Raw genomic sequence first — 1,153,433 nt, 5'->3', positions numbered from 1 at the left:
GTGGATTGGATGAAAATGTCTCCACACTGGATTTTAAATCACATGTTCTATTCATTTTAATGTTAGGTAACCTTGTAATATCTTAAACAGGACCGGAAATTGTATATACTGAATACACTAAATGATATATTTATTATATATTTTTTCAGTTAATTTTATTTGTTTAGGTTATATAGGAAAAATGATGCATTGAGAAAAATTTCACTTTCGTCTCAAGGTTGGATTTATTTTACAGTATTAAAGAAATGAGCAGCAAATACCACTTACAGTACCTGTAATTTAAATCCCACTTTAATTTAAAATAGACACCTAATAAAATATCCTTTTAACACGAGCAGTGAAAACTAAGCACATTGGCTTTATTTTGGGAAGAGTTCAATGAATCTGGATAAAAAAACAATGATGAAGACTGCAGGTCTATCTTTCTGAGGTCCCTCAGATCAGATTAGATTGTTGTTGTTACCATAGAAACAGTGAATAACATGACACAGCTGCCCCAGATTTGATACAGTAGAAATTAAACCTCCAGTAGGATAGATGCACACTGGGCATTAGCATTTTTATTTTCTGTTTCTTTTCATGGTACATTTGTCTGCAACCTAAGAATTTTAGATTTTAAAATTACAACTCCAAATCCTTTTCAGAGCACATAAATAATAAACATTGATTTGGTCATGGTAGAGGCTTCTAAAAAACCTTATCACCTTAAATCACAAAATGATTCAATCAAACCAAGAGAGTTTCGGCTTCTGGCGTGCAACCAACAACATTTAACAGTTTTCACACAGTGAAACCTAGCTATGGTAAAATGCAGCTCTTTATAACAGTGAAGGTTAAAAATGGTCTTGGTGGTTAATGGGAGACTGGCATACTAGTGTTTTAACTTACTATAGCAGAAATTGAAAAGCTGAAAATGGTACAGTATATGAGCTCCTACTGTATAACATGTAACAAACTTTTAAAGCACAGCTACAGTACACGTGATGGTACTGTTCTTAGCTCATTCCAAAAATAATCCCAAACTTAGCTGGTTTAAGATGAATACTTGTTACAACTTGTTCAGAAGGTGCACACTTATTAATCAAAATACATTTTTCATTGGATTAGTAATAATAATTAATAATAATTGCTTACACTTATATAGCGCTTTTCTATACACTCCACTCAAAGCGCTTTACAGGTAATGGGGACTCCCCTCCACCACCACCAATGTGCAGTATCCACCTGGATGATGCGACGGCAGCCATAGTGCGCCAGAGCGTTCACCACACATCAGTGGGGAGGAGAGCAGAGTAATGTAGCCAATTCATAGATGGAGATTAATAGGAGGCCATGATTGGTAAGGGCCAATGGGAAATTTGGCCAGGACGCCGGGGTTACACCCCTACTCTTTTCGAGAAACGCCCTGGGATTTTTAATGACTACAGAGAGTCAGGACCTCGGTTTAACGTCTCATCCGAAGGACGGCGCCTGTTTACAATATAGTGTCCCCGTCACTATACTGGGGCATTAGGACCCACATGAACCGCAGGGTGAGCGCCCCCTGCTGGCCCCACTAACACCTCTTCCAGCAGCAACCTTAGTTTTTCCCAGGAGGTCTCCCATCCAGGTACTGACCAGGCTCACACCTGCTTAGCTTCAGTGGGTTACCACTGGGTTACTACCCTGACTGTTTACAAGTTACAAATACAATATAAAACCTGTGAAATACTCAAATAATATTTATGTTATATATCTATGACTTCAGTTGAACCAGCCTCCAGAGAGACAGTTAGGGAAAGGTGCTTATTGATTTTCTTCAGCACATTTATAGTACTTTCTGAATCACACCTTGAGGTGTTCAAAATTGCTAGCTATTTTTAAGTATATAACCACACAATTTGGAACTGATAATGGCTTAGCTCGCAGTGCACAAGAAGAATAAGAAATTTGAGGAAGGTTCATCCACCAGCCCACTAAATCATTAAACACCAAATTTGTGCATATTTAAAAACAATATAGTACAGTAAATAAATGAGAATTTCCTCTTCCAGCCATTTTGGATGTGGGCATGACAAGTGAATTATACAATACCTTACACTTTACATTGTCACAAACAACATTTTTAAAACATTTCACAAAAGTATGGCACACGCAAGTAATCTCCAATATTCTCTTAATCCAATACAGAAAAAAATATATACATACAGCCCTACATGCCAATTTCATCACTTAGAGGTAGCAAAATCATAACAGAACCACAAACTACAGTATGTACAGTACATAGCTGGTCCTTGACATAATGAACTAGGTGACTCAACCTCTAGCCCTTTGGATTGCAGTCACTCTCCCAGTGACAGCCACAGGAGCACAGAGGAGCCTTTCAAACCGAAAAATACAACCTCTTCTTCAAAATGGTGTATTTCAAACTCGAAGCCAGCAACACAGTTGTTAAATTATAAGACTGTTTTCCTGATGAAGCCTATAAAAAGAGGCCCCCTTTTCAAAGACCACAAACTGCATAGAAAATTACATTTTCCTGCTCTACAGTATAATGTTATGTACATGAACACAAATGTCAGGGAAGCACCCAAGTGATTTTATTTACTTTGAATGTATTTTGTGTTTATGTACAATGTACTGTTCCGTACATAAACAGAGAATACATTCAAAGTAAATAAAATCCCTTAGATGCCTCCCTGACATTATTACAATACAGATTACTCCAAAATTTCAAAGAAGAAGCGACAGATAATTTGCAGAAGTTACCAGATATTTGCTCAAGAAAAGTGAGACTGAGTTGTTAAACAGCCCTGGTGGAGACCACATTGTGTTTAATTCAAATTCTTGCTCTAATGCATGTAACTTTTCTTACCTAGACATTTTTATTATGGGGGCCATGGGAGCTTTTTACGTAAAGTGGAATTTGTGTTAGTCGAGTTGGGACTGACATCAAGAGAGGGCTGAGGGCTACAGAATCCAACAATACCAGATTTCTACCCTTTTTCATAATTATGATAATAAAATTAAGAACACATGTTTAACATACTGTACAGCTTAATGCATGTGTGCAGTGCACAAAGGGTCAGCTATATTGTAGTTTTCATAATAAAAATTCTTGCTTTAATCATATTCATTTTTTACCATAATGTTTTTAAACGTCATTTAATCAAATTGTCAGACCTTTTATAAAGTTGTACTTCTGGAAATGTCTTTGATGGAGGTTTTTCTGCTTATGCGAGTGAACCGGGAGCAAGATGAATTAACAACTCTGTGAAAAGAAAATGCCAGCTATGCTTATTCTGCAATACATTTTTCACCTCAAACACCTTCATTCATATTCTGCAATTTCTCTGAAAACTAGGCAAGGTACTGTACATCTCCACTTCACATGATATATTTAAGTGAATACCACTGTAGATTAGCAGTATGCAATCAAAGTAGAATTTAATATTCTCACAACAGGGGGTGACTCTTAAAATTAAAATATTTCATTTTTATGGTTTGTCAGAGTGCCTGATAGCTTTGGTTTTTTCTTTCTACTGCAAGAAAAAAAATACTGTTTTCTTATTAAATTAATATGTCTCTCATGTAGTGAATGTGAGGGAACAGTACATTTCATTTCCTTTTTAGAGTGTGTTAATTCAGAGGTTTGTGTAAATTGATTATTTCTGTGACTTCAAGGTTGAAGCATCTCTCAGAAACCTTCACTCCAAATCATTTCAACTTGTCTTAAATTACAAAGATCCTGTGGGTACATTGCTGTTTTATATGAGTGAAACATACAGTGCAGTATTATCAAAAAATAGTAATACCACACATTTGTTGCCAGTGGTTTATATTATTGCAGACTTAATGCCTTTTAAATTTAGTCACATGTTTAGACTGCATATAGTTGCTGAATATGGATTATCTTTTTAATATTCAATCCAATTTAATTTCTGTACAGTATGCAACAGTAAGGCAAGCCCTGTGAACAGGTTGATAATGGAATCAATTTGGAAACTTGTCATGTTTGAAGGAATTTAGTGAAGTGCAGATTTTACCAGCCTTTTTTTGGATTGGGATTGGGATTTTTATGAAGATTAACATGCCTTTTATTATGGAGGTTTTTACAGTTATTCAGAAAATTAATTTTCACAGTAATTCTCACACCTGAAGAAGGCTTAACAACAAAATATTAGCATTTACAGCTTAACCATGTGTTTTTTCCTTTCTTTCAACTTTTCAACTTTCTTTTTCAGAGTTGTCCTTTCAATACTGCCAGAGCACACAAACACAGCTCTCTGCTCAAATCTGTAGTTTTATTCAGTTTTTAAGTTGTTCAGTTAAATTAAAAGTTTCCCATATACCTTATACATAATATTTTTTAAATAAAGGTTAATGTGCAGCTGACATTGTGACTGTATTACTGCAAAATAAAGAATGCAGAATGAATTACAGATATATCACTTAACATCTGAGGTATGGCGGATCACAAACAGATCTGTTTTTAACATGAATAATGGTGAAAGGTTATCAATACAGTTGCACCTGAAGAACAGTTACAGAGATGTACTGTTGGTGTCAAACAAACTTTTTTAAAGTAGAATTTGGTGGTCTTTGAATAACCAGATGGATCAACTTACTTTAAAAAAAAATTGTAAGCCTGTTTTTCAGTTCATATTTAATTTTTTCAGCAATATGTATGTTTCATAGTTTTTCAGCAGAGCTGACTTTCAACAAGAATGGTTAAACAGAAATCTTAAACTGAATGATCCAGTTACCTACACCACTGTACATACAAAATACATACAGTAGATGTACTGTATAACATAATTCAAGTTGCATGACTCAGCTCATTTGCAGAATGAAAGGATTTTAGTACCTTAAGCACAAATTGATAATTTCTTCTGAACTCCATTGATTGGTTTCAGATCTTAACCTTGGCAAACCTACTGAAGCTTAATTTTCTATTGGAAAAGATGAATCAAATCGAGGTAAAAGGAGAAGAAGAGGATCTCCAAAAGCCTTATGCTTCAGTATTTGACAGTGTAAAATCACATTCCCTGTGGGTCTGCCAGAACAGGATTTTGCTGTGCAGGAACAATATGTAGGGTTTTGCATACAGTCTTCGTTATTTTAAAATAGGCATGTACAGTATGACATTTAATATCATAAGCTGCTTTTGCTTCATATGATTGTCATCTACTGTGTGTTAAGTATATTTGTTTCCACATCTCAGTCAACATTGGAGTCATTGATGTTTATTTAGTATGATGTGTGACTTGTTTCTGAAGAATGGCAGTGCTTAATGGCTTTTGTTGGCCCACAAAAGAAGGTTGATTTGATATAATAATCATCATTTCTCCAGTGTGCTATTATACTTAAAATGATCTTCTTCTCCAAGCACAACTGTCAACAGAGTCTGCTAATGCAGGAATGTTAATATGCATTAAATCCTTCCAGAATAAAGGCTTTGTAACCCTCTGTTACATGTTAACATGAAGGCTAATATATTATTAGCATCCAGAAGTAAAAAATGCAAAAAACTCAAAAATACTTTAATGAGATTAAATACATTCCTGAAAATATTTGGGAAAACCTTTAGTCTTTGTAAACAGAATGGATGAACAGAAGGTAAACAGAATGATGCCTATAAACAAGGCTGTTCGACATTCTAAACTACTACTGACTGTTTAAATGAATTATCTTTTTGATGCCAAATTCCAGTTTGATTTACGAATAAAAAATAATATATCACACAATATTTCAGTATAACTAATATTCAGCATTTAGTATGAATAGAAAGGTGGTTAATATCCATAAAAATGGTTTGAAGTTTTAAGGGTAAGTTGTGAATCCTTTGTCTAGATTGTCTACCTTGTTCTGCGGATTTGCATCACATAATGTGAGATCTTGTGAAACATTAAAACTGTTGAAGCCAAGCAGTAACAAACAGCCTTCATGGGGTAGACCAGAAAACCTCAAAAGTGTCATGAGACGTGTGACAGTATGACCACATTCGGATAGCATATCAGAATCCAGTGCAGGCAAGAACTACAGTACAGAGAAGTGGGTGACAGGACACACAGCTGCAGAGAACAGCTGAGGACACAGAAGAGGGAAGTGAAGGGTGGATGATCCTAAGCAGACCTTTTTCAAAGCCTTGTTAACAGAGGGCAGTTAGTTACTAAAACCAACAATACAATATAGCCCAGTGTTATATACTGTACATACTGTAAATGATCAGGCATAGCATGCTGTTGTATTGTACAGTAATTTGTGCTTTTGTTAAAAAGAATAAATCTGTTTCCATGCAAATACTGTAGGACCAAAAGGGAAGTGGTTTCCCATTATGAAGCTTTTTAATCTTATTCCAGCAATCCAGAAGAAATAATGTAATGTATTTAATCCTCTCCATCTTGAGGGAAATCAAAGGAGAATTGAAAAGCAAACATTTAGCAGAGTCATGATTTTTGTTAGGTTGCCTGAGGAATAATGTCTAGAAAATGAATACAATTTTATTATGACATACAGTTTACATTATAGGAATAGTGTGAGCAATATAAATGATTAATTATTTCCTGTCAGTATCCAATATAATTACAGTAAATATGCTTTAAAATAAGTATTTAATTTTTACTATATACAGAGAGTCAAAGCAATTTATAACTACAACACATTCACAATGTTATTGGAAAACATAAGAAAACCTTTTTGTAGGAAGTGCACTATCAAATGTATTGAATAGACACGACATAGATAAATTCATTTTCCTGATTAACGTTTGTCATCAATAAGGCTGGACAACTACAGCATGAAAGCCACAAAACTATGACAAGCTACAATATACATCTGCAACACATGCTTTGCACTAGGTTGCAGATCCTGTGTTGTGGAGTTCTGTTCTCCTCCTTTTGTAGAGCCTGGACAAGCACGTGTCTATTACCAGTCTCTGAGACTTTAATATTACTTACTGGTTGTAAGTCTGGGCATCACATTCTGATCCTGTACGAAAACTGTTGTTACACAAGCAGAATGTGTTTGTTGATTCTCCTGACAGAATTTAGTCAGGATGTAATTAATGGCAGGACATAATATCCCAAAACTTGTTCAATGTAGTGCCATGCAGTAAAGTCACCGTGAATCACAACAGATGGTCCATCACAGTTTGAGCTCCCTAATAATTTGTTAGCTGTACACAGACCGAAACAGATTTTCTTGTACAAATTTTATATTTCTGCAGGTCTGTGCCACATTTGCTGATATCCACCAGAGCAGTTTAGGTAAACTGTAAAGCCTTTATTCATCACGTAAAAAGACATGGACTCACTGCTGGTGGATCTACCTGAGATTTTGCCACTACATTCCGATGCCACAAAGGAATTTTTTTATTTAAATGCTGTTTTTGTTTCTTGATCTTCAACAGCTTTGACACTAAGACGTGAAATCATCATCACCTGAGCCCAATCAACAGTCTCATTAATTATCTGATTAGACGATTATGCAGCAAGCAAAGTCATGAATAATCAATTAATCTAAATCTAACAGCATTTAATCAATATCTGTATTCTTGATCCCTCTATTCATTCCTACATTTATTTTAATAGTCATCTTATGTTTTTATTTTTTTTTACTTTTAAAATATTTTATTTTACCCATTTAACTTTAGACATTTTATTTTCAATGTCTGTGATAGATGATCATACAGTACATGTATGGTTTGTCAGAAATACATTTTTTTGCTATTTTGGATATATATTTTACAGCAAGTTCATGTTTTTTTTTCTAAAATAATTTAAAAACCAAACTAAAGTAATAACATGTATGCATATAATGCAAATACAGCAAAAGACAAGAACCAAAGTTATTATTGTATCAGTAAAGAGACTGTACTCATTATATATGTATGAAAGTTGTTCATGATGAACTTTTCTTTTCTAATTGTTTTCCATGTTTCCATTATGCTTTCACTTTACTACACTCAACCATAGAAATTGCCATGCCATTTCCATAAGCTTCCAATGAAGCGTTTGCTACTGTATGGTACTGTCTGACATACTGTAGTAGCATACCATGAAGACATGTCAGCACCATAAGAAACCTGCAATTTCCCTCATGGGATCAATAAAGTATCTATCTAGTAAATGTAAGGTAGAAATTTGAAAATACTGCTATAAATAAACCAAAATATGTCTACATATCGGTTTTAGCAGATGTCATGTGAGAAAATGAGATTTAAATCCATCTATTCAATTCTATAAATCTGTTACATCTAATCAGTTCTATAAAGCATGGGATATATCTTTAATAATGGCATATTCTATGACTTAATGTCATTTTCACAATACCTTCAGAATATAATTTCACATTTGTACAAGTAAATCCAGCCATTTTAAAAACAATGATGTCTAGATAGAAATGAAATCTGTTTTTATAATAGAAGTGTCCTGGCCTTCAAGGGAGGATTATGACATGACAGCATTAAGTGGTATCTGGGAATTTTAAACCACAGTATGCTATCCTTCTGGACAGTACGTTTTGATAAGCTGTCACCTACAAGTCTCTTCAAACCAGATGAGTAATGGAAGAAAAAAAATAATGTCACAGGTTGTGTTTGCTGATGTTTGCCTGCCTGAGAGTCTTTCAGGGCATGATTTTCCTGGATGATGTGATGTGTTATCATGCAGTCAGATGATAAATATTGTACTAATATCCTGTATTTTGTCATTATCCTAGTTAACAGACATTTAAAGCTTTTATCAAGTTTCATTGTAAGAAAAAATATTAAATTGCTCATGTGTATATAATTCAAACATATTTTTTATTAAACTCTTGACCATCACAAAAGTAAATAACTGCAAATATATCTCAAAAGATGAACACAAAGCTATTTTAAAATTTTGAATAAAATGAAATTTATTTTCTTTCATAAAATGTTTTAACTTCCTATTTCTGTTAGAAAACCAGGACTGTGAGAGCTGAGAGTGTGCTACTGAGGTCCTACAGTTTATTCCTTTAAATGTCTCTATATACAGTATAAGTGCAAATTTTGCTACATTGTGAGAAAGCAGGTGGCTTAGAAATTTACATTTTTGTTTGTCATAAAAACAAGCATATGATTCCTCTGCATTTCACGTGCTTGTTAAGGGTATGTAACGTTGTACAGTATGGCTACTCATCTTACTCAGCTTCTTTTGAATTTTTTTGTTTTAATAAAAATACTTTATGAAATGTAATTGATCAATTGTTCAACAGAATCTAAGCAAATGTATTCAATGATATACAGGTGCTTAAATAACACATGAAATATATGCCCCCAGCCATTTCATTTTTTGAAACATAACACCTCCTGACTTTCTTTAACTCCACAAATAAGGGTTGTGCACATTTCAGAGGGCATTAGAAAACTAGCACTGTCCCAGTACTCAGAAACAAAAAGGAGTGTATTACGTATTATGTTGATTTTGTCATTTTAATTCCTTTCCTAAGGCTTTCATGATGCATACAATTTGTAGATTAGTAAGGAGAGTAAAGAGACGTGTTTCAAATTATTCTGGCGTTCGCTGACATGCATATGATAAGATTAGTTGAGGCTGACTTGAGTTCGCTGTTGAATCAACAGTGAAACACAAACAAGAGTACACAAGTGGAAACTGGAATTGAACTTAAACCAAGAACAAGAGGCTCTTCTTTACGCATAGGGTTGTGGAAGAATGGAACAAGCTATCCAATCATACTCTGACTTATTTCAAGAAACAGCTGAATGAGATGCTGAGATCAATAGGCTACTTAACTACTTATTGAACTAGATTGGCCAGATGGCTTCAGCTTGTTAGTAATATTTCTTATGTTCTAATAAAATATCAGAAGACCAATTTTTTTAAAAAAAAATTTAAAAAAATACTGTTTGGAACCTGATTTTATTTTGCTGAAATGTGGGAATTATGCAACCTTAGATTTATTATATTTTTGTTTTTCAGTTTGGAGAAGCAGAAAAGCAATCACTCTGGCATAAAACTGACAGTACAACAGAATATGTAGCCTAAAAAGGACACCTAGCATTAGGACAGGCTTTAGGAAGTTGTGTCTGAGTGCTAAATACTATTTGTAGAAAATAAAACATTAAAAAATTAAGTAAAAAAAACAAATAATAGCAATGCACCTGGAAAGCCAGAGAATAGGAAGATAAGTATGGAAATAATATAAGACATTTGTCAAATGAAACACAAACAAGTCAAAATATACCACAAACGCTGCACACACAAAGCCTCCAGTATTGTGGACGATCCCTCCCACCCCTCCTGCAACCTCTATGCCCTCCTACCATCTGGTAAAAAGTATCGCAGTATACGGGTCAGCTCCACCAGACTCAGTAACAGCTTTTTTCCACAGGCTGTCGGGCTCCTCAATACTCTGGTACCTACTGCACCTACTCCAAATCTGGAAACCTAGTTATTTTTGCCTAAAGTCAATCATACTGTATTCTTTGCACAATTCTTTGCACAATCCTGTAAAGTAAATTGCACTTTGCACATTGCACTTTATGTACCCTGGACCCTGGCAGAAATGTCTATGTCTACATTGTCTATAGCATTGTCTTGTCAGTGTCTGTCTGTACTCGCACCGTAGACCTGGAGAACAATATCTTGCTCCTCTGTATACTTGTATATGGCTGGACTGACAAATGAGCTTGAACTTGAACTTGAATAATCAGCACAGAATGTAAACAAATTTGAAAGTAAAGATATTTGTTTGCTTTTTTGCTTTCTAACTGTAAAATGCAGAGAACTGAATATGCATAAATATCATATTATATACAGTATCATACTGTATATCAAATATAATATCATATAGATATCATACTGTTAGATTAAGATAAAAATGGACACCCGCAATATTGTGTGGGGTAGGGGCTTAACACTATACACTGGAGTGCAGCACACAGGTATGAGCAGCACAACAGAGACTTGGAGCACCACAGATTACATTGCTCCATTGCTACAGCTGTAAAACTGCACCTTACTCAGCTTTCCTTAACAGTAGTATATAAAGTCTAAGAGATTGATGCTGTTGTCTGTCAAGGTTCTTAGATACATTGTAAGCATTGTAAGCAGTTAAAGCTGAGATATATTAATCTAAATGAGGTACAGTAGGTTTCTGGTCTTCATTTAGGGTTCTGTTTCATTATAAAGTATTGTACAATACATACAGTATACAGATTTTAAGATTGATAGCCTCCAATGATTTTAATACATATTCCCTTCAGGTGATAATGGTGATTACTGTGATTAAATGATAGTCAATACTGAAAAAAAAATGTTAAAACCCACACACACATATGTGTGCAAACTATTTTTCTAGCTTGTCATAATTGATTAATTAATATGCTTTTTGTTGTTTTAGTTGTCTAATTATTATATAATGAGTCTAGTGAAAGTACAGTACATGAAATATCCAATAGTTTTATTCGTGTGTGAAAAGAGTGAGAAAATATGGTAGGAATTTTTATGATAATACTCCATAAAAACCTCTACTTAACTGAAATTGTTAATCCTGTCTCCTGAGCTTACTAAGCAGTTTGCCTTTGAAATGACTACAAATGCCCCACAAGGTAAATGAACATACTAACATAAAGGAACAAGTAATAGGTTTATTCCATGCTGAAAAAAAGAAGAAAGAAAACAATGTTTCGGCCGTGGAGCCTTCTTCAGGTGTGAGAGAGACAGGGCAGTAGGCAAAGGTAATGTAGCGGTAGAACAAAGGCTGGGAGAGAGGAGGAGCGAGAGGCGGGAGCAGAGGACAGAAAGAGAGGCCAATCAAGAGGTGTGAAGTCAGAATAGATGTAGAGAGGTGTGAAATGAAACCTCCAATGAATGGAGAAAATTTAGAAGAAAAGTTGTCTGTTGTTAAGAGAAGGGGGAAGGTGTGATCCTAGATGCAGGATAATTTTGGTTTCTGTATTCTTTCTGATGTACTAGTTCGGAAAACCATTTTTGAGAACCCAGACAGAGATATTAGAGTGGTCATGGCCGTCAGAGGTGAAATGAGAAACAATGGGCTTTGAGAGATCTTTAATCTTCATAGCTTCACAGTGTATTGCAACAGAGCTTGCTGTATCACCTGCAAGTACACATCTAACACCACACTCATTCAAGGCCCCTCAGGACAATTCCAGATCACCCAGATGGCATCTTGTACCTCCAGCAACCTTATTTACTGTATCTCTTGCAGTAAATGCCCAGCCATCTACATTGGAGAAACAGGAAAGAGACTCAGAGACCGCTTCAGAGAACATGTTAGGGCTGTGAAGATTAAAAATCAGCCTACGCATGCTGACGCAGCTACCCACCTGAACTACTACATACAGTACTAACATAAATATCTGTGTTCCATTAGGAACCTTCGAGAACAGTACCCTGTGCATATTTGGATATAAAATTCTTCTGGACTTGTTTTGCTTAAAAAGCTTATTATTTAATAGCTTTGACCATAACCCACCTTCTGCAGTGTGTTGTTTGCAGGATTGTGCTGGTGAAGCACTTTCCTATGCTAGGTCTTTGTTGCTTAGCAACATTAAGCAAACATTTAGAGCTGGTAACAGCAGTGTGGATTGGGTCTGTATAAAAACTCCACCTACAATGTACCATAGTTCATTTTTTGCATTAAATGTACAATAATTAACATTTACACAGTCATATAGTATGTGAATTCCAATCACCTGAAAAGCATCACCTTTTTAGTAAATTAGTATGTTTGTAGTATGAAATCTTGGACTTACTGTACACTAGTGCAATTTATTATACAGTATTTATTAGCAATGGTTTTCACAACTGTTATTTTTAACATCAGTGTTTGTAAGTGTTGATGAATGCTGGAATAACTTGATTTGGACAAAACTACAGTAATAGATTAATAGGGTATTTCACCAAATACTAACACTTTTCAGAGATTGTCCAGTGTCATGTTTCACTTTCCCTGAGGTTGTGTTGTTGCCAGCCACCATCTTCACTTTTTACTACCTACTGTAGATGTTTTTCAGCTACTGCTTATATGGCATAAAAGAAGTTTAGAAACAGCCCAATGACCAAATAAATTTGCTGAAGGAAAAAAAAACATTTCTGGCTTCTAGAGGTGTTTTTAATAACAGCCTCACCCTTTGTTCTTATTCACTGACCAATGAAGGGTTTCTTTCCAACTAAACAACTGAATTCCTCCTTTTATTCTAGACGTACAGTTCATACAGGCACCTCAACACTATGTTTTTCAGACAGCATCTACACAGTATATGAATCTTTTCTGTTTCGACCTAGTTTTAACCACATCTGTCACAGAAGCTTAATACTTGCTTTACAAATACAGTGGTGCTCAGCCAGCGCTTTAAGGAGCCATTAAAGTGGCTCCTTAATAAGGGGTGTCACTGACTATCCAGGGTGTATTTATAAAAATCATCAAGAGAAATTGGGGTACTTTTTTTATCAATTCTGAAATGTGTAAAATCCAATACACTACACAATAAGACTGAATCAAATCCAATTGTCAAGGTATTCAGAACTACAGTAGTTCTGTGGTTCAGACATTCTGTTTTTAATATTGTTATAATAGTATCAGGGGCAGCACAGTGGCACAGTGGCATTCCTCCTGTACAGGCTCTGAGGCCATGGGTTCAATGCTGGACCTGGAGCGCTGCCTGAGTGGAGTTTGTATGTTCTCCCTGTGTTGCGTGGGTTCTCCAGTTGCCGTCCACAGTCCAAAGACACACTGGTAGGTTAATTGACTTAGAGAAAACTGGCCCCGGCGTGACATCAGGACATGCTTCAGGAAGTAGTTTCTGAATGTTCAGCTGTTTGTGGTGCTATATATGTGCATTTCTGTGTCTGTGTGTGTCCTGTGATGGATTGGCGTCCTCTCCAGGGTGTATCCTGCCTTGCATCCCTTGCTTGTCAGGATAGGCTCTAGCTCCCCTGTGATCCTGAATCGGATGAAGCGATTAGACGACAGATGGATATAATCTGTACGTACAAGAATGACATACTTCGAGCTAGTCATTTTAATTGGACGGCCCTTTTTGAGAGATTCCCTGAAGTTGTTGAGCAAACTGGAAAAGGCTGAGATTTCCTGCTCTAGGACAGAATTATTTTTTGGTAGGTTAACCGAATATGTGCAAGGTCAAGATTGTGTGATGTAGGTTGAACTACAGTGTACACATAATTGACGGAAAAAGAAAATGATTTTTTTTATGTTTGTGCACAGATTTTAAATGATTAAAATAATTTATTTCATGGCATTTTGGGAAAAAGTAGTTCAGGTGGGGAGCTGTATCAGCATGTGTAGGCTGCAAAGGAACAATAGGTTTATTCCATGCTGAAAAAAAGAAGAAAGTAAACACAGTGTTTCGGCCGTGGGGCCTTCTTCAGGTGTGGGGCCTTCTTCCGGCCGAAACGTTGTGTTTTCTTTCTTCTTTTTTTTCAGCATGGAATAAACCTATTACTTGTTCATTTTTGGAAAAAGTAATTCATTGTGTTGAATGTCATTTCTTTCTGTTTACATTTCTTTAAGTAAAAGCTCCCTTTCCCTTTACAAGTATAAGTACAGTACATATAGGCTTTTGTCTGTATGTATTATATTAAAGATTACAAGCAAATGCAAAAAGGTAGAAACCAGTGAATATTTATTGTACTGTACAGTACAGTATGTAGCAGGATTATCTCCAAGGGCTTCCTTCACTTCTTCCAAACTATCAAGGACTGTATAGTATACTATAAAGTATATTTCTGTAAAACTAAAATATTTAATAAACTCTGTACAATTTCCTGGTGGTTTGAATAGTGGTGACCTACTGTGGAAACATTTTTTTAAGGTTATGTTATAAGCAAATTATTTTGCAATTATTACTACAAAGATAGATTGCTCATTTTAAACATCCATCCTCCTGTGGATGATAACACCATTCCATTAAATTAAATTAAATCTGCTATTTATTTTTAAATAATTTAATTTATATTTAATTTTATTTTGCAATTTGGATAATTTAAGTAGAATGGTTTGTTCTCATTAAAGCCATGACATAGAAATTGGAAGGTTGGACATTCAAATCCTAGATGTAGTATTGCTGTTGTGCCTTTGAGTAAGATACTTTACTCCTTTGCTATAAAGAAACTTTACTCAGTTGAATAAAATGTTCTACCATATAAATTAATAGTAATTAAAACATAACATACTGTATATAAATTCTAAATTCATGCCAAATATACATGTATGAACTAATTCATTTTTCTTTTACCTGTGTTTCATTATACTGTACATACATAAAATACCAACTTGAATTGCTAACAAATAATAAAAAAACAATTGTTACTCTTTTATACATACAGCACCTAGATTGAGAATTTGTTCTTAATTTTCCATTTCCAAAGTAATTTTGTACAGAAGTAAAACTAATTAGATGTTTATCCCATTATGCCATTAGCGACTTATCTTTGCAGCAGTTCTTTTATGTATTGGTGTTGCAGCTCAAAACTTAGATGCAGTGAAGTTAATCGAAAAGGTCACTGCAGCAACCTGAAAACAATACAGTGCTAAGATCTTTGTCCCTGTGATTTTGCAGTTTTTTGTGCAGTTGTCAGCAACTTTGTTTAATAATTACCCTAAAGATAGGCGATAACTGTCTGTTACAAACCTTCCATTTTCAAGGTCCACTGTTCTGCAGTTCAGGGTGGAGAGATTGTTTGCTCTTGCTGGTGTGCTCCTCTTCAGGCTGTGAAATGTTCCAGTTTGTGAAAAGAAGCACATTGCCTCACATTGCACTCGAGGACTATGGCTCTTTTCTCTTCTCTGACTCCAGTGTTTGTGGCCATTTTATGTGTTGTTGTCCTTTTCATTCTGAGAGGGTCACAGAAAAAAAATAAAGTCACAAAGAAGAAGTCCAAACCCCCTGCTACAGCCAAACCCTGGGTAGATGAAGATCTCCAAGACAACACAGAGATAAACCCCAGAGATGAAGGTAATCATTAAAACATTTTGATTGACATTTCCAGAAAGATGTTACTCCTGCTGTGACAACATTATTAAAAAGGTTGAATATTTTTTTTAATGTACGGACTTACTACATTATTTTTTTTGCTGATTATTTTCTTAATTTGTTATTAATGCATACAAGATGATAGCAGTCATCATAGAAATTACAATAGTGCCTGTAGTCAAATAATTTTAAAGAAGGAATGGCAAATATTGAAATGGAAATCAAAGGTAACTGAGAAATTTGTCACGCTGGATCATAATCTGGAAATCCAAATCTTTAACTTCAAGAAGACTCTGAAGATTTTTAATTTTAACTTTTAACTTTTAACTTTTAAGCAAATTAATGGGTATCTGCAACCTCTGAACATTTTCTGTACATCACTCTTGTTACAAAATTCATGTTAGAATTCGATAAGTGGATCAAAAAGACTTTTTCTGAGCCTACTCAGTCATACTTTGACCTTAGTTCAACTCAGAAAACTGTTCCGTTAAATATTTAGACAGAAAGAAACATGAACTGAAGAGACGTCAACCAAGGAAGGCAAAAGACAAACTAAAAATATATTGAATGTTTTTCTAGTGTTAGACTAAAGATTAATGTCACTTAATTCTGAATCAAGTAGTTAACCATAGCAAAACGCTTCGACTGTGCAAGTACAGTATACTATACCATATTCTTAATACACAGTTTATATTAACATTATCAGGTGGTATAGACTGTAAATATGTTTACGTTCAGATTCTGCTGATCCTTACCCTCTTCCTCTTCTGTTTTCAAAGTACATTTTCGGGGATTTTTTTTGGAGTTAACTTTTTTTGTACTGATTTTTGTCTACTGATCACCACACAGCTCATTTATGACATCATTTTTACATAATCTTTATTAAAATGCAATTTTTGCATTGACTTCAAAATGTTTGCACTTATGTTGCAGAGATATTGAACTGAATTGAACAGTAAAAGTCAGCCATTTAATTTATTTTTTCCTTTGCATGGAAACCTCTTGCAGTGAGTCATATCACAAAAGAAAATACAAAAACTACAGTAAGAAGGTATATATTAAAAAAACACAACCTGAAATGACAAGGGCTTAATTGCTATAATTGTACCTCTAACATTTACCCGCACTGAGATAAAAGACTCACTTAAAAGGTGAACGTTTCAATGTATGCAATTTCATGCTGCTACTCAAACTTTTTATAGCTTTAGTTGGGTGGAATCAAGCAAATTCTTTGTATGGTTGACAAAGAAAATGGGGACTCACTACATTAAATTGAAAGTCAGCTGTGTTTCCGACTTTAAAAGCCAAACTCTAACTGCCTCAAACATCAAGGTTATAAATATCTACTTTTCATCCATCCATACATTTTTTAACTGCTTTGTGTCTGGGGGAGCCAGAGCCTTTCCCGGCAAGCAACAAGGCAGGATATGCCCTGGACTGGACAACAGTCCATTGCAGGACTCACACAGACACAGACACAGAAGCCAGTTAACTACAAGTATTTTGTTGGATTGGGTGAGGAATCCAGAGCAACAGGAGGAAACCCATGCAATCAATGGGAGAACACATGAACTCCATGCAGTTAGTTCCCCATGAACTGAACCCAAGGTTCAATGCTAACCACTGCAGCACATCTTACTAATATATTAAAACAATATGATTTCTGTAAAAACAGCATCCAGCCCTTACATATTAGAAAAGTAACAAAAAGTAACATCTTAGGCATTGGTATTGTTTAGGCATTATTACACCTGAAATCCCTACAAATATAACTCATTGTCTAACTTGGGAACACAAGCAGAATTATAGATAATGTGCATTAAGCATTGAAAATAAGAGACATTCCTCTGCAACGTTTTTACATAAAGCTTCATGTGTAGCAATGTGTTGAACCGGAATCCTTGAGAGCCTTCTCAAGTGATCAGATGAGATTCTTGAATCAGTGAGCTCTTTTGCTATTTACTGTATCAACTCTAGCAAAAGAAAATACACAGGATCGATGATTTCTTATTTACATTCACTTTGATTTTTTAAAATAAATGTTTTAAACTTGGCTTAGTGTTTGAATTGACTTAGGGAGGGAAAATGTTGGAAGACAAATCTGGAAAGTCCATTTTTTCATTTTTCTAGTTGATTATATATTGACTATAAATTTCTAATTAAATATGGTATCAGTTTAAATTGCATGGTCATTCATTTTCTCCAAGAAAAAAAAATAGATTTCAATCAGAAAAAAAGTACAAGTAATCTGGTTGACAAGACTGTATGGTGATATCCTTCCCAGAATTACAGAAACGAGGGTAAAGAGGAATATAGAAGTGCCAAATATAGCCAGGTGTCAATGAATCACGGAAGAACACATTTCCATTACAACCATTCTTCTCTGAGTACTTAGGAAGCAGCAAGGGGAAAAGGATTAATTTAAGTCACTGATTTTCATTATTAATCTTATGTCAGTTATCTCAGAAAGTACAATCGCGACAAATAAATTAAATTGATACTGCAGTATCATGAATGTTTTTGATTAACTCAGGGCTGTTAATCACCAGAAAGCTTCAACACAGTGCAGTTGATCATATGCATAAAAACATTTTGTTCTGTCTTTTATTTTGTCTTCTTTGAAGCAGAGTTTTGTCAACAGATCTTCTTGACTTTCATCTCTTCAATATTTATGGCTGGTTAATGGGCTGCATTAGAGCTTGCACTAAATCAGAAGTGGCACTTATTGCAATGTGGAACAGCAAATAATACAAGAGGTCTACTGGTACTTGGGAGATGTTTTCAGTAGAAATGTGAAATTTAAAATTAAAAAACGAGCTCTGCAGTTTTACAGCATTTTCATTTGAACTGTTCATAACAAGAGCCCTTCCATATTGAAGTAAGCATTCTTTACATAAAATATTATATGGACAACCCTAAGCACAGAAGAGAGCTGAAACAATCACATCAGGACATTAGCTTTGATTATTATGCAGTGCCTGATGCAGACACCTCACGCAAAAGACTCAAATACTCATCAAAGGTACACAAGAGCTGTGGGAACATCTGACAATTCTAGTATGTTTTGTGGTATTGTGTTAATAACAAGGCACTGTCACGATCGCAACCCCTCCTCTTAAGGGCGCTCCAGCCCTTCCTTGTTAGTTTCATCTCCCGCACCTGTTCCATGTTCCAGCCCCTTTTCAGTTCCCCCTTAAAAGCCAGATGCAGACGCTAATCCGGGCTCTGCATTGGTTCCCACATCATGCGAGCCCGGGACCTGGATGTGCCTGGCTCCGTTATGGTTTTAGTTTCTGTTCCCGTTCCCATTTCCCCTGCCGGTCCCGACTTGGTTCTGGATTTTAATCGTCGTTCTCGGATGGATCGCCTGGCCTTGGACTTTTTGTGCAGTTTTGGATTTCCCATTTGACTCATTCCTGGATCGTTTGCCTTGGTCACACCTCCCCCGACCACCAGCACTCCATGGACACGCTCCCCTGTCCTCATCCCTGTATCCTGCATGCTTTTTTCCCCGTGTTTTCTCACTTTACCCCGGATTGTGCCGTCTGCATAGGGTCTGGAAATAACTCTTCCTGACAGGCACATATACAGTACGTATGAACATCATTGACAGAAAATAGACCATTTAATTTTATTACTTGTGAAATGTACTTAGGAAAAAACTAATAGCCAGCTCTCATTTATAACTGTTATCTTCAGTCAGCAGAATCAGACTGGAAACTTAACAAATGCTAAAGGTTTTGAAAAATGACCATTCTGTGTGTCTTGGGACAGGGTCTTCACAAAATTTTATTTTGTATTCTGACAACACATATCTTTGTGCTTCTTTATTTCCTCGGAGTGATATAATAAAACAACCTTAATAATTTTCAAAGGATGCCCTTTGAGTCCAACAGGGCCATAAACAATGTAGTGTTGCAATGACATTTAAGTTGTAAAAAAAAGCCTCCAAATCTATAGATCACAACACTTTTACTGTAACTCCAATCTACATTTAGTATATACAATAGATTAAAATCTCCTAACTAAAATTGATTAGATTAAATGTTTCCAAATGCATGTATTTAAAATAGACAATTGGCTTATCCAAGTAAAGTTGAAGCTACAAATTATTACCTACTCGGGGGCAGGGTGCCTTTAGGATCTTGATGTAAGCAAGTCTATGCGAAACACACCGTCACGCCCTGTACACCTAGAGGGCGCTCTACTTCTGTCCTGTTCCTTGTTCCCTGTTATTGTTCATGTCTTTCTGGGGTGTCTTGTCATGTAGCCTATTTATGTCCTGTGTCTGCTCTGCTCCTGGCTCAGCATTGAGGGTATGGATGTCCTGAAACCCGCCTAGCACCAGGTCATCCCACGTCCGTGGCCTGAGGGCATAGGTTTCTATTCCAACATCATCTAAACCCCCTGAGCCTGGGCAAACCTCCGTGTTGCCCCTTTTACCACTACACATAGAGTCTCTCCTTGTCTTTCCACAGCCATCCGTGACACACACACATACAGATGTACAGTAAGGTAAAAAAATCCTTTACTTACAGTAATAAAACATATTCAGAACAAAACTCTAAGCTTCTTTTTGAACTTTACATAAACATCTTCTAATATCCTTCTATATAGGTAGAGCAAAGCAGCTAAGCTGCTTACCATCTTCAAAGTTCATTTCTGAAAGTTCTCAAAAACCCACAAAGTTCACAAAGTGAACAAATGTTCACATGAGTCCATGGTCCCACAGCTGGTTGGTCCCTCAGAAATAAGTAGACTTCTCTCCTTCTGGTCCTCTGGTTCAGTGCAAAGCAGAGGAGCTGACATCTTTCTCAGACATCAGGCACAGATCAGCACCCAAAGCATCTGCATGCTGATTTTAAATGTCACTTGAGCAATCATCTTCCTCTGTCTGGTCAGGTGACTGACGATGGCAGATTTTCCATTACTCTGTGTGAAATGTGGTACAGTCAAGAGCCTTCATCTTGTTTTAACCTGCCTCCCTCATTCAAAATGAATATACTATTTTTTCAAAAGGCACAGAATAGTTTCAGGATGCCAAATAAGATAGCTGGCAAAATACAATACAAGAACACAAATGGAAAATGTACCAGAAGTTGATTTATCTGATCCTGTGTTCGCCTTTCTTTGACACACCCTTTTTATACCAAAAACCACAATGTCCACACTCCAAAACAATCAGACCCTTATTACCAAGTGAACCCTTCACATACTCTCTCAAAACTGTAAGTCCAGTTAGGTTCTTGCCAAGTGGTGACCCCTTTGGAACTGCTACAGCTACCTACTGTACTATCAACCACAGGAGGTCAAAAGAGAGAATTTTAAACTTGAATTCTTAAATGCCTGCAAGCTGATCCCCGTTAAATTTCCGTAGGCAGGCTGTTGTAAGGATACCCACCCATCGAATACTTTCATATTTGCAGCTCCATGTTTTATAACTATAGCACTGGTAGATGGAGGTTTAAGGAAAACAGGCGCAGAAATTTAGAATTTAGACCATGTCAGGGATACAGTGTATTCCAACTCACTGTATATTCCAGCTGTATATGAACATGTTTAAAGTGAAGTAAGAGACTCTGATAAAATAGTTAATCACTTTGTGCTGCAGATGTGTCGTCTTAAACTAATTTGCTGTTAATTTCTGTTTTGTTTAGCTGACGATGAATGGGCTGACAGTGAGAGCAATGTTGCTCACGTCCCATATTCCCCCCTGAGGTTCTCCAAAGATGAAATGTTGCAGCGCTCTCAGCAGTTTTACCAGCTGATGAACAAGAGGAGGTCTGTCAGATTCATCAGTTCCAAGCCAGTGCCAAGGGAGGTTATCGACAATGTCATCAGAACAGCAGGTGCATTAGGACATACCTTCTCCTTATATTCTAAATATTGAAATTGGAACATTCTGATCTGAAGCATGACAGACTCTTCTCTTGTTAGCTTGTCCTTGGTGAGATACAAAGACTTCCGCCGATTGATTTAATTGATTTCATACAAGATGTTTGATAGAATTGTTGAGAAGTTTATCTGACGTATCATTTGATTGGTAAAAATGAAATTAAATTAAACCAGTTCGTTTTGTTTTATCTGTCTTCTCTTTAAAAGACTGCAGTGTGTAGTAATCAAGACAGAATGCAGACCATGGTTCTCTCTGCAATCAGGCACAGTGCCAGCAGGCAGCCTAAAAACTTTCTCTAACAGCTATGCAAACACAATTCAGGGCTGAACTAAATATCTGTTCAAATCTGAACAAATCTGTTCATGGCCTCTGAGGCAGAAGACTGATGAATGTTCTCAGACTGCCACTTCTGTCTAATTAGGTCTAAGGTGAAAACACCAAAGTGTTCCACAGCATTAATTAACAACTCTATTACAAAATTTGGACAAGCCCCCTTTGTGTGGTAAAAGATAGCCATGAGAGACATGTTCTATTTAGAAGGATAGTGTGTTATATGTTATATACAGTATACTATATATTACAATAAGCAACATTTCATGTACACATGATTAAGATGACTTGCTTTAGCAAACATGGTAAGGAATTTGAATGGATCCCTTTTTTTGTAAAGGTTTAGTGACATTTTGAAACAACTCTAAACCACTGCAGAGGTCAACCTCTTGAATGTGTGGCTACTTTAAATAACATGAGTCACAGCTGGAAAGATTTCTCATATTTGCATCCAGAGCTACATTGTACCTTGAGGTGATTGGATATGAATCACTAGAAACAAGTGACCTTTTTTTTACCCAAAGAAGATTAATACGATTGTTGGCTATTTTCCCCTAGATCAGCTGTTTTCGCATTTCTGCCAGACAATATATTTTCTATAAAATATCCAGCTCACCCTATGTAATGTATCTTTTGAAAACAGCCCATAAGTAATCACAACATTAGCCAAATCAAGCTTTATGAGGTTGACAAAGAAATATTAATTAGCTAAAATTGTAAAAGTTGAAATGTGCAACAATTAGATATCTTGCTACTGTATCTGTAATTTACTGTATAAACTATACTATGTGCTCTTGCAAAATATATGTACTCTACATAAACGCTTGTGCATTACTAGATGATTGATAAGCACAGTTTGTTGACAAATATGTTAGAATTTTTTTTTAAATATGATTTAAAAAATCTTTTTCTAGGAACATAATATACATCCATGTAAAGTATATTCTAACCGCTTCACCCAGTTCAGGGTTGTAGAGGAGCTGGAGCCTGTCATGGCAAACAACTGGTGCAAAGCAGGTGCTTAATATATACAGTAGTACCTGCAATTATGTATTTTGCTGTTAGCTTAATTTTTTCAACTTTAGGGTTAATATTTGCTCTTTAATTAGATGTGTAAAAGATATAAAAAGTGGAGAATTGTCTAATGGTTTGTTATATAATTTCAATGCTGTTGGAAGTCAACATTCTATAACATCTATTGACACCATCCTTAATTACACATTTTGTAGACTTTAAAGTACATGGAGCAACAGTTTATGATAATTTCATCATAAACAAAATTTGTTCTACTTTGGATGTAATTGCAAAGTATGACACGTCTCCCCAGTTGATTCCAAAATGCTCAGTAAACGGCAGAAACACAATATTAACACTGGTTAATATTGTATGATTGGTGCTAGTACTGTTCTCAAGGGTTTAGGTAAAATGGGAATTTAGGCTTGTTAACCTGTATCTGTATATTGCGACTAAAGAAGATTGACTGCAATGGGATAAACCAAAACATCTGCTGTTTTTTTTTCTCTGATTAATCAAAATTCAAATCTAGTTATGCATCTGTTGCACATCATTGATCATAATGTTTGTGTTCTTAGAAATCCCAAACCTTATTAGCAGAAGCTCACTAGAACTTGGAATACAATTGTCCTACAATATAGGACATATTGGAACTTTGATTAGGTCCAAATGATGCCAGATAGTTATTGTTGTGAAATGTGACTTTTTTTATCTGATAACATCTATTCAAGAGGTACTCAATCTTCAAAATCTATCAAAGGCCAGACTAAGTGACAATTTAGAATAACAATCAGATTTATCCCATGATATAGGCATGTGCCTTCTGGGAGGTGAATAAATTGGAGTAGACATAACTCATGGGTTTCGAATGAAATTAATTCTACATATTTATTCTTGCAAATTATGGGGATGAATTAACATTACATAATTACAGATTAATAGCCAGCAGCCATGTCACCCTGCAACTCACAACTGGCAACCCACTGAAGCTAAGCAGGTGTGAGCCTGGTCAGTACCTGGATGGGAGACCTCCTGGGAAAAACTAAGGTTGCTGCTGGAAGAGGTGTTAGTGGGGCCAGCAGGGGGCGCTCACCCTGTGGTCCATGTGGGTCCTAATGCCCCAGTATAGTGATGGGGACACTGTACTGTAAACAGGCGCCGTCCTTCGGATGAGACGTAAAACCGAGGTCCTGACTCTCTGTGGTCATTAAAAATCCCAGGGCGCTTCTCGAAAAGAGTAGGGGTGTAACCCCGGTGTCCTGGCCAAATTTCCAATTGGCCCTTACCAATCATGGCCTCCTAAAACTCCCCCTCTATGAATTGGCTACATTACTCTGCTCTCCTCCCCACTGATAGCTGATGTGTGGTGAGCGTTCTGGCGCACTATGGCTGCCGTCGCATCATCCAGGTGGATGCTACACATTGGTGGTGGTGGTGGAGGGGAGACCCCATTACCTGTAAAGCGCTTTGAGTGGAGTGTCCAGAAAAGCGCTATATAAGTGTAAGCAATTATTATAATTATTATTATTAATATTGAAAAACGCCATGCTGGTAAACCTCTACTATATATCAAGTGTACATCTTCTTCTTGATGGAAAATGTATTGATTTAGCAGTTGATTCTCATCTCTTAGAAATACATTTTTTTCACAGTGCATTATATTCAGTTGTTCCATGTGATTGCTCTTGCCAGTAAGAAAAAAATACTACTCCTACAATAAATCTAAAGATATCAGGTTATAATGTAATTTATCCGGTGATCTTTATTCAGAGAAGAGATGGTTTTAGCACAAATCTAAAGATATCAGTAGAACAGGATTCATGTATCTGATCAGCAGTGACAGTTCAGATTGAAAACAGGAGTCTGGCACTTCAGTAAACAGACGCTTTTAGCATTAAATGCCTATAGTGTATTTTATTAACAATATAAAGATGTTCATGTAAACCAACGATGGTCGAGACCTATTTAATATGTACTTTTGTTGAAGGACAAGTCTATTTATTAAACTTTGTTGAAGTTTCACAGAAAAAAAATTACTGGAGCACAATGTAAGAAATGTATAATTACAGTACCTTGTAAAATTAAAAAATTTATTGAACTCACAAGAATGTGAAGTATAAGAGAAATATATATGAAAAACAGACTTTAAAAAGACAGTATTCAGGCAGTACATACTGTATCTATCCTGCAATCTGACTTATACCTCTGCTCAGATCTCTGTATGGTGGCTGACAGAGATAAGGGACAACACTATGATTTCTCTGTTGAATGTATGACAGGCACGGCTCCAAGCGGCGCTCACACAGAGCCTTGGACGTATGTGGTAGTGGCAGATCCCGAAACTAAGCACATGATCCGCGAGATTGTTGAGGAGGAGGAAGAGGTTAACTACAAACAGCGTATGGGAGAGAAATGGGTCGGCGATCTGCAGAGACTAAGGTGAGAAGAACATGAGTAACAGAAGTCACCTGGATCTGTAGTTTTTACTGCTGTTACCTTTTCACACATTAGAGTTATGCTTTCATGTGCTGTACTTTTAAAAATTCTATTCTAAGACATTCTACTGGGAAATATATATCTAATTCTGCCGGGGTTTTTCAGATCACTGCTTTACAGGAGTGTAATGACATTGTTCCAGCATTTCCAGGCAAAATCCCTCCCCTAACCAATGATCAAATTTATCAGCACTGAATTAATCATCAAAGGTTATACATAAACATATGTTAAACAGAAGACCCTTTTGATTTCTAAGCTGTTCTCACCAATGACATTTAATTATTTGTTTATCAAGATTTTGTTTACAATGTTACAATTTCAGAAAAAAAGTTGTGAGTTCTGTCTACATTGAATGGTTAGCGTAACTAGCTTCACATTCCCAGCAGCCGAAGCGATTTCCTAAAGAAACTGTGTTTTGCTGCAATATGTTTTCATCTTTTGTATTGTAATCCCTTGATGGATTGAAACTGAATCAAAGTAAACCCTTTGAACAGGAGTTATTGTGGGGGGATGGCTCAAGATGGTCTCAAAATTGCTACAATACCTTCAATTTATTGCATAAAACCCTTTTGTGAATGGAGCCCTTTAACATAAATCCTGGAGCTGAATCACAGTGCGGATATTTACCACAGCAGCTCCTCCTTGTGGATTACAAAGCCTGCAAATTTGTTTTTATTAATATAAAACAAACAGAAGTTAAGTGTCCATCAAAGGTGGTGGGGCTTAAAACACCTATCTCATTCTGTATACTGGGTATAAGTAAAACATCCCAGGTGCTACTTCAGTTGAAGGTGTGCTTGATCCAAAAGAGACTATTTTTCTTAATAAAGGTGTTCACACATTTTCATTACAGTTATTAAGCTAGGTTAGTGGTGAAAAGTATAAGTAAATTGTCATGTTTGACAGGATTTTTCCATAGTATTTTGTATTATATAGTATTTTGTTCCCTGTAGATATAAGCAGTACCATAGAATGCTGAAGTAAAAATAAAACAATAATACAATTTGAGGCATGAATTAATTAGGAGATAAAAGTTTTTTTGTGTGTATTTACAACAGATTTTCCCAGACCTGGTCCCACTGACCTCAGTATATTCTGACACTGGCTCACATCAAGCTAGGATCTTTAATTATTTTTCTAATGAATTACTATTGTAATTATTATTGTATTATTATTGCTGTTGTTCTTTCAGAACAAACTGGGTTAAAGAGTATCTAGACACTGCTCCTTACCTCATCCTCATATTCAAGCAAATATATGGAATTCACTCCAGTGGAAAAAAGAAAACCCATTACTACAATGAAATCAGTGTTTCTATCTCCTGTGGGATGCTTCTTGCTGCACTGCAGGTATTTTAAATACAGTACATCAGCACAATGCTGCTCGTGCCCCAGTGTTCTGGAATGTCATGCTCCTCCTCATGTGAGATGCTAAGGTATCACATGACAGAACTTTGCAAGATTATAGGCTGTTGTGCTATCTTTTGCATGATATATAAAATAGATTTCCTAGTTATTACAGTTACAGTATCTTTACACACATTATACATCAAAAGTTTTACAATATGTAAAACCTTTACATGTCTCATTTTTGTACTATTCTGAAGAAAATACAGTAGGTACTGTAAATGCCCCCCTTTTTTAAAAAATACATTATGTCTGTGTTTTGTTCCTCAGAATGCAGGTCTGGTAACAGTGACGTCTACACCTTTAAACTGTGGCCCAAAACTGCGTGTTCTCCTCCAGCGTCCAGCGAATGAAAAGCTGTTGTTGCTGCTGCCAGTGGGTTATCCCACAGAAGACGCTACGGTTCCTGACCTAAAACGCAAGAACTTGGAAGAAATCATGGTATTTGTGTAATAAACCCTGGAAGATGTGTGGAACTCACCTTATACAACTTCTGTTCAGACCTAAGCTGAATATTCTATAGCACTGAGGAATAATAGGTCAGGTAAGCTGTAGTATACCTGCACATTATTTACAGTATAGCACTTAATTCTTCTTAGATGGTCATGGACTTTAAATAGGATGACTTTGCGCAGTAAACTCATAATACTGATCAGCTGTTTACTGTTCTCACTTCTGTCTGGCCAAGTGGACAGCCGATTATGTCATTCATTTGTTCAGAAGTAAATTAGTTCTTGTGTGCAACCTAATATCCAGAAAAAACATGCAATACTTTCATAATTCATTTGTTTTTATTTCCATGTGAGGTCATGAAGCAACTGTACTGAGGTGTAATTCTGAATTTTAAATTTAATATAATTTGTTTTCATACCTAATATGTAATCACATCCTAATTGTAAATCAATACAAGAACAAAAAAGTTAAAGGGGAGGCCTTTTGGCTCATATAGACTTTTGTAGTAGATAATATTACTTGTAGTATATTAGATAGAAAGAATCTCATCCAACTTTTTATTGATAGAAGCCAGGGTATCAGCTTTAATAACATGACTGGATAGCTTGTTCCCACAACATTTTGCGTGAATACCTCCTGTTTTCAGTTTTACACTGCCATGCAAAAGTTCCACAGTTTTCACACTTGTTTGCTTTAAAGCTTGCAGTTCTGACACTTTGAAATAGCAATTACCTGTATGTTTGTTACACTATATGCACAATGTACACAATTCAGCTGAGTGGCTTCTGTGTGTAATAATGTCTTTTTCTGTGATTATCTTTGGCTATGTAGTGAACTTCAAGCAAAGACTCAACAACTGAAGACAAAGAAGCTTTAAAAGCAAAGCAGGGATAAAATTGAAAAACAGATCAGGCAAAGGGTACAAAACTTATTTTAGTCTCTGGATATCCCTATGAGCACAATCTTCCCAGTTATAGGTGTATCATACCATTCAGATGCCTAGATCAGTTTTGGGATGCTATTGTAGGGCAACAACAACTATGAAAGAGTTACAGAATTCAGAGACTGGGTTGGGAGAAAATGTGTATCACTCAACAATATCCAGATCAATTGACATGACTAACCTGTATGGCAGGGTGGCAGGAAGAAAGTCATACTAAATATAAGCTATTTTGAAGACCACATGGTTTTTTTTGACAGGTGTGATCTTGCAAAAATGTGGTAAAGCCTTAAAACTTAAAGCTGTGAAAAATTTTCTTTCACCTGGAAAATAATCCAAAGCAGAAGGCCAAAGCTACACTGTAGTGGCTTAACAAAAAAGAATGTGAATGTTCTTGAGGTACAGTAAAGTTCTGACTTGAGTCTTATTGTAAATCTGTAGCAAGCTTGAAAACTGCTGCCCATAAATATTCCCCAATCAACCTGAGAGAGTTTGAGTAAAACCGCATAAGAGCACAAGCAAAAATGCACCAAGTCAGTGTGAAAAATTGGTAGAGATTCACCCACTTGCAGCTGTAATTACTGCTTTAGTGCTTCCACCAAATATTACGTTTACAGGTCTGCATACTTACAGTATGCAACTAACATTGAAGTTTTTCCTCGTGCTGCCTTTTACTGCAATATATCTTACCTTAGAATTCTTCAGTTTAAGCATTCATGTTTTGAATAAAATATTCTATTTAAGAAATGTGTGTGTAGCATTTTGTAATTTCACACAATGGGACACCATAGAATGGGTCTGAATATTTTTCAAGGCACCCTATGTACTGTACTTCTACTGTACATACTGTAGTTTACTCTTGAGTCCTCTGGTTTGTGTTCCCAATACAGGTCTCATATACAGGTTTTTTCCTTTTCATTGTTGCGTGATATAAACAAATATTTAAGAATTTGGCATAATGAGTCAAATTAATCAACAATCATATGGTTCATATATTCTGAAAAAGTGTTAATGTGACATGACTGGGTTAATGTTGAATGTATTAGCCTTAATGTTATTTTAAAAACATTTCTTGGTGGTTGAAACAAAAACTTATTTTTCATCAAACCTGTTTTTTACATTGTATTTTAGAGTTTCCAGGAGACTTGTAAATCTGTTCAATAGATTGAAGTACAATATGGGAATCTATCTTATTGTCCACCTTTTCATACTGGAGAAAAAATATATTAACAAGTTATAAGACAACTTGAATGTATATTTTGGTTCATAAAACTGTTTTAAAATAAGAAAAGTTATATTTGTGGTAATGAAGCTTACTTCTTAACACTTCTGTCTGTTGTGCAATAACATCCAACTCCCTGTTTTAATTGATTTACATCTGCAATATTCATTCTACCTGTAGGTGGAGCCTTTACTCTTCCTTTAAAACAATGTTGAGCCCAGCTTCCCACAGACCACTGAAGATAGCTCAGAACATCACTCTGCATTTAAACAGAAAGGCTTAAATTAGTTCTGTATCTTACTAAATTGTATTAAGTGTTACTTCCTAACATGTTAACACCTACACAGTGAAGAGACATTTATAGTATAGCATATAGTAATACCTTAAAATAAAAACTAAACATGGTACAGTAGAAAAACACACAGCATATTCTAGAGGTACAGTACTTATGAAGTACAACATGCTCAGTAGACCTGCAGTAGACCTTGCCCTGTGACAAGATGGTAAATGAAGGGTATGTGAAAAGTTAAGTTTCTAAATGTTCTAAAAATTCTCTGTGCTAGTAAGCCTCTATTTTCAGTATTGCGAATATTATATTTTTTAGCTTTTTGATGGTCACATAAACACAGATGTATATCAAAATCCTTGCAGATTTGTGACATTAGATCCATATATTTGTGAGAGGAAGTTACAGGGAGTAAGGGTAATTTTTTAGCCTTGATACAGATATTTTTCCTCCATCTGAGATTCTAACCAGCCATTCATGTCATTATTGTAGATGTCCCCAGCCATGACAGTGTAAAAAAACATACACTCATATTATTCCTGCAGGACAGAGATAAGCACAGAGGATTTCAAGAGGACAGCATAACTGTTGGAAAAAATTAATGAGTCTGTACTTTACAAGGTCATATCTTAACTGAGAGCAACGCAAAGATTCTTTAAGATGCCTTGCAAAATTTACAGAACACTGCTCCCATCTGAAGGTAGAACACAGCATACAGGTAAAACTCAAAATCAAAATCAGCCTCATGTTAAATAAAGAATATTTGTTTGCACAGTACATTTAACATATAATAGAGAAAAATAATGCCTCTCTATTGCTATGCTTAATTGCCTTGTTTAAGTAGTATTTAGACACAAGCACAACAGAATTGCACAGTTTTATCTAGTTCTGCATTTGTCCAGTTACTGTATATGTGGTTTAATAGATTTTCATGTGTACAGTGAAAATTGATTTTGTTTTTTTTTTGCCAAATTCCTCCATCAATATTAAGAACTTAAGGCCAGAAAAAAACAAAGAATTTTTTAAAATGAGAGGAGGCCATTCAGCAGCTAGTGGCTAGGTGACCAGAAGATCTCAACCAGCTGTCTCTTGAAAGAAGCCAGGGTATATACTTAAACAACACGACTGGTAGTTGTTCTATAATACTTCAACACCTTGTGTAAAGAAGTGCCTCCTGTTTGTCAGAGCAATGTCCTTAGAAAGCATTAATTTACCCTTTTACTTGCTTTACAGTCTGTAATTTCACAACAGTGTAAAACTGCAATATTTAAAATAGTTTCTTAATAAGAAGAATTATTGAGCGGAGGTGTGAACTACAGTATAAATAGAGGTAGTATCAGTGAAAAATGCGAGAACAATATTTACACACTGCTATTGGTTTAATTGAAGTCTTCGTAATCATCAAAATTTCTACACTAAAGCCATCTGTCGAATAGTTCTGTGCTTCACTAGTACTTTTATATAAGAAAGGAAAAATGACAAAGCACCATGTTACATCATGCCTGAATTGCAATTATAGTATCAAACTACCACAATTCTGAGGGCCGTCTAGACATTAGCCATTTCTAGCTACTTGTTGAACCCTATGTTGTGTTTATGAGGAGTCGCACATTTAGCAGAGAAAGCCCTTATTGGTTTTAGCTATGAAGATGTCATATGAAATTATTAGTTTTAAATTACTTTATATGATTTAGAAATGTTCTTACTAATCTAAGAATGCGGTTCCTTTTATGTTTTGGTGGCTACCATTTTATACCATGTTGCACTTCAGTATTTCTTATGGTTAGCTTAAGAAAAAAGTGGCTTAGGTGATTCTTTTACTCAGACCTCTATTCTGGGCTTCTGTGACTTTAGTTATCATACAGAGTATTGCATTTAGGAAACATGACCTTGGTGAAATAATTTCTTTAATAGTATCATTACATATAGTGTACCATTAATGTATAGTCTGTTTTCAACTGCTGTCCTATTTTCTCTCTAGAGCAATATAAACCTGTTCTCTTTTAACATTAGCATTGGAACAGCAGTTAATAGTTTAAAGCTTCTTTTGATATTATATTTACTTGCATCAATGTAACATGATATCAGTACCAGTATATTGTACTTATTTACAGGTTAATGTTAAAATCTCCATGATCTGAGGTAAAGTGTGAATCAATTTATCATTCAAAAGTTGAAAGCATATAGTTTAAGTCATATTATAAGAATTTTGTCTGTACATGTAAGTAATAAATGAGAAATATTTGGCATATTCAGAACATCCCAGGCCTTTAGTTCCTGTGATGCTCTTCCTCGCTTGTACCACCAGATCCTCAAACACAAAGTCTAAGTGATTGAGAGGAAACCTGGTGTATCCATTTTTGGGGGAATTTGCACTGTGGCTAACAGTGGGTCATGACTACACTTACTGTACTAGTGCATCATTTATCCCTTGTCTTTGTCATTCATAATTGCTTGATGATTTAACATAGCACTAATGTTCCATTCCTCCCACAGTAACATTCTATGTGCAAAGTGATAGTACCTTATTTTAACTAGGTTAAGGTCTTAAAGAAACATTATGCAATACTAACTTCAGGGCATGAGATTATGAATTATAACACTCCTTTATGTCTTTTTAGGAATGCTTAAAACTGAACCTGAACTCAGAGGTATCTTAAATTAACTCATGAACTCGTGAAGACAGTAATTTCTAGTTCTTAAACCAACACTGAGTTCAAAGATATCTTCTCTGAGCACTCTTATCCATTATTGAAAAAGGTTAATTAACGTATGATCTACACTTGGTCCCCTTCTTTTTACATTGTACATGCTGACACTTGGTCAAATTATTAATGAGCATGCTGTCAACTTCCACAGTCATGGAGATGATACACAGCTATACAGTATATACAATATACAGTATCTGTAGAACCAGATAACACCAATGCTCTGAATAGCTTGATAAACGGTATATCCAGAATGACAGGTTGGAAGAAGAATAAATTCCTCAAATTTAATGAAAACAAAACAGAATTTTTTATTGTTTGGCACAAATAATAATAGAGAAAAATGTTGAGTTATTTAGGCAATTAAGATAAACCTGAAGGTATTATTCTGGATTCAGAGTTGAGTTTTAAAACTCACATTGATAATGTCACTAAGACCACCTTCTTTCACCTGAAAAATATTGCACGAGATAGACTTTACCTTAGTCTGCAAGATGCTACAAAATTGACACACTTTTATTTTCTCTTTATTAGACTATAGTGATTCACTTTTTACTGGACTACCCCATTCCAAAAATGACAGATAGGCTGCAGCTTGTTCAAAATGCTGCAGCCTAGGAACTAGGAAGAGAGATCATCCGTCTCTGTATCATTATACTGGCTACCTGTGTCATTTAGAATAGATAATTCCATATAATATATAATATTACATATTATATTATATCTATATTCTATTCTATATAATATTAATATTCTGTTGTTGGTCTTTAAAGCTCTAAACAGATTAGTACCATCATAGGTGATTGCCTCTCCATTTATGTTCCAAACCCTTCACTCAGATCATTTAGTGATGGCTTGCTTAATGTGCCTAGAATGAAATGCAAAACTAAAGTGTGAAACAGCGTTTTGTTTTGATGCACCTAAGGTTTGGAATGCACTTCCACTGCTGTACACATTTGACAGGGAACTTAAGTGAGTAGGTTTAAGAAGCAGCTCGAAACACCCTTTTTTATAATTTTGTTTTTAGATAATATTTGTCAAAGTTTTGTTTTTGGTTTTTGTTCCCTTTATGTTGACATTTATAGTTAAATTTCATTTTCATTATCTTTTGACATTTTATTTTGCATCATTAAATGTTTTACTTTAATTCCTTATTACTCTTTATTTTTTGTATTTTCTATTGCTATTATTATTGTCATTAATTTTTTATGTGTCTTTATTATGTTATTATATTTTCCCTCTGTGAAGTACTTTAAGCTGCATTTTAATGCATGAAAGGTGCTATATAAATACAGTTATTATTATTATTAGTAGTAGTAGTAGTTGTATTATAATACTAATAAAAGCTTAATAGTTCATCTTTGCAAAAGAATAGTTATTAATTTTATAACAATGCAAGTTTCTATAAGGTGCTAATTTGCCACACTGTGAGAGAGACTACATTAGATAATATAAAGATTAGGTTTTGATGCCTTAATCAATATCTGATTACTTTTTCTGCCATTTCTTTTAAATAGCATTGTGTGCAACCTTATGGTATGATTACAGGTCATACCAGTGACTTTGAATTGTCACCAAAAAACACAAAAAAAGCACAAAGGATAATTTTATTTATCCAAAATGCGTGTCTAGTAATAATTAGTTTACATTGATTTGGTGGAAAGCTGGTGAGTATTAGTTGGTTCTATATTTATATACTGTATTTGAAACCCAAATGAAATCAGGCCTTACTGTAACTCCTAAACTAGTGCCATGCAAAACTATTCGGAATATTGCACAGTTTGCATAATGTATTGCTTTAAAGCCTGCAGTCATAGAAGGAGAAATTAATATTTGTAATGTACACAACCTACTCTATATTTTCAAAGCAAAAAACAAACAAAGAAGTTAATAAATAAGTGATTTGAAACAAAAATAGAAAAGTAATGATTGCATAAGTATTCAAACTCTTCATTTTGGCAAACTTCACTAATTGATGTGCTCAAAATTACCTAACACTTGTAGCTGAGTGGCCTCAGACAGCATGAAATAATTTCAAAATAAATACATCTCTGTAAGGTCCCTTATTCAGGTTGTAAATTTAAAGAGTCAACCAATGAGCTGTCTGTGCAACTGCATTGAACTGTGAGGAGGCATACATCTGGGGGGGTGGGATATAAAAGGCTACTTAGGGTGATGAAAGTTCCCAGGAGCACAGTCAGGTTCATCACTAGGAAATGGAAAGAACAGGGAACCACACAGTCTTCCTAGAGGAGGCCAACCTGCCAAACTGAGTAACCGGACAAAGACCTTGGAGAAGAACACTGTCCTCCCTGTCAGAACTACAGAGCTCCATGGCTGAGATGGGAGAACCTGTCCAGAGGACAACAATCTTCGCAGCACTATACAGGTTTAGCTTCTATATGAGACTGGCTAGACAGAAGCCACTCCTGACAATTTGTTTGCAGCAAGGCATGTGGCAGACTCTGAGACCATGTGGAAAAATATTCTCTGATCTGATAAAGCAAAATTTGAAATGTGTGGCCTGAACACAAGGTGCTATGTCTGGTGCAAGCCAAACAGCTTATAACCTATGTAATGCCAGCCCTGTCATGACTCATGGTGGTGGTAGCATCATCAATTCTACACCTAACCAATCACTGCTTTCCGTCTTTATAACAGTAGTAAACTAGTCATTTTGTTGGTTAACTCACTGCCCTCTTCTCTCTCCAACTAAACTGGCAATTCTGAATTTACCAACCATATCACTGTATCAGTTTGCATTAGGACTTTTTTCCAGGATGTCAGTCCTATATAGTGAGTCATTAATCAACAGATACTCTTTCTACAACAGAAGAAATCTTGTGTTTCATGGACCATTTGTTATTTTCACCTAACCAACAAAATAAAGACATTTATCAATCAGTAAAAAGCTATAGCCAATACAAACTGAGTTTCTCCCACCCATCTTACCCGTGGCTGGATCCATGCAGACCACTGTACACAGACTCCTTTAAAGACCAAAGTTAAGGGCTAATGTAACTTCTTATACTCTGTTTCAAGATATACATTATTTTGCTAGTGCCACCATTTTATATGCAGTACAGTATGTATATCCTTTTTATAAATGATTTATCCTGTGAAGGGTCATAGGGGAGCAAGCAAGGGACACAAACCCATGCACATCAAGGACAGTTTTGCCAGAAGGTCAATCAATCAATCAAGGTCAATCAAGGTTTATTTATCAATGCACGAACAGCACAGCATACAGCGGTGTTGTCGGCAATTAAATGCTTTATCAAATGCTTGTTAAGAGGCATAGAAGAGTAGAAGGACAGAAGTGTATCGGGATTGGGTTAAGATTACAATACATTTTACAATTGCTATTTACTGTACAATACAATTACAGATTGTGCGAAAGTAACACAAGGATAGGAGGTAATTAGTGCTGTTCATATGTGTCCTGAGAGTGCAAAGTGACAGGAGGGCACCGATGCACCCTATCAGTTCAAGTTGGTTGCCTTTTCGCCAGTAGCCGTTTGGGTAATTGAAGAAGACAACTAGATAGATAATAGAAGACAATCAACCTACCAGTATGTCTTTGGGCTGTGAGAGGAAACCTGCATGAACATGGGAAGAACATACAAACTACATACAGTAATTAAATTCAGGGCCCCAGTGTAGCAAGGCAGCTACAGCATACTAACCACTGCACCACTGTGCTGCTCCCACCGAAGCCTAACTGTAAAGCTTTTTAATTAGTATACAATAGAACAGATATTGTATTGTTTAGGATGAAAATTTGTATTAAAACAGCATCATTGGCTGTTAAAGAAATTATAATGTTTGATTATGTGATTCATATATGCACATTGAATCCAGAAAGAAAATAGCTCTTTCAAATGTTCAAATTACAATTCTTATTGGAATTCAACACTAGTAAATTTAAAATACTACCTTGTTTTCAAAAGCTTCTTATCTGAGACTGACATTTGACAATAAATACAGAAATTAAATCACATTTTTTATTTTAGCATGTAGACTATACAGTACATTTTAGTTCATTAATTTTTTTTTTTTTCAGTACAATCCATGTACTGAACTGAACAACAAATACAGAGCAACATACTGTACATTTTGAGAACTTTCAAATCTCCTGTAGGTCTGCTGCAATTTACTCTAAACATACAGGGAGAGATCCTGGGTCTCTACACTACAGAAACACAGAGAGTGGGATCTCCCAAACAACCTCACTTTACACCCAGTTACAGTTAGCTTACTTGCTAACAACACCTGAAATATTTTTTTTCATTTTCACCAACCTAATGCACTTCCATCCAAAGCCAGTTTATGTGACAATTACAGCCTTTATTGAAAAGCTGAAGGTATGACAACCCAAGAATATGGAAATCCAATGTGAGTGTTAACCTTTTAAGCTCTCCATGAGACAGTGGTGTGAAGTAGTGATTATGAGGCTGGGCTGGAAGGCCATCGGGTCAAATCCTGAGTGGAATTGCTCTTGACTAAGGTTCTAAGCTCATATTTTTGCAGTAACATGTGCTGCAGCATAAATAGCCACTCTCTGTCATCATTTTAAACAAATTTGTTCTCGGCTGACAATGAGGTTAAAAGAAATCAATAATATACCACACAGAGCACTGCATATAAAGAATAAAAATGTTAACAGGAAAAAATAAGTATAGTGTATTTTTAAAGGTCTATTCCTGTCCTCTAAAGCTGGACCAATGCCTATTAAGAAAGTGTCACCAGATTTTTTAAAACGGGGACCCAAAAGCCCCGCTAGAACTGAAATGTGAAATGAAAGCTTCCTCAAAGGAACTGAGCTGCCACCTCCATGCACCCTCATTAATCTTTATCAAGGGATAGCAGGCACTTAAGTCCAGGGATATTCTATTTTCAGCATGTTCCCTGACCTTTTTAAATTGTGAGGAAATTAGAGCATGTGGGATAACGAAGACAGCCTCTTGTTTATCCCCAAGTTTGCCTTTTGTTATCAGAAGTAGGCTTTCCTGCTTCACCCAAGGCAGGTTTATGTTTGCTTGTCACATGGTGGATGAGAAATTAGAGAGTGTCTCCTCTCACATCAGCAGATGCTGAGGAAAAGGAAACAGCTGGGGGTGACATGGGCTTTGTGTTGCAGGCCTCAGGGTTAAGGAGGAGCTAAAAAGGCTGACCGCTCTCCTAAACGTGCAATCAATGCTCGTCGGGCTCTGAGACAGCAGCTCTGGCCTCGGAGGTTTCGTTCTGCGTGACTCACCTGGCAGGCCGCTCTTTCAATTTGATCGATGACACAGCAAGGTTTTGTTGCTGTTGTCGTCGCTGGAGCTCTGAGCGGTCACTCCCTCCCTCTTGCACACTCTGGCAGACCTATCAGGAACAAAAGAGATCAGGGGTGTAGAAAGGAAGCCTGGACTGGCTTTGTTTTCCACCACAGAGGCCGTTTACCGTGGTATAAATCAAGGGGAGGGAGTCTTGAGCAAAGAGGCAGAAGAATTAAGGCTTCTGTGGGGGTGGGTGACCATTGATAAATAAGGGAGCTGGGGGGATTAATCAGACCAAGGTGGAACTTAGAAAGGCAAGCCATGCATGAAGGAGAATAAAAGGGCAATTGTTTGAGTCAGATGAATGTCTAAGGTGGTTTATAAAATTACTCACCCATGGGACTTTAAAAAAAATGGAGAGAGGCTTTGAGTGCAATATAATAAAACCTGTGATGGTTTGTGAATTAAAAAGTGTTTCTTCTAATAATGAAGCTTTCATGACTGCTAAAACAGCAACTCAATTGCAAATTGATACATGTATTTCTATCTTCTACTGTATATTTATTTTTTACAAGGTTTTTTTTTCTCAGCCTTTTCTGACAATTTCAAAATCCAGTGGATGTTTTTTTTTAATTTTTGGCTGAGTTTAAAAGATACATTTAACGGTTGTGAACACCCCCATGCAGCACCGAGGCAGATAAATGATGGTTTATGTCTTTGGCCTCTTTATTTATTCACTTCCTTTTGAAATTGATTACTATCTGTATTTTTGGCATTCTTTGTCATAGTTTAATTGAACAAAGGCTCACTGAGGTGAACTAATTTCAAATGACACGTATGTGTGTCATACTGTACATATGTGCTCTATGCAAGCAGTTTCCCAGGCGTCACTGCCCAATGTCTCTCCAATGTCCCCTTGTGATCATTTATTTTCTCACATTTTTATTCTGCACTGATGAAACTTTGGAAAAAGTAGTTTTGTCAGGTTGACATGTCCAGTAGTTATTTTGATAAATAATCTTTGCAAAACCAGATCAAAGAAAATTAAATATTCACACAAATTCTGGCATGAGAGTGAGAGATGCAAGAGTAGATAGTATATGTGAACAACAATTATATATTTTTATAGAGGACATTTAAGAGCTCCAGCAAACCTTGACAGAATCATGCTGCTGGCTGCTCGCGGACAATGCTAAGTGCTATTTTTCATGTATCTTTCATGATGAAAGACATAGAACAAAGTGTCCTGAATGTCAGTGAAAAGGAGCAACACTTCAGGAATTATGCAATGCTAGAAACACAGCTGAACGCTGCAGGGAATTACACTCCCTTCCACTGATTCCCTGGCACAACTACAGCAGCTACAAATCAGAAGATGTGAAAATCTTCAGATAGCATACTGTACTTAAGTTTAAAGTTGTTTTTCACTGGCTTTCACATCTCATTTGTTCAGGCAGACTTCATACTGTACTGTAGCTCCATTGTATTTATTTTTTATTTTTAGTTATTCATATTATTCTGTTCTTACTTATTCAAGTTTCAAAGTGTTGTTTTCCAAATTTACTTGTAACCTGTAATCATATTTACATAATGTATATAATTTATTAAATAAAGTATAGTATTCTTCAATATTCTTCAATACAAAAGTCATTCATTACAATCATGAATATACAATATAATCTGTATGTTCTTGTACTTTGAGATATCACATGGCACTGTTAATGCTCAATTGTTTGCATGTGGTTTGTTATTTCCCATGCAAACTATTCTAGCAAAAGCACCTTAAAAAACATCCTCTCAGAGAGTGAGGCACAGAACATAATAAAACTAGTGTTGCACAATGTTGTGAAACCTGCTGAAATTTTGTTCCACACCTCTATACTCCCTCCTCCTGCCTGGAGAAACATTGTCAGATGCAGCCACTTGCTTGAATAGCTAACTGGATTGGCAAACAACCATCTAAGCACAAACAACATCACAGCAAGACTTGCAGCAGGATTAATAGCAAAGAAAGAAATTAATTAACAGGAAAAAACATTGCTCTGCCTTATAATTAATTTGGCGAGGCTTAAACATCCTTTGGAATATTTCATGCAATTTTTTATTTAGCTGCTTCTAATTATTTTTAGCCAATTTCCTCAGTCTAAAAGTTTTCATTTTCTTAGCATTCTGCAATGTATTGTTTCTAAGATTTCAAAATAAATAAGCATCTAAATTTGCGTTTGATGCTGATGTGAAATCTTACATAAGCCACACTGTTAAAAATGTGATTACATGTTTAAAGTATTCTGGAAGTCTTCACTTTAACTTGTACCTCAGTATTGTAATTGTACTGTGAGATTAATTGCCCCAGCAAATTTATGAAGCCCCATCTGCTTTTTTTAATTTGTATGTGTTTCACTACCCTAGTGTGCATGTATTGACATTAATTCATATTTCCATCCATCCATTTTCCAACTGCTTCATTAAATTTGGGATTGCAAGGGCGATGCAACCTATCCCTGCAAGCAATGGACATAAGGCGGGATGCACCAGGAACAGAATGCCACTACATCACAGGGCATACACAGGCACACACATTCACACTAGGGCCAGTTTTCCCAGAAGCCAGTTAATATACAGTACCAGTTTGTCTTTACAATGTGGAATCAAACTGGAGCACCCAGAGGCAAAACCCACCCAAACACAGACAAAACATGAAAGCGCCATGCAGATACTGTAGCACTGCACGTCCGGAATTGAACCCAGGTTCCCAGTGCTCCAAGGCAGCGGTACTGACCACTGTGACATCTTAATGCCCATTAATTCATGCTTCATATAGTACATTGAAAATATGATTTACTGCTGGACTCCTATGCGTTAAATTAGAAGTTGTGAGCAAGTTTGTTCTTATATCTAGTGGTTGAGTTTAATAATGTTAAATAATTAGGACACTCCCTTCCACTGTTTTCACTGGCAACTAAAGCAGCTACAAATCAGAAGCCGTGGAAATCTTCATAAATGCTTAAGTTTAAAGTTGCTTTTGTCAGGTTTCTACATCTCATGTTTTCAGACAGACTTTGTTAGGTACATTGATGGTATGTATTTGCTATTCAGTTATTCATATTGTATGCTGTTATGCTGTTCTGATGTCTCCTAATTTCAAAGTGCCATTTGCCAAATTTACTTTGAAACCTGTATTATTTCAAGCATGTTTAACATATTTACATGTTGTATATAATTTATTAAATAAAGAAAAGCATAAATAAGACAAAACTCATTCATTAGAATCATGAATATTCAGCATAATCTGCACTGTACAGTATGTTCTTGTTCTTTGAGAGGTCACACTGTCTATGTTCAGCTGTTTTTATGTGGTTTGTTATTTCTTATGCAAACAATTGCATACATTAATGATGTATGCCTTTATAAAATTATAAGGACTAACAGTGTTCATAGAAATGTAAAGAAATATTCAGACACTTCGTAACATATCCAAATAAACTATTATAACATTATTAGTGGAAACTTGGAACTGCAACACAACAATTAACTAAGTGTCTTTAAATCTTTAAATAATTATTTTTGCTATTTCTATTTTAAGATGGTAGTTTTAACATGGAGGATCTGTTTCTCTCTTTGCAAGCCAGTCTCCATCATGAAAACAAAACAAAAATGAAAACATTTACTACAATTGTAATTACATGTTTATGTTTTTCTGTTTCAGAAAGATCTTCAGAATATTAAGATACATCACTAATTTGAAAATAATATTAAAGAAAAGCTTTTACTTTGTTCCCCTGTCTCCTCAGACAGGTGAAATGTTTTATTGGTGTCATAATGTGTTTGTCCCCATTTTCTGGTAATGAGCAAATTATTAAACTTAAAATTTAGAGTCTGACTAAAACTTAACTAAAAAATCTTTAGTTTTTTCACTAAGGATAGGCTTGTTTTTGCTACTTTAATTAGGTGTTATCATTGCTGTAGTCCATGAAAAATTAAGTTAAATGAAACAGATTAATTAGGTATCATTTTCCTCAAACTACAGTGTACAGTTTAAGAAATTAATTAAGCTTTGTCGTAAAAGATGCTCTCTACGACTCTTCCTGAGAATAAATCTCATGATGTAGATTGCATTGTTCAATGTGGTATAACTGTTTTTTTACGTTCTTCTCTAACATAATCAGACATACAGTACAGTAGATATAGAAGAACACAACTACAGTTGTTTTTTGTTTCAGACTTCTCAGAGTTTTAAATGGAATGCTGAAAATGAATTTCAAAGAGCCCTTACTGTAGTACATGTATGTAATATAAATGCGACTACAGATTTGGAAAGAGTTCATGAGTTAATGAGGCTGGTCTTTGCGGAAGTCCGCTGACGTGACTGGGTTCCGGTTTTGTTGCCTTCTCAGAGGCAATTACAGGAAGAGCCTTTTCTACTTCCTCTGAGGTCTGCAGCTCCGGCCCCTTTTTACATGTCCTTGATCCCTAAAGTGAATTCAGTCAAGGCTAGTCTGTTGGCCTTGCAAGAATATCTGAGATTATGAAAACTGGCAGAGAATGACCTGAATAATATTCAGTGCAGTGATTTAGAAGCTCAAGACTTCTCAAAGTCTCCAGCAGAGTTTATTTTTTTGTTAATTAATAGCAGTTTCTTAGTTAGAGGAGTATTGTGAACAATTGTTAAACAATATTGAAGTATTTATGGATATATTGGCTAATTTCTTGTTTTAAATTCTGACTCCAAAAAGCAAATGTTTTAGGATTTAGGTTACACCAGAATTTAAAATTTTCACAGTGGGCCACCAAATTAAATAATATTGAGCAGCCTATTACATTGGAATACCAGTAAATGAATATGTCCAGAATATAAGAAAAATTGAAGAATTATCTGTGGAAAAACTTCAGCTAATTATTGATTCAGTTCATATCCTATTTCAAATATTTATTTAAAGTTGTTTCTGAGTTGTTTTTCCATTTTAGGACCATGATTGAAAGTATAGAAACAAAGAAGGCAGAAGAAACTTCTAACTTCTAACTTGTACAAGTTGTACAAGTTTATATGACATATTGGTTAATGCAGTGTATGGCTCTGACTGTTAATATGTTGTTTCTTCTATTTTGTTCATAAAAATAACTTTTGTAAAAATAACACAAATAAAAATAAAAGTGAACAATACTTGGAATCCTCCCAGTGAGACAGGCAGACAGCAGTTCCTCCACATTGTGCTGAGCGCTGCCATGCCAACACACCTAATTCTTATCTGAAAAGCTTCGTTTTGGGCAGGGAGCTGTCAATCCCATTCGAAACCATGTCGTGGCACCTTCAAAATGCAATAATTATACTCAAGAATGTGAAAATATGTAATGGTTTTGCAACATGGAAAAATATGCAGTGAAGAGTAATATGAGATGAAGTTGAACTTCTGACAATCATCACAGGTAGGCCTTGATAAGTGAAGATCTGAAAAGCAAGTTATTCACTGAATTTTAATTTACATTTTTCTCTCTTAATAGATTTAGGAGAGAAAAAAAATAAGTTAGGTGATCTTGACAGAAAAGAGGTGCCACTTCAACATCTGTTAAATAAGGAGACAAGCTGGTGGGGTACATATAACGCAGAATTGTGAAGACCTTTGCCATAATAGTAGTTTTCTCATGGTTGGGTCAAATAGCATCAGATAAGAATTGCACATAATAATGGTGTTCACAAAACCCAATTGTTTTACAGACAAACGTGGAAAACTGAATTACTCAAAATGCTCCTTATTAAGGTGCCTGTGCAAAGGCTTCTGCACTCCGTTCAACAAACCTGACGTGAGCCAATGGCAAAGTGTGCTCCATGAACTCACACAGCCCCAACTCAATCAAAGACAAATGGGGTAAGAGACGTGTCCACCCAACACATCCGACTTGTGACAATTCATTTATCTGGAGTGGGGAACATAGTTATAATTATCATAATAATTGCTTACACTTATATAGCGCTTTTCTGGACACTCCACTCAATGCGCTTTACAGGTAATGGGGACTCCCCTCCACCACCACCAATGTGCAGCATCCACCTGCATGACCAGGTTAAGAGACCACTGCAAAAACACCAATGCATGAACACATGCTTTTTTTTCCTTACAGAATCTAAGTACTCAGCAACCCAAATTAGCAACATTATACCATTTTTCCATATTGCTCCTCCTCAAAGCTCTACAAGTAGCTCTATAATACTCCAGCACCAGCAACTCTACAAAAATTTATTTCCGCTTCCTGTTGCTTTTACTTTCAGATATCTGTTAAGAGTGTGCAGTTTCCATAACTAAAATTAACTTTTTTAGACATCCAGAATCTTGCCTGATACAGGCTTTTCTTCCAAACTACACTGATGGAGTTCAGCAGGTGAACGACAAATGTACCAGAAGGCCCACAGTACTATTATTCTGTGCCAGGGATTCTGGGCAGCAATGTTTATTTTTCAGGGACATTTTCAGGGTGATACACTGGGAATGTTTTCTTGTTTTAAAGATGAAGAGAACAAATGTTGAAGGGTATCAGCCACAATATTTTCAATCTGATCCTTAGTTACAACCAGTCAATCACAAATTCAGGAGACCATTAAAAGTCATTTGGCATGTGGTAGCTACAACCTATTATTGTTTTTCTTACCATTTCTGGTGTAAGTAGTTGTGTATGTATATACAATATCAATGTCTTCAAAATTGCACAACACCTTCTTGAGGTTCATGGCTGTTTCTGTTGTATATCTAATAAACAACTTTCTAAACTTTACTAAGCATAATCTTCTGCACTAAATCGCACATCAGTGTAATCCACACAATAGAAAAAAGCTCCTCATACTGTAAACCCAATGCCTAATGAATTATGAAGTCTGTTATAGTGGCACCACATTATCAAGAACTGGGATGGGAAAATGCTAAGACAAATTTGTACTGAGCTGCTGTTTACTCAGCCCATTCAAGCCTCCCAGATAGCAGGGAAGATCTTTTTCCAGATGTAGATGGAAATGTATTACATTCAACGAGTTCTAGAAATCAGTCATTTAACTGTGGACTAGGAATTATGTTTTTTACTTGGCGGGCCACCTATTCAATCATTGACTATAGTGTTAATAATGTACGGTAGTGCGACATATTTACTGTACAGTTTACACTGTAGAGCACCACGAATGCAACCTAAGCCAATATGGCACCCAAAGGACTTCCAGGCCCTTATTAAAGATTGAATGAAGCTCCAACAAAATGGACTCTCCATCCATCCATCTTCTAATTCACATATCCAGTCATGGGGGGAACTGGAACCAGAGACTCACACAGAAACACAGAGACAACAGAACCAATTTTTTTCAAAAGCTCAATTAAACTATCAGAATGTCCTTGGACTGTGGGAAAAAACCTGAGCATACAAACTTGTGGAAAACTAAGCAAACACGAGGAAAGCATACAGACTCCATGCAGATACTGTAGCACCCCAGCAATTGAAACCAGTGCTCCAAAACTACGAGGCAACAATGCTAACCACTGTGCCACCATGCCACCCAGACATTGAGTCTCTGAATAGTGAAATGTACTCATACTGTCAAAGAGTTCCTGTGCTTTACCATAAAGTGCAAGGTCATGTGTTAGCCCTCACAGTATTGTGTGTAACTTTATTGAAGCATAATCATTTGCACTAAATTGTCCACAGATACAACCAGCCATTCAATAATGCTGCATTATGAAAAAGCTCAAGGGTTAAACTTTTGACTTCTTTAAAAACCATAGGATTTAATCATGTAAAAGTAGGAAGCTAAAAAATGCCACTGTTAAACTGTATAACAGTTACCAAAACTGCATGTTGGTTGTGGAAAATTACAGATCTTACTGACCCAAAATGTTGTTTCTAATATTTATTCAATTCAATATGTTCCCTCTTGTGATTTCCATCTGGTTAATGTTCCTAGGATTCACTCTACAGGGTACATTCTGTGATGATTTTTTTATTCACTTTCCATTTCGGTTATCATCTAAGGTTGGCCTTGGTCCTAGATTTATGCACCAGAGACAGCTGGCCTTCTTCTGTGGAATGAACAGCTAATTGGGACATGAACTAATTGCTTTTCTAAGTTTAGAAGATAAAATAATTCATTTAATCGATTTTTCTTTAAAATAGAGTGATGTGAATTCACTCCAATGGTTTCACATTCTGTGCCCGTATAAAGATCTTTCTCAATTCCCCTGTTGTCCTGAGGGAAACCACTGGCTATGTTTTCTTTAAATAAGTTAAAATGATACATGAGAAATGTATTAAAACAACAAGTTGGAAGTCATGTGATATGAGTAGAAAGTCTCAGACTACTTGCAAACAATGCCTTTTATTCAAAAGTAGTTATGAGCTGAATTTTACAAAGAAAAAATAATCCATCTGCTCATTATCTGAAAGATGCTTATTCCTGGTAAGGATATTGGCAACACTTACCATAGCATAAGGCATAAGTCTTAAGATTGGACTGTCTTCTTGGCGGTACAGTATTTTAGCTTATTGTTGAAGAACACACATACAATTGATAGACACTAATTAACCTAGCCAGTATGTTTTTGGAAGCTCGTAGAAAAATGGAGCACGTGGAGAGAATTTACACAGACAATGGGAGAACATCCAAAGTCCACACGGAAGGTACCTCAGGTGAACCCAAGACCCAAGAGCTGTCTACAATCAGTAGTGTTTACCGCTGTACCACTGTACAACGTAAAATAAGTATAAATAATAATTACTTGCCCCCTTGCCATATAGCACCTTTCATTCCAAAGGATCTCCAAGTGCCTCATATTCAGTAGGGGACCAAATTCAAGTACCATTGAAGTGCAGCAGGTTGTGATACATAACCCTCATTATGCACTGGGTAGTTTCACTACACAACAAACCAAGTGAAGAACAGAGGAATTGCTTCATCGGTTTTATTAAGGAAGACATGTAGGGAGGACAGACCATCAGGCTTTAAACCCCAGCTTTTACAAAAGGAGCCATGGGATCTTAATGACCAATTAGTCAGAATTGGGAAGGGCAACAGAATTGTCTCGTGCAAAGAGTGACATTCTGTAAACAAGACATGTTATGTGAAGTTGAATCAAAGTGTGTATCATAAACAGCAGAGGGAAGATGCAAGAACTTCATGCAAAACAATAGCATGACCTTAAGAAAAAGATCAGTGTACCGTTAATTAAAATATCATTGTAACAACTAGTTTAATAGTTTAAAAGCCACAGACTGGCAAATATCATTTTTTAATGTGAGTTCAAAACAAATGTTCCAAACAAAAGTTAAAATCAAGGTTTTATCAAGCAGGATTGGAAAACTTTCAGGTCTCTAATTGCAGAGGCCAAAACCATGCCAAAGCTGGAAGCTTTCCTGGAATAAGGCAGCAAGACATAACATTCTTAATTTGAATCTCCACACTTTTATCCAGGCCTATTTTGTAAGTCATTGTTCAGCTATTCTATGCATTTCCCAACTTGGGAATTTTAAAATGTCCTTTATTGTTCCATATGGCATTTGCAGTTGTTATTTTATTTTTACTAAATCTACTTTCTGTGTTGTTCTACTTTCTGTGTCTCGGTCAGCTAGGAACACATAGACCATGATGCCATGTAGACCAACAGAACCTGCCATGTTCCTAGAAGTAGATTCCAGAACTGTGCATTGTTCTGACAGGATTTTTCAGTGGCACAGTTGTTTCCTCTGATCAGAATATATTTTTTTCTTGCTCTGGCTGTCTCCTCTATTGAAGACATATACAGTACACTTCAATTAACCTCACAGTTATTATAATAACTCACACTTTAATATCATCCTAAGAAATACCATTTACACCATGGGTCTCAAACTCATTTCCCTCAGGACCTTGTGGTTTTTTTTATTTTGTTCCAGCTTGAGTAGTCTATAAAATAATTGACCTATTCAACTGTTTTGTGTCTTCCAATTCAGGTTTTGTTGAGGAGCTGGAGCCTATCACGGCAAGCAACAGGCGCAAGCCATGATAAACCCTGGACAGGATGCCAGTCCATCACAGGGAACACACAGGTACTCAACAACACTCACAAATTCACACCAGGGCCAATTTTCCCAGAAACCAATTAACATACCAGTATATTTTTAGACTGAGGGAGGAAACTGGAACACCCAGGGAACTCCCACGTGAACATGGGGAGAACATACAAACTCCACGCAGATACTGTAACACCCCAGGAACTGAACCTAGAGCCCCAGCAGGGGCAACAATGCTAATCACTGTGCCACTGTGTCCATAAATATCTTCATTATAATAAAAATTAGACATCCATCAGATTTTTAAAGGTACACTTATCTATTAGTCATGTCAGATAATTAGTTGGTCTGACTGTTTAACTAACAATGTGAGTAAAGCAAAAAACAGAAGACAACAAGTCCACCAGGAACTGAACCCTAATTTACTGAAGATAAGGTCTGAAAAAGTTGTTTCTTAAAACATAACAATGATGTCATATAAATTTAGAGCTATGAAAAAACAGATAAATTATATGGATGAAACAAATAAGCCTAGATCATACCTGGTATATGTATCCAGGGCGCTTTAATCTTGACCCAGTTATCAAATGTCAAATGTAAATCTGAGATGATGTGATCCTTTGTGTTTTCTTCACAGACTAAGCACTGCATTGATGCCTCACTAGGACACACATGATGATCATGCATGTGTTTGCATGTGTGGCACAGCGCCAAAAAAAAAAGCCTAAAGAAATATATGGTATAGAAGCTGTTGAAACAGAGTAAGGTGATCTCATGGGCCACATTTTCTGATCTTTTCTATGTGCTGTAAGCAAGAGTGACCCCTCCTCTGAGAAGCAAAGACTGCTCATTAACACACTCATAAGTGTTGTTTTGAGAGACTTTTAAGTACTGAGATATAACTTAGAGAAAGCCTCATGACAGGCAGGAAGTGGCAGGGCTAGGCAGAGAAAGTGCTAATGCAGATCTGGCAGGTGTTATCCATGCTTCAAGAAAACAGCCACCTCACAGCATCATCATCGGTGAAAAGCTTGGGTAGGGCCTAAGCACAAAGCTCTACAATTATAATACTTTTACTTACTTTTGGATTTCAGGAAGGACAGGGGGTGTGTTAACCTAAGCACAGGTGTTTTGGTGTGGTCCGAGGGACATGGCTAAATGTGTTCGTCAATCGCACTGCTTGTGGATAGAAGCTATTGAAGAATCTAGTGATAAGTGTCTGTATGCTCTTGTATCTCTTGCCTGAGGGCAGTGGGGTGAAGAGCTCATGCCCTGGGTGGTGACTGTCCTCTGTGATGTCCAGAATTCTACCACAGCAGCGGTCCGCATAGAGCTGTTTAATCTCGGTGAGACCACAGCCGATGATCTTCTGGGCCATATTGACCATTCTCTACAGTGCCTTTCTTTCTCGAGAAGATGTGTTGCCATACCACATGGTGATCCCGTTGGTGAGGATCCTCTTGACGGTGCAACAGTAGAAGTTCACCAACACAGGTACTGGCAGCCCCCATCGCTTGAAGCACCTCAAGAAATAAAGGCTGAGCCTTCATCATGTTAGAGTCAGTTCACAATCCAGGTTAGATCTTTAGAGAGTGAATTCCAAAACACCTAAAGCTGGTGACTGTTTCCACTTCCGTTCCATCAATACTGAGTGGCCTGTGAGTGTGTGGCCTGTGTCTCCTAATCTCTGATTGCACTGTGAAGCTCTTAGATGATATGATCGTGTAGGACACAAGTGCAGACAAAGGATCTTCAGGCTGCTTGTTTCCCTTTTATCTCCCTTTACACTCTGAGCCACAACTGAATGGTTGAATTCAGTGAATTACACCTACAGTATTTATCTCTGTACAATTGTATAATTGTGTAACCTTGTGTAATTGGAAATTGTTATATGAAACTACTTTTTTTTGTTTTGTTTGAAGTTTCCGACTAAACTACCCATTAGGCATCAATCACAGATAGCTAAAAGACTGATGAGGAGAAATTATAAATTTTAAATTTAGCATACAGTAGATGTACATAAGCAGTTACAACTGACATAAGGTAGAGTTACAGTATATACTGTATATAAAAATCGATTTGAGATAAGAGTGCTTAACTTGTTAAGTGGAAGGTAAGATGCTGTGTTCAGAACCGTGGTTGTCACTCTTTTCTCAATTACATTCTTAAAATAAATTTATATTATAGGATAAATATGCTTAAGATGTTAAGTTTATTGATTTTAAAAATGACAAAAGCTAGATTTTTTCTTCTCCTTGACCATACTAAGCCATAATATTTTAACTTCCCTTGAGTTTTTTGTCTTTCATAAAAGATCAAAATACTATTATTGATTCACTAAGGAAAGAAAATATACCTTTCTAAATTGTGTAAAGAAAATGGATGTATTATTTCCACAACTATTAGACTATGTATATTGAGATTATTTTCTTACTTGTCCAATAAAATCAAAAGGAAATGATTTAATCAATTTTACCACTGACAGTCAAATACCTGCTGTTATTTGTACAGCAGAGTCATGGTTAAACTAAGTTCATTGAGGAACTTAGAGTTTTCAATGAGTCTTAAAAAACATTTTAAAGGGTTGACCTTTTCAACATCATTCCTTTACACCTAGGATACTTTGACTAACCCATGTCACAACAGTACAAAAGATGTTCTGGTTCAGGTCAGGAAAGGGCAGCAGCATTGAACTCAGGCTTAAAAGGTTTGATCACTGCTAGGTGCTGGAAGAAGACTGCTAAAAGAGATTAAACTCAAATGCTTTTTAATAGATTACTGTCAGACCAGCAACTCTGAAATCCAAGTGAATGGTATACAGAGATAGGTAGGGGAAATGAAAATTATTTAAATCCAATTGTATTTTTTATTTCATTTAGGTTGTTTTCTTAACAAGACTGTGAAAAGGTTATTGAATGCGTAGTCATATACTGTAGTACATGCACATTGCTGAACAAATGTTCATGGATGCATTTTCCATGGCCCTATTTCTGGGTGTTTCTGGGTTCTTCAGAAACTAAATGACACAGTTGTCAAAGCTGGACAACCTATTTTAAAAGCTCATATTGACTGTACACTGGACAGCCATTAGTAAGTGCAAAAGATTTTTCTAACTGATGGGTTAAAAAACTGAAATGTATTAATGTTAAAAGCTTGGATAGGGAACATAATATTTTTCTCATGCTCCACCTCTTCTGAGGGAGCAGAAGCAGTCAGATGGAGCTTCTGAAAGTAAAAATGGAGTCTAATGAAAAGTGATAGCATCAGGAACTGCTACCATAGTTTTTTACTTTCTTGGTCTTGCCTCGATTTTCATTTTGATTATCTTTGTAAACTGACTTTCTATCTATTTTTTAGTTATCCAATTACACCGCTTTTTACTTTGAGTGAAAATGTGGGGTGGGGGAATACATTTATCGTTGGCACACTCTTCTATTTGTCCTAGAGGCTGCCATGGTTCAATAAAGAAAGTACTTTGCTTATGGCAGATAACCCCTATAGATTGGGTCTGGCTTCAATGGCAGTGTGTTAAAGGGGAACTGCAACACTATTTTAATATTTCGCGAATAGAAAGCATCGGCATTGATGAGTGCATTTCAAACCAAAATGAAATTAAACCGTACACAGTAATGTTTAAAACCTCCAATTTACATCACAAAATAAAATTTTCAGGTATGCTTAGTGCTGCACAGCCTGTACTTATGCACTCATACTTCCCATTACATTTGTCATTACAGTGACTAATGAGCGGGAAGGACCACTTCATGTTGTAATTCCCACAAACTCTCGCTCTCACTCAATGAGACCTGAGATTTGCAGCAAAATGGTGACTATACAGTCCTTTCACAGAGTTGTACTTAATATCGGAAATTTGTAAAATGTTACGATACCTTCAATTAATTTCTTTTGTTAAATTTAATGACTGATCTGAGAAATTGGGACTGTAGTTCCTCTGCTATCGAAGCTCAGTTCTGACCATGAATTTACAGAAAAGTAAAGTAATAAATAGAATTCTAAAAAATAGTTATTAAAACCCACTTGAGGCACCTTCCTATGAGAAGAATTATACCAATGCCTTCCATTAAAGGAATTAATATGTCAAGCTATAGATGCTGTAATCATCATACGGAAGAATAGTGTTAGTATCTGACAATAGCTGCATTCTGAAAGCTCACAGTAAATGAAAGGTTTTAGTAACATGATCAATGGAAAAAATTGATTTGCTCCAAGTTTTAAGTAACATATAAGAGAGTAAAAAAGGCATATTTGAAAATACAGTACCTTTTTATCTTTTCTTTCATGTTTTAATTTTTTATCTGTTTTATATCTGTGTAATACACTTGTATTACTTGAACATTTTATTTAAATGTACCCTCTCACTGTTCCTTCAGTTTCAAAGAAGACAATCATGTCTTACACAGACTCTGTACTTGTAATTACACTGGGATCTTTTTAAAGGGGTGAGTCAAGAACATACAGTAGTCTAAATATCAGGAACATGATCTTGATCTTGGATAACAAAATTGAAAATAAATGGCTTGTTTTTTAGGTTGTTTGATTATCTGGGTAAATTTCAAGCTTTTCAATTTCATTTTAGTTCCACTGCTTTTATCCTTTGAAGTGAATCAAAGCAGAATCACACAGATATTTAGAAGAAAAAGCATTCTTTTCCTGAAACTGTTGCAGCGGGTTTATGTTCTTCACAGTGATCAAAAGGAGTGCAGGAATTATTTTAAAAATAATTTTAGATTCTTTCCCAGCAGCTACCAGATTGCTTTTGATTATAATTTGGCCTGAAATGTAGCCAGCCCCCTGGGGAGAGTCCTAATATTATCAAGCTGTCTGACTCCTTAAGAGCTTCTTCTCTTGTCAAATAAGGAAATACTGTAACATTTGCCAGTCCCACTAGCATTAGCATACTGTGTAGAATCAGTCCTTTTTTATTTCCTTAGTGAGCCACATGATTTCCTGAACACTTTTCTCCCAAGAAATATTTCTATGAAGCCATAAAAAAGGATTATGAAATTAAACATTACTATTAGTACTGTCTGTCTTCTGAAAACACAAGCCAAAAGAGTCATGTTTATTTGGTCACAAATGGTGGATGATTCACTCACTTTTCATTACAAACTTGAGATTGTAAGTGATCAACACCATTTCTTACAACAGTGTCTTCATACATCAGAGGGAGTACCTGAGATGCTATTTCTGCAGTAGCCACTCAAACAGAATTCATTAGCAGTTCTCCACTGGCATTTTATATTGTTACAATTGTGTTTTTGCTTTGCTAATGTTTTTCATGCTTTGAGGTGAGAGAGTTTTTACTAAGGTTCTTGATCACTAAATAAAATATATACAGTAAGACTGCCCCCCCTCCTCTAAAAATAATTCAGTTATTTTACCATTGAACTAGATAAGATACTAATAAGAACAGTGTTTATGTACTAAAAGGAACAACATTGTGAGATGAATCAAGTAAGCTACTGTATCTACTGTATAGATCAAAGAGATTAGAAACAAGATTAGTAATTAGTAACAGGTTTATTGAACTCTTCATGTTCCTGACTTTGAAGGAGAGCACATATAGATAATCACATTGGCCCCACAATTCCCAAAAGCAAAGCAGGAATTTGTCCCTGCACAGAGAAAGCCCCATCTTATTTTGAGTATGACTGGATGGCAAGATTATAAACAAGTATATCAATCTTCACCCTGGTGTGTGGGGGTCATTGAGGTGTATTGGTAAAGGGTACACTTCAAGTAAAAACAAAATACACTCTGTATTGCACTAAGAAGATGAATCTTTTGAAAGAAACAAATTATTTTCCTCTTGGAAAGCTTAGACAAATGTGCAGGAATGTAAATTGCAATATTTAAAATTCTTTGAGAGCATCTATCCTAACTCCAAGTGAACTCCCTCGCTGTTTGTCTTACAATTTTATTGTATAATGTCTCTTACAAAATGCTAGCAGAAAAGAAGTCAATTGAATTGTTTCATCAGAGCACTGCAGTCAGCTGGATGACAGATGCCACTAACTGTGGGTCTCACTGGAGTCAAGATGTCGAGAGCTGTAGACAGTTGTAGATTCTTTAAAGTCCTTGGGCACTTACAAAGTAATTGTGAAGTTAACCTTGAGGGAAATATAGTTTTTGGTCTCTTCTACCCATTTTTACTTCACATTTATGCAAGAATTGCAATCCTGATTATTCAGGTTACATCATGGAGAAAGATATTCAAAGTAGCAGTTTCAATTCAATTCAACAGACCGTTATAAGGATCACATGATCTGTTCATGAGCAAACCATATCTTGTGTGGGGTCTATCTGGCATTTTGTACGATGGCTGTGAAAACATACTGTAAATAAAAGAAAAAAAAAGGTTGTTTTTCTGTCTGACTGAATGTCCAGAAACACAGATACAGTATACAATATTGTGAAAACATATTTTGCAGGACATAGTTTTTAAAAACCTACAGTATGTGATACAAAGTGCCTGAAACAGAGCTTCCTTTATCCCACACAGGAGGGTCTCAGTCGGGTCGACAGTCTGAACAGAGCAGATGCTGTGTGTGAAGCGGAACTGCTGACAGGCAGGCTGCCATTATCCATCTTCACTTTGGCTGTGTGCAGTTGTTGTCCTACTTCCCTTCCTCAGATGGAGAAGGAGACCACAACAGCACCCAGTGGCTTGCACTGTAAATATGCTGTCTTTTAATGGCTTAGCTATTTCATTACTTTTGGGTATTTTATTTACCCCTACACTATATTTATGAAGCTACAGTCTTTCTCCATGTTTCTGAAGGTACTATTTGCCATTTTCTCTTATTCATTTTCCAATAATTTTGATTTTCCATGTGCTTTACCATGAACCAGATAGCCTGTAACAGGAAGCTCAAAGCAGAATATACTCTCCTGTTTAAAGAGAAAGATTTTGAAAGTTGCCTTATTATTGTTCATTACAATTTTCTGAGATTGGTGTGGTGTAAGGATATAGATTCAAAGCAATCTATTTTGAACAGAGATTACATTGAGGAATTTTGTTTACCACATGAAGTAATGGAAAAAAACTACTTGAGTTTTCCCTAACAATGTATTTAAAATATACTTAGGAGTTTACATTTTAAAATAAAGGCTGTTTGCCATATTCTTGCAGTAAATTAGCTCCTAACCCTCTAAGGGTTAATTCAAATCTCCAGTAACATAAAATGCTATTGAGGAATTGCCAAAAATATATTATGTGACATTTTCAGTCCTAACTGTACCAAAACTAAGATTAGATACTGAAATTGTTCAAATTATTGCTCCCCTCAAAGTCATTTTGTTCTAGGGTATTTTAGTTTCCATGCCTCTGACCTTTCTCATAATGTCTTGTGCAAAAAGCAGACAACCACATTAAAGAAAAGGAGTTGGATACATGAGTTTTTGTTTTGCCAAAGGGATACCTTTCCTGTGAAAGGTCATAACATGCATGTAAATGTCAGACACCTCCTGAAAGTGTGACTAAAGCTCATTTTAACATTAAATGAACAACAATAAAAGTTTAAGTGAAGTCTCTTGGATAGTCCCTTTGATATTTCTAATATCTAATTTCTTCATGTTCTTTAAGGTCTTGTTCTGTAATATTTAAAAGGTCAAAACAATTTTAGAGCATCACATTTTTTGTTGCCCTATTTGCCTTCTTTTTTTATTGTTCATTAGATTTGGAAAAGCCTTTAGAACAACACCTATATTTTATCAGATTCTGAAGAGCTTTAATTGACATACTGTAGCTCCCAGAAGGCAGAATGCTGAAACTCTGTGTTCCTTGGCTCTGTTCCACACAGTGTGCAGTCCAACAGGTCATCCTCCACAATTCTTATCCACGCCTATCGAGAATAGTTGCTTCCATTCCCCCGGATCTTGTTTTATTGCTGCAAGAACTGCTCTGACATGTTCCTCTCAAGTGCCTGAAATGGACCAGGTGTCCAGAGAAGTGCAGACATTTCTCCTTCACCAGTCTGCGTCTGCGCTGGTGGTAGACTTTGATAACTTGATAAAAAGTGCAGTCTCTTTCACAGACACCACATGTCCAACACGTTCCATGACATACAATAAGAGGCTAGAAGTGATTTGTATTGACCCACATAGTTGAGTGCCAGATATTTCTATCCAGTAATAATAATTAAAAATTCCTTGGATTTATAGATTGCCTTTCATCCCACTTTACATGTATGAGGAGATCCACTTCATGTGCTACTGATGCCCACCCATCATGCACCAGTAGGTCTAGTGCAGAGGTGTGTAATTGCACTGCAGTAATATTTTTATAGACAACAAGGAATATTTTGTCTTAATGAAAGCACCTTTTGCAGCAGATAGCAGCCCAGTCATGCTTTCGTCCTCATTGTAGATAAGACCTTAAGTGGGTTAGTGAAACTGGCTCTGGTGGCCAAAGAGGAGGTCAAGAGGGAAAATCCAAATTCTTGAAACGTGGTGTCAAGTTCCCCAGGAATCAAACTCTAATGATCCAGTACAGATCTTAATGTTAGCTTTGATTCAAGTACAGAAGTTAACATTTTGTCAAGGACAGTTTGATAAATATGAACAGTCATGCATCCTCTGGGAAACCTTTACTTTGTCCAGAAAAAAGCAAAAAGATGACTACTTGTTAATGTCCTGTAACAATGAAGATTCTTAGGTTTTGTTCCAGTAACAGAAAGTCAATATTACTTCAGTGTTAACAGTCCAAAAAGAAATACCAGTGTTCATAAAAGAGGATTTCCAACAGGGTTCATGCTGTAGTATTACATAATTTTACATTTTTTACAGCACCATTCAATAAATCACATGCATTTCAATACACAACCCCTGTTTGTTTCAGGAATGTCAGATTGCTGGATTTTGTACCCTGGAACTTTATCCCTCAGAAGTTGAAAACTGCTTTTAAACTTACCCCTTTCTACTTGTCATGTCATCTGACAGTAGTGAAAGCCCAGCATTATAGCCCCCTGAGGGGAAGATATACCTTTTAAAACTGTTATATAACTATTTGGAAAACGTTCAAAGCTTGAAAGACCTGCAGCACAGAGGGAAAACACATTCCATTCTTCCATTTAGTTGGGCACATCTGTGAATGAACTTTTTTTAAAACCCACTAAATTGTATAAGACAGGGATAATTGTATTTATGTAAGACATAGAAAATGTAGATATATAAAAACAAAAACAATGGATTAATGATTTTATTAATTCTGAAAAGGTCCTGATTCTTTTTTTATTTGAATATAATAATAATAATAATGATTGCGACAGCAGACAAAGAGTAATGAAGCCAATACATACTGTAGAAGGGGATTATTAGGAGGCCAGGATTGGTAAAGACCATTATACCCTACTCTTTTTACGAAATGCCCTGTGATTTTAAATGAATCAGGACTTCGCTTCTACATCTCACCCAAAGGACTACGTCTAAAGGGGCCACTTACACCTCTTCCATCTGCAAGCTTAGCTTTCCTAAGACACCTCCCATCCAGGTAGTGGCCATGTTCGCACCTGCTGAGCTTTAGTGGGTTGCCAGTTGTGGGATGCAGGGTAATATAGCTGGTGGCTGATATATAGTGGTTACAAATTGTGGTTTTGTCTTAGTTGATGGTAACAGATCACCCATTGTAATAATAATCTGGTGAAAACTAAAATGACTGGTGCAGCAACTGCACTGTGTTACTATGCAGTGCTGACCTGAAGAATCCTGCATTTAGGACCCTATGGAGACGGTATAATCCAGAAGTAAGTGGAGAAGGACAGCAGGGAAAAGATGTAGAGGATCAGGATGGGTTCCCAGACAGGGGGGCATGACAACGGTGAACCGGTGCTCAGGGGGCGTGGCAATGGCAAACAAGTCCAAACAGTCCAGGGCGGAAATCCAGGGCACAGTCCAGGGTCCAAGAACCGGGAGAACCATCAGAGACAGATGAGGTTAAAATCGGGAATGGGATCCGGAACAGGAACCGGGAGTTAAAAAACAAGATAAAGAGGCCAGACGCTCTGAGCCCTGGTCTCAGATCGTCAGGATGCCATAGGGAAGCCTATGCCATAGGGTCTCTTCTGGACCTGCTGGTAGGTGGGCTTCTGGGCATCCATCTCCCAATGCTGAGCCAGGAATAGCGGGAGCGCCAGGCTTAAAAAATGGCAGACTAAACAGGGGGCAGGTGCATGTAATCAACTAAAATACAAAAGGGTTGGAGCGTCCTTAAGAGAGGGGATGATGTTCGTGACAATAGGTCCTGGTGAAGTCAAGGCTGACAAGTCAGAGCTGGGGCTGTGCTGGGCTGACTAGCAGAACAAGAGATGAGCTAGGCTGGCAGACAGATGGTGCACAGAACAGGGAAGCTACACAGGTCAGGTTGATTGCTAAGGATGTCCACTGCAATGTGCAGCAACTAAGAAACAGACGAGGATCCAGTTGATCTGGCTCTTTGAGTTCAGGATCGAGGAGTCTGGCTGATTCAGGCGTAGTATTAAGGGTATTACTGGAAGGCTGATTTGAGCAAGGAAGTACTGTAGGAAGCTCAATGAAGAGAGCCTGCTGTGCACAGGGCAGGGCTTAAGTAACCAGCGTTGACGAGGTATTGACCCATTAAGTGGAGGCAGGTGGCACGAACATTTTCCAGATTGCATTCTCACAGAGCTGGAAGGCGTTTGACTCCATGTGCAAATACAGCCGGTTGGTAAGAGACTGGGGGCTGCAAGCTCTGACTCGCCCAGGCCTAACAAACCATTTTTCTTTCTCAAAGAAAGCTCTACAGTTACCATTGAAAGTGCTAGTGATCAGCTTTCAGAAAACTAAGAAGTATTGTTCATATTGTAAATTGCTCTTATTTGCATGCTTATATGGAGGAATATCCAGTGTTGTACTGAGCCTGAACTGAAATGGTAAATTTGTATCATTTGTATTAATTTATTCCAATAAATTAGAGCTACAAATAGAACCATTATTTTATTTTACCTTGAAAAATGAAACACTGTTTTCTCCTTGAAAGTTACCATTGAAAGTGCTAGCGATCTGCTTTCAGAAAACTAAGAACTATTGTTCATACTGTAAATTGCACTTATGCACATGCTTATAGGGAGAAATATGCAGTGTGAATCATTTCAGATACAGATTCATATCCAGTATCCAGACATAAAACATCATCAGCTATACTTCAACAAGAAAGGACAATTATACTGCTAAAACGTTCACTTTACTTGTTTAAACAAAAACCTAGTTGACAGTATACAGTAATCAAGCAGTTATTGTTCCAGATGGTGTGGACAATCACAATGTCAGACACCACCAAAAGAAATGTATTTACATGACATTGATGTACATTAGTATTTAGAAGCTTGGCCCAGAATAAATAAAAATAAATCCCATAAATCACATTTGACCAGATGAAGTTGTTAATTAACAGAGTTTTTAAAAAGCACAAAAGAAACAGATGTGTGAAAACAATCTCCTTATACTTTTCGGCTGGTTTAGAATGAAACTTGATTTGGCAGATAAGGTATTTTGTCAACAGAAATTTTTGAAACAAAAGGGTTTTTTCAAACGTTACTCAGTAAGATTGTAACATGCTGATTTTTGTTTTTACTTTTTTCCATTCTATTCAATAACTTTTTACAACTTCAGAAGGCTTTCTCTAAAATATTCAGCTCTCATGTCAAATACATTTCTTTTGGCAAAACAGTCCTCATTATTTATATCATTCAATCGTTTTCTGCACAAAGACACTATATTTTCTGCTTTAAAAATTCAACTTCAAAACACTACTTTTTATAGAACAGTAGTTCATTTATCAGGAACGAAATGAAAAGTATTGCTGTGCCTTTCTGAACATCAATACACTTAATGAGTAATTTGATACAATAACACACATTAATGCAGCCGGTAGCTCAGTCTTTTCATACAACACAGTTTTAATTTCCTTCTGCTGACAAAGGTCCAGTGAAAGACATATCCTTTCTCCGATATTTTATTTTTATCTCCCACATTGCATTACATTAGAAAATACAGATGATTGATTTTTATAGCCTAAAAATAAATCTTCCAAGCTTGTTTTTTAGGCAGCCTCATGTAAATTCTAAAATCTTTCTGAAGTTTTTTATTGCATGACTGAGATTAGCTTGTTAGACTGAGCAATCCAAATAAACATTCATTTTGTTATTAAAATAATAAATTCAGATGTATTTTTTGTTCTTTTTGCATTTTCACATTATAGACATGAACCATTATAATTGTTAGATGCACTAGTTTAAATGCAGCTTTTCTTTGTTTCGGAGTTGTTTAGGGGTAAATACCCTATGTTTATCTTTAACATTGATCATGGTTTTATTTTGTATTTGGTTGTTCTTAACCTTAGAAATGGCACAGTTCAGTGTTCAAAAGTTTTAATGATAGAAGTTTAGAAGCAGATATATTCCAAATATTCAAATATATATTCAATATATATTAAAAAAACAGGTGGCATTGTAGCATCTCATTTTCCCTCCTTAAAGAATAGTTCTGAAACACCAAGTACTGTATATAATGTATCAGAGAAGAGAACAAATGCTGCATACGTTACATCCTTAAACTATTTCCTTTGTATGAGTTTCTTTTGTTTACAGCTGTGTATTGCTTAATTCTGCTTACTAGTCTTATTTTCCAATTAATTGGTTTGAAAAGTAAACCTTGAAAGAGTAATGACATCATTACCAACACTTGAAGATTAACTGATTGTAAACAGGAAGTTGCTTTTCCTCTTTCTGTGATACTACCGCCCTAGCCTCTTATCTCATGGGAAACCTCTCAGCTCTTTACAAACACAAGAGTGGGGGTACTCCTTGTACAAGCATTGACTGCTACTTAGTCCAGGGGCCCTATGAAATTCAATGGCAATCCTGTCTATCATTCATAACACATATACTCTCATACAACATAAAGACAATTATGTTGTTTACTTTTTCAGTAATGTCTACATTTGTTTAATTCAGGAAAAAGTTACAAGGTACTGTAGTTAAGATCTGATTGAATACATCCTCATACATTTTCTTATGCCATGTTACACTTGTTAAATGTTAAACTTTACATGCTGTATAGATATACTGCATGTGTTACAGTTGTATACTTTTAGATACTGAATTAGAGGTTGCCATAGAACCAGTTAATCTGCTATGGTATTAAGAAGAACAGGAGTTGCAAAACATGAATAACCAGAATGTTCAATGTGTAAAAATTTGTACTGATGATCCTATGGATCAACTTTTGGAAACCAATGTTCAGTTTTTAAGAATCCACTTTCAGACTTGTCTGGTCTGATGAATCTTACCCTGTGTACTTGCAAAGATATTTCAAACAAAAGTAGATGTTAGTGTGGAGATAAAATGTAAAATGAGTAAATGGAACTGACCTCAAGGTGCTTAGTGTCAGCTATTGTTGGTCACATTCTTATAACTGATCATCAAAGCTACATTTACTAAGCTACTCCACTCTTAAAGTGAGTACTTAGTAAAAGTGCCAGTACAGACAAACATTGTTCGTCTTTCAGTTTTAAAAATTAATTAAGAAAGGAAAGTAAAAATGACACAGCTCAGAAATTTCCACCTTTACCTAATATTTTTAAAGCAATTCATACTCATATACAGTAGTTTGTTGCCTGAAACTAGCCTGGTTTTGCTTGTATTTCCATGTTATATCTGTGAAAGAAGCTTTGTAACAGACAAAAAGGTATGGCTGTTCCTTTATTAGTAATAAACCACCCGCGTTTGGGCTCTGGGTTCAATTATTGACCTGGGGTGCTATTTGTGTTGAGTTTGTATGTTTTCCTCTTGTTTGCATGAGTTTCCACCAGGTGCTCCGAGTTCCCATAGTCCATACACAGACTGGCAGGTTAATTGGTTTCTGGGAAAATTGGCCCTGGTGAGATTGGGTGCTTGTCCATGTCTGTGTCTGCTTTGGAATGGACAGGTGTCCTATCCAGAGTGTATCCTGCTTTGCGCTTGTTGTTTGCTGAAATATGTTCCACACTCCTGAGTGACTGTGAATTGGATGATGTAGCTAGAAGATGGATGGATATAGCTGCCAAATTTTGTAAATAAAATATTTTAATGCAATGTGAAGACACACTGAGAGTATTTGTGACTATAGTGTCAGTTATCATGTCAGAACAAAATTCCTAACAAAGCTTAAATTTAGTCCTTCAGAATTTAATTGCACAAGGACAGGAAAAGAGAGAGCTGCATTCTTTCACATTGCTGTAGGATGTAGTGTAAACTCTAATTGGAACAGTTCCCCAAATCAAATTATTTTTGTACCCATTTTTTAATATAACAAAGTAAATATGAAAGTTCACTAAACCGGATGATGTATCTCATCAGGGTCAGACATCTTTTAAAATGTGCCTTCCTTTTTATATGCATATGTGATCACAGAACGGGAGGTCCCAGTGTTTTTAGTTATGGCGTTTAGGACTATCCAAGTTCTATATCTGACCATTGTATGAAAGTGCTTTCTCATTTATGCTGATATTGAATAGGTATATATTACTCAAAATGAGTAGGTGAAGTATTTTTTGAGACTCTAGTTCATAATGGAGTTCACAGTTCTTTTTTATGTGTCATCTATTGATTTCCTGGTTTGAATGATAAACTTTATTTTCTTTAACTAGGTGATATTCTTGATTTTATTGTTTACTGTTCTCATGAAGTGATTTTTTAAAAACATTCTTCCAGCCTGAATTCGGTGCACTGCTGTTGTGGTTGACACTATCATCCATGGGCAATGTTTAAAGGGAGGGGGTGTCCAATTCTGGTCCTGGAGGGCCAGTGTACCTGAAGGTTTTCATTCTATGTCTTTTAGACTTATTGGCTTAATAGAGCAAATCTTCTACCCACAGTACAGGTAAGGTTAAAGAAGAGTTTTTGAGTTTCATAAATAACCCATCTGAAGTGCATTGTCTACAGTAACTTTACGATACACAACATTTAGGGGCCTTTTTTCAGCTGCTTTATTTCTGTTTAAACACTTCTTCATACAGGTATGTGATCAGCTGATGATGATCAGACATATGAGGGAATGGCAATAGATCAGACATCCCCACACTGCGTTTCCTCTGTCTCCAGATGTGCAGTTGATCACATTTTAGCTCGCTGTTATAAACTCCAGAAACTGGTACTGAGCTGGTACCAATTTAAAACTTTGTTTTTAAAAGCTGAAGGCAAATTTTCAAACAAAAATCAACTCAAGGTACAGTAATTGAAGTCCATATGCCCAAGATGTAGAACTCAGATGGAGCAAAAACAGGGAGAAAACCAGGACCAGGGCTGGGAGTCAGCTTTGTAACTTCATGCTTCATCAACCAACATGAATATAACAGGGATATTATGAACACATGTAAATAAGTTTAAAAGTTTTTTTGTTTCTGCTGAGGGGGTGAATTAGTAAGGATACACCATGGAATCTTGTTTTGATGCATGAGACTTCATGACTAACAGAATACCACAAACTTGTTTATTGTTCTGTTTTTCAGGAAACATAAGCAGATGGAAATGAGCTGCATCAAGTTTACATACTTACCATTGAAGAGGAATAACATCACTCTATAAAAATTGTAGTGAATATGTGACCGCCGAAACAGTATTTTGTTCAAACGTTATATTTATTGTAATACAATATTACTTTTTTTAGTTTGATGTGACTAATAGGCAGAATGTTTTTATCTGATGCATGTTTAAAGGCACTATGTTCACTAAGTTTTCATAACTGGAACGCAGTCATTATTCCATTGTCATTCAACAACTTTAAAACGCACTTTTAGTTGCGTTAACGGTCACACAATAAATATACAAACGTTGATGCATCTTTAATCTTTGAAAAAGCAACAATAATTGTTTCTGCATGAATATTATGTTTTAAATTGAAAGATTTGATTGGAAATATATTTCAAGCGGTCAACACGTGAAAACAATAACACTATTAAGTAAGAATAAAGGAAGTGATTTTCACACTGAACTAGACCTTGCCCTTACTGACTTACTGTGTTTCTGTCATTATCACCTGATGATAAGGTAAACAAACGCAATGGGTGGTAACATCGTTTTCTCAAAAGAGCTATTACGATTTTCAACAAAGAAAGCCTCATTCTAACAGATGTACCGTTAAGTTCTGTGTGGGTAGTAGGCAGCAGTCTACGAACACACTTGGCAATTGTAACTTTTAATATTTTTCATGAAACTCAATGATACCACAGAGACCCATGAAAGGGAAAACCCTCAGCTGTTTGGCTAGAAATACCCGTGCCTAACATAAAGACTTTTTGAAGTTGAGGCTTAGGGTAGAGCAGCAGTGTTTAGTTCTCCAGTTGTTGAACGCAGACTGCTCTCTTGGCTGTTTTCCAGAGTAGCTAAAACTAGACCTTTCCTCAATAGCTTTTTTTTGTGGCAGTCAAAGACGGTTTGTTTTGAGGAGTAGCGTCGGTGGACAGGAATTGTGCAGTTTGATTTAGGACGGCTCCACACTGGACGTAATTGACCCATCTGGACTTGCGTTGTTCAGAAATTAATGCAGAAATCACTACCGGATATCGTGCATCGTTGAAAACTCCGGTAAGCATGTCAATAATTATTATTTTGATTACTTTTCTGTCTGTTTCTTTGTGGTTTTAAAATATAAGCCAATCATACCGCGGAATTATGCAAGCAACTGATGGACAGCGGCTACCACCTGCTAAGAATAATATATGCCAAGATAATGACTCGCCTACCAAAACTACTTAAAAAATAAAAAATATATTTCGTTTTAGTTATGCCAGTGTACTTTATTTAGAAATCTGATTGGCATTCAGGTTTCAACCCCCCCCAAAAGCTGTGAAGTTGAGGTGTTGTTAACACGTTCCTCTGTCGTGGCTGGTGTAACTCGATTGCTAATGCAACTTTAAATTGCTAACACGTCTGAAACCTTGGATACGTCAGCTTTTTCTTGTTCAGACATGAAGCTTAGATGTCATCTTGTTGGCGTCGATTTAATGACAGCATGCAGATAACTATTGGTTTCAGGTAAGGTATACATAAGAGGATGTAATCTTTAAAGAACTTCGGTATTTGGATGTTTCACTTTATATATTGGATTCTGGAGAATTAAATGACCAATAAAATTTAGCGGGGGTGGGGGCTATACCGTCCGATGTGCGATGTACCATGAAGTGGGTAGAATTATTTAGTTTTGCATACAAAAATCACATATCGTTTGAAAGCAAACCTAGGCAATTCTAAGTTGCCTCCGTCTACCGTATTCTGAATATTGTCCGTCTCTTAGGGAGAGCAATGAATTATCATTTATTAAACGTTTTGAGGATTTTTTTTACTTATTTTTAAATGTGTTTATAAAACAGAGGAAGGCAAACCTTCCAGACAAAATTAGTTGTATAATATTACCTGTACCTTTTAAATATGGGTGCAGTACTTGTAAGTCTGATTTTTTTATCTTTTCGGATTGTTATTGATTGAATCCTTTCAGACTGTCTGAAAGTCTTCCACAAGGAGTGTCCATTGGACCACTCCGTTTGATCCAGTAAAATACCAAGCTGAATAAATACACAAAGCACAAAGTCTTATCAACCAAATAAAAAATATATAATTACATCAGAGCTGTTTATTCTTTTGGCTGAATAACTGGACACAATTGTTATTTTTTAGGTTTATTTGTTAGGTTTAGTGCTTTTAATCTCTACTGGCCATTTATTTACCTTGGGGTTTTCTTTGGTGGGACATTTTCATCATAATCCTGTAGCTCAAGATCAGGAAATCTCCAGTTACTGTAAGAGGTCGTACTTTTAATGCACTACCTTTCTCTAAAGGTGCATTGAAAGTAGAACGTCTCACAGCTACATTTTGACCTTGCATTCCTGGCTTTATGTATCAACAGTATTTATGAAATAGCCCAATGAGTATGTTCCTTTTCATGTTGTCTGTGTAAATGTATAATTTAAGCAAATTCAATAATTTACAAGATACAGATAGAATTCAAGGCCTAGAATTCTAGTGCCTTGGTCTATCTATGTATCTATGATCAGGAAGTTGCTTATTCCTGGTGAGGGCTAGAGCCATAACCCATCCCAGAAGCACAGGGCTCAATTTTGAACCACACCCTGGGCGAGATACCAGACGCACACGGATAGACTCCAGTGACACTAGCCTGCATTTCTCTGGGAAGCAGGAAGAAACCAGAACATGCAGCCATGCTAATGATGTGAAATATAAAGCGGGTTGGGCGTGGGAAGGTTACTTAAGAAGAAGCTGTGGTAAAGATCTTTAAGAATTGTTCAGGGGATTTTGGGGTTTTCTTCTTCACAAGTTTGATTGCTTCCCCATGGTGATGTAATATACTGTATACAGTTTATATTCTGCTACGAGAGGTTTAATCAACCTAGACCAATTTTTACTGGTACTGTAAACAATTTACAGCATTAACTAAGGCTTCATTTAAAAAAAAACTGTTGCGGAAGTGCAAAATTCCAGAACAAATGACACCTTTCACAATAAAATATGCAAGATGCTATGATTAAGGCAAACTAAAGTAAAAGCAGAGTTTTGTATTCAGCTTTGTCCACGTCAGTGCAGTGCTTTACTTTTCTTCAGGAAAATAACTTCTTTTTCATAATGATTACATGGTCATTCTTGTGCATTTTTTTCTAGCACTGAAATACAGTGATGTTACATTATTTTAAAAAGAGAAGGAGGACATTTCAACACCGACAAATAATGATGCTAGAAAGGCAATAAGGAGAAACATTTTGGATGTGTGTAGACTCAGTCTCCTGCTACAGTATATACAATATATCATGTTAATGGTAATATCCCTTTTTTTAATGTGTGAATTCCATAAATACACTGGAGCCAGAGAGGCTTGTTTCTGAATTAAGGAGTGTTGAATGTTAAATTGTCAGACAGTTGCTTTGTCTTTGGAGAAGACTCTTTAATTGCAAGGATACAGCGTGGCAGGTGTTTTGTTTGGCACTTAAATTATGCTTGAAGTTTTGTGTTACTGTGTAATGTAAGACCCTGGAGCTTAGAGAAACAGTTTTGACAGTGGCATTTATCACTTCAAGGTTTTGTTCATAATTTATGACAAGTTCTGTTTACAACCCAAGTCTTATTTCAAGCCTGAAGCTCATGTGGGGCCTACGGTGTAGAATCTGAAGTATGTACAAATTCTGCTTTCACCAACATTGATGAATTGTCTCATATTCTGAGAAAAGTAATCCTTTCTAATTGGATAGTTTTATATTGATTTTTAAAACTATATGTGGAAACTTAGTCAGAAGGCATTAGGTGCTGCATCCATCGCTTCAATATATTGGCAAGAAAGCTAATGAGCACGTATTGGGAGTAATGAGTGACACGCCTGTGTGAAAGGTACTCTGTATTGTTTGCTTGCCCTTATTGCCTCCATTTTCAGAATATTGCATTTTAATTGCAGGATGTTATAGATGCATAACAAACTAGAAGCACACAGAATTTTAATGCACTCAATGCTTTTCTTTATTTTTTTTTCAGTTCATAAAACTAGACCAAAATACCCTTGGCCAGGTGAGGGTACTTCTGTGAAGTTACAGAGTATCTAGGATCAGACAAAGTAATATATGAGGCGTATATCTCTATCTGCCCTTGTGTAACTAATTCAAGGTTATGTTTAATAATTAAAGAAAACTGTATCAAAGGAAAGCACCTAACTGTGTATTGGTTCACAGAAGGCCTGAAAAGCATATCTTGAATATTTCTCAGGTTAGGCAAGTTAGACTAAGTTGTGCAGGGTAAATCTCTAGAGTCATTACTGTTGCAATCTGTTCTTTGGGGAAAATCCTATTATCCTTATCTCAAAAATGCAATGGATTAAATATATAGAACAGTTCTTGAAAGTGAATTGTAGGAAACCTCCTTTTGTCCCAACAGTCTTGTTTGCAAATCTGTTTTTGAACTGGACAGGTTTTTCATTATTTTTTTTTTATTTTAATATTTTATTTATTTATTATTTTATTTTTAAATATTAATTTTGATAGAAATGAGTTAATATAAGTTACATGTGAAAACTTTCTCTCATTTTATTTTCTTTGTTGTGTACCTGCTTTACTGCTTTTTGCCTTTAAACCAAGATCAGTTTTTTAAAGCAGCTAGCACAATTACTTTTTTTATGAGCTCCAGCCACATTTTCATCTGTCCACACTTGCTGGATTTACCCATTTCAACTGTCTGCCATTGAAGAGGGGATGGAGAGAATACATTTCAGAACCTAAATTGAATGTTCTGTACAGATAGTGACAGCAGCATAACAGCGAGTTCATATTAGGTATATTACCGTCCCATTTTTTAACGATTAGCTCATCAGTCCCCAAATCTTGTCCATCTTCTTTATTGATCCCTAATTGTTGGCTTTTGGCATGACATACTGTATTTCCAAACCCATGTCTCTCCCATTTCTGTTTGTGATCCCATATTCTGTTGAAGCCCAAAATGAACTTTTAACAGCACCATACTTTTAATGATTTTTTAACTTAATAACTTCAAGACCAAAAATTGTGTTAATTTAACCTGTGTATGATGTTCCTCTGAGACCAGGAATTATTTTAAAAGCTTTTCTTTTAAATAATTCCAGGAAATTAATATCCTTTTGTGAAATGTGATGACTATAGCTCTAAACTATTTTGTATGAGGTCACATACTGTACGTATGGTATATTGTGGTTTAGCAGTGCTGATTATTCACAGTCTGCGTTTTTTCTACACCTGTGTATACAAGAATAATTTTTCCCCATTGTTTCCATACATTGTATAGATCACCTTGCAGAATAAATTTGTTTACTTAGTATTTGTACCATTATATAAATGAAGGAATACACATTTTTTTTGTATTCAGGAATGTCCTACAAAGCATCTGAGCAACTGTTTAGAAATTTGAAAATTATTATTTAAATTATAAAATGGTTTTATATACAAATATGTCAAGAAGACCAAAGCAATGGATGTAAGGCATGACACCCACTGGATGGGATGCCAGTTCATTGCAGGGCACAGACAGACACCAACAGCGGCATGCACACGCTCACTCACGAGCCAATTAAACATCAATGTGTCTTTGGACTGTGGGAGGAAACTGAGAAATTGCATGTGAATGCGGACACGCAAACTCCTTTCAGATAGCACCGAAGTAACTGAATCTTGGACTTCAGAGCTGTGAGGAAGCAAAGCCTAACCACTGCACTACCATGCTGCCTGCATGTATGGATGTTGGTTTGAAATCCTACAAAAGAAGCTAAATAAAATCTAAATGGGTTTGTAAACCCATTTAAAAAGAACTACTAATACAGGTGAAATAGAGCACATCAAAATTATTCTTACTTTCTCAAGTTTTTTAGTTTTCAATCACAAATCCTTTGGCTGCCAAAATATTTTATATGAATGGTAAAAGAAAATTAAGTGTCTTTTTGATATAACTAAAACAAGATTTGTATTCTTTTTATAGCACCTGTGTAATCATATGTCATACTGTAGTTCTCTAAATATCCATGCTAGAGTGAATGGATAAAAATGTTTTCCTCTGCATACTCACAATTATTATTAAACATAAGCAGCCACACGGTTTTCACACAGTCATGAAGCAGCTGTACTCATTTAGTAAATAGCTGGCCATCTTATTTAAGAAATGCAAAGCTCAAGAATAAATATAAAGTGAATCTTTGCAATTTGTTGTGCGCTGTGTTTATTTTAATTGGGATTATTCAGCATTATTACATGTGCTGAAGGATAATTGAGGCAATCACATCTAAAGCAATGATTCTGTAATTTGTAGAAAATTAAGATCTTTGTTCATTCCTGCTTTTTATCTGTGTAACAACTTGTTTGATATGCTGGCATGCACAGTAATTATCTGGGGTGAGGCATTACAGACCTCACTTCCACAACACAGTAGTTACTGCCGGAAGGAGATTGCCTTTTATGGTCTGCCGGAGAGTTTTGTTATGATGCATTCTTTGTTCATTTCCTTCCTTTCCTTGTACAGTATCTTGACATCTTGTTAGTCATGGCGTAGTTCAATGTTCTGTGACTCTCATACTAGAGAAAGCCATAACAATGACTAAAGAACAATAGCTTATATTGCACTGAAATTAGAATGCTGTTGGAATTATCCACAAGAGATCACTTAAACTTAACCAAATATTTACAATACCACTAATAGTGGACTGGTCCAACTCCTGTGGCAAATTATAGATGCAACTTGCTGTTGCATTATTTTAAATGAAGGTTCACAGTTGTCAGTTGTGGAAATATGAGGCTGTTCTGTGGTCTTTTCTCTAGAGGTGAATCTGCCATTTGTTACAGAGCACCATCTGGCATGAATTGCACTTCTTTTTGTACAACAACCATAAAGCTTCCTCAATTGGTCTGCTGTTGTCTTCACTGAGGCCTAAAGATGTCAAATATCATTCCTTGAAACTGCATGTATCAGTCATCTTCAGGGACAAATAAGAGCATCCCACTTGCATTGTAATCCAGAACAGGGTCGCAGGGGAGCTGGGGCCTATCCTTGCAAGCAATGTGTAGAAAGCAGGATATGATTTGGATGGTACACCAATCCGTCGCAGGACACACACAAACATGCCCACACTCCTCTCATTTTCTAACCGCTTCCTCCTAGTGAGGGTTGCGGTGTTAACAGGCTGAGCAGGGTGGCCCAGACTTCCCTTCCCCAGAACTGGCTCCAGGGGTGGGTCCTGGTGTCCCGGATCTGGGCAAAGTTCTCAGCATTTTTAATTTGGATCATTCTTAATCTGGTTTTGTCACCTTAGACCAGTTTGCCAAGGGTAACCCTACCATCACTACAAAGCCCCCGACAACGTAGCTCTAAGGCTCCCTGGGATACTGAAGCTGCTCCACCATGCCAAGATCAGGAGGATCCCAGGAGGTGCTTACAATGTAATATTAATCTTAATTTACAGCCCTAGTGTTGTTCAAAACCAAAAGTTACTAAAACGTTAAAGTGTTTTTTTGCTAAAAATATGTTAACATGTTCGTGCATTAAATGCATAGATACATTTATTGTTGAGCTGCACAAATATTTCAAGTCTGCAGTGTATGTGTATGACTGCAGATGGGGAACTTCAAGCACAGCTAATTTTGCCATTGTTTACTGTCATCCTTTTTGAAATCTTGTAGTTTTTTTTTATTGTCCTAGTTTCTCTAAACGGGTCTTTTCAGCAATGTTCTAGTGGTTGCAAACAGGAGTATATTCATAAAATGTTTACAAATTTGACAAAATGGAGACCTGGATTCCAAAAAAGTTCAACATCTACACAAAGCACTAGTTTTATCCATTAAGCATCAGAAGAAACATAACACTCATAACTGCAACAAATTCACAGTTATCAGAAAAAATACAGCTTTTGGTAAATTTTTGTGGCAGTTTTGCTGATACTTTATTGATACAGGTACTGTAAATGTTTCAGACAGCTTATTGATCAACCCTGTTGATGACAAATTCATTAATATTTGTCATTAATGCATATATCAGCAGGAGTTTTTTACTCTGAACATCACAGGCCAGAAGTGTGTGTGGCCATTGTTTTGAAGAAATGGAAACTGTACTTCTGTGCTGCATGCTGTGCTCCAGTTCAGACAACAGTTGCCTACATAACTGTCACATTCTCATCACCAAAGGGGTCATCATCATCCTCTCATTTGTAACCTTTATATTCTCATCTTGCAAGAAAGTCTTTGTTACACAAACAGCATGAGGACCTGCTTGATTCTGTTGCTGAGTTGTCGTGTCAGCATAAGCTTGCAAGAAGGGCAGCAAATTAGCTTGTGCGGTCAGTCAAGCTGCCATCAATCACCGCAGCACTGTAGCTTCACAACTCGTGTGCATTCTGGGTTCGATTCCAGTGGAGGGTACTGTAGCTTGGGGTGTGGAGTTCTCCTGGCAACTGGGGTTCCTACCAACTTCCAAAGGAATTCTGGTTATGTGAATTGGTATCACTGAATTGATCCTGTATAAAGCATCTGTATGCACAGTGTGAGGGATTTACATCTCATCCGGGGCGTAGTTCTGCCTTGTACACTGTACTTCCAGAATAGACTCATGGAATAAGAGGCCTTCTGCGTGGATGAATCTTTGGATTCTGAATCCAAGAAGTATGAGAAGTAAAAGTATTAAAAATAACTTGTAATTAACTTATAATGCAATACTCAATTTATCATTAAATGAGCTCTTAGGAACCTGAAACTCATAGTATGTGCAGAATTCAAGCATATACGGTAGCTGTCGCATTCATGCAAATGGACAGCATTTGAGCAAACAGCATATGTTATTGGAAGGAAAGTAAGGATGCATTTCTAGGTGAAATGAGAAGAGTTGAATTTGCAGTTGTTGGCACTAAAGGAGACCAATTTTTTGCTTAGTAGATGTCCTCATCTAGAGCAAATTACACAGGATAATTCTGTGGCATTTACTGTAGTACCAGTTTATTATTAGTTATTGCCCTCATAACATTTTTTAATTAATTTGCTCCTTTGCTAGTGGGGTTTTGATCTTAGAGCAATCATTCTGTGATTCTGTGGCTTTTTTAATTATGGACATAGCTTAATCAATTTTGAGTACTGTACTTTGTGTGGGAGTTTGCTAGAGTTAAATTGCATTGCATAAATGTTTATTGGATCATAGTTTACTATTCAAATTATAGGTACCAGTTAGATTTTGTAAAATTTACACTGTGCTCCTGCTTTATAGCTCATAGTCCTCTATTTTCCAAAGTAACCAAATACCTCATTGTTTGTAGGAAAAGTCACTAGTTCAGAAGTCAATGGGTCTAATAAGACAGAAGACTGGAGAGGTAGGCCTGTGCTGATAGCACTTTGGCTTCCTGAGCCGGGTCATCTCAGAGTATAAAAGCTCTCCAGGGCTTCTGTTTATCCTGGCAAAGGAAAAATACCTAAACAAAGCTTCCTGATCTCAGCAATGGCATGGGGCCTTTGCAGCCTTCCTGGACAGCTGAGTGGCCCTTGCATCTTGCCATACAGGAAATCAATTGCAGCTGAATGGGCATGGTTTCCAGGCCAAGTATAAACACATCTTGTTTCACAACCCTTTTCTCAGTTGTGATCTGTTTTTACTATAACACAGAAAAAAGTCAAGCTAGAGGCCATCTCTGTGAACTGCCAAAGACGGAGCTCTGTGTGAATCCTTTCTGAGACCCCAAATGCAAGCTGACTGAATTTTATTACTGCCTTGTCGTGGCAGGAGTTGTAGCTTCACTAAGCATTTTCATGAAGATGCCTGCAATGTGGCGAAACAATTAGACATTGATCTGCCTAGCATATGCTGGGGTGATTCAGAGCAAAACTGTTTATTATGTGTCTGTATATGAGTGTGGAGAAAGTGTGAATTCTTAACCTTTATGATGGGTGAAAACAGGTGGGTCTGTAAGATGGAATTTCTTTCGAAAGTTTCAAATAATTGTGCTTTATCGTTATAACTGTATGTTTCCATTTTCACTTGATCATCCTTATCTTCCCTACTGCCATGTGGAACTGGGTGTGTTTGGTGTGTCCTGTTATTACAAGATGATGCGATTCCCAAGGGCAGCACTTCTTATGCACGTCTTAAAAAGGCTAGCCAGATTACTGCAGTGCTTGGAGTTCTAGAACTGTCATGTAGCAGGGTCTAGAAGAGCTGCAGACCCCACTGTTGCCATGCAAAATTGTTCTTTTAAATCCAGGGAAATTAAAACCCATATCACTTGAGTTAGAATTCAATTCATGGTTTTAAACTTCTTTTAGTTGATTTTCTAGACGTAGAAATGTGTGTATTTGCACAGCCCTCATCTCTCCATACATATGACAGGCCATGCAAACAAATGAAAACTTCACTTTACGTGGAAGGTAATTCTGATTTAAGATTCATTTTTTGGAGAATGTAATCTGTATTTTCTGAAAGCTCAATTGTAGACCTAAACTGAAAAATTGTGTGAATTTTAGTAATGCATGTTTAAAAGACGTATTTTGTCTTTCTGTGATTGCCAGTGTATTCAGTCCTGTGTGCTTTCAGGAGCTGTTTTAATTGAACATCATCAGACATCTGTACTAAGTTAATTTTCATAGCATGCAACTTTAACTTGTGCCGAAGTTTTGTTTTTGAGGTCTTTTCATGTAACTTATGGTATTTATTTCATTTCAAAAACCTTGAGTTAACATTTGAATAAATGGCAGAATTTTCCCCTTTGAAAGAGCAAACTAGTTCCTACAAAGGCTGTGATTTTTCCTTTTCTGAATTAAAGGGTTTTTTGTTTGAAAACCTTTTTTATATAGAAGTACTGAGCTAAATTTGTCTGGTGACCTCAAGAAACATATCTATACCAGAGGGACTGGTAGGTTCTCTTGCTAGACATAGATGTTTCTATGTTCCCTAAGGATTGAGTTAATTGTGTACATTGCTATTTATTGTGATTACGTAGTAGAACTTCTACAAATGAACATCTTGTATCCATCAGGGGGAATTATAGATAATGATTCAGGAGGCCACAGAAATGTGCTGCTGATAATGATTCCAAAATGGTAGATAGAGGGTTGAGGGCTGTGGTCTGTGGAGTTTACGCATTGCCTGGAAGTTCCTTACCAGCCTACAGTTTCTTAGAAGGAAGCAGTGGTATAGGCCCTGATACACAATCACTCTTTTCAACAACTTTGCCTTTGATATTTTATCTTGTGCGGATGAGATGACTTCATTACATCAGAGACTTTATTTGTTCTCCTTATGGGGGGAAAAAAAAGTCCTAGTAATATTTAATCTACTGTACATTTTAGCAGCACAATAGCATAAAACTCGGCAAAAGCAATATTTCATGTTCTATGTTTGATTCATGCTATTGCTATTGTGAAACAGTCAACTTTGAAATATTCCACTGGCTAAGTTCTTTCTTGTCAGTTTTGCAGAAACAGGAAATGGTGTATTAGTAACTTTTTGTTAACATTTCCATCTACATTAAAGAATATATGGGACAGAAATGTACAGTAGGTTACGTTCTATAACAAGAGCATTGAACATTAATTTCATGACTGAATATATGACGTACTGTACAGTACCTGGTCCGAGCTAAAGCAAGGCAGTGATCTTGATTGGGGAAAACCCATGTTTTTATGCATTTGGCCACCAAATCTTTCTTCCCTAACAAAAGGAATGATCTTGGTCAATTTTTATATTGACTGTTTGAGTAGGATGTTGATCCAGTGACCACCATTCCAATGTTCACCCTATGTCCTGCATTCTGCATTTATAATAATAATAATAATAAACTTTATTTTATATAGCGCCTTTAAAGGTGGCTTCTCAAAGCGCTTTACAGGATGACAATAACAATAAATAAGAAGACTACAACAATAAATAAGAAAAATTTCACAAGACAGGACACAATTATAATTACAGCAATACAACAATAACAATAGAGGAGACCGTGGAAGATGGTATTAAGAAGAGCAGAGGGGTGAAGAATGGAACCAGTTAAGTAAAGGCTTTTCTGAAAAGGAGGGTTTTGAGTCTGGATTTGAAGGAGTTTAGAGAAGGTGACTCTCTAATATCCTTGGGCAAGGAGTTCCAGAGCTTGGGGGCATAGCAGGAGAAGGCCCTGTCGCCCATACAAAGTAGACGGGCTTGGGGGACAGTAAGGAGGGCAGAATTTGAAGAGCGGAGGTTGCGAGGTGGGGAGTAGGGCGATAAAAGTTCAGACAGGTATTGAGGTGCCAAGCCATGTAAAGCCTTGTAGGTGAGCATGAGGATTTTAAAGTCTACGCGGAATTTGACCGGAAGCCAGTGCAAGGACTCCAGGATAGGAGTAATGTGAACACTTGCACTAGATCTGGTCAGGATTCTGGCTGCTGAATTTTGGACATACTGCAGCTTGTTCAGAGTAGATTTAGATACCCCAGGGAGCAGAGCATTGCAGTAGTCAATTCGAGAGAATACAAATATGTTGATCAGCTTTTCAGCCACAGTTAATGATAGCATAGGGCGTAGTCTTGCGATATTTCTAAGGTGAAAAAAAGATGTTTTGACAGTATGCTGTACATGTGGGTCGAATGTTAAGCCAGAATCGAATATAACCCCAAGGTTTTTCAATTTTGATTGGAGCTCAAGTACAGAGCCATCTACAGACAGGGTTACAGGACTGGCTTTGCGAAGTTGATGGGGGGTACCAATAAGCATGACTTCAGTCTTGTCACAGTTAAGATGAAGGAAGTTTTGAGTCATCCAAATTTTTATGTCAGAGATGCAATTAGATAGAATAGAGACAGCCACATCAGTGTCGGGTTTGGTATGGATGTATATTTGAGTATCGTCAGCGTAAAAATGAAAGCTGAGGCCATGTGATCTTAAAAGCTGACCAAGTGGGAACATGTAAATGCTGAAGAGCAAGGGGCCCAGTATTGAGCCCTGAGGGACACCAGACTTGACAAGACCAATTTCAGACCTGTACCCATTGAGAGAGACAAAGTGACAGCGATCAGTGAGGTAAGACTTAAACCATTTGAGGGCAGTGTCAGAGACTCCAAACACAGTCTCGAGACGAGAAAGCAAGATGTTATGGTCAACAGTGTCAAAGGCAGCACTGAGATCAAGAAGGATGAGTATGGAAAGAGAACCAGAATCAGAAACTATTAGGAGATCGTTGGTGACTTTGACTAGGGCGGTTTCTGTGCTGTGAAGTTGACGGAAGCCAGATTGGAGGGGTTCGAAAAGGTTGTTTGTCATGAGGTGGTTATGTAACTGAAGTGTGACAGCACGTTCTAGAATTTTAGAGAGAAAGGGTAAGTTGGAGATGGGGCGAAAGTTGTTAAGATTGTCGAGAGCCATGTTAGGCTTCTTTGGCACTGGGGTAATAGCAGCAGTTTTGAGGACCGTTGGTACAATGCCGGTGCTCAAGGATTCATGTATTATATTGAGGACAATGGGACAGAGAGAAGAGAAACAGGACTGGAATAAAGTGGTGGGAATGGGATCTAAAATAGATGTGGTGGGTTTCATGCGCGTAACTAGTTTGTTTAGGGATGCTGAGTCAAGAAGAGAGAAGCTGGAGAGACGGGAACCAGAGAAGTTGGATGAGGAGGGAGGAGGTGTGGAAATTATATCCGTAGTGGAGAGAATGTGATGCCGGATGTTGTCAATCTTAGAACTAAAGAAATCTAAGAATGTGTTGCAAAGTTGTGATGAGGCAGGTAATGTGGTGGGGCAGTTTGGCTTGAGCAGTCTGTTGATGGTGGAGAAAAGATGTCTGGGATTGTTTTGGTGATTTTCAATGATGTGAGAGAAGTAGGTGGATCTAGCAGACTCTATAGTAACCTTATAATCAGATAAGTAATCTCTCCAGGCCTGATAATGTACATTTAGGCCGGAAAGACGCCACCTACGCTCAAGTTTGCGAGAGGCTGCCTTCATGAAACGCAGATGGTCATTGTACCAGGGGGCAGGGCGAGAGAAGGAGATGGTTCGAGTTTTTAAAGGAGCAAAGGTGTCGAGGGTAGATAAAAGAGCATTGTCAAGTAACTGTATTTTGTCCTCTAGAGGGTCAGAGGAAGAGAAACAGGATAAGGAGGACAGAACAGAATTTGCAAACCTTGGGTGATCAATTGATCGCCAGTTGCGGAAATTTACAGAGCGTGAGGGGGAAGTGTTAGAAACAGGTAATTCCAGATTGAAGAGAATGGCTAAGTGGTCAGAGAGGCCTAGATCAAGGGGGGAGCAGTGGGAGACAAAGGAGTCATTTGCAATAATTAGATCTAAGGTGTGTCCTTTGTTATGTGTAGGGGTACAAACAAACTGAGCAAGGTCAAAGCATCCCAAAAGAGAAAGGAAGTCTTTAGCCAGACTGGAGGAAGTTGAATCAATGTGTATATTAAAGTCCCCTAGAATAAGGATCCTTTTAAATGTAAGGGATAAGAATGAGAGAAAATCAGCAAACTCACCTAAGAAGACTCCACTGGGTTTGGGTGGTCTGTAAACTGTGGCAATAATAGTAGATTGGGGGATAGAAACATTTAAAACAAGACACTCAAAAGAAGAGGGATGAGGTATAGCTATAGGACTTAGACTGTAAAAAAGGTTGTAAATAACAATGATGCCCCCGCCTCTGCCTGAAAGACGCGGAAGGTCAAAGAAACCATATCCAGGAGGAACTAGTTGGTTGAACAGGAGTCCATCGTTTTGTTTGTGCCATGTTTCGGTTAAGCACAGAAGGTCCAGTTGTTTTTCTTTGATAATGTCACATAAAAGAAGAGCCTTGCTGTTAACGGAGCGGGTGTTGAGTAGTGCTGATCTGGCCAGTCTCGGGGATGCAGGGGGAAGCGGAGTGCGGTCCAGGTGCGGTAGTGAGAGGAGATTTTTTAGATCGGCGCCGGTACGTGATGGACTTACAGACGTGCGGCGAAAGGCAGGGATAGAGACTCCGCAGGCAGACGAACGTAGAGAACGGTGTCCTGTGCTGCGATGGATGTAGCGAGTCGGTCGTAAAATCCCAGTAAAACGGCAGTAATCGAATGTGTCTTTGACCAGGAAGTAGCTTTGTTTAATAGTTTAAAAGTAGCTTTTGTTTAATATAATGCATTTAATAGTGCATTATACCTAAAAGCTGTTTACAAACAGTAGGTTTATTCTTGAGTTTTATCCTTGCTACTTTGGTACTGTATGTGCTTTGATTATTCTTTAGAAGGGAGAAATGGTTAAATTGTGAAAATTAAATCCTACATAGAGTCACTGAGTAAAGTCTTTCCAGATTTTCTATAAACCACCTCTCTATAAACATGTGGCTGCCTTTATGGATAATGCCTTTATGGTTATGGATAAATTTCAAGCATAAATCCAAACCATAAAATCAATAGGGAAAAGCACTTCAACTATTTTGCAACATTCATTATATAACTCTGACCTTTCATTATCAATGAGAGGGGGTAGATTCACTTGCTGTCCTATTATGGACCATGTTAGTTCTTGTCTGTAGTTGAGATTTCAGATTGAATTGGTGAAGGACAAATTACTTTCTTTTCTCTGTAGGTTTTACACAGTTGATTTTGTGTGTATACAAGTAATGATTTTTTAAAAAGGAACAAAGCTGTTTTAACAATATCCAACTCTTCAAAACTAGTCAAAAACAACATTTCAGAAGGATTTGTTTAATTTTAAAATTGCCTATTGGGCATGTTAGCCCTGCATCAAAACATCGTTAAAACCCTCATTAATATATTCTTTCTTACAACATACAATATGTGTAATTCCAATGGGATGTAAGATATTGTATACTGTACTGCATGGTGTAAGTTTATAATAAAGAATACATTTTCCATTACTTGTCTCGGGAAATGTCTTGTATGAGATCTTCAGATCAATTTGCTAACAATTACTCTACCAAATGGACTAGATGGACCAAATGGCCAACTCGTTTGTAGCTTTCATGTTTTTTTATGTCAGAAAGTACTCGATTTGACTTGATTTAGACTTGATTCAATATCATGTTAGTTGAATGCAGTGTTATGTTGTCAAAGCACACCTTTATATAGGCTACAAAACCATGTCAGTTTACTGAAAGACAGTGCATCATAACAAGCTGTAATTAACATTAAATGTATGTCAGGTTCAGAGCCAAAAGCGAACATAAGAATTTAATTATTTAATAAACACAAAACAGCCAATATTCTGGCAGTGAGATTATGATTTATGATTAGGAGCTGATTTTAAGTTTCAGGTTTATTGTCATTACACTCATATACATGGTATATGGTACAATGAAATGCTATTTAGCTAGCTCTCTGACATAAGTAGTACAAAGAGAAAAAACAACAGCAATACAATTGTGTAGCAAAAGAAAGACAGAGACAACAGGCAATGTGCAAAACAACAAAAAGGTAACAGGTTATGTGCAAAAATATGCATCAACAGAATAAAACAAAGGGATAGAAATTATGGGGAGTGAGCTTTTGACATGTATGGTAGAGGTAGATTTTCAATGTGTGTTTGGGTTTTTGGTAAGAAAGAAAGGAAGAAGGCACTGTGAGGTTCAGATCATAGGTGAGAGGTGAGGTGAGAGTGAGAGAGGCTGGGAATTTAACAGTTTGATAGTGCGGGGGTAAAAACTGTCTTCGAATGCTCCGGTACTGTTTTCCAGATGGTAGCAGATCATAAAGTCTGTAGCTGGGGTGTGTGGGGTCTTTGATTATGCTTAGAGCTTTCCTCAAGCACCGTCTGTCATAAATGTCCTGGATAGATGGGAGGGTAACCCCAGTAATGGACTGGGCAGTTTTCACCACCCGCTGTAGGGCTTTGCGGTCAGCAGCACTGCAGTTGCCATACCACACTGTGATGCAGCCTGTCAGTGTGCTTTCTGAAGTGCATCTGTAAAAGTTAGTGAGGATCTGGGGACATATCTTAGCCTTCTTCAACCGTCTTAGGAAGTACAGGCTCTGTTGCGCTTTCTTGATCAGACAGGTGGTGTTGAGAGACCATGTGAGGTCCTCGGTGATATGGACACCAAGGAGCTCCTTGGTTTTGCTGACATTGAGGGTGAGGTTGTTGTCATCACACCATGTTGTAAGGAGATTGACCTCCTCCCTGTAGGCCTTCTCATCATTGTCTGTGATCAGACCTACAACTGTGGTGTAATAGGCAAACTTGATGATGGAGTTGGTGTTGTGTTTGGCCTTACAGTCGTGGGTATAGAGGGAGTAGAGCAATGGACTAAGCACACACCCCTGGGGGACCCCAGTGTTCAGAGTTAGTGTGCCGGAGGTGTGGTTTCCAAGCCTGACAGCCTGAGGTCTGCCTGTCAGAAAGTCCCGAATCCAGTTGCAGAGGGTGGTGTTGAGACCCAGTGCACTGAGTTTCTTGACTAGTTTCTCTGGGATGATAGTGTTAAAAGCTGAGCTGAAGTCGATGAATAGTAGTCTTGTGTATGTGTTCTTTTTGTCCAGATGGGATAGGACCGTGTGTGTGGCAATGGAGATTGCGTCATCTGTGGATCTGTTGGACCGGTAGGCAAACTGGTACGGGTCCACTGTGTTTGGGATGGTGTCCTTAATGTGCTTCATGACCAGCCTCTCGAAGCACTTCATGATGACACGTGTTAGTGCCACTGGTTGGTAGTCATTAAGACATGTCACTGTGGTTTTCTTTGGTATTGGGATGATGGTGGTTGTCTTGAAGCAGGTGGGGACTACGGCTTGGGCCAGAGACATGTTGAAAATGTCTGTGAATACACCCGCCAGTTGATTGGCGCAGGCTCTGAGGCTTTTAATAGCCTCTCATAACTTTTTCAGACTTCAAACAATGTTATGTTAAAAATCTGGTGGATTTTTCCTTTACAAAACATCACTATGTTTTTTCTTATAAAGTATAAGGAAGACTCTGTCAGATTGTCACACTGTATCCCATAATTTCCATTCATCTTTTGGATACTTTTGAGAGAAAGCTGGAACAATTAAAACAGAAATTGTCCTGTTGAAAACTGACCACCATGGGTGCAGTTTTTTTTAGTTTAGTAAATTGATAAAAAAATATTAGAGTATTAATATCTTGGTGCAATGTTTCCGAAATGTGTAGTGTATTAGCTATTAAACAGGTACTGGCATCTGTTCTTTGATTCTGTTTAATCAGTGTTTAAAACTGGGGTTCTCCCTTGCTAAGGTTAAAGACCACTATTCTAGAACAAATTTGTAAGTTACAATTAGTCCTTGGAATGTAGACAGCAGGGGAATCTGACTCTAGGTACAAATGGAAGTGGGACATCGAGATTGGATATCTAGGTTGTGTATTTCTTGTTTTTCTTTATTAAAGTGTTAATTAGTGTGTAGGAGGGCTAATTAGCCCGTATGCTCATGCTCAATTACATAAATTAAAAGGTTAAAGCTTTTCTAAGCCAGTAATTTGGATGGAATGTTTTGTGGCAATTTTATTCTGTTTGCCTAAATTACGGAGTTCATCCTCATCACCAGTACTTGGACAATAATCCTGAAGCTCAGAGTGGGGATAGAATTTGTTTTCCTGTGAATTCTCTCTTAATCTGGCCCATCGCCCACAGTTTTAAAGTTTTTATTTTTATTTGGCACTGTCAAGTGAAGGTGTGTTTTCATTAGTATTGTTTTTTTATTATATTTGTTAAGAAAACTTGCTCACTATTTCCTTTTCTCTTCAAAACTAGAAACTGCATCTCATTCTGTATATCTGTATATATGTTGTAAATATGTTCATCTACTAATCACATTACCTGTAAATTAAAAGATCATATATTAGTTGATACTGACTAGCAACAAATAATATAAAAACAAATTCCTAACCTGAACTAACACTACAGTACATCAGTGTCCCAGTCCTAAATCTGGTGAACTTCTAATATCGTTGAGTTGCACAATATTTTTTCATATTACATTTTCTTTAAAACCCAAAACAACTGTATATAGACACAGTATGAATGTCATATGTTTAAGTTGTAGATGTATTTGGAACTTTTGTCCAGTAAACTAATATGACAAGACCCACTTTCAAGTCAGGCTGTTTATACTGTAGATGATTGTGCATGGGACTTAATTAAGTGTTGTGCTGTTTTGTGACATCTGAAAGATTGGCCCAAAATGGTTTGCTCCCTGAAGAATAAGATATTTTTAAAGAGAAATATAAAATGCCTTTTGAAAAATCTAAGCACAATATCTTCTACAATTAACAACTAAATAGGACAGAGAACTAACTACTGAGAACTACAGTTTTAGTTTTCTCTCTCTCATAACTGACTCCTTAAAAAAATCTATTTTCCGGCTGATGCCACCAATATGTTTTGCTCGAGTTACAAGGTAATTTTTTTTTTGTGCAAGTCTAGAAAAAGATGATATATGGAGATGGTCTGTGCTCTTGCATTTTGTAGGAATAAATTCATAGTAAACTATAATTCATTATAACCCTGATGCTCTATGTTTAGGAGGAAGGTCTGCACTCCACCTGTGGTGAATTAAAATGTACAGCATAGTGCTAGTTCCAAAATGCACCACTGTTAGTGATTGTAGTTATTAGTGATTAGTGATTTGAAAATCTGCTGGTTTTCTAAACTTAATAAATCATTCTCTCTCTTTCAACAGAAACTTTCCTATGTCTGAACTAGCTTCCTTTCATTAGATTTTCCCAATTTAAAGATGCTGAAAATAAACAAAAAGCTTTAAATGAGTCAAGGATATTTCATTCCTTATAATTCCTTTTGAAGAAAGCAGTTAATTGATCTGAAGATCTCGTCAAGCTGCTTCTTGAAAGGCTTGGACACCATGACTGGGTAGCTTGGTCTAGATTCCTGTCTCCTCAGGATAACCTGTTCTCAGTTTTAGATGCACTTAATTTTTTTTCCACTTATTTTGTCCATTAAGTGGACTTTTCACTGTTAATTTTTGTTTCACTGTTAATTAAGAGTTAACTTGAATCAAACGGAAACATAAGCTAGAATTGACAAGGTTTAGATAATTTTATTTTTTTAATTTGGAAGGGGAAGAAACTCAAATTCAGTCAGTGCCCTCAGTAGGTTTTCTGTAAATCAGACTCTGCAGCATGAATAGCTAAACATGGATCTGAGCATGTGTACAGGGGGGAAGTTTGAATTGTGTAAATGCAACTTACTACCCATACACAAATTGGTTATCTACTGTACCTGTACACATGCTTGGGTACTCGTGTGGTCCGACTCAGTTTTGGAATACAACTGCCGCGTGGTTCACCGCGACATCCAGGCACCCTGGAGTTTCTGAAAAAGTTTTATTGCACATTGCAATTTTATGCACAACTACCTCTTTATAAGACTGTGGGCATGATGCAGAGCCAAATCATTGGGCTTGCCTTGCATTGAAATAGTCCAGACCATTTAATTGGCTATTCCTTGTAGTCAAGGATGTTTTATCTTCAGTGAACCCAAAGTGACTGATAAACAGTAGACATCCAATAACGGATCCATGCATACTTTTGCATGTTAATTGGGGGGAGATTTGATCATGTACGGTATTTCAAACTTTTGGTCATGGTAAGCTCTTTTGACTCTCACTTTGCTTCCTTATTTAGACCTCTTTAGTTCTCAAAGGGCTGGGCTCCCTTCCTCTATCTGGTTCTGTCAAGAGTCATAATCCCCCAGGAGCTGGTATCAAAGTTGCATTTCCCCAAATATCTCTGAAATGCTTCTTTTGGCCATTAGCTTAGCTCGTAGAAAAAAAAAACTTTTTTAAGGAGACTGAAGTCTGACATCCACCAGACATGGCCAATCCAATCACTCTGCACATGTTAATTGATTGTAGATTTTCATGTTTTCAAAGCAATTTAAAAGAGAATTGGAAGGTAGACTAAATCGGGTCACTGTCCCTTGCTGTCTATGGTGTTTGCAGAAAGTTAGACAGCTAAACACGGTATGTCAATGACCATTTGTGGTCAGGCAAACCACATGTACATGTAGCAACACCTTGCCATGACTATTGGAGTGATTGTCTGGACAGAAGTGTCTAATCACTGGATCCTGTCCTGTTGCAACCCTGTCGATTAGTATATATGTTTATTCGCTATACTGAATACATTTTTGTTTGCTTGATAAAATGTCAGTGGACCTGATGCTACAAAGATTATATCTTTGATAATTTATTGCAGTTGTAAATGATAAGTATCCAATAACACATTATTGTGTGACATTTCTGCGGTTGACAAGGGTTCAAAATACAGCATTTGCTGGGCCATTGACATTCCAGAATGAACATGATTGTTTAATGGCCTCTTAATTCTTATTCCAAAAAATTGCTATCTTATATTGTCAGTATTGCACAGATAAATAACACTACACTCATTTAGTTTTGTTTTTATTGTTAATTTAATTATTTTAACCAAACATACAGTAAATTAAGTATTGTACCAAAATGTCACTGTATTATAAAGACAAGTAAGTTGTCTGTCTTAATTCTGTATTGCAACATAAAATAAAATATGTGCATTGCACTATAACTGAAGAAAAAAGCATGTGAAATTATGATATTCTACTTTCTATTTGTGTAAATTTCTTTAAGTTAGGCAAACAGAACACCTGAAGCAAATGTGAAATGAATAAATGCATTTCTATGTGAAATCTACTGAAATATTGTCCTACACTTCATTGTTTACAGAGCGATGAAAGGATCCCCTCATGAGATGTTGATTTTAGTATTTTTGTGGAATTTTGTTATTTTTGAATTGTTTGCTGTTGGCAGAACTGCTTACATATTTCCCAATATATTCTTTCTCTGTGAGTGATGTACAGTTCTGGGCCTCAAAGGCCATGGGTTTAAATTGGCTGTGGTTTGTTTTAAATAACTAGCTTTTTACGATCTTGGCAATGTCTAAATTGGTTCTGTTAGGTAAGTAATTTAGAATGTGCATATTGCCAGGAATTTCCAACTATACAACCTGCAGCATGTTATACAAATGTTCTTATATATGTACAAAAAGAAATATAAACATAGGACAATCAAGCTGATTCCAGACCGTAATATGCATGCTTGCTGAATATTCTAAAACTCTAATTAATATTTTTTAACATAGTGTTTTCTTATATAGCACATAGTGTAACACCTGAAAGTCTTGTGAAAAATTGTGTACCAGGTGGTTCTAAACCTCATTGTTTATGTAGTGGGCAAAGTTATTGAGTGGCTGCATTAATTTGCACAAAGTAAATCTCTTTTAGGGAGGAAAAAATGAATGTGGAGTAGAGGTTTACCACCAATGGAATTATGAAGCAAACAGGTGGTTTTAATTGTTGTCCTTTTATTGGGTAGTTTTAGGCACACAATATTCATAACTCGGAGAGCAGAATAAATTATGAGATTAAACTATAATAACAGGCTGTCATGGTTTTCTACATATCAATTAATTTATCCAGAATGAGAACATTGTGCTGCTGAGTTGCCACAAGATAGCTGTGCATGCCAGCAAATTTTTCATAGATCTTAGATGAAGTAAATTAAAGGCGGCCAGATAACCCTTTTTTGCTAACTGAGCACATATTGAAGGCTTCTTGTTTTTGTCAGATTATAATTTATTTCAAAGATTCTAACAGGCTAATACAGTACATATAATGGATTCATGTTAGATGTTCACCTTCCTTTCCTGCATATTTGTATGACTGTGGTTGTAGTGTTCATGCACATGGTTTATAGGAGCATAGACTTATAAACATTTTAAAACACAAAATAGCTAACAGACTGATGCAAAAGATGTTCGTTTCTGACTAACTCACGAACTTAGGTCATTCTGACCTTTGTGTTTTTTTTTTATCCAGCAATTTAATAATGAAATTCAGATAATTTTATGAAAAGACATGCCTGCTAAATACATCTTGATGGTCTGGTTTTGGTGATATTTACACATGATAACTTTATGTACATTTCTGTCTCAAGTAAACAATTATTGAACAAATAAAATTGTTTGAATCCTCATTGAACAGATTTGTTTGGAGCTTCATATGGAAGTCCTGAACTTTTATTCTATTATTGAAAGATATCACCCTTTTGAGCCGAGACCAAGGAGGTTAAACTTAATTAATGGACACATTTTTATCCATATGTAAGCATCTCCTAGCGGCTAATGTAACATTTAATTCTACACTCAGAGAAGCCAAAAGTCCATTTCTTTTGCTTCTTGATAAATAACATGACAGCGTCAAGGATCTAAATAGAGAGCATTGCCCCAGATTCGAAAAAGGAATGACAGGGGACTTTGTTAAGTGGCTCAACCTGTAAAGATGCTCATCTGAGCCCAGATGGGGATCGGTGGTCCAGGCATCATGACCAAGTTTCCAAACCATGTCACTTGTCAACAGGGGCAAGGATTCCCCTGGTTGTGGTACACAATCGGCTGAGGGCTGCTGGGGATAGAGTGTGAATTTGCAGCCAGGGCTGTCTTGCCTCTCAGGGGCTTGCGGGCTTGTGGTGATGTCAGTTAGGGATACATCTCATCTCCAGTTGCCTCAGAACTTCTTGTAAAGTGACCTGTTAAAGGAGGAGTTTGTCTACAGTTCCTCAGTCTCCCCTACACTGTGGTCATAATGTTTGTAGCCTCACTTCAGGATGTGAAAAACACAATTGGCAACTCCTAAATTGGGGGTAATAAAGAAATAATTTCTGTTTTTTTTTTGTTTAAAAAGTATAAAAGAACTAAAGAAAACAAATGCCCCCCAAAATTTTGCTTCAACAAAAGTTTCAATTAATCCATGTGTAAATATTCCTTATAAAAGATTTTTAGAATTTCAAACTTGTACTCTTTATTATGTTAAAATTAACGCTTTTTATTAATTTTTACAATTATGATAAAATGAGGTTCACTGCACTTTTCTAAAATGCAAATAAGAACCTGTGGATAATTTCAATTAAATTAGTTTAATAGAATATTGTCAGAGGGGTCTTTTGACAAGTACTACAAAATAAGCTCATGTGAGGTATTATGCTCATGATTGCCTTAGAGAAAACAACAACTTACACTGCCCCTTTGCTGTTAAATGGCAATTAAAAGGCCACTTTCGATAATCTCCTGGGCAACAGTCAAGAAAAGCTTAACTGTTTATAATGTCGTTCAGAACAGAGATATTAGTTATAAAGAGTACATTAGCTTGTGTCTGGGATCATTTTAATAAACTTAGCGAGAAAACCGTATTAAATAAAACTTAAAACTTACTATACCACTACATACAAGGTTGTACCAATAAATAAGGTAACAAGCACCTATGGCAATATATTTGACATTTTCCACCAAGTCTTGTGTCCCACCGTGGCACCGGTGCACTGGACCTGGCATTATAAAAATTCTCATTGAGCTGCTAGAGCTGAAACCTGCAGTAACTGCCTCAGAATTCAAACCATCTCCTGTACAACTGCTTCTGTCAGCAATCTTTAAACTGGTCCTTGGAGTCCCCATAGACAGGTGGTGTTCTGCAAAATCTCTTTCGTGTTTTTACAATCACAGTGTGCACTAGCGATACTTATGGAAATGTACAAGGAGCACGTTTCATTTTTAACAACACGTAATAAAAGATGTCAACTGTTCCTCTATATGAACTATATTTTTAAATCATAAATCACTTAGAAATGGTCATTGACATGAATATGAATAACAATCCCAGATCCTTAAAAGGTACTACACTCACTAGGGAACAGTACTGTAGGTTTCATATCAAACAGGACCATGATCTTAATGCTATGTTTTCATAGGTCACAAAGATGTTACCTGCCTCTTAAAAATGGATAGTTTTAGTAACAAAAATGTATATACTGTAATTTGAATATACCCTCACTATTAGTAAGAGTGTTTTAAAAATCACCTTACTTACAGTATGTGAACAACCCAGTTAACAAATTTGTTAAAGCTCATCCATCGGGGTTTCAGATCTGTGGGAGAGAGACAATTCTAAAATGTTGAAAACGATTTGGAAGATTAACATGCTATGGTGCAGTTCATTATGCATGTGTTTTGGCTGCAGATATTTCAAATAAACTTTCAGAACTGCTGCAGACGATAAAACTAAAACGTGCTATACAGTAGGTCTTTGATATTTTTTGTAAACAAAAAGCAAATGCAGATAAGTGTGTAGTCTGAATCCTGTATGTTCCAACAAGCTATCTTTTTCAGTATAAGAGAATAAGCTGTTAATTTTGCTTACATTTGATTTCTACCTGTAAAAGTTCATTTCAAGCCATATTTTGCTTTTTGAAGAAACACATTTAAAATGTACTTTTCTGTATGTCTATATATTTTAAGATGGAAAATAGAAATTGCTCAAGATATGCAGTGCTATAACATTGAAAAGCATTTCAAAGTGCATTAACAGGCATCAGTTTTATAAACTGCTTTTGTCTTTCAGTTGCTTAGCACTAAAAATGCAGAAGAACAAGTGTTGGACCATAAATTTTAGATAGCTGTAATCTGTGCTGTTTCTTTGGCTCTATTGCGTGACTTGGATTAAATATAGTGTTTGGTCTAAACAATTGATCTTATTTAGTCTTTCATTTGTTCCCCTAGAATGTGCTTGGGTATTGTATTTATATTATTCTCAAAAATAGATATTCATCTCTACTTTTAATTAAATACTGTAGATACTTCATTGTCTGCTACAGTGGAAATTTGTTTTGGCGTCTCTGAAAAAAAGTACAAAAACATAAATGTCCCATAATATCACATGAAGTACATGAAATGGCAAATAAAATATGCAATACATAAATAGGTAGTGGGGGAACTACATTTACATACATTCATTGAGAATTTTTTTTGCAGAGAAGACAATGGACTTTTAAAAATGTTTTCTGTAGGCCACAACCTTTTACTGGGGAAAAATGAAGGATAATTTTCTTTTTAATGGCATTTTCTCTCTCCCTTCCATTCTTCCAGATGATTAAGTAGCCTCTTGTCTTAAGATGGCAATGGGAAAGCTCACCCTCAGGGCTGTCAGTCAGTTGGTAATACCCGTGTGAAGTAACTGAAAGAGATGGTTTCTGGCTTGATGCCACAACACTAGCCCGTCCATTAAAGAAATTGCAGGATAGGCCTGCATGGTGGCAGTTTTCCTGGCTTTGTATTATGGGGGCCAAAAAGTTCAAATTGAAAAGCTGTGCAGTTTATTAGGGGTTGCAACACTGGCTATAGAGCCAGATAATGCTGTCTGTATGTGTGTTTCACTAATATGAATGAATTCTATTCACACAAATGCCATTAACTATGCCAATAAACTGATTTGCTTTCAAGCACAGATGGTGAGGCAACTAGTGCCAAACTGTCACACTGTCAACATACAAGGATGAGGCTGGCTCTTAAACACCAAGACCTTTTTTCTGGTGCTCTCTTGGTTGCTGTGTGAAACATGGTACAAGATTGAAACAAGAAAATAAGTGGAATAATGTGGGCTGTTTACTGCGAGTGTCTCTCACTGTTTATTTTGCAGTGTTGAAACAGGTGAGAATTCTAATAGGAAAGGAAAAAGCCCCCATTAGTTTTTCACTAAAACATCTGCTGTGGTGCAGTTTCTGTTTTAATTTTAGTCTTTCATTCATATATAGGCAGATGGTTTAAGCTCCTAGCTGCCAGGGACACTGTTTTCTGTTTAGTTGTGAGCTCTGATGGAAATATCCTTTCTGCTTGCATTACTGATGTCCAACTGTGAAATTGGAAACACCCAATGACAACAAGCAGGGTCTCTTTTATTTGTTGATCCTGGCCTCCTCATCTCTTCAAACAGTTATTTCTGATGAACACTTTAAACAGCACAGAGAAGGAGAATGTTTTCCTTCTCTGAAATCATGCGGTAAAAATTCTAGTGAAAAGGTAGTTTTTTTTTTCACTTGTCATCAATATTATTTCAGAGCTCTTATGTTAGTGGTGGTTAAAACAGACATACATATTAAGTGTCAATATGTAGATGTCTAATTTAAAATTAGGGCTTTTCAATGTAGAGGTCAGATCTGACTAACAAACTGCATATAAACAATCTGACTATCACATCTCTGTCCATTTTGCACATTTTTCTTGCACACTGCTTAATCAGGTGTTACATAATACATAGTTCTAATGGATGCAAGTGTCAGATCCTTCTTTGTGAGGCTTATTGAAATTAATACAGGAATTTAAAGGAACCACACTTTATTTGATTCATTGGCACTGATAAAATTAATTTGATTTCAGGAACACCTTATTTTTGAGTGAATTTATCATCTCTAAATCTCAAATACTTCAAATCTTTCTTTAAAATCTCAGATGAATCAATCCTTACAGTGTGTAGGGCAGAAACCTTCTGTACGTCAACACCATCCACTTCAGTTCGTAAATTAGGAAGTTATATATTTTATTTCTGTATTCTTTAAAATAAAAGCTGACTGCTTGAGGCCAATGTAATTAATGTCACTCTGGTAGTGAATAAAATCCCCAGTATTTACAGGGTGTGGACTACAAATATAAAAAAGATATCCCAAAGTATTTATGGCATTTTATAAATACTTTAATAAAACGTCAGCCTCACATCATTTTAAAGTTTATGATTTAATTATAGTCTGGCAAGTTGCAAACTGTGGTTCCTTTGTTCCTGTTGCTTCTTTACATCAATTTCTCCCTGTATGTATGGAATGTTTTTTTCCCTAAACTGCTGAGTCATTAAAATATTTTATGCTTCATGTTTTCTGCAAAAAAGGTAAGCTTTTATATGCTAAATCAGCAGTTATGATAATAACTTTTATTTAAGTTCTTATTTCCTTGACAGCTGGATACAAGGGATACAAGTTTTTGGCCAAATTTTGATGTCTTGGTAATGAAATGTACAGTAGTAAATATCAAGAATGGTATATGCTCATGTATGAGGCAGAAAATTTAGTTACATATAAATTATGAAATGACTTCTGTAAGAGCCATGGCCCCAATAGCCCCTTCTGAAAGAAGGCATGGACAGATTTCTCAAAGAAGGGTACACTTTTACTAAATTGGAGGTTTAGGGGAAATGGTTCAAGAGAATGGTACTAACTGCTGACATTGTTAAAATTAATGTTTTTCTTGACAAAGTATAGCCCAATACGATGTTAGCAGGTATTGGTGTGGAGAATGCAATCCTCTTTATGCTGCGCAGACTGTACTCCCACTTGGAGAAGGCCAGGAGCTCAGTGAGAATGATGTTTTTTGACTTCTCAAGCTCCTTCAATACTGTTAAGCCCCATCTAATTGGAAGGAAACTTACAGAACTGCAGACCAACCCTGCTCTTATGAAATGGATATTGGATTATCTACAGGCAAGTCCACAATCAATGAGACTAAAGGATTCAGTCTCACTTGTACTTCACTGTAGTACTGGGGCACTCCAGGGTACTGTCCCTGCCTCTTATATACCAATGTTTTCAAGTACAACAACCTTTCCTGTCATCTAATGTTTTAGTAATGATTCTTCAATAGTTGGCATCTTTACCAAAGACAGTGATACTCAGTATAGAGAGCTGATTCACAAATTTGTGGTTTGGAATTAGGACAGTTGTTTACAGCTTAATATCTGCAAAACCTAGGGACATGTGGACTTTAGAAGGAAAAGACCTACTGTTCTCATTAACATCCAGGGTACTGATGTGGATTCCTACAAGTGTGATCTTTTATGTTGGGGGAGGGGGGTAACAGACTCTGTTTAACGTTATAGGTTTATTAAGATGGTGGTTGCTATTTTTGGGACACAGCTGTAGTCTGTGGAGGACATAGTACAAAAGCAGATCCTAAGGAAAGACAGACTTATACTGGGAAATGTGTGGCATCCTTGCCACAGTGATTTTGGAACAAAAGCTCTTCGCCTTATAGCTCCCCAATGCACTACAGAGAGGTTTATGAGACCCTTTATATCGGCGGCCATGTGCGCACTGCATAGCTCTAAAGCATTTTAAGATTTGTTTTTATCTTGAACTTTTAGTGTTTGTACTGTCCTTGTTTTTGGAATAATGCACTACATAATTTGATTAGTTGTGTCAATGTACTGCATTACATGTCTGTTTTTAGAGTAGCTGTCATGTCTGTCTGTGTAGTGTTTTCATAATCATTTATGTCTTTGAGCTCTGCTGGCAACTTAATTTCCTCTTTGGGGATTAATAAAATGTATAATGTTGGATATCCTCTTATTTTGTAATCCCCATATAAAAATAAGGCTGAAATGAAACTACTGTATACTTAAAAGCTAATGCATGGCAGAAGTTAACTCTTCCATTGTCCACTTGTTGTATATTCTGGTATGTGCAGATTAATGAGATAGAAATTCCCATGTTCTGTGTATATTATTTATTCTATAATTTGTTTTGTTACAATACATTCGCTTACAATATGTTCAGATGTTTTTTTGAGAATATACTGCTGAGGTTCTTGATTTCTGCTGTATGGAATGTGTGCTATGAGAGTGTTGATAATTATGTGAAGTTTCAGCACCTGTTTTGAACTGGTCCTTTTCTCAAGTAGTGATTGCTAATATAAAATTCAGCAATCAGATGTTTATAGCTGTTAAGGGCTGAAATTTTGTGTCTGGAGTTTTTTCTTTGCTCTAAATGTTTATCCAGTCACTTGAGGGAGAAAAGCTTAGGTACTACTCTTGCCAGTATGCTCACAATTGGGTCCATATGTGGATGAAAATTGTTTTATGAAAAACACACTTGCATATCCCAAATACAATTACATTAACCCAGACCAAGGCTGAAGATGAAACTACTTACTGACATATATAACTTACACATTCCCAAAAAAGCTGATACTGCAACATTTCAAGCAGGGCATGTTACTAATTCTAAATAGCAATGGCGTATAAAATTACCGTATATTCAGGGGATATTACAAATATTCATGGGAGCACATGCAGTAGCTGTGCAGTAATTAAGAAGACCATTTCAGCATCCAAAAATTCATAACGTTTTTCCACATGCAGAGAGGCTGTGATTATCCAGTCTTAATCAAGCTGAGCAGGCTTCAAACCCGGAATATCCCAAAGAGCTTCAGATGTCACAGATGCCAATAACGTTATAGTTATATAACAGTGTCAAAGGAGGCACATGTTCATGCTATACACATGGCGGTGTTTAGAAGTGGTTGGTTTTGTAATGGTCTGGTGAAGCCTAGCTTACAGTCAGATAGCAGACCTAGCCATTGAGGTCAACCTAATACAGAGTAGATCAACTTTCTCAACCCTACACATCATTCTCTCCATGTCTGTCAGTGTCCCAGGTCTTGGACTGCAATAGAAAAATTCCTGTCTCCACAATACTGTTTCTCTGTGGGACTGACATCCTTGCCGTTTTGGGAACCCACCTCAGATTCATTTCTGCTTGATCAGGGAATTAGTCAGCATTGTGATCACCTTTGTGATTACCTCTTTGAGATGCAGACGCCTTGTATGGCCAGCATGATCATAAAAGGTTGCATGACACCAGCTTATACAGTAAATGTAAACTGTAACTACCCGTGTAATGTTATGGAGAGAAAGATGTAGAACATGTTACCGCTAAGATGATGAACTGTGGGATGTTGCTGAAGTTATTTGGATGGTCTTACTACTTTTACATTCTGTAGGTGGACGCCTCTTAGGAGCAGTCTTATTACCAGTAAATATATAATGTTCCATTATATATGTTTCAGTTTTAAAAAAATCATCTCCTGATAAATGCAATTGATAAATGATTGATAAATGCAATACTAATTATTCGAATTAATCTAATTATTATACTTATTATTTATTTTACTTGTACTATATATTTATTTCGCGATTAACTGTTAAATATTTCCATGACATTAAAGTATTTGGCAGGTCAACTTTTCCTGGTCTTGGGTGAAAAGCTTTCCAGAGTATGACACATCTGGTTTTTGGTTTTTGCTTTTATTTAAAATATCAGATCATTCATGTAAAATGCTTGTATTGTAAGAGCTTTCCCAGACCTGAAAGGCTGAACCCAAGTAATAACATAATTTCTTAAAGGTTGTGTTTTAGAGTTTATATATAATTTCATTTTTTTCCCATTTCATTTTCCAAGAATTTCATACACATCACTGTCACCCCTCAGTCTTGGTTTCTGTTGTATCATCTTCATTTTTTTTAATGATGATAACATTCATTGTTCATACATGAGTAGAAAACAAAATGAAACCCAGTGTGAACTGTCTAAAAACCAATACAGTAATTGAGTGAGTTAGGGTGTGGACAGGCTAACAGTCTTACAGATTCTGACTTTGATTCTATAGTATCTTCACTATAAGCACTTTGAGTGGAGTGTCCAGAAAAGTGCTACATAAGTGTGAGAAATGATTATTTATTCACAGTTTTTTAAAGCTGTTTGCGTGTTGAGAGCTTTTATCCATATTTCCCTTATCTTTTTTCCTAGTGTGTTGATGCCTGTGCAAGTCTTTATCAAGTTCATCAAGGTTTGGCCTTCTTTTGAGGAGAGCCTTCATGAGTTTTATATGGAGGTCAAAAGAAGGTGTTTTTAGTCTGGTTTGTTTTGCTGTAATGTATCATGTGTATCAGGTGTGACTCACTGCGATGGCTATCTTATTCATGTTTTCAACTGTATCTGCTTTGTTATGACTTGGATCTATCCTCAGGATATAGCAAAGTTAGTCTTTCTTTCTTAAACAGGGTAGGGTCTGTTTGGTCTCTTTATCTGAATGTTATATTTTTTAAATCCAGTTTACAGTCTTGTATGTTAGAGTGTTATGTTAAATATCTATGATTGCATCGTTAAAATGTCTTTACTGATTTATGTATTGCCTTTTAGGAATTTTATCCTTAATACACCAACAATATACTATAATAAAACGTTGATTTTTGTACTTACATTGAGTACAATCATGGGTTATCACTTGAGCATCATGTTCAGTGTTCTTATGTCCATTGTGTGTGAATAAAGCTAGCTGGTACCAAATTTATGGTAACTGCTGGTTAAAATATTATGAATATTTTAATAAACTATTAATAGACTTAATCTTAACTGTTTTCAGGCTGTTGTCTCACATTTTTCCATTTACCTTGCTGTTTCTACCTTGTTTCAGATGGAGCTTAGTTTTGACTTATTTTTAATCTGGCAAATTTATTTCGACATTTTAGTTTCTTATCTAACGGCAGCCAATTCTGCCTTTGCGGTCCTGGAGGTAAGCTGGACCTTGCTACGGTTTAAACTGTGATGATATGACTTTTTTTTGTCATTTTATTATGTTGGAAAGGGAGCCGCCTGTAATATACCCCTGATGGTTATAGGACAAGTCATTATATCCTTTACTATTACATTGTCACCTGAGGGGATAAAACAGAAGACATCATCTCTGCGAGGCCAAACTAAGAAAATAAGCAAGGCTGAACTTAGACCCTTTTAACTCATTTGGTTGTATGTTACTAGTTGATCTGAGGATCTCACTGAGCTTAAGAAGTTAAATCTTCAACAAAATGGCTAGCTACTGTAGCCTGTAAGTATTTCTTTACACAATTGAGCTTGATCTCAAGTTTTAACATGCTCTAAACAACAAGGATAAAACAGTACAATACCTGTGTAACCTTCTGGGTAAAAACCCAGTCTGTAGTGTTGGTGCTATCACTGTTGTAGTTACAGTATGTTACAGAAAAAAAGCCATGTTCTTTTATCCGGTCTTGATTCAACCTTTTGAATTTTGACAAAGACAAGTTGGCTGTTTTTTTTTTCTCCAGTTTTTCTTTAAAAAATATCTAGGTTATTGCTTTTAAAATGTTTTTATAACTTAATACAGTACAAGCACTGTAGCTTCCTGAACGTCAAGATGATGCCGTTGTGTGCCTTGTGAGCAGAGCACATTTCCAGTGAACAGTGGGAATAAGCCCGGAGATAGATGCAGTGCAGTGTAACAGATGGCAGAAAAATATTTTAATCTCCGAAGGTCATCATTTCAGCCTAATTTCCCAGAAGGAGGCAAAAGTCAGTCAGCCTGAATGTAAACACTGGTGCTTGCAAAAAAACAGGATTATAAGTAAATTATTTAATAGTAGTATAGGGCAGGAACCTTAATGTTGAATAATCTAGGGTAGCAGTGTATTTAAGTGATGAACCATATTTTGTTTTATTGTTGTGTTTTGCATATGTGAAGGAATGGGTAATGTTTATTTTTGTAATACAAACCATGCTGTTTTGAGGAGAAATAAGGCTTTTACAGAGAACAGTTAGACTATTACAAGAGACTGAGACTCTGGGTGGCACAAAACATATTTGTAGTTAAATTAAACATACTTCACTGATCCTTAAGTCTTTAATAAATACACAAACTGTAGCATCATTTATATGCTGTCACTCATTTTAGGTTCGTCCCTCAGATAAGCCATTTTTATTCAATATGTACAGTATATTCCCTGTGTGTCCTCTTACTGAACTGAAAAAAATTCTAGCACTTATTTGCTCAGAAATTCATGGAGTACTAAGCTTTTCAGTGATAAATTAGTGCAAATGAACATTTACTTATATAACTATAAACACATCTTCCCAGAATGGGGTATATAGAATATTACCTCCATCATGCTTCCGACTTTGCTTAAAGTACAATTATGAGCCAGGAGAGTTTGGGAACAAAGTATATTGACAGATGAGACTTTAACCAGCTAAACCGTTACCAAAGTAATGCTTCAAAGACAGCTCCCCATCTGTGAAGCCTGTTGAAGGTGATGCTATGGTCTGAGAAAACATGACTGCCTTTCTGACTGACTGGCTCATTCACCTTTGCTGATGATGTTACTGAAGATCAGAATGAATTCTGAGGATTACAGTAACATTTTGTCTTCTTCTGCAGAAGAAAATACTTCCAAACGTGTTGAGTGGTAGTACACCATGCAGCATAACAATGACCCAGTGCAAGCACGGAGTTTGACTTGGCTAGTCTGATTTCACACTTTTCTCCTGCTAAATCCAAGTGAGTGTGCATTTTACATGCTGAAGAAAAACATCTGAAGTTGGATCATCCCAAGGACAAGGATAGGCACCAACACATAAAGGCTGTAGCAGTGTCTTTATAAAACATCTCAAATAATTATAGAAAATGTTTGGTGGGCTGAAATGATCACAGGCTTCATGCAGTTACTGCCTCAAAGAGATCAAACATTGATCCAAAACTGTGATAAAAAAGTACCTCTTTATAGAAAGGGTAGCAGGTGTCTACAGCAATCTGTCCAGCTGTGTTGTTTAAATGTATTCCAGAACTAACCAAATCGCTGGTATCCTTGGTAGGAATACAGGTGGATTGCCTATTGCCTACTGTATAATTCCAGTTTTAGCTGTTTTTTATAGTTCCTTTTCCTAGATTCTTCTTCTTTCCCAGTAATGAGGGGAACTGGAAATTAAGGGTGTGCAGCTACACAAGATCAATTTGCAACCCAGATGTGTTCTCGTGTGTATAACAGTTGATATGTCCTAACATGGTCCTTAGGCCTGTAAAATGCGCTCAAAGCTGTTTAAAAGTTGGATTGTGGTTCTGTATACTGTGTGTTAACATTGTCAAAGGTATTCCAGAGTTTGGTTTAAACCTTGCTTCCAGTTACAAGTTTCAAAATTAGGTGGTGTCTTTCCTGTAATGTCCGACATGCCAATATAAATGTCTCACAGTTGGCCCTTCTAAATATCTTGCCTTTCAGATGGATACAGCATTGTCTTCTGTGTTTTTCCCACTAGGTTGGAGTCAAACAGGTGAACTAGATTCAGTGAAATGTAAGAAGGAAACATTTCATTAGGCAAGGAGAGAAGCCAAATCGCAAAGGCCGCCTTTTTTCCCTGTATGCAGCCTTCTGTGTTTCTGCAGTAGTAATGTATTACTATCCTCACTATGATGTTTTTAATTGCTTTTTTTTTAGGGCGAATGCTCTGAATAAACAATAAATCTTTGTGGCAGCCCGAGTAATACAGAGTCTTTAAGATTGAGGGCATGTTGATTTTGCCCAGACTTTACAAACCTTTAAATGTGAGAAGTTCTGTTTGGTTGGAGTGGTGAAAGAGGAAGTATTCTTGTTCTTTGCTGGGGCTAATCCAGGTTGAAACAGTATCTCTCATCTGTGTAAAGGTGTCCTTCTGCTGGAATGTGGTGGTTGTGCTATAGAATCCTTTCCTTTCTTTGTATCCCCCGGGTTTCAGTAAGCTGGTTTCTACTGAGATGCCTGATAAAGGGCTGGAGGGAACAGTCTGTGGTCATGAATGAAGGTTAGTATTGTCTTACAAGTGGGGATAAATCTCTTCTCACCAACCCCCACCATTACCACCTCTGTCTTGACTGAGTACATACTGTATGTAGCTGAGCTGAGAGAGTGCTCTTCCTTTGAGTAAGCTCTTTTAGATTTTAGTATTCAGATTATAAATTAATACCTTAATACTGTATATTGATTGATTAATTACATTACCAATTTTCTTTTTTCATGTTATTTTAAAATTATACACTCTATATCATAGAAAATGGAGGAAGTTTTAAAGATACTAGGCCGGGATAGTCTACATTTATTTAAGAATTTAATTTATTTTGTTTAATGGACTTGCTAGACTTTTTGGAACAAATTAGCTGTATCGTGTATAAACATTTCTTAGGTTTTCGGAAAACTTTTGATTAAGCACTGTTGAAGACTAGTTTTGAAATTTAAACCTGAAGGAATATCCATGTGTTCTGAATTTCTTAACATGCAAGTAGCAAGATAATGATTAAAGACTAAAACCTCAATGTGGGCTGAGACAGAGTAGAATGGGAACTCACAGGTGACCTATTGCTATAGTTGTTCATCTTGTTGGGCATCTGAAGATGTGGCAAAGCAAATATCCAAAGACCCTATGAGAAAAGGCAAATAAGTGTTAAAAAAATATTCAAGGCTGAATAGAGGCCTATAAATGTAGGCAAGTAACAAAAGGAAGGAGCATTTGTTACATATGAGGATGTGTGTTGAATTATCACTGTCTGTACCTTAGCAGTATGTTAAAACAGTGCAGCAATGTTTACTAAAAATTAAATTATATAAAATTTAGTACAGCTGTGGTGACTATAAGATATATATTATTGGAAATACTGTCCAAGAAGGTCTTAAAGGTGTATCATAAAAATATATTTTATTTTTGTCTTGAACAGTGGGGATTACAAGCGATCTTCATATAAGTAAGGAACATTCTGAGAAGTACTGTCAGAGATAATAGAATATACACTAATTAAGGAAATGAGGACTGGATATAAGTGAAAATTAAGAGGAAGTGCATTTAGGAAAGAAGATTGGAGATGATTCTGTCTAAAGGGTCAAGGCAGAGGCCTACCTATCCTTTGTTGTTGAAATTGACTATCTTATAGATGTTTTTTTTTTTAAAAAAAGATTGGGCAAACTTTCAACTTTTTCAAAATCATGCTTTAAACCAAAAAGGAAATCCATTGTAAAATAAATGTGTTTTAAGTACTACGCAAAAACTGTCAGTAATTTCTGGTTTGATTTAAATAATTAAATAACTGTCACGGATACACTTCCTGAGAGGCAAGAGCCTTTCCAGAGATTATACAATTATATAGACGTGGAAGCTCAGTGTTTTCTCACAGTCTGCTCTTTACCTTCATGATAGATGGGAAAGAGGGCTGGTGAGTGAATTACGGGATGCAAGCTCTGCAGCAAGCACCCAGTCCTGGCTGTTTCATTGTTCCTCAAAGAGACGGTCATCCCATTGGCGTAAATGTTAAGGACATGGATGCACCATGAGTTGGGGGGAAGTGGGTCACAGCCAGGGTTAGACGAGACGCAGCACAAACATAAAAGTAATTTATGTAACTGCCGGCTCCAATCCATTGATGGGTTGCTAGAACCACAGCTGTTACTTTTTTTTGGACCCACCGGCCACAGATGCATGATGCCTTTGTTTAATCGTGCTGAAACGCATGGAAATCAAAGAGTGGAATGAGTTTGCGTGTCGGCTGCTGCACTGTAGATCCAACTGCAAACCGTTTTAATTGTGGCTGTAATCAATAGTCTCTGTGAAATGTCTTTGCAGTGGTGATGGATACGTTTTCTGCCAAATTGAATCTGACAGTGTGTTTTGGCTACCCCCCACCCCCATTAGTTAAGCCTGAACTTGTTCATTCAAATGAATAAGGATATTATGCTCATTATTTTAGGCTTTTCCCTTTTTTGTACATCTGTCTTGAGGGCTAAATTGCTTTTCTTACAGATGCATTTTTATTTTGCCATACAGTACAGTTCTTAATCTTGCATGTACATCAGGTTTATAAAACATTTCACACAAATCTTAACTTGTAGCTATCTTAAAAAGCCACAGTAATTTTGGACTGTATGGATTCTTTGTGTTCATGCACTTTGTTTTCTTATGTATCAACAAATAGTACAACTTGATAAAGATTACTCAGATTTGTTAATGCCAAATAAGACGTCATTTAAGATGTTTCAGAGGCATTTGGGCATACAATTTAAACCTAAGCTGTTTGAAAATATATTGAATATATTAGTATGTATACTGTAAATATAAAAATATCCTCTAACAAAATTCAGATGTATATGTTGTTTGCTTTTGAGTTAAAGATTAATTAGATTACACAAAACTAAGAACATTGCGCTGTTGAACACAAACGGTTCAGTATTTGTTTACACTTTTCATGAGTTTCTAATAACTTATTCCATACACTGTTTTCCTTTTCGTTTAGCTTATCATTCAACTTCCTTATTATTTGTGTAAACTTTCTGCTTCCCTGACTGGTATGTTGAAACTAATGTATACCAGGAAGTGAGTGCATTTTAATTCACATAGGTTCCATGTTAGGTCCCTATGTACACTTACTTTTGCAAATTCACTTATTTTATGCCAAATACAAAGCATTTAAAATGTTTTTCAACTCAGATTTATGGTACTTAACTAGGATTAGAATTCCACAGTGGTGTTAATTTTGCAGCTTGCACTAGTTTAGAATAAAGAAAATTAACTGTTGTCACAGCCCCTACTGGTTCAATCAGACTGAAACTGGGTAGGTGGTTTGATTGTAACTATTTCTAAGTGCAGTGAAAGCCATTATACTGTACCTGAGTAACTGAACAAGTTTCTACACCCGTTCTTTTCAAAGTTTTTTTTTCAAAGGCTGTAAGTAAATGTGTTTATAGTGAAATCTTTCCACTGTTGTATTAAAACCCTTTACATTTTTCAAAGCTTTGCAATTAGAATTGTACTGTCATAGAACAATATCTGACAAATGCAAGATTCCGCATAGTAGAGATCCAACAATATGTAGCCTTTAGCTGATTAAATTAACTTGCGGTTGAAGCACTAAACTGAAAGATGTTGCTATTGACACTATAAATAAAAACATTCTTCTGGTTGACACAAAAATGCATGCATTAATTTATTGATTAACTTTCATTTTATGTATCTCCTGGATTTACAATGTTATGGATAGAATAGAGCATAAACACAACTTAAGTGCAAGATTTTTTTAGTATTACTGTCATACTGCCATACATCAATATTTTAGACATGTTATGCTTTTCTTCTTAAATATGAACAGTTAATCTGATAGATGACAAGTCTATTCATACACAATTTTGTAGGTTCACCTACAAAAATGTTAGTTCATATCTTAAAGTCTTACCTCCTGTGTGTGAGAATGAGGACTTGTGTGACCACAAATCTGTTAGAAATAAGGATTCCTGTGTTTTGGGATCACACCTGTAAAGGAGAAGAGGAAAAATGCAGAGTCCATCCGTTTGTCATCAGTGCTCTGCCAGCTGATAGGAGATGTCCATTGTCGGCCAAAACCCAGTGAATCTCATTTATAACTCAGGAAGAACCACCTGAGAAATCACTTCTCATAGCATCAACTGCAGCTACTGAAAATAATTAGCTCACACTCATCAGATGACACTCAACTGACCAGCCAATAACAATAGTTTTGTGACTCAAAGTCACTTAGCTATGCAGTACATCTGACCATTTTTTTGACAAAAGATGATCAAGCCTGGTTTTGTTGCTGAGCTTGCAATAGTAGATCATATGTATAATCTTTATAAATAAACAGCTCTGTTCGATAACAATAACACTTGTATGTGGACCATTATTGCTGACTTTGAGAGCAAGCTTTTTTGATTGGAATTGTATGATTAATACTTCCCTTGTTACAGCAACACCATTGTAAATATAACTCTGAACTTACAACAAAGTGCATTTCCCCAGACATGAATGGTCACTTCAGACTTGCTTCAATGAATTGCTTCATTTCAGACTTAATTCAGATACAAAAATATCTTTCAAGGAAATGAAGGTAGCTACAATGAATGTCAACTGCTATTTTAACAAACCTTTAACCAGCATTGTTTATCCAGATAGTACCCAGGAATGTTTCTGCCACATTCCATGCTATTCTTATGAGCTTAAATTTAGTTTGCTTGCAGGTCTTCAGTTGGACTCAGTGTGGCCTGTTTTGCAAGGACACAATTGTCAAACTTAATTCCAGGAAACTAAACCATCTCAAGCACTAGGCAAAACATCCAGAATGCCCTTTGTAGGCCTTACTGATTGTTTGCTGGAACCATTTGTTTTGCTCTCTGTAATTTTTTACTTGGCTGCTCACTTTGCAAAGTTCCAGACTGTTTTGTCTGTTGAGATTCATACTCATTCCTTAGAAGTAACCTATTTTAAAAGGCCTAAAAACTTGGCCTCAGATCATGAACATGGATGATCAAAAGGAGCACTAGCTCCCTCAGTGATTTTTCTTCTTTTGATCCACAATGAAACTGATAATAATCTTGTTTACTGTTCTAAAACCCAGCACAGATTTAAGCTGTAGTTCTTGCTGAGGAAATGACTAGGAGTCCCCAGAGAAGGTGAAACACAGAGAAAGCGATGTACTATTATATTTATTCTGGCATGTGAGGTGCTCTGCATCTGTGGTAAGGTTGTAATTTGTGTGTTTGTGTGAAAAACTAAATTTATTTCTCTTAGTTTTTCCACCACTTAATCCAGTGATAGAGCACACATCTGGATTTTCAGGCCATCAACAAATTAAGTTTTAAGAGAGAAAGATTAGCAGAGCCATTTAATTTGATCGGACTTGAGAATTTGCTTCAGTATAGCAAAAAAAGACTGGCAACCCTGATGAGATGTCAATTTAAGATCACAGTATGACTTTTACTTTTTATACCGTAGCACCAAACCAAAAAAATCATCAACTTCTTACTTTAAAATAAAGCATTGCCATTGTTTACTAATATTTTTTTATAATGAACCACAAGACTTATATTCAGATCAAGGCTAAAGCGTTAACTTCAAGTGTTATGTTTCTAATTTTTTTTACGTTAGTGAAAGATTAGAAAACTATTTGTTGTTGACTGACTTCATTTATTAGAGTATCGGGTAAAGTGTGTAACCTGTATGAGTCACGTGGTTCTTCAGAGGCCTTTTGTAATATTGTCTTGAATATTAGGTCGTTAACTGATTATTTTGGTTATTCATCATGTATTAAACAGGTGACGAGGGGAAAAAATAAAAGCACAGCCGTCTTGGGTCTGACGGGTAAGGTTAAACAATGGAATATGTGTAAACACTGACCCACTTCTTATCCGCAGTGTGGCCATTGTGTTCCCAGATTATAACAGATGTGACTTGAACAATAAGCTCTATAAATAAAAGGAAGTGACTTATAAATAGTTCCATGTGCAGCTTGCTGTGGAATTCAGATATGGATAATACATTAAAGTAAATAGTCAGGCTTGATTCATTAGAAATGCTGTTCAACTAAGAATGCACGTCACAGGCAAATTTGACTGACATTGTTGCTAAGGGGCATAGAGCAGTGATTAATCAACATTAAGTAAGGGGTGACAAATTCTCAGAAAGGTGTGGCATTTTCATATTTATTGTACAATCTGTGGGGAAAATGTTTTTGTGTAATGCAACACCGTCACCATCACTTTTAATAACTGCTTATCAAATTCAGGGTCAACGTGGTCCATAGCATATCCCAGGAAGCACGAGGTGCAAGGCAGGATACTGTCTCGATGGGATGTCACTCTATTGCAGGGTAGAGAGACAAACAGGCGCATGCACTCATGCCATTGCCAGTTTTACAGAAGCCAATTAACTTACCAGCATGTCGCTATACTGTGGGAGGAAACCCACATGAACATGGAGAGAGTGTGCAAACTATGCAGAAAGCACTGTAGGAACTGAACCCAGGGCCCCTGTTCTGCAAGACTGCTGTTTCTTAGTCAGTATATATATCGTATATATGCTTTCCTGCATGAAGAAAAGAGCATAAATTGAAATTGTTCTGGTGAACAATACATTGTTCTAATCCTTTGTTGTCAAGGGTTCAGTGAAGATGTACTAATGTATACAGTAGTGTTCATATCAAGTCATAATACATTTCTGTATAATGGAGAACCAGTACAAATACAAAACTGAATAATGTATTGGTTCCTAGTATTTATAATTATTATTGAGAGAGATCTCTTTAATCTTTAGCCTTGTTATTGGAAAACAAAACATTTAATTGCAAGATATTCTGTCGGTATTACCATGTTCCCTAGCTCGGATAAAAAGAGAAAAGTCAAATGTCAGTCTGGTCATTTTATGAGAAACGGTACAGCGCATGTGGGTGATCTACCATTGCCTTATTAATAGCACAGCCTAGATCCCACAGTGCTGTCAAATGGTTATGATGTTCGTTCGGGGATGTAGTGGACATTAATTTCACATATTTTAAGTTAGATTCAATACCTTCCAGTCTTTATCTTGCTGTACTTTTCTTGTTGAATCTAAACCGAGTCTCAGAATACATTTAGATAAGATTAAGTAGACAGAGGTAAATTAAAATTGTAGTTGCACCCATTCAGTATTTAGCTAGGAGTTTATTTCTGCTATTTAGTTTACGAAGTCAAGGGAGAACCTTGGGCTATCATTAAATTAAAAAAATCTCAGAATACCAGATCACATTTTGTTCTCAGTCGGCTTTCCTAAATTCACAGATCATGGAAAATACCATTAGCAGAAATCTTTTGAAAGATCGGTATTGCACATATTGATATACAGTATCTCAGTTGCATATAACTGTCCATATGACAGTCTGCATTCCGGCCATATGAAAATGGATACAATGTAGTCCGTAAGTATTTGGACAGTGTCACAGTATTTGTTGTTTTGGCTCTGTACTCCAGCACATTGGATTTAAAACAAAACAATGACTGAGGTTAAAGCGCAGAATGTCAGCTTTAATTCAAGGGTATTTACAGGTATGTCTATATTGGGTGAACCATATAGGAATCGCAGCCCTTTTTATATGTAGTCCTCTTTCTAAATCTTCAAAAGCTGCATTGTGGTAACTGTTCACATTTATCATAGTTATTGGACAAACTCCAATTTGTGAAAATTTCCAATTGTGAAAATGAGATTCCAGGACATTGATTGCAATAGTATGGCAATACAGAAATAACGTAAGCAGGTGGATACTGCACATTGGTGATGGTGGTGGGGAGTCCCCATTACCTGTAAAAAGCTTTGAGTGGAGTGTCCAGAATAGCGCTATATAAGTGTAAGCAAATAATAATAATAATAATAATAATAATAATAATAATAATAATAATATTCTTACCCATTCTAAGAAGGTGTGGTATGTTCACAGATTTAAATTCAGTGTTTCATGTTCCTCCTTATGATCAACTAACAGTTCTAAAGTACTAAAGTTCTATATAGTGCCTTGCAAAAGCATTCACCTTTTAATTTTAAATGCCTGTGCTCGTTCACTTCTTAATGAATGACGTTACCATGTTCAAATGGATATTCGGTGTCTGAAGTTTCTTTAAAAGCTTCTCCTGTTGTGCAACTTTATTACAGAGTTGTTTTGAAAGTTCTATTGAATCTTTGCTCCAAATAGCTGACTGAAGAGTTAGTGATGTTAATTCTAAAATCATATGAGCTGCTATTATTGCAGAGTCCATTCAACTAATTGCTTGGCTAAATTGTGACTTGTCAAAGTAATCTTATGCATCTGAATCACTTTTGAGTCATTATAGCTAAGATGTGTGCACAATCAGCATTTTAATTCTTGATTTTCTTTGTAGTATTCAGTAATATGATGGTTCAGGTGGGTAGCTGCGTCAGCATGCGTAGGCTGCAAAGGAACAAGTAATAGGTTTATTCCATGCTGAAAAAAAGAAGAGAGAAAACACAATGTTCTGGCCGTGGCTCCACAGCCGAAACGTTGTGTTTTCTCTCTTCTTTTTTTCAGCATGGAATAAATCTATTACTTGTACCTTTGCAATAATGTGATGATGACCCATTCAGTGGTCTGATTACCAACACATTGGGTGAGTTGAATGTGAGATACAGTATGTGGATGATATTATTTGAACACCATTTTATTTAGAAATTGACATCAGATAATGAATTGTTAAATTGTAACCCAGATTAGAAAATAACATATCTTTTTATTCAGTCTTTAGTGATGGGGAACAATCTGAAGTCATTAGCCACAGACTTGTTGGTGGACTGAGGAGTTTTGGTTTAGCAAAGGTCTTGGCAAGATCATTGGATCATAAAGCAGTCTAATGGAAGAGATAGGCTAAGTGCCCTCCTTTCATTTGTGACCTTTCTTGTCTTCTTAAAATATATAAAAAATGAAATTTTAGTACCCCTTGATTTGTGTGTTCATTATCTAGTGCCAATAAATCCTAGGACATTACTTGCTCGTGTTCTTATTTTATTTAAGTTGCTGCACATCTTTACTCTAAAACATAGATCAGACCCAGGTCTCTAAAGCTGTGTCTTCAGTCCACCGTGGCTCTTAATTGTAGACTAGACATGTTTGGACCAGTACAACAGATTTTCCAGGTCGATGGAATCTGGTGATTTTAAAGGTTTCTTTAAACCAGCTTTATTTTTTTCATTAGGCTTAAACTGCTCTGAAATGACCGGTACAATTTGTATTTGTTTAGAAGACACTGTATGATAAGGGAAAGCTATTAAAACATGCATAGTTAGGATAAACTGTATGTGGACGGAGCTTCTGCTCGGAAGTCATGTAGGTACTGGCTTGTATTTGTCATGATAACACTTTACAGTCTGAACAGTTTGTTAGCCATGCGATTCCACTTAAGTGAAAATGATTACTCCATACTGGGTTGTGCCATCATCACATAGTCTCTCCACCCAGGCTATCTGATTTCCTTAAGAAAGCAGACAAGACTAACCACCACAGAAACTGGGTGTATGTTAAATAACCTTTTATTACTCATCATTGTTCATATGGGAATGTTTGAGCTGTGTACAGTAATTAGCCATCTCCTCACAGTAGTGTTTTTCGTGTTCATACAAACACAATCTCCATTTTGCACGAATTTCAATTTTCTGTTCTCTTCCTTCTAAATTTAAGGTTTAGGTGCATTTAGCAGGATTTGAGTAAAAGAGGGTTAATTCATAATCTGGGTCAAGTTGTTCTTTCTAAAATGAATTTTTGCAGCTCTCAATTTAGGTCACCCTTTATGTGGCTCTGATTTTCAAGTTGTTAGTTAGGATCTAAACTTACTGTCACCATTAATGGGGGTTTTGGATTTATATAATTTTATAAATGTAGAAAAGATACAGATGTTTGGGATTTTAAATGCCTGTGCATATATGCAATTTTGTTTCCTGCAGTTTTAGGGTTGTTAATGACTACCATGTTTATTAAATCAAGTGGAAATTTTAATTTGATTATTTTACTTTGATATTGGTTTTGTGTTTTGATTTCTAATTGATACTGTGTAACTGATTTTATATTTTAGAAGTATGAAATAACTATTATTGTATATATGCCACAAACACAATTAAGGAAAAAAAATATTTGGCATTTGTCTGATGATTCATGTTTCTTTTAGTTATCTTGATTGCTTACAGTGTTTTAGCCTATGCAAGCTAGACAAATCTGTGGTTGATTGACTGACTGGGTGTACAGTGCTTCAGAAATAAGAATTGCATGTTCCTGTCTTTCATGTAGTCTGTTCCATTACTGAACCGTTCCAAACCTAGGATTACAATGTCAGTATCAATGTGAAAGTGATTACCCATTATGATTGATCTTATTTACTCTATTATCTGAATTTCTATCTGAATTTCAGCAGGCAGTTTTTGCAATGAAATGCAAGGTAAAAATAACAGGATCAAGTGTTTATGGTAAGAGAACATGTAAATTCACCTGTACTGTATTAAGACATTGAGTGGATTTAATAAAAGAATGAATACAATCTCTGTACTGAAATATAAAGGTCCCTTATATATTTTTATATAAGGAACATATACGTATATATTTACACCGTTAAATGAGCTTGTTCTATGCTTTTATGTGACGAAAGATAACCAGCATAGTGCATAGCCATGTACATTTTGTGCCAAGTTCACTGGTTTTCTCTCTCAGTCCAAAAAACATGCCGTCAGTCTTAACTGACTTCTCTCTATGTGCATCTTGATCTGGCACACCACCGCAGTGTATTGGACTAAGCGGTTATTGAAAATGACTCGAAAAGAACATGAGAAGGGCCAAATGGCTTCCAGTGGTTTGCAACCTCTCTAGCCTGTTTTGATAGTTAATCCATCCAAGGATCTCATCCAGGCATTTCTTAAATGAAGCTAAAGTACAGACCTCAACCACACGGCAGGATATCTTTCTTATATACTCCCACAACTGTCTGGGTAAAGGCACTTCCACTATGGTTATACAAGTGTTATATTTGTCCTTCTGAAAGTGTCGGAATTTTAATGATCTTCTTTTTATACATTGTTCTTACAGGATTTTGGGGGGTTGAGAAAATTAATTAATTGTTTGGAATAAATAAAAAGCACACATTGCTTTAGAACCCATTGTTGTTCAATTTCAACAAATTGAATACAGTACATCGAATAGGAAATAATATTTGAAGATAATTGTATTTTGTACTTTTAAAGTCCATGCACTGAGTGGGGAAAAAATGGAAAAAAAAATGGCAATACTTTTCTGCATTGCTGTGGAATTGTTCTTGCAGAGGCACCATGGCTATACATTGATCAGCCGTATAAGGTCTCTTTTTGAGTTGTGGTTTGGGAGCATTATAAGGATATTATCTGGCTAAGAGCACTAAATAGAAGAATGCTTTTCACATGTTTATGGAATTGATTTTCTGTCACACACATTCTCTTGCTCCATTCCCAGAGTTTGTAAAACCTTTTCAAAAGCAGCTTTCCTCCGGCCACCTGTCTATCCAGGATGTGCCCTTTCCCCGGAATCATGCTGGGAAAAGTGCTGATCAGTGTGTCAAGTTGCCGTTCTTCGCAGAGGACTTGTAAAGTAGATATGTTTTGCTCAGTGAGACTTAAATTCCACAGGTTTAGCCGGATTAAATCATGATAGCAACTAGAAAAATGTTTAATAAGCTCAGGAAGAAATTAAGCCCTTAAATATGTGACATCTGTAGTCAGAATTGTTTATATTTGCCAACCATATTAGTGTTAGCCGAGTCCACTGTCTGTGGCGATATGCAGCGTTTCCTTTCAGATTTTTATTTTTTTAACAGATGCGTGGGTTGTAAGAGGAGCAACACATGCAGGCAGCTTTTTGTAGAAACATGATTGTTTCCACTGAGTTGGCTAACCAGTCTGGATTTGAACAAATTAATAGTACGTTATTAGCTTTGTGCTATGCTTTTATCATATCCAAATCATATGCTAACGTGTTTTTTGGTTTCATTCCATCTTTTTCTTACTTGGTGTAGAGAAAACTCATTTTCAGCCTCTCTTTGTAGACTAAGAGATTGCATTTTCTTTTTGTTTTGTAGATTTTTTTTTTTTTTTGCATGGTCTGAGGACTCATTCTAAATGTTTTGATTTTTTAAGCTCAAACATTTTCTGGTTGTAAATCTTTGTGGTAGTAATTTGCTAAATTTATTAAAATGCAAAATATGCATGATGCTGTTCATTCAAACACAATAAATATAGCTGGACACTTGATAAGTAGCTTATGAAGGGATTTATTTTTTCATTTTGGATTATGGCTACTAACATAGAGCTCTGAATAGTAAACAGTATAGCTGGAAACTAATACAATTTTAAAATCCTTCCTAACTCATATTTCTCCAAGAGAGCTGCTACTAAAAATATACTTGTATGTTCAGGCTACCAGGTGGCTTTATCTAATTGAGGTTTTCATCACAAGCAATACAGTGTACATGGTACTATATTAATGAAGTTCCTACCTATGAGAAAATAATCCTCTCTTCTCCAAACAGGAATATGAGCTTTTCCTTAGTGTGAAACTTGCACTTTATTGAAATGTTAACATTTTATGCTTCTAGTGAATGATTGAACTTTAAAAAAAAGTTAAAAGTGCAAGATTCAGACCTTTTCTGGTAGTTAATTCTGTGTTGGTAGAAAAGACTCTTCTCTCGGTTAAATTTCGAACCAGTGCCCCAGTATAGTGAAAGGGAACACTGTGGTCTAGGTGGTATTGTCCTTTTAACTAAGGTCCTTACTGCTTAGGTACTAAAGGACTCATGGTCCTATTTTAAAGAGCTTGGAGTTTAAACCCCAGTGTAAATTACAATCTGGACTTGAACAATTTGGTTCCATGAAGTTCCTCCTTAATTCAATTGGTAAAGCAATTTCTCACTTCGCTACTGGATCTGCTGTGAAGTGGGACTGCTTATGCACAATACTACTGCTATACAGCTTACAAACCCCATCCATGTACTGTACTTCACCCTGTGATGGATGAAATACAGTAGTTCTCCTATACATAAGGTATAGGTACAGTAGTTCTCCTATACATTGAGGCTCTCACCATTTCTGCTGTTTGTTGCAACTAATAGTCTTTGCAGAGCAAACACTCCAAATCTATTAAAGGCTGGTAGTGCTCTGAGTAAACATTCCCAAGTTAAATGAGCCTTAATTACTACTGTTGCCGCTACTGCAAATATCCCTTATATTCCAACCCTTATCAGATTATTAATGCTTATTTTCAAAGTATTTAGGGATTTATCGAAGTTTCTGTTTGTATTGTTATATTTGTAGTCTGTTGCTGTTATTAAGGAAAGCCTTAGAGAATGGAGTACACATTGTTGCTTACGTAGTGTTTACTACATGAACTTATTATCCACTTAAGCATTTAATGGAAATCATATATCGAACAGCGTACGGTTTTAAGCGTCTTTTTTTTTACAGTCTACATTATTTGTGTTTTCCAGGAGCTGAGTGTGAGGGTTTATTAATTCACCGTTAGCCCCAACTGCTTCAACCTCTCAGTATGCAGTAATACTATTTATAGCATCCAGCAGGCATATCACCCTGCAACTCACAACTGGCAACCCACCGAAGCTAAGCAGGTGTGAGCCTGGTCAGTACCTGGATGGGAGACCTCCTGGGAAAAACTAAGGTTGCTGCTGGAAGAGGAGTTAGTGAGGCCAGCAGCGGGCGCTCACCCTGCGGTCCATGTGGGTCCTAATGCCCCAGTATAGTCCTGGCCAAATTTCCCATTTGCCCTTACCAATCATGGTCTCCTAATAGTCCCCCTCTATGAATTGGCTACATTACTCTGCTCTCCTCCCCATTGATAGCTGATGTGTGGTGAGCGTTCTGGCACACTATGGCTGCTGTCGCATCATCCAGGTGGATGCTGCACATTGGTGGTGGTGGAGGGGAGTCCCCATTACCTGTAAAGCGCTTTGAGTGGAGTGTCCAGAAAAGCGCTATATAAGTGTAAGCAATTATTATTATTTAACTTTTTTTATATAACATCTCTGGACTGCGTTAGACTGCATTAGAACAGTTTGATATGCATAAATGGAAAAACATAATTTGGAAAACTTCTATGAAACCCTGTATTTATCAATAAATAATATATGGCTAAGTTGGTATTGGTCTTTTGATAAAGAGACTAACAAAACCCTATATCCATTATATGGAAGGCATCCACTGTATAGCAAATGACCCAGAATTATGTTCTCAATAAACAAGGTTCCCGATTTCTCACTTAATAGATTTTAGTATTAAAATGTCCCACTTTTTTTTAGTTTTAATGCCTGGGAGGATTGTGGTGTTCTGAAGTCATTAGGTGATGACTTTCAAGTTAAATCTGCCCTATATATGTGACACAGTTTAGTTCCTTCCATCTAACATTTTGCTTAAGAAGTTAAAAACAGGGGAGTACAGTAATATTAATTAAATATAAATGAGCGAAAGTATTGAATTAATGTTTCCTACTTTAGGAGTACAAGGACAGAGGACATTTTCTGCCTTCTTGCCTGAAGTAACAAGAACAGCAGTGATACTTTGTTGTAGAGGGCTGTTAGACAGCAGCAGTCAATGACTTTATCTTAATAAAGATCATCTTTATCTGCGGCATTAGTGTATCATGGATAGTAACAGTATGGAAGCTGTACTGATAATTTTGCCAAATGAACAGATCGAAACAGAGCAATTGTTTGAACTTAAATGAGTGATTGGTCCGAGAAAATCTCTTAAACCTACAGTAGCTGGTAAAAAAATAGAATACTATGCCTCGCCATCATTAAGGATCTCTTTTGCACTCCAACAAAACTTTTCTTTTGTACTGAAAACCGTCATGCATACAGTGTGTGCCAAGAACAGGCCTTCTCCTTACAGTGAGACTTGTAGATATTATTGGCTTTTAAACCCAAAAAAACATTACACATTGAAATGCTCTCTCCAGTCAGAATGAGTTGTAAGCACTGCTTCTAAAGTAGTGTTTTCAAATAAACCATGGCATTCAACTTTTGGCCTTCCTGTGCATCTTTGTCCTGTTCCTGACTAAGCATCTGATGCTCAGACAGACACTTTCAATGTACTTCATTCACCATAAAAGTTATTGCGTTCCTAAAAGCCTGCATCATTTTTCTTACTTCAGTGTCCTCTAAAACAATAAGAAATGCAATTAAATGCAATTCTTCTTGCTTTCTCATGAGTCATGGAGATGTCATTATCTTGCAAGTGGGAGCTAAGAGGTGTGTAAAGCATTCAGGGGAGGCAGAAGATTCTCTGTGGTCTCACAGCCCAGCAACAAAGGTTATCCAGAGTGTTTGGAGCAAGCTTAGTGGCAGTTACCTAGCCTCAAAAATGTCTCACAAGTTGACTTTGACATAAGTCTCCAGAGGTGACATCACATTGCATCAAAGAGCTAATATGTTGTTTTATCATGTTTAGATGTTAACTCCATCTTTCCATTGATACTGTATATTAAATGCAGTTAAAATTTGATTCAAAATCTTATTAAGATATCTCGCTTCTTATCACTTAATTTCTTGATTTGATCGCTCATTTTTTTACTCTTTTGGGTTATCCACTGAAGTAAACATCACATGTCTGTCACATGTGTGGAAATATGGTGGCACAGCTGAAGCCTAAATGTATTTTCCATTGTGCTCAAAGAAGCAGACTCCTTTTTGCAGTTTTTGCTTTTGTTTTGGATTCTATGTTATTTACTTTTAGTAAAACTGCTTAGGAAAAAAAGGACTGAATCCAAGAAATGCTCAGTAATGTTGAAGCTGAATATTATTACCCAGTAATGTTGAAGCTGAAACTTTGCCTTCTTTCAAAAAATCACATGAGCTCTTTGATTCAATTAGCTGCTACCAGATGAGCTAGATCGGCCAAATACCCTTCTCTCACTCATAACCGTTCTTATGTCCATAAATCTGGTGGTTTGTTGCTTTATTTGATTATCTTTAACTAGATCTTTGTTAACAGAGCACAATGTACTATAGTATCTGAAGGACAATATTAAACAAGGGACCAATTATTTTACATTAATATTGCTCTTTGTTGTCATTCTTGGTTTCCTCACTGATGAATGTATGAGCATTCTAACTATTAGATCTTTGGATGTTTCTAAGCAAGGTACATGTGTAATTTCAAACAACAAAGTACATTTACTAAACTGTAACTAGATTCAATATACATTTTCTCTTTGATAAGGATCCAGTTTCAAAGCCTTAGGCACCCATAGAATAGAACATTTAGACTGAGGAACCCGCACTGCCTATCTTTTTACCTGCTTTATTAATTTTGCAAAATTACCAAGACCAAAACTAAGTAATCTGACATTTCAGATGCTGGTGCCTGGATTTTGTGTTAAGAAGTGATACTCAGTGTTCTGGAATTCATTATTCATGATTTTTACTGTAAAGGACTCTATTGCACAAACTGAAGTTTGATCAGTAAAAAAAAAATATATGTCCAGAAATTGTGGGTCGGAACCTTTCTAATCCTTGCTAGTCCTTGCCAGTTCTAAGATGTTTCTGGAATGAAGAGCTACAACAGAAAGTGACATCTGAGATTATGGAATTGGTCAAATCTATTCTGACAAAAACTAAACACAATTACAGATTAAATCTTATGAAGACCACATATTTCCTCATCAGGTGGTTCTTTAGCAAACTATCATGGCAGCTTTAGTTTTACTTAATTTATAAAAGTGTAAAAAGTGATTAAACATAAAACTAAAATTGGTCATTTGTGATTTTGAGATCTCGAACCTTTAGAATGAACTTATGGTTCACTGAAAAGGAAAAGGCACGTCTCCAATTTGGATACTTTTAGTTGAGTTATACTGTAATGTTTTTGAAGTTCTGGATCAAGTTTTAAAAAGCTGCATTGTGGTATTACAGGTCATTTCTTCATTGTAGAAATTTGAACAGTGGCTTAACTGAGCATTGAGATAACCCCTTATTAAAGCTTTAAATGCCCTCTTGTCTTGGTGTTTTGTACCCAGCCAACTTATGAGGTTGCCCTGAAAGAATGTTACAGTTTTCCACTTCCAAGCATTGTTAAAGATAGAGTCACTGGAAAAGGATTTTTCCAGACATTTGATTATTAGATACAGTATAGGGCTATAAGTGTTAGTATACAAAAAACATCTTCACATCTTTGTGTGGTGTGCTCAAACCTGAAAGAAGTATTAAGAAGAAAATACATAATTTTGTGAAAAATAAGGCAGCTTCCTCTGTGGTTATTTGTCTGAAAATTATAAAAGATTCTTGGATTTTTTTACATCCCTCTAACAAACTTTCAAATACATCTACATAACTTTTATTATAAAATTATTCATTCTATTGTCTTTAAATCTTCCAATTTGTCTTGAAATGTTTTGTTTTTATACAAGGTTCTGACTTTTCACTGCATGGGCCACACAGACAGCACGTTGTCCATATGGCTTCAGTGGATTTGTTGCAGACTATTCATTTTACTAACTTGTGTGAACCCTGATCTGGTGTAAAAGGCTTGTGATGAACTTTTTCTTATGAGGTACAGGAGGACACGGATCTACAATAAGTCTCCAAAAGGTTGAAGTAAAGTTGTAATGGTTGGGGAAAAATAAACCAGAGCAATCGTTATATGAGAGGTTCACAGCCTTCATTTTTTGCAAGAATTTTATTGTGTTTAATGTTTATTTTTAAGTCTTTATAGTTTTTCAGACTACAATGTGATGATAAAGTTTGTAGCGCCTTATAAGATAAATACCATGTTTAATATTAATCTTATGTAATTGAAGATGCATCCAAAATATTAATTGTATCCAGCTGATGGGACATACTATATTAGTGTTGTTGTTTTACAATGTGGTGAGCTTTCCTTTTCCTTTTTCCCCTGAGCAAAAACTGCTTTTGCTTTTGCCAAAAACTGCCATTAGTCACTCAAAACAGATATGATTTAGTTCAGCATTTTGAAAATGTTATTAATTTTGGAAGGATTTCAGAGCTAAAAAATGAATGTATTATTGTAGGCTCCCAGAAGACTGCAGAGTGGACACTGAAAGGCTCAGTTTTGATTTTGTGTTATGGGAATTGTGATGTTGAAAACAATGCAGAGAAACATATGCCTGGCTGGCCTAGAAAGTGAGTTTCCCAACATGTCTAAAGCATATTTGTGATCTTGCTTCATCTTCTAATTCTGTTTTTAAGTGCTGTCTTCTCCACCAGGCATTTGAGCAACTGGGAGCAAGACTTGTTTAGAAGTGGAGAACGAAGGAATGGGAGGACATTGGGGAAAACAAACAGGAGGAAATTCCAGTCTTTTCTACTAACTTTAGAATAACAAGAATAAAGCTCTTTGGGATGTGGGTTTATCTAAATATAAAATCTTTTCAGATGATTTTTATGATTTAGGATGAATGTGCAACATTTAATTTTTTGCCAGATAAATGTTTATTGTAAAAAATTATCAGCAAGGACAGAAGTACTATTTAAATTCCAAACACTTGCTATTAGTTGCATTAGACTTTTTTCAAGTCCTTTTGTAGCTTTTGGTTTATTGTGGGCTTGTGGACAATAAATAATATGAATTTCAAATTGATTGATACAGAGAGAATGCATTATATTATTTATATTAAGGGTAAATGCTGTATTTAACAGGATTGGTTTCAATTAACTTCAAATGATTCGAAAAGTAGTTATAAAGTACTTGAAATACTGTATAGCTACGTTGCCTTGCTGAAACAGGTGTTTGTAAATTTTCGTAGAATAATGTTAGGCTTTGAACTCCATGTACAATTTCTGAAGCTTTTAATTTATTCCACTGTTGGAATAGCTGTAATTACATTTTCACACATGATACAAATCTGTTATTGCTGAATGGTCTGGGACCAGACTTCAAGATTGTCGGTTTGCCAACAGTGTGATATGAGAATCTATCATAAGATTAGTGTGATCAGGTCACTGTCTGAGTGGTTAAATGTGCTGCTACAAAGTTTAATAGAACAGAATAGTTTAGCTGAGTATGGCCTACCTTATCTAAAATGGCCTGGTTTTTACAAAGGTTTCAAAACCTTAGGTCCTATTTTCAGCTATTTGTTTTATATTGCAGTATAAAATGCATGTGACTTAACTGCTTAATTTAAGTTTCCCGTTTTCAAAGTTAAAACCTGTAAATTGTATTCCTTGCGTTGTTTCAGTAGCAGGATTCATTTCCTACACATTATTAATAATGACATAAATACTAAGTGACTAAACATTTTTGAAAGGTGGTGGTGAGTTTTGCACGTATTTGCAGCTGTTTGAAAGAAAAATGTAAAGAGGAAGGGATGATCTCAGAGTCCTAATTGTGTATCCGCAAGAATCCAGCCTGTGTATTCACTGAGCTAAATATAACCAAAACTTCACTATAGGTGTCATTGTTACCGAGAAGTCCAGCGACGCTCATGCCTGTCCTCATTTTGTGCTCTGGTTTGGTAATGAGGGGTGACGTTTTAGCTGTGTTAAATTATCAAAAGGTATACAGTACGTGTTGTGTTCATCTCTTCATCATCCCTGGCTGATACTCAGTGTGCACTGGAAAGCTGGGCTGGAATAACAAGAAAGGGGGACATAATTGTTTTACTGGATTCATTGTTATTTTAAAGCTTTAATTGCCAATCTGTTTGGTTTCACATTCCTCTAAAGCTGACCGTAATTTAAAAACTGACTTTCACAATTCCAGGAAGAGTTACTCAGGAATTGCATAATAGCTTAAATTAGGGATTTTCCTGTTGGCTTTTTACAGCGCTCAAGTAAGCAGTTGCAAGACGCAATGCAAAAGAAGGATATTCACATATACAATGACAAGTGTTTCATACAAACTTCTCAACTTATGGTATTGAATCAACTTATGGTATAAAACAACTAGAACATAACAAAATCAAAATCTGAAAGACATAATCCTTCTTTTTAAGATCATTTTGTACCCAAGTTACTGTCCTATGCACATTTTCTTGTTATTCTCCAAGCTGGTTTATCTCCTCCGGTACAGTATTTATCATTTATCATTTATCACGGTTCTGGTAATGTTCTTTTTTCACCACAAAATAATTTCTAAATAAGAACAAATCTGAAATGTTTTGATCGCCACTTACTAGGAATGGGTAGAACTCAGTGTTTTTTCCCTTTTGCAAAATACATTTCTGTGTTTATCCCCTCCTGAAATGAGAACCTTGTTTTTAACTGCAGTGATAATTTAAGTCAAAGAACACCTGACAAAGTGTCAATGAGATTTGATTTGGGAATGTTATGGATTAGTCACTAAGGCACTTCATGTGGGCTGTCTATGTACAGTTTACTTTGAGCTGTTGTGATCAGAATATACAAAAACATTTGAACATTGAATTAAAGATTGCTAAATTTCAGGTTTAGCTTCTTCTCTGACATGCTGTACGGTATTACAAACTTGTTGTAATAGAAAATACTAGTGAAAGCTTTGAGTCAACTGTTAAACACATGTAATATAACTCCTATTTGTGTCATAGATGTCTAAGTTTTGAACAGCAGTGCACACGGAAAACACCTTACAGATGTCATAAAGAAGATGAATGCCAAGTGTGCAGGTTTTTGTTCATGTTTTCCTGCTGTAAACCACAGTGAATGAGGCAATAATATAGTTTTCAGTCTGTCGATTTATTTCTGAATGGATATACGGAACATGTGCAATGTGAACCCGGTCTTACCAGGAGCTTATTTGACTTTAGCTGGGAAGGTGAATACTAGCGGAGCTGTGCCCTTGGGTTTGCATTAAGAATGTCCCGACTCTGATCATCCATTATGATACAGCAGCCTATTGCCTGGCAATTGAAATCAAGTGTCGCCACTTTAGCAGAAGAGATGCTGTGGAGTTTGGAAGAAGCTCTGCGAGTGAACACAGATTTCCTTCTCTGTGGTTCTGCTGCCTGCAGTGCTGGCAGCTTTCCAGTTCTGTTATCAGCAAAAACTGCAGGCTGTGTCTCAATCCAAACTTGAGCTGATGGCCCTTGGCTCAGTTAATCTTCTGACGAAAACTTCGAACCAGTAATTAGTTGTGATGTGCCTAGTAGATGCTGTCTCACTCACTCATTGCTCCCGAATCCCTGATCTGATCACATTAATATGTGGACTTTGGCAGACAGAGCGTCTTGCTAGCTGTCATTCTTTTACCGCCTGAGAAAATCGGAGAGCAATTAGCGTGCTTGTGGGGAAAAGCTATGCTTGGACTACCACACCAAGATGGAAATAAACTTTAGGAGAAAAACATCTTGAATATCAATTTGAAAAAACAAATGCCAGCTTCTTTTACAGGACTGGAAACAGCCTGCAGGGTGAGTACTTTTGTCATTTATAAAACCACCGATGATGACTTTTCTACCCAGCAAATAGAATTATTATTTTTTTTGCAAAGAAGTGGAAATTGTTCAAAGACAAGTTTGATTTTTCAGATCAATAATTTCAAAAGGGATTTTAAAGAACATGTCGATTACATTTTAGCTGCAGTGATCACAAATAGTCTTAATATTTTAATTTAAAAGTGAGGTTAAGGGTAACATTCTCTTACATCTAATAGAAACTAGAAGGTAAGGTGTTCTTTTTAACGTCAGATTTCTGTGTGGAAAATGTTCCTCTTTCAGATTATCTTCATTTATTCACAAAAGTGAAAGCACTCTAAGTTTCATTTGCTAAAAATAACAAGAGTAGCTTTATTTACACAGCATGTTGCAAGCCTTTATTTTTAAGTGATAAAAGCTAAAATACAAGTGAGTTCAGTTTTGTCCAAAATATTTAAAGGTAAAAAATACCTCTTTGTTGTGAGATAAAACTGCAATACTGTGCTTTCTTCTCTGAAGCTGCTCTTAATTGCTTAGTAAACTGTGGATAAGGGAGTACCAACCAAGCAAAAGGTTTTGGGGCTGTTTGTTTATTATTTTTGACCCTGACACTTCTAAATTCATCATCTCCCTCCCCCCAATTGAGTTGTGTGGTTGATACTTTGAATTTATTTTCTGGTTGCATATGACCTAATTAGAGATGCAACTTAATTCTAGCAAGAATTATTCAAATTAAAATGTTTACAATACTGCTACAAGAGATACTGTAGCCAATCTCATCATTTTGTTGTTGACTGCAGCCCTCGGATTTAGTTTAATTAAATACTTTAGTCTTGGCTTATCTTAGTAGGGGTATGCAGTTTACTTCTTGAGAAGGCAAATGCATACTCTTAATGTAGGAAAAAACAAAGGATCATGTAACCATCCTGACATTTATATATCTTATTATATTTAATTTTTTATTTATGTAAGTTTGTCTGTATCTAAAGAGTGATAAATAAACTCAGTAACTTCACAGACCTAAGAGTTTGTCAGGGTGTTTATACAATTTCTGCAATGTTTCCAGAAGAGCAAGACAAAAGAAAATGAGGGGAATGTTACTTGATCCACAAATGTTTATAGCAACCTATTCAGTTACTGTAGTTTTATTGTAAAACGAATTCCTAGCTTAATGTTTTTTTTTACTTAGGGTAGAAATATGCATTGCTTGTGTAAGTATGTAGATAATTGAATATGTGGCATTCAAATACCATTTTTTAATTTAGCATGACATTTTCAGACAGCATCATTTTACTTTTTTCCTACCAGTGGTCAAACACCCTGCATTTAATGATTCACAACCAGTTTCCTTCTCTGTCTTATCTCTCACACCTATAGTTCAGTCGCATCCTGGTGTACTTCTTTCCACGTCATGTGTTTGACAACGATGTAAACCTGCATCTGGTAAATTAATAAGAAAGTGGGAGCAGCCAAGTGATTCATTTAAAGCTTCCAGTTTTAACGATGGCTTGGTTTTGGAGAAGAGAGAGAGGCTCTATCAGCTGTCTTTTGCTTATTTTCTCTTAGTTGTTAGAGTTGGAAGGCTGTTTCTTCACTGGAGTAAGTTCCTGTTTGTTCAGGCTTATGTCAATAGACACCTTCATTGTACAAGCTTTAATTGCTCTTTTGGAATTTTGGCTGGTTGTTTTCAGTAAGGCATTCTTCAGCTTGAATCAGTGATTTGGTAGAAACTTCTGAGAGGTAGATGGAAGGAACTGGGCAAATGAAATAGCTTTTCTTACTATAAAGTAACAGCAATAATATTCTGTTGTTGTGAGGTATTAAAATCTCAGATAGCCACCAGGTGGACACATTGGGAATTGCTGGAATGTTTAAGCATTTTATTTCTGAATCTTTACTTATTTTTTATAATAAATGTCAGGTTTTTCGTTTCTTTTTGTTTCGAAAAGGTTTAGTTTAACAACTACGATTTTAACGTTGCAAGGCTATAGGTAATATTTTTAATCAGGAAATTGTCTCCGAAATAATTTTTTCCAGTGTAAATGCTGAGAGTGTATTCTGGAAAATGTGTGGTGGAAACTGTATGCCAACCAACAAAATCATCACAGTGCCATCTTTAATGGGGACACAGCTTTACCTTCAACCACTATTTGTTTTAAGATGGATCATTAGTGCTACTATATATTGAAAGAGCATTGCAAAAACCTAGGTTAATTAGATAACATGATTGGAAGGAATATGAAATGGTAATTTGTCAACTTTCACTGTTGAAGTTGATCATTCAGATTTTAAAATGATTATGGCATTTGTTGATGCTGTCCTCACAGTACAGTATCTCAGTCCTTCATTCTGCAGAGAAGGCATGTGGCTGTTTCAAGCAAGTGTAAACACGCCATTCTGGAATAAATGGATCCCCCCCCCAGAAACGTATCAGGACATTTCCAGAACACAAGTGTAAACTTGCCTGTAGATAGTTCTGAAACTGTCCTTAAGTTGCTTTGATCATTACCCTCACTTCATCACTCACCCAATATTGATTACCATTTGCTTTTCAGAAACTTCCTCTAGGCCAATCCAAGTTTAGTTTGTAAGCCTAATTTACAAAGTTCATCTGAATTGTGTACTGTACAACTGGTACAAGCTATGATTTGACTGAAACATTATAACAAGCTACAGTACATGATATACTCCCTAAATGCAATAGAGCTCTAGATTCAGGGCTACTTACAGTACACTCTAGACTCCATTCTTTCCCTGTAAGAGTTTCCTTGGTTTTCCCTTTAAAACTAGATAGATCTGTCCCAACCAACCTCTGCATACTCACACTGTCACTGTTAACAGATTTTTCTATTCAATTGATGAGTTGTCTCACTGTCAGGTTTTATCAGTGAAGTCAAGGAAGTATGAAGTTTTTTCTTTGCAAGACAGGAGCTATGTTGCCCGTGGCTATTGTATTAAACACAGTAGTCATGGTAAAACCTAACACACCACTTAACTTGACCTTTTGAGACTGTATAAAGTAATTTCTGTGCAATAAAATACTTAACACAAGGCTGGGCAGTACAGATAAAGTTATAGAACCAACAGTGCTTAGCAAAAGATAAATATGTACTTTATCCGTGTCTTTCATGGTATGTGTATGAAACCCAGAGGTGATGAGAAGCCTGGCTACAATTAATTTTACAATATTACAAGGCACATTTGGCATTTCTAGCTTGAAGCAGGGTCAATGCTAAAGAAAGGAAACAATCGTGATGTTTCAGGTGGGTAGTTGTGTTGGCATGCGTAGGCTGTAAAGGAACAAGTAATAGGTTTATTCCACGCTGAAAAGAGAAGAAAGAAAACGCAACGTTTCGGCCTTGGAGCCTTCTTCATCAGGTGTGAGCAGTTGTGATGTTTTACTGTGGCAGTGGGGGAAGGCTACAAGGTGTGAAAGCTTAATTGCACTAGTGGCCCAGGAAATTCCACAACCTTAGCTGACACAACTTGAGAGCTGTTGGTTTTTTTTAATTGAGCCTTTTATTCTGCTTATTTTGCTCTTAATTTTAAAACGTTTCAGTGTGAGGTAGACTATGCATCAAGAAAAAACCCTCCTGAGAAATGTTTTACTTAATCCATCACTTGAAGTATGCTAGCTTTCACTTATTTTAAACAGCTGATACAACAGCTAAAGAGTTGAAGATGACTCTGCTGTTTATTCTGTTTCTTATTACTCATCTTTAATTGCTGTAATGTTATGACGTGGGTTCTTCCTCTCTTCATGGGAAGCAAATCTGAATCAATCATTAACATGAGCCCTGTTGCTAATGATCACACTAACTGAGGTGTGACTGGTGAATTAACAAAAGGGATTCATCTTGAGTGTGGAACTACCTGAGTAAATAAGTCTTTTCAGTGGATATTAAAAGGCATCATTCTGTGCTCCCCAGGGGCCCTATTGAATTGGTCCAGCTACAGACCTCAGAGGCACAGCTGGGAAAACTGGAGCTCATCATGTTGGCAGGGAAGGTGCTGATCTTCTCACCAGCACAGTTTGTCTGGCTACTACTGCAAAAAAAAACACTTCCACAGTCTTACTCCTCTTTATCGGAAATCTCCTAAAGCACCATTATAGGAGGTCAAGCAATCTGAGAATACAATTATATATATATAATATATCTATTGATTTAATAATTTGATTTTTTTTTCCTTTCCTAATTAACAAGTTAGATCTGAAAACGCCATTGTCTTGTTTTCATCTTTTTGGTAAAACTCCTAAAGCTTTTTATTGGAACAAACAGTACATTGCTAAAACAAAGCATTACGAATTCTGCTTGGAAGACAAAATTATATAGTATGGCTTGGCTACAATTTGTCTCTTTGCGCTGAGTCTTTGTTAGAAGAAGAAATTCTACTTGGTTATTTGTGTTGCAATAGTGCATTTTCTTCCCTGGCAGAGGGGCAGCGCAGTGGTGTTGCTACAGCAACTGCAGCACGACAGCCCTTGTCATCTTGGCAACCCCCCCCCCCGAGGACCCATTGTGTTCTGACCTGACTAGATCCTCAGAGCTTCATCGTCAAACTGAGACATATGCAGATGAATGATTACAAATGTACAGACAGGATAGGTCTGAAGGGCATTTGTACTTTTCAAAGCAGCTTATTGTTTCAGTATTTGATCTCGCCTGAATATGCTAAAAAATTGAATTCGTTATTTAGAATTGGATGAGATCTAACATTATTAAATATTTAAACTCATAACTGTTAGAAATAATAGCCTAATTTGTCATCTCATATGGAGCTCACTTTAAAATTTGCTTAAAAACGTACTAAATTATTCCATTTTCCAATTCAAATAATAAGATCTGAATTGGACAGATCTTAGTACAGTTATTTTTTCCTAAAAAAGCAACAAAACTGATATAGCTCTACAATAAATGCGCAAAAGGAAAGGGGAAGAAACAATTTGGGAACAAGCCAACATTACAGGATATACGAGTTCCTGTGAACTATGGAATTGTGGGATGTAAGCTTTGTGTTGCTATGATGTGGCTGGCTATTTACATGAATGATGATGACGTTGTGATATAAGTGCCAGCGGAGCTATGGGACTTTAAAATGTAGATGTTTACAGAGTTAAAGATGGGTGCTTACATGGTCAATGTCCAACATGAGGTTTTTACAGTGACGCAAATTTGTGAGGCATCCATTGCAAACCTGTCTCACATCCTCATAGCTGTACCTGGATTTTATTTCCAGTGGAATGTATTTGGGAACTTGCTCTACACAGATGTAATCAATGTCCTCTTGTCCCCCGATCAACAATTTAAAGTAGGAAACAACTGCAACACTGCCCAGTGTTAAGCTTACAAGCCACGATTTAATTTGCTAAGCAGTTCTCCTTCTGTACATCACTATCGTTGCCATTTTTATCTCTGGTTTCTGAAAGAACCCTGTAGCACTGGCAGTATAGTGACACGAGGAGCAAACTTCCCAGCGGACTACACAGATCTTTGTTTACCAGAGGCAGTATTGCTGCTTTGCTGGGCAGACAGGACATCCTTCTACCCATTTTCCATGTCTTAAAAGAGAGCTAGGCTGAGGACTTCCTAAGAAACAAACTGGCTGAATTGGTTTGTGACACCACCCAGTCTCAACCCCCTGTAAATGTATCTGGAATAAGATTGATGTTCTTGACTTTTAGTATTATTTGCCAGGTTTAGAATTAAAATTTCACAATATTGTTATTCCCATAAAACATTAATACAGTGTGTCTCACTGCGGAAGGCACCGTCTTTAAAAAAATGAATGTTTTAGCCAGATGTATTTAAAAGTTGCATATCTGGAAAGAATTATCACAGATTTGTTTTAAAAAATTATGGCGAAATTAAAAATAAAAAAGAATTGGTAAACTACATGAAGTTCACTGCAACTACTGCTGGTTCTTGATTCCCCCCCCCCCCCCCCCAAATTGATATTGAGCTTGGACTTGGGGAAAATGTGATTGTGGTGCCCAGAAAGTTTCCTTAACTGAGTGAGTGTACTAATAGTAAGAGGTAACAGTACTGTACTTACAGCCCAGCTTGTCAGAGTAACTCTGGTCTATAGAGCTCTGTAGTGAATGTGCTGCTTTGTCTGGGATTGAGAAGTTTTTGCTTGGACTGTGTATGTCTGGACAGACCGAAAGAAACTTATTTTAAGCTTGTGGCTCCCTTGCAATTAGGCTGGGAAAGAGGGTGGGGCAATAGGGAAAGTTAAGAGGACTGGGGGGAGGGAGGGTTGGCTATTCAGCTCCAGAATGTGAAACAGGTTGGATATGCTGTAATAACCCCTTTAGAAAACTGGCTGATAGCTCATCCCCTGGGGAGGCTGTCTGAGCTTCACTCCCTGCCTACTGTAGTGCAGGGAGAAAGAAGCAGGGAGTTTGTTTCCTGACTCAACTGCAACGCCTGTGTGTATATGTGCCTGTGTGGTGGAGGACGTGCTGAGAAACTTGGTGAAAAAGGAAATGTATCTGCTAGAAAGTTAGAAGGAGCAGTGAAGTGAAGACAGGAGGATTGTGGAAGATTTGCTCTTGGGATCTAACTGCCATTGGATGTCTGCACCTACAGGGTTGCATTATTCCATTTTGAAGGAAAAATGCCAACTGGTAAGCAAAATTAAATACATATTATAAACATTGGAGATTTAGCAGGGAAGAAGTTTTAGAACCAACTATTGTCCCGTTAGCAGGAACACCTTGATTATTTTTCTGTCCCCTTCGTTTCAGTGCACTGTGAATTGCACACCTCCACAAAGCCTTAAATAATTGAAAAGCTTTAATTCAAGAGTCGTATGTTTTGGAATGTTGTTAATCATTGTTTAAGCAGTCCATATTTGTATGGAGTCATACCACCATTTCATATAATCTTAAAATAATTTGTTAACCTCTGGGAAGAGTGAAGAAAAGCTCTGTATCAGCTTTTTTTCTGTCATCTTGTGTTAGCATTGCCTGAATGATTTTTGTAGCTCTGCGCATGTTAAAATACTATCAAGTAACTGCGAACCAAATTAGTACCCCTGAGGTGGGGGGGGGGGATGTGTAATTGCAGTTTAGTGCTGGTAGCAACGTTGTCTTTTTCAAAACATCTGCTGTGGGCTCAGCTGGCAGTTACCAGAGCCGTGTTAAATAAAACAGCACCTTTTTAAGTGTTGGCAGTTTCTTTTGGGGGGAAACAATCAATTGAAATAAAAGCCTGCATAAAAATGAATATTGTTTAAGCCTTGTAGCAGGCTATAATATCACATAACCTAATAAAAACCAGATGAACTATTTAGGGATCAGCTTTGGTTTCTGCTAACTACTTTGGGAAGTGTAATCTAATCACTGCAGCAAAACAGGGCTGTGTGAAGGAGGTTGTGCATATTCTGCACAAAATCCAAAAGTTTAAGTTGCTTAATTTTAACCAGCACTGATGTTTCACAGCCCTGCCAAAGTTATTTACCCTGCATCCAAACTTTTTCCTTTCTGAGTTCTTAACATGCTTGATGTAGGTGTAAATCACTTGGCAAGCTGAGCAAGCATGTATATGTTGAATGTTTTTTTTTACCAGAGCTCTTTTCAAGCACTATAATTTTCAGAAAATGGTCTGTGCTAACAAAAAGATTCAGAGAGAACATCTGGCTCACGCAATTTCCATTTTTATTGCTGTAGTTTTATTTCATTTAGAATATAAAAAAGAAAATGAATATTGTGAGGCGAGCAAAATCTGTGCTTCTGGGAATGAAGACAGTTTCGTTGAATCAGATTTCTGGAACCTGATCAAAGTGCATGAAATGGAAACCTATTTCAGCAAGGTCAATGTAAAAAGCCAAGTTGTTGCATCTGCTCCGTTTTCTAAATACCAGTTTTTGCCCTTTTAAACTTAAAAGTAACTTCTTAGTCTTTATGCAATGATTTCTGCTTCTGGGGGTAAGAAAAGCTTAGCCAAGTACAATTTCGTCCAACATCTGTTCTCCAGGTAGAATTTATTACCTTTCCAGTGAGACAAAAAAGGTTTATGGTGAATAGTTGACCTACACCTGCTATAACAGGCATCTAGCTTTCCCTCATTTTGTAGCACTTTTAATTTCCTACCTACATTACCCTGCTTCGTTATAAATCATTCTGTCTTGCCAACGGTTTTTTAATTTAACCTTAAAATCTCTGTGGTCAATACAAATGAGCAGTGTTGTATTGTCTTACCATTGATGAGGTCAGCCATATGAAAGGTCTATTTTGTTGCAGTAGATACACTTGGCTTTGCATTTTTTTAACATACATGTCAGCAGGATTAAGACAAATGTGCTTTCTTTCAAACAGAAAATGGTTTCATAGATTTGATTATATTGATTTTGCTACAAATCAACAAAAATCAATGACTCTGCTATAGCATCTTTCACAACAGATGGCCATAGAGTGCTTTACAGAAATCTGTCTAGCCTTTGAAAGAGTGCATTCTATTTGGAGTGTAGTACAATGTGTTGGACATGTCACACTTTATTTTTTTTAAAGCATTTGTGAGTCAGACTTTCAGTAATACTAAAGCATCAATAAACCTGCTTTGGCAAGTGACGGAGAAAGTTGTTAAATCTACATGTAACTGCTCAATAGGAAGTAAAGAGAGGAAGGAGGGAGGGTTTGTGGCGGTAGCATTGCTCCCTTTCCAGTTTTACATTGGGGAAAAAGTACTTACTTGGAAGCTGTACAATGAAGGCTTTTGAATTTTGTTTTGTGGTTTTAAAGCAGCCATGGCAGAGAATGCAACTCTGCCACCTTCTGCCACAATATAAATGTGAGCCTTTTGATGTTTTGCTTTGTGTTTTAACAGTGTTGTGTAGTTACATTTTTATTAAACTTGGATTTACGTATTCTTAAGTTCAATTGATTATTTTCTTAATATTACATATTTTTAGGCATTGGATTGTTGGATTGGTTTTTAGTTTATTTCTTGTAATAAGACTGTGATTTGATTAGAGCAGGTTCACTAACATTGATTTCTGTCTTAATGAGTTGTACCAAACTCTTGTATATTTATACATACAGTGTTTAACACTACATTGCCTGGTTTTAGATTACACTTTTTTTTAATTTCTCCTCTGTTTTTATAAAGTTAACTGAATACATCTATCTATTTTGCTTTAATGGGGGTGGCAAACTAGAAAGAGTTCTGACATTGGCCTTTGATTGTTCATTTACAAATATTCTTGCCATTTACCTAGCACTAGATGACTTTATAAACGTTCAGTTCAGTTTTTGTCATATGCACAAGTGCAATGAAATGCTTATAAGGAAGAAAGGCACCATTGGGTTAAATGTGGTCTTCATTGTGAATTTTTTGCAGACCTGTTAAACATCGAAAATACCAGAGCTGAGCTACTAGTTTGTTTTCTTCCTAAAGCCCAGTAGCAAACTTTTAACAGTTAGCCAGTGGTTGATTTTAGCCAAGTCTTCAAATCTTTAGAAAGACTTCTTAAGCATCTAGCAGTGCACCCCTTGAGTAGCTTGAAAACTGTCTTAAATTTTTTTTCTTGGAACTTTTGTTCTTTGTGTAGCTACTCTACAATGGTAGCCCTTTTTAAAGAGTTAGGGGTATTTGGAATGTGGATAATACAAGGACCTGATCAATAGCTTTGTTTGCTAATGCCAATATAGGCACATTCAGCACTTTGGGGCTCTGTGCACCAGAAGCTCGAGTAGGCTGTATCAAAAGATTCCCTGCTCTTTAGTTACATTCTTTGTTTGCAGTGTGTGAAAGAAAATTTATTTTCCCAGAGATTTACTTTTTTTAATGCGGTGGAGCCCAGGCATTGAATCATTGTTCACCCCACTTATTTGTGCATTTAGCACATAGCGAGTGTTAAGATTGGAGTAATTCTGTAATATTTTTCAGTCCCATTTCTCATAGCATGCTAAATTCCATTTATTAAAATATAGGTGGCAAAAACACTAGGCTTGAATTATATTTAAATATTATAGAATAGTTTTTGCATGTCTGCTGCTATATTGTACTTCAACTTGTCAGGCAAGTAGAACAGCCAACATCATGTCAAAGCACATTTCCTCTTGATAAAAATAGTAATTGAAAAATGCCAATGCAGATGGAAAAGTAATACATTGTAATTCTGTGGAACGTTTCTGCCACTTAGACAAGAAGAAGGTTAAATACACAGTATAAGAACGAATCTGTCTAAGCTGTCTTAGTAGCTCTTTCTCATTGCATAGGGTCATCCAAAAGGAGTAAATCAATCACTTTTCAAACATAATTCTATGGTGAATATATCTAATTCTATGTAATGTATCTTTCAATTGCTATTCCTGCCTATCAAAAAGCCTTCAAAAACAATTGCTCCAAAAGAGAGTGGTTTGCATACATTTGCATCCTTAAGGCGTTGAATGTCATGAGGGTAGAAATAATTCCATTTGTAAGGTCTCCTTGGACATGTACGTGACTTTAAGAAAGAAAGAGTCTGCACCTTTTTTTTCTAGATTCCTCCTGTGAAGTATGCAGAAGTATGGGAAATGCTGTGAAAGTGTGGTTTGCACTTTGTTTGATGTCCCGCAGCCTTGTGCGGGAAAGAATAGGGTTTGCAGGGTGTTGCTCAGTGAAGTGTGTACGTAAAACTTACCCACAGCAGAGGTTATTGTACTTAGCTGAATTGAATGATGTCATGTTTTAGTTTGAGAGTCTCTCAGCAGCAGCATTCAAGACGGGGGTCTCTCCCTCTCTTTCTCTTGCTTTCCATACTTTGGGTATGAGAGGACCAGAGAGATGAGAAACTTGCAAATCAGGTTTCTGGAGGACCATTGTGTTTTAAGGGACTTGATAGATAAAAGCTGACTCATGCAGTATTTCTCTGAAAAGAGCAGAGTCGACAGCTGGAGTGCTTTGGATTTACTTACGTTAATGTGAGCTGTCTGTCCTCCTGGAGTGCCTTTTAAACCAGAAAGAATGGAGTTTTCTCCTTGTGGTGAAACAGGTAGGTTTGGCTGGTTGCATCTGCAACATACAAAGTAAATGTCCAGTAGCAATAATGTCATAGTTCTTGATTTGAAGTACAGTGTCAATATCTGCTCTTGGCAGTTCTTTGTGTGCAAAAGGGATTTTCTTTACTTTTGTCTTAATAACTTTAGAATGCCTTTCAGTCCTTGGAGCTCATTGAGTTTTTAGTAGCTAATTAATATGAAGATAACCTCCCACCAAGATGTAATCTAAAGAAATGGGAATTTATTATTTTACATTTGAAAAAGTAGCTGTAAAAAAGCTTTTTTTATGATCACTTGATATTTTCCTTTTTGTGGTTCTTTCATTGTACCCATTGTTCTGTCTAGTCCAATTATGTTTTTTATTAACCTTTTTTTCATCATTTTTTAGTAATCCAGCAGAAAGAGAGAGTGTATGATTGAATTATTTTCAGGACAAAAGAACAGTAAGGGATGGTGAAGCCAATTGAGAAGTACAGTTTAGCTAAATTCCCACAGTAGTCTGCCTTGTGGGGAGTGAGTTTAGCTGTAGCTTTGTAAGGAAATCACATTAACTTCACTTAGTTGAAATGTACAAAGAGTGTTTCAAATGTGTAACTGATTGAATTCAACATATTATCGTTATACTAGTGTAGAATGTAATATGATATAGAAAAAAAACCTGTTGTGGGGTAGAAAGTTTTAGTTAAATGCACTGGCTTATGTTCTTGGCAAATGAAATTTCCACAGATTAGATCCAGTAGCACCCAAATTGAATGTAAAACCCTCTTTGTGTAGCAATCTAATCTCGCCTTAATGTTTTGTAGACTTAGCTTTCTTTTGATGTTGAAAGCAATATTCTGTTTATAAACCCCACTAAATTGGTGTCATTTGATTAGTTCCATTAGTATCGGAACATGCTGAAGTAAGCATTTCTGAACACAAGTACAATATGTAATATGATTGTGCTCAATTTTAATCGGCCTTGTAGATGCTATGTTGTGCAAACTGAGCCAAGATCGTTGCAAAAGAGTATGAAGTATCCACTTTTTTTAGATGAAAGTGACTCGATAAAAAGTCTTTATAAAATGTCACTTCAAACAGTAGGACTTCTTATGTGTCATCACAAAACAAATTACATGTATCTCTACTTGTACTGTAATTCATTTGTACTTGTTTCTTAATATTATTACACCATTTTTGTTATTTTTAGTACACCTATGTTAAAAGAAAAGGATTTTAATAAGAAATTGGAGAACAATGCTCCTAATGTCTCATTACAGTTAAAATATGCTTTCAGGGAAATCAAAAGCACCTTTTAGTTTCACTGTTTTGAATTTAAGCAGCATTTCTTCCACAGCAGAAATGTTTGGAAAATATTGAAAATCCCTTGCATATTTTAGTTGTAAGTCTCAAAGCGTTTAAATTATCTTCTTGTGCGAGATGTAGAGAACTGTATATTTGTATGCCTAACAAATAGTGAACATACAGTTACAAAGAGTTAAATTTTGACAGTCTTGCTCAGTCTCAGCCCTTGTTGAACAGGATTTGTATAGCTTCTTTGGTGCTGACAACCAAAGCACAGCACAACAACAGCACAGAATGCTGAGGGTGGAGCAGGGAAAAATGTGCCAGGGTCCCAAAATCGAAGTAGAGCCATAATATATTTTAAATCATATGATTTGGTGAGTAAAATAGTAATCACAATAGAAGGCTGTGTAACAGATTAAAATACTGCAAGGACTGGTTTTGAAATCTGTAAATGTGACTGAATATAAAATCACAGAGGTGGTATAGGCCTCTGCTCAGCATGGTAGTTCCAGTGCTGCAGACTTTTCTCAATAGGACAGTTTTTGCTAAAGCATGACTTGCAAAGAAGGCTTCAAAAAGGTAGCTTATGGATTACTTGTTTCTACAGGCAAGTTTATACAAGCTGTTGGCTGGTTGGTTGTGTAATTTGATGATATGACTACTGAAAGCTCTGATTGTTTATACTGAGGCATCTAGCTTTTATAATGGTCTGTTTTTAAAAGGGTTCATGATTTTTTTAAATTCTAAATAATTTAATTGTTTTGTCATGTTTTTCTTGTGTGCCTGCTTATATCAATGCTCATTTGGAGGACATATCCATCTAACTTTGTTTTACTGGGCCAGTTGTAAAGCTCACCTAAATCAAATACACTGAAGGAATTGTTCTTCTCAATCTGGTGGTGTAGCTCGGTGGTTAGACTGTTGCCTCAGAAGCAATGTGCCAGACAAGGTGGGCAAATTGATCTTCTTTCCTGAAAGACCCCAAAAAAAGCTCATATCTTTCATGGTCATTCTGTTAGTCAGTGTGATAAACAAAATGCTCAACCCATCTGTAACCAAAGGATGGACACAATAAAATGACTAAAGTAAACCACTGATATGGTTTTAGGGTTTTGGTTAAAATGCAAGTAAAAAGAAGTTAAACGAAAATGGGAGCCAAACCAAACAAAGAAAATGCAAGCATGCAAAAAAGCAGTTCTTTTGTGAAAAATCAACAACAGTAGTCTTTTGCCTGAATGTCTAGTAAGTTGTTGGTATGTCCAAATTACCAGGCAAATGTTTTAAACGGCAGGCTTTTTAAATTAAATGCAATTAAAAATGTGCAATTTTAAAGCCCATAAAAACTTAAGTAAGAGGAGTGTGTAACTATATTGTATTAGAGGCCTTTCTGGTTTCTACAAGCATTGTTTAATCTTCTTTCTTCTAGGCAAAATGGACTGGTAGAACCTCTTTCGGTTTTGGTAACGTTTTACTTTAATTGTTTCAAAATGTGAAGTACTCTCGTTAATGAGCATACAGATTATTGAACTCTGTCTACAAATGTAATACACTACTGCACTAAGAGTCTAGTTAATGGTATTATTATTCCAAGTATAATGTCTACTTATTTTTTTCTGTTTTCATCAAAAGTTCTGTTTTTAAGAAATGTTTGAATAACTGACCTCTGAAGCACTTATTAATTTAAACATTTCAGCTTCATATCAATTTTTGTTTTTTTTACGGGTGTTGAAAGTAGGTCAGACGTACAATGTAAACATTGGTTTGCTGCCAGAACCCTAAGAACCTCTGCAGTTGGGAAGGATTAGTGCAGCCTTTAGGTTGGCTCAATTTATTTTGCTTTCTCTTCCAAGTTTCTCTTGTGGATAACTTTGTACTCTCTTAACTGAGTCACAGGGTAAATTAATAGAAGCTGCTCTTGAAACAAATGAACGATAGATTGGGCTTTTTTTATTGAATCCTTCATAATATTAACTTTAGTGGATGTCCTATCATGGAGGAATAGCTTTTTTGTTAATACTGTATATTTCCAGTTGTGGGTCTTCTAGCATTGTGATCTTATACATTATCAGTTGCTCTTTAATATACTTTAATCGTTTCTATTAAAAGCAGTTGTCATATAAGGAAGGATTGTGAGTAAATTGTACATGTATTTGTGGTATAAAAGTCTTGGTACTATTAAAAGATTGAGTGGTGGTTCTTTGTGTTCATTCATCGACCAGTTCTGTATTTACATTATTGCCTGCTGATACATTAGATATATTCAGTTGTTTTCCATCCGAAGTGGTCTTAAAGTTTGATACTAACACATAATGTGGCTGTAGACTCCAGGCACCCTTATCTTAGCCACCATATGATCAGTACATCAGAAGAAAACATAGCTGTGTTACCAGCAGACATTTCAATTTGACCACCATTGCTGGAAGGCAAAAAGCCAGTTAGTGAATGGATTTGGCTTCACCTGCCCCACCTGGTACAACAGTCTTGAGAGCAATTCATCCCTGAGCAAGCACATGTTTTTTTTTATGAATGTCGTCTTTATTCCTTTGTGCTTTACAATGGCTTTTTGGAATGAGAGTTTCATAGAAACCACAGTGATATATGAAAAGCATTGGCTTTCATCATAGACAGCAGCTTTGCCTACAGTGTGTCCAAAGAGTCTCTTACACATATCTTTATGACAGAACCAAACTGCTGAAGAAGAAAAAAACGGTTTTCAGGATTTGGCTGTAGTCTGCACCCTGTTCTATAGAGTTTGGTCACTAGCCAACAAGTGGCTACAAAAAAAGCATTCAGTCATTCGATCAGTTAAGCCAGTGCCTGTTGCATTATACAAGTCTGAGGGTTATGAAAAACTCCTTTTCAGTGAGATCTTCCATTTTTCCAGAATGAGTCAGTGATTATATTTGGAAATAATGGACAACTTTGTGACAGGATGCTAAGGACCCATGTAGAGTATCAAGTGTTGTGGACTGGCAATTATTTTAACTTCAGACTTGGGGAGCATTTAGTTGCTTGGTAGTATTGAATCATCTCTTGGGATACTGAAATCTTGGTGATATGGCTTATAAGGCATAGTATATTAATATCTAATTCTGAGCATTTTCATTAGGTGTTTTGTGCTAGGAAACTAGTCATAACCTTTTTTTTTAGCATTCATCCTTTTTCTAACTGTTTCATCCAGTGGGGGAGTAAGAGCCTAACCCCACAGTAGGTGTAAGTTAGGATGCCCCCTGAAAAGAATGTCAGTCCATCGTAGTGTACACAGACATAAAATTACACACACACTCTCACCAGGGCCAATTTTCCCAGAAGCCAATTAGCCAGTATGTCTATGGAGAAAACATATAAAATCCATGCAGAACACTCATGGTCTGGAACTGACCTCTGGGCCCCAGAACTATGAGGCAGCAATGTTAATCACGCCACCTTTCTTTAGTATATCTCAGGGAAAAAAAAGATTTTAAGCAAGTGCTTCCAAAAAAGTGTTGAGTTTATATTTCCTCAATCAGCATTTCCTGCTTGAGGAAATATAAGAAGTATAACAAAACAAAATGCTGTACCATCTCTTCATAGAGCCTTACCAAGGTGGTGTGACTATTTATTTTTTTCTTAATGTTAATTTAAAGGGAACGTTTTGTTTTGTCAACGCATTTATATTCCTTGAACAGCCAATTTACTTCAATAGTGTTTTTGTTTTTATGGAGATCTGTTTCCTCTAAACTAGTTCTAAAAACGTGATAAATTTAAGAAGGACATAACTAGAGGGGACTATTCCGTGATTAAAGAATCTCATCCACGTTCTTGATGAGAAGGATCGATTGTTCGGCCTTCAAAACCCTGCGGGATACTGTCTATTCTATACAACCAGGACTTTGTGTAAGGAAGTGCCACCTATTCCCAGTCCATAATGCACTTCCCCATATTTTTCACTTGTGTAGTTGGGCTTTTGTTTCACTGTTGAGCATGAAGTAGCCTGGTGTTTTTCCATCCTTCCTGTTCATAGGCCATAGGCTATTTTTTGCCAAATTAGTTAGCTTCTCCTTTTCATATTGGATAAACTGCAGTGTTAACAAGACTCCTGTTCTGATTTGTGTTTTTGTAGACGATTACCATCTCCCTCCAGATGCCCTGCCACCACTTCCGGAGATCCCAGATAGCCAGACTGGCCTGAGCGCTGCCCCACTGGGGCGATTTCGTCCAGAAACTCGCCCAGCCTTTCGTTACTGCAGCGTGCGCAGCATGGACTCCACAGACAGCGACCGGCCCGTGAGCTACAGCTCCACCACTTCTTCCGCCTCCTCCCGTGACAGCCATTGTTCGCTGGGCAGCCGTGCCACGCTGGCGTCAAACAGCCACCTGGGGCTGGCCTCCTCCCCTCAGGACAGGGACACTGGGGCAATACGGCTGGAACTGGTCCCTGCTCCACAGCTGGGCTGCAGGAGTGAACAGGAGAACCAGACGGATAGGGAGAAGAGGGCTGAGAGCAAGGGACCCAGCAAACACATCTTAACACAAATCCCGGCCGCTGAGCAGGCTGGCCCTAAGCTCCTTTATGTGGACAGGGTGGTCCAGGAAATCCTAGACACTGAGCGGACCTATGTACAGGACTTGAAGAGCATCGTGCAGGTAGGGGGTCAAATTAATTTTTTATTTAAGATTTAAAGCGTGATAAATCTAAAGCCTCTATTCAGAAACACAGAATTGCTGCTAGTATTTGTCTTGATTGCCGTTTTGTTTTTTAAAAACAATAATAATTACAGCTGCTGCTTTAGGATCAATCTTCTTTGCTTTCCTTGCATTTCTAAATGCACCTCTCCATCAATGAAAACTAATTTGTGTAAATTTGACTTGAAAAAATGTCTTGAAATCTGAAGCGGGCCGCCAGGCAGATTCAACAGAAAAGTTGCCTATTCATAAGCCAGGTTGAGATCGGTAGTCCAGGCTTGTGAGGCTGTTCTGAGAGCTGCTGGTATTGCTTGGGCTTCAGTTGGCCAGGGTATTCTCTGCTTGATGTGCAACAGCAACCAATCTGCCTCTCAAGGCACCAGTGAGCTTACAGTGGACAACATGTGGTTGACCATTAAAAATGGCAGATGGCTTGACTGCATGTTATAGAAGGAGGCATCCAAGTTTCTTGCCTTAACTTAGTGTTGCAGCAGTGAGCCAAGTTGATTAACAAATCTTGATTTGAGGGGCTATGAATAAAAATACTATGTGATTCTGGAAAAAAGTCAGTCGATCGCCTATTCCTTTGGAGCCACAGTTTAAACTTGAACGTTTTGACTAAAACAAACTTTTTCAAGGACAAGAAGTCTTCATATTTGTGAATGGGAATTTTGTTGCCATGAGTCATGGTACATTAAACTTTTTTTTTTTAAAAAGGATTGTTTTTTCTTATACCTAAATCATTCTTACCCCCCCTCTCCTCACTGATCATCATTATCAGCATCATAATAAAAGTTATTTTCTTTTGAATACTTTTTCCCACTTTAGATGTATGAACACTCCGAGTATCAGATGCCTGTATAAACTGACTCTATTCGTGCTGTGGTTTATTGAAAGACTCACGCACACCCCTGCTCTGTTATATTACAGTGTGCTGTGCCGATTGATTGCAGTCTTATCTTACACTCTATAGTTTATCGAATACCTGAAATGAAATACCATAGTACTTTTCAGCATATAAAGTAGCAATTATTGAATATTTCCTTTCCCAGCTTTGGAAGTTATTATTTTATATTATTTCAGACAGAATTATTTCTCCATGGTGTACTTTATATTTTAGCATGTTGTGGAATAAGACAATAAAGCAGAATCGCTTAATTTTTTTAAATGGCTTCAAATAAATTAAGTACTTCTGTTTTAAGGGGGTGTACGTGAAAGTTGATTTTTTTTTACCCCTCTGGAACAAATTTAGGAATCTACAGTATTGTATGAGTACTCAGTGTTTGTTGGCACTTTTGTCAGGTTTCATGAAAGATCACGCTCATGATAAAAAGGCGTGTCCATCGCCATGCATTGACTGTGTAACTGTCTGTTGGATTGAGACTCATAAGCTGCTGGAAGGGTAGGGCTGTTTCTCCCCCAGACAGGAGATGGGTTGGGAACAATTCTTAAGCCAAGTGGAGCTCTACTACATTTTTCTTTCAAATTATACGTCCTGTTGTGATTCATAGCCGTTTCAGGGACGCCAAATATGTAATCATAGTGGCTCTCTGAAGGCACCAGTTCTGTAGGGTTTGGGCATTTACTGAGACAATTATTAATTGTAGCAGTAAATCACAAAGTTGATTCTTTTGATGGCTTTAGAGTCCAACCATGCGACATAACTCAAACAACGCACACACACAGGTACTAATACACGAGGATACATTTATTAATACATAGAATATGCATATAAACCTAACAGATCTTATCGAGAGGGTTATCAGAATACAAAAGGTATATATTCAGTCAGTTACAAAGAGTTACACATATCAAGAGGACATACGTTCAGTATATCATTCATTAAGACCGTTTCGTAAAGTGAACTTGGTTACAACTTCTACATTAGATACTCAAACAAGTACATAACTCTTAGGAATTAAATTGATATCAACTGGTTTGGATAACAATTGAATTCTCGAGCTGTAATGCATTGAAGTTGAATACTCATCCAATCTTTGGGGATTCAGATCTCCTGCGGGCACAAAGAAACAGTTGCAGGCTGTTGCTGTCCAATCCGCGCTCTCTGGCTCGGTGCCAGGCTGTGCTGTGCGGCTTGCGACGGTGCGCTGCTGATGCTCACTGACCGGCTAGTTAGTGTTGGCTTTAACTAGCAAAGTTTGTGCACAGGAGAAAAGATGACTGTGGGTCCCAGCAAGTCAGGAAGAGGACCGGTTCGTTCCTAATGAAGAGCTAGTTCTGAATAGTGATTCAGCTGTCCACAGTTCCGACCTGTTCACGAGGCCTGCTGCTGATTACTCTCTGGCAACCTCCACTCTAGACTCTTAGAACAAAGGAAAGTTCTGGCACTCGGACACACTGGCCGTTCCGTGGTTGTCCGGGCTGAGTCTCAGGATGGTCAGGAGGCGCGCTGCGAGGATGTCCTGCCCTTGGGAGCCTTCTGCTCCTGGGCCGTCCTGCCCTGGAATTCTCCTTTGAATTCCCTTTAGAACAGTCCACAGAATCCTCTCCAGAATCCCTTCTGAATCTTGTTGAATCTCCCTTTCTGAATCTGAATCTCCCAGGCTCTCTGTGTTGCCTGTTTTACCTGGAGGAACTTCAGCTCATTGATTGGCTGAAAGTTCCATGGGCATCAGAGTCCCACGTGGGTTACTCGGCCCTACCAGTCCCTGATTGGTTGATCAAGGTGAGATATGAGTCACTTAGTCCTGACACTTAGTAATGCAGTCCAGATGTCCAACTGGCACTCCCTAGACAGATAGGCGCCAATGGGTGACCATTGATCATGATAGCCAGGCTTAGCTAAGTGCATCCCCCTTTGGGAGCTGTCCTTATCAAAAGAAAACATCTTGCATGAATGGTTTCTCTGTGGCTGCACCACAGAGATGAACAGAGAAATGGGGCCTCATTTGGGAAGCTCAGAAACACTTAATTCTGCCTTATTAATAAGCCTCACCGCTACATATCCCCCCTTTTTGAAGGCCACGAGGTCCCGAGGCATTGTTGCCTTCAAAACAAAACAGAGTTAAGTGATGTCCCTTGCCATTAGAACATTAATCTTAAATGTCTACATTACTCCTCGAGAATTCATACCGGAACCAGCATTGGATACAAACAGGATGAATAACATCTGGAGTATGTATAAACACGGTAGGAGACATTATCTCAGTCTAGGAATTACACATCAGGAAGTTCACTGTCAATATCTGATACCTCTGTAGTAGATATTTGGGGAGAAGTCACTTCCTTTCTTTTGACATGCTACCTTTGACTCATTCATGCTACCCAGAGTACATCTTGATGCGAGAGTACAGCATTCAGAGTACACTGTCAGTCATGATCCAACTACCCGGCAGTAGTGTTACAATAACAACGGTTCCTGTTCCCAGCCCTCCGATAAACCACAACACCTGTGTTGGGTATCTGCTAGGGTGGTTTGGAGGTTTGTTCCATTAAAGCAAACTAACTACCTGTACCTCTTCAGGGCTTACTGTTTCTTGGATTTCTATCCAATTGAATAGTGTGGCACCTGAAGGCATCTTTGACCTCAAGTTTGGTCTTATATTGTCTGGTTCCAGACCGTACAGTGTTAAGTTACCACGCTGTAGCCTCCTCGGGAACTTGCAGAAAAACTGTTTGATTAGGTAGCTGCATTGCGGTAGCTGTATCATGCCTGTCACAAGTCATAGTGTCAGTTAAATGTGGTGTGCTGACCAGCCATTTACTTCCCACCTGCTCTTCATGGGGTCCATTAACCTCCCTCTGCTCGTTAGTAGCTTTACACCCTTCATTGGTGAATCGTTTAGACACAGCCAATGGATAGCTTTGGTAGCCATACCCATCTCAAGACTTGGAACCGAATTCAATCTTGGATTGCCTTCTGGGTGAGCTATGAGCGATGGGGTTAATGTCACATACTCCTCTACTGAGAAGAGTGGAATCAAGTGGGTTGGGAATTGTGCCATGGCTAGACTGGCCACAGTGGCACTAAACTCCCTTAACAGGTCTTGTGTCAACATTCTGGCCTGTTGCACACAAGCATAAACCCACTGTATAACACCAACAATCATGTCCACTGTTTGGGGAATAAGGTTTAACCCTGTTGCATAGGAAGTTGCCTGTAGGGTTTTCCCTAAGCTTTCCAACTTTTGCTGCTGTCGATACAGTCTGTCACTACCCTCTGGCCTCTCTGACACCTGCCTTCTTGGGGCAGTCAGGGTGAGAGTGCCAGTAGCACACAAACCTACCAGAAAAAGCAAACGAGCAACAGTGGCGGCAGCAATCAGTCCTCCCAAAAGTCTTTTCGGGTGGCTGATCCCAGTCATCTCCTTCTGAATGACTGTTGCCTTTCTAAGCTGGTGCAGCGTGTACATGGTGTCTTTCTCAGTATGCCATGTGGCATCTTGGGCACCAACATCCTGGAAATCTGGGGAGATCTGACGCAGCTGCTGATGCTGCTCCTCCTTTTCCAGGGCATTTGCTTTTTCGATTTGTTCATGCCTGTGCTCTAGGAACCCTGCAGGGGGTGGTGCAGTGGTGGAGCATGCCTGACCCTCGGCTGAGTGGTCATCTGGAGCACCTGAGTGATCTGGGATTGTTATCCTATTCTCACTGTTCAGGTCCACCCTGCACACTTCCTGATTGAGGAATCCCTCTATCGGCATGTTTCCAATTGTTTGCTGGGGGTAGGTGTAGGACACCTGCTCGCTCCCCCCTTCCCTCGCTAGGGGTTCAGGGAGCTGCCCCAGCACTGGGATAGCTAGTTCACTGTCTTTGAACTTACTATCACTCACCAGGCCCATGTCAGTGCAGGCGGGGATTCTGACACCTCTCTTTGCGATGTCCTGCACTGGCAGGCGGGTGACTTGACCATCCAGCTCCAGTCTGGCTGAACCACTGTTGGTCAGACTCAGACTGACAGACTGAGCTGGTGGCTGTAAGAAAACCGGCTCGGCTTTCATTCCCTGTCCCTTCTGGGGGACTGGGTGTGTTGGAAACCCTGCCGTTGAGGCAGGAACAATCAGGTCAGTCTCACTCACTACCTGGTAGTCGTGAGAAATAATGTTACTTGACTGCAGGTTCCCTGGGTCAAAGCAGAGGGAATCAGCATCTGGGATCAGGTGTGTCCACAGCGCAGTAGTCTCAGTGTCCAGCTGGACCTCCTGTCTAACCTGTGAATGTTGCACCAGGGGCACCTGGCGGTGGCCCTGTGACAGCTGCTCAAGCAGATCCTCACTAATAGAGGACCTCTCAGGGCTAAGGGTGGGGGCTACATCACCAACCTGCTCTCCTGCCATCTGGATCCTTTCCACCACTGCGGGGTGGTGGTCCTGACCCCTCTTGGGTGCCAGGGTGCACAGGGAAAGCTCCTTTTCATCGCCAGGTGGGGAGATCTGCTCCTCTTTAGGGATGTAAAAGGTGTGTGCTTTACCTGGTGGATCAGGCGGCTGCTTGGAGCACCGCTCCTGTGGCAGGGAGGCTGTTGAGACCTCGGCCGGGACACGACTTCCCTGTATATTCGGGGAACAAGAAAATATTTTTATTTCTTGTCCAGAGGGAACAGAAGGAATCTCCGCATGGGCTTCTGTGTTCGGTGGGCACTGTGTGAGCACAGTCTGCCTCTTGGCCCCCCTTTCCTTCTGTACAGAAGACTTAGGAGCCTTGACCTGTTTCCACACTTTGCCTTTCTGGTGATCCACCAAAGGTTCCTCTCTGAGTCGCATGCCCTTTTCTTTTTCTACCCGTTTGAGCTTGCCGTGTGACATCAAACACCTTTCAACCTCAGTGTCAATCAGTGTCTCACTGGGTAAGACATCTCCCATGGCAGCCTTGAGGTAAAAGCTTCCTGCTTTTCCTCTCTGTTTTACTGCCTGCTCTGTGACTTCAGGGGTGGAGTCAGCACTCGCTTGGGAGTGGCTAACCTTATCCAGGCAGGAACTCTTCCGCTCAATCAGATAGACTGAGGGAGGGAGAGGGGGCGGGTCTCCGCCTCCTCCAGTGGAGAGTATCAGCTCATTCACGCTTCCGGCAGCCTTGGGGAACGGTTGTCCCTGTCCTAATAAAGCTTGTTCAAGCCTGGCCAGGTGGGCGGCTACTGAATCCTTTTGTTCAGCTTTTTCTAGCCCTTTCCCTCCCCCGGTGTTCTCATGGCACTTAGGACGCTGGGTGCGGTCCTGTGTGAGTGCTTTGGAACGGGGCTTAGCCAGCTCAGGAGCCTGTGCTCCTTCGAGCAGGGGGGAATTAACCCTGCTGGCTCTGACGGCGAACACAGTCGCTTTAACAGCTTTTTGCTCAGAGCGACTTTGGACATCATACTCCCAGGCTTTCTGCACGAATCTCTTAATATCAGTCATTTTCATGGTCTGTGCATCTATATGCATCAAGATCATCTTTCTGACTGATGGGTGGAGATTCGCAATGAATAAACCCTTGAAATGTGTGTTCTCTTCGCAACCCTCATCATTTCGCCCTGCAAAATAAGTTCGTCTAAGTCTCTCGTAATATTCGCGAGGGGACTCTGCTCTCTCGTGCTTAATGTTAAGTGCGGCGGCTATCGCGGCAGTCGGGTCAATAAACGCACTGTATTCTTCGATAAGTGCATGACATAGCTGCTCAAAGTCATTACAGACTTCTTTCATCTGCCTAGCCATCCACTCATGTACAGCTCTGCTGGTAGTTTTCCTGACCAGAAACACTTTCTCCTGTTCTGTGGCGTTTGGCAGGTACTGCAGGGTATACCTGAGGTCTTGAATATAACTCTTGATATTATTCTCTGACACTGCGGGGTCAAATCTCTCTATGTCCTTCGCTAGCTCTCTCAGAGAATGGAGATTTATTCTAGCTTCTCCGCTGACGGAGATATGGAAGAGATCGTGGTCAGACCTGTCGCTGCTAGAGAGAGTGCTTAATAGCGACTCGAATTCAGACCTTTTAGCAACCATCGTTAAACTTAAAGAGTATTACTTTTAAGTACGAAATTACAGTTTTACCACAGAAAACCACAAAATCAAGTATGCAATCAACCCGGTAGATCGCAAAAGATCACAAAACAATCAAGCACTGCTTAAAGAGCAAGGGGAACTTTTTTTCCTTTCGGCTTTCAGCACACTGTATTGTCGTGTATGAAACCCGCGGCGTTTTATATGAATTATTCGCTTGGTTGACTCATTTCAGTCTTGCCACGCCCACCCAGGGACGCCAAATATGTTGTGATTCATAGCCGTTTCAGGGACGCCAAATATGTAATCATAGTGGCTCTCTGAAGCCACCAGTTCTGTAGGGTTTGGGCATTTACTGAGACAATTATTAATTGTAGCAGTAAATCACAAAGTTGATTCTTTTGATGGCTTTAGAGTCCAACCATGCGACATAACTCAAACAACGCACACACACAGGTACTAATACACGAGGATACATTTATTAATACATAGAATATGCATATAAACCTAACAGATCTTATCGAGAGGGTTATCAGAATACAAAAGGTATATATTCAGTCAGTTACAAAGAGTTACACATATCAAGAGGACATACGTTCAGTATATCATTCATTAAGACCGTTTCGTAAAGTGAACTTGGTTACAACTTCTACATTAGATACTCAAACAAGTACATAACTCTTAGGAATTAAATTGATATCAACTGGTTTGGATAACAATTGAATTCTCGAGCTGTAATGCATTGAAGTTGAATACTCATCCAATCTTTGGGGATTCAGATCTCCTGCGGGCACAAAGAAACAGTTGCAGGCTGTTGCTGTCCAATCCGCGCTCTCTGGCTCGGTGCCAGGCTGTGCTGTGCGGCTTGCGACGGTGCGCTGCTGATGCTCACTGACCGGCTAGTTAGTGTTGGCTTTAACTAGCAAAGTTTGTGCACAGGAGAAAAGATGACTGTGGGTCCCAGCAAGTCAGGAAGAGGACCGGTTCGTTCCTAATGAAGAGCTAGTTCTGAATAGTGATTCAGCTGTCCACAGTTCCGACCTGTTCACGAGGCCTGCTGCTGGTTACTCTCTGGCAACCTCCACTCTAGACTCTTAGAACAAAGGAAAGTTCTGGCACTCGGACACACTGGCCGTTCCGTGGTTGTCCGGGCTGAGTCTCAGGATGGTCAGGAGGCGCGCTGCGAGGATATCCTGCCCTTGGGAGCCTTCTGCTCCTGGGCCGTCCTGCCCTGGAATTCTCCTTTGAATTCCCTTTAGAACAGTCCACAGAATCCTCTCCAGAATCCCTTCTGAATCTTGTTGAATCTCCCTTTCTGAATCTGAATCTCCCAGGCTCTCTGTGTTGCCTGTTTTACCTGGAGGAACTTCAGCTCATTGATTGGCTGAAAGTTCCATGGGCATCAGAGTCCCACGTGGGTTACTCGGCCCTACCAGTCCCTGATTGGTTGATCAAGGTGAGATATGAGTCACTTAGTCCTGACACTTAGTAATGCAGTCCAGATGTCCAACTGGCACTCCCTAGACAGATAGGCGCCAATGGGTGACCATTGATCATGATAGCCAGGCTTAGCTAAGTGCATCCCCCTTTGGGAGCTGTCCTTATCAAAAGAAAACATCTTGCATGAATGGTTTCTCTGTGGCTGCACCACAGAGATGAACAGAGAAATGGGGCCTCATTTGGGAAGCTCAGAAACACTTAATTCTGCCTTATTAATAAGCCTCACCGCTACAGTCCAAAACAAATAATTGACAAAGTCATTTTTGGTTGTACATGTGTATACTAGTCATGGAATTAATAGTAGATTAAATTGTCTTTAAGACTTGACTCAAAATTTTGTCTCATGCCATCAGAGTTTTGAGGAATACTGTGAGCAGTATTTTACCTGTTGTGAAACAGTGTTCTCTCCTATATGTTATACTGTATATACATTATATTTGTGTTATGTGTTCAAATATCCTATTTTATGCCATTTCATCAAATCAATCAAGTATACAAATGCCTTTGTGAGAGGAGGGTTCGATTATATTTGTAATCCTGAAAAAGTAACTAGACATTTTAAAACTAAATAGCCAATATTTGATGCAGCAGATCTCTCTTTAAAAATAACTTAATATCCTTTCAACAGGTTACCTGGCTGTCTTTTTTACAAACCTGGAACATTCTTTAATTGCAATTACAATATTCACATGCGTTTTCATCAGTTATATGACATTATACAACAAAGCAAAGTTAAACTGTCCAATGAAAAACATTCAGAAGCAGTTAAGAAGGCTTGTAAAGACACACTCTAAACTCCATTACCATTACTTTTCTATCTTTTTCCCCTCTTCCCTTATTATTTTTCTTCCCTTTGACAGTTCTGCTTCCACCGTTCAGATAATTTCTTTAGATAGACCACAGTGAACAGGAAGCCTAGGCCTTTTCTGGGGGAAACCCAGGCCTATTGAGAGGAGGTTCCTGGGAAACGTTTGGTTTCCTTTCAAGCCGTGCCACAGATACTGATAAATCAGCCATCTATTCTGTAGAAAAGAAAGTAAACAAAATGGTGGTTTGTTCAAAGGGAATAAAATGAGACCGATTCAGTAAAAAGGGAAAATTACATCAATATCCTCCACACGCTCAAATAAATTAAAAATATAGGAGATTAGGTATTTGATTCTGAAATAATTATATAGATCACGTTGCGAATGAACTGCACTGGAATTGCTTACTTCACTCCAAAACAAAGCTTATGCCTGCTAAAACCACTGTTATAGATTTTAGACTAGTTTAAATTTCAAGGCAGCTAAATTTAACAACCTTAGAACTGTAATAAAAGGGAGTCTGAGGAGAGGCTCATGGTCTTAAGTCTGAGTGCTCAAGGTTTTGTGGTAAAAAAAAATACAGCTAGAAATATGCCGGTGGTCTGTAAATTCCACTTGATTTAAATTAGTTAGATTAGATTCTTTGCTTAGACATTGAGGAGCATACACTTAAAAGTGCATTGACCTTACAACCAATAAATAGAGATGGTGCTGCTAAAATTCCTCTTTTAACAATTATCAGAAACATTTGTTTTTTTTTCCAAGAGCAGTGCTTTGTGTTTTATAGTTTGTATTATTCTTCTATGCTTTTGAAAAACTATGGTAATTTCTATTAACTAATTTGAGAAGTAAATTATTTTATCCAGACAGAAAAGCTAGAGAGACCCACAGTGTGGCAGTGAAGGTCTTTACAAGAGTGGTGTTAATGAAGTAATATTTTTGAATACCTGTAAGCAATTTGTAATAACTACACAACTTTCCACTGAAGAAAAATATAATGTAGTCAATATTGCTTCTGTCAAAAACTATTTAAACTCAAAGAGCTTTATACGCATGAAATACTGTGCTACCAAATTAACGGAACTGGTATAAAGTAGTAGCAGACTTGACCTGTGCCTTGTTATGAAGCATGGCTGATGTATGTAGGTATTTTCCTGTTGTACAGGAAAGGTAGCTTGAGACACAACATCAGACATGGATAATGTCAATATAGACCGCTTCAGGGCTTAGTACTTTGTTGTTGTTTTTTTAATCTGTGCAGTATGTAAACAATTCAATATTCCCAGTTTTATACAGCATATATTCAAAGATGAACAATTGTTACTTCAACATTTATTTACATGCCATATAGTATATGAAGATATTATTAAATTAATTTCCAGCATTTCTTCAAATATACTACGTATCATTGTTGAGTAGAAAATCACAAATAATAAGCAGCTTCTTAAAGCAGACTAGTCCAAGATTGTTTTGGGAGTTTCAACAAGTTTGGGAATCTTTCCAAGCAGTAGAGCAGTGGCACTGTGCCATTATATCTGTTGTCTAGCACAAACCGATTCGGTTTCAAAGGTGTGGTATCTAAGATTTTCCATGGAAGTGAAACAAATGCCTCCTGCAGTGTTTTCACTCTTATTGTAATATCTAAAATATTTAAAATTTGAAGAGCAAAAAATGAATCCAGCCCTCATCTACAGTGGTGTACAAAAACAATCCCTTTCCCTTCTATGACACCAACATGAGAAGAATCTTAAAGGAGCCTCCCAGGAGTATCTCTTGCCCTGAATAAGCCATGTCATGGGGAGTTACAACAAATCAAGTAAAAAAAAAAAATAAGGACGCAACTGCATTCTATAGTTTAATCCAATATTTATATATTTCAGAAAATGTATGGATAAGAGGGGACATTTTCCTGGATATTAAATTCCTGGGAAAATGCCAGATTAGATGAAACAATATGTCTGTGTAGTTTGTTCCAGACTCACACAACCCTTTGAGAAAAGAAGTGCCTCCTGTTCTCCCTTTTAAATGCACTTCCACTCGTAAATGTATTTTCCAATAGTTGTGGTTCACTATTTATTCAAAAGATATCAGATAGGTTGACTTTGTCAGTGGTTTTGAGAATTTAAATTCTTGTATCGGGTCCACTTGTAATCTTCTGTATTCAAGACTGAAAAGGTTGAGTTCATTCAGTCTGCCAGTGGAGGACAATCCCTTACACCACAGAAAGTGTCTGGTTGCTCTTCTCTGGACAGATACCAGAGCAGGCATATCTTTTTTATAATGTGGTGACCAAAGAAAAATACAATAAGGTCTTAGTAGTGCATTGTACAATTTTAAAATAACATTGTATAATTAAAAAAATCCCTTGATTTAAAGCTTTTTTACTATATATGCTAACATTTATTTGCTTTTTTTCTTGCTGCCCTGTATTGTCTAGAAGACAAACACTTAAATCTTGTTTCATAAGTAGTCTTCTCACACTCAGCATTTACCACTTTGTAGTTTGTTTTTGCTTCCTGCATGTGGACATATACAGTACACAGTATTTCAATCAAATGTCATCATATCAAGGATATGAACGTAATGTGGGAAAATTACTGTATATATTTCAGCTGTTTTGAAGAATTAGTTTTGGACTTTCTATAAGTAACCAATGAAGTGCTGGTTTTTAAAATAATCTCTTTTTAATCTCTGTACACTGATTACTGTTTTTTCAGTATGATCAGGTTTCTTCATTTTGGTATTGTATATTCTTTGAACGACAAGAATATCTCTACTGCCACAATTCCATGTGTTTAGTTAACATCATTCTAATCAATAATTAACTGAAACTTGAGAAATGGTTCTCAGTTAAACTGAAGCAGTTTGATATGGGATCAGAACTTGACCACTACTTCAGGATACAATCCAAAATAATTTGGAAGTTTCTGGAAAGAATTGAAGATTTTTTAACCATTACTTTTTGCCAAATAACATCAAATTAATTAAATATTGTAGTGAAAAACTGATTAATATCAGATGAAAAGAATGTTAATTTGTTTTTCCATCTTTTCTGTGCATCATTAAACAATTGAAAGCAGTCAATTTCAGTCAAGATACTGTATGTGTCTAGTGATCTCAATTCAGCTGGGTAGTAATGGGTTTAAATCCCAGGAAGGACACTGCTGTTGTCCTATTGAGAGCAGCATTTAATTCAGATTATTTCAGTAAAATAGTCTGCTTTATGAAGGGGTAAACATACATATGTTTGGACAAACGCATCAGCTGAATAAATCAATAATTATTGAAGGAGTTGACTGTTATAAGACCTTACTAGAGCTTACTGTGTGTAGACATTAAAATAAAACATTTTACCTACTTGTTACTGCTTACCTTGCCCACCTTACACAGTCTCTTTGAGTTCTCCTTCTCATGTCTACCTCCTGTATATTTCTAAGATCACTTTATTGGCCATATACAATTTCTTCCATTAGGGATTTCTTTGCTTGCTCTCCATGAGACACACAGGCACACAGATGGGGAGAGAAGCTTGGGGTCAGAGAGCAGGGTCAGCCATTTATACAACACCCCTGGAGCAGTTGGGGTTAAGGGCCTTGCTCAGGGGCCCAATGAAGTAGGATTCCTCTGCCGGCCACAGGATTTGAACTGGCAACCTTCCAGCAACAGGCACAGATCCTTAGCCACAGTGCCACTGTCCACCCATTATATCAGAATATAATGCTTGATTATAGTCAATGTCTTAATCTGAGATCTGCTGGTACAGGCTTTTTTTATTCTGCTGAAGACCAGACTCCACACACTGAGTAGCAGAACCTTCACATGCATCACCATGTCTTTGGATCTCTGTACTCAAATCCATAAGAGACTGTTCTGCTAATTGTTACTGCTTTGACAACATGAATTCAATGGTCATGCCAATAAAGCTCTTTGAATTTTACTCTGAATCTCCACATTCACTGTGAATCATCTGTGACATTATTTTGACTTAAGATTTTAATTCAAAATTTAGTTTTACTATTGGTTTCCCTTAGTCAATTTATTGTGCTTTTGCCCCACTTTCTTTTTGATAGTATTTTAAGAATGCCAGTATCCAGCACTTTGCATTTGTTGAGAAGTGCTCATCAAACTGTATAGTGGTTGTTGTAAGCACATCACCACTCACTGAATGTAATCATACATGTGTGTATTGTTAATTGTATAACTAAATCTTTCCAACACTGCATTCCTAATGCTCAGAATTCAGTGTTATTCGTTCGTGGCACTTTAGGGTACAGATAAATGAGTATGAGTTCAATAATAGGTAGGTTTTAACAGAGTTATTAAATACCTCTATTACTGAAACAACATGATGTATAATGACATACAACTTAAAGGCATGTGTTCCTTTAAAACCTTCAGTTTGGCCAATTTTCCTTCACAAAATCTTAAAGCTACTTAAAATTTTAACCTTGGTGATTCTGTATCCTTCCTTTTTTTTTCTTCCCATTAGATCTTGAGTGTTAATATTGCCTTGGATAAGGCAACACATTTTACACATTTGTAGAAATTCATTTTTAGTTATCTGTTGAATTTTATCATACATTTTAAAAGCATTACTAGGCTATATCAGTGTTACTTGGTACAATAATGATAATAAATAATATTTATAGTCATTTCAGATTTTAAATTCACCCTTTATCCAGCAAATCAGTGTTTTATAATAAGTAAATTATAGATATTACAGGAATTATAGGTGAGATAGGACATTAATGCTAGAACTGAACGTGCAAAAAATTGGCACACAAAAACAAACTAGATCGAAATGAGGCAGTAAGTACCATAACCTGTACAAGGGTGTGCAGATAATGGAGGAGCCCAACTGCTGTGTTGTGAGGCTGCTGGTGAATAATGGCTGCAGCATGTCACCTAAATGTGTTCATTCCTATACACAAAGATTTGGAGGACTTTTTGGAATAAATTTAAACAATGTAGTATTTCTTTTTTCTTATTGATGTTACCAGTAAATACATGCCATACTGAATTACTGTATATTACCAGATTAAGAACTTTTATGTACAGTATTTCATGCAAGACAATGTAAGAGTTACTGAAGGACATGTGGGTTGATAATGATTTAGAGGAATAGGAATGTATTAGGAAATTATGCTGAAGTCTGACTATCAGGACACAGTTATTCTCATTCATGATCTCTGGGTCTTTGTGTTCTGGCAACATTTTACACATTTCTAGTATTTCTAGGCCCAGTCTATTTTAAGACGCGAAGCTTCAATGAAACTGTTGAGAGTGCACATCTGGTTTCTTTCCAGGTTTTAGAAATGTAAATTAATGGATAAGTAAATGTGGGATGACATGAAGCTTAACCTCACTGAAACCCTGTTTAATACTGAATATAAGGGATTTGTCAGACAAACAATCGGACAGTTTTGAGAAATTCTTCCCCAGCTTTGGAAGAAATGTGATCCGGTAGTTTGCTCTGACTAGTAAAAGAGTTTGGTTTGGACAGGAGGCACAGTGGCATTTCATACTTGTGGGTGTGGATACTTGCTGTCTCAGATGTTTAGTTGAATTTTAAAAATGCACTACTCCTTCTGATAAGAGCAAATAAACCGTAATTTTATTTCATTCTTCCATGTTTATTTTGCCTGTTGGCTTTGTAGGCTGGGTTTTCATTTCCTCAGAAAGCTTTTTTAAGCTTTATCAGTGATTGTTTCACACAATTGTCTTTTTGACAGGAGCAGTGCTCTTTTTCTCAAGTACTTTGATATATTTTAATGGCCTAAAGATGATAATTTGTGTCGTTCAGTTGTAAATAGATGTAAAACTATAACATTATTATTTGCTTACAGTTCACCACTTAACTACAGAAATCTGTTCCATTTAGTTTAATGTTTTGGAAGAATTGTACAGTTGTACATAATAATGTACAAATGTAAATAATGACACAGCTCTCAAAAACAAAAGTGATAAAATGCATTTAAGTTACACAGCCACCAGGATGGCTTGTGACTCTGGACCTGGTAACATAAGAACCTTTTCAAACAAGAGGAGAGCATGTCGTCCTTTGAGGGCAGGTCATATTTAATAGTTCATCTATTGCATCTTGCTGTTTCTTGAAGGAAGTGTATTGGCTTCAACACAATGGTTAGCTAACTTGTTCCATATTCCAACAAGCTTTGGACTTCCTACAGGATTGCTGCTCTCATTTTTAAATCTTTCTCTTTTCCAGTTGTTTTCTGTGGTTCTGAAGAGGTCCATGGGGTTGATTTTGTTAATGCCTCTGAGGATTTTGAATACTTGCATCAGGTCTTCTCATAGTCTTCTCTAAAAAGCTTCACTTTATTCATCTTGCCACTCGGTGTGGGACATTCCCTTAAGCCCTCTGGCGTATATTGTTCCATTTTTTTGCGTCCAGAGGAGCAATATTTTTCATTGTAAATGAAGTATTGGACAATTTTAGCACACATACAGTACCTTGATTTAAATTCTACGCTTTTAGCTATTGATCTCTTCATTCTGTTTGCTTTTCTTTTTTCTTCCCCACAGTGTCTAGAAGATTATAATGATGTGTACGTGAACACCTAATTGCTGCAGGTTTTCCAATTTACAGTATGTTTGTTTTTGTTACTTACACGTGACACCCTGTACTTTTCCTGTCATTATAGGTATACAGTATCTTCTGGGTGTTTACCCAGTCTTAATTTTTGGTCATGGTCTTTTTGAATTTCTTTTGCAAAATGCAAATTACCTGAGTACTTTGGCGATGACATCAGGATCTAGAGCACTGATTTAAAGGGGGGAGAGCTGTAGTCCTAATACACATCCCTTATGTACTCCACAGTTTGAAACACCACAGTTTTAGTATTTACCCCTTATCTGTACCTTCTGTCCATTAAATAAATCTTAATCCAATTACATGCATTACTTTGAATGCCTGCCGCTTTTAATTTAGACTCTAAACTGGAGGGCTGTTCAAGTACTCTTGGCACACTGCTTTTGTACCCCTGAGCAATGTGTTTCACTCTGATTGCTTCAAATATAATACCCAGCTTAAATGGGCACACTCCAGGTAATTGTTTGATTTTGTGTTGACCTGTCTAGTTAAGTAAATGACTAAAAAATAGGACGTTACATTCCTATGCACTCAGCATTTTGTTATATGAATACTGACATGCCCATCTATACTTCATGAGAGAAACAATGCTGAAATGATCTTTGTGATATTTTCTCAGATGGGTAGTATATTTTCATATACAGTAAATAAACACTTCAGAAGAAATCACTACTGATGTACAACTAATCAGAAATTAAAAGTTATTTAACGATCTAATCACTGTCAATAAAATATGATAACATTTTTATTTAATACAGCAGATTTAATCAATGATATTCACAGGAGATTGTAGTCTTTCCTAAGGAGTTTGTAATCAATGTATCCAATATTGGAAAAACTGAATTGCTATTGGCTAAGTTAACTACAAAATTAAGTAATTTGTATGAAATTGTACATGCATGCAAGTTTTTGTAAGCCAAAAATCTTCCTGTAAGTAGAATTATCTATTTCTATTCTCTGTTTCATTTTCATTTTTCTTTTCTCAAGAGTATATGTCCTTTTCGGACGAATAACTTCCAATACTGTATTAATACTTTATAGTATCCAGAATGTGGGCAGAAAGAACTTTTAAAGTGTCTAAAATGCCAAAGCATGTCTGTTTTGTTTGACAGGAAACATGCTGGTTTTCTTGTTAGTTTTACATGACTCACCTTATATTTTAATCAAATAGCCTGTACATAAGCAGAACATTAATATGTGTGAATGATTTAAATTTAAAGTCTTTTCTGCACATGTAGTATTTGATGTAATAGTGATCCTTTTGATAGCTTTACCAATGTTTGTTGAATATTTAAGTGTAGCATTTATAGGTAATTAAAGTGGGGAAAACCATTTTATCACTAGTGACAATTTGACATTTTGTCTTGTAAATAGAGATGACTGCAGTGTTTTAAATATGTTTAGATATTTGAATATCATTAAATTATTCAGTTAAACTTTTATTAGCATTTACAAATGCTTTGATCGCATTTGTTATAACTTTTATTTTGGATTGAACAGGAATCAGTGGAGTTTTGCCATGCAAATTCTGTACCACAACAAGCCTTAAGCTGTGGAAGTTTTGTTTTGTATTCGTAAATTACTGGTTATAGGTAAGTGAATACGTATTTATGCAACATCTACACTTCTGCACTGTAGCAGAAATGAGTATTCCTACACTGTCATAGAGTGGTTTAACTCTTCCTAATCTTACTATAAATAATGAATGATGAGGGGATTTCAAATACTGTAGATATTATTTTACAATAAACACTGTTAATGTAAATGTAATACTTAGAAATGTATTATGTAATACTAATAGAAATAATTATTAGATACAGGAAACACAATACCTAGGTCTGTAACTATATAAATATAAAAAATTAGCACTATTATTTTTAGCTTTAATAAGTGTAGGGACAACTATTTGACCTTTTTAATAAAGCAACCATGGTACAGTACAACAATATTAAATAAAGGTAAGATGTGAAGCATAAGTGTATAGACAGAGGAAAGAAAGAAGCCATAAAGCATTCAAGCCTGTCACATGTATTTTGAAAAGGAAAACAAAACTAAGAACCCCTTTCTAAAGAAAAGGGCATAGACTGCATATACAGTAGACGCAATGACTGACATGCAAACACTCACACCAGGGTCAATTTTCTTAGAAGCCAATTAACCTAGCTGTATGCCTTTGGACTGTAAGAGCAAACAGGAGCACCCAGAGGAAACCCATGTGAACAAGGGGAGAACATTCAAACTCCATGCCAACAGCACCCCAGGTCCAGAATTGAACCCAGGGCCACAGTGCTACAAAGCAGTAATGCTAACCACTGATCCACAGTGACACCCCTCAATGAAGTTTCATATGGATATTTTATTTTATTATTTTTCAAAAATGTTCTTACCATGCTAGTGAAGATTTTATGATTATGGGCCAGCTACCCTTATTTTTTAAGCATCTCAAAGCAATGCATATATCAAAAAGAGTTCATTTGACCCAAACCAACAATGGCTCTGTGATGTTGTTTCTGAAATTGAATACCAACTGGCACAGCTTTTGTAAGACACCACAGCCCTTTGTATAAAAATAAAATAAACAAAGACATCAATAGCACATAATGAAACAGCACGTAATTTGTTTAGTCAAGAGTTTTATTTGAAGCCACAAAGTGAATTGTTATAGCTATGGATTATCTTAATTTCCTTTATCACGCTAAATTGTTTTGAATGTCTTTACTGTCTCATGCTCTGAACTTGAGAACAAATGAAAGGTGGATGACTCAGTGGGTTGTGTGCACTCTTTCATCTTTGAATGGTTGAGTTCTAAATGAGATTTGTGCCTGACCTCCGTCACCAAAGGGACTGTAGCTCTGATCATAAATACACCACCCAATTTGTCATTATTGGCAGGTTGTGATAGTAGAAGAGCCCAGAAATGCTCAGTGAAGGGTGTTGTTTGATTTTATCATGCAGTAACTGACAAAGCTCTTGTATGCATTCCAGTGTTCGGATTCCACTTGAATTATTTGTATTTCAAAATGGTCATTTAGACTTTGCTCGTTTCTTTCGAGTAAAGATATTTTTTAGACTTGACAGCTCAAACATTGTAACTTCAGCAACATTCTGAAACATGTCTTTAGAATGTTGACCTGATTTGGTTTATTAATTAAAATAGGAAAAATTTCAGCTTCATATAGTGATTGAGTCTTCTGTCATGCTTTGATGAAGTTCCAACTTCAGTACAAAGTCAACAAGTGATTTTGGTACTATTTGAAGTCTGTGTTTATGTTCTCCCTTATTTTAAGAAACACACAAAAATCTTGGCCACAATTTAAAATTTTATGGGCCTAAGCTCAACCCACAAAGTGTTACATTTTAATTTAGATTTTTTATAGATTTTCTAGTGTCATTTTTAAAGCCCTTCATTTACCCTTTAAAAAATTAAATGTGCTATTTTAATTCATGAATGTAAATTATGCTTCAGGAAATTACAAATTGCAGTGCAGCATGGTGGTGCAGTGGTTAGCATTGCTGCCTTGCAGCGCTGAGGTTCAGTTGTGGGCCCAGGGTGCTTATCTGCGTGGATTTTTTATGTTCTGTCTGTGTTTGTATAAGTGTTCTCCAGGTGTTCCGGTGTCCTATCACAGTCTAAAGACATACTGTTAGGTTAGTTGTCTTCTTCACAAATTCACCCTGGTATGAGTGTTTGTGTTCGTGTCTGTGTATGCCCTCCAGTCATGGTGTACCCTGCCTTGCGCCTGTTGCTTGCTGGGATAGGCTCCAGCTCCCCCCCGACCCTGAATTGGATGAAGTGGTTAGAAAATGGATGGATGGATGAAATTACAAATTGCACATTTAACGTTCCTATAATGGAAACCATGTGTATAGAGGTTTACTTCACTGAGCTCTCCAGTCCTCCACTGAAATATTATTCACTCATATTGGTCAACTGCAAAAATAATGCTCATCTCAACAAATCCACAGTAAAGAAAAAGGGCAGTAGTCTCTCAGTTTTTAATATTGTAGTTTTTGTTTTTTTCTTTGGTCACAAGTATATGCCTTGTTGTAAGACAGACTTGCTGCTTGGAAGAAGTATCGTGTATGCTTTTCACTTTAAAAAGTCTTCAAAAACCTGATGCTATAAGCCCTGTAAAACTGGTTCTCAGCTGGACAATTTTTGTGTGAACTGAATGTCCTTTCTATATAATAGGACATTGTTTCCTCTCAATATATTACTGGGTTAAAATGAATGAATTAGGAAGCAGGTTAATGCAAGTGAAAAGTACAAAGCATTCTAAAGCAGAGCTTGATTTTGAAACGTTTTAAGCAAATGCATCGCAAAAGGAAGTCGACTACAGTAGGTTTGATCTTTGCCTCTTCTAAGATCCACATATTTCCGGGCAGTGGCACAAAATATTTTTAATACTTTATTTAATTTTATAAGTCTATTGAGAGAACAGTCTTTACAATAACAGCCTAGAGAGCACCACTTTGTACAGGGCTTTCTGCTACAACTATAAACAGTTAAATGTGAAGAGGGTGAACATTTAGGTCACTTCTCTAATTAGTGCTTAACATTGCACTGTTTATTTTAAAAAATGATTTTGTTCCCACATTTCTAGATTCAATTTTTTCCCCCAATTTTAAATGTTAATTTAAATAATATAGTAAGGTTTCAGAGGTGAGTTGTTCGGTCTTTCTTTGTTTTTTTTGTGTGACTTGTATAAAAACAGCAGTGCGTCCAAGCCCAGGCACGTATTCCCACACAACAGTTTATTTAGCAGATTTGTTCACAGGTCATTGTGATGCATCAATAAGCCTCTCTGACCAGAATCGACCATTGCAGCTGTCTTTTTATTGTAGCTTGGTTTGTTGGCATGTCACTTCTTAAATTCTCAGAAAACCTCAGTTGTGTTACTTTCCTACCATGAGCGCCCAAGATACTGATGTTATCTGCCTGAAACCATTAATTTGTCCTGTCAACAACTTTGGAGACTGGTCACTTCCTCCCAACATGTGCCAGTAAAGAAAGTTTCTCTGTTTAGACACAAAGATGTTCATTATGTTGCTTTTTGAAAATTGTATTTGCTGAATAGCTGTGAGTTGTTGAAACGTCTACAATATGAGCTGTTGAAAAATTGTTTTATTCATCTTGAGATATTTATAATCATGTGGAAAGTTTAACTGTTTTCAGAATTCAAAACCGCAACTGCTCATTCAAGAGCTACATCTACTATGTGCATTTAGCCACTGGGTTCTTCTCTTGAATGTACATCATTCTTGTTTTAAGAGGCAGCCCTCCCTGCACTTTTGTGAAACTGTTTGTGTTTTGGTTGGGTAATAATTGCCATGCAGCCAAAAGCAAAATATTTTTCTAAAGCACATGTTACTCTATGAATGATTGCCCCTCTTTATTCTTCCAAACATATTCATCTATTAGAACATAACTGATTAGCCGTCTCCCTCATTTTTATATGAGTGACCCTGAAAGCAGGTATTTTAGCTTTAAAGGCAGTACTGTAGCATAGTTTCATGTTTGCATCAATTGTGGGTGTAGATAACATAGAAATGCCTTTGGATGTTACCTATGTATGGTCTTCTTACTTACCATCAGTAGTGTCTGTCTTCTGAATCACATGTAGACTATGAAAGTTCTGTAAACTGCTTTATTGTGATTGACTTGGTTAGAGAAGATCTTTAGCCACAGATCTTTGTGTTATTTTAAAGTGTTGGTTTTACTTGACTTGTAATATTTGGCAGATTATAAGAATAAGAAAAATAATAATTGCTTCCATGATCCGTCCTCCTGGCTTGGTTGATTGACATTCACTACTGTTACTTTTATATAATCACATCGTTTCCCTATGAAAGGATTTCTTTGGGTCTGTTTCATAACGTTTTTGATGCAGTCTTGGGAAAGGAGGATCTAAATTTGAGACAGACTGTAAAGAGTTCGAAAAAGGGGAAAAAAATGCACATTCATTTACAAATTTATTGTTTGAAAACAATAATCTCACTAAATTACATCATAGCTATGTTTTTTCCCAAGCCAATCTAACCTCTAAAAAGAGAAACACCAGACATTGGAATTTTTTATTTTTTTTTTTATTTTTATTTTCTACTGCCTACTTCATTCCCAATGAGAATAGGTTCTCATCCCACTTACATTTCCCGAATCAGAGCTAAAAGATGACATTGCTGGGTAGAATAACAGCAAAAAGAGAATTCAAGGGACAGGTGTAGAAAAAAATATCATATTTAACCTTCCCCAAAGTATTTAAAAAAATATTCATACCGCCCACATGTATAGTCTTTAGAATGGAGAAATGTAGGCAAGCAGTGGTAAAATATTTTTCACATCAATCCATGCATTACTACTGTTATTTTATTAAAGCAGCCCTGTGAATTCAACTTGAACAATTTTTTTTTGCAGCAAAAAAGTTATTTTTGCTGGGACCCAGAAATGCTCCTCCTTCTGAAACTTGCCAAGCCCACACACAACTTTCAGGCTTTAATGGTTTGTTTGTTTACATTTCAGCTCCAGATGGCATCTTTTAGGAAAAGCTACTCTTACAGTACATTTTTCTCCTCGCTGCTGGCTCATCTTTCATTTTTTGACTTTGAAACCCAGAGTCACTGTAGCACATGGTGTTACACAATTGTAAGAAAAACACAAATGTGGTCTTCTTGTAATAATTCATTCACCTAACATCAAGTGGTAAAAAGGTTCTAACTTCTTTTCAAATATTATTATTATTACAGTGTTTTATCTAACCCATCCAAGAATAGACTTACATATTAAAAGAAACCTAAACTCATATATCGCAAAGTATTCAGAAAGAGTAGTGAAAACACTGTCCATTTGAATAGGACAAAGTTAAGTCTTGGTTTTCTGACATTTAGGTCCTGTGAGGTGAGGAAGGAGTATGCCAAGCTGTAATGTCTTGCACATTCATGGTGAACTATACAATAAAATAAAGGTATTTCAAAAACCATTTCAATTAAATTACCTTAAATTTTTAAAAATATTTTTATTACCACATATTAAAATTTATTCTCCTTATTTATTGCTTCTTCACATTATCTAGAAGATGTACAGTAAATGTTTTGACATAATCACCCAGGTCTTTTTCATAAGTAGCCTCTTCTAGCTCATGCTTTCCCCAGTTTGTATTTACAGTTTGCTTTACTACCTGCATGCAGAAGCCTGCACTTGTCTACAATAAAGGTCATCTTCCAGGTGTCCAGTCTTGAATTTTGTCTACAGCTTCTTCTATAGCATTTGCTAATCCTACTGTCTTGGTATTATATATAAACATGAACAGATGTAATATCATAGGGATCTGTACATCACAGTTTGAGCATTCACTCTTAATCTGAGCTTTGTTTTCTGGTCTAAAAAACTGGTCTAAATACACCACATCATATGCTCTGCATATACAATACTGTTGCTGCTTGCTCAAAGAACTCTAATAAGTTGGTTACGCAGATAATTTTAGCCTCCATTTCAATAGTTATTTCTATCTGTACTTCGTTAAGTTTATTTGGTATGAAACCGAAGTGTTAATGTTTATTGGGGATGTTTGCTGCATTATGTGGGAAATGAGAACTACAAACTGAACATGTTGACACCAGTCGCATTCTAAAGCATTGCTTTATCTTGCATCTAACGAAAAGTCAAAGAAGACTTAGGGTTTAAAGACTGACAATGAAATCTTTTTCATTTCCACATTCTAGAAGCTATATCTGTATATTTTTCCATATGTTTTCGGCTCGGGAACCTGTAATGTTTTATTGTTCTCTGGTTCTGATGTTTAAATATTAGTATTTATGTTTTTTATTTGTATTGAATATGTTCAGGGTTGAGTTAATGGATTCTAGACTCTCAGCCAGCCATTTCTTGAAGGAAACAATGGTGGGAGTTCAGCAACATGTTTGAGTAACTTGACGTAGACATAAAATATTAAATTTTAACTATTCTTTTTGTCCTCAGGATTACCTTGAGTGCATTTCCAGTCAGTCCCGACTGTTGCTGGGCACAGAGGAAAGAGCATCTCTCTTTGGCAATATCCGAGACATTTACCACTTCAACAGGTAAGGAGGTAACTCATGGGTCCATAAAACAGCTTAACCATTTGTTATATATTCCCATACTTATTAAGAGAATATCATAAATGCCTCCTATTTTCAGTTGTAAATCTGTTTATAATTTTATAATCAGACTGTAACGACTGTAACGGTTGACTGTAAAACTTTATGTATCAGTCTACTGTTCCATTCCCAAATTTCCCCATCAATATTTTTTCAAGGTTTAGTTTTTAAATGGTATTCTGTATTCTGTAATGGTATTTTAAATATAATTCACTCATCATAATATCTGTTCTTTCTGTGGGAACAGTTTAGAAAACCCTAATCTACATGAGGTGGCACTGGAATATTGTTGCTATTCCTTCAAAGACTTTAAATCACTGCATTAACTTGTATTTGACTGTTTTGAAATCCCTTCTCAACCTGTCTGTGTTGTCAAAAACATCTGAAATTTGTGTCGGAGCTCAAAATCTGAGAAATGTCTTCCAAATATAGGTATTTAAAGCTGCAATGGTTTTTAGTGAAGCAGGTGTTTAAAGCATATGCAATAAAATGATGGACACATAGGAATAGGTACTCCTCATAATATTTAAGGCACTGTACAGGAAAACAGAGGAGACGGGGATATACAAATTAAAATAGTAATTTAAACAGCATCAGCTAGAGTATAACTCTGAGTTTTAAGCCCTGATTTGAAAGTGCTAACTGACTTATAAGACATGACATGGGCTAGTATTGGAGAATCATTGGAGCAGCAGAAAAATGTCTCGCCAGTGAGTTCGGTGCTTTGTATTGGGAACTGAAAGAAAGAAAAGCTGGAATCTGAAGAGCATAAATAGTTTGATTGTGTATGGAATTAACAGTTTGCTGACATAATCAGGAACCAAAACGTTTAAACCCTTGAAGGTTTTTTTAATGTTAGTTTGAAATCCACAGGGAGCCAATGCAAGGACACTAAAATAGGTACTCTACATTCACGTGTTTTAGTTTTGGTTATGATCTGAGCAGCCGACTGCTGAACATGCTGCTGCTTGTTAATAACATGTTTGGATACACCACTGCATTACAATAATCAAGCCTGCAAAGGCAAAAGCGTGTATTATCTTTTCTGCATCAAGCTGGAAGAGATGTGTATGGATGTACAAAATGTTATGAAGATTAAAAAATGATACTTTCACGTCACTGTGAACATGAGCTTCAGATTCAAGGCTTAGGTCAGATATGACCACAGGATTCCTGGGCCATTAATAGCCGCAGTAAGGCTGATACATTTAAGGAGAACCAGTCAAGATAATTAGTCTGGTCTTGTCAGTTCAGGTGTACAAAGTTTGGTCGCAACAATTTTTAATATCCCCTAAGCTGTGTTTTAGGGCGGATAGTGCTGATTGACATCAGGTTTCATGCAAACATAAATTTGGGTGTCACTGCGTGTCAAACTATCAGGTTGCCATCTGGAGGCAGATCCTCAAAAATTCCTCTGACAATCCTGACTCCACTGAATTATATGGTAGGACAGCGAACAAAAATGGAAGTGCTGTTATCCAGTGAATGACCAGTTCTCCAGACACAGAGCTTGTCTTTGGTCTAATGTGATGCAGGTGTGCTCGTAATTGCCAACTGTAAGACCACATGTGCCACATAAATAATTTCAAATACACTGTAGTCTACAAGCAGACACAGAAGATCAGCAAAAAACAAATAAGAGAAGGCAACGCAGTCTATATTGCTCATTTGAACCTAAGTAGCTAATTGTTAAAAGGATCTTATCCAGCTGTTTGCTGAAAAAACTGATACTGTTGGCTTTGACAACATGAATGGGAAGCTTGTTCCAGGTTCCAGCAATCCTTTGTGTTTGTTCTCAGTTTTAAATGTAGTACTTGAGTAAAATATTAAATTATCCTTTTCAGTACCTAAATGTCTTCACTTATTTTTCACTTTTTAGTTTGAAGGGATGAATTTATTTAGATTGATTCACTTAGTTGTATGTACTTAGTGTCTACCAATTCTCAGTTGAAAGCTGATTGTTAAAGCAGGGGATTGGTGATTTAGCAACATGCTGTAGTATAGCATGTTTATTATTAAAATAACTAAAAAGGTCTTCAGAAAACTGTGTCCGCTGGAAGAATTTCCACAATTTCCCTATAAAGTTTAAAAATAATAACTTAAATTTGTAAGCAGTACAGTTGAAAACTTTAATGAGGTATTTGGGGAAATGAAACTGAAGGCATGGTGTATTTTCCATTTTCTGAAAATTAGTCATAGTGTTTTAGACAGTTTAGACATAACTCTATGTGAAAGGATTTGAGTGCTAAATGGTTATGTGGCTCCTGGACTACCAAAACCTGTCCATGGATTGTCCATTCTAGCTGTGCATTATTCACCCAGTATTTCTGGTAATATAGAAATACAGTCTAGTAATACAGGTGGTTCTGCTGTAAGATTCGTATTAGATGTGTGCATTTTTGTAAATGTTTAAAACCTGAGACCCAATTTTTCTTACTGTCTTTAGACCATCTATTTGAAAGATTCCCTATATGCAGTATAAATTAAATGAATAATTATTGTATGCAAACTAATCATATGGTAAAGAAGCAGTTTTCAGATTTAGGTTTTTAGGATGTGATCAGTAATTATTATTATTTGGATGACCAGATCAATTATTATTACTGTTCAGTAAGATGCTCATATTGACTTTAATCCCATTCAGTTATTTGTTGGCCTTTTTTTGGAGTTTCTTTAAATATTTCATAAAATATGTTCACCTATATTTGCAGTCTACATAATTTGAAATTGACAGAAAAAACTAATGGATCTTAATATGATAGACTGACATCTCAACAGTGCAAATAATCTGGCCTCAGCTAGCTCATTTTTGCAGTAATTTCTTTTACTCTGCCACACGTATTAAAATACTTTGGTGTGGTTTAAGACTTACTAAATGCTAATTACTTAGAACACTTACTTATTTACTTAATTACTTATCTAGTTGTTTGAAGTTTCCCGTGAGCAGAAGACGATGTTACCAGCTCTTGTTAGATCTGATTCAGGTTTGGTTGCCATGGAGGAGCAACTTTCATAAATACAATTAACTCTTGCAAGGGATGAGATTTACAACAGAAAAATGTCATGTGTTTTGCCTTATAGGGTGGCTGTGTAAGTTAATTTGCAGTTTATAAACTGGATAATTAAGATATTACACAAATTAATGAAACAGGGAAGTTCTCCACTTGAGCAAATCCATTCAAGTGTCATGTGCACCTTTTGTTTAATCACTTGCTATGTGACCCTATGAAGCAGGGTTGCTAATCTCTCTAATCAGGCACACACTATTGTACACACTTTACTGTTTCGTGCACAGGAGGGTTCCTGCTTATGTTTTGTAGCTTGTAATCAATTAAAATAAATTTAGGCCAGCTGCATTAGAATACATTCTCTGTATTGGACAGGTAGTACTTAATCTCTGTACCTAGCAGCAATAAAAGTGGTGTCGGACCTCATCCAAGACATTCCTGTGTCCATACTGTAACGTGCCCTCCCTAATATATTATGTGTTCTGCAGCATGGGGCAAGACATGTTCATCATGTTATCTTCTTGACCTTTGGACCTCCTGTCATTATAATCAAGACAGAACATATTTTTGAAGATCCACTAAATGTGATCCTTATCCTCTCTGCAATATCTCTGTGTGTGTTGGAAAGGAGCCATACACATTTTTGTGGAAGTTGTAACCTTTCTTACATCCTGGAGGTCTTTTTGTGTTGTAAGGGTGTCGACATGACTTTATTTAAATGCTGGGAACTTCCCTAAAGGATGTGATTTTTTTGCCCACCCTAGAAGGTTGATCTGGAGTAATAGAGAAACCATGTGCTTTCAGGATGTTAAATAATCCTGGACAAGAATTCACCAGCAGCAAGGGGCAAGGACACTAAAATTAAAATACAAATGGCAGAATTTTACTGCTTTGCTTTGTGATTACTTTAGTTTACAGTGCAATACACAAAAATAGAAATGGATATCAATGAATGTTGTCACAAAACATATACAAAGAAAAACATCCAAATAAGTATCCTTATTTAACATAAGGACATATTTTCAGCTGTTTCTTTATAAAAAGAAAATAATGATGTAGGGTAAGATTGGATAATTAAAAAAAAACTTTGATACACATTGTTAAAAATCTAAATGGGTAAAAACTCATTTTAGGCGGCATCTTAATTTCACCCACTTTGCAGAAAAGTAGTGTTCGGAATGAAACTACAGCTTCACAGCTACACTCTACTCTTTCTTGGACTAGCTGTCTACCAGTCTGAATGTTTCTAAATATGCTGCCTTTCTGATACTGCTGCACAATTTAATTTAATACCCATAAAGATCTTCAGTGACAATTCTTTACCATTATTAAAGTACAGAGATTTTGCATGAATTGTTTGATTCTTTTTGGAAAGGTCTGAATTTCCTACAATGTGAAGATATAGTTTTATGGAAACCTTTTTCCTTTTTTACTGCATGTTTTCTAAGCACGAAGAAACAGATAGTACCCTGATTAATACTGGTATTGTTTATTTATTTTAATTTCTTATTTTATTTCTTTATTTCTTCCATTTATTTCTTAGTCTATGTTAGATACAGTGTACCACAGCTGTTATTACAAAAGTTAAATTCTCATTTTTTTAGTCTGTATATTTGTGTCTGAACAAATGTTTTTTTTTAATCCTGATTTATTGTTTTTTTTTTCAAATTTCAAAATTCAAATTACAGACAGTCACTGAATGATTTAAATGGGAATGACAAGTGGTGTCACAACCACCAATGTCACATTGCTCAGATTTTAAGCAATTCTTCCCACTGTAAAGCAGACTAGTTGCTGACATTCTTTACCACAGGATTAACTCGGGGATCAGGAGACATGTACATTACATGATATGTTGTTCCAAAAACATTTGTCTTGCTCACTTTACATGTACAGTTCAGGTGGGATTGAAACAGACACCTGATAGCAGCCAGGAAATACATTATGTAGATAATGTGTTTTATGGGACAATTGAAAAGAAATATACTGTAGTGCAGTTAGAGTTTCTGTGACTACCAGGTTGCCTTTATTGAAGAATGTGTTCACCCCCCAAAATCGTGTTCTTGTTGTGAACCTACTCTGCTTCAATCTGAATTGCAGTGACCTGCTTCAGGACTTGGAGAACTGCAATGCCGACCCTGTGGCGATAGCAGAGTGCTTTGTTGCAAAGGTAAGGGTTATGGACCACGTGGTTCTCCTCTGCAAGTTTCTCATTAACCTGTCTCTTGCCTGTCAGAGCTTGTTTGACTTGCCTTCCCTGAATTTAACAGCTGGTTTCTAAACAAAGAATCCTTACAGAATAATAAATACATATCTTAGCTCCTGCTGCAAAGGTCCACAAACTAATTACTATTTGAGCAAGGGTATTTTTGGATGCAATTATACAGGCCTTGAAGAACACTGCATCATATTTAATGGTTGTTTTATTGTATGCTTAGACCATAGGCTTCTGTGCATTAAACAGCTGTTTTTAAAAAGTTACAGGTCAGCATTCGTGGAATTCTTAAAATACAGTTTATGGCAGGTGTGTCTGAGAATCCCTAGATTAATAATGTAGATTACTTTTTGGTAGAATTGTTTGGAAATCAGTATTTCAAATAACAGAAAGTGAAGTAATTTAAAAGACATCTCATGACCCCAGTACGTTGTTTGGCCTAAACTGGTGCATTGCACAGCAGAACTTTCCTTGATGTTACCAGTGTCTTGAGAACATTTTTTTAAAACCAGCAAAGATCATTTAATAAGTGACTGCCAAACAACTATAGTTGAAAGGTCAGAAGGTTCCCACTGATTGTCTTGTTCTTCTCAATTCCTCATTCAGAATCAAACTTTACAATACCTTAAGGGCAAATTGCCTGTCGCTTGGGTTAAAAACTTCCATTTTTAACATTTGAAAATAAGAAAACTTGCACATGAAAACAGGCCTTTTAGCCCATTAAAATGGAAGCCCGTTTCCACCAGGGAGTAAAAAAAAACACGCTATGGTATCTCAGAATTGCGACTTCATATCTCAGAATGACAACTTTATATCACATTTCATTGTCTGTCCTCTTGTTATTGTAACAGATTTGGGTTCTAGGGCTTGTGCCCTCGCCGCTCCCACTGTAGTTCGTGCCTCACTACATTGGCTCGAACCCAGGTCTTGCCAGCTGAGCTAAAGAAGACCTCCTTTAACCCCGCCAGCCAACATCCCTGTTATGCGCAGGGGAGGGCGGTTTTGTCACCACACTGCAACCAGATCGTACAACCTGTATGTCGGCAGTACCGTTACACTACTGTATATTCATAAATCGTACAGGATCATAGGATCTATAGGCCTGAAGACTTGTCTTGTACAGTGCTGTGTTAAAAATCAAATTAATTACACTAGCTTTTATGGAATCCCATTTCCCCCAGGGAGGCTTTCATAGTACCCGGATGGAATAGTTGATGGTGGGCTTTTTTAGAAAGTTTTTAAACACCAGAAATCCAAAAAAAGAGACAGAATATGAAAAAAGATAATATAATAATAATAATAATGGCTTACACTTATATAGCGCTTTTTTGGACACTCCACTCAAAGCGCTTTACAGGTAATGGGGACTCCCCTCCACCACCACCAATGTGCAGCATCCACCTGGATGATGCGACGGCATCCATAGTGCGCCAGAACGCTCACCACACACCGGCTATCAGTGGGGAGGAGAGCAGAGTAATGAAGCCAATTCATAGAGGGGGATTATTAGGAGACCATGATTGGTAAGGGCCAATTGGAAATTTGGCCAGGACACTGGGGTTACACCCCTACTCTTTTCAATACAGAAACAGATACAGATACAGAAATAGACAGATACAGAAATAGACACATAAAACCCAGAGGAATTCACAATTATAGAAGCTGAAACTTATACTTTTTACATATTTCAATTGTATGTCTTGCCTTTTGATTCTTTACATTTCTAATAGAATTTAAGCTGGCAAGACCTGGGTTCGAGCCAATGCAGTGAGGCTTGAACTAGGGTGGGAGCAGCGAGGACACAAGCCCTAGAACCCGAATCCATAACAAAAGGACAGACAATGAAATGTGGGCCATTTCGAAGTCGCAAATGTGAGATAAAAAGTTCTGAGATATGAAGTCGCAATTCTGAGATGCAAAGTTGCAATTGCGAGATACCATAGCACATTTTTTTTACTTCCTGGTGGAAACGGGCTTCCATACATTTAGATGTGGGTGGATAATCTGATATTTTTACATTCTTTGAGAATTTGAATAAAGACCTCCAATAGCCCGCTGTGTAAAACTGCCACTTTTTCTCATTTTTAAGTGTATTTTCCTTTAGTTTCCACTCGTGTCCTCTGATTTACATTTCACTGTTTATTCTGTAGATGTCCATTGGGTTGACATTGTTAAATCCCCAGGAATTTGGATACTTGTCTGTTCAAGAAAAAAAAAGGTTCAGTTCTTTCAGACTGTCAGTGTAGGACATTTCCTTAAGGTCTGTAATGTATACGATTGCTCTTTTTTTGGACTGATTCCAGATCAGCAATAATGCTTTTATAATGTGGCGACCAAAATTACACAGTATTCCCAATGTGTTATGACTGCTGAATTGTATAATTTATCATATCACTTGCTTTAAATTTTATGCTTTTAGCTATGTAAAATTGCTTTTTATGGCTTTCCCACATGTCTAGAAGATATAAATGTTATAAACACAGTATTACTTTCTTCAAACTCATTTCCCTTTCTTAATCTGTAGTTATGTTTTTCAAAATCCTGCATTCATCTACATTAAACATTACCCACCAGGTGTTTGCCCAGTGTGAAAGTTTATCTAATTTTTCCAAATTTAATTTGTTGCTTCTACAGTTTTGGTAAGTTGCCTAATTTGGCATTATCTACACACTCAATTCATTTGTCAACTATACCTGTATCTAGATATTTGGAAGAGCAGTGCTCCTCATACAGATCTCTGTGGTACTTTTCTTTTCAAATAATTTCACCAAGTGCTTTCTGTCCCTTTATATTCTTTTATTTTATTAAATCTTTTGTGCTGCATTTGTGTTCCTAACTTTGATTTACTCAGTCTTTGGATACATCTGTTCTCTACAAACAAAATGTCTTTAAACTGTTGCTATCCATTCTTAGCTGATTCTATATGGTATCTTCTCCCATTTTACTTCTCTTAAAGAGCGGTCTTATTCCTTCACAGTCTGCATGCAAATTGAAATTGTAAACATTTCACTTGGACCTATACTTCAGTATACTTCAGATCATAACATATGATGATCAGTTCCCTAATAGTTTTTTCAACACTGTTTACGTCCTCATTCTGCCTTGATAGTTTGAAAAGTGTAAATCAATAGACTTATTCCTTCTTGTAGGTGCTCTGACAAACTGGACAAGAAAGTAAACATTGTAGCATACTCCTAATGCTCTGCTAAAGATGTTTATGTTGTTTGGTTCCTTTAGGCTACGTTCCTGAGCTTGAGTACTCTTTCTGATGTGTAGCACAGCAACCGCCATTCTTCCATTTTAGCCTGTCTCCAGAACACTGTATACCCACAGATATTCATCAGTATTGGACTTCATTAGCCATGTGTCTGTGATTCCAGTCACATTAATAATTACCAGCTTATGTGTTCCTTCTGACTCATGCATTTTGTTTCTGATTCTTCTCGCACTTATTAAAGAAGCACTTAATGTTATTGTTTAAATAAGCTTAACCTTTGAATTGGTTGTTGCTTAATGAATTATATTGGTTCTGAATCAAAGATGTCTTGTATCAGGGCAGGTGAAGCTCGATAAAGTCTGAGTAATGTGGAATGCACTTTATCAGTTTGTCAGCCCAACATGTCCAATTGAATTAATCTTCAGGAACAAGACTGGAACATTGTAGCACAGCTGTAATCAGACACAAATTATAATACTGGCTGCCAGCTAGCTGTCTTATGGGGGTTTGGTCCTCATGCAGATCATAATTTGTTCTCGGTTGTGAAGTACCTGCTGTTAGAGCATCTGCAGAAGTGATGTGAATGATGGTGAGTAGAAGTTAGATTTTTTGGCAAATGTTTCAAAGCTATAAATCTTGTAAAGCTTATCCTAGCCACTGAAGCAGAAATTTGATTTTTGTCTTGAGGTTTTTTTAATAGTTTAATTTGTATTAATGTATAAGAAATGTGTTTCCACAAAATTATATATATATATATTTTATGGAAAACTCTTGACTAAACAACAGACCTTTTATAGTTACTTTTTTTTTCTGTGAGGTGCTGCTTGCAGTTAGAAATAGCCAGTTCACCACTTGTATTCCATAGACCATGTAAAGTATTTTAGAATGAGGAGCATGTCCTAATGTCACCATCTTGTTAAGTGTTTTTTTAAAACCCAGCCAATATAAAGAGAGATTTCCAAACTGCTTAAGCCCAGAAACATGAAACTTGGTTTTAGTGACCTCAAAAGAAAAAAATACCCTGCTCTGTGAGAAGCTCAGTAAAGCAGATATAATGTGATGGTTTTTCACTGCTTAACCTTTGATATCCTCAAAACGTTTTTCACACTCCAGTAAAATCTCCAGGAAAGGATCCACAATGAATCAAACCACCTTCTACTTACAATTAACAGGCCCATTATTTCCATTGGGTGGTTTCAGTTAGTGAGAAATAAAAAGCCTCTGACAAAAACGGCACAGTTAAGTGCTATTTGTTTTATCTTGGGATTATTAGATGGGTCAAAGTTTTGATTGGACCTGAGACACAACAGGTAACTTGTGGCAGGATAAACTTGCCCCAGTTTTCATGAAAAATATTACAATGCCTATTTTGGTATAAATATGGGCAAAGAGTTTTTATGTACCTGGCTTTGTGTTTACAATATGATAATCTGTACCGTGCTGAAGTTTGTGATGTTCAAGGTTTTTCTTGTATTTTCTCTGGTTGATTAGATATAATTTCTTCATCTGATTAATAGATTCATCACTCTGCAGTTTTCCCTCCATTTTTAGTACTACTTCATTCACTAGGGCCAAGGTGAGGCAGAGCTTTGCATCACTCCAGCATACTGTTCCACTATAATTCAGATGTAATTAAAGCAATTCCTGCAACACGTAGGTATTAACACCAAAGTGTTTATATTTCATGACAAACATGGATGAGAAGATGCTCACCTTTCACTGAATTCAGAAATTATTTAACAGGTGTTTCCAAAGTATTTTTAGCATAAGCAGCAATGTGCGAGAATCCCTAGGCGCCTCTCCTAAGCTCTTAATGAGAGAGGAGGGAAGAGGACTCAGAAACTAATTTAATTAGCCACAGGGATTCCATGTGTCATTTTCTGTCCTCTTCTTGTACTTTGTGGCATATTTGATGTTCAGGCGGTGCTGGTGGGAACTCAGTTGGGCTTCTAACTGCCTTTCTTTCACGTTCTTAGAGAAGAGGCTGAAATCTCAGATTCAAGCCTTGTCATCTTACTGATGTTTTGCTTTGTATTCAAGCGTGCATGACCTGCCTAATGTCTTTTATTTCATTTGTTTTAAAAATTGTACAGGAGGCAACTTTCAGAGGCTTTTTAGGCAACAATCTAAAACATAGTTGAAGAAGTCTTTGGTGCTTGTAATCCTTAACTGATAATATACAGGAGTGCTATCACACTAGAGCCTGTATTTCCAATTGGGGTTTAAGACTTGTTTAAGATGTACAGCAAGTCATTGTGTAAAAAGAAAAATATAAATCCAAGATGACGTTTATAGTTTTCATTATTTACTGACTCTCCCCGGTATAAGAAAAAACAAACTTCACAAGCACTAAAAATTAGATTTGGTTTTTCCATGTTCTGTATCTGCATCCTCAATTATACATAAGAACATAACATTATCTGCTTAAGCAGGTAATTACTCACTGTAATGTCTTCAGCTTTCCCTTGACTTATCTTCAGCTGTTTTTAGTCATGGGTGCTGGCACAGTCATGCTCACCATGTCTCTCTAAGGAGTACAGTATGCTTTGACATAACAGGCACCCGACATTAACTGATAATACTGGGTGTGCACCTAAAAAAATAAAAATCTGTCAGCACAATAACTGGCAAGTAGAATGATGTTCTGTGTTTGACCTGTGATTATAAAAAATGACTTAATGAAATCGTTGCAAGTGGGAATTATTTTTGATTAATTGAATTTTACAAAGCTAGATTTTTTTCCTTTCAACTCAAATGGTGCAGGGTATTAAATAATAAAATAGTCTGTATTTTAAAGGAGTGGGACTGTGGCTAATTTGCTGTTATTGTGCTTCAATGAATTCAGCTGATTGCATGCATGGCTTGACCTTCTAATTGCTATTGGCCCTTGACATGACCTATAGTTTCTATCTGGAACGACATACAGCTCAAAAGATTGTCCATTATCCACTCTTTCATGTCCACACACTCTTTCATCACCTTCACTGTTACAGTGGAAACCAGACATGTGCTGCATGAAAGCTCAGCCTTAGAGTTTGCAAGCTCTTCCAGATGTGTAAGAACAAATAACTATGGCTCACTATCATGGGGAGGAGCGATGGCTCTATGGCTGGAAGGTTGCCAGTTCGTATCCCGTGGCTGGCAGAGGAATCCCACTCTGTTGGGCCCCTGAGCAAGGCCCTTAACCCCAACTGCTCCAGGGGCGCCGTATAAATGGCTGACCCTGCGATCTGACCCCAAGCTTCTCTCCATGTCTGTGTGTTTAATGGAGAGCAAACTGGGGTATGCGAAAAGACAAATTTCTAATACAAGAAATTGTATATGGCCAATAAAGTGATCTTATCTTAGCATGGAGAGTCAATTACTGTGGGAGGTCTTGGTTTTTCTTCCTCCTCTATATAGACAAAGTTTATTGCCCGGGTTTTAAGAAACAGACACCTTGACTTCACATGTCATGTATTTCCAATCATCCCCCGATGTCTGTTTACTTAATGGTGACAACACTGCTGTGACATTTTAAATCTGTATTTTTGACTTTGCTCTGTGATTTAATAATAATAATAATTGCTTACACTAATATAGCGCTTTACAGGTAATGGGGTCTCCCCTCCACCACCACCAATGTGCAGCATCCACCTGGATGATGCGACGGCAGCCATAGTGTGCCAGAGCGCTCACCACACATCAGCTATTTAAGACATACAGTATACAATTACAAACATCTTTGGACACTTCTGCTCTAGAAATGTGTTTCACTTGTCTAGTTAAAGCTTAATGTACGGTTTGCAAATGTTTCCCAAACTATACAGATCTTTTTCAAATAATAAGCAACCATATTTCTTCTCTGAATTAATTAACGTTTTTACACTTATGTATACACAGTTCAGCCTAGCCAACACTTCTCCACTTTCTTGAAATATGTGTTTATTCCCTGTAGCCAGTTAGTCTCAGCATTTACTAGGTATTACTAAGGGGCTTGTTAACACTCTATGGTTGATTACAGCAATGTATTTTCATACCTGTACCTAAGAAATTTAAAGAGCATGCCGGCCATAGGAGCTACAGAAGTCATTGTTGCAGGGATTCACCCAATGCTGGCCACCACACTATATCTGTTGAGAAGTGGAGGGTTATATCTAGCAAAGGAGCAAATTGTAAATCCAACATTATCCTTTAACTACTATTTGTTGTTTCTTTTATATAGAGTGAAGATTTCCACATATACACTCAATACTGTACCAACTACCCAAGGTAAGATAAACTATTGCTTGTTTTTTTTTTAAATGTTGTCTTGTAAAGCTCCTGTGCCTGACCTCTAGATACCACTTGCAATTCAAGATGATGTTTTTACTTCAGAATATGTTGGAGACAGAGCAAAGACTTTAAATATTTTAAACATATCTTGGTGCATCAATCTACTTAATGTTGTGTAACAGCAATACAAGAACACTGAATTAAGGGCCTCTAAACATTAGACTGCCAATAATATTCTGATGGAGTTTTTTGTTTGCATTCCTGAGCTAAAGGAATAAAATGAGTGCACTCCAAAGGAGTGCCTGTAGCATCCTGTTTGTGCTTAGAAACTTATGCTAATCACATCTTCATGCAGGCACTAAATATGAAAATTTTTTTCCAAAGTTTGCATTGAAGATTCTAACTTTTGTCAATGATGAAAATGAGTTAAAGCTGTGGGCTCAATGCAAGGGACTTCTTGATCATTTTTGTGTGCTTCTGGCTTGCAGCTCTAAAATATTTTACAAAGTTTAACTTGTCTTTGCAATATGTAAGCACTGGTCTTAAAGAAATTGTGCTGTATCCATGAATCTTTGTCTTTCTTAAAACTGTTCATTTTCATATCATTTTATGGATAGACTTATGATCTACTTGGCATTAAAAACTCACTATAGTTTAATCATAATACAGGTAATTTTTCCTTTTGGATTAGATGAGTAGTGTAAAACATTGTTCCCACATTTTGGCCCTTTAAAGTGAAATGAGAGAGACGTGAGAGAGTGTTCAGCAATCTGACCCTATTTTTATCTTTAGAAATGAGACTGCAAGAGTAATTATTTGCTTTCTATGATATTAATCTTGAGTTGGGGTCTTTTTTTCTATATAGGAAACCAGGTCTGTTAATGTCAGTACAAAACCTTTTGTTTTCAATGAACGTTTTGAAAACTTGAGTAATTTCTGGGTTTTCTGCAGAAAAAAGAACTTCTGTTTCCTTTCCCTTGACAAATTGCTCTCTGCACAGCAGTGACCCCAGGCAGGGTTATATGATCCCTGCTGGAGAATCAGTTGACAGTTCTGAGAGTGTCAGTCAAATCATTGCAGGCACCTCTCCCCCATCCACACACCCTGTCTTTTCCAGTGGGATGATATAATGAAACCCACTGAATAGCACATAAAAATGCTCTTACAAAAGAGTTTCACTTGCCTAGGTTATGTTGCCTCTTAACAATGGCTGCCCTGTCCAGAGCTGATCAAGCATATAAACAGTGGAATTTGGTGGATTTTGCAGCAGAGCCTTCAAAAAACACCAGGGTTCATATTGCAAGAGCTACATCTCCAAAATGGTGTGCTACTTAGTTATAGAAAAGTGCGTGAAGATTTTTTTTCCCTTTCTCACTTTTCGGTGTGGATTAACCCTTAGAGCAACTCAAAAGGCCATATTTTTCAGCTTGTTTTACAGCATGGTCAATTTCCATTTCCTTATCTTTTAAAGTATTATATCATATTGCAGTATAAATCTGCTCTGACAGAAAATAGGTCAGACCTCATGCTGGTTTAACTTCTTCCTATCACTGGTAGTGGATATCAAGGTCTTATTTCATCTCCAATATTTTTGCTAAATGTGCAGATTGTCTTTGGTGTTTTCAGATCAGTGGCTGTGCTGACAGAATGCATGAGGAACAAAGCTCTGACCAAGTTCTTCCGGGAGCGACAGGAATCGCTGAAGCACTCCCTCCCGCTGGGATCCTACCTGCTCAAGCCAGTCCAGAGGATCCTGAAGTACCATCTCCTCCTTCATGTCAGTACTCTGACCTTTACACAGGGAGTTTCTTTAAAGAATAACCCTAACAGAATTTTTGTGTAATTAAAAAATAATTCGTAATTGTACAGTGAACTAGGAGAACGTACAGTAGGGGTCCCTAACTAAAGGAACATGTCCCAGGTATTGCACTCGTGAGATACATACAGGATCCTGGTGGTTGTAAAAACCTCAGGTTTTTAGAATAATGTATTCCTGATATGGTGCTGCTGATATCAATCCAGAATAAAACATTGGTTCATTATCAGAAAACTGCTTTTTCCTGGTAATGGTTTAGGCAACCCGGAGCCTATCCTACAGGCATATGTATAAAGAAGAGCTAGACCCTGGAGTGGACACCGTGGGGAGAACATGCTAAAACAGAAGATACCGTAGCCTGGAAATTGAACCCAGTACCCTAGAGCTGTGAGGCAGCAATGGTAATCACCATGCCACCCCAGAGTAGGACAAAATGTTCATGTTCATGCAAACTGATACCCACTGGAATTCTGGCTCCTGCAATTTGTGCCAGCTGAAGTGTGGGGAGTCTAGTACATACAGCAATGCAGTAGTCCAAGCAGTAAGCAAAGATGTAACAAAAAACCTCAGCATATCAGAGAGACGGAGGGAAACTCTACCCATATTTCTGAAGCAAAAGGAATGTATAAGGTACAGATCTGGTTCAGGAGAACTGAAACCTAACAATGTTTGGAATCATATCATTATAACCTATTAAGCTGGTGTTTTGTTCAATTAAGTAGTTCAGAGGTAATTTAAAATTAAACTTTTAAGGGCCACAGATGGTCATTTCTAGTTTACTGAGAAAAGTCAGCTGCTACATTTGATCTGACATCACAGTGTCTACAATTTGGTGGTTTAAGGTGACTCATAAAACCTGTTGGATTGGGTCTTTCCAGTAGCTTTCCAGAGCTGGCCTCTCCCATTACAGTAATTTTACAACGCTCTCTTGTCCCTGCAGGAGATTGCAAACCACTTGGATAAGGACACAGAGGCCTATGATGTGGTGCTAGATGCCATTGACACTATGCAGAGAGTTGCGTGGCACATCAATGATATGAAGAGAAAACACGAGCATGCTGTGAGGTTACAGGCAAGTTCCCCTGTATTTTATACTGTCATAGATAACCAAACCAAGGTGGCCAAATGTATTGAAAAAGCCAGTTACTGATTTTAAATGGTTCAATTATCATCATTTAGCAATAATTCATTCCTCACTGCACCAACAATAACAGCATGGACTGATTCTTTTATCTGCCGAGCCTGTGCTTGAATGTGCTTTGGAAGGGTGGCAGTGCATGGAGGTATTCATCAACGTGTTTCTTTTACAGGAGATTCAAAGTTTACTCACCAATTGGAAAGGCCCAGACCTGATCAGCTATGGGGAGCTGGTTCTAGAGGGAACGTTCCGCATCCAGCGTGCCAAGAATGAGCGCACTTTGTTTCTTTTTGATAAACTACTGCTTATTACAAAGAAAAGGGAAGAATCCTACACGTACAAGGCCCACATCTTGGTAAGCAGTGTGTGAACAATGTAGTTTAATCTAGCAGATTGCTTTCCATACTTTGGATTGAGACTTAATGGTTTGTGGAATAAATGAAAATGGATGGAAATTCTGCAATCTGAGGGAAATAGACCTGAGGGTACATTATTTATACAAAGGGATTAAGGAGTAGTTTTACAGGAGTAACTTTTTTACCGTTTCTCAGATTTCTCCTTTTTTTTTTTGACAGTGTTGTAATCTGATGCTGGTGGAAGTCATACCAAAGGAACCTCTGAGCTTTAGTGTCTTCCATTACAAGAATCCAAAACTTCAACACACTGTGCAGGTACTCCCACCAGTTGTGATTTGTTTGGGTTTTTTTAAATGTCATTTACATTGAGTCATTGATAATTGGAGTGGATCCAGTGAGTAGAAATAATGTTTGCTTCATTAGGTTCTTAAAGTTTATGAGCCGAATGCAGCAGAATGGCAAATTGTAACCCCTTATTCACCTGAACACCACTAAACGGACAAAAAAATGTAAAAAAATGAATTTTGTATATCCGCAAACACCATGTGATTTTGTGGCACCATTTTCAATTTTTTCAATACTGTAAACTGGAGCTGACTGAGTCTGAGTTATGTGCAGTGGTCTTCTCTCCTGATTGAGAGTGGTTGCTGCTCTCCTGGAGGGTGAAGAAGTGTAATTTAGGATGCCCAGCCACCCTTACAATAAGCAAACATAGCTGAACCTGCAGTTGCTGTTGATGGACAGCTGAACTGTGACCCAGTCAAATCTGGGCTCATTTTAACTGGTGGCTCTTGTTATCCATCTGAAGAAATGAATGAAAAGATAGGGGTAAATTGAGAAAACCTTGTCATTGTTAAGACAGATTACAGCATGAAAAATAAACATCCAACACCGATATTGACATGAATGTTTGTTTAACTTTGTCAAAAACACGTAACACTCTGAAATAAGAAAAACTTAAGCCAGTGTCTTATTAATGTTAAAATTAATTATTTAATGGAATTAATGTATGCTGCTAATTATATTGGGTTTTTTGTTTTAATTTTTGCTACAACAGAGCTTTGCTGGTTGATCTATTTCTGCAGGGTTAAAATGTTTAGGTTCCCACAGATATATCTACAAACAGAATATTTTGTCTTGATTAAAATGGTCAAAACTAATGAATTAATAATATCCACAACATGTTTTAACCTCTTTTTTCCCCCTAAAGGCAAAATCCCAGCAGGACAAAAGACTGTGGATTCTTCACTTAAAAAGACTAATACTTGAAAACCACCCAGCTAAAATTCCAGCCAAGGTCAGATCACATTCATCAGACTTAAGTTACATTTATGTATTGTATTGTTGCGCTCAGCACATTGCTCATATAAATGTTCTCTATTACAAAGTGTAATGAATAGATCTATACCTGTAAAAAACTGGATTAAAAACATCTTATTCTTTGATGTGGAGCATCTACAAATTGTATAGTCGTGTTTTTAAAACATAAGCTTCTATTGGATTTTTTTATCGTATGCTTCATCATGGCCCTATTTCCAGATTGCAAAATGTGGTACTCAGGCGCCATCTAGTGAAGAAAATATTTTAAATTCAAGATGCCAAGTTTGCCAGAATTGTAGGACATTTAAGTGGAGTACTGCTAAGAAAGGAAGAATTTTCATAATCTTATAATTTAGATTAAGAAGTAAATTCTCAAAAGAAAATGCAACAAAAATGTGTTTTGCTGTTAAACCCTTCTCATCTGAATACTACCTCCCCCCCCAAAAAAAACACAGCCATATACAGCCATAGACATATACATGTGGCAGTTGTACATCACTCATACACAGTCCTGATCATCTACCAGTTCCACTTAAAAGCATTATGTTGTTGTGAAAATTAATGACTTACTTAGAACAAAAAGTATTAATGTAATAGATCTGTATTGTTAAATGTTTAAGTCTTAAGACATAAAAGAATATTAACTTCTACATCATTCGATATACATTGTTAAAGTATTGTGAATGTTGAGGATTAAGGAAATCCTGAACTTTATAAACTGAGCTATCTTTCATCTGAGTTTTTCATTTCTACAGGCTAAGCAAGCCATTTTAGAGATGGATGCTGTGTGTAAGTATAATTTATTGTCCTATTAATCTGAAAATTACTTGTTTACAAAAGAAAAAGAACCGGACCTCTGAAATGTTCATTGCAAAGTTTCACTCTCTGTGATAAAGAAGATTTTTAAGAATTAACTTCACTATTTAATGTAGTAGAATGATTCAATACTCACCCTGTTTGTTAGACCACAACTGCAACCTAAAAGATTGTAAATCAATCTTGTGATAAAAGGGAATATTTATCGAAGTTTTATTTGATAATAGAACTTATCATAGAACTAAATATGCAAGCACCTTAAGAATGTTCCATTAACCTGTTGTAAGACACCACAAGGTATCATTCATGAACTGTAATACAAACTGTCACACTTTCCATGGTTGAATCTTCCAAAAATCCAGCCATTTCTATTTAACAATACACTCAAGCCTTACAGCAACATGCTGCTAAAACATATTGTGTCTGTAGAATTAAAAATGATTTTATTGTTAAAACTGGTTAAAGGATTTTGTCTTTTGGCCTGTACAGATCACCCTGGATTCCATTATAGCCCTGAGGGTGAAAGGAAAGCTGCTTCGCACTCAAAAGACGGCACTACTCCTCGCAGGGTGAGAAGGAAGTCAGGTGAGCAGTGATTAATTATACTGATGAAGTACAGGTGAAACATGATTCTTTTTCAATCATCTTCTTTTTCCAAGAAGCTGAACAATCTGAAAAGCCTGTTTTCTTGTGATGCTACCTTGGCTTTTCGCCTTTTATTCATTATGTATGATATTTTATACGGCGATTGGAAAAATTGAATCTGTACCTGTGACATTGTCTTTCTGAAAAAATAAGATGTAAGAGATCAAATTGTTATAAGAGTCTACAAAGTTTGTATACCATCACATGTCCTTAATTACCAAAATGTTATATTTCTGCTCTCTAAATCCATTATCTTTTTTTTTATCAGAACCCTCTGCAAGACTGCTAAGAACTTCAAAGCAAAATGGTAGGTCTCAGACAAGTCCTCACCTGTAAAACGTAGACATGTTTTTTTAAATTTTAAGAACATTGTAATCTTAAACCTTGTGTTTCTCCTTTCTTCCCCCATGCAGATCCAGATGTGCAAAAGGTAAGTAAGACCTGGAATTACTCAATAGAAAAGATAAAAGGCCAAACGGCAATTTTGATCTTTCCGACATTGCTTGACCACCTCATTTTCTGGTTAGAATTGCTGACAAATCTAGTTTTGTTTAGTCAAAATAAAATAAGAACTTACTGAGATGCACTAAGCATTTTTCAAAATGGCTCTTGACAGTGTTTGAAGTACTTACAATGCAATATGTACTTATATACTGCATGTTGTTGTTTCTTTTTTGTATTAATTTTTATATCCATATAGATTTATGTATTCACTATTTTGACTAAATCTGAAGCATGATCTCTCACTATAAATATTTTATTTAATCAGAGAATGTCTGTATTATTTTCTCAGAGAATCAGCATGGAAGGATCTCTCCTGTCCCAGGCTGGCAAGCTGGACTTGAGCGAGGGGCAGCTGAGCTCCAGCAGGACAAAGGCTCACAGGGATCTGGCCAGTAAATCCCAGGATTCCCTGGACCCAACCAGTGACACTGAGGAGAGTTTGCACATGCAAGCAGGAGAGCTGGCTGATGCAGAGGACGAAGATGAGACTGATCTGGTGAGTGCAGTCACTCAAGGAGATATGGAAATGTTAAAACACATTTACTCCTTTTTTTTTTAAAGATTGTATAGCATGTTGTTTCCATTGCATGGCTCAAAGGAAAATGAAGGTAATTAAACAAAAATAAGGACCGAAATCTAAAAGTTAGTGAGTCTCCTCTGTTTGTTCTAATGTGATAAAGCATCGTGTTCTAGACTAATGTTGAACAGCTCAGCATATCGGATTCTGGAATTCCCACTGGCTTTACGAAAATAACATTGAAGAAAATTACACAATTTGTATTTAGTTTTTTTCTTTCAGTTTATATTTATCATTGAACTTCCATAAGATGCTGAAAGAAGATTCACTATTAGTCAAACAGCCTTGATTCTCATTAGTGCCTTAGGAGGGTCTTGTTTGATAAAAGAGAACGCAGCATTGTGTAATAAATAAAGGTTGGGGCTTTTGGATTCCTTATTTCAAATACTTTAAGAATAGTGATGTTCTCTTACCACTCAAGTCAAAAGACTTGAATGGTTAAGTTATCATGATTACATGTTACCGATCTGTCATGAATATACTGTTTCGCAATGAAAATTCATTTAAACATTAAACTTTGATGGTAATTTGAACCATACGGTATGTAAGGTGCATTTTGCTGTAGTGTATAATAAACATGGGAAGAGGCTTGGTTTTTGCATTTATTTTGTGACAATCTGTCAAATTTTAAGTTGAGAATTTTTATAATCAGTTTAAATTAATTTATATCACAGCTCTAATTTGTCCTCAGTTTGAATCCCAGAAACAGGACAGCAGCTTTTAAATTTCTTTTTTGAAATGTATTTGGTTATCTTAGATGTGAAGCAATAATTTCTTTCCATGTTTTTTCTTTTTCTTTTTCTTTTTTTCCATGTTTTGTCTGAAGAGTATGGGGCTGAATTTCAAAATCCAAATGAAAGGTGCCCGGAAAAGGCTTAACAGCCAAGCTTCAGAGAACGTTGAAAAACGAAGAAGTATTACTGCAGGTGCACAAGACTCTCAGGTAATTGAGTACCAAGCAACTGGGTTCCTCCACCCTGACAGATGTTGAAATTAAGTCATTGAAAATTGTAATTGATGTTTAAATGTTGAAATTGCATTGAACTCTTGATGAGCATTAACTATTTGATGTAAAATACATGCATCTTGTGGCAAGTTCAAATTACAGTTAATCAGTTAAAAGAACAGCTTATTTAACATGATAGTTATTAAAAAAAATGTTTAGATGACGTATTTAAGTGCATGCAGCAAAACTGTGAAACTGTTTTCATTTTGTTGATTTGCTTTCTGCAGGCAGCTGAAGGGTCTTTACCAAATGGCGCAAGCTGTGTTGGCAACTTGTCTCACCCGAAAATCAGACAGCCTAACACAGCCCGGAGCTCCCACCTAGACACTATTCTAGGTGGCGATCACACCATCAGGAACATCTGGGCAGATCACCAGATCAGACAGGCGCTGTTTCCAAGTCGGCAGCCCACTCTGCAGGCCGAAGAAGAGGAGGACATCTACCAGATGTTCATGCCGTCCGTTGCTGCTCCTTATCCACGGGTGTCCCGAATCAAGGAAGGGAGTCGAGGTTCTGGAAGGCCGTGCAGCTGGCATGTTGAGCAGCTGCAACAAGAGTCGCCCAAGGCCAGCGGAAAAGTCATCAGAAGAGCCAGCAGTGTCGGAGAGAAAAATTCGAGTTTTAAGGCTCCTGTTTCAAGGGACCATAACAGACAAACCCACCAACCCAATAGCTTGCAAATAGAAGAGACGTCCAGCAATATTTCTGGTTCGGATTCTGCAGAGCAGCTGACCATTGACGACATAGAAAATGTGTATGACAACATCAGCTATGAAGACTTGAAATCGATGGGTCTTATCCGAAGGGACCAAGACTATGTCCGTACTTCACAAGGAACAGCTGAAGAGAGAACAAGTTCAAACGTGCGCCCTAAAGAACGACAGGCAAGTCCAGCTGTTGCAGAAAGGAAAGACCAATCTCCTCTGCTGGGCGCCAACAAATCCTGTTCTGAGGATCTTGTTTCTTTTGGGAAATGTGAGCTAAAAATAGTTGAAGAGAACATTTATGACACTATAGGTTTCTCTGATCAGGTTCCACAACAACACAACAAGAATTATGCCAAAGCAGGTAAAAGGGACAGCTTGTTGGCGTTTGAAACGGATTTTGCTGGCTGTGACAGTCTAGGCAGGTTCATTTCTGAAGAAAGTCTTCAGTTCAGTGAAGAGGATGCATCGGACCACCGCGTGCCTGCAGAGCCTGATTATTCCGGTTGGGTGGACAGCTCTTCCAATTCGGACTCCTTCTCCCACAGGTCGGCTGCAGACAAGATGTCAGAACAAGTTGACGAGATATGGAATGATCTGGAGAACTACATTAAAAAGAACGAGAAGAAACCAGAATGTCTCCCCGCTGCCTTCCCTGTTAACAGGCAAGATGCTCAGGAGACGCATTCTGGTAAAGTGCCTGCTTTTCACAGACGGGAGACCACGGAAAACACTGAGCATCAAACGTCGTTTTCCTTCACAGAGACTGTTGGCACTGTCAAGGCTGTTAAAAGCAAGTTAGCAAGGCTCAGCAGTGGCAGCTTTAGATCTGAGGAAGGGGACAGCCACAGAGAAAGGTCTGTCTTTGGTCTCGGCAAGAGCTTCTCAAATGACATGGGAAATCTGGAGAACCCCCTGCTTTCCAGCAACAGCATCCTCGCTCATTCCAGTTCAGAAAGCATAGATTTGTCAGGTGATATTGTAGATAAAACAAAGAATAGGGTGTTTCTGATGGCAAGGCAATACAGCCAGAAGATAAAGAAAGCCAACCAGCTTCTCAAAATGAGAAGCCCAGAGCACGAGCATGGACCTGGAAGACAGAAAGCAAAACCGAAAGACCTTGCAGCAATACTGGAAGAAAAGAAACAGGGAGGAGCTGCCATAGGTAAGTCCCTCCTGTGTGTAGATATAATTGTAAGGTGTTGTGCCATCTTCATATCCAATTACTAATGTGAACACAAACTTGCGTACCTATGTGGTTGCCGCATTTAGTGTGTAGGTTTGAGTGTATATCAACTATTTTTTATCTAGCAGAAAAACAATACATATAACCTTTGATGGTGTAAAAATTATATACAGATGTGTCTCGACATTTGCAAGGATTTGGTGCAGAGCACAGTCATGAATAGCCAGATTCACATATAACCAAGTCCACCCCTATAATGTACTACAGTATATAGTATGCATATATTAAAATAGCCCTCCCTTATATAATAATCAAAGTACTTATGCATTGCCTTTATGTTAATTTAAATAACAGTGATCAACTAAAAGAACAACAGTTGTGATCAGAATCTTATAGAATCAGTTGAAACAACAGCATGATTACCACCTCTGCATCAAGCAGATGTCTGCACTTGCTCTCTCTGCCTCTGTGATAAACACGCCCCACTGTAATGAAATGGGAAACAAAACTGTCAGTGAGCCTGTAAAGCTACCTCCAGACCGTCATTCCCTACACTGCCAACACAGAACAGTGCGCACTCCTGGTGATATAAAAACAGACAGGCCCAGGCTGAGATGCAGATGCTCGGTAGTGGTTACTTGGGGAGAGAGGCAGGGAGAGGCTCACTCATGAGCTACAGTGGATTCGTTTTGCGATCCTAACCTTTAGTGTCGTTAATTTGAAAGCTGTGGTGAACAACCTTCAGCTCGCTTTCCAAGCATCCTGCTCTTCTTTCATCCAATACCCTATCGATTCTCACAGGCTATGGACTTCTGTATAAAACACTTTACATACTAACCCAGTGATTAGTTAAGTTATACAGAAATACAGCCTTAGAACAGTTGCCTTTGAAAAGTCTTAATGGTTCAGATGTGTGCTGCCACCACTGGTGCTTCCACTTGAGCTTTCAAGTTTAAAATACTTTTTTTTTAAATGTGCATGCATTTTTTATTCAACAAAACTATATAACAGTTTATTATGATTTTATGTTATGTTAATATGTATAATATTTAATATTTTAGAACTTAGAAATGGAAAATACTGGTCATTTTTGTTCAGCACTTATGCAGCCATTTAAATCCTTCTGATCTGGATAATGACTTTCTTCACACTCAGGTGCCAGGATTGCAGAATACTCTCAGCTGTATGAGCAGATCATGTTCAGAGAGACCCCATCCTGCACGCAGAAGGCCACACGTAGCCACGTAGGTGAGTCCTTTGTAGAACAGCAGTCCCCCCTACAACACTGCTCTCAGCTGGCTTCTGACAACTCCCGCCTCAGCGAGGACTGGCTGAACTCCACCTACAGTAACGGGGAGCTGGCGGACTTTGTTTCTTGGCCAAATGAAACAGACTTCAAAGGGGAGAATCAGATGTCGGCTCCACAATGGAAGCTGTCTCCTGCCTGCTCTGTCCCAGCTCTGAAATCTGCTACACCCCCGTGTCCCCCAGCCCAGAGATGGAGTGCCTTTGTGAACCAGCCCAACAAGGAAAACTTTAGCCAGGAGCACATTTACAACTCTTTGGGGCGGCGGCCAGAATCTGCCAAGCCACTTTCTTATAACAGATGCCAGTCCTCATCCTCAGTCAAAATGAACAACAAAACTATAGAAATCGCTGGCAGTCGGTATCCAAAAGAAAGGAATCGGGTTGCCTCCAACCGAAATTCATTAGGGGAAAACAACTGTGGACTACCTTCACCTCACAGAACCGAGCATTCTGCCCAGTCGGGACATCAGCACAGTTCTTCTGATCAGAAGCCAGAAAGCCGGTCGGACATGATACTTCAGGACTCCCAGCAGGTTTTGGTAGTGAACAGGAACTCCCCCCTGAATGCTCACATTGCCACACAGAACTACTTTGCCAATTTTAAGGACACCGGGGATGAAGATGATGAAGACTACGTGGAAATCAAATCTGATGATGAAGATCAGGCCTCAGTTACGGAACAAAGCACAAAACAAGCCGCCTCAACACCATCGGCCAAAGAGCACTTCAACAGGGGCCTGACACAGTCACTCAGCTTGCCCTGCACCCCCGTGAAGTCTTGTCATGGCACCATGAGCCCTGTTGTCTCGTTGGCTGCCCTCGCAGATCACGACAAACTGAATGATTACCTTTGGAGTGTGCCTCCTGCAAACCAGCAGAATATTGTACAGTCCCTGAGAGAAAAATTTCAGTGTCTCAGCTCCAGCAGTTTTGCTTGAGCCTCTTTTTAATGCTGGTATCTACAGTTGCTTGTGCAAACAGGTATAATGCACATTTGTGTGGTGATCTGACACCGCAGGTAGTACTGTAATCCTTGTTAGACAGCATATAATTTAAGGTCTGACAATAACTTAAAAAACGTATGTACATGTATAAAAAATAAATGCTTGTGTATGTATATTTAAGAAAGCTTAATAAAGATCAAAGATACTGCTTGTTTGTGGCTTACGAACCAATAAAGTTACCGTATTTGAATTGTTCAGACAAGTCCAGTCCTGACTGTAACCATGGGCTAAGAATGAAAAGGGATTTTACTTCTGACTGCTGCCTTACAGAAACTGCTTAAGTCAATAGTAATTTTCTGTATGACTATGTTTAGATGTTCTCATGTGTCTTTGCAAAATATAGAACAGGGAAACTGAATTAATTCACTGTGTAAACCTGCACAGTTCTCCTTTGAGGCAGCATACTGTACCTCTGTTATATATTGACAATACCCTATTTTTGTAAAAAAACAAATTATTTTCTCACATCAAAAGAGTAAGGAAAATTCCAGAAAGCTTATCTCAATTATGAACAGTAAGAGAAAAGAGCATTCATGTACTTGCTTTGAACAGGAAATCTATAAATTGGTGTATTAAATGAAGATAAAATAAGCAGTAGTTCCACCAACAGAACAGAGAAATTCTAAAATACTTCCTAGAGCATTATATTGTAACTGAAAATTGGCAAACCTTCTGATTTTATATATGAAGGGTCAAAGTTTACAAAATTATTAATCTACATTAAAAACAAAAACACACATTACTTAAAAATGTCCCAAGTACTGTATTTCTATAAACTCCTGAAAAATATCCAATGCAGTGTCTAATAAATTAGATTTCATTGAATTACTTACTGTATATTTGAACTGTACTTGCTAGAACTGGTCTTCACTAAACCAAAACCATTTTGAAGGATTGGTCTGGGAATCAATATATCAAAATGTTTTTGCTTTAATTTCCAATAACACAGTTGTTGCCTGCATTACAGAGTACAGCTGTATATTAACAGTGCGGAGCTACTGATTTTAAAAAATCCATTTTAAGAAGCATAGATCAGTTATTTTAAGTATCTTGAAAACTTGTAGTATAGCTATAGCCTGTAAGATACTATGTAGTTAGCCTAATTACCTACAGCAAGGAATATTAGCCTATTAAAAATGTCAAAAAATAATGCACGCATATATTTAAAATCTAAAACCTTCAAGGCCTGTATAAGTGCAAACATAGTTTCTTGCTTTTAGAAATTATAACTATCTCTGGATTTCTAATGTATTCAATACAAGTAGTTTTTGCTTCATAAAATGTTAATTTAATTTCTAGATGATCACATTTTAAAAATAGGCAGTTTTAAAGGGATGGTGTACATTTTTATTACAAAGAGACTCGCAACAATATCTATTTATTTCAAAATTGTGCGTGAAATGCATTTATATATATTGAAACCAGTCTGTCATCAACAAACTGAGCAATTTGTAACAGGCCATGTTTTTTGGAAAGCTAAAATATCTGTTTTATTAATTTTTAGGAGGGACCACACACTCGAGACTTGAGTAGGATCTATGTAATAAGATGTTTAATGAGTACTTTAGTCTGTTACAGATTTTCAGATAGCAATATTTAATTTTTTAACTGGCTGACTTATTTTTGTTTTTTTGGCAAGTTTTAAATTATTTATTTTCCCAAGACAACACTCCTCAAATACTAGTGACCACAAATAAAAAGTACTATCCATTTCTGACATTGAAGTCAATTTTCAAGGACCAATTTGGAGGTACACTCTCTTGAATAATCAAGGTCATAGATTTTGTATTACCTTTATTCCTGAAATTCAAATATTGATATATTGTTGTGCAATTAATTACAAAACTGTTATGTAATTTTGGATATAATACAAAATAAAGCAATATAGATGCCTTCATTTACAGAATGTGACTGATAATTAAATAGCATTTTAAAGGAAGGTGAGTAGTGCTGATTAAGGAGTACAACCAGAGTTATGATTAATTGGATGCAGTACTCAAAAATGTCTTGTTAAAAATATTGGATTAATGAAATCGCATTGCACTATTTTTGTTTAATGTAATCAGCAGTGCATTATCAAAATATATATTAGTAATGAAGAACCTTGACTAAGAATCACATACATACACTAGGAATGTATTGTCCAGTATATTTACAATCACTCCCATCACATGTATAAACACACTAGGGTATGTGGTAGATGTGATTGTGGATACATATACTAGCACGTGGTGTCATAGCTACACTAGCTTGTATGCACACCTTAGAGTTTTGTGTCCTGCACTGGCCTACCATCAACTTATACTGTATATGGTATGGGATTCATAAGAAGAACATCGGCAAATTAAATGCTTTCATTACTAAAACAAATGTCATCTTTTCCTGTATACACACCAAGAATGTAAATTTATTTAGTACGTACTGTGTATATTTTACTTTTGTGTAGATTTTTTTTTTTACTGAAATAGCTTGGCAATTTTTTCTTTTTAGGACATGACCTTTCTATTTATTTGTAAAATTGAAAACTAGCTCTCATTTGCATTAACCACCTATGAAAAATAAATTCAGCAGGCAACCTGTGATTTGAATGTAAACATATTTATTTTCAAGGTCATCTGTTTTTACAAGCTTGATAAAGATTTGTGTGTGTATTGTTTTTTTTGCATCTACTGTGAATGTTCAAAAATATTTTAGAAACTGCTTTCAAACACTGTACAATTGCCCATACTGTCAAGCTATTTTAATGTCTCAAATTTTATATTGGCTTCAAAATACCTAACAAAAAAATTCATTACATAACTCAATATAGGCCAGATATGCGCATAAAATGTTGAACAAAAGAACAATGAAGTATTGATTAGTTTTTTTTCTTTTCACAATTTTACTTTTACTTTGTTCCCCTTTATTTCACAGGCAGGGATTGTAAGAGTTATATCCACTGAGATATGGACTTTGTTGCACTTTTTTTTACATCTGTATTGTAAACACTTAATTTTGTATGTATGTAAATTTTAGGAAAGTTCTAATGTAAGGCTCTATAGTTTTGCTTTTGCTATAATATAAAATTAAGATGCAAATACTGTATGTCAACTAAAGAGAATGTTTTCTAATGGTCTAGTATTCAGTGCTTAGAAAATGTGATTATTGGAGGCAAAAAACACAAAAGCATAATAAAAGGTGATGTGTTCTGAATACTAGTTTGGTTTTACTTTAAGGCAAATACATTTTCTTTTCCACAAAAAGAAAATCTGGAATTCTAAAAACTTCATAACAATGTATTGTTGTAATGGAAAGAAAAACGTTTTAGCTTCTATGTCCTGCCTTGTGGGATACATCTGATGTACTGACATGTTCATATCATCAATATAACGCACTTTGTACATTTTCAGTGCATCATGGTCAATACCCATGAGACTACAAGGTAACTTTAGGTCTACTCTATTTTTAAAATGTTTCCACTCTGGACCAATTTTCTGGACAGTAGAGTTATCAGAATTTGACCTTATTATCTCCTATTAGACTATGCTGTACAGTACATATTGAGACTCAAAGTTGTGAAGAGATTACACATGGCAATGCAGAATTCTGCTGTATTAGACCATTTTGTGTGCAGCGGAGTTTGCTATTGTCTTGGAACTCATCTGTTCTGAACCTGTGACCAACAGTAATCGAATCCTGGTAGTGACAGAAGAGCTATACAGTAGTTACGTAACATATCTTATGGGTAACCATATTGACAAAGTATACCATGTTATTTTAAGGCTAAAATTCCTCTTTTCACTTTTTTCATAAAATCACATTTTGATTAAAAAAAACACGAAACAGGTGTTCAATGATCAAATAATCAAGGCTCTTTTTTGTTCAAAATTGCACCCTTGTCTAGCATTAGATAGGAGTAGGCTGTACTATCTTTTCTCTTTTTTCCTCTATTCTAAGGAAATGTGTTGTTGATTGTTTTAGCAATGCAACATTAAAATGCAAATCCATCTAATACCAATCCTATTCCTGACAATTTTGTGTTCAAAACCATAAGTAGATTTATGTTGCTTAGCCTCTTTGTAAACTGTTTGGGAAAACATAAGATAATCTCTTTATTAGCCACATACAATTTCTTGCATTAGGAATTTGTCTTTTCTCATACCCCAGCTTGCTGTCCATGAGACACACAGGCACACAGACGGGGGGAGAGAGAAGCTTGGGGTCAGAGAGCAGGGTCAGCCATTGTACAGCACCCCCGGAGCAGTTGGGGTTAAGGGCCTTGCTCAGGAGCCCAACGGAGTAGGATTCCTCTGCAAGACTTTGACTTTGGTAGATATTTATTCAGATTGATTATTGACGATGGTCTGTACTGAACTGTTTATCCAAAATACAAGATGTGGCTAAAGGTATCAAAGGCGATCTTCACTGCTTTTTACATCTTAAGGCGGTCACAGTGCATGTTACCTGTTTTTTAGCCTCACCATTGTTGCTGGATCCAAGGAGCCTACCATTCAATCTAATGTGTCTGAGCTTCATTATCTCTGATTACAGTACTGAGAAAACTTTGTGTTCTCCAATATAAACCTATGAATTACAACTTACCATGACACCCTTGTTTACTAAAAAAAATCAACCTTTACTTAAAAAAACAAAAATGTTTATATTTACCAATCCTGTGGGTTTTTTTTTCAGATGCCATGGTGTAGAAAAATGAATGATTAAGAATCACTGTACTCAGTGTGAAATAAGTTAACCTCTTTGCTTACTTGGCAAATTCAGAGGGTATTTAGAAGCAGGTGATTTAATAATGGGGTACCAATAAATAAGGACTGAGTTTGGGAGTTCGGGCATCCCCATCCAACATTAGAGGGAGAAAAGATGTGAGTTACAGTAGGTCTTTACCATACAGATCACTGGAAACAGGTCATGGCACAATCAAAAGAAATCATCAAGGAAGTCACAAAGAACCCCAGAGTAATATCTGCAGATCTGCAGACCCCTCTTGCTGTGGCTAATGTCAGTGTTTATGCATCAATCAGCAATCAAGACTGAACAGGAATAGTTTCTGTGGGAGGACAGCTAGGAAGAAATCACTGCATTTCGTTAAAAGGAACATTGCCAGCCATCTCAATTTTACTACAGAACACCTAGAAAATCCACAAGATTACTGAAAGATTGTTCTCTGGGCAGATAAGTCAAAAATTGAATTTTGTGGCAAAACCAATCACTGCCTTCCAACAGAGGGAGCTCATCCCGACCATCAGACATGGTGGTGGAAGTATCATGGTTTGTGACCTAAATCCGATTGAAATGTTATGACAGGACCTGAAGTAAGTTGTTAATACAAGAGGACCCTCAAATGTCACCAACTCGAAGCAGTTCTTTAAGGACAAATAGGCCAAATCTTATAAGAGCAGATGCAAGAGATTAATAAGCAAAGAAAATGTCTAGCTGAAGGTGCGGCCGTTTACTTAATCTCATGGTTCACACACTTATTCATGTGATAATACTGTAAAATCCTGGGTTCGGTTTAGGGTTTTAGGCATTCATGTGAAGGAAAACAGAGCTTTCACTGTCCGATTATCAAACTTTATTGATATAAAAAAACTAACAGACCAAACAGAAGAAGAAAATAGAATAAAGGACAGCGCGTGCCTGTGTTCTCTCCTCAACCATCCACGCCACAGTTTTCCCTGGGTCAGAGATTAGTTAAAACTTCACTCACACTTAACAAATTACCACATACAAAATACTGATGTATCAACCCAAATATGTCTCACAATACTGTTGGTTCCTTTTTTTAATATCTTGGTTGGGCAAGGTTATATTAATATATTATGAAGACTTTCATAAACCTCTAACTAGGATCAATTATTATATCGATTATGCCAGCAGCCATATCACCCTGCAACAACCCACTGAAGCTAAGCAGGTGTGAGCCTGGTCAGTACCTGGATGAGAGACCTCCTGGGAAAAACTAAGGTTGCTGCTGGAAGAGGTGTTAGTGGGGCCAGCAGGGGGCGCTCACCCTGCGGCTCATGTGGGTCCTAATGCCCCAGTGTAGTGACGGGGACACTATACTGTAAACAGGAGCCGTCCTTCGGATGAGATGTAAAACCGAGGTCCTGACTCTCTGTGGTCATTAAAAATCCCAGGGTGTTTCTCGAAAAGAGTAGGGGTGTACCCCGGCGTCCTGGCCAAATTTCCCATCGGCCTTTATCAATCATGGCTTCCTAATAATCCCCCTCTATAAATTGGCTTAATTACTCTGCTCTCCTCCCCACTGATTGCTGATGTGTGGTGAGCGTTCTGGCGCACTATGGCTGCCGTCGCATCATCCAGGTGGTGGTGGAGGGGAGTCCCCATTGCCTGTAAAGCGCTTTGAGTGGAGTGTCCAGAAAAGCGCTATATAAATGTAAGTAATTATTAATTCACACCTGAAGAAGGCTCCAAGGCCGAAACATTGTGTTTTCTTTCTTCTCATTTCAGCATGGAATAAACCTATTTACTTTTTCTTTTGCAGCCTACGCATGCTGATACAGCTACCCACCTGAACTAGGATTGAACTATACAAGAATATGTACCAAACTAGAGGGACCATAAATCTTTTTTCAGCACTTTAGCCAAGGTTTTTTGCCTGCTGAAATCCTGATTGTTTAAATGATTAAATGATAGTTTAAATGATCGGAAGCTGAGTTTTGTTAACCAAACTCATATTCTCTTCACTTTAATGAATCATCTGACACATCCTGCTCCTTATTTTACACAGACATGCTTTGAGCCAAAACACCTCTCACACCTGCCTGCTGCTCAGGGTTACTTTATTTCTAGTTTTGAAGTTGGTTCAGATTTGTCAGTAAATATTTTGGTAGATTTCTGGTAAAAAAAAATATATGGCTGGCTTTTGGCCATCTGTCACTTCTCTTATGTGCCAATTGTAGTCAATACTGCAATCTACATTGGCAGTGTGCGCAACATGTCAGATTTCAAAAGTATTTTGTAAATGTTTTAATGTTAAATGTCGGGAGGAGGTGTTAATATTGAGAGTCACTCATAGTTACACGCACAGACATGAGTTGTGTACTCTGATCCACTGCAATTTGTATTCGGATTGCACAAATGACACCAGCGGCTCAACTTTTTACCTTTTTTATCAATAATATAGTTTAGACACTATAAATCCAACTTAAATTCAATAACTATAAAACATAGTATACTGTTTAATGACCTAATATATTATAATTGTATTATATTTCTGTCACAGTTTATTGAATACAGTACTCACAATGTATACTGCCTGCAGATGAAATTACGTTTCATCCCAAATCAGTTTTGCAATGTAATTGTAGAGTGCTTTGTCCTTCTGCACTTTAACAGGTTCTAAGTCTTCCATCTCTGAAATAATTTTGGAAGCTTTTCAATGAAAGCAAACAGGATCCAAGACAGGATTTCACACCTGATCATTGTTTACCTGGCTCTTCAGCACCTTTGTAAGAAGCAGTGGAGATATGATCTTGGGATAGTACAATGAAAAAAAGGAAATATCAACATTATGTGATTTGACACTCCACTTAATTCATAAAAGTAGAATTAAAGTGTAAAAAACCAGAGCAGGACTTAAGGCCTTGCTCTCTTCTGTACAGCTAAGGCACTGACTACATCATTGACTACAATGATCAATTAATGGGAGTGGCGGACAGACATCAGACTTTTTAAACAACGCGACTAATGTCGATCGCCCTTTAGGCTGCTCTCATCATGACTAGTATGTGCTCTCCTGTGCTCTTCACCTAGTTAAACAGAAGTCTAATCGAAATCAGGTACAACAGATCTTGCTCTCGCAACCTAATGCAAATGCACTTATTTCCTCTCAGTTGTCTGTAGGCCGCATACCCGCACTCAAGAGAGGCAGTTGCTGCATTACACACCCTGACACAGCCTAGATCAGGATGTCCCTCCAAACTGAACAGCCAGGAAAGGAGGGAACTGGTTACGGAGGTCACTGTAAGCCCAACGGTGACTTTGAAACACTTAAGAGTTCAGTAGTTCCATAGCTCAGATGGGAGAAAATACACAGGGGTCAGCAATATCCCGGATACTCCACAAAATTGGCCTGTATGGTAGAGTGGCAAACCCACAGTATCACGAATACCACATGGAGTTTGCAACAAATGTGTGGTATGTTGCACTGGCTTATTCCCCCCAAAGAGAACTGTACTTGGAATGGCAAAGTGGTGAATGTTTGAGGTATAAGATGTGCAAAATAAGTCAATTAAATGACAGATGAAGAGTTCCTAAAATATCCTGTTATATACCTCAGTCATCCAAGTTTGTAAGTCTTAATCCCTATAACGCCACATGGAACATGCACTGTAAATGTCTGTATAATCTAATTAGCTATGACAGTACATTTTGTTTTTAAAAAGTGTTGACGCTGCCCTTTTTTGCCCAACAAAAGATTAATTCACAAGGTGCAAAAAATGTGGTCATTAAACAATCACCTTTTATGAACACATACATAGCTGGAATCCAGGACTGATACCTGAAGAACACCTATTAAACAGAAGGTTTCTGAAGCAAACTGATGTTTACTTTTTATTTAAATAGGATTTAAACCAATTTAGAGTGTCAACTGGTAAACCCAGAAACCTACATCTAATAGGATTACAGTATAGCAGAGAAAACCTAGAATTAGCATATTCATCTCTACCATGCCCAGATCTGACACCATCCCTTTGGTTCCCTACAATCTGGTCCTGACATTGCAGGCCCTGGACGGAAGGCCCCTAGGATCAGGACACATACAGAGGAGGACCATACATCACACTAACAAGGGTGCGCTGCACAGGAAGGCCTTTGACCTTTGACCTTTGGAGCCTCCTTCCCTTCCATTTCTGTCACTTATCACAAATTCTGCTTACATGGGGCCTCCAGGAGGAACGATATTTCATTCCACTGTATACTTGTATATGGCTGGAGTGACAAACAAACGTGAACTTGAACTTGAACTTCTGGAGAAGGCCAGTAAGACGTCCAAGATAGACCTGAGGGGGACCTACAACCTGATCCAAATAAGGTGTGGAAAACAGCATTCAATACCAGTACGGGGCATTACAAATACCTGGTGATCCCCTTTGGTCTCTGTAGTGCCATTTTCCAAAATTTCATGAATTACATCTTCCGAGACTTCTTAGAAGAATGTATGGTGGTGTACCTGAATAACATTTTAATCTTCTCCCGTGACCTCCAGGAACACATTGGACATGTCTGTGAACCCCTACTCCATCTCAGGGAGCACCACCTCTATGCCAGACTGGGAAAGTGTGAGCTCCATTGGCCAGGGTTGGCCTTCCTGGGACACATCCTCTTTTCATCAGGCCTGCCAATGGACCCCAGAAAAGTTGCAGCAGTTAAGGTCTGGTCCACACCCATTTCCCTTAAACAAATTCAGCACTTCTTGGGGTCTGCTATTTTCTACCACCGTTTCATGGCAGCTATCACCAGCTTCACCCGAAAAAGGCCCGGTCAGGGGAAATGGACAATAAGTGCAGAAAACCTTTAAGGAACAAGCGCCGCTTCACTTCAGCTCTAATCATTGATCATCCCTATCCTTTGAAGTCGAAGTCGAAGTGTCAGATATGAGATTTGGTGACATTCTTTCCCAGTGGTTTGGGACATCACCCAAGCTTTACCCCTGCTCCTTATTTTCCTGAAAGCTGTCCCCAGCAGAGCACAATTACGACGTAGGTAGTTGGGAGTTTCTACCAGTCAAGATGGTCCTGGAAGAATGCTGACATCCCCTAGAGCCCTCGACAGGTGCGCTGGGTCTAGTTTTTTTCCCCGATTTGACTTCACCCTCTCATACTGGCTGGGAGTCAAGACAGGAAAGCTGATGCCCTATCAAGTAACATTCCCACGGGTAATCGCATTCAAACATGCCTAGGACCTTTAACAATTCTGCCCACATTCCACCAATCATCCATTCAGTCCTCTTAATTATTCTATTAAATTCTCTATTTAATACTACTGACACCCCCTTTTCAGTGCTCTGACATTGCGTGAGGCTTTTTTCAGGAAGCGCTCCATTCCATTTCTGTTTCTGCCTGAAAGTCTGAAAACCCCAAACTTCAGAATCCAGAATACCTGAAAGCTGATCTATCCAAAACCTTGTTCTAGGACCGATTCAGTCGCGTCTTCCTACTCCCAGCTTGACAAGAATACAAAGAAATATATTAAACTGGTGCAAAAAAGATGCCAAACAAAACCACAGAGAGTATAATTAAAACTACAGTACAGGTCAAAGAGTCATGGTGAGTTTTCAGTAGATAGATTAAAATGAAAAAAGTTAGTATTGGGTATGATCTCCCTCAGCATTAGCACATTTTTAGCCATGTTTATGCATGAACTTGATTAACCTCCTGTGCGATGTCTGTTATTTGGTTCTGCAGATGGTTTATTGGACTCTATTGGAGAAAAAGCTGGCCACCACAAGATCTTTACATTGTTTTCGTAAAATGATGCCAATATAATTTTCGAAGTGTGTGGTCTTGCATTGCCTTGCTGGAACGTAAACACTTCTGGGTCTGCTGAACTGAAAATCTGCTGGCTCAAGGACTGTCAGTGACACTGTATTGCAGAGCTGTAAGGCTGCCCTCAATATGCACCAATTGCTTTTGACTGTTGGCTTGAACAATTAAACAGAACAATGATTACCACAACAGTTTTTTCCATCTGAACACACAAAACAACATTTAATTTGCTCTATTTATCTATCACCTGTAAATGAAACACTCTATCACTCTATCTGTCAGCTGTCTGTGTTCCCCCTGAATGGCCTCTGACCATGTAATTCATTTTCATGCACAGCAGGAGTTACAGTCTACATTCTACTGCTGTGCGTAGTATTTCTTCCTGGCATTTCCTGTTGCAGTTGTATATGACAGATGTGATGGTCCAGTGCCATTGTTGTGGCCTTCATGAGTGGCATGTACTCATCTTTTTCTGTACTTGCATTAATTAAAATTGTCATTTTGAATAGTTGATATATATTTCTTGGGTGGCATTGCGGCTCAGTGGTTAGCATTGCTGCCTTACAACACTGTGGCTTTGGGTTCGATTCTAGACCTGGGGTGCTATATATGACCATACATTGATACATTAATAAAAAAGTAAGTAACAATATGTATATATATACTGAGCTGTTGCTGTAAAGTATGCATTTTCGTTGTGCATCAGTACGTTTTCCCATTGGGCCATTATGAAAAATTGGTCCTAAAATAATCAATATTTTGTGTTCTACTGCAGCACATTATCTTAAGGTGCATGGAAACAGAGTACAATACAGAATGAGTAAAGCAATAGTAAATCTACTATGAGTGGATTAAAGCCAGTTTCCCCTAGATTTATTTATACCCCCAATGCAATAAGAACTTAAGTCTTATTTAAATCAATTTTAAAAATGGGACGTGTTATAGAAAATTCAGTTTGAGAAAACACAGCAGTCATTTATTCAGACCTCTAAGTAAATAAAACCTAGCATCCTTTCGGAACTATAAAGAGGATTCCAAAAGTTTCCCATTTCCACAGGGTCCACTGTGGCATGGTGGAGCAGTGGTTAGCATTGCTGGGGCCCTGGGTTCAATTCTGGACTGAGGGAGCTCTCTGTGTGGAGCTTGTATGTTCTCCCTGTGTTTGTGTGGGTTTCCTCTGGGTGCTCTGGTTTCCTCCTAGAGTCCAAAAACATACAGTACTTGTAGGTTATTTGGCTTCTGGGAAAATTGGCCCTGATGCGACTGTGTGTGTTTGTGTGTGTCCTGTGATGGACTGACATCCTGTCCAGTGTGGATTTATGGATGTGCAGAAGTACCAAGTTTTAAAGAAGTAACCAGCAACATGTTACTAAAAGAATAAAGATCCTGGAATTAAATGTTATGCATGATGATGGGAATTTTGAGCACAATGATGAATTATTAAAACCTAAACTGATTTCAACTGATAAAAATGTATTACATATATGTATTACATAAATGTAAATACATATATTTCATAAAACAGCAAAAAAAAAACTTTTCTTAACTGTGTTAAGGTGGCTTAATAAATGTTTAATCAATCTGTCACACTGGCTTTTGTGCTTCAAAAGCTTTCCTTAACCAAAATCTCCAGGGCTTTGTGCTCCTATCTGTGAAAAAAGCAAGAATTTAACAGTATAATACAGCTTTAGCTATTTTCATGCTCATCATCATATTTTCATGTGAAAACATGCTCTCATTGAGCTGGGTGATGGAAACTTCAGAATATATTGTACTATTTCTAGATGCATCTATGGTTATGGCCTGGCAGACAATTATAATTGATAGTCAAAATGACTTTTAAAAACCTTAAAGGGGGGCAATGAATTTAGAGGCATTCAGTCCTAATCCCACAGATAGCAACTTCGCACCATTTACTCCTCAACCAAATGTTTGAACGTTTGGTTTGTACTGAGCAGAATAACTATAGCAACAACACATCATCAGTGTTGTTTTAAGACATCAAAATGGATTAGATTCCACACCTTGAAATGTTACAAAAACCTTGGAATAAAGTCTTAGGTTGGTGACACTAACAACACAATGCACTTCTGTAGTATAAACGTAAGGCTTTGTGAACTTACAAAAATATTTATTAGATTCTATATTCCTTGGTTAATCTTGTGATGAGACTGAGATTATCATGGATTCTGTGGTATTATGTTGACAAGACGATAGCTAAAAGGAATCCAGAAAGTTGTTTCTGCAAGATCAACCGTCATTTTTCTAAAGCTTTTTACTGAAAATAAACAAAGCAGTTTTATGCTTTAAAAAAAATGATGTTGCTAACACATACTGTAACTAGGCTACATGATCAGTTTACATTAAGAGCTGCTACAGATTGTAATTCCTTGCCTTTATATAGTGTCTTCTTCATGTGAAGAGACGGAATGCTGGTTTAGTGAGAGAAACTCACACCTGAAGAAGGCTCCACGCCCGAAACGTTGTGTTTTCTTTCTTCTTTTTTTCAGCATGGAATAAACATATTACTCGTTCCTTTGCAGCCTACGCATGCTGACGCAGCTACCCACCTGAACTTTTTCACATATAGTCAGGAACCCACTACATCCAACACTAAAGGGCAGTGACACACGGCAGCGGCTCCACTACATTACAGGTTGTCGTGCCCTGTACAGCTAGAGGGCACTCTACTTCTGTCCTGTTCCTAGTTCCCTGTGATTATTCATGTCTTTCCAGTGTGTCTTGCTGTGTTGCCTATTTACTTCCTGTGTCTGCTCTGCTCCTGGCTCAGCATTGAGGGTACGGATGTCTTGAGACCCGCCTATTACCAGGTCGCCTCACGTCCGTGGCCCAGGGCATAGGTTTCTCTACCGACATCGTCTGATCCCCTAAGCCTGGGTCAACCCACGTGTTGCCCCTTAAGCCGCTATGCATAGGGTCTCTACTGCTCTCCTTGTCATTCCACGGCATGCTCTTTCCGACATCCGTGACACAGGTTCTCAGTTTAACATCTCAGCTGAAGGGTGGCACCTCCTATAGCTGTGGTTCTCAACTCTGGTCCTAAGGGTCCTCTGTGTCTGTTTCAAGTTCAACAGGGCCCTTAATCATCAATGGTCATTGATGCATCTAACTGATCTGCTTGCTTGTTTAGACCCTTTTTTAACTCTAACAGACATACATTTTTTCAGCCATTCCTCAACTTCCTAAATAAAAATTGGCTGTTTTATTTCTGTCTGTAAGGCTCTTGATATGCAGTCAATTTTATGAGAGACAGGTAGAGATGACGATCTATTAAGCTCTCCAGCAAGGAGTGTTTTTTTCCCTTCTATTGAAGCCAACTTCAAGAGTTTTTAAGAGTTGAAAGAAAAATTTAAAAACACACCTAAAAGGGTAACCACTTGGCAACCACTAACCTACAGCACTGCCAAACTAATCACCATACATGGGATAGTGGGCTGGACAATCCGGTCAAAAAGGAAGAGTGAAACTTATTCACCAATACCAAGAACTGTTTTTTCTGTACGGACGTCTCCCATCCCAGCGCTGACATTTGCTTAGCTTCTGAGATCTAACTAGATTGGGCCACAGAATGTTAATTTTGTGCCAGGGCTGCTGCCAGTGATGGAGGTATTGTACAGCGAATGTCTCTGAAGAAAACAGCACTGGGGAACTGATATACTAAATCATTTTTACCTTAGATTTGACAAACATGTCTTTAGGGGCATAATCATGGACCATAAAGAGAAGCTCACTGCTACCACCTTGACCTCTTTAGCTATGAAATAATTTGAGAAATGTGTTAAAAGACATGTTATCTATTAAGTAGAGCACCTATTGGATGCCATGCATTTTGCCTACAGGGCCAAAAAAGGAGTTGGATATGCTTGCTTCACATTACTGAATTTGTTATATTCACATCTAGAATGTCCGAAGACACATGCCTGGCTTTGATTTACAGATTACTCATCAGCCATTTAACACCATTCAACCACACTTATAAATGGAGAGATAACGCCCTCATTTTAATCTTGATTATTGTAGGCTATATCCTATTCTTTTTGACCAGCAGATCACAAAGAGTGAGGGTGAATGGTCTTATGTCAGAGAAGCTTTGTTTTTCCACTGGGTCTCCTCAGGGCTGTGTACTGTCCCCCATCCTATACAGTACATTCTATATATAGACAGCAGTAGAAGCCCTTTTGAGGACAAGGATCGGTAAGGACTAGTGATAAAGGTGATCGGAACCTATGCGGTGCTGAGAGAGAACGTGTCAGAAATCCTGGGAGCGAAAGGCAGTGTTCAAGGTCGGGGTAGGCAGGCTAGGTCGGGTATCCAGAGGTTGAGGCAGCGAGGTATCTAAATCCAAAAGACGCAAGCCAGAGACGGAGTCGAGGTCAGAGGCAGAGCGGGGTCGGGTATCCAGACGTCGAGGCAGCGAGGTATCCAAATCCGAAAGACGCGAGGCAGAGACAGAGTCGAGGTCAGAGGCAGAGCAGGGTCGGGTATCCAGATGTCGAGGCAGCGAGGTATCCAAATCTGAAAAACGCGAGGCAGAGACGGAGTCGAGGTCGGAGGCAGAGCAGGATCGGGTTATCCAGAAGTCAGTTAAGAAAGAATGCGCACAAGAAAAGGGCTAGGACAATCTCAACAGTGAGCGGAGTGAACGGGTTTAAATGAGAAAACAGGGTGAGCGCAGTGCTAATTGCTAACAACAGCGCAGGTGTGTACACCGAGAGGTGCACGCTGGAGTGTGGTTCGTGACAGGACAGACACATCATCAAGTTTGCTGATGACTCTGTCATAGTTAGTGTCCTCCAAGGCACAGACACAGGTCATGGGTCTGTAGTGGATTATTTTGTTGAATGGTGTCATATCTCCTTCCTTCAGCTTGATATGTCAAAAAATATTATGATCATATGATTAATTGTATGATCATTGATTATAGAAAGCAACCACCCAACAGTCATTGAGGAGCAAGAAATTGTCAAGTTAAAAAATCTTGGCCTGTTGTTGATGCCAAACTTACGTTTGAGGAAAACACAGACACCAAATAAGATCACTTTATTGGCCATATACAATTTCTTGTATTAGGAATTTGTCTTTTCGCATATCCCAACTTGCTCTCCATAAGACCCACAGACAGGGAGAGAAGCTTGGGGTCAGAGCACCAGGTCAGCCATTTATATGGCAACCCTGGAGCAGCTGCTCCAGCTTGGTCAGGGACACAACAGAGTAAGATTCCTCTGCCAGCCACGGGATACGAAACGGAAACCTTCCAGCTATAGGCACAGAGCCTTAGCCATAGAGCTACTGCATCACCTCAAGAAGCAAGATTTGAGAAGGCCCAACAGCAATTGCTCTTCCAAAGAAAACTCCATTCTTTTAATGTGTGTACTTGAACAATGACTTTATTCTACAGAACTTTCATTGAATCTGTCCTAACATTCACTGAGGTAGCCTGGTTTGGTAACCTTAATATATGTAATGAAAACAGACTGGACTGAGTAGGATTGTTAAGGTAGCCAGCAAAATCATTGTTGCAAAATAACTAAAGCTTTCAGACATCTAAATCAAACAGTGCAGAATAGTGCAGAAGGCCAATATAATCATTGACTGTCATGACCACATCTTGCAAAGTGAATTTCATCCTCTTCCATCTTGACTTTGATTTAGACTGCCCAGGCTCAAGGGCAATAGAACTAAGTCGTCTTTATTTCTCACAGCTATCAACCTGCTCAGTTTGGACATCTGACTGTACATTTACTTTATTTATTTTTTCTTTCTCACCATAGATGTGTGTGTTAAATGTCTTACATAATGTGTTGTCCTTACCTGCCTGCAAAGCACATTTCCCATCTGGGATGATGAAGTAACAAGGACACTGCACTGAATTCTGCATAACATTGTCCTGTACACTGCACTAGTTCTATACGAAAATGCATAAAGTAGCATTTTCATTCCAATTTTCAAATACATAAGAAATACTATTTTCTGCAATTTGTATTAGATAACTTCATCCAAGGCGATTTACACTTTAGAAACATTCTTAGAAAGCTATAAAAAGATAATATAGGCATAGTTATACGTACAACATTAATCTTGATAGTATACTTTTTTTAAAAAAAAATCCCATATTAGATCAGTACAAGCAAATAAGTGTTTTGTGCATTTTCGTTAATTCTGGCATTTCCGCACCACCCTAATATTCCCACCATAAGGCGCTGCCGAACACTCACTGTTCCTCAATGGTGGAAATACATGTACATGCATTGTGGGAAACGTAGTAAGTTAGTGAAAAGGAAGGCAATACCGTTTGATTTCATTTCCTATAATTGTAATATTTAATTGAAAAATCAGATGTATGCTTATATATTTTTGTACATAAAGTATAAGTATTTCCATGTATTTCTAAATTGAACGGAATATTTATTTTTGGGTTTTGTACGGATGCATCTCGAAACTTCCACCCCGTTCCTGATCTTCCCATAGTGCTGTGCGCTGCGGCTGTTACCCGGCATGCTGGTTGACTCCCTTCGGTGTGTGGCTGCGGCGCGTGAAGATGTCGGTTTTAGAGGGGCCTCTCAATGTGCTCGGCCAGAGAACAACTGGCGAGTCAGTCCGCACTCAAAATGGTGAGCTACGTTGTTTCTTACCGATAATCTGTTATAGAATACTGTTTCACACGGCATGAAGGGAAATCTAATATAAAATAAATTAAACGTGGTGAGCAGCTAAGCTGGTCTGCTCGCAGTTACCGGTCTGACGCACGTGTGTCATATCTTCCCCGTTCTTCGCTTAACTTTAACGGTATTAATAAAGTTTACTTGTCCAGCTACATAATGTGCCGATTGATAACGACATTTTAGCAGTACGGTGATGCTTTGTTAAAGAAGATCGCTTTTAGATGATCAGCTTCAGAATTTGCTGGTCACTGACCCAACCCAGCCTGCTGCAGTTCTCCTTTGTTACTAAGCTAGCCATTTTAACAGTCGGTCTTGTCATTGTATTTTGCAATTCAAGTTTTTAAAGATAGGTTTGTATCTCGCCGACATATGTAGGGAAGCCGTTGAAGCATTCTGATGCAGTTATTTTAGTAGCTAGTTTTTTTCCTGGATTATGTCTGTTCACGTACTTGTGCCGTTTTGGTACAAAATGGTGTCAGTGTCTCTTGTAACTCTTGGACACGCATTCTAGCTTGGAAACAAATTCACTTCCACTGGAAAAAAACAAGGTTCATTTCGGATGTATTACTTCCTCATCGCTTTTATTTGCACGGTTATTTTGCGTTCGCTTGTAATTTTCCGATTGCTACTTAATTGACCATAGATTTGATCAATGATCTATTTTTAATCGTTTTCTGCGAGTACGAAACGCACACCCTGTTTCGAAAACCTGTCAGGTCTTGTATTTGTCCGATTGTATATTATCACTGCTCAATACGTTTTCCCATTTTAGTCTCAGTCATTCAGATCAGGTAGAATGACTGGCTATGGTGATGGGGGAGAGAATTCCAGTCATGGTCTGAAGGAAAGTCTGGCAGCATTTCCTAGCTTTCCTGTATGAACTGACAGAACACTAAATACCATAAAACGTTTTTATCGAGATTTGTAAGTGAAAGGATACATAGTATTTGAAGGATGCTTTTCTTGTACAGCAGATGTTTGCTTAAAACAACGAATCTCCACTTGCTTCACATATACAGATGATAACTTCCTTTAAAGGAAAAATAACGGCAGAGTGCTCCTTTAATGGCCTTTTTTTTCTTTCAGTCATGGCAGCAGCCTCTATCGCCAACATCGTCAAGAGTTCCCTTGGTCCAGTCGGTCTTGATAAAATGTTAGTGGATGATATTGGTGTGAGTATTTACTTATGTCTTTGCTTTTCACATTTAAATCTGTAGCGGCTGTGTATTCAAAATGAACCTGTAGCCCTGGCCTTCTTTAAGACACGTTTTCAATTTAAAAAACTTCATTGAAGACTGAGCTACTCCTCTTAAAGAAGCCTGGCTGTCCATAAATCCTTTTTATATTGACTTGCTAAAAGGCCTTAAGAATACGGCAGGGATTGTGCACTTCTTCACCTGAACAAATCTAAACAGAGAGGGAGGTTTTCATGTATTTCTCAATTTCAATTTGAATTTAGTAGCTTAGTGTCTCTTGTTAATTAAAATAATTGTCACTGTTGATTTGCTGAAGAGACAAGTACCATCTTTTTGTGTTGCTGAAAATCTGTGGGAGGGACAGTTACAGGTTGTTTTTAATTGTGGATAGGTTGAGTGTCTAGCTTAAAATAATGCAAAGTATTCTGTGTGTATATGACAGTTGAATATTTTCTAATTTAGCATGCTAAAAGAAAAACAAGGTTTGTGTTTCTAGATTTAAAGACTGCAACCGTGATCACTTTACTACCCAGACCTGTCTCTTATTCTGTCCATAGGATGTAACCATCACCAATGATGGAGCAACAATTCTGCAGCTTCTTGAGGTCGAGCACCCAGCTGCCAAGGTGCTGTGTGAACTAGCTGACTTGCAGGACAAAGAAGTAGGGGATGGGACGACTTCAGTGGTGAGTTAATTCTTATCAGGTCCATCTAGAGAATTCTATACTATATTAAAATGTATTATGTTGGCACAAATTATTTATAACACATTCTATTAGAAGTGGTAAAACAGTTTATCCTAAGTGGCGTTTATAATCATTATTCCCATTTTAGTACCATTCATTCGGTGCACCAAGAATGACTGGCTATGCTAATGGGAGAAAGTAACACTGTCACAGTCTGAAGGAGAGGTTGGCAATATCCATCTCTCCTATATGAAGTGGCAATACATTTTGATACCATGTGAGGGCTTTTCCTGGAAGAAGTCAGACTTCAGTTTGCATGACCCCAAGTGAAAGTAATTGCAGACAGTTGTCATTGTTTTTTGTATGTAGGTGATTATTGCTGCAGAGTTGCTGAAGAGTGCGGATGAACTTGTGAAACAAAAAATTCACCCCACATCTATAATTAGTGGATATCGCCTGGCTTGCAAGTAAGTATATAAAGAAAAACTTTGGCATTTTAAAAATTTTTTTTTTCAGTTTGAGGTGCAGAAGAAAATGAAACATGCTATCTGTTGGTAGTATTTTATGTTGTCGTGAGTTGGCAATGTTTGGAAGTTAATGATTCCCATCTCACTTTTTTTTATTCTTGTCTCTACAGAGAAGCTGTTCGATACATCAGTGAAAATCTGACTATTAGTACTGATGATCTTGGGAGAGAGTGTCTTGTCAATGCAGCTAAAACCTCAATGTCTTCCAAGATCATTGGAGTGTATCCTTTTTCTAAGTAGTCACTCATAAAAATGTCTCAAAACAGTTTTCTTCATTCCAGTTTTCAGAAATAGATGGTTTAAAAGTTGTACAGAGGCAAGTATTATTGAAATCTGGTAACTTACAGATGCTATTAAGTTTTTTATAGCTAGGACTTTTGGGGCAGATTTATAAAGTGGTTTATATAAAATGGGTAGACAGTTTTTGTAATGGTCTCAGCCTAGTAGGTAATAAAGCAAGGACTGCTGTGTTGCTTTACCGTACTGCATCTGGCGTTAACAAAACCTTGACAGATGCTGCTCAGTGATGCAGACTTCTTTGCCAACATTGTGGTGGATGCTGCCCTTGCAGTTAAGTTTGTTGATGGGAAAGGTCAGGCTCGCTACCCAATCAACTCTGTCAATGTGCTAAAGGCACATGGACGCAGCCAGAAGGAGAGTTTCCTTGTAAACGGATATGCACTGAACTGCACTGTGGGATCACAAGGTGTGTGCAGGTGTTTTGCTTTTAAAACTTGCTTTCCCATTTTTTTTTGCTGCTACACCGTGCAAGTGGTGTATGTAGTTATACGCGTGGGATAGAGCATCCTCAGTTTGAACAGTCAAGCAGCATGCTGAAGTTAGTGCACAACTACTGCTCAAACTGGACACTTCTGTTTAACTCATTGCAATCCTAAATCTGGGACCTGTAACATGTTTTGCAGCATATGAAGAGATTAATTTAGATGTGTTTTGGGAATACTTTGGGGAAAAAATAGAATTTAGAAAAATTCCCTTTGTGTAATGTTACAGAATGTTGGTAAAATGCCTTGCCCATGAACACAGAGGTCTGACAATAGTATTGACTGTGTAGAAGTAGCTTGCATGTCAATGGATGTGCTTTGATCCGTTTTCATTTTTCCTCAGGAATGGTAAAGCGGGTGGTAAATGCTAAGATTGCTTGCCTGGATTTTAGCCTGCAGAAGACTAAAATGAAGCTAGGTGTCCAAGTAGTTATCGACGACCCTGAGAAACTTGACCAGATTAGACAGAGGTATGTTGACTTTCTTCTTAGAGATGTGTGTTTTATCAACACACAATTTATTTATTGTGTATTTATTTGTCAAACAGACATTATTTTAAGTACACTTAGGTTTTTTTTTTAACTGATATACACCATTTAGAAATACTCCTGGTTTGCAAAAACTTGAAATCAGGTTATTCAGTAAAATTAGAAAAGTGCTTTCATAGATTATTTGGTTCAAATTAACTTCAACTCTTTTCTGTGAAAAGTGTTGAATAAAGACCTTTTAGGGGGATTATTATTTAGAGACTTTCCTACAGATGGGAGCTTTGCACCATTTGCTCCTTAGTCCAGCATATATGCTAAATGTCTGAACCTGTGGTTCTTCTCCTTCCTGCAGGATTACTATTGCAACAACACATCATTAGTAGGCTAAAACTAACCTGTCTCACAATGGTCTAAATCCACCTCGCGTTTCCTGTTAATGGTGAATTCTGCTTTACAATGTTAGGAAAAGGTCTGTGCAACCCTTTCTTGACATGTCAAAGAGTTGTGAGTGTTAAAAGTACCCCAGCCACTTTATACAAGCCTGTTTCATTTCAAGCATCCTAATTTGCAGAAGACAAATTAGTTTATTAAACACAAAAAATACAGTAGAGTGTGCCAATATGATCCCAATTTGTTGTGGAAAACAAAATGAAGGTAATATAATGCACACTGCTGAGTTACAATAAATATGATGTTTAATATGTTCTAGTTATAGACATGCTGTGCTATTGTAGAATGAAATGCCTATAAACCTTAAAAACCTTCAACACAGTAACTTTGTAATTTATTATTTTTCTTTAAAGTTAAGAATAGTATCAGTATGTGAGTGTGAAGGACTGATAATAGTTCTATAAATCTTGCACAGAAAATGTTGGGAAAAGCTGGAAAATGGTCTCAGCAAGGTTGAGCACCAAAAATGGATCTTAATCATTGGATCCGCGTGTTTCTATAGCTAAAAACAATTAGCAGAATACTATAACTAGAATACCGAAGCAGCTTTTGCATCTGTGTGGTCCTCTCCCAGATCCCATTTTTTATTGCTTCCACACTTGAAGTAGTGTGAGTGGTTATACGCGTGGGATACAGCAAGGCCAGTCTGACGTTCTTCTCGTAAAAACACTCCTGTGTTTTTGTTTGCTCTGTGGGCTGCACATGTACCTAACACATATGGGTTTTTTTTTCTTGACAGCATTGGTCTTATTATCTTCTTGTCAGTGAGGCTAGAGAGAGATTCTGGGAAAATACTAGAATCGGCTTGTGATTAACCATTTTGATGTATATTAGCTATTGGATGGTAATGCAAGTAATGACTGGGTCATGTTTCTATCTGGCTGTAATGCTGCTGGTTCAAAGGGCAGTGAGAAATCTCGTTCTGTCGCAGGGAGTCTGATATCACCAAAGAGAGGATCCAGAAGATCCTGGCAGCAGGGGCCAATGTCATCCTGACCACTGGGGGAATCGATGACATGTGCCTGAAGTACTTTGTTGATGTGGGGGCCATGGCCGTGCGCAGGGTTCTGAAGAGGGACCTCAAACGCATTGCCAAAGCAACAGGAGGTGAGCCTGACCTCAGACGTGTGTAGAATCCAGCTTAGACAGTTGGGATGTGTGCCTGAATGTCCCACTTTGATCACTGGATTGTTAAAAAAAAACATGTTGATTCATAGGTTATTCTATTTCGCATCTGCAAATGTGCTCCTGCCTTGTTATAACGTGAAGGTAGGGGTCCTAGTAGTTTGTCCGTCTTGCTGTCAAAATGCCTCTTGATCTGTCTTTAGGCCATCCACAAAATGTAGCCTCTGCAGTGTGTTTTGAAAATGCTGCTCGTGTTTGACTTTTTCTCACATTGTTTACCAGTTTTCAGATTGTGCATTTAAGTTTTGATTAAAATATTGACTTTAAAATGTGTATAAAATTGTAACCCAACAAAATGGGAATCATTGGAAAGGGGTTCATAATTGTAAAACCGACAACAGGAAACACTTCTTTACCCAAAGGGTTGTGTATGTCCATTGTAAAAAATCCGTTGTAATATTAGTGATTTAGTGGAGAGATAATTCTGATCACACTTAACTTGCTTTGGAAAACCATTTTTATCAGTGATTCTATCTGTAATTCAATTGTATTGAAAGTGTTGTGTATGCAATTAAATAGTCCATGAAATAATTCACATCTGTGTTTTTCAGCTACTATGTGCTCCACTCTGTGCAACCTTGAGGGAGAGGAGACATTTGAAAGCAATTTGCTAGGACAAGCTGAGGAGGTTGTTCAGGAACGAGTGTGTGATGATGAGCTGATTCTTATTAAGAAGTAAGACTTTTTTAATACTTATGTAACAAAATAAATAGCTCTTGTTCAGGATTTGTTGTAAAGATTCAGTTACCAGCATACAGCCTTATTGAAACCACAGAAGGAAATATCTAACAGATATTTTTTTTAATTGTCAAGGATGATAAAGTTCTTTTGTGTTTTGTTGTGCGTTGGGAGTTTAACTAGTCATGACCTGAAAATGCACTCCATGAGGTGCTTGTCCTGGTCTGTAAGAAATTTAAATTTTTCTGAGGGAAGGATCTTCAGTTTATTATTTTATAAAGTGATCTGTATTTGCATAAATGTTAGGTTTCCTGTTTTGAACTGCAATGCAAAATTAATCTCTTCCACCCATTCAGCACCAAGGCTCGCACCTCTGCTTCCATCATCCTGCGTGGGGCCAACGACTTCATGTGTGACGAGATGGAGCGCTCCCTGCATGATGCGCTGTGTGTGGTGAAGAGAGTCTTGGAGTCGAAGTCTGTGGTCCCTGGAGGCGGTGCTGTAGAGGCTGCACTCTCCATTTATCTGGAGAACTACGCTACCAGCATGGTAACAACAATTAGTTTCATAATTATTTTAAAGGGGATTTTTTATTGATGATTTAACATGATGGACTGTCTAAATCTTCTTTATTCAAGGAGGGGTTTCATTTTTTTTGTCAGTGTTCTGTTCCCCCACCCTTCACGTATTAACATTCACATTGTTGTGACAGGGCTCCCGTGAGCAGCTGGCTATAGCTGAGTTTGCCAGGTCTCTGCTGGTTATTCCCAAGACCCTGGCAGTTAACGCGGCTCAGGACTCCACCGACCTTGTTGCTAAGCTGCGTGCGTTCCACAACGAGGCCCAGATCAACCCAGAACGCAAAAATCTGAAATGGTGAGTTTCAAAAGATAAGGGCTTGTGCCGACATAATTTGAACTACTAATTGAAGGTAGAATGGGTTTTTGGGGCTTTTTTTTGGGAATCCAGTTTGTTACAAACTGGGGGGGGGTTACAAAACTGGTAAAAATCATTAATGACCGAGCTGTTTAGTCAATCAGTGAAATAATTATTCATAACCCCCAACTTGTAAGTAATTTCTATACCTGAGCAGCTGGTATAACTGGTATTCTGCTCAAGGCCCCCCCCAGACCTTCGCAAACATCCTCTCTGCTTTGAAGTTAGAAGTGTTTACTATTCCCAATGTCACGAACCGTATCTAAAATCTAAGACACTTCTCAGTCACCAGTCTCAGTCAAAACTGTAACATTATTCAAAAGTTTTTTGAGCACTGCATTTTCACATCGAGTTGAATTTGTAAAATAGATTTGATAAAGATTGATGCAACAAAAAAAATTCTGCTAGCTCAATGTTTTAGAATTCAATGGATTGTGTTAAAAGCTCATGTTCAGCTTTGAAATATTTCAGTCACACCACCTTAAGATGCTCATACAATAGTGCTTTTATGTTTGGACAGGATTGGTCTGGATCTGGTGAATGGCAAACCCAGAGACAATAAGCAAGCTGGCGTCTACGAACCTACCATGGTAAAAACCAAGAGTCTGAAGTTTGCGACGGAGGCTGCAATTACTATCCTCAGAATTGATGACCTCATCAAACTCTTCCCAGAGGAGAAAGAAGGGGGACAGGCTTACAGAGATGCGGTCGAGTCCGGAGCTCTGGAAGGCTGAGGATCTTAAGCACTAGTCCAGTTCTTACCATTATTTATACAAGTGTTAACTGTAATGTGGTTACTTTTCATACACGATTGTACAATTCTTAGCATGCCCAGGTAGCTTGTAGCCCTGGTAAATGTAACATATTGGAATTTAAATAAAAAATCTAAAATACACCACATTTGTTAATTTCATAAAAGATGCTGGGGAGTTGACTACTTCCTGAACTAGATGTTAAATTTGTTTTTATTAAATGGTGGTAAATGGCATTTTTTATAATTAGGCAAAAATATATAATACTTGTAACAAAGTTTGAATGAAGTGAATAGTTCCAAAAGTAGACAGGTTTTGTTATAACTTAATTACAGTAATAAAAGATTGGGGAAGTTATGATCACAAGTTGTCTAAATAAAACTGCAGATAGCTGCTAATTTCTTGAAAAAAAAATTAAAGTTAATTATGTTCCTCTTATTGGGTACCTGAACATCCAAGCAGATGTTTGTACTTTGTTTTGCTGATGTTACAGTAGTGCTGCTTAACTAGAGTTAGAGTAATGATGCATCTAGGAAATGCTGTTTGATCTATCCACACTGACACTTGTTGGCAAGGTGTGGTCTAGCTCATTACACCTGATTTAGGCCATCCTGTGTCCCAGTTCTGTCTTGGCAAAACTTCATTTATGCAAGTACTTTGCTTTAACCCTGTGGTGCTTCCACAGATTTGCACTGCTCATAAACCATTTTAAATAGCTTTTTAATAAGATCCTTTTGAAGTAAATACAAATGTGCTGTATTCTACATTAAAAGACAGAGACAAATAACCATGACATTAGTAATTAATAATACACCCATAATTATGTTAGAGGGTTAAGCAACAATAAGGTTTTTTTGCATTTACAATGAAAACATTATTCAGACTTGTTTGAACACCTTTTAAACTGATCACACTGGTGTATCTGATTATATTTCACAGACCAGCTGTTCTTTGTGTGCATTGCTGCTTTGTGTATATAGAGCATGTTGTGGCCAAAGCATGCTGACTGTTTTCATGGCTGAGTGATTCAGTTGGTTTGAGTGTGGAGCTGTAACCTTGTTTCATTTTTTCAACCACGTGCCTGGCAACATACTGGCATTATTTACCAAATTTAACTATGTGCTTCATGGCATGACAAATTGTATGTGATACTGAGACTGAAGTCTGATTTCCAAAAGAGAAACTTTGAAATAGTTGGCTATTGATGGTTAAGACAAAATAAGACTGCAACCAAACGGAGACCATGTTGCACACCTTGCTCATTTGGTAGTTTAGCAGGTACTTGCTTAGAGTTTGGGCATCAAATATGTGGCTGGGAATTCTGTTCTAGAAACTACCTTACAAAGAATACTTGGCAGTTTAAGAGAATACCCGAGTAGAACCATTGGTTTTGGTTTCAGATATACAGTAGCACTAGTATTTTAATTTAAAAAATTAATGCCATTATATGGCAAAATAATTTTAAGGAATGACAGTTACAGTATTAAGTGTTGTAATTCTACAATTCACCTGTTTTTCCTTTCTAATTTTCACATTCATGTAGGCTACTCTAAATTCACATCCTTTCAACACACATTGCTATTCCCATGCCGCCTCCAATGCACAAGGCAGCAACTCCTCGCCTTCCCCCTGTGCGTTCAAGAGCATAGAGGAGAGTAACCAAGATCCGACAGCCAGACATTCCCAGAGGATGGCCGAGAGCGATGGCACCACCTTGGACATTGACCTAGAGAGGAAACGGCAAACACAGCATGGACAACACTACAATGACGTTTCAGCTTTCAAATACTAGTCTAGCAGAAGTGAGACAAATTAAAGAATTTAGGAACTGTTTCTAGACTAGACTCCCCAAAAAGATTTACATCATAGACTTATTTGGGATAAAAATCTTAAAATGTATGTTCCATTAATTTGTTAAGATTAAAAATGTATATGGAAGATTTTAATCACTTTGGGCAGAAAATGTCAATACAGGAATAAATTTAGCCAGATTATCTATTCACACATATACAACGGATTTCTATATATAATCTTTTATTCATTTTTCCAAATTTCAAATAACTTATTTCTTTCATACCTCCCCAATCAGGAATATCCAGTTGTGAAATAACTCAGGTTTCTTGATATAACCCCTATAATAATACCACAGAGGGGATGAGGCTGTGTGCTCTTTCCTCTGAAACATGCACGGTCAGGGCCAGTTTTCCTTTCTCGCAATGCACATCACGTACTTATCATCTATTAGAAGAGTGACGTAGCTTTTTGTTGACAACACAGAGCATGCACAGGCACTCTGCAAGGCATACGATTCTTGATATACAGCAAGGCAAGAAGATACTGGCCAACTGAAGCCCATCTAATACTGTCAGTGCTCAGGTAATTGGTTTTCTGGCAACATATACAGTAGCTAATAAAATAGCCCAGACTGGAACTGGTGTCATCTAGACATCAGAGGTTAACCTGCTCTCTGACAAAGTGCCTTTACCTGTAGATGCACCCAATAATCTCATTTTGAAACAGAACATGCATCTTAAAAACAAAATAAGACAGGAACTAAATTTTGAGCTCTGACACAGGTTTATTGTGACAGTAAACCCAAAACGCCCACATCTATGAAACCTAATTCTGTACAAAAACGTAACTGACATACAAAATAATCTAACTACACATCTCCCAGAACCTCAAGACAACATGATGCTACTTCAACAGTAGAGCAACAGGATCAGCTCATCAGCTGGGCAGTGGAAAATGTCATTGTAAAGAACTACTTTTTGAAACAGCACCCACTAAAAAGCAGGCAATTTTTCCTATTGTTAACTGAGTTTATAAATGTATGTCTTCTACACAGATGCAACGTTTCTTTTTACTCATTAAAATAATTATCATCTAAATGTCAAACGTTAAAAAAGGCACAGGATTTTAATACCAAAAATGCGATTTCACATTCATTACTTAAAATTTTCTGACAATGCTCAGCTGACCTTATAGCAGATGGCTGCAGTCAGCATGGGCGCTGTAAAGGAACAGTTTGAGGTTAAAGTTCAGGTTTGTATTAAATAATCAAGTCTACCTTATCTGGGTCCAGGCCAAGTTCCTTTGTGACAGCGATAGATTGGGCAGCAAAAGCTTCATTGATTTCAAACAGATCCACTTGGTCCAGCTGCCATCCTGCATTCTCCACCTGAGAAAGCAATGTGTTGAGTTATTGCGCATTTTATAGAGATCAAAGGAAATTAAAAAAACCTGTGGGAGTTTGGATCTCATTAGACCCCACTGCTGTTGCTCCCTTGAGTAACTTAGCGTAATGCGAACAAGGTGCCTCAATCGCAGGGATGCAGTGAAGAGAAAAAGCATTTGGTTTGTAGTGCTGTACAGAGAATGAGGCAGTCTGGCTTCAAGTCACTTTCTAGTCTAGAAAGGGTACTGCATGTTCCACTTGTTTGCAAATGTATGTTGACAATTCTTCTCTCTCCTTTCTCTTCCACCAACAAGACCATACATTAAACACTGTTGAGTCCCTCCTCTTGATACCACCATTCAGATGGAAAAGGGGGGCTAGTTAGTCTCCACTAGTAGTTTTTGTCAGAATCGCTCCCCCAAGACCTTCCATCCTCACTCATCTGACTGAATGGAGGAAGACAACTGGTCATGTGGCAGTTAAAACCAGGAAAAAGGCTTCTAATATTGGTCTGTAGGTGGTGTCCAGCCGTACATTCGATCTGTGGATCCTGGAAAATTTTGATTTAGTGAGTTTTTGGAAAAAGACAGAGACTCTGTGTTTCAAGAGAAATAAAGGACACTGCTTTTTATCAGGTTTCTCTGACACCTATCTTGCTACTTGCTCCTTGCTACTGCACTGCAGCCTTGAATGTGTCACATGGTATCTGAAACTTTGTTCACATTAAAAAGATGTTTCATATAATTCTTAGCAGTATTTATTTGTATGTAAGAAAAGAAAATAGGAGACTCACGGCTCTCTTTATTGCTAGGATAGGCCCAGTGCCCATAACTGCTGGATCTAAACCAACTTGAGCCCAGGAAGTAATCAAAGCCATCGGCTTCAAACCTCTTCTCTCAGCCTCAGATTTGGTCATCAGAACGGTAGCTGCAGCCCCATCATTTATACCTGTGAGCGAACATGTACAAGAACAAAAATTAAAATACATAAAACTAAGTTAGCAGCGTTCACTCTAAACAATATAAACAGAACCGTGAACTAAACAGAAGGGTTTTCATCAAGGTGGTATACTTCAAGAGTAACATTCATATATTTTCAATGAGCTTATCGGCGTATAGGGGGAGCCTATCCCGGCAAGCTACAGGCGCCAAGGCAGGATATACCGCAGTCAGGATCCCAGCTCATCGCAGGGCACAGACACAAATGCACACATACCAGGGCCGAGTTTTACAAAAGTTTTTGGACCGTGGGAGGAAAACAGAGTACCCGGTGGAAACCCACATGTAAGCGTACAAACAACATGCAGACAGCAGCCTGGGAAGTGAACTGTGCGACCCTTGATGAGTATCATCTCCGAGAAATCTGAATTTTGAGTTAAAATCTTACAGCACCGACCACATGATTAGAATTCTAGGCTGCTGATTTAAGGGTTTTTATTAGGGTTTCTGCTGATGGCTAGGAACACACATCTAGCAGTGTCCTTGGGGGACTTGATAAAATGTATACTACAGAGTATATTCACAGTACCAAGGCCCTCTCTAATGAAACAATCTTATCCCCAATTTTAAGTTATTAAGTTACACAAATTTAGAAATCGTATCTTCAGACGGTATGTGAACATCAAACAGGCTTCGTGATCGTATTGTATGTATTGTATTGTTGTATTATTGTATCATTTCGTTACACTGTTGCTGTGTTGACTGTGTTAAGCTGCTGTTGCACTGCCCTCACGTGATCAATAGATCTATCTATGAAAGGGAGCCATTTGGCCTGTTGTGCACATTTAGTTCTATAGCTCCACACTCACATTGCTAGTAGCGCATGAAGGCTAATAGCAGAAGGAATTCTGAAGGAATAGCAGAAATCTCTGAAATGCTGTAAACTATTAACTAAACCTCAGTTATCAATATCTTCTAAACCAAAGCAGCTCCCACAGAATAACTGTGACAGGTCGTAACCACAGATACAATGCAACATGCTTCATAAACACAAACACAATTTCACTAAAAAGAGGCTTATATTTACTAATATGGGTTTGTCTGGGGGTTGTGGGAATATGGCACAAGATACCCAGCCATGCCGTTGAAGCTGACACTGACTTCTTTCAGGAAACAACTGGATGAGATCCTTTTAACAATTAACAACTAACCAAACAGGTTAGGTGGGCTGAATGACTTCCACTTGTTTGTAAACTTTCTAAGATTCATATGTGTACTGACAGGTTTGAAAATTGTATTCAGATTATTCCACTGGCACTGTGTGAAAGCAAAATGAAATTATTATACTGTCCCTAATTTACTGTGTGAATGGGTATTGTATGCAATTTTATAACTGTTTTTGAGTTTTCTTAGTATTAGCATCTGGGTGTGAAAGTCAACAAGTCAGAAAATCTGTTTCACCTGAACAATCTCAATGTTATGTCCATTGAACTCTCAGATGCTGTATTGGTCTATTTTCAGATTTCCTTTTCACAGAGTAAACACACCAACCTGAGGCGTTAGCTGGAGTCACGGTGCCTGTGCTGTCTTTTAGGAAACAGGGCTTCAGTTTAGACATCGCACCCAAATTACTTCCATGACGAGGAAACTCGTCTGATTTCACTTCGACTTGGCCTAGAAAGAGACGACCACACATTCAGGGAACACATCATCTTAATGATGAAGTAATATCTTCCATTTAATTCACAAAAACTGATAGCATTTAAAAAGACTAGTAATGATAACAGAACTGTGCTATGGCTTATAATATATTGTGGTGTTATGGTATATGGAGAAATGGAAAAGATATAGAAGAAAAATAACCTACAGAATCTAAAAAATGACATGCAAAATATAATGAGAGTCTACTAACAGGCATTAAACAAGTAATAGGTACTGGAGAAAACACATTCATTGTGTCACTAATAACCCTTTGTATGTAAAAATATATATTCTATTTAATTGTTTAAGCTTTATGATAAAATCATAAACAATTGTAACTTGTGAAATATCTGTGTGGTTTTGAATATTAAACCACACAGATATTTGTATATGTATATTATTATTTTGAGGTTTGTACTCACTGATGACACAATAGCCACAAGATTCCTCACAAAACCAGAATTCCTCTACTGTTTCTCTCTGTAGACCTAGTTATTTTCCAGTATAATAATCAACAGCTTCGCATGATCCCTATACTATTCAGATCCAGTTAGGAGCAGTTGTCATTGTCATGCCTAGATTCATTTAAACCAAAACTCATGAAGGTGAAAAGCCCAGAGGTACATAGAGAGATAAACTCAAACGTCACCTTTCCTCGACGACACAGTGACCGGCACAATCTCCTTGTCGAAATAGCCTGCTTTCTGAGCAGCTTCTGTTCGGTTTTGAGACGTGACAGCAAACTGGTCCTGGGCTTCACGGCTCACATTCCACTGCTTGGCAACATTTTCAGCTTTTCATAGGATCGACCAACAGCACGTACATGTTGGTATATCAAGCAAATGAATACATAATTATGTTACTTTACTCTCAGTAGAAAGTGTACAATGACAGATCTGTTTTGAACGTCATAATTAAAAATATATGGTAATGGCGGGATATTCAGTAAGAGAAATAACCAGATGATTGCATTTTTCAAAACCCTGTAGAGCTGCATTAAATAAACATATTCTGGAGTCTTTACCTGTTATACCCATGTGATAGTTGTGAAATGCATCAGTCAAGCCATCAGAGATGACCGAGTCTTGCAGAGAAGCATCTCCCATTTTAATTCCAGCGCGCATGTGCACCGTGTGAGGCGTCTAAAGAACATGGAATGCAATGCTAAAGCAACACGATCTCAGATCGATTCAAGCTTTATTATTCCCCCAGGGAAATTGTTGTTTTATGGCAGAGTCCAGCACAGCAAAAACAAACATCACTAATGAAGTGCTTAGGACAACAGCGTTTCAGGAGATAAGGATTATTTTAAATTGTTTGAGAATGAGACAGCAGAGGGAATGATCAATTTCCTAAGCATTCCTCCTAGGGGCACAGAGGTGATGCGAGTTGTGCAAATTCACAATGGTGGGGAAGGTGAGCCACACAGTCCATAAAGCTCTTAGCCTTCTTTAGATCTCCATGTTTCTCTTGTCCTGATAACTAAGACCACAAAAGGTCTGAGGACACTGCAGGGCACCAGATTTGCCAATACATAAAACTTTTACTTATAAAAGTTTTACAAGCCATTTCATGGGAGCAGACCATGTTGAGGCTGTCCTTCAAAATGGTTTGTCCAATGCAAGTCTAGTGGCAAGTTGACCGTCTGTAAAGACTTTTTCAAACAAATCATTCTCTGACGCATAATTCAATCACCTGCAAACACTTTTACAACACATTTTAAAGCATCCACATTTTTGTCACTACTGTCACCGGCAAACACCCAGCTTGTTCCACCCGGACTTACCCTGCTCATGCTCTCCATTCCTCCTGCTACAACGACTGTGGACTCTCCAGTGCGGAGTGACTGGGCTCCCAAGCACACGGCTTTCAGGCCAGAGCCACACACCATCTGGCAGCTCCAGGCAGGCACAGGGTAGGGGATTCCAGCTCCCACGCTGGCCTGGCGTGCAGGGTTCTGCCCATGACCTGGCGGGCAGCAGTCACAATAACCCGCTAGCCCACTTCTCCTGTCAATCAGCACTATCTCCAGTCCGTAAACCCACAGAACACAACTTAAAGACTGCTTTTGGTAGACATGGATGTAATGCCAAAATTTAAATTACATAACCTGGCTTTATTAACCGCCATTGTGGGGGTCACAATATAGATTTGAAGCGAATTCAGCAAAAAGTTCATAGTTCATCACGTTTAAAGCCAGACGCTTGATTGTCAGTCATAAGAAGAGACCTTGTTCTTTCCAATTATTTGTCACTTTTGCAATATTCCTTGAAAACTTCTGAAAATCTTTTTTACTTAAGTTACTGCAAGAAGGCTTAGAAAATTATATATACTGACGGAAAAGAGAAATGCAACTCCTCTACACTCTGGCCCTCCCGTCTTACTTGCACAGCAGGGAAAAAAAACACATATCTGTTTGGTTAACAAGTATTATCACATTCAGCAAAAACGCAATATCTTAAGAAGACCGATTCAGTTGATCATCTAAGAAACTTCAGGCTTGATGGTTAACTCCCACTAGTGCACATTAGAAAACAGTACTGGAGTTTGATGGCTGCTGTTTAAGACTAAACACAAAGAGAAGAAAACATCACATACATTAAAATCTTTTTTATTCAAAGTTCACTTTGATAATGCCTGGAGATATTTCAGCAATTATGCAAGAACCAAACAATCACAGGTTTTTACATGACTACAGAATACAGGAGGCAGAGGATGGATTGTTCATTCATTTCAAGGTCAGCATTAGTGTGCCTGTCCCTCAGGGAAGATGTGGAGGAAACACTTGCAGAATGCCACAGCAAAAGTAGCTTTTTCAGACATGCACTATTAAACACTGAATGGTATTTAAAGAAGAAGACATCACTGTTTTTAAGGTGTTAGTGAGTAACAACTTATAGCCCTTTAGAAATATAGATACTGAACAAAAAGACTGAGAAAGCAAACTGGACTTTTGGCGATATAAACTGACTTCTTCAAGCCTCATGGAATGACAAGCAATTACAAATCACTTACAGGGATATACGAGCCCATATAAACCTTTACCTGCTGTTAACACATGTCCCATGATGACTTCAGACACCTCCTCTGGTTTCACACTAGCTCTTCTCAAGACCTCTCTGATGACAACAGAGCCAAGTTCATGCAGGGGCACAGTGGACAGAGCTCCATTGAAAGATCCTGATAACACACCAAAAACAAAGCTTTTCAGAGAAAGCCTGTAGGAAGATAAATAAGTTTCATTTTAATGGGAGGATGGGGGCTGAGAAATTGTGACTGCACATCCATTTACATATCTATGCTGGGGAGATGAAGTTCATTCTAAACGTCTGTGAATATATTTATTGAATTTCCATAATAAGGAGTTTAAATAACACCTTTTAAACTACTAAACTACTGCATTGCCACTTGGTTCCAGCCCTCTAAGCTAAAACTCAATTTTGACGTTTAAACTGTTAAACATTTTATTACAAAACTTCAGGCTTGAAACTTAAAAGTCTAACAGTAAAGTTAAATTTTGTAAAACGTCATCCGCCAAAATGAATGTTCATGTATCGTATTTCTTCGCATTCGTTTTAGGAAGAGTAGTAAAATTCCCGCGATATTCTTTTCCCTTTAACAATTAATATTTTAATAGACAAGCGCCGGGACACAAACATCGATTGTCTTTCCCTTTAACAACACTGACTAAAACAACTGATGTGATCATAAGCGGAACTGTCACCCCAGCACAAACACAGCAGCCAATTGCAAAGAATCAGTGTCTCATGGTTCTATTGCCTTTCAGCCAATCTCTGCGTCAAATCACTGGGCAGCACATCACTGCCCAATGAGCTGCTCCGCCACAGCAACACCTAACTTCTGTAAAGGGTGCTGGGTGAATTCAGGTCAGCTTGCCAACTATTAAATCAAAAAGAATAATTACGCTTATTAATTAATACATTTACCCACAGACTTGTCTATGAAATTAGCTATGGAATTTCATTTCTGATTTGGCATTACGTACAGAAATAACTGCTTAGCTAAAACACGACGGGCACTAGTTGATTATATTAGTTCATTTAATTTTTATATATTGCAGTAATAAATTGAAGCAGTATTTTAAAATACAATTGGAATAAAATACGGATAAAAGAGAACGTAAAGAAAAATGAAAGCGTTAATGTCAATGAGTTGTAAGCTATGCTACATACCTATAGGTGTCCTAGAAGCAGACACGATAACAACAGGTTCAGCGCTCATCATTCTTAAATGCCACCTTTCTGATCCTTTCAGCACCTAACTTGCTCCTTTCTTCTGAATGAACTCGGTTCTCTGGAGAATTCCTTTTTCTTTACATCTATAGCAAAGGTGCACAGGAAAATGAAGAGGAGACCTACGGCTGTAGAATATAACATTTTGTGAAAGATCGCCCTCCGATGGTGTGGAAGAATTACTTAAAAGCAAGGTTGCACAACCAGCGAGGGCACGCTGACGAAAAAAACATAGTAAACCTTTATAAAGAAGGATGTTTAATTTCGAAATAAAAATAACACGTACATTTAATTCTCAAAATTAATCCCCAATTACTCATAGTAACACACAAACGTAAACACTGAGTGACTGTATTGCATACCATCCAGACATTACAAAACTACTTTTTCCTAGTACATTTCACGTTGACCAGATGTCATGCAGAACAGGACCCGAGTGGGACTAATTCTGGCCATTTCCTTTCTGGACACACAAGCACACAGGGAGAATTCAGAGACAGCAATTATCCAGCATCTGTTCAGAAGGTTCAAGGAAACTTGAGCACCTGACAGAAATCCACATTTAAAGCAGATAGAGCATGCAAACTCCACACAGAAGGTACCACAGTCCAGAATGAAGCTCAGGACCCCAGTGTGTGAGGTAGCAGCAGTAACCATCAAGCCACATGCCTCCTGCACACCATACATATGGTTTAAAAAGCATAATTCACTCCTTTACTGGTTATTTTAAGGAAATGTTCAGAATTCTGAAATACATTGAGAGTGGTCAGCCATGGGAATACTTCAGGCACTTAAAGTAAACAGAGACTTAAGAGAAAATGTAAAACCAGCTACACAGAACAGTACCTTCAGAAAGAATCAAAGGAGAGTGAATATTGTCACAATTTATGTTGCAAACTAAAATAGAAATATTTATGTATTATATAAATGGTTTGTCACTGATTTACACAAAGTACTCTTTAATGTCAAAGTGGAACGAAAGTTCTCAAAACATTTTACATGGAATTAAAAAGAAGACACTGAAATACCTTGATCCGATACATATTCATCCTCTATGACACCTGAAGTTGAACTCAGGTGCATCTAATTTCCTTGAGATCTAGAACCTGACTGGAGTCTGCTTGTGGTCAGTTGAACCACTTGACATGATTTCAGGAGAAACTATTTGTCTACACATGATACCTCAGTTTGACCGTGCATGAAAGTCTACCATGAGCTACCAAGCTCTACAACTCTGTGGTTGAAATTGTGAGGCATTGATCTGGGGAGGAGTATAAACATATCCAGATGAAAGTTCCCTAAAACAGTCAGGTCCATCTTGAGAAAATGCTAAGAATACAGAACCACACTGATTCTTCCTGAGCAACCAGGCAAGAAGGAACTTGATCAGAGAAGTAAATGAGAACCAGGCGACCACACAGACAGCTGCAGAGTCCCATGGCTGAGTTGGAAGAACTTGTCCAGAGGAAACGTTACACAGATTTATCCTCTATGGGAAAGTGGCTAGACAGAAGCCAAACCTGATAAAGTGTTTCTCAAAAGGCACATGGCAAATGAGACAATGTGACAAAACTCTCTGGTCTGTAGAACAACAAATTGAACTCCTTAGCCAGAGTGGCACTCCTGGCACAAACACAGCTAACCACACATGCAACCCCATCCCTACGATGAAGCATGGTAGTGAAAACAAATATCTTCATTCACTTTGGCTATGAACAGTGGTGTATATTTATAAGTCTCAAGTACTAGAAATACAACAGTACTGTATAATATTTGATCCAAGAAGACTCCGCTGCTATGAATTGGTCTCAATCATGAAACTGGTAAAAATGAAACATTCATAATATTAAAAGTCTTTATTGATGTTTGGTCAGTACAGGAAAGGGATTCATGGAGTCAGAGTAATATGCAATTAACATGGTACAACATATTGTAGAAACTTTAAAACTATACACAACTTTTGAACAGCATTTCACCTAGAAGGGGAACAAAAAACTAAACATAAAAAGAAAAGTCAACACCAAAAACTAGAAGTCCTGAATGGGTCAATGCTATTTTTTAAAAACACACCTGTGGTGTCATTACTGTACTGAGCATTTACAGTATTAAACCAGAAGCAAAATGGTTTATTTCACCAGCATCATAAATGACATTAGAAGTAAAATCAAGGAGGCCTGTTCAGAACCAGTTCTGGTTACACAAACATCAACACGTGTATTGCAGAAACAGATGTAGCTTCTTATTACGTTAAATCATAAAAAAATAACTCAAATCTACATGTATCCATTTTATTGGTTTTGTTTAGCAATGCAATTATTAAAATTTAAATTGTGGCAGAGGTATCATATGAAGCCAAAAAAAATAGTCCCAACATTTCTGGACAGTATCCTCAGCCGAAACATGTAATGACAACGTATATTATAGATATAAAAAGCTGGCGTGTAAAGGATGTTACAAAACTGAGCCATGTGCATTTACAGTTGTGTCCAAACCATTCTGAGCATGGCGTGACCCCGCAGTTCTGTTACCTTTCCCACTGACTGACTTCTCCTCCTGAGGGTCATTGTTGGAGTCTGTGTCATTAGAATGGTGCGTGAGAGACGTTTCGCTACCAGTGGGGGAGTCTACACTCTCATAACCTGCACTTAACTGGTTCATGTACCCGCTGCTGCCCCCTCTGCTTGTGCGCTCTTCTGAGTGGTTGGAGAGTTTTGTCTCATTGCTGGGAGAAGAGGGGAAATCCTCCTCAGTGCTGCTGACCTCCCTGTAAAGGCTCTGGCCCGATGTCCTGGGAGAAGGATTCCCGTTGCTTGGTCCATTTGCCACTCTCCCGCAGTCTTTACCAGCTGCCTCTGCCGGGCCTGAAGACTCTGAAGAGGAAGTCCTGCTGGTGCCAGGAGCCGGGCACTGCTGTTGTCCTTGTTGAGACAACTGCTGACGAGTCTCTTTAAGTTGCTGCTGAAGGACCAAGATGGTGCTCTGCATGCCCTCCACTTCTTCATCCAGCTGAATAATAAAATCATTCAGCTCTGTAAAGATAAACAAAAAGAAGCACATACTTCAATAAGAAACTGTACAGAATACCTTACAAAAAAGCCCTACGGACTACTAAGGCCATAAATGGAATAACCTTGACGTAGTTTTAACTGAAGTTTTAAGAACCCAGAAAAAAAATCTTAGGCTATAGTTTAAGTGTGCTTTCACATCCACACAACTGTCCTGACTCAGAAATCTACCAAATCTTACCATCTTGACTGCTTTTAAGCTCCTCACTGTATTTCTTCTGCAAAGCCAGCTCAGCCTCCAGCTGGGCAATGCGTCCCTGCGATAGCTGTCTCCCCAACTCCTGATTCTCCTGAATGAGCATCCGACATTTCGCCATCAACTTTTTCCCTGTTTGGCTGCAAAGGAAAGGAACCTAACATCACAGAATGAACTTGGGTTGTTTCTGAAACTATATGGGATTTGACAGAACAAACAGATAAAAACAGTGCAACAAAATCTGGTTACCTGAAATTCCATAATGCTAAAAAACAGGATTACTTAAACTTGCAGCCCTTAAACAGACCTTCCATTCTAGTTTTAGAACTACAAATAATCCACAGTAATTTAATCACACGGCTATTAAACCAAGGACACCCTTAAGTTGAATTCATTGCTCATATGCCAAGTAGCCCTGCTAAAATGCAATCCCAAAAGAAACGGTAAAACCCACTGACTCACAACAAGCGAACATTCCAATCTGCTGCAGGAATCGTCCAGTTAATCTGAAGCAAAATGAAAAACTTTTGCAATGTTTAGATGCTACTGAACGCCATTTAATTCTGCAAGACCCATCTTGAAAATATCTAATTCAGCAGAACTCTTACGTGAAACATTTTACATTCATGTCTTCAGCAAACTAAATTGACAAGTAATTAAATTTAGACAAAAGGCTAATATATACTGGTATTAATTAAACAACACCCCATAAAGCTTTGAGAGAAGAAACATATCCATGAGTAGATTTAAAAGGAAACCTTATATTCTAAGTACTATTTAAATGTAACCTTTTCCATGTTTTTTAAGTCACTGATTTGGAACTGTCAAGATTAGTGCAGGGTTTTCAAGAGGGAGATTTAGTTGTAGTCACTGGGATTTTTTTCTAACCTGTGTACCAGGGTACAAATGCAGTTGCTATCACCTCAGGTGAGCATCCGCTTACAAAGGAGGCAGGAACAATTCCACTAATTTCACACACTGGGCATGCTTTGTACCAGCAGAAAATTGTGGAAACACTTTCTCTATGCTAGATAACCTATAGCACTCTAGGGTGCACATTGACTAAAAAGGGGCAGATTCACTAAAATAAAAAACATTTGCACATTTACATTTTTTCTTAAAACGCCAAAATGAAGTGCACAAAAATACCATTAAAAGTAGAAAACATTTTCCAAGTATTTGCTGCTTGCGGATAAAAATTATTTTTGCAAAGATGCAGAAGGTCCATAGTATTTAATGCATCACGAAACACAATGGACAATGACATGTACAAGAGTCACCTAACAAACACTGAAAATATAAAAACCAGCAGCAACTCTTTTTCAAATGAATAGTTAGAGGTCACTTTTTGAATCTTAAATACTGAATACCTCTAACATCCTCAACACAAGATTGGTACTTATTGTGAGTTTGGGGGATTTTAGATTTTATCTTTCAAAACAATACAGGACATTAGATAATACCAGAAACATTACACTGTGCAAATCACATTTTCTTTGAGATGTAAAAACTGAACAGAATGCATAAATGAAGCAGATGACATGTTACCGTTCCACTTCTCTCTGTTGAATTTGCACATATCAATTGTGCAGGTGTTATGTATTTAAGAAATACTTCAAAATACATGCCAAAACCCATGATTTAAAGTGCAACAGAGATATGCACTGGAAGTGATAAATGGCACTTTTGATCCGATTTCAAAAGGCTACTCAACTTATGGCAGAAACATGTACCTTTTTTTTACCTAAGCAGAGGAAAGGCTTTTAATCTATATAAAGAAAATGTTATCAGTTGTCAGAATCACAAACTTAAAATATATAATTGTTCCTTTCCCAAAATATGACATTTACCAAAACTTCTGAGAAACAAATTTAGGCAAATTTAAATTCTGGTTTAAATCCATAAGGACAAGATTTGATGCTTTCTTCACTGGGGATAACATTCCTAAGCACCACTACTCTGAATCATTTCAGTTTATCAGTCTTAGGAATAGGCTACAAAATACATTTTCCTCACCTATTGTAAAAAGGCAGTAACAATGCTTAACATTAATTAATGCTGCCAAGATTTAAAAGCACATAAAATATTCCAAGTAATCATTCTGCATTAGAAAACTAAGTATGCATGACTGCAATGTTTAAGCATCTTTAAAAAGAGTGATTACAACAACTTGCATGGCATTATGAATATACATCAAAAACAACTTACCAGCAGTGACGAAGTGCAAACCATTAAAGTACAATGCACTGTCAAAGATGCAAAATCAACATTTTTCCTGTTACACATTTACTACAACAGAAAGTGGCGTTAATGTGATTGCCTAGAAGCTCCACATCAAACGTAGTGCTAAGTTTCCATCTCATAACCAAACATTCATATATGCTTTAGTGCATATAAAGTACGTGCATTTTCATGAAATACCAGACTGAAGTGAAACGTGAATGTCTCAAACACTAAAATACACAGCGGATAAAAATCAAAATCAGTATGGAGAAGGTGCTTTTTTGCAGCTAGAGAGGTGGCACTGTTTTATGCTGCACAACCAAAACACTCCATTCTTCAGGTTATTTCAATCACCTGAACTGAAGCAAACCTCTCATTTGACATTTACCATTTTACACATTTTTCATTTACAATACCTTGATACACCAACAGCAGTGTGCCTTTTTTTTTAAATGCCGCAACAAGTTTTTTTTTGAGTCAGCTTGACTGCGTCTTTTAAAAACTCCACCATTGAGACATAGAGCATTTGAATGTTTTAAGACCGACAGGATATTTACAACATCCTCTTCTCATGCACACTGCTGTAGATGTAACTTAAAAAGAAAAAAATAAAACAAAAAACAGGATATCTAACCATATCTGAATGACAAGCTGTTTAAAACGTCACTTCTGAGGTATTAATTCTTGTCAGTTCGCAAAGAACTTGAAGGAAGCCCAGAGTCTTATTTAATAAGTGACTTCCAGTGTCTTATGAGTCATTAGCGCTGCGTTTAGAGCGCTGGGTATTCCACTGTTACATTTTACTGGAATTTTATACGTTCAATTCATGATTAAACTAGGTTCTTTCATCCATTAACCAGTCTGCAGATAGAGCATGCCACAGACTTGCTCCTCCCTCAATTTTCCCCATACACCACAAGTATGGAAACATTCTAGGAGGGGAAGAAATTTGAAGCCGGATGTGACTGCATCTTCGGAACAGTCCCAATTCCTTCAGGCCTCTGAACCAAGGGGAAAGGAAGCTGAAACAGAAGTTCACCTGACAAAGGTTTATGTTAAGTATTACAAGCGGGGACAGTACAAGAATCTGGCTTTTGGCTTTAAAGTCTGAGTCTTGTTGTGAATAGAGCATTTCTGCCTTCCCACCATAGCATTCTTGCAGTGGGAGTGTCAGGAAAGTCTTGACCGGGGAGTATTTGGTTTGTTTACCTATCAGGTGTAAATTTCCAGGCACTCAGTTCATTTTGGGCTTGCTCCAGTTTGTCTTTAGTCTGTTCCAGTTCTCCCTTCATTTTTAGGAAAAATAAGTTGATGGCTGGGTCCACCATTGATGATCTCAGTTGGGCAGCACTGGGTTGCTGAACTTGCTTGAGATACTGGATCTGGGTCTGTGCAATGCAAAAAAAGGTATTAGCACACATGATGAGATGAATACATCATTACAACTGTATCAAGGGGACTGAAGTGATCAATGCCGAAAGACCAATTCCAACACAGAACAAGGACCACTATATCTGTACAGATAATTTAGCAACTGAATAAATGTCTTTTCAAGTTGTTTATTGGAAATCTCAACAAATCAGCACAGTACAGTCCTAGCTACCTAGTCACCAATTTCTATGTGAAGGGCCTGAACTTCAGAATTACCATTTCTCCCCTTGGTATGTATGTATTAAGCTGTGACACCTGTGACTTGTACATTTCATGTGAAACTAGCATTAGCTGAATTTCTTCACAGGAAGGAAAATTACAATAATTTTTCAAAAAGCAACTGCATCATTTGGAAGGGTCTGCAAAGGACCTATGTGTTTTTAAACATTTTCTAGTGTAGTACACTTCAAATAAGAGAATGTTTTAGTTACCATAATAAAATTCCCACAATCTTTTTAGAATAGCATAACTGTAACACGTCAGAAATATGGACACATATACACTATACACATTCACTCAGAGGCTCCACTTAAGGCCATTTTTTAAAACTTACCAACAAAACTGAGCATAACTACTATTATGTTTTTTGTATTTTCGTCTCTTCTATATCGAATTATACAGAAAATAAAGTGTTATATCACTCAGTTTGTGTGAAGCCATTAATCATAACTGACTTACTAGCATAAAAATCTGAATTCTAGTTTTTAAATCACAACTAACTACACATTTAGATTACAGTCCTATTCTGTAAAACTTCTGTGTCTGTGGTACAACCATCACCATCACCTCCAGGGTTATTCATGCGGCTGAGGAGCCAGATGTTCGCCTCTGCTCCATTTTGCCCTTGGTGCTATGATGCTTAATAATCTCAATTTTCCTTTCACTGTAGCAAGGCTCTAACACTGACCAGAAATTATGTGAAGCTTCAAAATCATTTAAGCAAAGATGAAAAACAATTTTACACTTACACCAAACAAAACATTGGCAAAATAAAGTTTAGGACAGCTAAACAAATGAGGATTTTCATGTATGTGATGAAACAGACATTTCTTGCTCATTTGCACTTGCCATAGGGCAAGCCTCCTCATTCACAAAGAAACCACTTTATTTAGATTTTATGCACCAGCAACCACAGTACATTATAGATTAAGCAATACTTAAACACAAATCAAAGTTCTAAAAAAGTTAGATTAAATATGACACTGTCTCAGGAATGACATTACCTAGTCCATTGTGAGCACTTTTTTGCATTAAGATGGGTACCAATGCTCTCCTCACAGATGCCCTCCGTTAAGAGTTTAAATTGAAAAACTGAGTAAAGGTGTGTGAACTGAATCCCCATCTTCCAATTCAGCCTTTCTTGCTTCATTTTCCTTTACTAAATGATTTTTTATGTTTTGTGCTATACCAAACTCATAATGGTGACATTACCCCTGTAATGCATTTCCAATTTATGATTGACTGAAAAATCAACTGTACATTACAGTAGCCCAAAGGTAGTCAAAATTGACAAAAGCATCTTACTTTGTGAACTCAGGCTAAAGACATTTGAGTGTCGGATATCATGCACTACCTCTTCTAATTGTTTTTTAAGTTTAGAATGTTATTTGTCAGCCCAGGAGCATTCTCCAGGCAAATACTATTCATGATATTTCCAATGCAAAACACGCCCATTTAAATGAGAATTTTATATTAAAAAAACTTCAGGAAATCAAAAATAAAAAGGATACCCAGCACAGACCTTGTCTTTCACAAGGCTGTGTATCTTACTTAAATACGACTTCAACTAATTGTGATTTTTGAGGTTATAAACACACAAGACTTTTCTTCTATTCAGGTTGAACAATCATATACAGAACAACATTAGAAAGCAATTCAGTCAACCATCATTGGCCTTTAACGACAAGTTTAAGAATAAAAATGTCAAAAGCAAAGACAAGGGTCTGCCATCTACAACCGCCAGGCATGTTAAGTGCTTTGAGCTTCTTGTAAACCCCTTATGAATACAAATGTATTTTTTCCAGCATGATCACTGTATATTAATTGTAACTGCATAGTGTGAGGCATTAACATATATAAAGTTACAAATAAAAACACTATTCGCTTGGGATGTGTAGATGTGTTTCTGGACTGAACACATCTACTGCTACATCTGTTCTTTTTCTTTTCCTGTTTACAACCGTTTTGTGTTCAATATATGCCAGGGACCCGTGCAATACAGTGCCTTGCGAAAGTATTCAGCCCCCTTGAACTTTTCAACCTTTTGCCACATTTCAGGCTTCAAACATAAAGATATAAAAAATTTTTTTTATGTGAAGAATCACCAACAAGTGGGACACAATTGTGAAGTGGGACGAAATCTATTGGATTTTTGAAACTTTTTAACGAATAAAAAAATGAAAAGTGGGGCGTGCAAAATTATTCGGCCCCTTTACTTTCAGTGCAGCAAACTCACTCCAGAAGTTCAGCGAGGATCTCTGAATGATCCAATGTTGTCCTAAATGACTGATGGTGATAAATAGAATATACCTGTGTGTAATCAAGTCTCTGTATAAATGCACCTGCTCTGTGATAGTCTCAAGGTTCTGTTGAAAGCGCAGAGAGCATCATGAAGACCAAGGAACACACCAGGCAGGTCCGTAATACTGTTGTGGAGAAGTTTAAAGCCGGATTTGGATACAAAAAGATTTCCCAAGCTTCAAACATCCCAAGGAGCACTGTGCAAGCGATCATCTTGAAATGGAAGGAGTATCAGACCACTGCAAATCTACCAAGACCTGGCCGTCCCTCTAAACTTTCAGCTCAGACAAGGAGAAGACTGATCAGAAATGCAGCCAAGAGGCCCATGATCACTCTGGATGAACTGCAGAGAACTACAGCTGAGGTGGGAGAGTCTGTCCATAGGACAACAATCAGTCTTACACTGCACAAATCTGGCCTTTATGGAAGAGTGGCAAGAAGAAAGCCATTTCTCAAAGATATCCATAAAAAGTCTCATCTAAAGTTTGCCACAAGCCACCTGGGAGACACCCCAAACATGTGGAAGAAGGTGCTCTGGTCAGATGAAACCAAAATCGAACTTTTTGGCCACAATGCAAAACGATATGTTTGGCGTAAAAGCAACACAGCTCATCACCCTCAACACACCATCCCCACTGTCAAACATGGTGGTGGCAGCATCATGGTTTGGGCCTGCTTTTCTTCAGCAGGGACAGGGAAGATGGTTAAAATTGAGGGGAAGATGGATGCAGCCAAATACAGGACCATTCTGGATGAAAACCTGTTGGAGTCTGCAAAAGACCTGAAACTGGGACGGAGATTTATCTTCCAACAAGACAATGATCCCAAACATACAGCAAAATCTACAAAGGAATGGTTCACAAATAAACGTATCCAGGTGTTTGAATGGCCAAGTCAAAGTCCAGACCTGAATCCAATCGAGAATCTGTGGAAAGAGCTGAAAACTGCTGTTCACAAACGCTCTCCATCCAACCTCACTGAGCTCGAGCTGTTTTGCAAGGAAGAATGGGCAAGAATTTCAGTCTCTCGATGTGCAAAACTGATAGAGACATACCCCAAGCGACTTGCAGCTGTAATCGCAGCAAAAGGTGGCTCTACAAAGTATTAACGCAAGGGGGCCGAATAATTTTGCACGCCCCACTTTTCATTTTTTTATTAGTTAAAAAAGTTTCAAAAATCCAATAGATTTCGTTCCACTTCACAATTGTGTCCCACTTGTTGGTGATTCTTCACATAAAATAAAAAATTTATATCTTTATGTTTGAAGCCTGAAATGTGGCAAAAGGTTGAAAAGTTCAAGGGGGCCGAATACTTTCGCAAGGCACTGTACATCTATATTTACATCTATATAATCATATGTGCAATATACTGTTCTGTTCTAGTTTGTTCTTTGTGTGTCCTGGACTGTGAGTAACTCTTTTAGTGCACCCCTCACTGTACTGATTGTATGTATTGTCTTATTATTATTATTATTATTATTGTATCATTCGTTACACTGTGGCTGTGTTGTCTGTGTTAAGCTGCTGTTGCACTGCAATTTCCCTCACGGGATCAATAAAGTATCTATACTTAATTAACACACAATGCAAATGTTTTAAGGGTGCAACTGAAACTGGAGCAGTTAGAGCCAACAGTCTTCAATTTCAGTAAAATACCCTCCCTTAAAGTTTAGATTAAAACAAATAGTAAAATAAGTTAACTGAAGCAGTACAGCAGTGTGGAGGAGTGTTAGGAGTGAAAGGCTGTGGATTCAAATCCCATTGCTGATGTACCCTTGAACAAGGTACTTAACTCATATCAATCTAATACCTAGCCAAATCAATGGGTACAAATTTAAAATGTTTTGGCAAAAAAAAACTCCATGCCAAATATGAAATAATTGTATGAAGGTGTCTAATTCCAATAAAAAACATTAAACCTTATATTATCTATATATGCATTTTCTTTCAGGCCAATACTGTGATGCACACTTTCCTTCAACAAATTCAACTTAAAAACAGTATTTGCTACTTACTGTACACTCTTGCATTTCCTGTTCTTTTGTGGCAAGCCTCATGACAAGAATGTTTTCTCTTCTTGCAGATTCTTGTTGCTGCTGTTTCAGCTTCTCTTCAGACTCCTTCAATCCAGTCACATCATTCGCTAAACCAGAATTGGGCAAATAAAGAGGAAAAAAAACTTAACATTTCAAAAAACGCAATAGAGCATTCAAGAGCAGCTTTACCATCCTGTAAATTGATCACCCCAGATTTCTGAAGCTAAGCATACTTGACCCTGGTCGGGGCCAAGATGGGAAAAACTCTATAAAGAAAACCATGTTGCTGCCATTAAGTGACATTTGTGTCAATTTGAGGATAAATGTGTCACTCTTCCCTCTGGAACACAATTTCCAAACCAATACCCTTCTATTGGGAATAAGGACACTGTACTATAGGAGGTGGTCTTAAACATTAAACTAACTTCCTAATCACATATTCAAAGGTTCAATATACTGTTCGAAAGAATAGGGGGGCTAATCCCACATTCTGGCAAAAATCCACTTCAGACTTGCATTTGCTGGGAAGTCAGGCAGCCAACAATAGTTTTCTCACATCAATCCAGGAGGAGGCTGCACTTAAACTGGTTGAAAAGCACTGCACAAATGCAGGTATTAAAATCTTGAGAGACAGTATATAAAGGTTTCTGAATAGACTGCTTAACAACAGGTCTTGTAAGAACCAGTTAAGCAGCAGATGATATGTATACGTGGTGAAATTAAGTAGCCTTCACAATTTATCTATTCATTTTCCAAATACAATTTTTATGAACATGAAAACATGAAACTTACAGTTCAGTTCTGCATATTTTGCTTCCAGAAGTTGGACATATGCTTCATGCTGCTTCCACCTGAACAGAAAAATTAACATGAATTGCACAAGGCCAAATTAAGATGCAACGCCACACTTCCCTCCCGGCAATACAGATATTTACCTTACACAAAGTTCCTCTCTGGTCAGGGTCTTCAAGTCAGATTCACTAAGGCGAACCTAATCAAGCAAGAAGACGTTTAGTTGAAATCTCAACATTTAAGATCACTATGTCGAATGACCTGAATAACATTTTCTATACTGACCTTCTTTGGCAGAGGTTCTTCATTAGTCATTCTGAACTCTGTAGGGGAAAGAGAAAACAAAACAATGGAAAGTCTTAACAAAATGTAGGAAACTTTTTTTTTTGGATGTGCGAGAAGTTCGACGTTCAATATCACAGATAAATGAAGAGTAGACTTTGACGTGGATTTCACACTGTTATGGTGAGTTAACCAAAAAGAAACAGGCGGCCACAAAAGACAGGTCAACATTACGCGACTTCTTAAAATAGTAGGGGGGGGGGGGGAGAACAAGAAACTTATCAACAATTTTACAATCCACATATACTAGATCGAGATTATCTCTTACAAATGACATCTTTCCGCAGCAAACTAACTTTAACGATAGCCCCAATCATTGACTCCATCACATAGGCTAAGCTACAACCATTGACTTCAGATAGTAAGACAGAGGTGTACGGCGTCTGAAGTTGCGCTTCTGCTGATAGTGCTAGCAAAACGAAATCCAAAATATTCGGACTAGAAAGTTTTTCAGAATTTTCCAGTAAAGCTACAACCAATTCAAAGTATTTTTTCAGCTTGTGTAAACACCTTCCCCATCAAAACATTAAAAAAAACACCAGTTAAAAAGCTATCAACATCTTCTTGGGACACCTTATTTATTTCAAGTACTGCCAAGTAAATGCTCAGTAAAGAGCCAACCTAACAGCTCAAGTCCTGCGAGTATGTATATATAAGGTGACAAGGCGCTCGGTTCCACTGTTTTTCTCATTTTTGTTATCATTTCTTTTCTCATTCAAGATAAAAAAATATCCTGTGGAGGTATCCGCCCTCCACTGTCTTGCTAAAGCAGAACCATCATGGTTTTAGTATACACATCACGCTGTTTTCGTTACTTTTAAATACAAAGTATAAAAACACTTAGGTACAAACCTGTAAAAAGACACTTCACGTACGTGTAACCGTGCTCGCCAAAACTAGCATAAATATCCGGGAATCATTCTGTTGTGTTTTCGCTACCTGCCGGTTTCTTGTGTTTGCAGCTTCTCGCTGCCACAAAATGGCGCTGAAGGAAGAGTGTCGGACTCTCCCGCAGCCGAGACTCACAATCCTCCCCTTGATAACCACCGTTACACCCCTGAGGGAAGACTTACCAGACCCGTCTTTCTGCTGGCTAGAAATCCTCTTGGACAAACGCTATAAAACGTTAACAAAAGCGAAATTAAAAATAAAAACAAATCGGGAAATCTTTTTTTTGTCTCGTTTCTCCAAACACCGATGCTATTTGCCCAAATCTCTCGCCGCCGCCATGAGTGAGAGGAGGAGGAGCTTCAGCCGCAAAGCATCATAAGGTGGACGCGCGCAGAACGCAGTGGGCCGGAGGATCAGCGCTCCAGACGGAGGGAGGCGCAAGTCTCTTCCAGTTGTCATAGAAATATGTTATTATTCAGAGAATCCACATCCTGTAATATCGCACACATCAACAAAGTTCAGTACATAGCTCGCTGTCTGAAATCCCCAGTGATGAATATGGATTTCAACATTTATGATAATAATAGTACGACTATGAAGACTTAGAGGAAAAACACATAATGCATAGATTTATTCTGTCGGCACGGTGGCGCAGTGGCTAGCATTGCTGGGGTGCAATCTCCATGGAGTTTACATGTTATCCCCCTCTTTGTGTGGGTTCTGTGGCTTCCTCCCACAGTCGAAAATGCTGCCAAGTTTATTGGCTTCTGGGAAAGCTGGCCCTGGCGTGGGTGTGTGCATGTCTGAGTTTGTGACAGTGTGTTTGCGCTGTGTAGCATCCTGCTCAGGGATATCCCATCATGCTCCTGCGGCTTGCTAGGAACAGGTTCCTGCCCCCCGAGGCCCTGTAGTGGATAAAGCGGTTGTAAGATGGATATATAGATGGATAATTGTGCTTAAAGGCACTGTATAAAGTTTGAACACAGAGGCATTAAAAAGTGCAACATATACTGTTGTTTCAATACTCGTGCACTGTTTAATGCTTCACAGTGTATCATTAGTGTTGTTGTTATATCTATATATTACTATTTATGTTTTCATTTGGAATTAAATGTGTAGTTTAATCTTTTGACACCCTGTTCCATCAACTCCAAATTCATGTATATTTTTGTATTCCATGCAGACAGCTTCTGTCACTTGACAGGTATGTCTATTTGCAGGTGTTCATGATGGAATGTGGAGATTACGTGTATGACTCATTTACAGTCCTACTGTGATTTTATTAGGGATTAACTGTCACAGGTGGTGATCCCAAAATACAGGATAATTTTAGCTTTACTACTCCACCGAGCAATTACAACAGTGCTAGGCCCCTTTTTCCCCACCAGAGGTTCTTCTTATCTCCCAGTACCTCCAGTGCACCCACAGACCAGACAAGACAGTCATTCTTCATAATATGCCATTTTATTGTAGTCTACCGATTACACAGAGTCCATGACAAAAATTACCCACATGCCAGCAAACCATATGAGCCCCATGGACCCCAGTTTCCAAAACCCAATGTCCCAAAGCAGAAGTCTAGTAATGCTGTTTTGGGTCAGTGACCTGGTGTGACTCCTTCTGCCACAGCAAAGACATTATGTGTTGTCTTAGGCATCCTCTTCAGTCCCGGCCAACCCAAACAATGTGGTCCCTCATGCTGAGTCTAGCTAAGTCCAGTTGTTAGGGGGGAGGACAATGATGCCGGGGTCTTCCTCTGCTGCTCTCTGTAGAGTCCCTAGTGTATGAGTCCTCTCCTGGGTCCAACAATGCAAACTGTGTTCCCCTCAAGTCTTCCCTCTCAAACACTGCCTGAGTTCTCCTGACTGTCTAGCCAGGACTCAGGACTCGTTCTTGGGAGGGCTGGGATGGGGCATGTAAATGTCCCATTGATGTGTTGCATGTGGGCAGAGCTAACTGCGCAGGGCCTCATTGAAGAACTGGCTGTATGCAGATACATTGTCTATTGTTGTATTGTAATGTATTGTAACAATACATTGTCTATGCTTACCCTCTTCTGGAGCCCCGCTCCCTCTCGGTCTGGGTTCGAGAGGTTCTTGCAGTTCCACATGCCACCTCTGAACTGTGCTGTAATTAACGAGTGTGTACGCAAGACGGACCTTTGACCAATGGGTGGAAGCTCAAAGAACAGGGAGAGAAAGGCATCAGCCTTTAGGGAGACACTGTTCTGTGTGACCTTAAAGTCAGTTTACTCAGTAAAGTCGAGTACAGTACTGTATTCTCTGCCCTAACTCAACAACAAACATTCAAGTCTTATATTTAAGGCTACAAACCATCCTGATTTTCCCAGTGCTGTCTTCCAGATAGCAGAATCAGAATGTCCTTTATTGTCCACATAAATTGGAAATTTTCTTTTGGATTCACTGAGACAACAATTAAAACCGAGTAAACAAAACTGTAACTGTATGTAAAGGAACAAGTAATAGGTTTATTCCATGCTAAGAAGAGAGAAAACAGGTGGAGAGAAGAGGTGAGAGAGACAAGAGAAAGAAGAGGTGTTTTCTCTCTTCCATTTTCACCATGGAATCAACCTATTACTTCTTCCTTTGCCAACTACGCATGCTGACGCAGCTACCAACCTGAACCACTTTAACTGTATGTAACATATGTCACATGATGCATACAATCAATGCAATATAAATAACAAAACCATACAATACAACACAATACAAAACTATAAAACTCAAGTGTGAAACATAAGATTTAAGTGTGACCGTACAGTACATGTGCTGTCAATGCAATGTTGTGGAAGGAATCAGAATTTAAAAGAGTAACGGCACACGAAATGAATGACTCCTTAAAAATCTTTTCTATAGCTTTTGGATGTGAGGTATTCTTTAAAATTAACACTGCTTTCCTGTAAACACTCCTAGTATAGATGTGGTTCAGCTGGTTCTGTTGAAGTCCCTGCCTCACACAGTGATATTGACAAGTATGGGTTTTGCAATACTGTCCCAATACTGTCCTGTTTTGTCAATCACCCGTGGGTGGGTAAAACCAGGGCATGGGGGCATCACAAGTCTCATGATTGAGTCTAGGGACTCACAAGGGGGCCAGCAGTATTGATCACGGAAGCCTCCAGCTGGGGCCAAGAGGAGGAGCATCACAGTAAACCTCTGGATTCCGGCTCTGGGAGCCAGACTGAACTTACATTTGATTAAATTTGCTCATTTGCTGCACATCTGTAAGTGAAGTAAATAGTTCATACTTACAGCCCAAGGCAAAGAGACACCAAGATCTTCGCCACTAGCAGAATGTCAGAAGGTTCCACAATGGTCATTTTTACAATATATACATTATTGTTGCCATTACCTGTTCTGTTGGATATGAAGGTTTAATTTCTTTGTTTGGCTATTCACTAGATTTCAATCTGACATATACAGTAGAAACATTTATTAAATTAGTACAGGTGGGTAGCTGCGTCAGCATGCGTAGGCTGCAAAGGAACAAGTTATAGGTTTTTTCCATGCCGAAAAGAGAAACATTCTTTGGGTGTGAGGCTCCACAGCCGAAACTTTGTATTTTCTTTCTTCTCTTTTCAGCATGGAATAAACCTGTTGTTCCTCTGCATTTATTAAATTAGATTACTTGACTGTAAACTCCTTAAATGGTATATTGTGTCCAATAATAATAATAATAATAATAATAATAATAATAATAATAATAATAATAATAATAATAATAATAATAAGGTTGTTCCTACAAATTTTAAGAATTTCAGACCCTGTGCAGTTTATCTCCACGTACACAAAAAAAGTTTGACAGTGCCATCTAGTGCTGACATGGTGCAAATATAGTTACAAAGAATTTTGATATTTTCTGTCTTGATGTCTTTGCTGTGTAACATGTTAAAAATACATTGCAATACCTGAACCTGATAAATGTTCATTTCAAATGTACATTTAAAATTTAAGGCTGTTTAAGTTACATTTTTTAAATATGTATACTTGGTAAAAGCAAGTTAAGGGTTTAAGTAAATTTACAGTTAATGTTATGAGCATATACATACTAATAACATCAACAAAGTGTACATACAAATTTACAAACCACTCGTACCAGGGATTCATTTTGAATATCGTGTAAAATTTTGGTCACCGCGTTTCATCATCATCATCACTTTCAATAACCGTTTATCTAACTTTAGGGCACGGAAGCCAGGAGCCTCAAGGCAGAACAGGGAAGACTACAAGGAGACCTGATATGGGTATTCAAAAATCCTCAATGACGAAGTGACACAGTAGGCTTCTTCAGAATGAACCATAAAATACGAACCAGAAGACACAATTGGAAACTACAAGTGGAAATATGGAAATGCATTAAAAACCATTAAAAAACGAGAACAGGAATGCAACTTTCACGTGTCCAGAACTGTGCTGCACTGTCAATCTTCCCAAGAGGAAGTGATATAAAAACACCAAAAAATATTAGAAAACCTGCAAAAGTGAATGAAGAACGGTATCTTTTAGTTGTGGGTCTCTATATCGCATTCCTCCCAGTTTTGAGGATGTACACATTTTTGTTTCGCCAGAAATGTACCTTCACCCTGTCTTGGATTTTTTAGGCATGTTTTAGGGGGACTTTTATTGTGAAAGGCAACGCGAACAGGAAGACAGTTCCTGTTGCTTAATGATGTCAGCTCCGCCCTTTTAGGCACGTCTTTACCCAAAGGGTTGTGGGAGTCTGGAACAAGCTACCCTGCAATGTGATTGAAGTCGGTACCCTGGCCTCTTTCAAGAAACAACTAGATGAAATCCTTGGTTCAATTAATCGTCTAAATACCAAACGAGCTACATGGTACGAATGGCCTCCATGTGTTTGTAGCCCTTTTGAAGAATTTTATCCATGTTCAAAAATTGCTGTTCAATTCATCACATTAAAATATTCCATCCTTTACCCTCTCGACTGCGGAAATACCTAAAAATTCTTAATCCACCCCGAGCTGATAATTTTTACAACTATTTCCAGTGCTTTAAAACATAAGTCGTGCAAACACACACATTTCTCCAGCAAGAGCATGAAGCTGAAAGAAAGTGCACTACGACAAAATGGAGTGGATAAAACCATTGTTATGCAGAACGGGGTAAATTCCTTTTAAAAAACAAAACAAATGTAGAATGCGCTAGTGGACTTTGTGATACAATATATTCTGCGTTTTATAAATCATTTTGTTTTAAAGCACATTCGTATGTACTGTAAAAACAGGAATCGTATCATTCTGACGATTTTTAATAAAGTGGTACGTTCCAAAACAAGTTGAAGTTGAAAGTTCAAGGGCAGCGTGCGTCTCCGTTCAGAAGAGAGCTGGGTTTGTATTGCTGAGGGGGCTGATCAGCACCACAGGCTGCAGAAGCAGAATTGCACTAGTTCCTTTTGCATTGAAAATGTTGTGCAGGGTCAGTAATCTTCGCAGGTAAGAAGCATTTGCGAGTAATGATGAACCACCACAAAAGCGAAAGCCAGAGTTCTATACATGTAGTGTATGTCCAAAAAGAGGCAACGGGTTACTGGGTAAAACCTCATAACACTATGGACTGTCACTCTTTTACTGATTGACAGTGACACGATTAAGATTTGTGTTAAGCTAACTGGAGTTGCATTACACTTGATGTTTAAAGTTACTTTTTAAATTGCAAATAAATAATGATGGCAGTTTTCAACTATTCGTGCACACAAAGTGTAGTTACCTCTACACTTACCTCTACATTAGTCCGTAATGGGGTCTTACTGGTTTGTCCAATTTTTTTGTCCAAAAGCATAACGCTAGCAAAGACGATGTTTATTAATAATATTAAACTATCCCGTGTTTTGTTGGTTCGTTTGTAAAACGTGTCGTAACAATCCGTTATAGTAAAACGAATGTTTTTGAAGGATATTTAACAATAACAGCTTCTTACTAAATAGGCCTTATTTTTATTAGCTTGTATCCAAGAACTGGCGAAAAATCTCGGAGGCCTCCTTATGAGTACTCGGGTTTCACTCTTTACTTTCTTTATATTTTTTTGAATAGTTACATGGTACATCAATGACCTTTTTAATGAAACAACCAAAAAACTATTCATATTAGGTGTTGTCACTTGTGACTGTAGGTATGCTGCTTCACTGAGCCCAGCCCTGAACTGTGTGGCCTCAAGGCAGAAGCACACTCTCCCTGACCTGCCCTATGACTATGGGGCATTGGAGCCCCATATCAGTGCAGAGATCATGCAGGTGCACCACAGCAAACATCATGCCACCTATGTCAATAACCTCAATGTTGCGGAGGAGAAATACCAAGAGGCGCTGGCTAAGGGTAAGCAACTGATTAATCGCTGTGCACAAATCAAGCAGCTGTTGAACAAGAACCCTTTGTATGGACAACATAATCCAAACTGTGTGATGAAAGTCCAAATACAGCCCACTTTGAGAATGAATTACAGTGCTGTTTGTTTAGATTTTACCCTTTGCAGATTGCTAAAACGGTGGGCTTTTACACCTAATTCTGTTTTAAAAAGGGATTCACCTGGAAGGCCTAGACATTATCTGAACTATTCTGTTCTTGAATCCTGCATATTTGCAAGTGACTTTAGTTTACAAGGAATGGCTGCTATGCTGTTAGGCATATCATTGTTTTTCTGTATTTTATACTTCTTTGGTTAATCTCTGGAGGAAAAGTAGTTGTAGGAGTGGAGGGCTGGGTACTAGAGTCAGCGTTTGTATAGTCAACTGTATTCCTTGTTTGAACCTACTGTACCACTTTGTTTTATTCTAACTATGCCAGGAACATAATGTTTTTTTTTAATCAGTACTGGCAAGTATTCAGGTTTCGCATGTAGAACACTATTTAATCAATCCATCTATTTTCTTACCACTTTAGAAATATAGGGTCATGGGGGATTTGGAACCTATCCTGAAAAACAATGGGTACAATATGGGTACACGCCGGATGTGACGCCAGTCCGTTGCAGTGCAGACAAACAAACACACAATCACGCCAGAAGCCAGTTAACCTGACAGTATACCTGAAAACTGGAGCACCAGAGAAAACCTGTGCAAAAGCAGGGAGAACATACAAACTCCACACAGATAGCACCCCAGGTCTGGCATTGGAGCCAGGGCCACAGCGTGATAACCACTGTGCCACCTTATTTATGTAATACAAATTCAGAGTAGGGAGCAGCACCAAATGTTTGAGAGAGGTGGAATTCTCCGCTTCAAATGCCTTTCAATTATCTGCTGAATTCCTGCAGAATAGTGAAGTAAAAACCTCCCCTTGATTTATAGAAGGGTTGCTGAGGATTATACCCATTAAAGATGGATATCTTTATTATATGATTATAGAAATGTCCACGGTTTGGGTTCACTCATATATTATGTTTAAACTGTGTATTGAATGTTTTTTAGGTGATGTTACATCACAGATTGCTTTACAGCCAGCTCTCAGATTTAATGGTGGTGGCCACATCAATCATTCTATTTTCTGGACTAACCTGTCTTCTAATAGCAGAGGGGAACCACAAGGTATGTTTTATGTAGTGTGTACTTAATATAAGTGTTATTCTTAACCTGATTTTCTTTACAGTCTAATTGAAATTGAGATATGTTTTTATTCCTACTTCTTAGCTTATTACTGTTACACTTTTTGCATTGGTTCTCATTCCGTTCTATTTTTATCAGTATAGTTGTTGCAGTACTGGTAGCTTCTTGGCTTGTTTTCATGTTGGTGGGGGGACATGACAGCTAAGGAGAGTGTGGCACCTTTGGTCAATACTGCTATCACCATACATTTAATAAGAGTCTGTTAGCATGACGTACAAGTATGCTAGTATGAAACTTGTTACTTTTAGTCTTTAAATTGTCTGTTGTGATTCATCTGCACTGTTCCTTATTCTAAATATTCTGTTGAAAATGGATCAATCTGCTTGCAAAGGGAGGACTCCTCTCCTTCCCTGCTATGATTGAAACGGTCCTGCCATTGCAAAGAATTTCTTCTACACAATTCAGTCATAGACATTAACAGATTATCTCTGAAAAATAAAGTTGACCTAATAAGATATGTTGTGAGAATCAGAGAAATCTGACTTTGAAATGTGAGTTTTGAAATCTGAATAGAGCAATGTTGTTTTCAGGAGAACTCCTGGAAGCTATCAAACGGGATTTTGGTTCCTTTGAGAAGATGAAGGAGAAAATGTCAGCAGCTTGTGTTGCTGTCCAGGGCTCAGGCTGGGGCTGGCTGGGTTTCGAGAGAGAAAGTGGTAGATTACGAGTTGCTGCCTGCGCTAACCAGGACCCTCTGCAAGCTACCACAGGTCAGTGTACATTGAAACATAAAAACAAACCGAGGCATTTCTTAAAAAATAAATAAACAAAACACAAGAGTTACAGAAATTTAGAACCAATTAGTTTGTTATACCCCCCTCACCTCTCCAGATGTGAAATTGTCAATTGCCTGTTTTTCATGTTAAGACAGGAGAGAATGAGGAAGTAGGTATAGTAGATTCCTCCAACCTGCCCACCTTCGAGCCATTTATTTTTCTCAGCAGAAAACAGTTAATACTGTACCATGCTGGTGGTTCAGTGCCTAATGGAACAGTGGAGTATCTCTTATCTATCCTCAGTGTTTTCACTTGAGTCATATTTTCAGTGTAGCCTGTAAAGAAGACCATCTCCTTTAATCAGCTTTAACTTCATTAAGGATCTCAAGTACATTCTCTTTGCAGATCTGTTAGGGGAGATCTTAATACTCCTAATATCTTAAGTAAAATCCATAGAAAGAAACTGATTAGGAATGTGGGGTAGAAGAGAAGTTGTCATGGCAATGGAATAAGACTCCAAATGGAATAAGGATTGAGTTTGACAATTTATTTAATATCAAAAGAGTCTATGATATTTCTCAAATAACTAAAGTTAACCAAACTGGAAAGCATAAGAGCAAAATGGCAGCTTATTCTCATTAGCGTTTGGTAAACTATTTGGATATCTGTATGTCAATGGGTGTAAAGAGAACTGAGGTGATGTCACTGACCAGGTAGCACACAGGCAGTTAGACTGATTTTACTGGCTCCTCATCATAGTAATAAATACTCAAAGTGAAAGTATTCTAGAGAAGGCCATAGATATTTTATCAGCTAACCTAGGAATACCTTCTTTGCATTTAAACTGAGAAGTCTAGATAATTATTGTATGATACTTCTTCCACTTTATGATGGATTTGATCAGAAGCAAACTGACGAATTTGGAAAGCTGTCTGTTCATAACATTAAGTGGCACATCTATCTACGTATGAACAGCATTTATAAATCGTTTGAAGATTAATCTTAATAGCTAATTGTACTATAACCAGAGTGTTCTGATGGGTCTTTGATGATTTGTAAGAAGCAAAATTGAATTGAATTATGACCTTTGTGAAAAGAACTATGTTGTTCTAAGCATTTACGGTGTTTAATATAAAAAATTATGAAGTTATAGAAAATATCAAAAGTTCAGTGCCTTCAGGAGACAACTGAAGCAATTTTACTGCGTTTTACAATTCCTTGATCACAGCCATGTCTTGTCCAACCATCTTGAGAATTGTAGATAAGAATTAGTCTCAAGGAACTTTAGCCCTGAGCAGATTAACAGAATGTAAAATACAATTATATCTTTTAAACCAGTATATTTTTGCCATACATTGCATACATTTAAGTCTTGTGCAAATGTATGGGGAGTCCTCCTGGGAAAAACTAAGGTTGCTGCTGGAAGAGGTGTTAATTGGGCCAGCAGGGGGCGCTCACCCTGCGGTCCATGTGGGTCCTAATGCCCCAGTATAGTGACGGGGACACTATACTGTAAACAGGCGCCGTCCTTCGGATGAGACGTAAAACCGAGGTCCTGACTCTCTGTGGTCATTAAAAATCCCAGGGCGCTTCTCGAAAATTTCCAGTTGGCCCTTACCAATCATGGCCTCCTAATAATCCCCCTCTTTGAATTGGCTACATTACTCTACTCTCCTCCCCACTGATAGCTGATGTGTGGTGAGCGTTCTGGCACACTATGGCTGCCGTCGCATCATCCAGGTGGATGCTGCACATTGGTGGTGGTGGAGGGGAGTCCCGATTACCTGTAAAGCGCTTTGAGTGGAGTGTCCAGAAAAGCGCTAAATAAGTGTAAGCTATTATTATTATTATTATTATTATTAAATGTTTGTAAGTGTGTAGAGGTGAAGTGATGTATATGTATCCAGTGCTGATTTAAATATCAAATTAATGCTTTGGATACATTGGAAACTCTAGTAGTCAAAGGTTTTTGAAGTCCAAAAATTGATCAAAAACAGTGGCTGTAATTTAATCCATTGTCATCGAGTGTTTCAAACTGACCTAAAATATCTAAAATTTACCTTCTTAACTGCTGTAGGAGCTCAACTTTAGTCAGGGTGCAAGAATACGAAATTACTTGGTTACGTTGACATCTTTGAATATCAGCAGAATTCAGATGCGTATCCTGAAGCGTGAGACATGCCTTCACTTTACATTCCAAGGGAGTGTTTTTGCAATTTGTAAAAATATGGTTTTATATATCCCCAACTGTTGCTAGGAGTGTACAAGACCCTGGATTGTTTTCTTTTCACTTCTATTACTTTAGAGACTTTAAACACTTAGATTAACAGAAGACTATGGAAATGCTGCATTCAAACTTCTGGAATAGCTATCCGAGCACTGATTGCTTTTGGAGAAAGTAATGTGGATAATAAAAACTACAAAACAAGGCATCCTATTTTTATAGAGAGTTAAAGTTTAATGGTCAAACCTAGTTATAATGTGGTGATATTGTTGTCATTGTTTTCATTCAGAGTTGATGTTACCTACCTTCAAGCACTCAAAAACATATGTGTAAAGAGGTCAAATTAAAATAAGAGGTAGCTTCACTGAATCAATGTGACCATCAGTGGTATTTGAAATTCATAATTGTATTATTGTTTTGTGGCTCAGAAACATAATTTCTTATTCATCTTGTTACCCACACATTTCAGATTACTGGTTGTGTTACACACTGGAATATATTTTTTTCACCTATTGCCTTCTATGTCTTTGTTCCTGTCAAATTAAAAGCAAATGTGTGCTGGTAAGTGACAATGTAATCCGACTGGATTTTAATACATTTTTGTAACGAAAGCAATCATCTAAAAGAGTTAATCAAATAACTCCCTAGTTGTTTTCCCAGACTGATGAACTGGCTTAATGGCTTCATTATAGTGCTGGTGATTGAAAATTTTAATTGTCTAAAGTATTTTATAGAAATGAAAAGAAAAAATAAAGGAACTTCTTTTTTGTACTTCTAATAGCACACAGAGATATACAATTCCATATTTCAAAAACATTATATGGTTTCAAACAAAACCCATAACCCCATGAGTGAAATGCACTTAAGTCAGATGCAAAGCCAATTGTAAATTGTGTGTGCTATCATATCAGTGAGGTTAGCCATTTCAGTAGAGGTTTTTGTTTAAAGTTAATAGGACCATCTTATATGGCACCAGCTATGCCAGCCAGACAATGTGCAAGTTAGAGCAACAGCTTGCATCTACCACTTCGGCTAGCTTAGTAATAAACTAGGGTACCCACGTTTCCAACCCTCATGGTGCTAAGATTCAAGAGGTGCACAACATGTTATGGACTCTTTCTTTTGTTGACGGATGACTGCAGTCGTCTCTTCCAACTGTTGAAGATGAGATTGGATGGTCCCCTTAGTAGCACAGAAATCTCTAGCAGCAAAGAGATCATTTTTCAGACGTTCCTTGAGGCAAAATGCCATAACATCCCTCAGTGTGTAGATCTATGCACCAGAGAGCCACGGTCACCCCAGTGAGTTATCACAGCAAAGTGCAGTGTGTGCACCTGTGTCCTGGAATGTGCTGCTTCTTTTCTTACCCTTGAAGAAGAGGCCACTGCAACTGTGAGGTGACGTTTAACTTAAATTCAGAGCGGATATAGGTGTTGAGTGTGACAGTATCTTCCGCAAGTGAACTTTTTCTTATAATTGATGTGTTAAGCACAATGGTGCCATTGAGTTTACTTGATTATTTGCATCATACATAGTGTCGCTGAGTCTTTGATCATGTATAGGGCCACTCTTAATGCTCTTCAAGTTTACTATTTTGTTCACATCATTTCATTTTCTTTCAGGTCTTATTCCTCTGCTTGGGATTGATGTCTGGGAGCATGCCTACTACCTGCAATACAAGAATGTTAGACCTGACTATGTGAAGGCTATCTGGAATGTGGTCAACTGGGAGAATGTGTCCGAAAGGCTCAGAGCAGCAAATAAATGACTGGATTGTCAGGATAGACCTAACATGTCTTCAGAACCTTTACCCAGTGCTTTATGAAGTGCTCAGTTCAGATATTGCAATCACTTAGTTGGCTACATTAAAGGCAATGTTGGTTAAATCAAAGCTCTTTTCCAGTACACATTCAGACTGGCGTGCTATGTATCATCACAACATATAAGTTTAGTTTTGGTAATATCCAATTAAAATAATTTAAAAAATCTCCTTGATTTTGTATGCTACTTATTTGGGTTAAAGTTTGTCTCTGTAAGTCGATCATTCTTTGAGATATATAATGTATATACAGTAGTATAGTTATAAAACATTGCAACGTTTTATCGCTTAAATGGTACTGTAGTCCCAAGAAGAATGTGACCAACAACAGAAGCCAGACTGATTTCTAAATACCAGAGTCCTAAAAATCTATTAAATAGCCTCCATGCAGTATATACTGTATGTGTTAAGAATTTTTATAATTGTTGTCCTCAACTAAAGTACACCCACAACAACAAAGGTAAAATAGCATCATACAAATATTGTAATAATTTGCAAACACGAAACATTACCAGCTTAAATCTCTGTAGTTCATGACTTGGTTTTCATCTTTGCATGTTTATGGGGATGTCTTGTTTTGATAAATCAGCATAGCTAATGAGAATTTATGCTGATGGACAGAATCAGGTATTTGATTTGGGAATTCATGGAAATTGGATTTTGCAGTATAAGGATTGTAGGGTACCAGAACTGCATTGTGACTGGAATGTTGGCATTTGATATTTACTTCATCACACTCTGAAATTTGAAGTGTAGCCTTTTCTGTCTTCCCTCCAAAACTGGAGCAGTAAGATTCTTTTACTTTTTTACGGTATATTTCAAGTCCTGATGTATCACAGAGATATCACCATAGGTAGCAGTTTATATCCTGCTTTAACCCCCAGATTGTGCTTTGTTTTTTCACATTTTATATGGTATCCAATATGCCATTAAAAAAATAATGACCAAGGATCGTAGCAACTTCACTTTCAACTTCAAATTGTAGGATCAGGATTTAAGCATCCTACTGTAAATTTTAAGTGTTGCATAAAAAGATCCTTGTTCCAGATTATAAAAAATGTTTTGTTTATTGGTGTGGTATAATTTGTAGCATATACAGAATAATGGGGAAGTTGTGAGTGAAGAAAAATAGTAGAAAAAATGTAAATAAAAGAACATTTGATGAGTAAAATAAGTTTAGCAGTTTTTTATCACATAACATTGTAATTGTAGATTGTTTTTGTAGTACCTATGTATACCTATAGATGGTACCATTTGCAAACATTAGACTTGACACTGAATGTTTTCAAACAATGAGTAAAATTGTGGTTTATTCAAATTACCAATTTGATTACAGTTTTATCAGATCCAAAGCAAAATACATACAATTATTACAAATTGTTGTAAAAGGATGAATTTTATTGTCACATCTAATACCTTACTTGGCTCTCAATTGAGAGGCGACATCACAGTGTCTAATAAAACGTTGTACAAGCAATGTACCTGCACCCTATATCTGTGGTACCAAGTGCTTTAGACCAATAATTCTAACGTCTATTACATGTAAAGTTATTAATTACAACAATAATCAGAACTTAATTAGAGGATCACTTAAAGTGTATTGAAATAATATCCTAGGGGGTAGTTAACATGGATTGAGAAAATGAAGGTCTTCCTTAACTAACTTGTTAGAGATCTTTGAACAAGCAACTACAGAAATGAATACAGAGAGTGAATGGGGTAATGTAATGGTAGGGGTAGTGCTGTACCACAGTGATAATTCAAGACTTTGTATATACCTAGCAGTTGATATTTAACATAGACAAGTGCATTATTTTACATGTCAGATGCAAAACATACACTTTTATGAAAGAGAATTAAGTGTTTGTACATTGATGCATAATTTACATCTCTACACAATTTAAACAATAAAAAGGGAAACCAAATGTTAGGATACATAGATAAATACATAGACTTAAAAGCAAGGGGTGTTCTGTTAAAATTGTACAATACAGTAGAACAACACCTGATTAGGAATATTATGTACAACGTTGGTTACAATGTAACAATAAAGATATTGCTGCCCGAGAAGTAGTTTAAGAGAAGTAACCAGATACATTCATAGGCTTAAAGTAATGTCCTGCACTGACAAGATAAAATAACATGTTATTAATGAACAAAGAAAACGGGACCGGATCCAGGTATTCCAAATTCCCAATAGTACTGACGAAATCAGCAGAGTAGACATCTCCAGAATAAACAGCACCAGAGGAAACGTGGAAAGGTGTTTAAAATGAAGACGGGGCACATTGTGAGAGCATGAAAGAAGCTCCCTGGACATGCTACAGATACCCTGGCTTCTGCAGAGTAACTCATGGATGACCCTCAAATTAATGAGATACAACCAAACGGGCTAGATGGACTGCATTTCCTCTAGTAATAATCCCATAGTCCAGCAAACATTATAAAGCCAATATTACAACATAACATTGAAATAACAAGTACATTATAATGCAAAGAACAACATGAGTACCAGCAAGAAAATGTGATGACTCCAAAAATGACCGTCATAACTCATAGGTTCCATGTGTTACAGACGTATAAGGCAAGAGAAGATGTGTCTGACAGAAAATAAAATATGTTTATTTTACATGAATGTAAGAATTATATTTAAATGTGCAGACCACATTAATCTTATTATAATACAAATTTAAAAAAAAGAGGTTGCAATTAAAATTTCTGGGATTTTTTTCCTGTAAAACTATCGGCAACGATAAAATTGTAGTTTTTATTGTGTGGTAATGTGAGACAAAATTAAGACTCAACTCACATGGCTAGTTCTGCACATACAAGATTACCATTCTGTGACATTTCACAGGTGATGTGCACTCAAAATGAAGTGGTTTACCTATTGCACTCTACAGTTTTACCAAACATTTGATTACTAGATGTAACACAAGTTTCTAAATCACCATGCTCCACTGTATGTGTTTAATGCAGATTCTGGGCAAACATTTCTCAGTACCACAGAGTGGTGTTGTAGTGCTTGTTCCAAAAATAATTAACAAAAATATATTTGATTTACATACTGTAGAAACATTAGAAGGTTGATTTTTTATTTTTTAACAATTTGTAATATGTTATTAATATAAGCATTATAGAACAAGTTTGACAATTCAGTGGTTTCACCAGTAAGTGGTGCTATTCACCTACAGATAATATAAAAAAGTCATTTTAAATACAGCTTTCAGCATAAGTAATATGTAGCTGTGGAACTCTTACTAACTTACATAAAATAATGTACTGTGCACTGGTTCTTATGGGTGTATCCTTTCTTTACAGACGATACTGCTACAAAAAGTCAATATTTTTAAGTGATACATGAAGATGAGGAGGTGTACAGTGATGAAGTGACAAACAAAATACTATTATTAATGCCTCAGACCATTGTTTCATGACCAATAAATGTGTTAAACTGAAATTCCTTTCTGGGCAGTTCATTACTATCATTTTTCCTTCATATTGGAATAGAAATTGCTGATTAGCAATCCTAAGCATTCTTAAGGAACTTTTGAGTTTATATGAAATCTCGTGTTTTTTTATTTGAATCAGATTTACCAGGAATTTTAACACTGTAATGACTTAGCTATGATTATGGAAAAGATTCACTGAGGTTTGTCTACCCTGCCTGGATCTTGAAGCCTCTAGAAAAAGACTCAGTTCTATCCCTAATAGTCTATTCCAGAATCCTATTTGCTTATCTCTTCATACTAAACTCTAAACTTCATTTTAGGAATTACAGTAATCCCTTTCCAGCTGCGTCTGACAATTTATCGATCAGGCATATGCTACCAAAACCGTCAGTTTCATCAGCACTGATCAGGTCTTTTTAATCAATCATCTTCAGTTCAGCAGGAAACTTAGTTATTGCCTCCTCATCTGCTAGTCCCACTTCCCCTCCTAACTTCCAGTTACTGTATGTAGACTGTAATGCTTTTTAAACTTATCAAACCACTCTTTGCTGGCAACAAGCTTTTCACAGTTTCCCTCTCATGGACAGTCCACATGAAACTTGTAAATTCTCTTATCTTTATTACATACAGTATTATATGCGTACACAGAGGCTTTTTTGTCAATGTTTGGGTCACATAATACAAAACCTTATGCAAAGATGGCATACCACTATCATTTTGTTTACCATATTTTGTAAATTCCCAGATTTGTTTGGCAGATTTGTTCAGGCTCCCTCAAGTACTTGGATATTGCTTATTAACAGATTATCAGCAGTTTTCAAGTCTTTCTGCAGTTTCTTAGTAGGATACAGAATTATATTCTGAATCTTTGGCTGAGGCACTCAAGGACATTCTGTTTCTTCTTCATTCTCCTGCTGAAAAGTGAAAGTTTATCCCAGTTTTAGGTCTCTAGCAGACTGAAACCCTTAGAGGTTTTCTTCAAAGATTTGAACTGTACATTGTTCTGTACTGTACTCTTTGTACTGTACTTTGCTCCATCCATTGTCTGAGTTGTGACAAGTTTCCCATTTCTTGCTGTTAAGAGGCAACTCCACAACATAATGCACCACCATGCTTCACAGTAGGGATGTGATATTGTATGTTGACTGGGTACAGTGCTTGAACTAGACATTTTGAATTTAAATAAAAATGTTCCAATTTTGCTTTGTATGGTCACAAAACTAATTTTGCCCCATTTTGCAGTTTACTTTAAATCCTTTTATGCAAACAGGATAGTTTTTCAGTAAGGACTTCCTTTTCTCTACTATGACATACAGGCCAACTTCACATTCACATTTTGTCCCATCTGAGCCATTGAAATATTTTCAATGTTATCGGCCTCCTAGTGGCATCCCTAGCAAGTTTCCTCCTTGCCAGCTGTTCAGTTTGGATCTAAGCAGTGTCTGGAGAGTAGGATATACCTACCACTTCTTAATGATCAACTTCACCTCAAATTTATTCTACCCTTCTCATGATTGGTGCCTTTGTGCATCTTTATCCCTAAACTGTTGAAAGCTCTTTACTCTTCATGGTTGCATGTTTGCTTGAAATTCACTAACTGACTGAAGGACCTTAGAGAGACCGATTAACTCTGAAATAATGTGAACCACTATTTTTGAACAGAGACACATTCCACTCAACTAATCGTGTAGTTTGCTATGGCCACTTTGACATGATGGCCTTTAGCTGAATAGCAGGAAGATCAAAGAGGGAAGTAACTTTTTGCTCTTGGGGTTTGGCTGTTTTAGGGTAAGACTGTCATTGACGTTAGATATTATCTTGAGCCTGCTTTCCACTGTGCAAAGTGTTCCTGATATCAATGTAAGTTTGTTTGATGCAATGTTGTTTGAATGTATCAACCACCGTCGTGTGCTTGTGTTGTGTTCATGATTTACACAAGTAAGTCTCTGTGACCTTGTAATGCATGTTTTGTTTGATGAACGAGGTACGAGGAATGAAGATTAACCATAGCTAATGTTTGAATACTTTCTACACGCAATCATGACATTAGTATTGTTATACATTGCTTTCAATAACTGCTTAACCAATTCAGGATCACAGTGGCCTGGAAAAGCATGGCGAGCAAGGCAGGAGACATATAGACACAAACGCAACACATTCACGCTATGCCACTTTTCCCAGAAGCCAATAGAGTGCCTTATCATGTTTCACACAATGTTGTATAAGATCCAATACTGCAGTGTTTGGAGATGATAAGAAACAGCCTTGTTAACTGTTCAACAAAGCCAGCACCATGTGCTGAACTTTTGGAAACAGCTAACTCTTAACAGTTTGCCTCACAAATTCCAAATATCAGACACTTCATGTCTGATGAACTCTGGGGCTTGCTCTTACAGCTGTGCATCTTAACTGCTATCAATTTTTTCTCATACACTTTATTTTCATCAAAGTCTTCAAAGGTACAAACTCTCTTTCATCCTATGTTATACTGCAGAAAGACTAAAACTTGAACAGTACTTTATGGCTTCATGCTAATCATGGAGTGCATTCACAGGTCACGTAATGTGTTGCACATTTCTTGTATTCTGTACGAATATGGATATTTTTCATGATGAACAAACAGATATGAAGCAGAGAAACAGCCAAACATTCCATTAAAAAATACTCCACTGTTATTGCAACACGTACATAGTTAATTATATGTACATTCAAGAACAGTTACAATAGTGAATGCTAAAATAGCCCACATATTTTATCAGAGAATATAAAGAGAGCACAGAAATCTTGTAAGCTTTTGGAAGTATCTCATGAGTTTTCATAGGCAATTCTCAGGTATTTCAGTCCAGGCAAATTGGATTTTTATAACAACATTTTATGACAATCTGAAAATTGAAAATCAAAAATCTGAAAAGAAAATATTGTACATTTTATAATAAGAATGTTGTTTCTAAAACATTTGGCAATGTTTTTTTTGTGGGATTAATTCAAGACAGGGACACATTTCTAACATTTTACAGTGAAAAAGTTGTCGCCTTTTATGCAATGCAGTTTCCAAAAAAACAAGATTACAAAACAAACAAAAGAGCAATATCAATTGACTCTGTTCACTCATAGTGACTGAAGTGTGCTTTTGCTCTTCAAAGGCCTGAAATAAATGATATGCACCTCTCTCCATGGACCAATCCCAGTGCATCTAATTTTCCACAGAGTGCTTGTGCTTGGTGCAATCCCGTGGACAGAAGGGATCACCCACTGACTGCTAATGACTGCTTTAGGCTTATGACTCTAACCACAGTTGCCTGTGTAAAGCCAATTTGGAGCATTCCCAGTGCACACTGAAGTTCATCTTGTGTAAGCCTGACAGCTCAGCGCAATGCTGAAATGTCTCTGGAAAGATCATTTGCTTTTATACGTGGTTGTCAGAGCCTGTCATGCACAGAGGGCCGGATGCCTGCCTGCGAACTCAACCTCTGGTATATTAAAGGCAGTGGTCCATGCGTGAGGATATCCCAAATTAAAATATTTTCATAGCTCGCAGCTCTTTTTTTCCCCCATAATAAAAAACAGTTGCCTCCAACTGGAATACGTAGTTTTTCACATCATAATTTCCAGCTTTCATTTAGACGCTTGTGCAGTTGAAATCTTTTCCGGATTGTTCTTAAAATTATTTTTTGGGGAGAACATTTTCCGCATGCACAAAACAGAAACACATCTGAATCCCGTTGGTCCAACAAAACCCTCCAAGCGTGCCCTAAATTTTAAGGCTCAAAGAAACAGTTTTAACCAACAAGCAAATTGGCACTTGCAAATGTTATATTATTTCTTTAACCTCTGGCAAAACTAAAGGAAAATTATTCAGCCCATAAGCAGCTCTGCTCGGCAGAGCTGTGGTTATTGTCTTCACCTAATGCAGACAGAACGCTGGCCTTAGAGGAGAAAAAGCAGCATAACTGTCCAGAGACAACATCTGTCCCAGATTTCAAACTTCTGAACTCTATCTAGTTTGTCAGATGACATGAACGGAATATAAATACCTTTCACATGCAACAACAATACACATTCCTGCAGCACTTTTCAAAAGGACCTGAAAGCACTTCACACAGAAAAATTGGCAAATCATTAATACACTCAGTAGTTTAGACCAAAGAATGGTAACACAATACAAACTTGTTCTAAATAATAGTCTAATTATAATTTAATGTAAGATGTAAGATTTTATTATTATAAGATTATAATATATATATATAATATAAGGTTATATTATTATTTTGTTTAAAACTTCATTTCTAAACTTCAAAATTGAGCTGATGTTTGTGCCAGTGATTAAATAAAAATCATGTCCTAGTTCTCTTTGTCTACACCAAACCATCATTGGTATCTTTCTGGTCAAAGTTTTCTACAGATATTGTTTATGCTAAAAGCATTGCAGTTATTTTCATGGAAATTCATTGTGTGGGCTAATGATAACTGTTAAAACTTAACTTTCCAGACTTAAAATAATAGCTCTTTGATGCTTTCGGAAATATTCACAATATTATATTTCTGCAATAACATGACAATTCTTCAAACCAAAACTGCTGGTGCAGCTACTGTACAGATGTCATGAATTAACCTACAGTGTTTTGTGGTGTCTAGAATAAATTAAAATATTATGGAACTTTAATGAGCAATGAATGCTTCTTTTTTTGTTCCTGTAAATTTATGTACTGCAAAAATTCCTGTGCATTTATTACCTTCTGAGAATATTGCATGACATCATGGAAAGCTCTTCATATTTTTACTCTGATTAAGTACTGTCTAGGGAAGGAAATGAGATTGTCAGCCTTATCTATTTGCTTTTTCTTCTCAGGACCTGCTGAGTGCTACTCACACAGAATTAATCTCCTGTAGCTACATCCTCCTGCGAAAAAAAAACAGAAAACAACAAGGTTGGCCTCCCACATTTTTCAGACCATGCCCAGGCACTTTTATCAAACAAGAGATTTCAAAGTCCTGTGAGAGGCAGATTTGGCTGTCCACCCCTTTGGAAATTAAACTGATAAGAAGCAAAAAAATAAAACAGAAGCTACAGTACAGCTGCAGTCTATGAGAACATTCTATAGCTTTCCTTTACTTAATATTTTATGTAACCAAGGAAATTGAGAACACATTCAATTTACAATGACAACCTGCCTAAGAGGCTTCAAGCATTATCTCTGCTTTAAATTTGAACCAATTAATACTGTAGATGTTGTGATACTCCTAAAGCTGTGACAGTTGATGAACATTACTTTCCCAGATGATTGGATTTGTTGGCTTTGACCGCCTTTGACCACACAAAGACGACTGCAGACAGAAATCGGGACGTAAGTGGTGGTGTGATGTCACGTCTGGAACGGGGCACAGGTGCATGTCTTGACCCAGAGAGTACAAATCAACAGCACAGATCGACTGTACTTATAGTGATAGCCTTGCACTTGTAACTGGAGTCTCATCTCCTTAAATGGCAATAATGTTGAAAATGCAATGCTATTGCTGTATGTGCAATCTGCTCCACTCTTGGATAACCACATAGTTCTAACGATGCTACGAATCAAAAGCACGTTGTTTTACATAACTGTGCCACACTTGCTGAAATGTATTTGGTTAACCTACACAAAACCTTTATTAATTGCTAAAGAGGACTTGGCTTCACGGCTGTCACCAGATGACCAGGTGTCACGGAAGTGTTTTTCTCTATATATGTAGGGTGTATTGGTATCTCCCTGTTTTTTTTTCTTTATTTTCACCAGGCTACACATTCACCTTATTACCTGTTCCACACTCTGATGAGGTGCTTATGCAACAATTGGAGTCGCTGAAGTGCATCATGTTCAGTCACGAGTGATCAATTGATCAAAATGTCAAAATGATCCCAAAAACATGTAATCAATATACAAAAATCCAGACACCTTATTTTTCTAAAAACATGTGTGAATAAATAATGATAAATTTGTTTTAATACCGAGGATTATTTTTAGTGCTAGACAGAGTTATTTCCAGCTATTTTCTGTTCTCTATAAACCTCTATAAACTTGCATTATGTTCTGCTACCATCCCTGTAAGTTGTACAAATTTCACAGAGATCATAGTCACTTGTCCTGATGAGGATAATGGCAACCTGGTACCTATCACAGGGCAGCCACAATAGTGTGTATCTTTCACCCAAGATAGTGTGTCAGATGTTTGCAGGGTTTGGAGAAGGAGACAAACTGGAAAAGCCAATGAACCTGGCCAACAGTCTACGAAGACTGGTAGGAAAACAGAGTACCTTGGAAAAACAAATGGAACATGCAGACCACACACAGAAAATGCCATCATAGTTTTCCATTCAAGTAAATATTTTACATATTGTGATAGGACAGTACGTTCAGACAATATGGCCACTTTTGTATGAGCTAAATTCCCCAGAATGGTGTGGGGAATGACTGTCCTCCTACAGTCGCCTAATCAGTTGGACGAAAACTATTTTCTCCCTCATTATTATCTGTTGTCCAATTCAACTCAATTCAACTTTATTTGTCATTATACTTACACGGGTGCATAGTATAGTGAAAAGTGTTTCACTCAGGTGCAGTATATAAATAGAACAGAAGACAAGACAATAGACAGTAACACAATAACAATAACAGTGTAATAACACAACAGTGTCATCAAAACTGTGCAAATACGCAAACAGAAAAGAATACAACAGGACAAAAACAGTGCAAAAGTAGTTTGGGGAACAGTGCAAAAATACGGTGATTAATAAATATTACAACTAGTACAGTTTTAAGTAGAATTTCAGCTTGCATTCAGTTGTCGTGTATGTAGTGGTGTTGGAGAACAGTCATTGTGGGTACAGGAAGAAGTGAGGAGAGATCATAGTATGATGGGAGAGTGTGGGGGCGTCACCAGCTTGACAGCTCTGAGGAAGAAGCTATTTTCGAGTCTAGTTGTGTGCAACTGGAGCGTCCGGAACCTTCTGATGGTAGGGGGACAAACAAGTTATGACTGGGGTGAGTGGGGTCAGACATAATTTTGGTGGCTTTTTTCAGACTTCTGGTGTTGTAGATTTCCTGGATGGATGGTAAGGCACTGATGTGCTGGGCAGTTTTGACCACCCGCTGTAGTGCCTTACGGTCGGATGCGGTGCAGTTGCCGTACCAGACTGTGATGCAGTTGGTCAGTATGCTCTCCACTCTACATCTGTAGAAATTGGTAAGGATCTGTGGATGCAGGTGTTGCGCCTTCTTGATGAGACTGGTGGTGTTGAGTGCCCATGTGAGGTCCTTAGAGATGTGAACACCTAGGAATCTGAAGTTATTCACCATCTCCACTGCAGACCCTTCGATGTAGATAGGGGAGTGGACTTTTCCTTGTCTCCTGAAGTCAACGATCAGCTCTTTGGTTTTGCTGATGTTGAGACATAGGTTGTTGGTCCGGCACCAGTCTGCAAGTTGTTTTATCTCCTCCCTGTAGGCCGTCTCATCGTTGTCAGTGATCAGGCCCACGACTGTGGTATTGTCAGCATACTTGATGGGAGGGAGAAGTGTGAGTCTGGATTTGCAGAGAAGCCAGCAGGATTCCCTGTGTCCTATCTGGTGGGGGAGAGTGAGCCCAGGGAACAGAAAACAGTACCAGACCACAGTGCCACACAGACACCAGGTAGGTAAAGAGGCTTTCCATTCATATCTACAGGAAATCACACCCTGGGGTGACTACCTCCTGAGAAGCAGATGTTGTCCCAAAGATGTAGTCTGAAGATAGTGGATAGACAGCTTCCTATAGACAGTATATTATTGGCAGGTCCACCTCCCCGGTGGCAACATGGGAGCTTTGCCAAGGGAGAAGGACCTCAAAAAGACAGCTTTGTCAGGCAGGTAATACAGAAAGGTGAGGTAGACCACAAGTAGACTTATAAGTGCTACAATATTTTCAGTGATGTAGTGTACCAAATCAGACTGGATATAGTCAGCAGGTTGTTGCACTATAATAGAAACTTTGACTCTATAAATGAACAGAATCATCCTTTGAAATAACTGTAGCAAAAAAGGCCTCATCCAAAACATCATATAATTTATTCATGTACTGTAAGTGGGCTTTGAAGTGATGGCCAATCACTTGCAGATGTCATAGCTGCAGGTCAGAGTCAGCGGTATAATGTGCAGGAAGCCAAGCTTGAAGTCCAAAACTGAGACTTCAGAACATGCAAGAGGGATATATGAATCATGAATATAGTGTCTAATATTGAATTAGATATTTGAAATGTTAGTGTATATTTCAGAATTCCTGTAATCTTCAAGATGGCATGGAACGGGCATAGTACAGAAATGAGTATGTTTTTCATTTGCATACAACCACCCTTTGTGGACTGAGCAGGACATTATTGGCCCATTGATATTTTCCCCGGTCTCCACTGAGATGTGTAACTCTCTTACCATTGAGTTTGTGGTGGCATGGAAGGCAGGGTGCCTTCCACTGCTTAACGACAGTCTTCACCATATGGAAAGAGATATTAAGCATCTTTGAAATGTTTTTAGACCCATCTCCTGAATTGCGCCATTTTTATCCATGAGTTGCTTTAAGCCATCTTTGCTTAAAAATTCACTACCTAACTGAGGGACCTTTCAGAGATAGGTGTATTTATTCTGTAAACATGTAGACTTGTTCACCTACATTAAATTTGGTTTGCCAGAGAAAAAGGTTAAAATATTTATGGAATCATGACTTTTCCATATTTAATTTATAATATCTATCTATTTGCTTCTTTCTTTTTGTTTTTGGCTTTGAATGTGTGAAGAACGTTGTGTTTATAACAAATATTAATTGCTATTTGAAAGTTTACTGAAAGCTTTAAAACAAAAATTGTGAAAATTGAATTCCTTTGAAAGACACTGTATGTACCGTTTATACTTTCTATAGTTGGTGTCAAACAATTACATTAAAGTTTATGTCCATGCCTGAGCTTCTTAAGACCCAAAATATAGCCCACAGTCCAAAGACAAACTAGTAGGTTAATAGGTTTCTGGTGCATGTGTCTGTCTGTGTTTGTGTCACGTCCAGCGTGTATCCTGCCTTTCGCCCATTACTTGTCAGGATAGACTCCGGTGGCCTTGAAATTGGATAAAGTGGTTAGAAAATGGATGGATGGATGTTTAGTCATGTGCATTATGCTAAAATATAATTTTGTGTCCAGAGAGGAAAGCTGCAAAGCTTTTTTTTTCACAGCGTTTGCAAAGCTGCAAGATGTGATGCTATTTTTTTCAAATTAAAATTATTTTTCCTGCTACTCTTGTTGTGAATTTAACATCTGTGGGCAAGCTTCCTAAAAACAGCAGCAACATCCCTTTCAGATTGTCTAGCAACTCATTTTTCTTTTCAGACATGTCATTTTTATTTTTCAGTTATCACCACAACATTTTCAATTTCTTCTGATCAGCACATCTGCACAGTATATGTGTCTTCGTGCTTTCATCATGTACACATCCCACAACCTACTGAAACCAACCTAATACATAAGAGTATGGAGACACACGAGAGTACAGTAAACTTTAGAGTAGTCAGACCTCTTTAAAATTAAGTGATTTGGAATAGATAGGAGCTTTCGGGGCAATAATCACCATGTGATTACAGCTTAAATATGGGTCTTGATCATTCCCTGATCACTATGTTCCATTGTATAACCTACTCTGTTCCATATTTTACCTCCTCTTTCATTTTTAGATAAACAGGAAGAATAAAAGAAGAATTTATTTTTTTAACCATACTTATGGTAGTATTTATAAGACTGATGTCATTTTGTTTTTCCACTGTATCAACGCCAGAAAATAACTGGTCAACATCATTGTGTTTTTCAGCAATCATATGATCCTACATTTCGAGTCCTTAAAGATAAAGTCAAAATTACCTTTGAAGAATATTTGCAAACATGTTTTAGCACCTGCAAGTGTTTAGGCAGGTCAGTACTTAAAACAATGCCTTTATTGCAAGTCCATAAATTCATCTTTTTGTCTTTCCTTTTCACTCTTCTATTACTATTATTACTATTACTATTACTTCTATTACTTTTCCCTTATTATATATGGTACATAATATTATTTAAAACTTTCTGTTAACTTTTGTGACTAAAAGTGTATGGCTGTGTATGTGCATGTCTATTATATAAATACTGTACAGTTCTACTTTATTGTTAGTTGCAACTCCCAATGCTGAATGACATACAATTTAAATAATTTACTGAGTCATAAAATAATGGTCTTTTCTATTTGTATGTTTTTTTTTTCTTTTGGTGACTTTAAACTTAATAATTGGAATCCACCTTAAAAAGAAGAACATACAATAGTGCAAACTGTTTAGATTTATGACTAAAACTACAACAGTGACTATTGTGTTTTTAACATAAACAGGTACATTTCTTTCAGCCTTAAGTATTAATTTGTCAAATTTCGTGAATACTAAAAAGAGTGTTCCATCCTTTTTAATTGAGACTAGAGTCAGCACTTTTTCTTAATTTCCATGTAATCTGAATTTTTTTTATACACTTAAGCTTGCTAAAACCAGAATAATGTTAGAGCTATACTTACACAAGATAGTCAAAGAAAAAGCACTGTGCTCTCCAGATTGGATGTTTTACATTTATAATTGGTAATAGAAAATACTAATGACATTAACTGAGTGCAGTATTTTAGTAAAGGAAACACAACATATCAGGAGAAATGAAAAGGAGAAACATTGATGTTTATTTGCTTCAGTCTTCAGATTTACTACATATTAAAAGCATCTGAGAATCCTATATGCTACCTTGCAGCAATAATGTAAATCTAGAGTATATTTATTCTTGAAGGAGCTCTATCATATGATACACGAGTGACAAGATGGTATTATTTCATTGATAGGTGTACAGACAATGTTTATACAGTTCACATGGGCGGTGCGGTGGCCTGTGGCTAAGGGTCTGTGCTTGTGGCTAGAAGGTTGCTGGTTCAAATCCTGTGGCTGGCAGAGGAATCCTCCTCTGTTGGGGCCCTTGAGCAAGGCCCTTAACCCCTTAACTGCTCCAGGGGTGCTGTAGAATGGCTGACCCTTGCTCTGACCCCTAGTTTCTCTCTCCCTGTCTGTGTGTCTCATGGAGAGCAAGCTGGGGTATGTGAAAAGACAAATTCTTTAAAATTAAAATGAAATTTACACAAAAAGAAAGTACTGTATAATGTATATTCTGTATATTATCTGGCACAACTCTGGTGAAAGAATCAGAGTCAAACATTTGTACAAACATATATATATATATTAAACAAGAAAGTAACACAACTAAACAGCACAAGATATCACATAACATACACCAGTTATACTTTAACATGTATATACTGTACATGTCTCAGAAGCCTATGCTCTACAAACCCAGAAACCCAGAATGCTAGCCCTGTATCCTGAGATATTATTCAAAGCTTAGAAGGGCCAAAAAAACAAACAAACCCTGTTTCCAAGATAAAAGAAAATCAGTCTGGACTAAATCTCCTTTCCTACCACAAGGTTGCTCAAAAGTGAATGGGAATCTATTTTCCTTTTTTCTAAAAATGCATCACCATCTAAAAAAGAACAACTGTACCCTGAGGATTCCACAATAAAGGAAATCAGAATTTCCTAACATAAATAGGATGGCAAGCTCTTTGAAAAAAGGTTCAGATTACTGAACCAAATTCGTTTTGCCTGATCCAGGAATGAATAAAGTCTTCTCGCATAACACAATCATAAAGGAAGTGAAGGGTGAGGGGCTTGTTTCTTCTTTTCACTGTCTTCTCTGTTTCTCTGGCCTCCTTCTGTTTCTCTCCCAGTCCTCTCCTCTATTCTGGCTTTGTTTTTTATACTGTGTTCTATTGCTCTTAAATTCCTTAAAGATTTACCATGAAGTTAATTAATCAGATTAAATCACCAGGAAATCCGCCTTGATCATCTGTGTTTACCTGTCTCGCAGCCCACCTACAGCTTGGCAAATACCTCAAACCATGCTAATTGTTCAATTTTTTTTCCTGAATGATGCCTTGAGTAGTGCAATAAGATGTCAACTGCAAATGCTTTGTCTGATGTAAACTTTCAAGATGTGAACGGCAAATGACACACCCTGTTATACTTCTGGAAAACCAAATAATTTTACCAAAAAAATAATCTTAAATTGTATCCTATCATACAGGCAGGCTATTTTTTCTGACATTTTTTAACCTATAGTATATGAAATAATGAGAAGTGCCATAATTTCCAAACTTAAAAAAGATTAGACGAAAACAAATTATTAAAAAATGTCAACTTAAAATAGTGTAATTCTAAGTCACTGGTCTCATAACTGCAGGGTTGTCTAAGTTACTTATGATTTTATTTTGCTTAAACTTTACTGTTTCCATATGAGGCCAGTAACTGCAGTCTTTCGCCAGGGGCCTGGGATATTCTCTGCTGCTCATGATGTTGCAGGAACAGTGGCTCCTCCTGTGACTCCCTGGAGTCTCATTGTTATGAGTTTCTGCTTGGGATCTCATTTTCTGGTATTGTTTCTTCTCCACTTTGTCCCCTACTACTCTATTTCAAAATGTGTTCATCCTGTCTGTTCATCCTGTCTGTCTGGGACCTGCAATCACTAGGCTGACTGATTTATCATCATAATCATCACTGTCCATAGAGATCAACTCTGTTGGTGTCCAATGCAGCATTGGTGACATTGCATTAGATTTCAGTCGTGTTTTTGTTTTTACAATCAGCAGTATTTGCACTCTGCCGGTTAACCTTCTCCTTTTCCTGGCTTGGGACCGGCACAGAGTTCTGCAGGATTGTGGCCCCTTTGGCAGAGTTGCCCTGACAGTACTGTATCCCAGTGCAATTTTCTTCATATTGATGTCTCAGATTTAATTGTAATAGTGCACAGAGAGAAGATGCAATCACATTTTGTCCAGAACCACACTATTGATTAACTGTTGAATGACAGTCAAGCAGAAGAATCTTGTCAGATACTAAATTGTGATGGGATGAACTTTTCATAATTTGAAAAATCCATTTATTTTTTTAACAACAGTATGTTTGCCCCCAAACAGATATTTTGATTTTAATAAAAAGTAATGAATTCAAAGTTTATGATAATCTATAGCCTGATATGAATCCAATGAAAAAAAATACTGCTTTTTCAAACAAGTTGCAGTTTTTTAAGTCAGTATTTGTCATATCCATATCTAAGTTTGTTTTTCCAGTTTGTTTTGTGTTTGGGTCAGTAGGTGAGAGACGTCCATGAAAGAAGCAATACATTTTTCATTTACAAAATTGTTTGGTTTATAAAGAAAGAGCAACGCTTAATTATGATGTTGTACTGAAGAGGAGAGGTCACTAGGGTACAACGTTAGACTTCTAGCTTGGTTAAACATGTTAAAGGCCTCGAGTCCATTGCTATACAGGATCACATACAGTATATCTCTGAGACGATTGACCAGGGACTGGACCAGAAAAGGGTGAGCTTTTGACAAATGGTTTTAACCTGGTTTTAGCTCTGTATCACAAGCATGCGGTCCGCTTTCAAAAGAGAGGAGAGATTCTGGATTAACTTCAGCTAATGCAAGGCTGAGTTTATTGTTTCTCTTGGGATTCGTCAACCCTTTTTTAATGTTGTAAAGGTTGTTGTGCTTGTTTTCTGTTTTATATGGTGCCTCATCACCTGTTAAAGGGCCAGCATGCAATTAGTTTATTTATTTTGAGGTATATAATCATACTGAAGAAACAAAAGCACAGAAAGTGACCAAAAGACAGTCTTAAAGTATCTTTCTTCTAGTATGCTATTCAAATTTAATATCAAGAATGTCTTCTTCCAAAATAAGATAAAATGCATATTTTGTGAAGTAGTACTTATTCTTAACTTTACATTTGTAACATTTTCTTGGACCCACAAAATATGTTTCTCAGAAAAAAATATGTCCAAAGCCAGAGTTTTTACATAGCATTCAGAGAGATTAAACCAATAAAATTATAGAAATTGAAGCATTTCAGCTAACTGGGTCAGGAAAGAAAAAAAATCAAAAGTTATTTTTTCAAATACTGCCAAATAAACAAATTCCAGGCATGGGAAAGTATATAATTTTATTTATTTTTATTCTTTGTCAAAGACACAGCTACATTCTATTAACCTCTTCTCAAACTTGTGTGCAGCAAGCAGAAATCTCTGTAATTATGTGCAATTATCATAATCAGCATTGATATACAGTATGTGCTACAGAATTATAACATCTATGGAGTGTTTTATCTTCTGCTGGCCTTTTGTTTCTTATTCGTTCAGTAATTAAGGCTTGCTGTCTTGTGAGATAATACCACTGGATTTTATCAAGGGGTTGAGGATTTTGGAGGGATTTGGTGTGACTTTTATGGTAATTTATTAAGAGTCAGCAGATCTACATTGGCTTGGCTTGCAGGATGTATAAAAAAATTGGAAAAGATGCTGAAATACAATCTTTGAAAGTCTACAGGATGCCATATGGTAGTGGCATGTGTAGCAGATTGTTGCAGTTGCTCTGTGAGAACACACACAAAAAGTGAGTGTAGCTTTCAGAGTCATGCAGAAGAAATACAAATGTTTGCTAAATTGCCCAAATGTAATGAAAAATAAGCAAATTATGTGCAGAGATTTGTATAGTCTCCTTCTCTTTTGCATTTCATGAGCTGAATTGCATACCACAGTTCTGAATATTTGGAAACGACTCAGGCCAAATGGAAAACATAGGAGTAGAGATTATGTTAAAGTAAAGCTGACTGTGCTTTAGAATCACTATGTTTATCTTAGTCTCTCATTTTAAAAAAATGAAAAAAAAATAGTTTAAAAACTTTTAATTGAAATGCACCTTGTTTCTGTTGCTGTCCATGGTATCAGTGATAACATAACCTCCATTAACTTTTTAGAAGTTATTGCCAAATTTCCAAGGGACTCAGAAGAATATCAGAGACATACTTTAGTATAAAACATTACATTTTTACTGTAATATGTTATGTAAAATAGGTAATCATATTAACATTATACAACTTCAAATTGTAGATTCAAATACAGATTTTGGTACAAATATTTGGAGATTTTTGCACAAATTAGTATCCGTCTTCAGACTGAGAGAAGCATTTGATTGCAAATCCTCAGACAAATGCATTCTTCAAATTCAAAAACATTCCTTACAATATATTGTGTAATTGAACGTATGCAAGAAGTCACAGTACAGTTCAGTGCAGTTTTGAAGACCCCCAGGGAGTGGAGCAGAGAGATGCCAGAGTATCTTTATTCCTCAGCTCACTAAAACACATTCATTCAAAGTGGGTTTTACTGCTCAGACACAGCCACAAATCACCTCTCATGTTACTATAAATGTTGCATTAGGAAAAAGGACATGCTTGGTAAGAATATCTAAGAATATATATATAAACCTTGCAAATGCCTTGGGCAGTTGTTCTAAATGTTATGCACTATTTCTATGTCCTGTGTCAAAGAGGACTTGTATGTTCTCCTTGTCTAACATTATAGGTATGATTTAAGTTCAAGTTTATTTGTCAATCCAGCCATATACAAGTATATGTATATGCCATATATATATGCCATATATCCAGCCATATAGAAGTGAGATATCGTTCTCCAGGTCTACGGTGCGAATACAGACACTGACAAGACAATGCTATAGACAATGTAGACTTAGACATTTCTGACAGGGTACAGGGTCCAGGGTACATAAAGTGCAATGTGCATAGTGCAATTTACTTGACAGGATTGTGCAAAGAATTGTGCAAAGAATACATCAGACAGTATGCCTGACATTAGGCAAAAATAACTTTTTCTTTATTCCAGATTTCTAGTAGGTGCAGTAGGTACTAGGGTGTTGAGGAGCCTGACAGCCTGTGGAAAAAAGCTGTTACTGAGTCGGGTGGAGCTGACCCGTATACTGCGATACTTTTTACCAGATGGTAGGAGGGCAAAGAGGTTGAAGGAGGGGTGGGAGAAATCGTCCACAATACTGGAGGCTTTGTGTGTGCAGCATTTGTGGTAGATGTCCTGAATGGACGGATAGGAAGGCTCCAATGATGTTTCCCGCTGTATTGACAATTCGTTGCAGGGACTTGCGGTCTGAGACCTTACAATTCCCAAACCAAACAATGATGCAGTTTGTCAAGATGCTCTCAATGGTACCTCTATAGAATGTGGATAGTATGGGGGGGGGGAAGGTTTGCCCTTCTCAGTTGCCGCAGGAAGTGGAGACGTTGTTGTGCTTTTTTAGCTAGGGAGGTGGTGTTGATGGTCCTAGTGAGGTCATCTTTTATATGCACACCAAGAAACTCAGTACTTCTAGCTGTCTCCACAGGGGAGCCATTTATGTGCAGTGGGGAGTGATCAGCACCAGTCTGCTAGTTTCTCCATTTCCTCTCTGTATGGTGCCTCATCGTTGTTACTAATGAGGCCAACCACTGTCGTGTCATCAGCAAACTTGATGATGTAATTTGCACTGTGTTTAGTAGTGCAGTCATGAGTCATCAGCGTGAACAGGAGCGGGCTGAGTACACAGCCCAGGGGGGTTCCAGTGTTCAGTATGGTGGTACTAGAGATGTTGTTTCCAATCCGGACTGTCTAAGGTCTCTCAGTCAGAAAGTCCAGAGTTCAGTTACAGAAGGAGGTGTTAGGGTTCAGCAAGCAAGTTTTTCTATCAGTTTCTGGGGGATGATTGTGTTGAATGCTGAACTGAAGTCAATGAACAGCATTCTTAATAAGTGTCCCTCTTATCCAGATTGGACAGGGCAAGGTGAAGGGCGAGGTATATGGCATCATCACTAGACCGGTTAGGACGATACACAAACTGGAGGGGGGTCCAGAGAGGTGGGGAGTCTGGACTTAATGTGGCCCATGACTAGCCTTTCGAAGCACTTTATGATAATTGGTGTGAGTGCTACGGGGCGATATTCATTGAGACAGGGCACAGTAGACTTCTTTGGCACTGGTATAATCATGGTGGTCTTGAAACATACAGGGATGACCGCCTGGCACAGGGAGATATTAAAACGTCTGTAAAAACATCAGCAAATTCCTTGAGCATGTGACCAGGTATATTGTCAGGTCCAGCAGCCTTACGTGGGTTAACTTTTTCTAGTGTCTTCCTCACATCAGCTGAGGACGGGCAAAGCACTTGATCATCAGGAGGAGGTATGGTCTTTCTCGCAGACACTGTATTTAGTGCTTCAAATTGCGCATAAAAGTCATTCAGCGCATCTGGAAGGGAGACATCGCCGTCACTGGCATGTGGAGTAGTCCTGTAGTCAGTAATGGCCTGGGTACCCTGCCGCATGGGCCGCGTGTCTCTGGTGTCTAAGAAGTGACTGTGAATCTTCCGTGCGTAGTTGTGCTGACTTCTCTGACTTTTTAAGTTCAGGGCAATCTCTATATAACCAGCATGGAATATGAAAATGGTTTTGGAGACTGATTATTACTCCCATACGTTGGAATGTCTTGAAACCAGAATATTTGAGACATCTTCCCTTTTGGTATTAATATTCTAATTATCAATGAAGAAAATTATCTATTATTTGCAGTATGCAACAGATTCACAAAATTATTATTAGGATAATGAAAATATCATTTTTAGCAAGTGTACTGATATTTTATTAAACAGATATGACAGGTTAGTTCAATATGCTGATTAACATTTGTCAACAACAAGGTTGATCAGCAGGGGTCTACTGTGAAAATCACAGGCTGTTAGTGAGTGTGGCCACTGTTGGAAACAATACCAAAAACCTGCAATGCATGCTATGCCCAAGGTTGCATGGTCTTTGTCCTGCTTCCATCGTACAGCCCGTATAATTATGTGGCTGTGCAATGGTCTCGTGATCCTGGCTTATCCAAAGAAATCCTTAATGGGGTTGGACTCTGACAAATAGGCCATCTCATGTCATAACTGTTATATTCTTCTCTTGCAAGAAAGTGGTGTTGCATGAGGAGCACAAGGATGTATGGTGTCAGCTGAAACGACACATTAGGATGTGGGAAGCAAGTGACGATCCGGGAGCTGATCACAGGCAGCTCTGTACTGTCAGTTTGCCATGATTCACAAGTGTAGTGCTGTAATAACTAGACTTTACTGTCCAGGCCATCACACTTGGATCTGCCTATCAGCTGGTCTGTTCTACTACACAACAATTAGTGTATTTTTCTACACATTTGTGCCACACTCATGGTTATCTTGCCGTTTTTTGAGTTTTTAAACCTGAAGACTATTAGAATTATAATGGCATATTTTTATTGATGCTGTACAAAGGTTATTTTTAATTAAAGTCTGAGTTCATCTTTGTATTAAGAGGCTATTTTATTCTTGTTTGATACCTCTTACCTCTGTTTTAATGGAGTTAAAGAAGCATAAGTCTTCTTTTTGTAGCACACATGTTTGTCTCTGGGTTTCTGAGGGACCGAATAAAGGTGGATACTTGTGGCAGTTAATCAATTTTCACAAACAGGGGTTGAAAATGTTTTTCTGTGTATCAGAAAAATAAGGTTTTCAAGATAGTTTGGATCTACCTGTGTGACTACTTTTACTTAAGAAGGAATTACAACACCTAGTCAGAAAGTGTGCTCTAAATGTTTGTTGAAAAGTTAGTTATGAAGACTGTTGGGTTAACCTGCTTGGTTGAGGACCAACCCCCTGGCTGTAGGATAAGGAAGTTTGGACCCCATGGTTCAGTAAAGAATGGAATAATGAGTAGCTGCAAAGGTGGAGATGGATTTCAAGAGATATAAAAATAAATGTGAGGAAGGGAGAGACTTACTGTGATGTTCTTACAGCATTTCGGGAAGTGAAATCATGGAGGATTAAAAACTAGAGCAGGAGAATTTGGTTGCCATCATTTCTCCAGAGCAGTTATTAAAAAATCCAGTTATGTAATTTATGACCATTAGCGATATGTTGACAGATTGGGCACAGAGTATTTGTCATTTGGGCAAATTTACTTTGACAATTAGGCATCCTCTTGAATAAACCTATCCTAAAGAGTATCAAGACAGAAAACATTTAGCTCCCCTAGTGATAAGTTAACAATTTCTTCTCAAATTGGGTACTGTCACGATCGGGATCCCTCTTCTTAACGGTGCTCCGACCCTTTCGGATTTAGTTGATTATGTGCCCCTGCCCCTTGTTTTGTTTCCTAATATTTAAGCCTGGTGCTCTCGCTATTCATGCCTCAGCACTAGGAGATGGATGCCCGGAAGCTTGCCTACCAGCAGGTCCTGGAGAGACCCAATGGCACAGGCTTCATCACGGTGTCCTGACCATCTGAGACCGGGGCTTGGAGCGCCTGACTTTGTTACTCTCTTTTAACTTCTTGTTCCTGTTCCGGATCCCATTCCGGATTTTAACCCTGTCTTGTCTTGGATGGATCACCCAGTTTTTGGACTTTGGACTGTACCCTGCATTTCCAGTTTTGGGCTTTCCTGGACTAGCTGCCTTTGCCACACCCCCCAAGCACTGGATCATCACTATCACCTACCCCTGTCTGTCAACCCGTCCTATCCTGCTGAACCTTTTCCTGATGTCCTTCTCCACTTACTTCTGGATTATACCGTCTGCATAGGGTTCTGAACTACGCTTCACGAGAGCCTGGACCGGCTCCCGTTACAGGTACCTTGAAAAGAAAGCCTGTTGTGTGTGTGAGACTGAATATCACTCTCAAAACAGAAGAGTGTTACATTTCTTTTACCTCATTTGAAGACACTTCCTCTTCTCAAGGTGAGAAATTGGTAAAAATTCTGAGGTCAATATATTTTTCAGGAAGGTGATGTAATTTATCACAAGTATGTGATTTGTACCAATATAAGACATGCATAACCAATGAGCATTCAGCAACAAATTTAATAATAATTAATAATTGCTTACACTTATATAGCACACTCTACTCAAAGCGCTTTACAGGTAATGGGAACTCCCCTCCTCCACCACCAATGTGTAGCCCCACAAGGATGATGCAATGGTGGCCATAGTGCACCAGAACATTCACCACACATTCGCTATCGGTGGGGAGGAGAACAGAGTAATGAAGCTAATTCAGAACTGGGGATTATTAGGAGGCCATGACTGGCAGGGGCCAATGAGAAATTTGGCCAGGACACCAGGGTTACACCCCTACTCTTTTTGAGAAATGCCTGGGATTTTTAATGACCACAGAGAATCAGGACCTCAGTTTTACTTCTCATCCATCCCTGTCACTATACTGGGGCATTAAGACCCACACAGACCACAGGGTGAGCACCTCCTGCTGGCCCCACTAACACCTCTTCCAGCAGCAACCTTAGTTTTTTCCAGGAGGTCTCCCATCCAGGTACTGACCAGGCTCACGCTTGCTTAGCTTCAGTGGGTTGCCAGTTGTGAGGTGCAGGGTGATATGGCTGCTGGCATATGCAGAAAGCAGACTGGGCTGAGGAGGGTCTTATGTTGTATAGAAACCTGTATTATATTTTTAAGCCATTGTGACATTAGTTAGTTTGCCCTATAGCTGCTACATCTTTGAGGGGATGAGTACAAGTATTTTTCGACTATAGAAGGGCTGGACTTGGGGACTTTATACTCTTTGTAAACATTTTGTGGATAACAGATTGTGTGTCTTGCATTTTGTGAGTAATTTGCAATTATTGGAATACAACCTTTCTGTGCCTTTTAAGTTTGTCTCCTTTTTAAAAATCCATCTATAAGATACCATGAAGCTGAGCTACATTTTTCCTATGAAATGTGTCATTTTGTTAAAAAGACAACATCATAAGTAGTCCTCCTTGAAGAGGCACATTTCTTGCGGCATTAACGTGTTGACCTGGTCAGCCTCTGCACAGACTGCCGTGGGACATTGCGTCACTCTTTCTGTGCAGCTGCAGCCTTGATGGGGGAAGCTGGCTAGTCTCACTTGTCTCATTGTAATGGCATTGGCAAGTTGGTCTACTGATATTCTACTGGACTAAATAGAAACTTGTCGTGCCAACTGCTTAGGTCGTTTTTTTCAGGTCATGCTATTGTAATTTTAATGCTTTGTGTCCTGCTGGGAAAGCAACACCTCTGCATTGACTTGCAGTAACGGAAACTGTTGGCTCAACAACTTTGTTCATGTCTTGCTGAGTTGTTAGGCTGCCCACAAACAACACCAAAGGCATTTTTGTGTCAAATCATTACCAAACTGCAGACAACCAGTAGCATTCATTCTGCTGATGGGACAGTTATTTCTTCCCAGAATGTCTCGTGCTGTAACCACTGCAGTCTGAAAACAATTACACAGATGGATCACACAGATGTGACAGTCCTGTGCCAGTGTGGTGGCCTTCTGCCTTCCAGGACATGGCCTGTCCCTTACAGAGCTGGTTTTCTGACTTTCTCTGGACTAGTCTGCTGTTTGTTCAGATGGAACATTTCATTACTAAGCACATCTCTCACAGACAGTCTGTGTTCTATCACTGCAGTATGTACCAGGTAATACCGATTACTTTAATGATATCTGGTTATATCTGGTTAATATCTTCATTATTCTTGTTTTCATTTAATAATTTCAAACTTCTTTGTTTTAAAATCGCTTTAGCTCTGTGGCTAAGGATCTGTGCCTGTGGCTAGAAGGTTGCCGGTTCAAATCCCACAGCCGGCAGTGGAATCCTACTCCGTTGGGCTCCTGAGCAAGGCACTTAACCCCAACTGCTCCAGGGGCGCCATACAATGGCAGACCCTGTGCTCTGACCCCAGGCTCTCTCCCTATCTGTGTGTCTCATGGAGAGCAAGCTGGGGTATGCGAAAAGATAATTCCTAATGCAAGAAATTGTAAGGGTTAATAAAGTGATGTTAATCAACTCAGTTTTGCAGTTTGAACTCAATCAGCAAGCACCTGGTGTACCTCACATGGGTTGAACTCAATATTTTGTTATCTAAATATAAAGAAACCTATGTGCTCCTTAAACTGCAAATAACATTATGCATGTGGCCAGTGAATTATAATGTGATATACAATTAGGTTACTGCATTTTCATTGCATATTAGTTTCTGTGTTTGTATTTTTCATGTACAATACTAAGTACATAATACTTTGTCTGATTTCTCTGAAATTTGTTTTGCATCCAAGCATCTACTTTTTACATACTGTACACAAACAAAAAAGAATGACTAAAAAGTACAAATAAACATTACATTAGTAATAAATATAACATAACATTAAAGACATAAATCCATACATGGTCATTACACATCAATCCTACAGGAATCAACACAGCTTACTAGAACCTGTAAGTTTACTTCATTTACTTTCTTAATTTACCTTAATGATTAACCTTATTATTCCCCCCACAATCACCCTAAGCCCCTATAATTGCACATTATCTCTTCATTTTGCACATAACTACTTATTGCGTGTAAGTTTCTTCCATATGGCTTTTTCCTCTATTTTCTAATGCTCAGATAATAGGGAATTGGGTTCTTCCATCATTGAGGTCACTTCACAAAAAATGTCTACTCTTACCTATAAGTTTAATGGATAATAGAAGACACTCACATCTGATTCTCATCTTTAGCTACTTCTGGTCTTTGTACTAAACAGTCTCAGTATATGTAGCATTTTTTAGGCCTACTGTTCCTCAGCATTAGTCCTCAGAAACCCTTGGATGTTGAGGCACTAGTTGTGTATACTCTGTCAGAAAATCATCACAGGTGGTGAGCAGAAGAGAAATGCAATTTTATATTACAGTTGTGGTTGGTGAAAATAAGCTATTCTGTCATAAAAAGCAGATGTTTAGAAGTTATAGAAAATTAGAAAAAACAATATCTGGGTCAGCAGTGGATATAATAGAACCTGTATGGGAAGAGTGGCTTTTTGAAAGATCAAAGAGTAGGATTATTAGACAGAAAGGAAATTTGAAAGGACATAACTAATGAGAAACATAATTGCAGGTAAGATAGTATCCAAGCTACACTAAAACAAAACAATATTTCTTTAGTAAGGGTTATGTTTTCTCTGTTTTATATAGTGCTGGATATTGATTCAGATATTTGAAACATGGAATCATTTTAGATTGTGATTGGGTTTTTTTTCCACTGCGACATCTAAATAGCATGCTATTGGCATCATGTGTGATAAAATGTGTTTTCATAGTGTTCTGATTTTGGGTGTCTGTGCTCTTCAGCTATTGTTTTGATTTGCCTTTTTATATAAACAGAATTTCTGGAATTAGACGTATTGTATTGACACATTTCTCTTTATAATTAGAGACCATAAAAAATATATGAGATCTAACGAAAGAGACCAATAGAAAAACAACAAAAAAAGAACAGAAAGAAATTTGCAATCAGCTGTCCTTGTCTATATTTTGAAACATATGATTTTAATAAATGTTTTTATGTCTCAGCTGATGTGATAATTGAGATAAACCAAAATCTGTGAGCTAATCCGGTATGATAAAAAATGAATACTACCCAATGTAAACACACTGATATTCAGCTACTGATAATAGCAGCTACTATTAACAAAGTCAATATTTTGTGCATGTTATACAGGGTGTATCTAATAATATAGAGTATAATATAGAGTATATTAAATATACTGTACTAGCACATAAATATACAATATACTAAAGTAGTTCAGGTGGGTAGCTGCGTCAGCATGTGTAGTCTGCAAAGGAACAAGTAAATAAGTTTATTCCATGCTGAAAAGAGAAGGAAGAAAACACAACGTTTTGGCTGTGAAGCCTTCTTCAGGTGTGAAAATGAAGCCTAAAAATGAACCTGAAGAAGGCTTCACAGCCGAAACGTTGTGTTTTTTCTCTTCTCTTTTCAGCATGGAATAAACATATTATAATATACTAAATACTGTGTATATACAAATAGCTTGGTAAGAGAGACTTATATCCTTTTTAACTTCACTTCTTTTTTTAAGAAGTGACCTAAAATGACCAAAAATATGAATTGAACTTCTTTTCCTTAAAAACACAAACATACTGAACAGTCTTGGGTAGCATGGTACCACAGTGGTTAGCTTTGTTGCCTTGCAGTGATGGGGCCCTGGGTTCATTTCCTGGGGTGCTATTTACACAGAGTTTGTGGGTTCTCCCCATGTTCACATGGGTTTCCACCTGGTGCTACAGTTTCCACCCACAGTCCAAAAACATACTGGTAAGTTAATTGGCTTCTGAGAAAAGTGGCCTTGGTGTGAGTGTGTGTGTTTCCCGGGTTTGTGTCTGTGTGTGTGCCCTGTGATGGACTGGTGTTCTGTCCATGCCAGGCCTCCCCACAACCCTCCATTGAATAAGATGGTCAGAAAATGGATGGATGGATTAGAAAACTACTATGCATAACTGATTGCCGAGTAACTTGAGAGAGCTTGAGCAAATCTGCCAAGAAGAAAGAGCAAAAATTATATCAAGCTGTTGTGCATCATTGAAAGAGACTTACCCCAAAAGATTGTGTAACGGAAGTCGGGAAGGGCCAGGAGAGCAAAAAAGACCCTATGCATAGCGGCAAAATGGTTAGCCCGGGCTCAGGAGGTCAGATGATGTCAGGTAGAAACCTAGGCCCTCAGGCCGTGGAGGAGTCGACCTGGTGCAAGGAGGTTCTCAAGACATCTGAACCCTCAATGCTGAGAGAGGAGGAAAGGGTGACCCGGAAATATATAGCCCCACACAAAGACACACCGGAAGGACAAGAAAGCACAGGGAAACTAGGAATGAGACAGAGTAGGAGCGCCCTCTAGCTGTAGAGGGCGTGACAATGTGTTGTTTCAATTACTGACACCAATGTAACGCAACAGGGTTCAGGTGGGCACCCTTGCCGCATCAGGTCAGCTCCCCACCGTCAGGGGCTCGAGCCCAGGACTCCAGCGTCACTCAACAGGGACCCAGCTTGTTGAGCTAAAGAGAGATCTCCCCCAGCCTAGCAGCTGTGGTCCTGCTATTACAGGGAAGGGTGGTGACGTCACCGCTCTGGTAAGCCGGCTCTTACACACCACTGACGGCCGTATGCGTTACACATTAAAATGATTAACACAAACAAGTTTTGCCAAAATACTAAAATTAAAAATATTTCTACAGGAATTTTCAACACTATATAGAACATATTGAGTATGTACTTAAAAATAATGGGAAATTTGTGAAATTATTTATGAATAATTATTATACTGCAACATTTAAGATTTTAACATAAATTATGACAGTGGTGAAGTTGCACTTTTGTATCCCACAAGTAAAAAAAAACAATCCTGAACAAAAAAGACAAACATTGCTGAAGATCCAATGGCTGTAGACAATAAAAAATCCAGTTTAGTGCCACCAGGATGAGTGATGTGCTTATGGTATGAAGTGCGGTATGAAACTCAGTTCTTCAAGTCTTGGTTTTCTTTCCATCCAAGCTCGACCTTTATTTTAAACAGTTGTCTACACAATCTGCACAGTAGAGCATTTAACATTTCTAACTTTGAAAGAAAACAGCTGTTCACACCTGTCCCACATTCGTCATTTTTATAAAGCCCTTGAAAACTAGTCTAATAAATGTATCATTTAAATTGATAGCTTAAAGTGCACTTATTTCCATTTAAACAAGTAAAACATGCTGTGCCTTATCATAGCCATTCAAAAAAGTGGGCTCATCTTCTGCTATATGTTTTATGTAAAATCATCTTAAAATTGTGTAAATTTATTTATCAGAAAATCAGTACTCAGACACTCTCTCAAAATCTTCAGTTATACTACTATGAAAACATAGTTTTTGCTGACACTAAAAAGTCTGCTGGGGAAACATTATTTTTCATAATATCATATATCAATATATTTCATAATAGAGCATAATATTCAAACATATTTTCTTGAAAGAGATTGCTGCAAATTACCAAACACAAATGGCTACACGGACATACAGTTTTCATTGGATTCAGCATACTGCACCACTTGGACATAATATATTACATACACCCTGGACATATAGCAGGTCTATTTATATTGAGTTTTGTCTGAGTTTATTTTATTCAATTTCTATTGCAGTCTTTATATGTAACCTTATTGTGTAACTTTAATTTTGTGATTTTTATCCCCCTCCCCCAGTGAGCTCGTAGAAAAGACATTTCATTGCCAGCAACTACTGCTGCACGCTGTATTGTTGTGCATTTGAAAAATAAACTGATTGATTGATTATTCCGTACATTTCTAGAAATTACAATGAAAGGACAACATTTTCTTAAGGACTTTTTTTGTGTCACTCACCTAAAGTATGTTTTCTCAAAAGGTCTCCATCTCTACATAAGTGACGCATCCATTTTGATAAGAGGTCTATAACCTCTTTTTGTGATAAGAATTTTGACAATCTTTTTCACAAAGACCTCACAAAATTCTGTTGCATTAATTACATCCCATTTTGCTTCAATATCTGAAGTAGGTATAGGATGACTGTATGAAATTAGACTGTAATGGATCTTTATGTCGTGCTGAAAAAAGAGACCTGTAGCACACAAGAAAAATAATAGAAGTTGAAACATCAGAAACGAAAATTCATTTAATATCCTTGTAAAAACATACAGTATATGGGTTAGACATGTCCTCGACAAAGAGGAATATATACTGCATGATTCTACTTCCACAGCCACTGTGATCCTTTTACACAATCAATAAAAGGGAAATCACTATAATTTGACCATTGCTGGAACCAAATTATATCTGTGTTATGGTAAAGGTCAAAATAGAACACATGCAGAATCTTGAGGTGCTAGGAAAGTCATAAAATATTAATATGTAATAAAATATACAGGAAAACATATTTATACCCATATTTAATTAAATGTTCCAAATATACTTTCATATTTTTCTGCATGTTGTAAAAATTAATAGATTTTTGTAAGTGACTAAGATCTTCTACCAGCCATATGCACAGACATGATTAGTATGTTTCTGGCATGTTCATTATGCACAATTTTGCTACGGGCAACCAACACATTTGCATGGGCTCTCAGCCACCTTCAGAACCTGGGCAAATGCGGTCGGGAAGATTTCTCATTTCCAAAAGACTGCCTGTCTTTCATTCAGGCAGTCAATCTTACAATCAATCAGGGAATTAAGCAGGCTGTTTAAGGCGTATTCAGTGCTCCAACATTAAGCTAGTGCTAGCTTTGCTTTCACTTTTCTTCATGAGCACTGAATCAGTCTGGTCTTACTGCCCTTGCTGCATTCTCTCCTGGCTTGTGTTTTTTTCTTTTTCTTTTTTGACTCTCTGTCACCCCCAAAAGTCTTCTGCTTACCAGACTTCTCCACTGCTGCTTGCAGAGAGTCTTTCTTTCCTGCTTCATTCTGACAGCTCCTTTCCCAGTCAGCCACTCTGGTGCAGTAAGGCAGCCTTTCTTCCTGTTTTATCATCTCCTCTCACCCTTCCCATCAGCCTGCATCATTTTCTCCATCATCACTCATTGAAGCCTTTCAGACGTCCTGAGGTTCATCTGAAAACCTGTGCTTGGAGCTCTGCGTGTCATTTGCCAGGGCCCTGAAACACCAGGGACCACAGCATAACAGTGTCAATCTTAACTGCATCCCCTAACCTTTTTTTAATCAGTGTTTGAAGTGTTTGAACAGCTTCTTGAACTGAATTTTGCATCTCTATGTTCACAAGCTGCGTGTTTGCCCAGCGATGGACTGAACTGGTCCCACTCTATGCAGTATGGAGTGTGTGAGTTACCTTGGATACAAAGTACATCTGAGAACATCAACTTTAGAGCTTTGGCCTTTCTATGTGAAAGTGCTGGTGATATTCCAAGAAAATAACTATAGGTTTTGAGGCGAGGATAATTAAAGCTGTACAGTTTGTTAAGCTTGTAATTTAATTCATTTTCTCAATAAGCAGCAAATAAAAACCAAAATGGCCAAAGGCATTATGTCATTCTTCATTGAATATTTTAAGCTTTATTGACAGATTTAAAGAGAATTGGTTTGGCACAACAATTTTGACCACTGGGCAACATGTGGAATGATTCATTGTGAATTCACCAAAATTTTAACTCAGTCATACTTTCAATTTAACTAGTTCAGGCTTTCCACATCACAGAGCCTAACCTCAGGGATGTATACTTAGAACCCAAGAGGCTCTACAAAAACTTGATTTCAATGTCTGACATATGCACTTGAAAGACAGAAACAAAACAGACTGTTTACTTATCCATAGCCTGTAGATCTGCATGTAGATCTGCATCCAAACCTGCAACACTCCTAATAATAAGAAAATAAAGCAGGGCAAGATAAAACAGGAATGAATTTTAGTACTGAGTTGCTGAGATAATGTTTATGAGTTACAAGATTAATGTTTAGACCTTCACGTTTCCATTATTTTCTCAATATTTTATGGTTGAGAGTCTCTTGGCTGTGACAAAGTTCACTGGGGTAGATTGCCCAGCAGTGACAAAGACTTGTAAAACAACAGCAAAAACCAATCCTAACACAAAGTGATACACACTTAGATAATAGATGGTTTTAAAGTTAAATTTATCATCTAACAGCCATAAAAATCAATGAAAAGCTGTAACAGCACTAGAGTGAGGCAACTACTGCCAAAAGTCTACAGTGAAAAACAGAAGAGAAGGGGGATCGATATCCCAGCAGCTGTGTCATTGTGTGAGGAAGTTTCTGCAGCTGCCAGGGTATTTTCCATGACCAGCTCTTTAGCCAGAAACAGATGCTCTGGTAGCATCGCAGCCAGCAGACTAATGTCAAAAGCATTAGATATAAACCTTCAAAGCATTCCTATCTCCTCTCTCAAATCGCCTGTATTTTTTTTATTTTAGGTACAGAAACAAACTCAAAGGGAGATTTTCATTCATTTAAAAGATGGAACAAAAGATAAAATGAGACTAGTTGCCTGTGGAGATCAACAATAATATTATTTTTCACCATTAATCTATGCCATGGAGTGTCAAAAAGTGAGAGCAGGGCAGTAGTTTGGGGGCTTTATTGGCTTTGCATATAAAATCTTTGACAGATTTTGTGTGATCTTTTTTTCTTTGTCTGTATACCTTCTCGTTTAATCAAGGTCTCCAAGCCTTCCTGACAGAAATAGGAGGACAGCTCGCAATCGACAAAGATTGAATGACACACCGTTTGCCAGGGCACATGTTAATTTCCCCGCAGTACATGGTGACATGGTGATGGTGCAGAATAGTCTAGACTAGAAGGACTAAAGAGGAAGTGAAGGGATGAAAAGAAGAATGGACAAAGCATCGTTAGACTTGGTCAAGTGAGTTCCATCATTAGCACGCACTTCCTCGGCCTGCCTTTTCGATCATTAGAACACTCCCACCAATCATTTCAGACCTGGAGCTCTGGTCCAGAACAGTACAGTATATATAAGCCTTGGCCAGGGGGACTCAGTATTTTAATTTTTTTAAGGATTTGGGAGAGAATATATACACCATTGAACACAGGAGAGGGCACAGAGACGAGGGGTGATCTTTCTTCCTCTACTCTGCGTGTTTGTTGCATAAAGACAGGCTGGGGGAAACATAATGGTCAACATTTTTTAAGACTTTCAGGTTTGGAATGAACACCTTTGGCAATCGAGGGACTACAGAGTTTTGTCTCTTCGCTGTGCTGAAAAAATTCAAGCCAGGTAACTGGATAGAGTTGATTTGGGGGAATAATACTGTTTTGAACATTGGTTTTGGGTTACTAGGGTCCATGTGTTCATTTGTTTTTCTGAGTGTGTGTCCCCCTTGCGAATTCTATTTTTTATTTTTGTTTTATAGGTATTGTTTTTTAGGTAATGATATACAGTATTGTAGTTCTTAGAATAAAAGAAAGGGCATTACATAGTACTGCTGTCTTTTGCTGCTCTGTGGTTGCACAGTACAATTTTACATCCTGTGTTTTTCTCAGATTAATACCTTTTAGTGAAAAATGCCATTATAAACATCAATATACCTGGAACACCTATCAAGCATTTTGGGAATAACCAGATTTTGACGCCTCCTTCTCTACAAAACCCACTGGATATTGCTTTAAAGCAATTTTCAAATGTTTTTTATACAAATACATCTTCCGAAGTAATACAGCTCCTCACCAGGGTTTGTGCAGACAGAGGCATTTTTTAGACATCCTGTGTTGAGCAATGCAGTTATGTTGTTATTTCAGCATTCATACTTATCCTGTTTTTTACAAATGTGTTAAATAAACAGAAAGATTCGCTTTATTGCTATAAAATGATTCTTCTAAGATTCATCTTACTAGAAAATGCTATAGCAGTGCATGCAATATTTTAACTTAAATAGTGAAACTAGAGTATTTAAAAAATTAAAGGCAATTCATAAAACAAAAAAATATTGTATTGTTACAAATGGGGGTTACAGAAATCGAGAAAATCAGGGAATGACTGGGAGGTTAAATCAATAGGTAAATTAAATAATCTTAATATATTTTTGCCAGAAATATTCCCAAGTGGTTGGTATAGTTAGAGGCACATGAGTTATTTGTTCTCTGGCACAGCTTTTGTGAAAAGAGCAATAATTCAGACACTTGGTTAAACATATATTTATAAACACACAGGTTTCCCTATGTATAGTAGAAGTTTACAGACTAGGCGTCTCAGAGGCCTAAAGTCCTAACTACCAAGAAAATCCCAGATTCTTAACAAGTATTCAACTCTTATTGCCTACAAAGGCCAGAATAAGAGGTAAGCTGCCTTCTAAACTAAATACAATACAATCTATGGTTAAATCTCTCTCTGCAAACTCAGATGTCACAAAACAAATGGGAACCTATCTCCTTATTCTTAAATGAAGCCACTAAGCAGGAGTGGCAGTTTTTAACCAAGTGATTCTTCACTTAGGAAATCCGAGTTGCCTTAAATCTATAGAATGGCAAGCTCTCTTAGCAAGGTTCAAATACTTAGCTCCAATCATGTCTTTTCAGGTGTTCTTGAACAAGGATCTCTCGCATGGCACACAATATATGTTCTGTCTCCTCCTTTCTCCTCTCTGTTGATGTCTGTTCTTCCTCCTCTGTTCTGTTCTATCTTGATCTGATCTTATATGATGTCTTTCTGGACTGTTGATTGACACCACAGTCACCTATATGTGTAACAATACCCGCCTTTAAAAAAATGATCGTCCCTAATAACTGCTTTCATGTAGTGACCTTATCAAGAAGAGTGGTCATTAAAGCTATTAAGGAAAGGTAACAGATTTCTGGTTTTACCTAAAATATATTTCAGTATTTAGACTTGTATTTTAACATCCCCAATTTAAGACAGAACTAGCATCCTTTACTTGCAGAGCGTAAAATGTTTTCCAACTTGATTCCCCTTAATAACAGGCTTTTTAAGAGGTCTGACATGTTGTTCTATGGCTAGTGGTCCAAACAATGCTATACTTTGCATAGAGGTTCCCCAAGTGCACCCCACCAAACTATCCCGAACAGTGGAAGTCACACCTATTTATGTGATACATACAGATTTCAGCCTCTGCTTCTGAGATTAATACCCACAAGAGTTTGTTGTTCACTCACAAACCCTGTTCAATAACAGACCAAAAAAGTTGGCTAGACCACAGCTTTTTCAACTAAATAAAGATCAGTAATCAGTATGAGCTCCCGAAATTTACTCTTAAACTCAAAATAAAAGATCGTTTCGATTAAACGAAAGGTGCAGCTAATCACCACCCATTGTTTCTCGATTCTTTTGAGGCACATCCACAGTCACCTACAGCTGTAACAGTATCGTTGTTTCACCATATACCTTCTCTGTGTTATCCACATTTTACAACAAATACATTCGAATGACTCAGGATTTATTTGATTATATCCTGGCAGAAATGTTTTGGTCACTGTGTAATCCACATTAGCACTGCATATTGGACTTTGTAATCAGTGGCCAACCTTTGACTCCGGAAACCAAGAAGGACTCCAGTGCACTCAAGATCTAGAGTAGGTGAGGATGAGGTGTAGTTTAAAAGTACATCGGGTCTCAGGATCTAAGGAAAAGTGGCCCTCATCAGTACCAGGATGGGTAACCTCTTAGGAAAGTGAGTGGTGCTGGTGACTAGTATCATCTCTCTGGATGAGTTTTCTGATGACTCACTATGGTAACCTGTTAAACTGCTGTTACAGGAGGTATTAAACTGGGGTTATGACTACTTAGTAATTAATTAACTCTTGTTACTGGGCATAATAGTAGGTTACTGGTGTCCTGTTTGAATTCCACTCTGGGATTGCGCAATATGGCCTCCTTAAATTTCCCTCTTTAATCAATTGGTGTAGTAATTAAGCTAATTTACGGCTGATCTGCTGTGAAGCTGAACTTCTCTGCCTTATCAAATGGGTGGCTACACTGATCACCATTAGTGCTGTGATATTTTTAGTAATGTGACTGAAATGGTTTTATAAAACAACAGTGAAGACGTTCAGGACAAAAAAGAGTATTAAATATTTTGAGGAACAAAAGGATTTTCTTCTGTGTTCATCTACTGCAATAAATTCCCATATTTGGCTGTAAGACTCATTCTTTTCTGATGTATTTCTGCTTAATTCGGCAAAGGAATAGAATATTTTATTCTTATGGTTGAAGACCTTGAAAACCTCAGCTTGATGTTGCAGCATAAGCAGGGCCCAGATTGTTATAAATGCATGTGGGTGACAAAAGAAACATAACAGCTTCCTCTGTGCTATATTGCTGATGTATAAAACATTTTAGCAACTTATCATGGGGTTTTAATTTTAAACATTACCAAGCCATATCAGTGATACATTTGCTTCTTGAAAATAGCTGAATGAGACCCTCAAATCAATGATCTACTGATTATCTACTAAAAACCAAACTGCATGGGCTGATTGTCTTCCTCTTGTTTGAAAATATTCTCATGCTCTTATATTCTTTCATGTGTATTTAATCTTGTTAATATTCCTATTGCTATGATCTTCTAAGACTTCCTACTGACCAAGCCAATGACCCTCAATTTAAAACAGACTAAGTCATTGTCTGGCCTATGTGTGGGCTTATGATGGTCTTTATGCTATAATGCTGTGATTTCTCTAAAGTGATTTTTATGTTTTCGTGTGTGTGGAATGTTCTGTTTTGAATTATTCTTTTACTGTATGGTCCTCATGGTCAGGCTGTGGCCCTTCAAACCAGGCAGGTAAACCCAAAGATACCAAAGCATTTGAAATTGTTCTGCCTCCATCACAACTAATTTCTATAAGCTTGAATGACAGGCTTATAACATTAACATTATTATAGTAAGACTCCTGGTTGGGAAAAAGATATGATGACAGATTTGTTCTAGCCCACGAGGTAACTTTTGTTTAATGCATTTTTTCTACCCAAAGCATAATAAGGTTAAAAGATCTGAGAAAGCAGCTTAGTTATATGAATTTGGATTTGCTTTAGTAAACACCCTTCTGACAATCTTTGTGAGTACAGCTGAAAGAAATCTAGGAGAGCTGGAAATTGCAGTCCTTTCAACTACTATAACTGAATTACTTAATTTCTTAATAAATATTGACTTTAAAGAATATTAGTGGTGTGTTTTGACTGCTTTGGAGTAAATTCTGCATAAGTCCAGATGTAGTTTTGTATCTATCATTGACTCTTGCACAAAACCTAAAATCATTGACCACTACCGAGCTGTAACCTAACTTGATATACTGTATAATAGTAAGCTTACTTTCATTTAACTATTTCCATTCACAGAATTTGCAAACAAACATGATATTATACATAATGTTCTAATTAAAACTATTAAATTTAGTATTTTGTCTCCCTTAGTCCTGATAAATTCCCAGTTAATCACCCATGTGCCTCAGAGTTCAGTCTTGTGCCCTTTGCTCTTACCTCTTTGCCAAATTATACAGAAACATGGTCTTCAGTATCACTGTTATGCAGATGATGCCCAGATCTATGTTAAAATGTCTTCCTTCTCAGTTCTTCCCCCTCTGTCACTTATCTCTTGTTTGAGTGACAGCAAACTGGCTGACATCAAATTACCTGAAGCTTAATTATGACAAAGCAGAAATTTTACTGGTAGGTTACACATCTCATCTGGATAAACTTAAGGGTTTCACAGTAATGGTTGATGGTTTCCCCACTCATGTGTCAGCCATAGTCAGGAATCTATGAGTCACACTTGATCCTCTCCTGTCTTCTGAGCCACATGTGAATAATTTGATTAAGACATCTTTCTTACACCTTATAAATAATGCTCACATTAGGCTTTTTTTATCAATGTCCAATGCTGAGTGCCTGAGTGCATTTATAACATCAAGGCTTCATTTCTTCAGCTCTTCACTCTATGGGCCTCCTACTTCTCTTCTAAACAAGTTGAAATATGTTCAAAATTCTGCAGCTAGACTGTTAACCCACACCAGACCCTGGCAGCATATCACTCCTACAAGTCTGTTAATTGGTTGTCTATAAAGTCATGTATTCAATATAAGATCTTGTTACTTACTTTCATGGTTCTTAACAATCTGGCTCCTTCATACATCTCTGAGCTCCTCCATGTTTACTCTCCCCCCTGTAGGCTCAGTTTAATTGAAACTGATCCTCTATTCACTGTCCCCAGGACTAAATCACAGACTTTCGGTCTTAGATAAAGGTCACATAAATGACCATTCTAATATTACCACTTAAACTTAAGCTGTAACACGATGACATACAGGTATTTGATTTCGTATCTTAAAACAAATTAAATCATGTTGCTGAGATTATATTAATTTGATTCAATCCAGATGCATTTCTTCCAATTCATGAAAAAGAGTATTGAAATTAATAATAATAATAGTTGCTTACACTTACTGTATACATTACTTTTCTGGACACTCCACTCAAAGCACTTTACAGGTAATGGGGACTCCCCTCCACCACCACCGATGTGCAGCATCCACCTGGATGAGGCAACGGCAGTCATAGTGCTCCAGAACACTCACACACTCAGTGGGGAGGAGAACAGAGTAATGAAGCCAATTCATAGAGGGGGATTTTTGGAGGCCTTGATTGATAAGGGCCAATGGGAAATTTGGCCAGGACGCCGGGGTTACACCCCTACTCTTTTCGAGAAACACCCTGGTATCTATAATGACCACAGAGAATCAGGACCTCAATTTACCTTCTCATCCAAAAGACAGCTCCTTTTTACAGAATAGTATCCCCGTCACTATATTGGGGCATTAGGACCCACATGGACCACAGGGTAAGTGTCCCCTGCTGGTCCCACTAACACCTCTTCCAGCAGCAAACTTAGTTTTTCCCAGGAGGTCTCCCATTCAGGTACTGACCAGGCTCACACCTGCTTAGCATCAGTGGGTTGCCAGTTGCAGGGTTGCAGGGTGATATGGCTGCTGGCTGTTAATTGCATATCACCCTGCAATTAACCATGAAGCAACTTAACCTTTAAACAGCCTGCAGAAGTATACAACAATCAGTTTTAAGATATAAAAAGGTTGTGTTAGACTGACACAAACAGTTCAGATTAGGTATTAGTTTATGTTGTTTTCTTTATTTCAAAATTATTCATCCTGTTTTTTCCTTTAAAAAGATGCAAAGACACGTTATGAAAGGTTTTAAGCATTTATAAAAAGTATACACTGTGAGGTACTGGAATCACTGAGACATGCAAGAAATGTTGGTGATAAATACAACATTCTTCGGAATAGACAGGATTCCAGAGCAACAGATAATGTGGGTGAGTGAGGTGGAGGTGTAGCATTATAAATCAAGAAGATCATTAAGACACTGAAAAATAACCTAGAAGAATCAGGAACCTCTATTACTCAGACCTATAAAAACATTCTAAGGTCATGGAGCTATAAGTAAGCTACAGACCACTAAATTAAAATATGAATTATAATGCAGACTGGGGTGACCTAATTGGCGGAGTATCAAAGACATCTGTACTGTTACATGTAGGTAATAAAACAAACTATTGATATAATATGGGAAATACTGAGTTTGAAGAGGAAATTCATGAAAACATATGTTTATGTTGGCACATCATCTGTGTAATGCACTAGAAAGACCTCATTGAGAATATTTTGTTAAATATTGGTGACCATGTCACAAAAACTATACTGGAAATCTGTAATCAAAGCAGGGAACAACATGTAGATACATTCCTAAGCTTAGAGGAATGTCCTATACTGACAGGCAAAGAAAATCATTTTAGTCTTGGATGGAAAACATTACAATGGAACCTGATTCAGGTATTTCATATCCTCAAGGACATTGACATAGTCTGCCCATTGGATTTCTTCAGAATCAGCTGTAAAACACAAATCAGGAGACACTAATGAAAACTAAGTAGAAGTGCATTTAAAAGTGAGAGCAGAGGCACTTTCTACATAAAAGTTGTGGAACAAGCCAAAACGCAATGTTGTCAAAATGTTGGCATTGTTCATGAAACAGCCTATGATCATTTAGCTACCAACGAAGAAACTTAATTAAATGGGCCAACTGGTCTTATCTGTTTATCTGAACGTTCTTATATTCTTATGTTCAATAGGGTGTTCCAATAGTGGAACAAGTACCTGATGTCACTGACTGAATCATGACAGCTGTCTTATGGGATTCTTCAGCTAGCAGTTACCCTGGGAAACCGTCACATTCTCATGAGGACTCATGGTTTTCCAGGGTCTGCTGCTCTGACTGCTCTCCCCTTTTTGTGATCATGTTAATTAGCAATTTCCTACTTATTATTCAGTTTCTGGTTTTCTATTTAAAGCTGGGGCACCGCTTTGACGGCACTTCATTACTTTTCACTTTACCCTGGGTTTACCTCATTCTCACTACTGCTTTCACTCTCCACATATTCCCGCTGAACAAGACAGTGCTTCACTCTGCGCAGCAGTCTCAGAGCCCTTAAACCTGCCCTTCAAATCCATTCAGCTCCTTCCCAAGAAATTCTCCATTTTGTTTCACCTGTGCCCGAGTCTCCCAGTTTCTGACCGGTGGACAGTGTTTAGCAGCGGTTTCGGCTTCAAGACAGCGCTTCGCTTTGTGCAGCAGCCTCAGCTCCAGTGTCGCCTGGCGCACCAGACTCAGTTCATTGCCTGCTCTCCGCATCGCCTGATGCAGCAGCCTCAGTTTCAAGCCCGCACTCCATTCCACGCTTACTCCTTTCACTGGTCACAGCATTGACCACAAGTTTGCAGACGTACACCCCTGGCAATCTTGAGGGCTGCCCTTCAGAGCCCGTTCTGGGACCTTTTTCAGGGGTCTTCCTATTCAGTTTCTTCCCATACAAGAGACTCCCTTTTTCCGACTGAGGGGCTGTGTTTAGCAGCCTCTTTTCGCTAGGGATGTAGTTAGCTGGCTTCTCCTGGGACCAGTGTGCCATTTCTTTTCTTTCCCATTCCTGACTGGCTTGGGCTGAGTAGCTTCTCTGGACAGTAATCAATTATTTCATTATCACCTTTCACTTTTCACTGTCTGGTCTCTTGCGCTTGGGTTCTGACAAATCACCACCTGTGTGGCTGTATTCATGGAGGCTGACATTACAATATGTATATAAATAAAGTTGCTTCGGTGATAATGTTTGTCTTTTTGGCCAAAATCTTAACTGTCTGCAGAAAACCTAACAAATATTTTGAATTTAGGCTTAGTTAAACAAGGTTCATGAAGCACTATCATTGAGCAGTAGGAGGGGTTGGATATCATGTATTGTATTATTATATCATATTTATTGCCTCTCTATAAGTTGTTTCTTGGCACCAATGGGTTACAATCAAGCAGATTATAAAACCATGAATAATTCAAAAGTAGTTCAATGAGGCAAATTAGAGAGCAGATAGAACAAAAAAATAAACATGGCGCACTATGGCTACGACGGCAGCCATAGTGCGCCAGAACGCTCAGTAATGAAGCCAATTCATAGATGGGGATTATAAGGAGGCCATGATTGGTAAGGGCTGATCATGAATTCTTTCCTTAAGCTGATTTTAGAAGGAATGTCAACATGCCAAATAACAGAAAAATTAAGCCACTTCTTTAAGAATACATTCCTTCTTAAATGGCAATATTGAGTGATACAGCTACTGCCTGAAGCATCACTGCTTCCTATCTGGTAACACTGGAGCAGACAGAACAATTGTCCTCCATCAATCACTACAGTTTGTTCAGAACCAGTCTGTGTTCTTTTAAACAACACCTGCATCTGTAATTTGTTTTTCTTCCAAGTGTAAAAAAAAAGATTAGCACACATTCCTTTCTGAAGTTTGAACTATTGACATGGATTAATGAAATTGAATTCTTTATGTTATTCTAAGCATTAATGATAAATCAAAATACACAAGAAAACAGGAAAACATTTTTAAAGAGTACTGAATATATATTATACCTATTGATGTGTTTTAAGATACATAAACTGTTTAAATATCTAACTTGCAGTGCTTTTATACTAAAGGGTTGTGGCATATATGACAACGTTTCAGACACATTTCACTTGCAGTCTAGCCATGTAGGGTATATATCTTCCCCTAAACTCTGTAAACCAGATGTGCTCACTTATAATCCTCTGACCAGGCATTTGCTGTTGTACATGAACTCAGTGAAATAATGCAATATGTGATTGATTTAATTGGACAAACTTTTCATTTTTCTTAGTTAACATTTTCCAACTGTCATCCCTATTGGCTACAATCATATTCTTTTTTATTTAGTTATTTTTTAAGAAGAAGCCTGTAGAAATGAATAAATACTACAATTAGATAAAGACAAAGTTTTTCTAACTATTCACAAATGTCCTTAGTGTCTATGAGGACTTGAGATTTGGCAAAAGTCTGTAAAACTTATTTCCAATCAGTTAATGCCATAAAAGAATGATCTTCATATATTTTTGTTTGTATCCAATGTAGTGGTAGGTGGGTTGAAGTAAATATTGACCAATATACAGTACATTTAAAGGGTGGTTTTTAATTTTTTTTATTCTGTGGCAAGTTTGTAAAATCAGTAATGCTCCTTTACAAGGCAGTGACATTCCTTTATATCTGAACCTATTTAAATCTTGGCCAAAGATGTCTGGGCTTGTGCAATACACTGTGCAAAACAAAATCAGTGCTGAAAAAAATTGGTAAATCGTATATATACTCAATAGAATATCTAAGCCAACAACACTTTTTTAATAAGATAAGATCACTTTATTGGCCATATCCAATTTCTTGTTTTAGGAATTTGTCTTTTCGCATACCCCAACTTGCTCTCCATGAGACACACAGACAGGGAGAGAATCTTGGGGTCAGAGCACAGGGTCAGCCATTTATATGGTGCCCCTGGAGCAGTTGGGGCTACAGGCCTTGCTCAGGGGCCCAACGGAGTAGGATTCCTCTGCCGGTTGTGGGATACAAACCGACAACCTTCCAGCCACAGGCATCGATCTTTTCAGACATTTTTAAATTTCTTTTCTGAGAATGCAACAAGAACAAAACAAAAACATACTAATACTGGAGCATTATAAGATAAACATGGAAAAGGGGACAAACTAGGTTTTTATTATTCATAGCTGAAATCATTTCCTTCTTTGCATTTTTCCCTTGACTTAAATATACCTCCATATGTCATCAGCAGGTTTCCAATGAAACCCAAATGAGCTGGTTAAGACTCCAGTGTCTGTAAGCTTAGTTCATTTTGGAATCAGTTAGGTGTTAGGATAAGGATAAGGATAAACAAGGATAGAAGGCTAGAAATAAATGTAATTCCATGACAAAAAATAATAAAATGCAAATTTATTTCTGACTTTGTATATGTATGGTACTGTATATCTATTTTCTATAGGTTTGTAAAACTTTGGAAATAAAGCACTAGCAATTTTTAAAATGTCTTCTGCTTGTAGTATATCAAATCAATCAAATCAAATCAAAATGTATTTATCAAATGCACAACAATACAGTGTGAAATGTCTTTAGTCGGCAGTAAATATTAGTGTAGATTTAACTGTGCCAATATTTGTTCTTATGTCTATAAGTGTTTGTCGGTCATACAGTATCTAATCACCAAGCAAACAGTATGTGCAGTTAGCAGTATGAAAAACAACAAAAAATAAAGAAATAGACAAGGACGAATGGGAGCTCGCAGGACGGCAGCCTTCTCTGTCGGCGCCATTTTATATATCTTATATAAAAAATCACCTAAGAGCAAAACCATAAACATCTAATTCTTTTGTTTTTAATAATTGCTTTGCTTTCTGAGGTCTTTTATATATGGTATACAGAGTGAGATCTCCCCAGTGTCTAGCAAGGCTGCAAACGTGTCCTCTTGGCCTAACTTGCAATGTAAATGACAAGTGGCTTGACAGTGATTGTGTTGGAGGAGATCACAGTCCTTATTATTCACATGCTGATGCAGGGGTTGCAGCAGTGAACTGAACTGATCAGCAGCTGGTAGAAAAATGATCATTAAATTATCCTAAATGTAAAAAAACAGATATGTGACATATTTAATCTAAACTAAACTAAACAGATAACTCATCTAAAAGTAAATGGCTTTTCACCAAAAGTGACCCAAGGTCTTCCTCAATGGATACTTTGTTATTGTCAGTTTGTGATTCTCATATAAAAAATTAGAATAAAGCAGTCAGACAGCATGAAAAATGTTTACTGGAATATGCAATAATACATACTAACTTTTTTGGCAGTTGGATGTGTTTTTCTTGTAAAAATGACACTTATGTATAAATTGTTTGTGTTTGCCTGAGGACAAAATGTCAGCTCAAACCATCTCCTTTGTTTATACTTATCCCAACCAAGTTTCCTGGCCAAGATAATATATTTTACTACAGGCAATCTTTGCATTTGTCTGGAGTGGAACATAATCAGTTATAGAGCTTTTCCTATTTTTTTAGTACAGGCCAAAGCCTTTGTGCTACTGGGAAAACAGAGAACTGTTTCAAAATTCAGAAAGTCCAGCAGTCATTAACTTGTAAGTCTGCCTTTAGTATACTTGATCCAGAACACATATAGGAGCACATGGACCACTTTCTAAAGGCCTCTTCTCAGAGCACAGGCTTAGCCCTTCTTTAAAGTTTTTTAAATACAAGCTAAACCACTAGCTCAATGCTGTTAGGAGGTTCTAGTTCTTGACATGACAATGAAGTACAGTTCTAATCAATTATTGAAAGTTCAATTTCAATTCAAGACCGGAAATGCAGAAGTTTATTCAAAAGTTATTCTTAGCTGTTCTCATCATAGAGTGAGTTACAAATTTTTTGCTTAAGAAATTAAATGTCACCTCATCAAAATTAATAAATACATTTTTGTTTTGTTAGAACTGCAATACATTATAAATTAAAGACTACATTTCAATAGCACTGTGGTGCAGCGGTTAGCATTGCTGCCTTGTAGCACTGGTGTCCTGAGTTCAATGCTAGACATGTGGTGCTATGTGTGTGGAGTTTCTTCTCCTGTTTGTCTGGTTTTCTTCCCACAGTTCAAAAACAGACTAGTAGGTTAATAGGCTTCTGGGAAAATTGGCTATAGTGTGCGTGTGTCTGCTCTGTGATGGACTGGTCTCTTGTCCATTGCTTGCCAGGATAGGCTCTAGCTGCTCTGTGGCCTGAATTGGAAGAAGAGGCTAGGAAATGGATGGATTTTTGTTTTATTGGTGTTAAGATTTAGGAGTTTTAATCAGAATGAGCTTTAACATTATGAAAATAAGCACAATACTTATTCATTTTCACGGGGAAAAAGGGGCTGGAAGGAAAACAGGGGGTGTGCCCAAGGTGCGCTGGTGTTCAGGGGGGGAGGGTGTCCGAGGCAAACAAGTCCAAGGGAGTCCGTAGCAAATCCAAGAATTATCCAATGTCCAAAACCGGGAGATCAATCCAGACACAGACAAACAGTTAAAAGCTGGAGCGGGATCCAGCGAAGGGTAGGGGGAATGAAACAGGTGTCCCGGACCCAGATAGTCAAGTTGCTCCTGGACTCGCAGATAAGCGGGCTTCTGGGCGTCCATCTTACAAAGCTGAGCCCCAATTGGCAGGAGCATCTGGCTTTTATTGGACAGGGGCAGGAACCGGAGGCAGGTGCAGGAGATCAAGTACAAAACTAGGAAGGGCTGGAGTGTCCTTAAGAGGAGGGGTTTACGAGCGTGACACATACATTCAAGGTATTACAAGAAAATGAATGAATTCCAAGTCATTGAGTGATTGATGGGTTGTTTTGAATTAACCTATTGCAGATGTAATGATGAAGAAGGGCAGGTTCATTTCAGAAAATCCTCGTATCTAGAGGATTTTCTAACTCACTGTGCTGAGATTTTAATGTGTTGACTCAATAAATAAAAAAAAGGAGACAGTCATCCCAAAGAACTCGCTACTTCTCAGGGGAAAGCCCAGTCATCGACTTGGTTGTTTCTGGACAGTGTAACAGCAAGACCAAATGAATAATAACTGGTTATATATATATGAAAATAAAAAAAACAGTAGACTTGATAACATATGAAAGCACACCGATTTCCCTACAGAAAAGATTTCACTTAATGTAAAACGTTTGTGGCAACAAAAAGACTACATGTACTCAAGAGAGTACATATAGTAATTTAATTTATGTAAGGTAGTATAAGTGGAGATGATGCCTCCCTGACCCAGAGGAGCACATCTGCCATTGCTAAGTGATCACCTTAAGGATAATATTCAGTGAATAAGTCCATATTATCAGACACATTTTAATACTGATAAAGAAATAATACTCCTTTGCATACTAGAGATCATATTCCACCCCATGGATGATTACCATTTATTGAAACTGAATTTTCATATCCTGATAAGGAGAAGCAGCCAAATTGTCCTTTCAGATTATGTTCAGATTAGACTTGTGTTCTTAGGATAAAATGTCTATTCTGTGCTCTATATTGCAAACATTGTGCTGGACTTTATTTAAACAAATCAGAATTACATAATGTTTTGCGTAATTACAAACAGCTTTCTCTCTTCATATTACATGAGCTTTTTCCTTCTGTAATAATTAAAATGGGCCCCATTTGACAGTTGTAGCTACTCTCCATTGTCACATCTCCTCTGGCACAGCACAGTGATATAATCCATAACAGCAATATTTCTTAAACGTCACAAAGCTTCTCTTTGTCTGATTTGGCTTCTTGCTTTTATACGAAGCAAAGTCTTAAAGTGTCCATTCACATGATTCTCTTTTTCCTGTAGCAGCTGTAACAACCTGTCAGCCAAACTAGAATTAAACCTGCTCACTGGCCTTCAGCTTTTGAGTGTTATTAATGAGACCTGAGAAATTAAATGGATTTATTGCGTTTGAATCCATTTCAAAAGAGAAATTCAGCACAAACATTTTCCATCTGTACATCCCATGAGTTTTCAAGATGTGTTATTTTTAGCTCTTAGTGATATCACAGAATAACAGGCTTGACTGATATACGGGCTTTTCTAATACAGTTTTTTTCTTTCTGTAAAGCATAATGAACTTTGACTATTTTTTAGGGTTTGATTACAGTGGGGGATTAGTTAAGAAAATGGAAGGAAACTGTAGAAATAAAATACAGTAGAAAAAATGCCAAACTTCAAGAAATGAAGTAAGCACCACACCCATATTTTTTCCATCTCTTTCCGACTAACACGCTAGTTTACTTTATGACAAGAGTCACTGGTGAACACTGAGAATTTTTGTTTCATATTTATTGAGATGTGTGTGCCAATGTAATGGAAATAGATATCAGTTCTTTTTAGGAAACATGCCCTCAGGAAAGTTTTATATGTGCCTATTTTGACTTAAGTTTGTAAACTTTTACATTTAGTAAAAATCTTCGGTTATAAATTTGATCTTCTGTGTCAGTATTCTGAAGCTCTGATCTGATTTTGAGTGCCTACAAGATAAATTGACAAGACTCTGGGAGTGGCCTAAATTGTGGTCACGAGGGACTTGTCATCTTGTTATTCTGTCAAAACTTAAAACTTTTATTTTAAAAAAAAATTGCACAATATGCAATTTTCCTGTACCTTTTACTGTACTGCACTTTTCAATTTCTGTGATTCTGAAAAAACATCTTTTTTCAAGTAATGCATGTGCCATGCAAGTGCATGTGATGTCTCTTTAACTTACTCTTCACTAGGAATAATAACACCCCAACAATTAAGTGTACTGAAAGAATTATGAAGTGTTTTAGTAAAAATCTGGTTTAAGCCACTAGGCTGAGAGCTAATTCCCTGACTATAGGATGAGGAGGCTAAGGCCTCCATCCAGAGTGAGGAGTGACCAAGGGGTAGCTGCAGAGGTGGAGATGGGGTGGAGGTCATAGGCAAAAAGACATATGCAAGGGAGAGAAGTGGATAACGTAAGTATTTATAGGGTTTTAGGAGTGAAAATTATGTCAGGTGTTATTCCGTATTATTGATAGCCAAGTCTGATTGAACTTGGTTGTCATCCCTCCAGAACGTTGGTTAAAACTCCATTTATGTATGTAAAGTTCTCATATTAGCGAAGAAACCCTCAAAAACTATAGAGTGTTAGTCATGTATTCAAGGACTGTGCGAACACTACTACCTAATTACAACATGTCTAAATTAAAGTTTATTTACAAACTATTTTTACTTTATTTTTAATCTAAATTGATGTGCACTATTATGAATATCTTGAAATGAATTAAGTGCTTTATTTTTAGATCCTTCTGATTTATTAGCCCTTTCCAGATTAAAAGGTCTGTTTGTGGTTCCGGTTTGCTTCACATTCAGTGTATTTAAATTTACAAGCAGCATATTGCACCAGATTTAACAAGCTGGGTTCTTGACACTGCCAGGTCATGCTGGAAAGTATTTTAACTGGAAAATATTTTAAATCACATATATTTTCCCCTACTATTTTGGTCTCAAAGAGTAAGCTATTGCATTTTATTATATATATTTTTTTACTTTAAGGAGAATTTCTATTTTCCATTTGTTCAATTAAGAAGGCACATTCAACACTTTTTAACTATATTACCATAAAAGTCTGCAATAAAACGCTTTGGTGGTAAAGACTTGGACACCGTGCACCATGTTGAAAACAGAACTAATGCCTTTCTTTGTTTACATAAAAAGTATATACATGTAGATAGCATAAAATCAAAATTTTGTTAAACATAAACAGGCTTTATCTAAATATAAATATGTAATTATAAGACCCACAAGTTTTGTAGGTCTTCATTATCTGATTCTTTCTAAATTTATGTAGTCAGTATACCTCAACAGTCCAGGATTGTGATATGTACTGCATGTGGTCTACAGAGTGCTAAACTTCAGGCTTGCAGAATAAAGAGGTGTTTTACCAGTTCTTGGGTTTTTTTTCTAAAAGTAATTAATTTAATTTATTATTTAACAGTTTAATTAGAGATCTGCTGTGTTACAGACACCAAATAGATTAAAGTCTCATCCTGATTACAGTGCTGTAAGAAGGTTCCAAACTACAGGAGGCCTTTTGGCCCTTCTAGAATGCATAGTTGATAGTAGCTTATCCAGAAAGAGTAGCTGGTTTTATTTTATGCCTTTTTATTGAAGGAGTACTAGCATATTTTGAGTTGATGTATGAATGAAATATGAAGTGCTGGGTTTGTCTTCTGACAAAGAAAAAACAACACAAACAAAATAAAACATTGGATAGATGTTTTTGTAATAAATAGTACTACAAACCTCTTAGAATTATAGACAATTATACTCAATAATAACAATGCTAACAAAGTAAGTTGCATTATAATTTAAGATAAAAGTCAATAGCAACTGAGTATTATTTTCAATGTTTAAAAACAAAGCTACTGTATATTGCTTGTGATACAAAAACAAGGCCCAAAAAAACATATAGCTCCTGTTGTGAACTGATTTCTATTTAATCAAAACATCATAGAACTGTATGGCTGACAAAAAAAGTGAAAGTGCATTAGATTTAAACCATTACTTAAGAGTGTAGAGCCTGAATTATCATTGTATTAAATCTTGCTTTTATACTTCAAAGATTATTTTACCACAAGAAAATTGTATTTAAACTAAGGTGAAACTGAATTGTTGAAAGATGATGTGATGTGTTCTACTGCTGGAAGAGTAGGGCAACATGTAGCAATTCATGCAGACATGAAGCCTGAATTAAGCTTCAGCTGGGATCTGATAAGAAATTGTATATTTTGAAAAGCACTAAATTAACCATTATCCCAAGTGGCAGTTACATACCTTTAGGAGATGTTTAAATTGATATTGTACAGTTTTGCAGCTTAAAATACTGAAAAACAGTTAATTATATTTATACATGTCATTTATTGATGCATTATCTTGAATCCCTTTCAACATGAAGGAAACTAATATGCTTCATTATCAAAAAGGTGCTAATTCAAACCTCAGACATCACACCTCTCAAATCCCTTGGTGGATTATCGTTTTTGTAAACTTTATCTTTTGTCTTTTGTATTGTATCTGGTTACAGTTTGGTTAAATATTGATGCGTCTATTTCATGGTGACAGCAAGAAAGAAGAAGAAGAAAACCTTTTGAACTTGTTCTTTTTTTGTCTTTCTTTACATAATATAAAATTTAGTTAACCATAGAATTTCTGTTGAATGTAGATTACATTTTGGTCCTTAAGATTTAGATCACATTATTTCTTATCTGATAACAATAGGGCATTATAAGTCCTTCTGAATAGTTACCTAGGACCCAGTACCTGGCAGATGTTAGGTTCAGCCAGCCCACAACAAAAATACACTTACAATGCTGCCAGAAGTAGGTATGACAGGGGGACTGTCAGAGGCTGCAGTGTTCTGGCAGATGAAGTCTTGTTGACCCAGCCCCTTAAATATTACTATTCTTCTGTTGTCGGAGAGGGAGCGAGTTTTCTTTTGGAAAGGGAGGGGTTGTCATCTGGGGAGTGCATCAGGAATGAGATATAAGGAAACACTGAAGAAAATGGGTTTGTTGTTTTACTTATTTGGTTTTTCCATTGTGTTGATTTGTTCTCCCCCCACAAAACAAAAACAAATCAATAGAGTTGAGCACCAAAAACCTAAGACATTTCATTCAGGAGTAGAGTTTTATTTATGCAACTGAAATTATTTATGCACTCTGGTTATATAGCTTTCCTGGCTCATCAAACAACATCCTGGCTGACAACTGAATGGCTGGAGTCCATGTTTCAGTACGGTAATTGGAGGCCCATTTGTCTTCCAGGTGTTTGGGAAAGCACTAAGGTCTGTCACACATCATTTCAGCACCTCCCTACCTACCCTTGAGAACTGGGATGTCCTGGCCAATGTATTACAGCAAATGTTTAGGACAGTAAATCCTAGCGGGGCTTTGTTCACTCTGTCAGCCAGCCTATGTCATGATCTGTTCTTTTCCTGTCCCTGGAAAATATAAAATAATAATTGATGATGTTTTAAAAACCCTGAGTAAAATGAGCAACGTCAGAGCAGACACATATATAATAAGTTTTACTAAAATACTAGGCTTTTGTGCTAGCTAAACAGTTCTGTTGCTTTTGGAGGCATGTGCATGAACTGTAGTACTATAAACTGAAGCTACAGCAGAACAAAAATCTGCAAGGATTAGCCTTCAGCTTTTTTCTTGCTATAATCTTAAAATCTAAAAGCATCTCATGCTGAAAGTCTGTTTCCATATATCATATTGCTTTTGAACAGTATTATATTCCAGGGCTAGATTTTAATAGTTTTCTAAGTGCAAACATATGAATTGTGAATTCCTGTTTGCAGGGGATGTATAGCAGTAGCTCCAAAATGCTCAATAAGGTTCCTTCACCGGCCATTGACTTACCTATGGAGAACACTATGTTTTTACTGTATGTTTTGAACATGGACATTGTGAAGAACAGAGAATGGCATTAAAGGGGACACTCAAAAAAAGAACAGCAGAATTCTTTCACTATGCTAACAGGATTTTCTAAGTTAGTGTCAAATATTCCTAGAGCATTCATATACTGTAAGTCTATTTTGAATTCCTAGGATAGGTCATACCAAGAAATTCACATAGGTACAGACTGGGTGGGTGGAGCACTCTGTCCTAAAGACTAGCAATGCTAACTGTTAAATCATATAGAAGAGGGGTGGTCCTTCACACAAAGTACCATTTATAAGTCTGGGTCTCTGAAGTGCGCTGTAGAATTTATAAGGAATATATGGTCACTGATGCCAGTAAAGACATCAGACTCTGCTTAACCCCAATGATTAAGACATTGCATCATATCATGTAATCTTGTTAAAATATTAAAAAGATGGAATAAAAAGGTAATGTCTTGATATAATGCTCAAGGCTATACAAAATATGGTTTAATGCTTAAGTTTTTAGGCCAAGTTCACTACTCAGTGCCAACACTTGCTGTTAAATAAAAGCTTTTTACAGTGAAAAACATGAGCATAGCTTTCTGTGTAATAAAATATTACTGGTTCACATTGAGTGCCGGCATATTTTAGAGATTATAAACAGTCATGCAACCAAAATGACTAAACCATCATAAGATGCTCTCAGGAAACAAACGTTAAAAAATAAGATGCTGATTTGCCTGTTTCTAAACTTAAATTCTGCCTAATTATTTTGCCTCTGAGAATAAAGACCATAACCCAAAGGTTATCTTACTGATAATGAAAATCTCTGAAGAATGAGTGTGAATTAAAGATTCATCTTCCATAACATTATCACACATTGAGAGATCTAATTAATCAGTTTAATTATTTTTTTTAATTGTATTTTTCCTTTTTCTGCAGCACATGAAAACTTAATAAGGGTGTAGGAAGGTATAGACTTTCCACTTTCGTCACATTAAGAATGTGTTATGCCCTTGGAATTCAGGCCTCAGACTGAGAGGGGTGGGGGGCTCTGGAAAAGGGTAAGATTGTTACACTTGGCCTCTGGCTCCAGCCAGTTCAACAATGAGCCCTGAGCAGTTAATTGGTAGATTTACCTCAGGTTCTGGATTACATGGATACTAACCCTGAACACAAAACTATTTGATATCACTATGTGTCTTCAGTATCTTCCTGTACAGCTACGACAGCTGGGTTATGTTTTCAAAGCACAGGCAGTAACTGCATAGCTTCATCATTTGCTGTCCTGGAAAAACACTTGGTGTCACTTGGAACCAATATATAATCCAAACAAAATGCCAACTTTTGTTCAGACATGTGGTGCAAATGCCTCAGGATCAGCTGCTGAGAGCTGTGCTCTACTGTATGGCCAAGAGAAGGACATCCTTCCTGTGGCGAAGAGGAAGGTCAAAGGTCCAATGCAGTGACAAGGTCAGTCGGAGCCAAGAAATGGGAACTACCAACAACAGGCCACTGCCCGCAACTGCTCAGTCTAGTGAAGCCAGAACAACATTAGTATAGTCACTGCAGAGAGCCATCAGAGGCCTCAGGCTGAGGCTTGCAGGTGAGCCAGGAACTAAAATATGTTGTAGTCTTCATCTGGCAAATGGTATTGTAGGGACTGTGAGAAGATTTATTGCTCACACACTGGGCAACTCTCCCACACTACCAATTGACTTTGTCATGTCTCCTTTTATCTGACAAAGTTTCTGAATGGCCATATTGTCTACTGACATGTTTAGGGACAATACATATTGCTTACAACTGCAGAAATGTGCATTAATTTCAGAAATATGAGCAAATAATCATCTCATTTTCTGCAAATTAGTGGCAACCAATGAGAATACACATAATGTAAAAAATGTTACTTTCGACATAATCTGATAACTAGCTAGTGCCAAAATGGAGGAACAAATTAAGATATTTATTAATTATTCTTATTAGTAGCATTATAACGGACAAATTTAGCTTATCAAGTCAAAGTTCTGTATGTCTTCATGTGTAGTCATGCCTTTGTTTTCTGTTTGCTGGTTTGTTTGGACCTTGATACCTGTAGTTTCTCACTGGTGATATGATACTGTATGTAAAGGCAGCCAAGGGCTGGCTGTGGTTTCACCTGTATTTTAGACTGTATTTGCTGACCCTGGCATGCACCCAAAAAACTAAATTAAGGTCCCTCCAGGGCTACCTTATCATTTTTACACTTGAGAAATTCTACGATCACGTCCTGTTCGGCTCACCTAGCGGTTGCTCTGGGAAACCGTCACATTCTCACGAGGGCTCACGGTTTTCCAGGGCTTGCTGCATAATTCAGATCCCCTTCGGACGATCTGCATTCATTCGCTAATTATCCAATCTCTACTTACTACTGGACTTCTCTATTTAAAACCTCACCCCTGCTTTTACGGGTGCGCGTCTGGCCTGGACTCTGAGGAGCCCCCCCCTTTAAGCGCGTGCACCTTGAATCTATCGGTTTGTCGGCTCGCACCCCTGGCTACCTGGAGGGCTGCCTCCCAGACCTGTGAAGCCTCTTCCTGCTGGGGGCTTAGTAGCCTGTCCCGTCCCGGAACCGATGGTCCCAGATTCCTTTGGGCGGCCAGGGATGAGCAGTCTAAGTAGGGGCTGTCACTTTGCCGTTTCAGCCTCTCTCCAGTCACCAGGGAAGCAGACAGCTGACTACTCCAGGACCAATGCGCCACACCTGATTTCTTTTCTCTCTCTCCGGTCCCTTTGAACTTGGGCTCCAACGCATCTTACCCACACAGCAGTAACCTTCCGCATCATAACAAGAAACAATGGTTCTGAAGCAGTCCAGGCCTGACCTAAAACTCCGTTTGAAAATAGTTCAAAGATACTACTTCTCAGAATCATAAAATCATTCACTTTATTTTTGTCATTTGGCAGATCGCTATTGTCTTTTCTTGCGGTAATTCAAACAATAATTTCTATTTTATTTAACAAAGCACTATTTCATGCCCTACATCTTAAGGTGCTGTACACAATTATGTTAAATGAAAGAGTTTTAAAAAACAGCACATTTAACTGAAAGAAAAGATAAAATGACTACTAAAATGACTAATGAACAATTATGTAATTAAAACTAATGGTAGTTCAGTAACAGATTTAAATGTTATTAGAAAATTGGAAAACAGCACAATAATAAAAACATAAGACACCAGTACAGTATGTTATGGAGGCATCACAGTCCATTTTATTTAAAGGAAAATCAAAATCAGTTTGTTATATTGGAATAATAGAATATTTAGTTTGGTAAGGAAATGTTGCCTTTTGGAAGAGAAAGAACCTTATACTTTATTCAAAAAATATTTGCTGAAAGTGACCACAGTGTTTAGGTTACTAAATCATGTTCTGAATATCTTCCAGTGAATGTAATAATCTACATCCAAAGAAAATAACTTAATGATCTTGAAAAAATACACAAATGCAAATTACAGGAGAAAGTATTATGCTTTTCACATCAGTTAGACTAAAATACAATCTGGTAGAAAAGTCCTTTAGGCAAAGGAAATAAATATTCTTCTAGGCAAAGCAATTGGATGAGCAAAATGTGTCTGAAACCATGATATAAATAAATTTTTCAGGCTTTAAAGACATTTGAACTGAATGAAGATTATTGTGTTTGCGGTTGGCAACAATTACAAGAGCCATACCGTATTCATGAGTCTTCAGCAGCAAACACTTAACAATACAAGAAAGATTACAGAGAGAGGAGACCATTCAGTATCCTCTGATTCATGTTCCACTGTTCAAATTCCACTTCCACTTAGTTAAGTTTGTCTAGGCCATTGAGTGCTTGAAACAAACACCCTGTAGTTTTCTCTGTTTATGAAGAGCAAGGTGGCCTGAGGGATGGGTGTGGTCAGGATTGACTTCCTGCCATGTCTGAATTTGCAGAGCTCAAATCACTGTGATAATCAGTAATCTGATAAGTCCTGGGTGTGAGACTTACATATATAGGTGAGTTTAGGATACACACTTCCTTCTGAATTTGTATTATAACTTATAATACTTATTATACTTATTATTTCTATTATAACTTTGTTATAATTCTATTTCAGTAGTTGAAATAGAGCCGTGGAAGAAGAGTAGCTTGACGGAAAGTAGGAGGTGGGTTACCTGTTAGCATGTACAGTTGCTTTGATATTTGTGAGAAAAAAAACAAGGAAAAAGGTGGATACAGAGCTGCTGTCTTCTGATTGAAGCATTGAGCTTACAAAGGCATGAACTTTGTGTTCCTGAATAAACACAGAGGTAAGGTCTCAGCAATGTCGAATGAGTGACACAGAGTGCTGTAGAGATGAGAGAGAGGCGCTACAAGAATTTTTGGGTGCAAGACTTATCTACACAGGTGAGTGGAAGTGTATGAGATTAGGGTTCAAACACCATCCTGGATTCTATTATAAATTTGTTATAATTCCATTAAGCAGAGACTTCCAGTTTGCCGTCAACCTCTGGTGTCTGAGAATAGATCAGACGCTGTTATGAGCTGCGCCAGAGAGAGAAAGGAGCAAGGAAGCAAATTACTGACTAGCCTATACATGTGATTTTAGAGTGAGGCTTTTGAAATATGAGTTTCTGGATTTGAGAGTCTTCAAGCAGACTAGCTGCCTTGTTATTCATAGAATAGAGGGGACTTCTGAAGAAGAAGCTTAGCTAGGATCTACAGTAGGGTATTGTTTTGTGGTTTTTGGAATATTGCACACTGTATAAATAATATACTGTAGAACTGTGTTTTTTATGTCACAATGTCATGTGTCTCTTTTCCTAAGACCAACATAAAAAAGTCACGGTTGTGGCACCCTAGCCCTAGGTGTACCAAAACAGTTCATTTTGCTACCTTCATGTACTGTAATACTCTGCACGTCTAGATAAAATATAAACGGCCATGTTTACTCTTTTTGAAGTTCCTTCTCTACTTCTGCAGTGTTTGTTAATCCTCCTGTTTAAGTATTGCCTGTAACCCTAATTAGTTTACTTGCTATACAAGAAACTAGATCACTGCTCCTAGTGCAGATCCCTGTGACACCCTACTAATTACATTGTAAAACCTGAAGGATATTTCCATTGTATCAAAGTGAGAAGCTACTGTCATCAAGATAATTTAAGAAGACCTATAATACACAGAAATCTTGGGAACACAATAATCTTTAAACTGTGCCTCCAAACTATAAGAAAGCTAATATAAAAAGTGAGCGATTCAATGTTGACTATAACCATGAGATCTCATTTATATATTTCTGGTGTTGTCTATATTTTAATGTTTAGTTTATATTGCCTCAAATTGCTCTGAGCCTCCCACATAATAATGCCGAGGAGGTGTTCAATAAGTTCCATATGCGTTTGGAATACGAAATGACTGATCATTTGATTTTATTCCATCTATCAAGAGTACAATAGGCCTTTTAATTTAAATTGTAAATCATTGCAGTGTGATAGCAGTGAGTCATAATGTGTGCTAACTCTGACTTAATCTTGCCTGACACTGCCACCTGGGTCTGTTGCTGTTCATTGAACCTGACTCTGAGATTCTGTTCTACCAGTCATCTATGTTCAGTGTTTATAGGGATGCAAGGAGAGATGCAAGGAGTCACAGTGCAGGCCAGTGAAGGTTTGAGATGAGTTTAATTGTAATGATTTTCCATTTCCAGAGAACACTTAAGGAGACACACACAAGGTGTATTTCACACAGTGCCCCGAATTGCAGTTTTGTAGAGTTGTTTTGAGTTTTGTAGAGATTTGAGTCTGAGTCCAGCTGTGTTATTAATGAATGTTTACTTCTACTTCTACTTGCACTGACTATTCTTGAAGATATTGTCCCGTCTTTCAGCTATTTCTGCGGTGTCATGTACAACAATGTACAAGGTGTCCGTTCTAAAATTCTCTAAAGCCAGGTCAGGAAACCAGGTCAATGACCCCAGGCCAGAGCTAGATATCTACAGTCCCCCTCTTGTTGATTTGAACAATTTTTAAAGCCGTACAACTGCAACAACTAAGTAATATATCATTAACTTTTCCCCATGGGATTGAATGTGGGTTTTTTTTCATTTCTGTACAATGCTGTCCGCACATTGTTACCTGACAGTGTGGGGTTGCTGATTATAGCAGAGTCCTGTATATCTGGGTGTCTCTGTGTGGTTGACAATCTTCGTGATTCAGGAGGTCCTCTAACAGTGACATCATTTAGAAACATTTTGTTTCAACTGCGTACACCATAATGAGTTTAAGTAAATAACTGTCGTCCGCTATTTCATACTCTTTGTGTTAGTTATATCTTGCAGTATTTAGAACCATCCCTTCATCTTTGTGTGGAATTGTCAAATCTTATTAACTTTCCATATATTTTCTACATTCTTAGGAATAGCATTAAATGCGGTTTTATCATTTCCCCCATTAATTCTTAACAGTTTTACATTGTTTTCATTCATTGATTTTAATCAGATGTATTGAAAATTTTCATAAAAATCCCATACACATTCAACATACTTTTATTTCTTTGCACTCAAATCCGGACTTGTGATATTTGCTTGGCCATCCAGTTCACATATTTATTTGTATGTGTATTTTAGGGCCAAATTTGTATTCTCAAAAACAGATTTCAAATATAGTTTCTTTTAAAAACTAAATTTTACTTTAGCTCTTTTCAGGTGATATTCACTGTCAATATGAATATGCCATACTGCAGCAATCGCAGAGTATTGGATATGTTTACACATTGTAACCTTGTCACCTTATGAAATTGCATTGTTTAAAAACACATTTACAACTCTTATACAAGTTCTTATTGTTTTACATACATACTTAAAACATTTTTAGTACAAAAACAATCTTTTCCTTAAAATTGACATAAAGTTCATCTGTCTACAGACATGATTCAAATCTGATTTCAGTTGTGTTAAAAAGTCCTTTGGTGTACACCTTGCACAATCCAGGGTGAACTGAGCTCAGTTGCAGCTGCGTTGTTATAAGTCTATGATAAATTCCTTTTCCCGTTAAGTTTTGTGTGTTTTGATGATTTGTGTACACAGTCCATTTACTTGAGTTAATAGGAACTTGCGTGCAGTTTTATAAATCCCAGTTCTTTTTTTGCCTTGAGACATAAATAATTATTTTTCTCGTGCCCAGTGGTTATTCTTGATGATGTTGTCCTGCCTTTCAACTTTTTCTGTGGTGTCACGTGCAACAGCAGGTGTCCGTTCTAAAATTCTGTAAAGCCAGGTCAGGAGACCAGGTCAATGACCCCAGACCAGAGCCAGATATCTACATATGTTTTCTATTTATTACTGATACATCGGTGCTAGACATGATGAACCTGAGTGGCTTGATTTATATATTAGTTTGTTTTATTTTAAAGCTAATTACAAAAACCTAAAACGCTGTATGAAAGTATTCTGAGAAGTATGGTGCCAGTACTTATAGTGCACTTAATTTGGTGAAATAAACAGCCCATCTTGTAGATCAAAGAGAGTAATTACAGTTTTTTTTTCTTTCTGTTTGATTTTAAATTGCATTCTTCAGGATTATCCTACATATAATGTACCCAACAACTTCAAATATTATATACCATATTCTAAATTATCCAGTTTCCATTCTTAGTCTCATATGATATGATGATAAACCCCAGGCTTAAGCATCTGGAGTACAGGGTTCAGCCTGTACTGACTGAGCAATTCTGAGTTCCCAAAACATTTACAGTAACTTTCTTTGTAAAGAATTGCAAGATGCTGTTCCTAAATGAAATATACAGAAGACCGGTTTCTATACAATTCTAAATTCAAGGACACAGGCACTTGGACCTGATGGAGAATTTCTAAACTGAGAAGATCTACAATGAAAACAAATATTTAACATGAAAAAAGATTTAGACCCCTCTTGTTGATAATATCAAATAATCTTCTGTGATTTTCATGCAATAAGTGGATTTTCAACTTTATAGCCACCATGTGTCCCAGTTTTCCAAGATAAAGATTAGTGGGGGGGGTTATTTTTGCAATACATGATATTTGAAACAAAATAATGAAAATATCCTTGTTTCTTCCACAATTAAAACACAGTGGCAGGATAACCAGAGAGGGGATGCTCTTTAGTGCTGACAATTCATACAACTCATGTACTTTATTCATCTAGTGGTTCTAGCGGGCCACTCTCATTCTTAAGAGACAGGAGGGAGAGGCCTTGAAGCATTACCCCTTTATATTATAGTACTTACATCCCCAATGATGGAACAGAATCAAACAAATGGGATTCAAGGGGATTCATTATTTTCCAGATTCTATTGCAATTGAACTCGAAGGCTCCTTCACTTTTTACTTCTAATTACACTGCACATATGTAGAAAAACAGAAAAAGGGTAATTTTTTTTACACAGTTACCATTTCACGAGGAATGACAGAAGCCGAAAGCTTGGGAGAAATTAGAATCGTTTATTGTGATGTGGAGATTTGGCGTAACCCGCTAAGCTGAGGGCCAACCTCCCGGCCGTTGGACGGGGAGGATAGGACCCCCATGCGACCAATGGGGTAGCCCGCAAAGGTGGAGAGGGGGTGGAGGAGGGATGCAGAAAACGAACGAGGAAGAGGAGAGGGTGACGTTTGATATTTATGAAGACCGGTTGCTTACGTCGGGATAAGTGAGAATTGCAGCAGCTGTGTCGAATGAGTGCGGCTGCCTTCATTCCTCCCGAACTTTCATTAAAAACTCCATTTCACGAGGAATGACAGCAGCCGAAAGCTTGGGAGAAATTAGAATCGTTTATTGTGATGTGGAGATTTGGCGTAACCCGCTTGGCTGAGGGCCAACCTCCCGGCCGTTGGACGGGGAGGATAGGACCCCCAAAAGAAACTAAGCGGGACCCCCAGTCACCAGTGCAGAAAAACAAAAACAAAAGATTATTGGGCCAATTCAGCCGAGGAGAGAAAGTGCCTGCTTGAGGATATCGGGGTTAGTTTTAATGTATGCATGGTAAGCCTCGGAGGATCAACGGCCGAGTTGCTTGATGAGAGACTTGGGTATGCCTTGGTGAGCGGCGGAGGATGCGGCCACTGATCTAAAGGAGTGCCCGGAGAATTGTTTAGGAGGGTAGCATGATACAGCCCTTCTCATTTGCGAACAGAGGGGCAGTAGGCAAAGCTCCGGCAGAGGTGCGAAGATGTGTGTAATGGGATAGAGGCTCGTAAGGGCTTATGTAGGAACAGAGTTTGAAATAATAGATGAGAGTGGCGGATCTGAGTTGGTTGGTTTTGCTTTTCTTGAGATAGAAGGTCAGCATCTCGGAAGATAAGATGGAGATGTTGGATAAGCAGGGTTGAGGAGAAGGATCGAAGGATGTGGAATTAGCGGTAATTTCGGAGCACCTTAGGAAGATAAAGAAGGCTAACAAGAATAAAGATTCAAGAAGGCGGTCGACCCAGGGTGAGTGGTAACCTGACAACGTTGGTGCAGGATTCAAGGATGTCTGAGGTAAGTGATGCGCGTAGGTTCGGAAGTGGTTTTCAAGCCACTGAAAGCCTTTAAGGAGAGTGATTTGAGGGTGGATAATGGATGGACAGATCGTGCCGAAAAGGAGTGGATGCCGCACAGGTATACTTTGGTGGTGGATGCTCGTACCTTGAGTGAGTTTCTACAATAGCGAACGAAGGATGATACGGTGAGAATGTCGAAAGAACGGAATTTTATGTTCGCGGAGAGGTGGAAGGATTGGAAGCCCTTCCAGGCAGTGCAGTAAGAATCGAGTTCAAGGGGCGATCCCTAAGAGGATAGTTTGCTGGGCCGGCTGGAGATAGCCATGGAAAGGATAATTCAGAGGAACGTGAGTTCCGAATAGGGAGATACTGTGCACGGGTTTGGTCTTGCATCTGGTGCCAAGTTCCTGAAGCGAGAGAGAGAGTCAGCTATCTCATTAAGGTGGCCTGGAATGTGAGCAGCTACGCAGATGAGTTGATGTGTGAGAGAAATCCATTTAAGGCGGCAGAGGAATTTCATGATGGATTAGGATGAAGACCTTCCTTTGTTGATTATATGAACTACTGCATGGATGGCCGAATGGATGAGGATGGTTTATGTTTCCAATTGTGGCCCCAAAGAGAAGCAGCAACGAGAATTGGAAATATTTCTAACAAGGCCGATGACTGGTTGGCGAGAGGGATTGGAGAGAAATCAGGAGGCCAAGGGGCCGCAAACCATTGGCCTTTATAATAGCCTCCGAAACCGACTGAGGGGGCTGCGTCTGTGAAAAGCTGGATATCTTCAGTGTCAGAGAGGAGGTCAGCGTAGAAAAGAGATATACCATTCGAGTTGGCCAAGAAAAGCTGCCAAAGCCTGAGCTCGGATTTGCAGTTGGCTGAAGGGCTTACGTGGTGGTAAAGAGAGGGCACAGAAGAGGCGAGGTCGAGAAGGTAGACCGTCCTTGAGGGATGATACGCACGGCGTAATTGAGGTGGCCGAGCGGAGAGAGAAGTTCCCTCTTAGTGCGAAATTTGGCGGAAGAATAGATAGAGATATACATCTGGATCCTGTCAATTTTGTCGCGAGGCAGGGAAGCGGAGAAATTGATGGAATTAAGGGTGATCCCGAGGGATTGGATTATATGAGAGGGGCCAGTTGCTTTGTCCATGGCAAGGGGTACCCCTAGTTCCTAAAAAACGGAAAGAAGTGTGGTGGAGGCTCTTGCAGGTGGGGTGTGAGGAAAGTCTATGGTAAGAAAATCGTTGAGAAGGTGGACGAGAAAAGGAAGCTTATAGTTATTCGAGGGGATCCAGCCGAGAGCTTCGGCTAAGGTACCGAAAATAGTTTGGGCTACTCCTACGTCCGAAGGTAAGGCGGACTGCGAAGAACTTGTTCCGCCAATGAACTCCGAAGAGGTGCCAGAGGTCTGGGTCAGGAGGCATAACTTTAACGGCACTGGAGATGTTGGCCTTAGTGAGCCAGGCGCCCAGACGGACCGCTATACCAATGGGATTGATGTGGTATGCAGGGAATGGGGAAGAGTCAGGTGGGCCAATCACGAAACCATTCTCGACTTTGGATGCTAGCAAGGAATCAACGGACTGGGGACCGGCGGTGGCAGATTGCAAATTTTTGCAAAAGACGAAGGAAGAAGGAAGTGTGCATGGGCCTGGAGTGAATCTGAAGGAAAGGCCGTCGAGTAAGATGTGGGTGGAAGAGGGGTCGGGGTGATGGAGCAGGCCAAAAGCAAGAGCGGGGATGTCGATTGGGGTAGACAGAAAAGCCAGTAGTCTTTTGGGAACGCTGAAGGTGGAGCGAGCATGGAAGGGCCGGCGGGGGCAGGCAGAGCGAGCATGAGCTTCGCCGCAGAAGCTGCGAATGTGAAGGAAGCGACGAAGGGGAGAGGTACGTGTAGAGGAATTGAAGATGTTGGGAATTTGTTGGCCTCTGATCATCACGATGGGGCGACCGCGAACATCTTTGGACCGGGAAGGTTTGAAGAAGACCTGGCTGGAGAATAGATGCTGTGGGGGAGAAGGGGCGGAGTCAAGGTTGGGCTTGCGGACGGTATCTGGGCAAAGATTTGATGAATGTGTCCAAGAGGAACAGAAGTCGCAGGAAAGAGCTTGGACACCGGTGAAAGTGCGGCAGTAAAGCTCAATGTCGAGGGCTCCCCAGTAGGTGCGCTGGTTCCGTTGGAGTAGGCGGGCAGCGGCCTCGGCCAAGAACTGCTTATGGTAATCGTAGAACAGGGAGCCCTCGAAAAGGACGGATAGATCGGGGATGCTGTGCATGTAATCGTCGAGTTCCTGACGACGTTGGGGAAAGGCGGAGCGTGTGATGTCGTGGAAAATGCTGAAAGCCAAGCAGAAGTTGGAAATTCGAAGGACTGAAGCAGAGTGAGGGTCAGAAGATTAGAGAGTGACGGAAATCGAGCCGCAGTCGACTGTTCTAGAATCGGAGTTGTAAGTGGAGGAAGAGAGAAAGTGAGCTAGATTGACGTCCGCACCTCAGAATTTGCTGCCGGAGTGAAAAGGGAATGGGAGGAGGACTAAACTTTAGTGTGTTAGGAGGAGCTGGGAGAGGAACGGCTGTTCGGAGAGGAAAGTCCTTAGTAAAGGGGAGATTGGAATCCAGGGCCGAAGGCATGGGATGACGGATGCCGTGTTGGACACCGGGGAAGGGAGAAGATGAGGAGAGAAGAGCGGAAAGCAGATTGTGGTAGGAGGGGTTTGACGGATCTGGGGCCTGAAGCTCGGTGGCTTGGGATATGGAAGCCGAAGACTGTTGGGAATTGAAGCAGGGGCGAAGGCTGCGTTAAGGACTGAGGAGGCTGCCGAGTCGTCTTGGACGCCAGGGGGTGGGGGAGGGTAAGGGCCGCCTGCTAGCTGAGCTGGGGGTCGTTTACTAGCTGGCCTTCGGGCCGTGGAGACAGCAGCATGGGCTGAAAGAAAAGAAACCGGGGCCGAAGGCACCAAGCTGGCGGAGCTTGAGGCGTGTTGGACGCCAGAGGTAGAGACAGGAGAGTGCAGAAATTAGATTAAGCGGAGAAGGGTGGGGAGGGGCGTGAGCCTGGGGCCTTAGACTCGGCAGCAAGGAGTTTAGGGCAGGAGGCTGGGTGGAAGAGGCTAGGTGCAGTTGTTCAGCAGAGGAATGGATTGCTTGGGGGAAGAGACAGACACGGATATATCAGGACAAGACAAGACAGAAGATGCGACAGGCAGAGGCGCGGGCGGCCTCGGGGTCCTCACGTTGGGATGAGTGGCGGCGGCGCGGGTGATGTCATCAGAGAGCGCTGGGGGAAGCTGGGAAGAAGCGGGGGAAGCTTTTTTGGAAGCGTTTCTTTTAAAATGGACGCCATGTTTTCGAGGTATCCTCTGGAGGCTTGCTACGGTCCGGTTGGAAATCGCGAGAGATGATCCAGGAGAAGGAGGAGCCGATGTGCATGAAGCGCGGCGGCAGGGACATCCTCAAGAGAAGCGGGGGTTATTTGGAGATTTTGGCGTGGAGGAACGGGAAGGCTGGGTTTGTAATGAGAGAGGGACTGCGACGGCGGAACGCAGTCTTCGGCGAGGAGTTGGATCTTGTGAGGACTGGCTGGGAGATGAGCGGCGCTGATGTGGCACGGCGGCTGAAGGAGGCGATGAGACGGAGGTGGGGGGAGCTGTGGGGGGTGGACTGGACGAGAAGGGTAGGAGAGTCTCCTGCGCTGCGGAAAAGGTCTTCATCGGAGCGGCGGATTTGTAGATCTATGAGAAGGGAGCACGGATTCGAGCGAGGCAAAAACAAACCATGCAGAAAACGAACGAGGAAGAGGAGAGGGTGACGTTTGATATTTATGGAGACCGGTTGCTTACGTCGGGATTAGTGAGAATTGCAGCAGCTGTGTCGAATGAGTGCGGCTGCCTTCATTCCTCCCGAACTTTCATTAAAAACTCCATTAGCAATCGTTATGTTTCAAAATAAAGACCCTGTGCAGTGCTTAACTAGGTGATATCCCCACGCTGTTACAGGAAGTCTTTACAGTAAAAGCTACAAATAGCGCAAGCCCTTGTCTTCAAAGGGCCGATGGGCAGGCAAAATTTAAAAACCAGGCTTGGGCAGTCCAATCGAGATGACAAATCCAAATCGCAAAGGCAGAGACGAGGTCAGAAAGGTCAGGAAAGAGTCTAGGAAGCAACGAGAAGTTCAAAGTGAAAGAAAATAGGTACGCACACTAGGAAGCTCTGAAGAGAATCCGAATTAGTGAGCAATGATAAGGGAAAAGAGGAGGGTAACAGTAGTAACCGGAGTGACAGGTGAAGATTAGTTGCGGCGTGGGCGTCTGTTTTAAGTGGGTGCACGTGAGAATGTGAAGGCGTTTGTTAGAGCGTAACAGTTACACAATTGTAAACAAATTCTCAACGGCATTGACAACGTCAACCTTATGGACTTCAATAATACTTATAATACTTCGGTATTAACAGTGAAGCGGAGACAAGGGGACATTTTTTTTAGCAAATGGCTGGTTGACAACCTCCTCTCAATTAGTTGCCAAACTACCAAATGAGTAACACATATGCTGCTAAACAAGGCAGAATGGCCTCCTCTTGTTAACAACCTTTCTATACAGAAAAGTATATGAGGAAATCTACCTTGGAAATCACACTGCATTAAAATATATTAAGATAATGTAGTAATAATAATAGTAAATAATATTTAATAATGAGACCATAGGAATAGGCTAACAAAAAAATGAAACTGTAAAAAGTGTTAAGTTAACATATTTGTAGATAGAAGAGCAACAAACATTGCGTGTGATTATTCAGTTTTCTAGAGGTGAGGTGTATTTTAACAAACTTAGTCAATTATCCCAGCTGAGCTGTCAGCTTCTAACCTTTCAAGTGGAATAATCATTGTTTTAACAAAAATTAACGAGAGGAAGCATTAGTTTAATGGAGGGGAAATTGTTCATTCTAACTAATAAGAGAACCTGAATCTAAATCCTAATTCCAATTTAGCATATCTCTTCGAATTAAGTTATCCAAAACATTTATATATTTTGATAATCCCTTTTTCTTTGAAAGGTACTTTGCAGCTTTGAACTGTTTTCTATATGTATTTAGCACAATAATTATGGTACATAAAGTAACAATATTGTCTTGTGATGTGTTGCCAATTCTTGCATTTTAGCAGAACTGGGATGAACATAAGTTTGATTAAAATTGCCTGTTCTGTCAATACTCCAAATAATTTTGGAAGACAGGAGATTATGTTCAACATTAAGATAATGAGATTGAGATAGGTAGAGAATAAATCAGAATTTTAAAAAGTGTTTTTCCCATTACATATATTGATAGGAAGCCAGTAAGATGTTTTGCAATAAATGGCTCAAAAAACTTAACTTTATGAGCTGAATAAAAATGAACACAATAGAAAGAAAGTTTGGCAAGGGTGGCCTTGGCTTACTCTGTATATACTGTACTGTTGTTCATGTGAAAATAATATACAAAAAATAGATTTTTGCAGTTAAGTAGCCACTAAGCAATGTGTTGCATATGCCCTTAGGAGAGTAAAGAAATTAGTATGTTAACTCATGCAAATTAAAAGTGCACAATGTTACGGTATAAGCGGACGTTTGTGTTTGTGATGTTTGTGACAGACATTGTGGCATTCACTGCTGGCAGTTTCAATGATACTATTCAAGGGTATAGTTAGTAAGCTAAAGGCATTAAAAATACCACAAAGTACCAAAAGAACCTTGTCACCAGTGCAATTAAAATGGATGATTTGATGAAAGTAAGACCGGTTAGGACTTTCTGTGTACCAATGCCTCGAAACAGAAATTGTTTGGGGCCTGAAAATGGGGTAATGGACTTCAGCTGCCTGCTGGCACTTTCCCTGCACTTCTTTCATTCTTTCAAATTTACATGATCAGAAAAACAAAGGCACACATTTCCTTTACAAGGAAGTATGTGGGAGCTTGTGTCTAGACCCTGACCCTCTTGGATAAAATCCAAAGGGCACAAATTATGGTCCTTTCTCCCAATAGAAAGATGCAAAACAGAGAAGTGAAAAAATATACACAGAGGAAAGCTGAAATTAACTGTGGTTTTCATGTTAAAGATCTAGAAAGGAGCAATTTTAGTCATTTTTAGGAGTGGGTAGTTAAAGAAAAATAAATCAGTGAATCTGCATAATAATGTTTTTCATGGCAAGCGGTGATGAAAAAACTGTTTTTTGAAACAAGGCAAGAGAAAAGCAAATTGAAAGGTAAGAATTATTAGATGCTGAGGGCTTGTACAGAGTTAGCTGCACAGTACTGTATGTGCTGTGTGTAAAGCTGTGGTGTCTGAGACCATGTTAGTCTGCTGAGTTATGGCTTCCGTACACAAAAACCTTTTATAACCTTATATATTATGGAAAAACATTTTTTGTGGTTAGCATTGATGCCCCAGACTATAGGGTGCAGGAAGTCCAATTTAACCTTGCTCTATCAGAAATATTGCTAATCCCACAATTCACTGAATCCAAACCCCTTCCATTTGAGAGAAAGTCATTTGGCACCAGAATGTGATTCCCCGGAGTTCAGATCATTTTATTTCCAACACAATTTTTCTGAACAATTATAACTTCCAAGGAGGCTTTTTCCAACCTTGTTTAAAGATGTTAATCAGCTCATGATTTCCATTTATGTTCAATGTTTATCAGTTTCTCTGGTAACATTAAAGTATCTCTTCAAAATGCTAACAAACTTCAGTATGTCAGCAACTCGGACATACAACAGGATAAATATTCATCATGAGAATAACTCCACATCCTCAAAGTTACAGGAAAATTATGAAGATAAGATTTGGAAGGGTAGATTGTATTGCTTCCAGACAGCAGATCAAACTAACCCTGAAAGCCTTCATTTCCTTCTATTTAAACTGTCACCTGACCAGCTGTCTTCTAGCAGCTGTTCAGGTCAGTAAGGACATCAGCTCATTCCCCAATTCCCCACAGCTTTCTGGAGAATGTGGTACAGACAAGAGGCTGCCATGTTGTCTGAACCTGCTGTCCTATTACAGTTCTTAAACATAATTTCTTATTTCGCCTTTCTAGGCACCAGTAGGGAGTAGACAGTGGAGGCTTCGAGTTCTGAAAACAATGCCAAAGCCTTGTGCACAGTGTTTCCACTGAACCTGTCTGACTATATTTCTGAGAGTTTTTCGTAAAACCTCACCTGCCATAATTGTGCATGGTAGTGAATGGTTATTTTTAATTTTGAGAAAACAAAAGTAAAACTTTGTTCACAAAAAAACTAAATACCTTTATTGAATGTAGAACTGAAAAAGAAAAAAAATCAGTGCTTCATTTTACAACCTACCAAATAAAAATATAAATTTTTCAGCGAAGTTGGTATTGCCTCCTGGCTTGTGCACAAACACACTTAATTTTTTTTTAAAATCTATGTTATTATAATAAATGTATTAATAGTAGTATGATATGATGATGTGTTTATGCGGCTATAATTCAGATTGATTTTTTTGAAGATTCAATGAATACTTTTGGTTGTTTTGCTTTACAAAACTATACATGGTAAATCTCAATGTCACTGCCTCAAACAGACCTCTATTATTTTGGTGTTGAAAGATTTTTTAGGTCACTTCCTTCATTTTCTTGTTTTGGACTGAATTTCTGACACTTCTTATGAATGATTAGACTACATTCTTCATTCTTATATTATTTCTGTTCCAAATAACACTAGTTTTTGTTAAACCAAATTTGGCATTTTATGCTAAATTGCCTCATTAAAATTCCAGAGTGGTTCTATTTTCATGAACCAGGGCTAAGCAGCCTCGCTTTTTCTTATTGAATTAAATGTTTAAACATGAAAGTCCAATTTTTGTGCATGTTTTCTGTTATTTGTTTAGTCAGAATTCTTGAATTGGGTATAATTATAAACACTTGATGTAAAGTATTTGTAAAAAGTTGTTAAAATATAGAAATACCTAAATTATTTTTACAGATGCTGTAACAGAAAGGGGAACAAACCTTTCACATGGAGTACATTAAACTGCATCACATACTGTATGTTTCAGTATCTAAATTGTAATCACAATCTGTGAGTGTTTGTTTCGTTCTTTATTCACAATAATTTATTACTTTTATTACAGTAAGCATTCATTGTATTTTTGAAGTTACAGATGACGTACAATTACAACATTACAACAGATTAAAATAAATTATTTGGAAAAAATGAGGAAAGAAATAAATGATCAGTTTAGAAAATGTTTAATTATGTTCTGAAGCAATAATGTTGATGGAGGAAGCCAATTATTGTTGGAATAATTAGGGTTATTAGGAATTATGACTTCTCATATACTTTTGTAGATATATTGGATTTTTAATACAATTTTAGAGAATTATAGTTCTCTGAAACCATAGAGGTCCTTCTGCTGCCAGAGTCATGTTGTTAACCTTTTCTTTGGTGAATACTTGAGTGAAGTACTCATTTACTTTGACAGTACCATTTCCTTTGCACTTTCATCCTAAGTATATTTTGCCAGTTCTGTTTCTGTTGTAATACTGAAAGAGCTTTCTATTATTTATTTTAGTCTCTGTTAACAACAACAACAACAACAATAATAATAATAATAAAATTCCTTACACTTACTGTATATAGCGCTTTTCAGGACAATCCACTCAATCATCTTTTGCAGGTAATGGGGACTTCCTTCCACCACCACCAATGTGCAGCATCCACCTGGATGATGTGACAGCAGCAATATATCAGCTCTCTGTTGCCACAGTCTTTTCAATTCCTCTCTTGGCCTGACAAAACTGTCTTTCAGGTAGAAAGAACTGGCATTGATGAGTGCATTTCAAACCACAGTGAAAGTAAAGTGTACATAGTAACGTTAAATTTTCATCACAAAACAGATTCAATTTCCAGGTATGCGCAGCACCTTATTCTTTAATTTAGAATGAGTCAATAAAACGTCAGGTGACACGAAGCGGCCATAATACATTTAAATAACAACCTTTAATCCAACAGAAATAATAGACTATGAGATGGTTTTACTGACAAAGACAATTTACTTGTTAACTCTTCATGCAAATCACATTTGAGCATTTCTGCGGTGAAAGGTGTGCTGGCAAAATCCGTGCTTATTTGCTTGTACCATACATTAGCCATCACAGTGACTAGTGAGCAGGCAGGGCCACTACATGTCGCAATTTGTGCAAACTCTCACTCTCGCCCGTGGCAAGACCAAGCACTGGTATACAGAACTGATGCTACAAAAGAACTTAAATATTCTTTTACTGAAAATCTTAAAGACTATAAGACTACATTGTGTTTACTGATAAACATTTACTAGTATATTTGGACAATGAAAAGCTTGGAGCTATGAGGAGAATGATCAGTTCTTTATACCAGTCTTACAAAAGAGCTCAAATGTTATTTTACTGAAAATTGTTAAGACTACAGTATAAGACTCAATTGTGTTTGGTGATAAACATCTAGCAAAAAGTGTCATCCATCTCTGATTCATAGTTTTTAGATTTTAGCACATTTTAGTATGACTTAGCCAGATGGAGGCCTGGACCACTTTCATATGAGATCAGGCAGCACATAAATCTGTAAAAGCATTATGGCAGCTAGTTATCAGTCTCTTTGGTTGCTCTGTGTGGATCCACTCAGAAAACAGGGGTTCCTATAAACCTGAATTCATATTCCATGTGAATCACATGTAGGGTTTCAAACAGAGTTACACATCAGCCTCAGGGTAATAGAGTCTGTGAATGCTTAAATCAAATGAAACTCAATTCAAGGCAATATCTGAACTGCATATTTTACTGCCCATGGACCTTTTGATAGTGGTCCTCCTAGGGGTGCACCCAGCTGCAACATATTGAGTAATTGGGTCGTACAGAAAGCCCAAAATGATCTCCTACCAGCCACAAAAGCAACAAGAGCAAATTTGTGCGCACTATGATTGTCATACTCCATCTCAGTGACTGTGGCACAAGATGCATCTTTATATTTTATTTCTTATCTTTATTTTGGCTGAGTAATACGTACCTTGTGGAACTGTCTTGTGGTGATGGTAGAGTACAAAGAGAATACAGCCTTCACTTCTGTGTGCAAGTGCTCAAAGTTATTCTGACTCCCCAGGAAACTTTTTTGCCAGTTACTAAATGCCCTATTGGTGAATTAACTAAGTTTAAATTTCTCATTTTATTTCATTTATTTTGAGAAATTCCCTTTTTACAGAACTGGAGACATTTTTGGACTGTTTTGAGACATCTAATCCCAGATGAAATTCATAGATACCTCTCCTTGGGCAGTGTGATGGCTCTGTGGCTAAAGATCTGTGCCTGTGGCTATAAGGTTGCTGGTTCGTATCCCACAGCCGGCAGAGGAATCCTACTTTATTGGGCCCTTGACCAAGGACCTTAACCCCAACTGCTCCAGGGTTGTCTTATAAATGGCTGACCCTACACTCTGACCCCAAGCTTCTCTCCCTGTCTGTGTGTCTTATGGAGAGTAAGTTGGGGCATGCGAAAAGACAAATTCTTATACAAGAAACTGTATATAGCCAACAATGTTGTCTTATCTGATAATGGATTGTATAAAGGAACCTGTAAATATTTTAGCAGCTTAGTTTGCCTCCTTGTATGGAGAACCATCGGGAAATAGAAAACAATGTGAATGTTTACTACTGAATGTTCATTTTGTTGAGGTTTAATCTCTAATTGTTTACAATCTTATTTGATATATGCAGGAAGTTTTGCAACTTTTCTAAATATCAAGCTGTTAACTAAGGTGGTGCTGCTGGTCTGATATTAATGTCTTTTTCCATCTTGTATTATACTTTTAGCATTGTATGTTTGCCTGTATGATGCAAGACATTTTTCTTTTTTTTTTGTTCTATTTGTTGCCATGCCAGAATATTGAAAGAAATAATCAGAAAATGAGCTGTACTTCTTAAAATCATTGCCAGTAATGTAATTGTGGTTATGTTATCATCTTCTGGAATACTATGACACTGACAGCATGTAACAATCTCATAGTTTAGATAATTTCAAATATGTCCTGTTACCAGCTGCACACCAGTTTGCATTTTTAGAGGCTTTGTAAGACACAAAAGGCAGTTGTCTGTATGATCAAATGAATTCCTCTGAGGAATGAAAATGCCATTGGATAACACACTTTCAAGTGTGGATAAAATATTCTCAATTTTGTCAGTGTGTACTAATTAAAAATTAACATTGTTTATTTTCACTGTTTTGAGCAACTTCCAGGGTTTCATTAGTGTATGCAAAAGAACTGTGGTATTAGTGCCAGCTAATAAATTGTTTGGCAACCTCGGTACCATAGCCTGTACTTTGAGGTAAGGGAACATTTGTTAATACTGTATATTGAAAGTTCAAAATGTTCACGCAAATTACATTCATAAGATTGCTGAATAACAGACTAAAAATAAGGAACAAGTAATAGGTTTATTCCATGCTGAAAAGAGAAGGTGAAGAAGGCTTCACAGCCGAAATGTTGTGTTTTCTTTCCTCTCTTTTCAGCATTGAATAAAGCTATTACTTGTTCCTTTTCAGACTATGCATGCTGACGCAGCTACCCACCTGAACTAAAAAATAAGGAGTTGTGCCTTTCTGTTTTTTTGTGTTCAACAAGGATTACTTGATACAGACATTTATCAGATCATTTAAAAAAATCAAATTGCAGTCACATTTTCATTACAGCATGTCAACAAATCAACTTGAGAAAGAGCTGCAATATGCAGCTTTAAAGGTTTCCATGATGCTCATGCCTGATCATCTCTCTGCCACTCTTGGCTACTTTTGCTGTTTTTCCAGTTACTATGCACATCTTAATAAAAGCAATAAAAATATTACTAATGTGATAGTCCAGTTGTATCACGTATTGAAGATCCAGCTATTCAATTTGTCTTTGATGCAATATATACAGTATACTGTATATATATAAATATAAAATTAATATAAAATGTATTCTGGATTTTTCAATGTTTTGCATGTGTTTAGATCTGTGTTTTCAGAATGTAGCACTCTTTGACCAAAGAGCTTACTTTACTTACTTTACTGCCTGACACTTAAGGGATAAAATGCAATCCATTACTTTACAAAATCCACTATTTTGCTGTTTTTCTAAAACTACATTTTTCTTCTGAAGAAGCTACAACTTGTGATGATCTGAAATAAAATAAAGTAAACATTGAAATAAAGACCAAAACAATTCAGAAACAGCATTTTGAAATGCTAGTAATTTAAATGTTCTAATCATTAGTCTATTTGGCATATTTGTATGACTCTTCTGTGACACTCCAGCTAATTGTCTTATATTGTAAAATACAATGTTGTACCCAAATTTTAGTTTGACTGAATTATGGATTCATTTTTGAGGCATTTGTAGATATTCGGACATGAAACTCAGTCCACTGATGTGTAAAATATTTTAAAACCAGTCGAAACACTGTGCATTATCTAGTAACTGCAATTCTCTCAAAAGTGTTAGAAGTTGCAAATAGAAATATTAAATAATTTTAAATTTGACATATTTCTCTTTATCTTTGTTTAAAACCTTTCAAAATGGTCAAGTACGTGCCTGATGAGACTTTGAAGTGCAGTTTTTGCTATGAAAATGGACTGCAAAGACTGCGGTAGACATTACATGCTGAAGTACTTACCAAGAGATTCCGGTTCCTGGAAAATATGTTTAGAATGTTGTTATATTGTTTCCATAGCTGAGGTCATTTAAAGGTCAAGCTGCAGTACTATAAAAGTCACCATATACATCAAAGTGATACGAGGTGAAAGAGTTCCAAAGCCCACCCCTTGCCCTCACTGTGTTTCCAGGCAATGAGTAATGTGGGGTCAGCACTGACAAGGTGAAGTACAAAGACAGTCCTTGAGCCTTTTTGGTTTGATTTGGTTGCTTTGAAGGCCTGTCAGAATTCCTGGATATTCCGTATTTGGAAAACAGGCTTCTGGCAACTCCTCAAGTCCTCAAAGACAGAAAAGGTGTAAAACATATACAAAAGGGAATATCTCAGTGGCTGTTTTAGTGGACAAAGGCTGTTGCACAATGACACCACCAATTGTCTGTTATGTTGAGTCCAGATATGTGGGGAAGCTGTGGTTTCCCTATATTAAAATATGTCCATCCCCAGCACATTCTCCAAGTGTTTCAGTAACCAACTAAATGAACAGAATAGTGATGTCTAGAAGTTCCTACACATGATATGGCCCAGAGACAGATATAACAAGGCTGTCAAGCACTTAAATTCAGCCAGAGCACCTGTTCCTGTTAAATGTGAAAAGTGAAGATAGGATTTGAAAGTGCTGATTGACTTGCAAGATCTAATATGGGCTGGAGACTCATTCCAGTGTCTTAGATCAACAAAACAGAAAGCACAGAAAGCTTCAGGGCCCTCAGCTGAAGTCAGGAACAGGAATATTTTTAACTTTATTTTGAAATACACAGGGATTTCACACTGCAATTTGTATCAAAAACACAATATCAATGTCGTAAGCAAAATATACTTTTTGGGTAGCATTTTGAGTATGGAAATTAATTTTTAAACTTGGACGTCAGTATAACCTCTCTTCCTCATCCTTTGCAGTAAAATATTTTGCCCGCTGTATAAGTATAGAGTATGGCCCCTGACATACTTTTTTTCAATTTCTTGGCCTAACTTTTACATAGAAAAGAGTGAGGTTGGAAGTCAGTGCTCTTGTCTCTGTCCTTGAGGTTTTTGCACTAACAATGATGAAAGAGCTCCTAGGTTAGCAGAAATAGGACATTGTAACGCTCAAAAGAAGAGTGCCAAGGAGCTACTCATTAGTTCAACTAGTGGAGGTAATTGCACCGACTGCAGGATGATCTCTATGGCTGAACAATAGCTAGTTTGGAGGACCATGTCATTAGCCAAGCGGTTACATTCAACTAGCAAGATGCTGCTTGGGGGTGTTGGTTGGAGGGGCTATATCACATCATTTTGAAAATGATAACTTTTGTGACTTGCTGGGTATCTGCTGTAATGCTGTGCAGTGACTTCACTGAGAGATGGGCTAGATGAGTCGAATGGCCTGTTCTTAGGTTTCTATGAGCCTCTGCTGGGCTTGTTGAGCTAGAAAAGGTCTCCGCAGGTCTTTGTTCTGATATTGCTGGAAAGCCTTCTTAAAATATTTGTTACTCCTTAACTGGGGGGACATAAAAATAATTCCAATGTCTTGTGTTTTTTTTCAGAAATGTTTAAATAAACAATTTAAGAAGTATTTTCCATTATATTTTAGAAACATACTGTACATAGATTTCTAAATACAATTAAACCTTGAAATATTATTTTCAAGTAAATCTTAAATCTGAATTTGGTTAAATTTGGATTTTTTAATGAAAATAATTACTGTCCACTTGGGCAGCGTGGATGGGACAGGTAACAGGCTTTGCCAATAGGTAGGTCATTTTCAATCTGATTGTGTAATTGAGCATGCAGAAATCCAAGATTTGTGTTAAATATGGAAAAAAAGACTGAGGTGAACTGCAACCCAACCTGCCAGGCACAGGGAGCAATGAGGAGTACATCCTGCACAGAATGCCAATCTAATGTTTAAAAATTTATGTTTTTTTTTTTTAATGCTGCCTGGTAGATTAAAAGGGAGGAAAAAACAGATCTGATAGGATTTAATGTTATTGGGCTGTCTAGTGTGTAGAATTCTACATCGGCAATTGAGAAACCTTTCCTCATTTGCACTTTTTATCATTTAGAACTTTCCTCATTTAGCGCTGTTTTTATGCTCCAGGATCTAGATGCATAGACAACTTTAACAGTTTGTAGTGAAGTCTGGATTTTGTATAATTAGTTCTTCGACTAACTGAAGCTTGGAAATAGACTTGACACGGTCAAACTCTGAAAAGTGCAACTGACATAACGAACAGTTCATGAATTAAACTGAATCACATTAATTTACTGTACGTAATTTACTTTAAGTGCTGTACGGATGTCTACTTTTAACTGAAACAATGTGTGTTAAACACAACCATGTGTTGGATATGGCATTACTGGATCCATTACGATATAAATAAATGGGCTTGCTATGTTTTGAAGACATATACAGTATCATTTGTCTGTTCTGTTAACAGTCCATACAATACATAAGAAAAGCCAGAAACATCAGTGCTGTCATTACCATGTTCATATTGGCCCTGCACATGGAAAAGTGCAACCGGTACAGTATATAGTGTACTGATAAAAACAGTTCTCAAACTTCCAAACAAAATAAACAATATGTCTTCAAATGTATCTTCATTCGTTTAAAAAAATGTATATCATCAGCAGAAAAGAAACAGATCTCCCACCTTAGAGTTCCTGCTAACATCAATTAACCTACAGTAGATGTGAACTGACAACCCTGAGATTCTTGCAATGGGCTTAAGCCAGTGTGTGATGTGCATTTCTAAAATTCAGAATCATAGACGTAGCAAAGCTACTTTCATCCATCCCAAAACCCTTTTGTTTAGACAAGGAGCATCCTGCTTAACAAAAACTATGCATGTTTTACTCTTTACCTGGCCTTTACCATTATGATTTATGATTTACATTCTCATTGAACTGTATACAGTATATAGTATACAGATAACAAGCTTTAAGTTTGTATTTAAGGCTTCAGCTTGTAATTTGATTTTTAAATTATGCTGTGTATGGTGCATCAATGAATAGTGCAAGACCTCTTTTAAAAACCAACTGAGAGGAACAAGTATTTTAATTTATTGCTGTTCATAGAAAAGAAGAAAGTGATCTAAAACATTTAGCTGGCTCTCTTCAGTTAGTCAGTCATGTTAAACAAACTGCCAAATCCCTGGAAAAATACAGTGTCCTGCAGAACTTCAGGATATAAAATATGAAAATTATATTAGTGATATGAAACTTTACTGAGAACTACAATTAAACTAATTGTATTATGTTTAAAGAGATTATTAATATACAGTAATCAGGTTTTGGTTTCCATTTTCATGCATGAAGGATTATGTTACTGTCGAGAATGTGCTGCTTTTCAAGTTCCAAATCATTAAGATAAATGGTTTAATATACAGGTACAGTATATGTAATCTCAAACTGCATCTTATATCATAAGGTCTTATTTCAAGACTTTTTCTTGAAATTTCAATTAACTTTTTTTGTAGCTTTGTGTTAGATTTAATTAATTATAACTGATCAATAAGTAGCTGAATCACTCATTTCAAAGTGTTTGACAACTTCAGATACTTCAGACTATGCCAAACCATTGAAGGGGAAAAATGAGCTGTCAATGTCAACACTGTTCATTTATTATACAGAATGAACAGTGAAAGTGGTTCAAGTGGGTACAGTAGCTGCGTCGGCATGTGTAGTCTGCATAGGAACAAGTAATAGGTTTATTCCATGCTGAAAAGAGAAGAAAGAAAACACAACATTTCAGCCTTAAATGCAGTAAATGCCCAGCCACCTACACTGGGGAAAAAGGAAGGAGACTCGGAGACCGCTTTAGAGAACATGTTAGGGCTGTGAAGATTAAAGATTTTTCCAAGCCTATTGTTTCTCATTTCACCTCTGATGGCCGTGATCACACTAATCTCACCATCTGTGTTCTCAAACATGGTTTTCCTAACTCCTACATCAGAAAGACTACAGAAACTAAAATTATCCTGCAGCTAGGATCACACCTTTCCCCTTCTCTCAACAACAGACTAATTTTCTTCTTAATTCTCTCTATTCATTGTAGGTTTCATTTCACACCTCTCTTCGCCTATCCCGACTTCACACTACCTGATTGGCCACTCTGTCTGTCCCCTGCTCCCACCTCCCACTCCTCCTCTCTCCCAGCTTTTGTTCTCCTGCTATTACCTTTGCTTTCTGCCCTGTCTATCACACACCTGAAGAAGGCTCCACAGCCTAAATGTTTTCAGCATGGAATAAACCTATTACTAGTTCCCATGAACAGTGAAATGTAAATCAGAGAACACAAGTAGAAACTAGTGGAAATGCATTCTAGCTTTTAAATGAAATGCAATGGCACGGTTTTACCCAAAGTGTTGTGGGAGTTTGGAACAAACTTTCGAGAAGCGTAACTTTCTAGAAGTTTCTTTGTAACTATCCTTATAAATGACTAAAGAAATCTGAATAGAAAATGTTTAAAATAATTACTCAAAAGCAAAAACAATAAAACTCTGAAGAGTTTTGGTTGCATTGTTACAGTACTACTGTTAAAACGTCCTTTAAAAAGAACAGAATTGTTAATAACACAGGCTCCCATTTGTTGAATATTGCAAAAACATTAAGGAGACTGTTGTCACTCCTGATTTCACACTAAGTATGAGATGGCTGTGACATTCATTGATGAATGAGATTAATTTTCTGTGTGAAATATAAAATCTGCATATCATGAAGCTTTAGAATTGTTTCTATAACATTTTTTTGTTATTTGTTATCTTTTATTGTGAATGGAAATATGGTTCATTTCTAATAGTTCTTGGACACACTTTAAAACATTAATATATTTTTTTGTAATTTTTGGCCAGCCAATCCCACTCTGTGGTTATTTGCTATTCTCTCAGTCAGAGGCAGGTATGTCCAGGTGATTACATGAGGAAGCTCAGCATAAACAATAATGGCTGTCTGAGAATTGTCAGTATGCAGATTGTCAGGTTCCAAAGAGCTCTGTCCCACCTCTGCACTGGCTCTGCACCACCACACATCATCACACCACACCTCCGTGTGGAAATTGAGTGACGGCTGGGTTAACAGTGTGTCCTTCATCTTTAATGATTGGCACCTGCCCAACTATTTGTGCTTGACGGCTTTGATGAGAGGAAGGAAACAGAAACAAAGGAGAAAGACAAATGTGCCCACCCTGACAAAAAAAAACAACTGGCCACTCGATGCAAAACTCAGTTAATCATAGTACCCAAGCCTACGCCATTCTTCAACTGCTGTCACTCTGTGACATAGGCTTGCTCTACTTTTGATGTTTCCAGTTTTGCAATGTACAAAATATAGTATTAAAATCTGTTTAAAAGAGTTTATGTTAATTTTAGTTGTTTAAAATCCATATAATATTTGATGGGTAAAAGTTCATTACATGTTTTAAAAATAACAACAAAGCTTCATGTGTCAAGACATTCAAAATGAAACTTTACAATAAATATGAGCTTTCACACAACCCCTCAATTTTTTCCAAAGACATTTTTATACTACCTTTACTACATTTTGTGATTCAACACAGGTTTAATAGGATCTAGGATTAAGAAAAACATAATATATCAGTTACTACAATTAATATATGAGCTAATTCAATTCTTAATTAAAATAGAAAGGCTCCTTTCCAGTTAATACCATCCATTCAGACCAAATCAGCAGATGTTAGTGAAGACATAAGCAAACAGAAAGGAGCAGGCCTTATAGTCCTGCTGCATATGTTTTTTGTCTATAATTTAATTTATTTTAACATTAATTGTGATGCATTTTACTTAACACTAGCACAAAGATCGATAACCCATGCTTGCTGTGCATATTTTTCTAAAAGTAAAAACTTTACCAAATAAATATACTGTAAAATATTAAATTGTATAGAAATGTAACTGTGCTTCTTTTATTACTATAAAAATATTTTGTAAATGAAAGAGACTGAATTTCAAAGTTTATCACATATAGTCTTTTGAAGTTAATTGTGGGTACTATACATCATTCAGGGAAAAAATGCCAATAACCATTACCGTGTGCAACACAAATAATACAAATGAGTGGTTTCCTTAAGGGCTCTCTCATTATAACAGGTAGCACTTTATGATAGTTAACACATCTATCACTTACATACATCCATTCACACACGAATGCACCAGTGACCAATATGACTAAAAAATAATATACATTTAATTTACAACATGGCACAGTGTCAGCGTCACTGTAGTTAAAAGCCGTCTTTATTTTCCATAGAGAGGACCAAGCAAAAACTAGCTGGGATTACTTTTCTAGATTTGGAAATGTTACAGAAACAAAAAGTTCTTAAATTGCTGTTACAGTGCCTTGCGAAAGTATTCGGCCCCCTTGAACTTTTCAACCTTTTGCCACATTTCAGGCTTCAAACATAAAGATATAAATTTTTTATTTTATGTGAAGAATCACCAACAAGTGGGACACAATTGTGAAGTGGAACGAAATCTATTGGATTTTTGAAACTTTTTTAACTAATAAAAAAATGAAAAGTGGGGCGTGCAAAATTATTCGGCCCCCTTGCGTTAATACTTTGTAGAGCCACCTTTTGCTGCGATTACAGCTGCAAGTCGCTTGGGGTATGTCTCTATCAGTCTTGCACATCGAGAGACTGAAATTCTTGCCCATTCTTCCTTGCAAAACAGCTCGAGCTCAGTGAGGTTGGATGGAGAGCGTTTGTGAACAGCAGTTTTCAGCTCTTTCCACAGATTCCCGATTGGATTCAGGTCTGGACTTTGACTTGGCCATTCAAACACCTGGATACGTTTATTTGTGAACCATTCCTTTGTAGATTTTGCTGTATGTTTGGGATCATTGTCTTGTTGGAAGATAAATCTCCGTCCCAGTTTCAGGTCTTTTGCAGACTCCAACAGGTTTTCATCCAGAATGGTCCTGTATTTGGCTGCATCCATCTTCCCCTCAATTTTAACCATCTTCCCTGTCCCTGCTGAAGAAAAGCAGGCCCAAACCATGATGCTGCCACCACCATGTTTGTCAGTGGGGATGGTGTGTTGAGGGTGATGAGCTGTGTTGCTTTTACGCCAAACATATCGTTTTGCATTGTGGCCAAAAAGTTCGATTTTGGTTTCATCTGACCAGAGCACCTTCTTCCACATGTTTGGGGTGTCTCCCAGGTGGCTTGTGGCAAACTTTAGACGAGACTTTTTATGGATATCTTTGAGAAATGGCTTTCTTCTTGCCACTCTTCCATAAAGGCCAGATTTGTGCAGTGTAAGACTGATTGTTGTCCTATGGACAGACTCTCCCACCTCAGCTGTAGTTCTCTGCAGTTCATCCAGAGTGATCATGGGCCTCTTGGCTGCATCTCTGATCAGTCTTCTCCTTGTCTGAGCTGAAAGTTTAGAGGGACGGCCAGGTCTTGGTAGATTTGCAGTGGTCTGATACTCCTTCCATTTCAAGATGATCGCTTGCACAGTGCTCCTTGGGATGTTTGAAGCTTGGGAAATCTTTTTGTATCCAAATCCGGCTTTAAACTTCTCCACAACAGTATTACGGACCTGCCTGGTGTGTTCCTTGGTCTTCATGATGCTCTCTGCGCTTTCAACAGAACCTTGAGACTATCACAGAGCAGGTGCATTTATACAGAGACTTGATTACACACAGGTGGATTCTATTTATCACCATCAGTCATTTAGGACAACATTGGATCATTCAGAGATCCTCGCTGAACTTCTGGAGTGAGTTTGCTGCACTGAAAGTAAAGGGGCCGAATAATTTTGCACGCCCCACTTTTCATTTTTTTATTAGTTAAAAAAGTTTCAAAAATCCAATAGATTTCGTTCCACTTCACAATTGTGTCCCACTTGTTGGTGATTCTTCACATAAAATAAAAAATTTATATCTTTATGTTTGAAGCCTGAAATGTGGCAAAAGGTTGAAAAGTTCAAGGGGGCCGAATACTTTCGCAAGGCACTGTATATGCCAGCAGCCATATCACCCTGCAACTCACAACTGGCAACCCACTGAAGCTAAGCAGGTGTGAGCCTGGTCAGTACCTGGATGGGAGACCTCCTGGGAAAAACTAAGGTTGCTGCTGGAAGAGGTGTTAGTGGGGACCACGTGGGTCCTAATGCCCCAGTATAGTGATGGGGACACTATACTGTAAACAGGTGCTGTCCTTCGGATGAGACGTAAAACCGAGGTCCTGACTCTCTGTGGTCATTAAAAATCCCAGGGCATTTCTCAAAAAGAGTAGGGGTATAACCCCTAATTTGACGTCCTGGCCAAATTTCCCATTGGCCCTAACCAATCATGGCCTCCTAATAATCCCCATCTATGAATTGGCTTCATTACTCTGCTCTCCTCCCCACTGATAGCTGATGTGTGGTGAGCGTTCTGGCGCAGGTGGATGCTGCACATTGGTGGTGGTGGAGGGGAGACCCCATTACCTGTAAAGCGCTTTGAGTGGAGTGTCCAGAAAAGCGCTATATAAGTGTAAGCAATTATTATTATTATTATTATATAGTTTTACCATTGACATGATGAAAGGGATACTATTTCCCTGTAAAAGTTAATAACAAAATAGAGTACTTAATGTGGTACAAAATTAAGTCTTATTACTTTTACACTGCATACTTACTTGGTCTTCTGTTATCTGATGTAAAAGTAATGTACAATACATTATTAATGAACAGGTATCATGATAACTACTGCTAGCAAACTAAATAAAGTTTATTTTATGAGCTCATAAAACAGAGTAATATGTTATGTTTGGACTCTGAGTTTGTTTTATATTAAACTTGGGTGGGTCTCTTATGACTTAAGATGTTTGTTACCCATTAATCTTACTTTACAGAGTCTCATTTAGAGCCAGACAGAGGAAAAACACACATCAACAAAATTGTATTAGTAAAGAATACAGAATCCTGAAAATAAATGACAACCAAGTTCTAGATCCACGCCGGTATTTCATATATTTTTAAAGATCACTTTTTACATATTTGCAATAGACAAATAGAAGTAAGTAAATTTCAAAACATATTCTGGCGCACACCCAACTCGCAACTGCCTGAGAAATTCCCATTTGATTTTCACTGCAGTCCTGTACTCATTCACTCATTGGACTGATGATATACTTATTCTCAGTGCCTGTTAATGATGAATTTTCAAAGTAAGCAATGTCAGAATGCAAACACAATTATTGATGTTTAATTGATGATTATCATTTATATGGGAATATAAAGAATTGTTTCCCCACTTTTGAGTGAGTTTTTGTCAGGTATTCCAGTTTCTTCCGACCTTCTAAAGACAACTTGACTAAGTGAAGTGATGTCCAAGTGTGTGTGTGGATGTACAGTATGAGTGTATTCACCCCTCTTTTTCACATTGTATTGTGTTACAGCATGGAACCATCAACACAAAGTACTCTATAATGTCAAAGTGAAAATTTTTTTACTAAATTAATTAAAAATAACAAAAAGAACATGATTGAATGCATAAGTATTCACCCCCCCCCCCCAAGTTTATACTTTGTAGGACCATCTTTGGCAGCATTTACAGCTGTGAGTCTTTTTGGGTAAGTCTCTCTCAGCATTGTACATCTTGACAGTGGAATTTTTGCCCATTCTTCTTGGCAGAGCTCAATCAAGTTGAAGGGGGACCATTTGTAAACAGTTTTTAAGTCATTCCACAGATGCTCAATTGGATTGAGGTCTGGGCTTTGACTGGGCCACTCCATAATATTAACCTTTTTGGTTTTAAGCCACTCCATTGCGGCTTTTGCTGTATATTTTGGGTCATTGTCCTGTTGGAAGATGAATCCCTGTCCCTGTCTTCCCAGTGCTCTTGTGGATTGCAGCACATTTTCCTCCAGGATTTTTCTGTATTTAGTTCCATCCATGTTTCCTTCTATCATTATGAGTTTTCCAGTCATTGCCACAGAAAAGCATCCCCAAAGCATAATGCTGCCACCACAATGCTTCACTGTAGGGATGGTGTTCTCAGCGTGATGTTGTAACACATTCCACACATGTTCATATTCCCACACGCACGCATTCCACCCACTCTCACATACCCACGTATACCATCTTTCACAAACGCTCACGCCATAAGTAATTATCCTATCTCTTATCTCTGCTATCACTATTTTAGTTCCTCTTTTTCCCCTCTTCTTTGCTCACTATTGTGGTTTGTCTCCCTGAGCTCCCGCAGTGCGCTTTGTCTTTCTCATCTTCTCTGGTTTTGGATTGTTTACTGACTTTTGCCTGCTTCTTGGTTTTCGCTCTCACCTTTCGGATTGGGTTTGTTGTCTTGGTTCTACTGCCCTCTACTGTTTTTTTTGGCTCATTGCTCGTTTTCTGGATTTTGTCTCCACCGCCTCACCCCATGGCTCCCATTCCAGTCCTTCCCCTTGCTGGTGCCATTAGCCCTCTGCCCCTCCCTACCCTGGAAAGGTTTGATGTAGACCCCGCCAAGTGCGCGAGTTTCATCACCAAGTGTTGGAATGTCCTTTCACCTCCGTCCGGAGTGTTTCCCTACAGAAAAAGGATTTTCGTTTTGGTCTCTTACCTTTCTGGACGAGCCTTGGTTCGGGCAACTAGCCCCAACTCCCAGAATACCCCTGCCTCCGCCAATATCAACCTTTTTATCTCCGCCATGCAATCCATTTTGGGCTAGTTTCATTCCCACCATCAGGTCGTCTCACAGCTTGTTCCCTCTAGGATTACGCCACAGAGTTCCGCTTTCTGGCTTCTCAAGTTCTCTGGAACCAGGAGGCTCTCATTCATCAGTTCCATCGTGGTCCTTCCAAAAAGCTGAGAGATCACCTCACTACCCTGTCCAACTTCTTCCCTTACCTGGAGGTTTTTATTTCCTGAGTCCCTGAAATTGACATCAGACTGCATGAGCACAGACTTAAACTTTTCCCCCTCCCGTTCCCCCTCATCTACCCCTCTTACTAGGCTTTAGTCTGAAGAGAGGAACCACCGGATTTCTGAAGAACATTGCCTTTACTGCGGGGCTTCCAACCATCTTAGAGCTTCCTGTCCTCTTCGTCCTTCTCACTCCTCACTACCTACTACTAAGGTAGGTAGTTTATCCTTTAGAGTTGCCATTCTTGACACTCAGTTTTGGAGGATGGCCAGTTCTGGGCAGATTCACAGTTGTTCCATATTTTCTCACCTTTTTAAAGATGGACTTCATTTTGCTTCGAAGTATATTCGATGCCTTGGAAATGTTCTTATATCCTTACCCTAACTGGTATTTTTCAAGAACCTTGTCTCAGATCTGCTTGGAATGTTCCTTGGTCTTCATGGTGTAGTGTTTCTGTATAATGTATAATGGACTGGCACCCCACCTTGCACTCACCAGGAATAAGTAGCTTTCTGATAATGTACAGCCAGTATAATGCACAGTACAGCCAAACATTTCCTGCAAAATAGTTTTTTTCTGTTCTGAATGTATTACGCTAATAGCAAAGAATACAAACAGAAACAAAACAGAGAGACAAACGAAACTTGTATTCTGCAGGTCTATTAATATAAAAGTTTTCACAAATATACTAAAAGTATTGGGATAAAAAAAAACAAAGCAAACTAACAAAAACATTTATTTGGAATGTATCTCATAAGGTATAGGCACAGCCTTGAAGTTTCTTTGGTTAATAACAGCAGTAAGTCTAAAAATTACTCTTTTCATCACCTTCTCATAGGCCAAAGAGAGATTCTTCCTTTTGCAGTGGGCTTTCTAGGTCATTTAGAGAAGCTGGTCTCTATACTCTATTCTTGATTATTCCAAATTAGCCAAATTCTGTTCTATAGGATTGAAGTCACAATACTGAGCAGGTTGTGACATTTTGTGCTGTTTTCTTGGTGATGCTAGGAAAAGTGCTAAATGATACACTTCTAGGTGATGCAATGTTATCTGAAATGCCACAAAACATTCATGCAGTCAAGGTATCCTCAACAATAGCCTTCAAACAATTATTTGTGTTTCAACACTAACCCCGTGTTGGGGTTCATTTGGTCCTGAAGTTTCTCTAAATATTTCTTAATCTCCTTTGTTGTTTCTCCTATTATGGTATCATTGTTGAACATGAGTAATTGACTCACCACATCAGAATTTGGAAACAGATATTTAAATTAAGAAACATCTTGTGGAAACTCTTGTAGAGCCACTGGTCCTCTGGCCAAAAGCATTTAGCTCAGTTATGTTTACTGGTTGCATTGCTTAGTCCATTATAATTTTCAACCTTCCTATTTTTGGTTCATTTCGTATAATATTTTTCCGATTCTGTATAATATGCCACTGGTAATTTTTGGGAAACTTTCCAAAATGCTATCCAGCTTCTATTTCTTTTTAAACTGCTGTCATTTCTGATCCACACTAGTAGAAACAAGCTCTAACAGTTTCAGGATTGCCTTTACATATGAAGTAAAGGCAATTGTAGAATTAAATAATTTATTAATTAAATTAAGATCTATAATTTATTGGACTTTTTCACTTTATGTAGCTTTCTATTCTGCAACACTTACATTAATATAATTCAAAGGTTTCTTGACACTATCCGGATTTTGGTCTCAGTGAAACAATTGATTTAAAAATTTCCCAACATTGCAAATGTTTGTTCTTGTGTTTAGTAGCACATTTTGGCCAAATTCCTCCACCCTGATACTTCTGGACCACTGGCCAGTGACACCATAGACCATGCTTTACTTCTTCCATCTATATGTGATCATAGGTTGATGTACCTCTACCTCTGGTCATTTCAGGTTTCATAGTATGACTCTCTCTATACACTTTGTGCTCTTTCCAAAGTTTCCCTTTCTTCTATCACAAAAGTATCTTGGCTTCTTTTTTCTCTCTGTGTGTTTATCATATCTTATTGTATTGTTTCAACACTGTTGATGCACAGATAGTCCTCTCCTTCTATTCCTATAGCATTTATATTTCTTAACAAGTACTATATCAGCTCCTTCTGGCTACAGATTCACCTCATTCTCAATCTTTCCAAATCTAAAATTTCTACTTCACTTCATGTACATCCCTATTTATCTTCTGTGTTTCCCCTCCTTCTAACTCTGCCAAAAAAATTGGAGTTATATTTGCTTCATCTTCTACTCTCACCATGGCTTCCCTGACATGTTCCAATTGCTTTTTCTAAATATCACAAACACGATATATCTTTTCCTAACAGACAGCTCTCACAGTTCAGGCCCTAGTTTTTTCTAGACTGGATTACTGCAACTGTCTGCTTTCTGACTTCCCTACATCTACAATCTTCCCCTTCCAGGGCATCCAAATCTGTTTCTAATCCTGTATTCATTCAGCCTAATTTCTCTGGAAAAATTATACTACTGTACTTCAGTTCACTCTCTGGGTGCATATCCAGCTGATGATTCTTATTCTCACCTACAGTACCACTCTTTCTGTCACCTTGATTCCAGTTACACTAAACTGTATGTATTTAAGATACAGTATGCTTCTCATTCATAAATCGTCACTTCCTTTAAAAATAACATACTACAGTATATTGCATAATCTAATGTAAGTCTGTAAGTGTTCTGTTTGGTGGACAGTGCATTATTCATCATTAGGAACATGTGATGACATTTAGAAAAGGCATTAAAAGTCGTTAACCACTGGTATAATAGCCTGATAGTGCATCTGTTATTTAAATCATAGACCGTTTGGTTCTTTGCCACTGACTTAATATGGAGCATTAAAACATGGGGTTTCCACTCACTGCTCAATCAGGGTTTGATCGGGGCTGTGTTGGCTTTCAGCAACCTTGAGATCCGGTATCAGACCTACTTGTGTTCACAGCATGCAAAGCACAATAAAACGTCATCTATGGAACCTATTCAGAGACAGTCTTGCACAGTCAGAGCTCTTTGAAGATATGGTCATATAATTGCGCTGTAAGCTTTTTGCGTGAGACCAAGAAAGGTGTGTTTGAAATAAAAGCCTTTAAATTCATTGTTCCGTTGCAGTATAAGATGTGGAACTAAATATAAATACGTATTTATTTGTTTTATTGATTTTATACAGTACATAATCAACAATGCAATTAGTATTCATGATTTATAAAGAACTACAAACTACAAAATGTTCTGTATATGCTGTATATAGCCTTGTGTCCCAGTGCAGTTAGCATGAGCAGAAGGAGAAGTTAAGAAGGACAGAAGGACAACTTGACTTTAATTGGGCTTGACGTTCTGGGAGGCTTAGCATGGTAACAAATGCAAAACTGATGGAGATTGTCAGATTTGTCATTTCAATTCTCAAGACCTACTGATTTGGAAGGGACATGGCAAACAGCTTGCAACTGGGGAAAATGTCTTTTGGAAAGATCATCCATTTAATATTTGCTAGATAACACATTTGTGTGATTTTGGTCTTTTTAAATCTTACTGTTCCACATAAAACTGACAATTCAAGGTGCTGACGGCTAATAATTAAAGCTGAATGTTTTTCAAATGCTGCTTGTATATTATTTTAATAAATTTTATTTAAATAATAATGAACAGAAATCATACAGTATTAGTTATAACAATGTCAATTCTAAAATCGTTATTTAATGGTTTTTCACAGCAGTGTCTTCAGTTAACATTAAAAAAAAGTCCTGAAATGTAAATCAGATGCAGATTCTAACATCCACATTACAATTTTTAATGACCTGAAACACGTTTTAAGTGGACCAAAAATCTTACAATCCTTCAGCAGAAATTTTCTTTGAAATTTGTCTTTAAGTCTACTTTGAATTAAAGCCAGCTGATTGTTTGGAATGAATTAATGTATGATGCACAAATTTGGAAAAAAAAAACATTATATGAAAAATACCACAGTCATGTTAAACTTTCAGCTAAATTACATCTGTATTTTTAAGTGTGGGTACTTGACGTACCTGTGCTAAGTCTGTGTTTTTTTATATGTAAAGTAAACCTTCGTAGTTATTTGAACCTTTTAAAAAAGATAATATATCTGTATCAACCATGGGATTTTTGCTTTACATTGTTTGAATGTATTGGTATAAAGTTCTTTGGGTCTATTTTATTAGGTTTCAACACTATTTTTCACTGTAGTCACTGCCTGAAGTCCATGGTTCATTTCTCTCTTTCCTGTAGGTTCAGTGCAGCACTACATGTTTCCTTGATGAGCTGTGCTTCAAATTGGATCAAAGCCTGAAGCTGTGGGGTAACTGGGCTGTGAGCTGCTGCCAGGCCCACGCATATAACTGGGCTTCTGGGGGAGGCTGTGACTTTCATCATCGGGTTAAGTGCTTTGGTGTTAAAGAACAGGTGGACAAATTAAAGAAACAAAAAAAAAACAGTGATGTTGCTTATTCTAAATCAAAAATATGTGTTCGGTAGTGATTTAATATTAATGCCCATGTCATCAGAAAATTGTACTTGTAAGCAAAACACACAGACATCATACCGTGTCATCAAAAATATTCCTTGCATTGTCACTATCTAATCAGGTGAATGCCAATAAAATTCTGCTTTCAATAATATTATTGTGCTAACTGAAACATGGCAACTTTCTTTCTGTTAATTTGTTTTATTGTACAGTAAGATGCTAATGATATTATAAATGTAATATGCAGGAGAATGGCATTTCTGATGAAACAGGCAGGGTGTAGTAAGGTTCACTGACTGGGCTTGCATTGTTAATACAGTTGATTCACATGTGACCCAACATCACAAGGGGTAAATTAAACAAAAATATAAAGAGGTGGGAATGTCTGTAGATATTAACTGGCAGATGGCATTATTTCAAGGCTTGCTGCAATTTGACATTAAACAACTGCCAAAAGTCTATAAAAAGGTTATTGTGTGCAATAACCTTTAGTCTCATGCTCTCTTAAAGTTTTGATGTTGGTCATATCTCAGCAGTGGTACACTAAATCTTCTAAACTTGATGGAAAACAGGTGGTGAACATTCAAAGAGCTTCATGGAGTCTCACTTACTGCAGATGTGTTCTGTGTACTTTCTTGCTGAAGTGGGAGCTTCATTTCTTAACCTTTTATGTTTTCATGTTTGGAAAAAATAAAGCTTAGTAAGAAAATGTTACAACATGACCCTATAAGTTTATTTTGATCTATTTGCCATTTTAAAATTAAAACTACATACAGAATAACGTTCATACACTACTACAGACCTGTATCTGGAAGGGAATAGAGACCTTAAAATGTTTCTATGTACACAACATTAACTGTTATGGGGAGGCTTGTTAGTGTACAGTTGAATAAAAATATCTTATCTTCACGACTTGATGTCAATTTAACCATATCTTGTACCCATGTGGATCTTGTTAATGTAAACTAACTCACTTCTGAGCAGCTCCAACAGAATCTATTGGAGGAATTCAGACAAAGTTAAATATATGATCCATTATCTGAAATTATTTTTAAAAGTGAAATAAATCTTCCACAAACATATTACAACCTGCTTGCCCAACACATTTTTGTTGTAAAAGTGTCCGTAGGATGTTTTTGTTGTTATTGTTATTTGAGATTCCAGGATGCAGTGCATTTTAATTAAAAGGATCCTTTGTAGAATTTCAACCCTTTAGTTGCTCTTTCTGTTTTGCCTCCCATCTGCCCACCTCCTCTCCATATGGAGTTGCTAAACAGAAGTTCAAGAGAAGGTCAAAAAGTAATACTGTACTTTTGCTCAACTTACATCTAAATTCCCATCTACTGTGCACCTTTTTCACATTTTTTCCAGCTCCCCTCCTCCCTCCATCCTATCTTCTTCTATGAAGTTGTCTCCCTAGATCATTCCTCATAAATGTTTTTTACAGACTTGCCCTTATGGCCAGGGCTGTCATTTGCTCAGCCAGGCTAGTTAATGCCAAACTGTAAAAAATTAAGTACACTTATCCATTTACATTTGTTGTCTCATCTCTGTCAGAATGTTAATCTCTTTTAGTATTCAACCAAAATGTTTGTTTGCATAAACTGATTTATAACAGTAGATCCTGCATTTTTATTCTTTAACCCTTGTAGGTAGGTTTGTTTAGCCTTCACTCATTGCACATTAAGTTGGACTTTTGTGATTTTAAATACATGGATTTTGTTTCCATCTTTTGAAACTCCTGACAGCTGGGGTTTAAATGAACAAGTAAACCCAGTATTGACTATAAGCTCTCTTAAAATCCTATTATCTTAAGACTGATTAAAATTATTATACATAATTTGATTTGTTCAATACTTTTAGAATCATGTCATGTCCATGTAACCATCGTGTCACAAATGCGGTCAAAAAATAAAAACAGAAAACAGCTGTGTAAACGTCAGCATTATGAAGTTAACAAAATCAGTTAGCACATCTTGGCAATGCATTAGGCAGAAGAAACTTCATGGTTATGCTTCTTCCATGAAAATCTGTTTTTCTGCTTCTGGAATTGATATTCAAATGTTTTTGTAATCCAACAGTAATATGTCTAGTGAAATGGCATTCATCAAAACTAGCCTTCCAGGTAGTGACAGGATGCCTAGTGCATTTGTAAGGATTTTTAAAATTTTAGGTTTCCAGTTCCTTAAGTAAGGATTTGTTTTTGTGTCTCTTTTAAAACTGCTGGTGTTCAGAGACCATGTGGAAGTGGGAGCCTTGGAAGTGTATACTGGACAGGTATATTGGGACAGCCAAGCCATTAAATTTGCACAAACATTCTGGGGCTCATGTAACCCAAGATGCCAGCCTGAGGGTAGCCGAAATGGTCGGAAGCAGTTGAAAAATCTTTCCAAAATCTTGTGAACTACCATACTGATTTAAATGAAACTTGACAGACTATATAAATAACTAAAGTTTAGTCAAATGCATTCCCACAAATATGAAATGTTCATTTTTACTCTCTCATAAACCCTTTTGAGAAACATGGCCTACTGCTTCTGCTGAAAAACTTCTTAGTCAATTAATTCCATACCTTAGGTATATAATACTGATTAAGGCAGAGAAAAGATGTGATTTGAAGAAACTGCAACTCCTTTTCAGCCAAATCGTCCATTAGAATGGGGTTGTAGGGACCCCCCTGTGAGTTAGTCTACATCCCTGAATGGACTATTCAACTGAGTTGTCCTTGGAGGCTACCGTAGAAAACAGCCATTTTGGCTCAAGTATGAATCGGGAGAAATCACAGAGCCAAAATGGATACTGGCAGAACAATAATTGAGTGCATCTGTCTGGAGTAATCAGGCCCAGATGGTTTTTAAATCTTGAAAAGCAGAGCAAGGCTGTCTACTTGGAGAAAGAATGGCAGAGAGAATGACGTGTTTTGGAAAAGAAATTGGAGCAGATGAATCGAACCAAAGTGAACCAAAGCAAAGTACTGTGTTATCTGGCAGTGTGGGTTTTGAGACTAGGAATTAAGGCAGATAAAGAAAAGAGACTTCTTAAAGTGAAGACAGAACTCCAGCAAGAAGGGCATTTAATTTTTGTGTCATTGTTTAGAGTTTTGTTTATTTGCAGGATACATTGATCTGAAGAAAATGAAACAATCTTAAACATCTGTAGTTGTTTAAAAAGGACAAATGCCTTATTATTACAAGATGGCCATGTGACACCCCACTTTAATGAAGGATGAGCTTCTGGAAGGGAAAGATGGAGTGGAGGGAGGGATGTGAAAAAGAAAAGCACATGCGAGTAAGCAAGAATTGTGATATTTTATATATTTGTAGAAGAGAGAGATTAAGGTTTGTCCTCCTTAACTTGTTTTAATCATCATTATACCAACAGGGTGAAAAGATGTGAAAATGGGTAACTGAGGAAACCAAGATGGATACTAGACTCTTTTTTATTGTTGTTACATCGTGTATAACACTAACTCATGTTGCTTAAAAACTATTTGACTAACTCCAAAAACAAATGATATCTTTCTAGTGAGTAAAACATTAACATGAGATACTGGCCGTTAGTCGTATATCAATGTGGTACACAGGCTTGTTAAGATGGCTTTGTATTTTTGTATTCTGCCTTGATTATTTATCATGGATAAACATGAATTGCATTTTTGACTAAGGTAAATTTACTGTGTTGTAGGGATAATTAACTGGGCTTGCCAGCCTCTTCTAAAGCATCTTTTACTTGTTTCCATGAGGAGTTTTTTGCGAGAATCAGCAGCATACTCTGCTGACTTCATCACTAAGACAGTATTGGGAGTACCTGTACAATAGAGGCTCATTCAGAGTATCTGCAAGGGCTATTAACAGCTATTAACACCAGAATAGTGATGCAAGCACATTTAAGAAAAGAAGATACGGTTATTTAAGAGAATCTTACGACTCATTTTGTAAGACTTTATACTCGAGTTTATTTATGAATTACACTGAGTATGCATATGGGTAATGTTTTGTATAGTTGTCTGATACTAATTACAGAAAACAATACAGGCTTACAGGGTGTTAATGTCTGTGATTGTGTTTATTTTTGTGTGAGAGATGCTGGGAGAGTTTCCTCAGAGGTGGGCATGACACTCTTAGTATATGCTGCAGTAAATGTGTGTGCAGCTTTCTCTCAGAATAGTATCAATTGTCATTGTGTTAATATTGATGACATTTGTAAGTACCATTTTGCATATATAAGAACAGTACCAGTCAAAAGTTTGAGAACACCTCTTTGAAACCAGGTTTTTCATGATAATCTGTGCTTTAAAGTGTATAAACATGTCTATAAACACTTAATATTTAATGACATGACATGTGTACTTATTTACTTACTTCAATAAACTGCATTGAACATGTTAATTTTTAATTTTCAATAAAATGAACACCCAAAGCAACTAGAAGTACGGATGTTTCAACATCAACTGTTCAGAGGAGGTTGCTTGATGCTGGCCTACCAGGAAGAATTGCTGCAAAGAAACCATTATTAAGAGAGCAGAATAAGAGGAAGAGACTTGCCTGGGCCAAAAAAAACCACAGAAACTGGACCTTTGAGCCAGCTTCACGGAACCTCCTCTGAACAGTTAATGTTGAAACATCTGTACGTCTAGTTGCATTGAGCTCAGCTTCTATTTCATGGGCAGTTAGTCACCGGTTTCTCAGACCTGTGACTCTAATGAACGTATTCTCTGGTTCTGAGGTCACCTTTGACCTGCCTGACCTTTTTCGGTCCTCATGAGTGCCAGTTTCTTCATATCGTTTGATAATCTTGGCCACAACAGTTACTGACACTTGCAAAGTTCTTGCAATTTATCTTAAAGATTGACCTTCTTTTCTTAAAGTAATTACAAACTGTCTTTTTTCCTTGCTTGCTGAGCAAATTTTGCTATGTTCATTCAGGAATTACAAACTTTTGCCCATGCTTCCTATATTTATAGTAATTGTGGACCCTCACCTGTTTACCAATAATTGGTGACAAAGGGTAAATGAGGTAACATGCTAGTTAACTGTGAGAACATCTAAGAAAGACAATTTTAAACTTCTTTTAGTGTTCTAACACCATGTTAAACACATTTCTGACTAACCTGGGCATGAGACTGAAATCTGCTTGCTTTGGGTGTTCATTTTATTGAAAATGAAAAAATAATATTTTCAATGCAGTTCACTTAAGATTTTATGTACACATATGATGAAATTAAATATTAAGGGTTTATAGACAAGTTTATAGAGTTCAAAGCATGGTTAATCATGAAAACTGACTGGTACTATATATGTTTGTACTGTATATGTACAATATAAATGTAAGTACATTTGTAAGTAACATTTTATATACTGTGTTTACTTCCTTTATTGACCCAGATGGATATTTGCTTTACAGACAGCTCAATAATAATTCCTTACACTTATTTAGTGCTTTTCTAGACACTGCACTGATGATGGGGACTCCCCTCCACCAACACCAATGTGCAGCATCCACCTAGATGATGTGACGGCAGCCATAGTGTGCATAGTACGCTTGATACACATCAGCTGTCAGTGACGAAGAGCACAGAGTGATAAAGCCAGTTCATAATAGGAATTATTAGGAGGCCATGTTTGGTAAAGGCCAATGGGAAATTTGGCCAGGACACTGGGGTAACACCCCTACTCTTTTTGAGAAATGCCCTGGGAGTTTTGATGAACACAGAGAGTCAGGGCCTTGGTTTTACTTCTCATCCAAAAAACAGCACCTTTTTACAGTATAGTGTCCCCATCACTATACTGGGGCTTTAGGACAGACCACAAGTTGAGGGCCCACTACTGGTCCCAGTAACTCCACTTTCACCAGCAACCTAAGTTTTTCCCAGAAGGTCTCCCATCTGAGTACTGACCAGGTTCACACCTGCTGAGCTTCAGTGGGTTGCCAGTTGTGAGTTGCAGGGTGATATGGCTGGTAGCTGCTACACGGCATAACACAATAATTTACATGCCATTGTTAACAATTTTCAATGGAAACTACTATAAATAAACTATTTTCCTTATTATTTCCTTTATTTTATTGCTCAATACAAATCTCTAGAATTTTTTTTGTCTCTGAAAAATACATCAACATCTTGGTCATGTGAAAAATACCACAAGACGAAGATGTTCAGCTTAAGCAGACTAGTATTTTTATGTGTTCATTATAAATTTCTTGTAGGCCCCCAATCATTTGATGTAGTTGCTTAAGTTGTATAATCACAAATTCAAGCCTGGGTGTTGCCACTGGCCAACTGTGGCTAGGATTCACTAAGAGGCAGATAATTGGAGGACCATAGATGCAGGTAGAGTGGGACTAGTCAGTCTGGGCTCTCGGTTCTCACAACACCATGACCCCTACAGCTTTCCACCTGGTCACAGGGGTAATGGTGCTGTCAGGAGCTCTTCTCCAATAGGTGGTGTACAGTATCTCCAGTACAGTGCTGCATTGCTTGTGACACGTTAAGAGATGAATGATTTGAAGGTGGACGATTCAAAATTATCCGCCCACACTTCCTCATTTTCTGTGAGTGGTTCATAAGTTAAGAGGTGAAAAACATAATTGGCCGAGTATATATAAAAATAATTATTTTATTCAAAATAAAAATAACCCGTTGATTGATGCTATTAACAATATCAATCCCAAACAGAGCTGTTGGACTCCCCCCTCCGGCCGTTTTCCACCAGTCGATTACTTCATTAACCAATGCATCAATCAAGCTCTCAAGACCCTTTCTACACCCAGGAAACACAGGTCTAACCTCAACAATGGAGAAACTCAGGCGCTCCAATCTCTCTACAATAGAGATGATATTGTCATTAAACCAGCAGACAAAGGGGGCGCTGTTGTGGTGTGGTGAAAAGACCTGTATATTAATGAAGCCTCCAGACAACTAACTAACACTTCTGCTTACCGTCCTCTCCAACAGGATCCTACCACTGACTACCATAAGGAAGTGGTATCCACCATCTCTCTTCTTATCAACACCAAGAAACTCCCCCAAGAGAAGAATTGGCTCATAATTGAACATCCCCAGGTATCCCAATTTTACCTCCCCCCCAAAATCCACAAACCTGACACCCTTGATCGCCCCGTCGTTTCAGCATGCAACTGTCTGACTACTCACATCTTGACCTTTCCCGACAGCCTGAAGAGACCGCTGTTTGAAAGGTTCCCCTCATATATCAAGGACACTAACCGTGCCCTCCAACTTTTTAACAATTTCCAGTTTCAAGGTCCAGAATGCTACATTTTTACAATGAATTTTTACACATCTCTCTACACCGTCATTCCCCACAATGATGGTCTTACAGCCCACAAGCACACGCTGGACAAATGCATAGTGCTTGATCCACCCACCCCCACCCTTGTACGTCTTGCAGAATCGGAACTCACACTCAGTGCCTTCTCATTCAATAAACCTTTTCTCTACAAGCGATACATCGATGACTGCGCAGGAGCTGCCACATGCTCTAATGACCACTTAGAGCACTTCCTGCATCACTTCACCAACTTCCACCCTTCCCTCAAATATACGGTTAACATATCATCCACTACTCTTCGATTTCTAGAAATAAATCTATCCATTAACCATCCCTGACTCTCTACTTCAGTCTATTACAAATCCACTGATTCACACAGATATCTCCTGTACAGCTCATTTCACCCCAAACAAACTAAAAACTCTCTCCCTTTTTCACAGTTCCTTCGGTTACAAAGACTCTGCAGTGATGACATGGATTTCCAGAACCAAGCACTCAAAATGCACTCTTTTTTCATCAACAGAGGATACCCATCCCATGTTATTGACAGGACCCTCATCCAAGCCAAAAACAGCTTCCTGGCCATCAACTCGATCAGGAACTCCCGGTCTCACAACTGCATTCCTTTGGTGCTTCCCTTCCACCCTAACACCCTTCCACCCTTTCTATCCCCAGAACCATTAACGACAACTTATCCATCCTAGGAAAAGGCAAATCCCTCCATTGGGGCCCTCTTTTCTGACCGCCCCATCATTTCATATTGCCGACCACCTCATCTGCTTAACCTTTTTGTTCATAGCTCCCTTGACCGCCCTCAACAATAATACACACTAGGTACTTTCACTTGCAACAGAGCTCACTGCATCATCTGCAGGTACATATCCACCTCCATTCAAGGTCCCTCAGGACAATTCTGGATCACCCAGGTGACCTCTTGTACCTCCAGCAACCTCATTTACTGTATCTCTTACAGCAAATGCCCAGCTATCTACGTTGAGGAAACTGGAAGAAGACTTAAGAGAACATGTTAGGGCTGTGAAGTTTAAAGATTTCTCAAGCCCATAGTTTCTCGTTTCACCTCTGATGGTCATGATCACACTGATCTCTCCGTCTGCGTTCTCAAAGAAGGGTTTCTTAACTCCCATAGCAGAAAGACATCAGAAACAGAAATTACACTGAAACTTGGTTCACACTTCCCCCTTCTCTCAATGACAGACTTGTTTTCGTGTATTCTTCTCTATTCACATGGTTTCGACTTCACAACGCTTTTCACCTTTCCCCACTTCGCACCACCTGAGTGGCCTCTCAGCCTCCCCCCTGCTCCCGCCTCCACTCCCAGTTTTTGTTCTCCTATGCTATTTAATCTTTGATGTCTGCCCTGTCTTTCTAACACCTGAAGAAGGCCCCACAGCCGAAATGTTGTGTTTACTGTCTTCTCTTTTCAGCATGGAATAAACCTATTACTTGTACCTTTGCAGCCTACGCATGCTGACGTACAGTAGCTACCCACCTGAACTACTAAAAATAATTATAATTACCCTAAATAAAAAAAGCAAATTAAAGAGCCCCTATCAGACAATTTAAAAGGCATTGATGCTTAATATATGTATTTCTTAGTGCAACGGGTTGTGAGTATGGAACAAGCTACCAGCAATGTTTCGAAGCGGATTTCCTGGCTTCTTCCTAGAGGCAGTTGAATAAGACTCTTGAGTCAATTTAGCTACTAGCAAAAAATAGACTATATTACCCTTTATTAATATCTTAGATGGAATTAATCAATTTTAAGTTATTTCCAGCAAAAGTCAGAAATGATATATTAAAGCCCTGTTTGGCACCAGTTACTATACCAACTCTTTCAAACATCGCAATGCACCATCAAACTTCATGTCACAATGTTCTGGAAAACTTAGAACTACATTTGAAATTGTTCACACATTTTTCAAAAGTAATATCTTATTCAAAACATGAATTTTATCAAATACATTTAAGGGTGAAATAATTTACAGGGAATGTCAAAAACTAAACAGAATAAACTGAAATGCATTAATTGCATAAATATTCACACCAGTGACCTCAATAAAAAGTATTTTGTAGTAAGTCTCAAAGTCTATCAACTTTGCACACTGGCTTGATGCAATTTTGATCATGGTTTTATTATATTTATATTATATACTATTTATATTTTGTGAAAGCACCTTGGCAGTAGTTACAAGGCTTTTCAGATATCTACCAATTTAATTTGAGGCCACTCCAGGGCATTCACTTTTAAATTCTTAAGACACTACAATGTAGCTTCAGCTTTACATTTTGGATATTTGTCCTTCTGAAAGATACATTTGTAGTTCCAGTTTTAGGTCTGAGGCAGGTTTTTCTCTAAGAAGTGCCACTGTTTTAATCCATCTACAGTATGTTTCCATCAGTCTTGTGAAGCTTGCAAGTCCCTAATGATTAGAAAATGAACTTTAACATAAAGCTGTCACTACCATGTTTGACATTAGGAATGGTGCTGATGCAACTGTTTGCATTTTACAAACCCCTTATTTGTCATCACTAACATGCTTTGCTCCAAACACCATGTGAAATTTGGGATGTTTTTTCAGTTCCATGCAAACTTCCCATGCAGTGACAGGGATATTACTGACTGATGCACATTTTCTTCCATCCCAGAGTTTCATCCTTGCCCAGTTCCTGAGCTTGGAGGACAAGCCGGATCTAGGCATGTCGACTTCACCATCCTCAAAAGATATGAAGGTTTTTTTAAAAAAGTATTTATACTCTTCTGTTAATCTGTGCCCTAATACAACTTAAACTCTCTCTGATTTGGTTTGGTTCTTCTTTTCAATCTTTGCTTAAGGAACCTTATAGAGAAATTGTTGATGTATTTATTCTGAAATCATGCGACCCACTATTATGGCACAGAGGCCACTCAATTAATTGTGTGGCTTGTTAAAGTACATTTTTGCACCTGAATTAATATAGGTTTGCCAAAGCAAAGGGACATTATGGGACATTTTCTTAATATATTTTTACTTCTTTCTGTTTTTTTTCTTTGAATGTATGGTTTAGTCTGTTTTTTAAAAAACATATTAATTGCTACTTCCAAGTGTCAAGATTACAAGAACAAAATGTGAAAACTATGCAAAGGTCTGAACAAAGCAGTATGCATAGATTGTGTGTACAGGGACAATATATTCAAATACTGAAAAGCTCATGGGAGATTCAAACTCTGTTTCAGAAATATGTGAGGTGTACTGATTTGCAATATGGGCTGTTGTACAGAAGAGATGTATCAATACAGGGTTTCAAACTTACTGGACATTTTCTGTATATTTCTTCCATTCCCTCCCCCATGGACAGCTGATTCTCCTTACTGATGTTTATAGTAACACAGCCTTTTTGTTTTATTTTGTTTTTTTTGCTTTGGCATTAGAGTAGTTCTTAAAATCGCATTTATTTTTCGTTGAAAGAGAGGAGTTTGTCCTTTTTGGATCTTAATACTGCAGTGAAGTCAGTCCACAGCAAAACTGTAATGTCGCACTACTGAGGTGCGACTCAGAGGAGCTGAGCTGGGGATTCTATAAACAGACACTGGGAATGTCCAGAGCTGCATGTTACTGAGACCAGAAGGATAAGGAAACACGCACTCTGGGATTGGGGGGCAGACTGCTAGCAGACTGGCAAGCTGAGTAGCCACCAGGATTGAAATCCATGACAAGCACAGATCGTAACTGGGGAGACACTGTAACAAAGCCCAGGGCAATGTCTGAGGGAAGGTCAAGGCTCAGTCCATGTTCAAAGCCAGAATCACACACAAATGTTGGGAAACACAGGAAGTAAGGAGTCAAAGCAGGGATCAGAGTACAAACAAGCTAAACATGGGAGCAGACACTGAGATGAAGCTCGAGGAGCTAAGTGAACAAGCTCGATGACAGAGCTCCGTCAAGTTCCAGTATTTATTCTAAGGAGCACCTGGAATGGGTGTGGTCATCAAGTGACTCCAGGTTCTGCGAGTCTCTAGGTGTTTGGATGATGATGTCACCGGCTGCCATGGCACAGCAAGCTTTTCCTGCAGAGCAGCAGCCAAGGTGAGTACGGCAAAAACAACATTTGTTGTAATACCACATCAGAAGCTGTTGTGCAGTTAAAGTGAAACTCATTGCAGAAATAAAAATAACATTTACATGCATTTAAATGTACTTTTTTGACTTGTTGAAATATGAACCATATATTTTTATGAAAAAAATAGAATGTCTTTTAAATGTAATACAGTTGACAGCCTTATATCAATCTTGGTTGATTGGTATCTAACACTGAGGAACTCAGCATTATGGATCCATAATATTTAGGAACAGGTTAGTCCTTTTTAGAGAACATTGTCTAAAAATGTATTTATGTAATAGCATGATTTGTTTAAGTGCAGAAGTCACCCCTTTTTAAGCTACAGTTGGCCTGTTTGGGATTTACCTTACATCCTCTGTTCAGGATTTATCCAATGTCCTCTTCCTTTTTTAATACAAACAAGCTGCACAGTTCTGGAAAGTTTGGACTCATTTCTTAAACATGTGTGATTACTAATCTATGTGATTTGCTCATTTCCTTGAAGTTTTCCCCAAGATATTAATGACAATCTTTTCATCACTGCTAGTGAGATGTGTAAAGTGTCTTTTGTAAAAAAACAGCTGTTCAGACATTTATAATGTCTTTGGGAATGCATAATGGAAATCATTAGGACACTGCTCTTAAAAAACAAGATATTTTTCCTCCATAGTATGAAAATTATATAAAAACTAATCCAATACATACATCAGATCCTGACATAAACATTGCTCGTTCATAATTATAATAATTTAAACCATTTTCTTTAGCAGCACAAAGCTTAGCCAGTAAAGCTACATGAAGATTGCTTTTTGTTTATCCCCTTAACCTTTAAGAAGTATCTATTAGGTAGTCACTTACTAATCAGCCCCTGTGTTTTAGCAAACAAAATCACATTTGGTTCTGATTTTGCACAGAGGTAAGGACAAAAATAAATTAGCTATGTATTATTAGTGGCACATATGTTGCACACATTTTGATCTCAAGAGATTAACCAGGCTTCTCAACTGGAAAATAATAACCATTGGCAATTAATTCTTAAATTACCAATACAGGAAAACATAACTCTTTAATTTAAGCAAGACAGCTTTTTGGCCTTTTGTTTCCTTTTAACCATGGCTGTTTGTTAGATAGGAATTTCCTTTAGTTTTAGGTAACCTTCATATACTGAATGCACAGAACTGTGGGAATACCAGTGGGTGGTGCAGCCGCTTGTGATGCTTAAGATGTTATAAGGCAGAAGAACAGAATAAACATTAGAAATGAGAAGATGTCTTTTGACCCAGCTGGCTCACTCACATCCTCACCTGCTGTGAGGTACATTTTAGCATCCCACATCAAAATGATGGTTATAATAATGAGGGTATTCCTTTCTCTCAGAATAGTTTGATTTCATTGCAGAAATCCAAATTACTTTCATAAATGCCACATGGCAAAAAGTTGTAATGGCAAGGCTTAAAGTTTAGACTTCAGAAGATTTTTTTATAATCATCCTGTAGTTTTGAACAGACGGTCACCTTAGCATAACTAAAAGGCTTTAGGACCACATCTCAAGAGGGCCTCTCTGATCAGCAACAGTCCTGACTCTAACATGAACCAGGATGTCACAAATTGGGTTTATCTTGATACCTCCAGTTGTGAAGCCACATCAAGCGGGGGAACCATCTAGAGAGGGACCCTAGCTGGAGAACACTGTCAATCATTGAAAGATGACCAATCAATGAAGAACCTGTAGGGTTGGGAAGGACACTACAGATGAAGTCACAACCAATCACCAGCAGTGCTTATGGAACTTGCTCACTCTGCTGACTGCGACCATGATTGTCTATTGCCTGATAACAAACTTTCAAACTCACCACACTGAGTCTGTATTATCCGTGACACACCCAAAGATGGCTCCAGAGCGGAAACTGTGTGTTTCCTTTCTCCTCTTTTCAGCATGGAATAAACCTTTACTTGTTCCTTTGCAGCTTACGCATGCTGACGCAGCTACCTACTTGATAACACTCCAAATAATAATTGGAATATACTGTATAAACATTATTCAATTTACAGAAACTTCCTGCCTTCAATTACCCCTACCAAACATTTTTTATTGCTGTGTTTCATAAATACTGCTTAATAGCTTCAGCAAACAGAAAAACATGTTTTGCTCATCCCTCACTCTCTATTAAAATCAGTTGCAGAAAAGAATATTTCATTTTATTTTCAGAACAGAATACCTGAAACCCCCTGTGTGGCAGACTGGCACACACTCCTTGAACATGCTACTTTAGAGTGCCACTTTAGGTTTTTCATTTTTAGTGGTCTTTTCTGTTCTCTCAGACCCCTTCCGGGAATCTAGCTCCCCTACATTGGCCCCCACTTGTCTGTACAGGCATTTTACTTTTATGATGGTCTTCCCTTGGTCTCCTTACACATGTGCTCATTGCACTCACTAGATCTTCTCAAGAACTTTTCACTCCTTATTATTCACCAGGCACTGGAGTATTCAATTTGATTACCTCCGTGTCACCCAATTCTCCCTCTTCACTTCACTCAAGCACCAGACCTTCACTAATCACTTACTTTCCTGGCTGATCCTCTTTGACATCTCTTTGCCATCTCTGTTCTCTCCAAGCCTGTCAGCATTGTGATGATAAGACATATAAAGTACTTGGAATAATTTCTCTGCGCACTTTAGTCTGCTCTCCCTTAACCACAGGAAGAAGATATGCTGCCATCTTGCCAAATAATGCCCTATTCCTCTAGTGCCAAAAATTTTGTCTAGCAAGCCAGCCCTGTTCCTCTGAAGCACACTTCAGTGCAGTTGAACCTGGCGAATTACCACACAGACTGCCTGTCCAGAACCTGTGATGTCCCACAGTACAGCCTTAACTGAATTTTCTTAATCCTCCCTAACGCCCACAGTCCTGTAAACGACCTTGCACACCCTGAGCTAGAGCCTAGACACAGACCCTTTCCTCCCAGTTGCTTTTATAATACTCAATCAGCCTAGAGGTGCAGAATCTCAGAAGACAGGGTTGTGACACATTCTACAGGCTTTCTAAACAAACAGTAAGCACACACTACTGGGCAATGACATTTGAACCACGAAGGTGGCTCTAACACTGTTAGTGTGTCATGCAAATTATATTTTAAACTTTTCTTCTAAAGCACAATACTTTTTATTTAACAAAATGCTTCACTATGATCAATTAGTTCCCTGGTTACACATCAAAATTCTAATGTGGAACAATTGTTTCTTTGCCATACATTTTAATATATTATAGATCTTGCTTTAGAGCCTGAAAAATACAATAGTAAAGGATCATTATTAGTATGAATTAGTATGAATCTGAAGCATAGTCTCCAGGAGATTTAAGGGTGAATTGGGTTAAATAATTAGCAGGTAGACCGACGAATAAAAATATAGCCTTGTACCATTAACGGATATTTCTAGCACTAAAAGGCACTAAGAGAGAAACATTTATATTTAACATTAACCGAATATCTAGAAATAGTTTTAGCATTGTTGCTGTAGCAGGTTCTGAGAATAGCAGGAATTTTAATAGCACCCCAGAGCATATTAAACAGTGCAAAAGAAACAATGCAAAATACAACTGTAATTAAAAGTGATCTTTTTTCCACATTCACTCAGTGATCGTACAGTGATCACTCCAACTGTCTAAGCTGGGAAGTATCCACTTGCTCTAGACATCTGTCATTCGTTTCCATCTCTTCCAGGACAGCAGGTGCAGGCTGATCACACAGCCTTCTTTTTCTCCATACTGTCACGGACGTCCAAAGGGACTAACCGTGGGGAGCAGGAGAGCGGAAAAAGACCCATATGCGTAGCGGCGAGACGGGAAAAAGGCCCGGGCTCATAGTGCAAAGAGTTCAGGAATGCCGTATAGAAACCTATGCCCTCAGGGAGCGGACGTGGGGCGCCCTGGTGCTAGGCGGGTCTCAGGACATCCAAACGTCAATGCTGAGCCAGGACAGAGTGCAAGACCCAGAAATATATAGCCCAAGGGAAAGAGAGGGACAGGAAGGACAGCAGACTGGAAACTAGGGACAGGACAGAGAAGGAGCGCCCTCTGGCTGCAGAGGGCGTGACACATACAGTCAGCATACACTTCACGATACTGGTATTTATTGATCATTGGCCGTTTAAAGTCATTTCTCCTAACGTTAATATAAATCACTTATTGCTCTGAAAAGCTGTCTGAGTACTTTGGATCTTTGATGTTTCATTGTATCTATCCATGGTTTTTATTTTTGTTACTTCAACAGAGTTTCTAGTTTCCAGGCTTGTCGACAGGCCCCCTGGCTTCTAGAGCTACTTACCGGCAAGTCTGATAAGCAGAACATCCTGTTCTCATTTTGTAATCATTCTTTAATGTCTTGTCTCCATGTAATGCCGTATTCCATCATCGCTTTTTTAAACAACACAAGGAAAAATCTTTTCTGAGAAGGCACCCTTTGCTCTTATTAGATCATGCGTAAAGGGATCAGTCAGATGTGTTAATCTGGGAAAGTGGTAATTTTATTGAATCTGTAAAGGACATTTTGAATGTTACAGGCATGAATGTTAGTTTATTGTGAATTGCACGAGCCAAGTAAAAAAGGGATGAAGCCAAAAGCCTTAAGAAGAGGAAATGAAAAATCTAATGGATGCACATATGGTGAGGATAGTCTGTACCAAGTGTATAGCCGTCACCTGGAATAGTATTCAGACGGCTGTTTCCTGAGTAGACAGCAAATCCCATTTTATGCCAATAATTGCAACATCTCTGTGCATATATTTGACCTAATGTACACAAGTAAATATTGCTGACAACTTCCAGGAACAATTTTCTGCCCTTAGGCAATAAATATATATATTGGGCATTAATAAAGCTTACCTTTGTTTATTATTTAAGTGTATTTTGAGAGCTGGAACTTTAATGGACACTGACACTTACATGGTTTATCAGCTCAGAAAATAGTACATTAATAAGAAAATTGAGGTTGTTTGTATAAGTCCCCACAAATCTGGTCATTTTCCAGAGGCATTGCAGGGTCCATTTGTGTGCCAGATAAGTTTAATCTGCCAGTATGATTTAGATCCTGAACGAGAATCAGGCATGAGTTTCCCCCTGCTCACAGTAATTCTGTCACCGTCTTTAAAAGTGTTTTAGTTCATACAGTAAGGAGGCCAGATCAAGGATGGAAAAGTATTTACATAAATGGGGTTCAAGAAAAGAAGACACAAAAAGATCATCTGCAATTTAAAATTAGGAGATCCTTAGCAGGAATTAATTAATAACTTGACAAATACTGGCAGAATGTAAAATAAGAGCTATCTTTATAATTAAGTAATTAAGTTTTGTATATATCTTCATTGTTTTTTTTTTAATTAAACATACACCTGAAATAGAGTTGTCAATGGTTTAAGACATGTTTTTTGGCTGAGTTTGTAGGGGCCAGTGACTGTGTCAGCATTGATGCATTTGTTATTTTTCTGAGTGTTTGTTTTCCCCCATAATGAAAGTCCTCAAACACAAACAGTGGGGCTGGGGGCAATTAACAAAAATGGAGGAACACGATGTTTGCTGAACTGGTTTGGACCAGGCCTTGAGCAGAGTGGGACAGGAAAGGAAGCAAAGAGTGAGGGGGCCCCACAAAAACCTGGAAATCTGCATACTGACAGTTCTCTAACGACCCATATGATTTCACCAAGCTTCCTCCTGTAATCAACTGGACACACCTGCCCCTGACTGAGACAATGGCAAACCCCTACTGAGTGGGATTAGCCAGCCAAAAAGGACATAGTTAAAAGGGCTTAAAAAAAAACTCCAGCCAGAGCACTCAGGACTTTGGAGAAGAAAGGATGTCGAGAGTGATTGCTGCTGTTGGACCCAGAAGAGAACTTAACTAGAATACCAAGGACTAAGTGCAAAGGACCATCAGAAAGATGATGCACCATCAACTTTCTCCCTCCTCTACCCAAAACTAAGGACACTTTGTTCAAAACACCCAGGACTGAATAAGATGCCTAAGTACCACCAAAGGAACTATATGGAGGACAGAACTACTTGCTGGACCTCATTCTTTTGGAATATTTGTTGTGGTGACTGGGGTCCATGAGGTGTTTGTGCTGGTCTGTAATGAGTGCCCCTTGGAGAGATTTTTATATCATGGGCTCTGGATGTTGGGTAGACAGGGTGACACTTAATCAAAACTAACTGACTTGTCTGGTCTGTGGGTATACTAATCATTATAAAGGGATGGGAGGAACGGTCCTAGCACCCTTTATAATGATTAGATATTCGGCACAAAGACAACATGGTGTAACGCATACAGCCGACATTACAGGTTGTGTGAGCCAGCTTGCCAACACGGTGACGTCACTGCCATTCCCTGTGAAAAGCAAGAGAAAAGGGGAGATCTTCCTTTAACTGGTTCCCTGTTGAGTGACGCCAGAGGCCCGGGTTCGAGCCCCAGCGGTAGAGGGCTGACCTGAGGCGGGAGTGGCGAGGGCGCATACCCACGTGAACCCGAAAGCACTACAATAGTTTCGGAATTTAGGGATTACCATTCTGGGACACATATTCATACACATCTATCCAAATGTAATGCAAAAAAACTAGTGCATGCTTTTTTATTGTTGTAATGCACTGGGTGCTGGTGTATTCAAATGTGCTATTAAGATGTGGCAATGATCAGAACTCAGCCGCTTAACTTAAACTACATGCATAATGTGACACCTTGTGGATAGATATCACCACAGGAGCATTCTTTCACTTGTCCTGTAGTAAAAGAAGAAGTCTTGCAGATTTTTTGACAATGACTGAACTTTTACCAAAATCCAAGATTAGATTAGTAAATAAATAAAACAGGAAAAACTAAATCTTAACTCCCAGTAGTATTTGTTTCTTATTCTGCAAGTCCTGTCTACTAGTCCTTGGGTTAATCCCTTCGCTGACTGACCAAAACACAATTTGAATTTTTTTTTATTTCTTTTACTCTGCAAGCTTTACTTTTAGAATTTCATCACTTTTGCTCCCACTTCGCCATTTTATGGTCTCCAACAACAGACCTACAGTAGAGCTGTTTCTGCCACAGTCTTTTTATATATAAGCCCTCAGGGATGACAGAAAACAGCTGCACTAAATCAGCCCAGGAAAACTGTACATTGGCCCTTGATAGCCTCATAGGTTTCAGTCAGCAAGCTGCAACCGAGAACAACAATTGCAGTCAAGGCAAGATTAAAATGGTTATGAACTTATCCTGAACCTTTATAATGATTTGGTTCCTTAAGGCATCAGTGAGCTGTTATCTCTGTATACAGCTGTATACACCTACTGTATATGTTGTTTGTGCTTATTGGATTCTGGTCTTCTCTCAGCTGCCATAACAAACTGTGCTTGCTGTTCTGCTGTTACAATTCTGGACCTGGGGAGGTCTGCATGGAGTTTGTATGTTCTCCTATTATTCACATTGGTTTCCATCAGGTGCTCCAGTTTGCAACTGCAGTCAAAAGACATTCTGGTAGCTGGTAGGTTGATTGCCTTCCTGGAAAATTGGCCCTGGTGTGAGAGTTTCTGTGGCTGTGAGTGCCCTGCAAAGGACTGGAATCCCTTCTTTGAGATCATGAAACGTGCTATATAAAATAAAGATTAGTAAAATGAGAAAATGAAAAGTGGTCATATAAACATTATGGAAAAAGTTAACTAAGTGATGAAAGGATGATAATGTTTCACATTTTACTGATACAACCTAAAGCTTTTTTATCAAGACAGCTAAAAGTGCAGAATCAGATCTTAGAGGTCTGAGGTGGCAGTGTCTGCCAATCCATCTTGAGAAAATTCAAGGAAAACTCTAATTAATAATATGTTTTGTGTTCTACAAAAATGTGAGGATGAAACAATCAGCTTACTTTTCTGCTTTGGAATTCATATAAAGAACGATTCAGTGTCCTGTGAACAGAGCTAAAAAACAGTCTCTCTTCTTAAAGATCTGCTTCTTGAAGCAAAAAAGCTACATGAAAATAGTCACCAAAACTTACATTGGCACCCTCATCAAGATTGTGCTTCTTTGTTAGTACCTTCATCCAATTTCTTAGCCTCAGAAACTATGGTTATCTGAAAATATTATATTTCAGAAAAATAACAAATCTATTCTAGTCCATGTAGTGTTGCTTTCTTTTGCAGTATGTAATTCTTTTTGTATAGATCTGTTTTAGAATTTGTGTATATTTAGGGAGAAGCTAAGTGGATTCAAATGATAATATTAAAGTGTACTATATAATAAACCTAATAATACGTTAGGGCTCAGTTTCTATCAGGTTCGACACCTCCAAGAAAGGTGACTGCTGTCCTCTTTACAGTAACCAAGTTCAAGCGATAGACACACATAGGGATGGCAATATACTGTAGGTAAAAAAAAATCAGATAACAGAAAACGAAGCACTTAACTTCTTCAGCTGTCCCTCCCTAACTCTCATCACTTTGCTTGGCCTCCTGGACTTCTCCGGGATGGCAATATAGGTGAATTAGAGCATTTATTTGCAGTGCAGAGGGAAATCAGATAACAAAAAATAATAGCCTGAACATATTCCCTGATCTGCTGTTCTTCAGAACCTTCTGCTTTCTCTTTTCATTCCGTCACCTAGCCAGTCATCTTCTTTGGCCCTCTAAGTGGAGCATGGCACTTTTGTAACACTTAAAAGGCCCCTGGGGAACGTAGCAATAACAAGCTGTGTAGCAGTAATTACAAATACCCCTGGGTTGGCCCAGAAGTATATGAGGGACCATCACTGCCCCATACTGTCCAATGCCCAGTCTGGTCTTTTCCAGCTAATTATTCAGGGGGAGGGGGGGAATGGCAGCACAATGTTAAATGTTAAATGTGCCTGTAAAATATGACCTTTTATTTTTAAATTCTGATATTCAGCTTGATTTTTTTCCAACCAAAACAAATAAATTATGGGACAACTACATAATATATATACAGTTAAGATCTGCATTACATCTTTATTCAAAACTTTAAAAAATATCTTTGGATAGTGGGGGAAATGAGAAAAAGCAAATGACTTGAACAACAAATAATGAACCTTTTGACCTATTTCTAAAGTTTGAAAGCTTTTTTTGTTTAGATTTAGAGGCTAAAAGGAATTTTTGGGTCACAGATGTGGTTCTCTTGTAAAACTCTGAAAATTTTGTGACACTGTACACGAGATATATACATAATTGTAGTTGTGTTGAATTGGTCTGCATTTTTTAAAATTCCTGGGTAAGTGAGTCCGGGCGAACAAACAAAGCCAAAATCCAAACGGGGAATCCAAACGGGAGAGAAGAGTCCAAAGCCAGGAGATCCATCCAGGGATTAAAACCATGAGCCGGGTCGGGACCGGCGGAGCAGGGGATCAGGAACAGAAAGTTAAAACCATAACGGAGCCAGACGCAGCAGGACCCCGGGCTCTCACGATGCGGAAATCAATGAGGAACCAGGAGTAAGGTCCGCGTCTGGCTTTTAAGGGGGAGCGGGAATAGGGAACAGGTGCAGACAATGGGGCAGAACAAGGAAGAGCTGGAGTGCCCTTAAGAGGAGGGGTTAGTGTTCGTGACAGAGAGCACCCCAAGTCTGTAACTAGTCCCAGGGCCTCAGTGCTGCAGTGGCTAACCACTGGGCCACCTTTCCCGCATACAGATGTTTTTTTTTTATTATTAAGCAAAAAAAATAAAATGAATACACTGTTAGTCTTTTAAGACAGGACCAAAGTCAGTACAAACTATATTAGACAATGGCAAAAATCATATCATAGGGATCACTGTTATGCATTTAGCAATCTAAGTACAAAGTGTTAAGCACTTGGAGTTAAACTTTCCTTACTCATTTAGAAAACACTAGAGTGTACAGAAAAGTACAGGAGTGAATTATTCAGTATTTCATCTGTCTTTGCTTGTGTTTATAAAGAGAATTTGTTTTTTATTAACAAAATTGTTTAAGCTAGTGGTGGTCATAAAATCTATAATTCACCTTATTCACAAACTGTGAAACAAATGGTATCATTTCAGGAGACAGGTAAACACAGATGATCAAAGAGTGTTTTCTGGCAATTTACCCTGGTTAATTAGATAAGATCACTTTATTAGCCATATGCAACTTCTTACATGAGGAATTTGTCTTTTCACATAACACAGCTTGCTCTCCATGAGACATACAGGCAGGGAGAGAGATGCTTGGGGTCAGAGCACTGGGTCAGCCATTTATACAACACACCTGGAGCAGCTGGGTTAAGGGCCTTGTTCAGGGGCTCAAGGGAGAAGGATTCCTCTGCCAGCCACAGGATTTGAACCTACAACCTTGCAGCTACAGACACAGATCCTTAACCACAGTGCCATCACTCCACCCGAAGCTTGCTTGTTTCCACCTGGTTATGAACCAGGGACCTTTTGCATGTGAGGCGAACGTGATAACCATTACACTATACTCTTTCACCGGAGCTGTGCCAGAGTATACAAACAACTCACAAGCCTCAAATTTTATCTAACGCTTAAGCATTTTATTGAGCTGCTCCCCTCTAGTTCATACAATTATTTAACATAGATAAGAATTTCTGTAGTTAATGCTCATTCTTGCTGAGCATTAGATTTGAAGAAAGCAATGCTAAAAAATATTGTATTCCACTATTAAAATACAAACTTCATTGAATCAGAATAGAGCACCATTGGAACAAAATAGCAGCAGAGAAGATGGCGCATATTAAATGAATATTTCCACCCACCTTCTTTTAACATTAAAAAGAATGGTGACATTAGGTCCTTAAGCTATTCAGATCTTCTGTTCTAGGTCACTGGTATTTTCCTGTGATGGGACTGGTGGTCTCTTTGGGCTGAGGCTGGTGCGCTTACAAAAGTACATGTGACAACTAATTTAAAAGGGGTCTTTTGAAGGAATGCTTCTTCCGGAAACTTCCCACATGCATCCCGTCGAAAGCTGCCAAAAAAGAACAATAGTGGTACAGAATTTTGAAACTGGCATGTAGGGATGAATTTGTGATTTAGTCTGTGCTGTGGTGTGAGATTCCCATTAACTTTTTCTTACTTTAAACCAAAGGTAAAATTCCATATTTAATAAACATTTAAGAGATTACAATTCAATGTTTTCACAATAAGTAACTTGGCAGTAAATCAGTAACAGTGAAATAATTATTTGAAACGTGGCTATTATCCTATTGTTTCAAACTCAAATACTGTCATGCAGCAACAAGTTGAATTGAATATTATATCAGTTTAGACTGAGTGAAATTCTACAATGTTATTAAAGGTTTAAGCATAAGATTTAGAAAGCTGATGTTCCATCTATTTTAATTATATAAGTTAGGAAATGTATTGTTACAAATATGAAAGGGCTATTCTTAGATGTCCTACAGTATATTGGACATTATGCTAAAAGAGAATTTAAAATTGAACAAAAATAAGTAGGGGACTAGGGGACTTGATTCAGGCATCCCAAAAGCCTTTCTAAAGTCAGTCAACTTAATGTCTTCAGTATTAATAGTGAACCTTGAGCCAGAAAAAATGAAAACTATGGGGAATTGCAACTAAAACAGAACAGATAGTAATTCTTCACACAAAGGGTTGTGAGAGAATGGAGCGAGCTGGCCAGCCAGTATTGTTGTAACAATAAATTTTCTACCTTATATAATTATAATAGATGAAAGCTCAACTTTCTAAATCTCATGCTTAAAAGTTTAATTTAGTAGTTTAGTAGTTAAGTTAAACTAAATGTTCAGCCATTTGTTTAAAGGTGCACAGAGCTTCTCCTTCAGTTACTTAGCTTCAAAGCCTGTTTTAGGTTCCAACAGCTCATTGTGTAAAGAAGGATTTCCTGAACTCCTCCCTAAATGAGTTTCTGACTGTGAGCTCGTGTGCTCATTTCCGTACTGAGTGTGAAATAGTTTCCTGGTTTAACCCCACCCAAATTATTGAGGCACTGCAATCTAAAATGTAATATATTCACTATTAATCACCGTAAAATGAAATAAAAACAGAACAATTCAAAATGAAAAACAAATAAATTGATGATAAAGAAAAGTAGACAATCATGAAGGTAAAGACATGAAAAACTAAAAAAAAAAAACAGAACCATGGCATAGAATTTGGACATTCCAAAAATCAATCAATTTGAATATAGAGAAGAAAAAAAACTGCAGGTACAATTTACAATCAGCCAAGAATGGGTTTCCAAGAAAACCATCTGCAGCTGATGACAGTACAATTATCAGAGCTGTCTAAAACAACTGTTACTAACAACTTCTTGAGGTCAGGGGTGAAAGTATCAAAATCTTCAGTTTGCAAAGTTTGAGACAAAAGTAATTACAAAACCTGCTCTTCAAGCTGTAAACCTCTCATCGGCATAAAGAACAGAATAGGCAGATTTGAAATGTGAAATGCTGCACATGAGCACAGATAGATATTAGAATGATTAATGGATAGTTAAGACCAAGATAAACATAGTGGAAAGGTACTGTAAGTGTGTGGACAAACAATGGATGCTATAAAGGATGCTCATTTGTGAAGCCTAGTGAAATTAATGTCATAGCTTGGGAATACATGGCTGGCTCTGGAATTGTATCAATTATCTTTGTTGATAGTGTAACTAATAATGGCAGCAACCAAATGAATTCTTAAGTTTAAAGAAACATTTTATCTGTTTATGTACTGTAGACATCAACACCTCCAGAAATATTGGGTGGAGTTTCACCATGATCCGTGAGAATATACAAAAGCATAAAGCCAATTAAATTAAACATTTCATAAGGATAAAAAAATGGGAATCTTAGACTGGCCAAGTCAATCTCTAGATTTATATTCACCTGAGCATGCATTTTATAAGCAGAAGAAAAATATTAAAGTCAGAATAACTGCTGTGAAAATAAAATTCAAAGCTGGCTAGTAGCAACCCTTTCCACAAACTGTGTGCATTCTGAACATTTCAGAACCCTCTAAAAACACCCCTGAGGCTAAATAACTTCCTCCATGCAGTAAAATGTCATCCACCGCGTTTACCGCCTGACTAGACATTGATGGAAACAGAATTTTCCACATTCCCACACTGCTCTAGTGGTCTAGGCTGCCTCTTGAACAGGGACATATAAAAGCTTTATGGGCTTGTTAAAGTCATTAGAAGCAGAGCAAGTTAAATTTGCCTTCTGTGTCACTCTGTTTACAAATACGTTATTGAAATTACCTCAAATTAAATTGCATTCATTCCATAATTGAATGTTCTCAACAGTCTGATATTCCCTTAATTTAATGATTGCAGTCAGAAGGACTTGCATGGATTTACACGTTGCTAATTGAATTTAAAAAATACTAATGAATGGTAAGTCGTTCTCATTTGTTTAGTACTACAGAAGCTCTCATTTCTATTTCAATGTGCAGTTTCTCTTTTCATCGAGAAGGCTCTCAAATTGCTTTCTAGACATCAGAATATTTGAATTATTCCGGACTTTCTTCCTTCTCCAATATCGGTCATCTAACTTTTTTTTACTTAATGTTACTTTCAGCCATAAAAATGAGTTATGATTCTATTACATTTCTTTTCCTCACCGCTGACTGCTATTCCAGATGTTGTTGCTTGTGCGAGCCTCTCTGGTACTTTCCTCCTCTTCAGTCTATAAGGCCAAGTGCAAGACAAACTCCCATGCAGCTAATGTACTGAGCAGAATTGCTAGAGCTTTCACCTAGAACCGTGGTTCCCAATCCTGGTCCTTGTGACCCACACACCTGCTGGTTTTCATTCCATTCTGCCTTAATTCAATAATTGAACCCTTACTTGATCTAAGAAGTAGCTTCAATTGAATATTTGCAATTTGTTTCTCACAAGTTAAACTTATTTACTTACATAAGCTGATTTTGCTGTTGTTGCTGTTGAAAGTCTTTTTCACCTCTGGCTTTGTAAAATGTTAAGCATAGATATGAAAAAAGAGTAATCATATGTCATTTGAATAAAAAATTATCAGCATTGTGGAAATCCCCAAATAAACCAAGATACAGCCTCAAGTGGTGTTGGTGAGTTTACTCTTCTCTCCGATCACAATTTCCAAACCACCATTAAGCTACCATATGAGACCAGGGACAGTTTTTTCTTCAGATGAGTTGTCATGCCAGGATCTTGACTTTTTGGTCATTTAACATTGCATGGCACTGAAAGCAGGGTTAAACATGGATTCAGAAAAGCCTGGGCTTGCAAGGGACCTGACCAAGCAAAAGAGACCCTAAATTCTATTGAACCCTTATTTCAATTGGTGAAGCATTTCTGTGGTATATGATCTGTGTAACTTTCTATGTGTAAAACACTTGCTTTTTGTGATGAAAACTGCTATAAAAATACAAATAACTTTTACTAATTACTAATGTAATACAAAATAAGATAAATGAAAACAAAAAGGATAGATACATGGCAGACATTGTCCATGTGATATAGATGTACTCTACCTATACAGTAAGGCCAGACTATATTTACACATTATCACATTAAATGAAGAGGGAACTGGAATCGAGTATGTACATAAAAGTTCTAAACCATTTAACCTTTGATAAAATGAAGCAGAATTTGAAACAGAAAGGCAACATTAAATGGATAAAAAGTGAAACAATTCAATTAAAATCCCAATTAAATTTTGCATCTAACTTGCTGAACTTTTCTTACAAAAAGTGGTAAGAACAACAATAGATAACTATGATATTGTTGAAATGTGACAAAGAAAGAGTGACAGTGATTCATACTGTAAAGGAACAAGTAATAGCTCTACTCCATGCTGAAAAGAGAAGAAAGGAAACACAATGTTTCAGCTGTGGAGCCTTCTTCGGGTGTAAGAAAGATAGGGCAGCCAGCAAAGATCCTATACTGATTAATACTGTATAATATAAGTGGGTGTAGTGTTTTCTGTAAAGATAGGTGAAACAGATGGAGTAGAAGAGTTGTATATATCAAGAAACATCTGAAGACTTGAAAATGCAGACAAAAAGAAAGGGTCTACATGGGTCAGAGAAGTGAAAATGAAGTCAAAAGGCATAGTAATAGGAACTACAGAAAACCAAACACATTCACACAACTATGGAATGCATATAGCAAGATCTCATGGACTTTGTATTTTTATTATTTAGCTTGAGAAGGCATAACTGGGAGGTCAGGAACTGAAATGGTAGAAATGACTAATGCCTGTTATGTAACCCCGTTTGTTCAGAATCTGACAAGAGTAAATATTTGTCTTGATCTTGTCTTTATTAATGACCTGGACAGTGTTAGCTAGACAAAAGTGAGAGAATTACAGAGGAGTTACGAAGCTGTAATCAAAATGTTCATAAAGTTCATTTAACTAAAATTTTAACCCTGGTTTGTACAGTCAAGATTAATGGTTTACAATTTTAGGAAATTCCAAATCAAAGTGATGGTGGAGAGATTAAGAGAAATAGAAGTAGATGAAACACGTACAGATGCAGTACAGTGTGGGTGGTCACATTTGGAAAGGATACCTTTTCAGGCACAAAGCAAATACCTCCTAAAATTTACAAAATGGAAATCTGCCAATCAGTGACTTAAATGGTTTAACAGTTCAAATAAGAAAACATCTGAAGAATGATAGCACTCTTTAATTTATCTAAAGGAGACTAAAGAAAAGAACATTCAAACAGATTATCCAAAAGAAATACTGCTATGGAAGTGTAACAGGGCAACAGTGGGGGAGTTAAGCGCACACACTTGCACTTGCGAACAACATAGCACCCTGCTGCAGGTGACACATTTTAAGAGGTCTCTTTGAAAAGGGTTTGAGACAGATACACAGACACACTCACAGAGAGAAACACCTACAAAAACATCAGTAGTGAGAGTGACCAGTTTAACATCCATCTCTGGAGAGAGAGAAAATCTGTGATTAGAAGGTTAACAGCTGTCTGTCAGTTGTGGAGGGTTAGACTGTTAAAGTTAGACATGGCTGGTTAGGCTCGGTGGCTGAAGGGAGAAGCAGGGTTGGCTCTCCCAAGGGATATGCCTAACCTCCACCTGCAGAGCATTCTCCAATGAGTAGCTTGGCTCCAGTGTGGAAAGGGAAGACTGGGAGAGGAGGTATAAACGTTAGGTCTCCCCATTGCGTTAGCTCCAAAAACTAGGAATTCTTCTTGGCTTTGGTTAATATGGAGATGTAGATCATAGGTGGAAGCCATTTTTGTGTAGAAATTTTCCCATCATTAATTGAGAGGATTCAGGTAAAGTAGTAGCAGACTTGGCACAGGTAAGGGTTATGTTTAACATCCCTGATACACAGAATCAGGGGAGTAAGGATCACACTGCTAATATTAGTTGTTAATCAGGTTCCGATTTCAATAAATGGTTATGGTTATTACTGGTTAGGTAAAGATCAAGTGAAACAAATAGGGCTAGATTTCACTTCCCCAAAATGGAAGACAGTTATTGATTACAAATCCCAAAGGCAGCAGATTGTAAAAGAGAAGACTGCTAAGCCTAATTCCACTTCATGTGTAGAGGCCCTCAGGTTGCATAGAGTTGGTTGCTCGGTGTACTCCTTTCAGTGGCCTGGGAAAGACAGCCCTGGCCTCAGTGGGTTGCTGAAAGTTTATCTAGGATAGAGAACCAACACTCCTAAAGTACACTCGTGTTATGTTTTAAAGAGTAAATTTGTAGTTGTCCTAAAGAAGAAACATAAGTTGGTTATTTATATGGTACAGACTGATGGCATATAGATTTAGTGATAAGATTGTGTGGTTATGGATGATAGTTATAATTATGGTTTATGGTGGTGGTTGCTGGTGTGTTTTCACTTAAGGGTTATTTACTGTTTAGGCTTCTGTATTTGGTACTATGGTTTATGACCTAGGTTGTGGTTCATGGTTGTAGATTTTAAGGACATTGTTTTAATTTATAACACAACTTCCATTAGTTAGTCATTGGTAAGTCATTGAAGGCAAAGTGTCTGACACTGAAGTGAGCTGGTTCTCTTAACTACATCCAAAGTCTCTTAAATTTGTGTAGCTAGGAAATCATGAGTTACCAGAGTTGAGTGGCCATTGAAAGGGTTACCTTGGCATTCATGCACATGACAAGTGGGGGCTGGTTACCGGAGGTCAAAGCTAAGAAAGGTCATTGAGTATTATAATAACAAAATTAACACTAAATTATAAGGTTAAAGCTTTAACAGGAAATAAATAAACTGTAAATAGAAATAACAAATATTTTGTGAGATAATTATAACATGCTTCAGGATAAAATTAAAAATGTGCACAGTATAAGCAATTTCAGTACAATAGAGGCTGACATGTTACAGGGATTGAAAACAATTACAATAAATAAATCAGCAGAGCCAGGTAATATTTCCCCATTCATTCCCAAAGAAAGGAGAGATGTTATCCATAAGCCACTAGCTGCAGTCTTTCAGTGGTCACTCAAATAAGGGATTGTGCCAACCAATTAGGTATTCACAGATGTTACACCCATTCACAAAACATAGAGAGTATGTTTTGTATATAATAAGAACTATGTCTTTTTAACAATTTTTAAATGGTAATAATTGCGTTAGCAAATATCTTCATGGGTTTAGTAAAGGCTGACCATATGTAAATAACTTCGTGGAGTACTTTTAGCAAGTAACAGCAGTGATTGACACAAGCAGATATTAGTTCATGATACTGTTATGGTAATTGAGGTGTCATGATGTAAGGTGTAGTGGTCAGCACCTGGCCAGTGTCCAATTCTCAGGAGATTCAAAGCAAGTTGTTTGCTGAAATTCAGGGGTCTGAGATTCAGAGATCAAAGCAATAATAGAGTTTACCTTTGCTTACTTTAATTAAGTTCTTGGTAAATTGTTAAGAGTGTCATCAACAGTCCTGGAAAACAGGATAAAAGCCGGAAAAGTGCAGGGAAAAGAGGAGAAGAGAGGAAGACAGAAGGGGAAAGGCAAGAGAGGAGAAGAGAGAAAGACAGAAGCTGGATGCTCCTTGTTCTGATCAGCCTTTAAGTCCAGATTTAAGTATCCAACCTGCTTAAGAGAGCTTGCCATTCTGTTGGTTTTAAGAAACTCTCATTTTCTGCATTTTCTGCATAGAGAATCCCTAAAATAGAATCTCCTGCTAAGTGGATGCATTTTTGGAATAAAAAGATACAGTAGGTTTCCCATTCACTTTGTAGCATCCTGATTTATAGAGAGAAAGATTTAACTATAGGTTGTATTCTATTTAGTTTAGAAGGCAGCATTATCGCTTCTCTTTGTAGGTATAAAGTAGGATTTGAATACTTGGTAGCGGTGTGGGGTTTTTAGGTTTCTGAGAATATAAGACTTCGAGATGCCTTGTTTGCAAGTTTGTAAATATACCGTAACTTATACAGTATGTTGTATGTTTATGTTGTGTGTTGTTTGGTGTGTATTGTCCTTATTAATAAATAATTGTTTAACCTCGTGTGTCTGATTTATTTCTTTTTTCACCAAAGCTGCGCCAGAGAACAACAAATCCAGATTCTTGTATACCAAACGCTTGAGCATATTCTTAGCAATGTTTTTACAAGTTGGGGGCTATGATAATTTAATTTACTTATTGGTTAATCTGCCTGCCAGATTTCTGATACTCACCATTTTTCATAACCCCATATTTGTAACAATACAATTACATTTGCAGAAGGGATCGGATAAAGTTCACATAAACAGTTGATTGTGTAAATGAAGAACAGATGAACTGACAACATTGTATGTAAATGGCTTGAAAAATGGTTAATGCATAAAAATATACAACAGTAATAAAAGAACATCTGTATTTGAATTGATATAATTGATACAGAGACCTGTATTAAGACTAGTGTTCTTCTTCATTAAATGCAGTAAAACTACAAAATATTTGCACTGCAGTGTACCACAAACATTGAGGTTATACAGTAGATGCCCAAAGTGTGCAGTGGTAGATCCTGTTGGGAATTTATTTTAAGTTTACTTAATAAATGAATACATTTCTGGGGATAAAAAAAATAGACCACCCGCTGTAGGCTTCCCTTCAGTGTTTCAAAATGAATTGTAATACTGCAGAGAGCAGTAGACTGGCTGTTATACCAACAGCCTCTCAACATCAAGAGCTGGTACATCAGTGGTGGTGTCATTGTCATGAACCGCACTCCCGCCTGCACCTCTCAGCGTCAACACCTGCGCCTTAATTAGCAATTTGCATTGCCGCCTTTACCGTGAATAAGATTCTGGACTCTCGTTGGCACAAGAGGCAGCGCCAGTACCTAGTTGACTGGGAAGGATACAGCCCTGAAGACAGATCTTGGATTCCAGAATGGGGCATCCTGGATAAGTCCCTCATCAGGATCTTCCTTCAGTCTATGGCGTCTGGAGCCGCCCGTGAGGGGGGGTACTGTCACGAGCCGCACTCCCGTGTGCACCTCTCGGCATCAACACCTGCACCCTAGTTAGCAATTTGCACTGTGCTCGCCCTTTTCCCCATTTAAACCCGCTCACTCCTCGCAGTCCTCGCTCACTGTTGAGATCAACTTAGCCTTCCTCTTGTGCACGTAGTTTTTGAACTGATCTCTGGATACCGACCCTGTTTTACCTTCGGCAACGTCTTTGTCTCTGTCTCGCGGCTTTTGGATTTGGATACTTTTCTGACCTGACCCTGCTCCGTCCCCAGCTTCTTCTTCGTTTTGTCTTGTGGCTTTTTGGATCTGGTTACCTTACCAACCTGACTTTCGGATACCCGACCTGCTCCGTCCCCGGCTTGGCCTTCGTTTCTCTCTCTAGAGGATTTTGGATTTGGATACCATACTGACCTGACTAAAGAAACCCTACCAAGCCTGCCTACCCGACCTTGCATTCCATCTTTTGCCCTTCTGATTTCTGGACATCTATTTCTCTCGGTATTGCATAGGGTTTGATCACTTCTTCCACAAGTCCCTAGAGACTACTGTGACAGAACAGTAAGCCCTAAGATGGACCCCGCAGGCTCTAATTCTTCTTCGGCACTGCTGGCTCAGCACTCTCAGGCACTGGATCAGCTCAGCTCCACCGTTCACAAATTGGTTAACTTTGTCTCCGGATCTGCTCCCCAGTCTCTCGTTTCCCACCCACCCCAGAACCTCATGCTGCCCCTTGTTTCTGCTGCCTCCTACAGTCCTCTGCCTCCTCCTACCCTGTACCATTTCGATGTCAATCCAAATATGTGCCAGGCTTACCTGACGCAGTGCTGGATTGCCTATAATCTCCCTCCTGACTGCTTTCCCACGGATCAAGAAAAAATCGCTTTCATGGTAGCCTACCTCTCTGGCCGGGCCCTGGAATGGGCTGTGGGTCTCCTCGCCAGGAATGCTCTGGAAGCCTTGGATCTCACCCAATTTCAAGCATTGTTGACCGCCACCTTCGGACAGTCCCAATCCTCCTACTTTGCCGCCTCCCGCCTTTCAGTCCTATTGCAAGGAGCAAGGCCTCTCCAGGAATATGTCAATGACTTTCAGGTTCTGGCCTCCCAGCTTGGTTGGAACCAGGAGGCCCTCGTTCATCAATTCTGCAGGGGTCTGTCCGAAGAGCTAAAGGATCACCTGGCTCCCCTCCCCTTCCACATGCCCACGCTGGAGAGCTTCATTTCACTGATCGTAGAGATAGATGTCCACCTGCAGCAACATAGGGCTGAATGCCTCCCGCTCTGCCCTGCCTCTAGCTGAGCCCCTCCCGTTCCTACTCCGGCTACTCCTTCCTCCCCCTTCCCCTCTGGCCTTACTCTAGGAAAACGGAGCTGCCGACTCTCCGAGGGATGCTGTCTTTATTGTGGGGCTCCCGATCACCTCAGAGCCTCCTGTCTGGTCAGACCCCCTCGCACTGCCCACCCCCCTGCTAAATTCAGTTTTCTGTACTCTCAATCCTTCTGTGTCCGGGCTCTCCCTCCCTGCTACTCTTTCCTGGGGCGGTTCTCAGGAATCTCTCTTGGCTTTTGTTGATTCAGGTGCCGCGGGCAACTTTCTAGACTCCGGTCTCGCCACCTCTCTAAGGATTCCCCCGCTGCCTGTCTCCCCTCCCATCCGCATCAAGTCCATCGACGGCTCCTCCCTCTCCGGGATTGGTGGAATGGCAGACGATCCCCCTCTCGCTGTGTATTGGTATTACTCACCAAGAACAGATCCAGCTCCTCCTCATCCAGTCCCCGTCTCTTCCACTCATCCTTGGTTTTCCCTGGTTGCAAACACACAATCCCCGTATTTCCTGGTCTTGCCATGATAACACTGCCTGGAGCCCTGCATTACCCATTGTTGTCAACTTCCCCAGAAACTCTCTATCGCCCTCATCTCTCAAGATATCCCATCCAGTATACCTCCCGCTTACGCCGATCTGGCATTTTGTAAACAGGAAGCACTGTCTCTCCCCCCGCATCGCCCTTACGACTGCCCTATAGAGTTAATTCCAGGAACCTTACCTCCCAGGGGATGCATCTACCCTCTCTCTGTACAAGAATCTAAGGCCTTAGAAACCTACATCCAGGAAACTCTGGAAAACGGCCTGGTCCTCGCTTTTAAAGACCTCACATCACTATTAGAGGGCAGCCAACAAGCACAGAAGACCCTTTCCCAGGCTCCGAAGGGGCAGTTCGTCTGGCTATCTACCAAGAACACGTCTTTACGTCAACCCTCTGTCAAGTTGGGACCCCGTTTTATTGGCCCTTTCCGGGTCGTTTCCAGGATCACCCTGGTTACTTTTTGTCTTGCTCTCCCTCCCACCCTTCGAATTCACCCAACCTTCCACATCTCCCTTCATAAACCTTACCACTGTTCTCCCCTCTCTAGACCTCAACCTCAGCCTCCTCCACCCTGTCTTATCGATGGCACTGCCGCCTTTAGCATGAATAAGATTCTGGACTCTCGTTGCCACAGGGGGCAGAGCCAGTACCTAGTTGACTGGGAAGGATACGGCCCTGAAGACAGATCTTGGATTCCAGAACAGGACATCCTGGATAAGTCCCTCATCAGGATCTTCCTTCAGTTTATGGCGTCCAGAGCTGCCCGTGATGGGGGGTACTGTCACGAGCCGCACTCCTGTGTGCACCTCTCGGCGTCAACACCTGCACCCTAGTTAGCAATTTGCACTGCGCTCGCCCTTTTCCCCATTTAAACCTGCTCACTCCTCTCAGTCCTCGCTCACTGTTGAGATCGACTTAGCCTTCCTCTTGTGCGCATACTTTTTGAACTGATCTCTGGATACCGACCCTGTTTAACCTTCGGCAACGTCTTCGTCTCTGTCTCGCAGCTTTCGGATTTGGATATCTTTCTGACCTGACTACTGGATACCCGACCCTGCTCCGTCCCCGGCTTCGCCTTCGTTTCTCTCTTTAGCGGATTTGGATACCGCACCGACCTGACTACTGGAACCCGACCTAGCCTGCCTACCCGACCTTGCATTCCGTCTTTCACCCTTTGGATTTCTGGACATCTATTTTTCTCGGCACCGCATAGGGTCCGATCACCTCTTCCACAAGTCCCTAGAGACTATTGTGACAGTCAATCCATGCATCCACTGTCCAAGCAGTTAAAATATGAAGGTATGTGGAATTACATGATTTTGAAATATAATCTTAACCTGTTTGGGTCTTTTAGATTGGAAAATGTATTTTCTTTATAATGGAAATTGTATGATCTCAGTAATAAACAAGAAAAAAACACAGACTTGAACTTTACAAATCATATACTATATGTTCTCTGGAGTAAATTGAGTATTAATTAAAAAAAAAAATTCTTAACCAGTGAAATAATCACTATTGTTAAGGCAAAAGATAAAGATAAGCAATCTGAATTCTGCAATTTGAAGAATTCTGGGAACTCTGTAGAGTTTCACAGACTTCGTGACAAGCTTGTATATACAAAAAACACTGTTATCAGAAACACCACTAAAATGGGCCAATTTCATAATCTAATTATAGAACCTTATTGCTTTCTGACTTTAAAATACTTTCACATGCGTAAGACAGAAATTTTGTTGAAACTGTTATCCTGAGTTTTTTCAATAAACAGCTGGACAAGATCCTCGGATGAACAAACTACCAACTATCAAACAAGTTATATTCGCCTACTCTCATGTGTAATTTCTGAGGTTCTTTAGCATGTGTCTTAACAAACGTGGTAAAGTACACTGCCAAAACGCTAAGAAAGAAGTATTTTAATGAGGATATACATGTTTTAAAACATTGTATAATTACATAGAGCTATAAAACTACAGGTACAGAATTTAGAGAAATACAGTAATCCAGTAATATGGAAAAATGAAATTTAATCTATTGCATTTTAGAACTTCTGGTAAGTATGTACTGTATTTCTATTAAACATCAAAGGCAATTTTTTTATACAAAGTGATTGCTGGAATATCAACTAAAATCTACTTTCCCCCCATGATCACCATAACATTCCCATCAGTCTTGGCCAGTAGGAGAATAAAAAACCCAGTAGAGCCAGTTGAGGTAGTAATAATTAATTTAATAATTGCTCACACTTATACAGTATCTACTCCCCTCCACCACTACCAATGTGCAGCATCACACCAACCACACACCAACTATTAGTGGGGAGGAGAGCAGAGTAATGAAGCCAATTCATAGATGGGGATTATTAGGAGGCCATGATTGGTAAGAGCCAATGGGAAATTTGGCCAGGATGTTGGGGTTACACCCCTACTCTTTTCAAGAAACGCCCTAGGATTTTTAATAACCACAGTGAGTCAGGACCTCGCTTTTACATCTCATCTGAAGGACGGCGCCTTCAGATGTCCCCATCACTATACTGGGGCATTAGGACCCACACAGGCTGCAGGGTGAGCGCCCCCTGCTGGTCCCACTAACACCTCTGCCAGCAGCAGCTTTATTTTTTCCCCAGGAGGTCTCCCATCCAGGTACTGACCAGGCTCACACCTTCAGTGGGTTTCACTTGTCAGGTGCAGGGTGATATGGCTACTGGTTATTACAGTATTCATGCTCTCTACTCCATTGCCCTGTTTCTTGTTGCATACAAAAAGACAGGGGAGGTATAGCAGAACATATTGGTTCTGGATTATCAAGACAAAGAAGATGCAAGTGAGAAACCCAAAGGCCTCAGCTGAGGTTTTTTGTCTTCAATATGGCAGAAGGAAGCATGCCAGGATGGCGGGAATCAATTGAATGACTACACTGGGAATACAAAGATCTGCAGCATGAAAGATACTCCTGGTGTAGGCCCTCTTCAACAAAACTGAAAATTGAAGTTTTGGGATTTTTTTTCTTTCTGTGTTAATGGTGTTGCAAGAGAAGGAGTGAGAGACATGACTCTGTGGCGTGCAAAGATTGCTCCTTGAGACTTTTTTTTCCTAGGTTACTTGCAGCTGTGTTGTTAAGTAGTTTTGCTGGTCTGAGTATGTCCCTTGCGGATGCCCTTTTTTTTACTTACGATTTAGTGATGTTGATAGTGATGCTACCTGTTCAGTAATTGCGACTACAGTACAGTAGATAAGGGAATAAAAGTGCAGTTACAGAATATGCTTGTCTTGTGTTGGTCTGTTGGTGCTCTAGTGGCTCCACAGGATCTAATAGGCCAAACGTCCTGGGACCGGTAGGTATAGTCAGCTGTAGTTTCTGCATTTTATTACTATTTTGCCTTTTTCTTACTGTGGTGAATTTAATATGCACAGTATTGAATATGTGAAGTTGGGAATGTGGTAAAGACTGTAAGATTTCTTTCTGAAGCTGAATCTCAGAAAGAAATATAAAAATATTAAAAGTGGAATTAAATCTTTAGTGGAGCAAAACCCTTCTGCAGTGTCACTAGATGAAACACCAGAATTCAGACCCAGAATATATTTACGCTATATGCCAGTGATACACAGCCATAATCTTTGAGGTCCTGAGGTGTGCCTGTTCTTATTTAATAGATAATGATCTAATTTAATAAAACTAATTATTAAGCAAAATCCTCTGCTTTTAAGGTCATATGTAGTGGTAAATACCTTTACAACCTGTGGGACTAAAGGACTAAATTTGTCCCTTCCTCGTGTACAGTATATGGACAAAATATACTGATGGAAAAATTAAACGCAACACCTCCTCCTCCACACTCTGGCCCTCCTGTCTGCGTGGAACAGGCAGAAGAGTGACTCACCTGTGAAGAGGACCTGATGCCACAGCTGATGAGTCCATCGCAGCCTCTGTCTGGCCCAAGCCAGTCAGGTGTGATGTCTAGGAGGTGTGAGCCTCCTAGACAGTTCGTCTTGCTCTAAGCTTGGAGCCTCACTTATGTGGACATTGTGTCTGCCAGTAGTTTCAGCAGCAGTGTGGGTGGCAGATCTGTAACGATCTGTAACGATCTCTCAGATGGACCAGTCTGATGTGTCGGTCATACTCTGGTGTGGTCACTCGAGGGCGACCTGATCTTGGATGGTCATCTGTCCTGCCGATCTGCTGTATCCTTTTCTGCAGTCGGGACACAGTGGAGCGGCTTACTCCATAGTGTCTGGCAACGCTGGCACATGACATGCTTGCCTGCAGAATGCCAGTGGCCCTCTCCCTTGCTTCTGGTGACATTCAAGGCATTATGGAATGCACAGAAAACTGACTGTGTGTGGCCTTTTTTCTTGCAGGGGCCTAAACTTTGAATAAGGCCTTTTTAAAGGTGACCTGATTGGGCATTGTTCCACCTGGACCTCATTGGGTAAAAGTGCACCTAACAAGCTTTTTTTGTGTGAATGGCAAGTTGCAATGCCTCACTGCACAAGCTGTATTGCTGGTCATAGGGCTGAAAACAAATTGACAACTTTTTGTGAAAGTTCATAAGCTATAACTATAGTATTCTCATTCCAGAAAACGTTGTGTTTCTTTTTTCCATCTGTATACTAATAAGGATACTAATAAGGACGCTGTGTGCAGACTGCAGGTATCATGGTGTTTTGTCTTTCATTCCTCTCTCCTTTGGTTCCTTTCGGTCCCTTTGTTGAAGGTCCAGTCCCAACTAGCTCAGCACTTCCTCAGACCAAATGTGTCTCCTCTGACTATGCGATACTTGACAGGCACCTAGTCAAGAAATGTGTATATTTGATAACTCAGTAACTAAGGAATTTATTACTTAATTTCTTGAAGATTGTTATCTGCTGCCATATGGAGTCTGAAAGATCGTAAAAGGAGAAGGAAAAAGCAAAATCCTACAAAATGCCTGCCATTATGCATGTACAGTATAACTCAAGTAAACGTAGCCCTGTTCCCACTTATTTTTTCTCATTTTGTGACCCATTTAATAGTAGATTTTTTATTCGAAGTATAAAATACAACACAATATGGCAATTAAGGGCATATATTGTACATATGGACACTGCAATATAACACCACAAAAAACAACATAAAATGAATCAACAGACAAGAAAACAGCTAGAACACATAATGTCACATACTGTAACTGTAGGGCTGGGTGAAGAGGGGGAAGGGGGATTTTGATGGAGAAAAAACATTAGTAAAAACAGGATTTTCAACTTTTCTTTAAAACTACCAATGCATTTGTCCACAAGGAAAGCTTCGATCTAGTTTTTGAATTGATTTCAACAAAGGCCTGCAGAAAAAAAGAAATGTTTGTGGATTTTGTTTTGGAGCAATTTAATGGGTACCCAAATACAATATTCCAATTATTGGTTTTTCTTTTTCTGAATCCACTCTTTAGTCAATAGTAAGGAAATACTTCTGGCTTATTTTTGGCCTGTGCAGTCTGTTATTTTAATCCAAAATTGAAATTGTATGAATTTCCTCAGTATTATTAGAAGACCAAACCATTGGGAAAGATCTAAAGCTCTAGCCCTATTCATTTAACATTTTTCTTGCACAACAGATTTTTTTCTGGAAAAGTAAAAGCAAACGTCTAAATTTACAAAATATAAGAAATAAATTGTCAAAACTATCAGTGTCAACTTATACATTTTGAATCTTGGAAGTTTTGGTTTCTTTTAAGGAATTGTGAATTATTAATTTACCAATTAAATTGTGAGATGTAGCTTCCAATCTGGTCATATATATGACATTAAAAACCAAAGTGCTACTGTATAAACATCTATTTATTCTATAAATTCAACAGAACAACTAACAACTAACAGACAAACAAGATAATACTACAGATAAATAATTGGATGAATTAATGTATTCATATGTATTTTCTTTTAATTTCCTTCTTTACTTGCTTTATGAAAATCATGTCCATGTGTTTATAGAACATTAGATTTTCTAATCTCATTATTATTTCAATCTCAAGTCATTGAATTCGATAGCAAATATGATGGCGCATTAAGAGTTAAGATAAAATTAACTTTTAAATACAAGCAGCCAATTAGAAGAAGTCCTGTACTGGAATCCAGAATGTCTAGAGGAATGCAGGATAACCCATACAGGCAAAAGGTAGTCTACACAAATCTATAACATGTCACTAGCTGACTTGATGCACAGAGATCATATTGAGTGGAATCCAGTGTTCTACCTCTTAGGAACAAGTAATAGGTTTATTCCATGCTGAAAAAAAGAAGAAAGAGAACACAACGTTTCGGCCGTGGAGCCTTCTTCAGGCTACTGCCCTGTCTCTCTCACACCTGAAGAAGGCTCCACGGCCGAAACGTTGTGTTCTCTTTCTTCTTTTTTTCAGCATGGAATAAACCTATTACTTGTTCCTTTGCAGCCTACGCATGCTGACGCAGCTACCCACCTGAACTACAACGTTCTACCTCTTATGTTTGTAATCTGTCTGTAAGTCTGTGTTAATAACAGAAATGCTGTGTTTTCCTTCCGGTAGACAATTAGCCTTACTGTCCCTCAGCTGACTTGCTTAAAAAAAAGAAACTGATGGCCCTAATGGTGCATGTTGTACTGGATGAGCCTGTTATCATTTTCCCTGGGTGCAAGTGTTACAATGGTGAGTCAGGTCAAATAGAAGCTTTTTATCATTACTGGATATAATGGAGAAAAAAATATACTTGGCATCTCAAAAGTAAAAAAGAAAAAAGTTGAACATACACACACACATATTGTCAAGCACAGCCAATTTTGTAGCTCTGGCTGGAGAAGTTAAAATCCAAAATCTGATCCTTGGTTGTGCTTGTAGCTCCTGACAAATTCATTCTGGCACAAACTTTGGTTGTTACAGGGATATTAAATCCCACATGTAATGTATAACTGTGAATATTAAAACTTTCCCATGTAAAAGTATATACTTATAAGCCAAACTGAAATCTGTCACTGAAAAAACTTTGAAGTTTGCATTTATTTTAATCTTAAAATAACAGTCTTAACTTTTTCATATGAATGCTTACAAGTACTATATAAAAATGTGTTAATATAAATACATACGTTCTGTGCTTGGGAACCTTTGCAACAGTAATTCCAACTGAATTTAAACTTCAAACACTTATATTTTTTACTGTCAAATGAACCCTTAATAAAAGAACATTTCACATTGTTAAATTTTATTGTTATTTCTTAATTGTCTTGTGTTTGTGGTCTAAGTAAATCTCTTTTGCTACGTTAGATGCTTTTCTTTGGCATTCTAACAAAGTATTTCAGAGACAGTCAATTCTGAAAATACAATCGTTGGCTTATTGTAATACAGTGTATTTAGGGCAGGAACCTAGTGCATTTTGCAGCAAATATTGTACATCTGGTGAAAATTCTATTGTATATAAAAATACACCAAAAATATAATAGTGTTGTGATATACTTACCCCCATCAGGCTGATTGACAGAATTGTAAGAGGGGGATAAGTTCAGACAGGTTCTTATCTGAACTACATTCCCAAGAAAGCTGTGCAGAATAACATGCCAAACTCAGTCGCCTGACAAACTGTACGTGTAAAATAATCGGTCGGGTGACAGCTTAAAATCCCATCTGGATTTGGTCTTTATTTGCTGTCTGGAGACAGAGGGCAGATCCTCTGTCATGCAATCTGCACCAGAGTGAGAGAGAGGAGGAAGCATCCTGCCAACTGAGTGTCAGGTGGAAAATTGTGACTCTTAAACATTTCGGAGACAGAGACTTTGTTTTGGAGTCAGTCAGTAGTTTAGCTGCCAGACTAAGCTGGTTTCAGAAGAACTCTACTTAGATGCTTAAAGAGTAGCTTAGGCTTTTTTATTTTCAAAGAGTAGGCTTAGGGTGATTTTTTAGTATTTGAGTATTTTCCTTTTCACTATAAATAAAAGGTCATTTTCACTTTACCTTCCATCTGCCTTGTCGAACTGGTTTACTTTCCTGTATATGACAACCTACTGCAGTGTCATGTACTGTATGGTGTGAGATGCATGATGACAGGTTATGGTCCGGAGAAAAACATACTCCTTTGAATATTTGAACACTGTGTGACAGACTTTTAAGGTATAGTTAAAAACAGTGCTGTATTTAGTGTAGATATTTAGTAGAGAAATCCACTCTGTCATCACACAGAAGTCAGGAAACAATTTCCTTCAGTCTGGGCATAGTTTTGGACTTTTTATAATCAGTTAAGAGGCTGCAAAGGGAAGCTGTACAATGATGATATCCCTAGCTAAATGAAGACCCTCACTTCTAGGGCAAACAGTGTCTGTTTGAGCATGCCTCATTATGTGCATCCTATATGGAGTATGCACACAGTATGGAGCCACAGCACACAAGCCTGTCCTCATGAGAAAGAGGACTGGAAAATGAAGACACAAATGAAAGCAGGAAAGGTGCCACACATAAAATGGGATCTGATGATGGTGACACCTGAAATTCTTGAATCGAAAGAAGTGTTTTTACCTAGAAAGTCTGAATTGGAGACAGGAGATACTGGGAGCTGAATTGGAGACATGGAGATACTGGGAGCTACTGAAAAGGGAAAAAAAATTGGAATGAGCTGCTGTGCTCCCAACTGGTATTGAGAAAGAGAAAGTAAAGAACCACGGGCCATTGGCTGGGCCCTCAGAAAAGCCTGGAGTAAGAAAGGTGCTGAGCTGAACAAACTGTACCAGGAGATCTGAGCGAGAAGGTTAAGGTCCAACTGGCTAACAAGCAGCAGGAGAAAATGAATACTTACTTCAGATGTAAGTAAGTGAAACGCTGAGGAAGTCCTAGTAGTCAGAAAGAACTGGAAAAGGTCAACTGATTTACTTCACTGATGTCTAGTACAGTGTAGAAGCAGATGTGAAGAACAGAAGGTTGCAGGAGGAAAGTCTTCAGTCCCAGTTCAACTAGCCTATTGCTGAAAACAAAAGGCTGAATTTTCTCTACAGAATTCATTTTAAAGGCCAGCCAGAGGGAAGAAAAAGAAAAGGGAAACCATATTTAAACACTGGAGAATTCTCCAACTGAAAGAAGAAATTGAATGACAAGAGATCAGAAACCACAATCTTAGAGTTAAAAACTGGTAAGTAATAGAAGACCTGGCATCTGCTAAAGAAAAGTATAAACAGCAATTTAATCTCAAAGGAGAAAAATTGCTGATCCAGTAGCAGATGGAGAAGAGGAAAACGGTTCCGATACTTTTCACAATGGTATGCATAGATGCAGAACAGAATAATAGTTTGCAGGATTCCAAACTTAAAGCAGAAGATATTCTCATCCAGACTGCCACAGAAACCCTAAAACTGATACTGAAAAGACAAGGACAGAGTATGAAGTGTTCTGACTGAAAAAAGACTAGACAGAACCTTCAGAGAGGTGTGGAACAGGAAGCTGGTGAATTATTGAGTGCCAAAATAGCTGATTCTTTGAGGCAGTTTGAAATGGGCAAGCTAGAAGCTCTAAAGAAGAGTGAGGAGGTGGTTTTGGTGCAGCACGAGTAAAGTGAGGAAGCAGATACAGGATAGAGACAGCTGAGACTCGACAGATGCAATTGACTAAGTTAAAGTCTCAACTGAATTAAACTATAGCAGACCTGAAAGTCACTGGTAGCAGCTTATCAAGGAGAAAGAAAGGATCAGGTTGGTACAGGGAATTAAGAAAAATGAGAAGAAAGACAAAATCCTAATGAAAAGACACTAGTCCAAGAAGGACATCATCACTCAGTGGACAAAAGAGACACTGTTTAAGAATCTAGAGACATTGGATATAAAGGAGGAGGCAAATAACTATGGGCCTTGGCTTGAGCCAATAGAAAGGCAGGAAGATGACTTCCTTAGCCAAAGTCCTTAGATCAGAGAAGGGACCACCAGGGAACTTGATAATGGAGACTCTGGCAGTGAACCTGTAATGACCACCTGGAGGGAACCAGCTTCTGGTCCTTAGACTCCTGATATCTGATAGCTGAGCTCCAGCCTATGTATACTCCTACTTTGTATCTGTGTGAGGTAGCCAGGAGAGTTAGAAACACCAAGGACCTGGATTCTGGAGGAGAGCTCATCACTTAGCGAACTGTCCTGAAAGGACAAAGAGAAGAATCTGACCGACTGACTGTTTTGGTCTTGCTGTTTGAAAAGAGAACAGTAAAAGGGTGAGGTGGTGCCTCCTTTTCTCTTCATCCTAGTTGAGTTGTTGTTTTTGCCACCAGCCTGTAACAGAAATACTGTATCTGGAGTACTAGGACACTGTACTACCCCCCTGGCTTGAAGAAGATGACCTTTGGTCTGAGGAGAATTATGAGGAAGACTGGCTCCTGCTGCCTTGGCAGACCTTCCCACAGCAGGGAGAGAGAGGCAGAGTTGCCTGAGGTCCATAGCTGTGGAAGAAGAGGGAGAGAGTCCACCTGACAGTCATCTGATAGAAATGGAAGACGAAGGGGAGAGGCTGCCTGACTGGCCCCTGACAAAGATGGAAGAGGATGAGGACAATTGAGCAGCTACTACACAGAAAAGGGGGGAGGGTGGGGTGTCTTGAAGCAGAATTCTGAGTGTCCAGATGGGGGACCACCTGGAAAACCAAAGAAAGAGAGAAGGATTACATAACCTGGGCTTATAATGGGTTTATGACCCATCTGGAAGAAGGGTGGCACCCACCCTCCCCTGCTTCTAACAAGCCCCAGGGCAAGATATGGCTTTGTTAGGTCTGATCTTGAAATAGCTGATGTCGGGAAGAGCATGTGAGAGGGTGGTAGGTTCAGACAAGACAAAGATTCTTATCTGAACTACTTTTTCTCAGAAATTTATGGGAAATTAATTCCTATTCTTAGTCACAAGTAAGACAAAAGGAGGCATCAGACAACCTGAGCAACAGTTGGAACTTTGTGAAAGTTAGTGTAAATGTTTCACAAAAAAGCTTAGCTGAATTTATAGAGAGGGCTTAAGAAAAAGTATACTTAGAAGCTCAAAGATGAGCTTTTGTTGGGTTTTAGTACTGTGTTTTCATTTGCACTTAACCTTACAGCTTCTTGTGTGTCTGTTACCTTGACCTGCCTGCCAGCAGTCCTGTCTATGACACCCGCTCCAAGGTGTCTCAGGGATTTCATGTAACCACGGCAACACAAACATGGAAAGCCCATACACAACAGCCTTTTAAGGGTTGTCACCCTCATTCAAATAAAACAAAACAATGTCAGTCTTACATTTCAAATGCATTTATTCTTACAAAAAGATGAAAAAAATATAAAAAGCTACGTTTTCCAACCTTATGATTCAGAGCTCAGAAAAAGGTTGAAAAGTCCTGTTTTGTTAGCCGAGGAAGAATGAAATCATCTAAATTACATCAGAAAGAAAAACAGGCATTGGGAGAAAAAAATCATAATACAATTTATACACTAACCAAAGTACATATCTCATATACAGACTTGCCAGTCCTTTATACATATGTGTCTGGAATTTGTGAACTGCACAGACATCAATAGGTCCTTTGCTTTCATTGCAGTGTCTATCAGCTCATGCATTTTAGTGCAAATTACAACACCATGGATCTTGATAAAATACTTGACTTGAACACCAGAGTATTGTCACCAATTTGAAACATCCACAGGTTTTGTGATAGATGGATGGACAGAGAAAATATAAGTCCAACAACAATTATGCTGTTATATGTAGTTGAATACAGTAAGAATAAATAACATATTTTATAACATAAACACTATTAGAAGTCAGGTGTGATTTGTTGAAGCTAGAGGACTTTAAATTTTAAAAGCGATTTTGTTGATTTTAAAAAAGAGCGAGAGCAACAACAAATAAAAAAAGTGTCAGGGTAAATGTTTTCTGTTTAGTGGTTTCCATAGCACCATTTAACAATTTTCTTTCATTCCTGAGCAACGTAATTCTCATTGTTTCCCTGACCTCATACTGAAAATAAAAAATAACCCCCAGCCCAATATTTTATGGGGCACAAAGATTCGGAAAAGGCGAGAATCTTTGAAGAGAAAATTTATATAATTAAAGTAACAGTAGCAAACATTTCGTTTTCAGGAATGTTTTATTATACAGTCATACTGTGTAAACTGTTTTTTGAGACATAATCAATGATATATATATATATAAAACAAAACTAATATTAACATGGACCTTTTTATACAACACAATGTTGTGTTCATTTTCATTAATAACTTAGCACTTTGCAATCTTTTATAAAGTAAAAGATGTAATATTTTGTCTTTGCTATCAGTAAGTGTTTATGCAAAATGTTGTTACTTGTATTTTTACACAATTGCTCATTTTTGTATTACATTTAGCCATTGGGATAAGGTTTTTAGGAGTGAAGAAAAATCAATTCCAACACACATGCTTTATTCTCACAAACACTGCTTCAAAAGTGCATGAATTATTAATACGGGACTATTATTTCGTTTTATTGTCTTCATTTTAAAGCAGCATGTGTGTAACTTTGCCATTTCGTAAAGTTTATTTCTCTTTTGTGAAGAAAGGCCACAGTACGTTTGGGCCATGTACTTTTAGAGGAAAGTTTCTTTATTGGGTCGCTGTTACCATTTTCCTGGAATAGGTACACCACACTCATACCAGCCCACAAAGGGATGAGATGTGCGACGGCCGATGAGTCCAAACTGCACTGGCTCCTGGCGATAAGCACGGAAGAAACCTGAAACAAACAGTCCTGGGCTGAAAATTTTGGCAACTATAATCAATTAAAGAATCAGATGATACAAGTGATAAAAAGTGACGTGATCTGCTGAAAAGTGAAACTGCTGAATCTCTAAACACAATAATAATTACACCTTGTATTTAACAAGGAAAGCAGAATTGCCACTTGCCTGACCAATGACTTAATGAGTCACTGAGACAAAACAGCATTTTAAAATGTTATAAATTTAAACATTCAGTTTGGTTCAGCACAAAACGGTGGGATCAGAGAATCTGTGATCAGTACAAATCAGGATTATACTTTAATCGAAATGGCTTTTAAAAAAGAACAAATGGTCATGTAAAATGGAAAATACATATTACTCCAGATACGTTTTTATTTTCTCACATTCAAGTACTATTATATTGTCAAGCCCCATGTGGTGATTAAACAGCAATATCAATTTAGTAACAGTTAAGTGCAATTTACACATTAATTTCAGGGCAATTTTTGTAATGCTGTTCTGTCTCAAAGTGTCTGGGGATTATGGACCAGGTGGAAGCCCTAAGGCTAGGCCTCATTGAATTAGCAATGGAACTGGTGAGCTACTTTAAAGGAGATTTTCCAGAGAAACAATGAAATTTCAGTCATGCTGTTTTACTAAAAGAGCACTAGAGTAGATTTTTTTTAGTTTTGTAGCAATGACGCTAATAGTCAAATAACGGAACAAATATCTTATTATGGTAAAATTACAGGAGGGTTTCTTAATAAGAAGGGTATCTTTAAAGTTGAACTTTAAAAACTGATTTTTGTGTTGCACAACAGAATTGTAGGATTTATCATCAGCAGGAAGAAGAGACTGTTGTTACCTTGCACAGTTGGCAGATAGGTTGATAGGTAGTGAGGCCCTGTCCTTCCCTCCATATGGGAGTCTACAAATTGACAGTGATCTTCACCATGGCCGTATGTATCTCCAATACTGTAGAAAGTTTCTAGAAAACATCAAAATGAACTCGTAAGCAATTAAAAACACAAAATAATTTTGGATCAAGTAGAGGTTAATTCCAAGATGAAAAACTAAAACAAGTAGGAATTTCAGCTGTTGAGCCTTCTTCAGATGTGTCGACTCCATTGGAACTTATTAAATAATTTATCATTAAGCATTCTAGAGCTGAAGCCCCTGGCCACAAATTTTGGCAAACTATAAAAATGTGTTAAATTATTCTAGCCAATGGGGTCTTGTATGGAACAAGAGCAGATTAGGAAGAAATCAAGATGCTTGTTTCTGTGTTGGCAGCATTGGGAATGACTTGAGATGACTTTACCGGCCCACAGTTTTATTGCCCTGTTCATTACAGTGGGCTGTGTTAATCATGAAGGCAGAGAGAGAAAATGCAGGCTAGACACAGAGAAGAAATTCATGTTATTTAACATATTACTATGAGTTTGTGATTATTGTTGATGTTATTTAACTTAAAGCCAACGTATTAATATTTTAAATATCACACAAGGGAAGGTTACTTACATCTTTTAAACATACTTATACACTTATGTTTTAAACATACAAAAGGTATAGAGGAAGACTTCAGCGATTTGCAACAGTTCTCTGTACCTAACCCTCATGAATGTCAAGATGTTACTTACTTTCTGCATATTTCTCTACAACAAAATTAGCCTAACAATCTAACACACTCTAAAAAGGTTCTAAAGGTGGCGGTCCACATCTACGTAGGTACAGTAGCTGCATCAGCATGCATGGGCTGCAAAGGAAAAGGTTTATTCCATGCTGAAAGGAAAGAAAAGACTGTGAAAGACTGTGACTGTTTCAGCTGTGAAGAAGGTGTCAGGCTCCACAACTGAAACGTTGTGTCTCTTTTCTTTTCCTTTCAGCAAGGACTAAACCTTTACCTGTTTCTTTGCAGTCCACATCTTCTGTATGTCAAGCCATGATGACACATTTACCACCAATTTGATCGAGTTGAGCACAACTGAAAAATGTTATACTAAAAACATGCTTTACATTTCCTTTATATAATAATACTAGTGAGCCTAAAAACAACAGGTGAAATACATTAGAACCCAATAATCATCAGCCATTGGTTAAGTAAATATTGATTTCACCACACCTTTCAGTCCTTCTCCCATAAAGATTTTGTACCGGAGTGAGTTGCAAAGCACAACGCCAACAAACTTTCTGTACCAGGTACGCTTCACATATTGACTACCCTTGCAGGTGCTCTGTGCTGGGTTGTACTTGAAGGAGAAAGGAATCCAAATAGGCTCTCCACCTGAAATACAATTAATATTCCTCCTTAGAACATAAACATCCAGAAAACTAGGTATGCGCCACACTAATGTGGTAGGGTTATCCTGAGAATAAAGGCAGATTGCTTATGATTGGAGTGTCATGGAAAAAAAAAACTAGATGGAGAAACAGCTATAGACTACATTCAGAAATTGTCTTTGTATTGTTGCAACAATAGGAACAAAAATAGATTTTATTGTACGTTTATCTTAAACTTTAATCGCTTTTGACCAGGCTAGAAACACACAATCTGGAATTTCTTTATGCTGGATGATGTATTTACAGTACATATTCATTTTCTGAATGAATGTTTGGCAAAGTGAAACAGGTGATAATAAATCCAAATCATACTTTGCTAATGATTTTTGCTGTTAAGTAAAAGAGCCCCTGATATTAGAATACCTTTAGTGACAAAATACATCTCCCTTAAAATACACCCAGCTCTGTAAAGAAGTGGATTTGAACAGGTTGCCACATCATATGTGATTCCAGGTACATTACTTTAAGCATTATTTTCACTGTACAATTTGATTTTCATTTTACACAGACACAGTATTACAGACACAGACACTGTACAACACATGGTGGGTATATTGCTATATTCATCAATAAATAGAATTTAAAATAACAGTAATATTTGTGTGACTTACCAGGAGGTCTCTCTATGAGCAATGGATCATCTGCAAAGCAACAAAAAAACGTGAAATTGTTTCAGTAATACAAGAATCTTACTTTTAATTTCATCAAGCACACCAATATTTTAGGTCCTAATGATTAATAACTGTTCCAGAAAAAACATTACCCAAGAACAAAGGGATTCATTTGTAAATTTCTTTCTGTGGCATTTCTTTATTGAACACCAAAATATGGTGTATGTTTCAAACCCATGTGGTAGATTTGGGCTGTCATTTGCTTATTTCCTTCAAGATCATGATGTTGATCATTTGTGTGCTGATAATAATTTGTTTGCTGATAATGTTGATAAAATGTGTGCTTTCACATTTCAGTTACATAACCACCTCATAACCTTTTCGAACCCCTCCAATCTGGCTTCCATCAACTTCACAGCACAGAAACTGCCCTGGTCAAAGTCACTAATGATCTTCTAATAGCTTCTGATTCTGGTTCTCTTTCTATAATCATCCTTCTTTATGTCAGTGCTGTTTTTGACTCTGTTGACCATTATATCTTACTTTCTCATCTTGAGACTGTGTTTGGAGTTTCTGACACTGTTCTCAAATGGTTCAAGTCTTACCTCACTGATCGCTGTCACTTTGTCTCTCTTAATGATTATAGGTCTGAAATTGGTCGTGTTAAGTCTGGTGTTCCTCAGGGCTCAATACTGGGCCCCTTGCTTTTCAGCATTTACATGTTTTCACTTGGTCAGCTTTTAAGATCACAGGGCCTCAGCTATCATTTCTATGCTGATGATACTCAAATATACATCCATACCAAACCTGACACTGATGTACCTCTCTATTCTATCTAATTGCATCTCTGACATAAAAACTTGGATGACTCAAAATTTCCTTCATCTTAACTGTGACAAGACTGAAGTCATGCTTATTGGCACCCCCATCAACTTCGTAAAACCAATCTTGTAACCCTATTTGTAGATGGTTCTATACATCAGCTTCAGTCTAAATTGAAAGACCTTGAGGTGATATTCGATTCTGGCTTAACATTTGACCCACATGTGCAGGATATTGTCAAAACATTTTTTCACATCAGATATATCACTAGACTACACCCTACTGTATGTTATCTGTACCTGTGGCTGAAAAGCTGATCAACACATTTGTGTTCTCTTTAATTGACTACTGTAATGCTCTACTCGCTGGGGTATCTAAATCTACTTTGAACAAACTGCAGTATGTCCCATTCGTATGTGATCACATTACTCCTAGTGGAGTCCTTGCACTGGCTTCCTGTCAAATTCCAGATGGACCTATATGGCTCTGCATGGCTTGGCACCTCAGTACCTGTCTGTACTATTATCACCCTACTCCCCACCTCGCAACCTTCACTCTTCTAATTCTGGTCTCCTAACTGTCCCCCAAGCCCGTCTACATTGTATGGGTGACAGGGCCTATTCTTGTTATGCCCCCAAGCTCTGGAACTCTCTGCCCAGCGATATCAGAGATTCACCTTCTCTAAACTCCTTCAAATCCACACTCAAAACCTTCTTCTTTAGAAGAGCCTTTACTTAACTGGTTCCATTCTTTACCCCTCTGCTTCTACTTTTCTTAGTACCACCATCCACAGTGTCCTCTGTATATTGTAATTGTGTTTTATCTTGTGTATTCTTTTTATTTATTGTTGTTGTCATTCTGTAAAGTGCTTTGAGAAGGTATATTACTTTAAGTATTATTTGCACTGTACAATTTGTCGCTATATAACATACAGTTTTGTATTATTATTATTATTACTATTATTATTAATTTGTGATGTACGGTACATGTATATGTTGCCTAGTTCACCTTAACTATGCACACTGTTTGCAGTTCTGAGCATACTGTATAGCAAAGTGCCAGAGTACACCTGAACACAATCAAAACAGGTAAACACAGCAATCCTGTCTGTCTTTGGGAGAGGAAAGAAACACAGAGGGAGAAAATGCACAACTCAACAAAGATTGGAAGGTGGAGTCAAACACATGATTTTAGACCTGTGATGTAACAGTGTTAACCACCATACCATCTTGCTAATTTATTATTGCTCTTTATTACTACTGAAGAAAGATGTGAAGACGGGGGTTTGAATTTAATCTTTTCTGTAGGGGGTTTAGACTTCCAAGTCACAAGCAGGGGTTTATGGCAGGAAAGGGGGTTAACTGATAAGGATTGCAGATGCCAGCTAGGAACCCCCCTGGGTGTAATGTTAAAACTGACCATTTGCCCAGAACATCGTAAACTGGCCAAATACCATGAACCCCCCTCTTTACCATCATACCGAGTGACGTCAGAAACGGAGAAGAAAACACTATATAACCCAAAAGTTTGTAACAGTACGTTGAACAATACTTCGGTTTTGTTGTTTCTTGCGAGAAACAAGACTTCGGCTTTATTGTTCCTTGCATGCAATAAACTCATCTGTTTCACTTCATCTCGGGATCAAGAACCTTGTTTCTTCTGTTACAACAAATTTGGCGTAGTCGGCGGATGCTCCAGAAGGCGCAGAACTTCCCATCGGCAGGAGAGACGGTCAGCGCGCACATAACTAAGAGGTAAGGACTCCTCTTTTATTTAAAAGTCCCGACTCTCTCTGACCGATTGGGAAATCTCTGCTCCCTGCGAGAATCGCCCGAGATGACGGAGTAAACGTGAGTTTCTGAATTCCTCTGGCCCGGGGAAGGCACCGGTGTATGTAATGGGTTGTTTGCTGTAAGCCCAGAATTTGGTCTGGCAGGGGTTCCGCGGTATTGTGTACAGGCGTTCGAAGCTGGTGTATGCCTTAATTGCGCGTGGAGTTTTGAACGGGTTTTGGACCCTTACCGTGAAGTCAGGACTGGTGTGGGTCTTAATTGCACCCGGAGTTCTGAACCTCAGAACTGGTTTGGGTCTTAATTGCACCCGGAGTTCTGAGGCTCTGAATCGGTGTGGGCCTTAATTGCGCCCGGGGTTCTAGAGCAAGTGGTGCATTAAATGCACGTAGTTCAGGACTGGTGTGGGTCTTAGTTGCACCCGGAGTTCTGAAGGTCAGAACTGGTGTGGGTCTTAATTGCACCCGGAGTTCTGTGGCTCGGGATCGGTGTGGGCCTTAATTGCGCCCGGGGTTCTGGAGCTGAGTGGTGCATTAAATGCACGTATAATCCAGGATTGGTGTGGGCTTTAATTACGCCCGGGGTCCTGAGATTAGCTACGCCTTGATCGTGCACAGATTGGCGTGGCGTGGTTTTTTTTTTTGTTTTAAAGGAAGCAGGAGTGGAGGAGATATATGTATGTATGTTTTTGGTGTTTTCCTTGTTTGTGAAATACATATACACACGCGCGACACTGGCATGGGCGCACCTCAAAGTGGGGAGCGGGGCATTAAGTGGCAGGATTTGGGGGACCCGAGAATCGCCCTGATTGAGCTCAGTGCGTAAGTCCACCCCGGGGCAAAAGCAGCGATGCTGGCGTTCTGGGGATGGTGAATTACTGATCAAGAAAGGGGGTTTTCGAGGTCTCGTTTCTTACCTGTGAACAGTGCGGTGTAAGTCCTCTCTAAAGTCTCGGAGAGGCATTTAGATCCTGAGGTAACAGACGCCCTTGGCTGAATGAGTGCAGGAATGCACAGGTTTTTCAAGTGAAAGCATCCCCCTACTGAATGAGCTGTTACCTCACACACGACAAAAGTAAATCTTAAAGAGACCGAACATGTGCGCTAACTGATGGTTTGAGAAAGTGGTGGAAGGGTCCGTTTAAATATCGGAAAAGTGTAAGTTGACGGAAAAGAAGGAGAAAAATATGGAAAAAGCTGAGTTTGTCAGAGGGAATTTGGGGCGAAGACGCCTGTAAAGAAAGCATATATGAGTATTGATTGGCAAAAGCACAAGCATGTAGCTCCCACCCTGGTGCACGGCCGGCACCAGTGGTGGCAGATACATGACGAAAAAGAAAGAAATTGGGATGTGACTTAAAAGTGTGTTTACGGGGAAAATAAATACCCGGAAGAAGATATACTTTACTCGCTACGAAAGAGTATACGGAAAAAAAAAAGCTAAAAGAGGCAGTACAGGAGAATGAGAAACGAATTAGGAATTAACTCCTGGTCACGCTGCACTGGTTAATGTGCTACAGCCGGCGACTAAGTTATATCCTGCTCTCCCACAGGGGAACAAACAGGCAGGAAACGAAAATAATTGGGATCAATTCCCTCAGTGGCCATATGGAGAAGGGGGGTCTGATTGGGATAACACTTGGTATGAGTATGATAAAGACGGATCAGGGTCTCCCCTGTTAGAGGGAGGGCGCCCGCAGGTCTGTACTCTCACTCGAAGTGGGAAAGGACTTGATGTAGCAGGGGCTGGTGCCGTTGATGACAGCGCCACTCTAACACTGTCTCGCACCCCGTCGAGGGGGTCTGCAATCGCACCTACCTTCCCTGATTTCCCCCATACGATCAAATCCAAAACCGTAAGATATTGACCGGTGGGCTAAAGTACCGCACCCGAAATTAGAAATGCAGCGAACCTGGAGTGCGCTTCAGGAATTAAAATGATTCATGTAGGAGTAAAACAAGAATACAGCACATTGTATTACGAAGAGAAAAATATATTCTCGATGTATATGTGTGTTTTATGAATTTGTGTGCCGGCATGTATGTGTGCAACTGTGAGTTTTGGTCTACTAAATGACGGTGTTAGTGTGTTTAGCCAGCGGGACTGGCTAGAGACGTAACTACAGAGACTTGACGAAAATCAACTTAAGGAGATTGGAAAATATAAGAGCGTCTGAAACGTATAAGTACAGTACAGGTGGACGTAAAAGTAGTTAAACAGTTTTTGTATTATTATAAATTGTAATTTATACAATTAGTTGCAATAGTGGAAACAATTTGGTTTTATTCGAATGTCTCGAAACCAGACATGCTGAAACGCTGTAGGTTTAGAATCGAGACTGGGGAGAATAACGTCTTGTGAGAAAATCTGTTTACCTAACGATTAGATCCTGTAAATCCCTTGTAGCCTCCCTAAGTCTGTCCCAGTCCAGTGGATAAAAATGTACTGTTAATGGAGTGTTGGTTTTTCTGTAGGGGATACTGGAGCACTACTGTCCTGCTTGTTTCACTCCTCTGTTCAACAGTGTACTATAGAGCAATGTATATGGGAAGATGGCAGGAGGCCACAGGAGTATTGGGACAGCAAGTTTTACTTGCCGAGTACCAGATTTTAATGGGTGGTTTGATCCCAGATCTATTGGGTTGAAATATTATGCATTACAAAGAATGACTATGCAGAACAGGGTATCACGTGGCTTCAACTGGCTGTGATCACTCAGTATGTTGATGGTATTCTGAGTGCTTCCCCTGACGAGGAAACCCACAAGTCTGAGTTGCTTCAGCTTTAGAGTGTCTAATAGAAGCAGTTATGATAAGGCCCTTTTGTGTCTAGCATTGTGGAATTTTAACAGGGCCTGGGTGCAATGTTTTTTACAGGGTGAGCACAACTCTTAACAGATCTGCTTAAGGGGGGAGTGCAGTACAAGGACAAGATTGCCTTGGTTCCTGCAGCAAAAGCCGCCTTTAATAATTTGAAACAAGTTCTCTTACAGGTGCTGAGACTGGGGTTTCCTCAGAGGGATCAACCATTCCTTTGTATTATTGCAAGTAGCTGACAGAGGCCACCCAAGGAGCCCGCGAGCAGGTCCTGGAGGCGTGGGGACCACCACCTGAAGGAGGGCACAACCTCATCCCAGGAGAGTGGGTGTGGATCAGGAAATTTCCTTCACAGGTTCTCCAGCCCAGGTGGGATCCAGATCCTGTTGACAACCGAGTCTGCGGTTCGAGTGGAAGGAAAAGATCGCTGGATCCACGCGCCACACTGCCGACGAGCCTCATCCCCATTTACAGACTCAGAATGAAATCATTTCTGTCAATAATGATAATTGTTGCTGTAGAACTATGTTCCGCAGGGATTAATGATCATCTCTCCCACAAAGGAGAACATGGAATTAATTCCTTTTTAGGCCTCTCCTATCTGACAGCTAAGAAAACCAACCAAAGTGCCTGCTGGGTGTGTGCAGCATTACCCAAATATGTACAGGGAGGACTTCCTATGGGAGCCATTCCTTGGCGTCTCGAGGAAGTCATAGGCATGATCATTTGGAGGGATAATTTAGGAGATTTTAATATGACAAACTATGGGGGTTGCCATAACACGACTTTAACCTGCACAACATTACAATATCTACAGGAGCGAGGCTTAGAGCCCACGAGTTTCACAGGCTCTTACGCTCCTAAATATAACAGAAGCCATACACCACCATACCTGACTCTAAATAAGGAACGTGAGGGAAACATATGTTTTCAGCACACTAATGGTCTGCACTTGGTTGGATGGAGTCGTTGCAACCTTACCATCTCTGCAAATATATCCACCTCTACCTTCCAAATTCCAGGATGGGATCGGCACACCCCACAATTCGGTATAAGTTTCTTATTTTCAGAGGCATGGGGAGCGCCAAACGGAACATATTTCATTTGTGGAAAACGAGCCTACCCATGGTTGCCAGCCCAGTGGTCTGGCTCATGTTATTTAGGATATGTGGTTCCTCATATCCGTGTTCAAACCCACACCCCCTTCGGACCTAACCACAGACCACAAAGAAAATTGGCTGATTGGGAATATTATTTAGGTATAATATTTCCACAAGCCGGCATGAACTTTCTGAGTCGAGAGTTAATTCAAATGGCTTCGACTTTAGAAGAATTAGCAAATTCTACCTCATCTAGTCTGAAGGCTGTTAATGATGAGATGGTAGCCCTCAGAACAGTGGCCATGCAGAACCGACTAGCTTTAGATTATGTACTGGCGGCCCAAGGAGGAACTTGTGCAGTAATTGGCACTGAATGCTGCACATATATTCCTGATAATTCTGAGCACATCTCAGATCTGGCCCAACACATTTACAATGAGGGACAGAAATATCAGGACTATTATACTGAAAATTGGGGAATTGGGCCTTGGGTAAAGTCTGTGTTTGGGGCCTGGGGTGGAACCTTTTTATAGTGTTTATCTGTAGGAGTAGTATTGTTTATATGTATAATTGTAATCATCACGTGCACAAAAACATGTATCACATCTTGCCATAACCGTGGAACGTACAATGTCATGGCAATACATACCTGTTCGCCAAGAAAGGAAAGATCTGCCCTGACATTGTATGTATAAAAATAGGCTACACTGACGTATGCCATATTTTATAAGGGGGGAATGAAGAAAGATGTGAAGACGGGGGTTTGAATTTAATCTTTTCTGTAGGGGGTTTAGACTTCCAAGTCACAAGCAGGGGTTTATGGCAGGAAAGGGGGTTAACTGATAAGGATTGCAGATGCCAGCTAGGAACCCCCCTGGGTGTAATGTTAAAACTGACCATTTGCCCAGAACATCGTAAACTGGCCAAATACCATGAACCCCCCTCTTTACCATCATACCGAGTGACGTCAGAAACGGAGAAGAAAACACTATATAACCCAAAAGTTTTAACAGTACGTTGAACAATACTTCGGTTTTGTTGTTTCTTGCGAGAAACAAGACTTCGGCTTTATTGTTCCTTGCATGCAATAAACTCATCTGTTTCACTTCATCTCGGGATCAAGAACCTTGTTTCTTCTGTTACAACACTACTAATTGCTCTGCATCGTCATTATACAGTATTTTGTTATATAATTTCATTATATGTTGAATGATTTAAACTTAATGTTATTATTATGCTTAAAGCCCATGTTTACTGAATATGTTTAGCCAGCTAGAAACAGTACAGTTTGTTTATTCAGGCCTAATTTTCTTCCTTGAATGAGTGAGTTAAACAGTAGATGTGGGGAATTTTCAGAGAAAGAAAGGAATATAAAAAATCTGTCAGTGGGGCATAGTGGATTAATTCAGACACTATCACTGAATGCTGTTAACCAAAGCAACCTCTTATTACATTAAAAGTTACCTGCATTACAATACAGTTTTAATATCTTAAAAATGTACAGTAGGCAGTTAGTGTCCTTAAATTTAAACAGCAAAATCCCAATCCCCTACAAAATGACAATTTAAAGATGTTTAGATGCAATAAGAATATTTCTAAAAAAATAGGATAAAGCTAAATCAAGAAATCATAGATAATCTTATTTGTATTACAGTACATGTAATAATAATAATTCTTTACACTTATATAGTGCTTTTTCTGGTCACTCCATTCAAAGCACCTAATATGTAATGGGGATTCGCCTCCACCACCAGTGTGTGTAGCCCCACTTGTATGATGTGACAGCGGCCATAGTGCACACAGTACACTCAGCACACATCAGCTAACAGTGGGTAGGAGAACAGAGTGATGAAGCCAATTCATAGATGAAATTACCCTAGGATTTATTAACTACAGAGAGTCAGGACCTCAGATTAACGTCTCATCCAAAGGACGGCACCTTTTTACATTATAGTGTCCCTGTCACTATACTGGGGCATTAGAATCCACACAGACTGCAGGGTGAGTGCCCCCTGCTGGCCCCACTAACACCTCTTCCAGGAGCAACCTTAGTTTTTCCCAGGAGGTTTGTAATTTAGATACTGACCAGGCTCACAACTGCTTAGCTTCAGTGGGTTGCCAGTTGTGAATTGCAGGGTGATATGGCTGCTGGCAATGTATTTATGGAAGTAATAAAAGTAATAAAGCCTTATAATGTAAGAGTGATGTAGAAGAAATTGGACTTAGAAATTGCAGGCTAGTTGAACTATTTTTTTTTGTTTCTCTGAGCAAGCAAAACTGGCAACAGATACCGGTATATCAGTATGATATAGCATTGGAATGATCAGGAATTAGGTCCTGGCAAGAATTTGAACTCTAGCCACTCATTGTGAAGGTGTGAGTCCAAATGGGCTGGATCCACTGGCAGAAACTCTTTCCCTTAACCATGGGCACCCTAGAGAGCATGCTTGTTACAATGTATTTAGGTTTCCACAAAACAATTAAATGGAAAAAAACCTCTAACATGACTGAGACTACTGGAATACTACAGGAACTTGTTCTTGGCCTTCTGTTCCATAACTGTGCAGAGTCTGGTAAAGTGAGTAAATGTAAGAAACACAAAAGCTCATACAAGCACAAGGGGAGGGACTGATATTGTAGCAGCAGAGTATATGCAAAAACACTTTTGACACTCTGCAGCACTGTTCCAAATTCTGACTAAAGAATTCCAGTGCTGACAAGTGCAATAAACTACATGGCTGCTGTTCTACGAAAGCTGCCCCTTGTTACTTTTTAGTGACACGGTCAGCAAAGGAACTTAAATCTGGCAGAAAATCAATCGAAGGTGACCCCATGTCAAAACAACTTAAATGTAACCAGTCCCAAGGCAATCCCAACTGTGGAAAACAGTAATACCTAGTCACCATGTCAACATCACAGAAGTGGAAACCAGTTTGGTGCTATGATTTGAAGCACAGAAAACATTATAACTGTATAAACTTGTATTACCTTCTTAACAGACGTTTCTGCAAGATTGGTTCTCTGAAACCGTATCTCACAATATTTCCACCAGAGCGTAGCATTCAGTAAAGAGTTGCTAGAGCTCTTTGCTACTGATCTAGAGGGGTTTGCATTCATTCTAATTACTGGGACCTGAGATCAGGACTGAATCACTAATCCCACCATTTTAGACGTTCTCTGCACCACAGTTGTCACATTCGAAGTGTGGTTTATGGATTGAAAATATGTACTGCTTATATATTCAATATCACATAAACCTAAAACCATTTTCAGGTTGGCTCCATGAAGTTCCTGGTAGGAACCACAAGAAGCAAACACCGACCTGCACAAGGATTTAGCCACAGGTAATGTACATTGCCACTTGGGAGGTGCTTAAATGACCACTGAGAGAGTGAAAAGGAAAGTCTGCTCAAAGCCTTGGCAAAGGAAGGTACTCAGAGTTGCTGTTAAAAAGGACAAATGTACTGCAAAGCAATGTAGCTGGAAGGAAATGATACCGAAGGAGAAGAAGTGGCTGGAGTCTAGACCAGCTGATGAAGAGGAGCACAGTTAAGGAAGAAGGTCAATCCCTGGACCTGTTGATGGAGGGAAGTTGCCTCAAACCTTTGATTTCATACTGGAGTTGTGAGGAGAGGAAAAGTGTGCTAGCAGCAGACAGAGAGTGGTCACCGTTGCAAAGCAGAGATCCAGAGGAGAGGAAAAGTTCTCTTTTCCACAGAAGGAGATAAAAGAGGACAGGAGATTGGAGCTGTAAGGTTTTAAAGACTCAGTTGGATCAGGTTGAGAGGAGCATGAGCCTCTGATGCATCAATTGTTTTATTTGCTATGGCAACCTTTGCAACACTTTGCCACAGAGAGTTTTATAGATTTGTTCATGGATCTATTGATCCAGAAAGATGGTAGTCAGGGTATCCCCAAAGAACCCCAGAAAACAGGAACTGAAAAATAGACATGGAAGTCCTATCAGTACAGAATCGAGAAACTCCATGCAAGGGGAAATACAGTACAAAAATCGACTGGTCCACAGAGAATTAGAGAGAGTAAACCCCCAAACATTAAATTCTGAAAAGCTCAGGGTGTCATGGAAGACAGGAAGTCCAGTTTTGGGGGTAGTGTAAAAAACTAAGCTTGTGGCACAGGAGACTTTGGGATGGTGGACCAGTAAATGCATGAAATACAGTCTCCTAAGGTGGAAGAATGCCACTGTACTGAAAAGGTTTCAAAGAATGATGATAAATGTTATTTCTAATGGAATGTTTTGATAATATGTAAATGACTAAGTCTTTAGGGTCTTGAATCTATCAGTTCATGAAGTTTGTGCAGAGGCACAAGTGGAAATTATCTTAGAAAAATGAAGGTACTTCTTCTTTACTGTCCAGTAGAACAGATTTCGTATTTAATGTGTTGGGATACTTCAGAAAGTAGCTATAAAGGACTTTGTTACTGCCTAAACCCAAGCAAAGAACTAACAAACATTGTATGAATATAACTCTTCTAATATAACCATGTTGAATCATGTACAATCATGTATAGGACAATATTTCTGTCAATTTGACTAGAATGTTTTAAAATCAAATGCAAACGAAGCTTACATACCTGATTCTGTTTCATAAGTAAATGTTTCACTGAGAGGACCAAGACCAAATATGTTCTTTGCCTGGACTTTGAAGTAATACCTAAAACCAGATGAATAAATAACCCTTGTTAGTAAATCAAATTTCCAAAGAATTTCAGAGCCATCACATAGGGCACATTCAATAATTTACACTATAAGTAAGGAACTGAAAATAAATCAGGATTAGTTATTTTCTAAGAATATTAACATTGTAACTGTACATTATATTTAGATAAAAAGTAAATTTTGTGACATTCTGATGGTATACATTTTTTTTTTATTAATCCAGTTTGAAAACAATTTGTTGTTCTATGAAATGAAACAGGTCTGTGCTATTTGCATTTATTTTCTTTTTAGAAAAACATCTTAAATTTTTTTATTATCTATATATGAGATTCTGTTTTAAGAACAACATTTTTTTATCCAGCAAAGGAATAACAGGAAAAAATGTTTTCTAAATTCACATAAAGGAAATGCAGTAAGTTTCATACAAATATTCATTTTCCAAATACCCATTTGAAAAAGTAATTAACATTTTGCAATTGTATACACAACTTCATATTTGTTGATATTATCAACAATAAATTCTAGAATTGAAAATTCTAAACGACAGCTTTCAAGAGTGGGTACAACAAGATTTATAATTTATTTTTAAAGGACATTCGTTTTTAGAAAGACCTGAATTTTGAAGAAAATCAAATGTGAAAGTTTAATGAATACAAACATGTTAAGATGCTACAAACTGTGTAAAAGAGACAGACAGCAATTGTGTCCTGAATTATTATTATCTATTCATTTTCCAACTACTTCATCCAAGGGTCTCAGGGGGGCTGGATCCCATACTGGAAAACAATGGGCACAAGGTGGTATATGTCCTGGACGGGACACCAGTCCTTCGCAGGGCACACACAGACAGAACCACAGGGACAGCACATTTCTGTGTGGGAGGACACCAGAGCACCCATAGGAAACCTAACTACTGTACTACCATATGCTTATTAGTATTATTTTTGGTACTTTACCACCTGCTGTGGAGAGAAAAATCACACTACATAATACTCAGTTCAATACATTTCAAGACTTTCTTAAATAATGTAAAATCAACAACTCTGGGTTGAATTAGAAACAAATACCTGGACCTCTAGGAAGCCTAGTGTAATAAAAATAAAACTTTAAAACTAAAAATCCAAATGAATTATACAACTAACAGGACAGTTCTGTTTATTAATAGTTTGCAAGGGTAAAATCATACTTTCTAAGCACAAAAAATTCCTCTGTTGTCGCAACTAGCTGTCAGCCCAGTCTATTATAGAGGGTTTGCTTATGTGGTGGTTATTTTTCTAATTACACAAGAAAAGCTGTACAGAATGTAATCTGTGGCCTAAAGGTGCCAGAAAGATAGGTCAAGCAAATTTCATTTATACATATCTATGATGAAGCATGAAGCCCCGACTAGCTCTGTTGGTAGAGAAAGACTCAATCTCAGGGTAGTGGGTTCGTGTCCCACGTCAGGTGCAAGGTTCTCTAATAACCCATACTGGGCAGCAGCAGTATGGGGGGGGTGCGGTGTTGGTGGTATCTGCACGGAAGAAAGGTCTGGCAATCTACTTCTGAATCTTGCCATGAAAACTCTATGGATAGTGACAGTGGAACTGTCCATAGGGTTGCCATGAGCCGATACCGACTTGACAACACTCAACCACCATGATGAAGCATACCAGGAATACATAACCATTTTGCCAGGGAATCACACATTTCATGTGATAGTACTACTGAGTTCTTCTATGCGAAGTTTGGGAGTATATGTATATACAGTATAGAATATATTTGACAAATCAAAATTATTTAGTGTTTGTTGTTTTCATTCATGTTGACAATGCAGTGTCTTATTAAATTCAATTTAAGAACACGAGAAAAAAAATATTCACCCCACCAATGACACTAAAGAAATGAATAGAAAAAGAGAATAAATTAAACTCCCATAACATTGTAGAACTGTGGGGCAGAAGGATGGCACAGTGCTTAGCATTCTGAACCTGGTGTGGTGTCTGCATAGAGTTTGTATGTTCTCCCTGTGTTCTTGTGAGTTTCATCCAGTCCAAAAACATACTGGTAAGTTAATTGGCTTCTGTAAAAACTGGCCCTGGTGTGAGTGTCAATGTGTGTGTCTGTGTGTCCAGAGATGGATTGGTTATACTGCCTTGCACCTATTGCTTGCTTGGATAAGCTCCAGTTCCCCCATGATCCTGTATTGGATAAAGCAGTAAGACAATCAATAGATGTAAAACTATGCTTGAAATATAAAAATTGTCTCAAGTAAAATCCTTTCATTAAAATTAGAACTCAAAGGGAAACATCCCTTTTTGTGAGAAAAGTGAAATATTAACTATTGCCTTGTTTTTTAAATTATTTTTAAGGAATGTTAACTTACTGAGCACCTCTAATATTTCTTTAAAATGTTCTTGAACTTCTTTTTTTCATAACAGTTTAGTAACATCCATTTATCTTTCATAAGCCATAGATTTTAAGACCTAAACTGAAATCCATTCATATAGAAAATAATTTTAGCAGCATGGTCAAACCCTAATTAAGACTGTGGTGGTGCAGGAGGAAGGGGGTTAAATTCAACTATGTGTTACATATTTATGACTTTCCAGGGAAAGAATGAAGGAATTCTGTGAGATATAGAAAGATAGAAGAAACAAGCATTCCTGTGTGTCAAAGCATTGACCACAGAAGGTTAGGAGTCAGAGCAGAGAAACTCGAAGAAGATAAGATATGGGCATCATTCCCTTACTCACCTTAATAAATACAGCATTAGCAGGAATTAAGGTAAATAGGATATGTATAAGCTAAGCAGTTGTCATTTTGCACTAGCTCCAAAGCATTGTAAAACATTCAGGCTTGGAGATAGTTGAAAGTTAGTCATGTTGTTTCTACAACAGCTGCAGTAAATAAAGATGAATATATTCCTTATTACTTTAACTACTAACAATGTCAATATACTGTATTGTGACTGTTGTCTACCCTGCTAAGAAACAGATAACTGGAACAGAGCGTTTTATTGGAGTAACTCACCTGGCAGAAGAAAATGACAAACTGCCCTAAAGGAGGGGGCTGTCAGAACCTCCACTCTAATCTGGGACGAGCCAGTGAGCAGCTACAATGGCAAAGGTGGAGTGGGTTGTGGAAACAAACTTTTAATTGAGCAAGCAAAAAGCATGATATTTATATAACGTCAGTGCGAGATTAGGTTTTGACCATCTGCTGAGGTACAGTTCTAAAACCGCCACGGAGCAAAGATTCATGAGGCTAGGAAGCCCCAAAGTATTTTCCTTACAGCCTAAAATTGGTGTGCAGTTGGTGTGCGAGTCAGTAAAGTGGTGCAGATGAAGCAGGGAAGAGAAAATAAGAAATGGTGGGCCCTGAAGGATAATGTGCATGGTGCAGTTTAAGTGAGAATTCTTTTACAGCAGCCAAGCCTGCCTTGTGCTCAAAATGTTAGAATAGAGAATGATCCCTAGACCCAAAGAAAGAAAAGAGCCTGAGTCTTCTTCATGCTGAAGGCAACTAAGATATCTGAAAAAACCCAATTCAAGGTTAGTGTAATGAGGGAAGAACAAACAGAGGGCTCCTGTGGTGCAGTAAATGAAACCAAGACAGACTGTGAATTAACACTGTCATCACTGGTGCACACTACAAGGTGCCCTGAGGTTTAGGGTCGATAGGCATAAAATAAGGAAAGATGGATGTAGTGAGCTAAGCTTTTCATCCTGCTGCTTCGATTACATACAACATTTGTTGAAGATTGGGTAGTGTACAGTGAAGCACAAATTAGGGAGCACAAATTTCAATGCCAAGAGCAGGGAGGGTATGAAACAGAGATTGATGAGAAGGTTTGTTTAACCAGAAGACATTCGGGTGGCCTTACATAGGTTCAGATTGAAAAGGGGGGCATGGTAAACAGGCATCAGCAGACAGGCAGGCTCCTATGGAAAAGGGTTTGTAATGATTCCATTGATGCATGCAGGGGCTGGCTCAAACCGAAGACCAGAGGTGCAGAGCACGAGCCAAAAGCTGTCTAGTGATTCTATGATGCAGGTGGGCAGCAGCCCAAATCGAAAGCAGGAGGTGCAGACCTGAAGCCTGGCAGAAGAGCTGCTGAGGGGAGACAGGCACCTGAAGGGAAGCAGGAATCTGGTGCCCCGGGAAACACGTTTTGAGCCCTTGATACTGCTGGTGGTTTAGGGAGATAGCTAGGGGATAACGCCACACCTGGACCACAGACAATGTGCACGTGTTGGCTTGCAGTAATGGCTGTGAACGAGAAACCAGCAGAAGACGTGTGCCTGCGCCTGCAGAGGCGACAGCGAGAAGTTATTGCTAAGCTGTGATAGGTTGGACAACAGATGTTGGAGCAGGTGCAGAAATACAAGAAAGCAGAAGAGAGAGTGGACCAGGTGAGGATTGCAGTCTACCAGAGAAAGAGAGAAAGGGAGAAGAGATAAGCAGAGAGGATGGGCTTGGATAACAACATTAGCATGGAATCCGTATCATGTGAAACCCCCTTTTTTGAGCACTCTTCCGGTCCTTCTCATTTGCAGCGTCAGCACTGGGGAACACAGTTTGCTGGAGCTCCATGGAGGCGAGAGGATGAAAGGAGAAAAGAGGGAAGGTAGAATGGCAAGCAGGTTGTTTCCCAGGTGCAAGGAGAACGGACTGCAAGTGAAATGGTTTTTCACTGCTAACTAAGGGGTGTCACTGAAGAGTATTGTCTGAAGCTGTGAGCAACAGAAGTAAGATCATGACAGGGGCGGAGCTGAGAAAACCTCTGAATAAATCTAACTCCTCAGCTTGTTTCCAAGGCCAACGAATGATTATAACTATGAATACACCTTGGAAAACAGAGAAAGGGTAGGACTTAACTTGTTTTGTATGGAATATATATTGTTTATGACAAGGTGGTTTGTCCCAACATGAACAGCAACAACTGAGCTTTATCTTGTTTTGCTAAGAGCCTGTCTAATTTTTGAATGACTTTAGACACCTCAGCTCCAGGGAGACACACCATTGTTGCCTCAGGATTCTTCACGCAGATCTCATACAGTATAGTACTCTTATAGTGGTCCTGGGAAGAGAAACTTTAACAACCACAACTTCTCTTTTCTAGTATTCTTGGTGGTAGTGACACTGACTGATGTTATTGAAACTTGTGTCTAAACTTCAGTATCAGAAATGGAGGTATCCACATTTTATTGAGATTCCAAGTCTTGATTATCTGTTTTACAGTGAAGAAAACTTGAGGCAAAACTGCTCAGCTCATCTGTTTTTGACAATTTGGAAAAAGAAATCTCTCTATTCCAGGTTTGCACTTAATGTATTTAGAACTTGAATTTCAGAGATTACTGCAAATTTCTATAATTCTGTACGCACCTGTAGAAAGACTATTACTTTTTGACCTATAATATATCACAGAGCATTTTGTGTTTGCCTTAAAAGAAGTATTTACCATTTTATACTTCCTATTAAACACAATTTGATGCTGTTTCATAGTGTTGTCCATAATTCTTTATATTCCATAATATGGAATTTCTTTCCATAACTCCATATCATTCTACCATAATACATGGTAGATTATTAGCAAAGATGTTAAGAGGGCAGGCATTCCTCCCATACTTCTACTTTATCCAGAATTATTTGGTGCCACATACAGGTAATGTACAGTACCTGTTAAAGTTAAATTGGACCTTTTTTTCTGTACTCATCATTTCATTGTAGAAAACACCTAGTGTTTACAGGAATGGAAAATTCCTGGAGTTGACAGGAATGCAATTAAGTCTGTTTGCCATTTGTTATAGTGTGATTCTCACATCTATCTTATGAACATTCTTTAATAATGGCTTACCGCTTCAAGGCGAGGCTTTCATCTTTTTTTTCAGATCTTTCTGTGACAGTTTTGACCTGCCTGGCATTTAGTGTATTTGGATCTTCACATATCCTGTCACTTGTAATTAGTTACTATATGCATTCCAGGGTGTGCACATTGCAATACTTGTCCTGAAACGTCGTCGCTGAATTTTTACCATTTATAATATATAGTTTTGATTTTTTATGCTTAGATGGCATGAATCTTTTCAGATTGTAGAAGGATTACATAAGTGCTCTTTTAATAATGCTTTTTTATTTTCAAGGTTAATTTTTGTCATCTGGTTTTCCTAACCTGAAGAATGGAATATTTTCACATCATATTTCTGTGCTTCATTGTTTTCTAATTCTTATTATTCATGCTTTTTCACCTCGCTACACATCATCAAGGTACTGTACTTGTGGAAGTTATGAATTTGAAGACGGAAACGCTCACTGGATTTTGTTTATGAGGCGATTCTCAAATCACTCTCAAGTATTCATTTCAAAGCATAAAATAGCAGGAAATTTTGAGGACAACAAACCTTGAGTTTGGCTTCAGGTTCTCTACGGGTAAATGGGTACCAGTTGCTGAACTGGATGACCATCGGTTATTTAAAACATCATCGTAGGAAGCACTGTGTACCATATATCCTGTAGAGTCAGAAAGAAAAATCCATCAGATGTCCATTTGTGCTCTTCTCTTTATACCTTAATATAATTTTAAAATCACAAATTCTTAACTATTGCATTGGTTTGTCTGTAGTTCGAAAATGCTTTGATGAACTCAATCTTACATCCAGCCACAGCTTTCTACTTATGCATGCTTACAATATAAGAAGGTTTTGCTTTCCTATTGTTTATTTGTTTTGCAAAAAACATTTCAAGATGAGCGCTGTCTTTCGTAGATATTAATAATGTTAGACAGCAAACATAATTTAAACCAGAAGTTTGAAAATCTAATTCCCCAGGAAGTGAATCAGACAATGTTAACCTTTGCATTAGACTGTACAGAAAATAACCCACCTCAAAAAGGAATGCTTAGATCACACAGTACATTAGATGGAAAATATTTGTATTGTGCTTTCTTAGTCATCTAGATCAAATTTGGCTCTGTCAGATATTTAGCTTTACTGCTGGCTAAATGCCAATACACCTGGCTCTGGTAGTGTAAGGTGAAATATTGCACCAGATGGTGGAGTACAATTTAACATTAAAGTAAGATGCAGTAGTATTATTTTCCTATAATTTGTTTCATATTTTAACATTTGTTTAAATAAGGAAAAGATCCAGAACATCTTTCCAACTAATACTGTATTACTAAGAAAATATCAAATGGAATACCTCAAAATCCTACACCCCAATTCACATCTAAAGATTTTTATTCCCTTTTTTCCCTTCCCTTTTATTCCCTCAAAGAAAACAAATTGGTTCAAGGTAACTAGCATCTTAACAAGTGTCATTTGATTTAACTCAGAATTCTGCTGTATTCCTAAATGTAAGTAAAACTGATTTGTTAAAGAGTCCAACAAAAGCTAAAATAATTTCTAAAACATCAATCTAAATAATAAATCTGGGAATTTTTTGAGTCAATCTCAATACCTTAATCACTTCTGCCTCTTCTGCACATAACACAGAATATTCTCCTTCCGCTGCTTGAGACATTATTGACCCCTTTCTTAGTGTACACCTGAGTGATTCATTTAGTACATCAGCTATTTCCCTTTCATTGTCTTGATGTTTCCTATTTTTTCCTGGTAATATTTGTCTTAATCCTTTATGGTTCCTTTGCTGTTGTTATACTGAAATAATTATTTGCTATTGTAGCTTCCATTGCAATATTCCTTTTAAGTTCTCTCTTGGAGCTTCTAATATCCATTTTCCTGTGCAAGTAATACTGTATATTCTACTGTGTTTTTACTGGACCCTGTTGTTTTGTTTAATAATTTTATGTAGTGCTCCCTTTTCCCTTATTGTTTTTCTAATTGATCTGGTAAACAATCAGGGTACTGTAGGGTACTGTTTTCTAGTTTTTGAGTTTTCTAGTCTTGGGTAAATTTGTTTTGTGGGTGTGTAAAACGTTTAAATTGCTGCCATCCATTTTTGGTTCTTTTAAACTTTCTTATTCCTTCAAAAATCTGCTTTCCGGAAAGTGTGAACTTTTGCTTAAGAGTCAATATGTGCAGTTTTAAAATATACCTCAAAGCAGACCACACTGGTGCCCATCTCATTAACAAATGTCCTTTACAATGTGAATATACACCATGTTGAAACACTAGAGGTTCAGCACCAATTGGAGGACAGGCCCGAAATGGTCTGGGACTGCAAATAATGTTTTTTTAAAATTGCAATAAGAATCACAGGTCAGCTCCAGTGTGCTTGTAGGTTTTCATCAACAGTATTTTTACACAGTTAGCACATGGCTACAACCACTTTTACTGTTCTGTAATATGTACTATAGAATTTGTGGGTTTTGACGCTACTACTATTTTATCGCTACGGCAACCATTTCACTGGTTATCTGCCTGGCTCTCTCAAGTGTCCTGAGCTACAGTGTATTGCAAAAGTATTTTCTGTGCAAATGGGCCCTCTTTAATAGTCTTTGCTGCCTATCCCCAGTAGAAACAGTAAAAGTCACAATCTCCCATTGTAAAATTAAAATATGAGTATTGAGAAGTACCCATATTATGTGAAGTAATATATACTGTACTGTACTGGATTAATTACAAAATGTCAAGTAACCTGGCATTACCTGACACCATGTCATCTTTCAGAGGGCGAGCCCAGTCCAAGATGACGAAAGAGTGGCAGCCCTCCATGGCCACCACAGTGATATTGTGAGGCTTGCTCTTAGGTGGCTGATGGGTGCTTTGTCTGTCTTTCTCAAAGAGGTTTTCCAGAACGTCCACCTGCAGGTACTCCAGGGCCTCTGTTAACGAGCAGGGTGCCCCAGGGTCTTTCTGGATGTAGTTAACATATGGGGCTGTGAACAAGAAAAATTATCAATCCTTCTTGGAAAACTGGCATGCCATTAAACAAATAATGTAAATAAATTAAATAAGATTTCCATTTCTTATTAAGTTTAAGCCAAGTTATGATTGTTCAAGCACAGAGAGAGAACTCCTTGCTATGCATCAGAAATCTCACTGGTTGCTTTGCAGTTGAAGAAACGTGATGATCTCTATATGCAAGTGGACAACATTACGGCAATTGATCAAGCAATTGGTAGTGTGAAGTTTTGCATGAAAACAAAGCTTTGTACATGTGAGCATAGTTATTTGCTTGCCCTAAAAGGTCATGATGTCCTAAAAGGCCACAACAATGCTCAGAATGAAAATAACTTCATTACAGTTCATTACAGTATACTGTATACTCTTCACCCTCTCTAATCAAAACGTTTAATGAACAGACATTATGCATACATCTTTTTTCAATACAATAAAAAATGTATGCATAATGTCTGTTCATTAAACATTTTGATAATGATAATGTCAGGCTGATAGCAGTGACAGCTGTCATAAATAGCACTCAAGGGCAGCTAAAGTTTCATTGCATTTCAGAAAGTTTTTTTCTAATTATATAATGAGTATTTAAATATAGAGATATTGTACTCTATATTCACCCTATATACTGTATGGAAAAAAGAATTGCATTTTTTAAGCACTGTGTCTTTTTCATATTGATCATCTGGTAATATACTTCATCATGCTTTGTTTTCCATTGAAGACTGCAAACTTAACACGGTCTCAACCTAAACTGCTGCTTCTTTTATCTATGTTTCTGTTTAACAATTTTAAATAATCTGTCACAATAATCTGTCACAAATACACAAATACCAGAACATCTCATATCATATGACACATTTCTTTTCAGAAGGAATTTAAAATGGTATACCAATGGTATGCTATGCTGTGTTGCTATTTTGTTTTTCTTTTAGACACTTCATACAAACCTTCAGCAGCTGTTTCTTCCTAGAACAGGGATTTGAATTTGAAAGCAAGTTAATGTTCTGACAATATTTGGGACAGCATAATTTCAGCTCTCAAATTTCCTGATGTGAGCTTGATCCCCCACACAGGTTACAATTGTACAATAGTAATTCGTCTTTAACCTCTTGTGTACACTCGGTCCATGGGGCACTGTAAAAACCTTTTTACATGCACAGATACTCCAGATATGGCTAGGTTGTGGAAAGTTTCTTTTTTTCCATTATTCCAGACAAGACAATTCCTTCCTCACATCTGATGCTCCTATCTTGGTCTTTCACAGAAGCAGAAATGGATCTGGTTATTGCAGCTGAAATGTTGTTGGTGATTTGTTGAGAACCTCCTCTTTTCCTTCCCAGATGTCACTTTATTTTCTCTACTGAAGTGGGAGTGGAAATAGTCAAGGAATGGAATAGTTATGCTAATGCAGTCATACCTTAATTGCACTATACATCTAAAACTATTTGTATCCTTTTGGAGTCCTCTAGTGAGAATGGGGACCACTGACAGATTGGAAGAGTAGGTACAGTAGGTGGGATTGTGCAGGATGGTGAAAAAGTTGCTTTTGTTTAGTATTTGATTTGCTACGTTAGTTCATTTTTTTTCTAAGATAAAAAACATAGGTTCTGCTGCATTTTTCTTACCTTGTGTAGAATAATCCAAAGCATGAATAAACATACTGTTTGATTGTTAGCTAGCTTAAAATAGCCTGTGCTTTTTAAGTAACTGAAATCAACCAGCTGGAATTTTGTTTTGACTTAGGCAATCAGAGGAATCATATTTGAAAGGATTTAACCAATCAATATCAAAAGAATGAAGACATGAAATTCTGCAGCGGTTTAATGAAATTTAATTCTGGGTTCATTCATGAAAATTGAATTTTACACAGTTTGTAAAAATATTTTTAGGTTTTAAATAAGAATTTGAACAATTGCCTCACACTAATTCACAACACCTGGAATTGTTTAAATATACCGTTGTAATAATACAAAGGCTTTAACTGTATTTAAATTTATATTCTCATTTAATTTCTCACTGAAGAATTAGTTTTGACCAAATGTTATTTTACAACCTTCAAAATTTGCCATCTCTAAGGGGTATTTTGTGTAATATTTTATATTCTAAGCAGAAATTCAATTCAAACTCATTAATAAACTCTTATGAATCCTGGGAATACTTTAGTTGACACAAGGTAAAACTAATATTAATTTAGATATATTATTCTACACTAAATTAAAAAAAATATTAAATTGTACCTGTGCAGTAATCAAACAAAACTGTTTAGTAACAAGGGAAGAGAGATACTGTAGGCTCAATCTTGAGACAGACTAAAAGGCAGATTACAGAACACCTATCTACTGTAGTAATAAATAACAAAATAAACACATATATATATATATTAATGCATGGTCCGTAGTTGTACAGCCAACCATTAAAAAAAAAACTTTAAATACAGCATCTCAATATTTCTTATTTCCTATTTCCAATTCAAAATTTTTTGGTCAAATTTTAATAACGATGAAACCAACTATTGAATATAAAGGGATGTTGTATTTAATATCCCTAAAACACTAAAAGATTTTGAACACTGAGCTAAAAGTTTTACATGAACTGAGCTGAATGTGTACATACAGTAGCATGGATTGAATGAGAAGTGGATATGATGCAGACTTTGACCTTTTTGATGAAGTACTGTAGATTCAGATAAGCAGTGCTTCAGAGAAACACTCATAATGAATGAAGTGAAGAAGAAACACATACAGTAAGTATGCTGTGGGTCATACTTAATTCAAGTCAGCAGCGGCAGGCAGCAGAAGACATCTTAGTGGCCTGGCAGAGATACCTGACCAAGAGTTAGGAAGAGAGTTATTGTTTGCTCAAATTTGATAGAATGGATAAATGGATAGAATGAAAAACATGAGAAAGAAGAAGGAAAATCATACTGTAAGTTCACAGGTGGAAGCTTTGGGAGAGGGAAAGGTAAGGGTGACACCACACTACATAGCTGGACACCAACCAAGGTAGTGGGTACAGAGGTGGAAGAAAACCCATCACTAAAGCAGCCAGGGTCACCACTGGCGTGTGTGCACCAGGGATGGTGAGGATTGTGAATGAGGAGGCCTGGACCTAGAGCACACAGAAGTGTCAGCATCCAGGGGAAGCTCCGGCAGGGACAGGGAAAAGAAGGAGTGGGGAAAGGGGAAAGGCAACAATGATAGGCTGGGGCTGTAAGTGAGGTGGGGTTTATGCTTGACCACAAATGGAGGGAAAAAAGAGAAGGAGAGAGAGCAAAGTGAGCAGGGTTAAGAGAAGAGAAGAGATAATGTAAAGGTAAAAGGGAGACAATGAATTCAAGAAGAACTGGAAAGAGTTGCAGATGGCATTGTCCCTTCTTATCCGTGGATACTTTTGAGTTGAAAAAGCATGAAAGTGATGCCGGTCCTGGATTGTAGGAGACAAATGCAATAATAATGGAAACCATTATTCCAGACAAGACAATTCTGTCTGACTCCAACGAGACTGAAATACCAAGTGTTAGAAAAGCTGAACAAGCACCATATGCAATCATACAGTATTTACTATATACAGTAAATAGGTGAGCAGAAATGCGACATTAATATTTGACCTCCTCCTGAACTTCTGTTAAATACTGTAATACCATTTATATTTGTATAATGGTGATATTGAATGTGTTCAAATTTTAGGTATACCTGTATAAGTTTTTTTTAATTGTATGTCTGCCCCTCCAGTCTCTGTGGTTAAGTTAATGAAATAACTTTAATATGTGCAAATAACTGAATGTTTCAAACCAGGAATAAAAGGAATAAAAGTCCTTTGTGTGTGTATAGTGGTGGTGATCTTTTGATTAGAAGGGGAAGATGAGGAAAGAAAAAGGCCTTAAACCACATTTCCATATATTGAAGGAACAAAATATTGTAGGAAACTGTAGACAATACCAGTTTGATCTTAAAATATCAAGGAAAAAGTTCTTAAGAAAAAAATGTTGTTTATTTTTGCTATTAAGTACAAGTCAGAGTTATCTGGCTTTTCCTGTTCCCCTGTCTGTTGTCCTGATTGTTTTTGTAATATAATAGCTGTTGAAATGCTGGGTAATTATTTTGCCAACATTTTTAAATGTTTGAAATAACAAATTGGAATACAATATATCACACTAAATAATAAGGCCCTACAACAAGCTTCTGAGGTTTTGCTGGTATTTTTAATAAACACCTATATTCTTTTGTTTCTGATTTTACAAATCACTAATCTTCATCTCTAAATGAAAGGAACCCACTGTTTTGTAAAGAGACATTGTTTGAAAATGTATTTGACAACATTTCCCTCATTGGAGGGTGTTGCTATGCGTATACTTATGATTCATGTTTTACTACAGCTCTTTGCTTACAATGATTTCACTGTGCCTTGAACCCTAGTGACTATCACATACAGCACACTACATATTTTCAAGGTGCTTCTCTGATTAGTAGCATTCACCTAGTTTTTCTTTCCATCACAAGATATTTACTTACATTTTTAAAATCTACATTTTGATTAAATTCTTTAAAGGAACATAATGTCCTCCAAAATAAACGTAAGATTCAGTTTTTTATTTAGCCCTTGAGACAATGATGGATGTCACAATGTGTCAATTCTTCCTAATTTACTAGAAAGGATCTGAAAAAGCATATGTTTGCTAATTTTTTGGCAGTCGCTTGCCTCTTCTTATTGCCAACTCTTGATTAGAAGCTAGTCTAACTGAAGCAAGTGACTCACATCTCACAGAGGAGAATCAGGCATTCTATGTTTTATGTGCCCTGGCTATGAGGCATAATTCTGCTGGACATTTGTATGAAACAATGAAGTAAAAACAAAAACTGAAGTCACATTGCATTGGAAAAAAGTACATTGAACCTACTCTGCTACTGACGTGCGAGCTACAGAAAGCCCAATTTGGAAGAAACAGAAACACTGGTCAGACAAATAAAAGACGTGGAATCCTAGATGCATGGATATTAAATATTATACTCCTAAATTATATCATATCTATCATATCTATATATCATAGCCTGAAGGAAAACACTGCTGTTGTCAGAGTTTTAAGAAAAATATTTTAATGGATTTCAGATGTGTGCAATGCAATAACCACAACAGGGGCAATCTATCACCTCTGCAGTTCTTTGCCAGTTCTCTTTGTAGCCTGGTGCCATTGGCTCCTGCTATCCCCATTCTTACCACAGATGTGTGAGTGGATGAGCTTCTTGATGATTCAGCATGCTGTGTTGAGATGATCTGTCTCTGCAAATTTTCTGCCACTGATGGACCATTAATAAAGACAAGGGATATACCTATCAAATACACTTTCTTTTGCCAAAAGACTCCTATATAATAGACAAGCCAAAATAAGCACATTAAGCAATAGTGCAAGCTTGCAAGCCTTCTTACTAAGCTGACTAAGCCTTATTTAGATCTGCGTTATTTTCTTTGCTATGCTGTGATACAGTGCCTTGATCATCTTAGAGATATATTAGCATTGAAACCATTACATTTACCAGAAAGGAAAAAAAAAGAATTCCTACTACTTTATGTTAATGTGTAAATGTTTGCTTTCTTAAAATTCTTAGGTCACCCAGCAGCATCTAACAAAAAAATGAAAGACTTGCCAATATTTTCACTTTTCTGCAGCCTGGAATCAGCGTCTTAGGTATTTTTTCCTGACTGCCGCACACTGAACCTTGAACAGGTGTTTCAGGTCATACTCAATATCATACACAAGCATGCGATCCAGCTGGTTCTGTTACATCCCACTTATCTTTCCTCCTCAACTATTGCCATGCAGTGTCTCCATCTGGTTCATTAATACCTCTTCAGAATGTGATTCTCTGCAATGCTGGCTAAGCCTCAATAATTTCCAAAGAGATTCTGCTTCAGAAGCTCTACAGCCCACTTCTGTTTTGCCCTCCAACCATTCTCACACCACTCCTGCTCTAGAGGAATATAGATTTTAAGCCCGTCTTACTTATTTACAACCTAAATGCTATCTTAGTAAACAATAGTTATCTCCAATAAAGTAACAAGTTCACCTGGTACTAATGCAAATGAAAGACATTAATGCAAGCACAATGTCTGGTCTGAACCCAATGTAGTGCAATTTCTTTAGTTCACTCCCCATTTATGAACAGGTGATACTCTGTTGCATATACTTAAGCACCTAATATTGTCTGATTTTTTAATGTTGGAGCAAGTTTTAAGCCTGTCTCTTAAAAAGACAATTAATGGTGTTGTAATACTTGTAATTACTTTGCTTGAGTGAGACCAAAAAACATTGCCACATACAGAAAAAAAAATACAATAGTCACAGTTACTGAACTAATTCTGCAGAGAGTCCTGAAGTTTCTTTCAGCATTTTCACATTCTCTCTACCTGAAGTTCAACCCTTACCTTTTAACTGATACTATTTGACATTATGGACCTTTACTGAACTCACATCACTTTTATAGGAAAGGTATGCTATATCATCTCAGATATCACCAATGCATATAGAATTCCAGTATTCTGAAATGGTAGGAGCCTTATCCTACATGCAGTAATCCATCATATTGCTAAAAATACATCACAGTGTTATGAAACACTGTCAAATATTACTGGATTCTTTATGAGATCTCTAATGTATGTAGCTTAATAGCCATTGTTCTGTCACATTAGTGGGTCCCGACTAGCTCTGTTGGTAGAGCATGAGACTCATCTCAGGGTAATGAGTTCATGTCCCATGTTGGTTGCCAGGTCCTGCATGGTGGAGGTTGGGCACAAGGCTAACAACCCTGTCCCATAAAAAACAACTGATGTTACAGTTACAGATGCCGGAAAGCATAATGAGCAAACATCCATCCACTATCACATTAGATATTGTGTTACAGGGTTTCTCAATTGCTTGAACACACTTTTTGTGTTTTTGGAGGAACTGCCTCAGAAAGAAACAACAGTACTTTTTGAACGCAATATGGACTGAGTAAAGGAGGTGAGGTACCAGTATGCACAGGTAAGATTTCTTCACAATAGATCTAATTTTATGCACACATGATCACTGACTGCTGTGCTGCTCATTTTATTAATTAAGAGAATTATGGAACTTGAGGCCATTGAAATACCACACATGTTTGTGTATGGAGTTGAATTAGGTCTATAGTCAGTTAGGTCTCCTGACTATAGTCAGGAGAAGAGGGAGGAACAACATTGTAGAAAGAGCCACTGTCAATGTGGTCAACACACATCACAACATGTGATCCCCACCATCACAGTGTGTGCAGCCATATTTCTGATGTGAGCCTCAAGAAAAGCTAAGTAAGGCCTGGTCTGCCCAGCTTTGTGATTATTTGAGACAACATACTGTAAACTTTCATCATTCAGCCCTCATTAGACAATTGTTTGCAGAGCCATTATTGTACGTGTGAAAATGGAGTTCCCGCCTCCATTTCCCCTTTTCCAAATCCATGAGAAAAGTTATTCATATGAACAGATGTTTCTTGACATCAACACTTCTTGATTCAGTAAATCAAGATTCAGATACACCGTAACAGACATTTTTCCTTGCTGTACAGTACTGGGAGGGAAAATATTACATCAAATGTTGGTAAACCATTTGTGAGTTGACAATTGTTTGTGGTCGTCTATGGTTGTCTGTGTTTATGGTTTGACGATTCTCTTTCTTTACTTTTTTGCCAACACCCGAATCACCCTGCAACTCATAGCTGGCAACCCACTGAAGCTTAGCAGGTGTGAGCCTGGTCTGTACCTGGATGGGAGACCTCCTGGGAAAAACTAAGGTTGCTGCTCGAAGAGGTGTTAGTGGGGCCAGCAGGGAGCACTCACCCTGTGGTCTATTTGGGTCCTAATGCCCCAGTATAGTGACAGGGACACTATACTATAAAAAGGTGATCTCCTTCTGATAAGACATAAAACCTAACTCTCTGTGGTCATTAAAAATCCCAAGGCGTTTCTCAAAGTGTAGGAGTGTTACCCTGGTGTCCTGGCCAAATTTCCCATTGGTCTTTATCAATCATGGCCTACTAATAATCCCGAAGTATGAATTGGCTTCATCACTCTGTTCTCTTCCCCCTAAAAGCTTATGTGTGGTGAGCGTTCTAGCGCACTATGACTGCCGTGTGGATGCTGCGCATTGGTGGTGATGGATTAGAGTCCCCATAACCTGTAAAGCACTTTGAGCGGAGTGTCCAGAAAAGCCCTATATAAGTGTAAGTGATTATTATTATTTTTTCCACATTTACCCAACTATCAGTATGCCTATGTTATTTTGTTTCTGTTTGCATTGTAACATAGGTAAACTTCAAAATTCTTTTGAAGTGTTTTCTGTGTCTGAGTGAAGTCATTTTGAAAAATTAACATACTTTAGGTCTTGATCCAATATTTATGGTTAAATATTGTTAAATCGCTGTATCAGACAGTATCAAACGGACACAGAAAAGGGGAACATTTGAGGTTATCCAGGGCATTTGATAGTTGTAATCAATATTTAGATTGACATTTTACAAGCATTGATAAAGAGGACTTTCATTAAATGACATAATAATTGGAGCAATTATTTGATTTGACATGTAGTACTGTATGTGTTCTGAGTGTCTTAGTTTTATGCCAATGATGTTATTTTAAAATCTGTGTTAAAACTTTAAGGTTTGTGTCAAATGTTTTGAAAATGTGAAAACCTTTTCATGCAATTCAGAGAAACTATTAGATATTCACACAGACCTGGTATTGTACAAAACATAAAGTACAGCAGCAAGCATTTGGAAAATACCTGTAAATCGAGGGTTTCCAGCTGCATCAAACCCTGAAGTAGGACCGTTGTTGAAGTGCATAGCTTCTGTGTATACTTCCTTGGTTTCTGTTGTAGTAGCTTCTGGTGGTTCTCTTGTAGTAGGTGTTGTTGGAGTTGTAGTTGGAGATAGAGTTGTCTGAACAAACTGAAATTCTTTAACAAAAAGGAATAAACTTAACACATTTACTATTGTGGTACAATTTCCTGAAATATCCTGGAATTTATCATCACTCTCTATAAATTATGGACAGATAATCCCAGCCCAACAAGGTTTCGTTACACTTCTGGTCTCAAGTGAGGACTAAATATTTGCATACGAAGTTGAAGTCAAATGTTTGGTCTTATTCCAAAATGAAACTCCTGTTAATGTGCACAGCAAACTATGATGATTTTTCCCTTCGTTTAATTCTGTTGAAAAAATGTTAAATATATTTTAGGTTCATCATGAAATTATAAAATAAAAAATATTATATATAATATAATATTATAACACGTAAAACACATGGAACACCATTCCTAGTAAACTCAAACGTTTTTTAACTTTAATATTCAAGTTTGATTGGACTAAATTGAAGAAATTGTAATAACTGAATTAAGATTTATTTTGTGGAACATAGTAACACATGTACAGTACCTAATTAGGATGAGTGTAAAATGAATTATAATTGGGAACTATGGTGTATACAATGTACATTCAATCTAGCTTTAATTATACACCATATAATTTGTTTGTGTAAGGTGACAAAACTATTAAGATATCGTTACTAATAGAAATGACTTCTGGAAAAATACATTTTATTTGGAACATAGAGGAGGTGCTATACACTAGTGTACTTACAGTTTAATGTACTGTATATTCTGAGGTCAAAAGTACTAGATTCCAGAAGTCAGTATGGAGTGTGATGCTCATTGAATTATTGAAAGCAAGTGAATACTATCGCATAGACCAAACAAGTGTCTGAATAAATATTCACAGTCATAATAGATACCAGTGCGTTGCTTTTGCTACTGGCAGTAAGCAGTTACAGATGTGGGCTTGACATGAACATCAGCGCAGTCCAGGAACTGTAATTCTAGCATGACTGGTGGTGGGATGGTCTCCAGTACTGTCTGTCTGTCAGTTACAAACACTCTTGAAACTGTCTTTTAGTATCACTACAATCTCCTTCCAGGCTCACAATCTAACAACCTAATGAATTCCAACATCCTTTTCTCTGTTCTGTAGCGTCTATCTTGGCATTCAGTAACCCCTTTCCAAATGAAGAAATCTAAAGTTTGATATAATATATATTTGATATAATTCTTTCTTTGAGGTCTTTACAGCATAACCTCACAAGACCTTGTGAACGTTTGGATGCAAAGTGGTGTAAAATCTGAGTGTAGGTACTGTAGGTGACTCCCATATCCGAGCCACACCTCAGGCCAGAACTCATCCTGGTTTCCATGGCATTAAGTGAATGAGAGAGCTCATGACTCCCCACCGTGAATATTGCAGAGATTACCCACTATCAAATGCATTTATACACCTGGGTGGTGTGATCTAACAGGGTAAGTTTTTAAACCCATCAGGGCTGATCAAGGTACAATAGAAAGTCTGAAGCAGGGACCTGAAGCCAAAACTCATTACTTATGACACCAGAGACTTAACCACTAGGCCTCGGTGTTCACAAGAGCTGCATGTGCAGATGGTAAGACTTTCCACTGAGACATTAAACATGTAGGTTTTAAATGTATTTGCATATTTCCATACCTAACACCAGTACATTTTTCATAATAAATTTCAATATTTTGGCAATGGAAGCAATTATAACTTTTGAGTGATGTCTCCTTAAGTTTGGCAGCTATAACAAATTGGAGCACATTGGTCATATTTACAATGTGATTCGTAGGACATACTTGTTTGGACACATAACAAGTAAAATATATAGCTTTCTACCCACATATTTGAGATAAGGAGTAACACAACTACACATGAAACATTGTTCAGGGGTTTGAATGAAATAATGCATTTTTCCATTGTCAAAACATCTTAGAATCCATTGCTTTTAGAAAAACAACTAACTGCAATGTGCTGCTCTGTATACTGTACCACAATTGTTTGACCAAATTTGGTATCTCCTAAGTTTGAATATCTTTGTCCATGATGCCGATCCACTTCTACAGTACATGAAACTAAATGCTTGAAATGGCCACTTATTTGAGTTAGGGAAATATTTGCATTGAACTACAGAAACAAAAGTAAAAGGTAATTAATAATTGATTCTTACACTGAAAAACACATCTGTGACAGGGTGTGAACAGGAGCTTGTCTAGGTGGTTACAGCTGCAGGGAGTTGGAATCTTAATAGGCTGCATCTGTGAACTGCCCTACATAAACATCCTGTCTGAAAGAAGTAAAATTGTCTCTAAAAGTAGAAATGTGCGTTGGAAGAAAGCTCTCCTAAACCTGCAGGATTATTGTGTTTGTAGGCAATGGGGTAAAAGGCATGGCAGGGCAGTCAAGTGCTGTCAGCTGCAGATGACATAGGAAAGCAACAGCTACTGGCTAGAGACACTGGAGAAGAGGCTGGGCAGCTGCTGTGGAGGTTAATCTGTGGGACTGAGGTCCCTTGGAAGTGGCAGGGACACTGTTAGCTGGAAGAACTGTGGGCGTTTGCATGTTTAGTATTGTGGATGGAATAGAGCTCTGGGAGAAGAGCCTAGTGAAAAGCAGCCCTACAGGCAGCAGAGGCTGACAGCTGCGATTGGCAGAGATGTAGCAAGGTTGAGGAGAGGACTTGCTGCAGGCTGCTGCAGAAGCAGTTTGTGTGTACAATGTATACTTGTGTCTGGGACGAAAAACTATGAAATCGCACAACTGCAGGTGGAGTACAACAGAAATATGAATCACCTGAGGGTTGATGAAGAGAATCAAAATCAGTGATATCACCAGGTTAGTATTACAGTACTTCTAGGCTGTGTTTTACAGTTTAGATATATTTAGTTGTGAGAAATATTTAATATTTTGAAGAATATTACAATACTTTTAGATATATTTCTGAATTATCAATATTTTGGTCAGATGATTTGCATTTAATATTCCCTTATTCTGCCAGAAGACAAGATATTTTAAACGTCCTGCTAGGGAGTCAGCAAGGCTGGGTAATTAAGCCAAAATTGCGTGTGGTCCACTTGTTTGAGGTAGTTGGAATTGAAAATATTTTTTTAGGCGCTTCCTCTGTGGTCAATGTAAGTTAACACAAAAATGTTATAATGGATGGCAGATCCTAATGTTTATTTTGTAGTGAACCAGGTACAATATATTTTTTTCGATTTAGGATTTAATTAAAATTGCTTGATTATACCTTTGGGTATTTTATTTAACATGTACAGTATATGGAAGAAGGTAGCCAAACATTACAAGAGTTAATTCACACAGGTTAGGAGCTCCATGAAAGTATTATTGAAAGGAGAATGCACCTGTTCATTACATCCCTAGCCATATTTAACAAATAATTTGTTTATATAACAGTCTTTAATTCATGCCATCTTGTATCTTTTTCTGGTATTCCTCCTGCCTTCATATAGCGAACCTCGTCTAGGGTAAGGTTGGCATTAAGTGCCAACTACCTTTGTTGATTGGCAGAGTACTTTGGGACAGGCAAACAGTGTAATCCTTTCTTTCTGTTTTAAAGCCTTCAAATACAATGTAAATAAAACAAAGGTCAGAAGAGAAACTATGTGGCAATGCATTTCAAACTGAATATGGGCAGCAGTCCTTTTCCTAAAGCGGTCTGAGAATATGTACAGTAAATATTTCTGTACACATTAGACTTCTCAATTAAAACTGAAGCTATTTTTAAATATGAATGGTGTTGTAGGCTCCTTTGTGGTTATGTTAATTAATGTTTCTTTATTAGCCCTATACAATTTCTCGCATTAGGAATGTGTCTTTTTGCATACCCCAGCTTTTCTCCAGGGAGACACAGACACAGAGACAGGGAGAGAAGCTTGGGGTCAGAGCGCAGGGTCTGCCATTGTACGGCGCCCCTGGAGCAGTTGGGGTTAAGGGCCTTGCTCAGGGGCCCAACGGAGTAGGATTCATCTGCCAGCCACGGGATTTGAACCGGCAACCTTCCGGTCACAGGCGCAGATCCTTAGCCACAGAGCCACCGCTCCGCCCGTCTCAGTGGAGGTTGGAATAATTGTTAGTTTTATGCATATAAACATTTTTAGCAGTCACAATAATGTGCTGTTTCATTTTTGATAAGGGTCAAAACATTTGCTCTGTCTAATGTTTGTACTATGTGTTCACTGTTCACGAATTGTTTGTATATACTGTATGCATGTTTATTTTAAATAATACTTTCATTAATGAGTATTTGGTTAGAAACATAAATTGTTCACCCAAGCATTCATGGGGTAAATCATTTTTTTGGGAAAAGTAACCATATCATGAACTGTTCTACAGCAAATTAATCCCATCATATGGATATCCAATTAGTTCTGAGTTTGCACAACTGAATAATATATTTCTAGTGTTCCTACCTTCGGGGTAGCAATCAAGTATGCCATCTTCTCCAAGCAATGGATATCCTCTATCATCTACCTGGGAATAGGTACCAGGTGGGCAAGTGGGGAAAATGAATGGTGTCGTAGACTCCTCTGTGGTCATCTCAGTGGTGGTTGGAATAGTTGTTGGTTCAGGAGTGGTTGTAGTTGTTGCAGCAGTAGTAGTGGTTGTTGTAGTTGTGGTTGTAATTGTAGTCGTTTTTTGTGTTGGTTTTATAGGGTCCAAACCTACTAATGGTTTTCCTCCTACTGCTAGCAGCTTATCTTTAGGATTGACCACTGGTCTGCTGTCCCTCCCATGTCCAAAGAGAGCAAGCCCATCAGGACTCACCAGTGGAGTTCCTTGATCATCTGAGGACAACAGACAATATGAGAAGATCCCTTGAAATGTCAAGACTTGCATTTGATTTGTTCTTCACCACTGACATTAGATCTGGAACAGCCTAATGAATCTTTGATTCTTTCTAAATTGTTTCCAGACACATTTTTCTTAACTCTAATGAAGCTAAGCAAAAAACATACAGGGAATTTCTTATGAAGTATAAACTCTATATAGAAATATACACTCTGCTCCTAGGACTGACACTAACATACTATGCAAAATTAAAAATAAAGTTAATGAAAAGCAGGAAAAATATTACCATGTGTATGAACTAAAATTATATTTACTGTATATATACTGTAGATATCAGCCATTGCTTAACTGGTATTTAGAGTAAAAGTTTATGAACTCTGAAACTGGATGAAAAGTGACAAAAGTATTCACCCTATTTATTTGTGTGTGTGATGTACATTTGAATGTGCACCTTAAATGGATTATTAATTCTGTTTTGAAATTTGGAATATACAGTGCCTTGCAAAAGAATCCAGACCCTTGCACACATTTCACATTTTGCTCCATTAAAGCTTGCAGACATTACACTTTGAAGTAGCAATTAATATTTTTTATAGCCACAACCTACTGCACACATCCAAAGCACAACATATTTAAAAGAAGTAAACACCTCTTTATATAGTAGATAGTAAAATATATAATAATAAATTATTTTCATTTCATTCAATGGACCTTTAAGCAGGTACAGTAGCTGCATCGGGATGAGATGTCTTTCTGCAGTAGAAGCTTCAAAACCCCTTTCTTTCTGATCTCATCATTTCTCTCTTACAGAGGAGGTGTTTCAGATCTTCTGTTACAGAAAGACATCCGAAACCAAAATTATCCTTAAACTTGGATCACACCCTCCCACTCCTCTCAATGACAGACGCATCTACTTCAAAATCCTTTCTGTTCAATTGCAGATTTTTGTTTTCCACACCTCACCTCCCATTCTCCCTGGGTTTGGACACTCATTCTCACCTGCTTTATAGCCATTTCCTCCCTGTTTCCCACTCATTCTTACCTATTCTGTCTTTTGTTCTCCTATATCTTATTTATCTGCTACTTTCCCTCTCTTCCTCACATCTGAAGAAGGCCCCAGCTGAAACATGGTGTTTCTTTTCTTTACCTTTAGCATAGAATGAACCTTTGCATATCCTTTTAAATTATTGTAGACGTACCAGTTTACCTTCATCAATCACATAATTAGTTGAGTGGCCTCTGTGTGCAATAATAATGATTCTCAAGATGTGAGAATAAAAACACCTGTTTCTGTGAGAAGGTTACAAAACGTCTTGAACTCTCTGAATGCCAACTATGAGAGCACAGCAATTTCACCTTCAATCACCTGACAAGTTATAAGAAAGTAAGTACTTTCCAAATCCAAATATCCCATCCAAACACTGACTAGATCTGGCCTTTCTTTCAAACTAAGCAGCTGGTCAAGAAGGACAAATTCCACTATGAGGTCAATGACAGCTTTGAAAGAGTTACAGTATAGCATTTAATGGCTGAATTGGAAGAAAATGTCCGTAAATCCACAACATCATGGTCTCTCTACAAAACTGGCCTGTATTGCAGAGTAGAAACATCCATTTCAAATCCCACATGCACTTTTCAACGAATGATTTATGTCATGTTGCAAGCATGGAACAAAATGTTCTGTGGTAATATCAGACAAAATTGGAAAGTTTTGGTGCAATTGCAAACTGTTACATTTGGTGAAGAACCAATATGGGGAAATACCCAGCCTAGTCAAGCATGGTGATACTGGTCCTCAGCAGGTGCTGTAAAGCACGTTTAGATTAAAAGAAAACTTGATTGATCGAAATACATGTACGTAAATACTTGAGGTAAACCTGTTTCAGTCTGCTAAAGCCTAAAACTGGGGTATGAAATAAACCTTTCATAAGGACAATGGTCCAAAGTACAAGATCAGAGCTACTGTGAAGTGTTTTAAGAATAAGACAGTTAACGTCCTTGAGTGGCCCAGTCAAAGTCCTGACTAGAATTCTATTGAGAATCTGTGGAAAGACTTAAAAAGTTGTGTCCATAAGTAATCCCCAAGCAACCTGGGAGAGTTTGAGCAAATCTGCAAGGAAGAATGGGCAAAAATCACATTAACCTGGTGTACAAAATTGGTAGACAAAAAGACTTCCAGCTGCAATTGCTGCTAATCATCGTTCCACCAAATGTTGGGTTCAAGGGTCAGAATATTTATTGCTATTAACATATCTTTCCTTCTCCTTTGTAAATGTTGATATTTTCTGTTACTTATATTACCCTTAGTAAGTAATATAAGTAACAGTAACCCTAAGTATTTAGGCTCACATTTTGAATTAATTAATATTTAAAAAATGTGTATGCATCATTTCGTTATTTTTATAATTGAATTCCAAAAATGAATATTTTTACAAAGCACTTTATATATTAAAAGATATATTCAGAATATGTTTTTATATTTTGTTCCATTCAGGTAAACACTGAGTAAACCCAGGACAATACCACATGGCCGCACAATACGTTTCCTGTATTCTCCCAAAAAAATAGAAAAATGCACATGTATTAAACAAACCAAAAATTGTGCGTCCGTCTTCTCCAAGTACCACTCTACGAGGACGGCCCTTTGAGTCCTGCAGAATTCTTCCCTCTTGGTTCATTAAAAATCCTTTGTCAAAGTCCACTATCTGTCAAAAATACAAATGTTGATTTGTACAGAACATAACCTGTGTGCGTGTAAGGCAATAGTTTCAGATTGAAACAAAACATATGAGGATACTGCTGAAATGTATTTAATGAGGAATACTGACACCCAAGAACTAGATTTGAGTATTTTAATTGATTCTTTAGATATCAGTGATATGGCTTTACCTACTTCAGCAGGGGGCAGCCCCCATTGCTCTATCCCCATATAGTGTAAGGAGTGAACCAGGGGGTAGCTGCAAAGACGGGAGTGTGGAGGGGTGATATACAGTAAAATGCATGATAGAAAATCAAAAAAGGCAAACTTTTCTCACATCATATACTGTATAGATTTAAAGAAAAAAAATCAGAAATTATATGATTTTGAACAGCTAGCTGAAGAGTTAAATGGTTGTTTTCATACACCCCGAATTTCAGTTTACAATTCCATTTTAAAGGGTTTTTAAGGGTTTCAATTTAAAATTCTGTTTTAAAGGGTTTCTGATAACAACCAAATAAATGTGAACATTGGAAATGCCCCACATCATGCAAAGCACATTGTACCATTACTAGAGACATGCAGCATTTGCTTGAACAATGGAAATGAAATTCCACAAAGTCAGAAACATCAGAAAAGACATCTGTAAGCTCACCCATTTAACACCTTCTGGTCCAGTGATTAACCTGCGACCTCCTTGCTTGACTTTAGCATCTGAAGTGGACACAACTTTCCCATTTGTGTTTGTGAGATTTGGTCTGCCATTTTTCCCTGGGAACAGAGTAAGTGACACAATACATAATCAGTTTCAGGAGTATTATGTTTATAGATTGTAAGATTGAAAAGTTGAAAAGTTAAAAAAACAATGAGAATGAAACACAAACTTTTTAAATGAAACTCAGTTTAAACAAAATAAGGAAACAAAGAGGAAATAGTAAGATAACAAGAAATATTTGAACCATTTTTCTATGTGACAGAAATTGTATTAATCTGAATAAATAGAGGAACAACTTTTCAATGCTTCCAATTTATTTCTCTTTGTGGAAAAGTAAAGTAATTGAAAGTAAACTACTAAAGCTACAACATTATTGGGTGTGAAAAATAAAAAAAAACAAAATTATTTCCTTGATATAAGTTATTTAAGAATACATTTTGAATTCAATGTGGATAATTATTTAAATGTAGTCTGCCTTGTGAAAAACATTACAAAAAAACAGTAAATATGAAACTTGGTCAATTAAAAATACAGTATTACCTTGTGTGTAGCTAGGTTTCAAAGCACTGGAGGGAGTTTTTACCCGTGTGGCAATATCCATGCGGCCAGGATACCGTACCCTTGTACCTTGATTAGGTTCCCGAATCGGTGGTAAATGCGGTAGTGATGCAGAAGATGACTGGGATGAAGAGGTTCTTGGTACTGAAGAAGAAGCTGTGTGCTGTCTTTCACTAGACGTATGGCTGGAGGTTACATAAGGCAGCTGAGGAGATGAAACCCGATAAGATTCCACATTAAAAGGTGCTGCATTTAATTTAATAAAGAAATGAGCAATAAACGCAGTGTAAAAGAATAGACTTTTGAAAAACCTGAAGAAGAGGCAGAAGTAAAGTCTGATGATGAAGAAATTGGATTCGAGGAACCTACCTTTGAATAATCTGAAGGAAGCAAACTTTCAGAATCCCTGGAGCCAGACTGGCGGTTTGTAAACATGGGAGACCTTGATTTCCCATTGAAACCTCCAGCAGGCCGCTGGGGAACTGACTGGACAAAAGGGAAGTGTGCTTTTCCAAAACGTGGATTTGATTTTTGAGGTTTTCTTAAAAATGAGGTAGTTACTTGGGGTTCTGCTGTCGTTGAAACTAGTTTGTCAGTTGTATCATATAGTTCTTTGCTTCCATAATAATCATAATCATCATCTTCGTCCTTAGATTTTGGATGGATGGGATTATCAGAATCTAAATGTCCCTGGGATGGAGGTAAGGAACTGGAATCTGAAGGGATAACAGGATTTGAAGACTCACTTATAACTGCAGGATGTCTTTTTGAGGAACCGGTAGAAGCATGCTCTGATGGAAAAAAAATGGGGACTTTTGGCTTTTCATTTGTTTCTTGTGTCACGGAAGCACCTGAATCTGTGTGTGCCACATTTGATTCTGATGTCTGGGACCTTGTTGAGGATGATGGAACTCTACGTTGCCCAGAAGATGTATTCAATTTTGTTTCCTGTTTAGGGAAATGCCTGCGTAGCACACTGAACCTATTACTAGACGATGAAGGTGAACGAGTACGTTCTGATGTTAATATTTTGGCTTCAGAATGAGTTCCTGTTGATGGGGATGAGCTATGCTTGTCATTTGAAGTAACAAATTCTTTGGTGCCCAGACGTGAAGTCTGGGCACCCCTATCATAATCAGGTGAAGGAGTAGAATATGACAAGGAGGAAGCTGATTTTTTCTCTTCTGTTTCAGTCTCAGTGCTTTCATTATCTTGATAATTGTCTTGTGGTTTTGTCAAATGCTGACTATGTGATGAACGGCTTTGAGGATTTTGTGCGCCTGTTGACAAGGTAGATTGAGACACGGTTGAAGAAAGATCAGGTTTTAACCGACTGTTTAAAATCCTGCTAGATCCTATTTGTTCTGGAGTAGTTTCGGGCTGGGCAGAGCCTCTAGACTCTGTGTAACTAGACCTAGATTGGCTTCCCACTGGTCTTCGGCCATTAATGAAACCAGAACCCGTTTGACGATTAGCTGGAACAGCTACACGTCCTCCCTTTGGAAACAACACAGAAGAATTTAAAGGTTTTTTGGAAAAAAAATTTTTGGAAGAAGGGATTGACTGGACTTTTTCTTTATCATGGTCATCTGGTTCCCTTCTGTTGGGATAAGAGCTATCAGTGTGGATCTTTCTTGTAAGATCAGATTCCTGAGCAGTGGACTTAGTGGAGGGGGGGTCCTCTTTCTCTTTAGAAATTTTTGAAGGGGAGATTGCTTTGGGCAAGGTAGCTGGTCTTCTCATTTTGTTTGTACCTGTATTAGTGGGAGAGATGGGCCTCTGTGGTCGTGTTTTGGACACTGATCCAGGGGAAATTTTATCTGATTTAATAGAACTTTCTGATGAGGAATCATCACTGGTTGTTACTGCATTGTTTTGTTTTGTGTGCTGAACACGTTTCTCTTCAAAATGTTCATCCACCTCTTCCTCTAAATTCTCATCTGAATCTGAATGAGGTCCTTGTCCAATTAAATCCTTAGTTTCATTGTCTTTGTTTTGAGAAGAATGGGATGTTCCAGGTTTGGGAGAAGAAGCTTTCAAAGGCGTATATGAATCAGGTTCCTCAGGTTCTTCTGTGAATCGAGAACCAGTATCTGGCAGCTTAGATGTAGAATGGGACCAAGGTACTTTTGAAGATGAAGCAGGATTTGAAGATGTCCTGAACGTACTCTTCTTACGACCATCTGGGACTTTGGAGTGTTGAGATGATGATGAACCAATAGTGCTAGCTGGCAAAAAAGGAGATTTTGTTTAGTATTCAGCATATTAAAATGAGAAAATGACAAATTAATTAAGGCTACAAGCACACTAAAAGTTGGAAAGGATTTTATAACACATTTATTATACATACTACATTGTATTTTAATCTCTTTAAAATATGAATAAATTATATAATACATACTGTGTGGTGCTGGTTTGAATATTTAATTGATGTTGGTTTGTTGCAGTAAATATTAGTATAATAACATTTCTTGGATATTCAGAAAACTGAATCAATATTACGTCAGAAGCAGTCTAAATTATTTTAATCATTAAGTCCTCAGTTTCACACAAGATGAATCACAAAACAAAAATCACAAGAGGTTACAAATGTGATACATTAAACAAGGTATAATGTTAAGCAATGTCACATTCCAGTCAGACAGGCATCACATTGCAGCCAGCAAGTGAAGTAAGGAAGGTCTATAAAGCAAAGAGAAATCTGGACGTCATACAAAGCAACAAATAAGAAGGATTCTTACTTGTTGGCATAGCGACACTGAAGGCTTTGCTCTGAGGACCTTGTCCTCTCCTGTTTGCTGCACGAATTTTGAAAATATAGCGGTCACCAGGCTGCAGACCATCGATTATGGCAGAGGAGGTGGTTCCAGGATAGGTAATGGACTTTGTTCCAAAGGGTTTGAGAGCGGGGGCGTATGAAAGAATGTATTCTGAAATGATTGGGCAGACAGTTGGAAGATGGAGACTGTAAGGGCAGGATGAATTACAACTTGCATTACTAACGTTAAAATTAGCAATGCATGTCAACAGATGAATTCTAGTTCATGCTGTATATTGTAAAAACCCAACATTGGAAATGGTATTTTAAAATAATTAGTGTGCTATTTAAAAGACACGTAGAACCTTTAACACAAAAATATTTCTGTCCAAATATTTTTTCCAAGTCACAACACGATATACATCATGCCACACAAGTCTTTATATTATATGTACTACTGTATATCAGGATATTAGTAAAAAAGTCCCATTCCCCTTTAAATTAATTTTAAATGCATCGGCTCATTATATTAGATTGCATGATCAAGCATAACCCCATTTTGTTAAGTTGCCAGGAAAAAAAAATACTGTAGTAGTTTTTTTTATTATTATTGTAAACAGCATCTGTCAAATCAGAAGGATTTAATCATTTCTGAACTTTTATCCCTGACTTTTCACGTATTGTACAAACTGTAACTAATAAAATCCAACTGTTTTTCAAAAAACATTTTTTAATCTCAATTTGCTACAAGTTTTTGGCCATCGGCCTGTTGAAGTAGCACTAATACCAATAAAAGCAAAAGTCCAGGAAAGCATTACTGAACATATTTTCCACTGGTGTAAGCATTTTACATAGATAAAAATCTTTCTGTTTTACTATTTCATATGCAATTATAAATATGATTCCATTCTAGGTGTGTGTGACATATAGTCAGAGGCATTAAAATGAAACAAATTTGATCATTTGCAAAGTGATCTGGTGCAGTGGAGCATGTCTGTAAGAGCTTGCCCTGGGATGCTTTCCTGTCAGCAATGTCTTGAACTCCAGGGAAGGATATGCATATTGACATATGGCTAATTTCCTTATGTGGTTACTTTCCCACACTGCACAAGTATGAGGGAAAGGCTAGAAGGGAACATAATACATTTTACATAAATGTTGTCTTTCCTGTGAAAACACTAAAAATGTTACATACAGATGTATGATGAATATGTCAAATACAAATGCAAGAAGTATACAGTATACAAGCAAAACACATATAATCAGACTTCATGCAGTATTGTTTAACATTAAAGTGAATGTGTACCGATACTTATAAATTGTAAATTGTAAATTAAAATCACGAGGCTGTATACACTGTAGGTTTTTTCTAATATGATATGATGTATAAAGCAAAGATTACACAAGATTAATTCATTATATCCACATCATTGCTCCTGATCATTCAGGATTTTGTCTGGCAAAGAGGAAGATTTAAAGGCACCAATGTAAAGTAGTGTCACCTACAAGACAAGTTGTTGTACATTTGTGCTTCATTGTATCGATAATTTTTGGAGAAAAGCTATTTAAAAAGTAAGTCAGATATTATGCTTACCTCTTATTCTTCCATTTGTTTCCTGGGGTGGATCCCAAGATGCAGTTGCAGCAGTACCTTTTCCCTTCAAGGGCTCAACATAAAAGTTTTCAGGTGCACTTGTTGGGGCTGTAAATATATATAAAAAGCATAACTAAATGTTTCATGTGTTAGAATCCCACACTCAACATAGGCATTGTGCACAAACTTCAACGTGGTGATCCCTTTTGAAGTGGTGTAGCTTGCACACTGTTGCAAACTGACACGTGGCTGAGCTTTGACACCTTAATTTCCATTCTCAAATGCTATGTTCCCAAAGCACATCATTCACCCCTTAAATGCAGAAAGAATCACTTCCCTAGAAGTCTCTAGAGGGCCGAAGTTTGCACTCCATTCCAGACAACACTCTAGGACCTCTCCACCCCAGGACTCCTCTTTCTCATTCTGAATTCAGTGTGATTTTAACTTCCTTGAGGTGTTGATTTAGGAGACTCTAGTTAGTGCTGTTAACCTTTTTGGTTAGCCTGCCAGAAAGAAAGAAAAACATTTCCACCTGGAAACCCTGGTTCTGTTCATGATGAACCAGAGTTTCTGGAAACTTGGAGTATGTGCCAGCAAGTGTCAGTGTTGTCCTGTTTGTTCTTAAAAGACGGGGTGGGGAACTAATAACAAAAAATGGTACTGTATATTGACCCAATTCCAAGGATTTTGTGAGTCTGACTGGATTATTAGCGAACTCCCAAAGAGTTAGGACATCAGGAGTGCTTTGGTGCTTTCTCTCTAAGAACTCTCAAGACTTGAGCATCTCACAAAGCTGCCCCGACTGATTCCATAAATGTCTGTCCTTCTGTTCATACTGTTCGCACTAGGAACTCCAGCCTATCACAAGAGAGGTAGTTTCAACCTCATTGATCACTCCTCCTTTTCTAAATGATGAGTATGATATTTTAAAATATCAGGTTCACAAATTTGCTTTAACATATGTAACAGCAGATTGTAGAGTGCAGTCACTCAACTGAGTCTTAACATCAGCAGTAAAACTAAAGCATTTAAATTGAAACCTCTAGTGGTTATTAAACAGCATACTGTAATATATTATTATGGCTGCACAGGTGTCAAAATAACATGAAAGAGAAATGTAATGTTTACTCAGTTGTAGTTGAGCTTCCAGCATGTGCCAAAATTTACGTGCCTCAAATTATACCAACTGCTCAGCTATATTTGTGACATTGAGGTTTTAATTATTAATTTCAATTATTCCATTTCCCTCCTTATTCTTTATTTTCCCACCACCCCCTTATATGTAACTTATCCCTGTATACAGTACATACATTACAGGGAAGATGGTATTTCCTGCCACTAAAAAATATAAAACTGTGCCTTCCCTGTCTCCCACAGTTGGTTTTCTCCTACCAGTTCATAGAATCCATAATGTCCTCTATCTGGGTTTCTGTATTGAACTGGCTCTTGCTTGACACATCTGACCAGAATATACCTTCAGTCCTACGTACAGACCATCTCTGCATCTTGGTAGATAACAAGAACGTGTGTTTTGCCATGAGACTTTGCCTTCTAAATCAAAGAAGTCATAGTGGGATCTCATTGTCATCCTTCATTTAAGTTTCTTCTGGTTAAAAGGTTACGCTTCCTCATGACCCATTTTTTGGCAGACACGTCAGCCAGATTACAGGGAGGGCTCCAGGCTCAATGCCCTTCTCCCCCCAACTTGATAGCCCCTAAGCACTCTTTAGCCACACTCTGGTCTAACCAACCCCTGATGTCACTCAGCTAATGGAGGATGGAGGCCTTCCAGCCCCCCTACTTGTGCTAGGCTTTTTCCACCTACTGTACCCCACAATAGCACTGATGCTCATAAATATTGGACTACACTGTATAGGATGTCCGGCCAAATCTTTGTACCAGGGGCCAAAACCCAGGTGCAGCACTCACATACACACTGACTGACTAAGTGGCTCATCCAAGACAATCCACTTGGCCTGCAAGAGCTCCTGGCTTCTTCCTTCCACTGGCCTGAGAACACAACCACCTATAGTGCTCTCTAAATCAGAGACAGTAAGTTATGGCTTCCATTATGGATCTTTGACTGGTAAACTTTGAAACTCCACATTAGTTGGTTTGTATAGGCCATGCATGAGGAATGCAATGCGGCCCTCTGTGTGAATTAGGACCAACATTCTTCTTCCCAATCCCTTCTTGACTTTGACTTTGACTTCTGCCTACTGTGTCTTGCAGTGGTGCCGATTCTAAAACAGGGTGATGAGCTTGTTATGATCTTTACATTCTGGAGTTTTCAGCTGTTGCCCTATTAGCACAACTGTGTTCAATTTATGCTGCCTGATGCTGCCAGAGGGGTCTGTAGTAATGTTGTGTACAGTATATAACATCCTTGCAATGGCACAGCAGTGATTGATTTAATAAACAGCCATTTTTTAGATGCCTCGCATCTTTTCAGGTATGCAACAGAGCTGTCTTGAAGGAGAAGGGCAGAGCCAAGTGACAAGTTCACTGAACTTTCTATAGTCATTGACAAATGAAATATGGAATCCTATGCTTAACATTTTTTGACTTTGTAATACAACAAAAAACTATCACATTACATTCATTTAGAAATTAATCTTAATTATGATGGTAGTTTATAAACCTACCAGATTCAGGAGTCCTTTGAAAAACTGAAACACTCCATTTGCCATTCCTCTCTCGCTTTGAAATTCTAACAGAAAACTCGTACATTGTGTCTGCTATCAGATTCTCTATCAGGGCTCGTCTCTGCGTGCTCTCTTTGTAATCCCACCTGGCTGATTCTCCCTTCTCTCGGTACCGAACTGTGTAGTGTCTTCAAAGACAAGAGCAAACAGAAAAAACACTATGAGATTTAAGTGAGAGAAATATCAAACCAGCTTATTAAATTGTGGCAAGTTTATTAAAAAGTCTTTGGCCCACTTAAACTGACCGTATTTCAGTCAGTTAGAGAACATACAGTACAGCCTCATTAATTTTTATTTCATACTGTATACAGTGGGTATAGAAAATCACCACCCCATTTCAAAATGTTTATTTACAAATTGTACCTTGCAACATCCAAGTGAAAAAAGAAAGCAGAATTTCTGAAAAAAATATAAAAATAAAAAAGTAGAATAACTGGGTTGGATAAGAGAACACCCCCCTGAGTTTATGCTTGGTGGAAGCATAGAGACTACCCAGTAGGGAAGAAGGATTGTAAATCAGCATTAATTTCATCCCACACCATCCCAATTCCTACCCAGCAAAATCTCATCAGTGGACACCAATCAGCAATGCTAAGAACAGATTTCCCAAAAGAGGATGTTATTTCATTTTTATTGCCTCTTAGCTCCAAACTACCATTTGTCTACACATGTTCTTTGTTTAAACAATTATTGCTTTTTAATGGATACTATTGTATATAACTCACAAATAACAGAACCTCTTAACTGAACACAGTGAGTTCAGCTTCAAGAGTGTTTTTTGTCAAACTTTTACAGTACATTTTGTAAAGAAGTACTTTCTGATGTCAGTCCTAAATGGAGTTTGTATGATCATGTCATGTTAGTGTAGATTTTCTCCTGATGCTCTTGTTTCCTGCCACAGTCCAAACATGTGCTTGTAGATTAATTGGCATGAGTATGTGTGTTTGTGTCTGTGTGTGCCCTGCAATGGACTGGTGTCCTATCTAGGGTGTAAAATGCCTTGTGCTCAATGCCTCTTGGGATAGGCTTTAGATTACTCTCACCCTGAATTAGATAAACAGTTACAGAAAGTGATGTGAATTTTTTTAATGCTGAAAACTAAGCACAATATTCGTAAGGGACAGATGCAATTTATAGCTCTAAAATTTCTATATTTGTTTTTATTCTGATGTTTTGTTCAAAGAATTTCATTATTCTATAAATTTTACATAATCAATTTACATCTACAGAAAAAAAAGCTTTGTACTTATTGTGGAGAAGCTTGCTAAAATCTAAGTGAAATTCAAACTTTTGTCAATTGCATTTAAAACTTAATATTTTGTAAAACTGTGATATATAAATGTAAAAATTGGATATTAATGCACCCAAACTTAAAGATTTGCTTTAAAACATTCAAAAATTCATAGATGAGTTTCAGATTAAAAAAACTGTAAAAGTAAAAGTAGCAATCTTAGCCCTACCTTGATGAAGCACTTACAACGTCCTTTTGTTTTTCAAAGGCAGGATCAATCCAGGTTACAAGAACTGACTGAGGGGATATGATCCGAACAGTGATGTCCTTTGCTTCAGGCAATTCCTCAGAATCTATTGACCAAAAAAGAGTTTCTTAAAAAATAGAATTTTCTCATTCATGCATTAAAGTAATGAAATAGAGGATCTGACCATATACCTTAAAATATGAAGAAAACAAATTGAGCTCAATTACAGTATGTTTCTATTTGTCAAGTCTACATATTTTATTCTGGCAGATACTGTACTGTACTGTAAGTGTAAAAAGGTACAACATATGATTCAAGGTTTATGTTAGTAATTTAGGCTAATGGTAACTTTCAAAAATATTCTATAAATGATCAAATTGCTGCATGTTATTTTTGCCATTAGAGGTCTTCTAACATGAAGAATACAGTACATAGCTACATTAGGCTCATCAAGAGATGCCCTTTACAAGATGCATTTCAATAGAGTGGGATTAGACCACTGGTTTAGTATATAATATAAAAACTGATTCCATTATGGAGATATCAGAACTGAACATCATGGGAGGCACAGGACCAATAATCCATTTCCTTATATTTAAGTGCTAGATTTATTAGAAACAAATTATACAAAAACAAAACAGATTATACCAACGTATTAGTTAATATGAGGTTATTGGAATCAGAAACAAGGATAACAGTGGAGATACTGTAAATGTAACATTAGTGGATACATACTGTTCCTTAGAGACTGAAAAATAGAAAAGGAGAGGTGTAACACTATATATACAAATAGTATCAGGAAATGAATACAGAGGGATCGGGAGTCTCTAAAGTATGCTAAAGACTGAATGCAGTTGCTGATTACAGTACAATTAAGTATTTGTGGGCAAAATAAGTAGTTTTATGGGAAACTTCCACTTTCCTCACACAACCTGGGAAAACCTACATAACTGTCAACAGCAGAAATTGAAATAATAGATACTTAATCACTGCTGACGTATTCTGTTGTCAGAGCAACTACAAGTGGATATGCATGTATTGATCTTGTCAATCAAATGATAAAGACAGTGTGAGGCAAACAAAGGTAATATTCTGTTAAGATATGTGGTAACTGTGGTAATAACATTGTACGCCTTCAATTCTATACAGTATGTGTATTTTAAAACTGTAAAAGTTGAATCCAAGGTAAAAGTTTACAATTTCTGGACAGTGGACTTCAAACAAATGAGACATAAAATGTTATAAGATAGACATAAAAATGGTGTGAAAAGATTCAAATAGGTAAAAATAAAACTAAATAAATAAAAATGTAATAATGATATACAGTAAATAGATTGTGCTAGAGGTATAGAACAAATTGATTCTAAAAGTGGGTACATCAAAGCAGCATCACAATAAGTTCACCAAATTAATTAGGGAGATTATAAGGGAAAATAAAGCACTTTATAAAATGATTAAAAGCTACAATATCTAGAAAAAGAAATAAATACACTACACTGTAAATACAGAGATAAAAGGTATACTAGAAAAGCCAAGAGAGAAATTGATATATTATTATTTGATATTGCAAAGGAGGTATAAATAACAAAATGTTGTTTCAGTACTAAAACAGCAAAAGAATAATTAATAATGAAGTATGATATATCTTGGACAATAATAGGCAATTCTAGGGAGTGAAAGGGAAATGGCTGATTTGAAGCAAAAGGTCAAAATACTGTATTAAATAGGAATTAGCATAGAACAGACAGAAGTGTTTTGCATACTACATGCTCTAAAGATGAATAAATCTGCAGGGCCTGATGGTCTTACCATTTGTATTCAAGGAACAACAGAAATGGGCATGGAAGGCATATGAAATGGTGTATTTAAATTTACATACCTGAAGCTTTTTTTTTGGTCATGACCGGCCTATATACAGGTGAGCTCTGCCCGAGTGCATTCTGTGCCTGCAGTGATACCACATACACCGACTCAGAAGCTACAAACAAAGAGGAATACTAAATATATCCACAACTTTTACATTTTTATATAGCTGCATTAAGTAAACTGCAGAAGTTCAACAACAAGAAAAAAAATATGCAAGAAAAAATGTTAAATTTCCAGCAAAATAAACCATTCAGACATGTTTTATGTGAACTTGTATTATAAGTCAATATACTGTATGAATCTGAATGTCTCTATAACAGAAATACAAAAGTGATGAAGCTTAATAAATATCATGCAAAATTATACTCTCTCGGTCAGCATATATTGCTTTCAGATGTGAGTCTTTGTGCTGTTTGATAGGGTTCAGGTGGAAAAATTTGAACATTTAATGCTCAGCAGTGTAATATGAATTAAATTATTTTATATAAATCCACTAGAAAGTCCACATTGTACACAGTTAATACATTTAATATCACATTTAAGAAAACTGTGATCATTTCCAGCCACCAAAGTCCAAAAACTACTTTGATGTATTGGAAAATGTTCAAAACAGTGATGCAACAGCTGATGGACGCTTTAAAGAACACCTCATATAAACTAAACCCCTCAGTTTTTTTCTGTTGCACAACTTTTATACTTGCAAAGTGACTACTGAAATTAAAAAATAAGATGCTAATGCAGATCACAACAATGCCTATTAACTACAGTATGTAAATTACAATAATGTAATTTGAACAATGTTACTTTAAAAACAAGTGTGGAAACATACAGTATATTTTATGAATCTGTGTCTTTTATTAATCATTTTCCAGAGCACCCCATACTAAACACCAACATTCATACCTATGAAATATTGATCCTCTATAAAAAAACACATCTTATACAGTACAGGTTGTTTAATCAAAATAAATGCATAAAAGTACTAATGACCTTAAATGTATTATTCCAAACTTTAAAAATGGGGATGTTTTTTATTCCAAACTTTAAAAATGGGGATGTTCTTTATAGTATAATGGAAGAGGGTGTATTGTTCTGTGTTAAGCTGCCAGTAAACCAAATTTATTTCTCATAATTGCATTATAGGTAAATACAGAAATTTAAAATTGAAGTTTATCATGTAAAATGTCTCTTACCAAGCCTTCTAGTTTCATGAGTTGTTTGATCGTCCTGTAAGGATGTATAATGCATTCTTTTATTGTCCTCTCCAACACCCAGAACATATGATCTCACTCTCCCTGGGTTATCTGGGCCTGACGAATGAGGAGGCTTCCACCGCACAGACACACTGTCTTCAGATGTGTGTCCCTTCACTTGTAATGGCCTTCCAGGAACCTTGGTTTCTGAAAAGAAACCAAAAAGGAATAGTCTAAGATGTTTGACCTACTTGCAAAGGAGAATCTGATCATTATGAATAATCTTTAAATACTATTATCTAAATTTGTACTGAATAAAGTGAAAGAGATTTTACTGTATGTATCTCCATGCTGTATGATTTTTTTCCTTACTCTGTGGACACATACTGTATACAGTTTTAAATCACTGTTGAACAAATATTTTTTTCTTCCAACTATAGGACAGTAATTATTAACGTTTTTTGGCTGGCTTTTAGTATTTGCTCCGGCTCATTGGAAATCTTATTGTGATAAATGTCTTGAGAAATAGTAGCACTGCCAAAGAGGTTAAGCAGCTTTATGTCATAATGTACATTTTTGGTGCTACAAATATACATAGCTTCAAATAAATAAGGGTTACTTAGTGTGAGTTTCTGTATCCAGTCTGTTATGGAGTGTTATGAAGTCCTAATCACTAAAAGTTTGTTTAAGTACATAAGCCATGACCTCAAAGTCTTAATTTATTATTCCTTCTTTGCATTTGGCATAATGTTTGTGTATGTGACTTGGACTTACATATCTTGCTATCAAACATTCAGACATTGTATACCTATCTTTTTGATAGTTTTAGACAGTTAAAGAATAACAGAATAACAAGAAAGTGTTTTTTTTTGTTTGCTAGTTTTCAATATAACTGCTTTGTCTGTTCTTCCAGAAAGAATAAGATTGAATGAACCCAAACCATCTTGCAGCTTCATACAGTACAAGATTTTTCTGTGAAGTGAATAAATGTATTATTACAGTATCTGTTTGTTTGACTTGTAACCTAGTACTATATAACAGAAACCCAGTTAAACAAACAAACCATCAGCTGATTATTCATCATGTCATTTAAAAACAGTTGCAAAAATGATACTTTGTTGTTGTACCAAGAATAAAGAAAGGTTGCAGTTAAATACTTCTGGAATGTTGTCTACACAAATATTTCAATAAATATTTATACTTATACTTTAAAAAAGCAGTTTTGATTCTCAGTAAGGATCCTTTGATGGTGTTACTTTAGCCTCACAGTTTGAATGAACCCAAATTAATTTTGGTTCAGTGGGGTAGCATGGCGGATCCCAATGATGACTGCGAGGGTAAATGCAAATTCCATGTTATCCTATAAACTCAATTATATCCATCCAGTTGTGCAGACAATGAGAACAAATATAAATGGGCATCTTTAAAAAGAACTTACTGTAATTATTAGCGATAACAGTGAAAATAGATGTTATAGAATGGAACACCTAAAGTCTTGAAAAAAGAAGAAATATTCAATGTGAAAGCTTTGGTGGCACTCTGACTTATATGTATTATAAAACAACAACTGCTTTTGTATTATTTGGGAATTATTGAAAATATTGACACAGCTAAATGAAATAAGTGATTCAGGTAGATTTAAATAACAGTGTTGTACTCTGTTACCATGTAGCGTAGTGGCACTGCCTGTCCTATGAAAGTACCTTCCTATACTGCTTAAAACATGCCTTATGCTACCTGTTTGTCTACTGTAGGTCTGCATGAAGAGTCAATGAGAAGCAGCCAGTAAAACAGTGCCAGTCTCCTGTCTGGTTCTATTGCTTCTGTGTGATTATGATTGACATGAAGTAAATATATATTCTGTCTTGCATTGTATGGTAATTTGTATTAAAAAACACCTTTGATTTTGATGTTGAATATTAAAGGATGAGGTATATGAAGCATTAGATAACAAGAGTTAAGAAACAAAGAACTGTACAAGTCCCTTCAGGTTTTCTAAAACAAGTATTTGATGTCAATATAATGTCATGCATTTTCTTACAAGGAAAATATCCTGAGTATAGTTGATATATACTTTTTAAGGTTCTATTTACGTTCTCATGTTCTGGTTCTAGTATTTGCTGTAAAGTAATACCAAGGTTTCAACTACAGTATGTAACAGAACTACTCCAAACAGGGCAGATTAATGAAGAAACTTTCTGAGATGCTTATACAGAAATTAATAATTTGCCAGTTCCACCTGTTTTGAATTATTTCTCTTTAAGACCTTCTCTAAACCAACACATTTCTGCTGTATGTGGTGAAGCTCTTAAATTTATACCCTTAGGTTATTTTGTGTGTAGTTTGCCCAGTGCTTTGAGTAAAAAAACAATTGTTGGCATTATCCTTGCTGGTTACTGTCAGGTGAATTTTGCCTCATCTTGTGCAGATTAGAACTTTAAACTCCAGCTTTCTTTTATTTAACATACTTGAACAATAATAAAACACAATTGTAAATGTTAATGGGGAACAATTATTAATGTATTTATAAATGGCCAGCAGTCATATTACCCTGCAACTAACAACTGGCAAACCACTGAAGCTAAGCAGGTGTGAGCCTGGCAAGTACTTGGATGGGAGACCTCCTGGGAAAAACTAAGGTTGCTTCTGGAAGAGGTGTTAGTGGGACCAGTACGGGGCACTCACCCTACAGTCTGTGTGAGTCCTAATGCCCCAAAATAATGATGGATACCTTATACTGTAAAAAAAGGCTTCGTCTTCAGATCAGACATAAAACCAAGGTCCTGACCCTCTGTGGTTATTAAAAATCCCAGGGTAGGGGTGTAACCCTGGTGTCCTGGCAAAATCCCCCCCGGCCTTTACCAATCAAGGCCTCCTAATAATCTCCATCTATGAATTGGCTTCATCACTCTGTTCTCCTCCCCACTGATAGTGGTGAGCATTCTAGCGCACTATGCCTGCTATCATCCAGGTGGGGCTGCACATTGGTGGTGGTGGAGGGGAGTCTCCATTACCTGTAAAGCGCTTTGAGTGGAATGTCCAGAAAAGCACTATATAATTGTAAGGAATTATTATTATTATAAACCACATGTTTATGTGAATACATTTATGTTTTTTAATTATGCAGTTAAGTTATTTTATGATGTCGATTTGAATCAACACATCCCCATCACATTTTGGCAATGGATAATAAATAGATAAATATGAATTACAAATCATAAATGATATCCTAAAAAAAACAGAATAAAATAGGTATGTTTTTATTTGTTTGTTTTATACTGTGTTGTTTTATAGCGATTTCATCAAAACATCACAATGCATTATAATTATGTAATTAAGCCCATCTCTATATCTTTAAGAATACATGTGCAGTATGTTCATGTACTGTACATTCTCAGATTTTCCTATATAAACACCATTTAATGTAAAAAAATGGCTGCGATAAGTAATGGTAAGTTGTGGTAGTTTGTAAAATACTTTTGTTTAAAAAGTCTTACACTGCATTCACTTTATCTTGAAAATACTAATACTGCTTGTTTTGCTTGGAGCATCTACTTTTAATCTTATGATTCAGAATTGGATACTTAGATGACATCTGTAACAGAATAAGAATCTAAAATTGCCTTACAACTTATTCATTAAGTCAACAAAGTATACTGTCAACCTTGTTCATTGTAATACGAGTTTACAAAACCCAGGGTCTTCTTCTTCTTCTTTTTCACAGCCTTAGTCCCAGACTGTCCTGGGGTCAGCTGCTTTGGTTGCTCTTCTCCATTTGTCTCTGTCGAGCACATCTTCCTCACTCACTTCACATACCTCCATATCTTTTCTCACACAATCTATCCATCTCTTTCTAGGCCTGCCTCTTCCTCTGTTACCTTCCACCTCAAATTCCATTACCCTCTTTGTTACTTCCTCAACGTCCCTCCTCATGATATGTCCATACCACCGTAACCTCGCTTCTCGCATCTTCTCAACCACATCCACCACCCTACATCGTCTACGGATTTCTTCATTTCTGATCTTATCCTTCATTGAAATCTGCAGAATCCATCTCAACATCCTCATTTCAGTTCTTCTCATCAAGTTCTCTTCCCTCTTTCCAACTGCCAAGCATTCAGCTCCATATAGTAATACAGGTCTAATCACAGTCTTGTACATTTTGCACTTTAACTTTCTGGGAATTTTCCTGTCACAGATTATTCCAGTTATTTCTCTCCACTTGTTCCATCCAGCTTTCACTCTTTGTTTTACTGCCTCCAGTGTTTCTCCTCCCTTTACCAGTTTTGATCCAAGGTATTTAAAGTCATCAACTTGTTTCAGTTTTCCTCCATTTGTCTCCTCAACATTGGTCATAGTATCTCCTCTTCTCTCCATTACCATTATTTCAGATTTTTCTGCATTCATTTTCAGTCCACCCTTTTCCAGACTCCTCTGCCATTTGAACACTTTCTCCTGTAGTTCTACTTCTGAGTCTGCCATCAGTGCCACATCATCAGCAAAGATGAGTTCCCAAGGCACTTCTGTTCTTACCTCCTCTGTCAGTGTGTCAATAATGTTTATGAAAAGGAAAGGACTTAGTGCTGATCCTTGGTGTACTCCAACTGTGATTTCAAACTCTTTTGTCTCTCCCTGTTGTGTTATCATCTTTGTAGTTGTATCTCTATAGGTTGCTTGAACTAACTTCACCATGCTTTCTGGTACTCCTTTCTTCCTCAAGCACCAATACACCACCTCTCTGGGCACACGGTCATATGCCTTCTCCAAGTCCAGAAAGGCCACATACAAAACCCAGGGTAATAACTTAAAAAAGAAGCAAGCTTTCTTGAATAAAATTATTACATTTAGAGGATAATTAAATAGTGATTGTACCTGTAATAGATCCATTGAAAGCTACAGGGCTCATGACAGCAAAACCATCTACTTTTACCCATTCTCCACCTGTTGTTGAAAGAAGGTGGTCACAGAGGTGTTTCTGATGTTTTAAATGAAGGATGTATGTTTTATGGTTGGGATGGATTGATTACGGTTGATGGTAAAGTGAATGTAAATGAAATGTCCTGCAAAATGATGCTGAAATATCCAGAAGATTTACAAAGAAAACGTCATATTATTTATACTGAACATTGGAACCCAAACTTCTCTGTAAGTCTTTCAAAGTCTACTAAGTATACTCAACAGAAGAAAGAAAAAATAGAATTTACCAATGATTGGAAACAGCAAATGTAACTTTGGCAATGTCTGATATCCCAAATATATCCTTGCATAACTATATCAAAGATTTTTTATTAAAAACATTAAACATGGCATTCAGGAATACCTTGTAAACGTAAAAATTCTTATTCAATAAGAACTGTAATCAATGTTTAAAACATTATTAAAAGAAATCTGTCCCATTCTGAGTCTGCAATGTAAGTTGGCAGAGGTAGAATTAAGCTATGAAATATATTGGCCTGAGCTTTAAACTGTTGAAGGTTTGGGTCCAGAAAACACATTTTAAGCCTTCCTTTTAACAAGGTGTATGGCATAATGAAAGTTTTTTTTTCCTCTTTTTCTTTTCAAATGTTCAACAGTGCTATTGGATTTTAACAGTGGACTTTACTTTTAGTTGAATTTCATTTTTTAGAAAGTGCACTCTAAGGTACTGGCAGATACAAAATATCTTTAGTGAGAATCAGCTATTAATTATTTTACAATGTTAAAGAAAAACAAAACTGTGCCAAACGATGCTATGCTTTAGACATTAAATTTTTGAAAAAAGTTTGCCAAAGAAACTTGGAAAGGAGTATTGTGCTGTTTAAAAGTACATTAGGTCTATTTTGTTTATTACTATTATAGGTCTGTTACTATGAGGTACAGAAATTATCTTAGTTTAAACAAAGTGTGTTCATCTCAGTCATTTTACTAATTGAAAATCTTCTGAAGAATGTTATGTCTATCACATAATTAAATCTCTTGGCTTCCTTCTCAGAACTGTTTTTATAGCACAGACCACAAGGAAGAATAAATACTTTTAGTGACAAATTACTGGCTGCTAAAACATTACATCAAGCTAAAAATGTCTGAAGTCCATATCAACCAATCAGAAGTGACTACTGTCACAACATAAGAAAGTGTCATTTCTTAAAATTGTGTGAATGCTGTAGTAGTAGCCACCTTTTGTCCTTCTGACCTAAAACAATGAAAATGAAATGAGGGATTGTCCTGGATGATAGAAGCTGCCTCTTAGATGTGGATAGAACCACAGAAATAGGAGGCCAGCAGATATGAAGTCTAGGAATAAAAATACTGTATATGTGGAAAATGCATATTTTATACTCTGTTTGCTTAGTTGTTTTTGTGGATAAAAAAAGAGATTTCAGAAATAAATTGAATTCTACTTTTAAATAAGCCACGTAAGCAAATCAATGTGTCTTTTTATATAGCATATTTTAATTCTTTCAATGAGAAAAAAATTAAAACAGCGAGAAAATGCAATATTATATGCCAGGAAATGACACAGAATTGCCACCACAATATTAATTTAATTTTGCTGTATGCCTCTGGAAATGATGTGTTATAGAGTCATTTATATAGGCAAAGATCTGGATGTTGCAAAGAGTGAGATTCACATTTTAATCTCTAAAAATGACGTTTTGAAGATAAGACAATCATAGAAAATAACCAACAGCATAAATGTCTCCAAAATTCCTTGGCATTGACAAAGTCAATTGTTGAAGCCAATGCCTTCCTTCAAGAAATGGCTGCATGAGACCCTTGGTTCAAATAAGTGAAACTACCAAACAGGCAAGCCAAACAAATTACTTCCTCTCATTAGTAACAGCTCTTATTATGAATTCCATAATAAAATTATAAATTTTGATTGAAATAGAATAAGAATTCATAGTTATTACTGATTCAATAAAAATAATTAAACACATCTACAGTATACAGTATTTGCCTGAAAAAAGGCTTGTTTTTAAATAGATCTTCAGATAGAGTTAATGTGGGAGAGTAGAAAGGTTGGGTGTTGGACACCAGGTGTTGAGGGCTACATGGATATGAATTGCCAGTGACATAGGAAGAGACAGAACAAAGCATCAGCATCTTTGGCCATATTTGCACAGCCACCTACTGAAAGAGCACTCAAAGCTTCTCTCAAAACAGTCAAGAGCCTAAATAGCCCCAGACAGGACAGAAATGGGACCTTTGGAAAAGTTTGTAGGACAGATCATGGCATTGGACCCAGGAGAAGACCCTGATGCTGGGGACTCCAGAGGAAGACCCCAGAATCCTCTTTCTCCCCCTCTACCTAAAACTGGACTGGGAGACAAACAAGGTGGAGGGGGGGATCAGAGACACATTCGTTCAGGATGCCGGGACAGAGGAGGATGCCTAGAATTTCACTGTCTCTTAACTGTTGACATAAGTTGGCAGAGCTGGGTTCAGACACTAATACTGGTGAACTTTTCTTTTGGGACATGTCTTTTCTGTTAACTGGGGTTTTGGGTTACTCTATCCATAAGCTGTGCCATGTGATTGTGCTTGTGGTCATAGGAAGCCTGCGTTACAGGGAAGGCTTTTATGATAAAAAAATGGCTTTTATGGCTTTTATGTGGCATGAAACATGAGTCACCTACAGTATCTGTGACACTAATAACTGCTATTAGCTAACTATGCTAGCAATTAAGTTAAGTGTTTTCATTTGCAGTGATCACTTTTACTGCAGTGCCTATGAAAATTATACAATGGCTGAAGGCAGCCAATAAATACTACTTACAGTACTGTATATACAACTTCAGTTGTTGAGAGGGGAGGTGACCTAAAAACAGCAGTATAGAATGAATTATTACTTAATTTATTCAGAATCAGTGGGTTGCTCTGATTACATTAAAGAGAGGAATTCAGTCAGAAGGAAAATATCTATGATGTTTTGCCTTTCTATACAGCTTTTCTTGATTTACAGTTGTCTGCAACCCAGTCATTACTTTCATCTTTTTTAATGAGGTTCTAAAATACGTTTGGGAGGGATGAGGGCAGCCAGACTAATTAAGCTCAGCTGCCGCAACCCACCACTAATCCTGACATAATCCTCCTCTTCCTTGTTCATTTTGCATCCCTCCTCCACTCTATCTACACCTTTGCAACTAGCCCTTGATCATGTTTTCACCAGGCATGGGGGTCCTAGCCTCCCTGCTCCCTCTCCTAGGACCAGAGGGTCGGCCCTCAGCCAAGTGGGTTAATTTCCACAAACTCAATAAATGATTCTACTTTCATACAACGTTCTGCTGCCCTCATTCCTCATGAATTTCTACCGGCAAATTAATACTCTTCATAGTTTCTTCATGAACCTCTATCACAACGACACTAAGATGTTGAAACATTACCAAATTACTCCAGTTGAAACGTGGATAAGATTTGGACTGAGTGAATAATGGCAGTGAAATGGATGAGCAAAGTAATAAATAAAGTTTAAACAAAAGTTCCCAAGGGGGTAAAACTCTAATCTGCCTACCTAAGTATAAATATCACCCTTATTGCTTTTAACTTGCTTTAGGGTTTTCAGATCCCTTCCTCTACGTATTGGTCTTCAGCCAGGATCCCTGGTTCATCCCTAATTAAAGGTGTGTGTGTGAGGAGGATAGGTTTCTGAAAGCCTATTATTATTCTCATTAGCTGGGTGAGTTACCTCAATCAAGCCCATTATTGTGAATCGTGCCTCTTAAGTACAGACCTAATTAGAGTTTGACCAATAGCAGTGGAATGTGTGTTAGAATGAGTGAATGAATATGTGGCAAGAGCAATAAAGCAAAAAATAAAATGTGGTGAATCCGGATTAATATTTCCAGTAAGTAGGTTAAGCTGTTTGACAGAAAAAGTGTCTGTCAAGCTCCAGCCCGCTGACCTTGGTCACTAGTTATGTCTGAGTCTTTCATTTTTGAAGCTTGATCTTAATAATTAAAAAGTTTGAAAATATTGATAATTTAAAAACAAAATATGATTAATCGTATTATTATTGGGTATAGTATTATTGGTTGTTTTTAAACAAAGAATAACTTTAATTTTAATTGTTCAGTATGTGGTTACTTTGACAAAAAGTCTGCGCCAAAATTGTTCCTTGATTATTCCATCCATATTCTTCTTGCTTAGGTTCCTACCTGGAGGTGTTTCTGCTTTGTACACTGGCTGGCTCACTCCATCACTGTTCTCAGCAGTCATCTTCAAAAAGTGCAAAACACCAGGCTCTGAAACACACTCCTCATTTCAGAACATGATCACACATTCACAGCAGCAGAGCACCTAAACATGTTTCAGACAGTTTACTGGGAGTTTAGTTCCTTGTTAAATACAGATGCATAATCAAAAATGTGTTTTTCAATTGATAGTCCTCAATCAATATCTGAATATTAATTAATTTATATGAACAAATGGAAAAAGCAGGCAAAAGAATTGTAAAACTAAATCAGGAGCCAGCAGACGTTAATTCAACACTGAAAAGTAAAAGAAACAATATTTCTACTTGGAGCCTTTTTGCAGGTGAATTTCTGGGCCGTGGAGTTCCAGCATCTGGGTGGAGTACCCATTTTACACATGAGGGATCTATTTGTACCGAGACGACCTCCTTCTCCAAACTCCTGAGAAGCAGGGCCCAGAGTACTCCTGCTGGTATTTATCATTCTCTCTCAAGAGACTCTCAGGATAGCGCCAACTTGCTTTCCTGCACTGCCTCGGGAATTTGTTCCTCCCGGCTCCTGTACTCTGAAGTTAACTCTAGCTACTGCCTCTCTTTTGTAGATATATGACTCTGTCTCTCAGCAGATATATGCATCTCTGGTGCATTTCCCTTTCCTTTTGCTTTGGCAGACAGGAGCGCACACCTGCTATTGGGATTGTCTTCCCAGCTTCTGTGTCTCTTCGTCCTGACCTTTTCCTGTCTTCTCTTGCCTTTCACTCGGTGGGATTTACGCTTCACTAGCATATTCTTTTCTTCTCATTCTGGGGATGGGGAATAGTTTCATCCCCTTTTCCCTTAATCTATGTGTGAGTCAGAGGGAGGTAAGACAAGCCAGCTGTGCTTTTTCAGATGTCCACTCTCTCTGTCTGCTCCTGGGACTGCCAGAATAAAAACACCTGAAGAAGGCTCCACAGCCAAAACATTGTGTTTTCTTGTATCTTTGACATGGTATTGTAACTGACATGGTTTTGCAAATTCCATTCATTATGATTTTAGAAATGGATCTATTCTCCAACCAAATACTGTTTTTGATGTAACTCTAGTCAGTTTAGGTCAGGTGTGCCCTACAAAGCGCAAGAAACTCGACCACACAGTCACACAGGCCATGAAATCATGTGTGGTCAGGGTCAGACATCTGGTGGAGGCAATAGTAGCAGAACGAGAACAGTGATGAACTAAATGTGACAACTTGATTTAATACAGAAGCATGAGACATTGGCATGAACAGAGCGACACGCACACCGCTTGTGCAAAAATGTTTAGAAAATTAATGTAAAAATTTAATATATGAAAGTGGTGAAATTTAAAATATTTATTAGTGAAATAATATGCACGTCGCATATTATTAGCCTATCATTTGACCAATTTTCTCCTACAGCACACATACTCACATATCTTCAATATTAATTTACCATTATCATTATTTATTATGTCTGTATATGACTTTCAAGTTTGGCACAAAATTGCATAATTCCAAAGCATTTACCAAAATGTAATCATAATAAAAGCAATTAAATGGTGACAGTTTTGAGATGGGACTGGAATACATCCCTCCGTTTACATTATTAGTATAGGAAATGAATATATTACTAACATAATGTAAACTTAAACATGATTCTTTTAGAACACATCTCTTTTATTAATTAGGGGATACCTGTATACAAGTGAGAAGATTACACAAAATCTCATCTGTTTGCTCTTTTCAACCCAACCTGCGTTTAATATGTGACAAATGGGAGGAAAACAATGACTACTCTCTTGGGTCAAATAAATGGATGGAACCTCTTCCATTTGAAGGAACAAAAGTATTGGGACAGTTGGCTGACAGGTGTCTCTTGTTAGTTAGGTATTTCTTTTTGGGGTAATTTAATAATACAGTTGTGAACATCTGTAATTAAAATTAAATGTTTTGCTGACATCTGACTTCAGTGTTCGAATTTCATAGCTGAAAGACAAAATTAAAACCAAAGACTTTTATGTTCATGAAAAGCAGGCAATTCTGAAGCTAAAAGAAAAGAGAAATTCCATCAGAACCATATCTTTTAAATAGAGCATACCAAAATCAACAATTTGTAATAAAGTGAAGAAGATAGAAACCACAGGTATAATTATCAATCAGCCAAGATTGGGTCGGCCAAGAATAATATCTGTAGTTGATGACAGAAACATTATCAGAGCTGTCAGGGAAAATCTCTTAAACAACTGCCAGTGAAGTTGCCAAGAACCTCCAGAATGCCAAAATGAAGGTATCAAAATTCAGTGTGCAGAAGACTGCGATAGCAGAATCACAAAGACTACACTGAAACATATAAACTTTTCAACAAGAATAGAAAAGCCAGTGTAGCTTTTGTCAGAAATACAAAGATGAGCCAGGAGAGTTTTGGAACAAAGTTTTATGGACAGAAGAAAGCAAGATACCTATAGCATGGTGAAGGTAATATCATTGCTTGCAAGCATGCATGGTTGCCTGTGGAAATTGATTTCTCATTTTACTGATGCAGCAGCAGAATGATCTATGACATTTACAGGAACATTCTGTCTGCTGATGTAGAAGAAAATGCTTCCAAACTTCCAGACTGGGCAGTGCTTCACCACGCAGCATGACAATAATCCAAAACACCAAATGCAACCAAGGAGTTCAACAGGAGAAAGAAATGGAAAATAGTAGACTGGCCAAGTCAATCTCCAGATTTAAATCTAACTGAATGTGCAGTTTACATGCAGAAAGAAAATTGAAGTTAGAACACCCAACAGAATAGGCAAGAACCCGGAGTGGCCATAGCAATTGACAAAGTATCAAATGTTTAGTGAGCTAAGTGGGTCACAGATTTCCTGCAATCTGAAATTTAATTTAAGCAAATGTGTCCCAATACTTATGGTCACTTGAAATAACTGGGTTGAATGCAATTGTTTTTTGGTCTAATAGGAGCAAATTTGTGCATCCATCCATTTTCTATCTGCTTTATTAGTACAGGGTTGTGTGGGAGCTGAAGCCTATCCCAGCAGACAACAGGCAGGGCAAGGCAGGATACACCCTGGATGGGACACCAGGCTATTGCAGGGCAGACAGAGACAATCAAAGACACACACAGGGCCAATTTTTGCCTGAAACCAATTACGTTTATGAACTGTGGGTAGAAACCAGAGCACCTAGAAGACACCATTGAAAACACTGCATACAGTACAAATTCCGCACAGATAGCACTCAGGAATTTTAACCCATGGCCCCAGTGCTGCAAGGCAGCAAGTGTAACAACTGGGCCACCATGCCCTCCTGAATGTATGCATGGAATTACCTAAAAATAAAACATATATTACATATTATGAGTTGTACATGTTGATGTCATGACCACAAATCCATTTTGCTTGACTGTAAAACAAAAATAATTTTTGACTTTGCCTTCCCAATACTTTTAGATGGTGTGGTACGTACTGAAGCACAATCCATCCCCAGTACTGTGGGCGGTTTTCACTCCTGATGACAAATGCTCCTTATACACTAGCAAGAATTACAAATCCAACATGTATGTATTCCCCGCTAACCAGTTGCAATGCACTGCTCATGCAACTTTCCTATTATCTACTGTATATAGATATTATGAGGACAACTTCTTAACTTGCATTATTTGGTTTTCTCATATGCAAGTTTCTCATCTTCAAGACATTAATAAGTCTTGATTGTGTCAGTAAATAACATTATCTTTCTTACCTACATCCTCAAGTACTTGGGATTGAGTGTTTTTACCCACTTTAATATAGCGCAAAGTCTTCATAGATTTCCCATAACCAATATTGTAGTGTTCCACAGGCCTTGACTGAGAATCTTTTGGAAGCTCCCATGTGACCCTTAGACCTTTTTCATCAGGCATCAGCTTCACATTTTTTGGCCTCAGCGGACGTTCAGCTACAAAACATAAGAACATAACAGCATAAGAAACGTTACTAATGAAAGGAGGCCATTTGGACAGTCTGGCCTATTAAGTAGCAAGAAAGAATTTAATGATGCAAAATATCTTGCGTCTGCTCATTTTCTCTTGTGTGAACACTGCAGGAGATAGGTAATGAACCATTTTATCAAAAGAGACTTATCCCATATTTTTTTCTCCACAGGGAACTTTAGCTGTCTTTGCAGTTTAAGATACTTATTGAATCGCATACTGGCCTTTTTTCATTTCTCAATCATGCCCTTAGCACAACAACAAGTATACATGTGAGCTTCAAATTATTATTTATTAAATACCACCAGCATTTTACTTTATCCTGTTTGGTAGAAAATGTGCGGTGTATTCCTTAAGAGGAAAGGAAGAAGGAGGAATGTCAAAGTGTACAGTACCAACACTAGGTACCCAGAGGTTTCAAAGCTGAACGATGTATAACGCTACCTGGAAAATTGAAAAGTCTACAGTACAAGGACAAACCAAGTTGTTTGCTTTCCCAAAGTGTTAAATTCTGCATGATGATTTTCAGTTTTTACATGTTATGCCCTGAACACAGCTGACATAACATGAACTTCCTGGTCCAGACGCTTGCTTAATAAAATTAAAGACTGTATTATCCAAACCCACCCACCACGATTGAGCAGAGACCAATGAAGCATTCCCTTCCTTTTCAAGGAAGTTCACATTCCCTTACAATAATAACTTTGTGTGTATTGGTAAAAAAAGGTGTGATTAACCATTATTTGCATTTCCTGTGGTAATATTAGCAGTATTTACAGGTATACTAAATGTCCAGCAAAGTGGCACAAAGACATGATTGACAATCTTGATTAAGGTCCCCTGTTTAGTATAATATAGCAATATAGCAAATTGTATGATGGTATTTAATACCTTTAGGTTTTTAGACCAAATGAATTGGAAAGCTAAATGCATGAAACATTGAGAACTTTTAAAGCTTGATTTACCATATTATAATTATTATAAAGTATTTAATTATGAGAAAAGAGACGGGAACTTTATTATGTGCAGTACACTATGTACTATATACTGTACACTACTGAGTTCTATTTATCCGATTTTGATTATGAATTAAAACTTTAAAATGAATGCAAAATATTTTTAAGGTATAGGGACCTGACCATAAAACATAATACAATATGTCACAATGTGTTTTTTTTCTATAAGATTTAGTGTCTATCAAAAATATGAGTCATATTTATAATCTGTAACCTTTTAACACTTGAAGTCTACAAATAAAAAGAAATAACAACCTCAATTAAACAGCAGTCACCGTATTCTTTCTAAAATAAAAATCTACTGAATAATGGGAAAATCTTTGTTTTGTTTTGTCCCATTTCTACCTAAACATTACCAGTAAAATAATTTTTTTTTTTCATTTCTGATGTTTCTTTAGAGCTGCAGGATAGCACAATGGTTAGCATTGCTGCCTTTCTGTGCTGGAGCCCTAGCTTTAATTCTGGACCTGGGGTGCTGTCTGTGTGGAGTTTGTGTGTTCTCCCTGTGTTGGTGTGGGTTTCATTCAGGTGCTCTGCTTTCCTCCCACAATCCAAGCACATACTGGCCCTGGTGTGAGGGTGTGTGTGTCTGCCCTGCGATGGACTGGGTTACTGTCCAGTGTGTTTCCTGCCTCCAGCTCCCCTGCTACCCTGAATTTTAAGAAGTGGTTAGAAAATGGATGGACCAGATGCACATCCAATAATTAAATATGTAAGAATAATTAAAAACAGTTGCACTATTGAGCTTGGTGATACTGTATTGAAGAAAAATCAAAATTGTACTAGAATACAAGCTCAAGGTTCGAGAAACTGTGCTTTCCTCCCATTCCTCCTGATCTCAACCCAACTGAAATGTTGTTGGATGACTCTGACACAAAAGACCGAAAGAACCAACATATGCTTTCTATGTTTGCTCTAAGAGATGATTAAGACTGCATTAACAAAAACCAGTGACATACTTCAATTCTTGTTCAACAGAATGCCCGTAGCACATGCAACTCTGCTGTGATTGCTAAGAAGTGAAGAACCTTTAATCAGAAGGTTTACAATAGTATAACACCCATAAGAGCGTTCATTTTGGGTATTTGTTTTTTTATTTAAAATATTTGCTTGAAATATTCACCTTAGAAAATGTGTACACATAATTTGTAATTCACAATATTGGCACTTCATTGCAAAGGGTATTAAATACTTTTGCAAGGTGCATTGTATTATACCCGGTTTTTTTGTTTGTCAATGATAATACATTTTCTATAAATAATACTTCAAATCAGATTTTTCTTTGTTAAGCTGTATTTGAAGAGGTTGCACATGTTTAACCATTACTAATTGCTAATGTGAGCATTTGTGTTCTGTACCACTTATACGGGTAATAGAGCTGTGTTGTACATTGCTTAGAATTGCTAGCTAAATTGGCAAAAGAAATTAAATTATTTTCTAGTTCTAGTTTTCTAGTTCTGTGGAATGTATGCAGAATCTAGGGAATCGAGGCAGCATTTTGAACAATGCTGCTGCCTCGAAAGTCCAGAGTGTTGGGTTTGATTTCGGCCTTGGAGTAGTTTGTAAGCATTCCTAGTGTTTGTACTGTATATATATCAGCGTAATCCTATTCCATGTCCCAGACACGCGTAGAATAGTTTTCATCAGATATTTTAAGTTGTCCCTGTTGGAGTCACTGTATATTATGTCTGCTCCCCATCAGGAAGGGAGCTGGCTACTTCAAATCACTCTGCTCTGTGGCCCTGATGCAACCCAAAAATGAGGCTGTGTACAGTATATATTAGATTTCAGTTTCCTTGTATTACTAAGAACTAGTATCATCAACATTGCTGTGTTCTTATTCATCTTTCAGCCTAGTATCCAGAAGACACCTTGGGGAAACAATAGCTGCACATGTAATCAGTGGCACTGAGCCTATTACACATACAAAAACAATTAAAACATACCCCTCAGACAAGAAATGTAACAATTTTACATCCAGAATAATCATACACAGCTACAAAATTCAAAACATGATGTCTTTTTAGTGGGGTAAATGTACCATGACTAAATTGACTAAATTTATAGGATAAAGCTTCTTTTATTTGCTTGAATACAAAGCATTCCCAGAGGGAAAACATACGGTACAGTATGTAGCAGCCAACATGAAAGTGTTGCAGAACTGTTCTAAAGAATAAAAGATCATATAAAGATTTCTTCAGATGAAGCATTGTTCTTTTCTTTAACCGGACCCTGTTGCCTTTAATTATTTTGTAAAATACTTTCTTTTCCCATTTATTTGTCATAAATTTGTTTGAATTTGTTGAATCATTTGGGATACTGTGTTTTGCCTTTGGTTTGACCACTTTTGAGATAAATGTTTTCTGTGGTTAAAGCAGAAACTGGTTAAACTGTTGCTATGTGCCTATAACCTGCTAGTAAATTACCCTGGATTAATTACATGGTTGTAAACTGAAGTTATATTTGTCATTTATAACTAAATTATTAATGAATATGTCTGTGCCAACAACTGTGTTCATGATCTATGAAGTATGATTCCCCTCCCTTTTTATAAGAAAGCAGCTATAGCTAATTAAAATTTACTTATTCTTTAATACTTATTTAAGGTCAGTCAAAACCTTTTTTTATTTTCTAGACAAAAAGTTAATGAAATAATTGGAAACTTCAGTGATTCTTTAAAACAGAATTTTAAGCATCGTCACATATTGAACTTTAATATGTGATTTAACAAATCACACAGGACTTTGAAGCACTGTGCATATCTGCCTTAAAGACTGTAAGCACCAAGCTTTATTTTCAAGTATTACAAGTATTTTTATGATAGGCCTCCTCACTACTGCTGGCCTCTTACAATAGCATTGTTGTAAATGGTATGTGTGATCTTTAAACTTTAAATAGTTGAGAAGGTGATGTTCTGTGACAGATAACATTTTGGTAATCACAGAGGTTTGCAGTACTCCTTTAAAAACTAAAACAAAACAGAAAGACCTAAAAGCCAAAAGAGACAAGGCTTCACTATGTTGGTTGAGCCAATGCACTGCATTTATATTAAAATACAAAATCTTAGCATATTTAGTTGTTATATAGTATTTAAATAATGGGATTAATATCACAAAGCTATGAAATGCAGACGTATAGCAAATATTTATAATTCAATAAAAGTATTTGTATTTTACGGAATGAAGCTCCTAAAATGTTAAAGTGTACAGCTGTGATCTTCATATTACAGAACATCAATGTTTGAGTTTAATTTCCTTTCTGACTTTTAGAATGAAACTTCTCCTGACTTCCCACATGGAGTTATGAATTCCCTGATGAATAAAACTTGAGTTAACATCAGACGCCCATCATTAGAGCCAAGGACCATTGCCACGAAGATTATTTACTGCCATTAAACCAACACACAAGTAACTGTCTGGAAACAATAGTTACCTTTGTGTTGGTTTCATGACAATAAATCATATGATATTAAAAGGGATAAATTAGCATTATGATATGTGATTAATAAAAAAGGTAAAATAATAAAATAAATCTTTGATGCCTAAAATCTGGTTGCTCTGTTTAAAATACTCACATACTCTGAAAAGAAGATTAATGACTTCTCCGTGTGAACACTCTGATGATAGAATCTTTTTAAATCAATTTAGATTATAAACAAAAAGCTGAAGCAGCAGGTCTTAAGTCAAAGATTGTCAATCAAAATCTGCCAAGACAGAATGAGACAATCTCTGTGTTTAAAAGTGACAACAATGGAAAAAAGAAGGAATATGAGCTGGTTTATTTCAGCAAGGGTCTTGGTATAGTAGTTGCATACTCATAGGGAACTAAACCTAAAGAATTTCTAGTTCCATGTTTCTAACTAGGTCCTTCACAGGGCTTGTGCTCTATATTCGTATTGAACACATCAATTCACAAAATGAATTTGAGTCTGACATGCGCTTTATCATGAAGTGAAAATATATTTTTATATCTGTCACTCTAAGTGTACTAATACACTATATCTCTCCTGTTGACAAAGATTAAACTTGCTGTCTTAATCATTGTTACTTTTTTTTACTGTGTGGATGTCGCACAAATCACATACAGAACCTACATAAGAGGTCAACTGTTGAAGAAATTCTAATTTGGGTTAACTAATAAATGTATAAGTAGGAAATCTATTTGAAAATGAAGTCCAGAAATTGACTACAAACCAGTATCCATTGTGCAAAGTTAGTGGGAACACTGCCATTAAATTAGCTATAAAACTGAATTATTAACAGTATGATTTGGTATAGAATTGAACCAGCTGTGGGTCTTCAACAGTCAAAGTCTATAAACTCATCATACATTAAGTCAGTTTTCTGTAGCAAAGGACACTTTAAAAGCAATTTTGGAAGTGGTGTAAGGTCATACCTTTAACTAAAATATTTAGTGGGCTGCTGTCAGAACTAGTTGCTATTAAAACATAGTACATCATAGTTTTTACTCAATTTGGCCTTGTAAAAATACAGCATGGTCGGCTAACACAATATGTTTCTTTGATGTTAAAGTTTGGACAGACAGGAGAAATTATTAATTTGTTCGCTAGCATGCTAGTTTGAATTTTTAATGTATCACATGTAATTTTAGGAATGCAAAAAAAGCCCAAAATGTGTGCGTGTCCAGGGCTTACTAAATTATTACCAGACACTGTAGTTATGGGCATTTCTGGTTAACATACATTTTTAATTTATATGGTACATGTTGCAGTCTGCTAATAGTGACTTCCCTACTTCATCTGCATACACTATTTGATTTAATCCGAGCATTATATTTCAGATTGCTTTGTTTTACATTTAGGTCTCATGCACCACTGCCATGAGCTATAAGTAAAAGAAATTATTTGTCACATTTAATTAGGAGTATTAACTTAAGAGCTTTCACTTGTCTCAGACATTTAGATCCACAGGCTGCTATCACAGATGTTTCCAATCCCCAATTCCAAGTTTATATGATGCAATTTGTACTGTTTATTGTACTGTACTGTTTATTTACTGTAATATTTTCTTATTGTTGATGCAAACAAAAATGAATAAAATAGCTCCACTGAGCTATAGCAGTAATAGTGAACACAGTTACAAATGACTGGGGGTCATGTGACCTACCTAGCAGATTTGGATTTATCACTAGATAACTGAGGCCAATCCCAGATTCCCAACAGTTTCCTGGAAATATCCAGCATTTCATCTTAAACAACATGGCTTGTTGGTATGTTGCCTTTGTGTAAAGAAAAGCCTCGTCTATTCAGTTTTAAATATATTATCCAATAGTTTTTCTACATATGTATCCTCTAGTTTCTGTACTGTATTGTGACCCTGGGACCAAAGACCAGAGCTTCTGTTAATTTGTCCATTTTACTAAACATTGGGAATATATTCAATGTACTGTTTCTGTTCAATATTTCCCACTGTGTACTGTCATTTGAACATGACGATGACTGTACCAGCACTGTGTACTGTGTAGACATCCTTCTCTATATCTTCCTTTTTATTGTCTCTTATGACAGAAAAGAGCTGCACAAACTTGGAATGGAAAACACTCTATTTGCAAACATATCTTATTATCTACCCATACAGATAGCACATAGTGTGAGATAATTCTTAACATTTTAATGCTATACATTTCAGCGCATGTAAAACTAATTCAATTTAATAAGCATTTATTAAATGGATCAAGCTACCCATGTTGTTGAAGCAGATGCCCTGGATTAGCTCATTGAATCAGCTAACTACAAAATACCAAATGGGCTAGACATGGCTGAAAGGAAAGTCCTCACCTCTTTTTGTAACTTTTGTGTTCTTATTTTATAGTGTTTTTCATTTTCTCTTGAAAAACTGACAAACAGGGTAGGAAAACTTTGTCCTTCAGTGCTCGGTTACTTTGGGTGTTTGGTTCTTTCAATTACAACCTGTTTAACTTTTCAATTAGAACCCATTTAGGACTTGGAAAACACATCTGATCTGATTTCTTAACCACTTAACTGATCCAATTACATCATAACATGAAGAATGGATAGGAAGTGTCACTCCAGGACCAGGGTACTTACAGACACTAGTCTGTAAACTCTGATCTTTAATTGCATTAAGAAGAAGACAAATGCTCTAATGTTCTTGCATGAGTATATCTGTTTAAATGTGTTCTTCTCACGCCTCAGACAAGACACTTCAAAGACTGCTGTACTATGCTCTGAAATATAAGAGCGTGGCAATCTACTTGGGTCATTTTAATTGCCCATTAAAATATTTCATTTGAGTACTGTTTTTAATTTAACCTGGAGGTGAGCAATTCAGAAAGAAAGCTGTGCAAATAGGTGAAAAAAGATATCAATAAATCTTCTGTAGCCTTAATTGTAAATAATGTCACAGTTGCACGACAGTAAGCATCCTACAGTAGTAAGAGTCTGTTATTTAAAATAAATGTAAAAGAAACAAAGAGATTAGAAAAATATGTAATAGAGTTTAATAATTTATTCCATAGTATTTACTCCATATTTAACTCCATTTAATAGTGTAATATTAAATTCCACATTAAAAACAAAGACAATGGAAAATGTTTCTAAATACACTATGTACTGTATAAAGTATGATTTGCATATATGTACTGTAAATAATGTTTATTTTTTTCTACATTATCAACCACTGTTTAAAATTCCTAAGCTTTGCCTGTAAGAAAATGCACAGTACAAAAATCAATAAAGAAAGAATAATAAAGTATTATTTACGTGTGCTTTGCAAAAGATTAGCATGAGTTAAAGACCACAAAACATTGAACATCGAGGTCTGGTCTCTCAGATAAAAACAATCCCTAATGAAGAATTGATGACATTTAAATTGATTAGGATCTCTAATCATTCTGAAGGTCAGTTTTGAAAGATTTTAAACTCAATCTGTTAGAAGATATTTTTCAATGAGAGGAGTTACTAGTTAGTAGTTAGCCATATCACCCTGCAACTCACAACTGCCAACCCACTGAAGCTAAGCAGGTGTAAGCCTGATAAGTACCTGGAGACCTACTGGGAAAAAAATAAAGTTGCTGCTGGAAGATTTGTTAGTGGGGCCAGAAGGGGACGCTCACCCTGGAGTCTATGTGGGTCCTAATGCAGCAGTATACTGATAGGGACATTATACTGTAAAAAGGTTTGGATGAGACAGAAAACCGAGGTCCTGACTCTGTGGTTATCAAAATAAATCCCAATGCGTTTCTTGAAAAGAGTAGGGGTGTAACCCCAGCATCCCGGCCAAATTTCCCATTGGCACTTACCAATCATGGCCTCCTAATAATCCCCATCTCTGAATGTTCATCCACCAGGTGGATGTTGCACATTGGTGGTGGTGGAGGGGAGTCCCTATTACCTGTAAAGTGCTTTGAGTGGAGTGTCCAGAAAAGTGCTATATAAAAGTGTAAGCAATTATTATTATTATTGAGACAGTGTGACAGAGATTAGTTACTAAGTTCTCAGCCATCACTTCCTATATAGAACTGCTAGTGAGCTGAGCCAGACTAAAGCCATGTCGGACTGCACTTCAGTGGTGGATGTGTGGTATAATATACTGTCATAGTGAGTTCCATGGTGGCATAAAAACAAACCAGGACACTGAATAATTACATATTACATCATTCACGACTGAATTTCCAATATTGTTAAAAAAATACCAAATGTATTTAACCATTCTACCATGCCACTCAGGCTAAACATTACATCTGTTTAAAAGAATTTCAATAGCATCCTGACTCAGGAATAAGAAAGGAAACTTTTCCTCGAAGGCCATATTACATCTAAGCTTCAAACTATGCAATATTCATCTGGAAGTCACAGAACTATCTAGTTCTACTTCTGAATATAGCTATACAGTATATCTGTTTAGGATTTAATTCAGTAACGTTTATACTTTACTTTTTAAAGTTTCATTTATAGATGTATTGCATATAAGTATATATAAATATATTTTATAAGCATCTTATATTGTATAAAATGATATATAAATGAAGTAAGCTTTCATATTTTGGTTATTGGTTGAAGGCTAGAAATGCTTCCCTGCTCATACAGTGTGTGTGTTTGTATGTTTTCTTCGTGTTTGAATGGGTTTCCTCCAGTTTCTCCCACAGCATGAAAACATACTAATTGGTTTCTGGGAAAACTGGCCCTGGTGTGATTGTCTGTGTGTGTGTTCTGCATGGGACTGGAGTCCCATCCAAGGTGTATTCTGCTTTGCACCTTATGCTTGCTGACAATGTCTTTCATTTTTTGGCACTGTGAGACCTTAATTTACTGTTACTTCTCTGTGAGATAACTGTCCTGTCCTTACAGAATATGATATGACACAAACAATGACTACTAAAACAACAACGACACTTTCATTTTATATATGCTATTTTATATAGTACCTTTAGAGCACAAAGACATCTTAATTGGCTTCATTACTCTGCTCTCCTCCCCACCGATAGCTGATGTGTGGTGAGCGTTCTGGCGCACTATGGCTGCCGTCGCATCATCCAGGTGGATGCTAAACATTGGTGGTGGTGGAGGGGAGTTCCCATTACCTGTAAAGCGCTTTGAGTGGAGTGTCCAGAAAAGAGCTATATAAGTATAAGCAATTATTATTATTATTATTATTATTATTATTATTATTATTATTATTATTATTATTATAAAACAATTTAAGAGAAAGTAACAAAATCAAAAGTTCAAGTATTAACCTTATACAGTATATCTTAGGCTGAGAATCTTTTTTATCTCAGATCCTGCTGTGGATCTTTCTGGGCTTAAATTTGTTGGTTTCACTCAACCAACAGAAAAGAGCTATGGGGACCATTTTAAAGGTTAAGAGTGCAATCCCTGTCAGTCTCACAATGAGAGGATATACAGTATAGTCTCCTTGTCATGCATGGCAGACAGACGAAGTACAAGCCTTTCCACATGCCAAAAACGCCTTGGTATTCCCACGCATACTGGATTCCATGCATGCTCATCCAGGAACTAATTATCCAACCACGTCTCTCTCTCTTCAATATTTAGACACTCTTCACCGGCTTACCTAAGTTCACTTTTGAGAAGTCTTCCACAGCTTTCTCTTGTGCGCGCTACTATTCTTGACTCCTTTGACTACCCGACCTGGTTTTCCTAGTTTCAACTTTGCTCTTGCCTAACGACTTGGATTTGGAATATTGGATTTAATTTTTGCTCTTACTACCTTCCTCACGGTTTCGCACAGGGTCCAACTACTCACCCCTTTCAGAAACCCTGACACCTAGCATATGAAGGAAAAGCCTCACTGCCAGCGTACTTGCTGTATGAGGCAATGTCTTAATTTATTAAATTAATTTTTAATGAGGTGACAGCCATCTGTTTGGGTGTCCTTAGATATTAGTCCTCCAGGAATCAAAATAAGAAAAAGCCACCAATATAACCCCAATTCCCTCAAGCCTTTACCAGTTTATATATAAGGTTACCAGTAAAAAATTGAATCACCCGCAATTTAATTTATACCTCACCTGTTATTGCCATTATTGGCCATCACATAAGTATTTTACAATATCTGGGGCTATATTTAAGGGCCTCTTCAGCTGCTAAAGTGGAGAACAAACATTAAATACAGTTTTGCTTTATTACCAGTTATAGTCTTTTGGGTATCTTTATCCTTGGCAACAATTCAATCTTCATTCCTTGATCAGAATGTATCATGTCAAAGCAGCAGTTCACAGTAAATGTTTGAAATTTCTGTTATTTGCTGACGTCCCACTCGAGAACTCACTTTGAGAATACAAATAGATGACATTAAAACTTTTAACACTTTAACGGGTGTGTTATACTGTAGTTAAATAATGTTAAAATCAACAACATAAAATGACTATTTTTCCTTCATGTTATCCTTTGTAAAATCTAAATCTGAGAAAGAAAAGGGGGAAATAATTTTCTAAATGTGATATTCTATTGATGTTTTAGTCTGCAATAGTCTAGGCACTATCTAGCGAAATGTGAGAAAACCATTCATCTCTAGGATCTGTAAGAATTTCTTGGCTTGTGGAAGTAGAATTTGAATACAAAAAGCTATTGTTAACTTGCTAGGCATGTTTTTGGAAAAAAAAACTAAAACTGTTTTTAAGAATAGAATATTTGAAAAAAGCAATAAGTAATAATGTATTTCAATCTGCTTGTCAATCAATGCTTGAGAAACAGTATATGATTACTCTGAGATTTTCATGCTGGGCTATTTGTGATGGTTGATTCTGTTGAAGCACAGTTGAACCTGAGCAAAACAATGCATTATCAGCTGATTATTCATAAAAGACATTAGCTGGGGTTCAGTAGATGTAGCCACCTCCACCACCCATACACAACAGCAAAGATTAGTGAATATTAAGAGCTTTCTTTGATATGAATATCCTGGAGCTTCTGCAGAGTCTCTGGCTTTACTGCATAGGCTATTACCCTCTGTAACATTGAATGAACACCCAGAGAGATGGGAAGATTACTGCTTCAGTGCAAGAGAGTCCTTAAAATACAAACAACACACAGGCTCATTTAGAAATAACATCCAATGCTATTTCTACTGTTGTGTTATCATTGGCAGAACTGTGTTGAGTTATGGTCTGTCATAAAAAATGGTGATATCAATGAGACTTCCTGATTAAATAGACCAACATAAACTAAACAAAAACTATACTAGCAAAATACATTTAAATTTTCAAACTGCTAGTTATGTAACTGTGCTAAGTCAAGATAAAAAGAGGAAAACTATAAAGGTTCTCTGATGTACAGTTCATTGAGAGCACAAAGCCTGTCACTGTCTCGGCAAGGACATACTGTTCAGTATGAGTACATCATTCTTGATAAATATAGTTATTTTTTTCTTGAACAACGCTCGTGTTTTTTGTTGTCTGATGTTGTTTCATGGAAAAATGTCAGCCAAAGAAAATATTCCTTTAGGCTACAATCATGGGCCCTAGTTATACTAGTGGAAAGAGGTCCATCTTTTACACATTAGATAAAGTATGTTTCATGGTTCAAGAAAAGTGCAAAATCTAGCATATGTTGGCATGTCTGCACTCTCAGCCTGACTTGAACTATAACGTCAGAAAGAAAAACATTTTTTGTGAGAGTTTACTGTGACCTGTTGCATTAGACAGTTTTTCACCTCTTTCTTAAAATGTTAAATACAACTTAGGCACAGGTGCCTAAATATGTAAACAGCATTTCACTGTAAATGCGTGAAACATTGTACCTGGTGTTACAGCTCCAGGGCTTGTCAAAAAGTACTGTAAACTTTTACTAATGGATACAACTCCATAAAATAATAATGAATATATAGCTCCAAATCAGTTTCACCAGAATGAAAAACCAAAATGTGCCTTATCAAAAAGATGAAAAGATAACAACACAACTTGCAGGTGGTGGTTCTGTTATATTTGGTCTGGATGTATTTTATGGATGTATTTTACTCTTCTCTTCCCAATGGAGGCAAGAGTTAATTAATACTGCCTCTCACAGAGCAGTCCTTTCTATCAACATGTCAAGATCTAGGATTAGTTCTGAGCGTGGAATCAGTTCTGAGATTGGAGACTCAAATTAGTTACCAGATTTATTTTTAAAGTGTTTTAGAATTTGGTTTTGTTTGTTTGTTTGTTTGTTTGTTTGTTTGTTTGTTTGTTTGTTTGTTTTTCAGTGAGTGATTCTGACTTCAGGTGAAGTAGATGTAAGGTAGGAGGGTGTTTTTAGTTGAGCCTCAGACAGTGAACCTGTTTAAGGATTTCAAACACTGAGGTCTGAGCTTTTTCACCTTGTTTTACCAGGAACACGTGTTTCTTATTCTTAGTCTATACTATTACTTTAGTATTTTATCTTTCCAATTTTTTTGTCCTGGTTCCTGAATTTAAAGTAGTGTTTTGGAAATGAACCTGTTCATCCCCTTTAGGAATCTGAGTACTTCATCTAAAGCCCCCTAAAGTCTTCTTAGTTCAAAGCTGGAGGGCTTAAATTCTTTTAACCTGTTGGAACAAGACATACCTTCCCGTGCCTAACTACTGGCAGCTGGGATGCCAGGTTTGTTCTGCATGAGCTGCTTATTAGGCACAATATGTATATATTCACATTTGTGGAGGTTATGTCTGGGAATATAATTCAAAATTTGAAGTAAAAACAATTTGTGAAGAAGATTGTTGAGTGAACTGATATATCTTGGTTTCAACTTTTTTACTGTTAAATTACTGTTTAACCTCCTGCCTCTGTTTTACTGTGTCAATTCTCTGAGGAAATGCTTTTTTCCTGGTATTCTACTTATAATGAGATGGAAACAAGTGTTTCAGCAATAAGAAACAAACTGAACAGCTGCAATCTCTGGTCCCATGTTGTGATCTCATTCAAAAGATATTCAAAGAGCTGAAGTTCTGAAGTAAGACATAAAGAAATTTGTAACGTGGCAGCTTTTAACACTAAGTAGACTTTTACTATTATTCTGCCATTTATTATTAGCTCACTTTTGGAATAGGAAAGGATTATTTACCCATTTTTTCTTACACGTAATATCTAAGTACAGAGTTCGATGGCAATCGAGCGAGACTTGTCCTAAATTACATTTTATGAAATGCAAAAACATCAAATATGTGTATTTCACAAAACATTTTGTAGTTCCCATGACATTATTGTTTTTACTTTAGATTTACAATATATGAACTAGTTTGCACTGTGTATTTTCAATAAATATGCCATTTTATTTTTGCACCCAGAAACAAATGAGACGAACTAAGAATGCCTAAGCATTTCAAAACTCTTAGCAATAATTTTTTTTTTCACTTTTCATTTAATTTTTTTTTCATTCCTGTAACCACATCAGAAATAATTTTATTTTATTTGTGGAGGGTGCAATATCATGGAAAATGTGGGGTGGTCAACTTCTCTTGAAATTGAATATGAGATAAGACCACTTTATTAGCCAGATGAAATTTCTTGCATTAGGAATTTATCTTTTTGCATACCCCCAGCTTGCTCTCCATGAGACAGAGACAGGGAGAGAGCGCAGGATCGACCATTTATACAGTGCCCCTAGAGCAGCTGGGGTTAAGGGCCTTGTTTAGGGGTCCAATAGAAAAGGATTCCTCTGCTGGCCATGGGATTTGAACCTGCAACCTTCCAGCCACAGGCACAGACCCTTAGCCACAATGCCACCACTCCTCCTATAATCCAAGCTGGTTGGTCTTTGATGAATTGAGTTTTGTTCAATTAACAAACTTCATTGTCAATATACTCTGTACCTTATTGCTATTTTGTTCCTCGCCAGTCTATCCTGTTCCACATGTTCTGTTGCTGATTCTTAGATAATCATTTCCATGTTCACTAACCTCTCCACCTAAACAGCTTCTGAATTAATTTCGCAGAGTTGTTCTTGTGGATCAAACTGGAATTACCCATAGATGGAAACAACTTAGAAATGTCTATTAAATCTGACTAATGTGAAATTGGAAATTGCATTGATGCCACAGTTGCCCCTAGGTTGGTTTTGTTTCCAGTGGTCACTTCAGCTATTGTCTGTGACAGATTGGCTTCCCTTTTGCACTTTCTGGCAGACATATTTAAGAAATATCTTCTTCAGAGCTATTATGGTACCGGAACATTTTGTTAGCATGAAAATGGATACATAGACAGAAACCACACCAGAGGCTCATGCAAAACACATGTAACACACTCCCAGCAAGCAACTGAATAATAAATCAGTACTGATATACAGAATCCCCTAATGGAGGAAAGCTGGCTAAGGAATACCCCTCTTCTATATCACCCTGCACTGTACATCTCATTAAAATGACACATTGCATTATTTATTCTCAGTCAATTAATAATGCATTTTTCATTTGCTAAACATCAAAAGCAGTGTTTATCAGCTACTATGTCCAAACTCAGCACACCAGATCACAAAAATGACACCATCTGCCTTATCAGTTTCCTATTTTGCCTGGCAACTTCAGTAATAAATGGATATACCAAGAAGCTAAGCTAACAATATACAGAATTCAGATGCTCAAAGTTCCACTATCACCTGGACTGAAAAAGTATACATGTACATCACAGTCTTGCAGACTGAAATTCAAGCTCTCTGAGTTTATAGACTTCAGGTGTTTAGTTTAGATTTTCATCAGCTCATACATTAACATATACTGCTTAATTTTATGTCAAGTCAACTAGTGGTTCATAAAATACTTAATCTATTTGGTACTCATGCAGAAAGCATGAGAAGTCTCAACACACTTCTGTAGTCAACTAAGTGGTGTTGCAGAGTTAACCGCACTCTCATTGTGACTGAGCTCACAATGACCTCAGTCACAAAACTTACTTTGCTTTAGTTTTTCAGTTTCTTATTATTTGTGTTTTCCTTTTTGGTAATTTTGTATAGAAAATATTTGGATCACTGCAGCTGTTCAGTGCTTGCTGCTGTTCAAAGCCAGATGTGCAGCAGTAATACTTCACAGAAATGAAGGGTGGAGTGGTCAATAGTTCTGGACTTAAAGAGCTACAATCCTGAACTTTCTGTAGATGGTGTTAAATAGTTAATTGTGGTAGACATGGAAAAGCTTAACTTTCATTGATGAATCAGATAATTGTTGAGGTCAATAAAAGCTCAAGTGAAACAAAAATCAGAAAAAAAATTGTCTCGCCATTACCAGGTTTGTAGATTCCTATCTTAATGACTGTGAGTAAATTTCAACAGAAAATGTTGCAATCAAGAGAGAGATGCAGGAACTTACTTTAACACACCAACACAGAATTGGGATAATGTAATTCTACTAATATATGAAAAATGGTTCATATTTGACACAAAATTACTGAACAATGCATTTCAAGCTATATTTTACAAAGTTGCAATATGAGAAATTTTAAGTTTAATTTCAAAAGACGTTCTCAGTTACTCATGTTATGTGTATATTACAAAAGAGTCATAAACTCAAATTTGAAGTTATTATTCTGTTTCATTTTCATGTGCATTTTGTTTCTTTACGGGCAAATATGATGTAGACATTCACAGATGTTTTGGGAAAAGAAAAGTTTAACAGCAAATCATGATTTTGCCATCTTGCTGCATCTAACAGAGAGCACATTGTTGTACACATTCAAAAGTCAAAAGACTTTAAAAAATGATGAAAGTTTACTTTCAAAGAAAAATATTTTCTTTCCACAAAATGGGGGATTTATGAGGTATCATAATCTGCATGAGAAAGAATATGGATGCATAGCATACATAAAATATGTCATTCACTAAATATACAACAAAAAATAAATATATGAACCCACTGCAAAACAATGGATTATTAAATTTATCTGAAAAACGAGAATACTCATAATTTTTAAACGAGATTTGAATTGGGAAAAGCAAGCAAAGACAATTGACCAAAATACATTAAGATTTGATCATTCTTACTTTATTCCAACACATGACCCAGTTTTCCCCTAGAGTATAAGACATTAAAGTCATACAACTTCAAATACTTTAGCTTTTGTAAAACAAAAACACTCTTCTAGCTATACCCCAATGAACCTTATTAGGTTTCAGTTAACCCATTAGATACAATTATTTCATCTTTTGTAAATCAGTTCTACTAACTTGTCAACAAACTAGTACAGAGCTAGAAAACCTTTATAACAGACAAAAGGAAACAGAAAAACAAATGACAGATTTTTTAGATATGAATACTTTTTTTCCATTCAGATAGCTTTATTCAAAGCAACACACTTTTGCAGTGAAATTTTATCCAGTTTGCAAATGTATCTTTGTGTCAGTACCTATATATTTTTAAGTTCTTTTCAAGCAGGTTGCATGAACAGGAGAAGGTGGTATTGTGCATGCCTACCTTTCACTGTGGAGCTTAAAGCAAAAAGTGGAATGAAAAGAACGAAGAGAGTCCATTCTGTAGTTGGAGACATGGTGAGTAGTTTGAGAATCCTTTAGTTCGATGCTGCAATGAACAAGAATCAGGCAGTCTCAGCAGTGGCTGCAGCTTCTCGGAGGACAGCCACAATTTAGTTCTCCACCATTTCTCTCCTTCTGGCTCCCTCTTCTGGGAGCTGGTGGGATTATGACTTGATCCCATTTATTTTGTGTTGGTCTGGAAGGCATCAAGGCAGCAGGTTCAGTGGGTGAGAGGTTTATCTGAAAATACTTTTAAGAGTGCAGCACTTACATGCTCTATTTATGCACAAGTTCTGATAACAGAAACAATAAGGGGTCAGATGTACGGGCTCTCTGTCAAAACATGTCTCATGAGTTACAGAGGTGTGGCAATCTAAAAAAAAGACTTTATCTCTAAAATCGACTGTATGCCTTATTTGCACGTACTGTACAACTACAGTGCCCTACAAAAGTACATGAATAGCAACATTGTAACTGTTATTTTTGCTTTGTAGTCAATATTTTTTTTGATCATGACATTAAATCTCTGGTCATGTGAGTGTGTGTTTGTGTCTGTGTGTGTGCCCTGTGATGGACCGGAGTCCTGTTCAGGGTCTATCCTGCCTTGCACCCGTTACTTGCTAGGATAGGTTCCGGTTCCCTCACAACCCTATATTGGATAAAATGGTTTGAAAATAGATGGAAAGAAGGATGTGTGGACATTCATGCAAATCACACAAGTTGTATTTTGGAAAAAATTCAAGCATTTGATCATATTAGAACAAAAAAATTCTTTGTGAAATCACTTCAGTGATTTCAAATGACCGTACATATTGGAACACAGTCCATTTTACTATATTGCCTTATAATATTAATATTTGTTGAATTACTAAAATGGTGTATTCATTATTTGAAGTGAATATTTTTAATCCAAACATGAGTGCTTAAATTCAAAACTTTAATTGCTGAAAGAAGTTAAATCTCAGCAAAGACTGGAAAATCAAAAACTAAAATATGCCGATTACATAAATACCAAAGTCAATATTGGGTGCAAGCACCTACAGAATGGCATCAATTACATCTGTGAGTCTTTTTGGATATGTACCTATTGATCTAGCATGGTCCAATTCTCTACCAATCAATTTTCTTCTCTGTAAATTGCTCAAATTCTGTAAAGTTGGTTGAGGAACACTGCTAGATAACAGTTTTCAAGTCTGTCGATTTTCTATCACATTCAGATCAAGACTTTGGCCACTCATAGCCACTCACTTTCTTCTTGTTGAGCCATTCCATTAGAACTCTAATGGATAATTATTAGTCTGATGAGCCCCCTTTATGTGCATCTTTTTTGGCACTCTGCCTTAATCAGTCTCAGAGACAGACATCTCTCACACTTGCGCCTCTCCCACCTCCTCATCTTCTCATGCCAGCCAGCCTTTCAACTCGTGATCCAACAACTTCAAAGCCTTGATGGGAGTCGCTTTCTCACTTCTTCTGGAAAAAGGCCAGCTCCCTTAACCTGCCATGACCTGTTCCCCCTTCCATAGAACTTCCTAACGTCAGTGGCTGCTTTCTCACTCATTATCTCTCTCTCTCCCTCTTCCCTAGTCTTTTTTCTGCTTTACCTTTAGTAGAACATTACTGCTATTCCTTCTTTTTTTGGGTAATCAAAAAGTGTTCATCCATTCAGTTGCAGCAAACGTCAGCAAGTGGCAAACCACGAGTTCCTAATCGACTTCCACATCTGGTCATAGATTTGCCGATGGCCTTCGGTTATTTCCGGGTCAACTCAGAGTCTGCTGAAGACTACCACACAATTCTAATTTCATCTTAATTGGGCTTTGTTGGCTCTACTGTCACCTGTTCACTGATCATACCTGGTTCTTATTCACCCCACGCATATTCTCCAATCTGTCTTCTTCTGAAACCTCGTGTATTTGAACTGATGCCATCAAAAAAAGTAGCTTCACCTTCACATTCTAATCTTTTCAGCAGCCTTCTTACTTCATTTCTGGCAAGTGGGGGATTTGGCCGACTTGACCTTACTGGTGTCATTTCTTAAACTGGGCCAGTTAATGTCAAACACTAAAGTACTGTACCATGCTTTTATTTTCATCATATTGTTGTGTTAAATAGAATTTGACCCAAATACTGACCTCACTGAGGGGCCTTACAGAGACAGGTGTGTTCTGACATTATTGCACACAGTGGCCATTCAACAAATTCTGTACTGTACTTCTGAACCTTCAAAGAAACCGCCTAACCAAATTTAGGAATGCAGAGCCGGAATCGAGAGGTACTGTATGCAATGACTCCACTGACACAGGCAGTCTGCAGCCCAAGTCAGAGGTTGTTCAGCTGAGCAAAAGAGCTGCTGATGGGAGACAAGCATCAAAAGGAAAGCAGGAATCCAGTTTACTTTGGGTCTGAGCCGTGGGTCTCAAAGGGCAGATGGAACTGTTTGGGGGAAAACATCAGGGGCTGACACCACACCCAGACGGATGCCTGTGGGGAGGAGGGGGGTGGAAAGAGAAAGGTTACCCATTGCTGTCACTTCCTAACACTGGGGGTGGAAAAGGCTGTGAAGGAGAAGCACAGACTTGACACAGAAGGGCGCAGTGGGTGTCAGTGGCCAAGAGGTCTCCTAGGGGGATAGCAGAAAGACAGGATTGGGAAAGGCAAAGACACAAAAACAAGAAAGATATTGCTGTGGCTGAAAGGCAGGGTGAGTAAGACACCTGGCATGGAAGTAGGACAGAAAGAGAAGAAAGTAAGAAAGGGTGAGAGAGGGCAGGAGAAGACCGGGTCAAGATTGTATTGAAAATTGTATGCGAGAGTTAGAAAGAAGCTGAAAGAAGTTTTGATTATGAAGATAGCTGTTTTCCATTAAGAACGGAGTAGTAAATATTGAAAAGATTCTTCTTTAAGATGGCACAAGAAAAGGTGTCTCCAGGCTCCTTCAGTGAACCACTGTCCAGTTCCTGGATCAGACTTTTTTTCTTCTTAATCTGCTTCTAGTGCACAAAGTCTAATCTGTTCTAGAAAAAAGTGAAATATTGTTACATACTTCTTCCTTGCATTCACACTTCTGAGCACTGGCATACAGTGGTTAGCAATTTAAGACAAGGCTTTTATACCTTGTCTTTCAAAGAGAAGTCCAAAACCTCATGTATGCCATTTTAGTGATGTCACTAAAATGATGTACACCCCATGGAGAGGGTAGAAAATAGTACCACATTACTTTCAGTTCTTTCCCAAAGTTTACTTTCCCTGGTGCACAAGTCTCTTGGTTTTCACAAGTGTAAAACAGGTGAAGTAGAAATGGGGTTACCAGAAGGCAGACACTAAATAAGATGTGGATTCCAAGCTTCTTATTACACAAGAATAGTGCACCCAGTGGAAATGGGCATGACAACAGCTTGATGACATCATTGAGAAGATTCATATTCTCTGTAAAGACAAGTGTCACACGACTACCTGATTTAGGGCAACCATTACAATGGCACTATGACTTCCTATGGAGTACTATGTAGAGGAAGTATCCTCTGTAAATATATATTTAATTATAAAACTTATTTCATTTTAAAATAATAATAATAATTGCTTACACTAACTGTATATAGCGCTTTTCTAGACATTCCACTCAAAGCACTTTACAGGTAATGGGGACTCCCTTCCACCATCACCAATGTGCAGCCCCACCTGGATGATGCGACGGCAGCCATAGTGCGCCAGAATGCTCACCACACATCAGCTATCAGTGGGGAGGAGAGCAAAGAATGAAGCATATTCATAGATGGGGATTATTAGGAGGCCATGATTGGTAAGGGCCAATGGGAAATTTGGCCAGGACGCCAAAGTTGGCCGGGGTTACACCCTTACCCTTTTCAAGAAACAACCTGGGATTTTTAATGACCACAGAGAGTCAGCACTTCGGTTTTTCGTCTCATCCAAAGGAAGGCACTTGTTTACAGTATAGTGTCCCCATCACTATACTGGGGCATTAGGACCCACACAGACTGCAGAGTGAGCAACCCCTGCTGGCCCTACTAACACCTCGTCCAGCAGCTACCTTAGTTTTTCCCAGGAGGTCCCCCAGTGCTGACAAGGCTCACACCTGCTTAGCTTCAGTGGGTTGCCAGTTGTGAGCGGGTGATATGGCTGCTGGCCTATAAAAGGTTGCCTGTGTTAAAAGTAATAATTTATAACTAAAAATGCAAAAGTGAAGAAAACCTTTTACAAAAGACAGGATTGTGAATTATCACACAGGCACTTTCCAGTGTTTGATCCTGGATTTTGAGGTTTGGAGCCAATAGGGGGCACTGGTATGTCAGGTATATTTTCAGCTACAATCTTAAGAAAGCAATTAGTTTTTAGAAGATAAACTAAAGGATTACAGATGTTGAGCACATGATAGTTAAACTTTAATATTGTTGTTTGTTTAAAAGTTATCTTTTTATGTAGTCTAACTGTGTATACAGTGGTGTGAAAAAGTGTTTGCCCCCTTCCTGATTTCTTATTTTTTTGCATGTTTGTCACACTGAAATGTTTCAGATCATCAAACAAATTGAAATATTAGACAAAGATAACACAAGTAAACACAAAATGCAGTTTTTAAATGAAGGTTTTTATTAAGGGAAAAAAAATCCAAACCTACATGGCCCTGTGTGAAAAAGTGATTGCCCCCTAAACCTAATAACTGGTTGGGCCACCCTTAGCAGCAACAACTGCAATCAAGCGTTTGCGATAACTGGCAATGAGTCTTTTACAGCGCTGTGGAGAAATTTTGGCCCACTCATCTTTGCAGAATTGTTGTAATTCAGCCACATTGGAGGGTTTTCGAGCCTTAACCGCATTTTTAAGGTCATGCCACAACATCTCAATCGGATTCAGGTCAGGACTTTGACTAGGCCACTCCAGTCTTCATTTTGTTTTTCTTAAGCCATTCAGAGGTAGACTTGCTGGTGTGTTTTGGATCATTGTCCTGCTGCAGAACCCAAGTGCGCTTCAGTTTGAGGTCACGAACAGATGGCCGGACATTCTCCTTCAGGATTTTTTGGTAGACAGCAGAATTCATGGTACCATTTACCACAGCAAGTCTTCCAGGTCCTGAAGCAGCAAAACAGCCCCAGACCATCACACTACCACCACCATATTTTACTGTTGGTATGATGTTCCTTTTCTGAAATGCTGTGTTACTTTTACGCCAGATGTAATGGGACACACACCTTCCAAAAAGTTCAACTTTTGTCTTGTCAGTCCACAGAGTATTTTCCCAAACGTCTTGGGGATCATCAAGATGTTTTTTGGCAAAACTGAGACGAGCCTTTATGTTCTTTTTGCTCAGCAGTGGTTTTCGTCTTGGAACTCTGCCATGCAGGCCATTTTTGCCCAGTCTCTTTCTTATGGTGGAGTCATGAACACTGACCTTAACTGAGGCAAGTGAAGCCTGCAGTTCTTTGGATGTTGTTGTGGGGTTTTCTGTGACCTCTTGGATGAGTCGTCGCTGATCTCTTGGGGTAATTTTGGTCAGCTGGCCACTCCTGGGAAGGGGGAAGGTTCACCACTGTTCCATGTTTTCGCCATTTGTGGGTAATGGCTCTCACTGTGGTTCGCTGGAGTCCCAAAGCTTTAGAAATGGCTTTATAACCTTTTCCAGACTGATAAATCTCAATTACTCTGTTTCTCATTTGTTCCTGAATATCTTTGGATCACAGCATGATGTCTAGCTTTTGAGGATCTTTTGGTCTACTTCACTTTGTCAGGCAGGTCCTATTTAAGTGATTTCTTGATTGAGAACAGGTGTGGCAGTAATCAGGCCTGGGTGTGGCTAGAGAAATTGAACTCAGCTTTCCAAAGATGTGATAAACCACAGTTGATTTATGTTTTAACAGGGGGGGGCAATCACTTTTTCACACAGGGCCATGTAGGTTTGGATTTTTTTTTTCCCTAAATAATAAAAACCTTCATTCAAAAACTGCATTTTGTGTTTACTTGTGTTATCTTTGTCTAATATTTCAATTTGTTTGATGATCTGAAACATTTCAGTGTGACAAACATGCAAAAAAATAAGAAATCAGGAAGGGGGCAAACACACCACTGTATATAAATGTTTCTGTTGTTTTATACAATTACTAATTCTAAAGATATGGATATCCAATTTTTATTTCAAGTTAAGATACTTTACCAAGAATCCATTAATACATAAGAAGCTAGAAAGGTAAGTAAATATGAAAATTTTCCCACCATGTTAGAATAAAAAATAATAATGGAAATAAATTTGATTTCTACATCTTTGCTAAATCAGTTGCTAAAAAGTTGTATGTTTCTGATCAACATCTTTCTTCATCAGTTTAGGAAGAAGCATTGCAATATAATTGCTGTTGTTCAAAACTTCTTGTTGCACTGTGATTACATTTCTCTCTAAAGAGCTAGAGAATATTTTTTTTACCCCAAATGTCCTAAAACAAATTGTAAACAAAAACTTTGAGTACAATGTAAAAACCTCCTGTTTTCTCAGTCATTAATTTGTGCCCTTCAGTTCACCCACCTCTAAAAATATTTCCATTTGTATGTTCTGTAGCAAAAGAGTCAACAAGGAAAAACAGCCAATTTCCAAAAAAAAGGCACCAGCCAAGCTCCAGTAGTGACTAGATAGGGATAATTCTGTGTAAATCCTTAAGTCTGAACAATTTTGTTCATGGTACACATTCACTATTAACACAAACTACTAAATTACAAATCTATGAATATCAGAATACTCATTCACTTGCTTGTTTTCTGGCACATCCTATCTTTTGTTTAGAAATTCACTGCACAGAAAAAGAAATTGTATGAAAATTCATGTAGCTACAGTACAATCCATGCTTTAGCCTGTTATCAGCCATGTAAAACAGCAAAAAAGATAGATGTATTATTAGATATTTTCGATGTGGGTAAAGGAAAGGAGACAACATATTAAATGGTTTTACCTCATTAATTATTTTTACTTTAAGACATATACAGTACAGGTACTGAAAGTTGTTTTTTCAAATTTGACCTAAGCATTTTGGCACTCTGCAGTAAAAGTATAAAGGTGCTTCTGCAATGTTTCACTTCACATGTCTTATTTATTTTACCTCACCATAATAAAAATGTAAATATGCATATAACAAAATAATTATAGTTGCTGTCAAACCTGGGATTAATAATATCAGGGTATTATTCAATAAGTATTTTTCCACTGTTTCAATGTTTTAAATCCAAAAAATGTGAAAGTTGATCCTGTTCTTAAAACTTTATGACCATGCATTATGAATGGAGGTAGTGTGAAGGGGAGTGAACACTGGTGGTATACAAGTCTGATATTAGAGAGGAGTCCCTTTTGTGCTTACTAGACAACAACAGTCTTATCCCCAACAAGTGCAATATGGACCATGCTTACTTATTTATTAGGTGTTATTTAACAGGAGACTGTAGAGGCAGTTCTGCAGTGAGAAAGCTGAAGAACAGTGGGATACACTGCAAGGCTGTAACCCAATCCAAGAGTTTGTGTGGGATCATGATGTATCCAAGTTAAGGTAGAGCTGTTTTAAGATATCCACACCACCAGCATTCAGTTACATCTTCTGAGAGTGGACACTTCACGAACCCAGGATGCTGTTGTATTGTTTCCTTTTCAAAATAAATGCTTGCACTTCTTTTGTAATATAATAAACAGAATTTCCATTCAACGTAGTGTCTTGGGATGATAATTAGGTTCTTTTATTGTTGTTTCTAGCAGAAACAAGCAGTGTTTATAATGCTATTCATCCAAATGTCAGTTATTCTAAATTTATTAACAAACACTGAAACTTTATTTTACAACAGAACTTGGACCAGTAGGGTTTCTTATTTTTCCCCTCATTAAAGTGATAAATTAAGGTTTTTCCTATATGTATCTTATTCTTATGTAATTATAAAAGGAGAATCCATAGTCATGTGTATGGGAGAGCTGCTAAAATATATTACCTTAAACTGGTTATTCTATACAGGCATTCTATCTGGAGGATAGTAATTTTCTCTGATTAATCACATTTTCTGCAAATCCCATCTTCAGCATAATTGTCAAAAGATAGGAATTCAAGTCAAAGTGCTAACCCAAGTTAAAAATTAAAACATTACATTTCAGCTAGAACATTTCATTTCAGTGGTAAAAATAACAGAGCTACTGTACACTATGAAATGCATTTTAAAATTGTATATCCCTGACTAATGTCACAGAGGGATTTCCAAAGTTTTGGAGCAGAGAAAAGCTTAATTGAAGACTTGTCCTGTACAACGTTATGATAATGGAGAAAAGCAGACATCATCAACTGGTTAACATGGCATTCAAGTGAGAGACTGAAATATAAACCAGAATTTACTGCATCCAGCATAACCCCTAAACTCTACATATTCTTAGCAAGAATAGAATGCCCATTAACAAATGAGTAGAGAATACAAATGTTGAAAAATAAATTAGTTATTTAGGACAAATTCTGTTTTGGTGACATTTAAAAAAAAGTTGCCATCGAGCGAGTTCATTATTTTAGTCAGTCACAATTAGAGTATATCCACTGCTCTGTGTGGTACTCAAAGCACAAGTAAATGTGGGTATCATCAGCACAGAAGGAAAATGAATGGCACCTAAGAACCAGAGTCAAAAGGTAAACAAACTCACAATACCACAGAACACACATGGCAGCATCAGATAGGGACCTAAGAAAAGTGTATTTATTGCTTACCAGTACAGGGCAAGTGAAGAGTACCTCATCAATCTGTGCCAAGATGTTCTTGAGAAACTGGTCAATGTCATACAAAATCAGACTGAAGCGTTCCCCAATGTGGTTATGTTACTTAATAGCAATAAAGTATATATGATTTGTGTTGACTTTTACTGAAATAAATAACGATTGTTATTTTATTCTGCCAGAGCACTGCATAATTATGTCTTCATCACTTCACTTCAGTGTCGTGTATATTTTGCATCTCATCAATTTAAAACTGAAAATAAATCTTTACATTTTTGTTTACTGTCAATTTGTTTCTTCACAGACTTCATGGTTTCTTCTAATACCATTTTCTGCTGCATCTTACAGATATGTGCACTGCTTTTTTTCTGTTCCAGAGTGTGCTCCAGCTCTTAATTTACATACTGTAAATACATATTTGTTTGATAAGTAACATATTTCATGCTAAACACTTGAATCAGTTTATCTTGAAATGGGTTGTCAAGATCGTGTTATTGAACATAGATGCAGAGCATACCATAGCTAATTTGAGGCCATTGTAGTGCCATGTGAAAGGGAATTAATCTAAATATTCCTTATTGCTTCATATGTGATGCTCTGGCTGCTCAGAGATCTCCCTGGAATTAATAAATCCATAAACCCACAAGGCTGTACCTTATTGAACAGGCTAATATATCAGCTATGAATGTTGTTTGTGGTCCCTATTCTTTTGATTTATGGGCAAAAAAATAGCTTCAAAGTAGATAAGGCAATCATACTGTATATCCTATAAGAAAAAAGCATTGGAAAGTCTATATATAAGTCTAAAGTGCAAAACTCAGAACTTATCAGAAGTGAATGTCTCAATTTTTATAATACAGTAATATGTACTGAAGAACTAATATTTAAAAATATTTACTGCTGATATTTTGTGGGCAAATATATTGTACTATATCTGTGGGTATAATATATTATGTTAGACATACAGTAATATAATAATACTACAAATTATGTCAGTAAATAAAAGACTGATAGGATACTTTGACAAAGTTTATTTACCCAGAAACACACACAAATCAATTGTGTTGAGAACAAGGTAGCGTCTTATTTTTTCCATCGCTCAATTGACCTCAATGACTACCACAAATATAAAAATGAATGAAACTTTAGCCTGTGCAATTTATGTCAGTTAATACTTTTAAGTAGTATCCCCCATTATAACGTATCCTGCTAATGACAATAATAACATGAAGTACAGGAAAACTCCCAATCTTACCTAAGAACAGAGCTGTGTGCCGAGTTTGTTTCAACTAAACCAATTCAGTTTCATGGAATCTTCCTCTGATGGGAAGGTGGGGTCTTCTGCCAGATATAACCTATAAGGTTCTATAGGCTTTTCATGTTAATTAAGATCACTGTCCTGGGAGCTGAGTGCTCATTAGTGAAGAAGCTAATAAAGATTAAAATACAATCTTGATCCATGTCTACATGCACTTGGCTGGCACAGTTTTGACTTTCTGATTGTAGAAAAGTCTTGTAGAGCAGTTGTCAAATGAAGCTACTCAAAAATGGAACCATACTTCCATTCGCTCAACAAAAATGTTTTCACAGTTCAAAGATTGCCTCTTTAAATTTCTCCACATAAGGAAGACATTGGAATTCAAGTTCAGTATTCACTTAGTAATCCATCTATAGTGCCTTACATCACAGTTTTAGATTATTTTTTTAGAGCACTATCACAGATATCTTAATAGTATCACCAGTAAAAAACACGGGAAGAAAGAAGTTAAAATATGTACAGTATTATATTATCCATTACAGGATGGAATATTATATTACTCTCTGTATTACAATTCAGAGAGCATTGTGATTCAGCAAGATGTAATGTATATTCATACCCTTAATTCATAATAAACCACACTTGTCTGCATAATTAGTTTAAATGACTTAACTAGTATTTTTTCAAATGAGCCTTTTCAGATCATGGATTGAAAGAATTGTTTTAGGTTTGTTGTATGTATCACAAAACCAATTGGTAGAATAGGAGGATCCTTATGCATAACCATGCATATAACAGAACGCAGAGTAGCACAGGGACAATCCAAAAGACATAATCCAGGGGCTTTGTCAAATAGGGAGGCAAAGAGTCTGGTAATGAGGGAAATCCAAAAAGACAACCCAAAAACAAAATCCAAAAGGCAGGAGCAAAATTAGGAACCAGGAGATCAGTCAAAAGGTTTAGAAACACACAAAAGAGTTCTACTGGAGGCTTTTCAATAGTGAACAAGGGTTGGTGTGTGAGGGAACTTTAAATACTGAAAGGAAAGGGATGTGGTTGGATAACTGGTTCGGGAGTGAGAATTTGTGGAATCTGGTGCACATGGGAATGTGATGGGTTCAATTAGGAATGAGATGTGAAACAGTGGTTCTGGGAATGCAACACCGTTTGCGAGGGAGAGTGTGGGGCGTGACAGGAATGGAACAGCATTTGTGAGGGAGAGTGTGGGATGTGACAGTATGAATGTACTTTGTTGAAAATCAAGTCTTTTTATTATCAACATTTCTTGTATCTTCAGCACAAAACCTAATACAGCACAATTATCAACTATATTTAATCTTCCATATGTGCAAAACATAATTGCCTGGTTAATTAGGAAGGACAAAGACTCGTTAGGTCTGGAGAGTGGGAAAGTAACTAACATATTTTAACTTTTCTAATGTGAGACATTTTATCCTGTTTCTAGAACAGCTTTTAAGATTATTCAAGACAGAGATTATTGTCTCAGATTATGGTTTTCAGTAATAAACACCTGTATTCAGGAGTTTCAAGCAGCACAAAACAGAACTTAGTGTCTTTATTGTGGCAAATGGGAAAAGTATTATCGGCACTCAAAGAAGACATCCCTCACTGTTCTGTCTTCCAGAGACGTCCTCAGTCCTGATGGGAAGGTCTGGTATCTGCGTGTTTCCAGTGGCAGAGGTGCAGAGGGGATCTTATTCTTCTTCACAGAGGGCAGGTCTCTAATACAGACAACACTGTTATCTCCTACTGGTACCATAATGTCTCTTCTCATCTGTAAGAAACTTATTTCCACAACCACCCCCCAAAAATCTCCATATTTCTATGCATATGTCCATCTTTGAAAAATATCTCTTCATATAGTAAATATGTTTCCCAGGTTTAATTTGAAACACCTTCATTACTGGCTTTCAAAACTCAACAAAAATTAAATGCAGCTGCATTCACTTCTGTAAAGACCAGAAAGAAATGGCTAATATCTATAGCATGGTTTCTGTAAGACCAAAGCTATTTTGATAGTTTTCAATATTTTTAAAATAATCTGTAGTAATTGGAACACATTTCTATTGTCTAAGTTTACATTTGTGCACCATTGATCAAGTTCACCTTAATGAAATACTGTATGCAATCTTTCAGACTTTTCAGAACACCCTCACCTTCACTGAAGTGTCATAGTATTATTCTATTTCATAGAATTATCTTACTACTTGTCCTGATACTTCATTATGCTGCAGAGAACACATTAGTAGGAAACAGTCTCTCTAGGACTATTAAAGAGACATGCTGTTAGTTCCTATCAATAGCTCCTCAAAATCTCTCATAAATGTCTGCATTTTATTATCAAGACAGGATGGATAGGATACTGTACAAACCTCACTATTTCAACATAATAGTATATCAGAAACGCTCAAATGTATAGCACAATGCCATTGACATAAGTATTAAGAGTAAAATACATTTAAGTGTAGTACTGTATACTGTATACTGTATATGAGTTAACAGTAAAAATCAAATGACATGGCAGACATTGCTGAAATACCTACACATTAAATAAAGAAAATTACATGTAAACCATCAGTTTGAGCATTAATTATTCAGAAGTAACTCTATAAGTACTGTAAACTAATTTTACAGCCATTTATTTTTTATGTTTTTCCTTAAAACCATACAGACAGGAGTGTACTTTTCCCTTTCAGTCACAATGATTCGGACAGCATTCAGACCTAAACTGAATGTGACAACAGAACCAAGTGTTTGACACTCAGAGAAGCCAGTTGATGAGCTGGGCAGTCAATTACTCATTATTTTAAACAAAGCCCCTGACAGAGCAAGGGTGAGAAAAGTTACTAAAGGATACAACATTATATGATCATCTATCCGTGATCCCCGTTCAGCCCAAGGATTGACTGGGAATGAAGCCTTGAGAAAAATAAATGTTTCCCATTATGGAGAACTGAACACAACTATCAAACATGGAATATATGGTAGCTATTCACATACTGTAAATGTGGCTGACATGGAAAGAGGAAAAGAACTCAAAGAGAAGATTAATTGCTAAGTTCAAGATTCATTGTTTTAAAACTAATACCGAGCTTGCTCCTGATTTAGATTTAATCAAATGCCATGTATCAGAACACCTTTAAGAAGCAAAAACTATCATAAACTAGTAAATAAAAGTAGGTACAAAAACTACAGATAATAGTAATATTGAAAAACTAAAGATTCATTTCTGGGAGGAGACAGTATTTGAGAAAAAAACAAACAGGATTGTTTCAAGGACTTAACTTTACAGTAAGAAAAAAGTGGTTTAAAGTTTTTTATACTACAAATATTGTTTGTGTTTTTAATGACTTTCTTCATGATTATAGCAGAAAGCACAGAAATTGGCTTGTGAATAAAGATTTGTTTTTCAATAAGACATGACCCTAAACATGACTTAATTTGCTCAAAGTTTTGAAACTGAAATATTTGCCTGATCTTAATCCCTTTGATGTTTTATGGGATGTTTATGGAAAAAGAACAGCCCAGCACATATACACTACATAGACAATAGAAGAGAACCAGAACTAATAGTGAATACTCTATTCTATTGGATTCTATTCTAAAGTATGTTTTTAAATAGATTTGTCAAGCAAACAAAATAAAGCATACAATATTGTCTGTGGACTTTAGAATGTAAGTGGTTTTGGTCTTAAGAGAGAAGCTTATGTTTTGGAGACAGTAAGCAACTTAGATGTCTCGTTGTATTCATAGATAGGGAAAGTTGATAAGTTTAGTTAGAGCTTGAAATACAGAGTTAGGCCTTGTGTAACCAAAGCCTGAATTCTTTTTACATCTGATGTGAAATGTTAGAATGTGCAAAGATCTGTGAGGTACGCTACCGGAAACCATATACTGTAGGGATCTATCACATATTAAAACACCTCACTAGCCAGCAGAGTACAACAGTCCCTTGGAAGCCTAAGCTTCCTAGTTTTTAATGCAGTTTAGCCAAGTCTTCATCTTGTCTAAATCTTACTGTACCTCTCATATTTCTTAATTTTACATTCATTTGTGTTTGGCATTATTGTACTGAAAACACTTCAGTGCAATGAAAAGAAGAACCTTTGGTGGTTATGGGGAATTTATACATTAACTTACTGATCTGTGATTATTTAGTTCTTCAGAAGTATAGGAGAATAAAGTAAACTTCTCAGAACCTAGGTCCCTGACCATTTAAAAATGCCAATATTACTCATATGAATCTAAATCTTCTTGAAGTTGGTTGGTAATTGACATTCCTTTGGGATTTTCAACTGCCTGTGCCAACAAAGAAGAAATTGATTTTGGTTTCAATCAGATAACAAATTGGCAATATTTCTGCTTGGCTACATTCTAAGAAGAAATGTGTTCAGTCAGAACTAAGCTGGATGGTGTGAGATATTATTGTAGGTAGAAGTATTATGTTCTCAGAAGGAGAATGAAAGAGGGTAAGAAATGCCAATATAAAACACAGACTGTATATTTTCATGTTAAAACAGATCAAATACTAGAAACAAAAATTCAAATGAAAATGATTCCTTTTTTCTCTGGGTATTATTGGAAATTATTGGAAGGTTACTTACTGCAAAAATAACCGTTACTCTTTGTGAGCAGAAAAGAAATCTCTTACTAAGAACAATATACACATCAACAATAACAATATTTACATAAATTTCCGTTCGAGATCAATAAAGTTTTATCTATCTATATGACATAAAATTAGTTTGAAACAACCTCTTTTACAGCATTTTGCACTGACAAGACAGTTTTTCTTTTGGATTCCTCACTCACTGATATATTGTATGCAAAAGAACACAAATACAAGGAACAATAACTGGAAGCCTAACAGCTAACTCAAATTTAATAGGCAGCTTAAACACTAACAATCTATTCCCACTTTTTTGTTTTTGTAGAGCTCCCATTTTTGTATCTGTGGCGTGATGTTTTATTCAGTTTTTAAAAATTAAACAAAACTTTATTTTAAAAGCACTGACAAACGTTTTAATATGATAATTACAAACAGATGTACAATCCATGACCACGTCCCAGTACATGAGTTCTGGTACTAATGAATGTAATGAAAATGATTCATATGATACTTGTTCAAGCAATAAAAAGCACATCTGGAGTATAAGCTGACTACAAGCTTGTTCACGACTGGGTCTGGGTCCAATAATGGTCAGTATAACCCAATCAGCTGAGAGCGGCTTGGGTTGTATGGGTTTGTACTTCATCCAACATTCTCAGCCTTTCACAAAGCAGTACCCTTTGACTTCCTAGATACCTGTGAAGTTGTAGTGCGGTCAATGAGACCTACTGTTCAATCATTCTCTTTTCGGTGCCTCTGAAACCATGTCCTCAGTGTGCAAATAAAAACAGCAGAGGGCAAGAAAGCTCTTTTGCTTCCTTGAGCTAGCATGAGGTCTTAGCAATGTAATTAAGTAGTTCAAGTAGCTCTTTCTTGCTATAAGTTTAAGGTTTTGGAATAGGGAGTGGCATCCTTTGCATTTTAATAATAATTTAATAATAACTGTATGGTAGTTAATGAGATTGCAGTGTGATGCCAACTTTGAGTTTCCATCTACCCCTCAATACATCTCCATACAGTGTTAAAAATAATCAGTGAAAGAGTGGGTGATCATTACACATGTATGATATGCTTTATAGTGTAATCTGTCACATTTTCTATAGAATGAAACACACTGCAACTTTATTTTTGGTTTTTTTTTGCAGCACATTTTAAACTTACAGTTATGCTGTATAACTAACACATTAAATTAAAAAATAGCGATAAATACCATAGTATATATAGCTACTCTTATTGGCTATGGTGGTGTATTAACTCTAATTTACACCATCTACTTCTTTTACTGTTTTAAAGGAATATTTTCTTTGAATATAAGTGTCAAGATTGTCATGCAATGACTAACTAGAGTGATCAATTTTGTAGTATGATAGCTATGGATTGATTCAGAACTGATTGATTACAGGACAATGGACAAAGGGAAATTAACCTGTACTTTTTCTGCTTGTTGAGGGTATGTATACTGCTTACCCATCAGTATTTTATATCTGATATGTTGGAGAAACTGTAATTTGAACACATGATATAAAGTAAATGAAGACAAGCATTATGATATTGTGTTTTCCAGCTAATTTAATTTCATTACTTTGGTAAAAATTGTAGTTCAGATTAAATGATGTGACTAATATAAACTGATAGTGTAGTTAATACTTTGACATAAACTTGCTTGGCTGAAGAAATGACAATGCTGGTTGACGATGAGCACTGTGACAGCTCCCCTAACTCATGAGGAATGAACCAGGGAGGTAGCTACTGTACAATGGTGTTTTGGAGGAGGAGAGAGGAAGAAAACAGGGCTATGGGCAGCAAGGGAGTATTTACAGTATACATAGGAGAGTGGAAGAGCAAATTTTCCAAGCTTGCTTTAATTGCTTGCTTTTCAAGGTGGTAGAGCCTGTTAAAATTGTTTTACTAACTGCAGTAAAAGACTGAGATGAACATGAAGTACAATCTACTCCAAATTGTTTTTAGTCACTAATGCAATTTAAGCACCCAGAGACCTTCACTCGGACATTTGAGTTGACAGTGTGCATCCTGTTCATCTTGGGTTTTTTAAATTCCTGTTGGATGGTACCTTTTGGAGTACATACTCCTCTCTTTTTTGTATCTGTTTGCATGGAAACAACCAGAACACATTTTTAATCTTTGCCATACAATGTTTTTCCCCGTGCAGTATCCCTTCTCTTGAGATTCTACACAATTCACGGACATTCACCATTATATGTCATATTTTGGTAGCGGGACTTTGAGTCACTGAGGCATAGGTTTCAGCTGCCCAGGCATATTTAATTTATTTCATAAAATTAATTGATCTCCAGGAATCCAGTAAGAAAATTGGCATTTTATACTGTACATGAAAGTGTCCTTTTTTATGAATGTAATAATAAAATACAACAATACAATAATAGATGACAATAAGGTACCTGTACTTCACGCTTTCAAATCTTACAGCCTCAGACACACACACAAAAATATTTTATTTTTGTATTTTTTACAAAAAATCCAATACACTATTTTTATATTGTCTTTGCTTAACTTCATTTCAATTGTACATTACTGACTATGTTGTTACAATTCATCTTTAAAAAACCCTGCAAGGTTGGTGAAAGCACAGTATATTAGAATGTTTTTCAATTATTAACAAAATTCAGTAACACACAATACTTTATACAAGTTATGTCTGTTATTTTAATATACTGTATATTAAATAACTGTTTTAGCAAGGGTTTATATAGTGATAATATATAGTAATAATTACATGAACAGATGTCTATTTCTTTACATATTATTTTTTTTTACTATGCATACAATGAAAAGTCATTTTATTTACTGATAGCTGGGATTCTTACATATTCTTCTGATTACATCTTTCACTTTCCTGAACAGGCAGAATGAAGTATTTCACTGGCTGCAGGGTACCAATCATGTCTTTATAACTCTCCCTGTGTTTCTGAGCATGCTGTAAGAAAACCAAAAAACAAAAAAGAATTTTGAAGCAATAAGTGTGTCATTTCTCGGTTATCAAACTTGCAAAGCAACGCATTGAAGGAAAACAAAAAGTTGCAAAGATTGTATTTGTTGGACAAAGCATTGCTCCCTCAAACTTTGTCAGGCAATTAAATGTGCAACCTTTAGGAATTCTCTACTTTTAATTGAATTGAGTTTATCTTACTGAAACTGTATAGAACTTAGATGTAGACTGTTAACTAAGGCATTGATTTTAATTGAAAACTGTAAGATGAAGTTGCAGTTCAGACAACAAAATACAATGGCAACATCTAACAGTCACAGTGCACAGATTAATCTGATTATATTTCAGAAATGAGCTTGAGAATATATAACCAATCGGAAAAAAGTTAAGTGTGTTGTGCGACTTACATTAGCTTTATAATATTGGTGCTTTATAATATTAGTAGCTGCCTACAATGGAATGATGCCCAGAATAGATCTGTTTGTTTTTTAATACAAGATGCTAAAGCTCCACAGTGTATCTGTTAACATAATTTTACAGTATATTTGTAAATATTATTGATAAAATAGCATTCAATCTCAGAAGTATAATTTAAATTGTTATTGTCATTGAAATGTTAAATCCTGCTAGATGTGCTAGTTAATAAGCTACTGTAAGACTTCATTACAAATGAAAGGCAGAGTAGAATACCAGACAGATATCAGTGACTTTCCCAACACAGGACACAGGGCAAAAGAGAAACATCCACCAAAAAGAATTATCTATCTTGCAAACAGACCTGCCTTAACTAACTTGAGTGCTACTGGTCATTCACTGTGAGTGGGAAAATTGTGCTGGCAGATGCACTTATTCACAGATTCAGGTACTTCAATATAGCAAATGACTTTACTGGGAATGTGACAGCTTTGCAGAAGCTGAAGGAACATCTTCTGTTTTTAGTATTTTGCACCTCATGCCTTTACTGCAAATTCACTTCAGACTATTACAAAAGATCACTATTCGGTTAAAACTGTACTGTATGGTTACTATGCTAACACAGGGAACATTGGACCCAAAAGATGTAGCCTTACAAATATCAGTAACATTTTGTTTCCCTGAAACATAACATTACAGAACATAAGGCAGCACTTGCTTTAAAACAGTAAAAACATAAATCACTACATTAATTTTTATCAAGCCTATTAACACATTGGATGTTTAAACTACACAGTCAGCCTTCAACCTTAGTCATTGTTAGAAATGAGTGTTTCTGATATGCTGTTTTTAAATGGAAGTCTTTTATCACTGGCATCTTTCTCTTGTTTATAGAGCACCTCTAGGTTTCTGCTTTACCTTGTCAAACAGTTTGAGCTCCTCCTGTCGGCTGAAATCCACATTGTTTCTGGCCCAGTAGGGTGTATGGAGAGCCCTGTCTCGGCTGCGGGACCGGCAGGCAGTCACTAGGCAGGGGTTGTGAGAGTAGATCGTGGGGAACTGACCTCCTGAACTGTATGGACTCTTGCTGGACTCCATGACAGCACAGCGAAAATTCTGAAAATACTTGACAGTGGCATTCCCAAAAGTATCACCGTACAAATACCTTGTGGTAGGTACATGGCCACGGTAGCTATAAAAGTGAAAGAGAAAAGTAGAGCAATGATAAATGATATCACAGTTGGTTTATATTATATAGAATACTCAAATATAGAATATACAACTTTTCAGTGTGTTATTTATAATGTGAAAAACTCAGACAATGGCAGAGAGCCTAATTAGAAAACTGGTTATTTTGACATTGCTGAGATTTGCAAAAAGATCCAAAATGCAGGATGGAGTTATGACCTGATGTGCAGTATGATGCATGTACTGTATAATAATGATCTATTGTGAGTCAAATCCAAGCTTTGAGCTTCCAGAAGGGATTTGCACCCACACATTTAAGAAAAGAGACAGAATTCTAGATTTATTCTTTACACTTCATTAATTAGGCAGAGCAGCTACAGCATACAGATCGCAGCAAACATATTCAGACTCTTTCACAATTCATTGCTTTAAAGATTTTTTTGTCATGACAGTTTGGAGTAGCAATTAATATTTGTTAGGTTTGAGGTTCCTTGGTCAGTTAGTTAATTGCAAGCAAAGACTCAACCATGAAGATTGAGGCATTTGGGGATAAAATAATTGAACGGGCACATAAACATATTGAAGTCTTGGAATATCGCTGCGAGCACAATGAACTCATTCATCAAGAAATGGAAGGTGTATTGTACCAGCTGACATTGCCTAGATCTGGCCGTCTCTCCAAACTGAACTCCAAACTAGTGAAGCATGCTACTATATGCCAACAACAACTATGAAACAGCTACAGATTTCAATGTCTGAACTCCGAAGTAGATGAAAATTAAACACATTTCAAACTACACTTCTAATTTGCAATAAAGCATTTAAGTGCAAACATGTGGAAAAGGGTTTTCGTGGACAGACAAGTTTTTTTTGATAGAATTGTAAAGTATTACATAGTGTGCAAAACCATCAAAGCACCTAGCCAACACCATCCCTACAGTCAAGCATGGTGGCAGCTTTTTACCTTCCCAAAATGTCCCTTAATGAAACTAAGAAAAACATGAGAGGTGAAAAAAGCACACACAAAAAAGATGTGAAGGCATCCCAAGAAAAAGACAACCAAAGTGGTGTCTGATGGTCCCTCCTGGAAAGTAAACAAGCTGACAAAATCATAAACAACTTCAGGGAATCAGGTAGATTTCACCAAGTGTCACCAAACTTCATCAAGTGTGATGAATGACACCTCCAATTTTTCTGTCAGAAAACACCACCTGCAATTAAGGTGATGGCAGAAGCAAGCAGGCTGACAAGAGGGTTTTCATGTGTTTTGGGTGGAAATACTGTACATACAAAAGTCTCCTCCAACTCTTGTGGTTTGATTATGTAAAACCAAGGACTCTGACAGCCTTGTAGCAACTTGTTCATCTGTCTTTGTTCAAAGATCTCTTTGCATCACCAAAGCAATGTTCTACTATACTCTGATCAATAAGGAGGTCTTTTGGAAACCCCAAAGCAATTGCTTTCCCAATCGAGGTCTAAAAAGGGTACAGAGCCACTTAAAAATGTCACATTCTGCTGAGACGCAAAGAATTATTGCATAGATTGAATATTAATGGCTGAATGCATGACCCAGTTGTTCGTCCTGATGTTTCACCTGAACTTAAGAAAGGATTTGATGAATGAAATATGAAGACTTATAGTACCAGCTTTGTTTGTAGCTGCTTAGGCTGGGATGATATCAAGGACTGCATGTTCTATTTGTTCTGATCTACTGTACCTTTCTTATCTTTCTTGTCTGGACTGAATGACTGTCTTAGTACAGAGCTAAACCTTCTGAAGTTACCCATGATTAAAGCTATTTTTAAACAGGATCCTTTGGCTTATGATGGATCTTAGTCTCATATCTTCAGGTTTTCTATTCAGCACACAATTCAGAGAATAAAATGTGTATAACACATGTAATGTGAAAATTGAGCTACTGTACCTTGTGATCGCTGTTTGGTTTTATTCTTGTCAAGGTGCCCATTAGGTAATGCAAATTTTGTATGTGTTACCTCAAGTATTTTCTATTCATTAAGAAAACCTATTATTATTATATATATATATGAAAGACTGAAGGACTTTAATGTATTAATTGTTTTGCTTGGCACATACAGTACAAATAGCCATATTTATACATATACAGAACGTATCAGAATTGAATGAATGCCTGGAATTTGGGAAGGTCAAAAAAGAAGGGGCTGAACTTGATTTTTTGATTGACTAAAGGACAAATGAAAAGGGAAATTTCAAGAATAATGCAATCCATGTTTTTTAACCTTTTTACAATGTAAAGCAATTCTTTTTTGTTGTTTTTATAGCAATACACTGTCTTTGGAAAACTTTATACCAGAGATGTCCACCCCTAATTGTTGTGGGCCAGTGTCTACAGTACGTTTTCTGTGTCTCTTTAAAGCAAAAACACCTGGAAAATGGGGGAAGCTTAAATTGTTTCCATTAAACTAAACTAGACCTAGCCTACATTGTTAAAATTTGGAAAGAAAACCTGCTGACATGCTCTCCAGGAACAGGACAGGACACCCCTGACTTACACTATATAAAAAAACTACTGACAATATAATATACATTTTAATGAGTATGTATGGTATATGTGTGGCATAGGTGTTTACAGAGCTTTAACTGCTGCCAGAAGATTGCATAATGTGTTGCTATGGATACACAATTGACTGATGAATTCATTTTAATCGTGTGGTCCTGCAATTCAGATTAATGGTATGTGTGGGGATCCTACAGGAACCACTGGTCTATAAATCATTAAAAGACATGGCAGCTCTCTTATCATTATTATTATTATTATTAATAATAATAATAATAATAATAATAATAATAATAATAAACAAATAACATTGAATAAAACTATTAAACTAAAATTATTTGGACTACTACTACCAGAAATTTTATTTTAATACCATCATGAATTACTTTAAGTCAAACTAACATAACTGTATGAATGTTTGCCAAACACAGATGATTACTATTACCCATCAGTTTCCCACACTGCTTTATACAGTACATGGCTGAATTGGAAGACAAAGAAGAACCCAGCAAGCAATGGGCCACAAGGCAGGGTACATATTGGACGGGACACCGGTCCATTGCAGAGCACACACAGGCACACTCACACATACCAATTTCCCCCGAATGAACCTAATAGTATGCTTTTGTACTGTGGGGGAAACCCAGAGCACCAAGAGCAAACCCCCACAAACACCACACAGATGGCAACCCAGGGCCCACAGCTGTAAGGCAGCAATGCATACCATATTTTCAAAGAAAATATGCTTTTATTTCCCCAGGTCTAAAAAAATCTGATTCAGTTTGTAAATAAATACAATAACCCTGTTTTGTTCAAATCCCTATTAAAGGTGTCTGTGATAATCTGTTTCAAGTGTAGTGCACCTGTAAATTGCATTTTGTGAATACCCATTGAGCAATACTACATCAATTTAAAAAGACCTAAAATCGTTGTGCTATTAGCTAGTGGAAACGTTGTTTTGTATTTTCTATAGTATGTGTGTTAACAGGGAAATCATATTTGCTGAAGACTGCAGCTCGTATTATTATTATTATTATTATTATTATTATTATTATTATTATTATTATTATTATTATTATTATTATTATTATTATATGGCTTACCCAGGCATTACAGCAGGCGGAATGTATGTCGCGTTGTTGTGAGTGACTAGCGTTCCCACGCTTCTGTAAGCCATTCTTGCACCAAAGCCTTTGGCAAAGGGAAAAAAAAACAAATTAAACTTTTTACTTCTATTAACTTTCGATGTTGTATGAAAACGAACGCGAATTCCGCTTGAGCTGCTGGAAGTGGCAACAACAACAAAACGCAAACAATAAAAGTGCAACAAAGTGTTGCCAGGCAACTGCAGTTTACGCAGGGGCAGGACAGCTCCCCTTGCGTCAGTTTATCTGAAAACAATGATTTTCAGTGTTTTTTAACAATACTGTGATAAAGATTTAAATCTTTTCGGTTTTAAACTATTGTTTAGTTTAAAGCTTATCATTAAAAAACACAGAAATGATAGCCGGAAATACTGTAGTTACATTTTCATTTAAATACCATTATCCAAAACGAAAATCACATTGCTTCGACTTCTTAATAAAGCGTTGATAAAACTTATTTATTATAACGAAACCCTGTAAGAATCAAAGCTGTTTATAACACCTTCTCCGCACTTATTTTACGAATGCATTTTTTCGATCGATTTCAATACTTTGTCACCCATTCTCATTCTTTCTGTTGTTAACCTGTGAAAGTCATGTGGTGGTAAAACAAACTGTGATTTCATTCAAAAACACTATGCAGTATTTTCTTTACTATTTTTAATTCATATTTAAAAATTAAATAGTTTGTGTTGTTTATGTTGTGTAATAATATCTAAACAATATACAGCTTAATAAAAAAAAGTACTAACTATTATTTAGATGTTATTGTTCACTGAAAGACCGTAATGATATTTTCCCCATTGGAAATGCCTGTGACAGGCTGGGGATTTAAAGTTATAAATTTAAACCTGAAGTGGAAGACCAGGTGCAACCACAACCCAATCTACAGTACTTATCAGTCAAATGAACAAAAAAGCACAATCCAATGACACAATCAAAGTGGATGTGAAATGCAATTAGCATCTTACTCCTAAATTTCCATCTCTATTCCCAACCTGACTTTAAGGGGGCTGTCTCAAACTTGTGAAGTGAAAGGACATTGCATGAAGATTTAATGTCACCTTAAATCTTTTTAAAACCATCCAGACTACAATTCCTAATTTCCTAAAAGCATATGGGGTTTTATTGATATTGAATGTCCTGTGGATTGTGAAATGTATTCATTGTGTCATTCAAAGGCTTATGTCATTCAATAAGCATTATTAGTCATATTAACTACTTTGCAAGGTGGTTTATAGAGTATGTACATGTTGTTTTTACAATATCGACCTGCTTTTATACAGTAGTACTGCAGAATGCTTGCAATCTGAACTTTAACCTGGCTAATTCATAATCCGCTTTTATGTTCATTCCCTCTTCCAAACCAATAGGAGAATTAGTGTGAGAGATATTTAATTTGTGGTAACAGTATTTGGCTAAACAGTAGTATCCTACCGTGATTCATATTATACAGTACCCATCATAAACACACAGGACCATCACTAGTTACTGTTACAAAGTCCATAAGATTTTTTCAGCATGCATCACTGCTAGTGTACTGCAAAGTGATTGGTAACTTGACAGTTTTACGGTGAAATAAGTGTGCTTATACACTGCTTCAAAAAAGCTAGTTGTTTAAGTCAGCTTGATAAGGCACAACCCAAGAAACCACAAAAAAATGTAAGTGAATTGAATGCACTCTCACGGTAGAATATCTTGGAAACTTAAAACACAGGGCAGCTATATCAGTGGTATTACAAGATACAGTATAAAGGATTTACTGGGATATTTACTTGGATAAAAAGGGATTTCTCACATGACATTTGCAATGTACAAGTACAGCAAGGCAATGGATCACCACACCTTTTCAGTTTTCAGTAATTCAAGAGATCTGTTGACATTTAAAAACACTTACAGTGGGTCTCAAAAGTACAGTACCATGCTTCATTATTTTGAAATCTGGTATCAGATCCCCTAAGTAATTATAAGTCTTTATTTAAAGGAAACCTGATATAAGTATTCGAAATCCCCAAAGACATTACATTACATTACATTCAACCATGGGACCTCTTCCCATTGTGAGAGTATGGAACAAGATTTCCAGATTTACTGAAGGCATACCCTTGGTTCTTTCGAGAAATGGCTGGATGAGATCCTTCAATCAATTAGCAACTAAATACCAAAATGGCTTTCTCTCTTTTTTGGCCTTTCATGTGTTTTTATGTCTTGAATTTGAGGTACCTGTCCCTCAGAGGGTAGAGTTTTCTGGAGGTTACAGAACTGTCCTGAAAGAATCCAAATGCTGCCTTTCCAGTGTGTTTCAGAATCTCCTTGTTTTGAACAAATTATCCTAAGGGTGGCTTATAATTGCCTGGAGTGCTTTAGCATGACAGGATAATTATTTATTTATAACAAAAACCTCCGAAGCCCCCTCCTCTTTCCAGCTAATCAAAGCCGAAAGTGTGTCTTCCAGCACAATTATTGTAAATAGAGAGAGTGTTGTGCTTCTAAAAGTTTAACTGACATTATTTTAAACTTCAAAGTTAAAAATATGTTAAAAATTAACTCATGTATACTTTTTAGTAGAACACTTCACAGTTTCTCAATTACGAACCGATTCACAACAAATCTCACTTTGTTAAAAATAAATATGCAATTACACACTTCTCTAAAACCTGTTTGGGATCTTTTATATTCTTGGAACTTAACATCTTGCTCTTGCTCAATGAGATTGAATGTAAAAAAAATACTGTACTGCTATGCTTATATTGATCATTGATTCTAAACATTTGAACATCGTTACAGTGTTTTTAATGTTTTCAACATAACATTGCATAGTAGTTCAGGTGGGTAGCTGCGTCAGCATGCGTAGGCTGCAAAGAAGGCACCTGAAGAAGGCTCCACGGCCGAAACATTGTGTTCTCTTTCTTCTTTTTTTCAGCGTGGAATAAACCTATTACTTGTTCCATAACATTGCATATGCAGTTTACACATATTGTATACTGTATGTTGCTTACTGTATGTCGCAAAGCAAAACCAAACATGGTACAGTATACCTCTTTCGAGGAAAGGAGAAAAACAGAAGATGTACAGTATTTGCAAGTTGTCACAGTAGTGGAGAGGGCATGAGTTGACTATAGAGGCACCAGTGTCTCAGAGGCTGCGGAATTTCTTCACAAGCTACAAACAAAAGCTCAGGCAGATTGTACAGCGCAAAGGTTCCGCGGGGAGCACTTTGTTGCGCAACTAAGAGGATAATTGACGTTTAACTGAGCTCGTATGATTTCTGCAAAAAAAACCGACAATGTGATCCGTTTATAAATGACTACGTGGAAAACAATCATCATCGATAGGACATGCATTTAAGCTGTTACATTTGTGGTGTCTCACTTTACGTGTTTCCCATGGTAATTAAAATCATAGCAAATTATACTATATATAGACTATAAAAATAATATGTTCTATAAATATAATATGTAAATAGATCTTCGTTCCATATGACATTGACTATTGTGATACTCAAACGTACAGTATTTCACAGTAAAAGGTGAAAAATGTTTCGATAAATAAAAGAGCAAAATGTAGTTGAAACAGTGCATTCATCTAAGCTTTATAAGCGCCTATAAAACACTTAGCGCACATGAATCAGGCTGCCAAAAAATAAACTTGGAGATTATTTTTAAAAGAAATATAAAATTGTATTTATTATACATTAGCGGATGCATCAACCCAGCTCCCATCCTATCGTATCCATAGTGAACCTATCTTTTGAATGGTAGGTTTATTGCGCCGCTGACGCCCTCCTACGGCACTTTTCCAAGCACTTGACTTCACGGTGAGACTGAAACACCGCTGTAACGCAGCAGATACTGGGTGCAGAGCACGTGAACCCAGTCAGTGCAATTTCCAGCGGGATAAAATGAAAGCTGTTTAATAATTTAAAATATTCTCAGTCAGCAGAACAAAAGCGGATCTGGTGTGGGTACATAATGGCAGGAGAATTATTTTCATCACTAAAAGAAGCTCTGAAATGCTCTGACTAGAGGTACATTCTCAGTGAAGAAAAATACTATATCTTTTTTTTTGTTTTGGGATAAAAACTGCAGGTGATTTCTCCCAAAGTACCGGACCTTATCTAACTTATAATGGCTCTGATTGTCCACCTGAAAACGGTTACAGATCTCCGAGGAAAGGGGGACCGCATCGCCAAAGTGGCATTTCGAGGTATTACGCTGTGTTATGTACAGTATAATTCATGAAAAAAAGTTTTTAACTGTTTAACCTCCGATATTAATATGCACCCATTCCAAATCCCATCCGTGTTTGTGTAATTGTTGCTAAAACAATTGGTCTTTCTGCCTTAGAGTAAGCTTAATGAGTCACACAACGGAGAGCTCATAGCTTGTGGCAGTGAATTGTTTGCAGTAATGTTTCAGTGTTGTGTAGCGTGCCTTGCACTGTGGGACACTAACGTTAGTGCTCATCCCTTTTTCTATGGTGCTTCAGAATAGAGCTTGTCGTTGCTATATTCTGAACAGCAATAACGAACTTTAATGCCGATCAAATTCCCCTTTTATTATTATTTTTTTTTACTTTTTGGAAATTAAACGTTTTGTAGATTCTTCCTACAGAAAAGTAGGATCTTTTTACTGGTACTGGTGTTGCTTAACCCAGGCATTACTGCAACTAAAGGTGACAGAAAATGTAAGATTATAAACATCTTCCTAAAATGGTTTTGTTAAGTAAAGCCTGCACTTTTTCTTAAGGAAAATGAGGTCTGAAATTGTGGTATATTTTAAATTTTTAAATTCATGCAACAAAAACAGAAGTGGTGAATACATCAGATACCTTAATGCAAAACCAATTTATTATATTAAAATCCTCAACCATTAACATTCTGCTTTTATGCCTTTGTCTGACAAATCCAAGCATATTCCTAATGCTGATGCGTTAAAACAAATTATTGTGGTGTCATCTGGAGAGTTTCACACAAAATGTTGTTCCAGTTTGAATACCTTTTGTTTGTGTTGTTAATACTGTTTTAAATTAATTTTAATTTCAGGGCATAGTTTTATTAATTTTTTATTTGGCATTTTTATTTTTTACACATTTTGTAATAGATTTCAAACTGAGAGGCAGCAGAGAAAAATAACAGCCTGTACTGTAGCTTGAATTGCCCATATAGCAGGAAAGATGGTAGTACTGAGTTAAGTGCAGTTAAATATAGGACTGCTGTGTTATGTGCAGATTTATTATTTTAGCTCCATGGTAGTAGAAGTTTTATCTCTTTCCTAGATGGATACTTTTTCCCTTTTAAACATGATTTAACCATGATTGAGATTTAAGCTCTTTGGCCCACAGCAGCTTTTACTGCGGCACTTAATAATGTATTAGTTTAGATAATGTATAACAACAAACATGAGCAGTTTCTGATCATACAGTTGTCTATTTTGTTAATATTTGGGTCGTTTTGTACGTTTTGTACGTTTTATCTAATTTACAACAGTACTGAGCAAGTACTTGATCATGATAGCTGTGCATGAACTAAAATTAGATACTAAAGAGTCCTGTTACCAACTACACAAAGAAAGTCTGAAAGATACCATTGAAATGTTGTCAGTCTAAATTAAAAAAGAGTAATGTAGCAAAGATGAGAGAACACTAACATTGTGCTCAATTGTGCACAAATGTAATTACTTGAGCACAAGGATGTTGGCAGTTCATTCGTTTCATGTACAAGGTTTAAATAAGATTTTTAGATTTAAATACTGAATATTATTTTTTTACATTTTTGTTACATTTGAGTCTGGAATCATGGAAGGTTATAATCTGAAAAGGAATTTTTCTTTGCAGCCTAGGGATATGCTGAGTGTAAAGGCACAGGAAATCTGTCTCAGTCCATTAGAGACTATTGATTGAGTAGTAATACTCCAAATCTCGGATTCAGAACTGCATAGCATCCCATGCTTTCCATTACAGATCAGGCTTTTCAATGTGTTGGCATGGACACCGAAATGTGGAAAAGCTAATGTTCATCACCCAGCTTTAAATATATGACTTATAAAAGGCTATTTACAAAGGAATATCAAAATTGTTTAATAGTACAATTATCAAGCTCTGGTTATCTGGTATATTTTAGTTTACTAATAGTGCTCTTTCATCATCTGTGAAAGGGAAGAGTGGTTGTTCACTGTTGAAAACTCACAAGTTCATTGCAGTATTATTGCTGCTGTTAATGGGGTGGCATTATTCAGTGTTTTAGTGGGCACTATCAATGAACAACCTCAACAAAAATAACCACCAGACATTAATGCTTTATTTGGAACCTCAAGGATAAATAAATGTGTTGCATTTTAATGCTGCAGTGTCTTATATAGTGATCTTACTATTGTTTATTTAATTTTTAATGCCATGTAGGGATTTTAAAAGTTTTGAATGTTTCAGAATTCTAGGGTGTCCAGATATTTACTGTTCTACTTGAAATTCCACTCTGATTATGTAAAATGAGGTTCCTAAGAACAAGATGTTTCACATCTGAAAGAGGTAGTGTATATTGTCTCCATTTTCATCTACTTTCCTGCCTTTGTTTCTAAGGTTTTGGCTGATTCTGTCAGCTTTGTTATTGTTGTTTCTGTTTTCAGTGGTGCTGTTTTTCTACAGCTCTCCTGAGGATGCCTTGATTAGCCCCAAAACCAACAATACTCTACAGAAACGATTAAGTTGGGCTGAGTGTGAGAAGACAAAGTGGGAAATGAAAGTGTCACAGTGTGTCACGAGCTGGAGAGCCTCTTAATGAGCTTCCATGTACTAGGCATCAATAATTTGTTTCCCTGTCACATTTCACACTTATATAATTTGAAAGGATGTTTTTTAAGTTGATCTTGTTCTTTTTTAATGGTTAGAACTGAAAATAGCAGCAAACATGTTGGAGCAATTTACAGTACTTATTGCAACTCAAAATTAAAAAAGTAGTACAGGCAGTATATACTGTAACACTGCTGTCTTGCAAATACATCAAATTTATTCTTTAAACATACTGTATTTATTGTAAATGGTTTCCCTTTTTTTCTTGCCTAGAGATATTAGCTTGATACTATTGAAAAGTACATACATGTTTCTTTGTACGTGCTGTAATGCAAAAATGTTGCTTTTTGTTAGTAGAGATTACATATTTAATGAAATATGAATTCCTTTCCATGAAGGATGTTTCTCTGCAGGAAGACAATATCTCCTTTCAAACCACGCATGAATAAAAAAGCATGTCACAATGAAATAGGAAATTATTTCGCTTTTTTATTTGGATAATACAGTACCAATATTTATTTTTTGTGTAATGTAAATACATTAATTGCGTAATTTAACTTGTCTGAAGATTACATTCTAGTTATATGGTTTTAAGACTTATAGTGGCATATAGTTTGATCTGAACCACAAATAAAGGTTCAAATCAATACATTGACTGTACTTAGATTATTTTATCGTAAAAACATTTAAAGAGCAGCTGTGCTTCCCATCATTTTTCATCTGGATAGCTCTTCACCAGCAACAAAGCATTCACAAATCAAAGCACTTCTTTCATATCGTTCATATCATTTCCACCTCCATTTCCAGAAGGAGAGTGCTCACATCCCAGATGACGTCACTGGAATGTCACTTTCAAGATAAGATCCAGAGTAACAGCAGGGGATCTCATCCCAAAGGAACCTTGTTTTCCCAGAAGACTTTTCACTTTGTGGGGGCTGAGAGTTGACCTGTGGCAGTCAATTGCTAGACGCCTTAGCCTGAACTGAGTACAGGACATGAGTTAGCGTGCGTCAGTATCAGCCAGACAACAGGACATTTTAGTAGTCAAACAATTTTAAGCAGAAATATAAAGTATAAGAAAGATAAGAGCCATAAAAGAAAAATGTAAGAACATACTGTAGTACACCTGTTTGTATAGAACATAGTATGGGACATCTGTAAGGCATATGTTTATGTATGGGTAATAAACACTTAAAGGAGAGCCAGTGTTCTAAAGGATGGCCATGTTCTAATGACCATTTTTCAGTAATAATTACCCAATGCATACCCTTTGTGAATATAAAACAATTGTGAATTATTATTAACACTCAATAAATTGTGTTTCAGTGGTAAAGTTGTAATATAGCCCCCACAGGTATCTCCTGATCTTAAGTCTTAACAACAATATACAGTTAAAAATATCTTACAACAATACTAGTAATAATAATGGGTTACTATGGAAACGTGAGCTGCCAGTGTCCCTTCATTAATATGTCACATGAAAATTAATGGGCTTAGTAGCCTTGCCAATTGAGTTCCAGTTTTACTGCTTTGAGGTTATGCTATGCATATACTGTATACATTTTCAGATAGAGATTCATTTATTCAGTTGCACTGTTTGAGTAGTTGGGATTGTGTGTCTTCAGTGTGTGATCTCACACACTTTATAACAACATTCAGAAAAAAGCCATCTCAGTGACAATTAAACAACCAACTAGGCAAAAGGTTTATGACCTCGAGTGAAAAACATACAGTATATGTTATCATGACAATATTGATTTCAGTAAAAACTTTACAGTGCTTATTCTGAAAAATTATAGAAATGTCAGATTATATTATATGACAAGTAATAGTGAACAAAGCTCAGATTTCCAGTTTAATCATAAAAAAACAAGGGAAGAGGATGTTTCTCTTACTGCCTTGATGAGGAAATGACCATCACGCTGCTAGGTTTTTTTTATTATTATCCTTTAGCCTTTTGTGCACATTACTGGTCTGCCGTTTTGCAGAAAATGTCTATCACCTGATGAAAAACTGCAGTTAATATGTTTTGGTATTTACTGGGTTAGGAAGCCCAGTATGAGAAAAGGCAATGAATCCTAGTCATGAATGTTTCATTTAGAAAAGCTATTCAGAAAACATTTAATCATAGGGATATTACACTTTGTTATCTCTTCATTTAAAAAATGTCAATCATTCCAGAGTGCAGTTTATTCCCATACATCTGATAGTTGCCTAATGAACCATGTACCATTCAAGAGGATTTGTTTTTAACATAGCTTTATGTAGCTCTGTTTCTTGTGTTGTAATGCTAAATGTCATTTGGAAAATGCTATGAACAGCTTCGTTGTTCCAGATGCATATGGTATATCAGGTTGTGGAGCAGAGATTTTGGTTTTATTTATGGATTTGTGGAATTATTATGCAATCAATTCTGACAATACTTTACTGTACAGTATGTCTTGGTTTGAGATTTGTCCCAGACATCAATTAAAAGACAGTTCAGGTCTTCTCTTTGCTTATTTAAAAATGCCCTTTAATATAGTATAAAATAAAACTTTTAATGAGCAGATATGCAGTTTTCCAGCTTTAATTATCATTAATCTATTGCTAGCTTAATCAATTTAACATCTAACATCTGGAGCAAATCTACAAGTTCTTTTGCCCTTTAAAAACAAATGGTTTTGATCTACATGCTATAATAATCCAATGTCAGCATTAAGGCCTTATACAGTATGTTGTTACCCTGTGTTCTTTTAAGATGTACTGTATGTGGTTTATTACATGGTTCTGCCACATTCATGAGTGTAACTTGCTGTGTATTCAGTTCTGTCCTAAGCATCACATTTGAAGGATACCTGTCCCCAAATACTTGCATCATCATTGGTCTTTCATGGCATCAGATTTGAAGATTTTCCATTCAACAATTTATCTTTATTTTACTTATGTGTGTAAAGAAAAAGGCGCAACAGCAGAAACCAAATAGATATGTAAGGTACATTTTATTGACCTTATAAAGCTGTGTTATAGCCCTGAGACATGATTAAATAGGGTTCAGTTTTTCAGTTATGAATGTAATATTTTTGATATTCCTCAAATTTTCCCTGCTATGAAGAAAAGCTTACTGTATATGCACACTGATTACAATGAAAATCACGGAAGCTTACTCACAATAAGATAACCCATTAGTGAATCTTGCTACTCTACAGGTATAGCCTGTTTCATTCAAACTCGTTGTTCTTTTGATTCAGCTTTCACCACTTGAACGTCAGCCACCAACCTTCTGAATCCTCCTGGCTGCCCCTGAGTGGTGAAAACTGTGAATTATAAGAATAATGAGTAGTAGAGTAAGAAAAATAACAATCAAGACTAAATCAAATCTAACAAGGGATTAAATTGGATTTTTAGGAGTGGATTAGACAAGTCTGTGCTTTTGATGTATTATGGAGATAATTGGTTTTGGAATAACTATGTAGTTTCGGAAATGTTTTTTTTTGCACCCAGAAATGTAGTTGAAAATAAAACTCACCATTTATTGATTCAGGTGTTGTCTGATATTAGTCGAATCTGCAATTTATTTTTTATGGCACAAAATGAACAAGGCTAATGCCCTGATTATGTCAATAGTGAAGTTCCAAATGAACCGGTTCATGTTAGGTGTCTGATTCCAGCAGATTCTTTGGAACTTTGGAAAACCATCACAACACAATTGATTTGGAATTTGCAGTTGGCACAGGTTGCAAAACGTGTTTTAAATCCAGGCCTGAGACACGTTTGCAAAACTTGTTTTAAATCCAGGCCTGAGACAATTTATAGCTGATTTAATAATTACATGAACTGTTTTAAAGTGCATCCACCCGTGTTCTAACCTTTAATAACCTCTAATTACTGTTGATTGTTAGTTAAACCTGATACTTATGGCCTTACTTTATTTTCTAAAGGATGACAATGAATTAAATAAATTAATTAGTAACCAGATTGTATTCTTGAATTTATAAGCATCCTATAATCTAAAATCACTTTATACTATTATTTCCTAACATTCAGAGTATTGAAGGTTGTGTATTTTTTGGATATGAGGACTTTAAGACTGTGGTTATACTGTATGAATTCAGGGTTTTTACTGGATTTTTGAAAAGAAAGGAAGTTGTCTTGTCTAATGAAACATTACCATCCCTACATCCTTTATGTAAAATGCATGAAATTACATTGACTTGTCAGCACCTCGGCACATTAATATTGTGATATGTTTAAATTACAGTTGCTCAAACATACAGTACCTGATATAAAGTATTGTACTAATGGATAAGCGATACTGTATACACAACCTTAACAACTAGAGGTTAATTTCATGCAAAAAATCTGCTTGTTCCTCAGCAGCTTGCATGCTGATGCAGCTCCACACTTGAACCTCTACACACCATTTATGTAAGAAGATATGAAAAATAATAATTTCCCTGTGTCTGTTGTCCTGCAATCAATCAGCTGTGAATCATTCATAGCTATCATACCAGAGAATTGATCACTTTATCACAGCATAATAGATCTGGACACTTACCTGTATATTCAAAGCAAAAGTGCTTTTAAAACAGTAAAGAAGGTGATGGTGTGTGTATGTACTGTATGTACTGTAGGAAGACACATACAGTACTAGAGATGTGCAGCCTTTTTCCTTTTTTTCTAAGCTTTCTCCCAGAGTTCAAAGACATACTGTTACTGTAGGTTAATTGGTGACTTGAAAAGTTGACTCTCTTGTGTGTATGTGCATGATTGTGTCTGTGTGTGTGTCAGTGTGTGCCCTGTGATGGACTGGTATTCCATCCAGGGTGTATCCTGCCTTGTGCCCACTGCTTGCCTGGATAGGCTCTGGCTCTGCCTCAAACCTGTATTGGATAAAATGGTTAGAAAATGGATGGATAGAAAATTGACTTGTTCAGAAAATAATACAGTTCTGGTTATACAAGATGAACTCCTGGCTGTATTTAGGGAAAATAAATACTTGCAAAGTGGTTCTAACAGTGAACATTCTAAACGTAATAACATTTCAAGAACTGATTTTCTATTTAATTTTCTTTATAGTTATTCAGACATCATCAGGTTAACTTCTCAGATATTGCTTGGTACAATCTACTGTGCATTTCAAAAAGTAGAGAACTTTTAAGTATAGTTACAAACATATTATATGGCATACACGTGTGTTATATTCTGTATTAAAATGATTCTCTTGGCACAGGAGGACTAAGAAAATAAAGACTTTTGTTAAAAGCATTTTTGTTGAACCCATTTTTGTACTTTGTGTAAAGGTGAAAGTATAGTTATCTATGTAATTTGTCAGCCCTGAGAACTGTAGTTTGTAGGTTAGGCTTCAGTGGTACATAAGAGCATAATGAAACACAAAGATCAGATCAATCATACTAGATTAATTTTTTATAAAGAGGCCACAATACCTGCTGATTTTGTTTTGAAATTTTAAAATGTAAAAAAGTAATATTAGATGAGAACACCGTAGGGTTTTAAGGTTGGGTGACTGTAACATTTTTACACTTATCACTTTCACTTGTTTTTATATTTTTCTGTATTTACTTAAAATAATAATAAATCAAATCGATAATTAATTTCTATCTTGTACTACTGGATTTATATAGTAGATTTATATTTTACTGTATATATGGATTTATACCCCCAGATTTATTCATTCACCTGAAGAAATACGTGAACAAAAATGCCATATAAAAGAATGTGTTACAGATGTGTCTTGCTTAAAAAATCTAAAAATGTCACTGTATATTGTAATCATAATAGCATGATTAGCTCTCAAAATCTTATTTTAACATTTTTAATATTTTTATTTCTTTACAGCTTTATTTAACAAAGTCATGCTGATTTTTCTAACACTGAAACCACTCTGCTTTTCTGCTGTGCCCTCTAGGTCTTTCATTTTACACACGGGTTTTAGAGAACTGTGAAGATGAAGCCCGATTTGATGAGGTCAGTATGCTTCTCAGCTTATTCATGAAATATTCATTTGTGTTAATAAGTGTGAACTATCTCTTTGTGTTTTTGGTGAGAATATTTACTCTTTCAGAATTGAGATGCAAATCTGAGTCTGCTCTTTATTAATGGCGATATGTTTGGAATATTTGCCCTGACAAGGAGCTAAAACAAAGCTTGTTCACACGGTATATGATGTTTACAGGCTTCCCTGTTGGGTAGCATGGTGCTATGGCATTTTCCAATTTCCTCCCACTGCCCAGCAAATGTTATCACACCTAACAGAATTGTCTCAGAATTGTCACTGTGTGTATCCTGCTACAGGCAGGGTGTATTAGGCTCCAGGTTGCCACAAACGTTACCGGAAATAAGCAGCTTTCTATGAATGGATAAATTGATTTTGTCCTATGATGGCAAAATTAAGAAACAAAAGCTGAATTAATTTATTTCAATTGTACAAGACTAGAGAGAAAACACTATGAAGATAAATTACTCCTATTATAATCAGTGAAGTAATATATTTCTATCCAAATATATTACTTTCAAATTACTTTAGAGAATTTATTTCAAGTGCTTGTGTATAGTCCAGAAAGTTTGCTGTCTTCCAGTTGTTATGTGACTTCACCTGCAGCAAACTGCAGTCCTGAGGGACTCATATCCGCAGTAAGGAGCAGAGGAGGAGCATAAATATCCCCAAACATTATCAGCATGCGGGACCTCTTCTCAGTTGTTTTTTGCTATACAGGATAGATACAGTAGCTCTAAGCAGTAATTCCAGGGTGCGTTCTAGTGATACATAGTGTATGGTTACAGCTACATGCTAGAAACCCATGCTAAAGTATTACATACAATTAAATATAAATATTGAATATATACATCCTATATATACATATATATATATACTGTACAAAGTAGTTGCATGCAAAGTAGTTTACATTTTAAGGTGGGAGGGGAGTTGTCTTGTATTTGAGCTATTGTACAACAGCCTACTCAGGGTTAAGTCACTTGGAAAGAAAAAAACAATATTTATAATTTGTCTGTAACAAAGGTACAAATCTGTCTAACTGGGGCTGCTCAGCTTGTGGCCCCACCAGCCTGCTCCTGATTACACATTTTTGCTACAACCAGCCCTTACATCATTCAGTTGCTAATTAGAATAAGCTATGTTGCCATAAAGGAGCTGTTTATATCAACAAACAACAATGGAACGGATGGGCAGGTCTGCAAATTGAGTATCCCTGTTCTAAAGTATTCCAGTGTAGGGATACCATAAACCAGTGGTTCTCAAACTGTGGTACGTGTACCGGCAGTGGTACGTGGAGTGCCGCCAAGTGGTACGCCAAATGACCCTGGAACTGTGTAGTGTGCACTGAAAAATCGGGACGGGTTTTCATATTTTGTATTTCAATACGTGTCGAATACGCAGCCTACATACTACGATACAGTGCGCGCTAATAGTTCAGTGGACACAAGAGATACTCTGTAATTCTATACCACTATATAGGAATGGGTGCTACGGATGCAAGTGACCAATTGTATTTAAAAAAAGCTACTGTATCTCCAGCAAATAGGGAGAAAGGAGAATGTACGTGATTTTGGAACAATGCCAACGTTGTAAACACAGGAATGCATAGAAATACGTGCTACGAACGCAGGTAATCTTGTGAGCACACGAAAGCGTGATAACAAAAAAATATTAAATAACTGTTCTAATTTGAGAAAAATACACCGAGCGTCTCTGTTTCGCTCCCATGCGCATTAAATAAAAACTTTAAATAAATACGGAAATTAAAACGGAAATGCGGAAAAATGCAAGCTTGCGTATTGCTAAAGCAGGTAAACTACACTATTTTTGAAGAACCTTATTTACCGTTGGCAAAAGAGCTGACGTATTATGTGTAGAGAAAAAGCTGCTGAACAGCTCGACCTGCTGCCCCCCTCCCCCTGAAAGACAGTCACTCATAGAATTATTGAAATGAAGGATTATATCAAAAGTACACTGATAGAGCGCGTTAAGATGAGCAGATGTTTTTCACTGCAATTAGATGAGTCTGTAGTCGATTTGGCCAATTTGCTCGTTTACGTTAGATACGAGTTTGAGGGCATGTCCCATGAAGACTTTCTGTTCTGTAAACCGCTACCAACAGGAACTACAGGAGAGCACATATTTCAGCTTCTGAATGAATTTATCGAAGAGAATGGCCTCGACTGGATAAAATGCGTCTGAGTTTGTACAGACGGTGCTAGAGCAGTGACAAGCCGACATAACGGTGTAGTTGCACGAATTAGAGAGGTTGCTCCAGAAATTAATGTACGCATTACAACATCCACCGCGAGACCTTTGCCGTCAAGAAAATGCCTGACGATTTAATATCTGTTAGACTCTGTTGTGAATTGTATCAAGGCTCGAAAAATTAATTCACATCTGCTTTGCTCAACTAAACAGGCTCACCCCTCTCACTGAAATGGTGCTTTTTTATTAGTTGTTGTTAATGTTTTTTTTTCTGTAAAACACTTTGAAAAGCCACCTTTAAAGGTGCTATATCAAATAAAGTTTATTATTATAATATTTATTATATGTATGTGTGAGTGTGTGTGCACACGCGCTCATGTTGGTCATTGAGAATTTCTGGGGTTCCTATGAGATGATGACTTGTAGGTGGTACTTGGATGCTTTGGTTGGATTAGGGGTGGTACTTGGTCCAAAAAGTTTGAGAACCACTGCCATAAACCATTCAGTAAATGGAGTAATTTGCAATATTGCTAGTCACTGGCAATCATCCTATTTACTAGACACCATGAACAACTATAAATTGATATTGTTATTAACAGTATGTAACATGGTGACCCAAAATGTTTAAAGGTGTTCAAGATGTTGACTATGGCTTTGAAATTAAGTTCCCCATTGGCTGATGGGGCTCTAGTCCTCAAGGACATTTTGATGTACAGGGAGGAAAAGTGACAACCTTTATGAGTCCTAACACATGCCCAGATGGTCACGTGCATTATGAATTCTATAGAGTGAGTGTGATTTACAAATAAAGGCGTCTGTCAGGTACTGGAAGACTTTAGGTTGATGGAAACATGAAGATAAGAGAAAACTAGAAAATGGCATTATGACACTCTTGCTCTATAGCTGATTTAAATTTAATGGCTACCAATGGCTGGGCCAGTAAGTAGGAGCGATGCTCTATTCATAGAATCAAAGAAACTAAAACTACAGCCAAAAGCTCCTGCCCAGTTCATGGCATATCTACTTTTTAGACAATTTCAAAGAGATGATGTGATGAGTGAAGAGCATGATACTTTGCAGCAAATGTGCAGCAGAAGCTCACATACTGTACATTTAAAAGGGAGAATACAAGCATGGTTTGTACAGTATGTAACCCCTCTCTGTGAGCTGGTTCTGGATCCTGTGGGGAAATTGTGGAGAACTGTGCAAGAGCCTAGTACACAAGATAACTCTGTTTGAAATCTTATACAGTATGTATGTTATAAATATCTCTACCATGCATTTGTATATGGAGTACTACTTTCTCCGTCCACCAAAGGTATATTGACTTTGACAGGTTATTTGAAATGAGAAGAGAAAATCATTACATATCCAGTTCATTTTTTATTCATTATATTTTCCTGTCATCTAAAGTATTTTTTTGCAAAAAAAAAACTGTTTGCAAAACAGTTACATCACAACTTCAGGTTGGATAGGTCACAAAGCATTTTATTTCTCAGTTGTAATATTTTAAAGACAATACTTATTTCATTTAATTTTTGCCACTTTTGTGGCACTTAATTTTGTGCTTGTTGTGATTTATTTTTATTTGAAAGTGTTAAGATGCTCTTATTATTTCTAGGGAATATCTATCTTATGTAAAATGCAGGGACAGCCTAATCTAATCAGAAGCACATATGGCACACGTAATTGAATTCGCCATGTGCATGATGACACATTTTGCCAATTGAAGTAATGGTCTTAGATGAGAAAATAAGACAAAGTACAGAGTGGGATACTGGACTGAGAAACAAGCAAAAGACAAAAAACAAGTTTTGAATGTCCCATCCATTGTGAGACGTCTGCTTGTTCAGTCCCCTCATGTGGGAGTCCTTTGTTGGAATCAGAACTTTTAACAGTTGACCTAGTGTTAAAGTGTATTGGACTTTCTTGTCTTGAAGGACTGATTGTGGTATCATTGACTATCTGTTACAGTCAAGGACGATAGTCTTCCATGAATCCATAAGTAACTGATAAGGCTAGTTAGTTACAGTAGTTACCAAAGGGGGTGGAGTTCTGGGGATGGAAAATACCAAACATGGCATCTTTTATTGTAGAAAAACCATTGCACTTCCACACATATCTTGACAGTAAGGGCCTTTGACCCAGTGGCATAGAGATAAAAATAAATGGAGACTTTGCTGCAGGCATTGTCCTCTAGCAGAGCCATTGAGATATTTCAAGATATCTTCCAGTGTTTTATGTTCTTCCACCCATTCTGACATTGTGGATTTGGTTTCCAAAGCCTTGCTGGCTGAGTGTGGAGGATGCAGGAATCCTAACAGGCCTTGACAACTTCCCACCTTCATGAAACTTGATTTTGAGTTCTCTGCTGATAATGTGTTTTCACCTAGTTTAAACCTCAGCTTACCTATTCAATCCAGTAATAAGATTTCCTTTAATAAGTCCCCTAATAAGCTTTTATGATATACTACAGAATTATCTTGCTTTATTAGAAATGCGTGAATCTGCAAAGCTGCTGTCAAGCTGACATTAATTTCTATTGTCATGCCAAATTCATTGGCATTTGTTTTATCTGGCAACGTATACTGTATGGTGAAGGATTCGATCCACCATATTAAAATACCCAACAGTGTACCAATAAATTAAAATCATACATATATTAGATATCTTGCTGCAATGTCTGCATCAATGGCTAACACAATTGTAAGGATATAATTGTACCACAATATAGCAGAAAAAAATAAATTTGGCTCGCACAAAATTACCTTTTTTAGAACAAGAAAAATCTCTGGAATTACATATAGGTACTGTAGGCTGTGCATTTAGAATATATGTTACACAGTATTTATTTTGTTTGTCTCACATCAATGCATATTGCTTGTCTTGTGAATGAAATAATCTGATAGAAAGTGAATGAAAAATATGAGCATTTGTGACCCTTTTCAAAGTAAAAAACACATATCATACACACAAAGCACAGAGTATGATTAAGCATCATCAAAAAAATAACAAACCTATATATATATATGAATATTTAATTTATATTCAGTTTATAAACTGATTATAATTCCCAGAGTTACAATTTGAAAAATAGTACTTACTCAGAACATTAAACCTGCCTAAATTAAATTAATATGGTTTGCCTTGCCTGTAATTAGAACAAACAAATACTGTATAGGTTTTCCCAGAAATGCTTAAAATTCAGCATGAAACCAAATCACAATTTAGGCTGTTTTAATGTCTGCACCAGCCATACTGTATAATGAGAGTACAATAAATTGATCTAAGAAAAATTAAATGTCTTCCCTTTGAATTTCACCAGATCAAGACAATAAAAGCATGGATTCCCAAAATGGTTCTGCTCTCAAGAGAGAGCAGTTTTTGACTGTTAACGCAATGTTTGGAAAACGTCACTAAATGCCCATTAAAATCAACAGCTTTGTAGCTCTTGTGGACTATACAGTACATTCACTGGTCAAGGGAAACATTCCTGAAAATATCTGCATATGCCTCTAGGCATTCAGAACATCACATACATCGTCTTAAAATATCTTCAACAAGCTGAAGATGAAAAATAAGAAGCCGAACAAAGAAAATGAAACAATAGTAGTGGAACCAACAGAAAAATAGTCGATCCAACAACAAAATAAAACCATACATACCATACCTATCACTTCAGTCGATAGACACACTTTGTGCTTTCTGTAAATACTGACATACAGCAATACTTAACCATGTGCAGAAACAACAAGATTAAAAAAGCTGAAACCATTTATTATTAGTAGTAATGATACAAAATGTATTATTAAATAATGCATTTAACTGTGGCCAGAGACACTGCCTTGAATACAGATTTATTTTTCATTCATTGTGTCAACTATTTATTTTGTATCCTTCAGAGAAAATTTGAAGTTTCCAGTTCTTCTTGTTCTGCCAATATAATTTTTCACTCCCGTTAATTCTCTCCATACTTGAAACATTTCAGCTTGCTTCATGTTTAAAAAGTTGTTTTCTGATGATTCTTTGAGCCTTATAGAGCAGACACAGCTCACTGAGTTCTTAGCATCATTGTGAGAGTATACAGTATGGATGTAGATCAAAATTGGGCTTACATAACACTCAATGTGCATAACTAATGTTCTCAAAACATTTTTACTGAGTTGGCGATGAAAGCAAAACAAATGACTTTGACAGTTAAACTCAGCTGTGTACATTAAAAGTCAAATCTGATTACAGTTTTAGAAAATATCTTGAGTACAAAGATATTTCCTTTTGCCCATTAGTAGTTCTTGCACTGTGTTTGTTTAGGAGCAGCCCATGGACCAGTGTCAGCCAGTGGCAGACACCTGAAAGAATTTATGCATTTAATGATTGAGAGTGGAGCAGAATGTCACAAAATCCCACTTGCTTTTTTTCTCCCAAATAATTACAATATTTCACAGATCTGGATATCTACAGATTTCCTTTTTTCTATTTATTTTCTGATATTTACTTTAAATGATCTTCTTGATCTAATTTTGTAACATTAATATCAATTAATAAAATATTAGGGTAGGAACAGTCTGAATACTTATGCACCAGAGTGTATACAAAAACACATTATTCCTAAAATGAATTTGTTGTTGCTTCAAAGGATGAAGACAGATTGTGTTTTTAGATATTGAAGAGCATATGTTAAAGGTACTGTTTGTCTTTCATGAAAGAACCAGAGATAATGATATTGAATGGTGCACCCCAAGCACAGTTACATAAAAGACACTTATTTCTCATAAATTTATTTCAAATAAAAAACAGTTTAAATGAAAAAAATAATTGGAATAATAAGCCGCTCTATCATTATCAAAGATACTTACACTTTAAGATGAAAATAATAAACATAAAGCCTTTCAAGTAATTGTTTAAAGTCACCTCAGATTACATAATTAATACTGATTGCTTTGAGTGCAGTGTCATTTTGAGATAAAAGTGATGATGATTCACACATTCCAGTGTGACAAACAAAAACCTAAAGCTTGTGGCCTTAATTAGTCCTTGTGACTTAAGAACAGTTGTTGCGAAGAGTCTGCACACTCTTGCAAGCAGTGAAATCAATTTGACAAATAAGAGTGATCATATGACATAAAATATAATAAGACAGAGCCTTCAAGGATGATATGCAAATAAAATATAATTAAGTTGAATCACTTGGCAACTAGGATGCCATTTAATTAATTTAAACTTGTTTTTAGAAAAACATGCAAAATGTATGCAGCAATAGATCAATGGCAGTAATTTTCTCTAGTAAAAACAAATCAAGTGTTATCGAACACACAAATGAATTAAATTAAACAACAATTTCCCGACTTTTATTTTTTGTGTGAAATTAATGGTCTGGGTCCAAATGAGATCTAAAGTAAGATCCTTTGTACTCCTAGCAGTATTATCTATTTTTAAACATCCTGCACACTTAGAGGGGCTGCACAGGGGATATATAATTGAGACAGCATGTAGCACGTTATCCCCTTTCTTAAAGTTCAGTCCCTAGAAACACAACATCTATATCCCACAATGAGGGCTCCAAAGTCCACCCCCATTATCTTCGCACCTGGGCAGTGTGCAATGTAGGGTGAAGTACAGAAGGACTCTTACAGTTCTGAAGCTACTTCTAGGGGTATAGGTTGTTGCATTTCTATAGCCCTTTACAAATCGAACAGGTCCTACGTCACCCACCACTGGGTGCATTATGCATCAGCAGCCCCAGTACACAACAGGTCAGTCAGAGAACTGAGAAATGACTTCAAAAACTTAGGTAGTCCAGACTCGAATTTAGTTGGGATACAGTATTCCCATTACCATTCCCACTCTTGCAAGCACTGTCACAGGATTTTCAATGACCGAGTGGACAGGTTTGCAGTTCGACATTTTAATACTGTTCAGAATTAGGTTCAGAATCATCTTTAATTCATGTACAGTACAAGGAATTCACTCTGATTGGACATTCATTTAAACTCACAGATGATGTGAAAAGCTCCATCATTTTACTGTTTGTTGTCAAACATTTGTACCAGGAGGTAAAAAATCCTGAGTAGTCTAGAAAAATAAAATACAATTTTAACATGGGGTTCAGACCAAAGGGCTTGAAGCACTTTCCATCAACAGTGAAAGGAAAGGGTATTGCATATCTAATCTCTGAATCCCCCAGCTTCAGTCCATTAATATCTATAGTGCACCTCAACTGCAGAAACCACCTTCACAGTCATAACAATGGAGAAAATTTTATAGATGTCTCATACGTCTAACATAAAAATGGACCTCAAACTCAATTAGAAGAACATTGATCCTGTACTTCAGCACTCATCTGAAAATGAGTAAAGTTAAATTAGATTTATTTATTTAATCCTGACCTCAGCGCTGACAGTTACAGCAGTTGTTTTAAAGGTGTAATACAGCAGGACGACATCTAAGGAGAAATGGGGAACAACCATCTGTTTAAATCACAATTTGTTGGGAGGTCTTTTTAATTTTGGGGGGCAATAAAATAACTGGACTAAAATCCTGTGAAGGATATACAGCAACATTATTTTCTGAGTTTTAATAAATTTAGTCAAAACAAAATGGATGTTTTTTTCTGTATTGAGTCAATGTATATTTAGGACATTAATACTATTCAGAATTAATACACTTTTATTTACTATCTCAAAGTGAAGATTTGTAGTGTACACCTTTTGTTTATAGAGTTTATTCTTGTGTTAAAAGACAATATATTATTTTAAGATGATTAAGTATTTAATGGTAGCATGGTGGAGCAGTGGTTAACATTGCTACCATGCATGGCTGGGGCCCTGGGTTAATTTCTGAGATGCTGTCTGTGCGGAGTTTTTTATGTTCTCCCCATGTTCGCATGGGTTTCCTCCCACAGTCCAAAAACGTACAGTAAGGTTAATTGGCTTCTAGGACAATTAACTCTGATGCGAGTGTGTGTATGACCTGTGAAGGAATGGTGTCTAGTCTAGGGTATATCCCGCTTTGTGTCCGTTGCTCTCTATGGAATAAAGTGGACAGTATTTGATTTTCTAAAACTAACTTTCCTCCCTGAACATCATAAGTTGCAAGACAAAACCAGTATCTTAGCATATCTCTGTGAAATCTTTAATCATTTAACTTGCTTCAGTTGAGGATAATTCTCAGGATTGTGTTACCACATCTCTTTCTTTTTTGCTTCAGGAGCTCCAGTATGCAGTCTTTAATGATATGTGGTGCATGGTCGCTGTAAGATAAAAAGTTTCAAAAGCTGTCAGCTGTCAGACATTTATACCATCCTAACCCGCTTCCCACTGCTCGGTATTGAGTCTACTCGTTGAGAGCTCTACCTGGCGTTTTTCCGTATCTCGTATATTCTGGATTCTGGACTTCCCTTTTGCCTTTTTGACTTTGGACCTCGCCTCTCGTCTCGGATTGTTTGCCTCCCGTGTTCTCCCCAGATTCTGACCTAACTTACTCCTTTTGACCACGACCTTGCCTCTTGCTTCAGACCGTTCGCTTCTATCATACTTCCTGGATTCTGATACACCCTTTTCCTTTGGACCACGAACTTGCCTATCATATTGGATTGTTCGCCTGCCTTGTCATCTACCTACTCCTGCATCTGCACAGGATCGTCTTATCTCACCATCAGTCGGGGGCATTTTAGATTGCTTGACTCCAGAAAAAACTAGAGGCACATCACACATCAGTCTGTACAACAACCGTCTTCACTCATGAAATCTCATGTGTGTCGGCTTGAAATTAGATGGAGGGACAATGATCTGTCTATTCAATTACTTGCCTTCAAGCAACACCAGCAATTCCACAGTTATGAACTGACTGTTACAAAGTCAGCTTTTTTGAGAAAGCTAATTGAGGCAGGGAAGAGTAATCCTAGAACCTTTTTTTCCACAGTTTATCTTCTCTTAAATCCAGTTATGAACAGCACCAGAGTCTGCTCCAATGAAATCATTTTCTGAGCTTCTTTAATCTAAAATTCATGACATCCACAGTCAGGTTGTATCTTGTGATCCCACTTCTGAGAATACTCAAGCTTAGTGCATCTTTCCTTGCAGTCTTTTATGGAGTCTGTCTTCTTCAGATGCTTGAAATGATCACCAAAGCTAAAACCCACCACAGTTTCCTTCGATCCTATACTTATAGCCCTACTTGTTCAAAATTTGTAATTCCCATCATTGAGGACTGAAATTGTTCTCTTGACCCCTAAACTTGCAATTATTAACCCTGTGTTAAAAAATGCAGAATAGAAATATCTAACTTATCCTTTTTTTCTTTTGACTGTTGCTGTTCAATTAAAAACTCACTTAACTGCAAATAATCTGAATGACCCTTTTCCATCTGGATTCAAATAATAGCAAAATATAGAAACCATGCTTGTTAGAGTTATTAATGATCAACAGATAATTCAGGATTTAAAAAATAAATTCCTGTCTAGCTGGTCCTAAGTGCTGACACTGTTGACTTTACAATCTTGCTGAAGAGATTAGAAAGAGCAGCTGATATTACTGCAACTGTGTTGTTGTGGATTGAATCTTATCTAGCTGGTAGAAAACAATTTGTTCAAATTGATCACTATTAACATGTTTAATCACATTTGCTGTCCTATAATTCATTTTTTTCTTGCATTTTTCTCCAGTTCTTTATAGTATCAACAGTATGTGTTGCCATTGGGAAAATATATGATATATGATATTTTAATGATATAATTATTATATCAGCTGATGACGCCTAATTTGTTCCCACAAAACCTGGCATTAATCAAACACTTTCCTTTTTGTCTTGCTGCTTAGAATATGGATGCAACAAAATGTTTTTCATTTGAATTCTGACAGACCTGACAAAGTCATGTTGATGGGCTTTTTTTATCAGTGTTAGAAATGTATCAGCTTTAGTTTGGCTTTTAATGTCTGTCAATCAGTCAAAGTGCTTAGCCAAGGAATCTTGGGGTCATTCTGAAGCTCTTTTTTGTAGTGCTATTGAGGTATGTTTTTTCATGTTTGGAACATTTGCAAATATCCATACATGTTTTCTAGTTTAATATGAGAAAGCTAATAGATGCTTGTGTCGTTTCCAGTTTTGATTATTGTAATGCAGTGCTTGCTGGTGTATGCAAACATGTTTTTAACAAACTGCAGCATGTTTAGACCTCTGCTGTTCAGATCTCAACCAAAAAGTAAAATTGTAAAATTGTACCTGCTTGATCTTCCATGCACTGAGTCCTAGTAGATGACAGAATACGTTTCAAAATACTGCTGCTCACTTTTAAGGGACCGAACACTTTATCTCTTGACTGCATCAGAGAGCTGTGAAGTCCCTATGCAACTATATGTCCACTTGGACTCTGGGCCTATTTCAGTTCCCATTTCAAGGCTCCAAAAACTGGGAGTCAAAGCCTCTTTTTCTGTTGGTCCAGAATGCAGAAATTATCTTCCAGCACTTTCAAATCCTATCATCAACCTAACTATTATACAATACTCTAGATTTTTAATTTTGCTTTATTTGCAGTTCTAATTTGTGTACATCTGTCTCTTTTGATTGACTGTTTTATTGTACACTGCCTTGAGATAAAATAAATGAAAAAAATAAATGTTATTATTATTAACCAAAAACTTCTATACTTTTATTCTCACACCTATGAATGTGTTTTTGCCTAAGTGCATACCTGTATATGTGATTTCATATTCACTTTGAAGTAATTCTCTAGTCAAGAAATTGCTTTATTGACAACAGTTCTACTGCCTGAATTTTATTTTATTTCGTACATTGGGATTAACTAGTTAAATTCCAGATTTACGTACAGTTTTATCCAATCTAATCTTTCTTTCTTTTAATCTTGCTGTACTTTAGAATTACCATAAGAGAGTGATTACAGTGTTAATTAGAAAAAACTGCATGAGGCCTTTCAAGTGATTTTAAATGACTGAGATAGTCAAATGTAGTTACATTTCCACCACTTTCTTAGTTTATGTTTTACATGACTACAAGAGATAAAACATTGTCATAATAGTAACTACATCTAAATATTAACTATTATGTTAACTAAATTAACATCAAAGCAGTAAAGACCTACAATACAAGGTTACTAACCTCTAGTATTTACTCCATAACTTATTATTTATTTTGATAATATGGTGGCATTTCTCCAAAGATTAGTGATTTTATGTAATTACTTGTAAAGATTCTCAGTATCATTTTTAGCATTGTAAAGTGGTATCTCAACTTAATTTTTTAAGTGCATACACAAAAATCTTTATATGCATCTGTATGAAACATTAGCAATAATGTGCTAAAGATTATAAGAATGGCAAGACCTTTTAATCTTAGCATTGCACAAATAGTTGATGAGAGATGATAAATTAATAAAATTAGATAGAAAATGGATCATGTTATCCTTAATTCTTCTAACAATTGAAACTAAAGAGGAGGAGGAAGGCAAAAGAGATTTTAACTTACAAAAGACAATGCTAGACTTAAATGCTGCACTATAGGATGGAAAATATATACAGTACATAGTATATCCATACAATAATAATAAATTATGTGAGCTGTTTCCTCTTATAATGTATTTATTTTAGTAATTAAAATACAAAGCATGAATGTAAATTTAAATAGAATTACATATCTATATTTTCAAATGATTGTACAGCAAAGGTAAATGATAAATTATCAAGTAAATGTACCCGATTACACGGAATTTAATGTGATTTTTAGAATAAGTACCTATCTGGAGTCATCAATGCAAAAATCATAATCATGTAACGCTGCATTGTTACTGAACAGTGTGCAACAAATGCATCTTTAAAGTGAAAAACACATGAAACAATACCAGACAGGAAACTAATACTTCATGAGTTAAGGGAAACAAGGTGCAAAGTTGTATTAAATGCAGGTTTACATATGTCTTAAGTTGTGGTTTTGTTCTAACTCTGTGATAAAAGTGAGGACGGTCTATAGCTATGCCACCTTACCACGTGGCAATTCTGACACCCTGTGTGAGAGAGTGACTTTGCCCTAGCATCTCTCTTGTATTCTTCTTGAAGAAAACCCTGTAAATATCGTTCGTGTAACATGAAAAATGAATATCATAATCATATTGGTGTCTTTAGTGATGTGTGAGTCACAATAACTATAATTTACTGAAAGCTGGGCTCAGGAATGAGAGCAGAAAATCATGGAAGTGCCAATTACATTGCAGTTCAGCTGCTATTAAAGGGGAAAAAATTATTTTCAAAACACAGTGGTTCCCAATAGTCAGAAAAGAGACCATGATGGGTTGGATCAGTGTCTATCTGTCCTGTGATACTTCCTGTAGAAAACCATAAATATACCTCCAAGCTAGTGTTTGTGTTTGAAGCTGTTAATGTCAAAATCCTAGAGAAATAGGTTGTCCAGACTTCCATGCTGAGAGCACTTTTCTGAGCACAACACACAAAAGCAGAAGAGCAGGTGGCACAGTACCAAAGCTTGGCCATCAACGGGTAGTTTTGATTATCGGAAGTGGTCAAACAATGAAACACATCAATGGATTAAATAATCACCTAGCCTTAGACTGGAACTGATATAACTGAAATTGACAGCATACACAGGTGTGAAATGCTCAATGAATAGCAAGGGGGCAAATTAGAGTTAAAACTAAAAAAATGGCTAAAAGTGTCAAATTGTTACCTTGTTTTTCAAATAAAACGTATTCTATGTTAAGCTGATTATCTGAAGGAAATCATTACTTCATCAGGCTAAATTGGATGAATCATATTAACATTGATTGTTTGAACCGAAAATTACTTAACTCACTTTAAAGGTATGAATTTCAAATAGTGTGCTACTTTGAAAATCACCAATTTAACAAAGCCATTAACATAATAAAAAGGCAGTGGAAGACTAGCAGTGAATACAGCAATTAAAGTCATTGCATTAGAGCTAGTAATAATCATAGAACAAGAAATTTGTGACATTTTCTTGATAGGTCTACAGTAATATACAGTAGTTACTTACAGTATAAATGAAAAGCTGTATTTAAGTAAGGAAGCTCATATTGGAATGAACGTTTGATATGTTCTCTTACCTTTCAGTTGTAACCTATGAAAGGTTATCAGCATCATGGGGAAAAATATTTTTTGCTTTTAAATAAGATAATACTGCGCTTAAACAAGATACAGTACTTACAATAAACGAGACAATGCTTCTAACACATCACTAGCAATAAGACTCTCTTCATAAATGTATTACTTTTTTGGCTATGGCCATCCTGGAATTGTTTTTTTATTTTGTTTGGCTTTCCCGTATCTCTATTTCATGTCTGTGCAAACCAACGCTGAAATACTGTTTCTTCTCCCTTTTCTTGAATTTGAAGTGTACTGTAATTCCAAATTCAAATGTATTGGAAAAGCATGGGCTAAAAGCTTTTGAGATTTTTGTACTTAAAGGTTAAAGATAGACCAACAAGAACAGTAGCAGTAAACCAGCAGTACATGTAAGTTTTACTCTCAAGTCATTGTAAATGTATTCTATTCAATGTTCAAAGATTAAGTAAAAACTTTGTACAGTATGTGTTTCTACAGCTTCACATGAGGAAAAAAATCAAATTTGTAAAGCCACGTCACTTCTACTTTTTACAGAAACGGTGAAAAAGACGTATTTAACCCAGGAATGCTCAGTCACAGTCTGTTTTATTTCATGTACACAAAAGACATTTCACATGCTACTTTAGATTAATTCATTTGCACAAAGAAGAGTGTGACAATATTCCTTTGTTGTTAATTCTATTAAAAAGAGATGTGTGGGACAATATTATATATATATTGATATATATTTTTATAAGTCAATATTGTTTCCAAAGTAATTATTACAATTTAATACAATATTATCTCATTTAACGGCGAAACGAGTTTAATTTAAATGGAAAATTATTGTGTTTAAGTGACATATTACTTTGTTTAAAGGCAAAATTATCTATCTAAAGGCAAAAGTACCTGTGCAACTAGAGCACATGAATTTCTGTCAGTACAAAAGAACTGAGGAGCTGAAGTGGTAAAGAAGCGTGTGGCAGAGAGGAAACCCTGTCATAGCTTCATGATCTCATGTATGTACAGCACAGCATATTTTTGCCAGGAGAGCTTCCCTCTGTAATTTTGTTCTAAGCCCTTTTGTTCTGCAGTTACTAATACTAATACTGTATGTGACTATATAGTAAATTTAGTAGTGAGTGCTTAACACACTAAATCTGCTCTTTTCCCACATTTCTATGTGTTTGCCTTTCACTAATGTATTAGAAATATCATATAGTATATTGTGCAGTAACTGCGTCAGCAAAATATTCCCATATCCAGTAAAATCAGGCAGAGCAGCCATTCCCCATGATGAGCCACAGTTTAACTTCCAGTGAATACATTTTAAATCATCTTTAAATATGGTGCTTAAACTCAAACTCCATGCTTATTAATAATGCTTTAAAATAAAATGTTTTCAGTACCTTCATTAATATTGGATACCCCCTTTTGTGCTTTGCAGTGCATATCCTTTGTTTCCTTGTGAGTAGCTAGGCTTGCTGATTTAATTGTACTTGAAATGGGGGTATTTTAAATGCATCACCGTTGAGACTTTATGAGCAAGGAAGGCTGCATATCTGACTGCACCAGGCCCCATTACACCGTGGATTTGCTGGAACTGAAAAATTTGAGATATATGCATAATATATTATTTGAAAAACAAAATAATTTTGTATTTTTTTACGTGTGAGAAATAAGTAATTTTGCATGGGTAATAGCAATTATATTATTATAATATTTCAAAATAGCTATCTGGAGGCTCACAGCCATGTGCCAAATAAGCATCATCAGCACATCACCAACCTTTGGGGAGTAGCTCAAAGCATGACAGAAGGTGATGAAGACTGAATTGTCAGTGTACACACACTTGCATAACACTTGGACAGAACGGTCAACCAGTGCAGTGTTGGTGGTTAAGATAGAATAAAATTGTTTTCATTTCCAAGTGATGTATAAAAGCCAGCTTCCAGCTTTTTGTATATTTCAAAATTTTGTAAGCAAATTCAGTGATAATTTCACTAAAGAATGACACACATAGACATATTGCAGTACTGTGGGTGTTTTATATATACAGTATATAAAATTAAAAAAATCCTGAAACTTAATTAAAGTACCAGATAAAACATCCCTACACCACCCCCCCATCCTCAGGAATGAAAACCAACTAAGCAGTTCTTACTTCTCCCCTCCAAGATGGATCAACCTTAGTAAAGCTTACAGAGACACAGTGGTACATTGTAAGCTACCACACAGCAAAAAACTGTCAACAGGACAGACAGTTCACTTAAAATGATGCCAGAGAACTGAATAAATGGAACTAGAAAAGGTTTTATTTTAGAGTAACTTGTAATTTGCCCTCTAAGTGGTAGTAAAATTTCATGAATCCATAGGATGACAGAGTGATCTAGAGTAATTATTAATCTCTTTTGAGTAAAAAAAAATTACAACCAATCAAGACATTTATTGATTAAATTAAGCTTCACCAACTAGAAGGCCTCCCTGTGATTCAGAATGAGGAGTCCTAGTTTACAGTACTAAATTTTAGAAACCTTCTCTCTCATCCTAGTGTTAATCCCGCATCAGCAGGGTCCACTTGTCGGCACGCCCATCTCCATTTGGTGTTTTGAACCAAATCTTTGAGCTGACCCATTAAATGCGACCGAGAATACTCCAACCGGCGCGTCCTCCGCCTGCCGTTGGAAAATTTTAGAAACCTTCTATCATTTGAAAATGTGTTAACAAAGGGGGTAAAATGTACACAGACCTCCTAAAATATATGCATAATATATTATTTGAAAAACAAAATAATTTTGCTATTCATTTCATTTTCCCCTAAATTGCTAAAAACACAAACAGAAATAAAATGTATTCTATATAATAATTAAAAAAAACAATAAATAAATATTTGAATGCTCTGGATAGCTTTGTAGAAAAAAGGCTATTGTATTAAAGGCTGTTTATGTAATATATCATTTATATTTACTGGTTTTTAATAAAACAGTTGAGTGACTTTTAAGGAAATAATTTAATTAAACTGTTTAATTTCTTTTTACAGCAAAATCTTGCATAACTAATCGTAAATGTTTTCTTTGCAGTACTTTTTTTAATTCCTAGATTATTTCTTTGAACGGAGCTTGAATATATTTTTCTATTTACAAGAAATGTTTTCAGGATACAAGCTCCTAAAGTAAAGACATTGAGTTTCTGACATTGAGAAATTGACATTTCAAAGGGCTTTGCTTTGATAGGGATGATATGGATTTACATGATTGTAAATCAGAAATGGTTAATATTCATAATATTAATTTGATATAATATTGAATTATTTGTAATAATTGTTTTTATATTTTCATTTTAACTTATTTTATTTACAGAATCTCATTTCAGTTGCAGGTTTTAATTTCAAAGATTATTATTTAGTCTCTACTTTTTTTTCAAATTAATGTATTTTTGTCTGTTAACTGATAAAGGAACTGAAGAATTTTCATTTGAAGACTGAATAGCTTTAGCATATTATTGCCACAATGTTGTGTACAGTTGTGAGCTCAAGCCGCCAGAGATAACTAATAAAACAGCAAAACATCAAGTCAAAACATCAAGTGAACATACTTCATGCGAACATTCCAGCGCACGCATTGTCCTTCCTTCTTTTGACTTAAATTTTAACTCTTCCCCTTTACCTGAATATATGAAAAGAAGAGGATCTGTCACATCTCTGGAAAGGAGCTCATGGTACAAAACTCAAAGCTGTGCAGACAGGCATTTTGTATAAAATGGTCTGATCAAAGCAACTTCTGGAGGGGCATGAAAGGGTTCGGTAGCAGTTTGTTTCGCTGTTATGATTATCATATAATGATATATGATAATTGATATGATCATATATCATTATATGATATACATATAATGATATATGATACAGACTGTTTGACACTACACCATCTGGAAAACGGTACAGGAGGATTCGGGCCCAGACTACCAGACTCAGAGACAGTTTTTACCCCCACACTATCAAACTATTAAACTCCCATATCAAACATTAAACTGAACCCTCACAGTGCCTTCTCTCTTTATCAAAACTCAAACACACATTGAAATCTACAGTACCTCTACCTCACATGTCAAGAAGCTGATGTTGTTTTGCACATTACCTGTCACACATTACCTGGCTGTTGTCTCTGTCTTTCTTTTCTTATACAATTGTATTGTTGTTTTTTTGTACTGCTTACCGTCTGAGAGCTAGCTAAATAGCATTTCATTATACCATACACCTGTATATGAGTATAATGACAGTAAACTTGAACTTGATCATATACAACAGCTTGGTGCTTAGAAGGAGTAAGAAAATACAGGTAAGAAAGGTAACAAACAAAATGTGGTCATTCAGCCCACCAAGCCTCTTAGGTAATTTGTACTGTAGCTAATTGATCTGAAGATCTCATCGAGTCAGTTTTCAAAAGATGACTTCTTATGGGTTCTGGCTTCAACGAGATGGCTTGGTAGCCTGTTGCATGTTCCTATGGACCTTTGTGTAAAGACATGCCTCCTTTTCTCAGATTTATATTTGCTTCTATGAGATTAAAGAAAGATTAAAGAAAGAGGTGAGAAAACACAACCCTGTCACCCTGATGCCCTGAATGGACAGTTCATAGTTAACAGTTGACATCTAAAAGACATAACACAATTGCTGTTCTGTACCCTTTAGTCCTTGATCTATTCATGTTTAAGAATGAAGGGTTATCAAACAAAAAAGAAAGAAAGGAAGATAATGTTACAATAAATCAATCAATAGTTCGTTTTGTAATCTTTAAGAATATTATAAATGAGTGTGGACAAGGGACTTACAAAGACCCTAAGATAAAAGACATGCAGGATGTCAAGTCAAGTTCTGCAATTTTCTTTAAATTTCCATGAAATAATTGTTACTGGATAGGAACAGATAACGGGTTTATTCCATGCTGAAAAGAAAAGAAAGGAAACAGAACGTTTCGGCTGTGGAGCCTGCTTCAGAACTATTGTTACTGTATATACTGATAGCATTTAATTTCATTTTTCTTTTTAAGGTAACTTATTTTATTGTTCATTTTAATTTGGAAACATTTTATTTTTAGTGATACTTTTAATTTTCATTAACTAAAACAATAGCTGCTTATATTATGTAAATATTATAAAACTCAATAGGTACTGAAACCAGCTTTCCCAGCATTCAGAATATATGTCTCTGACATGATGAATCTGTTGTGAGGTTCATTTGAACCAGTCTATTACATTATATTTCCTGCAATTAATTGACCAGTAGGTTAAGGTAGGTTATGATTGTTCAGTTAGTTATTCTGGACCAGGTTTAACTAATTAAATGGAAACAAAACATTAGGATCAGGATGATGATTTAATAGTTTTTGTTTATCAGAAGTATATGAATTTGACAGACCAGTGAAGTGTACTCTTCCCCATTAAAGTAACTGTTATTGTCTAATTTCATCTTCATCTTGCACCAACAGGAGAGTGCATAGAAATGTAGGAGACTGAGGCAAATGGTCTTCAATGTCATCATCTGGCAAGTTCTTCTTTCAACAACAGAAAAGTTAAATTACTGACACACTGCAGAGATATTGAGCCTCAGGAGTATAAGCTGAACTTTCAATCTGACCTTTAGGAAATCTGCTTTATAATGTTATTAAGACACAGCTGTGGTGTGTAAAATATACAGCCCTGTGTTATTAATACGCAGGGTAAATATTCCCTTCCTAGTCTTTGGAAGAATACAGGCTGTTTTCCTTCCTAGTGAAATACTCAGGTTTGACTATATCACCTGAATTGTGCATTGCTTGTGCAGTTCAGAACTCCAGTTCCAGTTCAGCCACCAGCCTTTTAAGTTATTTCTGAAAAATTGACTGCCTAATTACAATTAGTTAGTTGCTCTAACAATTTAAAAAAACTCAATATTGCCACATGTTTCAATAAATATAATACATAATCATACATTATCACAAAATGTGATATATTATAATAATACAGCATAAAAATACAATAAATATAATACATAATCATATATTATCATAATACAGCATCACACGTAGAGACAAATACAAGCTTTGAACATTTTACTCATCATCACAGGAGTAGTGCCCTTTATACGAGACTGACAGTTACCTAAGCAAGAATGAAAAGTAATAAAGAGCATCATCTCTTTGTCTATTTTCCAATATTAAATTTGTTTCAACATAACCCTGCCCTGTGTTATGATGACAGATGCTCAGTTCTAGTACAGATTGCCAGGCACTGCATTCAGGGGCTGCAGAAAATTGATTTTCATTGACAGATGCTCAGTTTTATGAAAGATGCTTATTTTGATTGCCTCATGGTGGTGAGATTCTCACATCAAAATATACAAGAAGGTAGTAAAACTCTAGGCCTCACATAAGATAAAGCAATTTGAAAGTAGCATTGACAGTAAGGCAGGAGAAAATATATACAGTCTATGTATAAAATGCATAGTATTTATCATAGGAAAATTTAGTTTAATTCCATATTTAAAAATCTGTGGAGGCTTTTTCAGCCATGAAATACTGGGTTTTAACTTCTTTCTTTTTATTTTTCAGCATGAATCTAACCTTTTCTTGTTCCATTGCTGCTGACTTACTGACACAGATCCCCGCACTAAATTAATACAGTGCCCTCCAAAAGTGTTATGATAGTAAAATCACTACAAACTCCAATAATAATTTAATTTTTAGTAAAGTTGATTTAGATTTACCATTTTGAGTCATTAAATCAAATGTATGGTCTTTTCATTTTGAAGGAGCAAAAGTATTAATACAATTGGCTGATGGGGGTCTTTTGTTGGTCTGTTGTTAGTTGTCATAAAAATAATAAAATCAGACTCATAAAAGTGATGGGCAGCAGGCATCTCATCATTCAACTAAAAACGGTGAACTCAATGGGTCACACACTTCATCCAGTTATTGCCTAAACATGCTGCAATCTACTTGCTAATATTAATAAAGTGTTTGTGTCCTATTACTTATGGTCACTTTAAGTGACTAAGTTGAACACAAAGTAAGAACTTGTTGTAATACAATCATTTACATTAATCTACACCACAGGTTTCAGGATACACGGTATTGTATATTTCATGAGCCTATGAATGCAATATGTTACATAACCAAAAACTTTTGGGAGCACTGTTATAACTGTCTTAGACAGGCAGTAATCATTTTTTACTGAATAAAAATATTGATGTCAGTTTGCCAGTTAAGATGTCAAATATGTGCCTTACAACTGAATCTTAGAAATCAAATTTAATGGCATGTGTTACTGAGTATACAGTATGCACTGTCATACAGACTGGCAAAATCTTTATCTTTATGTTTTCTATCCAGAAATGTAAGTTTCAGAAAGTTTTCTATCCAGAAATGTAAGTGTTAAAACTTAATGTAATTATTGTAATATTACATAAAGTTTCACAAAAGATTTAAGCAAAGCTGGAGATTTGTGGTATGGATGTAAGGCACAGTAAATATCTTTATATCAGAAGTTAAAATTGGTAATCTGTGTATTTTAGTTGCTGGTGTATTGCTGGTGCATTTTGGCACATGTTGAAGTATTTGTCACGGATGTCGGAAGGGACGAACCGTGAAGAGGCAGGAGAGCGGACAAAGACCCATATGTGTAGCAGCGGAACGGGGGATTAGCCCATGCTCACCAGTTCAGGAGTCGTATAGAAACCAGTGCCATCAGGCAGCAGACGTGGGGCGACCTGGATGCTAGCCAGGTCTCAGGACATCCGAACGTCAATGCTGTGCGCAGGAGAATAAGTGACCCGGAACTACAGTATATAGCCCCAGAGAGAGAGAGACACCAGAAGGAAAGCAAAGCACAGGAAACTAGGGACAGAACAGAGTAGGAACGCTCACTGGCTGCAGAGAGCGTGACAGTATTTGAACCCTGAGTCAGAACTAAAGAAATATTCATACTCCTTTCAATCTCGTCCTGTGTGTCACAGGAAGATATTTTCCTTTTAAGTAGTGATATAACTTGCATTGTATGCTGCTATGCAGTGACTCAAGCTTTGATGTTGTTGCGTTTCAGTATATGTAGATTTTGAAGTGCACTGAGAGTAAAGTAAGATGTTCCTCTCTCTACCTTCCTCTCACCATTTCTTTCATTACTTGGTTTACAAATCAAGCAATACTAAGACTTAACTATTTTACTTTTATTTTATCAATACCTGTGCAAAAATGATTCAAGCAAGTGGATTGACGTATGCAATGCTGGACACTGTCCAAGGTGCTGAAAAATATAATGTTACATATAATGTGTGTAATAATATAATGTATGAGCTTTAGTCAATAAGTAAAATAAATATTTGAACACCAACTTGTAAGTGATTACTCCAGAATATACCAGAGCTGTTAGTATATTTAAAGGCACATGAATTGTTTATTTTCTGGCAGAGCTTTAATGAAAGAGTAATAATCCAGGCACACTTGGTTAAACACATATTTATTTACAATAACAATACGAGCAATATACTACACACAACATAAACATACAACACACAAGTTGCTATATTTACATTCTGTACAGACAAGGCGTGCCAGGGGCCTAACGTTCTAATCACCTAGAAAATCCCAGAGTGCTACTAAATATTCAAATCTTAATTAATGCCCACAGACACCAAAATAAGAGATTTAAAAATAAACGCAATACAACCTGAAGGTAAATCTCTTTCTGCAAACCTGGATGCCACAATATAAATGGGAGCCTATCTCCCTTTTCTAAAAATGTTCCCACAAGTAGGAAAGACTGTCTTTAACCAAGGTATCTTTTACTCAGGAAACCCAAATTCCCTAAAAACACAGAACAGCAAGCTTTGGGTTTTGTCTGGGCGATCGCGAAGTAGGGGCTCTCGTCTGGTGCAGGCTTTAAGTTCCAACTCCTCCTGACTCCCCTCTCTCTTTGTTCTTACCTTCTTCCCTCTCCTTTTCCTCTACTCTGCTCTCTTCTACTCTGTGGTTGGTCTTAATGTGATCTTATTTGGTGTGTTTCTAGACTGCTCATTGACAATCATTTACTTACAACCTCATTAACTAGGTAAACCAAGATAAACTCTGTAATTGTTTTTGATCACAGTATCTGGACCTCCCTACATCTCAGAAAATGTCACCTGCTTTGAATATTTACACTGCCATGTGTTACACAATTTATCTAAACTCTTAGGGACACTTCCTAGTCACTTGTAGCTGTGACAGTAAGAACATAAGAAATGGTACAAATGATAGGTGGTTACAAATCTAGCTCATTTGGTTGCTAGGTATTAATTTATCCAAGTATCTATTCCAGTAATTTCTTGAAGGACTCTGGGATATCAACTTAAAAAACATGATGAGGTAGTTTGCTCCAAACTCCCACAACCATTTATGTTAACATGGCTCCTGCTGTCCTGAGTACAGGAAAGGTAAGCCCTTGAACTCATCTCTGTTCAGGTTATTTTAGCCTGTAAGAGTAGTTCATCCCCTTAGTCCAGGAATGTATTTGTTGCTCTTCTGGCTCTAGACAGATTCCAGAGCAGCAATGTCTGTTTTGTAACATGGTGACCAAAACTGTCACAAAAACAATTGTACAATTTTAACATGACATCATTGATTTAAATACTACACTTTGACTGTACATATATCCTTTGTTTGCTATCTTTATCCCTTAGTATTTTATTAACATTGTCTAGACTGTGTAAATATTTTGTAAACGTAAATAATAAATACTTGTGTATGAGGTAGCCTCTTCATGCTCTGTGTTCTCCATCTTATATTCATAATGTTACCGCAATCTGCATGTAACATTTTGTTGCCTATATTAAACGTCATTTACCAGGCATCTTCCCATTTTTTGTATTAACTAGGCAGCTTCCAACTTTTGTATTTTTCTTGATTTCCACAACATTTCCAGACTATGTAGATTTCAGGATCCCTGGCTGGAGACTAGCACTAACGAGAGAAGGCTGTTCTGGTCTAGATTGTACTAGCCACTGTCCAGGTGAATGTGGTGCATCTCTTACACCATGCAGTTTGATTAACGCATGGCACTGAAATTAAGTTGTGTTGATACAGGAACAAATATTATGCAAGTGTGCAGTAATGTCTACATTGTAAAATCTGATTAAACAATGCAGTACTATTATGGGCAGCTTCTGGTTCCTATAAGTATTTTAAGTTTTTTGTGCATTGAGGGAACTACATAGAGTACATAATTTATTTTAATGGTTTTATGTAGTCTTTGGTGACAGAGGCAACCACTGGTGTAGGAGAATGGAAATAGAAGTACTGACTGAAATCTAAGTACAGAGTATTATCAGAACACCTTTTCTTTCCTTATTAGAGATGATACTATCCTCTATTTTAACAGCAAATTAACCTCTCTCTGTGCTTTTATAATTGTGCATTAGCTTTCCACCTGTCACTTTTAATAAAAGTTTTGTCTCCTAACAAGCATTGCACATTATAAATTGAATTTGCCTACAGCTACAGAGTTTTGGGAATGTGACGTACAGTCTGTAATATGCGTGGAGAGAAGATTAACTTGACTGAGCATCACTGAATAATGTGATTTCATGAGATTATTTTATCCAGTGGCTCTCAGCCCTACAAGATTAGCTACTTGTGAAAATCTAGCTGAGGATGACACTTAAATAAATTAGAACTGACAGTGTAACAGGTCCATCAATTTTTCAGAGAGCCAGTACATAAATGTTAATAAAAGGTCTAAAATCTAAAATGTTTCATAATGCAATTCATAACTTTGTCAGTATCAGGAGTGTGAGATTCTGATGTTAACATACTGCATGGATGAGGCTGTTGTGCTGATTTCTCATTTTCCTTTCCTGAAATACAGTGCAACTTACGTATTATTTCAGAACTCACTGTGTGTAAAACACATATATTTTTTAAATTTTACTTCCACTTTTTGTTATGTTTTTGTCCTGAGTCCAAGTAGCAGAACCTTTGCTATCAGAAACTCAGATTTGTATTTGATGATAGAATCTTCATTCATGACTGCAAGGTTTTCTCTTCCTGCAGCTCATGAAAGACCCATGCTCAATAATCAGGATCTTGACAGGGAACCATCAACAACTTTATTTTGTGAATGGAAGGAACTGAAAGAAATGACTGCAAAGCAAATTATTTAAACAAATTCTTAAGAGAATATGAACATTATTAAAAGCTTGAAACTTGCATATTTGCATTTAACTGACTCTGAAAAATTGACATTTGTATTTGTACACTGGTGCATTTTAGTGGGTTCTACAATCCTATAAAGAGCTTAAATTTGTGCAGAACTTAAGGCATGTGTAATTACAAATTTTGATAAACAGAATGTCTGGCTTCAATTTTTTTTCCTTTTCAACAATTACAACATCCCCAGACTATTCTTAATTTATAATTAATCAAGAGTTAAAAATAGATACTCTTTTGGTTAGACAGCCAAAGAAGTCTTTTAACAGGGCAGAAAGTGTGGTAATGATCACATCAAAACCAAATTTTACATTTTAGAGTTAAAGTGAATAGCTTATAAACTTTAGAAAAGGCCACTTGAACTATGAGTTAAGCTTAGATAAAGTTCGATCATGTTTTTTCAAGCACTAGCTTTAACATTACGTTCTATATATAGTCTGAGGCAGAAATGAAAGAGAGACAGGCCTGCTGGGAGCTGGTTGAAAGTAGAATAGTGAGACTCCCCTTTCAGGCTGTCAGTTGTGCTTGAGCAGCAGCACAGAACAGCTTCAGTCCAGGTCTCTGGGAGAAGCAGCTCAAAGATCTAATTAAAGAGAAGCTGAGCCCTATGAAATAAAATGGAAAGACAAACAGGGGCCGGGCTGAGGAGTTATTTTACATACAATTATTAATACAATTCCTATGCTTTTGTCCCCTTTGGTAAGATGAAAGGGTTATAGTTCTTCCTTTATTTATGCTGGGAAGTTAAATTTTAAGTATTCAGTTTTATTTCTATTTACAGGTTTTCAGATATTATTATTTTATTATTATATTTTAGACTGTTATACTATTTAGTCAAATTAGCATTGCTATTTTGATAAGAGAATGAGAATCTACTTCTCTGTTGTTTAAAGCAACTGTTTTCTGTATTGCCTCAATGTTGACTTTTCCATGTTTTTGTATATGTTGTTTTTGATTCCATTCTTGATTAAACCGAGATCTGGAATATTGATTGGTTCTTTGTTATTCCATTTCATTTCTATTTCAAGATCTACTGATCAATTTCTGTTGACAGGTACTATATCTGTCTGCAGATACTGACATGTCAATGTAACATTTATTTTCAAATTTCTTTGACAAATATGTCAAGCCTTTTAGCCAAGATTCCACGGTTTGTGTGGAATGGCATGTCTCAGAGTATAGCCTCACATTTCTAAGCCTAGAGACTGGGTTTTTGGTTTAAAAACTGGTTGTTGTGTTAGTGAACTGTGACAGTGCTGACTATCTCCAGAGCTGGGTGAGTTGGAGACAATATGAAGATCTTTTCTCAGACCAGCGACTTTCATAGTCTTCACTAGCTGAATACTTACTGAATCAGACAGCTCATCCTAATGCAATGTACAGTAATCAATATTTGAATAATGACTAATAAACATATGTTAATGCTTTCCTGTCTAGGATTATGACAAGCAAGAACAGCTGTCTTTACAAGATCTCTGCTTTCTCTGTAGAGGCAATTTTGGAGTCCTGGTTGTTTGTGCTACCATGTAGCATAAAGTTTCCTTCTCCTGCAGGATTTCTTTTCATAGAATTTTCTTTGATTCTTGCACTTGTGCTGTGTAATAGTTTTTTTTCTTTCATCTCATTGGAGAGTTTGTATTATCTTCACTTTCTTTCACACAGCAGTATTTGTGTGTGAATGCCAGAGGATTTAATGTTCAGTAGCTTCTCTGATATCTGGCAATATGTCCTGGTATTACAATGTATCAGCTTATTGTTTACTGCCCTGAGGAGGTATAATTAAAGGCATTAGGGCCTTGGAGATTGCCAGTTTATTGGGATCATTTAAAAATATTTTAGGAAGATTAGAATAATCATCACACAAGTGAATGAAGTTCATGTAATAACCTTTATAAGGATGTAAATTATTATGGAAGAAGTAAAGGTTTATTCCATGCTGAAAAGAGAAGTGGCACATAAAAGAGAATTTTCATCTGTGGAGCCTGTTTCGGGTGTGAGAAAGAGAGGAAAGTAGACAGCTAATAAAGCATGGAAGATCAAAAGCCAGGAGTGTGGAGGAGGCAGGAACAGAAGAGAAGCAGAGTGGGCACTGAGGTGGAGTGAAGTTGAGAGAAGTGAAGAGAGGTGTGAAGTCAAAACCTGCAAATGAACAGACAGGATTAGAAGGAAATGAGTCTGTCATTGAGAGAAGGAAGAAGGTGTGATCCTAGTTTCAGGACAAATTTGGTTTTGGATGTCTTTCTGCAAAGGAGTTCCGAAACCCCTCTTTGAGAACGCAGACGGAGAGATCAGTATGAGATGAAATGAGAAACTATGGGTTTGGAGAAATCTTTAATCTTCACAGCCCTGACATGTTCCCTGAAGCAGTCTCCCAGTCTTCTTCCTGTTTCACTAATGTAGATAGCTGGGCATTTTCTGCAAGAGATGCTGTAAATAGGATTTACTCAGACTTCATCTGAGTGATCCAGAATCATCCAGAGGGGCCTTGAATGAGCGTGGTATTGGATAAATATTTAAAGGTCATGCAGCAAGTTCTGTTGCAGGGGAAAGTGCCTGGTGTGAATGATTGCTGAGGGTGGTCAAGCGAGCTGTGAACAAGAAGGTTATGCAGATTAGGTGTTCAGCGATATGAGATGATGGGGCGGTCAGAAATAAGGGTACCAAAAGAGGAACCATCTGTAAGATGGGGAAGTTGTCAGTAATGGTCCTGGGGATAGAAAGGGTATTAGTGTGGTAGGGAAGCACCAATGGAATGCGGTTGTGAGGCTGGGAGTTCCTGACTGAGTTGATGATCTTAGGGCTGTTTTTGGCTTGGGAGAGGGCCCTGTCAATAACATGGGTGGGGTATCCTCTGTTGGTGAAAAAAGTGCATTTTGAGAGCTTGGTTTTTGAAATCCATGTCGTCACTGCAAAGTCGTCAGAGCCTGAGGATCTGTGAAAATGGGAGAGAATTTTTAGTACTGTACAGTATGTGGGGTGTTAAATGAGCTGTACAGGAGATAGCTGTGTGAATCTGTGGGTTTATAATTGACAGAAGTAGAGAGTCGTCGATAGTTAATGGATAGGTTTATGTCTAGAAACAGGAGTAGTGGAAGATATGTTAACTGTATATTTGAGAGATGGGTGAAAGTTAGTGAAGTGATGCAGGTCGTTAGAGGACATGGTGGTACTGTAGATGTATTACCTGTCGATGTCAGGGACAAGGCCAGTGTAGGAAGAGAAGAAGCATTCTTCTACCCAGCCAACAAAAATATGTCACGTCCACCAGCAACCGTATTCTATCCCATAAACGACCTCTCGCTAAACAGACCACAGCTTTGGGTAATTCCAGCAAGCGTCAGCGCACTGATCAATTATCCAATCATGACACCACCCAAATAACCAAACCTTCTACTTCCCAGGATATTTAAACCCTCATTACCCTCAGGGCTGTGCTCGGTATTAGCCTCTACCCTTGGAGCTCCTACCTAGCAGTTTTCTATTGAGATATTCTCTTTCTGATTGAAACTCTGGTCTTCAATATTCTACCTTTGTCCCTCAACTCCAACTTCAGCCCAGCGATTTGGATAAGTAGCCCAATTCTCCTCTCCCTTTCACCCTTTTTCTTGATCTCCTGAAACTCTCAGAACAATGCACAGGGTCTTTCCTCTACCTCGTGGGCACAGCATTCGTTACAAATATAACGGATTCGTTACCATCCTGGTCCCCATGGCAACTCCACTAACCTGCTGATAAAAAAGGTTATTGAATGGCAAAGCATTCAGTCTGAGGACCAATTTCACAAGACGTACATGAGTGTGAGTGAGTGTGGATCAAGCACTGTGCATTTGTCCAGCGTGTGCCTGAGACAAACTTACAAGTTTGGTCTGTCAGACTGTCATTTTGGGGAATGACGGTGTATAAGGATGTGATGTCCATGGTAAAAACATTTAGGGCCCTGAAACTGTAAATCATTAAAAAAAGTTAGAGAGCATGGTTGGTGTACTTGATATATGAAGGAAGCCCTTCAACCAGCGGTCTCATAAGGCTGTCGAGAAAGGCTGAGATCTGAGTTGTGGGACAGTTGCATGCTGAGACAATGGGGCATCCAGGAGTGTCGGGTTTGTGGATTTTGGGGAGGACATAAATTTGGGATACTTGAGTATGTTTACCAATGTGGCAGTTCGCCTTCTGGGGAACTTCCTTGTTGCTGATTAGAAGAGAGATGGTGGATACCACTTCCTTATGGTAGTTAGTGGTAGGATCCTGTGGGAGAGCCGGTAGGCGGAAGTGTTGGTTAGTTGTCTGGAGCCTTCATTGATATATAGGTCTTTTTGCCACACCACAACAGCTCCGCCTTTGTCCTTTGTTTGTAAATGATATAATCTGGCCTTTATTATTAATTATTATTATTATTAATAAGCCCTTTATTGTTGTTAATAACTATTATTAGGAATATACTAGCTATTTTTAATTAGCCTTTGGCTTTTGTCATCACCTTTGGCCTTTGTAAATTATTGTATAATCTGGACACTGATAGCATGACAATGGTAATATCAGTTTAACCTACATTTTTGAAAGGGATCACGTAAAACATTTGTGTAGGTTATATTATTTTCAATGCATTCCAGCTGGAACTTGACCTGTTAGATAATTTCCCAATAAGACTATCCAAACACAGATTGAATCTTAATTTGCTGTTTTACATTTTTAGGTAATGGAGCATTAGTACAGCACACACATTAGCAATGCTTTTTAGTTTTGCTAACAGATACAGTATCTTACATGCCAAATGTTAAAATGCTCAGGCTTTGCTTTTAATTTTGTTCTTGTGTGAGATACAGTATATCTAGTTATTCAGGTTTTTTTCCAGTTCATTTCAAAACAAGGTCTTTCTGCAAGATTAAAGTTCCTTTGAGTATTAGCATGTTTTCGGAAATGGTAGTTCTCGGGATGCCTGGGGAGTGTTTTACATTTCCGTTAGCTATTAAGCCCAGTGTTGTGCTGTTTTAGTCCAATAATGGCTGTGTGCTGTAACAGCACCCTTGGTAATGATCACAGATCTTTTATTGCAGCAGCTGGAAGTTTGCCATTTGAAATGGTATTTTCAAGAAGCTTCAGAATTACTACAAAATTTTGAGTTCCTACAGTATATGTGGCATAACACGGGGGCGTGGCCAGTGTGGAGGCGCCTTTGTAGTCCTAGCTGTCCTGGCTACTAGAAGATGAGAAGATGAAAGGCACACTGGACAACCCCCAACGGGACGAGCAGGGCCACCCCCGGAAGGGGGAGTTTACACCTACAGTCCCGAAGGGGATTGCAACCACGTAACGTTTTTACGCACTAAATTCTTGTTTGATACTTGCCTTACACGCCCTATTCTACCAGACTAGACCCCACTAAATAGGGTCAGTCCAGTCTGGTCACCGCTGTGCTAGCGGCTCTTTTTTTCCCCTGGCTGGACCCCATTAAATAGGGTAAGCCCAGCCTGGAGGCTACAAGGCACAGCGGTACACTTTCTTTTTGCCTTTTTCACGTACACTTTTTTTTTACTTTTCACCGATGCTCGCCGCGGCGCCTCCCACTACACACTGTCACATACTGTACGTGATTTCTTGAATAACAGACCATCCATGTTTATACTGTATTTTACAGTGGATATAAAAAGTCTACACACCCTTATTGAAATGGCAGGTTTTTGTGATGTAAAGCCAGAAATCAAGATACATCATGTCAGACATTTTTCCATCTTTAATGTGACCTTCCTACCACCAAAATTCAAGAGAAAAACCAAATAGATAATTATTAGGAAAAAATATTGAAATTAATAAAACCGACAACACCCTGGGTGCATAAGTGTGCACACTTCCCACCCCCCGCCCAACTAATACTTTGTGGAAGCACCTTTCGCATTTATTATAGCAGTAAGTCTTTGGAATAAGTCTCTATTAACTTTGTACACCTGGACTTTGCAATTTTATCCCGCTCTTCCTTGCTAAAAAGTTCAAGCTCCTTCATATTGCCAGGGGATCTCCTGTGCACAGTCTTCTTTAGGTCATTCCGCAGGTTTTCTATGGGATTGAGGTCTAGGCTCTGACTAGGCCATTCGAAGCCATTATCTTGATATTTGGAGCTAGTCTTTATCCCATCTATCTTGACTAGAGCCCCTGTCCCAGCTGAAGAAAAGCAGCCCCAAAGCAAGATGCTTCTACCACCATGCTTCACAGTAGGTATGGTGCTCTTTGGATGATGAGCTGTGTTGTCTTTGTACTAACATCTTTTAGAATTTAGGCCAAAAAGTTAATCCTTTGTCTCATCAGACCATCACTCATCAAGACATTTTCCCACATGTTTTAGGGTGAGTGAATGCATTTTGCAAAATGTAGAGGGGTTTGGATGTTCTTTTTTGTGGGAAATGGCTTCCTTCTTGCCACCCTACCCCATAGCCCTGATGTGTGCACAATATGGAAGATTGTTGTCACATGCAAGGAGTGACCAATACCAGCCAGAAATTCCTGCAGCTCCTTTAATGTTGCTGTAGGCCTCTTGGTAGCCTCCCTGATAAGTTTTCTCCTTGTCCTGTCATCAACTTTGGAGGGTTGTCCTGATCTAGTCAATGTCCACTTATTGATGATAGTCTTCACAGTGCTCCATGGTACATCCCATGCCTTTGATATTCTTTTATACCCCTCTCTTGATTGGTACCTTTCAACAATAAGATCCTGTAGATGTTTTGTCAGCTCCTTGTGGACCATGGCTCTGCCAGTAGGATGCAACCACGAAAGTTTCAAGGAAATCCTACAGGAACAGATGATTTTTATTTGGGGATAATCAGAATCACTTTCATTGATGGCAGGTGTATGCTACTTACCTTATGACATGATTTTGAATGTGATTGGTTAACTCTGAACACAGCTACAGCCCCCATTATAAAAGGGTGTACACACTTATGCAACCAGGGTGTTGTAGGTCTTTTAATTTCAATTATGTTTCCTAATACTTATCTATTTGTCTCTTGGATTTTGTTGGTTGCAAGGTCACATTGAAGATGAAAAAATGTCTGACATGATTTATCTTGATTTCTGGCTTTACATCACAAAAACCTGCAATTCCAATAAGGGTGTGTATACTTTTTATATCCACTGTAAGTGGGATCAGTATAATCACAGCTAAGTAGCATCCTCAGATAGCTTTATTAACATTATCTCATTATTTTCATGTTGTGGAACCTTAACTTGTGCAGTTGAGCACTTGAGCAGTTATCATAAAATCTCCAGGAATTTTAAAAAGGTATATGAGCAATGATTGACATTTTGTTTTCTTAGTGAGATTAGAAATTTAACAGTAGGCACAATTTTCGTATACGTTTTCATACTGGACAAATGGCAAAACAGTTACCGTAATCCCACATGACTCAATCTCCTGTACCAAAGGAGGAATGATATCAATAGTTCCTTTGCACACCAGATTTCCCATCCACACTTTTTTTTTCATTCTGTTTATTTCATATCCCGCATCGTCCCATAATTAAAAACACTAAATGCAATTATGATGGAGAGTCCTACATATTTCTCACACAGCCAACCAGGATCTGGATACTCAAATATATATTATGTTTTCATATTGATGCAGACACTTTTTAGCCTTAGATATTGTCAGATATACAGTATCTGTCAAAGCAAGGCTGGGCCTGGTGAATACTGAGATGGGAAATCTCTCAAGGAAAGTGTGCTGCTTCTTTCTCAAGGAAAGTGGTGTTAGTGGCACTCTTCCATCTCAAACGGAATTCTCACTCCAGTTGCACTCTTTCCCAAGAGGTTCCACTATGGTGACTGGGGACACGGGGCGAAGTTAAAATGAGATCCTGAATACTTGATTGTTAAAATGCCATGAAACTCTTTTAAACAGTAGTGTTGTTATCCTCAGTTAACCCCAGTGTACTAAGTTTAGTTCTGGGCTGGTACAAATGGACATCCTAAGATACTCCCTTAATTCTATTAATTTAACTCTGTAATTCTACTATGCATAGTAATAATCAAGACCAAATGACTCCCGCAAGATGGCTGCCAGACCATAAAAAATCCACCACCATGTTTAACTGTTGGGAACAGGCACTTTGGGTTGATAGTGGCTTCCTTTGTTTCTTCTCCAAACATAAGCCCATCCTGATGTAGTTGTAGACCGTATTACTTTTTCCCACTGCTCAGAAGTCCAGGTTTTGTGTGCATAACACCAGGTTGTGCATTGTGGTTCATTGGCTTTGGTAACATTTGGTTTCTGAATGGAAACCCCACCATAAATATCATCTTTGTAAAGCTCACAATATACAGTAAATTGATTGCGGAGACTGGATTGTGGAGGTGTAAATTCAGTTCTGTGGTAATTGTTGTAGCCATTGTTTTGTGTTTTAGTAACTATCCTGCTGTATCTGTCTATCTCTATCAGCAAGCTTTAATGTCCAACCACTATTCCTTTTTCTTGATGCTGTTTTCCCTTGTTTGGCATATGTCATCATGGCTTTTGGAACTGTTCCTCTTTACATATCTAATACTTTTGACATTCCTGTGTCTGACGCACCTGTAATTTAGTCACCAGCTGCTTGACCTCTTTCAAAACCTGTCAAATCTCTCATTGTGCTTTAGAAACTCCGATATCAAAGTGTTGATTTTAAGATGTTTTTATAGTGGAAATATAAAGGTAATTATTATTATGATTAATATAAAACATGTGCAGAATGCTTTTTGATTGGTGCATCTTTCATATTGTTTCTCACACACATGTGTGGTTGCTATTTCTCTCAACACATACAGTATCAATTGCAATAAATATATTATAGTACATGGATTACCTTGAATCAACTGTGAATTATTTTCTGGTTCTCTTCAGGATTCTACCATGTGTACACACAAATATAGTGAAAAGACACACTAAGCTAAATGAAAAAATGTATTATACATTATACTTAATTGATTTTTCTGTTCTTATTGTATTCTTATTCTTTTTCTATTCTGTTTAAAAATATCATAATTGAAACTGAGGCTGTACAAAAGATTCAATTTAACAAGTAAATTAAAGTGTAGGAATACAGCCCACTGGAAAACAGCCCAGCAAGTAAATAGCCCACCACAATATAGTTGAATATAAAGTTAATTAGCATGCTTCAGTAATATGCTTAACATTAATAATGGGGTGGCACTATGGTGGAATGGGTTTTGCAGTACTGGGGCCCTGAGTTCAGTCCTGGACTTTGGGGTGCTATCTGTGTGGAGGTTGTATAGTTACCCATTGTTCGCGTGGGTTTCCTCCGTGTCCTACGGTGTTCTCCCAAAGTCCAGAAAGATAGTGGTAGGTTAAACTCTCTCTCTCATCCTAGCGTTAATCCCACATCAGTAGGGTCCGCTTGTCGGCACGCCCGTCTCCATTTGGTGGTTTGAACCAAATCTTTGAGCTGACATTGCCATTAAATGCGACCGAGAATACTCCAACCGGCGCGTCGCTCCGCCTGCCGTCGGGGGGGGGGAGGAGAACAAAGTAATGTACCCAATTCATAGAGGGGGATTATTAGGAGGCATGGAAAATTTGGGCAGGACGCCGGGGTTACACCCCTACTCTTTTTGAGAAACACCCTGGGATTTTTTTAATGACCACAGAGAGTCAGGACCTCGGTTTTATGTCTCATCCGTAAGACGGTGGTAGGTTAAACTGACTTCTGGAAAAAATTGGCCCTAGTCAGCTGTGAGTGTCTGTGTCTGTGCCCTGCAATAACCTGCCATCCAGGGTGTACCCTGCCTTGCACTGGTTTCTTGCCAGCATACAGTAGGCTCCTGCTCCCCCACCATGGGAAGAACATTAATAATGTAAACCTTACTGATGGACTTTTTATCAGAAGAACATGTACTGGTGGGCATATTTCCATTCCAATGTATTTTTGTTTTGATTTTCAAGACATTTATTCACATAATATAGAAGAACTTGCATTGAATTAGCTTTTTTTTTTCCAGTGCTGTGTCTGGCTACTCTTTTTCAACATTCAAGAGAAATTAATTGAAATCAAATCAAAGCTGATTATTATATTAGGACAATGCCGATCTGTTTGAAACCTGCAGGAACTGTGAATGAAAAAGTGGTGGTATTGTTTCAGACTAAATGCTCGGTGCTATAATCCCTTAATGCCATTATAATAGTAGTGAAGTGAGTCTGAGACACACTGATAAAACTACTTTATTCTAGTTGTTTTAAAAAATAGATATTTGTGGTAAATAGCTGTGGAAAGAATCATAATTACCAAACATCATTTGAAAATGTACTATAAGCCAATGTTTTCTTCATAAAAATATATACAGTAAATACATACAATAGTAGGTGAGTAAGAACATTTGTATTACAGTCATATTTATCTATTATATATTTTTTTGTTGGTTTTAGCCTTTTCCTTTAATGACACTGATATGGGCTTTTGCAGTTTTTTTGGGGAAAAGCCTGTCTTGTAGAAATTAATCTACCAGGTGGTATTCAAGTCCAAGGCCTGAAAGGCATGTCTTCAAGAGAAAGGTAGGGCTAAATATATTTAAACCACGTGGCCAAATTGCATTATGAGACAGATTAAAGGCAGGAGACAATTACTCAATTAGAATTATGGTTTTACTGAGATTTTTCCAAGGTCTCCTTTTATTGCTCTTGAAATATAAGTTGAAACTACTAAGAGCTAGGGCACTGCAGTGTGTTCGGGATATGCGGAGGTGGCTAAGTAAGCAGAGTGCCTGGAACTCCAAAGGTCAAGACTGTAACTGAAGCAGACAGGGGTGCAGTGAGAACAAGCCTTGGGTATGATCCTGCTGCTCTCCCCTCTCTGCTCGGAGTGTCAGCACCTCACAGGAATGAAGGTTTAGCTTTTTTGTTTTATATACCCATGACAATAGAAATACAAATACAACACAGTAATGGTCCTGCTCTTTAAACCAAAGCTTTTCTTATCCATCCGTGATTTCTTTCAAACGCTAACATTGTGAGATTTTCATAGCAGAATGTGTTTTCTCATAGTGTAACATTAAATTTCCTTTTCCTTTAAATTTGCCACATTTAAAAAATTTAAGAAATATTGCACTGACTCGCTGTAGTCGTTAAAATTCCCAGCGCGTTTCTTGAAAAGAGTAGGGGTGTAACCCTGGCGTCCTGACCAGGTGGATGCTGCACATTGGTGGGGGTGGAGGGGAGTCCTCATTACCTGTAAAGCGCTTTGAGTGGAGTGTCCAAAAAAGCCCTATATAAGTGTAAGGAATTATTATAATTAATTATTAAGAAATGTAACTATAACAATCTGAGATAATCTAAGTAATGTAAGTCAGCCTCTACACATAATTATTCTCTGATGATGGCTTGCCTTTAATTTGTTTCTCCCAATAATACTAAGCGGGATGGGTGAAATGAATTTATTTTAGTAAAACCAGAATATAAAGAAATATCCAGTCCTAAACCATATCATATTTTGAGGTAATGTGATACTGGTCTCAGTTTTCTTTGGTAGATATCCAATGCTCTTCCTGGAGAGCCCCTATACAGAAAGTTTTATTACTACTAAATTTCTAAAGATCTGAAACAAGTTCACTGTGATCTTTAAATATTTACATACTGTAACAATGAAGGAAATTTTAACATTATATTTGTTATCGAAAGCATTAGAGATCTCTTAACTAAACAAATAACTTGCTTAATTGATCCATTATTTATCCATTAGTAGGAAATGTAACAAATTATTAAAATACAATTGATCCAGGATAAGGGTCACTGGATAGGGGCTCTCCAGGACAATGGCTGTAGAACCTAGAGTCATGAGTTCCTCAAACCAAGAAGATGGAATACATGTCTCATTTTAAGATGTGTTATTGTTATTGTTCCTGTTCCTGTTCCTGTTCCTGTTCCTGTTCCTGTTCCTGTTCCTGTTCCTGTTCCTGTTCCTGTTCTTGTTCTGTTGGTGATTGCTTATTTAAAAGCTGAAATACTTTTTCGGTGTCATTTACCGTTTGTCACTCATCTTAAAGGTGATTTTTCTTTTTAAACCAGTTACCTTTTGACATTCTTTGAGGGGTGTACATGCTACATTGCTAAATACCAGAGTTCAGTCCGAACATCAGATTCTGGATTCTGGATTCTGGATTCAGGAAGACAAGACATCTCTGGCAAAATGCTGTTGGGAGGGTGAGGGTAGCTTGCTGTATGTAACAGTACCTGTCCCTTCTGAGAATATTTTAATGAAGTCATCCCAAACGCTTTCATGCATTGAATAGAATTGATTACACATTCAAAAAAATAACTGGAAAGACAATAACGCACAAACCGTTTTAGCTCTTCCTCGGGTATCTTTACAATCAGCATTTTAAACTACCTGTTTTTCTGTGAGAAGGATTTCCAGCTGGCCTAAAATCAACCATACACTTGAAAATTGACAGGTCTTTTACTACATCTCTGAATTAAAACACATCAACATGTAAATTTAATATATCCTTTTTTCTAAGCATAAAAAAACATTGTATATTTGCATGCATATATTTTGGTGCTCTTGTTCTAAATAATAATAATAATACACAACACACAAAGTGCTTTACAAGTATGGGGGACCCCTCTCCAACACTACCTACTGTATGTGCAGCACCCACCTGGATGATGTGACAACAGCCATAGTGTGCCACTATGCTCACCACACGTCAGCTATCAGTATGGAGGAGAACAGTGTGATGAAGCCAATTCATAAATTATTACGAGGCCATGACTGGTAAAGGCCAGTGAGAAAATTGGCTAGGACACTGGTGTAACACCCCTAATCTTTTCAAGAAACGGACTGGGATTTTTAATGACCACAGAGTCGGGACTTCCATTTTATGTCTCATGCAAACGACTGCACCGTTTTTACATTATAGTGTCACTGTACTGGGACATTAAGGTACACACAGACCACAAGGTGAGTGCCCCCTACTGGCCCCTCTTGCAGCAGTTTTTCCCCACAAGGTCTCTCATCCAGGTACTGACCAGGCTCACAACTGCTTAGCTTTAGTGGATCGCCAATTGTGAGTTGCAGGGTGACATGGCTGCTGGCGTTGTTTTACTCTTACCTTAATTTTGCAGCTGCTTAAAAATTGTCTGCTATGTTTTTGTAATCCTTGATTTTACTATTTCTGTCAGACTTTCCGATGGCCCATTGCCAGTAACATCGATGGAAATGAAATGCTGGAAATCCAAGTGTACAACTACAGCAAGGTGTTCACAAACAGGTCAGTGGACTCTTGTTGGATAAGTTCTTCATACTTTTCATATCTGGTTGTTAAAATAATGCACCTGTGTGTGAGCTTGTAAATACATTTGTGTAATCACCTGCCTATGAAAACAATACAGTAACTTTAGTAGATTTTCACAGTTTGAAATGACCTTGTTATGTTGGTCCTTTCTAGTGTCACACCACAACACACTAGAATTATTCAAATACTGTATCTGGTTTCGTATTATTAAAATGACTATCTCCTACTGTCTGAACACTGCCCTATCTGTTCAATAGTACTGCTTTTTATCCCCAGTGCAATGTCCTCAAAAATTGCTTCCGAAACTAATAATAGAATTAAACTATAATGCCAAATTTTCTATTTAGCAGTTATTTCACTACAGTTTTGACAATACTGCAACTTTTTTTATATACTTTTGATATCCTTTCCTAAAGCTAACAAAGAAATGTTAGGGGTTTCTTGGTTCACCACCATAAACTTGTTAATGTGTCACTGATGGAGATAATGTAAAATGTTTATATCACTAAATGCAGTTTATCTCACCACTAAAAGCATATTTTTTATTCCAATATGTCTGATTGCATGAAGAGTTTTCTCTAGTATCTGTGGCAAACAGTAGGATTGAGGGGGTGAAGGGGAATGACTGCCACATTGGCAAAAACTGGCATTTTTTGAGGTGCAGGTAGTGCATGCAGTGCTGGAGAATCACTTTCCCCATAATATTCATTTTTGATTAGATGTATAATTGTTTTTTTTTTAAATAAATATACCCAGTTGTTAAATTCACTTTCATCTAAGTTTGGAAAAAAAGGTCCATCCAAATATTTAAACACATACTGTATCTACTGTATAAGGAATTGCAATAGAATTCCACATTGTGCCAAAGGAAGATACAGACATGCATGACTATACTGCAGCTCAGCTATTTAAGGATGGTTTTATTACTGTGGAAGAAGACCACTGAATACCACAAATGATACTACTACTGTATGTACATTGAGACCTGACGTGTACTTAATTTTCTGTGATATTCTACAAAGAAAAATGTACACGTATACTAATGGAACTTGTAGTTCAATATTTATGTCCAGTAACACCCATTCATAAAAAAGGGCAATCTAATGGTGAAAATATGTCATTTTTTATACAGTTACACCAGAATATGTTTTATGCCTTCGATAATATTGTCTGCATTGTATTGTGAAGTCAATATTTAGAGCAAGAAGGAGCTTACACAGATCCACCTAGATTGTGACTGAGCAAACATATGGAATGGGGGCATCACTGCCTAGACAAAATATGAGGAGCACTGAATGCAACTGCCAGATCAGTCTTTGGGGTTTCACAGCACATGGAGTCCTGTTGAAGATTTCTGAGGTATTTCTGGAAGCAAGTGGGGGAGGGCAGGGCAATGAAGCACCTCATTCTGAAGCACTCCAGCTCCTGCTGAAGGAGCCTCCTGACCAAGCCATGGGGAATCCGGGCTTGAGAGTCCTGTGACGTCTCCACAATTTCACAAAGTAAGGCCAATTCCAACCCCAACTTTCAGCAAAAGTTTTTGAGAATATTTTAATATTTTAGGCATGGAAAATACAGACAAAATATATCACATATTTCTAAGCAGATCACATTTCATGTTCTCACTATCATCAGTCTTTATTTGCAAAGCCACTCCATTCATATTCAGATTCAGTTAATTTTTTCTGTTACCCGCTACATTACGTCGGACATCCACTGAGAATATGAGAAGCATCTGTCTTTGCTCCGGTCTATCAGGAGAAAAGAATATGATCTGCAAGCATGGCTTCAGCTGTACAGATACTATCTCATTCAAAAAAGAAAAGCAAATCTGTTTAAACTTTGTATATCCTCTAGGTTAAATGTATTGCTCATCGATTTCTCATTTTCAAGAAACTAAACTGATCACAGCTCATATTAAAAGAAACTGGAATAAGGTGGTAGTGTGTATGGCTGGACCTCATGGTATTACAGTACTTCAAGTAAAGCACAAGATGTAATCACTTACATTTGGCTAATTGAAAGACAACTTGCGTGGCATGGTGGTGCAGTGGTTAGTGTTGCTGCCCCTAAGCACTAGTGTTCTGTACCCTAAGTGCTGTGTGTAGCTTGTATGTTCTCCCTGTGTTCACTTGGCTTTCTGCTTTCCTCCCACATTCCAAACTCATACTGATAGCTTCATTGGCTTATGGGAAGACTAGTGCGTGTGTCTGTTTGCCCTGTTGCTCCTCCCTTAAATGTAAGGAGTGGTTAGAAAATGGATGGATGGTTGGACTGACAGCTTTTATAATGGAAGAAGACCAAGAACATACCAATACAACTATGTCTGTATTGTTTATTTTAGGAGAGGTCCACATTGTGCAGATACCTGCAAACCCCCACTACTCTAAAGGGAAAAACATACAGAAATTGCTGGCATGTGAAAACATTTGTCTAATTTCAAAGAAAATGTTAATACTGGATGTGTTTTACAAGCATTTTTCCTCCCATGATATTGTTATTACCTCTTTTAATGCAGTGTGCATTGTATCATTCTGACAAGAGAGGTCACAATGATTGTACTCTGTGTTGGTTTACTTCATTATCAGCAGCAGGAACTGTCATCATTTAGAGTGCTTCACCTGATCTTTCATACTTATAAGATTAAACTTTGGGCAAACACAAACAGAAAAGATCATGAATTGTAATGTTATTTAAATAGGTCTGGTAACTTTTGATAATTTATTTTGCATGACATTTAGAATATTGACCTTAAATGTTAAAAGAATGTGTAGTTAACAAGAGTTGTCCAGCCTATCAGGTTACTGGACTGAGGTGACCTACTTTTAGTCACAGAAAAACAAATTAAAAGAGGAGCTTATCAATAAAACATGTGGTCTGTAAGCTATACATGGACTTTTAAGGCAAGTGATATCAGATTATACACGGTTTTAAATTATTAAAGTGTGTTTACGTCAGCATTGCGTGTGTCATCTTTTTTATGTTAAGGTATCAGTCGCTAGAAAGTTAATTAGTTTGGTAACTAATCTGTTTTGTGTTCTGTGACCAGAGAAAATAGGTCCAACACATGACACTGCTGAGTCTAATTGCTCGGCACTGTTGTCTTCACACAACAATGTTGGTACAGTACATGTGCTGAATGTGAAAGGGAACCCTTATAGAATTTCTGTACAATACAGGTTTTCTGGAATAAACTGGAACTAGAATGTACTAGCTAAACCAGTACAGTTTACAGTTTATTCTGTCTCTCTTTGTGTCTCTTTGCAGTTCACTTTCCATGTTTCACACGTTTCACACCGCTCTCTTGGTATTTTTAAGATCTATTGGCTATGTCCTAACACAGCCTGCCCCATTAGTGTTGTCATAAAATGATTACACATTGAGCATTATTCATTGTTAATTAGACAAAGATTTTATAAGTCATTGTTCTAAAATAGAAGAAAGAAAACAATTGGCAATTATAATTTGGCTGGGTGAATGAAACACACCAAAATAGGAAAGCACTGCTGGAGAAGTGATTAGGGCTCTGGATTTGGAACTTGAAGCAATCTGGGTGGGAACCTGCTGTTCTAACCTTGAGGAAGGTCATATTGTTTGGGTAAAGATTCCCTCCTGGTTAAATGGGTGCTATGTAAGTCATCATTGTAAATAAGAATTTATCAATTACCTTCTTTGGTTATTTTTTTTTAATGGCTAGGAGAAAATATGAACTAACCTACTGTGCAGTTAAGCTACTGTAAAATTTATTTTTTACATCTTATAAAATAGGATATTTTCTGCGCTGTGAATATTGTCACTTATAAATTACATAAATTACAGTTTTAATTTCAAAATTATTTTCAGTGATACTAGTATACAGAGGAAACGTGCACATGTTTCTCATTTTTTTCTTTCCGTTGTAAGGGAAAAACTATCAAAGGATGCAAACTTACTCCCCCCTCAACATTAATCAATGTCCAGCTGTCACAGTAGGCTACTGAGCCTGGCTGACCAGCCGCCCACAGTTGATCCCTGTTGGTCACAATAAACTGTCATAAACAGAGGCTCAATCAAACTTTATGCAGGCTTTTTATTTCACTGAAAAAGAAAAGTGTAAATGCAGTAAGACCTAAGGCAAGTGTTACCTAAGGCAACTACACTAACTATATACTGTACACAGTATATATGGACATATATATTTTTTTACCTTTTACTGTTGTTCTGTGAAAAAAAAGGGGGTTGTTCATTAACTTTCCATGGGCCGTTCAGGAAAAATTCACAAACCTATTTCGTAATAATATAATATCCCCGTTTTATATTTTCTTAACATAAAATACTTGATCATGAATAGACCCTATGGCATTAAACAAATGTTCATAAACTGCTCATTCAGTGAACACAACGCAATTTCATGATTTATGCTATGTACATAAATGACCAAAAGGACCAAAACTAAAACATTTCAACAATGTTTAATGAAATTTTATTTGGAAATTTGCAGTTTCCAAAAAATGTACATTCTCTAAATTTGATTTAAAAATGCATTCAAGGTTAAATGTATAGAGCAGTGTTCCTCATACAGTATTTTGGAATTGCCATTTATCCTGGATAACAGCCTACAGTTTATCCTGCACGATGAGCTGGTAAGAATTTCTCTCTGAAGTTGTTTATTACTCCAGGGCCTACATGTTCACAAAGATAAGCCCAGTGTGATGGGCTTTCTCCACCTACCCTTCATCCACCTACAGAGCAGTATGCCACGCAGCATAGATTAGTATGGATAACATCTGACAAATTTAATCTTCTGCTTTCCTTAGCTGACAAAAAGGGTGGTATCTGTTGCTAATTGTAAGAAAATGAAATATCTGTGACATTCAACAGTAAATCAAAGTCAAAGCTAAAACAGAATTGCAATTGTGTATCTTAGACCAGTTTATTTCTAATTTCTGGTAAATGTTCACATCCCCAACTATTTGTTAAGGACTTGCATATGTAGAATTATACCGACACGTATTTGAACCATTTTCCACATCCTATCACTGAAAAACTACTTCAGCATCCAAACTGGAGAGCTTTTTGTTAAATGCATTTTAACACCTCAGAAAACATCAGTCTACCACTCAGTTTTAAATTAAAGCAGTAGCACAGCGGTGCATTTGTTAACATTGCTGCCTTGCAGTGCTAGGGCCCTGAGTTCTCAGGTATCTGCTTGGGGTTTGTATGTTCTCCCCTTGTTCCATTGGTTTCCTCCGGGTCCTTTGATTTATTCTCACAGTCCAGGACATAATGGCTCATGGAAAAACTGCCCTGGCTTGAGTGTGTGCAAGTCTGTACCTGCATCCTTGGACCTGTTACTTGCCTGGTTAGGCTATGACTAACCTACAACGCTGCATTGGATTAATCAGTTAGAAAGTGGATGGATGGATAATAAAAAAATGCTTATTTAAGTTGGTCTGTATTAACCATCATGTACAGTACATACTGACTGTTCTTCCTTTTTTTATTCCATCCATTTTCTAACCTCTTTATCCAATACAGGGTTGCATGGGAGTCTTGTTGTTGTTGTTCTTGATAACAGTCATGTTTTTGTTTTGTGATTGCTTTTCAAGAAACTCGGAAGAGCTGAAACTGACATTTCTATTTAGTGCTTCCTACCTAGTGATCCCTAGTGAGAGTCTCTGCCTTTGAAATCTTAATTTTAATTACCAGCAGGAGTAGAAATCTGTTCAAGGAGCCCTGAGAGATGAAATATGATAAGTTTCTTCATTAGACAAACCCGAGGAAATCACAGAGCTCTCTTACCATCATCTCCCTCGAGGAGAATTGCTCACTGAATAAGATGCCCCAAAATTATTAGTAAAGAATAACCTTATAGTGTCTGGGTTGTATGTTATATTTTTGTACTTCTATTAGAAATACTACAGTAACTAGAAAGTTGTCTGTGTGTTTAGATAAATGTGCATTTTTATGGCAATCAATTGTAATATTTATACCAAAATAGAACTGTAAATGAGTTGACCGTGTCATATTTTGCTTACTAAATAAATAGTCCATACATAATAATCAAATCTGGGGAAAATATCTACGTTGTCATACTTACTGGTTTTTTTTTCTCTGCTTCACAACAGTTGGTATGCTATTCTGATGATGAAAAGCTGATTTTATGATTGAAAGCAGGATTGGACAGGCAGCTCAAAACTGAGCTCGCAGCTGGTATCTGAATACTAAGTGGTTTGGTTGATGATCTTAGTAGGTGTCTTGTAATTGTGTTTTGCACATAAAAAGTACCAATTACTGTATATAGTTTTCCGAGGAGGCTAAAATTGTATTTTCAGGATCACGCTTTAAAATCCAATTAATGCTATACAGTACATATTGAAAAGGCACAATTCTGTGTTAAAGGGTCCTGTTAGGCATGGTCAACAACACACTTGTAAGAACATACTGTAAGAGCATAAAAAAATACAGACATGAGGGGAGCAATTTGGATCATCTTGTTCCTGTGGTTTTTCAGTAGCAAACTGATCCAAGCCATGATATCACCTTCAACAAACATGGCTTAGCAGCTTGTTCCATATTCTCAACACCTTTTGTGTAAAAATGCACTTCCCTGTAGTTTCCACTTGTGTCCTCTGGTACATGTTTTACTGTTGATTCTAAAGATGGCCAGTGGGTTCACTTTAACAATGCCTTTGAGGGTCTTTCAATGTTTCGGGTCCTGTCTTATTCTTCCTTGTTGAAGACTAATAATAAGGTATTTTTAAAAGGCTATTAGAATAATAAGGCTCTTTAAACCTACAAATGCAAGGCAGTTGTTTCAGCTCAGAATGTATCTGCTCTTCCGTGAACTGATTCCATACTAGTTGTATGTCTTGCATCTTGATGACCATGACTTTGACAGTAAACTAAATAAAACTTTACTGCTACTTTATACAGTTTTAGTATAATATTCCCTATTTGAATTCTGAATTTTAGCTACAATATATATCCTAACATTAAGTTTATCTTTTGTATTCCTCCTCCCACAGCATTTATAAAATGTAAATAGTGTCTGTAGTGTAGTGTTTCCTACTGTATATGTAGCCACTTCAAGCTGAGTGCCTCCCATTTTATTTTTGCAGTTATTGTTTTTGGTACATGACAATTAAAATTTTGAACTTCATTTGCAATTTATAAGCTAATTTTCTTATTTTGGTATAAGCTGCCTCTTGACTAATTTACTAACTATAGTAAAATTTATATCGATATAAATTAGAAAGAGCAATGGTTCTTATACAGATCCCTGTACTAAACACGACTCCCCAGTGTGAGCATTTGTTTCTCATCTGTACTCTCAATTCCTTGTCCATTAAGCCGTTCTTAATCCATTATCCATGTATAACCATGAATGCCTGCTACCTACAATTTGAGAATTAATTTGCTATGAGGGACATTATCAAACGGATTTTGAAAATCTAATCTTGTTTAGTTGTAACTATTGTTTCCATAACTTTTTAAGTAATAAAAGTAACACTTATTGCTCTTTGCACAAGATATGTACAAAAAACTACAATTTATTACTTTGAACAGATTTGTCCCCCTTTATGGATTTGCACTACAATAATCTATTTTCCAGCCAGTGTATTGTCTCAAGAGACTTCTGGAAGAGTTTTGTTAATTCCGATGGATAACACAGCTTGTTTGTGTAAGTACAATTGGTAGAATACCACCAGGCCCTGAAGATTTGTTTATCTTACGTTTGTCAAGAATCTATAAGGCTTCTGCCTCTTCTGTGCTAATATTATTCAATATACGACTGTGTGTTCACATAGCCGTAGGCTGTTGTCATAATTCAGTTTCTTCTTTGGTAAACACCAGTAAGTAAAATAGCAGAGTGAAATGTTCATTAAATACAGCCATTTTTGTTACATCATCTACTGTATAAATGTTCCATTGTTATCTTTGAGACATTTTACCTTATTCTTACTGTTCTCTTGCTTTTGTAATTATTCATTATTAAGTTTAATCTTGATTGCGGTATAGTGTACATTTGAATGTCACCCTTGGCTTTTCTAATATCTGTAACTGAATTATTTTGTGAATGTTTTATAAAGTACTCTCCTCATATCTTCCTTAAATGTTTTATTTATTCAGTCATTGCTTTCTTGGCTTTGATGAATCTTTATTATGTTTTAAACAAAATATCTTCAAGCTGTTCCCATCCATTTGTTTAGCCCTCCTATTCCTCCTATAAAAAGGTGCTGTCCTTCGGATGAGACATAAAACTCCTGACTCTCTGTGGTCATTAAAAATCCCAGGGTGTTTCTCGAAAAGAGTAGGGTGTTATCCTGATCAAATTTCCCATTGACCCTTACCAATCATGGCCTCCTAATAATCTCCTCTTAATCTATGAATTGGCTTCACTACTCTGTTCTCCTCCCCACTGATAGCTGGTGTGTGGTGAGCGTTCTGGTGCACTTGGCTGCCGTCACATCATCCTGATGGGGCTGCACATTGGTGGTGGTGGAGGGGAGTCCCCATTACCTGTAAAGTGCTTTGAGTGGCGTGTCCAGAAAAGCGCTATAAAAGTATAAGCAATTATTATTGTTAAATTATTATTCCTATTTTATACGTTCTTAAACTATCATCACTCATTCATAGTTAGCCTTCCTGAATTGGTAAGGCTTCGTCATGATCATCATTATCATCATCACTTTCAATAACCGATTGTCCAATTCAGGCTTGCTGTGGGCTAGAGCCTATCCCAAAAAGCAACAGGTGCGAGGCAGGATAATGTGATTTAAATTATGTCATAATTATCTGATAATACAGTTGCTTTTACAGTATTTCTTACATTTTGTTTCTAATACTCATAGCATTAAAGTAAAATAATTTAGATACATGATGCATTGACATTTTGTTTTTCCCTGAGGTTCTCCTTTTGACTTTACTAAATAAGTAATAAATATACAAATTTTTCCCACATCCATTCTAGTTCATATTTTATGAAATTTCATTGTGTCTCTTCACTCTTGGCTAACTATAGTCTGTCCCAGATGGATTCAGATACAGTTATTTTTCTCTTCCTCACCCAAACGGAAAATGAATTACTTGCATAATATGGAAAAAAAATCTGCATTAACCCAGAAAGATAGATTTTTGTTTGTGAGAGTGGGACCTAGTAAATTATGAAACATGTAAAAGTAAATTGGTTAGCAGGATGGTAATTAATATTATATGTCCTCCTTTCAGAACCTGATCACAGGTCAGAACATGATACAAATTCCTTTAATTATTCAAATGGTTAGGTAAAGCTGGCCACAATAAATAGGTATAAAGGAATACAGGCTTTCTTTATGGGTAAAAGCCAGAACATGGGGACTGGAACATATTAGTCACACGATCCAAAAGGGATCATTTTTCATGACAGCTTCTGTCATTTGCAATTGTAAGGCATCTCTTATGTAATGTGCACATTATTCCATAAAGTTATTATTATTATAATTTATTGCTATTAATATAAAAATCTCTTTGGGATGTAGACTATTTTATAAAAAACCCTGAGGTCTCAGCCTAAGTTCCTGTAGGACCTAGGGTCTTTTGGTTTTTGTTCCACCCAAGGTCTCAGTTACATCATTGATCTAATTCTTTAATTACTATAGATGTATAATTGTAAAACATCTAATCAGATTCCTAGATGTTATCCATAGGTAACCTTTAATGTTCCTTTTAAAGGACTGAATGTCTTATGTAATGACCTGTAAAAAACCTTAAAAATATTATTTATGTCTAATTCAGAAAATAATTAGGTTAATTGTTTAATTGAATACTCCAGTTAAAACCAAAACAGTTCTAATTCTGTGTCTTGGGTTTTCCCGAAAAAAAAGATTTAATAGTTGTCCTCTGACTTGAAGATTGTACCTGGAAAAGGCTCCACCCCCCTTTTTATTCCCATAATTTATATCTACAGTATATCTATATATATATATTGTATTTGTACACTCCCCACCCACTTCTCCATGTCTGTATTTCTACCAAAGTCCTAGGCTACAGTACCTGCATTTACATTTTAGCTCTTGATTCTCTTATCCCACAGTTTCACTCTTTGTGTACCTCAAAGAAACATAATGCTACATTAGTATAAGTTTATTATTAAATGCAGGCAAACCTAACCTACCCCTCAGGAAAGATGTATATTATATGTACTATTTATAATAGAGGGATGAAGAGTGGACCAAACAAATGTGCAATAATTACATAATAATAACAATAATTTACTGCATTTTTAGTAACTTTTAGTTTTTGTTTATGCTCAATTTATGCACAGGCTAGAATACAGTGTAACCACTGAACATGAGTTCATTCCGTGAGAATAACCATTAAATAGAAATAGATATTTATGTGAAATACCATCATATGACCATATAAAGCAGAACACTACAAATTTAAAATATAGTAGGTTACAATTATGTATCTTGTGTGAGTATTGGATTCACCCTTTCTTCGTTTTAAGAAAATCCCTACAATGCAATTTATAGTACTCGACTGACAAAGTAATTCAAATCAATACTCAAAACTTTTTATAGCCACTCTGTATAATATGTATATATGTATAATGTATACAATGTACAGTATAATATGTAATAATCAAAATCTAAAATAAAAGTGTTTTCCAATTACTATTTATACACAATTACTAATAATTCTCTATACTGTATTTAATCTTTTTTTTTTTCTGCTAGTACAGTATGCATACGGTATGATTAGTTCAGGAACGCACTAATAGGTTAATAAACATTTAATACTGTAGAGATTTGTCTGACTTACTGAAATAAGTTTGGCAGCGTGGCGAACAGAATCTACTGTACCTGTTTTGAATTTTTGATGTAGGACAGAACTACTCTGTAAAACTGCCAGGTGATGCAGTGAATCCTTAAAGTAGTGTAGCTCTGTGTGGCTGTAATACAAATCTTATTTTAATAATAAAAATGTAAAGTTTATTAGCCCGTTAGTGATCTAATCATATTGTACAGTAACATGGGCCTCCCGTCTGCCTGGAACAGGCTGAATAGTAGCTCATCAGTGAAGAGGACCTGATGCCATTGCTGACGAGTCCATCCAGCCTCTGTCTGGCCCAAGCCAGTCCGGTGTGAGCAGAGGGCCTCTGACAGGTCGCCTAGCTCCAAGGCCAGCAGCTTGGAGCCTCACTGTCCTGTCACTGATGCAGGCAATGTGTCTGCCAGCAGTTTCAGCAGCAGTACAGGTGGCAGATCTGAAACAATCTCTCAGATGGACCAGTTTGATGTGTCGGTCCTGCTCTGGAGTAGTCACGTGAAGGTGACCGAATCTTGGACGGTCATCTGTACTGCCGGTCTGTTGAAACCTTCTCTGCTGTAGGACACAGTGGAGCGGCTTACTCCATAGTGTCTGACAATGCTGGCACATGACATGCCTGCCTGCAGCATGCCAATGGCCCTCTTCCTTGCTTCTGGTGACATTTGAGAGATTATGGAATGCACAGAAAACTGACTATGTGTGGCCTTTTTCTTGCAGTGGCTGAAGCGTTGAATTAAGGCCTTTTTAAAGGTGACCTGATCAGGCATTGTTCCACCTGGACCTCGTTGGGTAAAAGTGCACCTACTGTAACAAGCTTCCAAGTGATTGCCACGTTGCAATGCCTCACAAGCTGTATTATTGGTCAGAGGGCTTAAAACAAATTAACAACTTTTTGTGAAACTACATAAACTATAACTATAGTATTCTCATTCCAGAAAATTTTGCATTTCTTTTTTTCATCAGTACGCATAGTAGATTTCAAAACAATGTATTTAAAAGAAAATAAACATGTAAAAAGAGGCCAGTGGTAATGTCTTCAAAAAGTCTTATGTTTGCATACTGTAAGTTGCATCGTAGTTGATACAAGTCTGCACTATATTAAGGGTGTTTCTTTAAAGAAAACACATTTTTCTAAAAACACTTGGGGGAAGGCTTAGTTTAACTTCCTCTGCAAGAAATAATAACATCAGTAATTTTAATTATTGGTGTTTATATATAATATTTGTATAGTATATATAATGATTCTTCGCAGTGTAAAGGATTTAATTAAGCTCATCCCATCAGAGCGACACATTGGTGATTCAGTGGTAGAATTCTTGCCTAGTACATGGGAGGCCTACAGGTAGGTTCAATTTACAACCAATGCAAAATGTCTTTCCAGATTACCTCTTGGGAATAATAAATACAGTACCTGTCCTCTAATAACAAAATATAATAAATAAACTGTATAGAATATTGGCATTTGTATTATTTTTATACATAACAGTCGGTTAAATATTAAAACAATTAATTATAAATTAAGTAATAACATTAATGAACTGTCATAGTGTAGAGCTACTGTACGTTAGCAAATGTGACACCCTGGGGCTGTTTCACAATGCAAGGTTACTTAGTTACCTGGATTTGTAAAAAAAATATTAAAGTCTCTTGTAAATCTAATGTTTTTTTCTGATTTAATACACTTTAAAATAATGTACAGTATATTTCGTCTTAATGTTAATTATACAATCTAATTTATAAAAGGAAGCTGAGGTAAACATGAAAAAACAGTTTGTTCTTTTTGTGAAATAATTTATACATGGGAATCTTCTTTATACATAATTGGGAAGCTTTATACACAATATGGGAAGCTATCTTCGCTCTGTTGGGGTCAAATGTAAAAATTCTCTCACTCACCCACTCTCTGGCACAACAGTCTCTCTGTCTCATTTACTTTTAATTTAGCATAGTTTAAGCATTGAAAAAATATAAAAATTCTGTTATTTTTGAAAGCTGGGGGTGGGCTTTGAGTTTGTGTTCCTGGAAGCATGAAGACGTACACCCCTCCCGCACCCCATGTCTGCTTCTGCAGCGAACCCTTGGAAGTGTCACGAGAAGTAAAGTTAAAACAAGTACAGTATGTCAAATCTTTGCCAAATTAAATACAGCAAGTGACCAAGTACACGAATTTGATGTAGAAAATGTTTATGAAGAATGTAGAACATTTTTTATTTTCATCTACTACTACCAACTATATAAAGTACTGCAAATATTCCATGCTGAAAAGTGAAGAAAAGAAACACAACGTTTCAGCTGTGGAGCCTTCTTCAGGTGAACGATGTGTCTCTTTTCTTCTCTTTTCAGCATGGAATAAACCTATACGTGTTCCTTTGCAGCCTACCCATGCTGATGCAGCTACCCACTTGAACTAATTATAAATTAATATTCTATTTATGTTATGAAAATGTACTCTACTTAGCAAGATATTTTTTGTTTTCAGCTACCAAAATTTCCCTTTATTTTCCATATTAATATTCCATGTAAGAGGATTTAAAGAAGTAATACAACAAAGTAAATGAAGCTACCATTTCAGTAACTTCTAACGTACACCAAGTGTCACCTTTCGATCTTCTCCGGGCACTGAAAAGCTAAATTCGCCAAGCAAAATCTTATAGAAGTAAAGCAAAGTTAATTTTCTTCAGACATAGGTTTTGGTGTGCATTCTGAATGGCTGCATCTGTCCAGCTAGACTTTGTTGTGTCATTGCAATAAGTGTGTAATCCTAGGCAAAAACATTTCTTCATTTACAGAATAATCCCTTCTGTTTTTTCTTTCCTTTTTGTTGTCGTATTCTGCTTTTTTTCATTCTCCCTTATGTTTAAAATGTTATTATGTAAAAAAATAAAAAAGTTATTAAATGAGGAATAATGACTCCCAAGATGTTCGAAATTGTTTATTGGATATTTATGTGTAGTGAGATTAGGGTTGCCAGCAGGCATGCAACTCACAACTGACAACCCACTGAAACTAAGCAGGTGTGAGCCTGGTCAGTACCTGTATGGGAGACCTCCTGGGAAAAACTAAGGTTGCTGCTGGATGAGGTGTTGGTGGGTCCAGTAGGGGGCACTCACCCCACAGTCTGTGTGGGTGCTAAAGCCCCAGTATAGTGACGGGGACACTATACTGTAAAAAGATGTTATCCTTTGGATGAGATGTACTGTAAACCGAGGTCCTGACTCTCTGTGGTCATTAAAAATCCCAGGTTGTTTCTCACAAAGAGTAGGGGTGTAACCCTGGCATCCTGGCATTGGCTTTTACCAATCATGGCCTCCTTAAAATCCCCATCTATGAAGTGGCTTCATTACTCTGTTCTCCCCACTGATAGCTGATGTGTGGTGAGCATTCTGGCGCACAATGGCTGCCGTTGCATCATTCAGGTGGGGCTACACATTGGTGGTGGTGGGGTGAAATCCCCCATACATGTAAAGCGCTTTGACTTGAGTGTTTAGAAAAATGCTATGTACAGTAACTGTAAGAAAGTATTATTATTATTATTATTATTATTATTATTATTATTATTATTATTAATTACTAATTTCTAAGCCCCCTGGCAATAGAAAGAGGCAGTTACAACCTCATCAAGTTGGAAGTTGGGACAGAGCACAGATGCATAAAATCAAATGCAGAAAGAGATTTGTGTGTAATGTACAGTACATGGCTTTGAGAAATGATGTCAGCAATGATTATGGTTTAGAACAGCTACGGTGAAATTCATTCCTGTTCAGTTAAGTTCTGCCATTTTTAAAAATAATGAGTCCCTGAGGTGACTTTGTTACAATACTTGAAATTCCCTGAGAAAGCTAAAGATCCTTTTCAAGGTTCTTTACTGTTAATAATTCATAACAAGGTATCCCACTAAGAACTACAGTATATACATCAGTATATACATATACACAGAGGCAAAATACAGTATCTGCAGCAGTTAGAGCAAACCTACTAAAACAAAAACATGTAAAGAACCAAAAGTGCAGAGGCTTTAAAAGCACTGAAAAAAATGGTTTATTGGTAGCTTGGTAGCATTAGTAGAAATGCAGGGCTTGTAATCTCTTAGAAACCTTTATATTTCTGTGATGTTTTAGTCTTAAATTGCACAATGGTGTGTTATTCCTTCTAGAGCACTAAGGTTAAGGGCTGTGGAAATTGTTTTTCTTTCTGACACAGACCATTACCATCACTGCCTCAGGACACAGTGCCATCAGTGAGCCACACTGATCTGTGTAATAACTTTTTTGAAATTCTGGGATTAGCTGACCTGCAAGCAGTTTTCTTTTGTTGAAGAGAAGAGATGGATTCTAGTGAGTGTGCCAATTAATTTTCATCTGTTGTGACATGAAAAGGCTTATTTAAGGTAATATTTCATTATGCTTCACTAATAATGCATACATAATATATTCTTCCCTTAATTTGTGGTAATTTACAGATACTAGATCAACTGGAATTATTTGTACTTGACTTATTCCTGAAAAAAAATATATATATATATAAAAATGTAGTATATTTATTTCATATTAAAACCTTGAAATAATTACATATTTATTAATATTAATACATTAATATAAGCTTAAGAAAATCAAATTGTTTCTGTTATTTAAATCGACTACTGTAGTTTACTTGACTCCCAGATTCATGTGTTTTTTATGAGAAGGACAGTTCTCATAAAAACACCCTAAGAGGGTAATGATTAGCCCTGTCTTAAATTTTGAATTCCACATTCCAACAAGAAATACAATAATTAAAAAATGTATTTCCTGAAATGTGAATGTCATTGTAGTTTTTATCCTGTGGCAGGTGCACAAACAGGTCAGATGTGAAACTGAGTGCTTTGCATATGTCTGGTACTTTCCAGTTCTACTGAAAATGATAGCTTATGACATGAAATAAGATCACTGAAATATACTAGTTTTTTATTGACCAGTTTGTCAAAGACTTTTCTTGTGTTTTACAAATTGATTTGGTAAACAAAAACAAAAAAACGTAAACATTGCTGGTGTTTATGATGCAACTGAGTCATAAGGACAATACATTGTGCTTGTTGAAAGAGGTTTTAGATAAACTGGTTTTGTTACCTGTTTGAACATTTATCTTCTACAGTTCTTTCTAGATTACTGCCAAAGTGATATGCCTTCTGTAAGGTCCATTCTGCTTCTTTTAATAATTCATAAGAAACTCTTATTGCTTTCATTATGCAGCTGATTTAATTCTCTTTGCTTTGTCAACATGCTATTGGTCCTATTTGTTTCTAACAGAAAAGACAAAGGCAGCTTTAAAGTGCTGACTTTCTAATGATGCATGACAGTATAACATTGCAAGTATTGGTTCTTATTTTCACTGCATACTTTCTTGAATGACTGTTCATTTTTTATTTCATTATCTAAAACAAACAACATGAGTACAAGTGAATGGAAACATTGTGAACAACATTGCTTTGACATTAATATTGGTTTTTGTACAGTAATAGTATAAACATACAGTAGTATATTATTATTCACATATGCTTAATGCAAGGACTAAAACAAATCTTCCGTATAATTCTCGGAAACAGAAAGATTGATTTAAACAGTGCAAGATGCAATGTAGCCCAGGAAGGAAGGAATATTTTTTGTACTGCTACTGCATAATCATTAATACTAGTTATTTATGAAAATGAAAGAATACATTAACATTAATGTGTGAGTTTAGAAAACAGATGGAATATATATGATTTTTCTTCAGTTCTGTGTAAAACTGCCTTTTAATAATGACAATAATGTATCATACTAGTATACTATTAACAATGACACCTGAAGAAGGCTCCACAGCCAAAACGTTGTGTTTCTTTTCTTCTTTCTCCAGCATGGAATAAACCTGTTACTTGTTCCTTTGGAGACTATGCATGCTGACACAGCTACCCACCTGAACTACTATTAACATATCCAGTTCTGAATTTTTCTTGTTAAGTATTAGAATTCATGTTAAAAATCCATAAATAAAAACATTTTTGAGCTTCAGTTATTTCTTTAAATTAAAATATCACAAAATATTTCAAATCGCTGAAGAAGAAATAATAATAACATCATACTTGATGTTGATCTCCATTGTACTGTGAGTTTCAGAAAGAAATCCATTGTGTAATTTAGTTTTATGGCAGGGTGTATACAGTATTGTTACTTCATCACTACATCCAAAAGCAGTTCTGTTTTCCAATTTAAATATGATATTGCTGATGAAATTCATAATGTTTGCTTGTCGCCGACGCCTGTGTGCTTCCCTTATGTCTGCAGACACCTGAATTCCAGATATTCCTGACAGTAAGGTGTAATCACAGTGTAATGATGCTGATGGGCTCATTGATTTGGATTTGTGTTGTTTGTTTGTCTGTCATTCTGAGAATTTGAAGTAAACACATCTCTTTTATTTGCATTGGGTATTTTTTTACAGTTTGTCGAACTGAATCATTGATAAAACAAGTAAAAAAGGCATGCTTCCTGGCAAGCACAGGGTCCTGTGAATATCATGTATAATAAGTATTATAATATTATACATATTATAATATAAAATTATAATATGTGCATATTACAACACAAAGCATTGTTTTAATACTTTTAGGTGTTTATTTTTTTCTTGTTACAGTTGACAGGAGCTGGTCAGAAAACAGGCATTGCTGACTTAACTTAATCCAAAGAAACAAAGTGAGACTTTTTGTTGTTGCAGATTTTCTTTGATTGTTATTGAACATAGAGATAAGAAAGAAAATGTGTTATGATTGAAAACAAAGACACCATGATCACTATTTCAAGCAGGAAGTCGGCGAGACAAGCCATTATAGATCAAAAGAGACAGTATGAAGACAGAGTGTGTTTCAACAATCACTTCGTCAATGTGATTAACCAAACATTAACTTTTTATCACCTTGATTAATGGAGTTTGTTTTGGCAAATTCTTGCTTTTCCATTAGTAATGTTTTTCGCTTTGTACCAAGATATTAATAGTAAATATATAAAACAATGAATAGAACAACAAAAACAAACAGCCAAATGAATGGCGGTCTGTTAAAATAATTGTCAAAACTACATTCTTGCAGTTATGAGAATGAAATTTGTATTTCTACAGAGCAGAACAGGGAGCTTTGTTGGGGTAATGTAGGGGAATTTAGTTCAAAATACCCCTCTGCCAATTCTGCTTGACAGTCTCTCAGCCACAATGGATACCAGAATCAATATTTTTTTCTGTGCTTGACTCCTTGTGTTTATGTAAACAAAATCAAGTTCACTTCCACAGCTATTATCATTATCAGCACATTCATAACACAGAAATAATACAAATGTGGGTTATTTGTCATGAGGAATAACCAAACCCATTACAAAAATGCATTGAATATATATATATTTAGAGGTTAGGGATAAGAATGTTTGGCTTAATCTGCCCGGGTTTGGCTTAGTCCTGAGAAAGTCATTAATCAATTGATAGCAGCAAGGGTTTAGATGGATTAGGGGCATGATACAGAAAGACAAATGCAAGGAAGAGAGAGGAGCTTACTGTGATATACAGTTGTTGATCTCGGTTGTTGTAACGAACTTTCAGGAGGGTTGACAAGCACCACCCTGTTCAACCAATTTATATATATATAAAAGACCATTTTCAGCGGCCATGCTTATTATATATTTCCTTTGATACAAATCCTGATTTGTTTTCTTTTCGCTCCGTAGGTTGAGTAGAGTATGCGTCACAGCAATCACCAATCAAATTAAATGAATGTGTATAAGCACATCACCAACCTACAAAAAGTCAGACAATTTAAACAGAATATCTCAATTTGATACCAAATGCCATTAGCAGAAGGGTTTTAAATGTAGAAGCCTAACACCACTTTTAATAAATATAACACATAACTGAGTTAATAAAATGTCCCCTACAGTTAGGGATGGTTCTAAACATGGTCTCATGGATCTTTTTATTTGAGCACAATGTAATGCTAGAGTATTAAACAGGAGACAAACGTAAAAGACAAAGGCAAAGATTTATTTACATTAGTTCAGTTGGGTAGCTGCATCAGCATGGAAAAAGTAATAGGTTTATTCCATGCTGAAAAGAGAAAAAAGAAAACAGAGCACACCTGAAGAAGGCTCCATGGCTGAAACATTGAGTTTTCTTTCTTCTCTTTTCAGCATTGAATAAAACCTATTACTTGGTTATTTACAATAATTACTAAACACAAAATCAAGACACACAATCTATTATCTTCAGATAATTTACAAAGACTGTGACTCCCTGAATCCAGTTCAAAGCTACCCTGTCATTCCCTCAAAGGTGGAAAGCAAACTAGCCAAGAGTGGCTTTGAGAAGATAAGTGGCTTTGAGACAAAGAAGAACTACTGTATGAAAGGAAGGAGAAAAGCTGGGTAAAACAAGACACATCTGGGAATAAATGGTAACCAGAGAGAGTGAGATTCCACATAGGCTCTGTGTGAACTGGTCACACCCCTGGACTAATTAATAGAGCTGTACAGTAAGTCAGCTCACCCTGTTGTTACTGTGAAATCCCTCTGTAGTCTTCACTCTCTGTCCTCCCATGCTGGAGCCTAGACACAGACTCAAACCCCTTTCTTCCTGGTTGTTTCTCTACACCTTAGAATTAATCATTATGCACACTCTTCAGTCTATAATTATTCAATTAGCATTGTTGTGTCTCATTTTCACCCAGCTTTTCTCCTTAATTTATTTCAAAACCAGCTCTTGCATCCTCACACTGTAACAGATATGTAAGAAAGCAATGGAGATTTCTACACCAAAAGACTTTCCTCAGTACAGTCTGTTCTCTAAAAGTGTTGCTTAACTGACAATTATTTCTCTAAACAATTTAATGCAAATAACCAAATGATAATAACATTTCAGAAATTTAGATCCAATTATTTATACAGTATGTGCCTTATACATACTGTATACTGTATGTTCATGTGTTATGTATGTACTGTAGTATTAAGAACTTTTCTTTGAAAGGTTTTCATCTGAAGCTACTTTTATTCTCAACATGTACTTCATTTAACTTCTATTTGATGAAAACTGTGTTGCTGTTCCTATTTGGTCTGTATCACGAAAATGGTAGAAAGTACTGTAGTTCTGAGATGTGGATAGACATGAGTGACCCATTGCTATACAGTAGCACTTAATCTTACTTAAGAGGCGGGAGGCAGTTTATGAACAGTTCACTCTTAAAAAAGATGAACTCTGTAACATTCTGTTCTCTAAATATCTGGCCTATATAGACGTTTAAAATCTGCAGACACAATGAAGCTAAATGAAATGTTGTTTCACCAGGGATAACAACATGTATGAATTAGATGCTTTGCAAATATTTGAATTACAGTCTTTTGGTAGAATAGGTATGACTTAACCACTTAGTTCATAGGAAACCTCCTGGCAATTGCATGAGTAGCCTTGGACCCATATAGAGAGAGGAGCTAATCAAGGGTAGCTGCAGGGTGAAGGAGGGATGCTTGAGATGAATGCCAAAAGATGTTTGTTATATATACACAGCATAAAGTAGCTGATTTCTGCAATGATTTTAATTAGTAGCAGCTGGGTGAGATTGACTTGTTGTTATCCCTCTTGAACTTCAGTTAATAAACTCCATTTCATAACACAGACATACTATTCAGTGGATTTATATTTTTTCATATTTTTAAGGAAATGTTTGTACATTATTTTTCTTTTAATTTCTCCAAATATAGAAACAACATTTTTAGTGCATTTTTAAGAGCCTTGTAGGATTTGTCAACATGCAAGTCCCCAAGGTTCCACAGCAGAATCAGCATTATTGGAGGAGTGACGCTGCTTTCACTTACAAGCTCAGGTACCCAACAAGTCTTAATAATTACTGTTACACAACAGGTTGAGACACCTGCTTCTCATTCAGACATTCTTAGTGACATGAGCAGGTTCAGTCACATAATGAATCACAATAACACCCCCTAACAATATAATAATAATAATAATAGTAATAATAATAATAATAATAATAATAATAATAATAATAACAAGGACTATAGATGTATGAAATGTGAGATTCTATTTGTATTCAAAACGAGCTATTTTAAGCCACTCTGGAGTCCAAAGCTCGGCATCTTGAAATATTTATTGATGTTCTGCTTGATTTGTTATTCTTTTTTAAAAATATGTTACACATACTTCACATTTTGAGGTTCAGAGCCCTGGTTTGGATGTTTTGTCATTAGTGCTGTACTTGATGTTACATGACTAGAATGGCTTTCAGCTTATAACTAATTTAGAACTGTGATGTGTGTTCAACAAAAGTGAAGAATATGTTCAAAAACCCAATGCTTGTTTTCAGTTTCAAATTCTGTTAGTTAACCATAGAGCAAAGTCAAAGCCAAACCCAACTTTATTGCCAAGCTACCCCTTCGGGATGTTAAGAATTTTTTGTGGTGTCCTTGAAATAATAGAAGTACAAAAAACAAAGTGCTGTTTCTCCCTACAGTTGCAGCAACTTCTCAGATCCCACGGAGTTAAGTTAGTTTTATCATCTAAGTTAATATTTTAATTTAACACCGAAATTATTTTACTTGAGCCCCACACAACATTTCAAATTATGATAATATGTGTAACAAGAATGGAGAAGTAATTTCAAGAACCACTTTGGAAATGTAAAATCCTGGGTTCGGTATAGGGTTTTAGGCATTCATGTGAAAGAAAACAGAGCTTTCACTGGCCGATTATCAAACTTTATTGATAAAAACAAAACAAAACTAGCAGCCTGCATTCTCTCCTCAACCGTCCACACCACACTTTTCCCTGGGTCAGAGATTAAATTAAACTTCACTCACACCAAACAAATTACCACACACAAAACACTTGAACACGTTAACCCAAATATGTCTCACATTTATATGGGGAATAAATGGAAGAAAAGTGATTTTGCAATTGATCAGCAATGTGTCTTCCCCGATAGTGTAGTACACCCTGTTTCTACTGTAATACCAGAAATTTTAATAAAAACTTTCCTAGTGTATAAAATATGCAAAACACTTTCATGAAATCCAAAATATGAAAGCATTTGGAGATCCCTTAATTAAAAAAAACATTCACTGCGTTAACATTAGCAGATACTCCTGGGACACCAAGTTGTATCTGCACACTAGTGTTTCAGTTACAGGAGATGCAATTGCTTTGTTACTATATTATAAAATCATTATGTTCCTGTTATCTGAGCTGATGTGTTTGCTTGTTTTGGGTATTACTGCTTTTTCTTAAACTGTTATCATAATTGATAAAAATATATATATTCAGTAAAATATCGTTGTATTTGTAGTGTTATACAGAATGCATAGAGAATTATGTGTTAATTTGAAAAGAACAGGAAATGCAGTCAAAGTTAACCTTCAGGTACCTGGAGTAATAAAAGATACCATTTTCGTTGATTTTCATTGGTTACACATTATCCTCTCCCTTGAAGCATATTCTTAGAAATTGGGAATGGGATCAATTTTAAAATAGGGAGATTATATAAACAATATAAAAATCAGGTCCTGAGAATGGCTTGGAATGTAAGGAAATTATAAAGTTATGAAATAATTTCACTATTAGAGATTCCTAACTAAATATTACATGGTACTGTGTGTTTTTATTCACAGCTTGAAACAGAGTAATGAAAAGGCCAAAACTTAGAACAACCAAATATATATTACAATAAATACCACACGCAGTTATAAAAGACATGTTTCACTACTATGTACAAATATTTGCAGGTCAGTGGCCTGACCTCTTGAGACATATAAAGTCTAGAATTCTTCTCTTATAATCTAAAGATAGCAAAACCTTAAAAGGACAACGAGGGATCCTGTGTTTTTTTAAAAAATGGATCCTTCTCAGGACTTAACCTCCCTCTCTATACAACCTTCCATTACTGCTTTATCCCATTTAGGGCTGTAGGGGAGCCAGAGCCTGTTCTGGCAAGCAACCCTCAGGACACCAGTCCATTGCAGAGCAATTAACCAATTAACCTACCAGCTTGTCTTTGAACTGGGAGATCCAGTTGAATCCAGGACCTCAGCACTATGAATCAGCCATGCTTTTCCTTAGTAATTATAAGGAAACTGAAATCTAATTTACAGTACATGCAGCCTTTGGGAGCAGAGCAGAGAGCCACAAAGCAGAGTAATGCTAGACACTGCCCCACCTTGCCACCCCCTCTCTAAACACATGCTCACCAATAAATGGGAACCAATTTCCCTAGTGTCCAAAATAACATGGCCATAGTAGGAGTAGTAGGACAGATGTTTTTAGCCTGTGTGCCCCACAATAAAGTAAATGAGAATTTCCAAATAAATAAGGCAGCAAGATCTCTTCAGTAATAAAGCTTATATCACAGCACTCTTTCACTGATAGATAGAATCTAGTTGCAAGCCTCTCTCTCTCTCTCTTTACCAGCTGTTAATGAGGAAGAGGATGATGGATGATGATGGTTGTCTTTCCTGTGTGTTCTTACTTCCTCTTCACTTTATGTCTGTTCTTTCTGTATTCATGCTGTTGTCCATGGAGGCTAGCTTAATGACCTCACTAGGAATGGCCCAGTCACTGTTGTTTATTCTCTAATATGGCTGTTTTAAAGATTTCAAAATTCAGATTCAAACAACTATCAATGTAATTATCAATGAATTACAGTGTTGACAAAGCAGAAACAATTAACAGAGCATTTACAGTATAAACATTTTATTGGATCTAATAATATTGTTTGTTTAACCTTATTTTAATGCGACTCCTTTTGATCATCTGCATCTTTTGCCCTGTTTAGATGTGTCAAGACCCAGGGACAAAAAATAGTAGTTTAATAATAATAATAGAAAGAGGTAATGAATCTGGGACCTACCAAAAAGCTAGCCTGCTAAAACTCAGCTGTCTCCTCTGCATAACAATATTGTTACATGCAATGTCAGTGACACAGAAGGAAACCTTAAGTCAAAGTCAATAGCTGGGTTTGTCTCTGAGCTGCATTGCAGAATGATTGATATTAAAATGTATACATCATTCTTTATCTCTAGGAAACTATGTAGATGAGAGATCTCCCCATGAAAGATATATGATCTCATTATTCTTTTAGCATTAAGGTTGTGCAATTGAGTTGCCTAATGTGATACTAGACTCCTACTGTGATGAGTGGTGTTTAGCTTGGAGTAAGCTTATGGGCTGCTGTTTTTGAGACATTTTTCATATACATATGCCATGAAAAATAGGAGGACATTTTAATATATATTTGGCCGCCACATAACTTTTTGTTGAAAATGACACTTTATGGATGTTAGTTTAAATTAATTTGCTGCATACTGTTATTTTAAAATCTAAAATGAAGCATGTGATTTAATTTAAGTTTTTGTTTTGTTGCTTTATATCACATTGCTATTGTATTTGCTGTGGGATTTTGCAAAAAATCGTTAGGTTAAAAAAGACTGTAACAGATTTACTGTGATCCTTGGGAAATAGGCTGGACAATACTACCTACAATATGTGAGCAAACAAATGAGCAATAAGGGCCTATCCCTGTGTGTGACCTTTATTACACTGATATGTTCTCAATCACAGATGAGGGCCTTGTGTATTGCTCACCTTCTGGATTGGAAGATTCAGCCTAATGCTAAGTGATCATGTATTTGAGCCTGAGGAGTGCTGCACATCTGCCGTGGACCTTAGACCTCATTAGCCATGCAAATTGCTGTACTACAGCAGTCATCTCCCTGGATAGACTACAGTCCGAGGCAAATGTGTCCATCCACAGACATAGACACTGCAGCTTCCATTTCAAAATTCAATGTGAAGGGAAGTGATCAGGCTGACAGCATGCCTGCAAGGACCTGCATGTGCCTATGCAGTTTACTTAGGCCACTGCAGGGATAAATCTGCTGAATGGTTCAGTCTGAATGACACATACAGTCCTGGATTGGATAACTTAAACGTTACAGGCAATACACAGGCAATCACAAGATTAACAGCATTAAGCTTTACTGCAGTGTACTGTGTTTATTTTCTGTATTTCCATTCAGAGTTTCATTTTGAGGACACCAAAATTTCTTTGTTTGAAATATCAACACTACACTTCAAAGATTCAGACAGAATCTTGGAAAACAGCTGATGAGTAGATGAAACAAAGTGTTAAAAGGCTTGGTGTGCTGCCATAACTGCACATTCCATACTTTCCATTTGTTTTGATACCATTGGTGTCCACCTGATGCTTTGTGCTGTTCTGAAAATGCACAGCTGTACACTTGTCAACCTCACTGATACCAAGATGGAGATTAACTGAAGAGATGACCATGAAAAGAAAACTAGCTGGCATAGTTTCATGCAAATTTGTGCAAATCCCTAGCATCGTCAAATAGGCTACTTATAATTAATTTTCTGCAAACTGTCTCACTCCTACATCTTTTTAAAAATGTCAAGTAAAGATTAGATTCATGGGGGCGGTGTTCACAGAGCTCTTGTTTAGATGGTTGTCTGTCAGTTTTTTGGGGTTGCTTTGTCTTATTTGTACCTAAATCAAGATTGATTAGTGCTTCAGAATAAAACATGATGTCTTGATACAGTGTAAGAACTGTATGATTTCATGTTACTGCAAACATTAATACAGCATTACATATTGTAATCCATTACATTTTGCTTGTAAAGGTGTACAGACTAAACATCTATACAGAAATGTTTTTTTCTAGATTATTTGTTCCACATTAACAAGTGAGTTTATTTTTATTGCTGTCCTTTAATGATACCTTCTGTACAGTGGCCAATTAGTCATCTTCATGCACAATATTTATTTTGGGTATTAACTTTTTCTTTGACAGCTAAAGTCAGATACTACAGATATTGCCGATTGTATTGAGCGATATACAAACACAACCACATTTCCTTGTTTGAAGCCAAATAAAAGTATTTTGAGTTGTTGCATTTCTGGGACTTCACCTATTCATTTAGGAGCAAAACAATTAGCATTTTAAATTTAGATCTATAGATACCAGCCTTCTAATTTAGACTCCACAATGGGTGATAGAACCTTATTGTGTGCAGCACCAAGTCTATAGAACGTATTGCCTAATACATTAGATACAATGCCAACATTTTCAAATTTTCATTTCATTTTAAATCCTATCTTTTTGCTAAAGCTTATCTTTTAACCTTTGCTTTTAAAGTATTATGTTTTCTTAATCTTAGTTTTACTTGATTTGGCATGGGCAAATTTTACTATCTAACTATATTTTTGCTTTGTTGTGTATTTAGTTTATCATTGTATAATTCTTGAGTTTCTCAGTGCTTTTACTTTTACTAGAAATTATTATTATTGTTATTTTTATTTTAGACTTTGAACTGTAGTGCAGTGATTTGTATGGATCAACAGTGATTTCAACAGGTGCCTCATCTGGTGGTCTGTTGATCAATCTTAATATCTCATGTTAGTCTAGGTGAAAGAGTACATTTTTAAAATTGCACTTACGGCTTTTAAAACAACACCTAAAATTGCTAAATTGTAATTTTACTTTTAAATTCATGGTCTTTGAAAAGCAAGTTGTTTTTGTTTTTTTTAACAGCTCTACCAAAAGTGAGCAAAAGTAAGTTACAGGGCAAAATTTGTAAGGCAGTGGATTAGACATTGGTAAGGCTGTTTAGCTTTACAGTCCATATAGTCCACTGTCAAGTGATTGTGATCTCCATGCACATTCTGAAGACATTTTTTCTCATTGAATAGGGTGCTTTAATATAGTGAAAATACTGTATGTAATTCCCCAGTTACTATCAATATTCAGATATGCCCTTTTCTGTTTGCAGATCTAATTCCAGCCTAATTAACATTTCTCGAGGGTTTAATGGAGGCTGTGATGCCATTATAATATACCTACTGTAATGGAACAAGTAATAAGTTTTTTCCATACTGAAAAGAGAAGAAAGAAAACACGTATCGGCCATGGAGCCTTCTTGTAATTATTGTCAGAAATTGTTCTTTCACCTTTAAAACTTTAATATGATTAGTGCTCCTTTTCACCTTTTCCTATTTTTATGTCCTAATTTTTGTGGGGGGGTTTTGTTAGTCAGTTTGTCCTTTTCAAAATTTAGACGTTAAAAATAGTTTGTATATATTTTCAGTAGTTGATTACTCCTTCTTTGGTAGACCTCATCCAACTGTCAGCACTCAGCAACAGCTTTTCAAAATTATACTGGACTGTCAGTATAAAGTGTTTAAACGAAGCTTTTTCATTCTCAGTCTCTGAAGAATTAACTCTCTTATAGTTAATTAATAAAATTTGCTTAATTTGCTTTTCATCCCAGTAGGATCCCAGAGTGCTCTATATACAGTATAGAGGGGGACCTATTTCTTCCACCACAGAAATGCAGTATCCATTTAGGTGATATGTAGCAGCTATTCAATACACAGTGGAATAGATGGTGAAGTGAGAAATTGCTTCGCCAATTGAAGGAGAACTTTAGGGAGGCTAGATTGTACAACAACAAAGTTGAATTAAGCCAGAACACCCAGTTTTACACCTCTGCTCTTGCAAACAGTGCAAGATCTGCAATGATTATAACTTGTTATTATAAGATGGTAATATTCCTGTTCACTGCTTTTAAAGACTGCAGTCTTTAAGAAATGTCAAGAATAAACCCCCCAAAAAATCTTGTTATTTGTCAATAACTTAACCTTAATCCTAAATTTACAGAAGCCGTGTTGTTGTTATTTTTGTTCTTGCTGCGTGTGTACAGTATATTGAATACTGAATTTGTAATTTTAAAGTTTAATAGTTTTAAGTGAAAAGTGGAAAATACTGTGTGCGAATTGGACATTTAAAGCCAGTACTGCATTATAAATTGCTCCACAGTTGGTAAACTTTGAGTTGCGTTTCATTTAAAAAAAAATCAAATGTGACTTTTCATAAAGGTCTTTATAAAAAGGGATAAGTGGAGCAAAGACTTAAGGTAAAGACTCAAATGAATGAGTGCTTACCTAAATTATTAGCTCAGACTGATTATTGTGCTGGTCACAAACTCCAGATTCAGTCTATGAAGCTTTTGTTTGATTAAGGCTTGTTGCTTCTACAGGTACTAACCATCCAGTTTAGGGATGGATTATGGCAGGGGATTTCAAGTTTTGATTTAATCTAAAAATAAATAATTGAAACTCAGTTATAAAGCTACAGGGTTCAGAGCCCCAGACCTCAGATCAGAGTCCAGGGCTTTATTTTCTTTGTTGATACACTGTGTGTCAACATTCTGACTTGCAGATTACTCCTGTCATCAGAGCACCTGCCTGTGTTCTGTAATAAATGCTTATTTCAAGTTGCTGCTTCATTAATCAAGAGACAGCTGTGATGAATCGATGTTTATTTTTAAAATTTTGAAATTAGGTTTTCAATTAATGAGGTTTTCATTAATTGGTTTCATTGTAAATATTTGTGATGAATACATACAGTATACTGTATGTATTTATCGCTATTATGTACTTTTTATTTCCAGCTGATGGAAGCAACATATTAATTGTGTTGTTTGATACATTTACTGTAATTAGATGTTGCTGACCTTGAATTTATAGAAAACCTCAGAAGTGTGATTAATATTTTTACATACAGAATATTATCAAATGCACACTTGATGTAGGGAATTACTTCCTTACTCCAGATGTATATTTTCCTGGGATTCTGACAATATTTTTTTTCATGTCTGAATGTATGTAAACGACTGAATTAGGTTGCTTGTTTCCATTGATGTTCCTCTAGATTCATTGCATTTCATTTCTGGTAAAAGAAAGACACTGAATATAATACTTAATGTTATTTTGTGTACAAACAAGTAAAATACATCAATACAACATACTGCTTTTTGCTTAAGTTTAAGTTTTCATTCATCCCTCCATTACATGAACCTGTTTCTATACTCTATAGTCTATGTACTGTAATCTGTGCTTCTGTAGTTCCTTTTATAGTTCTGTCAGTAGTGTTATCTTGGGGCTGTAGGAGTTTCCTGCAGGAAGGGTGTCCACTGCTTGGACACAAACCAGTGTTACTCAGAGTGATTAGTCACACTGGTATGTCAATGTCTACTATACAGTATGGGCTATGGTCTGTGTGACCTGATGGTCACAGGCTGAACTGGGCACATGATCCTGCAGTTACTTTCCATGTTTAAATTAAATTGTGGTAAATCCCATTGAGTTACTTGAAACAAAGCTGTTCCATAGGAACTGCTAAAGCACTCAGTTGCATAAAATGCTAAAAGCTGCCAGTAGATTGATCTCATTGCATGATAAGCTTATTTGCTGACAGAAAATGTAGTGGGGAAGATAACTCTCTAACTCATCTGGAGAAATAACAACCAATCAACCACCTCCTAAAGCTGAAAGTTATACAATGCGTTGGAGTTACCTCAGCACGATAGCTACAGAATGTTTATTTTCTGTGGCTTATATAACATACTTGTTTACCACAATTTCTACTAGACCTACTTTTCTGAAGGTCGGTAAGGGGGTCAAGCCTATACCTGATAATCGTCTCTGTCATTCTCTGACTGATATCTTGACACCTAGGAATGCTTCTGTTATGTATGTATCTAAGTCTCACAGTATTTCTTCATCATTTCTCTTGCAAGTCATAAATCTGTACCCATATATTTCAGTTTAACACTCTGACTCCCTTACCACCTTATAAGGTGAAAGAAATCTCTGTTGTACTGGCATACTGTACCTGTCATAATACTGATACAGGAGCTCATGAATTCTAAAAAGTGAGAAGTATTTTTTACTTACTTTGTACTACAGTACTTTATACCTGTTCTGTACCTGTTCTGCATGTATCCATGTCTTTGAAATGCCATTCCCTGCTGAAAGGCAGAGAAAAGAAACACAACACTCTGCACATGAAGCATTTTGTTTCTTCTCTTTAACTCTCAGCACAGAACCTTTTCCCTATTACTTTGCAACCCTCGCATGGTTTGCACCATCTTTGAAATATGATATGGAACTCTGATTAAAAATTCTTTAGACATTGCAAAGGCCTTCAAGTAGTGATTGCAATTGCCATTTTTTTATATTTTCATCGGTACAAAACTTGACATTTACACCCCGTATAAATGAAAAAAGCAGCTTACTAACATATCATCCAATGACAGATTGTTGTTTGCAAGAAGCTCCCAGAATACTCCCAATGTCAAGCCAATGTGAGGAATTTGCCATTGACAAGTGGGTTAAATTTGACGGTGAACATACTGAATATTTTTTTTTTATTATTGCTGTGCAAGATAATTGTTCTTGCTTAGTTGTGTTTCATACCCATATGGGTGGAACAACATGTCCGATTTCAAATATCTTCATGAAACATGTTTTTGAAATCAGCTCTGCCAGTCAAACATCACGGTTATAAAGATGAATGTTTGTGAAACCAAGCAGACAGCGATCTTCAATACCCCTAAGGCTAAGTAATGTTGTGTATTTATTATGGTGGATGACTGTTGTTTAGCTGTCTCCTGGAAACCTTACAAAGAGGAGCTATTGTGATGTAAAGCATTTGAAACAAAGTTGATATTCATATCTGAGAACCAATAATTCACTGGGGCTTCAAAAAAAGGGAAGAAAGGGACAGTCTATGATTAAACAAAATTACCCTAATAAAAAAGGCAAAACAAAGCACTTCAGTTCCGTGCATAGTGGTGCCAGAGTTCTCTGAATAATTTTACATTAACAGTATTTGTCAGGTAGGCACATACCATACAGTATGGATGACCCAAACAGAATAAAGGAGCAGTAGATTACTAAATTGATTATTTTGTGATAATTTATTTATTCATCCATCATTCCATTTGTATGGTAATGTAAAGTAGACACTTTATCCAATTCCAAATCCAAAAAAACTATCTCTGAATCTGGAAGTTCGTGCCTTTATGCTGCTATAACACTTACCAGAGGGAAGGGGGGAAAAACGTGAGAAACTATGATTATTGGTATCCTTAGTCTTCCTGAGACAGTGAGTTGTAAAAATGTCCACAATAGAGGGGAGCTGTACTCCAATGATGAACTGGGCTGACCTCATCACCCCTGTAACACCTTCCGGTCAGACATTTCCCACAAGCCAATTAATGTACCAGTATGTCTTTGCCTGTAGGAGTAATAGAGAGCACTCGAAGGAAACTCACACAAACATAGAGAGAATATACAGTACAGTACAAACTCCATGCAGATCCCCAGGTCCAAAATTTAACCCAGAGCCTCAGCACGGTGTCGCCCATCATTTGTTTAGAAATTTTTTCATTTTTATTTTTTTAAACAAAGCATTTAAGCTGTAAAAAAATATCAGTAAATAATTAAAAATTGTTTACTGTTGAGTTGACAATAATTAAAAATAATTATACAGAAGAGGAGAATACAAACTGGCAAAGGTGGTGCAAGCAACAGGAGAGTATGAAAACAACTGTACACGTACACGCTGTCTAGAGTAATTTTAGTGCTTCTCTGTGAGAGGACATACTATAGTAGTACCTTGTAGATTGGTTTTCAAGTGCAGTGTTTCTTCTGCCCTTTAAATCCCAATTAAATACAATTTACCTTAACCATTTATCAATTAAACCACAGCTAAGGGAACACATTTTGTGCTTCATTGACAAATCATTCTAATTTGCTTTGTAGTTGCTATTGGCTTTGTTCCTTACAGACGTTTTCCACTCCCTAAAACCTGAAAGGGAATTCAGTGTTATGCATAGAGCAACTGAATTACATTGACAACTTTCTAAGTAATTACTATATGTTATTTATCCAGGGTTTCCTTTACAGTTATGTCGATGTTATCAATATCTACAAGTAAGAGAATGTGAGCAGAGAGCCAGCTTCAAGAGAGAATGGAATTTTGTTTCATATTGTCATATTGATTTGTTGTACATCCCACCTAAGATGTTTTATATTTTTTGATTGCAGGCAAGACAAGCATGTTAGTGAAAGACCCCATTCCTTATCACTGTTTCACTGTTATTTATGAAAGATGTCATTTTTTCTTCCTGTCTTCCAGGCTCATTGGGACCTTCCGGATGGTGCTGCAGAAAGTAGTGGAGGAAGCTCAGCTGGAGGTGTCAGATACCTTAATAGATGACAACAATACTGCCATCCGGGTGAGAGGCCCGCTTCGTAATTACCTGACACAGCAGAGACATAAAGAAGCATTGGCTTTGAATTAGGCACAGAGACACAGCATTCTCCTTCCCCTGTCTTCTCTAATGAGAACTGTGGTGCAGCATGGTGGAATCCCATGTGTGCTCACCTCATTTCACTTATTTGTGTTTAATACAGGGAGTCCTAGGGGGTTATTCAGACACAGCAACATCAAACCCCTAAACCTCTTTATGGATTTTTCTTTTGGCTTTACAAAGATTGTTGTTTACATTTCCACTGCGGAATTCGATGGAAACTCCACCACCACTTCACTTCTGTAAATAAATGGTTCCTCTTCTTTTTTTTTGCAAAGTAGGTTCGTTTATAGACCCCATATGGAGTGTGTGGAAACTCAATAGGTTACAGAGTCCACAGTAAAAGTATATGAACCGTATACAGTATGTGTGCATAAGCCATTGAATTTTGATTGATTTATCACTGAACCTGCAGGGTTTTTTGATTAGTCAGGGTAACAAAGACATAATCAACCAAAGCACACCGAGCGCTTAGTTTTTTTATTTTTTGATTACAGTTCTAGTGAGGCATAGGTTTCACTTCCTTGCCTGAAGCACTGGTAGTCATACAAAGTCAAATCCCGGACTGATAAATTTCTCATAAACACGGGTCCACAAAAGCACATCCAGAGAGCTCCTAATAAATTATACGGTCTGCATTGAGTTTTATTTTTTTAAGAGCATATATAAAGAGGTTGCCATGGAAACCTCAATGGCTCTGCAGAAGGTGCTTCTTGCCCTTGAGTCTTCAGATCTCATTATTTTTGTACTGTGTAAGCAACAAAAAAAATGCAAAATCATAATAAAGGAGGTGCAACCTTTTGCATGTCCCAAGCCAATCGTTAGGAGAAAAACGTTGACAAGCACTTATTTCTTCATGTATTCTTTTATCAAAAAATAATAATAGACTTAAAGATCCAAACCTGCTAGTTTCTTATATATGAGATCTTTGAAATAAAACTTTAATTTAGGATTTGAAAAGTGTTTCTTAGTACAGCAACTGTTCTAAAGCACAAAACAGCATCACTTCCTGACTAGTTTTAAAGATAATGTACAACCCTTAGAGCAACTGACTAGCCTTCCAGTGCACTGAGTAGCACAGGCAGTTAGGTGATTGTGCTAGATTTTCACTTGAAAATGACTATAAACTCTAAACCCCCATAATCTATTTAAACATAGTTAAGGGGATAGCGATTCTCTCTGAGGTTATTTCAGAATATTTTAAATGTTTATATTTCAAATTAATCCTATATTGTATGTTAGAGCTTGCTAGCTATTGCTATATAGCTTGTTTACCATGGTTGCAATTCACAGCAAAATACTATAAGATGACACACATGTCTTTCAAGTACAGTTTGTGTTCATAGCGAGTTGTGCAGAACATCACAGTATAAATAGTGAATATAAGAGTGTCACAGACAGAAGAGGAGCACTACACAGGTGCTCATAAGCAAATATTATGTTAAGCTATTCTGTGATGTATACTGTATGTGAAATTGGCATTTTTTCCCTAATGGAAATTAAAACTACACATATGAATGGCAGAAGGTATTTCTATCCAACAGTAACTTGACAGGTTGGGTAGATATTATGTAATTTCACTGTAGGGAAATGGTATGTATAATTTGAAAAAAAAAGGCATTTTTTACTTACATAGCATACAGTAACTCTATAGAAGTAGCATAGACCATACTAGACTATAATTGATATTCTGAGTTCTGGAAGAAATTCAAAATGCTGACATTAAATATAAATACTGTAAATATATGAAGCGACTCAGATCATTAATTATAGAATTTGTGCATGCTAACCATATTATCCATCAAAGATGACTACTGCATCCTTATATTTTGACTTATTAATGGTAAAATACATTCTGTTGATAATACCTGTAATTAATTGTTTCTCCAGCAAACATTCTTTGGTTAATAGTGTAGGTTTAAACAGTGTAATAAAGGCACTTTTGGTTGTGGTTTTCATTTCATGACTTACTGCTATATTTGTTATAATCAAACTTCTCTACATATGCAGTATCCATCTCCCCAGTCCATTACAGTTTTCTGCAACGTTCCTCTTTATCCACAGTCCAAACTAAAATCAATCAGTGCCTGATTGTTAAGGTGTCTGACAGACGCCTGGCAGACATGACTGTGCACTGATCTACAGTAGGAAACAAAAAACTAGTGATGTGCATTTCTATTATTTCTGAACAGACTACCATTTTACGTGCTTTTTTATTTTATATTTCTGTCTCTTGACAAAATAACTTAATTTGATCTTGCTCATGAGGAACCTACATATTTACGAAAGGGAATGAAACAGAAATGACTCAATCATTACTCTGTAACCCCGTAAACCTATCTACTATGTGTGAGACACAATTCTTTCAAATTCTCTCTTTATATGAGATAAGATCACTTTATTAGCCATATACAAGTTCTTGCATTAGGAATTTGTCTTTATACTTAATTCCCACGTCAACAAAGTTGATGGCGATGTGCGCTAGTGCAGCCTAGATAAAAACAACAAAAACACATATTACACATATAACATATTGAGACCTCTAGATAGGTGCTTGGAACCGAACAGTACTAAATGTGAAGCTTTGAAACCTCTCCAAAAGAAGTTTAAAAAATGAGTTGATGGAAGGGGTCTGTGGACACCTTCTTCATTTTCTGTTTGATGCAGCTGTCATAAATAGAAGCAACAGAGGAAAAATCACGTCCAGTGACCTTAGATGCTGTGCATGTGACTCTTTCCAACTGCTTCCTCTCCTGGGCAGTTGTATTTTTGTACTACACTGTTATCAAGAAGATGAACACTGTCTCAATCACAGTTCTGTAGAAGTGTGTCATTGCTTCCTGATTACCTCCAAATTTCAACTGTCGTAGGGGTTACAGGCTCTGATGGGCTTTCTTCATGATGAGGCTCGTGTTAACTTCCCACTTCAGTGACAGATGGTCATGCCAAGAGACTTGAAGGTGTCCACTCTTTCCACAGGCTGGCCATTGATGACAAATGGTGGCTGATCACCTCTGCCCCTCTGAAAGTCCACCACCAGCTCTTGAGTCTTACAAATGTTAAGCTCCAAACAATTCTCATGACACCACCTGTCCAGTACAGACCTCACTTCTACTGTACTGTATGCTGTTTTGTCATTATTAGTGTTTAAACCTACTAATGTTATGCAATCTGAGAATTTTATTATTTTCACAGAATCCGAAACAGAGACACACTCATTTGTGTGTAACAAGTAAATCGGTGCTGACAGTATGCGGCCTTGGGGGGGCACAAGTATTGAGCCATAGACTTAGAAAGCATGATGTCCATCTTCACCACCTGCATTCTATCACAGAAAATCTAGGATTTTCAGACTGCAAATGTTGTATTAAATGGGGAGCAGTAGTCAATAAACTGGACCCATGCATAGATAGCAGGGGCCTCAAGGTTCTGCAGGAAAGAGAAACAGAATCCTCTATGGGCCTAATGGCCCTGTACACGAACTGGTAAAAGGTCAGCTCAGCATTGTTCAGATGGTTACAAGCAGTCTCTCTAAAACTTTAATGATAACATAGGTCAAAGCCACAGGCCTATAATCATTCAGACGGCTGACATTGGCTTTCTTAGGCACTGGAATAATCACTGTAAACACATGCAGGAACCCAAGAGACTGTAATTAGCCTTGGCCATCCTCACAGCCCGTTCAAAATTGTATTTAGCCATTTTGTAATGTTCTCTATCTCCGCTTTTATGAGCTTCATTTCTCTGCCTGCATAACATCCTAACCACCCAGCGAAATTGTTATTACTAAAAACAGTCACTGTCCTAGATGAAATGTACTCATCTTAAGGTTACATATGGAAATGGAGGTTACCATTTCCGTATACTCATGTGCTGTAAGTCACTACATGCCTACCTTCAGTACAGTAAAAACAGTTGAGTCAGTATTATCCAATCACTTATCGTACCTACTGCTGAGGAAGACTATTGTTTCACGATCCTCACTAAGGGATTGGTGGATTTCAATTTTGGGCAATATTTAGGAATGTGGAAGATCACATGGGCATCAGAATGACCAAGGGGGGCCCAGGATACAGTGTGAAATGCTTCAGGAATAGTACAGAATTGCTCGTCATGTATTTTATTATTCCAGGTGGCAACATGTACTGTATCAATATCTGTTGTTAGAACCTTGGCGGAAACTTCCTTAAATTGTGATTAAATCCCCCAAGTATCAGCACGGCCGATGGCAGTGACCCCTGCTTGCAGAGGTGTATAAACTGCTACTGAGATAATGGAAGTGGATTCCAGCGGGAGGTTAAAAGGTCTGCAGTTGATAGTAAGAGTCTCTACCTCGGGTGAGCTGGACCGAGAAACACCAGCCCTCTTCCCCCACTTCCTGGGCTGGTGTTTATAATTCCGGTGGTAGCTGCCTGAACTAACACCTGTAGATACAGTCCCTTGAAAATAAGTACAGCTTCGGCAGAAATTCAAACATATTGTCCCAAGTATGCAGCAAAGCTTCTCATGCTTAAGCAGACAAACAGCATGGTCAACTCACAAGCACATACTGTAAAACATAACCTAAAGAAACAAAAACAACTAAACATATTATCAATGTACTAGTACAGCCCTAGCATAGCACATCTTAAACACATCTTTATCATTATCTTTAATAAAATTTAATAACTTTTGTTTAAGAATGTTTCCTAGTGACATTTCGTTATGTTGTTTGTCTTTAAATTAGAAATAAAGTCACTGAGCTGATTTAAATGATAGTCATTTTAAATCTAGTGTCTCAGTTGGAAGCAAACATTGAAAGCATGCAGCTCCACAGATATTCATTAGTATAATGTTATTTTCAAAATGCAACTGTAATGAATTTTATATTGTTACACTAGCAGGGAATGGTAGAAGCCCTTGGGTTTCTCATTTGATTTTGAAAGTCATCCTTATGAAAGCCTTTAATCTTTGGATATGTGTGTTTCTGATAAAAAGGATGACATGTTGTAAACAAAGTATATCTAAGTACTGTATATTAGATATGTTCAAGGTTCCATTGCTAGTGCACAGTCATACACAAGGTTTGTTTCTAATTTCATCTTGTATGTGAAAAGTGTCTGTTTGCTGTATGCTGAAAAGCTATGTACTTACTGTGTATTTCAGGTTTAGGAAATTCAAATTCATTGCAAGCCTTCTATTACCTACATTTTCACAAAACTTGGATGGAGGAAATCATCCTGTTTTGTCAAATGTTTAATTGTGGTTAGTAGTAGTGTGAAGTTCAAATATGAATTGGTGAAAGTAAAATAGCAGAATTAGGTTGCTTCTAATACTAATATTGTGGAGGCTTGTAATAGTGTGGCTGGAAGACTAAAAGCAGGTAAATATTAAAATTATTAAATATAGGCCCTATTCCTTAGGTTTTGGTATGTTAGGTACATTTTGTTGTGCTTTGAGAAACACATTTTAACAGATGATGTTATGATTAGGGTAACAAATAATTTCCTTTTGTAAAAAAAAATAATTTCCTTATTCAAGCATAAATATGATGTTTTAGAGAAAAAATAAAAGACATCTGCTGCCTAAAAGAAGTTATTCATGGAAGCATCTTTCATCTCTTTGTGTTTGTCCCAGACATGTGTTACGATCGAGATCAAGTACCAGGCTATGGACAGGACTGTCGGGGCCTGGAGCGACGGCGAATTCCTGGATGGCTTCAACGAGAATGATGGAGCTTTTCAGTTTGAAACGGACAGCCTGCTCTCGGGACACAGCCAAGGATCGGGAGTGTCAACTGGGAGGTCCCACCTGAGTATTCGCTCCTTCAGAAAGTGAGTGCATGCCTTGCCTTGAAGCACAACAGTGTTTGCCACAGGAGAAGTGAAAGGGGTGTGTGTGTAGTGTAGCAAAAAATAAAGGTGATATTTACTGTATAACCTAAAACACATGTCAGGAGCTGTCAGTCCTTAATAAGGAAGCTTTAGCTTTATCCAGGAGAACTGAACTGATGTGCGGAGGTGTCAAGAAAAGTAAAAAGGTAGCAGATTGATGCACTGGGCTCCACCACAATTATTGTACATCCCTGTGTCAGTTCAGATCAAAGAACAAGCCAGTTACTGAAGGTGCTATAGGAGTTAAGTACAATAAAGGATGATCATCACTGTGGGGTGGTTGAGGTAGTATTGACAGCTTATTTGGAAAAATATCAACACCAGAAGATCACTAGGCACCAAGCAGTAAATAGGCTTTCCCTTTTTTGTTGTCTTAATTCCATAATAGTGTATTAACCCAGTCCAAAATCGGGAACTTGTATAGACCAATATTTCCCCATCCGGGTCCCTGTGTGTCTGCTGTCTGCTGGGTTTCAATGAAATTCCTACATGTTGTGACTAACATATGCCTTCATGAAGGATGGCTTGTTTGTTTGGCTTTGTCACAGCCTAAGCTAAGTACTGTATATCAGGCCACTCAAACCTGAGTTGAGGCAATAGAAGTCAATAATTTTGGCCCTTAAGAAGAGAGTTTATTGTAATTGCGTTTTTCGGAAGATTACCATTGTAGTCCACATTGTTTTTTTTTTTTTATTTAAGCAACCCTTCAGTCAAGTCTGTTTCTATGATGCCTCTCTTTCATAGCAATAGCTGAAATAAAAATCTTCCATTCAAAATCCAGTCAATACCTTCAAATTATACTGAAATGGGATGCAATTTTAAGGACATCTGAAGGTGCACTAAGCTTTAGATGTTTGATTTTGTGTTTCTGAAATTGTGCTTGAATACTCTGGATTGTTCACCCATATTTTACAACATAATCACACATATAATACATGATCAGAGTTGGCAATCTGCCATATTTATTCTAACTACTTTGATACCATAGCTGAACCTTTTGCTAAAAACGTCAATGAGTTTTCACACTTTAGTATGCTTTTACCTGTTGTTTTGTATTTGTTATTGTTGCTGTTGATTTTGTTAGTCTGAGTTTTCTCTGTAGCTCTTAATCTGTCAAAGACAGATTTACTGAATCCTACAATCTTGCACTCACAGCAAGAATGGCTACATTTTCCTGTAAAGGAAATTTGCGCCCCTTAAAATCTTCATCTCCATAATTTGGAGATAATGAGACATGAGATAGTAACAACTTAGAGCATAGTGATCAGTTTTTTACTGTGTTCTTAACATTTTTTACAATTTTTGAAACATTTTTAGATTTTCAGATTTTCGTCTAGGTCCCATTTTGTATTTAGTAACATTATTTAGCATTTTCATCCACATGCAAAGCACAGAAAATATGACTCTTACTCCCTGAACTAAACACATACCTGAACTAACATGCTGAAATCTCTCATGTATGTTTTTTTTTTGGCTGGCTAGACTGGCAGACATCCTTTCATTTTCATACAGTTTATTCACTTCTCTTAAAATCAAATAGTTTTGTTCTGTGTATTATATTCATACAGTATGCAGTAAATAACAACAAAACATGAAGGGACCCCTTAAATCCTATACACATAAAATGAAATTGACTAGTGAATACTATAAAGTCACAACACGATATAAATATATTTAATCTGTACTTTCATCTAAAATTAATTTACACAACATGCTAAGAAGTACTGTTGCTGATTATTCAACAGCAGTGCAACTGCAGGCTTTTTTTGTTTTTGTGAGGAGATCAAAACACTTTTTAAAGCAAATTCACCTTCAAGGGTTTGTGACCATAATTATAATCTGTTCACCGGTCAGATTAGCAGTAAAACAGTTTTAATAGCATTTGTTCTGAATACTCATCTCACAAATAATTTATTTCAATGCATCTAAAAGAGCATACTATTTTACTAGGGTATGGTTAAAATGTATGCAGTTCCCCAAAGTTTGATAATGTGTGAATTACACAGTGCCTTTAGGGAATCTTTGACAGATAAAAATAGGCAATTACTGCAGTGAATACATGTCCACACAATACTAATAAACAGACCATTGCATGGAAAGGATTTTTTTTATTTTCTTCGCACTAACCTGTATAATTCTGCTTGACAACTCTACCCATTTTAATTAGGTTCTGCTGACATTTCCAACACCACCATTTCAGGGTAATGACACAGAATTGCGCACTATGTACATTAAGAGCCAATTTCTGAGTTGGCTGCTGTTGTACTGCACAAGAGCACCCCACTTATCTCTCAGCAAATCTATATTAACATCGGACCTCTCATGTTCATTGTGAGAAACCAGAATCAGTTGTCAATTCTGTAATAATGTGGTTGGCTGTGTAATCGCTTCTTCCATCCTCTGTCACACGGATAACTGTAGTATGTCGATTTTCTAGGTTTTATGTCTATTCTATATTATCAACTTAAACATTTTCAGTACATCTTATTAATTTTATCTGTCATTCATCTCTGCTTATTTGCAAAGATTTTTCTTCATGCTGTGTGATTTTTCTTCATGCTGTGCTCATTTGCCTTGCTATATCAATATAATATGACATGCTAGACTAATATTACAGGTTTCATAATAATTCTGGTGGTGTAAAAGCCATACATTATAAGTATATGATGTATGTGTTGAAGGAAAAATATACTACAGTATCCTGGCAACTCCCACTTGCTAGTTCTTTTTTGACATGCTGTAAAGTAGGTAACACTTATTATTTGACTTGTCCCAGGAATGAGGAAGCAGAAGAGTATTGTAACAGTGAGGAGGAAGGTGACAATAACAGCCTGAACTCAAGGTAGACATCATGGTAGTGAAAGTGTGGGCTGTGACACTTTGTGTGGAGTGCTCTATGGCTGGTGATTTCTAAGTACTTCTAATTAACACCTGTGTACAAAAAAAACAAAACAAAATCATATGGTTTTCATCTATAATTATTTTTAATTCATTTTTAGAGGATAGCAGTCTTCTCTTTCTTATGCTTTGTTTTTAAAGTACTGTATGAATTCATAGCCCCATATATGACATCGCTTGAGATGACATATAAATGGGCAGTTGTTCTCAAACTGAGGTATTGATTTTCTCTGTTTAAAATAAACCATATTAATCAAAAGCAAAATTGGGAACTTTGGGGTTTCTTGAAGAGCTTTAGGGGAATTTTGAGGCGAATAGTAGTGCTTATTCAGTAATCTTGTACAGGTCCAGCCATTTAGAATGCGTGGACATAATGTATTGAAATGCACTTCTTTAAGTAATCTGATACCAGCTTTGCATCTGTTTCAAGTGGATAGTTAACACCTTTCTCAGTCTGTCCAGTGGATGGGTGTTGGGGCTGAAGTTATTCTTTCTCTTCCTCAATTTCATATCTGATATGTCCCCAGTACTGATATGGGCTTAAGATATCGTGAATGTAAAGTGAATATTTAACATACTGTGATTATATAAAATTAATAAAAATGTTAGTATATTATAAATATTAATTTGGTTACATCATTAGAGAATTGTTTTATTTATTTAAGATTTTAATGATAAAAAATGTTAAACATAGTGTCCTTAAAATATTTGTATTTAAAAGGCCAGATTGAAAAAAAAAGTTTTTGAGTAGTTATTTAAATTAATTTGTCACATAGACTTTGCCAGGAAGTAGTCCTGTGGGGTTCTTGGGAATTGGAGTTCCTAAACTAAAGCTGCATTTGAGACTATTGGGGATGTGTGTTGAAGACGGAGAGTGAAAATGAAAACCTACTTCCATTTTCCCTCCTCCCTTCTGCAAGGACACAATGCACCACCAAGGCACGAAACACTCCCTACAGTGCTACATCAGAAAACATTTACAACAATAATGGCAGCTTTATATAGTTAGAACAAACACCAAAACTTCCCTTTAGTTGCATAATTTGATATTAATATTCCATATTAAGAGGATTTATACATGCACAGTAGAGAAACATTAAATGAAGCAATCATTCCACTAACATCTTACACCAACAGTATGCATTGTCTTTGGCCAGTGAATCACACAAAACACTGTGCAGCGGAACCATGGTATTGCCGTGGTAATAAGAATTGACACGGATTCTAAGTGGCTCCTCTATGCTTCCAAATCTGTTTTAAAAAATCTATGATCAATTACCCTATAGTTTTCATGTTAATGTTTTATTCCTGACATTAGCATTGTACTACATGATGGCTGATACTCTACTTGAAAATAAGGGTCCCCATTGAAAGTAACCCTCTTATGGCAGAAAAGTTTGAGAACACCTGTGTGCCTACTTCAGAATAGTGTGGGAAGAATGACAGCCCCAGTGAGTTAACACACCTGTATGCAGCTCAATCTACAGCCAGGATGCCTGCCATGTTGTCCAGCCTCTTCAGTGAGCCTAATTAGAAATTTCAGTTTATGTAGATGAGGGGTCATCCAAGGAGCCAAGATTTAGACCTTCCATATATAGTATGTACTGTATTACCATTTCATATTGCTTATGTGGAAAGCTCCCTTTCTGGGACATAATGGGGCTGTCCTACTTAGAAACACACTATTCTTATCTCATGACTGTCTAAAAGGGAAATAAACTACAAGATCAAGCATGTTGTTGTTGTTTTCTTAAGCATTGTGTTTTCAGGCCTGTTTTTTCACGTTTTGTTTTGGTTCTTGAAAGAAAGTTCTTAACATTTCCCGTCTAAAATAAAAATACTTGTTTGATTTTGCACATATATATATATGATTATATATTGATGAGCCTCACTCATATGGAAAAAAAATGATTGTTGTAACAGCTAATCATGATAACCATAAAACACGAGTCACAGAATGTAATTCTTTTCAGAGTTTAAAAGACAAATTTAAAGATGACTTTTACTTAAGAGTAAACATCTTAATCAATTGTCAAAGTTTTTATTTTTGCTCTGGAGTGGGTTTAAAATATTGTAATTTATGAGGTTTAATGCCAGATGATTAAAAACACTGCTTCCTCAATTACAGTTTTGAGCATTGAAAGCTCTAAATTGAAAAACAGTAGCAGCAGTGAGGTGGCACACTGAATCCTTTCAATGTGGCAATAGGTGGAGATCCATCTAGCTTGTATTAAACAGCTCTGAGATAATATGGTTTAAGTGTTTTCTCAATTGCCTATTAACACTTGAGGTTATAATTATTGAAATAAATCATGTCCCATTATTATTACAAATTACACTGCAGTGGCTTGCAGTAATAATATGGAAAGTGATCTGTATTGTGATGAAGGAGTTACCCTTTGTAAATGGATTTTGAAGTTATCACATTAAAGAGGCATACAGATCCTGCCGATTTATTTGTGTGAAGCAAAATGAATGTTGGAAAGATTATGTGCAGAAATGTAGGGAAGTGATTAACCACAGCAAGGTTATCAAAAACAAATGTACTTGTAATGGGGGTTTCATGTTTTTAGATTTCATTTTTTTTTCTCAGGGTGAAACAGTGGTGCAGTTTTTAGCATTGCTGCCTCATAGCGCTGGGGCCCTGGGTTCAATTCCTGGGGTGTTATCTGTGTGAAGTTAGTATGTTCTCCCTGTGTTTGTGTGAGATTCCTCCTGATGCAGAGAAAATTGGCCATGGTGTGTGTCTGTGTGTATCCTGCGATGGACTGGTGTCTTGTCCAGGGTGTATCCCAACCTTGTTTGCCAGGATAGGCTCCAGCTCCATCACAACTCTTTGGATGAAGTGGTTTGAAAATGGATTGGTGGATGGATTATTTTTAGCATGCAATTGTTTATTTTTCAACTCTTGTTAAGAGGATGTGTTAAGCAGGTGTGACTTTTGGAAATGGTTTATAAATAATATCCTATCAGTCAACCATTTGCACACCATCAAACCATCTTGCCACCCATAACCTCTTTTTTGAAATTCACATTCTCAAAGGAGTCAGCGCTGAAATAAAAGGCGGGGTTTTTATGTTTCTTTACAGTGCCAGTTGAGATACACTGGCAGCAATTGAGAATATCATTTTGCAAAATTGTGCCTTTGGTTTAATCTTAGATACTACACTGCTGTGCAAAGAATGAATATGAAAAAAATGGCAATCAGAAATTTAAGCCAATGAAGAAGGACCAGGACCTTTTATTGTGATGTTTGCTGTGAATTGAACTGATTCAGAACATCAAGAGTGCCTATTCTATACATTGTGTAGTAGAATTATGGTACATACTGCATATAACTTGAAGATAATTCAACTTGATGATCTTTTTATTTCTAAGCAGGATCTGAAACACTTTCAAAATGGCAATTAAATATAACTTACAAAATATTAATATAGTTGTATAAATATGTACCTTCCCTTGTACAATTCTTATATTGCTGTTATCCTAAATGAATTTTAAGTGTTTTAACAACAGAAATGTGGAGAATGCTTTTCGAGTAGTATCCTAGTTAAGGATATTTTGCTTTCTACAAAAGTACAGTACGCTGATTTTATCCGAGTGTCAAGAGATGTTAGAATGAGTTTAGAAGAGGCACTAGAGAAAACTGATGCTAAGTGTACTGCAATTCTCTATCTACTAGGTGAGGACTACCTTGGGATAATGCTAAAAATGCACGTGGTGGCTTTTTCCAATGCATAGTAATAACTTTGTCAAAGGCAAAATTAACCACTTTGAATATAAAGCATACAGTGTATAAAATTGGTGTCATACAGTATATCCAGTTTTGTTTAAAAAGTTTAAAAAGTGATCCTTATAGTTACAAGGTCTTATGGTAAGGATTTTTTTTTTAATTTAACAAGACCTCAGTGGTATATAATTTTTAAAAGTCATCAATTACATTGTTATATTTAATTTTTTTATTTAATATAAATGAAAAAATGCATCTTAAAAGCAGGTTCTCCCAACTTCTTATTAAATGGAATATTACTTCCACAATCAATGTTTCAATTTGTAATGTAACATCAAAAATAATATATAAACAGAACAATTTCCATTCTTTCATTTCTTGAGTTATACAATTAATGCTGCTAAGGAATGTTTATGGTGTGTGAATTAGAGGTGATCCTAGTCAGTTTGTTTTCCTGCTGCTATGTTTTTGATTGGGATATTTTAGGCATATACAGTAAATAGACTTACTTCAGATTTTATATACTTTATAGACTTACTTCAGATTTTTTAGTAATAGGTATACAGTATGTGCGTCTGTAATAGTACACAGATATCTAAACCGCAGATTTCAGATTCAAAAGATATGAGTAATAATAAAACATCTATTTATGTTCTCCATGAGTTTGTAATCAGCAGGTCTTGTAATGTGATGTGCCTCTACAGCTACACATGTTCCAAGGACAACAGACAACACATAAATGAAAAACAGATGATCTGTCATGATCCTTCTTGTACTACAGACCTTGCAGAGCTCTCCACCAGAGAACAGAGATTGTCTTCTCCAACAAAATATGTTACCTTATATAACTTATACTTTTAATAATAATAATAATTGCTTACACTTATATAGCACTTTTTCTGGACACTCCACTCCACTCCCCTCCACCATTACCAATGTGCAGCACCCACCTGGATGATGCGTCGGCAGCCGTAATGCACCAGAACACTCAGAGAGAGCAGAGTAATGAAGCCAGTTCATAGATGGGGATTATTAGGAAGCCATGATTGGTAAGAGCCAATGGGAAATTTGGCCAGGACGCCAGGGTTACACCTCTACTCTTTTCGAGAAACGCCGTGGGATTTTTAATGACCACATAGAGTCAGGACCTTGGTTTTACATCTCATCCGAAGGACGGCGCCTGTTTACAGTATAGTGTCCCCGTCACTATGCACTAACACCTCTTACAGCAGCAACCTTAGTTTTTCCCAGGAGGTCTCCCATCCAGGTACTGACCAGGCTCACACCTGCTTAGCTTCAGTGGGTTGCCAGTTGTGAGTTGCAGAGTGATATGGCTGCTGGCCATTTTTGTCTCTAAAAATGATACACAGTACTGTATGTTGGTTACTGAAATAAAATTTGCCAAAATAGCAGTCCACTGAAATGCAGTTGTGCTTCTAGTTTAATGTTTAGCTGTGCTGAACATTATCAACATCCCATAAACAAAACAGAAAATGTAGAATTGATTTCTGAAACAAAAAAGTCTGTTTCTGAAATAGCAAATGCATTTTTTCCGTAGCTTAACAACACACTCACTGTCAAAAACAGAAGAGCATGACCACTATTCGCAACTTACAAAATGCCTCATGTGAAAATAGCTTTACTCAATGTAATTCTAATATAGAAACAAAGAACAAGCGTAACACAGAGCAACATTTTTTTCAGCAGCCTCGTACCTTTTATAAATGGGAAAATCTAAGAGGGTGTCTGCACACAACAGTCTACGAAACCTTCAAGCATTTTCATTAAGTGCTCGAGAGCTGCCATGAAATGATTTCTGGGTCACTGACAGCCCCGTTTCTTTATCTGTGCCACTGCCCAATAATGTTAATTAGTAGGTTGTCATATATTAAATACATGGTTCATAAACAAAAAGAAAACCAGTTAAGATCAAATCTATCACTTTTTCAATACAGTTACTGTACAGCTTGATGTTTCTGCATATCACCAAGAAAGCTTTCAGTTCTTCCTAGCATGTTTTCAGCATGGCCTCGCAGTATATTAGGAGACACAGAAAGACTTTGGATTTACTCAAGCTGTATTTTAATTTTAATTCAATGTGCTTATTTATGTATTTTATTGCCCCAGTGCTGTGAATTTGACTAGTTTTCTAATGAAACTGACCACACGTCAGACCTCAGGTCAGCTTTTAAAAATGTTTTCAATTTAACCATTTTTCTTCTGATGCCCTGTCAATGCATACTGTACGATAAAATGTGTAATGTGCGGGAGAAAACAAGAAAAAATAAAATACGCTTTTTTTCTTAAAGGAGTGGTATAGTATTGTATTTTTGTATTTTTCCACTAATTGTGCAATGGAAAATTTATGTAAAAGTCCTCTTTTACCTCTTCACAAACATTGCCAGTGGTGCTATAATTATTGCATTAATAATAATTGCATCAATTATTATTAATAATTGCATCAATTATTATGAATACACAACTGGAATTAGTTAATGGAATATAAAAGTTTAAGCTACAACCAGTTTCCACATTTTACAGTCTATGGGGATCATGAGGATTGGGTTTAACTGATGGTGAGATAGAGGTTTGGATTATGTGGTGTGACACTGATTAATGTGGCCTATTTTCACCACACAGTTTGCAAGCCAAGTGGCGTGATATAGCAGTCTATCTGTCTACTTAATGCCAGAGTGGGAGAGAAGCTCACAGAAATCTGAATGCTGTGCTCTTCAGCTGACAGCTTAAATGGTAGGAACAAATATACAGGGAATGCACTGGAAAGCAATTATTTTGGGTGAATGCTACAGAAACGTTTTATTTCTTATACTGCTTTTATTCCTGGACCAATTCAGAACATAATTTGACATTGACTCTTACAACCATGGCTGAAGCTTTGCAACTCCTTTGCAAATACTAATACAGTATGTAGAACAGATCAGCAGGTCTTTGTCACGATCATAAACCCCTCCTCTTAAGGGCGCTCCAGCCCTTCCTTGTTTGTTATTCATCTCCCACACCTGCTCCCCGTTCCAACCCCTTTTCTGTTCCCCCTTAAAAGCCAGATTCTGATGCTATTCTGGGCTCTGCAATGGTGAGGCCGGGACCTGGCCCCGTTAAGGTTTTAGTTCCCGTTCCCGTTCCCGTTCCTGTTCCCGTGCCGGTTCCGACCCGGTTCTTGTTTTTAAATGTTTTTTGTCTTGGATGGACCGCCCGGTTTTGGACTTTTCCATAAGCTTGGATTCCCCCTTGGACTTTCTTCTGGATTGTTTGCCTCAGCCACACCTCCCCTGACCACCAGCATACCATGGACACGCCCACCTGTTTTCATTCCCGTCTCCTGAATGCCTTTTTTCCCCGTGTTTCTTCCCACTACCCCGGATTGTGTCGTCTGCATAGGTTCCGGAAAGAACTCTCCCTGACAGTCTTTTTTTCCCCAATCAGAGGCTCTGAAAACAGCGTGTTGCCCATTGCGCTGTGTCAGAGGGGGAGGCAGCACTGAGAGAGGGAGGGAGCGCGGAGCTCAGTATTGCACAATGGCCGTAAAGCACCAATTGCGTCTGCATTCATAACTTAGAGTTTAAAAATTAAACAACGTAGATCATTTTCTTTGACTTCTAAGTCCCTTGATTATCATTAAGCACATGTGTCTCACCACTTAGACTACTTTTTGATACCATTGTTAGACAAAGCAGAAACATATTGTACTTTCTAATGACATTTCAGGTGGAAAGATTACAGATTTTAATCGTCTTTAATTTTGTTATACATTTTAGAAAAGGTTCATCTGTACATTAAAGGGTGATAAATATTTATTCAATCAAATCATACTGTAGGTAAGACATGATTTACTGTATATAATATTCATATTAACTGTTCATTTTACATAAAGCTAAAATAAAACATAATGAAAAGGTAAACAAAATAAATGTCAATAGAAAATCTGTATAACAAGTTTATTAATACTTTACTAAATTAGAAAGGTACAGTAACTATAGGGCATTATACAGTAGTAAGGGTAAGTCTGTGGACAGGCTGAACACGGTTTTTGTTAGGTGGGCATCATTCAGCCAGGTTATCCTCAGTGTGCTGCTAGACAAGGTCATTCTCGAGCATGTTTGATGCTGAAGAACTGTTGGTGAGAGCTGTGTCACTCTTCCCATTGGTACCTGTAGGCTCTGTGTTTCTCACAGTATGCATAACACATTTTGTAACTATCAACAGTTGCCACATCCTTTCAAATTAACCTGTGTTGTGCATTAAAAAACAACTTTAGCACACTTAAATTCCTATAAAGGCACACTCATTGACAATAAAAGTTCCATTCGCTTTCAGAGCGTTTAAAGTTAAAACCAAAATTTACAATACATTATTAAATTTAGTGGGAGTCTCTGCAGCAAAGCTAACAGAGGAGTAATGCAACTCCTTTATCTTATACATTTTAACAGCTGCCTTGTTGACAGATTGTGTGAATGAAAGCATTGGCACCAGGAATCAACAGCTTAAATTTGTTTTTTACACATTTAGCAATGAAAGGAATATACCCGTGTAACTCTCATCCTCATGAGGTAGAGGTTTCTGTTTAGCCCTACTAACTGTAAAGACTACAATGAAAATGGTGAACATTGTTTTTTATTTTCTTGGTATTGGAGTAACTTAAAAAAGCATTTTTGATCAAAGTGTTTGAAACTTGCTAAATTAAACAAAGTAATTTTGATGTCGTATAATTTCATTAAACACTAATAATAGAAGCATAATGTTTTGTTTATGGATGCCCTACATTTATTAAAGTATTAAAGTTTACACACAGAAGTATTCACATGTTTTATTCTCTTGATATGAAAAACTAAATTCAGGTACATGACATTTTTCATTTTACAGGTCACTTAGCAGTAGATATAATTTGTCCATTGTGGGCACATTTCTCACAGTTAGTGGGATATTTCGTAATTGATTTGCTGAACTGACACAGAAATAAATCGTATTTATGTCCAAGTTTGACAGTATCAGATAGTGAATGGATGCTAACAAAAATCTCACATTCAATAAAATGTAGTACCAACTACATCAAGATTAGTTTATTTCAACAACTTCGTCAACAGAAATGTTCATTTAGGGTTCTGTCCACAGAAGGTTATAACATACAGTATATTGCACAACCTGTAATTTGTCTTTTGTCTGTAACTGAATTTTCATATGGTCTTTGTCAAAGAAGGGACAGAAAGTCACAAAGGTTTTAATGATGTTATTTGCAATCTGACAGAAGCATTTGGAAAAACGAATCAACACTTATTTTTCAATAAATGTGTGGTGAATTTGGTGGGGGGTGTTAGTACCATCAGCAAGCCACCTGACATCAATATTTCACAAAACTGCTGATTGCATGAAAGCATGAAAATGCAAGAACTGCTAAAACATTGCCCTAGTTTTTCCATTGTGACTAGTGAGTTCACAAATTGTCAAGATTTATATGCTTTACCCATTTTATCTTACACGAGCTATCAAAATAAGGAAAGTCAGTGTTGCTTAAAATCCTTAATTTTGACAAGACAGATAATTAAACAAGGATTTCAACCCTTTTTGATGTCCTTCAAAGTCTGTCACACACATCCTGTAAATTTGACATGTACATACAGGATATTGACTTTAGTGAATAATAACTGGGCATATAACTTCCCAGAAACAAACAAATGCAGTACCTGATAAAGGGAAATAAAATATTATATATTGTCCAATCAGAAAACATTTTTTACGACATTACATTCAGGAATAGGAATCCTCTAACCTTCATTTACAAGAAAGGCTGAAGGTAAAAGATACCTGCTGTTTCTATTTCTTCACTGAAATAAGATATACAGAAAGCAAATTTTAACAATTTAGTGCCATTTCATGACAACAGACTGGATTAACCAACTGCCAATGCTATAATTTAAAACTCAAATATACAGATGCAGCCATTCAAAATGGGTGAGGTATTTCGCGGCATACCCCGGTGGGCGTGTCACAGTATCACGCGGTATCACGCATTTCACGTGTGTCACGTGACTAACTATCCGGCGTCGCCTTGTAAAACCGCCAGGGGGAGCTTAACCTCTCATGTACAGCATTTGAGCCTTTAATTTTGAACTGTGTATTACAGCATGTTAATCATCAGTCATTAAAATGTTGGTATATATTATGAAAGCAAGATTGCTCAGTTGGACAGAAGTACACAACCTACCTTTATCAGAAATATTTATGCATCAAAGCCTTTACTGAAGATATTACTAATAGTATTAATAATGGATGACTTTGGACAAGCTGTATACTCAAAGTATAATTTCTTTAGCACATTTGTACAAGCACTTGGAATCTGTCCAAGCCATACTTTGTCAGGCATTTTGTTTTACTTCAACGGGGCATAAAAACTTCCTTGCTTTTAACAGGGCGTTTCATAATTTCTAGCTACGAAAATGATTTAAAATGCGACACCTATCATTCAACTAGAGCTTAAAATATCACAAGGAAAAATACACACCGGTATTCCATTTCTCCCTAAACATTGTAAGCTTCGAAGTCTTTAACTAACGTGATACCGGAGTCAACAAGCATACTTTTAGAATTTGATTAAAAGGGAATATAATATGGAATCGCGTATCTAAAGAATTTAATAACGGTATGATTATATCCGTGTACTGCGGCAGGACTGTGTAAGGCTGTTTCGCCTACCTGAACATGCGAGCTGTCTTGTAGCCTACTGGTCTAGGTGCGTGACTTCCAACTGGTAGGTTGTGTGTTCGAATCCAGCTGGTGCTGGACTTTTATTTTAACAAACATTTCTTCGAAAAAATAGGTAAGCGATATTATGGACAATCAATTGACTTTTATATTTCAAAATATCGCAACATGATCGATATTTGCGATATTTTGAATATATCTTCCCTTCTGACAGTGGTTCCTGCTTCTATTGTGTGTGTGTGTGCAACAGTAAATTTTTATAGAGAAATGGAGGCGGGACAGTATGCGTTACAATATAAACATTTATATTGATTTAAATCGTGTTCTGATTTAAATCGCAAACGCGTGTTTAATTATGTGTTTTTTAATCATGATCAGGCTAATGCATTTCTACATTTTCTGTATGAACCAGCTTAGAGGTTCATACAGAAAGACAGCTTGTGTTTAAATTGAGTGTAAGGTAATTTATGCTTCTAAAGTCATGGTCAGTATTGTTGTACTGTGCTGTACTGTGTCACATTATTTTATAGCGTTTTTATTGCGTTATTAAATCCGGTGGCGCTGTGTTAGTTTCCTGACTCACATTATTTAAACTGCGACACTGATCATTCATCTCTAAATAAACTTTATTTTATATAGCATTTTAAGCGAATAGGTAATTAGATTGCTCATAAACCTAATCACTTTTTCTTCATAAACACAGCGTGATTGCTCTCTGAAAATGCTTTTCCTTTATTTTTAAAGTAGGCTCAGATTTCAACTATAGATCGTATTATTATAAACTTTCTTGGAAAAATGTATTTTATGTAAACCATGTTTGCTATTAATTCATTTAGGGCTAAAATACGTTCATTGTCTTCTAATCGAGTCGAGTTGACATTGGAAGCCTGCCACACCCGGACCGTTAACGCATTAGCACGTCAAAGCCCATTGAGCCAGTATTGGCTTTAGTATCCCCCCCTTCTCCCCTCAATTCAATTCAATTCAAGGTGTTTTATTTACATGACAGATGGGTACAAGCAGTGTTGGGTACTGTATGTATATTGTAACGCTTACGGCAGACAGGCACTGTGTAGGAGCCGACGCACCAGAGCAGCGCCTGCAATTTTTATATTTATAACTTAGTTTTTAAAATTAGTCAAGCAATACGAAGCATCTCCTTTTACTTAGTGCCTGAGCATACTGCAACGCGTGTGAAGCCCATAAACGATATTAATTTTGGAACTTAAACATACAGTATATGGCTGGTCTCGGTACTTTAAAGAAAACATACACACCAGTATTCCATTTCTCCCTAAACATTTTAAGCATCGAAGTCTTTAACTAACGCGATACCGGAGTCAACAAGCATACTTTTAGAATTTGATTAAAAGGGAATATAATATGGAATCGCGTATCTACAGAATTTAAAGACCAGACAATCGCAAACTCGTTTTCAATAAAATTATTTTATTCATTCAGCAGTTTGTGAGAGGGACATCCAGCAGGGAGAGACACACACACCGGTTTTCATTGACAACATTGTTTTTTTTTCAATTCCTCTTGTCTAACAGGAATGTTTTGTTTGTGGACAGACTGTTAGACAAGAGGAAAAGACTGCCTCCTCCTACGAAGCATTTCGTTGATCCGATCACGAATTATTTTCCAGTCGTACGCAGCAAGGGTTGAGAATCTCCGATTCACCATCGTACTAATGGTTTCCCGGAGATTGGGTTAAAAAAAAACAAAAAACATACTAACAACTGTGCCATCCTACTCCTTAGTTAATACATTTTATTATTCATAAACAGTTAACATTGTTAGCAAAATATTTTGAATTATATTTAACCCTATTTTTTCTTTAGTTTTGTATTTAACTTATTATATGATAGTCAGACTTAATGTATATTTGAACAATGAAAATATATTTTTACAAGATTTTACATTAAGCACTTAAAATTAATATGGTTAATAATAGTAAACTGTAACATGCTGTAACAAGATCGGTTACAAGAAGAAAATGCTTTCAGAGAAAATGTTTCAACCAAACTTATTCCCACACACCCCGCCCCCACTACCATTAGAATATACACAAACATTTTAGCGTTTCATTCTGAGCAGAAGACCCTCACACCTGAAGAGTGCTGGCTGTGACGAATTAAACCGGTTTTACAGGTTTCAATCACAGACCATGTGACATGGGACTCAGTAAACTACAGTAACACCGTATTTGATAACGCTTTAAAAACGCTATAAAATAATGTGACTTGGCACAGAACAAGTTTACAACACAGTACAAAGATAAATGCTGACCATGACTTTAGAAGCATAAATTGCCTTACACTCAATTTAAACACAAGCTGTCTTTAGCCCTCTAAGCTGGTTCATACAGAAATGTAGAGATCTAGGCTCAGAACACACAGCTTCATTAGCGAATACATATGCAGGACAACTAGAGAAGACGTTTTACAGAGGGTGGATTTTTAGAAACATCCCATCAGACATCCCATCATATTCACAACGTGAAATCTAGAAAATAATATTACGTAACCAAAATCCGCAATATGGAAACAGAACCTGTGTAATTGTTGATAGATGATGTACTCGTAACATTTTTTCAAGACGAACTACATTTAAAAAATGACTTGTATGTACTTGATATCTCTAATCAATCCACGGGTCCCAGCACAAAACGAAAGTAAAACGCATACCGTTTCTCGCTTCTTATTGCTCAAAAGTAATTTGACCGTATGAAATGCATAATATAAACCTAGAAACATATACGTGAGCAGTACTTAAGCACTGTAGTATCGGTGTTAAGACATACCTCTCAAATACTGTAAATCAAGTTAAAAATATCTCAAGACCGATTCTGGTCGTAATGAAACCATGCAAGGGAGTTTTTATGTCCGTTGCAGTTCTTTTGCAACATGAATATAATTATATCGTTATTAATTTCTTGAGATACGCGATTCCATATTATATTCCCTTTTAATCAAATTCTAAAAGTATGCTTGTTGACTCCGGTATCACGTTAGTTAAAGACTTCGAAGCTTACAATGTTTAGGGAGAAATGGAATACCGGTGTGTATTTTTTTCTTTAAAGTACCGAGACCAGCCATATACTGTATGTTTATGTTAAGATTTCCCTTCAGTGGTAAAATTAGATATGAATATTCAATACTTAAACGGGCACAGTTAAGACATTAAATATACATGTACATATTGTATACAGTACAGTTTGCATACGGTAATATGTTTATGTTACGCGATTAAAAAAGAAATAAATAAAACTGGAAGGTCCAGCACCACCATTATGTTTATATGGTTGTTTTTGTTGGTTGGTTGTTATTATGGTTATTAATAATTCGATCTATAGTTGTAATCTGAGCCTAAATAAAAAGAAAAAGCAAGTGATTAGGTTTATGAGCAATCTAATTACTTATTCGTTTAAAACGCTATATAAAATAAAGTTTATTATTAATTTGCTGGACAGAGCGGTGAACATTATTATGCATAAGACAAAGATAACGATCCTGATCAGTTTAGAAATCTGTGTACGCTGTAAGGTTTTTACTTCTTAAACTTTTAAAATACACGTTTAGAATTGAAAGAAATTCTCTTCCTGGTATAGCAAACCAGCACGTCTTTTTTCTCCAATCAGAGGGGTGTCAGATGGTGTCAGCCAATCACCATTCTGCGTTGGGTAGCAACGGGTGACTGTTCTCAGGCGGAAGATGTAAACAGCTTAATGTTCGTGTTAAATATTTTTTTTTAATTAAAATTCATTCTATACAGCAATCGCATATTTGGGTACCGTTTCATAAAACTTTCATGCTTAAAATGTTTAGGGAGAAATGGAAGACTGGTGTGTATTTTTTCTTTAAACTACCAAGACCAGCCATACACAGTACAGTTTACATACATACAGTAATGTTTTAAATTAATATCGTTTATGACCTTCAGATGCGTTATGCTCCTCTTCTTTTTATGCTCAGCTACTAAAATTTCCCTTTAGTGGTAAAATCCATATAAATATTCAAAACTAAGCGGATTAAAATGTGCACAGTAAAGACATTAAATGATTCAATCTTTGCACTACCAACCAATGCACCACGAGTGCCCCTGTCGGTCATTTTGGCCAGCCAATCACTTGCCCTGCGGTATGCTCCGGTGCCCCGCGGTGGCTTGTGGGTAGGTTACCGTACCGCGGGTTTTTACCGCGCATTTTGAATGGCTGCATCTGTAACGTGCAAATAACTTTTCTTATTCAAGATATAAGTAAAATCATGTTTAGAGTTCTTTAAAACTATGAATATAATGAAAGATCTATAACATCCATTAATGTTACTCAATAGGTTAATAAAATGACTCATAGAAATACTTGTCTGACTGAAAGAAATACAAATACCCACAAATGTCTGTTAGCTATCCTGTCACCTGTAGATTCTTATAAGGATGAAAAAGTATGTAGATATGAACAGGACAATTAATTTATCTACTTTAGAAGCAAGAGACCTAATTAAAATGATTAAAATAATACAATGGAATGATCATTAGGTGAAGATGCAAGGCTGTGTTGATGTCTTGACACTGACAGACTGAATTACAGATTAAAAACAGACTGTGAAAAATGCATAGCCCTACACATAAACCCTGTTTTTGACTTAGCTTTTTCAGGGAAGCAGGAAGAGTTTATTCCTGAGGTATACATGTAAATTAATGTAACTCCAATATTTAGGCCTTTGTAGTGAAGCACATTTCTCTTTAGTGCTGATAATGACTCCTTGCTGGAAGCAACAGCTTCACTTTCGATTACTGATCATTCTGTTGATGGAATCCCTTTTTAATCCCTTATTCAATCTTAACATTGCGAGCTTTATGATCCGTCAGAATGTAATCAGATACTTTTGATTAGGAAATTTAATAGGCAGAAGGTAAAAGCTATACACATAATATATATAGCTGTTGTATATAAGGAAATTGTATAATTCATTTTTTAACAATAATCTTACAACAAAAAGGCATTTTCATTTTTTAATGTGGTGTTCATAAAAGATTTTCACTGCAGTAATATGTGTTTTCAAGCGATGCAATAATGAAATAGAAACTGTAGATCCAGACTTTTAAACCTTTATTAAGGAGATTATATTAACTTTGAAGAATATATTTTTTTCTGTAGACTTTGTCTGTAGAGTGCTGTAGTTGTTCCCGGATTCAAGGTTATTACTAGTATTTTGCCCACCTTAAATAAATGAAATTATTTATGTATTTATGTATTCTTTGTCTTTGATAATTGAGAGACACTGGCTTTTACACAATTCTTACTTTTGCCCAACGTTAAACTTGTAAGGTTTTTTTTGCTTTCATTTCTTAAGAGAATATATAATCTTAGTTGACATGATCAGTACAATTTCTGAACCCTCAAACATTACATGCAAGTGCAAAATGTCTGTGTGCAGCTACAGGTATGTGTTTCCCACAGGTGTGTCTGTGATTTCCCCTGGTCTATATGCTGTAGATAATGTTCTTACAAATATTTGAACATTGTTGATGTATGTTTGGGATTTGTTCTCTGCTGTGCCTAAGTTAAAGTGTATTTTATGTCATATATTAAAGGGGCTAACTTTGCTGCTTCTGTTTAAAGCTACGGTCTTGAAGAAGGGCAGGAAGAGGAGGATAAGGGTGCTTTTGGGTAAATATTATGTGAACTCTGTAGTTTCTCTTTCAGCGGTCTTTCAGCGGTCTTTACTGAATCTGTATGTTCTTCAGCTCTTTCTTCTTTTCAAATGTACTTTCCCCTGGAGATACAAAATAAGAAAATGAAAATGGAATTTAAACATTCTACAGCACCTTATAATACACAATAGAGTTGCCATTTTTAATTTTATGCTTATTTTAATCTGTCATATTGGTGATCTTAAATAAAATATTGAAAACATTTCCATGTGGTTATAGTTAGGAAAGGTGAAATATCTTTTGCTGTTCTCTTTTCAATTAAGATAATCTGCCTTCATTCAACACACAAATGCAGAATATCACCTCAGCATTATGACATTTTCATAGGAACAGGTTGGATTTGAAGGTCAGAATGCACTGAAACATATATGTGATCTCAACCAAAATGATTGGCTAGTATGTATTTACAGTACATTGCGATGCAACGTGCATTTTTAAAAATGGAAAAAAAATACTTAATGTTCTGACAAATAAAAGCTGTAGCAAACAGATACTGTATTTGTTCACAGAAGAGGCGGGTTTTTAATTTTAGGAAAACAAAGCCTGCCTTGAGCCTAATGATAGTGGTAATAGCAGGCTAAACAACAGAGCGATACACCCAGAACTCTCTTTTGGAAAGTTTAGAAGAAACAGCATTAAGAATTAAAGAAAGTGTGGGATTCATCTCTACAATGATGGGACATGTATTGGCTGGCATGATATTCTACCACATCCTATCTGGTGATTTATTTATAAGCTGCTCTCTATCCCTCTCTCTGCCTCCATCTCCTTACTGTAGCTCGCACTCTTTCTCAGCTCCCTACTGTCTTTTCCCTTCTCTCTCAAATTCGAGAGAGTGTCTACTCTGTGCCTCAGTATCCAACATTGGGAACAGTCAGCTGAACATCCTGATAAGACCAACAATCTGGACATGAAAAGGGCTCCAGCTTTGCACCCTGAAACAATAGGCAGCCCCAAGGTGTCATAACGGGGACATGGCGTTAACTGACATGCTGTGAAAACAATTGCCTAGACACAGCAAAATAATAATTGGAAGAATAACCAGGAAGCAGAAGCTTGATCATTTGTCATAGTCTTGTTCCAGAGGATTGTCACTCTTATGATTCCATAATGGATCAAAGCTGGATACAACCTCTGAATGGTTCAATGCAGCCTGGACACCATGATCTGTTATCTTTTTCAGGAACAATATTTCAGAATAAAACAATGTCACGCAAAAGTATCACTTAAGGTCATTAATATCTGACTTGGACAGCCAGGGAACATTTATAATTCATGGTCTCTGCTGCAGTTGAAGAGCAAATACAATGCTGAACAATAGGATTTGTGTTCTAATCACCCCTACTGTCAAGTAGCCAATGACAGGGCTCTGATCACAGACTGACTCAACTGGATCACTTGGTCCCAGGTGATGCCATATGATAGCCAATTTAAATGAAACTTTAACTCCATTCACAGTAGCCCCAAGCAGACTGTAGCCTGGTGCCAATTAATTATTGATTGCTGTCTTTTTTATTTTAATTTGACCTTTTCTTCTTAAAGGGTTACCCCTTTATTCCGATATGTTGCTTCCCCCTCTCGGAGGCTTTGCTATTGATTAGAAATTTGTCACAGGTAGAAATATTGAGTTTTCGTAATGGATTGTAATTGCTCGCTACTATTCAAGTTCTGCTTGTTACAGTTTGAGATGAACCAAGGTAATGGGAAAAACTGAAGCGCTACAGTTTAAGGGTAAACTAACTTAATTTCGTTTTTGAACATGAGTGGTGATGACTTCATAACCGCTGATGGGTTCCCTTTGGCAAGAGGAGGAATGACATTTTCAATTCACTTCACAGATTTTGCTATGTGCTTTGTTATAACAAAATGTCTTGTCACATCTATTGCACCATGGTATTCCTTTTTATCATAGTCTGTCCAAAACACTCCAAAAACACCTCCTGGAGAGCAAGAAGAGTGGGGGTTTATAGAAATGGGAGGCAAGGTGCTTTTCAGCCCAAATACCTTTGATTTTCACAGGCCTTATAGTGTCAATCGAGGAATAATGCTTTCTATAATTTCCAAGAAAAAAAAATAATAATATATTTTAGATTTTACCAAATAATAAATTCACAGGTCTAATAGAGTAGGCTATATTTAAGTAGAAAGCAGCATTAAAGCAACTTTACTTAATGCAAATTGCAAGTTTTCTGTCAGGACTACTGATGGTGCTTCATTTTCTCTGAGGATCATAGCCCAGCAGTGACAAGTGTCAAAGATATTTAATTGTACAAGATCATCTAATATACAATCAGTGCAAAATGTGCATGTAACAGAAAATGAAAAAGCTAAACATATCAACTGACCTTTTTACTGAATTTTTAAATTAGACGTAAACGAATCTCCATTTTTTTAAATGTCCACAATTTCTCCATAATCTCCAATATTTTTTCCATTGTTGCCTCCTCTCATTTGTAACTGTTCTTATGCTCTTTCATCTGGCAGTCACTTTTTAGAATGATTTTATCATTACAAATACAGTATTTCTTTTTTTCATTGTATGATTAATAATGGGTATCTATTTTACATACTTTTGTTTTCATTGACAACAAAGTGAAAGCATATCCTTGCTTTATTTCATCCAGAAAAATGTCTGAGCTCAAGAACAAACTGAATGATGGATACCAGGCAGTAGCAAGGTACTGTCTCTGTGTGTTTAATGCCTTTCTGTAAGGCTAAACAAACCAAAATAAGTAATTAATGTTAAGAGTGCTGTGCAATGTGTGGGGCATGCCCTTCATGTTGAGATGAATATTCAACAGAAAAGCACTTAAGAAAGGGCAAGTACGGTAATGGTACTCTTACTGAGGTGCAAACTGTTCTAAAGCATTTGTGTTGCCCACATTCTATACAAATTCTCATTTGTGTGTTTCTGTAAAATGAGATTTTTAGTGAACTTTTTATGTACCCTGATTATTTGTCGAATAATATCTAACATATAGGACATATACTGTATATGTATCTTACACTAAGATGTTTGGAAACAAATGCACTTATACTTCTGTTTGAAAGCAAGTATGCTATGAATTGTAACCTGGAATGCCTGTATCATCTAATTTTCTGACAGAGTTTCTGACAGAGTTATGTCAGTTAATTAAGATTCCTAAGTTCCTTTTGCATGTTTGATAAGGACATCTTTGTGGTAGTAGAATAAAACCTGTATAAAGTTTTGCATAAAGATTTTTTTCTTAAACCTATGGTTTTGTCTGCAGTGAAGAGGTGGATCCTGGGTATGTTTGCTGTGGTGTTTGAAACCTGAGTGCCATAGTGCTTCATGTACTGTAGATAAGATTATATGAAACACTCACAATGAGTAAATGCATGACTGCTGATATAAAAGCTGATATTTCTTCTCTTCTTCCTGAATCTAACATTTAAACTTACCGACTATAAAACTAACTAGCAATAAAATCCTCTGAGGACATCAGTCCACATCCATCTGCTATTGATCACAGCTAGCTAGAGTACTGTAAGTGCATTTAGAAACTGCACCTACACAGAAATAGACCAGGGGTTTTCATGAATAGTCTAGTCTGAATATTTCTGGTGGTGCTGTCACATGAACAACAGAAATTACAATAAAGGTTACACTCCAAAATAATGGCAAAATAATTCCTAATTCTTATCAAATCAGCCTCAGGCCCTTCCAATGGCTTCTGTATACATTCTGGTAGTGAATGATATTGATCACTAAAAATGATCAATGTGCTTCAAATTCAGAATGAATACTCTCTGAATTTATCATGTTATCAGAAAGTATTTACTTTGTTACCTGTGCAATAGACGAAGTACTGTATATGTCACACATAAATTAATACAATAAATGAATTATATTATATTACTGTATTAATTTTAATATTTTATTAAAATTAATTTTAACTGATTGAAATGTAATTTTTTGGATTCCTTTTTGATCACATATAAACACATTTTAGCCGTATTTATTAGCATTGATGAATCATAGAATAGCAACAAAGAATTCTGATGCTTTTGCATGTGATTATAAATTTTTAGGCCACGTTAGCTAAAAATGTAATCAGTGTTGTGTGAATTTGAAGTGATTTTTCTTTGTTTTGGTTGCTGTGCTCTGCTGTTTCTCTCTTTGCTCTGTTGTTTGTTTGCTTGTTTTTGAGTGTGAGATAAATTCAAAGGCAGGGCTGAGTTAGACTGCAATTGGTATAAGTGGTTTGTGGGATAATATGTCCCTTTGTTTGTTTGTTTTGGATGTTCGAGTGGTTTCAGTTTGTGAAGCAAAGCTTGATTGTAGGCTGATGATAATAGACATGTCGTCCCCTTAATAATGATTCTGCCATTTCATTCAATTGATTTTTGTAATTTCAGACCAAAGGATAAGAAGGAAAAAAGACATAGCATTATTTCTTTCAGGTACATCTTAATTTAGCTGTTATTTGTTTTCAAGTCAGCAGTCTATATGATAACATCACAGAAGATTCTGTTTTGAAACACCAGGACTATTTTCTCTTTTTTGCTGTTGGTAGTAACTCAATAATATTTAAAACTTAAATAAAAGTTTATACAAAGTATAATTTTAAAATTAAGTATATGTTAGAAATGTTGAACAGTACTTACACAAACTTGATATGTACAAAACTCTTATAATTTCACGTTAACTTCAGTTTTTATTAACACTTGGCAAACACTGAAGGAAATTCACACTGATCCTATTGGCATGATGTCTCACAGTAATTTAGACTTTAAATCTCTTTGTGATATTCCTTGAAAAAAAATGTATCGTATTACCCATTACAGTATAGTATGTTTCTTTAGAAATAATATAACAAAAATAAGATCAGTGCTTTTTTTGTGAACATTTTGGGCTAGTCAAAATACAAAGAATGGAGTGTACTAAACGTGGAGAGACAGTATAAAAAATAAAAACACTTTTAGGAAGACAAAGATGTGCTCAGTAAGGGTGGGCCTTGCTAATGCTCACATGAAGTTCTTCCACAGAAGACAAGGCCTTGAAAAGAAGGGACAGTGAGGATTGTTTAAGGCATTAGTTTTCTGTCATAAGGTAGCCTAAATACAGTACCTCACTAAGCATATACATCCTTTCAAAAAGCAGCTGCTGAAACTGAATCCTGTATCTTTTCAGTTTTGCTGGTGTTGTCGTGGTTTCAAAGCACCCTCAGAGAAACTCTAATATGTTTCACCCTCGTATGTGCTGCTTCACTGAATTATGTTTTATCAGATGAATTATTGAAACATTAATTGTTCTAAATGTCCGCTGTTCACTTCGGCCCTGCAAGCAAAGGGAAGGACAAGAATGGGAAGGAAGGCAAAGACAGCAAAGGAAGTAAAGACAGCAAAGACAAGTAGGTATCAACCAGGAATGGGCTGTACTGAGTTAGCTGAATGATTTGGATTACACGGGGGTGGCAAGGTGGAAACTGCTCTATCTGTAATTTTCTTACAAATGAGTCAATTTTCCTGGAAACACACATTTAAAGCTATGATCTAGGTCTCTCTGGATCTCTTAGATTTATAGCAGAAAAAAATGTTTCACAAAATGTAAATAAAGACTTTTACTGTACATCAAGTCTTTTATTTTTTAAAAGCTAACATGTTTATCTTACAACTGATATAAAACGGTTACTATACTAATGCCACAGTAGCTGATGTAAATTTACTACTAATAAATATCTTTCTTTAGATCATAATTTTGGAATAAAACAACAGTATTCTTAAGGATTATCCATTCTGCATACTATTTAAGAGAAATTAGGCATAATTTATACTTTTATGAAAATGCATGGATGTATGAAGAGATTATAAAATAATAAGCAGACTACCTTCCAAACTGTGGCCTGCTAGATTAAAAAATTGTTCCGTCAAAAATTCCTTTTGAATGCATAAGATGGCTTAGATGGAGAGAAGTGTGAATTAAAAAAAAGATTAAAAGTGTGCACAACTATGAAACATGTTGTGAAGTTGATATTTATGTATGATGGTTTTCTTAAAATTTCAGTTTTAGAAACATCTGTAAAACAGTATAAAACCTTCAGATTTCATTTTAGGCTGCATGTTATTCTTAGACTTTTTCAGGTTTTGGAATTAACCTTTATCTGTTCCCTTGTAAGGGATGACCTGCTTTATCTACCGTACACCATCAATGACTGTGCTCGCTAAGAATGACTATAATGAAAATGGAAAATTATGATTACTGTACAGAATATTCATTTTGCTCTGTGTAACTAACAAACTGGCTTGGAAGGTGCTAGTTAATGTTCAAAACATATTTTGTTTAGAATATGAAAAGTAGGAAGGCTTTGAAAAGATGTAAAAACTGTCCTTTGAAAGAATACATTTAATGTCTTTATCAAACAGTGTAAACAAACAAAGCAATTTCAATATTCATCCGTTTATCCATTTATTTATTTTGTAGAGTCTTAATGAAATTACCCAACAAAATAATTAGGCGGTTTTTCAGTAGACTTGGCTTGTTCTACCCTTTGTGGCATTTCAAAGAACAACAGTATCACTAGGATCTAGTTATGGTGACGGTTGTCTCAGGTTCGTATTGCTTCATGCAGTATTCATAAGCATATCAGATCTCGCCAGACCAATTGCAGTCTCAGACCAAACCGATTCTTTTTTGCAACTTTACTTTTGTGGACTTTCTGTTTCTGTGATATAAACTCAAAATAAGGAATGTAGGAGTAACTTTTTCAGAACCAGTTCCAGTTGTTTTTTTTATAACTGGGACCTATCAGAACTGAGTCCGGGAAAAGGAAACGTGTTGTTTTTTACATGGTATGTAGCTTGTTCATTGGTTGATGCTTTGTTGTATACAGTCAAACTCTGCAGTGGATCAGTAGTGTCCAGTTAAAGCTATGAACATTGAATGTAAATTTTGGAAAAAGCTTGCAACTGTTGCTTTTTGTTAAATTGTTCTTTTTTATTTTAGAATGACAATTGCTGTGAAATCAGTTTACAGTTTTAATTTAATAGATATTTCTGCATGATTTGGTTAATTTAATGCATTTGATTATGAATTGTGTGAAAAGGAAAAGCATGAGGCAATACATTATATTGTTTGATGATGTTAATGTGAGATCAGGAGCTCCAATTAAGAAATAATTTGAGATGAGGTGCATTTTCTTCTTAAAGGAAGTTTTGTCAGACTTTTTAGAAACACTTGTACCTGATCTACACACAGCCATTTACAGTGCTGCCTGGAATGTCTGCTGCCTTATTGTCACCTTATTTAATATTTGTGTATCTGCGTCTAAAAATAAAGTAGCATAAAAGAATGTAAATGTTAATCTTTTTTTTTAAAGAACAGGAAATATTCTTACTGAAATACCAAATATCAGTCAGGTAGTGTTTGAGCATTTTAATTTTAATAAACTGAGCTGCTGCATAATCAGTGCAAACACTCCGGAGTTAAATTAATGCATATACTGGAAGACATCATATTCTATATCTTGCTGGAGGTACTCTTATTCTGTTCAATGGAACTTTTTAATATCATCCTAGTCTAAATTTGAAAATTGAAAATATTAAAACAATTATGCTTAAAGATTCCACAGATTACATAGATTAATCTATTAATAGATTTACAGGAAAATAAAGTATTCAATTCATGGTTATCTTTAAATATTAAGATGCATTATTTGTAAGCTGGGCAGTGATCACCAGTCAATAGCTGTACATATTTGAGTCTGATTGTTGGATTTCTTCTAGTTGAGACAGATTTCTTTTATGAACAATTTCACTATGCTCAATTGTACTACCAAGATGATTTTTGCTCTTAATTTAACAGAATACTAGATTTTTGTTAACATAAAGGTTTATTTTAATTGGTGATGGGGTGAAATGTATAATCTGGAAAATCCATCTATATCTTGGTGGGAAACTCCAATGGGGGATATACCATGGATTGGGGGGGGGTGGGGGGATTTGTGGGAGGGGTATTTTTTCATTTGTACTTGCTTTATTCTACTTAAAGTTAAAAAAAATTAAATTGACGAAAATAGTTTAAAAATAACTTCAAACTATTATAATTTAGTCATTAAATTAGTAAAGGCAGCAAGTGAACAAATCATGTCTTATGCAAATTATAATGTAAAGACTTTCAGTCATATACATCAACATAAAATGAAAATGTGTAATTGCTTGTTTAATGTCTCTTAATTCATATTTTTAAATGTAAGTCATGTTTGTTTTATATTTGACTTGTAGATGGGTTCTCGATGTTTAAAACATTATTTTAAAATGTATACCCATTTCACACATACCTCTAAAATTTGAGCAGCTCCACTTTCCTGTGGCTGAAAAGATATTCCAAGCCTGGAGACAAACGTTCTGCTCTACACAGTAATTTCTTCATCCTGATGGAAACCTTGCATCAGAAATTTAAGGATCCAAATCCTCACCGTGCTCCTGGGTTTTATTTCACACAGAGCAGAGAGAGGAGTGTTTGCAGCCATGAAGCTCGGGAAGACACGCACCTCAAAGGAAGACCATAAGAAAGGAGGTAATTGTCTTGGCAAACTCTTCCATGCTTCCATTGAGGCAAGTCTGAGAACCCAGAATAAGGTTTGGGATGCTAACATCCTTTTATTCTATTTCCTTTACATAATTTCGGGAACAGTAAGAATTATCTCTCTCTATTAGGTCATACCATCTATGATCATCCATTTTATCAATACCAGGTTATACTACTCGTCAATTGCAATAGCATTGCAGCAGGGAAAATCCACCAGTTACTGGAAACTCTAAAAGTATTTATCCTTTTTCAAGAACATTTCTGTTCTCAAAGTTGCACATGTAAACTATTAAACCACTTGGTTTTGGTGTGGCAGGGAATTTGTCTTTGGTGGTTTCTTATTGAGGCCAATGGATGAGTGTATAATATGAACAAAAATGGAATCATCACAAAAAAAGCAAATAAGAAGAACGGTGCACTCACTCTAATGGTAAAAATATATATAATAAGCATCTAAAGAAACTCAGAACCCTTTTTATATATGTTTTCGAAAAAGTATGTATACTATTACTTTGAAGAAGTACTGTACATGTTGGCTGTAAAGAAACAGGTGAAGTTTTATTCCATGCTGAATGGAAAAGAAAAGAGACACAACATTTCAGCTGTGGAGTCACATTGTGTCTCTTTTCTTTTCCTTTCAGCGTGCAGTAAACGTTCACCTGTTCCTTTGCATACTATTATTTTGATTAATTGATCATTCATGACTGACCATGATGCACTCGAGAGACTATAATTAGAAGAAGGTTCGATCAAACTTTTTTGCCACACAACAATTGTGGTTGGAATTTGCTTTCAGTGCAGCAAAGGAACACTGATGAGGCAGTCATACAACACATACAATAATTAAAAAATGAATGCAAGTTGAAATGAAAAGTCAAGAAAAGCAGAATCACAATCACATGTATAGATACCATCTTTACATTTGGCAAACAGAATTGTAAAAGAGATGCTCACGGGAGGCTAAATACAGAAGATGAAGGGGGAGAGTTCAAAGTTCATAGGGAAAGAAGCTAAGGTTGTGAAGGCTTATGTAAAGGATTGAAATGAATAAGAGTTCACAGACTTATTTTTGAGGCTTCGGACACGATCCTTTCCAGTTTTCCTTTCATATGGCCGTCCAAATTCCCATACCAAACAGTGATGAAAGCTTTTAAAATGCTTTGAATTATGATTGAAGAAGCTGCTGGTTCATTCTGTGTGTTTTAACTTGCCTAAGAAAACACATCCTCTGATGCACCTTCTCAACTGTATGATCCTTGATTTAAGATTGTCTCTAATGTATGTTCCCCAGAATTTGAAGGAATTTTTGGTTACTATAGGATGGTCATTAATTGTGATGCTGAGTTTTATGTTCTGGACAAGTCTAAAATCAATAATGATTTCCCTTGTTTTTGCTACATTAAAACACCCAGTTGTTCCCCAGTCAATCACCTGTCATTATGGAGCCTCATCATTATTAGAGATAAGGCCAATAGTAGTGTCATCTGCATATTTAAAAATATCAACTGAGTCTACCTGAGATGTGAAGTTGTTCATAAAAAGTGAAAAAACCCCAGAGATAGGACACAGTCTTGGGCAGTGCTTGTACCAAAAGTCAGAAGGAAAGGTTTCTTGTTATTCACTTGACAGTTTTTGCGACAAGTAGCAAACATCCAGAATTCAACAACACATAGCAAAATTGTCCAAAAAAGGATACAAGAATAGGGATTTGGCTCGTCCGAATTCTGGAGTGTACAGCGGAGAGCCAGTTTAACAGCATCCTAAACAGAACTGTTGGCCCTGTTCACAAACTGGTGAGGATCCAAGAGGAAGATGTGCCCATCTTGAGGTGCTTCAACACTCCCCACTCAAAGACTTTCATAGTCACTGACATTAGAGCAGTTGGTCTGTAGTCATTAAGGCAGCATATCTTTGAAAATGATTTTACATAATCAACTCATTGGTGAAAGAGTTGGTTCTGCATAGTTGAACTAACCAGTTGTTTGTCAAGCCTGGTGAAAATCAAGAAAAAGGAGAAAATGCACTTCTTATCATGATAACACTTCACAGTCAGTTGTTCACAGTGCAAGAATGTTTGATATTCTATCAACTGTAAGATCGCAAGTCACCACACTTTACCAAAATTGACACATTATCGTGCTCTGTTTTCTTGATTATGTTCACACCTGCCAGTTCCACTGCATCAGAAACTCCAGATCAAAACACCCCTGTTTCAGCAGTTCAGATGTGAGTTAAATGATCATATGACATCTGTAATTCACTCCTTTAAAAAGAAAGGGTTCAGAAAAATGAACATGTAAATAAACTACCTCACCTTAAATCTCATCAAGTTTTAGAACTTGGCAAAGCTGCATCTCAATAGCCTTGGGATGGGAAAGTTTTCTTTCCTGGTCCCCAAGTCCAGTCTGCTGAAGTGGCACATTGTTCTGTGAAAGGTGGTCTTTTGACTGCCATGTTAAACCATATCATTGACACCAAGAGCTGAAATGTTGTGTTTCTCCTTTCAATTTTTGAGTGGAATTAACCTTTACTTGTTCCTTTGTAGCCAGTGCACACTGATGCAGCTCCCCACTTTCACCTATTAAACCAAGGCTCTATCCTCATTAGTGAATAAATTATACCATGATACTGGAATGTTAACTCTGCTGTTATTGCTGAAAAACTTGTAAAGCCTGCATTTAATAAAGTCCCTCTGTCTTAGAGATGAGTCAATTTTGTGACATGTTGCAACCTCTAAAGACCATATAACAATTTTAGAATATGTCTTAACCTGACCCAAGCCACCTCCTAAGTCTCCCTTGTGCAATCCATTATTTTCAGGTGAGAATCCATAGTTCTAAATAAAACAGGTTTTGAATGAGTCATCTTCTGCTTGGAGGCTATTCAGCATATGTAGTCTGTTTGTTAGTAGTTAATCCAGGGTATTGGATTCAACAACATGGCAGGGCGGTTTAAGTGCCTAGTAAAGAACTGCCTGAAGGAAAAGGTACTTAGTTACAAATAATCATGGAATATTAAACACTATTGAAAAGTGTATGGAAACATATAGGTTTTTACTGACAATAGAAACTGCAGAAATAGAAACCCCTCCTAAATTAACTTTCCTGTCTTTTAGATGAGCCAGCAGTTCTTGAAACAGAGGACTTGGACAGGAAAGCTATGCGTCTGGGAGGAGGTCTGGATCCAGACACAATTTCACTGGCTTCTGTCACTGCTGTCACCACCAATGTCTCCAACAAGAGGTGAATGCCTTCACAAACCTGAAATGCAGTTATACTGTACTTCATTGGAGTTTGCGGTCGTCGAGTTCTTACTCATGGGCTACTTGAGTTCAGTTTTCTACTCTGGGCATATTTTTAAATCAACTCTAAATAGACTAAATCTGTTTGTATAGTCACATTTTGATGCATTTACTGATATTTGCTGGTGTGCTACATGTAATGCGCCTCTTTAATGCAAAAGTCACACAATTAGAACATATCAAACACACAATTAGAGCATATCAAACATATCTCTTATTATAATTAAAATTTCATTCATATCATGACTGATATGAAGCACAACAAATTTTCTTTTTTAATTGATTGATATAAAATTATTTTTTTCCAACTTTCAGATCAAAACCAGATATTAAAATGGAGCCAAGCGCAGGAAGACCAATGGATTACCAAGTAAGTAGAAAAACACTTGCTGGGACCTTCCAATAAATGATGGCATTAAGTCAGTGTCAGATAACATGCTATAAGCAGCCTTCCTGTTGGCACAACAATGGTAATTCTTCCTCCTCTTATTTTGTTTTTCTCAAGAATGTTGTGCCTACTCTTGTCACAGATGTGTTGACTATACCTTCCGCAGTTTCTGCCTCATAGTAATTGCTTAGACATTTAGCATCATTGGCAGCAATGCAAATATGATTATGTAGCTAGTTGCCTTGATAGTTCCCAGTCTACCTCTAGAATACACCCTGTTTCCTACATACTGTAGGTGTTGCTGTCCACTATTGACAGTCTCCTTTAACTTTCTTTAACTTGATTTAAAACACTTCTCATGTATTATTATAGGTTTGACCAGTTTTCAATAAATTTCTCTCCAGGTCAGTATTACTATTATTGAAGCAAGACAGCTGGTGGGATTGAACATGGACCCTGTTGTTTGTGTGGAGATTGGAGAGGAGAAGAAGTACACATCGATGAAAGAATCAACAAACTGCCCATACTACAACGAGGTAACCTGTTATTGCTGTGTAATGCACTGTGATGAAAGAACAACAGGTCAAGTATTCAGCTCAGCGTAGGATATGTGCACCCCTTTACCTGTAATAGGCTCAGGGCTTCAATAATAAATATATTGAGGCCTCCCCAAGGACTGGGCCTTGTACCAATCGGTTTTTATAAGCAAGTCTCAGGAAAACAGACACAAATGCTTCTGTAAAGTAGAAACAGTGCTCTTTGTTAATGTACAGTGCAGGCAACACAAAGCAAATAAAAAAAACTAGCTGCTCTTTGAGCTTTTGGGTTTCTTGAGGTTCCCTCACTAATTACAGCCAGGCATCTAAGCTACTTAACAGCTTTTCAAAAACAAACTTACCATAAACTGAGGAAGTCATGTCAAACAGACTTTCCAGTTCAATAAATTTCCCACAAACTGTAGGATTCTTTGCAGATCTCTTTCCTGCTTCTCTTCCTATTGTTTCTGTCTTCTCCTATGTCTTTCCCCACAGGATACTCTCTCCAGGAAGCCCCAGCTTCCTGGTTTTTAAAGCATCACTTGCCTTTAAAGCAACTGGTCAGGAAACTGAGGATGGCAGGACATTCCCCACAGCAGCCTGGGAAATATAGTTTAGGCCTGAACTGCCATTTTGCTGGCCCCTATCCTCACAATATCTATGGAAAACATACAGTAAAACAAAAAGGGGGAAGCAGATGTTTTGTATACTATTATTATTATGACATGACACTACTGTATGTCAGAATACCTCTGACAACCCTTTTCAGAGGATGTTGCACAAAAGAGAGAACAAGATCATTCAAGATCATTTTGAAATTTTGAAAAGTAAATCACTGAATATTTCTGTGCCCTGAAAAGAGCTGAAAGGTTTCTGATCCAGCTGCTGCAAATACCAAGTCTAGTAATGATACTGTACATCAGCTCAGGACCAATATCTGACTAAAGAGATAGTTGTTTTATTTGCGTAATGAGTTGCAGTGGGATGATACCAAAGATAGGTCTGTTTTGTTTCAGTGTTTTAATACTGTAGATTAAATACAGTTATTAAAACTATTTAATTGCTTATTCATTGATTATTGATTCAGATATATGAAATTAATCTGGTGTTCTGCAAGTATCTCATGTCAAAGACTAATAGAACAGTGATTTATCTGGTTTGGATAAATCACTGGATAAAAAACTAACTGATATTTCAGGTTGAATCAGCTGATCATATTTTATTTTAAGGTGATTGTCATGAATAAAATCTTGTCATTTATACACATTTATCAACTACATACTGTAGCTCTCTTATTTAAAATGATTTTCTGGTGGCAAAACTAGTACAGTAAGGATAGCTGTTTGCCTGTTCTTTTTATATCTTTATGCTATTTCTCAGTAAAATATCATTGACATGCAAATACATGTATTCTTTTTCACCTAGTTAAACTGATACAATGTGATGGAAGTCATTTCAAGTAATTAAAACTTTATTTCTTTTCCAGTATTTTGTTTTTGACTTCCACGTGCCTCCTGATGTAATGTTTGACAAGATTTTAAAGCTTTCAGTAAGTACAATCTTATATTTGTATTTCAAGTATTTGAAAATACTTTGCAAACCTGACTCCTGTTTATTAAAAATCAATCCAGAAAAAAGCTAAATACCTTTATTTCTTTTTAAAATTCTCATTTTTCTTAAGGTAATACATTCCAAAAACCTGTTGCGTAGTGGCACTTTGGTTGGAATGTTTAAATTGGATGTGGGCACAGTGTATTCACAGCCTGGTAAGAAATATTTAAATCCTAATAGCTATCATTTTAATATCTCTGTTCTTGCAAGTGGTTTAACAAGCCCTTTTTTGTGTGATGAATACCTTCAACAGAACATCAATTCTACCACAAGTGGGCCATCCTTTCTGATCCTGATGACATCACTGCAGGGGTAAAAGGTTATCTGAAGTGTGATATTGCTGTGGTTGGCAAAGGAGACAACATTAAAACTCCACACAAGGCCAATGAAACCGATGAGGATGATATAGAAGGGTAAAAGTCTCAATAATTTACTGTACACGTCTGTAAAATTTGTATTTTAGTTAAAATATCCTTCAGCATAAAATATAATAGAGCACATAATGCAATTGTGTTCAATACATGAATGTTTTTTTTTTGTTTTTTTACATGAATGCTCTTTCATATTTGCAGGGATACAGTATATTTAAAAAACAGCACTGTGAGTAACCTGAAACATAAATTTCACAGTGCAGGCAGCTTAGATCAAAATATTGAACACCTCCTGTATGTGATTAAGGGCTTCCTGTAGCTTAATGTTTTTCATTTTACATTCTGTGGTCATTATTTTCAGAAGTGTTCAAACATCCAAAAGTTTTAAGAAATCTCCCAGTTTTGTAAAACTCTGTTTCTCTTTTTTGGCTCTAAAGATGCATGTGTGTCCATTGCACATGTGATAAAGTATTAAAGTAAATTAATTTAAAGGAAATAATTATATAAAATCATATTACATTTTATCCCTGTTCTCAACAATATTTTCTTTAAATCACTATGTTGAGATCCTTGGTACTTCAAGCTCATTTTACTTCTGAAAATGTTTTTTCTCGACGCAGGAACCTCTTGTTGCCTGAGGGCGTTCCTTCTGAACGGCAGTGGGCCCGCTTTTATGTCAAGATCTACAGAGCTGAGGGGCTTCCAAAGATGAACACTAGTATAATGGCCAATGTGAAGAAAGCTTTCATAGGAGAAAACAAAGACTTGGTGGACCCATATGTTCAAGTGCTCTTTGCAGGGCAAAAAGTAAGACTGCTGGATTACTGCATCTTTTTTAACTATGATAATATGCAAAGAACACCTGCTTTATGCGCTTAAAAGAATACTAATCATATACTGTACATAGAAATGTAATTGAAATGTAAATGATTCATTCAATGTTCATTCCCACCTGATTTAAATGTAATTAGTTTTGTAAAATGTAACAGTTGTAATTGAAGATTACACGGGACTTCCTGTAGTTACTCCTGTGACAACCTGTTTATTTTTATTCAAATTCAGCATGAAGAGGAAATGGTTAATTATGTTTTGCTGCCTTAATGTTTTGATAGAAATAATCAGAATAAAATGAATAGGCCTTCAGCATTATTAATTAATTAGATATATTCCAGATATCTAATATTATGTTTTTTGCAATCGCATAGCTGAGTAATTATTGGATGTGTGCATCATTAAACACTCGTTTTTCATAACAGGGAAAGACTTCAGTTCAGAAGAGCAGCTATGAACCAATCTGGAATGAACAAATAATTTTCACAGAAATGTTCCCACCTCTTTGTAAGCGGATGAAACTCCAGATACGAGATTCGGACAAAGTTAACGATGTAGCCATAGGAACACATTTTATTGATCTCCGGAAGATTGCCAATGATGGAGATAAAGGTGAAGCTGATTGTAATGGTTTGTTGTCGTATTGTGTTGTATTATTAACAATTCACTTCAAAAATCAACACATATACTGTATGACCGCACACAATGAATAAATGCCTTTCTTTAGAACTTAGGTAGACTAAAAGGTACTATTCATGTACGTACTATAATATGACAGTTCTAATACTGTAACTTATGTGAACTCATATACAACAAGATAAACAAGATAAAATGATGTGCACAAAATGAGCTGGGTTAAGTGACTGTCCATATAAAGACAAGAGAGGGAGGCATCACTAACTCACCTCTCATGACAGGTTTTCTTCCAACCCTTGGCCCTGCCTGGGTGAACATGTATGGCTCCACAAGAAACTACACTCTGATGGATGAGCACCAAGACCTGAACGAAGGCCTTGGAGAGGGGGTCTCCTTCAGGGCGCGCCTGCTCATCGGCATTGCCGTGGAGATCCTGGACACTACTTCCACGGAGATCATGAGCTCCACGGAGGTTCAGATGGAGGGCATCCAGAATATCTCTGAGGTGAGCCGACTTCGAGGGTCAATCGCACTTCACAGATTAGTGATTCATTCCATCTCAAAGGAGTCCTGATGCATTTGAAGTCTTAATTCATATTGACATTTCAATTTTGAATTTTGAAAAATTCAGCAATCCAAAGCAAACTCCCTGAAAACAAAGCAATTAAAAGAGGGGATTAAAGGTTTGTTTAGATATGGGTTCCAATTAAGATCATATACAGTTTAAAAACCTTCTCTGAACCCTGTTGATGCATTTCTCCATTTTTGCATTCCCTGCATCTTAGTGTCAAGCCAAGAACAAGCTCTTTCATCTTCTTTTAGCTTGTTGTCAGAAACATATTTGATTAATACCATATTCTGGAGTTTTACAAGCATTGCACTATAACTGCTATGTCTGGTAGTCCAATGCTGTTATCATACTGTAATAGTTCAGCCATCCACAGAGATCAGGGAAGAAAGGAGGAGGTTTATAATGGATGCTGAATTTACACAGTGAAGGTGGCAGTACACTTACAAAACAAGGACGTACAGATGAGATCGCTGCACACTCCTAACTGTTAGATAATGTAGTCATCAATGTAGCCTGGTCCTAGGAATATACACAAAGGATAATGGTCTCCATATTTAGTGAAATATTCAGCAATATTACGCTCTGAGAACCCATCAAAATCCCTAATAATAATTAATTATTAAACCAATAATAATTAGTTATTAAACAAATAACTGCTAAGGAGGGTTTAGAATCTGTAGCAGTGCTGTCTATGTGCACATCAAAGAATCTTGCCTTGTGAGTATTCTGAGTCTATTTTAAAAAGGTTTCCATTCAGTGTTGATATTGAAACATCAAAGAATACTTTAGACTGAAAATACAGACACAAGTCCTCAATTTAATTAAATGATCAGGGGAGTGTCTTTACTACTCTGTCAGACTAGCATTAGAAGTCCATTCTTATTTCCATTCTTCTTTCCATTGCTTTTGTAACTGCAGACTGTACATGAAGAATTATAGATCAAACATGGAGGATTTCTATTAATAACAGATACATGCTTGAGCAAGGATGCACCACAAGAGGTGATAAATGATGAAAGTTACTAGCCCTGCATTATTAATACAACAATAAACTGCTCTCTGTTGTACTTCAGTCAATAATGCATACACAGACTCTTCCACACAGAGAGAGATGCACTGTGGTGTTTCCTGTAAGTGTTCTGTCTCCAGGCAGTCCAGGCTTTTATCATCATTATCATTTCAGGATGAAAAAAATTAGTAGGAACTTTATGATCCTGTGGTTAATTATATCACCAGGACAATAAACCTGTGTTTATAAAAAGTAACAAAAATAAGATGTCATGGAAGGGTTTTGGATTTTGAAGTCTTGTTTTGTTTAATTATTTCAGACATTTTCCTCTCAGGTCATTAAACCCAGCAACAACTTTTTGCTTCTTATTTCATCTTGATTCATTTATTTTTGTTCTTCACTCCTGATTTTTACAATTATTTTATCTGATATTATACAGACATCCACAATGATTTTTTTTTTACTTTTACCAGTGTGCTATAATTTGGCAGTTAGCACGAAGTAAAACAGAAAATATAATGATAGCTATGAAAGAATTCTCTAGTTCTCTAGTCCCAATTTTTACATTTGCACCCTAACATGCATTCCTTCAGCTGTCTTGTTTTTTAATAAATCTTGTTTTAGAATGCCACGGGAAAGATTGAAGAGTTTTTCTTGTTTGGAGCATTCCTGGAAGCAACTATGATAGACAGAAAGATTGGAGACAAACCAATTAGCTTTGAAGTAACAATAGGTAAGGACTTGAGTAAACATTGAGTCTATTAATCTACTTCAGACGTGTATTGCACAGTTATAGTAATAACACAACAGTAACACATTATAGTTGTATTATTGGACTACTTTAAGAAACGTATAACTAGATCATTCTCTAGATTGAAAGGTTAGTTTAAGAATAAATCTTTTTTTAAAGTCAATAGCAGAGAGAAATTGATACAAATCGCCATTGCATTTCCAAGCAAATGAAAAATTTTAATATGATTGAAATCTCCAAACTCTTGAAAAGGAAAAACTAGAATGATTCCAAGATTTACTTCAAACCTAGGACAACAGATGCAATGGAGTGACATGATTGAAAATGTAGTTGTAACATTTTGACATTATATGCAGCATACAGGCCCCATTAAATGGTGATGGGGCTTTCCCTACTAAATTATTGTTGTATGCGCCATTCATTAGGCAATTATGGAAACCAGTTAGATGGTGTGAACAAGCCGACCATGAGGAAGAAGAAAAAGGACAGTGGCGAGAGTGATGAGGAAGAGTCAGAGCTTATTCAGAATTCCAGTGAGGACGAGACAGAGGATGATGGGGACTTGGTATCTGTCTCCTCTACTCCACCCATGAAGCCTGTTGTCACTGACAGGTCAGTGCAGTACACATTGTTTAACTTTGGCTTTTCTCGTTGGTCCTCAAAAGGAAACAATCTAAAAAACTGTAATGGCTTCTGATCTTGTGGATTCTTTGAAAAATTGAGGTGCTGCTTTTAATCATTTTATACTGAGAACTTTTTCACATTAATACAGTAATGGTGTACTTTTCTGAACTTTTGGAGTAACACCGTTTTAAGAATGAAACCCACACCTATGTGCTTTTAGGACAACAAGAACAGACATCAAAAGTCACTGGGTTTTGTGGGCAAAAGTCTCGAAAGTAATTTTCTACATTAAAAGAACCTCAAACATGCATCATTATTTCTCACACCTGGTAACTGAAGTACTTAAACATGAGGAACCATTAATTACTTGCAATCATTGATACAGCTTCTGCTTAACTGCATTTCATATACAGCTGTAACTTGCTGATTATTTAAAAAGAGTCTTTAATTGTTTGTTGTATTGATTTCAGGAATTATTTCCATTTACCCTATTTTGAGAAGAAGCCTTGTATCTATATTAAGAGTTGGTGGCAAGACCAAAGAAGAAGACTCTACAATGCCAACATAATGGATAAAATTGCAGATAAATTGGTTGGTATTACTCCATACACTGAATTCTCAGGGTTTTGTCAAATTGATTTTATATACCTTATTGTATCACAAAGGGCAATTAAAAAGAAAAATTGTGATGGTCAGCATTTAATAAAATAAAGTGGTCTTATTGCTTTCAAATTTCTATTGTATGCCATTTTTCAAACACATTGATTTTACATTGTTGTCACAGGAGGAGGGCCTAAATGACGTCCATGAAATTATAAAAACAGAGAAGACATATCCAGAGCGTCGACTTCGAGGAGTCTTGGAGGAATTAAGCAGTGGGTGCAGGTAAGACACCAGAGATAAATCAGACAGCTGCTGAGAGTAGTTGAGATAATATTTCCTATAAAATATCCAGACCCTTAATTCGAAAGTTTAACAGTTTAGCTTTTTTGTTGTTTTTATCCATTAACACTTTAGCACCAGGCTATGACACGTCTTGAAATATAAGATGTTTTTGTCTTGCTACGTTTCATCTGATTTCTTTCTAAACAAGCATGAACAAAGCATAAATAAAGTACCCTCATGATAGGAATTTGAGATTATCATGATTTTTCTTTGGCTGTAATGTGTCCTATGCAGGGTTGCTTTCATAGTAATAGGACAAAGTGTGTGTGTGTTCAGCATTACACACCAAATTGTAGAAGCTGTCCTTGTAGAAGAGTCCTTTGTTCACTATCTCATGCATCCCTTTGGTCTTGTTCTGTAAAAACTGAGCCATGAAAATTAAATTCTGAAAGCTCTGTGCAAGATAGAAGCTGATGCTCTGAAGTCTCACCAGTAATAATGTTGTTACATATTTTTATGGAAATAGGTGCAAATGTCATTTCACAGTGAAAGAATAGCTCAGTCCTCCATGCAACATAGAGTCTGTGTTTAATGTACAAAATGGTAACATACCACCAAAATAGTAAATCTTTTCAGTAAAGAGCTAGATCACTTAGTTATTAGATAAAGTGGGGCACAGGCATTAAGCAAATTATGATTTCTTAATCACTAAATTATGTAGGGGATGAGTTCAGTCTTCGATATTCAGATTAGCTGCTTTCCTTGATTTTGTGACAAGGGAATGTTTGCAGAACTGGCAGTTGGTTGAAGGCACAGCTCAAGGGGCAGTGTTCTTTGAAATCACTGGCTTTGGCAATGAAGTCTTACTACTTTGATGCATATTCACTTTTAGAAATTTCCTGCCTGAATAATTTAAAATGAGTCCTGCTCTTTCAGATGTAAATAAAACTTTCATTTCTTTTATCAAATGGCTGCAGTGTACACTGATGCATGAAATATCTGCTTCCACTTTTAGGTTTTGTAATTCCTTTATTCTACCCGAGCATTACAAAACTGATCAGAAACTGAAGAACTCTAGCCTGCTTGTTTCCAAGGGCTTATTTGTGACCCAGTCCATGTGGGCAGTAAGCACTTTCGGAACATAATTATGAAACTGAGGGGGAGTTTGTATTGAGGGGAAAAACACCTTAATATGCACTTGACTACTGACAAAAACCTATTCTTTCAAGTAAGCTAAAAAACAACCCTGATAAAAAAACATTATACTTTACAATAACAAAAGATTTTACTTTTCTTTACTTTGTTTCCTGGTGTCTTTTTTTCACATATACAACACTTTTCTTAACCCTTTTAATTTTCCTCTATATTGTTATATTGTTCCCATATACAGGTACATCAATATCAGTAAATTATATGCTGCTCAGCAATGGACTGTGTCCTGATGTGTTCTGCTGTTACTCAATGTATAGTCATGACAGGACATATGACTATAATGAGGAATAGAGAAATACAGTACCTTGACTTCCTATTCACCTTGTAGTGTGCTCTCTGAAGTCACCAGTTCTGTAGGGTTTGGGCATTTACTGGGACAGTTATTAATTGTAGCAGTAAATCACAAAATGATTCTTTTGATGGCCTTAGAATCCAACCATGCGATATAACTCAAACAACGCACACACACAGGTACTAATACACGAGGATACATTTATTAATACATAGAATATGCATATAAACCTAACAGATCTTATCGAGAGGGTTATCAGAATACAAAAGGTATATATTCAGTCAGTTACAAAGAGTTACATATATCAAGAGGACATACGTTCAGTATATCATTCATTTAGACCATTTCGTAATTGAACTTGGTTACAACTTCTACATTAGATACTCAAAACAAGTACATGACTCTTAGGAATTAAATTGATATCAACTGGTTGGGATAACAATTGAATTCTCGAGCTGTAATGCATTGAAGTTGAATACTCATCCAATCTCTGGGGATTCAGATCTCCTGCGGACTCAAAGAAGCAGTTGCAGGCTTGTTGCTGTCCAATCCGCACTGTCTGGCTAGGTGCCAGGCTGTGCTGTGCGGTTTGCGACGGTGCGCTGCAGATGCTCACTGACCGGCTAGTTAGTGTTGGCTTTAACTAGCAAAGTTTGTGCACAGGAGAAAAGATGACTGTGGGTCCCAGCAGGTCAGGAAGAGGACCGGTTCATTCCTGATGAAGCGCTAGTTCTGAATACTGATTCAGCTGTCCACAGTTCCGACCTGTTCACGAGGCTTGCTGCTGGTGCTAACCTCGGGTGGATCCTCTGGTTACTCTCTGGCAACCTCTGCTCTCGACTCTTAGAACAAAGGAAAGTTCTGGCACTCGGACACACTGGCTGTTCCGTGGTTGTCCGGGCTGAGTCTCAGGATGGTCAGGAGGCGCGCCGTGAGAATGTCCTGCCCTTGGGAGCCTTCTGCTCCTGGGCCGTCCTGCCCTGGAATTCTCCTTTGAATTCCCTTTAGAATTGTCCGAAAAAGTCTCTCAGGCCCTCTGTGTTGCCTGTTTTTACCTGGAGGAACTTCAGCTCGTTCATTGGCTGAAAGTTTCATGGGCATCAGAGTCCTGCGTAGGTTACTCGGCCCTACCAGTCCCTGATTGGTTGAACAAGGTGAGATATGAGTTACTCCTGACACTTAGGAATGCAGTCCAGATGTCCATCTGGCACTCCCTAGACAGATATGCACCAATGAATGACCATTGATCATGATAGCCAGGCTTAGCTAAGTGCATCCCCATTTGGGAGCTGTCCCTTATCAAAAGAAAACATCTTTAAATCAGCCTGCATGAATAGTTTCTCTGTGGCTGCACCACAGAGATGAACAGAGAGATGAGGCCTCATTTGGGAAAGCACAGAAACACTTAATTCTGTCTTATTAACAAGCATTGCTGCTACAACCTAAAGACTACAACCAACCCCTTGTGAACACTGTGTAGCTAAAACATAAAGGAACAGTTTTAAAACATTTTAGTCTGTTCATGAATTTAATGAGTCTGCTGTGATTCTCAAACCCTTCAATCTATCAGTCAGTGACCTTTAACACTCTGGCATGTTTAAAAAAGAAAGGACATCAGGTCATGGGGAACATGAATAACTGAACACAGACGAAGTGGTTCTTGCATTTTCATAAATCTTTGTTGTGGAAGTGTGGCCCATCGTTAATTACAGTTGATTAGTTGTAGTATTTTGTTATGCATGATTTCATTCTTACATTATAAATACAGTCAGGAAGTCTGTAAATGGCACAGTGTCTTTGGGGAAGATCATGTGACTTACCAAAAGTAAGGTCTATGGTTGCCCCTGATACATAAACCAATAGAGCACTCTTTTTCTTTTTAAGTACCTGTTTGCAGGAATTATTTCTAGAGTTTATTGCTGGCTCTTGGCTTTGTCTTTCAGTCGCTTCGTGACACTCGCAAACAAAGACCAGAACCAGGCTGGGCGAACAAAACTGGATAGAGAGAGGCTCAAGTCCTGCATGAGGGAGCTGGTATGTCAGAGAATTTGATGTCCAGGAAACAAGCGAACTGAGATCCCAAACACAGAGTATTCTTTTTCTGGGTTGTATTAATTCAAAATGAAAATGTATTCAATACATTTGTTTTGCATAAGGGAGCACTGGATTTTATCCACTCTGTTGTTAGTGTTTCTCACTCCAACAGTCTCCATTGCATTATTACACATCTGCTTGACCTTGTTCATGGTGCAATAATGCAGCTGGAATCTGCAGTAATTACTTGGAAGATCATTAAAGGTGGATGTAAGATTTCCAGAAAACAAAGGAGAATACAAATTTGAAAGTCACTCAAATTTCTTTCAAAAGGTTGAAATGCTGTTTGACCTTAATTGATCTGACAAAGTCTAAAATTCTATTTACTGTATTTGACATTATCTAGAAATCGAGCAATAATAAATTGCTTTTAAGTAAGCAGTTACTGTATGTCTGTTATGTCTGTCTATTATTTTCCCAATAATAAAATAATGGTATATGTATTCAGATTATTTAATGAATATGTCTCATAATGTTACTTTTAAGCAACATCCTTTCTGTTAAATATGTTGTACTTCTCTTGCTTCCTACGTGTAGGAAAATATGGGTCAGCAGGCAAAGACTATCCGATCCCAAGTGAAGAAGAACACTGTCAAAGACAAGCTAAAATTGGTGCAGAACTTCCTGCAGAAGTTAAGATTCCTAGCAGATGAGGTAAAGTTGAATCAGCCTATACCTACAGTAGATGCAAAAAGACTTATAGAGTGATGAAAAAGTAAGTACACCCCTTTAAGATTTTATGGTTTAGGTTATTTAGGCATATTTGACCTTCACCTAGTCCTTAGCAGGTCCTTAAATGAGATATACTGTACTAAACCCATTTAACAAATGACACACAAACGCTCTACTTTGTAATTATTTATTGATAAGAAAATACACCAGTATTTACTGTAATATCTTTGTGTGAAAAAGTAAGTGCACTTCGATTCAGTCAGTTGTGACACCCCTTTAAGCAGCAATAACTTGAATTAAACATTTCCTGTAAAAGTTGATGAGTCTCTCACTTTGTCTGGGAGGAATTCTGGTCTGTTCTTCCTTACAAACATGCTCCAGTTCTGTAATATTTGAGGACTTCTGGCAATCCTTCCATGAGTTACCACAATGAGAAAGGCCTTTAGATACCTGGATATAACCTTTAGGTTCTTTGAGACTTCTAAGAGAGTTGTACGGTCAGATCATGGAGAGAATTTGATAGGACAGACACTCCTGGGAAGATTGGCAATTGTCTTGAGTTTTGTCCATTTGTTGATTATCTTTCTGACTTCGGAATAATGGACTTCATATCGTTTGGAAATGGCTTTGTAACTCTTCCCCGACTGATAAGCAGCAACATTTGTTTCTGTAACACTGTGACAGATTTTGTTTTACCTGAGCATGATGTGTAACCACAAACCTGAGTGCTTAAGACCACACTAACAATGTTTCTGATTTCATATACAGGTAAAAACACTTCCAGGTGGTCTACTATACATTTGCACATGTTTTGGTGCTCCTGGTCCTGCATACCTTCTTAAATGAGATGGTAGAACTAAGGGTGCACTTACCTTTTCACATTAGGATATTGAATGCTGGATGATTTTTTTAAAAGAAATAATGACAAAGTGGGTTTTTCTGCATTATTTGTAAAGTGAGGTTAGTTTGTTTTTCTACTCTTAGGACTTCGTGAATACTAGGTGAATGTCACATACAGTAGGTCAAAATGTGTTAAACCATACAATCTTAAGGAGGTGTTCCTTAGTTTTTCACCACACTGTAGGTGTTTGGGCTTTCTGCTTGGCCAGCTGGTAAAGGTGATCACTCTGAATGTAAATTGAGCTTTCTGGTCCAGACATAGCAGGTTCCAGTCTGGGTCCTGTCACTATCTGACAGTGACCAGGATTCCCAAGTGCAAGCATAACTGGGGAAGAGTTGGAGTTCGTCAGGTTCTCTTTGCTTCTAGCAAAATAGCAACCTGGACCTGCAGGTTTTCCAGTAAAGAATGTGCCTTTTCTCTAAACAAGGGTTAATCTAATCAATGCTCAACTCATAGCATGTCAAATGATCAAAGGTGTAGTGGGTCAGCAGGTGGAAGGAGCCTGCCTATGCTTTCTCATTTTCCTCTTCTCAGTTCAGAACTTAATTATTTTAGCTAAGATCTAACATAAAAATAATCGCTTTAGTTGATTTAATTGTCATTCCAGAGAGCACTTTTATTGTTTATGACTCAGTAAGGTTATTGTTTTCATACAACAGAGTACCGTGTGTAAAATAAACTTTTTTTTTATTTTTAAGCCTCAACACAGCATTCCAGATGTCTTCATCTGGATGATGAGTAACAATAAGCGTATTGCATATGCACGGATTCCCTCCAAAGACATCCTGTACTCTATTGTTGATGAAGAGAGTGGGAGAGACTGTGGAAAAGTCAAAACTGTCTTCTTAAAGGTATTGTTTTTGGGCTTCTGTTTACGTTTTCCCCACATGCATTTCATAAACTTTGTGTCTGGCATCTAGAAAGAGCAATTTTCTGTACCTGGCACAGAAAGAGCAATTATATTCAGCCTCTGCAGCACAGCTGATTGTATTGTTCTTTTCCTCCGTGCTGTACTCGTTAGAGTTTACTCACTTTATCTTTCCGCCATTAACAGCTTCCTGGTAAGAAAGGATTTGGTCCTGCTGGCTGGACAGTGCAAGCCAAAATGGAGATGTACCTTTGGCTGGGTCTCAACAAACAGCGGAAGGATTTCCTGAGTGGCCTTCCCAATGGATTTGAGGAGAACAAGACAGTGAAAGGCCCTGGACTGCAGTCCTTCCCTCCCATCAGCCTCACCTACACCAGTGAGTGTGTTGATGCTCTGCACTGTGTGTTGTATCGTGACCTGAGGTGAGGTGTTGTTACAGAGAATTGCCTGATAAGGAATAGATCCCCGCCGACCCCTCACACTTTTCTGACTAGTGTCACTCCCTCCCTCGCTGCCCATTACCTATGATTGCAATGGAATTATGATTGCAAACTAATCTGAGCTCAGCTCATAAAGACAGCATGACTTAATAAATATACTATAGGAAAGAAAATCAAAAAAAGGTTGAAATGAAGAGGTAGAGGGAAAAGTTGAGTGGATGTGTGCAGGAGAGAGACAGTCCTGCTTGTCATTTCATCTCCGTGTTGACATTTTCCCACAGTGAAACAGGTGTTCCAGCTGAGAGTTCACATGTACCAGGCGCGCAGCCTGTTTGCAGCAGACAGCAGTGGCCTGTCTGACCCCTTCGGAAGAGTCTTCTTCTCTACACACAGTCAGTGCACTGAGGTAAGGAGAAAACCCTGTGTCCATGTCTTTGTTAACTCTTAAAGAACCACCAAGCTGATGTTGAACAAGAAGGTCTGTGTCATATTAAATGGCTGACAGAATCAGATAAACCTCTGTTGGCACAGAGTGATTCTACTTGATGATTTTACTTTACTTTTCATGTAATGTCCTATTGAAATTTTAACCCAAAAACATTTTTGTAACACATGCAGAGAATGTGCCTACTATGGTTTAACCTGTTCACACCAGGAGTGAAAATGTGCCTAAATAAAGTACATGTAATGAAGAACGTCAAGTATACCCCAGGGAATGTTTTTCTGTCGCCTTTTTGGATACAGAGTTCCCATTATCATGACTGTTCTTATTCCTCAAACAGGTCTTGAATGAGACTTTGTGTCCTACCTGGGATCAGCTGCTGGTGTTTGATAATGTAGAGCTGTATGGTGAGGCCAGCGAATTGAGGGATGATCCTCCCATCATTGTCATTGAGATCTATGACCAGGACACTGTGGTGCGTACTTCATATAATGGGTTTACTTTAGAATACATGTATTTTGATTAAAAGAACAATGGTTCATATGAAAAAATAGAATAAAATAGGAGTTATTATCATATAAGGTCTTCTTCAAGAATTAATAAACCATATACTCTCCACAAACATTGGTTTAACAGATTTAGAATGTTTTTGACTGTATTGGAGGAATGCTCAATTGAATTTCAAACAAATATTTGTCACAACAGTACCATACTTTCAATGAGATCTCTCGTCCAGACCTAAGCCCTGCTGTTGTCCTCGCCTGGATCAGCAGGCAGGGAGGAAGAGGGCTTGGTTTGCCTTATTGTGCCATGGTGACCCCTAGTGGTTCTACTGGTTAACTGTATTTTTTAAGTGGCAAAATGATCATCACTTTTAATTTTTCTTTTCGCTTTTCATTTTGTTGCTTTGAGGCTTCGTTAACATGACCAGTCAACCTTGGCTGAGCACATTTCCCTTTCTGGCATTGAACTGCAGTTAAAAAAACACGAGATTGAAATCTTCTGAAATGACACCAACTGTGAATTAAAAAACAAAAGTGGTCCCATCATCACAGAACACTTCAATGTGTTTGTGTAGCCCCAAAGTTTAAAGTAAACTTAAGGTTAGCTTGGTGTCAGTTAGATTGGTTAAAACATTCCATTGTAAAAACTAATTACAAGGTTAGATCTGTAATTACAAAGTTAGATTCAAAAACATTTTAAGGATCCCCAGTCCTCTCATGTAGTCTTACCAAAAATGTAACCTAATTTTTCTCTTGTTCTGCTTCAGACTTTGAAGTTTATGTATTATACATGTGATCAAATATTTATTCTTATGGTTTTTTGTTTGGGGGCTCAGGGACTCTTCACAGCTGTGCTTGTATTTTAGCTTTACGCTTTCGTAATGATGTGACGGAAAGAAATATTCAGTCACTTATTATGTACCAATTTCAAAATGTTTTAAATTAGCTTTTAGTTCTCTGAATATGTGCTACTGTATATAAGAGTGTACAGGATTTTCTTCACTTCCTACCATTCGTTCCAGTTGACTTACACATCTATACAGCTGAGACTACAGGGTCCTTCTTTCTGAAATGGTAACTGAAGCAGTCATGTCAGCCTTCAGAGACAATTGAAGTATTCTATTGGGCAGTTTTCTGTTGTGTTGCCATCTGCACCCAAACCCTGGGACACTGCGAAACATCGGGGCTTTCACATGCCTGTCAGAAAGCTGGCACTTTTTAACACTGTTACTTAATAAGACATTATGAAGTTCAGAAGTCACTGTTCATTGTCTGAATTGTTAAACAAAAATAAGTCGATTGCTTCATGGTATAACTGTGGCATTTTTATAAACAATCTCAGCTACAGAGTTTCTTTAGAGAATGAATAAATGTCATATTCCCTTTTTAGAAGGCAGATGCTGTAGGTATCGCCATCCTATTCTATCTCATTTGGTGACTTGGATTGTGGAATATTTGCCCTCCAGAAATAACAAATGAATGTGAGCAGTGAAGCCAGACAGTGTAAAATGTAACCAGGATTATGGTGCCAGATGATACACATGGTGTTTCTGATTTGCTAGCTATTAATTAAAGCATATATTGTATATCAGATGTTAATGCCATTGTTTTGTTGTTTGGCTGAGCTGAGTCAAACTTGAAAATGTTTTAATGTTTGTTCTATTGTCTGATTGCATATTTATTCTTATTTAAATTCACACTAATTCTGGATGTCCTTGGGCTAAGTAGAGTGTGAACTCTCTTTAAGCTGGAAGTAGTGCAGTCACGCTCAAAGGCGCTTTCAATAGAGTAGACCATGTGCTTCAAGGCATGCAACAGATGTGATATGTCACATAATTCCATTTTCAGGATTTGGGTGCCTTTCCTAAAAGTGCTCAGAAGTCTTTCTATATAGATGTACATTCTAAAAGTGAACATGCAATACATGGATCAGACGGTATCAGTAATGTGCCTATGAAAAAAATATCAATTGAAGTCACAGGTTGTGGAAGGCTTTTTGAAAGTCACAGACACAAGAAAAACTGGAAAGATCAGATGAAATGAGAAGATAAACCCAGAGCCATAGTTCAGAGTTTGTTTCCATCTTATGGCTAGACCTGAGTGACCTTATAGTCATAGTGGAAATTGACACTTGACACTTTAAAATAGCTCACCTTTAAACATGCATTAATCATTTAGCCATTTGTTATAGTGTAATTTAATACTTTTTCCCAAATGAAAACAATAACACTAAAATAAATAAATTTCTGTTGTTACATTTAAAATGTATATTTAATATATTTAACCGCATTTGTTCCCCTGAACATGCTCAACAACACAGAAAGAGATTAATAAGCCAGATGTTTACAAAGACATTTACAGTAGCTGTTGTCTTGTCAGACCACAGTCCCTGGCATCACTAAAATGAGCTGACAGACAGATACTATTAAACTGAGTACAGCAGCTGTATCACTGAGTGTCGGTATCCCAAGCTGATGAGCAGGACCGTCATGACTGTTGTGAGAAAGTTAGTGCTTGATATGAACACTCACTAGACAGCCAATACCTTGTTAAAGAGAAATACTTTATTGCTCTAATAATTTGCAAGACTCCCCAGTAAAAGCTCAATGATGATTCATTTTGACAATGTTAGGTTAGGTGAATGCTTCATTCAGAGAAGTGTAACCCTTTAAATGTCGCTAGCAAATACCTAGAGGTGAAATATATTGACTTTGAAGCGAACTGAATGATTCTGGATACAGTCATGACAAAGTCATAAGATCATATCACTGTTGCATCCCTTCTGCTGCTGTTGTTTTGCTGATGTGTTAGATAGTAGAGCAGTGACTCTCCATAACCACTTGACTGCATGAGTGGCAGAAGCATGTGGTTTACACCAAGCAGCACTGGGTCAGTTTGTAAACAATTTCTTTCAAACCCTCCAATTGGTTTGTGTTCAATTCTGCAGCTTTAGGGCAAGAAGTAACCTAACAACCAGAAGCTGAATAGAAAGTAACAAGTAGTTAAATAGAGAATATAAGTTAAAGAAATTAATACAACTTAAAAGATGAGTAAAATGAAAGCATTGTAAAAATATAAACTTGTTAACTCTATAGGAAATGGCTATTTTCTTTGGTAACATTTCCCCAGTTTCTAACAAGTAATCAAGTACTGTGTATGCCCATTTGTGATGAACAGATGGTGTATGATATTGTGGTATCATGTAGGGGGCTATGATTATGTAATTATGTATGTAGTGCAATAATGGAATAGTTATGCAATAATGCTGATTAAATAAGATTACATTTCAGCTCTTTGATGTTTTTGAGATTTCCTACTGATACATTAGTCATTTTGTATCAGTCCTTTTTATATGATCTCTATTTTGTAGGACAAAACGTAACCTTTTAGCTTTATGAATATGTGGAAAGGAATATGTAATGACAAGGAACTCCTGACAACGACAATTAGATATAATTACAAATCTGCTTAAAGTAAAGATAATGGCTTATCCATGTGATGGGTAAGCTACTTCAATGTTTTTTTCTTGGCTGCTCATAAGTAGTATACTTTGAGTTGCTGCAATCAAGAGTTTGATGGTAAATGTGAATTAAAGACTGTTTAAATGACAAGTGTGATTTCTATTCACAGACACTAAGCTGTCAAAGTTTTTGTGATGGTAGAAAACTAATGGAGGCTTGGAATAACTTATTACTTATAAAATATGCATTGAAAATCTTAATTGTATCTAAGAAGTCTTTTGCACAGAAATGTGTAGTCTGTTAATGAGTTAACTTAGAAAAGGGAATGTACTTAGAACTTGGCTTGAACTTGTAGAACCCCTAAAGTTGTAGAATTAAAAAAAAGATTAAGGAGGTTTTAATGCTTTTCTATTTCTCAAAAATGTGAATCCATTGATGTGCTCAAGCTGCCCTAAAGCTCTTGCAGTAAAGTGGTTATCAACTTAATGTCTATGTGTTTTTAAAGTAGTCAGTATCTTTTTGTTTTTGACATTGTTTTTTAAAGCATGCCTTTTTATGTATATTATTTTTCACAATTGTTCAACAATAACCTTGTTTTACTACACAACTTTCTGTTTTTACTACAGAATAATGTTAACTACAAAGAATTCTGAAGGTTGGGAATAACACCAATTATTTTACCAATGTTATAAGGAATTTAAAACAACATTCCTGCTAATCATTAAAAAATATATATGTATCTTGCTTTCCTAAGATAAAATTTAACTAATATCCCAATTTGTATCAGCAGTTTTCAGTTGTATTACTATTTTTTATAAATAGTGTTTAAAAATGTTTTACAGCTATTTACCAACTAATCTTTGAAATAAAACAACAGTGTACAAATTATCACTTGCCAATTGCATATCCTACGGCTCATAATACTGTACTGTATGTGCCTAAAGGCCTGCTAAGTGAGCCATAATAGAAGGTATAAATTATTTTCAGATTAAAAATACAGCACTATGGACACCATAGTAATGGACTAGTGCAGTTAATTGCATCGTCCTTTTTTTGTAATTAAATTCTGCATAAAAAATTCTGAATAAAACTAATGTCATATATACAGTATCTACTTCATGCTCCCATATTTTTGTTCATGTAGTGCAACGTTTTACTTTTTTTCTTTTTGTTTGCTTGTATGTTTCTGGTTGGGCTGAAAATGGTGGTTTGACTGTGAACTTGTTTTACTTTGCTATTTTAGGGCAAAGCTGAATTCATAGGTAGGACTTTTGCCAAGCCAATGACAAAAATGTCCGACGAGCACTACGGTCCTCCACGCTTCCCCCCTCAACTGGAGTACTACCAGATTTACCGGGGAAACTTCACTGCAGGGGACCTGCTCGCAGCCTTCGAGCTCCTGCAGGTGCGTAGGTCTGGACTGAGAACGCCGGATACGCGTGAGAGTGCCCTACTCTGAGGCCTGTACAGATACAGTAACAAAACTGTACAAGCATGCGCATTGGGGATTTCTTTTTTATATTAGCATACATCTTCTTAGGCCTTCTGTTTGCCTGATAGAGAAAACAAGTACTACCTGAACAACCAGGGATGAACAGTGTCTAACAGACAGACGTTTGCTGTCTATTTAAATCTTGGACATGCTTAAATATCTCCTAAAATACAATGCAAAACACAACACAGTGTGCTCACATGGATATGTCTCACAAATCCACCTTGTTATTCATTACAATTCACTATTATTACATATATATAACCATATGGTATAACCATTACATTCTTTTCAGAATTTAAATTAAATTTATAAATGTATAAAGTTAATTCATGACAGAAGGAGAATGAAGCAGAGCACAAAGAATTAGCAAGAAACAAGACTTGTGTTTAATTTAAAATTCAGTTTAAGGCTACTTTGTCCTACATATAATGCATATTTTCCACACAGCTGGGGTGAGTGTTAGAACATGTGGCTAAAATCCATTTAGATGTGTTATTGTTTGGTTTAAATGCCATGGAATATAAGTATCAGTGAGTTGTAAAAAAATATGTCTTAGCTCAAACAGTTAGAGAAATAATCCTTCATAAGAACGAGTTAGAGACAAGTACTTTAAAACTTGTTTGCTTAAATATGTGTCACCCATGCGAGAACTAAAGAAATATTAGCAATTTCATCAAGAATAGTAAGGGTATCATTAGGTTTTAGTTTCTATGCTCTTTCAGTCCAGGTCTAACTCACATAAGGGATCCTAGTACAAATGAATTTTTACAATCAATAAACATAAACATATAGTCTTTATTATTTTGATATTTTATGGTGATGCAGTACAGTATGTAGAGCTAATGGCTAAAAATTCAGAGCATGAGCATGAGTGACTTTCAGAATATCACGTATAACAGCTACATAGTTTGTTATTAATGATTGATTGCCTGAAAGAATGGTTACATGCATCCTGTAAGCTAAATACATGATCCTCTCTACATGCTGGTTTAACTGTTGTGTTCTCTGCTGCTGACAGAAACAGGACAGGCTCGTCTTTCTCTGCTCCTCGTCTCCAGTTTCTCTGAATCAGCCTGCTTTCCTCAGAGGTTCTCTTCTGCTGTGACTCTCTGTCTTGTTTTCCTGTGTCCCCATTTGCTCATCCTATCATCTTCCAAGGTTCCTTATGACGAAGAGGAAATTAGAAGAGCTTTACTGGCTGTCAATGATTTTGCTGTGCCTCAGATTAAGGTGCTTTACATCTCACCCATCTCTTGGTCACTTCTCACTTTGCTGCTCTCCTGTCATTCTAACTGTCATCTGGCTATGTAGGCTGATCCATCTGCAATCCATCTGTCTTTCCGAAGAGCTACTATAAAAACTGTAAAAAGATTTGCATATTAAATGTCCTTTGCTTGGGATTTGTAAGACTTTACTAAGCAACTGTTTAATTATCAGAAAGAAGCAGAAAAGTATATGTTCTATGAAATTATTTTCATATGTGCTTTGCTTTTCATTGTGGTAATTGGCAGGTTAATGCTATGTCCTACGTGATTTGTGGGTTAAGAGTTGGTTTTTGGGCAGCACAGTGGAGCAGTAATTAACATTGCTGCCTTGCAGTGTTGGGGCCCTGGGCTCAATTCTACCTCTATTCTACTCAATCTACGTGGAGTTTGTATGTTCTCCACATGTTCAAGTAGGTTTCCTACAGGTGCTTCAGTGTCCTCCCACAGTCCAAAGAAGTACTGGTATGTTAATTGGCTTCTGGGAAAATTGGCCCTGGTGTGAGTGTGTGCGTGTTTGTGTCTGTGTGTGCCCTGCGGTGGACTGGCGTCCCATCCAGGGTGTATCCTGCCTTACTCCTGTTGCTTACCAGGATGGGCTCTGGCAACCCTGCTACCTGCAATACAGATTGGATATAAAGGTAGAAAAAAAGATGTGTGGATGTGTGTTTCCACAGTTAATGATAGTTATAAAATTATTTGAAAATATTAAATTTTCTGGGTGGCACAGTGGTGTGGAAGTTAGCATTGCTGCCTCACAACGCTTGGCCTGTGATACCCTTTGATGGACTGGCATCCCAGCCAGGGTGTATCCTGCCTTATGCCCTTGGACGGCTGAGTTATGCTCCTGTTCAGTACTCGACTGAGGGTAGATGGATGAATGTTAAAAAAGGCTGCCAGTTTTCTCCGGATTTTATCAATCTATAACTTGGTTGACGGAAAACTGATGTTGATTGTTATTTATTTACCAATAAAAGATATATATGATTCAGAAATCCCCTACATTAGCCCATGACAAGAAATGCAAAAGTAACTTGGATATGTCATATGAAACATTTCAGATTTTATTTGCATGTAATTTCACATAATGTATATAACTGTATATACTGTATATGCTTGTGCAGGTATACTGTATGTTATTTAATTCAAAAGATATGTAGAGGCATAGAGAATTGTACATTAATTTTTTTGTTTTACCATTACTCCCATTGTAATAAAGAGCTATTAGCTTCTTAAACAACAAACTTTTGATTAACTTTTGACTATTTAATTTAAGTCCCAGTAAGTGAGTCACACACAAAGAGTTGTTTAGACCTTTTAGGTACTGCAAATTCCAAAATTCCAAAATTGTAGCTCTACAGTACTGACACATGTCCTATGAACTTCACCTCTAGGATATAAGGCTGAAGTGGTAGCTTGATTCTGGATCATCAGTTGACAAAGTTGAATGACATACCAAAGGCCCATGTAAAGACACTAAAATAAGTAGACACTAAATAAGTAGGTTACAATATAGTCATTTCTAGTTGTATAAACAGTATTTAGAATTCTACATGATATGGCCCACATGGAAAAAAACACATATTGAAAGCATATTGTTTGGCAATTAATTTAGATACTGTGTGTCAGTTTTAAAATGCCCTTGACAAGAAATCTAATTGACAGCTTCAGTATTATTTATTGAGCTATCATGATTTAAGGTAATTGATACTAATAAAACCACATATAATAGCTTAAGACATAGCTATATTTTTATCAGCCAAGACAAAAAAGGTGAATGCTTTCCATAGTGAGTTTAAATCAAAGGGAATCTGTATCTTTCTAACTAGAAAGTGCATATTATTCTAACTGAAAGATTCTATATGTATCATCTGTTATTACTATTTTTAATTACACCAATAGTTTGAATGGAAAATTGATTTATGGGACTCTGTTTTCCCTTGAACTTGAATTCTGTACCTGTATTAACTGACACAGAGAGATTCTCAGGGGCATTGTGGATAATTCATTTTATAATTTTCCCAGATTGGCCCAGCTGGGAAAGCCGACCTGCCTCCCATCGAGGGCCCAACAGATTCCGATCGAGGTCCCATAATGCCTGTTCCCTTAGGCATCCGACCTGTCTTGAGCAAATACAGGATTGAGGTGAGAAGAGCATCATTCACTAGTGCCTTGTGAGCCATGACTTCCTGTCACATGTTCTGGCTGTTATAAAGAGAACAGCTCTCTCACATTTCTGTTCACTTTCTGTAGCTTTCATTGCCAGCAGACTCAAAATTCAAATTTTACTTTAAGGCTTTCTGCTTCTTTGTGCTTTCCCAAACTGTGTGTTCAAATGTGCATGCAAAGAATTGATTATAGTAGCCTTCTTCTCAGTGGTTTTTCCTCTCAGTGATTTTTCAAACCAGCTTATGTCTCTTGAGTGTGTCTAGTTGGATTTTCCTGATTCTGTATTCAGAGACAAATGAGGTACTTCATATGTTGGCCTTTTAACAAAAAGTGCTGTTTTTTAAATAAAACAGCATCAGAAACACTTTTATATCTAGTTTGTTAATATTTCACTTTACACAGCATTTAACAGAATTCTTATTATAAAAACTGCTATATTCTTTAGTTAGCACACCTAGATTGCCATGCTCCTACTCTATGTAACTTCTAATGTTTATGCAACAGATGCAGTGTTAATATTATTATAATAATTAGTATAATAGATGATTTGGTATAATCAGGCTGAGCAGACTAGATAAGTTTGTCTTTTACAGAGCATGATCTTCTCTGTGGAAGTGGGTGGCAATGAACACTATGCTCTGCCAGTTATCAATACTCAGTTTTGGCAAGTGTGGTTTAAGATATTAATATTTCAGTTGGAGAGAGATCATATAGCTTAGTACTCAGTTCAACCTCTCAGACCTCTTGCTGCCTTACAAAAAACTTATCTCTGCCACCAGGTGTTGTTCTGGGGCCTGAGAGACCTGAAGAGGGTGAACTTGGCCCAGGTGGACAGACCCCGAGTTGACATTGAGTGTGCAGGGAAGGGAGTCCAGTCAGCACTCATTCAAAACTACAAGAAAAACCCCAATTTCAGCACTCTGGTCAAGTGGTTTGAAGTTGTGAGTATCTTTAAAGTTCCTGAGATCAAGTATAATTTTCATTTTAATTAATGAAATTTATTAGTATTCGTATTCAGAGTGTTTTAGAGATTTAACTATAAAGAGACTTTCCAGCTTTACTTCTATAAAAAATCTGCTTCCACTGAATTCTAGACAAGATTCTTTGCTGTCATTTCTATACTGTACAGAAAACAATAGCTATTATTGACATGTCAAGCCTACTGTTTTCCTTTCAACAGACTAAAGGCAATTTAGTAAGTCTTTTGCTATCTTTGTCACACAACAAAGAAAGCCTGATACCTCATTTTCAAGTAAAATGTCAAAAACATTAGATGCTAATGACTTCTAACTCCCTGTAATAGCTTCTGAGTATTGAAATTCCAGACAGAAACTGTATAATTGCTTTGCATTTGTTAATTCAGACATCTTGTTTTCCTCATCAATAATTATCTGCCCAAAGGATCTACCAGAAAACGAGCTGCTCCATCCCCCCCTGAACATCCGAGTTGTGGATTGCAGAGCCTTTGGACGCTACACCCTGGTGGGATCTCATGCAGTCACTTCCCTCCGCAAATTCATTTACAGGGCCCCAGACAAGAATGCCAACAACTGGGCCACAGCAGGTACATGGCTGGAACGGCGCTGCCTGGGGCCATGTCCCCACACACAGCAGTGTCTTGAGCCAGGACTTACAGTAGTGCTTCTCGGGACAGCCACACCTGCTGGTTTTCCTTCTTCATGAGATCTCAGTTACTGTACTCTACATACCTGAAATCTCCTTTTACCTAATAATAGGAATGTAATTTTTTTCAGCTCCGAAACATGATTGACCTTTAATAAATTTCACACATACCTTTCAATCTTCATTTTTTCAGTAGGACAAAAAAAAGAAAAGTTCAAATTAAAGCTTCAGTTAATCTAATAACCCAACTGGAATGATAACCAGCAGGTATGTGTAGTAGGTCTTCACATCCAGGGCTAGAAACACTGCTTTAGGATATTGCCACTATGGCTTTTCTGAACTACAGTAAGAAAATGATTAATTAATTAATTTTGAACAGACCAGAATTGCATATTTAATCCATATTCACTCACAACTAAGGTTCCATACTTTTGGTGTTGATTTTTTAACCAACAGTGCTGGATAATTAATTAGCAGGTATATGTTTTTTTCACTGAGCCAATCTTGAGAAAAGTATTCATTGCCCTCTGGGCCTAGAATGTTTTTATATTACTTATAATTTCTTTACAATTGCACTTTTGACTGTTGTATACTATATAAATCTCAACTTTGTTGAAATCAATGGCTGTTGGAAGGTCTCACTGAAATACTGGTGAAAATAAACACATAACTATATCTGAATAACACATTAATAAATTACACGTAGGACTGAATTGAGAAACTCTGGATAATGATAATCTGGGAAAATTATAAAATGAATTGATGTCGCCATCGCCTGTTTTTTGACTTAAGGAACTGATCAAGTAAAACAGAATTTTGGTTGTTTAGGTTTTACTGAGAAGGGGGTAAGTTGAAAGGAACATTTTGTGATAAAAAATAAACATTTAAAGCATGGAACCCTACTTGCAACTACAGCTGTGTTTATTTTTCACAATAGACACAGTGATTCACGGGAAGAATGACACTGTTTTGCCAGATAAACAAATACTGTATATTAGACTTTTCCACTGTTCCATCATATACTATCAAGCTGTTTTTCTTTTTTGCTGTGTACATTTGCTTTCAGATAGTATAAAGAATTTAGATAACACTTCTTTTTCCTCTGACGTCTTACTCCTACTTACTCCATTCTCTCCATTCTTTTCCTCCTCCTGGCCTACTCTCCTGTTCTCATGTTCTGCCTGTCCCTGGCCACGTACTTCTGTCCTCCAGCTAAACTGATGAATGGCTACATGGCTCTGACAAATGGGAGCCCCTACTCTCACCCCACAGGTGAAATAATAGTCAACATGGAGCCAGAGCCCCCTGTCAAGAAGATGGAAACTGTGGTCAAGCTGGATGCTGTAAGTGACCTGGGCTTCTCTTTGTGATCATGATGGGTGACAGAAGAAACTCTTACAGTGTATTTCAACCAACACAGCTGCCTTTATCGCAGTTTTGGCAGACTCTAATCTTTATACACTTAGCTTATTTTGTAAACATGAAGTGTTTGAAGTTGAAGTGAGCTTGACTAGCTTTGATCTGGCCAAGTAAAAGCTGCACAGGGACTGGCTCAGCAATGTCTTGCTGTCCTTAACCCAGCAGCTAGTTACAATTCTGTAGATTTGGTACGCATGACGAGAGATACAGCTGAGGAGTCTACATGTCACTGATAGTCCCTTCTTCACTCATCCCTGCTGTCCATTACACCACAGGGGTAAGGATGGAATTGGACATTCCAACTGAGACCTTATGCTTTAGAACAAAATGTTCTAATTGTGTTGCCTTCATTCATTGATGAATGTATTTAGTAATATAACGTCTGTTTCTCAAAACAGCTCATTTTAATGTCTCCACCACAGATTCTATTCTACTACCTTAAGACTGGAAAATGAAGTGATTCATAAAACCTCTTAGTTATTCCTAAGGATGGAGGTTTCAGTTATCAATAGCATATGTATATTATGATCCAGAGACATTTCCTTTTTGTCTGTTTTGTGTAAATCACATTCAAAAAAGACAAGTATGAACTGCCATTAAATGTTTGTTTGTACATATAGTATAAGTATTTTTGTGTGGTTGTTGTCTTGTTTGCATGTGTTTATTTTTATTTGGCAGCAGTGATTGCACCTTTAATTTTGTTTTGTCTTTGTGTAACCCCCCCCTCAGACTTCTGATGCTGTTGTTAAAGTTGATGTGGTAAGTCTCACAGTTAAGACTGGGCTTGATTGACATTTGGTGTACCAATCTAGCCATCATTAAACTTGTTATTCTTTTTAGACAACTTTTGAAGGAATAGAGGTTTTCATTACTCTGTTGACACCAGACAGTATCAAATGGCTTCCAAACTTACAAGGACTGTCTAAATATATAAGATAATTAGTGTAAGGCACCCAATGGCTTTGCGTTTGGAGGGACATTACTAACTTTACACTTTTTTAAAGTCTGTGTACACATACAGCTTTTGAAATCTTTCCTACTTAACTCATTTTTAATCATAGTATGAGGTCATCAAATACCCAAAGAATTTTGCATGAATAGTTAATTGTGATAATGCCAAGCTGAGAGTTTTGTTTGCCACTAGGTAAGTTCATGTGTTGAGGACAGCAGAAAAAGTTTTAATGCTTCAACATTTTGTGGTTTTCATCCTAGAGTGAAGAAGAGAAGGAGAAGAAGAAAAAGAAAAAGAAAGGAGAAGAAATTGAGGAGGAAGAACCCGATGAAAGCATGCTGGACTGGTGGTCAAAATATTTTGCCTCCATTGAAACCCTGAAAGAAGTGAGTTTTATGGTTCATTGAACACCAATATTCCTTATTCACACAAATTGAAAGTCTGTGCTAGGAGTCTACAACATGGTGCTGTTGGGCACTGCTGGACAATATTGGTAATAATTCTGGATTCTAATTCATGAAAGCAGGAACTTATTACACATTCGTATGTTTTCCAGCAACTAAGGGCACAGGAGGCAGCAGCTGCAGAAGCTGAGGAAAAGGAAGACATGGAGATAGCAGCAGAAAGCACAGGTAAAATGAAAGAATTGTTACACAACCCAGGAAAAGTGACAGAGTGTCATTGTGTTTGTGTCAATATTCAGTTAGTTTAAATTTCTCTTCTTAAAATGAAGTGTAATTTCTGTCTTAGTACTACTCAATAAGATTTTCCATTATTTCTGCTTGGCTTGGTGCTCACCATCTTGATTAAATGTTCAATGTGGGACCAATAATGTGAAAGAAAAGAGCACTTGGATATGATATAAAAGAGGAATTTACATGAATTGCATACTTAAACAGCATTTCCTGAAGCATTCAGAGAGACGTTTTATTTTATTTGAGTCCGGAGCCTTAACCAATACTCCCTAAAAATGAAATAATTATTCCCTTATCTGTTGTTATCTGTATGAGTTTGTAAACTGTAAACCGCAAACTGCACAAATATAACTAATTTTCTAGAAATACATTAAAATGCATTATACCTTTCTTTATGCATTTTTTGCTGTGTGTCTCTTAATCCTCTGTGCCACTAGTCTGAATCTTGCCTTTTATCTGGGTCTCTGTTGCCTTGCTGAGCCTCAAATCCCACCGTGTGCTACTAAGTGCCTGGGATATTGATACATTTAAACCCTCTTGAAGTGCAAAATTTCTTCATTATTATACATTACATTGTTAGAACTATTTGAGTTCATTCAGAAATTAGATGTGGCATTTTGTGGTCTTCTCAACTAAACTAGTTAAATCTACTAAATTCAGTCTATGGAAGCTCATAACACATTCATCACTAAAAAGAGTTGGAGGAACTGCCAGGCCCGGAAGGATGACTTGTGATCAGAAATAAGAACACGAGACAAGGCCATTCAGACCATGTAGCCTGTATAGATTTTCAGTTTATGACTGTACCAAGGGTGTCATTTCTTGAAAGGAGCCAGAATCCCACAACCATTTCTGTAAAGAAGACCCTCCTATTCTCAGACTTAAATCAATTTTAGAGTCGTGTAATTTCTGCAATAAACAAGTATATAATGTACATGTAGTTAATTTGGGTAGCTGTGTCAGCTTGCGTAGGCTGCAAAGGAACAAGTAATAGGTTTATTCCATGCTGAAAAGAGAAGAAAGAAAACACAACGTTTCGGAGAAGGCCGAAGAAGGCTTCTTCTCTTTTCAGCATGGAATAAACCTATTACTTGTTCCTATAATGTACGTATATGTTTGCTTCCTTATTCTATCATATCTTTTATAAATGTCAGAGAAGTTCAGTTTTTTATTAACTAAGCTAAGCTGAAAATGTTCCAGTGGGTGATATCACAGGGCATGTTGTGTTGCTTATCTGAAGTGGGGTTACATAAAAGCACAAAATCAGAATCTTGTGAAATGCGCTGGAGTTGACTGGCTTCATCCAACAAACCTCACACCAGCTGAGCAATGAGACCCCATGAAAATAAAATCCATTGTGTGGAGCACAGTCCTTCCCATGAGTGAATAGTCTGATAACACTTGCTAATTACATACATGTATAGCTATATAGCTACTGAGAACTAAAAGGCTCAGTGTTGATTCAGAAGAGGAGAAATCTGTCTTCAGTACGAATTGCTTATCCAATAACTATTTATACACCAGCCAAAAAAAGCCATTAATTCAACGTGTCTAAAAGATTTGAACTGAAAGTCAGGTAAAGATTGCTCCTGCTCTGAGATCAACATTTAGTTATAGCAGCAGTGGCTATATGTGTTATCTGAAGGTTATCTGAATAATGCAAGCAAAAACACCACTTTACAGTATGAAATGAACAGTTTAAGGGGTCTGTTTATGATGTTTGAAACAAAATTGCAAAATTATTATTGCTGATATGATTTACAGTAATGATTTACAGTCTGCATGTCAACTGCATCCACTTCAAGCTAGTACAGAGTGTGTTCATGTGCTGCCATTGGTACCCCTTCCTTTCCCATCTTCACATATATACAGTATTTCTCTTTTGCTGTGAATGTTCATTGTGCTTACATTGTCTGCCACCTCCACCAGCATGGCTACCTGCTGCCATGAAAGTTGGCTGAAAATAGGCTCATATTGGCTTTACCTACCTAGGACAGAAAGACTGTAATTGTATTTCCATATGATGCAGAGTAGTTATTAAGAATATTTAGAACTTTGAAACCTGTTTTGAAATATATTAAAGTGGAAAAATCCCATTTAGTGATATGTATGGATAGTCATTATTACAGTAAATTTGCATAAATATGCAAAGACAAGAATTCTAGTTTTTAGGATGAAAAAATAAGGAAAATTAGCCCATCTAAATCATTTGGGTTTTTAGCATGTTATAGTAAGTAAAAGGTCAAAAAAATATATTTTTGGAAGAATCATGAAACTTTCAATTTACTTTAAAAAGTAGTTGGCTTGTTTCTCATATGCTAAACCTTTCATTTTACTAATTAAACTAATTATGATCAGTTCTTTTCAAATGCAAAGAAAATACATTCTATCAGAAAATGTCTAAGTGAAAGCTGAATAAAGAGGTTTTAGAGATGGCTGTGAAGCTGTAATCCTCACAGCACAGGATGCCGATAACTCTGGTATGCTGGCCAGAGGACAGAATGTCAACTTTCATGTGGAATTCATGTGTCGAGTACTCTGTGTCCACCCCTCGCCCTGTGTTCAGAGATCAAACCTGATGACTCTCCTGTGAAAGGCTCAAAGGTCAAAGAGAAGGGAAAGGACAAGGTCAAAGCTTCCAAGGAAGACAAGAAGAAGAAGAACCATCCTGGTGAGGGGATGGAGAAGAAGAGCAACAAGCAGAAAATCGATGAGTTATACGTGAGTAATTCCTTCTGCACAGGAGTGTCACAGCGCTCCTCTGTTGCTTTACTGGTGCTATTTTACTGATTTTCTTAGTACTACTTTACTACTTTACTCTCTCTCAGAGCCCCGGTAGAAAGTGTGGCCTGCTGCCAATCGTATATTTTCCAGGTGTTTCGAAGTCACAAGTTGACAGTGACACAGGTCCTGCAGCCACACAGGAATGCTCTTTCCCTGCACCTCGGGGGAACTAGGGCCAGCTGCCCTGCCACTGCTGCCCCACTGGTGAATCCACACACAACAGCTCAGTCGGGGGCTGTGTGGGAGGATTCTCCACCGACATGCACTGTTAAGGAGAGGTGGTCTTCCTTCTCCCTTGGCAGTTTGCAAGAGAGACAGACACACAGCCGCTGCCAGCATAGTCAGACAGGTCTTTCAGCAGCACTGCTCATCAAACCAGCCACTCCCTACAGCTGTGGCTGCATAACGGGGCACCAGCTAATGGCCTGTCACAATCCTGTTCAATACATTTATTAAGACTTTAAACAGAACGATGAACCGTTCACAAATTTCCAAAAGCCGGAGCCTAGTGTACTCCACTGTCATGCCAAACCACACACAAACAAACTAGGAAAAGGGGAAACCAAGGAGCATTAAATAACATTAGTAAAGGGAAAACCATGAACAATAAAAGTATTTTTTAATAAGGCCAGCAGCCATATTACTCTGCAACTCACAAATAGCAACCCACTGAAGCTAAGCAGGGTGAGCCCAGTCAGGACCTGGATGGGAGACCTCTTGGGAGAGCTAAGGTTGCTGCTGGAAGAGGCGTTAGTGGGGCCAGAAGGGGTGCTCACCCTGTGGTCGATGTGGGTCCTAATGCCCCAATATAGTGATGGGGACACTATACTGTAAAAAGGTTCTGTCTTGCGAATGAGACATAAAACCCAGATCCTGACTGTCTGTGGTCATTACAAATTCCAGGGCATTTTTTTAAAACTGTAGGGGTGTTACCCCAGCGTCCTGGCCAATGTTCCCATTGGCCTTTACCAATCATGGCCTCCTAATAATCCCCCTCTATGAATTGGCTACATTACTCTGCTCTCCTCCCCACTGATAGCTGATGAGTGGTTAGTGTACTGGTGCACTATGAATGCCGTCGCATTATCCAGGTGGGTGCTGCACGTTAGTGGTGGTGGTGGAGGGGAGTCCCTATTACCTGTAAAGTGCTTTGAGTGGAGTGTCCAGAAAAGCACTATATAAGTGTAAGGAATTATTAATTATTATTATTTTTACAGTCTTTGGACTTTGGTCCCAGGTATATGGGTGAAATATATTAGAACAAGATGCCAACTTGCAGTAAAGTGTGACAAACCAAAATTAAAAGGTAGATTTTTGTAGCTACAGAAATCTAAATGTGTTGAGCCCTCTTCAATTTACAAAATCTCATTGACAGTCTGACAAATTATCTTCAATAAAATTAAGAATATTGTATAACAAGTCAAGTTCTCTTGTGTTTAACAAATGTGTTCTGCATTTTCTACGCTGAATTGTTTGCATGTTTTTAAACATAGTAAACAATTCACTGTAAATAAATAAAACGTTCGTGTCATTCCAGGTATACAACAAGGAACTGGAAAATGAGTTTGATAACTTTGAGGACTGGCTACACACCTTCAACCTATTCAGAGGGAAAATTGGAGACGATGATGATAGCATGTCTGATGAGGACAGGATTGTTGGGAGATACAAAGTAAGGGCTGAGAATTATATTTGGGTTTCATTCCATATTGTAAGAATGGAAAATTACACAAATTAATCATGTTCAAAAGCATCTGTCAAAGGAGACAGCCTGTTGACAAAAAGTAAATAGAGAATAATAATCCATTTATGCATTGTAAATGTCTCAGTTACTGCCAAAATAAACCATCTAAAGTAAGGTATGTTTTAGCACTCAAATTGTGGGTGCTCATCTGAGGACTTTATTCTTTTTCACATTATAACCATCTGGACTTTATGAGAATTACCTGAATGTGAAACCGAGGTCTGGAAGATAGCTTTTGTTTTCCTCTTACAAAAGATTTTAGAAGAAGGAAATAATATCAAGTAGTATGAGAAAAAGTATTTGGGACTTATTACTTAAGTTAATATATAGAAAGGACATGCCTTTGTAAACCTTGAAGAAGACTTGCATCCAGGACCACACAATATAGGGTGTGATTTGTTAGACTACTTGGTTTTAAAAAGAACATTTTAAGTGCAGTTCCTTCATCTGAGAACTTTGTGTTTGTACATGTGTGTTTATATTTAATAACAGGCTTTTCCACATTAGTTTAAAATAAATGTTATTACAACAGGGCATAATAAATGGAAAGCAGAATAGTTCAAAGCTATTGGAAAGCATAATCCAAATGCTTCAACTGAATTATATAAAAATAACAAGCACATAAAAATTAAATATATTTGAAAAAAGCTATAAACACCAAAACAATACAAAATAACAGTATGACAGCAGTTTTTGGAAAAAGCATTCACTTAGACCACCAAGATACAATTGTTTCTCTGAAAGCTTAAGGATCAAAATTAGACAAAAGCTTGAAGATTTTACATCCCATAAGGATTACAATGTTTCTGATAAATTAGGTTTGTGTTACTTTTGTGTTACTAACTTCATTAGTTTACTTTTTGGTTTATTTTATTTTTGTTTGGCTGCATTCTCCATATTTCTCAGCCAATTTTACCCACTTTTGACCCTGCAATGTCTTTTGCCCTGTGTCTTGTGGTGCAGGGCTCTCTGTGTGTCTACAAAGTGCCCCTCCCTGAGGACGTTACCAAAGAGGCTGGCTTTGATCCGAATATGGGCATGTTCCAGAGTATCCCACACAACGACCCTATCAATGTCCTCGTTCGTGTGTATGTAGTCAGGGTAGGTTTTGATTCCAAATCATTTAAGTGATTGTTCAGTATCATCAGCTCTTAAACACACTTGATTGTCATATCCCAAATGGCACAAACATTTTGAATATTTAGATGTTCTTATAGTGGATAGGTACATAAAATACAGTTCTAGTAATTAGTAATTACATTCATATCTTCATATCTACAGTAAGTGATGCATTTTTCTAAGTCAATTCATAAAGAGAGCAAGAGATCAGAAAATGCAGCTTCATAGGTTGATGTAATGGTAATTTTTTTGCAGATACAAAAGCACAGTATATTACTGAGCCAGAGACTGGATCTTAAACATAGGTAACAATAAGTACCAACATATCTGTACTTAAGAAATAATAAAGCTATGTCTTATTGTGGTATATGGCAGAGGTAACCAAAGATGGTCAATGAGTATGTGCCTTAATATTTTACAGCTGATCCATTCTTCTTTTTTCAGGCCACAGACCTGCACCCTGCCGATATCAATGGCAAAGCAGATCCTTACGTTGTCATTAAACTGGGGAAAACAGAAATCAAAGACAAAGAGAACTACATTTCAAAACAACTGAACCCTGTCTTTGGAAAGTAAGTCAAGTATAGTACAACCATCCCAGAGCTCAGCTTCCTTCAACATAAGCATGGCAAATTCTTTTTTATAGTTTTGCTCTGTTCATAGAAAACAAAGGTCAACTGTTCATCTGTACAGATCTTTTTTATAGTCATTTTTCAGAGCCATCTTCTTCACATTTTTAGTCTCCTTCATATGAAAATCAAACATTTTATAATAAGTATTCTATCACAATTGCATTTATCTGAGGTTTTATTGAACACTCAATATAAAAAGTTTTGATTTAGTGTTCCCAGGGTTTTTCAGTAGGTTTACAGTAAGACTGGTGGTGGCATGGAATTTGTCACTATATCTAAATCTGATTCATAGGACCATTGATTCAGCCCAAAGTTTCCGATGAATTTTATGCACTCAAAAAACTAAGAAGTAGGCTTTATAGTGGACTTCAAATTTCCCAATGTAGACTGAGAAAGACCTACAGGAATATCAGAAGCAGAAACTGAAATGGTTAATGACTGAAGATAATAATAATAATAATTGCTTACACTTATATAGCGCTTTTCTGGACACTCCACTCGAAGCGCTTTACAGGTAATGGGGACTCCCCCCCACCACCACCAATGTGCAGCATCCACCTGGATGATTCGACGGCAGCCATAGTGCACCAGAACGCTCACCACACATCAGCTATCAGTGGGGAGGAGAGCAGAGTAATGTAGCCAATTCATAGAGGGGGATTATTAGGAGGCCATGATTGGTAAGGGCCAATGGGAAATTTGGCCAGGATTACACCCCTACTCTTTTCGAGAAACGCCCTGGGATTTTTAATGACCACAGAGAGTCAGGACCTCGGTTTTACGTCTCATCTGAAGGACGGCGCCTGTTTACAGTATAGTGTCCCCGTCACTATACTGGGGCATTAGGACCCACATGGACTGCAGGGTGAGCGCCCCCTGCTGGCCCCACTAACACCTCTTCCAGCAGGAACCAAGATGTTCAAGCGGGAAGCTGCTTCACTGTGTATTGGCTGCAAAAGCACAAGTTAAGGTTCATTCCACACTGAAAAGCAGAAAAAGTGCTGTTTCAGCTGTTGAGCCTTCTTCAGGTGTCACCTGTGTTTCTTCCTTCTACATTTCAGTGTGGTTTATGAGGACCCCAAAAAGGAAATGCTTGTATAGATCTATTGTATATATAATCAAGACAGGGTGAATCAAAATCTAAATGGTATGGGCATAAATGATACAAAGCTTGTATATGTGGTTTCAGTTTTACTTCTCTCACATACTTTCACTCATTTTCTCTCAGGTCATTTGATATTGAAGCTACATTCCCAATGGAATCCATGCTGACCGTCGCTGTTTTTGACTGGGATTTAGTGGGATCTGATGATCTCATAGGGGAAACCAAGATTGACCTGGAGAACCGATACTACAGCAAGCACAGGGCCACTTGTGGCATTGCTCAGAGCTACTCACTGTGAGTAATGCCTCCTCCCATGAGACTTATACTCATCTCAGTACCCAGAGCAGATGTCAGGCTGAGAACTGCAAACTTGACAGAGCAAGGAGAAGTATTTGTAAAAATAAAATTAGAGAAAGCACAACAACATAGTGTAAATTGTTACAATTAATAGTTATTTAATTAACCAGGAAAGTGACAAGAAAGCATGTACAAGTAAGCAAATTATAGTGATAAAGGATTAGGTATAGGAAAATACAAAACTCTTTAAGCTGTTCAAAATAAATCACAAGGATCATATTTATAATTATTTCTAAAATATTACTGGATAGCTTTATTTCTTTAATAGTACATGTGGTAAGCATAGTAGTAATGGTGACATTACAGATATAACAGTCTGTTTAAAATCAAAACCCTGAGACCAGAGTTTGTTTTATCCAGTGCTTGTACCTGTGGGAGGCAGTCTTATCAGTTGTGTTCCAGTGTGTTAGATAAGGTGTCTTGTTGTGTCATTAGCCATGGCTACAACGTGTGGAGAGACCCCATGAAACCTACTCAGATTCTGACCAAGCTGTGCAAGGAGGGGAAGGTGGACGGCCCGCACTTTGGGCCCGGAGGAAGAGTCAAAGTGGCAAACCGGGTTTTCATGGGACCGACTGAAATAGAGGATGAAAACGGTAAGAAGTTGTTTGGGTCACTCATTTGACATGTGTCACCAATACACTGAGCAACTGAAATAGCATCCTCACTACACGCCAGCCTGACTCTTTCAATGAAGGGGCAAAATATTAGAAGAAAATTATCTAGTTTTAATAAATTAAGGAAGCCCAATGTACTATATTGTTGGACCACTGTACACATTTTAACCATTACACATTCCATTTTATTTCCCATAGTGCAAATGACAGTGAGTGCTTGTATGTTATTTGTGTTTGATACCACCCCTAAATTGTTAGAATGAGAAGCAGATGACCACAGGTCGTCAATGTCGTTTAGGATCATTGCATAGCGCTGGAACCATAGTCATCCGCGGTCACACAAGCATGCAAACAAAGATAATAATGTAAATCATGAGACATGAGATGTGAACTTCATTATTCAAGCTGGAGACAGAATAGGTGAGGGAAAAAGTAAAATTAATATGATTTCACTTAATCATGTTTTTGTGAATCAAATCTCTCTATTCTGAGACCCTATTTTGGGCTGTATTTTGAAAACAAATTGTACTGGAGCAAAATGCTTGTAAATTGGTTCTTTCAATGCTTTAAACAGGTAATAAACATAGTTCATGAATAAAATAATTATTTAGATGGATGTTTTTACTTTAACAACCCAGATTGTTTCTAATAAAGGAGATGCAACTCCACTGATAACATATTCAGCGGTTTGCACAGTTTATGAATTGTCATTTGTATTTGTAAGATCATAGCATTACTGTGGGGAGGTGGGTAGCGTCAAATTATTGGCAGTACTGAGATGGGGCAGAGGTGTTATTCACATGATTGCAGGACTGAAGAAGCAGACAGATGAGCACCTGGCTTTGACTGTGCTGCATCACTGGGAGGAGATCCCCCGCCTTGGCTGCAAACTCATCCCAGAGCACGTGGAGACCAGGCCCCTCCTCAACCCTGACAAGCCCGGCATTGAGCAGGTACAAACACGTCCTGCTCACTGCAGCAGTTCGCTGTTCACAGTGGTGGCTATTAGAAAGTTTTAACAAGTAATAAATAGCCTGTTATTAGACACAAGCTGTTAGTGTCTGCCAAATTTAACAGACCACCACAACGGATATATAATCAGGCTACTGAAGAGCATAATACTGAGCAGACGGTTTTGAAGAATTACCGGGGTGAATCAATTGATAAAGATGGGGTTATTTTTATCTTTACATTAATTTATATAGAGTCAAGACTCAATATCATTGCTATCAGCAATGGAGATAAAACATCCTGAAAGTCATTCAAACGGTAGTGGGAAGTTACTTAGCCATGTTGTTGCTCTATTAGCATCTGCTCAATTAGCTACCTAACAAAGGGCTAAGAACTTCCACTCATTGTAAACTTTGTTATGTTTTCATGTGTTTTGGACCTGTAGGGGCGAATTGAGATGTGGGTTGATATGTTTCCCATGGATATGCCAGCACCTGGACCTGCCATTGATATCGCTCCAAGAAAGCCAAAGAAGTAGGTTCTGTAGAGAATTAGCTGACTAACAGCTGTCCCCATAGTGACTGAATGAAGATGAAGCACTTGAGCCCAGGTATATTCAGACAGGAGACTTCAATGGACCTTAGAGGAAGGACACCATTGAATGATTTTCCTTGAGATCAAGTCAACACAGTATGTTCTTGTGACTGAATTTACATTCAAAGGTGGGGACAGGGCTGGAGTCTGAGCATTCAACCTGCCAGAGGTTCAACCTTCCAGCCTTCTGCCAGCCTTAGAGAATGGTGAAAGGTTCAGGGAACAGCCTGCCCAGGCACAGACCCCCCTGTTGATGGAAGAGGAAGTCCAGATCTCTGACAGTTGCATATTTACACAGCACCTTTAGCAGCTTTCCATCTCTCTTTGTTAATCAATTCCATATAGCCAGATTCATGTTTACAGTTTCCCTTTTCATTAAGATATTTCAGCAAAAGAAATAGATGGTGTTCCTATAGAAAAATGCGAAAAAGCCAGTGTCACCTGATTGTCCCTTCCTTTTGTTCCCTTATGATCACTAATTGAGATCTGTCCTTTATGTCTAACAGGCCATATATATTAACTCATCTCTGGAAGTGTTTTATATTGTGTTTTTACTTATGGAACAGCCCCATAAGATTAGTTTAAATTTAAGTACTTGAATATGGTATGATCAATACAGTAAATTTTCATAAATTTAACACCTGCCTGATATCTAAATTTAAAGCTGCCAAATGATTATCTCTGGCAGCAGTGATTGTGGGCTTTTATAACTGTTTAATTTTTTTAGCAGTAGGATTGTGGGGAAAATTCAAAATCCTGTTTAACCTTGTCAGTGTCTTAATCACAAATTATTTCTGGGGGGGGGGGGGGTGAGTCTTAAAATAAGAATTCATAACCACATTTTAAAAGCATTTTGTTTTTCTTGCACTGATTGCTTAAGCATAAAGATTTATAACAGGCATGGAGCTTTTTTGTAATCAGTGGCACGAAATATGCTTTTCTCCAAATAAATCCCTGTGAATTTCCCTCATTCTGTCAGAGAGTTGTCCAGCTCTGACCTGATGTCCCTTCCTCCTTACCAGATATGAGCTCAGGGTGATAATTTGGAATACAGACGAAGTAATTCTGGAGGACGATGATTACTTCACTGGAGAAAAGTCTAGTGACATTTTTGTGCGGGGGTAGGTACAGGCGCCTGTGCGCCTCACTGTGTGTATTGTGCGCGTTTGGTGTTATTAACTCTTTCTTTTCCTTTTGTGTTGTTTTTTTTGTCCTTTTCCCTGTGTCATTGTTGTACTGCTGTCTAGTTATGAGCTGCGTGTTATTATTTGGAACACTGATGAAGTAGTGCTTCAAGATGATGCTTTCATGACAGGAGAGAAGATGTCTGACATCTATGTCAGAGGGTAAAGAGAACTCCATTGCACGGCTCGACCCACGTACCTGCATTCAGCCTCCCTCCCTGGTCATGAGCACGCATCCAACCGTGACATTTTATCATGTTTTCACCTCCCTCAGAGACGCTTCAGACCATACCAATTTACAGTTTATTAAGCAAAAAAAATCAAATGTTTCTGCTTTTAATTTCTATCCAGGTCACTTATAGGAATTTATTAATCTATGTCAAAGTATAGAATGTTAGTGAATATTGGAATAACTAATTTTCAGAGATTATAATAGATTCCTGACGATTCTCTTTTTGTCCCCTCCAACATTAGATCCAGTTGAGTTGGTCATATTCCACTTTTAATTATTCCCTTGTGCTTGATTGAAATGCAGGTTTTTATATAAAGTTTTGGAGCTGAGCATTACTTTTCTGTATTGTCCCCTACACCAATTTTCAAAATGTATGACACATACTGTAACAACAGTTCCTCTTAATGCATTTGTGTAATCTGTGTGCTATGAATCATCATTCTCTTGATTCTTCAATTTTGTCCTAAAACTATCAGAAAAACCACAAACCAGGTTAACCTAATCATAATCGCAATGTCACGATGTTCATTAAGTTTTTGTTGTCCCTCCTGTGTAATTGCATTGTCAAGTAGAGATTATTAATATCATGTACACAGTACGTGAAACAACAGTTCTTCAGCTTTTACAAAGAGCACCATTCAGGGTTATGGTGCCTTTCTTAGTGCAAATAGTGTGCTGTGAATTATGGGAATGTAAATATTAATTATCTTTATTCCAAAAGGTGGGAAAATATTATTTTTGTATATAAAGTATATTTTTTACACACAGAATTAAAGGTTTCTTGCAGTGATTTGCTTTCCATTTAAGGATTATATTAATAAATCTTTACAATTATTTTGCTTCTCCTGTAATAGAATCAAAATTAATATTGAATCTGAATTTGAATGAGTCATAATTCATCTAAACAAGATGACACATCTCCCTCTGTCAACTTAGAAGACCTTAAGAATTGGTCAACAAATCTCAGACATTGTCAGCCAGTAGACATGCATACAGTTAGCAGAGCACCATCTGGATAAGTAAGCATTTGCTGGCCAGAGTTGTCATGACTTTTGGCTAAACCATAACTCCTGTGACTTGCAGGGTGCTTAAATGTGCAGTTCATCCCCAGATGAGACTCAATCTACCATCTTATAGCGATCTCCCAGCCGCCAAAGCTGCACCAGCCCACAGTGCAAATGAATAGATCGACTGAGCCAAATGACTGGTCATTGATCAAATGTGTATGGAACATCTAAGCTCCAAACAGTAAAAGGGTCTTATTGTATAAGCCAGAGATCGCTCTCCCATAAGTCACTGTAGAGCAGTGTTTCAGAATAACTCTGACAGAGTGAGTCAGTGGAGGAGTGTGCCAGCAGGTCGATATTTTCAACTCAGCACAGGACTCTTACCTGTAAACTGAATCTTAAAAATCAGTTGTCCCAGTTCGGTTCATACTGTATTTAATAAAAAGTTAATTAAAAAAATAATGTACTTATGAGGCCTTATGAAAGTGTCTTTTGAATAGACTTTGGTAAAGACACATGAGCAGTCCTTAGAGGTAAGACAAAAAGTAATTGTCGGTAGTGTAAAGATGTAGGTGTAATTGGTATAGTCTCACTGTCTCCTCATTTTTTTTTTGCTTGATGTGCCACAAATTATTATTTTTTTAAGTTCCAAACAGTATAGAACGTGGGTTGTATTGATTTTCATCAAGCATGAAAGCATTAATGAAAAAAAAATGCTTGCATGAATAGAATAGCACACAATAAAGCTACTGCATTTAAAATGTATTTAAATTAAGCTGTAATTGGGTCACTAAAGGGGCCATGCCTCTGCATTCATAATACAGGATTGGGTCTTGTCGATCCCCACAAATTAAACATCAGAATATTGCTCTGAATTAAGGTCACAGTGAATGACATTTGTAATGGATTTTTTAATAGACAAAATTGCCTTGGGTAGCGACTGCAGGCCGACAGACAAAGAAGACTATTAATATGCATTAAATCTGAAATCAATTCCTCTAAAGGATTCAGATAGAACAGCTTGCTATGAAATATTTAATGATTCTAGCACCTGTAGTGATGTTCTAATACACATTCTCATTTTATTTTATTACTGTATATATAGAAAACAGACAGTAGCTCTATATGGTGCAGCATAGTGCAATTATTATTTTTATTATTATGATTATGAGGTTGATTTAATACTCTTGTTAGCTCCATCTTTAGCAGTAATGGTAGTCCAAGGGACTGTCAAATCATCTCACATCTGTTTGATGTTCACAGATCTATGTTCATTATCATTAAAAAAATAAAAAAGTTATCTTTCTCTCACACCTACTCAAACTCATCCATAAATTACTGTCCTCCAAACTGTGCTTTGTGCATAACACATTTCAGTTCTTATTTTAAAACGTGAAGAACACAAACCAAAGGGACAGTTGAGATAGGATAGGATTTTTAAACTGCCCTTAAACTAAGAGGCATTTAATTTGTACATTCTGTATAAACATGTGAACAATGTTACTGATTTGTTTTAAGCTAAGACTTATAGGCTTATATTGGTTGTTGAAACATTGAAAGAGTAATGGAATTTGAAAACAAAGATTTCCTGGCCTGGAAATCTCTGAAATTGAAAAAATATTAAATGTTTTGGAAAAGTGCTGAAAAATGAAATATTTAATGAATGGATTATTGGCATTGATCTTTATTACATGATAGCCATTTTGCATTGGCCTGAATCTGAAATAGCTTTGAATTGGAAGCAACCTTTCTTATCTAAAAAGAGAAATTTAAAAATCACACAAATGTATTGTACATCTACCATATAAGACAACTTAAATGGAGAACTGGGGAAATTTCTCATTTCAAAGTTAGATAATTGTTTGTAATCAGCTTAATTGGGATGTGTTTTCACTTTCATTTTCCTTGTGAGGTAAGAATGTTTTACTCTATAATTTATGTAACTTGTACCAGTAATAGTGCAGAAAGACGATAGCATAAGTGTAAGTAGTTTGTAAAAAATATTTATGTATTATTGCTTCTGTTCTGCTTTTTATTGTTGCAGATACATTGCTGAATGTTTTTCATATCCTGCTCTAGATTAACAGTTACTCTGGCTTCTAACGTACAGTATATCGTCTAATTACATTGTTATATCTTTACATTATATAAATGACTTTTCTCTCAGATCAAAAGATTGTACAGAATAATAAGATGATGTTTATCAACTAGTGTATGTGATTTGGGAATGTTTATTTAAATGTTTTACATTTTTGGGATAGTCCTTAGAATTCTTTATCTAAAGGTGTATGACCAGAGTATTGCACATTTTCTGTGCACATGACAAAAAAATATATTGATTACAACAAGAGTGTAAAGCTGAATTTACACTATTTTAAGGGTAGCTTTAAAATAGCAAGACTGAAATCTTGATTAGATTTGCCTTGCACACATCATCTGCTTTTTTTTAATTTTAACACCATTCTGTTTTACACTAGAAAATCTATCCATCTGTTTTCTGACCACTTTTTCCAACAAGGAACCAGAACCTATCCCAGCAAGCAACAGGCACAAGGCAGGATACACTGTACATGATGCCAATCCATCACAGGGCACACACAAACACAAACATCCACACACTCACAGCTGGGGCATTTTTCCCTGAAGCCAACTAACCTACCAGTATGTCTTTGGGAACTTTGGGAGGAAAAAAGAGTATCTGGAGGAAACCCACACAAACCAGGGAAGAACATACAAACTCCACAAAGACAGCAGCCCAAGAATTGAACATAGGGCCCCAGCACTGCAAGGCAGGAATGCTAAACACTGTGCCACCATGTCTCCTACACTAGAATATCAATCTATTAATTTGTGTTTATGTAATCAGTGAAAGAACTGATTAATTAATGCTTTTAATCATATTTACAGTTTTAGGAAATGAGATTAATCTAACTTGTTTGACGAAAATGTACAGCTTTATGAGTATTCCATCATGGCATTTCTGACGTTTCATTTTTTGGATGTTATTTTTTTAATCCTTGTTTTACAAAATATTAAAAGGTGATTGTCTTGCAGTGGACTAAAATTGTAAAAATTGAAAATGCATTTTCAGCAAAAAACAAAAATCCACTCCTCATCCATCAGAAAATTGTAGATCATGTGACACAAAAGAAATACCAATATCACATCTTGAAATTCAGTAACAACGTTAAACAGTTTAATTTCCTGCTCCATCCCTTACTCTGATTTTTATTTTATTTTTATCTTTAATAGTTTTGATGCATGTGGATATGTTTTTTTTGTCTTTTTCCTTTTTCTTTCGCTGCATGTAACAGTTTGTCAGAGATGATTTTATTTTTGGTACTTTTCATTTATTTCTGCTTGAAATCCAGGGTAAGTGTCTTAAATTAATGATGTTCAATATGTTTTGTTTAAAATAACAGTATTTTGAAGAAATGTTCTTCATAATGTATCTGTATTATGATGTGTTAAACCAATTGCCTCAAAAAAGTAAATCAAAGTATAACAGTATTAACTGGTAGTAACAGCTTCTTTAACTATTAGATTGAAATTGTTATTTTGCCACACAGCAGGCAAAGCAGTACTTAGAACATAGTCTCCTTCAGTCGTGACATGAAATTTAGCCTATATACAGTACTTGACCTTTAAATTAATTCCTCGCCTTCATGACCTGAGATGGTGTCCTGGGATTTGTGCGATGTCTTATGTTATTTTTCAGAATAAAAATATTTTAAAAATGGAGTGGTATAGGATACAGTAACATAAATTGAAAACAGCTCTTTGGAGACAAAGTTATGGTCCTCCTCATCCATTAGACAGAGCCTAAACTGGCTCAACAGGCATTAGGCACTAGGCATGGTGCATCCTGGACAGGACACCAGTCCATTGCAGGGAACACACAAACACACGCTCATGCCAGGGTCAATTTTCCAATATGTTGGAAGTCCAATTTTCCTGTGGGTGAAGTCAGAAATTTCTCAGAATATTACTTAAAGACCCGTGTCTTTGCCACTGAGTGTTTACAATATGTTTTGCCAACTTGTATTTTTTTCTGAATGCATCTTAGTGAAGACAATATGACAAGATTAAAGATTTAAGAGGACTGGTCTTCTGTTTGTTCTCTATGTCTTTCTCAACTTAATGGTATAGCTCCATAAATTTGTCTTCTATGTGAAACCACTGCAGCTATGGTCACGTCAACGTTTCTGTTGTCAGAGCTGCTCCCTAACAGGAGTAATGTGCCATTGTCAGTACTACTAGAATGCAGTGTGCAGTACTCCTGCAGTTAATTTTCAATGTCGTCACCACACAAGGACATGCCAGCCTCAGTGCTACAGATTTCAATTCTGATAATAGAAGAAAAATCTTTTTTTTTTTCAGATAAACTGAGAACACATATAAAGCCGTGCAATACCAAAGTTGAATGTGATTTATTTTTCCCAGAGATCTGTTTTTTTCAGCACAACCTAAGGAAAATGCAAAAACAAGGTTTTGCACTTTGTAATCGCAATAAATGAGATCCTTCTCCAAGGAATATTCTACATGCAGCATTTAGCAGTCAAAGAATGTTCTTAAAGGCCTTGGATATTTGCTTGTAGACCTTAATGAATAACTTTAAGAAGACTTGCCATAAGAATGCAAGCATACATACCATAGATAATAGAGTTGTAATTAAATCTGAACAAAAGTGGGCATGTTATATTTGTTAAGAAATTAATTACATAGCTAATATTCAACAGTATGAATGGAACAGGTTTTAAAAAATTCTATTGCCAATGAATAGCAATCTCCTTTTCTGTACACTTCCTCCCCTATAAAGGGAATTATGGACTGAAAAATCTGTCACAGTAAATAGTGTACTTGGAAGCACTACTTATTTAATTTCTCTTGTCTGATCCTTTCCACAGCTGGCTGAAGGGACAACAGGAAGACAAGCAGGACACTGATGTGCACTACCACTCACTGACAGGAGAAGGAAACTTCAACTGGCGCTTCGTGTATCCTTTTGACTACCTGTTAGCAGAAGAGAAGATTGTAATATCTAAGAAGGAGTCCATGTTCTCCTGGGATGAGACTGAATACAAGATACCAGCGCGGCTCACACTTCAAGTTTGGGATGCAGACCACTTTTCTGCAGATGACTTTCTAGGTGCTGTAGCCTTTTTACTCTGCTTTTATTGTATGATTATTTTTAATCATTGTTTTACTACTATCCAATTTACTGTTAAAGAACCAAATGGGCCAAAAGGCCTCCTCTCATTTGTAACTGTTCTTTTGTACAATAAGAAAGTAGACTTTCTCCTTTTCACCATTTTTCCCATTTTTATTCAAGGAGCTGAGAGCTTTTTAAATTTGAAATGTGTGTTCTATTAAGATATCATCAATCACTTACATACTTAAGATGTCTGCCATCTGCCTGTTAACTAGCTGTTCCAGCATAATTGACTCTTTTAGTGCCGTATACAGTATACAAAAAATCTAAATGTTAAATTGAATAATTGTTGCCCTAGAAATATAATTAGAGGATATCATATCTTTTATTTCAACAGTAAGCAAATTGATGCAAAACTGGGAGGGTTAGGATTCAGTCCATGTTACATACTGTGGAAGCATGTAGCCTGTTAATTAAAAGTCATTACATTAAGCCGGAAAGTTCACTGACTGGGCTAATAATAATGGGCCAGTTACATAACCTTGTGATGTAATCTTTATTTCCTATTCCAGATTCAGTCTGCAGATGAAACAAAATAGATTTCTAACTGATAATTGGTACATTATGTCTTACAACACTTATTGTTGGGGCAAGGCAATGGTTAAAATTGATTTTTTAAACAGTTTTCAGTTAAACTTGAAAAAGAAATGCAAATACTTAAGAACTAAAAATATCTAGTAGATCAAAAAGGTAGAAAACAATAGAGTCGCATATTAGTAATACAAATAACCCAAGCTAATCCCGTGAATCTGTGTGCAGTATGTGTGTTGTACAGTATGTGAATGTTGTCAGCGTACAGTTCATTCCTGAAAGTTGTGGTCTTGTTCTCTGTGCAGGAGCAATTGAGCTGGACCTAAACCGTTTTCCCCGCGGGGCAAAGACAGCCAAGCAGTGCTCCATAGACATGGTGCTGAGTGAGCAGGAGCTGCCCACCATCTCCATCTTCAAGCAGAAGAGGGTCAAAGGCTGGTGGCCTTTTGTTGCTCGGGATGAAAATGACGAATTGGAGCTCACGGTAAATGAAAAGCCTCTCATTTTTTTGCATTTTTGCTTTCCTGCACTTTGGCCACAACCCCTTAAAAGAGAAATATAATTGTTATTTAAAATGATTTCAAATGTGATTTTAAATGTCTTTTTTAAGTGTTGAGTTTTCACTGAATTTGTGCTGCCATCACCGGCAACACTCTCCCATGTCATCAGTGGTTGGTTCATCTGCACTTAGTATGTATGTAAACAACATAGCCATGGTAATTACTGTCCCTGGTAATTCAGTGGGTGCTATTACTTGTACAGGGGAAAGTGGAGGCAGAGCTGCACCTCCTGACTGCAGAAGAAGCAGAGAAGTGCCCAGCTGGTCTTGGACGTAATGAGCCTGACCCCCTGGAGAAACCAAAGTAAGCCCATCCCTCACAAAACACTTTCAGCCTACAGGGAGATGAGCAGATTGTAGTACATGTACACTAGATAGCACCAGTCCCTTAAGTCTTCTAAGTTACCCTACTTTTAAAGATTAGGAGTTATTGGAAGTTATTAATCGATTAGGCAAGTAATTTGTTCTTTTTAGGGAAATCTAGTTCTTGAGGGCTGAATGATTCCCTAAGTTTTAAGACAGAGGAAATACCCAGGGACTGGAGAATTGCTAATGGTAGTGCCCATCCACAAGAAGGCAGAGAAAACTGAACCGAGTAATTGTAGGCCAATATGTCTTTTATATGAAAGTTAAAGGAATGTTTATTAGAACTAAGCTAGAGAACCTCATATATCAAATAATATCCTAGGGAATAGTCAAGATGGCTTTATAAAATATACATTTTACATAGGTAAGGTCTGTAAGAGTACTTATAACAAGCTACATACAGTAAGTAACAAATACACCGAGAGCATATGATTTGGTGCATTTAGATTTTCAGAGGGCTTTGAATAAAATCCTCATAAAAGATTAATTTTCAAATTACAGGCAGTGGGCATACCTGGTAATGCAAGTGTTTGGATTGAGAATTGATTAATGAACAGAACATAGAAAAACCTCTAAATATTTGAGGTGATATAATTAGTGGAATACCACAGTTATCTTAATGTATACCAATGTATACTAGATTCTAGTATAATTAATAAACTATAATACAAGTATTAAAAATCCTCAAGACAGTGGACTTCTTCAGACACAACAGTGAAACATGAACCAGAAAACACAATTGGAAAACTACATGGAAGTACATTTAAAGAACAGGGGCATTTCTTAACCCAGAGGCTTATGGGAGCTGCACAGTTGTTGGTATAGCTCAGTGGTTCTCAAACTTTTTGGACTAAGTACCACCCCTAATCCAACCAAAGCATCCGAGTACCACCTACAAGTTATCATCTCATAGGAACCCCAGAAATTCTCAATGACCAACATGAGCGCGCGTGCACACACACTCACACATACATATAATAAATATTATAATAATAAACTTTGTTTGATATATTAAAATGTGGCTTCTCAAAGTGTTTTACAGAAAAAAAAACAACAACAAATAAAAATAAAAAAGCACCATTTCAGTGAGAGGGGTGAGCCTGTTTAGTCGAGCAAAGCAGATGTGAATTAATTTTTCGAGCCTTGATACAATTCACAACAGAGTCTTAACAGATTTTAAATCGTCAGGCATTTTCTTGACGGCAAAGGTCTCGCGGTGGATGTTGCAATGAAACCATTAATTTCTGGAGCAACCTCTCCAATTCGTGCAACTACACCGCTGTGTCGGCATGTCATTGCTCTAGCACCGTCTGTACAAACTCCGACACATTTAATCCAGTCGATGCCATTCTCTTCGATAAATTCATTCAGAAGCTGAAATACGTGCTCTCCTGTAGTTCCTGTTGGTAGCGGCTTACAGAACAGAAAGTCCTCACTGGACGTACCCTCAAACTCGTATCTAACGTAAACGAGCAAATTGGCCAAATCGACTACAGACTCATCTAATTGCAGTGAAAAGCATCTGCTCATCTTAACGCGCTCTGTCAATAAGCGTCTATGAATGACTGTGTCTTTCAGGGGGGGCAGCAGGTCAAGCTGTTCAGCAGCTTTTTCTCCACACATAATACTGTGGGGCTTACCTGCTTTAGCAATCCGCAAGCTTGCATTTTTCCACGTTTCCGTTTTTATTTCAGTGTTAAAGTATTTATTTCATGCGCATGGGAGAGAAACACAGAGACGCTCGGTGTATTTTTCTCAAATTAACTTAGAACAGTTCTTAAATATTTTTCCGTTATCTTTCACGCTTTCCTGTGCTCACAAGATTACCAGCGTTCGTAGCACGCATTTCTATGCATTCCTGTGTTTACAACGTTGGCATTGTTCCAAAATCACGCACATTCTCCTTTCTCCCTATTTGCTGGAGATACAGTAGCTTTTTTTAAATACAATTGGTCACTTGCGTCCGTAGCACGCATTCCTATAGAGTGGTATAGAATTACAGAGTATCTCTTGTGTCCACTGAAGTATTAACGCGCACTGTATCGTAGTACGTAGGCTGCGTATTCAACACGTATAAAAATACAAAATATGAAAACCCGTCCCGATTTTTTCAGCGCACACAGGACAGTTACAGGGTCATTTGGTGTACCACCTGGCGGCACGCCACGTACCACTGCAGGTACGCGTACCACAGTTTGAGAACCACTGATAGCTGATACCAAAGAGCTTCTTTCATGAAACAGCTGGATGAGATCCTTGGATCAATTAGCTACTTACTACCAAACAGTATAATTGGGCCAAATGTCCTCCTCTCATTTGTAACCTTTCTTATGTTTTATTTTCATTCCAAAGAATCTCAAAATTATTTTAACAAATCACACATTTAATGGATTCCAACTAAATTGCTTCAGGTCTTTAAAAACTTATGATGGACTGGGACTCTCAAGGATCACATTTGGAGTCTCCAGCCTTAGAATAGGATACCTTGATACTTGATCTGATTGTCTAACTTAAAATATACAATAAATATAAAATACCTAATCCCTAATTTACAAACTAGAGAGCATCAAAGAATGTTTTATATTTTTGCATTAAAAAAATAATATCCTTAAAGTGATAATAGTTATTGAACCATGAATAGTAGTTTGGCTAATGTTTTTCTTAGGCGATGTCTGTCATATTTTTTTCAGGATAAAGCATCATTGCACTGAATTTGTGCATTATCTGGGTTTTCATGGGGATTAGGGAAGGTGTTCAGTTTGCAAATCAATCATGTAACTTGTAACAAAGAACAATATGTTACCATTCTTCTGTGTAACCAAGTTATGTTCATGAAGGTTGAAGAATGAACAAGGTGATAAGAATAGTTATAGAATATGGTGCCAATTTTAGACAAGGAAGAACCAGAAATATTATTTTATAACAAATCTTCCTCATAAATGGTCCATATTGTTTTAAAGGTTACTCCCTTAAATTGAAAATATCACAGCAGAACATGATACTTTATGTGGTATACCCTGTGAATAACGTTATTTTTGTTGGAGGCTACTGCAACAGGCAGTGGGAAATGCTGGATTTATCATGAAATACCGGAAAAGCTTGTCTGATGTTTCATGGTGTTATGCAACAGAAGTTCTGGAGGAGGTCAAATTCTAATATCACGCTTCCACTCTGCTGTGTATAAATGCTCCTTGGCTGCCCACAACTCTGCACGCCACTTTTCTAGCACTCTGCATTTCGGTCTTGAGGCAGACGTCTGTCATACTCAGCAATACTGAGACCTTACCCATATCATGTTTGCCTCCAACAAGCTAGTGCCAGAATCACTTTCTCTTTTCAAATAAAAAGCCCTTCAACCTCACATTCTCCATGAGAAACAACCAGCTCTGCACCTGCCACGCTGTCTACACTTTCATCATTTCCTCAAACCTTTCAAACCGAACAAATTTCCCACTTCGTCTCCCTTCTCCCCCCCCTCTCATCTCCTTATCCGACTTGTTCTGCTCTCATTCCTTCCCCCTTTCAATTTCTGTTCAAGCATCAAACTCACCACGCCTACAGCCCCAGCCTATCTTCACTGTTTCATCTTTCCTCTTTTCCCAAGCCTGCTTTTCATTTTCCCTGTCCCCATCCCACCACACCTTCCCCCTGGTTGCTAACCCTCAGTTCAACCTGCAGATGGGCACAACATGAATTTACAGTGGGTCCAGGTCTCCTCATTTACAACTCTCATCATTCCTGTTACCCTTTATCCCTCTCTGCTGTAGTCCATCAACTGCAGTATTGGCCCTCCACTATCCCCTCTCAAAGCTTCCACCCACTGATATTTCTTCCTCTTTTGGGGTTCTGCTTGGAATATATCCTCATCTAGTAAACTTCAGCAACGGATAGCTCTACTCATTGCTTCCTACTTCCACACCAGGCTACTCTTCCTGGTCATTGCAGTGTGTTCCTCTTCCCACCGCAGAGTTCCTGTCTCAAGCCAAGCGCTGTTAGTGCTAGCTGATGCCACGTGTCTGCTGACTGGTATTTTATCAGCTGCATCATATGTGCTTCTCATTTGCTTCATTCTTCATCAGTATTACTTCAAAACATTGCATATGCAAATCTACTTGATCAAACAAGCTCAAGCCTGCATCATACATGCTTCTTATTCGTTCCATTCCATACACAATTTCGTCTTGGGTGCAGCAAAACATGCTGCTGAACCAACTTGCCCTTAGCTCAGTGTTTGAAATCCGCGTCAATGTTTTGGGCATCCTTCTGGGGAGTTGTGATAGCACTGCTCTTCAGCTGGCACTATCATTTCCTCAGACAAGTAAGATTAGGTAGCTTACATCGTCGTTATTAGAATTTGACCAAACTACTGAAATTAAAGATAGTGAGCAGAAAATTAATTGAAGCAAGGAAGAATTTTGGAAGCAATATATTAAACAAAATATGCATCTGAAATTAATTTTATTTATATCCAGAGTGTGCAGCTTCCTTACTATTTAGAATGATAAAACATGCCAACAGCTCCCTCCTCATCAGTAGTCTTCATTTTCTAGTCCACCTTCACAACCACCTTCAGATTCACATATGCTAAAAGAAATGGCAGGCAAATTAAGTGCTTATTTAATTATGTTTTCATGCATGTGTCCTAACACATTTTAGAACTTTTCTCTAAAGTGCTTGACATCCTACTCGATTTAGGCTTTGTTTTTTGTTGGGGTTTTTTTTGTGAAAGGTGTAAACTTTTGTTGCAAATTAAACTCATGCTTCCAATCACTCTCAGGCAGATAACCAAGCTAAACACTATTCTTGGCAATAGTTTCACAGAGGGAAGACGTATTCAGAAGTCATGGTAATATGTACAGCCTGTTCACAAGACTTGGCTAATGTGCAGTCCAGATATACAATTTTAAAAAGTCAAAATAAACATTATAGAACATTAAACAAAAAGTAGAATCTAAGGATACCTACAGTAATTTACATTGTTGAATGTTTTAACGTGTCCCTTCAAAGCTCAGAGGTTTGCTGATGTCTTATTAATAGAATACTAAAAAAAACATGTTTTGAAAGACAGAAAGACAGTTCATTGAGCAATTGAAAATAGGATTCACACATTAGGAAAGAATGAGTATGGAACCTAACTGATATTTTAGCCTTGGGTGATATTGTCATATACCTAAGAAAATATAAACATAACAATATTTTTTTCTGTTCTTTGGTATTCTGAAAGCATTCACCCAATGCTGTTAAAGGAAAAATATTTTCTCAAACATTTTGGAGACTCATTAGTTACTCAAACTGAGTTAGAATATAAAGTCAAGCTTCACAATTCAGACACCTAGCAAAGATGCGTGTGGAACCTCAAGGACCCTAAAAATTGAACTGCATTACTCCAGAGAGGGCTAAAACAAAATGGAGCAGAGTTATAGTATGTCAAACAATAACTGAAAACTTTTTAAGTTTTGATTTAAAATTTGATTTAAAATCAAATTTGAGAAATGACAACATTATAAAATTGGCAGTAATATGTTTCCAATAAAATAAGCAGAGAAGAGAAGAGACCTTTCAAGCTCAAATACAGCAGTACATTCCATTAAAAAAGATTGTAAGAACATCTTTTAATGTGTATTTCTTTATTTTAATGACTAAGTGTAAATGCTAAGAACCCAGTTACAGGTGAGTCTGCTTCATTGTGGCCATGTTTGTATTCTACCCAGTAGGCAGGAGGTAACAGCAGACTGTGAACAGAATTGTTTTCTTGTTTTTTCATTCTTTAATACTCTCACTTCGTTTTTTCCTGCTGTTTCTTCACTTCCCTTGTTGCCTTCCTGTAACCACCTGTCAAACCCCTTTTTCCTTTCTGGTCTCCCATTCTTCCCCCTCCCTCCCTTCCCCCTGAATGAAAGTCGACCAGACACCAGCTTTATCTGGTTCATGAACCCCCTGAAGTCCATCCGGTATTTCATCTGGCACAACTACCGCTGGCTGATCCTGAAAATCTTAGCCTTGGTCCTGCTCCTCCTCATGGTGGGGCTCTTCCTTTACTCCATGCCTGGTTACCTGGTCAAGAAGCTGCTGGGAGCGTGAGGAGGAATGCAAAGGGTAGCCCTCTTACCCCACCACTCTCTCTTGCTCTCTCCATCTCTCTGAACGCCATCTGTGTCTCTCCTCATGCTTCTGCCCTGCCCAGCCATCAGGTGTTTCAGTACTTTTGTGTGAAAGTGTTTGGAAAACCAAGGAAAAAGAAGGTTGTTGGACCCTCCCTCCTTTTTGTTGTATATTTTCTTTATACTTTTTTCACTTTAGCTTTAATGATTTAGAATTACATCAGCTGTTTGGGACTTATACCACAGGGTATGTGTTTGCCCTTTTTTCAACTAAAAAGATTGGAATCCAAACTAGGCAAGTCTTAAAGTTGACATGGGTGATGGCCTTTTAACCAGGTAGCTAGAGAGAGAATGGAAACCCTCAGCTGGAAAATTCCAGAATAAAACTGTTCTTGTATAAGAATGTGATATCAAATATTTTCATTTTATAAAGTTGTGGTGTCCTAAATTTGATAAATACTTCAGAAAATATACACATTTCATTGAATGCCTGTAGACAGTTTGCATGTCCCTCTCAATCTCTTTAACAACTGGATGTCAGCAATCAAATGGATTTGATTACGTACAATGGCAGAGCCATCATTAATGAAAATATGTTATAATGATAGAATTGTGATACTGTACGTCTAAACTAATAATATATTTCTTTAATTATAATAATGATAATGCAACACAATTTTGTGTTTGGGTGCTAAAATAATGTATTACTTGTCCTTAATTTAAACTGAAATAAGAGATTAGTAGCTTTCATCTAGTAATTGACCATTATTTGTAGGAACCACTGAAAATCCTTAAAGCTGCCATCAGACATCCTTAATAAAAAAAGTCAAAAATAAGTGCCTTTTTCTGGTAGTGCAAATTTTCACAGTCCAGCATGAAGATACATAGTTGAGGATGGTTTATTTGTTTTAACCTTCAGTGACAGGATTCACATTAGGACCTCTCACTTTAAAGCTTAGAAGTTAATAATAAATTCTTTATTTAATAAAATAATGTACAGTACAGATGATCACATTCTTATGATTAAACAGATTGCTGTCTTGGGTTTGTTATACTACTGTATGTTAGTAAAACCCACAACTCTTTTGGTCTTCCACTTTTAATAAAATACTTTACTTTCCATAAAGTTAATGGGGGTATGTTACCATTTTCAATCATAAGTCTGTCATAAGAGCTTTTTTTGTCTTGAAATATGAGTGTTGGTTTTAGATGATGCTCAATCCATGGAAACTGTGGTTTAGAATTGCATGCTTACATAAAAGGGTGAAGGGGCTACTTATTGATCTGAGGAATTTGCTGCCTCTCATTTCTCATTAATATGGCTTTCATCCCATCTCAGAATCATTTTATAGCTGTTTGTTCTTTCAGACTATTTACCTGTCCTAAGCTTTACAATCCAGTAGATGTTTCATACCATTATCTTACAATATTCAAACTCACCTAAACAATAGAAAAGTTCTGTTGTGGAATACATTTTCAAGAAGAAGTAGTTTTGTAGTTATTTTTTTCAGAAGAAAGTGAAAAATATTTGGAGTAAGTGATAAATACTTTGAGGAAATATTCTAAATTCCTTAGTTATGCCTTCAGTCTGGCAATCAAATACATACTGTACCTGTTTATTTGACTCTCATTAGAAATTGCTGTAAATGGGATAGATTTCTTTAGAACTAGAATAGTTAATGATTGTTGTAGTAGTAATTTGCAAGGTCTGCATTCATTTTTATACTTATTACTGTGAAGTATATAGAGTGCATAGTATTTACATTTATGTCAATAAGACTAAATTTAGCATAGATAAATGGAATACTTCATAATCTTAATAGTAGTCTCTATACCTGATTCCTTTCCTACCTATTCTAAATTGAATCTCCATGTATTATATAATATTGCTAAGTCACTTGTTTAGTGGTGACTAATAACATCAATTGAGATTTCCTACATACAATAAGATGCAAAGGGTAGTGTGGGATGAGTTGGCCAGGGCTCTTGCTGCTCTGAGTGACACAGCAATACGGTGTGGTCAGTTGGCAATGAGGCCACTGCGGGGCTGTGCCAAAGGGGTGCCTGTCAGAGGAGTCTGGCCATACTTCCTCATTCTACCTGGTATGCAATCGCGGGGTTCATAGCTACTGTACAATCTGAAACATGAAAACACACCCTAGACCTAGCTCTAAAACAGGGTGTTACATATGGCTTTGAATAACAAAACTGCTTAACTGCTATAACAGCCTATTGTCTACTAACTACTAACCTGGTCAACTTTGTGTTTTTTTTCTTTTGCTTTGTAACTGCTTCGCTGGACAGCCGGCCAGACACCACTTTCCTCTGGTTCCTCAACCCACTCAAATCTATCCGATACCTCATCTGCAACCGCTACAAATGGCTCATCATTAAGATCGTACTGGCCCTGCTGATGCTGGCCATGCTCGGCCTCTTCCTCTACAGCATGCCTGGCTATATGGTGAAGAAGTTGCTGGGAGCTTGAGGGGTTTTAGGAGGGCTGGGCAGCACAGCCCTCACTTTCAGACCCATCTGCTTTGGACACTTGCAATGAATGGGACCTAACAGTTTTAACATTTCCACCATCAAACAAACAGACACTTGCAATGAATGGGACCTAACAGTTTTAACATTTCCACCATCAAACAAACAGTCTTGTCTATTTCTGCAAGTGCTCTGTGCTTGACTTATTTTTCCTGTGCTTGTTTCAAATAAAAATTGGTATCTGCATTTTTTACAACAGTTAATGCTGCCGATTGTCAACAAAAACAAATGCTTCTGGTACACTTCCTGCAAAAGCCGTGTATTTTGTGCTTTGAAATGAAAAGCTTTTTTCTGTAACAACATCACATAGTGGGATTTTTAGATATATTGGGTATCCAGAGGACTTGTGCAACGCAGAGGCAGTGCACTCTGTACAGGTTAGAAAACTGCACAGTGGGCACTTTCTTCAACAGCAGCACTGGATTCTGTGTGGTGTTTCCGTTAGCCTTTGCACTGCTTGTTCCTATATTTCAGTAATTAAAGTACCTTGGGAGAAAAGAGCTGTTAAAATGTATTAATCAAAATATTTTGGAATAAGAGTTGTTTTTTGTGCATTTAAATTGGGAAAATCTTTTTAAAGGTTACATTTTTCCAACTTGTGTTTTAAAACAAAAAAAACTGCTGTGTTTCTTTTTGAAACCTGAGTATTTAGTACTGTATACCCTCATCCATGTCTCAACTTTAGTTTCTGCTGCTCGTAACTGTGGCATTTTCTCATCTCTCTTAATATGGCCAGTATTTTACATTGTTAGAGCATCATTCAATGGATTACTAGTAGTTTTAAGATTTGTAGTAGATAATATACTCCCAAGTCAATCATAAGATACGTACATAATATATGATGTAATATAAATAAGTGCACTAGACAATATTAAAATAAGCATGTCAATGTATTTACAGAATGAGCCTCACACATAAGTAGATATTAGGGCGAGATAAATGCAAAGTAAAGGTTAAAGGCTTTGCATAGGTGTAAATTCTAGATTTCAGTGTTCAGACATTGTTGTATGCAGTTTGCACTTTATTCTTGTAGCCACTTTGTTCCAAAGTCATGACCAAAGCCAATGCTTGCCTTTCTGAAGAAAATAAAATCCATATCCACTCACTCACGTGGCACATGACATTGAGAAATCTAGTTCTGTTTCCCAAGATAACAGTATGTTACCTAACTTCTTAAAGCACAAAACCATTTAAGAATGGATGTGAAATGGACCAAGGAGAGCATCATTTCCCTTGAAATGAACATGGGCAGAGAAAGGAGACACAGCAGTGTGACTTTCCCCTGGTTTGCTGTGTGCACTTCTTTTGACAGTGTGCTCTTGTTTGAATTGTAGCTATGTACGATTTGTATTGTTTTCAATTGGTTTACCAGCTCATTGCATTGACTACAAAAAAAAACTTTGTTTGCACTGATTTTAGCTTGTTTATATTGGAAAAAAAAGAGTCTGTATTTATATATTTCTCTGGTCTACAGTGTGCAATATTTTTGTTTGCCTGTATTACATTATTGATGATGAATAAATAAATGAAACCATGATCTGTCTCACCAGTCGCCCTAATACCAGCTTGTCCTGGCTTCTGAGCCCTTTGCGGATCGCCTGTATTCTCCTATGGAGGGACTACAAGCTGCATTTTGTGGGATTCATCATCAGCCTGTTGCTGCTCATCTTCATTGGCCTGGTGATTTACTCCATGCCTGGGGCTATAAGTCAGAAGATCTTTAACGCTGGAAGATAATGTGAGAGCAGAAGGTTTGCAGACCTGAATCACATTTCAGAGACATCTGAGAGGACAGTGATATATGAAAACTAGAGCAAACACTTGGCTAGTAATCTGGTTCTTAATTGAACTCTTTACTCACAGTAACCTTGTTTGAACACCCAAGAAGCCTGCCTTCCCACAGACGTACTTAATATCTTAGTGTCATGCCAGTGTTTACAGAGTGTGCTGTTCAATAATATTTGTTTTTTGCTGTTTCTATTTTTGTAGATTTATATCTGAATGAGGTTGGTGATTGTATATAGTAAATACTGATCCATTTAGAAAAGCACCATCAATTTTCACACCCAATCATTAATTATTCAATATTAACACACTAACCCCGTAGGATGACAGGTCATTGAGGTATGAATTTAGAAAATAGTAAGAGATTTTATTTGCACTCCTATGTTCATTTATTTGTAAACCTTGAATATGAAGTGAGAAAAACCTCTAGCTTTTTAAAAAAATGTGTGCACGAAATACGGTGTGATCCAGTGGTCTTAATCATGCCTGTACCCCCACAACCTCATGGTTCATTGAAAGACAGAAGGAAAGGTACTCTGTAGTACTAGCTATCAGGAATATTTCCATATGTAGATGCTGGAGCATTCAGAGACCATCCATCAAAACATCACAACAGAGCTAGGTACACCAACATCAAATTAAATCTATGACCTTCTATGGCAATCTTTGATCAACATCTTGCAAGTGCCTGTGGGAACTGCTCAGGTATGTACGTCAACATGAGCCACTGCTATGTGATCTTGCTGATCTCACAATTGCTTTACCAGTTGAATGGAAGACTGTCCCTCTTACCTATGTGTAAAGACAATCTAATGTTCTGAAGCCAGAAACTTAAGATATTGATCCATGGCAGTAGGGTGCCTCACTTGAATGCACTTTGTAATCTCATACTGTGGTTAACTGTTGAACCTTTTTTTCTAAAAAACTATGAAATCATCTCATAGCTTACATCTAAAAAAAAAAAAGTTTTATTTCATGTGATGTTAAGCTTGAATGTGGGGTTATATCTGTAAACTGTCCTGGTATATTTGCAGAAAAAGTATTTCCATTGCCAACACTGTAGGCGAAAATAAAAATATTTGTAGAGAGAGGAGGAAAGTGAAAAATAAAAATTAAGAATTTTAGAGCCAACTATCTTGTGAGATATAATCAATGCATTAAGACTATGGTTCACTATGTAGTGAGGCTGAGTGTTTTTAGATCTTGGCCTTTCTCCAAGACATTAACATCATTTTCCTTCTGCTCAAAAATCAAGAGTTCAGTTTTATGCAGATACATATTATTTTGTATAAAATATTGATGCTGCTTTTTTGTTACGTATAAAGCTTATTTGAAATCACTAGTAAATACTATTCAGTGTTTGGCCATAAATATTAATAATAATTTCACACATTTCACCAAAGTGATTTCCACAGAACAGGTTGGAGTGCTATCACTTTTCTCTTTTAATAAACATAAACCTTACTTTGTGAATTTCTTTGAGGTGTCAGTATTTTTTTGTGATTCGGACTTTCTCTTTTGTCAGATTTCCTCACTTTTTGCGAAGTTCGAGAAATGTCTGCTTGTAAAGCCATGTGCCTTTTTATATCACATGATGACCTAGTAAAAGGCACATTGCAAATTCTAATGCCATGAGCTTTTATACACAATAATGCATGACTATCTTATTTATCTAAGAAAAAAATGATGAAGATTACTAGTGGCAGTAGTGACCCCAGCAGAATCTGACTGAGGAGGATAGTCACAGTAGATTTCATTGTAAAATATGGAGTGTCTGAATCTGCATATGGCAATAAGCTTTGAGAGCAAGCTGAGCACACGTAACAGAAACAGTACCTCACTGGGAGTGGAAGCTAGCAGTTGATTAATGGGAGACAGTGTGTGCTGCCTGGGTGTAACTTTGTGTCCTTGCACAACATTTGTATGTTTGTTTTTATTATATTGTACTGGGTAATCAGTTTAATTACCTCAGGTTAGACACTGGGGTACTAGAGTCTGCTGTTTAGTTAGAGCTCATAGAGAATTAGGTGTTCGTCGTTTAAAATATTGTTACATATATTGTTGCATAACACAGTCTTTCCGCTCCACCACAAGGGAGTATCTTCCACTTATTATAAATTCATAGTGTGGGGTGATGTGAAGTATCGTTTCCCTATTATAGAAAACTTTATACATATGTTAATTATATTTAAACATAATACAGTATAAAACGAATGATTTGTACAATCACATAAATAGTGCCCACATTACTAAATGCTTTCCTCCTTAGTTACTGGTCTTTAAGTCATGTGGAAACACTTTTCTTCAGGTTTTAGATTGAACTGATTTTCTGCAAGTGGAGTTATGCATGGTGTTTCCTTAAAGCACATACCACTATAAATATATGGCAACAATTACAAAAAAAGGTTTTAATACTATTCAAAATTATTTTTACCATGGGATCAATTTGGTGTAATTGTATATATTTCCCAATGATGCACATATAGTTATAACAATCCTTATATAAAATGTGTATAATTTATTACTTAAATTGACCTTCTTGGGGGATAAGTATTTTGAATGTTCTGTCCTAATTTTTATTTTTCTTGCAGTTTGGAACCCCCTGCTGGTCATTTGTGTTAGTAACAGATTGGCTGCATTAACTTTATTGTGCTACTTGCTCTTTAACTTTGTGAACAAGAAGGAACAGGAAGTTTGTTATTGGTTAGCACGTTGTGAGTAATCAGCTGCAAATATTTCAATCTGCTGTCATCCTCTTGACAGTGCCTTTTCACTCTTAAATCAAAAGTTGTGAAATGCGCTTTCATTTCTGAAATTATACCTAAAAAAATTAAAAGATTTTTTTTCACATATTAGATGATAAGATCAAAAAGAAGAAGAAAACAAGCTTACACTTATATAGCACTTTTTTGGACACTCCACTGAAACCGCTTTACAGGTACTGGGGACTCCCCTCCACCACCAAGGTGTAGCCCCACCTGGATGATGCACACAGTACACTCACCACACATCAGCTATCAGGAGAGAGGAGAACAGAGTGATGAAACCAATTCATAGATGGGGATTACTAGGAGTGCATGATTGGTAAAGGCCAATGGGAAATATGGCTAAGATACCAGGGTAATACCGCTACTCTTTTTGAGAAATGGCTATTTTTAATGACTAGAGACAGTCAGGTCCCGGGTTTTTTTACAGTATAGTGTCCCCATCACTATACTTGAGTATTAGGACTCAGACTGCAAGGTGAGCACCCCCTACTGACCACACTAACACCACTTTCAGCAGCAACCTTAGTTTTTCCCAGGAGGCCTCCCATCCAGGTACTGGTCAGGCTCACACCTGCTGAGCTTCAGTGGGCTGCCAGTTATGAGCTGCAGAGTGATATGGCTGCATATGGTAATAAGTAATGTTTCCTTTTACATACTTACCATGTAACTGTTGTTGCAGTTACTTGTGTCAAACCAAAATATATTGCATTGTATTTTAGGCTTTACGAGTGTAAGAATGTCATTTGTCCCATCTTGTTCTGTTTGGTTGTTTCTTACTGGGTTTCAGACAGTAGGCTTCAATGGATAGCTGTGTAGTTCATGCACACACCCATGTTATATTGTATAACAAAGGTTATTAGCCCTAAAAGTAGTCCCACAAAGGCATACATACAAACCCAACATAAGGTGAAAAAAGTGCTGTCTTTAATAATCAGTGACTTAACAATGCAGAAAGACATTGAGCAGTGCCCTATGGAACCAAGAAGATTTTAATATGAAGTACATTATTCCATACTGAATATTGAAGTAACCAAAAAGCAAGATCCTACAACAATTTACATGGTGGTGTTCAGTTCCAAGCAGGCTCAAGTTGCATCACTTGTGTCGGTGGAATCTCCAGCTCAGCATTCACCTGTGAATAAAGGCTGAAGTATTAGGTAATTCACAAAGAAAAAAAAAAACAAAACAATTGTAAAAACGCAAAGAAAAATAACAATATATAGGATATAATTGCTATTTTCTTTAGAGATCTATGTGAAACCCGTGTATGTAGTTCAAGTTCAAGTTTATTGTCATTATACTCATATACAGGTGTATGGTATAATGAAATGCTATTTAGCTAGCTCTCAGACGATACGTACTGTAGTACAAAAACAAACAACAATACAATTGTATAACAAAAGAATGACAGAGACAACAGGCAATGTGCAAAACAACAACAGGCAATGTGCAAAACAACAAAAAGGTAACAGGTAATGTGTAAAAACAACATCAGATGTGCAAAAACATGCATAAACAGAATGAAATAAAAAGAGAAATTATGGGGAATGAGCTTTTTGACATGTATGGTAGAGGTAGATTTCAATGTGTGAGTTTTTGGTAAGAAAGAAGGCACTGTGAGGTTCAGATCATAGGTGAGAGGTGAGGTGAGAGTGAGAGAGGCTGGGAGTTTAATAGTTTGATAGTGCGGGGGTAAAAACTGTCTCTGAGTCTGGTAGTCCAGGCCCGAATGCTCCAGTACCGTTTTCCTCAAGCACCGTCTGTCATAGATTTCCTGTATAGATGGGAGGGCAACCCCAGTGATGGACTGGGTAGTTTTCACCACCCGCTGTAGGGCTTTGCGTTCAGCAATACTGCATTTGCCATACCACACTGTGATGCAGCCTGTCAGTGTGCTTTTTGTAGTGCATCTGTAAAAGTTAGTGAGGATCTGGGGACATATCTTAGCCTTCTTCAACCGTCTTAGGAAGTACAGGCGCTGTTGCGCTTTCTTGATCAGACAGGTGGCATTGAGAGACCATGTAAGGTCCTCGGTGATATGGACGCCAAGGAATTTAAAATTATCGACCCTTTCCACTTCAGTCGCGTTGATGTGGATAGGGGCATGTCCGTTTTGCAGTTTCCTGAAATCAACTATCAGCTTTTTGCTGAGGGTGAGGTTGTTGTCTTCACACCATGTTGTAAGGAGATTTACCTCCTCCCTGTAGGCCCTCTCATCATTGTCTGTTATCACAGCAGCCATATCACCCTGCAACTCACAACTGGCAACCCACTGAAGCTAAGCAGGTGTGAGCCTGGTCAGCACCTGGATGGGAGACCTCCTGGGAAAAACTAAGGTTGCTGCTGGAAGAGGTGTTAGTGGGGCCAGCAGGGGGCGCTCACCCTGTGGTCCACGTGAGTCCTAATGCCCCAGTATAGTGATGGGGACACTATACTGTAAACAGGTGCCGTCCTTCGGATGAGATGTAAAACCGAGGTCCTGACTCTCTGTGGTCATTAAAAATCCCAGGGCGTTTCTCGAAAAGAGTAGGGGTGTAACCCTGGCGTCCTGGCCAAATTTCCCATTTTCCCTTAACCAATCATGGCCTCCTAATAACCCCATCTATGAATTGGCTTCATTACTCTCTGCTCTCCTCCCCACTAATAGCTAATGTGTGGTGAGCGTTCTGGCGCACTATGGCTGCCGTCGCATCATCCAGGTGGATGCTGCACATTGGTGGTGGAGGGGAGACCCCATTACCTGTAAAGCGCTTTGAGTGGAGTGTCCAGAAAAGCGCTATATAAGTGTAAGCAATTATTATTATTATTATTATTATCAGACCTACAACTGTGGTGTCATCTGCAAACTTGATGATGGGGTTGGTGTTGTGTTTGGCCTTACAGTCATGGGTGTAGAGGGAGTAGAGTAATGGACTAAGCACACACCCCTGGGGGACCCCAGTGTTCAGAGTTAGTGTGCCGGAGGTGTGGTTTCCAAGCCTGACAGCCTGAGGTCTGCCTGTCAGAAAGTCCCGAATCCAGTTGCAGAGGGTGGTGTTGAGACCCAGTGCACTGAGTTTCTTGACTAGTTTCTCTGGGATGATGGTGTTAAAAGCTGAGCTGAAGTCAATGAATAGTAGTCTTGCATATGTGTTCTTTTTATCCAGATGAGATAGGGCAATGTGTATGGCAATGGAGATTGCGTCATCTGTGGATCTGTTGGGCCGGTAGGCAAATTGGTACGGGTCCGGTGTGTTTGGAATGGTGTCCTTAATGTGCTTCATGACCAGCCTCTCAAAGCACTTCATGATGACAGGTGTTAGTGCCACTGGTCGGTAGTCATTAAGACATGTCACTGTGGTTTTCTTCGGTATTGGGATGATGGTGGTTGTCTTGAAGCAGGTGGGGACTACGGCTTGGGCCAGAGACATGTTGAAAATGTCTGTGAATACACCCGCCAGTTGATTGGCGCAGGCTCTGAGGACGCGACTGGGTATGCCATCGGGTCCTGCAGCCTTGCGTGTGTTCTACACTATCTGACACTATCATCCCAGAGAAACTAGTCAAGAAACTCAGTGCACTGGGTCTCAACACCACCCTCTGCAACTGGATTCGGGACTTTCTGACAGGCAGACCTCAGGCTGTCAGGCTTGGAAACCACACCTTCGGCACAGTAACTCTGAAGACTGGGGTCCCCCAGGGGTGCGTGCTTAGTCCATTGCTCTACTCCCTCTATACCCACGACTGTAAGGCCAAACATAACACCAACTCCATCATCAAGTTTGCCGATGACACCACAGTTGTAGGTCTGATCACAGACAATGATGAGAGGGCCTACAGGGAGGAGGTCAATCTCCTTACAACATGGTGTGATGACAACAACCTCACCCTCAACGTCAGCAAAACCAAGGAGCTGATCGTTGATTTCAGGAAACTGCAAACCGGACATGCCCCTATCCACATCAACGGGACTGAAGTGGAAAGGGTCAGTAACTTTAAATTCCTTGGTGTCCATATCACCGAGGACCTCACATGGTCTCTCAACACCACCTGTCTGATCAAGAAAGCGCAACAGCGCCTGTACTTCCTAAGACGGTTGAAGAAAGCCAAGATATGTCCCCAGATCCTCACTACCTTTTACAGATGCACTACAGAAAGCACACTGACAGGCTGCATCACAGTGTGGTATGGCAACTGCAGTGCTGCTGACCTCAAAGCCCTACAGCCGGTGGTGAAAACTGCCCAGTCCATCACTGGGGTTACCCTCCCATCTATCCAGGACATTTATGACAGATGGTGCTTGAGGAAAGCTCTAAGCATAATCAAAGACCCCACACACCCCAGCTACAGACTTTATGATCTGCTACCATCTGGAAAACGGTACCGGAGCATTTGGGCCCGGACTACCAGATTTAGAGACAGTTTTTACCCCCGCACTATCAAACTGTTAAATTCCCAGCCACTCTCGCTCTCACCTCACCTCTCACCTATGTTCTGAACCTCACAGTGCCTTCTTCCTTTCTTTTTTTCTTACCAAAAACCCAAACACACATTGAAAATCTACCTCTACCATACATGTCAAAAGCTCACTCCCCATAATTTCTATCCCTTTGTTTTATTCTGTTGATGCATATTTTTGCACATAACCTGTTACCTTTTTGTTGTTTTGCACATTGCCTGTTGTTGTTTTTTGCACATTGCCTGTTGTTGTTTTTTTTGCACATCGTCTGTTGTTGTTTTTTGCACACTGCCTGTTGTCTCTGTCTTTCTTTTGCTACACAATTGTATTGTTGTTGTTGGTGTTGTTGTTGCTGTTGTTGTTGTTGTTGTTGTTGTTGTTGTTGTTGTTGTTTTTCTCTTTGTACTACTTATGTCCGAGAGCTAGCTAAATAGCATTTCGTTATACCATATACCATGTATATGAGTGTAATGACAATAAACTTGAACTTGAACTTGAACTTGAAAAGAAAATTACAGTCTTGTTTCCTCAGTAGCTGGAGGAAAGTAATGATGTATAACTATATTCCCTCTACTTCCCTGGATAAAACCCACCACCTACACACTAAGAAAACTATCATGGATTTATGTGAGAGATGGTAGGACTTACCCTTGAATTGACATACTGATGCAGTAACATCCTAAGCTCTGCATTCTGCTGTTTCAAACCATCTGTTTCATCAATCAGCTTAGCCCTCTCAGTTAGAACATTGCTATAACAATACAAAATGTATGTCAATACAAGCATGTCACACAAAAAAAGGAAAAATATCAAATGAACTTAACAAAAGAGACAACAGAATGTTTTATTCAATTACCTGCAAACTATAGATAGCAGAAAAAATTAACCATAACATAAACAATGAAAAAACAAAGTACACTGAATAACAGTCTTTTTTCTGCATTACAACCTACAATTACAAAAGAAAATTAAATTAATAAGACTGGAAAAATACCTACTAGTATTTTTCCAAAGCAGTCTCCAAGGCATCCCAGATTTTTAGCTTGGACTCAGGGATAACGTTAGCCATGGATTCCCAATATGCACGGTCTTCAGAGTCATCTCTTTCCTCAAGATTTAGTACATTAGACTGCAGGTACTTCTCCCTTGAAATTGGGCAAAACAGTAAAACATTAATTTTCATGAGATCAGGTGACCTTTAGGCTGGTGTTAAGTTAGAACATTGGATGCCTGCCCCTCTTCCTCACTTTTATTATTCCTCTAATCTTTCTTTCTATTGTGGATTGGCAGTCCCTCTGAGCTGGCAGAGACAAGGAATAAGGTTCATTCTTTGACCTCTATTTACCCAGCTAAGACCAAGCTGAAAGAATCAGATTCTCCTGGACTGGGTAAAACAGTCTCTCTGCTGGAGCTGTCAGTGAAGCAGCAGGCACTGTTTTTCCTCTTCAGGATGACCTCTTCATAAAAAGAAAGAATGTGCTTCCTTGCTTTAATTTTTAGTTTTATTATGACTTTTTCTCCTTCTTTTACAGTATTGGATAGGCTGCATACTCAATTTTTCATGCCAAAGAATGTGACAGTATTAAATTCTCCACTCTGTATATAGTGTGACAGATATGGAGGGAGCTTATTTCTGCCAAACTTTAAATTCTTGATCTACTTTTTTATTTTGTGAGTATTGTTTGGTTTAATTCTGACACTCTTGTATCTTAGCACCCACTTGAAAGTCTAGTTTGTCAATATAGTTTTCAAGTTTCGTTTACACTTTGACACTGTGGTTGTGTTTTGGATCTGTAATTATATATTTAATTACCAGTTAATTAATAGTTACAGAAAACCCCAGGAAATATAACATGTCCTTTATCCTATTTTCTATCATGATAAAACCCTTAGGGGGTAATTCTCTTTTCTCTTCCCTCATTGGAGGAATAAATTGATTCACAAACCACCAGAGTTTTCTCTGTTCCTCCTAGACTTTGCAATCTCATTAGGGGCTTCTCAGGTTCAGAGGCTTTTTTAACGTAATTTTTTAACGTATAGTACATACTGTATATCACCATTTTGCAGTGCATACTTATGTCATTCTCTGGGGGAGAGATTTGCCTTATATATTAGGCAAACCTAACCATCTGGTATTTTACCCAGTATATAATCTACTGCAGGGATAGGCTGCCTTAGTTTGTTTTGTGTTAAGCAGAATGTATGAGGCTTCATATAAACTTTTAACTTCTTTTACTATAAGAAACAGAATTTTGAATGTTACAGTTAGTTTTGAATAGATACAGTTCCTAAAGTACTATTTAAGACAACATAAAAATCTTAATTGGAATGCAATGATCCACCTGCATTTTATTCACACTTGAGGCCTAACAAACTCTATTGTATGAGTCTTGTTCATTTTGTCCTGTGTACAGTCTAGTTAAGGGACATCATGGGCACCATTTTGCATATGTTACAGGTATTCAAATGTTGGTAAATTTTAGAAACAGGTTTTTTCTTCATGGTGCACTGTTCTTTTAAAAAAGAAATTTAGAGTCAGCATATCATATTATAGTCTGATTATTTTGGAATAAACAATGACTCATTTTTCTCATCTCAGCCCACAACAACTAACAGTTCAACCCTCACACAGGACAGAATTAGGAGGTGTAGGCAGACTCCTCCAGCTCACGCACTTTTGTCTTTTTACACATCACACACACCACAGCCCTAGGTGGAGGACAGGAAAGACCCTCAACAACAGCACTGCAAATCTGCAAGTATCAAGGAGACCCCAGGGATCACTGTAAACTGAGAGAGTCCTGGCTGACTAAGACCACCCTGCCCTCTGCTTAGGAAATTCCACTGACAGCAGGCTAGGCTAACTCCACATTTATATATGGGTGGAGCGGTGGCTAAGGATCTGTGCTTGTGGCTGGAAGAGGAATTCTACTCCACTGGGCTTCTGATCAAGGCCCTTAACCCCAGCTGCTCCAGGGTTGCTGTACATTAGCTGACCTGGTGCTCTGACCCCAAGCTTCTCTCCCTCTCTGTGTGTCTCATAGAGAGCAAGCTGGGGTATGCAAATAGACTAATTCCTAATGCAAGAAATTGTATATGGCTAATAAAGTGAACGTATCTTATATGGAGCTCTCTATGGCATGGACCCTTAGTGCCCTGGATAGTACAGTGGGGTTTTGGAGGGCTGCTGCTGACTCAGTCAAATCCTTATTGCACAGTACTTATATCACAGCTGTCTGATCATATTCTAGTGATTCTTTGGAACGAAAATCAGAGGGGGATATCTTTAATGGTAGTGGAAGAGTGCCCAACTGTTAGGCACTAAAAAACAGAATTGATGTGTCTGTAGTCTTAATTATTAATACAAAAATGAGAATTTCAAGTGGGGAGCTGCGTCAGTGAGCAAAGGAACAAGTAAAGGTTAATTAAATGCTTACCAGCCAGAACATTGTGTATCTCCTTTATAATTTTCAGTGTTTAAATAATTTGTTTGTCCTAAAATACGAATGACAGATGTTTCCAAAATGACAAATTAAACTATGATCAGTGCTATCATCAAACCCAGACAATGAAAAGCAAAAAGAAGTGAAAAAAGTATGCTACCCAGATAAAAACAAATGTGAATTGTACTAAGAGATTTAAAAATTTACAAATTCCAAATTGCTGTGTCCAAAATTCTGGTATGTCCATACTATGATGTCTGATGTAGAAAGACCTCTTTAAGCAGAGATTATTCATTAAATATTTCAAAAATATAATTTTTGTTCATAATTATTTTTAACTTTTTAATAGTTTGACTCATAAACACCAGCTTTGTCAACTTAAAAGAAAGAATAAACTGTTTATGTTGAATTTGTTTATCAAATACTGTTAAAGCAGAATAACATGAACATGTTTCACTCTGCCAGTCACTTCCTTCACCCTCTGGTAGATCTGCAATAGAGAGGATCTGTCCTTTGACAAACTGAACCCTGAAGATTTTGCATCACGATTTTTACATTATTACCTGACCAATCATCTTCTCAGATCTGATCAGGTGACTGAGGGCGGCACTTCATTCCCCACAGTATTAAGGACAGGGATCTCCATCTTGTCTGAACCTATAGTTTTCTATACTGGGTTATGAAAACATAGAAAGCAGCTTCTATATGCATTGAGTTTCCTTTGATTTATCAATGTTTACTGTATACGTTCCTGCTCACCTTGGTCTGCAGTACTCTGTGGTAAAGGCTTGCAGTGCCTTCAGGACGTCATTGGGATGAATTGGATCTAATGAAGAGCTATGTGGCACTGAAGAAGAATCTTCTCTCTCCAGTACTCTGCTCCTTCTCTGTTCCTGGGACATCTCCCCTGAGGAACACTAAAGACAGTTTATGGTAGCTATAAAATAATTTAAAAAGCTTTTCAAGCACAAGGTTTTTCAGAAAATTTCAGAAAAGTGTTTAAAGAATTTCTCATTGAAGCTCATTGAAAGATAAACATAAATATGCCCAGGTCATCTAGATTTTCAGTTTGTACCTATAGGCAATGTAAAAATTGTAAAAAGGTGCAATAAAATATTTAACTCAAAACTGTACTCATAATACACCCTACATCTTCATCTTCATCTTCCTTCTGTTGTTGCCTGTACGTCATGAAGAAATCAGCTAGCTTGTACACATCTTCTTCATTCTCAATTCCCAGAGCCTAGGAAAATAAAGTTAATCTAGAATTAATTTTGGTTATCATGAATGATCTATAATAACTATTTACAGTCTTGGAGTGTACCGATATTTTGTTAAATTCAATATTTTACAGGAAATGTTAAAAACCTTTTTTAGTAAATTAAAAACAGTTTTTAGCTAATATATTAACAATTAAATAATGATTCTAATGAAAAGAAAAGCTTGATAATCCATCTAATAATGTTTAATACTATTAGGTAGATTAATATTATTCTGCAACACATTTAGTGGAAGAAATATCAAAGTTTGAAAGTGTATTAGGTTGTGGGAGGAAAGTGCTTACCAGGAATATGGCATCCAGTTTCATGAGGGACTGTTCATCTTTCTCCAAGGGAGAAAGTAATTTGAGTAATTTGCTTTCAATCAAGAAACCCTATAAGGAGAGAAATCCCATGATATATCAGAAGATTATTAATTTTGTAGAAATGACACATAGTGAATAATAGTTTTCAGTAAACCAGTGTTTTCAATGTTTACAATGTGGATGGGAAATAATATAATCTACAGTAGCTCTCTCTTGTGATTCAAATTGTAGAAAAGGCCATATAAATGGAGTCATAGTATGTTAATAAAAAAATATAGTGTTTGAAAAGATCAGTTTTACAAAAAAACAGATTTCAGTGCTCCACATTCATAAACATTCTGTTTCATTGGTTGTTGAAGATGCCACAGTTGGCTCTGTTAACAGGAGTAAAACACGAAGGAACGTGTTTTCCTTAACATAAATACGAAGCCTTCATCAATGGCAAAAAAAGCAAGGAAGAAAGGAAGAAGGCATCCATCCAACTGACCAACCATGGCACTGTGGATATTTCGATTTTTTGTGACATCATGAAGCGTGAGTTTATTTTAAAGAATCTTGGAGGGTGACTGAGTTTTTGAAAAAGTAGTTTTGGGAAATGTCTTATAGGAATTTTTGGAGAAAGTCTCAGAAAGAGACTTATTTGGAAGCAGGCAAGCAGCTTAGCTTCTCAGATACTTATGGGCAGATATCAGAAAAACATATTTTCTGTCACGTTGTAAATAAAGAGAACTTATTTTTACCTTACAACTATGTGATTGTTTATTTTCCACAAAATATTATTAAATAATTAAATAACAATCAATAATAGGTTGCTGTCAGTGAAGCATAATCAAAGGCAAAACAGTCCAAATGAATCAGCAACACAGGACTCATGAATAAAGTGATTGTATGTCCTACCGTCTCATCACACAGGATCTCCAGCAGTCTCTTGACTGTTTTTGCAGAGATTTTCATGTGATCCTCAGCAGTGCTCACTGGATGTTCAGTGTCTGTTACATCCTGATCCTGGATAGGGAGAACACTGCTTGGTGAGACTGCTGCTGTTGGCTCTGCCTCCTCTTTCTCTTCCCTGCTGGTTTGGCTACCTGCAGAGGTTTTTGAAATTGCAATAATTAAAAATAGAAAATCAGTCAGTCTTATCACATTAACACACAAAACAAGTGTCCTTGTTCAAATCCACTACTGATCCAAAAGAGAAGAAACTGGATTGTGTATTTTTTCTACTGTTTCAATGTTGATAGACCTCAATACAAGTGGAAAAGCACAAGAGATGTAACCTCCTGATCTCAGCAGCTCTCCAGCCAGCTGCCCGGCAGATTTCTTCAGCTTTCTTTGTGGGATGATGGGTCCCAAGTGCTCCATGAAGGGCAGAGGAGGCCGCACCCAGGCCACACCCAGCTGCTGCTCGTGAATGAGGCGGTCCGTCTGCAAGGCCTTCTCTACCAGCTCTTTCACCTCCGCCTCATTCATCAGCCAGATATCCTCGAATGTCTTTGCATCGACAGCAGCAAAGTGTCTGCACAAACACAAAGGAAAAATAGATGGAAAAAAAATAGATGACCCGTTAAAATTTTACATTACTTCTGCTACCATTAAGTGTGTCTGAAAAAGTGCATTTTTACCTCTGTGCCGAAATGTGCAGCAATTCACAGCTCAGGTAATCTGGATGCTGTGTTTACTCAAACTCCCAAATTATTTTCAATCATACTATTGTTAAACAGAGATGCAGGCATTTTTACCGTGTTCATGTTGATAAGATTGTGTTTTGTCCTAGTCTATGTAGTCAGCATATCTGACTGTTAATTATGATTCAGTTGATTTGTTTATTAATGTCCTATCATAATGAAACTACAATCATAAGAAACAGATATTTGATCTGAAGGAGTGTATGTGCAAAACAGCTGCTGCAAACAAGCAAACTTAACAGATGAATATAACTTGCAAACTCTACACCACAAAAAAACACAAACCCCAGAGTGCACACTTAAATTGACTTATGATAGTAAGAGAAAACAATCATCCAATGAGCTTAATGATGGCGATAGTTTATTAAAAGTGGTCATCAATATTCATGTGGCTCTTCTTTCGTAACGAGAAAGGAAAGGTATTTTACAAAATTGTTAAGTATAATAATAATATAATAAACTTCATTTTATATAGCACCTTTAAAGGTGGCTTCTCAAAGCACTTTACAGAATGAGAACAACATTAAATCAAAAGAATACACAAGATAAAACACAATTACAATATACAGAGGAGACCGTGGATGGTGTTACTAGGAAAAGCAGAGGGGTGAAGAATGGAACCAGTTAAGTAAAGGCTCTTCTAAAGAAGAAGGTTTTGAGTCTGGATTTGAAGGAGTTTAGAGAAGGTGAATCTCTGATATCCTTGGCAGAGAGTTCCAGAGCTTGGGGGCATAGCAGGAGAAGGCCCTGTCTCCTGAGAAGGCATGAGGATTTTAAAGTCCACACGGAATTTGACAGGAAGCCAGTGCAAGGACTCCAGGATACGAGTAATGTGACCACTTGCACTAGACCTGGTCAGAATCCTGGCTGCTGAATTTTGGACATACTGCAGTTTGTTCAAAGTAGATTTAGAAACCCCAGCAAGTAGAACATTACAGTAGTCAATTCGAGAGAACACAAATGTGTTGCTCAGCTTTTCAGCCAAAGTTAGTGATAGCATAGGGCGTAGTCTAGCAATATTTCTGAGGTGAAAAAAATATGTTTTGACAATATGCTGCACATACAGTATATATTGAGAATGGATTGCATGGAGGACATCATTTGATAGGAAGATTCCTAAAGCCGGGACAATCTGTCCCCACAGAGCTTCTAGTTGAATAATAACACACAAAATCTTTGTAGTATACTGTGCCTTTAAATTCTGCGAAGAAGAAAATGTATTTTGGTGCCCTATATTCATGGACATTCTGTTTCACAGCATGTTGAAGACACTGTAAATAACTTTATTAGCAGTACCATGTCTTTTATAACATCAGTATGAAGACTTTAATGGTGAGAGATGCTTTACTATTTTTTACCATTAAAGAAGGCATTGGGTGTGGCAGAGAAATGGCTTGTCAATGTACAGTAATTACATTTTAATTACAGCACTCCCAATATTTTTTAAAAGTTGGCAGCAATTTGGATTCAAGAAAATCCCACAATACTCACCTCATTTTCTTTTGCATTTCCTTGTATTGCTGCATAATTCTTTTATAGTCATCAGTGAGGGAGTGATTTTCCTCACGACTTTGTTTCTCCTGTTTGGCACATTTTATCCTGAGGTTGTTCAAAACATCCTGCAGTCTTCAATAGGATGAAAAACAAATAAAGAGTAAAAAAAAAACATGAACTCCCCATTTGAAAGGTTTCAAGTGATCCCCAATTAAATGAGCATTACTAAAAAGGTCAATCACAAAACATAAGGGAGCACATCTCTATGTCCATTTAGTTCTAAAATGTTTAACTAGATTTTTACCATTCAAACTACGGTATATACACAATGAGTGTATGAAACTTTAGTATCTCCCGTGTTTTCCCTAACATTCTAACATAGCAAATAATATTGGAATACAGCTCCTTCTCCAGTTAAACATATTTGGATGTAATTAATAAGCCTGCTTTGTACTGTACAGTATTGTAACAGAGGTAATGTTTATTATTGGGGGGTTATTACAATATGGAGTATTTGGGTACCTAGTGATTTTCCTCTTCTGCTGCGACTTGGTGATTGTGTTCTCCTCATCTCTCTTTTTCAGCACCTGGAAGTTGTACTCCAGTTTCTCCTGGTTCAGCTGATAGGTGGCTTTCATCTGTTGCAACTGCTGCTCCAGGATCTAAGAGCCAATAAGAAATTCACAAGTCATGAAATATGATGATTGACTTTAGAGACCCAAGTCCTTACAGAAAAAAGGAAAATGCAGCTTAAAATTAACAAGCCATGAGTACAGTATTCTCTCAGTTATTTTCTGTTTGTTCACAACATTTGGTGAAATGGAATTGTCCTTCCTCACATTTGTAATGCAAACACCACAAATTTAGGTAAATGTTTCATTGTATCTCATGATACATATATTTCCTTGTTCAAATTAAAATTTTGGTAGGACAGCTTCCTTCTTAGGGTATAGTGAGCTTACTTCTAATGTACATAATTCACCTCTTGCCTACTGAAATGACCATTCCTGTCTGTAGAGGTTTACTGATACTTTCCAAAGGAATGCAATTAGATAAATGTTATAACAAACGTTCTTACCTTTGTTAATAGCATTACAATTATCACAACTGAACAAGTGATAACTGTGATAATATTTACATTTGTAAATAGTATTACAATTGTACTATTTAATATTTACAAATTTGTTCAAGGTCAAGAAATGTGATGCTTTTGTAAAAATGCTTAAATACATTTCTCTTGAGATTTAACCAAATTTAGAATAGCCAGGTGTTATACAATGGAACCAGCGTTATTTAACTTATAGCCTGATCTTGTTAGATCTCAGAAGCTAAACAAGGCTGGGCCTGGCCAACTGGGAAGGGACACCGCTAAATAAAAACAGGCCGCTGCTGTCAATGGTGTAGGTGGCACTCTTCCTGTTGGACCTACGTCCCAGTAATTACAGTAATTCAGCTTTCTTTCTTTCTTTTATTGCCACACAACAATAGTTGGTGGAATCTGCTTTCAGTACAGCAAAGAACACAGATGAGATATACATTCAACATATACAGTACAAATCTTAATAGGACAGAAGACAAACAAACATCATCACATACATATGTAAACAACTTCCCATGTAGCAGCATAATTATACAATGAAATTGAGAGTTCAATGTGAATTCAAAATTCAGTGGGAAAGAAACTGAGTTCGGGGCGGGCAGTCCTTGAGCAGAAGGATTTGAAACGTTTTCCAGAAGGGAGAAGCTGAAAAAGATTATAAAATGTATGAGAGGGATCTGAAATAGACAGATGAAATGGAAGGGAGATCACAGCCAACAATTTTTGCAGCTTTGGTCTCGATCCTTTCCAGTTTTCTGCTCATAAAGGTCAATACAGAGCAATAATTGTGTTCTCTGACACAGTTTCTCCCTGAAACACTTAACCAACGCTCCTCAAGTCCTTTAATGAATCTGAATATCACACCTGAACATCTGTCTCAAGCTTGATCTTGATCATGTTGTACTCCTCAGCGTCCTCCACTCTCAGCTGCTGCAGCTGCTTCTCGTGCTCCTCCACTCGCTTCATCCTCAGGATGAGGTACTCCAGCTGCAGGGACCCACAACCCACAGCCTTACACACACATGCCATGTGTACAGTTCTATTTGCCTCATTACATTTATGATACGCAATTACACCCCTCATCATATCCCTGATTTCAAAGTCAACTATAGAGTAAACCTCTAGATTCTCTTAGGTTACATACTGTACATTTTTGTACCACAATATGTTAGTTATGTATGGGCACTAAGATTACACATAAGGGCTTGCCTTTCACATACTGTAAATATTAGTTTGAGGTTTTTATGTACTTTTATGAAGTGGCATATATAAAATTGTTTATTTTTCTTATATTATATTGTATTTATGTGACCTCTCTTAAAATATCACTGGATCACTGATTAATGTGGGATTTCCTGTAAGGTGAAGTAAGATACTAAGAGGAATGCCTGAAGGTTATCTTAGATTGTATCCTGGACCAATATCCTCACAATGATCAGCTCTGTTCAGATCCTTAATGGTCCAATTAGAGCTCTTAAATTCATATTAATTAATTAACCAAATGTAAAGGTGCCACAGATAATAGCAACTAATGGCATTTACCTCCTTGTCCCGACGACTCTGCATCATCTGTTCCCATTTTTTGCGGTTGTTGTCTAGAAGTTCCCGACGTTCTAGTTCAAAGGCTTTCTGCACAAATACACAGCACTTGTGAAAGACGCATAGGGGTTGTCATGACTCATTCTTGAAAACCTTGAAGCATTTACCATGCTGTCCATATTTCATGAAATACTTAAAAGATGTGTGAAGGGATAAAGCTAACAAGGTTGTCCAGTTCAAAATAGAAAGTAGTAAATAAAACTTCTGCCTCTCCCAAAAATCCACAATGCCTTTTAAGCATCATTTGTTACTGTCAAGTAGAAATGTCAATAGAAATGTATCTACGGTACCTCAATCTGGTCCAGTTCTTCTCTGTAGGATTTCATCAGATTCTTTATCTGTTCTTCCATTCTCTCAATCATGAGGTCGATGTCTTCTGCTTGTTTCTTCAAGTCTTTAACGTAGCGATCATCACTTGCTTTCAGTTCCTGTTGGCAGAGCATGGCTTGTTTTGAAATAGGTTAAGTCTCAAATAAAAGTATTTGTACAGTACCTCTGTGTCATAACTGAGAAACAGCTAGAAATTGAGTGTAAAGAAACCACAATCTCTCCTCTAAGAACAAAATCTAAATAAATGAAGGAAAACCTTTTGTTGATTTCCATACACATAAAATAGTAAACAGTACTACAAGAAAGTTTAAGGTTCGCACTCAAAGATGGAATTTTAAGGAAGAATAGTCATAATTATGTATTAATTATTTTTGCTGGGTCTCATGTGGTTTGTAACTTTAGATAAAAACATTTTTAATATTATGTCCTTATGTCCCCCATGACGCTGCGTGGGATAAAGTGGTTAGAAAAAGGATGGATCCCCATCATCCAGGATTTCCTTACCTGCTGTAGGTCATTAATGAGCTTGTTCTTCTCCTCAATAAGAAGAGCGCATTGCTGTTGCTGCATGTTGAGTGCTTCCCTCAAGTCCTGAGGGATCTCCTTCATTCTGGCTGATGTCCACTTCTTTGTGATTTCCTCAAACTTTTCCAAACTGGTCTTGGCTTCACTTTCCAGCTTCTCTGTTCTTTCATAGGGCAGAATGGGTTAGATACAGTATGTGACATAGTAGTCAATACCTTCAGAACAATCTAGAATACTGTTGAGAGGGAATAGTTTGTGTATACTTCAGATAGCAATTCTGAAGGTCTTTCACATCATAATGGAGAATCTTCTGACATTTTGTCAATTACATTTACAAAAATAAATGATTACAGGTAATGAGTGACTAGGAATAATTCATGAAGCATTGTAAAGATATTTTAAAGCTTACTGAACAGTCTTTCTACAACACAATCTAATCAAACAAAAGTAATCAAATTGTTTGAGAATCCTCTATTCTCAAACTCATGAATCCCCTAAAGTTTACAGTATTTCCACTGTAATAATAGATGTAGCCTAACATTTTCCAGATATTGTATTTGAAGATTTGTCTCTCAGAATATGAAACTATTTGAGTAAAGAGTCATGTAAAGAAAGATTAAAAAAAGCCATTTGTCTGAGACTTTTAAAGGTACTGTAATGTCCTGGTGAATGGCTGTGTTTGTGAAGGAGGGACTCAGCTATGTTCCTCATGTACCTCTGCCTCCTTGCCTCCTCCTCTTCAGTCCTCCTCTGAGACTCTTTCCAGTCTCCTGCTACCTGAATATTGGTGACCAGCTCTGTCCCATCAGCCTGCAGTTTAATCATTCTCTGTGAGAAATAAAATACAATGGCTCAGTCATAGACACCTGTGCTCTACATGGCCTAAAGCTGTAGTAGAAAATCTATTTGTATAAAGAAACCATACCACACGAAAACAAAGTGTGAGTATCAGAATCAGCTAAATGAGATAAGGCACTGTCGATAATACAAATACTAACAGCTTTCAACACAATTCTCTACTATATTTCATTACAACATGTATTTACACATCTTGTGAAGCCTAAAATTTGGCATGGATCAAATTGAGGAAATCAGGTCTTTCAGACTAGATAATGATCTATTATCTATTTTAAAAAACTAGGGATGACAACCTCAGTGCTGCTGATAAACATATTTTTGATCAAGTCTTGAGGAATAAAAATCATATTACAGTTGGAATAAATTCTGTAAGAGACTTTTAATATGTACGATACTATTTGACATCCATAAGTACCACCAACCTTACAGCTCTGCTCCACCTGCTTCTGGCTTTTTCTCATTTCTTCCTTATCTTTCTTTTCATGGCTGCTGTCTCCTAGAGCTTCTCTGAGTATTTTGACATGAATGTTAAACAGTTCAGCATGCAAGAAAAACAGTATGAGTTCATTATGAGGGTTACAAAACCCTGAGCATTCAGAGCCATTTAGAGCAGCCAGAGTTCAGAGCCAATCGCTTAAACACAGAATGCAAGGCGCGACTACACCCTGGACAGACAGATAATTACCCTAACCAGCATGTCACCCGAGAACTCTCACATTGCCTTGGGGAGATCATGCAGGCTCCGCACAGAAGGTGCCCTTGTCTCAAATCAAGTGCTCTTAGCCAGCAGCGTCACACTTCTGTGCCGCCATAAACAACATACAAAACTTTCTAAGCCTTGGTTTAGTAGTCTATTATCTGCAAGACATAAAAGTTAATTTAAGCATTTGTCTTACTCGGGAACTGAATCGAGACATGACAGATGTTTCGCTAAATCGTCACAACTACACGCGGTGCTTAGGTATGAATGCGTTTTACTATTTAATTATTGTCTCCATGATTCAGTTTTAACAAACAAACATTGCGAGTTCAAGAGATAAGCATTAACACATGGAGTTGTTTCTGGCTGTTGGATACCGTTTCTTCGCCTCAATCCTAGCTGCTATCCGCAGGCGGCGAGCGGCTATTCGCTCCTCCGGGTTTTCGGACTCCACCGATGGTCCACTTTCCTCTCGCTCTTCCCCTCCATTCTCGGCCTGATTCATTTTTCAAAAAGTGCAAACTAACGTTAAAGGAAATCTCCACTGATGTCTTTTAATCAATGCTACTATCTGCCAGGCGTCATCCTACAGTATGTATCACCGACACATCATGGAAGCTTTGTTGTTTTCTTTGTTGCTAGGATACTGCTGCTGTTACGTCATCTTCTGTAGAGTTTAATGCAATCTCTGTGGGGCTGCTTTAGCAAATACTTTTTTCCTGTTTTATTTCTTTATTTTTATGTATTTATATACAGCGTACTGACAATCTAATTCATACATATATATACATCGTTGTAAAAACGTCTTACGTTTATTATCAGAACTTTCGTGCAGCAGCTGCTATGACAGGTAAAGTCATTATGCTGATTTTGGGTTGGGAACATTTGGGTTGATCAACGGGTCTATTGTACTTTAAAAGGTCAGGGGCTGTTTGTGTAGAAACGACACACTGCACATCCCTGACACATACTTTGAACCATGCTGACTTGTGAGATTATTTCCCCCTTTCCAGTTGTAGAGCCTGGACAACCATGTCTGTTCACCTGTCAGTGGTCTGCATGCAGAGTTAACAAGCAAATTGAATTTGTCGAGGCCACTGATGTCCCATCCTGATCACAAAATTATTTAGCTGGGTTTAGGTTTGACAGGTAGGGCATCTATGGTTTAACTGTCATTCTCTCATCTCCCAAGAAAGCTGTTGTTACATGAGCACCTGTCAGTGCCTGCACTGTCAGGCTGAAAGTGAATCACGTCTGGTTGAGCCTGCAGGAATATTATGACAAATTTTGTATCGGCTAGCTATTGCGGAATAAGTCATAACGGCAAGAGCAGCAAGCGATGTCCCAGAGTTTTGACATTAATAACAGAGTGACTTTAATCTGATGCGGAGATCAGTAGCTTCTAGCCCCAGACCTTAAGACATGTATGATGATCTTAGCAAGGTGTGGTTACTCACGGTCTCCTAGACTGGGGCTTATCATTGACGGACTGGCTTTGAACTGGTTGTGAATACACTACAATAGTGCATCCAAAACAATGATGACACATTGTGCTGTTATCTTGAGAAAGTAAGACTATAGGTTAATTTTTGTATTTTTCTTTCATGATTTTCACCAGAGTGCGGCACAGTGGCACAGTGGTTAGCATCGCTGGCTCACAGCACGGGAGACTGGTTCTGGACCTGGGGTGCTATCTGCTATTTCTCTGTATTTGCATTTCTCTTTCTTAAGAACTTTATTTTCTTTTCACAAATAAATATAGAATAACACAAAAGGAAAAACTGTACAGTATTATACAGTATATACCTAAAACAGTATACTGTATATGCACAATTCTTCTTCTTCTTCTTCTTCTTCTTCTTCTTCTTCTTTTTCACAGCCTTAGTCCCAGACTGTCCTGGGGTCAGCTGCTTTGGTTGCTCTTCTCCATTTGTCTCTGTCGAGCACAGTGCATACTGTATATGCACACATCTAGAGAAAATTACAAAGCCAACCGAAATACAATTGCTGAGGTGCATTATCTCATGTCATTTTGAATCAATTCCATACACATTTGCTGATGTTTTTTCCATGAAAAATGCTATTTTTCCTTACATGATTATCAGTATCACAGGGTTATGAGACATGATCCTACGATCCACAGATTTTCTGCTTCCTCCTTCCCTACTCTCCATAGATCATAGATAATGACCAGGCTACCTGCTCCCTTAACTGGAACCTCCATGCCTTTGAACACCCCCATGTTCCTCACCCTTCAAGAGGACATCCTTTCCACTGTTCACTATAACCCAAATCCTGTCAAACACGTCAGAGGGTAGCGTTTGACATAATAGTGCATATTATGAAGGCAGGGGTCAGGGAAAAGTGAAGCAAGGGGGCCTGTAACCAGTCCTCAAACTGGGCCCAAAAAGTCTTAGCAAAATGGCAGGACCACAGGGGATGGGTCACAGTCTCCTCCTCACTGCAGCCCATTCTAATACATCGAGGGCTGGGAGTGAGACACCTGTGGTACAAGAAGGCTCATGCCCATAAGCACTTGTGAAGAAACTCCAGACTAAGTCTCTGTGAACGTTGCACAGAAACCTAGAGGCTTAGTGTTTCCACATCTTTCTTGTTTGGGCTTCTGTTAAAATGCTCACAGGAGTCAGCAGATTGTTATGAGGTGCGACAAGATCTTCAAGTTTTTTCTGCATTGAACATGGCCAGTTGGATGGATTTTTAAATCTTTTAACTCTCCCATTAAGTGCAGGGCATGTGTCAGAAAATGGGGCATCCAGCTTGGGTCTGATGCCCCCCACTTCAATACCTACCCAAAGCCTGGCAAAAAACATCAGGTATGTGGTTGAGGTGCTGTTGCGTGGGTTTCCTTCTGGTGCTCTGATTTCCTCCCAAAGAGAAAAATATACTGGGAGGTTAATTGGTTTCTAGGAAAATTAGCCCTGGTGTGAGTGTGTTTGTGTCTGTGTGTACACAGCTGGACTGGCTTCCCATCCAGGGTGTATTGCACCTTGCGCCTGTTCCTTGCCAGATTAGGCTCCAGCTCCTTCACATACCTGTATTGGAGAAAGAGGTTAAGAAAGGGATGGCTGTTCACCAAATGTTAAAACAATACCCTAAACATGTAGACTTCATTACTCCTCAAGCATGCAGAGTGATAAGTTTTTTTGATGTGTTTGTAGAGAATATATGTACGTTTCACATACATCATCATCAAGCCACTGCTAAATGAAGACCACACTCAACACGGGTATCTATTTACCTACGGGGTCCAGGGAGGCAGCCCTGATAAATAGGATACAGGTCTGTACAGAAAGAATGGTAGTAGCAGTAGCTGCTGTGAAATGCATATCATCAGTGTCCAGCAGATGGCGATCAATACAACATAGAGTAAAGTCACACACAAAAAGAAGCGAGACTTCTAATTTTGACAAACATTGCTGCAGATGTCCACGATATATATGTATTTAAACTAGGAATACATTTTTAACATCCTTCAATGTGCCGGAAAATTGTATTTTTTCTAATATTTTTATTTTTTCTCCTTTCCTTATTTATGACTTTGAGCTGCCAACATTCGCCTCATAATCATCTCAGATTATGCTCTTAAAAGACTACACAAAATTTGTAAACATAAGAACATGAAAAAGGTTACAAACGTTCACCCATCTAGAATGTTGTGTAGTTGGGCTTTAATTGGTCCAAGGATCTCATCCAGCCATTTCTTGAAAAACACACTTTGGTAACAGCTTCAATCACGTGACAGGGTAGCTTGTTCCATATTCCTACAACTGCTCTGTTAAACACGTGCCCCCTTTTCTCAGTTTTTAATGCAATAAGTGTCCAAAGACGTATGTTTTCATAACTCAGTCTCAACTGTCTCAGTTTTAACGAACTCTAACCCCATGACATATAGAAGTTTCCCGCCCTTTCAGTTATGCATTTTATTGAGTAATTACATAAGAAACCTGAAGCACTGACAAATATAGAACTGGTAATGTTCAAACAAAATGCAATGTTACGCAATACAGAATTTTATTATTTATTATCTTTATTAAGCTTTAAATGTTATGTCCTTAAAATAGTCACAGTAATTACAAATATTAAGACCTGCTACAGACTCCAGATACACTTACAACTCCAGTTATAAAGGTGTTCACCAGAATTTGGAGAATGACAAATTCTTCCCTCAATTACTATATACTCTGTTAATGAAATAAATGCAAGAGCCCCCATCCAAAACCAACTAACTTTAACCTGCAATTACAAATGTGTGGCTAAAGACATATTGGAGATTACACCTGGTTGAGCATGGGATGTAGACAGGTACTATACTGCACTGAACAGTGCTGTCTGAAATGTGCTTAAACAAGAAACAAGAATAAAATGTGAACCACACAGGAAGGGCTCTTTTTCTGCACCATCACATACTCTGTAACAGTTATTAAATCGCACCAAAATGTTCATTTTAAAAGTAAAAGTTAGTTTGATGGTAAAAATATATAAAAGTCTTCATTTGATTCAAGATATGCAATACGGTAGATTCTGCTTTCTCTATTTGGATTTTTCTGAAGTAATTTCTTTAAGCACTGTAACAATTGACAGTTACTATCACATCTATTGTATGTTAATAACATACATCTGTTCTTAGGTTTTCATGATACCATTAAGATAATGTCTAAGTTTGACTTAACCCAACTTGTAATCATTCCATAAATACATAGTTCCTTTAAACACCAAAATAATGAAACCTGAGACTACAAGTATCAGAATTATTTACTATTAAAAAAAGCTCTGCTTCATCACATGTATAAGACAAAATGTAGTTTATTGATCCATCTTTTATCCTTACCTCCAAGACTCTTCATCCCAAAAGAAAACCATCATTTACTGAATCCTTGTCTAGATCTTTCCTTGATGCTCCACTAAAGATAACTTTTATCATATGTATCTAATTTAAATTAACACAAGAGTTTTGCATTTAAAACACTGACAGACCACATAAAAAGCCCAATAAGTACCAGTCATTTTCTTCTTAACGCATACATAATGTGGTACAAAATAAAGTCACATTCGTTTAAGGAAGGACAATAGTGTCAAATTTACAAGTGCCTCAGTACAGAAATCACTTTTGTCAGATAAAAACAAAAATACAACTCCATTAAACATCTCATACATATCAACAAAGCAGCAGTAAGAATATAGCCCTGAATACATTGTAATTTAAACTTTCAGCTACATTAAATGCAGTGGTTTCATACATGTCCCAAGAATTGCACAGCAGAAATCTACAAGTATACTTTAATACAAATCCAAATTGCACTGCTCAATTATTAAAGTGGTAGACTTGATTTCCAGGGATAAAACACCATTAAGCCACTTAAAGTATTTTAAAAATACACTTGAAAAACTCAAATGAACAGTCTTTCAGTACAAAACCACAGGTTCTGTGCAGACTGTGTCCCTGCGGCTGCTAAACTTACAGTATTGCAATTACTCCTGCACAGTTACCCTGAGGTAGAGCTGCTGAAATCGATATCCTATAGCTAAGAAGCATATCTACAGGGAGTTCATTTTCTTTAAGATGAAGGAAAAGTTATTGCAATCACTGTTAAATATACTTTAAAATGTTGTGTCATAGCATCTAAACAAACCTTAAGTAATGCCCTTCTATTGGACTTTTAAAGAAATATAACATCCTGTAACAGTTGGCATTTGAAAGAGTGATGTAATTCAATAAGCCAGAGTGCTATTTTATGTATGCAATATTTTTATAACTCTAAAAAGAAAAATCTTAATATATTACTCCCCAGTAGTAAACAGAACAAGCAAATGAAACAAAGGGAATGTAAGTTTGTAAAGTGACATGCATCTGGATCATTTACTTGGTAAGATTCCTACTGATCGTTTGCTCTTGAAAATTTAAGTTTTGCAAAGTATACATCACAGTTGTGTAGAAAGTAAGATTTATTGTTTGAGTGGTTAAAAAATTACAATCTGTGTGAGCAAAAATAAATACGAATTCTTAAACAGAAATCACAAAATATGCCAGTTTAAAGTACTTGTCTGAAAAAAATTCACATACTCTAGGACTAGAGTGTGCTGTGTGAAAACACAGCAGGTTTTGATTATACAATCAGTTCTTAATTTGCTCCACCTCCAGAACTGGTTAAACATTCCATAAAAATTATGATTCTTCATTATGTTTACATGATTTTGGCAGTTTAGTGTAAATTACACATTATTTTGTTTCTTCAAGACAGCTTTGACATCTCCAGCTATACAATAACTGGTGTAGCTCACCTGTGCACTGCTGATTTGAAGTATACCACCAAGGCACAGTCTTTCCACAAACAGGGAGAGAAGCATAATCGTCTACCCTCTCTTTTACTGAATTGAAGTGTAGCTAGTTCCATTCTGAAGTTCCAGTCACAGATATATTTTATAACCAGAAATATATCACATTTCAGTCTTATATTACAGTACACACCTGTAGAAAATGCTTTTACTAGCTTTTCACAATTTTTTTACTTGCACATCATTACAATACACTGCCAAATAAGAAAAAAGCATTAACAATCACCATAATCATCAGCCCACCAGTATTTCAAGGTTTTTATTTACCATTATTTTTATACATTTAATAATTTATCAGAACTGCCATGAATTAGTGAATAACTCACTACAGTAACACCAAGGTTTCCAGTGTTTTGTAAAATGCTAATTTTATAAGTTGCTTTTCAATAAATAAGCCAAGCACAGACTACACTTATAGGTTCTGCACGTACAGAGCTAATTATCTTCTGTAAACAGTTTCATTAGTTAACCAGCTGCTGTATTTTACTACTAGAAGAAAAGCAGTTCTGAATTATGACAACACTGATGCAGGTGCTTATAAACAGGAAGTCTTCCTGAATGTGTACAAACTGTTGGCAAGTTTGCCCAACCATTCATTTCTCATCACATTAGTTTGAAATAAAAAATAAAAATTTAAAACATTATTCCAATTTCTACTTTAAGAGAAATTACCAACATAAAAATTCATATTTACAAATATTCATGAAACCAAATGGATCAAAGAGGAACAATCTGTAGCAACAAATACATTCCTATCATTTGCTACCACCAACAGTCCCCAACACACACAACACACCTCAAAACAAATGTAAAAACAAAAAAAAAAAAATAACAAACTAGTGGTTCGATATCCTTGCTTAAATAAAACTACAATGCTTGTTTTTTCCAAGTGTACCCTGTCCAAAAACAGGATTTTAGGCACACTCTTCATTTAAGCACATGTAACTAAACAAACTACCGATATGCGAGGTACAAATAAATCCTGAAAATCGGCATGCTGTCACCATACCACCGGCAAACTGGGAACTTCAATATTCTAAGATGTTAGGTCTTCATTAAAAAATGCATGTACAAATGTCAAGAAAGTAGTCACAAGGTTAAGCTTGCCTCTTGATTATAACCACAATTCACAGGGTTCAGTTTAGCAATAAGCTCACAGATAAGTGATTATGATCAATCAATTCTAAACTGATTTACTTTATTTTAAAAGGAGGCATTTATATATGGAATAGGGGTGGAATTCAAGATCATATACTTAATTCAAAGTCGGAATCTAATGCTATTTGAATTTCACCTAGAAATGTATTAAATCAGTGTTACGCATACAGTGTCATTTCCACTAAGATCACTTTGTCTTTTAGGTTCTACATGCCAATGAGCTCATCAGCTTTTTGTACAATACCACCATTACAACTCCGACAAAATCGCAGGATCTGCTGTGACAATACAGAATGCCAAGCTTTCTCCAATTGCATTAGGAAATTTTCAAACGTTTACAGTAAAACTAAAATCAAACAATATTCCACAGAAACAGATGGGCTCTTCACATACTTATTCAAAAGTGTAACAGACAGGTGACTCAATATTCTCAACCTATGCTGTCTCCAGTAATGAACATGTGTGACTATACTGTGCAGATCGTCAGTTTTCAAAGGACTATGCGATTTGTGCTTGCAATGAATTTCTAAGTCTGAGTGGACATTGTATTAGTACTTGTTATTTCTAAGGTCAACCAAGTAAAGTTTGGTGCAAGAAACAAAACCAAAACAGTGTTAAACAGAGCAAAGTGGTATTTGTCTCTGTACACATTTGACAGAAGAATTAACAAAATAGTCAGAGCTCCATTTGATTGATTTTGCAATTTCTTCAAAGAATTTCATGCAAAAGTGAGAGGAACATAGTTTTTTATAGAATCTAAAAACCTCTGTCTGAAGCATCTGAATTTGGAAACTGAATACCAGATAACATAAAAGGCAATGAAAATTGTATTTTCAAGGGCAACACACCGTACATTCTTAAGTCTGAAATGTGTTTTTTCCTCAAGCTTTAAGTTATGGAGTTTAAGCAGTGCGTTACTGGTGTGTACACCAAACCTATTCTCAGTAGAACCATATTTCCTTAGGAAACAAGCAGAAATCATTGATTTACGATTAAATACATCATGAAGTTAGCTGGTATTCCCAACCTAATGTATTTACGCTGCAGGAATAGCCTTGTGTAACACTGTCCTTAGCATCAGGTGAACAGTGTGCTGCTTGATGGAGCTTTAACCTATCTCCTCTCAGGAATTGATGCCAGTTTTAAGTGGTGATGGCTGAGGTTTTCACAGGCCGTTGGAACAGTTTATACTTCTGCTGCCTGCAGGCCGATTTTCTCCTCCTCTAGTCAATCCGCACTGGGTTTTCTGAGTGAAAAGGCGAAGATGTTGAAGTGCTCGCTGAGCTGATGCACCTGGACATAAAAAAAAGAGACCATTTACTTCACACAAATTGAGCAAGATGCTTCTTGTCTTATGACTACCCAGTGCAGAAATGATCTAGATAACATCCACTCATGCTCATAATCTACATCAAAGCCACTCAAAAGGTGAATTCTGAGATACAATTTCCTTATTTGAACACACTTAGGACATCAGTTTCATTTTACAATTTTTAATCATTTTGAATAAGGTGCTACCAAAACAAACACTATTGCACACACAACTGAAAAAAACCTAAACTACAATACATTTGGAAACACCACAGCTACACTCTAAGATATAGGTTCTAAAATTAATAATTCTGGAGGTTGCAAAGAATTCTCTGCAGATTTAAAGTGCAAAGAAAGCTTGAATAAATCTGATGCCACTCAGTCTCATGACTATTTGTCTTAAATGATAACAGAAAAAATACTGCAACTGGAATTGAACTGTAAATTTGTGATTCAGTGCCATCTAGTGGAAGAATTGAAAATTGGAATCCTACACAATCATCAGTTCAGGGGTTTCAACTGAAAAGGGCAAAACATTAACTTTAACAGTATAGAGATTTGCAAAAATGTAGTCCTCTTATGCTTCAATTATTACTTAGTTGGGGTTTGTTGGGTGGGGATGATGGTTGTTTCAGAATCACAAACCAGTATAGTGCAGCTCCCATTGCATGAGTGTCAGGGAACATTCACTACAAAACATTTTTTTTAAACAAAAAAATACTAAAGGCATCACATGCTTAGCCAGCACATGATGCCTTTAGTATTCTTCACTCAAGATTCAATTCATACTAAGAGATGGGAACTTACCACAGAAACCCCGTAGTGGATATGAGCGAGGGCTACAACTGCAGTCCAGATGTGCAGGATAAGTGATTCACTGTGCTGCACCACACCTGAGACCACCAGCAACACCACCGCCGCCATAGGAAGCAGCAACCAGCTGAGCGGCTGGCAGCGTGTGTTACTCATTTGACACACAATCAGCTTACACTGCAGAGAGACGGGCAGAAGGCACAGACATTAGTGGTCCTGAAGCCATCCTGTAAAAATGCTGGTCTGTCAGAATTCTCCACATCTCAGCTCTGCCCCTGGAGGGGTTCGATCACGGTCGCTCGCGGGCTAAGAGCACACATAGCGCTGCTCCCTAGACGGTGAATTTCACGCCGCAACATGACCAGATCTTCCATGACAGGAGAATGCTTCACTGTCTAGGTCAACATGCCACTGAGCCTGACACAAAGTAAGGAAATCACTTATAGATGTGTTGCAATTTGTCATGAGGGGAAAATAATTTTTAAATTCTGTTCCCAGAGTGAATTATTTCCAGGTAGGCTGTTAAGGCTAGTTATTGGTTCCGAGTTATACAAAATTATTAGCTGGTAAATGGTCCAAAGTATTCTTCCCAATTCCCACTAATGAAGAAAGCCTGGCCAGGATAATCATTCTAGATGAGTTTAACACCACTGGGAATATTTCAAGGGCTTAAACATGATTTCAGCTAAATGACAATCATACCAGTCATATGGTGAAGGCCCAGAGATCACAGAGATGAAGCAGTTCAACAAGTGACAGCTGTTCTGTCCTCATCTGAGATGTCCTGTCTGAGAACTGTTTATAGCTCACCTCTCGGGAATCGCGGACTAATTCTCAACACTGAAGTCCGAGCTGTGTGACAAGCCCCCATGACTTACGGTGATGTTGGCGAAGGCTGTCCCCACCATGAAGTAGAAGACTCTTGGCTCCTTCTGGAGGATGTCTGAGGGGGAGAGGCAGACCCAGACGGTGGAGAGAATGAAGAGCAGCACTGGGGACAGGAACGGTAAGAAGGACTCGTACAAAGAGCTTTGCTTCAAAGAGTTGTTCCGGTATGCCCTGGGAAGGCAGAAGCAACAGTTAGAGGGCGAAAGAAAAGCACCTTCAACGTCACTCGTGTGCCTGCTGACATCACATTAATCCTACTTGAACCATACTGTTCTCAGATACTCGGATAAAAGTCCAACAGGCTGTAACATGCTAATTGTTTTGCAGTGGTACTGACTGACACTGGCACTTCAGTGAGAAGTGTTACTGGAGTGCCTCTAACCTGAAAACGTGAAGTGTGGAAACTTCAAAATGTCTTCAGTATGGATTTTTACATTTCTGTTCTTCTCAACACAACAAAGTTTTTATAGTACAAATTCTTTGAGGATGGGAACAAGTAGATAATGAGAGATAATAATGTTGGGCAACTTTTTCAAATTAAAATCATATAAAAAAAGGCACAACATTCACTAAATAACTAGCAGCGAGAAAGTGGGTCCTCGATGGATTCTGAAAACAAAGAAAGAAGTTATTTTTATTTTTCAATCCTAATCCGTAAAAATGAGAACTGTCCTTACATAATTATCCCCCGTTCAGAATTAATCATGATATTTTTAGCTAATTAGGTTAAATGGTTTATGATTTAAAAAGTTTCCTCAACACTGTAAAGCTAATTCTCACAATCTATGAACTTCCACAATATCAATTCCAGGTACCTTTAGCTTTGGCATTTGTCCTGCACATCTTTGTGGACTCTAGGTTTTCTAACCATCAAAAGCTGTTGATCGGCAAACAATAAATTCTGCAATACAGCTACCACAAGTGATGGGGAACTTACTTCAACACGTTGTACAGGCTCATTGGAAGGGTTACCAAAAACGCGCAGCCTAATAGATAGAAAGAAAAGGGTATTAAATATACAATTTGTTTCTTGTGGGATGTCTCATAGGACAAAAACATGCAATATAAAACTATTCAAATTTGCATTTTTCATTTAATTACGGAATAACAAAGCATAACTATAATTAACTAGCAAGAATTAATTCTTGCATTCAAATTTTTAGGACTATTCATTAGTGTTAAGCAATGTTGAATTAGGCTTTTCATAGAACATTGCACCTAACCTTGTTTGCTGTTTTAGGGTTTCACCCACATTACTATATGGCTTAAAAGACTAGCTAGTTAGATCTCTCACCCAGAATCATAACAGTGAAGAGGTCCCTGTAGCGGATGTTCCACAATATCGGCATGTACCAAGCTTCCACCCCAACCACAGAGGTCACAATGTACACGATGGAGATGGTCTAAAAGAAAAGGTGATCACATCTCTGATCAGTAAGTTGCACATTCTCTTCTTACCCCCAACGCATTTTTGCCCACATTCCTATAGGAGCAGCCAAATCAGTGGTTGATACAAGACACTGAGCTAAACAGTTCTAGATCCAAAACAGACAAAACATTTTCTGAATATCTTTAAGTCAATGACACTGAGAGCTCTTTAGCAAGAATACATTTTTATTTATGATTCAAAAAGAATAAAGCTTACTACTTTTAATCTCGTATGCATTTACCTCTGAAATCTATTAAAGCACAATTTAAGTATATTTTACTTTTATTATATGATCTTTTACAATGCCATTAGAGCTCTAGGAAGGCAATGTAGAGAAGCAACACATAATTAAATTACACTACACAAGTAACATCACTTAAAGTAGCTCGGGTGGGTAGCTGCGTCACCATGCGTAGGCTGCAAAGGAACAGGTAATACAGTAGGTTTATTCCATGCTGAAAAAAGAAGAAAGAAAACACAACGTTTTGGGTGTCACTCGAAGAAGGCTCCACAGCCGAAATGCATTTTCTTTCTTCTTTTTTCAGCATGGAATAAACCTATTAATTGTTCCTTAACATCACTTTAAGCCCACTTCTGATCGGCTGGAATGGTGCACAAAGAGTATCTCTAAGATGACCTGCTGTTTAGTCCTTTTAATTTTGCTCCATTTGATTGACTGCTTATAAAAGGGGTTCCTTTAGGTCTCAGCTTGCATAGGCTGACAAGTAAGAATTATGGCACACTGCAGTGTGGTGGTCTTACCACTTGACTGATGTCATATCCCCAGGGAAGAAACAGCACACCGGTATTGTACTTCTCCCAGTGAGAGAGGATGAAGGAAAACAGCACCACCCACAGTATGTAGTAGAGTGTGACTACGTTCACGCCAGAGTCTCCCCTCCCAAAAATGGAGTACACCGTCACCACAAAGAACACACAGGCCCAGCTGTCCAGCCCGTGGTCAAACAGCTCCCCTAGTGGTGTGCTTGAGTTGGTCCTCCGAGCCTGTTTCCCATCCACTCCATCTGCAATGCCAAAACAGCAGGCATACTTACCGAGATTAATAGCAAGGTAGGTACGAGCTATGATTTAACTGAGCAGGTCATACGAGAGAGCACTTTCACTTTCCTGTCTGCTACTCCTCCCTCATAACACACCTCTGCATCCCTGCAAAATAATTTTCTCCAATTTTTTTTATAATTTAAATTTATTCAGTGCATTAATTACGAATGGCAACAGATTTACCACTTTGCCGCCCAATCACATTAAACCCCAGGAGCTAAGCAAATGTAGGCCTGGTCAGAGATCAGATAGGACTGCAAAGGAGGTTTCTCCTGCAAGTAGATGTGGACCAGTCGGCAGCACTCTTCCCTCTAGACCTAAATGTCCAAACCAGTATCCCATACAGCAAGGACACTCTGTTGTAGGAGGTACCATCCTTCAGATGAGATGTTAACCCAAGATCCTGTCTACAGAGCCATTAAAGATCCCATGGCACTTTCCAAAAGAGCAGGGGAGTTAAACCTGCTGTCCTACCTAAAGTCCAGTGTGGGATTTAAAGTTCCCCCACAGCTCAACTGGTGAAGCAATTTCTCACTTCTCTACCTGATATGCTGTGTAGTGGGGGTTGCTGGTGCACAATGGCTGCAGCATCTCATCCAAGTGGTATGTATGTGCTACTTAAGAGCAAGGGATTCATGTAATACATTCAGGACTTCAGCTGAAAAAATGACAATCATCTATGCTTTTACTTCCTAATGTTACTTTCCCATCATATCCAGAATCTTTTCGTTATCTATCTTTTCTTAGTAATAAAGAATATCTCTCATTTAGAGGTAAAACAACTTAATTTGCAATACATACCTAATGTATATGCTGTAAAGTTAAATAGGCCAGCTAAAATCCACACCCAGCTTGGTACATGTTGATGGTCTGGTGCTGTTGATAAATGAACACATATTTAAGAGTCTGACTGTTAGCCCATGAAATTTTACTTGATGGCAATTCATGTTAATCACAATTATGTTAAAAACAATTATTTCACTGAAAAATTGTACCAATACCCCCAATAATATTGCTGTATTTTCAAAATGATTTTCAGAGAAAGTATTACTTAAAACAGTTTAAGATTAGTTATAGCTTGCTTCAATACAGTTAATCTGTAAAAGTCTACATTGAAGAAAACTAAGACTGAAATATGTCTAAGAGTGAAACAACTAATCTGGATTAAGCTGGGACTGAACAACCATCCTGAAAAACCCAAGTAAAATATTTTTTCTTTTGTTAGATTGTTTACCACATCAATACAAGTGACAATACAAAGCAAAATCCCTGGTTTCTTTGGTTTCTTCAAATTCTGTATTCAGCAGAACAAAAGAACTGAGATTTAATCATCCAGACAATCCCTCTATAAGTGTGCATACATTTCCATTTCATGACCCGAAGCAACTGATCAGTAAAATTTGCACACAAACAGAGGGGCAATTCACACTTTATAAGAGTGTAAAACCCACGTCAAAACTGAAGCAATCATTGATAAAGCATTTATAAGCAGCAGACATCTGACTTCAGTTAAAAGCCATGCAATTCTGTATTAGATTCACTACTAGTTTACGGACACTATTTATGTTACCCTCCCGTATTATCTGTTACAAAGGGTTTATACACACACATCTGCACCCCCGACACTGCAGTGCTTCCAGAACTGTAGCCTTTAGCTGGCTGCACTGCAGCATAGCAAATCACACTTGCTCATCCTGTTAAATTGACACTTTGCTAAGAAGGTTTTGGAACTGAAGCTTACAATACTTCAGGAGGAATCCTAATAATTCAGTGTCCTTTACTTCACAAGTAAAAAACTAACCACAAAATGTGAGTATCATAAAAATGCCCAATGTTAACTACAGGCATTGTAAAACTTGAACCAAATCTGAAAAAGTTTAGGCAAATGAAAAGGACAAATCTTGCAGACTAGGATGAATACAGAAAATAATAAAAATGTCATGCACACCCTTTGTAATTTACAGAGTGTACTCAAAAGGCTTGATAATTTTGATAATTTTAAGGTATGCATGTCTAAATGGTCATGAAAGATTTGTGAAGAATTAATTCAAACCAAAAAAACAGTAAATGACTTGAATTGTCACTGTACATTCTTGGAAGAAAATCAGGAAAACTAAACAATTTAAATACATTGTTTTGAATCTCTATGGACATGAATTGTCTGTAAGCAATCTAAAACAATTGCAAATTACAGTTACTGAGCTGAATCAAAATCAAATACTGGTGAGGTGTAACATCAAAATACTGTCAGCCAAGTCCACCTGGTAATTAAACACAGATGTGCTTAATTAAAGGAGTACATTTTTCCATATTTTTAATATCAAAGACAGTTGTCTGGAAATCGTGTTGGAATAAGAAAAGGCACATTTAGAAAAGGCTGATAAAACTATGAACCGCATAGGCATCTAGTAAAAAGCCAAATGTATACAAACAGAACAGTGAACTTAAGGTCAAGGGTTCATGTAAAAAATGTAAATTCCAGGAGTATCACCTCCAGATGAAAGTTTATGGTCCAGCCTCTGACAAGGTAACTTGGATCAGAACTGAGATCAAAGTTTCCATATTTCAGCTCTTTAATGATTTGTCTTACAATGACTGATCAATGGACTTTGCCTTTGGTTAGCACACAACTCAGGTATGATGTCAAACCGAAACATGTGTCTCAGAACAGCATTAACCAAGCTCTGAACCCATATTCTAAAGAAAGTGACCTCACACTCTTCATAACTCATTTACCTACAATAAAGTTTAATAGGAGCTACTCGTTGTGGAATCACTACATCGCAATAGTTTAAGAATAAAAACCACAAATCAGTCGAACATTTCCCTGTTTCACCCACAGCCCCAAGACCCGGTAGTTTACCTGAAGCATAGAAGTCATAGTCAAAAAAGGCCAACATAATAAAGTTGAGAACAAGGAACATGAAACCAGTAAAAGTGATCAAGTTAGGCGCCAGCCATGTAGGTAAAATCTGGGAATGAAGAACAGAAAATGATATCATTTGAGTCCATCATAGTCAGTCATGAATGATCAATTAATCAAATAACACAAAAAAAGCTTAATAAAGCTGATTTCTCTAAAAACACTAATACTTAGTTTAATTCATGTTCAATACACAGCAACTATGGAAAATAATATTTAACACTAAATCTCTATTAAGCTCAAAAATTAAAAAATTAATCATACATTTTGCTTTGTATAAATTTACATAAAACAATGGTTGACATTTCTACTATTACAAAGCAGGTTTTAAACCTACCTTTACAACTGAATTCCAAAACGGGTGCATTACGTAGACAGACAGTGGATTGGAATCAACTGCACTGTACTGGAAAAGAAACAGACAAACATCTTTGAACAACAGAAAAATATAATATTAAACACTTAGTGTTGCAGATAAGTAGGCTGACACCTTACAAGAAGAAAAAAGTAATATAGGAAAATACAGCTGTTAAGATACATGATCTGCCACCCCACACCCACCAAATCAACCTACAGGTTAAAGGACATTGATAAAAATAATTTACTTATGAATATATACAAATACTGTACTCATCAGGGTCATGTGTGGAAACTGGGTACCAATGGATCATGATTTCCCAGAGATTTACCTGGACAAAACCAGTAAGGAAGCTTAGAAGAGCTCAGTAAGTAAGAGGTGAGCTCCGTTTATTTTTCACTGGTAATACCACAGTTCTCATATTCCAAATGAGTGTCCAGCAAAGGCTCATCACGTAGTGCAGTCTAATGCTTGTGGCATTTCAACACCATAATCTCTTTTGTTTCAAACAAATCCAGAAACGTAGTTTTAATCGAAAAATCTCAGAATAAAAAAACACTTTAGAAAATGGAACAAGTAACAGGTTTATTCCATGCTGAAAAGAGAAGAAAGAAGACACATTTCGGCCGTGGAGCCTTCACACCTCAAGAAGACTCCACGGCTGAAACATTGTTTTTTTTTTCTTATCTTTTCAAGCATGGAATAAACCTGTTACTTGTTCCTCTGCAGCTTACGCATGCTGACACAGCTACCCACCTGAACTACTTTAGAAAATGGTTGGTTTGGCAGGACTTTAAAGGACTTTTAAAGATATTTCTAATATATGAAACAGGTAACTCCACCTCACTAGTCTTATCAACTCAAATCCTTTAGACTGAATACATTTCTGAGAAAATACTTTTAATCAATTGATGTTAGGCTCACATCAATAACTTAATAAATAACTATCTTACTTCTGTTTTAGAGTAATATAATTCATATAAGTATTTGTACTTTTTAAGACGAAAACAAACTAATAAATGTCATGCAAATACGGTAATGATGGCTTTTAAACACCCTACCAATTCATTATTTTTACAATATCCCAAAAGGGTCTGGTCATTAAATGTGTACACAAACATTTAGCACCAGAAAGTGACTTTGAGATTATCGCTACATCCTTACACTGCTAACAGTATAATATTCCACAGTTTATTACACATTTTGTACCACATTTAATATTTTCCCACTATACATTAATAGATTTCTCACACCTGAAGAAGGCTCCACAGCCAAAACATTGTGTTTTCTTTCTTCTCTTTTCATCATAAACCTATTACTTGTTCCTCATTAACAGATTACTATTGTCTAAAGTCTCCCCATAATATTTTGAAATGTATGCATTTGTGAACATATAGTACTGTTTGCATAAGAGGCACCTCATCAAGGTTCTTTGATGCAGTGGCATCCTAAGCTGTACTGATTTGCTATATTATCTGTTTGCTTAGAAGACCCACTATGGCCTGGCAGGATTCCACTGTCTCAATGATGAAAATTCTCTTCCTTAGGCTAACTCACATTTCTTCCAATGACATATTGGAACATTGCTTGTGCAAAATTTGTGTCTGACCTGTGTAGTGTGCTCTCACGAGGCACCAGTTCTGTAGGGGTTTGGGCATTTACTGGGACAATTATTAATTGTAGCAGTAAGTCACAAAATTGATTCTTTTAATGGCCTTAGGATCCAACCATGTGGTATAAGTCAAACAACGCACCCACACAGGTACTAATACACTACAATACATTTATTAATACATAGAATGTGCATGTAAACATAACAGATCTTATCGTGAGGGTTATCAGAATACAAAAGATAAAAATTAATTCAGTTACAAAGAGTTACATATATCAAGAGGACATGCGTTCAGTATATCATTCATTTAGACCGTTTCGTAAATGAACTTGGTTACAACTTCTACATTAGATACTCAAAACAAGTACATAACTTAGGAATTAAATTGATATCAACTGGTTTGGATAACAATTGAATTCTCGAGCAGTAATGCAGTGAAGTTGAATACTCATCCAATCTCTGGGGATTCAGATCTCCTGCGGGCACAAAGAAACAGTTGCAGGCTGTTGCTGTCCAATCCGCGCTCTCTGGCTCCATGCCAGGCTGTGCTGTGCGGCTTGCGACGGTGCACTGCTGATGCTCACTGACCAGCTAATTAGTGTTGGCTTTAACTAGCAAAGTTTGTGCACAGGAGAAAAGATACTGTGGGTCCCAGCAGGCCAGGAAGAGGACCGGTTCGTTCCTGATAAAGCGCTAGTTCTGAATACGGATTCAGCTGTCCACAATTCTGACCTGTTCACGACGCTTGCTGCTGATGCTAACCTCGGGTGGAGCCTTTGGTTACTCGTGGCAACCTCCGCTCTCGACTCTTAGAGCAAAGGAAAGTTCTGGCACTCGGACACACTGGCTGTTACATGTTGGTCCGGGCTTAGTCTGAGGATGGTCAGGAGGCGTGCTGCGAGAATGTCCTGCCCTTGGGAGCCTTTCTGCTCCTGGGCCGTCCTGCCCTGGAATTCTTTCGCACCCCTGGAATTCTCCTGGAATTGTCCTTCCAATTCTTCTCTGTGTTGCCTGTTTTTACCTGGAGGAACTTCAGCTCGTTCATTGGCTGAAAGTTTCATGGGCATCAGAGACCCATGTGGGTTACTCTGCCCTACCAGTCCCTGATTGGTTGATCAAGGTGAGATATGAGTCACTTACTCCTGACACTTAGGAATGCAGTCCAGATGTCCATCTGGCACTCCCTAAACAGATAGGTGCCAATGGATGACCATTGATCATGATAGCCAGGCTTAGCTAAGTGCATCCCCATTTGGGAGCTGTACCTTATCAAAAGAAAACATCTTTAAATCAGCCTGCATGAATAGCTTCTCTTTGGCTGCACCACAGAGACCAACAGAGAGATGGGGCCTCATTTGGGAAAGCACAGTAACACTTAATTCTGTCTTATTAACAAGCATTGCCGCTACACCTGCTTGGGTTTTAAGGAGTACTTGAAAAGTGACAGGAGAAAGAGGACAAAGAACACAGCACAAGACCAAAACAGCAGCTGCAAAGAACTCATGAACATTCCTCCACTGTGCTACTGCTTTCCAAATCTAGTCTGTGAAAAAGGTAGATATCGTGATGATATCTGTCAAATTGAGGTTAGTTTGACCTACTGTTAGGACTTGGAGAGTACAAGGTGAAAGTCAAATATGTTTAATTCTTAAACCATAAAGTCATAAGGGGGTGTACAACTTTTTCGCCACACTGTATGAGCAGGGCAGTTGCATCTTATTCATCTACATTATTTCCTTATTATAAATATTTCATTCACTCATTCACTAGCTTAAAAACTAGCAGTCAGTAACCTCATTCCGATGAATGCATATTTAAACATTTTTTCACATAATAAAAAGAATGTATCTTGCTTTGCCCCAAAATGTCAATTAAGATTAAAGAAACCTAAAGGATAAACTAATTGTTTGCCTTTTTCAACATCATGTCAGTTCATTAAGAAAAAAAGTGCTCCACTCACTTTACAATTAGAATGATCACATAAATAGTACTAATCTTATTGGTGTAATTGTCTTCTGTTGATACGAGTAAATATTTCTCTTCTATAACAAGTCTGAATCACTTTAATCAGCAGCTCAGTGAAAGCTGACCAAAGGTTTAAGCCTGGCTATCGCAGTTTTGTTTTTAAAGACACAAAGTAATATATTTCAGGTCCTTGGGTTTTTGTATTTTATTTCTACAGTTAAGTGTTGAAACACTGAAGTGAAATTTGTTCAAGTACTATACAAAGAAATTTACTTTGAAGAAACCTAGACATCTATTACAGTAAATGGAAATTGTTTATTTAGCTCAAATTGTATGTTCAAATACGAATGCATTAAGGCTGTCTAACACAGAAGTATGTGCAGATACATATTCACCCTTCACACACAAGGATGTGGCATTGGTACTGCATAAACACTTTGCATGCTAAACTAAGATGTGAAATTTCCTGAGACACTACCAATAATATTTTCTGCAAAGTCATAGTACAAGTGTTAGTTTTCCCAAAGTTAACTGTAAGACATTGAAATGATTAGTTATCTGCACTTCTTCTGAGAAAAGTTTTATATTTTTGCATGTATTTAGAACTGTTGAATATGCTTTCTCCATCTTCGCCCACTAGGACTATGAATACATTCACAGAGTAAATGTGCTGGACAACGATTCCCACTGTGAAGGGTGATGTCCTCTGGGCTACAGCACAAGAGGTCACATGCATATTTCATCTGTACAATTATTCATGTGTTCTTTCACAGCCCTCAGCTAGCTGTTGATAAGTGGACTATACATTCTTTATAAAGAAAGTTATTCAGTCTTTCCAAAAACTGCATCATTCAATCAATGCACTAAATATTTATTTTTTTATGTTCTTCCTTCCTACTCTATAAATTCTAGTTTTGATATTCAGGTCTATTTATGGATATCTTCAGAGCCTTAAGTTTTGCACCTTACAGGATTAGAAGTTCCAGCAGTCAAATCCTGACCTAGCTGTGACAAATCTCTCAACAATTCAAAAAAGGGCACAGCACAAGAACAAAACCGTCATCTAGTTCATGTTGGCAGTCTGTTATTATGTAGCAATGGAATTTTATAGTGTATTGTTTAAGGCATGTGCTGAAAAAATCTTATTTATAAAAGGTGTTATCAAAAGACCCTTACACAAAAAAGGATGATTCTGATCAATCATTGCACACACTACATTATGCCGAGTTCAACTGGCACACAAAGAGTTGTGTTAGGTGAGAAATGTCAGATATGTTGGTTTTAGATCAGTGGCAAATAAGTCAAGTGGTGGTGTAGCGTAATTAAGGGAGATTCTCTAAGTTAATCAATGTGAATGCAACTGCATGACAGTTCACAAGGAAAAGAAACCTACCAAACCAACAGGTTCAAAACCAATCCTAACTTGCATTTCTTTCTTGCTTAATTTTATTTTCAGCTCACACCAAAGAGCTTCTTTTTCATTTTCTTCATTAGTTAGAAAACACCATAATAAGACACCAAAACTATGCAAGTCCAGTTCATGTAATAGTTTCTTTTAAATTAGGTTATGAATCTTAAGAGGGGGGTGGGGGGGAAACAAAAGGCCAAAACTAGCTAGGGATAAGAAAAAATTATGACTAAGCCTCTTGCACCCAAACAGTCCTTACTTGCTAAGAAATATGGTCATTACATATATTTAATCTTATTTACTTTAGCTTAAACACACCCTTTGAGGCAGAAAATGTATTTGATTAAAGTTTACATATCACTGCAATGAGACAAAGAAGATGAGTACAACATGTTAGACAATGCTAAGAGCTTTGGAATCATGTCACTGATTTGCTTTTTTGTTATTTCATGAACAAGAAATTCCCAACTCTATTAAACAAATTTTCAGGAACAAAACAGCACTAATTTGTAACACTAAATCTGTTGCCCTGTGTGCTGTAGGAGAAGCAGCATGATTTTATGAATTTAATCTTCTAAACGACAGTTGGACACAACCTCCGGCCAAGTTACAGCAGTGAGATAGGCTACCCTTGACACAACTCAGCAGCCCTTGGCAGAGCAGTTTTTCATTATCATTCCTGCTTCACCATATCTGCCATCACCGAATCAGCAAGATTAATTACAAAGCATGACATAAATTACAATATACTCTCTGGGCTGTTATGTATGTTCTCTAAGCACCAGTATCCTGTGTGTTTCAAGTCCCAAGCGGATCTGCCAGTAGAGACAGAATTCCAATACACAAACGGTAAATATTTTCTGTAAAAGAAACCAGATATTAGTTCCTTTGACTTCCTACAGTGTTTTGTGAAAAGAGAATTGGTTTATTTTAGCTTTGAGTAAAGCGCACAACAGAGGAGAATCTAGAACTACAGACCAGGACAAAGAGAGACCTGCAAGATCAACTGCAAGATCTGCAGCTCCTCACAGACTGGGGTAAAAACTAGCCTGTGGAAAGGGCAGCAGCCATTATGCTAATTTAGCATTAATTAACAATATTATGATTAACCAATGTCAGGCAGTCGTTACCAACTTTCCTGTAAGTCACTGTGCAGCATCGAGTGTACACAACATGGGAGCTGGGCATGGTGGAGGGACTAATCTACAGGTCCTCACTCTCTGCCTGTGGCCACAGGAGCTGCTGACAAAATGTTGCCCTTAAATCTAGCAAGTGCACATTGGGTGGGTAATAGAAAACATCTGGAGAACTAAAATGATAAATTTACACACATTTCCAAATCAAGATATCACACACACCTTTCACTGTTCCACACATTCTACAAAATTTTAAAGTGTATAGGCCCTTGGACAGACCGACAGTGAGACTGAATCCCCTGTCAATCTCACTCAATTCGACAGCAACATTTCAACAGTAGTGGTAAGTCCTAGCGTCACATGCTCACGTCAGTGTGTCCTACAGTATGAGCCACACCACTGCCTCAAGATCATGCCACCTATAGCTGCTGGAGTGACAGAATCCTGCAATCCTGCCTCACTGGTTTAGCAACTTTCTCTAGCATTTAAACACTACCGCCACAGTGCGAAGCCAATGGTGAGCTGCTGCTTGGGGAAGCCCAGTCTTAAGTCAGACATAAACCAGACTCAAACTCACAAAGCCTGGATCAGAGAGTTCAGCCAGCATCTGGCGAGACATCTCCTACTGGCTGTGCCACTTGGGAGTACAGCTGCTGTTCAAAACTGCATTTCTCATGTGATTAAAAACCTTATGCAAATAACTTTCTTTGAGGCCCTATGCTATGTGACTGGTTTCTTTTCGGCTTTTTAAAGACGGGGGCTACTTTAAACAAGAATAAAGATGAGTGTTGAGCTTCTTTTGGGACAGCAGGAAATTTTAAGGGTTTTTACAAGACCAAAATTGAGAATTTTGGTCTCTTATGACCCAAATCCATGCATAAGCAAGTACAATAAATAATACAAGTACATCTACAGCTTCAATAAAACTGGGCACATTAAGGTTTTATGGTTGTGATCCTTATATGACATTCACTGATTGAGGGTTATTAGGAAAGTGAGAAACATAAAAATGGCCCTGCTTGGTTTATATACTGTTCCTTCAATACTAAGAAAGAAAGGAGACTTTTTGAGAGTCTGTGACATCTTCAAAGGGGTGGACATGCAGACGACCCAGAAGAGATCTTGGTTACTTATATTTATGAAGCTGCGTGTGTCAAGGGACATTATACTGGTACACTAACCTGGTTATTTAGCTGTTACATTCTCATACAACAAATGCTAACTACTCTGCAGAGGAAGAAACAATTACATTACAATATTTAGCACTTACGAAAAAGATACTTAAACTTGTGTTAAAGTTATCTCATGAAAAAGTCACTAAATCAAACATCCATTACTTAACATCCATTATAAACCAAATGTTACTGCAAGCAGAGTGCATAACAAGGAATAATGAGGGTCACTATTTAAATATTACCCACACTGAAAAACAATGAATGCTTTTGTGAACTTCTACATCACCGAAGACTGGGAAGGTGCAACACCTCAATTCTCAAATCCACATTTAAGGCAATGTGAAACGGGTCTTCGCCCCACTGTAAAGACATACAAGCCCTACAACCACACCATGAGGGTCTGTACACAGTGAACATATGTCAGTAGTCAGGCAACAATCCAAAAGAAGTCTTGCCAAGAGAAAGCCAGATGCTGAAATCATGAACATTAAATGCTATGGAAAAGCAAGAAGTTGATGTTCCAAAAGAGATTCTAACCCAGCAGTGTGTGCCAGTACAATCTGTTCAGGAACACTGCAGTATTCAAACCAACAGACTCTAATCCCAACACTAATCAGCTTCGGTACTCTCAGCACTGGATGTGAACGAGAATGCTTTAGATTCTCCTGTCCAATCGCACATTTTTTATAGTCTGGTAAACATTGAACTTTAGAAAATAATCAGCTCATCGACTTAAAAAGGTACTCATTTCACCCAGAGTTATACTGCTGAAATAACCTGAATTGATAAACAATTAGCTTCCATTAAGTGTCCCCTGCTTTTAGTGTCTGGGTGATAAATTGTACAAACAATGTATCCATGGGACACAGGTACCTGAAGATGAGAAAACAGTATTTTGTGTTTGAGGTTTTGCAATAGTTCAATTCACAGACTTTAATAAAATAAAGGCCAGTCAAAGGAAAGGAAACTACATTAAAAGGAAGGAATGATAATGGAACAGTACTGGGCTGTTACAGAGAGACAGAGGAAACGGAGTTCCTACTCATCCTAAACTAAGACCTGACTGAACAGGATGCAGACTTTCCATGTCACCAGATTTTACTTGGGAACTGTTAAACTAGAAATCACTTCCCACACAGTGGTTCTTGTTATTCTTAGTGTAAACTGGGGAGACAGGAAATGGATGTTTAAGTGCCTCAAAGCTGACAAAAGTGAAATGCTTTTTTGTGACATAGTACTGTACTGTAATTTATTTTATAGAGTCTTTAAATTGAATTTGAGTGGGTAAATATAGTAGAATCCATATTTTTATCAAAGAGAGAAACTATTTAGAATTAATTTTAGAACTTCCAAGGATGCAAGTCTTTTAGAATACTAAAATATGCAATTTAGTTTCCATTAATCACCCTCTGCTTTCAGTGTCTGTGGGGAAAAAAATGAATTTGGTGCCTGTTGTATCTTTGTCAACTTAAAGTAAAACAGTTTTAAAACTTGCACTTGTTTACATTGATCAGTCGTGATAAAATATACATCTCGGATTTCTTTAGCTGCCATTGCAGAGTTTTGTTATCCCACCAACTTCTGATTTTCAAATTTACCAAATCATGTCAGTTTGGGCTCACTGATCAGAATGAACAGCTGAGCTAGTAACGTCTTTGCTGCAGTAGTCCACTAGCAAGGACCCTTTCTTATCTCTGATGCTTCCCCCGTATCAGTGCTTGGTGTTCTATACAGAGAACAGGCACCTAAGGTAAGTGCAACTGTACAACGGAATTCCCAAGGATTTCACACTGAAAGCTTAGCTCGCCTTGCAAATTTTTTTTAAAAGCCTACCAGAAATACGCGGCTTGTGTAATATGTTGTAACGTTAAAGCACCTTTCAGAGAGCCAGTTGAAGTGCTACCATGGAGAGAAGGAGAAGCTCTTTAGTCTATACGTGTAGACTTTGGCAAACCTGTGCAGTGTTTTGTAGCACTTCTGTACTTAGCTTTCTCATAATTAATCACTACACGTGATACAGCAGAACCTTTATGATGTTGTCCGGTCTCGTTCACCGAAAGACGACAAACCGTATCTTGAGAAGGCACCTCCCAGAGCTACGATGAAAGTGAAGGTTAAGGCAGGATATCCACTTAATACCAGATACAAGCTCTAGGAACACTGAAATGTCGTAAGTGGAAATGATGAATGAAAAGGGGGGTGCTCTAACCTCCATAAAAAGACGAAGAAGTGTGAGCTTTCGTGTCAAATTACTGAAGGGTTTATTTAAAGCCCTTATTTAAAGCGGCAGACCAAATATAAGAGCAAACAGTATGAATGCTCACAACCGAGAAAGGTCCTTAACAAAATCAATTAGAAAAAGGGTTCAACAACAGCAAACTCAATGATATTGCAGTCACTGTAGAGGTACAATATTCTTTGCCAGAACAGAACAGTCCAAGACAAGAAGGGAGAGTGGAGCAAACCCACAGCGCCTGAAATCATCGGAGGAGTCGGCATTTCTATACTTCAGTCCACATTTATTTTCAAGTTCAGTGGGAAGAAAATCATTTCTCCTGTTTTTAAAAAGATTTAGGAAAAGCTTCGTACGACTGTTGTCATTTTGTTGCAATCGCGCGACGCTGTAAAAGATTAGATACTTTTTAATAGGAAGCCCAAGAAAGGAAACAGTTTTTATCTACAGCCCCAGCCCTGCTCTGTCTCATGGTTACAGCAACCGAGAGTACCACAAAGCACATTCAATCTGCGCTTACTTGCAGTTAACTGCCGAATGTGGAGTACAAGAATAAACCTAAAGCAATGTAATTTGTAGCCGGCAGAGAAGGTGAAGATCATGCGTGAAGGAACAAAATCAGAAAAGTATACTGCAATCTACTGTTTAAATTAAAAGGTAAGAACAAGCACGTTTAACTCCTCACGTCGCCGCGAGCCTTTCTGACTTTGAATACTGTACGTGAAAAAAAACAAAACGATATTAAAAAGGAACCTACCTGCTAATAAGTGTTAAGGGAAACGATTACATGTATTTATTCAAAGTCATTCATCGCACACGAGATGGTTCAAAATAATGAATAAATATAATAATCTCCTTACCTTGTACCTGTCAAAACCTGCTAATTGCTCCTGAGTAACATACTCGTAAAAAGCCATGGCGGCCGTTGTTTCGACTCCCAGAGTCTATAATTTAAAAAAGATATTAATAAATACGCTATTATTTGCTCTAATGATCTACTCCCGCAATGCCTTTCTCCGGTCTACTGCTTCAGTCACGCCGACCGACTCTTTGCCAGTAGCGCCGGCCACACCCCTAGCGGAAACACATCCGGGAGACGTCAGTTCGACATGTCGCTCGGGGATAGGGCGACATCTAGCTGTTTGGAGGGGATCTGGTTTTAATTGTTCAGTCTAAAAGGTGTTTAAAAACTGGCGCAACACTGATTAAGAAATTATGCAAAGACGCCGTGGTATCGAGGGACCGCATCAAGTTCTAAATATCTCTATTAATACAAATATTGTAATTCATCGTTATTGGTCCTTAACGTGTTTACTATTTCACGGACAGCTGTAATACGAATATTGCAATGAAGCCTAAAAATATTTTTTCAGTACTATTGGAGCAAAAGAACGATAAACGATTAAGCAAAATACATCCATAACAATAATGGGAAACGTCTAAGGTAAATGGCTGATATATCAAATTAGTATTTCGCTTGTTCACAAACATGACTGAGGCAGTGAAAGTGGGTAACATTATTTATATGAATAGTATTACCATAAAAGGGAAAGAATGTTTCAGGATGGCGAAGCCTGCAGGATTAATAAATCGCCAGAGCTCAACAGTATCCTACCAGTCGCACCAGTCGATGAACCAAGATATGTTATTCACATAATATTGATGCAACTCTTGTAGCAGTTGCTCAAGATAGTTTCCATGACCTGCTAATGAAATAAATTGCTGATGTAGTGCCCACCCATAAAAAGGGTGACGAAATTAAACCAACCAATAAGTGTGACTTCTATTACATCTAAGGGTATGGAAACAGAACTTAAAGATGGCATATTAGTAAATAAGCTTCTAGGAAATAGCCAACATGGATTTCAAAAGGTAGGTCTTGCCCAACCAACTTGTTTCTATGGTTAGCATTGCTGTCTCGCAGCGCTGGCGCCATGGGTTCATTTCCAGACTTGGGGTGGATCTGCTCACAGTTTGTATGTTATCCCTGTGTTCGTGCGCGTTTTGGCCAGGTGCCCCAGTTTCCTCCCACAGTCCAGAGACATAGTAGTAGGTTAACTGGCTTCTGGGAAAATTGGCCCTGGTGTGGGTGTGTGCATGTCTGTGCGACTGCCCTGCAATGGGCTGGCATCTTGTCAAGGGCGTATCCTGCCTTGCTTGTATAGGCACAACCTCCCTCACAACTCTGAATTGGATGAAGCAATAAGAAAATGGATAGATGAAGTAATGAACACACAAGAGAGGATATGATATGATGTATTTTAATTTTCAGATTTTTGATCACAATCCATATAAAAAATAAATTATCTTATTACAATCAGCAGGTATGTAGAGAAATTTGTGTTTGGATTAAAAATTGGTTAATAAATAGAAAATAAAGATTTAGAGAAATTTGCGTTTGGATTAAGAATTGGTTAATAAATAGAAAATAAAGAGTAGAGATAAGGAGCATATACTCAAACTGCAGTTAAGTAATTAGTTGAGTACCACAAGGATCTGTACTAGGACCACTGCTCTTTCTAACTTATATCAATGATCTATATTATGTTTAGTAAACTAGACAAGATTGCAGAAGATACCAAATTCAGAGGTTAAGCAAGCATTATAGCTAAAAAAGTACCAAACAAAATTCAAGAAGATTGAGAGAAAAGTCAAAACTGGGCAGATGACATTTAATGCAGACATTTGCATGATATTACAAGCAGCTAGTAAAAATATATAGTATAAGTACAAAATGGGAAAAACATAGTTGTTTATGTTGTCATCTTTAAGACCGTGTGACAAAGTATTAAAAAGGCTAACAAAATGTTAGGGAATACAGTTAAAAGCATATAATTTAAATTGAGGAATGTTTTGTGAACATTGTACAATGTACAAGTAAGGCCATGTATGTTCTGGGGCTGAAAGGTATGTGCTTCACTCACATTATTTTGAACAAATAATATGGACCTGACACAAGTATTCAAAATCCCTAAAAAATACTGACAAACTCAACGCAGGGGGATCTTCAGAATGAACATTGAAACACAAACCAAAGGACACAAGTGGAAACTATGTGAAAGTGTATTTAAAACCAAAAACATGAGGGACCTCTTCACCCAAAAGTATGAAACAAGTCACCCAGCCATGTTGTTGAAGTCAATATTTTGGCTTCTTTTCGAAGAACAGCTGGATGAGATCCTTGGGTAAATTAGCTAACAGGCTAGATGGGTTGAATGATTGATTCTTATTTGTGACCATTCTTTTTTTTTTAAAGTACATATCACCAGGATTTACATACTGATGTTTACAATAACACACTAATTAAAGCATATAATTATATGTCCTGTTGATGTGTATATTACAGTAAACCACTTGGGTCTTTAAGGACGTTCCATAGCAGACAAAAACATAAAAAGTGTCCAATTTCTAGTTGTAATATTATAGAGATAACGAATTCTAAAGGAATGTTAATTTTTTAAATCTTTAAAGATATGTTAAGGAATTTCGCCGACTAGAATCAAAACAGTTTTTTGTTCAGCTTAATAATAGAAAAAAAATACCCGCGATTTCTTAAAGTTTCTTAGCTACATAGATAATACTGTGTACAATTTTTAATATCTCCAATACGATAAAGAAGTGTTCTATTTATGTAACAAGCAGGGACAATATTCCACATTCACGTGAAACATAATTTACAAACTTGTCTCCGTTGGCACTGTTAGAAAACTTTTTGCTAGAAATAAACATTCTAAGTAGAAATAGACAAACTTAAGTAACTGAAAAACTGTATTTGATGGTTTCTAATTTCTGAGCAAATAAAGACCCATGTCATGTGACAATGCGTCATCCGCCAACTTCCTCATGGGACCTACGGAAGTGGCGTAAATCGCGATATCAATCATCGCGTAGTTTCTTTATAGTTACTAACGTGACGTGGCTGAGATAGCCGGAAAGGTCTAGGTTTAAAAGCGAAAGATTTCCTTTACAGAAATTCGTCTTCAGTGAGGTGCTGCAAGGTAATGCCCAAAAAAATATTTACATTATATATAATACTTTCACAGACAAATTGTACATGTTGTGCCACCAGCCTAGACGTCGTAAATTGTCCCCGGTTGAAGTAAAATGTCCTTAGTAATGGGAGATTGAATATTGTAAATTAACCCTCTTAAAGACACTGGCTTGTTAAAGGTTCACTCGTGGGTATTTAGGAACTTAAATACCGAGAATAATTAATGAACGCGTCGTTTGGTTTTACAAGAAATGCATCAATGCTGGTGTTTGTAGTTGTTATTAAACCGAGATTTTTTAAAATGTAATTTTCACAGAATGGTGACTGACGTGCAGCTGGCGATTTTCGCCAACATGCTGGGGGTTTCCCTTTTCCTCCTGGTTGTTCTTTATCATTACGTGGCGGTCAACAACCCAAAGAAACTGGAGTAAACGGACAACTGCTCAGCTTCGCTTGGGCAAGGTGGGTCCGGCTTTAGGTCACTTGACCATGAAGACTGCCGTTTGTCTTTGATCTGTACCATTATGTAAACATGAATGCAAATTTCAAAACTGTCTTTTAAACATTTGCATGTAGACTTGTCTTTGAAAGTATCTTGGTGTTTGATTTCCAGTAATTCTAATATACTAAAATGCAGATTCATCAAATTGCAACATAAATGTTATAAACGTTAACAGAACATATTTTCCTATTATACATGTTGTGTCATCATGTTTTTGCTTTTTTAAATACATGTGGCAGAACACACAGACTTTGTAAACTTCTTACTTTGGGGTTTCTTGGATTATTTGAAAATATTCACGTTTCAAAAGCATCCTCAATCTACATATAATCTCCCGTGGTTTTGTAGGAATAGGTGTGTCATCCTAGTGTCCTGGCTAAATTCCACTCTGGAATCACATAATGTGGTCTCTTTGTAACTTCCCCCTTAATTCTATTGGTGGTTTCTCACTTCTTCACTTACCAGATGTGTAGTGGAGTTACTGGTGCATAGTTGTAGTTGCTGACACCCATGCATAACATAGGCAAATAAAATGGGAGCTTTCTTTGGGATTCATAACATTATGCAAATACCAGCACTGCTTATTATTAGAATTGTATTTTCAGCATTACATTTTCGTTTGATTCCTTGACAGGTTGAAATTGGGGACCACATTTTGCTGACTGATGCTTCAGAAGCACCATTGATCGCCACTATGAACACTAGGACAACTGCAAAGCCCCTGTAAATGTTTTTGCTGTTGGTATGGGAAAAGGTGTGAATAAATTATGAATTCTTTAAAAATTCAAAACCGCTGTGGGTGAACAATCTGTGTTGCAGTGGGTGAAATCAACATTCTTATGATTTTGTGGAAAAAAGTAGATTAAGGATAAACAATGAAAACTATTAAAACCTCAGAAAAGGCAGAGATGCACTTAATCAGTGGTCAATACTCTGAAAAATGTGTAGTTGTGTTCCTAAGAGTGCATTTATAGGTCAAAATGAATAAATATAAATTAGGTCTTTGTCAATCATTTTAATGATAACACCTAATTAGTAACCAGCAGGTACCTGTACTACTTAAATAAAAAAACTGAGAAAAAGTTCAATTTGATAGTGATTTAGTTCAAGAGACCAGCATACAAAGTAAACATTACAGGAAAACGTTTTGAGTATATCAAAGATCTGTATATAAAGAGGAGTATATCAAAGTGTAGGTCACTTCATTCCTCTTTCTCTTTAATTACAGAGGCAAGCTATTAAAATGTCATTTATATATACAGTGCTCTCCAGCTGCAAATATATTCCTGATGAAACAGGACCAAAAAACAAAAAAATCCCCTGGATTGGATAATGTCTTGTTTAAAAATGTTAGTGTAATCCTAATTGCCTTACATAGTGCAAACTCATAAGTGACAAATTATTAAATTTGATCACAATGTGAACACTGCTCTCCTCCAGGACCTCTTGGCCACTCTAATGTAATACACTTGTTAAATTAATGAAAAACATGTTACAAGCATTTAGGATCAAACACCCCTGATGCAGCTGAATACAGCTAGGAGTCCTTGGAGCAGCTGAAGAATGGAAGCATTTTTGTACCCGTCGTAATCAGCCACATTAGTATTCTAGATGCATTTTAAATACGTTTGCCAGCTCTCCTTGGCACCTGAAAGCTACAGTTTTCTGACTTTGCAGTATGAAGTCTAATTTAAGCTAGAATCTGTGGCCATTTGCAAGGTCACAGCTCTGCAATGTAATGCAGGGTTTACTGAGACTATCAGAGCTTCCAAGTGCCTTTCTATGTAAACAGCAATTCAAAAACAGCTGTCTGAGCAGATACATACCAAAATGAGTCAGAATAAGTCTGTGCAGAAGAAAATTCAACTAGAGGGCAATTTTCTATTTAACAGGCCAGATGCTCACAAAATGAATGATGTGCTGTCTCTTGTAAGACATCTTTTACATTACAGTTTCAATGGTTATGTGTAGTACATTTATGCAGTACTGTTTATATTAGAATTCAGTAAAAACAGTTTTTACTACTTTTGTACATTAACAGCAAGAAAGTAATATACAAGAAACATCTGTGCATTTAATTAAAATTGGAAGGTACGGTCTGAATCTGTAGAAGAGTACTGAGTGTCACTTTCAGTATACAGGCCTGTCACTTAATGTTGACAATCCCAAACTTCATTCCTGTTCTTTTTTCTCTTCACCTGTTCAGGTGTTTCTCTAGCTCATCTAGTGCTCGTAGTTTGTACTGCTGTTACAAAATAGATCAAGAAAAGGGAAGAGGAATCTTGCAAGTGTGTTCACCTACTTACAATGATGTCCTACGGTATTTTGGGGAGATGCAAATGACATACACCCATTTTCTGTTTTACATATTTTTGTGGTTCCTCAGGTGGTTTTCTGTTTTACATATTTTTGTGGTTCCTCAGGTGTTTACATAACCCAAATGTAAGTCAGAAGCAGCTCTTTTGTAGCCATTGAGTAAACTTGCATAATTGCCTTTCATGATATTGCAGGGAACCTCCCTTATTTGCCGTAGCTGTTCAGGCGAGTGAGGAAGGAGGGACGGGAGGGCAGAGCTGTAAGCTCCCCAGTGGTTATTAACCATCAAAGGACAACAGATCTGCGTGCTGATCATGGAGCAAGAATGCAGCAGCAGCTAACAGACCATAACGTGGAGGGAGAACGGATACTTTCCCCATTTATATATGGAGAAAGAAATGGGGAAAAAAAAACGTTTTAAAATCATATAATTAGAATAAAAACAAAAGATTCCATGCACTTAAAAATACAGAGTAAATAAATCAGTATTACTTTTAAATGTATTTATATTTTTTAAAAAACTTTAATAACCCTACACTGTACCGTTTAGAAAATTAAATGCAAAATAAAAAATATTAGGTATGTTCTTGACTTCACTGTGTACGGGGTAGATAAGGTTTGATTTTGGTATGGTAATTCCCAATGTCCCATTCCTCAGCACTAGACTTTCAGTCAGGAGGGTGAGCAGAGGAACGGTTAGCAGGCCGTGCTCTTAATTTAAATATACGAAGATGACGAAAGGCCTAAACTAACCGTCTCCTCTTAATATTCATTACTTATAGTTACGACTATCCCACGCTTGTACTCGCAGGGACCAGTACTAATTGCAATACAAATTACTGTCAATTTTCTATGAAAAAGTCTGCGATAATATACAGAAATTACCCAAAGTACGCAAAAGCAAAATAAGTCCAAAGTGTGAAACAGATGCTGGTAGAGACCACATTCCACTCATACCGCGCTATGCCTAAGGTAAACTCCCCCTGCATACAAAATTTTATAAAGTGAACCAGGGGAGGTTATGTAAAGTCTAATTTGTGTACATTAACTGTGTCGATTGCTAAAACCAGGGCGAGGATGTATACACATTCTGTTCAAGTGAGCATTTTTAAACAAATACCGAACATTTGAGTGAAAGAAGATAAAGTCCACAAGAAAAACTAAAATGTAGTGCAAAGGGGCGAATGCAAACATTAGGGCAAACCTAAATTAGTTCAGACACACAACGCTATTTTGACAAGCAACAATTATTTGAATGGTCTCTGCTTACAGTAATAGAGGATTGCATCTTTTTCCTCTATCCCTCCGTCAGTAAGGTGTATTTTATTAAACAGAGATGAAGTCAGACGGCAATGTTTCTGTTGCTCACTATATATTACAGCATACTGTATAACAAAAACATTTTCTTTAAATTGTTTATATGTCTATACGATACACAAAGTAAAATCCAGCAGTACATTTGACTTAAAATATACAAATAGTGCAGTTTGTGAAAAGTTAACAGTAAACAAAATTAATTCCACTTTAAAGACTATACATTTGTTTAAATCAACAATGGGTATGTATAACAGTAATAAAGTAATAGTCAACTCAAAACTAATGTGCACAGAGTCCATGTATAGTTATTCTGAGAGCTTTTCTTGAGACAGTCCTATCACACCCTACTATAACGATTACTAAAATAAAAATGCCACATTTTGAAAAAAATAGTAGTGTTTGTTTCCTAGCAGTAATCTTTTATTTTTCTGGATGGTTAAAACTTAAATACCACAGCGTCCAGTTTATAAATGCTTTAATCTTGTATTTGAAAATGCTGAACATAATATTTGGTCACATATAAAATCTTATATTTGAGTAGCACAACAGAAGATGCATTTAAGATCTTAATATTTTGTATGAAATCTATTCTTATATTGCTAACTGATAAGGACACATGAGCATTTGCATTCTGTCAACCCCATCTGTATGTTTTTTTAATTTTTATAAAATGCAGTTCTGAAAACTTACATATCCTCAGCATGAATTCAATCTCTAAAATAAATCTCAGCAAAAATGTAAGGTCATTATTTTTACTGCAGTTCAGACTTAGTGCTTTCTGTCCATTCAACACAGCTGAACATTTTGCAAACCTGTCTTCTGCTGCACATGAAATCAATTGCATAGTGTACCGATTTAATTATGTTGCAATTTATCTTGTGTTGTACAAAAATGCAACTCAAAAATCATATTTCTCCATTCACTTAGTACAAAATTGTAATAATAAAGCAGAATACTTCAAGTGAAAATATTAAGTGAGATGATAAAATGCAAAAACATAATACTTTAAATTTTTAACAAATATCTTCAGTTCAGTCAAGCTTCGCTACACAAGGGAACTTTGCTGCAGACAAGTATCTGATCCATTCCAGATAGGGATCCAGGAAATTCCTGCAAGTGTAAGAAAATGTTTGCATCTTGTTGAAATCTATTAAAATTGTTAACCATCCACTCCCATGTCACTCAACATTCTCCTTTATCCCACTGAATCCACTTTCCTCTCAAAGGCAAAAATGAGAACTCGATTTAGCACAAGGATACATAACTCCAGCTGGGGTCTACCTTCTACCTAAGCCCATAACTACCTAATTGAGCTATTATTTTCTAAATTGGACAGGAGGGGGGTCTCTTTAAGAGGCTGCCAATTTAAAGAGACTTATATAACCTGCTGGATAGCAGACTTTAAGGACAGGAGTGGGACACCCCTGGTAAAGAACATAATTAGTAATTAAGTACCTGGTTTGTAGCACTGGATTTAACCAGCACTGAGCTCTGAGCTCTGGACTTCAGGAGCATCCTGGAGCCGAGTGTCACTGGTTGGCTCTCTGCAGAAGGAACCTCTGTCACTATCAGATTTGGGAAATACAGAAGCAAGTTCAAATTTCTTTTAAAATAAAAAGTTAATCATAAAACTCCAACAGCACTTTTCTCCTCTAACTTTTCAAACGAAAAATGGACAATCTTGGGCCACCGTTTGCAAAATGAAGTGTTCTTTCACAGCATAAACAATGGCATAAAACACAAAGGTAACAAAGTCAATTTGTTAATTGCCAACACCCCAACATACACATATATACAGTATATATATATACACACACAGTATTCTTTCGGTTAGTGATCTATACAGCAGTGTCATGTGAGCCTAAAGCCTACTCATTTTTTCCTCCTAGTTTGTTCACATTTTGTAGGACAGCACCTATGGCTCTTCACCTGAAAGGGACAGTTGTTTTTTGAATCCTGGTTTTATGAATTTCCACACTCTCAGCGGTAGCTCTTGGTCCATACTGTTGGAGCGCAGGAGGCCCTGGACTGAGCACAGTCCGCCTTTCCTCACAGGAATTCTGCTGGATCTGGGCTGCAGTTCAGATCTAGCCAATGTAGATGTCAATAAAATATATGAAAGAGAATAAATCAGTGTTTAATCTTACCATCAAATAAAATGGACAGACAGTTAAATCTACTAAAGTACAAATCTGAAACCAGATCCAGGACTGAAAGGCACATGCACGTGTTATTAAAATGAACTAGGTGTTATTTACTTACCCACTTCAATTGTCTGTTTGGGTTATTTCTTTCAAATTTCAACTTTTAATTTTCAGTTATATAATTAATATAGTGAAAAGGAAAGGTGGACTGGTAACCAACATCTAAACAGCTAAATCGCAAAAACTAAGCATCAAAATGTTTACTGTTGGACCTTAACACAGGAAACCTGCCCAATCTGTGGTAAAGGAATGACTTGGAGTTGCCCACAAAAAAAGCCAGATTTAACAAGGGCTAAAGCACAATGTTACAAAAATAAAAAAGCTCAATCTCCTCGAACCTTAGACTGAACTAATGGACACAGGTAGTACACACTGCACAGGAAACCATTAAGCAAGGAGTAAAGTTAAAAAAAACCTAAGGGAAATTTTAGTCTTATTAATTATCTCTTTTATGGGTTGTAATAATGCCTGCTAAAAGAAAAAATACTGAACAGTTTTACAGAAAGAATACTGTGACAATATGACGTTTGTACTAAGATAAAATGTGTACCGAGAATATTCCATGGACGACAGGTTCCTGAGCTTGCCTTTCTTCAGGGAATTCTATGAAATAATGGCGAGAAAGTATTAGTACATCTGCCAAGAAGTAACTTATATAAATAGTGCAGTATGTCATTTTGGAAATGGCAAAAAAAACATACAAAATTCACAAAATCACTATTTATTATTTTAAACTGAGGGTATCACTCCTATTATATTATGTTCACCAGGGGCATTCAAGCAATTCTTTCATAAGCAGTATGCTTGTAGCAGTGTAACAAGTACCAAATAAAAATGTTTCAAGAGAATTAGCAGCACTTTTTCATAAAATTTCAAATGTGGTAGTTTTTCAGTTTATTAAGTAGTACTTAATCTTTTCTTTCTAGGTAAAAAATAATATCCATTCTAAATATAACCATAAATTTGCAAAGTTAAATTTGTATTCTTAATTATTAATCTAGAACTACAATTTAGTTTATTTGCACAAATTAGGTTTTATGATACATTTCAGTCAGAAATACAGGTAATTAATTATATGTGAGGACTGAACAATAATAGCAGTATGTTTAACAAGGGCCATCTAACTGTAAAACAGGCCAGGTGTTAAGAGATTGTGGGGCTAATGTGTAAAAAAAAAAGCATGGGATATCCTTAAGCCTTGCCCTTCCATCATTCCTTCCAAGGTCAAATATGAGAAATGTGTAAAACTAAGTCCACTGAGAAGTAACAGCATTATAGAGAATGCCTCACTTTAAAAAGTACAACTGCATAGATTTGTGTCTCTGTAGATGGCCAGATACTCACAGGAATTCACACGCTCTTCTCAAAATTATTTTATTTTTTTTCTTTGGGCAGATGTGGAACATGAATTTCAAATAAAACCATGGCCATTTCAGCCATAGACCAACTCTCACAGTAACACAGAAGCATGGCAGCTACAACAAAATAGAAACACCATCTTGAATGATTAAACACTCTAGGTTTTCTCCTACCACACAGCCAGGTGAACAGGGGAATACTGGCAAAGCTATTTTCAGGCAGTCAATAAGAATTAGCATTCTGAAATTCTCATGCCAGTCAATCAATGCCCCCTTAACTAACCCTTTTCACTCCCTATTTTCATTTTGTCAGAGCTTTCCCACTGGTTATTTTTTGCATATCCTCATTCACAAATGAGGGGCAAGTTTTTTAAGCGGCTTAAAACAGACAGCTCAGACTCTGCCATAGATGAGTTCTGTTATGGTACCAAACTCCGGATGTATCTCAGCGTTTTCAGTTCACATTTTGAGAGATCATATTTCAGAAAGCCTAATAATCCATGGATGAGAGGTTCCTGAGCTTGTCTTTCATCAGCAAATTCCATGGAAAATCATGGGAAAGTACATCTAATAAAAGTAAATAATATAAAGAAAACTGAATGTCAATTTGAAAACATTGATAAAAAATGTACACAAATCCCAAACAAACTCTTGATGGCATTTCTCTTGTTGGCCTGTCAAGACGTTGTATAGTGTTTGAAATTACAGGGCCTGTACAGTGCCAGAGGTTTGTAAACCTCTAATTTTTCCATATTAACCTTTTAAAACCAGTCTTAATGTATATATCCAATATGGTACCTAGTAACCAATTCCATGTCATGATGTAAGAATAAAACAATGAGTGCTTTAAGTACAGGGAATGTGAAAACTCTAGTTTCTTTAGTTCAATTAAGGGAATCATGGAATCAAGAGTTTCAATAATTAGTAGATCTCTTAATTAAGGTGGATTTTGGGGGATGAGTTTGGAAGACCCAACCCTATATAGACCTTATAGATCCAGCTACTTCTCTCACATCATTGAAAATAACCATAACAATCCTAGACACCTTTTCTCTACCATCAACAGACTGCAAAAGCCAAACTGCCCCACCACACAACCTGCCTCATCGTAACTTTTCAACACATTTTTAGATTTCTTTAGCTCAAGATTGACAGCATCTGGCATCACATTCTCACCACAACATGTCACTTCCACACCTCCTCCCTGCTTGCCTAATTTTACCCTTCTCTCCAGCTTCTCTCTCCTTGACTCTGCATCCATCAGTAAACTGGTTTTGCATATGAAATCCACCACTTGTATACTAGATCCCATTCCCACCCCTTATTTCAGTCCTGTTTCACTTCTCTCTGCCCCATTGTCCTCAATATAATAAATGAATCCTGGAGCACTGGTGTTGCACCAAAAAAGCCAAACATAGCTCTGGACAATCTAAGCAACTTTCAACCCATTTTTAACTTACCTATTCTTGCAAAAACTCTAGAACATGCTGTTACATATTGGTTAAATAACCACCTCATTGCAAATAACCTTTTCGAACCCCTCCTATCTAGCTTCTGATAACTTCAGAGTACAGAAACTGCCCTGGTCAGAGTCATTAACGATCTTCTAATGGCTTCCAATTCTGGTTGTCTTTCTATCCTCATTCTTCTTGATCTCAGTGTTGCTTTCAGCACTGTTAACGATGATATCTTACTTTCTCCAAAAGACTGTTTGGAGTTTCTCTCACTGCTCTTAAATGGTTTTAGTCTAACCTCAATGATTACTGTCACTTTATCTCTCTTGGTGAATTTAGGTCTGAAATTGGAATTAAGTCTTGTGTTCCTCAGGACTCAATACTGAAACCCTACGTTTCAGCATTTACTGTTCCCACTTGGTCAGCTTTTAAGTTCACATGACCTCAACTATCACTTCTATGCTGACAACACTCAAATCTACATCCAAACCAAACTTGACACTGATGTGGCTGTCTCTATTCTTTCTAATTGCATCTTCCACATAAAACCATGGATGACTCAAAATTTCCTTCATCTAAACTGTGACAAAATTGAAGTCATGCTTATTGGCATCCCCCCATCAACTTTGTAAAACTGATCAACACATTTGTCTTCTCCCGAATTGACTACTGTTAATGCTCTACTCGCAGGGGTTTCTAAATCCACATTAAACAAACTCCAGTATGTCCAAAATTTGGCAGCCAGAATCCTGACCAGGTTTAGTGCAAGAGATCACATTACTCCTATCCATGGAGTCCTTGCACTGGCTTCCTGTCAGGTTTTGTGTTGACTTCAAAATCCTCATGCTCACTACAAGGCTCTGCATGGCTTGGTACCTAAGTACCTGTGTGAAGTAATATTGTCGTACTCTCCACCTCACAACCTTCACCCATCTAATTCTGGTCTCCTATCTGTGCCCAAAGCCTGGGACCATCAATCAGTCTCTATGCGGACTCTGCCTCTCACTGCCAATTTTCATTTTAGTTGGGCACCAACATTCCATCTTTATTCTAGAAATCCATGTAAAATGGTTTCAAGAATGTAACTTCTAGTATTTAGAGCTGCAGAAATTCGTTGTTGCTTGCTGTTTTGCCTTAGCGAAGAATTAATATTGCCACCTTGCGCTGTTGTAATACACTACAGGTGTGTATAAACAAGTCTACAGAAAGCCTTACTCATGAATGTATTGAAGTGTACATTCTCACATTAAATATTTAACAAAACGTCAGGAAAAAAACATTTGTTAGTGTTGTATTTTTAAAAACTTGTTACTGCTTACTTCTTGAGAACATGTCATAAAAATGTTTTCAAATGTGAAAGATGACTTTTGTTGATATGTTTTTCAGAACCTTCAAATACTTGTGTAAAAAGTTTGTAATATGTTACATTGCTGTTTGGAGCCTCATTTTCTGTGTTACCTTAAAAGAGAAAAAGCTTTCTTCAAGAATGAATGACATCAATGCCAGTTAGAAAAAAGCAAAAAATATAGAAAAATAAAAAGGTAACCTGAACACAAGATTTGGAATTCAGTTTTTCATTTCAGGACTTTCAGCATCTGATGAACCAGAATGATTTTAATCTCTTGTGTCTTCAAATAATAGCAAGTTTCTCCCTACCTGGACAGAAAGACGCTCATCACTTGAGTCTTCAGGAATATGCAGATTGTTCTGCCTGGGATTCCTTAATAGAGAGCCACTACTTTTCAAGCCAACATGAAAATTAGGACAGCTGTAGCCTATGCAATGAAAGAGAATGATGGGAAAAGAAAAACATGTTGCATGTGTTTAAAATGCAGAAATTAAAACAAATGTTGATAAATCATGAAACTGTTTATGCACAGTAGGACAAAAATACTTCAGTAAATGAACCATTAACAAAAAAATTAAACAGAAGGTTAAAGATGTTGATGAAGCATTTCAGTGCAATATAACATTTTTCCATTGCTCATGGTGTTTTTATTTCAAATGTTTATTCAAATTTGTTTTGCAGTAGAAAATATAATTCAAGGATACTTCCAAAATTTTGAAAATGGAAACTAAAGGACAAGACAAACTATGACTAGTAAATCTCACAAAAAACATTACTACCCACAATTTATTTTGAATACATGGTGCCAGTATCAACACAGCAATACACTGATACCTTCGCACATTCCAGTATGTCTCGAGTTCATCATTTCCTCTGTACTTACTACCATTGACTCTCCAATCAAAGACATCTGGAGGATTAGTAAAAAAGCTAAATTTAAAGATTAAAAAAAGCCCAGAATTTAATAAGCCTGAAACAATGCTTTTAATTTGGCGGCTTTGGGCTTTTTCTCATTCAAAAACTGATATTTTGAATTCATTCACTTAAAAATGCAACAGGGATTCCAAGAACTTAACAGTTCATAAGTAATTCTGGGTAACCACATTAGCGTTTCCATTTTTTTCCAGTAACGGGAGCTAATCAACTGTGCTGTAAAGAAATGTCTTTTGTGAAAACAAAAAAAAATATTTAAAAAATGAGTTCTTTCCTTACAAGAACCAAAAAAACTAGACTATGAAATCCAAGTTTCAAAGTACCTTTACGCTAAGATTATAAGGAAAGCTATAAATCAGTGTTCTTGTCAAATTCCCTATGAACACTACATTACTATTGAACAAATGAATGATCAAACAAGAAGACTGAATTCAATTATTAATTAAATCTGATCACTGACTTTCCAGCCAATGGCCCAGAATCTAGAATCCTGCACCAGAAAGCCAATGTCCTAGGATGGGAATTTAGCCAATAGATACTTTGTCATGTCACCAGCACTGAGTTATCGAAGCCTGGAGACCTTCATGTGTCATGTGTAGAAACCACTATATCAATCCTAGTAACAGAAAGTCCCCAACCCAACATCAGCAGACGGGTGCTCGTGGAACAGACATCTAACAATGCCCTTTGGCTTGTCAAACAATGTGGTACCTTCCCTGCCACACATTCAAGATGTGATTGGAATCCCCATCTCTGGTGGTGACATCCATGGTCAACCATCTATGGCTAACTTTCATTTATAATATTGAATAACTTTCCACACCATCAACGTCTACTGATTTAGATCGCATTCTAGCTTCATTTACACAAAAATGTATCATCAGATAATGCAGATACTGCAGGACGTGTGAGAACAGTGATGAATTAGATGAAATATCAATCAAGCTCAAGTTCACCAGATAAAACCAAATGTGCTGGAACCTCATTCAGCATTTTTACTGTGCTCACTGTGCTTTAACCCAGCCTTGTTCCTCAGTCTCCCCAACTAAAGTTGCTCATCAGTGGTTCAGGCCCCTTCGGAAATGGATCTGGAATGAATTGTCTATATTGCAGGAGATATCACCACAAGCAGAGCCTAAAAGTGCATTCCAGGGGAGTTTAAAAGAATGGAATTTGAAAAGACATTAACTGGTTTAAATTAGCCATCGTCTCAGCATTGAATATTCCACTAGAGATCCTGAAATATTTCCTCAACCAGCAAACAGCTTGTTATATTCCAGCATCAACATTTAGCACCTTTTCTCTGACGTTCAAACAAGCATACAACTGCTTAGGGGTACATGGTTGAACATTTTAATCAAAAATGGCTTCCATGATAAATAAAAAACTGGAGCTGGTTGGCTTGATGTGATTCCTGTTTGTGACACACTTGTGGCAGATAAGTCATGCTGTTATAGTGAGCAGAGATATACCCCACTGGATAGTTTAAACTGTACAACTTTTAATCAGAAATTGCCATTTCAGATACCATGAACTGGGAATGTAACCTCCGTAGACTTCAAAACACACCAAAAAATAGATTTATCCTTTCACATAATAACAGTTCAAGAAAACAATAAACATTGAAGGAAAAAATAGGATAAGTCAGATTAAAATTACTTTGAGAATGAGCACAAACATGGGAGAGCAAAATTGAGAAAGCATAAATTTAAGGTTGAAATAAGGATAGGTCCAGGTTTAGGTTGTTTTTAAAATCATACAGAGAAATTTTATTACACTGAAAGATAAGGACAATTTTATCAAACAGCCCCACACCACATATAAAAAAAGAATGTAACGTGGTATCTACAAGTATTATATCAAGAAAAACAGATAATGATGAAAGTGATGAGATCGATTTTAAATTCCAGGTCTGAAAGGAACAGTGATTTTCAAGTAAGACTAATTGGCATACTCATACTTTAACCAGAGTCAAGTTTACACCTGAATAACTTAGGAGCTAGGTAAAAAAAAATGAAGATGTCTCTTTTACATTCATTTTGAAAAGTATTTTTTGCAAAGAAGAAGAAATGATGAGATAACCATAGTTAAAAAGAGACATTCAGTGATCAGCGGTCAGGCAGTAGATTATGATTTTCATTATTTCAAAGAACACCCGTACAGAAGACCATATTTATTCACACCTTCGAAACATAAAATATCATTAAGAAGGCAAACTGTTTCTAAATGAAAAAGTCTACTGTTCTCTTCCTTCATAATTGAAGCCCGTCTGTTAGGATTCTTCCTGATATTAAAAGATACTATCTTTCTCTTGAGACTAAATTTGCTCAGGGAAACAAAATGCCACTCCTGTGGCTTCTTCTGAATTCAATTGAATTCAATAAGCATTTGACTAGAATATTAAATGCATTCACAGTAATAATATACTGTTCCTTTCAGGCCTATGAATTCAGTGCAACAGTTGTTTTAGAATAAAAGATGAAACAGATAAAGATGAGGATTGAAGGCTCAAAACTGACAACATATCAGTATAAAACTCACAAAGTTACAAATATTTTTTATATTACATGTGCCAGTAAAGGAAAGCATATGGAACTACCACAAGCAACATATCATGGCACAATATACAACTGGACAATGTAATATCACATGAAACAGGAAAATAATAATCCACTACTTTGTTATTCATATTTAACATATTAACATTTAACACATATTGGGGTAAATTCTCAAGACACAATAGTAGATATGGTTTATACAGCTTGCTTTAAATCTCAGCTTTTATTACTGAAAATATTTCTGTAGCTCATCTACAACTTGTAACCACTGAATCAACCATTACATTCACAAAACATATAACAGAAACTCCTTTTGAGATTTAAATGCGTCATAGTAGCAAAGGTTTTTTTTTTGATGATTTGCTTTGTTGGATATTTTTCTTTGTCATCAACCTCTGAAATGCTGTTATGATAAGCCATTCTATATACAGATATACATTTTTACTCAGATCTTTCAAGTAACAAATTTGGCCTGATTATGCTCTGAAAATCAAGATTCAGAACAGCCAACAGCAATCTATTCTCTGAAACACTATTCTTAAATGTATATATTTAGAAAATAAAAACAAATATTTTTCTATAATTCTGTTTAGAATTGTGATTGCACATTTTTAAAAGGATCAGTACAAGACTTTAATCAAATGCTTTTAGGTTTTGCAGCAAAACTATAAATACTAAAATTATGGTTACAATTTTTACTAAAGTCACCTGACTGATAGCTTGACTGCTTTGAGAATATACACTTGCGTCCATTAACCAGATACATGCAAAATATCCTTTCTGCATCTGCATAGTGTACTTACTATGTACTATGCAAAATCATAACCCACCAATGTACTTTACCAAAATAGATTGGTAAATCCTCGGTCTGAAGTCTGCTTGCAGTTAACATTTTTATTATTTTATACTATTCCAATGTTAAATGAAACTGTAAATTATAATCATAGTATGTATTACTATATAAATTCAATGAACATAACCATATAATTCTAGGTGAAAATTTTACAATAGTATTCCATCTCCAGCACATAAAATTCCTTTTTATAAAGTGAGTAAAAAAGTGCACCAAAGTGTAGAAAATACCAGAAGAATATAGCTTTGTGTATTTTACAAAAACATCCGAGAAACTTAAGTGATAACTGTAGAAAATCGTCAATAGATTCAGAACACACAACAAAGTATATCATTGAAAAAAAGCACTGAGTGACAAGTTTACCTGTTCTTTAGGGATGTCTTTACATAAGATGTACCATTTTAGTTGAACAATTAATTTATCCATTTAGGACGTATAATAAAGAATTTGCTTTGCAAGTTCAAAATTTAACATTAACAAGTACAAACTGGGAAATTAAGTTCAGCTATCGGTTGCTTTAATGCTATATTTTGACATGGTTGAAGAGATTGAAAAACATGTTTCATGTGTTTCTCTTTCACATAAGCTGTCCCTTTTTATTATGTATATATGCATATATATGTAGTGTTTACTGTACAATGGGATTAAAAATATTAAAATTAGAAGCAAGCTCTGAAAAGGAGGAAAACTGAAAACAAAACAAATTGCAGAATTATATATAATGTAGCACAAAAATGTTTGGCAATTGAACTATACTAACAATACTTAGTACTGCATCATGTTGGAAAAGAAAGGCATCTTGCAAAACACTAAATGTAGCAGCAATAAAAGTTAAAATGACTTGTGCTCTTATAGATCCTCCTTGTGTTGTACTGTGTTCTATTATACTGTATGCTAGGACCAGAGCAGCACATGTATCTATTGTAGGATTTGAACCTTTTGCTTTTATACTTGCTAGGTTCTTTTGACTTTTAATCTGGAAAGGCTTGGTTCCAAAGATAGCCAGGATTCTAGTGGACTATAGACCATTGTAAGTACATGTTCAAGAAACTTGTAGCAGTGCAGAGGAAGAAGAGATTGAATCAGAAGCCTAGGTTCAGACAATTCAGTTTTGCACATCTCATTTCTCCATTATATCTCAACAGGTATCAATACTTTGAAACAGAAAAATGCTAATTGCTTCAAAACTTTATTCACACTTGCACTTATAGTTTCCAACTTAGCTTTGTTTAACAAACAAAAAGTAAGATCAGTTTGAGCACAAGGTCAAGGAACATAAGGTACAACTAAAAATAACACTTTAAGCCCTGTTAAATTCTAAAATGGAACTTTATCTTCATCAAGCCATGTTTGGCAAATTACTTGAGAAGAGCTTCTGAGATAGATATATACAAAATTTCAATTTTTACTTGGTATTTCTAAGGTGAAATATCACGACATTGAAGATGAATCTTGCCCCCGGCCCTGACCTTTGTACCCAAGCTTAACTCGCAAAAAGTGTTCTATGATCTACCTGTTTTAACTGGGATGATTTTTACTGATCCATTCAGTGTTTACTAGACCTTCCTGTCTGGTTCCCAGAATTATTCCCTGAACCCAGGCTGGTTGTTCTGTCATTTAGAAAGCCCAGGGGTGGAAGGGCAGGGTGAATCAAGGGGGTTAGCCGCTTGCTTAAGGCCTTGTTAAGGAGGTTTGACTTGGGCATAGCTTGGAGAGAAGGTAGGAGCTTGGAGAGGCTGGGAGGCTGGAGAGAATACAGACCTGCCATGCTGAAGGAAGCTGGGATGGAACAAGGGCCGAGGCCGGATTGCTGCTGAGGGGAGGAGGTGATCTTGGAAAATCCCAGGGAGACTGAGGAAGAAGAGGGAGAAAGCGAAGGATGGGTTGGGGAGGACTGGTGGCTGGTGGGGCTGCTTGCAGCTGTTTTTAGCATTGACCGGTGGTGTGGGCGTCTCTTCTCCTGTGCTTTAGACTCTATACAGAAATATAAAGAGACACTTTCGAGATGGCACAAGAGAACACAGAGCAGAGAATCAGCAGGAACTGGGGTTGAGGCCCACAATCAAGCAATGTAAAAGCCTTTCAGTTAAGTACAGTGGTTTTCATTTTATTTTGACAAAGTATTTAGGTTCAGTATGTAGTCTACCATGATTTGATATAAACAACATTACAAACATAGCCACCGCTTACATATCCTTTCCATTAAATGAAACGCCATCCTAGCTCAGTTTAAAAGAAGTTCCAATTTTCCCAGTCACTAGCAGGAAAGCGTTCATCTGACAAGCTGGGTTTGGATGACAACAATAAATGCAAAACACATTTATATGCATGAAGACATTGTATATATTAAAAGTACGTTGAGAAAAAACTCAGGAAGGACATGCTCACTGCTTTCTTTACTGCACAAGCAACACTTGCTTTTGATTATTCACACACCACAAAATTTTAAATAAACTCCACCAAAGGCTTTTACTCTTAATTTATAACTATATTTTTACCTTTTTAAGCCCATATTTATCTGTGCCATACCAAGTGCTTACATTTCAATTCTTCTTCTGACAGTGCTCTATATTTTTATAACACTTGCATTTGGTTATCCCATAAATAAGTTGAAGGAACAGTACCAGAACTGATTCTCCACATTACAAATTTGGCAACAGAAAAAAGTAGACAAGGATTACATCTTTTTGTATATCGTAATTGCTATCATATGCAGTTAGTCATAAGACAACAAAAACACCAACATGTTGACGATTTCAAAACCATTCCCTACTGGCTTCTTCCTTAGTGGTAACACTTTGAAACACCTTCAAGTCTGCGTTTTTCTTTTTGCAGAATGCATACATCATATTTAGACTGTTTTTGAAATTCCCAAGCAGGCCCACATGTACTTCAAAAAGCATCCTGCCTTCTCCCAACACAGCCCTTCAACCAGCTTACCTCTCACTGGTCCCAGAGCCCTGTTATTTGTTTTATGAAGACTTGAGTTGGAGGGTGGAGGGCAGGCTGACCTACTGATCCCCTGACTACAGCCAAAAGTGAAGCTGGGCGAGTTCTTGAGCTGTGGGGAGTTCTGCTGGCTGCTGCTGCTCCCACTGGTTGTTCCATTGCTGTTACTCCTGGTCCGACTAAGGGAGTTCTCCGAGGCAGAGCTCGTCAGACCCCTGAAACCACAGTTCGCAGCTCTTTCAGCCTGATCTTTTACCAAACATGTTCTATCACAATGGTTCATTAATGAGGAGATGAACATGTTAACTAAAGAAATCGGTAGCTCTCTGTGAGCTCCATGGGACTCGCAGAATGAAGAATGGCAAATTAGACACTTTAACCCAGCACATTCCAGTGCACGTCTCAAGACAGAAGCTCGAAAGCTCATCAACCCACCCATACTGAAGCAAGTGTTGGAGCAGTCAGCACTTTGACAATTACAAACCAGAACTAAAAACAAAAAATTCCTAAACTGAAATTCAGATATCACTGAACATTTTAGCTGAATAACAATTTTCTGGATTTTTAAAATAAGCAGAATATTTTAACGTGAACATATACAGAAATGTGCTTACACTGTGGCTCCCTTAGGAGAAGCCTTTGTGCTGTTTTTCTTAGAAGTGAAGATCATGCCTTTGCTGTTTCGAACATGCTTAAGCATCCAGGCGCGCAGATTGGTGAGACAGCTGTGCTCAGACAGGATGATGCGAGGCCAGGGGTTGCAGTCAGCCATGTCCAGAGCTGCCACAGCAACTGCCCTGCCAACCTAATAGGAAGCTTTGTCTTCAACTTCAGACATTTACAAGCAATTATTGTACGTAAAGAACTATATTGTAAACGTAAAGTTTACCAAAATCAAGTCTATTCTATTGGTTCCCAGATGTTTACATTATCCAATATCTAAGTATGAACAGATATTTTTAGTTTTTTGTATCTAAGAAAATAACTCATTTCAGACGTTTTAAGAAAACTATTAACTTTGCAATCCTTTACAGTATTTTCAACAAAGAAATAATTCATTTATTTGCACCTAAATTATAAACAATACTGATAACTCCAGAATGCTCAGCAATGAAACACAGACCTAGGGTCATTAGCGGTCATTAGAGTCATGTAAGCCTGAAAACAGCATGCACACCTTTACCCAGGGCAACAGATGTCTAGGAAAACCTACATAACCAAGCTGTTGAAACAAACAAAAATAATTCAACAATTTGTGTTAACTATCATGTTTGATACATGATACATCACATCCTAAACACTAGTACGTACCTGTTCAAACACTTCGATAGTATATTTGGGAGGGAAAGCAGGGGGTGGGGGAGGCGTTGCTCTGCCATTATCATGACAAGCTGGAGGAATTGTGTTCACAGAGCGGCCAGTGTTGTAATTGCACTCCAAGGTATAACTAGAGAGAACAGGAAAACAAATCTGTCTCAAGGCCCAGATAAGTTCTCTACCACAGTAAAACTTACAATTTTCTAAAATCTTAAGAAAATAAAGCTGTGCTCATGTTAATGATTTTAAATTAAAAATTTTAAAAACAAAAATAAACTAAGGATCTTAAAAAAATATTTCTAAATGATAGAATAAGGACTAAAAAATCCCTAGCCTAAAGCAACGCAAATGACCAGACTCCAATTTAAGCTTATACGTTTACCTACAGAAACCATGCTATTTTGGTACAAGAGCAAAGCATGGATTCTTCCACGAGATATTTTGCTGTTTAACACATTTGCCTTCAAACTGTAAAAAAACACAACGGCAACCTATAGAAAGGGATCCTGAGTAGGTTTTCAGACTTGTCTTTAGATTGCTACTATTTTTGCCATACCTGTGGATCAGCCCTATGGCTTTATGAATTGCTACACGCCCACTTCCTTCTTTCGATTGCCCATCTCTCTTGTCTTTGGCATACATGTTCTTCTCAGAAAAATTGCAGCCCATGAAGTCAAAGTGTGGTGAATTCATCGAGATCAGCTTTGGATATAGAAGGTTTTCCACCTGGTTTAATTTAAAATACAGGACAACTATTCAAATACAAGCATAAAACTGATACAAGAATACATATTAGAATACCATGAAAGAGCAGAGCTTAAATTCCAAAATGTACCCCGAGGATTATGCCAAAAATAAGCTACCTAGTCATGTCAGGTACTTTAAAAAAATAGCTGGATGTGATCCTAAATACCTAACTGGCCTGAATGACTTCCTCTTGTTTGCAAATGTTCTTGCATATTAAACTGGTTAACATTTTCACAATCTGAAACACCTTTTCAACTGATCAGCTAAAAACTAATGAAAAATTGAAAGTATTTTGAATTAAAAAAATAAACAAGTAATCTTTGATTTACAGTACTTTGGCATGGAAATATTTTATATTTTGGACAGCATAAGAAAAAGACCGAAGCTACTCCACCACAGCACCATCATAATGTAGCTGCACAACAGGTTCATTCCACTAAAGGACTTATATATGCAGTAACTCACCATCATACGCTGTCGTGTTCATCACTCACAAGGAGAGAGATCATAACAACAAACGTGATTTAAAGGGAAATACAGCTATTGCACTTGCCTGTTCATTCTCCTCAGATAAGCTGTTTCCATACATGAAACAGCCTCGTTTGGACGCGTGTCCATGTAGGTCAATGTAGTAAGCTATGCCACTCTCTTGTGGGGGAATGTGTTCGGAGAGATCAGAAGCCGTTGCCATCTTCAGAATATCGTTCTCATCGCAGTGTTCTTCGCTACCACAGGTCCCTTCTCCATCAATCTTCCCCTCAGCCTCTCCTTTATTTAGACATTCTGAGGCCGTATCTGTCCTGTTCTCTTCAGTTAGCATTGGGATTTCTGATTGCTCTGATTTCTCCACACAAGTGAAGAAATCCCCCTCATAATGCTCCTCCTCGTTTCTGAGGTTGTTGCACTTTTCTATTTCTGTCAGAGGGGCCTCCAGTGAAAACAAGCAGTTGGTACTGGAATGATTGGAGGGTTTTGTGCTTAGCAAGCTGGATGACAGAGGAGACACAAATGTCCTCCAGTCTGGAGAGTCTGGTCCAATGCGGTTGTGCAGGTGATGGTACAGTATAACTGCTTTGGCACCAAAAATAGAGGGATGGAGTTCAAAACTGGGATTGAGGTATTGGCGATTGAGATTTACACCTCTGGAATCAGTTCTAATAAAATGAAAAAAAAAGTTTAGTTTGACTCCTGAATTGAATCCAACCTTTATAATTTGAAATCAAGTATATAAATGTGAAACTTGAAAAACAAGAAATGAATGATTTCTGAAAAGTGTCCAGTTCCCTAATTTTCCATTATATCCCAGCCGATGAGGCAGCATATAAAATATTTATCACACTATAGCTAAATATCTCATTGCAGATAGTGCCTAACATTGGCCATCATAGACAACAGAGTCAATGATGGCCAAAGTTTTTTTCTCCCGATCCGGTTTTAGGTAGTTATATAACATGAAGAACCAATAATTGTAATTAAGAAGTGTACTTCAGACCTTTGGACATTTTTCACACTGATGCATTCCACTTGAACTTCATGCAAGTTCAGGCCGGCAAAAAGCAAAAAATTTATTCCATTCTCACTGGACAAAAAAAGATCACAAATGTGGTGCCGCTCAACTTTCAGTTAATTATCTTCTGTGATTAGGAAGCTCTGTAAGTGCATGTGCTGTAAGTCATACAATTTGATATTAAGATGTTTGTATTCATTTCTTACTAACAAGTAAGTCTGCATGCCTGCATCTCTAATTATGGGGAATTTATTCCTTGTGGCTTCACAAAGGCTAATAGTACTATGAACCTCTCTGTCAAGGAGAGATTAGAGTAGAATAGACATGGCCATAAAACCATTTGGCCATGAACAAAGTAGGTCTGGTGATTCAAACGTCAACAGAAGAGATCTCAACACCAGACACAAGGTAATAAATCTGGGGCCAATACTTAAGGATAGTCAAGAAAGGACGTTTTTAAGCTTAAGTGCAACCATACTTTAAAATCATTCATATATATATATCCTACTGTATGTACTACAAACACCATCTTTTATCATTCTATATTAAATTAAGAAATCACATGGTTATACTCAAAAGAAACATAACCAACCGCATTAATTCTCAAGAAACAAGGGATATCCAAGCACGTGCCCATAGATATCACTTATTTGGTTTTAAATTAAACAGTAATTTATTGGAAAAACAGATGAAACGGTCAAAATTCTGATTGTAACAAGCATTTTTGAAAGGATTTAGATTTAGAAAACAGATTATTCTGATACATCCACATCGATTGAGGGTCCATGTTGTATCATTCATTCCTTATTCATAAAAGACAGTATGAAGTACTGGATGTAATGCCACATCACATACCTCATTCCCTTACAAAAGGGTAAACTTAAAATATTCAATTAAAATATAAGGCATCACAATTATCTCAGGAAGACGTGGACTATGCTTATTTGGTATCAAATGAATGGGCAAAACATGAGCAGTTCTGAACTCTAATTATCAAACTTGTAGACAAAGAAGAAGTAGACCAAGGAGCTCAACCGGATCGGGGAAGCAAAGTCTGATATGTTGCTCCACCCTCACCAGCCAGTAACTCATCTACTTGTGCTCCACAGGAATGATATATCAGCGCCTGAGGTGAGTCACACAGCTCATCACATTGACAAATTCTCCCAGATCAGGTGATGCCTACTTCCTCACTATGCAGAATATAAGCAATGGGAACATACTAAGCGCTCTCATTTGCACACCTCTTAAACGAATAGGTTGCATTCACCTTGTGCTTGGGTTCAATGCCCCATAGCATAAAATAGTTATCTTAATGAGAGTTTAATGTAACTTTATGCCTTTTGCCTTGAATTAGGATTAGTTTATTAACACTGGTCTATAACGTAGCAACTTGTACTTTTCTAATTCTTTATTTTCAACCATTTTCTCCTTATTTCTTTCCATAAACCTTTCTTTGCATTAATTTAATTAATGATTAGCTCATCTATTTTAATAAACCGCAGCAGTCCTGATTTGAATTCATGCAGTTCAACCTCACCACTATCTTGACTTTGGGTTGTTAAGCATTGTGTTAATTATCACATTAATCTGGCCGTGTTTTCAGAGGACATGCTCATATAAGGGTTGGTGTGGCGATTATGGTATGACTAGATCACAGGACCTGTCTTATGCCTACTCTTGGTGTTTCAGTAACATACTGTAGGAGACATGGTACGGGTCTCGTAGTCAAAAATGAATTTAGACCACGCATGCACTTTTATCCCAGAATATCTCCACGATTGACTGGAGGTTCAGGCAACTCTCCAAAACCATCTGATCCGTGGTGGTTAAGGGCTTTGGACCAGAAAGTCTACTTCTAAGTAGTAAGTTTAGTTGTACATGACGGCATAAACATAAATTTGGAATTTAAATAAAAAAACGTTACTCTGCAGTCCCACACTGCTTGCTACACTAAAAAGGTTATTAACTCGTATTATTCCGGAACAGAAGTAAACATCCTATAATATCACACCAAATTCATTGTTATACAACTGATAGGGAGACCTTGAAATTTAGGATCCTTTTTCACAGTACCCACAACATAAAAGGTATTTGTGAATTTATTACAAAATACACCTATGCAGACTAAAACCTTTAACAAAACAGTTTTTGAACAAATAAAATGTTGCTTTTCAAAAAGAAAAGCAAATCACATCAGTCACAGAGGGTTCAGTTCCGAGTGCTATAATCTCAATTACAAACGTCACCTGTAGTGACCTCTCACAACTCCATCTGGGTTGAGCATTGGGATCAACTTGAAAACAAACATTTTCCTTAGCATCTGGGCCCGGGGGTCATCCTGCTTCAGGATGAAGTTCAGAAATCCATTGAACACAAAACTCGATGGTGTTTCCCCTGGGTGAACCCGACTACTGAGGAAAAAGACCTAGAGACAAAACACATTAAAGCCAAGAGTTACAAATCTTTATACAAAAAAAACAAAAAAATGGTTTGGATAATTCCTTCATGATATCGCATATTGAAATTCAGCTAAATATTATGATGATATAGCTGATTAAATGGCAATCTATATCAATGATCAGCAGAGTATAGTTAAAAAAATGTTTGGTTAGGGGCCAAAAAATGATTTTTTTCTTACCTTTTTTCCCATAAATCTGTGAGGGCGAAGGGTACGGTTGTCAGGAAACAGCTTTTCAAGCCTTGGTTCCCGTTCTTCCATCATTCCATGACAGGAGGTGACAGTCAGGAGGTCAACACGATAGCCATCTAAGGAGTAGCAAAGCAGCTCACGATGGTAATATATAGAATCTGCAGGACTGAGACAAGCACATAAGAACTGTAGTGATTAAACTGTTACTTTGGAATTTAAAAGCACTGGATCACATAAGCAGAAAGGGAATGCCCTACTTGCACAAATGGAAAATTAAAATCCTAACAGTAAATTCAAGTTTTATTTTCCAGAAAATATATTTCACCATCAATCAATTCTGGTAACAAATTATCGACGACTATTACACCAAGAACATGCTGTGAAGTCTAGGACCATACCAACAAGACAAACTGCTTTAATCTCTGACCACATTATTCACTATAATTGAATGGTAATTGTAGAAAACTATAACTGCAAAAACAAATATTAGGTTCTACAGTCCTACCTGTTAGTATTAAAGTACATGGAGTTCGCAAACTTATGATCCAATTGAAGCAAAAAGTCCTGGCATTCCGCATATGAAAATGGGTAGCAGAAAGCAAAGTAGGTTGTGGCCCCACGGACTTCGAGAAAGCGATGGGTAAATGACAGGATAAACTGGTTTTCCACCATCTGTGCAAAGAAAATACAGTAATCCAGCACAAGGCAGCACCAACTGTTTAGGTTATCATGAGGCTTTTGGTATTTACATTTGTTATGTATTTCATCACATAATTCTAACTACTGAGCCAAAGATTTTTCAAAACAGAACTGTTTCTGCAATGTACAATTTAGTAACAAATTAGTTTTGAGTAATGCCATGCTTACACAGTCCGTACTTGTCTCTGAAATTAGTTACATACCATACCATAACAACCATAATCGCTAATTATAGTAACTTTAAACAAAAATTAACATTAAAAGAGAACTAATATTAATCCTGGGCTACAATTAATTCTATCATTTTCATCTCACTTACTGAAACATTCAGTTTTTTATAAATGTACAAAGTTACACTCCACCTAAAGATATTACCTTATACTAAGCTTTAACATGCCGTTGTTCCTTTTTTCACTCCATCACTTGTTTTCCAGTTCGATAATTTCATTTGGACTCTGAAGCACAATTTTTTCTGAGCAAAAAAAGTACATTTTTTATTCCTCACCTCAAATGTGGGTCTGTCACGGATTCTTTCCCATCGAGTTTTCACAGGTATAGTCTTGACAAAAGGTGCCATCCCTTGTGAGTACAGTTTACTCTGCTTATTCATGTTCATAACATTGATCTTAATCAGCTTTCCAGGGGTTCCACCCCGAACACTGAAATAGAACCAGGACCTGTGCAAAAGTATAAAAATATCTGCCATTTTTTGCTCTTTTTTTAAAGCCAGAGACAGATGTCGGTCCTCTCAGATTGTTCACACTCTACAGGTAACAAAAGGGTTATAACTTTCTTTTAAAAAAATACACTAAAAGCATTGAAGTGGCAAAGGTCAACAAAGAAATCATATAAAATATCAGTCCAAGAGTTTGTAAGCGAACCCACCCAGGCCTTAAACAATACAAATACCAGAAGGCATTCTGTTCTGCATTCCCATTGCTAGATGCTACTTTAATTTAAAGGGCACTACTCAATATCTCTGGATCAGAAATAAATTTCCATATAGTGCCTCTTCTCATTTATATTATTATAATTATATCAGTGACATTAATATAACGGATGAGTGTACTATAGCTGCATCTACCAACTTATTATACAAACACAAACCAGAAGCTCTGACTCCCATTTCATCCAACAAAGGAAAGGGAAGCACAAAATGTTCTTGCAGTCTGTTATTCCTACAGTATCTATCTTGTGTCTCTAGTTTTTGTCTTGGAGGTCAAATACTGGGACAGCTTTTTTGATGCATTCTGTGATAACTTAGTAATAACGTACCTTACAATTATTTACAAACATAATGCAGCAGAGACAAGCAGGCGTTTACCTGTTTAAACCTGCACCAATTATATTACCTCATAAGAATCAAAACACATTATCTTTTAATATTTATGTAACACACTGTGAACACTGGTAAAACCTTTAACCCAGTAAGGGACTAATGAAAAAAAGAGCATAACTATAATGAACTAGGCTTATTATAGATAAACAAATAATTATAAAAAAGCATAAATACATCACTAAAATTTCATTTTCCAAGCATGTTGTTTTCTCTTAGCAACCACTACAAGGAAGTGTGGCTTTAATCCAATGTAAAATCTATTGCTCTCATTATAATAAATCTTTTGACCCAGCAAACACTATAGTCTGTATAGGTCTTTGCAAAAATGAAAAATACAACTGGAAGCATTTGATGCTTCAGTTCACTCCATTTCAGAAGTAGACCTTAAAATGTCACATTCTGAAAGCAGTTCTGTGTCATGCTATGAGGTAATGTAGATAATAAGAGCATTAGTGCCTGGCACTGTTTCCATATTACCACTTGTCTGCTCCAAAAATCAATCACTGACCTCATCGCTTCTGGGAAAGCCAGCATGTAATTCCAAATTTCAAATAAATCCTGAAAGTATTAAGGCCGCTGTAATCATTTTCCCGCAATGCGAGTTGGGAACATATCTTTTGAGATACCACTGCATATGCACAAAGCCTTACCTGTTCCCATTTTCAAACTCTGTTTCCGCACAGTCTGGCTTAGTCCAAACATTGAACTCGTAGTCGGGAGTAGAGAGGGGTGCTCCCAGGCCCCCACATGAAGTGCTCCCATTAATAGCCGGGTCCCCCTCAAGCTCTGGATGTTCTACTTTTTCAACCCTGGCCAAATTCCCAGAGTCAAACTTGGAGCTGAAAATCAAGCTGCCAAACCGGAACTCCATGTCTGTACACTGTGCTTGAAGAAACTCCAGAGCAGCTTCATTTCTCCCCCAGCACAACAGAGGTCAAATTAATCTTCACATCTGAAAATACAATTAAAACATATAATACATAACCAAAATGTAACAAACTAACCATACATTCTTACACAGAAAGATGAAGACAATTACTAACCAAATAAATTACACCCTTAAGGAGTTGAAGTAGCAATATAATTAAATACATTTACTTAGTAGGTTTCCCAAATGATTTAATTCTATTGTTTTCCAAAAATGTGCATGATGGAGGGTACTCCTAAATAATCTGTAAATGTAAATATGTGCCAATTTAATGGCAAAACATTTCTTATCGAGAGCTCCAGGTAAGAGGTTGTGTTCCAACTATATGGGGATCACACTCTTCAGCCTGCCCATTCAGCAGTTCTGCATCCCTTTTTTATGGCTAGTAAAAAAAAACAACTGTATTTATAATTTTAAGATATCTTATTTTCAGTCCACACCATTCTGGAAACAATATCTGTGCATTAGCTGAAGATCTGATTCAGGAAAAACAGTGCAAATTCTGCCTGGTGCACCAGTCCTGTGCCTTCACAAGTATTTAAGGGGACACCGGCATTTGCTAATCTGATCTACCTCTGTAGACCGGAGAAAGCATGAAACCTCATTCCTTGAGATGACTTGTGGGACCTCTGCTTCAAGAGTATAAGCTGCTCCTGCCACCTCTGCATGCTAAACAATCCTTTGGATTCTGTCATGTGTCTACTGTCCCCACACCTGTGGGTGAGCCGAAGTGCTAACAGTATTCCTGGGTCCCTGGAGGTAGCATCTTTGCCGTTTGCACATGATGTGGCTCTTCTTGCCTCGTCTGACTGGTGTTGGATCCACTACTCAGTGAATCTGTGAAGTGACTTAGATTAGAGCCAATAACTCCCATTCTGAGATGTCAGTGTTTCCAGAAAAATAAGTGGCTTGCTCACTCCAGATGAAAATGGGATGGGATGAAAATCTACCCTAGGTGAAAGAGTTCAAGTGCCTCAGTGTTCCTCCATTGACGAGTGATGGCATATAGAGCATGAAAATGGCTGACAGACTGGTGTGTGCAGTGTTGCCAGTCCTTGACATCAGACAAAGAGCCCTGTTTACAGATCAAATCCTCGACTACAGCCATGATCTTTGGGCAGTGGAAGAAAGGGCAAGTTCATGGATATACAGTATGCAGTGGAAATAAGAATTATTTGCATGGCTGCTGAGTTAATGCTCCATGACATTGGAGTACATTCACTACTCCTCCAGACTAGCCCCTGGTAAAGGTGCATACCCTGGGAAGCTTCTGTTGGAACTAACTTACTGGCCAAACCAGGATATTCTGGAGAGAACACTAACATGCTGCTGTGAACCTTATTATTAAATGTGAACTAAAAATGGATGAATGACTGGACAAGTAACTGTATTTAATTTGAACATTTTCTTCACAGGTCTAATGCAGTACAGAGCAAAACAATTTATTAAAAGAAAAAGCTGTATCACATTAGTCAACATTTTACAGTCGTCCATTTTATATGAAAATTCACTGACATAAACCATTCCACATTCTATATAGTTAAATCACACTTTTTTGTTCACTAATTAAAAAACACAAATTAATTCTAGTAAAGAGGGGAAAATGATAATCACCCATTAAATATTATATTCAAATATTAGAGTCAAACCAATTATAGTACAGTATTATCACGTTTTGCAAGTATGTAACAGTTAATAGTGAAGTATCCTTTAACAAAGTATTCGTGAAACATATCTGACTTTAGTTAATAAGGATCGCTAGTAAAAGGCTGTTGACACTGCTGTTTAATATTCTCTTAATGTATTATGAGTTAAAGGGGTTTTCTAGATTAATTTACTCTTAAAAGTGTTATCAAATATTTGTCACTGAAAGCAGCAGTTACAGTCTCAGGAGATTTTATGTGTTCATTCAAAACTGCTCATATTCAATCTGCCTTACATATCGGTAAGAAAATCTCCTGGGCTCCTAGATAAGCATTCTCTTCTAAACTCACATCAAATAAGAGAACCCATATCAAGTTGAATGCAATACGGGGAATTTTGCAAACAAATTTCACCTTCTACAAAGTGAGAAATGTTCATTACAACATACTGAGCAAACATTTTGAAACAGTAATATTGATAAACAGTAATAAACATTTCCTGCTCCCATGAAAAAGACATCATATACCAAAAGATGTCCTTCCTGCATTGATGATTAATGACATAATCACACTGGGCTCTCATCTCTAGAGCAACCAAATAATCCAGACCACACTAACATTTAATCAAGTATTGTATAATAAAATATAATTCAAGTTAGTCAGTCCAAAGTAAAAAAAGCATTATTTTCAACTTTCCTGAAGTAACACTGACATCAACAGCACTGTTTGACATTTTAACTGTCTCCATTCACAGAATAATTTCATGATACAACTTCAAAGGTAAAGCTCATTCAATTACTGTTTCAGGCCTTGGTGTTCACACAGTAGTAAAATTCCATATACATCACTTCTTCTAAGAAACTGTTGCTAATGGAAAAAGGTGAGGTTATTAGACTGTATGAAAACAGAACTTTTGGTTAGATTCCACACTTAACACAAATGTAACCGCCATGCACAGAAGCTGATTTATACAGTACATGCTGTCCAACACAAAAGACACTTTTTTACACTGGTTAGTCATAGATAGACTCTCAGGTTTCAGTCTTTTATCAGAGCACCAGCAAACCTTTAAAGTAAACAGTGTTGCTATGATTAAAGCTTCTGCCAATACAATATTGAATTACTTAGATACAACTTCCTCATCTCACAGAATTCAAAATCCATGTACTGTAAGATTTCAACTACCCTTATGAACTATGCTGGAAACCGACGAGACATTCAAGGTCTGGTAAAATACAGTAGTGGTTTTCAATCAGGGGTACGCACACCCCTGGGAGTGTCTGAAGATGTACCAGGGGGTACCACGGGCTTCGCATCCAAAATGGCAGATTTTAATGTCCTTAGCTTTTAGTAAAATATTTATCAGCTAATTCTGAAATCATTTAGATGCTAAATGATATATGCACTTTTATTTTTCCACTATAATACAGCACATGTACGCATGTCTACGATAATCTTAGCGAGTACCTGAGGACCTGGCTGACCCTCCAGGGGGTACCTCAGCAAAAAAAAGGTCGAGAACCATTGAAATAAAGTATATTTTACTATCCTAAAATGAACTTATTTCTTGGAAAAATAAAATATATAACATGAGAATCTCCTTTTACCCCCCATTTTAATTTTTTATGTGCCCAGAGAGCACAACTAAGTCTTTGTGGATGTACCAGAAACTAAACCACAGTTTTAACATAAGACGACAAGAAGCAGTAATTAACAGTATCAAAACTTTACCTGCCACTAAATGCACACTCATATTATAATAGAGAATAACAACTGTTTCTCAGATTCCATTATTTACTTTAAAATATGAAGCAGGCTAAGAGGCTTCAAACAGAATATGCAATTAAAAAGTTTGAGACTTTAAAAAAATATATTTTTGTAGTAGTTTTTGTGAATACCTAACCTATTTTATCAATAAAGATTTATATCACAAATGGTGATGTTGTATATCCCAATAGGATTGTGTACCATTCGTAAATCTTTTGGCTGATTTAACTCACTTTGCAGCTATCAACACTTCAATAATGGTAGACAAAAAGATTCAATACTTATAAATAGTAATTGTAGTGATTGTTTTTTCAATGGTCCTGCATCAATCAAAATGGCAGCCTGACCCTTGTATTTGAAAATCTTCTTAAAAGAAACTGGAACCAAAATGAACTAATATTAAATATATTTAATCAATAACTAAACCTGTTTCACATTTGCACTTCGCTAGGTGCTGTGAAAAATCGTACATCCACAAGAGGTCACCAATTTTTTTGAAACATGGGCCTTACCGCAAACTGCTCCTGCATGCTCAAGCAGCTTGGCCAATATCACCAAAAATTGTTAGGAATAATTCCAGTGACTATACAATTAAAATAAGGAAAAATGGGAATTCTTTGTTAACCAAGGCATCAGACACCTAACTGCCATTTTGATCAAAGATTTCAAAGTCCATCTGCTCTAACGTAGTTTAAGTATTTAACTCCACTATTATGCCAGTTAATAACAGCTTGATATGCCAGGATAAAAATAATTAATTCTGTACATTCATAATTTAAGATGTACATCAGACCACCAATACATCAGTACCATACTACTGTGAACATTGAAACTAACCACTATGCGTCAACCAGGTGAGTGCAGTCTTTCACTGATTGATGAGGTCCCTTCCAACAAAGCCCATGGAAAGTCTTTAAGAATTTTTTCTAGGTATTCGTTTGTAATTATGTTCAGATATGTAAGTACTATGTTTGTAATTATATAATTATTGTTCAGACATTAGAATTATCATTGTTTTGAACAATTATTCATTTTTCACAATCTGAACATTAAAATAACTAATTTAGCACAATGAATTCCAATTGTAATTAACTCTGTATGTAAACACCATGTAATCGTTTTTCAGAATGTCTTAACAGTTTTCACTAGGAGGCTGTGTTACAATGTATAAATCACAGTAAAAAAATTCAGATTGATTGCATCTTCATTTTATTATGTATTAGTTTGGAAAGTGTGTAGAATTTCTATAGGCACTGAATATGTAAATTGCTCTGGGATTATTTGAAATAAAAAAGCACTACATAAGTGAAATTAATTATTAATAGATTTTAAACTGCTCCTGACAAACCATTTACCAAATGAACTCCAACTTTGGAGGGTAATATATAGAATCAAGAAGACCATACAATCTTAAGGTCAACATTTTTAATCTCTTTCATCTTCTATTTCATTTTCTTCACTTTGAAGATGTAGAATGATACTCATTACTATACCAATTCTTGATGTAAGACTTTGCTTCCCTCTTGCGAGGCAAATTACAGACATTTAAATAAGATATAAGATCACTTTGTTGGCCATATACAATTTCTTGTATTAGGAATTTGTCTTTTCTCATACCCAACCTGCTCTCCATGAGACACACAGATAGGGAGACAAGAGATTTCAGCCTTTTCAACACATTTGATTTCACATTTAAAGCTTAACTATTTCTTCACATGCAGAAAAAAAAAATCTTTTAATCTGGCTAACTGCAGTTAAACTAGTATTATAACAGTTATACCTCTATATATATTTTATTAAGTTTAGTGTCTTTGGTATTAGCATACATGGTTTTCATTAAAATTCTTACAAATTGCTTCATTTCTGAGACCAAGGCACTTTTACGGCAGCCATATCACCCTGCAACTCACAACTGGCAACCCACTGAAGCTAAGCAGGTGTGAGCCTGGTCAGTACCTGGATGGGAGACCGCCTGGGAAAAACTAAGGTTGCTGCTGGAAGAGGTGTTAGTGGGGCCAGCGGGGGGCGCTCACCCTGCGGTCTATGTGGGTCCTAATGCCCCAGTATAGTGACGGGGACACTATACTGTAAACAGGCGCCGTCCTTCGGATGAGACGTAAAACCGAGGTCCTGACTCTCTGTGGTCAGAAAAAATCCCAGGGCTCTTCTCGAAAAGAGTAGGGGTGTAACCCCGGTGTCCTGGCCAAATTTCCAATTGGCCCTTACTAATCATGGCCTCCTAATAATCCCCCTCTATGAATTGGCTACATTACTCTGCTCTCCTACCCACTGATAGCTGATGTGTGGTGAGCGTTCTGGCGCACTATGGCTGCCGTCGCATCATCCAGGTGGATGCTGCACATTGGTGGTGGTGGAGGGGAGTCCCCATTACCTGTAAAGCGCTTTGAGTGGAGTGTCCAGAAAAGCGCTATATAAGTGTAAGCAATTATTATTATTATTATTATTACTTTTATTAGTAGTAAAAATAAGATGTTACTCCTTGCAAAAACATAAAATAATTCTTATCTTTAAAACTAAACATCCATTATTTATTACGATATTTCATAATATTGACTTTTTAGGGGCATAATACATTTAATATTAACCAAGACAGTTATTCATTATTTCTTGCTACTAAACTTCATTCCATAGCAAACTTACTGCCACATTTGTTTATTGGTTTATGTTATTTAATGGCGAATGAATTACAACATCACAAACCTACTTGGTTCTTGGTATAATTGAATTCACATCATCTGTTACCACCTTCATGCAATACAGCTTACATGTACCGATGACGTTTTTGTTGTTCTGAACAATAAAAAAAACACGATTTTACAGAAAATGTAATTACTTAATCAGAACTACAGAAGGCGTATTATTCCACTTACTGATGATGATCTCTCTCACAGTCCACTGGATTCCCTGAGTAAAAGACATCTTTAAAACTGAAAACTGAAAAAGACACAAGCATTTTATATAAATGAAGAGACGCTTTGCTTTTAAAAAGTCAGTTAAAAAAATCAACAAAATTCTTACCTGTTGAGTCGCAGATTATTTGCAGTTAGATATGCCCATACAAATAACGCAATGTATAAGATTTTCTTCGAAAAAAGACCTCCCTAAAATAAAAAAATCTTAAAATGCTTCACTACGATTTTTTTAAATTAAAATAGAAAAAAAACTGCAATAGAACTTATTAATACTCAAACTGACTTGCGTTATCCTTTACTTCAGTGTGATGTGAAGGACACAGGTCTGAGATTCGTTAAGTAGTTGAAGGTACCGAAGGCAATGTAAACAATATCAGCCTTATAATTCCTTACTATAACAGGTTCGTGTTTTTCAAGGCTTTATTTTTGTCTATTTTGAAGCAACTGTTTTTTTTAAGAGACGACTTTCAGTACACGGTAGAAGACCGCCACCGAATGACAGTTCCAGACCTTTCTGATTTCTTTTTATAAACGGTATGCTGTTTCACGCAGTTTTCCAATTTGCCATACAACCCGATTAAAAAAACACATTAGAGGGAATAGCAAAAACGCGCCACGTTTATGCATAGACGAATAAAAGGCTCGTTGACAATTTCTGCACGCATCACAAGACGATAACTGGCAATTCTAATTATGTATATCTAAACAAATTGCAAGGACGCAAAATGTTTTGATGCACAGCTCAAAACATATTTTAAAAATCTTTTAAAATTTTTAAATTCTGCTTGCCCGACCAGGTTAACTACCCAGTTCCTACTACAAATTACAAAAGCGTATTTGTATAAACAATTGGCTTAACAAAATGCAACTATATATTGAAATGAAATCGTTCTGCATTTAATAATTTCTTCGCCGAAAAAATAAGATTACAACTGCGATAATGCAACCTAAGTAAACAAACTCTATTTGAGACTATTAATCCTACGCATCCCCTTCCGATCGCTAACCAGCTCTTTAAACCCAAACAAACCCACCAGTCCCAGTTTCTGTGGTGCGACAAAAAGCTGCTCATTGATTGGCTCAGAGCATGGAAACAGACGCCCAGAAGTAACGAGTGTGGGGATTGGTTGTGCCGTCTACCAGCAGGCAGGGCCTGCGGAAAATGAATAGAGCGCAAATCGTCGTCAGGTGAAAATTCGGGATCCGACAGAATAGACGAACTGGAGTAGTAACAACAGATGACCAAGATGTTATACCCATAAATCAGTAGATCTTTAGGAATTTCTTTGCACCGACTGGGCAGGGGTATTCTATATATATATAGCTTACTCTAATTATAAATCGTTTTCATTAGGAGGCGGTGTTTCTTCAAATTAAATGCGAAACTATCTTTAATAATAATCTGATCAATGTTTGTGGCATGTTTACATCGTGGAGTTAAAGAATTTTGCTGGAGAATAAATTAATCGTAGCAACGCCTAGGCAATTGGTTACAAATCCTTGCCAGTTTCGAGTGATTCCTAAATTGTGCTTGGAGAAGTCACGTGATTGTCATAATGTGAGTATTGCACTCACAACAGGAATCCCTGGTTTTAATTATGACTGATTCTTATATATTAGAAAACCCAGACATGGACAAGACGTTGAGTGCTGCCAGTATCTATTGTAATATATAGTGTAAGTTGAACTGCAGTGTACAAATTAAGGGGAAATAAATGAAGATTGTATGTTGTAAATACTTAACTGGTTTTTAATTAAGTTTACCATAAAGAATCATCGTTGTCTTTGATTACAATATGCATACGCCTCTTTTATCGCAGCCACCTTGCAGCCTAGAATCTCAGTAGCTTCTTTCGTTCCTGAGATATAAAGTCTTCCTTTTCGAGGGGTGACCTTGCCCAGCCCCCTACAACGTCGGAGGGGAACCGGATCGATCTCATTCATTTGTGCGTTTGTGCTGTTTTCGTTTCCGAGATATATCGCCTTTTTTGTTCGGGTGATCACGCGACAATGCACGATGACTTTGACCTCTAGTCACCCCGTCTGCTGAGTTCAACCGCTCTGTCACTCATGCGAGAGTAACAAATCTGCAGTTTTGTTTCTGTTTGTCCGGGTGGGGGGGCGGCAGTTGTTTTTGCTTTTAATACCGGTATCTTCTGTGCGTTTCTGTGATCAGAACATTTTAAATTGTCACCAATATCATACCCTAATCGGAAGAGTTGCGGATGTAGCCATAAAAGGCGAAGATTAGCAAACAACTGCATGTTCTTAGAAAGAGACTTTAACTAGCACGTCTCGATTTTTCGTAGCTGTGTCCTTTTTAAAAAAGAAGTAATCGGTTGACCCGGGTAGTTCATAACGTAACTGCAAAACATTGGGAACTCTACCGTCTCGCACATGCAGACCGCAAAATATGGAAAATATTTTTATTTTCAATTTGTATTTAATTTAAAACAACCGAATATACATCGAAGGTCTTAAAAGTCAGTCATTGTCCATGTCTTCGTATTTACAGTGCTCTTACATGCAAACATTAGGTCACAGTCCTTTGATTTGTGTATTTCTGGTCAATACTTGGTGTAGAATACAGTTTGGGGCACACCCTGACTTCTGAAGACACAGATAAAAGTGCCTTTGTTAAGTCGTTATATTTCTCCAAGCTGAAATCGTGTCTTTTGCAATGTAATGACCCAGGACGTGTTTGCTTGTCCAGCTCCGGGATGTCAACCCCCCAAGCAAACAACACAATCACTGAAACCCACTGCATTCGTTAGTGCTGAGTTTGTGCTGCTTTCATTAACGAGATATAGCGGTTTTTTCGGGTAATCACGTGACGGTCTTCAAGACAGTTTAAAGGTACCAACCCACTCAGTACTATTAATTACTCGATGTGATGAAAACTGAAAACAACGAGTGCAATTTGTTTCGGTGCAATCTTCTCGCGAATTGCAATTGTAATCTATATTGACAAATGTAACATTATTTTTCAAGTTTCACTAGCATGTGTAACAATCATAATGTTCTCGACAAATGAAGCTTTCAAAGAAGTCTTCGCTGGAAAATGCAAAAAATATATCAGAATTCAGTTAAACTCTAAACGCTGGGGTCAACTTATCATAGATCACAATTGAAAGATCTAATGGTCGTGATCTTTATGTATTCGCGTCATACTCCGAAAAACGGAGGCGCTATATTGAAATGCAAAGCGTCCACCTCACCAGACTCAGATTTCTCAAAATGCATACCCGTTTTTTTCAACACATCAAGCAATTAAAAGTACCTTTGTTGGCTAATTTCTGAGGTCTGCATGTGTGAGACTGTAGAGTTTCCAATGCTGTTTTGCGGTTGCGCCTTTTAAGGCTACATCCACAACTGTTCGGATTAGCGCATGATATTGGTGACAATTTTAATTTTGCTGTTCACACAAACGTACAGAAACGCCCCCCACGTGGGTAAACGGAGAAACAAAATTGCAGAATTGTTATTCTCGCACCAGTATCAGAGCGCTTGATCTCGGCAGACGGGGTCACCAGAGGTCAAAGTCATAATGCATGGTCTTGTGATCACTCGAGAAAGAAGGCGCTACATCTCAGGAAGGAAAGCAGCTGAGAACTTACTTTCAACGGCACAAACCCGCACAAACGCAGCCCTAATGAATGAGACCAGTCTGGTTCCCCTACGACGTTATAGGGGGATTGAGTGACGTAACACCCCAAAAAAGAATGCGCTATATCTCGGGAAAGAAAGAATCTGGGAAATTACTTTCAAAGGGACAAACGTAGCACTAACGAATGGGGTGGGTTTCATTGTGTGTGCTGTTTGTAGGGGGGCCAACTTCACGGAGCTGAATTTGCTTCCATATTGCTGCCAAAACCTTATCAAGAATGATCCAATCAGAATGTCTGTTTTAAGTCCTGGTACCAAGAGTCAGGTCTGGGCTTTAATCAATCACGTGTCAGAGAGCTCCTCCCTCCTACCCTCCACCCCCCGCTGTTGAACCTGCAGGGCTTGGAGGATCTGCTCTTGAATGTTTGCTACTGAAATACTTTTCTTATTTGCAAAGTAATCGCATTGGCGTTTATTTTAAGTTCAGTTCACTTTATTGTCATTCTGCACCTATACAAATATCCAAGAGAGAGCGAAATATAGTTTCTCCTGGCCCGAGGTGCACAATACACTAGAACAGTCAGTGTAATGTCACAGTACAACACAAAAGAACATACACGAGGGAGGATGGAGAATCATTAGCAGCTATTGAGGTTGTATTGGTATATAAGCACAAATAAAACAATGTAATGAACAGATAAATAAATGAATAAATGGGTATTTACAGTAGTATAGATAGTACTGTGCAAATAAGCAGCCATATCACCCTGCAACTCACAACTGGTAACCCACTGAAGCTAGGTAGGTGTGAGCCTGGTCAGTACCTGGATGGGAGACCTCCTGGGAAAAACTAAGGTTGCTGCTGGAAGAGGTGTTAGTGGGGCCAGCAGGGGGTGCTCACCCTGGAGTCCATGTGGGTCCTAATGCCCCAGTATAGTGACGGGGACACTATACTGTAAAGAGGTGTCGTCCTTCGGATGAGATGTAAAACCGAGGTCCTGACTCTCTGTGGTCATTAAAAATCCCAGGGCGTTTCTCGAAAAGAGTAGGGGTTTAACCCCGGCGTCCTGGCCAAATTTCCCATTGGCCCTTACCAATCGTGGACTCCTAATAATCCCCCTCTATGAATTGGCTACATTACTCTGCTCTCCTCCCCCACTGATAGCTGATGTGTGGTGAGCGTTCTGGCGCACTATGGCTGCTGTCGCATCATCCAGGTGGATGCTGCACATTGGTGGTGGTGGAGGGAGTTCCCATTACCTGTAAAGCGCTTTGAGTGGAGTGTCCAGAAAAGTGCTATATAAGTGTAAGCAATTATTATTATTATTATTATAAGCATTCTGAAATACAGTTGTGGTGGGGGGAGTGGGAGACAAGTGCAGACAATAGTGCAACATAGTCATAACACGACAGGGTAAACATTACAGGGCGTACATTCAGTGAGTCGGTGGTGATAGCACAGCAGTGGATGGTTGTTCAGCAGGTGGTGATCAGTACTGTATGTGTGCTGTTTGGAATTCAGTAATCTAGTTATTGATTCTACAATATCCCATATTCTGTTAAAAAAATACCTTGGTGCCCTCGCCTGGCACTGTGGTAGAAGAGCGCCCGGCTAGTCTGTGAGGTGAAGGACAGGATAGGAGTAGTAGTGGCCAGGGCGGTGACTAGGGGAGCAACTGTGGAATGGAGGTACACAATTGTAAGATCACTCCAGTTTATGTAAATAGTTTCCCCGGTTGTGCATCCCTTTTATACCCGTACACACTTACCACCATATCCCTAAGTACATGTACCCCAAATGACGCTAGTGTGTTGTGCCCTGTTTCTATTGAGTTTTCTTCTTGATGCTGCAGTGCTGAGAACTGCCCTGCCCCACATCATAAACAGTGTGGGGTATAAGGGTGATCTGTCAGCTGGAATCTCTGATGTGGGCAGCAGTGTCAACCTAAAAGGATACTTGGGGGATTTCATTCCCCAGGAATCTGGATGTTGACAAGGGTGTCTTCTTTCTCCTCTTCTCTATGTTCTCTTCACAGAGCCATTAGCACAGGCAGTGAGACATGACTCTGTCATTAATGGCCTGGTGATACCGGGGGGGCACGGGGGAAACCCTGAAGATATGCCAGTACGCAGACAACACGACGCTGTTCTGGAGTTTGGACAGGGGGTTGAAGAGAGCCCTGCAGGTCATGGAGCAATACTCCAGAGCCTCAGGGTCAAAGCTCAACCGCTGGAAGAGCAAACTGAAGTTCTTCAGACCCTGGAAGGACAGGATAACAGTGCTGTAAGGTCTCGAGGTCTGCATGGAGCCCCTCAAAATACAGGGGGTTTCGTTCAAGAGCCAGGACAACGAGACCATCATGTGGACCGAGAGGATTACCAGGGTGAACGTGAAGCTGGGTCTGTGGAAAACCCCGTCACTGTCCCTCACAGGTGTTGAAAGTAGACTTCCTGCCAGCTTTGGTTTACCTGGCGGTGGTGTACCCGCTGCCGGCCAGACTCAGATTAGCGCTGCAAGGGATGGTCTTCAAGTTCGTCTGGGGCGGCAGGTACGAGTACGTCACGAGGAACTGGATGTGCCAGCCAGTCGAGGAAGGGGTTAGAGATGTACCACATTTCCCACTGAAACTCGACTGCATCTTCTTCTGCAACCTCTGTCGGGTGCTGCGGGAGCCCATCAGCCATAAGTACCAGTTCCTTATCAGGCTGTGGCTCTTCATCCCAATGTGGCACCTGGTCAAGTGGACACACACTGGGCCCAAGGCAGAGAGGCAAATGGAATTCTACACCCACGCTGTCAAGTTGAGCAGGTGGTACGAGACCACAAGACAGCCAGAGCTCTGCACCAACCACAGAGCCCTGTTCAAGAAGGTGAGGGGGGAACTGGTCGCCGACGAAAGGTCTCATCCGGCAGAACACAGAGTGGGGAGCGAGAGAACTGGAGGAGAGGATCTTGGTGGACCTCAGAAGGAGGATGAAGCGCGTCGTCCCCAAATGGAGCTTCTCCACGGTGAGGGAGCGCTGGAAAGGACTTTGGGCCCTCAACAGGGACTAATCTTTAATTGCGTAAATCTGGCCTCATCATCCACTTAGATCCACATGGATTGATAATGGACAATCATCCCGTTTGGAAAGTTTTTATTGCATGTTAGTTTCACACCTTGCTAGAATATTTACTGATTGTTAGAATGCTTTCTATTGTGAGGTGTTTTGGAAATAAAGTTATTTTGATAGAAAAAATATGTGTTGCACAAGTAGCGTGAAGCTAGTTACATTAACTGACACGAATAATCCGGAAGTGTATGTAAATAGCCGAGTTCTACTTCTTTCCTGTTCCGTGCAGGTTAATTTAAATTTACCCTGACTTTATGGCTTAGAGATCGACTCACAGACTATTCAATCCCCTTCAAAAATAACAGCAGCTTCCTTAGGGGTTCCAGTTGACATTAGAGCTTTGCGGAGATAAAGTTTAGAGATTGCCTTTTACATTTACCTTTTTATTAGAAAGACACATTTTGTACTGATGCACAAAAACAATACTTGACCTTAAGACAATGGGTTGTGAAGCAATTACATTCTGGGATCTTGAAGTCAAGATTTCACCGTCTTGGTGGTCTGAGACAGGACATTCTTAATACATTTAATTTTAATACGAGAATGGTTAATTTTAATTATAATTAGGGCACATTTTTACCTGGTTTAAGACTTTCTGCGTCCTGGAGGCGCTGGGGGATCTCACCTATACTACCTGACTTGCATCAAGAAATGTTGAGGAAAAAGCCAATAAGCCAATAAAGGATCCTTTCTCCTCTAGACCTCCTCTGTTCATGCTTATTCTTGTCAGCTAAAATTGGGAGACATTTTAATTCAGGGGATTACATTACACTACATAGTATAGTGGCTCTAAAAAATAATCACATACAACTTTGTGGATGATATTCATGTATTTTGGTCTTGGCCCCCCATTGTGATTCAACTACAGTACATGCATAAATTACTGCAAAAACAATATTGTACAATTACACAATGGCTACAATGAGGAGCTCCACTTTAATGTTATTATTATTATATTATTATAACTAATTTGAATGCATGCATGCTAGTGCAATTTTTATAAATGTGTCTTACGTCGAGATATTTCATTGCATTTCATCATCATTAACTTTTGCATTCAATTTATCGGCAAATCTTTGCCAGCTACGGCTTTATGACGCGATGGTGCAACAGTTTTTATCCAAATAGTTTGAACCGTAATACATGCTCACTGGACGAAGACGCACTGCCTATCGCTGTGTTTGTGCTGGCGAAGATAGAAGACTCGATGCTCGACCCTCCTGCCTTCTGAGGTTGGTATACACGCGCAGTTAGTACGCTAGTTTAAAGTTGAGTTGCTTTAACTAGACAACTGAAAACAGGAGTAAGTATGAAGTCAGTTATCAGTTTAATTAAATCCGGATAATCAGAAAATTTCAAGTTATATAAGAAGTTTTTTTTTAATTTTAAGAACTAGTTAAACCTGCAAGGTAAAACAGCCCCTCGGTCATAGGACTCAGGGAATGGGGTTGAACATCACATTTATTAACTCAAACTGGGGAATTAACACACGCACACGAAGGGAAGAGGCTATCTCCCTGCCTCCGCCCCACTATATACAGTCCCGTAGTCCCACCCCCAGGGGCTGTTCTCAGCCCGCCTTGTGTGCGCATGGCTAAAGAGCCCCGCGTGTTGCTACAAATTGTATTACAATATAATTATGTTTGAGGAAAAGGCTCCTGTTGTGTATTTTCTTGATATTCAAAAGCATGAAGTCAATTAAGTACTGAACCCATAAAATCTTGTTTAAAGTGATAAGTTGGCTCCTAAGTCAAGTCTTAATCATTTTTCAGTAATTTTCCTTCAAAGCTAAGTAGAACTTAATAATGAGTACACTCTTACAGGACCCATTGCTTTGCAGTAAGTGATTAGAGACAATACATCCATCCATTTTCTAACCCCTTTTCTAATTCAAGGTGATGAGGGAGCTAGAGCTTGTTTTGGCAAGTAACGCACAAGGTAAGGCACACCATGAAGTTGGTGCCAGTCCTTTACTGGACACACACACTCATACCAGGGCAAGTTTTACCCAAAGCCAATTAACCTACCAGTATGTCTTTGGACTGTGGGAGGAAACCAGAACACCTGGAGGAGAGACTATATATAAATATTGTGTGTTAATCCAATATATGACCATTGTTGATAAAATAATGTTTTCACACAAAAAGTGTTAAACTAAAATGTGTAACTTCTGTGTTTTATCATGTTCATAACTGTGAAAATCAAACTCAAAACCTATAACATATACTAGGGAAATAACACTAAATAAAATGTAGTGTCTCTTATTAAACTTTAAAACACCAAACCTATTAAACTTACTTTAAAAAAAAATTAGATTCACAATGCAGTTTTTAAAATTCATAAAAGCACATAATTCAGAAGCCATGGTAGATGGCAAGGGTGTCTAGCTCCTGGTTAGAAAGTCCTGGGTTCAATCCCATGTAGGGACAAACTATGTAACTTGCTCTAAATCCTTCCAGATCGTTTCCAGGTCCACTCAGCCTGCTTTCCAAATGAGTACTGGTGGTTTATCTGGGGATAATAGGCCAGCCGGACCACATCACCTCCACCTCCAGTGTTGGATGGTTGAGGAAAAAAGGCCCTTGCCCCCCATCCCCCCATGGCCCTTTATGGCCTGAAAAGGGACCTAACCTACCTAAAACACATAGTTTAGGAGTGTCTATATTCCAACTGTGATGGTAAACCTAATTCTGTTTTTAACACAGTGTGTGAAGTCAGTCACAATATACAACTGTTGTAAACAACTGTATCATCCTGCGACCACCACCTGGTAGTTCACTGAAGCAAAGCAGGTGTGAGCCTGGTCAGTACTTAGATGGGAGACTTCCTGGGAAAAAACTAGGGTTGCTGTTAAAAGTGGTGTTAGTGGGGCCAGAAGGGGGCACTCACCCCACAGTCTGGTGGGTCCTAATACCCCAATATAGTGACAGGGACACTATGCTATAAAAAGGTGCTGTCCTTTGGATGAAATGTGAAACCGACATCCTGACTCTATGTGGTCATTAAAAATCCCAGGGGGTTTCTTGAAAACAGTAGGGGTGGCCTACTGTAGTTAATTAATCCAAAGATCTCATCCAGCCACTTCTTAAAAGAAGTCAGGGCTCAGCTACAATAACATGGCTGAGTGGTTTCTTCCATACTCCCACAACACTTTGTGTAAACAAGTGCTTCCTGTTCTCAGGTTGAAATGCATTTTCAGACAGTTTCCACTTGTGCCCTTAGGCAGTAGTTCACTGTTGATTCTGAAGAAACATGTTGACTTAGACAGTGCCTTTTATCATGGGAGCCGGTCCTGACTCCCGTAAAGTGCTTGTTTAGGACCCTATGCGGACGGTATAATCCGTAAGTGACTGGAGAAGGGCAACAGGGCAAACACAGCTGGAACAGGACGGGATTACAGACAGGGAGGTGGTGACCGCAGTGATCTGGTACTGTACTTGGTGGGCCTGGCAAAGGCAAACGAGTCCAAGGGGAGTCCAATTGGGTAAAAACAGGATGCAGTCCAAAATCCAATACTGGGAGATCCAAAGACAAAGACAAACAGAGGGAACAGGAAACCAGGAACACAGAAGATAAAATCATATTGGAGCCAGGCGATCCGAGCCCTGGACTCAGATGGTCAGGACACTGTTCTGAATCCTATGCCGTTGGGCTTGCAATGCTGAGAGCAGAACTTCGGAGGCACGAGGTTTAAATAATACAGGGAAAAACCAGGGACAGGTGTACATCATAAAACTAAAATACAAAAAGGGTCGGAGTGCCCTCTGAAGGAGGGATGACGATCGTGACACTTTGGGGACACAGCCTTCTCTGTTCAAGGAACAAGTAATAGGTTTATTCCATGCTGAAAAAAAGAAGAAAGAGAACACAACGTTTCGGCCGTGGAGCCTTCTTCAGGTGTGACACACCTGAAGAAGGCTCCACGGCCGAAATGTTGTGTTCTCTTTCTTCTTTTTTTCAGCATGGAATAAACCTATTACTTGTTCCTTTGCAGCCTACGCATGCTGACGCAGCTACCCACCTGAACTACTTCTCTGTTCAAGGCTAATATGGTTCATTACCTTCTGTAAATCAGTGTAAGACATTTGCTTAAGCCCAGCATGCATCTTGTTGCTCCAATGTGTATGGATGCCAGAGCAGCAATATCTTTTTCATAACCTGGTTACCAGAACCTTACAGAATATTCTAAATAACGTCTTTGTAGTCCAAGTCCAGGACAGACCCTTGGTGGCAGGGAGGGCTGTGTTTGGGCATAAACCTACCAAGACCGAGAACAGACAGTCTGATTGGATAATTAGTCATTCTTGGCGAGTACTTAAAAACAAACTCGAAGAAGGCTACACAGTTGAAGTGTTGTGAAATTTTCTTCTCTTTTCAGCATGGTATGAACCTTTACTAATTCTTGGTAAGCATCTTCGTTTTGCAATTCGAAGGTTTTAACTTCGATAGTCGCTGTTCAACCTGAAAATGAAACTGAGCGAAGAATTTTACTACAGATAAAACTCCATAAATACATGACATTACTATTTTGTTTCTTTCTTAATGTTCAAAATATCTATCTGTAATTTGCGGTCACGGTAAATTGAGCGCACTCTTAAACGGGCCTTACAATTCACAGTGAGCGATTAGAGACAATGCAATTTTGTGATTTTAATTTCAACATACACCCCATTAAAATTATTATTATTTTTATTTTGGAACAGTATAATACCCAGGAACACAAAAACCAAATTCAGTGTAACCACATGTATTGTCGACTATTAAAATTTAAAACGTTTTATTCATTTTTAAATTACAAAGGAGACGGAGCTTTCCGATTGATTTTAAATCAATAAAATACCAGAATTGTTAAAATACCACGTACAGATTTAGATTTATCTCAAACAACATCGGAGTAGTGAAGTCAATAATGCCGCCAAACAACAGTTATTTTGCAAATAAGAAAAGTATTTTAAAGTGGGCGCAGAAGAAACTGTACTACACCCGCTATCCCTGGCGTTTCCAGGTTGAAAAACACTAATCGGCATACGATTGGCTAAACTCACGGCCCGAATCGTGGTAGAAGGAAGGCTATTGGGCGAAATTGCCAAGAATGAGAGCGGACACTGTGATTGGACAATACTTAGTAAGGTCTTGGTAGCTACACGGGCGTTGATTGGCTAAATCTACCAAGATTGAACAGAGAATTCGGCTGCAAGGAAAGCGCCATGGTGTGTAGACGTGTTACCCGATCTTTAAACTTATTTTATAGTTTTTTTCCTGTTTGTTGAGCTGCAAAATCCAAATCGACTGCAACACGATACACGATTAACCTGGTAGAAAAGTAAAAAAAGTGGAGGATGCGGGCATCGATCCCGCTACCTCTCGCATGCTAAGCGAGCGCTCTACCATTTGAGCTAATCCCCCAGCTTGTGGAGACGGGCTCGTAGCTCAACGGTTTGAATATTGAATTTGGAAATGCAGAATTATGAGGTTGCTTCGCAAAGGGAGTTTATTCCATTAGCCAGATAACTTTAGTAATTATGTTGACAAAACTCCGGCCTTTCGGTTTTACTAAGTAAGATTGAATTGTATCCGTTTAGTAACTATAGCGACACATCCTCCCATTTCTAACCTGTTCTGTGGAAAGTGGTTTGAGTTAAGGCTGACTTCACTGGGCTTACCTCACAGACCACATTAATACGCTGCAGAAATAGCGTCACCTTTATTCTCAGATCTAGTTGACATTATAGCTTTGCGGAGAAAAATTTAGAGATCGTCATAACCATTTACAGTCGGCTGGTAATTTTTAATTTAAGCAGACAGCATATACTTTACATTCACAATCTCTTGACCCCATATGGTGTTATTACAATTAATTGTAGCACTGTGTTAACAGGAACTCAAACTCTAAGTTTGTGCTTTTTTTACCATGTTAGCAATTCGGAGCGCTTCATAAAGCGTGTAGTGTAATAAGGAAAGTGGTGTTTGCCCTAAAACAGTTCTTTTGCGTACATTCACAACGTTTCCGAGCCATACAATAGTGAATAACTTTAAACAGGAGTTTCATATAAAATATTATTATCTACTGTGCACGTAGCGTCGGTTCCAAATAGCTACGTACCGTTATCTAAATATTCAAGAGTCCATATGTCATTTGGGATCCTGAAGTCACAATTTCATTTTCTTAGTGCTCTGAGAGTATCCCTAGACAAGGCAGGTGACATGTTGCATGCTGCTGTGCCACCCTAAAGAAAGGGAGAGGGTCCCCCCAAGCGTACCCTGTGATGACCTTCCTCCCAATCACCTGGATCAATAGCATAGCTGTCGTTGGCTAAAATTAGGCAACATTTTCATTCCAAGGGTTGCGCTACACTGTATATTCTAAAAAAGAACCTCATACCATTTTGGATGATGATATTCATGTGTTTTGTCGTGACCTCCCATTGTGGTCCAGCTATGTGCGTAAATTACTGCAATTACTGCTGCATGAAACAATATTGTGAAAGTACACAAATACTTAAATACGAGATCCACTTCAATGCCATAATAATGTAAATTAATTTCTGGCAACCCATTTGTGCTCACGCAATTTTCACAAATATCAATCATATCTTGAGATATTTCATTACAGTACATAATTAACATACCCATTCTATTTATCGGCGATTCATTGCCAGGCTATAACGTCATACAATAATAATAATGATGTGATTTTATTTTTATATCGCCTTTAAATGTAGTTTTTCAAATAGCTTTAGAGCAAAGGTATAAAAAACAGTTAATCTGAAAAAAGGGTTTTGATTCTGGGTTTGAATGAGTTCAGGTCAGGTAACGCTCTGATATCCATGGGGAGTAATTTCCAGTGTTTGGGGGCATGACAAGAGAAGGCTCTGTCACCCATAGAGGGTAGACGAGATTGGGGACAAAGCGGAGATCAGAGTCAGACGAACGAAGGTTGCTCATAACAGAAAAAAATACCTATGCACTGTAATTCATGATCGTTAGATGAGGACGCGCTTCCTTTCCTATCGCGGTGTTTGTGGTGGCGAGGAAAGAGGATTTAATGCTCGACCCCCTGCCTTCTGAGGTGCGGCGTGAACGCGTAGCTAGTCCGCTTTTTTAAAGCGGAGTCGCTTTACTGGACAACTGAAACCAGGAGCAAGTGTGAAGTCAGTTATCATCTTAATTCAATCCGGCTAACCTGCAGTAGTTAATCCACTTTGGGAAACAGACATTAGGAGTTGTGCGGTGTGTGAAAACAGTTTTCAAAGAAGAAAGTTTTATGATTAAGAAATAAAAAAAGAAGTCCTTCGAGCCGGAATCGAACCAGCGACCTAAGGATTCCCGTGTAACCGCTACAGTCCTCCGCTCTACCAGCTGAGCTATCGAAGGCCTTACGAAAGAGGTGCCTGGGGGAGTCCCTAAAAGGTTTACCATAAAATCGGCGTCACTTGACGTCCAAAACATGCAAAGAAAAATACAATTGAATTGAACTAAAAATCGTACATAAAACCGAGATTTTCCTGACATTTCCTGTTATTTTTACGTAAAAAAAGGCAGCGCTGCTGCGTAGCCTGTGAGCTTTCTCTGTCTTAACCCGAGGTGTTGAAGCTGCTCTGAGAGCCTGAATCTCCTTCGTAGGCACAACAAGCTTGTTCTCCGCCAGCACTGTCTGCAGCACAGTACCTTCCTTAGCCATGAACTTCCCATTTAGGGCCCGTAGGATTAAGATACATCAGGCTGCCGAGAACGAAAAACAAGAAACCTTTGCTTTCTTGGTGACAGGCCTACCGAAGAGCGACAGCGATCGCAGCAGAGCGGCTCTGCCGTAAAGAGCTCAGTCCGCGGCCGTAGCGCTGCCGCCGGGCGCTTTGGATGTCTTGGGTAAGAATCGTAATCCCTTTCATTTGACCCCTTGGTCCTTCCCACCAACACTTTTACTCTTTTACACAGATTTGAAAACGTGAAAAGGGTGTAGTTAAACTGTGGAAATTGTGCTTCGTTCGCCCAATAATCGTAATTTGACAACTGCAAGTTACAATACACTATATATTGGAAGATTATACCAGGTAATTTTAAAAGCTAATTTAATAATGTAATAGTTAAGCCAACATTAATTTATTCTTATTGCAATTGAAACTACAATTTCTAAGTAAAATAATTACATTTTTACCGATACAAAGCAATAAGACGTCGCCTTCCAGAAAAGCGAATAACAATAATGATAATTTTTCTACTTAACTTCTCTCACCTTTTGAATCTACAAGGAACTTTGTGGTGAAAATTGTCTTGAGTATTGCGATTTCTAAAGCTTTACTTTTTCCACCCTTGTCTTCTACCCGTGTAGTTTACGTTCTAAAAAACACGTTTGGAAACCGAAAGTTAAAAACACAGAACACATGAAAGTGAAGATAAAGTGCTAAAGGTGTAAGCCGCTGGATTGTCCTTTTGCATGTGTGTAGAGAGCGATCTCACAATTTATAACATGATAACATAATTTGAGTGCAGAAGAGGAGAAAGAATGTAAGAGGTGGAGGCACAGAACTGAGCTATGTCAACCAGGATGGCCGAGTGGTTAAGGCGTTGGACTTAAGATCCAATGGACGAATGTCCGCGTGGGTTCGAACCCCACTCCTGGTAGTCCTTTTTTTAATCTAATTTTTATCATCAATACCAGTTATGCCTGATAATAATTTCCGTGGCATAATTTATAATTTATAGTACTTGGTGTTTTAGACTAGAAGATAATGCAAACACCGGTTTCTACCTGTTGGTATGCTAAGAATTCCATTCCTGAAAATCGTTTGCCATCAAAGTATCCCTGATAAAATAAAAAAAGACAATTTCTGTACTCTACTGTGTATAAATACTTTTGAATATATATCTTTTTTTAATTTAAAAAGCAAGAGCTCTTCAAATGTGCACGTCTTCTCCTTCAGGTTACTTCGTGATATTGCAACATGGTGGATTAGGTAACATGTCCCGCAATAAAATGTTGGCTGTTTCTCCCTGTGCACGTGTTGTTTATTTCGTGTTCGTCAATTATTACCCTCGTTATACTGCAATACTGATGAGAAAAAGCATTATTGTATTAAAATTGTAGCTGCCCGAATATTTTCTACTATATACAAATAAAATGCTGTATGCAGATAACTTCTACACTGTCTTTTTTATTTGTTCCCAGTATTAGGCTAAACCCACAGTTTCTCCAGACATGGTGACAACTGCCTCAGCAGGAATCTATGGCTATTTAACTCGTTCTGGACTATGAAACAATTTAAAAAGCATCTTATACTGCACAATCCACCACACCCTCTGTGACCATAATCATGATCATAACAGGGTTACAATTTTATGTATAAGCACTTTATGATAAGATCACTTTATTGGCCATATACAATTTCTTGTATTAGGAATTTGTCTTTTTGCATACCCCAACTTGCTCTCCATGAGACATAAAGCATGGATAAAGATAATAAACCATGGTGGTATGCCTGTTCAGTCTCTCATCATAGGTCATCATAGGTTTCTTTTTTTAAATTTGAAGGAGTACTGTGTTGTGTTTCATGCTTATCTTTATATTTAGTACATCTTTTTCTTACATTGTTGTGTCCATACTATAACTAGTCCAATAAGCAAGTCGCTTGAGAAATTTCATATTTGACAGACAGCATATGTAAGGAAAATGGGTTGTTTTGGTGTTGTTTGAAGCCTGATTGTGTGCTGTGGAACCATTTTATACACAGACAAAATATACTCTCACAGCACTTGACAGTCCATATGGAGAAATATTTCTTTGTGTTAAATTTCTATAGTTATTTTTAAAATAAGTCTACATACAAACACAAAACTATTGCTTAACTGGTAGGCCAAAAGGTAATAAATGAATAAATAACAAAGAAGTAATCATTATGTATCTTATGCAACTGAAGTAGGTGACCCCGTTCTTTGTATATATTTGCACATTTTATAGTTGCTTTTAACTGATTAAGCCCCAAGGAATTATTTGATTTCTTATTCCAGTGTTCTTGATATATTCAGTAAAGCAACTAAGAAAAAATGGAGTTGTTTATCCATGCTGTACAGATTAAGTACAATTAATGTACACTGCTGTACACGAATCTTAACATCTTGTACATAGTCAGTGATTAAATATGTCTTCTTGTTGTTGTTGTTGTTCTTGTGGTTGTGAGAGTCAACAGTTTACTCAAAGGCTTCGCTAGTTTCTTTCTTCTGTTGTAACACCTTTTATTAATACAATTTAGTTTGGATAATGAGAAACCAAACTTGTCTTTTCATCAAAATGTTCAAAAATGTAAGAATAAATTCGAGGTGAATTACACAATGAACAGTTCGTGTGAAGTGCTGTTGTAGGCAGTCCATCACATTTACCAGTCGATAATATTGACTTCTTGTCAGGTGCTTCTTGTTATTAATATCATTTGTTCCTCTGTACACATCAATAAAGCTAAAGATCTACTTTTTGACCTACAGAAATACAGTCCTACATTTATTCAGATTAACTGTTGTTGAAAAAGAAAATGTTTAGCATTTCTGTAGGAAGTTACCATAAAGCAGGGAATACACTGAAGAGACTACAACAATGCATGTTTCAGATTTTTACAGCGGTGAATGTTCTGCTGTAGGTAGTGAAGGTAAGCTCATGGTTTGATAATGTAGCTTGTATTTATTGAGTCTGTAAGTATGAATCCCTATGGGACTACCCTTTTATATTTTATTATTAACACACTATAAATACACAGTTGTATGCAAAAGTTTGGGCACCCCTGGCCAAATTACATGTTTTGTTGATTTTCTAAGTGGAAAGAAGTTAACACATTCTCTGCAGCAAACAAACTTAAACTTGACATATCTCTGCAAATTTTAATGCTCAGTTACTAATTATTTGCTAAATTTAACAGATTGGAAAAAACAAAACAGTAAATGTGGCATGTGCAAAAGTTAAGGGCACTCTATCAATCAGTACTTCGTAACACCCCCTTTGGCAGAAATCACAGCCTCCAAACATTTCTTGTAGCCAGCTAACAGTCTTTCTATTTGTTGTAATATCTAACCTCTTTTCAGCTTCAGTTTCTTCACTGACTGTGGGACATTAGCTTCCAGGATTTGTTGATACTTAGAATCCATTCTTCCCTCTACCTGCACAATATTTCCTGTTCCACTGGCTGCCACACAACCCGAAAGCATAATAGATCAACCCCCATGCTTAACAGTTACTAAGGTGTTCTTTTCTTCAAATGCTTCTCCTTTTTTTTCTCCAAACGTACCTTTGGTGATTGTAGCCAAAGAGTTCAATTTTTACTTCATCGGACAACAGCACTTGGTTCCAAAATGCCTCTGGCTTATCTAAGTGTTGTGTTGCATAATTCAGATGTTGACTTTTGTGATGAGAGCGAAGGTAAGGTTTCCTTTTGATGACTCTTCCATGCAGATCATGTTTGTGCAAGCAACACTGCACAGTGGACTGGTGCACCACTACTCCTGTGCCAGCTAAATTTTCCTGCAGGTCCTTCGCAGTGATATGGGGGTTTTGCTTTGCTTTCCTGACCAGTCTACGAGCAGTTCTATCTGAGATTTTTCTTGGTTTTCCAGATCTTGTCTTGACTTCAACAGTTCCCCTTAACTTCATTTCAGACAGCGGAAATTGCAAACAGGAAGCATTTGGATATCTTTTTCCCCCGCTTTGTAAGAGTCAATTATCTTTATTTTTTTATCCTCAGTCAGCTGCTTCAAGGAGCCCATGGTTGTTGAGTGTACGCACAACATCCTGAGAGGTTTGAAGAGTCAGAGAATTTATTAAGCCCTGGCTTTGTCATCACCTGAGATGACCTTAGATTAAGGCCTAACGAGTCAATTAAGTTCTAAGACCTTACAAACAAATAACACTAGTGGATCAACTGGAGGGGTGCCCAAACTTTTGCACATGCCATATTTACTTTTTAATTTTTTTAAAACTGTTAAATTTAGCAAATAAATAGTAACTGAGCATTACAATTTGCAGAAACATGTCAAGTTTATGTGTGTTCGCTGCAGAGGTTGTGTTAACTTCTTTTCACTTCAATCAACAAAATCATGTAATTTGGCCAGGGGTGCCCAGACTTTTGCATACAACTTTATAGAAAGAGAAGCTAATTTCTGAATAAACATGGTCCACAATTATGTTCAGTCTGCTGTTGAGATAGTATATAGTGTAAGGGATTCTCTTTATCAGCATGTTTTGTAAGCTCACATCAGACGTTTGAATTACATTGAAAATAACTTTGAAATAAAGAATGGGGTAATATCATAGATACATGCTCACTTACTCAGAAAATATCATTCCTTCTGTTGGAGTTAATCAGGGATTTTATTTTCATTAACACATGTAAATCAATTTAAGATTCCTCTGTGTTCTTGCTTGCAGAATGGGTCGGGTTATTTTGGATGAATCACAATTGATTCATGTGATTTCATTATGCCACAGACGTTTTGGAGAAAGGCTACCAGGAGTGGGGTTCAGACCCACACAGACATTTATTCAGTGGATCGTAAGTCCAACACCTTAACCACTCGGCCATCCTGGTGGGTAGGGTTGGGCTACGAGAGACAATAATTTCTGTTTTGCTCTGACGTCAAAAAGAAAAAGCTTTTGTATTTAAAGTCCAGAAAAAAATACATTAATCTCTTGTGTCTTTACACTAATAAGTTAAACATTCCTGTGTATTTGATGAGCCTGTGTGAGAAGAGTAGTTTATATGTACATGTTGTTTCACTCCTGTTTTGTTGCTTATCTGTATGTCAATGCAATGAACTTCCTCCTCAGATTGCAATATGATTTAAGTGTCCAGGAATACAAAATATAATAAACTATCACTATCGATGGACTTTTTTTTCATTATTTCACTGACCTCTAAAAGGTATTTCACAATAGAATGGATAGTTATCAGAGAAAATATCTAGAAGTGCAGAAACACTTTATAAAAAATAGTGTTTCAGTTAGTTTGTTTTTGCATACTCTTTGTTAACTGAGAAATAACAATACACTGCATATAAGGCGCAGTGCAACCACCCTGGCGCCAGATCTCTGGGTACAAGGGCTGGTTTCTCCTGTAAGAGGTGCTAGTGGACCAGCAGGTGGCACTCTTTCCTATCATTCTGGAGGATTAACCACCCAACGTCCCAGTATGGCAACAGAGGACATTGCGGAAGGAGGTGACATCCTTCAGGTTTTTAAATGGTGATAAAGAATGTCTTTATTTGGAATAAAGATTTCATGTTCTGTATAGTAGGGGTTGATAATCCCGTCCACCAGCCTGTCTGAATCCCCCCTTGGGTCTGTACAGTCTGACTTTCTCTATTTACCCTTCAATTTGACTGGTTAAGTAATTCATTAGTTCTCTGCCTGACCTCATTTGTAATGGTGCTTCTGGCACATAATGGCTGAGAACATAACCCCTGTGAAAGAAGTGCATCCCTCCTATAAGTATTCTGAGATCCTTGGGGTTGGAAAGTGCTCAACAAATGCAGACAGTTATCAAGGAAACATTATTAAATATGAACGTAAAGGCCCAGGCTGGGGGCATAAAATACTTCATGTAAAATGGACTTAGAAACATATGATTTTCCAGGTGTTTTTTTTAACAATCATAGGAACAAAGTAGAAAAGAAAGAGGAGGAAATATGAAAACATTTGCTGGGGGGGTGGTGTAGTGGTTAGTATGGTTAGTATTTCACTAGGACAGAGGTGGTAACAGAGCAGAGTTCTGATAGCAGACATATTTTTATTCTTTACACTAGATATACTTTAAAACATTTTATATGGCAGGAATAAAGATGCCTACTTTAATACTTTTATACTATCTGAAGAATGAAGCTTTCCTAAATGAAAGACCAATTTGGTCATGGGATTCACAGCGAGTGTGTTACTGTATCCTCTAAGAAGATTATCACAGTACATTTCACAATCTCTGAAAACTATGTAGATATTTAAGATTGAGAACAAGGTGTACATTCTTTAACAGAAAGGGGTGTGAAGGTCTGGAACTAGCTGCCCAGCCATGTTGTTAGTGTTGATACCCGTATTCTTCAATAGGAATAACTTAGCTGCTAATTATCAAACAGATGAATATAGATATGAAACTCAAGTATTCAGACTCCTCAGAAGAATTGACAAAGTCAACCCAAAGACCCCAAAACTTTTTCAGAATTAAACACAAACCAGAGAACACAAGTGGAACCTGCTTAATATAAGTTTATTGAAAACCAAGAACAGGAGGCACTTTTTCCACATTGTGGGAGTCTAATAAGACTTTCATGAAGTGGCAAGATGAGAACCTAATATTACTTAGTTACTAGCAATTTGCTACATGGGTAAATGTGATGTTTGAAAGAGTAATAAAATAGGTTAGTTCATATTACTTTCACAATTTCATTTTATATGCACAGCAGTGGCAATGCAATTGGATTTTTGTCTGTTGGACCAAAAATATAATGTATTTTGTTATACTTTGTATTTGCATTTTATCTTTAAATATTATTTAGTTCCAGTACAAACGATATGCAATTTAACCAATTAGATGTAGTTTTGTTAATTGTCTTAGAATAAAAATACCGAAACAGTTTCTGGACATACAGTATATATTAATACATCCCAATTCATAGGATAATAACTATTATTGGTGTAAGTGCTCACAGTGCACACTAGTATTAAATGTTATAATTAAAAAATGCCTAGAAGTATACATATTTCCTTGATGGGTTCTCTTTAAAATTAATTTGTTCCGAGTGTTTAACATTTGCCCAATGAAACCCTTTGGATGTAAATTAATCTGTTTTAATCCATATTAAAATGAACTCAAAAGATATGTAATCATTCTAACTGCTATACCAGTAGACAAGCTTGATTTACTAAAACACCAGAAGGTCTTTTAATTCACGCTTTATACATTTATTTCAATCTTAACATATCAGTTGTATGAGAAATTCAAAATCATAAGGAAAGACTAATTTCTTCAGTAAAGTTCTGCTCAAACGTAACTGAAGTTGCTCAATGTGGAAAAGCTTCAAACTATTCAAATTATAAATTCAAATTATAGCAATGCTGATAATAATTGAGATCTATGCAACACTTTCTTACAGTATTGGATATTAACTTTATAATATTTTTATTAGAAAGTGTAATGCCCTACACTTGATGATTATGTTGGCTTCTGGTGGAATTCCCCTTTAAATTGTAGGGGAAATCAGAAGACTCAGGACATGGGCCTAAACATTCCACATTGCTTGAACCTTACAATGAGGTTATTGTGCTTTGAATGTATAGATTGTAATGACTTTTTCCCTCCTGGCACTGTGACATTTTCTTAACACATGTCAAACGTTTATCTTTATGTTCTCTTTACTTCAAAGTATCTGCCTTACATTGCTTTCATAGCCGGTGAAAAGAAGGATTCAATCTGAATACTCAGCGCCTCTCCAAAAGATATTGTTGTGAAAGTTTAAAAGAGCACAGCATGTGTTCAGCAGTCGCCTGGCCGTGATGTTTGTAGGGCAGCTAGGATGCAGACAGGCATTCCAATCTTTTGACAAATGTTCCCTTCTCCGTTTACCTGAGCTGTCACCCTACACCTGGTGGAGTGTATACTGGAGCGCTAATTTGTGAAAATAAAACCTGCTCTTTGTACCATATGAAAAACCACATACAAAGAAGAATGTCAGCTGAGAGCTTGAGGAAAATGTCCAAGCCCTTTTACTGAATGATCTACATTTCCAGTGTCTGAAATGAATCAGCTCTGTACGATGTTTCTCTCTTGACATTGCTTTATTTGTTTTTTATTATATAAACTATGCACTTTTATCAACTACCAACTGAAGCATTAAGGCATTTATGTTAATATTCTGTACTCTACCTGGGATTGTGATCTGGTAGAGTGGTCACTCAGGCAGCTTGCAGTACAAGCCCTGAATTGTTATGGTTATTATTATTTTTATTATTATTATTATTATGATGTTTTACTTATTTTTTTTTAAAACAGGATATTTTTAAATAAAGGATGCCTTCACTTCACTCACTGGATACCTTAGGATGAAAATAAGTTTTTAAAGCAAAGCACAAAACAGTATACAGTAATGCCAAAACAATATAATTTAAAAAGCAGTTTACTCTTTACCTACGCCAAATTATTCCTTTTACTCTTAAAAGAAATAGAGAACTCTTTGTACTAGATAGCTTAGCACATTTTCTGTTTCTTATTTATTCAACTGTTAACAGTTTTCTAGTTTTAAAGTGTAGCATATTTTAAACTGCAGCTTCTGTGAGTAATGGGTCACAGTTTTGGCAGCTGCTGCTTCCTTTCAGACGAAAGAACAGTTTGAAATATAAGGCTTTCAGCTGATGTTTTTAAAAGGTTTTTTATTTTACATGGACTTACATCATAAACTGAATTGTAAAATATTAAAATTTCATAATGATTTATTAAGTCTGTTATGAAGTGTTACCAATGATTTGCAAAAAATAAACACGATAAAATTTCCTAAATTCTTCTCGAATATATGTTTATAGCCAAGTGCTTCTTTTTTCAGTAAATTAAGGGGTATAGTAATACCACAGCATTTTCATGTAACATTGATTTGAAGGTTGTTTTCTTTCCAAAAATGGCATTTTGACCACACTTCAGTTATACAATTTCTTCTTTAAGTCTGTCATTGCAGAACACAGCAAACTTCTTCCAGAGGAAACTGGGATTCAGTACATTAAGGATTCACAGAATGGTTCTTCACTTTCAGAACATGCATCATGCATCACTTTATGCATGTTGGGCAATGTTTGGGAACATTTACAGATTACTTTCTTTTTATATTATCATCAGTAAAAAAGCAAATAAATGACAAAATACAGCATTTTAAATAATAACATAAAAGTGCTAAATAGCTAAACAAGCTAAAATGAATATATAGTTTCATGAACAAATTCTGAATACACAGAGATGCAATGCTGGCCCAGTATGTATTTTGTCTCCCAGTGTGAGTTTCAGGGAAGAGAGACATCTGACAATACCATGCAAGGATATCTGAACATCCACCAGAAGTGTGGAAACATGTTTCAGTGAAGACACTCCCATCTTTTTTCAGAGATAAACCTCCTCCAACACCTGTCCTTTCAATACCCAGCTTGGTGAATGACTGGGACCCCTGGACCAGTGCTCCTTGACCCATTCTTGGTCCAATTAATGTAACTGGTTTTCTGTCCACAAACAACATAGAATGAATTATTAAATTCCTTCAACATATTTAATGGAATTTTTCTGAGTGGATGTAATCCACCATTTACAATAGGTATAATATTAAGAGTGAATGACATTATTTTCCTCAGAGGAAAGGAATTCTGTTTTTGATAGAGGAGGGTTGTCTTGTTTCTGATATTGCTATCTGGGGGAAACAAAAACTAACCAGTAGCATTACTGCCTTGCAGTGCTGGGGTCCTGGGTTCAATTACAGACCTCGGGCGCTGTCTGCTTGGAGTTTGTATGTTCTCCTCATGTTTGCATCGGTTTCCTCATACAGTCCACGAACATACTGGTAGGTTAATTGGCCCTGGAAATGTGGCCCTGGAGTGAGTGTGTGCATGTCTGTGTTTGCACCCCTTGGTTGCCGGGATAAGTTCTATTGTGACCGTGAATTGGACAAAGCAGCTCGAAGTTGGATGGAATAACTAACCACCTGAAGATTATTCTGAAATATCATCACCAGAACTATTTGGAAAACCAAATGAGGGGATGTTTCTTCTGACTGATTTCCAACACTTCAGAGATTCTTTGTTTACAGCTAAAATTTGTCTGAGTTGTGACAGTAATTTAAGTGATTTACTTCTTCACCAAATGTTAGTCCTTTAGGGAACAATGATAAGATTACATGATCCTCAAGCAGGACAGTGCCATGCTACTGAATGGTGTTGTCAGAGGGTGAGAAATTATATTGTAGCTGTTAGCAACTAAAATTGTATTTTGATTTGTAACACCAGTTATAAAGAAAACGATATGAGTAAAGTGGATGTCATAAGAATTAAAAATGAAAACCACCAAAAATACCAAATATATTTTGACTAACCCAGATTCAGTTAGGGTTACTCAAGAAAAAACTTTCCCCAATAATGTTTCAGCTAATGAACATATAATTGTTAGTTTACTGATGAGTGTTTTTGTACTATTAAATTTTAAATACAGACAGTAATGTATTATCTGTCTGTACTACTGCCAGAGATATTTCTAATTGAAAATATAGTTTTAAGATAGAGTACCTTTGTATAGAGTGAGATATGTCAAAGAACTTTACTTAATATTAGGCGAAGTCATACTGTGTATATTATACACAGCTGAAAAGTAGGTCATTCACGAAGTACAATTCAAAACGCAATTTACAATAATAACAAAGACAAAAACTCCAGAATTTCTAGCCTTCTGTACAAAGGTTTTGTCAACAAGCGGCAAAACCCGAACTGTCACAACTAAAACCAGCTAACCTAAAACACTTTTATTGGTAACTTTTCGTCATTTTCTGCTACAACTTAAGTATACACTAACGAAAATACCGGTTCTAAGTACAAAAAGCAAACAATTGTGAACTCTTAAGTGATAATATATTATCAGCGACTGACGTGGCGTTTGTAACGAGAAAGGGGAGTACTGTTTGATCCCCTTCAAGTTCACTGAGGAGGATGAGAAGCGAGCCCAGCCGCCTCAAAGGTTACTGGTGAGTCTGGTGAGCTCTCCTTAAGTCCGTGTCCGGAGTCCGGGGACCAGCTGAGCGACTGAAGGCGCAGTCACGTGACAGTGGCTGCGCCATATTCCAGAAGCTGAGCTGTAACTGCAGCGCGAGGCAGGGGAAAGGAGCAACTGGAACAAAGTTTGGGGCCAACTCGCAGAAAGCAAGCGGTAGTATTTTTCTGTTTATTAAAAAAGTGTGAAAGTATCTGGAATTCAAACGTCAGACAAAACGACTTTTTGCAAAGCACCCTAAAAAGCACTTTCAAGTATTTTTTGGGTTTTTTTACAAAATTATTGCTGTTGTGGAAACCAGGGACGGATATTTGCATTGTGCATGGTTATGTATGTGGAGAACTTGGCTAGGATCATCCTCTGTTTTGCGTAGCTGCTCTTTGGAAATGTCTTAAGGTAAAGGTCTTGTTCTAAACAACAAAACTTGCTTTACTCTGTACTTTTCAGTTAAATTTCTTTCAAGTATTTCTAAGTTACCTCTAGTTTTCCATCAGGCTAAGGTCAGTAAAATTTAGAAGTCATTTAAGGAGATGCGTATATTTTCCTTGTTGCATTCCTAGTACCGATCGTTTTTAAGTAAGGATAGCTTAGTTAAGAAATCTAAAGGCGGACCAACGGAAACCTTAAGATTAGAAATAACGAACGTAAGAGTCGTAGTCCTTTATAATATTAAATAGAGCCCGCCAACAGTGAGAGACACTTTTATATGTATTTTTCACTGGGTTTGAAAGTTGACAATTTGGTTTATTGTGGAGACATATTTGTTCCTAACAGTTTTGTGCAAAAAATCACCAAACGTTCGAAGAGTGACAGCAGTGCGCTTTTGTATTAGGATCATCGCAGGAACTGCCTGCTGTTAGCGTTATGTATTCCGAACAATGAATAATGTGTTTAGTGGGGCTTGCTGTTGTAAAGTAGTACCTTAATTCCTGTTTTTATGATTAACACAAAAGCTCTTGAGTTTCGCCTGTGCTGAGCTCAAAGTTAAAACTTGAGTCAAAGCCCCTTAATAACCTGCGGTGACGATTGACTTCTCCGCCTGCTCAGACTACCTTGTTTTGTATTGGGCGTTTTTTAGGGAACTGCGATTAAAAATGGTTGAGAGGTACGATTTGACGTCGAGCTTGAGCCGTGTTGACATTTGTGTAACCTCGCTCCATTCCTCTGGCCATGCACGAAAAAGCCTTTCCTGCGACGCCAGTCACGGCGAGCTTGAATGGGCTCGACAAGGATCTGAGAGCACTGCCAGCCCCTCCCAGAGTAAGAATGTTGAAGACGTGGGAGCTCGGCTTGCCTAGTGAAAGTGCGGTCTCTGTAACAATGTGACTTCTACATCCAGATAAACAGTAGTGTCCAATACGTTATGGAACAGGAGCATGTGTTACCGAGTTTATTTTGTTTAGCTCGCCGTTTTGTCAGCAAAGTATTATCAAATGAGTGGAAATTTGTTTCCTGCAACAGATTGTTGACGTTTCGATATAACTCGTGAGACATTGGTCTTATGGACTACGATTATTGCCACTCTAAACGAATGAAAATATTGTGTATTTTTAAAGATAGGTTTAAGTCCATTCATAATTAAATTTAGTTCTTTTACATTAATTATAAATTTAAACATAGAATTTCCGCACAGTTAGGTGAGGCTGGTTTCGTGAACAGCTATGAGGTGTTAATTTCTTTTTTTAATTGTTTTTCATATCATTTGTGTTTTCCCAGTAGACTTCTAATACTTTTTTATGCTTTGTCTTCCATTATTTGAAAGTCTGGTTATTTGTGTATTTATACTATTTGTATTGAAAATTAAAAATAAAGTATTGTAAGTGTTTAAAAATATTTTTGGGGTTGATCGCACACTGCCTCATTACAAGGCTGAGGTCTAGGTATTCTAAGCTTATTGTGCTTTCAGATGTGTGAGCATAGATGTGCCTTCATTACCATAAGCGAAAGAGGTACTGGTAGAGTGTTTTGTGTTTGCTCAAGGTCACTAGGCACTGGTGAAGCATTTAACTGAAGAGCCCACACTACATTATTATAGCTGGGGGTGATCTCTGCCTAGTTTCACTAATGGCATAGTCTTGAATGGTAAATCTAGCCAAACAATAAGTATGAATTGTTTTATGTGACAAAATTAAATGGGAGCTATCCACCAATCCCCCAAACAAATCAGAAAATGACTTAATTACTGTGCAGAGTACATTACTGGATTCCTTCCAGAAAGCAGTTTTTCAAATGCCTTTGGTCTGTCCCAGGAGTCGGCCGGTGGTCTTGTCTAGACAGGCTGCATAGGGGACAATAGCTTGTGTTTTGCTTGATGTCATCACAAGCGTCAAAAAACGCTTTTATAAAGTTTCGGTTTTTCATTATGTAGAACTGGAAGGTCTAAACAGGTGATATTGTATCGAGTGTGTATTGAGTCACATTAGGAATGGCCTTGTGTGTCAGGCTGTTTTCAATGACAGCAGTGTTTATACAGTTTTGATTCTTTCATCGGCATACTTTCAGATACCTCTGTGAAACAAAGAACAATAGCTTTTTTAAAAAAAAAACTTAGTCCCCCACCACTGGGGGATAAGTTAAATAAGTTCCCTCCCTGGATCACTTCCTAACATTTCGGGAATTGCCAGATTCAGGATTCATAGGGAAGCAGACCAACAATAAAGCTCTTGCAGAGCACAAAGAGCAGTAACATTTATATCTTATTACTCCTACAGTTAAAAAACAAAACATGCCAAAAACTCTTGATGAAAAGGAATCCTGAGAGCTTTTTCGAAAGGCTTGTGGTTGGACAACGTGGTTTTGAGAAATGAGAATCTGTTTGCCTTGGGGTGTCTTTCTTTGTGCCACAGTACATGTTAATGATAAATTAGGGTCACGTCCTTCTGTGCATTAATCAGTCTCTCTTTAATTCCTCCAGGTGTTTCATGAAGAGTATGTGAAGTTTTGTTTTTTTGCAACAAGACTCCGGAGTTGATTTGATCCTTTAAAAAAAAACAACAGGATTACAAACTTTGACAAGGAGGAGGCTTGAAGGATATGGCCAAAGTGGGAACAAGTGATGAAAACCCTGATGGTGCTGCCAACAGCGAATTCAGTGACATAATCAAGTGGAGATCAGGTAGGCCCATCCATTCTTGTTCTCTTTGTTGAAAATTGATCATGGCCTTTAACGTTTTCATGCTTATGCGGAATAATTTTATTCCTTGAGAGGAACAGAATTTATTCGCTGTGCAGATGTTTGTTTGCTTTCAATTAGCATCCAAATACCAGTTCTTCACTCAAGCCAGATTGAAGAGAAGACTAGGAGCAACTGACAGAGCTTCTCATCAGATAAATGTCACTCAGTCGTTTCACAGCTGGTAGATGGTAAATATAATGGATACAGAACAGCCAGGGGCAAGCAATGCATTTTTCATTACAGATACACTTATTCTATGTCAGTACAACGGAAAACATCATTAAAGTTATACGTTTTGCAGTTCTTTGCTGCTGTCCTTAATTTTGGCTGCAGGAAACCAAAAAATGATTTTTAAGTTGCAAATGTTCCCACTGGTACACCGTGCTAAACGCACACATGGGTCCATCCTGTCATGTGAGCCGTGTGAGGGATTGTTCTCACTTTTAATCTTGCCAGGGGAACAAAAGTGTTTTTTTTAATTTAAAGTAAGTTGTGTGAGTTTCGCCATTTGACAGAAAACCCCTCCTGAGCAGGGATCTGTGAAGGTGAAGCGGAGATCGTCTGGGCTGACCTCTCTCCTCACTGAAGAGTCTGCTGCACGCAGTGCAATGTGTGCACTGGACAGAGGGTCTGTGCCGACACACATGCTCTTCATTAAGTCTAACAGCTGATTGTTGTAATCAGGCTGGATTTATGGATGTTAAATGTAGAAAGACATAGAGATAAAGTTGGATAGTTTAAATAATAATATTAACAAGAGGACAGTGCAGATACTGTTTTTTATGATTCAAACAGTTTTTCAACTATTCCATCTCTTCAGTCTGAACAAACATCAAACAGGTCGAGCTATGATACTGGAACTTCGTGACTTGTTGTACCAAAGGGTAAGATAGCTGCAGTCATAATGGTATGAAAAAAAACAACAAATGAGAGGAGACCTAGTGCTAATTAATGTGAGGATCATATCTGGTAGTATCCTGAGAGATATGGAGTCTTCTGGAAAAGCACAGCTGGGCAGCCCGTTCCTTACATGCGCTTGGAGTACTTCATTTTCTTGAATGCCCTACCTCTTGATTTTTTTAGTTCCTGGGTTCTTGTTTCGTTATTGATTCAGAAAAAGCACATAGGATCTAGTATGACAATTCCTTTCAGAAATTTGAATTTTTGTTAGTCGCTCTTGATTTCTGTTGTTTGAGGATAAAGAACTTAAGTTATTTTGTACTGCTTGCTTTTCATACCTTTTAGACTTCAAATACCTCTTCTTTATTCTCTCAAGGGTAGCATCTTTTTTGTATTATGTTGTCAGTGAGGTCTGCAGTTATTGCATAACCTTAGCACAGCGTCCTTTGATTTAAACCCGGCAGTTTTCAGTTTTCAGTATGTATTGTAGCGTTTTGTTGGCCTTTTGTATGGCTTCCATTTGTTTGAAGAAGAGGACAAGTCATTTTGTGAGCTGGCATGTCCAGGTGGGTGAAAAATTGGAATTACTTGAATATGAGGGAGAAACAATAAGTCTCTTGTGGCCACATCTTGTGCTAAAAGACTGGTTTTCTGCCTCTTTAAATAACACTAAAGACATCTGTTACCATTCAGAACTATATTCTTCTTTGTTAGCTGCATGAAAATCAAATACATCAAACATCAGTATGGAAACTGGATATTAAGCTTTCTCTTATTTTGTCATTAAATCTACATTATTTGGCCTTTTTGTAACATCCACAAGTTTTTACCTGTCACTATTGTTGTGGCACACTGTTAAAGGTTGATGAGGGGATGAGTATGCTCTGCAAGCACTTTACAACTGTGTGTTCCAGGTAAGTTCTGTAAGGTCTGCAGAGTTGGAATACTGCAAATCTCAAGTCTAAAATATAAACCAGTTAAGGAAATGGAGATGCATATTAAGACAACTCTCTTTTAAGTAATAATAGGCTTCTTAAAGTCGGTTCACCTGTTCAAAAGGTTCAATATTTGTAAATTAATCTTCCAGACTACGATGTAACCTGCAAATGAAAGCTCCATCCCTTTGGTAGTAACCGTGATAGATGAAGCCTAAGAGATGTTGACTTACTGAGAGATGTTTGATTAGATATCAGGAGAATATTGGCTGACACTTAATACACATTTTGTAGGCACAGCTCCCTTTAATGTTTGATTTATAGTGATTAAACTCTGTTTATATTTGCCTGTTCTGATGCTTACATCTATTTCTCAATTCTACAATTAATAGACGTCACTTCGGTTTGTGTGCAGGATTACAATATAGTTTTTTTTTTACCACAGATTTATCAGTAATTAAAAAAGTGGCATTTTACATTTACTTTCTTTTACATAAAAAAGCAACTATTTGTGAAAGGCAATTGATTGTGATATATAGTCGATACAATGAAAAAAAATTTAGAAGGAGAACACTAACATAATTTTTTAATAGCCCTAACAATATGCTTTCAATAAAGTTGCCAAATTTAATTCCTGCAATGGAATTAATTAGTTTTGAATTGTTGTAGTAGGGTTGGACATTTTTAAGAGCAAAAAGAAAGGTAACATTTGGATGTCTGTAAAACAATTATTTGAAGAAGCAAGAAACTTAACTCCTGTGATTGGAAGAGTGTTGTGCTCCAGACTCTTTTCTAGCTTCCAGGTCTGTCATAACATTTTTGCAGCATTTTCTATGTGGAAGTTTGCATTTTAAAACAAGAAACCATCTATTGGTGTTGCATTCAGTTTAAGGCTTTGGGGTTGCTAGGCAATCCATAGACTTTGGAAAGGTGTTAAATTAATAACATTCAGAAATTGCCACTCCGGTTTTAAAGAAAGTAGTTAAGCAAGTTTTTGTCAGCTCAGGTATGCATTATGATTTACTTGACAACAGGCCAGGCAGAAGAGCAGGTAAAAAGAAGAGTTAGTTCCACTTTGTTCTGTCGTTATACAGATAATATTTTTTATGAGAAACTCACTCTGCTGCATGTGGCTTGTCATATGTGCTCTCAGGGAATGAGTTTAATCTGGTAGTTTATTTTGAGGCAGTTTCAAATACAGTATATAAAGCTGTTCATATTGGGGGCTTTCCAATACGTTCTAAAACAAAGTGGATTCATTGTATGTTAAATTTCTGGGACAACTGCACAATCTTGCACAAACTTTTATCAAGGTGTCACAGTTGTGCAAGGTTTGGACATTCTGATGTCACGCAGCTTTGGCTGAGTGTTGCTGTGTCCACACAGTCCTTATCTGCCATATTTCTTATGTGGGGTTTCCTTAGGTTTATGGTCAGGTGTCACTGATCTGTGGAACAGTTTCAAAATGCCTTCATTCTGCTCATTCTCAATGAGTAATAATGAAACAACCACAATATTCAAGTTCTGTAGAAGTCTTTGTCGTCTTCACTGTATGATCTGTAATTATTGAAACATTTCATAACTGTACAATCCTTAAGAATAAAAGCCTTACCTTTTTGGGGGTGGGTAAGGAGCTGGATTTTCACAGACAGTTGTAATTTGTTTTGAGAGTTTGCAGGGCTGAGAGGATATGCAGTGTGAATTAAATAGTTTTTAAAGCACTGCCCATTTCCAGTAGTGAGTGGAAGAGGATGGCTCAAGTGCCAAATGGGATAATTAACTAAATCACATAAAACAGCTGAATCGTAATTTATTAATCCATCCACTAAAGAACATGCCATGTATGTTTTCAGTTTAAATTCATTTTTAAAGAAATACATCATTTTTTAGTTCCTCTTTCTCTGCAGGTTGATACGAATGTTAATGGAAGTGCTAGAAAAAAAGTGATGTAGCTCAGCAGGCAGTAGCCAGTTGAGAACACTGGCAAGTGCCTTCTGCTCACCACCATTGGGGTTGTTTTTACAGCTGAAGACGGGCTCCTAGGGTCTTCTCAGTGTGGTGCCTTCCATGCCTTTGATCTGTTTGGTAGCTGGAGTTGGTAAAGGGCTCAGGGCCTTTTCCACAAACACAGATATGCTGTGTTTGTCACGTTGACCTCCAAGGAATGTGCTGAGGCATAAGTGAAAACTAGGCTTTCTTGTTAGCAGGTGTTACTTTTCATTGTTTGTAAGCAAGACAGTGTTGTCAGGAAGTCATCCTAAACAAACCTGCTTCACTGACATTGTGCAAGTTTTTGTTTTTTGTGTGCATTTGACTTGAATAGAAATACTGATCGCTTGCTGTTATTTAAATGTGTGCATGGGGGTAATCTCACATTTTTGGTTAATTCACAATGAATTCAGTGTGATTAAATAATTTTGATATGATGCTTTGTAGCACAAACATGTAGAAGTCATATGAATATGTGCATAGTGCACTGGAACACTAATTTACTTTGTTTTTCAGGTATTGCATGATTTATTTACAGCTCCTTAAAGAAATATGGTACCTTGCAGAAGTGCTCAGACTCCTGCAATTTCTTTTTACAGTTATTTTTGCTTTAAAGCTTACAGTGTGTGACACTTTGAAGCACACATTAGTGAGGTTAATATTTGTTCTATACACAACCTACTCCACACATTCAAAACAAAGCAAAAAGCTAAAAGATGAAAATAGTTTAAATGGTTATGTGGTTAATTGGTCCTTGTGTGTGTGTGTCCATATGTGTCTTGCGATGGAGTGGTGTCCCATCCAAGGTGTATCCTGCCTTGCGCCTGTTGCTTTCAGGTTTAGGCTCCGGTTTACCTGCAAGTCTGCATTAGATAAAGTGGTTAGAAAATGGACGGATGAAGAGAAAAAGTTGGTAAAAAAATGGTAAAGTCATGGTTGCTTAAGTATTCAAGCCCTTCGCTTCATCTGGACTGTTTGGTTGCTGTTGAATAATTAATCCAAGAGTCTCATCAAGCTGTTTCTTGAAAGGAGCCAGGATTTCAGCATCACAACACACAGGGCTTCTAAAACCCTTTGTGTAAAAAAGTGACTCCTCTTCACAGTTTTAAAAGCACCCTCCCTTAGTATAGACTCCTACTGAATGAGGCATCTATTGACACCAGAGTGATGGAGCATTATTTACATTGAGCTATAAATTGTACAATCTGTAAGGGCATCCACATCCCAAAGGATAACAAAACTGCACCCTTATTAATTGATGTGCATTTTAGACTAGACTGTCGTTGATCCAGAAACATCTTAGATAAGGCTTTTCAAAATAATTTATAATGAAAAAGAACCTCTCCACCCCCTCACAGAGGAAGCATAGTGTTAAAGCGGTCAAAACAGTGTGAGAGTTATTTTCCACACAATTATGGAAGGAGCATATGGAACAATGTGACAAAACAGATAAGGCAGATAAATGAAACTCATTGCAAAGTTCCTGGCAGAAACATGTATTCATGTTAAATAAATAATGGCTGTATAGTTTAGTACAAATACATGCTGAATTATTAAGTATACCAAACTTGAATCCTTGATTTGTACCATCATTTTGTTAATCAAAATTCTTTTTGCTTTTAATTTTCATACATTTTATGTTTTTGCATTTAGATTTTATTCCTGGTTAAACACTAGTCTTTTACAAGAGATTACAGTTCATAATGTGTGCAATTTAAAGTTGGGACTTGGTTGGGTGCTGGTAGCCTGTTTTCAATATGTGCCAAAATAATAGGCCTTGGCCTTTGCTGTTTATCTGTGCCAAATGTCCGTTGCCTCACCCTGTGCTAATTCTTTGGACGTTTTCTTATCATTATTAGTATTTCAGTGCGGTGGCAATCAGTGGAACGTGGATTTAGGTTTTAATGGAACTTTTAATGAATGTTCGTGAAGGATGACAGCATCCTAAGATTCCCTCATCTCTCCTACCACAACCCATAAGTCTCTGTTGATGTAATTTACTGAAAATTTTCAAATACCATAGAAAGCCTCGCTCTCTTGCTCGCAGTCATCTTTCTGCGTCCGTCTTCCACACCCACCTTCACCTTTGCAGTTATCCCTTTGTTACCCTCTCTCTGTCTGGGGACTCTGACTTCCACTTCCTATAGCCAGGGGGTCGTCCCTCAGCCAGGTGGGTTAAAGCCAAAGCTTCTTATGCATAACTCTTCAGTAAACATTCCTCAACATCTTTTCTTATTGAGAGATATTATTTATTGTGAAAATACCTTTACGGAATTAGGCCAGAACTTTCTTTCACAGCAGCCTGACAGCCCTTGCAGGATAGTTAAAGTCAGAGGTGTCTTTATGTGTTATGTTGCTGAATAAAATGATACTGTACAGACTGACAGGCTGCACACTAAACTACATTTTTACACAAATGTGTATTCTGATTGCAGGTGTACCATATTATAGTTCACAGTCTGTTATCATGAATGTCACAGGTACAGCATGTTGAAAGGCTTAAGGAACCCTGAGTGTTTTTTTGCAGCATTTCACAAGTTTATCTAAAAGAACAGAAAAATGATTTTTTGTAGTTGCCAACATGCTGCATAAAACATTTAAAAATCAAGTTAATTGGAACATTCTGTAACAATGTAAGCCGTCCTGCTGACATGTGGCAAACATACTATTTTTTATATATACCGCTCACTCTTTTGCTAGTGAGGTTGTTGCTATTGGCAAGTATCATATTACTGTCCAGGATACTGCCTTAATTGTATTAGTAGACAAAATTGTAGTACAGTCTTTAGATTTTTTTACAGTGGAGATTAGCTTCTTCATTTGGGTTTCATGTTTCACGGTAATTAAATTCACAGGGCTGTAGCTGTTAATAGGTTTATGTAACTTCACAGCTGAAGAAATATCTTACCCGTGTTCCCAAGCATTACTAGCGAAACTAGTAGGAGTACAGATGGATGCTCAAATGGGATGAAGAGGTCTGTGTGTCTTTTTAACCACTTCTTTTATGATGAAGAAGGGTACATCTAACAGTCCTTTTTAATATGCTGTCTTTAGCATTTGGTTAACTTGTACCATATTCATTTCAGATCTGTTTTTTTCTTGGAATTTCTGAACAAATTATTGCTTGGCCTTTTGGATCTGTTTTGGACACCTGTTGTAGTATAACTGCATCGTCCTAGAAGTATTATCTGGATCATCTATTTGAAGAAATATAATACTGGATGTTAAGTAGTGCTCTTAGAAATTGGTCCCAAAGGTCCAATTTATTTTCTCTACCCTAGAGGCCAGGGGCTTTTGTAATTTTCCTGAGTCTGCCCTGGCTCATTTCACTTGTCAACTGATGTATTTATCCGTGAAAGAGAAGTAAACACTTGAAGTAAAGAAAAGTAGTCTGGAGCTGGGCTTTTGCTAAATGCTTTCAGAGGCTGGAATGCAGGAATGTAAAAACTCCACAGAACCAGTCTGATTAGGGAAGATAAGATTTCTCATGCTGTGTGCAGGATCACATCCCTCTGTTCTGCAGCCAATTAAGCATTTCTTCAGAATTAGTCTGAATGTCTGACTTACCTACTCTCGACATATCTTACTCTTTTTTTAAGAAATAAACTATTTTAAAAGAATGATACTTTATAAATACTATTAAGCATTATTTATGATTATTTTTTAAAATATTATCTTAAACAAGGCTATTATTATTAATATTAAACAAGGCTGTGCCAAATTGATATTTTTCTGGGTTGTTGCCTAGAGTTACATATATAGGTTCCAAAATGTTTATATCTTGAAAATTGCTCAGTTCAGTGTTAGTGGTCGTTATCTCCAGATATCTTTTAACTGCGAGTTGGTTAAATTATTTTATGTTATCTGATTATAATTAGGTTCAGTTCACCTATATCTGGAATTACTGTGCTCTGAAATCGTGCACAGAACAGAAAGATCATCCTAATCATCAGCTGAAACTCATTGTACACTCATCTAACTAAGCGTGTTCTCATGCTCATGTTTGTTGGTAGGTAACCAAGAGATCCACTGTGTTCCTTATTATGGCTGTTGTGTCTTGTTAGAACCTTGGTGAAACCAGATCAAGGTAAAACACACTTGTTCTCACGGGATGATTTTTAGGAACTGTGCAATTTAAAAGGATAACCCACTTTGAAATAGATATCAATAAGAAAGAAAAACTTATATGGAGAAACTTGTACATGAATTTAAAATGAAGAGGAAATAAGTGCACTTTCAATTAATGTCTTTAAAATACTTCTTCACATTCTTCACAGAAGAATATTTAAATATTTAAATTTTCATACAATTTTAACCAGAAGTTATCCTTTGCAGTAAAAGGATGACCTCATGTTTTGCATAGTGAACAGGTCAGCCATTTGTTTGTCGTCTGACATGGGGAGTTGCGGTGGCTCTATGGCTAAGGATTTGCACCTGTGGCTGGAAGGTTGCCTGTTTGTATCCAGCGGCCTGCAGAGGAATCCTCTTATTCGCCATATCAATGGCTGACCCTGCGCTCTGACCACAAGCTTCTCTCCCTGTACTCCACTCCACTGTACTGTACTGGACAGTGGAAATGATGCTCTGTTAAGGGTTTGTGCCTGATGTAACAGCGAAATGTGTCGGTACGTTTGCAGTGGGAATTGAGATGGGTCTGTTATTCAACCATACCGGCCAGCTTTGTGGAGGAATAGTTTTGACTTAATGACAATTTTCCCATCTCAGCTGTTGAACTCTGCAGCTCTTTCTAAGTTGCTGTGGACCTCACAGTTGCATCCCTAACTAGTTTAGTCTTTTCCATGCTGCTTAGTTTGGAAGGGCAACCTAGGATCAATTCAATTCTTAAAGTCTGCTTCACCGTGTTCCGAGGAATAGGTGTTTGGTGTATTTGAAATTTTTTTTTAATGTCCTCCTGCTGATCTGTGCATTTTTACAGCTTTGTTTCTGAGTCGTTTTGCTTGTTGGTCTGTATGATTGCATATTTGTCTAATATTTACTACTTGTTTGAGGGACCTTATAGATAAGGACATTTATTCTGAAATCATGTGAAAAAACATTTCTTTACACAGACAGAGGTTAATCAAATTGTGTTTTCACTTTTTCCAAGAGGAAAAGTTATCATGTTTAGGGCTGGTTGGTCAAAGACGAGCTTTGCAGATTAGTACAATGGTTGGACTGTTTAAATCCATTGTAAGCTTTATTTGTTTTATTTGCACAAAAATATTAACATTGCTTCAGAAAGGGACATGGGGGTCTCACAAGTATATAAAGGGAAACTGTCTCTATACCCAAAATGATATGGGTCTAATGCTTACATAAGAATCTTTGTGGTGAGGAATTATGAACCTGTCAGCAGCCAATTAATCAAAAATTATTTTATTGTAGGTCACTACCTTTATGTTATTAACAGATGTTAAGCCATCTGTGCATGTTCTCAGTTTTTTGTGCTCTGCTTGGAATTTTGCAGAAGTTACATTACTGATAATGAACTGTAATGATGATGATCTTGAAGCAAGATACAGTATGTTTTAAGTCATGGTACATTCATGTTATGAAATGACTGATAGAAGCAAAAAGGACATTTGTTGTAAACAGACTTGATAATACTATATTAGGAAAACATTTTGGCAACCGAAATTGGTTTCTTTAGTCCATTGCAGGAATCACTTTCTGCTCTTATCTTAACTGGTTTTGGTGTGAAAGTAAAATTGGCACAGTTGGATGATATTTTTTTCTTCTTAAATGTAGGCTAAACCACAGTGGTTTACTTGATCTTCCCAGAGAACGAAAGTGATTGTTGCTCTAAGCTTCAATAGTAGATGATTCAGCTGATCCTGTAGATCCCTGTAGTCCACAATTTTAGGAGACTCTAAACCAAAATTGTTTGTGCATGTAGGCTATAGTACGAGCCGCTTCTCCAGCCAGAACACAGCCCTACCAGCCAACCACATGCGCATTTTTATTTAACTAGACACAGCTGCGGATGCAAATCTGCAGTATTGCCAGTCATGTATTTTCCAATATGGATTTGGAAATTATCAGCTGCGAGATCTGTTCCTTTTAAGTATGAAATATCACATTGAAACTTTATTAGGAATTAGTGCTATCTGGATCCACCTGAACATCAGATGACCATCAGGCCATGAATGATGTTTATACATTTAAGAAATGCAAATCAATGTCTGTGTTAGGAGGATATTGAGATAACTAGTTTTTTCCAGTGTTTTTTTAAGTTGCTAGGGGAAGGGAGGGATTCGTTTGTGGTAATTTGCCTTTTCCTTTGGGCTCTTGAAAGATCTGGTTAAGAACACTGTTGTAAAGGAAAATTAAAGGAATCTGTGATATTTAGATAAGCACATTTGAATGTAGTTGACCACGATATTGCAAAGTTAGTTGAAGTGTCATCTTCTGAAAACTGCAGTTTTCACCAGAACAGTGCTGGTGTTGCATTGAGGAAAATGCTGATTCTGATTCAGGGTAGTTAAGTCTTTCAAAGTTCATGCATACATAAGCAGCACAGTGAATAAGATGCCATCATACTGAAAACTCTATACACATTGGAATGTGCAAATATTTGTAATATGAGAAATAATGCACTTATGTTCAGTGTTCTTAGCAAAAAATTTAGTTCTCAAACTATTCCTTTTTTCATTCTTTCCTCATTTTCCATGGCTAAGGTTTCTTTGTAACGTCTTTGCTTATGCTTTGTTTAGGTATTGTGTTATTTTAATTAATATTTCATTTCATGCAGAATTTTTCAATGTTGATGCATTAAGCACGATGGCTGAAACATAGCATTTGTCATATGGGAGTTAGTACTCCCAGGAGAGGCAATTGCTAGTTGCAATATTTATAGGGAAGTAATATTGTGTAAATATTAACTTTGTCACATGAACTGACATTCCATGGAGGTGTATTTGTGGTCAGTATTAGTTTAAAATATGAATTCAGCTAAGTCATATTCCCAGATGGGAATTAATGTTCCATTTAATTTTTGAAGGTGACCAACACAAAACTTAACACGTGTGTTTTACCTTTTGTAGCTATATGCTTGTTCCACCACATACTATTTTAATTTAATTGCATGTGTAATGTATTTAATACATGGATAACATTAAACATTATTTGGCATAATTCTAATGTTTTTGTAAGCAGTGGCTTTATTTCATATGCTGAACTGATTGTCACACAACAAGCAAAAACGTTTATATTTGTTTGCTACTTGACAAAAAGTCGTGCTCTGTTGAAAGTTCACAAAAAGTAAAACATATACACTCTCCTCCTCCTAGCTACTTAATGATGAAGGAAGAACCGCAAAGCTTAAAATTTAAAAGTGCCAGTGTGTATTTTTTAACTAGAGGTTAAAGAATAGCCTTAATATGCCTGCCAGAAGAAATACCAAAGTTTGCTGCTTGGAACATATTACAGTATGTGTGGAATGCTCTCTATATTCATCCATTTTCTAACCGCCAACACAGCGTCGTGGGGGAGATAGAGCCTATCCCAGCAAGCAACGTGTGCAAAGCAGGATACACCATGGTTAGGATACCAGTCTATCACAGGGCGCACAAACACAGTCACACCAGGACCAGTTTTCCCAGTTAACCTACCAGTATGTCTTTGGACTGTGGGAGGAAACCAGAGCACCTGGAGGAAACCTGCACAAACATTTGAAAAACTCTACACAGATGGATGATTATTCTATCCCAAAAGCCTATAAGGGGTTTTAGTAGGGAGACATGAGTCCATTTATTTAAGCAGGCGTTTAAACTGGTTTGAAAATGTTATTAGGTTACACTTGGAGGACCAGTTAATTTTATACCTTGATGAAGTAATGAAATATTTAAATTAATTAGCAGGTTAAGGTAAGGTTGAGGCATTATTTAGCTAAGTGTCTGCCTAGAGCAGCATAGAATGCTCAGTTTTATTAATAGGTGGAACAATAGTAGATTGATGAACAGGAGACATTTTCACCATTCTTGAATAACAAGTATTGAATCTCAAGTATTGTTTCAACACATTGCCAGTTAAGGTCTGGCACTAAATTAGGGTGTCCCCCTTAATTTTGAATGCAAACCAGGACACATCTTTGGAGAAAATGGAAGAAAACAAAAGACCAAAAGACCCACAACTTTGAAATCCACAGGCTGCTATTCTGTGCTGATTGTATCCATCTGGTGGTGGAGATTTAGTGACAACAGTTAGCCTCTGTGATCAGGGTGGAAGTCACTGGAAAGATGCTTTTGTTACACCATTCAATATAGTGGATGAGTTTACTTAATTATTCTTGATGCATATTTTGATAGAGGGTGGCTTATGGACTACTTACATGTGAAGATATTTATAATGAAAACAGAATTTGCAATACGTCCTATGAATAACTCCCCTTACTTAGATTCAGCATAGAATTGTACAGCACATTACAACTGTAGACAAAGACAAAAATAGAGAACTGCAAACATTCCTGCTTGGTGTTGAGCTTTAGCTTCTCTAAAGAAGCTACTGGTTATCAAGAACTGAAGACAGACTAAAAAAAGCATTTTTAGGTTGATAAAAACATTCCAAAAGTAGTGTTAGGAGTATAGTGTAAACTTCCAAAAACAGATGTTGATTATAATTTAATACTGTATAATGAAGTTAATAGTTTATGTGCAAAAGCAGTTATTATAGGAGACTTAAACATTCCCAAAACAGATTAGGCAAGGAATATCAAAAAATAATAGAACAGAATAGAATAAAAGAAATAATAGACATGACAGCTTTCTAACCAAGTTTCATAGAGCCTTCAAGGGAAAATGCTTATATTGGTCATTTTGGTCTTTTCTTATCAAATAATCTTTGGAGAGTGTGAGAGAACCATTAGCAAACTGTGATGATAATTTAGTGTGGTAAATTATGAAACTGTTCAACATGAGCCCAAGGCAGAAGTTCACAATACCCAGAAATCAGATTTTGACGGAATGATACAGGGTTGAAGAGAAGTAGAATGGGACAGGAGATTACTGTACATCAGTGGAAACTGGATGCCAACAGTTTACCCAGATTTTCCTTGAATTGCGGAACACATATATCCCAAAAGTGAGTAAATCAAAGGGCAAAACACAGAACACCAGACCTGCTATCAATGCTTCCAGTGAGCCAGGGGGCTTTGTGTTACAGCTCTCTTAACATGAGGTGCGTAGAGCATTTAAGAGAGTGAAAACTCATAAAGCACCCAGCCCAGAAGGTGTTTCTACTTGTATCCTTACAACCTGTCCCTGTCAGTCAAGAGTGCTTCAAGAAAATCACAAATGTGCCACTGCCCAAAAAGACCAAGATAACTTGTTGGAACATTTACTGCCCAGTTGCACTTATGAAGATCAGGAAGTGCCTGGAAAGCCTCGTATTGACATATTAATTGCACTATCCCAGACTCCCTTGACCCAGTCTAGTTTGCTTACCACCCAAATAGGTCAGTTGATTATGCTGTATCTGTAGTACTACATACTGCCCTAGAACATTTAGACAGGTGTGGCACTTATGTTAGGATGTTGTTTATAGATTACATCTTGGCCTTTAACTCAGTTATTCCTGCTTATCTCCTCCCAGATCTCAGGAATCAGGGCTTATGAAACTCTTTCTGCAACTGGATGCACAATTTCTGACAGGCAGACCTCAGGTGGTGAAAATTAGCAACAATATCTCTTCTACAGCGATCCTAAACACTGGAGCTCCCCAAGGCTACTGTCTGAGTCCTAGGCTGTACTCCTTGTTGGCCTATGACAGTACAGCCACATACAGTAACAACAATATTATTAAGTTTGCAGATGACACCAACAGATAAAACCTGATGAGCAACAACAGTGAGTCTGCATACTCCGCATACATTCAGAGTGGTGTGGGGGCTCTGTGGCTGGAAGGTTGCCAGTTTGTATCCCGTAATCCTACTCCATTGGGCCCTTGAGCAAGGCCCTTAAACCCAACTGCTCCAGGGGTGCTATATAAATGGCTGACCCTTTCTGTGTGTGTCTGCGTGCCTCATGGAGAGCAACTTGGGGTATGCAAAAAGACAGAAGCGAGGTTGAGCATCTTACAAGATGTTGTTGCCCTGACAACAATCTGTCCCTGAATGTCAACAAGACAAACAAGACATTGTGAACTTCAGGAGACCCAGAGGGAGTCAAGTCCCAATCAGCATCAAGGGCACAGAAGCGGAAACTGTCAGCTGCCTCAGATTTTTCATTTATTTTTACTCCAACATATTTATTGTTCTCTGCAACATTTATTGTTCTGGTTGTTATTATTTATTACGTTTGTAATGATCTGTCTACATTGCGTGGTGTGATTGTCTAGAGAGAGGTGCACGAATAAGAATTCCAGTGTACATGTACATATGGCAATAAACTCCTCTACCCGAAATTATAAGGGAAAGGAAATGCTTTATAAAAATTATACAGTGAATTGTTAGCACAGGTAAAAAAAAAAAAGATGTTAGAAAGGCCAAGAGAGAAAATAAAAGGAATATGGCAATTGAGGCAAAAACAATAATTTCAGCGCTACAACAGCAAAAGAACCATAAAGAATGAAATAGAATATAACTGTGACGAAAAAGGGAAACATCCTGACAATGAAAGAGAAATGGGTGATGTACTGAACGTGTACTTCACTCAGGTGTTTGCTAGGGAAGAAGTCAACAACATGCCTGGGGCAGCAGCAGGACAAAGGTCCGCTTTAATTAGTATCAGCATAGAAGAAGGAGACGTGCTTCAGGTCCGAGAAGCACTCAATATGAATAAATCTTCTTTGAACCAGCAATGGCAGTGATAGACATCGGACACATGATATAGTGTATTTAGATTTTCAGAAGGCTTTTGATAATCATTTATGAAGAGCTTTTTCAAATTGAAGGCGGTAGTCATTCAGGGTATGTTCTTTGATTTATTGAGAATTGCTAATTAAATAGAGCACAGCTGGTACAGGTAAGGGGTGAATACTCTAACTGGGGAGGTGTAATTAGTGGAGTACTGCAAAGTTTTGCAATAGGACAACTGCTGCTTTTAACTTATATCAATGATCTAGATTCTGGAATAGTTAATTAACTAGTCAGGTTTGCATGTGATACCAAACTAAGTATTAGCAAACACTCTAGAAGCAACAAAAGAAGTTCAAAAATAAAAGACTGGGAAAACACCTGGTAGATGACGTTTAATATAGGCAAGTGCAGAGTATTGCATGCGGGAAGTAAAAATGTAAACTATAAATACAGAATGAGAGCAACTATAAATACAGAATGAGAGGAGTTGATGTTGACATATTTACATTTTTGAGACAGTATGGGACAGCAATTAAAAAGACACATGGTAGGATATATAGTGAAAAATGTAAAATGTATTCAAAAGATTTTATGTTAAAACTGTATAATGTTCTAGTAAGGTCTGATTTAGAATATTGTGGACAATTTTGGTCACCACAATATAGAAAAGATTGCTGCTCTGGAATCAGTCTAGTAAAAGGCATCCAGGCACATTCTGGGGTTTAAGGGAATTTCCTACACTAATGGACTGAAAGAAATAAACCTTTTCAGAATTCATATTTGCAAGAGCACAGAGAAATGGAACCCAGCGCATTTCTTCAGAATGAACAGTGAAACCTGAACTAGAGGTCCAAAAGGGAAACTGCATTGGAAGTTCATTTAAAAAAGAGAATATGAGGCACTTATTTACTCAGGGTGGTGGGAGTATGAAACAAGGTCATATGTTGTTGAAGTCGATTTCCTGGGTTCTTTCAGGCATACAGGCTGGATGAAATCCTTTGATCAAAGAACTTCTAATAACCAAATGGTCAAGATAGGCTAAAGCACCTCCTCTTTGTAACCTTTCTTATGTTCATTGCACAGCCAGTGTGTGGGAGACGAACAGCTGTAGTTCTCTCACTGGTCTCAATGACTGCTTCTGGGTCATCCAAGGGTCAGAGCTGTTCATATGAACTCAAACCTTAAACCAGATCTTTCTGACCATCAGTTGAATGACAAGTAACCAATAGATTCCATTTGTACCCCAATATGATATGTTTGAGCAAATTTTCTTTAACTTTACAGCTAGTGTCATTTTATTTGTTTGAGCCGCAGTACATATTCCCAATATCTGGGATAAGCGAGAATATTTTTTTGTGTGGATTGAGCCAGTTTTTGAAAGATTAAAAAATTGCTTCAAAGCCATGATCATCATTTCATTTTGTCATTCATTCTCAGGTGATTTGTTACGAGAAAAAGTGCTTATGCAAGTGCCGTTGAATGTCTTTGTACCGCTTCAGAAGGTAAAGGAGAATTGTTTGACAATCGGTGACAGTTCACCCTTTTTTTAACATTTTTTTTTCTGAAAAGCATTTTTATAACAGTATTTAAGGGTGAGTCATGTTAATCATTGGATGTTTTCTTACAATAACCATTGTGATGGCTGGATCTTATGCCCATCCACAGTAAACAACAAAATTAGTTAGTAGCAGCACATTTGTATTAGGATATTTCTGGCCTAGTTAGGAATATGGAGTTAAAAGTGTAATTTGTGAGGAAGGAAACTATTCTGTCCATAGTACATAGAAGGTGGCGTAATGGGAATTCAAATTGAGGGGGTTTCAGATGTTTTGCCATCACATTTCACATTATGTTCATTGTGAAGTAGTATTTTTGTTGTTATGGTGATGCAGTTAAATACCCCGTCTGCATCGCATCCTTTTTCTCAGAGGTGTGGGGCCATGTTTCCGTCGCCTGTCCTGACTACCTGCTGCTGTAAAGCTGCAAACCCATGGTTATGGAGGGCATGTGAACTGGGCAGAGGTCTCACCCACAGGCTGCTTCAGAGCCCCAGTGAGGAACCCTCGCCAGGGTAGGAATGAAGAAGAGCCCTTTACAAAGAGTTTTGTGTCCAGTGCTCCAGATTCAAGATAGATCATTTAATTAAGTTTGTTTCCGTAATTAAGCCGTGGTTGAGCTTAGCTTTAGTGCATATGAGCAGAGAAGCTTTTGGCATGTTTTGTACATGTAGTAAGCAATGAACCTTGTACAATTTTCCAGAAACCCAATTTCTGGACAATTATGCCATGCAAAACCGAATCAGTTGAAATCCGAGTTTGACTCTTATGTACTGTGTTTTCTCACATGCTTTTGTGCTTAAGAATGGATTTTGCAGGTAAGTAGGGTAATTTTGTAATTGCTCAGTGGCATTTAAGTGCAAGCCAAGACCAATCCTTTTAGGTACTGTAACAACAGATGTCCTTTGTCAATGATACCCTCTGTGACAACATGTGTCAGCACAAGAACATGTAAATAACTGCCTGTGCCAGGAAAACAAATGGAGTCATCCTTGTTCTCGCAACACTTTTCCCAGAGGCTTATTTTAAGAGGAGTTGAAGACCAGGTTCATGATACTCAATAAAATATTTCCAGCTATTGTATACTTTTTTGCTATTGTCATATGCTGCCAGTTTGCTTGTACCTTTTTCCTGATATAACAGGGGGGTCAGGGATCTAAATCGTTTTATATGAAATATGCTATTTCACATAAAAAAACAGACTGAAATGTCATTAGGCCTACATGCTCATTTAGCTAGTAGGAGGAGCAGAATGAGAGGGTAGTGCTTTGTTTCCAAAGGACAGGCCAGGGTGGCTGTTTTTAAGTTGGTGCTGTTCTGTAGATTTGGCGACTGGGAAAGCGCATGGTCCAGGTCAGGCGAGGGAACTTTGATCTTTATCTTAAGGCCAGGTGCCAGTGAGCAGCACGCCCTTGTATGTTGCTCCCGGAGGCTCCAGCTGGGCCCTCCGACTGCCCTTCTTTTGATTGCTGTGTGATGACGGAGGGGCCAGGCTGACTGCCAGCGGCTGTTTGAGCATAATGGAGCCAGTGGTATGTACGAAATGTGATTACTAGTGTCAGCACCGGAATGAATAAAGGGAGAGCATAACCCGGACAGATAGTTACTAAGTGAGTGAACTATGGAATCCAGGAGCAGGAATGAGGCCACCTTCATGGAGATGGAATGAAGTAGTTTGTGGTCCCAGCGTGGGCTCATTGCATTCTGGGGATTTTCAATCAAGTGCTTTATTACAAACTCTGCAGCACAGGCTGTATAATATTAAAAATGTCTGACTAAGATATTCCTTCTGGCCTGCTGTGGTCTTTAATGAGAGTTTTTTTTAACAAGCAAGTTTTTTGAACAAATGTCTTTGTTCAGTTATTCTTTGTTCTCGTCTGTGTTATTTATTTATTTTTCAGTTTTAGAGTATCTTTTAGCTTGAAGTAGTGGAGCTGTAGTGGTTTGATATTACTGTATCTGTATATATATTCTATATACACAACTGGTGGAACACAATAGAGCAACTCAGAGATTGTCTCACAATTTTTTAGGGGACACTGTGAGCTTGTGAGCTCGGCTTGACTTGGGCAGAACAGTGGTGGAGACATGAGCTGTTTCAGCCGCAGAGGTTGACCAAGACTCGAGAGGTGGGAATTGGTGCAGCACTGTGGGGAGTTAATGTTCAGTGTTGCAGATTAACTGTCTTCTGGCTTTTTACGGTTTTCATTCAGTTGTGTAGATCAGAGCCCATCCCTTGTCCTGGGGACCCACCTCGCAGTTACACAACTCAAACCTCTGCTGACCCCATAAAAGGATCCCTTTGAACACTCTTTTCACTTCCCAAAACGTTGTTTTCTTTTGAGTATAGAATTTTACAGGTAACTCCTGTTCTTCAATCTTTGAACAGAAAAAAAGTTCCCAGCCAAGCAACTCGATGGGTCAGTGAAAGATTCATTTAAAGAAAGAGCTGGGCTGGAAAGAGAGCCAGGACCTGGGCAGGAAACTCCTGATGTAAAGGATTGGCGAAGGCATCATTTGCAATGAAAAATTTGTCATGCTTTTCCATGTGGCCAGTTTAAAGATTTTCTATGTGTAATAAAGAAATTGTTTTAACATTTTCAAAACAGTATTAAGTCATTCCTAAACTTTTGGCAACATAATTCTAATTTTTATAATTGTGTCTGAGATATTGAACACACTTTGATAAGCAAAGTGAGATAATTTCCATTATATAAGTTCAAGGGTCATTTATATTTTTTTTACTGCCACCAGACATGTTTCTATGTAGGTTTAAGCATTCTTTCTGTGTTATATTAAATTAACACTTTATCATATGTGTTGTAGAGTATTTTACAGTGATATAATCCGTTAGCCTGCATACTGACAGTGTTTGAACATTCACAGTTTTTCATTTAATTTCATTCACAAACATTCATTTATTTTCTTCCTGCTTTTTCAAATCTTTCACCCTCTGTTATTGTACAGTAAAGATTAACAAAAGTGCAGAAGAATAATTTCCATTGGTATATGCCATGGAGAAGATGCAATATGCTTTGTATGTGTAACTGCTTGTCAATTTATTAACCAATTTAGATTGTGTATGTCAAGATTTAACATCTAATGTATTGTATTTCCATAACGTGTTCAAATGGGCCGACTTCTGTTAGAAGTGCTGAAACAAAACAGCAGAGCGGATGCAGCATGTGAACGCAAGTGCTCTGTGCAGTGGGAAGTGTGCTGTGTACTGATACAGCAGACTCGACATCTATCATCACCTTGCTATTCGCACGAGGAGGTGAAAAGCACAGGAGCAGGAATATTAGGAAGGCTGTTCTGCTTCTCTCCCTGCCAGCAGCAGCCTATTGGGAATGGAAAGTTGCACTCTAGCGGAAGGGTGTTGGACAGGACTCGGATTCGGGGGAAGCTGTACTTTCAGTCTTCCTTTTCCTTGTTGTAGAGAACAGAACAGTTAAAAAAACTAAACAGCTGAAAGTAATTTCCTTCCCACGTGCATCTGTTTCTAAGGCTGCACTGCCTGAACTAACACAACCACTGGGCTTTGCTAAAGTGATGCTAATTCTGAACTGCTTTATGAGGGATAAAAGTCAGTAGATGATATCCATCATAATAGGAGTGGTTAATGCCAGAAACTTTTAAGGAATTGTAGGACTTAAGTTTATTCAGAGTTAAGTGTGGCTTTTAAGCAGCTTCTTGTGCTTTGCATGTCGCACATTTATTGTGAAACTCCCTTTGATTTGTGAGCTGTTCTCATTGGATCAGAGTGGATTTCAGCAGGAATGACTACCCTTAAGTCAACCACAAATTACTAGACTGCAGTTTCAGATTTTTTGAAACTCCATGTGTGTGGAGTTTGTCAAGATTTTGATTTGAAAATGTCCCCAGAGGTATTTTATGTCCTGCAAACACTTTTCTTCTCTGTAAATTAGAAATGTTTTCTTACAGAATAGGCTGGGGTGCAGTGTTGCTGGTTACTGTTTTATTAGGTTGTAACACATGGTAGCCAGTGGTTTCTCAAAAATCCACCTTTTGGCTGAGACCCCTGGTCTTACATGTATGCTTTGTCTGTGATTGGGGCATGCAGAGTGTATTGCTAGAGGAAAATGAAAGCTAAAATGCTAATTTAGGTAACCTATTTCCGCAACAATGTTTCATGTGGTTTTTGTGGAAATTAAGACTTTACTGCCTAAAGAATAACCAAATACTCCCAGCATACCTTGCAGTCTTCAACTTCCTCTTCCTGTATTGGCTATTTGTTTTTCTACACGTACAGTTATTTAGGTATTTTGAGAATGAGTTTTAGTAAATGGTTGCCATGGAAAAAAAGTAGTCGCTCAAAAAAGAAAAAAGGCTGTTATGCATCTGTTTTAGGTAAGTTCTTAGAGAAACAGCTCCTGTTTTACATGTCAGAGGGTATGGTAGTGTTAGGGTTGGTAACTCTGTTGAGCAGCCACTGGGGCTTCCTGTGCTGTGTTTGTGACTGTCTGGAGCTTACTGCTATTTTTCGTAAATAATTATAATTAAAATTAGATCTGACATGTTTTAGTTAGCTCTAGATGAGTCTGCAATGATTAGTTTTGTACAGTTTTTCATTACATTGTTTCTTCTATTGTAATTGTAGGCTGGCGACAACATACACAATAACCACATAAAACATTGGTGTTTTTGATCTCCGCAGAATAGAGCAGTTGGTTTGAAAACAAATGAAACAAAAAAGCATTGCCCTATAATGTACTCACAAAATCTAGTGCCTGCTTTAAATCAGATGTTAAACCAACACAATTAGCTTTTCATATGATACTGCTTCTTGCTGATGAGGTTATGACCACTGTATGATTTAACTGTAATTTAAGTATGTATTGAATTTTCTTATTCAGATGATAACCTTGTGTGTACCTGAAGCAGACTTTTCTAGACAATTAAACATTTAAGTTTTTGTTATGTTTCATTTAACATAGCCTGCGTAGTGAACAGATAAATAATTAGACAAGAAGATACGGTACTATAAAGAGAAATTTTACATTTTTTCATGTAAAAGCAGATTTAATTTTACTGTGGAACTGTCATAGTTTTGACTTATTCTACAATAACATAGTAAAAATGCAGTGATGATGTAGGCCTAAATTATAACAGAAACAGATGTCAAAATAAAGTCTTGTTCTTTTAAATACAATATGATTAAATACCCCCTGCATTTTTGCACACAGAGAAAGAAGGGGGTGGACAATTGAATACTGACATTGTTCAATCTGGACTATCGGCATCTTGATCAAGCCAAGGTCATTTGTCAGGATATTATTTGTTGACTTTTCCTCAGCTTTTAACACAATGCAACCATTGTTGCTTGCACAGAAACTTTCAGAGAACTTCAAACTAAACAGTAACTTGATAAGATTGGTCCTAAACTTTTTATGAAATAGGACTCAACAGGTCAAATTCAGGAACTGGTTATCTGACATTTGCTGCACTTCCACTGGATCACTACAGGGCTGTGTTTTGTCCCCATTGCTGTACAACTATTGTAAAAGCTCACAAAAATAAACATCTTATTAAGTTTGGTGATGACACAGCCCTGGCCATCTTATTTAGGGACCCAAAAAACTATCATGGACCCATTATAAATGACTTTCCTAAATGGTGTGACAAGTTCTCTTTGCAGTTCGATATTTTAAAAACAAAGGAGCTGGTCATTGATATTAGGAAAAATGCAACACCCCTACTACTTACTGCTACTACCTATTAATGGTCAGATCGTAGAAATTGTGTAAGTACTTGGGACTGGTCATAGACAAAATCCTGAGTTGGGACAGATGCTGCGACACCATTTATAAAAAAGTACAATAGAGACTTCTACAAGTCTTTTGTTGAAAGTGTCTTAACATACTGTCTCACTTGCTGGTTCAGTAACATCAGTACCATCAATTGTAATAGGCAGGGAACACTAGTCGCAAATAATATGTAGCAAATTAATTGGGGCAAATCAAATAGTTTTAAATGTCCTCTACAAACAGAGGTGGGCAAGGAAAACAAGGTATGTAATGGAATATGTCTCTCGCAATCCATCCCTCCACTGCGATTTCACACTTCTCCCATCTGGGAGACATCTCTGTGTCCCCAGGTGTAATACTAATAGACAGCTAATACCTGTGAGATCTGTGAGGTTTAACGTGAACTTTGACAATATACAGTATCAATCAATCAAAGTTTATTTATCAAATGCACAACAATACAGCGTGCAGCAGTAGTTGCTGGCAATGAAATGTCTTTTCTACGAGCTAACTGGGGGGGGATAAAAATCACATAATTTAAAGTTATAAAATAGTGTTACATATAAATAGAGCAATAGAAATTGTATAAAATAAACTCAGACAAAACTCAATATAAATAGACCTGCTATATGTCCCGGGTGTATGTAATATATTATGTCCAAGTAGTGCAGTATGCCGAATACAGTGAAAACTGTGTCCATGTAGCCATTACGGGTGACTTGTTGAAGGAGCTGCAGGTTGTCTTATTGCCTGGAGGTAAAAGCTGTTCCATAATCTGTTAGACTTTGACTGAATGTTTCGTTACCGTTTACCAGACGGTAGGAGAGAAAACAGTGGGTGACTGGGATGACTGAGGTCCTTGAGAATGGACCTGGACTTCTTAAGACATCTAGCTGAGTAGTATGAGTGAAAGTGTGTGATTGTAATTTGATTATCTCACTTTCCAGATACTTCTAGTTTCTTATGGACTAATACTGCAGGGAAATACATCCATGTAGTACATAAATCACTTGAGCAGTGATAAATTACCCTTCACAGTTCCAAAAGTATTAAACTCTTGAATTAAGTCCTCAAAGGACGTTAACTGAAGTGGAACACCTTCCTTCTCAGATGGTTCGGACACGTTGGTCTGTTCTTTAGACACTTGAGTCTTTAAGACTGTTTTGCATTTGTTGGTGCTGGAGTTCACTTTCATTCAAGTGCTCCCCCCCCAAACACCTACATCTTGTGCTGTTAGCAAAACGAGAACTTGTGCTAGAAGCTTTCTAGTATATGAATTGATGTGTTTGTAGTTCTTGAATGTTAACCCAATTGTTTTTTAATAAATAAAGTATATAACAAACGGTATTCCAGAATGTTGAGGCGTGTTGTTTAATATAATTTACTTTCTAGGATTTTCTTTATTTTTTCAAAACATTGTTCAATTTGGTGTCTGTGTGTTTCATTAGAATAAGTTAGTACAGCCTTTTTTCTAAAAGCATTATAATTGGAATTGGTTGTAAATAGTAGCAGAATATTTTTTTATAAGGATTTGCATACATTTTGACTGATAGTTTGTTGTGCAAATCAAGGATGAACAAGATCTAACTCAAAAGTTATGTTTCTCTTCTTCTAAGTGATATGTACACTAATAATGGTTTGTCTTCTGTTAAAACTCCAGCTTTCTACATTGTGGCCAAGAGCAATCCTCATATCTACAGTGTGCTGCTCATACAGTACTTAGGAAGGGACATGTGACTGTAATTTTGGCTCTGCTGGTTGGCTGCAGTGAGGATCAGTCTTTGCTGCAGCTTGAATTCATTTAGGGTGGAGAGCTGGAGAAGCAAGGGACACATCTGACTGTTTTTTGTTTTGAGCTCAAGCTAAGCAACATGGTAAGCAGTGCACATCTGTAACCGCATGTCACTTAGAAACCAGGACCACGCCAAAACTAAGGCTATGGCATAATTAAGATCTGACTTGGTTTCCCTTTGAGGGAGTGTGCTGCTGAAGTTGTTGAAACTTTTTCATTTGGCGATTTAGCCTTACTTTATCCATCCATCTTCTAACTTCTTCTTCTAATTCAGGGTACTGAGGGATCCTGAACCTATCCCGGCAAGCAGCGGGAGCAAGGCAGGGTACGCCCTGGATAGGACACCAGTCCATTGCAGGGCAGACAGACAAACACACACGCTCACACCAGGACCAGTTTTCCCAGAAGCCAAGTAATCTACCACTATGTCTTAGGACTGTGGGAACAAAGTGGAGCATCTGGAAGAAACTCCTGTCAACGTGGGCAGAACATACAGAACCTCCAGGCAGATAGCGCCCCAGGAACTGAACCCAGGGCTCCAGCACTCCAGCAGCAATGCTAACCACTGTGCTGCTGCGCTCCCCACCTTAAGTTATAAAAAAATAAAAATGTGTATATATACATATACTTCTGGACAAGTCTCATCTGTTCTAATTCGGTTCTGTAAATATTTTACCCTTGCCCTGTTGTTCACTTACAACAGCAATGAACCGATTGCCTGTCTTGGGGAAAGAACAAGAGCATTCAGCATCACTTGACTTTGCTGCTTTGCTGTTCCAATACTCCTTCAGAGTACTGTATGTTAAGACAAGGACTGTTTATGTCCAGTACAGATTAAGTTAATTTTCCTCTGTGTCTCGGCTTTCTTAACCAAACAGTAAAAGTTTCTGGTCTCTACCAGTCCACAACAGTACACCCACTCTGAACTGCTCACTGCTTTCTTATTGGCAGTTTCTCTTTAGAGCAGCATTCTTTGGGTGCACTTATGGTCAAGAAAAGGCAGGGTGTGTTAAAACGAGTACAAGCATGGACTAAATGTTTTTTTTACCTTTCGGTTCCTGCCATGGCTTTTGATCGATGAAGGAATTTCAATAATGGCACAGCGCTTTCTTCAGCTCAGAGGTAGAATTCCTGTGTTTTCGTACATGGCATGAATTGTTAGTGAGAAAGCTACAACACTGCATACAGTACGTAAGAAACAAGGCTTCACACAGGCACATTGCTTTTGCTTTATATGACAGGAAATAATTTTATATGATTCTTTGGTGCTTAGATTGTACTTCAGAAATTTACAACAGATTCTCAGATTTTAAAATGGAATCATAACTGAGTGCTATGAAAGCATACATTTAATAAATCTCTGTACTAGAGACCTTTTCTTGATAGTTTGTGGATTTATTTTTATAATTTATTTTCACGGAGTCTATTCAGCATTAATTTGTTAAATGATATTGACTATTTCTGCAGTGTTTCTTCGTTTGTGGAAAGACTTAGACAAATAAAAAGTTTAGAACTAAAAGCAGCTTTTCTGATAACACTACTTTTAGCAACCAAAAACTGTAATTTTAATCTCAAGTCTTTCTAAATTTGGTAACTTTGTATTTTAAAATAAGAGCCATTGCTTGAATCTGCTTCTCATTATCAGTAGAAAGGAATGTTGCTGGGAAAAGGGACCTGTAATCAGAGCAACAGACGTCTAATGACCATGGATGGATGAACATGGGATTTATTTTTTATACCGTTTTGAGTCTGTGCTCCATGAAATAACCTGTATAAATTTTCTGATAGAAATCAACAGTGCATACTGAAATTAGATGTAGTTTTTCTTATTTTTTTTATACATCATCTTGTTGGAAAATGATGGCAGGTCTGGCACTTTTGTCTTGTCTTTCCACACTGCTGGTTGTAAATTGTACATACCCAGTGTGTGCAATGGTATGTACACCATGAGGCATACAATGCAACAAATGCTAAGGATTCTAATATTCATATATTAATTAAAATGATTAGTAATTCAGCATGAATATCTGATAAAGCTTCCAAGTGTTCCATCTACATGATTTTTTTCATTTATTTTTTTAAATGTTGGAAAGGGGAAACAGATTGCAGTCTTCTGTGAACTTTTAAGTTGAACTGTACCCAAAGAGCAGTAGACTTTCCAATGATGAATTGTGTTCACATGCTAAATATGTGTACTACATGTACATCAAAATATAAATAGAATTTCAGTGGTTCTGACTCCGTTTCAGTAGGATATTTTACTGTGAAAATGTCGTCATGAAAGCACTTTTTCAAACATAGTTTTATAGTTTGTAATTTTTTTCATGTCATAGCTCAAACAGAATTGTTCATTCTTCCTTTATAATGGTACCTATCTTGACATTGTACCTTTAACGAGCTTCTTTATCTTTTGCATACAAAGCACAAACGTATCTGTGGACTGAGGAGTCAGTTTATATTTCTGTCACTGTCATCATTTAGAAAGCCATACATTACAGGATATGAATAATTAGCTTTACCTAAGTGGGATATGATTTAAATCTTTACAAACAGAAGGAGTGTTTTTTGATCTTGTGTTCTAATCCCCGATTGTTAAGTGTAAACGCATATCAACGGACATGCTTAGGCAAGTGTCCATTCAGTTGAAGGAATGTTTCTGGAGTGATATGAATTCTGCACATTCTTGACATCCCACATAGGAAGAGTTCAGAACCTCTAACACCCCTTAAAACGTACTGTAAGGCATCTTGGAACAATTGGTGAGCATTTTTGTGGAAAGAAAAATACATAATAAAACATAAACCCCAGTGGCATCTCTTCCTGTTTCTGACTTTTGAGTCACGAATCCTTAAAATTATCTCCTTGGCCCGTATGTTTATAGTAAAAAGTTTGAATGCAGATTTTGCTTATTTCGGTTATGAAGAAGATTGCCCTGGTGATTTTGAGATTGTTTTGTTTGTCCAAGGCTAGTACTAGCCCTTGTACTAACCCTTGGTTTGTCAGTTCCTCTGTGGCATCATGTCTCTCAAAAGAATTGCTCACCAAATCTCTTTGCTGACTTTCAGTGTCTTGTATGGCCTTGCTCCTTTGACTTTTTCTGAGCTCTGATAATATTTCCAGCCGAGCTCTGTGCTCAGCAGTTGCTCTCCTTACTTTTCTTTACTGTTTTAATGCACAGAAAAGTTTGGTGTCTGATATTTTATTTCTTTCCTCCCTCTGGAACCTCCGAAGCTCTGCAGTTTTACCTTGACATATCACTTCCCCACCAGCAACTAAGACCCATATTTTGTTTTTGTATAATCAGGCTTTTAATTCATTTAAAAGTAATGTGATAATTTTTGTAGTTTCATGTAGATCTCCCTGAGACACTTTGTAAATGAGCCAACTTATAAATTGGTAAAAAAAAAGTAATTGTAATGAGTTTAAGAGAAAAGATATATTGATTGATCTGTTGGTTGTACTGTGAGCGAATTTACTGGTTTAGTGCACAGGAAAAAAGGGTGTTATAAGTCATCCTATTGATTGGCAAACATTGGAAAGCTGATCTGCTTGAAAATGAAATGTGCTCAGTGTTTTTACAGGACGCTTCTGTCCGCTACAGATCTACAGCCCATCGAAAACAGCTGTTAGCTGACACAACTGGTCATTACATGTGCACTGAACTGTGTGAAGAGGCTTCTGGGATTTACTTTCCTGATTTAATCATGCTTTCCTTTTCATTTTCCACATTACAGCCACTTTTAGTCAGATGCTTATCCAAAGAGACCGTGTTTGTTTCTCCAAGCATTAGAGTGGTCACTGTTCAGCCTTTTTTTTAGTGTTAAGAAGCTTTTCCATTATTCTGCAGCAGTGATGATGAAGAAGATACTGTTGGATATTGTCCATACTGTATAAAGATGTTCACAAATGTTGATAACACTATAGTATCATAAAAGCCTCAATTGTCAGATTTTGTGAATTTAGGATCCTACAGTAGTGCAGACAAAGTTTTAATTCCTTAATACTTAAGGATTCTGTCTTTTGTCTACCTGGTAACTTCTGAAATCTGAAAACATTAAAGTATTCAGTCAATTCATCTTATGTTACAGAAGAAAGTGTGATGGACACATTTATTCCCTTGATGTTTTTTTGCTTTCTACTAGATGTATACATCCAGACCCTTCAGTGTAATAGGGGAAAATTCTAAGATGCTCTAGCCAACATGAGAATGAACAATTGTTTTGTTCACAAAACTTGGGTTGTTAAAAATCCACATTTTCCAAGCACTTCTTTGAAATAGTATGTGATCAGTAATAGCTGATGAAAAGATGAAGTTATGCACAATATTTTCTGTGTTCTCTGTGAATGTGCTTTGTAATGCAGTGGAATTAAATTAAAATAATTAATGTATCCAATTTGCATTCAAATGAGTTTTTGTTTTGAGCTATACTCTTTTCATATTTTCCTGTGTTAGCGCAAATTGCTAAAGATCTGTGTTGGTCCCCCAAGGAAAATAAACATCTTTGAGCCAGTGTGGTATCTGAATTAGATTTGTTATCGTGTTATCTCTAGATCCTATATGTATATGCGAGACTTTATATGACTATTGGTGAGACAAGTCCCAGCTGTTTTCTTTATTTGAAAAAGAAAAGATTTGTGTCTAGCAGTGTACTTGAGAACCGATGCCCTGAGGATTTTGTGTTATGATGATTGCCTGCATGCAGGTTGTCAAGTCATGTCATTTGCCAAACTGCTTTATACCATATGGTGTTGCGGGAAGCCAGAGCCAACCCAGCAAGCAACGAGCGCAAGGCAAGGTACACCCTGGGCAGGGCACCAGTCCATCGCAGGGGCAAGTGCAAGCCAATCATACATGGGGAGATTTTGGAGGCCAAGGTAAAGGCCGAGGTGGGAAATTTGGCCCAGACACCGGGATAACTCCCAACTCTTATAGAGAAATTAACATCTCATCCGCCACTATACTGGGGCATTAGGACCCATACAGACTGCAGGGTGGACGGCCCCCAGTGTTCTCACTAACACCACTTCCAGCAGCACCCATAGTTTCCCAGGAGGTCTCCCATCCAGGTATTGACCAGGCTCAACCATGCTTAACTTCAGTGGGTAGCCAGTTGTGAGCTGCAGGGTGATATGGCTGCTGGCTCGCATGCAGGTTGAGTTATGCTAAATCAACAATATATTTTTTTTGAGAATTGCTTTAGGAAACTTGATGAGAGTTTGATAGGAAATGAGAGTTTAGGTGTGGAACTGTATAGTACCGTCATTCCTCTTCCTCCCTCCAAATGTCCTTCTTTTACAGAATGGCAGGACGTTTGCAGTACTTATATTTGAGTGCATTTTCCTTGCTGTGACCAACAGTAATATTTATTGCTTGCGAGATGGTGCTGTGGCCCATTCACACCCTGCACTCCCCAGAGCCACAGGCAAATTCCTCCCTTTATTCCAGCATTCCTCCCAAGCTGCACACTGAAGTCGTAAACAAAGGAGCAGACAACTCTAAGAATGGTATTTGTAGCCTTTGACCGTGTGTTCACCATAGCTTACATGGCAGCTTTTAATAAATTTGACTTGCTGGAAAAGGCAACATATTGGGTGCCCTTCCTCTGTAATACAACTGTCTGTCCTGTGGTAGAAGTGACTAATTACATTTTCCTTTTCATTTGTCTTAAAGAAGATTGATAGGTTTTTCAAACACCCAGTGACGGCATTTGTTTTGAAGCAATGAGGTATCCTGAAAGTTGGACAAGAAAGTTGTGTACATGACATTTGAAGCATTTTGCATTCTTTCCATTCATACGTTATTTCTGTAGCATATTGTATACCCACCCCTGTCAGGACTGTCTCTTTAAAGGCAAAAAAATAATCTTGTTGGCAGGTAGGCTCACTGTCAATGGGTCCTGAAGGCTTTTCACTTAAAGGTTGATGTGAATACACAAGGTGGTCCAAAGGCCACTATAGGATGCTCCCAAATACCATTGTTCCTTCTAGGATACACAGCACATTTACATAATGTGGGCTGCAAAGCAATGCACTACCTGTTGTATTTAATGTTGTCTACAATACACTATTGGCCTACTTTGATGTCAAAAACTGGATGGAGTTTCCAAGATTTGCCTAATGTTACTGTATAGTATACCTCTGAGGCTCTGTTCATTACAGCATACCGTATGCTGCGCTATCTCATGGCCACAACGATGAAACTGACAAACTGTTTGCTCTTGATACAGATGAACACGATGCTGTACAGAAGAAAACCTTTACAAAATGGATCAATGCACGCTTCTCCAAGGTACAGTTCAGATCCATAATCCTTCAATGTTCAGTGTGGTGTTCAATCAAATAGTACAAACAAAGCAGTGGAATCCTGTTCTTGATTCAGGTCTTAGTTTTCGTGTACTCTAGTTTATTTTTACTTCTGTTTAATCCCACAGTATAGTATTTCCCCAGAGTCTTTGGTAGATTCCCACAGCTCTTTTCCCATGGCAGAGAAACAAGTTTTTTTATACTAATGTGAAATTGCTTTAAGGCAGGAAACTGACAAAATTTTCATATGCATTTCTAAGCACCCCAATGTGCCAATCTCTTAAAGAAATGGGGTCTGCCATGAATTATTTTATGGCCTGCGAAGAGAACACAATGCACACATTGCTCTTATTTTTGAAAAAGCACACTTCATCATTATCTTTGCTTAACATTGCTTGAATAGGTCCATTTAGTGTGGGTTTTTATTTTGTGTATTTTTCACGAAAAGTCAGGCTTACTGCAGGGGGGTGAAGTTTTCAACACATCATATTAAATAACTTATTTCTTCAATTGTTTACCATGTCATTATCAAGCAAGAACCGGTTAATATTTGTAAAAGCATTCATATAAGACCATAAATTGTCACTCGATTCTGCTGATCCTTCCTCCTTGTGCAGTAATTTGCAGTAGAGACCATGGATCTGGATTCATTCAGTTCTTTCTTTTGGGTGTTCATTGGCCTTTATCACAAAGGGCTGTGATAAATGCGAAACAAATAGGATTGTACTGTTGTATATAAAATGGATTGGCCAGGACAGTTAATAACATAACCATGGCTTCACAAAGAATAGAAAAAAGACTCAGGCCTATTTGAGTACCTGACATGACCTTGTTATGTCAGTTATTTCATTACAAAGACTTTTTCAATGCTTGAGAAAACAAAACAACCATACAGAGGAAGCTCCTGGCTGTTCCTGTGTTCCAGTTGCTATAATTTCTGTATTTTCAGAAACAATAACCATTTTTACAAGCTTCAAATGAAGGGTTGTTAAACCTACTGCAATTACAGCTTAAATACAACCCATACAGCTGTGCTTTTTTTGTCTTTGTCAATCCCCTGCCCATGAGAAAATGCATCCTATTGAAAGAATAAACTGGGAAACTTTGAAATTGGAGTTTTCAAAACTCCTTAGCAATCCATGATGGCAAAGCACGCCTTGCCAAGGCCGTTGTTGTTAATATTCATGCGAAATGAAGATTTCCTTGAGCAGCTGTGCAATTTCTGTGGCAGGAATCATAATTCAATAGTTTCAACATTTTTTGCATCTGAACTTCTTCCACGCAGAGTTAAGATTCCATGACAAAAGCTACTTGCATGGCTCATTTTGAGTCACAAGCCTCGTGCTGTTATGGAGACCTTTTTAGCACCACTTCAACGCAGCTGTTTGTACAGTTATCAGAATGTTAAACCAAAAGATATAAAGGGAGGTAGTGAAAACAAAATTACACTCTGAACTGCAAAAATGCCCTGACTTTGAAGGTTAAGAGACACCGTCACAATAATACACTATAAATGAGCTTATGAGTCATTTGGGAAAGATTGTTTCTTCTCAATCTAGAAAAGAGGACTATGCTATTGGTTGGAGTAGCTAATTATATTTTATCCTTTAAGCAGATGTTTTATTTTGTAAAATGCATTGCTTTTGTTTTGCACTGCTGAGGGAAGCATTTAGTGTCTTTAACATGATTTAATTTTTAGAGTGGAAAAGCACCGATCAAGGACATGTTTGCAGACCTCAGGGATGGCAGAAAGTTATTGGACCTCCTGGAAGGCCTCACTGGGAGTGTTTTGGTAAGGATTTGTTGAATGTTACCGCAGTTCAACTTTCTTCTCTGGTCTGCAAAACTGGTAGTGCGTGGATCAATGTTGAATTTCTGAATGTTGTTTCTCCTATTACTTGACACACTTACTTTGTCCAAAATAAACAGAACTGCATTGTCCAAAGGTACGTCATAATCTAAGTACGTCTGACCCCTTTGAAAACTATCTTTAGCAATTCAGAACAATTAATTCCTCATAACAAAACAAAACCAACAAATAAACATAAAGTTATCGGTAAAAAACCTAATTGACCAAGTTTTGATAATTTTGTTGATAATATGATAGTGATCTGAGCAAATTCTCATCATAAGTCTTAAACCAACTGTCACTCGCCTTACTTGAAGAGAAACCTATATGTATTAACAGATGTCTGAAATACAGAGAGGCACAGGAAAATTAAATACATTCCTTTTCCATAGAGTTGAACAAATTAAAGGTGTTCTATAAAAATACATTTAAATGCCTATTAAAAAGGAACTACTTGCATCTCATGTAACATTTTCAATGTGGTTTTTGGGCCTGCAAGCAAGAAATACTTTCTCATAAACTGGAAGTAGTATTAAAACATATAAACAACTGAAACATGATTTAAAAATCCCCAGTATGAGTCCTCTCATACATCTAGTTGAGCAGGTTCTCAAATTATAGGTAATTTGTGCATGAAAACTACAATTGACTAAAGGTGTCATTGGCTTCAAAGCATAACTGCTTGTGCCTAATTTGAATGCACGTGTCAACTGCAGTGTTAGGAGATTTTGTTTTTTTCAATTTGAGAAAAAAAGTTTCAAAAGTAAAGTCATTCATACAGACTTGTGTCCTGGGACCAAATTATCATATTATATTGAAATTGTTCTGACTATATAGAGTAAGTCCTCTGAAGCATGAACTGTCTGAAGACATAAATGTGTGCAACATGGGCAATCCTGTATCCAGATATAATTTTGCGGTCTCCATTGCTGTTTGAAAGTCCCATTAGGAACAGGTGCAACAGATAAACTTCCATCATTAGGTCAAGGGAAGCCAGTCTCTGGAGTGCTGGTTTATCTGCAGGTTTATACATTTTCTTTTAAGCACCATCAGCTGAAGAACTGGGAGAAGCTGTTAAATTGATCCAGTTAAAGCAGTAATGAGCTGGCTTACCTGGAGGAGAGCTGGAACGAGGTCCTTCAAACACGCCAGCTTTGGACATTTCTGGTTTAAGTCTGGATATGACTAAGCACTTGTCATTGATGTTCAATTTGAAACTGCAGTCAAGTTTCTCAACGGGTAGATGGTCAAGCCACCAGTATTGAGAGATTATTTGCCCTTCTTTCTGCATCTGTTGACATTACCTGGTTGTAAATCATTCACACACTAAGCTGCTACTGAAAAGTATGTTGTCATTCTTCCTTTTAACTCTGATCTATGATCTTTTTTTAATTTCAGACCAAAGAACGGGGATCCACTCGAGTGCATGCTCTCAATAATGTTAACAGAGTTCTCCAGGTTCTTCATCAGAGTAATGTAAGTCTTCAGTTCTAAAATATTCAACTTTAAACATTAAAGGCATTTGTCATTGATTTCTTGGAAAGTAAAGTTGGAGGAGGCAAACTTATTGTATATTTTGTCTTATTTATGTTGTTTTTATATCAAAAGATAAAGGAAGAATTTGTTTTAAACTTTACCTGAAGTCTTTAAGGGGAAAATACAAACATTTGACAGATACTTTGATAAGTTATTCTCCAGAAAAGAATGAATAAGTGAAATTTAAATAGCCATCTCAATTTTTCCTGTGTTAATCCTCTGATGTTATAATGTGTAGATTTGAATCTATGGGTACAGTACTCTCAGTGTTGAGAATTTAGTAAAGAAATTAACAATTGTGATAAAATGTAACCTTTCACCGTCTAACAAATGGGAATCAGTTGGCTCAGACACCTCACAGTGGCGTGACAGTTAGTGATTAGACCCAGCTAGTGTGGCCTGTTGTTCCTTCCTGTAATGAAGGCATATTCCTTTTTTAAAACTTGCTGATGGCTGATGGGAGTGCAGTGTATAAGACAGACCGGCTGCAGTTTTCGTATTAACTTTCTGTATCGGCTCTGTTGAAAGCTGAAGAGAATGGAGATTGTCTGTGGCTGTTCAACAGTTTAACTCTGAGAAGTTCTGATGTACCAGTACCTAAAGGAAGGCTGTATTAAGCACCCAGCAACAGGAAAATGTGAAACATTGCAGCATAATTTATTTTAAAATGATTTAAAGAGGAACTGCAATGCTGTTTTTACATTTTAAGGTTATAATGATTCTGTAATGATGAGTGCATTTTAAATCATAATTAAACTATCAAGTATACGGTAATGTGTACAACCTCCAATTAACATCACAAAAGAGACGACGATTCATTGTATGTGTAGAGCCATATTGCAGTCATAGTATGCATTTCAGAACAAGGCAAGAAAAGTCCATCCGGTGATGTGAAAGTGTCCCCTTTACATTGTAAACATGCTTTATACCAAGCAAAATTTGGCTACTATGTTAATAGTATTGTTTCATAAAACCGACGCGTACAAGGTGATATGTTTTTTTAGATACTTTTTTTTGCAAAAAAAAGAGCAACCTGCCAACCAACTAAAACACACTCATAAATAAGGTTGATAGGAGACTGTTTCTCGTTTGCTTACAGTGACTAGTGAGCAGGAAGGGCTGTCACAATCTGTGCAAACTTGCTCTCGCCCATAGAAAAACCAGCGGTTTCTCATCTGCCTGTGACTAAACAGTAAAATTTTACACTTAACTGATTGGTAAATTCTTGAATATCACCCTCTCCCCGAATCAGCAGGTCTTCAGGTAACCCAAACATTACTTGTCAAAAACGACCCTTTGTAAGCTGATCCATGAACACATTCAGAGAATTACCATTCATAATATTTATAAACCCATTTTGAAAAATGTTTTAAAACAACATAATTAAATGCCAAATTTAGCATACATTAAAAAATAAATTAAACTAAACATTGGAGAGAGAGTTACTTTTTAATAAATGTATAGTATATATTATTAATCAACACAGTAATGTTCAGTAGTTAAACACACAATAAAATGCACAGTAAATAATAAAATGACTTGGGTGCTTCCCTGACATGACTGCAGTATGCGTTACTCACAGTTGTCGGCAAAAAAAGCATGAGATGATGTGGAGACCTGGTGGATGCTGCTGGTGGCTGCATTTCCCTTAACGCCGTGCTATTCAGCCGGAAAAGGAACTTGCCACACTATTTGCTTTTTACGTATCTAATATAAACTTTCTGTAACTCAGAAATATTGTAACGGGATCTACAAAAGGTTTTTATAGACGGGCTTAGCTGTGTGTTGCACTCCTTAATGGCTAACATAACTTGCATATTTCTTTCTTAAAATTTACAAATGCAATAATGTGAAGTGTAATTTAATATAAAAGTAATAAAATGTTGTAATTAGTAACAGCACAAATGATAGAAAATAACAAAAGAATATACTTGAATACTGAAATCTTGTGCGTACATATTGTGCCAGATACGCATGTGAACACCTAAGGTGGTGGCGAGACTTGGTGATTGAGATGTCTTGCCTCCATCACACAACACAGTGTCATGAGCTGGTGGAGGAGCTGTTCACCTGTTAGAAGATTCCATATGGAGAACTGTGTGAGCAGGAGTTTCCTGTGCTTGGGAAGATTAGTACTCAATATGGAAACAATGTATGAGCAAGTCACACTATTGGCAAGCCTGTGGTTGGTGAAACTGTATTTCCTATTCTCTGCAAAGCCCTTTTAGTTTCCAATTTTGACCTTATCCTGAGTGTCTATATCTTTTAGGATTTTATCCAGTATGTGGTATTTATGTATGTGGTATGTCTCGTTTGTTCTAGACAGCATAGATTTAGCTTTCTTAGCTTGTCTGGGTATGACTGTATGTACTGTATATGACAATCCCCCTGAGACCAGAAATCTTTCTTCTTTCTCTTCTTTGAGCCCTTTCTAAAGTTTTAATATCCTCACATTAGTAAATCTTGAGAATATCCCTCAAGAATATTATAATCCCTTTATTTATACTTCCACACTTCCTGTTGCCCCACATTGTGTTGATGAGGACATTGAAGAATCTGCATACACACCCAGATACCTTTCATGCATACCTTCCTGCAATTCAGAATCACCCAAATTAGGTGCATGGTATTTAATCCTTCTTACTGTGTGTATCACTTTGCGCTTATTTATACGTCTTCAATTTCATGTCAGTTCTTTGGTTTTCTTTCTGCCATTTCTGCTTTTACTAATCCCTCCTGTTTTATATGGTGTAGTCTGAAGCAGATCCCTGCAGTGCACCACTGCTCAATTAGAGGTTTTATACCCATTAAGATTATGCTTTTTCCTACTTGTAAAGCAGTTCTTGACCAATGTTAGACATTACCTTGGATTGCTAATGTTTCAAATCTCAGGATTATTACGAAGGACCTTATCAGATGGAGATGTAAATATGTGCATACTGTAGCGCTGTCAGCTATCATTTGGGTTTTTCTTGAATTCTAGTAAGTTAGTAAAGACTTTCTTCTACTGAGTCCATGCTTGTTGTTCTTGAAATACCACACACATATTCTTTGAAGTTTAGTTCTCATTCTAGTTTTCATAATCAAACTAATAACAGACTCAAAGATGATTTGTCTGTAGTGACCTTATTATGAATCGATGGTAGATTTACATCTCCAATTTGCAGCTACAGCTAACATGATTAGTGAGTGTTGAAATATCGTATGGGGGTTTATGACTGGAAAGATACCATCACACCCTTGCAACTTATTATTTTGATACTACCCCAGCCCCTGAGGAACTTAAGTGTTTGTAAAATTGCCCCATATTGCAGGAGAGTTCGTCTATGACCTAGATTATATTGTTGACCTTTTGTATAAAAAATAATGTGAAATATTCATTTGGCATACCGTTTCTTTTTAATCCCATATTGTGTCACAAACTATTTACTTACGTTGTGGTCTTCAAAAATACAATTATTTTCATTGTTCTTAGTCTTTGCCACAATATTCTTCTTTCTCCGATTTCTGCTATTGTTATTATTTAGTTGTTACAGATATGCCTGCAGCATGGCATAATCTTTCTCTTGGAATCTTGGAATCTTTGATGCATTCTGTAGAGTGTTTTGTCCTTTAAAAAAAATCATTTTCTAATTAAACCAATTTCTCCACATTTTCTGCATTTGGTGAAATATATCTTTTAATATGTTTCTGAAATATATCCATCTTTTTGTCTATTGACTATGGAAACAGCTGCTCTCAGTTCACCTCTTGTATACTGTGCCTCTTTGCATCATAGTCTACTTTCTTAAAATAACAGACCCTAATTTTAGAGACCAGCTTTAAAGATACCCAAAATGTGTGGTGGAGATCTAAAATCCATCAAAGTTACCATTTTTTGGACATACTTTCCCAGTGGTTATATCATGAAGGCCTTTAAGGCAAGACAGATTTCTGACCAGTCATTACTTTTTCCATCACCTATCTAAAACCTGAATTTGGGTGAGAAGCTGAAGGTTGAATTTGGCTCGGACTGATACAGGGTCCAGGAGGCACCTGACCACCAAAATTAGGAGTTGTTGTACAAGATTCCCCAGCTGACAGTGTCCCTTGTAGATCTTCTCAATGCTCAGATGAATTTTCATTACCGATGGACTGATATGGCCCCAGTCAGTTGTGCCACCCTGGCTCTAGTCTGTTGGCCAGTAGATATGCCATCTCCAGGCATTTCTCTGTACTTTTGTGTCATTGTGCTGGATTTACCAAACAGTAATGTGCAGTCGACCATAAAAATAAATTAAACATAAATGTGATTTACTTTTAACGTGGAAAATATATTGTTTTTCTGCATGTTTTTTCCTGTCTCTGGAATGTATACAAATTGATAAAAATAAAATGTTCTTTATTGTTAATAATTGTTAGCACACTTTGCAATATTGGTTGTGGTTTCACTGCATCAGTACTGCATGCAGTCCATGCCGTAAACAGTGGAGTAGCCTGAAATAACGAAACTTTAATATTAAAAAAATCATTTGTGTTCTCAGTGTCAAATGTCAGTAGTTTTTAATCTGCCTTTTTTGCCTTCCTCTACTTGAAGGTGGAGCTGGTAAACATAGGAGGGACGGATATTGTGGATGGAAATCACAAGCTCACCTTGGGCCTGATCTGGAGCATCATTTTACACTGGCAGGTCAGTAAACATCCATCTGGCACGGTTGCCAACTGTCAGTTACTGCCTTGTTGCTCAAGTAAAAGGTTATTTGTTAAAGTGACAATTAAAAAAAAAAAAACATTTTTGCATTTTTACCTTAAAAGGCTTTACAGACAGAAACTTGTTTCTAGTATTTCAGTTAGGCCTAAAATAGTCACTGCAAAACACAAAACTGCTGCATTGCAGGATAAAAATCATTGTACAATATAAATTAAAAAATAATTACAGTAATAGTTATTTTTAAAATAATGTGGCAAAGACATTTTACTATAACTTGCATTGAGTAGATTGTGTGACACAAGAGGATGAATAAAATTAAGGGGCAGGATGTATGCGCTACCCTCTAATCTTCCCCTGGGCTTTCTGAAGACAGGTGCCCGCCCTGTTTGTCTCTCCTCTCCGAGTAGTAACACTGGTCCCACCAGCCCGAGAGGAATTGTCCACACTGAAGCCACCACCATTCACACTCCTTCTTTGCCTCCATGGGTGCAGTGTTATGGAATGAATCTATACAACTTCTGTCTTGTATGGTGCTCAAACTTTTTCCCCTATCACACATACTGCTCCCGCTCATAAAAACATTGCTATGTCCATTAACTCCCTTTACCGTGCCTCATAAGGCTAGCCACACATTGCTCTCAGTGTTTACACTGCAGCATCTGCCAGAACAGATCACTATCAAAAAGCAAGCGAATACCAGTGACTTGATTAAGAAGGGGGAATCCAATCTCCAGTTATCAGTGCACTCTGAAGTACCTGCATTGTTCCAACAGTTATGTGTACACTTTGTGCGGCTTAAGTTTTGCACTAGTGCTTTCTAGCGACTGTAAAGGTGCCTGTCTGGAGCACATTTTGCTTTGGTTAGTCTGAGTGTGGTGTCAGGGACCTGTATACCCCAGGAGCAGGTGTTGGCTGTAGGTCTGCACGCACCACAGGTTTGGGTGGGTTTGAATTGAAAGGGATTCTTGGATGGCAGTGGGCTTTATTGAAGAGCTGTGTCTGACCCCCCTCCCCCCAGAGACTGTCGTCTCTTTATTCTCCTTCCATTGTGCTATTTGCTCTTCTTTTTTCTTCCTTCTTGGTTAGACCTACTAGACCATCTATAACGTCTTTAAAGTGACTTTCAAATTTAAATGAGTAATTTAAAGCAAATTTGTTTTTATGTGTTTTTGAATTTTTATTAATTTAATTTCTGAAAGTAAAGCATTTCTTGAAGAATGTACTTTGGGGTATGTGTATAAACATCTTTAGCTTCCTTCTAGGTTTAGAATTCTCTTAAAATTGTCAGGATCTTAATGCTTTCGTTTGCTTTAAATGAGTCTGAGTAACCCTATATATATTGTGTAACTGGGTGAAATAAATACAGTGGTGGAATCTGAAATGGATGCTGGATGTGAACTAGGAAAACCATGAATAATGTGTGTTCCATTAGATTTTTACAATCATTATAAAGAACAGGACCAGTATGTGTGTCATTTAATTCTGTCCATTTCACAGTATTGTGTGATGATGATGATCTATCTTGCAGGTGTTTTGTTGTGGTCTGATGGTTGTTTATCCTCTGGTTCCAGGTAAAAGACATAATGAAGGACATCATGTCAAACCTGCAACAGACGAACAGTGAGAAGATTCTCCTGAGCTGGGTGCGCCAGTCTACCCGCTCCTACACCCAAGTCAATGTGCTCAACTTCACCACCAGCTGGGTCGATGGACTCGCTTTCAATGCCATCCTCCACCGGTTCCAGTGAGTCGGGAATCCCAGGAGCGGAAAGGGCACGGGGCAGGGGGGTTAAGTGTCAGAGTGGCTCTGAATGTGGGAAATGTCTGTGCGTAATGGTTTGGCTCTGAAATGTACTGTTAAGCTCAGATAAGTTCCCCGCATTGTTTGGTTTTAAAGGGTTTTACATAATGTTACTAAGATTGTGTTACTGGGAATAGGTCAGAGGAACTATTTGCAGATCATCCCCTGACTATTGCTGTGTAAATAACTGGTGTGCCATGTTCACGCTAATCATGCTAATCATGTCACCCATTGTCCTCAGAATAAACCAGACCGTATGAGTCCATTATGAAGAAAGCTTCACACCCTCTTTTCAAGCACATGACAGCTGTACAGTAACCATGTCCTGCAGTTACATGTTTGTGCTTTCCTACAGTGCACTTTTAGAAACCTCTGTAATTGAAAATATTTTATCTAACCATTTTAATGTTTGAAATGCACATTGTCACACACCTTCAGGAAGGAAAATGTTATTTAAAGGGGTATTAAAAGGATTAGTCTGTCTTCCCTGCTCTTTCCTGTTATTTGGTGTTTTAGGGTTGTCAAATTCTAGTAATTATAAGGTTTCCAAGAGCAAACATAACAGGAACGGGATAAGACATAAATGTTTTTTACATGAATTTGGAAACATTGAGAAGTCAATCAGCAAAAGCTTTGCAAAGCTGTGAAAAGTGAAAGAGGCATCTGAGCCTCAAATTCAGAGGGAGGTGGGATTATTTCATGGATTTCCTTGATAAAGTATAGAATTTCTGCAGCCAGAGAAGTGGATAACATACATCCGTCTGGCAGCAGAGAAAGTGGAGAAGTATGTATAGCCCTGCAGTGCTGCTGTTTGACAAACACAGTGATAAATGTATTTATTTGTATTGATGGAAAATGTTGTAAAGTAATATATTAATGTTATAAAGTTTTGGACACTTCTTTTAAAGTAATCTATAAATTCCTTTATTATTATATTTAGCTATGTAGCAAACTTAAAGATAATGTTTTCCTTTGATTTTTTGTGCTGCCTGGTTTGGAAGTTAAGGATGAATTTAACATTTGTTTTGAATGCAAAAGCTATGTTTAAAATATTCCTGAAGAGATTTGCAGCATTAAATTATACTTGTCTGGAAATGTTTAAAATGGTTGACCTTCATGTAATAAAATTACTCAGTCTAGCCAAAAAAAAATCTAAATGCAAACCCAGAAAGGGTTTTTTATTTGACCTGATTGTGAATTTGTACCACAACAATTCCTATTGTCTGTGTTTGCCAGTTTGGTCTTGCAAGCTGAATCTCTCGCCTAAGGCTTTTCTTTGCTCTTTTCCCACCCTCTTTTCTCTCTAAAGAATGGGAAAACCTGCTGGTGCACATTGGTGCATTGTTCCTCTGTGTTCCACGGACCCAGTGGAGTACTGACAGTTGTATTTTCCCGGTCCTGATCTTGGCTGTCATGAACACAGCAAAAGATCTTGAATGTTGTTGTACTGATTTTTCTGTGCGATTTTAACTTGTAAAAAAAATGAAAAGCAAATCAAACAAAACTGAAATGCAAAACCAAAGTACCTTTGTGTATAACACTTTTCCTATCATCTCCCTTTTTGTTGTGTATAGTTCACATGCCAGTCTGTCTGAAATCGATAAATAATCTTAGTATTGTGGTTGCTGTCTCCACACAGGCCAGGTCTGTTTAGCTGGGATAAGGTGCTAGGTCTGACCCCTGTGGAGAGGCTGGAGCATGCCTTCACCATTGCCAAAGAACAGCTGGGCATCGAGAGACTGCTAGATCCTGAAGGTATGTTGGCTATCTGTATGCAGGGCAGACTGACACATGGGGAGCTGCCACCTGCTTCGGGGCGTTTTTGCCCACAGATTGTTGCACTTTGAAATATTGATGCCTCACTACACATTTCAAGAAGTGAAGCAGATGTTCAAGGCCAAAGTCTATTTGCTTAATATGGACAAAGCTACTGAATCTCATTATGAAAAGAAAAATTTAATCTGTTTCTTTTTCTAATCAAATGTCTGTGCAAACTCAAGAAACTTGAATGTAATGGGAAAACATGACTTTTTGCAAGTATTGTTGCTGTTTGCATTAATCTCCTTTCTTGCAAAATATGAATTTGAAGTTAAAACCTCCCTCTCTTAACACCCACCACTGTGTGTTTATTGGCCTTTTACCATAAAATTATTTGGCTGACTGGGTGTGATTTATGTTCTTTTACTTTCTTTAAGGGCACTTATTAGAACTTTGCATCCTTTTGTTTATCCACCTTGTGCAAAAAGGGAGGACTGAAGCATTGGTTTGTTTCTGTTCTGACTACTTTCAGGGGAAAATCCCAGTGAATGTGTTCTTGATTTACGTTCCTGGACTTTCATAATATTCAGGCTGATTGGTTTTCTCCAAAGAACAGCTGATGGGAAAGGTGGTATTTGGCAACACCCTAATTTCCTATCATTTAAAATTTTCATGCAGACGTGGCTGTCCAGCTGCCTGACAAGAAGTCCATCATCATGTATGTGACGTCTCTGTTTGCGGTCCTTCCTAAGCAAGTCACCATGGATGATATTCGGGAAGTGGAGACCCTGCCCCGGAGATACAAAGCAGAATGTGTAGAGGGACAGTTCTGCAGCCAGCAAGTATGTAGACTCTGTGCAACAAATTGGTCTGCAAATCAAACTGCAAAGCAATAAGGGTAATTTTATTTTTCTCAAATGCTGAAGGACACTTGTATCATTAATGTTATAGTTTACAAATAGTGTTACATCTAAATAAATTTCAGTCTATAATAGAGCAAAAAAAGCTCAGCCCTCATTTTTCAGAACAAGGTGGTGTACAGCAGCCGAAGGTGAGGTACTGTACAGTCTTTTGAATGTAACCAGTTGACACTTTAAATGAAATTGATCTAGTTCTGCAGAATTTTCATTCCAAATGATTTCACAGGAGATGGGGCTGAACATTTGTTTTGTGGTATTTGACAATAAAAAACTGGATGAACCAGAGTGCTCAGGGGCAAATTTGGCAACGGACAAGAAAAAAGGGTTCTCCTTTCTTTTTTTATTCTTGTGGTATTTCACAATGAGATAAAGCAGTGTTTCATTGTTGAACATAATGTTGTTTAAAACTAAACTGTCCTTGAGTAAACTTTACACAGGGGGAAGTGCTCAGTAGTAGTTTTTACTTCTAATTCGAAGTTCAATCTGATCTTTTTACAGGTAATACCTGGCAGCTGAAAGTATGTTGGAGATAGGTGCTGTTGTCTGTTTTAGTGACTATTGTGTGTACAAAAAAAGATGTGAATTATGTCTTGAGCAGGGTGCTTGCATGAAGCAGTATTACTTAGCATGGCTGTAAGCAGTGAGGTTTAATTTTAATGTGGCTGGTGAGCAGTGGTTGCCTTCTGCTTGCTATTAAAAAAAAAGTTGAGGATAGCTAGCTCTGCTAATCTTTTGTTGCCGTTTGATATTTCTGGTAAACCTTATAGTAAAAATCTGGAAATTATGTATCGTATAAATAACCTGGAAAGGAGGACATCAGAAGTGTTACATTGTCATTATGAGTTATTTAGACATTGGTGCCCAAGGCAACAAAACTGTGGGCTATGAAATTCTATCCAGATCACTTTACAACAGCAATTCTGTGCATTTAAGCTAACACCCAATTTAACCTCTGAGGAGGGTTTGATTTCTGCCACATGGAATTTCTTTATAAAGAAGTTGCTAGCACTTACACAGGCATGTGCTGATTGAAAATCTTTGCTTGTCTATATGCAATTTTTAGTTGTTGTCCATGGAATGCAGCTTCTGAACAAAGTAAATTGAAATATTTTCAGGAAGTTATCTGGTTTATTCAGATATACGTTTTAGACATGTAAACTGCTGTTGATTCATTCCCTGAAATGCTTTCTCCTGAAGATAACTAATTTTGATTTTTGACAATATTTTGATTAGTTTTGACCTTTTTAATTTTGAGGTTAATGTTCTTTTCTTATTCCATGGAGATGGCAATAAGAAGCTGAATTGAAAACATTGGTTAAATAATTGAAGTACAGTATGTTATTACTCTGAGCTTTTGTCTTGACAATATATTATGTTTTAATTATTGAAAGCTGTAACGTTTAAGGTTTGTTGATCAGGATAGGTTCTTAACTCTAAACTTTTCACAAGTAAAAAATTTTAAGTAGTAATCTAAGACTTTAAATGTATTATTTTTATTTTAATTAACTATAAAATTGTAGTCAATCCAAAGTTTTCTATTTTGAGTTACTTGGTGTCATTTGCAAAATAAGGAAACTCACTAATTATATGGATTCCACAATTGTCTTCTATATTAGAAACTAATACCAAATGAATTCTATGATATTGAGCTGTTATTAACAATGACGATGTCATGAGATACTTTCAGCAGAGACCCTTACCTTAATTGGAAGAAACAGTAGTTCTGGAAAGAACAGAGGATAATTGAATTGGTGTAGAAAATCTATTTGCCATTTTGTGTGTTTTAAATTGTTTTTTGGCCCATTAAACTGCATGTATATCTATACCTTAATGACACATCAGTAAGTTATGCACTACAATCCAATACAAAAGGAATAAAAATATTTTCTGCTTTATTTTTCCGCAGTCAACATGAGATGTTTTTCTCTTGGAGTTTATTTGCAGTACAGTCATAGAAGTTCTTAAGTTTGTAGATCCGTCCCCCCTGGAATGCTCTCCATTATGTCACGACTGCCCGCAGTTGTGCCTGGCTTTTGGATGTCATTAAGTAGTATGTGTTGGCTAATGCAATAAGATAAGCATGCAGTATGTAAACCCAGAGAGGAAAGGTATCTCCTCTGTTGGATTCCTGTAGTCTGGATCTGATGTCTTGGTGATGTTATTACATATGTAATAAAGCAAGGCCTTCACTGCTGGCTTCTGGCAGGTATAACAGGCTTCTCAACAATTAATGAATCATTCTTTAAAATATATTTCTTAATGTTGAATCAGAGGTTTTACACACCCAGCTGTAACATGCTGTGGATGAATGCAGCAATTTGGAATTAAGCAGCTGGTTGTGGAATAGATTAGCTAAGTGTGTACTGAGCTAGTCAGATTCCCTTGACTTTTGAGTTTTCTTTTTTGCTGTATTTACAGGGTGTGAATTCATATTTCCATGTCACTTCTCTTAAGTTCTTTCTGCAAAGGGCATTCTTGATTTGTGAAATGCATGGTGGATGTAGAAATTCTCAGAGTTATGTGAAATGATCTGTTAGATAAGTATTTATTTTACTCTTATCGTGAAAGGCAGTTAGCTGAGGCTGCGGTCACGGCTTTGAGAATTTAAATGCCAATCACATGCCTCATGCTGGGTGGTGCTCTCTGGACTGGTGTGGCTTCATTTCCTGGCACTCTTCCATTTTTGTAAACAGCTAAGGAATGGCTAAATCCAAAACTATGTGACAAGGCTGCATAGTAGATGTACACTTTCATTGTCACCAGGATTTTAAAACTTCCTAGTCCAGAATGTTCAAATTTGTATGATACTGAATGAATGTACAGAATTCATTTTGAATGTATTAACCATGAGATAAAAATCTTCACAAACCATATACTGTCACAAGATTCCTATTGATCCCTGTTCCCCCTTGGGAAAGGTCATAAAAATGTAGCCATGTAGAATTTTAAATTTGGCATTTTGCAGGCTTATAGATGAACCAGAAAGTTTGCAAGCACAGGTTTACCTTAAGTTACTGCGAGGGAATTTTTGTAAATTACAAGCCGTCAGGTTCATTCACTGGAAAACACCAAGTTTGAGTCTGGGTCTTGAGATGTTATTTTTATTATGCTGTTAGGTAACTCATATGGGTGACTTTGTGAATTACAATCTCTCATCTTAGTGGTTTCTTTTTTACTAAATACATGAAATACCAGTATCCATTTGTAAGTCTTGGTTTTTAAAAATTGCTTGAAGTGAAACTGAAATTATATTTTACTGATGTAAATGGATTATTCATTCACCACATGAAACACATTCTTTTTTGCCTTCTGTCTGACACTACTCTCCCTGATTAAGCACAGTTTCTAAACAGACAGGAATGCCACATGCATGCTTCCTTGTTCCCAAACTCTTCAACACTTCCGGGTGTCAACTAGTGCTGCTGTGTTGTCGTGCAGAGTCCCGCCCTGGAAGAGGAGACCTCCAGCTCGCGTGCAGAGACCCCCAGCACGGTGACCGAGATGGAGGTGGACCTCAACAGCTACCAGGTCGCCCTGGAGGAGGTGCTGACCTGGCTGCTGTCTGCAGAGGACACCCTCCACATGCAGGATGATATCTCGGACGACGTGGAGGAAGTGAAGGGCCAGTTCCACACCCATGAGGTATGCAAGAATGAGCTGCTGGGGTGGATTCATGTTTTTGAACTGCCTGTGCTGTATCACCTCTCCAATTCCTGTGAGTTTAAGAACTTGGTTATTTCAGATATATGGAATCAAGTTATAGGACTTGATGGTTCCTTTTTCGCCATATTTAATGTATTTCATCTTTATACTAAGGACATTAAAAAATCAGAATTTTTCAGTATCAGTATTAAGTTAAGAAATATATTATCCAATATATTGAGAGTTCCTAATAAACCACAATATTTGGCATTGCATTAAGGCAGGACATGATAGACAGATGATCATTCTTCAAAGAAGAAGTAAATTATTTCGAGCAATTTACAAAAACAAGGTTATACACTTCAAACCATTTGCACCATTTCTGTCTCAGTGTTTATGATCAGTATAGGTGTATTTTGTCTTGGCCTTTCCTAGTACTGTTATTTCATTTTGAAATAATATGCTGAGCTTTTCCCTTTCCCTAATCCCTTCTTTATTAGCTAAACTAGTTTATTATAGCATCGCTGGAGGAGCATATCTGTTTTATGGGGCAGGAGTTTTGATGAGGATTACAGCCAGTTTAATTTAGACTTCAAGTGCTGCAGAAGGCCGTATGCTTGCCTTTAACCCCAAGAGAAGAAGCTTACAACATGTTAGGAATTTAAGGAATTAGATGTAAAAGGTTTTGATTAAATAGGTTAAGTACTTATTTGTTTGAACTACCCCTGAGGAGATCTGCTGACTGCAATGAACAGAACCTCTATGAGACGATTGACATAAAGAGCAGTGTTTCAGTAGAAGGGTATTAAATGCCAAAAAATTATGCTGTCAGATATGAGAAAAAATTGAAAGCATTTTTCAGGAGGACAGGCCTTAAGCTTATTGCTAATAAAATAATTACTTATTGATACTTATTTCACAAATTACTAGAAAGATGAAAGGTACATTAGTGAAATACTTATCAGCTCGGGACCTTTTTTTCTTCTTAGTGTGTCTGGAAAGGATTTCAGACATGCAAACATTTTCTGTTTTATGGATGGTACTTACTGTGTTATTGCATAATAAGCTATATTTGAACATACAACAGAAATAATTGTGATTATTATGTTTTGTCAGTTAACAGTTAGCTTTTAACCAAGATTGAGGTATGAAGTATAGGAAGAATTTCTTAAAATAATATTCAAGGGAAAGAAATCTTAGAGGAGATTTAAGGTAAAATACACCTGTTTTACCTTAAATTATAAAGAAATTACAGCTAGCATGCAGTTGTAACAAGTTTTAATTCAAACATCTATTAAACAGAAAGCTTTACAGTATAAAACCTAAAATATACTGTATACTTCCCTAAAGGTTCCTATCACATTTAACATTTTCATTAATAGTTAATTTGATTGTCAAAGTGCCACTAAGCAAAAAAAATCTATAATAATAATAATAATAATAATAATAATAATAATAATAATAATAATAATAATAGTTTACTCTCATTTAGCGCTTTTCTGGACACTCCACTCAAAGCGCTTTACAGGTAATGGGGACTCCCCTCCACCACCACCAATGTGCAGCATCCACCTGGATAGAAACAACAGAGCAAAACCAATACTTGAGCTTTAATCCTACAATCAGCTTGCTAAATTGAATTGAGTTACATAAATATATTTAAAGTGAACCACTTTTTTAATGCATGTAGCAAATCCAGACTTCTAAGGTGATGTAGCGTTGGGTGTCTGTAGGATAGGCATAGAGGACTGGCTTTGTGTTGTTTGGGTTTGTAGTGTGTGTGCGCTCATGCCTGCTGTGTGTCCTGCCAGGCCTTCATGATGGAGCTGACCTCGCACCAGAGCAGCGTGGGCAATGTACTGCAGGCTGGAAACCAGCTCATCGCCCAGGGCAACTTGACCGAGGAGGAGGAGAATGAGATCCGCGAACAGATGAGCCTCCTCAACTCGCGGTGGGAGTGTCTGCGAGTGGCCAGCATGGACCGGCAGGCCAGGTGGGCTCCCCGGCTTTTAGGATGTCAAGCCCGTGCTCAATGGGTTGGGATAAAGACATTTGAAATATGTCCCACACTGACAAAGCGTTATTTTCAGTTGAAAGTAACTAGACTTTTTCAAATATGCTAGTTACTCATTGCAGTTTTATGTAAATGAATTTATAGTGTATGTTGATTAACTGAAATTAGGAAGCTATTTACAGGCCTAGGACACCTGGAGGAGGCTTTGACACAGCTGGTAAGTAAGCCATGACACAGTGGAAGTCCATTAATCATTTTCTAGGTTTCATTGAGAATTTCTCACAGAAGCGTCAACTATGTTGCACATTATTTATTTTGCATACCATCACATTTTTATTCTCAGTACTAAAATAGTTTGGTTGGCTACTGGATCCAAATATGTTCAATGGGCCTCTCATTTGTGGCTTTTCTGAATAAATAACAGTAATAAAATGTTCTTGATTTTATTTTATTAGTTTTTCTCTTGTTTTTCTTTTGAGTACTGGTACCTCATGATAAGTGCTTTTGCCTTTTTTCCAGTGTTCTATAGCGCTGCTATTTATCTTTTTGCAGATGCGTGCGTCTTTTTGCAAGTATTCATCCTTTTTAAAAAGAGTTGGGGAAGCCTATGAAACCCAATTTATCTAATTCTCTGAAAATTAAGTCAAATTAAAGTATAGAATTAGGCTGATAATTGTTAAAAAGTCACTACACATCAGCACCACAGTGCCATGATATCACCTTTCAGGGTTTGGGGCTAAATACTAGTTTGGTTATTTACATTGAAGATAAATGGAAATGTGAAAATGAATTTAAAAAATTTGTCACTTAGACTCTATTTTTCTGTTTGAGTGGCCCTGACATCACAGATGAAATGCCTTAACGTTCGTAGTGCCTCACTGAGGGATGTCCTCTTGTAACTTTACATCACACTGATGTTTGTGTGCAACATTTTCCTTCCTCTAGGCTTCACGAGGTTTTGATGGAGTTACAGCAGCAGCAGTTGCAGCAGCTTTCGGATTGGTTGACACAAACAGAAGGACGAATTCGCAAGATGGAATCTGACGTGGCTGGAGACTTGGAAGGCTATAAGAAGCAGATTGAGCAACATAAAGTAAGACTTGGGATTCCTTATCCTTTATTCATAGTGATTTGGTGGTGGAAATCATAACATTTTGTTTGAGCCACTTCATCTATGGCTCAGTAGCTCACTGGTAGTAAAGTAGTAAGTGTAATGATGGATACACAAGATTCTGACTGGACTGGAGGTTTTGATCGTTAGTAAGGAATTGAGGGTTGTCCTGCTGAAATGTCTTGGAGAGTCGGAACTTCAGTAAAAGTACCCCAGTCAGTTCACCTTTTTGGCAATTATTTTGTATTGTAACGAGTTCACATCATAATGGTAGTCTTTTGGTAGTGATTTGCAGTTTCAACACACAATATGTAATTTTAACCTCTCCAAATGCAGTTGTAATATACTCTTTGGACAAATAATTAGTGTTTATTAAAATTCCAAAATATTGGAACCAAATATTAATTAAATTAATTATATATATGATTTTGTTCAAACTTTTTCAATATATAATATATAATATATATACCCTATTCTATAGTTAACACAGACATATATTTTAGTTAGCTGGTCACTGTATATATATGTATAAAAAGAAATCAACATGTTTACAAATTCATCTCATAAACATGTACATATATAGAAAAACAGAGATGCAACATAAGAAGGTGCAAAGTCTAGATTAAACATTTTAGATTTAACCACTTAAACTAAGCTATTAAAGGGACTGAATTATGTTTTGATAGTAGCACATGGAGGTGACTGTTAAATTGGTTAAACAAAAAATATTGTTTCGAAAATCTATTTCTCCACTAATTGCTCTACATCATCTCTGTACATGTTAGCATTATACTGTGTATTCAGGGTGATTGCAGAGAATGGTTCAGTGGTCAGGAAACAGAAGCTTTTCTTTGTTTGTCCTGTAGAGGAGCAAGAGCTCCTTTTTTCTGTACAAGGGTCTATTATTCCAAGAGGCACTAGAAAGTGGAACACCATTCCTTTTTAAAAATGAACCTGAACATGGAGGATGTAGTCCTGGTCTTGATTTTTTGTACCTTTGAACTGTGGATTGATGTAGCTCTTTTCTTTTAGTTGTTAAAATAAAAATGTTCTAACCATTTGTACTTTGTGCGATATTTCATTGTATTACATGTATTTTAGCAGTATGGAAGTAAAAATATTTCCTTTTTCCTATTTTCTGTGGAGTCTGGTTTTCTTGTCTGGAGTTCCTGTGGAATAGGATTTCCAGAAATCAACTGCTGAGTCACATCTTCCAAAAGAGATTGTGACTTCAGTGAGATGTACAGTCTTGTTCCTTTGATTCCAGAAAGCGGTGTTAATATGTGTATTTGATGCAGGCACTACAGAACGATCTGGAAACGGAGCAGGTGAAGGTGAACTCTTTGACCCACATGGTGGTGGTTGTGGATGAGAACAGTGGAGAGTGTGCCACCGCAGCACTGGAAGACCAGCTGCAGGTAAAAGAGCAGCCTGTAAATGTGTATTAGAAACGAAACACACTATAGTGAGGTGTGCGGGTGAACCATAAAATAAAAAAACGGGAGATTAGGTGTTTTGAGAACCCCATAGAAAGTTACTTTGTTAGAGTAATTTCCTGGGAAAGCTTTTAATATATTAAAGTAAGCATTACAGGCTAAACTCAGTGGTCTAGAAAATAGTGCAAAATCATGTCCATCATCTGAAGCAGTGGCTGGTTATGGCTGTTGGAGCTGCTGTCTCGCAGCTCTTTGGTCCTGTCTAGCCTGTGGTGCCTTCTGTGTGGAGTTCTATAATTCTGTGGGCTTTATGCAGGTACGTTGGTTTCCTTCCTCGTTCTGAAGGCATGTTAATTAATTTAATTGGTGTCTCCAGATTATCCACTTGTGCATTGCGTTTGTGCAGTGTGATGGACTGGCATGCTGTCCAGGGTGTAGTCCTGGCTTGTGCCTTTTGTTTGTGGGTTAGGCTCTGGCTCATTGTATTATTGTGTAATAGAGGGGTGGAAGGGTGTATACATTCTACATTTTAGGTCAAATCATCATAAGTCAAGAATAATTAGTAGAATTGTGTGAGGAAACATATTTAGACCCTAACGTATTAGTTATTACATTTTTTTAATTTAAGAAATTATTACAAAAAAGTGATTTTTTAAAAAACGGGTTAGTTTCTTTAATAGAAATTTTTGTGCCAGTTTGGTTATATTATTTTATCTGTAAGATGTGATGCACTGTAGTGTGTTGGGTAGGTGCAGGTGTCCTAGGCTTGGGAGGTGCCAGTACTGATCTAATGAGTTTGCTGTTGCAGTCACTGGGTGAGCGGTGGGCAGCTGTCTGCCGCTGGACAGAGGAGAGGTGGCACAAACTGCAGGACATCTTCTCCGTGTGGCAGCAGCTGGTGCAGGACCAGGTGAGTCCTTTCTGTGTAATAGCCCTTCAGCGTAGCCGGGTTGTCTGTGTGACCCGCATTTTTTTATTTACAGTACATAGTGCTTCCAGGTAATTGGTCTTAATGTTTACAGGCAGAGTGGCTGTGAAGACAGGTAATTAAAGGAGCTAAAGGGGAAACCAGTCTTTACCTTGGTTTAGGTCATTTTGTCATCTTGGTTTCTTGATGACTGCTTTTCAGCGATTGTGTGAACCATCAGGTTCTTCCTGGTCTCATTGAGAAGTGCGGTTTGTTTGCGAAATTTAAAACATAAATGTTCGGAGAGTTGTTTTTACATGGCCCTTATTTTCTGAACTTGTAAAGGTGGTTTCACAGGCAAAATCTAGGATTTAATTTTCTAGTTAGTTTGGATCAGGCACACAAAAAATGTTTATTGGGCCTTATGAAACCAGTGTTAAAATTTTGTAAAAGACATACAGGTATGAAAAATTCTAAACTCAAGTTTTATATAAGAGCTTCCTGGTGATAAAATATAGATACTTTGTACTTTTTTCTTTAATTAATACTGTATATACACTCTTAAAAGTGACAATAAATGTGCTTTTTTCAGTGTTTGTTCAAAGCTTGGCTGACTGAGAAAGAAGAAGCTTTGAATCAAGTTCAAACCTGCAACTTTAAGGACCCTAATGAAATTAACATGAATGTTCGGAGATTAGCAGTAAGTGCTTTTCATTCTCAGTGCTACATGATGCTCGCCTTAAAAGTGCACATAGCTTACATAAGTGGTACTTTTTATGGGGAATGTTGAGCATTTCTGATTTATAATTGATCATCTTAATATTCCACCCATTTACCACATGTATTTTTAAAGTTATTTAAAATAACTCTCTCTAGTCACCACAGTTCCCTGTAACATTTCTTAACTAAGCACCCTGTCCTTTTACAGCACAGAAAACCAACTGATAAGATCTCTCCCTGTGCATTTTATCTTAGTCTTCATTCTTATCCAAACAAAGCCAATCTATTTTATAGTTTCATGCCCAAATGGATGCTCTCCAGGTTTGTCTGCAGTATGCTTGGAATGTGGTTTGACTTTTAGATCTTGAAGGAAGACATGGAGATGAAGCGACAGACACTGGACCACCTCAGTGACGCAGGGCAGGATGTCATCCAGCTGATCGGCAGCCCAGAAGCCTCCCGCAAGATTGACAGTGATGTGGAGGAGCTGACGCAAAGATGGGACAACCTTGTTCAGAAACTGGAAGACTGCTCCAATCAGGTGCCCACTTTCGATTGGATTTGCACCTTTGTGTCCCTGGTGTGGTCATTATTTTCCATTTATTTTTTTAAGCGTGAAGGCCAGAGAATGCTTGAATATTTGATGGCAACACATTCCTTATGCGTAGCTTTCTTGGATGATTTCTTCCTTATGCTATCTTGTAGTACTCTGATTGTTAGACCATAAATCAGTAGTGGGCCTGAAGTGATTTTATTGTTTTTAATCTGTAAGGTTTTTTTCAAACACCTTATGGTGAGGGATACTGTAGTAGAGGGTGGTATTATTAATGTTCAAACTGAGTACTTATATAATGTATCTTTGCTGAAGACAGAAATACTGTACTACTAAGTGTATTCAGCTTGACATAATTTTTTAGTTACTGTAACTACTAAAGTTATGTTGCTAATATCTCGTGTCTTGTACATTACATTTAGTTGCCTTGTTTTAAAGCTGTTATTTTTTTTTGCAAGGTGACTGAGTCGGTGTCAAAGTCAGGAATGTCCCAGGTTCAGGAGAAGGTTGTCATAGAGACGGTCACCCTGACAGAAGAAGTGTCAGTGAAACAATCCAAGCAAGAGCTTCCGCCTCCTCCTCCTCCCAAGAAACGGCATGTGGATGTGGAAGCGAAGATGCTGTAAGGAAACTTCAGTGCTAGTAGAAATCTTCCAAGTTACCAATCTTCCAAACTCTTAAGTGCCAAATCACACTCCTATCTTTCTGCCATTTGCTCTATTTTCCCATTTCCAGAAGTTCAGGGCTTTAAAGATTTTTAATACCACGGCATGCCTGTTGCTTAAACAAGTTGTTCGGGACCAGTGTTTTTATAACAGGTGAATATGTAATTCTGCATATCGTAATGCAGCCATGTATGTCTTTTGAGATGCAGGTATTTTAATTTAATTGTTGTTTTACAGTAATATCATAAACCAGACAATGTTTTTATCCAGGATTGATGGTGAATTTGTGGAGATTCTGAATTGGATTGCAAAATGGAAAGCTTCCATTCAAGACTTCAGTTTCAAAGACTACGAGAAGATGATGGACACTTCTGGCATTAAAGAAAAACTGAAGGTAAAGGAGTAACGATGTTACTGTCATAATCCAAGTGCAGTGGGCATAGTGATAACTTTTTGATGTTTAATGAGATTTGCTATCATCACTGTGAATATACTATTGTTTAGAAAGTGAGAAATCTCCCCATTTTGAAAGGTGGTTCGGTCAGTGAATGGTGCTCTTCCTTTGTAGTCTCTGGAAGCTGAACAGCCACAAAAGCAGCTGAAGGTGCAGGAGGTGCTGCAGTCTGGGCAGGACATGCTTGAGCAAATGGAGAAAGGTAGGACCGCTGTCCAGGGAAGAACAAGCCAACTTGCCATTATATGCTCCGTCTTATCAATCTGCAGTCCAGCATCTGCTTAAATTCTCTTTCGAACGTTACACAAGCTGAGAAACTGGAAATAACTGAGAAATGTGAGTGCCATATAGATCATGCTTTTTTTCCACAAGTCATCTGTGTTCCCCAAGTAATGTATCACTTGTGATGACTGCCCTCAAAAAGGCAGTGTGAGCAAACAGGAAGGCTTGCTACAATTGTTGTAATATTTCACTAGTGCGACATCTTCAGAATGATGAGACAAGATAAAGGGATGCAAAGTGGATCTTATTTGAGATGTTAGCAGTGGGCAAGGAAGTCCAAGGGATTGAGTCCTTTAGACATTACTTTCTAACCCTGATACACAGAGAAGTCATGTGAAGTGTGCTGTAGGACCAAAGCAGGATTTTGTTGGAATTTGGATTTCAGTGAAAACTTTGATGCTGTCTGCCTTTTTTAATGTACTGTAAAGTGCTTTGTAATAATTTAAATAGAGTTAGAAAGATTATATGTGGGAAGTATGTTTTAATAGAAGTTATAAGTACTGCCGATTAAGTACCAGTGTCTATTTCTGATCTAGGTTTTGTATTTGGTGCCTGATTGAGGTCCAGTACATCTGCCACCCTCACATACGAGTGTGCTGTGTGCTGTTTAGTTCAATATGGCACTGTTGCCAGAACAGTTCTTTGTTTTTCTGTTGTGTGTAGAGACATCTCTGTGCATATAAAATATGAAATATTGTTCTGTGTATTTTTTATTTTCCACTACGGGCCCACATTTTTCTTACAGAGGAGAGAGAAATGTATGTTGAGGAGTACTAAGTTTCATAGCTGTACAAACACGTATGAACTATGGGATTTATGTTTGTGAAGTAAATAGTAAAATTGCAATTGGAAATTCTGAGTGGCTCAGCTAGTGAAAGTCATTGTAAGCTGTGTGTTGTTTGTTACAGGTGCAGTGTCCTCAAATACATTTTTGATTGATTTGTTTTGCATAAAAATTAAAGTATTCTTTAGAAATAAGCTGTTTTTTGCAAAATGTATGTTAATATAATGCTGTCCAACAATGAAATGGTAACAAAAACATTGTATTGTAGAATGATTTATGGAGAGAATAATGTTTTTGCATTTACAGTACTTGTCAATACTTGTATATTGTAACTGATATTGTAACTAGAACAGCACAGAGCAAAGTCATATATTTAATAATTAAATGCATTTCATTGTATTTATGCTCCTGTAGTTCATATTTTATAAATCCTCCTCCAGCAGGGATTGCACTGTTTTTTTTTCCTCTTTCATTTGAAGTATTGATAAACGTAGATGGCACTGTATATAGCACATTAACATAGCTAGACTGCATATAATTTAAGTAAAAAAAACTTTGGGCTTCAAGCTTTTATTACCGCTAATTTTGTAGGTGACACAAAGAAAGCTTAGTGATACTTGATTGGAAAAACAAACTAAACACAATGAACAATAATAGCTCTATAATATTAATCAAAGGTCAGTGCATTTTGACTTGATTTGTTACTTTATTTAAGGGAAAATAATGTTCTGAATGAACATAGAGTGTGATTGTTTATGTCTGGCTGTAGGAGATGTAATTGTGGCCTCTACCACTGACCACCTGGTCTGCTTTGTACAGAGGGCCTGTCGGTGGAGGAGGTGAGAAACAGTCTTGATAAGGTTTCGTCAGAATGGGAGGATGGCAGCAGACAGTTGGAGCAGTTGAAACAGAAGGTGGAACACCAAGAAAAGATTTCATCCTTTTACAAAGAGCTGGGGGAGCTGGAGCAGGCTCTGACAGTCAGTGAAGAATGGCTGAGGGGCACTCCTGCTGTGAGTGATGAAGAGAAGACCCTGCAAACATTGAAAACAGCCTGCGAGGTCAGTGTGCTCTTGAAATACTTTTCTTTGTTTAGCCTGCTCCACAAATTCACTTGTTTTTTCATTTGAAGAACTGTATTTTGCAAGTAAAGTCCATGATGTTGGAATTTTAGAGATTGAAGAGGTAGACAGTAAATATAACTAGTAAGTGATAATATTGTCAGAACAATGATGTTAGATATTGAAATACTGTTTTATAAATTCACAAATGTTTTATACTGGACATGTCCATCATCACATATCGCTGGTTTGAATGATTAAAGGTCCCGTATTGTAAGTGTATACAGTTAGATTGTTTAATTAGTACTTAGGAAAGAAACTAAATTAATTGTTGTTTTAGGAGCTAGAAAAAGATATTTTAAAGGTGGGAAGTATTAGAAGTGTCTGTTGCTTGTTGCCTTAGGTCGAACTCTCACAGCTGGCAGGACTGAGCCCGCAGTTAGAGCACTTGGCCAGCGTGGCGGCAGCTCTGGGTAAAGAGCCCTCATCTCCAGGTTTCATCCAGGATGACTTCAGAGCTCTCCCTGCACACTACAGCGCAGTGCTGAGGGACCTGCGGGCCAGACAGCAGGACTTCAGCACAGGTAGGGAGCAAGCATGCAGGACTGCCATGATATACCACATGCACAGTCCAACATCATAACATCAGGAGGCCACTGGAGGGGGAGGCTCCGAATGCCATAATAGTGCTCAGATATTACAGTGAAAAAAGGTACTCACTGAAAGTAGCCTTCATTTTGTTCATCTCATCTGTAAGGTCCTCTTAATTATTGAAGATTACTATTCGTATTGATGCTTGCCTTCAGAAATGTTTTGCCCGAAGGATGTGACTTAACCATTGATACCTTACACAGCGCCTTTGGAAATTTTTCACTTTGGATTTTTTTTATAATTTATTAAGCAAATTCAAAAATATTTTTAGATGGGATTTTTTTGTCATTGATCAGTACAGCTTACTTTATGATGTCGAAGTGGAATGCACATTCTCGAATGTTTTTACTTAATATTGAAAAGCAAACACTGAAATGCCTTGATCTGATATACTGATGAAGTATTTACCCCCTTTGCTATGATATTTCAGTCTGAGCCCAAGTCCATCTAATTTCCTTGTGAGATCACTTTAAAATTTGAGTTGTGTCCAGCTGTGGTCAGTTAAATTGGTTGACATGATTTCAAGTGATTGGTACAGAAACTGTACCATGAAGACCAGGGATTTATCTGTACAACTAGAATATTGAGGGGACATAGATCTGAGAAGGGGTATAAATACATATCTACGCATCTATCGTGTTGAAACTTCTCAGGCTCACTGTCAGGTCCATCATTAAGAAATGGAAAGAATACAGAAGCACCCAGGCTCTTCCCAGAGATGGTTGTCCTCTCAAACTGAGCAAACAGCCAAGAAGGAACTTGGTCAGAGAAGTGATCAGGAACCCAATGATCACCTTTATGGAACCACAGAAGTCTCAGATGGGAGAACAACAATCGGAGAGGACAACAATCTCAAATACCACACAAATTTAGTCTCTGTGGGACTGGCCAGATGGATTAAAGATCCAATAAAGATGTAAAAATGTTTGGCACTTTTACTTGTGAAAAAAAGATTGCACTTTCTGTAATGGAATTTATGAGTCTAAATCTGAAAAGATCATGTTTTTTAGCCTTATAAGGAAAATACATGCGCTCTTTCCCTGGAGGTTTTTTTTATAACATTATAAAGCTGGGTCGTTGGCACATCTCCAGTAAAAACCACACCTCTTTCATACAAATGTTACTCATTGCTCTAATCATATTTTTGATCTAGTCTGAAACTTTTTAAGAGGATATTAAACCACTTCACTTGGCAGTCCAGTAAATGATCTGAATCAAAAATAGAACTTTGACAATGTGTGCTTACAAGAAATAATTTGCAGATGTCATTGTTATTGATTGATTAATGATTCCCAGTTCATTCAGCTGCTATGTCCTGTGTCTGCATTGTGTTGACATTTGTGTGCTCTTATTTCTTTTTATTGGGGGAGACATGTCATGTAACAGTCCTTGGAAGCATTCCAATTTTTGTTTTTCCTCTTTTGCTGTTAAGTAACCTTGGATTTAATCTCAGAAAAGCTGTCTTGAGGGTATTAGATCTGTGTTCAGCAGGGGGAATGCTGCCAGTGGTTAACTGTTGAATTCAGCAGTATTGGCCTGTTTGTTAGCAAAATTATAGAATCATTTAATTACTGTTTTCTGTGGCCCACCAGCTGTTTAAGTATTAGATGGAGTATTTTTTATTAGGGCAGCATATTTCAGTTAAGAAAAGGGGATGACAATTCTTTTTTTTCCCAATTTATGAACATTTTTGTGCACTGTAAGTAGTCATTTATTACAGTTTTTGTGTCAGCTGACAAATTTGCCTTCCCTTTTCTCCAGTAAAATGCCGTGCTAACATTCACAAAATAATTCTATTTCTTCAGATATGTTGCTTCATGCTAAGTTTGCACCTTTGGCTTCTTTCTGTTAGTGAGAAGCATGTATTCTTGAATAAAAAGCTTAAACATAATATCACATAATATCATGTTGAGGTATTTTACTCTATAGGAACACGGTAAAAGGAGAATGTTTCTTAATTCTAGTAGCATTCAAATGCATTCCTAGAGACACTGGTGTTACTGAGAGAGCTTTATCTTTTCTGTCTGGACTTGGGATTTTATCACTGGACTCTTCAAGTTATTATTAAAGTAGGAAAAAAGGAAAATATATATACAGTACTTTATATACTTTTAGGTATTAATTTCTGGTTTAGTCCTGTTTTACCTTTTAAGTTTAATGTTGAACTTCAAAGTAGTATTAGTGTGTTTAAGAGGCTAAAACTTAAAGTCCTTTTTGGCTGTCTTTTAACATAAATACATAAATGTACTACATATATTGTTTTGTTTGTTGTACTCCTAAAATTTCCATTTACCTTTTATTGTATTCATGTATTAAAGGAGGATCTGGACTGCTTTGAGTTTTCTTAAATTACAAAATCCCTTATTCCTGTGTGCACAAAAGCCATTGCAGAGCAGCTGCTTTGCCCTCTAGTGTTTCATTGTAGTACTGAAGCACTCCTCCGATATCCTTGCTGAATTGTGAATTTTGGATGTTCAAGAAGTTGATAGATGTAGCTGTATTAGCCTGATTGGAGAACATTTGTATAAGAAAGTGCATTAGGAATCTGTGGTCTTATGATTTTAGTATGATTTTATGGAAGTCTTCTTAGCTGATTGACTGGTATCCTTAATGATGTGATCTGGTGATTTGTATGAAATAACTCAATGATTAAAATTGGCGAGCCCCTTCTTCTGTCGATGATTCCATTCAACCTGTAAGTCATAAAACGCATCCCTTTAGGCCTGCGCTGGTAGGCTGAGTTCTTCTTGGGATTTTGCATACTTCTTTAAAATTGTTAATATTAAGGAAAGAGATGTTTTTATATTACATAATGATGGTGGTGGTTCCCACGGCTGTATGAATATTGAATATTGTGTATGTATCAAGCCTCTGCCACCCTTGTTTTTTTCGACAGCTGATTTGTGCTTTTCTGTATTTGTTTAAAGCTCTGAATAGCCTCCTCTCCCGGGAGCATCAGGATGCCATGAAGAGCCTATCAGACCTGCTAGATGAGGCTGAGACTAAGCTCAGCACATCCCGGAGGGAGGTGGTGAATGCAGAAACCGCTGAGGACGCCTTGAAAAATGTAGAGGCAAGTGTTGAGGAAAAATGAAAACTTTGTTTCTTTAGTTTCTCTGAATATTATTTTTGTATATTTCTGTGTTCTGCTTTAATGCCTTTGTACTTTGTACTAACCAATCCTGTTTAAATAAAAATGCATCTCAGTTATTTGTAGTCTTCTCACCTGTTAGATAATGATAAGTTTGGGGTTTGTTTGGTCATTCTTCCTCAGCTGTTTGCACAGCGATAGTTTCATCAGCTGCTTCCTTGTTCATTTGCTGGGCATGTAGCTGATGGCAGTAGAGCGTTTCACATGATCTTGCCAGCAGTGTGCCTCGGCATGTTGCTCTGAGCCATCACAACGGCTGTATTCTTACACCCCCTAATGTATCACATTCAGCTGATATCAGGTGTGAATGGAGAAGCCGTGACAGAGAAGGCATGCTTTTGTTTGGAAATGTAGGTCAGCCGTGCAGCTGATTATCAGAAAAGACTGATCAAGAGTAGAGCCAAAAGACGTAGCTCACATTCTGGGCTCAGGTCCCAGCTAGGCTTGTTACCCACCCCTTTGGCTTCTGCATGCAGATTCACCTTTGCCTGCAGCTCTTAAAGCTATACTGTCAACCTAAAATACTCGTCAGAGACATTTAGTGTAGCTCAGTCTTGCTTGAGCAGTCTGTTGGTCTTTACAGTGACAGCCTGATATATTACAGCTATTTAGTTTCCCACCTAGGTTGTAGGGAACCTAGGCTAATTTTAGTTTAGTTTTCAGATTTTAGCAATTTACATGGGATTCATGTGGATAATACCACTTTCTACGCTCCCCTCATTGCACTGTGTTGCCTGTGTTGTACCGACTGGACCTCTGCAGAACAAAAATGTTTGTCATATTTTGGACATACTGTATTGTTATACCCACCTGTCTGCTCATCTTAATTGGATCATTTATTAAGATGATCAGTTTAAATGCAATAAGGGAGCAAACTCTCAATAAATATGTTGCTTGGATACAAAGTCTACATTCTGACATTGGGACAAAACACTTAAAGTTGGGTAATTTTGAAACGAAAGCCGGCATGTAGAAAGCAAACAGAAGCCAAAAGGAGTCAATTAAAGACATAACAGCTTAACTGGAACAAAAAGCAGCAGAAACCTGGGCGCCACAGAACCAGGGTGAGGAATCCACTGTTGAACTCTTATGAGACACAGAAGAACTGCTGTAAGTTCATCTACACTCAAGAACAACTTTATACATCAATTTTCTAACCATTTCATCCCATTCAAGGTCACGGGGAAGCCAGAGCCTGTCCTAGCAAGCAATGGCATTACAGAGGGATAAGTCATGGAAGGGACATCAGTCTATTACAGGGCACACACAGACACAAACTCATATACTGTACACTCAAACCTAAGGATAGTTTTCCTAGAAGCCACCTACCAATGTGTCTTTGGACTATGAAAAGAAACCTGAGCACCTGGAGGAAACCCACATGAACACGGGGAGAACATACAAACTCCACAGAAATAGCAGCCCAGGAACTGAACCCAGGGGTCCGGTGCCGCAGAACAGCAACGTTAACCACTGAGCCATGGTGCTCAGAAAGCCATTAAGTTGAACTCCTTAAGAGGATGATGTGATGTAATCCTCCAGTTCACTGTGGACTTCAGTTCACACATCCAATTTTGCAAGTATAAAAGGACATAACATGACAAAAATAGTGAAAATGTGAAAGAGTAATCATGAATAGGTATTTATTTCAATAGTCTGAATTTTCTGCTGTTTCCTTTTTATTTTCAGGTTTTCATTTATTTTGGAAGACATCTGTAATTCTGATCAATTCCTTCAACAGCATTAAAATGCTTTTATGTGTAAAAAACAAAAAAAGTAAAACACCCAACATCTTGGCCCAACCCCGTGAATAATGGCAGTGTTTGTTTGCTTTCCTCCAGACTTTGTCTGCAGAACTGAGGGGCCAGCGGCCCACAGTTGAGAGGCTGCAGCAGGCTCCCGGGGGCCCAGTGAAGTGTGAGAGCCTGCACGAGAGGTGGGAGCAGCTCTGCTCCAGAGCCGGCGAGGAGACCCGAGCGCTGCAGGACATCGTGAAGACACTGAGGGAGTTCAATGTAACACTTACGCTTTATTCACCTCTTCTCAATGAAGCAAAGATCTCCCACACTGTAGCTGGGGGGTTGTAGAGGGGTTGTAGAGATGATTCTGAACATCCTATGATAGCTGTGTTACGCTGGGCCTGACAAGGTGTTGAAACGGGCTCGGCGAAATTTAGAGTCAATGAGCCAAGATATGTGGCAATCGAGATAATTTATTTGATGACAGTGCTGAAGATGACAAACAGAGCTGAGACTGAGGAAACAGCTGAGGCAGTAGCTGCGCAGCTGAAGCAGGCAGAGCAGAGGCAGAGGCTGAGGTCTGAGGTGATGAAGAGATGATTAGTGGCAATGAAAGAGGAACTGGAAACTGAGGATTAAGAAAGACTGAGAAATGCTTCTGAGAACCTGAAACTGAGATAAACTCAAAGCGGGGTTGGTAACTCAATGTCTGAGAATACTGTGCAAGGTTCCCTAATTGGCCTGATAGGCCCAGCCTGATCTCCTTGGGGATGAGTCTCTAGCATGTGTGGAATGCGCATTGGTAATTGGTGGAGCTGGAGCTCGTCGGGGCGTAACAAGCTGTGCTTTTAATTATAATAATAATAATAATAATAATAATAATAATAATTATTATTGCTTACACTTATATAGCGCTTTTCTGGACACTCCACTCAAAGCGCTTTACAGGTAATGGGGACTCCCCTCCACCACCAATGTACAGCATCCACCTGGATGATAGCTATATAACCTTATACGTATTTGAGTAGTACAGAGCATCCATTATGGTGTATGAACACTTTATGTATCAATTAAAGAATATTAGATTTATCAAGAAGTTAAAGTGCACTTTAATGCAAATTTGCAGCATTGCAGGATGTAAAGACAATGGTATAGCAAAATATAACACTACCATTTTAATAATATACTGTACAGGAAAGGGTTTGTATATGTAGGGGGGCAGCAGGGGCTCTTTCGTGCTTATCTTGTAATTAGTACTCTAGATGAGCTACAAACCTCAGTTAACCAAGTCGACAGTCAGTGTGGAAATAGATTATTGCTCAGTTCTTAGATACACATTAAATTATATGCAGTAACATTGCTTTGGGTAGTTGTTGGAGTTATTTGTAGGAGCCTTTTTCTCAGTCCTACTACACTTCAGTACAGCAATACCTCGCTAAGGGCTGGGGCTGCTTTCCAGCAGAAGGAGTACTGTGTCAAATCAGTGCTAATAGAGGCAGTTAGAGCTTAGATTTAATTGGGTTAAATGAGGATGCATTCCCTGAAGTGCTATTCCTTACATATAATCAAAATTCGAGGGCTTAATTGGGAGGTATCAAAAATTATATTACTGATATTTTTACCAGAGTATATAATCCGAAAATACATTTTGTAGAGAATGAAGATTGTTTTTATTACTTTATAGTTAGAGAGCCAAATTTGGCAGCGCACCAATACATTCGGTTGGAGTTTGCATATATTGACCACCGTCTGCCTTCACTCCTCCAACTTGGCAGCAGTGGGAGGCTGATGGAAGGAGCTACTGTACATCTGCCAGGATGGGATAGGCTGTGGCTCTCAGGATTATTAATAAGCAAAATAGGTGAGATCACAGCTCACACAGAGAAGTGGGAGAGAGATTACAAAGTTCACTAACTGTACTGTACAGTAAACCTACAGTAAATATGTACTGTACTACATTGTTTGGCAAACTCTCATTGGCTGATAGCTTGTGCTTGGTTTTTCACTGTTTCTCAGTTTTAGTACAGATATTAGCAGGATGTACAAAAACAGTTTCTGGAATGAAATAAGATTGTGTCAGTAACAGACTCACTGCCACATGACACTTTCATGCTTGCGGTGTTTTTGCATTGCCTCTGGGATTCGTGATGTCTTTTTCATTAAAGTCATCAGGACATATTTAAATGTTTTTTGGCAAATCTAGTTTGTGGCAACAGTATTTTTTTAGAAATAATTAGGGTCGGGAGATGAAAGAGGAGTGCTGTAGCCAGAAATCGAAAGGGTTCTGGGTTAATGTTGTTTTTCACTCCCCAGGAGAACTCTGCTCAGGTTGAGAAGTGGATGGATGGCGCTGAGAGTTTTATAGTCAGAGAGAGTGCTGCCCTCGGAGACGCAGAGAAGCTTCAGGAAGAGCTAAATCGGTGCACGGTCAGTGTGAGAACTGGTCCGCTTGCATGCTGAGCTAGTATGCGTACAGTCCTTGCGTGGCTGGAGGAAAAAACAACGCTCTGAATGTGCAAACGTCTTTTCCCTACATTAGGAACACGGCCTTCCATTGGGCTAGCCATTCAGATGAGTTATTCTGCAGATGCATTGTTTCCAAATTCTTTTGAAATGACCTTTACCCCTTTAGTAAATTATGTAGTATGTAATTATTTCTGCTTAATGAGAAACCTAAAGAGGTAAACAAAACGAATGGCATGACTTTTATTTTCAGGCAAGTGCTAAAAAGGATCTGAGATTGCACTTGTGTTGAATGGTTTGCCACTTAAGATTTTTCGATAGTACTGACTGTTTTCTTTACAGGCACATATTGCATAAGTTACCTATCTTTGCAGGCAATCAACATACCCATACACCCACTCCCCACGTTGTGTGAAGGTTGCATTACACAAGTCTTGTTCGGAATTTAAGATAAGTTGGAACTCAGCCTTTGTTAGCCATGTATGAACACATACAGCGAATCGCCATCCTTACTGCAGCAGCAGTCCCTTATTTGCCCTAGCTGTGAGGAAGCAGAGGACAGCAGAGCTTTAGTCTCACCAGGGTTTACTGGCCTTTGATGAATAACAGGTGTGTGTGTGTGGAGTAGAGAGCAAGAGAGAGAATGTAGCGGCATCTAGCTTGCCCGTGAGGTAGATTAAGAGGAATCTTTTCCCCTTTATATATTGGAGAGAAATGAAAAAAGCATATATACATATTTTTTACCATGTGCTTCATAATTGTGCAGGAAATCATAAAAACCGTTTGACAAATGTGTTCATACTACACATTTTTTAATGTACACTTTACTGTTCAGTAATTAAGCCAAAAAAACCGCATCAAATTAAAATAATAAACTAATTTGGATATTGGAATGGTTTCAGTATGGGTTACGTACAATTTTCAACAAAAAATTGTGAAATAATATGCAGAGGTTGCCACACGTGTGAGAAACTAAAGTGAGATAGAAGTATAAAACAGAGCCCGGCTTGTCTGCTGTTCGGTAATGGAACGAGCCGAGTGTACTACTTTCTCTTCATGTATCATACATTAAATTTCCCTAACTCAAATTTTATGATAGGACCTATGGGAGGCTCTTATTTAAATTAGTCTAAAAATCTGAGAGTGTACTGCTCTTGAAGGTAAAAAGAGTGGTCTCTCATGAGTGGTCTGTGCAATTATTAAGCAGCCTGAACTGGTTTTATTTTGTCATTTGTCATTTCTCATCATTTGTCATTACTTACATTTCCAATTACGTGCTTAAAAAATCCTTTATTTAAATCATCATCATCATTATCAAGTCATTTCAGCATTACTGTCATTGGTATGTCACTGTCATGTGGTAATTCCTTCTTGAACAAAATCAAACCTGTGTTCACAGGAGTTTGTGAATGAAATGGACAATGTGGAGATGGCCTTAAAAACAATGGAAGGGGAAGTGAAAGCCGTTCAAGGGCATGCAGTACCAGGTCTGGCCAGGTGGGGGCAGCCCAAGCTGGAGGAGTGTTTTGTTCGATGGGAAAAGCTCAGCAAGCAGGTGGGAACATACTAGTGGTAGTTCACAGGAAAAGCTTTACATTTCATGATGGCATGTAGGAGAAAAAACAGTAGAATAATAAGATACTAAAAGTACATATCACCAGGTTTCGACTTCAGAGCAAAAGACAGACATTTAGCTGATTGATTGTTTATTGTTGATCTTAGGGGTACAAAATACAAAATCATTTTAAAATATTTTTTTTGTATTTATTGTCCTGATGTGTTTTCAGAACAAATGGCAATTATTTTTATGATTTTCAGCAACTTTATGCAAGTCCAAGGTCTTTGCCTTTTGAAACAGTGATTCAGAAATGAAGCACGTTTTTGTGTTTACGTCAAAACTCCATCATTTGACTTTACAGCTGAGAGAACAAGATAAAAAAATGTGGCTGTCTGAATTGTTTATGTAAGAAGGACACTATGTGAAATATTAAACACCAGGGAAAAGACATGAGTGGGTGAACTGGAAATACACGTCCCTTTAAAGCTGATTTCTCAAGAGAGACTTTCTGGTGGTTCTGTCCTCAGATGTTAAGCCACCAGGAGCGTGTGTCGGAGAACCAGGAGAAGGCGGTGAATTTGAGGAAAGACTTGGCAGAGATGCAGGAGTGGATGACTCAAGTGGATGAAGAGTATTTGATGAGAGACTTTGAATACAAGAGTCCTGAAGAACTGGAAGGAGCTTTGGAAGAGATGAAGGTGAGGATCCCGTGGTTGGTGGTCGGAGAATCGAGATGATAATAATTAATAATAATTATAATCATTGCTTACACTTATATAGTGCTTTTCTGTTCCACTCAAAGCCACCTGGTTCATGTTATGGCAGCCATAGTGCACCAGAATGCTCATCACACCTTAGCTATCAGTGGGGAGGAGAACAGAGTGATGAAGCCAATTCACAGATGGGCATTATTAGGAGGCCATGTTTGGTAAAGACCAATGGGAAATTTGGCCAGGACGCTGGGGTGACACCCCTACTCTTTTCAAGAAACGCCCTTGGATTTTTAATGAGAACAGAGTCAGGACCTCAGTTTTATGTCTCATCTAAAGGATGGAGCCTTTTTACAGTATTAAAGTTAAGAGTCTACCTTCTCAGGCTTCTGCTTTGAGGTTTAAAGGTTGAGTCACCGTAAATATGATGTAAGCTTGAATTATGAATGTTTGTGATTTTCATTATCATAAATTGGAGTGGACAGATCAAGAGGTCTTCAGGAACAGGCAAGTTGATGGGATGAGCTGACTGATCCCTTTTGTTCCTGTAGAGAGCGAAAGAGGATGTGTTGCAGAAAGAGGTGCGAGTGAAGATCCTGAAAGATAATATCAACATGCTGGTAGCAAAATCTCCCCCTGGTGGCCAGGACCTGTCATCAGACCTCAGTGGTGTTTTGAAGAATTACCAGAAGCTGTGTGAGCGTTTTCGGAGCAAGTGTCACACCTTGGAGGTACAAAGCGCCATTGTTAATAAAGGACAAATTTGCACTCCATGTGTATCTTTGCTAAGCACGATAATATTTAGGCCTACAAAACTGACTGAGAACTTTATATTTGTTTTGTGGGCCTTATTGTAGACATAGTTTAGTACTACAGTGCCTTGCGAAAGTATTCGGCCCCCTTGAACTTTTCAACCTTTTGCCACATTTCAGGCTTCAAACATAAAGATATAAATTTTTTATTTTATGTGAAGAATCACCAACAAGTGGGACACAATTGTGAAGTGGAACGAAATCTATTGGATTTTTGAAACTTTTTTAACTAATAAAAAAATGAAAAGTGGGGCGTGCAAAATTATTCGGCCCCCTTGCGTTAATACTTTGTAGAGCCACCTTTTGCTGCGATTACAGCTGCAAGTCGCTTGGGGTATGTCTCTATCAGTTTTGCACATCGAGAGACTGAAATTCTTGCCCATTCTTCCTTGCAAAACAGCTCGAGCTCAGTGAGGTTGGATGGAGAGCGTTTGTGAACAGCAGTTTTCAGCTCTTTCCACAGATTCTCGATTGGATTCAGGTCTGGACTTTGACTTGGCCATTCAAACACCTGGATACGTTTATTTGTGAACCATTCCTTTGTAGATTTTGCTGTATGTTTGGGATCATTGTCTTGTTGGAAGATAAATCTCCGTCCCAGTTTCAGGTCTTTTGCAGACTCCAACAGGTTTTCATCCAGAATGGTCCTGTATTTGGCTGCATCCATCTTCCCCTCAATTTTAACCATCTTCCCTGTCCCTGCTGAAGAAAAGCAGGCCCAAACCATGATGCTGCCACCACCATGTTTGACAGTGGGGATGGTGTGTTGAGGGTGATGAGCTGTGTTGCTTTTACGCCAAACATATCGTTTTGCATTGTGGCCAAAAAGTTCGATTTTGGTTTCATCTGACCAGAGCACCTTCTTCCACATGTTTGGGGTGTCTCCCAGGTGGCTTGTGGCAAACTTTAGACGAGACTTTTTATGGATATCTTTGAGAAATGGCTTTCTTCTTGCCACTCTTCCATAAAGGCCAGATTTGTGCAGTGTAAGACTGATTGTTGTCCTATGGACAGACTCTCCCACCTCAGCTGTAGTTCTCTGCAGTTCATCCAGAGTGATCATGGGCCTCTTGGCTGCATCTCTGATCAGTCTTCTCCTTGTCTGAGCTGAAAGTTTAGAGGGACGGCCAGGTCTTGGTAGATTTGCAGTGGTCTGATACTCCTTCCATTTCAAGATGATCGCTTGCACAGTGCTCCTTGGGATGTTTGAAGCTTGGGAAATCTTTTTGTATCCAAATCCGGCTTTAAACTTCTCCACAACAGTATTACGGACCTGCCTGGTGTGTTCCTTGGTCTTCATGATGCTCTCTGCGCTTTCAACAGTACCTTGAGACTATCACAGAACAGGTGCATTTATACAGAGACTTGATTACACACAGGTGGATTCTATTTATCACCATCAGTCATTTAGGACAACATTGGATCATTCAGAGATCCTCGCTGAACTTCTGGAGTGAGTTTGCTGCACTGAAAGTAAAGGGGTCGAATAATTTTGCACGCCCCACTTTTCATTTTTTTATTAGTTAAAAAAGTTTCAAAAATCCAATAGATTTCGTTCCACTTCACAATTGTGTCCCACTTGTTGGTGATTCTTCACATAAAATAAAAAATGTATATCTTTATGTTTGAAGCCTGAAATGTGGCAAAAGGTTGAAAAGTTCAAGGGGGCCGAATACTTTCGCAAGGCACTGTATGTACAGTATACATGTGAAACCCCATACAGACACTTAGTGTAGTAGTAGTTCAGGGATTATTGTCCTGCGCTGGCTCTATTATAGTTTTGCATTTTTATTGCAGAAACAGGAGAATATTCAGCTGCAAACTCGAAACTAAAAGTATCTTTTAGAAAAAGTTCAGAAGCACTGTCTTTTGTTTTGAGTATCATCGCTGAATTGTGAGTGAAGTTTATTGATTTGAAAGCAACAGTCTCATGGAACCATATTCAGGTGGAATATTCAGTAATGAAATGCAAACCTTATTTTGTAAAAAGTATAACAAAGTGCTTCAGAGCCTGAATCCTGTTTGTAATAATGGGTTTTTGGATTGTTTGAAAGAAGGAGGTGCAAATGATCAACTTTCATACTTTCATATGATATAAATAAGTGAAGAGCAGTGAAGGTCCTGAAATGACCAAAAATTGTTTGTTGTCCTGTGTAGAGGTTGATGTCGTGTGTCCCATGTATAAGCTGTATATGTTTATTTGGGTTGCAGGAAGTTTGGTCATGTTGGATGGAGCTGCTGCAGTATTTAGAAATGGAGACAAACTGGCTGAACTGTCTGGAAGAGCGTGTGCAGAGCACAGACAACATGCCTGATAATACCGAGGCTGTCAACGAGGCCCTGGAGGTGAGACACATTAATCATGAAGGTCTGGAGTATAGGAACAGGAGTACAGTATACTTCAGTTTGATAAAGGACATTTATGGGCTGGGTTGTGGCTAGCTGCCTCACATTTCTGAGGAGTTTCAATCATTGACAGGAGGGATCATTCTGTGTGGCGTTTGCATGTTCTGTTCGGTCATATGGGCTCTTGTGTGTCGGATCAGTTTACCCAGGCATGATGTGTAGATTAATTGGTCTCAATTATATTGTAACTGGGTTCTGGTGTCCAGTCTAAGGTGCAGTCCTCCTTTGGAAATTGTGCTTTCAGAATAGGCTTAGGTTTTTGCTTTTCTGACCAGGAATCAACAACGTTTGGTTAATGAATGCTTAGAAATGATATCTGTTGGTAACTGTGTGCTAAAATATTATTTTTTATTTATGATTTAGACTATGTTCATGCTAGATCATAGTGTACTGTTGTATTCTTACCCTGAAGTGTAAAAATGTCATTTTAATCACAGTTCCCCTTTGTGATTTTCTACTCTGTTTTGATATAAAAACTGTTTGTTGAATATTGGTGTGTTTTTCTTCCCCAGTCTCTGGAGTCTGTTTTACGACACCCGGGGGATAACAGAACACAGATCCGGGAGCTTGGCCAGACGCTTATTGATGGAGGGATTCTGGATGAGATAATCAGCGAGAAGCTGTTGGCCTTCAATGCTCGCTACGAAGAGCTGAGTCACCAGGTGAGGGGTCATGATTCGCATTGAACTAGAGCTGCTCCAGCCTGGCAGGGCAGCTTCTTCTTCTACAGCTTCATGCTTCAGTAAGCATGAGATCATAGATCCTGGTCATATAATGTTCCCAAAGTGAGAGTCTTTGAGAGCTCAGGTGTTTTCTATGACCAAGATATTCTGACCCTATTCATAAGCAACAGTAATGAGGGGGTTTCCTGTTTATTTATAAGTTCACATCTGAATATTGATAAGTTATCAGCATAGATGTCCTTTTTCTAGGGACCTGTAGTTATTTTTAGTAAAGGATATTAGAAAATAAATTTTAACTGCCTTTCCTGGTAGTAGTTCAGGTGGGTAGCTGCGTCAGCATGTGTAGGCTTCAAAAGAACAAGTAATAGGTTTATTCCATGCTGAAAAAAAGAAGAAAGAAAACACAACGTTTCGGCCATGGAACCATGTTTCCTGGTAGTAGTATATCGTATATAGTGTTAAGTGCTTTATGTTGTTACTGAGGAACTGCATGTTGGTGTCGGCGTTCCAGGCTGTGAGCAGACAGATCTCTCTGGAGCAGCAGCTGCAGTACCTCCGTGAGAACGAACAGATCCTGCAGGCCCTCCAGGACTCTCTGACACAGCTGGATCAGCAACTCGCCTCCTATCTGACCGACAGGGTTGATGCCTTTCAGCTCCCTCAGGAGGCACAGGTACTTCACAATGTTACACTGCAGGCTTCATTGTACACTTCTACCCATCTGGTTTAAGTCTCTTTCCACAAAGTCTGGTTTTCACCATCTTTTCAAAACATTCAAATTGACATTTTTTCTTTCCATTTTGTACCCCTTTTTGTGATCCACCGTTTCCCTGATCATCCACAGATAATAAAGCACAATGACTGTAGCTGTCAGTTAACTGTCAAAAGAGCCAATTTTGTTTGTATAATAATGTAAAATGAATGGAATAATAAATTAGTTAAATGTTTGCATTTTCAGTCTTCGTATGAGGGAATGTAAAGTTCTTAGTGCTTTATACTTTACACCCAGAAATTAAGTCTGTTCAAGTTTAAAAGGATCACATTCAGTCTGAAATATCCAATTGTATACATCACAGAGCAACCATGATTTATAACATCCCACATAAAAGTTTGCAAAGTTTGAACAGACATACAGGTACACATGTATTTTCTGGCCAGTTTAACCAGCATTGTCTGTTTCATATCAAAGTTTGTGCAGCAGGTAACTGTTGAAAAAGCTGCCTCTTTGATGTGAACAGTACCTACTAGAATTGCCTTTCCTGGCTGCTTACTCTGTAGTGTCCATGTCTCAAAAACTGACATCCTACTGCATGCAAAGCAGTTGTCACCTTGTTAATTGTTGATGCTTCCGTATGTTATGTTCCCTAGCTAAATAATTTTTAGTCATTTTAGTTTTTCTCTTTGTGTACTTGCATTTTTTGTGTTGAGACAAAAAGAACCAGCTTCTAAAATCATGGGCCACCCAATGATTCTTTCTTTATCAGCATTAAAAATGGGCAGAGCAGCCTCTTGTTTCAGTGGATAAATAATTTTTAACATTTAAGTACGTTTAAGTTGAAGGGTACTTCAGTTGATGAGCTGTTTATTTCAGACCGGTGAATACAGTCTCGTGCCAGTCACGAGATAGTCTTAAGATATTTTTCTTTTTCAGTTACTAGTTAGTAACTAGTTATTGCTCATGAATCAGTTACAGTTTAATCATTGCTGGCAGTAAGTGAAATAACGGATTTGCTTAGATCATTTCTTAGATGCTTTCTGCTCTTTGGTGTCCTCTCGCCTCCTTTGCTTGTGGCATATAATATGTAATATTGGTATTTGCTATTGTTATCAAGACAGCCCTATCCATTATCTTATTTTCATGCTGTGAATCAGAGTGGAAACTGCTTAAGCCTCATTAGGAGTTGGAAGACTGGCACACAGTCTGTTCATTTCTGTGGAAGTCATGGGGCATTGTTACATAGAGGAGACACCTGTTCTGGCTTAATGTTACACAATTTTAATGGGGAGCAGCCCAACTCAACACTCCATATACAGTAGCACTCCTTCCATGATCAGAGAACAGTTTATTCCTGTTTAGTGTCAAGGTACACTTGATATCCTGGGTATAGGGGGCACAGTCCAGGTTGATTCCTGATCTCCAGACAGAAGGGCTTACTTTTCAATTTGGGTAGAGGTTATCAGGGAATGTACGGATGCCTAGAAATGGTGTGAAAATAATACCTTTTTGTTAAGGGTTTCCTTATATTTGAAGATTAATTTTCTTTAAAAAAATGATTTAAAAAATAAATTGTAAAGTTATTCTGATTAACACCAGATGATTTCTGTCTCGTATCTATCCAATTAAGAATTGTCTCGTTTGGCTTGCAGCTACAACTCCTGTATCACACAAAGAGAGTGAGGAGCTTTTCACATACTCTGACATACCCATCTGTCTACACAACTTGTCATTTTCTAATTTATAAGCTCTACGGTGTTTTAATGGAGTTTTTTAATGGAGAGGCATTGAGTTACGTGGGGCACGACTCATATACTTGTACTTGCATAGCAACCCCATTAAAAAAATAATTCTGAGTCGCATATAATTGTTAATGTAGTGTACCTAACTCAAAACTCTATAGAGTAGTGTAGCTGTACCACAGAAGAACACACTCAGCCTGGACTGTAATTGGCACTGTGTTCTTTGTAGCGCACAGATTTGATCTTTTCTCATGAATTTAATCAAAGCATGGCCAGCACGCAGCAAGTTTTTATCTAATAGGTAAAATTGTAATTTTCCATACAGCATAAAACATTGAATTGTTTTTTTAATTCATAGGTTAACTCATAGGTGTAAGACTCAGTCTGTATTAATAATCCTTTATGTGTGTACCTCATTGTTTAAATATGAAAATGCGACTTGCATACAATTTACGTTACATAGAAGGTTCACGATCGGTAACCCCAATGGCTGTCAATGACTATCTGTACATGCATTCCTCCTCGACTTCACTGCATGCACCTGGCATGTTCCAGACTTTGGTGTTGCACAGCAAGCCTAGGAAAGACTGGCCAGCTAAAGTCCATTCAAACCCCACTGGCTCTTGAGCAGATCTGTACATCAGTTTTGGGAATCCTGATCACAGCTGGTGAAAAATAGGGATGCTTGTGTTGTAGGGCTCCATCTGTGCTTGGATGCTTTAAGATTCCAGTATGCATTTGTGGGGCTTTAAATGCTGCTCAATATTTTTGGCTAAGCATGGAGGATATTTTATGTAAATCCCATTCTGACTCCAATTAAAAAAAAATAGCACGCTGCGTATCGTCAGGAATGAAAACCAACCTAGCGGATAACATGGTTTATGTTTGTGTTTCCCCCAACTCACTGAAAAATGACCAGTCTGTTTATGAATCTAAATTTTAACAATAGTCAGCCTTAATAGGAATTCTGTTAATTTTTTCTTCTTGCTTAAGAGAAGCAACAGTTAGTTGCCCTGGAAAGAATTCATTGACTGTGACTTTGACTGCCATATGTTAAAGCTGGTGAAAATGAGGCAGAAAACATTAATGAAGGCTGCAGATTTTTTTTAGTTACCACCAATGCTCGTGTTTCCACTCAAAAGATTAAAATTGAAGGCTCAATAGGGTAATTAAATGTGTGGTTTGTCCAGTTTTTCCATGTTCCATGTGAATGTGTTAAAATGCCATTTAAAGGACCATTTAAAGAAGTGTTTCGTTCTTTCAGAACATACAAGCAGAGATCGCAGCTCATGAGGCCAACATGGAGGAGCTGCGCCGGAGGAACGTGGGGAACGTCCCCGTGGTCACCCTGGAGGGCAAGGCGCCGCGCGGAGGCACCATGCTGGACGTGCTGCAGGTGAGCAGATGAGCCATGTGGAGGAGGAGAATAATAACCAAACATCTGCATTTTGTTGTTTTTTTTTTAAAACCTCTGGAGATGCCCTTATATTTTTTTTGATGGGACCTTTTCTCCTTATGTGCCTAACACTGTACTACATTTTCACATCATCAGAGGAAGCTGCGTGAGATCTCAACCAAATATCAGCTCTTCCAAAAGCCTGCGAACTTTGAGCAGCGGATGTTGGATTGTAAGCGTGTTTTGGATGGGGCCAAAGCTGAGCTGCACGTGCTGGATGTCAGAGAAGTCGAGCCAGAGGAAATTGAAAAGCATTTGGATGGCTGCATGGTGAGACTAGTGATTAGAGCGATATAAATACTTCCTATTTTACAGTATATGGCCAACTGAATTTAACGTTTTATTGTATTTTCAGTAGTTTCTCAATGTATCTGTGATTCTTCTCTTTTGCACTATGACCTTTAAATTTTGATTGCCTACAGATTATTCTTCTCTGCAGTACAGAGGAGATGAAACCTCTGAGAAAATAGTGTTTCTTATGTACAGTTTTAAGGCTCTCCTTCAGGAAAATATGGTTTCTAATATCCAAGTGCCATTTGCATCAGATGTCAGCCCTGGTTTAAACACATTTTTCAAGATTTCTATGGCACAAACAGAAAATCTGCAAACCTTTGCATTTATACAAAGGTCTTCTCATTACCATCTGTTGCATATGAGCATCAGTAATAAGACCATTAAATATTTATTAAATGTATTTAATTTATTGTCTAATTGGACATGAACCCAGGAGTCATGGCTTTCTTTTGTTTCAGAAACTGTACAAGATCCTCAGTGAGGTGAAGCTGGAGGTGGAAACTGTGATCAAGACAGGAAGACAGATCGTGCAGAAGCAGCAGACAGACAACCCGAAAGCAATGGATGAGCAGCTCACAGCTCTTAAGCTTCTCTATAATGATCTGGGAGCCCAGGTAATAGAACTTGCTTATCTACCTGTCTCACATATGATTTAAGAAAATTCCTTAAGTAGAAGCACTGTAAGAGACCACATGGTACTAATTACATTTACTGAACCACACGACTAAATTAAATTGTCTGATTATTATTTTCTCACTTTATTGGCTGTTATTCTACTAACAATCTGGATGATGTTATACCTAATGTGAAAATTAATGATTTTGATTATTTTGTTGATTGCTTTTATGACCTGATACCGAGCACAACATATTAGTTTTCTTAGGCAGGTAAGAAAGTGCTCTCATCTTTTCCTTTCATGTTCTGATTATTAATTAATTAAAGTGGCAAACTAAAGGTCTTTATGTACTTAGTTTAAATGGATTCAAAGCAGACATTAAAACACTTTACAGTATTCAGCTTTCTTGAGATGTCCTGTAAATTGCAAATATTTTTTTATTAATGCAATTAAAATAACTCAAACTAAAGGTTTGTAAAATTTGGCCTTGACAGGTGACTGAAGGAAAGCAAGACCTGGAGAAAGCCATCCATCTCTCTCAGAAGTTGCGGAAGGAGACCTGCGCCCTACAGGAGTGGCTCACTGCAACAGAAACTATTCTCAGCCAGAAGAACTCCTCAGGAAACATGCCTGCTGACATTGACACAGAGGTTGCATGGGCAAATGTGAGCTTTCTTAGTTCTTACTGTATTTATGGGGTTTACAGTGATCCACTTGGGAATAACCTGGAAAGATTTATGCACTGAGAGTGTTTTGCTACCTTTCAAATCGGACTTCAATTTAGAAAAGCAGTCAGTGCCTTTTTGCTTTTATTTTAGGGTTTTTATAGCAAGCATCTTCAGTAGTGTCCAGCTGTACAAAATGGTCCTGCAACAATGTTTAGTGAAAGTTAAAACATTTTTTTTATGTCCATGCTATATAGAATATTTTTAAATACGTGTTCAGGATGTAAAATACAAAGACCTCTTCCTCTGCATGCTCCACCTGCCAAACTGTCAGGACATAAGGTCTGTGTTGAATCTCAGTGGGTGTTCATGCCAATAATTCTCATATGAGGTTTCAGTTCTTATGCGGTACTGTTTTGGTGGGGGGGTGAGTCTGGGGTTGCAAGGTGGGGATGAGAGACGGATATGCTGAGTATTTGCTGGTGGTGCAGGGTGTGCTGAAGGAGCTGGAGAGGAGGAAGGCAGATCTGAACAGCGTGACAGAGAACAGCGCCGCCTTGCAGGGCCTGGTGGAGGGCAGTGAGGCCGTGCTGGAGGAGAGGCTGTGTGTCCTCAATGCGGGCTGGGGGAGAGTGCGCACCTGGGCTGAGGACTGGCTCAGCTCTGTGCTGGTAAGTTGACCAGATCCTCACTTAGTCTTCAATTGCCAATAAAAGCTCACAGTCACTGTCTGGAGGTGTTGAGAAGTCTGATGACAGAATTAATTTCATTTTAAGGATTAGAGTGACTTCATAGCGATAAAAAGGATGTCTTGCCTTTCTTTTTAAAATAGTTTCATTTGTTAACATTAAAGTTTTCACTTTGTTTACTTTTGCCAGAGATAGTGCCAATGGAAAAAATACATTTCAAAGACTGACATTTTGATTTTTTGATATATTGCTTTATTACTTTATTTCAGGTTTGTCGTAAATTCCCCCAAAATATTCAACCTAGACTTCTTTTCCTTTGAGTATTGGCATTTCAGGTGTTTTCTTGAAGTGCTTGAGTTACCATCTACAAAAAGCCAAAAAGCTTATTTTATGGTTAGTGTTATTTTTAGTAAATTCGCCTAATACTTTTGAGCATCTTCTCCTGTCTGTAGAACCATCAGAATGAAGTGGAAATCTTTGATGAGAATCTGGCTCACATTAGCACTTGGCTGTACCAAACTGAAATTCGCCTGGATGAGACCGAGAAGCTACCAGCAAATGAGAAGGAGAAAATTGTAAAGGTATCAGGAATTAGGTATATTTCCGTTGTGGTTGTTAGTAGAGATTACAGATTTCAAGCTACACTGACTTTGACTGGTTTTGCAGAACCTGCTGTCTGAGCTTGAGGACATTAGTTTGCGAGTGGACAGTGTACGAGACCAGGCCATTATCCTGATGACCAGTCGAGGGCCTGCTTGCCGCGAGGTGGTGGAACCCAAACTGGCTGAGCTTAACCGCAACTTCGACAAAGTTTCCCAGCATATCAAAGCAGCTAAAGTAAGTAACACGTGACAGTTGAAGATGATCGACATAGGAGTCCAGGCAGGGACTGAGAACTCTAATCCACTCTATTCTGAAAGACTTATGACCCAGTCCCAGCTCATTTCTCTTCAGTTCTTCAGTGGAAACTCCCAATATTTTAGCCAGCGAGCGCACAGTAGATCTGTTGTAATCAACTCTACTATGCCCCAGACTGCATGCACTTTTGTCACCTTGCCAGCCCCAGCCAGTCTCACTGTTGTATTCATAGAAATGCTGTCTTTAATTTGCAATCCAGATGTCTGTGAGCTCAGAGTCCCTCAGCTGTGAGGTAGCAGTGCGACAGGGGGCAGAAAGTCTGGAGAAGAAACCTGTAAGTGAGCTCCTGCTCTTTGAGAGAGAGCTGGTGGCCACACTGAGCGCCCTGGACAGGCGGCTGGAGTCCCCTGAGCAGCTGCCCCAGGATGATGAGAAGGTAAGTGGAAATGTCTTGGAAGAGCTGGTTGAAATGGCATCCCACAGAGTAATAGATTGACATTCACTGACATTTCTCTGTTGGTCATGAAATTCTTGATAAAAGGTGAACATTAATTAAATGTATAGCAGAAGTGCATGAAATATATTTAACAAAATATGTGAACCCACAGATTCAGTAACTGGTCGTGGCTCCCCCTTGTGCAGCAATAACTTCAACTATATGTTTCTTGTAACTTTTTCTTTCCCATTGCATCAGCTTTATAAGTTTTGGCCCATTCTTGCTTATAGAACTGCTTGAGGTCAGCGACATCTGAGTTTTTTTTTGCGTGAACAACTTGCTTCAGTTCCTGTCATAACATTTGAATTAGGTCCAGACATTGACTTGACTAATCCAAAATGTGAAGTTTCTTTTTCAGCCCATCTGTTGTAGATCTGTTTGTATGTTTAGGATCAATGTCTTTCTACATGACCCTCTTTTGTTTCAGCTCTACTTGGTGATGAAAGGATTGCCTAACATTCTTCTACAGAATTTGCTGATACAACTCCACATTAATGTTACAGTTAATGACGGCAAGCCGTGTGGGTCCTGAAGCAGCAAAGCAGTCCCAAACCATGATAATACTACTTTTCTTAACAGACAGCATAAGATTCTTCTGTTGGAAGTTCATGTTTGTGTTTTGCCACCCAAAGTTTTTCATTGTGGCCCAAAAGTTCAACTTTTGACTTATCTGTCCAAAGACCATTGTTTCATTAATCATTCATTAATGCATTGTCCAGGTACTCTGTAGCAACCTAAAAATAGCTGTCAATGTTCTTTTTAAAGAGCAGTGGTTTCTACATAGCTATGCTGCCGTGAAACCTATTAGTATTCAGGAGACAATGTAGGAGGCATTGGCATTGATCTTAGCCACAGCAAGAGAGGCCTGCAGATCCGTATACGTTAGTCTGATAGTTGATGGATGGAGTCCAAATGTTTAGAAATGTTTTTGTTAAATATGTTCTGCTCATAACATGGTGTAATTCCACTATCTGATGTGGTAAAGACCAATAACACAAAGTTTCTGACAGTTATATAAGAAATCTCAGTCTCAGTTTTTAAAAGCCTGACTACCCCCTTAACTGTGGTAAGGAAACCTCACTCAGTATTTCACATCCATTCATCCATTTACACCCTGGACGGGACACCAGTCCATCGCCAGGACAGGCAAAGACAAACATGCACACACTCACAACAGGGCCAATTTTCCCAGAAGCCAATTACCCTTTTTTGGACTGTAGGAGGAAAATGGAGCACCCAGAGGAAACCAACCTGAACACAGGGAGAACACAAAAGGTCCACACAGATAGCACCCAGGTCTGGAACTGAATCCAGGGCCCCAGTGCTGCGAGGCAGCAATGCCAAACACTGCACCACTGTGCTGGCCATACACAAATTCTTAAAAATTAATTGTTTCTACTTCAGACACTGTTCTATCTCAAAAACATTGAATTGATAATTGAATTTATGCTGAAGCCAGAACACTTGGCACACAAAGGTCAAAACTGCCAGCGTTTTACTTCTGTAAAAGCTACCTCAGCTAAAGATGGTCTTTCCTGCTTAGGGATGAACATCAAGCATCAAGTTCCAACTCCTCCTGACTCCTCTCGTGTGGTCTCATCTTCTTTCCTCTCCTCTCTTCTTCTCTCCTTTTCTATGTCTAAGTGTGATCTTATATGGTGTAATTCTGAAATGCTCATTGTCAATCATTTAACCACAACTTAAATTAACTAGGTAAAGCAAGGTATACTTTCCAATCGTTTTTGATCTGGGGTTCCTCCACATCTTAGGAAACATCCCCTCTGCTTTGAAGCTGGAAAGGTTTACATCTCTAGGTGTCACTAACTTGATCTAAGCTCTTAGAGAAACTTCCTTGTCCCCTCTAGCTGAAACAATGAAGTAAATTTTGGTCATTAAAATAGTTGGGCTGGTGTGAACATTTTGATCCAATAACAGATTTTTGGAGACTTATTATTATAATGTACAGTTTTCACTAATGGAATTCTAAAAAACTTCTACAAGACTTGAAATTGCCTCTTACAAATCTGTATTCTGCCAGTGCCTTTAGGCATTGAGCTTCATGTGTATTGCAATGTAAACTGTCTTATGCTGTAATCAAATCATAAATCAAGCTTTCCTTCTCCAAAAGGGGAAAACATTAATCTGATTGTACTGTATTATCTTTCGGTAAAAAAAAAATGTTAAGATGATATTTGCAGAAGGGCACTGCACAATGCCTGTCAAACGGCCAAGCTAAAGAATGCATAAAAAACCTCTGAGAAGGACATGAATTTTGAAACCGTTAGTGTTTTTAGCTTATCAGATCAGACTCAATGGTTCAGTTTGTCAAGGCCATTGTGCAGGGTTTACAGAGCAAGAAAACAAATGATCAAGGTCATATTCTTGGTATTAGAGCTGCCTTTTGTCAACTTAAAATGCATCCTAGTTTTTAGAAGTAAAAGACTTTGTGTCTTTGAAAACCTAGTGAGCTTGCTTTTGAGGCCAAGCCCTACAGAAACACGTGTGCTAACTTTTCAGATGGATGAAGAAAAGGCCCAGATTGAAGATGTGCTGCAGAGAGGAGAATGGCTGCTCCCGCAAACCTCAGATGATGGGAGAGAGGAGCTGTGCAAGAAACTCCTTCTGCTGCAGACCAAGTACTCCACACTGAGGGTGAGCTTAGCATTGCCACTGCAGCTCTGCAGTATTGACATAAAAACCAACCAACTCATGCATAACCTTCTTACTGTATGTCAAAACTAATAATACCATTTGATATATCTGTTTCTTTTGAGTTTGATGAACTGTTGTTTCATCATAAGTAAAAAAGTATAGGAATTATAATTTTCAGAAAGAAATAGACTGTTAGAAGATGCATGCATGATAAAAATGTCTTTCTTACTTAACCGTACACGTGACACACTGTCATTGTGATAGCTACAGTATGTGTCTACAGTGACACTATTATTTCTTCTTGTAGGAATTGAAAACAGCCAAGACTAAACATACCCCTGAAGTAGCCCCAGCATTCTCCCAGTACAAAAGGGAGAAGGAGTCTCTCATCAGTTGGATGAATGAGACGGAGAATCGACTGTCAGGGCTGCACGGCATTGAGGATGATGAGAAGTTACAGGTAATAGCTGGCTGTGGTTAGCCACCATGGTAACAGAGTTGTCTTGTTTTTGGGTGGGTCTTAAATCTGTAGCTTGTGTTCTGTATAGCATCTTGAACTATTTTAGTAGTTACACTTTGCCTTGACTTTAGTCTCATTGTAAATGGTGGTAGCTTTGTGAAAAATTATTCCAAAGGGAGTTCCAAAGTGATTTGGGATTGAAGAAAGAAGCTTTAGACTTGTTACATAAGAATGGTCTACATGTGGTAGTGTATACAGTTATTCATTATCGTATATGATATTCTGTGAGCAATCTAAAAATTAAATTATTTAATCATATATTTTAATCATATTGAAAGCATCTTTAAACTTTAGCAAGCTCAGCAATTAGTATTTATATATTTAGTGTATCTATAGCAGGGGTAGCTTCTATCTTTAAGTTTAGTCTAATGGTTTCCAGGAGAACCTTTGAGTTGTCATTCAACACATTACTTAATGAAAATGATTTTTGATTGTTTTCACAGGAGTTGTTGCAGGAACTGGAGTTGAGAAAAGAAGAGTTCAGTTCCCTTCAGGAGAGGAGAAAAGATTTATCTCGGTATGAGACAGAACAGTCGGACATTGTGCAATTTGACAAGCGGTGGCAGGAGATTGAAAACCAGTTTGTGATATTTCAAAAAACACACTTCAAGAGCACAGTAAGTGTCTAATGTGAACAGTAGAGAAAAACAATATTTTATGCTACTTACCTTTGTTAACAGGCCCTTGAAAATGTTCAAGTGAGAGTCCTTGTCATGTTGCCTGTCTGGGCCTTTTCTTTCTTGAACTTGATGTGTGTGATTAATGCTACCTCATATTCTGTTTGTATTTTCAGTATTCTTTGAGGGATGTGTATTCATTAGCATCCTTCAGTTTTATTTTATGGTTGTCTGCAATTAAAAATTATTGGCAGCTGCGCATTCTGGTCTTTGCCATCACGTGGAGTCTAATTGTATTGTTGTTGATCAGCAGAAGGAACGTCAGAGTGGTGTGGACGACAGTGTGTCATCTCTCCTGCCCTCAGACTATCTGCTCGATATTAACAAGGTGCTGTTGGCCATGGCTAACATTGAGCTCCTGATAAATTCCCCAGAGCTCAGCAGTGGGCTGTATGAGGATTTCTCCAGCCAGGAGGATGCACTGAAGGTAGAATTGACCTGTAGGGTGAAAGAAGACTCTTTAGTTTGTTATGCTGATGTGAATGCTTTCTAAAGGAGCTGTAGGATCTGATGAAGAATGGATGTATTTTTTTTACCACTGTAGTTGGTTTGGTTTGAAAAACAAATCAATGCTTGTGATTAATTTGGGATCTTTTGACATACTATTTGATTTATACTTCATTACAAATACTTCTTCATGACATACTTCTTTACAAAAAGAAGACAGCAAGTCTGTACTTTTGGGTGCTGAATGCTTTACAAGATTAATTTACGCAAACAGGGTATTGTTATTTATCTAATCTTATATGCACGTTTTTTGTATGTTGTGTTAAGATAAACCTTTTCTACATAGTGCTTTTCTTCTATAAGATTGACTCCTTTCAACATCTGAAACGTAGAAGTAAAAGTCTGTTTAGAACTCTATGCAATTACCTGACAGAAGGTTTTACCCTGAGATATGCCTCCAGGGTAAAGTGGCAAATTCCATGAAAGCCATCATAGTAAAGACCTGTTTTAAAGCACACTTTGTTTTTAATTTTACTGGGAAAGGAAAATTGCTCTTTTCTGGCAGATTTGTCATTTTCATTTAGGGGACAAATTGAGTTGCCTGGCTCAGTTGGGTGTCACTTCAACATTTCAGGAGAAGATGAATGATCAGAGATTGTGAAGATTATTTGTCAGGGGGCCTCTGATTGAAGTTGATATTTTCCATTACTCAGAGGAATTTTGTGCTTTTCCATTGTGAGAATAAGAGGTTTTGTTCATTTTATTTTCTACAGTTATCAGGATTAAGTGTACCCTTTTGCGTTTTAGCAGGGGCTTAGAGCTCATTGCTGATCTCCTGCCAGCTGAAGATTTTGTTTTCTTCTGTACTGCAGAATATAAAGGACAGCCTTGAGAAACTCGGGGAGCAAGTTGCCATTATTCATGAAAAGCAACCTGATGCTATTCAGGAGGCAACCAGATTGGAGGTTGTGCAGATAGGGGATGCACTTACCCAGCTGAATGCAGAATGGGACAGAGTCAATAGGATGTACAATGATCGTAAAGGGTGAGTATGCATAGTCTTGCCTGTCGTCTTCCGCTATGTAATAAGAAAATACATCCAGGCCTCATTTACTTAGAAGTGGTTAAGGACTGCGTTTTGTGGAGTGGCACTGCTTCATCTGTTCAGAGTAAAAGAGGTACAGTATACTGAAGCAATAAAAAAGGACTTTCTAATCTTAGAAATGCATTGTGCTTATAGAGGGAGTGTTTATCTTCTGATAGCTGTCATAATTTTTCATTGTAGTGCTCTATTTTGTTTTTACTTGTTTAACATAAGTTGTTAAATCTGTAGATCGATGTATTAGGCTATGTCTTAGGCTGACATAGTCTCAGTTTAGTTTTATTTAAAATCGGCGATGCTAACATTTTGCCTTTTGAAGGTTTGTCTTTGTGTTGATTATATGTGTACCATTGTACCTCACATTCCTCTGTCCAAGGGTACACGATTACTAAAGTTATTGTTGGATAAACATTATTTTTTACTAAAATATTTTTCAAATTCTGTTCCAGAAGCACAGATCTATAAGGACTCTAATCCTGTGAGAAAGTGTTTTGCTCGGAAGTCTTAAAAAACCTGCAAATGAAGAAATTTAATATTGTGATTAAGAGTAAAGCTCGTTAAAATGTACAGCCCATATCAAAGAAGCACTACTTCTGTTTTTTAATCTATTTTATTTTGAATTTGAAGGTTCAAAATAGTTGGTTTTAGTAGTAGTAATAGTTGGTATAATTTTATGTCAGTTTAAATAATTTATAATTTTAAGTCAGTTGGTTATGGTGTGAAAAAGACATATGAGTAGATGGTACTTTCGCAGACACTGTACATGTCAGTACATGTTATTTCTGTAGTATCTTATAAGGATACTTCATAGGTCATGTAGACATACAATATGTTTTTACTCTTGAGACATGGCAATAAGGCAGTTGTGCTTTCAATGTTAGTCTGTAGGTTGCTCTGGTAGGTGTTTGCTCTTTGTGTCACAAAGGGTGAACTGGTGTTATAGCCTCTGAGGTGTGCACCCATTCAGAGCAGTTTCTTTAATAGTCCCTGACATGGCTACAGTATCTAGCTGAAACATATGTCTTCTTAAATCAGTCTTTCTATTGTTAAGAAAGTTTTTGGCACTCCATAAAATGAAGGGATATTTAAGTTAACTGAATTTTCTTTGTTTTGTAGATTTTGTAAATCTGAACAAGTTTTTAATGTATGTGAAATATGTGAGTGCTTACACACCGCTACTGCCTGTTAGCATGGGATTTTTGAGTTTGGGAGTAAATGCAATGCAGTCTGTTGGACCTGAAACTTTCAGTGCAAGAATGCTCTTGTGTGCATGAGTTAAAACAATGTTCTTTGTCTCCTACCACATACACAGCTTGAACAATGAAACTTTGTGAGTTACCTACTGAAAAATAATTTAATAATTTAATATACCAGTAAGCCAACATACCAGTCTAAAGGCTCTGTGTCTATTTAAACTTTAAAAGGGCAGACAAAGATAAATATGTTAAGAGAATAGAAATTGCATACTTGGGTAATTAAGACAACAATCATTTGTTTTAGTTTGTTAGTTTTAACACAAAATAAGAACTGCTTGGTGCTGTGTTAATCAAACTTTCATTACAGTTACTTCCAATACAACTACAATGTATTAAGAGATAGAATTGAAGACTTTTAATGTGTATTCATGTCAGTGGTCCCTGTTGGAGAAGAGCTTATTTGCACATGCTTATTGTGTACAGTATCTGTGCAAACTGGCTTTCTTATAGCAGTGACAACTATGTGATTTGTAGGCCTAATGAAAGATGGCACAGGAGCTGGATCATATTTTGTATTAGAATAAATATCATGACAAAAAACAATTAATGTAATGAGATGTACAGTACAATGTTGTTTAAAAGTAAGTACACCCCATTAAAAGGTTTGTCTTTTTTTAATTTTTGCACAAAAGGCTATTTGATCATCATTTCAACAATACTGATAGATAAAAGTGATCTAATTTTTAAAAATAACATTGAAAAATCACATTTTGCACTCATTTGTACCATTTAAATAAACAGAAATGCAGTTTCGTTGTGTGGAAAACGTTAGTACACCCCCACCTTTATCATTGCATTAAATGCCTAAAATTAGAATTGGGTGCACCAAAACAGGTGAAAATTATTAGAACATCATAAGAGAGTATCTTGGAGGGCACTGCCGTGTATAAACATCAGAAACCTGTGGTCTGGTTTGCTCTTAGTGATTGAGATGTGTGGCTACATCATGCTCAGATCAAAAGAACTCTCTAAGGACTATTGGAACAATATGCTCTATACGGATGAGACAAAGGTAGAGCTGTTTGGCCACAATGCCAGATGTCATGTTTGCGAAAACCAAAAACTGCCTTTGACCAAAAGAACCTCATACCAACTGTAAAGCATGGTGGTGGAAGCATTATGGTTTGGTGCTGCTTTTCTGCCACAGGGCCTGGCCAGCTTGCCATCATAGAATCAACCATGAATTCCACATTGTACCAGGGATTACCCGAGGAGAATGTGAGGCCATCTGTCAAAAAGCTGAAGCTGAACTGTAAGTGGACCTTGCAACAAGACAATGACCCAAAAAACTCAAGGAAATCCACAAAAGAATGGCTCAAAAAGAAGAAATGCAGGGTTATGGAATGGCCAAGACAAAGCCCAGGACTTAACCCCATAGAAATGCTGTGGGGGGACCTGAAATGGGCAGTACATGCAAGAAAGCCATCAAACATCACATAGTTGAAGGAGTTCTCTAAGGAGGAGTGGGCCAAAAATTATCCAAGTCGATGTAGGAAAGTGATAGACAATTACAAGAAATGCCTACAAGAAGTGATTTCTGCCAAAGGGGGCAACACCAGTTGTTGAAGCTAGTGGGTGTACTTATTTTTTCCACACTAGATAATTGCATTTCTGACTTTTTTTTTGTTGAATAAATGATCATTTTCATTGTCATGTGTTAAATTAGATCAACTTTATCTATCAATATGTTAAAATGAAGATCAAATATCCATAGATGCAAATATGTTGAAAAACACACACTTTTTCATGGGGTGTACTTACTTTTTCACAGCACTGTAGAAACGTAGCCTCCAGGAACGTAAAGGCATTCTGCCCTCACCCCTTTTGCAGGTGCTTTGACAAGTCAGTGGAGGAGTGGCGTCAGTTCCACTGCGACCTCAATGACCTGAGCCAGTGGGTGACAGAGGCTGAGCAGGTGTTGGCTGATGGGAAAGGTCCTGAAGGAGCTCTGGATTTGGAAAAGGCAAAGATGCATCAGCAGGTACGTCAACACACTTTAGCCTTTCAGCTGTTAAATAAGCAAAAAGTTATATTTGGCTTAAGTTTAGTTTGCAGCAGTGGTCTTCATGACAAAGTCCTGTTTATGCTGCTAGGACAAAAGTCATTACTTATATTAAAAATAAAAAGTTTAAATTGAAGCCATTAACAAATGTAAAACTAACCCTAAAAAAAATTTATTATTTTTTTATTTATTTTATAAAATTGCAGCCACTAGAGTTGTGTGGAGAGCTGTCTCAGTGTTCAGGCTGCAAAGCAACATGTAGACATTAATTCCACACTGAAAATCTAAAAGCTGAAACTTTTTGTGCCTTTCTCTTTCTCTTTTTACTTTCTTCCTTTTCTTTCAACCTCTATATGTTCAGTTAGATCTACTCATCTTTGTCTTTCTTATAGTTTTGGTAAATTATAAGAAAGAAGGAAAGAAGTAAGAAAAGTTGCAATCAATGTTTAAAATATCTGTGCATACTCTATGCCCACTGGTAAATTTCTTTTTCTTTTACAATGAAAAGTGAATTTATTTTGTCTATATTAAAGTTTGCAGTCTAAAATTTTAATTTGAATTACAGTATATTGAAATCAAAGTTATTTTTAATTGTTTCTCTATTTTAAATTTTGCTAGTTGTTCTATACAGGGTTTGCTACTGTGCTTTTTGAAGTGAAGAATAAACTACTACAGTGTATGTGAAGTATATTTCAGTTGAATGAATATACTTCATAAAGTTATTAAAAAAAACAGCTGCTCCCTGCTGTTTAAAGACATTACAAACAACAAAATACATCTTTGAACAGGCTCACTTGATCTCATATTGCCTCGGATGTAGCTCCATAGCCAGAATATAATTATCCAAAACACTTGACACAAAGGAAATGTCTGGTGAATAATTGTGTTGTAAATTGAATAAGCTTTATTGTTTTTCTTGTAGATGTAATTCTTCAAAACCCTTCACATAAGAGATTCTGTAATCCCATTTGAGTTCTTTAGTTTAAAGCAGATTTTTTTAATGAGTTTCTCTGTCAAAGCATCCGCTTTTGTAATTGGTGTTAGATTTTAAAGTTTCTATCATGAAAAAAGCAAATGAAATCTGATGAGGCCATTAGATTCAGTGCTTTATTATAATGATAAATTGTCATGAAAATAATATTTTAATGTTCTTCAACAACCTCATAATGGCATTTTCATAATAATAAACTAAGCTCTTCCAGTGTTATTTTATTTACCAATTAAGAAACAACTCTATGGGGATTTTTCCTGATGTTATCATATTGATTCATAGAGATTTTTAAGCAGTTAACAGGTTAAGAAAAAGAAAACCCAGTAATAATAAGAAGAAGTAAACAAGTAGGTAATATTGGGAGAGCATGAGATAATGTGATGAGCTGAGGTTTCAGTGTAACTGGTGTATCTTCAGGAACTCGAGGAAGGTCTGACAAGTCACCAGCCCATTTATTCCACCTTGAACCAGACGGGTGAGGGCATCATCAGACAGCTGTCTGCCCCAGACAGCAGCCTGCTGCAGGAGAAACTGGGAGGTCTGAACAGGCGCTGGAAGAACGTCTTCAAAGAGATCAGGGAGCGGCAGCACAGGTAACCTCAGCTGTTAGCTTCAGGATAGCCCTGCAGCTGAAGGGCCGACGCTACCACTTCACCTCCTTCCCCACACAGAATCCAAAAATCACAGTGGTCAAAGAAAGATGACAACATGATTGACCAAGATGGCAACACGTTTTCACAAAGCATTTAAGATGAAATATTTGGTAAAGTGCAGGCAACCATAGGAAACCACAAACAAAACACAGTGGAAACTGATTTTAAATAATTTAGCTTTCTTTATTGACTTCTTTATTTCATTTACACAAACAAAGTCACTTGTGAAGTAGTTTGGATAGAAGTACAAAGAGTAAATAAATCCTGTGCAAAGGCCTTTAGTCTTTCGCTCTGTGTATGACCTTTCTTCAGGTTATTGTTACTTGTTTCGTTATCATCCCCCTCTGTCCTCTGGTTCCCTCTAAAGGATGTTTATTTCTATAGATTAGTGATGAACAAATAGGTATAGTATTATAATAAAATTGTTAATACTGAAGCCATTTATTTTAAAATCCATTTGGTTTGTGCTATACTTTCCGAGTCTATTGATCTCAACTTTAAGTTTCATGGTTAGAATGTGGGTAGATAAAATGTAGATCTATGGTATGATTACATTTCTTTGTGAAATAATGATTTCTTTCAATATGCCTATTGTGTGGCAATAAAAAGCCAGTGTCAGTGGTGAACTTAAGAGTTTTTCAGAGATTTATTTTAAATAATTTCCTTTCAAGCGGAGCTCAGCCACCACTAGTGCTGTATTTTCACTGTATCTTCTTGTCCTAGAAATCTTACCATGCTTTGTGTTGTGACCAGCCTCAGGGCAGGGGACCCAAAGCTGGCAGACTTGCTGAGGAGGACAGATGAACTGGCTCTCTGGTTAGAGCAGGCTGAGTGTGCTGTGGGAACTCTGCCAGTCACTGCTGCAGATACAAACCTCCAAGAACTCAAGGCAAGACACCACTGCGGTTAATTTCTAGAGAAATGTTTTCTTTGCTTTTCTGTAATGTTGAGGGCAAGCTTGTGTGTGAGCTGTGAGTTTGAATGGGTTAACTGTACTTTCAATTATGAATTCCTTTGAATTAATTTAATGTTGTTGGGAAATTAAGACCGGGATCATGAAAGACCACAACCTACAACCAACCAATGTTAGGGAAATAAACAATTAATCTGATTTATTTGTCCTAAGTCTATTTTTTTCATTCCTTCATTAACTCAGTCCCCACAGTCTGAAACCAAAGCAGCTTAATAAGCCCTGAAGCCCCTAGATGATAAATAATGTTTGGTGCATCAATTCTTCTACTTTCATTTTTTGCCCCTCACAAGGCCCTGGCAGAAGAAATGGATGTCCAGAATGAAAAACTAACTTGGCTCAATAAGAACGGTCCTCATATACTGTCCAGCAAATCCCTCAGCTTGCAGGACCGAGACAAGCATGTCACTCGACTGAGAGCCATCAACATGAACTGGAGCAAGGTAAGGGAGGCTGGGAAACTCTCCTTTTCTTGGGCACAGAACGGGCTGTTTGTGATATCGGATAGGGATATAACAAAACCTTCAGAAGATTATGCCCAGAGGCTCCTGCCATCATTTTTGCAAAGCTTCTGTGTTGCTGTTGATGGTACAGAAAGTCCTTTGGAAATTCTCAAGGGCAGTTTAGACTGTCCTATACTTAAATATTTAATCAGTTTTATTTCATCAGGATTTGAGTATGGTTATGCCTTACTTATCAGGTGATATTCTAAAGCAGGGTTCCCAGTGTAGGGTTTGGACACCCACACACCTTTTGCTTGTTTCCAGCTTTTTACTTAATTAAAACCAACAAGTTCAACATTTTTTTTTCCCTCCAGTTTGAAAGTTGGTAATCTTCAATTAATTATGAAACACAATAGTTAGAATGCAACTACCAACAAGTTTTGGAACTCAAAACAAAAAATCAAAATAAACCTTTATCCAAAGAATAGGATTAGTTTTGTAACTGAGACCATGGCTGGAATAATAAAACAGCAGATGTGTGGGCCTCCAAGAAAAGGACAGGGAATCCCTGTTGTAAGGTACTAAATAGACTGTAGCAAGTCCAGACATCTGTGGCTTGAGTGCTAACTAACATACTCTGCATCAGTAATAGCTCCTGTCTTTAAATTGCACTGGCTCCCTGGACAATCTGAACTTTAAGACTCCTCATGTCATGTATTATGCACTGGGTGGTAAGCTTCAGGTTATCTTAAGGACATATTGCATGATTATAGTACAGATTTTAGTCCGCAATATGCTGATTAAGTCTTTTTTACCCTAGGCTTCACAAATCAGAGACAGATCCTGTTTGTGGAATTCACAGCTCAAACACATTGGAGATTATGCAGCTGATATCATTATTATAACTTGCTTAAATCTCTCCTATCTCTATGGCTTTAAATGTATTGTTCATGTGGTTTAGTTTTACTCTTGGGTTTACTACTTCACCTGCTGTTGAAATGTACTTTTTCCTGACATTGTCATTGTTATGGGGATTCATTATCTGAGGTCTGAGCAGTTCCCCAAGGAAATGATCAGAAAGACAGGGAAGCATCAGGCAAGATCAAGAACTGTGCACAGTTTATTAAGGATTTCTTAATTTTGTGAATATATGACCCTGAGACTCGGTGAGTGGAAACTATAAACATTTTTGCCTGTTGCTAAAAGATAAGAACTGTCTATATAATGGAAGCTTAGCAGAAATGTTTGTTTAATGTGGATTTCACCTTTGACTGATGGTTTTATGCGATATATATGTAATGTTTTCAGGAGCAAATTTCACCATGTTGAATATTAGATTATTTTTGTGTAATTAAACACATTTATTATTAACCACAACCTTTTTATCTAGGTAACAAAGGAGCTTTTGGATAAAGTAGGTGAAGTGGAGGTGAACTTGCAGAGTCACAGACAATTCCAGGACAAAATGGACTGTCTGTCAGACTGGGTGATTGTGACAAGGCAGCAGCTGTGCTCACGAACGCCTGGTCACCTATCAGCCTCAGAGAATCAGGTACTATGTTAATGTTATATTGTGTACATGTTACATATTAAAGATTAGCTATAAAGGGATAGGGTTAAGGGGATATTTAGTTAATTTTACTAAGGAATAAAACACCATGAATATTTGCCTCTGAAAACCCCAAAATTGATGGAAAATAGATGGAAATAGTAATTTCTTGATTGAGTGGCTGGATTTTCTTTTCCATTTGCCACCCTGAATTGTTTCACTAAGTCATCTTTTTGTCAGACCCCTTCCCCTTCAGATTATAGAAAATTAGAATGACTTTCCAAAACCAAATATAAAATCTGAAAAATGGAAGCTGCAGGTCAATGTATTTAAATCAAAACTGAATTAAGCATGGAAATAGACCTGTTCATCAGTAGAAATGCTTTTTAAATATTAAAATATCCATATAAGTTTATTTTTATCTAAAGGGTCAAATGGAAACAAAAATAATTCTGGTTATTTTCTGTATTGTGTATACATTCATAAGTGCATTTGCATTTTTTTCTCTTGGCATTTAAACATTAAAAAATATTTTGAAGAAAGTTTTAAACACAGTCATAATTTAGAATATTATTACTGTCTAATTTTCTAGGTTCTGGAGAAGACAATGAAGGAACACAAGAGAGAGCTTGAAGATCTACTTGCCAGATCTATTGAGCTTCAGAAAAAGCACCAGCTACTTCCCCAGGAGAAGGTGAGCATGCTTGTGTTTGTATATATACAGTACTTTTCTATGGAAGTGTACTAGCATCACGGAGAAAAAAAGTATTATGTTTAAATTAGATAATATTGCATTTTACTAAATAACATTGTGTTAAAATGTCATAGTTATTTAGTAAACAAGATATTATTAGCAAGATATAAGCCTAATATTAATATACTGCGATATATATAAAATAATGTTGTCTCATGCGAAGCACCATTGTCATTAAAAGAAGAATATCGTCAAACATGATTTTGTGCAAATGAATTAATCTAAAGGATGCATTTACGCATGTCATTTTCACAATTTTTTTTGAAAATCAGAAATGAGACCACTTTACAAACATACAGTATGTCATTCTTCGTGAGCAAACCAGAAACATGTAAACATGTTGCTGCCTAATCTTTAAACATTGAACAGGATACATTTACGATGACTTAAAAGTAAGATTATACTTGCTGTTGGATTACTGCCTTTGTTACCATTACTACTGTTGGATTACTGCTATTGTTGTTGGCTCATTGAGTATTTAAGCACAAAATCCTGAAAGATTTCAGCCTATGCTTATATCAAATGCATTTCAGTTTGGAATTACACAGCGAAAGTCAGGAAATGTGGAATGTGAAGGGAGGAGAAACAGTATTTCTGTGTCGGTTTGAACAGACATGAGTATAAAGACATATAGGAATGCAAATCAAAATCAAAAAAGATTCCAGGACAGCACACAAGTTACTGCCTTAGTCAACAGAGTAATGCATTTATGAAGAGAGTCCTGTTGCTGGTGATGTGTTAGCAGTGGTATCTCATCATAGCCCAATGTTATTTCCTTTAATCTCAATAGTGTCTTGTTTAAATACAGTATTTTTGTATTTTCTGTAGTGCTAATAGGCTTCTGTAGTTTTCCACTTCTATGAATTTTGTGTTTGAAAGGATTGTTTGCAATATTAACAGTGATGAAAATAAAGACTCTGAACCCCTAATATTCACATAATATAATTAAGGAAATTGCAGTTTCTTACTGTGATAGCTTTGTTTAATTGAAACAGGTATTTTCTTGAATAATCAAAAGGGTTTATATCTGCCAATGAAACTGGAGGCTCCATCCATCCAATTCAGGTCTCCTTAAGAACAACGTGAAAAATCATCCAGGAAATCACAATAATAATAATTTAATTATAATAATTGCTTACACTTTTATAGCGCTTTTCTGGACACTCCACTCAAAGCGCTTTACATGTAATGGGGATTCCCCTCCACCACCACCAATGTGCAGCATCCACCTGGATGATGCGACTGTGAAGGATCTGCAGGCCTCTCTCACTGCACCATTGTCAGTATTCATGCCTCCACCTTCAGGAAAAGACTAAATGGGAATGGTTTTCATGGGGTGCTAGCCAGGAAGAAACCATTACTCTCTAAAAGAGTATTGAGTGCTGTTCTGAATTCGCCAAAGAGCATCTGGATGATCCAAAGGACTACTGATGTCACCCTGCAACTAACAATAGGCAACCTACTGAAGCTAAGCCTGGCCAGTACCTGGATGGGAGAGCTCCTGGCAAAAACTAAGGTTGCTGCTGGAAAAGGTGTTAGTAGGACAAGTAGGGGGTGCTCACCCTGCGGTCTGCATGGTTCCTAAATGGGGAAGACTATGTATAAAAAGGGCTGTGATTCCTTTATTGTTTCATTTAAAATGTGCTGGAGTACAGAGCCAAAACAACAAAAATTGTGTCACTGTCCAAATACTTATGGACTGCACTGTATCTTTTGTGTGGTTAAAACAAAACACTGCCTTCCTCATCCTGACAGTCAAGCATAGTGTTGGGAGTATCATGGTTTGTGGCTGCTTTGCTGCCCTTAGGATCCAGGCAGCAGCTTGGTGGATGGTTCCAATGATGGAACCATGGATTTGGCGTTGTATCAGCAAATTTTTGAGGAGAATGTCAGGCCATTGGTTCCTAGCTGAGGAGAAGGTGGTTCTTGCAGCAAGCAAATGATTAAAAAATTACAAGCAGATCTATTGTACAAGAGAATGGTTAAAGAAGCAATTTTGTGTTTTGGATTAGATAAGTCAAAGTCTGAACCTAAACCCCATTGAAATATTACAGCAGGACCTGAAGCAAGAAACCATCATATATCACAGACTTAAAGCAGTATGGTAAAAAAGGATGGGCCATAATTTCTAAAAGCTGATAGAGCCTTTCTGCATAGAACTTTGCAAAGTACAGCTATGAAGTTTTGAATATTAATGAAGTTTTGTTGACAGAAGAGACTTAAAATATCCCTTTACTAAAGTGATGAAAACGTTTAAGTGTGGAGAAAGGCACAGTAGAGATCATGTCATAGCCAGGGTGTACATGGCTGCCTGTGGAACTGGCTCGTTAGTTTTTGCTGATGTACTGTCTGGTGAAAAAGCAAAAAATAAGTACACCCCTTTAAGATTTTATGGTTTAACATATTTCAGAATGTTTAACAGATTTCACCTTACCTAGTCCTAATAGTAGATAAACCTAAACTCATTTGACAAGTAACGCACAATAATTCTACTTTGTCATTATTTTTTAAAAAATCAGCCAGCATTCAATATCTTTGCGTGGAAAAAAAGGTACAGAATTTGATTCAGTAACATGTGGCATCCCCTTTAGCAGCAATAACTTGAATTAAATGTTTCCTGTAAGAGTTGATCAGTCTCTCACACTGCCTAGGGGAATTCTATCCTACTCCTCCTTACAGAAGATGAAGTCAAATATGTCTAAATCAATTTTGAAGTTTACAGGTGCTGCAGCAAAGGCTTTGTAAAGCATCTTAAATGATTACACAAGAGATTGGTAAACTCAATTACCATTACAAATTGCTTCGCTGTAAAGCAAAAATAAGTTTTGCATTTGCTGTCGCAATACCTTTGGAGGCGTTTTGTAAAAGAGAAAGCATTTTTCATAATACTTTTTCAGGTTCCCAGTTGGTTTAATGCTGGAAGCCTATTTTCATACTATGTACTTTTTGTTGTCCTTGAAGAACGTTTTTCATTTAAATTATCTTTGTAGTCGAACACACAGCCTGGGGGACGTAATTTCTAGTGAAAGGTATCAGCACAGCATGCCCAGTATTTGTGTGGGGCTAAAGCAATCTGGTGTAAACATGTGGTCTCTGCTGTGCCTGTGTGCAGAGTAAAGTGGAGCAGCTGGCTGCTGATTGGAAGGCTCTGGACTTCACGGTAAAGGAAGCGGCTCAGGTGTCTCCTGTCAGCTGGACCCAGCAGGTCACGCAGCAGAAGGTCACAGGTAAAGGGATGGGATTCCTCTTAGCCCCTGGCCCTGAAAGTGTTGACCGTAGCAGTCAAACAGTTTGTTTTAGACTTTTTAAAAAGGTGGTGGGAGGGAGGATTGTTTTTGCATAATTTACCTTTATTGCAGTACTTTTGAAATAAGACATGGCTTGTAAATGTTCTTAATATATAGCATAATACACTTTAAGTTCTGAAAAACATTGTCGTATGTACAGTAACTTTTAAAAAACCTCTATGGAATAATGAATACATGTTATTTTTTTCTGTGCGTGATATATTTTCAATGTAAGGTCACATTTAATTTTACGTTTGATGTTAATGTTGGGTTCTTTTTATTTTTTATTAGTTTTGTTCCACTAGTGAACTTATTTTAAATTATATTTTTGTGACTTTTTTCCCAACCCATATTTATAAAAAAGAAGCATGTGGTACAGTGCTATGGTGTGGTTCAAATCCAGGTTGAGGTACTGCTGTTGTACCTCTTGCTAAGGTCAGATTGCTAAGCTCAGCTGGACACTAACATGTCCAACTACATAAATTGACACAAATCTGAGCCTCTTTGGATCAAAGGGTCAGACAAAAATTTATAGCAACAACAACAGTGGAGCTAAAAGTATTTTAGTGTGATTTTTGTAGTATGTTGCTGATTATGATTTATTTTAAATTTCAGTGCCCTCAGCAGTCCAGATGGCTAGCCTTGTAACTTCAGATTCTGCCCACCAGACACTTCGCAGCCCAGAGCTTGTAGCCCCTACAGATCTGAATGAGACAGCTACCGAACTTGCTGACTGGCTGGTCCTCATTGACCAAATGCTAAAGTCTAACATTGTCACTGTTGGAGATGTGGAGGAGATCAAAACCACAATTAGCCGTCTCAAGGTAAGTCCTGAAAACTAGATAACTACATTCCAGCCTTAGTTAGCCTTCGCACGGGACTGAGCTTTTCGGTGGTAGCCTCCCATCTTTGGAATTCACTTCCTGACCATATTAAAAATGCACCATCTGCTGATGTTTTTAAATCTCGCCACAAGACTTACCTATTTTCGATGGCCTTCAATACCTGACATAATTCTTTCTTTTGATGTTTTAAAGAATATATTTCTGTATTTGATTATTTTTCTGCTTACTGTACGTTTATGTAGAATTCATGTAAAGTGCTTTGAGAATACTCAGTTGAAAGGTGACATACAGTATAAGAATAAAATTGATTGCTTGGTCTATTTTTACTTTTCCTGTATAAGCAATCTGTCTGAACTTAATGAACCCATTAACTGTTATCATTAACAGCAGTGGTGACATTACAACTTTAGCTTATATCTATTATCAACACACATTACATGTATATCTAGTAAGTTTACCTGTAAATTTCCTTTTTAAGTATAAGTACTAGAAATACATTGGTAGCACTAGTGTTGAATTGGTTTTAAAAACATATTTGAAAATATACAGTGGTTTTAAAAATATTTTAATACAAATGAGTTTACTAAACGATTCTCTCAATGCAGGGTTTTTTCCAGGTTTTATGGTGGTGCTTTACTGAATTTAGATTTTTTGCTGTGAACATTTGTGATATGAAGCTGTAAAGCTGTATAGATAGCTATTATACTGGTGTTTCTTAAAAATTACTTAGACATGAATGATAATTGTATTATTTTTTATTCTAGTGATAACCTCCTATTATGGATGATTTACTGTTGAATTACTCAGATGTTTTAACTACTCTTTAAATATGTTGTCATTCAAGTCTTTATTACACTTTTAGTGCTTTTATCCTTTTCTATTTAAAAAATGGAACCATGTTATTTTCTAGGTGACAAAGACTGATTTGGAGCAGAGACACCCTCAGCTGGAGGATATTTTCACTCTTGCGCAGAATATCAAGAACAAGACTTCTAATGTGGATGTGCGCACAGCCATTACTGAGAAATGTAAGCGAGAAATCTGTTTTATTTATATTATTTTGCATCATTGTCACTGTTTTTTCTTAAACTCACTATCCTATTCCTTATGTTGTTTCTCTGTTCAGAAAGCCTTTAGACTTCAGGAATCACATTTTCCTGAGAGCTAAAACATTTGTATTAAGAAAACATTTTGAGACTGGTGGACTTAAAACACCATTTCCAAAAAGTTGTGTAAAAAAATGTTTTTTGAAAACACAGAAATACATCTTGGAATTCAGCACTAAGTAAAGCCTTAAAAGAGGAAATAGAAAACATATATTGAGCATCATAAACATACATGTAGATTTTTAGAAACATTAATTTGACTAATTTTGGATATTAGTCAAATGTCTTATCAATAAAACAACACTAAAAACCCACTTATCAATAAAACAGCGCCTTCATGCTTTTAGTGTTTTGGGCAGCTGGACTAAGCCAAATTGGCTATATATTATGTGTCAGAAAATCCACAAGAAAACATCTGCATCTGGTTCAAAACATGTGTCTTTCAGGAGTGGCATTGACTAATGTCCTTTTCCTGACAATAATTAGATGGTGATTTTTTTGCTGTTTGGAAGTGCTCTGTTTTTCAATACATTTGAATTACAGTACTGAATAAATTAAAATAACTTAGAAACTCAATCAGTGATATCCTGTCCTTCAGAAATTAAACATGTTCTAAATGCCATATTTGTTGTAAACCTTGAGCTCAGCATGTTGGTAGGAGGTGTGTTGAACACTGGCACAAGCAGTTAGTCCTCTGTGTCTTTCCCCAGTGGAGAGAGTGCGCAGCCAGTGGGACAGTACTCAGCATGGCGTGGAAGCCAGGCTGCAGCAGCTGGAAGAGATGATTACTGACAGCAACCAGTGGGAAGACCAGAGGAGAGACGTTATGGCTCTCATTGGACAAAATGAGGCACGCCTGCATAACCTGTTGCAGGCATCTAGGGAACCCCTGACCAAACAGCTGAATGACAATAAGGTTGGACTGTGCAGAACTGAAACACAGCAGACTCACTGCATGGCATGAGTTTATTTTTGTCCTGCATTTGCAGAATAAAAAGTATTAATTGTTGCTTTGCAAAAAACATTTTTTAATGTTAAGTTATTCTTCTATTATGTATTTGTTTTACATAATTAGAGATGCACAAAAAGCTTTCTTTGAGCCTTGTGATTGTCCACCCATAAATTCAGTTTTTAACTTTGAAGAGTGGGCCTTTTTCATAATTTCTTGATGTAACGTTCTGTTACAAGTGATGTTTTAAAGAAAATACCACAAATGAACAGCAGGTGGTGCCTGCATCACACTTAAATCAGGGGAGGGCCAGTCTGAACATGCAACACAGACTATTATGTACAGCATTAATGGTCTGAGCATGTACTGTACATGTTTGAATAGTTTGAAAGGTTTTGCAGTTATTGTGATAATACTCAGTTTTTTCATTTCAGAAAGAAGGGACACCAAGTTGGGGAATATCACTGTAAAACGCTGATTAGTGCAGTAGTGGATTAAAATAATTCAAATGAGGATGAAACCTTGAAAAAATTTGTTTTTAATGTTTTCACAGATATTTTTGCAGGATTTGAACAGGGGGCAGATTACAGTGGCTTCCTTCAATGATCTGTCTAGCAAGCTGCTCCGTGACTATGCCTCTGATGACACCAGAAAGGTGAAGGAGATCATGGACAAACATACTTCAGCTTGGGATACCATCAGAAACAGGTGTCTTTGTGTGTCTGGATGTGGGCAGTGACTTGTGAATTGATCATCATGTATTGAATGGGCAGCAGGGGGGAAGAGGATTTAGGACTGAGGGATCAGGATCTCTGGATTTTGTGTCCAGCACCTGCGTTTCTTCCTTCAGCAAGGTGCTTTGCTCATGTTGCTCCAGTAAATCCCCTCCTGTGTAGTTGAACACTTCTAAGGTTACCATTGAATTAACTCAACTGGTTTAATAAAGGTTTAAAAAATGACATTTTAATTACATTAAAAAAATTAGAGTATGTGAAAATTAGAGCATGGGAGCGAGCATGTGAAATTGCAGTAGGTAGCATTAGCTTTTTTGGAAACTGTTAATAGTACAACAAGTTCCAACTTCAATGGTGGCATTCTGTGCTTCCCTTGTGCCATTAACGTAATAGTGCTGTTTTATCATTGCTCATTAGACGCAATCTCCCAGTGTTATGTTCAGTCAGCCTTTGTTAGTCTACCTTTATGGCCTGCCGTAGAAACTATAATTTGTGAGCTTCCAAATTGTTAATTGTGTAAGTTTGATTTTTTTTGTTTCATGCACAGTATAGCTGTGTAGTTAAAATCTATTTTTTTTAGCTGCTGGGATGATATGGAACACTTTTTTTCATGTATATTGCCTGTACAATTGATTGAATACAAACGAAACATCCCCTTGGTATCTTGCTTACTGGCAATATGTTTTTGTCGATTTAAAATAGCTGTTATTGGATGGTTATTGACCCCACCTTTTTGAAGATGTGCCTTCTCACCACCAGAATTTAAAATGCAACTGAAGATGGGAAAATATCAGAATTTAAAAGATGTGACTGACTTTTTCAATAGCACTGTCCCGTGGGAGTCAGGTGAAGGGTTAACACTGCAAAAAGTGTGGCTCTTTGGGATGTTTGGCTTTACATCGTGTGGCATTGGAAGAGAAGGATATCCAAGGTCCTAGAATAGCTGAGTGAATTGGATGGGGAACAACACAGCAGAAATGATGTGCAGAGTGAAGAGACTGACAGGAGCTGGCAAGATGAACTGGCCCTAGGGCAGGATATATCAAACTGTAATTAGTATCCGAATCAAAGACCACTGCAATCTTGGCAGCAACTTTGGGAAGTGTAGAAGAAACAGCCTCACAATACAGGTCAATTAGCATTCTCTACTGGCAGAACCAGAGAGGGGTAAAACGTTAAGTCAATAGTAGTACAAAACTGTCAGGAAGGACAGTACTTGATGCCTTGGATGTAGGAGTTATGTGAATCACAGTGCAACTCCTGATTTGCCAGGAAAAGGCAAAACAATGCTTCTGATTGTGGGAGCTGGGCAATGTACCCACTTGACAGGGACTTGGTGGGCTAGTTGTGTAGGTGTGTGCCAACCTAATATCACTTCAAAAGAATGATTTCATATTAAAAAATGAATATATGTCATCTCTTTGGGCATGCTGTTGCAAGTACGTTAATACAGTAAATGTTTTTTTTAGTTTAGATTTACAATGTGCTTTTGTCACTCGATTTTAGGCAATTTACCCTCCACCATCCCCATCCAAATTCTTTGGGTAAATTAACTTGTTCTAATTAACTTCCAGTCCTTTTTAGACCTTTTCCCTTGTGTCGTCTCTGGTCTTGGGGTCTATGCAAACAAGCCATCCTCGGTTCCATTCACTACTGTGCATTAGGAGAGCCCCTTCAGATTCAAAGCACTTCGCTTAATTCAGAAAAGTTACTCAGCAACCTAACATTCCAACATAGTAAGTTAACAAAACTCTTGAGAAGTGTATCCACTTTGATTTAAGAACTTTTAAGGCAATACAGAGGGAACTAGAAAAATGACCCAATCGCACTGCTGAGAAAGCCCCAAAATACTCTGCTGAGGTCTGAAACCTTGTCCTGTGCTTCTGTTCCCATTCAGAGCGAATGACAGACAGAGCTCCCTAGATATGGAGATGAAGTCCCTCCAGGGATCGCTGAGGGAACTGGAGGGATTCCTCAAGTGGCTGCCGGAGGCCGAGACCACGGCCAACATGCTGTCAGACGCCTCACAGAGGGAGGACCTTTCACAGGACGGTGCTCGCATCAAGGACCTCAGGAGTCAGCTGGAGGTAGGAGACGCCTCTTCAGAAGTATCTCGGTGAAGATGTGTGTTGAATATGAGGGTATGATGGTTGATCCTACAAAATGAAAAGTGGAGTTTTAGGTGGCCAGAGAAAACCAGAATCAAACATTGCAAACTTGTAGAAGGCAGCAACAAGATTTGTTCTTAGGAAATCTTTTCATGTAAGACATTCTACTGGGGCAGCACTAGAAACACAACTAAGAAAGCAACACTTCGTAAATGTAAATAAAAAATCCAGACTATATTCCCATATAATTGGGTCCTGATGTTCTGAGAGGAGTTTTTATGTTCTCCCTATGTTTGTTTGTGGTGTCCTGTCCAGGGTGTATTCCACCTTGAGCCTGTTGGTTGCAGGATTGCTTGCAGGATAGGTTCTGGCTCCCATTCAACCCTGAATTGAATTAAGTGGTCAGAAAGTTAATGGATGGATGTTTTTGTGAGGGGGGGTACATTTACAGACAGTGTCTTCTTTCACAAACCATAGATCTGTTTTTAAAATTCTTTGTGTAAGGATGTACTGTAAGCTCTCTGCAGGCTGCAGGCATCACTGAGCTAAAAAATAGCTTTTCTAGTTTATAATTGAAGTAAAAAGTTTGAATAACTTAAGAATTTAAATGAAAATGTGTTATTTTGACAAAACAATTATTATATAGACTATGTAAATGGTGCTATATGAAAGGGGAAACTTTCAGATTCAATTCTTATTCAAACATTTATATAAACTTAATAAATTAATCCGAGTTCTGAAATTAAGGTTTTGCCTACCTGCTTTCTTGGTGTTCTAATTTAAAATCGAGGGAGAAGTAATCTCGCACCGAGCTGTTTTTTTTTTTCCATTTATTAATTTGTGACTTGGTTCAGAACATTGATTATGTCTATCAGTTTTCAAAAGTAGTTCATGGTGTGTGGGGTGGGATTTTCACGCATCTCTAGTGACTGGACATAGTTTATTTTTTTCATGCCAGGCATTGTCAAATTAGGGTGCTTTATATGGAGAAAAACCTTTAAAAATAAATAATTTAAATATGAACATTAAAAAAAATATTTCCCCTTCTGTCTTTTGCCTATATTTTTTCTCAGTGCAGTTGAATGTGAAGTTGAGTACTTATTTTAGTGTAGATACAGGGTCTTTGTGATTTATTTTTCATTGAGGTTTATTGATGACATTTTCCACTAAACAACCTGTGATAACTGTGTTTGTGTTCTGTCGAAGCAGTGATTTTGTTTTTCAACACTGACTTTAAAGTTTTACTGTATTTCCGAAGAGCTGTATAAGATCCAAACTCTTACCAACGGTTTATTGCATGCTTTCTTCATTGCATTTTTTCAAAAAGCGCCTATGGTTATGTTTAAGCTTTTCAATGTAGGTGTGAAGTATTGAATAGGGCATCTTTTAGTGTGAAAGTTTACAGATTGATGCAATGAGTAGGCCCAAGCACCAGATCTACCCACCAGATGCTGTATGTAAAATATTCATTACTGTAACTCCCGTCAGTTTAAGGGCGATGGATATAGGTTTTCCCTTTGTGGTCAACTTTCAGACACTTAGAAACAGACAGCTTGCATTAAGTAAACATTTTTCATTTAAAAAATTGTGTTAAAAGCAATATATCTCAAAATAAAATGTAATACCAAGTTTGGATCTTTGCTTTTGTAGATTTATATACAGTATATACTAGTCCAGTATGTAGTTGTCTTTTGTATCATATTTGTCTTCCCTCTCTAACTTAACTGGATTATATAAGTGTATATGGTCATGTTTTATTTTTGTCAGAATCTGACTATTTGTTTAGCTGTCTGCTGTTCTGTCTTGTAGAGGGTGATGTTGGCATTGGTATTCAGTAATACATTGCTCTCAGAAAGTCATAAAAATATGAGACAGCTCTCAGAATTTTGAGCATTTGATTGATTTTCTATATGTAGCGTTCAAATGAAATAGGAGTAAAGAATAAAAATGAAAACTTTTTTTTTCCTGAACATTGTTGAGATTTATATTGGTACAAAAATTAAACCCGGTATTTCATATGCTGGCCATCAGAGAGAGTCCATTGATCGTAACTCTTTGGGAAAAGATCATGTCTCATGTTTGTGAATGGATATTCTATAACCAAAAGGGAGACAAACCATTTATCTTTCCTATCACAGAAACCATTACTTGCATGCTTTAAGTAACCCACTGCAGCATTCCTTAAATACTATCACATGTACTACCATGCACTATCAAATCTTGAATACACTGTTTCATGTCTTCTGTATAGCCTAATAATAGCAGGCTATACTCTTTTCAGTATACAGCAATAAAGGTTCGTAGCAGCTTTTAATCCTGGGTTATAATTAGTAATAATAAGGTAAAACGTTGTTGCGTAATGTACATAAAAAGCACAAGGGGAGTATGTTTTTTTGTCACAAAAGTAGTCAAGTAATTATTCAGAGAAATAATGAAATAAAAGGCACAGCTCTCCTTTAAAAAAGTAATGGTTAAAAAGGTAAAAAGCAAAGTGCCTTACTTGACCTTACCCATTACATTTTTAATAGTGTGTTTAGACCTGCTGACAAGTCCTTTATAAAGAAAACAAATACTCAGAACCACATGTGGAAAGCCTTCAGCTTGTTGTGACTGTCATGCTCCATATTTATAGGTCATCCGAGTAATGAAATACAATAATCCTCTCGTCATTTTAAACGTTCTTCTCAGGAGGTGGAGATTCTGCATATGAATGATTTAGTGTTTCTCAGTGAATAGCCAGAGCAATGAGAGCTGAGACCCCTCTCTCTCTCCCTTAGATTTATAGCACGCTCTCACTCTGCAACTGTGTCAGAGCTGCATTAGGTCCAGGAGAGACGGAGAGAAGCACTCACAAGCCATCCTTTCTAGGAGGAGAATTAATATCATCCCGTCTTTTGTAATAAAGAGCAGCTGCCAGGGATGAACTCTGGTGATGCGCTGAAGTCAGTTTCCCAGGGGACCACTCCTTTGTTTCTGCAGCCTTCATGTTTCAATTAATAACCTTCCCCTGCTGTCGAGCGCACACTTGTGAAGTAGTGGGAGCAGCAGCTTATCTCTCGGCAGCTCAACTTCTCCTCTCGGTCCTCACTCTTTGCGTTTGCAGCGTTTGGGACCACGCTGCCCTTGCTCTTGGCACGCTGACCTCTGAAACTGGTTCTGGGACACTGAGCCTGTCAGCGAAGTCTCTCCTGGGCTTCTTCAGGGTGGCTAGAGAGGAGCATGCTCAGAGCAGGGAGTGAGTCGTCACCCAACTGTGAGGAAATGAGAGAGGGTGTTCGTTTATAATGCAAATTCAGAAGAGCCTCCAGAAGTCTGGCAAACTTAAAATGATGGCTGTGGTGAGGACCTCCCTGCAAAAAGTTGTGGTCTTCTTGCATCGATTGCAGAGGATGGCTATTTCTTCACCACGGTATCAGAAGCTGTGCAAGGTGAGTGAGGCTCAGGAAGAACCAACTTTTTATACAGTACCTTGAATTACTTTGTGGCACCTTGAGTTGTCTTGACAGGAAATCGTGGGAAGGTGAGAAAAATAAATGAGTTAGAATGATCTCTTGTTTGTTTCAGTCTGGTTTGGATACAGTTTTACACACTTTAAATTATTAGACATCCCATCTAAGCGAGGAATGTTTCTTTTAAATAAAGGCAAAAAAACATTTTCTGTCTATGCCTATTTGGACTATATGCATATCATTTAGTTTTGTTCTGTCAAATGTCCTTTTCAAATGTCTTATGAAAATGCAGCTGCAAATTAATTTGTCAAAACAAGTAAATTAAATGAAATACTATGATTATATTCACTGGTTGATACTTCAGTGCCATGCTTGTTTGATTCTGGCAACATAGCAGGTTCATTTGAAAGATGCTCTTAAAGTGCTGTCTACCTGTATCACTGATGATTAATCCTACGTTACTGTTAATTCATAAGTATTAGTACAGCCTCAAAATAATTCTATTTTTGCAAACTCTTATTTGTTTATACCATTTTCTGTTTGGATTTTTTAATCATGAGCAGAAGTCAGCTTTGAGGTTACAATCTTTCAGGGATTCCTTATGTTCTAAGTTATATCTTATAGCTTTCAATACTGTTGTGACAAGGAGGTTCCACGGGAAATGATGGAAGAATTAGCATCTTGGTCATAGGATTGTGTTTAATCCCTCTGTGGTAGTCTTGTCTCTAGGTTAAAGTCATATTTTTTTTAAGATCCAGCTTTGCATCTTTGTTCTGTTCAGTGAATCAGAAGCTTATCCAGAGCTTGAGTTTTCCATGTTGAAATCGCTTCAGCTATGCTGATTGTTTGAAGCAGGTGTCAATTCTCAGTTTACACCTGGTGCACATCAGGGGGTTGAAGGGGGAAAAGCCTGTGGCTAGGACTGTTGAGTCGTCAGCTCTGCAGTCTTCCTTCATTCATTTAACACCCTTGGGCAGCCTTTGCAGCCTGCTGTGATGGATCATTGCAGACGAACGCAGATGGATGCTCTCTTCCGATAGCTATCCTTATATTTGGCATAGTACAAATTAGTTTGGCTTGCAGCTAGGTGCCTCTAAAACAGCAGAATTGTTTTCATTTGAAAAAAAATATTGTTGAAAGGAGGCTTTTGGGGGTAGACAATTACTCCGGTTTTATGTAGCAGGTGAACTAGGTAGAATAAAGAACATAATTGCATGATGCAAACTTACTGAACTCCCAGTGTGAGTCGATTGATGCAGAATTTTAACATGTAATGAGTAGATTTGTTTACCATAGATGATACCTGTCATACTGTTTCATTGGCAACTGTGCCAGAAAACTGAAGTTAATACTATAATGTGAAATATGAAATTATTATCTGTATTATTATTCCTGTAGTGAATTGTTAAATAGGTTAAAAACTTTTCTTAACACACCACAATTGCTAATTCAACAAGATGTAGTGTTGTTCTTTCTTGTTTAGATACAGACTTATGTCACTGCATAACGGTTAAAGCTGCCTGAGACCTTACTTTTAATGTGATTTGCTGCAAAGCCCTCAATATCAAAGAATCTTCTAATAACATCAGTAATGAAGCCTGTCATGGCTCATCTGTTCTGCAGTGGGAGTGATTATCTGCTGTGTATTTTATTTTCACAGCTGTGTTTAAACTTCAGTTGTGTGATGACTGATTCAAAGTCAAATATTTTACTGCATGAATTTCACAGGACCCTGTGGTGATCCAGTAAGGATCTTTATTTCCCCTTGTGTAACATACATAAAAATATAGTTCTATGATTTGAAAGTCTTGTTTTGAAAATGTGGTCCTGTAGATAATACTGCGGGATAGATTATTTTTCTATGTTTTTGTAAGTAAAAGGTTTGAACATTGTCTTGGCACACTGATGTCTACCTTTATGAACAGCACTGGTCCAGTTCATTGTTGTGAAGCCATTACCCTCTGTCAATAGTTTAATGATGCACAGTAAAATTACAGTGTTGTGTGGACTCTTAAGTTGGAACAGTTTCTGAAGCACACAGTCAATACAGGCCACAGAAAATTAGCATCACACATCCCTGTTGTTTAATGAGACGTACATATTTAATGTCCCACATATTTTAAGTGGCCTCTAATTGATATTCATATTTCTCAGAGCCCTAAAGTGTATTTCTCTAGTTAATTACTGCTGCTGAAGGGCAGCAGGAGCTCTAGGGATCCATCCCAGTCTAATCTTTACAGAGAAGAATGGTGACAGGAATGGTTTAGAGCCTTTTATACTAAACACATGAAGTGTGTTTAGATTAAAGGATGCATTCCTTATTTGCAAGGGAGTTAATGTACGGTTCAGGGATCTGTGAACATGTCACTTTTCGGTGGAATGAGCATTGTACCGGAGGGAGTCTGTGAACCTGACTGCCTTAGATAAAAGCTCATTGACAGAATATGATCCGAGGCCTCGCACTGTGCAGCTACAGTGTCCTTCTGCAAACTGGAGCTTGGATTTCAGTTCTGTCAGGCAGGAGAATAAGCTTAACTGTGGTTGTCCCCTAGCAAAGCTTTTACTTTCTTTTTAATTGGGCAGACACTGCTGCAGAACTGTCATTGTCTAGGTTGCACTCTTTTTTTTTTAAAGCAATGATGCTGTGTGCTAGGAACCATAGCTTTCTCAAATTTAATTATATTTTGTTTATTATGTATTGAATAGTCATTTCCATTATAATAATCCAGAATTTGGTTACTATTCCACTAGTAAGTAGGCATTCACCTTCTATCAACTATGCTCTTCTTCTCTGTTCCATGGTTTTAAGAATTTACAAATTTACAAAAGAATTTATCAGACAAAAGGAGGTCATCCAGTTCATTTAGCCTTTTGTTAGTTATTAACAAATTAATCCATCAATCTCATCCACTCGTTCCTTGAAAGAATCCAGCTTTTAACTTTAGAAATGTGACTGGGTGGCTTGTTTTATATACCTAGAGCATTTTGTGAAAATACGTACCTCCTGTAAATGTGTTTCTGGGTAGTTTATTCTTCTATCCCCTCATCCATGTTTCTCTGATGAAAGAATTACACTGTAATGTGTGAAATTATTTTGTGGATTTTGAGTATTTGTATCAGGTCCCTTAATAGTTTTCTGTGTTCAAAACCAAAAGCTTTCATTGTAGCTTTAACCTGTCATTGCAGGGCATAACTCATAAGTCAGGGAATGTATCTAGTTTCTCTTCTATGGACTGAATCTACATCAGCATTGTTTTTTGCAATGAGGTGACCAAAATTGAACATGGTAAGCTGCATTTTACAGTACCTCTTTGGAGAACCTTTTGCACTTTCAGAAACATTTGTTTTTTGCTTTATGACTGAAAAGTAGTTCTGAGAATACTTGTATTGGTTGGAGGCCGAAAAAAGCTTAGGAAATGTACAGATACTAATTTTTGCAGATTTTTCTAGTTATAGTCTATAGTGTGGTAAACAATAAAATTTCTCTGTATCCATTATCTCTTTCTGATGAGGGTATAAACATCTGCAGTGACATTGAATAGTTTTAGAGAATCCATTACAGCAACACTTCAGAGGTTGCAAATGGCATTCATAACTGTTACATGAATGAAATATATTTATGAAGTGTTAATAGAGTGGCATAAATTCAGTTGATCTACAATACAGTGGTTACAATAGTGGTTACTATTATGTAAGTAACAAAACCCTAGATTGTTGTGTGAACCATATGTATTATTTTAAATTTTTGTAGCATCATTAGCTGCATGTTTATAGGCAGTTATAATGTGAAGTGACTGCAATTACAAGCCACCCCACAAAAGACTGTGATTACATAGACCACGTACTGTAATACTGCAGTATAATTGTATACTTGTGTAATATAACCACTGGAAGATTGCTCTAATTTTAAACAATGTAGTCCAAGTAGACGTGCAAGGAATAAACTGTGGTATAAATATGAGTAATTGGTTTACGTGCTTAATTAAGCTGATGAAAAGAAATCTGTGGCAATAGCCATGAACACAAAAGCTGTCTTAATATTCTGTTCACTTGTGATTTAAATTGTCTGTGATTTTAAGACAAACCAGAATGACACGTGAAGGAATAATGGGCCTGTGATAAGGAAAGACATCACTCTGCCTGCAGGCCATGAGGCAGTGGCAGTTAAAAAGAACACGGTTGAGTTCCTGTCTTGAAGGGGTTAGGGAGAGATGAGCCATCATTGTAATGAACTCATTTTACTGGTGTGCACTTGCTGGTCCTTTCTTTATTGTTATGTGGACTTTTCCCTTTTCAGGAACTTTTCCTTTTCTTTTGCTTGGTCTTTAAAAGGTATAAAAGAGTACAGCTACTTCATGTATTCTTGGTCAGTATAAACTCCATCAATCTGTAGGAGACGCGTATAGCTTCTGATGTTGTTCAAGTACAGCTCTGAGGCCCTGAACAGCAGTGATTTATGGCCACTCTTGGGCAGTTTGGTGGTTTCTGTGCCCCTTGTGTGCTAGTGTCGTTGCTGATCTGTGCTTCCATCAATTTAATACTGTTTCAGGAAATCCAGTTTCTGTCACTGTTTTGGGTACTGAGAGTGACATTAAGATAGGTCTCTACATTCTTTCATTAACTTCATGCACTTATTGCAGGTATTCCTTGACTAACATGGTTTCGGCCAACCTGAATTTGGCTCATCATAGTTTTTGAAATGGAGCTAGTTCCTGACTAGCTGGCTCAGTTTAACTCTGCCCGATCGTGGTGTGCCCCGGAAAGGGCAAGTTGTCTGATGAATTACGCAGCTACGTAAAATGAGAAACCATAATGAGTGGTCAAAAGTGTGGTGGTCGAGATAGTGGGAAAGCTAGAACAGTGATAAGTTTAGTGTAAAACCTTGGTTGATTCGAAGTAAGAGAACTGTTATGTATTTGTATTGTTTACACTCTTTCTAACTACACCCCATGGTAGCATAGTTATCTTAACGTTGTACCCACTGTTGTTGGGTTACTACAAAGGAAGTGATGAACTTGTGAGGATATCAATAAAGAAAGAAAAATGTCGTGAACTTCCAGCAAACACTGTCTGTACCTTGTATTATTACTGTATACAGTACGTGTCAATGTTTATAGGCAGTATACAACCCGAACAGTGAGCAAACACATTATATTGTCCGCGTTATGCACACCATTTGTATAAAAGTGTTTACAAAATAAATGTACAAAAATGTTACATTGGTTAAGTCATTTTCTGGTATTACCCATTTTCAGTCATAGCTCATATACCCACACTTTAGATATTAACTTACATTTATAATTATTTCTTTTCTTTGTGAATGAAAACGGAACATACAGTATGTAAAAATGGCTAAACTACAAACATTGAATGTAAAATGCAATTTGTGTAAAGCAGTAATGATTGTCTTGATTTTGAGTTGGGGCTGGAAAATATCCCCCCTATTTATTTCTTATGAGAAATCTGTCCAGCTAACATGATTTTGCCTTCCTTGAGGTTTTTCTGAATAACATCTGTTGTGACAGTCAGAAAGAACATTGTGTATGTTCTCCAACTACATTGTGTAGTAATAGAGTGTTAAACAAAAAAAGTGACAATCTTTACTTATCCTTGAAGAAAACATTTGATTGGCATAAAAATACATTAAATTAAATGTGAGTGTTTTTTTTAATGACACACCTGTTTAATATCTTTCCCTTGAGCAGGTCAGTGTGATTCTCATATATAGTAACTCTATAGTAATGGATCATTAGGTGTCTGGGTAGACTTTCCACAAAGGGAAACACTACAGAGGATGTTGTTACAGTACATTGAGCCAAAGACAGGCACAGCACCATCTCTTGATAAGATACCTACAGTCTCAAATGGCTTCCTTCCTTATGTTTAGTCTCAAAAGCTCCTTTGTTAGGAATTTTTTTTGGTACTTAACTTTGTGCGGTGTGTAGATCAGTCTGCATCAAAATGTTAATCGTATGGCTTATTGCAAGGAGTCTCAAGCAGTCCAGCGTTTGGACTGGCATAGATATTGAACTGTTCTTTTTGTTCCCCCTAGGGCACAATATAATGGGTGGGATAATGGCTTATTAAACTGTAGCTCTGTGAGTGCTGTATTGGGATTGTAGATCTGCAAAAGGCTTCAGCTGTCACTTTGATTTTCCAGTACCTTTCACATGAAGTAAAACTGAAACAAAACAATGTCTCTGTCCAGTTGTTTTGCTTTGTTTTTGCTAAACATTTGCCAAGAACAGTAGATCACAACATATCTGGTACTAAATGTGCAGTTTCTGTGTTTGATTTAATAATCCGTATTAAAAGGGAGTATATAATGCTAATGTGGACTACCGCAAAGAAAAATGCATATTTTACATTGGGTTATTATTATTTAACCATTCTATTTTTATGTCTTTGCTTAAAAAATGAGATGGCTCTTGGGTTTGTGGCTGACCTAATTGTAATACAACTGTGTTACCATCAAAAGAAAATATTTGAATTTCATTGCACGGCGTAAAAACGGAAATAAAAATAGAATCATTACACAAGTAGTCGCTTAAAATAAATGAGACCAAAAATGAATCCAGTAATCTGTGAGAAGAGTGAGCATCTGGGATTTTATTTAGCAAGAATAAAAGGATTAATGTAGTAGACAGAAAAAAAACAACTTGCATTGTGGTGGAGTCTGAATGGAGGGCGGTATGTCTGAAGCCTATCAACCATTAGTTGCAGCAGTGTCTTTCTGTTAGTTTTAGCTGGTGGGTTTAAATTTTTAGCATCCGAAGTCTGCAAAACATCAAGTAGTTCAGGTGATACTGAACAGCTCCATTCTTCATTTTCTTGAATAAAGTCTTCGAATGAACAAAAAGAGCAAGCACAAGGAAGGTGTTAAGATGTTTTTAACTGTTTGTTACTGTATACAGATGTTGGTATGTTGCTCATTCTATCACATATGTATTCATACACATTCATTCATTCATATTGTCAGTTTTATGTAGGAGTTTTTTATAGTCTGTTAACATTATGGAATAATTAACACAGTTCACTTGTGGGTGACATTAAATTGCATGTTGATGTTTTAGATCTTTATACTTGAATTTAACTTGAGTGAGACTTTGAAGGTTGAAGGTGCTATCCTTAATACGATTATAGAAAGTTTTTCAGGACCTGGACATTACAGTTATGGTAATGTTGTCCTCAAGTGGCAGACCATAAGTACTAAGAGTACTGAATAATAAGAGAGTATAAGTACATGAGAAGAAACCAATCACACATCTTTTGAGATCATAGTGACTGATGATGTGGGAGAGCAGGGGCTGGCAACTCATGGCATGCGTGCCGTTATTGGTATGCAAAGGGATTCTGATGGCATGTACAACAAAATAGACATGTGCAATAAAAATCTAATGAAAATTAGAAAAGGCAGGAAAAAAATTCAGTTAAAAACAATAAAAACTAGGCTTGATGTTTTGTAATTCTCTACAGCATGATATCCAGTGAAAGCTCTTTCATGTAGAAAAGAACATAACCTATAATTTTCACAGGGAGTCCCTATTACCTATAAAGCTCTTTGAGTGGAGTGTCCAGCAAAGCGCTATATAAGTGTAAGGAATTATTAATATTTTGGTCAAAGTAGCGTCTGCTAAGAAAGCAGCTATATGTTGGCTTATTTCAGCCCTTTTGGACAGAAGAATATGGGTTTGTTCAACATAAAGACCATACTGTTTGGCGCTGAGTGCATGGATTAAAACTACATACTGTAGTATTACCAGTTCTTGTAAGATACTGTGACTCCGATGGAACTGTGTTTTAGGCAGCTGTGCCTGAACATGGCACAACTACATCACCATGGGAAGATACAGCTCGGATGTTTATAAATAATTTTGAGGAAAGAGGAATTAACATCAACAAAATGTTTTCTGATGGTGCCCCTGCTATGGTCGGAAAACTGAAGGGGTTCCTAAAGATCATTGCAAGTAACATTGGTCACCCCATGGTCAATGTTCATTGTGTTGTGAATCAGAAAAATCTTTGTGTTAAGAGTTTGAATTATGAGCTTAATAATGTGATGATTACAATGGTGAATATAGTGAATTTTCTTGTTGCTGGATCTGCCTTGACACACAGGCAGTTTCAGACTCTGCTACACACCTGAGTTTTGAGAACTTAGCAAGGGAAAGCAGGGACAAGTATCACACTAAATGATAAGATGGGCATATTAAATTATTCCTATTAGATATTAATACATTTTAATATTAAAGTTTTATCAATTAAAATGTGAGTAGGGCTATTATTGATATTTAAAAAAAAGTATCAATGGTGTGCAAATTCGTAAACCCAAGCACATGAGATAACTCTTGGCACACCCCTTCTGAAAGGTTGCCGATCCCTGTGATAAAGACTAGAGCTTCCATCCATCCTTCTGTTTTCTAACTCCTTTATCCAGTATAGGATGGAGGGGAGCCAGAGCTTATCCCAGCAATCAATGGGCACAGGGCGGGGTACACCCTGGATGGGGCATCAGTCCATCATAATGCATACACAGACACACACACTCAAACATGGCACCCACACAATTTTTTCCGATAAAAAAAACAGGAGCCAGTTAGCATACCAGTATGTCTTTAGACTATGGGAGGAAACCAGAGCTTCCAGAGGGAATCCACACAATTCTACAAACTTGTGTAGAACATATAACCTCCACACAGATAGCACTCCAGGTGTAGCTCGTCTTGTAGGGCGTCAGTCTGCCGATGGTAAGAGACCGTGGTTAGAGAAAATCTGAGGAAAACAAAATGCAGTCATCACCAGATAAGGAGCAAACAGAATCTGGAAGATCAAAAGCTAATTTGTCTAGAAGAAGCTTTTATATGATAATACAAAAAAGCAGTGGAATATTAGGATCTTTGAAAGGGACAGGTTACAGAAGAAATACCATTTTAGGGATCAGGTTTACTTTTTTCATCATTTTAATATACATTTGATTGTAATGTAGTAGGTTAAAAATCAGTAGGATTATAGGATTAGTTAAAAAAGCTATTATGTGAAGTGTTCTGGGGAGACGAAATGAAGTGAAAAGTCATTAGTTCTGTTGTCCTCTGTGATTTTTTACTACATAATTAGATACTTAGCTAATTTCCAGTTATGAGACCGGGAAGCCTGTATGGATGAATAAATGATTCTCACCTCTCTTGTTGCTTTTGATGAGTTTGTGTGTTACACTTAATGATCTAATAATGGGGCAGTTTGTGTGCTCAGAGTTATGGGAGGAATTGTTTTTTTTATTCCCTTTATAGTTTACCAGAGAAACTTCATATCTTTTTGATGGTGTGCATTTTCTTTACTCAAAACATGGCCGTTGCTTTTGAAGTTTGACAAGGTTTTCAGTTAAAAGCAAACAATAAATTACATGACAGCTGTCTTATCTAAGGGAACTGGTCAAGAGAATTCATGAGGTTTTTCTGTTATCAGTATCTACAAGTTAGTGAGTATATAAAGTGACTGTTAAAGAATTGACCTGAACTGAAAAAAAGCAAATTCTCATTACTATGTCCTGTAACTGACAAGCTGCTTTCTATGATGCATGTATCTGTCATAATAATGTAGAATTGATGTAGCATTTTGGTCTGTTGCGGATGGTACGCTAAATGCAAGTAATGAGAGCATTTCACCATTGAGACAGAGCATTTTAGTCTTTCAAATTTTGGATAATGAAAAACAAAGCATTCTTTGCAAATCATTTAAATGTCTTTCATAAAAGAAAGTGTTAGAACACAATGTCATCCTAACCTTGGTGACTCGCTATCTTCCAATGAGTTAATTGACTTAAAAACTCCTGTGTGGTACTTAATGTATGTCTGTTTCGGTATATGTGCAGCAAGCTGGAAATCAAAGATTCACTGTGGATAATGCCAAAGCTTCTGCAACTGACAGCTGAGGTTTGCTGCACCTCTAGCTATTTCTGCTCCCTGAACAAATTCTTGTGAAGCATCTGTAGATAGTTTTGTTCTCAATGTAACTCATTAATTACATTTATCGCTACATGCCCCTATTCTTTCAAATGGAAAACATTAGATACACTTTGTGCCATTGCTCCTTTAACATCCTAGCTGGGTGATGTTTTATCATAGACATCTCAAAAAAATCCCTTCTTGCTTTCAGTCTTTTCATCCCCCAGGACTCAGGCACAGCTCCTGCCCTTTGCTGCTCGGTGCCACAAATGAATTTCCAGCCTGAGACACTCGTGCTTGTCACGTCTCATTTCAGGAAGATTAGCTTTTGCTTCCACAGGCCCTCTTAACAGGTTTCTTGTTTTTTTGCCAGAATCTTTTTCAGTAAATATTTTAATAGATCCCCCCCACCGACCTTACATTTCCACTTCATTATTTTCTCTGGCACAGTGCTTTCCAGTTCAGAGCTACTCAGCTTTTATGTGGCACCGCTCAACAGCTGTGTGTCAGTGTCCTGCATTCCAAATTTAAGAGGAGATTGTCTGATTTGTTTTTGTTTTTTATTTCAGGGTGACTCACTTATAAATGATTTACTTCTCTCAGAAGCTCCAGAATATGGTTTTACAAGGTTTTCTCTGAATAGTGGAGGAGTGGAACTCCACAAGCTAAAGTGCACCACACTATCACACTGTTTGTAGGTACAAAATAACATTCTGCGGACATTAGAGGATTGTCTTATGGAGCAGTTGCAGATGTATTTTCTTGATATATTCAAAGCTGATGAACAATCAGTTCTTACAAATACAACTGTAGTCAGTCTTATTTTAAATCTGGTGGTGTATACTTTGCCTGTGTGGTGATTGTCGGGGAAATTGACAAGTGTGTTCAGTGGATACTCAGTTTAGTTTTGTTTCCACTGACAAATGAGTGGACAGAACAATTTCTTATCATCCAGACTGTGGGGCACAACAGGACACAAAATTTGAAAGCTATAGCAATTCTGTGCCTCTTCCATGTCTTGTTTCAATGTTTATATCATTCAGTGAAAACCATGATTCATTAGTGAAGGATGCTGAATTTGTAGTAATTAATTTTTCAATTGGTTATGGGGTGTAATATCTTATTTTTACATTGACACTTTTAATATTTTTTTAAGCATACTTATCATAGTAGTGTGGAATCGGTTAATGGCTGAGTTTGGTCCTTTTTTGGTTGTTTTGAATCTGGTGTTATTCTGTCATCCCTTAACGTTAAAGGAGTAGAATTAATCTTCTGTCTGATCCTTTAACCAGAGGTTCACTTTTTCCTAGTTGTGAAGTTCAAGCTGGTAGTAAACTATTCTGTTACTGCACTGTCCTAATTAGACATTGATCGGCTCACTTATACTGTATTATAAATTTTGTTTAAGGAGTCAATGCTGTTGTTTATCGTTAAGGAAAAAGGAAGGTGTCTTGTGCAGAGTAAAAAAAATTAAATTAACAGGAATTAATTTTATTAACCATCTCGGTGTCTACAACAGCTGTTTTTCTTTATGACTAGTTAGAAAAGACAGGAGTACCATCCGTCTGATCTGGATAATCTGAAATTTCTTGGATATACAGTAAATTGGAGGTGGCGTGTGGTAATAGTAGATGAAAAAAAGAGAGGGGCTTAATTATCATTGCAAGGTTGATGTGTTTGGTTAATTGTCGCAGCCAAATGAATTGGGTATTAATATTTGATGAATTCCATAAAGGGAGCCTGGGGAAGAGCTTTTAATCTCAGTAATGGTGACGTTTATTTGTGCTATGCTTAATAAAAAGGGTTTTCTTATGTGAAAGCACATAACGTATAGATTTAACAAAATCATCACCGAAAAATAGAAGGATAAGGAAGGAATCTAGATGAAGAGACCAACTTGTTAATGGCAAAAAAACATAATGCCTGTACTGTATACCCTGAGAAAGATGTGCTCAAATGAGTTGCATGAATATTAACATGAGTTACCACCAAGTTGAGGCTTGTCTCCCTCAGCTCCAAATAAATGAAATGAGTCTTACAGTAAAATCTCAAGGAGTCAACATGAAGTAAAACACTAGGTTAACAATCGGCAGTCCTACTGATTATCGAGTGCTCGAGTATCTCATGCTTCACCAAGCCAGCCCAGGATTCATGCCTGAATATATATTTCCGTATCCCAACTCCACTGAAACAGAATTAAATAATTAGGGAAAAAAAGAAATCAGATCTCAGTAGTTTTCCCAGTGCAACTTTCTGTTTCAGAGCTTGTTCTGCTGAGGAAAAAAGCTCTAGAATATACCACTATATTTTCCTCAAACCCTTATCAAGCTGGAAACAGATTGTTTTCATCATTTCTACTGCATATGTGGAATCTAAGAGAATATGATCACAGTTCAAGTCTTCAGTGAACCTCAAAGACACCCTTATCACAGAAATACTGCCTTTATCGGGAGTGGCAGTAACTTTGATTAGCATTAATAATATGTGGTTGAGGTATTACTACCCTAATCATTTGAAATTTCTGTTTAGCCTTTTTTTTTACGGCAAACTTTCTAGTAATGATATTGTTCTATCTGCTGTCATTTTAAGCATTAATTTATCGGATTAGAGAAACTCTGCTCTCTTCACCCCAGAGGAGTCAGATACCAGAAAAAGGAAAGCTGCCCCTAGAGTTCACAGAAATGAGAAATGAACAGCCTGTGTATTAAAGTATGGATATTGAAATCCTCCCATGCCTTGGCTGTACTTGCCATGTCACTGTAAGACTGGCTTTTGAATTGGTTAAATTGACCTGTTTACCTAATGATTCTGCCATGTATAACTTGGCTTAAATGCATCCATGTGATGATGGCGATTTCAGTTGGTCACTGATTTTTTAGCCTTGCGTTATTGGATATTGTACCGTAGCCAAATTGCCACATGATAAAATCACATCCACATGCAATAATTGAATCACAACATATGGTTTAAGCCTTGCAGTCCAAAAAATCATTTGGCTGACCCTGGTTAATGGATTAGTTAAACTATTTAAATCTATAATCAGTAAAAGCTTCCATGACCACTGATTTCATTAGGCTTGAGATGTATTTAATGTGCTTAGTGAACGATTCTGCCTTTACTGTTTTATTTTCTCACTATTTCTTCAGAAATCAGGTAGAGATTATGTAGTTCTATTTTTGGCATATAAAACATGTCTGTTAAGTAGCCAGTTCAAGTAATACAGCTGCATTCCTTTGTAAGAGATATGGAGATTAAATGGACTCTTTTGATCTTTTGCACCTACATCTACATTTCTTTGAATTTAATCAAAGTTTCTTTGATATGAAACTTATCCTGCGCCTTTAATGGAATATGTACATTTGCCCTGCTCTTTTCCACCTCCCTCATGTTAAACACTTTCTGTTTTTCAGTATGAGACATTCAGCACAAATGTAAGAAGTACTATTGCCTTCCCAGGAGTGGTATCAGCTGCCTCTCCAATGCACTGAATGTTAGTGGGGCCTAATAACTTCACATTAAGACTCTTAACTATGTCTAATGTACATCTAGGTTTCTTCCAGTCAGTTATCTTTGCTTTTGTGTTCTCTTGTGCGGTCCTCCAAGAATTCTTGAAACCCCAACAAAGTAATTCATTTCCATTGAAATCATTTATAATATTACTTAAACTGTTCTTAGTTATTACTGAAAGGCAATTTATTGTAATGAGACAGAACAGTCTTTCAGGCTTTTCCTTAATAAGAATGTTGTGGTATTCAAAGCTAGGATTTGCAAAGTAGCTGCATTTCATGGAAACTTGGTTTCTCTGTGTAGCTCTTATTTATTTTGTTCTAGATCAAAATGCATGTAGACAATCCTTTAAGAACATAAGAACATGAACATTGTATCACAATTTCAGTAATATGCATTTGTGCCGAAGCTGAAGTGGTAGGTTTTTCATTTATTTAATCATATTATATTGGAATATTTGTCCCCTGAGAAGTATGACTGCACAAAATTAATGAATTGGATTATGAATGTTAGCTTTACAGAATATGGCTTCATCTATATGTAAAATACAGACATAATTGTATGTTTTAATCACATGTCAAATGCAATTGAGTTACTCTTGTCAAAGTTGCCTGGTTGACCTTCAGGACAGACTGTTGAAAAGACCGTAAAGACTATCAAAGGGAACAGCCAGCATGAAACGCAAATATATACAATACCACACCGTTGTTATTAATATATTATGTTGTTGAAATAATAATTATACGCTCCAAAACTCATGGTGATGCTTGTTTTCCAGGGTGCTTCTGATTAGTTCTCGGATCTTCTGATATATCATGCCAGTGTCTGTGGATGCATGGAAATGTAGAAACATGTAGACCATGTAGAAATATTTTGGTATTAGAATGCCACAGGACAAAACCCAAATCAAAGAAGGAAGGCAATATTTTGTGTTTAGAAATATAAAGGCCTTACAATCTAAACATACATTAAATTGTATATTACCATCCCAAGAGTTTAAACAGTGATGAACGTGTGATGGTTGGTTGTCTGCCTCTTCACAAGTATTCTGACGTGAAATTTTGTAATCACACCAACAATAATCAGACTTCACAGTGCATTGTCTGAATTAGCTATGGATATTTCTTTATTTATCTTTGTTCCTTATTCATTATGAGAATTATAATACATAGAGGTATGAGCACTACCCTCTAGCTAAAGTAGCTATACAGTGTTTATCAATCAAGGACCTGAGATTATATTTTCGAGTGCAGAATGAAAAGTTCTGTCTTTTGATTTGTGATACTGATTTTGCCCTGCATCATTCACACAAAGACGTTTTAGTGTGTCCTTGGAGAGTGAGCGCGATGCCCTCTTCCAGGTACGTGTCCATCTTGTGCTAGAGAAAGGCATCTTCAGTGGCTCAGGAGGCTGAAGAGTGGACTGGTGTTTGAGAGTGGCCGTATATAAAACTGTTTCGTGTGCTGTCATTTGCATAATAGTTTCTGAAAAGCAGTTTGATATCGTTCTCTTTGATTTTTGTTTTATGCTGGAGTTGTCATTTAAAAAAAACCACAATGAAAATGGCAAAACCAGGATCTTACTCTGAACAGCCACTTTACAGTATGATGAAAAAAAATAGACTGACACTTCATTTTCAGCAAATGTCTTTTACATTGAATTTTCTGTCAGTTGAATAATATGCAGGCCACATGTACTTGTGTAATTTTAAAGCGCATCTTATCTAAAAGAGAAAGGGCATGCATTTATGTGTGATTTGCTATTACGTTTTAACAGTGGGACTAATCCTAATTAGCACAATAATGTAGTTTTAACTTGGAAGGTCTTTGAACTAGAAATATTAGGCTTGATTAGGCTCAAAGAGGTGGTAATGTTATCAGCCTTGGCTATTATGGTTTTAATGAGATTGGGTGCTCTTATTTTATATTTGAAGTTCATTATATATAATTACGCAATTATGATATGTGCTTGCAGCTTTCATTTTCAATTAAAATTGAGTGTTTTTAAGAATTATATGTTCATGTACAGTTATTGGTGTCATTAGTGTTGATGGCAGTTGGTGTGAAAGTTCTTTGATAGTTCTCGGTGGAGTGATGCAGAAAAGAAAATGAAGTCTGGATGAAGATCACATTAGACACAGTGTACTAAAAGTTTGTGCAGAAGTAACATGAACATGAATACAGATGTGTGGTTGTATAGAAGTTATTGAACAAGCTGCAGCTGTTTAACCAACACTTTCCTTATAATTAAATTCCTTTAGCATAAAATAGCACAAAAAGTTTTTTATACAAAGATTTAGTCTTTTCTCTGATAATATAAATCTTTATTTCCTTTGAGTACATCAAATACAAAGTTACTTTGTTTTAACAGGAAGAAAATAGTTATGTGTGGAGGCTTTACAGCACAGGTCTCAAATTTAGTTCCTGGATGACCTGGTGACTTTCGGAGTTTGTTGCACCTTAGTTCTAGTTGCATACAGTAGTTGGTTTATTTAATTATATAACTAACTGTAATATTGAGATGTGAACAATGATATTCAAATTTAAATAAGTGCACAAAGCCATGAGTAGCAAAAACAATCGGATATCCAACATTGGAATAAATACCTGAAACCAAATAAAGTATTTTGAGACGCAGAACATATTTTATATAAGTCTGACCTTAATCAGTGTCTGTCTGATTAAAATGTTGCTGTATGTCATGATGAGATGATGAGAGTAGCCAATTCTTTCAAGTTTACTTTACATGTATCCAGTGGAATTCAAAGCTGATATTGTTAAGGTATATGGGGAAACATACAAATATTAATTTTCATTGTGTCCCCAGCGACAGTAGACTTCCTTTTGGAGTTCTCAGTTCATTCACTCTAAGTGAATAGTCTTCACTTAATTTCACTTCACTTAATAGTAAAGCATAGTCTCATGTCTATGTAAAGGATAGCAGTGTTTTTTTAGCCACTGATTCTGTTTTCCAACACAGATTGAAAATGCAGTTCTTTGTGCTTAGCTTTACAAATACATGATTTGCTTTTTTTCCTGAGGGCACTTGCTGACCCATTTGCATTGTTATGCTCAAATTACTGTGTACAGAAACCTGAGTCTGTTCAAAATTATAAAGCAGAGTACTGATATTGATATAAATACAATCCTGTCTTCTTGCAATTTAACTTTTCTAACAGAAATAACAAATTATTGTGAATGATGTTCTAGCCTTAATGCTTTTATGTGACTTTGTTTGGGTTGTATTCTGTGAGTGTTTGTGCACATGAGGCCAGTGAAGCAAATGGAAACAAAAGAATCTCAAATAATCAAGCGGAATCATTTGGTGTCCACACAGATGCCATTTTACATTCAGTATTTCATATAGCCAAGATGGGGAGCAGACTGTGAGACAGTGCTGCTGATTTTATTTTATTTTTTTACTGGCTTACGACAACCTGTCAAGTCCTGCTTAAACTTTGAGTATGACCTGTTTTTTTTTCACTTCAGTTTTGTCTTTTCAAAGCATGATATAGGATATTTTTTCTGAATGTTATGGTGCAGTTAATCTGCTTGTTACACCAGTAAGTCATGATTGGGGACCCAGCTGCACTGGGGTATTAAAAAAAGTGTTGGACCTCGGCTCACTGGAGGTGTTCAGAGTGTATTGGGATCAAGATCAAGAACCAATTGTTTTGACCTGTATTGTGGAGAAAGTGTGCAGATGATTTTTCTAAAGGTTTAAAGAACGGACGCACTGCACTATTAAAATGACCTGTAATTTTAAATTTCAGATGTAGAGCAATCATGGTAATACAATATCTCTGTACCTCCTCCAAGTTACCTCTGAAGTGCCGTCTTCCCCTGAACCATAGGACCCTGCCTGTGCTCCCAGCACAGGAACTTTACATGTAAAATAATTGCATGTTTTGACATGAATCCACTTGTTAGCTTGAACATTTTTCATTAGACCATGTAAAAATTTTAAATTTTTTTTTGTCCCAAGCACTACTGTACATCTTCATTTTTTAAAACTAATGGATGATTTTTTATCCATCCATTTCTGAACTGTTCAACCAGTTTAGGGTTACAGGGGATCCACAGCCATTCTCAGCAAGCAGTGGTCGCAATGTGGGCTACACCCTGGATGGGACTCTAGTCCATCACAGGACACACATACATAGACAGAGACAGGCACACACTTGAACCCAATTTTCCAAGAAGCTACAGTACCTGTATGTCTTTGAACTGTGGTTGGAAGCCGAAGCACCAGGAAATTGAAGGGTAACATGAGGGTAACATACAAACTCCACACAGATAGATTTATGAAGTCTAGGAAAAATCAGCCTTATTTAGGGGTGATCACCACAAATATTTTTAAAATTCAGCACATATTTCTGTGAAGAAACAATTTGATGCAGTCTTTCACCTTAAAATCTCAAATACTTTTGGAGATGATGAAGTCTTGTGTTTATTTTAAAGCATTTTGCATACTCTTGTAATGTTGCCATAGCCGGCCCAGGGACGCCAAAATGTAACGTTGCCATAGCCGGCCCAGGGACGCCAAATTAAATGTAGTGTGCTCTCTGAAGGCACCAGTTCTGTAGGGTTTGGGCATTTACTGGGACGATTGTTAATTGTAGCAGTAAATCACAAAATTGATTCTTTTGATGGCTTTAGAATCCAACCATGCGATAAAACTCAAACAACACACACACACAGGTACTAATACACGAGGATACATTTATTAATACATAGAATATGCATATAAACCTAACAGATATTATCGAGAGGGTTATCAGAATACAAAAGATATATATTCAATCAGTTACAAAGAGTTACATATATCAAGAGGACATACGTTCAGTATATCATTCATTAAGACCGTTTCATAAATGAACTTGGTTATAAGTTCTACATTAGATACTCGAAACAAGTACATAACTCTTAGGAATTAAATTGATATCAACTGGTTGGGATAACAATTGAATTCTTGAGCTGTAATGCATTGAAGTTGAATACTCATCCCATCTCTGGGGATTCAGATCTCCTGTGGGCACAAAGAAGCAGTTGCAGGCTGTTGCTGTCCAATCCGCGCTCTCTGGCTCGGTGCCAGGCTGTGCTGTGCGGCTTGCGACGGTGCGCTGCTGATGCTCACTGACCGGCTAGTTAGTGTTGGCTTTAACTAGCAAAGTTTGTGCACAGGAGAAAAGATGACTGTGGGTCCAGCAAGTCAGGAAGAGGACCGGTTCGTTCCTGATGAAGAGCTAGTTCTGAATAGTGATTCAGCTGTCCACAGTTCTGACCTGTTCATGAGGCCTGCTGCTGTTGCTAACCTTGGGTGGATCCTCTGGTTACTCTCTGGCAACCTCCGCTCTAGACTCTTAGAACAAAGGAAAGTTCTGGCACTCGGACACACTGGCCGTTCCGTGGTTGTCCGGGCTGAGTCTCAGGATGGTCAGGAGGCGCGCTGCGAGAATGTCCTGCCCTTGGGAGCCTTCTGCTCCTGGGCCATCCTGCCCTGGAATTCTCCTTTGAATTCCCTTTAGAAAAGTCTCAGAAGTCCACTCTGAATCTTGAATCTCCCAGGCCCTCTGTGTTGCCTGTTTTTACCTGGAGGAACTTCAGCTCGTTCATTGGCTGAAAGTTCCATGGGCATCAGAGTCCCACGTGGGTTACTCGGCCCTACCAGTCCCTGATTGGTTGATCAAGGTGAGATATGAGTCACTTACTCCTGACACTTAGGAATGCAGTCCAGATGTCCATCTGGCACTCCCTAGACAGATAGGCGCCAATGGATGACTATTGATCATGATAGCCAGGCTTAGCTAAGTGCATCCCCCTTTGGGAGCTGTCCTAGGAAACCTTATCAAAGGAAACCTTAAATCAGCCTGCATGAATAGTTTCTCTGTGGCTGCACCACAGAGATGAACAGAGAGATGAGGCCTAATTTGGGAAAGCTCAGAAACACTTAATTCTTTCTTATTAATAAGCCTCGCCGCTACACTCTTATAGACAAATTGTCTTCGGAGTATGCAAAGAGTTGATGATTAATCTTTCATCTTAATAATATGAATATGAATCACCCAAATAGACCATCACAGTTGGGTTTTATTAATTTTTAATTTAGTTGATGCTCTTAACTTTTAATTTATGAGAATATAAAAATAAGCAGTTGGACCGCTGTTAGTTTAAGAGTTACAGTATGACAAATTATTTGATGGCTGTCATTCAAAGCAAGAAATGAGTACCTCTCCAGAAATAGCTTGCAATCTAAACCTAAAGAGGAATTCATGATTTTTAAAGATACTCACCCAGGAAAGGACCCAAGCTTTTCAAAGTTTACTAAGTTAAGATCAGGAGAATGTGTTTTTGCTGGAGAAAGTGGCAGATGTGCAGTGTGTTTGTAGTACTCACTCCAATGTCAAGCTAATGATGATTGCTGCAAAGATCCTGTTTCTGAAACTCCCAGAGGCACCTCCTCTCACCTGCTTTTGCTGTCTAGCGGCTGTTTGAAATTCTGCGGTTGCAAGATGTCATCTCGGAGTGTGTGATGTAGAGAAGCTCTCCGTCCTGGAATATGCACTTCAAAAGTGATGAAGACCTACAATACACGTGATGACTGTAATCCCATATGAGCAGTAGCCATTGACAAATCAATATTGCAGACGTTGATCAAGAGTGGTAATTAATTTTATAAAAGACTTAAAATTATATTAGAAAATATGAGTAGGCATTATTTTAAGCAAAGCATAGATATTTTGCAACCCATAAATACCTTATAATTAGGACACTGTTGTGATAATAACTGGTAATTTTTCTCTCAGTCACTCTTTTGTTCTTCAGTGTAGCCCACAACCTTCTCATTGGAAAAGTGATCAAGTGACTTTTGCATAATTTTGTAAGCTACTGTAACAGTGTTGATTGTCTTGGACATGGAAGCAACATTGATTCCAGAGTTTCAGATAAGGCTCCTTAGTCATCTGTGTGAAATGATAGAACATCCACAGAAGAATTGTGCTATTTCTCATCAGCACTTTCTAGAAAAATGTAAAATAACAACCAGTCATCATGAAGTGAATTTTCGAATCCAGAGTGGCATTTCTTTGCCACATCTCATAGAAACGATTTATGCAATGACATTGGTGATACTACAAAGGAAATTGCAGAAAACACAAGTCTTACATTTTGGAAAAATGAATATCCCTGCCATAATATTCATGTTTGATGAGCTAAAGGACAGGTTCAGTGAGGCTAAGGGAAAACATGTATCTCAAGACTTAGATTTATATGTCCAAATATCAAAACCCAAGCTGCAAGTGAAGGCGTATTAAAATAGTGTGGAATTTGTCTTTCTTTCAGTAGCTGCTCTTAACTCAGAAAGGTCATCATTTGAAGATACTGGGGGCTTTGTTACCAGATACTATAATGGGCAATGGTGTGCTGTACTCAAGGATTTCTAAAACACATATGAAGTGGGAGTGAGCTTCCTCCATTCAGTTGGACCTGCTTATTCTTAAGTCTTACAGTTAATAATATTATTGTGACATGTGATGAAAAGGTTTTGACTGTTAGAAGCCTTTGGATGCTAACAGGGAAGAATGTGCCATGCGTAAAGGTTCTATAAGCTTCTACTATGACATGAGTAAAGCTTCACAGAATGACAAAAAGATAAATGGATCTCAAGACAAATGTTGGTTTTAGGGAATGGATGGAGTTGTTTTTTTTAGCAGATTCAGAAACACATTCTGTTTGTTGCATTTCCATTTAATGATGACCCTGCATCCCTCCCCAGCATCACCCAAGGAGGGAGAGATGGAGGCTCTCCTCTGCAATATTCTTTGCTAACACATTAAACTATTTAAGATTGGTGAAACTCAAATTCTTCCTCCATGCTAGAAACATGCACCACATTTCAAGAGCAGTTTAGATGGTCATGCCATAATCGGGTTTATTTCACCTTTCAATAATTTCACCTTTCACCTTTCTTTTCAAGAATAATTGCCATGTTTTGTGTAGCAATTCATTCAAAAATGAATAATTTAAAAACTGTGATATGTGATGGGCAGCAGTTGTTTTAGTCCAGAAGTTCTGGTTGATCTAAAGAAGGCAGCAGACAGTACAGGTAGTCCTTAACTTACAACGCATGTGACCACTCGCACTTACAACGGCCATCCCCTTAATCGTATTACTGTACAGTACTGTAGATTATTTTCGTGTCCTGGCGCTTGGTCATAATGTCTAAGATTGATGACATCGTCAGCCTGCACAACACCGTGCTGCTGCATGTTATTGATCGGGTGGTTAGCAAGCAAAAAGGTGAGTGTTCTGGCGGTGCCGATAGGAAAAAACAAAAGCGAAAGACAGTAGATTTAGAAATGAAAGTGAACATAATAGTGCAGCATGAAAATGGAAAATAGGTATCGAGAATTGCAAGAGACTTTGGCTTTTCTCATTTGACAATAACCACAATATTAAAGGACAAGGAAAGAATTTGTGAAGCAGTAAAATGATCATCGCCTATGAAAGCTACAGTAATAATGAAATAAAGACAAGGTCCTATTCATGAAATGGAGAAATTATAAGTGACTTGGATCCAAAAGCGTATGCTTTTAAGCCTTCTAACCATACAGGCTAAAGAAAAAAATTTAGCTAATTAGTAAAAAAAAGTAACAAAGCCAGATAACACAATGTAGCATTTATGTGTGTTAATTCTTTACATATCTGAAAAAACTTCTGGACTAAAACCATCTATGAATTGACTACATTACTCTGCTCTCCTCCCCACTGATAGCTGATGTGTGGTGAGCGTTTTGGCGCACTATGGCTGCCGTCGCATCATCCAGGTGGATGCTGCACGTTGGTGGTGGTGGAGGGGAGTCCCCATTACCTGTAAAAGCGCTTTGAGTGGAGTGTCCAGAAAAGCGCTATATAAGTGTAAGCAATTATTATTATTATTATTATATCTGTGTGGTTCATGTGGTATCGTGATATACACGTTAGCGGGTTTCGACTTAGGACGGGGTCTCCACCGTAAGTCGAGGACTACCTGTAATGATGTTGCAAAACAATGCGTCTTTAGTTTTGCAAAGCTTTTGTACAAATGAAAAGAAACATTTATCATTTGACCTTGTGATTGTGTTTACATGCTGACCTTGATTGCTGAGCTCCTATTTATAAACAAAAACATAAAAAACAAAAACTTTTATCACTGTGATCATTATACAGTATATGTTTTGTTTCTTTGCCTTTTCTCCGCTTTTGAAATTGGAAACCTCATTGTATGTGCTCCAGATCAAAGCTGGAGTGCTCACATTAAGATCAATTTAGTTAAATTAGAAAATTCTGAGCATTGCTGAATTGGTCATAAATAGAGATTGACTGTCTACATTTAACAAAGAGGTTTTGGCCTAGCTGTCATGCTGTGGTACAATGAATACTCCTTGACTGCCTGTCAGTCTACCAACACTCACAGATTTGAGTTGTTTTACATAAACTAATGAGTATGTATTTTTTCAATGGTTTGAAGGTCAGCTCTAAAGCCAGAAATTCAAAGATATTACTGACCCTTCAAATGCTTATTAGGCAATCAAACAGTAAAAGATGTAGCATTGGCATTATTTTATCTTTCTTGCCTTGAATAATGAATAATGATAATGAATTAATGCTGGTCTCTGCTTCCTTTTAAAATATTTTTTCACTATTGTTACTTTTAGACTTATCTTTTAAATTACTTGACATAGACTTATCACTCACATAAACAAATAAACATTTTTTTAAATCTCTTGAAATGGCAAAATACGATTCGCTACTTTTTCAACATATTTACTTTTTTTTAATGTTTTAATCAAAAATGTCTCTCATAATTTGCTTGTGTAGAAAGTGATGATTTTACATGTTGTAGTTGCCACAATTTAAAAATTAGCAGTGGCACATTCCTGAGGGATAAATTTATATTGGGGAAGATTATTAAACACATTTTTTCCTTTAGATGTCCTTGTACAATAGTTAAAAAAAATCAGTTTGCACTCATTCTTACCCTCTGGAAAAAGCACAGACTTCAACAAGGTGGATGGTCAAGGTACAGTAAACTTCTGCAGAGATCCTAGCTAAATCAGATGAGTCTGATGACAAGACATAGTAATAGATCAAGTGATTAAGATTAATGGGAAAGTTCTCTGCACTGAATACTGTGAATATCTAATATAGCAGTTGTGTTAGAGCTGCTCACCAACAGCTGGACAAAAGTCTCTTGGAGCATTGCAGGTACACCAAGGTGATCACAAGAAGGCACTGAGAACTCATGGTTAAAGCAAAGTCATGACCTTTGCTGTTAACTTCATCCCATCTTTACTTTGCAATGTACAAAATGCTATGATATTTCCTTGTATGTAAGAATTCCAAAGTACAAAATCTTGTAGATGACTGGGTTTCCCCTGACTTCCCTGACTAAGAATTAAGACCCCTGAGGTGTGATGTACCCCAAAGGCTGAGCTTGTTCTCACTGATTTGTAGACTGTTCAGTGTGCACAGCCTCACCAAGTGCTTCTCTCTCTTCACTGATGCCTCCAGGATGGGGTTGAGTGCCACCCTCTCTCAGCTAGTGGGGAGGCTATGTCCCACCCTGTGCTATTCCTCATCAGAAAGCTACTTCCTTCCAAAAGTAGTGATGCTTGAATGGGCTGTATTTACCGTGGAGATGAGTTTCACAGTGTGTAGATGCTAAATGCCATCTAAATTTATGGTGGGTCATGTGGCCAGTACATGGAATGATAATGCTAATGGTCTCTATAGGAGACACTGCCTTGTGCTGTAATGTTGCTTTCATTCCTCACAGTGCCGTGTGCAACATTACATTCATAGTTTTGTTTTTCTTATCAATTAGAGACTTAAGACTTTATAGTCTTTAAATACCTCATATTTTTCTTGGTTTGATTACATTTGCACAGCCAATCTCAGATTCCAGGCAGGTCTGACTTATTTGCTTCAAGCTTGGGTAGATGCTCTTCATTACACTGTGGTAGTGCTGGAAAGCACTTTCTGTAGTTCAAAGGTCAGTATGCACAGAGTGGTAGGCACGAATATTGACACTGCCTGTCTGAAGATGACAGAATATCCACCTCCTGTGCGAATGCACTTACTTAGTTAATTGTTTTCGCTACTGCTTATTGTAGTAGTAATAGTAATACTATTTCAGTCTCTTAATCTGTTAAGTTTAATGTCTTAAACAAAATGGGTTTCAATACTTCGATTTTTGATTGAAATGTTCTCATAATAATATCTTTAAAAGTTAGATCGAATCAGTTGGTTTTTATATTTATATTAAAAAATTATTCTTCTGTTGCAAATATGTTGATTATTCAACTACATAAGCGTTGTCATGGGAATTGAGCTGATATTGTACTCTGAAGTGAAGGTGACATTTATCACATCTTTTTCTTAAATGTTAAACTATGGATTTTTGTTTTCTTTTATGTTGTATGCTACTGTTGAACACTGATTCTCTTCTGTGATGAAAGTCTGTTTCCAGAGCTTAAAACTGACTCAGCAAGACAGTATAATATAGCTTTCTAATAAAGAAAAGGCATGGTAATGTTATGTATGCATCTCACCTCAGCTAAGGAAATAAACTAAAATCCTCTGTTAATCGTAGGTGAATTAAAAGCTTCTGTTTTTCTTGGCTTGTAGTAAATCAAAACAGGAATCGTTCACTCACACTGAATTAATTTTTAGAAAAAATAACTGATATTGAGTAAATATTTTTGACACTATTGTTTAATTGATCATTACTTACTGACTGTGATACAATGGGCTCAGATGAAAAGAGGTTTAACCTGTTGAATGTCAAGCCAGGAATATCAAAGAAAAAGCACAGAAAAGAATCAATATGGCCCATTTATCAAGAGAACCATACCTTTGTGCCAGCGGTACCACAGGGGAACTTGACAGCACTACGACCAAATCTTCCATATTGATGCATTGAGGTTGTATTTAAAGTACTTTGATGGACGTCAGTGATTGTAACGGACATGCTGAATAGTACAAATGACCCATCATTGGGAATGTGCAAGAGTGATGACTGTTCGCTACAGAACAAAACTAGTAGAGGTTAATGATAACGTAGCTGGACAGAGCAACATGTATTGTTGTATCAATATAATGTATACACTTAAAACTGGACCCAGATGCAGACAATGGTAAGCAGTCAGCCAGGCGTGAACTACGCATTACCAGGTACGTTGCAGTTACGTGGCAAAAGCAGATGAAAACAAAACAAGAGTCCAGAGTCAAAACCCGAAGGCAGACAACAGGTTGAAACCAGAGGATGTAAAGGAAGATTTGTAGGGTGATTTGGCAAAGGCAAGTTCAAGGCAAGAGAAATCGAAGAATTGTTGGTCAAGCAAACGCAGTTGAAGCATAAAGTCGAATCTTAAGAGAATGCAGAGACAAAGATAACTATGATTGAGCATCCGAGCATTGCACAGATGTATCTTAAAAAGCTGAATGTGTGTGGGTGGGACTGATCTTCTTCCACAGCGGGTTAAAATAGGCTGATCAGTGCATCCACCTGTAGGATTAGGATTTTTGGTGGATTGTCAAGGTCATTGGTCTGAGTGGGTATGACTAGATTAAGTCTTTTTACTTCAGTTGCTTGTTCCCCCTATGGGTGAATCTTTGAAACAACAGCATTACAACACACTTCCTTGTGCTGCTCACTTAGCAGTGGCTTTCTTGAGAAATGAGAATGTATGAGCTGAGTTATAGGTGTCAGGCTCGAGCCCCATTGAACATTAGTGGGATGAACTGGAGTGACATATGACATCTAGAGTAATGGCAACAAATGAATGGTGGCCATTTTATGTTTCAAGCTTGTTGAGTTCATTAGCTAATTTCATTCAGCTGTTTCTTGAAGGAAACCAGGTAATCAGTTTCAACAGTGTGGTTGGACTTCTTTTCTTTTTAGAAAAATAGTGACCAGAATTGTAGAGTTTTCTGAATGAGATGTGATTGTTTGAAACATGATTGTTTATAAAGAGTGAACATGTTTTGTAAAAAGGACAATGCTGGAACATGCTGGAAGAACGGAGTGCTGCAAGACAACATCTGCAGCCTAGTGCAAAACCTGTGTTGCAGATGAACAGTTGTTTTTTCTTCCAGTTGTGTCATCACATACAACTAGCTTGCAACTTTCACAGTGTAAATGTCCTGTTGAAAAATGTTAATGGGAATAGTGGATGTACCTATGTCATGCACGATCAATAAAACGTCAGTTCAGCTACTCCAAATTGTTCCCGAGACTTTATTGCAGTTTAAGTGATTTACATCTTTAGATGTTCAATATACTATCTCAACATTAAAATGCTTTTTTTAAACAGTATGTGTGTTTAGTTTTATAATTTATTGAATGCTCTGCATTTTCTTTATTTTATTGAATGCTCTGCATTTTCTTTATTTTATTGAATGCTAGAAAAGCATTAAAAGTTTTCTGTTTGATCATAGTGGAACCAGGGCAAGAATTGTAACGTTTGCTGTATAGTAGCATTTCATAATATTCTTTTCCAGGATGTACTGTTCCTTAATAATTGCCTCTCCTGTTTTTAATTTGTGGGGTTTATTGTTGTTTAATGGCTTGAATGTATCCATGGAAATAATTATAGTCCTTTGTTAAATTTAGAAAAAAATGAATTAGTTAGAGTCTTGAGCAAGAACCAACAGTCATGAGTACTAGTTGAACTTTTTATTTGGTATGTTTAGTGTTTCAGAATGTGTGTGGTAAAATTGCATATTTGATTTAATCGTGAAGTTTAATCCTGTAGGAATCAAAGATCATGTATGAAGATCATACATGCACTCATTAATAATGTAGTATTAGACCCGTTTTATTCTATATCATAATAAAAATAGTACAGATTACTGGAATTGATAAGTATGTGTTCTGTAAAAGAAGATATAAATTATAGCAAATAGATCATCTTTCCTTTTTTCTTTAAATTGTAGACATTAAGGCAAGTGTGTTTTTGGATTGCAAATTGGTTAATGATTGGTAAATGCATGCAAAACAGACGGTAGTGAAAAGAAGAGAAACTTCTAGTTGAGGTGATGAAATTCATGGTACCACAGAGTCTGCAAAAGTACAACTGCTATATGAATGATATTGGCTCTGGCATAGAGTGAGTTTTTAGAGTCTTAGGAGGTAATGTTAACTCAACATTCTTCTCCAGTGGAGAAGCTGTAGACAAGCCAATTAATAGCAGGATATATTGTTAAAAGTATACAAATTAAATCTGAGAAAGTAATGTTTAGTTAATATATTGTTTATATTTAGTGCAGTGTTGGTCATTATATTTGAAATGATGTTGCTGGCCTAGAAAGAATCAAGGCACTTAACAAAGAAAATAACTTAATGTTAACAATTTCTAATTACCTGTTGTACTGTATTACAGGACTAAGTAAAATGCAATTGAGCAACTAATAGCTTTTTTAAAATAAAGAACTGTCAGTTTCAGTGTGATGAATGCAAATAAGAATAAAAACATTTTAGCTACATTTTAACATTTTTTAGTTTATTTTTAAATAGTTTTATTGAAGTTATAGTATGTACTTGTAATGGCTTTGCTATGGAGGCTGATATTTGTAATACTCATGTTACACCACGTGGCTTTTAATACAAAGTTGTCCTAACAACATTTGTTTTTTATTATTTATAGATGTTTGGGGTACCCTGGTGGTAATCTGCTTTCTTTTAAATACAGTACTCTGCTTCAGTGCTTAGGAGTAATGTGTTAGAATACATGAATAAGTTAAATCTTATAACAAACATGTTAACATTTGGTAAAGTTCTAGAAAAATCACTTAAATAACTAAACAAAAAATCACAGAGGACTTAGTCTTAAGAGCATGACTTAAAATTCAATGAGTGGTTCTAATACCAAAACATGATTTTCTTACTTAAAGTTCAATTATACTTTTTCCTTGGGGAGAAGCCCCTTAGCACAAAGCTGTTCAGCTTTGAAACTCACTTTGCCAATACAATTTAATTACACAAGACATTATTTTCCCACAAATCCTCATTGTTTCTGCATAATGGAATCTATTTTTTCAATATTTAATTATTTTTACCTACTTGTGTTTCTAAGCCTCAAGGAGTCTGTCATTTTGCTATTCCCTCAATTTCCCATTTTGTTCCCTATTATAGTGTATTCCCTGTGCTTTATTTATTAGTTAGTCAGAAAGTTTCTATTAAAGCACATAATGGTAATGATTGTTATTGATAATATGTACATCATAACTGCATGCAAAAATGAGAAAACTCTCTCGCCCACTATTGCCTTATTAAAGTACTGTGCTTAGCTGGTCTTGACCTGATAATGGAATCATATTATCCACGACAAAATGCCAGGATGCTGACATTATGGGAAATTGACTTTTAAAACGTCATTGAACAGTCTGTTCTACAGTTTAATTATTTTCCACCATTTTTTTTAAATGTATCAAAAGTGATCGCTACAGTGGTGATTGATACTGTGGTGCTGGATTTTTTATGCTCAGTCTTGTGTGAATATTCCCTCTGCTGAGACACCTTTGGCTTTAAAAACAGAAGGGATGGGAAGCCAGATTAATACCATTTTAAATGGGCTGCTAGCTCATGCCACTGGCTCGCATCTACTCTCTGTTAAAAGAATTAAAAGTAACCAAGAGGGCAATGCAATATTATTCTAGTATATAGATATAAAAGGCAAATGGAAAAAATATAATACAGAAAAATAGCTACATTAAGTACTTTTGGGCATTCCAGATACCACACACAAATTATGGTACTCACTCTTTTTTCTTTAAACAATAAATTTGAAATGAAAATCAAATTGCAGAATACTACAGATGTTTCTTTGATGTTCATCTAAGCGTGAACCTAGCTCATTTGAGAGATTTTTAATTAGGAATAAATATTTGATAGTTTGTTTCATGTACATATGTTGTGGACTCAAGTGACCTTGAACCAGTCTGTCAAAGATAATCTAGTCTGCCACTGCAGTAGATCTGTTGACAGATTTAGAGAAAGGGGTGAATTGGGATTAAAAAATAATTGAACGGTGAATGTTGCTCAGTTTAGAAATTTGTTAAATGTAAATTAGAAGCACATAATATGCCTCTGGCATTCACCTTTGTATAGTCGGTTAAATATAACTGTTTTGCATATGGGCGAATATTTTTATTTTGATTAAAAGAGACTTCATGCCTGAGAGCATTTGGGATGGGGGAACTGGGAATGGTTTCATCACTGTTGATTAGTCATCTAGTGCAGTGAGACTAGTGCGCTTGTTGTGGAGTCTTTGTCATCGCTGTCCTGATGAGTGTTGCTGTAGCTATTGGTGCTGTTGCTGGGTGCAAGAGGCATTTCTGATTTCAGTGCTACATTGTAGATATGTTTGGAAGTGTGTTATTCTAACCCCCAGATGTTTGCTTATAGTGTTTGGTAAGCTTTTCAAATGCCCATACCTGACTTGGAAGCTTCTGTAAACAAATGATGGTTTGTGTGTTTGTTCTATGCAGAAGCAAGGCATTAGATTACCACTGTGAAAATTTGGAACTTAATACATTTAATAATTTTTAAATGTCATTTTTTTTAAAAAATTGCATGGTGATAACTATAGTTTCAGATGCGTCCATTAGTTTGTACTGTCACCTTCACTTTTTTATGCCCTACTGCATCTAAAATGTTTGATTTACCTTTCATTCTTAACAGCTAAGTGCATTTTCCTTGTGAAATCGATAAAAGACAGCCATGTATTGGCAGTTTAATGCACCTTAGCTTATATACTACGGGGAATTTATTTTAATTCCATCAGACCTTTCTGAAATATTTTTGAGGCTACTATCAGCACTGTTTATGTTGATGTAGTTAACAAACACTAACATGTTACAAAATTAATAGATTAAATTATTAATTTACAGATTATTCTAAAATCTGTATGTTCTAACACCACATAGTTACAATGTTTCTCACAAGTCCATGTTAAATCTACTAGATCTTGGCATGAACCTTCTCAAATTTCCCTGACATTTGACACATGCTTCTACATTTTGTGGAGGAAGAGTTTGGGGCAAAATTTCACGTTAATATTTCAAATGGTTTTTGAGATACGGTCATTTTGAAACAGCGATTATTTCTGGAGCATTTTTGTACCTACCCAGGCTTCCTTGAATTTTATATCTACTGTACACAGTATACAATATACAATCCTAGTTTTGTTTTAAAGCTCTTTGTAGTCATCAAAAGTCTTTGTAGTTTGTTAGATATTGACAAATATTAATCTTTCATATTTAAAAAAATGTAATTTTCTTCTAAAGTACCATCTTGTTTTTATTTTGTGGTGTAATATTCTAAAGACTGTAATGTATAATCACAGAATATTATAAAGTGGGACCTCTTTTAGTTTAAGAACTTTAACCAGTGACAACTTGCAATTACAGTATTTTTCTTTTTGTTAATATTTATTGACTCATTTGATGTATTGTGAGTCTGTATGCAGTGCATTTTTCTCGGCAAAGAGTGTAGCAAAATAAAAAAAATGAAACTTCGCCTGCTTTGTAGCCTCTCCCCAGGAGCACAATGCAGCCTCAGGCCAGGGTTGACAACAAAACTATATTCTATTCTGGCACTTACTGTAGCTACTTTCTAAAAGACTGTATGTTTTTTTAAGGCTGTGTGGCATTGCTCCTCAGTTGCTTAGTTTGCATTGTCAACTTTCTATTAAGCCACTGGTAACAGACTGTTGTGTTGGAAACTGGAAATAGTGCTCAGTGATCTTATAAGGACCACCCTTATAAGAGAAGAGTTGCCTAGTGACCTTCTTGATCCATCCTAATGTTAGGTGACTTTGTTTCCTTAAATGTGGATCTAAAATGGCATTTTAACCTCACATTCAGCCTCTGAAGATGGACATTTTCCACAGTTCAGGGTTGTCTGGTAGCTTTTACACTTCCCTAAGCAGGCTTAGAAAAACAGTCAATGTAAATGCAGCAAATATTTAGGCCTTCCAGCCCTTTCCATTTCAAGATTATATACAAGCAGTTCCTCTATTAGATTTATAAAGCAAACCACTGCTCTAATGTATTATACCTAATGTAGATACAGTATAGCAGTACACAAAAGTGCATTTAGAGCAGAATTTAATGTTTTTCATTGGCTTTTTCATTTCTGTTTTTAACGGGGGGTTACAAAAAGAGTAATCAAAATCTTATGGTAGTACTGTATGATTGTCTCAACTATACCTCAGCTAGATATTTGTTTTATATGTAAAAAATATTTTAAAAGTCAATAAATGTTTGTTAGAATGGCATTTGTTTGCTCCAGCATTAGTTTGTCTAACTATTGATATTCAAATAGCTGTTAAAAATAATAGTTTTTCATAATGTGTATTCTTTTTAAGTCCCATGTAGTTTTATCACAGCTAATGACATTAGCTTCTCAGTCTTGTCACAGAGCCTGAGAATCTGTTTCGGTTGTGTATATAAAATTTCACACCTTCACATGATTGAATAGGAGATCACAATATCATGACAAAGAATAGTACAGTATAACCTTATGTTTTTTTAATGCATCTTTACTGTATATATATTAAAGATTTCAGTGCAATGTCAGCTCTGTAGCTTTGTAATCATTGCAGTAGTGTGACTCTTCCCCTTCAGGTTTCAGGTATTAATAGTCCCCTGTGAAATTAATCAAAATCAAATAGAAAACCACACAAGGAGGAAACAGAGGTCACCAGTCTTTTTTTTTTCCTCATGTAAACTGTTCACACGTAGAGTGAATGTACAGTATAGCAGTACAATGGTTGATTTCTTTCTTTATTGCACTTGCCTCATTTGCCCTGATGTTTTACATCAATACTTTGTGTCTTAGATTGTGCTTTCCCATAAAATTCTTGTTCATTTTTGTGAAGATGTGATTTCCAAAGAAAATTACAAACAAAATGTCTGTTTGTGCTGCAGATTGTAAAAACTGTAAACTTCCTTTGAGGGTGTGGAAAGGTGTTAGTAAGGAATAAAATTCACATCTGACATTTGAGATGAATGGGGTCATTAAAAAGTGCTGGTTCTTGTTAAGAGAAATTCAGAGCCTTTTTTTTGTGATGTGCATTCTGTGAAGAAAAATAAATGTAACTAGGCAAGAGTGGCTTTCTTTTTTAAGTTTCGAGGGGTGCCATACAGTGTGTCAGTAGATCTGCAATCCTAGACGGCCCTTGTTAAGTAGAGTTTGAACTGTTTCTGCCATGGCTTCCATCCTCTTTGCAGTTAGAATGGCAAGTAATGCCTTTGATTTAACAAAGGTTTCCAAGGCAGCTCATCAGAAATGTGTGTGTTGGTTTAGCCTCACTTGATCTGCCATTATAAGGTGCCTAGTGTGAAGCATGAAGTGGCGGAGGCAAATGAAGTTCAAGTATTTGCGTTTAGTTTGTCCTTGATCCAGGCTTCTGCAATCTTACTCGCTGTATTCAGAAATGCACTTGGCAGCAATTGACAGCTGGTTGATTTTAGTCAAAAGTCTTAACTCCAGTCTAAGAGAATGACAGGCACCATTTGTCTCAAAAAGGTTCATTTAATACGGTGGCCCTTATAAAAGTTATACCACATTTAAAAATTATTATACCACTATAAATTGTTGCGTTTTATGTTTAAAGTAATCATTTTGGTCTCTAACAACATTTAATTCATTGGGTTTGAGTTTCATAAGCTAATGATATATTGTTGTGTCTTGGACATTTTTTTCTCCATCTTCAAAAAGTGCAAATTATTGCACACTGGTTGTAAGAACATATAATGCACTATACAAGTTGCATAGGCAATGCAAAGTTAATGATTGTTCCAAAACATGTCCATGATACCAAGCTGCCAGTCTGTCTTTAGTGTAGTCTCCTAAGCCACAGACATACAGTATGTGTCTGACGTGTCACACCCATTATAGTGGGTATAATAAGTACTTTGAGTAAAAAGACCTCCTAGCAGGACTGTTTCCTATTGACATTAAAAAGTGTTGTATAATCAGTATATTCTTGTGGTATAATGTTTTGCTTAGAGCTTAAGCAGACAAATGCTTAGACTTTAGAATAGAAAAAACATAGCCATAACAGAACTATAGATATTGATGCTCTGGATTTAGTCCAGAAAGGATTAACAAGATACATTCTTGGGCTTAAAAGGAATGTCAGTTAAAACTGAATCATTTGCTTCTTGAACAGAGAAGACTTGGAGGAAACCTGATTGAAATTTTCATATTTCATATTTGTCTGGGGCTCTGACAGAGACATCCCGTTAGACTTCTGTAGACTTCTGAATTAACAATGAAACACAAAACAGAGAACACGAAAGGAAAACTAAACGGAATTGCCTTTTTATCTGAGAACAGTAGGCACTTTTTTGCATTAAGGATTGTAAAAGTTAGGAACAAGCACAGCAGCTGTTTTGTTGAAGTTGACACCCAGAAACAGATGAATGAGATTCTTGGATAACATAGCTGGTAGCAACTAAACCAGGTAATGTAGATTTGCCAATTCGTCTTGTTTCGTTTGGTACCTTTTTTTAGTTAGTGGATTGTGTACATGGTTAGGTTCCAATAATTTCTGAGAACCATTTTTGCTATTTATGCTATGCTAAAAACCCTCCAAAATTCTACATCCACATTGTCTTTTTATCTTACCTATTCCTGTGTACAAAATGTGTGATACAAATACAGTTGTCATCAAAAAGACCCTCTGCTTCTAATTGAGATTTGAAGACATACTGTAAAGCAACATTCAGAAATAGTCGTGGTATTTTAGTTTCATATGCTCAACATGAATCTTAACAAATCAATGATATCCATAACAAAGGGAAGTGTGATCAATAGCCAGTATCAACACAATTTATATACATGTGTAACACAATTATATTACACAAGTCTTTAAGCATTGTACCTGCCTTATAATTTAGGTCACATTTTTGCGACATTATAGAATTGTGTTATTTTTTTAGATTGAGTCCTCCAAACTTTCCCGACTTTGTTGTACTCTTATTTTTTTCAGCAGATTCAGTGATAATGACATTGTATTAAGACAAACTGTTGTCCTTTGATGGTCATGGAGCTAAATGTTAGGGTAATATGTTATTGACAACATATTATAATTGTAAATAAAAGATCCTTTATTTAGCTAGATGTGGCTGTTGAAAGCAATGAGTGGAGAGCTAAGTTAAGACCACAGTATCATTTGCAAAGACCCAGCAATGTAATGTTATTCAGACTGTGTATCATGCTGTCTTGTGCAGAGGTACCTTCTGTCACATGAGGTTTTATTTTCCAGGAACTACCAGTCCAGCTGCTTTGATTGGGGAGCTGCAAGGGGTGCAGAAAAGGCACCTGCAGGCATTGAAGCCAGGTGGATATCAGTCTCACTGAGTCCTAGCAGGTGTAACAGGTTAATGCACTGTACAGATTATCTGTAGTGGCAATAAATATGTCTCTCTGTTAAGCAGTATCATAGGCTATCTCATTCTTGTGTGGCTTGCAACACTACAGTGACTGCAGAATTGTCTACAACAACCACAGAGTGAAGGAAGAAATGGTCCTTCTTTGCTTGTCAAGCTAAGAACCCTGTACTTCTATAAGTAACATAAGTAATTTGCAGTATCAACATTTGTGAATTGCTGCATTGTTTGAAGATAATTATGCTTTTATTGTATCTCATGTATAAATGTGTTTCTGTTCAGAATCTGACATGATAGTCTTTTGTATTTCAATGTATTTATTAACCTAGTCTTTTCAAACAGTGATCTGCAGACAAACATTATACCTCCGTGAAGACGATGGTGATATTTTCCTCATTTTCAAAGCCCTGGCTTTGATCATCATGGTAAAAACGAAATGAATATTTTGTCCAATGCTAATAGGTCACGTATTATATGTCTATAAGAATAATTACATGTATTTTTTTGTTTCTCCCAAACAAAACATAAAAAGAAATTTTCATTGCTTAATTTTGGACCCATCTGCAGTGTCGGTGATGTACTCCAGTATAAATGAAATATTGAAGACTATATGGAGAGATCTGGCGTTTCTCAAGTGAGTGAGAAGATCACAGGAGTGCGGAGTTAAATGAGGACATTAAACAAAAAAGCCGCCTGCAGACATGTCATGCTGTCTGTAATTCAGTAATTCAGTATGCAGTTGCTACCAAATTAATTCAAAATTCTAGAATGTGGTCTATCCTTATAGCTAAAGCAGGTAAGAGAAAAATATTCATAGTACTAATAAAAATCAGGACAGGTACTGTTTACAGTGATGCATAAAGAAGATCAACACCAAGGTCTCTAAAGTGTTTGACCAGTGGCATGGTTAGGGGTAGGCTGGCTGTCCCTGCTGTAATGTAATGGTAACAATACATACTTGGACCAATTGATAAAACATCAAAGTAATCAAAAAGTGCAGATGAAAGTAATTTGTCTGGAAGTATGCACATAGACCAATATCCCATGTTGAGTATTATGAACAGAAATAAGTCTGAAAGATTGATGAATGAACAGCATGAGCTAGATTTTCCAAAGACAAGGAAAACCTGGTGAAAGTGGGGAATTCTAATAAGTTCCTATAGAAACCACAAACTGGGAAAGGGGACTTGTTTGTTGTACCTGATAACACCACTGATGTAGTAGTCCTACTGTGTGTTGTATTTAAACCGTATTAAAACCTTGTTCATGTCCTGTACTTCCTCTTTCATTATAGAGATACAGCCACCTCGGTAGTAGACTAGGCAAGAGGAAAGACTGGAAAAGCTTGTTCACTGGATAAATTAGAGGAAATTAAGAAAAAAAGAGCAATTTATCTGCATGGGATCTGACAGTAATGTCCTTTGTGTTATATATACTTTATGTAAGAGCAGGAATATCATCCAGAGGATTCATTTCTGCAGAGTCTCGGGATGAGGGAGTCACAGTAAACTACAAATTCTGTTTAGATCTATGTTAAAGAATTTTGTCTAAGTAGGAAATTATTTTTTTTCCATACAAAAATGATTTCCTATTCTAATGCCTCAGAAAATATGTGCTTTTCAGTATTCTCCTGAAAAGCCTGCTTGGTTTCCAATTCACTAGTTTTCCTAAGATAGGATTTATGCAACTACTTGGCAAGTAGAGTAGATTAGCTTTAATGAGGCCTTTGACAGCATCCCATAGGCAGATGCAGAGTCATCACACGAGCCTCAGTTCAAGAAATTCCTCAAACTGTGCTTGCAACTGAACAGCAACTGAAACAAAATATAATGATTTTTTTCCACTGAAATATAGGTTTTGAAATATTGCAGTATCCTTAGGTCCTTGTCTTCTGACCCTATTATAGAAAAATTGCAATACAATTAAAGCTGCCTGTGTTTAGTTTTCTTTGAAAGTAATGCTTACTGGGAAACCTACAAACATTGAGTTCCTTCAATTGAGTGAAGTCCTACATCATGGCAAAATCTACAGTTCTCCTTTGTGGCAAATCTAAACAGCTATCAGAGTCAGTGGGAGAATTTAACTTGCTTACATTCCAGAACAAAATAGAAGCATTAATCTTGCATATCAGACATCAACAAGAATGAATCTTGAGTAAATGAAGATGACACTAAGCCTTCTCGTTTTCAGAATATCAGAGTTAACAACTTTTTTGCATTAATGGGCTTCAAAATAAATAACCCTTTTTCAGTATCTGCAGTGAAGCAAGGAATGGGGCATTTAGTATATAAATTGAAAGTTGTAAAGAGCCAAAAGTCTCCATATCCCACTACAACCCACCATGCCTTGCACAGCCCTTCGCCTTCTTTGTACTGTCCAGTACTCAGTACTCATTAGCTGTGTATGCAAGATCTATCTCAGAATATTTTGGTTTCCAAGGATTCACCCATGTTAAATGTCTGCACTGCAACCAAGAAGTCTAGAGTGTCTGTAAGAACCTAAACATAAGAGCGTTACAGAACTTGAAGACAGAAGAAGTTGTAACTTCGGGGTACCACTCTGATGTACCAGGTGTGCAGTTTTCTGCCATGTGATTATTACAGACTCAATCTACCGATGGTGATATCGTGATTACACTGGTTTGTCATCAGCTCTTCAAGGCACCCCTTCCCCAGTGATATATTGTTCAACCCTACTGTTTCTGCTCCATGGACTGTGTACTGCACGTAGCTATTGCTATGACAACCTGTCTCTTCTCCCACTGGCTTGATCTTGGTAATTTTCTTTTGTGTATTTTTTTTTTAAAGTGAAAATCTCTCTACTCAGGAAGCATTAGAGATCAGGGTACAATTATTGTTAACTTAATTCTTTGGCACTCATGTTTTGCCATCCCTGTTCTATGTTTACCTAGGTGATTTATTTTTAAAATATGTTTAATATACCATAGATTAACAAGAAAGGCATAATCTCTTGACCGAAGCACTAGGGGGAGATTCCCAAGTCCCAAGGTATTTCTTTTCATTATACAAAATAATGTATCTGAACATTTCAGATGTACATTCATATCATAACAAATATTGGACGCATATAATTATCACAAGCATTTTTCTGTGAGCCATTTTATGTTTTTATTTTTATTTTTGTGTGGTGGCTCTGTGGCTTAGGATCTGCGCCTGTGGCTGGAAGGTTGCTGGTTCGTATCCCGTGGCCCGCTGATGAGTCCTACTCCTATGGGCCCCTGAGCAAGGCCCTTAACCCCAACTGCTCCAGGGGCGCCGTATAAATGGCTGACCATGCGCTCTGACCCCAGGCTTCTCTCCCTGTCTGTGTGTCTCATGGAGAGCAAGTTGGGGTATGCAAAAAGACAAATTCCTAATACAATAAATTGTATATGGCTAATAAAGTGATTTATCTTACCTGTTGACATGGAACACGCTATCCAGACGTGATTGAACACCCTGGCTTTCTTCAAGAAACAGCTAGATGAAATCATTGAATCAATTAGTACTAACTACCAAATGGGTTAGATGGGCTGAATGCTTCCGCTTGTTTGCAACTGTTCTCTTGTTCTCATCTGAGTTTCCTACGCAAGGAGCCCTAAATAAGATCAGGCATTTTGCACAGAACAGATGAAAAATAATCCTGAAAATGGATGTTGAAAATATTAAATAACATTTTGGTTTGATTGTGGACTTTTGGAAAATAGTGTTTAACATTTTGAACCAACAATAATAATAGAAAATGAGATGTTTAAAAAACAGAGAATGTAATGATGTACTGTACTTACAGTACAGTATGTATTGTCTTGTTTTCTATATATAATATTGTAATACTAATAATATTTGCATTGTAAAATCATATAATCGGCATCTGTCCAGGGATGAGAAATTTGTTTTTAATTGAAGACATTAAAGAGTACAAATAAGTTACGGAGCAGAGAGCATACTGATGTGTAACACTACTTGTGATTCCCGTGATGATGCTGCTGAAGGTCATTGTGCTTGCGTCAGGCAGGCAGAGTATCGAAACAGGAAGCAGGCAGCTACAGATATCACACAAAACTGGGCTCAAATCAGTTTTGTCTTGTTTTGAAGGCTGACTGAGGATTAGTTGTAAAAATCCTCATATTCATATCTACAGGGATGAGGTATATAAGGTTGAGCATTAGCATCCAAGAAGGTGTGTTTACAAGTGGTGATTGTAGCAATTAAACTATTGTTTATTTATTGTTTAATAGGTGAAGATTTATTTTTTTGTATCTCCAGGGTTACCCATTATTTTCATGCATCCCATAAATAAAGCATGGCCTATGTGGACCATTGGCACAGAATATGTCAGAAATGAAGCACTTGCCTCAAGTCAGGACACCCACTGTTTTGGGCTGTCTGCCATGAATTAATTGCGTTTGAATGATTCAGACAATAAGGTGATGTGGGAGTATTAGCATGCCTGTTATGATCATTATGAGTGTGAACCGATTACATGTTGGGCACTAGAATGATAGCTTCCATTTTGGATAAGCTGATGAAAATGCTACTGGAAATTGCAGGCAGCAAAGTGGGTGTGAATCAGCATTTAACTTTTAGAATAAAATAATTGAATCAATCTGCATGCACTATAAATTCGTTAGTTTTTTGTAAGCATTCACCACTTTCCTTCCACATGAGTTGTAGTGGTTAGAAATTGGTTAAAAAGTGACATATTTGTCAGGGTGAATTGAATTCACTAGTATAGACCCATGATATTTAATAATACTTCTGCTTGACATTGTCTGAAGAGTTTTTGTAAGGAAAAGTAATGGCAGTGTTCTGTACAATGGCCAGTATGCACACATCAAGGCATGCTTATGGGCATAGCTGTTTCCTCTAATGCTCATATCTGATAGGGATTCCAAAGTCAGGTCCTGGAGACAGCAGCAGGTGTGTGGGTTCTCAGGACTGGATTTGGACATCCCTGCACTAGACTGTTGCAGATTATTGCAGATCAGTGTTGTTTTGCAAAACATGAAACTTAAAGTGTACTGGGGTAATAAGATGTTTATTAAAACTAATTTGCTAAAAAAGTGCAATTATAATGTAACTTGTTATAATAACAGTGTTATTATAGTGAGGTACAGACAGATTTCTATGCTTCCACACTCTGTCATGGGAGCCAGGGTATTGAAGAGATACATCATTGATCATGGCACACGCACTGAAACTGTCTTCCAGGTGTGAGCTGAAATTTTAATTTGCCATGGAAGTGTGCACCTCACAGGTAAAGAGACAACTTATCACTCTAATCACTTGGGATTTAATAGCTGTATTTTTGCCAAATTCAAGTGATAGTAAACAATAAATAACATTTAACAAGAGAGGATATTGCTACACTGAAAAGCAAAAGAAAATAATTAAACAGCACAAACTTCAGCTGTGGAGTCTTTTAAAAAATTTTTCTACAACAATTTTTCTGTTTTGTTAAAATGATTTTGCTAGACAAATAATCTTGTGGGTTGAAAGGCTTGATAGCTACTGTTGTCAAATGTTTGACTATGTGGAAAGGTAATCCAGTATCATTATATTAAATTAACAGAGATGACTGTTTAAGGACCTTTGAGATATCCCATAAGATACCTCAATATCTTTATTTCACTGTGGAAATGTTTTGTTCTTAAAGCTCTTCAAAAAACATTTATCAAATACCCATGGCAAATGAAAGAAACTTTTCCTTCCTGGATGTATGGGCAGATATTTGAGTTTTGAGCCTAGAAATATATTTTAATTATAAAGCACTGAAGAGCAGCTGCCATGCCTTCATTTGAGGAGCTGAGTATTGCTCGAGTAGAAAGGGAGTTTCTTTTAGATTCATTCTCAATGGTTTTATGAAGAGTAGAGTTGTCAAAGTTGTCAACATAAAAGTGTCAGGCCAGACCAACACCTGCTTTTATCCACATTGATTAAATCTATAAGTCAAGTCAATTCTTTTATCAACCTTTTAACTCATTTCATCATAGTGAGGTTTCTGTTTCTGGATCTCGTCTACCACAGGTGGTGTACCACAGAGACACTACCCTTGATTTTAAAGTTTCAGTCCTTTAAAGGGTGGAATCCCATCTTGTGTCCACATCTATTCATTACTTACCTAGCCAAATGAAATTTCCTCACTGCCATCGGGTTGAGCAAAAGTGTTTGACAGTAATGAAAAAAGTGCAAAAGGCTACGCGATGAAAAAATGTGACGTGTAACAAGCATCATTAATTTATCAACAATCGGTCAATATTTAGCCTTATGGAACTGTATATGTGTGTTAAAAATTACCTTTAAGGTAGTTTCTGTTAATGCAGCAGTATTCCATACCTTGTTTAATTTTTTACTAATGGAACAGAACCAAATAAAGGAATTTCTATGGTGTATTTGTTGCTGTTTTCTTGGCAAGTGCTATTTAATGTATGTTCATTTTGGAGATAAGTACTTTGATGACTTGGAATTTATTACTTTTCATTATGAGGAAGGTCTTATGAAATGAAATTAGATGGTTCTTAAATTCTGTAGATTTTGTGCAGTAGGATTACTGTCTCTCTGCTTTATAAAGATGGTTAATTTACCAAAAAGATGACATATAAGCTGTATTTCTGCCTTGGGCTTTTTAATGACTCTGTAATAGCTAGCAAGGAATAGGGCATTTATTGTACAAATTGAAGTTTGTACGCAGCCAAATATCCCCAAATACCAGGAGTTTCACAAGGCAATTTTAAGATTTTATTTTCTGCTTTTTAACAGAAATAGGCAGTCCAGAGACTATTGGCCCCATCATGCTCATTGTGTAGCCTGGGACTAAGATGGTAGAACTACTTTTAACTTACTTTTTAACACAATTGTGTTGAATGCTGGTGGATTTTTAAAAATAAATAGTAGTATTTTTGTGTTATTTTTCAAAAAAGGTTTTATCTACTATTTGAGCTCGGTGAGGACTAAGTAAAGGTCAGATATGTCAAAATATGTTAAACCATAAAATTTTAAAGGGGTGCACTTACTTTTTCACCACACTGTTTACAAGCTTGCCGACCTGAGCTAATTGTTATTCATGTGAAATGCCATTAATGAGGAATCTTAATAGGGTTGTTTTCCTGAGTATTATGGAAACATTGGTCCTTATCTTTTTATTCTGCTGTAGCAATGTTGTCCTTCCTGCCTATTGAGAAAAAAAGGTCTTTAGGGGCATGTGAATAGAGCTGTGCACTGAACTATTCTGGAATGTGGGCTTTTGCTGCATTTTCTACTTAGAAAAGTGGTTCAGGACAAAATGCAGTAAACTAAACTGGCTTTTCATTGCAGTCTCAGTTGCATATGCATTACCAAATCCACTTTTCTTTTTTTTTACTCCATTGAAGTGGGAATTTGGTACTTTTCTAATAATCCACTTACTGTATCATGTTATTTACCAGTGCTGCTTCTTGTTTATTTTTTACATATCAGTTATTGCATGTTTTTAATTTTTTGTATGAAATCCTTTCTTTATGATAGCTTGCAGTGTAGTTCTGTGAAAAAGCACCACATTTTTATATTTGTTTTGTCAGATTAAGGTTTAGTTCCTACTGTATTTCAGATAGGTCTCAGAGCCAGTCCAAAATTAAGTTAGACTTATATAACTTTTTCAGGTGTTATAAATAGTTAAGTGATTCTTGTAATTTTGGAAATGATTCTCAATGAATAAAGCTAATATTTGCCGTTTTCCTGGGAAGGATTTTGTATTAGGTAGGGCTGTCCAGACAAAAAGAGAAATTAGGAAGTGTTGAATGAAGAAACCTTGAAAGGTTGAAAGGAATGAAAGAAAGTTGCAGCATGCAAATCCATTGCAATCTTAAAATATGTCCACTGTAACAAAAATCCAGTTTTCTTCTATTCAATACTTACCAGACCATAGAGTTTTGAAATCAAGACTTTTGTTTTCTCATTTAGTCCTATTTCTAAATTTCTATTCAACCTTTTTGCAAAGAGAATTTGAGGTTTGAAACATTATTCTTTTGGTAGTTTCCAGTTGCATGTGTAACATTGGGATTTCGCTTTAGGACTTTTCCCTGCATGATTTGCTTATTGTATGCAAGCAGTTGGGTTTCCATAGCAACCCACACGATCGATTTTCAGAATATTGTCCTTAGTAGGTCAACATTCCTTAGTAGAAGAAGTGATATATAAGTGATAGAATTATGTTATATAAGTGATAAAATAGTTTTGTAGCCTACACTGAGCCTGTATGTGTTCTGAGGTTCTTTTTGTCTCATAATGCAGTCAGTTTCTAGTAAAGTTTGGCAATCTGTAGAGCTGAACCTGTTGCAGAATGTTTGCTACTGTATTTTCTGTAGATCAAAAAGAGAAATTGAATTCATTTTGAAACCTTTGGAAAATGATTCATCTTCAGTTGTCAGTGTCGTGTTTTTGTTGGTACAGTGGACTTGTGACCTAACCTTTCTACAGTTTTCATTGGTGGGGATTGAAAAAGTAAATCTTTGCATTGGGGACCTAACACCACAAGCTGAATTTAAGTTTGACATTTTCTTTCAGCATTTTTCATTCCTACTTGTTTTCACTTGAGATTTCATGTTTTATAGGGATTTTATTTTAAAGTATTTGTATTTTTAAATGCATACTGCACTTTAGAACAAGATCAGATTTTAAATGGAAAGGAAGCAACCTTTACTTTGTCTTATCACATGACTCTCCTTGTTCATTTTGTGCTTTCTTTCATTTTAAATACTCGTCATATGGAGTCTTGCAGTAATAGCTAAACATAAAAGGTCAACCTTTGAAAGTTCAATCAATAAACCTGTGTTAACTTTGAAAGCAATGCGCGCAAGCCTTAGTTTTACTCTGTAGGTCACAGATCTGTAGTGAAATGGGAAGATATAAAGCATAGTGCATTTAAAGCTTGTTTTCAAATTCCTTTGAAAGTAACTATTAAATGTCAAAATACAAACTTCTAAAGTAAATGCACCGTCTTCAAAACCTAACTTGGAATTTCAGATGGTATTTACTTTCAGTAATGATTATGTGCTACTGTCTTTAAGAAGATCAGTTCAATATGTGGCTATCTGTAGGAAGAGCTCAGGCTCAGTGTACAAGAGGTTTGAAAAGGGCAATGGTTGTGTAGGTCTTGCAGTATGTGGTCAAGGAATAAGCAGCTTTCCAGTAGTAGCTTGGTGGCTGGCTAGGCCTTTAACATTTTAAATGATGTGGCTGGGTGTACGGGTTGAAATGTCTCTGATTATAACATACTGTAGGCCTTGAATGAAGACTTCAGGAGATGGACTTTTCAGGTCAAGAGTAAATGTTCCATCTGTGCGAAGCAAGGGAAATGGTAAAAGGTGAAAACTGCATAAAAATAGGGGTGTATTTATTAGGCAAGTAGGAGTGGAAAAGGAAGGGTTGTTACTTTCCATGCTCCCAGGGAGGTCTGTGTTCATTTTCCAAGGAAACCAGATTTGAAAAACGTCAGCCATACCATTGGAGGTTGTGACATTTTTAGTTTATGATTTTGCGTCTAGATATTTATGTGACCATCTGGTGTACCTGTCATAAAATCACATGCTGAAAGAAACTTAGCATTGCGACAGTGTTTCAGCATTTGCCATTTTTGGTCTGAACCATTTCAACACATAAAATGTAATGAGAACATTTAAGAAGATTTATCAGCATATTTTTGGCAGGGGAGGGTTTCTCTCTTGACTTCTCCTGTACAGCAGTACGCAGTCTCGGTGGATCCCCCAGAACACTTGCTTTGTCTGTCTGTCAGATACAGCCTGTCAGCGCATGATTTTAACTGTATTCTATATAGAGATGGACAGATCAAAGTTTTTTGAGGCACATGCCGATTTTCTGTCAGCAGGATCAGCCGATACCGATATGATCCTATAGGTTACAGTTACAGGCTACAGGCCGCTACAGGCCGCTACAGGCCTTAAATTAAATAAAATATACCAAACACTATAGGCCAGAACTCCGTATATCGCTAGTAAGGCTCACTGAAGTGACATTGTTTTTCATGAGTTGGTCTATGTGAGAGTAAACTGTCTGATACAGGTTGGGAAGGGCAACATCTGAAAAGGATTTCCGACTGGGAATGGCATAGCGCAGCTCTAGGTGAGATATCAAGCGGCAAAATCCTACATCTTTAACAACCAAAAGTGGTTGGTTATCTAGCGCAATAAATTCCATTATTTTGGTTGTGATTCCTTTTGCTTTCAGGCTGTTGCTGCTGTACTTTGGTATCTCTCACATGTCGCCTGCACTGACGGTTGTCTTAATCTCGGTGTAACTTTATCTGTCTTTGCTAGCTCTGCTTGTTTCTGATACTCACTGTACTTGTCTGGGTGATGTGCTCTTAAGTGTCGTATCAGGTTAGTTGTATTAAATAGCATTTTAATAAATGTGTTTAAAAATAGCATTGCCTTGATCGGGATCAGATATTGTAAGACACTCCCAGATGGATGACATTTATGCATTCCAAGGCACACAGTGGAATATTGTCTGAAATATTTTGTGCCATGTATCGGCTGTCAGTACCGGCCAAATGAAAGGAACATCGGCCAATCGTCGATCACATATTTAGAACGGAAATCAGCCGATTCCGATCTTTAGCCGATTGATCCATCCACCCCTAATTCTATTTCTGGTTGTTTCTGTTTGTTTTTATTTAGTTGTTCCATTTTCAAATAAAATAAATAAGCCATCATGAAGAGACTCCTAAAACAAACCCCTTTTCTAACTTCATTTAGGTTTGAAGATCTATAAATGACACAGTGAAATCTTTATTAAGATAAAAGGTCATTTTTTGTAAAGATACATTTTCTGTTTTGATATTGTTTTTGTGGTCACAACACTTTGTAAACCATTCACTTGAACTAGTTTTTAAATTCTAAAGCCAACAGCGGACTTCCGCAGCCTTTAGCTGCAAGCAGATTTTGGCTGATATAATTATGATGTCTTAATATTCATTGCATTCCAAGGCCGTGTCTACGAAGCAAGGAAGTGGTGAACTGGTGCTGGACCTGAAACTGTACACATTTGCATTTCACTTTCATAGGAAACCCTTATCTTAAGTGCTTAGTGTGGAGGAGGGGTAGAGGGACTGTTACCCTTTGCCTTCCTCACTAAATACTGTTTCAGTGCTGAGAGTTAAGTGGGTGGCAGCAGTGATAATGCTTTTGTCTTTATTGGTTTAAATGTGTGGCACTGAAATGAGATACAGTATGTGGGAATTACTTATGACAAGTGGGAAACAAATTATCCCTTATCCCCAGCTCTTTTAAAGACATTTTGATTCTATGAATCTTCAGCAGTGAAATACCTGCATGCATAATAGTAAGCAGTCTATCAAGTTAGTCTGTCAGGACCTGAGAAAGGATGGCAGGAGGGTGCTGTTACACACATAGTACTGGTTTCCCTTGTCCCAAAGCATCTCAAGCAGGAGTGTGGACACAGGAAGCACAGGCTCTGCTGATGGCATGTCTGGGGTGGTGGTGATGTTGATTAGGTCTCTCATCATGTAAGCAGAATGTTATCAGCTAGGCAGGAAGTTTGATAGCAGCAGAGCAACACACATAGGATGTGACCCCTCTGGAGCTGGGAGAGGCTGTGAATTTGTGTGGAATGCATGAATTTGATTAAATAAAGATAATGTGTTTCAGAGATTGAATTGAAGTGGAATATAATCTGCGTGTCACACGGTCCTTCATGTTTTCATTTAGTTTCACAGGGTAAGCTGCATGTATTTGAGAATTTAGGGGTTAATTAAAATGATCTTTTCTGGTGTTTTTTGTTTTTAATACTGTTGAAAGGGTTTATAGCCATGCACAGTGTAAAGAAAAGGCTAGTAAATATTAGTGTATGATCATATCTCTAGATTTCATACATATTCTTCAAACCAATTTTTCTAAACTTCGTGTTTCAAGTTGAAGCACAGATTTGAACACAATTTTGTGTGTTCAAATACCGTGATAGTCGGCTAAGTGCATATTTCTTATGTTTTGCACAAGAAAACCATATTACTTAAGACAGAGCTGTACAACATAATGGTCAGTTTTAAGTGCAGGTACTGATGTCACCAAGACTGTAGCTTCCTTTTATCTGATCTGATGAAGGAAGACTCTAGTGAGTCACTGATTTAGTGCAAGCCTCTCAATTTGCCCAGTAGGGAAGGCAGTATGATGTCATAGCATCATAGATTAGATTAACTGATTTGCCTTCAGTGCTGGTTTAATTTTGCTTCAAAAATAATTTTTGTGTTTGAGTACTGTATATAAATAACATTTTTGAAAATGACTGAAAAGACTACAATAAGAGTTTTAAAACTCAGAGCTTCAGGGTAAAATTCAGGGTAGTTTCTGTTGCTGTTACTAAAGCAGTATCCAGTGATCATGTTATTGAAGAAATTTAAAGTGGCTATTAGTCCAAATTTGTATTGCAGTGGTAGCCACAATGTACAGGTTCACCCAAGACACTATGGACGATGTGTTCCCTTCAGGAAAGTGAAATGTGTGATAAGGTTTAGTTTTCCACATTTTTATCATTCTATTCACCAGGATAAACATTATCACATGAATTAGACATATTTTATTACTGGTGGTCTGTTCTCACTGGTCTCCTGACCTGAAGTCGAATGAAATGTAAAAGGATGAGTGTGACGAGTGAAAATCGTTGCGTCCATCTTTAATCTAGAACATGATGATGAAGACATACAGCTGAAATTGCATGTCTGCTAAAACAGGGATTTCAGTCAAATAATAATGAAACATGCCTGTTACATTTTCTTCTAAGAAAGTGAAAAATCTTTCCTGTAAATCGGTGGTTTCTGATATTTTTCTCTTATCATTAAGGCTGTTCTGGTGTTCCCTAATGGTCACTGATAGAGTAATGCAGTGTTCAGTTACATTCCTTTTGTCACATGAGAAAATGTAAAATGTACAGGGGGTCCCCGATTCGCAAAAGCATAAACTTTTTTCATGTAACTTAAAATGTGGAGGCTTTTCCAGTGAAAATCAGTAGAATAGAATAGGGTGATGGACCATAAGTTGGGTTTAGTGTGTGATTCACTTTTAGCTATCAAAGTACAGTCCAGTACTTTACTATACATGTACAATAACATTTTAAGTCTGTTTTACTTTAACTTATCACTGACTTATATTTGGACTTAACAGTTCTTTTAACATAAGATCATTTAAAGTGATATTTTAAACAAACGTATCTTGACCAAAGATCAAACTCTTGATTCTATGATCTTGCAGTACCTTGAGGTGTGGGTGAGTTGTGTTTGATTGTTAATGCTATTGCGCTTCTTCTTGTGCTCAGCACCTGCTCCTTTCTTGCACTATGCTTGTTCCAGCTGCAGAGATAAAAATTACGAGACTTACGATATCCACCAGCAAAGCCAAATACTGTTCAGGACATGCTGTACTAGACTGTACTCAGATGTTGGGGATTTTCAAATTGTGTCCCCAATATCTTGACAAATATCTTAACCTATACTGGGGAGACTTATAACATGGATCATAACTGAATACTGCTCTAGTCCATTACCCACCTTACAGAAATGAGTACATTCTCCTCAGCTCTCAGCTAAAATGATCTGTTTGTAATTTTGAGGCTTTTAGTGACACCAGATCATTGTGAATGTCCAAACAAAGCTCTGCTCTCTTGCTTGATTTATCCACTTGGATAGAGGGTATGTCTTCCACTTACAGTATGTAACACATGAGCTGAGATGTTGATTTCGAATGCAGGTTTGGTAACACCAGATCTTTACAATGCTCATTTTTTCTTTGTTCAGGATAACAGCCAGCAAGATGTAGTGTTCAGAAAGCCTGAATGACAAAATTTGTGTGCACCTTATCATCTTCCTTTGTTAAAACTTGTGTTTATTATAATCAACACCTTTATCCCATAATTCCTTTGAAAATATTGAATGTAGACCCGTAGTTAAATCTGAGTTAAACTAAATGAAATGAAAAGTATCATGAAAAAAAAAGTACAGCTTACCTATGAAAAAACTACAAATTTGTTTAAGGTATCTCAGAAAACCTCCTAAGAAAAGGAAATGAATTAACTCAGTAAATAAGATATTAATTTAAGCCTTGATTAATTGTTGAGCAAAGTTAACACAATCAGTGACTTTTAGTTTTGCATAACTACAAAGTTTAATTTCACGACAGACATCTCGGTTATTAAACTGGGCTCCCCATGTAAGCAACATTATCACCGCTTCCTGTAATGTAAGCTGATTTTTATTTCTCATGCCCTAGGGCAGAGCTCTCTGCATATAAACCCTGAATAATTAAGAAAAATTGAATTGAGTCTGCATGCTAACACATTAATCTCACTACTTATTGGGAATACTCACATTCAGAGTGTTGAAATATTCTGAATAGGTTTTGTATTTAAATGTTGTAAATTTGCCAATTCAAGGTGCCTGACATCTGTGTATTGTGGAGGAAACTAAGAGATCTCTAGAGTTTTAGAGTTGTGAATATCATACTAAAAAGAACATTTTGTTTAAACTACGGTTTCTCTAATCTGTATTCTTAATAAATTATGGTTAAGTAACAGACATTATTTGAGATTTGTTTATGGAAATCCTTGCCGCTTTTATTTGTATCAGACCTTTTCAAACCATTTTAGAGGTATTAACACTTTATTTCTGGAATGACTAATACAAAAATAGAAATGCAGTATTTTTAGAAGATCTCCCGGGACACCGTTACAGCATATCTAGACAGTTTTAAGCCTTGTTGCTGTCTTCCTTAGTGTTTAGTAATGCCTTTATATTATTAATATTATACTGTAATATATGTTGTAATATTGAAGTCAATATAAAACAGTTTTTGCACAGCTGAAATGTGTATTATCTTTGTTTTTCTTCACTTTATAATAATTCCTGAATTCAGTAAGGCATTGCTGTTCTTTTGCAGTAGCAAAGTATTGCCAGCTGTCTGTGGTCACAGTGCATATTTTGTGGTATTTCAGGCAATCTTTGATTCCATTTGTTGGTTTGAAGAAACTACTATTTATTTGAGGTTTTGGCTATAAACAGGGTTGTGTTTGATGAACCATTTAGTATCCCGTGACACTATTTATAGGCTTCTGACTTAAATAACCTTTCACCTACCAAATTAATAGCTGTGGTTTTTTACTGAGTTTATAAGTGTTTCCTTTTCCCCCTAAAAACTGCGTCTGTTACTGTTCAGCGTGTGTTTTTAATTGACTGTTTTTTATTGTTCCGTTTCTGCATGCTCTTCTTGTTGTACTGACTGTTTTAAGGAAGCTTTACTCTGCTTTACTGGTGTTTCAGTCAAACAGAGCAAGCAGCTGTTGTTCTTTATGGTTTTTAGACTTAGCTTATGGCTGCTTCGGGTGAAGAAGGCTCCACAGCCGAAACGTTGTGTTTTCTTTCTTCTCTTTTCAGCATGGAATAAACCAATTACCTGTTCCATTGTATGCATTGTACTTCCAGTTGAGTGCTCATTGGCTGTTGACTGTCGCAGACACAAGAGTCCATCCCTATGACTTGAGACTTGCTACGAGAAAATGAAACCAGTTTGATTGACTGAGTCGCTAGGGGTGTCACACTACATAACTGAAAGTAACAGGTGCACACAGTGACTCTTTATAACTCTCTGTGATTTTCTTACGATCATGTAAATGAAGGCTACGATTGAAAATCCTAGGAAAAGTCTTGTAGTGTGAAGCCGGCATTACTCATTATTTGGTGGATTCAAAAGGCATGTTCAGTTCTCTTATGTCTTATAGACGTCTTTAATAACTTGAGAACAATAAACTTAACAACTCTGTTTTAATCTGCAACATAGTATTTTAAACATCTTTAATCAACAGTCAAACATGAACTAGAAGATACAAGTGAAATGGTATGTATATGGAAGTGCATTTTTAAAGCAAGAACAGAAGGCACCTCTTTAATCAATGGGTTGTTGGAGTCTGGAATAAGCTACACTGCCATGTGGCTGAAGACAACATCCTGGTTTCTTTCAAGAAACAGTTGGATAAGATCATTGAATCAGTAAGCAGCTATCTATAAAAAGGAGCTACAGTAGATGAACCAAATGGCCTCCTCATTTTTCTAGCCTTTCTTGTGTTCTTAGAGCAGGGGTGCCCAACCCTTTTTAATGTAAGATCTACTTTTTCATTTGCCACTCCAGCGCTATCTACCAGTGTGAATTTGAAGTTCTGCTATAGTAAAAACAGACTGTGGGCACCTCAGTACAATAACGATATCCATCACTAAAATGACAGCAAATAAAAGCAGGTGACTCATATTATAGTGAACAAGAAATGTTCCCCTGCTGGTTGTGTCGGTGACACTTATTTTAATCCAGCTAAATCCAGAAGCCACTGGTCATCCTCTAATTGGCCATATTCAGCATGTTTAAACGACTTGAGAAACTCTTTGATTTCAGGCAACAGCTTTCTGAACCTTGCCAAAAATGTGTTTTTGAAATCTCCAAACAGCAAGGCAGCAGCCTCAGCAAATGCTTTTTTTATTACTTCTCGACCCCTGAATGACTTTTTGTGTTTAGCCAGTACGTGGCACACACAGAACGATGCGATGATTGCAACTTTCTCTCTTGTATTAGGCCTCGTGAAAACCGACTGCTGCTAGTTGAGATTTTAATTTTTCCAGTTTACTTTCCCATAACTCACTTTTAGCAGGAAAGTCCATATCATACATTTTGTGTGCAGTTTTGAAATGTTGTTCTCTGTCTTTTTCGCGTAGATGCTAGCATTGCAGATTTGAATGTAAAAGTACAAAAAAATAATCATGCTCCCATTCCTTGTGGTAACGGCATGTTTTCGGTCTCTTTGCTTCATCATTTTCGCTCAAATATTACAATTATCAAATAGGCAATCAAACTTATCAAACTGTTGGTGAATTTGTCATGGCCAGCCTGTTTCGCTCCACTATGCACTGTAGTGAATGTGGGGTTTGTGGAGCAACAACCAAGAGAATGTTCTTGGGTAGCACACACAACACAATTTTTTTTTCAGTATCAGACAGCACTCTGGGAAGAGACGTTTACAACCCATTCGACAAGGGTTAAACTCACACAAGGCAAGTAAAATATATGACATTGATGCATAGATCTGAATGATTTTTTAGGCTATCAAAAAACATAAATAGTCAAATAGCCCATGTATTTTTTGCTAAACATCGACTGTGTTTCGATCGGCATCAGTTGATCAACTGGCAAGCACTCCGCGATTGACAAGTCTGCGGTGATCGACTGGTTGGGCATCCCTGTCTTAGAGTAACTTCTGTTCATTTCTGGGTCTTTTGAGAGATGTTTTAACAGAGTCTGAAGTACTGTATGAATTTTTGAGTGTGATAAAAAATAACGCCACACTTACTTTTCTAGGGCTTCATGTTTGAGAGCAATTCATAAAGAAGTGGAAAGTCTTTAATTTCCTGTATCCTATGAGAAGAATAAGTTTACATTTGCCAGCAGAGGTGAAAATGAGCCAATGTTAATACAAACTTAATTTTCTATCTTTTTCTCCCCTTCACCAACCCTCCCTTCTTCTCCACTCTCTGGGGTTTATCCATAACTACCAGTTTCCACTTGCTGTCATGAAGAAAAATTGCTACAAGAAATTCATAATATCTGACACCTGAGCTGATGGGCATCTTTGTGGCTGCAGACTGGGGGGGGGCAAATACTTCATAACACTGTCTGGGTAGTCTAGTATTTTAACTGCTTGTTTTGTGGTCTTCAATAAGAAGCTGACCAGTCAAATACCAGAAATAGCTGCAATTCCACTTGTACATTCCAAGAAAAATCACCCATTGGGTTTGAATTCATGATGAATTTGATTCTGTAACAGTTACCATGATTATTTCCAGCCTTTTTTGGCAAAGAGTATACTAGTTTTTTATACTAATTTTATTTATGTTATTATGCACGTTGTTATTTGTGCTGTGAGTGGTTTGTTGCATTATTCTGTTAGTGCCTTAGTGTGTAAATGCAACTGCTAATAAAACAATAACAATGATTTTAATTAAAAAACAATTACCAATCACATCTCTTCACTAGATCCAATGTTCTTTGTCCAGTGAGCATTCAATGTTACAGTAGACTCGCGTTTTATAGTAGTTAGGTTCTTGTTATAGCCTGAACCCAAAATCACGTATAATCAGAACATCCACATTAGAACCTTCTTTTCCCCGCCTTTAAACCAGAAAAATCATAAGTATATTAATGTGTATGTATGTAGTTTAAAGTACTATGAAAACAGTAATACAGCAAGTACAATATTGTACAGTATTCAAAATAGATAATGAAATGCAGGGAAAACTCACCATAAACTCCTAATGATGATCATGATGATGAATATGAAAGGAGGGTGCAGTGGAAGATGCAAACGATGATGATGATGTAGGTAGTGCACACTCAAATTTTGGCTCTATTCAGAGTTGCTCTCTAGGGAGATAGTTGGAGAGGGGTCATCGGAGTCACTTGTTTTCAGTTTATGAGCCATATTGAAGTGAAGCTGCACAATAAAGAAAGGACCAATGTGTTATAGGCTCTGTAACTTCTTCCCAAAGAATAGCTCAGGTTTGTGCCCTGCCAGATTTGAATTTGTGAAATTGGCCAGTTTATGTGATTATTAATTTATTTTTTCATCTCTTACCACATATACACAAATATATTTAGTGTAAAACACACATCTACTCTGTTTTAACTATTATTGAAAATATCACTAGTTATTTTTGCACACTGCATAGATTCTGTTCTCTCAAATGATATCCCTGTTGTCAGCTGCTGTAAATAAATGGGTAACCAAATGTGTACGTATCAGTTAAACTGTATGACTGAATTGGGAGTTAAATGGCCTAATGCAGTGGTTCTCAAACTGTGGTACGCGTACCTGCAGTGGTACATGGCGTGCTGCCAGGTGGTACGCCAAATGACCCTGGAACTGTGTTATGTGCGCTGAAAAAATCGGGACGGGTTTTCATATTTTGTATTTTTATACGTGTCGAATACGCAGCCTACGTACTACGATACAGTGCGCGCTAATACTTCAGTGGACACAAGAGATACTCTGTAATTCTATACCACTCTATAGGAATGCGTGCTACGGACACAAGTGACCAATTGTATTTAAAAAAAGCTACTGTATCTCCAGCGAATAGGGAGAAAGGAGAATGTGCGTGATTTTGGAACAATGCCAACGTTGTAAACACAGGAATGCATAGAAATGCGTGCTACGAACGCTGGTAATCTTGTGAGCACAGGAAAGCGTGAAAAATAACAGAAAAATATTTTTCAGAAAAGAACTGTTCTAAGTTAATTTGAGAAAAATACACAGAGCGTCTCTGTGTTTCTCTCCCATGCGCATGAAATAAATACTTAAAATAAACACTGAAATAAAAACGGAAACGTGGAAAAATGCAAGTTTGCGGATTGCTAAAGCAGGTAAGCCCCACACTATTATGTGTGGAGAAAAAGCTGCTGAACAGCTCGACCTGCTGCCCCCCCTGAAAGACACAGTCATTCATAGACTTATTGAAATGAAGGATTATATCAAAAGTACGCTGACAGAGCGTGTTAAGATGAGCAGATGTTTTTCACTGCAATTAGATGAGTCTGTAGTCGATTTGGCCAATTTGCTCGTTTACGTTAGATACGAGTTTGAGGGTACGTCCCATGAGGACTTTCTGTTCTGTAAGCCGCTACCAACAGGAACTACAGGAGAGCATGTATTTCAGCTTCTGAATGAATTTATCGAAGAGAATGGCATCGACTGGATAAAATGTGTCGGAGTTTGTACAGACGGTGCTAGAGCAATGACAAGCCGACACAGCGGTGTAGTTGCACGAATTAGAGAGGTTGCTCCAGAAATTAATGGTTTCATTGCAACATCCACCGCGAGACCTTTGCCGTCAAGAAAATGCCTGACGATTTAAAATCTGTTAGACTGTTGTGAATTGTATCAAGGCTCGAAAAATTAATTCACATCTGCTTTGCTCGACTAAACAGGCTCACCCCTCTCACTGAAATGGTGCTTTTTTACATTTATGTGTTGTTGTTTTTTTTCTGTAAAACACTTTGAGAAGCCACATTTTAATATATCAAACAAAGTTTATTATTATAATATTTATTATATGTATGTGTGAGTGTGTGTGCACATGCGCTCATGTTGGTCATTGAGACTTTCTGGGGTTCCTATGAGATGATGACTTGTAGGTGGTATTTGGATGCTTTGGTTGGATTAGGGGTGGTACTTGGTCCAAAAAGTTTGAGAACCACTGGTCTAATGGATTAGAGATCAGCATCACCTGTAAACCCTGATGGGGGGACTGATGAGGCAGAACACACAGCGGGGGTGATATGAAAAGCAGCTCTCCTTGCTTTGTAACAAGCAGAGCATTAGTGCGTTTAAACTGGCTGGAAGAATCGTTCAAATTCAACTTGAAAGGCACTTCACATGATGAAAAAAATTTGGAACACTATTATAATCCATAACTTAAATAGTTATTAAACATCCTCAGATAGCAAGAACATGATCCATAAATGCAAATATTTGGTTTTGCACCATCAGCATTCAGCATATTGCTCTTTCTTAATATTTAAACAGAAATGTAGTAGTAGTAATAATAATAATAATAATAATAATAATAATAATAATAATAATAATAATAATAATAATAATAATAATAATAATAAGTAGTAGTAGTAGTAGTAGTGATGTTCCAACAAATGTAGAGTATAGAGTACAACAAGTATAGATTAGCTCTGATTTACCACTGAGAATGTAGGCTGGTTCAGATAATAAAATCCAGAATGCTAAAATACCATTGTTTTGTACTTTTGAATTGATATCATAAGGAGTTCTGTTAATCTAAATATTTTAAAAATGCAGTGTTTTCACCCAAGTAAAATATAAAAAAAAGTGGATGATACTAAGTGTTCCAAGACTGTGGTCTTTCAGCTTGGAGTCTTTGTATTATACAAACACATAATAATAATATTAATAATAATATTAATTGCTTACACTTATATAGCGCCTTTTCTGTACACTCCACTCAAACCGCTTTCCAGGTAATGGGGACTCCCCTCCACCACCACCAATGTGCAGCATCAACCTGGATGATGCGACGGCAGCCATAGTGCGCCAGAACGCTCACCACACATCAGCTATTAGTGGGGAGGAGAGCAGAGTAATGAAGCCAGTTCATAGATAGGGATTATTAGGAGGCCATGATTGATAAAGGCCGATGGGAAATTTGGCCAGGACGCCGGGGTACACCCCTACTCTTTTCGAGAAACGCCCTGGGATTTTTTAATGACCACAGAGAGTCAGGACCTCAGTTTTACGTCTCATCCGAAGGACAGCGCCTGTTTACAGTATAGTGTCCCCATCACTACACTGGGGCATTAGGACCCACATGAGCCGCAGGGTGAGTGCCCCCTGCTGGCCCCAGTAACACCTCTTCCATTAGCCTTCTTTTATTAATACAGTATATTTAATAATATGATAACAATATTAGACTTTTTAAATGGTTTGTATCTGCAAACATGGTAAAGAAAGCATGAAAAAAGTAACAGATTTGCAAAAGCACTGAAAAGACAGTAGAGGTTTAATTATAAAATGGTTTTATTTAAATTTTTAGTCATGTATCTTGTTAAAAAAATTAGTTACACTATTTGGGAATGTACAATTGAAATTTTGATTGGAACGTTTTGCAATCAGTAGCGGGTTTTATAATTTTGGAGGGGGATTTGTAAATTTAAACGTGAGCTGCAGCAAATTGTCACTACTTTCTGTATTCTCCGAGTCTGATCTTCAGGAAAAGTGGACGAAAAATTGCTACAATTGAGATGACAAAGTAGGTCCCCTTAAAGGACTCTCCCATGCGTTTCCCATCTTCAACAGGTGATCTCAAGAGCCAGACTGAGCTCTGACTGTATGAGAGCGAGACCAGAAGCCAATGCTCGCTGTGGTTATCCTGTTTAGATATTAAATTGTGAAACACAGGGACATTTTTTCTTTTCTTGATTGTTACGTCCCCGTGTGTGTGCGTTTGAATTGACTTCCTGTATTCAGATACTCCCCCCCCTCCATTGGTCCATCATAACACTTTAGTTGCCGTATTACGTCATTTGTAATCAGCTTCTCGATCAGAACTCAACTTCTTCGGTATTTAACTTGGAGGTTTTCAGAATGAAGGGGCCTTTTGTTCAACTTCTGCTCTGCTAAGATTCGGCTTCGTTTTGCTTTCATTTTGCTTTGGCTTCGTCTCTCTTTGTTTTCGTTCGTTTTGCTTTTTGTGTGTTGCCGTATAGCTTCAGCTTTGTTGGTTTATGGTCATCTCCTCCTTGTACTTTCGTTTGTTTGTATTATCATTTATTTCGCCATTACCTTGCCCAAAGCTGTTATATCAACTTCTTGCTCTTTAATACTCTATTTCTTGCGTCTACTCTCATTTTCCCTTGTTTGTATTCGTAGCTCACTTGTGTATTTGTTTGAACTTTTGTGTAAAGGGTTAGTTAACCTTGTTGGTTACATTGTGCACACATAGCTGGTCTTTGTATTAGAAACACTAGTTTAGTATGGGTGAGTGCCTGTGTTGTATGGTTTTGGGTAGTCAGTGAACGTTAGCTAGGACGTTAGAAGATGACGAAGACTGTGTTTTGGGGATTTCTTTTGCAGTTAGGTCAGCTTCCCCTCACCTTCTTAGCCAGCTCTATTTTGTTTGTTATTTTCTTTTCTTTGACACCGCTCAAGTTCCTTTTCCCTGTGTGTTATTGTGTCCTGTATACGTACCAGTCACTTAGTGGGAGGAAACTGAAGCAGCTGGAGGAAACCCAAGCGAACGTGGGGAGAACATACAAACTCCACACATATTGCACCACAGGTTCCAGATTGAACCCAAGGCCTCAACATGCTTCCTGCCCTTTTAATACAGTTTTAATGCAGTTAATGTAAAAAAATGAACTCTTTACTTTCCTTGCTAACAAAGGAAAGATCAAAATTTCAATTTTTTGTATATAATCAACCTGAAGGCCATTTTTAAAAGATAACTCGGCAGCATGAGAAAAATAACTAATAATTACAAATTATAGGCCTGAACTTTCTCAGACCTGCTACTAACCCTCCATTCTCACAGAATGTTTTTTTTTTAAAGAATAATGAGCAAAAACGTAAATTATATTAAAAAGTATTCCCAAAGCTCTTTCACTGAAGAAAATTAAAGTTGGTGGAAGTGACAAGTATAACTGGCCTAATTTCCTCCTTGTGATCTTCCATGACAAGGGAGTCAGTGTAATTCGCATAAAGATCCATAAAAAGATTAAACCTGGTCTAGCAGTATTGTCTGTTTTAGTACTAGAGCTAGGATTCAGAGGAGGTGGGTTGAACAATGAAAATACTCACAGGCTAGTAGCATTGAACTCTATACCTTAAATATATTGATTTTTCTAGTTCATTATTTAGTTTTGTTCTTTGCCTGCAGTGGCAATTTAGATTGTGCTGCAGAGCATATTTGCACAATTTTATATCCACCTGCATCTGAGACCCTCTAGTCTTAATATATTAGTTTTCATTAATTCATAGAGCTTGCACTATTCATTACTCCAAACACAATAGTACCAAATCGATTCCAGATTCTTTCTTTGCTATAAGACTAATTAATTATCTGTTAACATGAAAGTTAAAGTTGTCTGCAACATTGTACCTTTTTTGTTTATCCATTGGTTTTGGTAATCTTTGATCTCAGAAATAATATTTTTATTTCTGAGGTACTGTATAAACAAATAGTCTGGTACCATAATAGCAGTGGACTTTGTAATAATAGAGGTTTTGCTTTTTCTAAAATGAATGTGCCTTTCTGTTTCTTTTTGTCTTATTATATAACAGCGTCAATTAGAATTGGAAAGAAGGGTAATTTGCTAAGTCTGAAGGCTGTAGTAGACAAAAGTAGTTCAGGTGGGTTGCTGCGTCAGCATGCGTAGGCTGCAAAGGAACAAGTAAAAGGTTTATTCCATGCTGAAAAAAAGAAGAAAGTAAACAAAGTTTCGGCCGTGGAGCCTTCTTCAGGTGTGAGAAAGACAAGGCAGTAAGCAAAGGTAATGTAGCAGGAGAACAAAGGCTGGGAGAGAGGAGGAACGAGAGGCGGGAGCAGGGGACAGAAAGAGAGGCAAATCAAGAGGTGTGAAGTCAGAATAGGTGTAGAGAGGTGTGAAATGAAACTTCCAATGAATGGAGAAAATGTGGAAGAAAAGTAGTCTGTCGTTAAGAGAAGGGGGAAGGTGTGATCCTAGCTAGGAATTGTAGTAGACAATTCCTGCAGATTTTTGATATTCTACGGTTTTGCCTATTCCTTATACATGACTCTTACTCTTTACCCATCTACGTCTGTGTTTCATACTTGGATTTTAGTGACTTAGTGATCTTGACCAGCTACTATCTGAAAGACATCGGTGTAACAATGGGACTGGGTAGCATGTTACATACTCCTGCAACCCTTTGGGTAAAGAAGTTTCTCTCTCTTTCATGGTTTTAATTTACTTCCTTGTAGTTTCCACTTGTGTCCTTTGATTCACATTACATTCTGAAAAATACATTGACTTTGTCATTACCTTTTTTTGTCAGGATTTTGAGTACTGTAACGTGTACCTTCATAGTCTTGTTTGTTCAAAATTAAAAAGAAACAGTTGTTTTAGCCTGTTAGTGTATAACATTCCTTTCAGACTGAAATTTATATATATATAAATTTATATAAACTATAGAAATAAGAGACATTTAAACCATCTAGCTTGATTGATTGCTAGGTAATACTTTATAAATAAATCAAGGTGTTGTCTTCAACAAGATGGCTGGATACCTTATTCAAAACCCCCACATTTGGTATAAAAAAGTGCTTTTAAACTCCAGGATATTTAAATGTTTTAAATATCCTGGAGTTTCCACCTGGGTTGAGTCCAGAGCAGCAGTAATATTTTTCTTCAGCAAAATGCTCACAAGAAACATACAACAAGGACATTAAAGCATAATGCAGCAGGTGAATTGCAGTCTTTATATTACTTTTTATATTACTTCCCCATCAGACAGAAAACAAAATTGTGGCACACATCTTTTGCTTAACCAGCTTCTCTATTCTTTGCTTCAGTTCTGTTCCCTGCTTACTTTGCTACCTGCAAGTGCAATACCTTGCAAAAATATTCTGTAAAATCAACTCGCATCCTACAAAAGTCTGTATTCTAGACTGAACAAGCAGGTGTTCGGATCCTGGTATACTTGGTTTCCTATGTATACACTTTAAGGATGAATTCTGGAAAGACTGTAAAAAGCACGTAGCAGACATGCCGATCAAGTACCACAGTACTTTTCTGATCACAGTGTTTTAATTTTATTGACAAAACATGGAAGTATTAATATACTGTAATAGTTACAGTACATAAACGTAAGTTAATTAGTAGAGGGACATAGAAGTAATCATCTCTACTGTAGGTTAATTGCTTGCTTCTAAAAAAAAAACTAATTCTGACTACAACCTGAACCATACATACTCCTAACTTGATTTTTAATTGTTTAAAACATTGTTATAACATGTTTCAGTGTTGTGGGTTCTTTCTGTGAGCCCTGCTGTTGTACCTTTAGCGAGGTACTCTACCCCAGTAGCTCTAGTCCACCCAGTTGTATTGGCTAGTGTTTCATCCAGGGAGGATGAGCACATGCTCTTTTGTCCACTTACCATTACAGAAACTAGGATACACTTTGATCTAATGAGCCATTATCACTTAGAAATTAAAATTAATAACATGTTACTTGTTTATTGCCCGATAAGACTGAGGGTTTCTAAAGTGTGATCAATAAGATAAACTGCTGTTCACTGTTTTTTTTTATATTCCTTTAAAAAAGTGTCATCATCAGCTTTGACCATAGAAGATATTACCAAATGGTGGCATTATCATAGCAATATATTGTATACCTAATTTGTACCTTAATCCAAAATTTTTCTGGTCTCTTGGGTGTGTATAAGTTGTGTTATTGTAAAGTGAAACAAAACAATATAGCAGTATTGGTTGTGTTTATTTGAAATAAGGTATTACTTTTTTTCTTTCATTTTTTTACCATATTGACTGCTTCAAGGCATGTAAAGTTGATATGTAAAATGTGCAGATTGTAGTTTGTTACTGTTTCAAGAAATTCTATTTTATCTTCATCTCTGCTGTATGTACTGTAGAGTGTATAGTCAACTTTGGTGCAAATATCCATTTTTCTTATGGAGAAAAAGCTCTCTGTCTTCTTTTAAGATGCTATAAACTTCATGCATTTCATGAATGAATAAAAACCAAATGCAAAAATAATAATGCATTATTAAAGATTCTCACATTCTGCACTTCTGAAGAACATCCTAATACAGCAATTTTAAAATTGGTGTAATGTTTGATTAAAATTTCATCTTCTATTCAGGAGGTTTTGGGGCTTTTTTGGATTTTTTTTATGTGGAATTGGAGTCTGAAGATCAAATGCATATAATATATAGAAAATATTTAAAGTTTCCTGAATGTTTCTTTACTGGGTTCATTTTTAAAGTGCATTCCAGACTGTAGGAGAATACATGAACAAGACAGCGTTAGCTCAGTTTGCTTCAACAATATATCACTGTGCTGATTGTTACAATATACACCCCATTTAACTGTAACTAACAATATGACTAGGTATTGCAAAAAGATAATCATTTTGTGGATCTCCTTTATAATGTGAACAGAAATGGACTAAAGCAAAACTCCAGTATTCTATAGTGACATTTATTATATGAGTTGAAGTTCTGTTTGTTATTTTAGAACTTGGGGAAACACATTTCCTATTCCATACTGGGATTTATAACATTCTAACTCTATATTACATGTATTTTTCTGTTTAAAAGTACATTTAAATATGAGCAGTAGGCAAATTGTTTTTTTTATTTCCTTTAGCAAATCACCATATCAGGTCTAATATTATATGAGCAATGAACTATGCAAATTTAGCAAATCTATCACTCTACTCTTAATGTTCTGTGACCTCAGAAACACAAGGCCTAAAGGCTTTTTTTTGAAGATGAAAGTGTTACCTTCAATATTTTTTTCTTTTATTGCATATCTTGCAATTATATATGCAGAATGATTCAGAATTGATCAGTCCAAAACAAAAAGTAATGTTACATTGACTTATAATCAGTATTTTACAAAATTCGTTTCCATAAAGCATCGGTGGCTTTGATCAGCAGTATACAATTTCTAATGCATTAGTTTCATCTTCTTTTGAAATGAAACAGATGTTTACTGTAATATGTCCAGATAATAGACTTAAACATTTGTAATTTTCCTGAAAAATATAATTTAAAAAATGTTCAGTGTTTATAGTGAATTAGCCTAGACATTTGATTAGTACAGTGCAATGAAACCTATACAATGTATGCAAAAGGTAGTGACTGCATTTTATGCTTTTTTTCAGACATTGAAGCATGGGGTTTGTTTACATTAAAGTGTGGAAATGTTTGGGCATAACTGGTAGTCATCATCAGTGCCTGTTTTCAGAATTTAATTTGCTTTCATTAGTTCTTCCTTCAACCTTGGAAACTGATTTGTGTATAAAAGGCTTGTTTTTCAACAGTGACTTTAAACACAGAACCATATTAAGTGTGGATGGCAATGTGGATGCAAAACGGTTTTTGATATTGATCTTATCCGCAGTGGAATGTTGTGGAATAGACTTTTCAGGAGCGTGAAAAATTAGGATGAAAGCTCTTGGAGATGCATGGAAAAATAGTCCCTGATAAACAGCTAAAGGTGCCTAACAAAATGCCTAGTGTATGTGCTGTTGTGGTTAAGAAGAGTTTGGATTTTACCATAAATTATCAGCTAAGCAACACCTAATGTATTTTCTTTCAAGATGGTAAATACATTGTCATGTGAATTATTTTTTTCGGTATGTTTGTCCTCATACTTTACCTCTTCTTCTAACATTCATTAGATTAACATTTAGTAGATGCCAATATATGTACTGTATATAACACTCACTACAAAGGAATTTATATTCCAAATATTAGATTCCAGATGTAACCCCACTGTTACTGAGTACATTGCATAATCAGTGAGCGTCTTAATTTAGTCCTTAAAGGTCATTTGATTAAATGAGTTCACCAGTTTCAGACAGCTTAGGTCTTTGTGTCTATAACCTGGATGTCTGCTCAGATGTGTTTCTTTAGAAAGATTTTTTTAGTGAAAATTCACAGAGTTTAAACTTTTTGAATGATCGTTGGATTCACCAAAGGAAAGCAGAGCCTCCTCAAGCTTGACATAGGCTATAAGATGGAATTCGATTTGCAGTTTTACCATTTGTTCCTTATCAACGTTCTAGCTTGCAGGTGCTCACACTTAAGCTTTAAGAAAGGCTGCTTTTTAAGCTTCTGATTTTCCAGGTTCTTTAGTTCTCTGAATTTCGACTTGAGATCAGAGTCACCTATTGAATTGCTGTTCCTTAGTTCTCTTATCCATAGGATGGATTACAGATAAATGTAGTGTAAATGTTTTAGCCAGAACTACTCACAGACTGACTTCTTCAGAGCTAGAGGCAAAATACAGTTCATTCTTAGTTCAGAATAATAACATAATCCTCTTAGTGGCACCAAACCTAACATAACTTCTGACTTCTTCAGCACAGCTTTGAATGATCTAGAAATGTGTCTCTTGTAACGCAGACTCTTTTTGGTGGACTATAAAAATGTCTTTAACAGAAAGAAAACATTTTATAGGTGACCTTGCAGATTGCGTTTCAAGGTAATACATTGCTTCAGGAAAGCAGTACTTTACCTGTGGTTTTGCAGTGACTTTCTACTGTTGGCTTACAACTGTTTATTGAAGCCGTCGATTTAATTATGTCATCATAAATTCCCGCTACATCATAGGTAACAATCTTACTTGTTTAAGTTTAAGAATTTTATCTCCAGAAAGAGTTCTTTGATTCTTTTTACTGATTAACCTTTTCGATGCTTGTGCTCTCTGCTGTTATATTTTAATTTTTACTAACCAAGCAATGAAAGATTTACAGCTTTTAATTCCCACTCCTGAAACCTCTAAAGGTAATCTATTTATTATGTTTTTGGAAGTGGGCTGTTTGCACGATTTTGATCAATCACCAGAAAGGTCATTAAGCTACCTTATCCTGTTTGTGACAGTGTGCCGCACCTTGGTCATATTTTGCTATAAAGCTGTCAGTTTCTCACGCGTTGGGCAAATGGGATTTGTTTTTCTGTTTAACAGATGGAGTGCTTTGCTGATATTTTCTGTCACACTGATTTGGTGTTTATTAGAATCATAATAAGTTCATAAAAACTGTGGCAAGTGTTGACATTGCCATCAAAACTAATTTAGTATTATTTTTGCCTTTGTTACAAGTGCCAATATACCTCTAAAGGAATAAATGTAAGTGTTTTTCTAAACTCAGTCTGTATTGTTTCATTGCTTATGGCAATCATTTTTTTTCATTGGCAAAATAGGTTTTGATTTCAATTGATGACACACATTAGTGCTTTAGATGGTTGCTGTATGTTATGTTTTTTTTTTCTCAAGAATCCTTTCAAAGTTAAAATAATCCCAAGAGGCACCTTGTAGCTTGAGTACATTCATTTCAGGTACAGAGGTGTGGAAAATGTTTAGAAAATCAAAAGATTGGATACTTACAGACCTATGGTTGTTGTACTGCTGTGTGTGTCACCATCAGAATAAAACCCAATGATTATTGAGTTAAATACAGTAAATGGAAATAGAAGAAAGATCACTTTCAATGGAATTGTTTTTTACTCACCTTAACTTTTTTGTATTTAAGTGAACACTTTTTTCTACGATTGAAAAGCTTTTCATAGTTGAACAGACCCAACATTTTATCTACCTTTGACAATAAGCTTGGAGCCTGGCCTTGCACTTTTGTTTCTTCTACTTCTTTGGGTGGACTGAAGTTGTGCCAAGAGAGAGGCCTCAGGAAGTGGGAGTATGCTTGGTTCGTGAGCGGGGGTAGAGGAGGGGTGAGGGAGGATGCTGATTAAAATAATAAACAGCTGCTGGAAATAGAAGGATTACAGCACATCTACCCTGATGCAATGGTGAACCAGCAGAAAGCAGCAGTTTCTAATCAGCATGGACACTAAGGTTATCTGACAATGATGGAAGTGATGTGCGGGCCGACACACTGGAAACAGAGCTTCCCTGGGTCATTCCTGCGAATGTCAGCTTCAGCTTTCACTGCAGCAGCACGTGCCTGTGGGCACCTGGACCGTGATTCTCATCCAGCTCCTGAGTGATCCATCGCCTTCTTCTCGGTCTCAAGCGTTCACTTCTGTTGGAGTTACACACTTTGGAGTGTTAGCTTATTTTTCGTTTTTTTTCCCCCTGAAGGACTTCTTCATGGGATACTGTTTTCTTTCTGTGAATGCTGAGTGAACTTGAACCATGTGCTCTTCGTCCCCCACTCCCCCACCCCCCCTCCCCAACCTCTGTTGCCTGGACAGAGGTCTTTTTGTACATGTAATTGAGAACAAACGCTGGAGCTGAGGCCCAGGAGTAAATATTTTGCGAGCGCTTGAATCTGCAGGTCATTAGAGAGGTGAAGGAGACAGGATCCTGAGCTTGCTGATGGTACAGAGAGCAAGATGTCACCGGGTTAACCGCACACCAGCTCTTGGCTCAAGGACTTTTCTTCAACTTGTAGCATTTTGGGAAGCTGTTGTACAAAAATGAAAAGATGCTGTTACTATGCAGCCGGGTCAGGCGAAAACACAACTGTGGTGCTGATGGAAGATGTCTGCTCTGGACACGAGGGAGGACATGCTTTAAAGTGGAGAACACTTGGCCGAGAATGGAGCATCTCTAACTCAAAGATGTAGTCTGTAGAGGAGTCCAGTCCCCAACAATGATTGGCTTGCACTTCAGCTTGCAGGAGTTGCTAAGGAAATTTGAACAGGTATACTTGAATGAAGAGAAACTCCGGTTTTTAACTACATTTTTGCCTATAGTAAGAATTGCAGAGAACTAAATATAACTCCGCTGTTACTTTAAAGTGGACAGAATGAATTTAGAGTTTGTTTTGAAATATATTAAGCAGTATTATATTGAAATAAAAAGTGGTTTAGATTTGTGGCTTTGTTCAACTCCATTGTAGATGCAGATTGTCACATGCAAAAAGGTCAGCTCTCTTGTTTGTATTGTGCACTATTTATATTTTTAAGATCCTTATTCTTATAATTTTGAAATGCCACTTTTAAGCTAAAACTAATGTATGGCAGTGATGTTATTATAAAAAAAACTTTAAATCATGAAATAGATCCAAATATTATTACTATTATTGTAAAATGCATTAAATTGCCTTTTGCAGTATGTTTATATTGTGCTAGATTAACTCCTTCACTGCTCATATTGTTTTAATTCCTAAAACATGTGATGTAAGACAGTCTACATTACGATAAATGCTTACTGCTGTGCTCCTGATGGAACTAAGATTTTTTTTAAATAAGAATTTTTGAAAAATGAGTATTTTCAGCTGCCCCGTTGGTATGTGATTATATATGCTGTATATATTTAAATTTGCTGTAAAATAACAGACTAAATTTAAGAGAAAGTCAAGTAGTTTTTGAGGTTTCTTGATGTGAGTATGAATGATAGGAGAAGAGCTTGCAGCAGTGAGGCAGCATGGTGTTACATGAGGTCTGTCAGAACTTCCATAATTATAGCATCTTTAAAAGTTTGTTTTTTGTTTTCTTCTTCCTCACTGATGATTTTGAATTATTCACAGTAGTGCTGCTTTGGAGGTCTCAGAACTCTTATCTGCATTACTACACTTGTCGCCAAGAATGTTTTACGTCAACTTCCCATTTCTTTTTGTGATTGAAATGGAGAAATATTTTGAGAGGAATATTTCCCACACATATCTTTAAAATCTTAAAATTATAAAGCCCTGCTTATTACTTTTAAATTTAATTTTCCAGATGTACTGTATTTGCTCTCTTAGTTTTATTTGCTGGTGTCATTGCATCTGAGCATATGTCCATACTTACTGCAGTATTTCATCCTATCTTGGTTTTATAATCCTGAAATAATACTTTGAAACTGTACATTTTTGCTTAATTTAAAATTAATCCCATTTTAAAGATTTTTTCCGTACTCGAGTTGTGCTGTTTTTTCCTTAATGTGAATTTTAGAAAGATGTCTGAGGATACCTAGAAAAACAGTGTCCTTCTGCCAGAAGAGACTGCAGAAATATATTTCTTCCCTAAAGTTTTACAGAAATAGCATTTGCACAAAAAGATTGTTAAAACAAGGTTCTGGGTCTGTTGTTGTACTCATTTGAAGAAGGTACAAACCTCTCTTCATTGCTTACAAACCTTAAGCTTGTTCTTTAAAGGTTAAGAAACATACTAATGCAAAATGTCCGATTGTTTTTTCAGCTCAGTATTGTCTAGGTCTTCCTGGGCAAGGGATAATATCCACTCTAATTTACAAGCCAAATAATGAATGAATGTAGCTACTTTTGTATTCATATAAAAAGTGTTTTTTTACTATATCCCATATATCCTTGTAATTATGGGTTTTCATTTCTATTTTGTATCTGATGAGCATGAAAAAAGATGGCTTTAAATGCTATAGATTTAGATTTAAGATTTCTTAGCAGCACCGTGTATTTTTCTTATGTAAAAACAGTATGTATTCTATGGAGGAAGGTCATGCAATATTTCTATAATTGTAGATAAAATAAGAATGAAAAGGCATTGTTGAAAGTATACTCTAAGTTAAAAACTTGGTTTTTGTAAATATTGTATCTCTTATAAATGGTAGTACTTTTGTGGTAATAGGAGTAGTACTGAGTTACTGTATGTACTTTATCTGCACTGAGAAGCATAAAACAGTAAATGACAGTACTTTAGTGTATATTTTATCAATAAACATTAGATTAGGGACAATGTACTTTGTTTGTTATTAATTTAGTTTTATTTTATTTCACTATAGCAGCAGGAGTACAGCTTCTCACAGTAGCAGATGTGGCTGAATAACTTGAACCACTCAGTAGTTAATTGCAGGCACATGTTTAGCCTCCTGTAGAATTTTCCAGATAATAAATCGCAAAGGGACAATAGATGAGATTGTCAGATTCATTACTTTTAAAAAGTGCATTGGATAACATTTTACTGTAATTCTACAAAGAGATACAGTATAAGTCTTTCTAAAATTCTGACTGTGTTGGATTTTAAAAAGATTAAAATACAGCCAAGCCCAGTTGAGCAAATCTTAGAAGAAGCAGACTGTTTTTTGAAAGTAAAGTGTTAAGAATTATATGACGGAATTAAAAGAATACCTACACATCTGCCAGTTTTCACTACAGTTTAGGACATGGGCTTTCCTATGAAATGATTTCTCCAGGAAGGGGTGGTGTTTAACAAAGCACTTTCTGAATGAACTGGAAGAGGCCCAATTTAATTTCCTCCCTCACACACACTCTCTGCCAGTGCCAAGTTTCTAAGGAGGGTCTGTTCTTCTGCTCGCTTTCCACTGCATGAAACTCTGCTCTCCCAACACTTTAGCCCTCAGAACGGGCCTGAGTGCTGAGTGAGTACCTTTGGAAGAACTGCTCTTGAAATGAATCCTGCTCTCTGGCTGCTCGCTGTTGCGGGGGGGAAAGGTTGGCCCTTTTTCCATGTGGAGGCTGGGTGTGTCTCCATGTAGAAACAAGTGTTTTTCCTCCATGAGTTTCTCTTCTTCGGTCTTCAATCTCACTTTGCATTTTGCATATAAACTAGCTTTGGACAACTGTGTGGGTTTTATCTGAACATAAAGATCATTTTTGTGTTTCTAAAATTTCTTTGTTCAGTTAAACTTTCTGATTATTACTAAAACCCTGTACAGTAGCTTTAAATACTGTAGGCACATAAATTCTATAGCACTTATTCATTCTGTACCTCAGGGTTCGCGCATGTTTTGTCTTTCAGTTTATGTATTCACTAAAACATTTTTAATGGACCTGACAATCACAGTGACAGGTTATATATATTTTTGTCCATTTTAAGTAGTGAGCTCCTGGGAGACAGATAAGTATCACAAATTATGAACAATTTGGTACTATAAATAAACTGCTTGACAGGAGACTTTTTCCTTTCTTCTGTCAGCAGCCTTTCAGAGCTAGATTTCAATGATTTAACTAGGTCTCTTGTATCATGTGCTGCACCTCTGAGAAACATGAGTTAGCTGCATTCTTACAAACTTTCTGAGAAACTCTTCCCAGCCTAAGGCTAAAGATCCCAGTATGCTTTAGAAAATGTTTTGTGACTAAGGTGTCCATCCATCTTTTACAAATGTTTTGAACAAAACAGGGTCGTGGGGGAGCAGGAGACTATCCCAGAAAGAACAGGAGCAAGGCAGGATATACCCCAGATGGGACACCAGTCCATGGCACACACAGACACAAGCACACACATGCACCAGAGTCAATTTTCCCAGAATCCAATTAACCTACCTGTACATTTTTGGACTATGGGAGGAAACCGGAGTACCCAAAGGAAACCCACACTAACACAATGAGAATATATAGACTCCAAGCAGATAGCACCCCAGGTCCAGAATTGAACCCAGGGCCCAAGTACTGTAAGGCAGCAATGCTAACCACTGTGCTACCATGCTGCACCTCAAAAAATGTCCCATCTATAAGCACAGGTGAAAGAAATGCGTACAGATGTCTATTTAATGGCCATGAAGGAATGTTCATGTATAGGTTTAAAGGCATTAAACCTTTTTTTAAAATTTAAGAACCTTTTATTTGCTTACATCTGCTTCCTTTTGTGCTAAGATCTGATATCCTTTTTCCTCTCAGGATATTCAAGCTGAGATTGATGCTCATAATGACATCTTCAAGAGCATTGATGGCAACAGACAGAAAATGGCCAAGGCGCTGGGCAGCTCCGAGGAGGCTGTGTTTCTGCAGCAGCGACTGGATGACATGAACCAGCGTTGGACTGAACTGAAGGCAAAGTCTGCCAATATCAGGTAAACCTACAGTGAACACTGGGAACTTCCTGTTCTACAGGTGCCCACTGACCTCCAAATGACCTCCCAGTACGAAATCCTTCCCAGTGAGGACAGCCAAACTGATGGGTAGACAATTGAAGTGAGACGCCACAATAAAAAAAAAAAACGAACCTATTGGTCTATACACATAGGACTTAAAGACGTAAAAATGAGAGAGTGTTTTACCATACTGTAATAATATTTTTCAGTTTGAAATTTTGTCTTGGTAAATAAATGTTTCCCCTAGATGTATTTAATTACCTTAGCTTAGTTTTTCTTACATAGACACCATTGTATACAAATTACCATGTAATTACAATTATAGAGTACAGCTCCTGTTATATTTTTAGGATTTGTTGTCTAGTGCCCATTATATTGCATAATTAGAATAAATAGGTGCTGCTGAAAGGGGTTGTTAACCCCAACTCTCCAAGTTTTGTAACACCCATATGCAAAATGTGCAGTTTCTGAGCCTGATCAACTAATATCAACATACCTTTGATCTTATCCATTTAACCCTTTTGCACTCAATATATAATCACTTTTATTGTAGTTACATAAGGATAATGCTTTAAGCTAATGATCTACTAATCTAGAAATAGGTATGTTTTTTTTTGTTGATTTTGTGTTTTTTGTCTGTATAGATAAGTAGTGAGTTGAATCCTTTGTATTACTATTGCTTATTATTTTCCAAATGATAATACAACGATGAAGGGGTTAATGAATAGATTTATTTTTAATTGCATTTACTGTAACATTACAAAATGCTTTCATACCTCCAGCACTGAATTGCAGCTCCCACTTGAGGTTATATGTCAGCAAGCCCTGTGAAAAGATCAGGCAGAGAAGCGAGAAAAGGCTTTACCAGCTGAATTACCAGTTGAACCTTAGGATAACCAGATTGCGGAAGCCCAAGGCAAGATTTAGTCAGTGCACTGAGGTTCATACCCCTCCCCTTATAAAGAGTTTCTTGGGATTTTTAGTGATTAGCTAGTTTGGACTTCAGTTTAACATCTCATCTGAAGGATGATACTTCCTCAAGCGCAGTTTCCCCATCATCAAACCAGAGAATTGGTTTGGAACCTTCTTGACCAAGAAGAGAGTGTTACTTGCAACACTTAAAACAAATCCATGGTTTTCCTTGGGGTCTCCCTTCCAGGTACTGCTGCAGGATTCTAATTAGATCAGATTACATTGAATACAGGTCACAATTTCGACTACAGTAATTTTCTGTCGTTTTTAGGGTACATATAGTTTTTGTTAGGCAGTTCATTATTTAAAAACAATCACTTGACAGTTCTTGCCAATTTTGGATAGCTTTCAAGTGATTGGTCAAAATAGTCATGTGACCACATGAATTTAGTTCCGGGTTGCGCAATCAAGAGAAGATGGCAGCATCGGAGCTGCACAAAAAAGGGTAGGTTCTGCTTATTATTTGATAATCTCTTCACAATTATTACATTTAAAGTGTCCTTTATTAAAATATAGCATTATTTAGCTTGTAAATTGTTTGTTTTTTGCTATTTGGTCAAACTTGGCGGCAACAATTGTGACCACTAGTATAATATACGGAAAGAAGTTTTATTTTTTATGGATTTTTTTCCCTCTCTTTGTTAGATTGACCTTGAGTCAAGTACTTGACATGCTTGTCCTCAGTGAGCCCCAGTCAGCTGTTTTTAATATTGCAGTTATTCCACAGTCTGAAACATCTGCTCTAAAAAAGTGACTGTGATAGCGTGGGATCTGATATGGACTACACTGGTGACACAGCTCACCTGCCAGCAAGAATTCTGAATTCAAATGCTGTAATGTTTGACGTGGAGGATGATGAGGCCCTAACAGAAGATGCAGCCTCATCAGCAATATCACAGCAGAGACAATGCCCCCACTGACCAAAGGCTTGGGGAAAAAAGGCTACTCTTGTAAATGGCAGTAGAAAGGATGCATTACAAACCAAAGGACAGGAAGATGCTCTTCAGATTGTGAAGAATAAGACTTTAAAAAAATACAAAATGCCAGTGAACAGCAACCTCCCTAGTTATGTCCAGTATGAGCCAACAGCTGTACAGTGTCTGAAACAGACGAAACCAGACCCTTCCTAAAGCTCTACCCTCCATTCTTGAGAATTGAAATGTCTAACCTGTACTCTGTCCAAAAAAAGGAAAAGCCACTCAATTTGAATATGAACGAGCATCTTAACTTTTATGGAGTTCTTCTTACCTCTGGTTACAACATAGTACGATGAAGACACATGTTGTGGTCAGATGACGATGATGTCCAAAAAGTAAGCATATGTAATGCCATATGTAGAAATCACTTTGATTAGGTTGTCTTCTATCCATTTAGTTGACAACACCATGGCCACTGATGACCCATTCTACAAAGTCAGGCCAGTTTTCACAGAGCTTAACAATTTCTACAAGATCTGGCCATTCAGTGAATGGCTTTCTGTTGGTGAAAGTATGATCCCTTACTATGTCATAATGGATACAAACTATTCATCAAAGGGAAACCCTTCCGTTATGGTTTCAAACTCTGGAGTCTTGCCTCATACACTGGTTATCTGTACCATATGGAGCGGTATGCTGGAACCTATACCCTCCTTCCAGAGACTGGATTAGGTCAGGAACCCAGTGTAGTTCTGGGTTTAGCTGAACAGGCTGGTGTTCCACCCGGTTGGAAACTCACACATGACAGCCTCTTCACATCACTGTCCCTTATAGATGAGATGACAAAACGTGGTTATGGGTGTACTGGCACAATGCGGCAGAATCTCTTGTACAATGCTCCCTTCAAACCTTTGAAAGATTTTGAGAAAATGCCAAAAATGAGGATCAGCAGACATACTGACACAAAAAGAGAAACTCCTTGTAAGATGGAGTGACAACAATGTTACCGTGGCCACTAATATTTAGAGAAAGTATACAGAAGTACCTGTAAGACGTTGGAATAAGGAACAGAGAGCATACGACCACCTCCAGCATCCAGCAAGCATCCAGACCTATAACCAGCATATGGGAGGTGTTGATCTCTATGATCTACAGGTCTCCTGTTACCAAATCTCAATATGGCCCAAGAAGTGGTGGTGGCCCATGTTCTCCTGGTCCCTAAATTCTGCAGTGGTGAATAGCTGGATGCTCTACAGGGATCTTATAAACAGTGTTATTGAGCTTCTTAACTTTCAGCGCTCTGTAGCTCAGAGTATCCTAAGTTTGGGTCCAAACCAAAAGGTTATTGGAAGGCCATTCTCATTTTCCACCCCTATGGGAGATTCAGCTAGGATGGATGGGATTGCACACTGGCCAGTGAACACAGGAAACCGCTTTCTTAGATGCCGTGTGATAGTCGCACTACTTGTGCATGTGAAAAGTGACAGACATCTTCATACTGAGTGCTTTTAGAAGTCTCATCATCACTAGATACAAATGCACTCAGTGAAATGCAGAAAGTGCTCAGCTCATGGGAAATATTTTTTGGTGGACTTTTATTGTTTTGGTCTGTTTTCAAAACGGATTCTTTTAGATTTTTAGATTATATTTCTTTAGAATTTATTTAATTTATTATTCTTATTATTATTTATTTTCTCTTATTATTTTTTACACTACACTTTATTATTTTCACAGGTAGCGTTTAAAAAAATCTACATTGTTTTTATTTAATTTGTTCCTTTAAATCTATATTTAGGCTTCTATTGTTTTGCAGAGGAAGTTATTTTAAGATTAATGACTTTGTAATTTGAAATTTTGTTTTTCCACGTAATTGTCACATTCATTTTAATCTGACATGATTTTCTACGGTTCGTTCAGTGTTTTAGAGTTATAATACGATAGGCAGATGAGTTTAAAATATATCACAAAATTGTGAGATATATTAAGCTCAAAAGAATAATGTCAAGCTGCAAGGATGTTTTCTTGTTATGGCAATTCCAGGTCCTTGTTATTTGTTTAGCTCTTATGGTGGAGTCCCTGTATATTCCTGTTGGTCACAGAAATGTATATTTCACAAAGTTCCCCTTGCTTTTTTCCAGAAATGTAAATGGGATGTTTAGCATTGTACTCAATAGACAGAACTTTGTGTACTTGCATGTCTAGGAATAAATGGGTTAACAAAGTTCCAACTTACAGCAAATATTGCTGAATTTAGAATTTGATGGCACAGATTAGAATGGTATTGTCAGCACTTCAGAAACATATCATGGCTATGATGCTTGTTTTATGTTTAAGGAAGAGCTGAGACATTAAAATATTTACTTTTTATTTGGATTTCTTCTTGATTTAAAGTAACCGGATGTGTGATTAGATGCATGTGACTGTCTGGTGCAGGGCTCATCTGGAGGCCAGTGCGGAGAAATGGACCAGACTGCTCGCGCTGCTGGAAGAACTGTGGAGATGGCTCACTCTCAAAGACGAAGAGCTCACAAAGCAAATGCCAACTGGTGGAGATGTCCCCACCCTGCAGCAGCAGCACAGCCACTGCACGGTGAGTGTAAGACGCTGTATTTCCTGCTGTACAGCTTGTTACAGTTTTCCTTTTGTTTTGTAACGACCCACATGGTTTTCACATTCCGTCCAACCCAGCGCTAACAAGTGACATCCTCACTGTGTTTTCCGCTTTTGGCTGTTACATATATAAAACAAAAGCACAAAAAACACTGTATTTGGATGTAATTTATTTGCTTTGATTATTGCCTTTAAAAAAAATCCTCTTGCTTTAATTTGTTGTGAATATTTACATGCATCCCTTTTTTATCTGTAAGGTGCAGTGAGCTGCTGTTCGTGTTTCTGTTTTATGGTTTATGTTTCCTCTCCTAGAACTGTCTGATGTTTTAAAACAAGCGCCTGTTTATACAAAAAATGAAGGCTTCAAGAAAATTCTTAATCCGTATATTAAGGAACGAAGTTGTTAAATTAAAAAAGTGAGTGCTTTTTTAGTTTAACAAAATTAAAACCCAATTCACTAAATTTCTACCCCTTTAACTGTCAAAAAACAATGAATGGTTGTACTGCATGAGATTTATATGCAAGTGGTTCATAAAGTAATGAATATGTTCAGCAACATAAATCTGCAGTTTTTATGGAGCATTTCCCTGTTTTTCTTAGTGAAACAGAACCAGTAGCACATAAAGTCTGGGTTTCAGCAGAAATGTCTCGGGTTTTACAATGTTTAAAGGATAGGAACACAAATTGTTCAAATGTCAGCAACGCAGGAGGAAAAAGGAAATTTGAAGAATGAGACCTTTGATTATCATGTTTTAAGCAGAAAATAAACTCAGTATGAACTCAGACAATAAAGGAAATATGCGTTTAGCTGCCTTTCTGCTGTTCCCAGTTCTCAGAACAGAACATCCATGTTAGCTCAGAATCTGCGTTTTGTTAATTGCTTTTGGGAATTGTGACACTAAACTGGCTGTATGCTGCTGGGATTCAGTGAAGCAGGGTGAGCCAAGGACCCCTTAGCTGGGTGGTGTGGATACAATACGGAAAAAACAAGACCTGATAATAGAGGTCGTACTTTTCTTTTGTTTACTTTATTAAGATTGGTTTGTATTTTGCGAAAACAATGTATGTCATATTATATTTTCAAATATATCCTTAGACATTTCTGTACAAATATGTCCTTATTCTCTTAAGCCATTGTTAATCTATTCCTTAATGTATTAAATATGTTTTTTTTTCCTGAAGAGATCCTAAGTAGAAAGTGCCTCTGGGGGCTTTTTTTCTGTGGAAGTCATCAGTAGAATATTAATTATAATTATTTTCTAATGTTTATAGAATACATCATAGTAATATGGTAATTCATACACAAGAGGCATTCTAAGTCTTGTCACATCCAAGCAATGACCATTTGGAAGAATGGAAAGGCAAAAAGAGCAAATGCCATTAGTTTTTTTTCCAGTAAATTATTACCTGGATACTCATGTAACAACATAGGAATATTTGTGTTCACTGCAAACTTACTGGGAGATAAACCTGCCACAATAAGTAATTTAATTGGGTGAGATACTGTGTGCATTCTGCCTAGAGAATGAGTGCAGTGAATCGTTGCCTATTGATCCTCCTGACTATTGACATGTCTTTATCCCAGCTGGAACCTGACACCATGCTTCTGCTTCACATGCCAGACAGGGTTGTACCAAGAGGGTTTTGAAACACATTTCTCCGTCTGTGCCCATTTTTCATTTTATTGTCATGTCCCATACGAGCAGGATGCACACAGATGTGATTCCAAGTACACCAAAAAAAATGAGCTGAGTGATATGAAATATAACATTTTTCCTCTTACTTTTACCTGAAATGCATCTAAGTGATGGAAAAACATAAGCTTCTCTCATCCTTCCATAGCTGTACCTTAGGTACAATACATTTAGATCTCTGCCTTTCACCAAAGGGCCATGTTTGAAACCTTACTCTTTATAAAATGTCAGAATTCAATGCAAATCCTCCTTAAACTAAAGCTAATTACTAAGTCAACCCATTTCAGAGCTAAGAAACCCCTTTTCTCCTTTTAATAACATTTTTCATGATATCCAGTATCTTAACAGTATTAGAATGAAAACAAATTGCCACCTCTTGTAATTCTTTCCACATAGCTAGTAACCTCAGTCATGTTTTAGTTTATGGAAAATAATTGTAAAATTACACTTTATAAATGGATAATACAGCTGTTAAATAGTTTACTAAGCAATCCTGGTACTGGACAGTACTGTGGTGACAAACCTCCAGTTCAAATCCAGTTACTGCTGCAAATTATGTTCATGGACTAGTAGGTGACACTCTTCCTCAGTCGATCTTTGCCCCACTATGCTGAACAAGGACACTGTTCAGTAGGACGTTGTCTTTTGGATGAGATGTTAAACCAAATTCCTGACTAAATGGTCATCCAAAATCCTGTAGTACGTTCTGAAAGAGTTGGCGTGTTAACCTCAGTCTCTGGCTAATTTGCATTCTGGGCTTGTACTGTCTGGCCTCTATATTTCTCTCTTAGCTCAACTAAAGTAATTTCACAAGATTTCGGATCATCTTGGAGATGTGAACCTAATCATTTATTGTTCTTGTTGATAACGTGAGGTTAGGAGTGTTGTTCAGTGATAGAATGTCTGTTGGATTCCATCACATCCATGTCAATATTTGTATTTTTAAATTATACATTCAGTTTACAAAACATTTTTCAGACTAGAATTAGCAACATGTAATCAAAATTGTTAACGTGTCTTCAGCAAGTGCTTCATATGCTGAAAAAGAATAATCAGTTTGTTGGAATATGGAGATTAATTAGAAAACAAATAAATACATTTGTCAAACTGTAAATGTTTTCTTAAAATGATATAGAATGCAATTCAAACCAATTGCATGTTTATAATACATCTCTACAAAAGAATATGTATACAATAGATACATATTTTCAAAGAACTTTATAATGACTTAATTCTTAGCATTTAGACAAGAAACTAGTATGTGTGCGGCTAGGTAGTATCCATATTAATTTACATAAAAAAGGGAAAGTGTTAGGAAACTTTAATATAGAAGATACAGATTTTTCAATGTTTCTTTTTCATCACAGTTTACAATGCAATGCATAATCAATTAAGTTTAGTGTCATTTTGTTAACATATCAAAAAGCACAGTTGAATTGGATTTTCCATAGAGTCCAGGGTTGAGCTGTCTTGAGACCTTGTATTTAATGCTAAATTATACCTGTGGTCAATAAGGTCACTCAATGGAAAATTCAAATGACTTTGGTGAACATTGATAGCATTCAGATAGCATATCAAATCAAACCTGAGAGGGGAAAAAGACAGGCCGATAGGAGTTTACTTTGGTTGCCGGAGTATCATTTGAAAGGTGTGCTTTATCTTTGTCTTCTCCATCAGCTTTCTAGTCAAGAAGAATTCTCCCTAGAGCTTTCAAATTTCTTCCAGTTCTCTAACGTTTGTAACTTCCTTAAAATGCAAATAATGAGACCTACTTAAAAACGAAAGGTTAAGCTTGATACAACTCTAGGCCTTCTGAATGGATTGTCTCTGAGTTTGCAATCAGAATTCTCAGGGTTCTTTGTAGCACAAAATCCAAACTCTTTTATTACAGCAAAATAACTGGACATTGGAAATAATAATATTATAAAAAGTAAAAGAGGAACATTTGCTTCAGACAAAATTCTCTCTGCACAAGGAAAGCTGTCAAAGTGAACAGTTAGACATGTTTATGCCTAATATTGCACTTCTAGTCTAGATAAGTGTTCCCTTGAAAAAAGACAAAAATAACCAGAAATAATGTAGTTCATTATTCCTGGTAGAATTTGATGAATCACAAAAAACTAACGATGATGTTTGCCAACTGTATATTGGTTACAGCTATAGGTTATCATTTCATAGATCACTCTTTTGATTTATTTTATTTTTTGTCATCTCTTTTTCAGATCTGCTTATGCCTGTCTCATTAAATCACAGCACTACTTTTCTTTGTATATTGTTTTTTTCCCCACTACAAGTTTTGTTTTCCTTCGTGTGTGCAGTGTTAAAAGATTTGGGTAATGCTTAACTTGAATGTGATTAAATACATTGTCTTAATTCTTTCATAAACACTACACAACAAAGTATAAAATAATAAGCATAAAAAGCAAATAGTAAAATAAACACATAATGTTCAGTTCAGAGGCGGGGGCATCATTGTTATTTACAACCTTTTTTACAGTCTAAGTCCTATAGCTATACCTCCTCCCTCTTCTTTTGAGTGTCTTGTTTTAAATGTTTCTATCCCCCAATCTACTATTATTGCCACAGTTTACAGACCACCCAAACCCAGTGGAGTCTTCTTAGGTGAGTTTGGTGATTTTCTCTCATTCTTATCCCTTAAATTCAAAAGGATCCTTATTCTAGGGGACTTTAATATACACATTGATTCAACCTCTTCCAGTCTGGCTAAAGACTTCCTTTCTCTTTTGGGATGCTTTGACCTTGCTCAGTTTGTTTGTACCCCTACACATAACAAAGGACACACCTTAGATCTAATTATTGCAAATGACTCCTTTGTCTCCCACTGCTCCCCCCTTGATCTAGGCCTCTCTGACCACTTAGCCATTCTCTTCAATCTGGAATTACCTGTTTCTAACACTTCCCCCTCACGCTCTGTAAATTTCCGCAACTGGCGATCAATTGATCACCCAAGGTTTGCAAATTCTGTTCATTCCTCCTTATCCTGTTTCTCTTCCTCTGACCCTCTAGAGGACAAAATACAGTTACTTGACAATGCTCTTTTATCTACCCTCGACACCTTTGCTCCTTTAAAAACTCGAACCATCTCCTTCTCTCGCCCTGCCCCCTGGTACAATGACCATCTGCGTTTCATGAAGGCAGCCTCTCGCAAACTTGAGCGTAGGTGGCGTCTTTCCGGCCTAAATGTACATTATCAGGCCTGGAGAGATTACTTATCTGATTATAAGGTTACTATAGAGTCTGCTAGATCCACCTACTTCTCTCACATCATTGAAAATCACCAAAACAATCCCAGACATCTTTTCTCCACCATCAACAGACTGCTCAAGCCAAACTGCCCCACCACATTACCTGCCTCATCACAACTTTGCAACACATTCTTAGATTTCTTTAGTTCTAAGATTGACAACATCCGGCATCACATTCTCTCCACTACGGATATAATTTCCACACCTCCTCCCTCCTCATCCAACTTCTCTGGTTCCCGTCTCTCCAGCTTCTCTCTTCTTGACTCAGCATCCCTAAACAAACTCGTTACGCGCATGAAACCCACCACATCTATTTTAGATCCCATTCCCACCACTTTATTCCAGTCCTGTTTCTCTTCTCTCTGTCCCATTGTCCTCAATATAATACATGAATCCTTGAGAACCGGCATTGTACCAACGGTCCTCAAAACTGCTGCTATTACCCCAGTGCCAAAGAAGCCTAACATGGCTCTCGACAATCTTAACAACTTTCGCCCCATCTCCAACTTACCCTTTCTCTCTAAAATTCTAGAACGTGCTGTCACACTTCAGTTACATAACCACCTCATGACAAACAACCTTTTCGAACCCCTCCAATCTGGCTTCCGTCAACTTCACAGCACAGAAACCGCCCTAGTCAAAGTCACCAACGATCTCCTAATAGCTTCTGATTCTGGTTCTCTTTCCATACTCATCCTTCTTGATCTCAGTGCTGCCTTTGACACTGTTGACCATAACATCTTGCTTTCTCGTCTTGAGACTGTGTTTGGAGTCTCTGACACTGCCCTCAAATGGTTTAAGTCTTACCTCACTGATCGCTGTCACTTTGTCTCTCTCAATGGGTACAGGTCTGAAATTGGTCTTGTCAAGTCTGGTGTCCCCCAGGGCTCAATACTGGGCCCCTTGCTCTTCAGCATTTACATGTTCCCACTTGGTCAGCTTTTAAGATCACATGGCCTCAGCTTTCATTTTTACGCTGACGATACTCAAATATACATCCATACCAAACGCGACACTGATGTGGCTGTCTCTATTCTATCTAATTGCATATCTGACATAAAAATTTGGATGACTCAAAACTTCCTTCATCTTAACTGTGACAAGACTGAAGTCATGCTTATTGGTACCTCCCATCAACTTCGTAAAGCCAGTCCTGTAACCCTGTCTGTAGATGGCTCTGTACTTGAGCTTCAATCAAAATTGAAAAACCTTGGGGTTCTATTCGATTCTGGCTTAACATTCGACCCACATGTACAGCATACTGGCAAAACATCTTTTTTTCACCTTAGAAATATCGCAAGACTACGCCCTATGCTATCATTAACTGTGGCTGAAAAGCTGATCAACATATTTGTATTCTCTCGAATTGACTACTGCAATGCTCTGCTCCCTGGGGTATCTAAATCTACTCTGAACAAGCTGCAGTATGTCCAAAATTCAGCAGCCAGAATCCTGACCAGGTCTAGTGCAAGTGTTCACATTACTCCTATCCTGGAGTCCTTGCACTGGCTTCCAGTCAAATTCCGCATAGACTTTAAAATCCTCATGCTCACCTACAAGGCTTTACATGGCTTGGCACCTCAATACCTGTCTGAACTTTTATCGCCCTACTCCCCACCTCGCAACCTCCGCTCTTCAAATTCTGCCCTCCTTACTGTCCCCCAAGCCCGTCTACATTGTATGGGCGACAGGGCCTTCTCCTGCTATGCCCCCAAGCTCTGGAACTCTTTGCCCAAGGATATTAGAGAGTCACCTTCTCTAAACTCCTTCAAATCCAGACTCAAAACCTTCTTCTTCAGAAAAGCCTTTACTTAACTGGTTCCATTCTTCACCCCTCTGCTCTTCTTAATACCATCTTCCACGGTCTCCTCTATTGTTATTGTTGTATTGTTGTAACTATAATTGTGTCCTGTCTTGTGAAATTTTCTTATTTATTGTTGTAGTCTTCTTATTTATTGTTATTGTCATCCTGTAAAGCGCTTTGAGAAGCCACCTTTAAAGGCGCTATATAAAATAAAGTTTATTATTATTATTATTATAATCACTCTTACGGAGTTGCATCTGCAGAACGTCCTTGTCAGCTCTAAAGTCTTGGAGTCTCCCATCATTTTCATATTGTGCAGATGCAGGCAGGTGCCTGGAACTCTGCACCTAGCTTTCAGCTGAAAGTTTGACTTCTACTGAACTGGAAAAAAATATTCTGTGCATGTGGAGTCATTTGCACAAATACTTGTTTTAAGCCTCTTTCATGTAGAGTGTTACGAAGATTTATAATTGGTAAGGTTAGAAGTTGGTTGTCTAGTCAGAAAGCACAGTACAAAGATGATATCAAATTGATTTTTATATTATTAACTTAATTAAGATGAACTGTGTGATCCAAGTCTTTGGTTGATATGTCTTATTTTTTCTCAATCCTGTTAATATAGAGAGTAATCATCTTCTAGTTTTTTGTGATTTTTTTTGTACTTTCAAGAAGCCAATACAGAATGTTGGTCTTGACAGAGCTGAAAAGAACTGAAATTTGAACTCTTTGATTTGAATGCCACTTAAAAAAGTGTTTTAATTAGAACAGGAATCTTTTATTCTAGTCCTCGAGATTACTGAATTTGCATTAATGCATGCATTCTTAAGACTTTGAATTAGTTATCCGTGTGCATACACTTGCCATTTCTGCTCCATGATAATGCAGAATTTTCAACATTCACAAAAGAAATAATCAATATACCTGATAAATACCCACTATTTATTTATTTATAGTTGTCAATATTTAAAGTGCTCATTTATCATCAGTTACTTTGCAGATAAAAAATGTGTAGTAGTCTGCAATAATTGCTGGTCTCCAGCACATGCAGAGGCAACAGGCCAATACTTCTTTTTAAAATGTAAACGTTTAATGATTTTCTTTTTTTCATTTACCAGTATACAGTTAAAAACATTCTTTATTTATTCTTTATTAGATATTTGATAAGCCTTTTTTTATTCTTTATTAGATATGCTATTCACCTTGATTGTTAATGTTAAAACCTGTTCTGAAACATTTGTAAGCCTCATTCCCACCTGTGTCTGCAAATCATTAATGAATAAGAGTGGTTTTGAAAGCTGGGATAATAACCATTTCAAACCAAATTGAAGTTTTTCTGCTCACTTTTTGGTAAATTACACATGTAAAGGAGATTTGTGAGTGTGGTGTTAAAATAAATCAGTATGTTCAATTAATGGGCCAATAAGATTTATTAAATAAAAACTCAGTTTGAATAAAAGCCAGAAGAGACAAAGGTAGTGCAGCCTCACGAGAGGGGAGAAGTATTGTGCTTCTTTAGAGAGTACATAGTGAGAGACAAATCAGGACACACCTTTGCAACAAACAAAAGGAATCATCCCATAATCGCAAAAAAAGCTATTTGAGCTGAAGTTACATAATTATGTATTTTGCTTTTGGTAATTATAACTTTAGGTCTCACAACTGCTTTCCCAGAATTCATCTCTACATCTGAGAGCTAACTGACATACTACTTAATTACCGATCAGAGATATGGAATTGAATTAAATTGGTAGTGGAACTGCTAATCAGTCTACATGTAATGGAAATTACTCAGAGACAATGGAATATTAAGATAAATCAACTTGTTGCACATATGCTGACCACAAAAGGATGAATATTTCTGCACTGTTGTATGTCCTAAAAGCAATCATTTTCATTCTCAGTGAGGAGTTATTTTGATTGTGCAAAAGTATTTGTGAATAAATGGGAGAATGTAAGAAAATAGGGACAGTTACAGACAAGGAGAAGATTTAGGCCTTCTAGGCCATTTGGTAGCTGTAGATTGTAAAAATAAGCAGATTGTTAAATTGAAATAAAAAAAATTATATTCACTCAGAACAAGTCTGTTTGCCTGTTTCCTATTTACTAATCATATTCTGTTACATAATGCTTTTTTAGATTGTTCTGCAGATTGTTTTGTGACATTTTTTTCCAAGCTAGGCATACAGATGGTGGATGGAATGAATAGAATACTTATTAAAGCTCTTTAATCTGGCTCCCACTAGCCTGTGGTGTTTAGATTCTTCAGCTCAGCAGGGCACAGTGGAACTGTGCCTCCTAATGATCCACCATCACCTTGCTCACCTTTAGTGGGGGAGCTCAGTACCATGCTAGGCCCTGTTCACTAGCTCGATTTGTCCTGAGATAATGAGCTCCAACAACACTAGCTGGGGGGACAATCTTGTTTTCACTACCTTAGTAGCAGATGTACCTCCTTTCAGAGCCCTGCCATACTGTAGGAAGACAAAATTCATCACTTTGGGTTATTTGGTTGTGTTCTTCATAATATTGCTTCATTATCACATAACTTTAAAATGTCTAGCCTCTGTTGACCGAATGTTAAAAATGTATTGTTGACTTCACTAACAATATATTTTAATAAGCATCCATGTTAAATACTGGTTAAAACCTCTTGGCACCTGCGGTGCTGGGAAGCAAAAAGTTGGGGCAACCTACATTATACTGAAATACTACAATGAAAATACTGTAGGTTTATGTGTCCATACAGCCATCTATTCATTTTCTAAACACTTCATCCAATTCAGAGTCATAGGGCAACCAAAGCGTAACACAGCAAGCAAAGGGCACCAGGTGAGATACACCCTGAATGGGATGTCATTCCATTGCAGGGGAGAGACAGACAAGAACACACCAGGGCCAAATTTCCCAGAGCTATGTATTTAGTTTTTTATAGCATTGGTATTGTTTTCCCTTGTTATTTAATTACTTTATCTAGAATTCTGAACTTCCCTTAGTTTCTGATTCTTGTGGCGATTGTAGAATTATCTTTTGTAAGTATTGATGGGTTTGTCTGATGAAGATGTTTGAGCTATTTCCTGTACTGAGTGGGCTTATGGAGCTATCCATATCTTGCAGTTTTTCCATAACAATTAAACATTTGCTGCAGTGACACTTACTGTTATGAACAAAATGATATACAGTACCACATACTTGATTATTGGAACTAAGCCATTATCTTTTATACAAGGCTTTTGGATGCTTTCAAATTGAGTGACTGTCTTTAGCACTGTTTGGACAAGATAAGCTTGAATAGTGTGTAAGACAACAGGATTGCATTCTCACTTTAAAAGAACACTTCAGCTCCTAGACAGTCACTGCCCTTGAAGTGTATTGATTTATAGGCAATGCATGAGTTCTGACTGATTTTTGGAATTAAAAGTCAGGCTGGTTTAGGAACTAAGAATTTGATCTGTCATTGAATAACTAATCCTTAACAGTACCTCACTTAACACCAATTAAATTATGTTTTCAGGCTCTTTAAGAGATATGAAGATCCTGTAATAAATAAATTAGTGAATCTTACAGCATATCTTTTTGAGTTTGAGTTTTATTATCCTAAGTCTTAAGGCAAATATAAAGTTCAGTTGTTCTGTGTTGTTGATATAGCATGCTAGAATTAAGGAAAATTGTTTTCAATAACATCTTCTTTGTGAACAAAAACAGAAAAATCACAATAAATTCACATTTCCTATGTGACAGGAAAGGAATGGAATAGGTTACATTAATAGTGAAACCATACTTAAGAAATAACAGACAAATGGAATTTCTTTAGGTTGTGACAAATTAAGTGTTCTGAGAACTGCTTCCTAGATGATTAATGATTTTGTTATATTCTCTAGTTGTTTTTTTTTCCCATCCTGGTTTGTTTATAATAAGTATTATTACTCCTATATTTAATTATACACAATATTTTATGATTTGTAGGATGAAACGTATGAAATGTAAAGAACACACATGCTTTTAAGTGCAAGAGTGTGGCAATGTTAAACACTGCTTTGGACTGCTACTTGTTTAACAATGTGTACTTCTTGAAAAGGCTCAAATGGAAAAGATAGCTTAACTCTGTAAGATAATTGCAGAAGGCCACAATGAGACAGTCTTAGCTGTTTCAAGTCCTAATAAATAATACAACATCTTTGATTAATGATATTAAATACCTAACACACTTTAATTGAATTTAATGCTTAATTAAAGTTCAGACTTAATTAATGGTTAATTGCTTTAATTTGGCAGTTAGGAAACATCTAGTCTAGTCTGGCAGGAAAGTAAATGTCATTTGAAACAGATGGCTGTTCCGCTTCTCAAAAGAAGCAGAGCAATTGACTCTGACATCACCAGATAAAATGTTGATAATGTAAAATCATGCATGAAGTAGGTTCTTTTAATCAAAGAAATGATGCACACAGACCACAGGCTGTCTGTCAAAATTATGAGATCGTTTTTCTAACATTTGTAAGGTTCACATAACCTCTTTGATAGAAACAGCTGAAAATAACTAAAGGCCTCCACATGATCTTATCAATTGTTTACTACCTTATCAGCAAGGGACATGTGGGGGATAAGATGGACATTTAGGCCCCTTGTGATTGTGTAAGGTATATCTTGCTGTAAATGACAGTATTCCTTATAGCTGCAGTAAATAATTCTGCCAAGGTTGCTGTGACTTGAACCACAACATTTGGTTAAGCTTCATATTGTGGATTCAGCATATAGATGATCTTTGTGAAAATAAATGTGACCTTTAAGTTCCTTGCAGTTTTGTTATTTCCTGATAGGTAGTCTCAAAGAGGGTTTAATCTGTAGTTAATATAGCATAGTTGTGCTTTGTGTCAATATGAATTTTGTATTTTCAACTTCTGTTTGTATTTTGTGGATTTAGTAATACATTTTTCCCCAAATAATGCAAATTGGCAAGAAACTTAGGGGTTTTATTGAGAAGTTAGGAATCAAGCCTTTTTGCCTTAGGGTCAACCATGTGGCCTGTGGAACCCCATCAAAGAGTGTGGGTTTAACCAAGGGTAGCCGCAAACATCGTGGTGGGGAGGAGGAGCGTAGCTGAAGGAGGAATATAAGGATTAGAGAGGGGCTTACTGAGATATGGAGCTTTTCTCAAAATTTTGCATTTGAGTATCGGAGATGAAGGAGAATTTAATTGCTCCTATCCCTCCCAAACCTTCATAAACAATTCCACATAAAAGCTCCCTGAGAAGAAACTCAGCAGGCTTTAAAAATGGGGCCCAGTTTGTTTAATAAGGTGATGTCCAGACAGAATATCTCAATTAAACCTTCTTTTACACTCTTTGGTGACTAAGCTTAAGTGGAACCCTACTTTTGACTGTGTCATGAAACTAAAACTTACTTTAATATGTATAAGATGTTTAAGACAGCATCATAGCTAAAATTACAAGACTGGGTAACCTTCTGTCTGCAATGTGAGTGTGAGATCTTTCTTCGTCCTTTGTCCATGTGGATTTCTCCTTGAGCTTTTTTCCCCACTTTCCAGAGACATACTGTATTGGCTAGGTTTGACTGACTATTTTAAATAGGTGCTGTGTCTTCATGGCTCTGCTGAAATTGTTCATCCAGAGGGAGGGCAGTCTTATGCTCTCGGTTCCACCTTAGCCCAATGCTCATGGGAGAGGTTCCAGGTTACTCTGACTCTTGCCAGGAAATGTAGCTTTCTGGTAATAGATAGTTATAAAAATCATTTTAGAAAAGCATTTCTAAAATGTTTTTTTAATAGAAGCAGAGTCCTGATTTATATGTAGTGTGCATAGCAGGCAGCACATGTGATGATATAGAATTAGCAGTCCGTTGAATTTAAACAGCAAGTAGCTGGAGACGAGGGGCAAAGTCACCTGTTAACAAGTGCTTCTACAAATTATATACATATTTACTCATTCAATGTTTGGTCTTTCTTTATCATGCAATATTTATTCTTCAAAAGTATCACTGAGATTTCTGCAGCCTTTCTTGATAAAATTTCCAGTAACTATAGCAAACCCCTTAGTGACTGGAAGTAGGTTATTTGGAACTCTTGATGCTCATTAACATCCTGTTTAGTATTCTGCATTGTCAGTCAGATCACATTTTGATCACATCTAAATGTATCTCAGTCCCATGACACTAATACTGTAGCTCAGTGGCACAGAATATAGAATATATCAGGGCCTTACCCTTGACTGGACACACGGTTTCTAATAAAAAAACATAAATCTAATAACTATGTCAGTAAAGGATCTTTATATTTCATATGGCTGTGTTTCCTTTTATGTGCTGTTCCACATATGCAGTATGAGAATCAGTTAACATTAATATTTCTAATATTTCTGTGAAACTCCTTTTAGTTTCAGTCTTTTCTGTATTCATATTGATGGTAATCCATTTTCATGATACCACTCAGTGGTACTGTCTCATTGTTTGTCATTTTCGAATTGCACGTATTTGCTTTTAAGTCTGTCAGAATAACTAATGGGAATTTCATTTATACATACCCTTTTACCGTAATAAGGGTTTGTTTGGAGGCTTTCTTAAGTATCCTCAGCTCCAAACAAAGATGCTTTCAATGTAATTGAAAATGTGCTTCAGAGCTGTATTTGTGCATATATACATTGCTTTAAAGTACGTTAGCAAAAATCAACTGCTGTAAAAAAAAGTTTGTCATGTAAACTGGCAGTGAGTGAAATTATACTGCAGTTTTTTAAGCTTAGCGTTTCCATAGTAATTAAGAAATCCTTGGGTACTATAAAATTAGGCAACATTCCCAAACCTTTGCCTCATCACCAAGGACAAAATCTTGTCGCAGGAAAAGTCTAAATCTGCTATTTTTGAACCTTCTCCTTGTAAGGGCACACTTTGCTTCCTCTGATTACTTCATTGTAAAAGGAGAGAATGCTTGTGGATATATAATACTACATCCTGTAACTAAAAGGGTGGAGTCAATGCCGTAACCTCAGCCATTATGCTATTAGTGTGGATTATTCTGGGTGACTCATTGATTTTTAATTTGCCCCCCATCCACTCTTCTCTCTGTTCTTAATGAATCTTTCCAATTAAAAGAATTTAATCCTGATAAGTGTTGTAATGTTTGCCCTCAGTGCTTCAAAGTAAATGAGACAATACTGAAAATTCATTTATGATGGGGTTTTCATATTATTTAATCAATTTTAGGAGATGGGTCTAATTTGTCACTGAAAACTGCCAACGTGTTATCGGTGGAATTAAATAAATAAATTAAAACTAGGGAGACAGAGGAAAAAGAGGAGCGAGAGGAGCAGCAGCCAGACTCCAGTAATTCATTGTACATAACACATATCCAGTAATATAAATAAGACAGATAAGCATGCTGGAATAATGATTGCTAACGAATTACATGTTCTGGCCTTTGTATCATGATGTAGATGATAACAGTTCATAGGACATTTTAAAATATATATTTTCTTATCAGTTTAAAAGAACAGCAGCAAAAAAATGAAAGCTCTTAATGCTTTTCGACTGAGATACATTTTTACAAGTTTAATAGGACCATCATTGTGCATTTATAGGTCACTGATGTGTGATGACACCGCTGACCAGATAATCATCACAGTCATTTCAGTTAACCAGCAGTAGAAAAAGAAGAAAAACAGATTTTATTTTACTTTAGGATTTTACAGCTAAGTATTCTTCAGAAGTATTGTGAAGTGAGATCAAAACCACTTATCAGATTGTGTCCTAACCCTGACCTTTGCACTAGTTTCCTTACTGAGAAAGGCATTTCTAGCAGTTGTAGCTGAGGGTGGGCCTGCTGCACCAGGGTAATGAAAAATATCTTTCCTATTCACTTCCAATCGAAATTGATACCATTTTCACATGAAATTAAACTTGGAAAAAGCAAAAATCCTTGCCTACTGTATCCCAAGCCGTTTTGAAAATCAGGAATAGCTGGTGTGATGTGATAAGAAAAATAGTTTAAATTAATTATATAACTAAGTCAGTCAGTGGTTCAAATGTGTAAATGAGAGATTGTCTGGAATAAAAAATAAGCAGGCCTGTGGTCCTCCAGGTCCAGCATTGGGAACCCTATACGGCATGCCAGTCATTCACCAAGGAAACACACAAACATAAAAACAATGTAGATAACATAGCATGGGAGGAGGTTCAAAATGAAACTTCACACAGAAGGCATCCCAAATCAGAGTCAAATCCAGGACACCATAACACTGTGCTTCCCTGAAGGTTCACTCATTATTATAATTGTAATTTTTTAAGCAAATTCATTCAGATTGAAACAATAAAGCATGCAGTATCTTACATGCAAATGTTGAAGATGAGAGTTCAGCACAGAGAGGGAGAAGCATCTGTACTAAAGCAAGTGTGAAGGTTTTAGAGTTTAGCATCTGAATTCAGCAGGAGTTCACAGCTCCACCCACTATATGGATACAGAGTAACATACAGATTCTGCTAGCAGACTCCATCATAATGGTGTAGTTTTTGTTGTAATAATGTTAGGAACATGTATTTAACATCTAATGTAATGTGAGATTGTTGTAGTGAATTGTTTACTGCATTTAAAAGACAGATAAATGGGACAGGTGTAATCATACTAGATTTGCTTGTGTTCCTTCATTCATTTTCAGAATTTAGTACTTTGTCTGTACTGTCTTGTAATGATTTTGACATCAGTGAACACTCAGCTGGACCTGAAAGTTTCCACTTTTAAGCTTATTTAAACAGATGGTCCTTTTTTAGCCAGTCAAAATAGTGTTGAGGGAAAATAGAGGGATTTTTCACTGTTGTTTGCAAAACTATGTATTTAGATGTGTGCTTTATAGGATAATATCACCAAGATAATAGCCGTATCACCCTGCAACTGACAACTGACAACCCACTGAAGCTAAAGAGGTGTGAGCCTGGTCAGTACCTGGATGGGAGACCTGGGAAAAACTAAGGTTGCTGCTGGAGGTGTTAGTGGGACCAGTAGGGAGTGCTTACCTTGTGTTCTGGGTCATATATCCCTAGTACAATGAAGGGGACACCATACTGTAAATCCACCGTCCTTCAGATGAGACATAAAACTGAGGCCCTGACTCTGTCTTTAAAAATCCCATGGCGTTTCTCGAAAAAAACAAGGGTGTTACATCAGCGTCCTGGCCAAATTTCCCATTGGCCTTTACCAATCATGGCCTCCTAATAATCCCCATCTATGAATTGACTTCATCACTCTGTTCTCGTCCCCACTGATAGCTGGAGTGTAGTGAGCGTACTGGTGCACTATGGCTGCTGTCGCATCATCCAGGTGGATGCTGCATATTGGTGGTGGAGGGGAGTCCCCATTACCTGTAAAGCACATTGAGTGAGTGTCTGGAAAAGTGCTATATAAGTGTAAGGAATTATTATGATTATGATTATGATTATGATTATTATTATTATTATTATTATTATTATTATTATTATTATTATTATGTCAGAGTGAGTCTGTTAGACAGATAAATCTGATTGCAATGTATACTTTTTATAATGTGCTCAACAGCACAACAAAGTATCAGAGATCTCTTCATTACATTTCATTAGAACATGTTTTCATTGATGGCCCCACTGTGACTGATTATCGCATATGCTCAAATACAGTAGCTGTCTACTTAAGACATGGAATGCACATAAGCAAATAATATGAATGTCTTTAATTTAAGGCCTAAAAACCTAAGATAATGTTTCACCTGTACAACTCAAACTTTATAATGCTATTTATTCTTTATACCAAGGGACCTAGCCTTCTTATATAACTTTTTGTTTCTTAGGCACGTGAAAGAAACTAGGAAATTCTGGAAATACACCTATTTTCAAAGACTTATTAGTATGAAGTTTTTATCCAAAGTGACTTATATTTCAACCCATTGAAATAATACAGACCTTTATTTTGAATACAGCCCCCTTTTATCTGATAATTGTTTCATCCTGTCTATTGTGGAATATATTTAATCCCATTGACTAATGCACTGAATAGAAATGATAAGGTATTAGAGGCAGTATCAAGCGCCTTTGGTTTATATTGAGCTGAACAGTTCCAAAATTACCAGGGACACCTGCTCAATGGTAGGAAGTAGACTCCTCAATTCCAGGTGTTGGTGAGGTGAGATGTTGTGCTTTTAAAGAAAGGAATCTTATCAATATAGCAATCCCATTAACTTGGGGAGCAGACTGTGACAATGGTGTATACTCCAGCAAATCTATTTCTGTGGTTGCTACGGTAATATTTGCTGTACTGCATGTTCTGAAACATCTTGGCTGATTAAAATGTCTCAAACCTAAACTCTCTTCATTGAAGGTTCACTTTTTCCTTCTCCATTAATTATTACAAAAGATGCCTTTCTGGAACATCTTTCAAAAGCACACATTGACAATTTGTCATTTTTGATCCTCTTGTTAAATTTCAATCGCACATCCCTGAATAGGAAATTCTCAGGGCTGTCAGAAAAAAAACAATTATTAATCATTGCTTTTTCAGAGAAGCTAGGTTGGTGTTGGTCCTGAACTTCACAATTTCTTAGTCCTGAAATCCTCCTTCATTTCTTTCTCATGGCAAGGAAAAATAACATCTACAACACAAAAACAAAAACATTTCTGTTATTGTCTTTTGTTATTGTCAAGGCAGGTTGTAATACAAAGAGAAAGAGAATTGAATCAGATATGTAACCTGCTGTCTTCTGTGTTTATAACACAAAGGCATACAGAAAGTGCACACTGTGTTGTTGTAATTAAAAATTGTGAATCTTAGCATTTTGCTGATAAAAACATCTTAGATGCATTTTTTGTTGTTTTGAACTTGTTTACTCACCCCCCCCCCCCCCCCTTCTCCAAACCATTTGTGTGAGCAATCATTTGTGCTTTTTTTGGTATTTTGGTGTATGTTTTACAAAATTAATTTAAAAAGTATGAGAAAAACAGAATTTTTCTAGGCAATAGAAAGTGTTATTTATATTATTGAGACGACAAGGTAGAGGAAACATAAGTTACCTGCATTTTTAGTCTTAATATTGGTAAAGCTGTAACTTTCTTTGGAATACTTACTGTAGTAGTCAGGAGAGCATTGACAGTTGCAATAGTTCTACTTTGTGCTAGGGCTGCCCCTAGATTGAGTGCAAATCTGGATCACACAGCAAGCTTTGCGTGGGGGCTTTGATCAACAAGAATTGTGTATTACACCACACCACCATAAGAGGTAATGAGGAACATGACGTTTTTTGACAGAAGTACTTTGACTTATTTGAGGGTGAAATATCAATGGAGTTACAGGACAAGTTGCTTGTTATATACAGGATGTCTGCTGTATTACTGATGGTAGTCATTTTGCTAATTTATTCATTCTAAGTTTCAGATCTTTTTAGGAGTAACCCATTTTATTTTATGAATGTATTTATTGGTACTTCATTTTATCATTTCTATGGTGCTGTCAAGAGACTGGTACTCAGGTAATACAGTCAAGAAAAAATATTCAGTTTTGCGTGATGAACTCAGAATCTTTAAACACTGAATATAATGTGTGCAATTCAGTGAAATTGTAATCAGCGTCTTAACTGATCTATAGAAATAATTTTTGCAAACATCTTTTTATGTGACTGAGTTGTTTTTCTTTTTCTCCCACTTCTTTTCAAGTGTGTGTTTCCTTGTGATTCCGTTAATATCTTGAAAGCGTGTCTTAATAATTATATTGTTAAGCAGCATGGTCAAGAGAAGCTATGCATACTTAATGATGTGTCTGTACTATGTTGTTGGTAAAAGAAACAAGACCATAAAGGCCTCTTTATACTGCATTTTAAATTCTTAATGATCTTCTGTATTGTCCACCAAGAATAACTGGTGAAAGCTGTTTACCATGCATTTAAATTAAGATTGTAACTCTTGCCCCTTGCAAATGACAAATGGTTGGTTTTCTACAACAAAATAAGGTTATGCTGTAAAACTACAAGTTTTAAATCAATGCTTCTAAGGAGGACTAAAAAATCAATTCAGTTGCTATCGTACGGGCCTATCATTTCACAATTGTGTAAAAGTAACTGAAGCAGTAAATGGATGTTGTGATGTAGCATGTTATCAGTTCTGTAGCATTGTTATCAATTTGAGTTGGATCCTTTAAAAATGACAACCTTTTTCATCTTTATTGTTCAAATATACTGTAGTATATTGCATTGTCATGTTTTTTTTTTCATTAATTAGAAAGTGCCAGCATTGATCATTAAAATTAATATCACTCTGTTGACTGGTGACGCGTGCGTTGCTCCACTGACTGGTGACACGTGTGTCGCTCCGCTGACTGGTGACATATTATTCAGTTGAATGTTGGCACACACATCTTCTGTTGACTATATTGGGGTTTTTTTTATGTCTTCAGTTACATGTTGCCTATAGGGGCGCTGTACAATGGCTGACCCTGCGCTCTGACCCCAAGCTTCTCTCCCTGTCTGTGTGTCTGTGTCTCATGGGGAGCAAGCCGGGGTATGCGAAAAGACGAATTCCTAATACAAGAAATTGTATAGGGCTAATAAAGCAACATTATCATTATTATTAGTTTGTGAATCCAAATGCATCACATCAGATTAGCTAATTCTGCGTGCAGATTTACAGAAATATTGACTGTAGTAATTCACTTTTTTAAAATGCATTCAGATTTTTTCAAACTCAAACGTTATACATTTTTATAAATTAAACATACATTTCACAAAGTAATTAAGGTTTTTGTGGACCTTTTTTTGGCATGGCTCTGTGGCTAAGGATCTGTGCCTGTGACTGGAAGGTTGCCGGTTCAAATTCCGCAGCCGGCAGAGGAATTCTACTCTGTTGGGCCCCTGAGCAAGGCCCTTAACCCCAACTGCTCCAGGGGCGCTGTACAATGGCTGACCCTGTGCTCTGACCCCAAGTTTCTATCCCTGTCTGTGTGTCTGTGTCTCATGGAGAGCAAGCTGGGGTATGCGAAAAGATGAATTCCTAATGCAAGAAATTGTATAGGGCAATAAAGCAACATTATTATTATGCCTGGCAAATTTAATTCAGCACCTGAATTAGAAGTGTATCTAATAATGATGCAGCTGAAATATTAAGGCACCTTTTCTATTTGATTTTTCATAAAATCTTTCTGAGATCTCAAATGTGTCTATAAAGATAAAAAGTATTGTATTAAAATTGATAATGCAGACTCCACAATATGTAAGCATATATTTAATACATTGCATGACATTACCATCTCTTGTAAATGGTTAATCTCTTGTAAGGTAAAATATTACTTGTATGAATGTGCATTTGTGTATGCATTTTTTATAGGCTGTAACTGTTTTCCATTTGAAACTGTAGTCTCATGGTAGACCCTAGACATTCATTCTAATTTCACTTACTTTTCTGGTAACAACTTAAACAAATAGTTGATAAATATTTTTTTACTTGATATTCTAGCATTTCCTCTTGTATGTCTGTTTGCACGCTTTAGGTTCTGATAGCTGTTTTCAGCAGGATTTTGTTGAAAGCAACCTAACATTTGCTTTACTAAGTTTTATGTGGTTTTTCTCCTTATATGTTTTTCTCATAGGCATTGCGAGCTGAGCTGAAGGACAGAGAGTCGATGGTGGTGAACACTTTGGACCAGGCCAGAATGTTCTTGGCTGACCAACCCATTGAAGGGCCTGAGGAGCCACGGAGGACCTTGCAGCCCAGAACAGGTGAGTGTGTGTGCTTCCCTGTCACAGGGACATTTTACAGCAGACAATAATGTGCTGCACAGAAGGTCACATTCGTGGCAGCATGAATTTACAAGAATGGTTTACTACCCACTCTTGACCCTGGTCATTCTACAATTCTACAGTGTTAAAGGGTCAAATATTTTTTTAATTTGTAGTTATTTTTGATATACCCACCTGGTTTGAAATAGCCATTTCGGGGTGGTCACGTCTCAGCTACAATCCCTGCAACCTGGCAGGGGAGAGAAGAAGGAGGTGTCCGCAGTCCCTTACCAGAGGTCCAGCTTTCAATGAAATGAATGGCACCACTGGAATCGCTGTTTCTCCAAGAGCTGAGAGCCCTGGCTGAGTATCCCACCATACAGTCAGGCAATCGTGTGCCACAGCTTGGGGAATCCCAGGTATAGTCAGCAAGTGACACGACCCCATTGTCAGGTTTCTAACTGAGAATAACCTTTTTACAATACCACTGAAAAGTAAACACTTAAGTGTGATAAAGTTGATGATTAATAAGTTAATGAAGCAATTGAGTGTTTTTGGTATGAATTAATGGACAATAGGAAGAAACAGAGTCTGAGCTTCTACTAAAATATTTTGTTTTGAACTCCTATCTTTAAACCTTTCTTCTGAGAATGTAAAACTCACAACTTCCTCTAGGAGCACTGTTAGAAATTAGAAGCATATTGTGTAAATCTGATCAAAGCTTGCATTGATGAATTTTGTCCATTTTCGGCTATGATATCACAGTAAAGAGAGGGATAGGCTGCCTTAGGCCCTGCAAGGTAACACAGAAAGTGTGTCAGTTAGGAGAAAGGATTTTATCCACTGTCAGATGATTCACAGCATCAACATTGATTTATGAGGAGAATCGTGGGAAGTTGTAGGTATATTAGAAGCTGTTCTGAAATAACACAGTAGATTCTGCGTTTTTTCCAAGTGTATTTACATTATGTTCTCACAACTACTTATGAAAAATGTATTATAATAGAATTATCATAAGATAAAATTGTGAGATATAGTAAAAGATTTATAAGAGAAATATAAGAGAAAATACATCTTTTCTCCACCATCAACAGATTGCTCAAGCCAAACTGCCCTACCACATTACCTGCCTCATCACAACTTTGCAACACATTCTTAGATTTCTTTAGTTCTAAGATTGACAACATCCGGCATCACATTCTCTCCACTATGGATATAATTTCCATACCTCCTCCCTCCTCATCCTACTTCTCTGGTTCCCGTCTTTCCAGCTTCTCTCTTCTTGACTCAGCATCCCTAAACAAACTAGTTACGCACATGAAACTCACCACATCTATTTTAGATCCCATTCCCACCACTTTATTCCAGTCCTGTTTCTCTTCTCTCTGTCCCATTGTCCTCAATATAATACATGAATCCTTGAGCACCGGCATTGTACCAACGGTCCTCAAAACTGCTGCTATTACCCCCGTGCCAAAGAAGCCTAACATGGCTCTCGACAATCTTAACAACTTTCGCCCCATCTCCAACTTACCCTTTCTCTCTAAAATTCTAGAACGTGCTGTCTCACTTCAGTTACATAACCACCTCGTGACAAACAACCTTTTCAAACCCCTCCAATCTGGCTTCCCTCAACTTCACAGCACAGAAACCGCCCTAGTCAAAGTCACCAACGATCTCCTAATAGCTTCTGATTCTGGTTCTCTTTCCATACTCATCCTTCTTGATCTCGGTGCTGCCTTTGACACTGTTGACCATAACATCTTACTTTCTCGTCTCGAGACTGTGTTTGGAGTCTCTGACACTGCCCTCAAATGGTTTAAGTCTTACCTCACTGCTCGCTATCACTTTGTCTCTCTCAATGGGTACAGGTCTGAAATTGGTCTTGTCAAGTCTGGTGTCCCCCAGGGCTCAATACTGGGCCCCTTGCTCTTCAGCATTTACATGTTCCCACTTGGTCAGCTTTTAAGATCACATGGCCTCAGCTTTCATTTTTACGCTGACGATACTCAAATATACATCCATACCAAACCCGACACTGATGTGGCTGTCTCTATTCTATCTAATCAGAGGCTTGCATCTCTGACATAAAAATTTGGATGACTCAAAACTTCCTTCATCTTAACTGTGACAAGACCGAAGTCATGCTTATTGGTACCCCCCATCAACTTTGTAAAGCCAGTCCTGTAACCCTGTCTGTAGATGGCTCTATACTTGAGCTTCAATCAAAATTGAAAAGCCTTGGGGTTATATTCGATTCTGGCTTAACATTCGACCCACATGTACAGCATACTGTCAAAACATCTTTTTTTACCTTAGAAATATCGCTAGACTACCCTCTATGCTATTTTTAACTGTGGCTGAAAAGCTGATCAACACGTTTGTATTCTCTCGAATTGACTACTGTAATGTTCTACTCGCTGGGGTATCTAAATCTACTCTGAACAAACTGCAGTATGGCCAAAATTCAGCAGCCAGAATCCTGACCAGGTCTAGTGCAAGTGTTCACATTACTCCTATCCTGGAGTCATTGCACTGGCTTCCGGTCAAATTCCGCGTAGACTTTAAAATCCTCACGCTCACCTATAAGGCTTTACATGGCTTGGTACCTCAATACCTGTCTTAACTTTTATCGCCTTACTCCCCACCTTGCAACCTCCGCTCTTTAAATTCTGCCCTCCTTACTGTCCCCCAAGCCCGTCTACATTGTATGGGCGACAGGGCCTTCTCCTGCTATGCCCCCAAGCTCTGGAACTCTTTGCCCAAGGATATCAGAGAGTCACCTTCTCTAAACTCCTTCAAATCCAGACTCAAAACCTTCTTCTTCGGAAAAGCCTTTACTTAACTGGTTCCATTCTTTACCCCTCTGCTCTTCTTAATACCACCTTCTACGGTCTCCTCTATTGTTATTGTTGTATTGTTGTAATTATAATTGTGTCCTATCTTGTGAAATCTTCTTATTTATTGTTGTAGTCTACTTATTTATTGTTATTGTCATCCTGTAAAGCGCTTTGAGAAGCCACCGTTAAAGGCGCTATATAAAATAAAGTTTATCATTATTATTATTATTATTATTATTATTATTATTATTATTATTATTATTGTTATTATTTGTTTACCACCATGAAGTTCCATAATAGCTTTGTAATTTCAATTTTCATTTTCGCATCAGTGCTGCAAACCAGTATTAGCACACATTTTATGTGAATTGAAAGCAGATGTGCAGAAACGCTTTTTGACAAATGCTTGCTGTTTTTGTAGGGCAGTTTTTTTATAATTAAAGAAATTAAGCCACAGTTTAAATCAAAGCTTTGACCCACTTCACCACTGATGGACCACAGACCTGGTACTTGATTGGCTCCTTTTGGTAGAGGCCTATTGTGTCCAGTGGTAATGTGTTTCAACATACTAGGTTTCCATTTGCAATTGGTAGCTGGGTCAGATATTTGATTTTCCAGTACAAGCCTCACTTTGATAACAATTCATTCTGCTGTTTTTGTTTTTGCAATTCTGACAGTGTCATTTTTTTATTATTATTTCTACTAATCCTGAGCTACAATGGATCCAGTATAATTAAGAAATTGAAAATTGCTTAAAACCTATTTAGGAGTCTGTTGGCAGTGGGAGACAGTCCTCTGAGATTTGCCATGGTGAACTTCACTTTTGTGACAAGTGACATGTTCTGTTATATCTGCTCTAGTGCTCCAAGGTTTTTGATAATGTTGATACTGTGGTTTGCTTATCACCCCCTTTCTGTGCTTGTTGACCTGTGGAGAAGTCAGCATGCCCAGTATAATTGAGAATCATTAAATCAGCCATTAAAGTCCTTCTCTGCTATGTATGATGCTGGCTTCAATGTTGGGGTGAGGTTTTCAAGGGGTTTAACAGAGCAAGGTCACAGAACCTAAGACAATTCCATGTGTCTGCTGGTGCTGCTGCATTTGTTTGAAAGGTTTTTATTACTGCCAACAAGTAATGGAACACCTTTCTCTGCTGACCATACACATTTTATTTTAATTCCTTCCTCCTTGCATCACCTTTTCCTTTTTAATCAAGTCATTCAAAACTAATCAGTTGCTCTAAGTGTTTGTCATGCAGGGCACAGCCAGCAATACATCACCCTCTTAAGTGACATTTCCTGAGACAGCAGTCTTGATTTGTAAAGTGGAATCAATTTAGCTGTTACAATAAGTAATTTTTCTGAGAAGACCTTACTATTTGGGATACCAGGAACTTGGACAAGGATGACAATTATTTAGAAATATTTCTCACCTACATAAGACATCTGGAAATGTAGCAGCTTTGGTTTATAAGAGCCACATATTTGTCCTTCCGTAGTGGATTTTTTATTTAACTTTGGTTGCAGTAGTGCCCATGTAATACATTATAAGGTGAAATCAGAAAAAAATGTCACTAGCTGAGAGCTGAGATTTTGAGCATGCATAATATTTCTGAATAAATAGTATGTTAGTTACGTACACAGTTAAATTTAAAATTTAAAAAAATTAAAATTTAACAATTTAATCTGCTTATGTGTATAAAAATCATTTTCCTTTAAATTTCCTTTATGTTTGCCCTGTTTATTTGTATGTCTTCTGTTTACAAGAGAATTTAATTCATAAACTGACGGGGGTTTTTTGACAGTACTTGTCAACATTAAATGTAAACTGCCTGATGTCTGGAAACAACCTTTCTAGGAGGCATATGCGAAAACAGCAGTGTTCTGTTTCAGTAAACCCAACTTCCATTGTTTTCTACATTTTAGGATATGTCCAGATTTCTCAATTTTCCTGAAATACATTTTAGGACATGTCCAGATTTCCTACAATGAGAACAGACAATATCTCACTCATTGTGCGGCACAGTGTTCCAGGAGGTGTGGTTCATCTTATTGGGGGAATTCGTTAGTTCTTGGAGCCAAGGGCTGATCTTTTTCCTGTGTTGTTCTTCACTGGATGGGCAATCGGCTGTGGTCTCACCGAGATAAAACAGCTCTATGAGGACCGCTGCCGTGGTAGAATTCTGGCCATCACAGAGGACAGTCACCACCCAGGGCATGAGCTCTTCACCCCACTGCCCTCAGGCAAGAGATATAAGAGCATACGGACACTTACCACTAGATTCTTCAATAGCTTCTATCCACAAGCAGTGAGACTGGCGAACACATTTAGCCATCCCCCTCGGACCACACCTACACCATCACCATCTACCTCATTGTAATTTATTAATTGTACGTCTCCAGTCATTGTTTACACGTCTGTATTGTTTACATTCAAACTGTCTGCATGTTTACTTGCACATTGTCTATTGTTTGTTTGTACATTGTCTTGATGCACTGTTTGCACTTTGTTTTGTTTTTTACACTTGTTTTATAATCGAGAGACTTTCAGTAAGTAAGAATTCCATTGTACCAGTACCGGTTACATATGGCAATAAAGTTCAAGTTCAAGTTCAAGTTCAAGTTCAATAAAATCCTGGTTCTCATACTGAGCAGCCTGTGCCATCTGACACTATCTGTGACTTTGTCTGAGATACACTCTTGAGCCAGTGGCAGAAATCCACAGATGAAATGGTTGATCCACTCAAGGCTGATGTGTTGTGCACTGTCTGAAACCAGCACTGAGCAAGGTGTATGAGGTCAAACTGGCAGTGTCCTTTGTACAGTAGATCCAACCTGCAAACCAGTGGGCTCTGGCCATCCCCCATGGTCTAGTCATTCTACAGTGTGTTAATAATCATTTGATTGCTATAATTTAGTTGCTTTGTTTTGTGCCAAATCCTAAAACACATTTTGAGTTTGTTCAGTTAAAAAATGGGGGATAGTTGCACCCAAGTTCTCCTACAGTCAGCCTTACCGTGTATCCATTCTTTCAAGGGCGAGTAGGACATGATACAGATCAGCAGCAGCAGCCTTTTCTCTGTAGCTTGAGGTTTTTCTCGGGCTTGCCATTCATGGAGGCACTGCAGGTCAGTCCGACCCGCTGTAGATGATGAGCTGTCAGCCCCATTAGTTATTACAGCCTGCAGATCTGGAGAGGTGGTTACTCCACTGCTGTAGTGCTGCAGTGTGTGGATCTGTTCTTCTTTTCCATTAAATATGAAGCAAACTGCTCAATATACTGTATGTATCCAACCCTCCGAGAGACAGCAATACAATTAAATGAAACAGTTTTTATCGTAAAGACCTTGTAAAGAATCCAAAATCCAAAAGTGTTTCAGAGTAATGGAATGTTCCAAATTCAAGTCTTATAATCCAAAAGGAAGCAAACCAAAAGTCCTCTTTATATCAACTAGAATTAGAAGATAGAGGCTTTTTCTAAATCTCAGGAATGTGGTTCAGCTTTGAGTCAGGTTTCCCTCCGTAGAGTCCAGCCACACCTTATGTAATTAAGAACTGCATTAAGCCACAGTACTTACAGTATGTCAGCAGCCATATCATCCTGCAACTCACAACTGGCAGCCCACTGAAGCTAAGCCGGTGTGAGCCTGGTCAGTACCTGGATGGGAGACCTCCTGGGAAACACTAAGGCTGCTGCTGGAAGAGGTGGTAGTGGGCCAGCTGTGGTCCATGTGGGTCCTAATGCCCCAGTATAGTGACTGGGACACTATACTGTAAAAAGGGTGCCGTCCTTCGGATGAGACGTAAAACCGAGGTCCTGACTCTGTGTGGTCATTAAAAAATCTCAGGGCATTTCTCGAAAAGAGTGGGGGTGTAACCCCGGCATCCTGGCCAAATTTCCCATTGGTCATTACCAATCATGGCCTCCTAATAATCCGCATCTATGAATCAGCTTCATTACTCTGTTCTCCTCCCTGCTGATAGCTGATTTGAGGTGAGTTTTCTGGCGCACTATGGCTGCCGTCGCATCATCCAAGTGGATGCTGCACATTGGTGGGGGTGGAGGGGAGTCCCCATTACCTATAAAGTGCTTTGAGTGGAGTGTAAGCAATTATTATTATGGCTTACCCATGCTGTATAACAATTGCACCATTGGGACAATGACCTTTCCACTCTTGGAGCGAAAAAGTAACTTTTAGAGCTTGGTAAAGTAACGCACCCTTGAGGACAACCTGGTAAATTACCTACAATGAACAGTATGTAGTTCCTTCATGAACTCCAATGCATGCAGTATATATAAAGAAATTAAACAATCAACTGAAAGCTATAAAGCCTGATGAATAAATCAAATGTATAAAGTTGATACCTTGAAAATTGAATGTATTCTTCCTCATCTACTTCCAGTTCATACTTTTATTATTATTCTGCCACACTGTTGGTATTTTTTAACAAAAATATGCAAGGACTGAGAATCTTGTTGTTGATTTGAACTTTTTTAATTGTAAAAATGTGGAATTTTTTACCAGGATGTACCTTTGAATTGTTAAATGTATACCAGTTTTTATACCTTTGTTAAGATAGAAAAGGCCAAGGGAGGTCTTGAGTAATGTGTTAATAATAATTTGTATGTTTTCTATATCTTTTTCAAAGTGTATTACTAAGAACAAAAATTACAGTTTTGTCAAATCAACGTTTGCCTGAGAGGCAAGAAACGTTATGCATAGACACAGCATATTATGGACTGCCCATCAGCCTTCTGCTTAGCACACAGCATCCTGGGCCTCTTCCAGTGTCTCTGCCAGGTTAGCCGATTTTTTTATTGTGACTCAGTGTAGATTGAAATGTAATTACACTGATAAGGTTTCCTTGCCTGGGCTCTTGTATCATTAACGCAGTATGCACAGGAGTCCCCAGCCAGGGTTGCCTGTGTGCTTATTGAGTTGATTAGTAATTTCTCCATTACTTGTTTCACTAGCCGATTCTAGAAGTCTTTTTGCTGAATAGGCCAAAGGGCACTGGAGGTAAGTGGGTAGAAAAGTGGAATTTAAAGCAGTTTTTACTGTGAGCCCAGCAAGTGTGTTTTGCCTTTTCAGACATTGAAGAAATCCAACTTTTTATACAGCACCCAGCAAACTGTGTTGAGCAGATTTAACAAATAGTCAGTGGCCCAGGGTGCACTGCAGTCGTGAGTTTGAGTTGGACCTCATTATTATCCAAGCGGCAATTGGCTGCAATTTGCACAGTCAGATCTTGGATAATTCTGTTCTTAACTGATAACACTTTTTATTGTCATTATTATGAAGGTGTTTATGCATTTAACTCACTCTGTATTATCCGTTGTGGGTGTTCCCCTTCAATTTTGGGCAACGTAATAAGGTAGAGCCTTCAATTTTTACTGTACAGTTTAAAGTGCTACACTCCATATCAGTCTTATGGATGAGACAGAGGTCTAGAACATATAGACAAAATTAATTTGTTGCTCAGATTGGTTTTACTGCAGTAGTAACCTTTGTATCAGCATGGGGTGGTGTACACTTTACTCTTTCGCTTGTCCTGAACATGGACATCTTTTCTTCATGCTGCAAAAGGGCTTCAGCTGAAAGGGTGGTGCAGCTTTCTGTCAACAAAGCTCACATGCACCTGACAAGTCAAAAGGTGTGCTGTTGTAATAGAAACCAGGGATGTTTTTGCTGACCATGGTCCACTCAGTTCTATTTGCACTTAATCAAGTGTGCATCTTGCTTCCAATTCACATGCAGATCTGAAGCAAGAGTTCTACACTTTACAAATAGCAAGAATAGAGAAAATATTTTCCAATGGCTGCATAGAGACTAAGAGTAATTCAAGTTCAATAAAATATATATTATTGTGCATTTATTTATAAATGTGGGCAGCACAGTGGCACAGCATTTACCAGCGCTGGGGCCCTGGGTTCAATTCTGGACCTGGAATGCTATCTGTGTGGAATTTGTATGTTCTGCCTGTGTTTGCTTGGGTTTCCCCTGTGTGCTTCAGTTTTCTCCCGCTGTTAAGTTAATTAACTGTTTGGAAAATTTGCCCTGTTTCAAGTATGTGTTTGTGTGTCTGTGTATCCTGTGATGGACTAGCATCCTGCCCAGGGTGTACCCCACGTTGAACCCATTGTTTGCTGGGAATGGTTCTGGCTCCCCTGCAAACCTAAATTGGTTGAAGCGGTTTGGAAATGGATGGATAGACTTTACTAAGTGAAAAAAATTAAGAAAAAGCCTACTTTATAGCTCTCTGGTTCTGGTGTACCCTAAGAAGTGTAGTGTTTTTTTACAGACCTCACTCCAGAGGAGAAGGCCCAGAGAGTAGCCAGAGCCATCAGGAAACAGTCAACAGAAGTGAAGGACAAATGGGAGCAACTGAATGCTCATGCCAGCAGTTGGCAGCAGCAGGTGGACAGGGCCCTGGAGAAGCTGCAGGACTTGCAGGGAGTTATGGACCAACTGGACATCCACCTGGCCGATGCAGAACACGTGAGGGCAGGCTGGCAGCCAGTGGGTGACCTCCTCATCGACTCCCTGCAAGATCACATCGACAAAACCACTGTGAGTAAAGAGGCCTAAGATGTTAATGAAACTTTTAGTAGACACATACTGTATACAGTAGAAACCTTTTAGGCCTTACTTTGAGGCATTTAGGCCTTTATGTCTTAGTATAGGACTTTTATATGTGACCAAAGTCCTACTTTTTGTAGAGTTAAAGGGTGTTACTGGGATTGGTGCAAAGCAACTCTGACAGCTCTATGTCAGCTAAAAGTGCAGTGAAAAATAGGTATTTTAGTGGCTGTAAGTAATGAGACTTGAAAATGGCATTGCTCACCTGCTCTCAGATTAGTACTTTCTCATTGTTAAGACATACAAATTACTTTGAAATGTAATAAAAAGAATAAAAGAGACAAGATGTGTAAAAAGGCGCACCGCTATACAAACAAGATGTTAACCCTCCAATTATTTTACATCACCTTTTACAAGCAGAACCAAACAATTGAGCTGTATAAAATCAGAGAGGTTCAGAGAGCTGTCACTCATCTCAGAGTGACAGCTGTTTAACATGACTTCAGTGTTTGCTGGTTTAGGCTGATATAATGCTGGTTTATATCTGAATTACATTTAATCATTTGCATTTTAGATTTTGAAAACTTGGATCAGGTTCCTTTGTAGTCTTCACCCTTTATGACTAAAAAGTAAATTCCTACAGTCTGTAAGTGTAGACTCTTCCCCCACACTCCACAGTGAATCTGGCTGATCTTTTCAGGACTGATTCCAGAGCAGCAGTACAGATGCAGCCATTCAAAATGCGCGGTAAAAACCCGCGGTACGGTAACCTACCCACAAGCCACCGCGGGGCACCGGAGCATACCGCAGGGCAAGTGATTGGCTGGCCAAAATGACCGACAGGGGCACTCGTGGTGCATTGGTTGGTAGTGCAAAGATTTAATCATTTAATGTCTTTACTGTGCACATTTTAATCCGCTTAGTTTTGAATATTTATATGGATTTTACCACTAAAGGGAAATTTTAGTAGCTGAGCATAAAAAGAAGAGGAGCATAACGCATCTGAAGGTCATAAACGATATTAATTTAAAACATTACTGTATGTATGTAAACTGTACTGTGTATGGCTGGTCTTGGTAGTTTAAAGAAAAAATACACACCAGTCTTCCATTTCTCCCTAAACATTTTAAGCATGAAAGTTTTATGAAACGGTACCCAAATATGCGATTGCTGTATAGAATGAATTTTAATTAAAAAAAAATATTTAACACGAACATTAAGCTGTTTACATGTTCCGCCTGAGAACAGTCACCCGTTGCTACCCAACGCAGAATGGTGATTGGCTGACACCATCTGACACCCCTCTGATTGGAGAAAAAAGACGTGCTGGTTTGCTATACCAGGAAGAGGATTTCTTTCAATTCTAAACGTGTATTTTTAAAGTTTAAGAAGTAAAAACCTTACAGCGTACACAGATTTCTAAACTGATCAGGATCGTTATCTTTGTCTTATGCATAATAATGTTCACCGCTCTGTCCAGCAAATTAATAATAAACTTTATTTTATATAGCTTTTTAAACGAATAAGTAATTAGATTGCTCATAAACCTAATCACTTGCTTTTTCTTTTTGTTTAGGCTCAGATTTCAACTATAGATCGTATTATTAATAACCATAATAACAACCAACCAACAAAAACAACCATATAAACATAATACCAACCAAAAACATAGATAACAACCACAATACAAAATCAAATAATCAAACCATTTTACACTCGCAAAGTCCTCCAATTATCATAATCCCGCCCCTTATGCAAAACCAAACCTTCCTCCCATCCCAGTTTATCCTGTTTATCATAAACAAAATCCACCTCAATTTTCAACATAAAGCATTACACAAAATCAATACCTCAACACTCCATACTCAACAACGATAATTCACAAACAGCCAGAACATGTAACTACACATTCCCAAACATACCCAAACATAGCCCCGCCCCTTATGCAAAACCAACATCCCTCCCCTGTTCTCTCTCTCCCCTGGCGGTTGTAATTGTTTTTATTTTCAAATAAATTTTAGCAAAGTCATGTATTTTAAAAATCTTAAGATTTTTCTATTTATGTCTTTATTTAGTGGTTTCATTAGTGACAAAGGCTAAACTTTCTTGGAAAAATGTCTTTTATGTAAACCATGTTTGCTATTAATTCATTCAGGGCTAAAATATGTTCATTGTCTTCTAATGAAAGAAGGGTTCCTTTCGCCGTAGTCGGGAGCCTAGCCTTTAACTAGTAAGTACTGTATTTACTGGGTTTTTGAGGGGGGGTGTCTTTCGCTGGAAATCTCGCCTCCTACTTTGAAAATACCCGTGAAACCGGTTCAATTCGTCACAGCCAGCACTCCTGCAGAGAGTTGGGTTGTACTTGCAGTGCATACAGTACACGCGTTATGCTCTTCGTTAATGTCTGTGAAGTTTTATTTAATCTCTGAGCCATACTGATTCTTCTGGAAGCCAGTTTCCGCCAGGGAGTAAAAAAAAAAACACACTATGGTATTCTCTCCAATGCAGTCCAGTTAAAAACATACCTCTGATGCTGCTCCTAAATGAATATCGTTTATGACCATCAGAAGCTTTATGCTCCTTTTCTTTTTTCCAGTGGATTGAACAGGGAGAGGCATTTCATGATGTACTTTTCACTGATGAAACAACAGTGGCTCTGGAACAGTTTTCAACCAAGTCGTTTTATAAAAAGGGGAGATATGTACACGTTACTGAAGCTAAAAGTTTAGCCTTTGTCACTAATGTAAACACTAAATAAAGACATATAGAAATCCCATTTTTAGGATCAGAGTCTTACATGTGGTTATTTCGAAAACGTTTGTACGTGCTCCTTCTTACCATGTTACTGTTTACCGTTACTGACCATATTAAGTTTAAGTGCCTGTGGGCACTTTTCCTGTCCGTGGGGGGTGGACCGTCTTTCATTAGAAGGTTAGTCTGTTCTACTCTGAGAATGTAGAGGCGGTGGGAAGTGCCCGCGGTCATTTAATTAGTATTAAAATCTTAGTTATCTTTCTAGTTCACAGGTTTGCATGCATAATTTAATTTTGAAAGCCACTGAGACATCAGGTACTACTTTTGTATTTATGAAAAAGAAACAAAACACAAAAACATACTAACAACTGTGCCATCCTACTCCTTAGTTAATACATTTTATTCATAAACAGTTAACATTGTTAGCAAAATATTTTGAATTATATTTAACTCTATTTTTTCTTTAGTTTTGTATTTAACTTATTATATGATAGTCAGACTTAATGTATATTAATGTATATTTGAACAATGAAAATATATTTTTACAAGATTTTACATTAAAATCACTTAAAATTAATATGGTTAATAATAGTAAACTGTAACATGCTGTTACAAGATCGGTTAACTGCGAAGAAAATCCTTTCAGAGAAAATGTTTCAGGTGTGAAGAACAAACCTGTTCCCACACACCCTGCCCCCACTACCATTAGAATATACACAAACATTTTAGCGTTTCATTCTGAGCAGAAGACCCTCACACCTGAAGAGTGCTGGCTGTGACGAATTAAACCGGTTTTACAGGTTTCAATCACAGATTGGGACTCAGTAAAGTAACACACAGCGCCACTGGATTTGATAATACTGTACCTAACCAAAATCCGCAATATGGAAACAGAACCTAATTGTTGATAGATGATGTACTCGTAACATTTTTTCAAGACGAACTACAACATTTAAAAAATGACTTGTATGTACTTGATATCTCTAATCAATCCACGGGTTCCAGCACAAAACGAAACTAAAACGCATACCGTTTGGCGCTTCTTATTAGTTGCTCAAAAGTAATTTGACCGTATGAAATGCATAATATAAACCTAGAAACATATACGTGAGCAGTACTTAAGCACTGTAGTATCGGTGTTAAGACATACCTCTCAAATACTGTAAATCAAGTTAAAAATATCTCAAGACCGATTCTGGTCGTAATGAAACCATGTTTCGTGTATGTTTTCTTTTTCATCTTGAAATAACTCATTTCTAAATACCTTTTTCACTGTTAACATCTTGTAGCAACTTTGCGACAAAATATACACTCTGACAGTTCATCCTGCTACCAACATTAAATAAAACAAATCTTAAGATTTCTATATTTATGTCTTTATTTAGTGGTTTCATTCGAAGCTTACAATGTTTAGGGAGAAATGGAATACTGGTGTGTATTTTTTTCTTTAAAGTACCGAGACCAGCCATATACTGTATGTTTATGTTAAGATTTCCCTTCAGTGGTAAAATTAGATATGAATATTCAATACTTAAACGGGCACAGTTAAGACATTAAATATACATATACATATTGTATACAGTACAGTTTGCATACGGTAATATGTTTATGTTACGCGATTAAAAAATAAATAAATAAAACTGAAAGGTCCAGCACTAGCTGGATTCGAACAAACAACCTGCCAGTTGGTAGTCACACACATAGACCAGTAGGCTACAAGACAGCTCGCATAAGCAGGCAGGCGAAACAGCCCTGCCGCAGTACACGGATATAATCATACCGTTATTAAATTCTTGAGATACGCGATTCCATATTATATTCCCTTTTAATCAAATTCTAAAAGTATGCTTGTTGACTCCGGTATCACGTTAGTTAAAGACTTCAAAGCTTACAATGTTTAGGGAGAAATGGAATACTGGTGTGTATTTTTTTCTTTTCATGATAGGTGTCGCATTTTAAATCATTTTCGTAGTTAGAAATTATGAAACGCCCTGTTAAAAGCAAGGAAGTTTTTATGCCCGTTGAAGTAAAACAAAATGCCTGACAAAGTATGGCTTGGACAGATTCCAAGTGCTTGTACAAATGTGCTAAAGAAATTATACTTTGAGTATACAGCTTGTCCAAAGTCATCCATTATTAATACTATTAGTAATATCTTCAGTAAAGGCTTTGATGCATAAATATTTCTGATAAAGGTAGGTTGTGTACTTTTGTCCAACTGAGCAATCTTGCTTTCATAAAATATACCAACATTTGAATGACTGATGATTAACATGCTGTAATACACAGTTCAAAATTAAAGGCTCGAATGCTGTACATGAGAGGTTAAGCTCCCCCTGGCGGTTTTACAAGACGACGCCGGATAGCTAGTCACGTGACACACGTGATACCCCGGTGGGCGTGTCGCGGTATGCCGTGAAATACCTCACCCATTTTGAATGGCTGCATCTGTACCTTTTCGATAACATGGTAACCCAATTCTTATTGACCTGCCACAAAAAATGGGCATAGTGTACAAAGAGACAGCTGAATTGCCTGAACTATACAAAATATTAGAGTCCACCTGGCTGTAATTTGGATTTCATGTTTGAACTGTCTAATGGTATTACAGTCTGCCCTCGCTGTAATTTAAAACCTGTGACTACAAAGAACCTGGTCCGTGAATTCCAGTTGCAGAGATTTAAAAAGAAAGTATTGAAAAAGGGACCACACAGACAAGTATGCACCTCAAAATGCTTGTGGAGCAGTTTGGTATGCTGAAATAAACTCATTGCCACCCACCTTTTGCAGGACTCTCAGCAGAAGGAGAGAGATTTTTGGTTTTCATGGGCTTAGTTTATAAAAAGAATTACAGTAGGTCTAGTATAGACAAAGATGATATTAGGAGTTTTGCTGTAGTTAAAGCACCTTTCTTTACATTGCTTAATACAGAGCAGTTCTTATGCAATTTTCTGATTTTATTTTATGTTTGACTGTTTTGATTATTCCATTTCATTTTGAGATATGTGGTTTTTGCACTATGGTCTTTAATGGATAAGTAGATAAAATACTTTTAGTCACAGTTTATTATTAGCATTACTTATTACAAAACTAGAATAAAGAAAATCAAAGAAAATCATCTGGGCTGGTATTTTTGTAGGTATTGTACTGATTTAAACTAAACACCTCGGGTGATTACATATGCTTACTCCAGCACTTCATTGTTTATTCTGGTTATTTTATCTAAATCTCAACAGATCCGTTATAGTGTTGGGGAGTGGGGTGCTGGAACTTACTGTAGCTCTGTATCATAGATTGAATAAGTCAATTCTGATACTTTTGGTGGAAAGGTTCTCTGCCTTTCCTCTGACGCATATACTGTAGTTGCACCGTCCTAGCTATTCCCACCTGTTAGCTCTTGTGTGAAAATGTTCTCACCCCTTGTCTCCAGTGGAGTCAGCTGTGATGTTGATAAGACCCCCCCCCTCCCCTTCATCCTGAGGCCTGATGGTACTATTGTTAGTTATACTTTGGTTCAGGACCAGAGCTCCTGTCTCCTCTCTGTACTCTGTGTCACGGTCCTCCTGTGACCCTCTCCAATGCAGAGCACCATATGGCTTCTTGGTAGCTAAACGTATGTTGGCAGAGGCATCTGCTCTCTCATGCTGAGTTACCTCTGCCCTAAGCACTCTCAGCAATCATATTTTGCTTTTTGCTTTCATGTGACGCATCTGCTCTTCCTCTGTCATTTTTAGATATCCTGCTCTAATCTTCATACTGTTATACTGGCATATTCCCTAACCTCACATCACCTCTGAGCTGGAAAAGCAGTTGCTAAATCCTGATGATCCTGATGATCTTTATCATATCCACAATTCCTGAACTGTGTGTGATAAGTGATAAATAAAACACATAGCTGTTAAGATGACATAGGGTGCCTTGTAGAAATACTTCTAATGCAATAGGCCAATTAGAATTAATTGTTATGCACTGTACCTATGCTGGCCTCACCCCTTTATTGTGCTATGAAGTACAGATTTGTTTTAGGCAGGTGAATGCTTACTTAGATTTCAGCATAAAGGTCAAATTTTTAATTGCAGCAAGAATCAGAAAAGTCTGATAAACATTTTAAATGGTGCATTACATTTACATAGAAAATAGTCAGGGGGTTTTAAATAGTCTCTATTTATGTGACATTCTTGAAAGCACATTGCATTTGGTTTTCTTCATGTCAGTATAACATGTAACCTATTTACTAATTTAAGACAATTTGTGAAAGCCCATTTTTCAAATTCTGTTGAAACTTTTGAGTTATGAAAATTCAGTGAAGATTTACACCCTGCATTTTAATTAGTTAATTCCTAAGAATTTGAACTGTAGTCTGACAGGAGCAGCATTCATTAAGTATAATTTAACATAATATTTTTATTTTTATCATTACAGCCATCAGTTTAATGAGGTTTGGAGTTAACACACAAAATCTGCTAAAAGGGAATTTTAGCTGTAAAACAGAAATACAGAAGTTTCTCCAGAATATGAAACTTGTATTTCTTCTGTTTTGCCCCATTTAAGAATAAAAGTATACATAAGTTTTAAAATAAACTTAGATTTAAAATATTGTACAGGTAGTGATGGCCTGAATATCAGTGGTTCCCTATGAGCGTAGGGCAATTGGTATAGGGATAAGTGAATTGCTTACCATGGGTGGTGTTTGAGTTTCATATACTTTAACAATTTTTTTACAAAACAATCTTTTAATAAAATACACTAAAATGCCTACAAAATGTAAATAAATGTACAAAATGTAACTCTGTAAATGCACAAAAGATAGAACAAAGTAAAAATGAATACTACATAGGTTTCAAATTTAGAAATACCAATGCCCTATAGGGGTATTGTTTGTGTTTCGTGTACTTTAGCAAATTTTATACAGTATTTAAGATACATGAAATACAGTGAATGTATATTATCATACAAAAGGCACAAGAACAATTGTCATTGTGTTGATTGCAATTGTTAAAAAAGTCAAAAGATCCAGGAAGCACAGATCTCCACTATATTTCTCATATATTACTGCATTTTGGGGCTAAAAGAACATCATTCATGGTTCCATGGACATTTGGCAATGCTCCCCCTATAAATCCGTTAAAATAAGTGTTTATTTAAATATATTAAATTAATTAGTGGTGAACAGTATTGGTGGGGAATGTCAACTCCCTGTGTGACATATGTATGACAGTTTAGACTGTTTATCTTTCAATGACCATATGTTGGCACCTTAATGATAGCACACGTACTAAATGGCTTTCTTGCAAGTAACATAACTGTCATAACTGCAGTGGCAGCATATATCAACATATGAATACATTTTCCAGTGCACTATTGACCAAAGTATGTTGAAAAATGTACTACACTTTAATTTGTTTACTTGCTTTAATAGGCATTCAAGGATGAAATTGCACCAATGAAACAAGAAGTCAGGCTAATGAATGACCTTTCCAGTCAGCTGTCACCCCTTGACGTACAGCTGTCTTCGAGCACCTCCCGACAGCTTGATGACTTGAACATGCGCTGGAAGCTCTTACAGGTAAAAATGTAAAAAATCCGCAGCTTGAGAGAGGTACTGAGCAATCATTTACTGTGTATTTCCGTAAACTGGGTTGTAGATTTCTTTCAGATTCCTTGTTTATTACCTTTGAAAACTACTCATATGCTATGTAGACTTTATGTGCTAGCTGGAGTGGATATTAGATGTGAAAACAAGAATGCAGTCATTCTGTTGACTGTTGATTGTGTGTGATATCGCAATAAAATACTGTAGGTGTGGTAGTTGAGGCAGAAAGTGACTGTTGTTCCCCTCTCTACAAGACAGCAGCTTTAGTGTGTATGAAGCAATATTTTTAAATCTAATTCATGAGTTTTAAAATTTAAAATAAGATTCCCCCTAAACACTACCAGTGAGATGCTGTTATCAATTAGACCCTATAAATTAATTTGTATTGCCTTCAGCTGATCAAAGTGACAGATAATGAAATACTGTGCATTTAATTCATTATCTGACCCTAGAGGAGAAGATAACAGAAAGACTCCAAACAGCTTTAATAGTTTAGACATATTAATAACTTCTGGGGGTCTCGGTTAGGATCCCATTCACACCTGCATGAGCGTAGGGTAGTGTCTTTGCTTCATTTTCTCTGTCCTTCTCTTGTGTTATGAGTGGTAAGATTGCTCTGGTCCTGAGGGGCACCCTGAGGTGTGAGTATTGACTGTCTTATTGATCACTGTTGTTGGAGGACAGGGATGATTAAGTTGGGTTCCACAAGAATGCCTCCAGGGTTCATTTATTTACATTTAGGGGGTTTGGCAGCAAGCAAATGTTTCCTTGATCTCTCCTGACTCTAAGTATTGAACTCAGATAACAACGTGTCAAACAAAATTGTGTTTAGGGGCTTTTTTCTAATTGCAGAAAACTTACTAATTTTAGAAGACTACCAGATAATAGTAAGGCACTACTGTTAAATGTTTTGCTTTCAGATAGGAGGCTTGGAGCTGATCAGTGAGTAGGTTGCTTAAAAATGTTTCACACTGAAGTCAAGATAAAGAATTTGAAAATAATATGGCTAAACAGGATCTGTAGATACTGCTATCGGCATACCTATAACATACACTTCCTACAGTTTGTTATGGGCATTCAGTACCATCCTTCTGTTATACTCATGTATTACTTTATAGCAAATTTATGGAGATGTTCAAACGTGCAGTAAATGTTATTTTTTTTTTAATATGGCAGTCGCAATCCAGTGTGCTTTTGATCTAATTACTTAGTTTGACAGCAGGTTGGAATTTTCATCTTTATTCACCATTTTCTCCTGGCACTAGTGATGTGAATTCTCACATCTATGCCAGAAGGCTTTACCATGACTATTTAGTTATGCGAAGATGATCCACAGACAATCCACAGATATCATAAAATGTTAATTCCTTGCTTTTAATAATATCTTACTTTCCTTTACCACTTTTTCTTTAATGCCAAAGTATTTTTATATTTAAGTAATACTTTTAATAAGTATTTTTACGCACTTTATTCAACACTGGGGTGATGTACAGTATGGCAGCTGTTGTGTGCTAGTGGCCCACTTCATTGCAGAGCAGGTGAAGAAGTGTGTAGTTGCTTCACCTGTGAATTAAGGGCGAACTTTAGGGAGGTGAGATTGTACAGGCCCAGGGTAGAATTTAGCCAGAAAATCAATATCTTTACCCCTACTCATATGAATAGTTCCACTGGATTTTTAATAACTAAGTAGACTTGACCTCACTTTTATGTGTTATACAAAGGGCAGCATCTCTTACATCACAGTGTCTTTGGTCCAAGGTCTGGTTGGAAAAGTGGCTTGCACTAGTCAAACGCCACCACAAACAACAGCAACCTGTTTTTTCTTTAAGGTCCCCCATCCTAGGCCTAACCTTATATAGCTTTAGCAGAACAGGTAAAGGTTTATTTCATGTTGAAAGGAAAAGAAAAGGGTCACAATGTTTCAGCTGTGAAGCCTTCTTCAGGTGTGAGGGAAAGAGGCGAACCGGCAGGTAGTGAAGCTTAGAAAAGAACAAAAGACAGGGTGGTTGAGAGGAGACAAGAAGCGGGGGAGAAGGAGTATCAACACTCTGGGAGAGCTCAAAAACTGCAAATGAATAGAGAGGATTGCCGTTAAGGCAGTGGGGAAGGTGTGATCCTAATTTCATGATAATTTTGGTTTCTGATGTCGTTCTGTAATAGGAGTTCAAAAACCACTCAGTGACAACTTGAATTAGCTTCAGAGATCTCATGAGAGGAGGCTACAGTGTAGTAACGCTGCTGTCTGTTGGGATGACTGTTTACTTTATAGCATAAAACACACAGAAATAAACATAGAATAATTCTATGAAAAGAAACCTCGTTTAAAACAATTGTGAGTTGCATTGAAAATTGTATTCTGTTATCTGTTAAAGGTTATATTAATTAAAATATTTCCTGCCGTTGTTTATGGAAGCTTATAATAGGAAAATAATCTGTTTTTCAGTTTAACAAAATCAACACCAAATAAGAGTGTTTGTCTTAGACACCAGAGATCCCTGGTTTTTATTGCCATTTTCCTGTCTGTCATCCTTACTGTGGTGTATTGATTCACATTTAATGGCAAGAAAGGCAAGAATGTATTGTTCAAAGTGCAGATCTCTGCTACTCTGCCTTTTAAAGCACTAAGCTCCTGTAAAGTAAGGCAGACAGTGTTCTTTTTATTAGGTGGTAATGGGAAGGGCTTTATGCTTTCTGCACATGTAACAATTCAGTCATACAAGGACCCAGCTTAATGTTATCAGGCAAGAAGTTAGGTTGTCTCTATTGATCTGTTTGCTGCTCATCCTTATCTCTTTGCTTGTAGAATTTGAAAAGTGTTTTACATTCCTTGATCTCCAGGTAGCTGTGGAGGATCGCCTCAAGCAGTTACAAGAAGCACACCGAGACTTTGGACCCTCATCCCAGCATTTCCTTTCAAGTAAGAAGAAGCAATACTTATTCACTGCAAAGGAACAAGTAATAGCTTTATTCCATGCTGAAAAAAAGAAGAAAGAAAACACACCTGAGCTCACACCTGAAGAAGGCTCCACGGCCAAAACGTTGGGTTTATTTCTTCTTTTTTTCAGCATGGAATAAAGCTATTACTTGTTCCTTTGCAGCCTACGCATGCTGATGCAGCTACCCACCTGAAATACTTATTCACTGGTTGTTTTTTTGGTTAATTGAATGTGTTTTGTGTGTTTAAACATTTAATTTTAAAGTAATAAATGAAGTCAGTGCAGTGTTCCTTTCAGGTTCCCCATTGCAGGCAGTAAACCAAACCAGATAATTGGTATAAGTAATTTCTCAAAATCCTGTCAGTGCCAAATAAGGGGTGAACTGTAGTTATAATAATATTAATCCTTATTTTATATAACCTCTTTCTAAAAAAGTAAAACTTAAGGCTAGATCTGGGAACACACAGTGTTGCTTAATCTCTGATTTATTTTTAAATGTCACAGAAGAGGTTTGGGGAAGATAAACAAAAGGACCCATCACCCACAAAGTGTGTCGTATGCTCTCATTGTTGTTTTAAGTACTGCATGGTAGATATATCAATTACCTTCATTCACATTTGAATCAATATATACCTTCACAAACAATGAGAATTCTAGTTGCGCCCTACAATGCTTGTTTTTAATAGAAGTACATAGTTATAATAACTTTAGGTTGAATTTCCATTTATAGCCCATAGCTTAGTGTGATTATTGTCATTGAAACATACAATAATGCTGTTTTAAGGTTCTGTCTGTGCATTACATGTAATGAAAACTGTGTTCTTTGAATGTGGACTGCATAAAACATAAGAAGTTGGCAGTAATTGTTGGTAAAGTACTAAATATGATTCAATGTATTTATTATATCTGTCAAAAGATGTGCACTTGTATTTTTATAATTTCAGAATATAAGGCAGACGTTAAGCCTCCACAAGTTGAAGTGCATTGTATCTTTTCTCATAAAGAAATTACTTTTTTTTAATCATGAAAATCTTGACAATTAAATTGAAGATCTTTAACTGTTTTCTTACTTCTTATAAACTGTGTTTTCTTCTATTTTGGTGCCTATTTTCAAGATCAAGCTTAGTTTTCCTTAAGATTGATACATTTATGTTGCAGCTTCTGTGCAGCTTCCTTGGCAGAGAGCTATATCCCACAACAAGGTTCCTTACTATATCAAGTAAGTTCTTTTTAATCTTCTCAAGCCCTGGAAATCTGTAGACTGCTGTTGTGCCTAAAGTACCTCATACTTGTTATTATTTTGAACCAGTCAGATATTAAATTCACCAAGGAGAAAAATGACAGTTTCTTTGTGAGAAAATGTCTGAAAAAATTACCTTATCTTATTGTGGTAATCATTGTTTTCTGTATCTGTAGGTATTGTCTAAAAGGGTTGTTTTGAACATTTTAATACAGTTTTTTTTAATACACAGCTGCTGGTTTGCTTTTTTGTCCCTTCAAGTGTTTAGTTAGATGCAGCAAGTTTTGTAATCAAGGTGGCAGCTGCTTAAAATGCTTGAAAGAAAACACACACCACTTTGAACACCTACTGTATAATTTGTTCTCCCCAGAAGCTTATTTCTAAGGGATCCACAGTCAAAAGAAAATCTCCATGACGAGCTACATTTTGAGGTGATAGAAACTGCTGGTTAAAATCACAAGAGGCCTCTTTTGTACGCCAGATTCCTTGGGTCCCTCAGTCTCACTAACACCATCCTTTGCCATATGGCTTCACATATTTTTTGCACTTTGCAACTTAGAGCCTCTAAGTAGAAATGAAAGTTAAAAATAGAAAACCATAAAAGGAACAAAGGGGTCTGTTGAAGTCCCTCCTAACTGACAACCTGGTTACATTTCCTTTCAATACGATGCTGTGCCCTCCTGTAGTTTAAATAACGGAGAGAAAGTATTTCTCTTTGGCAGTGAGCAAGTAGAAATGGACCGAGGAACATCTCAAATAAGAGATAACTTTATTATTAAATTAGAACTTTATATGGATCACACTTGACACATTCATTTGGCTCTGATCTTCGACCTCCAGAGTGTACAAAAAACTGAAATTAAATGATGCCCTTGCTTCTTTTAACTTGAAGCAGTTGCTGTGGTAAGGAAACTTTTATCTATGATTCATTTACATCAAATTATGTTGCAGAGGTGCCAGGTAATTCTTTTCTTAGTAAATTGTTTCTGTCAGTGCTGTAAAAATGCCACCCTTTGTGAATGGTTACTGTAGACATTTATTCACCTTCTTTAATAGTATTGTCCTCCAAATTAAATTCATGTTGCATAAATCTGTACTGTATTTAGCCAAATTCCAAGAGTTGAGACATTTTTAATTAAAAGCTAATTTAGTAAATATTTTTTTCTGAATGTGGTCACATATTAAAGAACTGTTACCAATGTAACATCTGTAATGTAGAAGAATCACAGTTCTGTATGATCCTAGTGTCATTTCTTTTTCAAGCCTAGGCACTTATTTTGTAAATCCCATATTCTGTTGTGTGAACACCCTTGTTGGTGCAAAAAAAAATCACAATTTCTCATCTCCTTTTACTAATAATACACAAGGTGATATACAACAATAAAATTAATAGGACAGTCTTGCTTGACATTAAAATGCAATATTTCTTTTATGTTGAGACCAGTTAGGATACATTTTTTTATCAGATTTAAGGTTAAACTCAGTCAGCTTCTCAGATTGTACTAATAACCCCATATAAAATGTTACACTGAAAGTAAAGAGAGTCTATTTTAACAAGAATCTAAACCAGCACAGGCATCAGATACATACAAAAACAGATATTCACTTTATCAAATCATTATAAATCATATTTTGATACTGCACTGTTTTTTCAACCTCACTTAGCTTTTTTCACTTCTCAGACATAAAGGTATGTTTTCAATAGTTTTTAACAACAGTCCTATTTTAAAAGCACAATTAACAGTGGAGGCATTGTAGCACAGTGGCTATGTATCTGGACTCAAAACTGGTGGGTTTTGGGTTAAAATCTATGCTGTTGTACCTTTAGTGAGGTACTTTATCCCGTTAGTCCCAGTTTACCCAGCTGTATGTATCCATGACTAGATGAGATCCTGGGCATTTTAAACAACTTATCTACCAAGAAGGCAAGATGGACCGAATGACCTCCTTGTTTGTACCATGTCAGTTTTTCTGTGTGAATGGTGCACAGCATTTGGCTTTGTGCTGGACTGGTGCCCCATCCAGGAGGAAGTCTCATATTCTCTGTTCACGTAATGCCATGGTAACCAGGATTAGCCCTGACCCAATTGGCCCTTGTGGCTGAAATATGGAAATTACCTACCTGCAGTAAACAGTAATACTCCTTTCTTAGTAATATCCTGGCAGTTATTAATGTATGCTATCTGATCTGTTGAGATTCTGGTTTAAATGAAACTCCAGGAATATCATTTATTTTTTCTTATCATTTAACTGTAAAACGTAATATTGCTGTTTTATGAGTTACATGTACAAAGCGCTTCTCATTTCCAAGCACAGCATCACCTTGAATAACTGGATTCACTGTAGCTCTCTAGCGCTGTAACTGTAACACTGTGGCGCTGTAGATTAGTCCGTGGGCCTCTTTTTCTTAATTTTGCTCTACCAAAAATGTATTTTAAGTAAATTTTGAGACTCTTCATAACTATTTTTTTAGAACATTAATAAAAATAAGATGGATTGAAGTAATGCACTTTACCTGTCAGTTTTTTTATATTACGATATATGCACACTAAAAGGAAACACCACCACCATTTGCATGACTTCTGCTACTTTGTTATTAATTCTAAGGGTGGTGAATCATACCGTATGAACGTTACCCACAAATTTATATTAAGATATTGCATTTAAATATATATTCGCTTTTAATATCAAAACAAAATTTGTTGCGAAATTAACAATGTTAAACTTATGTTTTATAGTCTGATTTAAACTGTTCCTATTAACTAAAGTATTGGTGACTCAAGCGTTAGTATTACTGCTTTGCAGCACTGGGGCCCTGGGTTCAATTTCTGACCTGGGGTTCTATCTGCGTGTTCTTCCCGTGTTCTTGTGGGTTTCTTCTGGGTCCTCCTGTTTCTCCCCACAGTCAAAAGAGGTTCTGGTATTGGTTATTTGCCTTCTATTAAAGTTAGCCCTGATGTGACTGTGTGCATGTCTGTGTTTGTGTCTCTCAGTATGTGCCTAGTGATGGACTGGTGTCCTGATAATGGTTGTATCCTGCCTTGCATATGTTGCTTGCCGAGATGGGCTCCAGCGCCCCTGCAGCCCTAAATTGCTTGGAAAATAGATGAATGGAACAATGGTGGTGCTGTTAGTAACACACATAGAAAACATCCTTGTAGAATATTATAGTAACAAAACTAGAAACTGCTCCCTTCATTTCCAATAATGAAGAAGTAAGTGAAGAAATGTGTTGGGACAGAAGAAAACTGTCTTCACATCTTGCAAAATTTTTAATAAGCATTATGATGAGGCGAGCAGATGAGAAAAGCTGTGTCTTGCAGACAGGCTCATGAGTCCAATAGCTGAGCCCAGTGAAGGCTCGAAGACTGACAAGAGCTGACGGGGATTGCTGAAGCAGATCGGAAAGGGGAGGCTCACAGGACTGATTTGTAAAACGAGGTGGACGCAGCTTTCAGGGCTGATCCAGGCAGGGTGGCAGCCCTTCTTGCAGCATTACGGGCCGAACGGTCAGAAACGTGTCTGGAGCTTAGCGAAAGAAGCAGGGCATAAATGGGGAGCGCAGGTTTGAGACAGACTGGGAATCTTTTGAGCAGGATTCAGGCTGAATGTCCGGCTGAGGTTAATAATCCTAAGAACACTACCCTGGTCAGAGCACAAGATAGTCCAGGTATCCTGACGGAATTAGAACCCATTAATTGGAGGAAGTTGGAAGGGGCATCCGGCCTGAGTGAATCTGAACATACCTGGATGATGTTCAACTCCTTGTGCAAATGTGCCTGGTTTCAGAGAGCCTTGAGTTCTGCCTTTCCAAAGCATAACAATAAGATTCTTTATGGTTTTTTTCCTAATCTTCACAAGCTTCATACAGTACTTTGATTAACAATCTTGTTCAGCATGTTTTCATTCACAGCATCAAATAAACAGCATCAAAACAAGCTAGAATACTTAAAAGACAGGTGTGCTTTTGATGAAGCTACTATTAAAGACTTATAAGGACTGACAGATTTACATGCAAATGTCTCAATTTGCATTCAAAAGAACATTGCTGGCATTTTTTAAACAGCATCATACTCCTTCTTACACTAAAAATAATTTAACATTATATTCTAGCGCTTAGGGATTTATATTGCTCTACTCTTTCAGCCTGTTGTCCATAAATAATTAAGCCATTAACTTTGTTGTGTTGTTCTAAAATTAAATTGGCAATCCCCCCGTATTCTGTACATTTAGGTTGAAGATCTTTTTCATCTGCCCTTCAAAATGTGATGTGTTCATGATAGCTAGGTAATCAGAATTTTTGTATGCTACGACAGAGAGGACTAATACTACTACAGTCATCTATATGTAGTGTAAACAGAACTAGAAGAAAGATTGATCCTTGAAGAGCACCTGGAGATTGCCTTCACTCTAGATGTTATGCCATTAAATCTAACAGATTCAAAAAGAACATGACCCAAGCTTCAAACAAGAGAATCAAATTTAGATTTCATTTAATGTTCAACAATTTAATGCCCATCATGTGAGTTTCAGTTGTGTTAAACAGACATAAGAAGACAGTGAAAATCAGATGTCAGTCAACATTATCTGTGTTTTTTATGATTCTAATAGTATTTTTAAATTTAAGACAGAAAAATCCTGAAATAGATTTCTTTTATCTTAAGGTTACAAAGAAAAACTGCTAAATTAATAATAAAGAACTATAAATAAATAAAAAATATGGATGCACTTCAATTTAGGACTTCAAACCGTTCTGTACCAAATGGGCAATCTAAAATATGCATGACACAAAACCCACCTGAGAAGGTTGACAAGTGGCACAGAACTATTAATGGGTTAAAGCAAAGAGAGGCAGCAAATGAGCAAAATGAAATTCCTGACATCTATTCATCCTTTCTTCACTGCAGGGCTGTTAAAACAGAAGTGCCTTTGAGAGGTATACAGTAACCTTCCCCCCAACCTTTCATGTCTTTAGAATGACCTCCTTTTCTTTCCTGGTGTGAACTCACAAGCTTTATTTTGACCTGCTGTTCCAGATCCACTTTTCTTCCCCAGTTATTATGTCTAATGGGTGCCCCCTGTTGGTATTCATCAAAAAAGGTTGGTTGGGTTCTGACATATGTACTGAGATGGGCAAAAGACAGCTACACAGAGAAATCATGGGTCACAGGGTTAGTTGTAGCCAACAGTGGAATCTCTGTACAGATGTGGATTTCTCTGAACCATTGAAAGTATGGCTGGGAGTATACTCTTGTGGAAATATCCCAGCATCCTTCAAACAATCAATGAATGTACTAATACTGGGAAAAAAGAAATAAGCTGCAAGTTGTCCCTGTTATCTGAATTATGTGACTTCAGTACTTTTGTAAATAAAAAAAAACATTCAGCTAGAAGGACAAAGCTGATCTGCAGCTTTCAGGCTATAAACCTTTGTAACTCAGATTCCTAAATTAATTTCTACATCACACCTTGTCAGGCATCTTTTGCCTTTTAATATGAAATGCTTTATGGTAATAAATATTTTACATTAAAGAAGAAGTGAAGAGTTACAAAGGCAATATTTGAACTTTTATGTGTTAATGTGGGCATTTATTAATTGCCCTGACTGTGTACTTAATTAGATATACAGACTGAAGCAGATAAATTGTAACTGAGTTTTGATATTTGCAGCAAGCAGGTTTCGAAGCTCTGAGGGATGTGTACCACATCTAATATAAAAAGGCAGAATTCTCAAAGCATTTCTTCGTTTTTTTCATTTCAAAGCAATCTATGTGTCAAAAGGCATCTCTGGATTAGATTTACAGTAAAATAAATGGCACATGGCGCAGCTTTGGTGAAGACTACCACTTTTTTAATAGCCTTTATACTTTTTCTGTGAGGTAAGAGTTTTCTGTCTTGCCATCAAAGAAGTCCTTATAGTTCACTGTTGGCTTGCTCTAGTGGTTGTGATTGGTGTTTACCAAATGTGTTGGAATGAAATGCAATGAAAAGGTTTCTGACCTTTTCAATACTGGCCACATTTTGTGTTCAACAAGATATATTTGGCACGCTAAAGTTATACAAAAATAAATTCACTAATTAGGTAAACTACATTAACCAGGCTCTGTGAGTAATTATCTTGTAAAAAGCTTACACCTACAGTAAAAATTAGTCCTTCAAGCTCAAGCTCATGAGTTCCCAATAACATATGACTACCTGAGTGCTTCTGATGTGCTTCTGAGATTCTGTGGGCAGGGGAGGTCTTGACCTCATGTTCCTCTTGTTATCATTTGGACACTTTCGGGTTTTATCACTTACAGCTGTTATCTGCTCTGTCCATAGAACTAAAGCTTTTTTTATGTTCCAGCACACATCTTCCACTGTACAGTATGTTGTCTTCATCTCTTTGATCTTATTGCAGGTCTGGATTATTAAATAGCCACTCCAGTGTAGAGGCTTTCCGATGGCAGTAAAAAGTCTGTGTAATCCTGTAACAGAATCCCTATTTAACTTGTTTTATTTCCAGAATGTTGTACGTTCAAACAAAAGCAAAAAACAAAACAACACCTACATTAACTCTCTTTGGAGCCCTCCCTATATTCTAGGTTGGTTTTCGTGCTTACTATAGGGTATGTAGCTAAATTCCCTGCAAATCACTCCACAGACGACAGAGATTCACTGTAGATTATTCATCATTTCCATCAAAGCTGCTCCATCTTCTCATGATTTTTGCAAAGACAGCCCTGCTTTACTTTACAGGGTTTATTTGTATCAGGTGGGCCATGATTATGTCTGTTGGAAACCATGCTCTTGTGGTGTCTCCGGGGGATAGTTTATGTAAACGAAGGTAGTACTTACACCACACTTTTCTGTCCTCAGATCCGTGGCGTTTCTTTCAATAACTGCCTTCCTAATACAGTCCGTAATCCGTTCCCTTAGTCCTGATTCGTTCCGAGTTCCACAAGTTCGTAATGAAGCCAATCCGCGTTGTATCCTTAACCAGTGTCCGTAATCCAAAATCATAAACCTTTCTCCTTGCAGTAGTCCGTTATTCCTTAATCATGCACCTCTTTCCACTCTTTTCCTCCAAAACGCATTCACCTTACCGGCTTCCGCCCTGTTCACTGCCTCCGGGGCACTTATATTTCGGCACCTGATCTGGCTCAGCTGTGTCTCGTTGTTTCTCAGGGTAGACCCTTTCCATTTCCTGGTCAGCTGATTCCTTTTGGCCGCCATCTTGCTAAGGTCCATATTTAGTATTTTCAGTGTTTCGTTCCTGAAATACAGGTTAGAGATGACCCTTCCCCGGGTCCTCTTACATTCCCTCCCCCTGAGATCAGCCCCGACCTCGGGCGATCTAGAAAAAAATAAACAGTGCATTCGGGAGAGGGCGTCTACATTTCCTTGTTTCCTTCCGGGTCTATATACCGTTTGGAATTGAAATCTTTGCAAACTAAGACCCCATCGTGTAATTCTATCGTTTTTATCCATATTTTGTAACATCCATGTTAATGGCGCATGATCTGTGTATAATATAAATTGTCTTCCCAATAAATAATACTTCAAATAGTATAGGGCCCATTTGATTGCTAGACATTCTTTCTCTATCGTGGAATAGTGTTTTTCGGCCGGATTCAACTTACGGCTGATATACAGAATAGGATGCTCCAGTCCTTCAATCTCCTGCGACAGTATGGCTCCAATCCCAGTGTCTGAAGCATCAGTTTGTACCATGAAAGGCTTACTGAAGTCTGGTACCTGTAAGACGGGTTGAGAAGTGAGAGCTGCTTTTAAGTCTTGGAAAGCCCTCTCTTCCAAGTCGGTCCATTTTATTTTCTCCGGACAGCTCATCTTCGTCAGATCGTGTAGAGGGGCGGCCATGGCTGCAAACCCTGGGATGAAACGCCGATAGTAACTTGCCAGTCCCAAAAACGTTCGAATTTGCTTCTTGGTAGCTGGTTTGGGCTAGTTCTTGATTAATTGTACTTTCTGATCTTGGGGCATGATCAATCCTCTCCCGATCGTATAACCCAGGTAATTGGCTTCCCTAGCCCCCAGACAACATTTATTTGGGTTGGCCGTTAATCCTGCTGCTCGCAACGCTCCAGTTACTGCTGCCAGGTGTTGTAGATGTTGTTCCCAGGTCGAGCTGTGGATTACAACATCATCCAAGTAGGCGGCTGCAAAATCCCGATACGGTCTCAGAATTCGGTCCATCAATCTTTGAAATGTTGCAGGAGCGCCATGCAAACCGAAGGGTAGGAGCCTATACTGATATAGTCCTTCAGGTGTGGCAAAAGCGGTTTTGGCTTTATCTTCTTTGGCCAGCGGCACTTGCCAATATCCCTTCGTAAGATCAAGGGTGCTGATGTATCGAGCGTTACCTAATTGCTCGATTAGTTCATCTATACGGGGCATGGGGTATGCATCAAACCGCGAGATCTCATTTAACCTTTTGAAATTGTTGCAAAATCGGATAGTTCCATCCGGCTTGGGGATCAGAACTATCGGGCTAGCCCACTCACTATGGGATTCCTCGATTATTCCCATCTCCAGCATTTTACCCACCTCTTCTTTAATCAATTTCCTTTTGGCTTCTGGTACTCGATACGGGGGTAGCCTTACCTTTTTCCCCGGTTCCGTGACGATCTTATGTTGTATAAGGTGGGTTCGACCAGGTGTCCGGGAAAAAACATCTTTGTTTTGGGATAGGAATTCTTGTAGTTCCTGTTTTTGTGCCGGAGCCAGGTCTCCCACGGCTACCGCACCCGTTTCTTCTTCCAGAGGGTCTGGGGAAAAGTGGGTGAGCAGAACTTCGGAGCCATGCCATTTTTTCAGCAAATTGACGTGGTAGATTTGATGCTGCCGTCTTCTGTCATGTTGCTTGACCTTATAGTTGACTGGCCCCACCTTTTCCACCACTTCATAAGGTCCCTGCCAGGATGCCAAGAATTTACACTCTGGGGTTGGAACTAGCACCAGTACTCTGTCCCCAATCTGAAATTCCCTCGCAACTGCTCCCCTATTATAAATTTGTTGTTGTTGAGCCTGGGCTTTCTCCAGGTTTTCTTTCACTAAGGGAACAATAACATTTATTCTTTCTCTCATCTGTTCCACATGCTCAATGATAGTTTGTAAAGGGGAAGGTTGATGTTCCCACGATTCTTTGACCACGTCCAATAGGCCCCGTGGTTTCCGAGAGTATAATAATTCAAAGGGGGAAAATCCAGTCGAAGCCTGCGGTACTTCTCGAACCGCAAACATGAGATACGGGAGCAGCTGATCCCAATTTTTTCCATCCTTTTGCATCGTCTTCCTAAGCATGCTTTTCAGGGTCTTATTAAAACGTTCTACTAGACCATCGGTTTGAGGGTGATAAACAGAGGTTCGGATCTGCTGTATACCCAGTAGCTTACATAAGTCTCGCATGACTTTCGACATAAAAGGTGTTCCTTGATCAGTTAGGATCTCTTTAGGAATTCCGACTCGAGCGAACAGTTGTACTAGCTCCCTAGCTATGTTTTTGGCGGTGGCAGCTCTCAATGGAATGGCTTCGGGGTACCTGGTAGCATAGTCTACTATTACTAGAATATATTGGTGACCCTTGGTGGTTCTGATCAGGGGCCCCACCAAATCCATCCCAATCCTTTCGAAGGGGATTTCAATAATTGGGAGGGGAATTAAAGGGTTCCTATAATAAGGTTGTGGCGCACTTTTCTGACACTCGGGGCATTCCCGACAGTACTTCTCGATGGCCTTATAGATCCCTGGCCAAAAGAACCTAGAGAGGAGTCTCTCGGATGTCTTCTTTACCCCCAGGTGCCCACCCAGGAGGTGGCTATGGGCCAAGTTGAGGAGCTTCATCTGGTAGGGCCGGGGAATAAGGAGTTGTTCCACTTCTTCCTGTCCCTTCTGCTGCACTTGATAAAGGAGATTATTCTTTGTCATAAAATATGGGTAACTCACTGTGTTAGGATCAGTACACCACTCCCCATCAATTTTCCTGACATGTCCCCACGCATGTCTCAAGTTCCCATCTTCTAGTTGGGCCGTCCCAAACTTACCCCGACGTTCTGGGGGTTCCCAGTTCGGTAGTTCCATATTTCCAAACTCAACTCCAAGTTCAGTTCCGCCTTCTTGTGGGTCCGTCTCATCAGGGTCGTCGGTAGGGGCGTCACCACTGTCTTCCGGGCAGGGGATTGGTCTTGGCCTAGCTGATTGGATCGTGTTCCAAATCTGGAGGAAATGGGGACAGTCTCGTCCCAGTATGACAGGGTACGGCAACTGCTCAACCACTCCTGCCGTTGAGCGGTAGGTCCCCTGTTCTGTAGAGATGCTCGATTCGACCGTCTGATAGTCTTTGGTGTCCCCGTGAATGCAAGTAATAGGTATTCCGTCTGTTCTCGGAATCTCTAGTTCTCCCGGAAGTATTGTAGGGGTCACCAGGGTCACCGCACTGCCAGAGTCCAATAAGGCCTCGATGGGTTCTCCCCCTATCTCGATTTTCGTAAGATGGGGATCCTCGCGGGTCGGGACCCCCGCTGTAAGGTAGTTGCATAGGGCTTCATCTCTGGGGTCTACCTGCATGGGTTCGGACAGGCCGGGGCAATAGCTGGCTAAATGCCCTTCTTCCTGACAATTAAAACATCGCCGGGTTTCTTCCCATGGCCGGGGCCTTGAGTCAGACTTCCCCCGAAGGGTTTTTTTTAACTGTATAGGTTCCCAATAATCACTATACTTTATTGTCCGATACTTTATTTCAGTTTCCAGACTCTTGGGGCTTCTTCTCTCCTCCTTCCGAAAGTCCCCTTTTCTCTCCCTAATCAGGGCCTCTGTGGCATGGTGTCTGTCCACCCAGTCCACGGCTTGATCTAGGGTCTGGGGATCCCCTTCACTTACTTTCCATTTCAGGTGCACAGGCAGACTCCTCACGAAATGATCCAACACCACCCTTTCTACCACCTGTCCTGGGTTTAATTCTTCTGGCAGGAGCCATTTCTTTGCCAGATGTACCAGGTCAAACATCTGAGACCTCGTAGGCTTGTTCATCTGGTAGCTCCAATTGTGGAACCGGACTGCTCGTATTGCCATGGTTACCCCTAGTCTTGCCAATATTTCATTTTTCAGAGTCTCATAATTCTCTGCATCTTCTTCTTTTAAATCATAATATGCCTTTTGGGCTTCTCCAATTAAATAAGGGGCTACTCTCCCAGCCCATTGCTCTTTGGGCCATGCATTTCGAGCTGCAGTTCTTTCAAAGGTGGTTAAATACGCTTCCACATCATCAAGCTCAGTCATCTTTTCTAGCGTAATTTGTTCCTCCAGAGCAGTGCCTCTCCCCGCTACCTGCCGGATTTCTTCCCTTAACCTGTACAATTCTGCGCGTATTAATTTTTGCTCCTCTATAATTCGTTCGTTGGTTTCTTTTTGGATTTGGTTCGCCTCCAGTTGCGCTTCGATAGCTTCTCGTTGTCCTTTTAATGCCTGGAATTGGGCGAGGGTGGCCTGGGACAACTGCTGTATTAATTCTTCCATAGCGTTTCTTCACACGCGCAAAGCGAAACCCGCACACACACACAAAAAAAAACTTGCTCTCTTTGATTCTCAAACCCGAGCGGGAGTTGCCCGCATCCTCCACCAATTGTGGTGTCTCCGGGAGATAGTTTATGTAAATGAAGTTAGTACTTATACCACACTTTTCTGTCCTCAGATCCGTGGCGTTTCTTTCAATAACTGCCTTCCTAATACAGTCCGTAATCCATTCCCTTAGTCCTGATCCGTTCCGAGTTCCACAAGTTCGTAATAAAGCCAATCCGCGTTGTATCCTTAACCAGTGTCCGTAATCCAAAATCATAAACCTTTCTCCTTGCAGTAGTCCGTTATTCCTTAATCATGCACCTCTTTCCACTCTTTTCCTCCAAAACGCATTCACCTTACCGGCTTCCGCCCTGTTCACTTCCTCCGGGGCACTTATATTTCGGCTCCTGATCTGGCTCAGCTGTGTCTCGTTGTTTCTCAGGGTAGACCCTTTCCATTTCCTGGTCAGCTGATTCCTTTTGGCCGCCATCTTGCTAAGGTCCATATTTAGTATTTTCAGTGTTTTGTTCCTGAAATACCCGTTAGAGATGACCCTTCCCCGGGTCCTCTTACATCTATTACTGGACTGGCTGCCGCCATTTTGACTTTGTGACTACTATTGGCCCACATCAAAGCCAGAATGGCCACTTTGTTCAGAAGTTTCCCAGGGTCCTCTCAGGTGAGTTCTCCTTTCAGGGATGTAGACTCCCTCACAGGGTCTTATATATGCTAACAAAATAGTGTCAGTTTTCTAACGCATAATAATGTAGGCTACAGTATAATGATACTCAAACATGCAAGTTGTGTTTTGGTGACTAAAATTGTTCTTTAAGTGAAGTCTGTGGTAAAAACTTATTGTCCACGTCAGTTTAATTAATACTTAGTCCAGCAGATCCTCATGATTTTATAGAACTTTATGTACTATGCAGTGTACTCTGTCGTGGAATGTGTTTTATGAGCAACTAATGTAATGATGTGAGTCCCATACAAGCTGGTGACTGCTTTCTTTTTTTCCCCATCAGTTTTTAGGGTCTACATTTTTCCAGACAGGAAAATACTGCATCATTGCTCTGCTTTTCAGTTCTGTGTGTCCCATGTACATTTTAGGTGCTTGTGAAACTTTAGTCTTTTACGTGTCTGTCAAGTGTATGTAGTGCATCCTTAAATACTGTATCATGGAGCCAGATTTCTTCTTTTCCTTATTACTTGTATCATAACAAATGTCAATGCCTGTTTATGTTTTGTAGCCTTTCATTGTGGTTTAGGGATTTCCTTTTTTTAACCTTTCTTTTTATTACTATGTGAATCGCTGAACATTTTCATTTATTTTTTTAGAAAGTGGTTGGAGATGACTTGCTGTTATTTGACTGTCAGCTAAAGGTTTTTTGAGTAAATATTTCTGGGCAGTGTAATCATCTGATAAAAAGTCTGGGGCATTTTTTTTTCTCATTTTTTCAAATATTGAAATTTCACTCAGAGTGCATTAGAGTCTGAATTGTTTTTTTATTTTAATGCAAGTGACATGGCTTGGCCTTAGTTGAAAGTGTTGCAGGAAAAGCACCTACTATGACATGCTTTTCAAAGACCAGGTCTGGATCTGTAAACAGGTGAATCAGATTATTGAATGTTGTTAAAGGTTGTTCTGCAACAAATGATTCACAACTCAGGAATTGTTGTCAAATAGCTACACAGAACATTATTCAAGCAAATATGGAGGTTTTAAAACATAGCAGAATTGTATATGGCATTGCATATGTGTTTTCTCATTTTAAAAAGTAATTGTCTTTTATTGTATTCTCCTCTGAATTTTAACAGATGTACAAAGCAAGTGCAAGTATATGAAAAAACTATGATAAAACAACCATGTGTCACGAAAGCTTTTTTTTCAAACCATCACAAATTTATTTCAAAGGGACAGATCAGAGCTTTCCTTTGGGCAGTGTCGAATGATTACTGAATAAATCTGGAATCTGTGGGAATTACAGACTTTGGGGAATAAATCTTTCAGGTAGACATACAGGTTTTTTTAAACAGTATTGGTTCAATGTGGATGAAGGGATTAGAAAATCAGAGTAACTGGCATTTTCATAGATCACAAATTGCTTGCTGGACAACACAGTGGTTATGCATTGTTCTGTCAGATGCTGTGGTATATGAATCTGGGGTTACTTTTTTCCCTTTAATTAAAACTAAACAAGATGTGAAAATTGGTAACTATACCAAAAGTGCCAAATTTGTCATTGCGATTCAATGGTGGAAGGGAACAGGACAGGAGGATCACCAGCAGGCAGGCTCTGCCACTTTGCATGTCATTTTTAACATCTTTCAGAGTGTATTAGGGTTGCTTTTTATCTCAGGATCTTGACAAACAACCTGGACCACAAGTGACTTAACATAAAACAGTCATGGATTAGAAACCTTCCCTGGAGCCATTTCATGAGAAAGTTGTATATTCTACTACTACTTTCCAAATTACTTGTGTAACCTTATGTTGGGAATTGCTTTCCTTTGGAATGGACAGAAAGTACTTATACAGCGCAAGGATGTCTTCTCATTTCAAATTAAACAAGAATGAATGATCAGGGTCTTTGTAACATTTTAATATTTTGAACAAATATTGAGAAAACAAAACATCAGAAGACACCTGTTTCATCTATTGGATTTAATTTGCTGGAGAATCTGAAAACGGTGCCAATGGAGTCATAATTCAGTTTGTGAAACCAATTCCCCCTTTTCTAAATTAAAGTAAAAATGAAATTGTAAAATAAACATTAGAAGTTATATTTGAAGAGCAAAACAGAGATATATCTCATTCTTAAAACCTGTATTTCTTATGCAATTTTGCACAATAGGAGATGGTATGTTACTAGAAGCTCAGAGTATTCTGTTTTTACTCCATATCTTGCATATCTTTTTTTATTTTGATATTAAAGCACTATGCACTATTTTCTGGTGTAATTTTTGCTTTTCTTCTGGCTGCCAAATGGAACCAAGGAAATAAAACCATGGACAATGCACTGCTGTACTGTAGCACCAGCAGTATTACAGGCCAGACATTCACAATTATATCCAGGCTTGTACTGTAAAGAAACCTTGCAGGAAGAAAAGGGCTCATAGAGTTTTCATGCAGGATTATGAATGCAGAATCTGTGAAATGGTAGGGTAATGTATTTTATTTTTTTGCTTTGTTACAGCCATCAGACCCAGACGACCTGCTGGGACCATCCAAAGATGACAGAGCTGTTCCAGTCTTTAGGTATGAAAACTTGCCTTTTCGTTAACATGGCTGCAAGCCAGCTCCTCTGTCTCATGTAAATAAGGTAGTTTTTTCAAGAGAATAGCTGGTTTACTGTACTCTTCCAACAGTAGCTGGCAGCCTGAATGGGATGACATTTTGCAATAGCAACAGTAGAAAGCTCATTTTCTGATTTTTATGCATGTCCAAAGACCGATCTTGCCTACTAAATGTGAAATATCTTAATTAATTTTACCTACTGTAGGTCTGAAATAGGGCTTATGACCTCAGCTAGAGTTCTGAGATCTTCCAGGCATGTTTTATTTTAAAACAGCTGAACCCTTTAAGATTTCTAAGGAATCTGATATTCCAGGAAGATTGTTTCACAATGTTCATTGTTCGCATTGCCATATTCATCTTATTATAATCCATGCTTAATGCTTTTAACTAACCAGCAGTCTTTTTAGATTTGTATTTAGTATTGCTTATACTTCATGTTTAGAGCTCATTTTCATTTAGAAGTTTTAGTGAATTATTATGTATTTGTGAATGGACAAGAGAATATGAACAAATTATTCAGAACTGTTGAGTCAGTATCTCAATTTGAGCAACATTTAACTCATCCTATTTTCATAATTCTTCGGTTTTTCTTAAAAATACTGTCGTTTTGATTTTTTGGGGAAACCTAGAAGCTAGTGGTTATAATTGCAACTGTATTTTGTGACCTTTGCTTAGTAAGCCTTGTTACTTCATTTGTCTGGTGTTTAACCTTTTCAAAAGCTACAGTCTGACCCCTTATGATAAGAAACACATTCCTTCAATCCATAATCTACATTTCATTGCAATCCAAAGCTCTGTTCAGAGAGAATCAGAGCCACAACAGTTTCCTTCTCAGGGTTAATAAGCTTTGGCATTATGGTCTTAGCAGATGGGCCTAATGAGGAGCACTTTCTTTTATGTGAACGTTTACTGCCAGGTGGTCATTTTAGCTCACTAGCTCTATTGAAAAAAGGAATAATTTAATGAATGAGTGTGATTTTCAAGATAATAGGTCTGATAATAATGCCAAGTGAAATGCCGAGAAAAATTATGCAACTGAGACAGTGCCAGTTTTGTTTCTTTTGCTTTTTATATTAGGAAGGCACTTGGCAAGATTACAGTATGTCTAATTGTTCAGGTGCCTTTAGGAAGCTGGACACAGTCAAGAAATCCCTCTGCCACATTTTGTGTGCTTGCTAATTTCAATAAAAATATAATAATATTAATACACAACATCTTTTAAAATGATGGTGTAACACCATTACTTGTTTCTATTGAAGTTTTTGTGGATTCTTTTGTGCTTCTTTCCATGGGGAGAACATTTTAAAGGAGTTGTATTCATACAGTATTTAATTGTCTTATTGATCAGATCAGTATCTCCTCTTTAGTAAAATAGTTTGAGACAATCTGCTTTATTTAGAAACATTTAGACACCAAATAATCCAGATGGGATATTAGTAGATGAGCCTTGAAATAATACCTCAGCAATTTAAATATTTGTTGAAAAATGGTGAAACGTTTTTATGATATAGAGTAACATTTATCCATTACCATAATATGCAACCTTAAGATACACCAAACATATAGCTAATATCATACGTTGATTTACGAATTATTTAGGGAAACAGTTGGTTTCTGAGGTTTCACTGCCTCAATAACTGGATAAATAGTTAAAAAATTGGATAATGATAATAGAAATGATAAAAGGTATGCTTTAATATGATGTTAACAAGGATTTTGGTTGTATATTACATGCTGTACAATACAGCCATAGGTCAGGTGGAAGGACTTAGTGCCTTATTCTGAATCACTTCTATGATGGCAAGCCCTGTCAGGCAACAGTGAAAGGGACAATTTAGAATAGACAAAGTTCTCTATCTTCTGTCTCTTTTGGGGGTTTTCTGTTTGGTTCTCATTGTATGGTATTTGCCTTGATTAAGAGGACTGTATATATGTATATGTATATTTTTAGGCTACTTTCTGTTATGTTCCTTCTCAAAAACCCCTTGCCCTTGATTTATATTTAAAAGTATACTGTATAACTGTATTTTTCCTCTTGCAGCTGATTTGAACAATGTGCGGTTCTCTGCCTACCGGACAGCCATGAAGATTCGCAGACTACAGAAAGCACTCTGCTGTAAGTGTCTGTTGAAACCCTTTCTTTTGTGACCAGATACCAGTAGGCTCTGTGTCCATCCAAGAAACAATAAGTTGTTACTGTAATATCTCTAACTTTAGTTTAGTTTGCCCTGGATGTGAAGTTTGGCATTGTGTTATCATAAAAGAAAGCTCTTCTCATTACCTTTTTAAAGAAAAAGTATAAGCATATTAAATGGAAGTTTGTTGCGATACCATTTTTTGTAATAACTTTCAACAACAAATTAGCCTTAACTGAGATGTTTATACCTGCAACCAAATTAGAGCACAAGTTATACTGCTGTTTCTTATTTTCCCTCAGTCATGGTTGTCTCATCCAAAAAATACTTGGAAAATGATTAGAGATCTATAGTGGTGTTTTATATGGGGTATAGAGTATGGTGGTTACAAAGGGTTGAATGTTTTAGAATGAAAATTTGTGTAAATTAGTACTCCTAGTACAAAGAGAAGAACAAGGAGCCCAGAGCAAAGATAAAAATGTTATTTTTTTATTTTTCTGTCAACTGTAATGTTGTCACATCTGTATTCAGATCATATTTCTACTTTTGTTGCAAAGACTGGTATTTGCCAGACAGGGTGCCCAAAGCTGTAAAATATTACAGATGACAGCATCTGAAGATTAGAAAAGTAATTTCTGCGCTAATGAGGTATTTTTTTGCCAGATTGTAATTGAACAGGTGTTAATATCACAGAAAGGTCTATGCTGCTGTGTGCTTTTATTTTTACTTTGTCAGTTATTATTTGTCAGCCTTATGGTTTTTACATGTTGAATAGCATTCTTTATTTTATTTGTTTAAAAGTTTTTTTTTCTGCAAGTTAGCAGTTTTAACATTAACAGAAGGTCTCTGAAAGTAGGATCAGACACTGAAGCCTCCATTCTCCCTTGTTAATTACTGTCTGTCACCTTTCCATGTTTACTGGAAAATAATTCTTTAGACTTTCTAAGTACTTTTAATTGTGTAAGACATCTTCCATACTGGTAATACTCAAAGAATTAAAAAAGACATGGGTACTTTCTATATAAGGAAACAAATTTACATTTAGGAGAAGAAAAATAGTTCAAGGATCTTATATTTACTGAGCAATAATAGTGGCAGTTTACAGTGAAGAAATGTTATAGTGCTGAGGGAGGGGACAGAATGAGTTTAGTCAGATCATTGTCAGGAAAAGGGTCAATGTGGATGGTTGTAGACATGTTACAAGGGATTTTTTCAGACTTTCTCTCATGTTGAAGGAAACTGTCTGTCATGGTATCTGTAAAGAGCTTAAGTGCAATGGTCAATTCATCTAAATTAAAGAAGAACAAAATTCATGATTAGTGTTTCCTAGAGTGCAAGACAGTGGTAATAGAAATGATAAAAGGTTTGAAAATTAAAATTTTAAGTTTGTGAAGCACATTCCGGTAGTAACCCTTAATGTTTTTTAATACTTTTGAATGACTTGTCCAATCAGAGCTGTTGTCTCACTGATCATATGATCGTAATGATGCATGGAATTTTTAAGTTGTTTTATAACACACAACAAAGTAGTTGGAAGTAACAAATGATCCAAGAGCCCTTTTGCAGTCAAACTAACCCCATTTCATTTGACAATTAACCTGAATCACAACTGAGCAAAACTTATACTGGAGACAAGGAACCTGATTTATGTACTGTATACTCTGACGATACTCAAATTTACATTCATACCAAACCTGACACTGATGTGGCTGTCTCTATTCTATCTAATTGCATCTCTGACATAAAAATTTGGATGACTCAAAACTTCCTTCATCTTAACTGCGACAAGACTGAAGTCATGCTTATTGGCACCCCCCATCAACTTCGTAAAGCCAGTCCTGTAACCCTATCTGTAGATGGTTCTATACTTGAGCTTCAATCAAAATTGAAAAGCCTTGGGGTTATATTCGATTCTGGCTTAACATTCGACCCACATGTGCAGCATACTGTCAAAACATCTTTTTTTTCACCTTAGAAATATCGCTAGACTGTGCCCTATGCTATCATTAACTGTGGCTGAAAAGCTGATCAACACATTTGTGTTCTCTCAAATTGACTACTGTAATGCGCTACTCTCTGGGGTATCTAAATCTACTCTGAACAAACTGCAGTATGTCCACAATTCAGCAGCCAGAATCATGACCAGGTCTAGTGCAAGCGTACACATTACTCCTATCCTGGAGTCCTTGCACTGGCTTCCGGTCAAATTCCGTGTAGACTTTAAAATCCTCATGCTCACCTATACGGCTCTGTATGGCTTGGCACCTCAGTACCTGTCTGAACTATTATCGTCCTACTCCCCACCTCGCAACCTTCGCTCTTCTAATTCTGCCCTCCTTACTGTCCCCCAAGCCCATCTACATTGTATGGGTGACAGGGCCTTCTCCTGTTATGCCCTCAAGCTCTGGAACTCTCTCCCCAAGGATATCAGAGAGTCACCTTCCCTAAACTCCTTCAAATCCAGACTCAAAACCCTCTTCTTCAGAAAGTCTTTACTTAACTGGTTCCATTCTTCACTCCTCTGCTTTCTTAGTACCACCATCCACGGTCTCCTCTATATATTGTAATTGTGTTTTATCTTGTGTATTGTTCTTATTTATTGTTGTTGTCATCCTGTAAAGCACTTTGAGAAGCCACCTTTAAAGGCGCTATATAAAATAAAGTTTATTATTATTATTGTATATTCTAAGTGAAAAAGAAAATACCACCAACAAAGTTGGCAAGCTACTAGCTATAAAATAGTAAATTTGCATTGTTAATTTGACAGCTTTTAAATGTGCAAATTAGACAGTTAATCCTTGAAAATGTGCAAAGAAAAACATATTTTGATTAAGGAATAATTGGATGCGATGGTCATGTAGAAACATTTTTTTTTATATAATAGAAAGCATATAGGGTGTTTCAAGCACATAGACTACCCTAGACTGATATGAGAAGCAGAGGACAGCTGCTGTATGACGGGCTCAGACATCACTTTATTGTGAAGAGATCACACTATACTGATGGAAAAAAGAAACACACCATTTTCTGGAATGAGAATACTATAGTTCTAGCTTATGTACTTTCACAAAAAGTTGTCAATTTGTTTTAAGCCCTCTGACCAGCAATACAGCTTGTGCAGTGAGGCATTGCAACTTACCAGTCCCACGAAAGCTTGTTAGGTGCACTTTTACCCAACGAGGTCCAGGTGGAACAATGCCTGATCAAGTCACCTTTAAAAATGCCTTAATTCAAAGCTTAGGTCACTGCAAGAAAAAGGCCACACTTAGTCAGTTTTCTGTGCATTCCATAATTCCTCGAATGTCACCAGATGCAAGGGAGAGGGCCATTGGCATGCTGCAGGCAGGCATGTCATGTGCCAGCATTGCCAGACACCAAGGGTAAGCTGCTCCACTGTGTCCTACAGCAGAGAAGGTTTCAGCAGACCGGCAGGACAGCTGACCGTCCCAAGATCCGGTTGCCCTCAAGTGACTACACCAGAGCAGGACCGACACATCAGACTGGTCCATCTGAGAGATCATTTCAGATCTGCCACCCATACTGCTGCTGAAACTGCCGGCAGACACAAATCAAATCAGTTTATTTATCAAATGCACAACAATACAGCGTGCAGCAGTAGTTGCTGGCAATGAAATGTCTTTTCCGTGAGCTCACAAAAATCACAAGAATCACAGAAATCATAAAAATCACAAAATTGAGGTTATGAAAATAAGGTTACATAATAATAGATGTAATAGAAATTGAATAAAACTCAATATGAGTAGAGCTGCTATGTGTCCATGGTGTATGCAATATATACTAGTAGTGCAGTTATGCTGAATACAGTGAAAACTCTCTGTCCATGTAGCCATTACAGGTGATTTGCTAAAGGAGCTGCAGGTTGGCTATTTAGCAGTCTTATTGGCTGGAGGTAGAAGCTGTTCCGTAGTCTGTTGGACTTGGACCAACTGCTTTTGTACCGTTTACCAGACGGTAGGAGGGAAAACAGTTTGTGACTGGGATGACTGGGGTCCTTGAGAATGGACTTGGCCTTCTTCAGACATCTAGCTGAGTAGATATCCTGGATGTTTGGTAGCTCACAGCCAGTAATGAGCTGTGCTGACTTCACTACCCTCTGCAGTACTTTGCGATCCCGGGCAGAGCAGTTCCCATACCAGGCAGTGGCGCAACCAGTCAGGAAGCTCTCAATAGTGCACCTGTAGAAGTTGGCCTGGATATCTGATGGCATGCCAAACCTCTTTAGCCTACGGAGAAAGAATAGGCGCTGCCGTGCTGTTTTGACCACGGTGTTGGTGTGGTGGGTCCAGGTTAACTCCTCTGAGATGTTAACTCCCAGGAACTTAAAACTGCTGACCCTCTCCACTGCATTCCCACTGATGTAGATAGGTGTGTGATTTCCTCCCTGGTGTTTTCTATAGTCCACAATCATCTCCTTAGTCTTACTGATGTTCAGAGAGAGGTTGTTCTCCTGGCACCATGCTGCCAGGGTTTCAGCCTCCTCCCTGTACGCAGACTCTTCACCATCTGTGATCATCTGTGATGACTGTTGTATCGTCCACAAACTTCATGATGGAGTTTGAGTTATGACTGGCGACACAATCATGAGTAAATAAGGAGTAGAGGACAGGGCTAAGCACATAGCCTTGAGGGGCTCCAGTGTTTAGAGTCAGGGTAGAGGATATGTTGGTGCCCACCCAGGATCCAGTTACAGAGGGAGGTGTTCAGTCCCAGGTCCTGGAGCTTGATGACAAGCTTTGAGGGCACTATGGTATTGAATGCTGAGCTGTAATCAACAAACAGCATTCTCTCATATGTTCCTTTCTTATCCAGGTGTGAGAGGGCAGTATGAAGGGCAGTGGCAACAGCATCTTCTGTTGACCTGTTCTGGCGATACGCAAATTGCAGTGGGTCTAGGGTGTAAGGCAGTGAGGAGGTGATGTATGCTTTGACCAACCGCTCGAAGCACTTCATGATAACTGATGTGAGTGCAACAGGGTGGTAGGTATTTAGGCAGCTGACTCTGGGTTTCTTAGGAACGGGAACAATGGTGGTTTTCTTAAAGCAGGAAGGAACTATGGACTGAGCTAGAGAGAGATTGAATATGTCCGAGAAGACATCTGGCAGCTGGTCCGCACATGCCTTCAGAACGCGGCCAGGGATAGCATCAGGGCCAGGAGCCTTGCGTGGATTGGTCTTTTTAAAAACTTTACACACATCCGCTCTGGATATGATCAGTGGGTTTCCGTCTTGGATTTCTGGAATCTTCCTGACTGGATCTGCGTTACTGACCTCAAACCGAGCATAGAATGAATTTAGCTCATCATGAAGAGAGGCAGACTGCTGTGCGACATAGCTGGGTTGCGTTTTGTAGTCTGTAATGGTGCGTATACCAATCCACATGTTACGTGTGTTGCAGCCGTGATAATATGACTCTAATTTTACTCTGTAGTTGTATTTAGCTATTTTGATAGCTTTCCTGAGGTTGTATCTGGATTTTTTGTATTTATCCATATCGCCAGAATTGAAAGCAGCTGTCCTAGCTTTCAGTTTGGCGCGTATTTTGCCATTTACCCACAGTTTCGGATTCGGATATGTGCAAACAGTAATCCTGGGAACCACGTCTTCAGTGCATTTACTGATGTAGCCAGTAACATAGTCCATATACAGATTGATATTATTTTCGGCAGCTGCGCGGAAGATCTGCCAGTCAGTGGCAGCAAAACAGTGATTTAGTATAAAATCTCATTCATCTGACCAACGTTGAATGGTTCTTAACACAATGCCCACATCAGTGACAGGACAGTGAGGCTCCATGCTGCTGGCCTTAGAGCAAGACAACCTGTCAGAGGCCCTCTGCTCACACCTCCTAGACGTCACACCCGACTGGCTTGGTCCAGACAGAGGCTGGGATGGACTCGTCAGCAGTGGCATCAGGTCCTCTTCAAGGATGAGTCACTCTTCAGCCTGTTCCACACAGACAGGAGGGCCAGAGTGTGTAGGAGGTGTTTTGCGTTTTTTTTTTCCTTTAGTATACGGTATATACAGTACTTGGATTCATTAGAATCCTTCCAGACCAATTTTCATTAATAGTGTTTGGAGGAGCTTTTTGGGTGGTATTTCCTCCACTTCTTTGAGATGTGTTTTATTCCTTTTTTCTTTAAAAAACCTGTGAAAGCCTTTTTAAAAGCCTTGTTAAGAGTATAGTAAAGTTTTAAACCGATGTACTTGTGATCTTAGAGGCAATAGGTTGATAAATGAGCAATATTGTTGTAAGCTGAAAGCTAGAGAATTAAAACCTTTGGGAAAAAAACCTTAACCCTGTGGTTTTGTAAGACTGCTACTGAAAAAGGTGTACCTAATACCTCTTTATCACAAATAGTTTACAATATTGATATTGTACTAGCTGACTTATTTGAATGTTAGCAAACATAAATTAGCATATTGACTGTGTAGTTATGTGGGTCACTGTAAAGAAATGTCGGTTTTCTTTTGAATTATTGGCAAAACATAATCAGTATTAAATCAACATGGATGACATTTTACCTTATGCATGATGTAGTTCTGAGGAAAACTGAAATTATCATCTTTCCTGGAGCTGGACATAGTTTTAGATGGTGGTTAGAGAGGGAAAGTGAAAAACAAACTTTATATACAGTAGGTGTGTGTAGAGATTGTTGCAAACTTAAGTACAGTTAAAGCCTTTTAGAATATTTAGTTTATCAAAACTGACACTTTCTAGGTTGAGTTAAGGATTCAGTAAACAGAAGAGATACCATTGCCATTGCACGTTTAATAAACAGCCTCATAATATTTTATGGTCAGACAAGACAAAATTGTAACTCTTTGGTCTAGATGCAAAGTGTTACATTTGATCCAAACCCTACACAGAGCATCACCCAGGCAAACTCCATTCTTAGTGCCAAGTATGGTGGTTTATTTCAATTTTTAATTATTTACTGAATCTCCCTGATCTATTGTGGTTACAGGGTGCCTATATTTAGTATGTCTACAACAGTTTCTACACCCTAATTTTATTTTTTAACTACTTTGAGTAATATGTGGACTTTCTCTGACATTATTTTGATGTCACTGTTAAATTCTCTTTTTGGCCAAATCCTGTCACCACTTCAAATCCCATACAATGATGCATAAGCATGAATTAATAATCAAGTTTCTCAGTGTAACAGCAACATGAGCAAGTGATATAACCTTCAATGCAATATACCGTGCAATAGTATTTCAGCTTACTGCACTGTGAATTCCAGATGAATTTGCCTCTGTTGCTCTTTATCAGCCTCTCCATGCTGGGGTGAGAGCTGGACGAGTGTGGCACAGTGCCATTGTTCACATAGATATTACTAAATTTCATGGTCCCTGTATAAGAATCATTTCATAATTTAACTTCTGTGGCCGTTACCAGCTACCTGCTGCTCCATTGTTATTTCCACTTGGATGAAATATTTATCGGCCAAATGAAAATGCACAAAATTGATAGCTCAGTCATAAAATATTGTATAATATGATAGCAAAATTGAGTTTTTATTAATGAAAGATACAGTACATCTTGGCCATCTGTGACACAGGGAGTCAGTACAGTAGTTTACCATATTCATCTACATTGTTTCCTGAGTGATTCCTTCTGAGTGGTCTCTGTTTACTGTTCTGAAATTCTCTGTTGCTTTGTTATTCCAACCTGGATTAAATTTGATCACTGGTTTTCATGTATTTATTACTGTATGTCCTGTACCTGACCATAGTTAAAATGAAATGAAAGGAAGATATCTAATCTCTATCTGTTTTCTGTTTTTATTTATTTTCAAAAATGTTTATTTAAAAGTGCTTGTGCTAGTTATGAAAACTGAATACTGGACTCTGGTAGAAAAAGTCCATTAATGTCTATCTGACTAAGTGGAAATAATCTTAATTTTAGTAGAACTAAACCATAGATTAAAATAAACAGGTAGAGATTTTCTTTGTTCATATGTCAGTCTCTGCAGCAGTCTGCCTTGATGTCCTTTTCACTTTGGTCCCTTTCATTCATATATAGTTTGAGACTGGTGTCATTTGTCAGGCTAGTTTCTGTAATCAAGAGAAAAAGAGCACAGTACCTTTGTTGCCATCAGTCAGCTTTCAGCTTACTCTTTAATTCTGTAGCTCCTACTGTACATCAGGAATTTCTATGTAAACATTCAGTGGTCTGCTTTTGACTTTAATTTACTCAGAAAAATCACTTCCACCGAATGGATTCCTTTGATTGTGTAAAGTTATTTCTGTACTTCAGATCAGAACATCAGTAGACTTGTCATTTCCTTTGTATTTTCTTTAAGGGAGTGTACAGAAATAGCACAGATGGACAACAGAGATGTCCATGCTTCAGTAGTTTGTATCTGCTGCCATCTTGATTTTTTAAATGGGCATGTAAAAAAAGAACTTGAAAATAGTAAGCCATTTGACTATATAATGTTCTTTCCTATTAATTTAATTTGTGCTATAATTCCTTCTACGTGTAGACATACTGTATATTCACATTCTTAGACAAAAGGTTAAATTATTTTCAAATATTTTTTCACATTAATAATGATAAACTTTATTTTATATAGCACCTTTTAAAGTGGCTTCTCAAAGCACTTTACAGTAAGAGAAAAAAAGCACACAAAGAGAGTAGACAGCAGAAGTAATACAATTACAGCAAGGTTTTGGAATGCAGCATGAATGTAAAGAACCTGACATATAACCAATTAAATAAAAGGCTTTCTGAAAAAGAAGGTTTTGAGTCTTGATATGAAAGTGTCACCCATAGATAGGCTTGGGAAACAGACAGGACACCAGAATTAGATGAAAAATGGTTGCGAGGTGGGTAGTAGGAAGATAGTACATTAGACAGGTACTGAGGTGCCAAGCCATGTAAAGTCTTCCAAGTGAGAATGAGAATTTTGAAATGGACACAAAACCTGATAGGAATCCAGTGGAAAGACTCCAGGATAGGAGTAATGTGATCGCTTGCACATGACCTGGTCAGGATTCTGGGTGCTGAATTCTTGTCATATTGAATTTTTTTCAGTGTAGATTTAGATACCCCAGAGAGTATGGAATTAGAGTAATTCTAGAAAAGACAAATGTGTTGACAAACTTTTCAGCTGCAGTTAATGACAACATAGAACATAATCTGGTGATATTTCTGATGTAGAAGAATTATGGTTTTACAATATTTTGCATATTTTGGTCAAATGTCAAGCCTGGGACAAAAATCACTCCCAACTTCTTTATATTGAAATTCAGGTTCAAAGATAAGGTGACTGCATTAGCTTTACATAGTTGATGGGAGGTGCTGAGAAGCATGACTTCCGTCTTGTCATGGTTTAAATGAAGAAACTTTGAGTCATCAAGGTTTTTATGTCAGAGATACGATTAGTGCAGACAGCCACTTCAGTGTCAGGTTGAGTATCATCAGTACAGGAATGACAATTTATACCATTTGATCTAAAAACCTAGCCAAGTGGGAACATGTAAATGCTGAATAGTAGGGGTCTCAGTTTTGAGCCCTGAGGATCACTAGAGTTAACAAACCCAACTTCAGAACTGAAACTGCCAAAAGAGACAAAGTGTTGCAATCAGTAAGTTAAGAGTTGAACCATTAAAGTCAGAAGTCAGAAACTCCAAACACAGCCTCAAGATGAGAGAAAGTGTGATGTTATGGTTAACAAAAGCAGATCTAAGAGAATAAGGCTAGAAAGAGAACCAATCAGAAGCCAAAGGAAGATCATTATCTGTGCAGTTTCTCTGCTGTGTAATTGTCTGAAACCAGATTGGAAGGGTTTGAAGAGGTTATTTGCCAGGAGATGGTTATTTAATTGGATTATAAGGGAATGTTCCAAAATATTTGGAAGAGATGGTAGGTTGGATATAGGGCAAAAATTGCTTAGGAAGTCTAGAGCCATTTTGGCATAGGGGTAACTAGCTTTTTTAAAGGCCATTGGTACCACTCCAGTACTCAAGGGTGTGTTTATTATGTTGAGGACAGCAAGGTAAAGGGCAGAAAAACAGGACTGAAATAAAGCAATGGAAATTTAATCTAATAAACAAGTAATGCATTTCATATGCGATATCAATTTAGCATGCAGCGTCATGTTGAGAGAAACTAGAAAGAGGAGAACCAGTGAAACTAGGCATGCAGGGAGGAGGTGTAGTATTAACATGTGGTGGAGAGGATGTGATGCCAGATATTGTCAGTTTGGAGCTAAAAAATGAAAGTGGTGCTTTCTTATACGCGAAATAAGAGAAAACATATTAGTAGCTTAAAGTAATCCTCACAATTTAGAAAGTCAAATAAATAAGTTGGGTCATCAGTGTGTGAGATGCATAACATACATGCACGATATAATAAATAGGCTCAAACAAGCAGTTATCCAAGCAGTTTAATAGCAATGGGTTTAAAGGTTAACTTAGTTCTATTGCACATCCATGAGTCAACAATATTGGGGTCTACCCACAATACTGTCCTGTATGCCAGAGTGATAAGAAACAAGTCATTATGAATAGACCCAGCAATGCAGTAAAGTGATAAGCATGCAGGTATGACAAATAAACTGGTGAAGTGATACTATGGAAGTGTAAAAAGGTTTTGTGGTCAGACTAGACAAAATGGAACCTTTTGGTATAAATGCAAAGTGTTACATGAATTGAAAATGGATAGAGCAAATTATAGGCAAACCTTAGAGCATACTACAATCTGCTAAAGAACTTAAAAAAGAACAAAAATTAACCTTGCAGCAGGATGATGACAAAGAGCATATGGAAAAGCTACATTGAATTGGTAGAAGAAGAGAGTGAAAGTCCTTGGGTGTCCTTGACTTGAATCCTATAGAAAATCTGTGGCAAGACATGAAAATTGTGCTGTCCATCAGTGATCTCCAACAAACATGACAGAAAATTAGCAATGTGGTGAAGACATATCCAAAGAGGTTCAGTTGTAATTGCTGCCAGTTCCTTCTCAAAATAGTAACTCTGGGAATCGCAATAGCAGGTGAGGGAAGAGTTAAAATGGTAATGGTGTGCAAGCTGATGTGTGGAGGCAGCACGTTGTGTATAGCAAGTAAGGGAAAAGGCAAGTGAGGTAAACAGGTAGGCAAGCAGAATCCAAGGCTGTAGTTGAGAGCAAAGTTTGACACCAAATAAATATAGTATCAAGGCACTGAGGGAATTCAAAAGGCATGGAAGAGAATTCACTGAAGTCAGGAATCCAAAAGAAGCACAAGGTTGGTAACACAGGAACTAGAGGACAAAATGCTTGAGAGGATCCAGGAAAAACATTATACCAGCAAGCAGAGCACAGTCAGAGAAGACCTTAAGTAATCTGAACCACCAGAGGCGGTCGTGGACATAAATTGGCCCCAGGTGGTATAGGTCTCCTGTCTGATAGCATATCCACAGCAATCAGCTCTGACTGACAGGTGAGTCAGGCATGGCCGGCTGCCATGGCAATGCTAGCTTGCTCCACAGCTCTTAAGTGGTGGTGAACATGATATTTTCACCCCATTAAACTGTTCATTTTTCACAGTTCACATTATTAAATAAAATGTACAGTATGATGCTGCTTTACTTCCTTGTCATTTGTCAACAGAGTATAATCAAAGCTTTCAGATGTCACATACTAAGTATGTATGTAATTTTCATTGCGTGAGGTTGACAAAACTGTCACATATCTCTTCAAATTTAACATTTAATTTCTGTCACACTTGTGAAAAGACCAACAAGAATGTTCAGGTTTCAAGGCTTGACTCAAGTACTTAAATAGTGTGTTTGTAGTCTTTCAAGTATAATAAAATCTATTATGAACATTTGAGCTGTAAAGTTGGGCTTTCTGGTGAAAAAGACACAAAATGACACCATTTCTGATTCCTTAAATAAATGTAATAAGCATTTGTTGACTCCTTATTAAAGACTTCACCTTGAAGATATTTTTTTTGCTGTGGAAATTTTGCTGCATTTATTTTTTTTTCCTCCTGCTGTTCAGTAGACTTTCAATGTTTGTCTGGAAAACAACATGCTTTGAAGATTAAGCAGTCTGGCTGTCAGGGTCCTCTTAAGCCCAGCTCTGAAACCCGGCTCAGTTTGCCTTAGGTCTGCAGATCTTACTAACCTTATCAGTAGCTCAGGAAACGTAATCATGTAAAATGGAAAGTGAGAAGCTGTCTATTTTAATTTTTTGTACTCTAGGAAGGGGGTCTTCATTTGAAGGGGTATTAAGTCAGATCAAATTTTATGCTTCTATGGAAGTGTCATTAAGCAACAGGTGCTGGAGGTTTGGATTACATTGTATTATAGCTGTCAAGGGAGAAACCTGCAAAATCCCACAGCTTGACATTTGCTCACTTAGAGCTGCCAGCCTTGTGTTTCTTTTCTTTCCCTTCTGGAACTATTGTAAAACCTGTTCTGTCTGGAGGCCATGAGATTATCCTTTGCTTCAGCTTCACGTGTAGGGGTTATGTAGTGTTGATGGTTCTGGGTCAGCAAATCCTCCACTGGAGGAATTTTCCTGTGGTGATGAGGTACAGAGGATTGTAAGGCTATGTTCTGAGTTGTTGAACCTCATGTGTTTTACCTGTACAAGGCCATATCAAGGAAAGAAAAATGGCATTTCATTTCAGCTGTTGTGGCATCTTGTGTGGGTTTCCCTTACAGATTTGTAAAAGTAGGCTTAGAAAAAGTGTGAGCAACTTTTTTTTTATCTGCTTCACATGCTCTTTGTTAAAAGCATGTAATGTACAGTACATTTAAATGATCTCTACCAATTAGGGAGGAGTGTATTGGCTGTGGTAACTAACTTTTGCAGAATGCTTGTTTTTCCAATTTTAAATAAATAACACCACAAACAACTTTCAGGGACTACATAATGCTATTCACCAATCATTGTGTCACAGGTTTGTGGATTCTTGGTTATGTTTTTCAAAGAGAATTAGAATTCAAATAAACAATGCTGATTTACTATAGTTTAATGTAACCCTGAAAGATGTTGATCCTTAAAGCAATGGATAAGTTGAAAACTCTGTTGAACTAAATAAAACTAAACTGTTTCACTCCTACAGCTAATGAATAGTGATTGTACCATCCATGAAAGATTATACTGTTGTTTCCACATGTAGTTCCTCTTCACGTTCCCTCAGTCATAGCATTCATTCTATATAATACACATTTTCAAATTTCTTGGAAGGATTTTCACATTTTAAATGAACTCAATTTTGTGTTTACTTTCAGTGGATTTGCTGGACCTGAATGTGGCGCAGAATATTTTTGAACAGCACAAACTCACCCAAAACGACCAGCTTCTAAATGTCCCTGATGTTATCAATTGCTTGACCACAATTTATGATGGGCTGGAGCAGAACCACAAGGATCTTGTTAATGTGCCCCTCTGTGTTGACATGTGTTTAAACTGGTTGCTCAATGTGTATGATACGTAAGTTTTGCGGCTTCTTGCATTTACCTTAGAAAATTGTAGAGTTTCGTACAGGTCTGTTTTTAGCATGTTCTTCAAAACAAGTTCAAGGTTCAGGAGTACATGTAGAAGGCAATATTCTGGACAAGGATTTTGTGTCAGTACTGATGGGCAATCACAGGACTCATGACAGAGCTTCTCCAGTTAGTGGGAATGATCATGAGATATTAAGAATAAGCAAAGGTTCTTTTCAGGGAACCATTTAATGTGCCTTTCGTGTCACTTTTCTTCAGAAAATTAAAAGTGCAAAGTACTGTAAAAAATAGAGCAAAACAAAGTTTCTGAAAGTTCAAGCTAAAAATGTATCTGCAGTCTTTCAGTTTGAAAACAGTCCCTACTGAATTGAATGCCCACTGTAGGCATTCTTCTTCCAAAATAATTTGGAAACTTGATTAATATGTTATCTCAATATTAGAGATGGTCTGTAATGAGAGCTCAGCTGGCATTAAATATTTACAATTTGTACTACAGAAGCAATAAAAATACATACTGTACCTCCTCTAGAGAATATTTATGAAATTACAGGAGGAGCCTGAAACCTCTGAGAATGCTGTTGGAAATCCCACAGCATTATTCGTAGTTTATTGGAAAGTTTATCTGCTCCAAGATATTTATAAAGAAAAACATTTTTTCCGTAAATTCCGTAAACAATTTTTTCTGAAGAAATGAATTATGTTCAAGTAGCTGAATGAGTCTGTAGGAGATTAACATCACTTTCGATTTGAGTTTATTGTTTCCCATTTTTTCCCTGTAGTGGTCGGAGTGGGAAGATACGAGTATTATCTATGAAAATTGGACTTCTGTCTCTTTCTAAGGGGCATTTGGAAGAAAAATATAAATGTAAGTATAAATGAGTTTATTTTTTTCAGTTTGAGTGATTCATTGATTTATTTATAATTTTTCTCCTTTCTTTCAAGACCTGTTCTGAGGTTTGGGTTTATGGAGTTTTAAGTTTTAATTCCCAGATTTCTAATGTCACTGAAGAGTGGAAATGAATGGATCTGGAAATTGTATGTGGGACCTCCCACAGGTTCTTAAGTGAGATTAAGTTTGAGTATATTTATTTTGTTTCCAATTACTGTTGGTCCAAAACCAAATTATTTTGATATCTGCGCCCGCCAGAAATCCTCTGAAAGAAACTCTTGTTTAAAAGTCACTTTTGATGTTTGTGAGGCAAATTGTGAAGGTAAGATAATATGAAAGTTGTTGCCTTTAAGCTCTATATTTAACATGTATTTTATTGATATTGAAACGTATATATACAGTACATGTATTACATATGTGTATGATAGTGCCAACCCTTGAATTAAATAATTTCCCTAAATAAATGTGCTGTTTATCTTATATCTTGTTTAATACATATCTGATTATAATGCAGAAGTCTATATGTATGTGTTTTTTTAATATTGTACATTAAGAGTTGAGAGAAGAACAGTTAATATAGAAATATAAAGATGTTAACTTAACTTTGGATATACATGTATTATGCAACCCTGAAATACATGAATTTTAAATGAATAAATGTTTAAACTTTGGGAGTGTATGGCTGTCTTTCATTATACCAAATATGTTAATACATAATTTAATTAATAAAAACATTAATACATGTTTTTAATTTGTCTGTTTCTACTTCACTGAGTGTAAAGATATCAGGGGCCTTTTTTTCTTTTCTTTTTTAATTGCTGATGTTGGTAGTCCAGCAGTAGCTAGTCTTTTTAGTTGTTTTGCCGTGTGTCAGTGCAGTCTAAGCAGTTTCTTTGTTCCTGTTGGTGTGTTGTCAGTGTTAGTGTCTTGTCGGCTAGATTTGTTCTCCTCTGTGACCACCTCATCAGAGCAGGAGACCCATCTGTAATGGCTGTCAGTGATTTGTTGCTAGTAAAAGAGTTGTCCTTGTAACCAAGGCTAAGCCCTGAATATGAGCTCATTTTTTAGATTCTGACAGATGACTCAGGCTTTCAGTCATTCAAATCTTGTAACACTACAATTTTCAGTTCATGTAACAGAGGCCTTAAAATTAATGGATATTTGTAATGACCACTGTTCATCCAGGCATTACATAGCCAAAGCACACTTACTTAACCTTTGTTCTTTCATTTTGCAATAGAGAGAAACAGCTCTTTTTTTCTGGTTTTATTTTGGATATCAGTACTAAAAGATGATGATAAGAAACGTACTAATAATCTATAATGGCATTATAAAGTAATGCCATGTTTCTGACAGGCAGATGTTGGTTTAAAGATGTTCATGTCTTCTCATCATTCTGAAGGTTGCTAAATGGGGTCATCTTGGGGGGAAAATGGTTGGAAAATGCTGCAGTAGAATGAAATGATTATTTCTAATAAAGGTTAACATTATATTTTAAAAATCCTTTGATTACCTCTGCTACATTTTGACAAATATCCTGTTTGTAGCAGTGTTTCAGTAAATATAAAAACAAATTTACAGTGTAAATATAAAACAGTTTTTGCTGAACTTGTTAACTAACATTTTTAAGTAATTAGATCAGTGTTGGCCTCCATAGAAGTCATTTTCCTTATCCATAGGCTTAGCCTGAATATTAATTAAATGCTCCACTAGCCCTTGTCACTTGGGGAGATAGCATGTAAAATCAGTACTTATGTATTGTAAAGTAACCTTCTGCAAAGTAGCCATGTAAGAACTTAATCAAGTCAAATTTGTTCAGAAAATCACATTCCCACATGGGATTATTAAAAATGCGTTTAAAGGAGGGATGCTGTCATACTTACAAAAGTTTCCAGGCCTTCATTCAAATACAGTGCATGGATGTCCTTGTTATTACAGTTGCTCTATACACATTATGTTTTGTTATATTAATGTGACAACTTCTATAGGACATTAATTTGTTTACATTTTATTTATTAATGTTTCATATCTGGATAAAATGTGAATGATCTGTATACTGTTTTTAAATATTTTAATGTAAAGCAATAAAATCAACACTTTATAAGTATTTGATTGCATCCTGTCTAGTAAGAAGATTTTATAATGCAGGTTTATATAATCCTAGATCTCCAGTTGGCTTTTTAGGGCTACACACTTGAGGTTTTTATCACATGTGTCACAGTTATTAATTAATACCAAATTCAATAATACCTAAGCCATTATTTTTGAAAACAGTCTCAGTTCCAACACTCCTAGTAAATTCCTGACGAATTGGCCATATACAATTTCTTGTATTAGGAATTTGTCTTTTTGCATCACTGTTAAGTAGCAGCTTGGTTACTGTTGCATCTGTTATAAACCAAAAAATGGTTTCTGAAAGGCTCACACCATAGTTCAGCAAATGTCAGACAGTAGAGAAAGTAGCAAACTACAGAATGACTGTCTAAAACTGTTAAGCTTTAGCACTTTTAGTGTATTGTCTTTATAGCCAGTTGTTTGTTACTTTTTAGTGTTGCCATTTCAGTTTTATAAGTATGTAAAAGTTTAAAGCATTGATTTTATCAAAGGTAAATTAAATAATTGTTGAGTGATTAAAACCAGTATTCCACTGAAACTCAGTAAGTCATGTATTCAATATTACAATTAAAATTGTAATTTACATTATAATGCATATGGAGGCCAGACAAGACCTGTGAATAGGTGGAGTTTTCTGTAAAGAATTAAAGCTGTCATAGAGAGAGTTTATAGCTTGTACTGATGTTCTTGCTGTGCGCTGGCACAGATCTTTTCAAGCAGGTTGCTGGTCCGTCTGAGATGTGTGACCAGAGACAGCTGGGGCTGCTCCTTCATGATGCCATCCAGATACCCCGGCAGCTGGGCGAGGTGGCTGCCTTTGGGGGCAGCAACATCGAGCCAAGTGTCCGCAGCTGCTTCCAGCACGTATGTTTAAAAACAGGAGAAATACCAGTGCAGGGAACTGAATGTAAACGTTCAAGTGCAAATGTGTCAAATCAAAAGAAGGGACAAGGGGAGAGGGAAACTGCTGTAACAATTAACAATCGTGTAATAAGAATAAATGCTGGTGATAGGGTTTGCGTTTAAGGCTTTGCAAGTCGGAAACCAATAAAAATTAATGGAATTTTATTTTGATCTATTTAAAAATCCAACAAGCATTCAGTAGTTGTGTAGCTTCTTAGTCACATTTCCCAGTTACTTTTTGTATAGTACAGCACAAAAAGGGCTTCATTAAATAATTACCTATTCCTCTGCAAAAATGGCTTCTTTAAATAATTACTCTTTTCTTTGTGCACCCACCTTTTCCTCATTTTTATAGCATTTTCTCATGACTGCCTCACAAGTTTAAATCAAGATATACTCACTTCTTTAAAGTCACAAAGTAACATTCACTTATAAAAGGTGTTAAATTAATGTAGACACTGAGAAAGCAGGAAAGTTCCAAGAAGCTATTCAAAAACATGTTTTTTTGGTCTAGACTACCCATTTGATAATTACAACTTGCTCTTTTGTTGCTGATGTTTAGTAAAGTGTAAAATTGATCATTAACAGTGCAATGCAGTGTTTGTTCTTTTAAGTTTAAATTAAAAGAAAAGACACCGCCTTACCAAATAGTATTTCAGTACCTTAATTTAAAAAGTTTGGAAACTTGCATCTCTAGCAAAAAGTTCATACTAATTTTGAAAGCAAATTTGACAGCAAATTCATATAAGACCTACGGTTACAGACATTTGTAAAACTCAGATAATGTATAAAGATATCAAACTTTGGTTAGATTTTTGTTTTCAGCCTATAAAACAAAAATGGATGTTTCTCAGTTGATTCTCATCTGAGACAAGGATGCAGAGATCTTTGCTAGAATACAGATCCTGCTTGCATGTGCCTCAGGATTTGTATTACAGGTATTATTATGTTTCAGTGTCAACAACAAGATTCTTTATGTCCCTTTTTTCTCTCCAGGTCAATAATAGGGTGGAGATAGAGCCCAAGCAGTTTGTGGATTGGATGCATCTGGAGCCTCAATCTATGGTGTGGCTCCCTGTGCTTCACCGAGTTGCTGCTGCAGAAACAGCAAAACATCAGGCCAAGTGCAACATCTGTAAAGAGTGTCCCATTGTGGGCTTCAGGTGGGACTCTTTTTTATTTTCTTATTGTATGTTTCAGATAGAGGCAGAGACTTTACTAACTTGACATTAAATATTATACAAACCACTGTGTCAAAGTGTGTTTTTATGAAGAAATTGTCCATACTTCATGCTGGGCTTTATGCATAAAGGACATCATGCCTGTTATTCTTATATTTCTGAAGAAGTGCCCCAGAAAGTAAGCACACCATAATACAGAGGTTACAGTGAAAAGATACTGAACAGACATTATGCATGGTCAGAGACAAGTTCCAATCTGTTTTAAGATTAAAGAAAGAATTTAAACATCTTGGCACAAGTAGTAAAACAATAATGAATGAAGCGTGTTTTAATGTCAGCAGTTAGTAGAGTGGCATGAAATATAAATTCTTCAAGGCTTATGGCCTATGTCATAGCTTCCCTTTATTGTAACATTTAAACTAAAATCATTCAAAAAATGCCATAAAGTCTTCGCTGTTGCCTCCTGACACCACATTGTCACAGTAATTGGTTATGTGGTTATGCTCTTTGGGGGCATTCTTATTTATTTCTCTCGTAAAAATTGAATGTGGATATCTATACAATATGTGGAATTCACACCAATGTTTATATCAATTTGAAGTTTTATTTTTTAAGCAACTATTGACAAACCTTTTTAAGATGACAGTATCAGATGATCACCAGGTTCACTTCTTTTTGCAGTTCCCTTGCGCCTGTCCTTGTTGCCCTTTAGAAATGAAACAGTTAACCATCTTCATCGTTTCCTTCATTTGAAGTTTTCGGTAATTTCAGCTGACATTTGACAAAACAGAAACCTTTGTTGAGCTGTCAGTGATAAATTGCATCTAAAATGGTGAAAGCTGTGAACTGGCTGTGTGTTAAGTTAGTTACAGCCCTGATATGGGCAAGATCATAGTTGTAAAATACTGGTATTGTAACTGGTTGTCTAAATCATCAGCGCTGTAGAAATGTTTTATTACTTATTTAACATTAGATCTATATTTTGCCATTTCTTTGGTTAAAAATTACAGTAAATGCTTACCATAATTATAATTTCTAGAGGAGGATTAAAATAATGTCTTATCTTGCATTGAACTTTTTATAGTATTAAATATTTTAAAGAATTAATTACATTTATATTCCGAAGTATTTACATACAAGAGGACCCACTTCATCCACCACTAAAATGTGGATAAGCACATGGGTGACATTGAAGCCACGACGTGCCCAAGTACATAGCAGATAAGGTAGAGAAGTTAAAAAATGCCTCACCAGTTGAGATCCAGAGGGAACTTTAGAGAGTCAAGACTACAAAAGCCCAGACTGAAGTTCAGCCAGGACAAAGCTAAAGCAATTTAGAAGATAAAATATACGATGATCCAAATATACTGTATATATGCACTAATCATTTTCTTTATAAACATGTTAAACATCGAATTGCACTGGTGTCATATGTCCCCTAGCATAAAAAAATATTCTAGAAGTGATCTATGGTAGATGATGATTTGGATTCAGTACTGCCTAGTTTATGAGCTGTCTGCACTTTCCAAGGCGAATATTTTTTGGAAAGTTGTCTGCAGTAAAATGCCGGCTAAGCATTTTCTTTGAAGATATGTTTTTTTTTTAATAGGAGGCATAGGAATATAGAAACATATTCCGAAAATGGAGAATATAATTATAAATAAAATCTGCTATCCCAAGACATATGCAGTACCCTGTAATTCTCATAATGTTAATATTTCGGTTGTTAATAAAAAAAAGTCAGTAGTCTGTCGATAGGTGAACTCAGTTAAGCTGTTTGCTATTTTTATATGGTGAAAATAGTATACTGTACATTTTGTAATATGGATACACTTTTGTGAAAAAGTACTACTGTACATAACGTTGTCTGATGTCAAAGTAATGTTCATACTGGTGGTAAATTGTCTCTCCAGGTACCGCAGCCTGAAACACTTCAACTATGATGTCTGCCAGAGCTGTTTCTTTTCTGGACGCACAGCAAAGGGCCATAAATTAAACTATCCTATGGTGGAATACTGTACACCTGTGAGTACCACTGCATGGCTCTGCTTCCTCTTCCTTTTCTTTCTGCATATTTTCTTCAGGGATTCTGCTTCACCGTATGATTTGAAAAAAATACTTCTGCAGTTGTTAGCAGAATGTGTTTATCACAACAAGATTCAAGTAGACTGAATTCTAGGGTGTGCTTTTGGTGCAGTTTGAGGTTTTGAAATTGAAGACTTAATGTACATGTTTAGAGTTGATCGTCTGAGTGCTTGGATAATTTTATGTACATTTAGGCCTCTAGTCATTATATTCTAAAGCAATTCTAAAGTTCATCAAGCTGTATATGTCTTCTCCTGTAAGTAGTGCATGCACCAGGTAAAATGAAAGAATGATATTAAGATGATGCTTGATTCTTAGGTCCTTGAAAATCTCAGTGTGGGTGTAGGAAATATTTTTTTTATTGAATTTTATCTGATCGTGAACATAACCTTCCAGATATAGGACATTCTTTTGTAGATGTCACCTAGATGATGTACAAAAATAAAGCCTGGGTGTTTCCAACAGGAAATATAACTTTTAGTGGTGAAAACATTTTTTGATTATTTTTCTTTGGTTAAGCTTTGAATAGAAATATTTCAGTCAAAAAGACTTTAAAAGTGCTGTACTTTTGTGGGATGGGAAAATACAGTTGTGTGCAAAAAACGCAATTACAAAAATGTTACACCACAGAACTGATAACTTGTTTAATTTGATTCAAAGATGTGCCCTCTGTGATCTATCTCTGGGTTGCCCTTTTCTCAAAAGCATGTTGTCTGGAGCAGTGCTGTGAAGTCCCTGTACTCAGTACTTTCTTGTGCTTTCCAGCTCTTTCTGTTTCATTGCTGTCCAGCAGATTCTTCAACCTTCTCTAAATTTAGAAAGTTCTTTTAATGGCGATCATTTCAGCTTAGTCCAGCCAGGTTGTTTTAAGGGAAAATGTAGTCCACATTATTCCATCTGTCAAGAGCTCACTGCAACACTGCTCTCTTGCACTGCAGAGCCAACATCCCCTCCCATGCTGTTACAAACAAACCTCAGAGGTTTATTATACCTTTGAGTAATAGCTAATATTTTCTCTGAAATTAGTGATTAGGTGCAGACCAGCTGCTATTCGACCTTCTATTCCACTGCACAGGAATTACAGTCTTTAAAAAAATTAACTTTTTATGTCTTAGGTTTTTCATTTAAACCCATTAGCTGCCCAAGGCATTTAATTGCTTAACAGTTTTATTTAAGATTTAAAGGTCATAGCTGTGATGGGAAAAGACCTTGGGAAATTAAATATTTCATTAAGTGTTAAGTTGGATTTAGTAATTGTCTCCCTCTTGTACTAACATATCATAGCAGATCAGAAAGAGACTCCACAGATGGAGCTCTGGTATATCCTGATTTGACTAAATCTAATAAAGTGATTTCTTGGAAGCCCCTCAGTTTTTTAGTCTGAACAATTTAGTTTCTTGTTGATTAATCAACTTTCTTTTTTTATTCAGTCCCATAATAATCCAAAATGGATGTTTTTTTTTCAAGTGTGTAGTTATGGTTACAAATGAGATTGTGACCATTCGTCCCATCTAGTTCATTTGTTGTTGTTTTTTTTCAAAAGCTAAGGTCAGGATATCGGCTTCAATCATATGAGTTGCTTGTTTCACATTCCTACAGCCCTTTGTGTAAAGAAGCATCTTCTGTTCTCTGTTTTAAGTGTACAGTATTTCCATGTAGTTTCCCGTTGTGTCCCCTGTTAATTCTGAAGAAGTCCATTACATTGACTTTGTCAATGCCTTTCTGGGTTATGAATACTATAATCTGGTTTCCTCATAGTCCTCCCTAAAACTTAAAAGGTTCAGTTCTTCAGCCTATTGTTGTATCCCAGGTTCAAAATGTATGTGGTTGCTCTTCTCTCATCAGATATCAGATCAGCAGCATCTTTTTTGTATCTTAGTGACCGAAATTATACACAATATCATAAATGAAATCTCACTAGTGCATTTTGCCGTTTTATCATAATGTCCCTGGGTTTTAATTCTGTGCTTTTAACTATATATCCTAATCATCTGTTTGTCTTTTTATTGTTTTCCTAAATTGTCTGGAAGATGAAAATGATGTATCAACATAAAAAACTCTATTTATAAAAAAAACTATTTATACTCTTATCTTCTTTAAGCACAATGTTTTTTCTAAATCCATGTAACACTCTATGTAGAATAATGTCTACATTTTTTGTCATTTGCCAGGTGTTTACCCATTTTTTTATTTAAGTCCAAAAGTTCAAAAAGAATTTCTTTGGAATATCTGAATTTCTTTTCACATCCTTGTTTGGTAACATATGTGAACATTTGCTCTCAGTTTGCTAGCTTTACCAGAATATCTAGGTCATTAAATAAATTTGGAAGAGCAGTTGTCATAATGTAGGTCCCTGTGGTACCCCACTAATTGCATCATCCCAGTTTGAGCATGTAACCCATCTGTACTCTCTGTTTCCTATTAACCAATTTTGGAATTCAAGTACTGTGCATGTATTATTTTGAAAGTCTACTACCTGCAATTAATAGTTTTATGCTTTATCAAAAAACGTCTCAAAATCTTAATATGCAAACCTTTTGTGTTCTTTTTTTTTGCTATTCTCTATAGTTCTCTCTTTCATATTTTCTTGAGCTCCTGTTCACTTTCTTTTTCAGTTCAGAAAAACTGTGCTACTTCATTTTCTCTTTGGTGCCAGAACTTCATTATCTCTGATGGCAGTATTCTAGGAGCAGTCTTGAACTAACTTAATTGATGATGTGATGTTAAGTGGGACAGTAGTGATACTGTTATTTTTCTTCCTTTTACATCCTGAGATGTACAGTAGGTCTGTAACTCAGAGAAACTGAGCAGGCCATTCAAGATCTTTCAGAGCATCCTAGAGACTGGTATGAGGAACTGGTGACAAGCATAATGAGACAAAAGTATTTACTGATATCGACCCCTAGGTCGCCTGCTCATCATCCCATAATGCCTTTAAACGAGCAGAATGAAAGACTATTGAGCTACAGGCTCCCCTTCTCATGCACGTTCTGTACCTTTCAGTGATTTTGGAGGTATTTTAAGTTAACAAGAAATGTATAATGAAATCTCAATTGTATGTCCATGCTCATGGATTCAGTTTTTAGTTTTGTTGTATTGTTTGTGTATACAACTTTGCTCATCCTGCTCACTGTGTACTAATTAATGTCAAAACTGTCTCAAACATATTGTTGTATTATTTCTTCCTAAAGAAAACTATTTTCAGGTTGTTAGAGCTTTGTTATTTCATCTTCCACTATTTCAGTTGTAGTGGTGTTTTCTTTTTACCAAAGATGTAGAGCTCTTGTCAGTTTCCTGTTTTCAACTAAAAATGACCATTTTTCATCTTTAAACGAAAACTCCTTTTTTATGTTGAGAATTAGAGTTTTGCAGGAAATTATTTTGGTTGCTGTAAATGCCTTTCTCAGCTTTTCTTCCTCTCCTTCTTTTCTAATCAGTTGAAGTTCTGTTGCCAATTGCTTTCTGTCAAGACGATGTGCATCATAGGGTTCACACGAGTGGATTCATCCTCTGAGCTTGTGTCCATACTTGTCTTCCCAGTCACTGTATCAGTTTCTTTTGCTTTTCTGTGTGTGGTTTCCTTGTACTTAATGCATTGTACTCATGGGCTTCCATGTTAAAATGGGTCTGTTAAATTTTTCTTAATTATAAAGCATACATTTAGCTTTCTTTTTTGTTTGAAGAATGCAGTGAGCTGCTGTAATACACTGATAAAGTTTGGAATACTGGTGTATGAAATCAACAAATTAAGTTGCCTTGGGATTCTGTTCTTTTTCATTTTTGATATAAATAGTGAAAAAGGACTTTAAGGCTTCCACATTGCAAAGGATTTCATAACATTCTTTTTGAAAATGAAATGCATAAAGTTTATTGGTGGCATTTCAGTAAGTACAGGGGTTTCTGATACATAATTGCTTTAGTCAAACAAATGGGTATATTGTTGTAAGCATGGAAAGTTGATTGAGACCTAAGGGTTCAGCAAAGTCATTACAGACTGTTCCTTCAGCCTCAGCAAGTATTATTCATTTTTCAGACTTTCATTAAATTCAGTGCTCTAACGTATTCCTTAATTAAACATCCAGGTTATTTTGAGATTTTTGATGAAAAATATGAAATTTGAAAGATCATTAAACTTTGTCATTAGTTAAATTAGAGCTCAATGTTGGTACAATTGTATTTTCAGTAGTGAGCACATTAAGGTTCACTATAATTAACACTAAGGTTGCTAAATGCTGGGAGATGCTGATTCCTTTTCATTCAAATTCCTTTCAGGCTTCAGCTTTCTGGCAATGCACCAAGATTTGAGCAGCAGCTCCAACAACGTAAAGCTGTGCCTTACAGCTATCATAATTTTTCTTAGCCTTCTTGATGAAAATAAGCTGAATGTTTGCATAATCTAATAAAAATAATAAATTCTGTTTATGATTCAGACGACTTCTGGGGAAGATGTACGAGATTTTACGAAGGTGTTGAAAAACAAATTCCGATCGAAGAAGTACTTTGCCAAACATCCCCGACTTGGCTACCTACCAGTCCAGACTGTCCTAGAGGGAGATAACTTGGAGACGTAAGTGCAGACAGCCTACAATTTGTCAGCTTTCATTAAGTTTTCTTTTTTCTTTTGCTAAACAGCAGGTAATATATCATGTCAGAATACCCTGCTTGATATAGCTATTAGATTTATGGTATCCATTAAGATAAACATAAATTGGTATAATGACTATTGTGTTCCACCAGATGATGATGTAAATCTGTAACTTTCTCTGTAGCACTCATTTATAAAGAGAATAATGTTCCTTCTGAACATTTTCTGCTTTGAGATTTTCTGATCTACATGATTGTAAAGAAACAGAAAATTATTAGGGATGCGCAGCATATACTGTACATTTGTGTCTATCCCAGTTCTAAAAAAAAATTCTGTTCCTTCCACATTTTGTTCCTGTGTGCTGTTACCTTGTTGGCAGATGTCCATTTTCATGCAAATGTGGTGGAGCTAGTTCAGTGGACAATTTCAGTGTTCCTGCTGATAACGATAAACAAGTTTAAAATGGAGACAATATCTAAGACCTAACTAGTTTGCAAAATATGTCAGCACACATATGAGGATTATTTTCATGCCAAATGGTTGCCATTAAAAAAACAAACTACATTCTAAGAAAATAGCCAGGGACTTGCTTCACTTTATTATTATAAGAGTCTGTTCTCAAAGGGCAAACAAGTTCTATTTTTTTTATATTTGACTAATGTTACTTCAAGCCACAGGGTTTAGAGAAGCCAGAGAAAAATGAACCAGACTAGGCCTTAACAATTTAAAGTTCAATATTATACAAAAACTTGTACAGAATATAAGGAACAGAAATTATTTTCAAGATCAAGTTTAGTTTTGTTGGTAAATGTACAGTAGGTGAGCAGATGTTGGTTTGGACTAAATAGTTTGAGTAATAATTATGCATCTTTCCTTTAAGGAATGTATGGTAGATATAAAGGAAATAAAATCTGACTCATGATGATTCACACATTTGATCCTGCGTGATTCAATCAGTAAAAGAATGAGCTCTGAGTTCTCTTTTAATTCGCTATAGCTCCCTTGGCCCATGGCTAAGTACTTCTTGCAAATTCCTGGCAACCTGCATGCCTGTCATGTCTGGGAGAGTGGGTCTTAACTCTCCTGTCAGACGCTATGGAGTTTGTCGTATAGTACTAAAAAAATACAAATTAGTAATTTCAAACTGTGCAGATATTAAATTAATGTTACCAAAAAACCTAAAAGCATCATCTTTTAGTCAGGGCTGAACATGCAAGAGTCTGATTATATTGTTTCATTATAGAAAGGTTTTTTATATCATCAAATTAAAAACAAACAATTACAAATTTAAAAACACAGAATACCTACTAGAAGTTGTGTTCAATTTTGTAAAAAAATCAAAATACCCACAATCTTTCTGTAAGCACCTCTGTTGTTCTCCATAAATCTAAATTGCCTTTAACATTTGCTGCAGTGGGTGGCAAGTTACAATGTAAAAACAAGTGAGTAATGAAAAACTGTGCTACTTCATTTTCTCTTTTTCCTCAAAAGCTGGCCCCTGTGCCCTCTTTCAGTGTGGCTTCTTCATGTTTAATGGCATTAATTTTTATGTACTGTACTATTAAACAGAAAACTGTGCTCATTTTGAGTTTTGCTCTGCCATACTCCTAAGTGTTGAGATTTCTAAAAAGGTTTACAGAATATTTATTTTTAAAAGGATGAGAATGAAAGAGCAATTCTTTAAAGTGCATGTCTCACTAGGCTAATAATTTAATTCCACGTATATAGTGTAATTTCCCAAGCGTTCCTATCTTTTTTTGGTCCTGATTTATTGACAGTAAATAGGTACAAGTGGGTACCTAGGTGCATGATCTGTTCATTTTCACTCACGTATGGAAGTGAAAATTGCTGTAGAGACACATGAGCAGGGCACAGGGCCAGTGCCTTCATGCAAATCGTTATACAGAGCAAGTAATGGGAAGAAATGACTGTGCTTAAAAGCCATCTTCCAGATTTAAAACTTCCATTTGGTCATCTAATTTCTGTTGCAATGCAGACTCTAGAGAAAATGATCTAATAAGGTGATCAGGGTAATGAGACTTTTGGCTGAAGTATGTGGGGTTGTGAACAGTGTCTCTTTAACACTATTCACGACATGCCAGAATGTGCTGTGGTCAGAGCCCTGGCTTTTTCTCTCTGCAATTCAGACAGCTTTCTCTCTTGGAAACTCCCTGGGTGTGTACCAAACAGCTTTTAGATGTCACCCCACTCTTCCAGTAATTCTGTAATTAGCATTTTTATCTTTTGTCATTTTTATCCAATAAATTCCATTATTGAAGACCTGCAGTGTGACAGTGTGAATAGGAGAATGATGCTCTGTGTATTTAAACCTGTCTTATATTAAAAGACACCAGAGAATGATTTATGCAGCATATTTTTCCTAAGAATATTTTTTAAAAATATTTCTCACAGAAAGTAAAGCTATTTTCCCTGCAAAAAGGGATAGAAAGAGGACTGGCATTTAATATAGATGTTTTACCACTGATCTTATTCTGTGTAAGGCTACAGAAAATAAAAGCCTAATGGTGTGTAAGTACATGTTAAACTGCTTTAATTGATCAGGTTATGTAGACAAAGGGTTTGAACAGCGGTGCAGTGGTTAGCATTGCTGCCTCACAGCACTGGGGCCCTGAGCTAAATTCCAGACCTGTGTGGAGTTATATGTTCTTCTTGTGTTTGTGTGGTTTCCCTCTGGGTGTTCCAGTTTTTTCCAACAGTCCAAAAACATGCTGGTAGATTAATTAGCTTCTCTGAAAATTGGGCTTAGGTGTGAGTATGTGTGTCTGTGTCCATCTGCCCAATGATGGACATGTATCCCATCCAAGGGTGTACCCTGCATTGGGCCCTTTGCTTGTTGGTATAGACTCTGGCTCCCCCGCGACCCCTCGTGAAAGTGGATCGATGTAGACAAGGAAAATAAGCACTCTTAGGATTGAAGCTAATTCATTAATCCGGTTTAGCTTATAAATTCACATGTTGGATTTTGTTTGCTCAGGAAAGCTTCGGCAGCTTTAACGTTGTTTCCATTGATGGTGATTTGTACGACTTAGCCACTTGAATAATCAGTGTTGCTTTGACCTGTCCCATCTACATTGTATTTATTAGAACATTCTCTCTTTCCTTACTTTTTTTCCTTTTATTCACCAGAGTTCATGCAGATACAGATATTCCATTAAATGACATCTGTCATAAACAGAGAAATTGAAAATAACATTCTTTTTTGCCAGTGGCACAATACCTCAGATTAGTTTTTTGATATTTTTGTACTCTCCTGAAAAATCCTACCGCAGATCTGTTAATGCCTTGAAGCCAAGTAATTCTCTGCAAGTTTACAGGAACACAGGTTTCTAAATTGGAGAATTATGCATGCAGTGCTGAAATTAAACATTCTCCTTGATAGAATCCTATTGCCCATGAAATGCATACTAACAATAAGATGCCTTGTTTAGTGATCCATTTGTACAGTATTTATCTGAATTGCTAAACAAATTGCTGTAATAAGAATGTGGACATGCTTATTCTTGAAATAACTGGATGACTAACCTGTACAGCTTGTTGTAGTACTAACGTTCTTTAGTTGAAATATGTTCTTTGCTACAGGTGAATAAACAAGGCATTTAGTGTTTAGTATGTGTAATTACAAAAGGTATTATGTTAATGGCAGTTATTGATCATGCCAGGCATGTTCAAGAGTTTACATTTCAATTATAGGATCATAATGTAGGCTCAACTAATCACATTTCCTCCTCTACTCCTGATCACGAATTTCGATTTCATATGTTTAAAGAGATTCAGTCCCCTTGCTGTATATCAGTCACAATAAAAACCAGTATCCTCCCTTCCTTAATTACATTTGCTTGAATCATTGAAAGCATTGCACTTATGATGAAAGTGCATGCATTAAGTAAGTAGAGTGGTCTGGTGAACCATTGGTTACAATGACAGTTTTTAATGATAAAATGGGTTGAAGAGACTGCTGAAAATAAGTGAATGGAGATACTCAACCAGTTTCAATTTTGCAGTTAGGGGTACAAGGCATGTTTTGCCAAGCAGGTCATGACCCATTAAGGGTGTTGCTCTGTATCTGAGGGATACGTCAGAAGCAGGTTTTAGTGTGATGAAACCTTGCAAGGTCAAGGTCAGTGGTTCCTATATCACTGGTAGATTCAATTTTAACAATTTTAAACAGATTCAATTCAATTGAAATGGGGTTCAGCCATCTAGATTTAAACAAGAGCCCCATATTAATAATTCACCATATTGGTGAATTTTAATTACACCATCATTAGAATGAGCTGTGTGGTATGAAATGCAGATCAGTAAGAGAACATAAAGGTGGTGATTGAGAAAAAGTGATACATACCATGTTTGGGGTTAATTTAACATTTTTTTAAGAAAAACTAGCCTTACAAGGCACATTACACAAAGCAGCTGAGGACATGATACGATAGTGGATAAAATATTGTTGTAGTCTATGAGGCAAATCTGAAGCATGTCTGTAAGTGATGGATCCCAATTTTCAAATCTGTAGGTTCCCAAGTCAGTGGTAGTTTCAATTTTGTGGTCAAAATTGTAGTAAAGTATTTTGGTTAACTTTATTGTCACTAGAAACATACCTGCTGTTTTCAGCTAATTGGCCAAATGTTTTTTATAAGCAGCAGGAGATGGTGTTAATGGTTGCATAGTAACAGTAAAGAAAAAGAAATGGAGGTCAAACAGCAATCTTCATTTACACAAGAAACCAGTTTTTATGTATATTCATCCCATTAGTACAAGAATTATATTTCTAACGTTTGAAGTTAATTTACCAAATTGAGTAAGAGAAATATGTATGGCATGCAGCACTTAATAAAATTATAAAATATATAGGTGCAAAATTATAAAGATATTTGTTTTTGTCTAAGTCTGCCAAGATTCTATCATCTGTTGCATCAGTTCCTTAGAAGAAGCAGTTGATGGGGGTTCTGAATAAGCAAGTCGCATTCCCATCTTGATTGACACATTACCCAAATGTTGTTTTACAAATTAAATATGTCCCAGTATGCATTGATAGTATGAAGCTGATCAGCTGTCTTCAATTGTATTCAGATTCAAAAGCAAGTAAAAGAAAAAAATCTTGCAGTCAACACAGGCATACACTACTTAAAAGACTAAAAATAGCATTGGGATCAAATCCCAGATCCCTGTGTTCTTACACATTTCTTCGTCCGACTCATGTCAATACTAGCAGATGGCTTTCAGTCTATTTAGGTGACCTTTGTGCTCCTGTACAGTAAAGTGGGGCAGCCCCAGGCAGTGCAGTCCTAGCTGCCAGCTCTCTGGTGGGCCGTGCTGGCACTCGGCCCAGCTGGGCAGACAGAGCCATTTCTTCCACGCTTGCTTCTGTTCTTGACTCTCTGATCTGTTTGTAAAGTTGCCCTAAAGATGTTCTGTGGTTTCCCACCGTTTCTCTTGCAGTCCTGTCACGCTCATCAGCATGTGTCCGGAGCAGTATGAGTGAGTATATGCAACGCCCCTCTACACAGCATGCTGGCTATGCTTCCCACACTGCTGATGTTTATCTTTCACACTTTTCTTTAAAACTCTTCTGTAGGTTAGAAATAACACTGGCTGCCTAATAGATCATATGCTGTAGAGTGTTTTGTTCTGGAAAATTGCTTGATGTCTTTAAGGTGTCATTTACTGTGTGTTTTTTCTGTTGTTTGCCTGCAGACTCTCTCAGTCTCCACAACATTCTTATGATGACACTCATTCCAGGATAGAGCATTATGCAAGCAGGTATTTGCCATTTTAACAATTTTTGTCTTTTGCCTTTCTTGCTAGCATCCTAAATGTATCTTTCACATTACTTTGACACATAATCAAGAAGTGGCATTTTTAGCATTCTGAAAGAGTGTGCAAATAACAGATCATTTACCACAGACTGAGAAGTTTATTTCCATTTCATGACCCAGTATGGTTCCAATGTGCAAGTTGTTCATTGAATCTTTTCATAAGTGTTTAGTGATGTTCACAGTTCTTCTTTGTTTTTTATTTTGAAATTCGCCTTTTTCTTAATGCGCAAGTGTAAAATTTGTGATACATGTAACTTATCATAACAAATGTTATATAACAGATCTTGTTTGTGTTTTTTGACCAAAGTATTGGAGTTGACTGAGTCCTTGTGAATAAGTAAAGTGCAATATATTGTTGTCACCCTGTCTTCTAAAAAAATAATCATTTTAAATCCTAATATTGTACTGTATATAATTTAAAGTATAAAGCAATATATTTATATTGCTTTAAAATACAAAATACTAGAGTTGATTCAAAAACCAGTTCAGACAGGAACAGCAATTGAGGTTGTTTGACGCAATTACTGAAGCAGCTCTGGAAGCCTGTGCTATTCTTACTTCCAGTGCTATTTTTTCCATAATCCCTCACTATCTACTGTATATTCAACAGCTTCAGTTATTTGTGTATAACAGATCTGAATTTGTAATACGGATGTCATCCCGTCTCTGATGCAGCCCCCTTTTCCAGTTTCAGTTTCCAGATACTTTTTTTACATACACCAACCTAATAACCTTAATAAGGACGTTGAGTTTTGTGAAATCTCAAGACAGCCTAAATGTTTTGCATTTTAATTTACATCATGCGTTTTTAGAGACATTTTTTGCGTTTCACTGCTTTTTATGAATGTCATTTCCCAGTTATCAAATTAAAACCAAGCACCAGCAGATATAAAAATAAAATAAATAGCTTGAAATTGCCATGCAACCTTCAGAGCCTTGTTAAAATAACATTGGCTGTATTTTTTAAAGTTTGTTTATTCCTGTTTAATAATCTGTGCTTCTTCTTAGATTGGCACAGATGGAGAGGTCAAATGGTTCTTTGCCCACAGACAGCAGTTCTGCAACAGGAAGTGTGTAAGTAATTTCAGCATTTGAAGGATTATCCCTAGAGAGCAATGGTTCCAGATTAATTTATTCCAGAGATTCCAGCCACTCGTATGGCTGACCAATTTTAAACCTACCTCGGCTGATAGGACAGGAGAGCTTTACAACCAGGGGAGGCTTGTGGGCAAGTCAAAAGTTCTGAATTAAATATCTTTCTCCTGAATTCTAACTGATTTAATAACCTGGCTAACAACAATAATAATAATAATTATAATAATAATTGCTTACACTTATATAGCGCTTTTCTCGACACTCCACTCAAAGCGCTTTACAGGTAATGGGGACTCCCTTCCACCACCACCAATGTGCAGCCCCACCTGGATGATGCGACGGCAGCCATAGTGGGCCAGAACACTCACCATACACCAGCTCTCAGTGGGGAGGAGAGCAGAGTAATGAAGCCAATTTATAGAGGATATTGAATTGAGAGTGAAATGCTCTAACTAGGAATGCCAAAGTGAATTAAGGTCCCAGGTCACTTGTTTAATTATCATGTTGAAGACCTGGAGCCAGGGCTCAATGATGGGCAGGAAGCCTTGAAGGGGACCTTCTCACTGTAATTAAATATAGGTTAATTTTATATGATAAACGTAGGTTGTGATCCTTACTCAGTTGTCTTGAGCCACTACTGCTCTTACTTTCACATCAAAGGTAAGTGTAATAGAGTCTTTAAAATGATCTCTTCTGAACTTATTCACATCAACAATTCTGAACCTATTTGTATCATTGTATGCATCTTGGTTCATATATATATTTATATTCATGCATATAATTTTGGGTACATGTTTGGTTTTTATCACTTTTATCAGGATAAACCTTAATGAGCTCTTATGATTGGAAAAAAACCCGTAAAATAAGCTTTGGAAAACTTTTGTGTTTTGTTTTTTCCCTGATGATCTACATAGTCCTGTTTAATTTTCAGTGGGAAATGCTTATATACAGACACGGCATTTTTTATTCTTTGATTAATTATGAGACAGACAGGTTAAACCTTCATGTAGAACAATCCAAGTTAGATGCAGAATTTTCTGTGCGGCTTCGCTAGTTTGAAGCACCATTGTGTGGTCTGAAATACAGTGAAAGAGAGGCAGAGAGTGGACCTGTGCACCAGAGGAGATCAGTGTGAGAGTCAGGGGAAGGGATAGCTGAGGCTGTTTCTTTGCCAGCAGGGTATCAAACTCTCTTGAAATGACTACCAAACAGCAGTGGGTAATTTCCCTGTGTTGAAAAAGTTGGATAACTTCTTTATAGAGAAAGTTGAACATGATAGTGTAGGGATTCAATGGAGCAGCACTTAGGTGTGATGTGTGCATAGTGTGGTGGATGGAGTTCCAATTTTTCAACAAAAGTATTAAATAAGGCTGTGGTATATAGGGATATTTGAACCTGCAGTTCGTATACGGTTTATTTTTGTAGGTCATGACATTTGTACAAGCATAATTTTTCAAATCCGTGTTTATCACTCAATGCAAAGATGCAGGATCCTTTTATTAATACAAATTTAGGATAGAAAAAGCAAACATCCAGTCTGCCAGACCCAAGGCTTATGAAGAAAAGTGCAACAAAAGCTGTTATTGGAACAACTCTCCCAACTCCAGCTTTTTTATAAAGCTCCAAAATATTGGAGAGGACAGGCAGGAGACCTTAGGATGCACACTGATCTGATAGACAAATTAATTCTGCTAATTTAAGAAATTTACACAACACCATCAGTCCACCACAATCCTAACTCCACCATTAGCTGTTTAATTTGCCCCATTTCAGAGATTTTCAGAGATGAGGTTCATAAGAAGATTATCTATATGTATACAGTATGCAGGCAACCAGCCATGTGATTTTGTCCAAAACATGACCCTTTTTCATTTTAGACTAGATCAGCTTCCATTGACACTTTCTTGATTTAATAGTATAATTCACTGTAAACAGTACAGATTTTGTTTTCATGGTTTTATCTCATGAAAGGTTAGTCAACAAGCTGTAGTATTTTCTTTAAATGCTCTGCTTTTTGTTATATTTCCAATACAACCAGCATATTCCATATAAGGTTTCTGTAAATTACTGATAGTTTATTCTCCTCTTTTCGACAAGGTCTGTCAGTTGCTATTTGCTTATGAAATGCATCTGCATCTTGCAGCTCAGAATGTGTATCAGTTGCAAGATTGAATAAAAATAAAAGGTTATTTTCATAATAGATTTCCTTAGGGGAAATAGTGTCAATCAGTCTTTGCCCTCTTGCTCCATTTTTCACACAGAGTCAATAACCCACACGTGCACTTGTGTGGGATTTTACAATAGTGGAGTATCAGTACAATCCCCAGGGCAGCAGACATTAATTTGTTCTAAAAAACTGTAGAAATGTTAATATGCTGTGAATATGCTGTTTGCACATGGTTATTTTTCTGACTGCCTGACAGGATATAACGTTTTTGTTACACTGACATTTTACTTCTAGAAAACTTCCTAGGGCCATCTAGACATTTTAAGTCATTCAAATGTCTTTTTCTGGCAATGCAGATTTTATTTTAGTTCTTCAAGTCCTAACTGATCACAAGGAACTCATTAAATAGCTATCAGGAAATTAATCTTCAAATAAGGCTCCGAAATCAGTTCTTTTATATCTCCCTCATTTGTAATAAATAGGTATCCACTCTACAGAAAATTAAGTTGGCTACTTTATAGCAGTGCAATTGATAGCAGTCTCTTTAAAAAATGAGCTTGATTGATAGATAAAGTATCTCACAGTTAGGGATGGTAGGATCAACAAACTGAGTCTCTCATCTCTGGTTGAGAGGGTGGAATGGGTAGGATGGTACAATGAATCACTGCTGACAGAAAGGCCAGTCAGCTTCAGTGCGGCTTTATTATCAACTTGTATAATTCTTCACTGAGACTTTCATCATGAGTCTGGCGTCCATTGGGCAGCGCTTTAATTAAAGGCTTTATGGTGCTTTTTCAGTCTCCTGTTGGCCCCTTCTGTCATTCGCGAAAGTAATTACATAGTTTCCCATGACAACATTTTGTACAGTTAATGACTTTTTTCCGTGTTCTGTATTTCTGCTGTATTTGTAGCACTTTTGATTATTTTTTAATTATTTGGAAGTGCTAGTTATTTTATGATTTTATGTCCTGCCTCCAAATTTGGAATTGCCATATCAACCTGCAACTCGCAACTGGCAGTACCTGGATGGGTACTAAGGTTGCTGCTGGAAGAGGTGTTAGTGGGGCCAGCAGGGGGGCGCTTACCCTGCGGTCTGTGACAGTACTGATACCCCAGTATAGTGACGGGGACACTATACTGTAAAAAAGTGCCGTCTTTCGGATGAGACGTAAAACCGAAGTCCTGGCTCTCTGTGGTCATTAAAAATCCCAGGGTGTTTCTCGAAAAGAGTAGGGGTGTAACCCTGGCGTCCTGGCCAAGGTTCTCATTGGCCTTTACCAGTCATGGCCTCCTAATAATCCCCATCTATGAATTGGCTTCATTACTCTGTTCTCCTCCCCACTAAAAGGTGATGTGTGGTGAGTGTTCTGGCTGCTGTTGCGTCATCCAGGTGGGGCAGCCCAATCATACTGTTTTCCCTAAAATTTTTACTGCTTTTGGGACACCTGGCAATGTGAATTTGCAATGGCACAATAAAATTAAAAAGAAATAACCCACATTGAAAAAATAAAATAATATTGTGGTGATACGTCAATTGAAAACATTGTTGTCGTTACCTATGGTTTGAGTAATTCTAATTAACATGAGTGTAGGCTTATTAAGTTACTAATTATAATATTAGATAAGGCAAGATAAGGCAGGATCAGACAGAATAGTTTGGTATGATAGGAGAAAGTTTAATATTTTCTGTAGGTTTGTCATCAGTAACATGATGACCCCTTTTTAATCCCCTTCTTGGTATATTTCTCTGCACGGAAGGCTTCTCTGCATCAAGGCTAGGCAGTAATATGCTGTTGCTTTCAATATGCAGTAATATGCTTTCAATATGCTTTCAACCTTCTCTGGCCCGTCAGAATTAGTTTGGCTGGACTAAATTCACATTCATATTTCTGCAGTGGACACCAACTATGGCGATGGTTACCTCAAGTTATCCCCCGTTTGATAAATGTACTTTTTTACTCCCTGAATTCTTAGAGATCTCGAAAAGTGTGTTTTCATGGTTTTGCACATATTAATTATTTAATTATTCTATGTTTTCAGTTATTATATGTTTTTTTTTGTGTGTTTTTGTTGATTCACTGACCAGAACCCCTTTAAATGCACTTGAACAACTCATTTTTCATGGTAATGGTATTTGCTCTGTGTTGCCTGACTTATGCCTGTGATGATAGCTCTGTGCCAGTGATGATAGTGAAGTTCTTGTTCTTATGATGTTATTGTCTAAAGGGCTTGTTTTCATTGTGGCTAGTTCAATAACACATCTTTGTCACCTTCTCACAGTAGACCAGTAGATTTTGCTTTATCCTGCTGGGTAACTTTTCCATAAAGCTGTCCCAGCTTTGCAAGAAGATGGAAGCCAACATAAGTCAAAAACTCATCCAACCTCAAGTGTACGTGGGAATAGAGCTCAGAAACAGCATCAAACCCCCTGATTCTTAGGACTTTGAGAGGAAAGCACATAAAGTGAATATTTTAGTAGCTGAACATGAAACTTTTCAAACAGAATGCCATATCGCTGAGGACAGTAAGTAGCTCTTCTGCAGTATAAACAATAGTTGCAATGTACATCCTCAGATGGAAGTCATACAGTATGTCTTTTTCTGCAAGCTCACAAAAATTACAAGACTCACAAAAATCACAAAAACACAAAAATCACAAAATCGAGGTTACATTTTTTAAATTGAATAAAACTCAATGTGAGTAGAGCTGTTATGTGTCCATGGTGTATGCAATATATAATAATAATAATAATAATTGCTTACACTTATATAGCACTTTTTCTGGACACTCCACTCAAAGCGCTTTACAGGTATTGGGTACTCCCCTCCACCACCACCAATGTGCAGCATCCACCTGGATGATGCGACGGCAGCCATAGTGCGCCAGAACGCTCACCACACATCAGCTATCAGTGGGGAGGAGAGCAGAGTAATGAAGCCAATTCACAGAGGGGGATTGTTAGGAGGCCATGATTGATAAAGGCCGATGGGGAAATTTGGCCAGAATGCCAGGGTTACACCCCTACTCTTTTCGAGAAACACCCTGGGATTTTTAATGACCACAGAGAGTCAGGACCTCGGTTTTACGTCTCATCCGAAGGACGGCACCTGTTTACAGTATAGTGTCCCCGTCATTACACTGGGGCATTAGGACCCACATGAGCTGCAGGGTGAGCGCCCCCTGCTGGCCCCACTAACGCCATACATGTAGTGCAGTTATGCTGAATATAGTGAGAATTGTGTGTCCATGTAGCCATTACAGGTGATTTGCTAAGGAGCTACAGGTTGGCTATTTAGCAGTCTTATTGCCTGGAGGTAGAAGCTGTTCCATAGTCTGTTGGACTTGGACCGAATGCTTTGGTACCATTTACCGGACGGTAGGAGGGAAAACAGTTTGTGACTGGGATGACTGGGGTCCTTGAGAATGGACCTGACTTTCTTCAGCTGAGTAGATCTCCTGGATGCTTGGTAGCTGCGCTGACTTCACCACCCTTTGCAATATTTTGTGATCCCGTGCAGAGCAGCTCCCAATGCAATGAATCAATAGCATTCATTGCATTTTTAATACCTCACAGCATATAAGACAAGTTATACTGGAGGCAGATGTGCTTTTATTGATCAGGGTACTACTAAACAGAAAATGCGGAGATACTTCCAAGTGCATTGACTGTAAGAGAATCAGTTAAGGTTAATTTCATGCTGAAAAGAAAAAAGAAGAAACAATTTTTTGGGCTATTGAGTCTTCTTCGGGTATGATGTGTGAGCGAAATCTCTCTTCTTACCTGAAGAAGGCTCACGAACCAGAACATTGTTTATTCTTTCTAGGTTTCATTAAATGAAATATTACTTGTTCCTTTAATACTATTCTTGTTACTGTAATCGGTTACATATTTCACAAGTTGCAAAGGAACAAGTAATAGGTTTATTCCATGCTGAAAAAAAGAAGAAAGAGAAAACAACGTTTCGGCCGTGGAGCTTTCTTCAGGTGTGAGAGAGACAGGGCAGTAGGCAAAGGTAAAGTAGCGGGAGAACAAAGATTGGGAGGCAGGAGGAGTGAGAGGCGGGAGCAGGGAACAGAAAGAGAGGCCAGTCAAGAGGTGTGAAGTCAGAATGGGTGCAGAGAGGTGTGAAATGAAACTTCCAATGAATGGAGAAAATGTAAAAGAACAGTAGTCTGTCGTTAAGAGAAGGGAGAATGTGTGATCCTAGCTGCAGAATAATTTTGGTTTCGGTGGTCTTTCTGATGTTTCCGATGAGTTCGGAAAACCGTCTTTGAGAACATAGACGGAGAGATTAGAGTGGTCGTGGCCGTCAGAGGTGAAATGAGAAACAATGGGCTTGGAGAGATCTTTAATCTTCACAGCCCTGACATGTTCTCTGAAGCGGTCTCCGAGTCTCCTTCCTGTTTCTCCAGTGTAGATGGCTGGGTATTTACTGCAAGAGATACAGTAAATAAGGTTGCTGGAGGTACAAGATGCTGTCTGGGTGATGCGGAATTGTCCTGAGGGGCCTTGAATGAGTGTGGTGGTGGATGTGTACTTGCAGGTGATACAGCGAGCTCTGTTGCAAGGGAAAGTGCCTGGTGTGGATGGTTGTTGAGGGCGGTCAAGGGAGCTGTGAACAAGGAGGTTTCGCAGATTAGGTGGTCGGCGATATGAGATGATAGGGCGATCAGAAAAGAGGGCCCCAATGGAGGGATCATCCTGTAGGATGGAAAAGTTGTGGTTAATGGTCCTGGGGATAGGAAGTGTGTTAGGGTGGTAAGGAATGCGGTTGTTATGGCGGAAGTTCCTGATCGGGTTGATGGTCCGGGGGGTGTTTTTGGCTCGGGCAAGGGCCCTGTCAATCACACCGCTGGGGTATCCTCTGTTGATGAAAAAGGAGTACATTTCGAGGGCTTGGTTCTCGAAGTCGATGTCGTCGCTGCATAATCGTCGTAGCCTAAGGAACTGTGAAAAAGGAAGAGAGTTGGGGTGAAATGAGCTGTACAGGAGGTAGCTGTGTGAATCCATGGGTTTGTAATAAACTGTAGTGGACAGTCAGGGGTAGTTGATGGAGAGGTTGATGTCTAGAAATGGAAGAGTAGTGGAAGATATGTTAACCGTATATTTGAGGGACGGGTGGAAGTTGGTGAAATTGTGCAGGGAGAACTCAAGGTGATCGTTGGAGCATGTGGCGGCACCGACACAGTCATCAATATATCGTTTGTAGAGGTCAGGGACATAGCCAGTGTAGGAAGCGAAGAAGCATTCTTCTACCCAGCCGACAAAAATATTGGCATAGCTGGGTCCCATTCTGGTGCCCATGGCAACTCCACTGACCTGTTGGTAAAAAAGATTATTGAAAGAGAATGCGTTCAGTGTGAGGACCAATTCTGCAAGGCGTACCAGGGTGTGGGTGGGTGGATCAAGCACTGTGCGTTTGTCCAGCGTGTGCTTGAGGGCTGTAAGGCCGTCATTATGGGGAATGACGGTGTACAGAGATGTGATGTCCATGGTAAAAATGTAGCATTCGATACCCTGAAATTGGAAATCATTAAAAAGTTGGAGCACATGGTTGGTGTCTTTGATGTATGAGGGAAGATCTTCAACCAGGAGTCTCATGAGGCTGTCGAGAAAGGCTGAGATGTAAGTAGTTGGACGTCCAGGGGTGTCCGGTTTGTGGATTTTGGGTAGGAGGTAAAATTGAGATACCTGCGGATGTTCCATGATGAGCCGGTTTGCCTCCTGGGGGAGCTCATTACTGCTGATAAGAAGAGAAATGGTGGATACCACTTCCTTTTGGTAGTCAGTGGTAGGGTCCTGTTGAAGAGGGAGGTAGGCAGAAGTTTCAGTTAGTTGTCTAGAGGCTTCAAAGATATATAGATCCTTATGCCACACCACAACAGCGCCTCCTTTGTCCGCTGGTTTGATGACAATATCATCCCTGTTGCGGAGAGACTGGAGCGCCTGATTTTCTCCTTGGGTGAGGTTAGTCCTGTGTTTACTGGATATAGAGACTGCCTTGGGAGCTTGATTAGTGCATTGGTTGATGAAATAATCAACTGGTGGAAAACGGCCAATGTTGTTAATGTTAATGACATCAATAACCGGGTTGTTATCAGCTGCCTGTGAAGAGGAATCGTTGGCAAAATGTGCTCTGAGACGGATCCTGCGGTAAAAGCGGTCAAGGTCGACATTGGTCTGGGGGATGTCCAGGTTCCTGGGAACTGGTACAAAACTGAGCCCTTTGCTGAGGAGGGATCGCTCATCCTGTGAAAGGGAAAGGTCAGAAGGTATGGTGACAACAAGGTTAGTGTTGGTGAGGGTGTTTGGGGTGTTGATGGTTTTCTTCTGTAGAAGGTGACTGAGTTTTTTGTCCTTCTCTGTAGTGAGAAACTGGTAGAGTTCAGAGTTGAGAGATCTAATGAGGTTAGTTATGAAGGGAAGATGATGTGGAGCTGTCAGCCGTAGAAATTCCTTAGCCTCTTTGATGTTGTTGTCAGAAAGGATAATCTGTTTTTTGAGGGAAAAAATGGTAGAGAGCATTAGTTTCCTAGAAAATTGTTTTAGAAGTCTCTGAGTGTTATTCTGGGTGGTATCAGAGTCAAAAAAAATGAAATGTGCAACTATTTCACAAGTTTTCCCTGCTACAACTTTAGCCTTATTTAGCCCTGCCCCCGAATGTAGTGCAAGGTCAGTGTCCTCCTGGAATGGATGGACCTTTTAAAAATCTTGAATTATCTTGGAAAGTATCCACGGTACAGGCCTGGTTATGGCCTTGAAATCAAGGGAGTCCGCTGGACATCCAGTGTGTACCTTGAGATTTTTATGTGTCTTACTCAGAACACATATTAGAAATATCCAGAGCAAAAACAGAAATAAACAAACAAATACATTTTATTGTCTCTCTTTACCATATTTTTCAAGAATTATTTTCTTCAAAAGTCAGTTTCTTATGTTGTAGCACACCTAGGATGTACATTTCTCTTTCCAGGTCTAATATGTCCAAATATGTGTAAACATTTGGACCTAGAATGGTTTTCTTTGCCTTCCAAAAAAATTAAAGGCTAATAAAAAAAGGAAAAGAATAAAAATCCATTATTACAGCTATGGTGTTTGCTCACAGCAGTGTTAGAAAGGGTATTTATGGTGTTTAAGCAATAGAAAAATGTTTTTGCACTTTTTTGCACACTTCTTATGAGTAGTATCACAAATTAACAAGAAGCTTTGTGATCTTCACTTGACTGATGGTCACAAATAAACAAAAAATCATTGCAAACTCTAAAGACACCTACTGTACGAACCTCCCTTTAAATGGTCATGTGAATTGTTACCCACATGTTGAATAACAAGAACCGATACGAGGAAAAATTTAGAAAGCTCCACCAAATGTAGAGAGTGAAAGAGGAAGGTGTCATACAACTTGTTTCATATTAAGTGTACTTACTAGTATGATTAAGCTTACTGTACCTACTGAGTGGCACGAGAGATGTATGATACAGTTTACAATATCTTGGTTCATACGTTGTTCACTACTGTGTGTACTGTTACTTTTCATGTAAGAAAAAGTGTTTTTTTGTGGTTAAGACTTTATCACGGACCCTTAAGATAAAAAAATAATAATTGCTTACACTTAAATAGCGCTGGACACTCCACTCAAAGCGCTTTACAGGTAATAGGGACTTCCCTCCACCACCACCAATGTGCAGCATCCACCTGGATGATGCGACGGCAGCCATAGTGCGCCAGAACGCTCACCACACATCAGCTATTAGTGGGGAGGAGAGCAGAGTAATGAAGTCAATTCATAGATGAATGAAAATTGTGAGTGTGTATGTAATTACACAAATAGCAAATGAAGTAGTTACAGTACGGTACAGAACTGTATTGTTCTTAGCTATGATTGATTATTTCTAACTATGTAAGCAGTGTTTTTATTAAACCACAAACCACAGCATGATTTTTAGTAAGTATTGGTTTTTGTCATTTATCATTGTCACGTATCATTGTAATTTTTTGGGTAAACTAATTCAAAGTAGGCATGACATTTTTGAGGTCCAGAATGGAACGTAATTTTTCCCATAAGAAAGAAATAAATTGTGAACAAATTATATTTGTAAAAAGAAGAACAGGTGTATATAGTAAATATATATCATATAATAATGTGTTTTAGGGTGAAAAAACATCATTTGTGTTTTAACAGACATTTGGTAATATCAGTCACCCCTTACAACCTATTAGTCCGTACTTTAATGCTGTTTTCAGTAGCTGTCTCTGTCCTGATTTTTTTTCTGCTTCACATTTTTGTGAGATTTCCATTTTATAAGTTTACTTATTTTAATTTTTTTTTTCTCAGAAATCATGATAAATCATTTTGTATGGGGTGCAACATGACAGATCAGGTCGCTGAAGCCTGTAGCCATAGGCATTAACCTTCCACTTTAACCCTACACAGCCTCCTGTCTGCTCTTCTGAACTCCCCCCCCTTTCCCTTGCAATGCTGGTGCACATGGGAGAAACACAGGCATTTCAACTTCAGTTACCTCTCTGCAACTGCCACTGGCTATACAATTGCCCTTTGGCTCTTTTGGCTTTGGCTCTGGGATTGTTTAAAAATCACAACAATTGAATTGGTGCTCTTTCAGTGTCAGTCTGAAGTCTGTATAAGATGTTGCTGTTGGATGACAGTGACATGGGAGTAGAAATCCTTATCCACAGTAACAAGTAATAGGTTTATTCCATGCTGAAAAGAGGACACCTGAAGAAGGCTCCACGGCCGAAACGTTGTGTTTTCTTTCTTCTCTTTTCAGCATGGAATAAACCTATTACTTGTTCCTTTGCAGCCTACACATGCTGACGCAGCTACCCACCTGAACTACTTATCCACAGTATATCGTCAAACCTCGCAATCCTTCTGTGGTCCAATCAAAAGCGGTGCAATTTAGTTGCTTTTGTTGAATACTGCAAAATTTACATTCTAAGGAGCTGACAGTAGATTTAGAATTCAAACTACAGAAGTGTAAAAAGAAAGCCTAAGATATATCGCTAGTGCGATTATTGGAATTATCTCCTGTATCCTCTAAACACAACCATCAAGTTTCGTATTTATAGCAGTGAAACTTATTTTATAATAAACAAATTAATAGTGTAATACTGACAACAGCAGAAACTACACAATGGGTGAATAGTATTTATTTTGACCAGCAAAATCAGAACACAACATGTCAGACTATACTGTATATTTCAAAACAAAGACAACCCATGCTTTATAGAACTGTGTTATATAATAAGATACGTCAGCATAAAGCAAATTAACCTTTTTTCATAGGAAACTTAATCTCAGTTTCAGTTTAGAGAAGCATCAAAGTATATCAATCATCTATTGATTTCTCCAGCAAAATGCAAGCTCAAAAGCAAAGGTTCATACAAATACATACATTAATACACTCATTTTACTCTGAAAGAGTTCACAAGTTTATAAAAACAATACACATTGTAACAAAGATGGCTGCTGAAGCTCCCCTGTACATTGAAATCAACTGGCTATATAAAAAGGTATTAGTTTAAAATAACTGTCATTCAGCAAATTCTGAGCATTCAGAGACCAAAACCCTCCTCTCTGTATCTGAACATACATTAATATTTATTTTAAACCTGTTTAAATAATTACTTTGTAAGTACATATAAGTCAGAAAAGTGAGAAAAGTAAAAAGAAAAGCTTAGAAACACTTAACTGTAAACATTATAAGAAACATCTCTGGAATCGGCAGTAGTGAAATAAAAAGTAAAAACAGGAAATCAATCAATTATTTATATTATTTATTTAACATTTTTTTGGAAGGCTAATAAAATCAATCCAGGTCCTGTCTTCAGAAATAAATATGCAGATGTTTTTGTATTTGTTCAATCACTTTCAAATTTTTATCCAAGGTGGTAAAAATTTTAAACAATATCTAGAAAGAGGTGTACATCCTTACATCCTAGGTGTACCACAACTTAAGAAATTGACTTTTGAAGAAAGACAATAAAATTTGTTTGTGTTTTTTTCTGTTTTTGTGCTGGATATTTCTTTCTAGTGTGCGTACTGAGCAAGACAATATAAAAAATCTGAAGGGTGCAACAGGATATCCAATGAGTTCTTTTTAATTCAAGAGCCTAGAGATGCCTGTACTGTGTTCACTTTCCAAAATAATTCCAGGGATGAAAGGGTGCATCCAAGAGGACACTGACCTTGTTCTTCCATTTTGGGGAGGGGATGAATGAGATATTAAAACAATAATAATAATAAAACATCAGTACAAGAGAAAAGGCTGCTGCTCATATTTTTTTCAGTGGAGCCAAGAAGAATATTTTTAAATTAAGAAGACTGAATACATCTCTGATTCATCAGACATAAGTGGGTGGAGCAGTCATCTTGTTCTGCAAAATTAAGCACCTGGCTAGGAGAGTAATAAATCTGGAAGTATGGTATCCTGCTTTATTTAGCAGATGGAGATATGGGTGACACACCAAAAAGAGCAGTGAGAGACGTGTATCACAGCTTTATCACAAGATCAAAATAGTGCTAATATTAGATTGCTGGCCATTAAAGTAGAATCCTTCAACAGTTCAGCCCCACCACTGCATGACGACAACATTTCTATTTACAAGACTTGGACTAGAGATGTCTGGGCTATGGCCTTCAACTTGTGCTCTTGATGATTATCGTTACTGATGAGCCATTTGGGAATAGAGCCATTTTTAATAAGTGACTTCGCTGAAATGACAATACAGCTTTAAAATCCTGGCTAGGCTGTTTGAACTAGTGTTTTCTGTTTTGTTTTCTGTTATGGTAATCTTCAGTGTTAATCAGTTAAATTATCAAATGATAAAAGACTTGGGACTGTGATTTAACAGAAAGGAAGAATCTTAGTTCAACACACTTTAGTTTAAAGGGGAACAGCATCCCAATTTCTCTTACTGGTTATTAAATCTTGGTAACAAATTAAATTGACAGTAACTCTATTTTTAAAATTTAAATTAAGTGCAAAATCATGAACTTTGCAAAAGTACTGTTTGGTTGCAGACCGTACTGTTGGAGGCAGACGAGAAACCGCCGTTCTTGGATAAGAGTGAGAGTTTGTGCAAATTCCTGTAAGCAAATGAGAAACACAGTCTCCTAACAACATTAATCTTTTTTTGGTCTTTTTGAACTCATATATTTTTAAAATAATGCCTCATGGTCAAGCAGTTAAGAAGATAGCGGTCACACACAGAACAGAGGATCGGATCAGTAGAAAGCCAAACTTTTCTCTTCCAGGGGATATTCAACTAGCAAGAGATGGGTAATAAACATGTGCAGTGATGCTGGTTTCATTTCAAGATTCGGTGTGATGTATGATCGAATAAGTACAGGTTTTGCCTGACATTTCATCCCCAGTAATTTTCAAACATGATCTGCACACTCAGTTAAGAAGTAGTATTTATCAACAAGTTGATATGATCAATTGAACTGAAATGCGCTCATTGAAATCAGCTGTTCAGGCGACAGTACAGTCTATGGCACAGCAAGTCCTCAAAAAATATAGGTCCTGCTAGAATTTTTCTTTTATGTGTGATTTACCTTAAACTATCCACTAATGTAAATGATAGAGCACTTTGCAAAACTTGAAAATTGAGTGTATTTTAGTTGGTTGGCAGGTTGCTTGTTTTTTGCAATACCTTGTATGTGTTGGTTTCATGAAAATATTTTAAATGAATATTGTAGTCAAATTTGCTTGGTCTAAAGCATGTTTACAATGTAAGTTTGTGTTCATGTCACCACGACAACACAATTTGTTGCCTCAAATATGGCAATATGGTGCTACACATACATTGAAACTTTGTCTCTATTGTGATGTAAGTTGGAGTTTTTACATGTTACTGTGTGGTTGGTAGTTTATTTGTGGTTTGAAATGCACTCATCATTTCTGATTCATTATATTTAAAATAATGTTGCAGTTCCCCTTTAAGTACTTTGAGTTTCAAACATAATCCTGAATTAATTATGTAATTTGTACTAGGTAGTATCTATCACAGAAGCATCCATACACAGCTAACTGAAGCATGTCAATCAAGTGGGTATAATTAGAAAGTCTGTAAAAAGTGTAATCTTTGCAACTTTTTAACATGGAATACACCTTTCAGTTTTGTCCAACTTGAAGTACCTTTAAAAAACAATTCAGTATAAATAAATAGGTGGTGTGATTTCTCGCATAGTGAATAAACCAGAAAGTTGCTGTTTTGTTAGTTCAATTTTTGAAGGTTTTGTGGAATATTAAATAAATTAAACTAATTGTTCTTATGTTAAAAATTCAAAATACATTTTTTTTACAAATGCCAAAGGGAGATCCATTGCTTTATAAGGGAAATAAACCTTATTACTCCCTCTTAGGGAAGTAAAAGGCATATTTAAAGTATATGAATGCTGTTCGTTTTAATTGGCAAATTAATTTGCTGTTGAACAACCAGGGTAGGAGGATTACTGCATGGTTTGGTTGCTATCAGGTCTTAAAGCAAATCCCTTAGTGTTTTATTTGAAGAATAGTTTTAACCTCAAATGCTTGTTAAAAAATAAAGTCAACAGTTAAGGCTTAGGTGTTTTATATATACAATGGAGAATAAATTATTGAGTAAAACTAACTCAAATTCTATTTTTAAATAGACCTTTTAGCTTACCTGTTGTTCATAGATAAATAGCATACTTGTGTGTGATGTGTGCAAATCTCCCTGCTAGGAATGTGTCCCTGACTGAATAGTAATTTGTCAACTGGTTTGGCATTCATACTGTACAATACATGTCCTGGGCAGCATATACTGTTGTTAAAAACAACTTTTTTTATGTATACATTTTTGTTTGAGATGGTGCTGTACTAGCTTTAGATCACATTGCAGCTTTAGTTAGCAAACAGAGGTTCACAGAGCCCTGAGATTCCAATGATATTCCACTTCATCTACAAATAAACCTTTCCCTCCAGGTACGTTGTGCATAAAATAAGCATGTAGGTGCATTGCAGTAGCAGAGATGTAAATGTGTATTTTTCTTTTATTTGCATTATTAGCATAATTGAATGACCCGGCCTGTTACAGCCTGGTCCCTGTCCATGTAGTGGAGCTCTGGTCTCAGAATGCAGTAAAAGCCCCCTTTCCTCTTTTGCTGCCCAAAGGGATGATGAGCACACACTGATTCTGCAGTACTGCCAGACCCTAGGAGGGGAATCGCCACTCAGCCAGCCTCAGAGCCCAGCGCAGATCCTGCAGGCCGTGGAGAGAGAGGAGCGCGGGGAGTTGGAACGCATCATTGCCAGGCTGGAAGAGGAGCAGAGGTACTTTCTTCTTGCAGACAGCACTGCCACGGCTTCATGGTCTGAGAGTGTAACACTGACCGTAAAGCCCTGCAGATGAATTCTTTCACTTGCCCACATTCAAAGTTTTAATTTTATAAACCATTTAAAAATTGAGCTTCCCATTTCCAGGGTGAAAGAAACTGCGGCCATCTCATTTACATAAGTGTTGATAGACCCTGGACAAGTTTATTTATGTACCATTAGATAGAAATACAACATTTTCAGGCATCTGTCACCAGCAATGCTGATAATACTTTATTTATGTCAGCACACTGCAGTTTAAAATTAAGTATCAATACCTTCCAAAAAAAAACATATCAAAAGTTCTGTAGCTGTAAATAGTCTGGTCTACAAGCTAGTTGGGACATTTGTGTTAAAAGTAATTTAATGATAATTACAGTGATTTATGAATTCTTTTTTTTTTTGTTAAATGAGGCACCCCCAACATCTTCAGTTTTTGTAAAGTCTTAGAAGCAAACAATTGCTCTAGTTGTCTCTCCATCCTTTTTGGTAACTTAATCCTTAGAGGATCACAATGACCCAGAATCTAATCCAAAAGGCAAAGGGTACAAGATGAGATTACTCCCTCTAAGACACGCCAGTCTATTTTAGGTGACATGCACACATTCACTGACATATGCATATAGGGGTTAATTAAGAGTTATCCCAGCTAGGATGTTTACGAGATGTGTGAGGAAACCAGAGTACCTGGTGGAAACCTACATGGATGTAAGGTAGAACATACAAACTCCACACAGAAGGCACTCAATTTCACAATAAAACCCAGAACTCAACACCTGTAAGGCAGCAGCACCAGCTTCTGTGCTGCACTTTTTTGTGAGCAGTATTAAATATTGAGACTGAACAGCTGGCATTGTACCCTTATGTATGACTCAGTGGAGGGTGAAAGCTCATAGTTTGGGAAACTACTGAAGCACTGAAACATGAACATCATTGAAGCTTGGGAACATTGCATCTGAATTAAATTATGCTCGTTTTAAATGGATCTTCACACATTAGTATTTTTCAGGAGCATTTAAGCCCTACTGCCTATCTTGTCTCAACACTCCACAACATTTCTGTGATAAGGAAGGATAAAAATAAGAGGCTGCAAGACATCGTGTGACATTTTTAATACAATTGCAATTTTATTTTTTTAAAGTATACTATTTTTATGATACTTTTAAACAAGCAAGGCTTCTTTCACAGGAACTCCTTGATAAGACAACAAGAGATAACATGTTTGTGATTTATTTTATTGAAAGCAAGTGAGAAGCGGTAGTTGTAGCTATAGCCTGGTGCACTATATCACGTGTGTTTCCCCTCAGTCAGAGCTGTTCGAGCTCAGTGAATAATGCCATGTTGTGTGGCAATGTCGCTGGAAACTACAAAGAGACTCCAATAAATGTGGAGGAAACCCAAACACCTAGAGGTGAAAGTAGTGGTTGAGAGCAATTATATTTTCTACACTACTGTTTTCTTCAATCACATTGATAGATACAATACATCCAGGTACACATTACTGTGTCATTGTAATTGACTGTTGTTATTTTTTGTATTTTTGTATTTTGTATCATTTTGTATTTTTCAGTTTTAATATGTACATTAGTATTGTTTGTTCAAGAAGGGGAGTCCACACTTTAACTTCTAGGCCAGTCAGACTAGTTAACAAGCATGTTGTCAATGCTCTATATCAGTGGTTCTCAAACTGTGGTACGCGTACCTGCAGTGGTACGTGGCATGCCGCCAGGTGGTACGCCAAATGACCCTGGAACTGTGTTGTGTGCGCTGAAAAAATCGGGACGGGTTTTCATATTTTGTATTTTTATACGTGTCGAATACACAGCCTACGTACTACGATACAGTGCGCGCTAATACTTCAGTGGACACAAGAGATGCTCTGTAATTCTATACCACTCTATAGGAATGCGTGCTACGGACGCAAGTGACCAATTGTATTTAAAAAAAGCTACTGTATCTCCAGCAAATAGGGAGAAAGGAGAATGTGCGTGATTTTGGAACAATGCCAACGTTGTAAACACAGGAATGCATAGAAATGCGTGCTACGAACGCTGGTAATCTTGTGAGCACAGGAAAGCGTGAAAAATAACAGAAAAATATTTAAGAACTATTCCAAGTTAATTTGAGAAAAAAAACACAGAGCGTCTCTGTGTTTCTCTCCCATGCGCATGAAATAAATACTTAAAATAAACACTGAAATAAAAAGAGGAACGTGGAAAAATGCAAGCTTGCGGATTGCTAAAGCAGGTAAGCCCCACACTATTATGCGTGGAGAAAAAGCTGCTGAACAGCTCGACCTGCTGCCCCCCCTGAAAGACACAGTCATTCATAGAATTATTGAAATGAAGGATTATATCAAAAGTACGCTGACAGAGCACGTTACGATGAGCAGATGTTTTTCACTGCAATTAGATGAGTCTGTAGTCGATTTGGCCAATTTGCTCGTTTACGTTAGATACGAGTTTGAGGGTACGTCCTTGTGAGGACTTTCTGTTCTGTAAGCCGCTACCAACAGGAACTACAGGAGAGCACGTATTTCAGCTTCTGAATGAATTTATCGAAGAGAATGGCATCGACTGGATAAAATGTGTCGGAGTTTGTACAGACAGTGCTAGAGCAATGACAAGCCGACACAGCGGTGTAGTTGCACGAATTAGAGAGGTTGCTCCAGAAATTAATGGTTTCATTGCAACATCCACCGCGAGACCTTTGCCATCAAGAAAATGCCTGACGATTTAAAATCTGTTAAGACTGTTGTGAATTATATCAAGGCTCGAAAAATTAATTCACATCTGCTTTGCTCGACTAAGCAGGCTCACCCCTCTCACTGAAATGGTGCTTTTTTATTTTTATTTGTTGTTGTTGTTTTTTTCTGTAAAACACTTTGAGAAGCCACATTTTAATATATCAAACAAAGTTTATTATTATAATATGTATTATATGTATGTGTGAGTGTGTGTGCACATGTGCTCATGTTGGTCATTGAGACTTTCTGGGGTTCCTATGAGATGATGACTTGTAGGTGGTACTTGGATGCTTTGGTTGGATTAGGGGTGGTACTTGGTCCAAAAAGTTTGAGAACCACTGCTCTATATTTTTGTATTTTTTAATTAATTTATTACCTATGTCTTATCTGTATTCATAGATTCATCTTCGTGTATACAATATCAATCAGTTGAAGAGTTAGTATCTGGTACTTGTTAATTGTTGTGCTAATGTATGGGTTAAAAGGAAAGTTTTATAGATAAGTCCCTTCAAAATAAGCAACACATTTTCATTACATTACTGCTGAAGTGTTCATGCACTGTCTCTTTGGTTACATATGTAATAAAAAATATATCTGATAACCTTTTCTGAATGTGGTCATTTCTTGTAAAAAAACTTATCTTTCAGAAACATTTGCAGGATACTAATTCAAAGTTAGAGATATAAATATGAAAACAGTATTAAAGGATAAGGTATTGAAGATGACCATCATCTTATGTCATACAGAGGTCATTTTCATTTCTCAGGTTTAAGCTGAGTGATGAGGCTGAAATGTCATTTCAGGATTTTGTGTTATGTGTCACAGGAATCTGCAGTTGGAGTACGAGCAGTTGAAGGAACAGCACAGTCAGAGAAGTTTCTCCCCACCACTCTCCTCCCCGCCGGACTCTGTGGCCCTTGGCCAACAAGGGGGCCCTGAAGAGGCCGAGCTCCTGGCTGAGGCCAAACTCCTGAGGCAGCACAAGGGCCGGCTGGAGGCCAGAATGCAGATACTGGAGGAGCACAACAAGCAGCTGGAGTCCCAGCTTCACAGACTGAGGCAGCTGCTAGAACAGGTGACTGCATTGTGTCCTCCCAACCCACCCATTTCACTTGACAACAATCAGTCCTGAGATCGTTTCCTTCTTTAAGTAAAACCAAGGATCTTCTCCAATCGGAACCCTAATAGGAATCTGTGCATGCTCTGTAAGACAAGGACATTTTGCTCAAATTAACAGTATAACAGTAACAGTATTAACAGTATCTCCTCAATAAAGTACCAAATTAAGTTTTAATGCTAGTTGGATTTGTTAAACAAACAAGGTTTAAGTTTAGGGTCTTTGAACTTTTAAACATCCCTTAAGTAGTCAATATTTGTACATGATGCAGATGCAGTAACTGCAGTTTTATTTAACCTTGGAAACTGCTGGTTCAGTTTTGAAATTGTTTATGATATTAAAAAGGCTGATTAAGGGTTAGTTAAAAATATATTATTAAGGCTTCGTGGTCTGTGAGTGTAACTGTTTCTGAGAATGATTTTGAGCACTAGGCTCATTATCTTTTAATAGTTTTGACTTAATCGATATAATATTGCTGCACAAATGCAGGTAGAAAATAACCAAACATTAACAAAGTGTGTTCTTATGATTCTCTGGCACAACTGATAGTGTTAAAAACAAGACAAATATTTTAATAAAATAAGAGAACTATATAGCATTAATGATAAGACACATACTGTATGTGCACACCAGAGTATACTTCCAGCAGGCCTAACAACCCAGAATTCTGTCCCTGTAATTAAAATGCAAAATGGTAACCCCTTAACAGGTAAAAGAGAGAAAACTTGCATCCCAGTAAAAAGGGTTATTACTCAGAACTAAATCTCTTTTCCTACAACATGAATGCCCAAAAAGAGAATGGGAATCTTCCTATTCTAACAATGAATCACACAAATAGTAGAGAATGGTTTTAGCCTGAGGATTCCACAGGAATAGGAAGTTAGAATTTCCTAAAATAAAACAAGTTCACTATAATAATATTCAGATTATCTAGCCATAATCTAGTATGTAAATCTGATCAAAAGATATAATTTTTGCCTGGCTCAAGCTTTTGAGTAAGAGGGGAGTGTTAGATAATGATGATGTTGCTACTTTCTCCCTCTTGTTCTGTGCTTCCTCTCCCTTTCCTGCTTTTTCTCTTCTTCCACATTCTGTCTTTTGTCTTTTATTTGCTTTGGTCCCATCTTATGAAGGCTGTCTTAATGACCTCCTATAATTGGCTGTCACTGTTTAATGTTTATCCCTTAATATGATTTACTATCAAGTTAATTACCCAGAGTAAACCATAAGGAACACTCTTTGATAATCTATGTCTTACTCTAATCTATTGCCTCCTATCCCCAGGAGAGCTAGGCAAATACCGTGAACAATAACTATTGTTCCAAAATCCTCTGAGTAAGGTTAATCAAGTTAGGATATGTAAATGTTGCTTATCAAATGACCCCCCATTTGTAACAATATTAGCCATTAATGATTTGGAGTTTTGTCTTTCAATAAAGTACCAAATCTGCAATTATTTTTAATGTTAGTTGAGTGCACCTTTGAATTAGTTTGTTTTAGTAAGCACAGGTTATATGGAGCTTACATCATTGATACTTCTTGTGTTCCAGTTTTCTGTCACCTGAAATGTAGTCACCTTATCATGTGTGTAGGCATGGCTTTAAGAAATACAAATTCATTGTGGGTGTAATATATAAATGATTTTCTTTGCTATTGACAAATGATTTTCATACTCTAAACAACAGCATTAACGTTCTTCATTTCACCACTGTAACAGTATTTAATTGGGTTTTATAACAGGATTGTCAGTATTACCTTGGAACTGTTACCTAAAACCATGATTTCTTAACTCTTCGGTATTGCACTGAAATGCTTCATGTCTTTAGCAGTCTTACTGCTATTTTTAGCTATAGTTGCAAATTCTGATCTCCAAGGTATATTCAAAGTTTGAAAGTAATGTCAGCAAAAAATGCAGGATAAATCTTGAAAACCTGGACAGTGAATGCACAAAACAGATCAACAAAATTCCTTTATTAGTTCTTTGTGGCATTGCATAATTCACATATCCTCACTAATGGTTTCTTTTCCTGTTTATATCCACAAGTATTATTTTAATGGAGTTGTTTAAGGTTAATTAAATATTTGTGTCCTCACATGAGTTTTTAAACATGCGTCTACTGTAACAGCACACATTTCTATCTTCAAGGTTGGTTGTGAATGTCAAGCACAAAGCTGTTGACTCTCACAAACCCCTTTGCGTGCTGTAGTTCAATTTGATATTGATACTTTCTGTTGTGTGCTTTTCTCTAGGTTAGAGTGTGTTCCTTGGATGTATATATATATATTGTCATTTTACTTAATTTTAGTTGAGATACATGATTTTCCTGGAGTATTTTATTTTATGTTGTCCAAGGCAGTGCAATTACCATTAACCATTACCCTTACCATTAAAATGTTGCTTTTGACAAAAATTACACATTTTTATCCACCAGTGCTTAATGTCCCTATTAGAGTACCCAGACAATATCCATTAAAGTTTTACGAAACCCACAGACATTGGGCTTTTAAATTATATGTCTCCAAATTGAAGAGGTCCCACATGTTGGTTTTCATATTTTGTAAATGATCTAGTGTCCTGGATGTTCTTTTTTTCCTCTTGAGTAAAGAAACCTATTTTCTAGTGACAGATAAATATGCCACAAATATTTTACAGTTATCTGATATTTTGAGTTATCTATGTTTTTCATCATCCTTTCAGAAACTGCTGTTTAAAGGTATTAATCTACAATGTTTCTGAGTTTCTCATATTGTAGGGTTAGTTTATTGTCCTTTGAAAATGTCTAAAATGATATATGTTTACACACGGGACTGTATTCAATTAATGTCTGAAATGAACATTACCATCATCATATTGCATCTGAAAACTGAAAAACCAGTACCAATTTTTCTTCAAGCGTGTCTAATGAAACCTTTCGATCATTTTTTTCTCTTTTGCATAGATTTAATTAATAAACCTATTCTTGACATAATGATAAGTTTGTCAGATCGTGATGCTATAATAATTTGCAAAACAGTAAAGAATATCCTAATATAAGAAAACCATTACATGGTATTTTACATCATGTCACTTTTTTCCCCATTATGTGATTTAGTTTGTTTTGTAACCAAAGATGCTCATGGCTTTTGGTTTGCCAGTGTTGTTTCTGCTTAGACTGATATTTCCTGTTCTAGAAAACTGCAAGAATTGCAGCTGAAAAATAACACAAGAAAAGATAGCACTAGGCAAACAATTTAAAAGAATTTAAAACTGAGGTTTGAATGTCTCTTAAAATTGAAATTGTAGGTTACTGTGCTCTACGGTGTGCTTGCTGAATACAGTGTTACCCTCACTTAATTCTTTACCACACCTCTTTGCAACCTGAAGACGTTTCTTCAGCTGAAATAGGTCTGTAACATGGAAGGCAATTGTCTCAGAAGGAAGGGGACAGAAAACTACCATCATATTGTGCACACAGAAATTAAACAGAATGACAATGAGCTGCACCAAAATGATGGGGTTTTCTGCACGTTCCTACAGTAAAAGGATCTCTAGAGCTTTATTAATAACGTTTTAAGGGATATATCTTTAATAAAACAACAGGATATTTTCAATGAAAAGTGACCTAGCATATTACATCTCTAGGTTCCATCTCATCCCTCTAAGCTCTTTTGGGTATTAAAAGTTGCATTACATACTGTATATTGCTTGATGTCTGCAATCCACATTTATTAATATAAATAATAGAGTAATGTATTTTCAAGCTTTAATTATTAAACAATATCTTCTCTCACTCTCTGCAGCCTGAAACAGATTCCAGAATTAATGGAGTTTCATCATCTGCAGCCCTTCAGCATACTCTAGTCCATCACGCACTGAATCAGGATATGAACTCCAGCTTTGATCATGCAGGTCAGAATTTCTGATATATGTGTTGACCATTGCCATTGTGGATTGTGATTTTGAAATCACATCAGTTTCTTTTGAAATCGGAAAAACCCATAATGTTAAGCCAGGAGCCCTTACTTTTGAGTTTCATACCTACTCATGTGCAGTGTATTTCATTAAAAAAATGTATTTGATTTTTTTTTTTACATAAAAATGGAAAACAATCTTTGCTTCAAACTTATCTGCAGTTGTCATTTATCCATACATTATGTTAAATTTGCACTGAGAAATATACTGTATAAATGCACTCACTGTGGAGTAGTAACTTTGCTTCCTTCTATACGTGCATCATAAATATCTGTTCAGTGTGATCTCAGATGACTGCACTGGTATGTATTGTGAGGCATGGACAATGAGCTTAAGAATTTAAGCAGCATTGATAAACCTGAACAAAAAAAGCTGCATAAAATGAACAGCACAGATGATGATTGATATTTTATGCCTGAAAAAATGGGAAAACTACAAGCTTTCATTCTAATACAATTATTTCAAAACAAATGTTTTTAATGAGTAATATCATTGTTGTAGTCAAAAACATAGGTGTCAGAATTACTGGATCCCCTACGTTTCTTTTAATGAAAAACAAACAAAATAAAATCTGCAATGACATACAAAGTACATACAAAGTACACAAAAAATAAATATACCACTTAGCACTATTAGGGCAATAATCCAAAAGTTCAAAACCAATAAAAGAGTGGTTAACCTACTAGGATATGGACACAAGTGCGTTTTGCCCACAGGCACAGTGAGGAGGATTGTGAGGGAGGCAAAAAAGAATCCAAGAGTCACAGTTGGAGAACTGCAGTGTCTGGTTGCATCTAGGGGTCACCAAGTCTGCAAATCAACACTTAGAAGGTACATTCATGACAGCTGACTATATGGAAGGGTTGCCAGAAGAAAGCCTTTACTGAAAACAAGAAACAAATTGAAGCAGCTGGAGTTTGCCAAACGCTACTGGAACTGATAGTAACTAGGTGCTAAGGTCAGTTGAGACCGAAATTGAACTGTTTGGCCATTCATAGCATAAGCACATTTGACGTCAGAAAAGGCATGTGTATGATGAAAAGAACCTCATACCCACTATGAAATAAGATAAAATCACTTTATTGGCCATATACAACTTCTTGTATTAGAAATGTGTCTTTTCGCATACCCTATCTTGCTCTTCATGAGATACACAGACAGGGAGAGAAGCTTGGGGTCAGAGCGCAGGGTCAGCCATTTCAAATCAATCAATCAAAGTTTATTTATCAAAGGCACAACAATACAGTGTGCAGCAGTAGTTGATGGCAATGAAATGTCTTTTTTTACGAGCTCACTGGGGGGGGGGGGGAATCACAAAATTAAAGTTACAAAATTTAGTTACATAATAGATAATAGTGCTATAGAAATTGAATAAAATAAACTCAGACAAAACTCAATATAAATAGAGCTGCTACAGATGCAGCCATTCAAAATGCACGGTACAAACCAGCGGTGCGGTAAATTACCCACAAGCCACCGCAGGGCACCGCAGTAATCACTTGTGGTGCATTGGTTGGAAGTGAAAAGATTGAATCATTTAATCTCTTTACTGTGCACATTTTAATCCGCTTAGTATTGAATATATATATGGAATTTTACCACTACAGGGAAATTTTAGTAGCTGAGCATAAAAAGAAGAGGAGCATAACGCATCTGAAGGTCATAAACGATATTAATTTAGGAACATAAACATTACTGTATGTACGTAAACTGTACTGTGTATGGCTGGTCTTGGTAGTTTAAAGAAAAAATACACACCAGTCTTCCATTTCTCCCTAAACATTTTAAGCATGAAAGTTTTATGAAACGGTACCCAAATATGTGATTGCTGTATAGAATGAATTTTAATTTAAAAAAAATTATTTAACACGAAAATTAAGCTGTTTACATCTTCCGCCTGAGAACAGTCACCTGTTGCTACCCAACGCAGAAACACAGCCACTAACTAGCAAAGAGAGGACATTAGCTAGCCAATATGATAAAGAAATAAATGATTATTTTGTTTATTTCTTTTGCACATTTATTTGAACATTTCCATCGATTGTACAAGCACTTGGAAACTGTCCAATCCCTAGTTCATCAGGCATTTTCTTTTACGCTGCGGGCATTCTCCCGGTCTGGCGCCGGTCTGTGTCTTCTAGGATATAATGCCAGCGATTTTTTATTAAATTTGGGTTTCCAATAACGCCGCAGCAAACTCTTGTTTTTATGTACACTATAACAGACAATCTCCCTCACGGGATCAATAAAAGTATCTGTCATCTATCTACATAATCTATCGGACAGAATTCTTGGGTCTCCCTATACCAGAGATTATGGTAGGGCTTCAGAATGGTGATTGGCTGACACCATCTGACACCCCTCTGATTGGAGAAAAAAGACGTGCTGGTTTGCTATACATACTGTACCAGGAAGAGGATTTCTTTCTATTCAAAACGTGTATTTTAAAAGTTTAATTAAGAAGTAAAAACCTTACAGCGTACACAGATTTCTAAACTGATCAGGAGGAAGAAAAATCACCCGTGTTTGTGCATAAAAAGTGGTTATTTACTATCGAAACCTGTTTTATTTATTTTATTTTTATTTAGATTAAGAGTTCCCGTCACCCCCATTCCCATTTAAATCACAAACCCGTGTTTAATTAAATGTCTTTTAACGTCAATCGTTATCTTTGTCTTATGCATAATAATGTTCACCACTCTGTCCAGCAAATTAATAATAACTTTATTTTATATAGCGTTTTAAACGAATAAGTAATTAGATTGCTCATAAACCTAATCACTTATTCTACATAAACACAGCGTAATTGCTCTCTGAAAATGCTTTTTCTTTTTATTTAGGCTCAGATTTCAACTATAGATCGTATTATTAATAACCATAATAACGACCAACCAACAAAAACAACCATATAAACATAATACCAACCAAAAACATAGATAACAACCACAATACAAAATCAAATATATCAAACCATTAAACTCTCTCAAATTCCTCCAATTATCATAATCCCACCCCTTATGCAAAACCAAACCCTCCTCCCATCCCAGTTTATCCTCTTTATCATAAACAAAATCCACCTCAATTTTCAACATAAAGCATTACACAAAATCAATACCTCAACACTCCATGCTCAACAACGATAATTCACAAACAGCCAGAACATGTAACTCCACATTCCCAAATAGACCTCATTTCCATAGCCCCTTATGCAAAACCAACATCCCTCCCCTGTTCTCTCTCTCCGCTGGCGTTTGTAATCGTTTTTATTTTTAAATAAATTTTTGCAAAGTCATGTATTTTAAAAATCTTAAGATTTCTATATTTATGTCTTTATTTAGTGGTTTCATTAGTGACAAAGGCTAAACTTTCTTGGAAAAATGTATTTTATGTAAACCATGTTTCCTATTAATTCATTTAGGGCTAGAATATGTTCATTGTCTTCCAATGAAAGAAGGGTTCCTTTCGCCGTAGTCGGGTTGACATTAGAAGCTTGCCACGCCCGGACTGTTACACCAACGCATTAGCATGTTAAAGCGATTTCATTGAGGAGCCTAGCTTTCTTAACTAGTAAGTACTGTACTTACTGGGTTTTTGAGGGGGAGAGGTGTCTTTCACTGGAAATCTCGCTCCCTTCTACTTTGAAAATAATGTCTAAGCCGGAACACATCATTATATCTCATTTTGTATTTCTTTAAAAAAAAATTGTTTGCCCAGCCTAACAGTATTGTTGTTATTGTTTTTAACCTGTAAAGCGCTTTGAGGAGCCAGCTTTAAAGGCATCATATACAATAAAGTTCATTATTATTACTATTCTTAATTTGCTGGAGAGAGAGGTGAACATTATTACACAGAAGACAAAGATAGCGATTTACGTTGCATTGTGCATTGTGCTGCTGTAATACAGTTTTAAATAATTAAAAGTCTAAACAGTATCAGCTTTATTTATGGGTTTTAAATACAGGCGATATAAACACGATTTAAATCAATATAAATGTTTATATTGTAACGCATAGGTGACAATTCATTGTTATTAAAATGACTTAAATTAGATCATGTTGTGATATTTAGAAATATACATTTGTTTGGTGCGAGTGAAGTTTTATTTAATCTCTGAGCCATACTGATTCTTATGGAAGCCAGTTTCCGCCACGGAGTAAAAAAAAAACACACTATGGTATTCTCTCCGATGCAGTGCAGTTAAAAACATATCTCTGATGCTGTTCCTAAATGAATATCGTTTATGACCATCAGACGCTTTATGCTCCTTTTCTTTTTTCCAGTGGATTGAACAGGGAGAGGCATTTCATGATGTACTTTTCACTGATGAAACAACAGTGGCTCTGGAACAGTTTTCAACCATGTCGTTTTATAAAAAGGGGTCTTACATGTGGTTATTTCTGAAACGTTTGTATGTGCTCCTTCTGACCACGGTGCTGTTAACTGTTACTGACCATATTAAGTTTAAGTGCCAGTGGGCACTTTTCCTGTCTGTGGGGGGGCTGGACCGTCTTTCATTAGAAGGTTAGTCTGTTCTACTCTGAGAATGTAGAGGGGGTGGAAAGTGCCCGCGGTCATTTAATTAGTATAAAAATTCGCACTGATTCCCTTGCGAAGATACGGACAGAGGAATATTCGTGCGTGGTAAAAAAAATGGCATAAAAACGACAAAGTGAAGGCTGTGAAAACATTCACAATGTACTTTATACACAAAGCAAGTGTTCTCACAACTCTAGGAGGTTTCGTGAAAATGCTACAGACATGCCAAAATCATTTTTTTTAATTCAAGGTGACTTTACCACGGTTTTCATTTTCAGATTGTGAATCAAAAAAGGCATTTAATTAAACACATGATTGCGATTTTAATCAATTACTGTATTGATTGAAACACACATTCTGTACGGATACAGTACAGTCACATTCTCCTGTCGTCCAGTGGTGTAAAACGAATAGCAGGTGATTGAGATAACAATGCACCGCCCACTGACTGGAATGTTCTCATTTGTTCTCAAGTGTAAAAAGAGGTGATAATTCTTAATAATTCCGTGTCGCATTAACTAACCTCTTCCGTTTATTCCGCCAGACAGTACATGAATATAATTATAATCGTTATTAATTTGTTTAGATACGCAATTCCATATTATATTCCCTGTTAATCAAATTCTAAAAGTATGCATTTGTTAGATAACAAGCGAATTCACAGAAAAGATTAAAAGACTATCACTTTTCACAAAGTATATAATCCTAATATGGTCAGAAGGAGCACGTAAAAACGTTTCCCAAATAACAACATGTAAGACTTTGATGCTTAAAATGTTTAGGGAGAAATGGAATACTGGTGTGTATTTTTTCTCTAAACTACCAAGACCAGCAATATACAGTACAGTTTACATACAGTAATATGTTTATGTTCCTAAATTAATATCGTTTATGAGCATGTGAAAGGCATGGTGAATCGGAGATTCTCAAGAATTACTTTGTATGATTGGAAACGAATGCGTGATCAGATCAACTAAATGCTGTGGTGTTACTTTTTGTCAATGTAAAAATAAACTCTTTTCGTTTACAAAGACGGTTACAAAGAATGTGGACCAGGGTAATACTTTGAGCTTACAGCTTGTCCAAGGTCATTCATTATTAATACTATTAGTAATATCTTCGGTAAAGACTTTGATGCATAAAATATTCCTGCATAATTAAAATATTTATGATAAAGGTGGTAGGTTGTGTACTTTTGTCCAACAGAATAATCTTGCTTTTAATGTTTAATGATTAACATGCTGTAATACACTGTTTAAATTTAAAAGTCTAAAGGGTATACAACTTAAATTCTTAATTGAATAAAGATTGTCCCTCGGCAGTGATCGGGATTCGAAACCGACGTTTTCTGGTGACAGCTCAAACGCTGTACAGGAGAGGTTAACCTTTATTAGCTCCACCTGGCGGTTTTACAAGGTGATTCCGGATACTATTTACATAATCTAATTTGCATAGGGTATGATTCGGTATACTGCGACACGCCCACCGTGTTATACCGCAGCATACCCCGCTTGTTTTGAATGGCTGCATCTGTATATGTCCAGGGTGTATGCAATACATTATGTCCAAGTAGTGCAGTATGCCGAATACAATGCAAACTGTATGCCCGTGTACTGTAGCCATTACGGGTGATTTGCTGAAGGAACTGCAGCTTGGCTATTTAGCAGTCTTATTGCCTGGAGGTAGAAGCTTCTCTCTAATCTGTTGGTCTTTGACTGAATGCTTCGGTACCGTTTACCAGATGGTAGGAGAGAGTTGCAGGCTGGCCATTTAGCATTCTTCATTTAGCCATGATCTGTTGGACTTTGACTGCATGCTTCGGTACAATTTACTGGACGGTAGGAGTGAAAACAGTTTGTGACTGGGACAACTGGGGTCCTTGAGAATGGACTTGGCCTTCTTCAGACATCTAGCTGAGTAAATATCCTGGGTGTTTGGTAGCTCACAGCTGGTAATGAGCTGCGCTGACTTCATCACCCTCTGCAGTACTTTGCAATCCTGGGAGGAGCAGTTTCCATACCAGGCAGTGATGCAACCAGTCAGGATGCTCTCAATAATGCACCTATAGAAGTTGGCCTGGAAATGTGACAGCATGCCGAACTTCTTTAGCCTGCTGTTTTGACCACGGTGTTGGTGTGCTGGGTTCAGGTTAAGTTCCCTGTGATGTTAACTCCCAGGAACTTAAAACTGCTGACCCTCTCCACTGCAGTCCCATTGATATAAATAGGTATGTGATCTCCTCCCTAGTGTTTCCTATAATCCACAATCATCTCCTTAGTCTTACTGATGTTCAGAGAGAGGTTGTTCTCCTGGCACCATGCGGTCTCCTCCCTGTACGGAGACTCTTCACCATCTGTGATCAGGCAGATGACTGTTGTATTGTCTGCAAACTTAATGATGGAGTTTGAGTTATGCCTGGTGACACAATCATGAGTAAATAAGGAGTAGAGGACAGGGCTAAGCACACAGCCTTGGGGGGCTCCAGCGTTTAGAATCAGGGTAGAGGATATGTTGGTGCCCACCCTCACCACCTGCGGACGTTTCATCAAGAAGTCCAGGATCCAATTACAAATGGAAGTGTTCAGTCCCAGGTCCTGGAGCTTGATGACAAGTTTGAGGGCACTATGGTATTGAATGCTGAGCTGTAGCTAACAAACAGCATTCTCACATATGTTCCTTTTTTATCCAGGTGTGAGAGGGCAGTATAGAGGGCAGTGGCAATAGCATCCTCTGTTGACCTGTTCTGGCAATACAAGAGAATACTTCACAAGAGAAAAGTGATTGCGGGTCCAAGCAGGTCACACTCTTTAGACAGGAAGAAGACCGGTTTGTTCCTGATGTAGCGCTAGTCCTGAATCCTGAGATTCTGCTGTCCACAGTTCTGACCGTAGTTCACTTGTTGATCAGGCGAGCGTTCGCGGTGGGTACCGGCAGTTCACGAGGCTTCTTGCTGGGCTAACCTCAGGTGGATCCTTTGGTTACGCGCTGGCAACCTCCATTCTTGACTCTTAGAACAAAGTAAAGTCCTGACACTCGGACACACTGGCTGTTACCAGATTTTCTGAGCTGAGTCTGAGAATGTCCAGGAGGAGCCCTGAGGAGCTCTGTGCTGCCTGTTTTACCAGGAGGAACTATGGTCGTTCATTGTTTGAAAGTTTCATGGGCATCTGAGACCTACGTGGGGTTACCCTGCCCTACTAGTTCCTGATTGGCTGATCTAGGTGGAGGATGAGTAACCATGCTCTCTGACATTAGGGTTGTAAACAACTTGGGATGAGACTCTCCCTTGGAATCTCCCAGACAGAAAGGCACCAGAGATGACCATTTATTAGGGTTTCTGGAGAATCTCAGCTTTGGGAATTGTTCCTTATCAGGAAGCTCTATTAGCTAGAAAAACACCTTAAATGTGAACCAAATGGAATGTCCTCTCTGTATCCAGCACCACTGAGATGAAGGAGAGAGGGACTGCCAAGGGAGCAGCAAACTTAATTCCTGTACTTTAATAAGCCTTGCCGCTACACTAGACTTCGATTCTGTGGCAGGGGGTCCCAGAAAGCGGGTTTTCCTGGGATGCTTTGGGATCAGTCAAGGATCCTGACATGTTGGCAGAGCAGTGATGTCCTGATGATTTCTATCTCCTGCATGAGAAACGTGGGGATGCCGTCTTGCCTATGAATCTTGCCATCTTTGGACATGTCAAAATTTGCCATGGGAAGGAGGGACAAGACCCTGTCAAAGAATCTTGTGCTCACTCCCCCAGACTTAACAAAACGTTTCCTCTACACCAGACCTTGAAAACGGAGTGTTCTGATTCTGAGATGTAGTTAATGATTTGTCTATTTGTTTTTTTTCTTGAATGTCATACAGCCTTGCTCACTCTACCAGTAACATTCAGGCAATGCAGAAATGTGTTTAAAAGTGTATAAGAAGTTTGACACTGATCAATTCATACTCCCTGTTTTCTTTGTTAAGTAGAGCATGCAGATGTTTTTCATCAAATGGGCATATATTGACATACGAATGGTCCCTGCTTATTTTTTCAGGTGTTTTGTCAGCTGCCCAGTTTTTGGTTGATGACTCCATTCCAGTTTAAATTTGTGTTAAATTTTCTTTTTGTTTTTTGTTTTTTTCAGATGACTTGTTAGTCCCACCAAGCAACACCAGTACAGACTTGGCAGATGTCATGGAACAGATCAATAACACTTTTCCTGCATGCAGTCGTAAGTGCAGCAAAGTTGACTTCTCTTCACATCCCTTCCAGTGCTTTCCAATTAAAGTAGAACAATTTTAGAAAAACTACGTCGAAATTTTTAAAGATAAACTTTTGACTTCTTAGCTGCTATTTTGCCTCTTTAGTACATTTAAAAATGTTATGTTACTATTCGCCCCTCAGATTTATTAGGTGTTGGTCAGTCGTCTTTGTTCTGACACCTGAAAACATTAACTGAGGCACAGAAACTAAAGCACAAGAACTTTCCCATATGTGGCGTTCTCCAGCTTTTTGCTCTATCAGCTTATGCGCTGCATTAGTATGTTAGGTGGTAGCTTATAAGTTGTGGGCATCACACTGCTTGTCTTTGCCCATTTTTGTCAGCAAAACATGGAACTTGTTTCTAAAGGTTGGAAAGTTTGTACAGTGATCTTGGAAAGAGTTTACATTATTTCTGAAAGAGATTGCTGATGTTTCTGTGAAAATGTTGATTTCAGATTGAACCTACTTCTTCTTCTTGTAATGCCACAAGAAATAAAGGTTTTGATAAATAGTCTGCTACTATTCAACTTACATTGGCATTTATTAGGGCCTGTAGAGTCAGTGAAGGATTTATTAGTTTGCATGTTGAGGAGCTTGACTATTCCAGTTGAGGCTCCAAAGCAGCAGTAATTAATGAGCAGTTTGTAGTGATTTATCACTGCTGCCTTTACATGACTTTGAGCTGCACCATGTGTTCCTGCCGCCTAATGCTTTAGTGAAAGCGTTAGAATACAATTGGCTGTTGTTGTTGTTCAATAAAGCTGTCAAACACAGGACAGGAAATAGTATGCCTTCACAGTAGATTTCCATTGAATGGATATTGTACTAGAATGCAGAACATTAAAAAGTGTTTTAATTATTAATTTTTGGTATATCAGGACCACAAGAAGTACCAGAAGATCATGCTTCACTAAAGCAACTTTAGCATGTTCTTTGCAGCAGAATGTGTGTGAATTGCATTTAATCTTTAATCATAATTGGTTCTACAATTACCAAAATGTGTAATGAACTCTAGGGTGACTTGGCATTGAAACTCTGCATGCTCCTTCAACAAATATTGTAGGACCAAAATAGATCTATATTCTGTCTGAAGACGTATTTGAATATCAAGTTCAAGTTTGTCATTATACTCACACAGGTATATGGTATAACAAAATGCTATGTACAGTAGCTAGCTCTCAAACAGTAAGTACTGCAAACAACAATACAATTGTGCAAGAAAATAAGTCAAAGAAAACAGGCAATGTGCAAAACAACAACCGATAATGTGCAAAACAACAGCAGGTAACAGGTAATGTGCAAAACAACAACAGTTGTGCAAAATCATACATCAACAGAATGGAATAAAAGATAGTAAATCATGGAGAGTAAACATCTTGACATGTGAGGTAGAGGTTGATTTCAATGTGTGTTTGAGTTATGAAGAGAGAAGGCACTGTAAGAGTTCAGATCGTAGGTGAGAGAGGCTGGGAGTTTAATAGTTTGAAAGTGCAAGGGTAAAAACTGACTATGAGTCTGGTAATTCGGCCCGAATTGTCCAGTACCGGTTTCCAGATGGTATGGAATAATGTAATGGAATTTACAGTATGTATGGAATATAATGTACTTATATAATGGAATATATGTATGGATGGAGTATACTGTATAAGCTGTGATGGCAGATGACTGATGCAGCATTAATTAAATATCTGTCTGTAAATTCTGTGCATTGGTGAATTTTATTTATTTTAGTTAAATGGGGGCAATAGTAACTACATAATAATGTTATTATATATTATAAATGAATCTTGACATGCCTGTGTGCTATTAGAAATTTTAATGTTTAATATTCAATGTGTGTTTTATTTCTCTTGATTGTTATTTGATACAGGACACAGATTTGGTTCGGTATACTGATTACTTATGGGATTAAAACATGTAACACAATATTCTTGTTTCAAATCTTCAATCTGCTATGGGCTCCTAGTGCTCTGAAACTGATTTGCTGCCTTCAGAATCATGAAAAAAATCAAACTAAAAAAAATCACGGGAATTTTGTATGACAATTTGTTGTATTAAGGCTTTATTTCCTATAATGTATACTGCATGTGAAATTAATGGCTTTTCTCTTACCTTTCCTTTTCATAATGTGCTACAGCAAGTATTGCCCCAAGACCACAGGTAAGAATTTTTAATGAGATTTCGTAGCTTATTTGATTTTAGTCAAGGATAATTCCAAGATTTTAGAAATAGAATTTATGTTATGATGGTACTTCACTTAAATTCAAGTTTAAGAAAAATACCTTATTAAATAAAAGTTCAATAGTTTTCTTTCTTGGCAATAACTGTTATAAGTTTTTTTCTAATACCATACTAATTCAGTAGCTATGAAGATGAGTTTTTTGTTCATTTTTGTTCCTTAATAATGGTGTAAAATTTCTGTTAATTAGAGAAATCTGTGTTTGGTAGTGTTATGTTGAGCGCTGCAGTCCAAATTTTGTTCATTGGGTAACCATTGACCATATCGGAGTTACATTACACATTAACTTACTCAGTATTGACATTAATGAATGAATTAATGAATTAATTAACTGACTTAATTCTTAACTCCTGAAATGTGTTCTTTGGGTGCATTTATTTCAAAGTAATAATCACTTTCTTTTTTCTTGCTTTTTTGTGCAGCAGGATGTTAATTATTTTTGTTCAAGATAAGACATTATTTATGAAATGCTTGTTCTTATGCCATTATTAATCGCTAAATTTTGGTTTTCACACTTGGATACTGAAACAACCAACCTAATCAACATTGATCAGATATTAAGAGATTTATAATTCTAGTCAACATTTTTGTTTCCTCTGAATGCAACAATATTACAACTGCAAAATCTGTCCTACATTTGTCTATTTTAAATAGACTAACATTGCTGGCTTATCTTTTCTCATTATAAACCATTGGCTTTTGCAGCTGTGTTTAAGAAGAGCCTGTCATTTTTAGTCTCTTGACCTTTTTCAGATCAGAGCTTGGTAACCTATTAAAGCAGTATGTATCCTGGTGACTATGGCTATTAGTAGACCCTTATCCAAAGCAGACCGCCGCTGCCATAGTCTAGCTGTGTCTTGCCTGCAGTGACTGTACTATTTGGTTCTGTTGAGACAGCAAAGAAGAATTAATTTTTTGCTGAGGGATTTTATTTTGTTTTTTAAATCTCCTCTTGTTATAATGATATTGTATGAAATGTTTTTAATCTGTCCTGGGTAGTCTGGGTAGTCTGTTTTCTGCGGTGAAAACTTAATGACAAAAAATGAATGGCATAAATCTACCTTGTATATTTTCTCTCTTTGTTAAGGTGATGTGAGGAATCTTTTAAGGAGAAGAATACAGTGAGCACTCCCCAGAGGACTGACCACTTCAGTAGTGGCCATTTTATTTGCGATTGTTTGGGATTTCATCTGTTTGGCCAGATGAAAGAACTACTGAAGACCCAAAGACACAGACCAGGACCAGAGTTTCCATATATTGTCTTCTCATACTATGCAATTGTACATTTCTGAACTGTAGATTATATTCAGAGTTGGTTAAACATTTGTCAGTGATTTGTATAAATATTAATTAGTTGGGGGGAGGGGTCTTTATATCTGCCTTTTTCCTATCCTGAGTATGGTTTAGAAATAATATTAAGGTTAAACTGTTACATTTCTACATTCCTCAGCTCTTCGCTTTAATACTGTAAAATTGCTTTCTTCGCTTCAGACATTGCTATCTTTTGAGATAAGCCGTGAAAGAAACAGTATTTCAAAAACATGTTCTGGGGTAAAACATTTAAAGAGACTGTTTCATGTATATCTGCTGTATACAATGTTAAGCTCCTTTGAAACTTTGCTTGTGACAGGGATATGCACAAAAGCATTGTGTGAAGTAAGGTTTTTTTTTCTAGTGTTTGATGTGACCACCCTTTTAATGCATAGGTGTGATAAGCAGTCTGTTCATCAAGCTTAATATGCACTGTATTGTACATATGCATACAGAAACAGGCTCTTTAAATCCCAGCTGTGCCTATACAGTTCTCGTTCCAGCTGAAGACAGAGATTTAAATAATGTGTCTGGCCTAAAATAGAAAAAATGCTAAACTGGAATATGTTTTTGAGGCCCAATATAATTTTATGTGTAGTATATAGTTTTATAAATGTTTTAAATCAGATGAAAGCCATGACTGCCTTTCTACCTCAGACACAGCTCCCTTCCCACGCTCTGTATTTTGTTGATTGTTGATCCATAAAACACACAGCTTTTGCAAGCTTTGTAATAGACAACAAAGAGTGAAAAACACCTCCTAGTTCCTCGCAGCAGGGTCAGTGGTCTTTGTTACTCACTTAAGACCTATGTATAAAATATTCTCTGGCCTCTTCAGACCTTTTTCTAACAGCATATACAATGTGGTGTGTGCTGTGCTATCAATACTTTTAACACTAATATAGACTCTCAGCTGTACCCTTGGACGATGATATGGTGAACTTTAATATTAAGCAACTTGTTGTCATTTTGAGGTATATAGGATAGATTGGTGACACTACATCTAATACAGCTGCACGTATTATATTTTAAATATTTTTTATAACAAATCAGTAACTTTATTTTCTGCGTATCACAAAGAGTTACTGGTAAATTATATATACTTGATTCTGTGTATGACAAGAGGTATACTTTGGTATTTGTCTTATTATCTAATAGTGACCAAAATATCATTACATTCAATTCATTCTTTACCACTGGAGTGACATGAGGGTCAGTTTTTTTTATGTTGGATTTAACAATAATTGTTATGCATGGTAAAAGTGTACAGATGGGATGGTGCATTTTTTAATAAATTAAATATTCAATATGATTTTATTTCTGAAATTACCCAGAGTAAAAAAGTGTTTTGTTTACTTCTGTGAATCTATAGTTTTATTACTTTAATAGAATCACACTATAAAACATGTGGATGCCATAATTATTGTTTCCTGTTTCATATGGGAGCTGATGTCTGCATTAAACACTATTGTTTCGCTCAGCCACTGCAGTGTATACAATTGAAAATGTATTAAAATTTTAAAAGCACAAAAGCTTAGAATGTTTTATTAACACAAGTAATGAGTGTTAAGATCCAGTCTTGTTTTCAGACTTTGTTACTATGTTGTGCAAGGTCAATTCATGACATCTAATAGTCTATTTAGTAACTTACTGGTTTCATATTCATTTCATCATGAATTGCATGTTGTTAGTGTTGTAATTTTGTATGATTTCATGAGGTACTGTTAGAAGATGTTTCTTTGAATAAGTGCAACAGAAAAAACATCTAAGCAGTGTCAACAGAAGAGTGCCAGTCTGAATGTATAGCAATTAAAACATGACACATTTGACATACTGTATTGCAGTCTCCAAAATGCCAGAAGAGGTTTCTCACTGATGTTCCTGCAAGTCTGCAGGACCCTACAGCTTTCAGGGGTCACAGGTGTACTGAGAAAGCCACGTCCAAATACCTGCTCTCAGAGTGCACCACCACTTGAGGAATGCTGGGTGAAGTCAGCCAGTCACATGACCTGCGCTTCAACCCCTTGAGCCAATTAGAAAGCCACAAACTGGAAACTTTTTGAAAAGACCAATATATCATTATTTTCCCAGTTATTTAATAAAAATTCTTAAAAAAGGAAATGCTAACCTAATATCAGTTCCATTTTTAAAGACCTAAGATACATAATATGTTTGAATTTAATGCAAAGTTTACAGTATATTTGGAAACTTGAGCTTTTTTAAACAGTGTAATATAATTTCAAAGTTCTTTTTAATTACATAATCTAAAAAGCTTAAAACATATAGCCACCATTATCAGTTTTAGTGCTGGACACTGAAGGTGGCATAGTTCATAAAGCTATTAATCACTGACTTTATACTGGCTCCCTTGAAAAGAAAATGAACATGATTTGAGCATCCAGGTTTATGGAGGTGAAAGGTCCCCAGGTGTGATCTAACACTATATGCTGTCCTCCACATTGGGCACAATATTGTCTTTCACATGAACGTTTTTTAGAAACAACGTTAAGTGACTATTGAGTCTACCAGTAGAAAAAATATCTCCTTGTTAAATGTTCATTTATATTTATAAATGGGTATTTTAAAGAAATACCTTTACAAGATAATTATTTAAAACAAAGTTCCACAGAATGTGGTATTTACAGTATTTACAAGTATGTAGCAAGCATGTGGTATTTGCAAGTATTCTTTGAACAAGCAACAAGGATAGTATAGCATTGTTGCACTCATCTGCAGAAGAGCAATGGTCTGGATTAAAAGGTGGGTGGCTGAATCTGATTGCAGACAAGGAGTTGATGAAATGGTGTTCACACAGACAAATCGGAAGTAAACGTAGTCTGGGAGAAAGACGAGCAGTAGTGCCCGTGAATATGGGTAAACAAAATTTAGGGAGATTCCAAGTGTCATCTCAGAAGCATGCCAAGTTTGGTACCCGAAAAAACAGTCCAAAAACTGTAGTCGGCCAAGTAAGGTCAAGCACAGAGAAGCAATCAGGAACTATGGGACAATTAGATTCGAAGAACGGAGCAAGAAGTCAAAACCTAGGCAGAAACAAGCTTGGAGAGACAGCTGCACTTGTGAAAACTCAAGTGATGCACTATGACAGAGTGAGGGGTCCCGTCTTCATGAGGTTTATATATCCGATGGTGGACCAGATAATTAACAGATTTATTATATTGCGGTGGTTTCAATCTCCATCTTGACCTCGTTACTATGGCAACTGATGGATCAACAGGTTAAGTGGGTGGTTGCCTGGAGACGGATGTATTACGGTTGCGTGCACCAATGGAATTTCACTTGCTGGCATGACATAAATTATAAATCTTTTAATAAGGTCCCTTGTAATGGTTGATTTTCTACATCTAATTGGGCAGATACAGGCAGGGAGTTGTTCTTGGCCTGTTGCTCTTCCAGCTCTTTATCAACAATTTAGATCATGGTATAGTTATGAAACTATTTCAAGCTGCAGATGAGACAAATACTGTATAGTGTGATTAGTAAATGCAGAAACAAAGAAATTACAGAAAGACATTCACAATCATGAATTGGCCAGATGCATAACAAATGAAATTTAACTTCTGTATGTGTGAAGTGATCCACACTGGGATTAGGAACATACACCATATATCACATTGGTGATTCAGAGCTCCAGGAAGCTTGGCATGAAAGATATCTCAGTGTGTACAGTGCCCTCCAAAAGTATTGGGACAAGAGTTCAAGTTGACTCATTACAGCTATATGCTCAGGAAGTTTCGTTTTCAAATCACAATATGAATATGAGACAACAGCAGAGAATATTACCTTTTACCTATGGATATTTTTATGCAAAATGTTTTACCATTATACAATAACACTTTTTTTGTTCAACCCCCCACATTTTACATGAACATAAGTATTGGGACAAACAGGTTTACAGGTGTTTCTAATTGTCCACGTATTACATGTTGCATACATTTCACACACACAAAAGGGTTTTGAAGATCTAGGCACGGTTGAGGTCTTTTGAAACTCTTCTGAAGTCTTTCACTTGAATTAGTCGGCAAAAACCAACATGAAGACCAGAGAACTCGCTATGACAGAAAAGAAAGCCATTTTGATATTGGTAAGATGTACAAAATAAGACAAATGAAAAATATTTTAAGTGTAAAGACAAACCCCAATAGTGAAATCAAAAATAATCTCCAGATTGGGGGTGCAAATCTTGAGTATCCACAATCTGCAGAACGCTTCACCAAGAAAAATTCAGAGGCTGTACTGCGAGGTGTAAGCCCCTCATCAGCAGCAAGAACAGAATGGCTTGATTAGAACTTGCAAAAAAAATACAGAGATGAGTCACAGGAGTTCAGGACCAGGGTTTTAGGGACAGATGAGACCAAAGTAAACATCTGTCACAGTGATAGAAAGGCTAAAGTATGGAGAAAAACAGGAACAGCCAATGACAATAAGCATACCACAGCATGGTGGAGGGACTATCATGGTCTGGGCATGTATGGCTGCATCCAGAACAGGTTCAATGGTTTTTATTGATGACTTAACTGAAGATAGCAGCAGTAGGATGAATTCAGAGATATACAGTACAAACAGATATTGTCTGCAAATGTAAGAAAAAAATGACACCAGACTTATTGGGTGGCAGCTGGACAATGACCCCGAGTTCATCAGACAGAAAAAGTAGAACATTTTAAACTGGCCAAGTCAATCATCACATCTGAATTCAATTGAGCAAGCATTTCATTTGTTCAAAAGGAAACTGAAGGCATAAAAGCCCAACTAACAAGCAGCAAGAGTTTGGTGATGTCAATGGGATTGAGGGTTGATGCAGTAATTGCAAGGAACAAAATATTGGCTTTATCACTTCTTTAATTTGCTTTAAGCGTCCCAATACTTATGGTTGAAAAGTTGTGTTTGTAAAATATATCCTAAAAATAAAAAGTGGCCTTCTGAACTCTGACTCAGAACAATTTGTTTTATGTGAATTTCAATGTCTTGTGTATACAACAGGGAAACACTAATTTTAGTTTTTTGTCCCAATAATTTTAGAGGGCACTATTTGCAGATTTTTCTACACTATGTCATCATCAAAATAATGTGGATAAACAAAAAATGTTAGCAGAATGTTTGGATAAAGAACAGAAATACGAATTTAAATCCAGGGAATTTATGTTAAAGCTTTACAGTATATTTCAATAGTAAAACCTTCCTCAATTAGAATTGTCTTCAGTTTTGGTAACAACAACACATAATTTCATATAAAGCAGCATGTTTCCCACTAAAAGGATTATCATACATAGACGGGTTAAGGAGTCAAATAATCTTTATAAGAAAGGAGATTGAGAGGAATTTAATTTAAATTTAATTCAGGTATATGAGGTCCTAAGGAATATAGATAGGTTCATCTCAGGGGACTACTTCATATTAGTGAAAGAAAGACCAAGGAGTCACTGTTATAAATTAAAAGGAAATTCATGTAGGACGCAGAGAAGGAAAGACTTAACTTAGACTTCTCAGTCAGATAGTTTAAATGTAGCTACTAAACCAATAAAAGAACAATATGGGCCAAGTGGCTTTCTTTCATTTGCATCCTTTTGTATGCATATAACCGAATGAAAACATTCTCTTGTAGATATTTATGCTTCTAAATTGAAAATAAATTTACTTGATCATATTCTCCCCCTGTAGATTTTCTAGATCTATAGTGTCATTCAATAATAATTTATAGATAGATTGATAATTGTTTACACTTATATAGTGCATTTCTGGACACTCCACTCAAAGTGCTCTACAGGTAATGGGGATCTCCTCCACCACCACCAATGTGCAGCATCCACCTGGATGATGTGACAGCAGCCATAGTGCACATCAGCTATTAGTGGGGAGGAGAACAGAGTAATGAAGTCAGTTCATAGATGGGGATTATTAGGAGGCCATGATGATAAGGCCCCATGGGAAATTTTGCCAGGAGCAGGGGTTAAACCTCCCGGGGATTTTAATGACCACAGAGAGTCAGGACCTCAGTTTTACATCTCATCCGAAGAACAGCGCCTTTTTACGGTATAGTGTCCTTGTCACTATAATGGGGCATTAGGACCTACATAGACCGCAGGGTGAGCTCCCCCACTAACACCTCTTCCAGCAGCAACCTTAGTGTTTCCCAGGAGGTCTCCCATCCAGGTACTTACAGTAGCTTAGCTTCATTGGGCTGCCAGTTGTGAGTTGCAGGGTGATATGGCTGCTGGCAGATCCCTTTGAAAACTGTTTTTATTTCATGAGATGATATAATTTAAAAGTTGTAATGAACATTGCTTAGACAGCATTTTCATAAATGTGGTATTCAACTGATTACAATTTATTAACTGCAGACACTTTCATGACTTGCCCTTTACTGCCTTAATATACTCAGCTTATCAGTCTTATCCTGCAGCACATGCAGATGCTCTTGGCTTGCCTATTAAACTTTACATCAAGCCCACATTGGTGAAATCTGTCATGTAAAACAAGGATTCAATTATTGAAATGGAGGGTTTTGTCTCACCACCTGGCTTTTCTCCAGTTCACTGCCATTGGGCATCATTAAGATCAATTGACTACACCCATTTGTCTGTACTCAGATTCTAAATGTGAAAGAAATACTGATGAAAAGAGGAAAATGGCCAATTTAGCATCAGAATTGTTCTCTTAAAATCTGACAGCTTGCAGTGTACATCACTGTTATGGAAAGTTGTAGGTTTTTTGGTATTGTATTTTGCCACTCTTTTCTTGAGGACATTAGATATATTATTTTAATGTTTATTTTTTTAAGTGTATTTTTTAGCTAATTAGTCTTTGCAGCTCTTCATTAGCATGTTTCTAGCATTCCACAGTAAGTCCTCTGAGAGACAATGCACAGGATTTGCATGTTGTTATGAAATTATTAACATAGTGCCTTATCATATTGACTCTGATGATTGAACTTTGCTTTACACTTGGATTAATTATTCCTAATACTACCATTTAACATTAAAGTAGATAAGAGCATAGGCCTAAGTTTCAAAAGTGTACAGTATTTTGCAAATTTTCTACAATGGTGTGTACAGAGAGTAAAAAATAAACTTCAATTAAATATGATTTCATAAGTTGTTGGCAGTGTTTTCATATTCAAATTGTCAAGTCATGTTTGATGAATGAGGAAAGCTGCAACATTATTCATTTACTTTGAATTATATTATTACGACTCCATGATCTTTCTTACATGTTCATAATGCAGCTAATCTTTCTGTAACATATCAGAAACATGTAGTCCTTCATAATCAAAAGGCCTGTCTTGTCTGTATATCTGTAGAAGGCAGCAGCTTGCAGTCTTCAGCTTAGAAGCTTAGGCGTTTTATGTTGCTGGTAAATGTGAGACCTTACACAAGAGGTTCTTAAGAGGCTTCTTTAATGGTATGTAAATTGCTTCAATATGTATATTATTAATTTGTTCTGTTGGCTGAATCATGTATTTTGTTAATTCTTTCTTTGATTCACTTTTCTCGATGTGTACTGCAGCAGACATTCCAGTGAGGGTCTGTCTTCCCTTGTACAAAGCTATTCAGACACTATAATTCTTCCATCAGTTGGTTCTTAGACAATATTACCCTTCATAATCCAAAATGATTTAATAATTTCTTCAAAACTAAGCAGTACAGTACATACTAGCTAAGAACTAAGTGCGTGGTTGGAAGATAAAGTAATCTCAGTTTATCTTGGAGGGCTCCAAGGCTTCTGAGTGGTGGAATCCACTTTGAGATGTTATTGCTTCACACTTTTATTTTTTTGCCTGAGACACGTCCCCCTAAAAGAACTTATGCTCCATAATATTTGTATATGGTGCATATTCAACATATGGTGATGAAACTAGAGGTTTTACCCACAATACATGATGTTTTAGGCAATCTCCTGCGAGAAGTCTCTTTAGATACAGTATGCCAGAAATACCAGAGTGCACAACAAATGCTGGAATACAGTGAAAAACGTCACAATAGTCCTGTTCCAGTCATGAGCCCGTGCAGTTGTACACCAATTACAGACCTACTAGAGATGATGACTTGAAGTCTGCTGCCAGATGCTAAGCCTCTCACCACTTAACAATTTTATTCCCTTAAAAGCCATTCCTCCATTTGCGCTATCCAGTATATGTCAGCACCCTGGTACAACATGTACATGTACAGTGTAGGAAAACATCAGCATTTTGGCCGTTTGTTTACCTTTGGATGCTAAGGTTTCATAAAGACCAAAAAACGTCTGGTGACAAGAGATCATGATCCATGCAAAGTTGCTTCTGTTCTAGAGATGCCCCGTGTAGATATAGTAAATTTGTGAAAGTGAAAGCCTGCATCACTAGAGCAGCTTAACATTGACAGAGTGAATGAGACTTAGAGCCTGCATCTTTATTACTGCCTAAACTGGACTCAGTGAATCAGACTGACAGAGCCCACATCATTATTGCTCCCTAACTTTCTCAGTGAATCAGAGTGACAAAGCCTGCAACACTAGTGCTGTCTAATCTAAACTTGGTGAATCAGTCTGACAAAGACTGCATCATTATTGCTGCCTAACTTTGACTTGGTTGAATCAATCTGACAAGTTCCTATAACACTAGTTCTCCTAAATATTGGCTCAAGGCTGAATGAATCAGACTGACAAGCCTACGTCATTATTGCTGCCTAACTTCTGCTCCATGTATCACTAGTGCTGCCTTACATAAACTCCATGAATCAGTAATGGATCATCATTAGTGTTGTTAATCCTTGACATAGTGAATAAGTTATTTTTAGTAACTCCTGGACAATAATTATTTCACAAAACTGTATTATATACTGTGTATATTGCCTAAAATAAGGAGTAATAAATAAAATCAAAGTCAAGTCCTGACACCAGCTTGCTATGCAAACAAATTATAAAGTTTAGTAATTTCACACCCTGTAGTCAGGAAATATGGAGCATTACACAACACATGATTTCTTTATTCTCAATGTACTTAAACATCACCAGTGTTTATCTACAATACATTACACAATATTTCATTATTATTATACAGATATTTACATTTTGATGAATCCCAAATCTCTGCCTTCTACAGAAATGGAAAATACATAATTCTTCATCCTATTATCAAGACATACAGTAAGCATTATAGAGCTAAGGAAGGAACATGTGTCATATTCAACAAGGGTTCAATCAAAGACTAAATTACTCTTTGTTCTTTGTCCATGTTTTCTTGCCTCAAGGAACAAAGACAACTGAATAAATACTTACATAATGTCCATTGTATCTAACCAACTGTGCAAAACACATTTGCATCAAACCTACAAAACCCGCAATAGTATACTGCCCATGATCATTATATTAAAATGCAAAAAAGTAAAGTTATCACAAGGAAATCTTTTAACATCTGGTATACTTCTTGTTGAACAGACATGAAAGGTGAAATCATTCTGTTGATTGGAGTAATATATGCAATGTATTATTCTCACAGAGCCTGGACAACCATATGCCTGTTACCTTAACTCTAAATATCAGTCATCCTACAGATGTTCAATAAGGTTCAGGGTCATCCAGTAGGGCATCCATGGCTTAAATTTCACATTATCCAACAAGGAAACCATTGTTACACCAGTAGCACAATGTGAACAAACCTGCAGGAAGGAAAGAAAGTGACATCCCAGGACCTGATCAATACAGCTCAGTGCATTAATCACAAGAGTTTTGTACAGACTAATTGTGCCAAGACCATCACACTAGGTTCTCCCCATCAATTGTGACTCATGGTCTCCCAGTTCATGACCTATCATTGACAGATTGTATTTGGCTGGAACATCTTGCCAGGATAGAAATCGCCTGCTGTGGACACCATGGATGGAGATTGACAGTGTGCTGACTTATTCAAGCTTCCAACATATCAATAGCACAAAGGCTCTGTTCTCTTGATAATCAAGTCATCGGGCTTGGCATTCAGTAGGTTAAATCAATTTATCCCCTGTGCCCAATCTAAAATGTTTTTCTAAGTTTAAGATCATTGTCTTGCTGCATGACCCACTTATGGCTCAGCTTCAGCTGATGAATGGATGACCTGACATTCTTCTACAGAATTTGCAGATTCAATACCAAATTCATGGTTCTGTCAATAGCTGCCCAAAACCTGAGACAGGAAGCAAACCCCAAACCATGCCACACCCATCATGACCGTCATGCTTGACAATCAGGATCTGTTGGAAGGCAGAGTTTGGGTGCTTAGCCAATTACTAATTACCCTCTTAAATATACTAAGTAAATTAGGAGTTCAGTTTTTTTTTTACATGCAGTGATTTGTATTGTTTTTTTTCTATTTCACACAACCGTTACATCTAAAATAGTGAAATGATCAACATCATTTTAAGAAATTAAACAAGGATATCATGGTAAGAATTTGTAATTCCCATAATTATTTGGGGGTTTCACAAATGTTTTCTCTGTATGCAAAAGAAACACATATGTACTGTAAGGAAAGGTCAAAAGAATGATCATTGATTCAAAAATGATCATTGATTCAAAATGATGACATTTAACATAAGTAAAATATTAAAATTAACAAAAAATATAATAATTATTTTGATGCTTGGAATATACAGTGCTGTGAAAAAGTAAGTACACCCCATGAAAAGGTGTGTGTTCTTTAAAACATAGTTGTATGTATGGATATTTGATCTTCATTTGAGCAATATTGATAGATAAAGGTGATCTTATTTAACAAATAACAATAAAAAATATTCTTTGCAATCATTTAAAAAAGTCAGAAATGCAATTGTCTGCTGTGGAAAAAATAAGTACACCAACAATCTTTCTTCTGAGGACCTCAGAGAGCTCTTTTGATCTTGGCATGATGTAGCCACACACCTCAATTGCTAAGACCGAACCAGACCACAGGTTTCTGAGCTTTATATAAGGCAGTTCCCTCCAAGTTACTCCCTACTGATGTTCTATTCATTTGCACCTGTTTTGGTGCACCTGATTCTAATTTTAGGCATTTGATGCACTCATAAAGGTAGGGGCATACTAACTTTTTCCGCACAAGGAAAGTGCATTTCTGTTGATTTAAATAGTACAAATGAGTGCAAAATGTGATTTTGCAATGTTATTTTTAAAAATTAGATCACCTTTATCTATCAGTATTGTTGAAATGATAATTAAAAATCCTTTTGTCCACAAATGTAAAAAAAGACAAAGCTTTTCATGGTGTGTACTTACTTTTTCACACCACTGTAATGTTCCCCCAAGGAACATTTTGTATTGATAGCATAGGCATTACAAACAGGAAAGGGAAAGCAACATTTCTACTCCTCAGTAATTTTCTCTCACACTCAGATCATTTTATGAGACTGCTCTTCAAATCACCCTGGACAAGTGGCTCTTACCTTACTGCCATTCCGTGTCACACTTGTGACATGACAAGTACATTTTAAAGACAAGAAGAACTGAAAAGTGAAAAGGATATTTTTCTCATCCTGGAAACCTTGAAGAGGGCACTTGTCTCTTCTATTTCCTCAGAAAATTGCACATGTGGATGTTAATGCACTGTGATAGTATTTGAAAGCTATCCTAAGGTCAGAAGGAAATATAAATTATCTTTAAGTATATTGCTCACAGTATTCATGGTTCACAGTATAAGACAAATTGTGTATTACATAATATTCAAATCTCAGAATATTTGCATTTACTCAAGTGAACCAATATCTTGTTGTAGAGTCCAGTTTTATGAAGTCATATGTAATGCACAGTAATGTTTTCACTAAGAAAAATGGCCATTTAGGGTTCTGTAGGTATAAAATGCTGACATGTGCTTGGTTTTTTCAGTTTGCTAATCAAAATAAACTGACCAACTAATTAACTTTAAAACAAGTCTGCATAGAACCAGCATCGCTTTAGTTCAGAGCTCAGAATCAGAAGTCAAGAGGTTGAAACTGCAACAGGACAATGTTGACACTGGAAAACAGAATGAAAGGCTCTGGACATGAGGTTCGTTACCTAATACTACTCACATCATCAGAATGCAAATAACAGACAGCACCAGGAAGATTTGGAAGACATCAGGAGAGGAGGGTTCCTGTGTTTTTAACATCACTGTTACAGGCTATTGTTAATGAACTGTCTAATGCATGCATAAAATGTTTTTTTTGTAATCATGCATGTGCTAAGTTGTATGGTGAAGAGAAATACATCCCCAAATTATTGTGAGCTGCATACAGGATGTTCTTGTACAGTATCATGTAAATGATGACTTCACCGTCCTAAGGTCTCACAATCACATACTCTTGATCCTGTCTGTGCATCTAGTGAAGTTCAGATATTTTGGATAAGAAACAGAAATATTTACTACAGTATATATGAAATATGTAACAGAAATATTTCTTTTTATATTGAATCAAAAGCAAAACTTTACATTGATCCTCTATATGCATGTCTTACGTGAAAAAGGTCACAACTTTATTTCTGATACAATTCATTGTGTGAATTTAAAAAATCAATTTTAAAAGTTGCTTTTAAAGGTTTTCAAAATCTAAAGTTTTCCCTCAAGTACATGTTAGTTTTGCCATTTACCTGCAAAACATATTTTTTGCAAAGTAAGAATGAATTATTTCTACTGTACAGGAACTGGTATCTACAGTATTATAATTATTATAATTAAGAATAATAAATAACTGTAAAACTGGGATCCATAATGACTAAAATCTGCTGCATTAATAGGTAGGCAGATTTATTATTAATCAAGAACATTAATTGAAGTGCACAAAATTCAGGCACTATAATCTTTTATCATTAAAGCTACTTAGCAATGACTAAAAGATAGAAATGAGTAATGAAGTATAATTAAAGATAATGCCTTTATCCAGAGGCTCCATTTAAACTGCTCAAAACTATACGTTTTAAGAAGAAGGCATTATTCACATTAAGCTGGTTTTACAAATAAAACTTTTTTTAAAATACTAGGTAATAATTAATTGTGAACTGAATTTCAAGGAAATAATTTATTTAGTTCTTGTTTCAATATTTAAGGGTTCTTGCAGGGACTCACATTAGTTGATGACAACTCTGCAGCCTTTTCAACTCCAAATATAACCGCAATCCAAAGGTAAGTGATTGCAACTTGTGAAGGAACCCATGGAAATTTGACTTTTTTCACTCAGGGACTTCAAAATATATGTGATAATGGTTTGTTTTGGATCCAATGCCTTCTTAACAGCAAACCTAAAACAACACCTACTAAGATATATACTGTACAGTAAGAATTACGTTGTTCTGCAATAAAAGTTATTTTTTAGATTCCTAAAAGCATCTTCATTATGTTTTTTTTAAATCCTTCACTCTGTTATCTGAACCACACTGCAGATGTTCCATTGCATTGCAGAAAGTTATAGTTTCTGACTAAGGCTTTCAGGGTTTAAAATTCTAAAATACCTTTAAAAGCTGGCATAACTGTGATTTGAACATTTGAACAGACAATGTTTTGTCTGTTTAAACATGAAGCTACATGTTATATTGACAATACTTAAAATATATTTTAATAACTACTAGTTTTGGCTTATATTTATAAAATTTTGGATAGATGGAAAAATATTCTAATCGTGTCTGTTAAGAGTCACCTTGAATCTTCTTCACAAAGGATAGTCTCCTGGACCTTATGCCTTCCAAAATTCGATTAACAGAAATGTCACTGGAAGAAAATGTAAAAAAAAAATGTTTTACTCATACTGAGTTATGTAGTGATAAACAAAAGTTAACAAAACTCTAATAATGAATAGGTTGTATCACTGACTGCTGCATCATATTGCTAATTTTTCAATAATTTAGCAGCACTCTTCAATTATGAGTGTGATTAATCTTGATTATACCAGCTTGTACAAATTCAAATTTTGACCGACTAATGCCCCAAGGGTGCGATAATCACATTTACATTTACAGTCATGTTCAAGATATTGCCACATTCACCGCATGAAAAGCCATAACTGTTATCTGTATGCCTTGCAACATTGTGAATCTTGAATGAAGCCTGTAACACAATAGCTAGGAAAATGTTAGTTTAGGCATGTGAACACAGCCTACATATTGATGAGTTAGCTTTCAAAAGCAATAAGTATTTCTGTGAATGTTTTTAAATGTATGTAAAGGGGAATTTAAAATCTTTAAATAACTGGGTTATACTGGTAATTACAGTTCCACTGCAGCTGGTACTGTGCTAGTAAATGACTGAAGTTGCTTATGATCAGTTGGGTATCTGAAGGCAATATCATTTGAGAAGTTAATTGGGTTTTCGAATGCAGTAATGAATTAAGCATGAGTTAAAATGCTATGCAGCACAGCTAGTCAAAGGTTCTACAATATCAGGGTATGAAGAAAAATAATACAAAATCTTTGTCTACCCATGTTTAATGAATATGGTGGCTGAATAAACATCCCATGAATATTTTAGCCGTGAGAACAATTGCAGTTTCAATTAGACTATGGGTGACTAGTGCCACTTCCGCAGGAAGAGGGACCCAAGACACTTTTGTAGCTCATTTAATTTTTTCATTTATATTTTTAGTACGTTCATCTTGCCTCCACCACATATCATTTTACTTAACTGTGATGAGCAGAAGACAATGTGTCGTTCATACACTAATATGTTAGGAAATAAGAGAAGGAGTAAATGCATGTTATAAGAGGTGTAAAAATGTCTGGGTTTCTTGTTATAATGCATTGGTGGTTTGGAATGAAAAAACTCTGGAAAGGCAGTGGAGTCCAGGCTATTTTTAAATTTCACTCAACATGCTTGCTTAAAAGCAATTGAGAGCATACTGTTTATCTGGTAGCACTGTACTCCTAGAGTTGTATGCTGTATGTAGCCCTGGACTCACAGTTTGAAATGAAATGAAGGCATACAGTACTTGCTCATTTATTATGACATGTACTGTACAGTATAATGTCAGCAATTAACTGCCAGGAAGGGAAATTGATTCAGGAAAGATATGGAATCATTCAAGTATGAGAGCAAGACTTTTGATTTTTCTTATTACAGTAATATATTTTATTGATAATACTACAGAAAGGTATACAACCAGAATATTAAAATGCCACCAGCATGCTTTGAGACTGTCAGTTTTCACTGCATGAAGATAATAATTCACCTTTCTATCAGAGGGATACAATCAATGAGTATAAGAAAAAGGTATAAAACTCTTTGATCACTTGGAAGAGCATAAAATGTAATGACTAGATCAGTAATATAAATATTATGTGCTGTGCATGAGCACTTTGTATTTGTATTTCTTTTTTCTTAAATATCTATTATTTGAAGATTAGATCAATATATTTACATAAAATACATTTTTTTCAGAGTAACATATTTATGTAAGTTACCTTGCCATGTTGAGTCACATAAAATGGTTTCAGTACAAAGTAATACAACAGGACTTAGTGTAAAGTAAGCTCTAGTAAAAACTGTTACATAAAATGAAGTGTGTTAGAGTTATGTTGAAATTCAATACCTGATTCATGGTATTTATTAAGTGTTATCTGTTTTTAGCTGCTTTATATAGATGTAATGGGCAGGTGATAGCATTTTTTATCAGCAGAATTTCTAATGTAAATTTTAATTGAATGCAAGATTCCATTAAATCCTCCACAAAAAAATATCCATTAGGTTTCTAAGTGCATGTTTGGTCTGTACTTAGTCAGCTCTTTTAAAAGTACAGAGTAAGAAAGGCTTAAATATACATATGTACATATACATTATATTGCTACTTAGTGCACTTCATTAGCATTATGACTAATACACTGAGTGAGGACAGTATAGGCAAAACCCACTTATTGTTTTAGTCACTGAAAGTGGGTGTAGCTAAAACTTCAGTCATGCATATCAAATCTTGTAGTCATGTTAAAATATGTAACCATTTAATGATGCTTGATTGTTCCTGCATTTGCCAGAATGTGTTACTATATTATACAAGTACAGTATCAGTACAGCTTTATCTTATCTTAAGAATGAATCGATTTCAATCAAGTGATAAAAGGACAATCATTTAGTCATGCACTCTTTATGATGCTCAAATAGCCTGTCACTAAAGGATTTAAGAAAAATACATATGTCTACAGATGAGTGCTTTCCACTGGCTATGACACATTCATCAGTGTGCATGGCAACCATCTTCAGTGTGTCCTGGCCATCAATATGGGGCTGATCATCACCATCTGTAGTCATTGAGCAATGAATGCTATTAAAAACAGCATTCTCAGAGTAAATTAATGTTTCCTCAGCTTTGATGTTATCAAGTTTCATATTTAAAGGTTTGTCTTTGCACAACCTTAGAAACTTTGAAGTGTCCAGCTTCCATGATTCATTTGTTATTTTACATTTCATGGGGGACAAAACAGAAGTTCCTTTTTTGAATGGTGTTTTTAGAGCACACAAATTGGAAGGTAGTGGATCTGTGCCTTGTTTCAGTGCTCTAAGCTTGAGCATTAGACTTCCTCCTTGTGACACGTTACAGTATGTCTTGTCATCATTTTTGCTGCAAACACTTAGAAACAGACATTGTGAACAGATCACAACATGGCTTGTGAAGTTTCATATTGTATTAGTTACGATTACATACTGTAAGGTTGAGGAAAAGTTCCTGTTGGGTACTGTACAGTATGATTTAATAAAGTAAATATGAAGAATTCAGTAATGCTTTATTTGAATGTCATAATCCCTTCATAACTGCTACAAGACATTCTAATCACCTGTCACAAGAGGTTATGACATTTGTTTTAGTCTTGTTTATAGTGCTTGGCACAACATGCGTGACATTCACTCTATGTTATGTGACATACAGAGTTATGTAACAGAAAGTAAAACATAGCACTGTGGAAATCTAAAAAAAAAGTTGTTGAGCCATCATCTGAAGAAGAATGGAATTACTAGTTAGGACAAAAACACTCCAATGGAATATTAGGAAGGTTCTTCCACAATATCAGAAGGTTCAGACAAATGTAATTCACTTGTTCTTAAAAAATAGCCATTCTGTTTTTTAATTTAAACTTTTTAATATATATTTTTTTTAATTTAAACCAATTGTACAGTTCAATGAAAATTTGCCTTTTTGCACTTTTTATTCCCATTGCATCAATTTTCATGCGGTATAATACCTACTGTAGTTGGTTGGGTTGCTTTTTAATTGTAATATACAATGGCACAGCAATTTGTATTTTAGCATCTTAAGAGATGGTTTATTGTATTCATTGTGTGTTTCAATAAAAGATTTGACTTCATTAGAAATGTGTCATTTTTTCCTTTTATTGGAAAAAAATTGTTTTCCTGTGACAACATTGCTGCATAATTTTAGAACAGTGATTTTTACAGCCAAATCCTATATCATTTAAATTGCAGAAAATCTACTGAGGAGGTACATTGAAATCTGGCCAATAACTTGTTGCAACTCTATGTGATATTTAAATTCAATATTGTATTGCCATTGTGTGTTATTGCTTCCTGATTAACTCCAAATTTTTGTTTGGAGTATGGAATTTTCTTCATAATGAGGCTGGAATTATCCTCCCATTTCAGTGATTGGTGGATGACAAGATTGGCAAGGTTTTTTAACACTAAAAGTTAAGCCAATACTGACAGAATTAGTTCAGTGCTGGCCAAATTGACAAAAAGCAGTGCAAGAATCTAACATTGCTGGAATGTGCAAACTGTCTTATATAATGATTTGAGCAATTTCTGTTATACCGTCTATGACTCTTTCAGAAATGTTGGAGAAGGTACCATTTTCAGAAACAGTCATATTGACACTAGAGTTGGAATAGGGTACCAAAGGACACCATTATATGTATTGTATGGTGTAGGGGAAAGTGTCCACATTCCACAAGGAGGAATCAAAAGAGAAATGTAAGTAAGTCGGTTCATACTATGAGGACCTTATGTTCCAAGAGTTCCAAAGAAAGGGTTGCACAAGTCCACAATTACCCATGTGCGATGACATGCAGAGCTACGTCACATATGTCATAACATAGTGTTATAACAATGTTGATTATGTTCTTTTATGCTTGTCACATGTGTAGTACAAGGTGCTATAAACATTGTTAAAACAAATGTCATGATCTCTTATGCACATGCTATGTCATTTATGCATATCCCTAGAAAGCATTATGCATATTATTATACAGTCTTGTGTAGCAATTATGAAGGTATTATTTAGACATTGTGCTTGAAACATTCAAATGAAGTGTTAATAATAATGCTTTATGATAGGCCTTGAAAATCCCAATCGTTTTGGTAAATGAAAAAAAATCTTGGGACTCTTTCTATTTTTGGTTAAAGCAGTTAATTTAGTGTTAATTAATCCAATTTTAAACCTGTCCAAGTCTGCTGATTTGATTCTTGATGCAAATCCTGTAGAAGGGATGTTGACCGCCAGTCATAAAATATGTTTTACCTTTAGCTAGATGGTAGATAGACAGTCATACTGGAATGCTGCTGAAATTGGGTTTCGATTAAGGCTGTCTGTATTTCACAAAAGGACAAGGCTAAAGCATGCAAGACAGGTTCCAGGGATTATATGTGGGAAAATTTATTTAGCAAAGTTTTAGCTTTTCAGGAAAATGGGTAAAAAAGCCAATTTAGCACTTTGGCCTTAGGGGTGATTCCATACAATATGCATTCAGTACCTTGTTCTTTCTATAAATGACTTATAAAATTCTAATGTCAGACATTTAAAAAGATTGTTTTTAACATATCCAACAGTAGTAAGTGTGATATTTGGCCCCCTGGGCTACTAATGCATCATCATGTTGAATAAGTTAAGACAATATGAGTCTCAAAATGCCTCAAATTAAATATATAACAGAATGAAGAATATAAAGAGATTTCTTAATGATTTTTTTTTTCTATGGGGAAATTTCTGACCTCCAGCTTGCAGTTCTTGTCCCAGTTTTTATAGGGTAACAGGATGTGTCGCCTGCTACATAATTATAAAAAATGAAAATGCTTAGGAACAATTAAAAATGAAAGTTTAAAAAAATCAAGCAATCAATATGATTTGGGTGGTGCTCAGATTCATGTATTTATTGAAAGGCTGTCACCCTATGTGTCCATGGGCATAAGTGTTGAAAAGATAAGGCAGAGAATTTACTAAAAAATACAACAGGCGCACAGAAGCACATCAAAACTCCTTATATTGAGTTGAAAATGCTGCCTGATTTAAAAAAAAAGAAAAAAAAACAACCTCAGGGAGACCAATATAATTACAGATTATCAGTCCCCTACTTCTTATAACTGAAAAAAAGAGTCTCAATAGGAGTATTCATTCATTGTATCTTCTGAGTAAATTTCTCTATAGTAAAAAGACGTCACATCTTTATATCTTGGGAACTATCTGTAAGAAAGTGGAGAAGGGTATTCAAAAATAGATCCTCTCCTGTGATGTGATTTTATGTATACAAAAGTACCCCCTGGGAGGTGACTGCTGTTCCCCGAGCCAGAGGGAATAAAGAATGAGGTTTGTTTGCTGATAAAAGTACTCCTTGACTTATTCTGTAATCTGGCCCTAAGAAAGATTTATTACAAGTTACATACCCCTGAGACAAATGTACATCAGAAACCACTGCCAATGAGAACTATCCAGAACTATCCACTATCAAAACAAATGAAAACAGTTAATAATATTGTCTACATACAATAATAATAAATAATAATAATAATTGCTTACACTTATATAGCACTTTTCCGGACATTCCACTCAAAGCGCTTTATAGGTAATGGGGACTCCCCTCCACCACAACCAATGTGCAGCATCCACCTGGGTGATGCGAAAGCAGCCATAGTGTACCAGAACACTCACCACACATCAGCTATCAGTGGGGAGGAGAGCAGAGTAATGAAGCCAGTTCATAGATAGGGATTAGGAGGCCATGATTGATAAAGGCCGATGGGAAATTTGGCCAGGACGCCGGGGTACACCCCTACTCTTTTCGAGAAACGCCCTGGGATTTTTTAATGACCACAGAGAGTCAGGATCTCAGTTTTACGTCTCATCCGAAGGACAGCGCCTGTTTACAGTATAGTGTCCCCATCACTACACTGGGGCATTAGGACCTACATGGACCCAAGGGTGAGCACCACCTGCTGGCCACACTAACATCTCTTCCAGCAGCAGCCTTAGTTTTTCCTGGGAGATCTCCCATCCAGGTACTGACCAGGCTCACACCTGCTTAGCTTTAGTGGATTGCTAGGTATGAATTGCAGAGTGATATGGCTGCTGGCTACAAGTAAAATAAAAGTAAAATAAAAGTAATACAACAGTCTGTTATAACATATTATGCAGTGTACAGCATATTGAAACACCTTGAAGCTTCACAATAAGAAGAAATAGATCAAGTTTTTAATACATTAAATCACCTAGACTGGGAAAATGGAGACTGTTTTATGTTCCATATAAAGCATGATTAATCCTGTTTTCTGAATCAATTAAAAGGATCCACTTAATGTTTTTGGTTGTTAAAAGGTAATATTAAATTCCAATCTCTGATCTTGGATTAGGTTCAGTCTTTGATCTTTATGGATCACATAAATCATAACAGAGAGAATATCATAAAATCATTTGTGTCCACAGAACACCATTTAATTTTACAATGACCAAAACAATACACTGAAGTATTCATAACAATGTACTCTATAACATCATAAAAGTTGCATTACAGAAATTGTAATGATTTTCTAAATAAGATTTGTTTATTATTACTGAGAAGGAGACATCTATCATAAGCTTAAAATGTATTAGCTTAGATTTGTGAATAGTGGATCATTTAAAATGCTTATACCTCCATTCATATCATTAGCAGGCAATTATGATGTTACTGGAATCACAGAACCCTGGCTAGACCAAAATGATTGAGAGGAACACAACATAAGTGGATACACTCTGTTCCAGAGCAACAGGAATGATAGAAGACGGGGAAGTGTATTACCATATATTAAAAAGGGTATCGGGTCCTGTACAGGAACATACAGTAAGCTAGAAGAATCAAGAAACTCTGAATCTATGTGAGTCAGACTAATTTAAAAAGATTCCTGAAGCTTAGTGTTAGGTGTATGCTATAGACCACCAAACACACAGTAAGTGATTCAACACTGTAATGAAATTAAGTAATATACAAGAAATAGTTGTATAGTAACCAGACTCACACAGAAAAGGAGATTATAAATAACAATTAGACCACCACAATGTCCAGAGGGGAGAGATTGCTCAAATAAACCACAACCTGTATGGACAAGCTTGTTAAACAAGAGAACATCATTACGTCTGTTCCAGGTTTCAGTCAAGCACAGAAAGTTGAGTTTTTTGTTTGTAATGAGATGAAGTCATTTAATAAGACTCCACTGTTTACGGATTAGGTGTTGGATGAGGCTGATTTGGCTGGCCTCAACGTGTGAATCCCAGGGGGATTGTTGGGACATTTTTGGAGCCTGGAGCTGAAAAACAGGCACTGCAAAACACCGCTAGGTTGGGAGAAAAGGGCATTTAGAGCTGCAGTGGATATATCTCGTAGATTGTAAAATACCAGGATCCAGGCAAAGCTGAAAGTCAGATTTCTGTAGGATATAATTCCATTTAAGATGGAGTAGTGGCAAGGTGTACCTTACACGCATTATGGTAGAATCTGGGATAAAGAGACAAAAACCGGGAAAAATCCAAAAACAGCCACTACTAGTAACTGCAGTCCCATTTTTGATTCGAAATGTTATCCCTCTGTCTTATTTGGGTGTGAAGTTTGACGCATCTCTCAATTTTTCAGTTAATATAAAAATATCTGTGACCCTTCATATTTTCATTTGAAAAATATCTCCAGGTTAAGGTGTTCTCTTAATTTTTCATTTCATCCAGCTTGGATATTGTAACACTCTCCTTTGTGGTCTGCCCTCAAGCTCATTAATTAAATTACAGCTTCTCCAGAACCGCAATGCCAGTGTTCTCACCAGAGCAACAAAGTCAGACCATAACACCCCTATTATATCAAAGCTCCACTGGTTCCTTGTCCATGATACAGTGGATTTTAAAATACTGGGCATGGTTTTTAAGGCTGTGAAAGGCAAAGGCCCCAAGTACTTCACTGACCTTCTTCTTTTTCAAACTTCACTCCTTTTTCAAACCTCTCTTTTAGATCAGGTTAATTGAATCTTCTGCAGGTCCTTACTTCTGTATGCTCCTTTTTTGTCAAATAGCCTTCCTGATCATCTCAGAAAAGAGGTTTCAACTAAGACTTATAAAAGTGGTCTTTTAGCAACATCCAGTACTATCTTTTTTCTTCTTAGTAATTTTTAAGTTATTTCACTTCTCTTTTAACTATCTATGTCAAGCACATTGAGATTCACTATAATGAAATGAGCTCTATACACCAAATGTTTTTATTATTATTATTATTATTGTTGTTGTTGTTATTATTATTGTTATTAAGCATCCAGACTATTTTCACGTTCGGGTTCCTGCAGCTCTGAATCAACCATACACAGTGCTACATTATCTGTTCCACATTAACTTTTGACTGGTACAGTATCTGCCAAATATATTATTTTTTAATTCCCTTGTTGCTATTTCTGTCACTCCACTTGCTTTGTATCAATCTACTCCCGAAAACATGTGGTTCCTGAAAAAAACAAATATTTATCTCTTTTGCAATATTCTTTTCTCTCTTTCTTTTTAAGTTGTGTCTATAGCTCAGAATACTCTTTTCTCTATTTGAATCTTGGGCACTTTTGCACAGTCCATGGTACACTCAGTTCGATTTTTTCCATCTCTTCATTACATTACATTTAGGCCATATATTATATTTCCTAGACTTGGACTTACTTTTGGGTTGATTTAGTTCTGAGCCTTTAACAATTTATTGTCTTACATTCTGGGGGGGAAACAGTACTATAAAATAAAATAAGAGCGATCTTCTTTTCTTCTATGTCTCCTCCCCACCTCCCCCCATTGCTGAAACCTTTACTGGAGTACTTTATCAGAATCCTGGTGTCCCCATCAAATAGCAGTATTAAGGGAGTAGGGTCAAAAAGGATTTGATCATTTCTGCTACTGCACTCTGGCATCTGACAACTGAATGATCTGTGCAATCATCTCAAGACTAGAAAGGGTCCACTGACGCCAGGGAATACGGAGACTGCCAGAGCTGACCAACCAACTTCTGATTCAGCAGCACTGATACAGTAAATCCAATTACAAGTCATCATTCAACAAAAGATACACTGATATTTTGATACATTATATTTTTTAATTCTAATCATCCATCTTTTGAATCTGAATCCATATGTTCTCAGTTCTCCACCTGTGAACTCATACTCTAATCTAATTTGCCTCCGTATGCTGATGCAGCTACTTACTTGAACTGATTTGACTCTGAGCCTTTACGGATTTAAGGTATGGTATATGCCTACAATTATGATGGAACAGTCATAATTTCCCAGTTTTTCTATCATCTCAGGTAGTTATACCATGGTTATTTCATCCTTCCCCAGTCTGTGCCTTAACAAACCGGATTAAGAAGCAATCTCTTGTCCATTTTAACTATAGTAGTATCAGTTTCTGTACACCCAATATAATATTCCAATACATTTATGTGGAAAATATCACCTTGGCTACAGACTGTACTTAATTTTCGTAGACTAGGCTGCCTGAAAGAAGGTTTATAGCCTACAGCTATTGTTAAGTCCTTAGAATTTCTTTTTTCCAGTTTAAAACATATAGATTCTAAAATGTATACAACCTTTTACTTGTGTTTTATAATTTGCAGGTTATCTTTAATGTACAGGTATACATCCTCACCATCCCTCTGTCCTGACTCATTTCCCTCAAAATTTGTAACCACGACAACCTGGCCAAAAGGTGTATACAAATGTCGCACATTAGACAAAACAGTGGCAGAAAGGAGCAATGAAATATAAAAAACGTAACATAACATTACATAAGAGCACAACATCTTAAATAATAGGATAGTACAGAGACTTGCAATAAGTTAATAAGATAGGAAGGTGTTTTCCCAATTAAACGTATTTAAAAAGTGAAACATTCTTCTCCTATGCAGTGATGGCAAACCAAATAATAAAGGACACAAAGATAATTGTAATGGGGGAACAAATGATCTCGTTCCAGATTGTTATAAGACATTGATTTTCCAAAGAGCGTTGTTTGAAACTGGCTTGTTTTGAGAATGGCTTTTCTGTACCAAAGAGCGGTTTTAGAGGTCTTCTCTAAACTGTATCACTATGTTCCAAGATGGGATGGAATATAATATTGTCATTTGAACTGTGTAGTATAGTGTTTGCTTAGAGGAACACACATTTGAAAATTTGCTGTAGAAAAGGGAACCAAATCTAGACTTGGATTGTTTGTGATTTGTTTATAATAATAATTGCTTACACTTACTGTATATACAGTGCCTTGCGAAAGTATTCGGCCCCCTTGAACTTTTCAACCTTTTGCCACATTTCAGGCTTCAAACATAAAGATATAAATTTTTTATTTTATGTGAAGAATCACCAACAAGTGGGACACAATTGTGAAGTGGAACGAAATCTATTGGATTTTTGAAACTTTTTTAACTAATAAAAAAATGAAAAGTGGGGCGTGCAAAATTATTCGGCCCCTTTACTTTCAGTGCAGCAAACTCACTCCAGAAGTTCAGCGAGGATCTCTGAATGATCCAATGTTGTCCTAAATGACTGATGGTGATAAATAGAATCCACCTGTGTGTAATCAAGTCTCTGTATAAATGCACCTGCTCTGTGATAGTCTCAAGGTTCTGTTGAAAGCGCAGAGAGCATCATGAAGACCAAGGAACACACCAGGCAGGTCCGTAATACTGTTGTGGAGAAGTTTAAAGCCGGATTTGGATACAAAAAGATTTCCCAAGCCTCAAACATCCCAAGGAGCACTGTGCAAGCGATCATCTTGAAATGGAAGGAGTATCAGACCACTGCAAATCTACCAAGACCTGGCCGTCCCTCTAAACTTTCAGCTCAGACAAGGAGAAGACTGATCAGAGATGCAGCCAAGAGGCCCATGATCACTCTGGATGAACTGCAGAGAACTACAGCTGAGGTGGGAGAGTCTGTCCATAGGACAACAATCAGTCTTACACTGCACAAATCTGGCCTTTATGGAAGAGTGGCAAGAAGAAAGCCATTTCTCAAAGATATCCATAAAAAGTCTCGTCTAAAGTTTGCCACAAGCCACCTGGGAGACACCCCAAACATGTGGAAGAAGGTGCTCTGGTCAGATGAAACCAAAATCGAACTTTTTGGCCACAATGCAAAACGATATGTTTGGCGTAAAAGCAACACAGCTCATCACCCTCAACACACCATCCCCTCTGTCAAACATGGTGGTGGCAGCATCATGGTTTGGGCCTGCTTTTCTTCAGCAGGGACAGGGAAGATGGTTAAAATTGAGGGGAAGATGGATGCAGCCAAATACAGGACCATTCTGGATGAAAACCTGTTGGAGTCTGCAAAAGACCTGAAACTGGGACGGAGATTTATCTTCCAACAAGACAATGATCCCAAACATACAGCAAAATCTACAAAGGAATGGTTCACAAATAAACGTATCCAGGTGTTTGAATGGCCAAGTCAAAGTCCAGACCTGAATCCAATCGAGAATCTGTGGAAAGAGCTGAAAACTGCTGTTCACAAACGCTCTCCATCCAACCTCACTGAGCTCGAGCTGTTTTGCAAGGAAGAATGGGCAAGAATTTCAGTCTCTCGATATGCAAAACTGATAGAGACATACCCCAAGCGACTTGCAGCTGTAATCGCAGCAAAAGGTGGCTCTACAAAGTATTAACGCAAGGGGGCCGAATAATTTTGCACGCCCCACTTTTCATTTTTTTATTAGTTAAAAAAGTTTCAAAAATCCAATAGATTTCGTTCCACTTCACAATTGTGTCCCACTTGTTGGTGATTCTTCACATAAAATAAAAAATTTATATCTTTATGTTTGAAGCCTGAAATGTGGCAAAAGGTTGAAAAGTTCAAGGGGGCCGAATACTTTCGCAAGGCACTGTAGTGCTTTTCTGGATACTCCACTCAAAGAGCTTTACAGGTAATGGGGTCTCCCATCCACCACCACCAATGTGCAGCATCCACCTGGATGATGCGACGGCAGCCATATGTGGGGACACATCAGCTATTAGTGGGGAGAAGAGCAGAGTAATGAAGCCAATTCATAGATGGGGATCATTAGGAGGCCATGATTGGTAAAGTCCAATGGGCAGGAAGCCGGGGTTACACCCCTACTCTTTTCGAGAAATACCCTAGGATTTTTAATGACCACAGAGAGTCAGGACCTCAGTTTTATGTCTATTCCGAAGGACAGCGCCTGTTTACAGTATAGTGTCCCCATCACTACACTGGGGCATTAGGACCTACATGGACCCAAGGGTGAGCACCACCTGCTGGCCACACTAACACCTCTTCCAGCAGCAGCCTTAGTTTTTCCTGGGAGATCTCCCATCCAGGTACTGACCAGGCACACACCTGCTTAGCTTTAGTGGATTGCCAGGTATGAATTGCAGAGTGATATGGTTGCTGGCTACAATAGAAACACACTACATACAGAAATTTTGATAGAGTTAACCACATATAATGCAGGACTTTCAAGTTACGATAAAGGATAGGTGAAAACATGAAAAAGATTATGCTCATTTGTAGAAATTCATATGAACATCTTAACTACTGTACATACTGTCAAAGTAAAATACAACAGTCTGTTATAACATATGACAATATAAAACCCTGTGACAACCCTGTAACCATCTCCCATCCACATATTTATTGTTTTTATATTGACATATGCAAATGCAGTTGGGGGGATATATTACAGTTCCCTTGTTTTTATTCCTTATGCTTTTGTCATTGAGGTGTGAGAATCTAAGTATGGATGTGTTGTTTCCTTTATTCTTAGCATTGCCCTGGGCTTTACCAATCCTGCCAGAACTGTCTATTGTGAACTCCCTGTTCCAGAGTTTCCTAGTTTGAATATTCAACTATGCCATGCATATGCATAGTACGATAGTACCTTTCTGGCTCAAGTGCAACCGGGTTGGACAGATCCTATCTGTTCCAGATGAACCCACAATGTCCCAGGAGACCCCTTTTCTTTGTACCAATGTTATTGCACCTATCATATTGTAGCACCACGCGGGGCGCTTTAGTCATGCGCATGCAAGGTGGGCTGAGAACAGCACCTGGGGGCGGGACTATGGGACTGTATATAGTGGGACAGTGGCTGGGAGACAGTCTCTTCCCTTCGTGTGTGTGTGTTAGTGTAGGTGCACCGCTATAACCCCTGTCCCTGTGTGTGTACCTTTCCCTGGTTTGAGTTAATAAATGTGTTGTTCAACCCCTTTTCCTAAATCCTGTTGTAACAGAAAGTTCAAGTTCAAGTTCAAATTCAAGTTTATTGTCATTACACTCATATACATGGTATATGGTATAATGAAATGCTATTTAGCTAGCTCTCGGACATAAGTAGTACAAAGAGAAAAAAACAACAACAACAATACAATTGTGTAGCAAAAGAAAGACAGAGACAACAGGCAGTGTGCAAAAAAACAACAACAGACGATGTGCAAAAAAAACAACAACAGGCAATGTGCAAAAAACAACAGGCAATGTGCAAAAAAAACAACAACAGGCAATGTGCAAAACAACAAAAAGGTAACAGGTTATGTGCAAAAATATGCATCAACAGAATAAAATAAAGGGATAGAAATTATGGGGAGTGAGCTTTTGACATGTATGGTAGAGGTAGATTTTCAAAGTGTGTTTGGGTTTTTGGTAAGAAAGAAAGAAAGGAAGAAGGCACTGTGAGGTTCAGATCATAGGTGAGAGGTGAGGTGAGAGTGAGAGTGAGAGAGGCTGAAAATTTAACAGTTTGATAGTGCGGGGGTAAAAACTGTCTCTAAATCTGGTAGTCCAGGCCCGAATGCTCCAGTACTGTTTTCAAGATGGTAGCAGATCATAAAGTCTGTAGCTGGGGTGTGTGGGGTCTTTGATTATGCTTAGAGCTTTCCTCAAGCACCGTCTGTCATAAATGTCCTGGATAGATGGGAGGGTAACCCCAGTGATGGACTGGGCAGTTTTCACCACCTGCTGTAGGGCTTTGCGGTCAGCAGCACTGCAGTTGCCATACCACACTGTGATGCAGCCTCTCAGTGTGCTTTCTGTAGTGCATCTGTAAAAGTTAGTGAGGATCTGGGGACATATCTTAGCCTTCTTCAACCGTCTTAGGAAGTACAGGCGCTGTTGCGCTTTCTTGATCAGACAGGTGGTGTTGAGAGACCATGTGAGGTCCTCGGTGATATGGACACCAAGGTATTTAAAGTTACTGACCCTTTCCACTTCAGTCCCATTGATGTGGATAGGGGCATGTCCGGTTTGCAGTTTCCTGAAATCAACGATCAGCTCCTTGGTTTTGCTGACGTTGAGGGTGAGGTTGTTGTCATCACACCATGTTGTAAGGAGATTGACCTCCTCCCTGTAGGCCCTCTCATCATTGTCTATGATCAGACCTACAACTGTGGTGTCATCGGCAAACTTGATGATGGAGTTGGTGTTGTGTTTGGCCTTACAGTCGTGGGTATAGAGGGAGTAGAGCAATGGACTAAGCACACACCCCTGGGGGACCCCAGTGTTCAGAGTTAGTGTGCCGGAGGTGTGGTTTCCAAGCCTGACAGCCTGAGGTCTGCCTGTCAGAAAGTCCCGAATCCAGTTGCAGAGGGTGGTGTTGAGACCCAGTGCACTTAGTTTCTTGACTAGTTTCTCTGGGATGATAGTGTTAAAAGCTGAGCTGAACTTGATGAATAGTAGTCTTGTGTATGTGTTCTTTTTGTCCAGATGGGATAGGGCCGTGTGTGTGGCAATGGAAATTGAGTCATCTGTGGATCTGTTGGACCGGTAGGCAAACTGGTATGGGTCCACTGTGTTTGGGATGGTGTCCTTAATGTGCTTCATGACCAGCCTCTCGAAAGAATAAGGTTCTGGATCCCGAGATGAAGTAAAACAGATGAGTTTATTGCATGCAAGGAGCAATAAAGCCGAAGTCTTGTTTCCTGCAAGAAACAACAAAACTGAAGTATTGTTCGATGTGCTGGTACAAACTTTTAGGTTATATAGTCCTTCCTTGCTGCTTCTGACGTCATTCGGTGTTATGGTAGGGGGGGGGGGTCATGGTATTTGGCCCGTTAAGAGACCCTGGCCAAATGGTCAGTTTAAGATTATGCACCCAGGGGGTTCCTTGCTCGCATCTGGAATTCTTTATCAGTTAACCCCCTTTCCTGCCATAAACCCCTGTTGCTTAGAAGTCTAATTTTCAGGCAGAACTGACTTAAGTTAACCCTTTTTACATCTTGTGTCTTACTTCAGTCCCATGCCTGTTCCATTCTGTACCAAAGCCAGCGGTCATTACAATATGTTTTAGACAGATAGATAATACTTTATTAATCCCGTAGAGAAATTGATGTGTTACAGCAGTCCAGCCCAAGACAAGCAAAAACAGACATCAGAATAGTTATAAAACAAAAGACAACAAAATAAATAAAAATAAATAAATAAAAAATAAATACATAGGTGTGTGCAAAATGTGATGTCATAGTCACTGTAAAAACAATAAAATATGTGCAAAATGTGCATAGGTTTATACAGCCTGATTGTCCAAAAAGTACAATGGAGCAAACATGCTGTCCATTGAAGGGCAAATGAAGGGCTAACAGTCCTAGCCTAGGGCAGCGTTATACACCTTGACAGCCGCCAGGAGGAAAGACCCGCGGAAACGTTCCCTTGAACACCGTAGCTGGAGCAGTCTGTTGCTAAAAGTGCTCCGCTGCCCAGTAACAGTCCCATGAAGCGGATGAGAGGTGTTCTTCATGATGGCTGTGAGCTTGGTCAGCATTCTCCTCTCAGCCACCACCTCCATGGGGTCAAGGCTCATCCCCAACACAGAGCCAGCCTTCTTGATAAGTTTATTGAGCCTATTTGCATCTTTTGTCATGATGCTGCTTCCCCAGCACACAACAGCGTAGAAGATGGCCGCCGCCACCACTGATTCATAAAAAATGTGTAGCAGTGTTCCACACACACCAAAGGACCTGAGCCTCCTAAGAAAATAGAGTTGGCTCTGACCTTTCTTGTACAGGGCGTCCGTGTTACCAGACCACTCCAGCTTATCATCCAGGTGTACCCCTAAGTACTTGTTTTACATTAGCAGTGCAGTGCTAGACTGCTTGAGATTAGCAATGTAGATGGTCTGCTCCTATATTTACAAGCTAAATCCTTCTTTTTTTTATTAATTAATCATCCTACCTTTGTCTACTGTATGTAATTTGTTCCAGGATAGATCATGATAGCTGGCTCCACCTCAGATTTGACCCTGAATACTCTGTAAAAAGAGTTTATGAGAATTAATTAATGATGTAATGTTTTTAGAAGTCAAAATTATTTAGTCCCCACTTTCATGTTCTTCAAGGGAATTCTTTAAGAACACATGCAACACACTGATAATTAACAAGCACAAATACAGGTAGTGTATCTCTCCCTCCTACAGCTGCATTCTAGGTGTTTACATTCCCAGGCTTCTTCTAAGCACTGTGGCAACAAGAGCAAGTGCTGAACAATTTTTTCTTTAAAAAAGCTGCCACATTAATATTACTTAATTTTCCAGAATTCAGTTTTCCAGTTAAATCACATTTATAATAATAATAATAATAATAATAATAATAATAATAATAATAATAATAATAATAATAATAATTGCTTACACGCACACATCATCCCAGGTTGTTTACAGTTATTTCAGTTATCAAGCAATTATTGCTTATAATCTCTTATAATTTATTATTCCCACAAATAGTCAAACATAGTTAAAAGGAAACCTTTTAATTTACAAAGGGTTTGCTTTGGTTTTTATTTCTATTTCTGGCTTTTGGTCTTGCAAATCAGTTAACTTGTTAAAACTTCAGAATTTTGACTGGCTTTGAAGTTGCACTGTACTGGGATCAATACTGCAATCAGTACTAATGCCTTGCTAACTGAAATATCCCTGAAGCTTCTGCAGCTGCACACCAGGGAACTGGTTTACTGCATCCCATTGGAAATAAATGAAGAGAAATGAAACCTGCACCAGAAAATCAAGTTAAAATGAAAACAAAAGGTCTCCTGGTTGTTCATTTATATGAAGTTTTTACTGAGCAGAACAGATCCCAGGCCAAAAAAGCTTTGTGTTAACATAAGAACTGTTCTAGGCCATAAGTGCATTAGAGGACAGCAATTTAAATGCAGACACCAACAGCAAATCACCATTGAGCAATGCAGAAGGTTTTAATTGGGCACATCCCTTAATATTTGAAACCAGTTCTCTTTAAACCGATTAATCTGGGAAATCCCTAAGTAAGAAGAATCCCTTAAAGAGAAGTGCTCATGAATCTGAATGCTCTGCAAACATTTGAAGCTACTGTATACAGCTCAATTATTTTTAACTTACAGTTCGAAAAAAGGCCTCCGTCGCCATAAATTTTTAAAAATGTGGTATATATTAAAGCAATGGAGTCATTATTAAGTCAAGCAGTCTTTATTTTAATTCATCTTGAGGGTTTAAAAAAATCTTCAGGATTAAAAAAAGAACCAAAGAACCCAAGGTACTGCATATCAGTATACTATCACATTCTATGAAATCCATGGTTGGTTAGCTTACAGCTACTCTTATTATGGAATTTTATACAGTTAACATAATATGCAGCAAACAGAGAGGGAGAGTGACAGTAGAATTCGAAAAAGGAAAGAAGGCTGCTATACACATCAACTGTACATTGCTGTTGTCAAAAGATGTACACTGTATGTAATTGTGGATAAATAATGAACACAATAAAGTTTATACATGTAACAGAACTACCAAGCAGTTGTAACCACAATTGATACAGTGCTTTTAGAGATACATTTTATCTAACTTAAATAATGAATATTCGATACTTAGGTTGACTCACTGAAAAATGTGTATGTACAGTTTTAATCTTGTAGCAAAAGTGAAGAGCACATAATGCAACAGTGATCCTACAAAAAGAAGACTTTAAACAATTCAAGGAAATAAAACAGAAAGGTAAAGTATTTGCTACTACAGCAATGGAGAAATCTAGCTCAAAGTAGTGTGAATATAGATATTTATTTTCATGTGGCATTTTATTAAGAAGGCACATAGGATAGTTTCATTTCATTACTTTTACTGCATCTGCAACCTGGAGCAAGCAAATGTGAAGAAACAAATAGGATGCACAATATACAGTATACAGTGACTCTGCAAAAGAAGCATCCAAAGCTTAAATGATACTGTATAATACAGTACATAAATGTGCATTGTTCATATTTACACTAAAACAGTTTTGTTGTGTGCAGTAGTCTTTCTGTCAAGGCTCAGTAAATAATGCCTTCTAGGACAATTACACTGTAGAGAGTTCCTTCTGTGAAAGAAGACCCCCCAGTTCCAGCTGATAAAGGCAAGGCCTCCATTGTCGCAGTATGCCCAGCGGCGGTCCTGCTCAGACCAGATTTTGAGGACTCCCTGTGGGCTGAGGAAATTAAGGGGGGATGTAGCGATCTTCAATCCCCCAGGGTTGGACTGTTCCCATGTTATCTTCCCTTTTACACCAGGATCACCTCTTTCCTGCCTCTGCACGCCCACACAGAACCGGGAACGCTCATTACAATACTGTACTGTCTTGTGTTGTGGAACAATAATATGAAATGGTTTATTATACTTAAGATTTTACAGAATTAATGTTTCAAACAAAACAAGTTAAAGCAGTGAATGTGTTCTGAAAAAGTGTAAAAGGGGCAAATTACGTTTTTGGGGTAAGCTGAGGGTTAAAACTAAGATTGAGTCAGACTACAGTTACCACCCTTAGCAGTAGTGAGATATGGCTGAAGTAGTGGGATAATATGGAATATCCTGCAGTCATCAGACATACAGTATCTTTGTGGGCATTAACTGTCTGTCATGTTTTATTCACATATTGTGTTCTGTACTGTATATCACAAGCCCGCTTTTCTGTAATCTACAGATGGCTCTGCAGTCTAGAATAGGATTGAGAGGACATTTGATTCAGGTATACAAGATTCTAAGGGTTAAAGATAGGGTTATATCAATGAACACTCTAAAAGGGAAATCACTTGGAAAGGGGAACAGAAATTGCTTCTTTATCCACAAAATTGTGGGGGTTCATACAGTAACAGGTGGTTTTATTTTAGTGTCACTAAGCTGCTTAACTATCAAACAAACAAACATGTGCCAAATGGCCTCTCATTTGTAATGCTTATTATGTTCTTATTTGTCTCCATTTATTTTATGGCTTCTTATATTATGTAAATGTTCATAGTGGATTTTACAGACTGTTTAGCCTAATAAAGTTTTACACATGGATGATGCATAATGTTTTTTTTCTTTCAGATACATTGCCCCTTGTGATTTAAACAATATTTGCATACAGAAAATTAATAATACTAATAAATGAATTGGAATGATCATGGAGTGTCAAAGACAAAAATCTAAGGGCAGAAATTAGGAGACTAAACTCCCACTGACAGTTTGTCAGCTTTCTGTGTTCAGGACACCAATGACAAACATAACTTATTGAGTGTATTGTAGTGCTATGGTGCATTGGCAATTTAATAAATGAAGCAATTGGTTTATGGAATAGCTTTAGAAATATTACTTTGTGTTGTGTTATCCAGCAAATTCCCATATTTTCTGAGTAATTGATTTTTTATGGTTTCAACATTTGATGGCTGCATTCAACCAGTCTTTAGTCTAATACTATCCATAACATCAACCATGCCAGGGAAGGTTATTTTCATTAAAGCAATACATTGCTTAAGTATTTGACTTAGATTGATCAGATCCAATAGCTCTGTATCTTCTGTGACACTGAGCTCCAAAAGTTAAACCTCTGGGAAATAAGTAATAGCAGTCTCAATAACAAGGAACGACAGGAGCTCAAATCGACACAGCAATAGAAACCTTTTAAGATCTCATACACTGAGCGAGCAGCACTGCTACTATGCCTCCACTCCCTAGGTACAGTACCATACTGAGAATCAGGATGGTAATTGTTGAATAAAAGAATTAGCATTTTTTCTTGGAAATCAGTGGAGAAAACCAGTAGTGGAGAAGAAATCCCAACAGAGTTTTAAACATGTTTTGAATGAATCACCTCCAAAATTAAATGAATGATTTTACAGTGACATATGGTATGAGGAATGCTGCTAGAGACTTCACAGACTATAAATAAGTGCCGGCTCCTTATTTCTTCATGTTGACTTGTCATGAAGATCCAGCACAAGTTGGCCAGAAATTAAAACCATCATGTTTGGCAACAACACTTTATCCATACACATTTTAATTCATAATCGATTCACTTCTCCTGGTGAGGGATATGACTCTAACTTCATTTATCAATGAAAAACCACAAATCCAGTGTGGCAAATGAGATTATACAGTTCTAGGATTACAATTGACCTTTTATGAGCACATACTGTATTCTAGTCCTTCAATAAAATCCTTCAGTTTGGTTTTTTACCTTGAAAGGTGTGGTTAGTTGTAGTGTAATAATAAAATAATAAAACTTTTTTCTAACATGTAGAAGATTACATAAGTCTTTCTCACATTTTGTCATTGATTTGTGAATGTCATTGAGTTTAAAGACATGCAGCTACTAAACCAGCAGTGTTTAATGGGTGCTGTAAGCTTTTGTTTTAATTACTTTTTGCACAAAAAAGCAAATAATGTAACCAGATTAAAAATGCTTCAAAGCACCTTTGTGTCTTTACTTTGAGTCATTATTCATATTGTTAAATGTGTCCACGTTCTTGATAGTTTACATATCTCAATAACACTTTATTTTAGAAAAAACACCATCTTGATAAACATGATAAAACATCATGAAAAAATAAAATAAAATTTCACATAAACTTGCCAGAACCACTGTTACTGAATTGCTTTGTCAGTTCCCAAAACTTTAATTATTGCAATTTCAATTAATTTCATTTTCATTTTCACCTGACATTTCCCTACCCAGAACTCTGCTCTTAGTTTTTGGATGAAAGTGTCTCAATACAAACTGTTACAAATAATTGTGTGCCTCTAGAGTCATTTGCACAATTGGTTGTGCTCATGAAGGAGTTACAAAGGTGTTTCTTCGCCTCAATCAAGCAAGGTATTACCTAAATAATACTTGTCTGCACAGAAAGAATTCACTTTCTGTGCTCCATCCATCCATTTCCTTACTGCATTATCCAATATTGAGTCATGGAGGAAGCTTGAGCCTATCCTGGGAAGCAAGGACAGGATTAACTCTGGATGGAATGCCAGTCCAACACAGTTCTTTCTGTGTTCTGAAATGCAATTTTGATCAATGTAAAACGTATCATTTTTCGTTATCCTGAATATCCTTGGGAAAATATTTGTTAATAGGTTTTCCTTTTTAATATCTATCAACATCTGTCTTTATAAGATAAGATCACTTTATTGGTCATATACAATTCCTTGTATTAGGAATCTGTCTTTTCACATACGCCAACTTGCTCTCCATGACACACACAGGCACACAGACAGGGAGAGAAGCTTGGGGTCAGAGTGCAGGGTCAGCCATTTATATGGCACCCCTGGAGCAGCTGGGGTTAAGGGCCTTGCTCAGGGGCCCAATGGAGTAGGATTCCTCTGCCAGCCATGGGATACAAACCAGCAACCTTCCAGGCACAGGTGCAGATCCTTAGCCACAGAGCCACCCACCGCACAAACAAGAGAACTCATGCCGTGAGCAGGATTCGAACTCCAGCTTCCAGAAAGTCTCGCATTGAAGCCATTATACCAACAAGATGCTCAATGAACAGCTATGTGGAACTGAAATATAGGAAAGATGATTCTCTACTCTATAACACATTTAAAGGAAGGTGTGGAGAGAAAATAGGCATGAAAATAACAGGCAAAAAATTGGATATACAGTATTATGTAGTAGCAGTAGGTTGAGATAAGATTAACCACATCCCCCAGAAAGCTGTGAGGAATGATCTCATATCCTCCATTTGAAGTGAGGTAGTTGGTTGACATTTTAAAATCAGGACACAGAGACTGTCTGCATTGGTCAATATCTGTTATCAGAAGAAGAGAGCAGATTCTCTATTATGTGAAGAGAAAGAAGGAACTTATGTTTGGAAGCAGTTAAGAAGCTTAGCTGTCTGGCTATTGATGGAGAGGAACAAGCCAGAAAAAAGTGTAACTAGAGCACTGACAGAAGCTAAGTTATGTTATTCCTTTTCACTGTGGAAATAAAATAACACATACTGTATGGTTGTATCTGCTTGTATTTTTTTACTTAAACCTTTCAGAAGTTACTTTTAAAAAATATTTAAAGATACCTGCTATGGGATGTGATAAGCACAGTATTCTAACAAAAAAAAAATTGAAGACACTTTATATATCAGTACTTAATGCAAACAGTTGAAGGGTCATCCCCCAACATGAAATAGATCTTTTGTAAAAGTGCCACAAAGTTAAAAAAATGCTCAGGTTTCGTGAGCCCTTTCACGAGCACTGATGTAAAAGTTAAAGAAAGAATGTTTGCATAAATGTTGTTGCTAAAGCACAACAAATCACATTGTTGTTTCCAAGAGATTGGACAGTCGTAACCTTTAAAACACTAAAGAAACTACCATCATTAAAGGAAAGGGTTAAGGTAATTCACAAAGAAGTGTCATGCATTCGTAGTAACCATACACATATTTACTCTGCCTTGTCTCTATAAATGTATGAAAAAAACATTAAAAACATGTTTGCCTATGACAGGAAATGTGGTGTGTGGCAGAGTAATAAAAAAAAATGAAATTTTAATGTTGGCTTGTGTATGTTGTTTATTCAGGTCAATATCTTTTTTAAATTATTTAATACACATATGAACGATTTAGTTAATAGACATTAATTTCTGTTAAATGTTTCATATTTTTGGATATAAATATATAAATGTACAGCATACTACTTCTGGTACAATATAAAATTCTGGAAGGACAAATATACAGTACGGCATGAAATGATATTTATAAGATTACACTGAAAGCTGATCAACCAACACTAAACTTTCTGTACTTTATCAGTTGATAAGCTCTGCTTATTGCTTTGATATTTGAGACATGAAATTAAATAAACAATTTTAAAACTTTAAGCTCATAAGGGACTGTTCTGAAATACCGGTGCAATGAAATAATAAATTACTAAATGAGTTTAATTTACAATTCCCCAAAACCCAAAATTTATGGTCATAAAATCAAGAGTTGAATGCTTTGTACATGGAGTTGCAGAGACCATTATTTCCACAGGTCTGTTTACTGAGTGCAATTGGGAATTTAAAAAAATGGTTGCATAGGAAAAAGATGGTTTGCATATTTTTAAAATCACAATTCTTTTTCTGTATCCCCGGAGGAGAGGTTATTAATAATTACAGCGATTCATTCCCAAGAGCAAAATTGAAAAACTAATTTCCCCATAACTTACAATGTGACATAGTAATAACTTATGAGTCTTTTTCCTAAGCATAATTAATTTGCAAATACTATTTAAAGTGTAGATTATTATGCATGCTTAAAGGAGTCAGAATCCCTTTCTGAAATCTGGACCAGTAGAAGCTAACACAGGAACAAAGAGAAAATATCCTGTATACTGTAGCTTACGAAGACAATCATGCCTCTTGCTGCAGTATACTGTATATTATGAGGCAATATTATAGGCACTACACAGAGGCAAAATATGAGTTATGATTGCTTCGCAGGGGACAATAACTTTCATATAGAGCAATATTCCATTAATATTACAAAAAATGCAGGGAAAGATCAATGTTTTGATTTCAGAATTTCAACCAAGGACAAAGACAAAAATAAATGGTACAAAAATTGAGATCATGTGATCAGGGTGATAATATGGAGTTAAATCACCACCAATTTTTGTTATTTTTACCAGCCCTCCTCATATTTTTTATCATATAGTTCTTTGGTGCTCCCCAGATTTAAGTCAAAGTTTGTAACCTCAGAACTGAGAAGAAACGGAAAGAATTGCAAAAATCTAAGGTGGTGATCTGGGCACGCAGCCAGTGAAGCAGCAAAGATGGCAGCAGTGAGCTCAGGAACCCTTGCAATAAGTGAGGATTTGGACTTTCAGATAACTACTGTTCAATTGGGTGACCTAGAAACTGTTCTTGGTTTCAGGTGAACAAAGCTTAAAGAACAAAAAGGTGCTTAATGCCCACAGTGAAAAGGTTTAATAAAAGAGTTTTATAAAAATGAAAATAAGAAGCATATGTTTTCTGCTGTACATGTATGTCTGCCTTTGAAGTACTAACATGGCCACATGAAACTTTGAAGAGTAATAATAAACAATGAAAAATAATAAAATTAAGAAAGACCAACACGACCTCATGATTTTTCCACTTGGCCATCTGCTTGACCACAGATCTCAAGTAAGGCAAATGTCTTCAGTTGTTTGTATTTGAACCCTTGGCAGTGCACTGAGGAATAAGCTTCTGGCTCAAGTGTTTTCTACTGGCACTGATTGCAACATCAGCCAAACTGAGGACCTTCTGAAAATTATTTTTTTTTCAGCATTAAGAAGAGACAGAAGTACATTAGCAATTTAAGTGACAATGCTGTCAATGCCACTTGACATCTGAAACTGAAACTGTCTATTTAATGAGTTGACTGTGGTTAGTGGTGATCTAGTTGGGGTGCACATCTCTGCTACTGCTAGTTTCAATTGGCCTCAGGACCTTAGTGTTTTTTTCTTTCTGAGACATAGATAGACATACTGTTTATTTATTTACTAATAATTCCTAATTTTATCTTATCTTGGAGCTTTAACATCTAATTAATATTTATTATATTTAGTTAATCCTTACAACAACCTAAACCAGATCAATGTGAAACAACAAATAGCTTCTTTATATAGGACATATGCACAATAAGGGTTACCTGTTATATAGATATTTAGCATTAATTAAATAAAATCACTATTATTCAATGACTGATGAGGCAAACTGTTTATGAGATGAATTATGATATGTAATTGTTTTTGTGAAGTATTTAGTGTTGACTGTTACAGATGTGCTGTGATGAGTCATTCCACATTATGTTTAGGATTAGAATTACAGTTAGTCTTTATGTTATTATGTTAAGGCGTGTGAGTACTGCATGTAGGACAAAACAGTAAACTATAACTCCATGCACTTATTTGAAGATACAGCTGAAGTTGGCGGTTGCTTTGGCTGAAGCTCTTAACAGCTGTAGCTGTTATCGATCTCTTCAAGGGACATGCATTTTTCATAGTTGTTATACCAGGCCAGCTGTTGATTAACATCACATGTTTGTTTGATTCCCCTGCCTTATTTATAATGCCTGTCTCACCTGCGTAAGGGGAAGTAAAGATGAGAGAAGAGATGGTCCCATGGAATGTTTTTGGATGTTTCACAAATGCAAACTAGGAGAGCTGCTATAAAGCCTAGCCTAGTCTCATTGGAGGTCTTGCAACCAGAGAGTTTATCTCTTGGATTTAACAGGATAAACCGGGACTGATTCAAACTCATTGCAAACCATCTGTGGATTACAAATAGATTCCAAGAGAATTAAAATTTTATTAAAAAGAGGATTACTAAAATTCAACATCTATTTTACCTTTTTTTGTCAATAAATACCATGGTAAGGCTTCATTTGTTCTCACAAGAGAATTTAGAGACTGGAAAGGATTTATGGTTGTTGCAACCGTACATGTATAACGGTGTCCAGGTAGGATTTTTGGGTAATGTTTGACACTTTGTTTTCACAAGGAATAACAGCTATGAATAAGGTATATTAAAAGATTTATTGAGTATTTTAAGTTCAAATAGTTTGGCTTAACCCACTTGGCTGAGGGTTTACCTTCTGGCCATAGGATGGACCTCAACTGAGATCCAAGGGGACCCCAAAAATGACCAATGAAGAATTTAAAGAAAAGCATAAAAAAGGTGAGGGAAGTGATCTGTATGGTTGAAGTGGGGGTTGTTTCATTGATTAGGTAGAGAGTTGGAGGAGTGCTTGTTTAAGGCTATCTACATTGGTTTTAATGTACTGTAATTGAGGTAGGCTTCTGATGATCAGAGGCCAAGCTGCTTGATGAGAAAGGAGCTGGCAGCTCCAATCTAGAAGAAACAGCCAGCGAACTGCTGTGCTGCAAATACAGATTTTGTTAGAACTTTTTGTAGATGAAAACGTAAACAGTTACAAGACACTATGAGACTTTTTCATTCACAAAAAGAAGATCAGAGGGAGATGCTCCTTGAGAGATACAGAGATTGAGATAGTGGAGTAGAGGTTCATAAGGACTGACGTAGGATGATATTTTGAAATAAAATACTGTAAATACTGAAATTGAACTGATTTATTTTGCTTTTCTTGAGGTGAAATGTTAGTGTACCAATGGATAAGATGGTGATATTAGATAAGCAGTGGTAAAAAGAAGAATCAAAGGATGTAGAAGAAGCAATAAATATAGAACATCTCAAGAAGCCAAAGAATGATAGCAGGAGTAGAGATTCAAGAATACTCTCCACCCATGGGGAGTGGTAACCGGCTCTCAGTGTCTGTAAAAAGCTGGAGGTCTTCAGGACAGGAAAAAACTTGACATAGAAAAAAGGGCCGATTGGTGTTTGTGAAGAAAAGGTGCCACAACCAAATTTATGCTTAAATTCTGATTAGGAATTCATGACCAAGACCAAAAAGCTCTTCATCAGACCAACAAATTTGAAAATCGATTGTGAGTAAGGAACAGTAGGGTCATCAGTATTGTAGCGGCGAGGCTTAATAATAAGGCAGAATTAAGTGTTTCTGAGCTTCCCAAATGAGGCCCCATTTCTCTGTTCATCTCTGTGGTGCAGCCACAGAGAAACTATTCATGCAAGATGTTTTCTTTTGATAAGGACAGCTCCCAAAGGGGGATGCACTTAGCTAAGCCTGGCTATCATGATCAATGGTTATCCATTGGCGCCTATCTGTCTAGGGAGTGCGAGTTGGACATCTGGACTGCATTACTAAGTGTCAGGACTAAGTGACTCATATCTCACCTTGATCAACCAATCAGGGACTGGTAGGGCCGAGTAACCCACGTGGGACTCTGATGCCCATGGAACTTTCAGCCAATCAGTGAGCTGAAGTTCCTCCAGGTAAAAACAGGCAACACAGAGAGCCTGAGAGATTCAGATTCGACAAGATTCAGATTCAGATTCAGATTCAACAAGATTCAGAAGGGATTCTGGAGAGGATTCTGTGGACTGTTCTAAAGGGAATTCAAAGGAGAATTCCAGGGCAGGACGGCCCAGGAGCAGAAGGCTCCCAAGGGCAGGACATTCTCGCAGCGTGCCTTCTGACCATCCTGAGACTCAGCCCGGACAACCACGGAACGGCCAGTGTGTCCGAGTGCCAGAACTTTCCTTTGTTCTAAGAGTCTAGAGTGGAGGTTGCCAGAGAGTAACCAGCAGCAGGCCTCGTGAACAGGTCGGAACTGTGGACAGCTGAATCACTATTCAGAACTAGCTCTTCATCATAAACGAACTGGTCCTCTTCCTGACTTGCTGGGACCCACAGTCATCTTTTCTCCTGTGCACAAACTTTGCTAGTTAAAGCCAACACTAACTAGCCGGTCAGTGAGCATCAGCAGCGCACCGTCGCAAGCCGCACAGCACAGCCTGGCACCGAGCCAGAGAGCGCGGATTGGACAGCAACAGCCTGCAACTGTTTCTTTGTGCCCGCAGGAGATCTGAATCCCCAAAGATTGGATGAGTATTCAACTTCAATGCATTACAGCTCAAGAATTCAATTGTTATCCCAACCAGTTGATATCAATTTAATTCCTAAGAGTTATGTACTTGTTTCGAGTATCTAATGTAGAAGTTATAACCAAGTTCATTTATGAAACGGTCTTAATGAATGATATACTGAACGTATGTCCTCTTGATATATGTAACACTTCGTAACTGATTGAATATATATCTTTTGTATTCTGATAACCCTCTCGATAAGATCTGTTAGTTTAAGGCATATTCTATGTATTAATAAATGTATCCTCGTGTATTAGTACCTGTGTGTGTGCGTTGTTTGAGTTATGTCGCATGGTTGGACTCTAAAGCCATCAAAAGAATCAACTTTGTGATTTACTGCTACAATTAATAATTGTCTCAGTAAATGCCCAAACCCTACAGAACTGGTGCCTTCAGAGAGCCACTAACATTACATATTTGGCGTCCCTGAACGGCTATGAATCACTACAGTATCATCAGTGAAACAAGAAGGATAAAGACTTGAACCACTGTTCATGTGGAACAAAGGAGAAGGTGATTATGTATACTATGTGTAATGTTTAAGTGAGGAAAGTACCTCATGATTAATTTGACAAATTACAGACAGCTGAGGCTAGTCAAACTTGGCTGTTGTCATTCCTTCCGAAGTTTTCTTATCGAGTCCATTTATTTGGTGCTGTAGGGTGTATCCTAACCATGGCCATTGCAAGGTAGTCAAAAACTAATAACAATAGATGGGAAAAAATAAGCTGGAAGAGGCAATTTATGAAAAAGACACAGCTTTAAACATTGACATTTGTATCTTCAAGACAATGTGGGAAAGCAATTCCAAAGGCAAACAAAATGTTAGGGCCTACTGTATTGTCAAAAGTGTATGTTATGAGTAGAAATTCCAAAGTTTGTTCTGAAGTTCTGTATCTGGGTAATCTTCCTGACGAGGTTGTGGGAAGCATTAAATACTTGCTTAAAGTATTTCTTGCAGCAAGTAAGAAAGCTAAAACACATAAATGGTTACAAAAATATCCCCCAACCGATATAAAGGGGGGGTTGCTATTGGTTCAGAGATTTATCAAATGGAAACATTAACCTTTAAGTTAAGACTCCAGAAGTAGGTCTTTGAGAGATATTGGGAGAGGTGGATTAATTACTGTATATTACCTAATGATAATGATTCAGGCAGGTCTTCTCTTTTCAGCATGGAATAAGCCTTTCCTTGTTCTTAATGATAATGTTTGTTCTTTTTTTCTTTACTATCCTTCCTCACCAGCACTATACCCTCAGTCAAAAAGGAACAGAAAGATAAATAACACATAAATAACTTTATATTTATATCTGTAATACTTTATGTTATCAGATGACTGGTAGCTTTCTTTTTGATTTCTAATTGACTTTGTATGTTCATAAAAAAACTATAAATAACAAAAAATATGGAAGTATTCTTCTACATAATCTGACAGAATGTTTCTGTTTACTTCAGAATATATTCTGCTGCTAAAAGCATTAGTTAAATTATTAATAAAAACAAATATACCAATTCCAGAAATGGCCTTACATGCCCATGTCCATGAGATTATACTATGACATGAGCCCATGTTTCAGAATTTGGTAGAAATAACTTGGACCAGGACGGTTTTAAAACAAAGGTTATCTGCTACTGCAATAGAAATCAATCTTTTTTAAAATAACTAAATTTCCTGCTTACACATCACGAAAAAAAATGTATATCTATGCAGAGTTATTGCTTCAATGGCAGTCAACCCAGCAATTTACAATACTGCCTTTGAAACTCTGTAACAGTGGGCACTGTGCAGATATTCCTACCGTTAGATTGGCACTAGGGAAGTTACTGTCACATCTCATGCAGATGTTCTCCACATTTTACCTTATTTTATTCTAAAATATATAATTCGAGCTCCCAAAGAGGCTAAAATACTACTGAATTTTCAGTAATTTTTTTTTTGAATTTTACAGTCCACCATTTAAAAAAGTAACAGATTTTTTATGAAAATTGCTCAGATTTCTGGTAATGCCATAATTCAAATGTAAATGCATATGGAACACAAATCATGTAGTCAAATACTAATTTTAATAACTTTAACAAATCGATACTACTGTAGCTTTAATAACACTACAACATACAGTACCATCTTCAGTGGCTAAATGTTAGCATGGAGCATGCTGTAACAGTGTTTGACTTACTATGGCTTTGAGCAGTTCTCTATGTGCCCACTGAGTTGGTTGGGTTAGACGAACATCATCAAGAAAGATATATGCGGTACAGGCAGAGAATTGAGGTTTCTATTGACCTAAAAAAATTACTTTCCTTTGCAATGTAGTTGTAGGCAAGTGCTAATTAACAGAGTTTATCAAACTCAGAAATGAAAGTGAGTATAGTTAAATCCATCATTTAGTGACTACATCATTATCAGGTGAATTTGAATAGAGTCAAAATTGCATAACGTTTTTAAAAAGACTGCAGCTGGCTGTTGAAACCTGGTCAGACCATCACTTTGATTTTATTTCCTCTGTGTACAAGTCCTGAGTATTGGCTTTTAACTCAGAGCTTCAGCCAAAAACAATAATTGTATTTCCACATTGCAGGCTTTCTGGATTACAGTATAACATGTTTAGATTCATACCAGAACAGCACAGTGGTGTGTAGTTAGCATTACTGCCTCACAGCCCTGGGGCCTGGGGTTCAATCCTAGACCTGGGGTGTTATGCGTGTGGAATTCATATGTACTCGTTTTTCCAGGGGGTTATGGAAAAGATTTAAAAAATCTGTCACAATATGATTTTGTGTCAGTGTGAGCTCTTTCAATACAAAATTGTTATAGAACTTCAGGTGAATTGTGTGGTATTGGATAGTATGAAACCAAGTGTTTAGCCATTCACTGGTAACAGTGCTATTTCTTGTGTCATTTTACTTATAATCTTTTTTTATATACTGTATCATTGTAATACAGATTAATTTTGGCATGAGGCCATGAAGGACCAATCTGAATGACTATCATGTAACTTGCATTGTCTTTAAAACAAATATAAGTCTGTGTTTTGTGTCAAACATCCAGATAAACACAGTCAACTAGCCCTTTAGTAAGGTTTCTGATTTCAATGTTTTTGGCCTTGTCAGACAAAAAACTAAGAATAACATGCAGGACATAATCATCCTGCTCATCAATGAACTTGAAAAAAAATTACATGAACTGCAGAAGGATTTCACCTGCTTGAACTGAAACTCAAAAGAGCCTCAAAATCCTTGTCATTGCTTTTTCGAGTGAGAAAAACCTACTACATTTTTCATGTTGCATTCTCTTAGCTTGGGGTTATCAAGTTTTCCTGTGGTACAGTACATGGTTTGAAAACTTTCAAAAGTTCAATTGTAGTCACTGACAACTTTGTGATCATTCTGCTGTCTTCTTGAAAACTACCGAAATTGTCTCTTTATTTTTGAGTTTATGATTTTTATTTCTCCCTCATTCCATCAGCTGTATCGTTTTAAGTGATTTTTGCTTCCTGTGTAGTGCCAAATTGTTGCTCAAAGAGTATAATTCAAAGAAATAGTACTTCACTAGGAATGACAACGCCCAATAAAAAAGCATAATGAATTATTATGGAGCTGTTATTTGGCTTAACTCGCTTGGCTGAGGGCTGACCTCCTGGCCATAAGACGAGGAGACCAGGACCCCCACGCAGGGTAACCCAGGGGTACCTGCAGAGGTGGAGTTGGGGTGAAGGTGGGATGCAAAAGTCGCACGCGAGGGAGAGAGATGTCATGATAGTATTTATAGCGTTTGGTGGAGGAAGGATGAACGGAGAGATTGCTAATTACTGACGGCTGGGAACGATTGAGCGTGGTTGTACAGTAGTTATCCCTCCCGAACTTTCGTTATATAAACTCCATAAATGCTATGAAGTAGTTGTTCATTGTCAGTATATACATTTAGGTCCTGATTTCTGTAACCTGTGATCTGGCTTGTTTACATTTCTGAGCTTTTTAATTTTGATTTTCAACAAAAAATAGCTATATAGTTAGTTGAAACATTATGACCTAGATGTGAATTTACTCCAAAATAATGGCTGAAACACTTCATGTCATTCATGCATGGTTGGTCAATTGCTAAACTGGTATTTTTTTTTGGCAGCTACCTACAGTATATGCATGCATCCCATGGGATGCACCTACTGTACACGATGCTAGCAGGCCACAAAACTCTACATATCACAACAGATGGTGGATTTCATGGCATGAAGCCAATTTTACAGGTCCTAATGCAAATTTCACAGTGTAAAAGAGTTCTACAATCTCTTTATTTAAATGCACTAGAGATGCTTATATACAGTGCCTTGCGAAAGTATTCGGCCCCCTTGAACTTTTCAACCTTTTGCCACATTTCAGGCTTCAAATATAAAGATATAAATTTTTTATTTTATGTGAAGAATCACCAACAAGTGGGACACAATTGTGAAGTGGAACGAAATCTATTGGATTTTTGAAACTTTTTTAACTAATAAAAAAATGAAAAGTGGGGCGTGCAAAATTATTCGGCCCCCTTGCGTTAATACTTTGTAGAGCCACCTTTTGCTGCGATTACAGCTGCAAGTCGCTTGGGGTATGTCTCTATCAGTTTTGCACATCGAGAGACTGAAATTCTTGCCCATTCTTCCTTGCAAAACAGCTCGAGCTCAGTGAGGTTGGATGGAGAGCGTTTGTGAACAGCAGTTTTCAGCTCTTTCCACAGATTCTCGATTGGATTCAGGTCTGGACTTTGACTTGGCCATTCAAACACCTGGATACGTTTATTTGTGAACCATTCCTTTGTAGATTTTGCTGTATGTTTGGGATCATTGTCTTGTTGGAAGATAAATCTCCGTCCCAGTTTCAGGTCTTTTGCAGACTCCAACAGGTTTTCATCCAGAATGGTCCTGTATTTGGCTGCATCCATCTTCCCCTCAATTTTAACCATCTTCCCTGTCCCTGCTGAAGAAAAGCAGGCCCAAACCATGATGCTGCCACCACCATGTTTGACAGTGGGGATGGTGTGTTGAGGGTGATGAGCTGTGTTGCTTTTACGCCAAACATATCGTTTTGCATTGTGGCCAAAAAGTTCGATTTTGGTTTCATCTGACCAGAGCACCTTCTTCCACATGTTTGGGGTGTCTCCCAGGTGGCTTGTGGCAAACTTTAGACGAGACTTTTTATGGATATCTTTGAGAAATGGCTTTCTTCTTGCCACTCTTCCATAAAGGCCAGATTTGTGCAGTGTAAGACTGATTGTTGTCCTATGGACAGACTCTCCCACCTCAGCTGTAGTTCTCTGCAGTTCATCCAGAGTGATCATGGGCCTCTTGGCTCCGTCTCTGATCAGTGTTCTCCTTGTCTGAGCTGAAAGTTTAGAGGGACGGCCAGGTCTTGGTAGATTTGCAGTGGTCTGATACTCCTTCCATTTCAAGATGATCGCTTGCACAGTGCTCCTTGGGATGTTTGAAGCTTGGGAAATCTTTTTGTATCCAAATCCGGCTTTAAACTTCTCCACAACAGTATTACGGACCTGCCTGGTGTGTTCCTTGGTCTTCATGATGCTCTCTGCACTTTCAACAGAACCTTGAGACTATCACAGAGCAGGTGCATTTATACAGAGACTTGATTACACACAGGTGGATTCTATTTATCACCATCAGTCATTTAGGACAACATTGGATCATTCAGAGATCCTCGCTGAACTTCTGGAGTGAGTTTGCTGCACTGAAAGTAAAGGGGCCGAATAATTTTGCACGCCCCACTTTTCATTTTTTTATTAGTTAAAAAAGTTTCAAAAATCCAATAGATTTCGTTCCACTTCACAATTGTGTCCCACTTGTTGGTGATTCTTCACATAAAATAAAAAATTTATATCTTTATGTTTGAAGCCTGAAATGTGGCAAAAGGTTGAAAAGTTCAAGGGGGCCGAATACTTTCGCAAGGCACTGTACCTATCTGAGTTAATGGAGGTGGCTCTGGTCATGAAAAAGGCCAAAACAGCTCACATTGATAGCATCCCTGTTTAATATTATCTGATATTTTGGCATTAGTGTACCTACCACATTGCCATTCTTTTATTAAATGCTGACAAGGTTTTTGACTGACTTGTGTGGAAATATCTAAGTACAGCATGTTGTTTCTATGATACATGGCAGATTATATGGTTTTGAGAACAAATTTCATTAATACCACTAAAATTCCATTTGCCAGACCCTCTGCAATGGACTTTACGGATAACAAATGACCTCAGTATTCAGAGATGTCCACACTCAGCTCTGTTATTTCTCTTGTCTTTGAAACTATCTGCTCTTTATACTAATTTTTCTGTCAACAATACTCACGATTGCATATCACTCTATATTGTTCACATACTGCTACATTATATATGGACAATGTCTCCCAAATCCTGCCTCGTTTGCTAACTGATTTGATGACTACCATTAAATTTTGCTGTGGAGAAAACAAGTCTCTAATTGCGTCAATGATCAAATGATTAAGGTATCGAGATTGTGAGCATTATGGATTATATTGGGTTATGCAGAATCGATCTCATCTCACTTGTGCTTCTTGCAGATTGTACAGGTGTTCACAGTTTATACCAGAGCACACAGATAGGAGACTAGAACAATATTACTCCTGATTTCTGTTTTATTATCCCACTCATAAGCCTGAGGTCTTATGTAAGCTCTCACCACTTTGTATCTCAAATGATATTGGCTCATTAGTGAGACAATTCTCAGTGTATTGAAAAGCCATAGTACATGCACCCGTTAAATGTGTGCAGTTTATCACAAGTTTTTATTATTACCCCTCATAAGTATAGAGACTGGGGGGACTCATTTTTCATCCATGATTATATAATGGAAAACAAATTGCTTTCCAAAATAATTTTACATATCATTGGCTATAGTTTCTATAGATTTGTATTATACAATGTATTATATTATATGTTGCTAGCCATTCTTCCTGAAAATTAATAGAGTCCTTTCATCTAAAGTACCAAGAGGTTTACAGATTTTCAAATGTATATTCAGAAACACCTTTCTAGTAAACAGCAATTGATATGTGTTATATACAGTACACAACCAAATCAAAGCAAACAACAAAAAGAAAGAAGTGAATAAATCATTATTATGAAAACATAATGGAAACTTCATGATTGCATGAGCAATTTGTTTAAAGACCTTTATATCTCTTTCAATATGGTGAAGGCAATCATTAAGAAGTGGAAGTGGTTTGGCTGTCCCTCTAAACCGAGCAGCTAGGTAATGCAGAAACTGGTAAGGGATGCACTGTGAGGCCAAATTCAACTTTGAAAGAGTAGCATTAGATTAGATTGGAAAACATTTCCATATTTCCAATTGAGGGGTGGAGGGGAGTCTCCATTACCTGTAAAGCGCTTTGAGTGGAGTGTCCAGAAAAGCACTATATACTGTAAGTGTAAGCAATTATTATTATTACTATATCTCATATATACAAGGGGTTTGGAACAAGTGATGGCAAAAGGGCTTGTTGTCAGACAAAATAAAATGCAAAGCATTACATACTGAACAGTGTGATGCAAATAAAACAAAATGCACCATTCAATCAACACTATCCCTACAGTCAGGCATGGTGGTGGTACATTATGTCATAGTGCTGTTTCTCAGCAGGACGCACTGGGGGATTTCTCATGGGAAAGACTCATGGGAACATACTGTAGATGGAGCAAAGTACTTGCAAATTATAGAGGAAAACCTGCCTCATGTTTTGGAAAAATCTTCATCAGAGGAGCACACAGTGATGTGCAGATTCAGTTTTATTTAGCTCAATAAGTCCAACAACGTGCGCTGGGTCTGCCCCACAGAACAGGCAAACTGCAAGGGTTTCCCAGCTCTTATATACAGTCAGAAAGAAGTTTGTTTCACAATCTGAGTGCTTGTCCTGTTCTTTGATATTTAATTACTTCTTTTCCTGCTCTGTCTTGCTCTAGGTTCTGTCCTTTGATATGCAGCAGATATTGATCTGATTTATCCTGTTTGTGGGTGTTGTTCCTGTCTTTCAGCGTTACGTAAAGCAAGTCAGCTTAATGGCATCTTAGCGTAACTTTTGTTGAAGGATAAATTAACAGACCCCAGCAATACATCTCACAAGGTACTTAAGTGGTGATATTGTGATGCTGGATAAGTGAGATATATACGTGTCCCAGATCAGTTCATATACATGCCCCATTTCACTCAGATCTAAAACTAGGAAATTTACCATTTATTGGGACTGTGATCCATCATACATGGACAAAGTTAAACTGGATTGGCTTAAAAATATAAAAGTGGTCTCAATTTAAATCCAATTGAGTTAGTCCCATTGAATCTGCAGAGAGACTTGAAAACTGCACTGTGTAATATACCTCCAAGCATTTTAAGAAAGCTTGAGCAAATCTGCCAAAAAGAATGGGCAAAAATGGCACCAAGCCAGTGTGCAAAGCTGGTAGAGACTGATCCATGAAAAAATATGAGTGTACCTGCTGCCAAAGGTGCTTCCACCAAATATTAAGGACATGACTCTGAATACTTCAACATATTTCATTTATTCTCTCTAGTTTTTGCTTACATTTACTGAGGCTTGGCCTCAGAAAAGAGCCCTTTCTAGAAAAAGGGCCTGAATGCTTTTGTAAGAAACTGTATAACATAATCAACAACTTAAAAGAAAGGACTTCGCTCTTTACATTCCCACAAGAATGGCTCATAAATACTGTACGTCACAGCTGGCATTTTTTGTATGAACTCTAATAATTATATGTATTATCTGTAATGTAATATAGAGCCAATGTTAAATATTCTAAGATGGAAATAGTGTTATATGTAGTGAACAGAATAGCCTGGGGGTGTAGAAAGGGGAATTCTCTTAGTCAGGTTCGCTGTGAGAAACGCAGTGAGTTTATTGTGTATGCATACAGGAATGACACGGATACAGAGTAGCATTCAAAGTATGAGTCGAGGTATACTGTTTATAATAATAATAATAATAATAATAATAATAATAATTGCTTACACTTATATAGCGCTTTTCTGGACACTCCACTCAAAGCGCTTTACAGGTAATGGGGTCTCCCCTCCACCACCACCAATGTGCAGCATCCACCTGGATGATGCGACGGCAGCCATAGTGCGCCAGAACGCTCACCACACATCAGCTTTTAGTGGGGAGGAGAGCAGAGAGTAATGAAGCCAATTCATAGATGGGGATTATTAGGAGGCCATGATTGGTTAAGGCCAATAGGAAATTTGGCCAGGACGCCGGGGTTACACCCCTACTCTTTTCGAGAAACGCCCTGGGATTTTTAACGACCACAGAGAGTCAGGACCTCGGTTTTACGTCTCATCCGAAGGACGGCACCTGTTTACAGTATAGTGTCCCCATCACTATACTGGGGCATTAGGACCCACGTGGACCACAGGGTGAGCGCCCCCTGCTGGCCCCACTAACACCTCTTCCAGCAGCAACCTTAGTTTTTCCCAGGAGGTCTCCCATCCAGGTACTGACCAGGCTCACACCTGCTTAGCTTCAGTGGGTTGCCAGTTGTGAGTTGCAGGGTGATATGGCTGCTGGCCATATCATATAATAGTTGCTTACTGTTACAGATGCAGCCATTCAAAATGCGCGGTACAAACCCGCGGTACGGTAATCTACCCACAAGCCACCGCGGTGCCCTTAAGTGATTGGCTGGCCAAAATGACCGGCAGGGGCACTCGTGGTGCATTGGTTGGTAGTGAAAAGATTTAATCATTTAATGTCTTTACTGTGCACATTTTAATCCGCTTAGTTTTGAATATTTATATGGAATTTTACCACTAAAGGGAAATTTTAGTAGCTGAGCATAAAAAGAAGAGGAGCATAACGCATCTGAAGGTCATAAACGATATAAATTTAGGAACATAAACATTACTGTATGTACGTAAACTGTACTGTGTATGGCTGGTCTTGGTAGTTTAAAGAAAAAATACACACCAGTCTTCCATTTCTCCCTACACATTTTAAGCATGAAAGTTTTATGAAACGGTACCCAAATATGCGATTGCTGTATAGAATGAATTTTAATTTAAAAAAATTATTTAACACGAAAATTAAGCTGTTTACATCTTCCGCCTGAGAACAGTCACCCGTTGCTACCCAACGCAGAAACACAGCCACTAACTAGCAAAGAGAGGACATTAGCTAGCCAATATGATAAAGAAATAAATGATTATTTTGTTTAATTCTTTTGCACATTTATTTGAACATTTCCATCGATTGTACAAGCACTTGGAAACTGTCCAATCCCTAGTTCATCAGGCATTTTCTTTTACGCTGCGGGCATTCTCCCGGTCTGGCACCGGTCTGTGTCTTCTAGGATATAATGCCAGCGAACTCTTGTTTTTATGTCCACTATAACAGACAATCTCCTTTGCTTTTAACCGAGCGTCTTACCCCTCTGATTGGAGAAAAAAGACGTGCTGGTTTGCTATACATACTGTACCAGGAAGATGATTTCTTTCTATTCGAAACCTGTATTTTAAAAGTTTAAGACGTAAAAACCTTACAGCGTACACAGATTTCTAAACTGATCAGGATCGTTATCTTTGTCTTATCCATAATAATGTTCACCGCTCTGTCCAGCAATTTAATAATAAACTTCATTTTATATAGCGTTTTAAACGAATAAGTAATTAGATTGCTCATAAACCTAATCACTTTTTCTACATAAACACAGCGTAATTGCTCTCTGAAAATGCTTTTTCTTTTTATTTAGGCTCAGATTTCAACTATAGATCGTATTATTATAAACTTTCTTGGAAAAATGTATTTTATGTAAACCATGTTTGCTATTAATTCATTTAGGGCTAGAATATGTTCATTGTCTTCCAATCGAGTTGAGTTGACATTAGAAGCTTGCCACACCCGGACTGTTACACCAACGCATTAGCATGTTAAAGCGATTTCATTGAGGAGCCTAGCTTTCTTAACTAGTAAGTACTGTACTTCCTTGGCTTTGGAGGGGGGAGGTGTCTTTCGCTGGAAATCTTGCCCACTTCTACTTTGAAAATACCTGTGAAACCAGTTTAATTCATCACAGTCAGCACTCCCGCAGAGAGGGGGGCTGTACTCGTTAATGTCTTAGTCGGAACACATCATTATATCTCATTTTGTATTTCTATAAAAAAATCGTTTGCCCATCTTAACACTATTGTTGTTATTGTTTTTATCCTGTAAAGTGCTTTGAGGAGCACAGCTTTCTCACTACTTAGATTACTTTTTGATACCATCCTTACACAAAGCAGAAACTTCTTGTATTTTCCAATGACATACAAGTGGAAAGATTACAGATTTTGATCGTCTTTTTTCTGAACCAGGGAAAATTTTACATATCACCTTTAAAAGTGGCATCTCAAAGCAATAAAGTAGATGTAAACCACAGATTCCAAAGTAAATACCCAGACAAACGCAAACGCATTTTTAATAAAATGCTTTTATTCATTCAGCAGAGAGAGAGCGTAAAACCTGGGCGTAACAGCTGTTCCTTTTTCTGATCACTCGCTCTCTGGATAAACGTCTCACCTGTCCTGTTCTTTGTTTTCCTAATTTGCTGATTATGCCTTCTGCGATCCACTCCTGCCCTCACACCTAAAGAAGACTATTTTAAATGTCTTTGCGTGGTCCATTGTGCACTTAACCCTTGTATGTGCTGTCCTTAAGGTGATATCACATAAAGGTGATATGTAAAATAATGTTTTTTATTATTGTTATAGAGAAACATGATCAGATTTTCCCCGGTTCAGAAAAAAAGATCTAAAGTATACTAGTTTGTCACTAGTATACTTTTAATACAGTCTTTGCTGTGCTCTAGAGGATCCTTGTGATATTTCGAGCTCTGGTTGAATGATAAGTGTCGCAGTTTAAATAAATGTCGTAGTTGGAAATTATGAAACGCTCAGTTAAAAGCAAGGGAGTTTTTATGTCCGTTGCTGTTTTTTTGAATCCCCGGCGGAACACATTCCATAAGAATCAGCGCTTTTATATATCGCCTTTAAAGGTGGCTTCTCAAAACGCTTTACAGGATAAAAACAACAATAACAGCAACAACAACAGTATTGTATTTCATTGCACTTTGACAGATCGTTCTTAAATCAATTGTTGGCTTTTCTCTCTTTACTACTGAACTTGTTTGGATTGACTGAGCTCCGTTCTGTACCACACAATGATCCCCCCAGAGTCTTTGCCCCGGGTGATTTGTTTTTTTTTGACAGAGGGTAAAAAACTCTCTCTCTCGCTTGCCCTCCCCCCCCTGTGTATTGTCTGTTTTTTTTGTGCTGTCCTTTGACAAAACAAGGCTCGCCAGTGTAGCGGCAATGCTTGTTAATAAGACAGAATTAAGTGTTGCGGTGCTTTCCCAAATGAGGCCCCATCTCTCTCTTCATCTCTGTGGTGCAGCCACAGAGAAGCTATTCATGCAGGCTGATTTAAAGATGTTTTCTTTTGATAAGGGACAGCTCCCAAAGGGGGATGCACTTAGCTAAGCCTGGCTATCATGATCAATGGTCATCCATTGGCGCCTATCTGTCCAGGGAGTGCCAGATGGACATCTGGACTGCATTCGTAGGTGTCAGGAGTAAGTGCCTCATATCTCACCTTGATCAACCAATCAGGGACTGGTAGGTCCGAGTAACCCACGTGGGACTTTGATGCCCATTGAACTTTCAGCCAATGAACGAGCTGAAGTTCCTCCAGGTAAAAACAGGGAACACAGAGGGCCTGAGAGAATTCTGTGGACTTTTCTGAAAGGGAGAATCTCAAAGGAGAATTCCAGGGCAGGACGGCCCAGGAGCAGAAAGGCTCCCAAGGGCAGGACATTCTCGCAGCGTGCTTCCTGACCATCCTGAGACTCAGCCCGGAAAACCACGGAATGGCCAGTGTGTCCGAGTGCCAGAACTTTCCTCTGTTCTAAGAGTCTAGAGCGGAGGTTGCCAGAGAGTAACCAGAGGATCCACCCGAGGTTAGCAAGCGTCATGAACAGGTCGAAACTGTGGACAGCTGAATCAGTATTCAGAACTAGCGCTTCATCAGGAACGAACCGGTCCTCTTCCTGACCTGCTGGGATCCACAGTCATCTTTTCTCCTGTGCACAAACTCTTGCTAGTTTCAGCCAACACTAACTAGCCGGTCTTCAGTGAGCATCAGCAGCGCACCGTCGCAAACCGCACAGCACAGCCTGGCACCTAGCCAGACAGCGCGGATTGGACAGCAACAAGCCTGCAACTGCTTCTTTGAGTCCGCAGGAGATCTGAATCCCCAGAGATTGGATGAGTATTCAACTTCAATGCATTACAGCTCGAGAATTCAATTGTCATCCCAACCAGTTGATATCAATTAAATTCCTAAGAATTATGTACTTGTTTTGAGTATCTAAAGTATAGATACTAGAGTATCTAGAAGTTATAACCAAGTTCATTTACGAAACGGTCTAAATGAATGCTATACCGAACGTATGTCCTCTTGATATGTGTAACACTTCGTAACTGACTGAATATATACCTTTTGTATTCTGATAACCCTCTCGATAAGATCTGTTAGTTTTATATGCATATTCTATGTATTAATAAATGTATCCTCGTGTATTAGTACTTGTGTGTGTGCGTTGTTTGAGTTATATCACATGGTTGGATTCTAAAGCCATCAAAAGAATCAATTTTGTGATTTACTGCTACAATTAATAATTGTCCCAGTAAATGCCCAAACCCTACACAACTGGTGCCTTCAGAGAGCACACTACACCAGATAATGTGAATCGAAACCTGTTTTTCTAGCTTTTAAAGTCGTGCGATGTGTAAGCGGGAACACATCATTATATCTTACATATGAAAAATACATAATATAGCTCCCAAACAAACGCAAACGTGTTTTTAATAAGATGCTTTTATTCACTCATAATCCGACAATTTCAGGAAGACTAAGGGAGGTCTGGCTTTTTTTCTGGAAAACCATAACTCTGGTCTTGTCCAGATTGACTGTCAGCGCCCAGGTATGACAGTGCTGCTCCAGCAGTGCCAGGTTCTGCTGCAGCCTCTGTTCTGTGGGCGACAGCAGGACCAGGCCGTCTGCAAAGAGCAGGAACTCGATTTCTGTAATTAATGCAGATCAGTAAATCAAGGGATAAAAACAATTATTGCGCCCGGCTCCTCAATGGGCTTTGACGTGCTAATGCGTTGGTTTAACAGTCCGGGTGTGGCAATGTTTTTTATTATTGTTATAGAGAAACATGATCAGATTTTCCCCGGTTCAGAAAAAAATATCTAAAGTATACTAGTTTGTCACTCTTCTCATCCCCTCTTTGCTAAATGGCTTTTGAATAGAGTCACATGAAGAGAGAGGTGAAACAGCCCTACACAGCCCTGTCGCAGTACACAAATATAATTATATCTTATTAATTTCTTTAGATAGGCGATTCTTTTAATACAGTCTTTGCTGTGCTCTTGGGGATCCTTGTGATATTTAGAGCTCTGGTTGAATGATAAGTGTCGCAGTTTAAATAATTTTCGTAGTTAGAAATTATGGAACGCTCTGTTAAAAGCAAGGGAGTTTTTATGTCCGTTGCAGTTTTTTTGCAACATGAATATAATTATATCGTTATTAATTTCTTTAGATACGTGATTCCATATTATATTCCCTTTTAATCAAATTCTAAAAGTATGCTTGTTGACTCCGGTATCATGTTAGTTAAAGACTTCGATGCTTAAAATGTTTAGGGAGAAATGGAATACTGGTGTGTGTGTTTTCTTTAAAGTACCGAGACCAGCCATATACTGTATGTTTAAGTTCCAAAATTAATATCGTTTATGGCCTTCACACGCGTTACAGTATGCTCCTATTCTTTTTATGCTCAGGTACTAAGATTTCCCTTCAGTGGTAAAATTCCATATAAATATTCAATACTTAAACTGGCACAGTTAAGACATTAAATATACATATACATACTGTATACAGTACAGTTTGCATACGGTAATATGTGTATGTTCCTAAATCAATCTCTTTTATGAGCATGTGAAAGGCATGGTGAATCGATTCTCAAAAATTACTGTACTTTGCATGATTGGAAACAAATGCGTGATTGCGAAATGCTGTGGTGTTACTTTTACAAAGACGGTCAATGAAAAAAATAATGTGGACCAGGGCAATACTTTGAGTTTACAGCTTGTCCAAGGTCATTCATTATTAATACTATTAGTAATATCTGCGTTAAAGACTTTGATGGCGACAGCTCAAACATGAGAGGTTGAGCTTTATTAGCTCCACCTTGCGGAAATTCCGGATACTATTATTTTACTTGCGGTATTATAGGAGAATTTACGGTAACTCGCGGTAGACTGCGTAAAGCGCACCGCATAATAATGCGGTATCGCCCACGCATTTTGAATGGCTGCATCTGTATATCTATAGACACACAGCTACAGGAGATGAAAGGGATTCTGGGTAAGTAACCCCACCACCCTCACCAATTTACACATTTGTACATCAAAGGATGGCCCCTGTGAAAGCAGTTTGTTTCTGACCCCCACCCTCGGAGCATCTTGATATGTTTGTGTTTGACATCAGTCCTGCTGGGCTACTGCCAGAGGGCATGCCTAATTTATCTCTCAAACAGTCCAGCAACAGTTAAGGGCTTCAGGGAGCACTTAACCCTTTCCTTCAGGGGAAAGGATTTGTATTGAACCAGGAATTAAATGATTAACAAAACAATTTAATTATTGAAATTTTAAGAGTTAACTTAAACTCCTTAAGGGTTAGAAGGGCACATTAGTAAAATTTGTTACATTAAATTCAATTTAAATATAAAAAAATGTATTTTTTCAGATTTCAGTTTTAAATTCAGATTAGCAATCCAACAAAGAAGAAATTAGATACATTCATAGGATTTCATTGTCTTTTTTCCTTAGCCATCAGCACTTAACTGATCTCACAGTAAGTTTCTGGACTTTTATGTTTTTATATAATTTATATTTATAATCTCTTTTAAACATATAACACATTGGTTAAAAAACTATTGGTATTGGACATGTACTGACATGAATTTTAAGACCATTTTTACAAACTTTTTCATATAACTTTTAATAATGAATAAATAATGAAAAATTAAATAGGATGAAGATAACATTTTGGATAAAAATGTTCAGCATTTCTGGAAATCATATTTCAAAATTTAACTGTGATATACAGTATCATATTTTTTAATTGCTAAAAATGATCTAGAGATGATCTAAACCAAACCTAAATTATGGCAACTATGCTGAACTTTAGTTGGTTAAATAAGTTTAATAAATCCAATATCATAAGGTTATCATATCTGGGGTGAGTTTCCCAAAAGCATCATAACGCTAAGAACATCGTACACTCGAACTTAAGATCGATCGTTAATTTCCGAGTGTTTCCCAAAACCCATCGTAAGTAAAGTAGCATGTTAAATCCTTCGTAATCTACGTGCTCCCCGACCCACTCGTTTATCACTAAGTGCTTCTTAAACTGGCTACCTCTTGCGCCAACCTTAGCAACAGAGATCGCCAGACAGAGCACATTAAATTCAAGTCATGGGAATTCTCTGGAAATATAGAATACTAAGATTTTATATGAAGGATTTTAATATTTTGTTGTACTATGTAAGAGGAAATTTGTAAAAAGAACATTTATTTATACAGTAATGAATTTATTAGTCATCTTGGGTAAATTTCATATTCATGAGTCAAATGTTTTAATAATACTCCCTCTTTTAGTACTTTTGAGGTGGGGTTTAAATTGTATTTAAATTCCATAAAGAACATGAATAATGCCAAAGCAAGGAAAACAGCACCTGGGGACTACCGGACTGTATTTAATGGGACGGAGGCTGAGATACAGTCTCTTCCCTTCGTGTGTGTGTATGTTAGTGTAGGTGCAGCGCTGTAACCCCTGTCCCTGTGTGTGTACCTTTCCCGATTTGAGTTAGTAAATGTGTTGTTCAGCCTCATTCCCTGAGTCCCACGCCTGCTCCATTCCGTACCGAAACCCGCGGTCGATACAATACTTAAAGTTTGAATACTGTTTTATGTTAAAACATTAAAAAAAATTCTCATGAAACACTGTGATTCTTAACAATGGCAGTGGGCCAAAAAATATGGCTTTAAATCAAAGATGTCGTGCAGGACCCATACACTGTCCATACAGTTAAACTTGGTTTTCTTTTCTCTTAGAAACAATAAGGGTCCCATTTTGTGCCTATCTATACACTTTCACTTAAATGGTTGTTAAATTATGATGTCATGTTTGCTTCATATTCCTTTTCACAACTTAATTTCATCCCACTGAAGGACCAAAGCCAACACCATATAATGAAAGTATTGTCAATCAATTGTTTTCTAATCTACTTGTAATTATTTGTGCTAAGCGACTTCAGGGGTGGGGTTAACAAAGAAGTACTTTATACTCGCTCGTTAAATGACCAATTAAGAGGGGTTTTGGGAAACCCACGAAAAAGTAGCTCGTACATTACGTACGTACATCGTAAAGTTGCTCGTTAGTCTCTAAGATTAATCGTTTTCGGGAAACTCATCCCTGATCAGTTGTGAGGCAGTGGCATGTAATACTATTCTGACTAAGCTTGAGAACTGAAGAAATGTGAAAAATAAAAACAAACTATAGTCATTTCATAATTTACACAGGGGTTTAGGAATTTGAGTAGTGTGTAAAGCCAAATCTGCATGTAGTCAAATTTTACCCTATAACCCCTATAAAAACCAAACCCCCTACTAACCACTTACAGCAATTCAAGATCTTAAATATAAGTATAAAAACAGCAAATAAAGTAACTGTATAAATTCACTTAATAGTTCTTATAGGCTTCCTTGACTAATTTGTCACAGAATAAATAATTTTGAAAGTATTTTTTATTTTTCCGGAGCCAACAACATAAACCTGCAACCGTGTAAATTGAGAGTGCCTAATTTGCAAGTCGACTGTATAAATTTATAATTTATAATTTAATTATTTTAATTTATAAATAGTTATTATTAACAATAATAATATTAATAAATATTTATAAATTATTATAAATTGTAAATTATTATATTATAATTTATAATTATTACATTTATAATGTTCTTAACTTTAGAAAATCGGGCAGTTTGAAATCAGCTACGTGACTGTTTTAATGCAGAGGCTTTCAACCTATAGAATATTCTGGTGGTCCACAAAATGATGGAATAGTCGTACTAGATACTGAAATAGATTTAACTTTGTCTTATGATTGACAGAGAGGTGGCTTTGATAATATTAGTACTGAAGATAATACAATACATACAGTAGTATAACTCATTATACAGTACAGTATTTCTCATCTGTCTATGCATGGTTTTCATTGGACAAAACTCAGATAACCTTCATACATATTGGTCATCATTGTCACATGTACAGTAGTAGTATTGAGTACTGATTCTACTACAATCCTAGAAGCTTAACAAGTCTAGTAAGCAGTATGAAGTAGTGAACCCCCAAAAACATGGTTAAAAACATGATTTTTGATAAAAAAAGAATAACAGTCAAACCAGTTGCAGTGAGATTTGTTTAAAGTTTTAAATTAGACTACAGCAAGCAAACATATCACATCACAAAGACAACCTTGAATGGAGACCCATATGTCACGTAGCAGTTCCTTCTGGGCCCTATGCGGACGACGCGATCCAGAATAGTGAAGACACACGAGGGAGAAAGTCATGGAGGAAAGGGTCAGGAAACATGGGGGCGTGTCCAAGGTGAGCTGCTGTCCTGGGGAAGTGAGTCGGGGCGAACAAACAAAGCCAAAGTCCAAACGGGGAATCCAAACGGGAGAGAAGAGTCCAAAGCCAGGAGATCCATCCAGGGGTTAAAACCATGAGCCGGGTCGGGACCGGCGGAGCAGGGGATCAGGAACAGAAAGTTAAAACCATAATGGAGCCAGACGCAGCAGGACCCCGAGCTCTCACGATGCGGAAATCAATAAGGAACCAGGAGTGAGGTCCGCGTCTGGCTTTTAAGGGGGAGCGGGAATAGGGAACAGGTGCAGACAATGGGAGGGAACGAGGAAGGGCTGGAGCGCCCTTAGAGGAGGGGTTAGCAATCGTGACACCATGTTTATCAGTAACTAGTACAAATACAAGTAATGAAAGTAATACATTGAGTCACATCAAAATGATATAGCAGTTGAATTAACAAATGAAGATTATATTAATCTAGACTTCCTATGAACCAAGACTCCAACATATGCGATGTAATGAAAGCTTGAACTCTGGAGTCATATGGAGACAAACTATGCTGCTCAAAGACTCATGAATGTTTAAGCATAAAATGAAGAGGGGGAGTATCAATTTTGCTCATGTAACAGTAAATGTTAAGGTCTTTGGAACTTCATACTGTATACTGCAAGCCCTGAATCACCACATTTCTTTACCTCTTCACCCATTAGTGGGGATAAGCTTTATACTACTGGTGGAAAAACTTATTCTACCTGTAATTAAATAATTTTAGTCTATTAACTTGAATAAGTAATGGGTTTATTCCATGCTGAAAAAAAGAAGAGAGAAAACATAACGTTTCGGCCATTCTTTTTTTCAGCATGGAATAAACCTATTACTTGTTCCTTTGCAGCCTACGCATGCTGACGCAGCTACCCACCTGAACTATTAACTTGAATGTATGGAGAGAAGAAGTTAAAGCAGTGATAATGTGTATCTACTTCTATCAAGTGATATATATATATGGCAACCCTTAACCTGTATACACTCTATGGGTGACAGTTCCTTCTCCTGTAATGCCCCAAAGCTCTGGGACTCTATCTCTAAGGATATCAGAGAGTCACCTTGCCTAAGCTCCTTCAAATCTAGTCACATAATGTAAAAAGGGTTTTTAGTGCATTCCTAACATTGGAAGGTTTTTCGTCTGAAAATGAACTGTATCTTTACAAAAAAAAAGAAATTACATTGAAGGACTTAAACAAATAGCATTAAATAAATGACATTGTTGCACTTAAAGATTTGAAGACTACTTTCCAGTTGAAACAGAAACACACAAGAGAATCCTTTTTTGTTTCAGATTTGAAGCCAGAAAACCTTCTTTTTTGTCTTTTTTACGTGAGTGCTTCTTGTGATGAAGCAATACAGTAAGAATTTAAGGCATTACTTAACTGAGGCTTGAATTCAAAGAACTGGAGAGTACACAGATCTTGCAGACAAAACTGTGTGTTTTCTGATGCAATTTGCTACTACATGCCTGTGCGATATAGGATTTTCATCACTTTGCACCCTGAAGTCTAAATACAGAAGCAGGATGAATGCTTATTATGACCTGAGGCTAAAGCTGACATACTGTACACTACACCTGACCTGAAATTTGCTTCAGAAAACAGGCTCATCCATCAGAATGGTAAGACTGCTTAAATTTAAATATCAGTTGTCTGCTTTTGACTGCTTTTGATTTCTTATAAAAGGGCATAACAATAGATAGCTAACAGTACAGTCACCATTAGGAAAGACTGTAAAGTTTAGGTACACCAAAATCCTGTACAGTTTTCAAGTGGCCCACAAAGTATTGATTAATGCAGCATTGCCTTTCACTTCTGGCTCTAACATTGCTTTCTATCTTTCCAATTTCCATGGTTCTAAGTATCATACAAGCATTATACACATTAATGCCTAACAGCAGGGAAAGATGGTGCATTTTCACTCTCTACCTATGATAATTAGAAAACAGTTGCTGCACCATATGGAGTCTGGTTATTGTTAAAGCTATTATCGATGATGACACTGCAAGAAACTGATACACACAGGCAACCAAAGCAGTGATCTGATTTGAGAGAATAATAACTGTCTTTTTAATCTCAAATGTGCAGATGAACCTGATCTAATTTAATAGGCATTTCCAGATACAGGATTAGAATGATGAAAGAATAATATCCATTTACTGAATATGTATCCCGAATTACTTAAGTAACCTGTACAATACTTTATTTATCACCTACAATGATGTGAAAAAGAATGTACAACCTCTTAGGATTCTATAGTTTTCCATATTAAGACATCTTCATCTAGTCTTCATCAAGTCCTAACATTAGATAAATTTAACCTCATGTGACAAATAATACACACAACTTTTACTTTGTAATTATTTAACAAAAAAATCAGCCAGCATTCAGAATGTGAGGAAAAGTAAGTACTGCTTCCATATAAGTTATGAAAGTATTTAGAATCAGGTACTGCTAAACAAGTACACATGATTAGTTTGTCATCAGGAATTGTTTTCACTCGTACTGTATATGAATGCAGAAACATTGGAATTTTAGTCTGAAGCAGTCAGATTTGTGTTAGCACATCACGCCTAGGTTGAAAGATATCTGTGACAGTCTAGAGAAAGAATCATTGTTCAGTCTGGGAAAGTGTATGAAGCCATTTCCAAACAATCTAATGTCCAACATTCCACTGTGACAAAGATAATTTACAAATGGAAAAAGTTTATGATGGTTCCCAGTCTACCTAGGAGTGGGCATCCCAGCAAATTAACCTCAAGATCAGACTGTATGATACTCCTAAAGATCACAAAGACGCCTACAGCTACATCCAGGGATCTGCAGGCCTCTGTCAATATGATACACATTAGAATTCATGATTATATGCTTCGGAAAAGAATGGCTTTCATGAAAAGGTAGCCAGAACTAAAAAAAACCTTCTCCCCAAAAGGAACAATGCTCCATGGCTTAGGTTTGCAAAACAGCATCTGGACTTCTGGAACAATGTCCTCTGGACAGATGAGAACAAAGTAAAGTTGTTTGGCCACAATGCAAACCTAAATGTACTTGGACCTGCACACCTCACAATCATTGAGACCACCATAAATGTCTCTCTATACCAGCACATTCTAGTGGAAAATGTGAGATCATCCGTCCAACAGCTAAAGCTTAGACAAAAGTGGATTGTGCAACAGGACAATGATCAAAAACAAGCAGTAAAAGAATCTGGATTTTAGAATGTTCCAGTCAAAGTCCTGACCTCAACCCTCTTGAGATGTTGTGCTAGGACCTAAAGAGACCTGTGCATAATCTAAGGCCCTTCAACATCACAGATCTGAAGTACTGTAGTTTTGTAAGAAGGAGTCAGGCAGAATTCCTCCCAGGCATTTTTACCCATGTAAGTGAGTCTCGATGTTTGCTTACTTTTTCACACAGAAAATGACCCAAAACACAAAGCCAATGCAACCTTTGAGTGGCTTTAAAAGAAGAAAGTGGAAGTTTTTGAATGGCCCAGTCAAAGTCTAGAGTTCAATCCATAGAAAACTCTGAGGCAGGAACTGAAGATTTCTGCACACCAGTTTCCCCAATAATCTGCAACAGCTGGAGCAATTTTGCCAGGAAAAGTGGGTGGAAATTAAATCCCCCAAGATGGGAAAAGCTGGTTACAACATACTGTAAAATATTTAAGTCTGTAATTGCTGCAAAAGGGGGATCAACTAAATATTAAAAGGTTAAGGTCTCATTTTTTCAGTTTTCTATTTTTCATAACATTTTATTTTACAATGAAATAAATGGTTATGAACCCTTAAAGTGTTAAGAATGTTTTGTTACATATTGTGTAATATAAAAACCAAATTGTGTTCAGAACTCTCATCAGCTACAATTATTTCCCTGTCACACTTTGAAGACTTTTATTTTTTTTCATCAATTTTTTATTTTAGATTTGAAGTTTTGATTATTAGTTGTGGCAATACTGGTATTTATGAATGTGGTTTATATACAAATTAGGTAGATCAGAAGCATTCTACTACTCAGTGACTAAAACAAGACCACATCTTGCCATTGTTGTGCAGGCTTTTACACAAACCGTTTCAAATGAAATACAAGACTAAACTCTGGGAAAGCAAAGGACATAGTATACCCATTGTAAATCTATTTTATGTTTCCAAAGCCAAATCATTTTACACAATTAAACTGCTACAAAAATTTTACAATATGAAAAGGTTTGGAAAATGACCAGTCTGAGGGATATCTTTGCATAATCCTTCATACAGTATGTCTCATTATTTTATTGATGTCTCAGAACAGATGGTGTGAACTGTGGGACAATTTGTAAGGCTTCACACTCCAAAAGCTATTGTTAATGGAATTTTTTAACATTTTTTATTCATGAAACAACAGCGGTACAACAGAGACATAAAATTGGAAGTTATACAAAAGAGAGGCAGGAAAAAATGACTAATGAAACACGCACTTGAAAATAACAAAATAAATATGTGACTGTGCTCTCAGAAGGAAAGTGGAAACAGACATGCAAAAGCTTAACTTCAAATGGTTAACTTTAGAAATGGTAAACTTGAGAAATAGTATTTTCCTTTAGTTTCTTTGATGTAAAATCTTTTTTTAATGGGTGAAGGCTATTGATCATTTTTCCATCACAATGATAGTCTGAAACCAGGTTTTTAAAAATGTTTAACTTGTTGATATGTTTATCATAGGGGACTTTATTTTTCCAAGGTGGGATTCCTGTGTCTAATCTTTCTTTCAAGATCACACAGTCTGAAAAGCTAATTTCATGAATGACAAAAGTATTTTAGGGCCAAAGTTACATAACCATGGTTATATTATTATTTTTGTTGAATGGTGTTTGAGTTGAATTTGTTTCACTTTGATACAGTGGCAGAACAGTTAGGTTATATACTCATATTACTGCTACTATTTTTATACACATGCTTTCTGAAACTAAAAATACAGCATAAACCCTAGCACATCACCCAATACTGGCTTGGGTGATACTGGTTATTCCAATAACTGCATAATGCTGCATTTGCCTTTGATATGTTAACTGTAAAAGTAAATGTTCTATTTATTAATCATCCATAAGTAATAAATACAATTTCATGTTTGAATACAGGATGATATAAACCCCTGCTATTATATTTTCTTCCTAATTAAAAGAAATGTTGCTGCATTTAAGAGTTCCTAAAAAAGAATTCCTGTGTAAACAATGATTTTTGGAAATATCCATTAAGGAAGCTAATATAGAGAAATAAGTAAATAACAGTGGATCACATATTCAAAAGGAGTGAAACCAAAACTAGACAAGGAACTCTTGAACTCAAGTCACTCAAAATATGCTTTGATGAGTGAAGCAAAAACCAGAAAAATAAATTGAATACTGAATTTCATTAATTCAGATTCATTCACAGTAAGTTCAAGTGGAGTGTTTCAGAATCAAATAAATCTACTTGAACATTGTAAAGTAAAGAATTTGTCAATCATAACTCTTTTTTAACAAGTGTGTTGCTTGTGCTTTGGTTTGACAGCAATACTGACTGATAAAAAACATTTACTAGGTAGTAAGACTAAGGCCATTTTCTTCCATCACTGTAATGGGATTTCTTTCTATTTCGAATGCAATGGCAAACAAAATTAACGTACTGTAGAAAGATCAACATTAAATACAAGCGCTGGTCCCTGGATCAAGATTGTATAATCACTCTCTCCACAGTCTTTCCTAAGAGGCTATGACCCGATGTTAAAAAAATAGCTGTTCTTTAAGAAAAAGTAAATTGAGATATATATATGAAAAATGGAATCACAGTCGACCAGTGAAAGGTGTGAATTGAAAGTATAAACCCTGAAATAGGATTCTCATATCTCATCTAAATGCAATCTAAGAAGATGCTGTGAGAAACAGCCCCTGAGCCAGGATGGATTATTTGGTTAGGGGCCCTCTATAACCCTGTCATTTGTCCTTGCAACAGTGATGAATACCTGCACTACTTTCTCCTTCTTCAGAGTAATTATTCCTTAATTAGCTGTGTGACTGCATTAATCTTGACAAATAGTTATGTTGTAATGAAGAAGGCCTGAATTTTGGGTGAAGAACCTTACTTAAAGAACTCATACATATACTGAAATGTACAGAATGAGAGGAGTTAATGAGGGGTATCAGATTTTAATCCATTTCTTTAACACAAACCCAGCGAACTGCTCAGGTCTCATCATTTTCAGTTCATCTGAGACTTGATTTTATAAGTACATTACTTTTAGCTTCCACTCTATTTTTTATTTCTATTTTATCCATTTTAACTTCCTTCTCATCACATCATGCATTTTATTTATTATTAGCTTGTGTTTTTACAGTCATAATGTTAAAAAGCTTTATACAACTGATGTTACCAGAGACGAACAAGAGTGCGGTGTTATCCTGCACTGCATTCTGAAGGCCAGTATTCTTGGAATTGGCCTGTTTCAACTGACTCACATTTTCACTCCCCAGCATGAAGCCTAGCTAAGGAAGGTGGCATCGTCAGGGAAGGCACTGGAAATCCAAATCCATAACAGAGTTATTTTTGTAAATCCCTTTTTAAGTGTTTATTGGATATCTTTTTTGAAGGAAAATAGCCTTGAAAAGGCCATAATACCTAGATTCACAGTGTGCCAATGTAACCAGCCTTGGCTAAAGAGATACACAGCTATGGGATGATCTGGAACAAGCTGTCATTAAAAATGTGTTGCAACCTTATCTAATTGGACAAAGACACTGGAAGATGAAAATGATTACTAAGGATTATATGTTTTTTCAAGTATTCATCAGGGTAATATTTAATCTATTTTAATCACAAATATGAAATTAAACTAATTTAAACAGGGAGAAAAGCGTGTACAGTATTTAAACAAGTAGACACTCCTCATTAGTATTGAAAACAAAAAACATTAAAATGCACAGGACAGCCTAACTTTTATAGGAAAGTGATGTTTTTTTTTAAAAGTTCTTCTGAAAATGTTTAATATACTACAGAACTGTTACTTTAACCATTAGAATGGTATGTTAAATGAGAGATCTGTTACAATTTGATTACATACTCAAATATGCTGTAGAATCCTAGGTATGTGCAAAATTACCTCTTGTATAAAATGTTCTTTTTACATAGATAGCAGTGCAAATATAGTTGGAATGCTACCAGTATGGACAGTGAATCAACACATTCTACTCCTCAGGCAAGAGAAAGACAAGAAAGTCACCCACCTAAAAGAGAGGAATGCTTCAGCTGAATAATTACTGCAACATTGCTATCTTGCACAGCCACTGTCTCAAAATGACTCTCAAGGTTTACCACGCAGTGCTTCAAGGCAGTTGTTTTCAAGTCGGTCTTGGACAATCTCCTTTGTCTGCTGGTTGCCTTTTACGCCTGGGGGTCTCAATTACTTTAATTGAACCTGCAAATGAAATAGCAACCTTCAATTTCCATTGTTTTCAACCCTTAAACAGGTGGAAATAGTTCAGGTACATATTCAGTTAAACAACTGAGTAGGACTGAAAACCAGCATACACAGGGGAACTCTAGGAACAGGCTGGAGAGCTACTGCTGCAGGGAATATTTGTTTTAACAATCCCTGCACACCCTGTGTACATGAACAGCTGCCTAGTCATCTGTTGCACACAAAAACTCAGCATGTTTTTGCATGGCAGATCTGACATGAGACATTCAAAATTGCTTCCAGAATCTTTAAACTTTTGGACAATATTGTGATTGTTTAGCAGACCCTATTGTTACGACCCCAGGTGTCTAGGGGTAAAGGGGTGTAACATTTAGGATAATTCGTAGCAGGAAGCAGGTGGGTTTTGGTGAGGGACTAGGAAGCGTGAAAACAAGGGTAAGGAACTAGAGTGGTGCCAAAGAAGAAAATAACAAACAAAATGGAGCTGGCTAGGAAAGTGAGGGAAAGCTAACCTGACTGCAAAAGAAAACCCGAAACACACGGTCTTCGGCGTCTTCAAGACCCTAACTAACCTCCACTGACTACCCAGAACTATACAAGACAAACGGCACTCACCCGTACTAAAATAGTGTTACTAAAACAAAGTCAACTAAGTGTGTAAAGTGTAACAAACAACCTAAACTAACCTATATACAAAAGTTCACACAAAAACACAAGTGAACCAGGAGTGCAAATAAGGGAAAAAGAGTAATCAACAGGAACAGGGTACAAAGAACACAAAAGTTGAACATATAACACGATAGGGCAAGGCAATGGCAAAACAAGGATAAACTCAAACAAACAAAAGTACAAAGAAAACAACAGAAAACCAACAAAACTGGAGCTATACGGAAATACACACAAAACAAACCAACAAACCAACAAACCAACAAACCAACAAACCAACAAACCAACAAACCAACAAACCAACAAACCAACAAACCAACAAACCAACAAACCAACAAACCAACAAACCAACAAACCAACAAACCAAAAGCGAAGCGATAACCAAAAGCGAAGCGATAACCAAAAGCGAAGCGATAACCAAAAGCAAACGGGACCAAAGTCAAACAAAAGGCCTCTCCTTGCTGAAAACCTCCATGTTATGTGCTGAATAAGATGTGTTCTGATTGGCTGAGAGCTAATTGATGATGATGTCATACTGAAAGTGTGGTGTAATGGTGGGCCAATGGGGAAGGGAGAATAATCAAGGGTCAGCAGTGTGGACATAACAGAAAAAAAACACACACAGAACAGACACTGGGACGTACCACTATTGTAGGTTTATTTGCTAAGTGATCTAAGCAGGCGACTTGGATGGTAAACATGAATAAGTTCCTTTAGATAGACAGGTGCCTAACCTCTGAGAGCCTTGTAATTAAGTACAAGAATTTTGAAGTCCGCCCTGTACCTGACAGGAAACCAATGAAGAGAGTTAAGTATGGGAGTTACAGTATATGGTCGTACTTTCTGCTCCTAGTAACAATTCTAGCTGCTGCTAGAAATCAGTTAACTTCTAGTAAAACATCTTGAGTAGTCTATGTTTCAGCTTTAAAATATGGCTTGTCTACTTTTTGCTAGTTCAATGAATCTGACAGACTCAAAACCAAATGAAATACAGATGGATTATTACAGTGTCTTCATTTGCTGTACCTCTGTTTTGAGATCGCTTAACCTCTTCTTTCTGCACTTCGGAAACATATTATATACTCGATTATGATTGGTCATTTTTTTTTACCAGGCTTCCATTAGGATACTCCACAGCAGCAACAGAAAGAGCCACTATAGGGGATTTTTCACAAACTTTTGAATGATTAAAAATATGTATAAAATGTATAGCCCCTAATGTACTTTATAGTGCCTAAGGCTGGCCCTGATGTCATGGGATGGCCAAGGGTAACTTCGCTCTTTAATCAAAGATGTGAAAGGGTCACAAGATTTACCTTCAGAAGTGAAAACACTGCAGGCATTCTGCTTCACAACCACAACATTCTCCATGTAAGAGACGTGAGGACTTTTTGATAACGGATCACATTCTCAACAAGCAGTCCCCCTTTTCTCAGACAATAGCTAGTCTGCTTTTCTTAGACAATTCAATATAAGAATGTGGAGCGTCTCCAGTCACACAGATGCAATTGGTTATCACCAAATTGCAAAAGCCCCAGTGCATTCCTTCTGTCAGTGCACAAGATCCATTTGCATACAACACACTCACATACTGCACATAAAAATGCACATATTAATATGCAGTCCCTCATTAAAACAGTTTTAAAATTAATGTATTACAAACAACCAAAATTCCCTTTATTAGACCAAATAAACAGACAGGCAAATTACTGGTTAGTAGGTATTGGACTAAAACATATTACATGTCACTCTGACTTATAATCAGATATTGATTTTGTGAAAATAAGCAGGCTTACTCTTTTCTAAACAAATTCCAATAAAATCTGACAATAACAAGTTATGCT

General features: G+C 37.3%; 15 protein-coding genes, 2 long non-coding RNA genes and 5 other non-coding genes across 64 annotated transcripts; 12 read left to right on the top strand and 10 right to left on the bottom strand.

Annotated features, from left to right (window-relative positions):
- The first annotated feature begins 15,648 nt into the window (after positions 1 to 15,648).
- Positions 15,649 to 28,801, top strand: iyd (iodotyrosine deiodinase). Its single transcript, XM_088625235.1, has 5 exons — positions 15,649 to 15,964; positions 21,640 to 21,831; positions 25,502 to 25,661; positions 26,911 to 27,067; positions 27,395 to 28,801. Exons 1-5 carry the CDS (start codon positions 15,778 to 15,780, stop codon positions 27,575 to 27,577), a joined length of 879 nt encoding a protein of 292 aa, XP_088481361.1. The 5' UTR covers positions 15,649 to 15,777; the 3' UTR covers positions 27,578 to 28,801.
- A 35,310-nt stretch (positions 28,802 to 64,111) lies between these two features.
- Positions 64,112 to 188,806, top strand: LOC148674734 (pleckstrin homology domain-containing family G member 1). Of its 4 annotated transcripts, none has more exons than XM_088625233.1 (18): positions 64,112 to 64,612; positions 135,991 to 136,514; positions 160,383 to 160,483; positions 165,649 to 165,718; positions 173,185 to 173,231; positions 174,861 to 175,011; positions 175,991 to 176,122; positions 176,361 to 176,543; positions 176,764 to 176,859; positions 177,755 to 177,841; positions 178,620 to 178,653; positions 179,170 to 179,265; positions 179,594 to 179,632; positions 179,739 to 179,755; positions 180,119 to 180,325; positions 181,233 to 181,349; positions 181,640 to 183,281; positions 184,458 to 188,806. In XM_088625233.1, exons 2-18 carry the CDS (start codon positions 136,128 to 136,130, stop codon positions 185,546 to 185,548), a joined length of 4,497 nt encoding a protein of 1,498 aa, XP_088481359.1. In that variant the 5' UTR covers positions 64,112 to 64,612; positions 135,991 to 136,127; the 3' UTR covers positions 185,549 to 188,806. The 4 variants fall into 4 exon arrangements, with proteins under 4 accessions (XP_088481359.1, XP_088481360.1, XP_088481358.1 ...); XM_088625234.1 differs by lacking the exon at positions 64,112 to 64,612 and adding an exon at positions 64,949 to 65,062; XM_088625232.1 differs by lacking the exon at positions 64,112 to 64,612 and adding an exon at positions 119,137 to 119,614.
- Positions 188,807 to 200,123: 11,317 nt separating this feature from the next.
- Positions 200,124 to 202,352, bottom strand: LOC148674733 (uncharacterized). The gene is made up of 2 exons (XR_015935382.1): positions 201,955 to 202,352; positions 200,124 to 200,658 (listed from the first exon to the last, which is right to left on the bottom strand). It is a non-coding gene; the product is annotated as an uncharacterized LOC148674733 (long non-coding RNA).
- A 244-nt stretch (positions 202,353 to 202,596) lies between these two features.
- Positions 202,597 to 210,628, top strand: LOC148674730 (T-complex protein 1 subunit alpha). Its single transcript, XM_088625226.1, has 12 exons — positions 202,597 to 202,754; positions 203,892 to 203,977; positions 204,559 to 204,687; positions 205,057 to 205,154; positions 205,325 to 205,435; positions 205,739 to 205,920; positions 206,340 to 206,466; positions 207,866 to 208,041; positions 208,671 to 208,794; positions 209,154 to 209,346; positions 209,510 to 209,673; positions 210,254 to 210,628. The coding sequence occupies exons 1-12, from the start codon at positions 202,682 to 202,684 to the stop codon at positions 210,465 to 210,467; spliced, it is 1,677 nt and encodes a 558-aa protein (XP_088481352.1). The 5' UTR covers positions 202,597 to 202,681; the 3' UTR covers positions 210,468 to 210,628.
- On the top strand, positions 203,565 to 203,704 carry LOC148674732 (small nucleolar RNA SNORA29). The gene has a single exon (XR_015935614.1). It is a non-coding gene; the product is annotated as a small nucleolar RNA SNORA29 (small nucleolar RNA).
- Positions 204,823 to 204,959, top strand: LOC148674731 (small nucleolar RNA SNORA29). The gene has a single exon (XR_015935613.1). It is a non-coding gene; the product is annotated as a small nucleolar RNA SNORA29 (small nucleolar RNA).
- Positions 210,629 to 211,188: 560 nt separating the features above from the next.
- On the bottom strand, positions 211,189 to 220,668 carry acat2 (acetyl-CoA acetyltransferase 2). Its single transcript, XM_088625227.1, has 9 exons — positions 220,496 to 220,668; positions 219,348 to 219,482; positions 218,089 to 218,270; positions 217,327 to 217,444; positions 216,952 to 217,095; positions 216,153 to 216,275; positions 214,457 to 214,611; positions 213,556 to 213,666; positions 211,189 to 212,211 (listed from the first exon to the last, which is right to left on the bottom strand). Exons 1-9 carry the CDS (start codon positions 220,545 to 220,547, stop codon positions 212,041 to 212,043), a joined length of 1,191 nt encoding a protein of 396 aa, XP_088481353.1. The 5' UTR covers positions 220,548 to 220,668; the 3' UTR covers positions 211,189 to 212,040.
- A 1,728-nt stretch (positions 220,669 to 222,396) lies between these two features.
- wtap (WT1 associated protein) lies at positions 222,397 to 234,421 on the bottom strand. Of its 2 annotated transcripts, none has more exons than XM_088625229.1 (8): positions 234,233 to 234,421; positions 233,103 to 233,140; positions 232,961 to 233,016; positions 232,818 to 232,876; positions 232,005 to 232,132; positions 227,249 to 227,427; positions 223,802 to 223,956; positions 222,397 to 223,584 (listed from the first exon to the last, which is right to left on the bottom strand). In XM_088625229.1, exons 2-8 carry the CDS (start codon positions 233,130 to 233,132, stop codon positions 223,007 to 223,009), a joined length of 1,185 nt encoding a protein of 394 aa, XP_088481355.1. In that variant the 5' UTR covers positions 233,133 to 233,140; positions 234,233 to 234,421; the 3' UTR covers positions 222,397 to 223,006. The 2 variants fall into 2 exon arrangements, with proteins under 2 accessions (XP_088481355.1, XP_088481356.1); XM_088625230.1 differs by lacking the exon at positions 234,233 to 234,421 and adding an exon at positions 234,012 to 234,149.
- Positions 234,422 to 239,362: 4,941 nt separating this feature from the next.
- On the top strand, positions 239,363 to 246,613 carry sod2 (superoxide dismutase 2, mitochondrial). The gene is made up of 5 exons (XM_088625225.1): positions 239,363 to 239,520; positions 240,197 to 240,399; positions 241,491 to 241,607; positions 242,216 to 242,395; positions 246,248 to 246,613. The coding sequence occupies exons 1-5, from the start codon at positions 239,492 to 239,494 to the stop codon at positions 246,391 to 246,393; spliced, it is 675 nt and encodes a 224-aa protein (XP_088481351.1). The 5' UTR covers positions 239,363 to 239,491; the 3' UTR covers positions 246,394 to 246,613.
- Positions 246,614 to 301,576: 54,963 nt separating this feature from the next.
- LOC148674726 (uncharacterized) lies at positions 301,577 to 394,613 on the top strand. 10 transcript variants are annotated; one of them, XR_015935378.1, is made up of 5 exons: positions 301,577 to 301,653; positions 342,157 to 342,264; positions 345,158 to 346,575; positions 368,483 to 368,623; positions 368,856 to 371,475. XR_015935378.1 is itself a non-coding variant. In XM_088625223.1 (3 exons), the coding sequence occupies exons 1-3, from the start codon at positions 301,994 to 301,996 to the stop codon at positions 343,192 to 343,194; spliced, it is 423 nt and encodes a 140-aa protein (XP_088481349.1). In that variant the 5' UTR covers positions 301,947 to 301,993; the 3' UTR covers positions 343,195 to 344,722. The 10 variants fall into 10 exon arrangements, 1 of the variants encoding a protein (XP_088481349.1); XR_015935379.1 differs by lacking the exons at positions 368,483 to 368,623; positions 368,856 to 371,475 and adding an exon at positions 393,284 to 394,613; XR_015935376.1 differs by lacking the exon at positions 368,483 to 368,623.
- Positions 379,073 to 463,132, bottom strand: fndc1 (fibronectin type III domain containing 1). Of its 3 annotated transcripts, XM_088625220.1 has the most exons (22): positions 462,844 to 463,114; positions 445,741 to 445,935; positions 441,955 to 442,041; positions 432,818 to 433,024; positions 431,638 to 431,736; positions 429,741 to 429,864; positions 428,221 to 428,408; positions 425,576 to 425,683; positions 423,965 to 424,153; positions 421,593 to 423,451; positions 421,206 to 421,428; positions 420,606 to 420,721; positions 419,846 to 419,957; positions 416,874 to 417,248; positions 412,326 to 412,499; positions 403,282 to 403,512; positions 401,075 to 401,183; positions 394,607 to 394,686; positions 383,483 to 383,512; positions 382,654 to 382,815; positions 381,397 to 381,519; positions 379,073 to 380,545 (listed from the first exon to the last, which is right to left on the bottom strand). In XM_088625220.1, the coding sequence occupies exons 1-22, from the start codon at positions 462,914 to 462,916 to the stop codon at positions 380,430 to 380,432; spliced, it is 4,980 nt and encodes a 1,659-aa protein (XP_088481346.1). In that variant the 5' UTR covers positions 462,917 to 463,114; the 3' UTR covers positions 379,073 to 380,429. The 3 variants fall into 3 exon arrangements, with proteins under 3 accessions (XP_088481346.1, XP_088481347.1, XP_088481348.1); XM_088625221.1 differs by lacking the exon at positions 462,844 to 463,114 and having other exon boundaries at positions 441,955 to 442,015; positions 445,741 to 445,841; XM_088625222.1 differs by lacking the exons at positions 379,073 to 380,545; positions 381,397 to 381,519; positions 382,654 to 382,815; ... (2 more) ...; positions 401,075 to 401,183; positions 403,282 to 403,512 and adding an exon at positions 408,395 to 408,828 and having other exon boundaries at positions 462,844 to 463,132.
- Positions 463,133 to 480,285: 17,153 nt separating this feature from the next.
- Positions 480,286 to 485,955, bottom strand: cimip2c (ciliary microtubule inner protein 2C). The gene is made up of 3 exons (XM_088625219.1): positions 485,729 to 485,955; positions 481,820 to 482,093; positions 480,286 to 480,475 (listed from the first exon to the last, which is right to left on the bottom strand). Exons 1-3 carry the CDS (start codon positions 485,800 to 485,802, stop codon positions 480,362 to 480,364), a joined length of 462 nt encoding a protein of 153 aa, XP_088481345.1. The 5' UTR covers positions 485,803 to 485,955; the 3' UTR covers positions 480,286 to 480,361.
- Positions 485,956 to 489,568: 3,613 nt separating this feature from the next.
- Positions 489,569 to 665,738, top strand: otofa (otoferlin a). Of its 17 annotated transcripts, XM_088625217.1 has the most exons (52): positions 489,569 to 489,976; positions 498,465 to 498,523; positions 537,215 to 537,303; positions 569,175 to 569,274; positions 574,966 to 575,162; positions 594,194 to 594,241; positions 596,910 to 596,963; positions 597,537 to 597,554; positions 598,666 to 598,710; positions 599,595 to 599,660; positions 602,751 to 602,824; positions 605,952 to 606,078; positions 606,453 to 606,507; positions 606,930 to 607,061; positions 608,548 to 608,610; positions 608,743 to 608,827; positions 608,926 to 609,085; positions 609,664 to 609,850; positions 610,300 to 610,486; positions 610,792 to 611,015; positions 612,715 to 612,823; positions 613,267 to 613,453; positions 613,936 to 614,056; positions 614,250 to 614,350; positions 617,798 to 617,888; positions 618,486 to 618,602; positions 620,220 to 620,372; positions 620,576 to 620,765; positions 621,111 to 621,235; positions 621,612 to 621,746; positions 626,479 to 626,640; positions 627,889 to 627,960; positions 630,018 to 630,137; positions 630,941 to 631,102; positions 631,563 to 631,725; positions 632,997 to 633,127; positions 633,933 to 633,962; positions 634,416 to 634,541; positions 634,712 to 634,787; positions 637,417 to 637,571; positions 639,172 to 639,306; positions 640,342 to 640,479; positions 640,942 to 641,069; positions 642,358 to 642,528; positions 643,027 to 643,187; positions 644,019 to 644,161; positions 644,605 to 644,693; positions 645,776 to 645,874; positions 652,084 to 652,325; positions 653,225 to 653,403; positions 653,682 to 653,782; positions 662,250 to 662,539. In XM_088625217.1, the coding sequence occupies exons 1-52, from the start codon at positions 489,898 to 489,900 to the stop codon at positions 662,428 to 662,430; spliced, it is 6,342 nt and encodes a 2,113-aa protein (XP_088481343.1). In that variant the 5' UTR covers positions 489,569 to 489,897; the 3' UTR covers positions 662,431 to 662,539. The 17 variants fall into 17 exon arrangements, with proteins under 17 accessions (XP_088481343.1, XP_088481334.1, XP_088481331.1 ...); XM_088625207.1 differs by lacking the exons at positions 594,194 to 594,241; positions 596,910 to 596,963; positions 597,537 to 597,554; positions 598,666 to 598,710; positions 599,595 to 599,660 and adding an exon at positions 659,745 to 659,940 and having other exon boundaries at positions 489,570 to 489,976; positions 637,447 to 637,571; positions 662,250 to 662,387; XM_088625202.1 differs by lacking the exons at positions 594,194 to 594,241; positions 596,910 to 596,963; positions 597,537 to 597,554; positions 598,666 to 598,710; positions 599,595 to 599,660 and adding an exon at positions 659,745 to 659,940 and having other exon boundaries at positions 489,570 to 489,976; positions 662,250 to 662,387.
- A 2,270-nt stretch (positions 665,739 to 668,008) lies between these two features.
- Positions 668,009 to 685,440, bottom strand: drc1 (dynein regulatory complex subunit 1 homolog (Chlamydomonas)). The gene is made up of 17 exons (XM_088625200.1): positions 685,176 to 685,440; positions 684,521 to 684,605; positions 683,956 to 684,068; positions 683,220 to 683,403; positions 682,676 to 682,813; positions 682,329 to 682,415; positions 681,651 to 681,773; positions 680,210 to 680,349; positions 679,685 to 679,819; positions 677,786 to 678,024; positions 677,406 to 677,593; positions 676,488 to 676,577; positions 676,074 to 676,166; positions 675,683 to 675,840; positions 672,479 to 672,625; positions 672,129 to 672,231; positions 668,009 to 668,174 (listed from the first exon to the last, which is right to left on the bottom strand). The coding sequence occupies exons 1-17, from the start codon at positions 685,301 to 685,303 to the stop codon at positions 668,112 to 668,114; spliced, it is 2,214 nt and encodes a 737-aa protein (XP_088481326.1). The 5' UTR covers positions 685,304 to 685,440; the 3' UTR covers positions 668,009 to 668,111.
- A 4,164-nt stretch (positions 685,441 to 689,604) lies between these two features.
- Positions 689,605 to 711,691, bottom strand: selenoi (selenoprotein I). Its single transcript, XM_088625197.1, has 10 exons — positions 711,484 to 711,691; positions 701,074 to 701,142; positions 700,677 to 700,785; positions 698,615 to 698,689; positions 697,514 to 697,776; positions 696,617 to 696,725; positions 696,260 to 696,308; positions 695,313 to 695,493; positions 694,429 to 694,611; positions 689,605 to 693,603 (listed from the first exon to the last, which is right to left on the bottom strand). The coding sequence occupies exons 1-10, from the start codon at positions 711,538 to 711,540 to the stop codon at positions 693,496 to 693,498; spliced, it is 1,203 nt and encodes a 400-aa protein (XP_088481323.1). The 5' UTR covers positions 711,541 to 711,691; the 3' UTR covers positions 689,605 to 693,495.
- A 3,239-nt stretch (positions 711,692 to 714,930) lies between these two features.
- Positions 714,931 to 715,906, top strand: ost4 (oligosaccharyltransferase complex subunit 4 (non-catalytic)). Its single transcript, XM_088625198.1, has 2 exons — positions 714,931 to 715,076; positions 715,751 to 715,906. The coding sequence occupies exon 1, from the start codon at positions 714,932 to 714,934 to the stop codon at positions 715,043 to 715,045; it is 114 nt and encodes a 37-aa protein (XP_088481324.1). The 5' UTR covers position 714,931; the 3' UTR covers positions 715,046 to 715,076; positions 715,751 to 715,906.
- Positions 715,907 to 718,787: 2,881 nt separating this feature from the next.
- agbl5 (AGBL carboxypeptidase 5) lies at positions 718,788 to 748,985 on the bottom strand. 5 transcript variants are annotated; one of them, XM_088625192.1, is made up of 19 exons: positions 748,223 to 748,984; positions 748,046 to 748,128; positions 747,898 to 747,961; positions 741,319 to 741,620; positions 739,835 to 740,006; positions 739,136 to 739,302; positions 738,619 to 738,796; positions 738,227 to 738,405; positions 735,024 to 735,624; positions 734,280 to 734,449; positions 733,718 to 733,853; positions 733,021 to 733,211; positions 732,398 to 732,621; positions 731,219 to 731,431; positions 725,422 to 725,540; positions 721,504 to 721,556; positions 720,679 to 720,836; positions 720,205 to 720,314; positions 718,788 to 719,859 (listed from the first exon to the last, which is right to left on the bottom strand). In XM_088625192.1, the coding sequence occupies exons 4-19, from the start codon at positions 741,537 to 741,539 to the stop codon at positions 719,785 to 719,787; spliced, it is 2,967 nt and encodes a 988-aa protein (XP_088481318.1). In that variant the 5' UTR covers positions 741,540 to 741,620; positions 747,898 to 747,961; positions 748,046 to 748,128; positions 748,223 to 748,984; the 3' UTR covers positions 718,788 to 719,784. The 5 variants fall into 5 exon arrangements, with proteins under 5 accessions (XP_088481318.1, XP_088481319.1, XP_088481320.1 ...); XM_088625193.1 differs by having other exon boundaries at positions 720,205 to 720,293; positions 748,046 to 748,985; XM_088625194.1 differs by having other exon boundaries at positions 731,219 to 731,308; positions 748,046 to 748,985.
- Positions 748,986 to 759,992: 11,007 nt separating this feature from the next.
- On the bottom strand, positions 759,993 to 760,065 carry trnaa-agc (transfer RNA alanine (anticodon AGC)). The gene has a single exon. It is a non-coding gene; the product is annotated as a tRNA-Ala (tRNA).
- A 1,882-nt stretch (positions 760,066 to 761,947) lies between these two features.
- On the bottom strand, positions 761,948 to 762,033 carry trnay-gua (transfer RNA tyrosine (anticodon GUA)). Its single transcript is given in 2 exon segments — positions 761,948 to 761,983; positions 761,997 to 762,033. It is a non-coding gene; the product is annotated as a tRNA-Tyr (tRNA).
- On the top strand, positions 761,956 to 763,653 carry LOC148674715 (uncharacterized). Its single transcript, XR_015935372.1, has 2 exons — positions 761,956 to 762,525; positions 763,581 to 763,653. It is a non-coding gene; the product is annotated as an uncharacterized LOC148674715 (long non-coding RNA).
- trnal-uaa (transfer RNA leucine (anticodon UAA)) lies at positions 763,199 to 763,281 on the top strand. The gene has a single exon. It is a non-coding gene; the product is annotated as a tRNA-Leu (tRNA).
- Positions 763,654 to 773,414: 9,761 nt separating the features above from the next.
- utrn (utrophin) lies at positions 773,415 to 1,084,266 on the top strand. Of its 8 annotated transcripts, none has more exons than XM_088625185.1 (79): positions 773,415 to 773,570; positions 776,329 to 776,529; positions 806,549 to 806,610; positions 808,324 to 808,416; positions 809,872 to 809,949; positions 814,586 to 814,678; positions 816,271 to 816,443; positions 818,140 to 818,255; positions 818,937 to 819,100; positions 822,617 to 822,820; positions 824,632 to 824,813; positions 825,780 to 825,927; positions 827,244 to 827,363; positions 828,190 to 828,291; positions 828,881 to 828,988; positions 829,370 to 829,549; positions 830,020 to 830,183; positions 830,497 to 830,620; positions 830,795 to 830,882; positions 832,566 to 832,807; positions 833,211 to 833,391; positions 836,386 to 836,531; positions 838,451 to 838,624; positions 840,662 to 840,775; positions 842,211 to 842,366; positions 842,897 to 843,067; positions 843,631 to 843,810; positions 846,103 to 846,237; positions 846,810 to 846,959; positions 847,492 to 847,653; positions 850,702 to 850,833; positions 850,990 to 851,163; positions 851,646 to 851,801; positions 852,298 to 852,468; positions 852,960 to 853,139; positions 853,610 to 853,738; positions 853,824 to 853,994; positions 854,275 to 854,451; positions 857,029 to 857,163; positions 857,471 to 857,623; positions 858,127 to 858,300; positions 858,614 to 858,787; positions 859,680 to 859,852; positions 862,996 to 863,146; positions 864,576 to 864,751; positions 865,535 to 865,700; positions 866,075 to 866,224; positions 867,615 to 867,776; positions 868,366 to 868,467; positions 871,640 to 871,754; positions 872,430 to 872,638; positions 873,570 to 873,687; positions 874,476 to 874,681; positions 875,268 to 875,422; positions 877,346 to 877,535; positions 950,780 to 950,952; positions 955,296 to 955,452; positions 975,834 to 975,963; positions 985,106 to 985,374; positions 993,557 to 993,703; positions 996,569 to 996,647; positions 997,825 to 997,885; positions 1,012,657 to 1,012,718; positions 1,014,799 to 1,014,873; positions 1,028,147 to 1,028,348; positions 1,029,142 to 1,029,227; positions 1,032,073 to 1,032,230; positions 1,033,266 to 1,033,432; positions 1,035,364 to 1,035,475; positions 1,039,966 to 1,040,102; positions 1,045,578 to 1,045,616; positions 1,045,833 to 1,045,898; positions 1,046,963 to 1,047,028; positions 1,062,381 to 1,062,539; positions 1,066,153 to 1,066,402; positions 1,070,225 to 1,070,333; positions 1,079,066 to 1,079,152; positions 1,081,322 to 1,081,344; positions 1,082,511 to 1,084,266. In XM_088625185.1, the coding sequence occupies exons 2-79, from the start codon at positions 776,448 to 776,450 to the stop codon at positions 1,082,517 to 1,082,519; spliced, it is 10,914 nt and encodes a 3,637-aa protein (XP_088481311.1). In that variant the 5' UTR covers positions 773,415 to 773,570; positions 776,329 to 776,447; the 3' UTR covers positions 1,082,520 to 1,084,266. The 8 variants fall into 8 exon arrangements, with proteins under 8 accessions (XP_088481311.1, XP_088481313.1, XP_088481309.1 ...); XM_088625187.1 differs by having other exon boundaries at positions 858,611 to 858,787; positions 865,565 to 865,700; XM_088625183.1 differs by having other exon boundaries at positions 858,611 to 858,787.
- Positions 1,084,267 to 1,153,433: the final 69,167 nt, after the last annotated feature.

The sequence above is a fragment of the Lepisosteus platostomus genome, chromosome 3, assembly GCF_059453375.1.
Source record: "Lepisosteus platostomus isolate fLepPlt1 chromosome 3, fLepPlt1.hap1, whole genome shotgun sequence".
NCBI classification, from domain to species: domain Eukaryota; kingdom Metazoa; phylum Chordata; class Actinopteri; order Semionotiformes; family Lepisosteidae; genus Lepisosteus; species Lepisosteus platostomus.
The sequence above is the reverse complement of the archived record's forward strand: the minus strand, read 5'-3'. Positions and strand labels throughout refer to the sequence as shown.

What these genes read in the sequence shown, in the direction of transcription:
- iyd (XM_088625235.1), top strand. Translation starts at nt 15,778, where the DNA reads ATGGCTCTTTTCTCTTCTCTGACTCCAGTGTTTGTGGCCATTTTATGT. An exon ending in CAATGTCATCAGAACAGCAG is followed by an intron (nt 21,832 to 25,501) that starts GTGCATTAGGAC and finishes AATGTATGACAG; the next exon opens with GCACGGCTCCAAGCGGCGCT. An exon ending in GGCGATCTGCAGAGACTAAG is followed by an intron (nt 25,662 to 26,910) that starts GTGAGAAGAACA and finishes TTGTTCTTTCAG; the next exon opens with AACAAACTGGGTTAAAGAGT.
- LOC148674734 (XM_088625231.1), top strand. An exon ending in GACATTTACCACTTCAACAG is followed by an intron (nt 160,484 to 165,648) that starts GTAAGGAGGTAA and finishes TCTGAATTGCAG; the next exon opens with TGACCTGCTTCAGGACTTGG. An exon ending in AGTACCATCTCCTCCTTCAT is followed by an intron (nt 175,012 to 175,990) that starts GTCAGTACTCTG and finishes TTGTCCCTGCAG; the next exon opens with GAGATTGCAAACCACTTGGA.
- LOC148674730 (XM_088625226.1), top strand. Translation starts at nt 202,682, where the DNA reads ATGTCGGTTTTAGAGGGGCCTCTCAATGTGCTCGGCCAGAGAACAACT. An exon ending in GTCAGTCCGCACTCAAAATG is followed by an intron (nt 202,755 to 203,891) that starts GTGAGCTACGTT and finishes TTTTTCTTTCAG; the next exon opens with TCATGGCAGCAGCCTCTATC. An exon ending in CATTGCCAAAGCAACAGGAG is followed by an intron (nt 208,042 to 208,670) that starts GTGAGCCTGACC and finishes TGTGTTTTTCAG; the next exon opens with CTACTATGTGCTCCACTCTG.
- acat2 (XM_088625227.1), bottom strand. Translation starts at nt 220,547, where the DNA reads ATGATGAGCGCTGAACCTGTTGTTATCGTGTCTGCTTCTAGGACACCT. An exon ending in TCCTAGCAATAAAGAGAGCC is followed by an intron (nt 213,667 to 214,456) that starts GTGAGTCTCCTA and finishes TTGCTTTCTCAG; the next exon opens with GTGGAGAATGCAGGATGGCA. An exon ending in TTGGCCTGGACCCAGATAAG is followed by an intron (nt 212,212 to 213,555) that starts GTAGACTTGATT and finishes TTTCCTCTCTAG; the next exon opens with GTCAATGTCCAAGGTGGTGC.
- wtap (XM_088625229.1), bottom strand. Translation starts at nt 233,132, where the DNA reads ATGACTAATGAAGAACCTCTGCCAAAGAAG. An exon ending in AAGAACCTCTGCCAAAGAAG is followed by an intron (nt 233,017 to 233,102) that starts GTCAGTATAGAA and finishes TTGCTTGATTAG; the next exon opens with GTTCGCCTTAGTGAATCTGA. An exon ending in TGGAAATTTACACCTGATAG is followed by an intron (nt 223,957 to 227,248) that starts GTAAACAAACCA and finishes TTTCCTTTGCAG; the next exon opens with CCAAACAGGGAAAAAGTTGA.
- sod2 (XM_088625225.1), top strand. Translation starts at nt 239,492, where the DNA reads ATGTTGTGCAGGGTCAGTAATCTTCGCAG. An exon ending in CCAAGAGGCGCTGGCTAAGG is followed by an intron (nt 240,400 to 241,490) that starts GTAAGCAACTGA and finishes AATGTTTTTTAG; the next exon opens with GTGATGTTACATCACAGATT. An exon ending in TAGCAGAGGGGAACCACAAG is followed by an intron (nt 241,608 to 242,215) that starts GTATGTTTTATG and finishes TGTTGTTTTCAG; the next exon opens with GAGAACTCCTGGAAGCTATC.
- LOC148674726 (XM_088625223.1), top strand. Translation starts at nt 301,994, where the DNA reads ATGAGAGAGAGGCGCTACAAGAATTTTTGGGTGCAAGACTTATCTACA. An exon ending in TGCAAGACTTATCTACACAG is followed by an intron (nt 302,045 to 342,156) that starts GTGAGTGGAAGT and finishes CCTCTCCAACAG; the next exon opens with GATCCTACCACTGACTACCA. An exon ending in TCATAATTGAACATCCCCAG is followed by an intron (nt 342,265 to 342,930) that starts GTATCCCAATTT and finishes CCTTTTTCACAG; the next exon opens with TTCCTTCGGTTACAAAGACT.
- fndc1 (XM_088625220.1), bottom strand. Translation starts at nt 462,916, where the DNA reads ATGTCTCCAACTACAGAATGGACTCTCTTCGTTCTTTTCATTCCACTT. An exon ending in TCATGAAACTAGAAGGCTTG is followed by an intron (nt 431,737 to 432,817) that starts GTAAGAGACATT and finishes CTTTGTTTGTAG; the next exon opens with CTTCTGAGTCGGTGTATGTG. An exon ending in TATGGGAGAAGGACTGAAAG is followed by an intron (nt 381,520 to 382,653) that starts GTGTGGTGAAAT and finishes GATGTTTTCTAG; the next exon opens with AAACTTTCTACAGTATTGGA.
- cimip2c (XM_088625219.1), bottom strand. Translation starts at nt 485,802, where the DNA reads ATGGCTTACAGAAGCGTGGGAACGCTAGTCACTCACAACAACGCGACA. An exon ending in CCGCCTGCTGTAATGCCTGG is followed by an intron (nt 482,094 to 485,728) that starts GTAAGCCATATA and finishes TCACTTTTATAG; the next exon opens with CTACCGTGGCCATGTACCTA. An exon ending in AGCTCAAACTGTTTGACAAG is followed by an intron (nt 480,476 to 481,819) that starts GTAAAGCAGAAA and finishes GTTTTCTTACAG; the next exon opens with CATGCTCAGAAACACAGGGA.
- otofa (XM_088625217.1), top strand. Translation starts at nt 489,898, where the DNA reads ATGGCTCTGATTGTCCACCTGAAAACGGTTACAGATCTCCGAGGAAAG. An exon ending in AGTATTCGCTCCTTCAGAAA is followed by an intron (nt 575,163 to 594,193) that starts GTGAGTGCATGC and finishes TTCTGTTTAAAG; the next exon opens with CTACGGTCTTGAAGAAGGGC. An exon ending in AAGCCTGTTGTCACTGACAG is followed by an intron (nt 613,454 to 613,935) that starts GTCAGTGCAGTA and finishes TATTGATTTCAG; the next exon opens with GAATTATTTCCATTTACCCT.
- drc1 (XM_088625200.1), bottom strand. Translation starts at nt 685,303, where the DNA reads ATGAATCAGGCCGAGAATGGAGGGGAAGAGCGAGAGGAAAGTGGACCA. An exon ending in GAAATGCAAAAGAAAATGAG is followed by an intron (nt 678,025 to 679,684) that starts GTGAGTATTGTG and finishes GTGTTTGTGCAG; the next exon opens with ACACTTTGCTGCTGTCGATG. An exon ending in AGAGCTGCTGAGATCAGGAG is followed by an intron (nt 677,594 to 677,785) that starts GTTACATCTCTT and finishes AAACCTCTGCAG; the next exon opens with GTAGCCAAACCAGCAGGGAA.
- ost4 (XM_088625198.1), top strand. Translation starts at nt 714,932, where the DNA reads ATGGTGACTGACGTGCAGCTGGCGATTTTCGCCAACATGCTGGGGGTT.
- agbl5 (XM_088625192.1), bottom strand. Translation starts at nt 741,539, where the DNA reads ATGGAGTTCCGGTTTGGCAGCTTGATTTTCAGCTCCAAGTTTGACTCT. An exon ending in GAGTTTGAAAATGGGAACAG is followed by an intron (nt 740,007 to 741,318) that starts GTAAGGCTTTGT and finishes ACTTTTGCACAG; the next exon opens with GTCCTGGTTCTATTTCAGTG. An exon ending in GTGACAGACCCACATTTGAG is followed by an intron (nt 739,303 to 739,834) that starts GTGAGGAATAAA and finishes TTCTTTGCACAG; the next exon opens with ATGGTGGAAAACCAGTTTAT.
- utrn (XM_088625183.1), top strand. Translation starts at nt 776,448, where the DNA reads ATGGCCAAAGTGGGAACAAGTGATGAAAACCCTGATGGTGCTGCCAAC. An exon ending in TGGAAGACTGCTCCAATCAG is followed by an intron (nt 829,550 to 830,019) that starts GTGCCCACTTTC and finishes TTTTTTTGCAAG; the next exon opens with GTGACTGAGTCGGTGTCAAA. An exon ending in AGCTACTTCCCCAGGAGAAG is followed by an intron (nt 868,468 to 871,639) that starts GTGAGCATGCTT and finishes GCCTGTGTGCAG; the next exon opens with AGTAAAGTGGAGCAGCTGGC.